This window comes from Oncorhynchus mykiss, chromosome 13, assembly GCF_057628025.1.
Source record: "Oncorhynchus mykiss isolate SJ-2025 chromosome 13, ASM5762802v1, whole genome shotgun sequence".
Lineage (NCBI taxonomy): Eukaryota > Metazoa > Chordata > Actinopteri > Salmoniformes > Salmonidae > Oncorhynchus > Oncorhynchus mykiss.
Genome location: NC_143034.1, coordinates 58,983,871 through 59,858,870, shown reverse-complemented (window position 1 = coordinate 59,858,870; position 875,000 = coordinate 58,983,871). Strand labels below are relative to the sequence as shown.

General features: G+C 44.4%; 23 protein-coding genes and 2 pseudogenes across 56 annotated transcripts in view; 9 read left to right on the top strand and 16 right to left on the bottom strand.

The window, feature by feature from the left end:
- LOC110485208 (potassium channel subfamily T member 2) overlaps positions 1-58,807 on the top strand; it is a 95,872-nt gene extending 37,065 nt beyond the window's left edge. The window contains exons 11-30 of the mRNA XM_036941419.2: positions 31,528-31,692; positions 32,205-32,341; positions 33,079-33,142; positions 33,691-33,799; positions 41,073-41,181; positions 41,456-41,512; positions 42,048-42,200; positions 42,317-42,573; positions 43,311-43,644; positions 43,788-43,893; positions 44,034-44,206; positions 48,690-48,761; positions 50,583-50,717; positions 50,873-50,984; positions 52,233-52,334; positions 52,456-52,539; positions 56,390-56,518; positions 56,709-57,054; positions 57,249-57,333; positions 57,597-58,807. Of these exons, the coding sequence (XP_036797314.1) occupies positions 31,528-31,692; positions 32,205-32,341; positions 33,079-33,142; positions 33,691-33,799; positions 41,073-41,181; positions 41,456-41,512; positions 42,048-42,200; positions 42,317-42,573; positions 43,311-43,644; positions 43,788-43,893; positions 44,034-44,206; positions 48,690-48,761; positions 50,583-50,717; positions 50,873-50,984; positions 52,233-52,334; positions 52,456-52,539; positions 56,390-56,518; positions 56,709-57,054; positions 57,249-57,333; positions 57,597-57,714 (2,847 nt within the window). The 3' untranslated portion in view covers positions 57,715-58,807. The remainder of the gene's footprint in view (positions 1-31,527; positions 31,693-32,204; positions 32,342-33,078; positions 33,143-33,690; positions 33,800-41,072; positions 41,182-41,455; positions 41,513-42,047; positions 42,201-42,316; positions 42,574-43,310; positions 43,645-43,787; positions 43,894-44,033; positions 44,207-48,689; positions 48,762-50,582; positions 50,718-50,872; positions 50,985-52,232; positions 52,335-52,455; positions 52,540-56,389; positions 56,519-56,708; positions 57,055-57,248; positions 57,334-57,596) is intronic.
- An 11,302-nt stretch (positions 58,808-70,109) lies between these two features.
- LOC110486723 (E3 ubiquitin-protein ligase TRIM35) lies at positions 70,110-75,246 on the bottom strand. Its single transcript, XM_021558522.3, has 6 exons — positions 73,037-75,246; positions 72,207-72,302; positions 71,526-71,756; positions 71,421-71,443; positions 71,214-71,332; positions 70,110-71,004 (listed from the first exon to the last, which is right to left on the bottom strand). Exons 1-6 carry the CDS (start codon positions 73,568-73,570, stop codon positions 70,445-70,447), a joined length of 1,563 nt encoding a protein of 520 aa, XP_021414197.3. The 5' UTR covers positions 73,571-75,246; the 3' UTR covers positions 70,110-70,444.
- A 208-nt stretch (positions 75,247-75,454) lies between these two features.
- On the bottom strand, positions 75,455-80,417 carry LOC110486722 (PDZ domain-containing protein GIPC1). Its single transcript, XM_021558521.3, has 7 exons — positions 80,042-80,417; positions 79,150-79,662; positions 78,869-79,054; positions 78,391-78,571; positions 78,053-78,165; positions 77,885-77,966; positions 75,455-77,464 (listed from the first exon to the last, which is right to left on the bottom strand). Exons 2-7 carry the CDS (start codon positions 79,447-79,449, stop codon positions 77,313-77,315), a joined length of 1,014 nt encoding a protein of 337 aa, XP_021414196.2. The 5' UTR covers positions 79,450-79,662; positions 80,042-80,417; the 3' UTR covers positions 75,455-77,312.
- Positions 80,418-81,160: 743 nt separating this feature from the next.
- Positions 81,161-90,839, bottom strand: LOC110486721 (dnaJ homolog subfamily B member 1). 4 transcript variants are annotated; one of them, XM_021558518.3, is made up of 3 exons: positions 90,296-90,839; positions 89,092-89,699; positions 81,161-86,405 (listed from the first exon to the last, which is right to left on the bottom strand). In XM_021558518.3, the coding sequence occupies exons 1-3, from the start codon at positions 90,504-90,506 to the stop codon at positions 86,175-86,177; spliced, it is 1,050 nt and encodes a 349-aa protein (XP_021414193.1). In that variant the 5' UTR covers positions 90,507-90,839; the 3' UTR covers positions 81,161-86,174. The 4 variants fall into 4 exon arrangements, with proteins under 4 accessions (XP_021414193.1, XP_036797312.1, XP_090053131.1 ...); XM_036941417.2 differs by lacking the exon at positions 90,296-90,839 and adding an exon at positions 89,929-90,290; XM_090197005.1 differs by lacking the exon at positions 90,296-90,839 and adding an exon at positions 89,820-90,012.
- Positions 90,840-90,862: 23 nt separating this feature from the next.
- LOC110486719 (very-long-chain enoyl-CoA reductase) lies at positions 90,863-99,693 on the top strand. The gene is made up of 11 exons (XM_021558516.3): positions 90,863-93,467; positions 94,349-94,400; positions 95,205-95,249; positions 95,405-95,508; positions 96,524-96,639; positions 96,915-97,020; positions 97,247-97,319; positions 97,899-97,942; positions 98,343-98,400; positions 98,722-98,810; positions 99,233-99,693. Exons 1-11 carry the CDS (start codon positions 93,306-93,308, stop codon positions 99,404-99,406), a joined length of 1,023 nt encoding a protein of 340 aa, XP_021414191.1. The 5' UTR covers positions 90,863-93,305; the 3' UTR covers positions 99,407-99,693.
- Positions 99,694-99,900: 207 nt separating this feature from the next.
- Positions 99,901-107,464, bottom strand: LOC110486717 (sterile alpha motif domain-containing protein 1). 2 transcript variants are annotated; one of them, XM_021558510.3, is made up of 6 exons: positions 106,958-107,464; positions 104,387-104,738; positions 103,647-103,844; positions 103,438-103,522; positions 102,749-102,863; positions 99,901-101,720 (listed from the first exon to the last, which is right to left on the bottom strand). In XM_021558510.3, exons 1-6 carry the CDS (start codon positions 107,309-107,311, stop codon positions 101,571-101,573), a joined length of 1,254 nt encoding a protein of 417 aa, XP_021414185.1. In that variant the 5' UTR covers positions 107,312-107,464; the 3' UTR covers positions 99,901-101,570. The 2 variants fall into 2 exon arrangements, with proteins under 2 accessions (XP_021414185.1, XP_021414186.1); XM_021558511.3 differs by having other exon boundaries at positions 103,647-103,769; positions 106,958-107,429.
- A 611-nt stretch (positions 107,465-108,075) lies between these two features.
- Positions 108,076-130,734, bottom strand: LOC110486718 (cAMP-dependent protein kinase catalytic subunit alpha). 2 transcript variants are annotated; one of them, XM_036941415.2, is made up of 10 exons: positions 129,692-130,734; positions 118,481-118,542; positions 117,794-117,922; positions 117,452-117,550; positions 115,013-115,095; positions 114,723-114,849; positions 114,078-114,173; positions 113,691-113,813; positions 111,667-111,831; positions 108,076-111,332 (listed from the first exon to the last, which is right to left on the bottom strand). In XM_036941415.2, exons 1-10 carry the CDS (start codon positions 129,735-129,737, stop codon positions 111,207-111,209), a joined length of 1,056 nt encoding a protein of 351 aa, XP_036797310.1. In that variant the 5' UTR covers positions 129,738-130,734; the 3' UTR covers positions 108,076-111,206. The 2 variants fall into 2 exon arrangements, with proteins under 2 accessions (XP_036797310.1, XP_036797309.1); XM_036941414.2 differs by lacking the exon at positions 129,692-130,734 and adding an exon at positions 122,766-125,207 and having other exon boundaries at positions 108,082-111,332.
- A 773-nt stretch (positions 130,735-131,507) lies between these two features.
- On the bottom strand, positions 131,508-134,852 carry LOC110486720 (histone chaperone asf1b-B). 2 transcript variants are annotated; one of them, XM_021558517.3, is made up of 4 exons: positions 134,303-134,852; positions 133,394-133,509; positions 132,796-132,972; positions 131,508-132,369 (listed from the first exon to the last, which is right to left on the bottom strand). In XM_021558517.3, the coding sequence occupies exons 1-4, from the start codon at positions 134,409-134,411 to the stop codon at positions 132,178-132,180; spliced, it is 594 nt and encodes a 197-aa protein (XP_021414192.1). In that variant the 5' UTR covers positions 134,412-134,852; the 3' UTR covers positions 131,508-132,177. The 2 variants fall into 2 exon arrangements, with proteins under 2 accessions (XP_021414192.1, XP_090053133.1); XM_090197007.1 differs by having other exon boundaries at positions 133,724-134,830.
- Positions 134,853-136,555: 1,703 nt separating this feature from the next.
- LOC110486716 (protein crumbs homolog 3) lies at positions 136,556-141,468 on the top strand. Of its 2 annotated transcripts, none has more exons than XM_021558507.3 (4): positions 136,556-136,978; positions 137,812-138,037; positions 140,151-140,194; positions 140,309-141,468. In XM_021558507.3, exons 2-4 carry the CDS (start codon positions 137,938-137,940, stop codon positions 140,516-140,518), a joined length of 354 nt encoding a protein of 117 aa, XP_021414182.1. In that variant the 5' UTR covers positions 136,556-136,978; positions 137,812-137,937; the 3' UTR covers positions 140,519-141,468. The 2 variants fall into 2 exon arrangements, with proteins under 2 accessions (XP_021414182.1, XP_021414183.1); XM_021558508.3 differs by having other exon boundaries at positions 136,571-137,000.
- Positions 141,469-142,461: 993 nt separating this feature from the next.
- LOC110486715 (tubulin beta-4B chain-like) lies at positions 142,462-145,437 on the bottom strand. Its single transcript, XM_021558506.3, has 4 exons — positions 145,053-145,437; positions 144,243-144,351; positions 143,915-144,025; positions 142,462-143,808 (listed from the first exon to the last, which is right to left on the bottom strand). Exons 1-4 carry the CDS (start codon positions 145,107-145,109, stop codon positions 142,751-142,753), a joined length of 1,335 nt encoding a protein of 444 aa, XP_021414181.1. The 5' UTR covers positions 145,110-145,437; the 3' UTR covers positions 142,462-142,750.
- A 2,971-nt stretch (positions 145,438-148,408) lies between these two features.
- On the bottom strand, positions 148,409-151,248 carry LOC110486714 (tubulin beta-4B chain). Its single transcript, XM_021558505.3, has 4 exons — positions 151,142-151,248; positions 150,359-150,467; positions 149,860-149,970; positions 148,409-149,759 (listed from the first exon to the last, which is right to left on the bottom strand). The coding sequence occupies exons 1-4, from the start codon at positions 151,196-151,198 to the stop codon at positions 148,702-148,704; spliced, it is 1,335 nt and encodes a 444-aa protein (XP_021414180.1). The 5' UTR covers positions 151,199-151,248; the 3' UTR covers positions 148,409-148,701.
- A 3,039-nt stretch (positions 151,249-154,287) lies between these two features.
- On the top strand, positions 154,288-157,081 carry LOC110486713 (zinc-binding protein A33). Its single transcript, XM_021558504.3, has 6 exons — positions 154,288-155,077; positions 155,544-155,639; positions 155,723-155,956; positions 156,081-156,103; positions 156,209-156,327; positions 156,471-157,081. Exons 1-6 carry the CDS (start codon positions 154,673-154,675, stop codon positions 157,040-157,042), a joined length of 1,449 nt encoding a protein of 482 aa, XP_021414179.3. The 5' UTR covers positions 154,288-154,672; the 3' UTR covers positions 157,043-157,081.
- On the bottom strand, positions 157,080-164,195 carry LOC110486712 (RNA polymerase I-specific transcription initiation factor RRN3). Its single transcript, XM_021558503.3, has 17 exons — positions 161,901-164,195; positions 161,719-161,775; positions 161,532-161,621; positions 161,304-161,433; positions 161,161-161,220; positions 160,586-160,649; positions 160,388-160,457; positions 160,201-160,299; positions 159,997-160,092; positions 159,757-159,886; positions 159,525-159,655; positions 159,284-159,414; positions 158,963-159,147; positions 158,580-158,688; positions 158,287-158,439; positions 158,051-158,141; positions 157,080-157,940 (listed from the first exon to the last, which is right to left on the bottom strand). Exons 1-17 carry the CDS (start codon positions 161,994-161,996, stop codon positions 157,788-157,790), a joined length of 1,845 nt encoding a protein of 614 aa, XP_021414178.2. The 5' UTR covers positions 161,997-164,195; the 3' UTR covers positions 157,080-157,787.
- Positions 164,196-187,699: 23,504 nt separating this feature from the next.
- Positions 187,700-632,929, bottom strand: LOC110486711 (acid-sensing ion channel 2). Of its 3 annotated transcripts, XM_090196995.1 has the most exons (11): positions 632,458-632,929; positions 631,216-631,836; positions 236,954-237,104; positions 214,541-214,668; positions 206,158-206,308; positions 204,914-204,970; positions 194,105-194,258; positions 193,372-193,463; positions 192,362-192,441; positions 191,343-191,411; positions 187,700-190,654 (listed from the first exon to the last, which is right to left on the bottom strand). In XM_090196995.1, exons 2-11 carry the CDS (start codon positions 631,789-631,791, stop codon positions 190,553-190,555), a joined length of 1,560 nt encoding a protein of 519 aa, XP_090053121.1. In that variant the 5' UTR covers positions 631,792-631,836; positions 632,458-632,929; the 3' UTR covers positions 187,700-190,552. The 3 variants fall into 3 exon arrangements, with proteins under 3 accessions (XP_090053121.1, XP_090053120.1, XP_090053119.1); XM_090196994.1 differs by lacking the exon at positions 632,458-632,929 and having other exon boundaries at positions 631,216-631,853; XM_090196993.1 differs by lacking the exons at positions 631,216-631,836; positions 632,458-632,929 and adding an exon at positions 382,881-384,946.
- LOC149978942 (uncharacterized) lies at positions 269,960-307,103 on the top strand. The gene is made up of 4 exons (XM_090194537.1): positions 269,960-270,207; positions 270,780-271,135; positions 282,011-282,082; positions 307,064-307,103. Exons 1-4 carry the CDS (start codon positions 269,962-269,964, stop codon positions 307,101-307,103), a joined length of 714 nt encoding a protein of 237 aa, XP_090050663.1. The 5' UTR covers positions 269,960-269,961.
- A 16,904-nt stretch (positions 632,930-649,833) lies between the features above and the next one.
- On the bottom strand, positions 649,834-654,831 carry LOC110486706 (homologous recombination OB-fold protein). Of its 6 annotated transcripts, none has more exons than XM_021558490.3 (10): positions 654,622-654,831; positions 654,373-654,423; positions 653,110-654,132; positions 652,890-652,976; positions 652,615-652,749; positions 651,934-652,042; positions 651,187-651,272; positions 650,887-651,015; positions 650,545-650,737; positions 649,834-650,440 (listed from the first exon to the last, which is right to left on the bottom strand). In XM_021558490.3, exons 1-10 carry the CDS (start codon positions 654,622-654,624, stop codon positions 650,388-650,390), a joined length of 1,869 nt encoding a protein of 622 aa, XP_021414165.3. In that variant the 5' UTR covers positions 654,625-654,831; the 3' UTR covers positions 649,834-650,387. The 6 variants fall into 6 exon arrangements, with proteins under 6 accessions (XP_021414165.3, XP_036797306.2, XP_090053117.1 ...); XM_036941411.2 differs by having other exon boundaries at positions 652,890-652,973; XM_090196991.1 differs by having other exon boundaries at positions 652,596-652,749; positions 654,622-654,793.
- A 59-nt stretch (positions 654,832-654,890) lies between these two features.
- LOC110486707 (ankyrin repeat and SOCS box protein 16-like) lies at positions 654,891-657,881 on the top strand. Of its 2 annotated transcripts, none has more exons than XR_016486029.1 (7): positions 654,891-655,124; positions 655,354-655,730; positions 655,948-656,215; positions 656,376-656,784; positions 656,950-657,032; positions 657,285-657,398; positions 657,492-657,881. XR_016486029.1 is itself a non-coding variant. In XM_090197003.1 (7 exons), the coding sequence occupies exons 2-7, from the start codon at positions 655,397-655,399 to the stop codon at positions 657,675-657,677; spliced, it is 1,404 nt and encodes a 467-aa protein (XP_090053129.1). In that variant the 5' UTR covers positions 654,891-655,124; positions 655,354-655,396; the 3' UTR covers positions 657,678-657,881. The 2 variants fall into 2 exon arrangements, 1 of the variants encoding a protein (XP_090053129.1); XM_090197003.1 differs by having other exon boundaries at positions 656,950-657,042.
- Positions 657,843-662,193, top strand: LOC110486710 (transmembrane and ubiquitin-like domain-containing protein 2). Its single transcript, XM_021558499.3, has 3 exons — positions 657,843-658,190; positions 658,940-659,512; positions 659,631-662,193. Exons 2-3 carry the CDS (start codon positions 658,953-658,955, stop codon positions 659,998-660,000), a joined length of 930 nt encoding a protein of 309 aa, XP_021414174.2. The 5' UTR covers positions 657,843-658,190; positions 658,940-658,952; the 3' UTR covers positions 660,001-662,193.
- On the bottom strand, positions 661,828-670,970 carry LOC110486708 (ataxin-7-like protein 3). 11 transcript variants are annotated; one of them, XM_090196997.1, is made up of 15 exons: positions 670,566-670,954; positions 670,102-670,181; positions 669,842-669,954; positions 669,582-669,714; positions 669,315-669,486; positions 669,092-669,192; positions 668,968-668,990; positions 668,624-668,669; positions 666,473-666,510; positions 666,316-666,384; positions 666,136-666,179; positions 664,426-664,497; positions 663,928-664,064; positions 663,514-663,837; positions 661,828-663,164 (listed from the first exon to the last, which is right to left on the bottom strand). In XM_090196997.1, exons 3-14 carry the CDS (start codon positions 669,890-669,892, stop codon positions 663,638-663,640), a joined length of 1,086 nt encoding a protein of 361 aa, XP_090053123.1. In that variant the 5' UTR covers positions 669,893-669,954; positions 670,102-670,181; positions 670,566-670,954; the 3' UTR covers positions 661,828-663,164; positions 663,514-663,637. The 11 variants fall into 11 exon arrangements, with proteins under 11 accessions (XP_090053123.1, XP_090053122.1, XP_021414169.1 ...); XM_090196996.1 differs by having other exon boundaries at positions 668,932-668,990; positions 670,566-670,898; XM_021558494.3 differs by having other exon boundaries at positions 661,828-663,837; positions 670,566-670,968.
- Positions 670,971-671,271: 301 nt separating this feature from the next.
- LOC110486704 (nucleolar transcription factor 1) lies at positions 671,272-695,894 on the bottom strand. 6 transcript variants are annotated; one of them, XM_021558486.3, is made up of 22 exons: positions 695,225-695,894; positions 694,265-694,363; positions 692,259-692,311; positions 691,912-692,084; positions 691,675-691,758; positions 691,339-691,494; positions 691,107-691,171; positions 682,875-683,001; positions 682,627-682,737; positions 682,372-682,505; positions 682,116-682,257; positions 681,971-682,012; positions 675,812-675,910; positions 675,454-675,609; positions 675,099-675,245; positions 674,883-674,993; positions 674,709-674,797; positions 674,412-674,601; positions 674,262-674,309; positions 674,066-674,134; positions 673,849-673,959; positions 671,272-673,735 (listed from the first exon to the last, which is right to left on the bottom strand). In XM_021558486.3, the coding sequence occupies exons 3-22, from the start codon at positions 692,293-692,295 to the stop codon at positions 673,619-673,621; spliced, it is 2,208 nt and encodes a 735-aa protein (XP_021414161.1). In that variant the 5' UTR covers positions 692,296-692,311; positions 694,265-694,363; positions 695,225-695,894; the 3' UTR covers positions 671,272-673,618. The 6 variants fall into 6 exon arrangements, with proteins under 6 accessions (XP_021414161.1, XP_021414160.1, XP_021414157.3 ...); XM_021558485.3 differs by having other exon boundaries at positions 692,235-692,311; positions 695,225-695,866; XM_021558482.3 differs by lacking the exon at positions 695,225-695,894 and adding an exon at positions 694,691-695,057 and having other exon boundaries at positions 692,235-692,311.
- A 168-nt stretch (positions 695,895-696,062) lies between these two features.
- On the bottom strand, positions 696,063-707,436 carry LOC100136769 (Band 3). The gene is given in 20 exon segments (NM_001124717.2): positions 696,063-697,058; positions 697,447-697,620; positions 698,093-698,262; positions 698,416-698,657; positions 698,743-698,909; positions 699,053-699,142; positions 699,349-699,594; positions 699,786-699,980; positions 700,183-700,331; positions 700,471-700,674; positions 700,929-701,136; positions 701,295-701,479; positions 701,846-701,888; positions 702,043-702,251; positions 702,450-702,615; positions 702,721-702,767; positions 702,882-702,985; positions 703,550-703,605; positions 703,754-703,840; positions 707,350-707,436. Coding segments are annotated over 19 exon segments (2,757 nt in total). The 5' UTR covers positions 703,781-703,840; positions 707,350-707,436; the 3' UTR covers positions 696,063-696,983.
- Positions 707,437-710,463: 3,027 nt separating this feature from the next.
- Positions 710,464-712,864, bottom strand: LOC110486703 (migration and invasion enhancer 1-like; annotated as a pseudogene). Its single transcript, XR_016486028.1, has 5 exons — positions 712,769-712,864; positions 711,960-712,063; positions 711,641-711,738; positions 711,282-711,358; positions 710,464-711,151 (listed from the first exon to the last, which is right to left on the bottom strand). The product of XR_016486028.1 is annotated as a migration and invasion enhancer 1-like (transcript).
- Positions 712,865-714,661: 1,797 nt separating this feature from the next.
- LOC110486702 (migration and invasion enhancer 1-like) lies at positions 714,662-717,900 on the bottom strand (annotated as a pseudogene). Its single transcript, XR_005035581.2, has 4 exons — positions 717,692-717,900; positions 717,307-717,404; positions 716,139-716,215; positions 714,662-716,030 (listed from the first exon to the last, which is right to left on the bottom strand). The product of XR_005035581.2 is annotated as a migration and invasion enhancer 1-like (transcript).
- Positions 717,389-725,674, top strand: si:ch211-214j24.15 (uncharacterized). Its single transcript, XM_021558480.3, has 5 exons — positions 717,389-719,613; positions 720,713-721,387; positions 722,696-723,403; positions 723,617-724,291; positions 724,386-725,674. Exons 1-5 carry the CDS (start codon positions 719,586-719,588, stop codon positions 725,240-725,242), a joined length of 2,943 nt encoding a protein of 980 aa, XP_021414155.3. The 5' UTR covers positions 717,389-719,585; the 3' UTR covers positions 725,243-725,674.
- Positions 725,675-745,445: 19,771 nt separating this feature from the next.
- On the top strand, positions 745,446-810,839 carry LOC110486699 (tumor necrosis factor receptor superfamily member 16). Of its 2 annotated transcripts, XM_090194447.1 has the most exons (7): positions 745,446-746,029; positions 746,181-746,230; positions 751,326-751,488; positions 781,674-782,036; positions 800,579-800,816; positions 802,270-802,457; positions 807,062-810,839. In XM_090194447.1, the coding sequence occupies exons 1-7, from the start codon at positions 746,005-746,007 to the stop codon at positions 807,106-807,108; spliced, it is 1,074 nt and encodes a 357-aa protein (XP_090050573.1). In that variant the 5' UTR covers positions 745,446-746,004; the 3' UTR covers positions 807,109-810,839. The 2 variants fall into 2 exon arrangements, with proteins under 2 accessions (XP_090050573.1, XP_021414154.2); XM_021558479.3 differs by lacking the exon at positions 745,446-746,029 and having other exon boundaries at positions 746,052-746,230.
- Positions 810,840-875,000: the final 64,161 nt, after the last annotated feature.

Here is an 875,000-nt window from a genome sequence, read left to right as displayed (position 1 = left end):
CTATCACTACCTCAAACCACCTACTGTCTATCATTACCTCAACCCACCTACTGTCTGTCTATCACTGCCTCAAACCACCTACTGTCTGTCTATCACTACCTCAACCCACCTACTGTCTGTCTATCACTACCTCAACCCACCTACTGTCTGTCTATCACTACCTCAACCCACCTACTGTCTGTCTATCACTACCTCAAACCACCTACTGTCTATCACTACCTCAACCCACCTACGGTCTGTCACTATCACTACCTCAACCCACCTACTGTCTGTCTATCACTACCTCAACCCACCTACTGTCTGTCTATCACTACCTCAACCCACCTACTGTCTATCACTAACTCAACCCACCTACTGTCTATCACTACCTCAAACCACCTACTGTCTGTCACTACCTCAACCCACCTACTGTCTGTCTGTCACTACCTCAACCCACCTACTGTCTGTCTATCACTACGTCAACCCACCTACTGTATGTCTATCACTACCTCAACCCACCTACTATCTATCACTACCTCAACCCACCTACTGTCTATCACTACCTCAACCCACCTACTATCTATCACTACCTCAACCCACCTACTGTCTATCTATCACTACCTCAACCCACCAACGGTCCATCACTATCACTACCTCAACCCACCTACTGTCTATCTATCACTACCTCAACCCACCTACTTCACCTACTGGAGGTTCTCCTCTCCAGACACCTACTGTCTGTCTATCACTACCTCAACCCACCAACGGTCCACCACTATCACTACCTCAACCTACCTACTGTCTGTCTATCACTACCTCAACCCACCTGCTGTCTGTCTATCGCTGCCTCAACCCACCTACTGTCTATCACTACTTCAACCCACCTACTGTCTGTCTATCACTACCTCAACCCACCTACTATCTATCACTACCTCAACCCACCTACTGTCTGTCTATCACTACCTCAACCCATCTATCACTACCTCAACCCACCTAACACTACCTCAACCCACCTACTGTGTGTGTATCACTTCCTCAAACCACCTACTGTCTGTCTCACTACCTCAACCTACCTACTGTCTGTGTCTCACTACTTCAACCCACCTACTGTCTGTGTATCACTTCCTCAACCCACCTACTGTCTGTGTATCACTTCCTCAACCCACCTTCTGTCTGTCTATCACTACCTCAACCCACCTACTGTCTGTGTATCACTTCCTCAACCCACCTACTGTCTGTCTGTCACTACCTCAACCTACCTACTGTCTGTGTCTCACTACTTCAACCCACCTACTGTCTGTGTATCACTTCCTCAACCCACCTACTGTCTGTGTATCACTACCTCAACCCACCTTCTGTCTGTCTATCACTTCCTCAACCCACCTACTGTCTGTCTATCTATCACTACCTCAAACCACCTACTGTTATCTATCACTACCTCAACCCACCTACTTCACCTACTGGAGGTTCTCCTCTCCAGACACCTACTGTCTGTCTATCACTACCTCAACCCACCAACGGTCCACCACTATCACTACCTCAACCTACCTACTGTCTGTCTATCACTACCTCAACCCACCTACTGTCTGTCTATCGCTGCCTCAACCCACCTACTGTCTATCACTACTTCAACCCACCTACTGTCTGTCTATCACTACCTCAACCCACCTACTGTCTATCACTACTTCAACCCACCTACTGTCTGTCTATCACTACCTCAACCCACCTACTGTCTGTCTATTACTACCTCAACCCACCTACTGTCTATCTATCACTACCTCAACCCACCTACTGTCTATCTATCACTTCCTCAACCCACCTACTGTCTGTCTATCACTACCTCAACCCACCTACTGTCTGTCTATCACTACCTCAACCCACCTACTGTCTGTCTATCACTACCTCAACCCACCTACTGTCTGTCTGTCACTACCTCAACCCACCTACTGTCTATCTATCACTACCTCAACCCACCTACTGTCTTTCACTTCCTCAACCCACCTACTGTCTATCACTATCACTACCTCAACCCACCTACTGTCTGTCACTATCACTACCTCAACCCACCTACTGTATGTCTATCACTACCTCAACCCACCTACTGTCTATCACTACCTCAACCCAACTACTGTCTATCTATCACTACCTCAACCCACCTACTGTCTGTCTATCACTACCTCAACCCATCTATCACTACCTCAACCCACCTAGCACTACCTCAACCCACCTACTGTCTGTGTATCACTTCCTCAACCCACCTTCTGTCTGTCTATCACTTCCTCAACCCACCTACTGCCTGTCTGTCACAACCTCAACCCACCTACTGTCTGTCTATCACGACCACAACCCACCTACTGTCTATCTATCACTACCTCAAACCACCTACTGTTATCTATCACTACCTCAAATCACCTACTGTCTATCTATCACTACCTCAACCCACCTACTGTCTGTCACTACCACTACCTCAACCCACCTACTGTCTATCTATCACTACCTCAACCCACCAACGGTCCATCACTATCACTACCTCAACCCACCTACTGTCTATCTATCACTACCTAAACCTACCTACTGTCTCTCTATCACTACCTCAACCCACCTACTGTCTTTCTATCACTACCTCAAACCACCTACTGTTATCTATCACTACCTCAACCCACCTACTGTCTATCACTACCTCAAATCACCTACAGTCTATCTATCACTACCTCAACCCACCTACTCTCTGTCACTACCACTACCTCAACCCACCTACTGTCTATCTATCACTACCTCAACCCACCAACGGTCCATCACTATCACTACCTCAAACCACCTACTGTCTGTCTATTACTACCTCAACACACCTACTGTCTGTCTATCACTACCTCAACCCACCTACTGGCTATCTATCACTACCTCAACCCACCTACTGTCTATCTATCACTTCCTCAACACACCTACTGTCTGTCTATCACTACCTCAACCCACCTACTGTCTGTCTATCACTACCTCAACCCACCTACTCTCTGTCTGTCACTACCTCAACCCACCTACTGTCTATCTATCACTACCTCAACCCACCTACTGTCTGTCTATCACTACCTCAACCCATCTATCACTACCTCAACCCACCTAGCACTACCTCAACCCACCTACTGTCTGTGTATCACTTCCTCAACCCACCTACTGTCTGTCTGTCACTACCTCAACCTACCTACTGTCTGTGTCTCACTACTTCAACCCACCTACTGTCTGTGTATCACTTCCTCAACCCACCTACTGTCTGTGTATCACTACCTCAACCCACCTTCTGTCTGTCTATCACTTCCTCAACCCACCTACTGCCTGTCTGTCACAACCTCAACCCACCTACTGTCTGTCTATCACTACCACAACCCACCTACTGTCTATCTATCACTACCTCAAACCACCTACTGTTATCTATCACTACCTCAACCCACCTACTGTCTGTCACTACCACTACCTCAACCCACCTACTGTCTATTTATCACTACCTCAACCCACCTACTGTCTGTCTATCACTACCTCAACCCACCTACTGTCTGTCTATCACTACCTCAACCCACCTATTGTTTGTCACTACCTCAAACCACCTACTGTATATCGCTGCCTCAACCCACCTACTGTCTATCACTACCTCAACCCACCTACTGTCTGTCTATCACTACCTCAACCCACCTACTGTCTGTCTATCGCTGCCTCAACCCACCTACTGTCTGTCTATCACTACCTCAACCCACCTACTGTCTGTCTATCACTACCTCAACCCAACTACTGTCTATCTATCACTACCTCAACCCACCTACTGTCTGTCTATCACTACCTCAACCCACCTACTGTCTGTCTATCACTACCTCAACCCACCTACTGTCTATCTATCACTACCTCAACCCACCAACGGTCCATCACTATCACTACCTCAACCCACCTACTGTCTGTCTATCACTACCTCAACCCACCTACTGTCTATCTATCACTACCTCAACCCACCTACTGTCTGTCTATCACTACCTCAACCCACCTGCTGTCTGTCTATCACTACCTCAACCCACCTACTGTCTATCTATCACTACCTCAACCCACCTACTGTCTGTCTATCACTACCTCAACCCACCTACTGTCTGTCTATCACTACCTCAACCCACCTACTGTCTGTCTGTCACTACCTCAACCCACCTACTGTCTATCTATCACTACCTCAACCCACCTACTGTCTGTCTATCACTACCTCAACCCACCTACTGTCTGTCTATCACTACCTCAACCCACCTACTGTCTGTCTGTCACTACCTCAACCCACCTACTGTCTATCTATCACTACCTCAACCCACCTACTGTCTGTCTATCACTACCTCAACCCACCTACTGTCTGTCTATCACGACCACAACCCACCTACTGTCTATCTATCACTACCTCAAACCACCTACTGTTATCTATCACTACCTCAAACCACCTACTGTCTATCTATCACTACCTCAACCCACCTACTGTCTGTCACTACCACTACCTCAACCCACCTACTGTCTATCTATCACTACCTCAACCCACCAACGGTCCATCACTATCACTACCTCAACCCACCTACTGTCTATCTATCACTACCTAAACCTACCTACTGTCTCTCTATCACTACCTCAAACCACCTACTGTTATCTATCACTACCTCAACCCACCTACTGTCTATCACTACCTCAAATCACCTACAGTCTATCTATCACTACCTCAACCCACCTACTCTCTGTCACTACCACTACCTCAACCCACCTACTCTCTGTCTGTCACTACCTCAACCCACCTACTGTCTATCTATCACTACCTCAACCCACCAACGGTCCATCACTATCACTACCTCAAACCACCTACTGTCTGTCTATTACTACCTCAACACACCTACTGTCTGTCTATCACTACCTCAACCCACCTACTGGCTATCTATCACTACCTCAACCCACCTACTGTCTATCTATCACTTCCTCAACACACCTACTGTCTGTCTATCACTACCTCAACCCACCTACTGTCTGTCTATCACTACCTCAACCCACCTACTCTCTGTCTGTCACTACCTCAACCCACCTACTGTCTATCTATCACTACCTCAACCCACCTACTGTCTGTCTATCACTACCTCAACCCATCTATCACTACCTCAACCCACCTAGCACTACCTCAACCCACCTACTGTCTGTGTATCACTTCCTCAACCCACCTACTGTCTGTGTCTCACTACTTCAACCCACCTACTGTCTGTGTATCACTTCCTCAACCCACCTACTGTCTGTGTATCACTACCTCAACCCACCTTCTGTCTGTCTATCACTTCCTCAACCCACCTACTGCCTGTCTGTCACAACCTCAACCCACCTACTGTCTGTCTATCACTACCACAACCCACCTACTTTCTATCTATCACTACCTCAAACCACCTACTGTTATCTATCACTACCTCAACCCACCTACTGTCTGTCACTACCACTACCTCAACCCACCTACTGTCTATTTATCACTACCTCAACCCACCTACTGTCTGTCTATCACTACCTCAACCCACCTACTGTCTGTCTATCACTGCCTCAACCCACCTATTGTTTGTCACTACCTCAAACCACCTACTGTCTATCGCTGCCTCAACCCACCTACTGTCTATCACTACCTCAACCCACCTACTGTCTGTCTATCACTACCTCAACCCACCTACTGTCTGTCTATCGCTGCCTCAACCCACCTACTGTCTGTCTATCACTACCTCAACCCACCTACTGTCTGTCTATCACTACCTCAACCCAACTACTGTCTATCTATCACTACCTCAACCCACCTACTGTCTGTCTATCACTACCTCAACCCACCTACTGTCTGTCTATCACTACCTCAACCCACCTACTGTCTATCTATCACTACCTCAACCCACCAACGGTCCATCACTATCACTACCTCAACCCACCTACTGTCTGTCTATCACTACCTCAACCCACCTACTTTCTTTCTATCACTACCTCAACCCACCTACTGTCTGTCTATCACTACCTCAACCCACCTACTGTTATCTATCACTACCTCAACCCACCTACTGTCTATCACTACCTCAAATCACCTACAGTCTATCTATCACTACCTCAACCCACCTACTCTCTGTCACTACCACTACCTCAACCCACCTACTCTCTGTCTGTCACTACCTCAACCCACCTACTGTCTATCTATCACTACCTCAACCCACCAACGGTCCATCACTATCACTACCTCAAACCACCTACTGTCTGTCTATTACTACCTCAACACACCTACTGTCTGTCTATCACTACCTCAACCCACCTACTGGCTATCTATCACTACCTCAACCCACCTACTGTCTATCTATCACTTCCTCAACACACCTACTGTCTGTCTATCACTACCTCAACCCACCTACTGTCTGTCTATCACTACCTCAACCCACCTACTCTCTGTCTGTCACTACCTCAACCCACCTACTGTCTATCTATCACTACCTCAACCCACCTACTGTCTGTCTATCACTACCTCAACCCATCTATCACTACCTCAACCCACCTAGCACTACCTCAACCCACCTACTGTCTGTGTATCACTTCCTCAACCCACCTACTGTCTGTGTCTCACTACTTCAACCCACCTACTGTCTGTGTATCACTTCCTCAACCCACCTACTGTCTGTGTATCACTACCTCAACCCACCTTCTGTCTGTCTATCACTTCCTCAACCCACCTACTGCCTGTCTGTCACAACCTCAACCCACCTACTGTCTGTCTATCACTACCACAACCCACCTACTTTCTATCTATCACTACCTCAAACCACCTACTGTTATCTATCACTACCTCAACCCACCTACTGTCTGTCACTACCACTACCTCAACCCACCTACTGTCTATTTATCACTACCTCAACCCACCTACTGTCTGTCTATCACTACCTCAACCCACCTACTGTCTGTCTATCACTGCCTCAACCCACCTATTGTTTGTCACTACCTCAAACCACCTACTGTCTATCGCTGCCTCAACCCACCTACTGTCTATCACTACCTCAACCCACCTACTGTCTGTCTATCACTACCTCAACCCACCTACTGTCTGTCTATCGCTGCCTCAACCCACCTACTGTCTGTCTATCACTACCTCAACCCACCTACTGTCTGTCTATCACTACCTCAACCCAACTACTGTCTATCTATCACTACCTCAACCCACCTACTGTCTGTCTATCACTACCTCAACCCACCTACTGTCTGTCTATCACTACCTCAACCCACCTACTGTCTATCTATCACTACCTCAACCCACCAACGGTCCATCACTATCACTACCTCAACCCACCTACTGTCTGTCTATCACTACCTCAACCCACCTACTTTCTTTCTATCACTACCTCAACCCACCTACTGTCTGTCTATCACTACCTCAACCCACCTACTGTCTGTCTATCACTACCTCAACCCACCTACTGTCTGTCTGTCACTACCTCAACCCACCTACTGTCTATCTATCACTACCTCAACCCACCTACTGTCTGTCTATCACTACCTCAACCCACCTACTGTCTGTCTATCACTACCTCAACCCACCTACTGTCTGTCTATCACTACCTCAACCCACCTACTGTCTGTCTGTCACTACCTCAACCCACCTACTGTCTATCACTACCTCAACCCACCTACTGTCTGTCTATCACTACCTCAACCCACCTACTGTCTGTCTATCACTACCTCAACCCACCTACTGTCTGTCTGTCACTACCTCAACCCACCTACTGTCTATCACTTCCTCAACCCACCTACTGTCTGTCACTATCACTACCTCAACCCACCTACGGTCTGTCTATCACTACCTCAACCCACCTACGGTCTGTCTGTCACTACCTCAACCCACCTACTGTCTGTCTGTCACTACCTCAACCCACCTACTGTCTGTCTATCACTTCCTCAACCCACCTACTGTCTGTCTATCACTACCTCAACCCATCTCCTGTCTTTCTATCACTACCTCAACCCACCTACTGTCTATCTATCACTACCTCAACCCACCAACGGTCCATCACTATCACTACCTCAACCCACCTACTCTCTGTCTATCACTACCTCAACCCACCTACTGTCTATCTATCACTACCTCAACCCACCTACTGTCTGTCTATCACTACCTCAACCCACCTACTGTCTGTCACTACCTCAACCCACCTACTGTCTATCTATCACTACCTCAACCCACCAACGGTCCATCACTATCACTACCTCAAACCACCTACTGTCTGTCTATTACTACCTCAACCCACCTACTGGCTATCTATCACTACCTCAACCCACCTACTGTCTATCTATCACTTCCTCAACACACCTACTGTCTGTCTATCACTACCTCAACCCACCTACTGTCTGTCTATCACTACCTCAACCCACCTACTCTCTGTCTGTCACTACCTCAACCCACCTACTGTCTATCTATCACTACCTCAACCCACCTACTGTCTGTCTATCACTACCTCAACCCATCTATCACTACCTCAACCCACCTAGCACTACCTCAACCCACCTACTGTCTGTGTATCACTTCCTCAACCCACCTACTGTCTGTCTGTCACTACCTCAACCTACCTACTGTCTGTGTCTCACTACTTCAACCCACCTACTGTCTGTGTATCACTTCCTCAACCCACCTACTGTCTGTGTATCACTACCTCAACCCACCTTCTGTCTGTCTATCACTTCCTCAACCCACCTACTGCCTGTCTGTCACAACCTCAACCCACCTACTGTCTGTCTATCACTACCACAACCCACCTACTGTCTATCTATCACTACCTCAAACCACCTACTGTTATCTATCACTACCTCAACCCACCTACTGTCTGTCACTACCACTACCTCAACCCACCTACTGTCTATTTATCACTACCTCAACCCACCTACTGTCTGTCTATCACTACCTCAACCCACCTACTGTCTGTCTATCACTACCTCAACCCACCTATTGTTTGTCACTACCTCAAACCACCTACTGTCTATCGCTGCCTCAACCCACCTACTGTCTATCACTACCTCAACCCACCTACTGTCTATTTATCACTACCTCAACCCACCTACTGTCTATTTATCACTACCTCAACCCACCTACTGTCTGTCTATCACTACCTCAACCCACCTATTGTTTGTCACTACCTCAAACCACCTACTGTCTATCGCTGCCTCAACCCACCTACTGTCTATCACTACCTCAACCCACCTACTGTCTATCTATCACTTCCTCAACACACCTACTGTCTGTCTATCACTACCTCAACCCACCTACTGTCTGTCTATCACTACCTCAACCCACCTACTCTCTGTCTGTCACTACCTCAACCCACCTACTGTCTATCTATCACTACCTCAACCCACCTACTGTCTGTCTATCACTACCTCAACCCATCTATCACTACCTCAACCCACCTAGCACTACCTCAACCCACCTACTGTCTGTGTATCACTTCCTCAACCCACCTACTGTCTGTGTCTCACTACTTCAACCCACCTACTGTCTGTGTATCACTTCCTCAACCCACCTACTGTCTGTGTATCACTACCTCAACCCACCTTCTGTCTGTCTATCACTTCCTCAACCCACCTACTGCCTGTCTGTCACAACCTCAACCCACCTACTGTCTGTCTATCACTACCACAACCCACCTACTGTCTATCTATCACTACCTCAAACCACCTACTGTTATCTATCACTACCTCAACCCACCTACTGTCTGTCACTACCACTACCTCAACCCACCTACTGTCTATTTATCACTACCTCAACCCACCTACTGTCTGTCTATCACTACCTCAACCCACCTACTGTCTGTCTATCACTACCTCAACCCACCTACTGTCTATCTATCACTACCTCAACCCACCAACGGTCCATCACTATCACTACCTCAACCCACCTACTGTCTGTCTATCACTACCTCAACCCACCTACTTTCTTTCTATCACTACCTCAACCCACCTACTGTCTGTCTATCACTACCTCAACCCACCTACTGTCTGTCTATCACTACCTCAACCCACCTACTGTCTGTCTGTCACTACCTCAACCCACCTACTGTCTATCTATCACTACCTCAACCCACCTACTGTCTGTCTATCACTACCTCAACCCACCTACTGTCTGTCTATCACTACCTCAACCCACCTACTGTCTGTCTATCACTACCTCAACCCACCTACTGTCTGTCTGTCACTACCTCAACCCACCTACTGTCTATCACTACCTCAACCCACCTACTGTCTGTCTATCACTACCTCAACCCACCTACTGTCTGTCTATCACTACCTCAACCCACCTACTGTCTGTCTGTCACTACCTCAACCCACCTACTGTCTATCACTTCCTCAACCCACCTACTGTCTGTCACTATCACTACCTCAACCCACCTACGGTCTGTCTATCACTACCTCAACCCACCTACGGTCTGTCTGTCACTACCTCAACCCACCTACTGTCTGTCTGTCACTACCTCAACCCACCTACTGTCTGTCTATCACTTCCTCAACCCACCTACTGTCTGTCTATCACTACCTCAACCCATCTCCTGTCTTTCTATCACTACCTCAACCCACCTACTGTCTATCTATCACTACCTCAACCCACCAACGGTCCATCACTATCACTACCTCAACCCACCTACTCTCTGTCTATCACTACCTCAACCCACCTACTGTCTATCTATCACTACCTCAACCCACCTACTGTCTGTCTATCACTACCTCAACCCACCTACTGTCTGTCACTACCTCAACCCACCTACTGTCTATCTATCACTACCTCAACCCACCAACGGTCCATCACTATCACTACCTCAAACCACCTACTGTCTGTCTATTACTACCTCAACCCACCTACTGGCTATCTATCACTACCTCAACCCACCTACTGTCTATCTATCACTTCCTCAACACACCTACTGTCTGTCTATCACTACCTCAACCCACCTACTGTCTGTCTATCACTACCTCAACCCACCTACTCTCTGTCTGTCACTACCTCAACCCACCTACTGTCTATCTATCACTACCTCAACCCACCTACTGTCTGTCTATCACTACCTCAACCCATCTATCACTACCTCAACCCACCTAGCACTACCTCAACCCACCTACTGTCTGTGTATCACTTCCTCAACCCACCTACTGTCTGTCTGTCACTACCTCAACCTACCTACTGTCTGTGTCTCACTACTTCAACCCACCTACTGTCTGTGTATCACTTCCTCAACCCACCTACTGTCTGTGTATCACTACCTCAACCCACCTTCTGTCTGTCTATCACTTCCTCAACCCACCTACTGCCTGTCTGTCACAACCTCAACCCACCTACTGTCTGTCTATCACTACCACAACCCACCTACTGTCTATCTATCACTACCTCAAACCACCTACTGTTATCTATCACTACCTCAACCCACCTACTGTCTGTCACTACCACTACCTCAACCCACCTACTGTCTATTTATCACTACCTCAACCCACCTACTGTCTGTCTATCACTACCTCAACCCACCTACTGTCTGTCTATCACTACCTCAACCCACCTATTGTTTGTCACTACCTCAAACCACCTACTGTCTATCGCTGCCTCAACCCACCTACTGTCTATCACTACCTCAACCCACCTACTGTCTATTTATCACTACCTCAACCCACCTACTGTCTATTTATCACTACCTCAACCCACCTACTGTCTGTCTATCACTACCTCAACCCACCTATTGTTTGTCACTACCTCAAACCACCTACTGTCTATCGCTGCCTCAACCCACCTACTGTCTATCACTACCTCAACCCACCTACTGTCTGTCTATCACTACCTCAAACCACCTACTGTCTATCGCTGCCTCAACCCACCTACTGTCTATCACTACCTCAACCCACCTACTGTCTGTCTATCACTACCTCAACCCACCTACTGTCTGTCTATCGCTGCCTCAACCCACCTACTGTCTGTCTATCACTACCTCAACCCACCTACTGTCTGTCTATCACTACCTCAACCCAACTACTGTCTATCTATCACTACCTCAACCCACCTACTGTCTGTCTATCACTACCTCAACCCACCTACTGTCTGTCTATCACTACCTCAACCCACCTACTGTCTATCTATCACTACCTCAACCCACCAACGGTCCATCACTATCACTACCTCAACCCACCTACTGTCTGTCTATCACTACCTCAACCCACCTACTGTCTTTCTATCACTACCTCAACCCACCTACTGTCTGTCTATCACTACCTCAACCCACCTACTGTCTGTCTATCACTACCTCAACCCACCTACTGTCTGTCTGTCACTACCTCAACCCACCTACTGTCTATCTATCACTACCTCAACCCACCTACTGTCTGTCTATCACTACCTCAACCCACCTACTGTCTGTCTATCACTACCTCAACCCACCTACTGTCTGTCTATCACTACCTCAACCCACCTACTGTCTGTCTGTCACTACCTCAACCCACCTACTGTCTATCACTACCTCAACCCACCTACTGTCTGTCTATCACTACCTCAACCCACCTACTGTCTGTCTATCACTACCTCAACCCACCTACTGTCTGTCTGTCACTACCTCAACCCACCTACTGTCTATCACTTCCTCAACCCACCTACTGTCTGTCACTATCACTACCTCAACCCACCTACGGTCTGTCTATCACTACCTCAACCCACCTACGGTCTGTCTGTCACTACCTCAACCCACCTACTGTCTGTCTGTCACTACCTCAACCCACCTACTGTCTGTCTATCACTACCTCAACCCACCTACTGTCTGTCTATCACTACCTCAACCCACCTACTGTCTGTCTATCACTTCCTCAACCCACCTACTGTCTGTCTATCACTACCTCAACCCATCTCCTGTCTTTCTATCACTACCTCAACCCACCTACTGTCTATCTATCACTACCTCAACCCACCAACGGTCCATCACTATCACTACCTCAACCCACCTACTCTCTGTCTATCACTACCTCAACCCACCTACTGTCTATCTATCACTACCTCAACCCACCTACTGTCTATCTATCACTACCTCAACCCACCTACTGTCTGTCTATCACTACCTCAACCCACCTACTGTCTGTCTATCACTACCTCAACCCACCTACTGTCTGTCTATCACTACCTCAACCCACCTACTGTCTGTCTATCACTACCTCAACCCACCTACTGTCTGTCACTACCTCAACCCACCTACTGTCTATCTATCACTACCTCAACCCACCAACGGTCCATCACTATCACTACCTCAAACCACCTACTGTCTGTCTATTACTACCTCAACCCACCTACTGGCTATCTATCACTACCTCAACCCACCTACTGTCTATCTATCACTTCCTCAACACACCTACTGTCTGTCTATCACTACCTCAACCCACCTACTGTCTGTCTATCACTACCTCAACCCACCTACTCTCTGTCTGTCACTACCTCAACCCACCTACTGTCTATCTATCACTACCTCAACCCACCTACTGTCTGTCTATCACTACCTCAACCCATCTATCACTACCTCAACCCACCTAGCACTACCTCAACCCACCTACTGTCTGTGTATCACTTCCTCAACCCACCTACTGTCTGTCTGTCACTACCTCAACCTACCTACTGTCTGTGTCTCACTACTTCAACCCACCTACTGTCTGTGTATCACTTCCTCAACCCACCTACTGTCTGTGTATCACTACCTCAACCCACCTTCTGTCTGTCTATCACTTCCTCAACCCACCTACTGCCTGTCTGTCACAACCTCAACCCACCTACTGTCTGTCTATCACTACCACAACCCACCTACTGTCTATCTATCACTACCTCAAACCACCTACTGTTATCTATCACTACCTCAACCCACCTACTGTCTGTCACTACCACTACCTCAACCCACCTACTGTCTATTTATCACTACCTCAACCCACCTACTGTCTGTCTATCACTACCTCAACCCACCTACTGTCTGTCTATCACTACCTCAACCCACCTATTGTTTGTCACTACCTCAAACCACCTACTGTCTATCGCTGCCTCAACCCACCTACTGTCTATCACTACCTCAACCCACCTACTGTCTATTTATCACTACCTCAACCCACCTACTGTCTATTTATCACTACCTCAACCCACCTACTGTCTGTCTATCACTACCTCAACCCACCTATTGTTTGTCACTACCTCAAACCACCTACTGTCTATCGCTGCCTCAACCCACCTACTGTCTATCACTACCTCAACCCACCTACTGTCTGTCTATCACTACCTCAACCCACCTACTGTCTGTCTATCGCTGCCTCAACCCACCTACTGTCTGTCTATCACTACCTCAACCCACCTACTGTCTGTCTATCACTACCTCAACCCAACTACTGTCTATCTATCACTACCTCAACCCAACTACTGTCTGTCTATCACTACCTCAACCCACCTACTGTCTGTCTATCACTACCTCAACCCACCTACTGTCTATCTATCACTACCTCAACCCACCAACGGTCCATCACTATCACTACCTCAACCCACCTACTGTCTGTCTATCACTACCTCAACCCACCTACTGTCTGTCTGTCACTACCTCAACCCACCTACTGTCTATCTATCACTACCTCAACCCACCTACTGTCTGTCTATCACTACCTCAACCCACCTACTGTCTGTCTATCACTACCTCAACCCACCTACTGTCTGTCTGTCACTACCTCAACCCACCTACTGTCTATCACTTCCTCAACCCACCTACTGTCTGTCACTATCACTACCTCAACCCACCTACGGTCTGTCTATCACTACCTCAACCCACCTACGGTCTGTCTGTCACTACCTCAACCCACCTACTGTCTGTCTGTCACTACCTCAACCCACCTACTGTCTGTCTATCACTACCTCAACCCACCTACTGTCTGTCTATCACTACCTCAACCCACCTACTGTCTGTCTATCACTTCCTCAACCCACCTACTGTCTGTCTATCACTACCTCAACCCATCTCCTGTCTTTCTATCACTACCTCAACCCACCTACTGTCTATCTATCACTACCTCAACCCACCAACGGTCCATCACTATCACTACCTCAACCCACCTACTCTCTGTCTATCACTACCTCAACCCACCTACTGTCTATCTATCACTACCTCAACCCACCTACTGTCTGTCTATCACTACCTCAACCCACCTACTGTCTGTCTATCACTACCTCAACCCACCTACTGTCTGTCTATCACTACCTCAACCCACCTACTGTCTGTCTATCACTACCTCAACCCACCTACTGTCTGTCACTACCTCAACCCACCTACTGTCTATCTATCACTACCTCAACCCACCAACGGTCCATCACTATCACTACCTCAAACCACCTACTGTCTGTCTATTACTACCTCAACCCACCTACTGGCTATCTATCACTACCTCAACCCACCTACTGTCTATCTATCACTTCCTCAACACACCTACTGTCTGTCTATCACTACCTCAACCCACCTACTGTCTGTCTATCACTACCTCAACCCACCTACTCTCTCTCTGTCACTACCTCAACCCACCTACTGTCTATCTATCACTACCTCAACCCACCTACTGTCTGTCTATCACTACCTCAACCCATCTATCACTACCTCAACCCACCTAGCACTACCTCAACCCACCTACTGTCTGTGTATCACTTCCTCAACCCACCTACTGTCTGTCTGTCACTACCTCAACCTACCTACTGTCTGTGTCTCACTACTTCAACCCACCTACTGTCTGTGTATCACTTCCTCAACCCACCTACTGTCTGTGTATCACTACCTCAACCCACCTTCTGTCTGTCTATCACTTCCTCAACCCACCTACTGCCTGTCTGTCACAACCTCAACCCACCTACTGTCTGTCTATCACTACCACAACCCACCTACTGTCTATCTATCACTACCTCAAACCACCTACTGTTATCTATCACTACCTCAACCCACCTACTGTCTGTCACTACCACTACCTCAACCCACCTACTGTCTATTTATCACTACCTCAACCCACCTACTGTCTGTCTATCACTACCTCAACCCACCTACTGTCTGTCTATCACTACCTCAACCCACCTATTGTTTGTCACTACCTCAAACCACCTACTGTCTATCGCTGCCTCAACCCACCTACTGTCTATCACTACCTCAACCCACCTACTGTCTGTCTATCACTACCTCAACCCACCTACTGTCTGTCTATCGCTGCCTCAACCCACCTACTGTCTGTCTATCACTACCTCAACCCACCTACTGTCTGTCTATCACTACCTCAACCCACCTACTGTCTGTCTATCACTACCTCAACCCACCTACTGTCTATCTATCACTACCTCAACCCACCAACGGTCCATCACTATCACTACCTCAACCCACCTACTGTCTGTCTATCACTACCTCAACCCACCTACTGTCTGTCTATCACTACCTCAACCCACCTACTGTCTGTCTATCACTACCTCAACCCACCTACTGTCTGTCTATCACTACCTCAACCCACCTACTGTCTATCTATCACTACCTCAACCCACCTACTGTCTGTCTATCACTACCTCAACCCACCTACTGTCTGTCTGTCACTACCTCAACCCACCTACTGTCTATCTATCACTACCTCAACCCACCTACTGTCTGTCTATCACTACCGCAACCCACCTACTGTCTATCACTTCCTCAACCCACCTACTGTCTGTCACTATCACTACCTCAACCCACCTACGGTCTGTCTATCACTACCTCAACCCACCTACGGTCTGTCTGTCACTACCTCAACCCACCTACTGTCTGTCTGTCACTACCTCAACCCACCTACTGTCTGTCTATCACTACCTCAACCCACCTACTGTCTGTCTATCACTACCTCAACCCACCTACTGTCTGTCCATCACTTCCTCAACCCACCTACTGTCTGTCTATCACTACCTCAACCCATCTCCTGTCTTTCTATCACTACCTCAACCCACCTACTGTCTATCTATCACTACCTCAACCCACCAACGGTCCATCACTATCACTACCTCAACCCACCTACTCTCTGTCTATCACTACCTCAACCCACCTACTGTCTGTCTATCACTACCTCAACCCACCTACTGTCTGTCTATCACTACCTCAACCCACCTATTGTTTGTCACTACCTCAAACCACCTACTGTCTATCGCTGCCTCAACCCACCTACTGTCTATCACTACCTCAACCCACCTACTGTCTATTTATCACTACCTCAACCCACCTACTGTCTATTTATCACTACCTCAACCCACCTACTGTCTGTCTATCACTACCTCAACCCACCTATTGTTTGTCACTACCTCAAACCACCTACTGTCTATCGCTGCCTCAACCCACCTACTGTCTGTCTATCGCTGCCTCAACCCACCTACTGTCTGTCTATCACTACCTCAACCCACCTACTGTCTGTCTATCACTACCTCAACCCACCTACTGTCTATCTATCACTACCTCAACCCACCAACGGTCCATCACTATCACTACCTCAACCCACCTACTGTCTGTCTATCACTACCTCAACCCACCTACTGTCTGTCTGTCACTACCTCAACCCACCTACTGTCTATCTATCACTACCTCAACCCACCTACTGTCTGTCTATCACTACCTCAACCCACCTACTGTCTGTCTATCACTACCTCAACCCACCTACTGTCTGTCTGTCACTACCTCAACCCACCTACTGTCTATCACTTCCTCAACCCACCTACTGTCTGTCACTATCACTACCTCAACCCACCTACGGTCTGTCTATCACTACCTCAACCCACCTACGGTCTGTCTGTCACTACCTCAACCCACCTACTGTCTGTCTGTCACTACCTCAACCCACCTACTGTCTGTCTATCACTACCTCAACCCACCTACTGTCTGTCTATCACTACCTCAACCCATCTACTGTCTGTCTATCACTTCCTCAACCCACCTACTGTCTGTCTATCACTACCTCAACCCATCTCCTGTCTTTCTATCACTACCTCAACCCACCTACTGTCTATCTATCACTACCTCAACCCACCAACGGTCCATCACTATCACTACCTCAACCCACCTACTCTCTGTCTATCACTACCTCAACCCACCTACTGTCTATCTATCACTACCTCAACCCACCTACTGTCTGTCTATCACTACCTCAACCCACCTACTGTCTGTCTATCACTACCTCAACCCACCTACTGTCTGTCTATCACTACCTCAACCCACCTACTGTCTGTCTATCACTACCTCAACCCACCTACTGTCTGTCACTACCTCAACCCACCTACTGTCTATCTATCACTACCTCAACCCACCAACGGTCCATCACTATCACTACCTCAAACCACCTACTGTCTGTCTATTACTACCTCAACCCACCTACTGGCTATCTATCACTACCTCAACCCACCTACTGTCTATCTATCACTTCCTCAACACACCTACTGTCTGTCTATCACTACCTCAACCCACCTACTGTCTGTCTATCACTACCTCAACCCACCTACTCTCTGTCTGTCACTACCTCAACCCACCTACTGTCTATCTATCACTACCTCAACCCACCTACTGTCTGTCTATCACTACCTCAACCCATCTATCACTACCTCAACCCACCTAGCACTACCTCAACCCACCTACTGTCTGTGTATCACTTCCTCAACCCACCTACTGTCTGTCTGTCACTACCTCAACCTACCTACTGTCTGTGTCTCACTACTTCAACCCACCTACTGCCTGTCTGTCACAACCTCAACCCACCTACTGTCTGTCTATCACTACCACAACCCACCTACTGTCTATCTATCACTACCTCAAACCACCTACTGTTATCTATCACTACCTCAACCCACCTACTGTCTGTCACTACCACTACCTCAACCCACCTACTGTCTATTTATCACTACCTCAACCCACCTACTGTCTGTCTATCACTACCTCAACCCACCTACTGTCTGTCTATCACTACCTCAACCCACCTATTGTTTGTCACTACCTCAAACCACCTACTGTCTATCGCTGCCTCAACCCACCTACTGTCTATCACTACCTCAACCCACCTACTGTCTGTCTATCACTACCTCAACCCACCTACTGTCTGTCTATCGCTGCCTCAACCCACCTACTGTCTGTCTATCACTACCTCAACCCACCTACTGTCTGTCTATCACTACCTCAACCCACCTACTGTCTGTCTATCACTACCTCAACCCACCTACTGTCTATCTATCACTACCTCAACCCACCAACGGTCCATCACTATCACTACCTCAACCCACCTACTGTCTGTCTATCACTACCTCAACCCACCTACTGTCTGTCTATCACTACCTCAACCCACCTACTGTCTGTCTATCACTACCTCAACCCACCTACTGTCTGTCTATCACTACCTCAACCCACCTACTGTCTGTCTATCACTTCCTCAACCCACCTACTGTCTGTCTATCACTACCTCAACCCATCTCCTGTCTTTCTATCACTACCTCAACCCACCTACTGTCTATCTATCACTACCTCAACCCACCAACGGTCCATCACTATCACTACCTCAAACCACCTACTGTCTGTCTATTACTACCTCAACCCACCTACTGGCTATCTATCACTACCTCAACCCACCTACTGTCTATCTATCACTTCCTCAACACACCTACTGTCTGTCTATCACTACCTCAACCCACCTACTGTCTGTCTATCACTACCTCAACCCATCTATCACTACCTCAACCCACCTAGCACTACCTCAACCCACCTACTGTCTGTGTATCACTTCCTCAACCCACCTACTGTCTGTCTGTCACTACCTCAACCTACCTACTGTCTGTGTCTCACTACTTCAACCCACCTACTGTCTGTGTATCACTTCCTCAACCCACCTACTGTCTGTGTATCACTACCTCAACCCACCTTCTGTCTGTCTATCACTTCCTCAACCCACCTACTGCCTGTCTGTCACAACCTCAACCCACCTACTGTCTGTCTATCACTACCACAACCCACCTACTGTCTATCTATCACTACCTCAAACCACCTACTGTTATCTATCACTACCTCAACCCACCTACTGTCTGTCACTACCACTACCTCAACCCACCTACTGTCTATTTATCACTACCTCAACCCACCTACTGTCTGTCTATCACTACCTCAACCCACCTACTGTCTGTCTATCACTACCTCAACCCACCTATTGTTTGTCACTACCTCAAACCACCTACTGTCTATCGCTGCCTCAACCCACCTACTGTCTATCACTACCTCAACCCACCTACTGTCTGTCTATCACTACCTCAACCCACCTACTGTCTGTCTATCGCTGCCTCAACCCACCTACTGTCTGTCTATCACTACCTCAACCCACCTACTGTCTGTCTATCACTACCTCAACCCACCTACTGTCTGTCTATCACTACCTCAACCCACCTACTGTCTATCTATCACTACCTCAACCCACCAACGGTCCATCACTATCACTACCTCAACCCACCTACTGTCTGTCTATCACTACCTCAACCCACCTACTGTCTGTCTATCACTACCTCAACCCACCTACTGTCTGTCTATCACTACCTCAACCCACCTACTGTCTGTCTATCACTACCTCAACCCACCTACTGTCTGTCTATCACTACCTCAACCCACCTACTGTCTGTCTGTCACTACCTCAACCCACCTACTGTCTATCTATCACTACCTCAACCCACCTACTGTCTGTCTATCACTACCTCAACCCACCTACTGTCTGTCTATCACTACCTCAACCCACCTACTGTCTGTCTGTCACTACCTCAACCCACCTACTGTCTATCACTTCCTCAACCCACCTACTGTCTGTCACTATCACTACCTCAACCCACCTACTGTCTGTCACTATCACTACCTCAACCCACCTACGGTCTGTCTGTCACTACCTCAACCCACCTACTGTCTGTCTGTCACTACCTCAACCCACCTACTGTCTGTCTATCACTACCTCAACCCACCTACTGTCTGTCTATCACTACCTCAACCCACCTACTGTCTGTCTATCACTTCCTCAACCCACCTACTGTCTGTCTATCACTACCTCAACCCATCTCCTGTCTTTCTATCACTACCTCAACCCACCTACTGTCTATCTATCACTACCTCAACCCACCAACGGTCCATCACTATCACTACCTCAACCCACCTACTCTCTGTCTATCACTACCTCAACCCACCTACTGTCTGTCTATCACTACCTCAACCCACCTACTGTCTGTCTATCACTACCTCAACCCACCTACTGTCTGTCTATCACTACCTCAACCCACCTACTGTCTGTCTATCACTACCTCAACCCACCTACTGTCTGTCACTACCTCAACCCACCTACTGTCTATCTATCACTACCTCAACCCACCAACGGTCCATCACTATCACTACCTCAAACCACCTACTGTCTGTCTATTACTACCTCAACCCACCTACTGGCTATCTATCACTACCTCAACCCACCTACTGTCTGTCTATCACTACCTCAACCCATCTATCACTACCTCAACCCACCTAGCACTACCTCAACCCACCTACTGTCTGTGTATCACTTCCTCAACCCACCTACTGTCTGTGTATCACTACCTCAACCCACCTTCTGTCTGTCTATCACTTCCTCAACCCACCTACTGCCTGTCTGTCACAACCTCAACCCACCTACTGTCTGTCTATCACTACCACAACCCACCTACTGTCTATCTATCACTACCTCAAACCACCTACTGTTATCTATCACTACCTCAACCCACCTACTGTCTGTCACTACCACTACCTCAACCCACCTACTGTCTATTTATCACTACCTCAACCCACCTACTGTCTGTCTATCACTACCTCAACCCACCTACTGTCTGTCTATCACTACCTCAACCCACCTATTGTTTGCCACTACCTCAAACCACCTACTGTCTATCGCTGCCTCAACCCACCTACTGTCTATCACTACCTCAACCCACCTACTGTCTGTCTATCACTACCTCAACCCACCTACTGTCTGTCTATCGCTGCCTCAACCCACCTACTGTCTGTCTATCACTACCTCAACCCACCTACTGTCTGTCTATCACTACCTCAACCCAACTACTGTCTATCTATCACTACCTCAACCCAACCTTCTGTCTGTCTATCACTACCTCAACCCACCTACTGTCTGTCTATCACTACCTCAACCCACCTACTGTCTATCTATCACTACCTCAACCCACCAACGGTCCATCACTATCACTACCTCAACCCACCTACTGTCTATCTATCACTACCTCAACCCACCTACTGTCTGTCTGTCACTACCTCAACCCACCTACTGTCTGTCTATCACTACCTCAACCCACCTACTGTCTGTCTGTCACTACCTCAACCCACCTACTGTCTATCTATCACTACCTCAACCCACCTACTGTCTGTCTATCACTACCTCAACCCACCTACTGTCTGTCTATCACTACCTCAACCCACCTACTGTCTGTCTGTCACTACCTCAACCCACCTACTGTCTATCACTTCCTCAACCCACCTACTGTCTGTCACTATCACTACCTCAACCCACCTACTGTCTGTCACTATCACTACCTCAACCCACCTACGGTCTGTCTATCACTACCTCAACCCACCTACGGTCTGTCTGTCACTACCTCAACCCACCTACTGTCTGTCTGTCACTACCTCAACCCACCTACTGTCTGTCTATCACTACCTCAACCCACCTACTGTCTGTCTATCACTACCTCAACCCACCTACTGTCTGTCTATCACTTCCTCAACCCACCTACTGTCTGTCTATCACTACCTCAACCCATCTCCTGTCTTTCTATCACTACCTCAACCCACCTACTGTCTATCTATCACTACCTCAACCCACCAACGGTCCATCACTATCACTACCTCAACCCACCTACTCTCTGTCTATCACTACCTCAACCCACCTACTGTCTATCTATCACTACCTCAACCCACCTACTGTCTGTCTATCACTACCTCAACCCACCTACTGTCTGTCTATCACTACCTCAACCCACCTACTGTCTGTCTATCACTACCTCAACCCACCTACTGTCTGTCTATCACTACCTCAACCCACCTACTGTCTGTCACTACCTCAACCCACCTACTGTCTATCTATCACTACCTCAACCCACCAACGGTCCATCACTATCACTACCTCAAACCACCTACTGTCTGTCTATTACTACCTCAACCCACCTACTGGCTATCTATCACTACCTCAACCCACCTACTGTCTATCTATCACTTCCTCAACACACCTACTGTCTGTCTATCACTACCTCAACCCACCTACTGTCTGTCTATCACTACCTCAACCCACCTACTCTCTGTCTGTCACTACCTCAACCCACCTACTGTCTATCTATCACTACCTCAACCCACCTACTGTCTGTCTATCACTACCTCAACCCATCTATCACTACCTCAACCCACCTAGCACTACCTCAACCCACCTACTGTCTGTGTATCACTTCCTCAACCCACCTACTGTCTGTCTGTCACTACCTCAACCTACCTACTGTCTGTGTCTCACTACTTCAACCCACCTACTGTCTGTGTATCACTTCCTCAACCCACCTACTGTCTGTGTATCACTACCTCAACCCACCTTCTGTCTGTCTATCACTTCCTCAACCCACCTACTGCCTGTCTGTCACAACCTCAACCCACCTACTGTCTGTCTATCACTACCACAACCCACCTACTGTCTATCTATCACTACCTCAAACCACCTACTGTTATCTATCACTACCTCAACCCACCTACTGTCTGTCACTACCACTACCTCAACCCACCTACTGTCTATTTATCACTACCTCAACCCACCTACTGTCTGTCTATCACTACCTCAACCCACCTACTGTCTGTCTATCACTACCTCAACCCACCTATTGTTTGTCACTACCTCAAACCACCTACTGTCTATCGCTGCCTCAACCCACCTACTGTCTATCACTACCTCAACCCACCTACTGTCTGTCTATCACTACCTCAACCCACCTACTGTCTGTCTATCGCTGCCTCAACCCACCTACTGTCTGTCTATCACTACCTCAACCCACCTACTGTCTGTCTATCACTACCTCAACCCACCTACTGTCTGTCTATCACTACCTCAACCCACCTACTGTCTATCTATCACTACCTCAACCCACCAACGGTCCATCACTATCACTACCTCAACCCACCTACTGTCTGTCTATCACTACCTCAACCCACCTACTGTCTGTCTATCACTACCTCAACCCACCTACTGTCTGTCTATCACTACCTCAACCCACCTACTGTCTGTCTATCACTACCTCAACCCACCTACTGTCTATCTATCACTACCTCAACCCACCTACTGTCTGTCTATCACTACCTCAACCAACCTACTGTCTGTCTATCACTACCTCAACCCACCTACTGTCTGTCTGTCACTACCTCAACCCACCTACTGTCTATCTATCACTACCTCAACCCACCTACTGTCTGTCTATCACTACCTCAACCCACCTACTGTCTATCACTTCCTCAACCCACCTACTGTCTGTCACTATCACTACCTCAACCCACCTACGGTCTGTCTATCACTACCTCAACCCACCTACGGTCTGTCTGTCACTACCTCAACCCACCTACTGTCTGTCTGTCACTACCTCAACCCACCTACTGTCTGTCTATCACTACCTCAACCCACCTACTGTCTGTCTATCACTACCTCAACCCACCTACTGTCTGTCTATCACTTCCTCAACCCACCTACTGTCTGTCTATCACTACCTCAACCCATCTCCTGTCTTTCTATCACTACCTCAACCCACCTACTGTCTATCTATCACTACCTCAACCCACCAACGGTCCATCACTATCACTACCTCAACCCACCTACTCTCTGTCTATCACTACCTCAACCCACCTACTGTCTATCTATCACTACCTCAACCCACCTACTGTCTGTCTATCACTACCTCAACCCACCTACTGTCTGTCTATCACTACCTCAACCCACCTACTGTCTGTCTATCACTACCTCAACCCACCTACTGTCTGTCTATCATTACCTCAACCCACCTACTGTCTGTCACTACCTCAACCCACCTACTGTCTATCTATCACTACCTCAACCCACCAACGGTCCATCACTATCACTACCTCAAACCACCTACTGTCTGTCTATTACTACCTCAACCCACCTACTGGCTATCTATCACTACCTCAACCCACCTACTGTCTATCTATCACTTCCTCAACACACCTACTGTCTGTCTATCACTACCTCAACCCACCTACTGTCTGTCTATCACTACCTCAACCCACCTACTCTCTGTCTGTCACTACCTCAACCCACCTACTGTCTATCTATCACTACCTCAACCCACCTACTGTCTGTCTATCACTACCTCAACCCATCTATCACTACCTCAACCCACCTAGCACTACCTCAACCCACCTACTGTCTGTGTATCACTTCCTCAACCCACCTACTGTCTGTCTGTCACTACCTCAACCTACCTACTGTCTGTGTCTCACTACTTCAACCCACCTACTGTCTGTGTATCACTTCCTCAACCCACCTACTGTCTGTGTATCACTACCTCAACCCACCTTCTGTCTGTCTATCACTTCCTCAACCCACCTACTGCCTGTCTGTCACAACCTCAACCCACCTACTGTCTGTCTATCACTACCACAACCCACCTACTGTCTATCTATCACTACCTCAAACCACCTACTGTTATCTATCACTACCTCAACCCACCTACTGTCTGTCACTACCACTACCTCAACCCACCTACTGTCTATTTATCACTACCTCAACCCACCTACTGTCTGTCTATCACTACCTCAACCCACCTACTGTCTGTCTATCACTACCTCAACCCACCTATTGTTTGTCACTACCTCAAACCACCTACTGTCTATCGCTGCCTCAACCCACCTACTGTCTATCACTACCTCAACCCACCTACTGTCTGTCTATCACTACCTCAACCCACCTACTGTCTGTCTATCGCTGCCTCAACCCACCTACTGTCTGTCTATCACTACCTCAACCCACCTACTGTCTGTCTATCACTACCTCAACCCACCTACTGTCTGTCTATCACTACCTCAACCCACCTACTGTCTATCTATCACTACCTCAACCCACCATCGGTCCATCACTATCACTACCTCAACCCACCTACTGTCTGTCTATCACTACCTCAACCCACCTACTGTCTGTCTATCACTACCTCAACCCACCTACTGTCTGTCTATCACTACCTCAACCCACCTACTGTCTGTCTATCACTACCTCAACCCACCTACTGTCTGTCTATCACTACCTCAACCCACCTACTGTCTGTCTGTCACTACCTCAACCCACCTACTGTCTATCTATCACTACCTCAACCCACCTACTGTCTGTCTATCACTACCTCAACCCACCTACTGTCTGTCTATCACTACCTCAACCCACCTACTGTCTGTCTGTCACTACCTCAACCCACCTACTGTCTATCACTTCCTCAACCCACCTACTGTCTGTCACTATCACTACCTCAACCCACCTACTGTCTGTCACTATCACTACCTCAACCCACCTACGGTCTGTCTGTCACTACCTCAACCCACCTACTGTCTGTCTGTCACTACCTCAACCCACCTACTGTCTGTCTATCACTACCTCAACCCACCTACTGTCTGTCTATCACTACCTCAACCCACCTACTGTCTGTCTATCACTTCCTCAACCCACCTACTGTCTGTCTATCACTACCTCAACCCATCTCCTGTCTTTCTATCACTACCTCAACCCACCTACTGTCTATCTATCACTACCTCAACCCACCAACGGTCCATCACTATCACTACCTCAACCCACCTACTCTCTGTCTATCACTACCTCAACCCACCTACTGTCTGTCTATCACTACCTCAACCCACCTACTGTCTGTCTATCACTACCTCAACCCACCTACTGTCTGTCTATCACTACCTCAACCCACCTACTGTCTGTCTATCACTACCTCAACCCACCTACTGTCTGTCACTACCTCAACCCACCTACTGTCTATCTATCACTACCTCAACCCACCAACGGTCCATCACTATCACTACCTCAAACCACCTACTGTCTGTCTATTACTACCTCAACCCACCTACTGGCTATCTATCACTACCTCAACCCACCTACTGTCTGTCTATCACTACCTCAACCCATCTATCACTACCTCAACCCACCTAGCACTACCTCAACCCACCTACTGTCTGTGTATCACTTCCTCAACCCACCTACTGTCTGTGTATCACTACCTCAACCCACCTTCTGTCTGTCTATCACTTCCTCAACCCACCTACTGCCTGTCTGTCACAACCTCAACCCACCTACTGTCTGTCTATCACTACCACAACCCACCTACTGTCTATCTATCACTACCTCAAACCACCTACTGTTATCTATCACTACCTCAACCCACCTACTGTCTGTCACTACCACTACCTCAACCCACCTACTGTCTATTTATCACTACCTCAACCCACCTACTGTCTGTCTATCACTACCTCAACCCACCTACTGTCTGTCTATCACTACCTCAACCCACCTATTGTTTGCCACTACCTCAAACCACCTACTGTCTATCGCTGCCTCAACCCACCTACTGTCTATCACTACCTCAACCCACCTACTGTCTGTCTATCACTACCTCAACCCACCTACTGTCTGTCTATCGCTGCCTCAACCCACCTACTGTCTGTCTATCACTACCTCAACCCACCTACTGTCTGTCTATCACTACCTCAACCCAACTACTGTCTATCTATCACTACCTCAACCCAACCTTCTGTCTGTCTATCACTACCTCAACCCACCTACTGTCTGTCTATCACTACCTCAACCCACCTACTGTCTATCTATCACTACCTCAACCCACCAACGGTCCATCACTATCACTACCTCAACCCACCTACTGTCTGTCTATCACTACCTCAACCCACCTACTGTCTGTCTGTCACTACCTCAACCCACCTACTGTCTGTCTATCACTACCTCAACCCACCTACTGTCTGTCTGTCACTACCTCAACCCACCTACTGTCTATCTATCACTACCTCAACCCACCTACTGTCTGTCTATCACTACCTCAACCCACCTACTGTCTGTCTATCACTACCTCAACCCACCTACTGTCTGTCTGTCACTACCTCAACCCACCTACTGTCTATCACTTCCTCAACCCACCTACTGTCTGTCACTATCACTACCTCAACCCACCTACTGTCTGTCACTATCACTACCTCAACCCACCTACGGTCTGTCTATCACTACCTCAACCCACCTACGGTCTGTCTGTCACTACCTCAACCCACCTACTGTCTGTCTGTCACTACCTCAACCCACCTACTGTCTGTCTATCACTACCTCAACCCACCTACTGTCTGTCTATCACTACCTCAACCCACCTACTGTCTGTCTATCACTTCCTCAACCCACCTACTGTCTGTCTATCACTACCTCAACCCACCTACTCTCTGTCTATCACTACCTCAACCCACCTACTGTCTATCTATCACTACCTCAACCCACCTACTGTCTGTCTATCACTACCTCAACCCACCTACTGTCTGTCTATCACTACCTCAACCCACCTACTGTCTGTCTATCACTACCTCAACCCATCTCCTGTCTTTCTATCACTACCTCAACCCACCTACTGTCTATCTATCACTACCTCAACCCACCAACGGTCCATCACTATCACTACCTCAACCCACCTACTCTCTGTCTATCACTACCTCAACCCACCTACTGTCTATCTATCACTACCTCAACCCACCTACTGTCTGTCTATCACTACCTCAACCCACCTACTGTCTGTCTATCACTACCTCAACCCACCTACTGTCTGTCTATCACTACCTCAACCCACCTACTGTCTGTCACTACCTCAACCCACCTACTGTCTATCTATCACTACCTCAACCCACCAACGGTCCATCACTATCACTACCTCAACCCACCTACTGTCTGTCTATTACTACCTCAACCCACCTATTGTCTATCTATCACTACCTAAACTTACCTACTGTCTCTCTATCACTACCTCAACCAACATACTGTCTTTCTATCACTACCTCAACCCACCTACTGTCTATCTATCACTACCTCAACCCACCTACTGTCTGTCTACCACTACCTCAACCCACCTACTGTTATTCTATCACTACCTCAAACCACCTACTCTCTGTGTATCACTACCTCAACTAGAGGTCTTTACGGATATACCCTAACTTGATCAACCCGAGATCCGACAGGTATCCGAACAGGTCTGATCCAAAATTCTGTAGTTGACCCTCGGATCCCCAGACGGATCACGCTTGATGGACACAGACCTCGGATCTGTCTGAAAATATGTGAAATACCGACCAGATACGAAATTATATTTGAAAAAGAAATGTCCTGATAAAAATAAATATCCTCTATAAATCACATTTGCTACGCATGGCAGTTGGTTCAGTCAAAAGCATTCATCTCTCTCCTCTGTCTGTCTGCCTCTCTCTCTGTCTGGCTTTAACTCTCGCTATAGCGAACTTGCAACATTGTTTCAACTGGGCCCTCACTGTTTCCTGTGCCAATGAGCTCGGAACAGACAACGCTGTATTTGTGCAAGGGAGAAGTGTACAGGTAGCCTATTTTATGATGTTTCCACTGGAGATCTGGGATCAGCAACATCTATTTCACACCGAGGCGCTGTGGTTAATTAGGCCTATCGAGAAGGGAAGCGTTGGAAAGAATTTTCAAATACAGAGAGGAACTATTGTCATTCGCAATGGATGTAAAACACTCTGTTGATTGTCTGTGTGAGGTGACGAAAAAAATACTTTGAGAATCTCCACAGCTCATCAGTGGTGGTGAGTTAAGAAAATCTGAAATACTATTAGACATCCCCAAATGGAAACTTTTATAGGCCTAGGCCTACCTCAACCCACCTATTGTCTATCTATCACTACCTCAACCCACCTACTGTCTTTCACTACCTCAACCCACCTACAATGTATCTATCACTACCTCAATTCACCTACTGTCTGTCTATCACTACCTCAACACACCTACTGTCTTTCACTACCTCAACCCACCTACTGTCTATCTATTACTACCTCAATCCACCTACTGTCTATCACTGCCTCAACCCACCTACTGTCTATCTATCACTACCTCAATCTACCTACTGTCTATCACTACCTCAACCCACCTACTGTCTTTCCCTATCACTACCTCAATCCACCTACTGTCTATCTATCACTACCTCAACCCACCTACTGTCTTTCACTATCACTACCTCAACCCACCTACTGTCTATCTATTACTACCTCAACCCACCTACTGTCTATCACTGCCTCAACCCACCTACTGTCTATCTATCACTACCTCAATCTACCTACTGTCTATCACTACCTCAACCCACCTACTGTCTTTCACTATCACTACCTCAACCCACCTACTGTCTGTCTATCACTACCTCAACACACCTACTGTCTTTCACTATCACTGCCTCAAACCACCTACTGGCTATCACTACCTCAACCCACCTACTGTCTATATATTACTTCCTCAACCCACCAACTGTCCATCACTATCACTACCTCAACCCACCTACTGTCTATCTATCACTACCTCAAACCACCTACTGTCTATCTATCACTACCTCAACCCACCTACTGTCTTTCACTATCACTACCTCAACCCACCTACTGTCTTTCACTACCTCAACCCACCTACAATGTATCTATCACTACCTCAACTCACCTACTGTCTATCTATCACTACCTCAACCCACCTACTGTCTTTCACTATCACTACCTCAACCCACCTACTGTCTATCTATTACTACCTCAACCCACCTACTGTCTATCACTGCCTCAACCCACCTACTGTCTATCTATCACTACCTCAACCCACCTACTGTCTTTCACTATCACTACCTCAACCCACCTACTGTCTGTCTATCACTACCTCAACACACCTACTGTCTTTCACTATCACTGCCTCAAACCACCTACTGGCTATCACTACCTCAACCCACCTACTGTCTATATATTACTTCCTCAACCCACCAACTATCCATCACTATCACTACCTCAACCCACCTACTGTCTATCTATCACTACCTCAAACCACCTACTGTCTATCTATCACTACCTCAACCCACCTACTGTCTTTCACTATCACTACCTCAACCCACCTACTGTCTATCTATCACTACCTCAACCCACCTACAATGTATCTATCACTACCTCAACTCACCTACTGTCTTTCACTACCTCAACCCACCTACTGTCTGTCTATCACTACCTCAACCCACCTACTGTCTGTCTGTCACTACCTCAACCCACCTACAATGTATCTATCACTACCTCAACTCACCTACTGTCTTTCACTACCTCAACCCACCTACTGTCTGTCCATCACTAATTACACGAATATAATTCTTGCCGTCTGTAGTTTGAGCAGCTGGCCTTCCTGTGGATGGAGCGCCAGAAGTCTGGGGGGAACTACAGCCGATACCGGGCCCAGACGGAGAAGCACGTGGTGCTGTGTGTCAGCTGCCTCAAGATAGACCTCCTCATGGACTTCCTCAATGAGTTCTTCGCTCACCCCAGACTGCAGGTCTCTCCATTAAACCTTAACTAGGGCAGGGATGGGCAACTTTGATTGGGGTGAGGGCCACAAAAAAATCTGATCTGAGGGGCCTCAGTGACTCGCTGGTTTGCGTACCCACATCTACAGTATATCCACACATACAGTCAGAGCCGACCCTAGCCTTATGGGAGCCGTAAGGAAAATGTTGGTCCCCCCTTCCCCCTTGACGAGAAAAAAAAATGCAATGTTTTAGAGTTAATTTCCTGCAATTCTACAAATTTTTCCATTAGGAAGATGAGATACGGTGTGATTAACGTGTGTGTGCGTGTATTCATGTGTGTGTGCGTGTGTGTACATCTCTGTAATCCTCTCCAGGAGCTGAAGCAGCTGAGGTTAAAACGGGATTCAATCAGCATTAGCATAGATCAAACAACATGTTTTATTTTCAGGAGCAGCTGGGTGAGGGTGTGAGAGAATATTTGTGTGAGACCCTCTCGTCCCTCCCATTAACCCCAGTGTGTGTGTGTGTCCATCTATAGGACTACTACGTGGTGATCCTGTGCCCGGCAGAGATGGATGTACAGGTACGGAGGGTCCTCCACGTGCCCCTGTGGGCACAGAGGGTCATCTACCTGCAGGGCTCTGCCCTCAAGGACCAAGACCTCATGAGGGCCAAGTGAGTCCCCTGCATCGGGTCCCCACCCAAATCACAGCTATGCTACTGGGCCCCAAATTGCAGCTATGTTACAGTGAAAGGGAAAGGAAGGGGGATACCTAGTCAGTTGTATAACTGAATGCATTCAACTGAAATGTGTATTCTGCATTTAACCCAACCCCTCTGAATCAGAGAGGTGTGGGGGACTTCCATAATCAACATCCACGTCTTTGGCGGCCATGTAACAGGTTAACTGCCTTGCTCAGGGGGCAGAACGACTGATTTTTACCTTGTCAGCTTGGGGATTCGATCCAGAAACCTTCAGTTACTGGCCCAAAGCTTTAACCACTAGACTACCTGCTGCCCCTCCAGGGACCCCAAAACAAGACACGCTTACAGGGGCATATCTCATAGGCAGTGTTAGACAGTTATCAGGGCAGATAGCAGTTACAGTACACTGGCTCTGTTCAATAAAGACAGCAAATAAAATGATTGTATTTTCTCCTCCTCGTCTCTTCTGCTGCCCGGGTAGTAACTCGCAGTGAAGTCATGTGTGTTAGAAGAACAAATGTATTGTTCTATTGTCCTGTTCCTCCTTTGTTCTCTCTCAAAAACATGACAACAACAACATCCACCCCCCCCCCTCTCGCTCTCCTCTCATCCTTTCATCTCCTGTTCCTCTCTCCTCCTCCTGCCTCTATCTGACCTGTGTCCTGTCTTGACCTGACCCCTCCTGCTGCTCTACTAACTGGCTGTAGGATGGACGATGCTGAGGCCTGTTTTATCCTCAGTAACCGATTCGAGGTGGACCGCTTCGCTGCTGTACGTTCCTCAATCTCCTTTTAAGACTTTTAATCTCCACAACGCCACCCTCCTTCTTTTCCTGTCCTCCACTCTTCTTTCCCTCCTTCACAGCTTTCTCTCTCTACCTCTACTATATTTTTATCAAAATGTAAATGATCATCCTAAGAACTATTTCACAACTTTTATTTATCTTCTTATTTTACCCTGGCTCCCTTTTTCCTCTCTGCGTTGCCGTTCTTAACAGACTATTTCACACCTGTGACATAATTACGGGAATTTTAGGGAATTTTCCTTTCTGGTGTGGCTATAGCCTGTTAGTTCTGTTGAAAGCTCCGTGCCCTAGTTGAAGAGGCTTACCAGGGGGATTGTATATAGAGGAGATACAATCTGTGACTGTGGAGGAGCTACTGGTGCTGCTAATGATTTGAGTCTCTTTCTTGCTACTCTATCCCATCCTCTCTCTCTCTCTCCCTCTCTCTCCCTCTCTCTCTCTATCTCTCTCTATCTCTCTCTATCTCTCTCTATCTCTCTCTATCTCTCTCTATCTCTCTATCTATCTATACCAGGATCACCAGACCATTCTAAGAGCCTGGGCGGTGAAGGACTTTGCCCCAAACTGCCCCCTGTATGTCCAGATCCTCAAACCTGAGAACAAGTTCCACGTCAAGTTTGCAGGTCAGAGCATTGAGTGTGGGAATGTGTGCGTCCGTACGACTCTGTGTGTACAGTTGTGTGCCTATGGGTCTTTTTATACATAATGGGGCCAATGTGTGACATTGGGATAAATATTTTCAAATGGTTTAAAAATAATAATAATGTAGTTCCACATTTGTACTTAGAGGAATAAAAGGTAGTATATGCAACATGGCCCATATCTCCACCTATTCAACAACATAGACCTAGGACTATACCTCCTTTAAGCAGGGTTCATACACACATTGGCAAGTCAAATTCAAGGACTTTCAGGGACTTTTTCAAGTACTTAATTGTAATTTTCATGGACCTCAATGTTATACGATTGTATATGTTATATAATTGTACTTATAGGGCCTAATATAGAACCCTCCTTCCCCCCAAAAAGCAGTCAAAAAGTGTCAATAAAGTAGACCATTACCACTAAAAATAATGACTTTTTTAGGCCTTGCAAATGCATTGATATTCACATTATTATTACATTATAAAATATGTTAGAATAATGTGGACATTGCCTGACTAAATAAATTGGATGCATGCATGGCGACCTTTCTGTAGCCTATGTGGCCGACGCAGGCACACATAATAAAGCCATGAATAGCTGTAGCATTACAATCTCACCACCTCTTTTTTTTATACTGACCAAGTAACAAATAACCAGGTTCCTTTTTTAATGGAAGGATTTGTATGTATGGTCAAGTTGAATAGTTGAATGTATAGTTGAAGAGAACATCGGATGTTGTCGTCATCATAATAACATGGTTTTACAGCAACAGAGTAGTGCAACGCAACAACACCCTTTCATTCAAGCGACAATAATTACAAGGACTTTTCAAACACCAATCTGAGGAAATGTCAGATTTTCAAAAAAACGTATTTAAAAAAACAAACATCAGAAAACATTACCTTGATGCTTTCTCTGTTAAATCTAACAAGACCCTGCTGTGAATCAAGCAGACAACAACAGATGATCAACATAAATTCTCTAGGGATATTAGATCCAACATGAATCCAGGCACAACTGTCTTCCCCATATGGAATGAGACACCAAAACACATTTTTTTCCAGCACTTGGTCTGTTGTTGCATCGCATGCACTATCACAACAACTGTTCATCACTTGACTCTCATTCAGAAAATTCCTTCCTGGATCAGATGATGATGTGTGAAAATAAAGCAGCGTAACTAATCACCTGGACACCATATGTGCATCCAACAAGTGTTATTCATAGTTATTGAAGAACCACGTTAAGGACAGTATCGATTTAGGTTTGAAGTATCAAGGTAATACACTTTCGGTTAGCAATCACATCATTTGGGATTTGTGTGCCCATGAAAACTGTGTTCACCCCCTGACATAAGGAGACACAAAATGTTTTGTAGTTACACTGCATTACTGAGATGGAAACTCATGGACACTTTGCCTCCAGGGATACAAAGCCTTTTCCTGTTCAGCAAACCGTCATAAAGCACCAATCAAGCAGCACTTGTTAGGAATAGGAGAGAGAAAGATGAGGAGGCAAAGACATCACTTTTGGCCTTCACCTTCTCGTTCTGTATCTCTCTCAATTCAATTCAAAGTGTCTTTATTGGCATGGGAAACATGTTTGCATGGCCAAAGCAAGTGAAATCATTTCATTTCAAGTGTTATATTATATACAATGATCTACCAATTATAGTTCGAGTAGTAGGGGAAGATAAATAAACATATAAATATTGGTGGTATTTACAATGTTGTTTGTGCGCCACTGGTTGCCCTTTTCTCATGACAACTGGCCACAAATCTTGCTGCCCGGATTGCACATTGGTATCTCTCTCTCGCTCCCTCGCTCTCTCGCTCTCAATTCTCGATTTTGATAATTAGCGGGTATCGGCCTAATTCTGCTCTGCATGCATTATTTTGTGTTTTATGTTGTACACAGAGGATATTTTTTGCAGAATTCTGCATGCAGAGTCGCAATTTGGTGTTTGTCCCATTTTGTGAATTCTTGGTTGGTGAGCGGACCCCAGACCTCACAACCATAAAGGGCAATGGGTTCTATACCTGATTAAAGTATTTTTTTGCCAGATCCTAATTGGTATGTAAAATTTGATGTTCCTTTTGATGGCATAGAATGCCCATCTGGCCTTGTCGCTCAGATTGTTCGCAGCTTTGTAGAAGTAACCTGTGATGCTGATGTTTAGGCCGAGGTAGGTATAGTTTTTTGTGTGCTCTAGGGCAACGGTGTCTAGATGGAATTTGTATTCGTGGTCCTGGCAACTGGGCCTTTTTTAGAACAGTATTATTTTTGTCTTAATGAGATTAACTGATGGCCCAGATCTGACAGAATCTGTGCATAAGGTCTAGGTGCTGCTGTAGGCCCTCCTTGGTTGGGGACAGAAGAACCAGAGACATCAGATTTTAGTAGGGCGAGGCCAGGTGCTGCAGACTGTTCTAGTGCCCTTGCTAATTCATTGATATATATATGTTGAAGAGGTTGGGGCTCAAGCTGCATCCCTGTCTCACCCCTCGGCCCTGTGGAAAGAAATGTGTGTGATATGTACAATTTTAACTGTATGATGGGATGGCTCTATGCAGAGAGGCATAGACAGGAGACTGCCACTCAAGTTCTCTCTCTGTGTGGGAAGGATCAGAGTGGGTTTATACGAATCAGAATTGGCTTGTGGGTTGACTGGGTTGCATGGTGTTGATTTTCCCTGACCAAATGCTGAAAAACAATGACCTGGTGTGTTTCTGGTGGGCTGAGCTATATTAGCACGGTCAATAGCCTGGTCACTTACACATACCATCACACAATAACTGCATGCTGATTTAATTAGGGTTGCTGTTTGGGCAGACCTGCAGTAATTACTATCTGCTACCAGCGTGGGAGTTCACCTCGCACAGAGACACACACAGAGACACACACATACACGTTTAGCACACACAGAGACACACACACACACCTCTCACACACACACTGACCAACTCTCCATATCAAATGTATTTAAGATTGTCTGTGCTTAAACTGGAACATAGTGGATGCACAGTAACATACTATACATGACTCCAGAGGTTTGGCTCTGCGCTTCACAGCACTGTATGGGTTTTGACAGACAGCCGTTCTGAACTTGAGCATCTGTAAATTACGATGAATCTATGTATTTTAAAAGATGAGACGTTGAGGATTGTAATAATTATCACTTTGACGTCATCGAATCCAAATGTCCAAATGTGCACTTCACAAAAAACTCATGTCCTATCCAGTGTCAATGTTTCTGATCACTATGTTTGAGTCAGTAGAAAGAATAGTAGAACCGAATGAACCTGTTTGTTGTATTATGATGAACATTTTCCGAATCTGAATGAACTCGTGACTCCGTTCTATGCACACTGTACGACCTGCTTTTCTAATAGCATTGTGAAAGCCTAACACCGTAAGATTGTAGTTTATCATTTATCATTTAGTTTATCATTCATGTTGGCAATAGAACAAGCTTTCAAATCATGCCCACCTGACCCAGATTGCGATTTTATAATGGACCGTTACTGGTTGCGTGAACAACAACAGTAGTTGTGTAAAGGCAGGGATGCAGAGCTGTGTTCCAACGTGCTCTACATTTCCTCAACGACACTGCTAGGAGAACTAAAGTAAAACACCTTATAGTTGAAGACTCTTTGAGTGTATTGAAATGACTTGGGAACTGTGCCCACACTGGAGGGGTGTGTGGCCACTTGAAGACACCAGCTAGTCCTCTCACTCAAACCCTTGTCATATTTTTGTGTTATGTTGCACCTACCCCACATTTTCCAGAAATATTCTTTTTTTTTTATTCTTCTTTTTTTACCCCTTTTTCTCCCCGATTTCGTGGTATCCAATTGTTGTAGTAGCTACTATCTTGTCTCATCGCTACAACTCCCGTACGGGCTCGGGAGAGACGAAGGCTGAATGTCATGCATCCTCCGATACACAACCCAACCAAGCCGCACTGCTTCTTAACATAGCGCGCATCCAACCCGGAAGCCAGCCGCACCAATGTGTCGGAGGCTACACCGTGCACCTGGCAACCTTGGCTAGCGCGCACTGCGCCCGGCCCGCCACAGGAGTCGCTGGTGCGTGATGAGACAAGGAGATCCCTACCAACCAATCCCTCCTTAACCCGGACGACGCTAGGCCAATTGTGCGTCGCCCCACGGACCTCCCGGTCGCGGCCGGTTATTTATACTATACTAAACTGTACAGTATACTACAGTCATATCTGCAAAACTATAGTAAATACTAGAGTATTCACTGTAGTATATACTATAGTGAATACCAAAGTGAAATCTGCAAAACACTACAGTGAATACAATTTTTTTTCTCATTTGGGTACATATTATGATCCAAACATTCTTTCTATCCCACTATGCCTGTAATTTATACAAATATTATCATCATCAACAACATTTTCCTCTCTGTTGGTGAGTCTATTGGAAGAAAGCTGCTAGACAGAAAGGACCTGTGTCTCATTGCTTTTATGTGTTTACTAGCTACTAACCTTCTCCTGAGGCACGAGAGGCGAGGCTGGACAATTCTAGCTACCAACGTTTCTGTCGACAATCGATATGCAAAGCACACCTGGGCATTTAAGGCCAAGATCTCATTTGTACCAAACACTGTACCACTAATAATATTTGTCCACTGATTACAGCATATGATGTCATCAAGAATTACACAGCAGGGAAAATGACTGCTCCCTGAGCCTCATTTTATTGGTCATAACTCTATATTGTTTTTTTGTCACAAAGAGATGAGAGAGAAGGTAGCCGAAAAACAAGAGAAACAGACAAGGCAGGAGCAGTGAAGGTGGAGTGATGGGTGTTATCTATGTTTGTTCAGGCTGGTTCCGTTTTCTCCCTCCTTCCCAGGCCTTTGCTAAGTGTGTGAGAGTGTGAAAGGTCCTTTAATTAGACACTGCACTGCAGGGGTGTTGCCAGGTCCCCTTAACCCCAAAATAAGATATAGAGCAAAGAAATACAAAAACAACCCAAAATATAAACTGAACAGGTAAGAACAACCCCGAATATAAACTGATGGGGTACAAACAACCCAGAATATAAACTGATGGGGTACAAACAACCCAGAATATAAACTGATGGGGTACAAACAACCCAGAATATAAACTGAAGTGGTAAAAACAACCCAGAATATAAACTGATGGGGTACAAACAACCCAGAATATAAACTGATGGGGTACAAACAACCCAGAATATAAACTGATGGGGTACAAACAACCCAGAATATAAACTGATGGGGTACAAACAACCCAGAATATAAACTGATGTGGTAAAAACAACCCAGAATATAAACTGAAGGGGTAAAAACAACCCAGAATATAAACTGATGGGGTACAAACAACCCAGAATATAAACTGATGGGGTACAAACAACCCCGAATATAAACTGAAGTGGTAAAAACAACCCAGAATATAAACTGATGGGGTACAAACAACCCAGAATATAAACTGATGGGGTAAAAACAACCCAGAATATAAACTTACGGGGTACAAACAACCCAGAATATAAACTGAAGTGGTAAAAACAACCCAGAATATAAACTGATGGGGTACAAACAACCCAGAATATAAACTGAAGTGGTAAAAACAACCCAGAATATAAACTGATGGTGTACAAACAACCCAGAATATAAACTGATGGGGTACAAACAACCCAGAATATAAACTGATGGGGTACAAACAACCCAGAATATAAACTGATGGGGTACAAACAACCCAGAATGTAAATTGAAGGGATAAAAAGAGACAATGCCCTAAGGAGGAGAAGAGAAAATAATCTGACATGACAGGGAGTTGACTGTCTATTTGACGAATGTATATTTATTTGTCTGCTAATTGCATCCTGTTGTTTTGTCAAGTATGTGCCATTGAGTTAATAATAGATTAAATCATAGTGTAAATTCACCTGATGCAGCTTACTTGATGGAGGGAGGGAGGGAGCATCTGGGTAAATGATGTTGAGATTAATGAAGATGTTTTAATTCCATCAGATTTAATTAGTGTTCTGCATAAACCACAGCGTTTACACTTAGCTAACAGGCCAGACTTCATCTCAGCCTCTGACTGAGATATCAATTACCACAGCCTTTGGGATGCACCTGCACTAATACGGTGGCTTTAGGGGCTGACAAATCCATACACACACATTCTAGATGCCACACACACAGGCACATATGCACACACACACACACACACACACACATTCACATGGACGCACACACCTATATTCTCACACACACAAAGGCACACACACAGACGAATGATCAGACAGACAAAGAAATGCACTCACTCTTGCACACAGGTACAGCAGAGAAGACAGAGCATGTTTGACCCACTACCTATCTGTGAAGACACATCCACTAGACCACCTTTACTCCACACACACAAATGCATACAAAGCTCTCCCTTGCCCTCCAATTGGCAAATCTGATCATAATTCTATCATCCTGATTCCTGCTTACGAGCAAAAACTAAAGCAGGAAGTACCAGTGACTCGCTCAATACGGAAGTGGTCAAATGATGCTACGCTACAAGACTGTTTTGCTAGCACAGACAAGACACTGTTTTGCTAGCACGCTCCAGATACTCAACTAGGCTAAAGAAGGAAAATTTTATTGCTTCTTTAATCAGAACAACAGTTTTCAGCTGTGCTAACATAATTGCAAAAGGGTTTTCTAATGATCAATTAGCCTTTTAAAATTATAAACTTGGATTAGCTAACACAACGTGCCATTGGAACACAGGAGTGATGGTTGCTGATAATAGGCCTCTGTATGCCTATGTAGATATTCCATTAAAAATCAGCTTTTTCCAGCTACAATAGTAATTTACAACATTAACAATGTCGACACTGTATTTCTGATCAATTTGATGTTATTCTAATGGACAAAAAATGTGCTTTTCTTTCATAAACAAGGACATTTCTAAGTGACCCCAAACGGTAGTGTAGACTCAGTACCTGTACACCCTGTGTATAGCCTTGTTTTTGTTATGTTATTGTGTTACTTTTTACTGTTTTTTTTTTACTTTAGTTTATTTGGTAAATATTTTCTTAACTCTTTATTGAACTGCTCTGTTGGTTAAGGGCTCGTAAGTAAGCATTTCACGGTAAGGTCTACACTTGTTGTGTTTCGGTGCATGTGACTAATAAAGTTGAATTTGATTTGATTACTGTATACTGAGTGTTACTGGTTTGTCTCCTTTGCTGCCTTTGTCTGCAGATCATGTGGTGTGTGAAGAGGAGTTTAAGTATGCCATGTTGGCCCTGAACTGTGTGTGTCCTGCTACCTCCACCCTCATCACCCTGTTGATCCACTCCTCTAGAGGACAGTGAGTACACACACACAAACCCACACACACACTCTTTTTCCAATGGGCGTGGGTGGTACCAGACAGAGGCAGTGAAGTATGTCCTTTGGCCTAACAAATGCTGAGTACATTGAGCTGTACACAGCAGATTATTCATGGTAGATCGACTACTGACTAAACCCAGAGCAGTCATGATCCTCTTAAACCCAGATCAGTCATGATCCTCTTAACCCCTGACCAGTCATGACCAGTCATGATCCTCTATCTGCTGCCCCCTCCACCCCTCTACTTTCAGAACAGCACCCCCAGAGGCCTTCAGGCAACATGCAGGAGCCTTCCAGCCCCTCAACAGGTCAGTGTGTGTCACTGTCCTCCTAAACCACCGACAACTCCCTCCCCCTCCCTCAGTATCCCTGATGTGCGGTGACATTAACTCGGCCAGGCATGCTGTCCCCATGAAATGGTCAATTTATTATTTACAGACGACAGTTGTTTCTGTAATGCAGTCCTTCTCACATCACCGCCACCCACAGCCACACTCTCCGCCCCACACCCTTCCTTTCTCACCTCCTGTCTCTCAACTCATCCTTTCTAAAGGCAGACAAGGTGAACACAGCCCATGTGTGAAACTCTCTCGATGTGTAGCGTTCAGCAGCGTCTATCTTGGTAGCTGTGTTGCTCTGATAGTGTCTGTGTCCCTGTGTGTGTCTCAGTGCTGATTGAGTTATTGATTGGTTTCTGACACCGTTGTAAAGTGTTAACACTGCAGCCTTGAGGGGAAGTGTCTTTGATGTGTGGTTGATGCTGAAAGGGAAGCTGCGTGCAACGCTGTTTAAAAGGTCAACTCTGTCCCCTAATGACCAATCCTTTCCCTGATCGTGTCTCAGGGAGGGCGGGGCATGCTCAGCTGACCAGTGGCAGCGCACCTACCGCCGCTGCTCGGCCAATGAGGTGCATCACATTTGTCTGGAGGAGAGCAAGTTCTTTGGGGAGTACCAGGGGAAGAGTTTCACCTTCGCCTCCTTCCACGCACACAAGAAGTGAGTCAATAAGCAGACATACACAAAGTTTACATTTGACATTTTAGTCATTTAGCAGACGCTATTAACCACAAACACACACATTTCCTGTATCTGATCCGCTCCTCCTCGGTCAGGTATGGTGTGTGTCTGATTGGAGTGCGGAGGCTGGAAAATGCCAACATCCTGCTGAACCCAGGTCCCGGCCACATCATGGGCGGCTCAGACACCTGCTTCTACATCAACATTTCCAAGGAGGAGAACTCAGCTTTTGTCAGGGGCCACAGAGAGCCCACGCGGGGGGGCCCCAAGGGCAGTGACAGGGGGGTGGGGCCCCAGACCATCTACCATGGACTCACCAGACTGCCTGTCCACAGCATCATCGCCAGCATGGGTCAGTCTCACTGACTCACCGTGACACAGTTACACTCAGAACCTTTGTCCAAGTGCACTTAGCATAATGTTTCTTATTATACAATTCTGACTTTCCTGATCCATGTACATGGCACAGATTAGGACATGTTTTACATGTTGATCCACAATAGGCAGATCTTTCCTGATCCATGTACATGGCACAGATTAGGACATGTTTTACATGTTGATCCACAATAGGCAGATGTTAGAAGCCTAACAGTTGTATGAGGAATAAAACCATATCTGATTGTACGTCTCTGGTGATAAGAGCATCTGCCAACCCAGTGAAATGTATCTGGCATGTAGGTTTCCTTTTGTTTTGTTTTTACAACCACACCCCCTGGTGGAGAACTCTGGGACTTCTGGTTCTCAAGTTTGAAGGTGAAAATGTGCCCCAGAACAGTCACAGACACAGATGCAAACATAGCACACAGGGCAAGCACAGATCCACAATCAATACTATTTGGCTTTGTGAGAGAACAATGGTACTCCCAGTCACAGCACATTGGTACTCTCACAAATCCAAATAGTACTGATTCTGGATCTGTGCTTGCCCTGTGCGCTATGTTTGCATCTGTATCTGTGTTTGTTGTAGGGCACATTTTCCCTTTAGCCTGTGCTTGTATGGACAGGACAATGCTATAACTGTTTTCTACTAAGGGTGTGGACTGGTCATAGACTGTATGAGTGATTGTATGTGTCCTCTGTCCCCCGTAGGCACGGTGGCCATTGACCTGCAGGACTCCAGTGACAGCAGCCCAGAGGGCCAGGGCCCGGGGGGCATGACCATGGGCAGTGGGGGAGGTGGAGGTGGCAGGGCCAGCCGGACAGAGGGGGGGTTGGGGGGCGCTAACACCCTGGCCCTCCCAGCCACAGCAGACTCTGCCGAGGAGAGACGCCACAGCATCGCCCCTGTCCTGGAGCTGGTGGACGGGGTCAACTCGGCAACCTTCGACCCGCTGGGGGACCAATCAGAGGACGAGGGCGGGGACGAGGGGAAGGATGAGGGGGACGGAGACGAGAATGGCCAGTGTTGGGGTGGACGCTGCGAGTAAGTGTTTAGGAGTTGCCTGAGGTCTAATGTGTGTTTGAATTAGGTTGTTTAAGTCCTGCCATGTTGTGTCCTCAGACCCAGGTGTAAATGTGTATGTGTGTGTGTGTGTGTGTATGTGTGTGTGTGTGTGTGTGTGGCAGGTGGGTGAAGGGGTACCCGCTGAACTCTCCGTACATTGGCAGTTCCCCTGCCTTGTGTCACCTGCTGCAGGAAAAAATGCCCTTCTGCTGCCTGCGCCTGGACAAGGTGGGAATCAGACGACTTCTGCCTTTCTTATCCTCAACTAGAACCATCCTAACTACCTGACCCCTCTTTGATGATGATGATGACCTTCATGTAATCCAATGTATTTCCTGTGTCTTTCCTGTGTCATCTCCCTCCTACAGGCCTGCCACCACATCCCGTTCGAGGACGCTCGGTCGTACGGCTTTAAGAACAAGCTGATCATCGTGTCGGCGGAGAGTGCAGGAAACGGACTGTACAACTTTATCGCGCCCCTGAGGGCTTACTACCGCCCCAAGAAAGAGCTCAACCCCATCGTGCTGCTACTGGAGAACATGTGAGTGGAAACAGACACACTGCAGGAAAACATAGAATTACATAGATATAGAACACTGTAAATCTCTATGGTGTAACCACACTGTAGGAAACTATAGGATTACATAGATATAGAACACTGTAAATCTCTATGGTGTAACCACACTGCAGGAAAACATAGAATTACATAGATATAGAACACTGTAAATCTCTATGGTGTAACCACACTGCAGGAAACTATAGGATTACATATATATAGAACACTGTAAGTCTCTATGGTGTAACCACACTGTAGGTGGAGCATAGAGAGACTTGTCCTGGAGAGGCCCTCTTTAAACACACTGTCAGGGAAGAAGGGATGGTCTCATTTTAAGAGTTCCATTAACAGAATTTACTGTATGAAAATGTCTGTGTTTCAAGAGTTTATGGGCACTCTGCAGTGCACTGTGCACATAATATGAAATATTACTGTGGTTTCTCCTGGTGCAAAACCCCAATATGGGCATATTAAAGTGTAATCCAATAAAATTACAATGAAAAGCTGAGTCATGGCCGTGTAGCGCTTTGCTCTCCCACTGTTCTCTGCACACAGCAGCCACGACTTTATATTTCAAATCAAAATCAAAAATCAAATCACATTTTATTTGTCACAGGTGAAATGCTAACTTCCAAGCCCTTAGCCAACAATGCAGTTCAAGAAACAGAGTTAAGAAAATATTGACTAAATAAACTAAAGTAAAACATTTAATAAAAAGTAACACAATAAAATAACAACAACGAGTCTCTATACAGGGGGTACCGGTACAGAGTCTATATACAGGGGGAACCGGTACCGAGGTTATATACAGGGGGAACCGGTACCGAGGTTATATACAGGGGGTACCGGTACAGAGTCTATATACAGGGGGAACCGGTACCGAGGTTATATACAGGGGGAACCGGTACCCAGGTTATATACAGGGGGTACCGGTACAGAGTCTATATACAGGGGGAACCGGTACCGAGGTTATATACAGGGGGAACCGGTACCGAGGTTATATACAGGGGGAACCGGTACCCAGGTTATATACAGGGGGTACCGGTACAGAGTCTATATACAGGGGGAACCGGTACTGAGGTTATATACAGGGGGAACCGGTACCCAGGTTATATACAGGGGGTACCGGTACAGAGTCTATATACAGGGTTACCGGTACCCAGGTTATATACAGGGGGAACCGGTACCCAGGTTATATACAGGGGGTACCGGTACAGAGTCTATATACAGGGGGAACCGGTACCCAGGTTATATACAGGGGGAACCGGTACAGAGTCTATATACAGGGTTACCGGTACCCAGGTTATATACAGGGGGAACCGGTACAGAGTCTATATACAGGGTTACCGGTACCCAGGTTATATACAGGGGGAACCGGTACCAAGGTTATATACAGGGGGTACCGGTACAGAGTCTATATACAGGGGGAACCGGTACCCAGGTTATATACAGGGGGAACCGGTACCCAGGTTATATACAGGGGGAACCGGTACCCAGGTTATATACAGGGGGAACCGGTACAGAGTCTATATACAGGGGGAACCGGTACCCAGGTTATATACAGGGGGTACCGGTACAGAGTCTATATACAGGGTTACCGGTACCCAGGTTATATACAGGGGGAACCGGTACCCAGGTTATATACAGGGGGTACCGGTACAGAGTCTATATACAGGGGGAACCGGTACCCAGGTTATATACAGGGGGAACCGGTACCCAGGTTATATACAGGGGGAACCGGTACCCAGGTTATATACAGGGGAACCGGTACCCAGGTTATATACAGGGGGACCGGTACCGAGGTTATATACAGGGGGAACTGGTACCCAGGTTATATACAGGGGGAACCGGTACCCAGGTTATATACAGGGGGTACCGGTACCGAGGTTATATACAGGGGGAACCGGTACCCAGGTTATATACAGGGGGAACCGGTACCCAGGTTATATACAGGGGGTACCGGTACCGAGGTTATATACAGGGGGAACCGGTACCCAGGTTATATACAGGGGGAACCGGTACCCAGGTTATATACAGGGGGAACCGGTACCGAGGTTATATACAGGGGGTACCGAGGTTATATACAGGGGGAACCGGTACCGAGGTTATATACAGGGGGAACCGGTACCGAGGTTATATACAGGGGGAACCGGTACCCAGGTTATATACAGGGGGAACCGGTACCGAGGTTATATACAGGGGGTACCGGTACCGAGGTTATATACAGGGGGAACCGGTACCGAGGTTATATACAGGGGGAACCGGTACCGAGGTTATATACAGGGGGAACCGGTACCGAGGTTATATACAGGGGGTACCGGTACAGAGGTTAAATACAGGGGGAACCGGTACCGAGTCTATATACAGGGGGAACCGGTACCGAGTCTATATACAGGGGGAACCGGTACCGAGGTTATATACAGGGGGAACCGGTACCGAGGTTATATACAGGGGGTACCGGTACCGAGGTTATATACAGGGGGAACCGGTACCGAGTCTATATACAGGGGGAACCGGTACCGAGGTTATATACAGGGGGTACCGGTACCGAGGTTATATACAGGGGGAACCGGTACCCAGGTTATATACAGGCGGTACCGGTACCGAGGCTATATACATGGTTACCGGTACCGAGTCTATATACAGGGGGTACCGGTACCGAGGCTATATACAGGGGGTACCGGTACCGAGGTTATATACAGGGGGAACCGGTACCCAGGTTATATACAGGGGGAACCGGTACCGAGGTTATATACAGGGGGTACTGGTACAGAGTCTATATACAGGGGGAACCGGTACCGAGGTTATATACAGGGGGTACCGGTACAGAGTCTATATACAGGGGGTACCGGTACCGAGTCTATATACAGGGGGTACCGGTACCGAGTCTATATACAGGGGGTACCGGTACCGAGGCTATATACAGGGGGTACCGGTACCGAGGCTATATACAGGGGGTACCGGTACCAAGTCTATATACAGGGGGTACCGGTACCGAGTCTATATACAGGGGGTACCGGTACCGAGTCAATGTGCGGGGGTACAGGTTAGTCGAGGTAATTTGTACATGTACGTAGGGGTGAAGTGACTATACATAGATAATAGAATCTATGACTTGTGTGGCTGGAGTCTTTGACAATATTTTGGGCCTTCCTCTGACACCACCGAGTATATAGGTCCTGGATGGAAGCTTGGCTCCAGTGATGTACTGGAGCCGTTTGCACTACCGTCTGTAGCGCCTTACGGTCAGATACCGAGCAGTTGACATACCAGGCGGTGATGCAACCGGTCAGGATGCTCTTGATGGTGCAGCTGTAGAACCTTTTCAGGATATGGGGACACATGTCAAGACTTTTCAGTCTCCTGAGGGGGAAAAGGTGTTGTTGTGCCCTCTTCACAACTGTCTTGGTATGTTTAGACCATGATAGTTTGTTGGTGATGTGGACACCAAGGAACTTGAAACGCTCGACCCGTTCCACTACAGCCCCGTCGATGTGAATGGGGGCCTGTTCATCCCTCCTTTTCCTGTAGTCCACTGTAGTCAGCTCATTTGTCTTGCTCACGTTGAGGTAGAGGTTGTTGTCCTGTTACCACACTGCCAGGTTTCTGACCTCCTCCCTATTGGCTGTCTCATCGTTGTCGGCAACTGCTCGGCCTCTGACCACAAGGCACTACAGAGGGTAGTGCGTACAGCCCGGTACATCAATGGGTACCGGAGCGCCAAGTTTAGGTCCAAAAGGTTACTTAACAGCAGCTTCTACCCCCAAACCATAACACTGCTGAACAATTCATCAAATGGCCACCCAGACTATTTCCATTGACACCCTCCTTTGTTTTTACGCTGCTGCTACTCTCAATTATTTATCTAAACACAGTCACTTTACCTCTACCTACATGTACTAATTATCTGAATTCCATTGACTAACCTGTGTCCCCACACATTGACTCTGTACCGGTACCCCCTGTAAACAGCCTTGTTACTGTTATTTTATTGTTGCTCTTTTATTATTTTGTACTTCAGTTTATTTAGTAAATACTTTCTAACACTTTTTTTCTTCAAACTGCATTGATGGTTAAGGGCTTGTAAGTCAGCATTTCACTGTAAGGTCCAGCCACCCAAGTCATAGACTGTTCTCTCTGCTACCGCACGGCAAGTGGTACCGGAAGTCTAGGTCCCTGTTGTATTCGGTGAATGTGACAAATAACATTTGATTTGATTGGGGGTTCTCTAGTAGCCTGGTTCCCAGATCTGTTTGTGCTGTCTTGCCAACTCCTATGGTGATTGACGCATGACAATAATAAGAGATAATGAGAGTTACAGGAGTTGTCAAGACAACACAAACGGATCTGGGACTCATGCTACTTCTCTATCTCTACCACTGCAGGGAGCCTGTTTATTTGTTGTGGTAGGTGTAGGTTTGTGCTGTATGGGTCTCCTGGTAATCCATATGTGTTGTGATTGATTCAGACCTGAGCCAGACTTCCTGGAGGCCATCTGCTGGTTCCCAATGGTGTTCTACACAGTGGGCTCCATTGACAAGTAAGAGAATCCTCCTCAGTACCCTGGTGGCATCATCTGCTTTTCACTCCTACTCTACTTCTTTTCCTCTACTGCTAATTCATACTGGAGCAGCTACACCCCCCCGAAGCTGTATATGGACTGACTTTGTTCTGTACTGTATATCACATCAGTTTGTCAATCCTGCTCACTGCTATTTCTTTGTATATGGACAATGTCAGTTCTGTTCCAATCTTTCTGTCTCAAAACACAAGTTCTATAATCCCAAGCCCCTTTCTCTTTCCCCCTCCCTTTCTCTTTCTCCCTCCCTCTCTCTTTCTCCCTCCCTCTCTCTTTCTCCCTCTCTCTCTCTTTCCCTCTCCCTCTCTCTCTCTTTCCCCCTCCCTCTCTCTTTCTCCCTCCCTCTCTCTTTCTCCCTCCCTCTCTCTTTCTCCCTCCCTCTCTCTTTCCCCCTCCCTCTCTCTTTCTCCCTCCCTCTCTCTTTCTCCCTCTCTCTCTCTTTCCCCCTCCCTATCTCTTTCTCCCTCCCTCTCTCTTTCTCCCTCCCTCTCTCTTTCTCCCTCCCTCTCTCTTTCTCCCTCCCTCTCTCTTTCTCCCTCTCTCTCTCTTTCTCCCTCCCTTTCTCTTTCCCCCTCCCTATCTCTTTCCCCCTCCCTATCTCTTTCTCCCTCCCTCTCTCTTTCTCCCTCCCTCTCTCTTTCTCCCTCCCTCTCTCTTTCCCCCTCCCTCTCTCTTTCCCCCTCCCTATCTCTTTCTCCCTCCCTCTCTCTTTCCCCCTCTCTTTCTCTTTCTCCCTCCCTCTCTCTTTCCCCCTCCCTTTCTCTTTCCCCATGTCTCTCTCTTTCTCCCTCCCTCTCTCTTTCTCCCTCCCTCTCTCTTTCTCCCTCCCTCTCTCTTTCTCCCTCCCTCTCTCTTTCTCCCTCCCTCTCTCTTTCCCCCTCCCTTTCTCTTTCCCCATGTCTCTCTCTTTCTCCCTACCTCTCTCTTTCTCCCTCCCTCTCTCTTTCTCCCTCCCTCTCTCTTTCCCCATGTCTCTCTTTCTCCCTCCCTCTCTCTTTCTCCCTCCCTCTCTCTTTCTCCCTCCCTCTCTCTTTCCCCCTCCCTCTCTCTTTCTCCCTCCCTCTCTCTTTCCCCCTCCCTTTCTCTTTCTCCCTCCCTCTCTCTTTCCCCCTCCCTTTCTCTTTCCCCATGTCTCTCTCTTTCTCCCTACCTCTCTCTTTCTCCCTCCCTCTCTCTTTCCCCCTCCCTCTCTCTTTCCCCCTCCCTCTCTCTTTCCCCATGTCTCTCTCTTTCTCCCTCCCTCTCTCTTTCTCCCTCCCTCTCTCTTTCTCCCTCCCTCTCTCTTTCCCCCTCCCTTTCTCTTTCCCCATGTCTCTCTCTTTCTCCCTACCTCTCTCTTTCTCCCTCCCTCTCTCTTTCTCCCTCCCTCTCTCTTTCTCCCTCCCTCTCTCTTTCTCCCTCCCTCTCTCTTTCTCCCTCCCTCTCTCTTTCCCCCTCCCTTTCTCTTTCTCCCTCCCTCTCTCTTTCCCCCTCCCTTTCTCTTTCCCCATGTCTCTCTCTTTCTCCCTACCTCTCTCTTTCTCCCTCCCTCTCTCTTTCCCCCTCCCTCTCTCTTTCCCCCTCCCTCTCTCTTTCCCCATGTCTCTCTCTTTCTCCCTCCCTCTCTCTTTCTCCCTCCCTCTCTCTTTCCCCATGTATCTCTCTTTCCCCCTCCCTCTCTCTTTCTCTCTCCCTCTCGCTTTCTCCCTCCCTCTCTCTTCCTCCCTCCCTCTCTCTTCCTCCCTCCCTCTCTCTTTCTCCCTCCCTCTCTCTTTCTCCCTCCCTCTCTCTTTCTCCTTCTAGCCTGGACAGTCTGCTGCGTTGTGGGGTGACGTTTGCTGACACCATGGTGGTGGTTGACAAGGAGAGCTCCATGATCGCTGAGGAGGACTACATGGCCGACGCCAAGACCATAGTCAACGTCCAGACCCTCTTTAGGTGGGCTGCTCAGCCATACACAATCATTATACATCCATCACACCATACCATCCTGCACAATCCAACAGTTGTTTGTGTGCGTTCATAGATATCTGCATTCAGCAAGCACTCTATGTCTAATAATTTGATTGTGTCTCTTTCCTCTGTCCTCCCAGACTGTTCCCAGCCCTCAGCATCATCACTGAGCTCACCCACCCAGCCAACATGCGCTTCATGCAGTTCAAAGTCAAAGACCACTACTCCCTGGCTCTCTCCAAGCTGGAGAAGGTAACATTGTATTATGGTACTCTCTGTGGTGAGTCGGACCATCCTAGTCAGATCATCTAATGATGGGTCATGTGGGAATGTCAAAAGGAAGTGGTACTCCATTATTGTAATGCTTTTCCATTTCCCTGTCCCTCTCTCTTCCAGTCTCTCTCGCTCTCTTCCTGTCTCTCTTCACTAGTTACCCTTTTCTTGTGGCAACGGGTCACAAATCCTGCTGCTGTAATGACACACTGTGTTATTTCACCCAGTAGATATGGGAGTTTATCAAAATTGGGTTTGTTTTGGAATTATTTGTGGATCTGTGTAATCTGAGGGAAATATGTATCTCTAATATGGTCATACATTGGGCAGGAGGTTAGGAAGTGCAGCTCAATTTCCACCTCATTTTGTGGGCAGTGAGCACATAGCCTGTCTTCTCTTGAGAGCCATGTCTCCATACAGCAGCCTTTCTCAATAGCAAGGCTATGCTCACTGAGTCTGTACATAGTCAAAGCTTTCCTTAAGTTTGGGTCAGTCAGAATGGTCAGGTATTCTGCCACTGTGTACTCTCTGTTTAGGGCCAAATAGCATTCTAGTTTGCTCTGTTTTTTTTGTTAATTCTTTCCAATGTGTCAAGTAATTATCTTTTTGTTTGCTCATGATTTGGTTGGGTCTAATTGTGTTGCTCTCCTGGGGCTCTGTGGAGTGGACCAGCTTGCTTAGGGGATTCTTCTCCAGGTTAATCGCTCTGTAGGTGATGGCTTTGTTATGGATGGTTTGGGAATCACTTCCTTTTAGGTGGTTGTGGAATTGAATGGCTCTTTTCTCTCTCTCTCCCTGTCCGTCTCTCTCCCTGTCTCTCTCTCTCTCCCTGTCTCTCCCTCTCCCTGTCTTTCTCTCTCCCTGTCACCCTCTCCCTGTCTTTCTCTCTCCCTGTCTTTCTCTCTCCCTGTCTTTCTCTCTCCCTGTCTTTCTCTCTCCCTGTCTTTCTCTCTGTCTCTCCCTCCCTCTCCCTGTCTTTCTCTCTCCCTGTCTTTCTCTCTCCCTGTTTCTCTCTCCCTATCTCTCTCTCTGTCTCTCCCTCTCCCTGTCTTTCTCTCTCCCTGTCTTTCTCTCTCCCTGTTTCTCTCTCCCTATCTCTCTCCTGTCTCTCCCTCTCCCTGTCTTTCTCTCTCCCTGTCACCCTCTCCCTGTCTTTCTCTCTCCGTCTCTCTCTCTCGCGGTCTCTCTCTCCCTGTTTTCTTATTCCTGTGTATGGTGATCTGATAGAAAGAGAGAGAGAGGGGCTCCAACCTGGTCTTCATGTTTCGTCTACCCTTCGCTGCTGGGAAAGTGTTCAGTGTCAGCATGCTGGATACTCTACTGTATCAGGTTAGTCTGAACTCTCACCCCAGCACAGCAGCGCTCCATATTTCAAAACTCAGTCTACAATATTTGTATTTCCCCTTTATTACTCAATGACCCTCTGTTGTTTGTTGTGTGTTCCCACCAGTCCTTTGTGAAGGACTACATGATTTCCATCACCAGACTGTTGCTGGGACTAGACTCCATGCCTGGCTCAGGCTTCCTCTGTGCTGTGAGTAACTCATCTGCTCATGTTCTCAATAGTTATCATCAGAAAGCTATGAAATGTGATGATCAACAATATAATGTATAGGATACAGCCCTGCTTAGATTTTACTAAGGTTGAAGGGACATTAGTGTAGATGCCTGGTACTGAGGTTGAAGGGACATTAGTGTAGATGCCTGGTACTGAGGTTGAAGGGACATTAGTGTAGATGCCTGGTACTGAGGTTGAAGGGACATTAGTGTAGATGCCTGGTACTGAGGTTGAAGGAACTTTAGTGTAGCTGCCTGGTACTGAGGTTGAAGGGACATTAGTGTAGATGCCTGGTACTGAGGTTGAAGGGACATTAGTGTGGCTGCCTGGTACTGAGGTTGAAGGGACATTAGTGTGGCTGCCTGGTACTGAGGTTGAAGGGGTATTAATGTAGCTGCCTGGTACTGAGGTTGAAGGGGTATTAATGTAGCTGCCTGGTACTGAGGTTGAAGGGACATTAGTGTAGATGCCTGGTACTGAGGTTGAAGGGACATTAGTGTGGCTGCCTGGTACTGAGGTTGAAGGGGTATTAATGTAGCTGCCTGGTACTGAGGTTGAAGGGGTATTAATGTAGCTGCCTGGTACTGAGGTTGAAGGGACATTAGTGTAGATGCCTGGTACTGAGGTTGAAGGGACATTAGTGTAGCTGCCTGGTACTGAGGTTGAAGGGACATTAGTGTAGCTGCCTGGTACTGAGGTTGAAGGGACATTAGTGTAGATGCCTGGTACTGAGGTTGAAGGGACATTAGTGTAGATGCCTGGTACTGAGGTTGAAGGGACATTAGTGTAGATGCCTGGTACTGAGGTTGAAGGAACTTTAGTGTAGCTGCCTGGTACTGAGGTTGAAGGGACATTAGTGTAGATGCCTGGTACTGAGGTTGAAGGGACATTAGTGTGGCTGCCTGGTACTGAGGTTGAAGGGACATTAGTGTGGCTGCCTGGTACTGAGGTTGAAGGGGTATTAATGTAGCTGCCTGGTACTGAGGTTGAAGGGGTATTAATGTAGCTGCCTGGTACTGAGGTTGAAGGGACATTAGTGTAGATGCCTGGTACTGAGGTTGAAGGGACATTAGTGTGGCTGCCTGGTACTGAGGTTGAAGGGGTATTAATGTAGCTGCCTGGTACTGAGGTTGAAGGGGTATTAATGTAGCTGCCTGGTACTGAGGTTGAAGGAACTTTAGTGTAGATGCCTGGTACTGAGGTTGAAGGGACATTAGTGTAGATGCCTGGTACTGAGGTTGAAGGGACATTAGTGTAGCTGCCTGGTACTGAGGTTGAAGGGACATTAGTGTAGCTGCCTGGTACTGAGGTTGAAGGGGTATTAATGTAGCTGCCTGGTACTGAGGTTGAAGGGACATTAGTGTAGCTGCCTGGTACTGAGGTTGAAGGGGTATTAATGTAGCTGCCTGGTACTGAGGTTGAAGGGACATTAGTGTAGATGCCTGGTACTGAGGTTGAAGGAACTTTAGTGTAGCTGCCTGGTACTGAGGTTGAAGGGGTATTAATGTAGCTGCCTGGTACTGAGGTTGAAGGGACATTAGTGTAGATGCCTGGTACTGAGGTTGAAGGGACATTAGTGTAGATGCCTGGTACTGAGGTTGAAGGGGTATTAATGTAGCTGCCTGGTACTGAGGTTGAAGGGACATTAGTGTAGATGCCTGGTACTGAGGTTGAAGGGGTATTAATGTAGCTGCCTGGTACTGAGGTTGAAGGGGTATTAATGTAGCTGCCTGGAACTGAGGTTGATGGGGTATTAATGTAGCTGCCTGGTACTGAGGTTGAAGGAACTTTAGTGTAGCTGCCTGGTACTGAGGTTGAAGGGGTATTAATGTAGCTGCCTGGTACTGAGGTTGAAGGGGTATTAATGTAGCTGCCTGGTACTGAGGTTGAAGGAACTTTAGTGTAGATGCCTGGTACTGAGGTTGAAGGGGTATTAATGTAGCTGCCTGGTACTGAGGTTGAAGGAACTTTAGTGTAGATGCCTGGTACTGAGGTTGAAGGAACTTTAGTGTAGCTGCCTGGTACTGAGGTTGAAGGGACATTAGTGTAGATGCCTGGTACTGAGGTTGAAGGGACATTAGTGTAGATGCCTGGTACTGAGGTTGAAGGAACTTTAGTGTAGCTGCCTGGTACTGAGGTTGAAGGGACATTAGTGTAGATGCCTGGTACTGAGGTTGAAGGGACTTTAGTGTAGATGCCTGGTACTGAGGTTGAAGGGACATTAGTGTAGATGCCTGGTACTGAGGTTGAAGGAACTTTAGTGTAGATGCCTGGTACTGAGGTTGAAGGAACTTTAGTGTAGATGCCTGGTACTGAGGTTGAAGGAACTTTAGTGTAGCTGCCTGGTACTGAGGTTGAAGGGGTATTAATGTAGCTGCCTGGTACTGAGGTTGAAGGAACTTTAGTGTAGATGCCTGGTACTGAGGTTGAAGGGACATTAGTGTAGCTGCCTGGTACTGAGGTTGAAGGGGTATTAATGTAGCTGCCTGGTACTGAGGTTGAAGGGACATTAGTGTAGCTGCCTGGTACTGAGGTTGAAGGAACTTTAGTGTAGATGCCTGGTACTGAGGTTGAAGGAACTTTAGTGTAGCTGCCTGGTACTGAGGTTGAAGGGACATTAGTGTAGCTGCCTGGTACTGAGGTTGAAGGAACTTTAGTGTAGATGCCTGGTACTGAGGTTGAAGGGACATTAGTGTAGATGCCTGGTACTGAGGTTGAAGGAACTTTAGTGTAGATGCCTGGTACTGAGGTTGAAGGGACATTAGTGTAGATGCCTGGTACTGAGGTTGAAGGAACTTTAGTGTAGCTGCCTGGTACTGAGGTTGAAGGGACATTAGTGTAGCTGCCTGGTACTGAGGTTGAAGGGGTATTAATGTAGCTGCCTGGTACTGAGGTTGAAGGAACTTTAGTGTAGCTGCCTGGTACTGAGGTTGAAGGGACATTAGTGTAGCTGCCTGGTACTGAGGTTGAAGGGGTATTAATGTAGCTGCCTGGTACTGAGGTTGAAGGAACTTTAGTGTAGCTGCCTGGTACTGAGGTTGAAGGGACATTAGTGTAGCTGCCTGGTACTGAGGTTGAAGGGGTATTAATGTAGCTGCCTGGTACTGAGGTTGAAGGAACTTTAGTGTAGATGCCTGGTACTGAGGTTGAAGGAACTTTAGTGTAGATGCCTGGTACTGAGGTTGAAGGAACTTTAGTGTAGCTGCCTGGTACTGAGGTTGAAGGGGTATTAATGTAGCTGCCTGGTACTGAGGTTGAAGGAACTTTAGTGTAGATGCCTGGTACTGAGGTTGAAGGGACATTAGTGTAGCTGCCTGGTACTGAGGTTGAAGGGGTATTAATGTAGCTGCCTGGTACTGAGGTTGAAGGGACATTAGTGTAGCTGCCTGGTACTGAGGTTGAAGGGGTATTAATGTAGCTGCCTGGTACTGAGGTTGAAGGAACTTTAGTGTAGCTGCCTGGTACTGAGGTTGAAGGGACATTAGTGTAGATGCCTGGTACTGAGGTTGAAGGAACTTTAGTGTAGATGCCTGGTACTGAGGTTGAAGGAACTTTAGTGTAGATGCCTGGTACTGAGGTTGAAGGGACATTAGTGTAGCTGCCTGGTACTGAGGTTGATGGGGTATTAATGTAGCTGCCTGGTACTGAGGTTGAAGGAACTTTAGTGTAGATGCCTGGTACTGAGGTTGAAGGGGTATTAATGTAGCTGCCTGGTACTGAGGTTGAAGGAACTTTAGTGTAGCTGCCTGGTACTGAGGTTGAAGGGGTATTAATGTAGCTGCCTGGAACTGAGGATGATGAAGGTGGGGTGTTTGGGGTCTCATAGATGAAGATCACTGAGGAGGACCTGTGGATCCGCACCTATGGTCGACTCTACCAGAAACTGTGCTCCTCCACTGGTGACATCCCCATCGGCATCTACCGCACTGAAGCCCAAAAGTTACCAGTCTCTGAGGTACCTGTCTGGACAGAAAGATCATCATTTACAGGAGTCAATGACACCAAGCTGTACATCATCATGATGTTTTAGTGATAAAACATCAACACCCAAAATAAAAACTAAACTCACTCAATAACAACTCACAATAGAAACAGCTGCTGCTTGATATTGGTCTGAGCTGTGTGTGTGTGTGTCTCTCTCTCAGTCCCAGGTGTCCATCACAGTGGAGGACTACGAGGACACCAGAGAGCCCAGAGAGCCCCTGCTGTCCCGGAGGGGTCCCCACCGCAACTCCACCTCTTCCGAGCCCCCCTCCTCTTCCTCCCACTCCTCGGACCACCCCCTCCTCCGGCGGAAGAGCATGCAGTGGGCCAGAAGGCTGAGTAGGAAGGGGGGTCGGGGGCCCAGCGGGTCGAAGGGGGCCACAGGAAGCGCTGCAGAGAGGATCAGCCAGCAGAGACTGACCCTGTTCAGACGCTCTGAGAGACAGGAGCTCAACTCTCTGGTCCGCACGCGCATGAAACACCTGGGCCTCTCAGCCACAGGATTCAGTGAGTACTGTTAGATATGTTCTGTGGGGTGGATGTGTGGTCATGTAGCACTGCACTGTCCCTGCCTAATGGAATAGAACTGTTTGTTCATAGCTTTGTGTTTTCCTCCACTATTTTTTGTCAACATTACTAAGGAACAACTTAATTGGTATCTTCTGAGTTTCCTGTCTTGTGGTGTGTACTTCCTGTGTCAGATGGGATGACGGACCAGGGCAACAGGTTGTCTTACATCCTCATCAACCCCTCTCCTGACACCAGGCTGGAGCTGCACGATGTGGTGTGAGTACACAATATCCTGATGGCTCAGTCAAATCATACATCATCAGAAGGCAATTTCACACAATTTCCCTCAATATACTGGTCCAACTTAAATTAAGTCTTGCACATTCACTCAGGAAGAAATCACTAAAGTTAAGTGGGTAACCCTTCATAAAAAAGCCTGCAGGTATAATGGTTTATAACTTGTTTTAAGAACGTATAAGCATTTGTTAAATGTATTATTCATCTAAGTGTGTCTTGGTGTGTGTTTGTCCCATGTCCAGGTACTTGATCAGACCAGACCCTCTGTCTCTGTTGCCTAACCAGGGGGGCACGAGGAAGGTCAGCAACAGCCGCTCCGAGGGCCACAGGTTCGACACACAGAACAGCACCCATTTATGAGCGTAGACAACAGAACTCAGCAGCATAGTGTGAGTGGAGAAAGAAACGAGAGAGAGACAGAGAGAGAGAGACAGAGAGAGTGCGCGAGAGAGACGGAGAGAGAGCAAGGGAGAGAAAGAGAGAGAGAAACAGAAAGAGAGAGGGGGGGGATATTCTATAGGGAAGGACACATGTTCCACATCTACTCTGGACAGACAGCCACAGCTGTCACTTAGTTTTGTATTCGGAAACTCTCAAATGCATGGACCTTTTCTACAAGCTGTAGAAAGTGGAGAGTGGAGAGCTGGGGACACAGAAGTGCATTCTATGACCTTGTATTTGTATTTATGTATGTGCATGTACTGTATGTATGTTATGAGCCAGACACTGACATTTATATCTGGACAGCCAAAGGAACACATTTCCAAATGACTGTTATTTTTCTGTCTCTATGTGGTTGTGTGTGTCGAGGTGATTGCAGCCGAGCCAACAGTATGCTGATCTGGGGTTTCATGAATATTTTCTGTACCTTTTTATCTGATCGTACTGTTACTTTAACTCTCCGTCAGTTCCCACGTTCCTCTTTTAGCTCACCAGCAGCAGAGGAAGCCAAAGAGCAGTGATCACCTGTCAATTTCCACAATTAGAGAGCTAGCAGGCATACACTAATGCTGGATGATCTATAACACCATGTACTGTCTTCAGAAAGAAAGGGAAAAGATTTTAAGGAGCGACCCAGTCGATGAGTATCTCTTGAACAAAGCTAATATTCGTTTACTGATTCATGTAACTTTATGGATAGTTCCAAATGGCCAAGGCCAGCCTTTCTGTCTCTGTTAATTAGTTAGTTATTTAGTGTTTACCCTTCCCCACGTCTCCTCAACCAGCTCGCTATTCTAGTATTGTCATGCATGTTGGAGAGTCATGCATGTGGAGACCAAGGTCTTGAAAGCCGTGTGAATCTTTGTCTAAAACCCAGCAGAGGTTTTGCAGAGATGGTGGCGCCACCGTGTGGTGAGAATGCTGCTCAGCATCCCTGCACTAGAAGTGCCCTCATTCAGTGCTGTTTCAACAGATATGGAAATATGTAAATATTAAAGTTGCTATACATCTACTCTTTCAATGGCTCAGTTTGATTTCCAATTCATTTTCAAAGCTGTCATTATACTCTCACACTGTAGCCAGGCTTGGCTGCCGTGCCATCTTGTTCCCCCAGTTATGGCTTGCTGTGATCATATGTTTGTATTGGTGCCAGTGTATCTTGTTCCCCCAGTTATGGCTTGCTGTGATCATATGTTTGTATTGGTGCCAGTGTATCTTGTTCCCCCAGTTATGGCTTGCTGTGATCATATGTTTGTATTGGTGCCAGTGTATCTTGTTCCCCCAGTTATGGCTTGCTGTGATCATATGTTTGTATTGGTGCCAGTCTGCTCTGAAGGCTATGCATATCAATAGAGGTGTTTTCCTATCCTTATGAATCCCCTAATGGTCTGAATGCAGTCTCCGAAAACGTGGGGACATTGCCTTTACATTTTAACCGTGCTGTAACGCTGAACTTCAGTGATACAGATTGAATACGGCCCTATGCGTTTTATAAACATACAGAACATATATATATAATTATAAACTGGGTGGCTCGGGCCCTGAATGCTGATTGGCTGACAGCCATGGTATATCAGACTGTATAGCATGGATATGACAAAACATGTATTTTTACTGCTCTAATTACATTGGTAACCAGTTTAGAATAGCAATAAGGCACCTCTGAGGTTTGTGGTATATGGCCAATATGCCATGGCTAAGGACTGTGTCCAGGCACTCCACTTTTCGTCGTGCTTAAGAATAGCCCTTATCCGTGGTGTATTGGCCATATACCACACCTCCTCGGGCCTTATTGCTTAAATAGACCACCATTATGACCACCATTTTATGTAACAGGGTTCCTTCACTTTCCATTTATCACACTGGTTCACATTCAGTCCTACTCTCACAGAAACCCACTGCCTCTACTATTATACTCGAACCTACTCACACACTCACAAACAAATATACAGTTGTTATTAATGACTCAATAGATTAGATTACTCCTGCAAGGAAACACACACTACCCTCTAACACAATAAATCCCTGTCATTGTGTGTGTGGCAGTAGTAGGATGATTAAGGGTGTCACTAAGAGGGAAATCAGCTATATCACCTCCCATGAGCAGCGTCATCATGAGTCATTCACCTCCCTCTAAGAACCACAGTGCTGGCCCAAGTGCATTCCACTTCATTTTATTTAACTAGACAAGTCAGTTAAGAACACATTCTTATTTACAATGACAGCCTACCCCGGCCAAACCCTTCCCTAACCCGGACGACGCTGGGCCAAACCCTCAACTAACCCGGACGACGCTGGGCCAAACCCTCCCCTAACCCGGACGACGCTGGGCCAAACCCTCCCCTAACCCGGACGACGCTGGGCCAAACCCTCCCCTAACCCGGACGACGCTGGGCCAAACCCTCCCCTAACCCGGACGACGCTGGGCCAAACCCTCCCCTAACCCGGACGATGCTGGGCCAAGTGTGCGCTGCCCTTTGGGACTCCCGATCACTACCGGTTGTGATACAGCCCTGGATCAAACCAGGGTCTGTAGTAACGCCTCTAGCACTGAGATGCAGTGCCTTAGACCACTGCGCCACTCAGGTGACGGTTTGTCCAGGCCTTGGGAAGCGTCCTCTCATCAGCTCCCTGAATCTGATCCACCTTCTGCTCCCAAAGCTGAGTTGTTTACATTACCTCATTCATCTTCCATTGTTCGATGGACACACAGCTTTTAGCTGCAGCCCAGGCTGCGTCCCCATTCCTACTGTTGGCTTAGCCCTCATCACAGTTTACATGATGTAACTTCCCACTGGGCACAGACTCAATTCAACGTCTATTTCACGTTGGTTCAACGTCATTTCATTGAAATGACATGGAAAGAATGTTGATTCAACCAGGGAGTGCCCAGTGGGTTCTATTTCATTTGCAACCATCAGGTATGGTATTAACATCCTTAATTTCCCATACACAACCCCTTCTGCTCATGGCACGCACACACACACACACACACACACACACACACACACACACACACACACACATCTCAGCATACCTCATATACACAATCTAATGTGGACTGGGTGTGGTGAGGCTACAGAATAAACACTCAATGAAAATAATTGACGTTATAAAGGGGGTGAGAAGGAAGAGCCCTGAACAGTCACATACTCCAGGTCGAGGCAGAGACTGAAACGAGAAGAAATGGCAGCTAAAGCATGCAGCGTCCTGAACCCGGGGGCCACCCGAGGCCTGGGTTTGGAGATGGTTAAACAGATGGTGGAGTCTCCCTGGCCGGTCCGCCAGTTATTAGCCTGCTGCCGAGACCTAGACGGGCTCAGAGCTGAGGTGAGAGCAGAGCTGCTGCTGCTGGAGCAGAGAGAGGAGATTGGAGTGTTCATTATTCTATGTTTGTTCTTAGGGCAGCTACAGTGCCTTGCGAAAGTATTCGGCCCCCTTGAACTTTGCGACCTTTTGCCACATTTCAGGCTTCAAACATAAAGATATAAAACTGTATTTTTTTGTGAAGAATCAACAACAAGTGGGACACAATCATGAAGTGGAACGACATTTATTGGATATTTCAAACTTTTTTAACAAATCAAAAACTGAAAAATTGGGCGTGCAAAATTATTCAGCCCCCTTAAGTTAATACTTTGTAGCGCCACCTTTTGCTGCGATTACAGCTGTAAGTCGCTTGGGGTATGTCTCTATCAGTTTTGCACATCGAGAGACTGACATTTTTTCCCATTCCTCCTTGCAAAACAGCTCGAGCTCAGTGAGGTTGGATGGAGAGCATTTGTGAACAGCAGTTTTCAGTTCTTTCCACAGATTCTCAATTGGATTCAGGTCTGGACTTTGACTTGGCCATTCTAACACCTGGATATGTTTATTTTTGAACCATTCCATTGTAGATTTTGCTTTATGTTTTGGATCATTGTCTTGTTGGAAGACAAATCTCTGTCCCAGTCTCAGGTCTTTTGCAGACTCCATCAGGTTCTTCCAGAATGGTCCTGTATTTGGCTCCATCCATCTTCCCATCAATTTTAACCATCTTCGCTGTCCCTGCTGAAGAAAAGCAGGCCCAAACCATGATGCTGCCACCACCATGTTTGACAGTGGGGATGGTGTGTTCAGCTGTGTTGCTTTTACGCCAAACATAACGTTTTGCATTGTTGCCAAAAAGTTCAATTTTGGTTTCATCTGACCAGAGCACCTTCTTCCACATGTTTGGCGTGTCTCCCAGGTGGCTTGTGGCAAACTTTAAACAACACTTTTTATGGATATCTTTAAGAAATGGCTTTCTTCTTGCCACTCTTCCATAAAGGCCAGATTTGTGCAATATACGACTGATTGTTGTCCTATGGACAGAGTCTCCCACCTCAGCTGTAGATCTCTGCAGTTCATCCAGAGTGATCATGGGCCTCTTGGCTGCATCTCTGATCAGTCTTCTCCTTGTGTGAGCTGAAAGTTTAGAGGGACGGCCAGGTCTTGGTAGATTTGCAGTGGTCTGATACTCCTTCCATTTCAATATTATCGCTTGCACAGTGCTCCTTGGGATGTTTAAAGCTTGGGAAATCTTTTTGTATCCAAATCCGACTTTAAACTTCTTCACAACAGTATCTCGGACCTGCCTGGTGTGTTCCTTGTTCTTCATGATGCTCTCTGCGCTTTTAACGGACCTCTGAGACTATCACAGTGCAGGTGCATTTATACAGAGACTTGATTACACACAGGTGGATTGTATTTATCATCATTAGTCATTTAGGTCAACATTAGGTTATTCAGAGATCCTCACTGAACTTCTGGAGAGAGTTTGCTGCACTGAAAGTAAAGGGGCTGAATAATTTTGCACGCCCAATTTTTCAGTTTTTGATTTGTTAAAAAAGTTTGAAATATCCAATAAATGTCGTTCCACTTCATGATTGTGTCCCACTTGTTGTTGATTCTTCACAAAAAAATACAGTTTTATATCTTTATGTTTGAAGCCTGAAATGTGGCAAAAGGTCGCAAAGTTCAAGGGGGCCGAATACTTTCGCAAGGCACTGTATGTTCTTGAGGGCAGAGCCATGTATTTAGAGAGTTGGGTCGACTTTTAGAATGTTGTATTTTGTTTTAATTCTAGACATTCAGTTACATAGCCTTATTTAATTCAAATCAAATCAAATGTTATTGGTCACATACATACAGTATATTTAGCAGATGTTATTGCGGGTGTAGCAAAATGCTTGTGTTTCTAGCTCCAACAGTGCAGTAAAATCTAACAATTCACAACAATACACACACATCTAAAAGTAAAAGAATGGAATTAAGAAATATATAAATATCAGGATGAGCAATGTCGTAGTGGCATTGACTAAAATACAGTACAATAAAATACAGTATACAGTGGGGCAAAAAAGTATTTAGTCGGCCACCAATTGTGCAAGTTCTCCCACTTAAAAAGATGAGAGAGGCCTGTAATTTTCATCCTAGGTACACTTCAACTATGACAAACAAAATGAGAAAAAAAAACAGAAAATCACATTGTAGGATTTTTAATGAATTTATTTGCAAATTATGGTGGAAAATAAGTATTTGGTCAATAACAAAAGTTTATCTCAATACTTTGTTATATACCCTTTGTTGGCAATGACAGAGGTCAAACGTTTTCTGTAAGTCTTCACAAGGTTTTCACACACTGTTGCTGGTATTTTGGCCCATTCCTCCATGCAGATCTCCTCTAGAGCAGTGATGTTTTGGGGCTGTTGCTGGGCAACACAGACTTTCAACTCCCTCCAAAGATTTTCTATGGGGTTGAGATCTGGAGACTGGCTAGGCCACTCCAGGACCTTGAAATGCTTGTTACGAAGCCACTCCATTGCCCGGGCGGTGTGTTTGGGATCATTGTCATGCTGAAAGACCCAGCCACGTTTCATCTTCAATGCCCTTGCTGATGGAAGGAGGTTTTCACTCAAAATCTCACGATGCATGGCCCCATTCATTCTTTCCTTTACACAGATCAGTCGTCCTGATCCCTTTGCAGAAAAACAGCCCCAAAGCATGTTTCCACCCCATGCTTCACAGTAGGTATGGTGTTCTTTGGATGCAACTCAGCATTCGTTGCCCTCCAAACACGACGAGTTGAGTTTTTACCAAAAAGTTATATTTTGGTTTCATCTGACCATATGACATTCTCCCAATCTTCTTCTGGATCATCCAAATGCTCTCTAGCAAACTTCAGACGGGCCTGGACATGTACTGGCTTAAGCAGGGGGACACGTCTGGCACTGCAGGATTTGAGTCCCTGGCGGCGTAGTGTGTTACTGATGGTATGCTTTGTTACTTTGGTCCCAGCACTCTGCAGGTCATTCACTTGCTCCCACAGTTGATTTCTTCAAACCAAGCTGCTTACCTATTGCAGATTCAGTCTTCCCAGCCTGGTGCAGGTCTACAATTTTGTTTCTGGTGTCCTTTGACAGCTCTTTGGTCTTGGCCATAGTAGAGTTTGGAGTGTGACTGTTTGAGGTTGTGGACAGGTGTCTTTTATACTGATAACAAGTTCAAACAGGTGCCATTAATACAGGTAACGAGTGGAGGACAGGGGAGCCTCTTAAAGAAGAAGTTACAGGTCTGTGAGAGCCAGAAATCTTGCTTGTTTGTAGGTGACCAAATACTTATTTTGCAAATAAATTCATAAAAAATCCTACAATGTGATTTTCTGGATTTTTTTTTCTCATTTTGTCTGTCATCGTTACATAGTTTGTCTGTCATAATTACAGACCTCTCTCATCTTTTTAAGTGGGAGAACTTGCACAATTGGTGGCTGACTAAATACTTTTTTGCCCCACTGTATATATGAGATAAGTAAAGCAGTATGTAAACATTATTAAAGTGACTAGTGTTCCATTATTAAAGTGGCCAGTGATTCCATGTCTATGTATATTGGGCAGCAGCCTCTAAGGTGCAGGCTTGAGTAACCGGGTGGTAGCCGGCTAGTGATGGCTATTTAACAGTCTGATGGCCTTGAGATAGAAGCTGTTGTCAGTCTCTCGGTCCCAGCTTTGATGCACCTGTACTGACCTCTCCTGCTGGATGGTAGCGGGGTGAACAGGCCATGGCTCAGGTGGTTGATGTTCTTGATGATCTTTTTGGCCTTCCTGTGACATCGGCTGCTGTTGTTGTCCTGGAGGGCAGGCAGTGTGCCCCCAGTGATATGTTGGGCAGACCGCACCACCATCTGGAGAGCCCTGCGGTTGCGGGCGGGGCAGTTGCCATTCCAGGCGGTGATACAGCCCGACAATTATGCATCTTTAAAAGTTTGTGAGGGTCTTAGGGGCCAAGATTAATTTCTTCAGCCTCCTGAGGTTGAAGAGGTTCTGTTGCGCTTTCTTCACCACACTGTCTGTGTGGGTGGACCATTTCAGATGGTCAGTGATGTGTATGGCGAGGATCTTGAAGCTGTCCACCTTCTCCACTGCGATCCCATCGATGTGGATATGGGCGTGCTCCCTCTGCTGTTTTGTTGACGTTGAGGGAGAGATTATTTTCCTGACACCACTCCGCCAGGGCCCTCACCTCCTCCATGTTGGTAATCAGACCTTCTACTGTTGTGTGGTCTGCAAACTTGATGATTGAGTTGGAGGCGTGATTGGCCACGCAGTAATGGGTGAACAGGGAGTACAGGAGGGAGCTGACCACGCATCCTTGTGGGGCCCCTGTGTTGAAGATCAGCGAAGTGAATATTTCCTATCTTCCCCACCTGGGGGCGGCCCGTCAGGAAGTCCAGGACCCAGTGGCACAGGGCGGGGTTCAGACCAGGGCCCCAAGCTTAATGATGAGCTTGGAGGGTACTATGGTATTGAAGGCTGAGCTATAGACATAGCATTCTTAGGTAGGTATTCCTCGTGTCCAGATGGGATAGGGCAGTGTGCAGTGCATGGTAATTATTAAATATTAACCAAATGTTGTTAATAGGGCGCTCACATGGCTGCCTTAGAATGTTGAAATAGTGTCATGTAAATGCATCATAATGCACAAACCTCAATGGCCCAACCCTCTAAATACATGGCTCTGCTTGAAGGCAAACTCCACTGAATAAGGAAAACTCTACTGAGCAAATATAGAAAATAAAGACTTCCTGGAGATGTATTTTCTGTGTCTAACCAACAATGTGTCCTTTGTGTTTAAGGGTCTGCGAGACCTGGCAAAGAAGCACCCCAATGTCATCCGTCTTGGTGAGTACTCGCTTTGTTCCATTCTTCTGTTTCTTCACACTCTAGCACTAGGATTATTGAGCCTATTAATGGCACTGTTGTCAATCTCACCAGTCACAGCATGCACTTGTATAGCCTGTACTGTATGAATCACATAGCAGAGTGCCAGGTTACTCTGAGCTGGCCAGCTGGGATGTTAGACTGGATACTGGGGTTGACTAGCCCCAGATCTGTTTGTGCTTTCAGGACAATTACTGTTAGGGGTGGCAAGACAGCACAAACAGATCTGGGTTTAGTCTAGCGGTTGACTGACAGACTTTTTCTCCTCTGTGTCTGACGTTGACCCCTGCAGCATTAAGGAGTCAGCCAGATGGGCAGTCTGGTGGGGAAGGCTGGGCTCAACGTGCTAGTAAACAACACGTGGGTGCTGACTCACGGCACCATGCAGACCACAAGTACCCAGGAAATACAGGCTGCATTCAACACCAACATCCTGGGCCCTATGGACATCACTAAGGTGAGGGCAGAGAGCCAGAAAAACACACATACAGATACGTTTTAGAGGACATTCAAAATGTATTTGTTTTTCCTAATGTCTGCAACCAAAAGGTGCAGAATACTGAAGAATGATTCATCATTTTGTTTTCTCTGTCTCCCTCGCTGTCCCTGTCACCCTCATAAGGAGTTTATGCTCTATCTGCAGTCAGCAGCCACAGCCAGTGGGAAACCAGGAATGTTCTGCAGTAAGCCAGCTGTGGTCAGCATTTCCAGCATGGTGGCCTCCATGGCAACCGTCAAGGAGATGTGTTCTTTCTTCCCTATGGCATCAGCAAAGTAAATAGACCTCTGTTACCCTGCCTGTCATAACACATCCTCTCACATCACATTATATTCCCTGTCGGGTTAGCCCAGCCATGTCAGTGGAGGCTGGTGTCATTTTAAATCGGCGGACGGGCTCTTTGTAATGGCTGGAATGGAATACATGTCATGTGTCTGATGAGTTTGACCTTTTCATTCATTCCGTAGTCATGGCTCTACATCCAATCTATTGTCCTGTATCCTCTCCTCTTTAATAGCCTCCCTCCCTTCTCTCTTCCTGCTCCTCCTTTCCTCTCCTCTCAGGCTGGTCTGAACATGCTGACGCTCTGCGCTACAGAGGAGTTCAGGAAGGATGAGATCCTGTTTGCGGTCCTGCACCCGGCGGAGAAGGGGTGAGTCTGACTGGCAGGGTGGAGAAGGGGTGAGTCTGACTGGAAGGGCGGAGAAGGGGTGAGTCTGACTGGCAGGGTGGAGAAGGGGTGAGTCTGACTGGCAGGGCGGAGAAGGGGTGAGTCTGACTGGCAGGGCGGAGAAGGGGTGAGTCTGACTGGCAGGGTGGAGAAGGGGTGAGTCTGACTGGCAGGGTGGAGAAGGGGTGAGTCTGACTGGCAGGGTGGAGAAGGGGTGAGTCTGACTGGCAGGGCGGAGAAGGGGTGAGTCTGACTGGCAGGGCGGAGAAGGGGTGAGTCTGACTGGCAGGGCGGAGAAGGGGTGAGTCTGACTGGCAGGGTGGAGAAGGGGTGAGTCTGACTGGCAGGGCGGAGAAGGGGTGAGTCTGACTGGCAGGGCGGAGAAGGGGTGAGTCTGACTGGCAGGGTGGAGAAGGGGTGAGTCTGACTGGCAGGGTGGAGAAGGGGTGAGTCTGACTGGCAGGGCGGAGAAGGGGTGAGTCTGACTGGCAGGGCGGAGAAGGGGTGAGTCTGACTGGCAGGGTGGAGAAGGGGTGAGTCTGACTGGCAGGGCGGAGAAGGGGTGAGTCTGACTGGCAGGGTGGAGAAAGGGTGAGTCTGACTGGAAGGGCGGAGAATGGGTGAGTCTGACTGGCAGGGTGGAGAAGGGGTGAGTCTGACTGGCAGGGTGGAGAAGAGGTGAGTCTGACTGGCAGGGTGGAGAAGAGGTGAGTCTGACTGGCGGGGTGGAGAAGAGGTGAGTCTGACTGGCAGGGTGGAGAAGAGGTGAGTCTGACTGGCAGGGTGCTTCTATTGAGTGCATTGACCTCAGGGTGGGAAAGGATGTAATGAACTATGTTTAAGCACCTTAGAGCAGTGTTGTCCCAGTAGTCCATCAGGAGCAGGAGTCAGAACCCAATAGTGGGTCGTGGCATAAGCCTACAACTGGGCTTTGGTCTGATGTTCTGTTTTGATTATCTGGTGGGGTCAAGACAAAATTTGAAAGGCTTTGATTAGTCATGGCCCAATAAAAGTCTAATACCACGGAGGCCAACCATGTACAGTGGGGAGAACAAGTATTTGTTACACTGCCGATTTTGCAGGTTTTCCTACTTAAAAAGCATGTAGAGGTCTATAATTTTTAGCATAGGTACACTTCAACTGTGAGAGACGGAATCTAAAACAAAAATCCAGAAAATCACATTGTATGATTTTTAGGTAATTAATTTGCATTTTATTGCATGACATAAGTATTTGATCATCTACCAACCAGTAAGAATTCTGGCTCTCACAGACCTGTTAGTTTTTCTTTAAGAAGCCCTCCTGTTCTCCACTCATACCTGTATTAACTGCACCTGTTTGAACTTTTTACCTGTATAAAAGACACCTGTCCACACACTCAATCAAACAGACTCCAACCTCTCCACAATGGCCAAGACCAGAGAGTGTGTAAGGACATCAGGGATAAAATTGTAGACCTGCACAAGGCTGGGATGGGCTACAGGACAATAGGCAAGCAGCTTGGTGAGAAGGCAACAACTGTTGGCGCAATTATTAGAAAATGGAAGAAGTTCAAGATGACGGTCAATCACCCTCAGTCTGGGGCTCCATGCAAGATCTCACCTCGTGGGGCATCAATGATCATGAGGAAGGTGATGGATCAGCCCAGAACTACACGGCAGGACCTGGTCAATGACCTGAAGAGAGCTGGGACCACAGTCTCAAAGAAAACCATTAGTAACACACTACGCCGTCATGGATTAAAATCCTGCAGTGCACGCAAGGTCCCCCTGCTCAAGCCAGCGCATGTCCAGGCCCGTCTGAAGTTTGCCAATGACCATCTGGATGATCCAGAGGAGGAATGGGAGAAGGTCATGTGGTCTGATGAGACAAAAATAGAGCTTTTTGGTCTAAACTCCACTCGCCGTGTTTGGAGGAAGAAGGATGAGTAAAACCCCAAGAACACCATCCCAACCGTGAAGCATGGAGGTGGAAACATCAAGGGGACAGGACGACTGCACCGTATTGAGGGGAGGATGACTGGGGCCATGTATCGCAAGATCTTGGCCAACAACCTCCTTCCCTCAGTAAGAACATTGAAGATGGGTCGTGGCTGGGTCTTCCAGCATGACAACGACCCGAAACACACAGCCAAGACAACTAAGGAGTGGCTCCATAAGAAGCATCTTAAGGTCCTGGAGTGGCCTAGCCAGTCTCCAGACCTGAACCCAATAGAAAATCATTGTAGGGAGCTGAAAGTCCGTATTGCCCAGCGACAGCCCCGAAACCTGAAGGATCTGGAGAAGGTCTGTATGGAGGAGTGGGCCAAAATCCCTTCTGCAGTGTGTGCAAACCTGGTCAAGAACTACAGGAAACATATGATCTCTGTAACTGCAAACAAAGGTTTCTGTACCAAATATTAAGTTCTGCTTTTCTGATGTATCAAATACTTATGTCATGCAATAAAATGCAAATTAATTACTTAAAAATCATACAATGTGATTTTCTGGATTTTTGTTTTAGATTCTGTCTCTCACAGTTGAAGTGTACCTATGATAAAAAAATTACAGACCTCTACATGCTTTGTATGTAGGAAAACCTGCAAAATCGGCAGTGTATCAAATACTTGTTCTCCCCACTGTATGTGTTTACTATGACCACCAGGGGGCGATCGATGCTCCAGAGAGTGTGGAAGGACTCCTGAGCGTGATGGACTCCCTTACTGAGAAACAGACTGGGGTCTTCCTGGACTATGAGGGAAAAGTCATGCCCTGGTAAACTCACTGGATTGTACTGAATACTGGAGAACTCTGAACACAATCTTTTATAAACATTCTATAAACCTTCTATAAATATGCATCAAATAAACATGAGTAAAATCAAGTGGTACCCCCCCAAAGTTTATTCAATTGAGAAGGGAAAAAAACAACCTTTTGGGGCTTTTATATACAGGAATTGTAATATTCATTGTGTGGTATTGAATATCTTCATTCATCTCACACGTGCTCTTTACTACACATCCCATAACATGGCAAAAAGCCCATGTCAAATGGAGTCTTTCAGTAATAATCAGGATCTCATTTCTTCTATCGATAAAGTCAAAAGGCAATCAAAAAAATATTGAAAAGATCTTACAAAATGTTTTCCACACACACCGTGCCAAACATTTCACTACGCCATTACCTATGTGTCTTGAGGCTGGATATGTGCCTTGGATGTACAGCTACCACTCTCTTTGAATGGTGCCGTCAGAACCCCTCCTCATCACCAGGTGGCGCTGTTCCACACAGCCACTTTGACCGGGCAGATCTTCAGCGGGCCGGGGTTGTTGCCGTTGATGTTGGCTCCGGGGCAGAAGAAGGGGAACATCCTCTCAGTGAAGAAATCATTGAAGGTGTAGATGGACATCATATTAACAGGGTTGGAGAAGGTCACCTCCCCAGACTCGTAGTCCAGCTGCACCCTGACCCTCTTCAGCTCCCCTGTCAGTTTGAGAGGGGTGCGTGGCCGGGTCATGGCCATATACTCACCCTCGCAGTGGGAGATCATCCACAAGCCACCCTCAGGGCAGCCTGAGATCCGGCCCTTCCTGTTAATGGACTCCTTGACCACACCCAGCATCCAGTCGTCCTTGTCCCCCACCTCTACCTCCCAGGCGTGGCAGCCGGTGGTGAAGCCCTCAGAGCCCAGGACGAACACGAAGTGGTCAAAACGCTCTGGGTTGTCTGGGAGCACCTGCACATGACCACTGTTGGTCACACTGGTCAGGTCCTTGTTCAGAGAGAGCCAGGAGTAGGCTGTGTTAGGATCCAGAGTCACAGGAGCTGGGAGATGGAGAAAAGGGCTTTAGTGATGGAAACAGTTTTAGAAAATATTTACAAGTTGTGGATCTAGTAAGAAATTAATTAGCGTACATCTATACGAGTTAGTAGAAGTTCACTAGAACATTAGTTAATGCAGTTATAGCTAGCTAGACACCCAACAAGTCAAAGACTGGAGCATAAACAGACAACTGTAGTCTTGCTATACATACTGTACTCCACCAGCCCCACCATCTTCTCCCAGACCTTGTACTTGAGGGAGCTGACATGCTTTGACACGTTGATCATAGCACCGGAGATCTCCTCTGGACCCTTCTGAGGTATCACAGCTCTACAACAATATAACAGCCACTTAGTTCTAGTTGGAGTTTGGTACATTACATTATAAGGGTATTAGGTACTCAAGTCAAAACACTTACCTCTTCTTTGTGTTTCTGTAGTTCTGAAAATGGAACAAGACACATGTTTTGTAATTGTTTGTACTGTTAATACTGCTGGTTTATAAAAGGTCCTATTCTTCTTACCTGGAGGAAAAGAGCATCACTGGAAGCTATGTCATTATCAATAGCGATGATGGCATGAGAGAGGGTGAGGATGTCTGCCGTGATGCCCTCTGCCTTCTTCCTCACCAGATGTCTCTTCTGCTCATCTTCCTCCTGTAGAATAGCTATCCTGGCTTCCTCCTCATTCTGAAGGAACTGCCTGAGCTGCTCAAACTCCTCTCTGATGTGATTCTCTGTCTGCTGGGTCTGGCTCTGGACAAACAGGAGAAACGGGTCATAGGAGAGATACAATCTTATATATAACTCTAGAACAGTGGCACACAATTGCAGACATTTGTCAAAATGTTGTTTTGGTAGGCAAGCCATTGACAACAAAGTATCTTACAACCTAGACATGTCTGATTTCTGTGATAAACTCAATCAATTTAAAATAACTTTATTATCCCTCAAGGGGAAATTGCTTGGTCAAACACCAGGCACTTGTACTGCTTGCTCAAATACAAGGCACAAAGCATATTGACTGCTTTGTCCACATGAGGATATACTGTACACAAGTTATAAGACCATATTTTCAAGGGGTTGTTTTTTCAAAGGCATTCCTCCAACTGTTTACAGACTAACAGTGTGTGAGCTAAACATCAGTCAGTGTGGTGTTGGGATCTGCTGATGTCCCACGGTTTCAGACGCCCTGTCTGTTGATACCTTGATGTGCACAGTTGTGTCATCACACTCCTGCTTGGCTTCATAGAGGCCACGGAGGCTCTTCTTCAGAGGGATCAATTCTTTCTTCATTTCTTCCTGAGGGAGGGAGCGGAGGGGGAGAGAGAGGGGGAGGGGGAGAACGTTTTCAGAGATACAACTGTGAAGTGTATAAGAGCGTCTGGAAACTTAGCTCAAGCAAATCTAGCCATGTAAACACGAACGTCAACGGCAGAGCTTAAGCTCATCTGAGGTCGTGCATAGGCTGCTGTTTAACCGTAATCAGGATATTTTGGTGATATTTTTTTGGTGACACCATATTCTATGGTTTTTGGAGTACCGTCTGCAACTGCACACGGACGTTTACGATAGAAAAGTTTATTCTGAATCGAGAATTAAAAAGTATCACCGGGTAAGGGTTAGGTGAAAAATTGCTGCCAGTGCTTTGCACTAGCATACGGTGTAACCGTGTAAGGAAGCATTCACGTATCACCTTACAATGTGTAGTTTTATTTTTTATCCAACTAGCAGATACAGTATCAATGGCTCTGGCTCCCTTTCGAAATGTCACTGTTGTGAAATGTGGCACATCAATAACAATCATGTTTTACAATAGTTATGTTTGATTGCTGACTGTACTGCTTCAAGTTTTATACTGTTGCTAAAACAAGCTGGATTAAGAATACATTTTGAAGGTAATATGGTCAATATAAAGTAGTATATCTGAATAAAAACTGAAATTAAAAGATTGACAGAATACAATATTTGCAACACCATAAAAGAGGGTTACACAGCCATCCAAAACGGAATGATACGAGACAAGCCATTCTAACCTTGAGCTCCTGGGCCCCCTCCTCCAGTGGGATTACACAGTGGCCCTGGTGCCTCTTAGACGTGTGACACACACAGCAGAGAACCTCGGCATCGTCCTGGCAGAACAGCTTCAGCACCTCCCCGTGTGTGTGGCACTTCGCCTCAGACTTCACTGGGACGCCCCCTCTGTCTGGCCCCCCGCCCGCCTCGCCCTGGCTCCTCTGCTCTCTGAAGAAGGTATCGGCCACGTTCTTCAGAGCCAGGCTCACTGTGGGCTCTGTCAGGGAACACTTCCTGCGGCACACGGGACACTCGCGCCTCGCCTTCTTCTGGTTCCAGAACTGCTGCAGGCAGGCCCGGCAGAAGCTGTGGGTGCACTTGAGCACCACAGGGTCCCTGAAGATCTCGCAGCACACAGAGCAGGTTAGCTCATCCTCCAGCATGGAGCCCGAGTGAGAGGACACGGCCCTGGGCCGCAGAGCCATGACCACCTTGGGGCTCTGTAAGAACGAAGGTTTCCCAGGCTGGGAGGAAGCCCGTGGGCGCAGCGCCATGACTGGCTCCTGCACTGTAGCTAGAGACTACTGTGGTGTATTCCCTTTTCAGTGGAGGAAATATCTTTCAGCAGTGCTGTAGCATCTACTCTTTCCTGAGGCTCTCTACCAGCTCTCTCACATCCAGGAACAGACACTGGACTGACAGCTAAGGACACACAACATAGTAAATGAGGGACATGAGATCACATCCTATGGGTGACCTGGACTTGTAGAACAGGTCCTGCTCCGCCCCCCCCCCCCCAAGGGAAAAATGTATTTAAAAGCCAAATCACGTCCCCTGGCCTCCTACCTACTGTACCTGCCCACAACAGGATTCTAAGAAACTAGTCCTTAGTTATTATGCCTAGCCCAACTGACCTCCCAGTCAGTCAGTCTGCCTGTTTCTGAGAAACGAGAGGCATAGGAATAGGATAGGAAACCTACAAATGAGAGGCATAGGAATAGGATAGGAAACCTACAAATGTTAAACATGTATTGTAAATGTTTATCAGCACAGCATTATGACAGCATTTTCTAAACTGCAGAGGGGGTTCTTGCTATTATTTTGTAGGTTTCCTATACCATATTGTCATGTGTGGGTAAAGCCTGGAGCAACAGGTGCTGCGGTGGGAGTAGGGTTAGGAGTGCTCTGACTGGACACAAATTGGTTGAATCAACTTTGTTCCAATGTAATTTGTCAGCGTATTGTGACGTGGAATCTACATTGGATTTGAAAAAAGTAATCAAAGTAAATTGTTGTTTTGAGGGTGAAATTTCAACCACAGGATTGTGTCAACATTGTAACATATTTTTAACATAGACAAATCTTCCCACTGGGCACAGATGTCAATTCAACATCTATTCCACGTGGGTTCACTGTAATTTCATTGAAATGACATGGAAACAACGTTGAGATGATAACTAAACCAAAAATCGGACATTGTTTTTCCATTGGAATTTGGTTGTGCTTTTAGATGGTTGAAAGCATAGTGATAACACATTAGGAATTCAACAAACTTCTGGCTGTCTTTGAGTGGGTGAATAAAGGTTGAAATCACATTGATCAACATCTCAACCAAATTTCAACGTTGAAATGACGTGCTGTGTCCAGTGAACTGTATGCAGTAAACATGGTTGTTTTGGGGATTCAGACCGCTAAAGGTTGACCATGGCAAAAACTTCCAGAACGTGGGATGCTGAGCCAAGCATTTAGAGGCTGTATATATTCCATCCCAGAACTAAGATTAGTATCAGTACAATTACAAATTAAATCTTAGACGTGACTCTCAAACATTGATACGCCATATCAAATTCCCATTGTGTATTGCATTCCCAAACTGTCCTACTATTGAGGGCTGAAGGGAGTGATTATGTTCTTTATCCCTTTACACTTGTGTGTATAAGGTAGTAGTTTTGGAATTGTTAGGTTAGATTACTCGTTGGTTATAACTGCATTGTCGGAACTAGAAGCACAAGCATTTCGCTACACTCGCATTAACATCTGCTAACCATGTGTACGTGAAAAATACATTTGATTTGAGATGCATGTATTTTTTGAGGTGAGAACGGGACCTGATTACACACCTATAAACACACAGCACTCCAGGGGGTGATGTGTTTGTCCCTCTAAGAAGAACATGTTTCCATTCGCAGGTGAACACCAACTCAGCCAGCCTGTGCAAAATATCAGCTTGACTACGACCTGACGTTAGTTCATTTTCTTGCCCCACTAAGGAAAATGACAAAATATACTTTAAAATAAATAAGATTTTGCACTTTTTTCTGCTAAACAATCTGACATAATATAGTAATATGAATTACATCTAGGGAAATATTTCCTGTTGAAGAGTCCAAGGCAACATTTGTGTATTCAACTGAGGGAAAGACATGGAAAACATCTTATTTCATCATCTTCGTCATTATTATCGCCATTATAAATCAGACATTGTAATAGAAAGCCATACCAAAACAATGTCCTCAGTATTACAGTGCCTATTATCAGTATTTTATGACAGTAACCATCTAGATATACTTCAACAGCATTGAAAGACAGAAAAACAACCAAACAATGTACTACAAAAATATTGTTTGAGATAGGCTATGGAAAAGATAAAACCCCAAAAAGTTATGAAAAGAAATATTTTCTATGTTGAGTAATTATTTTCTATATCTTGGAACTTTGACCCATATTGCATGTTTTTTTATTCATCTATAAAGAAGTCACTAAAAGCCAGATGACTTTGCAGAAAGTAGTTTGGTTTGATAATGACATCATTCTGTTCCTATGGTAGTGTCCAGGTTCTTTCCTAAAGTAACAGTGTTGGACTTGGTCCTTCATTTCATTGCAGAATTGCATAATGGTGCATTTTCCTTTCATTACTTGACCACTCCATGACTTATGTGCATAACTATTTGGCTCCTTCATGTTGAGACTGTCTGGTCCCTAAAAAATGCAGTCTATTGGAAATGCCAATGCTTTTGGCATGGATATCAGTTTTCATTTTTACCACCAACTCAATTAAAACAAAGGAAATTCCTCATCAGTTACACAACGCTTTTTCATTTAAAACACCACTCCTTTAAAAAAAATCCTGCAAAATCATTTCTTAAAAAATAGAAAAATGAAAGGCTCACACAGTCTACCAATAAGCCAATAGTTTTTTTGAAACTTTTTTTTTTAACATGTATTTCAAATTCTTCAGTATTCTTGTAATATAACACTGCTTTTCTTAATACTGGAGTTTCCCTGGCAAAGGGGACCATTTAAGTATTAACCAGACTATCTTTGTTAACAGACTGAGATGTGCTACAAGTGGAGCTTGTTTCTCTATACCTTATTCACTTCAGAAAAACTGAGTGATTGTAGTTTGAACCATAGAAAAAGCTGCAGCTAATTTTGTAGTGACAGTCTACGCATTGTGAACCTTCAGCAGCCAAAACACTCCTTCAATAGTGACACTCAACAGCACATAAAACCAAAAGAACTCGCAACGAGGAGACAAACAATAATAGCACGGGCTAATAACATGTTTTTTTCTGACCATGCGATTTGACCAGGACATTCTGGGCATGAGCCTCTCAATACGCCTCTCTCTGAACAACACCGCACAGAACGCAAATACTGTAGTCCAGTTCTATGCACCAGTGCAATGTAGTGAGTGACTGCTCCAGTGAAGTACAATGCACTTTTCTTATATTTTCTACAGGGCAGTGCAAGACAGTGCAAAGTGTGGGTGGGGTGGGGGGGTCACAGTTTGTTTGAACTCAAACTTCAAAAAGGTAGGTGTATGTAAGCCGTGGTCCCTTCTCCCACTTGTTGTTCTCGGGATTGTTCCTCAGAGGACTAGTGGAACAAAGACCTGGGCGTTAACATCTGACGTGTTCAAGGTCAGGAGGTGTGTCCACAACCACAAGACCTGGAAGAAAATTGAAAAGCACTTGCAGTTTGAACACAATAACCTCCACGTATTGCATTCAATAGTCTGAGTCTGATGAGAGTATTTTCAGCCTGATCGAGTGATCAGAGCTAGTGATCAGAGTCCTCTATCCTCTCCCATACACTGTCTCTATCCTCCCAAAGAGTCTCCCCCAAAAGTATCCCAACAAGAGTAGTAAACTCCACGTAAAAAATAATAAGTACACAGAAAACAATAAGTAAATCACATGATGGTAGTGTGGTGTTTCCTAGTAGTTCTGTTTGTTGCAGGTTGGTGCCTCAGCATTCAAAACCACACACAGGTTGTTCCCCTGCTCCCTCCGGTTACAGCCGGCCGACCTTGGCGTCCCCGATGGCACCCCAGACGTCAAAAACAAATTCATCCGGGAAGGCGAAGTCACCAAGAGTCTCGTCCAACGCCTCGGCAAACTCATCTGGGTTCTTTTTGTCCTTCCCCAGCTCCACCATTGTAGCAGCTGACAGTGAGGGAGAGGGGTCAACCACAGCACAACAAAGTAATAGGAAGTTAAATAGCTACCAAGACTATTTGCATTGACCCTTTTTGCACAAACTTTGCCTCATCACATACGTTTATTATTTGTCACTTTATTCCTAGTCAAATGTACACATCTACCTGGTACCCTGTGTATATTGCCAAGTTATCGTTACTCATTGTGTATCTGTTATTACATGTTTTACTTTCCTATTATTTCTTTCTCTCTGCATTGTTGGGAAGGGTCCGTGAGTAAGCATTTCACCGTTAGTCTACACCTGTTGCTTACAGCATGTAACAAATAACATTTGATTTGAAGTGGCAACACACAAGTCACCACTTTGCTAACAGGAGCTGCATGTGTGAATCACATTCACACGTATACACACACCGTCTCCCTTACCCAGCTCACTGTCTCTGATGCCCATGTAACTCTCCAGGAGGTCATCCACTTTCGCTATGGCCTTCTCCTCAAATGCAGAGGGCTGTCAAACAAATACAACAAACATAGTCATGACCTGAAACCATGTTAACCTTATTAAAGGTAATAGAAGAACCAACACACACTCACCAGCTCCTCCACCGTGGCTGGGCCTTTGGAGCGTAAACGCAGGGTGCCCTTCCCTGTCCCCAGCTGGGTTCCTGAGCCAGCCCGGGCCCCTCCTGACCTCTGGCTGATCATGTCTACAGGTAAGGGAGACAACATAACATGTCAAAGGAGCTTCAGGTTTCTAACCTCCTAATTCTAGATCTAGCTAGTCAATGATAATATAAGAGCAATTAGTAAAAGGCATTACAAAGTTTGATAAGTGCTGACTCATTCCTAAATATAATGTCACACCATAATATGATTCATAATTACTGTGTCAGCACACACAATCTCTTATACACACACATACACAAACCCACCGAAGGCTTTCAAGGGCTCCACCATCTTGAGAACAAAGTCCTTCCCCTTGGGCAGCTCCTTGAGCATCTTGGCCACCTCGTAGTGTCGACAGCCAATGAGACTGTGGCCGTTGATGGACTCAATCATGTCTCCCACGTTGATGACCTGAATCTGATGGACCACGCTACCCTCTCTTATTCTCTGGAAGGGACAGGATGAGACAAAGTAAAAATCCACCATTTCACACAATCAGCCAATTTGGCAGTGGGCAACATAAACAACTTTATAATGTGCATAGGCAACTAACTAACAACTGACTATTCAGTCTACTGTACATTCCACACTGTTGCTGCAATTGAGGCTCTGCGTTTCAAACGCTCTCATTTTGTTCTATTTTTAGTCCTCTGTGTGTGATGCTAATGCATTTCCTTCCACTGCCAGACCTATCAGAGGTGACAGACACAGACAACTGATTTCCTAGCCAGTAACCATGCCCACCTTGATGAAGGCGTATCCAGCTCCATTATCAGTGATGGTCAACCCCAGGGCGTCCTCCCCCTTGAACACCTCCACCTCCTTCCTCTGGCCTTTGATATGGGCGAAAATAAAGTCCTCCAGCCCAATCTGACCCCCCAGTAACTTGTCCATGTCCACCTTGTGAGTGTTCAGAGTGCAGAACATCACCTGAAGAGTTAGAAAGTGAGTCAGTAAAGGGATAAACTGAAGCAGATCTCTCTCTCACATACACACACACACACGTCAGTCGTAATATTGTTCACCTCTGGTGGTGCGATCCCAAAGGCCTCTCCGATCTTGGTGTAGAGCTCTCGCACGTTGCTGAAGCCCTCGATGCGTCCCGTGGGGCTACCGTGTGCTAGCTGGGTGTGGAAGATCAGACGAGGTCTCAGGCTGGTGGGTGGGGGTGGCAGACCCTCCTGGGTAGTACCCTCCCCGAGCCCCACACCACCTCCATCCAGGCCATCCATTCCTGGGACATTAAGGCCCGCTCGGATCGGCTCGGCTTCCTCGTTCTCCACTAGTGGAGATGCTTTCTTCCTTCTACCCAATCCAAGAGGCATTTTTATCCTTCTGTCTGTCTGTGGAAGTGAACAGATGCTGCTTTGGTAGGTAGCCAAAAGATCCTGTCCAGCATAGGACTCTCTCTCAAATCTTCTTCCACCTGATGATTCACCAGTGAACCACAGCTATCTCTTGGTGGTGGTCGTTGTAGCTAGCTACTGCTGCTGTTGGGACAACTTCAACTGTATGGCAACTAGACATTCAGAGTGCATCTGTGAACAGATTGTGACAGGTTAGTTAAACATTACTACCAAACCCCATCGCTGGTGCGTCACATCACAATACACTGGAAGATAGCTTTCAAAAACGAGTACCAAACCGCCCAGGAGCTAACTAGCCAGCTAGCTAGCTCACCCTTAAAACACTTCTTCTGCCTACTTGTCTTGCCATCAAGTTACATGGCATTAGATAAGATGATAAACATCTAAACTTGAATCAGAGATTTCACTTAATTTGACACACCTATTTTTTTTAAAACAGATTGCCAGCTAGGTAGCTAACTTGTTAGCTAGTTAGTTTGTTGGCTAACACAATATTAGCTTCTAGCTAGCTGAGAATGAAGGAATATAGCAGTCACGGTAAGCATCTTACTAGAGTTTTAGCTAACTCGCTGTACGAGATGATTGATTCAAGCCAGACGTGGAATGGAACATCAAAACACTAGGTTACTTCTTGATCCAAAGGTTGTGAAAGTAAAGTTATATCGCATTTGAATCGCTAGTCTTGTGAGATACGCTAACAAGAAAATGAGAGGAAAGGATGATCTGATGGTATGTATGTTGTTCAGCAGGGGTGTTTTCATTAGATATCACAGCCACAAAGTCAATATTGGCTATGTCGAGAGAAATAAAAAGGAAAACAAAAATGTGCTTTTTGGTTTTTATTTGTGTTTGGGGTTAGGAATAAGGTTAGCAGTGACGTTAAGGTTAGGTTTAAAATCAGATTTTAAGAAGAGCAATAGTAGAAACAGGCGGGATTTATTACTTTGCGGCTGTGGTAACAATTGACGACTGCAGGGGTGGGACTTCAGCACTGTATAATGGCCTCCTCCACTATAGGATTCCTCTCCTCGTCTCTAGCTCTTCGATGCCCCCTACTGTAAGGCAGGTTTTTTCAACCCTCTGTCCTAGGATTTCCATTAGTCCTCCTGGCATGAATAATTCATCTACACTGCCTGTAATGCATTTTATTATCTATCTAGTATAGATGACAGACAGGCTTTTACTAAAAATGCTCAGCTTTTGATTCTAACTTGTAACAGATTCAGTTCCCATATGTCTCTCACTCCATTTAACCCCTGGATGTGGATGTGTGTTTTTCAGAAGATTGCTTGTTTGACAATCTGCTCCAGGTAGAACAAAATGCACTCTGTTACAATGGTGCTTTGATCCCAATCCAGTTAGCTAGTCCCTAGTTGGCAAAAGTTTTGCATGTGTAAAATAACTGTGTTGTTAAATCAAATCAAACTTTGTCGCATGCGCCGAATACCACAAGTGTGGACCTTACAGTGAACTGCTTACTTACAAACCCTTAACCAACAGTGCAAATAAACTAAAGTAAAAAAATAAAAAGTAACAATAATGAGGCTATATACAGGGGGTGACCAATACAATTTGATACCGAGTCAGTGTGCAGGAAAGCAAAATGTAGCTGGTTCGCGCCCCTCAGTTACTTTAAAAGTTTGACATGGGGCTAAATAAGAGAACTACATCATTTTGTACAATTTTATTTGATATTTACAAATTTGCCAGTCTTTGCAACAACTAAAATACCACCAAATGCCAAGGGGACCTCATTTGTTCAAAGGATAGGTCAAATAAAATGAAATGTTCAGTTTCATACAAATTAAAAGCAGATTGCTAACACCTATTTGTCAAATACAATTCTGGGTGCCTAATAATAATAATAATAATACAGAATGTCTGCAAATTTTATAAAAACTATTTTAACTTTTCCATCAAAGGAAAACATTTTCAAATAAAGCAAATATTTTTTAACAAAAAAGTTAAACCGAGATTACACATCTCTACATTCATGTGAAACCACATTTATCTGTTAAAATTAAATAATAGTGGAATGATAGATGGGTAAGTGTTGACTGATCATTACAACCTCAATGACAATCAATCAAATTCATTACATCTCGCAACGGAAACTGTTTAGCATTTGAGAACCAAAACAGCAGGAAACGATGCAGGACCTACCTGAATTTGTCCAATAAAAACAATTTGTTACAAAACATTTTCCATTTGGCGTAAAACTTTTGTGCAACAGATTAAACGTTTTGCAACAGAATCAGCGTAATGAATGCACCCCAGGTTAAAATATGTATTTCAAGTACTTGAAAATGTAACATTATTCAAATAATTCCGACATATTTTAATAATACAACTGATGCACTACTTGGCTATTTTACAGTTTGTCAACTGTCATTTTTGGAATGATTTTCTTATTTACCACAGATGCCTAGGCTTGCTTTACCTCAAACAATGTGCTTCAAAAATCAGTTCACTACATACTGTAGGCTGCGTTCACACAGGCAGCCCACCTCTGATCTTTTTTCCACTCATTTGGTGTTTTGACCAATCACATCAGATATTTTTCAGAGCTGATCTGATTGGTTAAAATACAATTTAGTGGGGGAAAAAAGCTCAGAATTGGGGCCCGACTAAACACAGCCATATTAGACAAGTCATTGTTTGCTCTGCAGTGTGTAAGAAGTACAGGATATGACAAAATAAAAAGAATGAAGATTATCCTAACAGAAATGGTTTGCATAGAGGTTCCGAAGTAGCAGTAGATATTAGTTTCACAGCTTTAACAGAGTTAAAGAGAGAATTTAAACAGGTAAAATGCACTGCCGTTTTGAATAGCTTCTAAAGTGTCACTGCAGAGTAAACACACCTACAAGTTTCACTGGAGAATGGGCATACAAGTTCATCATACTTACAACAATAGTGATCCTCAAGCTAAATGTAAGGGGTCCTACAGAGGTCAAAACACATCACACCATCTTCTTATAGTATTTCACAATAAGATGGTGCTTGTTTGTCTATACACACACACACACAAACAAGGTCAATCTCACATGCGTGACGTAACATTTTGCACAAAATAGATAACGCGCCCTTGAATAACTAAAATCTATAGAGAGAAGCTACACTACATGGCCAAAAGTATGTGGACACCTGCTTGATGAACATCTTATTCCAAAATCATGGGCATTAATATAGACTTGGTCCCTCCCTTTGCTGCTATAACAGCCTCCACTCTTCTGGGAAGGCTTTCCACCAGATGTTGGAACATTGGAAGCAAGTCCCCGCAGCATTCAGCCACAAGAGCATTAGTGAGGTCGGCCACCGGTGTTGGGCGATTAGACCTGGGTCGGCGTGCCAGTTCATACCAAAGGTGTTCAATAGAGTTGAGGACAGGGCTCTATGCAGGCCAGTCAAGTTCTTCCACACTGATCTCGACAAACAATTTCTGTATGGACCTTGCTTTGTACACGGGGGCATTGTCATGCTGGAACAGGAAAGGGCCTTCCCCAAACTGTTGCCACAGAATTGGAAGCACAGAATCATCTAGAATGTCATTGTATGCTGTAGCGTCAAGATTTCCCTTCAATGGAACTAAGGGGCCTAGCACAAACCATGAAAAACAGCCCTAGACCATTATTCCTCCTCCACCAAAGTTTACAGTTGGCACTATGCAGTCGGGCAGGTAGCATTCTCTTGGCATCCGCCAAACCCAGATTGTCCATCGGACTGCCAGATGGTGAAGCGCGTTTCATCACTCCAGAGAACGTGTTTCCACTGCTCCAGAGTCCAATGGCGGTGAGCTTTACACACTCCAGCCAAAGCTTGGCATTGCGCATGGGGATCTTGTGTGCAGCTGCTCGGCCATGGAAACCCATTTCATGAAGCACTCGATGAACAGTTATTGTACTGACTTTGCTTCCAGAGGCCGTTTGAAACTCGGTAGTGAGTGGTTCAACCGAGGACAGACGATTTGTACCTGCTTCAGTGGCCCTGTTCTGTGAGCTTGTGTGGCCTACCACTTCGGGGCTGAGCTGTTGTTGCTCCTAGATGTTTCCACTTTACAATAACAGCACTTACAGTTGACTGGGGCAGCTCTAGCAGGGCAGAAATCTGAAATCTGACAAACTGACTTGTTGGAAAGTTGGAATCCTATGACGATGCCACATTGAATGTCACTGAGCTCTTCAGTATGGGCCATTCTACTGCCAATGTTTGTCTATGGAGACTGCATAGCTGTGTGCTCGATTTTATACACCCGTCAGCAATAAGTGTGCCTGAAATAGCCAAATCCACTCATTTGAAGGGTTGTCCACTCACTTTTGGTCATGTAGTGCATACCTCATTCTCTGGGTTAGTTTGAACATGATTTGCAAATTGTGCTCAGGAATCCCCAGTTTTGCCCCTCCCATTTAAGCTGAAAGAATTTTCTGAATTCTATTTGCTCTAGTTCCCCAACATAACTCAGTTTCAGAATCTCTCGCATACCTCACTACAAAATAATAGCAGTAACACCAAATATATATTCAGACCCCTGGACTTTTTCTAAATTGTGTTATGTTAGTTTTATTCTAAAATGGATTAAATAAAAAATCATCAGCAATTTACACACAATACCCCATAATGACAATGCAAAAACAGTTACCAAATGTATTACCTAGAAAACAGAAATACCTTATTTACCTAAGTATTCAGATCCTTTTATGAGACTCGAAATTGAGCTCAGGTGCATCTTGCTTGTTTCCATTTATCATCCTTGAGATGTTTCTACAACTTGGGAGTCCACCTGTGGTAAATTCAATTGATTAGATTTGGAAAGGCACATAACTGTCTATAAAAAAGGTTGCACAGTTTGCAGTGCATGTCACAGCAAAAATCAAGCCATGAGGTTGAAGAAATTGTCCGTAGAGCTCCGAGACAGGATTGCGTCAAGGCACAGATCTGGGGAAGGGTACCAAAAAAGGGTCCCCAAGAACATAGTGCCCTCCATCATTCTTAAATGGAAGAAGTTTGGAACCACAGAGACTGTTCCTAGAGCTTGCCGCCCAGCCAAACTGAGCAATCGGGGGAAAAGGGCCTTGGTCATGGAGGTGACAAAGAACCCGATGGTCCCTCTGACAGAGCTATAGAGTTCCTAAGAGGAGATGGGAGAACCTTCCAGAAGGACAACCATTCCTGCAGCACTCCATCAAATCAGGCCTTTATGGTAGAGTGGCCAGGCGGAAGCCACTCCTCAATAACAGGCACATGACAGCCCGCTTGGAGTTTGCCAAAAGGCACCTAAAGACTCTCAGACCATGAGAAACAATATTCTCTGGTCTGATGAAACCAAAATTGAACTCTTCGGCCTGAATGCCAAGCGTCACATCTGGAGGAAACCTAACACCATCCCTTCGGTGAAGCATGGTGGTGACAGCATCACTATGCTGTGGGGATGTTTTTCAGCAGCAGGGACTGGGAGACTTGTCAGGATCGAGGCACAGATGAACAGAGCAAAGTACAGAGAGATCCTTGATGAAAACCTGCTCCAGAGCGCTCAGGACCTCAGACTGGGGAAAAGGGGTTGTTATCCTTCCAACAGGACAACGACCCTAAGCACAAAGCCAAGACAACGTAGGGGTGGCTTCGGGACAAGTCTCTTAATGTCCTTGAGTGGCCCAGCCAGAGCCCGGATTTGAACCCGATCAAACATCTCTGGAGACCTGAAAATAGCTGTGCAGCAACGCTCCACATCCAACCTGATAGAGCCTGAGAGGATCTGCAGAGAGGAATGGGAGAAACTGCCCAAATACAGGTGTGCCAAGCTTGTAGCATCATACCAAAAGACTCGAGGCTGTAGTCGCTGCCAAATGTGCTTCAACAAAGTACTGAGTAAAGGGTCACAACACTTATGTAAATGTGTTTTTTTTCCATTCTAAAACATTTCTAAAAAAAATTAAAAAAACTGTTTTTGCTTTGTCATTATGGTGTATTGTGTGTCGATTGATAAGAAAAGAAAAAACAACTTTAATCAATTTTAGAATTAGGCTGTAACGTAACAAAATGTGGAAAAAGTCGAGAGGTCTGAATATTTTCAGATGGCACTGTATGCATAAGTATATCTACATTCAGGTGTGTGTCACTGCTCCTGAGAGATATAGTTGATAAGTTGCCTGCAACAAATATTCTGGAAGCACTATCAAAACAACTGGATACCACACAAATTCCACATCAGTGCTCTGTTTGCCACAGGCATCTTCAACTCTACCTATCCCTCAGACCTTATAACAACCAGCACCAGTCATCTCTACAGGGCCAGACCAACCCCTGCCCTATGTGCAAACATTATTATCCAATGTCTAGCACTGGGTCCCCCCAGAAATGTCTTTATTTTCCCTTCCAATGGGAAATGGAATACTGTCAATAGGACATGTTGGTAATAAAATCTAAATGTTTTAATATTTAACAGGAAAAAATTATGAACCAAACAGAACAGCTAACAGAGACCAACATCTTACTCTGTCAATATCTCATGGTGGTTAAATATATAACTGAATTATAATTTGGATCAAAGGTTGAATCAAAATAAACAAGTATAATTCCCAAACAACTATTATGTTCTTTGGCCTAGGGTAAGGACAACTATAATGGAGAAAGACGACTGTCTGTCTTCGTGTTTGTTAGGCGTCTTCAAAAGCCACTTTAGTCATTCAAGGAGGAAGAATCTGAGTCAGTGCATCCCGGGCACTCTGCCCCAAATTCTCAGGGAATTTCACTACAAACTCAAGCACCATGTCCCCCCTCTTCTCTGGGCACTTGGACAGGGGTAGTCCCTCTCCCACGATACGCTTCTTCATCCCAGGTTTGACCACGTCTCTGGAGGTCACAGTCACAGTCCTGCCGTCCAGAGTGGGAGCGCTGACCGTGCATCCACACAGTGCCTGATGGGAGAGAGAAATACAGATTTTAACTAAAAATATAACACACCTAATTGTGACAAAGAGTACAAGGCCTGGGAGATATATTGAATTAATTAGAAATTATGTTTTAGTGCGATGTTCCAAATGCCTGTATTGTAAGATTTTTGGTTTTATGAGCGTCTATGTCCACTTGTTCTCATGACTTTGTCTTTTCGATCTTGTCTCCTTTGCACCTTCTGTGCTGTGTGCACCTACCCCCCCCCCCTCTCTCACAAACACACACACGCCCCTCACAACAAAGACGAAAGATCACTTCATCCTCTGACAAGCAGTTTCAACTCGATATTTGCATTTGAGGTTTGGTCCAACAGAATGGGTGAGATGGACCCTGAAACACATTGGGACATTTTATTGTAAGAGAACTTAACCTTTCTAACGATACCTTTTTTATATGTCTCAACTCCCAAAATTTAGGGCAGAGCAGACCCTTCTAAAACCGTTCAAAAGTTTGGGGTCACTTAGAAATGTCCTTGTTTTTGAAAGAAAAGCACATTTTTTGTCCATTAAAATAACATCTAATTGATCAGAAATAGTGTAGACATTGTTTATGTTGTAAATGACTATTGTAGCTGGAAACGGCTGATTTATGGAATATCTACGTAGGTGTACAGAGGCCCAATATCAGCCACTCCTGTGTTCCAATGACACGTTATGTTAGCTAATCCAAGTTCATAATTTTAAAAGGCTAATTTATCATTAGAAAATCCTTTTGCTGTCTGTACGCCTCACAAGTCCTCAACTGGCAGCTTCATTAAATAGTACCCACAAAACACCAGTCTCAACGTCAACAGTGAAGAGGCGACTCCGGGATGCTGGCCTTCTAGGCAGAGTTTCTCTGTCCAGTGTGTGTTCTTTTGCCCATCTTAATATTTTATTTTTTATTGGCCAGTCTGAGAATGGCCTTTTCTTTGCAACTCTGCCTTGAAGGCCAGCATCCTAGAGTTGCCTCTTCACTGTTGACGTTGAGACTGGTGTTTTGTGGGTACTATTTAATGAAGCTGCCAGTTGAGGACTTGTGAGGCATCTGTTTCTCAAACTAGACACTAATTTACTTGTCCTCTGGCTCAGTTGTGCACCGGGGCCTCCCACTCCTATTCTGGTTAGAGCCAGTTTGCGTTGTTCTGTGAAGGGAGTAGTACACACAGTATTGTACAAGATCTTCAATTTCTTGGCAATTTCTCAAATGGAATAGCCTTCATTTCTTAGAACAAGAATAGACTAAAGAGTTTCAGAAGAAAGTTTCTGGACATTGAGCTACAATAGTCATTTACAACATTAACAATGTCAACACTATATTTCCCATCAATTTGATGTTATTTTAATGGACCAAATTGTTTGCTTTTCTTGCAAAAACAAAGACATTTCTAAGTGACCCCAAACTTTTGAACGGTAGTGTATATTGTAAAAACAACTAGCTGGAGCTGTCTGAGCGGTCGGCTATGAACGCCCTTACCCGCTAGAACGTAATGCTGATAATTGGTTCTGACTCGCTACATGCTGTTCTGCAAGAACAGTACGAATGCTTCTTAGTCTAGGACTTTTATCTTCACCACCACACACTATAGTATTCACACACAGAAATCTTCAGTTTACAGAGGATGGACTTGTGGTTTTCTTGGATGCATTGTGCCCACAAATTTACTAAAATAAACACACATAACTTGGTCGGCAGCCAAACTTGCGTCTTCATCTGCCGACAACGATAGCCACTCTGACCTGGAGTGGGTTGGGTCAGAGTCCAAATGTGCATTCGGGCACTCTAATTGGTGTAAACCAAGAGGCTGTGACAGACAGCTGAGAAGGGGAGAAATCACCCTAATAGGACTGTGGAGAGTCAGATGGTCTGTTCTCTCTCTCTCTCACACACACACACAACCTTGTTTTCATAAATGTGATTATATAAGCTTGAAGCCCATTCAAAAAACAGTAGGGGACTTGCAACAGGAGGTAGTAAATACTAGTACTTTCATACCGTATTGGCAACTTGTTCTCATTCTGAGAAATAAGCATCTTCTTATCTATGTAGGTAGGCCACAAAGTGGACAGGCTAGCATTTTGTTCAAACAGTAGGCGACTGACAGGAGGGTGTGTTCATAACAGTTCAACTGTTCGAACTTGTTAGCAAGTAAATAGATCCAAGATGGCTAGACTTTAAATATAAAGATTAGCTAACTACTCATTATTAGTGGATATGCATGGTTCTGGTTAAATTTTTTACAAAAAGGGCATTTTCATACAGACAGACAAAAGCCAGATCAGTGTTTATTGCAAAAAAAGCAAGTTAAACTGCTATAATAGAATTATTAGTGGGTTGTGTAAGACTTACATTTAGCCTAGGTATAATTTTACAAGCCATGAATTCATTAGATTATTCCTGACTGTTTAAAATGTTTGAAATGCAGTGTACTGACCTTTAAAATGGTGCAACAAAGCTTATTTAGAGAAAAATATATATATTTTGAATATACATTGAATCGCCCATAAGTTACAAAACGACATATGATTTTAGGTCATTTTGCCCAACCCTACCTGAGAGTAGCAGAGAAATATCATTACCATGATTACAGAGAACACAAGTGAAAGAGTTTAGTGGGTTACGTCTATGACTGACACAATGTTTAAGAAATCACAAAGACCAAGCACTCACATCTCTGAGGGACACTCTAGCAGGGTAGATGATATCGGAGCCATCCCGGCGGAACACAGGATGGGGTTTGTCTTTGACCACAAACACCACGTCAGCAGGAATGTTAGTAGGCGTCTCATCTCCCTCCCTGGGGAAGGTGATCTTGGTCCCTTCCTTCCAGCCTCGCTTGATGTCCACTGTCAGGATCTTGTCCTCGCTGCGCATGCTGCAGCCGTCCGGGTTCAGCCGCTTCCTGGAGATCTTCATCTTCTTGGTGCAGCCGGAGAACACCTCCTCCAGGCTCACCTTCAGCTCGTGCACCACCGGAGAATCTTTCTTCTTCTCACGGCCCCCGTGGGGACCCCCTGGTCGGGATTTGAAGGACCTCTGGTGTTGGTGGAACCCTCCCATTCCACCCGGCATACCCCCCATCCCTCCCATACCAAATGCAGCAAAGGGGTCATCAGTGTCCATGTCATCGTCCCCGTTGCGTGCGAAGAACTGGTCGAATGGGCTGCGGCCACCAAAAAACTCTGTAAACATGGCGTGAGGATCTCCATGGAAGGTGTAGTTGTAGTTGTTGGGGCCATTGGGACCACCACCCCCGCCGGCTGTGTGCCCCTTCAAGCCTGTAAGAGTGAACACATCAAAATTGCTATTTTAGAACACAAGAACAAACATCAAAATGTTTATTTTAAATCCCTTTGAATCACTTATCCATAACACACTTTCAACACTTCCAGACATACCATCTCTCTAAATAAATAATGCTAAAGCATGTTACATTTCCACCTGTCTCTTCAGGGGTCACTGACAGAGCAGTGTTTCTGAAAAAGTGTTCTGCGATGTGTCACAAACCATGAGCGGACTTGACAGAACGAAGGAATTAACGTTGTGATGTGAACAAACTAGCCCCACCAGTTTGAACGCAGAATAAACAGGAAAGTTCCAGCAAGTTCTCGAGATAATTGTAGTGCCTCTGACTGTTTCCGGTGCTCAGTTGCTTCCAATATAATAACTACAATAGTTTCTAGGGCTACACTCAAAGAAAAACACAAACAGTAACATTTAAATAATAAGGTTAGCTAGAAGTTGTCAACAACGACCACGGCTGATACAGCTAGTAACGTTACATAGTTGGCAAACCTGACAACGTCGATTGCGCAAGACAGTTTAGGTTACAATAGTGCACCACACTGTGTGGAACCAAAAGTTGATGCGTTACCTTCTTCTCCATATCGGTCATATATATCCTTTTTCTTTGCGTCGCTGAGGACATCATAGGCCTCGGCGATTTCTTTGAATTTATCCTCAGCTCCAGTGGACTTGTTTTTATCAGGGTGATATCGCAGGGCCTGCTTTCGATACGCCTTCTTTATCTCGTCCTCAGAGGCGCCTTTCTGTATACCCAACACTTTATAATAGTCTTTACCCATTACAAGTATCTGTCAAGTAACGCTTGATATTCAAAAAAACATAGTCAATGCACCAGTTAATCTTATATCAAAGGCCGTCAACCAACCACACTGAAATGTAGTGTTTGCAGCTGGCTAGCTACTTAACCAGTTGACAGCTGTAAGCTAGCTACAAATCCGACCCGCCACGATTTTTTTTACCTATTAAACTATGGAGTTACATAAATATATCCCGCTCTCTGCTGAATAAATCAATTTATGAGCCGAGATATCGTGGCTACTCAAAATACGCTTTTCACCATGTCGCTAGCTAGCCACCATGTAAGAAACTTCCAGAAGTACTGGTGCTGATACTGCTGTGACTATAGCATTTCCACATTGACTGACATCTCCGCCCCTTTCCACGTCATGCTTTCAAAATGGTCTGTGCTTTCAAGATCTCTGGGACGTCCCTACCCCATTGAAGTTGAACTGTATGAATGTTTAAAGTTCGGGTTAGGGTAGCCTCGCCGAGAACCAGGCGTGACAACGGGTTATGCTTGGCGTTAGGGTTTAGGGTAAGGACGTCCCAAGGATTCCGAATATCACTAACCTTGTCAAAATCAAGAACTACGATTTTCGCCCCACCACTCCCTGGCAGCAGTTGCTTACACATATAAGAAGGGATAAACTGCATGTTCAGGGATGGACAACTAGCGGCCCAACCAAATTTAGCTTAGTGCCCCCAAATGGGTCACCCCATACAGAACCAATCAGTCGATGTAATCGAGAATCATCAGAAATCACGCGATATGAATCGAACAGTAAGTAGGGCGCCGCCTGACCCACTGATTGCAATTGTATCGGGTAAAAGGAGAGGGCCGACTCTGACTGCATGTGTGGGTTACGATGTAGGTACACAGACCCGCGAGCCACTGCAGAATCACATGAGTTCATATTTTTTTGTGGAGCCCACCCCAATTAAAGTTGCCCATCACTGATGTAGATAATTTCTTCACATTGTGGGTATCTGTGGCAAAGCTTTATAAATGATTTCATTAGCTAAAATAATATGAATGCATATTGTGACAAGACTATTGATATGTTGCATATCAAATTGCCACACGGTAGAATAATATAATAGTGTTCCTCTTGCAATGCCTAATTATATATCTTACATATCCTACATATCTTTCATGATATGGACAAATATTGGCTTTAAAATGACTACATGTCAGGGCTTCTGGAAAATAAAGAAGAAATAACTTGCAAAGTGAAGTGATAATAACGCTGACTACCACAGAGGGGCAGCATTGCAGCTTCTTAAATCACGGAAACTGTAACATTAGTCTCACGCTTCACTGGAGAGCCCCATAGCATGATAACCTGATATGCTCCAGTATCAGTTTGGATTCCAGGCTAATAATACGAGCCCACCGTACCATAACATCTGTTGCATATCACAACGTCCAAAAAAACAAACTTGAACATGATGTTAAATGGAGATTATGAGATAACTTTTTTAAAACTAAGCAAGTCAGTTAAGAACAAATTCTTATTTACAATGACAGCCTACCCCGGCCAAACCCTAACCCGGACGACGCTGGGCCCTATGGGACTCCCAATCACGACCGGTTGTGATACAGCCTGGAATCAAACCAGGGTCTGTAGTGATGCCTCTAGCACTGAGATGCAGTGCTTTAGGCCGCTGAGCTACTCAACTAATATGTCACAACATGTTAATCCATGCAGATCAGAAAAGCTAACTGTGTTCTTGTACCACTTTGTGCTCCTTGTCTGATGTATGTTGCTCGGTGGCCTAACCTGATTGTAAATATAGAATACAGATCTGCTGCCTGTGTGTGTTGAGATGCTCCTTTTAGTCAAATCTGAAGGACATGATCCCTGTCTGATTGATATCTTGGGCAACATCTCCAAGCCCCCCAACTGATAGCCAGCACCTCATAGCTCTGAGAGCACTACAGCTGACAGCTCTCACTCCATTGGAAAATGATAGGACAGTATTAGGCCTTAATGTTTGTTAAAGGTATTGGGAGAATACACACACTCTAAAATAAACGTGTTTGTTTTGATTTTTGTTCGTTCTCGAGGTCAGAGTGGTAGAAAAAAAATGTCACAGGTGGCCTGGGGGAGGGGTAAGTGTCGGTATGCAGAGGCCTGGCTGTCCACATGGATAAGGCCTATAGGAGGGTCAGTGTGAGACAGTGTGACTGAGTGAGGAGCAGAGCTCAGCAGAGATGTGTCTAGGCTCTTCTGAGACCAGAGAGGGATCTGTTTCTGAGTAGGGTTGTGTGTGGCTGACCAAGGTTACTGAGCTACTGCAGAACAGAGCAGAGCAAATCGGGCTTCTTATATTTAGCCTTGCGACGTGCGCGCTACGGATTATGTCTTGGGCGTCTCGGGTTTCGCCTTCAGTACGTTTGTGGGTGTGGACGGGGTCCGGTAACTAGTGGGAGGCCTCTCTTCAGGTGAGGAGGTGGTGGGTTACTGACGTTTAACCCCCTCTCATTCTATGAACATCTCACAGGCAACCTCTCTCTCTCTCTTTCTCACTTTCTCTCCCACCCTCTTGCTTTCTTTACCTCTTTCTCACACCCTCACACAGGAAAAGGCTGTTTATGGTGACATAGTCGTTTCCCATTCTGGAAGGCTATTTGGAGGGTACAGATAGTAAGAAAAACAGTCACAGAGGACATAGCAGTGTTAGACTACAGCTTCTAATCTGATACAAGTAGAGAACACTAACTAGGTTTTTGCAAAACATTGGAGGGACCTCATTTTAGTGCAGAGGCACATTGAGGTCGTAGTTCAAAAGGGGTCATGGATACACTGGCTTTAGAGGCGAAGGCAACTGGACAAGAAAAGAAAAGTTCAGCCCCAAGACCAAGACCTAAACCACCCAAAAAGGCCAAAAGGATTGTTTACTTTGAGGTAGAAATCGTGGATGCAAAGACAAAGGAGAAGCTACTACTCTTGGACAAAGTGAGTGTGTGTGTGTGTGTGTGTGTGTGTGTGTGTGTGTGTGTGTGTGTGTGTGTGTGTGTGTGTGTGTGTGTGTGTGTGTGTGTGTGTGTGTGTGTGTGTGTGTGTGTGTGTGTGTGTGTGTGTGTGTGTGTGTGTGTGTGTGTGGCTGGCTGGCTGTGTCACTGTGTCTCATCAGTCACTGTCCATGTTCAATATTGTATTTGATACTGTACACTGAAAAAATGACATTTAAAAGTTTGAAATCATCAGTTGAGGTCTAATTACAGTCCTAGTAAAAGCCATAATACTGTCTGAAGTCAGAAGACACTTGTTTGCTTTAGCTCAAGGAGTTACAGAGTCATCCCTTTGACCGTACAGCCAGCTAATTTACAGTTCACAGACGCTATGGCTGATTCTACAGAGGTTCTGTTGCAGTTAGGAGGTGAAAATTCCCCCTGATCTTATAGGAATCTTCTGGGCGAGTTATGAGTTATGTGTCAGCTCAGTGTCCTGAAGCCAGTGGGTGTCTTGAAGCCAACAGCAAGCACCATGTGTTGAGTGGCTTTTATGAATGTGAACATTTGTGTTGCAATGATAATTAATTATAGTTGAAATGCTGCATCATAGTCTCACAATTTCTTCAAGATATCTATTATGAAAACAGATAGAGTTTCCTGTAACTGTAGGCTTCTTTAATTTGCCTTGGCTGTCTTCGCAGTGGGAATAAATATGTTTGTGTTTTAACATATGTACAGTATGTGGTATGGTACCAATTTCACAACTTGAAAACAAATATCAAGCTTTAGTCAATAAATCTATCTTGGATACGTGTATTAGACCCATGGCAGTAACACTAGCAGTATGTTTGCCTATGGATGATTGATTGTCTTTCTGAACAGGTTGAGCCAACTTCTACTATTTTGGATATTAAGGCTTTGTTCCACAAATCAAGTGAGTATGTGACAAAGTCCAGTTAAAATATAGTCATTTAGCGGACGCTCTTATCCAGATCAACTTTCAGTCAGTGATGTAACAACATGAAATGTAAAACACTTTTGTAACGTGATCTACACTCTACACCAGGGATGGGAAACTTTGATGGGGGTGGGGGCCCCAAAACATCTGAACTCATCAAGAGGGGCCGCAGTTGCTCTTGACAGCGGAGAGAAAATATTTAAGTTTTAGAGTTCCTTTTTGCAATTCTACACATTTTGCCATGGGGAGTAACAGAAATGTTGCAGTTTTAAAGCAAGTTTGCTGAAATTCTACACATTTTGCCATGTGGCGGAGAGAAGATTTTGCAATTGTATAATTCATTTCATGCAATTCTACTCATTTTGTCATGGGGCGGAGAGGGAAATTGTTCCGAGGGCCTTCAAAAGACCAGTGGACAAAAGGTGCTTTCTGGAACCTAAAAGGGTTCTTCGGCCGTACCCATAGGAGAACCCTTTGAAGAACCCTGGTTAGTTCCAGGTAGAACTCTTTTGGTTCCAAGTAGAACCGTTTCAGTTCCATGTAGAACCCTTTCCACAGAGGGTTCTACATGGATGAAACCCAAAAGGACAGCCGAAGAACCCTTCTGGAATGCTTTTTTCTAAAGAGTGTAGATATGTATGCATATACAATATGTCATGATAATTATGAGGTTAGTCTCGCAATGCCATCTTTCCAAGTCTAGTTAATCATTTGGCTACTGGAAGGAAGCCTTGAAATGGAGGCTATTTTAAGCTTAATTAACTTCTGTCTTCTTGTCAGATCCCCAGTGGTACCCAGCCAGACAGTCCTTACGCCTGGATCCTAGTAAGCCCACACCTCCCATGCATGATGCCTCAACTACTTACACAGACTCAAATGAGTGCTAGATATTGCTATACCAATATAAAGGTCTTATCTTCTGTGAAATGGTCCACAATGTCATGGCTGACTATAGCATTGTGCTCTGTCTTGCTCCACAGAGGGTAAGGGTCTGAAGGATGAGGATGTCTTGCAGACACTTCCTGTTGGAACCACAGCCAGCTTCTACTTCTTTGACCTGGGGGCCCAGATCGCCTGGGGCACTGTAAGCACATGCAAACACACACACACACACACACACACACACACACACACACACACACACACACACACACACACACACATGTTAATGCACGCACGCACGCACATATGCCCACCCACAATCAATCACCCACAAGTGCACACACACACAAATGCACTCATGTGTACAATCACACACACACAAACAGGCGCACACACACACACACACACACACACACACACACACACACACACACACACACACACACACACACACACACATTATACTGCATATCTTGACATGTCTATACTGCATTTAAATATACACAGCCACACTCCCTCAATTAATCAACTATAGCCTTGCATATAAATATACACCCACACTGACAGATAGATTCACTGTCCTCTGGTTCGGTTTTCTATCACCTCCTAGCTCCTGTATCCTCTGTCCTAGGACACATAATCTCATGGGCCTATTTCCCCCACAGGTGTTTATCCCCCTGACCTCCTTTTCACCCTCCATTGCCACAGCCTCCTCAACCATTCTCCACAACCAACCACATGCATGTAACCACACTCCATATCCTCAATCCTCTCACCCCTCATCCACCTGTGTCTGAACCCCCAGTGGAATAGGGTGATGCCAGTGTTGGGGGGTAGCGGGGTCCAATGTACTCCTTGCAGCCTGGCACCATAGCTGAGATCAACAGTAGCGATCAGTCACCCGTGCTGGGCCTGGACCCATGCCAGAGGTGTTGGTTCAGAGATCTGTTTCATCACAAACTGACTGTCAGCTAAGCTGCCACATCTCTAGGAGAATGCTTGTGTTACATGCTCACTTGTTTTCTCTAATGCTCAATTACAAATCATCTACTTGCCCTCCTCCCTTGGCACTCCTGTAGATCTGAAATGATCGGATAGGTAAAAGCAATATAATAAAACTTCCATCCAGCCTATCAGAACACAATAGGAAGCTAGTACCACCTACCGATCCAATCAGCACCTACTTGTCTCACCTTTATGTCTTCCCCCCGTCTCAGGTCTTCCTATCAGAGTGTTACGGACCACTGCTCATCTACTTGATGTTCTACTTCCGCCTGCCTTTCATCTATGCCCCAAAGTATGACTTTAGCAGCAGCAAGCACTGGGTTGTACAGTGAGTGTCAAATTACTGCATTTTCAAGGGTCTATTCTATCTCTGTCACTGTACCACATACTCTCCAAGTGATGATTACAGTGGCATAATTAGGTCTGGTTGACCGGTGATGGTGTTGACAGTGAAGATAATGTGTGTGCTGCATCAGAAAAGCATGACAGCCCTCTCGGACTGTCATAGAGACCAGTGAGTGAATGATGTAGTAATCAAAGCTAAATATGTGATGATAATAAGACGTAATCTATACTATGATCACTTTTCCCCTCCCGCTGCAGTTTGGCCTGCATGTGTCACTCCTTCCACTATGTGAAGAGAATCCTTGAGACGCTGTTCATCCACCGTATCTCCCATGGTACCATGCCACTGAGAAACATCTTCAAGGTGAGAAGATTGAATAAGGGAATCTCCAATCTGATTCTAAAGAGGATTTGTGATCCCGTTTGATCCAGTGATATCTGATAATAGCAGTATTGTTTATCCTTTTATTTAATGGTTTACTTTCATGTGACATAGTTTCTAAACTTATTCTCAGGGGTAAACAGATTGTCTAATTAATGTATTATTATTCTGATGACTTGTACAAAAACTGGTCCTGTTTCTTTTCCAGAACTGCAGTTATTACTGGTGTTTCGCAGCATGGATGGCCTACTACATCAACCACCCCCTCTATACACCACCCTGTAAGTCCTGTCTACCCTGAGGTGATGTCACTCACATCTAACCCATCTAATGCACACTCATCTCTACTCTGTCTGCTGGTTGCCAGGATGTTACAGAATACAGATGGTCATCTCTACTCTGTCTGGTGGTTGCCAGAATGTTACAGAATACAGATGGTCATCTCTACTCTGTCTGCTGGTTGCCAGGATGTTACAGAAAACAGATGGTCATCTTTACTCTGTCTGAAGGTTGCCAGAATGTTACAGAATACAGATGGACATCTCTACTCTGTCTGCTGGTTGCCAGGATGTTACAGAATACAGATGGTAATCTCTACTCTGTCTGCTGGTTGCCAGGATGTTACAGAATAAAAATGGTCATCTCTACTCTGTCTGCTGGTTGCCAGGATGTTACAGAATACAGATGGTCATCTCTACTCTGTCTGCTGGTTGCCAGGATGTTACAGAATACAGATGGTCATCTCTACTCTGTCTGCTGGTTGCCAGAATGTTACAGAATGCAAATGGATCTTTCCATAATCCCTAATGACTTTCAATGTCCTTTCCCATGATACATCACACCTGCTTGTGTGTTTACAGACTATGGGCAACAGCAAGTGAAGACAGCACTCATTATATTCTTAGTAAGTATGCTTTAGTTAGTGTAATGAAGAATATATTTATTTTCATACCTAATGTTGTAATATATTAATTTAGTTGATTCTTTGTAGTGGAGTTGAGGCTACACAGTAGGCCCATTAGGCACAAATAATAGTCTCACCACCTGACACGTTCAGTCTGGGGTCGAGGTTACACAATAATAACGTCATTAACATCAGTGCAATTTAGATCGTAATTCCCAGCAGAGTAACAGTAATATCTAAATGGCGTTACTAAAGGTATCACATTGTAATTAGGTAAGTATAAGAGCAACTTAATGTAAAGTTTCACCAGTAAATGTCACCAGGTTTTCTTTTGTTTTTGGTTAGAGTTGTGGCTGATTGAGCCCTTTGTCATGGGTTTATGTTTTCCTCATCCTCACAGTTCTGTCAGGTCGGCAACTTCTCCATCAACATCACTCTACGCAACCTCAAATGTCCAGGTGAGCTCCCATAGGCTCTTGCTTATCTTATTCATGCAGTGCAGTCCATTACCAGATATGTACTTTGAAAGTTAGCACACAAGGTTCCTAGGTTCCTTCCTTTCTAGGGAGTTTTTCCTAGCCACTGTGCTTCTGCATTGCTTGCTCTTTGGGGTTTTAGGCTAGGTATTTGTATACTTTGTGACAACTGATGATGTGAAAAAGGACTTAATAAATACATTTGATATACTGATTAATTGACGAGCACTGCTTTACAGGAGCCCCCATGTTACCCTTTCCATGTTGCCCTCTTTTTCTCCATTCTTTCTCATATTATCCCAGGTTCGAAGGTCAAGAAGATCCCACATCCAACTAAGAATCCATTCACCTGGATCTTCGCGTTGGTGTCTTGTCCCAACTATACATACGAGGTGAGGCTTTATGGTAAAGAATGGTGAGATGATTGATATATTTGTATTTGCACGTTTTAGACTGGAAACACTTTGAAATCCCGTGTTTCACTTCCCCTCCTGGGGTTTGGAGATATAGTGATGCTGCCACCTTCTGGCCAATAGGTATCAAGAGATGTAACAGTACTACAGTGATGAGTTGGTGAGTACTGCACACAGGTGGCTGGTGCCACCTTAATTGGGGAGGACCTGCTCATAGTAATGGCTGGAACGGAATAAATGGAACGTATCAAACACATCAACACGTGGTTTCCTTGTGTTTGATACCATTCCATTTAGTCCATTCCAGACATTATTGTAATCCGTCCTCCTCTCACCAGCCTCCTGTGGTCCTACATGTATAATATGTAGGAGTGTGTAACAGTGTATCTGGTCCTCTGCAGCTGGGGTCGTGGATGGGCTTCACAGTGATGACCCAGTGCTTGCCGGTGGCTTTCTTCACCATCGTGGGCTTTGTCCTGATGACGGTGTGGGCCAGGGGAAAGCACCGAAACTACCGCAAGGAGTTCCGTGACTACCCCACCCTGCGCTCCCCTATACTGCCCTTCATCCTTTAGTCAGAGAGGGGCTGGTCCCACACATAACTTCACCCCTTTCAGCCCCACTGCAGTATACAGCTGGTGCTTCTGACTGGGTAGGTTGGAAGGAGTCTTTGGAATAGTTTAACTACACTGTGACTGGTTTTGGGGAGTTGAAACCCCCCTTTTGATGACTTAAATGCAGATGAGTCTTAATCTGATGTAATGTGTACAACCGGTATCTACTGTACATGTGTGGAGGCACAAATGAATGGAAAGAAATGCACTTGTTTTACTAAAGTGGTGACTTAACTGTCGACTAAACTGTTCCGTTTGGTTTTGTATTATTTGTTGCATGTTATAGCTTGTCGTTTGAGGCCAGATTGAACGTGTCATTGTTTCAAGTAAGTTGAATCTAACAGCATTCACACTATGTAATGGTTGGGTTCCAGCCAGTAACACTAACCCATTGACATATTCGTCTTACCGCTTATTATATACAAAGAGATAATACATATCACACTACAAGAGTGGAAAAGACAATAACTTCATTTCCCCCCCTGGAAACAGGGCCAACATTGCAATTAACAGTGTGACATCAAACACGTAACAGATGGAAATATGGAATGTGACGTTGTTTCAAAAGCAGAAGCCACAAGGCAAAATTAAGAGACCTCATTGTAATCCTCTCAGATAACAACAATGTTGAATTTGATCAAGATGTCTACCATGTCGTGGGGAATTGTGTTGCTGTGTTGAGGTTGTAAACAAAGAAAACATATTAGTGCTACAATGACACTTCCTAAAGTTATGAAGTTAATTTTTTGGTTGGATAATTTTCCCTTAAAAAAAGACCATAATTCAGTTGTTTCTCTCCCCTCAAACTGAAGCAGGAAGAAACATTGGGGCCTTGAGCTACGTTGGTTCTGGTCTGCCAGCCCATTTCAACTAGAATTCTGCTTCAAACTGTTTTAATTTTGTAGATGAAATCTAGCTTCATCCACAGTAGATGAAATTAGATTAATCTAAAATGTTTAGAAATTACGTGAACATAAATTAAGGGAAGAGGAATGCAGAAGGCAACCATACAAAGAACCTATTATGTTGCCTTAGTTTAGCAGGTACGACATATTGCTATTTCTAAATGTTAGTGAAACAGATAACAATAATAAAACCTAGGTCAGTACTGGTGCAGCCATGAGAACATCTGGAGACTAAGCTCCATTTCCTGGTATAATGAGAGATTGACAACATCACTGACCTTTGATGAATCAACAAATTCATACTGTACATTCTCAAATTAAATCAGTTCACATTGTCATCATAAAAGAAAAACAACGTTAAGTTTCTAGATAAATGGAGGGTACCATATGACATGTCTTTAAAAAAATACTGTCTGAGTAAACATTGAAGAAATGCTAGAACCATATTTGCTGGAACAGATATTCCAAGTATACATGTTATTATTTTCTTGTGGAACTGACTCAGGGAGCACAGAAACCAGTCTTTTAAAGGAGGCTCCAGTGGTAGCCAAGTGTAGAGTCTGAGGAATCCAGAGAAAGTCTCTCACTGGCTGCACTCACTGACCCACCCCTTACAGAACAGGCAGACCTCCCCTTAGAGAACAGGCAGACCTCCCCTTAGAGAACAGGCAGACCTCCCCTTAGAGAACAGGCAGACCTCCCCTTAGAGAACAGGCAGACCTCCCCTTAGAGAACAGGCAGACCTCCCCTTAGAGAACAGGCAGACCTCCCCTTAGAGAACAGGCAGACCTCCCCTTAGAGAACAGGCAGACCTCCCCTTAGAGAACAGGCAGACCTCCCCTTAGAGAACAGGCAGACCTCCCCTTAGAGAACAGGCAGACCTCCCCTTACAGAATAGGCAGACCTCCACTTGACTTCTATAGCGTCATTAGGCAGGATCCTAACATTCCTATATGAGTTTAGAGAGGGGTCCTATAAAAGCAATACCACCAGAATGGGTCAGGTGACAGCAGTACCACAGAGAGGTGGAATGGAAGCCCACGTACACATGTTGATAATCACTGTCAAGGCCCAAGTCATGACCACGGTGTCCTTTTCCCCACACCTCCTTGAATGGTTACAGAAGGTTCTAGAGATCCAGTGAACACAGTATGTGTGTATACTGTATGAATACATCTGCTCCTCAGAGGAGTGTGTTGTTCTGTTCCCCCCAACCATGGTCAGAGATCATCCTCCTCATCCAGGAAGTGGGTCCTCTGCAGCATCTTCACGTGGCGCTCGTAGATCTTTAGGGCGGGCCCAAGTCTGATGGAAAGGCCAGTTAACACGTCACTGCGCTGCATCAGGAGCAAGGACTTTCCATCAATTTCCTGTTGCGGGCGGAGAACAGATGGAGTGATTGAACTAACATCTAAATGTGGATTGGGGTGTGAACCAGTTACATCAAAGCAAATGACTCCTAGTCTAGGGGGTACAGGATCTGTTGCTTTGGTTTATGGATGAGCACCTTCATATATTTTAATGAAAGCAATGCACATGTCATGTATATATTTCATGTATGCTTTCATACCATTTAACTTATTATTTGCCCAAGCCATTTACCCAGGTCAAGAAACAACCACCAAATACATTTTACAAGATGGACACTTTTAGAAATCAACAGGAGGTCGGGGGCCACGGGTCTGTGTGGAATCCCGCAGGCTGCCATTAAAGTGTCACTGCACTAGCCCGTAGGAACGTCACTTCAAACAGATCACTAAGAATTGGATAGGTGGTACTGTAATGCAATAAGGTCAAAACTTCACCTTGCCTACTGATAGGCCTCAGAGGACCTGAGCCCTAGGACCATGCCCCAGGAATACCTGACATGATGACTCCTTGCTGTCCCCAGTCCACCTGACTGTGCTGCAGCTCCAGTTTCAACTGTTCTGCCTTATTATTATTCGACCATGCTGGTCATTTATGAACATTTGAACATCTTGACCATGTTCTGTTATAATCTCCACCCGGCACAGCAAGAAGAGGACTGCCCCCCCCCACATAGCCTGGTTCCTCTCTAGGTTTCTTCCTAGGTTTTGGCCTTTCTAGGGAGTTTTTCCTAGCCACCGTGCTTCTACACCTGCATTGCTTGCTGTTTGGGGTTTTAGGCTGGGTTTCTGTACAGCACTTTGAGATATCAGCTGATGTACGAAGGGCTATATAAATCAATTTGATTTGATAGGCTATGTGGACTGTTCACCATATTATTATAATATACCCAACACTTTCACATCTCCAGGAGTGCCTGGGGGCTGTCTCTGGCTAGGTAGAGGCTGTCTCTGGACAGGGACTCGGTCTGAGCGGTTTTCTGAGTGTACAGATACCACCCCCATGTGGCAGTTTGAGGGACTGCACTGACCTGTGTTCTGAAAGCTACAGCCTGCTCTGGAAAGCCTGCAGCAGAGATGTAGGTGGCCACGTCCGCCACGCTCCACAGCAATAGGTTCTGCCTCTGCGTCTCCTTCTTCACAGAGCTATGGGGTAGAGGATGGGGGAGATAGCGTGAGACACTGCAGACAAAATACAAGAAATGTGTCCTTTGGTTGACGCTGTTTCGTTTGAAGGTGCTATTTGAGGCTGATTATGTCCCTTGGAGATATGGATGCACATTGGTTATGTCTGTATGATGTCTACAAGTGAGTTGACGGCGGAGGAGGGGAGGAAAATGTTGACTTAAGGGGTGGTGGTTGAGGGATAAGGGATAGGTATATGGGGCGGCAGGTAGCCTAGTGGTTAAGAGCATTGGGCCAGTAACCGAAAGGTTGCTAGATCGAATCCCCGAGCTCACAAGGTAAAACTCTGTCGTTCTGTCCCTGAACAAGGCATATAACCCATTGTTCCTAGGCCGTCATTGTAAATAAGAATTTGTTCTTAACTGACTTGCCTAGTTAAACAAAGGTTAAATTGAAAAAAAATAATGTAGCTGGGTGGGGGGTGTATTTTGGGGTGGGAGGTTTAACAACAGTGTAACCAACATGTAATAAGGTACTTAGTGCACCAGCTTGTCCCCTGTGTAGAAGCTGGTGTCTAATACATTAAGAGGCTCACATTTCTCTGTTTTTCACATCGTTCTTGACATCGTCTTGAGACATCACGTAAGAGGCCACGTCCATCCCCTTCTTGTATTTAGCACCTGTAATAAATACAATGGCCGGTAAACAATATATATCCTAACCATCCTCACTGGGAACACGATGAAAATAGAAATATGAGAAACTAATACGAGAGACGGACATAGAATAGAGGAGAAAACCCACAGTCGTCAGAGGGAAAAGACAACGTCTTAGGCTGTCTGTCAGAACCCTTCATGGTCTCATCCACACAGTCAGGAACCAGTTGGTCAGAAGTGAGGCCACTCTCCTCCATCCTCACCCCATCCTCTCTCTCTCTCTTCACCAAGCTCTTCTGAACCCAGGGACAGGTCCCCGATGGCTGTACTATCGTCTTTAAAGCCCCTGAAGGAGAGATTGAAAGAAAGAAAGAAAGAAAGAAAGAAAGAAAGAAAGAAAGAAAGAAAGAAAGAAAGAAAGAAAGAAAGAAAGAAAGAAAGAAAGAAAGAAAGAAAGAAAGAAAGACACACATCAGCTTGAAACTGTCTCCTGGCATTGGATGCTTACTCACTCACTATACTGTAACTCATTGCTAGTCAATACAACGCAAACCTACTCCTAAAACACGGTCTCTACCCAACATTAAGATACAACTGCAAACACAATTATATGTTAGTGTTTTCTCCGAAACATGTGTTACATGATAGTCTGTCCCTCACTGGGCTTGAACCAGCAATCTTCTGTTCCCAACACCACAACACACTCACAACGCTGTTACCCATTGCTCCACAGACACCATGGCCAGTGCAGAGCAAGGGAAACAACTAGGCTACTTCTAGGTCTCAGAGCGGGTGATGTCACCACTGGGCTGTACAGCTAACTAGCTAGCCATTCCACATCGACTACACTTATACACATAGTATGATCTGTTAACACAGCATACTAACCAGTTCCTGTGTTTCTCTGCATCCCTGGGGGTCCATGGTCAGCAGGGCAGAAGGCAGAGTCACACACACAGTCATTCTGCCTGAGGGCCAGGGGACTAGAGGGTGACAGAGGGCTGGACCTCTTACTGGTCTTGCAGGTAGAGGGGCGGTCAGACACAGGGCTGTGGCCAGGGCGAGAGCCGCTGGGGGAGCAGGGGGCAGAGTAGGGGGGGGCAGCACCAGACCTCCCCTGCACAGCATCCTCACCCCCAGGAGAGGGAGAGGAGCCCTCATGGCCATCTTCATCAGCCCCCTCCTGTTCTTCCTCCTCTTCCATGGTGCTGTCTGTCTCCATTGACACTGGCAGCTCATTCTGGAACACAACCATTGCAACATAACAATTTGAAAATCCGTTGAGCTTTTTTTTGAGTGTGAAAACATTCTTATCATACTCCCCCAAAATGATCCACCCCACACTTTATAGTGTGAAAAAGAAAGATCAGTTGGTTACTACATCAGTGACATTAATCACTAATAACATGCTTGAGAGTAACAGAAGGACAATTGATATGCTCAATAAACCACAGAGAATATTAATTCAGATCATTTTTCATAAATTAACAATACAGTGGGAGTGTGAATCTGATTGGCAGCACAATGGCTATAGGCTAGTAGTCTACATCCTTAAGTATTGACCCGTTTAGATCAACTAGGACAACAGCTCTGCTGGTAGTGAGTGATAAGTACAGCAGGAGAAGCAACATAGCCTACTCAGGCAAGGGAGGGGGAAGGGACAGCAGGCTACTGGGGGAGGGAACTATTGGGGAGAGAGTGCCCCCCCCCCCCCCACACACACACACACACACACACACTTTGTAGTGTAAGTTAATGATTGGATAGAAGTGTACAATGGCATTCTTTACTTAAGTTAAATAAACATTATTCAAATGATTTAATTTAAACTGAATATCATGTCAACTGAGCCATGATACCTACACATTTTCTTCTGACCTTTCGCTAGAGCCGCAGTCAGACAAACATTAATTCATTGGCCGATTTTGAACACAACTATGACCACACCTGAAAGGAGAAACTCACGAGCGTGCCATAAACTGTAATCAGCGGGTTGAAAATGTGTTAGAGCGCACATAGTGTGCATTAGCGCGAGTCGACTCCTGATTATAGGAGACATGACATAAAGCCACGCTCATACAGATGTCGCAATAACCAGACTTCATATGACCGCTGTCGACAATAATTGCCATTGGAGGCCTTGTCCCCGTTGAGCACACAGGATGTTCACTCTGTTCGGAACTACAGCTGCGCTATTCGCCCACATTGTGTTCGGTATTCCAACCACAATGATTCATTCCAATATAGCTTAATATGGGCCACATATAAGTTTATAAGTGTTATTCACATATGCACACGGTATATTGCACTCGCTCTGTCGTCGATGACTGTATATAAACGCAGAAATGAGCTTCTTCAGCCTGTGTGCGTGTCCAAAGCTACAACTAGCGGAGGCGCGAGTACGAGCGCTCAACTTTGCAGAGCCCGCCCTGCACCTCAGAGGCGCTTGAGTCAGACATTAAAGTTATTTTATTGAAGAATAGGCCTAACTACCATTCACATATTTTGACGGTTAATCATGAGATCCCTTATTGGGATATGCAGAATATGCTATTTGGATCTCTCAATAATAGTTTTAATTAGATATATTGGCACAAAGGATAATACTTGACGCAATCTGCTACTTTTTATTGTGGATATATAATACGCTACAACAGAGCGTGGACAACGTCACCCTTTTCTCCAATTTTAATACAAAAGTGCGCAATGGAGGAGTCGCACGAAAGACTTCCCACTTCAGTCAGATAGAGCGCTCCCGAATCTAGTCGGATGTGATCAATTCTAACAACGAAGCTCTCTCTATAGCAGCAATACCTTCAGTGGGGCTACTTTGACTTTGGGTCATTTTTTCCTGCGACAGACGCTCGTGAAACCCATTAAATAACGTGGCTTCATATCTAGCGGCGTGTTACTTATGAATACATCGACCGTCACCCCCTTAGTGAAATAACCCGAGCACAATGTCCCCCATTCGGTCACGCACATCCGAGGTATGACTTTCGCTTCGGCCCCCCTTTACTGAAAAGCTGAGTTTGGGCTTGAAAAGAGCCTTCGGCTTTAGGCTGTGGTTGTTGCCAATTCTGTCAATCGTGCGAGTTTTTGTGTCGATTAAAGCTGTAGAGCAAACAGCGCCCGGACAAACTCACTTCTACGCACAACCTCTTTTTTTGTATTATTGCAAGCGCAGCTTCCATTGTTATTGGTAGGCTATTTTTTACCTCGCTCGCGCGAGGTAGCTACAGCCGCTCCCCGTCTGCGGCAGTTTGTTTCGGTGCACTTGCATTCATCACGCCACCCCTCCCTGAATAGAGAATCCCGCTCTACAACACCATTTCCCCTGCTACACCATATGCCTGCCCACTCATTATAATAGTGAGGACGTGGGTCTGTTATCTTCTATGGGGAAGATGGACGGTGTGTCACGGCACGGGGTCACTGAAACAGGCTGCCTTGCGTTACCTCCAAATGCTCGGTCTCATCCTGGTCAAGGGGACCGAGCGCGCTGTCTCCGTTGCTCAAATCAGAGTGGTTAGCTTCTTCCACGGCAGTTCTTTTGGTCGTGTGATCATCCTTTTTCCTGCTTCTTCTGACTACTTTGGCAGCATTTCGATAGGAAATCGAGCCCTTATAGTTAACTTTCAAGACTGTTTGCTCTTGGATCAGTTTCTCGAGTTCCTCGCTGGTTTGTTCTGGCGCTGATCCATGTCGTCTCCGGACCATTCGACAAATTCTTTCAAGGTCTGGTCTGGCTTTTCGCGACCGCAGTGAGTCAATAGTGTCCAAAATCCAATCGCGGTACATGGGTTCAGACATTCTCCTGGTTGGGGTCGTTCGTTCGTTTTTGCCTCAGTGCGTCAACCTTGTTGCGATCCGCGGCCCGAGTCCGGCTTTAGAGAAAAAAATTGAAACCTCGCTGTACGCTTGCGTTGTTGTGCGCTTTTAAGGTGACCCACTGGAGATAGAATCAAGCTCTACAGGAGATATTTAAGGTGGTATTTCGAAGTTAGTCCTAACGAGGCGTCCAAGTGTTAATTTATCATCACTTTAAAAACAAAACGTTTAATACTTATAATACATTTGGGTAAAAAAAAATGTTTCATATAAATATACAATCGGTGAGTCTAAGGATAAACTCCCTTTTCCCCAGGGTGTGATATTGTATGTGATAGCACTGTAGGCCTACACGATGCAGATGGATATGGGGGGGCCTGCTGTTATTACAATGGCGGTAGCTGGGCCAGTCCAGACACATAGCCAGGAGCCGTCTTATCATTGAAGCTATTCTCTTTCATCTTCATCCCATCTGACATTTTCTGGATAGATGGCCAGAGGCTGAACACTCATCTGGAAAGCCCCTGAGCAATAGACAGTTTGACATACATATTTGTATAGGAGGTGTAGGCCCACACACAGGTTCAAATCAGCTCCTTGCATTATTTGTTTATCATGGCATCCCCTCCACCAAGATGTTCCTACAAACAACCAAATGTACTGTACAAACGGCAATACATGTTCTACCAACATACACACATTGTTTTGTTAACAGTCAGTATGATCTACAAAAGGTACTCATACAATTTTAATTTTAACAAGTAAAACTTTATTGGAATGATACATGTTGCAAAATATGACTTTATTTTTTTAAAACATACTTGTTGTGTCCTAAGGGTATCCGTCAAGTTCTCCTGAAGGTAAGATAATTAAGACTGTCAAAGGCAGATATACAGTATTGTTTCCGGGGGGGTACAATAGACTACACCATCACCGTACCCAAATTGGGAAGGAAAAGGATTCAAATGTTTGTTGAAAATACACTTAGAAAATATGAAAATTAAAGCAAAGTTTTCTCCATGATGTAAAAAAAAAAAAAAAGTAGAAGTTCAATGTGAAGAATATGTAAAACTAGAACGCTAACAAAGGCAATCAAACAGAGTGAAAAGATGAACACAGAAAAGCTGATGATAGGGTTATAATGATGGGAGTGGGAGGCGGTCAGTAGAAACAGGAACAAACATTTCATAGACATGAGGTCATGGGTTAGGAAAGCCTAATTACATTTTTAAAAGCTGTCACATCAGTGGTTCATGGAGCTTATCCCGCCTCTAATCACTGAGTGACTTTTCCAGCACAACTGTAAATGTTTGCAGGACCAAATGGTAAAAATTGTTTTCTGAACACCAATTGACCAACTTTCTAGTCACAACTTAGGCTTACATGATCACATTTCTTTAAAAAAAAAAACATTTTAAATAAAGACATGATTGGAGAAGTGAGGTGTGCTTCAAAGGGTCCTAGCAAGGCAGTGGAGGTGACTGGATACCTGTAGCTGGTACTGACCCTCCCTTACTACTAACGATGCTTAGAAAGACCAGAGGGATGCAAAACAATGAAACAAGCAAAATATCAGTTGGTTGTGGTATATGAATGGTTGCAAATCTGAAATAGTCATTAAAACATGTCATAGGTCCTGGACATCTTGCATTGGTTGTTTTTCGTCACATGCAAGAACCGTGATTTTTATAATACATACGTAACATTTCTTCTTCAAAGAGCATACGTTTGGAAGTCTGTATCTCCACTCGATACGTTCATTTTCTTCTGTAAAGTAGCCTTCTTACCACACCGCTCCAGACATTCAGATGCAACCTCTAGGACTGCCAAAGAATCATTTTCAAAAATTTGAATGTGAACATTCAGTAGAAATAAGCCATACTACAATAGACTTAATGACAAAACTGATTGAAGGATAAATACTGTATATTATTAAACACACGAAATGCATTTGAGAGGTGCACACGGTGTGGTGCCTAATGAAGGCTGGTGGGGGTCCAAATCACTCAACATTTAGTGTCTACATAAGAAATGAATATAACCTTATTACCCCAAAATAAAAGCTTGTGGGAAAACAAAGTCTTGTTGACAATCAACTAAACCATGTCAATGTGTTGCGTCATCACACCTCTGTCTACAAACCAGCCATTGGTGAGATTTGGGCTGCGATTGTCTTGCATCCAAAAATATGACATTGCAAATAAAATAATCACAGGATAGCTTTTCAAAATCCATAAATCAGATTGTTATACATTTTATCTCATGAGGAAAAGGAAAATAATTTGACATTTACATCCTGACTTCCAACAGTCATACATTGTGAAAGGGTCCATTTGAAGATGATGAATTCAGGGGATGTAGGAGTAAACAGGCCAGCAGCAGGTTGAACAGAGCTGGTGAATTAACATGATTAAATCAGCATTAACCGTTCACATCTAACTGAACACTGAATGAAATGACATGATTTCTGCCAGATAAAAAGCGGGCCTCGATCCATCATACAAAAGGGGCAGGTGAGAGTCAGTTTGAACATTTCAGATACCTCACCACGACCAGAGCTTTACTCCTTTCACATCTTTTCTTTTAAAAGTGATATTGTACAAAAATAACATTTTGCTACTTTTTCCTGCGCATTAAAATCCACCACCTTTATAGTTAACTGACAAACATGTCTGCGTAAGCAATGTCCTTACCTTTGCGAATTTGGCAGAATTCATACTTGTTTGTTTATTTCTGAAATCTTCATTTCGGTTTCACAGCTAAGAGACAACTTTGGAAAAAAAAGATGGATATTTACGTTTTTCTATAATATATCAACATGTATAAATGTGCTATGAATTAAATAAACACTAGTCAGAGAAGAGTGTGTGATCATTATGTTAGTCACTGCTTTTTAACCCACCCTTCAACACTAACACACAAGCACAGATTGACTTGAGGACACAATGACCCTCAAAGGGTTTTAAAATGCTCTAATAAATTCAGTTGAAGAGGAAAAGACAGACTTAATTAACATTAGAAATGCTCATGTACACAATTTCACAGGTCCCGAAAAAAAGGTAGTGAGACCTAAATGAAAAGAGAGAAATCATTGTTTCTCTGATCAAAAAGTGGTCAGCACTGCTTGAACTGCAAGCGATGAGAGAATCCTGAAACCAATAATCATGCCACAACGAGCGGACAGAAGGCGTGTGCAGAGAGTGTCAAGCTTTCAACTAGAAAGGGCACAAGGGCTGATGCCACCAATAGCCAAAGCTCTGCACCAATGCTTTCGACACGGTTTTGCAACCAGTTGGCATTATGATAGGCACGTCTGTTGGACTTGGTATTGCTTGGACAGATTCAGGATGGAGAGACAGATGTGGGGGGGGGGGGGGGGGGGGGGGATTGGGGTAACAAGATAGGAGTGGGTGGACAATTACAAAACAAGAATGAGGTGCCCTCATTCATTGAGAAGCTTGTAGAGGACCCACTCAGGAGGAGCCTAGATTCAGTACCAGAACATCAATGCCTCAACCTGCCTGCAATGACTCAAAATGTGTCGCTACACCTCTGCCAAGATACAAACCAACTGAAGAGAGAGGTGGTTAGCCCCTACCCCTTCTACCCTCGCCACAAACACAAGAGGGAAAACAGAACATGGATAAGTAACAAGGTGAGAAACAATCAGAAAAGGCAACACTGCTGGCTCTTTCAGGTCTTTTCTCTCGTTCTTTTTCCACTCGCTCTTCATTTGGGGGGTGGGGTTGTTACATTGTTGATGTCGTAATTACAAAATGCAAGTTAGCAGTCCAGCTTATCACCTCTCCTCCCATTTCCTTCTGTTCCCGCCTTTTCTCTCTACATCCCTGGCTCTTTCCGCTACTCCTGGTTGGGCCTAGAACTCGGCAAACTCCTTGCCACATTTCTCTGTGAAGGAGACTCGGATTTCCTCTTCCTCATAGTCGTCAAAGTTGCTGGTGTCACCGGGGCCTTTGCACTTGGGAATAAACGGTGCCTCCACCTGAAACACAGAGAATACTCAGATTCTTGCTACTGTAGCTTTCACAGTATCATTCCTCCTTAGTTTCTGACATATGCGGTTTGACAGTCACTGGTCATGGACAACATGTTATTAGTCAAGTGGACCCCATTCCAACTATGTAAGACTATGTGAGTAATGCATGTGTAACATGTCTCCAAACAAGACCAAGCCAAATGGCATTAGCTCTGAATCATACCCCTTAAATCATCCCTCCCTTTCCCCAACCCAATCTCTCTGTCCCAACCAAACCTGCCTCTCTCTCCAGTGGCTATACAGTGAACAATAGAAGAGCCATGGAAGCAGGCCTTCTCACCTTCCTCTGGTAAATGGCAATCCAGTCAGTGGTGGCGAACCACTTGTGTCCCTTGATGTCGTTGACTCCGTTGCGCAGGTTGCCAAAGCGCTTGGTCAGGTCCACCTGGAGCAGGTTCCTCAGCAGGTCCTTCAGGTCCGAGCTGAAGTGGGAGGGAAAGCGCACCTGGGGACAGAGACACGTCAAGGTTGTGTTCAGTAGAAAACTTTCCAAAACAGAAAAAAAGGAGGGAGGAACTCTAGTCATCCGTTACAGAAATGTTAATTTTTCCTAACAAATATGACTCCGTTACAGAAGACCAGAGATTGCCCATAGACTGACAGGGCCTGTTCAGTCTTTCCCCCCTAATGATTAAGGTTAAGATTGGGGCTAGATAGGCTCAGATCTAGGAACAGCTTATGATAAACTTCTTTAACATGTGGCTCACTGCTGAGAGAGGTCAGTGGGTCATGTTGACACCACAATACATTTACAGTGGGGCTGTGGAGTCATGATGATCTATGTAGAGGGGATTGGAAAACAGGTCCGAGCTAGAACTCAGCCTAACAAAGTGCTGTGTATATATGAAGACACCAAGGTCAGGGGTCAGAAGAGAGTAATGCTAATGTGAATATAGCAACAAAAGCAGGAAAGGCACAGTAGGACAATAACAATCCAACCATTTAATGCAGATGAATTACCTGACATGAAAAAAGTCACAACCGGGATGATGGAAATGCCAGTGCAATTTTATAAATGCAAACAGACAATTCTTTTGTTGGACATGTTGGAATCTTTTTTTTTTTTACCCCTTTTTCTCCCCAATTTCGTGGTGTCCAGTTGTTTAGTAGCAACTATCTTGTCTCAACACTACAACTCCCGTACGGGCTCGGGAGAGACGAAGGTTTAAAGTCATGCGTCCTCCGATACACAACCCAACCAAGCCGCACTGCTTCTTAACACAGCGCCATCCAACCCGGAAGCCAGCCGCACCAATGTGTGGGAGGAAACACTGTGCACCTGGCAACCTGGTTAGCGTGCACTGCGCCCGCCACAGGAGTCGCTGGTGCGCGATGAGACAAGGATTTCCCTACCGGCCAAACCCTCCCTAACCCGGACGACGCTAGGCCAATTGTGCGTCGCGGACCTCCCGGTCGCGGCCGGTTACGACAGAGCCTGGGCGCGAACCCAGAGTGGCACAGCTGGTGTTGCAGTACAGCGCCCTTAACCACTGCGCCATCCGGGAGGCCCATGTTGGAATCTTTTTGTCTCTAAAATGAATGTGAGAAATGGCAGTGGAAACACCTTTATGCGTAAATATTGATATAATGACCATCATATCGAAGTAAACTTGGAGTCACGCAGTGTTATGTGTGATCCTCTCACTTCGACTCGGAAAAGCATGCAGTTTATTAGGCTACAGATGAAATAAGTTCTGAACTTCACAGGGTGGTGAAGTAGAAGTGATGAGCTTGATGCTCCTTTCCTATAAATATTGAGGGTCTTATTCTGGTGACATGATGATCGATGCTTGGCTGTCGTTTGACCCCCAAATAATATTGCTCTAATCCATAATAATCTCATAATGTAGGTACCTACCTGCACTGTATCTGCGAGATGTTGGCTAGAGCACACATGCCCAGACCAGAATGGACACATTCGCTATATAAACAACAGTTTGTGACGAAACCATCAGTAGAGTTGATCATTTCGATGGAAACCTATTTAACATGGATCTTTCCATTTCAGGACATGGGAATTGACCTCAAAAGTTACTATGTGCAATACGTCATCACGCACAGCCTTTTATTCACCACAAGTCTATTTGATAGAAACATCTCTGGTGGGAAAATGTGCATATTGTTTTATGCATATTTTAGAATACTCACATGAAAATCTTTTTCAAAGTGGATGGAAACCTAGCTACAGACAGCTAATTAGTTTGGAGGTAAATTACAATGAACTGCCTTATCTGACTGGTACTGAAAGCAGGTCTTAAAGGAAGAGTGTAATCTGGGTTTCTGTCTGATGTACTCTGTACTCACCTTCCCTGATACAATCTTCTCATAGATCTGAATGGGCTGGTCAGCAAAGAAGGGAGGATAGCCAGCAGCCATCTCATAAATCAGCACGCCCAGAGCCCACCAGTCCACCGCCTTATTATAACCCTGGGGGGGAGGGGGTAGAGAGAAAGAGGAGTGTTAGATTCCCAGGGAAAGAGGCAGAACTAAGCACAAAAAGAATGAAACGTGTCATGCATAAGCTCTTCTCTAGTCAGCGGTTGTAATTATGGTCAGAGCTATTTGTGAGTGGCTGTAGTGACATGATCTTTGCTGTGTCATGGTAATGACCCCTATGTTATGGTAAAAACCCAGTGTTGTTATGGATACGAGGTGTGACGGCAGGCCGGGGGTTTGGTGGTGACCACTCACTTTGCTAAGGATGATTTCAGGGGCCAGGTACTCCGGAGTGCCACACAGCGTCCAGGTCCGGCCCTTCACTCGCTTTGCAAAACCAAAATCTGTTACCTGGGAGGAACACAGATGTCTCAGCAATGACGATCAACAGTTCAGTTCTGACATTCGCTTAAAGTTATACTTCCAGGATTTTGGCAACGATGCCCTTTATCTACTTCCCCAGAGTCAGATGAACTTGTGGATACCATTTTTATGTTTCTGTGTCCAGTATGAAGGAAGTTAGAGGTAGTTTTGCGAGCCAATGTTAACTAGCTTTAGCATAATCACTGGAAATCTATGGTATCAGCTAGCATGTGATCCCTTTAACACTTGAACCGCCTGGCCTTTCAGCCTACCAGCACCCGCTAGAGACCGTTGCCGTGCGTTCCCTTCAGCATATGTATCAGACGCAGATCAACCCCCAAGGTGTAGCAAACATAAGCACAAAGTAAAACGTAAGAGAATTGTAACAATCTGCAAGGCACTGTCAAATTATTAACATGGGCGTCGATGCTGATATATAAGCATAACAAACTCATTACACCATTGTTGTTCTAGATTAAATTAACTGCTTCACCCTTATCATTCAGTTAGGCCATTTGACTATGTGTGTGTTCTCACCTGTATGTATCCCTGGTTATCAATGAGCAGGTTCTCTGGTTTCAGATCTCGGTAGATGAGGTCCAGTGAGTGAAGGTATTCAAAGGTCAGAACAATTTGGGCGGCGTAGAAGCGGGCGTGGGGCTCACTGCAGTCAGAGAGAGCGAGAGAGGTCAGAGGGCAACATGGACACCACAATATATTTACTAGGAGGCTGTTGTGGAGTCATGGTCTATGGAAAATGGGGAGGGTTAACTACTGTAGCTATTTGGTTATATTTCCAACAGTGGGAGACCAGTAAACAGACTCACCTGAACCTGCCAATTCTCCTTAAATGTGAGAACATCTCACCACCAGGGACATACTCCATCACCATATACAGGTTAGTGTTGTCCTACAGAGAGAAATATTTCACACAGTTGAGTTGTGAACCTCACCTTCACACACAAACGTGGAAGTATGTTCCGTCAGGAAAATGTGGCGCCGGACATTTGACCGCATTTAAAATTGACCAGACACATTTGCATTGGGAGCGTAACCTGATTAGGGGGTCCACCCACGGTGCTCAGAATGGCAGGAATCACATTTAGATTATGGTAATTAATCATAACAGAACATGCAAGCCCAGGATGCAATAACATGTCCCCTTACTGCACACTTTGAAGATGCTAGAATAACTGTCCACATGTACTTTTCCTCAGCCAACAAGACCAGTAACAAATAGTAAAACCATTAGCCTATGCACTTTGGGGAAGCAGTCACCATAACAAATTGCACCTTTATAATAAAACATTCCATGCATCATCCCGTTTGCAGACTTATGTAAGATAGTAGGCTATTTGTAATGTGATGAGCATATTGGATAGTCATAATTTAGGCTAATAATACAACTCAATCAAATGTTTGTATAAAGAGTTGAATGACTGGCTGTGTGCATATAGCGTAGATGCCTGGGCTACAGTAGACACCCTTCTTTCTTCGCATGGGAAAAACATCTCATTCAATTCTACTACACCTTGTGTGACCTGGAGACATTAGCAGAATCTTTAACACCACAAATGACAGGGTAGCCTACTCTGCTGCCATTGACAAACAGATAATAAAAACAGACAATAAAAACAACGTTGTCCATAGAATAGGCCAGACAGAAGGGGAGACAAATAGGAGGAGGGCAAGCTAAACTGGAGGAGGAAATGATTGTCCAAAAAAAAAAAAAAAACCTTAAGTAGCACTGACCCAACAATGATAGAGTGAATATGAGCAGTGCATAGTCACCGGTGATATGGCCGATGCTCTCCGCTGTTGCCAATAAGATAAACAGTAAATCTAAGTTGAATTTTGATAACTAAAAGACAGTCGAGTCTTTTCATTGTCTTCTCTTTACAGAAATAGCCATATGCTTCCTAAACTGTGTTTTCCCCACAATTGAGTTTGGAAATATTGCAATATGCCTAGATGGGCCTCTACTTTTCAATGACAGTGGCAACCCAAATTGCGCACGCTGCCTTTCCTTCCGACTGTAGGCAATGCAATTTAAAACAATCCACAACTTATTATTTTTTTAAGGCTAGGGGAAGCTAATGTTTCTCTGTGGCCAATTCATGCTTTAGTAGCCTCATTTGAATGATTGTATTTATTTATGTCTGTGTAGACAGGAGTAGGCCAATTAGGCTATAATCATTTTGGCAATTGAACTCAATTTACTTTGGGAAAGCTTAGCTTCCCCTAGCCTTTTGGACACACCCCCTATGAGCCCATGTCCATCTACTATCCCCCATCGTTGGCCTACTCTGTTGGTCAGCTTGTCGAGAAAGAAATAGCCCAAATAGACTCTGCGACAGTTGTGGGACGATAGAGCCCAAATTCATATAACCAGTAGGCCTGTCTACATAAAAACAGAAATGAATGTGATGCAACAGATCAGAACTTCAGCTTAAAATGTTGATCAACATTATTAGCGCAGCAATGCACCAAGGCAACATGAGAATGTGCATTTGGCTACCGGACAATAAAAAACTAGTTGAAAACCAATAGATCATGAGAGAAATAGTATACTGGTTTCAATGCTATATGGAAGTCTTTATTAAATAACTGCCTCCACGGATATGGTGGGATTTTGCCTAGGCTACTTTGAAGCAAGGTAAAACATGCCTCATGTACTAAAACATTTCAAATAATCAAGTAGCTTCTCAAAATGCAAACTACAATTTAAACGCGCTGCTGAAGCCTGCCTTTGTTGCCTATGCATTTGAATGGTGAACAGGAAGCACACTTCCAGTTGAGAAACAGAAATATTAGCTATTTTTAATCATGGCCCATTAAATATTTTTAACACACAATTTAGAATTATTGCGCAATGATTGGGCTTATAAAAGCGCTGTATTACAGATTTTCCTCTCAAAGGTTCTGTATCGGTATGCTGTGCACGTGTGATAAGAGACATAATGAATATACACACGTGCCAATTTAATTCCACAAAATGAACACATACCGATAATCGGTCAACGTATTTACATCAACTGGTATGTCCATCAATGAATAGGCCCCCAATAAATAAATAAATAAATAAATAAATATATTTGCAAAGGGTATTTTTTTCCCTTCTCCCAGACCATGGGCCAGTGCCAATTTTACTTCGCACCTTAAAAAAATACAACAAAAAATACGCAGCCAAAAGTTGGCTATTACCGGCTAATGGAAACCCTGAAACACACATGAACGCATGCACCCACACGCGTGTCCAGCAGTACCTTGAAAGAGTGCTCCAAACGCACCAGGAAGGGGAAGCTGACGGCCTGCAGGATGCGTTTCTCATTCAGCGTGTGTTCTATCTGCTTCAGCTTCACCACCTGAGGGGAACAAACCAGGACACCTTGTTAAGCAAGGAGAGCCCCCTACATCTCTGACTAATGGGCTGAGAGACAGTAACAGCACCAGTGTTGAGGGGGTCAGATCCATTTCACATAAATCAAAAGATTAATATAAATGTGTATTCATTAATATAAAAATATCTACATGTACTGTAAAAGAGGACTTGGAGTCAATTCACTAACTGAATTTGAATGAAAACTCCCTAGGCCACATTACCATACCTTCTGTTTGTCAAGTATCTTCATGGCAAAATGCTGGCCCGACTCTTTGTGCTTGACCAGCATGACTCGACCAAACGAGCCCGTGCCCAGGGTCTTCAGACGGTCAAAGCCATCCAAGGCTGCGGTGTTCTGGAGAGGAGAACATGTCAGTTAGAACAGGGAAACAAGCCCAACACCGGCCAGAATGCCTATCAGGGTGCCAGAGTCAGGTTGAGTAGCAACACTGGACTCAAACTACCCATCAAACTTCACCCTGTCCTGTCAAAAAAACAGGCAAAGCAGGATGTGATACGGATTGAGACATTCAGAAAGTGCAATGCGTCAGGCAACTGTTAGTCCTGCCAGTGCACACATATTGTAGCAAAGGTATGAGTCATTCTTACATTACTACAATAGCAAATTCAACTTGTGTTAAGCTAAAAGAAAAAGGAGGGAAAGTGTTATGCCAAATGCTGCACATAATCAGTAAAGATATCATCCTATTCTAGACCCGGCTCATTTATTGTGTGTGCCCCAAAGCATAAAAATATGAAGTTCCAACAAATGTGATTCTAGTTTGATCCAGCAGAGGGCACACTTCCCTTCTCACCCAGGCGTGACTGACACTGGGCTGGGCTGGTATGCTGGGGTCTTTGAGCGTGTGCAGGCCTGTCATTCATTCCCACACTTCCCTCTTTCCTAACTCACCTGTGCTGGATTCTCCCATTTCTTGAGGAAATCCTCTTTGGCTTTGGCAAGAAACTCCTTCACTGTAACAGAGCAAACAGATGGTTTAGCACCTACCCTACTTCACGACACACTGATTCCATCAGACACATTTAGATGAGAACGAGGATGTTGTGATACAGTTCAGCAGAGGTTCACGTCTATAACCACTGACCAGAGCTATAATATAAAGACTTCTCTGTAAGGCTAAATAGTGATATTTTGGAGATGAACTTGAGCGTGTGTTAGAATGAGTCTTGTGTACCTTACCGGTGGCACAAGTATATCCCATGTGTAGCCTAGCCCAAGGCTGCCCATCTCCCTCACTCTGGCCACACAGACAGGGCTCATTTCCACTGATGTTGAAGCCAAATCAACTGAGGTCAGGTTATCGAATACTTACTTCTCCAGCCATGTCAGAACGAGAGCAGAGAGCCAATCGATACAGGCAGTCTATGTGAATGTATTGTGTGTGAACGCATTACGGTCTCTGTGCCAGTGAATGTGTGAGAGATTTTATCCACTCCAAAGTGACTTATCATAACCTTTATACAGTCACACACTCTAGCTCTAATGCACACATACACACAGACACGGCATCACATGCAGAAGTGCAGCACATCTCTTCCTCTTATCTTTATTGGGCTGATCATTGTGCTTTGTGGGAACATGTAGATACCAGCCCTTCCTCATTAATCCCTGCTCATATCTATCTATGCCTCAACACTGAGGACAGTGGCTGGCTGCTACTTGTATGAGAGTACCAGTACCACTCAACACTGGCTGGCTGGCTGTCTGCCTGCTACTAGTAAGTTTACATCACTACCATTCAACACTGGGGACAGTGGCTGGCAGGCTGCTACTAGTAAGCAGTACTATTAATACTACTATAGGATACAGAGGGCTGAGGGGAGAATACGTACACTACAGTAAATCGATGGGTTTGTCAGAGGAAAGCTGAACATTTAAATCTGTCACCCTCTTAAACCAGTATGCAATTTTTCCTTAAATTAAGAGATTAAACAGATCTTGAAAATCTTCTGTATCAATTTATGGCTCACACATGGATAGCCTAATACACCATCTGTAATCTGGAGAACGCCACGCAATCCTTACATTCCATAAACATTTTTGTTCTGGCGAGCTGCGCGCTTGTCCCTTTCATAGTATAAACACTTAGTTCATAATATATTGTAAGAATTGGAATTCGTAACATATCATACAAAATGGATGACGTTGTACACAATTGTTGGGAAACCATTTTGGCTCGTGAAAACAACTCAAAACTACTGGATGAAATTATACAAAACCTCTGGAGCATCACTAACAGTCAAAACCTCAAAGCCATACAGACCCTTGTGATCAGCACTAATATCTCCTCAGTGGTTCTGCTTTTCTCCATTCACAAAAGGGGCTATAAACACACACCTACCCACCCCTCTAGCAGCTCTCTCTGGAGAACTCCAACAGAAGAGGAAGACCAGAGAGCAGCACTGACCAAAGTTCATAAACATGACTACAACCATGTTGCTCCCATGCCAGAGCCATTGAAAAGAAAAGCAGACTAGTCTCCTGGGAGAGTACATTTCTCAGTCAGTTTGTTCCTTTATTCCCAGCTAAGTAAACCCCAACATAGTCTCCCATAGAGGACACTCCTTCCATACTGTAGGCCTAGAGCCACAACTAAGGAGGGAAGTTACGTCTAGCTATCAAACAGCTCAACAGTTAAACCAACAATGGTCCAAGTGGAATTGACTTGATCTAGTGCAGACTTTGTTAGATTTGCGAGGCTTGGCTGCCACGAATACCATCTGATGGGTGGAAGATGATTCCTAGCCTTCCTCTCCACTGCCACCCTCCCTTACCGTCAGGGATCACTATGGGCATCTCTGGTGCTGCAACCGCTGCCTCTGCAGCCCCGGAGCCAGAGGTGGACCCAGACTCCCTCTTCCTGCTACCATGCCTCCTGGAGCTCTTCCTGTGGCTGTCTGAGCCTGACATCAGCCCTGTCACTTCTACGTCGCGACCTGCCTCTTCTTCCTCACAGTGGTTGGCTCATCGCCCCTTCTCCCATTACGTCCAGAAACACAGACAACCTTCAACTTCCTTGGTTTCTTCTCTCACCTTCTACATTCACTTTCCAGTTTCATCTGTCTGTCTTGTGTCCTGGCAAAGAGCAGAGCTCATTCAGCAGCCAGAGACCCTGGTAGTCCAGAGCCAAATAAAGCCCACAGTGCTCTGCTCTCGTTACAACAACTCGCATAGATCAATTGGACCTGTGCGCCGTTTGTATCTATAGTTATTCTGCACACAGTTCTACCTCCTGCTCCCTATCCTTTAAACACACATCAACAGCAGGGGCCTGGTCACCAGGGGGAGGGGCATCACCACAGCCAGGGGTTATATTTATGAAGCCCAGAGAGGATCTCTCCTATGGAAAAAAAAGTAATGACAGTCCTCTGCTCTGTCAAACCAGGAGATCAACCTGAATTCCTGGCACCATCAATATTACTCTCATCAACACAACCCATCAGTAGACCAAGGGGTTTTTCTGCTCAGATCATGTGATCAGGAAAACCTCCTGGGTCTACGTAAGTACCCATGTGAGATGCCACAGCAGGACGGTGTGAAACCATTTCAGATGTTTTTCGAAAGAGCTTGTTTCTAAAGAAAAACCACAGTCACAAACCAACCACAGCTAAAACACATCCCCTCTAGTGCCCAATGCAACACACCACTGTGCCCCTGCGTCCAGGATCGATGTCTCGATCAATCCCATCTCTCCCCTGGGCTCGGCTGGGATCCTGTGACGCAGGCACAGGGGGTTAGATTGGGGCACGCTGACCGAGATTTCACTCTGGAGCCCGCCAAACCACATCCAGTCCACATCAGACCTAATTTATAGAGCACACAGCCCGCAGGCAACGCATTAGACAGTGGACGAGTGGAGCTGGACATAGAGATGTGGGGGAGGGGGGGGAGGGGGGATGATACAGAAAGCCACACTTGTGGGGGGGGGGGGAATATACATATATATAGTGAAGTGAGAGGGGGAGATGGTGAGAGAGAGGAAGTGAAGGAGAACGAGGATGCAGAGAGACATCCGTTGGGTGTGTGAGAGAGTCCAGAGGAAATGGGCGATAAGTCCACAACCCAGCCACTTCACAGACCTCAGACCTTACAGTCCTCGTGGTTTGCTTCTCTGGGCACTGTACTGTCAGGTACTTAGGTTCAGTCAGCACTTGGAGTTACAAGAGGTGAGAGTGACTGGGCATTCTTACAAGAGTATCTGAGCATGCCCAGAAGAACAAAGTGCCTTTAAAAAGAGTCAAGAAGTGCTGTGCTATACAAATAACAGCCTGGCGCTGTTATGCAAGCCAGTGTAAACCACCCCGCCAGCCACCCACATATTTATAGCCACAGTGAAAGCTCCACCGTGACAGTGTAGCGTCACAGGGCTAAATGCATGTCATTTCATATAGAGGGACTGACTACTGAGCAGTACCCACACAGAGGGACTGGAATGACATGTTCAGATATGCAAACCCAGATTGAAGGAAGCTAGGGTGAGTCAGACATCTTGTCCCCGAGACAGACACATGTGGCCCGGAGCACATAGAGGGAACCCCGCTGGACAGACACACCGGCAGGTTTCCCGGGAGACAGACAAACGGCTTCCCTGGAACTTTGTGACGCAGCCGACACCAGGCAACAGAACAAAACACGAGGTGCTGAATCAAAAAGAGCTTTGTATGTGTTGGCCACACAACATCAGTACAAAAACAACTAACCTAGCCAAAAACCAAAGCTAATCAAATTGAGTCTACTTCCGTAAAACCCGGACCAAAGCAAAGTCATCCTGTCCAACACACACAGCTATGTCTTACTATACATGTGACGACTTTTTGGGGACAAAAACATTTGATTCACATTCAAAATCCTATTTTCCCTAAACCTAATTCTAACCCCAACATTGCCTTTTTACAAGTGAGAATCAGCAAAACGTCCACACTTCAGAATTTTAGTTGGTTTAACATTTGTGAGAATTTTTAGTACTCACAAGTATAGTAAAACGCACACAGAGAGCACAGAATCGACAAGAGAACTGGAAAACCGTGCGATTGTGCATACGGACGGCTGACACACCCAGTCACATCCCCCTGCCCCCCTCAAGCCACTCCCACCAATCACTCCCCTCCCTCGTGAGTGTCGTGGGAACAGGCTCCGCCCCCTTTCTCCAGTCAAGTCAGTTCAGTCAGTCACTCACTCCAGCAGTGGGCCTCTGGCTCCTCCTGTGGCTGGCAGTGTCTGCCCTCCCCACCGCTGGTGTTTCCCAGACAGGGCCCAGCGTGCTGGAACAGCCTCCCCGCCAGCCTGTGCAGCATCGACATGGCACCAGCCTAGGACCTGTAGCAACTAGCAAGGAAAAAGTGTCCTTCAGAGAGGAGCCCTGAACTTCGAGACAAGTGGAGCACCACCGACCCTTGGAGGATTCTGTATAGGAGTTTGGATATCTGACTAGACTTGAAGCTGTCCTGCCATGTTATGTAGGTAGAGACAAAGCCTGACACTCTGCAGCAATGAATCCAGAGGCTCCTCCACTTCCTGCCTGAGCTCATACACTGTCCACCCTGCTCCTTCCTGTGGGCCCTGGCTCAGCTCTCCACAGCAACGCCTCCGCTATGTCTGTCTGTATCAGGGAAGAGAGGGCAGGCAGGGCTGAGAGACAGGGTCCACCTGAACCGGACCTTAAGCCTCACCGTCCTCTATAGTCTCGTCTCTCAGAGGGGGCTGCATGTTGTCCTTTTCCTCTGGTTGTCCAGTTGAAAATAGCTGCCGTGCCGGGCGTAAGCGTCTGAACCCCCGGTCTGCACCTGTCTCTGGGGATCAGGGCGGGCCCATAGCGAGGCCATCCAGAACGATAAGGATGTCAAGCATGGCATGTGGACAAACCTCTGACGGCTCTGGGACCTCCTCTGCCCCCGCCCAGGGGTCGGATCTTAGCAGTGTGCAGCTCTCCGCTAATCCCTCCATTAATACTACATCAATACCATTTAACAACAAAGCTGTGTGCTTAGACAACTGAGAGGCGGTGGAGCAGTGATCTCTGGGCGGCCTCGTTTCAGTGGGACACAGACCCCAAGAAAAGGGTTAATGCTACCAGGCTGGTCCGCTCTTCACATGTATGCTCCACCAGCAGCCGAGGCTCATTTCACAGACACCCGTTCCAACCAAGCGCACGCCAATGTAACAGCTAGTGTTATGGATGCATAGCCTACACTACACTGTTTTTCCAAACCTGCTCCGGGACTGCCACTCCGGGACTTCAGTTACAGAGGGTTAAAAGACCAGGATATCAATGAGGGAGAGACAGTCACCACTTATAGGGAAGCAGAGAGACAGTGGAGGAAAAGGGAAGCAGCGGGGAAACAAATGGATGGCACCGGCTAAAAGCTGTGCAGAGCAGCTTGAGAGGGAGCCGCGACCCAGAGATGGGCAGGAGGGCACACAGAGTGTTCTTGTTCTAAATGCTGTTCATCACATGATGTTCAAGAGACTCCTCACAGGATCACGGTTTAGCCTGGAGAGGATCACACCACCCGCATCATATGACCCCGCCCCTGTGCCTTCAGTGTCCCACCACACCCTCTCTCTCCTTCAGTCAATTACAGTGTGGGATTCAAGGCTGATGACCACTACTGTGTTTACATTGGGGTTCCCCCGAGTAACATCCATTATATAAATAAACAGTCAGACATCTGGCAAAGTTTGGCTTCTTAAAGTTGTATAGGCTGGGGCAGGGATAAACACTGAAGTCCCAAAAAAGAGGAACATAACAAGGACCATTCTATCCTCTATTCCAAACTAGGCTGACTATTTCTCCTGAAAAGCTGCATCCAAAAAGGACATCTGCAGTGTGTTTAAGTCCTATACATAGCGATTTACACTGAAAGTAGAGGATCTTCCCCCTGCTACCTGACAGGTGTGCCTCTGTAGTGGCACCGATTGGCCTAGACCAGGGAAGGGCAACTGGCAGTCTGTGGCCACCCCTTGGATCAATTTCCACCAAAAAATGTTTTACAATATATAATATTTTGGGGAGGGGGGACTCATGCAGAGTCTGAACTTACATTTGAGCGTTATAACATTGGATTCTGTCACATGCTTCGTAAACAAACGGTGTAGACTAAAGGGGTCTGCATGCTTCCCAGCCGAAACAGTTTGGAAGAGTTTGTCCATATATGACGACGACATTGTGACGTTGTCTTTGGACTTCGGAGAAGGTTTTTCTCCGACTGTTCGGGCCCACAAATTATTTTCTGGAAGCAAGCAGAGTTCAGAGCCCCGTTGGTGATTGGTCAACAGTAGGGACTCTTCAATAAAGTATTTTTCATTCAACGAATAACTCATTTTCATGCACATTTTTTCATTACAAAACACTGCACCAAACATCTTAGATGTAAAATTGCGTGACTAAGAACTCTGCAAAAACGTCAACATGACAGAATTCTTGAGTTAGATTAATTATAATTGAGGAAGTGTATACTGGCTAAGGTGTCTCAAAAAGGACAAATAGTACTATTGCCACATTTCTCATTTTTCAAGCAAAGGTCTTAAAGGAATATGCAAGCATCCTCGTTCAGCTAGGCGCCAGCCGAACAGAAGCATGCTGGCGCCTTAACAGTGAAACGCTTGCTTACAGGCCCTTCCCAACAATGCAGTAAAAAATAGACAAAAATAACAACAAGGAATAAATACACAATGAGTAAGGATAACTTGGCTATATACACGGGGTACCAAGACCGAGACAATGTGCTGGGGCACAAGGTAATTGAGATATATATATATATATATATATATATATATATATATATATATAGGGGTAAAGTAGCCAGGTAGCCTAGTGGTTAAGAGTGCTGGGCCAGATCTGACTTTCCTAGTTAAAAAGGTAAAATAAAAAGTGACTAGGCAACAGGATAGATAAACAGTAGCAGCATGTGAGATGAGTCAAAACAGTTAGTGCAAAGAGGGTCAATGCAGATAAGCAAATAGCTAACTGGACTAACTATTTAGTAGTGTTATCGCTTAGGGAGGGTAGAAGCTGTTCAGGGTCCGGTTTGTTCCAGACTTTGTGCATCGGTACCGCTTGCCGTGCAGTAGCAGAGAGAACAGTCTGACTTGGGTGGCTGGAATCTGATCATTTACGGCCTTCTGACACCAACTGGTATAGCGGTCCTTGATGTCAGAGAGCTCAGCCCCAGTGATGTACTGGGCCATACGCACTACCCTCTGTAGCGCCTTGTGGTTGGATGCCAAGGGGTTAACATACTAAGCAGTGATGCAGTCAGTCAAGATGCTCTCAAAGGTGCAGCTGTAGAACTTTTTTAGGATCTGAGGGCGCATGCCAAACCTTTTCTGCCTCCTGTAGGGGGAAGAGGCTTTGTTGTGCATTCTAAACAACGTGTTGGTGTGTGTGGACTAGAGGTCGACCGATTATTGGAGGACCAAAAAAGCCGATACCGATTATTGGAGGACCAAAAAAGCCGATACCGATTAAAAATCGGCTAATTTTGTAATTTATTTGTAATAATGACAATTACAACAATACTGAATGAACACTTATTTTAACTTAATATAATACATCAATAAAATCAATTTAGCCTCAAGTAAATAATGAAACATGTTCAATTTGGTTTAAATAATGCAAAAACAAAGTGTTGGAGAAGAAAGTAAAAGTGCAATATGTGCTATGTAAGAAAGCTAACGTTTCAGTTCCTTGCTCAGAACATGAGAACATATGAAAGCTGGTGGTTCCTTTTAACATGAGTCTTCAATATTCCCAGGTAAGAAGTTTTAGGTTGTAGTTATTATAGAACTATTTCCCTCTACCATTTGTATTTCATTAACCTTTGAATATTGGATGTTCTTATAGGCACTTTAGTATTGCCAGTGTAACATTATAGCTTCCGTCCCTCTCCTCACTCCTCCCTGGGCTCGAACCAGCAACACAACAACAGCCACCATCGAAGCAGCGTTACCCATGCAGAGCAAGGTAAACAACCACTGCAAGGCTCAGAGCGAGTGACGTTTGAAACGCTATTAGCGCGTGCTAACTAGCCAGCCATTTCACTTCGGTTACACCAGCCTCATCTCGGGAGTTGATAGGCTTGAAGTCATAAACAGCGCAATGCTTGACGCACAACGACAAGCTGCTGGCAAAACGCATGAAAGTGCTGTTTGAATGAATGTTTACGCGCCTGCTTCTGCCTACCACAGCTCAGTCAGATACTTGTATGCTTAGTCAGATTATATGCAACGCAGGACACGCTAGACAATATCTAGTAATATCATCAACCATGTGTAGTTAACTAGTGATTATGATTGATTTATTTTTAAGTTAAGTTTAATGCTAGCTAGCAACTTACCTTGGCTTACTGCAATCGCGTAACAGGCAGTCTCCTTGTGGAGTGCAACAAGAGAGAGGCAGGTCGTTATTGCGTTGGACTAGTTAACTGTAAGGTGGCACGATTGGATCCCCTGAGCTGACAAGGTGAAAATCTGTCGTTCTGCCCCTGAACGAGGCAGTTAACCCACTGTTCCTAGGCCGTCATTGAAAATAAGAATGTGTTCTTAACTGACTTGCCTAGTTAAATAAAAGGTATAAAAATAAAAGCAAATAGGCGCCCAAAAATAACGATTTCCGATTGTTATCGGCCATTCCGATTAATCGGTCTACCTCTAGTGTGGACCATGTTAATTCCTTAGTGATGTGGACACCAGGAACTTGAAGTGCTTGACCTGCTCCACTACAGATGTGGATGGGGGAGTGTTCGGCCCTTCGTTTCCTGTGGTCCACAATCAGCTCCTTTGTCTTTCTGGCGCTACGGGAGAGGTTGTTGTCCTGGAATCACACTGCCAGGCCACTGACCTCTCTAACGACGGTCTCATCGTTGACTGCGATCAGGTCTACTACCACCATTGTCTCATCAGAAAACGTAATGAAGATGTTGGGAGTCATGCACGGCCACGCAGTCGTGGGTCAACAGGAAGTACGGGATGGGAGTAAGCATGCAACACTGAGGGGCCCCCGTGTAGAGGGTTTGTGTGGTGGGTGTGTTGTCTAACCTCACCATCTGGGGGGGGTGAGCTTGGAGGGCACTATGATGTTCAACAATGAGCTGTAGTCAATGTAAAGCATTCTCACATAGGTGTTCCTCTTGTCCAGGTGGGAAAGGGCAGTGTGAAGTGCAATAGGGATTGCGTTATCTGTGGATCTGTTGGGGAAGTATGCGAACTGAAGTGGGTCCAGGGTGTCTGGGATGGTGTTGCTGTGCGCCAAGCCATTCAAAGCATTTCATGGCTACAGATGTGAGTGCTGCGGGGCGATAGATTACCTTGGCGTTCTCGGGAACAGAGACTATGGTGGTCTATTTGAAACTTCGGTATTACAGAGAGCGAAATCACACAGTCATCCAGAACTGCTGGTGCTCTCATGCATGTTTCAATGGTGTTTGCCTCAAAGCAAGCATAGAAGGCATTTAGCTGGTCTGGTAGGCTCGTGACACTGGGCAACTTGTGGCTAAATTACCCTTTGTAATCTGTGATAGTTTGCAAGCCCTGCCACATCCGACGAGCATCAGAGCCGGCGTAGTATGATTTGATTTTAGTCCTGTATTGACGCTTCGCCCGTTTGATGCCTCGTCAGAGGTCATAGCGGGATATCTCATAAGCGTCCGGATTAGTGTCCCGCTCCTTGAAAGCCGCAACTGTAGCCTTTAGCACAATAGTAGAATACACACGGTGCAATTGCAAAATGTGGTTGGTCATCAGCAGTTTCTCTTATTCAAGTTAACATTTTTTAGGTTGTAAGTTAGCCTAGCGGTAAACTATCTAAACTGGTTGTAATCATGGTTGAATTACCGACCCATCGATTTTGTTAGTCACTCTGTCATATATTAAAAACATTTCTGCAACAGGTTCTCTACGTCCCATGACAAAATGTGTAGAACTACAGGAAATTAACTCTTATAACTTAAATGTAGCACTTAGGGCCCCCCCCAAAAAAGGCTTTAGCACTTAGGGCCCCCCAAAAGGCTTTAGCACTTAGGGCCCCCCAAAAGGCTTTAGCACTTAGGGCCCCCCAAAAGGCTTTAGCACTTAGGGCCCCCCAAAAGGCTTTAGCACTTAGGGCCCCCCAAAAGGCTTTAGCACTTAGGGCCCCCCAAAAGGCTTTAGCACTTAGGGCCCCCCAAAAGGCTTTAGCACTTAGGGCCCCCCAAAAGGCTTTAGCACTTAGGGCCCCCCAAAAGGCTTTAGCACTTAGGGCCCCCCAAAAGGCTTTAGCACTTAGGGCCCCCCAAAAGGCTTTAGCACTTAGGGCTCCCCAAAAGGCTTTAGCACTTAGGGCTCCCCAAAAGGCTTTAGCACTTAGGGCTCCCCAAAAGGCATTCTTTGGAGCCTAGACCTCTGCCTGCAAGTGTGGGTATCGATGTGGTTACGCAGACCCTCGAGCCACTGCAGCCCCAAATGAAGAGTTCAGATTTGTTGTGGCCCCCACCCCCATCAAAGTTGCCCATCCCTGGTCTAGATAAAGATGCAGTACTACCAAACATACACGTGAAAGAGCAGTGTAGTAGTCAATTCAGTTGGAGTTTCACATCAAACTCAGTATTGACAGTCCTGCAGAGAACTATTAACTGTTGTACATGACCCCTAGGTATGACAGGTGGTATCCTAGGCCTAGCATTTGTTGTGAAAATGGGATGCAGTAGGTAGATAGATATGTGTAGTGGTAATTGGCTGACATGGGCGTGTGGAGGTGGCCCGTCTGGTTTTGGGGGGTTTCCTGGCTACAACCAGACCAACCTTTTGGAAATTCAAGATAAAGGCTTTACCTTTGTCAATATTCAATAGCTATATAATAATATATAAGCGCACAATCTTATCAACAAGAGTCCAAAGTGAAAAGGGGGGTCTGGGGCGCGTACAATTGATCATACAAGCTTACAAGGCTGGAGATGGGAGAGAATACATACATGTAATGACTAGGCCACAAGAGGATATTGAATGCATATTGGATATTACTTTCATCCCTCCCGTGTAGCAATGCAGACATGTAACAAACCTTAGTTACTGTTAGTTGTCAAGCAGCTAGTACTACTAAGTTACTAGTAGGAAGCAAAGTAAACTCACCACTTTCCATCTCGTTGCCCTTCTTGGCGGTGGGCGCGTTGCCCATGATTGCAGGCCGATAGGGATCCCTTGGATCTGGGTTACTTTTGAGTTTTCAGGAGCCTTTTGAGTTCTGTATTTAAGGAAGCTGGCTACTAGCTGGCTGTTATCATGGCTAACTAGCCAACAGTCAATTGTACTCCGCTACTACTTTTCCTTTATCCGCGGTTGGGGGGGGTAAACTAGCTAGCTGCACAGGCTAGCTAGCTGGCCAGCCAATGGCTAGCCAACAACCTAGCTAGCTAGCCGGTTTTCCCTCTAATTCTGTTGCGAATGTTGCTTAGCTCTCTCTACCTGGTACAATCAAGAACGTCGAACCGGTTCGGCGCGCCTGGCTGGCTCGCTAGCTATCGTCGCCTTCCTAGCTAACTATCTATCAGTCAGTCAGTCACTTACAGACCCCACTAAAGGCCCTTTACTTTCCAATGTATTCCGACACAAAAACCTTATATATCCACTTTTCCAAGTAATTATTATTGCAAATCGATAGCAGCCCCTCCCTTTCCTGGAGCTCAGGTCCGATGATTTCTCAGGTTTCAGATCCGATCAGCTGTGGTTTACTTGCCAAAATCAACAGCCCTCCATTAATCCTCAGACTACAGAGAGACGAACTCTTGCTTCAGAGATCCACCCCCTGAATATACCTCATTGGTCAATACTTATGTGACAGACAGTACGAGACAACTGTTGATTGGATATGCATCAGTAAATCCAATCGTTGTGATGTTGTGATTTGTCTATTGGTATCTGTCAAATTGTCTTTTTAGCCCGCCTTCTCAGACCAGCTAATAACGTCATCTATTATTTTCTTCTTGTTTGCCAAATGGTTGGTTTTTCCTTGCTGATTTTGGTTTAACTCAATGGTCGAGAAATTCAGGTGTGATTCACCGCTTCCAAAAGTTCGTCTTATTCGTGCATAATAAAGTATTATCGAAATGCAAGGCCTGTAGCAAACTGGCCCTATACCGACCCCTCCCGCCCGACTAATCCGTGATTGGTTGTGTGACGTCAAGACGGGCTATTTTTAGAAAGTTGGTTAGAATTTAACGCACGCGGAGACTACATTTTCAGAATATCTAAAATAAATATGGATTATCTCGGAGTAAACCACTTGATACATTCCAAGTTATATCGGTAAATGTACATTTATATTGAGTAATATAGCAGATCGACGCTTTTATCCAGAGCGAATTACATACATCTTAAAACAGCTCAATTGGACAAAAATGTAAATGTTAGTGTGACTTGTAAGGAAACCAGTGTCATTTAGTTATATTTCATATTGCATGAATCGTCCTAGATATCAGATTTTACCACCAGACAGCCCACATTCACATACCGCTTTTGCCATTATCTCCTATGCAGAAAATAACAGCCATACATTTCATAGCTGACCATAATTGCAAACGTCCATACATGCATGTTTTTTCAGCAAACCGTTCACTAAAGGATTACAATTACATTCAGTGAACTCTGAAGTCAATGACAAGAGAACATGATTCAGTGAAAAGGGGAGATTTGTTAATGTTAACATTTTCACAATTTTGTCTTGAACACAGCTGTAATTCAAATTGCATGGCAACAAGCAAGCCAGGCTACCAATTTCAAAATGTGCACTACAGGTGAGCATACTTCACTACAGATATATATGAATGTAACAAAAAGTCGAGGAAGCCCCACTCATTATTTTCAAAGTTGAAAAAAGGTGATTCTCCTAGAGTTCCAACATCTGCCATTTTCATCATGTCTCAAAGCTTGTCAGGGACAATCACACACGTTACAAAACAAAAAGATATTTATTTCAAAAAAAAATGGCACACAGGAAAATAAACATATGTACATACCATTATTAGCACCCCACCCACCCCCACCCATCCAAAAGTCTCCCAAAACACCAACAGGGAAAGTGTAACTCAAATGCTATAAGGACCATTACCACTGAAACACAATGGCTCAGAAAGTACAAAACAAATACCACCATTATTTTCCTTCCTGCAACTTGAGTCATTTCTTCCTCCATTTTGCTTCACTAGTGTCATAATCCTCTGTTGGTATTTACATCACATAATTAACAGCTGACTAGTTGGTGTGAATCAGTATTTCTGCCAATTAGCTGCTAACCATCTATGGAAACTAGGATACTTCAGCTGTTGCCCTGTTGATAGTATTAAAAATGAAGGGATTAATTAGTTTTACAACTTTTTTTCACCATGTTATATACACGAAAGTGCAAAACTTCCAATAGATAATAAAGATTACTCCAGAAAGATTGTCTTGGTTGCAAGACACTGTAGTCCAAGGTGGGAGTGTGTTGTTGACAGTTTCTGGGAAATAAAGGCAGCTGTAAGGCAAAGCTGGCTGTACATCCAAGTCAGAATGTCCATGTCCATTCTTCTGCTTATAGTGCTTGGGTTGATCGAAGATTATGTGTATATGTATGTTTCCCTCTACAAGCAGTCCATAGAGTTGTCAGGTAGCAACCCTATGGGTGGGGCCTTGCCCGGGAGGCAAGATGGGGGCAGCATAGAGTTGGGGGCAGGATCCACATTCTCTGAGTCTTCCATCCTTTCTGCACACCCTTCCCAGTTGATATGGAATCTTGTTACACGTGGGTTTGAAGCCAAAATATTTCTCTGGAGCTGGAAGACAAACAGCATCAAGAGGGAAATTATTCAGTAGATGTACTTATATTTGCCAGAAGACATGTTCCATTTTTACATTATACTAAAGCCTGAGCAGTACTGTGGCACACGTGCCCCTGATGAGTGAGCAGAGTTTGCACTTTAAGACCAATGTATTAATGGATATTTCGCACTTCCACAACGCAAAGGTTTAATTTTGTTCCAAAAAGTTGTCCCCTCTCCTCTGCCATCATTCATTGCCTTAAGAGATCTGATAGAAATTGGTAGGTGTAAGCAATAGCTCCACCTAGTTTACTCAATATTAATGTAACAGCCCTGTCAGATCTGTGAATGGTAGTGAACAAGGGCATACGACTAATAAAACTTGAACATCTTCCTGGAAGGAAACACAGTCAAGCACACCCATTGAGTTTCCTCCTTTACCTGTCCATAGTCAGGTTTTATGGGTGGGTTTTCCCGCAGCTCTGGGTCGGTGTACTCGTTGTTGACGTAGTACCCGATACGAATGAACTCCTGTCCGCGGTATGTACAGGTGATTAGCGCCACAGTTACGCCGACAGCATCACTTTCTGGAATCAGACCCGTGTTTGGGGCATCCGCCTGTTGAAGGATAACATACAGTAGATGAGGTGCAAGGAGGAAGGCAGGAGAAGAGAGGGGTAAGGGGGAGGGTGTAGTTTCTATATCTGATTTCTCCAATACAGCACCAGTGTTGCTAGTGATTATGTTATAAGCTCAGTGTTATTGTTTGGGAAAGGTTTCCATCGCTAGCGCTGTCACTAAGGACAGAATCAACAACCACTGCATCATCAAATCAGTTGCTTTGTGAAGGTGTTAACCCATGTTCACAGTTGGCCATTGTTATATCTTAAAAGTACCAGTGGCCTGGCCTTGGCCCCAAGTCAGAGCAGGTCCACTGGGAGAGAGAGAAGTGAAGAGGGGCAAGGAAAGCTGCAGCCAGACTACTGCTGAAATAACATTGTTAGTTACTGCCATCTATAGATAAAAAAAAACAACTCACCTGGAACACAAACATGTGCCTCCCGGCTGGTACTGGGCCAACCAGAACAGAGTCAAGGGTCTGGTCATACTCTTCACTCTCTGCTGAACCCACATATATGATCTTCCACTCAAGATCTGCAACACAAAAAAAGTATCAAATCAAAGTCTTCCGGACCCACAAACTCAGTTCGAAATTTTGGGAAAGCAAGGAAATTGCTGGACTGTGAAGACTGCTCTGGTCAGAATGATGTTATCAATGACACCTGTGAAATTATTTGATTGTTTGAGTAGATAACGCGAAAGGCAAGTGGACATGTCAATGCGTGTTCTAGAAGTTAACGTTAGTTACCTCCGTCAGAATTCCCCGCCGCAGCCAACAAAATACAAACAAAAGTTGGACACCATTCTGGCTAAACTAGCCAGCTATAGGCAAAGTAGCCAACTAACTAGCAATATCAACTAACGCCATCGTGTAGCTAAGCAATATCACAAAGTATACAATGCGTTTTATTTACACACACTTTTTAAAAAACGAGACACCTCTGTTCAGTAGACATAAGTGATTAATTAACCATTGTTTGCCACCTGTCGAATAATTACTTTGTTAATTCTCATCTGACGATTTATGGGAAGTTTGCTAACGTTAGCTCGCTAACTAAATTGCCAGTTTGAACATGAAGTAGCTAGCCTAGTTGATAATCTCAGAGCTAACTAGCGAGATTCTCAACTAGGCTAGCTACTTCATGTTCAAACGGACAATTTAGCTAGCGAGGTAACGTTAGCAAACTAGTCCCAAATCGTCAGATTTAGCAAACTAGCCCCACATCGTCTTGAGATTTAGCTAGCGAGCTAACGTTAGCAAGCTAGCCATAAATCGTTATATGAGAATAAACAAAGTAATTATTCGACAGGTGAGCACAACACTTACCTTCTGGCAGGTCTTCCATGCACTCAAATGTTATTTCGAATTGAAATGGGTTTCCGAATCGACTCGGGTTATCGAGGACAGCGACATTTAGTACTTGAACCTTCGCCATTATTGCGGCTCCTGCTGCGAGTGACAGACACCCTGGCTGAGAGTGGTTAGCAAATTTTCCCGGGGAAGGTTTCAGGCCTCAACAATGTAGCAAATAGCAAGCAATGTTCTCACGCAGCGTACACAAAGATACATTCTATCACTGAAGAAATTCGTTTTTTGCATTTAAAAATGCATCTGATTTTACAGGTTGACAGCTACGCTTTAGTGTAATTTTGAAATTACTAGGTAGATATATATCTTATTGCTATGCTAGTCTGCTATATGAGCCAATCATTTCAACAGAAATTGTATTTTTTAAAGAAAGTGCCATACATTTTTTTGTATTTACTGTTATCTGGAATATTCCTCTGACTAGTTTTGTTCAAAACAACTATTTCAAAAACCACCCGCCAGTAAATTTCACAAAGCCACCAAAATGTCGGAAGGAAATGGGGCGGGTGGTTTTTCTGTTCTAAACGATGATTCGCTGGGTAGAACAACAGTAAAGCTAGGATTGGCAAGCAACAAGCACGTAGTGCTCGAACAACGCCACAAGCCGCGTGCAATTACAAAACGTTTCAGGTAGAAATTCAAATGACTCGACCCTACTCCCCCATGTACCCAAATCAAATGTATTTATATAGCCCTTCTTACATCAGCTAATATCTCAAAGTGCTGTATGGTGGCTAGGAAAAACTCCCCAGAAAGGCCAAAACCTAGGAAGAAACCTAGAGAGGAACCAGGCTATAAGGGGTGTCCAGTCCTCTTCTGGCTGTGCCGATTGGAGATTATAATAGAACATGGCCAAGATGTTCAAATGTTCATAAATGACCAGCATGGTAAAATTATAATAATCACAGTAGTTGTCGAGGGTGCAGCAAGTCAGCACCTCAGAAGTAAATGTCAGTTGGCTTTTCATAGCCGATCATTAAGAGTATCTCTACCGCTCCTGCTGTCTCTAGAGAGTTGAAAACAGCAGGTCTGGGACAGGTAGCACGTCCGGTGAACAGGGTCAGGGTTCCATAGCAGCACGGCCAGATGGACTGGGGACAGCAAGGAGTCATCATGCCAGGTAGTCCTGAGGCATGGTCCTAGGGCTCAGGTCCTCCTAGAAAGAGAAAGAGAGAATTAGAGAGAGCATACTTAAATTCACACAGGACACCGGATAAGACAGGAGAAGTACTCTAGAGATAACAAACTGACCCTAGCCCCCCGACACCAAAGCAGTGCTACCCCACTGCTTTGGCCAAAGCAAACAAACACAACCACTCTACCAAATTCAGCCCCTCTTTTAGATGGAAACATGTCTACATTCCAGTCTGGAGTGAAGAGGAAAGTCCCAAGACTATTTCATTTTTGGTCCCGTAATGTCTACACCACATTTGTGTGTGTTTCAGTGGATTTGTGTATATGTGTAGGGCTCTAGCAATTGATGATGCATACTTCAAGTTTATGTTGTGTGCGTCAATACATGGGACACCATTAACCGAAGGACCTATGTGGCAGAGATACTTTCTGCACACATAATGATGTGACTAATCAGTGCTTTTTGCAGACTGCAGAATGTAGGCCTACATAACATACAATATTGGGGTGGTTATGGGTTGACAATCAACCACACCAAATACAAACATGGAAATAGAATCATACATGGATCAGATTGTGTTTTCTATGCCAGTCTTCAGTCACATTCTGGCATAGGCCTAGATGAAACTGCGATTAGGCAAGGATTAAGGGACCATGATTAGCTGTGCTTATGGTATTTCAGGATTCTTTTTATCTTGCTTTGAGGATAGGGTCAGCTAGAAAAATATAATTGCTCTCCACTAGAGGTCCTAAAACGGCAAACAAATTCTCACCATGCACTCACATGAAACATGTGTCCCTTAAAATACAGGATAAAAAAAAATGCAGCCCATATTTCCTCAAACTGTTCAGTGTTTACTCATTGGGCCTGAACATGTTCCACAGCCTTTTATCTTTCTTTTGCAGATGGAAAAAAGGTAGATGAACACTTTCAAGGCTTCAGACATACATCAATAGAACAGTGTAGAACTTGAGAAAGGGCCCCATAGAACTCTAATAGTAAAGGATCCATAATGAGTGAGAGAGCATGAGCAATGGGAGGAAGTAGGCTCCATTGCGCAGGTGGATTTTTGTCCACTAGTCTGGTGCCTCATCATACAAAGGGTATCTGTCTCCTGTGCCACAGGTTGACACTGGGCTCAGGTACTGTAACACGAGACTGAAGTGAACCATGTGACCATAGGGGCGACGTGAAGAGGGAATTTAAAAAACGGTTTTACATAGTTAAATCTATACAGGTAGTCTACGGTGATATATATCAAAATAAACCCATTCAGCCAGTAGAACGGCTTTGCGATCGGATTTAGTTTACAGATTATTTTTTCAGACGTTGTTGGGAAAGGTTTAATCATAAACACGTCCTGACATATGATCCAGTTTCGGTTCACCAACTCACTCGTTTAGGTGAGGCGGCGGAAGCGAGACGTTGTTTTTTTTCCCGCAAGGAGTTGGATTGATCCCCGTTGCCTAAAACAGATATCAACTTTATTCGGTGAAACGGTGTGTAAAATGATCTGTACAGGTCTGTCTATAATAAAATGATATACTTGTATTATTAGATCGACTAATTTGTTGTGGAGCAGGAGTGCAGTTTCTCTTTACATAAAATGGCTTGGAAGTATTGGAAATTAATTATGGGGCACTATAAATCGTATACTTTACAATACTTTAATAAGACTTTACTTTTATTTCGATAGGATGCTACTTTCACAACATTTACTAAGAATATGATTTATGAATTGTCATTTGTTATCTCAATGCCCTCCCACACTCCCTCCCCACCTCCCTGAACAGGTGCAGTTGTTCACGTTTTGACATGGTGCTGAATTAATCACAATTGTAATTTTGCGTCTATGGTCAAATGTACATTTTAGTCATTTAGCAGATGCTCTTATCCAGAGCGACTTCCAGGAGCCATCAGGGTTAAGTGCCTTGCTTAAGGGAACATCGTCAGATTGTTTTATCTAGTCGGCTCAGAGATTCTAACCAGCCACCTTTCAGTTACTGGCACAACGCTCTTAACCCCTAGACTACCTGCAGCCCTATCAATTTCCGGTTGGACAGTTTCTGACAGTCGGAAATGTTTATAATAACTTGATTCATTATGTTCTATTGTATTGTCATGGTATAGGATAATTGTTTCTCCTGGGACTTACAATGATTCTATGCAGAATGAAATATAGAAAGCTGTTATGATTTCATCTTCTCTTACATTTTATGTCACTTTATGAACCAGACTCAATAACATTGGGGTTTCAATAGAGACTCGGGCTCAGTGTGGCTCCTTATGGACAGTTCTTTTTTCTTTAACACCATCACCTTCATCTCTCTAGAGCGGCCCTGGAGACTGACACCGGTGTGCTTGTCTGCTGAGCACTACTCCTGATGATATGGCCCCGACCTGATGTCCAGGCGTCCCCTTGCTGATGGTCTACCCTCTTTAGAACCCATTGGTTTGAATGGAGATGGCACTGCTCCCAGACATCGCGGCCTGGCCTGGTCTCCTGGCTGGGAGTGTCCTACTCCTGGTTTTGGGGAGTAATCCTTCCTGGGTTGTGGGTGAGTCATGCCACCACCTCTACAAACCCCCCCCATCCTTCTTGTGAAATAACCCCATCACCACCACACTGGATTGTCTCTGACCACAGACAAACAATCTACTTTACGACTGCTTGGAACGATATGCACAAAAACACAAATGCAGGTTGCACACAATTCTAGGCATTACTCAATTAAAACTAAAGCATGCAGTAACTTGCCAACAGGTTGTACAAATATTTCGTAATGCGTGAGAGCTTTGGGTAGGAACCATTGGTATGAAAAGCTCTGGTACACCCACTTTTCTTAATGCGGACATGTGATTTCTCTGCTTGTATTTGTAATGATTTATTACTTGTTATAAAGTACGTATGAACCCTTCTATGTTATATTTTACACTGCTATTTGTCAGTCCACTGAACTGTTAGTCAGGATCATTATCAGATGATAGTAAGATGTTATAAGGGGGTTGTATGTGCTTATAGAACGTTTTCACAATGCATTATAGCTGTACATTACCCAGCAAGAAACAATAGATAAAGCAGCCCTTAGTGGTCGTTCTGAGTGCTCTTCTGATTTTCTGGTAATGGGACAACACTGAACAATGGCTGCACTCCAATGCAGACACCTCCAAGCTGTAATGTCAACTGTAGTTAGTTTGTTACAATAAACGTATCAGGCTGTCACTGCTACAGGGAGTTTTCCTGTGTCTCATTTTGAGCAAAAGTTGTGCCCCTCCCCCAAACAACCTGCCCTTGTTTTTAGTTATCAAGGTGTACTTTTGCCCCTGGGGGAGTTTACTATTTTACTATTTGCATTAACCAATCATTAATTAAATTAAGTTTGACATCGCTAAATGGGCGTTGAAGTTTTCTAAGCAAGACATCCACTGTGAATTAATAGTCAATAATCACTTTGACACCGCACTGACATGGTAACCAAAATATAATAGTGCTTTTCCGAATACTTCAACTAGTAAAACTGTTCAGGGGCTGAGCTTCACTGACCACGGGCAAAGTCCGCATTCCAAGTCCTCTCCTCCCCCCTCTCCTACATTCAAGTAGTTACTGTGCGGAATGTCACAGAGTAATCACATGGCTTGTCATGGAGAAAGTGTCACCGCTGACTAGGAGGGGAAGGTAGGAATCAGGTGCAGAGAGCAGACGGTTCACGGAAAATTGCACTTTAATCCGGCACAAAATGATCATGCTCAAAACACAGGGCGGAAACCACAGACCAACCCAAAACACAGGTTAGCAACGGTCCGGAGCACAATAACGCCTCCGAACCGAGACGTGAATGTAATACAATCCCGCACAAACAAGGGCGGGCTACACAAGCTTAAATAGGAAAGCAAATCAATAAAACACAAATAGGAACAGGTGCAACGCATAAGACTAAACTAATAGAAAAGGGAAAAAGGGATCGGTGGCGGCTAGTAGGCCGGTGACGACGACCTCCGAGCACCGCCCGAACAGGCAGGGGAGCCAACTTCGGCGGGAGTCGCAACAGAAAGTGCCTGAAAAAAGCACTGGACTTGAGGAACTCAGTGATCCCATCGCATTGCAACAGGCTATTATGTTGTCAATCTATCAATCTAAAAATGACATCAACTTCCACCTTTCTGTTTTGTTTCCCCCTCCCCCTAGGCTGTAATTAAATTACTCTTAACTGTATTTAAATAACTTGATATGTTAAAACATTTGCTTATTTGTTTATTATAATCCCCATGAGTTTTTACAGAAGCTGCAGCTACTCTTCCTGGGGTCCACAAAAAAACATAAAAACAAGAAAAGTAACAAAACACTGATACAGTCACAAATTTAAAATACAACGATATACAAACAATACAACTAAAAAAGAATACAAACAATACTCATATACATGCTTTTACATGTCCATGTTGTTCTGGTATGTGGTCATGTGTGGACATTAGGTTGTTGCCTCAGAGCACCACACATGTAATTTCTATCACCTGCACTTGGTATACAGTGTGTAATTTTAAAATGACCTGTTTTTCCACATTGTTCAATTCTATTGTGTTATGCTACATTGATCAAAGAGAGGGTCTATTTGTATTCTTGTAGCAAATTATTACAATGACCTGAGTGGTAATATTGCATTTTTTCTACAGGGGACAACACAACTAATAGTCTACCCTCTAACACAACTGCCCCAGTGAGTAAACTGCTGCTATCTTTGTCTCTGTTTTTGTTAGAGGAACTTAAACCAGAAGTATCCAGAGCTTTATTTCTGAGAATGACTACTACCCCTGTGTTGTTCTGCATCTAGGAACCCAACATTGCAGCTATTGTGGCCCCGACTGTTATACTGGGGCTGCTGGCCATAGCAGCTGCTGTGCTAGTGTGGCTTTTCTGCGTGGTGAGGAAGAAGAGGCAGACGGAGGGGACGTACCGGCCCAGTGCTGAGGAGCAGACGGGGGCCAGCAGTGTTGAGACACCAGACGCACTCAAACTGCCCAAGGAGGAAAGACTCATCTGAGCCTAGTCTCTCAGAAGTCTCTCAACACCTGTCCTGTACATCCAAGCAACAGCTAAATCCTGATGACTGTAGAAGCTCCACCTAAAGAGCTGATGATTACCTAGATATTAGAGGGTCATGACACAATGTTGACAGATACAGGATGGGACAAGAGGTACACAGCACCTAGCCCTGGAAGAGGAGGGCCCAGGCACTGTGTACTGTACGTACTGCAAGCACATGGACTAGTGCTAGTACAGGACCTGGACACAGACGTTGGGATAGCTACAGCAAATACCACAGCCTGTAACTAGAACAACTAGAACTAAGGTTCATGGGGCTCTGACTGCTTTCTCTATGGTGTGTTATTTAATAGCACTGGAATATTTGAATGGGATAGACATGTACACAATCATTCAAATGGTCATACTGGAAGAGGAAACAAACCTTCACCTGCACTAGATGGAAGAGGACCAGTATTCAGTCCCTGCTCATACTCGTCTTTGGTAAATACATTTCAGTCTGAGTATTTCAGTTATCTGTCTAGGCAATTTGTCTCTCTCAACAGCTACAAAAAGGCTGGATACAGTCTTAACTGCTATAATCGTAAGCAGACTGCTGTTACCTGTGCTACCTTGATACATGTAAAAAATTATATTGGAATGTAATGTATATGTTCGTATAAATGCCTTATAGATTACTTAAATTTATAGCGTGCAATAATGTTTGTTTAACCACTATTGATTGTCAGAAAAGCATTTCATTGTCTAGATTTTTCACTGATTACTTACCTCAATTACATGTCTCACTACTGAATCAGTCCTGTATCAGTCCTGTATACAGCTTTACAGATAATGACACGGTAAGCTAATATTATCTGGAAAACATTTCTCCCAGTGGGATATTCTGTTTGCGGATACTGTGTGCAGAACAAATAATTATGTCATTATTAATAATATTTAAGCACAAAATTAATGATTGTTTACATTTGAATAATTGTATTGAAGTATTTCAGAATTGTTACATTAATTTAACATTGGCTGAAATGTGATACTACATTAGATCATATCTTCTATGTGTGTTCTTACCAGTACGCTGTTTGTATTTTGAAAAGCCTATGATGGGGTTCAATTCTCATCATGTAGAGTTGTTATACAATGTCGTGACATATTTATCTTTTGCAGCCTACATTTTAAATAAATACCAATAGTTATTTTTAGAATTGGCCACCTCAGTAGATTTTATTTGCATAATCAGTGCTGGACTTTGATCAGATGATGTCAAGACTTGCTTCTCTCTCTCTCTCTTGTGAAAACACAACCAGACTTCTATGAGGAATTAACGAGAGGGCAAAAGTTTAAGACAGAGCATCGTATAAGCTGACATCATGTATCAGACATCCCTAAAATGGTGAGTGTGAAGTGTATGAGAAATAACGCACTTGCTCAGCATGCAGACCTTACTAGTCAGCTTTCGGTGAAGCTGTGATTGACAAAATAGCTTCAGTCAGAATTATTAGCCAGTGGCAACTGACTGCAGGAGCTGGGAAGTGATGACTGCTGAAAACAATGAATCCAAGTCTTTAACGGTCACTATACGTCAGTCTCATTTCTCCTGTTGTTACGTTCTAGGAATGCATTCCAATGCAGTTTATTGCTACTAACTCATTGGCATGAACCCATAGTGGGCAGTGCAGTTTGTCTTCAGCCTATAGTTAATGCTCCCTCACAAACCCAGTTTCCAACTGTGGTTGGCCTTTTCTGGTTTGTAAATCTGCTTTTACCTTTGACATTTTGGGCTCATAGCTTCAAAATCATATAATTTACAGTATGTGAACATACTGTAATTGTACATGCTAACTTTAACCTAGTGTGTCATTTCAATTTCATGTTGTACAGTAATCAAGTCTATATAAGACCATATTAATTATTTATAACACCCATCAAATAAAAACAATAAAAACATAGAGTAAGTACCAATTTAATTTGAACTTTAAAATCACTTGCTTTTAATTCTGCAAAGCAATGATGAGATGAATGTAGGAAGATGGAAACAATTCAACATACAACAACAACAAAATGTCAAAAGTTTACTACTATCTGGTAAGATCACTGTCTAATGTGGAAAAACATTGAATTCATTTAGGAACATCTGCCTTCTTGAGAGAAAGCAGATGGTAAGGATGAAGGGATGGAGTTGGGGACAGGACGGAGGGGAGTGATAGACTGTTTGGCAGTTGAGTGACTGGATGATTTAGGCGGCTTCCTCTTCTCCCTCCTCTTCAAACTCGCCCTCCTCAGCGGTGGCATCTTGGTACTGCTGGTACTCAGACACCAGGTCATTCATGTTGCTCTCAGCCTCAGTGAACTCCATCTCATCCATACCCTCTCCGGTGTACCAGTGAAGGAAGGCCTTACGACGGAACATGGCAGTGAACTGCTCAGAGATACGCTTGAACAGCTCCTGGATGGCTGTGCTGTTGCCGATGAAGGTGGCAGCCATCTTGAGGCCGCGGGGTGGGATGTCGCAGACAGCGGTCTTCACGTTGTTGGGGATCCATTCCACAAAGTAGCTGCTGTTCTTGTTCTGGACGTTGAGCATCTGCTCGTCCACCTCCTTCATGGACATGCGGCCACGGAAGATGGCGGCCACAGTGAGGTAACGGCCGTGACGGGGGTCGCAGGCCGCCATCATGTTCTTGGAGTCGAACATCTGCTGGGTGAGCTCAGGCACGGACAGGGCGCGGTACTGCTGACTCCCCCTGCTGGTGAGGGGGGCGAAGCCGGGCATGAAGAAGTGCAGGCGGGGGAAGGGCACCATGTTGACAGCCAGTTTGCGGAGGTCGGCGTTGAGCTGGCCAGGGAAACGAAGGCAGGTGGTCACTCCACTCATGGTGGCTGACACCAGGTGGTTGAGGTCTCCATAGGTGGGTGTGGTGAGCTTGAGAGTGCGGAAGCAGATGTCGTAGAGGGCTTCGTTGTCGATGCAGAAAGTCTCATCTGTGTTCTCCACCAGCTGATGCACAGAGAGGGTGGCGTTGTAGGGCTCCACCACTGTGTCGGACACTTTGGGAGAGGGCACCACGCTGAAGGTGTTCATGATGCGGTCAGGGTACTCCTCACGGATCTTGCTAATGAGCAGGGTGCCCATGCCAGAGCCAGTACCCCCACCCAGGGAGTGGGTAAGCTGGAAGCCCTGGAGACAGTCACAGCTCTCTGCCTCCTTCCTCACTACATCCATGACAGAGTCTACCAGCTCTGCTCCCTCGGTGTAGTGGCCCTTGGCCCAGTTGTTTCCAGCTCCGCTCTGACCTGCATACAAGTGCCATAAACCACAATTTCACTGACGGGACAAGATTACATTAGTAGTCTACCACCAAATCTCATATTTCCACTGACTACCAAACCAATCACTCACCGAAGACAAAGTTGTCTGGCCTGAAGATCTGTCCGAAGGGGCCAGACCTGACAGAGTCCATGGTGCCCGGCTCCAGATCCACCAGAATGGCACGGGGGACATACTTCCCACCTGAAAAAGAAAATAAATATTGGGCGTACTGAACCAATTATTACTGTGCATATTTGCACTGTATTTGTGATAATAGGGTACCTCTGAATGCCAGTATTTTTTTTTCATTGTTAATACAAGATTCTATTTAATCAATTGTGTATGTTTCTGTTTGTTTCAATAATTGTTGACATTATGTGGTTAATGTATGCAATGCTATATAATGTGCATACTGTACCTGAGGCCTCATTGTAGTACACATTGATCCTGTCTAGCTGCAGGTCGCTGTCTCCATGGTAGGTTCCAGTCGGGTCGATGCCATGCTCATCACTGATCACCTCCCAGAACTGAGACAGTGAGAGAGAGAGGAGTTGAGATGCACGTCAATAGTAATACACAGAAGCATCCATTTAAAATGCAAGTTAGAATATAAAGTATAAATAAATAGATATAATGTGATGTCTTTTCTGTTGCATGGACATTTATATTTTTGTGAGAAACACAAATAGCATGACTTGCATTAAATATTCCCTTTACATCATTATGTAAGCCTCTAAATGATTTAAATAATGTATTAAAATTCCATTTAGATCTAAATATTTATCAGGTTAAATATGTTGTGTCATAAAAGAGAGGAGAGGATGGTATTCTAGTACCGTTATCTCTCCCTTCCACCGCACGTCCATTTAGGGACCCAAATAACTATTGGGAATGAGTCAGCAGCAACAATAACAAATCTGCCCATTTCATATGCAACAGTGATTCAAACTGATAGTAATCAGATATAGCTATTGTTTAGCCTATTTCTCTTATACACATATTTATTTTGTGCATGGAATGACCATGCATTTTTCATGCATGTTATGTTATAGCCAATCGATAATGCAGTTCTGCACCAGCTTCCTCTACAAGTCTTATGGGTGGATTACCAGCGGTCTTCCTACGCAAAGGTTAAAAAAAAGAAAAGTGGTTTATCTAGCTCGCCTGCAATAATTCACATGAAGCAATCTATTTTCTTGGTAAAATACAAAGGAGTCAACAATGATACCTTGGCTCCGATCTGGTTACCGCACTGACCGGCTTGCAGATGCACTATTTCTCGCATTACGGATGGATGGACGGGCGTTGGCAGTGAGGAGACCGCAGTCGAGATTTGGCCCGGAGGACGCTTCTTCTCTTCTTCCCCAGCTGACTCTCTGATAGGCCCGCCTCTCCTTCAACTACTGGGCCGAATCGTTGGGCGTCATCCTCATGGTAACCAAAGACCAGAGGAGAGAAGGGATCCTAAACTCGTGGAGAGAGCGGATAGGATGCTGTTATTTGGAAGTCTTCATCAATGAGTGTTCCAGAGATGGGCAGTCACCCAACCCTACTGACTGAGTAGTGTAGTGATGCACAGTCACCCGACCCTACTGACTGAGTAGTGTAGTGATGGCAGTCACCCGACCTTACTGACTGAGTGGTTTAGTGATGGCAGTCACCCGACCCTACTGACTGAGTGGTGTAGTGATGGCAGTCACCCGACCCTACTGACTGAGTGGTGTAGTGATGCGCAGTCACCCGACCCTACTGACTGAGTGGTGTAGTGATGCGCAGTCACCCGACCCTACTGACTGAGTGGTGTAGTGATGCGCAGTCACCCAACCCTACTGACTGAGTGGTGTAGTGATGCGCAGTCACCCGACCCTACTGACTGAGTGGTGTAGTGATGCTCACCCGACCCTACTGACTGAGTGGTGTAGTGATGCGCAGTCACCCGACCCTACTGACTGAGTGGTGTAGTGATGCGCAGTCTCCCGACCCTACTGACTGAGTTGTGTAGTGATGCGCAGTCTCCCGACCCTACTGACTGAGTGGTATAGTGATGCGCAGTCACCCGACCCTACTGACTGAGTGGTGTAGTGATGCGCAGTCACCCAACCCTACTGACTGAGTGATGTAGTGATGCGCAGTCACCCGACCCTACTGACTGAGTGGTGTAGTGATGCGCAGTCACCCAACCCTACTGACTGAGTGATGTAGTGATGCGCAGTCACCCGACCCTACTGACTGAGTGGTGTAATGATGCTCACCCGACCCTACTGACTGAGTGGTATAGTGATGCGCAGTCACCCGACCCTACTGACTGAGTGGTGTAGTGATGCGCAGTCACCCAACCCTACTGACTGAGTGATGTAGTGATGCGCAGTCACCCGACCCTACTGACTGAGTGGTGTAGTGATGCGCAGTCACCCAACCCTACTGACTGAGTGATGTAGTGATGCGCAGTCACCCGACCCTACTGACTGAGTGGTGTAGTGATGCTCACCCGACCCTACTGACTGAGTGGTGTAGTGATGCGCAGTCACCCGACCCTACTGACTGAGTGGTGTAGTGATGCTCACCCGACCCTACTGACTGAGTGGTGTAGTGATGCGCAGTCACCCGACCCTACTGACTGAGTGGTGTAGTGATGCGCAGTCACCCGACCCTACTGACTGAGTGATGTAGTGATGCGCAGTCACCCGACCCTACTGACTGAGTGGTGTAGTGATGCGCAGTCACCCGACCCTACTGACTGAGTGATGTAGTGATGCGCAGTCACCCGACCCTACTGACTGAGTGGTGTAATGATGCTCACCCGACCCTACTGACTGAGTGGTATAGTGATGCGCAGTCACCCGACCCTACTGACTGAGTGGTGTAGTGATGCGCAGTCACCCAACCCTACTGACTGAGTGATGTAGTGATGCGCAGTCACCCGACCCTACTGACTGAGTGGTGTAGTGATAGCTGCATGCATCCTACAGTAAAATAGACTATCGTAAGTGAGCTGAAGGTATCATTGTCATCAACCCACTAATGATGTTCATGAGAGATTTTCCCCAGTAACAGAAAGTAGTCACAATCACGAGTGGTGAAGCACAAGATACAAACAACACACTGTGGACTGATGATATATTGGCACCAAACAAAAAAATATATATTTAAAATACCATACTGTAGATTGAGGCGGATGGTAGTAGGCTATTATTAAATCAATATTCTGAAACCGACTGTGGTAAAGATAACCACCCTACAAGTGTGATCAAACAGGTAGTCCCTCCTGTGAAGCCCCCTCCCATTAAGTAAATCCAACAATTTACACAGGTTTCACAGGAAGAAACTTGGTTTGGCATTGATGTTGTATACACTGTAAAGCTGTTGCTGTAACATTAACAGTAATTTACAGGCAGCTAGGGGTAAGTAAGTTAATGTATTTCATATTGCAGTAGAACTACTGCAATTTAAATACAGTGTCAAAATGAGTACTGTGTAATGACACATGGTACAATACCATAGAATTTAGGTATATTTCACTGGTCACCCCCACGCATATCTCCTTCACCAACTTTAAGCATCAGCTGTCAGAGCAGCTTACAGATCATTGCACCTGTACATAGCCCATCTGTAAATAGCCCATCCAACTACCTCATCCCCATATATATATTTTTTTTATTCTCCTTTGCACCCCAGTATTTCTACTTGCACATTCATCTTCTGCACATCTATCACTCCAGTGTTTATTTGCTAAATTGTCATTATTTCGCCACTACGGCCTATTTATTGCCTTATCTCCCTAATCTTACCTCATTTGCACACACTGTATTTAGACTTTTTCTATTGTATTATTGACTGTACGTTTCTTTATTCCGTGTGTAACTGTGTTGTTTGTGTCGCACAGCTTGGCCAGGTCGCAGTTGTAAATTAGAACTTGTTCCCAACTGGCCTACCTGGTTAAATAAAGGTGAAATAAAAATACATTACAGCATAATCAATGAATATTTGGTGTTTTGTATCACTTGCACCTCTAGAGGCCTTAACACAGGCTTCCAAACCGGCAGGGACTACAGGGCAAAACAGGCCAAAGGGAAATGGCAAAATGCTCAACCAAAGACTTGCTACCACCATTATCTATCCCCTATTTATTTTAAATTGATGGGGCACTGTAACCACATAGGAGTTAGCTTGGTACAGCATTCTCACTAACAGGTGAAAAGAATAGTCTCTTACAAGGTACGCCTCAAAATATATTAATGAGCCATAAACAAAAAGGTTTTGGCGCTCCAAAAATACAGTACGGTACTGTCTTCTGTGGAAAGGAATTACACTATCATTCGAAATACAGCAGTTCTTTGCCGGCACACAAGTTTCCCAATGCACCATAATTTACCTACCATGGTCCAAAGTGTGTAAAGTATTCTATCTACCATTCCTATGGGATGTCTGACCTGCTGGCTGTACGTCAGTGCCACTTACTGACGTACAACCAGCAGGTCAAATGATGGACTGATGTTTTTACAGAAATATATATATTTTTTTGTAAACTTTGAAAATTATCTCAGGTATTGAAAATGTTATTTAAGTAAAGCAACACACCAAGCATTGGAACACATTGTTAATTTATTCACATAATTCAATTTAGACATCGAGTTACAGCTTGCTGCTTTCATAAGAAACCTCATGTTAGAATACCCTCTGACTTCTAGGATGAGACCTGAAAACCTTACAGGATACTAATTAGACTGAAGGGAACCGCTGAAGAGATGCTTGAGCACATTCATTTAATTATCACAAATCGGAGTTTCCTTTTCTTTAACATTAACTTAACAAGTTGTGCTTTGGGGACAGGACGGAGGGGAGTGATAGACTGTTTGGCAGTTGAGTGACGGGATGGTTTAGGCGGCTTCCTCTTCTCCCTCCTCTTCAAACTCGCCCTCCTCAGCGGTGGCATCTTGGTACTGCTGGTACTCAGACACCAGGTCATTCATGTTGCTCTCAGCCTCAGTGAACTCCATCTCATCCATACCCTCTCCGGTGTACCAGTGAAGGAAGGCCTTACGACGGAACATGGCAGTGAACTGCTCAGAGATACGCTTGAACAGCTCCTGGATGGCTGTGCTGTTGCCGATGAAGGTGGCAGACATCTTGAGGCCGCGGGGTGGGATGTCACAGACAGCGGTCTTCACGTTGTTGGGGATCCATTCCACAAAGTAGCTGCTGTTCTTGTTCTGGACGTTGAGCATCTGCTCGTCCACCTCCTTCATGGACATGCGGCCACGGAAGATGGCGGCCACAGTGAGGTAACGGCCGTGACGGGGGTCACAGGCCGCCATCATGTTCTTGGAGTCGAACATCTGCTGGGTGAGCTCAGGCACGGACAGGGCGCGGTACTGCTGGCTCCCCCTGCTGGTGAGGGGGGCGAAGCCGGGCATGAAGAAGTGCAGGCGGGGGAAGGGCACCATGTTGACAGCCAGTTTGCGGAGGTCGGCGTTGAGCTGGCCAGGGAAACGAAGGCAGGTGGTCACTCCACTCATGGTGGCTGACACCAGGTGGTTGAGGTCTCCATAGGTGGGTGTGGTGAGCTTGAGAGTGCGGAAGCAGATGTCGTAGAGGGCTTCGTTGTCGATGCAGAAGGTCTCATCTGTGTTCTCCACCAGCTGATGCACAGAGAGGGTGGCGTTGTAGGGCTCCACCACTGTGTCGGACACTTTGGGAGAGGGCACCACGCTGAAGGTGTTCATGATGCGGTCAGGGTACTCCTCACGGATCTTGCTAATGAGCAGGGTGCCCATGCCAGAGCCAGTACCCCCACCCAGGGAGTGGGTGAGCTGGAAACCCTGGAGGCAGTCACAGCTCTCTGCCTCCTTCCTCACTACATCCATGACAGAGTCTACCAGCTCTGCTCCCTCGGTGTAGTGGCCCTTGGCCCAGTTGTTTCCAGCTCCACTCTGGCCTGCAGACAGAAGTGTCATAACCCATTATTTCCTAGACAAGATTTTAGAAGTAGCCTACCAACAAATCTCATGTCTGCACTGAACACACCAACCACTCACCGAAGACAAAGTTGTCTGGCCTGAAGATCTGTCCGAAGGGGCCAGACCTGACAGAGTCCATGGTGCCCGGCTCCAGATCCACCAGGATGGCACGGGGGACATACTTCCCACCTGAAAAATCAAATCAAAATTAAATACATTTTTATTTGTCACATACACATGGTTAACAGATGTTAATGTAAGTGTAGCGAAATGCTTGTGCTTCTATTTCCGACCATACAGTAATATCTAACAAGTAATCTAACAATTTCACAACAACTACCTTATACACACAAGTGTAAAGGAATGAATAAGAATATGTACATAAAATAAGAGGGAAATGTTGGGCATACTGAAGCTATTGTTGCTGTACATGTTTTATATATGTATTATTTGTTTGTATAAGTGTAATCGGTTAACTTTTCCTAATTAAAACAGCAGTTTGTTTAATTGCGCATGTTTCAATAATTGGAGACATTGTGGTTTATGTATGCAATGCTATATAATGTGCATACTGTACCTGAGGCCTCATTGTAGTACACATTGATCCTGTCTAGCTGCAGGTCGCTGTCTCCATGGTAGGTTCCAGTCGGGTCGATGCCATGCTCATCACTGATCACCTCCCAGAACTGAGACGAGAGAGAATGAGAGAGAGTGAGAGTACAGGGGGAGGAGATGCAAGGCAATAGCAATACACAGAAGCATCCATTTAAAACGCAAGTTAGAATATAAAGTATAAAAATAGATAATGCGATGTGTATTTTCTGTTGCATGGACATTTACCTTTTCAAGAGCAACACAAATAGCATGACTTGCATTAAATATTCCCTTTACATCATTATGGAATCGTCTAAATGCTTCAAATTAAGCATTAAAATGACCGAAATATTAATCGGGTTGAATATGTAACGTCATAAGAAGGAGGACGGAGGTATTCTAGTAGGCTACCTACCATATCTTTCCCTTCAACGCCCATATTACAAGGACCCCAAATAACCATTGGGAATGAATCAGCGGAAACAATAAAATATAAAATATATTTTTAAATCAGGGCATGTCATATCACACATCGATTAAAAATGTGTTTATCTTGTGCACGGAATGATCATGCATTTTTCGTCCATAGTAGCCTATAGGCCTATTATAGCCTATCGAGGATGCAGTCTTATGGGTGGATTACAAGCGGCCATTCTTAATTTAGCTACGCACTACGCAGAGAGAACGAGAGGTTTATCTAGGTCGCATGCAATCCCCACATGAAGCAATCTATTTTATTGATATACAAACAAGAGAAGAGTAATACCTTGGCTCCAATCTGGTTTCCGCACTGTCCGGCTTGCAGATGCACTATTTCGCGCATTTTGGATGGAAGGAAGGGCGTTAGCTGTGAGGATTCGACGGTGGAACGAGAAGGTACTGGGCTTGGAGGACTCTCTTTGTCTTCTTACCCAGCTGACTGTCTGATGGACCCGCCTCTCCTGCTACTACTGGGCCGAATCGGTGGTGCAACCTGACGTCATCCCCATGGTAACGAAAGACTGGAGGAAAAGTGGGATACTTCGTCCTAGGCTCGTGGAGAGAGCGGATAGGATGCTGTGATTTGGATCTCGCCATTTCATTTATTTTATTTAACCTTTATTTAACTAGGCAAGTCAGTTAAGAACAAATTCTTATTTACAATGACGGTCTACCAAAAGGCAAAAGGCCTCCTGCGAGAACGGGGCCTGGGATAAAATAAATAATTATAGTAATAATAATAAATACAATATAAATACAGTGCAAAACACACATCACAACAAGAGAGTCAACACAACACTACATAAAGTGAGACCTAAGACAACAACATAGCGAGGCAGCAACTCATGACAAAATAGCATGGTAGCAACACAACATAACAACAACATGGTACAAACATTGGGCACAGACAACAGCACAAAAGTCAAGAAGGTAGAGACAACAATACATCACACAAAGCAGCCACAACTGTCAGTAAGAGTGTCCATGATTGAGTCTTTGAATGAAGAGATTGTTCCAGAGATGCGTAGTTACACAACTATAGTCACTGAGTGGTGTAGTGATAGCTGCATGCATCCTACAATAACATCTATTGTGAGTAGCCTGAAATTATCATCGTCATCAAGCCACTAATGAATGTTCATAGATTTTCCCCAATAATATAAAGTGGTCACAATCACATGTAGTGATTGCTACAAACCACACACTGTGGACTAATGTTGAGAGTTTCAATTTCCTTGGTGTCCACATCACCAACAAACTATCATGGTCCAAACATACCAAGACGGTCGTGAAGAGGGCACTACAAAACCTTTTCCCCCTCAGGAGACTGAAAAGATTTGACATGTGTCCCCATATCCTCAAAAGGTTCTCCAGCTGCACCATCAAGAGCATCCTGACCGGTTGCATCACCGCCTGGTATGTCAACTGCTCGGTATCTGACCGTAAGGCGCTACAGAGGGTAGTGCGAACGGCCCAGTACATCACTGGGGCCAAACTTCCTGCCATCCAGGACCTATATAATAGGCGGTGTCAGAGGAAAGCCCATAAAATTGTCAGAGACTCTGGTCACCCAAGTTATAGACTGTTTTCTCTGATACCGCACAGCAAGCGGTCCTGGAGTGCCAAGTCTAGGACCAAAAGGCTCCGCAACAGCTTCTAACCCCAAGCCATAAAACTGCTGAACAATTAATAAAATTGCCACCGGACAATTTACATTGACCCCCCCCCCCCCCCCCCCCTTTTTTTACACTGCTGCAACTCGCTGTTTATTATCTATGCATAGTCACTTGTGTTACTTTTTATTATTACTTTTTATTTTAGTCTACTTGGTAAAGGGCTTGTAAGTAAGCATTTCACGGTAAGGTCTACACTTGTTGTATTCGGTGCATCTGACAAATCAAGTTTGATTTGATCTGATATTGACACCAAGCAACAATAATAAATATTTAAAATACCACACTGGAGGCGGAGGCAGATGGTTGATTTGTTTTTAACCAATATCCTGAAACCTTGAGTTTTCAAGGGAAACACAGGCTAGCCCCTCCAAACCCCTTTCTCCCCCTGTGAACCCCTCTTCATCCCCTTTCCTAATGTAAATGCAATGAAACTGCACTGGCTTTTGGGGAAGAAACTTGGTTTGCCATTGAGGTTGTGTAAGGGGAAGATTAGGCAGCGATCACTGCCTCATTGCCTGCATCCGTAATGACCCTCCAATACCCTACTCAACAAATTGGATGCAGTCTATCACAGTGCAATCCGTTTTGTCACCAAAGCCCCATATACTACCCACCATTGCGACCTGTACGCTCTCGTTGGCTGGCCCTCGCTTCATACTCGTCGCCAAACCCACTGGCTCCATGTCATCTACAAGACCCTGCTAGGTAAAGTCCCCCCTTATCTCAGCTCGCTGGTCACCATAGCATCTCCCACCTGTAGCACACGCTCCAGCAGGTATATCTCTCTAGTCACCCCCAAAACCAATTATTTCTTTGGCCGCCTCTCTTTCCAGTTCTCTGCTGCCAATGACTGGAACGAACTACAAAAATCTCTGAAACTGGAAACACTTATCTCCCTCACTAGCTTTAAGCACCAACTGTCAGAGCAGCTCACAGATTACTGCACCTGTACATAGCCCACCTATAATTTAGCCCAAACAACTACCTCTTTCCCAACTGTATTTAATTAATTTATTTATTTTGCTCCTTTGCACCCCATTATTTTTATTTCTACTTTGCACATTCTCCCATTGCAAATCTACCATTCCAGTGTTTTACTTGCTATATTGTATTTACCTTGCCACCAGGGCCTTTTTTGCCTTTACCTCCCTTCTCACCTCATTTGCTCACATCGTATATAGACTTGTTTATACTGTATTATTGACTGTATGTTTGTTTTACTCCATGTGTAACTCTGTGTCGTTGTATCTGTCGAACTGCTTTGCTATATCTTGGCCAGGTCGCAATTGTAAATGAGAACTTGTTCTCAACTTGCCTACCTGGTTAAATAAAGGTAAATAATAGGCCTACAGAATACCTTTTGAAGCTTTGCTCTATATGAGCATTCATTGGTGTCAAAAGCACTGCCATATAATTATTGCTTTAGATTACACAGTTATCCCCATTGTAAGTTTTATTTGCAAATAATTAATATAGTGCAAGGTACAAACAGGTATAACAGTTGTATACAATAAGTAATGATGTGTATGGTGTTTACGTTAGGCCTACATTGTACCTGCCTTTGTTATAAACATGTAAATACATATGTTTTAGGAACACAATGTAATGTGATGCCAATTTTATTTATGATGATTTTACCAACAATTTTGGTTGATCATATTTTCATCCTGCTTCATGAGATATATCTTGACCGTCGTCTTTCACTTTTCAGTCTTTTAAAGGCTTTTAAAGTTATTGATTGTGTATCTCTATCCACAACCTTTAACAATGTTGCTATTCAAAACATGTAACAGGTTCTAGGCTAAACCAGTTTGCAGCTATTCCACATGTGACCAATAGGGCTCGACTTCCTGTTTCACGTTGCTGTCTGTCACGCAGTACTGTGTGTCTCTGGAGTCACACACAAACACAACTCAACAGACAGGAAAACAGCCTGCACTTTTGAGGTCTGGCATTACAACAAGAACAATGGAAGAATAGGCACTTTGAGTATCTGTTTTGAAAATCAAAAGGGAGGTGATTTCTGAAAGACAAAGTAAACAATCTTCATGTTTATATGCTTGACATGGGAATGTAGTATTATTTAAGCCAGCGGATATCTTCTTCACAGACTCCCGGTACCTGATCAGGTGAAGACATACATGTCATCCAGTGTGTGTCTCCCAGAGGAGGATCTCTCCTGTCCTGTGTGCTGTGACATCTTCAGGGACCCTGTCCTCCTACCATGTAGCCACAGCTTTTGTAAGACCTGCCTACAATGCTACTGGAACACCTCAGCCCCCAGACAGTGCCCTGTCTGCAGGAGAAGAGCTTCCAAGCGCACCCCTCCCTCCAACCTGGCTCTGAAGAACCTCTGTGAAGCTTTGCAACAGAGCAGGATTCAGAGCTCAGTCGAGGGGAACCGTGTACTTTGTAGTCTACATGGAGAGAGACTCAGATTCTTCTGTTTGGTGGACAAGCAGCCTGTCTGTGTAGTGTGCCAAGCCTCGAAAATACACAAGAACCATGACTGCGTACCCACAGAGAAGGCAGCACAGGATTGCAAGGTAAGAGACTGAATAATAATTGAAATTACTCTAGTATGTATATGCATGAAATAATTTGGCAACGTCTGTTTTCATAGTTAACGTTGCCATTTTCTCATGTAAGGAGCCTGTGGCCCCTGGCAGTAGAATGCTGTTAATCAGGTCTATCCTGACAGTATATGTGAGTGTACAGTATTAGCAGAGAAATATAGCAGAGAAATTCCAAAGTGTGTAAAGTATTATATCTGATCTGCTGGTTGTACGTCAGTGAGTGGTGTTGATGGACATACAGTGTGTTTGCAGAGTAAAACATCTTTAAACATAATAAATTATCTCAGGTATTGAAAGGGTTATTTTAGTCAAGCGACACACCTGACATTGAACCTATTGTTAATTTATTTCACATAATTAAATCTAGATGTTTAATCGAGTTACAGCTTGCTGCTTTCATAAGAAGCCTCATGTTAGAATACCCTCTGACTTCTAGGATGAGCTCAACGTAGCACTGAAAACCTTACAGCATACTCTGGACTCCCTCATTAGACTGAAGGGAACCTCTGAGGAGATGCTCGAGTCCATTAAGGTAATCTCCACAGATGTCATCTCAGTTTCCTTTTCATTAAAATTAACTCAAATCCATCAAGTTGTGCTCTAACTGCCCCTCAGAATCAGTCCCTGGAGACAGAGAGGCAGATAAAGGATCTGTTTGTGGAACTCCACCAGTTCCTGTATGAGGAAGAGGCAGCGAGGCTAGCTGCTCTGAAGGAGGAGGAAGAGGAGAAGATAGGGCTGATGAAGAGTATGGTGACAAAGGCTGCAGCAGGGATGTTATACCTCAAAGAGACTATAACAGTCATAACACAGGAGATTACTGATGCTGACGACATGGCATTGCTCCAGGTTTGTACTGGCACAATTTACACATTACACACAAATTTGAAAAAGCCAGAATAATTGTTTTTGAGGAGAGGATGGGATTTATTTTTTTATTCAGCCACAATATTACACTTTCTTTGTTTTTCAGAATTGTAAAGCCACTATAGAGAGGTATGTTGAAATCCCCCACCTCTCTCTGTTGATCATTCTATTTTTTCCTCCCTCTCTCTGCTTTGGAATATTGAACAGGACAATTGTATTATTTTGTCATTTCAGAGCCCAGTGCACAGGGCAGGGCCCGGAGAGGATTTCAGGGGCGCTGATTGATGTGGCCAAGCACCTCTGTAACCTCAAGTACAGAGTCTGGAAGAAAATGATTCTGCATGTTGAATATAGTAAGTCAATTTCAATGGTTAACAGAGATGAGATGAACTCCCACAGCATTTTAACCTGGCGGAGAGAAGCTAAAACAGTGGTGAGTGACCCAAACCCTTTTCCTGTCTCTAACCCAGTCTCTGGCCCATTTCCTCCTCTTCAGCTCCTGTGACCTTGGACCCAAACACAGCCCACCCCTGCCTCTTCCTGTCACATGAGCTCACATCCCTTCAGTACACCAGCCAGCCCCACCGTCTCCCTGACAACCCTGAACGCTTCCACATGAGTGCAGAAGTCCTGGGCATGACCGGGCTTTGCTCAGGAAGCCACTGCTGGGTAGTGGATACAGGATGTAACAACGACTGGATTCTGGGCGTGGCCTGTACGTCTGTCACCAGGAATGCGGAGGTCCAGGCCCGGCCGGAGAACGGGTTTTGGACCATGTGTCTGCGAGACAGGGAGTACAGAGCGATGACCTCACCCCCAACAGCCATGACAGTCACAGAGAAACTCAAGAGGGTCAGAGTGCAGCTGGACTGGGACAAGGGTCAAGTGTCTTTCTTTGACCCTGCTGATGACGATACACCCCTTTACTCTTTCTCACACAAGTTCACAGAGAAAGTGTTTCCGTATTTTTATACGCAAAGCAAACACCCTCTGAGAATCCTACCTGAGAGAATGTGTGTTACAGTGCAACAGAGTGGGACAGGACATCCCTGTACAGTTCCTGACTGATAATTTTTTACAATAAATTAATTTCTGCCAACCCACAAATAGTTTGACTTTTATTTACAGTTTGTCAACTATGTAATCGATACTCCATACATACAAGCACAAGTTTACAGAAATAATGTTTCCTTTTTCATCTACTGCAGGTGACCTTTCTTACAAGTATCTGTTCTGGTTAAGAATTTCAATAAGGGAACTTGTTTACAATCTGTAAAATATAAATATGTGTTGTTCAGAACATGACACAAATTGTAGATCAGAGACAACCAAAATCAATGAACCATTGAAAGTGTCAGATTTTGTTTTTGTAAATACAGTTACCTTTGCTGAGAACACAAAATCTTACGATTTTCCCATCCTAGATAAAACAAATACATTTTCTTTCCATAGTGGAGTGAAATGAACTTATTCACTATTAACCAGTTATAACATGTTAACTGCTATAACATAGAACAATTATTATAAAATGAATAGCTCTAGCCACGCATTGTACACTTTGTGTTCATAATCTTTTGCATCCTGGAGTAGGTTCTTGAGGGGGTGGTGATTATAGATGGTTCCGACTGATACTTCTCTTCAGTGATGATAGGGAAGGATGGACCCGTCCATTTTAAACCGGTCTATGGTAAGATCATTTAATATTCCATTTGAAAACTTTAAAGCTGGGTGTCTCTGTATGAAGGCGCTCAGGGTTGTGGAATAGTCAAATTTTCAGGGGGTTGTGGATGAGTCCATGTTAAATACAGGGGTGTCAGAAGGGTCTCTGTAGGAAGGAGATGGGCGGCGAGCCCACACTGCTGGGGCTGTGGAGGTGTGACTCATACGAGCCAGGGGTCATACCCATCACCCCCTTTGTCTCCGGCGTCTCCCCTCGCAGGAAGTCATCCTCATCTGCATCCGAGCACTGAGACAGAGAGAAAACAGCCAATCAAACCACAAAAACAACCAAAAGGGAGACACACAGCATCCAATCATGTGTGTCCCTGAGAGAATACAAGACTGTCTGTGTTTTACCGGTCTGACTCTCTTGGTGGTGACTGTGTCCACCTCAGTGTCTGCTGGCTCCTCCCACACCTGGTAGAGGGGCTCGATGAGTTTACTTGACCTGGAGAGGAGAGAAGAAAAACATGATCAGAAATGGAAAATTAACTCTCTTCTTAGGGTTCAGGTTGCACTACTGCCATTTCCAACCAATTTCTCCTGTTTTGTGCCTACTGATAAGTGGTCCCTGAGAAGGGTTCATGGGTTACCTCTTGAGCACGTAGGGGTCGAAGGGGAAGAAACTGTCCAGGGGGTTGGTGTTGGTGGACACACAGTCGCCCCCCACGGAGCTGCGGACCACGGGGAGAATATGACGGTTGTTCCTCTCGATGATGGTGTAGCAGAACACCAACTGGTACTTTCTGTGGATGGATGGATACACGTCTGGGTCAAACAACCACTTCACATTTTTAGAAGCAGACAGAAACTAACACAGTGCTGTAGCAGAGTGTAATTGATGTGCGACTGGCTTAAAGGGTGGTTGGTCGGTGTACCACTGTACCTGGTGATGGCAGCAAACATGTTAGTGACGGCAGGCAGGCAGACCTTCAGAGGGTTGAGCTGACACATCACTATCCTCTCTAGGTTCAGACTCTGCAGGTACGCCAGCCCTGGGAGGGAAACAGACACACAGTTATATAATACTGGAAACTGTTAGAGAGCCCCCCCTTACAGACACATAGTTATATAATACTGGAAACTGGTAGAGAGCCCCCTCTTACAGACACATAGTTATATAATACTGGAAACTGGTAGAGAGCCCCCCTTACAGACACACAGATTGCCAAGCCAGTGAGAGAGAGATATACTGTATATATATCAACTTTTTTTTAAATTATTGTATCTGTGCAAGTATGTGTTTTACACACATGTGTAATCCCCTACCTTTCTTCATGTTGCCCTCCAGGATGCTCCTGTGTCTGAAGATGAGTGTGTAGAAGACAGCCTGGCAGGCGTTGTAGAAGGGCCCGTGTAGCGTGATGTCACAGTAGGCCCGGGAGCCGGAGTCCTGGCTGTCTATGTATAGGTGGAGCCAGGGGACCAGCAGGTCCAGACACGCACGCACCGTACTGCAGGACGGAGAACAGTCAGCGAATCTTAGTTAGGGAGTTAGGAGGGACCAGAGAGTATGCTGCGTAGAACCAACCACACCCCAACATGCTCTAAGGAGCCCTTTCTGATCAGCAAAAGTAGGGTGTGACTCACGCGACGGGCAGGAATTTGGCACGGGCCAGGAAGCTACCCATGTAGCCAGCGGCAGATTGGCGCAGTACTGCCGGGTGAGACGGGCTCTGCAGTAACCTCCACAGGTGTTCCAGAAACGCCTCCGCCAGAGCCTGAGAGAGGGGTCAAACACACAGCCAATCAATCGAGTTACCCACTCAACCGTTCTATAAAATGCCACTACTATAAAGCCGCACGGATGCACACTGTTGCGAGTACTGACCAGTCTGAAGCTGCAGAGGTAGAAGAGGGCGTATTGGACGTGACAGGAGGCGTGTGTAGGTAGGATAAGTTTATCAAACACACCCACCAGGTCCTTGTACAGATCCTTAGTCCGCTCCACATCCAGACAACCTGCCAGAGAGAGAGAGAGTAGAGGGCGAGAGAGAAAGTAAGCAGAGTAAGCACTGTCTTGTCATATGTCTGGTGAGTGTGTGTGAAGACCCTGTGCTCACTGTTGACGTGGCACATGTCCTTGATGAAGGCCAGCAGCACAACCATGAGAGTGTCCAGTCTCTCAGCGACAGGGTGGACCATCACATTGGTCCCTGCCGGACTGGACTTCACTGAACACACATCCTCATCCTGTGTGAGAGAGAGAGACGAGCGAAACGTCACACCACATCAGTCGCAAAATGGAGAACTATCACACCAGTGACTGTTGTATGTAAAACATAGCAGATCTAGTCAGTCACCATGTCAAAGAGGCCCTCCTCCTCCTGCTCTCCTTTCAACTCCTGCTGCACAGCGTTCTCCTCCACCTCCTCTATCTCTCCCCGGGGAGCACTCACCTGGAACACAACACACCGTGTTAGCACACAAACGCATATTTCTCAGTGAAGAACTGGAAAGCCAAAACACACACACGAGCAACTGTGGCTTAAGAAACACACACTTACGTCCAGTTTGAGCATCCTACTGATGATGAGTTCCAGGACGTCTCGTCGTAGAGAGGGGATGTACACCGCCACCCGCAGAAGGTTATGGACATAACACTCCTGGGGAGAGTGAAAGACAACCATACTGTACAACAATCTGACAATAAAAAAACAAAACATGAGGCTACCTACCGCAGCCACTGCTTACCAGGGTTCTGGAAGATTTCTGCACAAAAGGAAAGTTGTCAATCAGAATGGGCATCAGGAAACAGCTGGTGCTGAAATGAGAAGGACAAAAAAATATGTTTGTTACCAGTTAGCATTGGGGGTCAACAATTCCCAAGGTCAGACCTGGGTCTGGAAATGATCCAGCAACATGTTGTAGGATTGTCTTATGGCTACTTACGATGGGACATATCTGCCAATCAGCTGCAGGGCCTGGTGACACTGGTCAAAACTTCTTGGAAGGTCTTCAAATCAAGAAAGAAGAGAAAGGGTTAAAACTGTGCAGGGAAAAAGTATTTGCCATTTTGAACTAACATCCAACATTGAACAAGTTGGATCTGTGAACTGGGTGTCATTATACCCTTTATATTGGAATGGAACGTTGATTCTGTAACGTTTGAAGTAAAAACAAAATTGTAACATTGAAGTAAAACTACAACTTATGAGGAGGTCTGTCAGCCTGACAAATCAGTAACCATAAGGGGTGGGACTCCTGCAGTGAAAGTCCCCAGTGCTAGAGTCTCCGTGCATTATCTTATCTACACCTCACCTCCCATCTTATCATCCTCACTCTTCAAGGACTTTAGAGGTGTGCCTAGTTTCCCTAAAAGGACGAGTGGAGCAGCCTTTTACCAACTGCAGTCTCAGGTCACTATGAATTTACTGCAGTGTGTATTTCAATGAAACGTTTCAGGGACTGTCCGTTGAACAACCTTGGTTTTCCATCGCAAACAGTAATGAAACAGTAACACCTACTTTCATCGTCATCATCCGAGTCAGAGATGTCCACTCCTCCCTCACAGATCTTCACTCTCTCTGGAAAGGAAGGAAAAACAATACGTCTTCAAAGTAGCCATATTGAGTTATCAGAATGTCCACGCAGACAGGCAGGAACTCACTGGGTTTGAAGTTGGAGACCACCATCTTGAGGCAGGCCCGGAGGTAGACCGTCTGGGCAGATACCAGGTTACTGAGGAAGGACAGATACTCCTCCACTACGGCAGGGCTTCGGCCCAGCCACGGCAGCCTCTGGTTCACAGAGACACAAGGGGTAGATACAGCATTAGAAAACTGTTCCTGGACTGGGCAGTACTGTCCATCTCTTGATTCAAGTGTTCCATCCTCACCAGAGCCACATAGATCAGCTGCTCATGGTCTTTGCTGAGTTGTGTCACACAATTCCGGAACTCCTGCAGCCAGTTGATGATTTGGGCATCCTGTCAAAAAAGGAAGACATTCTATTATCATTAAGACCTCTGGAAACGTCCTTGTTACACTGTACATGTAGCAGAACTGCTAGTCGTGCTCATTTACCTTGATATCTGGATCTGCCAGCTGATGTTTCAACAACTCATAGTCACTGGTGTCTCCCTTGAAAAACAACCAACCAGCAGCAAATACTGTCATATGTATACCAGGTTATAACTACATTCCAGAGTGAATCACATAAGTGTCTACGGCATCCAAGTTTGGTGTCACTGGATTGGAAATCTCACCTGTTTGAATTTCGCTAACGTGGCAACAACATTGCCCCCAAACCGCACCGTTTTCAAGGGGGGAGTGTTCATGAAATCTCTCCCCTCAATCTCCATGCTTTACACACACGCGCTGGGGAGGGAATGATGGCAACAATAGCGCGCGAATAAATTGACTGAGCTACAGAGTGGTAAGCAAGTACTGTGAACCATAAAGCATGACAACACAATACAGTTAGCTTTTTTACAGCTTGCTATAAATGTGCTAGCTACTATTAGTTTGATGGTAATGCGTTTACAGAAACGTATTTGAAAGGCTTCAGTCTTACAAATCAAATGAAATAGTGTTCAGATAGCTACAATTCTATTTGCAACGCAAAATGCTGTTTCGATCGTGATACGATGAAACGTGCCTTCTCCATGCCGCTAACTTCACATCAAGAAGAGAAAATGGTGACCGATTTTATTTACGGAAATGAATGGTAGATTCTTCTTCCTGTACTAGCGCCGTGGTCTTCTATGGTGCATTACTGCAACCTACCGTGGCGGAGCAATAGGCATATTTGATAGAACAGTTCCATCAGAACATGTCACCTTTGCCATCGCTGCCTATCTGGATTGAGCGTTATCAATCCGACTCTAATACTGCACTCTACATTTATGGGGAGGGATTAGAACATTGGACACGGCATTTGGGCTCCCGAGTGACGCAGCTGTCTAAGGCGTCACTACAGTCCCTGGTTCGAATCCAGGCTGAATCACATCCGGCCGTGATTGGGAGTCCCATAGGGCGGCGCACAATTAGCCCAGCGTAGTCTGGGGTAGGCCGTCAATGTAAGTAAGAATGTGTTCTTAACTGACTTGCCTAGTTAAATAAATGTTACATAAAATTGCAGGGAATGTTTTTTCAAGCAGTAGTGAATAATTGACAGCGTTTACCTCAATTCCAGACGTGGTGAAATCATGAACATTCATGATGTACTTGTCCTGCTCTGAGTGTGTCTCTTCCAGCAGTTCATCCAGCAGGCTCCCCACATGGCGCATGGCTTCAACCTGGGCATGTAGCCTGGTCTCATACACCAGACATAACATAGTAAACGTAAATTCGGAACTATCAAAGTATAATTATATGTTTTATTTGGTATGGTTACATAAGACAGATGGTTATTATTATGATTATGAAATTAGTGTGTTGGTCAGGGTGGATGGGTAGGCATATAATGCAAACGTCTACCAACCCAAAGGTTGTGAGTGCAAATCTCATCAGGGATAACTTGAGCATTTTTAGCTAATTAGCACATTTTCAACTACTTACTACTTTTTAGCTATGCAACTGCTTAGCATGTTAGCTAACCCTAACCCTAACCTTAACTCCTTTAGCTGAGTGGGTTGAGTCACTGATGTGATCATCCTGTCTGGGTTGGGTTGGCGCACCCCCCCCCCCCCCCCTCGGGTTGTGCCGTGGCGGAGATCTTTGTGGGCTATACTCAGCCTTGTCTCAGGATGGTAAGTTGGTGGTTGAAGATATCCCTCTAGTGGTGTTGGGGCTGTGCTTTGGCAAAGTGGGTGGGGTTATATCCTTCCTGTTTGGCCCTGTCCGGGGGTGTCCTCGGATGGGGCCACAGTGTCTCCTGACCCCTCCTGTCTCAGCCTCCAGTATTTATGCTGCAGTAGTTTATGTGTCGGGGGGCTAGGGTCAGTTTGTTATATCTGGAGTACTTCTCCTGCCCTATTCGGTGTCCTGTGTGAATTTAAGTGTGCTCTCTCTAATTCTCTCTTTCTCTCTTTCTTTCTCTCTCTCGGAGGACCTGAGCCCTAGGACCATGCCTCAGGACTACCTGACATGATGACTCCTTGCTGTCCCCAGTCCACCTGGCCGTGCTGCTGCTCCAGTTTCAACTGTTCTGCCTTATTATTATTGGACCATGCTGGTCATTTATGAACATTTGAACATCTTGGCCATGTTCTGTTATAATCTCCACCCGGCACAGCCAGAAGAGGACTGGCCACCCCACATAGCCTGGTTCCTCTCTAGGTTTCTTCCTAGGTTTTGGCCTTTCTAGGGAGTTTTTCCTAGCCACCGTGCTTCTACACCTGCATTGCTTGCTGTTTGGGGTTTTAGGCTGGGTTTCTGTACAGCACTTTGAGATATCAGCTGATGTACGAAGGGCTATATAAATACATTTGATTTGATTTGATTTAGCAAATCCTTCCCTAACCATAAGGTTAGCCACCTAGATATAATTTGTAACATATACTGCGTTTTGCAAATTCGTAACATATAGTGTGTTTTGCAAATTCATAACAAATAAACATATAACATAACATGGACATCCACAAATGAATACATACCATATTAAACATATCATACTAAATGGATTGTCTCGGATTTACATACAGAATATTACGAAATGCACTGAGACCAAGTTGGGGCATGAGACCAAACCAGATGCTGGCTGAGCAGAAGCAGCAGTAACAGTGATCGGTGCACAATTGGCCCAGCGTCGTCCAGGTTTGGCCGGTGTAGGCCATCATTGTAAATAATAATTTGTTCTTAACTGACTTGCCTAGTTAAATAAAAAAATAGATCTACAATGCAACGCATTGGCTTTAGGCACATTTATTCCCACTGATTTACCAGATATCTACTCAATACTCTGTTGCTATATCTCAACACTACTCATCCACTCAAAGCCCAACACATCCACTCAGACATACCTGTACACAGAGTATTACATTTCGGTCATTGAAAATGTTGTGCCCATTAGGCACAAACTGGTTGAATAATTTCAACAACAAAAAATGCAATGTGATGACTTTGAATCAACAGTGATTCAACCAGTTTGTGTCCAGTGCAGTGGCGATTTTAGCATGTAAATCTTGGTGGTGCAAACTAAACATTATTATTTTTTAGATCCATCCCAGCAAAGCCACTACACAACACAACAATAAACAATACATTAATTGCACTATAACGGTTACAAATGGTTCCCACAAACTGTTAGGGCCTACATAAAGCTGTCCCAACAGCAGTCCCAACACCTTACCACTGCTACACCTGGCTATCAGCGGAGCCTTGTCTGGCAGCGAAACAGTTAATTCAGCCTAATTTACTGCCTTTTAAAAACAACATAGCTGATATGGCTGACTTGCTTAAACAAATGTGGTTTCTACTGACAATTGAGACGTACAAACTTTGGCATAAGTGGATGACGAGCGGATAAGAGACATTAATGAGCAACGATGAACATAGCTAATATTTGTTCAGCACTTTTGAAATGTACAGCAACAGAATTCAGAACATGGACCTTTCTTACAGTATTCTCCCTGTACACCAAGTCAGAACTGTAGGATAAATAAAAGGGGCATATAAGCAGACAATGAAACGTCTTACAAAATTTAATTATGACATTTTGCTAAAACAGGCTATAGGCTACATGTACACCAAGTCAGAACAGTAGGCTAAATTATGAGGGGGAAAAGGGACCAAATTATTAGGGTGAGGCACATGGGCTATTAACAGCTTACTACACAACATACACTTAGTATTACTTTATTAGCTACAGTATACATATCTCCCTGGCATATTACATCATTTATGCAGCAGCATACAAGACATTTTTGGACTCACCTTGTTGTGCTGTGCTCACGGCGGTCCTTCTTGGGCAAACTTTGTCATCAAAGTCCGGCATTCTCTGGATTTATGGTTCTTTCAAGACAACTGGGAACTCTGAAAAAAACAAGGTTGAATCATGTTGACATCAGTGATTTTCTGGTCAGCGCTCTAGAAAGAGACTCCAGTTCCCGACTTGCAATTCCGAGTTGGATGATCGTTCAAGACTTATTTTCCCAGTCTGAGCTCCTTTTTTCCGAGTTCACAGCTGTCTTGAACTAACTGAAATTTGAGATTTTTCAGTTCCAAGTTTCCAGTTGTTTTGAGCACAGCAGAAGTCATGCTGGATTGACAGCATGGCCAAAGTTGAGTGTTTATCCTTTTAAGCTGGGAAAACTTGGACCACACAACCACTCCACTGAATAGCAGGCTAGTGATTTCTTTGCAATGCTTGCAGTTCGCCATTGATTCCTTACAAACCACTCTTTGTTGAATTTGTGATTTCCAATTTTTTGTGTAATGTTCATGTCCAATGGCCGATGAGCACAGATACGGTTTATCTACAATTTCATATGATAAGGATTGAAAAGGATTTGCCAGTAGATTGTCAACTTGATTCATGATGATGACTCCTAGCTTGCTAGCTAAGATTTTAAAAGTCTGATGTTGACATGATCAGTCCAATAAAAGATACGGTAGATATGTGATTTGACATCATTCTATCTGTGGCCAATGACCTTGAGCCTTCTTGGATGGTCACTTCGAATGTAACTCTATGGCAGCACCCACGGGGCTTGAATTTTCTATCTCTACCCGTAGATTTGGCGGTGACGTAGTGTCCCCATGAGTGGCATAACACTGAGCCAATCACAGAGCAACTAGAGAACACTACCAACCCCTACGCTCAGTATTTTTCGCTGGCTGCCCCACCACCACAGAAAGCACTGAGCTAGGATGAAACACCTGCATTTTGGAGCTGCTTTACTCAAGAAAGCAAAAAAAGAGACCACGTTTGTATGCGGCTTCATTAACTCAATGATTTTAAATGTTTACATTGTTTGCAAACTGATATGTGACACATATTAATGCCACAATAACATTCAAAACAGGCAACAATATATATATATATATATATATATATATATATATATATATATATATATATATATATATATATATATGTATATACAGTACCTTTGGAAAGTATTCAGACCCCTTGAATTTTTTTTTTTTTTTTTACGTTACAGCCTTATTCTAAAATGGATTAAATAAAAAAATCCACTCAGCAATCTGCTCACCCCATAATGACAAAGTAAAAATAGGTTTTAATAAATTATTACGCATTGTATACTCAATGCCAGTACACTAAACATATGAAAAGTTTCTCCCACCCCAGATCGGGTTGAGACATAAACATCTAAAGTACCATCAATTGCAATTCTAGCAACGTGATCTACGTGATTCGCTGCCTGTGCGGCTTATTTTTCATAGGAGAACCTCAAGGGAGTTACGCACTAGAACAGGGTCCCCCAACTGATTTTGGCCCACAGGTTGTTTTATTTGGCCCCCAAATCTTTCTGAGAGACATTTTTATTTATTTATTTTGTATTATTTTGGGGGGCATGAAAGACTGTAAAAACACCAGGAAATCAGCTCCAAATGATTTTAATTTAAGAAATCTGTTCCCAAGTATTCTCAAATGTAAACAAGGTTTAAAATTATTATGTTTTAGTCAAACATTATATCTGTTTGGGCTTCTTGCAGGCAATTTGCAATCCACAAAATATTTGTAATTTTGTTCCGGCCCACCGACCTTCCGCTCAAGAAAAAAAATTGGCAAGCGGCTGAATCTAGTTGATGATCCCTGCACTAGAATGTATGAGCACTGAAGTGCCTTTTGATGTGCTGACCCCAACAGCCACCCCAGTGGCCCTCCATTTCATAGAGTGAGGACACTTAGTGAGTTATTTTACTTTGGAATTGAACAAGTCAGCAAAAACAAACGCAGTGCGATGTTGACAAACACCAAAGTTTCAGAGAGACGTTCTGGATCCATTCCTGAGATACTTTAGTCCCCAGAGGTCTTAACCTAGAGAAGGACCATAGTATTATTTTGTGAAGGGCCGCATCCCTTTGTTTGTCAAGTGACAACCCCCCCCCCCCTTTTGTACTTGTTGATTACGCATGCAGGGAGCCTGCCAGCTCTCTAACTGTTGTCCAAACCAGTTTTAGACCTCTTTTCCTAAGCTTTTGATGTTTTTTGTTGTTATCCCTAGTTTTGCTTAGCCCTGTTGTTTATATTCCAATACCCAACATATTGAACATGTATTATATAGTAAAGGTTGTATATCAATTACACCTACTGCAGTTGAAAAAAAGCTTGCCCAGTTTTCCAATAGTTTTTTTACTGGTTCCACTTCTGTAGTTCATCACTAGGTGGCGACATTGACCACAGTACCCCACACCCTGAGTATCAACCTGTATGGTCTACTACACCATCTCTCATTAGCGCCACCAGTTTAAGAGTTTTCTCCCTAATTGTCTGCCCCATGCCCCATATGAACTTGTCCATTCCCTTTGTGATTATTCTGAAAAATGCCATTCAAGGCCAAAAACGTAAATCTTTTAAACTTGCTTAATAAAAGTAGGAATTTTTAATGGTGAGCAAGCCTTGCGCCTTTTCCTTGCCAATGATGTTTACACATTGTTAGGTTGCACCTCAACTCACATTGGTTGAGCACCCTCTACTTCTTTCCAAATGGGTCCAGAGGCTGTCATAACCTGCTTGGGTAATGAGGGGGTGGATTTTTTTTCTCAAAGATTTTACCACTTTCCAGAATTGACCTGGATTTCCAACACACTCAGATACACCATTCAAAAAGTATATTGACTTTGCTTATCTAACCAGAGTAAGACATCTATTTCACAAATGTCTGAAGGACTGCCAGTCACAGGAAGAATCAGTCAATTGAGCCTTAGATTGACTTTCATTAAATATTTCTGACAATTCATGCGTGAACTATGGGTTACATATGTCCTTTACCCTTCATCTCCTATGTGGGGGATTCCTATCTACAACAGAGTTAAACAGAGAGGTAAAACGTTTAAGGGCCTGATCCGAGGCAGAGATACAGGAAATGTTGTTCATTGAAAGTTCTAAAATGTCTTTTTGTAATAATGCGTGTGCATGATTTAGGTAGCTTAGTATCGCTAATGCAGGCAATGGGACAATGGTCACTGAGCTTGTTAGCAAAGATTCCATTAGCTCTATACTTTCAGAATGATATCCAAAATAGTACATTTCTCAGGGTGTTTTAAGTTGGGGCAAGCTGATTTAGTTACCAGTTGAGTTAAATTTAGCTTAGTACAAATATATGTCAGTCTATCTGATACTGGCATCAACCAATCCAGGTTAAGATCACCCAAAATTCAGAATTCAGAATGAGTATAGTTAGCAAGTCAGATAATTTGCTAAGAGCAATTGGGAGGGCCAAGGGAGGGCAATAAACTCCCACTAATGTTAGTTGAGCATTATTACAAAGGCTCACATTTAGGACAATCCATTCAAATTGCTTGGGGACAGAGGTGGTAATACATTCAAGTTGTTCTTCATGAATTTGGAGACACCTCCACTTCTGCCAGCACTGTCAGATCTTTAAACATTATATCCATTTAGAAACATATCAGAGTCTGGCACATAATTTTTTAACCAAGTCTCAGTAATTAACAAAATGTCAGAGTTAGTTTGAGAAGCCAGAATTTTAATAAGATCCATTTTCGAAATCAAACTTCTGACATTTACATGAATCAATCCAAGGATTTCAGATCGTCTCTAACACAAACACGCTATGATCAGTAGGTAACCCTCTATATGAAATGGCCATAGGGTTGGCTTGAAATTGTATAGATACAAGATTGCTTAGAACTGTGCAATTTGGTCTATGCCTTGAGCAAGGACGTGGAATAATACAAGACTCGATTGGGGTTACCTGTTTCGGACAGTTTTAGGTTACCTGTAATTGCATTATCGTTTTCAAGCGAGTAAAAAATTCTACTCTAGGCTGCAGTTTAAATGTCATTTGAATAACGGTGACAAAGGCCTGTGATTTGAATGTTTCATTCCATTTGGATCAGTTGTGAGTCTACTCTAGACCTTTTATAAGATCTCGAAAAGCGCGGTAGCAGGCCAGTCTGGATATATTTTTACTTTTGATACTGAGACGCGCTGTCTGTTGCAGATCATCATTCTTCCTGTTAGGTCCAGTTATTCAGGAACGCTAAATGCGCGCTCTGCCTCCTTTCCAATCCAAGGGTCTATTCCTCGCGCACATAGAACCTAACACTTTCATGTAGACTACATATTTATCATTTAACTTTTAAAATGTATTACCTTTTGTGGTATGTGGCATAAAAACAACGAGTCAAACTGTTTTAATCCGAAGCGCATGCGCACATTGTCCAAAATATAATTCCAGCCTCCTCAAAATGGTTTAACATTTTAACCAGGTTTCCATCCAATTTTTTTACGCGAGTAAAGTACATGTTGGATAAATAAGTCACGACATAATGGGAAAGCATGCAGTTTATTAGGCAACAGATTAAATCATTTATGATGACCTTCACAGGGTTGTGGTGAAAGTGAATACTGATGAGTTTAATGCTCATTTCAATAAATATCGAGGGTCTATTCTGGTGACATGATGATCGATGTTTGGTGCCGTTTGATAAATAAAATAATCTTGCACTTTTGTCCATAATAACCTCATCATGTAGGCTATACCCACTCTGTATGTCAGCTGTTGGCTAGAGCACAGATGCCAATACGAGAGTGGCCACATTCGCTATACCTATGCAACATTTATTTTGTGTGGCAAAACCATCAGTAGGCCTAGAGATAAAAATGCGACGGAAACCCATTTAGCTTGTTGTTTTTTATTCGGTGCACGGGAATTTAACCGCAGAAGTTAACTATGTGCACTACGTATTTCCACACATACTTTTCTTTCATACATTTTTATTCAAGAGCATATAAAGAGCATGTACAAAACATACACAATATATATTTGCTGTCTTTACAAATGCCGTAATTACATTCACATGTTAAGGATACATTTAGGTTGTATAGAGCAAATATTTCAAGAGTCTGAATAAGAATACAATTTGGATAATGCCATAGGAAAAATACAAGAAAAAAAGGAAGAAATGACAGAAATGACAGAGTAAGACCAGTACGATATGTCAGGAACTCTGACCAGACACCTTCGTACCTATTAAAGACTGGCTAATGTGTTGGTCCAGTGTCACTTTGATTATGCCTGAAGATCATGGTTCACCAGAAGCCCCAAATATGTAAAGAATAAGCTACAGGCCAGACAAAACAAGCTTGTAAGAATTGTTCTTAAACTCCCCCCTCATAGTCAACTTGAGGTCGAACATTTTTTGTCTGTGCCGCTGTAATTTGTCTGTATTAATGTAATTATAATGTATTTATGTATAAAAAAAGCAGGGACCACAATGGAAATAAATTCCCGACTTTATTGTGCAATCCCCGTCACAACAATATGTGTACTTTGTGTATACTGTATACGTATTATTTGTATTTTTTTACCTGATACAATTATCAATCAATCCAAACTGTGCAACAGCCATTTGATGAATGGAAAGAGACATCTGTTACAACAAAACACAAAGTTTAATCATATTCAAAGATTGTCAAGGCAAGGATTCGATACTGCGTAGGCCTACAAGGTAGGGAGGAAGTACTTTCTGTTTGTCGAAATTGACATGGTCTATTTATTGTGGTGTTGAAAAAGCAAACCATGATACTGAAGTGGCCGAAGTCTGTATGCTTTGTTTATTGGTTGTGTGGTGCATTGGCACAGAAAGTTGTTGGGGGAAAATGTGTTGCATATATTTTATATCATTATAAATAGGCCGTCATTGTAAATACGAATTTGTTCTTAACTGACTTGCCTAGTTTAAAAAAAGGGTTAAATTAAAAAATAAATAATAATATGGCATCAAAATGTTTAAAATCTGATTTCCCCCTAGCTGATCATTGTCTGCAGCCGTAGTGTCGTAGTGTAATGAAACAGGCAGCAAGAGTGAGCTCGCCCATGGTGTTCGGCGAAACCTCCACCTTCTGGCCCGTAGCCCTGCGTGACATCGACTGTGCCACAAAGCATGCTGAAGTGGCAAAGTCGATATGCACGTTTATAAGCAGGGTCGCTAGTTATAGTTATTTGTGGTTGTAAACATAATTTTAAATAAATTATATAGGGGGGTGCAATTTATTTTACAGGACAAGTGGGGTCATGTGAAACTTCATTATCAACATATGTTGCTATTGTTTCACAGGAGGTTGGTGGAACTGGCTCGTGTCAATGACTGGAGCAGTGATAGTGGAATGCTATCAAACACATGATATCCAGGTGTATGATGCCATTCCATTTGCTCCATTCTGGTAATTATTATGAGCCATTCTCCTGTCTGCAGCCTCCTGTGGTTTGTTTGTAGAGTGATTCAGTTGGTTTTAGAATGGTGGCCTTCCTAAATATACATTTACCATTTGGTCTCCTCCCACTTCCCTGCTCTATATCATCCCATCTCTACAACGTGTCTGCAACATACCTGTCGTAGGCTTGGCTATATGGGCCAACACACAGCTAGCATCTGAAACGGTGTTGCGAATTGGGAATTCACAGAGCCACGGATTTTTCTCTTACCTGGTCCGTGAGACGATTCTAGCTAGTGTATCCCTCTGACCGTTATTCGACTGTTGTTGGATGTGGCTGTCCAGTTTATCAAGTCCCACATTCCATCCAGCAGGCTCCCAATTACTTTTTATGATTTCAAATAAAAATTCAAGTACAATTTGCTCTTTAGCGCCAACCTGATAGGCCAGTTCCAGAAGAACTGAGCGCACATTTCAGAAACCCCAGGAGGTCCATTTACCTTTACCAATCCAAGCACTGGGCGCCACTAGCGGCCACAAGGGGCCACCCCCTTGTGGCCCCCCTAAATGTGGAGTATGAAATAATTTTTACATAACACATTTTTGCTATCGTTCTTTCTGTACATCTGTAATTAGACAGTGGCAACGCAGAACATGGTATTTTGCCTGCAAATGCCTGCAATGCAGTGAAGAAAACGATATGACAACAATAACGTCAAATGTAACTGGCCCCTCTAACAGTACAACTGGCACCAGCTTGGCCCCCCCCAGTTGAAATGGTCTAGAACCACCACTGCTGGGCGCACAGCCTGGGCACCCGGAGCTCCTGCTGGCAGAGTAGTAACTGAGCAGCTTATTTTGTCTACACACATTTACTGCACTTTTATGAGCATTTTAAACATAAGTGGGTTATATAATTCATTATTTATTAGAGAAACACTTTTCCATCAAAGAAAGTTCCTGTCAAACAAACATTTTGTGGATCTTTTAGAACCTTTCTCCTATTTAGTTGCCCTTTCCATTACACGTGCCACAAGTTATTTTTGTAACAGTGTTTTTGTTGAATATACCTGGGTCATTTGAAACCTGCCTATTGAGAGAGGAAGGTATTTCTCTTGTCTAGTGATACCTTTAATCTTCTCCACTCATTTTCCTCTCTCTTATGTACTCTGTTGAATAGTGGTGCTTGAGTGGACAGTCAATATTTGTATAGAGAGTATGTGTGTGTAACAGTATAACTTTAATCCGTCCCCTCGCCCCTACACGGGCGCGAACCAGTCACCCACAAAGCATCGTTACCCATCGCTCCACAAAAGCTGCGGCCCTTGCAGAGCAAGGGAACCACTACTTCAAGGTCTCAGAGCAAGTGAGGTCACCGATTGAAACGCTATTAGCGCGCACCACCACTAACTAGCTAGCCATTTCACATCCGTTACGTGTGTGTGTTTATTTTATTTGACCTTTATTTAAGCAGGGAGTCATGCTGAAACGGCGCTCTCTTTCTCAGATGAACCCAGCATGAAAACATCAAACGATTACACTATACTGTACATATCGACAGTTTATACACATGGAAAAGCAAACACAAAACACGAAAACCTCAATACAATCATGAAACAAACTCATTCTTCAGTAAAAATGGCATCTAACATCCGCCTGAATTGCCCTAGAAGGACCAACTTTAAGGATTTTTCGAGATCATTCCACATGAGAAGCTCAAAAAAACAAAAAGCAGATTAACCTAAATCGGTGGATTTAAAAAAAAATGTATTTTTATTTCACCTTTATTTAACCAGGTAGGCCAGTTGAGAACAACTTCTCATTTACAACTGCGACTTGGCCAAGATAAAGAAAAGCAGTGCGACACAAACAACAACACCGAGTCACACATGGAATAAACAAACGTACAGTCAATAACACAATAGAGAAGTCTATATACAGATTACAAAATTGGGTTTAATTATTGATTTACTAAAAACCTAACTAATCACACAGAATTCACATACACAAAGAATGAATTATACCTGGATAATTCTTTACGTCATAGGAAAACGTCCCTAGCGGGCGGAACAGATATGTCGGCTTGTTACACAAAGGAAAAGGGGCTGGGTTGAGTGAAAGAGCGGGAAGACAGGAACAAAGGCGAAGCTGTGCTATCGTAAATACAGTATCTTATGCATTCTAAATTACCGCCCATTTGGAAAAGGAAAATGCAATAAATATTTACTCTGAGCTGCGCTTCAGTAGGTTGGTGGTAGATGGAAGGCCGTGTTGCCAAACCGAGTCCTCTGTCCTTTGAAGAATGTCTCTGGTTGTCAATTGGATACGTTGTAGTAACGTCATTGTGTGATAGACGGGATACTCTGTCTGTTCCTTCCTAACCTGCGGTCGCTAACTCAACAGCTAGGAGGTATCACTTCTGTAGTGAATAAGAGTTCAAAGTTCATACCATTCGCAACCAAAGCTCCTGCTGATGTTGGCTTCGTCCTGTAGGTATTATCTGAACCATGCTGACATAGGACCGTCACCCTCATATCCTCGGAACAGGAAGTTATGTTGTCGTCAAGGGCTATATAGGAAGGGAATGGAGGGTGTGTCTGAAAAGTTTTATAGCCCTTGTCCCTTCACAGGGGAGGGCCACTGATTGAGTAGCCCTATCTTATGAAAATACAAATCTCACATTTTAGAAGCTAAAATCACATTTCATCCCATCACGAATAATTTCATATTCAAACATTTAAATTGAACAACAATTCCAAGTGAATCTGATAACTCTAATATGTAGACTTTCCACTGTAGAGTTTGTCATCTTATCATTGATGAGAATGTCTCAGATGACAACCGAACTGACATCATATTCATTAACTACCACTGCATATGTTCAATTGTTCGGATTACCAGAATATAGTTAAATTCCCCCCCCCCCCCCCACATACTGATGTTCCCAGAATCTCTATGTTAACCAAGTTTTTTTTTTTAATGTAACCTCAGTAGGTTAGAGAAGGGAAAAGGGGGAAAGAGGTATTTATGACTGTCATAAACCTATCCCCCAGGCCAACGTCATGACAGTGCTTAGGGTCATTGTCCTGTTGGAAGGTGAACCTTCGCCCAAGTCTGAGGTCCTGAGTGCTCTGGAGCAGGTTTTCATCAAGGATCTCTCTATACTTTGCTCCGTTCATTTTTGCCTCGATCCTGACTAGTACTCTAGTCCCTGCCGCTGAAAAACATCCCCAAAGCATGATGCTGCCACTACCATGCCTCACCGTAGGGATGGTGCCAGGTTTCCTCCAGACGTGACGCTTGGCATTCAGGCCAAAGAGTTCAATATTGGTTTCATCATCAGACCAGAGAATCTTGTTTCTCATGGTCTGAGAGTCTTTCAGTGGCTTTTGGCAAACTCCAAGCTGGCTGTCATGTGCCTTTTACTGAGAAGTGGCTTCCGTCTGGCCACTCTACCATAAAGGCCTGATTTGGTGGAGTGCTGCAGGAATGGTTGTCCTTCTGGAAGGTTCTCCCATCTCCACAAATAACATTTTAGAGCTCTGTCAGAGTAACCATTAGGTTCTTGGTCACCTCCTTGACCAAGGCCAAGACCAAGGCCCTTCTCCCCCGATTGCTCAGTTTGGCCGGGGGGCAGCTCTAGGAAGAGTCTTGGTGGTTCTAAACTTCTTCTATTTAAGAAAGATGGAGGCCACTGTGTTCTTGGGGATCTTCAATGCTGCAGAACTTTATTGGTAACCTTCCCCAGATCTGTGCCTCGACACAATCCTGTCTCGACGCTCTACAGACAATTCCTTCGACCTCATGGCTTGGTTTTTGCTCTAACATGCACTGTCAAATGTGGTACCTTATATAGATAGGTGTGTGTCTTTCCAAGTCGTGTCCAATCAAGTTATAGAAACATCTCAAGGATGATCAGTGGAAACCGGATGCACCTGAGCTCAATTTCGAGTGTCATAGCAAAGGGTCTGAATACCTATGTAAATAAGGGATTTGTTTTTTTATTTTTAATAAATTAGCTAATATTTCTAAAAGCTTGTTTTCACTTTGTCATAATGGGGTATTGTTTAGACTGAGGATTTTTTTTCTTTTAATCAATTTTAGAATAAGGCTAACATAACAATGTGGAAAAGGTCAAGGAGTCTGATACTTTCCGAAGGTACTTTATTTCGTAGTTAAAAGGGATTTAAGTTGAATATTTACAAAGAATTCTATAATTTCTGCTGCTAGGCAAGATCATTTGAAATGGGGTGATAATCCAGATCCTGGGGATGATACCAGAAATAATTGTTAGGTTAAAATGGAGTGTTAAAGAATCTGTAATCAGATCAGCAGAAAGCTGCAGCAAGAAAGGATCAAGCAAATCAGCCGCTGTGGGTTTTATTTTTTAATTTATTTTTACAATAATCTTGCACAAGGTGTCTAGCACATCACAAGTCCAAAGCTGTTGTGATGAAAGCAAAGATTAACTAGAAGTTGACGGAACTGATTAAAAACATAAATTCTTATTTATCTCAGTTATGATGCCAGAGTTTGACACAACTTGCTTAAGAAGGGAAGTAGAGGAATATCTATCTCCGACCAGTAGAGTCAGAGATAGAACTTAGGAAGCAGCTAGATTTAGCTTTCTTGATTGAGGTAGTACATCTCTTTCTCAATTGCATGAAAAGCTGCCTATCAGCTAGAGGGTCCGTTTTTCTAACCCAGGCCTGATTTCTCAACATAACAAGATCTGAAAGTTTGAGAGAGAGACTAGCCATCTTAATGCACTTCCGGTACAGTATAACTTCTATGTGCACTGAGCATGCTATGACAGGTACTAGGGTGTGGGTCAATGGGATATGAGTTCTGAATTGAATGCCAATCCGCTTTCAGCAGCTATTGCTAGTCAGGTTCTACCAGTTGGATTAGTCTACAGTTTGTTTATATAACACTTACAGTATCCCACAGTCTCAGAAAAAAAGGTTGCACATTGTACTTAAAGGGGTACAAATGCTTGTCACTGTAGTGGTATCCTGTAAAGTATGCCCACTGTACCATTAGTTATAGGTAGGAGAGAGTGGGCTAAGTTGACCCAAATAGTTAGTTGAGCCACCCCTTGTTTCTGGGAAACCGTCCATACACCAGATATTAAATCATTCCATGGAGTATGTGAAGGAAGAAACAACATGGAAAAAGTGGTGAGCAAGTTGGGTCCAAAAAACAGATTTTCATAGTTGAATTAATATATTGTGTTATAGGTTTAATGATGCTTGTATCTAAACCAAAGTACATTTAAAAAAATTGTAAATCAGTTGGGGTCTAAGCTACAATGTGAGATCCTAAACCTATCATGAAAGTATATCATGTATGGGCTAATATAGTCAATATGTTTGCCTTGGCTTAGGTTGAGCCAATGTCCATTGGTTAAGTTCAGCCAATGGCCATCATAGACCATACAAATTCTAACATTTTGTCAGTTTTATGCAATGTATCATGCATTTAAACTATTGTTAAAGAGCAGACATCATCATGCCCAGTGTTTACAAATGTAAAACCAGCACGTTTAGCCCCCCAAGGAATTGAGAGAAGGGAAGAAGTCCATTCAGCAGCAGCAAGAGATGGAGAAAATAGACTGAATGGTACATTGACAAAAAAGAAGTTCACACACGTACCTGTGTGAAAGAGAGCTATGATAGAGTAGTAGAGGCACACAAGGTCTTATCTGATGACATGGAGTCTGAGCTTGATAAACATGTCAAGAATCTCGCAGACCAGTTTTATGGAGAGAACTTGCCTACAAATTGGCACATCAAAACAACATCCCTGTCCCAGACAACTGCTCAAGAAATGGAAGGATAAGTGATATTGAACAGAGATCTATATATGAATGTAGGCATGCATTTAAGATATACAATATATCACACCCCCAATCCATTAATTAAACTTTGACCGACCAGCACCATCACCCACTGTCACAGAACACCATCACCCACTTACCCCAAGGTGGCTCAACGTACCCTTTCCTTTATGCTCAACTTACCCCATACCCGGGGTCATTTTTTTCAAGAGACTAGTTTTGAAAACATAGCTTGTCAAAAGTAGTTATGTTTACATGAATTGTGATTATTTCCAGGGAAAAACATTAATGTAAATTGTAAATTAATGTAGATACAGTGTCTTTGTTAGGAAGAATACTATATTTCTCTTGAAATAGTGATGCTGAATGTAAAAAATGGCTCAGCTTACCCAACTCTCCCCTACATAATTGTAAGTTTGCAGTGTGACCTCAAAACAGCCAATAGTGCACCTTAGGGGACAAGATAGTACCTTTTTATTATTAGTCCCTATCACGCTTTCACCTCCTCTTCTGTAATAAAGCCTGTGGAACGTCTTGTCAGTAAGAGGCTAAAATAAGGTGGAGTGTATCCAAGCTGTTTGACACATGCTTCATAAACAACATTGAAATGCTTACTTACGGGTCATTTTCCAACAATGCAAATAGAAATAATGACACAAGGAATAAATACACAGTGAATAAAGAATAACAATAACGAGTAACAATAACGTGGCTATATACAAGAAGTACCAGTACTGAGTCGATGTGCAGGGGTACAAGGTAACTGAGGTAGCTACAGAATGTACAGTTGAAGTCGGAAGTTTACATACACCTTATCCAAATACATTTAAACTCAGTTTTTCACAATTCCTGACATTTAATCCCAGTAAAAATTCCCTGTCTTAGGTCAGTTAGGATCACCACTTTATTTTAAGAATGTAAAATGTCAGAATAATAGTAGAGAATGATTTATTTCAGTTTTTATTTCATTCATCACATTCCCAGTGGGTCAGAAGTTTACATACACTCAATTAGTATTTGGTAGCATTGCCTTTAAATTGTTTAACTTGGGTCAAACATTTTGGGTAGCCTTCCACAAGCTTCCCACAATAAGTTGGGTGTATTTTGGCCCATTCCTCCTGACAGAACTGGTGTAACTGAGTCAGGTTTGTAGGCCTCCTTGCTTGCACACACTTTTTCAGTTCTGCCCACAAATTTTCTATAGGATTGAGGTCAGGGCTTTGTGATGGCCACTCCAATACCTTGACTTTGTTGCCATTTTGCCACAACTTTGGAAGTATGCTTGGGGTCATGTATAGTGACTAGGCAACAGGATAGATAATAGACAGTTACAGCAGAGTATGTGGTGAGTGTGAAAGTTTTAACCTGTCTAGGACTGGGGACCCCGTTCCGCTAGCGGAACCCCCCCCCCCCCCCCAACAGCCAGTGAAAGTGCAGGGCGCCAAATTCAAAACAACAGAAATCTCATAATTAAAATTCCTCAAGCATACAAGTATTTTACACCATGTTAAAGATAAAATTATTGTTAATCCAGCCACTGTGTCTGATTTCAAAAAGGATTTACAGCATCAGCACCACAAACGATTATGTTAGGTCACCACCAACTCACAGAAAAACACAGCCATTTTTCCAGCCAAAGAGAGGAGTCACAAAAAGCAGAAATAGAGAAAATGAATCACTAACTTTTGATGATCTTCATCAGATGACATTCATGGACTTCATGTTACACAATACATGTATGTTTTGTTTGATAAAGTTCATATTTACATAAAAAAATCTGAGTTTACATTGGCGCGTTACATTCAGTAGTTCTAAAACATGCGGTGATATTGCAGAGAGCCACATCAATTTACAGAAACACACATAATAAACATTGATAAAGATACGACTATTATACATGGAACTTTAGATAAACTTCTCCTTAATGCAACCGCTGTGTCAGATTTCAATAAAACTTTAAGGAGAAAGCAAACCATGCAATAATCTGAGTACAGCCTTTAGACAACAAAGCAGCCAAAAAGATAGATATTGGGTAGTCAACATTACTCAGAAATAGCATTTTAAATATTCACTTACCTTTGATTATCTTCATCAGAATGCACTCCCAGGAATCCCAGTTCCACCATAAATGTTTGATTTGTTCGATAATGTCCATCAGTTATGTCCAAATATCTTCTTTTGTTAGGGCGTTTGGTAAACAAATCCAAAAGCGCGTTCAGGTCGCGCCGAACGTCGGACGAAAAGTTCAAAAAGATCCGTTACAGCCCGTAGAAACATGCCAAACTAAGTATGGAATCAATCTTTAGGATGTTTTTAACATAAAACGTAATTAATGTTCCAAACGGACAACTCCTTTGTCTGTACACATGAAGTGGAACGTAGCTACCTTTCACGTGAGCGCGCCAGACCGAGGCTGTGGCACTCTTCCAGACCACTCACTCAAAGAGCCCTTATGAGCCCCTCTTTAGAGTAGAATCCTCAAAACAGGTTCTAAATACTGTTGACATCTAGTGGACACCTTGGGAAGTGCAACATAACTAATATCACCCTGTATCTTCAATGGGGGCTGAGTTGAAAACTACAAACCTCAGATTTCCCACTTCCTGGTTGGATTTTTTTCTCAGGTTTTTGCCTGCCATATGAGTTCTGTTATACTCAGACATCATTCAAACAGTTTTAGAAACTTCAGAGTGTTTTCTATCCAATACTAATAATAATATGCATATATTAGTATCTGGGACAGAGTGGGAGGCAGTTCACTCTGGGCACACTATTCATCCAAAAGTGAAAATGCTGCCCCCTATCCCAAAAAGGTTAAAGAATCGCTCTCGTGGTGCCCCAGATCCTAATGAGTTAATCGTTACATGATTAAGTTAATTGGGTAACAATTAAACATGGTTAGTTAATTAATAAATAACAGTCTTCAGATTAATGTTGAAGTCAAGTTACAACATCTGACACTGCCAAAACCCCAGCTATATGAGTGTCGGCTATCACTGGTTAATGCTTTTATTTCACCTTTATTTAACCCGGTAGGCAAGTTGAGAACAAGTTCTCATTTACAATTGCGACCTGGCCAAGATAAAGCAAAGCAGTTCGACACATACAACGACACAGAGTTACACATGGAGTAAAACAAACATACAGTCAATAATACAGTATAAACAAGTCTATATACGATGTGAGCAAATGAGCTGAGATAAGGGAGGTAAAAGCAAAAAAAAAGACCATAGTGGCAAAGTAAATACTATATAGCAAGTAAAACACTGGAATGGTAGATTTGCAGTGGAAGAATGTGCAAAGTAGAAATAAAAATAATGGGGTTGATGCTTGATGTAATTAAATCTAGGCCTTGGTCCTCTAAAAAGTATCCAGAGTGACACCTAAAAATAGTGCATTTGAAGGAGTTTGTTAAAGATGTAAGTAAGATAGAGTTGCTATATTAAGAATTTTGTTCCAAGATGTACGTAAGCATGTTGAATGGAATTTTAAAACTATGTAAACAAAATGTAATTCCTTCTGTTATTATCGGTGTATTTTTGAAATGGGTAACACTTTATTTGGTTAGGTTGTGTAGATCATATAGAGATGGACTATCAGCAACATGTCTATTGACTTTCTCTCCTTTACGACCACTTTATTGGTCGCCATTAGGTCCGCAAAGCTAGTGAGTCAGCTGCATGCACAGTCAGTTCACCATTCGTGCCTACAGTTTGCCCTGGGTTTTTCCAAGGTTTCCTTGTTGCCCAACCTCGCATTTATGCTCAAGGTCAAAGGCAATTACATTTGTTTCACCTTGGAGCTTGTGGCTTCCACCCGCCGCCCTTCCCTTCTATGGTAGAAGAGCATCTCCACTGTTTGTGTCCAGTACATGCATTGTGCATATACCTGGATTGAGCGAGAGCTTTGAACAAGAGCAACAACTCTGTGTGTCCTGGGCACCTCCCTGCTTGGGTGAGACCTCTCTCTCATCAATTGGATTGTGGAATTATTATATTGGTCTATAATAGCAAGGGGTTACAGACTCTGGAGGGCCTGAGGGCTCACTCCACCAGGGGTATGGCTACAGTACCTCTTGGGCACTGTTCAAGGGTATCTCCTTACAGGATATTTGCGATGCAGCTTGTTGGGCATCCCCCACAGGAGGCTGCTGAGGGGAGGATGGCACATAAGTGGCTGGAATGGAGTGGTATCAAACCCATTCCAGCCATTACTATGAGCCCATCCTCCCCAATTAAGGTGCCACCAACCTCCTGTGGCATCCCCTCATACATTTATGAGGTTCTACTGGCTTGACATCACTGCACCTTGGCGCATACTGTCTTCAGTGTCGGGGCCTCTGAGGGTTGATATGTTGAGACTACCTGGCTTCGGAAAGCATGTTTGTGAAACGGTTTGCGAGTCGGCTATCTCCCACATATGAGATATCGAAAAAAATAATTGAAATAGAACTCAAGGTTACTTGCGTAACCTAGGTTCTCTGATATGAGTGAGATATCTCACTGCATACCCTTACTCGCAAGAGTGTGAGGAAGTTCAGCATGGTTGAGAATGATCGGAGGCGGGCAATTGGCTCCTTATGAGGGGAGGGGCTCACCTCATTCGGCACTTGACCTGTTTGTTTCCAACAGTTGTGTGTAATTGGCTCTTCGAGCTTCTGAGATTCGGGTGAATCCCATGTGTGATATCTCATTCATAATATCAGAGAACCTGGGTTATGCAAGTAACATTACGTTTTTATTGTTGTTATTAATATAATTGCATATAAATCATTATTGCTACAGCTTTCTTTGTTGCTTTTTCTTTGGATAGCGGGTAGTTTGTGAGTGTTACGAACTTAAGGGAGCGACGTCCCTGCCCTTACGCAGGTCCCAGGCTCAGCTGGCCCTACTGTCAGTACCTGGTAAGGGCCCCTCCCAAGGTTATGACGTCCACTAATTACCTTGCAGCATTTTGGAGCTTATGGTTACCACACCATTGGATAGATTGAGCATGTCCCTCACACTATTGGTGGCGATGAGAGTGAATTTGATGTTGTGGCCTCTACCAAGTCTCTGGAGGAGTTTTACAGATCTGTTGTGGATTCCACCAAGAGCTGGGTCGAGACCCATGAGGGAATATTACAGCAAACTGGTTGAAATGAGGGATGCACACTAAATGTGAATATTGGTGAAAAGGACAGCAATATGTAAGTAAAACCATTACATTTCTCATGCTCTCCCATTGTTGGGGCTGAAAATTGAATGAGGATTTCAGTTAGCAGGCTCATAATGTATGTCTTACATTATGACCGATGGCCACTAGATGGCAGAAGTACCAAACAACTAAAAGGTTTGACTGGATAGTTTGTATTTGTCTCATTATCTTAATATTGAATATCAAAGAGCTCTGCTAACCAGGTCATCAGAGCCTGAACCTTTCACTGCTGCTTGTGGGGCTCTCAACGTGCATCAGGTAAAAACTGAGCTAGTCTACCTAAAAATCCAGTATTGGTGAATTTTTGTCGAAGTTGGTTTGTAAATTGGCATCCTAATGTTGGCATTATCAGAATTGGTCCCTGAGGCAAAGTGACTGTGACAATCCTTCTATGCTAGGGGCTTGGTAAAGTGGGTGCCCCTTTCCTTCATTAGCAGAGTGCTTCATTAGCCCAGCTAGGTGCCTGTACCAAATGCCATTGATTTCCCTGGGCCTCAATAAGATTAAAGTTATAAAGTTGCCCATTAAGTCAGCTCTTCTAAGCCATAAACAGGAGCGACAAGTGATTAAATATGACTCAAACTCTGGTCAGAGACAACATGCTGCTGGGTGGAATAAGGGATAGGCTGAATACCACTGGACGGCTGTAAGCACAGGCTGGTTAGTGACGTGGTCATGGCTGAGAGAAAGTCACCCTATTCAACAGCAGTCTCCCAGGCACCTGCTATCTAACTAGTCCTCACTGTCTGAGGTGTTTGTAAAGACACGGACAATACATTGAGCAGTATGAGGCTGCCCACTGGGAAAAACTGGTTGAATCAACGTTGTTTCCTCGCTCATTTTGACAAAAAAGTCATGTGATGATGTTGAATCCCAGTGGGAAACTGATTGGATTTGCAAAAAGTCATCGATGTCAGGGAATTTATTTTTTCCACCTACATCCAATGACATGGTGAAATGTTTTGTTGATTTCAAGTTAAATTCATGTTAGTTGACAACTCAACCAAATGTAAACCAAAACTATACGTTGAAATGACGTCTGTGCCCAGTGGCAGGTAAGTTCCTATCTATAGTGGAGGTTATTTGTCATGGCCTGATGAGGTGAACAAATCCTTCATTCATTCTGACAAACCACAAGTGAGTTATGTTGAATAAAGGAATTCATTCGGTTTCAGGCATGAAGGATGAACTGCTGCCAAGGTGAGTCACAAACAGGGAGAAATTGAAATAGTGTAATGTAAATAATGGATGATTTCGAGTTGTATGACTCAAGTTTGAATTTTTCCTTCGATCCCAAGCTGGCAGCAAATGGCAGACATTCTGATAAACAGGAAATGTAAAGAGCTTTCATACCTTAAGCTGTCTTTGCATAAGAAATGCTATTATGATACCAATATCAGTTGTGCGAGTAAGTACACTATATATACAAAAGTATGTGACACCACTTGAAATTAGTGGATTCAGCTATAAAAGCCACACCCGTTGCTGACAACTGATACAATTTAGCACACAGCTATGCAATCGCCATAGTAAGGCCATTCTGCGGCCAATGTTTATCTGACTTTCAACGTGGCACTGTCATAGGATGTCACCTTTCCAACCAGTCAGTTCATAATATGTCTGCCCTGCTAGAGCTGCCCCAGTCAATGGTAAGTGCTGTTATTGTTAAGTGGAAATGTCTAAGAGCAACAACGTCTCAGCCGCAAAGTGGTAGGCCACACAAGCTCACAGAACGGGACCACCAGGTGCTGAAATGCGTAGTGCATAAAAATAGTCTGTCCTCGGTTGCAACACTCACTACAGAGTTCAAAACTGCCCCTGGAAGAAACGTCAGCACAATAACTGTTTGTCGGAAGCTTCATGAAATGGGTTTTCATGGCCGAGCAGCCACACACAAGCCTAAGATCACCATGCGCAATGCCAAGCGTCAGCTGGAGTGCTGTAAACCGCGCCACCATTGGACTGGAGCACGATGAATCATGCTTCACCATCTGGCAGTCCGACGGACTCATCTAGGTTTGGCAGATGCATAGTGCCAAATGTAAACTTTGGCGGATGAGGAATAATGGTCTTTTGGCTGTTTTTCGTGGTTCGGTCTAGGCCCGTTAGTTCCAGTGAAGGGAAATTTTAACGCTACAATGACATTCTAGAGGATTCTGTGCTTCCAACTTTTGGCAACAGTTTGGGGAAGGCCATTTCCTGTTTCAGCATGGCAATGTCCCCATGCACAAAGCAAGGCCAAGACAGAAATGGTTTGTCGAGATCGATGTGGAAGAACTTGACTGGCCTGCACAGAGCCCTGACCTTAACTCAATCGAACACCTTTTGGGATGAATTGGAACGCCGACTGCAAGCCAGGCCTAATCATCCAACATCAGCGCACAACCTCACTAATGCTCGTGGCTGAATGGAAGCAAGAACCTGCAGCAATGTTCCAACGTCTAGTGGAAAGCCTTCCCAGAAGAGTGGAGGCTGTTATAGCAGCAAAAGGGGGACCAACTCCATATTAATGCCCATGATTTTGGAATGAGATGTTCGACAAGCATGTGCCCACATACTTTTGGTCATGTAGTGTATTTGAAAACCCAAATACGGTGGTGTATCTCAGGTTCATTACTTCTCACAGTTTGTGGACTGACAGGCACAACACAAAAAATGTAAATGTTGAAATATTCCTCCTGCCTATTTTTATTTAGCAAACTATGATAACTGCATGGCCTGACCTGTACTAGTGGCTTTGTTCAGCTTGACTTTTCTTTTTCTCCCCATGTCTTTCTATCTTAAACCCCATATCCAACATAAGGTGAGTGGGGAACATGCACATATCTCCCTCCTCTTTTTTTTAATTTTACCTTTCTTAACTAGGCAAGTCAGTTAAGAACAAATTCTTATTTTCAATGACGGCCTGGGAACAGTGGGTTAACTGCCTGTTCAAGGGCAGAACGACATATTTGTACCTTGTCAGCTTGGGGATTTGAACTTGCAACCTTTCGGTTAGTAGCCCAACACTCTAACCACTATCCTACCCTGCCCTCTGCAACTCCCCAGCCCTCTGCCTCCTGCTTCTCGGCTGACTGATGGTATCTCTATCCATGTGGAAATGAATTAACTCTGAGCAGAGCTTGAATAGATCATCAAAAGGGGACTATCACGCTCTGTGAAAATAATAATAAATCAATAATAAATCATGTGACATCATTTTGAGTGCGGACCCATCACACCTTCTGTTTGTCAGAGCCTGAACAGAGCCTGAATAGAGCCTGAACAGAGCCTGAACAGAGCCTGAATAGATGTGTTGCATGTGATAGATTCAACATTTTTTCTCATATGCTGCTTGCAAAATATTGCTGTTCAACATTACCAACAGATGATTTAAAATACATTTCTATGCAACAAAAGAAATATCAAGCACCATGGTAAACAAAAAATGATAACAGCAGTCTCATGATCTAAGCCCTAATTAAGTCTTTCATGATGATCTAGAATTGCTGCCTCACACTATGCATTCACTTTGTACAAATCTATAGGCCACTGTGTCAAGGTTTCTAAGCAGTGGCAAATTACCTCTACATTTCCACCCTGCCTTGCATGAAAACAGTCTCCACCGAAGGACCTCCGGCAATGTCTGTCTAAAGCCGAAAAGATGCCCAGTGAACTCCGGATGAACCCAGGCCTGTCTCTGTCTCTGAGAGGACACTGCAGCTTAGACACTGGCTCACGTGTTCATACTGTACCTCCTGGGCAAGAATGGTTGTCATATTGTTTCATCACAAAGTCATGAACACACACAGGTTCTCTCTGTTTAACCCTGGTTTGAACAAAACATCCACAAAACGGTTTCAAAATGTATAATCTATTTCCCCATTTAATCTAAATTGTATGCTCGACTGACATCTTTGCCCATGTGTGTTGGTGCATCCTCACCAAGATCTTTTGCTAACACATTTTAACACTGGCTATGCAATAACCTAAGTGAGAAAAATCTATGCAGGTAACAAAGTTCCTTAATTACACATCCATCAACCTAATCAATGTGTAAATATTCTCAGGTCACCGTCTGCTGGCAGATTGCTTTTTCTGGCAATACTCTACAAGTAAATCAAGTGCACACACAATTCACTGTATCAGCAGCATGAGCTAAATTAACTGCATAACATTTGTGTTGTGTAGGACGTTGTCATCCATAAATAATATGATTTGTAGATCCTGGGGTTGAACTCTAATATTATAAGACACTTGTATTAATGGAACAACAGGGCACCCAGAGGGAAGACACAGACACAGCTCCTGATACAGACAGAGCAAATAGCTGGCAGGAGTTCCTGGAGAGTGCTGATGCAAAATAGAACCTGACCAGCAGCACAAAATGGCTTTCAAGTGAAATATCTCCCTCAGTCTGTCTACTAGTACTGCTCTGCTTGGAGGAGTCCTCTGGTGTCCTGACTGCTGTTATCACTGGGAGCTGAGAGGAGGACATTTCAGTGCACATTAAGTCTGTGTAGTAGAGATGTCAAAGTGAAATAGGATCTCCCCTTTACATTTCTAACACCACAACACACTGTAGGCGCTGATGCCTTTTCCCAAGCTCCCACCCCTCCCCACAAACCACAAGCACTGTATGACAGAGTATTATGCTTGTGTTCTGCACGATGGATCCTCTTACAAAGCTATGAAGAAATGAGTGATACGTCTACACAAGAAGGCAAACACGACAGGACCCCGCAGCAAAAACTTTTTTTTTAATCGTTTCACATTAAAAACACATACTGTACGCTGCATCACAAAATGAAAAAGCAGTCCTGCAATAACAATAGAAACCAAAAGAGAAGAAACAACCAGTGGCATTTTCACTGAGACTCAGTATGTGTCCCATAGTAGTTCACCTCTCTCCATGGACAAATCTATACAGTAGGTGAGAAGCAGGGGAGGACTGGGACCAGAAATTGGCTTTTGCATTTGCAATATACTGGCCCATTTTTTTCCTTGAGGTCCTCACACCGGTCCATATTTTTCCTCAAGGTCAAATAATGATAATTTAGCAAAATATTTTTTTTCCGTTAGACAGGCCCACTAGGCTAAAAATGAACCAGCCCATCTGGCATTTCGGGCAAATGCCAGATGGCAAGTCCGCCCCTGGAGATGGCTGAGGTCACTGCTAAAGGAGACATGATAAGCCATACATGAGAGATTAGATTACACACAGCAGGTCAACAACAGACAGGAAATCATAGTTCACAAAGCACTTGGAGTTCATTCCCACCTGTACTGTACATTATAACGATGACATAGTAGAAGTTTTGTCACATACACCGGATAGATGCAGTCAAATGTGTTGTTTTACAGGGTCAGTCATAGTAGTACGGCGCCCCTGGAGCTAATTAGGTTTAGCTGCCTGACTCAAGGGCACATCGGCAGATTCTTCACCTTGTCGGCTTGGGTATTCAAACCAGCGACCTTTCGGTTAATGGCCCAACACGCTAACTGCTAGGCTACCTGCCGCCTGTCTGGCTAATTGATATGCTACTCTGGATGGATGTACTCGTCATATCATAGTGATGCAATATGGCCCTTTTTAGTGTGATGGCACTAGATGGGAGGGGTGTTAACGAAACAAACCAAATCCTTTTTGAGTTGGACTCAGACCAGTCAGCGTTTCATGTCAGGGCTTTGGATAGTCCTTTGACACTTTTTTTGAGAACAGAAAAACACCTCCTGTGGTTTTCACACCACCCATGGTTTGGTGAGTTTGATTTTAACTGGTTATTAAATGTGTTTGGTTGGGGCTATCGTCTATTAAAAAAATATTGGGCTTAAAATCACCTCCAATTTGACAAAGATTGTGTCTTTCAGTCAGAGATGCACAATAGTCCCGGCAAACTCTGCAGGCTACCGTTTCTGCAAACGACAGGCTTTACATGTTGGGCTTGATTATTTGAATCCCTTGTGTTAGTCTTATCCTGCTCTGTTAGCAAATTTGTATTTGCTTCAAATCAAAATGTCAACCAGTCATAAGTTGGTTCATGTAAGTCCTTCTTCAATAACATGTCCACTGTAGACAGGACAGAACACTGTCTCGTACCCGTTTTGGTTTTTCGTACTACAACACCAATATTAACACCACAATACAACACACCCTGTATCCTCAAATGAATCAGAACATCATTTCCCCTCATCTGAATCTACATCAGTGCAATTATTATCATCCAAACATTATTTCCATTAATAGAACCGTGATTATCATGGAAATTCAATTTTCAATTCAATTCAATTTCTAGCTGGAATATCTCTATGTAAGGGCCAAGTCCATTATGTAAAATATGATGAGTTGGGAGTCCGTCAGTTCTCACCAGACAACACACCCACATCATGCAGCTGAAATGAAACTAAACCCCCTCAGCATGTTCATTTTATGAGCGACATTTGTACTCTGCTTGTATTCTGCCAGGTAAACAATGTCATACTCCACCTCTCTGGTTTTGGCTCAGCCTCAGTCATCAATGAGTGCTTTTACCCCACTGAGGCGCTGCCGCCAAGAGGCAAGCGTTTAATCATTTACATGAGTTTACACATAGGAATATGGCACTTGTTTAATATGTTGTTGAGAAGCAGCTCAGTACCTTGCCTTCCCTCGGGTTACTCACCTTGTGGTAAATTGATAGGAGTGGAATCAATAGAACGGATGCATTAAACAACTAAATAAATAACCGAATGCAAAACAGTCATTTTGGAATTGATTCTTTAGAATGCTCATGTTTTCCCAATATGAATGCAAATACAGTCCCAACAGCCCTTCCCGTAGATATACAACTTGCCGCCTAAGAAAACAGTGCATCAACAAAATGAAACTGCCTTAGATGGATGTGTCATATGAAATATGTTATAGTGAACCATGTTCAATCTATACATTCTATTTCTATAGCTGGCCTCATCCCATAGGCCACGGAGAGAGACGGAGAGAGACAGAGAGAGAGAATGACAGAGAGAGACAGGGCAAATGTACAGTAAAGCAACACTGCAGTCCAGCGTCAGCCAATCAGCATCACCAAAGAGAGAAACCGTCTCCGAGAGGAAGCAGCGCATGCAACTTGGACAGTTCACAGCAACTGTTATGGTACAATGTCTGGCAGTACTGACCGATGGGTGACTAGTGAATACACATGTCTAGGACAGAGATGAGTCCCTTCCCGTTAGGTTTACAGTGTAGTTTGTCTGTCTGTGAACTGGAGAAGACCTATGAGTCAGGTAGATGAGCATGTGAGGGGGAGGGGAGGTGGCTGTCCTCCTCCAACAGTACAATAACAGTTCCAGTAACAGAGAGCACCAGTAAGTCCAGGTGACAGCTCCTTAATCCCCATTAGTGCTGCAGTGACAGTGTGGAGGGGATGCCCAGTCCAGCCCAGTCTAGCCCAACCCAGCCACCCTTTCCTCTGACCAGCCACCCATCCTCCCCACCAAAGTCACTATCATTCTGTCCTGGTAGCCTGTGGAAGAGATTGCTGCTCACTGGCTCCCCGTGTGGTGGTGGCTCACAGTGGCCTTGCCTGGTGTGTGTGTGGAGCTAGGCTGGGGACTCAGCAGGCGATCTCCTCCAGCGTGCCCAGGGTGGTCTGTAGGGGGACGCTCACCGTGTGGCTGATGGCCTCGGAGTGGTTCCCCACCGGGTCACAGGAACTCTGAGGTAGGGTGACACACACATATGCGCGTAGTACACTTATACACATGCACACGTCTACACTGCACCCCACTGCTGGCTTGCCACTGAAGCTAAGCAGGGTTTGTCATGGATGGGAGACCAGATGCTGCTGGAAGTGGTGTTGGAGGGCCAATAGGAGGAACTCTTTCCTCTGGCCTGAAAAAAGATCCCAATGTCCCAGGGCAGTGATTGGGGACATTACCCTGTGCAGAGTGCCATCTTTAAGATGCAATGTTAAAAGGGTGTCCTGACTCTCTGTGGTCACTAACAATCTTATGGCACTTATCGTAAGAGTAGCGGTGTTAACCCTGGTGTCCTGGATACATACTCAAACTTGTCCTCATGGACACCTAATCATCCAATTGGCTGATCTATCCTCTCTCCCTTAACTATTCCCCAGGTCGTTGCTGTATGTGAGAATGTGTTCTCATTCAACTTACCTGGTTAATTAAAATAAAAAATACACTGAGTGACATTTTGACACGATTCAGTTGGAGAGATCTCATCTCCTTTCTTGTCAATAACTGAGAATTACATTGGGATAGCTGTCTGGCACAGAATAACATAAATCATATTGAGGTTTGGCTGGATGCTAAGCCATAAATACAATATAAAACATTTTCCAAACAGTGTGACAGTTTGTCATCTGATTAACCTCATGACCTTACCACGTCCTCTCCGTGGCTCTCCTCCTCGTCGTCTCGGCTCAGTAGGTCCAGCAACTTGTCCTTCACCACCTGACAACATATATATGTAACACACATCATCAGGGTCATCAGGACATACACAGTATCACAAAATTATTCATGAAGTGTGCTTTTTACATGCTGTGGTAACTTATGACCAATTTAGTTTAAGGTGAATTTGAACTGTTATAATTGGAACCATAAATAATACAGCAGGTGTGGACTTTACCATGAAATGCTTGCTTACGGGTTTTCCCAACGATGCAGAGTTAAAAAAATAATTATAAAAAGAAAACTAGTAATGTAAGATGAATAAAATACACAAGAATGGAGCTATGTACATGGTGTATCAGAACAGGATCACTGTGCAGGGGTACCAGGTATATGAGGTAGATATACATGAAGGCATGGTAAAGTGACTAGGCATCAGCATCTGTAATAATATCTTGACTCAAGGCCAAACATCACCGTGGCTGTTATTTTAGTGGCGGTCTTTTAAACCACAGCCAGAGCAGCAGCACTCTCTGTCTGTGACAAAACACCCCGCACAGGCTCCCCATTAAAACATGAGAAAGGTTTGAAAAAAAATGACTTTTCATGTGTATTTCTAAAGCCCAGAGGGCACAGAATGACTGGTTTGTCCTTGGCAGAGCTCCAAGCAGACCAAAGCAGTAGGAGAGAGAGACCAACGGCTGAGCTGACTTAATGAAAAGACTGATCACGCACCTCAATCACTCAGCCCAGACAGATATATGGCAAGGCTCTTTCGTCTCAACAATTGAAATGTGAATGTGAATATGTGTGTGTGTGATTGGCCTTGAGTCTGTGGAGAAATGTGTGTGTAACCTATTAGACAGGTGTCTCTGATATGAATTGTTATTCACTTTTTAGTTCTTATTTCTTCCGCCAAACATAACTGTCTGTGAGAGTGTTTGATAATGTGTTTGTGAGAATGTGTGTGTCTTTGGAAGTTTCTACATGGTGTGTGTTCTATGTCTGACCTCATAGGCGTAGTCAAATAGCTCCAGGATGGTAAGGATACTGGCCCCGATGAACAGACCCATCTGACCACCTATATCACCTGGAAGATCAACAATACACAGTTAGAGAGAGAAGAGAGAGAGCGTGCGCGCAAGAGAGAGCTAGCAAGCACTGGAAACCCAAGAGCTGAACCCTGAAAATAATCTCCTATGCCAGCTATTGAAAACACTAAACAACTCTGATTTCCCTGTGTGATTGGATAATAATCACATTGTTACAGAAATGAAAACCTCCTATTTGACAAATTGGGAAAATGAAACAAAAATACTCAATAAACTAAATTGCTATTTGGCCCTCAAAACATAATACAAAAATGCAGAATATCTCTACTCTGTCAGAGATACAAAACAGAGACAGATCCTGACCAAATACAGACCCAGGGAACACCAGCTGGCTATAGAAAAAGGGAGACACAAAAAGACATGGCTACCCAAAGAAGAGCGTCTATGTGGTCACTGCATTACAGGGGAGGTAGAGGCAGAGATGCACTTTTTCCTGAGAAATACTCCTTTTACTAATCTTTTTCAAGAAAACATCTCAATCAATTCCCAACTTCTGTGCATTTACTAATGACATTATTCTGGGGGAGGGAGAAACCGCAAACATTACTGCCAGATACAGTATGTATATGATTGCCATAGCCTGAGGATGATTGCCATAGCCTGACTTCCCATAACCATTAATTCCCTGAAGTATTTACATTGAATATAACTGACAGTAATATATAGTGTATATATAATATATATAGTAATATATAGTGTATAACCATCAGACATGTTCTTTATTTATTAGCCATTCTTTCTTTTTCTATTTATAATCTTGTTTTTTATTTAATTAAATGTATCTTAATTTGAATTTTAGAGAGAAAGAGAGAGAGAGAGAGAGAGAGGAGATGGAGAGCGACAGCCAGAGCGTGCGCGCGAGAGAGGGGAAGAAGATAGGTAGATAATAGCTAGAGAGTTGACTATACCCAGTAAGCCTGCCACTTCGTAGGCTTTCTTCTGCTCAATGGTCTCATAGTTCAAGGCCTCAAAGAACACATCCAGGACTAGGATGTTATCCCTGAAAGAGAGACATCGATAAGATCAGATAACACTTAAATCGTGTTAAAGAGAAGACAACACATTTATCTTGATATTGTCATCCTATTTAACTATCAATCAATGAACTGGTAAGTCATCAGTCATTCTTCAGGTCATCAGTCTAAACACATCTGTTTTTTAAATGGTATTTTTTGAAAGATTTATTTACCATCAGTCTTTTAAAAGTGTGTTAATCTTTCTGTCAATGGGGAAATAGACATACAGGGCATACTATACCTGCTATAGCAATAGTTTTATTATCAATTGCCATAAGTAAGGGTACTTATTCTTCCACACTTACACCACATGTCCCATACAATGTCATTAGTAGAGTAGCATCTCAACTGATGACTGCATCCACTAGAGAATGCCTATTGTTATTATCCTCAAAATCCCATTATATGATAACATGACAGATCTCTTCAATAGCAGGCTTCCAGTTCTCTTTCCCATGAGTCTGAGCGTCAAAGACATCTCAGTGTAATATCTTCACTTTCCACCCACACCCTCCTTACTATGACTACATATAATACATGTGATACTGTAGGCTGATGTATATTACATTTTTCCTTCTAATGCATTCATCTGTTCCTCTGGAGCCTCCTATAGGCAGGTACTTACGTGATGTATTTCTCAGAGCGGTTGAACTTCTTTTCCAAGTAGCGTGCTGAGGTCTTACTGGGGATCTTGACCATGGACAGCTCCTTGTTGTAGCGTGTCATGTTGCATGGTGTCCTACAGATGCAGTTGCTACTCTCCAGCATTGACAACTTGGCTACAGTAGAGAAGACAGGGAGACATGAAGGAGAGGATGAATGGATGGATGGAAGAGGGGTAATGGGTGAGGATGGGGAGAGGGAGGAGAGGGAGAGTTGACCTTCGTTTGAGGGCAACTGAGGGTACACACACAAACACACACCCATCTCAACAGCATTCCCTACTGTATATACTTCAGAATGGCTTGATGCACTTAGCAGAAATGTCAGAGTCTAACAGTAGGCATGGGACAGTGTACTAAAGACATAATGATGGGAGAAAATAAATGTTGATCCTTCTGCCTCCAGGATGATCTATTTGTACATACTGAAGGGTGGTTAGTGTAATTGCTACTGATATTTTATTTATGGGGTAGATTTGAAATTGCCGATAGATTGTAGCTTCCATCAATATAATTGTATTTATCATTTCCAATCTCCCATATATATTTTTTGTAAATGTATACAGTACCAGTCAAAAGTTTGGACACACCTACTCATTCAAGGGGTTTTCTTTATTTTTTACATTGTAGAATAATAGTGAAGACAGCAAAACAATGAAATAACACATATGGAATCATGTATAAACCAAAAAAGTGTTAAACAAATGAAAATATTATTTTATATATTAGATTCTTCAATGATGCCTTGATGACAGCTTTGAACACTCTTGGCATTCTCTCAACCACCTTCACATGGAATGCTTTTCCATTTGCGCTTAGTGGGACTATCATTTGTTTTCAACAGGACAATGACTCCAAACACACCTCCAGGCTGTGTAAGGGCAATGTGACACTTATGGTGTGTTTGGGGTCACTGTCCTGTTGAAAACAAATGATAGTGCTACATCAGATGACTTGGCCTCCACAATCACCCGACCTCAACCCAATTGAGATGGTTTGGGATGAGTTGGACCGCAGGGTGAAGGAAAAACTTCCAACAAGTGCTCAGCATATGTGGGAACTCCTTCAAGACTGTTGGAAAAGCATTCCTCATGAAGCTGGTTGAGAGAATGCCAAGAGTGTGCAAAGCTGTCATCAAGGCAAAGGGTGGCTACTTTGAAGAATCTCAAATATAAAATATATCTTGATTTGTTTTTTGTTTTTTGGTTACTACATGATTCCATATGTGTTATTTCATAGTTTGATGTCTTCACTATTATTCTATAATGTAGAAAATATTAACAATAAAGAAAAACACTTGATTGAGTAGGTGTGACCAAACTTTTAACTGGTACTGTACATACACAAACACACATAAATACATACATATACCTTTAAAAATATATTTCCTTTATTATTTTCCGCTAACCCCACCACCCCTCCCCTAATTGGAGTAAACTAATGAACAACAACACTTAGGCTTTTACTTCCGGCTTATACACACTATAAACCTTTTACGGAGACAATCTATTTTACAATAGTTATATTAGGTTTGTTTTTAGTCCTGTCCTTCTTCTACCCTCACTCTCTCCAAGGGAAGCACAGCCGAGAGCTGCCCAGTGACACGAGCCTACCAGACGAGCTAAACTATGTCTATGCTTGCTTCGAGGCAAATTACACTGAAACATGCATGAGAGCACCAGCTGTTCTGGAAGACTGTGTGATCACGTTCTTCGCAGCCAATGTGAGTAAGACCTTTAAAAAAGTCAACATTCACAAGGCTGCAGGGCCAGACAGATTACCAGGACATGTATTGCAAGCATGCGCTGATCAACTGGCAAGAGTCTTCACTGACATTTTCAACCTCTCCCTGACCGAGTCTGTAATACCAACATGCTTCAAGCAGACCACCATAGTCCCTGTGCCCAAGAACACTAAGGTAACCTGCTTCAATGACTACCAACCCGTAGCACTCACGTCTGTAGCCATGAAGTGCTTTGAAAGGCTGTCATGGCTTACATCAACACCATTATCCCAGAAACCCTAGACCCACTCCAATTTGTATACTGCCCTAACAGATCCACAGATGAAGCAATCTCTATTGCACTCCAAACTGCCCGTTCCCACCTGGACAAAAGGAACACCTATGTGAGAATGCTATTCATTGACTACAGCTCAGGGTTCAACGCCATGGTGCCCTCAAAGATCATCACTAAGCTAAGGACCCTGGGACTACATCCCTCTGCAACTGGATCCTAGACTTCCGACGGGCCACCCCACGTGGTAAGGGTAGGTAACAACACATCCGCTACGCTGATCCTCAACACAGGGGCCCCTCAGGGTTGTGTGCTCAGCCCCCTCCTGTACTCCCTGTTCACTCATGACTGCACGGTGAGGTACGACTCCAAAACCATCATTAAGTTTGCAGATGACACAACAGTTGTAGGCCTGATCACCGACAACGATGAGACAGCTTATAGGGAGGAGGTCAGAGACCTGGCCATGTGGGCCAGGACAACAACATCTCCCTCAACGTGATCAAGACAAAGGAGTTAATTGTGGACAACAGGAAAAAGAGGACCAAGCACGCCACCATTCTCATTGACGGGGCTGTAGTGGAGCAGGTTGAAAGCTTCAAGGTCCTTGGTGTCCACATCACCAACAAACTAACATGGTCCAAGCACACCAAGACAACCTCTGGAGATTGAAAAGATTTGGCATGGGTCCTCAGATCCTTAAAAGGTTCTACAGCTGCAACATCGAGAGAATTTTGACTGGTTGCATCACTGCCTGGTATGGCAACTGCCCGGCCTCCGACTGCAAGGCACTACAGCGGGTAGTGCGTAGGGTCCAGCCATCCAGGACCTCTATACCAGGCGGTGTCAGAAGAAGACTCCAGCCACCCTTGTCATAGACTGTTCTCTCTGCTACCGCAAGCGGTACAGGAGCACCAAGTCTAGGTCCAAGAGGCTTCTAAACAGCTTCTACCCACAAGCCATAAGACTCCTGAACATCTAATCAAATGGCTACCCAGACTATTTACACCGTTGCTACTCTCTGTTATCATCTATGCAAAGTCACTTTAATAACTCTACCTACATGTACATATGACCTCGACTAACTGGTGCCTCCGCACTGCTGCTCTTTAATTACTTGTTACTTTTATTTCTTACTCTTATTTGTATTTTTTTATTTAAAAACATACATTTTTAATAGTTTTTATATATCTAAAAAAATAAAAAAAATTAACTGCATTGTTAGTTGTGGATCGTAAGTAAGCATTTCACTGTTGATCTATTTCTAATGTTCATCCAGTTTGATTTCTATTTGCCATATATTTTTAACTGTGCTGTTTCACAAAAGTTCTGAACCTATATACATTTTACAGACACAGCATATTTTACATTTGTTATCTTGTTGTTATTAGTCCCACCCTTCCATTAAATCCCTCCCATCTATCTCTTCACACCATCTATATTGGATTTCCATTTGTCATATATTTTTTCAACGGTGCTGTGATGCTTCACAAAAGCTCTGAACCTTTCTATTCTCATAGTTTCTACCGATTGTAAATGAACTACTAGCCTCAACAACTGTGGACACTGTAAATGCCCTCATGAAATACACAGGAATGTTTTATGAATTTTCCAGACATTTCTATCCATTCCTGGAAGTATAAAAATACTGGTCTAATCTGTCTGGTCCTATCCAAATCAATTTCCTCTGACAATAACCAGTCTCACTCACATTCTCAACACATTCTAGCCTGCTGCTAGGTTCCCTTAATGCATAAAAATATCAAATCTGATCTCCCAACCCTAATCTCTCACTGTGACAATAGTATGGCAGTCTCCCCAGCTCGCCCTGGGCAGGGCGGAGTCTCCCTTGGATTACTAATAGCCTTCAGGGCCAAGTGGTCACGTAATTGCAACAGGAAATTCAATATGGCACCTCAGTCGCTTTTCATTCTCATTCAAATAAGGGGTTATTGGATCCGGGTAGCAGTGTGCATTCATAACCCTGATTTACACACTCCCTCACTCTTTCTATTTCTCTCTCTCCCCACATCACAATCTTACTCTCTTTCCTCTTCTTCCCTCTCTCTCTCCATTTCCTTCGCTCTCTATTCCTTCGCTCTCTCTCCCTCTATCGTTCTGTCTTTCTCTCACTATTTCTCTCTCTCTATCCACCGTCTCATCTCTGTCAAAAACAATTATTCTAACCAAATCATCTGCTTTATTTCATATTTCCAAGCTTATTAAGAAACAGTGTTTTTAATGACTTAACACTCTCCATTAAGCTGTCTTTGGCTGTGAACAGAATGTTATATTTAAACTAGCAGTTGTTCAACCCGGAGACGAGCTAATCCTTTTTATTGTATGTTTGGTTTAAAACCGTTATGTGAGATGAGAGGATCTTCTGTCATTCATCCTGCAATGAGACCACATTTCTAAAACGATTACGCTAGTAATGTGATTGTATGATCACGTTACTGTGGGCAATGCTATCCAAATCGACATTTCACAGGACAACAAATGTCTGTGTTTTCCTCCGTGTGTATAATTAGGCACAGAGAAGATTTCTGTGTTCCTCTGTAATCTAGTCACAGGACCCTCCAGTGAGAACAGATGCAGCTGTCTTTCATTAAAACAGCAGCCACACTGTTTCTGTCTCCCAAACTTCCTGATTGACACATTAGTTTAAAAAAAGAACAACTTCAAACTTTACTAAGTGAAAACGGTGCAGTGGGTATATCAAATTGGTTCACAGTCTAACTAGGAACTGATTTGCATAGAATTATTGGGTCTGTGTGTTTGGATGGAATAAGCACAGGCATTTCAAATAAAACCAATTCAGGAGGAGCGAGAGGGAGGGAGCGAGAGGGAGCTGGCCAGGCTGGACCAAGCACAAGAGGGTACTCTAGCTCTAACTCTCCACAGTCCCAGTATAGCACACCTTGGCTTCATTTCCTCTTTATTTGAGACACATTGCCGAATTACAATGGACGAGCCAGGGCCAAAGCGTAATAATTGCCAGTGTTTGTGTGTGTTTGTTGCCCGGTAGGTAACAGAATGAGAGAACGCCTCCCCTTAATGATATCAGCAGGGGAATTAGACACCCCTACTACACAAAACACATAAACACTTTTCATTTAGAGGAATAAACAAGGTCATGTCTCATCTGATTTTCATTTATCCCTTCAGTAAAGTATGAGTCTGTGGTAAAAGTAAAGGTATAAATGAATATATAAAAACAGCCTAATAAAAAATGAGACGAAGGAGAAAGTGAGAATAAAAAGTCAATATCCCAGTTTTGCAGAAAATAACAGTTCAATATAGATGGGCGTAGGCACAAAATGAGATCCTACTGTATGTGATTTATCCTACTGTATATGAATTATCCTACTGTATATGAGTGATCCTACTGTATGTGAATGATCCTACTGTATGTGAATGATTCTTCTGTATGTGAATGCATACAGCTCCCCCTCCTCTCAACACACACAGATAAACACAGATTCCTTATTTGTAATATATACAGTACAGTATGAAAGTAAAATGAACCGAGGGAGAATATTAGACCTGGCTTTTCTAGAGGGGAAAAAAACAGCTGAGTAAATACTAATCCTAAATACCAGGGTCAACCAGCAAAACGAGAGAACCTCTGTATTCTCTCTGAATGATCAATAAGACATGTGTAGCTAACTAATACAAAATGTGTTAAATCTTTTGGGAATTGATAAGACACTTGTGTTGACACAATGTGCCTATGGCTTTCCTTCATGCTATCTTTATGTCCCCTAGCCCATGGAGAACAGGAATGCTATGATGTCAAATCATTTCTGCCGAATCAAACCAAACAGCAACAGCAAGAGGATGAGTGAGAGAGAGGAGGAGGGAGGTGTTGCACTCCCAGTAAGTATTCTATTAATACGAAGCACTGCAGCAACACATAATATTTTACCACGAACACTACTCTTTAGTCCACTTGAGACTACGAGTTTCCTGGGGAAGTTGTGAAGCACCGGGGAAGCTGTGAAGTGTGCTGTACAGCCTGCACTCTAGCTTGTTGTGTGATTGTGTTTGAGTCTGTTATTAAAGAATGTGAAGCAAAGTTGTATATGTTAACTATTGTCTGATTCTGTTCATGAGTCTGTTATTAAATATGTATGTTTACTGCTTTTCATTAAATCATGTATGGCTATTGTATTTGTTCCTATGGGCAGAATATTGTATAGCAGGGTTCCCCAACTGGCGGCCCATGGGCCAAATTTGGCCCCCCAATTATTTTATGCATTTTCATTGTTGACATCAAAGACTAAAAACACCAGGAAATCAGCTCCAAGAGATTTTAATTTTAAGAAATATTTTCCAAAGTATTCCCATGCGTAATAGTATTCACACATAGTATTCAAATGTAAGCAAGGTTTGAAATGTTTTTGTCAAACATATTTGTTTGGGCTTCTTGTGGTCAATTTGCAATCTACAAATGATTTGTAATTATGTTCCGGCCCCCAAACCATCCGCTCAAGAAAATAAATCAGCCTGCAGATGAATCTAGTTGATCCCTGTTGTATTGTCACGCCCTGACCTTAGATATCTCTGTTTTCTTCATATTTTGTTTAGGTCAGGGCATGTCTAGGGTGGGTACGCTAGTTTTTGTATTGTCTAGGGTTTTTTATATGTCTAGGGTTTTTGTAGGTCTAGGTGTTTTGTATGTCTAGGGTTTTGGTAGGTCTAGGTGATTTGTATGTCTATGGTGGCCTGATATGGTTCCCAATCAGAGGCAGCTGTTTATCGTTGTCTCTGATTGGGGATCATATTTAGGTAGCCATTTCCCTTTGGTGTTTGTGGGATCTTGTCTATGTTTAGTTGCCTGTCAGCACTAGGTTGTATAGTGTCATGTTTCGGTTGTTGTTCATTCATTAAAAAGAGAATGTACGGATACCACGCTGCGTCTTGGTCCGATCCTTATGACGAACGTGACATGTATAGGCAATATTGCCTACAGAAATTGGTTCAGTTATAGCCTAAAATAAATGTGTTCATAGGGGTAGAATATTGTTTGTTCGGTACACCATCCTACAGACAGTGAGTCACGTGGTGTCAAGGGTACTGGCTGGTGGCGTTGGTGTAAAGTTATGGGGAATGTTTTCCTGGCACACGTTAAGTCCCTTGATACCAATTGAGCAACGGTTCAATTCCCCGAAGAATTCAGGCTGTTCTGGAGGCAAATGTGGGTCCGACCCAGTACTAGATGGATGTACCTAATAAACTGACCACTGAGTGGATATCAATTAATTCCGATGGTTATATAAAGGCTGAAGGCTAAAAACAGCCTATACTATATCTAGACCTATATCTAGTTCCTACAATCTATTTTCATTTTAAATCATGGCCTTTTCTAGTTTTTACACCATCCACTAACACCAACTATTTACTATAAAACATTTATTTATCAAGAAAAAAGCTTAGTAAAATACAAAAAATGATGGGGCAAAAATAAGTAGGCCTAAAATATTTTTTTATATATCCCAAAAACAAACAAATCATCCAAGAATGTGCTTAGTGTTCTGGTCTCATAAGGATTTTGGAGTCATTGAAAGGGATGAACTTGAAGAAGTGTCCAAGTAGACTAGGTGCTCATTTCTCTGATGGATTTTGGAGTATTCACAACTGCTACTTGAAAGTGTAGGCAACGCTCTTCGGGTAAGACTCCATCAGTTGAGTCGTGGTGTTGGCTATTTCTCAACCAGCGACTTCAGATCCTTCTGTTGCTTGTGGTTGCAGGGTCTTTGCCATGGCGGTGGAATGCCAGCAAGTTGCTGCTCCCTTCTCATTTCACCTCCTTGCTGCTGTCGTTGCAATGCCTCGATGAACTTCCAAATGGTGTGGTGGGTAGCGCCAAGATTCAACAAAAAAGTTCAATGCCAGCTCTCCTCTCCATGGTTGGTCTTTGCCAAGTCTTGCAGGACAGCATCGTAGCAGCACCAAAATTCAGAAAATAAATAAAATAGGTAGAAGCATATTAGCAACAATTTTATTGGCCTTGATCATGATGCCATCAATAGTAAGAAAAATAATAATAACGTTTATGTTAAACAAGCCATATATATGGGAAACATTGGCTTTTTTCCAATGAGTCCGACTTTCTCCCGGTTGATGTTCCGGGAGCTGAAAGAACCAGGTATCCAGACACTGAAACCTCATCATTCAGGGTTATGCGACGTCGGCATTTCAAAAGTGTGATATTCGGTGCACTTCCAAAAGGACTTATTTGCTGTCTGTCGTTCCTGTCTGTAGGGGTAGCCTTCATGCAGCAGGATATTTTTTACACGCACCCAGAGGATAAATTCGGGTTCCACTGTATCTTTCTCTGACCTCCTCTAAGAATGAGTAATAAGGAGGGTAGCGGTGCAAGATATTTTTAAGCAGAATATTTGGATTATTATCATATGTATGACATGCAATTCGATTGCTGGACTATCGAAGCCATCCATCAACACATTTATTCAGATCCGGCAGTTCAAAGAGGATAGTTTCAAAGGTAATCAATTAGGCCTAGTTATTGTTCATTAGCAGCACACATTTCATAGCATCAATGCCTTTCTCTTGCAGGAACTGCTGACACACTCCAGCCACATGAGGTCTAACATTGTCTTGCATTAGGATGAACCCAGGGCCAACCACACCAGCATATGGTCTCACAAGGGGTCTGAGGATCTCATCTTGGTACCTAATGGCAGTCAGGCTACCTCTGGCGAGCACATGGAGGGCTGTGCAGCCCCCCAAAGAAATGCCACCCCACACCATGACTGACCCACCGCCAAACCGGTCATGCTGGAGGATGTTGCAGGCAGCAGAACGTTCTCCACGGCGTCTCCAGACTCACGTCTGTCACATGTGCTCAGTGTGAACCTGCTTTCATCTGTGAAGAGCACAGGGCGCCAGTGGCGAATTTGCCAATCTTGGTGTTCTCTGGCAAATGCCAAACGTCCTGCACGGTGTTGGGCTGTAAGCACAACCCCCACCTGTGGACGTCGGGCCCTCATTACCACCCTCATGGAGTCTGTTTCTGACCTTTTGAGCAGACACATGCACATTTGTGGCCTGCTGGAGGTAATTTTGCAGGGCTTTGGCAGTGCTCCTCCTGCTCCTCCTTGCTCAAAGGCGGAGGTAGCGGTCCTGCTGCTGGCTTGTTGCCCTCCTACGGCCTCCTCCACGTCTCCTGATGTACTGGCCTGTCTCCTGGTAGCACCTCCATGCTCTGGACACTACGCTGACAGACACAGCAAACCTTCTTGCCACAGCTTGCATTTGATGTGCCATCCTGGATGAGCTGCACTACCTGAGCCACTTGTGTGGGTTGTAGACTCCGTCTCATGCTACCACTAGAGTGAAAGCACCGCCAGCATTCCAAAGTGACCAAAACATCAGCCAGGAAGCATAGGAACTGAGAAGTGGTCTTTAGTCACCACCTGCAGAACCACTCCTTTATTGGGGGTGTCTTGCTAATTGCCTATAATTTCCACCTGTTGTCTATTCCATTTGCACAACAGCATGTGAAATTTATTGTCAATCAGTGTTGCTTCCTAAGTGGACAGTTTGATTTCACAGAAGTGTGATTGACTTGGAGTTACATTGTGTTGTGAAGTGTTCCCTTTATTTTTTTGAGCAGTGTATGTTTTTACTGGACTGATGGCCAGCATCTGATAGTCAGTCTGAGGGGAGGGAGGGAACAGCGGTGAGGCTGCCTCTCATTCAACTCAACAATACCGTCCCTCCTCTCTCCCTCCGTCAGCTGAGTGAGTATAATATATATATATATGTTTTAACTGGACTGATGGCCAGCATCTGATAGTCAGTCTGAGGGGAGGGAGGGAACAGCGGTGAGGCTGCCTCTCATTCAACTCAACAATACCGTCCCTCCGCTCTCCCTCCCTCAGCTGATGGAAAAACTCAATTCACACGGCATTATTTCTGCCTCATGCACCAATTCATGTTGTTACTCCTATGACCAGAGAAAGTGAAGTATTCCCAGATATTAAAAAAGACACAAGCCGCTAATAATAACAAGGCAAGTTTATCGGAACACTTTGCTACGCTCATCTATTGCAGATGCAGTGCTGGTTATAGCGTGAGTGGAAGTAGGGAGAATATACATTTTATGGCTCATAAAAATGTTGAACAAAGTGTTGACAGTGCTGGATAGCATCTTAAACATGTAATGTACTTACTCATAAAAACAGGCTTATAGGTGCACTTGATTTGCTCTCTGGGCCTCCTGGGTAGCTGGAGTTCTACCTTCAGAATCATGAAATTATTAAAAATGGGGACACTTTGCCTTCCCGGAGCTAGGGCTGCTGAATCAACTGCATCTACCACCAACAGCGAGAAACAAATAAAAAAATAGGAACAAAGGCTTTATTGTTGGGTTTTTTACAGAAATGTTTGGTGATCGACTAGGAATGCCTTGGAGGTCGACCAGTTGATCGCGATCAACCGGTTGGTGATCACTGCTATAGCCTAAATAAATTTATTTTAGGCCATATGAAGAACAGATATGCATGATTTAATGAAAAGCAGCAAACAGACACAACATTTTTTCACATTCTTTAATTAAAGACTCAGGCAATAGGCGATACAGCTGGCGTCACAGTTTTCCTGCCAAATAGGCCTACAAAGAAACTTGACGATGTTGAATGCGCGAGGGGGGTCTGTGCGCTGCGTAGTACCTTCAACAAAAAGACATGTAAGCGTGTGCGTTTGTGTGCATTCATATCGTGGACTTACCAAGGGCAGGCTCTGCACAGTCTTTGTACTGTTCAGGGGTACAGAATGGAGAATCACCTAGAAGGACAGCAGGAGCACAAGGAAGGGGAGGAAAGTTCAGATTCAGCTTTTCTGATCGATATATTTATGAAATGTAGTACCTCTGAATGACTTACGAGTTTGAGAAAAACAAACTGTAAACAGCTCAGATTTCTGTGGAATATGGTTACAAAGCTATCAGTGATTTACTAAAGTTACCGGAATCTTCAGTAATTTGGGGTAATTAACAGAAAATCTATGGCAATCTATCGTAACTTTGGTCATTTATACTTGAATAACATAAATCTGTGCCCATATTGTCTATGAGTTTCTAGTAGCTAGACCATATGGGTGAAGAGAAAATAAGCATTATTTTCAATTAACTCTGCAACTCTTCCAACTATTGACTTTTCTTCACTACTGCCACCAATTTGACACCAAAACATTGACAACAAATACATATTGACATAGTAAAATAAATTAAAGTGTGTAAAAAAATGATAAAGGGTATTATGATGAAACTCTCATATTAAACACCATTGGTATTCCCTAAATTGATGGTTTATATTTACGATATTGTTTTACAGCTTTGTCATATTTATTTTGTTTTTGTTGATATTTTAAAATCATCTTATTTAATGATGTCATATATTCTGCATGTGACACGACCACACAGAGGGCCATAGATAACACCTGGGATAATCTGGAGTCCCCAAAAGGGCCAATAGATTATTTATGATAGATTACACAAAATCATTGAAAGACACCAAAATTCTGATAGTTTAATGGTCAACTGTGAACGTTTCCAGTAATATAACCTCCCTTTGCAACCCTACTGTGGAAGCAGTCAAGGAGACTCGCAACATGCAAAAATCTAGCACACCTAAAGAGAGTGTGAGAGAGAGAAATAGAGCAAGGTGATAGACAAGCCTTGGAGCAGAAAGCTTTAATACACCAACACAAATCTTGACCTTACACCTTACAGCTCTTTGACCTTTTCAAACCCACCACAGACTTTAGATGACTTTATCAACCACAACAACTACTGTAAGTCCTTTATCAAACTTTCCTCACAAATGTCTTCAAATAGTCCTTGATGAAAAAACATGGCCCATAGCCCAAACAACTGTTTTTGTTTTGCCCATGGCCCAGACATTGCTATATTACAGACTCTATCCACATGTTTTGTTGAGTGTGAAAAGGGGAAAGAAAGTGTGTGCTCTTACCGGGCATGTGCACCATCCTGCAGTTACAGTTTTCCACGATGTAGCGTGTCTCACAGTCGATCCTGCAAGCTGTCACACTATAGACCTGGAAGAAGCCAGAGTCTAGGGCCTTGGACTCACACTCTCCCCACGGAGGAGGCAGGTAGGTCAGCTACAACACAGGAGAGACACAGTGGGGGGATTGAGCAGAGAGACAGAGAGTGACAGGGAAAAACACTCAGCTGAGGTCTAAAACTCCCATAGACACATGGGAGATGTCATGGTGTTATTGTGATTTAGAGCCATCAGAGAGAGGTTCCAGAAGGCCCTCTAGAACACAGCAGGCTAGATGACAGAGGAACAAAAGGAAGGTCTGGCCAACAGACTGGGCAGAATGGGACACATTCACAGATACAGTCTCTCGCTGTGAAAACTCACAACAGGTTCCAAGAACACAAAATCTCCAAATGTTCCCCCCTCTCGCCCCCACCCCACCCCCATGGCTCTGGAGACGGGAACAGCAGACGAGGAGAGAGGGACACCAGGAGGAGCTGTGTGAGCGCCCATCTGCCGTGCACGCAGGCAGCCCTCTCCAGCTGCTCCGCTACTCTCAGTTCAGCATCCATCACCCAGCGCCCCCTGCATTGTGGGAGATGCAGTTTCCTCAGCCAAATACCAGTTATTGGACCAAAATAATCCTTCTCCTGCCAGGTCAGATTTGGCTGTGGAATGTCTGTTAGCACAGATAACATTGGAGAAGAATCCCTCCAATCAGAGACTGATACTGTATCCATGCATCCAGATTAGTTTGCTGTTGTTAACTCAAACACAGAATTCCCTCGATATCAGCAAGCAAGACATTGATTTTCAAATCAAGACAGGCTATATACAGTAGCGAGGCTATAAAAGTAGCAAGGCTACATACAGACACCGGTTAATCAGGCTGATTGAGGTAGTATGCAGATGTAGATATGGTTAAAGTGACTATGCATATATGATGAACAGAGAGTAGCAGTAGTGTAAAAGAGGGGTTGGCGGGTGGTGGGTGGCGGGTGGCGGGACACAATGCAGATAGCCGGTTAGCCAATGTGCGGGAGCACTGGTTGGTCGGCCCAATTGAGGTAGTACGTACATGAATGTATAGTTAAAGTGACTATGCATATATGATAAACAGAGAGTAGCAGCAGCGTAAAAAGAGGGTTTGTGGGGGTTGGGGGGGCACACAATGCAAATAGTCCGGGTAGCCATTTGATTACCTGTTCAGGAGTCTTATCGCTTGGGGATAAAAACTGTTGAGAAGCCTTTTTGTCCTAGACTTGGCACTCTGGTACCGCTTGCCATGAGGTAGTAGAGAGAACAGTCTATGACAGGGGTGGCTGGGGTCTTTGACAATTTTTTGGGGCCTTCCTCTGACACCGCCTGGTGTAGAGGTCCTGGATGGCAGGCAGCTTAGCCCCAGTGATGTACTGGGCCGTACACACTACCCTCTGTAGTGCCTTGCGGACAGAGGCCAAGGTATTGCCGTACCAGCCAGTGATGCAACCAGTCAGGATGCTATCGATGTTGCAGCTGTAAAACCTTTTGAGGATCTCAGGACCGATGCCAAATATTTTTAGTTTCCTGAAGGGGAATAGGCTTTGTCGTGCCCTTTTCACGACTGTCTTGGTGTGTTTGGACTATTCTAGTTTGTTGTTGATGTGGACACCGAGGAACTTGAAGCTCTCAACCTGTTCCACTACAGCTCGATTGAAACACAACTAATGAAGCCAACAAATCAAAACATTTCAAACTAGCCCTGGCCTCACTCATATACTGTAGGTCTGGCCACGCTCCTGTAGGTCTACATTCACAATTAAAAAGTCTTCCCTAAAGGCCAGCTGTTCATCACTTCTAGGAAGATAGACTTTCCCAGCACTGTCGATTTCATTAAGATTAGAGGCAGGTGCTCCTCAGCAGCAGTCAGTCCATCACCTTTCCCATCACCTTCATACCTCTGCTAATCTTTCCTCTTGTCCTAATTGGAGTGGCTGATGTACAACACTATTATCCTGCTGTAATCAAATATCAAATCATCAGAGTAGATAGGTGTCAGCGCCCACTATGGGGTGATCTGATGACCTGATTAAATACACTCCAATGACGGCCAGGACCCTCTCTGCCCCTCCCCACACATTATTCATCAATGACCACACACTCTGCCATTGGGATGCACGTCATCAACTAGAAAGAATATTAGAAACGGATCAAAACTAAAATGCAACAGTTGAATCAACAAGGGGCATAATTAAAGTTGTCGCCTCTAGATGTGGAATTAGGCTTTGGGAGCTCTACATGGATTTGCTAACTTTGGCGATTATTTTGAAAATCGGAGCTGTGAGTCTGGAGTTTTATTAACGAACCAGTACAGTATAGTATATCAGTTCATCCCTCTCCCGTGGACACTAGGTTGCCAAGACCAAAAATACATTACTGAGACCCATCCAGAAGACACAGGAGGGAGAGAGGCTCAGGCTCTTTAATAGAACAGTAATTTACAGACATGGGAATGCCCTTGTGACTTCTGTGGAAAGCATAGCAAAGAACACTTTAACATTTGAAACTCCCCTATACTTAAAATAATGAGAAAATACAGAGGATTATTAAAGAACACAGGCAATCTAGTGTGTGTGTGTGTGTGTGTGTGTGTGTGTGTGTGTGTGTGTGTGTGTGTGTGTGTCTGTGTTCATGCATTATTAAGTGCCTATAGTGGCTGTGTTCTTTGGCTTCTGTGCACTTATTTATTTTTTGATGAAGTGGCTTTAATCTGGAAGTAATAATACGAGTTCATTTGAGTGCATGACTTCAGCTCCGCCTCACAATTGAGCTGTCTGGTTGGATCTGATTACAATCGCACACCAATGACCACAGGCAGCCATTGTACTTTTACAAAGTTCCCACAGTACTGCTAATCATTAAGACATATCGGCTATATTCAGCCTGATTATAAGCATGGTCATTACATGGCGTCTCACAAGATGTCCTCGGGCTGGCTCAGTCAGGAACTAAATTTGTGCCACGCTGCAGGAACACAACAAGGGCCAAGCCACAGTAGGAAGTCTGGGGAATCTTTGAATTCAAAGTGCAAAGTGGAGTTAATTAGCTGGTGTCTAAATTGACTGTGTTTCCCACTGTGCTGGTACAATGGGGAGGATGAAGGATGATGATGTTGTGCCAGTCAGTCACACAGAGCCAGTCACACAGATAGAGCTGAGATGGAGCTGAGACTGCTGGGAGCTCTACGGCCCAGGGGGCCTGCCTGGCCACACCATGATTGGAGGCCTCCAGAGTCGCCTGCCTGCCTGCTTGCCTGCCTGCCTGCCTGCCTGCCTACCTGCCTGCCTACCTGCCTGCCTGCCTGTCTGCCCGCCTGTCTGCCCGCCTGCCTGCCTGCCTGCCTGCCTGCCTGCCTGCCTGCCGCTGTACAGTAGACCTTCTCTGTATGCCTATCGCTGGCAGACTTTTTCTTTCTTTTCCCTACTCTAATCTTTTTCAGGACGTGAGTTGTTTTTCAAACTTCTGGAAATGACTGAACATGTTTTGGATCTTCCTTATTCATGCCCTTTTTTAAATGATGGGAGTTATACAATTTATTATACAGTGCCTTGCGAAAGTATTCGGCCCCCTTGAACTTTGCGACCTTTTGCCACATTTCAGGCTTCAAACATAAAGATATAAAACTGTATTTTTTTGTGAAGAATCAACAACAAGTGGGACACAATCATGAAGTGGAACGACATTTATTGGATATTTCAAACTTTTTTAACAAATCAAAAACTGAAAAATTGGGCGTGCAAAATTATTCAGCCCCCTTAAGTTAATACTTTGTAGCGCCACCTTTTGCTGCGATTACAGCTGTAAGTCGCTTGGGGTATGTCTCTATCAGTTTTGCACATCGAGAGACTGACATTTTTTCCCATTCCTCCTTGCAAAACAGCTCGAGCTCAGTGAGGTTGGATGGAGAGCATTTGTGAACAGCAATTTTCAGTTCTTTCCACAGATTCTCGATTGGATTCAGGTCTGGACTTTGACTTGGCCATTCTAACACCTGGATATGTTTATTTTTGAACCATTCCATTGTAGATTTTGCTTTATGTTTTGGATCATTGTCTTGTTGGAAGACAAATCTCCATCCCAGTCTCAGGTCTTCCAGAATGGTCCTGTATTTGACTCCATCCATCTTCCCATCAATTTTCAATTTTAACCATCTTCCCTGTCCCTGCTGAAGAAAAGCAGGCCCAAACCATGATGCTGCCACCACCATGTTTGACAGTGGGGATGGTGTGTTCAGCTGTGTTGCTTTTACGCCATCTACACACAAAACCACATAGTGACAAATTGAAATCGTTTTTGACATTTTGCAAATGTATTGAAAATGGGATGCATAAATATCAATTTACATAAGTATTCACACCCCTGAGTCAATACTTTGTAGAAGCACCTTTGGCAGGGATTACAGCTGCGAGTCTTTCTGGATAAGTCTATAAGAGCTTTCCACACCTCAATTGTGGAACATTTCTCCACTATTCTTTTCAAAATTCTACAAGCTCTGTCATCTTGGTTGTTGATCATATAGACAACTATTTTCAGGTCTTTCCAAAGATTTTCAAGCAGATTTAAGTCAAAAATGTAAAACTCCTGAGATTATTTAGTCATACCATAACAAAGGGGTTGAATACTTATTGACTCAACATTTCACTTTTTCATTTTCAATTAATTTGTACAAATTTCCAAAAACATTTAGGTATTGTGTGTAGGCCAGTGACACAAAATCTCAATATGAATCCATTTTAAATCAGGCTGTAACTCAACAAAATGTGGAAAAAGTCAAGGGGTGGGAATACTTTCTAAAGGTACTGTCTAGGTTTCCTGCTTTATCAGTCCATGGTTGTGGACTACAGGAAAAGGAGGACCGAGCACCCCTCCATTCTCATCGACCGGGCTGTAGTGGAGCAGGTTGAGAGCTTCAAGTTCCTTGGCGATCACATCGCCAACAAACTATCATGGTCCAAGAACACCAAGACAGTTATGAAGAGGGAACGACAAAACCTACAGAGGGTAGTGCGTACGGCTCAGTACATCACCGGGGCCAAGCTTCCTGCCATCCAGGACCTCTATACCAGGTGGTGTCAGAGGAAGGCCCTAAAAATTGTCAAAGACTCCCACCACCCCAGTCATAGACTGTTCTCTCTGCTACCGCACGCGCCAAGTGTAGGTCCAAGAGGTTTCTAAACAGCTTCTATCCCCCCACAGCTAATCAAATGGCTACCCAGACTATTTGCATCCCTCCCTCTTCCAAGCGGCTGCTACTCTCTGTTATTATCTGTGCATAGTCACTTTAATAACACTAACAGCGTGTACATATTACCTCAATTACCTCGACACCGGTGCCCATTGACTCTGTACCGATACCCCGGTTATTTACTGCTGCTCTTTAATTATTTGTCAGTCTTATCGCTTACTTTTTTGTAGGAATTTTCTTAAAACTGCTATGTTGGTTAAGGGCTTGTAGGTAAGCATTTCACTGTAAGGTCTACACCGGTTGTATTCGGCGCATGTGACAAATAAAATGTGATTTTGATTTGATTTGATTTTAATTGCAGAACAGGCATCTCATGTAAATGCTGGAGACATAAGCCATTTGAAGTGTGAGGAAAAAGAGATGAATCGTGACAGGAATCTGTCAACTAAGACAAGGGCAATCCAGCCAACTCCCTGTGGCAACTTAGATAAAAACATATCCAGGGTCAGAGAAGGAGAGTGGGAGAGAGAAGACGGGAGAGAGACAGAGAGAGAGGGAGACAGAGAGACAGAGAGAAAGACAGAGTGATAAAGAGAGATACTCCCAGTCAGGGAGTGGACAGAGATAAGAGGTCAGACCTAGGGCTGTTGTGGTGACCGTATTAGTGCCACACCGGTGGTCACGAGTCATGAAGGCAGTCAAATTCCACGGTAATTAGGCTTCTCCAAGCTCTGATGCTGCTGATGGTCATTAGTAGCCTACAAAACTTACTAACTGCCTGGTACTCAGCACTCTATTGTCCCTCTAATCACTCTGACATCAATGCAAATGTTATTGAAAATCTAATCAAACACTTCATGAGAGCCCATGAGTTCATGTTGCTCAACATTTCTATAGGCTATGCAATTGCACGAGAAAAGAGGGTGATGGCCTCGATTAAAAAGAGGAGGATCCCATCAGCTTCCTATAAGCTAGGCCTACTATATTTACTTCTCAACTTGCCTAATATTAAGCACATTGCTTATTTTTACAACAGGAGTATAGCCTACCTGGCTGGCATGAAAATTAACCACAGGAAAAGCGGTTTCGAGAGAGAGAAGTGCATGATATTGGTCCATTCGAAATCAAAACAAATGTCACACATACACACTACCAGTCAAAAGTTTTACAACACCTACTCATTCAAGGGTTTTTCTTTATTTTGACTATTTTCTATATTGTAGAATAATAGTGAAGACATCAACACTATGAAATAACACATTTGGAATCATGTTGTAACCAAAACAACGTTAAGCAAATCAAAATATATTTGGTATTTGAGATTCTTCAAATAGCCACCATTTACCTTGCTGACAGATTTGCACACTCTTGGCATTCTCTCAACCGGATTTAGGAGGTCGTCACCCGGAATGCCTTCTTAAAAGTTAATTTGTAGAATTTCTTTCCTTCTTAATGCGTTTTAGCCAATCAGTTGTGTTGTGACAAGGTAGGGGGGTATACAGAAGATAGCCCTATTTGGTAAAAGACCAAGTCCATATTATGGCAAGAACAGCTCAAATAAGCAAAGAGAAACGACAGTCCATCATTACTTTAAGACATGAAGGTCAGTCAATACGGAACATTTCAAGAACTTTGAAAGTTTCTTCAAGTGCAGTCGCAAAAACCATCAAGTGCTATGATGAAACTGGCTCTCATGAGGACCGCCACAGGAATGGAAGACCCAGAGTTACCTCTGCTGCAGAGGATAAGTTCATTATAGTTACCAGCCTCAGAAAATGCAAATAAATGCTTCACAGAGTTCAAGTAACAGACACATCTCAACATCAACTGTTCAGAGGAGACTGTGTGAATCAGGCCTTCATGCATGAATTGCAGCAAAGAAACCACTACCAAAGGACACCAATAACAAGAAGAGACCTGCTTGGACCAAGAAACATGAGCAATGGTCATTAGACTGGTGGAAATTTGTCCTTTGGCCTGATGCTTCAAAATTGGAAAGGTTTGGTTCCAACCGCCGTGTCTTTGTAGGTGAAAGGATGATCTCCGCATGTAAAGCATGGAGGAGGAGGTGTTATGGTGTGGGGATGCTTTGCTGGTGACACTGTCTGTGATTTATTTAGAATTCAAGGCACACTTAACCCGCATGGCTACCACAGCATTCTGCAGCGATACACCATCCCATCTGGTTTGGGCTTAGTGGGACAATCATTTGTTTTTCAACAGGACAATGACCCAACACACCGGCTGTGTAAGGGCTATTTTACCAAGAAGGAGAGTGATGGAGTGCTGCATCAGATGACCTGGTGTCCACAATCCCCCGACCTCAACCCAATTGAGATGGAACCGCAGATTGAAGGAAAAGCAGCCAACAAGTGCTCATCATATGTGGGAACTCCTTCAAGACTGTTGGAAAAGCATTCCAGGTGAAGCTGGTTGAGAGAATGCCAAGAGTGTGCAAAGCTGTCATCAAGGCAAAGGGTGGCTAATTGAAGAATCTCAAATATGAAATATATTTTGATATGTTTAACACTTTTTTGGTTACTATGTAATTCCATATGTGTTATTTCATAGTTGTGATGTCTTCACTATTATTCTACAATGTAGAAAAAAGTAAAACATTAAGAAAAACCCTTGAATGAGTAGGTATTCTAAAACTTTTGACCGGTAGTGTATTATTTAGTATACGTAAAGACAAGATTAAATCAAGAATAGTCTGATGGGTGACAATATTAGCCTATCACTTGTGAATTATATACTATCACTTGTGAATGACGCCCAGTGTAAGGCAAGAGAAAATGCCATTTTTAGCTACTTTTCAAAATCCTAGTCACACACCTCGTGTAGCCTAGCCCATAGGCCTTTATGTTTTGATAAGGTTTGTATCACAACTGGCATCCATGTATTGTAATCTTCCTGCCTCAACTGTATATGTGCACACACACACACACACACCCACACACACCTGAATAGAAAGTTCTTTATCAGAAGTGCACGTTTTTCATCTCGGAGAGATAAGCTCCACTCAAGAGGAGGTTGAAATTGAAATCTAAAAGTGAAAAGTGTCAGGAAGATTGAAGCAGACCTATTCAGCGTGTACAGTAATAACTTAGGTCAAAAGGCACCTACCCTCTGCTCCTGAGTGGCAACAAAGGTCTGAAATCCCGGGGCAACGCCAAAGCCCAGTTCGTGGACGAACGGGGGCTCTGCCTGGCTGTGGATCTGCACACGCACACCCGCCTCGAACGCTGTCTCCTCTGTGGGGGAAAACATAGACACACACAGGGAGATTAACAGTTACTATCACAAACACACACACACACACACACACACACACACACACACACACACACACACACACACACACACACACACACACACACACACACACACACACACACACACACACACACACACACACACACACACAGCTCAAACACTACAGACTTAAAAGTACCTAATATACACACAATTACTTGAACAAAGTAAAAGACAGTGAAATTCCTTTAGTAGATGAATGGTGAGCCTGTGAATGAGAGCCATATGCTTCCCTGCCTGCCTTCTTCCTCTATATGGATAACATGCGTTCAGTGAAAAGACAGCCCATTTGCCTCGGCTCAACATCAAATAGAGGAGCAGGAGTAGAAATTCCACTGGCTGTCTCTTAAACTTCTTATGGCTGGGGGGCAGTATTGAGTAGCTTGGATGAATAAGTTGCCCAAAGTAAACGGCCTGCTCCTCAGTCTCAGTTGCTAATATATGCATATTATTATTAGTATTGGATAGAACACTCCAAAGTTTCTACAACTGTTTGAATGATGTCTGTGAGTATAACAGAACTCATATGGCAGGCAAAATCCTGAGGAGAAATCAAAACAGGAAGTGAGAAATCTGAGCGTTGTATGTATTCACCACAGTTCCCAATGAAATCCCCTTGAGATATTAATGATGTTGCACTGCCTAGGGGTTCCACTAGATGTCAACCATCTATAGAAATTTGAATGAGACTTCTACTGTGTTGTGGGACTGAATGAGAGCAGAATCTATAAGGTGACTGGCAGTCAGCCATTTTCTGATCATGCGCATTCCTCATGGTATCCACTTGCGTTCCATTGCTCATCAAGACACAAAGGAATACTCCGGTTGGAACTTTATTGAAGCTATATGTTAAAAACATCCTAATGATTGATTCTGTACTTAGTTTGAAATGTTTCTTCGACCTGTAATATAACTTTTTGAAGTTTTTGTCCAACGTAACGCTGACCAGAATGAGCGTTTGGATATGTATACCAAACGCGCTAACAAAAGAAGGTATTTGGACATAAATAACGGACCTTATCGAACAAAACAAACATTTATTGTGGACCTGGGATTCCTGGAGTGCTTTCTGATGTAGATCATCAAAGGTAAGGGAATATTTATCATGTAATTACTTGTTATGTTGACGCCAACATTGCGGTTTCAGATTATTGCATGGTTTGCTTATTCCGTAAAGTTTTTTTGAAATCAGACACAGCGGTTGCATTACGGAGAGGTATATCTACAGTGCCTTGCGAAAGTATTCGGCCCCTTTGAACTTTGCGACCTTTTGCCACATTTCAGGCTTCAAACATAAAGATATAAAACTGTATTTTTTTGTGAAGAATCAACAACAAGTGGGACACAATCATGAAGTGGAACGACATTTATTGGATATTTCAAACTTTTAACTTTTTAACAAATCAAAAACTGAAAAATTGGGCGTGCAAAATTATTCAGCCCCCTTAAGTTAATACTTTGTAGCGCCACCTTTTGCTGCGATTACAGCTGTAAGTCGCTTGGGGTATGTCTCTATCAGTTTTGCACATCGAGAGACTGACATTTTTTCCCATTCCTCCTTGCAAAACAGCTCGAGCTCAGTGAGGTTGGATGGAGAGCATTTGTGAACAGCAGTTTTCAGTTCTTTCCACAGATTCTCGATTGGATTCAGGTCTGGACTTTGACTTGGCCATTCTAACACCTGGATATGTTTATTATTGAACCATTCCATTGTAGATTTTGCTTTATGTTTTGGATCATTGTCTTGTTGGAAGACAAATCTCCGTCCCAGTCTCAGGTCTTTTGCAGACTCCATCAGGTTTTCTTCCAGAATGGTCCTGTATTTGGCTCCATCCATCTTCCCATCAATTTTAACCATCTTCCCTGTCCCTGCTGAAGAAAAGCAGGCCCAAACCATGATGCTGCCACCACCATGTTTGACAGTGGGGATGGTGTGTTCAGCTGTGTTGCTTTTACGCCAAACATAACGTTTTGCATTGTTGCCAAAAGTTCAATTTTGGTTTCATCTGACCAGAGCACCTTCTTCCACATGTTTGGTGTGTCTTCCAGGTGGCTTGTGGCAAACTTTAAACAACAATCTTTAAGAAATGGCTTTCTTCTTGCCACTCTTCCATAAAGGCCAGATATGTGCAATATACGACTGATTGTTGTCCTATGGACAGAGTCTCCCACCTCAGCTGTAGATCTCTGCAGTTCATCCAGAGTGATCATGGGCCTCTTGGCTGCATCTCTGATCAGTCTTCTCCTTGTATGAGCTGAAAGTTTAGAGGGACGGCCAGGTCTTGGTAGATTTGCAGTGGTCTGATACTCCTTCCATTTCAATATTATCGCTTGCACAGTGCTCCTTGGGATGTTTAAAGCTTGGGAAATCTTTTTGTATCCAAATCCGGCTTTAAACTTCTTCACAACAGTATCTCGGACCTGCCTGGTGTGTTCCTTGTTCTTCATGATGCTCTCTGCGCGTTTAACGGACCTCTGAGACTATCACAGTGCAGGTGCATTTATACGGAGACTTGATTACACACAGGTGGATTGTATTTATCATCATTAGTCATTTAGGTCAACATTGGAACATTCAGAGATCCTCACTGAACTTCTGGAGAGAGTTTGCTGCACTGAAAGTAAAGGGGCTGAATAATTTTGCACGCCCAATTTTTCAGTTTTTGATTTGTTAAAAAAGTTTGAAATATCCAATAAATGTCGTTCCACTTCATGATTGTGTCCCACTTGTTGTTGATTCTTCACCAAAAAATACAGTTTTATATCTTTATGTTTGAAGCCTGAAATGTGGCAAAAGGTCGCAAAGTTCAAGGGGGCCGAATACTTTCACAAGGCACTGTATAATTCCATGTGTATAACTTGTATTATCATCTACATTTATGATGAGTATTTCTGTTGAATGATGTGGCTATGCAAAATCACTGGATGTTTTTGGAACTAGTGAATGTAACGCGCCAATGTAAACTCATATTTTGATAAATATGAACTTTATCAAACAAAACATACATGTATTTTGTAACACAAAGTCCTATGAGTGTCATCTGATGAAGATCATCAAAGGTTAGTGATTAATTTGATCTCTATTTGTGCTTTCTGAAACTCCTCTCTTTGGCTGGGAAAAAAATGGGTGTGTTTTTCTGTGGCTTGGTGGTGACCTAACATATTCGTTTGTGGTGCTTTCGCTGTAAATCCTATTTGAAATTGGACACTGTGGTGGGATTAACAACAAGATTACCATTAAAACGGTAAAAGATACATGTATGTTTGAGGAATTTCAATTTGAATTGAAATTGAATTTGGCGCCCTGCACTTTCACTGGCTGTTGTCATATCATCCCGTTAACGGGATTGCAGCCATAAGAAGTTAACTATACACATGAAAGAGCTGTTACCCAGCCAGTCACACACATGCACAAGCGCGCACACACACTGTGGCAACCCGGGGGCCATCAGGGAGCTACAAAGGCAGGAGCAGGGCCTTGGTCAGCTCCAGAGGGCTAGCGAGGTCAAGGTGAGTCAGCACCATGGACAGCTCTACAGGCACCAACTGAGGCTGATGATTCAACACCAATATTACCCAGTCCAGGCGCCGCAACCATGTGGCACTTGTAATTGGTCCCACCTGTCCATCGTTATCCCAAATTAGTATAAGTAGAGGTGCAGTCACTCGGGCAGACAGGCAGAGGGTACGCCTAGTCCTCAGAAGAGCCGGAGTGAGTATGATAAGCACCTTGATCCAATGACAAAGAAGATACTAGGCAGTGTTTGACTCATCTTTCTCTTTCTGTTCTCTGTCCCAAAGGATGATTACCTAATCCCGGGTAGCACACCACCCGGCACAAGTAGAAAGGATTGAAACCTCGGACTCATCGCTCTCTCTCTATTTTGTTTTGTTCATTGACACAGGCGGTCCGAGGAGCCGCCATGACGGACATAGTGGCCCACCAGTTACCTGAGATGCTTTTCAGTTGTATTTCTCCCCTCCCCATTTTCCCCCACTTTTATGAAAAAACTACCTTGTTTAAAGCACCACAAATTGGTCTCCCGCTGTCTTACTTTGTGAGTTTCACCTCTGACTCCCCTGGGCTGCCACAACGCACGCACACACACAGTGACACTTACAAGGACACAGGCAGGAAGACATTCTCCAATGCATAGAGACCCTCTTCCTGACAAACATCAACCAGACACACACACAAATTCCCCACAGGCAGACGTGCTAACACACTCACACATGCACGGGCACACACACATTCACACACACGCGCCGAGAGTTTGGAGGAAAATAGGCTTTATTCAAATCAATAACTTTGTCTCCGCAGTCTTCTCATCCGGCAGCCATGTTGCTGTGCATTCAATCAAGCCGCCCATCCTCCTCCATGTTTGACAGGCAGCAGCTTCAATCAGGCTGCTGGACTGGAACAGTGAAAGACTGAGCAGAGGGAGCACGGCACCCAGGGTTGACCAGCTTCTTTAAAGGGACGGCTGTGACAGAGAACACAAAGCCCACCACGGCATCACCCAGCAGCCATCCATCACACAGCTACCTGCACTCAGAAAGGAAACGCACCGTGACGTCTGGGATGGGGACGTGGTAATTTGTGGAACAGGAAATCAAACAGGTGCTGTGTGTGTGTGTGGCTGCCTTGTAGGACAGGAAGCAAGTCCCAGTACTGAATCACCAAAGTAGCATGTCTTGTGTCTGTTCTGGGTGGAGACATATGACGGTTCACTTTTTCTTATTCTACTCTACCTGTGAAATAATGTAGTAACCACATCATCGTTTATTGGTTGCATAGACAGATTTGCAGGTGCAGCGAAATACTTATGTTTCTAGCTCCAACAGTACAGTAATATCTAGCAATACAATAACAATACACACATAATCCAAAAAGTTAATACAATTAAATCAAATTAATATCCATACTGTCTATATAAATATACAGTGAGGCAAAAAAGTATTTAGTCAGCCAACCAATTGTGCAAGTACTCCCACTTAAAGAGATGAGAGAGGCCTGTAATTTTCATCATAGGTACAACTACGACAGACAAAATGAGAAAAGAAATTCCAGAAAATCACATTGTAGGATTTTTAATGAATTTATTTGCAAATTATGGTGGAAAATAAGTATTTGGTCACCTACAAACAAGCAAGATTTCTGGCTCTCACAGACCTGTAACTTCTTCTTTAAGAGGCTCCTCTGTCCTCCACTCGTTGTTTATTAAAAAGATGAACACTAACCACACTGAGCGTTGGTCCTCTCCTTCTTCCACCCAAGACAGCCGTTACAGAACCACCCACCAAGCAGCGTGGTAAAGGTCAGCAGCAGCAGGAGAGGCAGCGATACCTGGAGAGATGGACTTGGGAGGAGATTCTGGATGGCAAAGGACCCTGGACTCAGCCAGGGGAATATCGCTGTCCCAAAGCAGAGCTGGAGGCAGCGAAAGCAGAGAGGCGCCGGTATGAGGAGGCAGCACGGCAGCGCGGCTGGAAGCCCGAGAGGCAGCCCCAAAAATGTCTTGGGAGGTGCTTACCGGAGAGCGAGAGGGACTGGGCAGGCACCGTGTTATGTGGTGGACACACGGTGTCCCCGGTGCGTGTACATAGCCCGGTGCGGTACATTCCAGCTCCTCGTATCGGCCAGGCTAGAGTGGGCTTCGAGCCAGGTGCCATGAAGCCGGCTCTACGCATCTGGTCTCCAGTGCGTCTCCTTGGGCCGGCGTACATGGCACCAGCCTTACGCATGGTGTCCCCGGTTCGCCAGCACAGCCGAGTGCGGGCTATTCCACCTCGCCGCACTGGCCTGGCTACGGGGAGCATTCAACCAGGTAAGGTTGGGCAGGCTCGGTGCTCAAGAGCTCCAGTGCGCCTGCACGGTGCGGTCTATCCGGTGCCACCTCCACGCACCAGCCCTCCGGTGGCAGCCCCCCGCACCAGGCTGTCTCTCCGTCTTCTCCCTACAGGTGCTCCCATCTGTCCTGAGCCGCCAGAGCCTTCCTCCTGCCCAGCGCCGCCAGAGTCTCCCTTCTGTCCTGAGCCGCCAGAGTCTCCCTTCTGTCCTGAGCCGCCAGAGTCTCCCTTCTGTCCTGAGCCGCCAGAGTCTCCCTTCTGTCCTGAGCCGCAAGAGTCTCCCGTCTGTCCTGAGCCGCCAGAGTCTCCCGTCTGTCCTGAGCCGCCAGAGTCTCCCGTCTGTCCTGAGCCGCCAGAGCCTCCCGTCTGTCCTGAGCCGCCAGAGCCTCCCGTCTGTCCTGAGCCGCCCGTCTGTCCGCTGCCGGAATCTCTCGTCCATTCGGGACCCATGGCTAGGGTTCCCAGTCGGAGGTCGGCGGCAAGGGTCGCCGCTCATAAGAGGCCACGGGGGCGGTTGAGGAGGAGGACAAAAACTGTGGTGAAGTGGGGTCCACGTCCCGTGCCAGAGCCGCCACCGCGGACAGACGCCCACCCAGACCCTCCCCTATATGTTCAGGTTTTGCGGCCGGAGTCCGCACCTTTGGGGGCGGTACTGTCACGTTCTGACCTTTATTCCTTTGTTTTGTTTTTATTTAGTATGGTCAGGGCGTGAGTTGGGGTGGGCAGTCTTTGTTAGTTTTTCTATATTTTCTATTTCTGTGTTTGGCCTGATATGGTTCTCAATCAGAGCTGTCTATCGTTGTCCCTGATTGAGAACCATATTTAGGTAGCCTGTTTCCCTTTGTGTTTTGTGGGTGGTTATTTTCAGTCTTTGTGTGTCTGCACCAGATAGAACTGTTTCGATTGTCACTTTGTTGTTTTGTATTTTTGAAGTGTTCAGTTTATTAAAAAGGGACACTAACCACGCTGAGCTTTGGTCCTCTCCTTCTTCCACCCAAGACAGCCGTTACAGTTACCGATTAACCGGCCGATTAAAAAAAATAATGTATTTGTAATAATGACAATTACGACAATACTGAATGAACACTTATTTTAACTTAATATAATACATCAATAAAATCAATTTAGTCTCAAATAAATAATGAAATATGTTCAATTTGGTTTAAATAATGCAAAAACAGTGTTGGAGAAGAAAGTAAAAGTGCAATATTTACCATGTAAGAAAGCTAACGTTTAACTTCCTTGCTCAGAACATGAGAACACATGAAAGCTGGTGGTTCCTTTTAACATGAGTCTTCAATATTCCCAGGTAAGAAGTTTTAGGTTGTAGTTATTATAGGAATTATAGGACTATTTCTCTCTATTTGATACGATTTGTTTTTCATATACCTTTGACTATTGGATATTCTTATAGGCACTTTAGTATTGCCAGTGTAACAGTATAGCTTCCATCGATCTCCTCGCCCCTACCTGGACTCGAACCAGGAACACATCGACAACAGCCACCCTCGAAGCAGCGTTAACCATGCAGAGCAAGGGGAATAACTACTCCAAGTCTCAGAGCGAGTGACGTTTGAAACGCTATTAGCCCCACTAACTAGCCATTTCACATTGGTTACACCATCCTAATCTCGGGAGTTGATAGGCTTGAAGTCATAAAAAGCGCAATGCTTGAAGCATTGGGAAGAGCTGCTGGCAAACGCACGAATGAATGCTTACGAGCCTGCTGGTGTCAACCATCGCTCAGTCAGACTGCTCTATCAAATCATAGATTTAATTATAACATAATAACACACAGAAATACGAGCCTTAGGTCATTAATATGGTCGAATCCGGAAACTATCATTTCGAAAACAAAACGTTTATTCTTTAAGTGAAATACGGAACCGTTCCGTATTTTAATCTAACGGATGGCATCCATAAGTCTAAATATTGATGTTACATTGTACAACCTTCAATGTTATGTCATAATTACGTAAAATTCTGGCAAATTAGTTCGCAATGAGCAAGGCGGCCAAAACTGTTGCATTTACCCTGACTCGTGCAATGAACGCAAGAGAAGTGACACAATTTCACCTGGTTAATATTGCCTGCTAACCTGGATTTTAGCTAAATATGCAGGTTTAAAAATATATACTTCTGTGTATTGATTTTAAGACAGGCATTGATGTTTATGGTTAGGTATACGTTGGAGCAACGACAGTCCTTTTTCGCGAATGCGCATCGCATCGATTATATGCAACGCAGGACACGCTAGATAAACTAGTAATATCCTCAACCATAACTAGTGATTATAATTGATTGATTGTTTTTTTAAAGTTAAGTTTAATCCTATTTAGCAACTTACCTTGGCTTCTTACTGCATTTGCGTAACAGGCAGGCACCTCGTAAGGCAGGTGGTTAGAGCGTTGGACTAGTTAACCTTAAGGTTGCAAGATTGAATCCCTGAGCTGACAAGGTAAATATCTGTTAACCCATCGTTGCTAGGCCGTCATTGAAAATAATAATGTGTTCTTAACTGACTTGCCTCGTTAAATAAAGTTGTAATTTTTTTTTTTTTTTTAATAAAAAAGAAATAGGCAAAATTGCTGTCCAAAAATACAGATTTCCGATTGTTATGAAAACTTGAAATCGGCCCTTATTAATCAGCCATTCCGATTAATCGGTCAACCTCTAATAGACTGTATGGAGGTATATGAATAGAAAAGGTGTTATATAGGATGAGCCTTGACTAGAATACAGTATATGCATATGAATTGGGTAAAACAGTATGTAAACATTATTAAAGTGACCAATGTTCAATGACTATGTACATTGGGGAACATTCTCTGAGGTTCAGGGCAGAGTGCCGGGTGGTAGCGGACTAGTGACTGTGTCTAAGATTCAGGGCAGGGTACTGGGTGGAGGTTGGCTAGTGATGACTGTTTAACAGTCTGATGGCCTGGCGATAGAAGCTGTTTTTCAGTCTCTTGTGCCAGCTTTGATGCACCTGTACTGCCTCCGCCTTCTAGATGGTAGCGGAGTGAACAGGCCATGGTTCGGGGTGCAGAGGTCCTTGATGATCTTCTTGGCCTTCCTGTGACACCGGGTGTTGTAGATGTCATGGAGGTCAGACAGTGTGACCGCACCACCCTCTGGAGTGCACTGTGGTTGTGGGCGGTGCAATTGCCGTACCAGGAGGTGATACAGTCCAACAGAATACTCTCAATGGTGCATCTGTAGAAGTCTGTAAGGGTCTTAAGGGCCAAGTTGAATTTCTTTAGCCTCCTGAGGTTTAAGAGGTGCTGTTGCGCCTTCTTCACCACACTGTCGCTGTGGAGGGATCATTTCAGGTCCTCAGTGATGTGCACGCTGAGGAACTTGAAGCTTTTGACCCTCTCCACTGCGGCCCCGTCGATGTAGATGGGGGCGTGTTGGATGGATTGGTGGTGTCATGTACATTATGAGGAAAATGTATATTCCTTTTGAAATACTAATTTAGATGGGAGAGAACAGAGGTCAGGGGTTATATGAGCATCAACACACACTGCTATGTGAGTTTACTGTACAGTCCATCACAAACACAACAAATCACAATCACCAGATTTGATCTGAATGAGATGGACAGATAGAAAGTGTGATTGAAATAATAATCATCAGTACCACCATCATCATTCTTATCACCATCGTTTCCACAGGTAATGTATTTGGGTGGGACTTTCGAAATAAATGACTATGGTATTTAATTTGCCTTCCTCTCAGGGCGTGTCAGCTGTGATTCCATCTCCGGCTGAAATGAGAAATCCCGGAGCAGAGGGGAATAAGAGAATCAGTTGTTGCAGAGGAAGAAAACGGGCTGAGTGTGTGTGAGAGAGAGCAAGACAGAGATAGAGTGTATGTGTGTGTGTGTCCACGAATGTGTGTATGAAATCAAATAAGAACAGTCACATCTAATCTTGTGTGGGCCCCTGCTGCCAGGGTTTACGTCTCCCACATGGCCCGGGGTCAACCTTGTTTCTGCTATTCCATCACAGACATTACATTCCCTCCCTCCCGCCACCTCTCACACACCTCCCTCCCACCACCTCTCACACACCTCCCTCCCTCCACCCCTCACACACCTCCCTCCCTCCACCCCTCACACACCTCCCTCCCTCCACCCCTCACACACCTCCCTCCCTCCATCCTTCACACACCTCCCACACAGCCAGAGGGTTTGCCAATTGCCATACACCACAGCTGCGGACCCCCACCACACTACCCAGCCAATCTGCCATGCTGTAGCCTATCTGATCCAGCCACTTGTGTTTGATCAGGCAGCAAGTTTAACACTACACTGTCCTCCTTCTAGAAATACGGCTGCTATTCCATGTTGCATTTGATGAGTAACATTGATCATTTGGACATTCATGTAAACAGGGGTGTTTCATGGTCAAGTTTCCACACACACGCACAAGTCAATGTGTATTATCACCAAATAACACTAAAAAGGCATCGGAGGAGTATTTTCCACTCCAGTGTGGATCATACCCGCTGTCTGACCTGTTGTTGAAAAAACAACCTCATGTTGTGTTCGGGAGGCCTCACAGCACCATGAGTCTGTTGAGAAGCCTGAGAGTGCTGAATTAATAAGACAGAGCAGAGAGAGAAGGGTCCTTAGAACTACAACATGTGTTAGGTTCTGTTTGAAGTTCCACTCTCTCTCTTTTTTTCTAACATGGTGGATATCTGAGATGATGATGGCAGGTTGTTAGAGGGAGAGCGGATACAGAGAGAGAGAGAGAAAGAGAGCGGCGAGAGGGGTATTACTGCCGAGGATCCTCTGAACACCAAAGGTAATGATTCAAGTTCATTAGCTGTGAATCCAATGAAGTTTGGCGGCATTCTGAACGGAAAATCTAAATAACTCAATGGAGAATCAGAATCTAAACAACTCAATGGAGAATCAGAATCTAAACAACTCAATGGGGAATCAGAATCTAAACAACTCAATGGGGAATCAGAATCTAAACAACTCAATGGAGATTCAGAATCTAAACAACTCAATGGAGAATCAGAATCTAAACAACTCAATGGGGAATCAGAATCTAAACAACTCAATGGGGAATCAGAATCTAAACAACTCAATGGAGATTCAGAATCTAAACAACTCAATGGAGAATCAGAATCTAAACAACTCAATGGAGAATCAGAATCGAATCGAAGAGACAGAGAGAGAAAGGGAAAACAGAGGGAGGACAGAAGGAGAAAGATATAGCAGCACGAGGGAATGGGGAGAAAGAACATGGAGCGAGAAAGGGATGGAGCGTTATAGAGAGAGAAAGAGGTGGAGTAATTTGTCCTGGCTTGTCTGTGAAAAGATGAGAGAGAAATCAAAGTCAAGGACTTCTCTTTCATGGTTACAAATGAAGGCCGTGGCTAATCTATGCTCTCCTACAGTATCCAACGCTTCAGATGGGAGTCAGGATGGAGTCATGAGAGTGTGTGTATCAATGTTAACTCAATCACTATGAGGCTGTATACGATCACATACACTGAGTGTACAGAGCATTAGGAACACCTTCCTAATATTGAGTTGCACCCACTTTTGCCCTCAGAACAGCCTCAATTCGTCAGGGCATGGATTCTTCAAGGTGTCGAAAGCGTTCCACAGGGTTGCTGGCCCACGTTGACTCCAATGCTTCCCACAGTTGTGTCAAGTTGTCCTTTGGGTGGTGGACCATTCTTGATACACACGGGAAACTGTTGAGCATGAAAAACCCAGCAGAGTTGTATTTCTTGACACACTCAAACCGGTGCGCCTGGCACCTCAAACCGGTCCGCCTGGCACCTCAAACCGGTCCGCCTGGCACCTCAAACCGGTCCGCCTGGCACCTCAAACCGGTCCGCCTGGCACCTCAAACCGGTCCGCCTGGCACCTACTACCACAACCCGTTCTAAGGCACCTAAATATGTTGTCTGGTCCATTCACCCTCTGAAAGGTCCACATACACAATACATGTCTCAATTGTCTCAAGTCTTAAAAATAATTATTTAACCGGTCTCCTCCCCTTCATCTACACTGATTGAAGTGGATTTAACAGGTGACTTCAATAAGGGATCATAGCTTTCACCTGGATTCACGTGGTCAGTTTATATCATGGAAAGAGCAATGTTCTGTACACTCTCTATGCGTGGGAATACTTTGGAACAGATTTGGTAGTGGTGGGATGCTGGAAATAGCTGAGCCAATTGAAGTAGGTGACAGGGAGGAAGTGAAAATTCACTTTCATTGTTTAAAAGGTGAGATAATGAGCTGCCTTGGGATACTCTATAATATCCCTCAGAACAATTTCAACTTAATCCTGTTATATAAGCAAAACCTTCACCTACGATCTACCTGGCTACATTCATAGCACATTATGAATTATAAAGGCTAGTGTTTCCCTTTGTTTAGTAATTATAAACAACCCATCTTAATGCTTTGATGCTTAGATAGCTCGACATGACTCCTGGTACAGTTGAAGTCGGAAGTTTACATACACCTTAGCCAAATACATTTAAACTCAGTTTTTCCACAATTCCCGACATTTAATCCTAGTAAAAGTTCCATCTTAGGTCAGTTAGGATCACCACTTTATTTTAAGAATGTGAAATGTCAGAATAATAGTAGAGAGAATTATTTATTTCAGCTTTTATTTCTTTCATCACATTCCCAGTGGGTCAGAAGTTTACATACACTCAATTAGTATTTGGTAGCATTGTCTTTAAATTTTTTAACTTGGGTCAAATGTCTCAGGTAGCCTTCCACAAGCTTCCCACAATAAGTTGGGTGAATTTTGGCCCATTCCTCCTGACAGAGATGGTGTAACTGAGTCAGGTTTGTAGGCCTCCTTGCTCGCGCACACTTTTTCAGTTCTGCCCATTGTCATGACGTTGCCCTCTTTGGGTACAGCGAGCACTATTCCCCCTCCCTCTGCACCATCCCCCTCTCTCTGTCTCTCCTACACCCAGGCTGCTGCGACCCCAGGTCGTAAATTCCTGGAGGAGAATCCTGCCTCATGGCCAGACAGTATAGAGAGAGAGTGAGTTTTTATAGAGAGAACAAAGGAATTTCGCCCAGCTCACAGAAGTTGACAACCAAACAATATTCAGGTTCTGGAGAAGGTATAAAAGATAGGTGAAGAATCCAGCTACAAACTGGTCCGTTTGGTATAGTTTTGTGAAACTCATGAGAGACAATACCATAACTATGTTTATACAAGAGTCTCCGTTATGAGGCTTACATCTAATGGTTGAATAAAATGAATGAGTAAAGATGAAACTATTTGTGAAATTATGTAATGTGATGTTAGACTGTTTAATGAAGGAAACTCCAATTCCCTTTGGAGTTTAACTAAATCAGAGGACCGCCCATGAGCACAGTTAGGACCCGGCGTCATGGGACAGCCCTTTTCTATGTTCCGAATAAAACCCCCACCTGGGTTTTCCCACTTCAGACCAGCTTACATCGATAACGAGAGGGCCAAGGTTTGATACCAGACCAGTACCTCTATCACAGAGGGAAATGAGGTTTAAGTAGATTGATTAATGTTTTAACCATCCCACGTGGTTAAACTCTTAGACTATCGATACCGACGGAATAAGAACAAGTATTTGATATTAATTACTAGTCTGCAGCTAGGAATAAGGTATCATTGAACACAAAGAACGACAACCGCCGAAACATCTATCCTAATACAACATTTTTATTTTTTTTCTCTTCTTTTTTAATTTTTTTATTTTACCCCTTTTTCTCCCCAATTTCGTGGTATCCAATTGTTGTAGTAGCTACTATCTTGTCTCATTGCTACAGCTCCCGTACGGGCTCGGGAGAGACGAAGGCTGAATGTCATGCGTCCTCCGATACACAACCCAACTAGCCGTACTGCTTCTTAACACAGCGCGCATCCAACCCGGAAGCCAGCCGCACCAATGTGTCGGAGGCTACACCGTGCACCTGGCAACCTTGGCTAGCGCGCACTGCGCCCGGCCCGCCACAGGAGTCGCTGGTGCGCGATGAGACAAGGAGATCCCTACCGACCAATCCCTCCCTAACCCGGACGACGCTAGGCCAATTGTGCGTCGCCCCACGGACCTCCCGGTTGCGGCCGGTTACGACAGAGCCTGGGCGCGAACCCAGGGACTCTGACTAATACAACATTTCTGAATGGGACTCTGAAGTATCCATTCTAACAACGAAAGACGTGCGGATGAACTTCCAACAGAAAGAAAGACGATTCCAACAGAGATCCCGTGACACACTGAGCGTAAATAAATATACTGATTGCAATTATTCCTGAATGAGTGAGCATTCATGTGCAAAGGATTAGCATTTCAATTGTTATAATTATTATTAACTTTGTAGTGTGTCTTATCTTTCGCACCCCTCAGTCTATTGTCCACCAAGCCACCATGCCGGTTTAGCCCACTAGGGCACATTCCCCTATCATTTCCTTGTAACCATACAGTGCCTTGCGAAAGTATTCGGCCCCCTTGAACTTTGCGACCTTTTGCCACATTTCAGGCTTCAAACATAAAGATATAAAACTGTTTTTTTTGTGAAGAATCAACAACAAGTGGGACACAATCATGAAGTGGAACGACATTTATTGGATATTTCAAACTTTTTTAACAAATCAAAAACTGAAAAATTGGCAGTGCAAAATTATTCAGCCCCCTTAAGTTAATACTTTGTAGCGCCACCTTTTGCTGCGATTACAGCTGTAAGTCGCTTGGGGTATATCTCTATCAGTTTTTCACATCGAGAGACTGAATTTTTTTCCCATTCCTCCTTGCAAAACAGCTCGAGCTCAGTGAGGTTGGATGGAGAGCATTTGTGAACAGCAGTTTTCAGTTCTTTCCACAGATTCTCGATTGGATTCAGGTCTGGACTTTGACTTGGCCATTCTAACACCTGGATATGTTTATTTTTGAACCATTCCATTGTAGATTTTGCTTTATGTTTTGGATCATTGTCTTGTTGGAAGACAAATCTCCATCCCAGTCTCAGGTCTTTTGCAGACTCCATCAGGTTTTCTTCCAGAATGGTCCTGTATTTGGCTCCATCCATCTTCCCATCAATTTTAACCATCTTCCCTGTCCCTGCTGAAGAAAAGCAGGCCCAAACCATGATGCTGCCACCACCATGTTTGACAGTGGGGATGGTGTGTTCAGCTGTGTTGCTTTTACGCCAAACATAACGTTTTGCATTGTTGCCAAAAAGTTCAATTTTGGTTTCATCTGACCAGAGCACCTTCTTCCACATGTTTGGTGTGTCTCCCAGGTGGCTTGTGGCAAACTTTAAACAACACTTTTTATGGATATCTTTAAGAAATGGCTTTCTTCTTGCCACTCTTCCATGAAGGCCAGATTTGTGCAATATACGACTGATTGTTGTCCTATGGACAGAGTCTCCCACCTCAGCTGTAGATCTCTGCAGTTCATCCAGAGTGATCATGGGCTTCTTGGCTGCATCTCTGATCAGTCTTCTCCTTGTATGAGCTGAAAGTTTAGAGGGACGGCCAGGTCTTGGTAGATTTGCAGTGTTCTGATACTCCTTCCATTTCAATATTATCGCTTGCACAGTGCTCCTTGGGATGTTTAAAGCTTGGGAAATCTTTTTGTATCCAAATCCGGCTTTAAACTTCTTCACAACAGTATCTCGGACCTGCCTGGTGTGTTCCTTGTTCTTCATGATGCTCTCTGCGCTTTTAACGGACCTCTGAGACTATCACAGTGCAGGTGCATTTATACGGAGACTTGATTACACACAGGTGGATTGTATTTATCATCATTAGTCATTTAGGTCAACATTGGATCATTCAGAGATCCTCACTGAACTTCTGGAGAGAGTTTGCTGCCCTGAAAGTAAAGGGGCTGAATAATTTTGCACGCCCAATTTTTCAGTTTTTGATTTGTTAAAAAAGTTTGAAATATCCAATGAATGTTGTTCCACTTCATGATTGTGTCCCACTTGTTGTTGATTCTTCACCAAAAAATACAGTTTTATATCTTTATGTTTGAAGCCTGAAATGTGGCAAAAGGTCGCAAAGTTCAAGGGGGCCGAATACTTTCGCAAGGCACTGTATGTACTTTGTTTGTTTGTGTGCATTTCTGGGTTTAATTACTTTGTTAGTAAATAAATTATTTAAGACAATTGAATAATGGATGACTCATAGTGAAGACTGGGTTCGTGCAGATAACCAACAACGACGTTTGGAATGAGACTAACATGAGGTAAAGAATAATTCATTAATCCGAAGACTAAGTGATCAGATATTAAAATATCTGAAAGTTATATCAGGAAAATTATAACTTTGTAATCTGAATATTTTCCTTGGTGCCCCAATTTTCCTAGTTAATTACAGTTACATGATTAATTGGTTTCATCACGCAATACTAATTACAGAGAATCTTTGATAAAGACTAATCTTCAGTTTAATGATGCCAAAGACACGACACCACATATTTTCTATAGGATTGAGGTCAGGGCTTTGTGATGTCCACTCCAATACCTTGACTTTGTTGTCCTTAACAACTTTGGAAGTATGCTTGAGGTCATTGTCCATTTGGAAGACCCATTTGCGACCAAGCTTTAACTTCCTGACTGATGTCTTGAGATGTTGCTTCAATATATCCACATAATTTTACTTATTCATGATGCCATCTATTTTGTGAAGTGCACCAGTCCCTCCTGCAGCAAAGCACCCCCACAACATGATGCTGCCACCCCGTGCTTCTCGGTTGGGGTGGTGTTCTTCGGCTTGCAAGCCTCCCCCTTTTTCCTCCAAACATAATGATGGTCATTATGGCCAAGCAGTTCTATTTTTGTTTCATCAGACCAGAGGATATTTCTCCAAAAAGTACGATCTTTGTCCCCATGTGCAGTTGCAAACCATAGTCTGGCTTTTTTATGGGGGTTTTGGAGCAGTGGCTTCTTCCTTGCTGAGCGGCCTTTCAGGTTATGTCAATATAGGACTCGTTTTACTGTGGATATAGGATTGATTTGCACTTTTTGTACCAAAGTACGTCTCCAGGAGACAGAACGCGTCTCCTTCCTGAGCGGTATGACGGCTATGTGGTCCCATGGTGTTTATACTTGCGTACTATTGTTTGTACAGATGAATGTGGTTATTTCAGGTGTTTAGAAATTGCTCCCAAGGATGAACCAGACTTGTGGAGGTCTACAATTTATCTGACTTCTTGGCTGATTTCTTTTGATTTTCCCATGATGTCAAGCAAAGAGGCACTGAGTTTGAAGGTAGGCCTTGAAAACCATCCACAAGTACACCTCCAATTGACTCAAATGAATTGTGTCATGCACAAAGTAGATGTCCTAACCGACTTGCCAAAGTGTTTGAAAAATTGTTTGAAAAATTAGATTTAATGACTCCAACCTACGTGTATGTAAACTTCAACTGTATGTTTGATCAAGAACATTTCAGGTAAAACAAAACATTTAAATGTCTGTTAGTCTAGTGGAATCTACACTCAACAAAAATACAAACCTAAAATGCAACAATTTCAAAGATTTTACTGATGAAACAAATTCATTAGACCCTAATCTATGGATTTCACATGACTAGGAATACAGATATGCATCTGTTGGTCACAGATACCTTAAAAAATAGGTTAGGGAAGTGGATCAGAAAACCAGTCACTATCTGGTGTGATCACCATTTGCCTCATGCAGCGCGACACATCTCCTTCACATAGAGTTGATCAGGTTGTTGATTGTGGCCTGTGGAATGTTGTCCCACTCCTCTTCAATGGCTTTGCAAAGTTGCTGGATATTGGGGGGATATGGACACGCTGTCGTACACTCTGTTGTACACGTCTATCCAGAGCATCCCAAACATGCTCAGTGGGTGACATGTCTGTTGTGTATACAGGCCATGGAATAACTGGGGCATTTTCAGCTTCCAGGAATTGTGTACAGATCCTTGCGACATGGGGCTGTGCATTATCATGCTGAAACATGAGGTGATGGCGGCGGATGAATGGCACAACAATGGGCCTCAGGTTCTCCTCACAGTATCTCTGTGCATTCAATCCATCGATAAAATGCAATTGTGTTCATTGTCTGTAGCTTATGCCTGCCCATAGCATAACCCCACTGCCACCATGATGCACTCTGTTCACAACGTTGATATCAGCAACCCGCTTGCCCACACAACGCCATGGCGTCTGCCATCTGCCCGGTATAGTTGAAACCGGGATTCATCCGTGAAGAGAACACTTCTCCAGTGTGCTAGTGGCCATCGAAGGTGAGCATTTACCACTGAAGTCAGTTACAATGCCAAACTGCAGTCAGGTCAAGACCCTGGTGAGGATGACAAGCAGGCAGATAAGCTTCCCTGAGACAGTTTCTGACAGTTTTTGCAGAATGTCTTCGGTTGTGCAAACCCACAGTTTCATCAGCAGTCTGGGTGGCTGGTCTCAGGTGATCCCGCTGGTGAAGAAGCCGGATGTAGAGGTCCTGGGCTGGCATGGTTACACAGGGTCTGCAGTTGTGAGGCCGGTTGGACATCAGTGGTATTGTGTTGTGTGACAAAACTGCACATTTTAGAGTGGCCTTTTATTGTCCCCTGTACAAGGTGCACATGTGCAATGATCATGCTGTTTAATCAGCTTCTTGATATGCCACACCTGTCAGGAGGATGGATTATCTTGGCAAAAGAGAAATGCCCACTAACAGGCATGTAAATAAATCCTCCACATACAACACCCGTTCTGCCAGGAACATTCTGTTAAAGGTCCCCAAAGCACACACATCCCTGGGTATTTTCAGTTCGCTGCAGCTAGCGACTGGAACGAGCTGCAACAAACACTCAAACTGGACAGTTTTATCTCAATCTCTTTATTCAAAGACTCAATCATGGACACTTTTACTGACAGTTGTGGCTGCTTTGCGTGATATATTGTTGTCTCTACCTTCTTGCCCTTTGTGCTGTTGTCTGTGCCCAATAATGGCTGTACCATGTTTTGAGCTGCTCCATGTTGTGCTGCTGCCATGTTGTGTTGCTACCATGTTGTGTTGCTACCATGTTGTTTTCATGTTGTGTAGCTACCATGCCGTAGCAACACAACATGAAAAGGTCATAGGTCTCTCTTTATGTAGTGGCTCCCAAGTGGTGCAGTGGTCTAAGGCACTGAATTGCTGTGCTCGAGGCATCACTACAGACACCCTGGTTTGAATCCAGGCTGTGTCACACCTGGCCGTGATTGGGAGTCCCATACGGCGGTGCACAATTGGCCCAGCGTTGTCCGGGTTTGGCTGGTGTAGGCCGTCATTGTAAATAAGAATTTGTTCTTAACTGACTTGCCTAGTTAAATAAAGGTTAAAAAACACTTTAAATGTTGCGTTTATATTTTTGTTCAGTGCAGTGTAATAACCTCACAGTCTGATGTGAAATTCTAAGTGTTTAACTCCCCACTCCTGCAAAAATTCAGTAGTTAACCCAACGGCAGAATGAGATAACAAGTCTTCAGATCAAGAGAAGAGTGAGAAAACTCGCCTGGCTCTTCCACTTTCTAATCTGAACTTCAGTTGACCTCTCTTGCAGACAGGGACAATCCATACAACATCCCACACAAACACGGCCAAGATCGCATTGTGTTCGATAAGGACTTAAGAAAGTACAGCGAAAAAAGGAATACATTGATTGGAAACAACAGAGGAAGCCTGTTAATACTGTGAAAGGTGGTTGTAGTAAGTGTTGATACTGTATTATGCACCCTGGGCAAAACCTAGGGTCGAAATCAATAGCAGCTATGTGCATACTTTCCATATGTTACGTGTTCCTGTCTGAGGACAGTGAACAATAACAAAGTGTGTGGTATTGGAGAAGCCAGAGGTCAAGTGCAATGGCTGAGTCCCAAACGGCACCCGATTCCCTTTATCGTGCACTACTTTTGAGCAGGGCCCAAAGTAGTGTACTGTACAGGGAATAGGGTGCCATTTGGGGTGAAGCCAATGAGTTTCATCAGACACACAGTGGAGAAGTGGAGCTGGAGGTTAGCACTGCGCCTGCAGCAAATCTCTCTTTAAATTCACATGAAAGTTATTCAAATGTTTGTAAAAGTAAATGATTGGAGAAAATGACTTCGAGGAGGTCCTAATCACTTGACAAGTCGTCATTGAATTCCACTTGACATCCCTGCAAATATTTAAGATGCACTTGAGAGATCAGCCCCTCGAAGACAGCTAATGTATGAGAGGAAATGATAGAGACAATCTGAAGCTCTCATTTTTTCTTCCACCGAGCAATCCTGATGCCAATGTGAGTTGCAGTGTATCTAGGCAACTGCATATCTATTTCTAAAACACCGCACACACCTACGCTGGTGATCAAATTAAGATAGCACATCTGTAGTTAAGTGTAATAGCAAACGGGTTGGGTTGTGTACGTTAATAATGACTAATAAAGTGATTGTTGTCATAATTTTTAAAAATCAATCTAGACTAATTAATATAAATGAAAAAGACAAAAATGACTTTACACTACAGATATAGGATCTTCATTTGATCACTCTTTTGTTGCACAGTAGGAAATGTAAACTTGGAGTATATTCAATGTTTAAAAAGGCTTCTAAAGTTTGTAATTTCCACTTTAAAATGTCAGATTTGATTTGCCCTTACAAAAATTGTATCAACCCCTACAAAGAAGTCAATTCATTCTAATCCACATAATACTTCACTTTTTCTGTTGCTGCAAGATCATTTTCCTGCTGTAGAAAACTGGCTCAAATTAAGATCCTACATCTGTACTGTGCTCCTGTTGATGCTCATCCAATCTAGATGAAGAACACGGACGTTTTTTTTTCTTTTGGACCTATCGGATAGGATTAAATGCATAGAAATCTAATTAATTGAACAGACAAATCATTGACTTGAATGGGGCAAATTCTATTCTTTCAATATCTATGCATTTAGTCCAATCCAATAGGAAAAAATCTAGATCGATAACTTTTTAAAAACTGGGCCCAGGAAACTGTGGATTTTGACTACCCCTAGCTGACAGTAAAAATACAACAGTTCCATTCTTCAGATGAATAAACATCCCATGCCAAATGTCAACACCCCCTCTTCCTCCATGGTCCTATCCTGATACTGTCCACTTCCCCTGTACTACAAACTAACTCCTGTGAGTCCAGACATGACAGTATGGCAGCAAAACAAGCTACCTCTCTACCCTCTAAAGCTCCCAGGATGCAGCTAGCCACAAACCTGACCATGGAGACGATGCAGCTCTGATTGACTGCAGGCCTTTGCCAGGCAGACAGAGAGGGGAGGGTGAGAGGAGGGGTGGAGAGAGAGGAGAGGGTGAGAGGAGAGAAATAGGGGGGGAGAAAAATAATAGAAAGGCTGAGGTAGGAGCCCTGTTCCGTGTGTCCAGTGTGTCTAATATGTCCGGTATGTCCGTTGTGTCCGGTTTGTCTGGTGTGCCCGGTATGTCCGGTGCCTTTGCTTAGATTTAAGTCTCTAAAGGCACTGAGGCCCTGCTTCTCTGTGAGGTGGAAGCTGTGAGGAGGAAGCTGCAAGGAGGAAGCTCTGAGTAGGAAGTTCTGAGCCCCCTGTTATCTGCTGACAGGACTGAGCCAGCTGGTTGTGTGCTAATTAATCCGTACAGGCACACAGAGGGATAAACAAGGGCACCATCCAGGGCCCTCCATCCCAGTAGGAGACTCTACAAAGAGGTCTACACTCTCACTGTGCTGCTAGATGCCCCTCTGTATAGCGACTTAGCCTCTGCCTTATCACAACAGACTTAAACACACCAGTGATGGGAAGGGACAGCTGAGGAGAAGCCTATGTGTCCCACTGCTAATCTGAGAAGAACATGTGGAGAATTGATCGGGGGAAATAAACAGGCTCTCTGCATGATACATGTTCTATATATGGAGAGTAAATATAGTCTATCTGCTAGAGGGCCCATGACTTGGCTTGATGCTGTGCTTCAACAACTCCCCTGTCTTCACTTCCACGCAGGTTGAGACGTGAGCAAGGCTTTCAATGAGGCTCATTGTGCAGCTAACAGGTCAGGCAGCAAGCTCCCTCCTACACAAGACTATATGAACAACTAACAGGGCTTCTTCCACTATGAACAACAAATCATCAGGAAACTGAAACTGATAAAGGAATGGCATCGCTTCCAAATCTGAAAGGAAAAACACATCCTGGCTGGAGCTGTTATTTGACAGCAAGTCAATACATTTTGGGCAGAATTTATATAAATGGTGAAAAACACAGGACATAGAATATAACTTTGGGGGACACCAGTTGTCAACTCCACACAGTCAGATTGAGCACCCTCTACATGGATACATTGTGATTTGGATGGAGAGGGTCAGGTATGGTGTAGTTGGGCCTACCTGTGTCGCCCCACACGGGTAGGTACTCGTCCTGCTGGATGTCCAGCATAATCTCCAGGCCGTTCCCCGTCCCTCCCTTCATGGTGGTCCGCAGCGTCTTCCCCTCCTCCGCTGCGTTGAACATGTAACACTTCCCATACCTGGTGAACACCTGCAGAGAGAGAGAGAGTGAGAGAGAGAGAGAGAGAGAGAGAGAGAGAGAGAGAGAGACAGAGAGACAGAGAGACAGAGAGACAGAGAGAGAGCAGAAGTTAGTACTGACCATGTTATGTACACAGGCTGGTGGACATCAGGAGATGGACTGATACATTAACTAATCATAAACTGGTACCATGACATTCCCTGAGGCGATTTAGGGAAGAACTGTCCTTATAGCCTTCTAAATGCATTAAGAAATCAGCAAGCTGAACTTGATACGATAATGATTGTAACACCCTACAGGCAAATTCAAATGACAACAACAGAGCCTGGAACAAAAGTTAAGTATTAAGGATTCATGTGGAGACTAGGAACACAAAATGTTGATTGGTCCCTTGGTTGCCCTTGATAGAAATACATGATCAATCCCAATGGCACACAACAACCTTCTAACACATTCTCCTATGAGAAAGCACCTTGTGCTTTTTAAAAATGTGTTTACGAGCATACACTTTATGGCAGGGCAATGGGCCACATTGGAGACAAATCCTATCATTTCAGTGTAATGGAGCATGTGGTTGTTGTTCCCCCTCCCTTCAAGTGGCTGGATGAGCAGAAGCATTACAGGCTGTGGAGCCATCGCTCTCTGAAGGACAGCTAATAACAGGCTTTCTGCAGCTCCACTCTGCTCCGGTCAGGTGGAGAAAGCACTTTTCAGCTCCTATATTGGGTAAAGTAGGGCCAGATTAGGCCTTAAAGGAAAGTAGTGGCAGAGATTTGAAAAAAGCATGGGCACTTTACCCTGTAATCACTTAAAAGTGGTGCTCACTCTGCCATTAGTGGCATGGAGTTCATGGGAGGAAAAACCTGCATTCGCCATCCCCATTTTCAGTACATTGTTAACAGTTCAAGGAAAACTGTTGAGATGCCATTATGAGAAGGAATGCATAGGGAAAGCTCAGATTTTTCTAGGTAATAACTGAACTTTTGCCCCTCATTCAATCAAACAAATCGGCACAGTTATATGTCACACCACTGTGTTAGATAGCGACTTTGAGGTTTATATGAATAATAGACTGGCGTAAAATGCAGAATCAGTGCAGCTTATTTAGAGACAGGTGTGTAAAAGATGCACACACGTAAATTAGATGGGTGTTGGGAGGTCCCTGCTCATGGATAATAATCACCATAACAACCCTCAGCCCACCTTCCTTTCCCTCACCAATCAGAGAAGGACTGAGGAATATAATGCTGTTTGAACATCATCAACAAGGTCACACACTCCAAGCCTTCTTATTGGATAGAAGCAGTGGTGGCCTATCTGCCCTTCTATGTTCTAGTCTGGGATCAGTGTGGTTCTGGGAGCTCAGAATGGTTACAGTTACAGTGCCTTCAGAAAGTATTCACACCCCTTGACTTTTCCCTCATTTTGTTGTGTTACAGCCTGAATTTAAAATGGTTACATTAAGATTTTGTTTCACTGGCCCACACACAATACCACATAATGTCTTAGTGGAATGTTTACTAAGTAATGTTTACTAAGCAACTAAAATGTTTACTAAGTAATTACAAATGAAAAGCTGAAATGTCAATAAGTATTCAACCCCTTTGTTATGGCAATCCTAAATAAGTTCAGGAGTACAAATGTGCTTAACAAGTTAACAAGTCACATAAAAAGTTGTACTCACTCTGTGTGCAATAATAGTGTTTAATATGATTTTTGAATGACTACTTCATCTCTGTACCCCACACATACAATTGTCTGTAAGGTCCCTCAGTTGAGCAATGAATTTCAAACACAGATTCAACCACAAAGACAAGGGAGATTTTCCAATGCCTCACAAAGAAGGGACTTATTGTTCATGGGTTAAAAAAAAAAAAGCAGACATTAAATATCCCTTTCAGCAGGGTGAAGTTAATAATTACACGTTGGATGGTGTATCAATACACCCAGTCACTACAAATATACAGGTGTTCTTCCTAACTCAGTTGCTGGACAGGAAGGAAACCGCTCAGGGATTTCACCATGAGGCCAACAGTTACAGAGTTTAATGGCTGTGATAGGAGAAAACTGAGGATGGATCAACAACATTGTAGTTACTCCACAATACTAACCTAAATATCAGTGAAAAGAAGGAAGCCTGTACAGAATTAAAGTATTCCAAAACATGCATCCTGTTTGCAATAAGGCACAAAAGTAAAATTGCAAAAAATGTGTCAAAGAAATGAACTTTATGTCCTGAATAGAAAGTGTTGTGTTTGGGGCAAATCCAATACAACCCATCACTGAGTACCACTCCTCATATTTTCGACCATGCATCATTTTATCCTTGTCATCGGCAACGACTAGGGAGTTTTCAAAGTTAAAAGTAAATAGAACAGGGGCCTCCCGAGTGGCGCAGCGGTCTGCGGCATCACTACAGCCTGGGGTTCGATCCCAGGCTGTGTCATGACCGGCCGTGATCGGGAGTCCCATAGGGCGGCGCACAATTGGCTCAGTGTTGTCCGGGTTAGGGGAGAGTTTGGCCAGAGGAGCTTCAGTTAGCTCATCGCACTCTAGCGACTCCTTGTGGTTGTCTGGCTGCCTACAGGCTAACTTTGGTTGTCAGCTGAACGGTGTTTCCTCCGATACATTGATGCGGCTGGCTTCTGGGTTAAGCTTGACGGTGTTAAGAAACGCGGTTTGGTGCGTCATGTTTCGGAAGAGGGATGACTCGATCTTTGCCTCTTCCGAGCCCGTTGGGGAGTTGCAGCAATGAGACAAGATCGTAATTGGATCGCATTTGGATATGACAAAATTGGGAAGGAGGTGGGGGGGATCATGTGACCCTTGAACGAGATGGCCGCGTGAACTAAGAGCTCCGCACAAGTAGTTTCCAATTCCTAATCTTACCTCCACTTCAAGTTTAAACTCCTTTAGCTTTAGTAAAAAAGTCATGGCGGCTACAAAAGGCGACACTACAGGTGACATTTTTACCCGGACTCGAGTATTAGCGACAGAAAAAGCCTCCAAGAAGAAGCTTCAGAAAAAGCTAGCGCCATTAGCCAGGAGCAAGAGGACCCGTTCCTCCCCGAGGCCCAACGAATGCCAACCTCACACTCTGTCGAAGACATCCTTTCTGAGTTGAGATCCCAACGTACAGTAAAACGGAAACAGATACCATGTGCTCTAAAAAAGGAAAAAAGCAGATATCGCGCTATTACAAGAGACACACCTCTGTGATGCTGAACATGCCAAACTCCGCAGAGCTTGGGTGGGACAGGTGTATTTCTCATCTTTCAAATCAAACAGTAGAGGTACAGCCATTCGTATCCATAAGAATGTTCCATTCATAATTGACAAAAACATATCTGATCTGGAGGGGAGATTTATTTTGATAACTGGGTCACTATATGGTCAACCAATTACTATCTTAAACATATATGCCCCTAACACAGATACTCCTGCTTTCATTTAAAAAATAATAACCCTGTTCAATGAGCATTGTGTTTCCTTTGGCGTGGTGGCCGGAGATTTTAATTGTACCCTTAACCCAACCTTAGACAAATCATCTCAAGTCCCCACCACAAATCCTAGATCTGCAAAGATGTTGAACTCTCTTACTAAAGAGATGGGACTGATAGATATCTGGAGAGAGACTAATAGCTCATCTATGGACTATACATACTACTCTAATGTCCATAACACCTACTCCCGTATAGATTACATTTTTATCCCAAAGAGTTTCATAAATTCAGCCACGTGTACAATCGGACCCATAGCACTTTCAGATCACGCCTTTGTCCACCTCCGCTTGGACCTCTGCAAAAACATCCCGAGGTCAAAGAGCTGGAAATTCAAGACCTCCATGTTATCAAACGAAGCGTTCCATACATTGGTAACTACATGGATAAACAACTACACACAAGACAACAAAGATTCTCCTGTTTCTCCGGCCACAATGTGGACGCTGCTAAAGCCACACTAAGAGGTCATCTAATTGCATATGCTTCCTCTAAGAAAAAAGCAAGGGAAGCACACAGGCTAGATCTCGAGAGGGAGCTGGAATGCTGTGAAAAAGTACATAAACAATCCCCAGACAGCACCTCCTGGAGTCAACTTAAAGCAGCCAAAGCCAAACTGAATTTGGACTACACTCGGGAGATAAAAAAAAGTTTTCTTTAATAAACAGAAATACCATGAGTATAGCAATAGGCCTAGTAGATTGCTTTCTTACCAATTAAAAAAAGTGCAGTCAGAGCGTACAATCATGGCTATTCGAACAGCAGAGGACGAGGTCACATATGACCCAAAAAAGATCAATTTAACACACGGAGGCAGAACTCCACTCTTTCCTAGAGGGAATCTCGCTACCTAAACTATCAGACACCGACCAAGAAGATCTCAACTCCCCCTTTACTCCTGAGGAGATCCTGGAGGCAATTACCTCCATGCCACCTAATAAGTTCCCAGGCCCAGATGGATTCCCCAGAGAGTTCTACAAAGCTTTTTGGCCCCAGGTCAGCCCTATCTTCATGCCAATGCTGGAGGACTTTTGCAAAAACGGAGTTCTCCCAGACTCAATGCACACAGCTCGCATTACAGTGTTGCTCAAAGAAGACAAGGACCCTCTATCCTGCTCGTCCTTCCGGCCCATAAGCTTGTTGGATTTCGACTACAAAACAATTACCAAATTGCTCGCCAAAAGACTAAACACTGTTCTTCCCAAAATAATAAAAGCGGACCAAACTGAATTTATTAGAGACAGATACTCTTCTGATAACATTCACCGTCTTTTTTATATTATTGATCAAGTAAACGCACAGAAGACCCCTGTCCTGCTGGCTTCACTGGATGCTGAGAAGGCGTCTGACAGGATGGAGTGGAGATTTCTGTTTTCAGTCTTAGAAAAGTTCAATATGGGCCCACATTTTATTAAATGGATCAAATCACTATACTCTCATCCAAATGCCATGGTGACTACTAACGAACTGAACTCTGACAGATTCCCTCTAGAACGGTGCACAAGACAAGGGTTATCGCTGTCCCCCCTGCTTTACTTGTTGGGGGCGGAGCCTCTGAGAGAGTTGATAAGGAGCAATCCAAGTATTACGGGTGTTTCTGCAGGCGGCCTGCAGCACAAGATTTCGCTTTACGCTGATGATGTCTTGCTCTACATATCCATCCCTGAGAAATCCCTGCCATTTTAGAAACAATTGCTCAGTATGGCAGGTTTTCAGGTTATAAGATCAATTTGAACAAATCCACTGTCTGCCCTCTCAATATTACACTCACCAGCTCTATGATGACACTATGTCCATTCCAATGGAAGACACAGGGGTTTAAATACCTTGGGATCTTCATAACACCAGATCTGAATAGCCTTTTCAAGGAAAATTATCTTCCACTCCTGGATCGAATCAAGAACGCAGAAGAATTAATGTCATCCGTATGAATATCCTCCCTAAACTGAACTATTTATTTCAGATGCTCCCATGCTATCTCCCAGTTTCCTTTTTCAAAACAACTAACCAAAGCATCACCAAAACCTAGGATCAAGTTCTCCACTCTATCGAAACCTGAATCTAAGGGTGGTCTTGCCCTTCCCTCCCTTCAACTGTACTACTGGTCTGCCCAAATCCGCAACATGCTAACATGGATCACAAACAGACAAGTGTCAACGTGGATTCAGATAGAAGCCCAATCCTGTGGTTCATTGCCCCTATGCTCAATTATATTCATTAATAACTTTAGTGAAGTGGGCAACATAGCCAAAACCTTTCGTGGGCAACATAGCCAAAACCTTTCGTGGAGGGACTGTAAGAAATACCTGGGCATTTCCTGCCAAATATGTTCTCACTCGCCTATAGTAGGCAACCCAGACTTGCCAAAAGCCCTGAGGGATGCCAACTTTAATCTTTGGCATACTCTAGGAATCAGGACCTTTTCAGACCTATTTCATCAGAAAACCACTACACTGAAATCCTTTCAAGAGCTCTGCAGTGAATTCAATGTGCCAAGATCCCTTTTTTTTATATCTTCAAATTAGACATGTAATTTCCTCTTTTACTTCCAAGAGGAGGTTTAGAACTCAGTTGAATGAAGTTGAAACCCTTCTTGTCACAGCACAATCCATTAAAGGCATATCTATAGACTCCTTTCTGAGCAAGGAGGCTCCTCCTTTGAAAATAATCTGGGAAAAGGACCTTGGTCTGACTATCAGTGATGAGTTCTGGGCGGAGGTTTGCGACAGGGTTTACTGCTCCTCTACTAATGTAAAAATGAAAGAATTTAATTACACATTTTTGTACAAATTGTATTATACTCCTTTGAGACTCCATAGAATGAAAACAGATATGTCTCCTTACTGTACAAGATGTACCTCTGAAAGTGGAACCTATATGCATGTATTTTGGAGCTGTAGAGAGATTGCCAGATACTAGATGTACAGCTTGATATGACCCCGTGTATCTATCTTCTTAATGCCCAGCAGGACTTTGTTCTTGATCCAGACAGAGAACATGCTTATGACTATTACATACTTTGCTAATAAATGTATTCTTCTATTGTGAGCCTCTAATTGTTATGGTGAGTGAAGGAGGACCCAAAAGCGAACTAACTTAAACAGAGCTTCTTTAATAACCAAACGTAGGTAGGCTCAGATAGACCGGCAGATTCCGACAGGACAGGACAAGGTTACAGCAAACAGGACGATAGTCTGGTTCAGGCATGAAACACAACAAACAAGAATCCGACAAGGACAGGAACAAAAACAGAGAGAGATATAGGGACCTAATCAGAGGGAAAAAGGGAACAGGTGGGAAACGGGGTGAATGGGTAGTTAGGAGGAGACAAGGCACAGCTGGGGGAAAGAGGGGGAGAAAAGGTAACCTAACAACGACCAGCAGAGGGAGACAGGGTGAAGGGAAAGGACAGAAACACACAACATGACAATACATGACAGTACCCCCCCACTCACCGAGCGCCTCCTGGCGCACTCGAGGAGGAAACCTGGCGGCAACGGAGGAAATCCTCGATCAGCGCACGGTCCAGCACGTCCCGAGAGGGAACCCAGACCCTCTCCTCAGGACCGTACCCCTCCCAATCAACGAGGTACTGGTGACCACGGCCCCGAGGACGCATGTCCAAAATCCTGCGGACCCTGTAGATGGGTGCGCCCTCGACAAGGATGGGGGGGGGGGGGGGGAAGACGAGCGGGGGCGCGAAGAACGGGCTTAATACAGGAGACATGGAAGACCGGGTGGACGCGACGAAGGTATCGCGGAAGAAGAAGTCGAACTGCGACAGGATTAATGACCCGAGAAATATGGAACGGACCAATGAACCGCGGGGTCAACTTGCGAGAAGCCGTCTTAAGGGGAAGGTTCTGAGTGGAGAGCCAAACTCTCTGACCGCGACAATATCTAGGACTCTTAGTTCTACGCTTATTAGCAGCCCTCACAGTCTGCGTCCTATAACGGCAAAGTGCAGACCTGACCCTCTTCCAGGTGCGCTCGCAACGTTGGACAAAAGCCTGAGCGGAGGGGACGCTGGACTCGGCGAACTGAGATGAGAACAGCGGAGGCTGGTACCCGAGGCTACTCTGAAAAGGAGATAGCCCGGTCGCAGACGAAGGAAGCGAGTTGTGGGCGTATTCTGCCCAGGGGAGCTGTTCTGACCAAGACGCAGGGTTGCGAAAAGAAAGACTGCGTAAGATGCGACCAATAGTCTGATTGGCCCGTTCTGCTTGACCGTTAGACTGGGGGTGAAAGCCGGAAGAGAGACTGACGGAAGCCCCAATCAAACGGCAAAACTCCCTCCAAAATTGAGACGTGAATTGCGGCCCTCTGTCCGAAACGACGTCTGACGGAAGGCCATGAATTCTGAAAACATTCTCGATGATGATTTGTGCCGTCTCTTTAGCAGAAGGAAGCTTAGCAAGGGGAATGAAATGAGCCGCCTTAGAGAACCTATCGACAACCGTAAGAATAACAGTCTTCCCCGCTGACGAAGGCAGTCCGGTGACAAAATCTAAGGCGATGTGAGACCACGGTCGAGAGGGAATGGGAAGCGGCCTGAGACGGCCGGCAGGAGGGGAGTTACCGGACTTAGTCTGCGCGCAGACCGAACAAGCAGCCACGAAACGACGCGTGTCATGCTCCCGGGTGGGCCACCAAAAACGCTGGCGAATGGAAGCAAGCGTACCCCGAACGCCAGGGTGGCCGGCTAACTTGGCAGAGTGAGCCCACTGAAGAACGGCCAGACGAGTAGGAACGGGAACGAAAAGAAGGTTCCTAGGACAAGCGCGCGGCGACGGAGTGTGAGTGAGCGCTTGCTTTACCTGCCTCTCAATTCCCCAGACAGTCAACCCGACAACACGCCCCTCAGGGAGAATCCCCTCGGGGTCAGTGGAGGCTACTGAAGAACTGAAGAGACGAGATAAAGCATCAGGCTTGGTGTTCTTAGAACCCGGACGATAAGAAATCACGAACTCGAAACGAGCGAAAAACAGCGCCCAACGCGCCTGACGCGCATTAAGTCGTTTGGCAGAACGGATGTACTCAAGGTTCCTATGGTCAGTCCAAACGACAAAAGGAACGGTCGCCCCCTCCAACCACTGTCGCCATTCGCCTAGGGCTAACCGGATGGCGAGCAGTTCGCGGTTTCCCACATCATAGTTACGTTCCGACGGGGACAGGCGATGAGAAAAATACGCGCATGGGTGGACCTTGTCGTCAGAGAGGGAGCGCTGAGAAAGAATGGCTCCCACGCCCACCTCTGACGCGTCAACCTCGACAACGAACTGTCTAGAGACGTCAGGTGTAACAAGGATAGGAGCGGATGTAAAACGATTCTTGAGGAGATCAAAAGCTCCCTGGGCGGAAATGGACCACTTAAAGCACGTCTTGACAGAAGTAAGGGCTGTGAGAGGAGCTGCCACCTGACCGAAATTACGGATGAAACGACGATAGAAGTTCGCGAAGCCGAGAAAGCGCTGCAGCTCGACGCGTGACTTAGGGGCGGGCCAATCAATGACAGCTTGGACCTTAGCGGGATCCATCTTAATGCCTTCAGCGGAAATAACAGAACCGAGAAATGTGACGGAGGAGGCATGAAAAGTGCACTTCTCAGCCTTCACAAAAAGACAATTCTCTAAAAGGCGCTGGAGGACACGTCGAACGTGCTGAAGATGAATCTGGAGTGACGGTGAAAAAATCAGGATATCGTCAAGGTAAACGAAAACAAAGATGTTCAGCATGTCTCTCAGGACATCATTGACTAATGCCTGAAAGACAGCTGGAGCGTTAGCGAGGCCGAAAGGAAGAACCCGGTATTCAAAGTGCCCTAACGGAGTGTTAAACGCCGTCTTCCACTCGTCCCCCTCCCTGATGCGCACGAGATGGTAAGCGTTACGAAGGTCCAACTTAGTGAAAAACCTGGCTCCCTGCAGGATCTCGAAGGCTGAGGACATAAGAGGAAGCGGATAACGATTCTTAACTGTTATGTCATTCAGCCCTCGATAATCTATGCAGGGGCGCAGAGACCCGTCCTTCTTCTTGACAAAAAAAAACCCCGCTCCGGCGGGAGAGGAGGAGGGGACTATGGTACCGGCGTCAAGAGCTACAGACAAATAATCCTCGAGAGCCTTACGTTCGGGAGCCGACAGAGAGTATAGTCTACCCCGGGGGGGAGTGGTTCCCGGAAGGAGATCAATACTACAATCATACGACCGGTGTGGAGGAAGAGAGGTGGCCCTGGACCGACTGAACACCGTGCGCAGATCGTGATATTCCTCCGGCACCCCTGTCAAATCACCAGGCTCCTCCTGTGAAGAAGAGACAGAGGAAACAGGAGGGATAGCAGACATTAAACATTTCACATGACAAGAGACGTTCCAGGAGAGGATAGAATTACTAGACCAATTAATGGAAGGATTATGACAAACTAGCCAGGGATGGCCCAAAACAACAGGTGTAAAAGGTGAACGAAAAATCAAAAAAGAAATGGTTTCGCTATGATTACCAGAAACAGTGAGGGTTAAGGGTAGCGTCTCACGCTGAATCCTGGGGAGAGGACTACCATCCAGGGCGAACAAGGCCGTGGACTCCCTTAACTGTCTGAGAGGAATGTCATGTTCCCGAGCCCAGGTCTCGTCCATAAAACAGCCCTCGGCCCCAGAGTCTATTAAGGCACTGCAGGAAGCTGACGAACCGGTCCAGCGTAGATGGACCGACAAGGTAGTGCAGGATCTTGAAGGAGAGACAGGAGTAGTAGCGCTCACCAGTAGCCCTCCGCTTACTGATGAGCTCTGGCTTTTACTGGACATGAAGTGACAAAATGGCCAGCAGAACCGCAATAGAGACAGAGGCGGTTGGTGATTCTCCGTTCCCTCTCCTTAGTCGAGATGCGGATACCTCCCAGCTGCATAGGCTCAGCTCCCGAGCCGGCAGAGGAAGATGGTAGTGATGCGGAGAGGGGGGCAACGGAGAACGCGAGCTCCTTTCCACGAGCTCGGTGACGAAGATCAACCCGTCGCTCAATGCGAATAGCGAGTTCAATCAAGGAATCCACGCTGGAAGGAACCTCCCGGGAGAGAATCTCATCCTTTACCTCTGCGCGGAGACCCTCCAGAAGACGAGCGAGCAAAGCCGGCTCATTCCAGCCACTGGAGGCAGCAAGAGTGCGAAACTCAATAGAGTAGTCAGTTATGGATCGATTGCCTTGACATAGGGAAGACAGGGCCCTGGAAGCCTCCTCCCCAAAAACAGATCGATCAAAAACCCGTATCATCTCCTCCTTAAAGTCCTGATACTGGTTAGTACACTCAGCCCTTGCCTCCCAGATTGCCGTGCCCCACTCACGAGCCCGTCCAGTAAGGAGAGATATGACGTAGGCGACACGAGCAGTGCTCCTGGCGTAAGTGTTGGGCTGGAGAGAAAACACAATATCACACTGGGTGAGGAACGAGCGGCATTCAGTGGGCTCCCCAGAGTAACACGGCGGGTTATTGATTCTGGGCTCCGGAGATTCGAAAGCCCTGGAAGTGGCCGGTGGATCGAGGCGGAGATGGTGAACCTGTTCTGTGAGGTTGGAGACTTGGGTGGCCAGGGTCTCAACGGCATGTCGAGCAGCAGACAATTCCTGCTCGTGTCTGCCTAGCATCGCTCCCTGGATCTCGACGGCTGAGTGGAGAGGATCCGAAGTCGCTGGGTCCATTCTTGGTCGGATTCTTCTGTTATGGTGAGTGAAGGAGGACCCAAAAGCGAACTAACTTAAACAGAGCTTCTTTAATAACCAAACGTAGGTAGGCTCAGATAGACCGGCAGATTCCGACAGGACAGGACAAGGTTACAGCAAACAGGACGATAGTCTGGTTCAGGCATGAAACACAACAAACAAGAATCCGACAAGGACAGGAACAAAAACAGAGAGAGATATAGGGACCTAATCAGAGGGAAAAAGGGAACAGGTGGGAAACGGGGTGAATGGGTAGTTAGGAGGAGACAAGGCACAGCTGGGGGAAAGAGGGGGAGAAAAGGTAACCTAACAACGACCAGCAGAGGGAGACAGGGTGAAGGGAAAGGACAGAAACACACAACATGACAATACATGACACTAATACCTCTCCTACATTTAAAATGTGGATTGACCAGATTGTTGACTTTCTCCCTCTTGAAAAGCTCACTTATGACCTCCGCAAGAGACAGCCCAAGTTTAATAGACTCTGGTAGACCTTCAAGCTGCATACTGGACCCTATTCCAACTAAACTACTGAAAGAGCTGCTTCCTGTGCTTGGCCCTCCTATGTTGAACATAATAAACGGCTCTCTATCGGATGTATACCAAACTCACTAAAAGTGGCAGTAATAAAGCCTCTCTTGAAAAAGCCAAACCTTGACCCAGAAAATATAAAAAACTATCGGCCTATATCGAATCTTCCATTCCTCTCAAAAATTTTAGAAAAGGCTGTTGCGCAACAACTCACTGCCTTCCTGAAGACAAACAATGTATACGAAATGCTTCAGTCTGGTTTTAGACCCCATCATAGCACTGAGACGGCACTTGTGAAGGTGGTAAATTACATTTTAATGGCATCGGACCGAGGCTCTGCATCTGTCCTCGTGCTCCTAGACCTTAGTGCTGCTTTTGATACCATCGATCACCACATTCTTTTGGAGAGATTGGAAACCCAAATTGGTCTACATGGACAAGTTCTGGCCTGGTTTAGATCTTATCTGTCGGAAAGATATCAGTTTGTATCTGTGAATGGTTTGTCCTCTGACAAATCAACTGTAAATTTCGGTGTTCCTCAAGGTTCCGTTTTAGGACCACTATTGTTTTCACTATATATTTTACCTCTTGGGGATGTTATTCGAAAACATAATGTTAACTTTCACTGCTATGCGGATGACACACAGCTGTACATTTCAATGAAACATGGTGAAGCCCCAAAATTGCCCTTGCTAGAAGAATGTGTTTCAGACATAAGGAAGTGGATGGCTGCAAACTTTCTACTTTTAAACTCGGACAAAACAGAGATGCTTGTTCTAGGTCCCAAGAAACAAAGAGATCTTCTGTTGAATCTGACAATTAATCTTAATGGTTGTACAGTCGTCTCAAATAAAACTGTGAAGGACCTCGGCGTTACTCTGGACCCTGATCTCTCTTTTGAAGAACATATCAAGACCATTTCAAGGACAGCTTTTTTCCATCTACGTAACATTGCAAAAATCAGAAACTTTCTGTCCAAAAATTATGCAGAAAAATTAATCCATGCTTCTGTCACTTCTAGGTTAGACTACTGCAATGCTCTACTTTCCGGCTACCCGGATAAAGCACTAAATAAACTTCAGTTAGTGCTAAATACGGCTGCTAGAATCCTGACTAGAACCAAAAAATTTGATCATATTACTCCAGTGCTAGCCTCTCTACACTGGCTTCCTGTCAAAGCAAGGGCTGATTTCAAGGTTTTACTGCTAACCTACAAAGCATTACATGGGCTTGCTCCTACCTATCTCTCTGATTTGGTCCTGCCGTACATACCTACACGTACGCTACGGTCACAAGACGCAGGCCTCCTAATTGTCCCTAGAATTTCTAAGCAAACAGCTGGAAGCAGGGCTTTCTCCTATAGAGCTCCATTTTTATGGAACGGTCTGCCTACCCATGTCAGAGACGCAAACTCGGTCTCAACCTTTAAGTCTCTACTGAAGACTCATCTCTTCAGTGGGTCATATGATTGAGTGTAGTCTGGCCCAGGAGTGGGAGGGTGAACGGAAAGGCTCGCAACGAACCGCCCTTGCTGTCTCTGCCTGGCCGGTTCCCCTCTTTCCACTGGGATTCTCTGCCTCTAACCCTATTACAGGGGCTGAGTCACTGGCTTACTGGGGCTCTCTCATGCTGTCCCTGGAGGGGGTGCGTCACCTGAGTGGGTTGAGTCACTGATGTGGTCATCCTGTCTGGGTTGGCGCCTGTCTGGATGTGGTCATCCTGTCTGGGTTGATTTGATTTGGAGACAATCACAAGGACAGGTGAACCAGATCAGGGTGTGACAGTAGTAACTACAGATTGCCCCTTTAAGTCTATCAAAAGGGTGCACGTTTCAGCATGTGTCCATTAGGACTATGGATATTTATTTTATCAGCATGAATTAGATTGAGCAATAAAATCCTCACTTTTATTCCATAGGCTGGAATCCTCACTATGCAGCTTTTGCAAGAGCGCATTTTTCATTGGCTGTCCACTGGTTTCAAAAACAATGATTGATAGGAAGTTTAAAGTTCTTGAAATCAACCATTATTGGGTTCAAATACACATTTAGATTTGTGAACAGCCATCCACAACAACAACAATCCGTAAGGCACAAATGACTAAATGAGAGAGCAGCAGCGTGATTCACATCAATGAGCTATGTAGATATCAATAATAAGATATATCCGTATCGTTGTAGACTACACCACTGCTGTCATCCTTATCTCATTGCGTTTATTAAAATTTGATCATCTTTGGATGCCGACAGCAGTCGTACCATTGGAAGACATAGCTTAAACTGTAGTCTACAAAAGCCTATTCCTGCTCTTTTCCCGTGATCCATCAAACACATCTGGTGTGTCATCATAGTGGTCTCTGACTTGTGGTCAGACTCGCTCAGGTGGAACAAACTTAAACTTGCACCTTTTTTCAATGCTGATTTGAATGTAATTTAGGAAAGAGAAGTGTCAAAGATCCTTTCTGAATTTAAAAGTAATCCTCTATGTCATTTAGTTTTTCAAAAGTATCTGTAATCTGATTACAATATTTTTGCTGGTAACGTAACAGATTACAGTTATCGTTTTTAGGTAATCCCTTACATGTAATCCGTTACTCCCCAACCCTGATGGCCAGTGTATGAGTGCTTCTATGGACATGAGTAATTGTCCAGGTGGACAGTGTTATGGTGATAGAAGGATGTGGGTAGAAAGGGAGTATGAGACACCCCCTTCTCCTCAGTAGAGCAGCTCCCTCCTTCCACAGATATGAATCTATCTAAATTATACATCAGGGGCTAAGAGCTGCCAGAGCCACAGCGCAGAGACGGGGGGGATACATATTCATAGAGAAATCACTCTTGGTTTGCAGGTACCCGTGACTCAGTGTCTGTCTCTGACTGGGACTGGACTTAACTGTACCAGGGATGGCTCCGGTTGATAGCATAGTGACAGAAATACCCGAGTGTATAGAGACCAATATGGACCCAGCCTGCATGAATGGAGAATATCAACATCAGCAGCATGTCCCAGCATAGACAGTAATCTGTCAATGTCAAAACACATTGGTCCAAACCTAACTGACCAAAAAGCAGATTGAACGGGATTCAACATGCAGCAGCATCCCAGTAAACAGGTTGTTTTGGTCGTCAGCATGACCTTGGTTCATTTGACTAAAGTATCTCTGTCTGCTAATTAGAGCTTACATTAGAGTTAATAAGCATCAGCCCAAACCATTCACACACTCAAGTGCTCCCTTGGAACCCTCGTCAGCTAACTGGGCAGGTAACATCATGTTTAATTACCCAGCGGTCATTTAAACATGATATGTCTGTGAGTTTCTGTGAGTGTGTGTATAACACAGACTACGCGTAACTGCACTGCCCAACACTGCTTCCCTTTAGATGTACTGTAGTAATGGTGCTCTGAACTCTCCTCCTCTAAAGTTGTTGGTTGTCTATTAGGGACCATCATCATCATCATCATCATCATCCTCTCTCTGGAGCTTCTTGTCAGACCCTCTCTGTCTCTAGAAACAGTAATGATGTACTGTATGGGTGACAGGGAGGGCTAGGACCAGGTCAACATCCTATTAACACCTTACCACACCTCATCAGCCACGCCACGGGGGAAGTGCCAACCAAAAGTTGCCAGGGTGGTTCTGTCATTTTGGTACCCCTCAGACAGTTGTCTGACCCTGCTGTCTCTCCTTCATCTTGTTCCCGCCCACTCAGTTATTATCTCCACCTCTGCTTGCCTCGAGTCATTCTGCCAGAGGGAGGAGAGTAATGACTCCTCACACCACCACAGAAATATCAAATAACTTTGGTACCTGGCCAAGGGGCGGTTACAGGCAATACCTGTAAAGTAGCAAACTAAAGTAAAGAGACACTTCTCAGAGTTCTCATGCACCGAGGCCATTACTTTTCTGAAAAACAGGATGGTGGAATATGGACCATGAGTATCAGCATTCTCAAAATAGCTCCATCCTATCTGCTATTAATACATGACCAGTGCTTGACTTGGGCAAGAGCTCACCGAACTGAGTACCGGCACCTCAAATGTTCTAGTACTTGAGCTCCTGTTCCTCTTATAGAATATTAGCACCTAAATATAAAAAGGACCGGCACCCAAAATGAGTATCGGCACCTATTTCAAGCAGTGTAAATGACAATGTTGCTTATAATACCAGATGTGGTTATGCATGATTGCTTCATACTCAGCAGTGTTTGAGTCGATATGTCAGACCACTATGGCCTATTTATTACCGTACCTCCCTAATCTGACTTCATTTGATACACACTGTAAATAGACTTTACTATTGTATTATTGACTGTATTTGTATTTGTGTTTGTGTATTCCATGTGTAACTCTGTGTTGTTGTTTGTGTCGCACTGCTTTGCTTTATCTTGGCCAGGTCGCAGTTGTAAATGAGAACTTGTCCTCAACTGGCCTACCTGGTTAAATAAAGGTGTTCTCAACTGACCACCTGGTTAAATAAAGGTGAAATAAATACAAATAAAATAAAGATATGCACAAGCCAATACAGAACTAAAAACATTGACTGTTGTCAGGTCTTCATACACACCCATCCGTCTATTCTGATCAGTTTGGCTAGAATGGTCTTGTTGACATTGCACTCTTCAAGCCACTAAGCATCAAAGTTGTCTTTGGTGATGAAATGCTGTTGCTGCTCTTTCTTCATTACGTTATTTTAAATGAATCGCTAAGGTGTTGATTGAACCCGGGTCTTGAAATGTCACAAGAGTCAAACCCTGCCATGTTAACATAACGTTAGCTGACACTGTCCACAGGGCAGTCAGGGCACGAAGCAGGAGAACAGAGATGAGCTGCCAATTAGACGCCTGCCTTCGTCTCGTCCACCCAACATAACTTATTAGCATTCACAAGAAACAGTGTGAATGTCCGGGAGCAAGACATCGCCCTAAGGCATGCCGTGACCCAGCCTGCATGTCGACCAGCCTCTCCCAGGGTGAAGCCAAAAATGACACGTCCATTAGAGAGCCACCTTCCACTGTGATGAAAGGTCAGTTGTTGTTAGTTAGCGCCAGACAGACGACAGACACCTTCCCACTGTGTTTGAAGAGTTGTCTGTCCCTGGCTAATGCCGAAGACAACAGTTAGACATCTGAAAATAAAGCGTTACAAAGAGACAAGTCATTATGCCTGCAGTGTGCTGTGGCTGTGATGGGTACACTAGTGAGAATGGTTCATGACTTCATGTGTTCAGTTGTCATTATTGTGAAGAGCTTTATGATAAATATGCCTCCGCTTTGTTTCTTCAACTATTATTGTAAATGGCTCCGAAGTCCTTTTCCTCATTTGTTACACACCCACGCACACAGAGATGGGATAATATACTATCTTGTTGCCATTACAAAATACTCTGAAGAAAAATGTATCAAAATGAAATACAAGATGCTAATTAGTATTTTTCCAAAATACATTTTCAAATACACGGCTTCACTAAAACAACATTCTCAGTAAGGGTTATAAAAACATTGTACTTGCTATGACTGGATATGAGTGTCTGCTAAATGACCAAAATGTACAAATAAAGACTTGCAAAGCACACTGGGCATTATTAATTGGCCTTGTTTTGGGGGACGGAGCTCAAAATAATATATTTTGACATTTACATTTATAAGACAGTCTTGTCACACCATATTGTCATCAGACTTCTGATACCAATGCAGGGTGAAAGGGGGCCACAAACTGTGAACAGCTAAAAAAAAAATGGTATAGAAAAGTATTTTGTATTTTGAAAAAAGAAATGACAGGTCTCGAAGTATCTTGTTACAAATTACAACGGATTGTAGTTCAGAAGTAATTAAATACGTATTTAACATAAATGTAACAAAAAACTTCCCATCCACACACACACACACACACACACACACACACACACACACACACAGAAAATACAAATAAGAATTGAACTAAACTTCATCCAATTGCATTATGCCAACACACTGATGTATTATCTCTCTCATACAGACACTATCTTTTCTTTATTCTGTCGTTTCTTCCCCCTCGCTCTACTGTTTATCTCCTCCTGTTCCTGTCTGTGTCACCACAGGCGTATCTATATGACCTCTCAATTAGTTTAGATTGTTTAGATGACTTTATTAGTCAGGGGCGCAGATGTAATCGCAGGGTACAGTGAAATTCTTAGTTCAGCTGATGGGGTCACCGTGGAGACGACAGGAAACGTGACTCAGGAAGAGAAAGTCCAGTCACGCTCTACGCCCCCTCTCCTTCCCCATTCACTTCCCTTTCTCACCTCAGCAAGACTGACCCCGCAAATCCATATCTGCTGATGGCCAGCCAACGCCACGCCATGTTGTCTGTCTGCCCTATCTACCGTTATGTTTACCTCTGTTAAAATGCTGCATGTTTTACACTATTTCAATCGATTCACTTTGATAAGAGCAGAATGGTTTCTGTTTGTGAAAAATACATAACCAGGACACAACGAGCGTTCAATGCTAAACAAGCAAAGGCCATGGCAGACTTGTGACACGCTGACCCCAACTCATTCAATTTTTTTGGCCAGTAAGTTAAGAACAAATTCTTATTTACAATGACGGTCTACCAAAAGGCTTCCTGCAGGGACAAGGGGGTGGGATTAAACATAAAAATAAATTAAAGATAACTGTAGGACAAAACACACATCACGACAAGAGAGACACCACAACACTACATAAAGAGAAACAACAACATAACAAGGCAGCAACACATGACAACGCAGCATGGTAGCAACACAACGTGGCAGCAGCACAGGGTACAAACATTATTGGGCACAGACAACAGCACAAAGGGCAAGAAGGTAGAGACAACAATATATCACGGAAAACAGTAACAACTGTCAGTAAGACTGTCCATGATTGAGTCTTTGAATGAAGATATTGAGATAAAACTGTCCAGTTTGAGTGTTTGTTGCAGCTCGTTCCAGTCGCTAGCTGCAGCGAACTGAAAAGAGGAGCGACCCATGGATGTGTGTGCTTTGGGGATCTTTGACAGAATATGACTGGCAGAACGGGTGTTGTATGTGGAGGATGAGGGCTGCAGTAGATATCTCAGATAGGGGGGAGTGAGGCCTAAGAGGGTTTTATAAATAAGCATCAATCAGAGGATCTTGTGACGGGTATACAGAGATGACCAGTTTACAGAGGAGTATAGAGTTCACTGATATGTCCTATGAGAAGCATTAGTGGCAAATCTGATGGCCGAATGGTAAAGAACATCTAGCTGCGAGAGTGCACCCTAACCTGACGATCTATAAATTACGTCTCCGTAATCTAGCTTGGCAGCTGGGGTGAAAAAGGAGCGATTACGATAGAGGAAACCAAGTCTAGATTTAACTTTAGCCTGCAGCTTTGATATGTGCTGAGAAAAGGACAGTGCACTGTCTAGCCATACTCCTAAGTACTTCTATGAGGTGACTACCTCAAGCTATAAACCCTCAGAGGTAGTAATCACACCTGTGGGAAGAGGGGCATTCTTCTTACCAAACCACATTACCTTTTTTTCGGAGGTGTTCAGAACAAGGTTAAGAGTAGAGAAAGCTTGTTGGACACTAAGATCGCTTTGTTGTAGAGCGTTTAACACAAAATCCGGGGAGGGGCCAGCTCAGTGTAAGACTGTATCATCTGCATATAAATGGATGAGCGAGCTTCCTACTGCCTGAGCTATGTTGTTGATGTAAATTGAGAAGAGCGTTGGGCCTTGGATCGAGCCTTGGTGTACACCCTTGTTGACAGGCAGTAGCTGAGACAGCAGATGTTGTGACTTTATACACTGCACTGTTTGAGAGAGGTAGTTAGCAAACCAGGCCAAAGATCACTCAGGGTCACCAATAGTCCTTAACCGGCCCACAAGAATTGGAATGGTCTACCGTATCAAAAGCTTTGTCCAAGTCAATAAAAATAGCAGCACAACATTGCTTAGAATTAAGGGCTATGGTGACATGATTGAGGACCTTTAAGGTTGCAGTGACACATCCATAACCTGAGTGGAAACCAGATTGCATACCAGAGAGAATACTATAGACATCAAGAAAGCCAGTCAGTTGATTATTGACAAGTTATTGACAATGAGCATACAATAATAATGTATGCTGATGTATTTCTATTGACTACCCTGTCGTATATATTCACACAGTATAGCGCTCCAGCAATCCTACTCACACAACCAGAGGAGAAAAAGCCTGTATTCATTCTTACTTACGGTACAGTAATATACATGACTGGATCCTCCTCTATTTCTCTTTGATAGAATAACAGGTAATAGGACACCTATCTCGCTCATCCCATTTATTTTGCTGGCAGGCAGGGGAAGAAGTGGAAAGTGATGGAGTAAATTAACATTTGAAGCTTTAAGAGCCAGCCAACTGGTTTTATCAGTTCTTCTCACTCAGCGAGGGGCACCAGGATTAAAGCTTAAATTCCACTTCCATAAGCAGTCTATTGTGATGTGCTGTTATTGTTCGCCAAATCGATTTCCATTATGGGTGAATTTAGAAGGCTTTTCATGGTAAACCAAAGCAGCACGAGAGAGAGAGAGAGAGAGAGAGAGAGAGAGAAAAAATGAGAGAGGGATACAGAGAGGAAGGATTAAAGTGTGTGAAAAAAGGCCTTTGAGTTGCAAAGTGTGCACCACCACCCCCCCCCCCCCCTCCCCACCCCCACCCCGCTGCAGCATTTTAAGTGGTTCTGTTGTGAAGATGAATAATTCAGAGAGAGAGAGAGTGCTGCTAAGCAAGGCTAGGTAGCTACCTGGCACTATGGAGGGCTTCAGCCACACTAACACACTCCTGGGCGCCGTACGCACGCCTGGCATTGCATTCCTCTTCCTGAATGTCAGAGCCAAGTTAGCACTGTGAAACTACACAACTTCCCCATAACCAAACATAATTCATACACATTAAACAAATGTCACCTTTTCTGTGATGTGTTGTGAAACTTTGTGGAACGGTATATATCACCCAATCCAAACCTAATTTACCATTCCAGTCGATAGTGTATTTTATGAGAGAGCATGTTTAGCGTGTAAGGTTGGTGATACAGTAGGACACAAGATAGCTGTTGTTGCTGCCAGCCTGATATTTATGTTCATGGAGAGACAGCGAGAGAGATAGAGAGAGGAGGGGGAGAGCGAGATAGACAGATAGAGACAGAGAGAGAGAGATAGACAGAGAGAGAGCGAGATAGACAGAGAGAGAGAGCGAGATAGAGAGAACGAGAGAGAGATAGACAGAGAGTGAGATAGACAGAGAGAGAGAGAGAAGAGAGAGAGAGAGAGAGAGAGAGAGAGAGAGATAGAGCGAGAGAGCGAGAGAGAGTGAGGGGGAGATCGAAAGAGGAGATAAAGAGAGTGAGAGAAAGAGAAGAAATGAGAAAGAGAGAGAGAGAGAGACTTATAAAGAAGATCCCTCCCCTGAGCGGAAATGATCCCGGCCGGATGGGAATTAAATCCAGGCTGTGATTGGTGCCAGATCCCCAGTGACCCATAACCTGAGAGCAGCGTTCCATCCCCAGGTTTAATTGACTTTACACGGGGGAGGCCATGCACAGAGCACTGCCCTCACCTCTGCAGAATGAGCTCATCCATTAACATGCTGCCTGTAGATGGACTGCAGCCACAAACTCAATGATCTTACCTATTTGAATCCCCTATGAAACAAACTTGCTTCATACCATGGAATTGTTGAGTACTTTTTTCTGAACGGGTTGAAGGGCATACTAGAGCATGCATTATTTATTCCTTGTCCTCTCTGCAACTGTATTAGTCTATATATTTTTGGTATTTGACCTGAAAGTATATTACTGTAGGTTATGGGTAATGCTAGCCAAATAGAAGAGCATGTGGATGTTGTGGGGAGCAGTCCTCCTACTGACTGCTGAAATATAAAGGTAAATGAGCAGCCAGGGGTGATACATCATCTTAAACTGGAGCTTGGCAGTATGACCAGAACTCAGCACCAATGGCTCCTCACAGACCAGAACAGCCCGACCCAGCCCAGAACAGAACAGCCCAGTCCAGCCTATCCCACAGCCCTGACACAACTTTATCCTATTTACATTCTTTACAATATGCTTTGTTATCTGTACAGTGCAGCACATAGAGATGTGTCTTTTAGTTTAGATCATTTCTACAGTGGTACACTGCCTGCTAAAGTGTTAGTTATCTTCCCTCCCCTGAAGGCTGTACTCAGTGGGGTCACAAAGAGCAGCCTGCATGTCTGAGAGATATCAAATAAAAGAGGAAGTTGCCTTCAGGTCATGTTCTCACTGAATACTGGTTTAATTGCATTCCCTTTATCTTTTCCCCCTCTCTTTTACCCCCAGAATGTAGAATGTGGCGTCTAGCCAGCCCTCGGTCGCAGTCTGTCTATCTCAGGTACATTTCTGTTCCTGCTGTCGCTCTGAGTGGAGGGTAGTGGGCATGTGAGGGGAACGACCACATCCGCTGCCTGCTGCCCCAGGCTCATCAATCACATCTGGTCACACATTCACACTCATTATTTTTTATAACTCTGGCTCCAAGGCGGCTCCTCCGGGGCCCGCCTCACCTGTCATGGTCTTTGCAGGGCTAATGGGAGGTGAGTAATGGGTGAGGGGTGGAGGACATGTGGCAGGTCCTTATCATAGACAGGAAGAAATGGACAGGTAGGAACAGGCACGTCTCACTCACACAGTCTATCAGCTGTGTGTTCGCTGTCGGAGGTGATGTCTGAGCTCTAATAAAGCCGTCTAGAGTGTTTAGTAGGCTACATCACCATGGTGATAATGACCATTATCAATCAGTCCCTCTATCTCTCCATGGGGGAGCAGCATTGACCTTGAAGGAGTTTGGAGAAGTTCTGAAAATAAATAATCTGAGTGGTGCTATAACTTCCAGCCGTACCCCTGGCTCCGGTGACCTTTCAACCTAAACACAGTGCTTATTGTGGCTGAGTATAGCCATATGTCAAGCTACATGGAGGAGCTTCCTGAGACACAGTAATGATGTGTGTCAGCCCATTCTGTTACCACTGAATATTTCATGTTCCAAGGGGAAGATAAAGAGGTACATGTCTCACAGCCAATTAACAATATGAACTAACATACCATTATCTTGATTAACTAGCAAACAATTCATTACATTAACTAGCAGCCTATTAACTTAAAGGCTTCTACCATTTGCTGTGTCATTTGCTGTACAGTTTTTCACAATTCCTGACATGTACAAATTCTAGGTCAGTTAGTATCTCCATTGTTTTTAACGAATGTGAAATGTCAGAATAATAGTAGAGAGAATTATTTATTTCAGCTTTAATTTCTTTAATCAAATTCCCAGTGGGTCAGAAGTTTACACATACTCAATTAGTATTTGGTAGCATTGCCTTTAAATTATTTAACTTGAGTCAAACATGCCTTCCACAAGCTTCCCCCAATAAGTTCCTCCAAACATAATGATGGTCATTATGGCCAAGCAGTTCTATTTTTGTTTCATCAGACCAGAGGACATTTCTCCAAAAAGTACGATCTTTGCAAACCGTAGTCTGGCTATTTTATGGCGGTTTTGGAGCAGTGGCTTCTTCCTTGCTGAGCACCCTTTCCGGTTATGTCAATATAGGACTCATTTTACAGTGGATATAGATACTTTTGTACCTGTTTCCTCCAGCTTCTTCATAAGGTCCTTTGCTGTTGTTCTGGGATTGATTTGCACCAAAGTACATTAATCTCTAGGAGACAGAACGCGTCTCCTTCCTGAGCGGTATGATGGCTGCGTGGTCCAATGGTGTTTATATTTGCGTACTATTGCTTGTACAGATGAACGTACCTTCAGGCGTTTGGAAATTGCTCCCAAGGATGAACCAGACTTGTGGAGGTCTACAATTGTTTTTCCCATGATGTCAAGCAAAGAGGCACTGAGTTTGAAGGTAGGCCTTGAAAGACATCCACAGGTACACCTCCAATTGACTCAAATGATGTCAATTAGCCTATCAGAAGCTTCTAAAGCCATGACATCATCTTCTGGAATTTTCCAAACTGTTTTAAGGCACAGTCAACTTAGTGTATGTAAACTTCTGACCCACTGGAATTGTGATACACTGAATTATAAGTGAAATAATGTCTGTAAACAATTGTTGGAAAAATTACTTGTGTCATGCACAAAGTAGATGTCCTAACCGACTTGCAAAAACTATAGTTTGTTAACAAGAAATTTGTGGAGTGGTTGAAAAATGTGATTTAATGACTCCAACCTAAGTGTATGTAAACTTCCGACTTCAACTGTATAAAGCCTGATCGCTAGGATTAATAACAAACTATTGACCACTCAGCACCAGGAATGATTTGATTGTTGGCCTGGTTACAAGAGTGTAGCCCTAAGATCATAACACAGCGAAATACAGACCTGACAGAATGGTCGCAATAAGTACATTTTATATCTACTAGGCAGCGAGCGCACCGGGCCGTAAAATAACACCTAAGAAATGAAATAACTGTTGATCACGCAGATAGCTAACAGCTTCGGGAGTTACGTTGTTAAAAGGTTGTCTGCTGGTATGCCCTTTGCGCTTGAGTTTTGCTTTGTTTATTGCCAGCATTAATCTGCCAGAGTGTAATCTGCAGCGCAGAGGCATGTTGGTAATGAGTACGGGACACAAAACAAGGGGACTCATCTACTGGGAAGAGAAAAACAGAGTCAATTTAAGCTACTATACTCCAATGACTTCACTCAGAGGCTTTGTGCCGCAGCCAAAGCCCTCACGTAGTAAATAATCAAAATGAGGAGGCAAATGAGAATTAAAGAGTGATCTAAACACTGGGAAGGAGGGAGGGAGGGAGGGAGGGAGGGAGGGAGGGAGGGAGGGAGGGAGTATTCCCTGGAGTGAGACTGATCACACATTTAATGCCTAGCTATTATAGCTGTAATTCAGGGATGGGTAACTGGCGGCCCGCGGGCCAAATGCCCTCGGATCAATTTCATCAAAATAAAAATAAAAATATATACAATACCGTTCAAAGGTTTGGGTCACTTAGAAAATGTCCTTGTTTTTGAAAGACTCTGGGATGCTGGCCTTCTAGGCAGAGTTGCAAAGAAAAATACATATCTCAGACTGGCCAGTAAAAATAAAAAATTAAAAAGGGCAAAAGAATACAGTCACTGTACAGAGGAACTCTGCCTAGAAGGCCAGCATCTCGGAGTCGCCTCTTCACTGTTGACGTTGAGACTGGTGTTTTGCAGGTACTATTTAATGAAGCTGCCAGTTGGACTTGTGAGGTGTCTGTTTCTCTAACTAGACACTCTAATGTACTTGTCCTCTTGCTCAGTTGTGCACCGGGTCCTCCCACTCCTCTTTCTATTCTGGTTAGAGCCAGTTGCGCTGTTCTGTGAATGGAGTAGTACACAGCGCTGTACGAGATCTTCAGTTTCTTGGCAATTTCTCGCATGGACGAGATTTAATTTCTCAGAACAAGAATAGACTGACGAGTTTCAGATGAAAGTTCTTTGTTTCTGGACATTTTGAGCCTGTAATCAAACCTACAAATGCTGATGCTCCAGATACTCAACTAGTCTAAAGAAGGCCAGTTTTATTGCTTCTTTATTCATCACAACAGTTTTAAGCTGTGCTAACATAATTGCAAAAGGGTTTTCTTTTAAAATGATGAACTTGGATTTGCTAACACAACGTGCCATTGGAACACAGGAGTGAGGGTTGCTGATAATGGGCCTCTGTACGCTTATGTAAGCCATTTCCAGCTACAATAGTAATTTACAACATGAACAATGTCGACACTGTATTTCTGATAAATTTGATGTTATTTTAATGGACAAAAAAACATGCTTTTCTTTAAAAAACAAGGACATTTCAAGTGACCCCAAACTTTTGAACGGCAGTGTATATATTTTTTTGAAACTCAGTTGGGGTCTCAACTTACTTTTGCAAGTTAGAATAGTAGAATACACAAGGTTCAATTTCCCTAATGGCAGCTAAAAGATGTAGATTGGTAGAGCGGCCAGCTATCTAAACGTAGTAGTAATCAAGGTCGAACTAGAGCCCAGGGGGCCTCTATTGATTTTATTAGTCAGTCTCACTCAGATATCATATTCAAAACGGCAAACATTTCTCTTCACCCTATGGCAAAATGTGTAGAAATACAGGACAGTAGCTGTAAAACATCAAATTTTCCTCTCTGCCCCATGACAAAATGTTTAGAATTGCAGCAAACTTGCTTTAAAACTGGATAATGTTCTCTATGCTACCTACGGCTATGACAACATACAGTATATGTGGCTAGATGCTATATCCAGCTCTTCTGTTCATGTAGCCATTGCAATCTAATGTATGCATGCATAGTAAATTGTTGCGCATATTTACAACAGATTATCTTCCATGATAATGCATGTCTGTGTTCTTCACTTCTATGCTCTTAACTTATACCTGCAGGTATTGTCCAGTCTTTTCTTTTGCAGAGCACATTTCATTTAGTTAATGTGATTCAGCCATCCATCAAAGGATCTGTCTGTTTCTGTCGTTTTATGGCAGGGTGTATCAGGGCCTATGTACCTCAGCTTGAATACATATAGACAGTAGATGAGATCTACCTAGCAGCACATATCAACTCCCTGAGCACACACCCTGAGGAGGAGATTCTCTCCAAATCCACATGATCGTTTTTATAAAACCATGGATACAACTGTCAAACTCCCTCTGGGTTGTACAGCCTCAGCCTGGCATCTCCAAGCCTCCGAGTCAATCAACATGTTCTTTCCTTCCTCAGCTCAGTGGATGTTCACACTTCAGTTCGCTGCTACCCACATAGCAACAGCGGGATCCTACAGTGTAAAAACATTTGATTGGAACAGGAATAGTTTTAATTAAGTGGATCCTTTAGTGGAGGATGGTGTTGGTTTTACAGCTCTGTAAAAATATAATCATTTAATAACTTATTTATCTGCATTATTTATCTGAAGAAGTCTGAAACGTCCTTATCCAGGACAGACGGAGAGAGACATTTCATATTCATCTGGCAGTTCAAAGGAGAGGACACATATGAATTCAAGCCCCCAGTCTCTGTAGTTAGGTGCTCTATCCTCTATACTGCTAATAGTCTCTGTGGTTTGGTGCTCTATCCTCTATACTGCTAACAGTCTCTGTGGTTTGGTGCTCTATCCTCTATACTGCTAACAGTCTCTGTGGTTTGGTGTTCTATCCTCTATACTGCTAACAGTCTCTGTGGTTAGGTGTTCTATCCTCTATACTGCTAACAGTCTCTGTGGTTAGGTGCTCTATCCTCTATACTGCTAATAGTCTCTGTAGTTAGGTGCTCTATCCTCTATACTGCTAATAGTCTCTGTGGTTTGGTGCTCTATCCTCTATACTGCTAACAGTCTCTGTGGTTTGGTGCTCTATCCTCTATACAGCTAATAGTCTCTGTGGTTAGGTGCTCTATCCTCTATACTGCTAACAGTCTCTGTAGTTAGGTGCTCTATCCTCTATACTGCTAACAGTCTCTGTGGTTTGGTGTTCTATCCTCTATACTGCTAACAGTCTCTGTAGTTAGGTGCTCTATCCTCTATACAGCTAACAGTCTCTGTGGTTAGGTGCTCTATCCTCTATACTGCTAACAGTCTCTGTGGTTAGGTGCTCTATCCTCTATACTGCTAACAGTCTCTGTGGTTAGGTGCTCTATCCTCTATACTGCTAACAGTCTCTGTGGTTTGGTGTTCTATCCTCTATACTGCTAATAGTCTCTGTGGTTTGGTGCTCTATCCTCTATACTGCTAACAGTCTCTGTAGTTAGGTGCTCTATCCTCTATACCACTAACAGTCTCTGTAGTTAGGTGCTCTATCCTCTATACTGCTAACAGTCTCTGTGGTTAGGTGCTCTATCCTCTATACTGCTAACAGTCTCTGTGGTTAGGTGCTCTATCCTCTATACTGCTAATAGTCTCTGTAGTTAGGTGCTCTATCCTCTATACTGCTAACAGTCTCTGTGGTTTGGTGTTCTATCCTCTATACTGCTAACAGTCTCTGTAGTTAGGTGCTCTATCCTCTATACTGCTAACAGTCTCTGTGGTTTGGTGCTCTATCCTCTATACTGCTAACAGTCTCTGTAGTTAGGTGCTCTATCCTCTATACTGCTAATAGTCTCTGTGGTTTGGTGTTCTATCCTCTATACTGCTAACAGTCTCTGTGGTTAGGTGCTCTATCCTCTATACTGCTAATAGTCTCTGTGGTTAGGTGCTCTATCCTCTATACTGCTAACAGTCTCTGTGGTTAAGTGCTCTATCCTCTATACTGCTAACAGTCTCTGTGGTTAAGTGCTCTATCCTCTATACTGCTAACAGTGTGTGTAGAGTGTGTGGTGGCTATGTCACCTACTGTCATTCCAAATAGTGCTGAATGTCCATTACTAGCTAGCGGTGAGAGAAAAGAATATAGCAACGTGTCAGCCTGTCACATAGAGACAATATGGCAGTATAGCAACAGAATGACATACTACACAGACAGCCACAGCGTAATTTGGGATCCATCTGCAGAAACTACGAATAGCGAATAGCTGATCCCACATCTCCAATATGACAAAACAGTATCTTTTTTTCTGCCAGATTACTGCAATCCATCATGGAGGAGGCCTGATGATAAAACCCAAATGTCTCCCAATGGATACTGGGCTGGGAGCTGAATACGATGGGTAATGTCCGCTTTCACTGAATTCAGAAAAATTAGATTGGATCAAGTGAATAAATAGGTGAACAGAAAGGGCTGAGAGGGGAATAACAGGGAACAAATGCAGAAATATATTAAAAGGCATCTCCCTCAGCCAGATCGTACTCACACACCACAGATGGTTGGTGGCACCTTAATTGGGGAGGAAGGGCTCGTGGTAGTGGCTGGAGCGGAATCGGTGGAATGGCATCAAATACATCAAACACATGGTTTGATGCCATTCCAGACATTATTATGAGCCGTTCTCCCCTCAGCAGCCTCCATTGTTACACATACACACAAACACACACATAGGGACAGAGGGAGTGGGCGCTGGGTGGAAGGACTGATGTTAAATGTGATTAACTTAGCGCCAAGCGTGTGTGAGTTTGTGGCTCTGCTACGGTAGGGCCAGCTAGGCCAACAGTAGTCAGCTGGGGAGTGGAGGAGTCTGGCAGTAATGGACTGGCAATAATGGCTTTAAATGACCCAAAATAATTCTATCAACAGATTATCAGCTCTGCCTGTGTGTGTATGTATGTGTGTGTGGGAGTGTGTGTGTGTGGATTGGCAGTGACCCCTCAAACGCCTCCAAAGGCACCCATTGACTGGATGAAGATTGATCTTGTTAAGAGTGACAAATGGAGGAGTGGTAGGAGTCTTTGGAGCATTTAAATCCTATAGCGCACTCTCTGGCCTGCGTCACAAATAGCACCCTATTCCCTATATAGTGCACTATTTTTCACCAGGCTCAGTTCAGGTTTGGTTCTAAAGCAGTGCACTATATAGGGCAGGAGGCAGGGGTCAAGCTGGGTAAGGAACTGCATGGGGTCAGTGTCCAGATCTATATATATATATATATATATATATATATATATATATATATATATATATATATATATATATATATATATATATATATATATATATATACAGTTGAAGTCGGCAGTTTACATACACCTTAGTCAAATACATTTAAACTCAGTTTTTCACAATTCCTGACATTTAGTCCAAGTAAAAGTGCCCTGTTTTAGGTCTGTTAGGATGATCACTTTATTTTAAGAATGTGAAATGTCAGAATAATAGTAATTTATTTCAGCTTTTATTTCTTTCATCACATTCCCAGTGGGTCAGAAGTTTACATACACTCAATAGATATTTGGTAGCATTGCCTTTAAATTGTTTAACTTGGATCAAACGTTTCGGGTAGCCATCCACAAGCTTCCCACAATAAGCTGGGTGAATTTTGGCCCATTCCTACTGACAGAGCTGGTGTAACTGAATCAGGTTTCTAGGCCTTCTTGCTCGCACACACTTTTTCAGTTCTGCCCACAAATGTTCTATAGGATTGAGGTCAGGACTTTGTGATGGCCACTCCAATATCTTTACTTTGTTTTCCTTAAGCCATTTTGCCACAACTTTGGAAGTATGCTTGGGGTCATTGTCCATTTTGAAGACCAATTTGTGACCAAGCTTTAACTGATGTCTTGTGATGTTGCTTCAATATATCCACATAATTTTACTCATTCATGATGCCATCTATTTTGTGAAGTGCACCAGTCTCTCCTGCAGCAAAGCACCCCCACAACATGATGCTGACCATCCCCGTGCTTCACGGTTAGGATGGTGTTCTTCAGCTTGCAAGCCTCCCCCTTTTTCCTCCAAACATAACGATGTTCATTATGGCCAAACCGTTCTATTTTTGTTTCATCAGACCAGAGAACGTTTCTCCATTCCTCCAGAGGATATTTGTCCCCATGTGCAGTTGCAAAACGTAGTCTGGCTTTTATATGTTGGTTTTGGAGCAGTGGCTTCTTCCTTGCTGAGTGGCCTTTCAGGTTATGTCGATATAGGACTCATTTTTACTGTGGATATAGATACTTTTGTACACGTTTCCTCCAGTATCTTCAAAATGTACTTTGCTGTTGTTCTGGGATTGATTTGCACCTTTCGCACCAAAGTACGTTCATCTCTAAGAGACAGAACGCGTCTCCTTCCTGAGAGGTATGACAGCTGCGTGGTCCCATGGTGTTTATACTTGCGTACTATTGTTTGTACAGATGAACATGGTACCTTCAGGCGTTTGTAAATTGCTCCCAAGGATGAACCAGACTTGTGGAGGTCTACAATTTTCTTTCTGAGGTCTTGGCTGATTTCTTTTCATTTTCCCATAATGTCAAGCAATTAGTCTATCAGAATCTTCTAAAGCCATGACATCATTTTCTGGAATTTTCCAAGCTGTTTAAAGGCACAGTCAACTTAGTGTCTGTAAACTTCTGACCCACTGGAATTGTGATACAGTGAATTATAAGTGAAATAGTCTGTCTGTAAACAATTGTTGGAAAAAATTACTTGTGTCATGCACAAAGTAGATGTCCTAACTGACTTGACAAAACTATAGTTTGTTAACAAGAAATTTGTGGAATGTCTCTCTCTCTCTCTCTCTCTCTCTCTCTCTCTCTCTCTCTCTCTCTCTCCCTCCGTTCCCTCCCTCCCTCCCTCCCTCCCTCCCTCCCTCCCTCCCTCCCTCCCTCCCTCAATGGGGATCCAGAGGCTGCTGTGGAATTAGTTTTGAGGCCGTTGGCTGAACTCATAGCTGCCACGCAACTCAGAATTACAGATGCCAGAACAACAATATGCAAAAGATGTCAGGGAATAATGTTAGAGCACTAGAAATGTGAAGCAGCAACATCTGGATCAGCTGGTGTCCTGACTCCACACCTGCTCACTGCAGTCCCATTCAGGACCAGCTACACTGACGTTACAAAACAGCACAACGGCAGGCGGCAGGTAGCCTAGTGGTTAGAACGTTGGGATAGTAGCTGAAAGGATGCTGGATCGAATCCCCGACAAGGTAAAAATATATCGTTCTGCCCCTGAACAAGGCAGTTGACCCACTGTTCCCCTGTAGGCAGTCATTGTAATGAAGGATTTGTTCTTAACTTGCCAAGCACTGGCATTCTGCATGCTGGGTTAAGCACCTGTGTATTGTTGTTGGGGTCAATTTCAATTCCATCCTCTTATTATATCCAGCAAATATCAGCAACAGGGAGTTTGTTCTCCAGGCTGGTTCACTCTACAGGTTCACAAACTGTGAATATTTGCACTCCCAGTGTGTACTCTCTCACACACACGCACGCACGCACGCACGCACACACACACACACACACACACAATCTTCTCGTTCTCCTCTCTGCACCAGCTGACATTGGTTATTCCGCTATATCATCAGCAGTCATCATGAAGTTCTCAATAACGGGATCTGATTGGACACAGATGGAGAGTAATAGATACAAACATATCCATCTGTTCCTCAATTCCATCCATCCCTCCACTCTGCCCTCCATCCCCATCATCCCCTCTTTCTGTCATTTCTCTAATACTCAATCTGTTTAGTGGGCATCACACAATAAGGTACTGTACAGGCTAATTCTTCACCGTGATTTAGCCTAATGAGTGCGACTAAGTGAGGATAAAAATCTATGGCTACCTGTATTTCACAGGAGAAAGAGCCATATGCTTAGCAGTGCCACTGTCATGCCCTGACCTTAGAGAGACGTTTTATTTCTCTATTTGGTTAGGTCAGGGTGTGATGTGAGGTGGGCATTCTATTTTTAGTTTTCTAGGTTTCTTTATTTCTATGTTTTGGCCGGGTATGGTTCTCAATCAGGGACAACTGTCTATCGTTGTCTCTGATTGGGAATCATACTTAGGTAGTCCCTTTTCCCTCCTTTCAGTGTGAGTAGTTAATTAACTTTGTTTGTGGCACTTAGCCCTGTAAGCTTCACGGTTGTTTCTTTCATTTGTTGTTTTGTTGGCAACATTTTAAAATAAATGAATATGTACGCTCCACACGCTGCACTTTGGTCTACTTCCAACGACACCCGTGACAGAACTACCCACCACCAAAAGACCAAGCAGTGTGCGCCAACCTGGAGGACGAGCTGGACCGGGGAGGAGAGAATGGCAGGGGACAAGACCCGGTCACGGAAGCCCGAGAGGCAACTCCCAATTTTTTGGGGGGGGGCACACGGGGAGATTGGCGGAGTCAGAGTTTAGACCTGAGCCAACTCCCCGTGCTTACGGTGGGGAGCATGTGACTGGTCAGGCACAGTGTTATGGGATGATGCGCACGGTGTCTCGAGTGAGCATTCACAGGCCAGTGTGCTCTGTGCCAGCATCCCGCATTTCCCGGGTGGAAGCGGGCATCCAGCCAGAACGGGTTGTGCCAGCTCTGCGCTCAAGACCGCCAGTGCGCCGTCACGGCCCAGTGTATCCGATGCCCGCCTCACGCACAAGGCCTCCTGTGTGTCTTTCCAGCCTGGTGAGTCCTGTGCCTGCTTCAAGGACCAGGCCTCCTGTGTGTCTCCCCAGCCTGGTGAGTCCTGTGCCTGCGCCCAGAAAGAAGCCTCCAGTGATGATCCATGGAAAGAAGCCTCCAGTGATGATCCATGGCAAGAAGCCTCCAGTGACGATCCATGGCAAGAAGCCTCCAGTGATGATCCATGGCATGAAGCCTCCAGTGATGATCTATGGCATGAAGCCTCCAGTGATGATCCATGGCACGAAGCCTCCAGTGATGATCCATGGCAAGAAGCCTCCAGTGATGATCCATGGCACGAAGCCTCCAGTGATGATCCATGGCAAGAAGCCTCCAGTGATGATCCATGGCAAGAAGCTTCCAGTGATGATCCATGGCAAGAAGCCTCCAGTGATGATCCATGGCAAGAAGCCTCCAGTGAGGAGTCATGGCACGAAGCCTCCAGTGATGATCCATGGCATGAAGCCTCCAGTGATGATCCATGGCAAGAAGCCTCCAGTGATGATCCATGGCAAGAAGCCTCCAATGAGGAGTCATGGCACAAAGCCTCCAGCGACGTTCTCCAATCCGGAGACTCCAGCGATGGCCTCCAGTCCGGAGCCTCCAGCGACGGCCTCCAGTCCGGAGCCTCCAGCGACGGCCTCCAGTCCGGTGCCTCCAGCGACGTCCTTCAGTCCGGAGCCTCCAGAGACGGTCTCCAGTCCGGAGCCTCCAGCAATGGCCTCCAGCAAGGGCCTCTAGTCCGGAGCCTCCAGCGGCGGACTCCAGTCCGAAGCCTCCAGCGACGGCCTCCAGTCTGGAGCCTCCAGCGACGGCCTCCAGTCTGGAGCCTCCAGCGATGGTCTCCAGTCCGGGGCCCGCAGTGACAGTCTCCTGTCCGGGGCGACGGCCTTCAGTCCGGAGCCTCCAGCAACGGTCTCCAGTCCGGGGCCCGCAACGAAGGTCTCCAGTCCGGGGCCCGCAGCGACGGTCTCCAGTCCGGGGCCAGCAGCGAGGGTGCCAAGTCCGGGGCCCACAGCGAGGGTGCCCAGTCCGGGGCCCGCAGCGAGGGTGCCCAGTCCGGGGCCCGCAGCGAGGGTGCCCAGTCTGGGCCCCGCAACGAGGGTGCTCAGTCCGGGACCCGCAATGAGGGTGCCCGGTCCGGGGTCTGCAGCAAGGGTCCCCGGTCCGGGGACCGCAGCGAGGGTCCCCAGTCCGGGGAAAGCAACGAGGGTCCCCAGTCCGGGGTCGGCGGCGAGGGTCCTCACACCAGAGGCGCCACCAAAGCGGGGTGAGCGACCACCGCGGATAGATGCCCACCCGGACCCTCCCCTATAGGTTCAGGTTATGCGGTCCGCACCTTTGGGGGGGGGGGGGTACTGTCACCTTAGAAAGCTGTTTTATTTCTCTATTTGGTTAGGCCTGGGTGGGATGTGGGGTGGGCATTCTATTTTTTGTTTTCTAGGTTTCTTTATTTCTATGTTTTGGCTGGGTATTGGTCTCAATCAGTGACAGCTGTCTATCGTTGTCTCTGATTGGGAATCATATTTAGGTAGCCCTTTTTCCCTCCTTTCAGTGTGGGTAGTTAACTTTGTTTGTGGCACTTAGCCCTGTAAGCTTCACGGTTGTTTCTTATGTTTGTTGTTTTGTTGGCAACATTTTACGCTCCATGTACGCTCCACACGCTGCACTTTGGTCTACTTCCAACGACACCCGTGAGGGCTACGGCCAAGGGTTCTGTTGAGTCTTAACCATGGCTGTGTTTCAACAAGTCAGAAAGAGTGAGGAGTAAATGACTGTGATGATTCCTCTCTCCGGGGGAAATAACAAGAAATGAGTATGACTGAAAGTAATGAACTCATCTCAAAGGCCGTAATCAATCACTGCCAGTCACACTCACACACAATCACTTTCTAAGTTCTAATGGAACCATAATATCAAACAACCTACTGTAGCCTACAACCAGAACAGAGCAGAAAACTCTCTAGGTAGTTTATCCAATGGAGCGGCTGTAATTACATGGAAACAGCTTTATGAAGTAATAAACTAAGTTATACTTTGTTGTAGGCTAAGTGAACAAACTAAACAAACAAAAAATGAACATTATGTTCCAACCCAAGGCAAGTCATTGAGCTGTGAAGCATAGTAATAAAACCTCCCAACGTTATTTCATAAAGAAACATCGGGGCTGTGGGACTGAGTGCCTAATAGCCATGAGTCACTGGGGTATAGATTGCGTGCTGGCAGGTGGTGTCAGCGGCGCAGCAGCGGTGGCGGAACGGTTGGTATTTGCACGCCGCCTGCCATGCCTTTATCATCATCAGCAGGTGCGGCTGTGAGATTCCTTACAGTAACATTCATTATGTCACAGAGAAGAGCAGGCAAATCAAGAAAAATGGCTGCCCTGGGTGCTTAATGTGATGCATTTCAACAGAGTGTGGAGGGATGAATATGGAAAGAAAGAGATAGCCTAACTGGGCTGGGATTGTGTTTCTGGCCCCAGTGTATGTGGAAGAGGCAAATGCTGAGAGTTTTATGAATGATAATTCTGTATTAAAATAGAGGATGATTAATGATACTCCAAGCAGACAGACATGGGGGGAGGTTGTGACCTTCTGTGTAGGAATGTACTGTATGAGGGTGTGTGAGGGTGTGTGAGTGTGTGCGCGTGTGCATGTACTGTATGTGTGCACGTGTGCAGGGGTGAGTGTGTTTGCTTGTGTGTGAGTATGTCTGTATGTGGTTTCTTTAGGGTTTGCAGGGAAGAGAAACTGATTTGGGGCGAAAAAAATTTAAGTACATTCCCTCATTCATATTTCAACAACTTTCCTATCCCTGAAAACGACCTTGGCAAACTAGCATCCTATTGCAATGGATTAGAGTGGCGAGCATGCCTGGGAAGTGCCTCACTCTCATCCTAATGCTAGGGAACACAGCAGCACTTGATAGTGCCTCACTCTCATCATAATGCTAGGGAACAGAGTAGCAGAGCATGCCTGGGCAGTGCCTCACTCTCATCCTAATGCTATGGAACAGAGTAGCAGAGCATGCCTGGGAAGTGCCTTACTCTCATCATAATGCTAGGGGACAGAGTAGCAGAGCAGCACTGGGTAGTGCCTCACTCTCATCCTAATGCTAAGGAACAGAGTAGCAGAGCATGCCTGGGAAGTGCCTCACTCTCATCCTAATGCTAGGGGACAGAGTAGCAGAGCAGCACTGGGTAGTGCCTCACTCTCATCCTAATGCTAGGGAACAGAGTAGCAGAGCATGCCTGGGTAGTGCCTCACTCTCATCCTAATGCTAGGGAATAGAGTAGCAGAGCATGCCTGGGAAGTGCCTCACTCTCATGCTAATGCTAGGGGACAGAGTAGCAGAGCAGCACTGGGTAGTGCCTCACTCTCATCCTAATGCTAGGGAACAGAGTAGCAGAGCATGACTGGGTAGTGCCTCACTCTCATCCTAATGCTAGGGAATAGAGTAGCAGAGCATGCCTGGGAAGTGCCTCACTCTCATCCTAATGCTAGGGGACAGAGTAGCAGAGCATGCCTGGGAAGTGCCTCACTCTCATCCTAATGCTAGGGGACAGAGTAGCAGAGCATGCCTGGGAAGTGCCTCACTCTCATCCTAATGCTAGGGGACAGAGTAGCAGAGCAGCACTGGGTAGTGCCTCACTCTCATCATAATGCTAAGGAACAGAGTAGCAGAGCAGCACTGGGTAGTGCCTCACTCTCATCATAATGCTAAGGAACAGAGTAGCAGAGCATGCCTGGGTAGTGCCTCACTCTCATCCTAATGCTAGGGAATAGAGTAGCAGAGCATGCCTGGGAAGTGCCTCACTCTCATCCTAATGCTAAGGAACACAGCAGCACTTGGTAGTACCTCACTCTCATCCTAATGCTAGGGCACACAGCAGCACTGGGTAGTGCGTCACTCTCATCCTAATGCTAGGGAACAGAGTGGCGAGCATGCCTGGGAAGTGCCTCACTCTCATCCTAATGCTAGGGAACACAGCAGCACTTGGTAGTACCTCACTCTCATCCTAATGCTAAGGAACACAGCAGCACTTGGTAGTACCTCACTCTCATCCTAATGCTAGGGAACACAGCAGCACTTGGTAGTACCTCACTCTCATCCTAATGCTAGGGAACACAGCAGCACTTGGTAGTACCTCACTCTCATCCTAATGCTAGGGAACACAGCAGCACTTGGTAGTACCTCACTCTCATCCTAATGCCAAGGAACACAGCAGCACTTGGTAGTACCTCACTCTCATCCTAATGCCAAGGAACACAGCAGCACTTGGTAGTACCTTAATCTCAGCTGTGTTTCATGTCCTGACCATATCAAAAGACTAGGCTAATACTGTATAATTTGCTGCTGGAGTCTGTTAATGATGTTTAATTAACATCTTATAAACATAACATGCTTGGTTTATTTATCTCTCTGTTTCTGTTTTACTGTCTCTCCTCTTCCTCCTTTTTCTGCAGTTCTTAAAGGTTGACTCAGCAATGCACACAGTAAACAGAAGTAGTGGGTCAATTTCCGCAACAACTAAGAGCGTTGAAGCTGTTTTAGTTCCATAACTACCGTGTTGAAGCAGTGTGAAGCGAACCCGTGAACATGCGTAGATACTCTGTGTGACTGTGAGAGAGCCAAGTCTTGCATCGCACTCATCACAATATACAGTAGGTGGTGCTGCTTGTGGCAACGTCAAAACGCTGAGTATACCTTTGAGGTGTGTGTGTGTGTGTGTGTGTGTGTGTGTGTGTGTGTGCGTCAGTCCTCCTCATTAAAAGGGATCGCGTTGCTATCTATGTCTTTCATGCCATCTGTGAGAGATGCAGCCACAGCTGAGGGCAAAGATTAAAACACAAATCAAAGGAGCGCACACACACACACACATGCACACTCACTGAGCATCTAGAGCTTAAATCAGAGCGGAAATCTAAAGTCACAAAAAAGAAAAACACATTGAGAGAGGAGAGAGGATGAGCAAATTCAGAGGTGCCACATTGACCACAGACAGCGAAGACAGAACAGAACAAGATAAAGATGGAGAGAGAGAGAGAGAGGGGAGAAGAGGAAAGAACAGACAAGATGCTGAAATAACAAAGATCGTCTGAAGAGCAGGAAAATGAGAGCTAACATTTGCTTAGCTTTTCCCCTTCTCCTCTAAATTGACACTTAACTGGGCTGAATGAGGACAATGCCATACCCTCTGGCTTGGTCTTAATCAACACACAGGCAGGGCCCTGGGATTCAGACAGTCCATTCTATATCAGCAACTCTCTCACCATCTGCTGCAATTCCCTACAGAGAAGACCAGCAACACCCACATATACATAGCCATATGAATATCACTTTAAAAGCAGATTAGCAGGCTTTTCACTGGCTCTGTTACATGGGTGGTAACAGGCAGAAAAGCCTTTATGCTCTAACTCCAGACTTCACATAATAAGGCAAAGAGCTCCACATTGTCAGTTCATTGAGTTTAGTTAACGGAGGAAATGCTTTCATAAAGAACCTCCATCTTTACTCGAATCAACTCCAGGTGGAAACTGACCGTACAATATGATTGTGGCCTGCATCTTGAAAACAAACTTTAAAACGGAACATTTTCAACAAAAGAAAAGTTATAGTCTATCCAGCTGTGGTTGGTTGAGGGAGCCTGCATAACAGCCAAACAGCCACTAATTATAACTACCCTTGCTTTGCAGCCTTATCTGAAAATGGATCCAAACATCCTGTGGTGTACTGCGTTAACATCAAATAGCCCCAGCGATATAAAACTTTTCAGGGAAGTTAGGAACCAAATACACAGGCAGTTAGGAAAGCAAAGGCTAGCTTTTTCAAACAGAAATTTGCATCCTGAGCACAAACTCCAAAAAGTTCTGGGACACTGTAAAGTCCATGGAGAATAAGAGCATCTCATCCCAGCTGCCCACTGCACTGAGGCTAGGAAACAATGTCACCACCGATAAATCCACGATAATTTCAATAAGAATTTTTCTACGGCTGGCCATGCTTTCCACCTAGCTACCCCTACCCCGGTCAACAGCTCTGCACCACCACAGCAACTTGCCCAAGCCTCCCCGTCTCTCCTTCACCAAAATCCAGATAGCTGATGATCTGAAAGAGCTGCAAAATCTGGACCCCTACAAATCAGTTTACAATCTGGACCCTCTCTTTCTCAAATTATCCGCCGCAAATGTTGCAACGCATATTACTAGCCTCTTCAACCTCCCGTTCGTATCGTCTGAGATCCCTAAAGATTGGAAATCTGCCTCGGTCATCCCCCTCTTCAAAGGGGGAGACACTCGAGACCCAAACTGTTACAGAGCTATATCTATCCTACCCTGCCTTTCAAAGGTCTTTGAAAGCCAAGTTAACAAACAGATCACCGACCATTTAGAATCCCAACGTACCTTCTCCACTTTGCAATCTGGTTTCCAAGCTGGTCATGGGTGCACCCCAGCCACGCTCAAGGTCCTAAACAATATCATAACCTCCATCAATAAAATACAATACTTTGCAGCCATATTCATCGACCTGGCAAAGGCTTTCGACTCTGTCAATCATCGTATTCTTATCGGCAGACTCAACAGCCTTGGTTTCTCAAATGCCTGCCTCGCCTGGTTCACCAACTACTTCTCAGAGTTCAGCGTATCAAATCGGAGGGCCTATTGTCCGCACATCTGGCAGTCTCTATGGGGGTGCCACAGGGTTCAATTCTCAGCCGACACTTTTCTCTGTATACATCAATGATGTCGCTCTTGCTGCTGGTGATTCTCTGATCCACCTCTACGCAGACAACACCATTCTGTATACTTCTGGCCTTTCTTTGGACACTGTGTTAACTGACCTCCAGACGAGCTTCAATGCCATACAACTCTCCTTCTGTGGCCTCAAACTGCACTAAAATACAAGTAAAACTAAATGCATGCTCTTCAACCGATCACTGCCTGCACCAGCCCACCTGTCTAGCATCACTACTCTGGACAGTTCTGACTTAGAATATGTGGACAACTACAAATACCTAGGTTAGACTGTAAACTCTACTTCCAGACTCCCATTATGCATCTCCAATCCAAAATGAAATCTAGAATCAGCTTCCTATTTCGCAACAAAGCATCCTTCACTCATGCTGCCAAACATACCCTCGTAAAACTGACTATCCTACCGATCCTTGACTTCAGCCATGTAATTTACAAAATAGCTTCCAACACTCTACTCAGCAAATTGAATACAGTCTATCACAGTGCCATCCGTTTTGTCACCAAGGCCCCATATACTACCCTCCACTGCGACCTGTGTGCTCTCATTGGCTGACCCTCGCTTCATATTCCTCGCCAAACACACTGGCTCCAGGTCATCTATAAGTCTTTGCTAGGTAAAGCCCCGCCATATCTCAGCTCACTGGTCACCATGCCAGCACCCACCCGTAGCACACGCTCCAGCAGGTATATTTCACTGGTCACCCCCAAAGCCAATTTCTCCTTTGGCCGCCTTTCCTTCCAGTACTCTGCTACCAATGACTGGAACGAATTGCAAAAATCACTGAAGCTGGAGACTCATATCTCCCTCACTAAATTTAAGCATCAGCTGTCAGAGCAGCTTACAGATCATTGCACCTGTACATAGCCCATCTGTAAATAGCCTACCCAACTACCTCATCCCAAAATTGTTATTTTTTTGCATCCCAGTATCTCTACTTGCACATTCATCTTCTGCACATCTATCACTCCAGTGTTTAATTGCTAAATTGTCATTATTTCGCCACTATGGCCTATTTATTGCCTTACCTCCCTAATCTTACTTCATTTGCATCTTCTTTGGGACTGGGGGGCAGTATTGAGTAGCTTGGATAAAAAGGTGCCAAGAGTAAACGGCCTGCTACTCAGCCATAAAAGCTAGAATATGCATATAATTAGTAGATTTGGATAGAAAACACACTGATTCTAAAACTGTTTGAATGATGTCTATGAGTATAACAGAACTCATATGGCAGGCAAAAACCTGAGAGAAAATCCAACCAGGAAGTGGAAAATCTGAGGTTCGTAGTTTTTCAAGTTATTGCCTATCAAATATAGTGTCTATGGGGTCATATTGCACTTCCTAAGGCTTAGATGTCAACTGTCTTTAGAACCTTGTTTGAGGCTTCTACTGTGAGGGAGGGGGGAATGAGAGCTGATTGAGTCAGGGGTCTGGCAGAGTGCCATGAGCTGATCATGTGCGCACACGTGAGAGCGACCTGCGTTCCATTGCATTTCTGAAGACAAAGGAATTCTCTGGTTGTAACATTATTGAAGATTTATGTTAAAAACATCCTAAAGATTGATTCTATACATTGTTTGACATGTTTCTACGGACTGTAACGGAACTTTTTGACTTTTCGTCTGGACCTAGTGTCGCGCCTCATGAATTTGGATTACTGAGCTTAACGCGCAAACAAAAAGGAGGTATTTGGACATAAATTATGGACTTTATCGAACAGAACTAACATTTATTGTGGAACTGGGATTCCTGGGAGTGCATTCTGATGAAGATCATCAAAGGTAAGTGAATATTTATAATGCTATTTCTGACTTCTGTTGACTCCACAACATGGCAGGTATCTGTATGGCTTGTTTTTGTGTCTGAGCGCTGTACTCAGATTATTGTATGATTTTGCTTTTTCCGTAAAGTGTTTTTGAAATCTGACACAGCGGTTGCATTAAGGAGAAGTGGATCTAAAATTCCATGCATAACACTTGTATCTTTTAGCAATGTTCATTATGAGTATTTCTGTAAATTGATGTGGCTCTCTGCAAAATCACCGGATGTTTTGGAACTACTGAACATAAAACTACTGAACATAACTGAGATTTCTGGATATAAATATGAACTTTATCGAACAAAATATACATGTATTGTGTCACACCCTGACCATAGTTTGCTTTGTATGTTTCCGTGTCTGTGTTTGTTTCGCCACACAGGACTGTTTCGGTTTTCACATTTGTTGTTTTGTATATTTGTAGTGTTTTTCCTGGTATTCGTCTTGATTAAAGATGTTTAACCCTAACCACGCTGCGTTTTGGTCCGCTTCTCTTTACAGGAGAATGAGGTTGGCGAAGCGAGCACGGCGGCGCGGTAGGAAGCCCGAGAGTCCAATAAAAAATTATTGGGGGATGCACACAGGGAGTATGGCGAAGCCAGGTAGGAGACCTGCGCCAACTTCGTGTGCTTACCGGAGAGCGAGAGAGACCGGGCAGGCACCGTGTTATGCTGTGGAGCGCACAGTGTCTCCAGTGCGGGTGCATAGCCCGGTGCGGTACATACCAGCTCCTCTAATCGGCTGGGCTAGAGTGGGCATCGAGCCAGGTAAGGTTGGGCAGGCTCGGTGCTCAAGAGCTCCAGTGCACCTGCACGGTCCGGTCTATCCAGTGCCACCTACACGCACCAGCCCTCCGGTGGCAGCCCCCCGCACCAGGCTTCCTGTGCGTGTCCAGAGCCCAGTACTCCCTGTTTCTCCTCCCCGCACTCGCCCTGAGGTGCGTGTCCTCGGCCCAGTACCACCAGTGCCAGCACCACGCATCAGGCCTATAGTGGGTCCCGCCTGTCCAGCTCTGCTAGAGCCTTCCTCCTCTCCAGCGCAGCCGGAGTCTCCTGCCTGTCCGGCGCTGCCAGAGCTCCCGCCCCTCAGTCCAGAGGCGCCAGAGCCCCTCAGTCCAGAGGCGCCAGAGCCCCTCAGTCCAGAGGCGCCCTAGCCCCTCATTCCAGAGGCGCCAGAGCTCCTCAGTCCAGCACTGCCGGAGTCTTCCTCTCCAGCGTTTGCCGGAGCTGCCCGTCTGCCCAGCACCGCCTGAGCTGCCCGTTTGCCCAGCGCCGCCTGAGCTGCCCGTCTGTCCAGAGCCGCCTGAGCTGCCCGTCTGTCCAGAGCTGCTAGAGTCTCCCGTCTGTCATGAGCCGCCAGAGTCTCCAGTCTGTCATGAGCCGCCAGAGTCTTCCGTCAGCATGGAGCCGCCAGAGCCGCCAGTTAGCATGGAGCCGCCAGAGCCGGCAGTCAGCATGGAGCCGCCAGAGCCGCCAGTCAGCCAGGATCCTCCAGAGCCGCCAGTCAGCCAGGATCTTCCAGAGCCGCCAGTCAGCCAGGATCTGCCAGAGCCGCCAGTCAGCCAGGATCTGCCAGAGCCGCCAGTCAGCCAGGATCTGCCAGAGCTGCCAGTCAGCCAGGAGCTGCCAGAGCCGCCAGTCAGCCAGGAGCTGCCAGAGCCGTCAGTCAGCCAGGAGCTGCCAGTGCCGTCAGTCAGCCAGAAGCTGCCAGAGCCGTCAACCAGCCTGAGCTGTCTCTCAGTCCTGAGCTACCTCTCAGTCCTGAGCTACCCCTCAGTCCTAAGCTACCCCTCAGTCCTGAGCTACCTCAGTCCCGAGCTGCCCCTCTGTCCCGAGCTGTCCCTCTGTCCCGAGCTGCCCCTCAGTCCAGTGGGGTCATGTAGAAGGGTCGCCGTGGTTAGGAGGCCACGGAGGCGGACAATGACGCGGACTAAGACTATGGTGAAGTGGGGGCCACGTCCAGCACCAGAGCCGCCACCGCGAACAGATGCCCACCCAGACCCTCCCCAATAGGTTCAGGTTTTGCGGTCCGCACCTTGGGGGGGGCGCATCTGCCCGCGGTGGCGGCTCTGGTGCTGGACGTGGCCCCCACTTCACCATAGTCTTAGTCCGCGTCATTGTCCGCCTCACATGTATTGTGTCACACCCTGACCATAGTTTGCTTTGTATGTTTCCGTGTCTGTGTTTGTTTCACCACACAAGACTGTTTCGGTTTTCACATTTATTGTTTTGTATATTTGTAGTGTTTTTCCTGGTATTCGTATTGATTAAAGATGTTTAACCCTAACCACGCTGCGTTTTGGTCCGCTTCTCTTTCACAAGAAAACCGTTACATATTGTGTAACATGAAGTCCTATGAGTGTCATCTGATGAAGATCCTCAAAGGTTAGTGATACATTTTATCTCTATTTCTGCTTTTTGTGACTACTCTCTTTGGCTGGAAAAATGGCTGTGTTTTTCTGTGACTAGGTGCTGGGCTAACATATTTGTTTGGTGTGCTTTCGCCGTAAAGCCTTTTTGAAATCGGACACTGTGGCTGGATTTACAACAAGTTTATCTTTAAAATGGTGTAAAATACTTGTATATTTGAGGAATTTTAATTATGGGATTTCTGTTATTTTGAATTTGGCGCCCTGCAATTTCACTGGCTGTTGGCGAGGTGGGACGCTACCGTCCCACAAGTTATTGACTGTACGTTGGTTTAGTCCATGTGTAACTCTGTGTTGTTGTTTGTGTCACACTAATTTGCTTAATCTTGGCCAGGTCACAGTTGTAAATGAGAACTCAACTGGCCTACCTGGTAAAATAATCTGAAATAAAAATAACAAAAAACTAAAATCCTCCATCCAACTGTTAATAAGGATCGGACCGTTTTTTTTCCATTTTCGCCTAAAATGACATACCCAAATCTAACTGCTTGTAGCTCAGGCATAGAAGCAAGGAATAAAAATATAAACGCAAAATGTAAAGTGTTGGCCCGATGTTTCATGAATTGAAATAAAAGATTTCCCTCATGGTTTGAGGGAGCGTGCAATTGGCATACTGACCGCAGAAATGTCCACCAGAGCTGTTGCCAGATAATTTAATGTTAATTTCTCTGCCATTAGCATCCTCCAACGTAGTTTTAGAGAATTTGTCATTACGTCCAACCGGCCTCACAACCTCAAGCGGTATGCTGATGTAAACGTTGTGAACAAAGTTCCCCATGGCGGTGGTGGGGTTATGGTATGGGCAGGCATAAGCTACAGACAACGAACACAATTGCATTTTATTGCTGGCAATTTGAATGCACAGAGATAGCGTGACGAGATCCTGAGGCCCATTGATGTGCCATTAATCCGCCGCCATCACCTCATGTTTCAGCATGATAATGCACATTCCCATGTCGCACAATTCTCTACACAATTCCTGGAAGATGATAATGTCTCAGTTCTTTCTTGGCCTGTATACTCACCAGACATGTCATCCATTGAGCATGTTTGGGATGTTTTCGATTGACGTGTACGACAGCTTGTTCAGTATAGTATAGTCTTATCTAAAAATGATAACTTTTTTAATGTGTCACTATTTTCAGGAACTTCGCTGAGGAAGATAGTCCTCCCCTTCCTCCTCTGAGGAGCCTCCACTGGTTCACTGTCTGGGGCAGGTGAGACTCCTAGGCAAGGTAACCTACTGCAGGAACAGGACTGATCTGACTTATAAAGGCATTTTGGCCTAATGCCAAATGCCTCCACTTCCTGGACAGTATTGGGCATCGATGAGATATAGGGAGAGAGGAGAGAGCGAAATAGAGAAAGAGAGAAAAGACTAAGCGAGGAGAGAAACAGAGAGAAAGAGAGAGAATAAAGGTTAAATAAAGAGAGAGAGTATGTTCTATATTCAAACTACCACATCGACCCAACTAGAACAACACAGGTCCACACAGGGAGTTTTGAGCCAGGAGGTAGAGAACCATCATTGATTTTCCCCCCAGAGCAAAAAACAATCTCCACCTCAAAGGAAAGCAGAAGAGGAAAAACAAATGTAATGTGTGAGAGCAAATCAACACAAATCAAATCAAACGTTATTTGTCACATGCGCCGAATACAACAGGTGTTGTAGACCTTACAGTGAAATGCAAACTTACAAGCCCTTAACCAACAATGCAGTTTTAAGAAAAATAAGTGTTAAAGAAAGCATTTACTAAAATAAACTGAAATAAAAAATATAAAAAATAAAAAATAATTTGATTAGCTGTTCAGGAGTCTTATGACTTGAGTGTAGAATCTAATAATAAGCCTTTAGGACCTAGACTTGGCGCTCCTGTACCGCTTGCCGTGCGGTAGCAGAGAGAATAGTCTATGACTAGGGTGGCTGGAGTCTTCGGCAATTTCTAGTGCCTTCCGCTGACACCGCCTGGTATAAAGATCCTAAACGGCAGAAAGCTTGGCACCAGTGATGTACTGGGCCATACGTACTACCCTCTGTAACACAGAGCGGATATCTGCAATGTTTTATTAGAAACAATACAAACAGTGTGGCTGCTTTCAAGTACACTTTGCGTAAGGCAATACACAACTTGGGGAGGATGGACCCTTCTTTTTAAATGGCACATGAAGTGCAAAGTGCAAAGGTTGGATAAGTGTATATATTGCTTTCTTGAGACCTGTCTGGAGAGAACATTGTCTTGTACGTATCAGTAGTGTGTTCAAAGTCAAACCATGATGACGGTAAGTGGGCACAAAGACATGTTTTTGTTTTTCATCCCCAGTGGTCCGTGGCAGTGTGTGTGTGTGTCTGTGTTTGTGGTCTGCATGAGGAAGGACAGTTTCTGACAGAGGGATCCAGTCAGAGTGTGTGGTAAACAGAGGAAGGAGAGTCAGTGGGACTGTAAATAAATGAGCTGGGGGAGCGTTCCCTATCCCCACGTTAGAGAGGTCAATCACCCACCAAGCTGCAGGCTAATTGACTCTTAATTAGCATCTGATCTCTCCTCATGGTGTATGTGTGTGTTCATACCAAATGCCTTTATTATTTTTGCAGCAGAGCTAACACAGACTGGCTAATCAAAGGCAACCGCTACCTGTCCTTCACGGGTGTCTGGATGAGGCAACCAAATCTAACCTATTCCTTCACTGGAATACTAACAACTCTAACCTGTAGGATATCCTTCACTGGAACACTAACAACTCTAACCTGTAGGATCTCCTTCACTGGAATACTAACAACTCTAACCTGTAGGATCTCCTTCACTGGAACACTAACAACTCTAACCTGTAGCATCTCCTTCACTGGAACACTAACAACTCTAACCTGTAGCATATCCTTCACTGGAACACTAACAACTCTAACCTGTAGGATCTCCTTCACTGGAATACTAACAACTCTAACCTGTAGGATCTCCTTCACTGGAACACTAACAACTCTAACCTGTAGGATGTCCTTCACTGGAACACTAACAACTCTAACCTGTAGCATCTCCTTCACTGGAATACTAACAACTCTAACCTGTAGGATCTCCTTCACTGGAATACTAACAACTCTAACCTGTAGCATCTCCTTCACTGGAATACTAACAACTCTAACCTGTAGGATCTCCTTCACTGGAATACTAACAACTCTAACCTGTAGCATCTCATTGACTGGAATACTAACAACTCTAACCTGTAGGATCTCCTTCACTGGAATACTAACAACTCTAACCTGTAGCATCTCCTTCACTGGAACACTAACAACTCTAACCTGTAGGATCTCCTTCACTGGAATACTAACAACTCTAACCTGTAGGATCTCCTTCACTGGAATACTAACAACTCTAACCTGTAGCATCTCCTTCACTGGAACACTAACAACTCTAACCTGTAGGATCTCCTTCACTGGAATACTAACAACTCTAACCTGTAGGATGTCCTTCACTGGAACACTAACAACTCTAACCTGTAGGATGTCCTTCACTGGAACACTAACAACTCTAACCTGTAGGATCTCCTTCACTGGAATACTAACAACTCTAACCTGTAGGATCTCCTTCACTTGAATACTAACAACTCTAACCTGTAGCATCTCCTTCACTGGAACACTAACAACTCTAACCTGTAGCATATCCTTCACTGGAACACTAACAACTCTAACCTGTAGCATCTCCTTCACTGGAACACTAACAACTCTAACCTGTAGGATGTCCTTCACTGGAACACTAACAACTCTAACCTGTAGCATCCCCTTCACTGGAATACTAACAACTCTAACCTGTAGGATCTCCTTCACTGGAACACTAACAACTCTAACCTGTAGGATCTCCTTCACTGGAATACTAACAACTCTAACCTGTAGCATCTCCTTCACTGGAACACTAACAACTCTAACCTGTAGCATATCCTTCACTGGAACACTAACAACTCTAACCTGTAGGATCTCCTTCACTGGAACACTAACAACTCTAACCTGTAGGATCTCCTTCACTAGAACACTAACAACTCTAACCTGTAGAATCTCCTTCACTGGAACACTAACCTGTAGCATCTCCTTCACTGGAACACTAACAACTCTAACCTGTAGGATCTCCTTCACTGGAATACTAACAACTCTAACTTGTAGCATCTCCTTCACTGGAATACTAACAACTCTAACCTGTAGCATCTCCTTCACTGGAATACTAACAACTCTAACCTGTAGCAACTCCTTCACTGGAACACTAACAACTCTAACCTGTAGGATCTCCTTCACTGGAACACTAACAACTCTAACCTGTAGGATCTCCTTCACTGGAACACTAACAACTCTAACCTGTAGGATCTCCTTCACTGGAATACTAACAACTCTAACCTGTAGGATCTCCTTCACTGGAACACTAACAACTCTAACCTGTAGGATCTCCTTCACTGGAACACTAACAACTCTAACCTGTAGAATCTCCTTCACTGGAATACTAACAACTCTAACCTGTAGGAACTCCTTCACTGGAATACTAACAACTCTAACCTGTAGCATCTCCTTCACTGGAATACTAACAACTCTAACCTGTAGCATCTCCTTCACTGGAATACTAACAACTCTAACCTGTAGCATCTCCTTCACTGGAATACTAACAACTCTAACCTGTAGCATCTCCTTCACTGGAATACTAACAACTCTAACCTGTAGCAACTCCTTCACTGGAACACTAACAACTCCAACCTGTAGCATTTTCACAGTTTTTGAGCGGGCCAGCCAGCTCAGCACTGATACTGTATGTTCACTTCACTCCGCCTTCAGTTGGTTGGTATTGATTTACCCAATACCAGACTGCATTGTGCTGGGTTGATTCCAACAGTCAGCATCCCATCTGTCCTTCACAATACACACTGCATTCATCCAATGAATGCGGGTGATGAATGTACCGTAGGTAGCCATGTGTGAGGGTGGATGGTGACGCCTTAATGTGTGTCTGGAAACTATAGAGAACATGAATGGAGGGAGTGCAAGTTACAACAGAGGGAGGGGTGGGGGGGAGAAAGAGAGATTATATTCAAAATATATGTTAGTGATTGCAGTGTGGGACCCTGAGAGGGGTTGCTGGGTATGTATGTAGTCAAAGACTGGTCTGGGGGGGAATATAAATACCAGTACTGTGAAAATGAAAAATAACATGAATAAGCAGTCAGGATTAGAGAGTGAGAGAGATATCACCTGCACTGCACGGCGATCTGTCCAACCGCACAAGGCGTCCTCTGTTTGAGGGCTTTTCCTGTGAGAGCTCTCTGCTCTCTGCTCACACACTCTCTCAACCACCACCCCACTGGGGAGATTTAGTGATCAGCAGCAGGCCTCTGATGTTCCTGTATGAAGCCCCAGATCAGCCCCCTCTGTAACACCCCACCTAGGTAACCATTACCCAACACACACACACACACACACACACACACAGACAGACAGACAGACAGACAGACAGACAGACAGACAGACAGACAGACAGACAGACAGACAGACAGACAGACAGACAGACAGACAGACAGACATCTCTCTGATTACACACTAGTTCCACTATTACAGACTGTGGCTCACACAACCACAACCCATGAGGCAGAGAGAAATTGAGTGAGAAGGGAGGATAGATAGACAGAACAAGCGAGACTAGACAAAGAACAGGTGTGATAAGAGTGAGGGAGTGAAGATGAGAGGAGGGGGAGAAAGAGAGGAGAGGGAGGGAGGGAATGGAGAGGGAGGGTGAGAGATTCATCTGAGGTTAAATCAAATGCTGTGAAGAACAGCAGCACTGGTTTCATAGAAACCAGAGCTCTATGAAACATTTCAGTCACCAAATTGGATTTATTCAAGGAAAAAGACAGGGGAGGTGTAAAACTGGTGTGTCTGGTCTAAAGCAGAGGTAGGTGGGAGCTGTGAGGAGTTGTGAATGTGGGTTTTGTAGCCCAGTGTGTCTGATGAATTCCGCTTGTTCACATACACTGTTATACACTATATATACAAAAGTATGTTGACACCCCTTTAAGTGAATCGTTTCGGCTAGTTCAGCCACACTTGTTGCTGACAGGTGTATAAAATCGAACACACAGCCATGCAATAAACATAGACAAACATTGGCAGTAGAATGGCCTTACTGAAGAGTTCAGTGACTTTCAAGGTGGCACCGTCATAGGATGCCACCTTTCCAACAAGTCAGTTTTGTTAGATTTCTTCCCTGCTAGAGCTGCCCCGGTCAACTGTAAGTGTTGTTATTGTGAAGTGGAAATTTCTAGGACAACAACAGCTCAGCCGTGAAGTGGTAGGCCACACAAGCTCACAGAAAGTGACTGCCGAGTGCTGAAGCGCGCAGCGGGTAAAAATCCTCTTTCCTCTGTTGCAACACTCACTACCGAGTTCCAAACCTCCTCTGGAAGTAATGTCAGCACAATAACTGTTTGTTGGGAGCTTCATTAAATGGGTTTCCATGGCCGAGCAGCTGCACATAAATCTAAGATCCCCATAAGCAATGCCAAGCATTAGCTGGAGTGGTGTAAAGCTCATGCTTCACCATCTGGCAGTCCAATAGACAAATCTGGGTTTGGTGGATGCCATGAGAAAACTACCTGCCCAAACGCATAGTGCCAACTGTAAAGTTTGGTGGAGGAGGAATAATAGTCTAGGGCTGGTTTTCAAACCCTGACCTCAACCCTATCAAACAACTTTGATGTCACACCCTGATCTGTTTCACCTGTCTTTGTGCTTGTCTCCACCTCCCTCCAGGTGTCGCCCATCTTCCTCATTATCCCCAGTGTATTTATACCTGTGTTCTCTGTTTGTTTGTTGCTAGTTTGTCTTGTCTTGTCAGGTCTTACCAGTGTGTTTTCCCATCTCCCTGATTTCTCAAGTTCTGTTTCCTAGTTTCTCCGTTCTGTACCTGCCTGACTCTGACCCGTTTACGAACCTCTCCCTGTCTTGACCCCGAGCCTGCTGCTCTGTACCTTATTGACTCTGCCCTGGATTACAGACCTCTGCCTGCCTTTGACCTGTCTTTTGCCTGCCCCCTGTTTGTGACTCAAGCTGTCTGCATCTGGGTCTTATCCTGAGTTCTGATATCTGGGATGAATTGGAACGCCGACTGCGAGCCAGTCCTAATTGGCCAACATCAGTGCCCAACCTCACTAATGCTCTTGTGGCTGAATGGAAGCAAGTCCCCGCAGCAATGTTCCAAATTCTGAAAAGCCTTCCCAGGAGAGTGGAGGTGTTATAGCAGCAAAGGGGGGAACAACTCCATATGAATGCCCATGATTTTGGAATGAGAAGTTCGACAAGCAGGTGTCCACATACTTTTTGTCATGTAGTGTTGTAGTGTATTTCTATGTGGATGGAATAGAAAATATCTTTATATAAAACAAAAATATAAACGCAACATGCAACAATTTCGAAGATTTTACTAAGTTACAATTCATGTAAGAAAATCAGTCAATTGAAATTAATTAATTTGGCCCTAATCTATGGATTTCACATGACTGGGAATACAGATATGCATCTGTTGGTCACAGATACCTTTTAAAAAAGGGAGGGGCGTAGATTAGAAAACCAGTCAGTATCTAGTGTGACCACCAGTTGCCTCATGCAGCGTGACACATCTGCTTCACAAAGAGTTGATCAGGCTGTTGATTGTGTAATGTTGTCCCACTCCTCTTCAATGGCTGTGCAAATTTGCTGGATATTGGTGGGAACTGGAATTTACTGTTGTACACGTCAATCATCCCAAACATGCTCAATAGGTGACATGTCTAGTGAGTATGCCACCCATGGAGACCTGGGACATTTTCAGTTTCCAGGAGTGTACAGATCCTTGCGACTTGTGGCTGTGTATTATCATGCTGAAACATGAGGTGATGGTGGCAGATGAATGGCATGACAATGGGCCTCAGGATCTCATCACAGAATTTTGTGCATTCAAATTGCCAGCGATAAAATACAATTGTGTTCATTGTCTGTAGCTTATGCCTGCCCATACCATAACCCCACCACCGCCATGAGGAACTTTGTTCACAACGTTTACATCAGCAAACTGCTCGCCCACAAAATGCCATACATGCTGCCAACTGCCCGGTACAGTTGAAACCGAGATTCATCCATGAAGAGCACATTTCTCCAGTGGCCATTGAAGGTGAGTGTTTGTCCACTAAAGTCGGTTACGACGTAGACGAACTTCCCTGAGACATTTTCTGACAGTTTGTGCAGAAATCCAGTTTTATCAGCTGTCCACAGTTTTATCAGCTGTCCACAGTTTTATCAGCTGTCCACAGTTTTATCAGCTGTCCACAGTTTTATCAGCTGTCCGGGTGGCTGGTCTTAGACGATCTGCAGGTGAAGATGTCGGACGTGGAGGTCCTGGGCTGTCGTGGTTACACGTGGTCTGCGGTTGTGAGACCGGTTGGACATACTGCCAAATTCTCTCAAATTACGTTGGAGGTGGCTTATGGTACAGAAATTAACATTACATTGTCTCTTAACAGCTCTGGTGAACATTCCTGCAGTCAGTATGTTAATTTCACGCTTCCTCAAAACTTGAGACATTTGAGGTATTGTGTTTTGTGACAAGACTGCACATTTTAGAGTGGCCTTTTATTGTCCCCAGCACAAGGTGCACCTGTGTAAAGATCAAGCTGTTTAATAAGCTTCTTTATATGCCACACCTGTCAGTTAAAGGGATTATCTTGGCAAATGAGTTGGGATGTAAACAAATTAGTGCACAATATTTGAGAGAAATAAGATTTTTGTTCATATGGAACATTTCTGGGATCTTTTATTTCAGCTCATGAAACATGGGACCAACACTTTACATGTTGCATTTATAATTTTGTTCAGTGTCATTTTGATAAGGACCTCCACCTGTGGTGAATGTCAACTGGCTGGTGGTTTTGCTCCATCACGTTTCGAGTGTTCACCTTCAGCCCCACGTCACTATTGACATTTAACTCTGGTAGGGATGAAAACCTCCCCGCCCGGTGATTGATGATGCCAGGTCAGCCATGATGACTCAACTAGCACTCCATTAGAGTGTCAGACGGGACGGTGAGGAGGGAGAAATCAAGCCATCTCCTCTACTGATTGCAGGACACTGGGATGAGTGGGATCATTGTGTACCAGACACGCTCAATGACACAGAGTGGAGAGGATAGTTAGAATTGCTCATGTGGAACAGCATATTACCATACATATAATATATTCAATGTTATCTCAATGTAATGTACTGTACTTCAACCTCCTATTAGATCAAAGGTCAAATCACGTTCTATTGTCTTGTTTCTTAGATGACCATGAATGCTTGAATCTGCTATAGTAGACCTGTTTCCTCTGTACTCTCTATATATCAGCAACATCTGTTGGTAGTCAAGTGGTGTCCGTCTCTACATGTCTGTGATTATTCCATCACGGGAAGTCAGTGTTTGTGTCAGTATGTGTGTGTGTGAGTGTGAGAGAAGTGCTCTGTGTGAAGAGACACCACTGTGACCTTTGTCACCATCAGTATGGAGGACACTCAGTAAACAGAGCACTGCAGCACAGAGACACTGCACTTTCCTGCATCACTAATCTCTCTGTTTTTGTCTGTCACTGTCTCCCTCTGTTCACTCACAGAACAGAACCCCAGGAGGGCAGGGGGATCAGAATGAGCCACTCTCTCCATAGCCAGCACAGAGGCAGCGCTGGGCTTAACGACCTAAGTGGCTAGAATGGCTCCTAACACCTGCTCTCCTCAGTTTTCTTCTAAGCAGGTTAGAACAGGCAGAGTGAAAGACAAGTGGGAGGGGCAGCAGGGAAGAGGAAGAGAGATGGAGTTAAGTGCTTATTTCTCTTGGAGGAGATGTGGGTAGGTGCAAGGTATGAGGTGGTAGATCTGTGACCTTGCTTTACTGTGTCTGATTGGCTGCCACTTTAAAATGGCAGCCGTGTGCAGCACAGATAGGAGCTGCGGCTCACAGTTGTTTTAAGGAGAAAATTGTTCTGAGCTCTGCCTGATCCTTGGAACAAGTTTTTCCTCAACACAGTGAAATTAATACTAAAGGGCGCCATTAAATCATTAAAATGGCCTCCCATTCAGGGACCGATGCTGCATGCCTTTTCATACCCACTCTAAACTCCTCTAATAATGCACTAAACAGGGGGGATAAAAAGAGAGAACAAGTCTCGGGCCCTTTATGAACTGAACACGTTGAAAAATGATCAAAGTCCACTCAAAAGGATGATTTCCTATCTCTTATTACTGTATTTGGTACGGTGGAGAGCTCCTGGCAACTCATTGATACTTCTTTATTATGGAGCCATCTGCAATCTCATGTCATTGATATGACATGTCATTAGCAGTCATTGTATCACATGTCAGGTTAGCTAGCTAGCAACTACTGACTTGTCATGACACACTGCTATTCAAGGGTACTTGTTAGCAGCATGACCAGCAGGGCTATCTACGGTTAGCAGAGATCTCAGTGTTTCTGTCAGAGACAGCTAGCGTTAACCCAGGGGCAGACAGAGAACTGGGACAGGTGTGTCAGAGTCAGTCGGTTCAATCCCCTCACTGACTAACGTTCTGCTTTGATACCTAACTGCTTGGAGCCGCTGTCAATTATGTCTCTTGCCCCCAGTGGGCTCCTGTCTACCTTCTCATCCTCTCCCCCACTTTCCCTCTCGCCCTCTCCCTCTCCTTCTCCCCCGCTCTCCCTTTCCCTCTCTCCAAGCTTGGACTTTACTGAACTCCATCCACAGGTCATGACTTATCATAACTTTCTCTTTAGGACAAAAACTATCTGCTCCAAGTCTAGGATTGATTGTGGAAAGGTCTGATACAGGTGTGTCTTGTCTATGTGGGACTGAGAGTGACGTGTCAGTAATGATCTGTCACCCTCCCTGCTGATACACACAGAGCTCCTGAGGCTGAGGACTGACATACATGTCATGCTAATGCTTTTATTGAGAGGCCATTAAGAAGGACCCTGGCAGGGAGATTGAGGAGTAGAACTATATTTAGAAGAAAAAGTGGAGAGAGAGAAAGAGAGAGAGAGAGAGAAAGGAGAGTGGAAGATAGTGAGGGAGGAGAAAGAGATAGGGAGTGAAGAGAGCGAGAGATAGAAAGAGTGAGTTTGTGTGTGACAATGAGCAAAAGAGAGAGGAGAGATATAACGAGAAAGAGATAGAAAGAGTGAATGAGAGGGGTAATAGACAACTGGAGAGAAAGTACACACAGAAAATTATTGCTCTTAAGAGTGAAAAAGTTTTGGGGCTATTCAGCCCGGTTCGAATAGATTTTATTTCAAACACAAAGCCATGAGGTGACCCATTCAATTACAACAGAGAACCACCTTAATCCCAGTAATCTGTCTGTGGCTTTAATATGAAGGCTGTGGAGTCTATCTGCTGTGTGCTCACTGGACTGGGGCCATGGATACAATGGCCTGGATGGAGTCTGTCTGGGGAGAAAAGATAGATATTTTCTCTCTGAAATTCAAGCTGCTTTATTGGCATGTAGAACATTGCATCAATATTGCCAAAGCAACAATGTATACAATATACATTGTAATAAAATGATGAATAATAATAATATCAAATGGTTGTAAATAACAACAATAAAACGGTAACAGTCAATAGGAGAAATACAATAAATAGAAAAAGCTAAACATGGAAAAAGAAACTATACCTAACTTATAACTAACTAACTGTCATCCTCACCATTATATCAATACTACATGACCATCATCATTACTACTACTACCACCACCACCACCATCATTAAACTGCTATCATTACCATCACCCTTATTGCCCGTACCACTACTATTTGGAATGATAATCACAATAATAATAATGATAATAATAAGTAAGTTACTGCTTACTATGCAGATGTTATTATTCAGTGTCCCACAGGCTATGGCTATGCTCCTTCGCCCAGGAGTATTTTTTGTTTTTGCTCTGGGTTTAATAAGTAAAAATTTGGAATAAATGTTGTAATTTCTGTGAATAATGAATCTCTTGTTGAGGAATATTTCTCACAGTAAAGGAGTAAGTGCATCCCTGTTGATCTCCCCTGTCATGCAGTGACCACATTTTTCTGAGAGGGAGAGAGGGAAAGTGGGGGAGAGGATGAGAAGGTAGACAGGAGCCCACTGGGGGCAAGAGACATAATTGACAGCGGCTCCAAGCAGTTAGGTATCAAAGCAGAACGTTAGTCAGTGAGGGGATTGAACCGACTGACTCTGACACACCTGTCTGTCTCTCTCTCTCTCTGACTCTCTCTCTCTCTCTCTCTCCCTCTCTCTGTCTCTCTCTCTCTCTCTCTGTCTCTCTCTGTCTCTCTCTCTCTCTCTCTCTCTCTCTCTCTCTTTCTCTGTCTCTGTCTCTGTCTCTGACTCTCTCTCTCTCTCCCTCTCTGTCTCTGTCTCTGTCTCTGTCTCTGTCTCTGTCTCTCTCTGTCTCTGTCTCTGTCTCTGTCTCTCTCTCTGTGTCTCTGTCTCTCTCTGTCTCTCTCTGTCTCTCTGTCTCTCTCCCTCTCTCTGTCTCTGTCTCTGTCTCTGTCTCTCTCTCTCTCTCTCTCTGTGTCTCTGTCTCTCTCTGTCTCTCTCTGTCTCTCTGTCTCTCTCCCTCTCTCTGTCTCTGTCTCTGTCTCTCTCTCTCTCTCTCTCTCTCTGCGTATGTGTCTGCATGTGTGTCAAATCAAATCAAATCAAATTGTATTGGTCACATACACATTTTTAGCAGATGTTATTACTGGTGTAGGAAAATGCTTGTGTTCTTAGCTCCAACAGTGCAGTAGTATCTAACAATTCACAACAATACATACAAATCTAAAAGTAAAATAATGGAATTAAGAAGAATATAAGTATTAGGACGAGCAATGTTGGAGTAGCATTCACTAAATTACAGTAGAATAGAGTACAGTATATGCATATGAAATTAGTAAAGCAGCATGTAAACATTATTAAAGTGACTAGTGTTCCATTATTAAAGTGACCAGTGCTTCCATGTCTATGTATATAGGGCAGCAGCCTCTAAGGTGTAGGGCTGAGTAACCGGGTGGTAGCCGGCTAGGGATGGCCGGCTAGTCGGATGGCCTTGAGATAGAAGCTGTTTTTCAGTCTCTCAGTCCCAGCTTTGATGCACATGTACTGACCTCGCCTTCTGGATGATAGTGGAGTGAACAGGCCACGGCTCGGGTGCTGAGGGTGTCCTGGAGGGCAGGCAGTGTGCCCGCTGTGATGCGTTGGGCAGGCCGCGCCACCCTCTGGAGATCCCTGCGATTGCGGGCGGTGCAGTTGCCGTCCCATGCGGTGATATAGCCCGTCAGGATGCTCTCAATTGTGCATCTGTAAAAGTTTGTGAGGGTCTTAGTGGCCAAGCCTTCTTCACCCACACTGTCTGTGTGGGTGGACCATTTCTGATTGTCAGTGATGTGTACACCGAGGAACTTGAAGCTTTTCCCCTTTCTCCACTGAGGTCCCGCCAATGTGGATATGGGTGTGCTCCCTCTGCTTTTCCTGAAGTCCAAGATCAACTCCTTCATTTTGTTGATGTTGAGAGAGAGGTTATTTTCCTGGCACCATTCCGCAAGGTCCCTCACCTCCTCCCTGTAGGTTGGCTCGTCATTGTTGGTAATCAGGCCTACTATGGTTGTGTCGTCTGCAAACTTGATGATTGAGTTGGAGGCGTGTGTGGCAGGGAGTGATCAGGGAGTATAGAAGGGGGCTGAGTACGCACCCCTGTGGGGCCCTTGTGTTGAGGATCAGTGAAATTGGAAGTGTTGTTTCCTACTTTCACCACCTTGGGGCGGCCGTCAGGAAGTCCAGGACCCAGGGCCCCGAGCTTGATGAGGAGCTTGGAGGGTACTATGGTGTTGAAGGCTGAGCTCTAGTCAATGAACAGCATTCTTACATAGGTATTCCTCTTGTCCAGGTGGGATAGGGCAGTGTGCAGTGCAATGACAATTGCATCGTCCGTGGAGGAATTGGGACAGTAAGCAAATTGAAGTGGAGCAACTCTAGTCCTCGGGGGCTTGATTGGTGTCAAACTTTTCTCCATCCCTAGGAAACACATCTGATTAATAATCAGATTGCATTCTAAACTGAAGATCATGATTAGGTGATTATTTGAGTCAGGTGTGTTAGCTGGGGCTGGGGCAAAACTGTGACACCAATTAGGCCCTTGAGGACTGGAATTTCCAGTTTAGCTCTTCTGGGAGCAAGACGTCAGCGTCCGCTGGCATTCCCTTTGTAACCGTGATTGTCTGTAGACCCTGCCACATACGTCTTATATCTGAGCCATCCACTTTGTCTCTGTACTGATGTTTTGCCTGTTTGATTGCCTTACGGAGGAAACAACTATTCAACCATATTCCCAGCCACCTTGCCACGGTGGTTTGCGCTTCCAGTTTAGCACGGATGCTGCCATCTATCCACGGTTACTGGTTTGGGCAGGTTTTAATAGTCACAGTGGGAACAACATACCCTATACATGTCCTGATGAACTCAGTCACCGTGTCCGTGTATACGTCAATGTTATTATCCGAGGCTACCCAGAACATACCCCAGTCTGCATGATCAAAACAATCTTGAAGCATGGATTCTGATTGGTCAGACCAGTGTTGAATAGACCTAGCATGGGTACTTCCTGTTTGAGTTTGTGGCTATAAGAAGGGAGGAGCAAAATGGAGTCATGATCTGATTTGCGGAAGTAAGGGCGGGGGAGGGCCTTGTAGGCATCCTGGAAGAGAGAATAGCATTGGTCAGGTGTTTTCCCAGCGTGAATACTACAGTCAAGTGTTGAAAGAACTTCAGTAGCGTTTTCCTCAAATTTGCTTTGTTAAAATCCCGAGCTGCAAATAGTGTGTGTGTGTGTGTGTGTGTGTGTGTGTGTGTGTGTGTGTGTGTGTATTTCCCCAGCAGCCCTGCGGTGTGACTGTACAAACTAAAGGTGTGTAGTCGTCACCAAACTCCTTCACCTCTCATCGATCCTCTCATCCGCAGGTGACAGGGCAGAAAATAGAGAAAATGAGATATGGAGGTTCTGAGTGACAGAAAAAGAGAATAAGTTAAATATGTCGTTTTTAATGGTTTTCTCGGGTCCCCCGCTCGTTCTCTGTACTGGAGACACACATTTCCAATATCAAAGCCTCTATCGCTCCCTCTTTTCCTCTCTCTGCCTCTCTCTCTCTCTTTTTGCATCTCACTACAATCATTGCTATTGCGAATAGAAACACTCCAACCAGCTCGCTCTGCCGCTTGCTTTCCTTCTTTCTGTCCCTCCCTCTTGTCCTCTCTTTATCTGTTCAATTAGAATTCTTTCTCTTGTGCTCCTTCTGTACGTGTCTCTTACCTTTCCTCTTTCATCTCCTGTCCGACGCAGATCAATTCTCCATGGTGCACCTCTGTTCCCTGGCTATAGACATCAGCCCCATAATGGAGGAGCCACAGTATAGAGGCCAGAGCAAAGACACTACAAAAAGGCTAGATCTCCACAGTGAAGCTCAGAACACACCCCAAATGCCCGTCTAACCCTCTGTAGCCCAGCTTATAGTGAGTCAATGACCCACCACACTGGCTTTATCTCTGTGTTGTTCTCATCATGGTTCAGTCCCACCTCGAGAGAGACGACAGAGAGACAAGGTTTTGTGCAAATTCGCCAGTGCCTGAGGCGTGTTATTTGAGTAATGAATAATTACGGGATCATATGCCACACTACACTGCAGTGAACAGCATAGTGCTCTTTCTCATCCTCAAATATTCCAGTGGAAGAAAATAATATGAAAGAGGGAGGGAGGGTGAGAGAGGGGAGATAGAAAGCCTGAGAATGAAGGGAGGTCATTAAAGCACATATGTGAACAGGGTGGTAACACTTTACTTGACACCCAGTGTCATAACACATTATGACACAGTCATAACCATGTCATAATATGTCATAACAGCTGACTTCTTGCCATAACATGTCTTAATATGGTCATAACACTGTCATGACACATACATTGAAACCTGTTGAGACATATACTACATGACCAAAAGTATGTGGAAACCTGTCCGTCGAACATCTCATTTCAAAATCATTGGTATTGGTCCCCCCTTTGAAGTTGGTCCCCCCTTTGCTGCTACAACAGCCTCCACTCTTCAGGGAAGGTTTTCCACTAAATGTTGGAACATTGCTGTGGGGATTTGCTTCCATTCAGCCACAAGAGCATTAGTGAAGTCGGGCACTGATGATTGGCAATTAGGCCTGGCTCGCAGTCAGTATTCCAATTAATCACAAAGGTGTTTGATGGGATTGAGGTCAGGGCTTTGTTTAAGTCAGTCAAGTTCTTCTACACCAATCTCGACAAACCATTTCTGTATGGACATTGCTTTGTGCACTGGGGCATTGTCCTGCTGAAACAGAAAATGGCTTTCCCCAAACTGTAACCTCCAAGTTGGAAGCACAGAATCGTCTATAATGTCACTGTCTCGTTATGATTTCCCTTCACTGGAAGTAAGGGGCCTAGCCCGAAACATGAAAAACAGCCCCAGACCATTATTCCTCCTCCATCAAACTTTACACTATGCATCCAGGCAGGTAGCGTTCTCCTGGCATCTGCCAGATGGTGAAGCGTTATTCATAATTCCAGAGAACACGTTTCCACTGCTCCAGAGTCCAATGGCGTTGAGTTTTACACCTCTCCAGCCGACGCTTTGCATTCCGCACGGTGATCTTAGGCTTGTGTGCGGCTGCTCGACCATGGAAACCCATTTCATGAAGCTCTCGACGAACAGTTTTTGTGCTGACGTTGCTTCCAGAGGCAGTTTGGAACATGGTAGTGAGTGTTGCAACCGAGGAAAGATGATTTTTACCCGATAGGCACTTCAGCTCTCGACGGTCCCATTCTGTGAGCTTGTGTGGTCTATCACTTCATGGCTGAGCCGTTGTTGCTCCTAGACATTTACACTTCACAATATCAGCATTTCCAACTGAGATGTTGGAAATGTGGCATACATTTTTTGAAATTGATTATTGCGCACAAATTGATGTCAGACATGCACCTACCCCAATGCTGTCTTACTGATGACTGGGATGAGATAGGCTGGACTGGGGGCTTGTAGGCCTGTTGTAAGGCAGGACCTCACCAGACAACAACGTCGCCTATGGGCATAAACCCACCGTCGCTGGACCAGACAGGACTGGCAAAAAGTTCACTGACGTTACAGGGAAGACATCCTCCTCCCTCATGTGGTTCCCTTCCTGCAGGCTCATCCTGACATGACCCTCCAGCATGACAATGCCACCAGCCATACTACTCGTTCTGTGCGTGATTTCCAGCGAAGAGCCCCGATCTCAACCCCATTGAGCATGTCTGCGACCTGTTGGATCGGAGGGTGAGGGCTAGGGCCATTCCCCCCAGAAATGTCTGGGAACTTGCAGGTGCCTTGGTGGAAGTGTGGGGTAGCATCTCACAGCAAGAACTGGCAAATCTGGTGCAGTCCACGAGGAGGAGATGCACTGCAGTACTTAATGCAGCTGGTGGCCACACCAGATACTGACTGTTACTTTTGATTTTGACCTCCTCTTTGTTTAGGGACACATTATTCAATTTCTGTTAGTCACATGTCTGTGGAACTTTTTCAGTTTATGTCTCAGTTGTTGAATATTGTTATATTCATACAAATATTTATGTTAAGTTTGCTGAAAATAAACACAGTTGACAGTGAGAGGAGTTTACGTGATAGGCCTATCTGGCTTATATGATTACGAAGGCCATCATGCTTCATGACAGGCAAGGTATTTAAAATGTTGGGGAAAATTAATTACAACAACAACAAAGGAATTAAGAAACAAACTTTCAAAGGAAACAAAACTTCTTGTCAGGGAAAAAACTTTTGAATAAATGTGTGACCGGCAGTTCCGCAATACAGACAACTTTGGGTGTTAAGTTTGGGTACGCTTTCGGCTGGAGACAGTGGGGCAAAGGTACAGGACGGCAGGCAGGCTCAGGGCAGGCAAAGGGCAGTAATCCAGAAAGGTGGGGCAAAGGTACAGGACGGCAGGCAGGCTCAGGGCAGGCAAAGGGCAGTAATCCAGAAAGGTGGGGCAAAGGTACAGGACGGCAGGCAGGTACAGGGCAGGCAGGGTCAGGGCAGGCAAAGGGCAGTAATCCAGAAAGGTGGGGCAAAGGTACAGGACGGCAAGCAGGCTCAGGGTCAGGGCAGGCAGAAAGGTCAACACTGGGAAAATTAGTAAACAGGAAAAATCAAGAGACAGGAACAGAGAGAAAAACACTGGTAGACTTGACGAAACAAAATGAACTGGCAACAGACAAACAGAGAACACAGGTAAAATACAGAGGGGATAATGGGGAAGATGGGCGACACCTGGAGGGGGGTGGAGACAAGCACAAAGACAGGTGAAACAGATCAGGGCGTGACACCTGGGGCGAAGGTATCCCACAGGTGACTGTTTCATGTCTATCAGGTCATAATGAGGAAGTGGGTGCCTTCGCTTTTAGCTTGCCAATTAATCAGGACATCCATTCCACTGCGTCAGCCCAGGCCCAGACAACATTACAGCCACGTGTGCTCCAATGAAAGCCCTGCTTTCACATTCTCCCACAGAAGAGTTCTAATATGGAGAGTCCCTGGGGTAACATAGCACTGTCTAAATAGGCAGAATTAGATGTGGTTAACTTGCCTTTCAGTCACATTATTGTGGACTCCTACAGCCAATGTGCAAATGAACACCTCAGAAGGTCAACAATCAGGAGTTCAACATCACTCTGCTGTATGTCTGTGTGGAAACAACAGTGTTTCTTGAAGAAAGCACCTCAGGAGGTCAACAATCAGGAGTTCAACAATCACTTATCCCAATGCTGTATGTCTGTGTGGAAACAACAGTGTTTCTTGAAGAAAGCTCAGTTTTAGGTTGAGGCTGCTGTATTCAATCAGTCACTTCCTTCTTTTCAGTGAATACCTTATTTTATGTATGAAAACACATTCACTTAAATGACCACTGATACTTTATATGTGTGGTTGAGCCAGCCAAGCAGTGATGAGGAGCCATCTTGAAGGAAAGATGCTGAGGCTGAGACCAGTTACAGACAGCAGCAGCAGCAAGCACCAGCTAACCCTGGAGGAGAGAGCTATTAGCCTGGCTGGATTAGCATCTGACACCCAGCAGCCAGCACCCTCAGATCTCCCTTCAAAGGAGGGGCCTAGAGTGCCACAACAAATTGTCGTGACCAAGAGAGAGAGAGAGAGAGAGAGAGAGAGAGAGAGAGAGAGAGAGAGAGAGAGAGAGGAGAATCAGAGCTGATGTCAGAAGAGGGGGTGTCCACTGCCACAGAGGAGAGAAGCAATTTGCAGCCATCCCCAGCCAAACATTGCAGTAGCTGAGGAACTAGGTATATTGTCGTGTTCCAGTCGGAGGAGGAAGTGTAGGCATCGGCAGAGGTGAAGCACAAAGGAGTGCGAAGTAATGATGTCACTTGTCACACATTAAATTAAAATACCCAGTGACATTTCAGAAGGGGAACGTTTTATGCTTGTACCCACTGCAGCTTTAAGGAACAGAAGGGAGGACGGTTATCGTCCTGACAGTGCTGCCCAGTTGTAACCTTAGGGAACACTGCACAAACAGGTTACTCATTGTCCTCTGTCTTCTCAGACTTTAGCAGCTCTACTTACTCTCTCTGCAGGGAAAAACAAGGGGAAATACTGCTGACTTGACATCTCTTCTTACCACCTTGTCTCTTGAGCCCTCAGTCCAGGAGGAATGTGGTGGTCATTACTTCAGCTTGAGCACCCTCATTCCAAGATAACACTGGACTGTAAGGTGTCAGTGAAATGTGCTGGTGTTATATCTACTGTATGTAGATGGTTTTTAACAACTGGATTTGTAGACATTTTTTTATTACTACAGAAGTGGCTGGACGATGATTAGATGATTATGTTTAACAACAGCCACAATACTGTGTCAAAGTGATGTTACAGAGGTTTTGACTGTTAAAGTGATGTTACAGAGGTTTTGACTGTTTAAGTGATGCTACAGAGGTTTTGACTGTTAAAGTGATGCTACAGAGGTTTTGACTGTTAAAGTGATGCTACAGAGGTTTTGACTGTTAAAGTGATGCTACAGAGGTTTTGACTGTTAAAGTGATGCTACAGAGGTTTTGACTGTTAAAGTGATGCTACAGAGGTTTTGACTGTTAAAGTGATGCTACAGAGGTTTTGACTGTTAAAGTGATGTTACAGAGGTTTTGACTGTTTAAGTGATGCTACAGAGGTTTTGACAGTTAAAGTGATGTTACAGAGGTTTTGACTGTTAAAGTGATGCTACAGAGTTTTTGACTGTTAAAGTGATGCTACAGAGGTTTTGACAGTTAAAGTGATGTTACAGAGGTTTTGACTGTTTAAGTGATGCTACAGAGGTTTTGACTGTTAAAGTGATGCTACAGAGGTTTTGACTGTTAAAGTGATGCTACAGAGGTTTTGACTGTTAAAGTGATGCTACAGAGGTTTTGACTGTTTAAGTGATGCTACAGAGGTTTTGACTGTTTAAGTGATGTTACAGAGGTTTTGACTGTTTAAGTGATGTTACAGAGGTTTTGACTGTTTAAGTGATGCTACAGAGGTTTTGACTGTTTAAGTGATGTTACAGAGGTTTTGACTGTTTAAGTGATGCTACAGAGGTTTTGACTGTTTAAGTGATGCTACAGAGGTTTTGACTGTTAAAGTGATGCTACAGAGGTTGACTGTTTAAGTGATGTTACAGAGGTTTTGACTGTTTAAGTGATGTTACAGAGGTTTTGACTGTTAAAGTGATGCTACAGAGGTTTTGACTGTTAAAGTGATGCTACAGAGGTTTTGACTGTTTAAGTGATGTTACAGAGGTTTTGACTGTTAAAGTGATGCTAAAACAAATCAAATCACATTTTATTTGTCACATACACATGGTTAGCAGATGTTAATGGCAGTGTAGCGAAATGCTTGTGCTTCTAGTTCCGACAGTGTAGTAATATCTAACAAGTAATCTAACAAATTCACAATGACTACCTTATACACACAATGTAAGGGGATGGAATAATATGTACATATAAATATATGGATGAGCGATGGCCGTGCGGCATAGGCAAGATGCAATAGATGGTATAAAATACAATATATACATATGAGATGAGTAATGTAGGATATGTAAACATTATTAAAGTGGTATTATTTAAAGTGACTAGTGATACCATTATTAAGTCCATGTATTAAAGTGGCCAATGATTTGAGTCTGTATGTTGGCAGCAGCCTCTCTATGTTAGTGATGGCTGTTTAACAGTCTGATGGCCTAGAGATAGAAGCTGTTTTTCAGTCTCTCGGTCCCAGCTTTGATGCACCTTTACTGACCTCGCCTTCTGGATGATAGCATGGTGAACAGGCAGTGGCTCCGGTGATTGTTGTCCTTGATGATCTTTTTGGCCTTCCTGTGACATCGGGTGCTGAGGGTGTCCTGGAGGGCAGGTAGTTTGCCCCAGGTGATGCGTTATGCAGACCGCACTACCTTCTGGAGAGCCTTGTGGTTGAGGGCGGTGCAGTTGCTGTAGCAGGCGGTGATACATCCCGACAGGATGCTCTCGATTGTGCATCTGTAGAAGTTTGTGAGGCTTTTAGGTGACAAGACAAATTTCTTCAGCCTCCTGAGGTTAAAGAGGTGCTGTTGCGCCTTCTTCACCACGTTGTCTGTGTAGGTGGACCATTTCAGTTTGTCCGTGATGTATATGCAGGAACTTAAAACGTTCCACCTTCTCCACTACTGTCCTGTCGATGTGGATAGGGGGTGCTCCCTCTGCAGTCCACGATCATCTCCTTGCTTTTGTTGATGCTGAGTGAGTGGTTATTTTCCTGACACCACACTCAGAGGGCCCTCACCTCCTCCCTGTAGGCCGTCTCATCGTTGTTGGTAATCAAGCCTACCACTGTAGTGTCGTCTGCATTCTTGATGATTGAGTTGGAGGCGTACATGGCCACGCAGTCATGGGTGAACAGGGAGTACAGGAGAGGGCTGAGAATGCACCCTTGTGGGGCCCCAGTGTTAAGGATAAGTGGGGTGGAGATGTTGTTTCCTACCTTCACCACCTGGGGGCGGCCCATCAGAAATTCTAGGACCAAGTTGCAAAGGGCGGGGTCGAGACCCAGGGTCTCAAGCTTAATGATACGTTTGGAGGGTACTATGGTGTTGAATGCTGAGCTGTAGTCAATGAACAGCATTCTTACATAGGCATTCCTCTTGTCGAGATGTGATAGGGCAGTGTGCAGTGTGATGGCGATTGCATCGTCTGTGGACCTATTGGGGCGGTAAGCAAACTGGAGTGGGTCTAGGGTATCAGGTGGAGTGGCGGTGATATGATCCTTGACTAGTCTCTCAAAGCACTTCATGATGACAGAAGTAAGTGCTACGGGGCGGTGATAGTAATTTAGTTCAGTTACCTTAGCTTTCTTGGGAACAGGAACAATGGTGGCCATCTTGAAGCATGCGGGGACAGCAGACAGAGATAGGGATTGATTGAATATGTTTTTAAACACACCAGCCAGCTAGTCTGCGCATGCTCTGAGGACGCAGCTAGGGATGCCGTCTGGATCGACAGCCTTGCAAGGGTTAACACGTTTAAATGTTTTACTAACGTCGGCCAAGTCGGCCACGTTGATGGAGAGCGGGCCATGTCAGTGGCACTGTATTGTCCTCAAACCATGCAAAGAAGTCGTTTAATTTGTCTGGGAGCGAGACATCGATGTCCGCGACGGGCTGGTTTTCTTTTTGTAGTCCGTGATTGTCTGTAGACCTTGCCACATACATCTCGTGTTTGAGCTGTTGAATTGTGACTCCACTTTGTCTCTATTGCTTGTAGCTACACTGTTGTAGCTACACATAGCTACACTGTTTGTATTCGGTCATGTTTTCAGTTGCCTTGCCATGATTAAATGTACTGGTTCGCACTTTCAGTTTTGCGCGAATGCTGCCATCAAGCCACAGTTTCTGGTTAGGGAAGGTGTTAATAGTCACAGTGGGCACAACATCTCTAATGCACTTCCTAATAAACTCACTCACCGAGTCAGCATGTACATCGATGTTATTGTCTGAGGCTACCCGGAACATATCCCAGTCCACATGATTGAAGCAATCTTGAAGAGTGGAATCCCATTGGTCAGACCAGCGTTGGATAGACCTAAGCACGGGTGCGTCCTGATTTAGTTTCTGCCTATAGGAGGGGAGCAACAAGATGGAGTCATGGTCAGATTTGCCAAAGGGAGGGCGGGGGAGGGCCTTGTATGCATCACGGAAGACAGAGTAGCAGTGGTCCAATGTTTTGCACGAGCAGGTACAACAATCAATGTGCTGGTAGAATTTAGCTAGCCTTGTTCTCAAATTAGCTTTGTTAAAATCCCCAGCTACATAAATGCAGCCTCAGGATATATGGTTTCCAGTTTACATAGAGTCCAGTGAAGTTCTTTCACGGCCGTCGAGGTATCTGCTTGGGGGGATATACACAGCTGTGTGAAAATGCGGTCGGCATTTGATTGTAAGGAATTCTAGGTCAGGTGAACAAAAGGACTTGAGTTCCTGTATCTTGTTATGATTACACCATGAGTCATTAATCATGAGGCATACAACCCCCGCCCTTCTTTTTACCAGAGAGATGTTTGTTTCTGTCGGCGCGACGACAGAAACAAACAGTCCTCATGCCTCCTCGCAGCATGCCTAAGGCACGTTCACGCAGATGAGCTGGGACCCGTGGCATCTTTCTTTTTGTGTTTTTCAGAGTCAGTAGAAAGGCCTCTTTAGTGTCCTAAGTTTTCATAACTGTGACCTTAATTGCCTACCGTCTGTTGCCTACCGTCTGTTAGTCTGTTAGCTGTTAGTGTCTTAACGATCGTTCCACAGGTACATGTTCATTCATTGTTTATGGTTCATTGAACAAGCATGGGAAACAGTGTTAAAACCCTTTACAATGAAGATCTGTGAAGTTATTTGGATTTTTACTAATTATCTTTGAACGACAGAGTCCTGAAAAAGGGAAGTTTCTTATTTTGCTGTGTATATATACAGTATATACAGTGGGGCAAAAAAGTATTTAGTCAGCCACCAATTGTGCAAGTTCTCCCACTTAAAAAGATGAGAGAGGCCTGTAATTTTCAAAATTACAGGCCTCTCTCATCTTTTTAAGTGGGAGAACTTGCACAAATGGTGGCTGACTAATTACTTTTTTGCCCCACTGTATATGTTAGTAAGACATAGGCTTAGTTGTTTGTGCTAAAAGGTAACACAAGCCAGCTATGTGTTGCCTGGCAACCAAACAGAATGGCAAGGACAATAGCTTTAAAAAAAACTAGGTATGAAGGAGAGATTTAAAAATCACACATTTGAAACGTTGGTTTCAGTAAATGTAGTAATTAGCAAACTAAGCCTTCCATTATTACGACTCCATGGTGTAGCTGTGGTTAATGAACCTAGTGATTTCTATGTTGAAATGGTGGGAGAAACAGAGCCAGAATACCAGGAGAGAGAGACACAACTCTTCCCTAAGGAATTATCATTAATGTGCTGGGATGAGAAGATTAAATGGGTTTAAAGTTGGGAAGAGTGGTAAGAGACAGAGTGACTATATTTAGCCAGGAGCCTGCCATGGGTTTAAGGTTGGGAAGAGTAGAAGTGGGAGAGGAGGAGCTGAGGAGAATCTCCTGACACGGATGAGGCCATGTGAAATTCGCAAAGTCTTGATTTGGAGGGATTGTCTCTCCCTCTTAGAGGAGATTAAAGAGGAACATTTTAAAGAGATGCTGAAAAGAATGGAAATGGTTAGGAAGGCGAGGGAATGCTTTGCCTTGAAAACTTTTTAAGCACACTTTTAAAAGTTTAGGCAAGGATCAGAGTGGACACAGGGAGAATGCTGTTGCTGCCGTGGGTTTTAAGAGCTTTGTCCAGAACCATATACAAGACATAATTACATTTCTGGGGCATGGGATGTTACAAGCAGGACATAAAAGCTTTGCCCCACCGAAATACAACAATGTGCCCCTCACTGAGCTTCACTATGAACAATATGCACACGCTTGGAGAGACAGACAGAGCACCTCTCTTCTCATTTACTACATTTAAAACTGAGGAAAATGTAGAGCTCATTGGTTTCATTCTAAATCCCAACAAACAAGACCATTTTCGATGCCTAAACTGTAAGAAATCATGGCTAACATCATTTGCATTCATTGCTTAACATTATTGCCAGACTGGGCATAAATCAGTCTCCTGGCACTTGATTGAATGCTATAACAAGGCCAATGTGGGGGGATTGAGGTTTCATGGTTTCACCATATTCACTGTGTCAATGAGGTAGTCCAATTAGCTCTAACATTCACCAACATGACATGCTCGTACAGGTTGATGATCCCCATCTCATGGTAATCTACCCTGCATTTCACACTGTCAAGAGAAGCCTATGGGAAATACAGAGCTTTACTACAAACTCCCTTATTTGCATAATCCCTCCCAGCAAGGTGAGGATGATAAGGTTTTGGCCTGTGTGTCTGTCTGGGCCCCTGGCAGCTAGTCAACAGTCAGCAGCTCCCTGCCTCTCCGGGGACTGGGCCTGTCTGTACTCTGGATTCAACATAAAAGCCTGATAATGATAAAAGGAGCGATAATGGCTTTACAGTCAGGCTGGGAAGACTCTGCACACACAGACAATAAAAAAGAGAGAGAGGGGAAACAACAACAACAAAACGACGAGCCAAAGAGCATCGTTAAAGAGAGAATAATACTAATAATAATAAATGGTAGTTATATGGCACTTTTCAAGGACCTAAAGTCACTTTGAAGAGGCAGATTGGTCTGGCTGTTCTGCTCTCAGACTGCTGATTGGTCAGAGCGAGAGCGATGATGCCTCGGCTTATCAACTTCCTCTCCCTTTGGTCTCACTTCTGTTCTGCCGACACAAACACAACTCTCCTCTTAAATGGAGGCCAAATGGGAACTTTGAAGCATACAAAATACATTTTCAAGTCAACATTCTACCAAATCACAAAGCACACAAATCCTCTCTCTCTCCTATAAAAACAAAAATGTCTCCCTCTCTTTCTCCCTCTGTGTCCCTGCTCTCTCTTCCATAAAAAAGAATAGAGGGCCATTGGGACTCTCTCTAATTATCTCTGTTGTCTTTGCAGTTTGAAAGCCTGTGTCCAGTCCAAGTTCTGTATCCTCTGACCTCTGCTGTCAAACACAATGCTGAGCAAACACACAGAGAAGAGAAAGTAAACAGGCTTACTGAGTCTCCGGTACCTACTGGGACACTGCCAGACAGGCTGATACACAGTGCAAATACACACGTTCACTAAAACACTCTCACACACACAAAGGCAGTCAATACAAACTTTCAAAGGGTCATATTTTCCTGCACACACACACACACACATTCAGATACACATGCTGAAAAATGACTAGCTAAATGTAAGGTCTTAAAATTACCTTCACATCTCCTCTGATCAACCTGTCCTCCCCTGTCTCAGGGCGGTGTCAGCCTGTCCTCCCCTGTCTCAGGGCGGTGTCAGCCTGTCCTCCCCTGTCTCAGGGCGGTGTCAGCCTGTCCTCCCCTGTCTCAGGGCGGTGTCAGTCTGTCCTCCCCTGTCTCAGGGCGGTGTCAGCCTGTCCTCCCCTGTCTCAGGGCGGTGTCAGAGTGTCCTCCCCTGTCTCAGGGTGGTGTCAGTCTGTCCTCCCCCACCTCAGGGCGGTGTCAGCCTGTCCTCCCCTGTCTCAGGGCGGTGTCAGCCTGTCCTCCCCTGTCTCAGGGCGGTGTCAGTCTGTCCTCCCCTGTCTCAGGGTGGTGTCAGTCTGTCCTCCCCTGTCTCAGGGCGGTGTCAGCCTGTCCTCCCCTGTCTCAGGGCGGTGTCAGCCTGTGCAGTGTCATGGTCATAGAAGGGTTTAAGTGTGCCTGTTTCCATACCATGTCCCTTCCAGGCCTCTCTGTTTCACTGAGCAGTATGTGGCAGGGGGTGCTGGATGATGACACTAGGTTTCAAAGGTCATTGGCCCTCTCTGAGCATGTCACTTGTCCCAGTCGGTCCTCCTCCCATCTGAGAGCCTGGTTGGAGACACTGGGAGACTGCAGAGCAGGGAGCTTATGCTGTCTATGATTGGATATTCCTAGAAAACTGCAGATGTGCTTTTTGTTTCTCTTATCAATTGGCGTTCAGTAACCCCAGAGAAATGTCTTCCTTCAAAACCGTGAGGCCGAATGAGGAAAGAGAGAAATGAGCTGCTGGTGACATGGAGAGAAAGATAAAGGGGTGTTAGAAGGAAACAGATCAGCCAAATGACATGGACAGACGGGCCTGTTAATACACAACCATATTTCCTCTGTCTCTAGGTCCCCCTCCACCCGCTCGCTCTATCTCTCTGACACAGACACAAACACACACAGAACCTGCCATATGCATACTGATATAGTGGGGTGTACGAGTGGTGAACGATGAGAATACATCCACAGATGCACGTGTAGGCTATATAATGATTGTGCACAAGTAGGCTATATAATGCCCATGACGACATGGACACAGACTAAGCGCACAGAAATAGACTAAGCGCACAGACATAGACTAAGCGCACAGACACAGGCAAATGTGTGTCATTGTAGCTGCTGGGAAATGACGTCCTTGTTTTGTATGATCTCCTAAATGACATGTACTGTATGACCTTTGTGCTCTGTCATTGCTCTGAAAAATGAGGGGTCGAGTTGGGATTAAAAGAGAGGGGGGGGGGGGGGGGGGGTGTTATCTACAGTGCCTTGCGAAAGTATTCGGCCCCCTTGAACTTTGCGACCTTTTGCCACATTTCAGGCTTCAAACATAAAGATATAAAACTGTATTTTTTTGTGAAAAATCAACAACAAGTGGGACACAATCATGACGTGGAACGACATTTATTGGATATTTCAAACTTTTTTAACAAATCGAAAACTGAAAAATTGGGCGTGCAAAATTATTCAGCCCCCTTAAGTTAATACTTTGTAGCGCCACCTTTTGCTGTGATTACAGCTGTAAGTCGCTTGGGGTATGTCTCTATCAGTTTTGCACATCGAGAGACTGAATTTTTTTCCCATTCCTCCTTGCAAAACAGCTCGAGCTCAGTGAGGTTGGATGGAGAGCATTTGTGAACAGCAGTTTTCAGTTCTTTCCACAGATTCTCGATTGGATTCAGGTCTGGACTTTGACTTGGCCATTCTAAAACCTGGATATGTTTATTTTTGAACCATTCCATTGTAGATTTTGCTTTATGTTTTGGATCATTGTCTTGTTGGAAGACAAATCTCTGTCCCAGTCTCAGGTCTTTTGCAGACTCCATCAGGTTTTCTTCCAGAATGGTCCTGTATTTGGCTCCATCCATCTTCCCATCAATTTTAACCATCTTCCCTGTCCCTGCTGAAGAAAAGCAGGCCCAAACCATGATGCTGCCACCACCATGTTTGACAGTGGGGATGGTGTGTTCAGCTGTGTTGCTTTTACACCAAACATAACGTTTTGCATTGTTGCCAAAAAGTTCAATTTTGGTTTCATCTGACCAGAGCACCTTCTTCCACATGTTTGGTGTGTCTCCCAGGTGGCTTGTGGCAAACTTTAAACGACACTTTTTATGGATATCTTTAAGAAATGTCTTTCTTCTTGCCACTCTTCCATAAAGGCTAGATTTGTGCAATATACGACTGATTGTTGTCCTATGGACAGAGTCTCCCACCTCAGCTGTAGATCTCTGCAGTTCATCCAGAGTGATCATGGGCCTCTTGGCTGCATCTCTGATCAGTCTTCTCCTTGTATGAGCTGAAAGTTTCGAGGGACGGCCAGGTCTTGGTAGATTTGCAGTGGTCTGATAGTGCTCCTTGGGATGTTTAAATCTTGGGAAATCTTTTTGTATCCAAATCCGGCTTTAAACTTCTTCACAACAGTATCTCGGACCTGCCTGGTGTGTTCCTTGTTCTTCATGATGCTCTCTGCGCTTTTAACGGACCTCTGAGACTATCACAGTGCAGGTGCATTTATACGGAGACTTGATTACACACAGGTGGATTGTATTTATCATCATTAGTCATTTAGGTCAACATTGGATCATTCAGAGATCCTCACTGAACTTCTGGAGAGAGTTTGCTGCACTGAAAGTAAAGGGGCTGAATAATTTTGCACGCCCAATTTTTCAGTTTTTGATTTGTTAAAAAAGTTTGAAATATCCAATAAATGTCGTTCCACTTCATGATTGTGTCCCACTTGTTGTTGATTCTTCACAAAAAAATACAGTTTTATATCTTTATGTTTGAAGCCTGAAATGTGGCAAAAAGTCGCAAAGTCGCAACGTTCAAGGGGGCCGAATACTTTCGCAAGGCACTGTATATATATAGTATATTTATTTATTTATTATTTTTGTATATTAGAAATGACACCACATCTGTGTCCCTCATCACACATACACTGGTAAACAGTGCAGGGAAAATATTCTGCCTATTTTCTTACAGGAGAATGATAATTTCAGTAAACACCTGCTCATTGGATCCACTTGAATAATCATAACCAGAGAGCACAAACCATTCTACTGAGAGGTCACACTGAGAATATGAACAACTACATGAAAAAGATAGAGAGTGAGGGTGAGAAGCAAAGAGAGAGAGCGAGAGAAAGAGGGGAGAGAGAGAGAAACAGAGAGAGAGAGAGAAACAGAGAGAAACAGAGAGAGAGAACGAGATGGAGAGGGAGAGAGAGACGGAGGGTGAGAAACAGAGAGAGAGAACGAAATGGAGAGAGAGATGGAGGATGAAAAACAGAGAGAGAAAGAGATGGAGAGGGAAAGAGAGAGAGGGAGGGTGAGAAACAGAGAGAGAGAACGAGATGGAGAGGGAGAGAGAGATGGAGGGTGAAAAACAGAGAGAGAGAAAGAGATGGAGAGGGAAAGAGAGAGAGGGAGAGTGAGAAACAGAGAGAGAGAACGAGATGGAGAGGGAGAGAGAGATGGAGGGTGAAAAACAGAGAGAGAGAATGAGATGGAGAGGGAAAGAGAGAGAGGGAGGGTGAGAAACAGAGAGAGAGAACGAGATGGAGAGGGAGAAAGAGAGATGGAGGGTGAGAAACAGAGAGAAAGAACGAGATGGAGAGGGAGAGAGAGATGGAGGGTGAGAAACAGAGAGAGAGAACGAGATGGAGAGGGAGAAAGAGATGGAGAGTGAGGAACAGAGAGAGAGAACGAGATGGAGGGGGAGAAAGAGATGGAGAGTGAGGACAGAGAGAGAGAACGAGATGGAGAGGGAGAAAGAGATGGAGAGTGAGGAACAGAGAGAGAGAACGAGATGGAGGGGGAGAAAGAGATGGAGAGTGAGGAACAGAGAGTGAGAACGAGATGGAGAGGGAGAGAGAAATGGAGGGTGAGAAACCGAGAGAGAGAAGAAGATGGAGAGGGAGAGAGATGGAGGATGAAAAACAGAGAGAGAGAACGAGATGGAGAGGGAGAGAGAGATGGAGGGTGAGAAACAGAGAGAGAGAAATAGATTAATAGAGAGAGGTGGAGGATGGGAAACAGAGGGAAAGAGAGAGAGAGAGAGAGAGAGAGAGAAGGGGGTAGGGAAGAAGAGATTGAGAAAGAGAAACATGCTGGCACAGAGTCAGTCAATATTCTTCTCTCTAATGTGTTCTGATTCTGGCCCCCTGGACCTGCTCTCCCTGTGTCCTGAGGGTCCTGTCCCTGGGCAGGCGTTATCCTCAGACACCCGACAGTCTCTCACCACCTCCACCAATCACAGAGGACCCACAGGGGGTCCATCAACTGGGGGCGCCCCACCAAGGAGGTGTGAGGCGAGCTCAGCCAGGGGGCCAGAATGAGTGACAAACTACGGCTCAGAACAACAAACACTTCTAAATAGATGAATTCACACTCAGGGAGAGTTTTTCCTCTCCTGCTCTGCTGGTTCCCACAAGCCCACATTTGATAAATCCAATATTTGATGTAGCAAGTGTGTTGTCTCAAAACACCATAAACTTCGCACAGACCTGGGGCAGAATATGTGTTTGTGTTAGCTGGCGAGCCCCAGGCTGTGCATGCTATTACCCAGACATAGAAACACAGTGACTTAGTTGTATGCTTACGGACCTCCTCAGTGGATGACAAAGCAGTAACACAACTACATGTTATTGGGAGCAGCCAGGACAATAAGGCTGTGGTTTCAGATGGATGGATGCTCTTTGACCCTGAGTGCTCTCTGTGTCTCTGTGTAGCACAGGTAATGAACAGTGACCTTGAGTTGGGTTGGCATCCACCTTCACCCTACCTGTCAGGTCATAGCCAATGACCCCCACACTCACAGAGAGTACAAGCAGCAAACAGTGTGAGCTTCATACCCCCCAAAAAATGTCAGGTCTATAATAGCACACTCAGACACATGGACATAGGCGCGTAGGCATGCATGTGCATGCACACACACACACACACACACACACACACACACACACACACACACACACACACACACCTCTCGTCTAAATTTACATTACACTCAGGAAATCGTCTGCATCTCGTTATTATAGGTTTAAGCAATTACTGTTTCATGTAAACATCTAAGTGAGTTTCCCAGCAGCCCCAGCAGAGATAATTACCAGGCACAGACCAGCAGCTTCATGGGCTCACCACTCCAGTACAGTCCAGTCCAGTACCCAGACTCATTGTTCTTATAGGACGCCTTTCTGTGTTCCTCCCTGGGCATGTAGCTTTGGCATTGAGCTCTAAAGTAATAACCACAGCAATATCGGTCTGTTTTTATGAGCCACATCCAAATGTAATATCTGTCAAATGTGATTCAGCAGAGGCTGTTGTATGTATATAAAGAGGGCATATTACCATGGAGATTAAGTGAAGTTGTCTAATCTTAACACACACACACACACACACACACACACACACACACACACACACACACACACACACACACACACACACACACACACACACACACACACACACACACACACACACACACACAGGTATGGGGGCATGTTGGGGTGAAAACTGTATCAAGACAAACACATCTGATTACAATGTAACATGAGGAAAGCCACTTCGTCGTGTGTGCAGAAGTACAGCCAGCGGGGACATAGTGAAAGTCCTATAAAGCACTGCTCTGCTTTCACACTCGGACATTCAGAGAGGGGGTATATTATTGTGACCCTAGTGGCACAGAATCAAAGTCGGACTGCATGGAGATGCTTGGGAATATGGTCAATACGGGTGACCGTATTGTGGGTGTTTCAGGGAAAAGGTGTACATTTGACCTCCATCATCTAGGATGTGACCATGGTAAATAAAATCTCTCCATTTTTGCCTATTTTTTTGTGCGGTCTTGCAGGCCTTCTCGTGCAGCTGCAACTGCAAGTGCATTTGTAAATCAAGACCTATCTTGAGTTGGGCTCTGGGGTGGTGCAATTGTTGAGGAAGTGAGCTTATGGTTGTGTGGGGTTATGGGTTGAGTGTGTGTGTGTGTGTGTGTGTGTGTGTGTGTGTGTGTGTGTGTGTGTGTGTGTGTATCCCACAACTGTTGCGAAGGAGTAAAAGACGTTAGGGACAATAGAGGATGATCCACAGCTATATATAATACAAATCGAGGTGAGGGCGATGGAAATGCATTTGGCAGTTGATCTACTTCAATTCGGTAAATGGCACTGTGTGCTCTTTTCAAAGGATGGATCCCAGTCGGTTATGGGTGATGGGATACAGGGGGTCGAGGGTGGTCTGCCGGGCATTGGGATGACAACCCAACTCGGGATGAGGAGGGCTTTTAGCGGGTGGAATAGTAGGGACCAATTGGAGGTTTACTTAGTAGAAATGCAAATATCATGGTACAGCTATATAGACACTCAATCATCATGTTACTTTATAATGGTACGTTTACAAACATATATTTTGATAAAAATAATTGAAAGTTGTGTCTCATTATGATAGGTGGTGAAATAAGTATAGCCAGCTACAATTGTAATGGCCTAGCAGATAATAAGAAAAGACTATCAGTATTTACCTGGCTAAAAGAGAAGGAATATAATACCTATTGTTTACAGGAAACCCATTCAACAGTTTTAGATGAAGTTTTGTGGAAAAAGAACTGGGGGGGGGGGGGGTGAAATATACTTCTCCCATGGGCAAATAAATTCAAAAGGGGTGATGGTTTTAATTTAACAATAATGTTTATCCAAATGTGCAAATTGTCCAAACAAATCCTCAAGGTAGATGGATTATTTTAAATATGTTATTGGACAATAAACAGATATGGCTTATTAACCTATACGGTCCGAATAATGATGATCCAACACTATTAGACTCTAGACTCTCTATTATTATATTAACGTATGATCTCTGTAGATTTTAATACGGTCTTAAATACCTCAATGGACTGGAAAGGAAATCACACTACAAACTATCACCCTCAGGCACTTAAGGAAATCATGAATGACATGGATATATTGGAATTAGTGGATATATGGAGACTTAAATACCCTGACCTAGTGAGATATACTGTACATGGGGTTAATCAAGCTAATCGTCTTGACTACTTTCTTATACCATTCTCTCTGGCACCAAAAGCTTAAAAAGTGTTGATAGGGGACAGAATGTGGTCGGATCATCACATAATTGGCATATATATTACTCTTACACCATTTCCACGTGGGCGAGGATATTGGAAATTTAATCAAAGCCTACTAGATGATAAATTGTTTAGAACTAGGACAGAATAATTTATAAGTGACTTTTTCAGACATAACATACAGTGGGGAGAACAGGTATTTGATACACTGCCAATTTTGCAGGTTTTCCTACTTACAAAGCATGTAGAGGTCTGTAAATGTTTATCATAGGTACACTTCAACTGTGAGAGATGGAATCAAAAAAAAATCCAGAAAATCACAATGTATTATTTTTAAGTAATTAATTTGCATTTTATTGCATGACATAAGTATTTGATCACCTACCAACCAGTAAGAATTCCGGCTCTCACAGACCTGTTAGTTTTTCTTTAAGAAGCCCTCCTGTTCTCCACTCATTACCTGTATTAACTGCACCTGTTCGAACTTGTTACCTGTATAAAAGACACCTGTCCACACACTCAATCAAACAGACTCCAACCTCTCCACAATGGCCAAGACCAGACAGCTGTGTAAGGACATCAGGGATAAAATTGTAGACCTGCACAAGGCTGGGATGGGCTACAGGACAATAGGCAAGCAACTTGGTGAGAAGGCAACAACTGTTGGCGCAATTATTAGAAAACGGATGAAGTTCAAGATGATGGTCAATCACCCTCGGTCTGGGGCTCCATGCAAGATCTCACCTCGTTGGGCATCAATGATCATGAGGAAGGTGAGGGATCAGCCCAGAACTACACGGCAGGACCTGGTCAATGACCTGAAGAGAGCTGGGACAGCACAGTCTCAAAGAAAACCATTAGTAACACACTACGCCGTCATGGATTAAAATCCTGCAGAGCACGCAAGGTCCCCCTGCTTAAGCCAGCGCATGTCCAGGCCCGTCTTAAGTTTGCCAATGACCATCTGGATGATCCAGAGAAGGAATGGGAGAAGGTCATGTGGTCTGATGAGACAAAAATAGAGCTTTTTGGTCTAAACTCCACTCGCCGTGTTTGGAGGAAGAAGAAGGATGTGTACAACCCCAAGAACACCATCCCAACCGTGAAGCATGGAGGTGTAAACATCATTCCTTGGGGATGCTTTTCTGCAAAGGGAACAGGATGAGTGCACCGTATTGAGTGGAGGATGGATGGGGCCATGTATCGTGAGATCTTGGCCAACAAACTCCTTCCCTCAGTAAGAGCATTGAAGATGGGTCGTGGCTGGGTCTTCCAGCATGACAACGACCCGAAACACACAGCCAGGGCAACTAAGGAGTGGCTCCGTAAGAAGCACCTCAAGGTCCTGGAGTGGCCTAGCCAGTCTCCAGACCTGAAACCAATAGAAAATCTTTGGAGGGAGCTGAAAGTCATTATTGCCCAGCAACAGTCCCGAAACCTGAAGGATCTGGAGGAGGTCTGTATGGAGGAGTGGGCCAAAATCCCTGCTGCAGTGTGTGCAAACCTGGTCAAGAACTACAGGAAACGTATGATCTCTGTAAGTGCAAACAAAGGTTTCTGTACCTAATATTAAGTTCTACTTTTCTGATGTATCAAATACTTATGTCATGCAATAAAATGCAAATTAATTACTTAAAAATCATACAATGTGATCTTCTGAATTTTTGTTTTAGATTCCGTCTCTCACAGTTGAAGAGTACTTATGATAAAAATTACAGACCTCTACATGCTTTGTAAGTAGGAAAACCTGCAAAATCGGCAGTGTATCAAATGTATTAAAGTAAGTAAATTACTTTAAGAATATGTTTTCATTTCAGGCTCCTCCATCTCCACTAACTGAAACTAATTGTATGGATTTTTTCCTAATAATAATGTTAAATTAATATCTGTACAGAAAGACTCATGTGAAGGCTAAATTACAGAGGAGGAACTGCTTGAGGCAATGGCATACCAGTGGAAGTATACAAAACCTTTTTTGGTATACTCAAAGGACCATTATTGGCTTGTTTTAACCACTCCTATATACAGTGGGGCAAAAAAGTATTTAGTCAGCCACCAATTGTGCATGTTCTCCCACTTAAAAAGATGAGAGAGGCCTGTAATTTTCATCATAGGTACACTTCAACTATGACAGACAAAATGAGAAAAAAAATCAAAAAAATCACATTGTAGGATTTTTTAATGAATTTATTTGCAAATTATGGTGGAAAATAAGTATTTTACATGGACGATACATTGGAGATAATATAAGACAAGTACTGGAAACAATAGAACACTATGAAATATCGGGGACACCAGGCCTGGTTTTCATAGCTGATTTTGAAAGGCTTTTGATAAAATACGACTGGAGTTTATATATAAATGCCTAGAACATTTCAATTTTGGGGAATCTCTTATAAAATGGGTTAAGGTTATGTATAGTAACCCTAGGTGTAAAATAGTTAATAATGACTACATCTTAGAAAGTTTAAAACTATCTAGAGGAGTAAAACAAGGTTGTCCACTATCGACATATCTACTTATTATTGCCATCGAAATGTTATCTGCCAAGATTAGATCAAACAATAATATTAAGGGATTAGAAATCCGTGGCCTAAAAACTAAGGTGTCATTGTACGCTGATGATTCATGTTTTCTTTTAAAACCACAATTAGAGTCTCTCCACGGCCTCTTAGAGGATCTAGATACTTTTGCTATCCTCTCTGGATTAAAACCAAATTATGATAAATGTACCATTTTACGTATTGGATCACAAAAAAATGCACATTTTACATTACCATGTAGTTTACCAATTAAATGGTCTAACGGAGATGTGGACATACTCGGTATACAAATCCCAAAAGAAAGAAATGATCTCACTCCAATACATTTTTATAGAAAGTTAGAAAAAATAGATAAGATCTTGCTACCATGGAAAGGAAAATACCTGTCTATTTGTGGAAATCACCCTGATTATCTCTTTAGTCATATCACAGTTGACATATTTGCTTATGATTTTGCCTACACCTAGTGACCTGCTTTTTAAATTATATGAACAAAAAATATTCAATTTTATTTGGAACGGCAAACCAGATAAAATTAAAAGGGCTTATTTATATAACGAATATGAATTCGGTGGGCAGAAATGATTAAATATTAAAGCATTAGACCTCTCACTAAAGGCATCAGTCATATAAAAGTTATACTTAAATCCAAACGGGTTCTCTAGTCAATTGGTACGAATGTCTCATCCTATAGTCAGGAAGGGCCTTTTCCCCTTTATTCAGATTACACCTGCTCACTTTCGGTTGTTTGAAAAGGAAATAATCTCCAAAATATCTTTATTTTTTAAACCTTTTTAAGCATTAGAAAGTACAAATAGTACAACAAATATTGTGGTTAAATTCAAATATAATTGATTTAAAAAACTGTATTTATCGAAGAAATGTTTAAAAAATGTATAATTTCAGTGAATGATATCATAAATAGGACTGGTGGAGTTATGTCACACATGCAGCTGACACAGACATATGGACATTTCTGCTCTACCCAAAATTACAACCAATTAATTGCAGCATTACCACAAAAATGGAAGAGGCAAGTAGAAGGGGAAAAAAGTAAGGAACTTGTATGTCGGCCCTGTATTAAAGAACATAAATGGTTAAAGAAAAGTGTGATAAAAAGGAGGAATGGGAAAAAATGTCAGTCTCTCGATGTGCAAAACTGATAGAGACAGTACCACTTCATGATTGTGTCCCACTTGTTGATGATTCTTCACAAAAAAATACAGTTTTATATCTTTATGTTTGAAGCCTGAAATGTGGCAAAAGGTCGCAAAGTTCAAGGGGGCCGAATACTTTCGCAAGGCACTGTATGTCTATATACTGTAGGTATGTGTATATATGTGTATATGTATGCATGCGTGTTTGGATATGTATATTTACCAAAAAAATATGGGGGATTGGAAATGATGCAGACAATTACATTGGAAGCAACATTCTTTCTGCAATATTAAGCTGATCCACCCCTTAATATATATATATATATGTTTTTAAAGCACTGCTCTGCTGGTATGCATCCATGCCTGGCAGCAGTGTTACACTTTGATAAATCACCAATATGGCTGCACCAGTAATAAACTCATCACAGGCTGCTCTAATTGACAGAGGCTTCTATTCCCATCAGGTAATTCAATCTTCACACAGGGGGACTGTTGGGGGGCTGGGGGACTGCTGGGGGGCTGGTAGGGGGTTGGGGGACTGCTGGGGGGCTAGGGGACTTCTGGGGGCTGCTGGGGACTGATAGGGGGCTTGGGGACTGGTAGGGGGCTTGGGGGACTGGTAGGGGGCTTGGGGACTGGTGGGGTTTGGGGACTGGTGGGGGGCTGGGGGACTGCTGGGGGGCTGGGGGACTGCTGGGGACTGGTAGGGGGCTTGGGGACTGGTGGGGGACTGGTAGGGGCTGGGGGACTGCTGGGGGTGCTGGGGGACTGCTGGGGACTGGTAGGGGGCTTGGGGACCTGTGGGGGGCTGGGGGACTGCTGGGGACTGGTAGGGGGCTGGGGGACTGCTGGGGGCTGGGGGACTGCTGGGGACTGGTAGGGGGCTGGGGGACTGCTGGGGACTGGTAGGGGGCTTGAGGACTGTTGGGGGGCTTGGGGACTGTTGGGGGGCTGGGGGACTGCTGGGGACTGGTAGGGGGCTGGGGGACTGCTGGGGGGCTGGGGGACTGCTGGGGACTGGTAGGGGGCTGGGGGACTGCTGGGGGGCTGGGGGACTGCTGGGGACTGGTAGGGGCATGGGTGTTGGTGTAGGCATATCTGAATCTTAGCAACTTTAATTTCTACACTATAAGGATGTTCTCTTTTCCTCCTTCCTTCTATCTCTCCCTTCTTTCCTCTTTGGGATGTGTAGGTAAGGGCCCGTCTCTGAGGTGTGATACGTAATGCCACAGACAGGGAGAGGGGGGTGTGGGTCTGTGTCACTGTGTTTGAGTTAAGTAGCCAGTCCTGTGTGAACCCGCAAGAGACCCTGTCACAACGGGGCTGCTGATGCAGACACATTGCTGTGATGGACTATGGACTGGCTGGCAGAGCCAACTGACATCTCAAGATGCTGGGCTGCCGAGAGCTGAGGACTGTCTAACACAATAATTTATAAATATTACTCATAGACTTATTGGATACTGCAGCTGATCCCAAACTGCCCAGACAATCCAAGAACATAGAAAACTATGAGATATAAGGAAATTGAAAAGCATAAGTGGTTGAAATGAATTGTCTGTCCGAGTCATGCGGCTTAGTAAGAGTAGAGTAGAAAGAGAGAGAGAGAGAGATAGAGAGAGAGAGAGTAAAGAACATTTAAAGTGGGCATAAGCTCCCATTGATTCATGTCTCCCAGGAGGATGGGAGATATATTTTGCCTCAGGGGAAATAACTTCGGGGGATTTTGCTCCAGGTTGCTGCGAGAGTTCTGAACTGTAATACTCGGGAGCAATTTAAGTCTCATCCAGTGCCTTGGGCCCAGAACCATGCTACCACTGGCCAAGATATACAGGGAGGACATGACCTGCATTACAAGGATCTCTCTCTCTCTCTCTCTCTCTCTTGCTCTCTCTCTCTCTCTCTCTTCAATTCAAGGTGCTTTATTGGCATGGGAAACGTGTTAACATGAGGTAGAAAATATACAAAAGTGAAATAAACAATAAAAATTAACAGTAAACATTACACATACAGAAGTTTCAAAACAATAAAGACATTACAAATGTCATATTACGTATATATACAGTGTTGTAACGATGTACACATGGTTAAGGGTGCACAAGGAAAAATAAATAAGCATAAATATGGGTTGTATTTACAATGGTGTTTGTTCTTCCCTGGTTGCCCTTTTCTTGTGGCAACAGGTCACAAATCTTGCTGCTGTGATTTCACACCCAGTAGATATGGGAGTCTCTCAAAATTGGGTTTGTTTTCAAATTCTTTGTGGATCTGTGTAATCTGAGGGAAATGTGTGTCTCTAATATGGTCATACATTGGACAGGAGGTTAGGAAGTGCAGCTCAGTTTCCACCTCATTTTGTGCACATAGCCTGTCTTCTCTTGAGAGCCATGTCTGCCTACGGTGGCCTTTCTCAATAGCAAGGCTATGCTCACTGAGTCTGTATATAGTCAAAGCTTTCCTTAAGTTTGGGTCAGTAACAGTGGTCAGGTATTCTGCCACTGTCTACTCTCTGTTTAGGGCCAAATAGCATTCTAGTTTGCGCTGTTTTTTTTGTTAATTCTTTCCAATGTGTCAAGTAATTATCTTTTTTGTTTACTCATGATTTGGTTGGGTCTAATTGTGCTGCTGTCCTGGGGATCTGTGGGGTGTGTTTGTGTTTGTGAACAGAGCCCCAGGACCAGCTTGCTTAGGGGACTCTTCTCCAGGTTCATCTCTCTGTAGGTGATGACTTTGCTATGGAAGGTTTGGGAATCACTTCCTTTTCGGTGGTTGTAGAATTTAATGGCTCTTTTCTGGATTTTGATAAATAGTGGGTATCGGCCTAATTCTGCTCTGCATGCATTATTTGGTGTTCTACCTTGTACACGGAGGATATTTTTGCAGAATTCTGCATGCAGATTCTCAATTTGGTGTTTGTCCCATTTTGTGAAATCTTAGTTGGTGAGTGGACCCCAGACCTCACAACCATAAAGGGCAATGGGCTCTATGACTGATTCAAGTATTTTTTAGCCAGATTCTAATTGGTATGTTTAATTTTATGTTCCTTTTGATGGCATAGAATGCCCTTCTTGCCTTGTCTCTCAAATCATTCACAGCTTTGTGGAAGTTACCTGTGGCGCTGATGTTTAGGCCAAGGTATGTATAGTTTTTTGTGTGCTCTAGGGCAATGGTGTCTGGATGGAATTTGTATTTGTGGTCCTGGCGACTGGACCTTTTTTGGAACACCATTATTTTGGTCTTACTGAGATTTACTGTCAGGGCCCAGGTCTGGCAGAATCTGTGCAGAATATCTAGGTGCTGCTGTAGGCCCTCCTTGGTTGGTGACAGAGGCACCAGATCATCAGCAAACAGTAGACATTTGACTTCAGATTCTAGTAGGGTGACGCTAGGTGCTGCAGATTGTTCTAGTGCCCGCGCCAATTCGTTGATACATATGTTGAAGAGGGTGGCTTAAGCTGCATCCCTGTCTCACCCCACGGCCCTGTGGGAAGAAATGTGTGTTTTTTTTGCCTATTTTAACCACACACTTGTTGTTTGTGTATATGGATATTAGAATTTTAGAATGTTTTACACCCAACACCACTTTCCATCAATTTGTATAGCAGACCCTCATGCCAAATTGAGTCGAAGGCTTTTTTTAAATCCACAAAGCATGAGAAGACTTTGCCTTTGTTTTGGTTTGTTTGGTTGTCAATTAGGGTGTGCAGGGTGAATACACGGTCTGTTGTACGGTAATTTGGTAAGAATCCAATTTGACATTTGCTCAGTACATTGTTTTCATTGAGGAAATGTACGAGTCTGCTGTTAATGATAATGCAGAGGATTTTCCCAAGGTTGCTGTTGACGCATATCCCACGGTAGTTATTGTGGTCAAATTTGTCTCCACTTTTGTGGATTGGGATGATCAGTCCTTGTTTCCAAATATTGGGGAAGATGCCAGAGCTAAGGATGATGTTAAAGAGTTTTAGTATAGCCAATTGGAATTTGTTGTCTGTATATTTGATCATTCCATTAAGGATACCATCAACACCACATGCCTTTTTGGGTTGGAGAGTTTTTATTTTGTCCTGTAGCTCATTCAAGGTAATTGGAGAATCCAGTGGGTTCTGGTAGTCTTTAATAGATTCTAAGATTTGTATTTAATCCTGTATATGTTTTTACTCTTTATTCTTTGTAATAGAGCCAAAAAGATTGGAGAAGTGGTTCACCCATACATCTCCATTTTGGATAGATAATTCTTTGTGTTGTTGTTTGTTTAGTGTTTTCCAATTTTCCCAGAAGTGGTTAGTCTATGGATTCTTCAATTACATTGAGCTGATTTCTCACGTGCTGTTTCTTCTTTTTCCGTAGTGTATTTCTGTATTGTTTTAGTGATTCACCATAGTGAAGGCGTAGACTCAGGTCTCTATGTTTTTGGTTGGACAGGTTTCTCAATTTCTTTCTTAGATTTTTGCATTCTTCATCAAACCATTTGTCATTGTTGTTAACTGTCTTCGGTTTTCTATTTGAGATTTTTTAGATTTGATAGGGAGGCTGAGAGGTCAAATAGACTGTTAAGATTTTCTACTGCCAAGTTTACACCTTCACTATTACAGTGGAACGTTTTATCCAGGAAATTGTGTAAAAGGGATTGAATTTGTTGTTGCCTAATTCTTTTTTGGTAGGTATTTTGGTATTTCTTAATGTTACTCAGTTCCTTTGGCTTTGATGCCTCATGATTGAGTATTGCTCTGTTCAAGTAGACTGTGATTTTGCTGTGGTCTGATAGGGGTGTAGGTGGGCTGACTGTGAACGCTCTGAGAGACTCTGGGTTGAGGTCAGTGATAAAGTAGTCTACAGTACTACTGCCAAGAGATGAGCTATAGGTGTACCTACCATAGGAGTCCCCTCGAAGCCTACCATTGACTATGTACATACCCAGTGTGCGACTGAGCTGCAGGAGTTGTGACTCGTTTTTGTTGGTTATGTTGTCATAGTTGTGCCTAGGGGGCATATGTGGGAGGGAATGCTGTCACCTACAGGCAGGTGTTTGTCCCCCTGTGTGCTGAGGGTGTCAGGTTCTTGTCCGGTTCTGGCATTTAGGTCACCACAGACTAGTACATGTCCCTGGGTCTGTAAATTATTGATTTCCCCCTCCAGGATGGAGAAGCTGTCTTCATTAGAGTAAGGAGATTCTAGATGGGGGGATATAGGTAACACACAGGAGGACATTTTTCCTCTGTTAAGATAATTTCCTTTTGAATTTCTATCCAAATGTAACATGTTCCTGTTTTGATTAATTTAATGGAGTGAGTTAGGTCTGCTCTATACCGAATTAGCATACCCCCTGAGTCCCTTCCCTGTTTCACACCTGGTAGTTTGGTGGATGGGACTACCAGCTCTCTGTAACCTAGAGGGCAACCAGTGGGTCCGTCTCCTCTATACCAGGTTTCTTGCAGGATGACAATGTCTGTATTACCGATTTCTTTGGTGAAGTCCAGGTTCCTGCTCTTTAGGCCAAAGGCAGATGACCTCAGGCCTTGGATATTCAAGGATGATATAGTGAAGGCTTTGTGTTCCATAAAGTGTCCAATGTTGTTGGTCGTGTGGTTTGGCCTCAGGCCAGTAAGTGTGAGAAGAGCCTGCTGAGCATCTGGTACATGCCATTGGCTTGGGCAAGTGTAAGAGTGGGGGTTGGGCCTGTTTGCCCACTCACTGCCTGGGTGTATGTGTGACTTCCATGTTGAGGCACTCTTTGTGGGGATGGGGTGCATGGGGTGGGCAGGTCTCTCTCTCTCTCTCTCTCCCTCTCTCCATTTTTCAGAATTACACTTTATCTCGCTATGGCTCTATCCCCGTCTTCTCACTTTTAATTACTCTTACCTTGATCTCCTTTTTCTCTCTCTCTTCTCATCGTTCTCTTCTGAGTTTCTCTTTGAAATCGTAGTGAACATGTCAATTGGCCCGGCTTGCCCGGCAGAGATTTGAATCTATTAATAAGCAATTACCCAATAAGAGAAAAATGTCAACTGACTTTGATGCAGCTGACTCCGAAGCAGAACTAATATAATTTTAAAGTACAAATGAATTTGTATGTGTTTGTGTGTGAGTGGAGATTGACATATGAATTCAGACCACGTTCTGAGGACATTGACCTTGGGAAGGTGAGTTGTTACTGCGTTTCTGGACCCGACATGCTTTTATCCTTTTTAAAAGGCACAGAAATTCAATTCTTCTGATCGATAGGCAGGCCTCTCACATGGCAGGCTGGAGTCTCTCTTCACAGCAGCAGGGGGCGGGCGGGGGATCGATAGGCAGGCCTCTCACATGGCAGGCTGGAGTCTCTCTTCACAGCAGCAGGGGGGCGGGCGGGGGATCGATAGGCAGGCCTCTCACATGGCAGGCTGGAGTCTCTCTTCACAGCAGCAGGGGGGTGGGGGATCGATAGGCAGGCCTCTCACATGGCAGGCTGGAGTCTCTCTTCACAGCAGCAGGGTTTGGGTGGGGGATCGATAGGCAGGCCTCTCACATGGCAGGCTGGAGTCTCTCTTCACAGCAGCAGGGTTTGGGTGGGGGATCGATAGGCAGGCCTCTCACATGGCAGGCTGGAGTCTCTCTTCACAGCAGCAGGGTTTGGGTGGGGGATCGATAGGCAGGCCTCTCACATGGCAGGCTGGAGTCTCTCTTCACAGCAGCAGGGTTTGGGTGGGGGATCGATAGGCAGGCCTCTCACATGGCAGGCTGGAGTCTCTCTTCACAGCAGCAGGGGGGCGGGGGATCGATAGGCAGGCCTCTCACATGGCAGGCTGGAGTCTCTCTTCACAGCAGCAGGGGGGCGGGGGATCGATAGGCAGGCCTCTCACATGGCAGGCTGGAGTCTCTCCACAGCAGCAGGGGGGTGGGTGGGGGATCGATAGGCAGGCCTCTCACATGGCAGGCTGGAGTCTCTCTTCACAGCAGCAGGGGGCGGGCGGGGGATTGATGGACGGAAGAGCCACACTGGCACAGCGGCAGAGGGAGGGGAGAGTTCTACCTGATCCTGGAGAGTAATCTCCCCACTTCATGTAGGCTACTTAGAGAGGCCAAGGGCTAATATCCACCTCTCACACACCTATGAGACCAGTTAACCAGGACAAAGGGCTTATGAAGGAGTAGGTCTGCTGTACACTTACTGATGATATGTTACACTTCACCAGGCCGGTACACTTGGATAACTTTGAAAGTTCCGCTTCTTGGTAAGTTGGTTCAAAATATTACATTTAAGGCAATCCTAAGGGGACATGTTAAAGGCGTATTTATTCTTAATAAAGAATAAATAAAAAGTTTACGAGAGTAAAGAGAGCAATGTGCACTTAGACTTAAAACATGTCTCTTTGTACAATGAAAAACAGAGGGCAGAAGAGGATGAAAGGCATCACACTTTTTCCAAATGACTTTCTAAAGCATGTTAAAAGTTCCCAGCAAACCGCTGGGGTATAAACCTTACAAATAAGACTGCCCCCAAATGCCAAATCAATCCCTTTCTATGTTTCCAGCAAACCGCTGGGGTATAAACCTTACAAATAAGACTGCCCCCAAATGCCAAATCAATCCCTTTCTATGTTTCCAGCAAACCGCTGGGATATAAACCTTACAAATAAGACTGCCCCCAAATGCCAAATCAATCCCTTTCTATGTTTCCAGCAAACCGCTGGGATATAAACCTTAAAAATAAGACTGCCCCCAAATGTCAACTCAATCCCTTTCTATGTTTCCAGCAATGCTCCCCAGTGGGTTGACGGGCCCATTATGAAAAACAGTGAAGGATATTGTGCAGCAGAAAATAGATGATGCTCATAAAAGCCTACAAGAGCCTGCTGGTGAAGAAGTGCTGTGCTCGGCGATTAAGAAGATAATTAACCTCTAATGAGATTGATCTATCTGATTTATTAGCTCTTAAACAGGCATCATCTCCCCCGCTGTATTAAAGCCCATCCTAACAACCTACCTAATTGTGTGCGGAGGGGTGTGTGTGTGTGTGTGGAGGGGTGGGGTGGGGTGGGTGTGCAGTATAAATCCTACCTCCTAGGGTGACACACGTGCAGCAGCTGAAGGTACTAAGCTGGGAGGCTTTGATTCTCATTGAGCTGACTGTATAGTCCTACCAACAGACCAGACTTTTAGCTTTACCAAGCTTTTACAAGGTTGTCACAACCACCTAGCATATGTTGAAGTTAGATCAGGAAGAGGCTAGATCAGGAATAGAGGGATGACAGAACAGGGAGAGAGTAAGTCAGATAAAAGAAGGTAAAGCGAGTTAGCGGCCCACCCACTCAACAAGGAAGTCATGGGGGATATAGAGTCAGGCACGTCCTATGAGTTTAACTGCATGTTCATATGGAAAATAACACGTGGAGAGGATGGAGGGAGAGGATGGAGGGAGAGGATGGAGAGGATGGAGGGAGAGGATGGAGGGAGAGGATGGAGAGGATGGAGGGAGAGGATGGAGGGAGAGGATGGAGGGAGAGGATGGAGAGGATGGAGGGAGAGGATGGAGAGGATGGAGAGGATGGAGGGATGGAGGGAGAGGATGAAGAGGATGGAGAGGATGGAGGGAGAGGATGGAGAGGATGGAGGGAGAGGATGGAGAGGATGGAGGGAGAGGATGGAGAGGATGGAGGGAGAGGATGGAGGGAGAGGATGGAGAGGATGGAGGGAGAGGATGGAGAGGATGGAGGGAGAGGATGGAGAGGATGGAGGGAGAGGATGGAGAGGATGGAGGGAGAGGATGGAGGGAGAGGATGGAGAGGATGGAGAGGATGGAGAGGATGGAGAGGATGGAGGGAGAGGATGGAGAGGATGGAGGGAGAGGATGGAGGGAGAGGATGGAGAGGATGGAGAGGATGGAGAGGATGGAGGGAGAGGATGGAGGGAGAGGATGGAGAGGATGGAGAGGATGGAGAGGATGGAGGGAGAGGATGGAGAGGATGGAGAGGATGGAGGGAGAGGATGGAGAGGATGGAGAGGATGGAGAGGATGGAGGGAGAGGATGGAGGGAGAGGATGGAGGGAGAGGATGGAGAGGATGGAGAGTATGGGGGGAGAGGATGGAGGGAGAGGATGGAGGGAGAGGATGGAGAGGATGGAGAGGATGGAGGGAGAGGATGGAGGGAGAGGATGGAGGGAGAGGATGGAGAGGATGGAGGGAGAGGATGGAGGGAGAGGATGGAGGGAGAGGATGGAGAGGATGGAGGGAGAGGATGGAGAGGATGGAGAGGATGGAGAGGATGGAGGGAGAGGATGGAGGGAGAGGATGGAGGGAGAGGATGGAGAGGATGGAGGGAGAGGATGGAGAGGATGGAGAGGATGGAGAGGATGGAGGGAGAGGATGGAGAGGATGGAGAGGATGGAGGGAGAGGATGGAGAGGATGGAGAGGATGGAGAGGATGGAGGGAGAGGATGGAGGGAGAGGATGGAGGGAGAGGATGAAGGGAGAGGATGGAGAGTATGGGGGGAGAGGATGGAGGGAGAGGATGGAGGGAGAGGATGGAGGGAGAGGATGGAGAGGATGGAGAGTATGGGGGGAGAGGATGGAGGGAGAGGATGGAGGGAGAGGATGGAGAGGATGGAGAGGATGGAGGGAGAGGATGGAGGGAGAGGATGGAGGGAGAGGATGGAGAGGATGGAGGGAGAGGATGGAGGGAGAGGATGGAGGGAGAGGATGGAGAGGATGGAGGGAGAGGATGGAGAGGATGGAGAGGATGGAGAGGATGGAGGGAGAGGATGGAGAGGATGGAGAGGATGGAGGGAGAGGATGGAGAGGATGGAGAGGATGGAGAGGATGGAGGGAGAGGATGGAGGGAGAGGATGGAGGGAGAGGATGAAGGGAGAGGATGGAGAGTATGGGGGGAGAGGATGGAGGGAGAGGATGGAGGGAGAGGATGGAGGGAGAGGATGGAGAGGATGGAGGGAGAGGATGGAGGGAGGAGTGGATGGAGAGGATGGAGGGAGAGGATGAAGGGAGAGGATGGAGGGAGAGGATGGAGGGAGAGGATGGAGAGGATGGAGGGAGAGGATGGAGGGAGAGGATGGAGGGAGAGGATGAAGGGAGAGGATGGAGGGAGAGGATGGAGGGAGAGGATGGAGAGGATGGAGGGAGAGGATGAAGGGAGAGGATGGAGGGAGAGGATGGAGGGAGAGGATGGAGAGGATGAATTAACCTCTAATGAGATTGATCTATCTGATTTATTAGCTCTTAAACAGGCATCATCTCCCCGCTGTATTAAAGCCCATCCTAACAACCTACCTAATTGTGTGCGGAGGGGTGTGTGTGTGTGTGTGGAGGGGTGGGGGTGGGGTGGGTGTGCAGTATAAAATCCTACCTCCTAGGGTGACACACGTGCAGCAGCTGAAGGTACTAAGCTGGGAGGCTTTGATTCTCATTGAGCTGACTGTATAGTCCTACCAACAGACCAGACTTTTAGCTTTACCAAGCTTTTACAAGGTTGTCACAACCACCTAGCATATGTTGAAGTTAGATCAGGAAGAGGCTAGATCAGGAATAGAGGGATGACAGAACAGGGAGAGAGTAAGTCAGATAAAAGAAGGTAAAGCGAGTTAGCGGCCCACCCACTCAACAAGGAAGTCATGGGGGATATAGAGTCAGGCACGTCCTATGAGTTTAACTGCATGTTCATATGGAAAATAACACGTGGAGAGGATGGAGGGAGAGGATGGAGGGAGAGGATGGAGAGGATGGAGGGAGAGGATGGAGGGAGAGGATGGAGAGGATGGAGGGAGAGGATGGAGGGAGAGGATGGAGGGAGAGGATGGAGAGGATGGAGGGAGAGGATGGAGGGAGAGGATGGAGGGAGAGGATGGAGAGGATGGAGGGAGAGGATGGAGGGAGAGGATGGAGAGGATGGAGGGAGAGGATGGAGGGAGAGGATGGAGGGAGAGGATGGATGGAGGGAGAGGATGGAGAGGATGGAGAGATGGAGGGATGGAGGGAGAGGATGAAGAGGATGGAGAGGATGGAGGGAGAGGATGGAGAGGATGGAGGGAGAGGATGGAGAGGATGGAGGGAGAGGATGGAGAGGATGGAGGGAGAGGATGGAGAGGATGGAGGGAGAGGATGGAGGGAGAGGATGGAGAGGATGGAGGGAGAGGATGGAGAGGATGGAGGGAGAGGATGGAGAGGATGGAGGGAGAGGATGGAGGGAGAGGATGGAGAGGATGGAGAGGATGGAGAGGATGGAGAGGATGGAGGGAGAGGATGGAGAGGATGGAGGGAGAGGATGGAGGGAGAGGATGGAGAGGATGGAGAGGATGGAGAGGATGGAGGGAGAGGATGGAGGGAGAGGATGGAGAGGATGGAGAGGATGGAGAGGATGGAGGGAGAGGATGGAGAGGATGGAGAGGATGGAGGGAGAGGATGGAGAGGATGGAGAGGATGGAGAGGATGGAGGGAGAGGATGGAGGGAGAGGATGGAGGGAGAGGATGGAGAGGATGGAGAGTATGGGGGGAGAGGATGGAGGGAGAGGATGGAGGGAGAGGATGGAGAGGATGGAGAGGATGGAGGGAGAGGATGGAGGGAGAGGATGGAGGGAGAGGATGGAGAGGATGGAGGGAGAGGATGGAGGGAGAGGATGGAGGGAGAGGATGGAGAGGATGGAGGGAGAGGATGGAGAGGATGGAGAGGATGGAGAGGATGGAGGGAGAGGATGGAGGGAGAGGATGGAGGGAGAGGATGGTGAGGATGGAGGGAGGATGGAGAGGATGGAGGATGGAGAGGATGGAGAGGATGGAGGGAGGATGGAGAGGATGGAGGGCGGAGGGAGAGGATGGTGGGATGGAGGATGGAGGAGAGGATGGAGAGAGGATGGAGGGAGAGGATGAAGGGTGAGGATGGAGAGTATGGGGAGGAGAGGGTGGATGGAGGGAGAGGATGGAGGGAATGAGGAGAGGATGGGTGGGGGTGGTGGTGGGTGTGGTGGTGGATGGAGAGGATGGAGAGTATGGGGGGAGAGGATGGAGGGAGAGGATGGAGGGAGAGGATGGAGAGGATGGAGGGAGAGGATGGAGGGAGAGGATGGAGGGAGAGGATGGAGGGAGAGGATGGAGAGGATGGAGGGAGAGGATGGAGGGAGAGGATGGAGGGAGAGGATGGAGAGGATGGAGGGAGAGGATGGAGAGGATGGAGAGGATGGAGAGGATGGAGGGAGAGGATGGAGAGGATGGAGAGGATGGAGGGAGAGGATGGAGAGGATGGAGAGGATGGAAGAGATGGAGGGAGAGGATGGAGGGAGAGGATGGAGGGAGAGGATGAAGGGAGAGGATGGAGAGTATGGGGGGGAAGGGATGGAGGGAGAGGATGGAGGGAGAGGATGGAGGGAGAGGATGGAGAGGATGGAGGGAGAGGATGGAGGGAGAGGATGGAGAGGATGGAGGGAGAGGATGAAGGGGAGGGGTGGAAGAGGTGGAGAGGATGGAGAGGATGGAGGGAGAGGAGTGGGGGGAAGGATGGAGGGAGAGGATGAAGGGAGAGGATGGAGGGAGAGGATGGAGGGAGAGGATGGAGAGGATGGAGGGAGAGGATGAAGGGAGAGGATGGGGGGAGGGATGGAGGGAGAGGATGGAGAGGATGAAGGGAGAGGATGGAGAGGATGGAGGGAGAGGATGGAGGGAGAGGATGGAGGGGGAAGGATGGAGGGAGAGGATGGAGGGAGAGGATGGAGGGAGAGGATGGAGGGAGAGGATGGAGAGTATGGGGGGAAGGGATGAGGGAGAGGATGGAGGGAGAGGATGGAGGGAGAGGATGAAGGGAGAGGATGGAGAGTATGGGGGGAGAGGATGGAGAGGATGGAGGGAGAGGATGGAGAGGATGGAGGGAGAGGATGGAGGGAGAGGATGGAGGGAGAGGATGGAGGGAGAGGGTGGAGAGGATGGAGGGAGAGGATGGAGAGGGTGGAGGGAGAGAGGTGGAGAGGATGGAGAGGATGGAGAGGATGGAGGGAGAGGATGGAGAGGATAGGGGGAGAGGATGGAGAGGATGGAGAGAGAGAGGAGGATGGAGAGGATGGAGGGAGAGGATGGAGAGGATGGAGGGAGAGGATGGAGGGAGAGGATGAAGGGCGAGGATGAAGAGAGAGGATGAAGGGAGAGGATGAAGGGAAAGGATGAAGGGAGAGGATGAAGGGAGAGGATGCAGAAGATGGAGGGAGAGGATGGCGAGAGAGGATGAAGGGAGAGGATGAAGGGAGAGGATGGAGGGAGAGGATGAAGGGAGAGGATGAAGGGAGAGGATGGAGGGAAAGGATGAAGGGAGAGGATGAAGGGAGAGGATGGAGGGAGAGGATGCAGAAGATGGAGGGAGAGGATGGCGAGAGAGGATGAAGGGAGAGGATGAAGGGAGAGGATAAAGGGAGAGGATGGGAGAGGATAGAGAGGATGGAGGGAGAGGATAAAGGGAGAGGATGAAGGGAGAGGATGGAGAGAGAGGATGGAGGGAGAGGATGGAGGAGAGGATGAAGGGAGAGGTAAGGGAAAGGAGGGTATACATAACACACCAAGAGGGTTAACTGGACATTTTATTTTTTATGCTTGAACATTTTACCACCCGAAAACTACAGTCTATGAACTGTTTACATGTTTTGCACAACCTATAAACCTATTTCATGTCCATTTTCCCTTCTTCACGCACGAACGATGAAACCAATCTCAAACTCCTTGTTTGGCAGTTCATAAAACAGTCCAACTGATTCATTCACATGAATGAGTTATTTTGTGTAACATGCAACACTCCTCATCCACTCATCATCCAAAATAAATCCATAACATGCCACCTGGCAGCTGGGCGAACGGTTACACTACTCATATTCTTACATATGCCGAGGTGGGTGATTGGCAGTTATGGAAATCTGATTCAACACTTTAATATGCTTGATCAATTAATTAATAATGTCTGAGGGGAGAGATTGTGTCCCTCCCTGCATGTTCTTATCACCAAGTCAATCAGACCAGTGACTTAGCTAAATACTGTTAACCCAATCACTCCCTTCCACACTCCCTGATGAGTTCACTCAATGTATGAGTCCAGAATGGCACCCTATTCTCTATATAGTGCACTCCTTTTGACCAGAGCCCTAGAAATAATGTATATTAAAATGAATTCAAATGGCCTGAATCTAAAAGAATTCTCTGACTTTGTTTGAATGAAATAGAATCGCCCTTAACCAGAACAGAGGGGAATTTATAATTTACAGAATGAATTTAGACTGCTTCCTCTCTCTCTCACCCCCAAGTCTCTCTCTCTCTCTCTCTCTCCCTCTCCCGTATCTACCCATGTATCTCTCTCTCTCAAACACAGAAACAGACAAGCACACCAACACACTGATAGACTTACAATGATGTTAACAACAATCTCTCTAATTTGCTCCTTAATCCATCTAGAGACCATTGCCATGGAGCACACAAAAAACTATACATACCTCAGCCTAAACATCAGTGCCACAGGTAACAGGTAAGCTGTGAATGGTCTGAGAGACAAGGCAAGAAGGGCCTTGTCAAAAGGAACATCAAATTCGACATGCCAATTAGAATCTGGCTAAAAATACTTGAATCAGTTATATAACCCATTGCCCTTTATGGTTGTGAGGTCTGGGGTCCACTACACCAACCAAGAATTTCACTAAATGTGACAAACACCAAATTGAGAATATTTATGCAGAATTCTGCGAAAATATCCACCATGTACAACGTAAAACACCAAATAATGCATGCAGAGCAGAATTAGGTCGATACCCGCTAATTATAAAAATCCAGAAAAGAGCCATTAAATTCTACAACCACCTAAAATGAAACAAAGAAGAGTTCCCTAAGCAAGCTGGTCCTGGAGCTCTGTTCACAAACACAAACAGACGCCACAGAGCCCCAGGACAGCAACACAATTAGATCCAACCAAATCATGAGAAAAAATGTACAAATAAACAGAGCAAACTAGAATGCTATTTGGCCCTAAACAGAGGATACACCGTGGCAGAACACCTGACATCTGTGACTGACTCAAAATGAAGGAAATATTTGACTATGTACAGACTCAGTCAGCATTGCCTTGCTATTGAGAAAGTCTGCTGAAGGCAGACCTGGCTCTCAAGAGAAGACAGGCTATGTGCACACTGCTCACAAAATGAGGTGGAAACTGAGCTGCACTTCCTAACCTCCTGCCCAATGTATATTAGAGAAACATATTTCCCTCAGATTACACAGACCCATAAAGGATTAGTAAACAAATGGAATTTTTGACAGACTTTCCCATATCTATTGGGTGAAATTCGTAATGTGCCATCACAGCTGCAACATTTGTGACCTGTTGCCACAAGAAAAGGGCAACCAGTGATGAACAAACACCATTGTAAATACAACCCATGTTTATGTTTACTTATTTTCCATGTTGTACTTTAACACTGTATATAGACATAATATGACATTTACAATGTCTATATTCCTTTGGAACTTTTGTGAGTGTAATGTTTACTGTTCATTTTATAATGTTAATTTCACTTTTGTTTATTATCTATTTAATTTGCTTTGGCAATGTACACATTTGTTTCCCATGCTAATAAAGCCCTTTTAATTGAAATTGAGAGAGCAGTAGGTCTGTTCACCAAGGCTGCCCTGGCCTTACGCTCCAGTGGCTTGCTAGGTAAAGGTAGGGGGAGCCACATGGATGAGGGATGCCTCAGAGTTTTGGACATAGACTTCAAAAAAGTGGCACACCAAAGGGGGCGCCTGTCATTCCCTCTTACACACCCTGAGTGTGTAATAAACACAACGCACTGGGGAGAAAACATGCTGACTGTCTGTGATACTAAGTCCTTCTGACAGAGAGAGAGAGAGAGAGAGAGAGAGAGAGAGAGAGAGAGAGAGAGAGAGAGAGAGAGAGAGAGAGAGAGAGAGAGAGAGAGAGAGAGAGAGAGAGAGAGAGAGAGAGAGAGAGAGAGAGAGAGAGAGAGAGAGAGAGAGAGAGAGAGAGAGAGAGAGAGAGAGAGAGAGAGAGAGAGAGAGAGAGAGAGAGAGAGAGAGAGAGAGAGAGAGAGAGAGAGAGAGAGAGAGAGAGAGAGAGAGAGAGGTGGGGTGGGAGAGGTAGGAAGTGAGAGCGGGGAAAAAGCTTTAAAGGACTGTAGGGTACACCGCATGCTGCTGTGGTCTTCCTGGTTACAGCTGGTGTCTACTAATGCTTTTCACCACAGGTGGCAGCTTTGAAGTTTCAAAATGGCTGACAGAGTGACAGTTGATCATTTACACCTTAAATAGTGTCATTTACTTTTGTGACCTGCTGGCGAATCTAGTAAATTGTCTCTAATTGTTTTAATTGCAGCTGCTATACAGAATTGAAAGGCCAAGAGTCAAAACACATTTCTACAAACTATACATTCAGATCAAAAATAAGTAAATAATGAAGCCAAACTATACATTCAGATCAAAAAGAAGTAAATAATGAAGACAAACTATACATTCAGATCAAAAATAAGTCAATAATAAAGACAAACTATACATTCAGATCAAATATAAGTAAATAATGAAGACAAACTATACATTCAGATCAAATATAAGTAAATAATGAAGACAAACTATACATTCAGATCAAATATAAGTAAATAATGAAGACAAACTATACATTCAGATCAAATATAAGTAAATAATGAAGACGTTTTTTACAATCAGGTTCGTTTTTCTTCTTTTTAAATCTAAAATGCCATTTGTGATTAATTTCAATTTAATTAGTGTAGACTTCTGCAATTGTCTTCTAAACGCTTCATCCAATCAATCAGTGAAATGTTGAAGCACCTTTAAATGGTTGAGATGGGAGTCCCAGGGTCTCAGTTAGAGTGAGGCTGCTGTACCCTGCACTGATTGTATTGTCTCTCATCACCCAACGTTCATCATGCAGCACCACACACTAAATGAGAAGTTCAGGTTTTATAACTTCATGTTCGATGAGTTTTCATCTTTAAGAGTATAATTCTAACTATGGTGGTAAACAAGATCATAAATCAAGAATCAAATCATTTTCAAAACACAGTGAAGAGAAGACAGTCAATAACAGCATCCAAACCACCATCTTTCCTTGTCATTTCTGTTATTCTCCTGTCTTGTATCATGGTGGCATCTATCTTTCATTACTGTGTTCCTCTCTGTGTTGCCCCAGCTAGCCATGCTGTATATCTCTCTACAGCCCAGTGGAAAGTAAACATGAGATCATATTTTCATTACATGAGGAATCTTCACCATCTCAGATGGAAGGGTTCAAATAATGAATAACAGTTTAAAGCTGAAGCTACATCGCTCCAACCAAATAGTCATAGATGAGATTGGCAACTTTAAATAAATAATATCAGCTAGTCTGTCTCGCTATACAGCTCTAACAGTGAAGGAAAGGTAAGCAAAGGAAAACGTATTAAATGTACAGAAAAATCCCCCAAAGCTCCTCTCTGCATCACCCTCTCCCTTATGTTACAAAACCATGATAAAATCTGTTCAAACGAAAACGAAGATTCCAACATGTGTGGCTTTTAGTGAAATCACTCTTATGATCATGATACAGTGTATTATTATCCCCTTGGCTAGTGACAGAGGTGTACTATTATCCCCTTGGCTAGTGACAGAGGTGTACTATTATCCCCTTGGCTAGTGACAGAGGTGTACTATTATCCCCTTGGCTAGTGACAGAGGTGTATTATTATCCCCTTGGCTAGTGACAGAGGTGTACTATTATCCCCTTGGCTAGTGACAGAGGTGTACTATTATCCCCTTGGCTAGTGACAGAGGTGTACTATTATCCCCTTGGCTAGTGACAGAGGTGTACTATTATCCCCTTGGCTAGTGACAGAGGTGTAATCTGCATTAAAAGCCGTTGCAGGTTCTAATGTGATACAGATGAGGGACTGTCAGTACTATCAGAAGCAGCCGTCTCCCTCCCTCTCGGTGGTTGTGAGCCGTGAAAGCCAGCCTCTCTCTCTGCTGTCTGTCAATCAGGGTTTTTTTATCACCTCAGGGTTAGCATGTACACAGGTGGCCAACCGAGAGGAAGAGATTGCAAAGCTGGAGAGTCAGGCGTGGAGATAGGTGGCAGGAGAGAGGGAGGATGAAGAGCAATGTAGAAAGAAAAAGATAGAGTTAGAGAGAGAGAGAAAGTGTATTTAAATGACCTCTGCTTTAGCCCAACTTCGGAACCTCTTTCCCTTGTAGTTTATGATGAATCATCCTTATTTGCTGCTAGTTAACGTGGTGATTCCCCTCAGTCATTTAGTTTTCAACACAGATTGATAAGCCACCAGGGAGAGGATGGCTGTGGGGGAGGAGAAGTGCAGTCACTCAGACAGGAACAGGAGTTCTAGGAGCCACAGACAGGCCGGTATGACTCACTGAGGGACAGAGACTTGGACCCCCATAGGGAATCTCAAGGTTCTACAGGGTAAGACGTAAGGGACGTAAGGGATGGGAATGGGAAGCCTTTATTTGGCTACTAGGTTTAGAAAAACATAACTTTTCCCCTCTAGCTACTGTTGATTAGATGTCCTCTCGCTCTCTCAATTTCCCCTGCTCACCCAGGCAGTAACCATCCCCATCATCTCCATCAGGCAGTACTCCAGAGGCCCCGTACCCTCCCCTGGCTCTCCACCCCTCCCCTGGCTCTCCACCCTTCCCCTGGCTCTCCACCCCTCCCCTGGCTCTCCACCCTTCTCGTGGCTCTCCACCCCTCCCCTGGCTCACCACCCTTCCCCTGGCTCTCCACCCCTCCCCTGGCTCTCCCCCCTTCCCCTGCCTCTCCACCCCTCTCCTGGCTCTCCTCCCTTCCCCTGGCTCTACACCCTTCCCCTGTCTCTCCACCCCTCCCCTGGCTCTCCACCCCTCCCCTGGCTCTCCACCCCTCCCCTGGCTCTCCACCCTTCCCCTGGCTCTCCACCCCTCCCCTGGCTCTCCACCCTTCCCCTGGCTCTCCACCCCTCCCCTGGCTCTCCACCCTTCCCCTGACTCTCCAACCCTGCCCGTTCAAAACAGGGGCCTGAGATAGTTTTCAAAATGGATCATTTCAGTAAGTGAGCTTCCCTGGGTGAGAGAATGAGAGGAGTCAGCCACTGGATCCAACCAAGACACCAAACACACCATTACAAAACGAGGAAGGGAAGCACCACTAGGATAGTTCTGATTTGATTTTACAGTGATTACCCAGCGTCTGAACCCATGAAATAGACCCATCTGGCCAGGAGTGAAACAGGCTGGAGCAGAGATATAGCCTGCATCCCAAATGACCCGGTATTCCCTATATAGTGCACTACTTTTGAGCAGAGCCTTATGGACCCTGGTTAAAAAGCAGTGTACTAAAAAGGGAATAGAGTGCCATTTGAGACATAGACATAGTCTGGCACTGGGCGGGGAGCCTGAGTGAGGAGAAGAGTGTTTTATCCCTGGCAGGGTTCCCTTCCAGTCTTAATGCTGACTTATGAGGCTGGTAGTCAGTGGTACAGATGGAGGAGAGCATGATTACCACCTGACAACAGGGAGAATTGAATACATGAATGCCAATAACACCCTCCCTCTGCTATGTCTATGAATCATTCATTGCTGGGTCAGATTGAAGATGCTTGTGTCGGCATTTCATGTATGTACAGTGTATATGGATGTGTGTGTGTGTTATAACAGTGTCCCAGTACTCTTCCATTCTGCCTAGTCTAGTATGGTTTCAATATAAACTTTTCTATCTTTGCACTTCTGTTTTTGTGAATTTATCTCTTGCCCTATTTTCCTGCTGGCCTCTTTCTCTCTCTCTTTTTCTTTTTTTTCTCTATTCTTTTCTCCCACTATATTAACAGTAACCAGTACTATTCTCATACAAAGGACCATAGAGACTCCACTAGTATGTTTACTCTTTTGAGTTTTTATTATCATCAATCTTGGATGTTTTTTTAAGGAGTGAGAGCTGTTGTTTATTCGGGTCTGAAAAGAACATGGAGATGGCTGACATGGAGATGACACACACACACACACACACACACACACACACACACACACACACACACTGTAAATAATGCAGAGCGCAGCAGTAGCAGTACTAATAGGTTTATATTCCTGTCGTTCATGGATGATGGTCCGCGGGGGGTTGGGTAATAGGGCGGTACCATTGTTGAGACTAGTGTCTGAGGACCCATGTGCCAGTCTATTCCGCTGTTCCACCCCTCTGTCTCACTCCCCCCGCTGTGAGCTTTTCCCCTTGCTGGACCGTGCGTGCCTATGTAACTCTCTATTCACAAACATATGCAATTACTACACTGAGGGATGCATCAATTAGCTTTGGAGACCGGACTGAACTGCTATTTGCAGCCCGGTCTCCAAAGCTAATTGATGAGGAGAATGCTGATGAGGAGAATGCTATTCACCAAGAGGTGGCGCTCCTAGTGGCTGGAGACTTTAATGCAGGGAAACTTAAATCAGTTCTACCAAATCTCTATCAACATGTTAAATGTGCAACCAGAGGGTAAAAAATTCTAGATCACCTGTACTCCACACTCAGAGACGCGTACAAAGCTCTCCCTCGCCCTCCATTTGGTAAATCCGACCTTGCAAGCAAAAATTAAAGCAGGAAGCACCTGTGACTCGGTCTATAAAAAAAATGGTCAGATGAAGCAGATGCTAAACTACAGGACTGTTTTGCTATCACAGACTGGAACATGTTCCGGGATTCTTCCGATGACATTGAGGAATACACCACATCAGTCACTGGCTTTATCGATAAGTGCATTGAGGACATCGTCCCCACAGTGACCGTACGTACATACCCCAACCAGAAGCCATGGATTACAGGCAACATTCGCACTGAGCTAAAGGGTAGAGCTGCCGCTTTCAAGGTGCGGGACTCTAACCCGGAAGCTTACAAGAAATCCCGCTATGCCCTGCGACGAACCATCAAACAGGCAAAGCGTCAATACAGGGCTAAGATTAAATCATACTACACCGGCTCCGTCGCTCGTCGGGATGTGGCAGGGCTTGCAAACTATTACAGACTACAACGGGAAGCACAGTCACGAGCTGCCCAGTGACACGAGCCTACCAGACGAGCTAAATCACTTCTATGCTCGCTTCGAGGCAAGCAACACTGAGGCATGCATGAGAGCATCAGCTGTTCCGGACAACTGTTTGATCACGCTCTCCGTAAACAGGTCAACATACACAAGGCTGCGGGGCCAGACGGATTACCAGGACGTGTGCTCCGGGCATGTGCTGACCAACTGGCAGCTGTCTTCACTGACATTTTCAACATGTCCCTGATTGAGTATGTAATACCAACATGCTTCAAGCAGACAACAATAGTCCCGGTATACAAGAACACTAAGGCAACCTGCCTAAATGACTACAGACCCGTATCACTCACGTCTGTAGCCATGAAGTGCTTTGAAAGGCTGGTAATGGCTCACATCAACACCATTATCCCAGAAACCCTAGACCCACTCCAATTTGCATACCACCCAAACAGAACCACAGATGATACAATCTCTATTGCACTCCACACTGCCCTTTCCCACCTGGACAAGAGGAACACCTATGTGAGAATGCTATTCATTGACTACAGCTCAGCATTCAATACCATAGTACCCTCAAACCTCATCACTAAGCTAAGGAACCTGGGACTAAACACCTCCCTCTGCAACTGGATACTGGACTTTCTGACGGGTCTCCCACAGATGGTGAGGGTAGGTAGCAACACATCTGCCACACTGATCCTCAACACTGGAGCTCCCCAGGGGTGTGTGCTCAGTCCCCTCCTGTACTCCCTGTTCACCCACGACTGGATGGCCAGGCACGAGTCCAACACCATCATTAAGTTTGCAGACGACACAACAGTGGTAGGCCTGACCACCGACAACGACGAGACAGCCTATAGGGAGGAGGTCAGAGACCTGGCCGGGTGGTGCCAGAATAACAACCTATCCCTCAATGTAACCAAGAATATGGAGAAGATTGTGGACTACAGGAAAAGGAGCTGTAGTGGAGCAGGTTGAGAGCTTCAAATTCCTTGGTGTCCACATCAACAACAAACTAGAATGGTCCAAACACACCAGGAGAGTCGGAAGAGGGTACCACAAAGCCTATTCCCCCTCGGGAAACTAAACTGATTTGGCATGGGTCCTGAGATCCTCCAAAGTTTCTACAACTGCAACATCGAGAGCATCCTGACCGGTTGCATCACTGCCTGGTACGGCAATTGCTCGGCCTCTGACCGCAAGGCACTTCAGAGGGTAGTGCGTACGGCCCAATACATCACTGGGGCTAAGCTACCTGTCATCCAGGACCTCTACACCAGGCGGTGTCAGAGGAAGGCCCTAAAAATGGTCAAAGACCCCAGCCACCCTAGTCATAGACTCTTCTCTCTACTATCGCATGGCAAGCGGTACCGGATTGCCAAGTCTAGGACAAAAAGGCTTCTCAACAGTTTTTACCCCTAAGCCATAAGACTTCTGAACAGGTAACCAATGGTTACCCGGACTATTTGCATTGTGTGCCCCCCCCCAACCCCTCTTTTACGCTGCTGCTACTCTCTGTTTATCTTATATGCATAGTTACTTTAACCATACATCAATGTACATACTACTTCAATTGGCCCGACCATCCAGTGCTTCCGCACATTGGCTAACTGGGCTATCAGCATTGTGTCCCATCTCCCGCCAACCCTTTCTTTTACGCTACTGCTACTCTCTGTTCATCATATATGCACAGTCACTTTAACCATACCTACATGTACATACTACCTCAATAAGCCTGACTTATTGGGGATGTCACTTCTTGCCACTGGGGGGCAGTAATACATACGGTGATGGGCCAGGACCGTATCTGTGTCATGATGGCGTCTGTGAGAGCATGGGCAACGCCATTGAGGCCTTCATCTTGAAATAGTATATTTTCTTCATATTAAAATGAATTGGCTGATCCCTCCTGATGGCACCCTCCAAATGGGTCATCAGTCATTCTAACCGGGTCATCAGGAGGGATCAGCCAATGAAGTAGGAAGTCCCACACAGTTGACTAAATCAAAACGGCAAACGTCCTCAATGGCGCTGCCCATGCTAACACAGGGTTTCCGCCACTAGAGAACTCCATACAACTCCATTGCCAGGACATAGGTTGGGTTAAGTTTAAATTATAAAACAATCCTAATGTGACTTGGATTTTAAGGAATGTAAGAAATATGGTGATTTTAAGGAATGTAAGAAACTCTCTCGCCCGTGTTTAAATCAATCCTTTCACGACTTCCGCTGAAGTTGGTCCCTCTCCTTGTTCGGGCGGCGTTCTTACTTACTTACTGACTTTATTGTCCCCATGGGGAAATTTTGTTGCAGTGTCATGTACACATTAAAAGTGGCATTTAAATACAAAACAAAATTGACAATACAACTTTCATAACAGTTACGCACCAATAAAAATAATAATAGTAAGAAATAAGAAGTAAAACATGAAATAAAAAGAAGAAAAGACTAGCCTGCTGGCCTTACGGAGTCAATGGGAACAGTCGCCTGAGCTATTTAGGAGGGATATCACACCTGGCACAAATGATTGTCTCGTTCTGTTTTGCCTGCTGAGGGGTGCCCTATACCTGCACCCAGAGGGGAGTAATTCAAAGTCCAGGTACAGGGGGTGACTTGGGTATAAAATTATTTTGTGAGCCTTATGGAGGGCCCTGACCTTAAAGATCTCATCCAGGCCTGTCTGTTTGACTCCAAGTACCTTGCTTGCTGTGGTAATAATCCTTCTCAGCATGTTTCTCTGGCTGACAGTGGCATTGCCAAGCCAACAAGCAATACAAAATGTTAAAATACTCTCAATAAAGGATTTGCAAAACAGAGTCAGTATAGTACAGTCTATATTAAAAGAACCCAACTTTTTGAGAAAGTACAGTCTCTGTTGGCTCTTTTTGTAGATCAGGTCTGTACATTTACTCCACTGAAGCTTATTGTCCAAAAGGACACCCAGATGTTTGTATTCCTCTACAATTTCTATATTCTGACTTCTGATAGATGTTGCAGAGGTAGGTGTTGTACGCTTCCTGAAGTCTATGCACATCTCTTTGGTCTTGTTGGTATTAAGGACCAACTGTGATTCTTCACACCACTCTACAAAGTCATCTAGGAACGGGCCATGATGTTCCTCGTCATCATGCAACAGGCTGATCAAGGCAGTGTCATCAGCGAACTTAACGAGGTGTCTGTCAGTATGGGAACTAGTACAACTATTAGTGTACAAGATGTACGGAAGTGGGGACAAAACACATCCCTGAGGAGAGCCTGTGTTGGTATTGCGTATATCCGACACATGGGGACCTATTTTGACTCGCTGTGAGTGTTGGCTCAGGAAGTCCAACAGCCACAAAACCAGCCCCCTGTCTAAGAAGAAGTCCCGAATGAGTCTCTGTGCCAGAATGTAAGGCTGGATTGTGTTGAAGGCAGAAGAAAAGTCAACAAACAGAACCCTGACATGGGATTTGGCACCCTCTAGATGTCTATAGACCATGTTAAGGAGGGTAAGAATGGCATCATCAACTCCTCTGCTAGGCTGATAGGCAAACTGAAATGGGTCGAGGAGCTTCTGGGTGACACTAAGAATATGACTTTTCACAATTTTCTCAAGGCATTTCATTACTAAGGATGTCAAGGCAACAGGGCGGTAGTCATTCAGCAGAGAGGGATTAGATGCTTTAGGAATTGGTATAATTATTGAGCTTTTCCACAATACTGGAACGTGTTGCTGGTCAAGTGAGGATTGGAAAATGTCTGTAAAAACACCAGCCAGTTGTTCAGCACAGTGCTTTAACACGTCCACTTATTTTGTCTGGGCCTGGGCTTTTGTATGTGTTACATCCATCCTCCAACATTTGTAATGATGCTTCCATTTGTTTTACCTCCAACACGAAGCTGTCTGATTCAAATCTTGAGAAGAAAACATTCAGTTCATTAGCCATGTTCTGGCCCTCATATCCCCCAAGGTCAGCACTGATTTTCCCCTGCCTATGTGGGGGGCACTAGCCATGGATTTAATCCCTGGCCAGGCCACCCTTGCGTTTCCTGAGGAGAGGCTCCTCTCCACCCTTTGCTTGTATGCCTCCTTGTCCACCAGTATCTGTCTTTTGATCTCACATTGTACATCTCTTAAAGCCTGTCCATCACCCCCAGCATAAACTGCCTTCTTCCTATCAAGTAGTGATTTTAGATGTTTTAATACTCAAGGCTTGTTGTCAGGGAAGATTTTACAGGTCTTAGTAGACACAACTGAATTAACACAGAAGTTTACATAGTCTGAAATAACATCTGTGAGTTCATCCAGATCAGAGCTGCTGTCCTCAAATACCTCCCACATTGTACAGTCAAAACACCCCTGGAGACAAGTGATACGGTTGTCGTTCCAGGTCTGGACAGTTTTAACTGTGGGTTTCCCACTCTTCAGGAGCCGACAGTAGGTTGGCCTGAGGTAGTTTTAACTGTAGGTTTCTCCCTCTCCAGGAGCCGACAGTAGGTTGGCCTGAGGTAGTTTTAACTGTGGGTTTCTCCCTCTCCAGGAGCCAACAGTAGGTTGGCCTGAGGTAGTTTTAACTGTAGGTTTCTCCCTCTCCAGGAGCCAACAGTAGGTTGGCCTGAGGTAGTTTTAACTGTAGGTTTCCCCCTCTCCAGGAGCCGACAGTAGGTTGGCCTGAGGTAGTTTTAACTGTAGGTTTCTCCCTCTCCAGGAGCCAACAGTAGGTTGGCCTGAGGTAGTTTTAACTGTGGGTTTCTCCCTCTCCAGGAGCCAACAGTAGGTTGGCCTGAGGTAGTTTTAACTGTGGGTTTCTCCCTCTCCAGGAGCCGACAGTAGGTTGGCCTGAGGTAGTTTTAACTGTGGGTTTCTCCCTCTCCAGGAGCCGACAGTAGGTTGGCCTGAGGTAGTTTTAACTGTGGGTTTCTCCCTCTCCAGGAGCCGACAGTAGGTTGGCCTGAGGTAGTTTTAACTGTAGGTTTCTCCCTCTCCAGGAGCCGACAGTAGGTTGGCCTGAGGTAGTTTTAACTGTGGGTTTCTCCCTCTCCAGGAGCCGACAGTAGGTTGGCCTGAGGTAGTTTTAACTGTGGGTTTCTCCCTCTCCAGGAGCCGACAGTAGGTTGGCCTGAGGTAGTTTTAACTGTAGGTTTCCCCCTCTCCAGGAGCCGACAGTAGGTTGGCCTGAGGTAGTTTTAACTGTAGGTTTCTCCCTCTCCAGGAGCCGACAGTAGGTTGGCCTGAGGTAGTTTTAACTGTGGGTTTCTCCCTCTCCAGGAGCCGACAGTAGGTTGGCCTGAGGTAGTTTTAACTGTGGGTTTCTCCCTCTCCAGGAGCCGACAGTAGGTTGGCCTGAGGTAGTTTTAACTGTGGGTTTCTCCCTCTCCAGGAGCTGACAGTAGGTTGGCCTGAGGTAGTTTTAACTGTAGGTTTCTCCCTCTCCAGGAGCCGACAGTAGGTTGGCCTGAGGTAGTTTTAACTGTGGGTTTCTCCCTCTCCAGGAGCCGACAGTAGGTTGGCCTGAGGTAGTTTTAACTGTGGGTTTCTCCCTCTCCAGGAGCCGACAGTAGGTTGGCCTGAGGTAGTTTTAACTGTAGGTTTCTCCCTCTCCAGGAGCCAACAGTAGGTTGGCCTGAGGTAGTTTTAACTGTGGGTTTCTCCCTCTCCAGGAGCCGACAGTAGGTTGGCCTGAGGTAGTTTTAACTGTGGGTTTCTCCCTCTCCAGGAGCCGACAGTAGGTTGGCCTGAGGTAGTTTTAACTGTGGGTTTCTCCCTCTCCAGGAGCCGACAGTAGGTTGGCCTGAGGTAGTTTTAACTGTAGGTTTCTCCCTCTCCAGGAGCCAACAGTAGGTTGGCCTGAGGTAGTTTTAACTGTGGGTTTCTCCCTCTCCAGGAGCTGACAGTAGGTTGGCCTGAGGTAGTTTTAACTGTAGGTTTCTCCCTCTCCAGGAGCCGACAGTAGGTTGGCCTGAGGTAGTTTTAACTGTGGGTTTCTCCCTCTCCAGGAGCCGACAGTAGGTTGGCCTGAGGTAGTTTTAACTGTGGGTTTCTCCCTCTCCAGGAGCCGACAGTAGGTTGGCCTGAGGTAGTTTTAACTGTAGGTTTCTCCCTCTCCAGGAGCCAACAGTAGGTTGGCCTGAGGTAGTTTTAACTGTGGGTTTCTCCCTCTCCAGGAGCCGACAGTAGGTTGGCCTGAGGTAGTTTTAACTGTGGGTTTCTCCCTCTCCAGGAGCCGACAGTAGGTTGGCCTGAGGTAGTTTTAACTGTAGGTTTCTCCCTCTCCAGGAGCCAACAGTAGGTTGGCCTGAGGTAGTTTTAACTGTGGGTTTCTCCCTCTCCAGGAGCCGACAGTAGGTTGGCCTGAGGTAGTTTTAACTGTGGGTTTCTCCCTCTCCAGGAGCCGACAGTAGGTTGGCCTGAGGTAGTTTTAACTGTGGGTTTCTCCCTCTCCAGGAGCCGACAGTAGGTTGGCCTGAGGTAGTTTTAACTGTGGGTTTCTCCCTCTCCAGGAGCAGACAGTAGGTTGGCCTGAGGTAGTTTTAACTGTGGGTTTCTCCCTCTCCAGGAGCTGACAGTAGGTTGGCCTGAGGTAGTTTTAACTGTGGGTTTCTCCCTCTCCAGGAGCTGACAGTAGGTTGGCCTGAGGTAGTTTTAACTGTGGGTTTCTAGACCCTCTCCAGGAGCCGACAGTAGGTTGGCCTGAGGTAGACCACATTGTGGTCTGATGTCCCCAGGGGAGGTCTGGTGGTGGCAGAGAATGCCTTTGGTATTGTTCCATAGCACAAGTCAAGAGTCCTATTTTTCCTAGTGTGACATTTCACATACTGATGGTATGTGTGCAAGATTTTGTGGTAGGTAGAGTTGTTAAAATCCCCTAAAATAAATGTGGGTGCATCGGGGAGATGGATTCCAGTTTCTGTGACAGATTATAAATAATCTCTGATGCCTTTGTTATATTAGCTTTAGGTTGAATGTACACAACGGTAACAAACAATTGGGGAACTCACGGAGCAGGTAGTAAGGCCGCAGTGACACAGAAAGCAGTTCAATGTCCGGGGTCCAGAGTGTCTCTCTTACCAGAGTGTCTCTCGTTCGGCGGTCGACGTCACCGGTTTTCTAGTCACCACCGATTCACGTTTAATTTTTTATTTGTTTTGTCTTCATTATACACACCTGGTTTCCATTCCATAATCATTGTTCCCTATTTAACCCTCTGGTTTCCCCCTTGGTTTTGTGCGCGTTTGTTATTGTCAAGTTGTCTCGTTTTGTGACCTGGATTATTTGTCTCCTTTATGGAATATTGTTTTTGAGTAAAGTTACGGTTATTACTCATCTCTGTGTCCTGCTCCTGACTCCGCCTTACCCGCATCAACTACTTTTGACAAATCCAATGCTTTTTTAACTTTAGTAGTAGATGTAAGAATAATCAAGTACTTTTACATTTCTCTGACAGAAAGAGGAAAAAACAACAAATACATTTATGGCACATTTGACATGATATGAAATGTAATATTAAACATGTATCACTGACTAACCCCTTCAAATAGGGTTAATGAAAACAGCTGCAACAACAGCAAAATCAGAAACAACACAACACTTCTTCACAAATGGATCAGTTCACAACCTGCCAGGTTGTCTGTGTGTGTTTCTGATCAACCAAACAAGATTTTCTGGTTTATCTTCAAGGCTCCAGAGGGGTGGTCGCTCGGTTTCTCAAGCCTGATGACAGGCTGAATATTCTCTCCACGAACGCTTGGGATGCAGGTGCAGAAACCAGATTCAGTGCCACAGGGCACAGCTTTGGATAAACAGCCATCCTTGCCTGCCAATACTGGAAAGGTGACTCTATAAACATGCCCCCCTTTACCTCTTTCAGGTATTTCCACAGCTCACACGGGGCACTTAATGCCCTGCCTGGTTGAGAGAGACACAATCTTCGATGCGAGGAAGCAACATATATTTCTGAAGAACTGTGGTCAAGATGCTTGCTGGATTCGACATACTGGCCTCATGCTGGGGTCCTGCTGCTCCATAGCTGTACTCTCTGATTTGTTGACGTAAAAAAGACTGCTTCCCTCATCAGTGCCTCTGTTGAGCGAAGTGCCAGGGACACACTTTGACCCATCGGGCAAGCTGCTGCAGGGGTTAGATCAAAGTTGGCTGCTAGATGATTCAGTATGCATGGGAAGTGCTCACACATTGACTTCAGGTGGACCTGTGCCAACTGTTTTGCAACAGTAGTCGACTGCAAGTGTGCCCCAAGGTTGAGAAGGCACATCAGTTTGAAGGTCTGTGTGGATTGTGAATGGCTCCAGCAACTTCACACGCTGCTCTAGCTTGGCCCAGCCACACTCCGTGGTTGCCCTCGGATTTCTTCCCTGTTAGTTAGTGATAGTGATCCACAAGCTAGGCCTATTTGAAACATCGGCATATACAGGCAGCATTTACCCACCAAATTCAGAAATTCATAAAAACCCATTAAAAACCCAAATTGGATTTAGAAGAAAACAACTAAAACTAAACATAATTTATAAGTGTTTGTCACGCCCTGACCTTAGGAAGCCATTTTATTTCTCTATTTGGTGAGGTCAGGGTGTGATGTGGGGTGGCCATTCTATGTTTTGTATTTCTTTGTGTTTGGCCGAGTGTGGTTCCCAATCAGAGGCAGCTGTCTATCGTTGTCTCTGATTGGGAATCATACTTAGGGAGCTTTTTTTTCCCACCTATGTTGTGGGATCTTGTTCTTGTATTGTTGCTGTTGAGCCCTACAAGGCTGAACGTTACGGTGGTTTTCGCGGTCTTGTCTTTCCTGGTTATCTTAAAGAATATGAGTAACCTACCTCACACTGCATCTTGGTCTCATTCGAATGATGGACGTTACAGTGTTTTAGTTTGTTTTGTAGTCAAAGATAACAGTTTGTGTTTAGTTATTTTTTCAGTTTACTAAACAGTTTTTCAATTTTTTGCTTTATTTTAGTTTTAGTTTACTCTACTAACCTTGGATTGTGTTCCTCTCTGCTCCTCTCATGGCCTGATCCTGGATCACGTCTAGCTGCAGGGCCTATTCTACCTCAACCTGTCTAAATCAAATCCCAGCCACAAGCTAAGCACCCTGTCTGCATAGTTAACAAACTGTGCTGCAAGGCTGGATCTGAAGCTACTTTGGGTAGATTTAATCATGCACTTCAGACAGTGCTTTAAGTGGGAGCTATTTAAAGACATCCCCCAGCCTATTATTATTATCACTATTCAACCCCATTGTTTTGGGGTATTCTAAAGTTACTCTGTGGTGGCTGTTGCCAAATAATAGAACCCTAATCCCAGGTTGAAGTCACTGATGGGGACAAATTTGCTCACAGAGAGAAAATGTGAACTTGCACTTGACATCGAAGGGGTATTACAATTGTAAAGTCAATATTTTCCAAAAGGAATATGCATGTTTTGGCGAAGAAACTTTGAATAAAGGCCCTATCAATTAGATTTGAGAAAAATAATCCTCATTATTTCCAACATTACAGTTGAGCTCATAAGCAATGCACTGTGAGGGTCAACTTCAAACATGACCTCTTTTGTCTATGGATTTTAATTGGTGATGTACTGTATACTATTCACTAGATTTAGCGGAAAAACTAAGACAGGAGGATGTCTTGCTGTGAAAATGCTCCTGTATTTTTATAATTCATAAAGATTCCATGGGAAGAACACAACACTGAGACATTCTGCATGTTCAATTATTGACGGGCACTCCAAATCTCAGTGAGGAATTTCTCTTTCATATTGTTCAGCTTGATCCTCCTGAGTCCTGTCTGTCTGTTCTTTGTTTTTATTCTATTTCTCCCCCTCACTTCCCTCTATACACTGTCTTTCCATTTCCTTCATAATGCCGTTCTCCCCCCTCTTTCTTTATATCCTCACTCTCTCGCGCGCTCTCTCTCTCTCTCTCTCTCTCTCTCTCGCTCACGCTGTCTCTCGCTCTTTCTCTCGCTCTCTTGCTCGCTCCCTCTCTCTCTCTCTCTTTCTCTCTCTCTCTCTCTCTCTCTCTCTCTCTCTCTCTCTCTCTCTCTCTCTCTCTCTCTCTCTCTCTCTCTCTCTCTCTCTCTCTCTCTCTCCCTTCTCCTTTAATTGGCAGTGTATTAAAGGATCAGCTGTGTGTAAGGTAATAAAGCAGAGACAACAGCCCTCTACAGGCCTGATGCACATGTCCAACCCCAGACTGTACACTATGGGTTTATAGAAGGGATATGGACATTTCCAAACCCAGACGTTACACTATGGGTTTATAGAAGGGAGATGGACATTTCCAAACCCAGACGTTACACTATGGGTTTATAGAAGTGAGATGGACATGTCCAACACCAGACTGTACACTATGGGTTTATAGAAGGGAGATGGACATGTCCAACCCCAGACGTTACACTATGGGTTTATAGAAGGGATATGGACATGTCCAACCCCAGACGTTACACTATGGGTTTATAGAAGGGATATGGACATGTCCAACCCCAGACGTTACACTGTGGGTTTATAGAAGGGAGATGGACATGTCCAAACCCAGACTGTCCACTATGGGTTTATAGAAGGGAGATGGACATGTCCAACCCCAGACTGTACACTATGGGTTTATAGAAGGGAGATGGACATGTCCAACCCCAGACTGTCCACTAAGGGTTTATAAAAGGGAGATGGACATGTCCAACCCCAGACGTTACACTGTGGGTTTATAGAAGGGAGATGGACATGTCGAACCCCAGACGTTACACTATGGATTTATAGAAGGGAGATGGACATGTCCAACCCCAGACGTTACACTATGGGTTTATAGAAGGGAGATGGACATGTCCAACCCCAGACGTTACACTATGGATTTATAGAAGGGAGATGGACATGTCCAACCCCAGACGTTACACTATGGGTTTATAGAAGGGAGATAGACATGTCCAACCCCAGACGTTACACTATGGATTTATAGAAGGGAGATGGACATGTCCAACCCCAGACGTTACACTATGGGTTTATAGAAGGGAGATAGACATGTCCAACCCCAGACTGTACACTATAGGTTTATAGAAGGGAGATGGACATGTCCAACCCCAGACGTTACACTATGGATTTATAGAAGGGAGATGGACATGTCCAACCCCAGACTGTACACTATGGGTTTATAGAAGGGATATGGACATGTCCAACCCCAGACTGTCCACTATGGGTTTATAGAAGTGAGATGGACATGTCCAACCCCAGACTGTACACTATGGGTTTATAGAAGGGAGATGGACATGTCCAACCCCAGACGTTACACTATGGGTTTATAGAAGGGATATGGACATATCCAACACCAGACGGTACACTATGGGTTTATAGAAGGGAGATGGACATGTCCAACCCCAGACTGTACACTATGTGTTCATAGAAGGGATATGGACATTTCCAACCCCAGACGTTACACTATGGGTTTATAGAAGGGAGATGGACATGTCCAACCCCAGACTGTACACTATGGGTTTATAGAAGGGAGATGGACATGTCCAACCCCAGACTGTACACTATGGGTTTATAGAAGGGAGATGGACATGTCCAACCCCAGATTGTACACTATGGATTTATAGAAGGGAGATTGACATGTCCAACCCCAGACTGTACACTATGTGTTTATAGAAGGGATATTGACATTTCCAACCCCAGACTGTACACTATGGGTTTATAGAAGGGAGATGGACATGTCCAACCCCAGACGTTACACTATGGGTTTATAGAAGGGAGATGGACATGTCCAACCCCAGATGTTACACTGTGGGTTTATAGAAGGGAGATGGACATGTCCAACCCCAGACGTTACACTATGGGTTTATAGAAGGGAGATGGACATGTCCAACCCCAGACTGTACACTATGGGTTTATTGAAGGGAGATGGACATGTCCAACCCAAGACTGTACACTATGGGTTTATAGAAGGGATATGGACATGTCCAACCCCAGACTGTACACTATGGGTTTATAGAAGGGAGATGGACATGTCCAACCCCAGACTGTACACTATGGGTTTATAGAAGGGATATGGACATGTCCAACCCCAGACTGTACACTGTGGGTTTATAGAAGGGAGATGGACATATCCAACCCCAGACTGTACACTATGGGTTTATAGAAGGGAGATGGACATGTCCAACCCCAGACATTACACTGTGGGTTTATAGAATGGATATGGACATGTCCAACCCCAGACGTTACACTATGGGTTTCTAAAAGGGAGATGGACATGTCCAACCCCAGACGTTACACTATGGATTTATAGAAGGGAGATGGACATGTCCAACCCCAGACGTTACACTATGGGTTTATAGAAGGGAGATAGACATGTCCAACCCCAGACGTTACACTATGGATTTATAGAAGGGAGATGGACATGTCCAACCCCAGACGTTACACTATGGGTTTATAGAAGGGAGATAGACATGTCCAACCCCAGACTGTACACTATAGGTTTATAGAAGGGAGATGGACATGTCCAACCCCAGACGTTACACTATGGATTTATAGAAGGGAGATGGACATGTCCAACCCCAGACTGTACACTATGGGTTTATAGAAGGGATATGGACATGTCCAACCCCAGACTGTCCACTATGGGTTTATAGAAGTGAGATGGACATGTCCAACCCCAGACTGTACACTATGGGTTTATAGAAGGGAGATGGACATGTCCAACCCCAGACGTTACACTATGGGTTTATAGAAGGGATATGGACATATCCAACACCAGACGGTACACTATGGGTTTATAGAAGGGAGATGGACATGTCCAACCCCAGACTGTACACTATGTGTTCATAGAAGGGATATGGACATTTCCAACCCCAGACGTTACACTATGGGTTTATAGAAGGGAGATGGACATGTCCAACCCCAGACTGTACACTATGGGTTTATAGAAGGGAGATGGACATGTCCAACCCCAGACTGTACACTATGGGTTTATAGAAGGGAGATGGACATGTCCAACCCCAGATTGTACACTATGGATTTATAGAAGGGAGATGGACATGTACAACCCCAGATGTTACACTATGGGTTTATAGAAGGGAGATTGACATGTCCAACCCCAGACTGTACACTATGTGTTTATAGAAGGGATATTGACATTTCCAACCCCAGACTGTACACTATGGGTTTATAGAAGGGAGATGGACATGTCCAACCCCAGACGTTACACTATGGGTTTATAGAAGGGAGATGGACATGTCCAACCCCAGATGTTACACTGTGGGTTTATAGAAGGGAGATGGACATGTCCAACCCCAGACGTTACACTATGGGTTTATAGAAGGGAGATGGACATGTCCATCCCCAGACTGTACACTATGGGTTTATTGAAGGGAGATGGACATGTCCAACCCCAGACTGTACACTATGGGTTTATAGAAGGGATATGGACATGTCCAACCCCAGACTGTACACTATGGGTTTATAGAAGGGAGATGGACATGTCCAACCCCAGACTGTACACTATGGGTTTATAGAAGGGATATGGACATGTCCAACCCCAGACTGTACACTGTGGGTTTATAGAAGGGAGATGGACATATCCAACCCCAGACTGTACACTATGGGTTTATAGAAGGGAGATGGACATGTCCAACCCCAGACATTACACTGTGGGTTTATAGAATGGATATGGACATGTCCAACCCCAGACGTTACACTATGGGTTTCTAAAAGGGAGATGGACATGTCCAACCCCAGACTGTACACTGTGGGTTTATAGAATGGATATGGACATGTCCAACCCCAGACGTTACACTATGGGTTTCTAAAAGGGAGATGGACATGTCCAACCCCAGACTGTACACTGTGGGTTTATAGAATGGATATGGACATGTCCAACCCCAGACGTTACACTATGGGTTTCTAAAAGGGAGATGGACATGTCCAACCCCAGACTGTACACTATGGGTTTATAGAAGGGAGATGGACATGTCCATTCCAAGACGTTACACTGTGGTTTTATAGAAGGGAGATGGACATGTCCAACCCCAGACTGTACACTATGTGTTTATAGAAGGGATATGGACATGTCCAACCCCAGACTGTCCACTATGTGTTTATAGAAGGGATATGGACATTTCGAACCCCAGACGTTACATTGTGGGTATATAGAAGGCATGTGGACATGTCCAACCCCAGACTGTACACTATGGGTTTATAGAAGGGAGATGGACATGTCCAACCCCAGACTGTAAACTATGGGTTTATAGAAGGGAGATGGACATATCCAACCCCAGACTGTCCACTATGGGTTTATAGAAGGGAGATAGACATGTCCAACCCCAGACTGTACACAATGGGTTTATAGAAGTGAGATGGACATGTCCAACCCCAGACTGTACACTATGGGTTTATAGAAGGGAGATAGACATGTCCATCCCCAGACTGTACACTATGGGTTTATAGAAGTGAGATGGACATGTCCAACCCCAGACTGTACACTAAGGGTTTATAGAAGGGAGATGGACATATCCAACCCCAGACTGTACACTATGGGTTTATAGAAGGGAGATGGACATGTCCAACCCCAGACTGTACACTATAGGTTTATAGAAGGGAGATGGACATTTCCAACCCCAGACTGTACACTATAGGTTTATAGAAGGGAGATGGACATTTCCAACCCCAGACTGTACACTGTGGGTTTATAGAAGGAAGATGGACATGTCCAACTCCAGACGGTACACTATGGGTTTATAGAAGGGAGATGGACATGTCCAACTCCAGACTGTACACTATGGGTTTACAGAAGGGAGATGGACATGTCCAACCCCAGACTGTACACTATGGGTTTATAGATGGGAGATGGACATGTCCAACCCCAGACTGTACACTATGGGTTTATAGAAGGGAGATGGACATGTCCAACCCCAGACGTTACACTATGGGTTTCTAAAAGGGAGATGGACATGTCCAACCCCAGACTGTACACTCTGGGTTTATAGAAGGGAGATGGACATGTCCAACCCCCGACTGTACACTATAGGTTTATAGAAGGGAGATGGACATGTCCAACCCCAGACTGTACACTATAGTTTTATAGAAGGGAGATAGACATGTCCAACCCCAGACGTTACACTATAGGTTTATAGAAGGGAGATAGACATGTCCAACCCCAGACTGTACACTATAGGTTTATAGAAGGGAGATGGACATGTCCAACCCCAGACTGTACACTATAGGTTTATAGAAGGGAGATGGACATGTCCAACCCCAGACTGTACACTATAGGTTTATAGAAGGGAGATAGACATGTCCATCCCCAGACTGTACACTATAGGTTTATAGAAGGGAGATGGACATGTCCAACCCCAGACGTTACACTATGGATTTATAGAAGGGAGATGGACATGTCCAACCCCAGACTGTACACTATAGGTTTATAGAAGGGAGATGGACATGTCCAACCCCAGACTGTACACTATGGGTTTATAGAAGGGAGATGGACATGTCCAACCCCAGACTGTACACTATGTGTTCATAGAAGGGATATGGACATTTCCAACCCCAGACTGTACACTATGGGTTTATAGAAGGGAGATGGACATGTCCATCCCCAGACTGTACACTATGGGTTTATAGAAGGGAGATGGACATGTACAACCCCAGACTGTTCACTATGGGTTTATAGAAGGGATATGGACATGTCCAACCCCAGACTGTACACTGTGGGTTTATAGAAGGGAGATGGACATATCCAACCGCAGACTGTACAATATGGGTTTATAGAAGGGAGATGGACATGTCCAACCCCAGACATTACACTGTGGGTTTATAGAATGGATATGGGCATGTCCAACCGCAGACGTTACACTATGGGTTTCTAAAAGGGAGATGGACATGTCCAACCCCAGACTGTCCACTATGTGTTTATAGAAGGGATATGGACATTTCGAACCCCAGACGTTACATTGTGGGTATATAGAAGGCATATGGACATGTCCAACCCCAGACTGTAAACTATGGGTTTATAGAAGGGAGATGGACATATCCAACCCCAGACTGTCCACTATGGGTTTATAGAAGGGAGATAGACATGTCCAACCCCAGACTGTACACTATGGGTTTATAGAAGTGAGATGGACATGTCCAACCCCAGACTGTACACTATGGGTTTATAGAAGGGAGATGGACATGTCCAACCCCAGACGTTACACTATGGGTTTATAGAAGGGATATGGACATATCCAACACCAGACGGTACACTATGGGTTTATAGAAGGGAGATGGACATGTCCAACCCCAGACTGTACACTATGTGTTCATAGAAGGGATATGGACATTTCCAACCCCAGACGTTACACTATGGGTTTATAGAAGGGAGATGGACATGTCCAACCCCAGACTGTACACTATGGGTTTATAGAAGGGAGATGGACATGTCCAACCCCAGACTGTACACTATGGGTTTATAGAAGGGAGATGGACATGTCCAACCCCAGATTGTACACTATGGATTTATAGAAGGGAGATGGACATGTACAACCCCAGATGTTACACTATGGGTTTATAGAAGGGAGATTGACATGTCCAACCCCAGACTGTACACTATGTGTTTATAGAAGGGATATTGACATTTCCAACCCCAGACTGTACACTATGGGTTTATAGAAGGGAGATGGACATGTCCAACCCCAGACGTTACACTATGGGTTTATAGAAGGGAGATGGACATGTCCAACCCCAGATGTTACACTGTGGGTTTATAGAAGGGAGATGGACATGTCCAACCCCAGACGTTACACTATGGGTTTATAGAAGGGAGATGGACATGTCCATCCCCAGACTGTACACTATGGGTTTATTGAAGGGAGATGGACATGTCCAACCCCAGACTGTACACTATGGGTTTATAGAAGGGATATGGACATGTCCAACCCCAGACTGTACACTATGGGTTTATAGAAGGGAGATGGACATGTCCAACCCCAGACTGTACACTATGGGTTTATAGAAGGGATATGGACATGTCCAACCCCAGACTGTACACTGTGGGTTTATAGAAGGGAGATGGACATATCCAACCCCAGACTGTACACTATGGGTTTATAGAAGGGAGATGGACATGTCCAACCCCAGACATTACACTGTGGGTTTATAGAATGGATATGGACATGTCCAACCCCAGACGTTACACTATGGGTTTCTAAAAGGGAGATGGACATGTCCAACCCCAGACTGTACACTGTGGGTTTATAGAATGGATATGGACATGTCCAACCCCAGACGTTACACTATGGGTTTCTAAAAGGGAGATGGACATGTCCAACCCCAGACTGTACACTGTGGGTTTATAGAATGGATATGGACATGTCCAACCCCAGACGTTACACTATGGGTTTCTAAAAGGGAGATGGACATGTCCAACCCCAGACTGTACACTATGGGTTTATAGAAGGGAGATGGACATGTCCATTCCAAGACGTTACACTGTGGTTTTATAGAAGGGAGATGGACATGTCCAACCCCAGACTGTACACTATGTGTTTATAGAAGGGATATGGACATGTCCAACCCCAGACTGTCCACTATGTGTTTATAGAAGGGATATGGACATTTCGAACCCCAGACGTTACATTGTGGGTATATAGAAGGCATGTGGACATGTCCAACCCCAGACTGTACACTATGGGTTTATAGAAGGGAGATGGACATGTCCAACCCCAGACTGTAAACTATGGGTTTATAGAAGGGAGATGGACATATCCAACCCCAGACTGTCCACTATGGGTTTATAGAAGGGAGATAGACATGTCCAACCCCAGACTGTACACAATGGGTTTATAGAAGTGAGATGGACATGTCCAACCCCAGACTGTACACTATGGGTTTATAGAAGGGAGATAGACATGTCCATCCCCAGACTGTACACTATGGGTTTATAGAAGTGAGATGGACATGTCCAACCCCAGACTGTACACTAAGGGTTTATAGAAGGGAGATGGACATATCCAACCCCAGACTGTACACTATGGGTTTATAGAAGGGAGATGGACATGTCCAACCCCAGACTGTACACTATAGGTTTATAGAAGGGAGATGGACATTTCCAACCCCAGACTGTACACTATAGGTTTATAGAAGGGAGATGGACATTTCCAACCCCAGACTGTACACTGTGGGTTTATAGAAGGAAGATGGACATGTCCAACTCCAGACGGTACACTATGGGTTTATAGAAGGGAGATGGACATGTCCAACTCCAGACTGTACACTATGGGTTTACAGAAGGGAGATGGACATGTCCAACCCCAGACTGTACACTATGGGTTTATAGATGGGAGATGGACATGTCCAACCCCAGACTGTACACTATGGGTTTATAGAAGGGAGATGGACATGTCCAACCCCAGACGTTACACTATGGGTTTCTAAAAGGGAGATGGACATGTCCAACCCCAGACTGTACACTCTGGGTTTATAGAAGGGAGATGGACATGTCCAACCCCCGACTGTACACTATAGGTTTATAGAAGGGAGATGGACATGTCCAACCCCAGACTGTACACTATAGTTTTATAGAAGGGAGATAGACATGTCCAACCCCAGACGTTACACTATAGGTTTATAGAAGGGAGATAGACATGTCCAACCCCAGACTGTACACTATAGGTTTATAGAAGGGAGATGGACATGTCCAACCCCAGACTGTACACTATAGGTTTATAGAAGGGAGATGGACATGTCCAACCCCAGACTGTACACTATAGGTTTATAGAAGGGAGATAGACATGTCCATCCCCAGACTGTACACTATAGGTTTATAGAAGGGAGATGGACATGTCCAACCCCAGACGTTACACTATGGATTTATAGAAGGGAGATGGACATGTCCAACCCCAGACTGTACACTATAGGTTTATAGAAGGGAGATGGACATGTCCAACCCCAGACTGTACACTATGGGTTTATAGAAGGGAGATGGACATGTCCAACCCCAGACTGTACACTATGTGTTCATAGAAGGGATATGGACATTTCCAACCCCAGACTGTACACTATGGGTTTATAGAAGGGAGATGGACATGTCCATCCCCAGACTGTACACTATGGGTTTATAGAAGGGAGATGGACATGTACAACCCCAGACTGTTCACTATGGGTTTATAGAAGGGATATGGACATGTCCAACCCCAGACTGTACACTGTGGGTTTATAGAAGGGAGATGGACATATCCAACCGCAGACTGTACAATATGGGTTTATAGAAGGGAGATGGACATGTCCAACCCCAGACATTACACTGTGGGTTTATAGAATGGATATGGGCATGTCCAACCGCAGACGTTACACTATGGGTTTCTAAAAGGGAGATGGACATGTCCAACCCCAGACTGTCCACTATGTGTTTATAGAAGGGATATGGACATTTCGAACCCCAGACGTTACATTGTGGGTATATAGAAGGCATATGGACATGTCCAACCCCAGACTGTAAACTATGGGTTTATAGAAGGGAGATGGACATATCCAACCCCAGACTGTCCACTATGGGTTTATAGAAGGGAGATAGACATGTCCAACCCCAGACTGTACACTATGGGTTTATAGAAGTGAGATGGACATGTCCAACCCCAGACTGTACACTATGGGTTTATAGAAGGGAGATAGACATGTCCAACCCCAGACTGTACACTATGGGTTTATAGAAGTGAGATGGACATGTCCAACCCCAGACTGTACACTAAGGGTTTATAGAAGGGAGATGGACATATCCAACCCCAGACTGTACACTATGGGTTTATAGAAGGGAGATGGACATGTCCAACCCCAGACTGTACACTATGGGTTTATAGAAGGGAGATGGACATTTCCAACCCCAGACTGTACACTATAGGTTTATAGAAGGGAGATGGACATTTCCAACCCCAGACTGTACACTGTGGGTTTATAGAAGGAAGATGGACATGTCCAACTCCAGACGGTACACTATGGGTTTATAGAAGGGAGATGGACATGTCCAACTCCAGACTGTACACTATGGGTTTACAGAAGGGAGATGGACATGTCCAACCCCAGACTGTACACTATGGGTTTATAGATGGGAGATGGACATGTCCAACCCCAGACTGTACACTATGGGTTTATAGAAGGGAGATGGACATGTCCAACCCCAGACGTTACACTATGGGTTTCTAAAAGGGAGATGGACATGTCCAACCCCAGACTGTACTCTCTGGGTTTATAGAAGGGAGATGGACATGTCCAACCCCCGACTGTACACTATAGGTTTATAGAAGGGAGATGGACATGTCCAACCCCAGACTGTACACTATAGTTTTATAGAAGGGAGATAGACATGTCCAACCCCAGACGTTACACTATAGGTTTATAGAAGGGAGATAGACATGTCCAACCCCAGACTGTACACTATAGGTTTATAGAAGGGAGATGGACATGTCCAACCCCAGACTGTACACTATAGGTTTATAGAAGGGAGATGGACATGTCCAACCCCAGACTGTACACTATAGGTTTATAGAAGGGAGATAGACATGTCCATCCCCAGACTGTACACTATAGGTTTATAGAAGGGAGATGGACATGTCCAACCCCAGACGTTACACTATGGATTTATAGAAGGGAGATGGACATGTCCAACCCCAGACTGTACACTATGGGTTTATAGAAGGGAGATGGACATGTCCAACCCCAGACTGTACACTATGTGTTCATAGAAGGGAGATGGACATGTCCAACCCCAGACGTTACACTATGGATTTATAGAAGGGAGATGGACATGTCCAACCCCAGACTGTACACTATGGGTTTATAGAAGGGAGATGGACATGTCCAACCCCAGACGTTACACTATGGATTTATAGAAGGGAGATGGACATGTCCAACCCCAGACGTTACACTATGGATTTATAGAAGGGAGATGGACATGTCCAACCCCAGACTGTACACTATGGGTTTATAGAAGGGAGATGGACATGTCCAACCCCAGACTGTACACTATGGGTTTATAGAAGGGATATGGACATGTTCAACCCCAGACTGTCCACTGTGGGTTTATAGAATGGATATGCACATGTCCAACCCCAGACGTTACACTATGGGTTTCTAAAAGGGAGATGGACATGTCCAACCCCAGACTGTACACTGTGGGTTTATAGAAGGGAGATGGACATGTCCAACCCCAGACTGTACACTATGGGTTTATAGAAGGGAGATGGACATGTCCAACCCCAGACGTTACACTATGGGTTTATAGAAGGGATATGGACATGTCCAACCCCAGACTGTCCACTATGGGTTTATAGAAGTGAGATGGACATGTCCAACCCCAGACTGTACACTATGTGTTTATAGAAGGGAGATGGACATGTCCAACCCCAGACTGTACACTATGGGTTTATAGAAGGGAGATGGACATGTCCAACCCCAGACTGTACACTATGTGTTCATAGAAGGGATATGGACATTTCCAACCCCAGACTGTACACTATGGGTTTATAGAAGGGAGATGGACATGTCCAACCCCAGACGTTACACTATGGGTTTATAGAAGGGATATGGACATGTATGCATCAACCACAGCCTTCTATGCATCTAAATATGTTGCCTTGCTGCATTTCCTCATATTGATAGATGGATACATGGAAAGGTAATAAAATATGGATTATGGAGGGGATCATCCAGTCCAGATACCTGGGCTTACCAATAAGTCCAGAAAGTTCAGAGGAAAGGTCCTTGGACTTCCTTTTTACCTGAGACAGGAAGCTGTAAAGCCGCTGCGTGTGCGCGTGTGTCAGATATGGAATCAATGGAAAGATTCAGTGAGAAAGTTGTCAGGAGTGCATCCACCCTCTGTCAGGTTGTGTTCATTCTCCCTCACAGTACCGTCACCAAATAATGAGCTGGGTAGAAACACCTGCTATGCCTTTCAAGTCACTGCCTCCCTGCTGTTGCAAAGGGAGCTCAAACTCCAGGGTTTGGAACAGAGACCTTCTGGTGCATAAAACAGATTCAAGCTGCTTTAGACAGATAACTCTGGGAATCACAAGATGCTGCCAGTAAGCATATTCCTGGGATAAAAAAACATGCGTATCACAAGCAGAAATCTGAAACAAAGAAACGCTGGGTTCATTTTATTGCGTTTTGGGTTGTGGCGGCTGACAACAGCACCATACTGATCTAGTAGTATTTGATCCCGTCTGGGGGTGTTGTTATGCATGTCAGGGATTCATGTTACAGAGCGGTGAGTTATGGAAGATGCAGCAAGGTGAGATAATATCCATCATATTAATGCGTTTGTGTTTCATCTCAAGGCTCAGGCAGCAGGCTGGAACATTTTCTGATGCTGAGCAGCCCTGCTATCTGACCTAATCTTCACTACGTTCACAGCCGGCAGGCCAATCTCTCAGGACCGTAAAATGGCCAACACACACTACTACCCTACCATACTAAACACATGCTTTATACAGCTGACAGATCCTGAATGCTAGGGTGTAGACGATGACAAGAGAGTTGAAGAATAGACAGATACTATGCTGATCTGAAATGTTCTAAATCAGTGCTTGGGCAGATCTGGACACAGGCACATTTCTTAAATTAACCCCCTTTAACGTCCCGTTGGGACCTGGGGGCTATAGGTTCTAGACTTTATTTGTAATTGTCTACCTGAGGACAGAGAGTATGGCGATTCATACAGTGGGTGTGACAGCTGTAAGGCCTCATTATGTCTCTGTCTCTGGGTGTGTGGACTGCCCTCTGCTCTGGCTGTGGCTGGCTGGCTGGCTGGCTGGCTGTGGTCGTCACTGGCCACGCGTTTCTCTTATGGCTAGATGGATGCCGTGGATGGATGCTGGGTGAGTATGATTGGGTGTTTGTGCTGCTTGTTGGTATGAATGTTAATAAAGCCTCTGAGAGTGTGTGTGTTGTGTTTACGTGTGTGTGTGTGTGTGTGTGTGTGTGTGTGTGTGTGTGTGTGTGTGTGTGTGGCTGCTTTATTTATGCAGGGGAGGTGTAGGCAGGGGACGGGGGAGGCGGTGTGGGAGAGAAGAGACCTTGGATCTTCTCCATGTTGTTCACTTAACAGTAACCTCGATCTCTCTTTCTGGAAAGCTCAACCTCGACTCAACGCTGGAGCGTGCCACTGTTCAGATAGTGTGCATGAACATGTGAAGCAGGTCAAGCATGACTCCGGCTGGGTGTAGCTGAGGAGAGATCAGATGAAGACAGCGAATGATATTCATAGAGGAGAACACCGTCCATTAGTCTTCCATTCCAACACTAACCTTTTAGGAGTACTGGGGGCTTTGCATAGACATGACCTTATGAATACCAACAAGTTATCAAAGGGCTGGGGGTGTTGTCAGACAGCCTGTGGTGGTAGTGCTGGTTTACTATAGCAGTCTGCACTCCTACTAGCGTATACAGATGAAGACCCAAGTTTACATACTCCTTAGCCAAATACATTTAAACTCAGTTTTTCACAATTCCTGACATTTAATCCTAGTAAAAATGCCCTGTTTTAGGTCATTTAGGAATCACCACGTTATTATAAGAATGTGAAATGTCAGAATAATAGTAGAGCGAATTATTTATTTCAGCTTTTATTTCTTTCATCACATTCCCAGTGGGTCAGAAGTTTACATACACTCAATTAGTATTTGGTTGCATTGCCTTTAAATTGTTTAACTGGGTCAAACATTTCGGGTAGCCTTCTACAAGCTTCCCACAATAAGTTGGGTGAATTTTTGGCCCATTCCTCCTTACAGAGCTGTTGTAACTGAGTCAGGTTTGTAGGCCTCCTTGCTCGTGTGACAGGTTAAAGGAAATATTCATAGCCTGTTATACATTAAAAAGTAGTAGTAAGTTCATAGTATGTGAGGATCTTAAAACATCTAAGGTCAAAAAGATCATGCATTCAGTATTAGTTGATAGAGATTGACAACATTCATATAATTGTGTTAAAGTTAAAATCCGTCAAGCGTACAAAGGGTACGAATTGTGAGTAATGTGTAAACGTTATATTGATTACTTTATTTTGTGGTGCCTAAAAGTGTTAATCTGTGATCTACTAAATGCTCTTAATCTATGAGCCTGAGATCGATTGCTCTGGTCTCCACCCATATTCCTGGGGAAATCGCGTCTTTTCTCATTGCACTAAAAGTTGAATTGTGAAAACAACACCGTATCACTCTTGTGATTATTTCTCCCCTGTTTTCAGGGGCGTAACATTTTTGGAGGCTCCGCTGAGATTGCTGCTCAGATGTCCAGTTTCCACATCCTGGTCGCTGAATTCCGAGCCAGCTAAATCCCCACATAACAACTCAGGCAGGCTGCAGTGAGGAAAGTGTTGCTGTTCGAGGGAAGCTGGAAGTTAGTGGTTAAGTACGTGTCAACTGAGGCCATTGATCGACCATCAGAGACAGTAAGGACTATCTAATTCAGAGTCAACTCCTGCCCAGTAAATGTTCCTCCTGTTCTGTCAACATGACAAGCGCCTTGGAAGAACTACAGGAAGAGGTAGTAGGAGAATTGCACACCCTGACTAAAGACAAATTACTAGAGATATGTGATTTCCTTGAAATATCAGGCGAACAGAGAAGAGATGTTAAAGACAAATCCTGCATATCATTGATGAGTCACATTATGATGTTCCTTGAAAGAGAGTAAGTTGCAGAGTTAGAAGATGTCGGAATTGTTGCTACTTAAAGACGAAATGACAGAGATGATCAGTGGCATAGATAACAAAACAGGGCAAATTGACCATGATATTGAACCAGCCGGAACACATCACAGAATAGAGGAACTGAGAACTGTAACCCCACAACAAGGGGTGGGAACTGAGCAGATTACTGCAGCCAAAGCCAGTGATTCTCTGCGTCAGCCCCAACCCCATGCCAATCTTCAGGGAAGCGTGCCTCTCTCACCCAATGCACAGCCCAGCTCATACTGGCGCAAAGAGTTTAACATTTCTGGTCAGATAGGTGAACCGGGCCAGAAAGAAAAACAGATTTTTTCCAGCCTTGCCCATCAGATCGAGAATGGACTTAACAGAGGCTATCCTGAGGTAGAAATAGTAGACGCAGTAGTCAGGGCTATTTCTCCAGGCTCACAGCTACGCAGATACTTGGAAGGTAAACCCCAGCTAACTCTTCCCACACTGTATCCTGCGTTCCCACTTCCAACAGAAGAGTGCAACAGAGCTTTACAAACAGCTAGCTTCAGAAGCACAGCATAGCAAGGAGACCCCTCAAAGCTTCCTGACGCGCGTCTTAGATTTGAGGCAGAAAGTACTGTTTGCATCCCAGGAGTCAGAATCAGGACTTAAGTATGACCCTGCTCTAGTCCAGAGCATGTGTTTACACACAGTCCTTATGGGTCTCCAGAGTGACAGTATCAGGATAGACATGCAGCCTCTCCTGCTAGAGAGCGAAACATCAGATGAGGTTTTGCTAGAGAAGTTTAACATTGCTTGTGCTAATGAGATGGAACGACGAAAGAAAAAGCAGTTTAATGCCCCACAGCCTGCTACAACTGTAAGTGAAGTCCAGTTAGAAGATACACCATCTGCAAAGTGTCCTGTGAAGGAAGCCAAAGCTAAGATACCCGCTGAACTGTTAACAGAGTTAGCTGAACGTAAGACAGGTGTAGCTTCTCTAAAAGGTCTCAGTGCAGAGATTGCTCAGATTAAGGAGACATTACAGCAGCCTATGTTTCAGTCACCGCCTTGTGCCTATGCCCCACCCCCAGTTAGGAGGCCAGATAGGGACCCCCAGCCACCTGTTTCCCAGCAGCAGTATTACAGCAACTACAGTCGGTCCCAAGCACCTGACCCTGCGCAGCATCAATATGCACCTAACCGGTATACCAACCACTCTGCTCAAGCTCCAAGGAGGTGTTTTGTCTGCCAGCAGGCCAGAACAGATGCACGCTGCACACACTGCTTCCGATGTGGGAGTGGAGAACATTTTCACGCTGGATGTAAAATCCGGGGAGCCAGACCATCGAGGGAGGCCCCTTTAAACGGAAACGGGTTACCGCTGAGGGACGAGTGTTAACCGTAGCTACCAAAAAGTCCCAGAAATGTGCAAATTGTGCCAGAGAAGATTAATTTGAGAACAATGAAACAATGTTCATCATGTAAAGAGACACTGTACTGTTCCAAAGTATGTCAAAACCAACATTGGACTAAACATAAGGAAAAATGCACTCACCTGAAAATTGACTCTACCTGTGAAAGGTTTTCCTGCACAGGGGAAAATGCCCACTCCTTACCATCCCTAGCTCAAGAGAGATGTTTCAGAAATCCTGGACTCACCTGATGATCTAAGGTTGACTGCAGCAAATGGAACTGAAATGCCGTACCTGGGATGGATTGAAACAACTTTTCGGCTAGCCTCTGAAACTGACCAAACAAAGGAACTGATCATCCCGGTGCTGGTAATGAAAGCTGTCACCTATCTCATCCCATCATAGGTTTCAATGTTATCGAGCACATCCTGACAATGACTGAAAAGACTAAACGATACAATACAGTAAAAACAGCTTTCCCAAGCCTCAAAAGAAACAAGGTGAGAGCTTTTATACAGGCTGTTAGAGCAGAACAGACAGATGAATACGCAGTGAAAACCAAGAAAGAGAAGGTTGCTGTACCAAAACACAGTAGCATTCAGATTGAGTGCCGTGTAGCTTCCCAGCCTTTCAAAGATGACATGACAATGCTTTTCCAGCCAGACCTGAACCCGCAGTGGCCAGACGACCTTGAGTTCTTTGACACACTAGTCAGAGTCAGGAAAGGTGTTTTTCCAGTTATCCTGCTTGATGTCTCTAACCCGACTGACCAAGACATTGCCCTGCTAGGACGCACAATAATCGGTACAGTACAAACCATTATGACTGTGTTACCTGCCCAAGTCTTTGAAAAAACTGTCACCCCAGCCACAGTGAATCACACCAGCGTTCAAACCCCATGTACTGCTACTGAACAGTGGGATCCACCAGTAGGTTTAACTCACCTAACCGAAGAGCATAGAGAGGTTGTTAGGCAAATGCTTAGAGAAGAGTATCACTCCTTCTCCAGATCAGACAATGACATTGGCTGCATTGAACGATTGAAAATGACTATTTCTCTGAAGGACTCTGAACCAGTAAAGCGCACATACATGTCAGTGCCCAGGCCACTGTATCAGGAGATGAAGGGTTACCTTTATGACTTCATAGTCCAGGGCTGGGTTAGGAAGTCAAACTCTTCATATTCTTCACCTGTTGTGTGCGTTCGTAAGAAGGACGGGACCCCCCGGTTGTGTATAGATTACAGAGACCTGAACAGAAAGACATATCCCGACCGCCAGCCCATCCCTCGGGTCCAAGACATCATGGACAGTTTAGGTGGTAATTCCTGGTTCTCCCTCTTAGATCAGGGAAAAGCGTATCACCAGGGGTTCATCTTTGAAGAAAGCAAACCACTGACAGCATTTGTGACCCCGTGGGGACTCTATGAGTAAATACGTATGCCATTCGGCCTCATGAACGCTCCTGCAGCTTTTCAGCGGTGTATGGAGGAGTGTTTGGAAGGGCTCCGGGATAACATCTGCATTCCTTGTCTGGACGACACGCTAGTTTTCAGTAAAACATTCGACAGCCATGTGAATGATGTGCGAAACGTTTTGCAGCGTCTCAGAGAGTATGGCATTAAACTCAAACCAAGTAAGTGTGATCTCTTTAAACCCCAGGTCCGTTATTTGGGCAGAATAGTGTCTGCAGAGGGCAGCCGAGTTGACCCAGCCGATTTTGAAGCAGTAAGAGCATTGAAAGAAATCAGACCAGAGACTGTGGGCCAGCTCAGAAAAATGCTTGGTTTACTCACTTACTACAGACAGTACATCAAAGACCTTTCTAGGAGTGCCAGCTGCCTGTAGGACCTCCTGAAAGCAGATTCAGAGAAATTACCTGACCACCCACGGAAAACAAAAACAAAGAAAGTAAGTCATGTGGTGCCCTCAAACAAGCCAATCCTGTGGACTGACCAGCATCAACAGGCACTTGAACAGCTGATTGAGTGTTTGCTTCACCCACCAGTTTTAGGTTTCCCTGATTTCACTCAGCCATTTGTTGTACACACTGATGCGTCACACCAAGGCTTGGGAGCAGTTCTTTATCAAAAGCAAGATGGGAAGCTTAGGGTCATTGCTTATGGCTCTCGAACCTTAACAGCAGCTGAGAAGAACTATCACTACCACTCGAGCAAGCTAGAATTTCTAGCTCTAAAATGGGCAATCACTGATAAGTTCCATGATTATTTGTACTATGCTCCAACCTTCACTGTATGTAGCGATAACAACCCGCTCTGCTACATTCTGTCTACTGCAAAACTGAACGCAACCACTTCCAGGTGGGTTGCAGACTTGGCTAATTTCCACTTTACAATAAAGTACAGGCCAGGCAGAGAGAACGGTGATGCAGATGCTTTGTCAAGGATGCCACTGGATGTAGAGTCACTGATGAGAGAATGTTCTGAGGAGCTTCCACCAGACACCATTGCCGCCACGATACAAGCAGTTGAGGTACAGAAAGAGGCTGTTGTACCTTGGTCACTTTCAGCTGCATCTATGTCAGTATCAGCTGAAGGTGAGACAACCACTGCAACAACCAGCTCGATCCCAAAAGATGGGATAAGAGAAGCACAAGAATCTGATCCGGTCATCCGTCCTGTGCTCAATTTCAAACTGTCTGGTTCCAAACCACCAGTTAAAGAGCAAAAGAAATCCAGTCCAAAGACAAAATGCCTATTCAGAGAATGGGACAAATTGACAATAGACAGTGATGGCATTCTGTACAGAATCACTACAGCCCGCAAGCAGTTAGTTCTACCAGAGCAGTACAAAGGTAAAGTGATGGAAGAGTTGCACAATAACATGGGACACCAAGGTACTGACCGCACTGTATCACTAGTACGTGACCGCTTCTTCTGGCCATATATGCAATCTGACATCGAGCACTATGTGACTAAAACTTGTAGCTGTGTCAAGCAGAAAAAGCCAGCCCATGAAACAAGATGTCTGACAAACATTGTGACAACACAGCCATTTGAACTATGTATAGACTTCCTTCATCTCGACAGATGCAAAGGGGGATATGAGTACATCCTCGTGATTGTTGATCATTTTACACGTTTCACTCAAGCCTACGCCACCACGTCAAAGTCAGGTAAAACTGCTGCAAATCTCATCTTCAATGACTTTGCCCTGAAGTTTGGGTTCCCGTCCCGCATCCACCATGACCAAGGGGGAGAATTTGAAAATCAGTTGTTCCATCAGTTAAAGAAACTCAGTGGCATGGCGGGGTCCAGAACAACAACCTATCACCCGATGGGAAACGGTCAAGTGGAACGCATGAACAGAACATTGTTGCAAATGTTGAAGACACTAACTGAGACACAAAAGTCAAATTGGAAGGAGTCTCTGAACAAACTGGTCTATGCCTATAACTGCACCCGTTGCGAAGTGACTGGCTATTCACCATTTTATCTTCTGTTTGGGAGATCACCCAGGCTTCCAGTTGATATGCTCTTTGGATTGTGTACAGAGGCAGGTTCCAGTAACCAGCGAGACTACGTGGAGAACTGGAAATGAGGGATGGAAGAAGCATACGCCATTGCAAATGAAAATGCTCAGAAAGCCGCTGAAAGAAGTAAGAAGTACTATGACACTAAAGTTAGGAGTTCAGTGCTACAGCCTGGCGAGCGAGTTCTGATTAAAAACCTGACACCAAGAGGAGGACAAGGAAAACACCGTAACTCTTGGGAAGATACAATTCCCACAGTGGTGAGACAAATGGGTTCAGACCTGCCGATTTATGAATTGAGACCAGAAAAGGGTAGGGGACGCTCCAGGGTCCTGCACAGAAACCTGCTCATGTCCTGTGACCACTTACCTTTTGAGACACAACCAGAAATGACCAAAGTGGACAAAAGTCAGAAAACGAGGAGACACCAGCCTGCATCAAAGCCTCTAGATTCTGATGAAGACAGCGGGGATGAATATGACCTTCATCATGAGCCACTACAGGTTCCCACATCTCCTACAGTACCCGAGGAGAGGAATGCTGAACCAGCGAGAGAGTGGGAACACAGGCCCCCAACAGTGAAACAGACAGTTGCAGTGCCAGTCCTTGATACGCTACCAGCACAGCCTCTTGTTGAAAAGTGGCTGGAGGAGACAACAACAGTTAAAGATCTGCCTGCAGAGGAGATGAACTTGCCTGCTGAAAATTTGCCTGATGATCGTCAACCAAGTGCCTTTCCTTCATTAACGGATGCTGCTGAACCTGAGGAACCAGCCTACCAGCTGCCACAAAGAGAGAGACACCCTCCAAGACGTATCACCTATGATCAGCTTGGTATCCCTTCCCGCTATAGTATCCAGCCACAGCCACAGTTGTTCCCTGTCTACTCTGCACCAGGACTGGTTCCATGGCTGCCATCACCACAGCAATGTTACTTTCAGCCACCTTACATGTATGGGCTTCAGCAAACATGAGGCAACAGAGTTGACATGTTTGACCATGGACTACTGTCTGATTTCACAGACTGTCAAAAGAGACAATTTGCAGACTATGCATATATATCATACAAATTGATGGACTGTTGATCAATAGTATGAGAAAAGACTGCTTATGTTATATAGCTGGTCAACAGTTATGGACTGTGAATATAACTTGTTAGTTATATTTGAACTGTGACCCTTGACCTCTGGTCAAGTACTACCTTACAGAAGAGGATTTTCTAGGTCCAGTGCATACGGACTGTTGAAGAAGACAATGTTGGTAATGTTGGGACAACATTTATTTTGTCGGGGAGAGTGTGACAGGTTAAAGGAAATAGTCATAGCCTGTTATACATTAATTTGTATGTGAGGATCTTAAAACATCTAAGGTTAAAAAGATCATGCATTCAGTATTAGTTGATAGAGATTGACAACATTCATATAATTGTGTTAAAGTTAAAATCCGTCAAGCGTACAAAGGGTACGAATTGTGAGTAATGTGTAAACGTTATATTGATTACTTTATTTTGTGGTGCCTAAAAGTGTTAATCTGTGATCTACTAAATGCTCTTAATCTATGAGCCTGAGATCGATTGCTCTGGTCTCCACCCATATTCCTGGGGAAATCGCGTCTTTTCTCATTGCACTAAAAGTTGAATTGTGAAAACAACACTGTATCACTCTCGTGATTATTTCTCCCCTGTTTTCAGGGGCGTAACACTCACACACGGTTTTTCAGTTCTGCCAACACATTTTCTATAGGATTGAGGTCAGGGCTTTGTGAGGGCCACTCCAATACCTTGACTTTGTTGTCCTTAAGCCATTTTACCACAATGTTGGAAGTATGCTTGGGTTCATTGTCCATTTGAAAGACCCATTTGCGACCAAGCTATAACTTCCTGACTGATGTCTTAAGATGTTGCTTCAATATATCCACATAATTTTCCATCCTCATGATGCCATCTATTTTGAGAAGTGCACCCGTCCCTCCTGCAGCAAAGCACCCCCACAACATGATGCTGCCACCCCCGTGCTTCACGGTTGGGATGGTGTTCTTCGGCTTGCAAGCCTCCCCCTTTTTCCTCCAAAACATAACGATGGTCATTGTGGCCAAACAGTTCTATTTTTGTTTCATCAGACCAGAGGACATTTCTCCAAAAAGTACGATCTTTGTCCCCGTGTGCAGTTGCAAACCGTAGTCTGGCTTTTTTTGTGGCGGTTTTGGAGCAGTGGCTTCTTCCTTGCTGAGCGGCTTTTCAGGTTATGTCGATATAGGACTCGTTTTACTCTGGTTATAGATACTTCTGTACCTGTTTCCTCCAGCATCTTCACAATGTCCTTTAATGTTGTTCTGATTTGCACTTTTCGCACGTCTAGGAGACAGAACGCGTCTCCTTCCTGGGCGGTATGACGGCTGCATGGTCCCATGGTGTTTATACTTGCGTATTGTTGTTTGTACAGATGAACGTGGTACCTTCAGGCGTTTGGAAATTACTCCCAAGGATGAACCAGACTTGTGGAGGTCTACAATTTTTTTCTGAGGTCTTGGCTGATTTCTTTTGATATTCCCATGATGTCAAGCAAAGAGGCACTGAGTTTGAAGGTAGGCCTTGAAATACATCCACAGGTACACCTCCGATTGACTCAAATTATGTCAATTAGCCTTTCAGAAGCTTCTAAAGCCATGACATAATTTTCTGGAATTTTCCAAGCTGTTTAAAGGCACAGTCAACTTAGTGTATGTAAACCTCTGACTCACTGGAATTCTGATACAGTGAATTATAAGTGAAATAATCTGTCTGTAAACAATTGTTGGAAAAATGACTTGTGTCATGCACAAAGTAGATGTCCTAACCGACTTGCCAAAACTATAGTTTTGTTAACAAGAAATTTGGGGAGTGGTTGAAAAATGAGTTTTAATGACTCCAACCTAAATGTATGTAAAATTCCGACCTCAACTGTAAATGACCAGCAGCCTGAGTCTCACTCCTACTAGCATATAAATGACCGGCAGCCTGAGCATCAATCCTACTAGCATATAAATGACCAACAGCCTGAGCATCACTCCTACTAGCATATAAATGACCAGCAGCCTGAGCATCACGCCGTCCGTAACACATGTCAATGGTATAGATTTTACTATTAGCTAGACGGCAGGCAGCTGGACCTGGTGATCTCAGTGGACTTCTGTGTTTCTATTTTCCAGATGAAAATTGGATTGGGGGCTGGGCATGGAGGACAGAGGGCTTGCTGTGTTAATGAGATTGCTGTGGACGGGGGCTGCTGGAGCTACAGCTCCCCCTGACTGGCAGCGTTGTTTACTCTAGGCAAGATCAATAGTTTATGGTGTGTTGTACAGCGCCCCACTGAAAGGTCAATGACGAAAGACCAAAGGAGAGCTTGGCTTTCTTAACCAGGTGTTTTTTAAATGCCATCGCTTGCTCTCCCAGGCCCCATGGTAACTGGACTAGCTTTGTCCAAACAGGGCCATGTCAATCACCTCACACTGCCTTCATGTCCAAACAGGGCCATGCCAATCACCTCACACTGCCTTCATGTCCAAACAGGGCCATGTCAATCACCTCACACTGCCTTCATGTCCAAACAGGGCCATGTCACTCACCTCACACTGTCTTCATGTCTAAACAGGGACATGTCAATCACCTCACACTGCCTTCATGTCCAAACAGTGCCATGTCACTCACCTCACACTGCCTTCATGTCTAAACAGGGACATGTCAATCACCTCACACTGCCTTCATGTCTAAACAGGGCCATGTCAATCACCTCACACTGTCTTCATGTCTAAACAGGGACATGTCACTCACCTCACACTGCCTTCATGTCTAAACAGGAACATGTCAATCACCTCACACTGCCTTCATGTCCAAACAGGGCCATGTCAATCACCTCACACTGCCTTCATGTCTAAACAGGGCCATGTCAATCACCTCACACTGCCTTCATGTCCAAACAGGGCCATGTCACTCACCTCACACTGTCTTCATGTCTAAACAGGGACATGTCAATCACCTCACACTGCCTTCATGTCCAAACAGGGCAATGTCACTCACATCACACTGCCTTCATGTCTAAACAGGGCCATGTCAATCACCTCACACTGCCTTCATGTCCAAACAGGGCCATGCCAATCACCTCACACTGCCTTCATGTCCAAACAGGGCCATGTCAATCACCTCACACTGCCTTCATGTCCAAACAGGGCCATGTCACTCACCTCACACTGTCTTCATGTCTAAACAGGGACATGTCAATCACCTCACACTGCCTTCATGTCCAAACAGTGCCATGTCACTCACCTCACACTGCCTTCATGTCTAAACAGGGACATGTCAATCACCTCACACTGCCTTCATGTCTAAACAGGGCCATGTCAATCACCTCACACTGTCTTCATGTCTAAACAGGGACATGTCACTCACCTCACACTGCCTTCATGTCTAAACAGGAACATGTCAATCACCTCACACTGCCTTCATGTCCAAACAGGGCCATGTCAATCACCTCACACTGCCTTCATGTCTAAACAGGGCCATGTCAATCACCTCACACTGCCTTCATGTCCAAACAGGGCCATGTCACTCACCTCACACTGTCTTCATGTCTAAACAGGGACATGTCAATCACCTCACACTGCCTTCATGTCCAAACAGGGCCATGTCACTCACCTCACACTGCCTTCATGTCTAAACAGGGCCATGTCAATCACCTCACACTGCCTTCATGTCCAAACAGGGACATGTCAATCACCTCACACTGCCTTCATGTCCAAACAGGGCCATGTCAATCACCTCACACTGCCTTCATGTCCAAACAGGGCCATGTCAATCACCTCACACTGCCTTCATGTCTAAACAGGAAAATGTCAATCACCTCACACTGCCTTCATGTCTAAACAGGGACATGTCAATCACCTCACACTGCCTTCATGTCTAAACAGGGACATGTCAATCACCTCACACTGCCTTCATGTCTAAACAGGGCCATGTCACTCACCTCACACTGCCTTCATGTCTAAAGAGGGCCATGTCACTCACCTCACACTGCCTTCATGTCCAAACAGGGCCATGTCACTCACCTCACACTGCCTTCATGTCTAAACAGGGCCATGTCAATCACCTCACACTGCCTTCATGTCCAAACAGAGAGGTGATTGACTTGGTCTGGGAAACAACAGGTAGAGGAAGCTTTCTGCTATACAAAGAAACAGTGGCAACAGTAGGCTTCATAAGAGATGTGAAAAACCAAGCTGACATTTGCACAAAAAACTGAGAAAAAATGATATTGTTTGAGGTTAGACTTGAGGTGCAGTGCAAAGCAAGAGCTTATTCAAGGTACTGTGACTGGGGTAACTTTGTGACTTCATGGCAATCCACTCAGTGAATATGGGCTTTAATTTCTCCATCTAGAACATAGATCACTCTGAGGCACTGTGAGTTTACCCTGCCTCTATAAAATGAATTATCCACAAATTATCCACAAAGCCTCTTAATATTAAGAAATATTATGGAAAAATGGCATGCAATGAGGAAAAATCGATTCACGTCTACACCTATAACTAACTGAATCATACAGGCCTTTGCCACACACACACACACACACACACACACACACACACACACACACACACACACACACACACATATACACACACACACACACACACACACACACACACACACACACACACACACACACACACACACACACAAACACACACACACACACACACACACACACACACAGCAGCAGAGCTGTTAATAAGTTACCGTCGTTCTAAGATTTCTCCAGGGACATAGCTGATAGATTATAGTGGTTAGGCAAGGCAGAAGTGTTATATGTCCTGCTGAGAGTGCTTGATTGGCTAGTAATCTCCATCTCTGAGCATTGTTTGAATGTATCATCTGAGGTGCCACATCTGTTTCACACAGGGACTTGGTTAGGTAGGGTATAGATCTGTACATGTGATATACAGTAGAGAATGGATTATCTACTACGTCTGCACAGCTTTGATCAGGTATGATACACATCATCATTTGGGGGATGCTAAGGCCATCTGGGAGTTTATTGGGTTATGGGTCTTATGGGTTTAGGTGGGTGGGCGTGGCAGGGGGCGTGGCAATGGGTGTGGCTGAACTTTAGAGGCCCCCATTTCAGACATTGCGAGCGTGCGTTTGACAATTGTGCTGACTTAATGCCAGACGAAAATGGAGCCCTGGGAGTGAATGGCAATGAGCTTCCTTCCACACATCTGTGAGTCAATGTGCAGGGCTTGACATTTACTTTTTTAGCCACTGTTTGGACATAGGCGGCACAAAAAAACACTAAAGCGGCCCGCTCAGGGATTTCAATGGCAGAAAGATCACTGTGGCTCAGTAATCCTTGACAATGAAGTGGGGAATAGTGTGGTTTGGTTCAGTGTATATTTCTGTCTGTGACGTAAGGCTGAGGGGGAGAGGGAAATGGACCTCCATAAACTATAGCAAACATCTAATGGATTTATTGATCAGGGAGCTGTCCCTTAGCTCCTGTTCACTGTGATAGATTTGGCACAAGGGAGGCTACCACCGAAGTTTGGGCAGAATTATGGTCCCGCATTTAAATTCTCTCTCTCTCTCTCTCTCTCTCTCTCTCTCTCTCTCTCTCTCTCTCTCTCCTCTCTCTCTCTCTACAGTGGGGCAAAACAGTATTTAGTCAGCCACCAATTGTGCAAGTTCTCCCACTTAAAAAGATGAGAGAGGCCTGTAATTTTCATCATAGGTACACTTCAACTATGACAGACAAAATGAAGAAAAAAAATCCAGAAAATCACATTGTAGGATTTTTTATGAATTTATTTGCAAATTATGATGGAAAATAAGTATTTGGTCACCTACAAACAAGCAAGATTTCTGGCTCTCACAGACCTGTAACTTCTTCTTTAAGAGGCTCCTCTGTCCTTCACTCGTTACCTGTATTAATGGCACCTGTTTGAACTTGTTATCAGTATAAAAGATACCTGTCCACAACCTCAAACAGTCACACTCCAAACTCCACTATGGCCAAGACCAAAGAGCTGTCAAAGGACACCAGAAACAAAATTGTAGACCTGCACCAGGCTGGGAAGACTGAATCTGCAATAGGTAAGCAGCTTTGTTTGAAGAAGTCAACTGTCTACACCCTGTCTATATCCTGGTCTATATACCATGTCTACACCCTGTCTATATACCATGTCTACACCCTGTCTATATCCTGTCTATATACCCTGTCTACACCCTGTCTATATCCTGGTCTATATACCATGTCTACACCCTGTCTATATACCATGTCCACACCCTGTCTATACCCTGTTTATATACCATGTCTACACCCTGTCTATATACCATGTCTACACCCTGTCTATATCCTGTCTATATACAATGTCCACACCCTGTCTATATCCTGTCTATATAAAATGTCCACACCCTTTCTATACCCTGTCTATATACCATGTCTATATCCTGTCGATATACACCCAACGTTTCGACAGCCAAGCTGTCTTCATCAGGGTATAATACCTGATGAAGACAGCTTGGCTGTCGAAACGTTGGTAATTTAATTTTTGCATCTGAGCTCCTAGAGTGTGCGGCTCTCTTCTATTTTCAAATACACCCTGTCTATACCCTGTCTATATACCATGTCTACACCCTGTCTATATACCATGTCTACACCCTGTCTATATCCTGTCTATATACCATGTCTACACCCTGTCTATATACCATGTCTACACCCTGTCCATATCCTGTCTATATACCATGTCTACACCCTGTCTATACCCTGTCTATATACCATGTCTACACCCTCTCTACAGCAGGGCTCCCGAGTGGTGTTACGGTCTAAGGCACTGCATCTCAGTGCTAGAGGCGTCACTGCAGACCCTGGTTCAATTCCAGGCTGTATCACAACCGGCCATGATTGGGGGTCTCATAGGGCGGCGCACAATTGGTCCAGCGTTGTCCGGGTTAGGGTTGACCGGGGTAGGTGGTCATTTTAAATAAGAATTTGTTCTCAACTGACTTGCCTAGATAATTTAAATAAAGGTTAAATAAAATAAAATAAATTGATAAAACACTGCCTGTACCCTGTATATACCCTGTCTATACCCTGTCCGCACCCTGTCCGCCACCCTGTCTATACCCTGTATAGATTGCTCAGTCACAAAACTTCAGGAGCCACCATGGTGAGAATCCTAAATAAATTGATGTCTGTGTTGCAATCAGGATGAGCACCTCACTGCAGATGACTGAGATTGGTTTGAAACATTATTACAGGGCCTTGGCCTGAGGGCATGTTTCTGATTCAGTAGCACATTGTCTGACGGTGTGCTGCTCTGCTCCTCGTCCTGTTCCAGACTGGGAGGCCGCCGATACAGAGGACTGATAGCAGGATCATTACAGCGCTAGTGCTGATCGGACGCTGTGTTTAAACTTAATGAAAGTCATCCATTTCTATGAAGCCATGGACACAAGGCTGACCATCTCAATGGGGCCATGAAGGAGCATGAAGAGTGAGACCACTGCTTTGCACTCATTCAAATGTATTTATTGAAGGGGTGGAGGTTAATATTGCTCTGTTAGTAGGTTTTAATGCACAGCTGCTCAACATGTAAAGTGAAGTGAGAGTGGCTGAGAGCCTACAACTTGTGCTATAATGATTGACACATCAGTGAGGACTGTGGCAGTAGTCCCACATGAACACACGGGCACATACACTCTGTCTTCACAAACACAGTACTGCACGCATCACCTTCATTTGACACCCTTTCTGTTCTCCAGTGAGTTTTACAGGCTCTAAGGCCAATGGAGGGAGATAAGAAGAGAAAAATGAAATGCAAAAATAACATTTCAAAGAGTGTTTGAGTATTTGTGTCACCTCAGAGAAAACGTCTGTCACTGTCACAGCACCATGAGAAGCACAAACACGGAGAGAGAGACAGAGAGAGAGAGAGAGAGAGAGAGAGAGAGAGAGAGAGGCAATACAGTTCTCATGGGGCTGGCAATAGAGACTGAACCTTGTGATATGAAATGGCTCCCAGGCCAAGGCCACCACATGGCTCAACAGTATTGCCCAACTCTAATCAACAGAACCATGAACAGGCCCTAACGAGCACAGAAGAAACTACAATAAACAGAGCAGATACTATACTGAACAAAAATATAAACGCAACATGTAAAGTGTTGGTCCCATGTTTCATGAGCGGAAATAAAAGATCCCAGAAATGTTCCATGTGCACAAAAAAATGATTTCTCTCAAATTCTGTGCACAAATTTGTTTACCTCCCTGTTAGTGAGCATTTCTCCTTTGCCAAGATAATCCATCCACCTGAAGAAGCTGACTAAACAGCATGATCATTACTGTAATGGCCGTTGGTGGAAGAAGGTGAGGACCAAGGTGCAGCGTGGTACGTGTTCGGCATTTTATTTAATATAACTGAACACTAAATACAAAGTAACAAAAGGCACACACACTAAACAGAAAATAACTACCCACAAATCATAGTGGGAAAACAGGCTACCTAAGTATGGTTCTCAATCAGAGACAACGATCGACAGCTGCCTCTGATTGGGAACCATACCAGGCCAAACACAGAAATACAAAACCTTGAACAAAAACATTGAATGCCCACCCCAACTCACGCCCTGACCAAACTAAAACAGAGACATAAAAAAGGAACTAAGGTCAGGACGTGACAATTACACAAGTGCCCCTTGTGCTGGGGACAATAAAAGGCCACTCTAAGATGTTCAGTTTTGTCACACAACACAATGCCACAGATCTCAGGTTTTGAGGGAGCGTGCAATTGACATGCTGACTGCAGGAATGTCCATCAGAGCTGTTGCCAGGTAATTTAATGTTAATGTCTCTACCATAAGCCGCCTCTAACATCGTTTTAGAGAATTTGGCAGTACAGTACGTCCAACCGGCCTCACAACCGCAGACCACGTCTAACCACGCCAGCCCAGGACCTTCACATCCGGCTTTTTCACCTGCGGGATCGTCTGAGACCAGCCACCCCAACAGCTGATGAAACTGAGGAGTCTGTATGTAATAAAGCCACTTTGTTGGGAAAATCTCATTCTGATTGAATAGGCCTGGCTCCCCAGTGGATGGGCCTATGCCTTCTCTGGCCCACCCATGGTTGCGACCCTACCTAGTCATGTGAAATTCATAGATTAGGGCCTAATGAATTCATTTCAATTGAATGATTTCCTTATACAGTATGAACTGTAACTCAGTAAAATCTTTGAAATTGTTGCATGTTGCATTTATATTTTTGCTCAGGATAAATAAATACTGTACAAAGCGAAAACTGGGTAACAGTTATTTGGCGGCAAAATCGTTTTGTTACAATCTAAATTCTATGAAAATGCTTGAGCTGAATAATGTTTTTCACTGGGAATTGTCCCTGCTATCCAGTAACCTCTTCATGCACCCCACAAAGGAGGGATTTGTTATTGGCCCTTATCTCTGGGGCCGTAAATGCCTAAACAGTCTGATTCTTGTTCTGTCTTTGTAGGTTCAAAAGATCTTATCACTCCCCTATCTTTGACACATAGTCTGTGAGAACTGGTTAGAACCTGCTTTTATTTTTTTGAATGCTTTAAGGAAGTAGAGATAATTCCCCCTTATCTGTTTTGTAAACAGCTCTTTTTTATTTATTTTTACCCTCTTTTCTCCCCAATTTCGTGGTATCCAATTAGTAATTACTATCTTGTCTCATCGCTACGACTCCCGTACGGGCTCGGGAGAGACGAAGGTCGAAAGCCATGCGTCCTCCGAAACACAACCCAACCAAGCCGCACTGCTTCTTAACACAGCGCGCATCCAATCCAGAAGCCAGCAGCATCAATGTGTCGGAGGAAACACCATGCACCTGGTGACCTTAGTTAGTGTGCACTGCGCCCGTCCCGCCACAGGAGTCGCTGGTGCGCGATGAGACAAGGATATCCCTACCTGCCAAACCCTCCCTAACCCGGACGACGCTAGATCAATTGTGCGTCGCCCCACGGACCTCCCGGTCGCGGCCGGATGCGATAGAGCCTGAGCGGGAACCCAGAGTCTCTGGTGGCACAGCTAGCGCTGTCGCATCTCGCACCCTACACTTGTCTGTCCATCGTGCATGTAAACAACTATAGCTTAGTCAGCTGATAGCGCCCATGCACCAGAGTTGTCAATTTCAGCCTGAACTCTTGTCTCTCTCTCCTCCCTGTCAGTTGCAGGAGCAGCTACAGGCTGCCATGTGTATTGCACTGTCTGAGGTGCTGAAGCTGCAATCTAACTACAGTAATTCACTAGTTTCTTACTTGTTGTTTCTCTGACTGAAAAGTTATGTTACCTAATTTGATGAGAATGCAAAAATATTCCCTTTTTGCTAAATGTGTCTTCCCTGCCATGCTCTGTACACTTGACACATGCATGCACCCATTAGGACATAGGCTGGTTTATAGCTAATAATATCCAGAACATGTATTTATTATTTCAATATTCAAGACTCCATGGCTCCAGTGTTGTTTAATTGATGTGTTATTTTGTTGTGTTCTGTTCTGTTTCCTTAATGCCTAGGCCATGGCCTAATTAGGCAGAACATTTCATGTTTTATTTTATTTTCTAAATAAAAAGCTTGATTGTATTTAAAGTCATGACTGACTGACTCGTATGGGCTACTATAATACTGCATAATAATAATAATGATCCTAAGAAGAACCCGAAGAAGGTGGGTAAGCCGAGCGCTGTGTGCCACTGCCAAACAGGTGTTAGACATGGAGTCTTCAACATTGAAATAGAACAGTGTAAACAACACCTAACAAATAAGAAATCCTCGAGAGTCTGTTCTAAGGAAGAAATGCATTTTTCTGCCTACAAAGATTAAACACAGTTGCATTCCGACAGTTGCTGACATGTTGTGGTTCATTTGTTTAATTATTCAAGGATGCCTTTGTTAAAAAAAAACTAAGCCTACTGTTGATGATATTATAATTCTGGTAATAACAACAACAACAAAAATAAGAAAGAGATGAAGAAGGAGGAGAGGATTGAGTGCTGTGTGACCCATGTGTGTAAAGGTAGGCTATTATTCAAATATTTGTTTTCTGACCGTTTGGAACAGTGTAAACAATGTTGAATAAATGATAAGAAATCACAGATAATCTGATCTAACAAAAACAATTAGCTCACGGAATCAAACACACACTTCAAAACATTTGTCTAATTTCTGAAGATACTGTATATACAGTATGGATGTCTTACTGTATAAACCCTGAGATCCACATACAACAGTATGGATGTCTTACTGTATAAACCCTGAGATCCACATACAACAGTATGGATGTCTTACTGTGTAAACCCTGAGATCCACATACAACAGTATGGATGTCTTACTGTATAAACCCTGAGATCCACATACAACAGTATGGATGTCTTACTGTGTAAACCCTGAGATCCACATACAACAGTATGGATGTCTTACTGTGTAAACCCTGAGATCCACATACAACAGTATGGATGTCTTACTGTATAAACCCTGAGATCCACATACAACAGTATGGATGTCTTACTGTGTAAACCCTGAGATCCACATACAACAGTATGGATGTCTTACTGTATAAACCCTGAGATCCACATACAACAGTATGGATGTCTTACTGTATAAACCCTGAGATCCACATACAACAGTATGGATGTCTTACTGTATAAACCCTGAGATCCACATACAACAGTATGGATGTCTTACTGTGTAAACCCTGAGATCCACATACAACAGTATGGATGTCTTACTGTGTAAACCCTGAGATCCACATACAACAGTATGGATGTCTTACTGTATAAACCCTGAGATCCACATACAACAGTATGGATGTCTTACTGTATAAACCCTGAGATCCACATACAACAGTATGGATGTCTTACTGTATAAACCCTGAGATCCACATACAACAGTATGGATGTCTTACTGTATAAACCCTGAGATCCACATACAACAGTATGGATGTCTTACTGTATAAACCCTGAGATCCACATACAACAGTATGGATGTCTTACTGTGTAAACCCTGAGATCCACATACAACAGTATGGATGTCTTACTGTGTAAACCCTGAGATCCACATACAACAGTATGGATGTCTTACTGTATAAACCCTGAGATCCACATACAACAGTATGGATGTCTTACTGTATAAACCCTGAGATCCACATACAACAGTATGGATGTCTTACTGTATAAACCCTGAGATCCACATACAACAGTATGGATGTCTTACTGTATAAACCCTGAGATCCACATACAACAGTATGGATGTCTTACTGTATAAACCCTGAGATCCACATACAACAGTTGTTGATTATATTCAAGTTGGGTTTTCCCCTCTCATCACTTCTCTTAGACAAGGCTAGGGCTTTTCACTCTCTCCTCACTCTGCTCGCTTCCAACAATATCTCACATTGTTGTAAAAACCATGGTAAATTAATAGTCTACTTAACTTGAACAAAAGAGCAATATGGTCTAGGGAAAGGTGTGTCTGTTTTCTCGAAATCAGACATCGTTTCTGTTTCGGGCTCATTACATTTATGGGATGTCGGACTAGGCCTGGCCTCGGGCTTCAGCTCATCGGGCTTGGGTCGGACCGGGCTAAAATGTTCAGCCCCAATGAGAACTGGCTGCCTAGGCTTAAACAAATATAGCTTGCCCGCTCCATTGCAAGCTGCCTTATCCTCACTGATTGGTAAAGAAATGTAATGCTGAGCTAATGTAATAAAATACAATTACTTCAGACATTTAAAAAGGAACCGAGAGGAACGATATAAACTGGTACTTTTTTTTTGTTTCGAAACTAATCAGAACTTTTGCAGGTCTGAACAGTGGAATGGAACAAAACAAATAATGGTTCTGTTCAGAACAAAACGATTGGACATTTTTTGTGGTTCCAAACCCTGCTGTTAACTACTGTGAACTTCAAGGAAAGAGATGAAACTCCATGAAAAGAGGAGAGACAACAGGTGAAATCAGATGAACAGTCTGGGAGGTTCAACCACCACACAGAGCTAAACTGTCAATGAAGAAGTGATTTAAGAGGGAGCTATGCTGAGACTTACAGAGGTGAAGTTCTGGGGACCGCACGGTTCTCCTCGGTACTTGCAGGAGAGAAGCATTTCCTCTAGCTGGTGGCTCAGCCGATCCATAAACTCCAGGTTGCTGCCCTCAAAGTTTCTGGGGGGCAGGAACAGCCTGAAGTCAGACAGTTTGCTGAACCAGGCCTGGCTGTCCTCCTGCAGCAAATCCAGCACCATGGGTCTCACCGTCCGGTTGGCCAGCAGTAGGCCCAGCCAGTGGCCAGCAAAGTACAGGTCACTTTTGGTGAGCTTGTAGAGGCGGATTGGGTTGTTGTTGCAGATAGTGACTGTGGGGAAGGCCATCTCCTTGGCCCACTCTGTGTGGATCCGTGTGTAGGTGGGGAAGGAGAGCCAGTGGAGCAGGCGGTTGGAGGACCAGGACAGGAGCAGGCCCAATGAGGTGCACAGGGCCAGCAGCCAGAAGGCCCGACGGCCTATGGAGCCACCGGACACACACACATGCCTGAGGCCATGCAGACTTGTCCCAGCCAGCATTGTGGAGGTGATTGAGGATAGGCCTGGCCTTGCAGGGAGGCGCCGACGGCCTCTCCTCACCACGGCTGGGGATCCCCGCTGGAGACATCGCCCCTCCAGAGCCATGGCTGCCCACACCGCTCCTAGTACAGAGAGAAAGGCTTCATCTCCCAGCCAAGCCTCAGGGGCTGGGCCCCACATGGAGCTCCAGGGCACCGATATCCCCACTGATGTAATCCACACCTGGATTTGTGCTTATCTGACTCTGCTGTTACACACAATCCGTACAAGCTCCTCACACACAACCTCACTCACACACACACATACTAACTCTCTTTCTCTGTTACAGTGTCTTCTGTTTGTTGTTGTTGGTGTCCTGTTTTACTCTTTAGCTACTTGTTGGGCTTCTCCCTCTCAGTCCATCTGGTTCCTTCGACCTGAAAGTACTCCACTCACCCAACTCAGCAGTAAAAAATACATTCAGCCATGCAAATATGCACCAAGCGATGCAGCTTCTACATGAGCGACTCCAGCATCCGCACCAGTTAGTGTAGCACAGAGCGAGGAAGAGACAGAGAGAGAGAGAGAGAGAGAGAGAGAGAGAGAGAGAGAGAGAGGGAGAGGGAAAAGGATAGGGAGGGAGAAGAGAGGGGGTGGAGTGAGTGCTAGAGGAGAGAGAGGCAAGATGAGCTGAGAAGCACAGACAAAATGAAAGAACGGAAGGTTAAAGAAGAGAGCAGTGAGTCTGTTGTGGTTCTATCTGGTGCCGTCTGTCAAAGAACGTCTCGTCCTGCCGGTTCCCTCTGCTCTGTCGGCGCTCCTCTCTCTGCCGACCGAGGCTGCTGTCTTTTGGGACTTTGCCGTCGCTCCACTTCGATCAGTGATGCTCAGCCTCGTTCAACCTACTAACCCTCCAACACCACCACGGCCAGAGGCTGGACTTGTTTACATGACACCGCTAAAACGAGCAGCCGCACATCACTAATTGTGAGTCTACCTCGCTAATTTATTCTCCGGCTTTTTTTGTGAGCTCACTTTTATCTTCTTGATTTCCAGCCTTCCCTTCTTCACATCTGTCACTCTCTCACTATTCCCCCCTCCGTTCTCCTTTCTCTTCTCCTCCTCTCTTGACTGGAGGAGCGGTTGTTGTGTCCTGCGGGTAATAATGTACGGCCAGCCCGTCTTGTGCGAGGAGCAGACGCTTCTTAGTCCCAGATGCACGCAAACACTCATTCACACTGAGAGAGGAGCACATGCACACACACTGTGTTTCCCTGTGGGAGACCTGACCAGAGTCAATGGAAAATCTGTTCAGTCACGCTCAGATCCTGGTATCTCTCTCTCCCTCATTCTCCCGCTCCAGTTTTCTTTCACTCTCTGTTTCTCTCCCTCAGTACTATGGCATTTCCAATTGTAACGCTCCTCTTGTTTTCTTCCTTTTCTAAAAATACTGCTCTCCAAATCAAATTCATTAACTTGCCCTCACGCTCCTCCTCCTCTTGTGCCGATGTCCGTCAATCCTTCTCAGCTCCACCCCCAACCGGGCTCCTCCTCCTCCCATGAAGTAGATGTGTACATTCTCTCTCTCTCTCTCTCTCTCTCTCTCTCTCTCTCTCTCTCTCTCTCTCTCTCCCTCCCTCTCTCCCTCCCCCTCTCTCTCTCTCTCCCTCTCGCTCTTCCCCTCCTTTGGATATTGCCCTGTTATTTTCTGTATTCTCTTCCTCCTGTGCAGACAGGCTGTTCCTCTGGTCCCCTCTCTCTCATCGGGCAGCGTGTCCTCTCTGTGCTCCTCTCCTCCTGCGCCACAGCTCTGTTCACCCAGCCAGTGAGAGAGCGAGCAATGAGTGTCAGTCTGAGAACTCTCTCTCTCTCTCTCTCTCTCTCTCTCTCTCTCTCAAATAAACACAAAACAGCCCTACAGAATGTGGGAAACAGATTTCCAGCCTGTTTGTGAAACATAAATGATCGTCAATTATGTTGTCAACATAGGGGGTAGACAAAATCAAGAAAAAAGCAAGACATTAGACAGATGGAGGAAAAGAGTAACACCTAAGTGCAACATTGAAAAGCTCTGTGGTCGTCTTAGCAGAGCTTCAGGCTTGGTTTGCAGCCAACACTGTACATATGGCTTTTCATCACCAACTAACTCTCATGATTTGATTTGACAACTTTGACTTGTCATGTCTCCTAACAGCATTGGCTCAGCCGTGCTCTTCAGTGAAATCACATGGGGGACCACTATCCTTCCCCTAACATTTACATCCCATTTACATCTGCACACGTTCATATAGTGGACGTTTTTATTCACAAAGACGCCACACACATGTACTGTGAGTAATACAACGAAATGAGCAGTAGCGTAGATACTACATCCCTTCTGATAAGTATGGAGAGTGTTGGAGTGTTAGAGAGCTGCAGGGGTCATAATACTGGAAGCACAATTCTGGCAAATAGACAATGCATGAGACAGTGAGACATGAGTGTAGTACAAATCATAATAGGTCGACAGAAAGTGCTGCACCTGCATGTCTGACTCAGTCAGTGGTTTGACTGGGCACCTCAGACAGTTCCAGCTACAGTCCACTCAGTACTGTCCAGTTGGCCTGTAGCAGTTATAACATCATCATAACAATGCAGTCATTTAGTACCTCTTAACTTTTGAAAAAAATATATAATAAGATATATAGATAATATATACAATAACGATATTGATTATTTAGGAGGAACAGTTTATGGTTACACATATCTCTTTTTGGGAAAAAAGAAAATCCCTAATGAAACTATAATCTCAGACACATTAATATTTGAATATCTCGGTTTGTAATATTGCTTCATTTGCATTTAAGATGAGGAAGAATTCTCCGAAATGCTTTTGACAGAGCATCCATCTGCTAATGACAAAGTGAAGGTTTTTCTTCCCTCCAAGTGAGAGGACTATTTTTCACTTGTTTAATTGAGTTGCTCCTAGCTGTTCTCAGCTAACAGAGAGGAGAGAGTTGAATAGGAGCCCAGCTCAGAAAAACAGCAGAGACTATGTCTCAAATGGCACCCTATTTTCTATGGGCCCTGGTCAAAAGTAGTGCACTTTATGGAGAATAGGGTGCCATTTGGGACAAACCCGATAAGTACAGTAGAATCTGCCCTCTGTGTGTCCCCTATGACTAAGTCATTATCAAGCTGAATAACAACTGGTATCTGTGCTTATCTTGTATGACTCACTGGGGCTAAGTGAATTGTGTAGCTGTTATGGAAACACAAACGGCAACAGCGAAAGAGAAAATGTTTAATGTGCAGCATTATAACTCATTGCGTTGTCTTGGCCGACTTGCAGTTGTGTGACTTGTACGTGCTGTAATGCAATGCTTTCTGACAGCTCCATGTGATTTGATCACAGGAGACGTGATGAAAAAGCTTCTACACCGAGGGGTCATATACACACCCAGCCCACACACATGCCTAGAGAAACCCTTCACATAGAGGACCACGCACACACACACCCAGCCCACACACACGGCTAGAGAAATCCTTCACATAGAGGACCACACACACACACACCCAGCCCACACACACGGCTAGAGAAATCCTTCACATAGAGGACCACACACACACACACCCAGCCCACACACACGGCTAGAGAAACCCTTCACATAGAGGACCACACACACACCCAGCCCACACACACGGCTAGAGAAACCCTTCACATAGAGGACCACACACACACCCAGCCCACACACACGGCTAGAGAAACCCTTCACATAGAGGACCACACACACACACACACCCAGCCCACACACACGGCTAGAGAAACCCTTCACATAGAGGACCACACACACACACACACACACCCAGCCCACACACACGGCTAGAGAAACCCTTCACATAGAGGACCACACACACACACACCCAGACCACACACACACACACCCAGCCCACACACACGGCTAGAGAAACCCTTCACATAGAGGACCACGCACACACACACACGCACACACGCACACACAAGCGCACGCACGCACACACACATACACACACATACACGCACACACACAAACGCACACACACACATGCACACGCACAAACACGCCTAGAGAAACCCTTCACATAGAGGATCACACACACACACACACACACACACACTCACACACTCACACACACACACACTTTCAAAACCACAAATAACAATCATGTAAAAGGAAAACTGGAAACACATAGAAGATGTAAAATAATGTATAATGTATATCTCACCCATAGGAACACACACATATCATGAACATGCACCCGTGTCTTCTAATGCACCGCCATGCAGCCTAAAGGACTGCAGAGCCAGTCCTTTATCCAGTCTGAATCCATCCAGGAGCAGCGTAATTAGACGAGGAGTGTTATTCAGGGTAGCCCAGCTAGCATCAGTATAGAGGAGAACAGCTCAAAGGTTCAACATAAATATCCAATTAGCCAGCCTCCAAAATATCAGGGGAGTCCGAGATTAATCAGAGATATATCCCTGAACCATCTGATTCAATTACACGCGTTCTTCTGTCCACAATGATGTGTGCATCTACTGTGTAATACCCCCTGTCCTTCATCAACAAACACCGTCCAGGATTCAAGGACTGGACAATACTACAATAACCATGAAGAAATGATGTGCGGAAAAGGTATAAAGGCTATTATGATTTCCATAGATGAAATGCATCTCTTCTCTCAGGACTTCGAGGCAGACAGAAAATCAACACACACATACAGATTCCCTCATACAAGCATTTTCTACGTGTTGCTAAAGGATTTGAATCACAAAAAGACGGCTTGAGGGTCGCTAACGCTTTACCCCCTCTGAGGGAGAGAAGCAGGGACGTGGGGAGCAGCTGAAAGATGAGCAGGATGAGGAGACAGTGTGCAGCACTGCCATCCATCAAATCCACAGCATGCATTAAGATGACACCAATAACAGGCGATCAATGGCTTTTCTGTATTTTAGGAGTTTTTTTAATCGAGCGTAGTCACACTTGTCTGGCTGTAGGTGTAGCAGGGCCTCCCCTGGCTTCAAACACCGCCTCCTCTCTAAATGAAAGGGAGGGCTGCTGCTGAGCTGTAGGGTGGTAATAGATTGAACGTTCCCTTTGTGGGTGAGTTCTTAGAGCTCACTGCAGTCATTATGGCTATTAGTTGTTGTCATGGCATGGAATTATCATCAGTTGGCTTGATGAAATGAGAGGAGATAGGGGGATTGGGTCTGTTTGTTGTGTCCCAATCATAACCCTGCTGCTCTGTAGTGTGTAGTCTCTGATTAGATGTTGTACGACAGCCATCATCTTCACCAACACCACAGAGCGAGGACAGTAATAGCTATGCAATCTGGTATCGACCACACTCAACCTCTCCAAATGGATGGGATGCCTCAGGATCATTCAGGTGTTTGTTTGTCTACTGTGATCTGGTCTGGTGTAGACATACTTCATGTTGTTGCTATGTTAATTATATAGTCAAGTGTGATCAAACATTCCTTAGTGGGGTGCAGGGCCAATAGACATAGAGCTGGCACTCATAAGCCCCACCACATACCTTTATTCATAAACAAACTACGTTTCCATCCTGCAAGGATCTTCGTCAGGTCACTGTGTTATTTATATATAAATATATTCACGTCTTATTTCTTACTGCAAGATATTGATCTTTCAAATAGATCAACGCCATTACAGCGCCTTAGTTATAGTGCATAGACCAACAGCTACTGTTGGTTTGTAGAGAGACAGCATGTGAAACATGCTATAGCCCGTTTAGATTGTCTGCAGTGGAAGACGAAGCTTCTTATGAAGCTTGATCCATGCTGGTGTTATAGCTAATCTGGCTCTAGAGAATGAGGTGAGATAAATGACTCCTGGTCCTCCAGGATACCAGGGAAAGACTGTCATACCACAGAAAGAAGTAGGAGCCAGATACTTCACAGGATGTGATGTATAAATCTGAAGCATCCGTTTACAACTTCTTCTCACCACCAAATACGTCCAGTGGTGGGAAGTGGGAGAAGATGGAGCTAGATGAAACTTGGCCGACATTCCGCACATTTTCTCATTGATGAAACATTCGATCTCAATAGAGTTTTCATTTTCCCCAAAACTACAATCGGTTATGAATAGAGCGCACTAAGTTTTGTAGACTTGACCCTTTAAAAACGTTTCTAAACATTGCATTGTTTAGAAGGAGCGCAAGGACGACTTGAGTAACTTCACACGCACACTTCACAGAGTAGGCATTCCCTAATGGAAATATGCAAATACAGTGCCTTGCGAAAGTATTCGGCCCCCTTGAACTTTGCGACCTTTTGCCACATTTCAGGCTTCAAACATAAAGATATAAAACTGTATTTTTTTTGTGAAGAATCAACAACAAGTGGGACACAATCATGAAGTGGAACGACATTTATTGGATATTTCAAACTTTTTTAACAAATCAAAAACTGAAAAATTGGGCGTGCAAAATTATTCAGCCCCCTTAAGTTAATACTTTGTAGCGCCACCTTTTGCTGTGATTACAGCTGTAAGTCGCTTGGGGTATGTCTCTATCAGTTTTGCACATCGAGAGACTGGCATTTTATCGATGGCAATTTGAATGCACAGAGATACTGTGATGAGATCCCGAGGCCCATTGTCGTGTCATTCATCCGCCGACATCACCTCATGTTTATACTCACCAGACGTGTCACCCATTGAGCAAGTTTGGGATGCTATGGATCGACGTGTAAGACAGTGCTATCCATATCGCCCCAATATCCAGCAACTTTGCACATCCATTGAAGAGGAGTAGGACCACATTCCACAGGCCACAATCAACAGCCTGATCAACTCCATGCGAAGGAGATGTGTCACGCTGCATGAGGCAAATGGTGTTCACACCATATACTGGTGTGACATTTGGCAAAGCAATGGCCAACATTTAACACAGCTCAATGCCTTTGTATCTCAAGGTTTGTGTGAAGAAAAAGTAATTCCTGTTGTATAGTGCTTTCATCATCTGTGCCTGTCATGTCTCCACCCACAAACAGGTACATGACTGCACATATTGTCTGATGGGGGTCCTATCAATGCAGAGATGCCATCTCTCTGATTAAGTTGCACTGAAATGAACTAGAAAGAGGTCGTAAACCCGTCTCACAAACAGGAGTACTGTGTGTACACTGGTGCTGTGATATACATGCTCAGAGGTGCTATAATTTAGAGTGAATGGGGGTGTGACAACACCAACCTCATGCTCTCTCCTGAGTCCCTTAATTCCCCTTTTCAATTCCTGTCTCTGTCATCCTGAGTCTGTCATCAGGGCTGCGTGGGGAGTAAGGAGGTGAATTCATTAGGGAAGGGAAAGAGACAGAGCAGGTAAAGGGGTATGGTAGACAGTAGCTCTGTGCTGCTGTGCCTGCTGCTCAGGATCCTGCAGCTGAAGAACACGGCAACAGGCTAAAGGAGAGGAGAGTGTGGATGGCTGCCTGCATGCATCACACAGCCCTGACACTGAGAGAAGAGAGAGCTGTCCGTGTGTGGGGGACTGCTGTTTCCCTCTGATAAAAGCTAGCATATTGTTCCCTCTCTGGGCTCAGTCTTTCATGGTGAAACGGTTGCAGACAGAAACCAAACAGGAGCCCATGGCCAACGTACTAATCTGCTCTCTGTGAATAGAGTGGCCATGTTGTAACTGTTTGTTTAAGATTAATCTCTACAGGTTTGAGGAGTGTGTTTCCCACCTGCCTGTGAGAGGATTTCACCTGTTGGGCCAGTCCTGACAGTCAGGGTTGGGAAGGTTACTTTCTTAACGTAATCTGTTACAGTTACTAGTTAACAGTCCAGTAATCAGATTGGATTACCCAAATTTAGTAACATAATCTGATTACTTTCCATTACTTGTGGATGACTTTCCCCTTAAGAGGCATTAGAAGAAGTCAAAGGATCCATCAAACACATTTGGTGTGTTATTGTAGTATATGGTCAGACTCTCTCAGCTGGAACAAACTTAAATGTGCTCCTTTTTTTAACGCTGCATTGAATGTCAGAAAGGTATCAATGTATTTTTTTCTGTTGTTGTAACTGATTACAGTTACAGTTATTTTTCAATCAGATTACATGTAACCAGTTACGCCCCAACCCTGCTGACAGTGCATTAGCTAGGCCTCAGGGTGTTGTGGATAGTGGTCACTACAACCCTCTCTGTCACAGTACTCTAGTCTAGAGTATCATCCCGGTCCCCCGGCAGAGAGATAGTCCACACGACAGAGGAATGGACAGAGACAACACTGCACTGATTTGAGAGTGCATGTGGTGTGTGTGTGTGTATGTATGTACACTGCCGTTCAAAAGTTTGGGGTCACTTAGAAATGTCCTTGTATTTGAAATAAAAGCACATTTTTTGTCCATTAAAATAACATCAAATCGATCAAAAATACAATGTAGACATTGTTAATGTTGTAAATGACTACTACCTACTCCCCTTTCCATTACCCTTTAGCCCTCTACCTACTCCCCCTTCCAGTGCCCTGTAGCCCTCTACCTAATCCCCTTCCAGTACCCTGTAGCACTCTACCTTCTCCCACCTCCAGTACCCTGTAGCCCTCTACCTACTCCCCCTTCCAGTACTCTGTAGCAATCTACCTACTCCCCCATCCAGTACCCTGTAGCCCTCTACCTACTCCCCCTTCCAGTACCCTGTAGCCCTCCACCTACTCCCCTTTCCAGTACCCTGTAGCCCTCTACCTACTCCCCTTTCCAGTACCCTGTAGCCCTCTACCTTCTCCCACCTCCAGTACCCTGTAGCCCTCTACCTACTCCCCCTTCCAGTACCCTGTAGCCATCTACCTACTCCCCCTTCCAGTACCCTGTAGCCCTCTACCTACTCCCCCTTTCAGTACCCTGTAGCCCTCTACCTACTCCCCCTTCCAGTACCCTGTAGCCCTCTACCTACTCCCCCTTCCAGTACCATGTAGCCCTCTACCTACTCCCCCTGCTCCTTCAAGTACCCTGTAGCCCTCTACCTACTCCCCCTTCCAGTACCCTGTAGCCCTCTACCTACTCCCCCTTCCAGTACCCTGTAGCTCTCTACCTACTCCCCCTTCCAGTACCCTGTAGCTCTCTACCTACTCCCCCTTCCAGTACCCTGTAGCCCTCTACCTACTCCCCCTTCCAGTGCCCTGTAGCCCTCTATCTACTCCCCCTTCCAGTATCCTGTAGCTCTCTACCTACTCCCCCTTCCAGTACCCTGTAGCCCTCTACCTACTCCCCCTTCCAGTACCCTGTAGCTCTCTACCTACTCCCCCTGCTCCTTCCAGTACCCTGTAGCCTTCTACCCACCTCCCCTTCCAGTACCCTGTAGCTCTCTACCCAGTTTGAAAAGTCTAAGCACATTCCAGTCTATGCACTCCACCGACATCGACCTTTCAAAACCAGTCCAGCATACCCAGGGCTTAACTAGATGTTAGAGGGACTTGCCTAGTTAAATATTTTTTTTAAGTGTTAGAGGGACAGGGGAGAGGGGAGAGAGCAAAAACCACAGCATTTCAACAATGGATTTTTCTGCCAATCCAATTTTAATTGGGTGGCTCTGAGTCCATCATTACACAGTTGGGTTGAGGTATCACTTTACCTACTGTAGGTAAGGATGGTACAGGACTATACTGAACTTCCTCAAACCGCTAGTGTGCCTTGTGTGTAGGTGTGTATAGGCCGGCCTAGCTTGTATGTTGTTTGTACATGCATGCTTCTTCGTCTGTATATTGTCTGTGTATATCATCATCACTGTACTGGATCAGAGAGTGAATGGATCACTATTTATCACTCCCTTATGATGAGATGGCCAGGGAGTGATCTATTCATCAGACTGTAGCCGTGGCGACATGCTTGGCAAGGCCACCATGCTGTGTCAAGCGATGCAGGAGCTGACGTGACCTGAATCCCAGAGAGACACCTTTGTATTCTCCGTGACACACTCAGCCGTGACCAATCACGCTGAGTTCAAGTGGAATTGAGGCTGGAACAACAGTTCCCAAAGGGCCACACTGCATCTGTTAACAAACCATGCATTTTTTATCCCTGGCAGGGGTATTCCCCTTGCTTCAATATCCATTATTCAAACTGTAATACTGTATAAACGACTGTAGTGGTTATTATGACCATCATGAAGCCAATGAGAAAAATCACAACTCTGTGCTTTTCAGTTTTCCCTCTTAAACCCGAGGTTAAATGTGTACAATATATTGCACATAAATCTAGAGGGTGGTAGCTAGCCTGATGATCCATATTCATTAGACAGGGGACTGCTTCAAGGAGAAATAGTATATAAAAAATAGTGCCAGGCGTTAATATAAAGGCAGGGGTCAGAGGGGTTATCGTATATATAAATAGTGCCAGGTGTTAATGTAATGGCAGGGGTCAGAGGGGTAATCGTATATATAAATAGTGCCAGGCATTAATGTAATCGCAGGGGTCAAAAGGGTATTGATTAAGATGTTGATCATTGCTGACATTAATCGTATCTATGGTAATGAGGGATGTATGTCCGCAGACCCAGTATAAGCTGGAATTAGTAATGTTGAAACTGATCATCGCACATCACCGCACATTATCGCACATCATCGAACATCATTGCACTCGCGATAGAACAGCAGAGTATGTACTGCAATGTTTTTTTCATACCATGATGCTGGATGTCCCTCTTCTCCGGTTTCATAAACAAAACAAAAATAATAACCAATGTGTTGGGGCAAACAGTGATGCTGTCTCCTAATGCAGATTCTAGCTTTAAGGAGGTCAAAGAAGAGTCATTACTGAGAACCTCTGACATCACACACTCAGCCTAGATAAGATAACAATTCATATCAAGTCCAGTCGAGATTTGTTCAATTTTGTTAGTGATAGTGTGGTCAAGAATAATGTTAAATGTTAGTTATTGTCTGAGCTTCAGTGACACTGAGGTGGCGTTAATGGCGCCAGAGGTTTGGAATTCTCCAGACCTCTGGTGAAAAATAGACAAGAACAATCATAGGGAACAGTCACCGCAAGTCTCTTTTTATAGACGCTTTGTCCTTCAGCCAGTGAAGTAACAGGTGGTTGAAACCTGGGTGGTAGACTGAGCATATTATCTTAGCACTGGCTCAGTCCGTTGGAAGTAACAGGTGGTTGAAACCTGGGTCGTAGACTGAGCATATTATCTGAGCACTGGCTCAGTCCGTGGGCAGTAACAGGTGGTTGAAACCTGGGTGGTAGACTGAGCATATTATCTGAGCACTGGCTCAGTCCGTTGGAAGTAACAGGTGGTTGAAACCTGGGTCGTAGACTGAGCATATTATCTGAGCACTGGCTCAGTCCGTGGGCAGTAACAGGTGGTTGAAACCTGGGTGCTAGACTGAGCATATTATCTGAGCACTGGCTCAGTCAGTGGGCAGTAACAGGTGGTTGAAACCTGGGTGCTAGACTGAGCATATTATCTGAGCACTGGCTCAGTCCGTGGGCAGTAACAGGTGGTTGAAACCTGGGTCGTAGACTGAGCATATTATCTGAGCACTGGCTCAGTCCGTTGGAAGTAACAGGTGGTTGAAACCTGGGTGGTAGACTGAGCATATTATCTGAGCACTTGCTCAGTCCGTGGGCAGTAACAGGTGGTTGAAACCTGGGTGGTAGACTGAGCATATTATCTGAGCACTGGCTCAGTCCGTTGGAAGTAACAGGTGGTTGAAACCTGGGTGGTAGACTGAGTATATTATCTGAGCACTGGCTCAGTCCGTGGGCAGTATCAGGTGGTTGAAACCTGGGTGGTAGACTGAGCATATTATCTGAGCACTGGCTCAGTCCGTGGGCAGTAACAGGTGGTTGAAACCTGGGTGGTAGACTGAGCATATTATCTGAGCACTGGCTCAGTCCGTTGGCAGTAATTGATTTGACACCTGAAATAACAACTTGCTTAGACTTGTCAAATGGCAATTCTCATTACAAACATTCTCCATGCTTTTGTTGCAGTTTAATCTTTTGATTACGAGGGTACAGGGTGACACGAGCCACTCGAAACCGTCCTCATCATTATCATCAATTTTCCTTTTCTCATTCCCTCTACCTTTTTTCATAAGGTTGCCGTGGTAACAGGAACACCAGCTGTCCGGTCCAGCTGTAGGCCAGGTGTGAGCAGGGCCGTTAGCAAGAGGAAACCTTTTCTTTAAGACTGAGCTGTTGCGAAGATTTGGCTTTACCCACGGAATCAAAACCAATTAGATCTGGAAAGTGAACCTGTCCGATCCTGCTCTGGAAACCAAAAGAAAACTTCCTTGTGGGAATAGAAAGGCAAGGAGCTGAGACCGCCACAACAGCTCTAATGATGCTATTAGTGCTATAGCGGGGGACAATTCATCAGAGAAGTGATTAGCGTTAACTTGTGTAGAGCGTTGGACCATCAGTCAGGGGCTCTATGCAGAACTCTGTAACACAGTCAATTACTGGATGCACATGTGTGTTCCAAACATGGCCACCTGTTCCTATAGTAAGGTATGAGTTAGATGTGATGAAACAGAAATACAAAACAACAATATTGAAAAACACAATGGAAATATGTGCATGTGTGTGCATGAGTATGTCTTCACTTCATGATCACCCTAAGCCACAAAGAGGCAGATACTGTACATTGTCAATAAGACACAGGAATAGGCTAATTAACCCATAAACAAGCGTAGCTACCTGTGAGTATCCTCTTAACACCACAGGAATATCAACAGACAGAAAACCAAACAGCCACATAGAGCTTTGAAAACTGTTGACGGAAAATGGTCACAGTTAGGCAGAGAGAGCAGCTTTCCATAAATATAGATAATTGGTTTGACCTGAACCTTGATGCACAGCTTAGTATTTAGTATTTATTAGAACCCCCAATTAGCTGCTGACAAGGCAACACAATAAACAACAAATACATAACATACATAAATATACACTACAGTTGAAAACCACTTTTTCTTTTTAGAAGGCCAGCATCCCAGAGTCGCGTCTTTACTGTTGACGTTGAGACTGGTGTTTTGCAGGTACTATTTAAGGAAGCTGCCAGTTGAGGACTTGTGAGGTGTCTTTTTCTCAAACTAGACACTCTAATGTACTTGTCCCTTTGCTCAGTTGTGCACCGGGGCCTCCCACTCCTCTTTCTATTCTGGTTAGAGCCAGTTTGCGCTGTTCTGTGAAGGGAGTAGACAGTGTTGTACGGGTTCTTCAGTTTCCTGGCAATTTCTCGCATGGAATAGCCTTCATTCCTCAGAACAAGAATAGACTGATGAGTTTCAGAAGAAAGTTCTTTGTTTCTGGCCATTTTGAGCCTGTAATCAAACCCACAAACGCTGATGCTCCAGATACTCAACTAGTCTAAAGAAGGCAAGTTTTATTGCTTCTTAAATCAGAACAACAGTTTTCAGCTGTGCTAACATAATTGCAAAAGTTTTTTTAATGATCAATTAGCCTTTTAAAATTATAAACTTGGATTAGCTAACACAACCATTGCCATTGGATCACAGGAGTGATGGTTGCTGATAATGGGCCTCTGTACGCCTACTGTATGTAGATATTCCATTAAAAATTATCGGTTTCCAGCTACAATAGTCATTTACAACATTAACAAAATTTACACTGTATTTCTGATCGATTTTATGTTATTTTAATGGACATTTATTTTTGCTTTTCTTTCAAAAACAAGGACATAAGTGACCCCAAACTTTGAACGGTATTACAGCCTGAATTCAAAATGAATGAAATATGTTTTTCTCACCCATCTAACGTTACAAATGATAGCCCATAATGGCAAAGTAAAAACATGGTTTTAGAAATGTTGGCATATTTATTGAAATTGAAATACAGAAATATAAATGTACATTATTATTCACACCCCTGAATCAATACACGCTCGAAATCACCTTTGGCAGCTATTCAAGCTGTGAGCCTTTCTGGGTAAGTCTCTAAGAGCTCTGCACACCTGGATTGTACAATATTTGCCCTGTATAATTTTTTTTCAAAATTCTTCAAGCTCTGTCAAATTGGTTGCTGATCATTGCTAGACAACCATTTTTAAGTCTGGCCATAGATTTTCAAGCAGATTTAAGTCAAAACTGTAACATGGCCACACAGGAACATTCAGTGTCTTCTTGGTAAGCAACTCCACGGTAAATTTGCCATTGTGTTTTAGGTTATTTTCCTGATGAAAGGTGAATTCATCTCCCATTGTCTGGTGGAAAGCAGGAGCCATTATGTACATTATTTTCCTGAAAAACTCCACAGTCCTTAATGATTACAAGCATACTCATAACATGATGCAGCCTGCATATGCTTGAAAATATGAATAGTGGTACTCAGTAATGTGCTGTATTAGATTTACCACAAACATAACACTTTGTATTCAGGACAAAACTTGTATTTATATATTTATACTTTACTGCCTTGTTTCAAAAAGGATGCATGTAGGCTTTTTTCTTTTCACTCTGTCAATTAGGTTAGTATTGTGGAGTAACTACAATGTTGTTTACACCTATCACAACCATTAAACTCTGTAACTGTTTAAGGTCTTTATTTTAACAAAGCTAACACAGTGGTCAATCTAAGCACTGGGAGGTAGCGCTATAGGTTCAGGGGTGTGGCAGATTTTTTTTGCTATTTTCACTATTACAATTATTGGCGCACTTGCTTTGGCACGAAAGGACTTTGATAAATAAGCAAGTTGTGGGTGTGTCGATATTTGGCCCCTTACTGGCCAATCAGAACATGCTCCATGGTGAAATATGTGGTTCCTTCTTGTTCCTTCTTGTTGTGTATTTACAGTCTTACGTATTGCCTTGGAATCAACTCCAATGATAGTCCGTTATAGTTTGTTAAATGGCTTACAGAAACGACAAAATGTAGACCTATCTTTGCTAAATAGTTCAAGTTGCGATGTGCCGAAATCGCTCCGCCATTTCCTGGTAGCTAAAACTCTAATAGTTAGCCTCATTTCAGTTTATGTGACTAAATAAACTAGTATAGTGTAGGGAATTATTGTACCATCTGAACCGCTGTGAAATATATTTTACATTACCAAAAATATTGTTGTTTCAGCTGTTTGAAGCTGGTGTACAAAACCGAAAGTAAAAGATGAAAAAAAAATCATAATAATTATAGAAATATCACACATAGAACAGATCTACTGCTTCTTAGACTTGCTTTCAAGTAGAATGATAGATCTATAACAAACATTTCTATGTGAATTTGGTCAGGTTGCCCAAAAAGTTACATATTGCCACTTTAACTTGAAACCATTTGCAGTCCACATTGTTATAAGTAATTGCATGGCTTCAATAGCATTCACACTGATATAGGGGCTCCTACTGTAAATTGCATTATGGCTGAGCATGGACATGCCAAACATTGTCAATTAGCAAGATTAAATTCATAATTGATAAGGCCTAAAAAGAGAACGAATAATTCTGATCATACTGCTCCCAAATGGGCCTATGTTTTACTAACATAATGGGAAGCATTTCAGAGACCAGATAGCATTCACACATCTACAGAAGTTTCATTGCAAGCGTGCCACAGACGTTGTCACCATAATACCAAGAAGGTGAATCATTCTAATAAGTTTAGTTGTAATAAAAATGCAACCAAAAACAACAACAAGAATAAATACATGTAAAACCTAATAATATGATAAAATCAGCAGGATGAAAAAGACAGGCTGTTGAACCAGCCTTCTCTATATTAGGCCTAAGGGACAGCTTGGGTTTTGAACATACTGTATGAAACAGAAAACAAGCTACTTTTACAGGTTATAGACACATTATATAAATAACAGGTTCAACCTATTGACTGAGGTTCTCATCTCTCCTTTCATGATGGGCATAGACACCAAGCCTACATCATGGAGGGGGTTTAAGCATGTCCAAAACAGGACCTGCATGGCTAAAATAATGTGTGGCTGCCTGGAATACACTGATAAAAAGGAAATGTCAGCTCACTGTTTTACTCCTCTCAAACTTGATATTTTAATTTCCAAGCTGTCTCAAGCGCCAAACCCTTTATCAACTGTCTTGACTACTTCACGACTGCATTGGGCAACCTAAAAAAAAGCCTTCATTGAGATGAGGGGAGGCTATGCTTGGTTTTAAATGTTTTTAACTGAATTGGGAAGAAACAGTTATTTTTTATGTTTCTAAATACAAAGTATTACAGGCACCGAAAGCACATCAGGCTACTATTGGTACATTTGCAAATACGCTGTCACGACTTCCGCCGAAGTCGGTCCCTCTCCTTGTTCGGGCAGCGTTCGGCGGTCGACATCGCAGGCCTTCTAGCCACCGCCGATCCACTTTTCATTTTCCATTTGTTTTGTCTTAGTCTTTACACACCTGGTTTCACTCACCCAATTACCTGTTTATTATTTAACCCTCTGTTCCCCATGTTTGTTTGTGAGTGATTGTTCTTTGTAAATAGGTCCATTATTGTGGGCTCGTATATTTGCCTTGTATTTTTGTATTTTGGAGTAAAGTACGTTGATTACTCATTTTTGCTGTCCTGCGCCTCACTACGTTTCTGCTGTCAAAATTCATGCCATAACCAGCTATGTTACCGCTAAAACCAGTTTTTGTTGGTCTTAAATATCCCTATTGGCGCTGCTTGAAATTAGCACTTTGCATCATGTTTTTAAGGACACACCCCAAATATGTCCCTCCCATCTGAGCGCAAGCGAGCTGATATAACACAGGTAAATTTCTGAACCTGGCATTAGGGCTAGAAAATGCCAGTGCACCAGTTTTTACATGACAAAATTGCAAACTAACATGTGTTTGACACTAGCGCTGGCTTAACGCCAGCCGAAAATAGAGCCCATAAAATAGAGCCCCTTGGCTCTCTGGTCTGTGTGGTTGAATATGTGTTTGAAATTCACTGCTCGACTGAGGGACCTTACAGATAACTGTAAGTATGGGGTACAGAGATGAGGTAGTCATAAAAAACAATGTTAAGCACTATTATTGCACATAGAGTCCATGCAACTTATAATGTGACTTGCTAAGCAAATGTGGCCGACCGGCTCGATTCGGAGAACAGCTCACTCATTTTGGCTTTCCTGTGAAGTAGTGATGTGCGACATACACCTAGTTTCCTGAAACGGGTCACAAATTGTTACTCCCGAACTTATTTAGACTTGCCACAAGAAAGGGGTTGAATAGTTATTGACTCGAGCAATTTCAGATTTTCATTTTTGATTAATTTATAAACATGTCTAAAAACATAATTCCACTTTGACATTATGAAGTATTGACTGTAAGCCAGTGACCAACAATCTCAATTTTACCCATTATAAATTCAGGCTGTAACAAAACAAATTGTGGAAAAGTCAAGGGGTGTGAATACTTTAAGGCACTATATTTACATTACAATTAGCTATTCAGCAGCTGCTCCCATCCAGAACGACCCACAGCTAATGCATTCAGCATAAGATAGCCAGGCGAGACAACCACATATCACAGTCGTATCCCAACCACGTATCACATACAGTGCATTTGAAAAGTATTCAGACCCCTTGACTCAGTATTCAGACCCCTTGACAAATGTTGTTACTTTACAGCCTTATTCTAAAATTAATTCAATTTATTTCCTCATCAATCTACACAAAACACCCCATACTAAGAAAGCAAAAACAGGTTTGTAGAAATTGTTGCAAATTTATTACAAATAAAAAACGGAAATATCACATTTACATAAGTATTCAGACCCTTCATTCAGTACTTGTTGAAGCACCCTTGGCAGCGATTACAGCCTCAAGTCTTCTTGGGTATGATGCTACAAGCTCGGCACACCTGTATTTGGGGAGTTTCTCCCATTCTTCTCTGCAGATCCTCTCAAGCTCTGTCAGGTTGGATGGGGGGTGTCACTGCACAGTTATTTTCAGGTCTTTCCAGAGATGTTCGATCTGGTTCAAGTACGGGCTCAGGCTGGGCCACTCAAGGACATTCAGAGACTTGTCCCAAAGCCACTCCTGCATTGTCTTGGCTGTGTGCTTAGAGTCATTGTCCTGTTGGAAGGTGAACCTTTGCCCCCAGTCTGAGGTACTGAGCGCTCTGCAGCAGGTTTTCAACAAGGATCCCTCTGTACTTTGCTCCGTTCATTTTCCCCTCGAACCTGACTAGATTCCAAGTCCCTGCCGCTGAAAAACATCTCCACAGCATGATGCTGCCAATACTATGCTTCACCTTAGGGATGGTGCCAGGTTTCCTCCAGACGTGACGCCTGGCATTCAGGCCAAATAATTCAATATTGGTTTCATTAAGCCAGAGAATCTTATTTTTTTATGGTCTGATAATCTGTAGGGGACTTTTGGCAAACTCCAAGTCTGGCCACTCTACCATAAAGGCCTGATTGGTGGAGTGCTGCAGAGAATGGTTGTCTTTCTGGAAGGTTCTCCCATCTCCACAGATGAACTCTGGAGCTCTGTCAGAGTGACCATTGGGATCTTGGTCACCTCCCTGACCAAGGCCCTTATCCTCAGATTGCTCAGTTTGGCCGGGCAGACAGCTCTAGGTAGAGACTTGGTAGTTCCAAACTTTTTCCATTTAAGCATGATCGAGACCACTATGTTCTTGGGGACCTACAATACTGAAGAAATTGTTTGGTACCCTTCCCCAGATCTGTGCCTTGACACAATCCTGTCTCGGAGCTCTACAGACAATTCCTTCGACCTCATGGCTTGGTTTTTGCTCTGACATGTACTGTCATCTGTGGGACCTTATTGACAGGTGTGTGCCTTTCCAAATCATGTCCAATCAATTGAATGTACCACAGGTAGACTCCAATAAAGTTGTAGAAACAACTCAAGGATGATCAATGGAAACAGAATGCACCTGAGCTCAATTTCAAGTATCATAGTAAAGGGTCTGAATAGTTACGTAAATAGGGTATTTATGTTTAAAAATGTTATGAATTTGCAAAAATGTATAAAAACCTAATTTCGCTTTGTTATTAGAGTGCTGAGGATTTTACTTTATTTAATCCATTTTAGAATAAGGCTGTAAAGTAACAGCATTTGAAAAAAATCAAGGGGTCTGAATTGTTTCCGAATGCACTGTATATAATACAATACATAATACAATACTATATACAATACAAAAAGCATAAAAATGTATGTGGCGCAGTGGTCTAGGGCACTGCATCGCAGCGCTAGCTGTGCCACCAGAGGCTCTGGGTTCGCGCCCAGGCTCTGTCGCAGCCGGCCGCGGCCGGGAGGTCTCAGGGGGCGATGCACAATTGGTCTAGCGTCGTCCGGGTTAGGGAGGGTTTGGCCGGTAGGAATAACCTTGTCTCATCGCGCACTAGCGACTCCTGTGGCGGGCCGGGTGCAGTGCACGCTAACCAAGGTCGCCAGGTGCCCGGTGTTTCCTCTGACACTGTGTTAAGAAGCAGTGTGGCTTGGTTGGGTTAGGTTGTGTTTCGGAGGAGACACGGCTTTCGGCCTTCGTCTCTCCCGAGCCCGTACGGGAGTTGTAGCGATGAGACAAGATAGTAATTACTAACAATTGGATACCACGAAATTAAGGAGAAAAGGGGGTAAAATGTTTTTTTACAAATAAAAAAATATATGTGCCTCACAGTTGAAATGGACCAGGTGACCCTGATATCTTCCAGCTATGAACGATTGATGGATGCATTCAGAGTACAGAGGCTCTACTAACATGTCTTCACACAACATCATGTCTGTCTTTAAGGAGAAGGGGTTAGAAGTGAAGAGAGAGAAAGACAGGGAATGTAGAGAAAAGGGGAATAGTATATTTTTTAAAAACAACAGAAAAAGATCATGGAGTGTGCTGGAAATATCAAGTATGATGTTGGCAAGGATCTGAGCAAAAAGATAAGGGGAGCTGAGAGATGGAGAGGACTAGTTATCTTTGGCAGAGGCAAGCGTCAGGGACAGACATACTGTATAGTTGGAGCGCTTCAAATCTACACAGTGAACAGCTTGCACTCGGGTTGTGCAATTGTAACACATTTCACACCCACCCTCCCAATTCCACATTAATACATGCTTTATTTATTTCATGAAGTGTGCTTTACACTGTCACTCGAGCTTTGTAGGATTCCTAACCTACTCCAACCTCTCAAATCTCTCATCGTGCAAAACAGCCATACAAAAACACACAACAACTTGGCCCAGGGAGAATATTTGAACTCTGACACCATAGAAAGATCCTGGCGTGATCATTAGGAAACAAAAGAAAACAAACTCAGTTGGAAGTTCTCTTTTTCCTCTTCAAATCTCCTGCCAGCTTGAAGGCTCCAGGCTGGCATTAGCATCATACCCCCCCGTCTTCCATTCGTCTCCGTTCCTATTGGACACAAGCATTTATCCCACTTAACATCTGTCTCAAGAACCTGCTGAACTTGCTGCGTCATTATCTCTGGGCTGTGAAGCAGCGATAGTGTCCATCATTAAATCTTCATGCGTCTTGTCGTGAGACGATTCTACAGGGGGAGATCGGGGGTAGCGGCAAGAGAGGATGCTGAAGCGGAGGAGACTTGGTGGTAGGTTTGTGTCTAGCTGTTTCTCCTAGGAAGCGTTGACCCTTTTTGGGAGTGGGCTCCTAGAACGGTGCAGAGAGATGATTGGCCTACTGCAGTACTGTTAGCACCCACCATGAATTAAAGATGAGCTCAAATTATTCTTCCAGATTGAACTGACTGGAACAGATTTCTTATTTGCATTTTATTTGAAAGCACACAACCATCACATCCGGAATTGGCAGGACCATATGTTTTTGACACATTTTTGGGTCAGGATTCAAGCCATCTCTTGAACAAAACGGAGGCCCATTTGAATACTAACTACAAATATGATTTAACTGTACCAACTAGCATACTCCATTCACTGGGTCCAGCCCAAATCCCATTATAGAGCATTATGTTCTCCTAACATGGGTCTGGTCCAAGTCCTGGGTGGAGGTAGAGGACCACCTTGGCAATCCATATAGACTAGATCAGGAGTGGCACTCTTCAGTTTGGACCAAACACAACATACTACTGCAAAATGGACTTATCAGCTGTTATATCAACCCATAGTCCTGAGAAGATATTAGACAGACATACTAACACTGATCTAAGAGGGTTACACTTACCAGCTTGATGTACTGTGCCCAATCCTTGCCCCATGAAAAATCTGATCTACCTATTAAAATATCCAATTGCTCACTTGGCCAAAAGCTGCAACTCAAAGTCGCTCCATGGCGCCAACGTGTAGGCACCTAATTCTCTCGCAAAACAAAATATTTTCCACATCAACACTCAGGTGACCATCTGGTCAACATCCTGGTAAGTGATTGCATGAGATCCATGGTGGATGGAGGTTAATGCATCCTCCGAGCCCCCTGTGAAAACACCTTCAGGAGGTCCGGAGTTTTGGACGGTTGCCACCATGTAAACGCTGGTCATTATCTTCTCAGAGAGAGAGTGAAGTGGTTCTGATGAAAACAGCATCATGGATCGTCACAAGCTTCTTCAGCCACAAAGTCATAAACCCACCTATTTCAAAAATGTATGTTCTTCAAATTTGAAACCTTAACCACACTGCTAACCTCATGCCTAACCCTAACCTTAAGTGAAGCCCCAGAAGCTCATTTTTGTTTACATGTATTTAATTTTTTCGGTATTTCCAATCCTGACTTTGTGGCTGTGGAATCTAGTGGAAACCAGCATAATGCTCTCAGATGTATCTGTATCTCTTCATGCAATCTGCCTGCAATCTGCCTGCAATCTGCCTGCAATCTGCCTGCCCAGAGATAGAAGAGGTGTGAGGTTGGGGGAGTGGTGTGAGGAATATTCATGAGCCTTTTGTGGACATTTTTCATTCTTCTTTTTTTTCCCTCTTTTCTTCACCCGATAGAGGCGCTGTTCCTCGAGGGGGTAGGTAGCTTCCTAAAGGTCAGAGACATCGTGGGCCCAGGCTCAGCAGTAATGAGGCTTGTTAAAGGTTACCTGCATTAGATCAACACCGTCCCACAGAGTTTTCAATCTCTCAGGAGAGAAAGAAAGTGAGGGCGTAAATAAAAATATGCCAAATCTGTTGCTGTTAGCCATTCCTCTATTGTGACCTTCCAGCCAAACCTCTAGAGTAACATTATCTATTACAGACCTTTCATGGATCTGCTAAAAGCCTCTACAGTGGGGTGGTAATAACATGTTGGCTCAAACAGACTCCTGGAGTTGCTGCTCTTCCATTTACACCTGCTTCAGTCTAACAGGTTCTTTGGCAAAAACATTACATTTACAACAGCAAAGTAAAACAAATGAAAACATGTATTTTCTATAAAGTGTGGACTTCCTTAAGGGGACATTCACACCACTCTTTGGTGCCTCTTTATAAACATAATTTCTGAGAACAAAATAACAATACAATGAGTCTCTAGACTGTGTAGCCTATTGTGCCTGAATCACATGCAATTACTGCTTTGAAACATTAATTCTGAGTAAACTAATTACAGAGAAGTGATTTATAAGCCAGGCAAACAGAATGAGAAATGTGCTTAACCGAGCATGGTGCTGCATGCATGACTTAACACCACAATCCCAGCCTCTTCATCATCCTCACGCATGCTCCCGTGTTAGTGGGCAGAGATGGAGATGGCCAGTGTGGATGTATTTTTGATCTGGCCAGAGGGGCCTCACTAACATCACATCCAGGCACACAAAAAGGGCAACCAAAGAGCTCAAACACCACAGTGATCAAAGCAAGCTCTTCATTACTTTTACCATCCCATGAATTCTTTATGCCAATGGTGTTGCGTATGTGTGTTGCGAGAGAGAACACACGATTTAGAGAGATGCGATGAGGAGCAATCATCTGAAATGTAAAGCCGTTCATTCTCCATTATGTTTCACTTCTCTCGTCCACTTTGGCAAGTCTTGGATTACCTCCTGCTTGTGAATGTGTGCCCTTGAAGATGTTAACACGGCACACACACAATAACAGCAAGAGAGAGCGAGACAAATCAACCCGACTGCACTCTGCACTCGACTCTGTTCCATGTCTTCCCGTTTGATTTCATCTGCTTTTTTCTGTGAGCTGCAGCTTCCTAGCGTGCTCAGGCATGAAAGTACTAGGTTAATGGTTTGTAGGCAGTGTTTTAGAGCACACTGTCTGCTCCTTCAGCTGGCATCATTATTATGGCTCGTAACACCGTTCATAGCAGTACCGTTCATAGCAGTTATTTGGGTCACAGTTAATAACAGTTTACAGTGCTCTAAACAGCCAGTGTCCAGCATCATTCGTGTTGGAAAACTGAGACTATTACTCAGACTGAACAATCCTAATCCTAATCCGATATTTAAGTACATTGAGAAAAGTGAGAGAGAAATATCCTTGGGACATTATGCAACAGTTACCTTTCTGCATAGAAACAGAATTACAAGATATTTCAGAGCCTTTCACAGGAACAATATTTTCTACTAAATGTGTATGGCTAGTTATTTTGGCTTAAAACAAATCAGTATGTCATTGCTGACAGCATTGTATTTAGAGAGCGGAAGTCTCTGATAGAAAACATTGTGCTGAGAACCAACTGTGAATGAGTCATGAAACTCAGACATTTAAAATACACTCAGTGTGAAAGGGGCAGCATGATAAGGAGATATTACAATAACGGCCTTTGTATAATCAAAAATAATCTAAGTGATAGAATTCAGATTTAATGTGGTCACTTTGACATGGAAGGAGGACTGGCTCTACAGCTTGGCAAAGCCTGGCAGGGACCCCCCAGATAGAATTTGTGCCCCCTCCCCACAACATAACAAATGGTATATGAATTACAATGCCCGGTTTTTCCAGTGTAGCGTCGCTGGGCCTACCAGTAGCGATATCTGGACATGGCTGGGCACTGCCAACAGCAACAGGACCGAGGACCACCATGTAGAGAGGTATACCGAGCTCACCGGATCTAACCTAAGCTGAACCAGTGGAAACTGAGTTTATTGTGTCTCGCACATTGTTGCAAAGTGAAATCGCCACCACAGCCAGCAACAACAAATGGACCTCACTCAGTGTTCCTCAAAGATATGGCGGGTCTTTGTCAACAATGCACACTGTGCTTTAGGCACTGAAACATGGATTCTCTACCCTGAATAACGTATTCAGTGAACACAGACGCAGCATGTTACATCAGATCAATGAAAAGCTGAGCTTGTCCAGCTGGCATTTGAGAGTGACCTGACAAGTACATTTCGCCAGGAAGGAGAATGGAATCAGAAACTTCTTATGAGGTTCAACACAGCATGGAGGAGGCTACAAATGGTAAGCTACAACCTTTATGGCCTTGGCCCCTACATGTTTTAATGTAATGTATAGTTTAGGTCTTTGCTTTTTACTTTTTAATATTTGAGATGTATTTGTGATTCTTAATGTCACTGCTTGCTTTTGCGGGTCCAATTGCTATTGATAGATATACAGGTTTCTGTTATTTGATGGTTATAGGGACAATGAATGGAACGAAGTTCAAAAATCGCTGAAGTTGGAGACTTATATCTCACTCACTAACTTGAAGCATTAGCTATCTGAGCAGCTTACCGTTCGCTGCAGCTGTGCATAGCCCATCCTTAAATAGCCCACCCAACTACCTACCTCATCCCCATATTGTTTTTATTTCCTTTTTTTTTCTTTTGCACAGCAGTATTTCTACTTGCACATCATCATCTGCACATCTATCACTCCCTTGTTCATTTTCTAAATTTGTATTACTTCGCTACTATAACCTATTTATTGCCTTACCTCCTCACTCCATTTGCACACACTGTATTTAGACATTTTCTATTGTGTTATTGACTGTACTTTTGTTTATCCTATGTGTAACTCTGTGTTGTTTTTTGTCGCACTGCTTGTTCTCAAATGGCCTACCTGGTTAAATAAAGGTGAAATATAGATTTTTTTTTAATGACCAATCTATTGGTTGTGATCTGAGGTGAGCCCTGGTACAGTGCTCCTGTGTTCCTGTTGTCCACTCAGGTGGTGCTGAAACGGGCAGTGCATCTAACTATATCCTTTCATCGCGCTGACTGGTAGTAACCTTCTGTCCATGGTCCTGAATAGATGGATACAGTGTGTGCTGTTTTAATGAGCACATCTTGGGCTACCAGTCTTCACAGGGCTTTTCTTCACAACAGTTGTTGTGTAAATGGCTGAATTTCAGAAAGGACTATATTTTTGTAAATGTTGTTTGTCTTGGTAATGGGACCAATACTGTATGTAGCCTACTAAAAGAAGTAGGCCAACTTTCACTCTGTTATCATTCATTTGCAGTACACAGTCGTTGTGTGATAGGCTACTGTAAAAGTGGTGTCAATACTATGAAAACGACTCATAGCCTACTTTTTGCCCCCTCCCTGTTCTCTTGCTATAGTGTGTTGCTCTCAGAATAGGTTTTTACTCTTATTCGCGGCAGATTCAAATTGGCTAATGCCAGGTAGGACATTTCACATCAGTTGTGCTTTTCTGAAACTCTCCCACACAGAAAATATTGCTCACCTGGAGATTGGTGGCTGGGTTATGCTCATTGCGTAGTGTCACAAATTCAACAGAAATGTAGCCTGTAGTTGTAATGATTGAAGTTGAAGCTATGAAGCCTGTAAGAATCTTTGACAACCTAGTAGTGCTCATTCTGTCCAGATGATCTGGGCGTGTTGGTAGGCAAAATGATGTGTAGGCCTACTGCAGCTACGGCTGCATTTCAGATACACATGTCCTAGTGCGGCGCATATCTTTCTTGTTTCATTATAAACTGAACAAAAATATAAACACAACATGCAACTATTTCATTGATTTTTATGAGGAAATCAGTCAGTTGAAATAAATGAATTAGGCCCTAATCTATTGATTTTACGACTGGGAATGCAGATAGGCAAATGTTGGTCACATGATAATAAAAAAATAGGTCTCACAATGGGCCTCAGGATCTCGTCATGGAATTTTTGTGCATTCAAATTTCCATTGATAAAATGCTATCGGTTTATTGTCAGTAGCATATGCCTGCCCATACCATAACCCCACCGTTGCACTCTGTTCACAACGTTGACATCAGCAAACCGCTGCCCCACACAACGCCATACACGTGGCCTGCGGTTGTGAGGCCGGTTCGAAGTACTGCCAAATTCTCTGCTCTGGTGGACATTCCTGCAGTCAGCATGCCAATTGCACAATCCCTCAAAACTTGAGACATCTGTGGCATTGTGTTGCTTGACAAAACTGCACATTTTAGAGTGGCCTTTTATTGTCCCTGTGTAATGTTCAGGCTGATTTATCAGCTTCTCTATATGCCACACCTGTCAGGTGGAATGATTATCTTGGCAAAGGAAAAATGCTCACTAACAAGGATGTAAACACATTTGTACAATATCTGTTAGAGAAATAAGCTTTTTGTGCATATGGAACATTTGTGGGATATTTTATTTCAGCTCATGAAACATGGGACCAACACTTTACATGTTACATTTATATTTTTGTTCAGTGTAGAAAGCGATGTGTACGGATCCATTTCAGATCAATTTGTTAACATTTGAACAGCAGGAGGACCAATCTACTTTGTGCTATCAGGCTCTAAAACAACAATAGTTGTTCCTCCCATGGATTTAAAAAGTCCCCTCAGGCATGTCATCCTTGTGCTGGTCCTGCTATTACTATAGGGTCCGATTGTAATTTCCCTCCCTGAGCAAGTCGTTCATGTTTTCCAACTACAATTAGGGCATCATATTCTCTCATGAAAATAAACATTTACCTACAATCTCTGGCAGTGGGTGGAGCAATTCCAACTGACTGGCCTTGGCTACATCATAGAGGTTTCAGGAAGACATGTAGATACGGTTTTATCATTTGGCACATACTGTACCCTAGAGTTCTAACTAAACACTACTGAGAGTACGACAGTTAAAGCACTTAAACATTTACAAACAGACCAAAACACTGTAGTAGAGGACACAGTGGGTGAATATGCAATGTGCTTCCACTGATACATTACTATAGCTGTTCCTAAAGTCATCAAATATAATCACTATTTTATGGAATCAAATCTTGCACTGCAAGAGATTACCATTCTGAACATTTCCTCCTATAATGCAAATCATGAAGTCTCGCTCTCAAAACCCTCTGAAATATCTCTCTTCTGAGAAATACAATACCTCCAAGTCAAACACAAAAAACAGACAGCCAACATTATCTTCTTTCATTAACAGACAGCTGCCTGGCCTGACCCCTCTTTGGACATCTACATCACATCAGGTTTTTCCTTCTATTTGACCCTCTTCCAGCCCTTTCCTCTGCTCCAGCAACACATCAGGAGACAAGGGTCTACTGCAGAGCTTTCCTGTAATGTGGGCCGTCTGGATGAAATAGCCAGCCCACTCGTGTGACTGTGGGCCCGTAAGCCACTGCAGCACTCCACTGGTCCTCATTAACCAGCTTTGGTTGGCCACACATTTTTTTTCAACTCCCTGCTCTGCAACATGCTATTAGGCCCCATGGAAAATAGCACACTTTATGCAAAGGCATTAGGAATTGATCATTTGAAGAGAGTTGTTGGTTCAGCTACAGCGGACAATATGCTGGATGAGACGTGAAGGACAGAGTAGATTAGATGATGAGGCAGCATGACTCCCTGTGAGGCAGCATGGCAGATGAGATGAGGCAGCATGGCAGATGAGATGAGGCAGCATGGCAGATGAGATGAGGCAGCATGGCAGATGAGATGAGGCAGCATGGCAGATGAGATGAGGCAGCATTGCAGATGAGATGAGGCAGCATGGCAGATGAGATGAGGCAGTATGGCAGATGAGATGAGGCAGCATGGCTCCCTGTGAGGCAGCATGGCAGATGAGATGAGGCAGCATGGCAGATGAGATGAGGCAGCATGGCTCCCTGTGAGGCAGCATGGCAGATGAGATGAGGCAGCATGGCAGATGAGATGAGGCAGCATGGCTCCCTGTGAGGCAGCATGGCAGATGAGATGAGGCAGCATGGCAGATGGTTATTTGAGCCATTTGTTTCTAAACTGTGAGGACTATTATCTGTGGTGGACAAAAATGATTGAAGTGAGGGGATAGCAGAGAGCCTGTTGAGCTCCACAGAGGTTTGAAGTAAATAACGTTGTTTTCATGGGCATGTCAACAAGCAACATCATCTACTACCTGCCTAAATCAGCCATCTCACTAAATCAGCCACCTCACTAAATCAGCCACCTCACTTTATGGTCCAGTCTTATGAAAATAAGGAGTTTCAGAATGACATGCCTCCCACGAGGCAGCGTGACATTGTCAGTGATACATTTTGAGTTTGATGACATAAACCACCCATTTAATTTGCATTGCCCTTAATAGATTATTATGGCGTCAAATGTGAATCAAGTCATCAAGGTATTTGACTCTTACCCTACGAGGTCCGGAGCCTGGTGGACATCTGTTCTACCTGGAAAATGAATTGCACAAACCTGGTGTTCCAGGTCTAAATCAGTCCCTGATTAGAGGGGAAGAATGGAAATACGCAGGGGAACTGGCTTTGAGGTCTAGAGTTGAGTTTGACGGCATTAAATGTTCCACAATAATACTGATTACCTGATAGACAAATAGCAATAATTTCTGCACAGCAGTTGCCATGACTACAATGTTTATATTTATTATTCCAGCTCTAAAGTTTAGAAAGTTAACTTATTATGTATGTTTTAGAGAGCTATGTAACCTCATCAAACTATACCCACGCACGGATCTGGAGACGAAGTAGCAACATTACAAACTGACCCCAAAACTTTCTCTGGAGATGAATATGTCATGTGAAATTAAATGTGTCACTGCGTGCTAAATGAAATGTGTCACTGCATGCTAAATGAAATGTGCCACTGCGTGCTAAATGAAATGTGTCACTGCATGCTAAATGAAATGTGCCACTGCGTGCTAAATGAAATGTGTCACTGCGTGCTAAATGAAATGTGCCACTGCGTGCTATACCCTGATGAAGACAGCTTGGCTGGCGAAACGTTGGTAATTACATTTTTGCATCTGAGCTCCTAGAGTGTGCGGCTCTCTTTTATTTTCAAGTTTTCTACTCCGCTAGCCAGCACCTTGCCTAAATAGGTGTGCGTTTATTTTTCTTCTAGATCTACTGCGTGCTAAATGACATGTGTCACTGCGTGCTAAATGAAATGTGTCACTGCGTGTTAAATGACATGTGTCACTGCGTGCTAAATGAAATGTGTCACTGCGTGCTAAATGAAATGTGTCACTGCGTGCTAAATGAAATGTGTCACACTACGTGCTAAATGAAATGTGTCACACTGCGTGCTAAATGAAATGTGTCACTGCGTGCTAAATGAAATGTGTCACACTGCGTGCTAAATGAAATGTGTCACTGCGTGCTAAATGAAATGTGTCACTGCGTGCTAAACGAAATGTCACACTGCGTGCTAAATGAAATGTGTCACTGCGTGCTAAATGAAATGTGTCACTGCGTGCTAAATTAAATGTGTCACTGCATGCTAAATGAAATGTGTCACTGCGTGCTAAATTAAATGTGTCACTGCATGCTAAATTAAATGTGTCACTGCGTGCTAAATTAAATGTGTCACTGCATGCTAAATTAAATGTGTCACTGCGTGCTAAACAAAATGTTGCTTTCCACCAATAAGATGAGGCTCAGAGGGAATAGTTACAGTGTCTCGTTACAGTATGTAGCCATAACGCTTGGGAAGTTCAAGTACCATTAAAGCTAGTGAATCACTGCTCTACTGAGGTGCTCCCATCATAAAGACCTCAGCTTGCATAGCCAGAGAAAGCAGACTAAAGGGAGACAAAAATAGGTTTATCCATTAAATAGCAAGAAAGTCAAACCAACGGTAAAAATGCAACAAGAATATTCCAGTGTATTTCGATGGACATATGACCAGGATTTGACCCTGTAGTCTCTGTGGCACAGGTCTGAGAGTGGCTGCACTGGGCCAGTGGCTCTTCACAGCTCTGAAGTGGAAACTGTTGTCAGCTACTGAGCTACATACACTGAGCATACCAAACATTAGGAACACCTTCCTAACATTGAGTTGCGCAGCATAAAGGTTATCATTTGAAACAGGTTGTATATGCTAGATTTAGAGTTATTTCGCAACTTTAGTCGTGAATGATACAAACCTTAGAATGCCATAGAAACGTCATATCTCGGCTCAAAACATAGATGGTCTGCATGACTACAGGCTGTTGACGATGTGAGAAAGTCATATAAAAAAGCTTGTGCTCTGTTCCTTGCCTCAGGCTGCATAGCTGTTCTCTCATCAAGTGACCATATTCTCACCCATCAGACTATTCTCAATTTAATCTTTACTAATATGCTACATTAGTTTAGATTTAGAATGGCCCACTTATTTCACTCCATGCTTCAACCAGTGTTTGAGGAGCATGCTCTCGCTGATTGACAGGTGATATTCCGCACAACCTCTGTATGCATGAGCTCTCCAGCCCTGTTCCAGCAGCTACCCAGTGCTTCCTTTGTAACATTGCACAATCAATGAACCAACAGCATAGCCTAGGCCTATATGTTCTCTCCCAGACTCATGGGTAGACAGTTTGTAGTGTAGCAGAAGGTAACCAGTCCATCCAATATGCATAATAATGCAGTCCACACTCAAAGGCCATTACTTTAATGTGTTTCATTTTGGAGTATAGGCTAGACCAATTATGTACCAAAAACATCTTAAATCAGTTTTGATTTAGGCTATGTATTGTATAAAGGCACAATCATCATTTTAATTCAGGCTCATAAGCCTATACATCAGCTCTAATATGTGTAAGGTTGTTTTGAGTTAGTCACCACCACTGTCCATTTTGTTGTGTTAGGCTTTGAAACAACATCCACAATGACCATGGTTTTCAAATGGATCATCACAGTGAGGTGAGTTTTAAAAGCATGATACTGTTTTGATGAAAAGTGTTTTGATTGCATTTGCAGTGATGTCAGTGTGATAAGAGGGACAATAGAGCCCTGAGTACCAGGCAGTTAGGACCTGATGGTCATTAGTAAGTTGGGTACTACCAAAGCATGTCCAGAGAGCATACATAAAAGGAGATTACCATGACTCAATGGTCACATGGAATTTTACTGCGGTCATGACTCATGACTGCCAGTGTGGCGGCAATACGGTCACCGCAACAGCCCTACGCCTGGCACCTACTATCATTCCCCGTTCAAATGCACTTATATATTCGTTCTTGCAGCCTGAATGGCACACACATTCAATCCATGTATCAGTTGTCTCAAGGCTTAAAAAACATTTTTTAACCTGTCTCCGCCCCTTCATCTACACTGATTGAAGTGGATTTAACAAGTGACATCAATAAGGGATCGTAGCTTTCACCTGGATTCACCTGGTCAGTCTATGTCATGGAAAAAGCAGGTGTTCTTAATATTTTGTATACTCAGTGTATGTCTGATGAGTGCCCTTTAGAAACAGTTTTTCAGAGCAAACCTCCCCTGGGAAAGATGGTCGTGACTGACTGTGACAACAACAACATCGGTGAAAGTGCCAGCTCCAAAAGAACCTGAGATATCACAACCCACTGCACTAGCACACATACTGTGCTGCCACAGCCTTTTCTGGGTTTGCCCTCAATCCTTTGAAATTAAAAGTGGAGAAATGCATTAGCCGTTTAGGCGAGCTGTCCTCATTCTACAGCCTGGCCTGCAGTGCACAAACTGCTGATTCTCCTGTACCTGCTGCTTTGATCTTGTCACAGCAGGCAGACGAGTGAACATAGGAGTTGACATTTAATTATTGGTGAAATTTGATACGGTTGGGCAATAAAGGAGGGAGGGCACTCAGTTGATACATCAGAGGAGAGTCCTGGAACATCAGAGGAGAGTCCTGGAACATCAGAGAAGAGTCCTGGAACATCAGAGGAGAGTCCTGGTACATCAGAGGAGAGTCCTGGTACATCAGAGGAGAGTCCTGGTATATAAGAGGAGAGTCCTAGTATATAAGAGGAGAGTCCTGGTACATCAGAGGAGAGTCCTGGAACATCAGAGGAGAGTCCTGGTACATCAGAGGAGAGTCCTGGTACATCATAGGAGAGTCTTGGTACATCAGAGGAGAGTCCTGGTACATCAGAGGAGAGTCCTGGAATATCAGAGGAGAGTCCTGGTACATCAGAGGAGAGTCCTGGTACATCAGAGGAGAGTCCTGGTACATCAGAGGAGAGTCCTGGTACATCAGAGGAGAGTCCTGGAATATCAGAGGAGAGTCCTGGTACATCAGAGGAGAGTCCTGGTACATCAGAGGAGAGTCCTGGTACATCAGAGGAGAGTCCTGGTACATCAGAGGAGAGTCCTGGTATATAAGAGGAGAGTCCTGGAATATAAGAGGAGAGTCCTGGTACATCAGAGGAGAGTCCTGGTATATAAGAGGAGAGTCCTGGTACATCAGAGGAGAGTCCTTGTTTAAAGAAAATAAACAAAATGAAGAGGTGAAGACAAGTTTTACAGAATTAGAAAAATGGGAAACAGTCTCACACTCTGATGATATTAAATTGGTGTGTTCGTGTGTGGCTACGTGTGAGGAGGGTTTTTAGCTCCCTAGGTTTCAAGGGGGCTGAGAAAGACAATATTTGCCAATATTTACGACCTTAAAACCTCTTACAGTTACCCCCCTACTTTTTTCAATTTCCGCCTGAAGACATACCCAAATCTAACTACCTGTAGCTCAGGCCCAGAACCAAGGATATGCATATTCTTGGTTTCATTTGAAAGAAAACACTCTGAAGTTTGTGTAAATGTGAATTGAATGTAGGTTAATATAACACAATAGATCTGGTTTAGATAATACAAGAAAAAAACATTTGTATCATCATCTTTAAAATAAACAAGACAAAACAAACATTCAGATAGGATGATGGGGACAATGTCAGTGAAAAACATAAGAGGGCAACAGTACTTGTGCAAAGTTTCAGAATGATAATTTCCAAAATGAGTGTGCTACATGACATTTATCATGAAGTCACCCAGAAGTTATACATTTTGAATGGAATAACTATATACAAAATACCAAAATGTTATTCTAACACAACCCCCCAAAAAATGGAGAAAAATATGAAAAAATATATATATATAAATTTACAAAATAACACTTTCAATATTTGGAAGACCCTCAGTCCTCTACACAATATTGTGCTGCTGATGCCAGGTGCCATAGCAGTCTCTTTCTGCTGTAAAGCAGAGGGTCACCAAGCATGTGGTGCAGGTGATGGGGGACTTAATTTTGTAAAGAACACAGCAACGCCTCCATGCTGTGCCCTTTCGGCCCTGAGGCACATCCATGCCTACAGAAATAAATGTGGGCAGATGAACACCACTTATGGCAGGAGCAGAAGGGACAGAGGTAGAGGGGCCAGAATGTGGTGCAGTGGTGCTGTGGTGCTGTAGCCAGAAAGCTCCTTGATGAGCAGCTCTCTGAAGGCTAGCTGTGAGATGGGGGGCTTTCCACAGCTCTTAGCCATTTCCTTGTGTAGGATGAATGCATTCACCACAGCAATGTCGATGAAATTATAGAAGAAGGTCTTGTACCATTTTATCATCTTATGGAGAACATTGTAATAGCCTATCAGCGCATCTGACAGGTCCACACCTCCCATGCTCTTGCTGTAGTCCTTTATTGCAGTTGTAATGGGGACATCTTTTGCAGTCCATGCCCCAGTAGCGCTGAGACAACAGGTGTCCGGCTGGATGAACCAGCTTCAGTGGGGGATGGACACCTTGGCACTGGGGGCTCCCATTCGGAGTCAGTGTCACTATGAAAGAAAATGTTCAGTTAGAATAGTTTCACATATGAGCCCTGTATCAACAAGTATAATAAACAAATATATACTACTCAAAAAATGTAATGGAACACTTAAACAACACAATGTAACTCCAAGTCAATCACACTTCTGTGAAATCAAACTGTCCACTTAGGAAGCAATACTGATTGACAATAAATTTCACATGCTGTTGTGCAAATGGAATAGACAACAGGTGGAAATTATAGGCAATTAGCAAGACACCCCCAATAAAGGAGTGGTTCTGCAGGTGGGGACCACAGACCACTTCTCAGTTCCTATGCTTCCTGGCTGATGTTTTGGTCACTTTTGAATGCTGGCGGTGCTTTCACTCTAGTGGTAGCATGAGACGGAGTCTACAACCCACACAAGTGGCTCAGTTAGTGCAGCTCATCCAGGATGGCACATCAATGCGAGCTGTGGCAAGAAGGTTTGCTGTGTCTGCCAGAGTAGTGTCCAGAGCATGGAGGCGCTACCAGGAGACAGGCCAGTACATCAGGAGACGTGGAGGAGGCCGTAGGAGGGCAACAACCCAGCAGCAGGACCGCTACCTCTGCCTTTGTGCAAGGAGGAGCAGGAGGAGCACTGCCAGAGCCCTGCAAAATTACCTCCAGCAGGCCACAAATCTGCATGTGTCTGCTCAAACGGTCAGAAACAGACTCCATGAGGGTGGTATGAGGGCCCAACGTCCACGGGTGGGGTTTGTGCTTACAGCCTAACACCGTGCAGGACTTTTGGCATTTGCCAGAGAACACCAAGATTGGCAAATTCGCCACTGGCGCCCTGTGCTCTTCACAGATGAAAGCAGATTCACACTGAGCACATGTGACAGATGTGACAGTCTGGAGACGCCGTGAAGAACGTTCTGCTGCCTGCAACATCCTCCAGCATGTAAGTCATGGTGTGGGGTGGCATTTCTTTGGAGGGCCGCACAGCCCTCCATGTGCTCGCCAGAGGTAGCCTGACTGCCATTAGGTACCGAGATGAGATCCTCAGACCCCTTGTGAGACCATATGCTGGTGCGGTTGGCCCTGGGTTCCTCCTAATGCAAGACAATGCTAGACCTCATGTGGCTGGAGTGTGTCAGCAGTTACTGCAAGAGGAAGGCATTGATGCTATGGACTGGCCCGCCCGTTCCCCAGACCTGAATCTAATTGAGCATATCTGGGACATCATGTCTCGCGACGCCACGTTGCACCACAGACTGTCCAGGAGTTGGTGGATGCTTTAGTCCAGGTCTGGGAGGAGATCCCTCAGGAGACCATCCGCCACCTCATCAGGAGCATGCCCAGGTGTTGTAGGGAGGTCAAACAGGCACGTGGAGGCCACACACACTACTGAGCCTCATTTTGATTTGTTTTAAGGACATTACATCAAAGTTGGATCAGCCTGTAGTGTGGTTTGTTGTGACTCCAAATCCAGACCTCCATGGGTTGATACATTTGATTTCCATTGATATTTTTGTGGGATTTTGTTGTCAGCACATTCAACTATGTAAAGAAAAAAGTATTTAATAAGAATATTTCATTCATTCAGATCTAGGATGTGTTATTTTAGTGTTCCCTTTATTTTTTTTGAGCAGTGTATATAGAGTACAGGGAACATAAGGTTGAATATATTATTATAGACCTGCTAGATCTACTGTCTATTTATATTATGACATTTCAGCTAGATCTACTGTCTCTATTATATTAGGACAGACCAGATAGATCTACTGTCTTTATTATATTACAACAGACCAGCTGTATCTACTGTCTCCATTTCACTTTGGCCATTGTTGTGGGCCTGCCCTCCCCTCAACAGCCTCAAATAGGCTATTTCATGTGGGGTTGGGGTGGGGTGGAGCGGCAGACACACGCATCTCGGCCATGCTCCCTCTAATCCACAATATGTATATATACACACACAAACATAGGCTATGGGTCATACACATTATTACAAACATACCCCCACCCACAATGTATATCCAACGTGTACTTTACACATCTTATTACATTTTCATGTATTGCTAAAAAAAAAAATCCCCCCCAAAATTGTATATCGTTAATTTCAAACAACGGCATTATAGCATGAGAAGAACTTACCAGTCCAAAACGATGTCCTCTCCGTTCAAAAAATATTCCTCCATTTCGGAATCAAATGCTAGCTAAATGAATTGTCCTCCAACAATCTCTGTCTCACTTTCCCGATCAATTTTTTCTAAAATTGTGTGTACATCGGTATATCTAGACTTAGATTTAGCTTTCCCTGACTTAGTCGCCATACTGATCGATATATAAACAGCTGAAGATGCGCTTTACCAAATAGTGCTGTGCGTAACATGCGCTCCTTCCAGTATGAATCTTCAATGGCGAATGACCCTCTTTACGCCGGAGTTTACTACATGGGTTGGTCTTCCAACACATAACCATTACATATTGCCGTTTACCTCAGCTCATTGGCTATCTACCCAGCTAGATTTCAAGACGATCAGTGGTCATTGGGTTAAAATACAGTCAATCAACGAAACAGCTGTCATATCATTGGTGGACAATGATGTCATTACTTGTTGTCTTCAAATCGGTTTCTTTCAGTCAATACGTCCCGCGAAATGACCCATCAAGTTTGGTTGTGTTACAAATAAACCAGTTGATTGCAATGAAACCAAACATGACTGGAAAAGTCAAGTTTAGTGTGTGTATTTACATCGAATGTGTAGTTGAAAATTGAATGAGACGGAATTCACGACACAAGCGGATCACAAAATGTTTTGTGTTAGGCTATAAAAATTGATTTTATCAAACAAAATACCATTCATTGTGTAACAATGAGCATTGGGATTGCAAACAGAGGAAGATCGTCAAAGGTAAACAATTTATTTTATTGCAATTTGTGATTTTGTTACGCCTGTGCTGGTTGAAATATATTTTTTTTTATTGGGCTCTGTCCTCAGATAATCACATCGTATTCTGTCGTAGTAAATACTTTATTAAATCTGACAACGCAGTTGGATTAGCAAAATTCAAGGCTTTCAAATCATGTGAGACACTTGAATTTTCATGAATGTTTAATGTGACTATTTATGTAGTGATCACCGTATGTTGTCGAATTGAATCCCGCTAACGGGTTCGGTGCGCAGAGAGGTTAACGATCCAGTGAATGTCCAACATGGAATTGGAGGTGAACAGTAAGAGAGAGGAGAGAGAGGGATAAAGGAGCTCACGTCATGCCCTCTGGTACGCTCATCTGATCAGCGTCCACTCCATTATGGTAATTGGAGAAAGCAGCCTGACTCAGAGATTCCAGAGAAATCCCTCCATGTCCTCAGAACTCCATATAGTGTACCCTGAGGACTGCTTCTCAGCTATGACACATGGAGCAGTTGGATACCGCCCCCCTACCACTCTCTCATTTAAAGCCTGACGAGGGGATTTTATGTGGAAGGCAGTAGCTATGTGAAGGTGGGAAAAACACATGGAGAGAGGATGCTTAAACAAGTGGATGAGCAGAGAGGAGAGAGATCTATGGGTAAAAGAGATAGGCCCCTTCACAATGCAATGTGAAGCCTGGTGTGAAAAGACGCCATATTGAGCTGAAAAACAAAAGCACATTGAGATCTGTCACAACTCTTCTCACATATGGTCACCTGTATGTGGCTGGTGGGAGGGAGGCGTCTCGACAGATGGCAGCGCCACCACAGACAGATACAGCTCTGTTAATTATCCCAGTACTACATTACTGTATGGAGACTACAGTACAGTACACTACCTGCAGCGAACATGGCTTGTGTTATCCCTTCCTAACACAAGACAAGTTGGGAAATAAAACTTGCAATAAATAAAAAACTCATTTAAAAAGCCCACTTTTTTCCAAATTCGGTTGGCAGTGGATGCCCTTGATTCAGAATCCCTGTGCGCCGGGTAGGCAATGTGTTCCCATTTTCAACCATTTCATTTGTCTGAATGGACAAACTCCGCTTACCCAGCAGACCTGGAGAGCTAATCCAAGTGTGCCTACTGCGCTGGCCAATTGGATGACTCAAATCACCGTGCCTACAGCTTCCACAATCCCACAGCAAAGTTTGATACCAGCTTAAGTGAGATTTCCTAACTTTTAAAACCATGACCAGAGAGACTGTCAAAGAATACAGCTAAAAGCTGCTGTTTTTATGAGTGAGTTCATGTTAAAAATGTTATTCAGCACTGTCAACACTGTTCTACACACTTTTACAACACAGAAAAGGTGCTTTTCCCTACTTCCACTTGTGCTACAACCAGCTGTAATGAATGGTTATAGCTGCATCTGCAATGAATGGTTATAGCTGCATCTGCAATGAATGGTTATAGCTGCATCTGCAATGAATGGTTATAGCTGCATCTGCAATGAATGGTTATAGCTGCATCTGTAATGAATGGTTATAGCTGCATCTGCAATGAATGGTTATAGCTGCATCTGCAATGAATGGTTATAGCTGCATCTGCAATGAATGGTTATAGCTGCATCTGCAATGAATGGTTATAGCTGCATCTGTAATGAATGGTTATAGCTGCATCTGCAATGAATGAGTAGCCAAGTGTATCGATTGGCTTGAGTTTTGACTAATAGCAGCTCGCGTCTATTTTAATATCAAGGAATATTTCACTTTCTCTGGTCATCAGAATAACATGAATTTGTGCATGAGGCAGAAATAAAAGTCAGGTGGAAGATGGTTTCCCCTTTGGCTTGTCAGTCTCACCGGAGGAAAGGAGCGAGCAGGGACCGTGAGAGGCAGACTCTCTGCGGCTCTCTAACTCTGGTGAGACTGACCATCAGATGCAGTTACCATCAGTCCAGTAAAATAAAAAAACAAATTATTTCAATTTATGCTCAGCTGTGCCTAGCAAGTGATACAACAACTGATCTATTCTGTTTTCAAAGCTCGAGTTTTGAAATATAATATTGTCGGAGAAGAACAATATTGGCAGGCCAAGCATAACCAATATGCTGTGATAATGTTTTAGGCCTACTGCACAAACCTAGTTTCATTAGCATAATGTTGCATAAGCTTACATTTAAAACAAAATCTGAGCGGTATAGCTCTGCTTGATTTTTGACTCTGAAAGTGATCTTGACTCAGAAAAGGTTGGTGACCACTGATTTAGAGAGTTCGGCCAACTTTTAGAGTTGTGAATATTGTTCTAATTCTAGATATTAAGTTACATAGCATTGATGAAACATTCCCCATGTAATGTTTATGGGGAGCTGACATGGCTGCCATAGAATGTTGTAGTGTCATGTAAATGTATCATAATGCAGAAACCTCAATCTCATAACACTAAATACATGGCTCTGGTAAAACTATCATTTTAATAATATCATGGATCGTCAGTCCTTGCATCCGTAGCTCTGTCTATGAATTTGAGAGTGGTTACATTTCTCCAGCTCCATCCCTTTTACCCAATCAGAGGCGGTGTGACAGTAGGCCAGAGGGGTTATTGGATATTAGTCCCAGCACCTTCACCGCTTGCCAAGATTTGTTGATTCAATATCAATACAGTAGACCTGTGTGGGCATACATTCCTTTTATAAATATATACATAAACATACAGAGCCCCCCCCCCCCCCACACACCTTCTCATTTCTTGAAGGCAAGCTATTCTAAGACGTATATCCCCTCAGTGGAATCAGAGTGACTGAAGGTTTGTGTCCCAAAGTGTCCCAGTGATGATATGACACTGTGTCTCTAATGTATGAGCTGCTTTCATCTCTTCATTAAGAGGAACTGGTCTCCTCGGTGTTTGTGGTCACATCATCAGGGTGTGTCTCAGCGACACCAGAGAGGATGACTCTACTGTGGCTGACTGCTGAAAGACAGGGATTGGAGCGCCTGTCTCCATTATCCTGTCTCCTCTGAAGCACCACCACCACACAGCTCTATTACTTCATACTGCCCTGTATAGTTGCTGATGTTAATTAATACACTTTGAAGCCACAATGTCTCAAAGGCACAGCTTTCTGAGCTCTGCATAACCAAATTGATTATGCAGGGTTTTGAATATGCATACTACATCTAGAATATGTAAAGTGAACTTGAATATCTGGTGAGGAAATTGGTTACTAGTAGGCAGTAGTTAAAGCTGTTCTTCTGGTTTTGCCATCTTAAATCCAAGATGTCCTACGGGTTGATGTCCTTTCAACTCTCTCACTTAAGTGTCGACGCAAACCCATTTAAATGCTTCCCCTAACACACAAGCACAGACACATCGAAGCACAGACACTGCCGTGATGTAACTTCATGTCAGTGCATAAAACTAGGAAATAATTCCTGTCCCATTCAATCACTGACAATGAAATGGATCAACACCACAGATGAACCAGCCATTATCTGCATAATGAAAGACAAAATAGAATCCATTGTATCACTCAAAGGGCCTTATCAGCTACAAGTGGTAGCCAATGGCCATCATAAAATATTTTGAATCAATGATTAACTTCCTGACTGGAATCTCAATATGGAGAGACGTTCCAGAGTCAAATTGCATGATTACTGGTACATCAAATCCTAGTGCATGTATCCAGCTTGGCTATGCTGCTCTATCTCCTAATGTATAGCTTCCCTGCTGTATCCTGCTAAATATTGACAGTATCCTACATGGCCTCCAGATGTATTCAGCCTGCTATGTCTATTCCACAGTTAGGAAAATACAGTATATCCCTGTGGCATCTTTCACAACAGTGAAAGTGACATACAGCAGCATGTAAACTACTCACATCCACATCATCAATAATACACACGGTAGGTCACGTGTTTAATAGTTCACACGGCTCATTATTTAAGACTGTAGGAATATGGAACACACAGATAGGTACTACAGATCTTTTGAAAATTCGAAGACCATGCACGTACTGTACTTACACGTGTATACACGCACGCATGCACGCACGCACGCACACACACACACACACAGACACGCACGCACACACACACACACACATAGAGTGAAATATAGACAAGGCCATAGCCCCATTGAGCATTAGGCCGTAGCCCCGGTGAGCATTGTTAATGGGCTGTGTGCCTGTGGGAGGGGAGCAGTGCTGTTGTCTAATGTGTGAAGAGGATGACTTTCTGGTTCGACCATGGGGGAGCCGGCCCTGTCAGCAGCCGGCCCTGTCAGCAGTGGGGTGATCCACTGTCACAGCACTGGCTGATCTGAAGGACAGGCACGTCTCAGTGACCTGGCCAACAATATCTCTCTCTGGCCACGGCCCCTGGGACTGAGGTGTGATGAGGGCACCATGGCCCCCATGGTCACGGTAATCAATCTTCCCCTGTCCTGTCCTGTCCTGTCCTGTCCTGTGCTGACAGGTGAGTGTCTCAAACTGAATATGTGAAGATAAGTCTTCTGCTGCCCAGAGCCTTTTCCTATACGGGCTCCTGAGGGAGTCTCACACACCTGACAGACTGACTAGACACCGACAGACGTCATACACACACACATACTGTACACACACATACTGTACACACACACACATCATAATGTAAAATCTTCCCCTGTCCTGCGTGTCCTGGGCTGACAGGTAAGTGACTGTCTATGAGCCTGAATATAACAGGATGAGCTTGTCATTGCCGTTGCCACTGGCAGCCCTTTTCCTATGAGGTCCTGGGGGAGTCTAACGTCATATACAAACGTCATGAATTCTAACGTCCTGACGATGGTCAGAGCGACGCACCTACTGCGTTCATCTTGTCATATCTCGGCTCATATTCAGCCATGATCATCATAATTACAATACACTCAATATTACCACATATCTGTAACTAACTGCCCTAAATCCACTAACTTCCTAAAACTCCAGGGCCAGAATTGACGTCTGTCGGGTCCAGGAAAATCAATTCCAGTCTATAGTGGTGTGTGTTGGTTAGCTGCAATATCCACAGTCCAATATCCACAGAGAAAAGGCCTGAAGATGGGATTTGAGCATCGATTTTAGCTGCAGGTTTTTTGGTCTCAGTGAGGGATTTATATGGTTGAAAATGGAGAGAGAGAGAGAGAGAGAGACTGCACAACAGCAGAAAAAGACTAGAAAAACAAACATCTTCAATTAGTCCAGAATCCCAGACAGTACTGTAGAATGTGGAGAGACAGTGGTTTGGTGAGGAACAGCAGCAGCTCCACAGCATCCCTTCCCTCTGAGTCGTTAGCCTTTAGCCCTGCTCATTTGCATATCACCACGATACATGTGTAATTGCCGTGGAGGTTGATCGCTTGTCCTTGTGGATTTACGACAGGGTGGAGGGGTGGACTCTCCCCCTCGTAGATAGAGTTCATCTGTAATCCCACACACAGTTAACGACAAACATTTTCTGGCACTTTTTAGTTTTTGCTAGATTCAGGCGGCTATAATAACATTGTCCCTGTCACCCCCACTAGCTTCACCATTATGCTCTCTCAGCCCCAGAGAAGATTCGGATGCTATTCATTTCCATGTTCCTTTTTGTCCCCGTGTGTGAAGATAAACTGAGCTCATTTGAGCAGCCACAGAGTCCATGGGTTATAAAACCTGCATATCCACCACACAGCTGTTAGATTCAAACTCTATACATTTTGCTGGGCCTCCCGAGTGGTGCCGCAGTCTAAGGCACTGCATTACAGATCCGGGTTCGATTCCGGGCTGTGTCGCAGCCAGCCGCGACCGGGAAACCCATGAGGTGGCGCACAATTGGCCCAGCGTCGTCCGGGTTAGGGGAGGGTTTGGCCTGCTGGGATGTCCATATCCAATCGCGTTTTGGCTACTCCTTCTGGCGGCCGGGCGCATGCAGGCTAACACGGTCGCCAGGTGTACGGTGTTTCCTTTGACACATTGGAGCGACTGGCTTCCGGACAGTGTCTCCGGAAGCAGTGTGTCAGGAAGCAGTGTGTCAGGAAGCAGTGTGTCAGGAAGCAGTGTCTCCGGAAGCAGTGTGTCAGGAAGCAGTGTGTCAGGAAGCAGTGTCTCCGGAAGCAGTGTGTCAGGAAGCAGTGTGTCAGGAAGCAGTGTGTCAGGAAGCAGTGTGTCAGGAAGCAGTGCGGCTGGCCAAATCGTGTTTCGGAGGACGCATGGCTCTCAACCTTCGCCTCTCCCGAGTCCGTACGGGAGTTGCAGCGATGGGACAAGAATGTAACTACCAATTGGATACCACGAAACTGGGGAGAAAAAGGGGTAAAAAGTACAACCATTTTTAATAAATACATTTTTGATAGGTGCACTTGGCTGTGATGCTTTTTCTATGCGTGGGTGAGAAGGAGAGAACGTTCACTCACACTCACTCACACACACACACACACTGAAATGACTATTCAAAAATACCTGCCCGACGCACACACAAAGTCTCACTCAGTATCAGCTGAGGAGGAGAGGAGTGACACTACTGCCACAGTACTCTCTGATGTGTCTGTCCTGTGTGCACACAGGCCTGTAATGATCTGAGCATAGTCCTGTGAAGAGCTACATCAGACCAGTCACCTCTGCCTGCCAGGGAGTATGTCTTTATTCAGCTCACAAGGTCCTTATTGTTCTTTGGCACAAAGCTGTACTAATAGACTTATATACTGTTGTTGTGACTTTACTTTCATTAATCTTATGACTGTTATTTATCTAATCAACTAACTAATTGTTACCCGATTAAATGAATCATGAAACAATGAACTCATTAGGAATTTGGGGCACCCGAGAGCGGTTATTTAAAGAGTTACCATGTCCTGAATTAAACTCTAAAAAGGTCTTTACCTATCACATCTATAAACAGTCAACTTATTAATCATAACCTTCATAACCTTATCATATCATCATTCTGAACAGTCGTAACCTCCTTGCATCGGCAAAAACTCCAGCCTTACTTATGATTGTAACGCTTCTCCTCTTCGTCTGAGGAGGAGTAGGAAGGATCGGACCAATTGCAGCGTGGTAAGTGTCCACGTTCATTTATTAGAACTGAACACACAAAACAAAATAACAAAGTGATTGAAAGAAACGAAACAGTTCTGTCAGGTGAAACAACACACTAAACAGAAAATAACCACCCACAAACAAGAGTGGGAAAACAGGCTACCTAAGTATGGTTCTCAATCAGAGACAACGATTGACAGCTGCCTCTGATTGGGAACCATACCAGGCCAAACACATAGAAATATAAACACAAGAACAAAACATAGAATGCCCACCCCAACTCACGCCCTGACCAACCTAAAATAGAGACATACAAAAGGAACTAAGGTCAGGACGTGACAATGATTCAGTAGTACACAAATTGGTTGAATTATTTATTTACTACCTAACTAAATGATAACACAGGTTAACATGCACACTTAATACATATACATTAGGTAAAGGTCCCTAGCAGACCGACACATTATGGTGGCTTTTTACACAATGACATGGAGAGGGAAAGAGAGAGAGAGAGCGAGAAAGAGACACTTTTCATTGATACATTTTAGAAACTATTCTCACAGTAATCATATACTTTGCACATGAACCGCCGCCCATTTTGAAAAATCATGAATGTATTTACGTGTGAAAGTCTTAGTTTACCATTATCTCTGTTGGAACCAGGTTTTCTTAGGAGGGGTGTGGGCCTTTCAGCGGCATGCTTGTAAGGCTCTGATTGTACAAAAGGGGTCCCCCTTCCCCATCTTCTACTGTTGTTCACTCTGGAAGATGCTCCTTGGAAGATAGGCTAGCTAGCAGTGTCGACAATTCCCATTGGTCATGAGAGTAGTAGAATGCTGTAATTTGAAAAGAGTAGTAGAACGGTCCCACTTAAATGAGCTTTTGTAGAGCTTTTGTTTCTTACGACAGCTAATGAGCTGTACGAGTGATTGTCCGAGAGGGGAGTTTTCTTCACCTCGTGTTGGTATTCAGGGTTCAAACCACTTTGGACGTGAGCTAGAGCTCAACACCTTTCTAGTCTAAATGTTCATTTCTGTACCAATCCTTTTATGCATTCTGGTCGACAGTGACGATTCCGTCAGGCTGACACGCTCTCTAACCTCTAACCGCGTTGCTACGTACTGTGCAAAATTTATAGGAGACAAACGATCTTATGGCTCTTAAAAATACATTAATTTCTTTAAAATACTTTAATCATTTTTCATATCTCATATACAATGTAGAGGATGAAGACTTCGTACATGTAGTGTATATACTTTTCAAGTTATAGTATTTCCTTTATAACACTTTTAAATTACATCACAAAATAAAATCCCATATGACATTATTCTTTTTTAGATCACCTCTGACCATTCCCCACGTTCTTATGTTAGAAATATTGTTCCAGTATTCGCTTTTGAATGTGTTAGCGGGAAACAAGTCTTGGCGGGAAACTCTCTGGAGACAAAGGAACATTTCTGTAGTGAATTTGGAGAGGGATGTTCTGGACCTCCTCTCCTTTAATTTCTGACAGGGTGTGCGCTGTTAACCCCCCACCAGATCCCTCCTCCCCTCTTCTGTGGGTGAGAGAGGGTCTGGTTACTGTCATCCATTGCCAAACTGATCTGACCCATTCGGACCCTCACACTCCAATCCCCTAAACACCAGCTCTACAGTATTCTGGTCAGTGTCTGTCAGATGTCAGCCTGCAGTCTGTATTCTCCATGTCTGGACCTCAGAATCGCATTTCTGTTTGGAACGTCTCAAGGTACAGTATGTCTCAAGGAATGTCTCAAGGTATATCTCAAAGTATGTCTCAAGGAATGTCTCAAGGTATATCTCAAAGTATGTCTCAAGGAAAGTCTCAAGGTGATGAGTCTCAACAGTATGTCCTTACTTGCTACGCTCTGTGCTTACTGTTGTCTACTGAAGTTTTTTCTATGCTTTACAGTACGTATTTTGTGTACTGAGCTGCTATGTGACAGCTCTAAGCCTGAGCTCTGAGCCTGTGCTCTCCCAGTCTGCCTGTGCTGCGTGCTGAGGGCCTGTGTGCTGAGGGCCTGTGGGCTGAGGGCCTGTGTGAGTGTGCTGCTCTGAGCAGAGCAGAGCAGACAAAGCGTGAAGTCACACAGACAGACATGGAGCCCTCAGAGAAGCTGCACCTGGTCCTGGGCCAATACTGCTCCCCATTATGGCCTGTCAAGCCTGCAACACATATGCTGTTTCCCCCTACAACAACACCTCATCCACCAACCCCAACCCCTAGAGCTGTTTGTCTGTTTGCACGCATCAATGACTACCTTCATATCTGTCTGTCTGTCTGTCTGCCTGTCTCACTGACTCTCTGTCTGTCTCATTGTCAGTTTGGCCATCTGTGTACTGGCCTGTCTGTCTCCCTCATTTTGAAACATCAGTATACCTGTGTGTCTCTGCCTCACTCCTGTGTGTCTCTGCCTCATTCCTGTGTGTCTCTGCCTCACTCCTGTGTGTCTTCCTCTGTATGTATCTGTGTCCCCCTGTCCCCTTCCCTAGCCCCCTCTCTGTGTGGCTGATTCACTCACTGCTCACGTATCTGAATGTATTATTTGAAGCACTTTGCGAACATGACGCACAGCATGGCCCCCGGCCGTGGAGCAAACAAATAAACATGGCTGCTGCTCGCAGTATGACTAACTTCCCCTGCAAGGATCCTGACCTCAAGAAATGAAACATCACTGGAGAGGTTCTGGAGAGAGAGAGGAGGAATGGAGGGATACGGAGAAGGGAGGGAGTGCGAGGAGGAATGGAGGGATACGGAGAAGGGAGGGAGAGAGATGAGGAATGGAGGGATACGGAGAAGGGAGGGAGTGCGAGGAGGAATGGAGGGATACGGAGAAGGGAGGGAGAGAGAGAGGAGGAATGGAGAGATAGGGAGAAGGGAGGGAGAGAGAGAGGAGGAATGGAGGGATAGGGAGAAGGGAGGGAGAGAGAGGGGAGGAATGGAGAGAGAGGAGAGGAATGGAGGGATACGGAGAAGGGAGGGAGAGAGAGGGGAGGAATGGAGGGATAGGGAGAAGGGAGGGAGAGAGATGAGGAATGGAGGGATAGGGAGAAGGGAGGGAGAGAGAGAGGAGGAATGGAGGGATACGGAGAAGAGAGGGAGAGAGAGAGGAGGAATGGAAGGATAGGGAGAAGGGAGGGAGAGAGATGAGGAATGGAGGGATAGGGAGAAGGGAGGGAGAGAGAGAGGAGGAATGGAGGGATACGGAGAAGGGAGGGAGAGAGAGAGGAGGAATGGAGGGATAGGGAGAAGGGAGGGAGAGAGAGGGGAGGAGTGGAGGGATAGGGAGAAGGGAGGGAGAGAGAGAGGAGGAATGGAGGGATACGGAGAAGGGAGGGAGAGAGAGAGGAGGAATGGCGGGATAGGGAGAAGGGAGGGAGAGAGAGGGGAGGAATGGAGGGATAGGGAGAAGGGAGGGAGAGAGATGAGGAATGGAGGGATAGGGAGAAGGGAGGGAGAGAGAGGATGAATGAGGGATAGGGAGAAGGGAGGGAGAGAGAGAGGAGGAATGGAGGGATACGGAGAAGGGAGGGAGAGAGAGAGGAGGAATGGAGGGATAGGGAGAAGGGAGGGAGAGAGAGGGGAGGAGTGGAGGGATAGGGAGAAGGGAGGGAGAGAGAGAGGAGGAATGGAGGGATACGGAGAAGGGAGGGAGAGAGAGAGGAGGAATGGAGGGATAGGGAGAAGGGAGGGAGAGAGAGGGGAGGAATGGAGGGATAGGGAGGAATGGAGGGATAGGGAGAAGGGAGGGAGAGAGAGAGGAGGAATGGAGGGATAGGGAGAAGGGAGGGAGAGAGAGGGGAGGAATGGAGGGATAGGGAGAAGGGAGGGAGAGAGAGAGGAGGAATGGAGGGATAGGGAGAAGGGAGGGAGAGAGGGGAGGAATGGAGGGATAGAGAGAAGGGAGGGAGAGCGAGGAGGAATGGAGGGATAGGGAGAAGGGAGGGAGTGAGAGAGAGAGGAGGAATGGAGGGATAGGGAGAAGGGAGTGCAAGAGAGGAGGAATGGAGGGATAGGGAGAAGGGAGGGATAGAGAGGGGAGGAATGGAGGGATAGGGAGAAGAGAGGGAGAGAGGGGAGGAGAGTGATGAGGCCCAGCCTTCCCTCACCCCAGGGCTCTCTAGGGCCTCCCAGCAGCTGAATACAGGGCACTAGAGGACCGTGCAAAGAGCCAGGCTCATTGACCCCCACAGTAGAGACATTGAATGAGGAATAACCATGACAACACTAATGGAAGGAAGCTGACTGATGACAGAGTAGTGTCCTTTTGAGCTAACAGAGAGGAGGAGTGTTTTTGGAAAGAGCAACACTGCAGTGTAATATTTTGGGTTATTGTATAGACGAGGGGGGTACGGTAATAGTGATGGATGTCTGTGTGCCTCTCGTTGGGAACGGAGTGCACACTGAAGTATATAAAACAAGCTATTTAGGCCATAAATGTTTTGGATCAAGTGCTCTGCGGGCAAATAACCAGATAACCTGAGAAGATTTCAGTTCTTCCTTCAGAGTGCAATTTTATTCCCTATTGCATGAGTTAGTACAGTTAAAAGGCCCATGAAGTTAAGTGGGGTTGCCAGGAAGTCAATGCACCAGAGATTGTGGTCCAATCACAGAAGGACAGACAGGGAGCGTCTAACTCCATCGGACCCAATAACACAGCAGCGTGATTTGAGTGGTTCTGAACACCTCCTGAGTCACCTGTTTCAGCTATAGCACTTCCTGGACACGTCATTTGACTCATATGAAAGTGACAAAACCGGTCTGATATGCTGATTTGGGATGGGACTGATAAAGTTAACTCTATTTTCAGTAGAAAACATGTACACTCACAGCCTGCCTGGACACTGAGATGGATCATCTAAGGCCTCACAAAGTCCTTCCTTATTTACTGCCAGCCAATGCATTTCTACCGTCTGTTTGCTGACGATCCCTCTAAACAGAGTCAAACCTCAAGGAAACGTAATTCTAATATACCTAATACGGTCTGTGACTCACACTTACTGTCCACTCAACCAGACAATCCAATACGTGTCATCGAACGATAGGCATGTAGGGAAATCAAATGTGGCTGTGTGACTGTCATAACCAACAACAAATAGCACAATAAGCTTCATATACAGAAAGCCTCTGTAATTGTGTCTGATCTAATGAAAAATATATAACACTATGTTTGTTTGACAAGCATTTGATGACACATATTGGATTGTCAACTCCTTCCTGGTTACACTTTCTTTCTATGCAGATTGCTAGTTGACACACAGCAGAGCAGACACTCTCTTCCCATCTGATGAGTGTCTTCAGATCAACCACAGTCACCACTGGAAACCAGGGGAAGTTCATTCATGTGATTTACATAGAGATGCAAGTCCAGGTGGATTGGCTGCCTCCCACCTGAACGAGACAGAGTCATGCTTTGATTGGTCAAGGTATCACAATGACCTTCCAGAGATTAGGTGTTCTTCTTCCCAATGACTTGCTTTTACTCTCCCTTCCCCTTGCTGCTAGGAGAAATTACATTCCTATTGTGTTACAGCCAAAAGCATTCGCTAAAAAACACATTCCCTATGGAGAAACACACAGAGTACAAAACATACAGTAGCAAAACGGACAAACAGGCAGACACACACATACACACACAAAAAGGCAGACACACACGTACACACACAAACAGGCTGACACACACACTGACACATATAATATAACCTCTTGGTGCACTGCAACCTCCACGACTGACATTTCACCCAAACTTACTGTATCTGGAGTGCTACTCAGAATACACAACGAGTTTGCTGAAGCTATTTTTACAAGCATAAAAGTGCTGAACGTTACACATAATGAGAGCTTTTAGTTAATGCAACACCATACCATTAATCTCAATGAAATAGCTAAGAAACTCAAGCTAAACTACACTAAGATGTAAAATACTGTGCCATACCGATCATGTAGACAAGTAGGGAGAGAATGAAGGGGAGGAGAGAAAGAGAGAGGGAGAGAGAAAGAAAGAGATAGAGAGAGACAATGTGTTGGCAGTAGCTAGGCTAACATGACAACCAGTGATGTGACAGGGGAGAGGAGAGCCTTGGGGCACAGGGCAAATAAACACCCTCTGTCCTCATTAAATCAAATCAAATCTTATTAGACACATGCGCCAAATACAACAGGTGTAAACCTTATGGTGAAATGCTTACTTACGAGCCCCTAACCAACAATGCAGTTTCAAAAAAGAGTAAGAATAAGAAATAAAAGTAACAAGTAATTAAAGAGCAGCAGTAAAATAACAATAGCGAGATTATACACAGGGGGGGTACTGGTACAGAGTCAATGTTCAGGAGCACCGGTTAGTTGAGGTAATATGTACATGTAGGTAGAGTTATTAAAGTGACAATACATAGATGATAACAACAGAGAGTAGCAACAATGTAAAAGAGGAGGGAAGGAGCATAGGGGGTTTAAAGGGGGTTTGTGTGTGTGTGTCTCAGTCACCAGATCTCAACTCAATTGAACTGTTATGGGAGGTTCTGGAGCGGTGCCTGACACAGCATTTTCCACCAACATCAACAAAACATCAAATTGTGGAATTTCTTGTGGAAGAATGGAGTCGCCTCCTAGAAATATTTTGATACAACTAAAACTAAATGAAAACTAGCAAATCAGGTCTGAAAACTAAACTGACTAAATAAAAATTAATATAAAAACACAAAACAATAATAAACTTGGTGCCATCTAAAGAGGGGACTCAAGTCCCAGTGCACCCCCAGGTTACTGGATCAACAACACTACTAGCAAATCCATGGCATATCTAGATCCCTAGTATTTTTATCCATGTATTCAGCTGCATCTCAATAGTACACCATTGTACACTTCAGCAGTAAGGGGGTGTGTTATAAGCCAATATACCAAGGAAGGAAGGAAGGCAGGCAGGCGCGCACACACACATGCACACACGCGCACACACGCGCGCACACGCACACACACACACACACACACACACACACACACACACACACACACACACACACACACACACACACACACACACACACACACACACACACACACACACACACACACACACACACACACACAAACTATCTGTAGACAAGATCCCACAAACACAATGGGGAAAATGGCTACCTAAATATGATCCCCAATCAGAGACAACGATAAACAGCTGCCTCTGTTGGGAAACATACCAGGCCAACATAAACCATTAATCACCTAGATGACCCACCCTAGTCACTATCATGCCCCAACCAACATAGAGAATAAACAGCTCTCTATGGTCAGGGCGTGACAACATCTGGCATAAACTTTTCTCTGTACGTGCTTAAAGTAATTGGCATCAAATCACTTATCAGCTCTCTAGTACGCTAATGAAGACAAAAATATGAAGTGAAGTGACTCATCAGCATCCCCGGGCAACAGCCTTTGTTGTTATTCCTGGGCTTGTTAAATACTATTGTTGAGCCTTTCAGATACGTGACTTATCCCACCTATCACTCACTATCTATTGGTTCATATTTAGAGCTTACCTTTAAAACGAAATGGAATCCATTTTCTTTGAACACATCAACTGAAACCTGACACCTAGTCAAACAATTTGCAAAGAAATATCATTTGTACATTTCAGATGGATATAATTGGAGTGAAGCGGATGGGTGAACATTTTAAATTAATTACATCCTTGAAGTAATTAAAGAGTGTTCCGAGAGATTGGACGTAGGAGTGAGTGTGGGATGGAATGAGATTGTTTCTCCTGGCGCTGTTTGTCCAGGGTCACCAGGAGAGGATAAACTGCTGCCGTCCTTCTCTCCGCTCCCCTCCCCTTCCCCTCTACCCTCCCCTCCCCTCTCCTCCCCCTCTCCACTCCTCCTCTGGCAGAATCCTTTTTTTCCTTTAATGAGTCCGACGAGCCCGACGTGAATGATATACCTCTTTCCCGGGAAGAAGCCCAAATCCCTGTCATTTGCGTGAAGAGAAGGCAGAGAAAAGGGGCCGGAGGACGGGCTGCCTTCTGAGAATTCGTAGGTGATTGAATAAAAACCCCACTTCCTTCCATTCTGATAGAAAACGTGCAATCTTTGGAAAATAAAATCGATGACCTACGCGTAAGAGTAAACTACCAACGGCACATTCAAAACTGTAATATCTTATGATTCACAGAGTCGTGGCTGAATGACGACATTATCAACATACAGCTGGCTGGTTATACGCTGTATCGGAAGGATTGAACAACGGGGTCTGGTAATACAAGGGGCGGCGGACTATGTATTTTGTAAATAACAGCTGGTGCACAATATCTAAGGACGTCTCAAGGTTTTGCTCGCCTGAGGCAGAGTATCTCATGATAAGCTGTAGACCACACAATCTACCTAGAGAGTTTTCATCTGTATTTTTTGTAGCTGTCTACATACCACCAAAGACTGATGCTGGCACTAAGACTGCAGTGAATGAGCTGTATTCTGCCATAAGCAAACAAGAAAACGCTCACCCAGAGGCAGCGCTCCTAGTAGCCGGGGACATTAATGCAGGGAAACTTAAATCTGTCTTACCAAATTTCTATCAGCATGTTAAATTCCTCCAATGGCATTGAGGAGTAGACCACATCCGTCATTGGCTTTATAAATAAGTACATCGATGACGTCGTCTCCACAGTGACCTTACGTACATACCTCAACCAGAAGCCATGGATTACTGGCAACATCCACACTGAGCTAAAGGCTAGAGCTGCCGCTTTCAAGGAGCGGGACTCTAACCCGGAAGCTTATAAGAAATCACTCTATGCCCTCCGACGAACCATCAAACAGGCAAAGCGTCAATACAGGACTAAGATCGAATCGTACTAAACCGGCTCTGATGCTCGTCGAATGTGGCAGGGCTTGCAAACCACTACAGACTACAAAGGGAAGCACAGCCGAGAGCTGCCCAGTGACCAGATGATTACCAGATGAGCTAAACTACTTTTATGCTCTATTCGAGGCAAACACTGAAACATGCATGAGAACACCAGATGTTCCGGAAGACTGTGTGACCACGCCCTCCGGAGCCGATATAAGTAAGACCTTTAAATAGGTCAACATTCACAAGGCCACAGGGCCAGACGGATTACCAGGTCGCGTACTGCGAGCATGCGCTGACCAACTGGCAAGTGTCTTCACTGACATTTTCAACCTCTCCCTGTCCAAGTCTGTAATACCAACATGTTTTAAGCAGACAACCATAGTCCCTGTACCCAAGAACACTAAGGCAACCTGCCTAAATAACTACTGACCTGTAGCACTCACATCTGTAGCCATGAAGTGCTGTGAAAGGCTGGTCATGGCTCACCTCAACACCATTATCCCAGAAACCCTAGACCCACTCCAATTTGTATACCGCCCTAACAGATCCACAGATGATGCCATCTCTATTTCACTCCAAACTGCCCTTTCCCACCTGGACAAAAGGAACACCTATTCAATGCTATTCATTGACTACAGCTCAGCGTTCAACACCATAGTGCCCTCAAAGCTCATCAATAAGTTCAAGACACTGGGACTGAACATCTCCCTGAACATCTCCCTCCGCTACTTGATCCTGGACTTCCTGACGGGCCAGGTGGTAAGGGTAGGTAACAAAACATCCGCCACTCTGATTCTCAACACAGGGGCCCCTCAGGGGTGCGTGCTGAGTCCAATCCTGTGCTCCCTGTTCACCCACGACTGCACGGCCAGGTACGACTCCAACACCATCATTAAGTTTGCCGATGACACAACAGTGGTACAGTTGAAGTCGGAAGTTAACATATACCTTAGCCAAATACATTTAAACTCAGTTTTTCACTATTCCTGATATTTAATCCTAGTAAAAATTCCCTGTCTTAGGTCAGTTACGATCATCACTTTATTTTAAGAATGTGAAATGTCAGAATAATAGTAGAGAGAATTATTTACTTCAGCTTTTATTTCTTTCATCACATTCCCAGTAGGTCAGAAGTTTACATACACTCAATTAGTATTTGGTAGCATTGCCTTTAAATTGTTTAACTTGGGTCAAACGTTATGGGTAGCGTTCCACAAGCTTCCCACAATAAGTTGAGTAAATTTTGGCCATTCCTCCTGACAGAGCTGGTGTAACTGAGTCAGGTTTGTAGGTTTCCTTGCTCGCACACGCTTTTCAGTTCTGCTCACACATTTTCTATAGGATTGAGGTCAAGGCTTTGTGATGGCCACTCCAACACCTTGACTTTGTTGTCCTTAAGCCATTTTGCCACAGCTTTGGAAGTATGCTTGGGGTCAATGTCCATATGGAAGACACATTTGTGACCAAGCTTTAACTTCCTGACTGATGTCTTGAGATGTTGCTTCAATATATCCACATAATTTTACTTATTCATGATGCCATCTATTTTGTGAAGTGCACCAGTCCCTCCTGCAGCAAAGCACCACACCACATGATGATGCCACCCCCGTGCTTCACGTTTGAGATGGTGTTCTTCGGCTTGCAAGCCTCCCCCTTTTTCCTCCAAACACAACGATGGTCATTATGGCCAAACAGTTCTATTTTTGTTTCATCAGACCAGAGGACATTTCTTCAAAAAGTACGATCTTTGTCCCCATGTGCAGAAAGTATGGGTGTGTGAGCATGTATGTTTGTGTGTGTATATGCATTTGTGCGTGTGTGCGACTGTGCATGGGTACTGTATCTGTGCCTGTCTCTAACGGCATTGATTATGCAAATAGGCTTTATCAAATCAAATCCAATTTTATTGGTTGCATGCACATATTTATTCCTCTCCATGAATGAGGCAAAGTGATCACTTTAGCCAACATATTACAATTTTGGAGGCCTGTTTGCTGGACTGTGTTCAAGACATTCTGGTACAAAAACTAGCGGGAGAGTAAACAAACAGTGTACACTGCTGAGGAACCGTGGCCGTGTGTAACAACATTTTCAAAGACCAACAGAGCCAATCACTATCAAGCCTGTCCATAACTGAGCCTCCCACCCACTAGTGGATTGAAGGGATTACCATTTTGCCGAAAATCTACCAAGTTTCAATTCCAGGAATAATTCATATTCATCCCGAGAGTCCCGGGAAATGCTGTAAAAATCAGAAGTGCCCATTTAAAGCATTTAAAACCAAGATACGGTCACTGTGCCAGGGTTCTCTCCAAATAAATCATATGAGCAAAAACATTTTCATTTTATTTGGAATGCTAAACCAGACAAAATTAAACGTGCCTATTTATAGTGTCGGGGTATAAAATGATTAAATATCTAAAATGATTAAATATTAAAGCTTTAAACCTCTAAAAGCTTCATTCATACATAAGTTATACTTAAACCCAAAATGGTTTTCCAGTAGATTATTAAGAAAGGCTCATCCTTTGTTCAAAAATTGCCTTTTTGCCTTTATACAGAATACAACTTCTCGTTTCTGACTAATTGAAAATTAAATTTTGTTTAAAGTATTGCCCTTTCTTAAACAAGCCATACAAAGCTGGTTACAATTTCAGTTTTATCCTCAAGACAAGATTGAACAAATATTACAACAAATGTTATGGTTAAATTAAAATATACTGATTAATAAAAAATAATTTGTTATGGAAAATATGTTCTAAAATGGTATTATATTTGTTAATGATATTATGAATAGAAACAGAGGAGTTATGTCACATATGCAATTATCAAAAATATATGGGAAGATACAAATTGGCTGAAAGGAACTGACATAAATAGAAAAATATACCAGTTTCATCTGAGGACAAAAATGTTGACAGCTGCAACATAAATAGGAGGAACTTTTGTACCAATTCCATGGCATATGGTTTATGAACTGGTACAAAAAACTACACTTGATTCAACACTTAGAGTTTTTCAATTTAAATTATTATATCAAATTCTTGCCACCAATAGAATGCTATATACAGTGGGGCAAAAAAAGTATTTAGTCAGCCACCAATTGTGCAAGTTCTCCCACTTAAAAAGATGAGAGAGGCCTGTAATTTTCATCATAGGTACACTTCAACTATGACAGACAAAATGAGGGGACAAAATCCAGAAAATCACATGGTAGGATTTTTAATGAATTTATTTGCAAAATATGGTGGAAAATAAGTATTTGGTCACCTACAAACAAGCAAGATTTCTGGCTCTCACAGACCTGTAACTTCTTCTTTAAGAGGCTCCTCTGTCCTCCACTCGTTACCTGTATTAATGGCACCTGTTTGAACTTGTTATCAGTATAAAAGACACCTGTCCACAACCTCAAACAGTCACACTCCAAACTCCACTATGGCCAAGACCAAAGAGCTGTCAAAGGACACCAGAAACAAAATTGTAGACCTGCACCAGACTGGGAAGACTGAATCTGCAATAGGTAAGCAGCTTGGTTTGAAGAAATCAACTGTGGGAGCAATTATTAGGAAATGGAAGACATACAAGACCACTGATAATCTCCCTCGATCTGGGGCTCCACGCAAGATCTCACCCCGTGGGGTCAAAATGATCACAAGAACGGTGAGCAAAAGTCCCAGAACCACACGGTGGGACCTAGTGAGTGACCTGCAGAGAGCTGGGACCAAAGTAACAAAGCCTACCATCAGTAACACACTACACCACCAGGGACTCAAATCCTGCAGTGCCAGACTTGTCCCCCTGCTTAAGCCAGTACATGTCCAGGCCCATCTGAAGTTTGCTAGAGAGCATTTGGATGATCCAGAAGAAGATTGGGAGAATGTCATATGGTCAGATGAAACCAAAATATAACTTTTTGGTAGGACAAAGAATGCTGAGTTGCATCCAAAGAACACCATACCTACTGTGAAGCATGGGGGTGGAAACATCATGCTTTGGGGCTGTTTTTCTGCAAAGGGACCAGGACGACTGATCTGTGTAAAGGAAAGAATGAATGGGGCCATGTATCATGAGATTTTGAGTGAAAACCTCCTTCCATCAGCAAGGGCATTGAAGATGAAACGTGGCTGGGTCTTTCAGCATGACAATGATCCCAAACACACCACCCGGGCATCGAAGGAGTGGCTTCGTAAGAAGCATTTCAAGGTCCTGGAGTGGCCTAGCCAGTCTTCAGATCTCAACCCCATAGAAAATCTTTGGAGGGAGTTGAAAGTCCGTGTTGCCCAGCAACAGCCCCAAAACATCACTGCTCTAGAGGAGATCTGCATGGAGGAATGGGCCAAAATACCCGCAACAGTGTTTGAAAACCTTGTGAAGACTTACAGAAAACGTTTGACATCTGTCATTGCCAACAAAGGGTTTATAACAAAGTATTGAGATAAACTTTTGTTATTGACCAAATACTTATTTTCCACCATCATTTGCAAATAAATTAATAAAAAATCCTACAATGTGATTTTCTGGATTTTTTTCCCTCATTTTGTCTGTCATAGTTGAAGTGTACCTATGATGAAAATGACAGGCCTCTCTCATCTTTTTAAGTGGGAGAACTTGCACAATTGGTGGCTGGCTAAATACTTTTCCCCCCACTATATATGGGGCATACAACAATCTCAGCTCTGTAGATTTTGTTGCGAAGAGACAGAATCAATAGTTCATTTATTTTCGTATTGACCCTATGTAGCTTGTTTCTGGTCACAGGTTCAGGAATGGTTAAAAAAAATCACAACATCCAATTAAAATGAACCTTACAAATAGCAACGTTGGGCGATTTGGAGAGCCATAGTCAGCCAATTAATAATATAATAATACTCATAGGAAAGGTTTTCATCTTAAGCTCACAACCTGTGGATAAAATATGATTAGAAAGGTTCAAACATTTTGTAAAACACCACAGAAAAATTGAAAAATATTTGGCAAATGAAAACCAAATGAGGGTGGTCTATGGTAATATGTGGGATGGGCTGAGAGAGGCTGAGGGGTGGGATTAAAAAGCTTATGTTTGGTAATGTATTATTGTTATGTGATTGCTTTATATAAAAATACCATGTATGTAAAATACATACGTAAATATATATATGTAGCAAACAAGCTGTAAAAAAAACAACGTATCTGTACTCCGAGGAGGGGTTAGTAAAAAATGTTTAAAAAAAATTATAATTATATAAATAAATAATAAGTGGGGTGCTGCTCCACCATGTCATCTTGGCTACACCACTGTGTAAAGATTTCAGGGAAAATGAAACTGATATTTAGTAATGATAGAGTAACTATCATTGATCACAATGACATTGTTGTGAATTGGAAAACAGGCTGTTAATAAATTCAGAGCGTTATCATTGTCTTGTCTTTGGCATTATTAAAGTGAAGACTGTTATATTATCAAATCAATTCTCTGTAATTATATTTACGTGATTAAGTCGGGGCACCAAGGAAAATCTTCAAATTACAAAGTTATAATTTTCCTAATATAACTCTTCAGATATTTTAATATCTGATCAATTCGTCTTCTAATTAATGAATTATTCTTTACCTCACGTTAGTCTCATTCCAACCTTTGTAAATTGTTGGTTATCTGCACGAACCCAGCCTTTACTATGAATCAGCCTTACATCAATTGTCTTAATAATTTATTGACTAACTAACTAAATATTCACAGAAATGCATAAACAAACAACAGTAGATATGGTTACAAGGAAATGATAGGGGAGGTTCCCTAGTTGGCTAAGCCGATTTGACGGCTTGGCGGACAAAGAGAAGTGGGTGTGGACTGAGAAGGGCGGGAAAGACTAAATGAGTCACACAGTTGATAATTATAAATGTTAATCCTTTGCACATGAACGCTCACTCATTCAGGAATAATTGCAATCAATATATATTTACACCCAGTGTGTCGTTGTGATCCCTGTTGGAATCGTTAGTCCTTCTGTTGGAAAGTTCATCCGAGTGTCTCTCTCTCTCTGCTTCCCTGAAGTCTTTCGTGGTTAGAATGGATATTTCATAGTACCATTCAGAATTGTTCTTAGAGAATATATGTTTCGACGGTTGTCGGTCTTCGCATCCCAGGTTGACAACATTTCTAGCAGCAGACTAGCAGATAGATTAGTATCTAAGATTTGCTCTTATTCTGTTGGGATCGATAGTCTCAGAGTTTAAACATTTCCCGCCATGTAGCCAATGCTCCACGTGGTATGGTTAGGAATTCAACAACCATTACAACCTTAAGCTATACTGAGGTTTTTGTGGTCTGAACTCAACCTGTGCCCCTTCGGGGTCTATTGAGGTACGTGTGGTCTGAAGAGGATTTCCTCAGGAAGGGTTTTTTATTCGTAACAGTAGAAAAGAGCTGTTCCATGATGCCAGATCATGTCTGTGCTCATGGGGGCAGGCCAATTACTTAGTTAAACTTTAAGGGGAATACAATTCTTTCACATTACAGGTTTAACGTCATATTACATAATTTCACAAATACTTTAATCTTTATTCATTCATTTTATACAAGAGCGACTCCTCCAGGAATTTATGACCTGAAATAACAGAACCTGTGTGTAGGAGAGAGAGAGGGGGATTCCACGATCTATACCCAGAAAGGGCCACGTCATGACATCATGTTCCTTAATAAATTCCTTTCAGCAGTAGGCTATTTTTTATTTATTTATCCTTTATTTTACCAGGTAAGTTGACTGAAAACACGTTCTCATTTGCAGCAACGACCTGGGGAATAGTTACAGGGGAGAGGAGGGGGATGAATGAGCCAATTGTAAACTGGGGATTAATAGTTGACCGTGATGGTTTGATGGCCAGATTGGGAATTTAGCCAGGACACCGGGGTTAACACCCCTAGTCTTACGATAAGTGCCATGGGATCTTTAATGACCTCAGAGAGTCAGGACACCCGTTTAACGTCCCATCCGAAAGACGGCACCCTACACAGGGCAGTGTCCCCAATCACAGCCCTGGGGCATTGGGGTATTTTTTAGACCAGAGGAAAGAGTGCCTCCTACTGGCCCTCCAACACCACTTCCAGCAGCATCTGGTCTCCATCCAGAAACTGACCAGGACCAACCCTGCTTAGCTTCAGAAGCAAGCCAGCAGTGGTATGCAGGGTGGTGTGCTGCTATCTCGACACAGAGCACACTCAGGATGCACAGAGCGCACCCGAAGTAGACTATCACGTTATTGAAACAAACAAACTTTGAAATGGTGGTCAAACAAAAATCAAATGACCAAAGTTGCTGAGCTTGCTAGATAACCTCCTTCAACGAATGACAGAATATATCCTATATTTGGCAAAATCTAGTTGATGGTTATAAAGATCAGCTCATGAATATCAAGGTCCTCAGCCACCTGAGCTCGGCCTGTTCACCCCGCTACATCTAGAAGGTGGAGACAGTACAGATGCATATACGCTGGGACTGAGAGACTGAAAACAGCTTCTATCTGCAGGCCATCAGACTGTTAAGTAGTCACCATTAGCCGGCCTCCGCCCAGTACCCTGCCCTGCACTTAGGTCACTGTTACTAACCGGCTACCACCCGGTACTCAGCCCTGCACCTTAGAGACTGCTGCCCTATGTCACAGCCTGATCTGTTTCACCTGTCTTTGTGATTGTCTCCACCCCTGTGTATTTATACCTGTGTTCTCCGTTTGTCTGTTGCCAGTTCGTCTTGTTTGTCAAGCCAACCAGCGTTTTTGTATCTCAGCTTCAGCTTTCCCAGTCTCTCTTTTTCTCGCCCTCCTGGTTTTGACCCTTGCCTGTCCTGACTCTGAGCCCAACTGCCTGACCACTCTGCCTGCCCCTGACCCTGCCTGCCGTCCTGTACCTTTGCCCCACCTCTGGTTTACTGACCCCTGCCTGCTTTGACCTGTCTATTGCCTGCCCCTGTTGGATTATTAAACCATTGTTAATTTGACATTGTCTGCATCTGGGTTTTGCCTTGATACCTGATACCCTATGTACATAGTCATTGAACACTGGTCATTTTAATCATGTTTAAATACTGTTTTAGCCACTTCATATGTACAGTACATATATAGGTATATTCCTGACAATGCTCATTCTAATTCTATATTTCTTAATGATAATTTTTGGGGGATTTGCGTGTATTGTTTTTTATTGTTAGGTATTTCTGCACTGTTAGAGCTAGGAACATAAGCATTTCACTACACCCACAATGACATCTGCAAAAGATGTGTACGCGACCAATACCATTTGATTTGATTTGACAAAAATGCCTATGTAGTGAATTGTGCGTAGACCTATAAAATGTGACTGTCTGAAGAGTCACAATGACAGCTCAAATATTGTAGGGGTTTCTTGTAGGGTTTATTAACTGCATTCAGTTTGCGTGTACAGCCCGGCAGTGTCAATTATGCTTGTGGTTTGAATTAATGTTGATGTTGTGTGAAGTAAATACGCTAGGCTAAAGGCTTCCATGCAACAACCTGTTTAGATAATGTGCTATAAAAAAATGCTACTCTGCTTCTGTGCATGTTGTGTATTTTGTGGAATTGCATTAGTGCTACAATGGGATTTTTTTTGTAATTTCCCAGGTCTTGTCATGACATTTTTTAGGGAAATGTGAAGAGCGTTCCCGGGACAGTCCCGGGATCCCGGTTATCCATGTTAATCCCGAGTGGATTTCTGTTAGCACAAAGCGCTACATGTCTACAGGCTAAATACTAACGACAAGGTTGTGTGATCAGTTCAATCTTGACATGAGCCAGTATAACGCAACACTGGCCTCTCATTAGTGTCATCGGTTGTGTCAAGGAATCAATTAATCAATCAGAAAATTAGCTTCTCTATTCACATGAGCCTTGTTAAGCATTTTAATGAGTGACTGGATGAATTAGAGGCATAGCCCAGCAGAGAGAGAGAAGCTTTTCAGAGGTCAAATCTGATGGTAGCCTTGGGAGGAACAGACTGAGTCTTGAGGGGGGTAGGAAAAGCCAACAGGCACTCTGGTAGTCTGGCAGGTCTGAAATTAGGCTGCTTATCTAATGTTCAACCATAATGACATCAGATTAAACATTTAGGTCATTATAATGACATCAGGTGAAACATTTAGGTAATTATGGTGAGGTTACAAAATGTCAAAAAGTAAAAGTCTTTGATTAATCATTCATCTCACTAAATTAAATTACAGCGCCCAAACTGTCAAGCTTTTTAATTAATTAATGAGCTGAGGAAGAAGTTGTTCTGTTCAGACTGGAACAACAAATACAGTTGAAGTCGAACGTTTACATACACCTTAGGCATATACATTTAAACTCAGTTTTTCACAATTCCTGACATTTAATCCTAGTACAAATTCCCTGCTTTAGGTCAGTTAGGATCACCACTTTATTTTAAGAATATGAAATGTCAGAATAATAGTTGAGTGAATGATTTATTTCAGCTTTTATTTCTTTCATCATATTCCCAGTGGGTCAGAATTTTACATACACTCAATTAGTATTTGGTAGTATTGCCTTTAAATTGTTGAACTTGGGTCAAAAGTGTCAGGTAGCCTTCTACAAGCCTCCCACAATAAGATGGCTGAATTTTGGCCCTTTCCTCCTGACAGAGCTGGAATAACTGAGTCAGGTTTGTAGTCATCCTTGCTCGCAAATGCTTTTTCAGTTCTGCCCAGAAACTTTCTACAGGATTGAGGTCAGTGCTTTGTGATGGCCACTCCGATACCTTGACTTTGTTGTCCGTAAGCCATTTTGTCAAAACTTTGGAAGTTTCCTTGGTGTCATTGTTCATTTGGAAGACCCATTTGCGACCAAGCTTTAACTTCCTGACTGATGTCTTAAGATGTTGCTTCAATATATCCACATAGTTTTACTTATTCATGATGCCATCTATTTTGTGAAGTGCACCAGTCCCTCCTGCAGCAAAGCACCCCCACAACATGATGCTGCCACCCCGTGGTTCACGGTTGGGATGGTATTCTTCGGCTTGCAAGCCTCTCCTTTTATCCTCCAAACATAATGATGGTCATTATGGCCAAACAGTTATATTTTTGCAGCCCAAATCAGACCAGAGGACATTTCTCCAAAAAGTATGATCTTTGTCCCCATGTGCAGTAGTCCGGCTTTTTTGTGGCGGTTTTGGAGCAGTGGCTTCTTCCTTGCTGAGCGGCCTTTCAGGTTATGTCGATATAGGACTCGTTTTACTCTGGATAGAGATACTTTTGTACCTGTTTCCTCCAGCATCTTCACAAGGTCCTTTGTTGTTGTCCTGGGATTGATTTGCACTTTTCACACCAAAGTACGTTCATCTCTAGGAGACAAAATGCGTCTCCTTCCTGAGCGGTATGACGGCTGTGTGGTCCCATGGTGTTTATGCTTGCGTACAATTGTTTGTACAGATGAACGTGGTACTTTCAGGAATTTGGAAATTGCTCCCAAGGATGAACCAGACTTGTGGTGGTCTACAATTTTTTTTCTGAGGTCTTGGCTGATTTATTTGTTCTTTCTTCTTTTTCCCGTGATGTCAAGCAAAGAGGTACTGACTTTGAAGGTAGGTCTTGAAATACATCCACAGGTAAACCTCCAAATGACTCAAATGATGCCAAATAGTCTATCAGAACCTTCTAAAGCCATGAGATCATTTTCTGGAATTTTCCAAGCTGTTTAAAGGCACAGTCAAGTTAGTGTATGTAAACTTCTGACCCACTGGAATTGTGATACAGTGAATTATAAGTGAAATAATGTGTCTGTAAACAATTGTTGGAAAAATTAATTGTGTCCTGCACAAAGTAGATGTCCTAACCGACTTGCCAAAATTATAGTTCGTTAACAAGAAATTTGTGGAGTGGTTGAAAAACGAGTTTTAATGTCTCCAACTTAAATGTATGTAAACTTCCGATTTCAACTGTAGTAACAACATTACAGCAACAACAGACAGCAATAACAGAGAACAACAACAGAGAGCAACAACAGAGAGCAGCAACAGAGAACAACAACAGAGCAGCAACAGAGAGCAACAACGGAGAGCAGCAACAGAGAACACCAACAGAGAGCAGCAACAGAGAACAATAACAGAGAGCAGCAACAGAGAACAACAACAGAGAGCAGCAACAGAGAGCAACAACAGAGAGCAGCAACAGAGAGCAGCAACAGAGAGCAACAACAGAGAGCAGCAACAGAGAGCAGCAACAGAGAGCAGCAACAAACAGCAACTCACATGTACAATTGATGAGTCATTAGGTGTAGACACTTTCATTTTGGGGACTGGCTGGGTTTATTAGACAGAGCATCAAGGGGAGCATCAGACATGTACACACTGATCTCCCATGTGTAACCGCTCTCATCCAGACTGTGCCAGCCACTGTCTCAACAATATATCAAATCGTATATATGTTACAATGGGTGGCATAGTACCAGTAGCTTAATAAAGTTGGATTACAAAGAAATCTCTTGAATGATACATTAGGTTAAGCCAGGGGTGGGCTACTCCACTCCAGGAGGGATGCAGTGTTCACAGCAGGATTTTATTACAACCCAGTAATTACAGAACACACCTGACTCTAATCTAGTTTCAGATGAGCAGTTAGTTAATGGAATCATGTGTGTTGAAACTGACCTGTAACAAAAGCCTGCACTCACTGCAGTCTGCAACCCTTGAATTACCCACACCTGGGCTCAGCAATAAGTTTGGTTTGGCATTGGAGTGTCCACTCGACATTAGGATACATACAGCATCATTTGATTGTTATTTAATAGCCTCTGTGACATTCCTAACCACCTCTCTCCCTCTCCCCTTGCACTCCTTCCTCCAACATCATCCTTCCAATTTCATGGCATGTGAGCATTTGCCAAAGACAGTAATTCCACCCGTGGGTAGGTCTACTGTGTTAGATGTAGAGGAACACGGAGAGACAAACGCTGGCTGTGTGGGCGCATCAATTAACACACAGGAGAGCCTTGTTATCACTGAACTACACGGGTGGGCCAATATATCTACTCACTGCAATTAGACATTGGAGTCCAATCAGGATATTATGGGGAAAGGTTATCTGTTCGTTCTCTGATATAAAGGAGTAGGAATCAGTCTGCACTGTGCGTGTGCACGTGTGTGTGCCTGACGTGTGTGTATGTATGTGTGTGTGTGACTTGCATGTCCACTGCTGAAAGGGGAATAGGAATACATGTTTTATCCATCAGAAGGCCTGAAACTGTCTTCAGTGCAATCAAAGACCATGGAGGAACAAGGCCATCAAAAGACTGCAGAATCCTGACAACAGATAGACAGACAGGCCTGCCAGGGAGGGCAGTTCCTGGTCTGTCTTCTAATATTGTCCCGCAAAAACAGCCTCTCGTTTGCTGTGACATCAAAAAGATGAGAGAAAGGATGAGCCACTTAAACCTCCTCCCACAGAACATTACCTCATCACCCCATCCCCTCAATCTGCCATTAATATACTCAACCATCTCTGTCAAGTGTCAACCCAGTGGTTCAGTGCAGTTAATGGGCCCATAAAGAATGTGGTAACTATGCCATAATGCATGGAGAGGAAGGTCATATTTAACCAACTACTGTGAGACTGTCAATCCATTAACTGCTGTGTACACCCTGCAGAGACATGGCATAAATACTTAATGCTGGGTAAATTGAAAATAGAATTTTGGTCATAATGAAAGGTGCATCAATATTCATATGTTTTCCGTCATCCTTTGACCAGAAATATGAAATATTAATTATTCTCCAAACAGTAATTAACTGTAAGTGAAGGGCAAGTGCATTTTGAAGGGGAGTTGTGAGCTATTTTGAGCCTGTGGGGGTCTGTAGAAAATAAATGAACTGACTGATTTAATAACTATTATGACTATAGAGTTCACAGCCTGGGATAAAAACGATGTTCTCAGCTCAATCCTTTATCCGATTAATCTGTCACAAAGTTTTCCCCATTTTCCTTCATGCACCATCTATCCATCTATCCAAAATTATAGAGAGCGGGCATGTGTGTGTACAGCACCAGTCAAAAGTTTGGACACATCTATTCATTTTATTTTATTTAACTATTTTTTTACATTGTAGAATAATAGTGAAGACATTAAACAAATCAAAATATATTTTACGTTTCAGATTCTTCAAAGTAGCCACCCTTAGCCATGGTGAAAGCTTGGCACACTCTTGTCATTCTCTCAACCAGCTTCACCTGGAATCCTTTTCCAACCGTCTTGAAGGAGTTCCCACATATGCTGAGCACTTGTTGGCTGCTTTTCCTTCACTCTGATGTGCAACTCATCCCAAACCATCTAAATTGAGTTGAGGTTGGGTAACTGGGGAGGCCAGGTCATCTGATGCAGCACTCCATCATTCTCATTCTTGGTCAAATAGCCCTTACACAGCCTGGAGGTGTGTTGGGTCATTGTCCTGTTGAAAAACAAATGATAGTCCCACTAACACAAACTATATGGGAAGGTGTGTCACTGCAGAATGCTGGGGTAGCCATGCTGGTTAAGTGTGCCTTGAATTGTAAATAAATCACTGACAGTGTCACCAGCAAAGCACCCCCACACCATCATACCTCCTCCTCCATGCTTCACGATGGAAACTACACATGCAGAGATCATCTGTTCACCTACTCTGCATCTCACAAAGACATGGTGGTTGGAACCAAAAATCTCTCATTTGAACTCATCAGACCAAAGGACAGATTTCCACCGGTCTAATTTCCATTGCTCGTGTTTCTTGGCCAAAGCAAGTCTCTTCTTCTTATTTGGTGTCCTTTAGTAGTGGTTTCTTTGCAGCAATTTGACCATGAAGGTCTGATTCATGCAGTCTCCTCTGAACAGTTGATGTTGAGATGTGTCTCTTACTTGAACTCTGTGAAGCATTTATTTGGGCTGCAATCTGAGGTGCAGTTAACTCTAATGAACGTATCCTCTGCAGCAGAGGTAACTCTGGGTCTTTCTTTCCTGTGGCGTTCCTTGTGAGATCCAGCTTCATCATTGCGCTGGATGGTTTTTGTTACTGCACTTGAAGAAACTTTCAAATTCCTTTTAATTTTCCGCATTGACTGACCTTCATGTCTTAAAATAATGACTTCCGTTTCTCTTAGCTTATTTGAACTGTTCTTGCCATAATATGGACTTGGTCTTTTACCAAATAGGGCTATATTCTGTATACCACCCCTACCTTGTCACAGCACAAATGATTGGCTCAAAAGCAATAAGAAGGAAATAAATTCCACAAATTAACTTTTAACAAGGCACACCTGTTAATTGAAATGCATTACCTCATGAAGTTGGTTGAGAGAATGCTACTTTGAAGAATTTGTTTAACACTAGTAAAATATAAAAAATAAAGACAAACCCTTGAATGAGTAGGTGTGTCCAAACTTTTGACTGGTACTGTATGTGGATGTGCCTTTATTTAACTAGACAAGTCAGTTAAGAACAAATTCTTATTTACAATGACGGCCCACACCGGCCAAACCCGGACGACGCTGGGCCAATTGTGCGCCGCCCTATGGGACTCCAAATCATGGCCGGTTGTGATAAAGCACGGAATCGAACCAGGGGGTCTGTAGTGACGCCTCTAGCACTGAGATGCAGTGCCTTAGACCGATGAGCCACTCGGTGCCGCATACTAAGGTCTCCTGTCCTACATAGGAGAGGTTCTGAGTCAAGGCTGAAGTTTAAACTGCACACATCTGTGTTGTGAGTCATGGTGAAAGAACAGGCACAGTCATTAATGCATTGAGGATCAATGATTTACACCTGATCCACAGAAAATAGATTTCAAACAAAGTACAGCTTATAAAGGCTTTATAAAGCATACATAAAAGCTTCATAAGCATTACAGAAATTATTCACAAATCATCTATAGGCATATGTCACACTCTATAAAGGGTGACATAACAATTCCCACTGTAGGGTAAATTGCCAAATGTCTATCAAATGTATGTTTATTTACGATTTACAGAGTATGACATTCTCTTATAGATGATTTGTGAAGCATTCATTTTGTGCTCATGAAGCCTTTATGTATACTAAGTAAAGCATTTATAGGCTCTATATAATTATAAAGTGGGACCCAAATGATTTATTCAGTAGTAAGGATAATATAAGGTAGTAATCCCTAGATTATAAACTGTTAAGTGACTTGTTTGAGTATGTCTCCATATCTCCGGCTTCACCACCTATTATAAACTAGGTGGTTTGAGCCCTGAATGATGATTGGCCAACAGAAGTGGAATATCAGATCGTATACCACGGATATGACAAAACATCTATTTTTACTGCTCTAATTATGTTTGTAACCAGTTTCTAATAGCAATAAGGCACCTTGGGGGTTTGTGATATATGGCCAATATACCACGGCTAAGTGCAGTCTCCAGGCACTCTGCATTGCGTTGTGAATAAGAATAGCCCTTAGCTGTGGTATATTACCAAGGTCACACAGCCCTCTCTGACTGGGCCCGGTAATGAGGATGGAACAAAACATACAGCACCAACAAGGGTTGCACATTTTGGGGAATATTCAGAGGTGGAAACTTTCCCTGGGACTTAAAGGGAATATATGGGAATTAACGAGAATATATGTGAATTAACGGAAATATATGCAAATTATTATTATTAAGACCATTTAAATGTAGATGTTTTTTTGCATTGGATATATTTACCATATCATATGGAGACAGAAACATAAACCTTTTACCTTATCATAAGTAGACATAATTGCAAATGATTAAATCCTTACAATAGAAAAAACAATTTAGTTAAAATTTGAACTTTAATTAAATGAGTTGACTCTTCATATGGGATGATTTCACTGAACAAGTGAATATTGAATGATCCCCAATGATCCATTGCATCTCCCAAAAACGTTATCAACATACATAAAATGATAGTCTACAAACTAAAGCTTTGGTTGTCTTCCTCTCAGGCTTCCATGTCTTCTCCCTGAACCTCCTCAATGTCCACTTCTTGAACATCAGACTCTGAGGCCTCACCTTCACTGTCACTTTCCAACCTTGTTGAGGATGGCTTATTGTCAGGCTCAAAAAGCCTCAAATTTGCCCAGATGGCCACCAATTTTTCAGCGCTTGTATTGGTCAGAGTGTTGCGTGCCTTTGTGTGTGTGTTCCCAAAAAAGGACCAGTTGTGCTCTGAGGCAGCTGATGTTGTTGGGATTTGGAGGATGATGGAGGCAACAGGGGAAAGAGCCTCAGATCCACAAAGTCCCTTCCACCAGGTAGCTGAGTATACTTTGCCAGACTGCCAAGAACCTTGCCCCCATCCAGGCCAAGGTGGCAAGACCCAGTAGTGATGACACCATAGGCCTTGTTGATCTCTGCACCAGACAGGATGCTCTTGCCAGCATACTTGCGGTCCCATATGTACGCTGCGGCGTGTATGGGCTTCAGGCAGAAGTTTTTTTTATTTCAGAACTGCAGTTTCCTCTGCTTGGAGCAACAGTGAAGTGGACAGGGAAGTACGGATTTCTTCTCTTACATCTGCAAGCAGAATCTGAACATCAGACAGGATGGCGTTGTCTCCCTCAATCTGTGCAATGGCTACTGCTATAGGTTTCAGGAGTTTCAGGCTGCTTACCACTCTCTCCCCAAAATACATCATCCAGGAGGATCCTCTTGAGGGGGCTGTCCATTTCGGCAGACTGTGATATGGCCATTTCTTGGAGAGACTCCTTCCCCTCCAGGAGACTGTCAAACATGATGACAACACCACCCCAATGGGTGTTGCTGGGAGGCTTCAATGTGGTTCTCTTATTCTTCTCTTATTCTAACCATTTACTTGGCTCTCTTGAAGAGTGTATCCATTGTTTTCAGTGCCATGATGTCCTCGAGGAGCAGATTCAATGCATGAGCAGCACAGCCAATGGGTGTGATGTGAGGCTAGGACTCTTCCACTTTAGACCAAGCAGCCTTCATGTTCGCAGCATTATTTGTCACCAGTGCAAATACCTTCTGTGGTCCAAGGTCATTGATGACTACCTTCAGCTCATCTGCAATGAAGAGACTGATATGTCTGTTGTCCCTTATGTCTGTGCTCTTGTAGAATACTGGTTGAGGGGTTGAGATGATGTAGTTAATTATTCCTTGCCCACAAACATTCGACCACCCACCAGAGATGATTGCAATACAGTCTGCTTTCTCTATGATTTGCTTGACCTTCACTTGAACTCTGTTGAACTATGCATCCAGCAAATGAGTAGATAAAGCATGTCTGGTTGGAGGGGTGTACGCTGGGCAAAGAACATTCAGAAATCTCTTCCAATACACATTGCCTGTTAGCATCAGTGGTGAAACAGTTGCATACACAGCTCGAGCAAGACATTCATCAGCATCTCTGACTACGTTCCTCCATTGAGTCAAAAAAACATCTGATTCCAGGAGGACCATGAGCTGTTGCTATCGATAAGGTCTGATTTATCATTTTCACCTCAAATAGAAATAGAGGGACTTTTATCAGAGGTTGCTTGTTGTGAGCTCTGAGGGAACTTTATGCACTTGGCCAGATGATTCTGCATCTTTGTTGCATTTTTCACATATGATTTGCCACAATATTTGCAAAGGTCCACAGCTTTTCCTTCTACATTAGCTGCAGTGAAATGTCTCTACACATCAGATAGTGCCCGTGGCATTTTCCTGTCAAGATTAGAAATACATTTGTTTAAAAAAACAAATAGAATTCCATGTACAGATAAATAGTTAAGCAGTTAGATTAAACATAGATACTCTCAGAAAGGTCAGGTGAATTAACACTCCTCAGTTAGCAGGCTCAAGCAAGCTAAAACCCACATGGTAGCAAAAACTAACTAGCAGAAATTGTTAACAAGTTAGAAATAATTTAAACACACTTTGCTGTGGGCTACTATTTACTAGTTAACAAAAAATCATGTATGTCATGTAACATATATTCACCCCACCCAGTATTGTAATTAAAACTTACCGGAAAGCATGTAGTCCTTGGCTCAGACAGTGTAGTAGTGTGGCCTCAATAGCATCTCATTAGTGTGCAAGATCTTGAGAATCAGCTGTACAGTACATGTGATGGAAGAATGCACTGTGCATGCAGAGGGTTCCAATTCCACTGAATTGGGGATAGTTTAACCAAAATATGCCACAAGACCTAGAATTGCCTTATGTGTATCCCACAAAAAGATTCACTGTTATAAGCTACATTTCCTGAAAAATTCAGGAAATTTACCAGAAAGTTTCCGACCCTTTGCAACCCTAGCGCCAACACTGTGTGAGCACACACACACACACACACACACACACACACACACACACACACACACACACACACACACACACACACACACACACACACACACACACACACACACACGGACGGACGGACGGACGGATGGACAAACAGACACACGGACAAACAGACACACGGACAAACAGACACACGGACAAACAGACACACGGACAAACAGACACGCGGACAAACAGACACACGGTCAAATGTTTCTGCACCATTCTGTATGACACAAAACCCAGAACAGTAGCTGTGTGTGTATCTTTTGTACTTCTGCTAAATCAATGCTAGCTTAAATGTTTGCAATTTGTGAGCTGCATTTGCCAGTTTCCTTTTGTATGAGTTGAGCCAGTCTCTCTGGGAGACCTTTACCTTACTTCTGAAATAGTGAGAAAAATCTTAATGCTGTAGAGCCAGTGTCTAGCCTATCAGTTAGTCAATGGGCCGTTGGCATTTGGACTTGCTGCTGCGCCAGCCTTCTAATGTGAAGACATTCATTAAGCAGACACACACAGAGAGAGGGTGAGAGAGAGTGGCAGACTGGTGATCTGTCTGGGCCGTGACACTGCTCTCTACAACTCCACACACAAACACACACACACTCACAATGCTCCAGTGTCTGACAGCAGTACCATAATGGCATTGCACACACTCACAATGTTCCAGTGTCTGACAGCAGTACCATAATGGCATTGCACACACTCACAATGCTCCAGTGTCTGACAGCAGTACCATAATGGCATTGCACACACTCACAATGCTCCAGTGTCTGACAGCAGTACCATAATGGCATTGCAGCCTCTCTCTGATTACCAGCTCAGGGACACTAACACAGACACTGATTAACAATCACCACCAGACAAATGAGGAATATCATCGTCCTGTCACTCAAAACACTTCCCTGTGAAAACACAACTTTCTGAACTCTGAAAATGGGAATATTTAGATGTGTACTGAATTATATGTTCCCGGGCTTGATCACTTCTGTTCCGGGCTTTTGGTTCTGTGTTGTGATTAGGGATTAACATGGGAAACCGAGATACCGGGACTGTCTCGAGAACACTTCACATTTCCTGAAAAATAAAATGAGAAGGCCTGGGAAATTACAACATTTTCCTCCAATGTGGCACTAATGCAATTCCACAAAATACACAACATGCGCAGCAGCAGATTAGATAATATGCTATTACATTTATTTTTGATAAACAGGTTGTCGCATGGAAGCCTTTAGCCTAGGCCCTAACATATCTACTTCACACAAAGTCGGCATAAATTCAAACCACACGCATAATTGACACTGCCGGGCTGCACACAGGACCTGAATGCAGTTAATACAGGAAACCTCTTCAGTACAGCCTATACAACAACGTGTTCTACTTGAGTTGTCAATGTGACTTTTAAGACAGTCACAAATTTGAAAGGCCTATGCACAATTCACTACATAGGTCTTAATTCAGAGGCATGAGGGAAGATTCTATCTTCTCCTGTCCTAGAGCCTAGGCTATGGTCCTATTCAGTCCCAACCCCACTGAAACCCAACATCCTGACTCCTGTCTCGCATATAAATCCCCAACTTTGGCCTCCCAAGTGGCACAGCAGTCTAATGCACTGCATCGCAGAGCTAGAGGCATCACTACAGACCTGGGTTCGATCACAGCCGGCAGGGACCGGGAGACCCATGAGGCGGCGCACAATTGGTCCAGCATCGTCTGGGTCAGGGGAGGGTTTGGCTGGCCAGGATATCCTTGTCCCATCGTGCTCTAGCGACTCCTGTGGCATACCAGGCGCATGCACGCTGACTTCGGTCGCCAGTTGTAAGGTGTTTCCGCAGACAAATTGGGTTAAGAAGCTGTGCGGAGACCTTCGCCTCTCCCGAGTCCGTACGGGAGTTGCAGCGATGGGACAAGAATGTAACTACCAATTGGATACCATGAAATTGGGGAAATAAAGGGGTATATATATATTATAATGATAATCTATCTTTATTCTGTAATCCAGAGGTTGTATTATCAAAGTATCTCTTACCTATGCATGTCAAAATACCGCTAAAACATTTCCCCCGCTTCTCTGTGCTGTCTCGCATTGCTGCCCATATGAGAGCATAGTTAGAGCATGTGGATCAACAAATGGTATGAGAAAAACATTTCTAACAGATTTCCACATTATTCATGAGCTGACCTGCTATCTATATAATAATCAACTCGATTTTACCAAATGTAGGAGATATTCTGTCTTTTGTTGAAGGAAGTTATCTATCAAGTTCAGTTACCTTGGTAATTTGACTGCCGTTTGACTCCCGTTACAACGTTTATATGAGGAACATGATAAAGCTCAAAAACGGCAGGTTTCGCAATTCACAACAATGATAGTTACTCTATCATCACTAAATATCAGTTTCATTTTCTCTGAAATATTTACATAGTGGTGCAGCCAAGACGACAAGGTGGAGCAGCACCCCTCTTGTTTGGGGAGAACCCTTTCACAGTGACCATATCTTGGTTTTAAATGCTTTAAATGGTACTCTGGATAAATTTGAATTATTCCCCGTATTGAAAATTGGTTGATTTTGGGGAAAATATGAATTTCCTAGTTGTGATGTGCCGTGCTCTGTGTTAGGCTGGTAAAGGCTGCTGTGTGGCTGTTGATGTCGAGCCAAGACTGGGAGGGACTGGTTGGTGGGTGATTGAGAAGCACTAGGATGTTTAATAAGAGATGATGGGGATGTATGGCTGGTAAGGACTCCCAGTCTCTGAAAATGAGCCTCATTGCAATGTTACAGCTGCCCATCAATCATGGACACTTCCTGCTGCTCCAGACAGCTCCACAAATGGACAGAACTCATCAAGTTCCCCCGGAACTAATGGCTCAGATAACTTTACATCTCTCTCTCTCTCTCTCTCGCTCTCTCTATATGGAAACGATAAATACCTAGAGAGCAGAAAAGGCTTAAAATCTAGAAAAACAGATACTGTCATAATAGGAAACGAATCCCCTGCCAGAAACACATTCCAAATGATTCTGTTCTGATTGCAAATCTATTTTCTTGGAATTGGAGAGTTTCATTGTTCTGTCCACGTTCCCGACAGACACAGCCTTTCCCTACTCTCCAGAACCCTGAGGTAATCCCCAATTACAAACAGGGTGTTAGTGATGCTGCTACAGGATTCAGGATGCATTGAACACAAACAGAAAACCCCCAAGAGCAGTCAAATAAAATAATTTGCTGCAATGAATCAATAAGATCAGTTCTGAATACATTACTTGGGATCATTAAAGTAAATAAATACAAATCCATTAGTCATAAAAAGTGTTTTAATAACATTTGGATTCATAAATAGATAAGTGTAGGTCACTTGTTGTGGCCTAATCTGCAGGTATTTTGAGCACTCGTGTTGGTAGCACTGTTAGGAGTTCAAGCAGACCAGGGTTGCGATGTGACAGTAATACTAATCACCTGCTAAAAGCCACAGACTCATGCAGGTGAAACGATTGAATACATGCATCACAATCACAGGCCTTCCCTAGTTCTCCATGCCTTCATTACTGTAATAATGAGAAATCCGTGAAATACAGTTTGGGGGTGATTACAGAGAGAAAAAGAGAGAGGGAGGAGAGTGAGAGAGAGAAAGTGAAGGAGAGCAGGAGAGAAACAGGAGAATGGGAATGATAGAGACTTAATTCAAGAGATGAGAATGAGAAACAGAGAAAGAAAAACAGGCAGAGTAATGATGGGGTAATGACTGGCTTCATTCAGGCAGAGTTATGATGGGGTAATGACTGGCCTCATTCAGGCAGAGTAATGATGGGTAATGACTGGCCTCATTCAGGCAGAGTAATGATGGGGTAATGACTGGCCTCATTCAGGCAGAGTAATGATGGGGTAATGACTGGCCTCATTCAGGCAGAGTAATGATGGGGTAATGACTGGCTTCATTCAGGCAGAGTAATGATGGGGTAATGACTGGCCTCATTCAGGCAGAGAAATTATGGGGTAATGACTGGCCTCATTCAGGCAGAGTAATGATGGGGTAATGACTGGCCTCATTCAGGCAGAGTAATGATGGGGTAATGACTGGCCTCATTCAGGCAGAGTAATGATGGGGTAATGACTGGCCTCATTCAGGCAGAGTAATGATGGGGTAATGACTGTCCTCATTCAGGCAGAGTAATGATGGGGTAATGACTGGCCTCATTCAGGCAGAGTGATGATGGGGTAATGACTGGCTTCATTCAGGCAGAGTAATGATGGGGTAATGACTGGCCTCATTCAGGCAGTGTAATGATGGGGTAATGACTGCCCTCATTCAGGCAGAGTAATCATGGGGTAATGATTGGCTTCATTCAGGCAGAGTAATGATGGGGTAATGACTGGCCTCATTCAGGCAGAGTAATGATGGGGTAATGACTGGCCTCATTAAGGCAGAGTAATGATGGGGTAATGACTAGCTTCATTCAGGCAGAGTAATAATGGGGAAATGACTGGCCTCATTCAGGCAGAGTAATGATGGGGTTATGACTGGCCTCATTCAGGCAGAGTAATGATGGGGTAATGACTGGCTTCATTCAGGCAGAGTAATGATGGGGTAATGACTGACCTCATTCAGGCAGAGTAATGATGGGGTAAGGACTGGCCTCATTCAGGCAGAGTAATGATGGGGTAATGACTGGCCTCATTCAAGCAGAGTAATGATGGGGTAATGACTGGCCTCATTCAGGCAGAGTTATGATGGGGTAATGACTGGCCTCATTCAGGCAGAGTAATGATGGGGTAATGACTGGGCTCATTCAGGCAGAGTAATGATGGGTAATGACTGGCCTCATTCAGGCAGAGTAATGATGGGGTAATGACTGGCCTCATTCAGGCAGAGTAATGATGGGGTAATGACTGGCCTCATTCAGGCAGAGTAATGATGGGGTAATGACTGGCTTCATTCAGGCAGAGTTATGATGGGGTAATGACTGGCCTCATTCAGGCAGAGTAATGATGGGGTAATGACTGGCCTCATTCAGGCAGAGAAATTATGGGGTAATGACTGGCCTCATTCAGGCAGAGTAATGATGGGGTAATGACTGGCCTCATTCAGGCAGAGTAATGATGGGGTAATGACTGGCCTCATTCAGGCAGAGTAATGATGGGGTAATGACTGGCCTCATTCAGGCAGAGTAATGATGGGGTAATGACTGTCCTCATTCAGGCAGAGTAATGATGGGGTAATGACTGGCCTCATTCAGGCAGAGTGATGATGGGGTAATGACTGGCTTCATTCAGGCAGAGTAATGATGGGGTAATGACTGGCCTCATTCAGGCAGTGTAATGATGGGGTAATGACTGCCCTCATTCAGGCAGAGTAATCATGGGGTAATGATTGGCTTCATTCAGGCAGAGTAATGATGGGGTAATGACTGGCCTCATTCAGGCAGAGTAATGATGGGGTAATGACTGGCCTCATTCAGGCAGAGTAATGATGGGGTAATGACTGGCCTCATTCAGGCAGAGTAATGATGGGGTAATGACTGGCCTCATTCAGGCAGAGTAATGATGGGGTAATGACTGTCCTCATTCAGGCAGAGTAATGATGGGGTAATGACTGGCCTCATTCAGGCAGAGTGATGATGGGGTAATGACTGGCTTCATTCAGGTAGAGTAATGATGGGGTAATGACTGGCCTCATTCAGGCAGTGTAATGATGGGGTAATGACTGCCCTCATTCAGGCAGAGTAATCATGGGGTAATGATTGGCTTCATTCAGGCAGAGTAATGATGGGGTAATGACTGGCCTCATTCAGGCAGAGTAATGATGGGGTAATGACTGGCCTCATTAAGGCAGAGTAATGATGGGGTAATGACTAGCTTCATTCAGGCAGAGTAATAATGGGGAAATGACTGGCCTCATTCAGGCAGAGTAATGATGGGGTTATGACTGGCCTCATTCAGGCAGAGTAATGATGGGGTAATGACTGGCTTCATTCAGGCAGAGTAATGATGGGGTAATGACTGGCCTCATTCAGGCAGAGTAATGATGGGGTAAGGACTGGCCTCATTCAGGCAGAGTAATGATGGGGTAATGACTGGCCTCATTCAAGCAGAGTAATGATGGGGTAATGACTGGCCTCATTCAGGCAGAGTTATGATGGGGTAATGACTGGCCTCATTCAGGCAGAGTAATGATGGGGTAATGACTGGCTTCATTCAGGCAGAGTAATGATGGGTAATGACTGGCCTCATTCAGGCAGAGTAATGATGGGGTAATGACTGGCCTCATTCAGGCAGAGTTATGATGGGGTAATGACTGGCCTCATTCAGGCAGAGTAATGATGGGGTAATGACTGGCCTCATTCAGGCAGAGAAATTATGGGGTAATGACTGGCCTCATTCAGGCAGAGTAATGATGGGGTAATGACTGGCCTCATTCAGGCAGAGTAATGATGGGGTAATGACTGGCCTCATTCAGGCAGAGTAATGATGGGGTAATGACTGGCCTCATTCAGGCAGAGTAATGATGGGGTAATGACTGTCCTCATTCAGGCAGAGTAATGATGGGGTAATGACTGGCCTCATTCAGGCAGAGTGATGATGGGGTAATGACTGGCTTCATTCAGGCAGAGTAATGATGGGGTAATGACTGGCCTCATTCAGGCAGTGTAATGATGGGGTAATGACTGCCCTCATTCAGGCAGAGTAATCATGGGGTAATGATTGGCTTCATTCAGGCAGAGTAATGATGGGGTAATGACTGGCCTCATTCAGGCAGAGTAATGATGGGGTAATGACTGGCCTCATTAAGGCAGAGTAATGATGGGGTAATGACTAGCTTCATTCAGGCAGAGTAATAATGGGGAAATGACTGGCCTCATTCAGGCAGAGTAATGATGGGGTTATGACTGGCCTCATTCAGGCAGAGTAATGATGGGGTAATGACTGGCCTCATTCAGGCAGAGTAATGATGGGGTAATGACTGGCCTCATTCAGGCAGAGTAATGATGGGGTAAGGACTGGCCTCATTCAGGCAGAGTAATGATGGGGTAATGACTGGCCTCATTCAAGCAGAGTAATGATGGGGTAATGACTGGCCTCATTCAGGCAGAGTTATGATGGGGTAATGACTGGCCTCATTCAGGCAGAGTAATGATGGGGTAATGACTGGCCTCATTCAGGCAGAGTTATGATGGGGTAATGACTGGCCTCATTCAGGCAGAGCAATAATGGGGTAATGACTGGCTTCATTCAGGCAGAGTAATGATGGGGTAATGACTGGCCTCCTTCAGTCAGAGTAATGATGGGGTTATGACTGGCCTCATTCAGGCAGAGTAATGATGGGGTAATGACTGGCCTCATTCAGGCAGAGTTATGATGGGGTAATGACTGGCCTCATTCAGGCAGAGTAATGATGGGGTAATGACTGGCCTCATTCAGGCAGAGTAATGATGGGGTAATGACTGGCTTCATTCAGGCAGAGTAATGATGGGGTAATGACTGGCCTCATTCAGGCAGAGTAATGATGGGTTAAGGACTGGCCTCATTCAGGCAGATTAATGATGGGGTAATGACTGGCCTCATTCAGGCAGAGTAATGATGGGGTAATGACTGGCCTCATTCAGGCAGAGTTATGATGGGGTAATGACTGGCCTCATTCAGGCAGAGTAATGATGGGGTAATGACTGGCCTCATTCGGGCAGAGTTATGATGGGGTAATGACTGGCCTCATTCAGGCAGAGTAATGATGGGGTAATGACTGGCCTCATTCGGGCAGAGTAATGATGGGGTAATGACTGGCCTCATTCAGGCAGAGTAATGATGGGGTAATGACTGGCCTCATTCAGGCAGAGTAATGATGGGGTAATGACTGGCCTCATTCAGGCAGAGTAATGATGGGGTAATGACTGGCTTCATTCAGGCAGAGTAATGATGGGGTAATGACTGGCCTCCTTCAGTCAGAGTAATGATGGGGTTATGACTGGCCTCATTCAGGCAGAGTAATGATGGGGTAATGACTGGCCTCATTCAGGCAGAGTTATGATGGGGTAATGACTGGCCTCATTCAGGCAGAGTAATGATGGGGTAATGACTGTCCTCATTCAGGCAGAGTAATGATGGGGTAATGACTGGCTTCATTCAGGCAGAGTAATGATGGGGTAATGACTGGCCTCATTCAGGCAGAGTAATGATGGGTTAAGGACTGGCCTCATTCAGGCAGATTAATGATGGGGTAATGACTGGCCTCATTCAGGCAGAGTAATGATGGGGTAATGACTGGCCTCATTCAGGCAGAGTTATGATGGGGTAATGACTGGCCTCATTCAGGCAGAGTAATGATGGGGTAATGACTGGCCTCATTCGGGCAGAGTTATGATGGGGTAATGACTGGCCTCATTCAGGCAGAGTAATGATGGGGTAATGACTGGCCTCATTCGGGCAGAGTAATGATGGGGTAATGACTGGCCTCATTCAGGCAGAGTAATGATGGGGTAATGACTGGCCTCATTCAGGCAGAGTAATGATGGGGTAATGACTGGCCTCATTCAGGCAGAGTAATGATGGGGTAATGACTGGCCTGATGGCCTATTTAGATGATTGTCTCCATAACAATGCTACATATAGGTAGTAGTGGATGTTGCCATGCTATTCCCAGTGAGCTGTGTGATATTAGGATCACTCACTACAAGATAAATACTGTAATAAAGCAGCAGGTTTACAGCTATAGACTTCACTTCATAGTCCGTTTGGTTCAACCTTTGAGGATGTGGATGAGCTACAGTGAATAACTTAACAAAAATGATTTAAAGATGCAGGTGCTGTTGATGTTGTTGTCCAGCAGACATGTTTTCCTTTCTTTGTCACCCACCATTAATCTGTGGCTGTCTTTTAAAGTCCCCCTTTACATCTCTTATAGACATGTTTTCAACACACCAAACACATTTTGAGCTGACCTATTTAGGCAAATGCCTTGAGTGCTTTTCCTTTACAAGCTGTAGGGTAGCGTCTGCCTCGTTCGCTCTATCCATATCTCATCTCTGTGTCCTCGACTGGGTCGGAAAAAGAACCCGCGTGTCAATCAAAGCAGCAGCGCAGGGAGAGGAGCAAACAGAGCCCCAAGTGAAGGCTGTAGGACTCAGAGAGGCACAACTCACTGCCATAGAATCAACCAAACCACTCCTCTTTCTTTCAGTCACTACTCACACCAAACAAACAAAATCTCCATTACTGCATTACCACATCATCTATCCCCTTCATGTCTTTGTTTTTGGAATGTCTCTTCAACGCATCATCATTCTACGTTCTGAACATGGCGTCATTTGAGCTCATTCGTCAAAACAGAAGTCAGACACCCGCAGAATGAAAACGTGTATGGTTGCATTAATCATACGATGGTGTAGTACCTCTGAACACACACTGGGGGTTGAAAAGACAAGGGGAAGTGTAATGAAAAGAAAGGAAGGTGACAAGCCAGAAAAACACAGAATGAAGCACTGGATGTGCAGTAAATGTGTTGTGTTATTAAGAGAAAGCCAGTGGAAGTCAGTTTCTAAACAGTGGAAGTCAGGGCAGGGCAGCGAAGGGCGATCTGGGCTAGATAGTACCGAGAAGCCTGGGAGCCTCCCATTGTTGGATCTAATTGGGCACACTAGCGGATTACTGCAGCTTTGCCCAAAGATTCCGGTTGGTTCCATTGTGTCACAATCAAAGTGTCTGGAACAGCCTGGCTGAGCTCACTGTTTGTCTGTTGTTGTTTTTTTAGACTGTGCATGTATATATATACAGTGCCTTGCGAAAGTATTCGGCCCCCTTGAACTTTGCGACCTTTTGCCACATTTCAGGCTTCAAACATAAAGATATAAAACTGTATTTTTTTGTGAAGAATCAACAACAAGTGGGACACAATCATGAAGTGGAACGACATTTATTGGATATTTCAAACTTTTTTAACAAATCAAAAACTGAAAAATTGGGCGTGCAAAATTATTCAGCCCCCTTAAGTTAATACTTTGTAGCGCCAACTTTTGCTGCGATTACAGCTGTAAGCTGTATATATATATATATATATATAGAGAGAGAGAGAGAGAGAGAGAGAGATATATATATATATATATAGAGAGAGAGAGAGAGAGCGAGAGAGAGAGAGAGAGAGAGAGAGAGAGAGAGAGAGAGAGAGAGAGAGAGAAAGAGAGAGGTGTTAGCGAGAGAGGAATTACTATGGTGTTAATGGGTGTTTAATGTACACCTAAAGACATGCACTCTCCTATGAAGAATAGGCATAGAAATTCACTCCGCAAAGGCAAATAAAATATCTCTCTATATTCTTTATCATCCAAAACATCTTTCTTACTTCATAGGAATCTTATCGAGTATTACTACTACCTGTGATAGATAGTCATCAAACAAAAACCCAAATAAGATTTGATGATCCAGGGTCTGATTTATATCTGAAATGAGAACCGATAGACACCGCTAGCTGGCTCAATCTCTGCTGTGAAAGAGAACACAAAGCACAAAAGGCTATAACTTGTCTTCTGTTTACATCTCAGTCTTTGTCATTCTCTTTCTGTTCTGATGGAGATTACTTTAATCTTCCCCATCTCTCCCTGCAATCTCCTGCCTGTTCCCTATTTCTTATACAAAGGCCAATTTGTAGACACACATTAGAGATTATGAGTGGATTGTGAATGAGAGAGTTTCACTCAAGGTGGATTGCTGTCTAAGGTAGACAGTTACAGCACAGTCTCAGACTGCTGCATGTCTTCAGAGCAGAACTTGGTTTGATGCTTCATTAGAATGTTGCCTGGTGTGTTTTTGATTGAGGGGCTTGGTTGCGTAACAGTTTATTTTTTGCAGGATGAAAACAGAATGAAAGGAGAACAGATGAAAGGAGAACATGGCCCTAGGATGAAAAGTATGCTTGTAGTGTGTATGTCAATAGAATAAAATGTGTTCTCATAACTTGAGTACAAAGTAATATAACACCAACCTGTTTTCACATGAGCAAGACGGAGTGAACCAATAAAGTACACATCTCTGTTATACACTGTACTCTGACTGCTCTCATCACCCCAGGTAGAACATAATTACACATATTTACTCAATTTCATGGAGTCAAGACAAATTACCCAATAATGTCTTCAAATAACAGTGATGAAAACATGCCTAAGGATGGGGAACAGTGTGTACTGATGTCTGTAGACTCAAGCTGTGCCCTCCTAACACCACAGGTGCAATACACTTTGTAGACTGAGAACACCAATAACGAGTCATAAGACATCCAGGCTACTACACCCGAAGGAAGAATATGTGCCAGGTGTGTGCTTTATCTCTGATATGTCCCTGTTTCTCCTCGTCACTCTCTCAGACTCGCTCCATCAGCCGGAGGCTTAGAAGAGTAACCAATTCATCCTGTGCCTAGACATTGTGTACCAAGACACACACAGATCAACACAATCAAAGAGAGATAAACAGAGACATGCAGATATACAGGAAAGCCATCACGTCAATTTGAGATAGTGTCTTTTTTGTGTGAAAATGAACCACCTTGCTCATCTCAGTGAAGGATTAGTGATGCTCTGTGTGACTCATGTTTGTCTGTCTTGCTTGTGTAACTAACAGGGTATCAAACCCCGGGTCATTGGGACAGCTCAACAACAAGTTAGCCTGCTGCGATGAAGCCTGGGGCAAGTTTCGAGTTGTATTAGTCGTATGTGGAGTTGAGACCCTGACTGAGTTCCCCCAAAAATACAAAATACTATTTTTTGTCTGGAAATTCATCCGCAGGCCTACAAAAGGCAGTTGCTCATCCCTGTACTATACTTAGTCCAGGCATTGTCTGCTCTCAGGCAAGGTTATATTAGCTCACGTGGACATACCATAGAGTTGGATAGAGGGCATACTTATTCCAAAGCTTGTTTTAGCATGTGCAGCACCAACTAGGGCTTGCTATGGGTTCAGGAAGGATGACAGAATTCCATACAGGTCAGCAGAACGAGTCAGACAATTACTTATACTTCTGAGCAAACATTCCATAACTGTGGGTTGCAGTAAATCACCATTCTTGGCGTTATACCTGTTCAGACTATACACACTCCAGCACAGTAGGTGGTGCAATGCACAATTTCAGTTTAGTTACTAACTGCCAATACACTCATACACCAATGCCTTCACAGAAGAGGCCATTACAAAGATAGGAGATGAGACATACTTATCTCACAACTACACCACTTATCTGCACAAAGAAAGGGAGGCTCTTCCCTGTAACAATGTCCCCACTAAAACATTATGTTCCTCAAGGTCTTCAGATCAATTATAGATTGGTGTTCATGACTCCTGTTCCTCAGTTCTCCATCATGAGTTCTCTCTATGGGTTTCAGCAGCCCCTCACAACTCTTTAGAAGTAACTATCCTAAAATGATCTATTGGCGCCCACAGGTGGAGCCGCTATTCTAAGTACAACAGTGGAGAGATGAGAAACTCAGGGGGTGGGCCGGGACAGTCTCAAAGTGAGGAACCAACGCTTTTCACAACATTTAGTTCAAACACCAAATCCTCTTGGGGAAACTGGATAGAACTGGCTGAGTGAGATGTGTTTCTCCCTCTCTTTCTTGTTCTACTCACGTGTTTGCGCTCCCCTGTGGCTCTCATAATCTGGTAGATAGATAGTGCCCAATGCATGGACGGAGAGAGGGAAGTAGGAAAGAGAGATGAATGGAAAGAGGAAAATATAGGAGAGAAAGAAAGGGGAGAGAGAGAGAGAGAGAGAGAGAGAGAGAGAGAGAGAGAGAGAGAGAGAGAGAGAGAGAAATAAATATCATGGGGGAAAACCTCACAAGGCCTCTCAGAGGGAGTAGCCAATGAATGGCTGTAATTCCAATGTGCATTACTTCATTAGAGAGATTATGATTTTGGGAAGCAGATGAACTGGAATTGAACCGTTGTGAGCTCCTCCTGGGGCTGGGGTTTTAGATACAGCATTCCCTCTGATCTCTACAACTGCTTCTGACTGACTTAAACATCCCCCCAGCTGGGTATATAGGATTACCCATTTGCCAACTCCACTCCCTGTGGCTCTGTGGTCTCCATTCCCTCCTCATCTCCATTCACATCAACAATACCAAACTGATCTGGCCACCTTCTATAAATCAATGCTTTCAGTTAACTGATGACATGTTGTCTCTTTTAATAAGGTTTAGTGGGAGGCAAGGAGAGAGCTTGCAAGCAAGCATTTCAACGTACTGTTTACACCTGCCTTATCCTGTGCTCGTCACAAATACTCTTTGATTTGATTTTGAAAGGGAATGTTTAGTATTTGCGGATCTATGCTGAGATACGGAAACGACCATAACTAGTAACCAGTAATCTGACTAAAGGCATTATGGTGGAAGCACTTTGCTATCACCAGCTCAATAAAGCTCAACATTGGGAGCAGCAAGCAGTGAATGACTTTTCATTTTCTCTTCTTCATTCTTCTATCTTTTCTCTAGCTCTTGTGCCTTATAAGGATGTGATTTGATTTGTTTTATATCTTAGTGGGACGTTAGGTCCCAGGATGCATGATTTGAACACTTGCCTCTTCATTAGCCTTGATGATAAAGCGCTGCTAGTTTTGGTTTTAGTATGCTGCTGTCTGCAGAACCTCAGCCACTAAAGTTGATTTGAGAGAGTGTTTCTGAGTTATCTCGACTGAGTGGCTGTGTTTGATGAGGGGTTTATTTATGCGGGGGAGTTTGTTTGCTTTTTAATATTAAACACCAAAACAGACTTACCTCCCCTGCAGTTAAAACCATTTCAATATCAGTGTCTCCCACACACCACAACATATCTGTCCCCTCCCCGCTATCCGAGGCGTCTTCAGAGAGACGCTTTTCTGGAGAGACACAGACACACTCGACTGGACTGACTCCAGACAGTAGCAACGTGAAATCTGTACTCAATAAACCCACAGACTATCCACGCAGCCCAAACACACTCGGCTGGTGTGCTGTCCTCCGTTCTGCCCTTTTCTTCTCTGAGTAACGGACCCGCAGCGTGACGTTCTCGGCTGTTGCCAGCATGGAAACGTTAACAGATGATTAGTCACAGTGTTCCATCTGGTTCTGGACGTGTCAGTTTTGACAGTTAAGGCAAAACTGGAAAATGATAGTCATTAAAGCATAAACGATGAAGTTAAGCTGTTTAGGGGATTGGTGTGTCACGCATCTATAATATATCATGATTCTGTACCAATGAATCATGCTTGTAGATATTGTTTATGCTTCCACGGCTTTTCACTGAAAATGGATTTCCTTGTGAGAGAAAATAAATGAAATCTCAATCTAAAAAACATGATATATCACACCTTATCAGTATGATAAGTGTATGAAAACAACACGAGAGCCAAACACACCCCGAAAATTACTCATTAGGATTTCATTAGCCTCTGGCATACAGACAACACCATGCCAGAAAAAAATATATATATATTAGGATAAATGTTTGCTTGCGACAACTTCTGCTGTGGCATTGATGAATACTAAATGCATAGATCCCAAAATTAATACAGATCCCAGCAGGTGAAAGCACCCCCAGAATAACCAATGTCTCTCACCAGCGCCAATGCATTACCTGTGTCAATGGCCTTCTGAGTCACAGCAAGAGGTGAGATTATGTTGTGTCTACAGGAACAAGATTGCATTATAACTGCAATTGTTGTGATAGCTGAATATTGCTCTAAGAATATAGCCTCTCTCTCCTACTGTGAAAAACCGTAATATTGAGCAGGCAGAATCCAGCCCTAGACCAGTGAGAGGACAGGGAGGGAATCGCTCTTCGTGTGGACACAGCAGCTGCAGTCAGGATACAGAATACACAGACCAGATCTGCAATGGGAATATCAACAATGTCAAATCAGGAGAGAAAGAGAGACCAAGAGAGAGAAGATGGAAGGACAGTCAAACAAACAGACAGACAGACATGGAGGTGGGGGCAAGATACAAAGTGAGGTGGAACATTAACAACAGTATTGCTCAAACAAAACTACTGGATTCATAGGCCTGCGCTTCCAAGGGCTACTGAAAGGCAGGAAGATATTGGCTACGGCCAGTGAGACTTGAACTTGGTAATAAAGACAGGAAACAAGCATAACATATTAATCACACATCAACGGTCAGGAACATTGTTCTCTAATTGCACTCCATCTAATAGAGTCACCTTCCATTTAAACTGATATTAACTGTTAAAACAACCAATCTACTGGACAACCAGATTTTCCTGGACAACCAGATTCTACTGGACAACCAGATTCTCCTGGACAACCAGATTCTACTGGACAACCAGATTCTACTGGACAACCAGATTCTCCTGGACAACCAGATTCTACTGGACAACCAGAAGACTACGAGCAAGAACATGATCCCAACATTACTTTAATAAAACACGAAGGCTTGTTGACGCTCAAAAAACTTTCCTTTGAAATAGTGACCACAAAAGGATCTCCCATGTTGAAGATGCACGTGAAGACAACAGCGACTATGCTGTTCCATAGTAGAGGAACTCCCCTCCGCAATAATAATGATGTGCTCCTAAAGCTACTATATGCAGCAGTCAGACATGAGTTGTATCAGCCTGTAGCAGAGGGGTAGTAGACGTAGGCTGTTCCTCTGTGTCTCAGACCGGGTCAGATTATTAGCTGTATAAACTAAACACACACGTAGACTCACGCATCATAAACGGACAGCCACAACGACCATTGTTATGACCGCATCTAAATGGTTGGGCCCAGCTCATAACAGTGGATGTCTCATAACCTCTTCAAAATGCCCAGGATATCTCCTGAACGTGTGGCAGGCTGAAAAACAAGTGTAGTACCTAATGACTGCCGGTTCCTCTCTTTCTCTCTCCCTCTCTCTCTGAATCCCTCCATCACATTCAGGCTGTAGTTTGTGTCTGGCTAAACAAATGCCCTGAACTTGAGGTATTCAGTCCAGCCGTCAGTCAGTAAGGGTACAATTGACGAAAGCTAAAAATAAAACCACTTCATGCGTTATTTTTTTATTTTATTTTTTTACAAAAAGAGGAATCGATTCCTTTCTGCCTCTCCTTCCCTGCCTAGGTCTCCAGCTAATCAGAGTGACATGGACGATCAACGATTGTGCACAATGGATTAGTAACATTTTAATGCACTTAGCCTGTCACTTGTCATGTTGATTGTTTGAGCCCCACAGCCTCAGCCTTCCATACCAATCACATCTCAAAGCCCCAGTGCACCCATTGCAGGGAACTGTAGAGGCAGTTTGGCTGTCTGACAGATGTCAGGAAGTACAACAGGGGCAGAGAAAAATGGCAGATGCTAATGGCGTCAATCAACCCAGCAGGTGAAAAGATTGACCCACACCACCTACACAGTACACACACACAGCAACACACCTATCAGCAGGCCATCACGCAGTTGTCCCACACTGACATTGAGCTAACCCTCACTCTCTCACCTCTTAGATGTGACAGCCAGCGAGGGTACATCACAGCAGGGTTGGATCGGGGGTAAATGTTGTCTTTGATCCTGTTTGACTAAAGGCCACACACAGCAATCTGATGAAACACAGAGACATCAGGAAGCACAGCAGTCAGAAGCACCCTGCACATCCAGAGCTGCTATCCCACTTATTCATGTCTATCCTCTACCATCTAGTGGAGTAGCATGGTACAGCAGGGGCAGGGAGGGAGAGGGACAGGGTACAATAACACTGGCTGATCTCTCATTGAAATAAACAGCTAATATTAACAGTAGTAGTGTAGGAGCTTGACTGAGCAGCAGCACACCACAGGAACTAGAGTGAGTGAGTGAGTGAGTGAGTGAGTGAGTCAGTCTGTCTGTGAGTCAGTCTGTGAGTCAGTCTGTCTGTCTGTCTGTCTGTCTGTCTGTCTGTCTGTCTGTCTGTCTGTCTGTCTGTCTGTCTGTCTGTCTGTCTGTCTGTCTGTCTGTCTGTCTGTCTGTCTGTCTGTCTGTCTGTCTGTCTGTCTGTCTGTCTGTCTGTCTGTCTGTCTGTCTGTCTGTCTGTCTGTCTGTCTGTCTGTCTGTCTGTCTGTCTGTCTGTCTGTCTGTCTGTCTGTCTGTCTGTCTGTCTGTCTGTCTGTCTGTCTGTCTGTCTGTCTGTCTGTCTGTCTGTCTGTCTGTCTGTCTGTCTGTCTGTCTGTCTGTCTGTCTGTCTGTCTGTCTGTCTGTCTGTCTGTCTGTCTGTCTGTCTGTCTGTCTGTCTGTCTGTCTGTCTGTCTGTCTGTCTGTCTGTCTGTCTGTCTGTCTGTCTGTCTGTCTGTCTGTCTGTCTGTCTGTCTGTCTGTCTGTCTGTCTGTCTGTCTGTCTGTCTGTCTGTCTGTCTGTCTGTCTGTCTGTCTGTCTGTCTGTCTGTCTGTCTGTCTGTCTGTCTGTCTGTCTGTCTGTCTGTCTGTCTGTCTGTCTGTCTGTCTGTCTGTCTGTCTGTCTGTCTGTCTGTCTGTCTGTCTGTCTGTCTGTCTGTCTGTCTGTCTGTCTGTCTGTCTGTCTGTCTGTCTGTCTGTCTGTCTGTCTGTCTGTCTGTCTGTCTGTCTGTCTGTCTGTCTGTCTGTCTGTCTGTCTGTCTGTCTGTCTGTCTGTCTGTCTGTCTGTCTGTCTGTCTGTCTGTCTGTCTGTCTGTCTGTCTGTCTGTCTGTCTGTCTGTCTGTCTGTCTGTCTGTCTGTCTGTCTGTCTGTCTGTCTGTCTGTCTGTCTGTCTGTCTGTCTGTCTGTCTGTCTGTCTGTCTGTCTGTCTGTCTGTCTGTCTGTCTGTCTGTCTGTCTGTCTGTCTGTCTGTCTGTCTGTCTGTCTGTCTGTCTGTCTGTCTGTCTGTCTGTCTGTCTGTCTGTCTGTCTGTCTGTCTGTCTGTCTGTCTGTCTGTCTGTCTGTCTGTCTGTCTGTCTGTCTGTCTGTCTGTCTGTCTGTCTGTCTGTCTGTCTGTCTGTCTGTCTGTCTGTCTGTCTATTAGCTCTGTGATTGCATACATGGAACCACACAGGGAACCACAGCATACAGGGAACCACACAGGGAACCACAGCATACAGGGAACCACACAGGACTTTCAGTGGTTGATCAGTAAGATGACTGACAATGAACAAAACATTGAACAATCAGGAACCCTAAATATTAGGGGATAAGACTTCAAACAAGAGGTCCATTAAGTCCATTAATGTAAATAAAGAATAGAGCAATACTCAACCTAATAAAGAGCCATATGCTTATGTAGTATGAGGGTTCCCCTAGTAGGCTAGTCCACTAGAGGAGATGCTGTTCTCACCACCAGGGGGAGCAGTGATCAAACAGAAACTCGTCAACACTGATATGACTGGGTGGTTGTTGACCTAATTCTCAACTCATACAGATAGATACTTTTCATATGTTATCCTTATCCCCAGCAAAAGTTTTGAGGGCAAATTCACAATGTCATGGGTGGGAAAGCGTGTGTGTGTGTGTGCGTGTGTGTGTGTGTAGAGAGACAGCAGAAGTGCTTGGCCATGTAGCAAGCTACCACTGTCTGCCTCTACAGTGAAATCCACTTTGAGGGAGTGCGTGCCTCTGCCCCCCCCCCCCCCCATCATCTCCTACTCTCCACATAGAAGCACCACCCTACAGCTCTGACTGAGACATTCTGACTGGGAGAGCCATATCACAGAGAGGAAACAGTGTCCGTCTGTCTGGTTTATCCATTCATCTGTTAGTCTTTTTCTCTCTTTTTCTCTCCAGGTGAGGATGTCCTCCTACAACAGCCTGTGTAAGCCTGACCTTTCAGTTGACTCAGTGGCCAAAGCCCACTCCATTTATACATTTTGCGTGTGCATGTGTATGTGCATGTGCATTTGCGTGTGTGCATGTGCGTGTGTGCGTGTGTGTGTGTGCGTGTGTGTGTGTGTGTGTGTGTGATTGATGAGTTCATTCTTAGTTTACGTCCTTGAATACCTTCAACTCCAACTTCATTCGGAGGACCGAGAACATTGCGGCTATCATAAAACGCACAAGCGTTTGGCTTTTTCAGGGGATCAAAATGTTACCCATGAATCAAATCCACAACTTGAAATGACAGTGACATCAGCAACACATCTTTATTTAGAGGCAGAGTCATTTCAATCTGAAAGGCCACTTGACTTGACTCATGTCTCACAACCTACACACACACACAAACAAGCGCTCACACTGGCACACATGCACACACACACACAAGCAAGCGACCTCGTACAGCTTTACATACAGACTTAGAGTGATAGGAATACCTCTCTTAGGAGAGGAAAATGAATATCCCAAAGAGACCCATCACACCTCAGCAAGGTCAGACTCAGCTATAGCGGCCAGAGATACTTTCATGAAATCTGAAGTTGGGTGCTGGAGCAAGGTGAGTCGGATCAATTCTTACCTTTTCAATGTTCTCTCTCTCTCTGGTCAATGTTATTTGTTATGTTGGCAGTTGTGCTGTATGGATTGTAATTTATGTCTGGGATGTCTGAAACAAAATACAGCTGGAAAAACAGACGTATAGAGAACCTGGGAGGAACTGAAAACGATGCCTGTTTGTCTTGAATATTGAGCAGTGAAAGTAACAACCCCAACCCCCCCCCCCCCCCCCCCCCCTTCCTGTGTGTCATAAGGCCCAGGCTTTACCCTGGGTCGGCACTCCCTGCTCCCCACAGCTCTAAATTACTGCCCCCCCACCCCCATCCTCCCACCTCAACTTCCAGGGCAGTGGGAGAACCCAAGGCTCGTCTTAGCTGGGAGAAGCTGACTGTGAGTAATGCTTTAAAACATAAAGCACTTACCTGGGCCAGTAAGCACAGCCAGGAAAGAGATGAGCCAGCCATACCAGAGGAAAGCCAGGACGATAGGGAGAGAGAGTATCCACAGATCCAGAGGCAACACCATGGAAGAGAGCGGGAGAGAGAGAGAGTTTAGTTGCTATGCCAGAGTAAAGGATGTTTATTTATGTCCTGTCTGAGTGTGAGGGTGTGAAAAGGTGTTATGTCAAGGTAATATCACAGTGAAGAGGTTGCAATCCTTTTTTCTGTTTTTAATTCCTTACAGGAACGTTCTGGGTCTGCTGCTGGTGAACAAGGACATCATGCTGTTCCCTGAGTAACCCTACTGTGAAAGAACAATCCCAGTTCCACTTATGGAGCACTGGGCTGGCTGACTGGGCCAGCTGGCTGGGGGGACCAAGTTTAAGAGGATGTGGGAGCATTGATTCACAGAAAATGTATTATTTGCAAGGCAATGTCCCATTGAGAAAGTGGGGCAGAAGTGTTCTTTAAAAACATGATGTTCTTTAAAAACCAGAACAGATGGTCATAGTACACACACACACACACACGCGCACACACACACGCGCGCACACACACACACACACACACACACACACACACACACACACACACACACACACACACACACACACACACACACACACACACACACACACACACACACACACACACACACACACACACACACACACACACACACACACACACACACACACACACACACACACACACAGTATTTCAGTTGGACTCCATTGCAGAGCTGTGAGGTGTGGACAGAGAGACAATGATTTTAGATGAAGAAGAAACGCTCCCATTGTCTCTGTTTAATTGCCCCTCCTACTTTAATAGGAACCATCGATCACTCCACCCAGAGAAAACTACCTCTAACACCTCCAATACATCTCCACCGCCAACACCTTCCTGTCAATCCCTCGTTCATCCCGTACACGCCTCAACCTGTCAGCTCCAACCCTCTCTGCTTCTCCTTCAATCTTCTCTGTCTCCATTCACCCCCTCGATCTAAGGGTCTCATAGACACCCATATGTATTGCTGAGCCCATGTCAATCTGCACCCAACACACTCTCTCCCTCTCTGTTTATCTTTCATTTCCAAGATAATCAATGCTGTCCCATCTATCAACAGGTTGGCTGAGTTAAGGGGGGAGGGAGTTAGATGACAGGTTAGTCTTTTAAAGAGTCAGCACATTCACTATGTTGTCACAGTGTTGATCAGCATGAAATCCACAGCAGCCACAACCTCAGAGATCAGCTAACTCCTACTGTACACATTTAGTGTGGACAAGGCTTCAGGGGCCTTTCAAATCAAATCATTGCAATATGTCACAACATCTGATATTCACTGGTTCATCAACAAACCTCTTGACAAATGAATATTCCAACCCCAATCAGATGGTTATAAAAGAGAACTCTATTTTATCATACAGAATAATGGGCCATCCTGAGCAGGCTGAGAGGTCAATAACCATACAGCTGTCCTTGTGGCTCAGTCTCAATAGTCTATTCTTCCATGCACAGTGTCCATTTGGTTCAGTTAGGCCAACAGTGACAAATCATTTAAAGAGTCCAGACAACATGCATGTTAACGTGTGATAGATTGTCTACAACAACAGTGGAGGTTAACAGAGAGGACAAGGCTTGGCAACAGAATAAACCATGATCAATAAGGCCGTGAAAAGGACCATTTATTTAACAAGAAGCTGCTGAATAAAACTCAGCCTAATAAAAGCAGGGGGACATAGCAGCATAAATAGCGTGGTTATGGCAGCACTTAAGGGGTTGTTTGGGGACTGGAGCTTGACCTCGGTCTCCTCTACTTCAGCTGAGGTTCTAGCTGCTATCAGACAGCCAGACGCCTTCTCAGATAAAGCAGTGTGTATAAGACGGTAGGTAAGGGCCCCCTCTCTCTCCTATCTCATCCTCCTCCACAGGGTGAAGCTTATGAAAGACAAGGATCCAACCGTCTTTAACCTTGAGTGTCTGATTAGATGGCTCCTATCTCTAACCCTGTCCCTCCTCTCCACAGCCTCTCGTCTGTAAGGCATATTACTGGCTTCCGCATTCAGACTTATTTTCAGAATTTGTGTTCGCCGTCCCCCGTCTACCGAGACGTCCGATAAGAGAAAAGCTCACATTTTCCATTAGGTTCTACATGTTCTGCTGAAGAGGACAACTCCCACCCGAGTACAGCAGGAGTCAATCTGACTCAAATGTGTGTAACAAAAAAAACACTGAGACAAATCCAAATCAGTCAGTCAGTCCCATCCTGCAAAGTATTGATCCATGTTGATGACATGCCATTTCTTCTAACAAAATGTATTTGCCCAAATATAACGGTCCTGCCTTGCTGATGAACAGAAGGTCAGCCCGAAAAGAAAATGGGAGCGTTGGGAGATGAAGGCCTAATCTTCTATGCCTGTCATCATCATCTCTGTAGAATCAAATCAAGTGTAGACTTTAATGTGAAATGCTTACTTACGAGTCCTATCCCAACAATACAGTTAAAATGTACGAAAATTAGCAAATAGATCAAAAGAAAATAGTAGCACAATAAAATAACAATAACGAGGCTATATGCAGGCTATATACAAGGAGTACTGGTACAGAGTCAGTGTACTGGGGGACGAGGTAGTTGGGGTGATTTAATGAGGTAATATGTAATTGAGGTAATGAAGGGCCCATTCTGCATTTAGGGAGAACATGGGTGGTAAGCTAGAAAGAAAGTGGCATATTACAGGGCTTTACACAGCTGTAGAAGCAGCAGGTTTTAAAAGCATTAGTATCATCTCCAAACCTGCTGTTATCTGTTTCCACACTTAACATGCTAAATCACATTTAGGCCACGGTGAAGCTGTGATGTGTCTGTCCTATTGTGGAGACAAATAAAAGGGATTTTCATGTCTGCTCCCCAGAATGTGACAGCCTGCTCCCCAGAATGTGACAGTCTGCTCCCCAGAATGTGACAGCCTGCTCCCCAGAATGTGACAGCCTGCTCCCCAGAATGTGACAGCCTGCTCCCCAGAATGTGACAGTCTGCTCCCCAGAATTTTACAGCCTGCTCCCCAGAATGTGACAGTCTACTCCCCAGAATGTGACAGCCTGCTCCCCAGAATGTGACAGTCTGCTCCCCAGAATGTGACAGCCTGCTCCCCAGAATGTGACAGCCTGCTCCCCAGAATGTGACAGTCTGCTCCCAAGAATGTGACAGCCTGCTCCCCAGAATGTGACAGTCTGCTCCCCAGAATGTGGCAGTCTGCTCCCCAGAATGTGACAGTCTGCTCCCCAGAATGTGACAGCCTGCTCTGAGCAAGTGGAGAATCTACGATAACAGACCATTTTCAATGGTGCTACTTAAGTTAAAGAATTTAAGTTAAAGCATTTTTTCCTGCATAAGAGCCTAAACTATCACACATCTTTGTTCTTTCACAGGCAACATCCATGACTTCCAACTTGCTCTGTCAAACCTTTAAAAATAGAGAGGATGAAAGGGAGTGAGGGATGAGAGGGATGAGAGGTATGAGGGGGATGAGAGGGAGAGGGGGATGAGAGGGAGTGAGGGATGAGAGGGATGAGAGGTATGAGGGGGATGAGAGGGAGAGGGGGATGAGAGGGAGTGAGGGATGAGGGAGAGTGAGGGATGAGAGGGAGAGAGTTATGAGAGGGATGAAAGGTATGAGGGAGAGAGAGGGATGAGAGGTATGAGAGGGAGAGAGGTATGAGAGGGAATGAGGGATGAGAGGTATGAGGGAGAGGTGATGAGAGGGATGAGAGGGAGAGAGGTATGAGAGGGAATGAGGGATGAGAGGTATGAGGGAGAGGGTAATGAGAGGGAGAGGGGGATGAGAGGGAGTGAGGGATGGGGGAGAGTGAGGGATGAGAGGGAGAGAGTTATGAGAGGTATGATGGAGAGAGAGGGATGAGATGTACGAGAGGGAGAGAGGTATGAGAGGGAATGAGGGATGAGAGGTATGAGGGAGAGGGTGATGAGAGGGATGAGAGGGAGAGGGGGATGAGAGATATGAGAGGGAGAGGGGGATGAGAGGGAGGGAGTGATGAGAGGTATGAGAGGGAGAGAGGGATGACAGGGAGTGGGGGATGAGCGCGAGAGAGGTATGAGAGGGAGAGGGGATGAGAGGGATGAGAGGGAGTGAGGGATGAGAGGGAGTGAGGGATGAGAGGGAGATGGGATGAGAGGGAGTGAGGGAGAGAGGGATGAGAGGGAGTGAGGGATGAGAGGGAGAGAGGGATGAGAAGGATGAGAGGGAGATAGGTATGAAAGGGAGAGGGGATGAGAGGGATGAGAGAGATGAGAGGGAGAGAAGGATGAGAGGGAGTGAGGGATGAGAGTTATGAGAGGGAGAGGGGGATGAGAGGGAGTGAGGGATGAGAGGTATGAGAGGGAGAGGGAGAGGGGGATGAGAGGGAGTGAGGGATGAGAGGTATGAGAGGGAGAGAGATATGAGAGGGAGCGGGGGTGAGAGGGAGAGGGGGGTGAGAGGGAGAGGGGGGTGAGAGGGAGAGGGGGGTGAGAGGGAGCGGGGGTGAGAGGGAGAGGGAGTGAGAGTAATATTAAGCTCCACAAGGACACTATTTATGAAAGTATAAACACTTTAAATGCTCTGAAAGTGTCAACTTCACAGTTTGTAGATTAGCAAACATAAACCTCCCAACGTCTCTACCATGGTGAGTTTCCCACACACAGCCATTCCCTTGAACACTGTCACTTCACTTCCTGTCACTCATCTGATTCAGAGAGACATTCAAGGCTGTCTCTCCAAAACACACCCACACTAAAATCTCAATAGACATCTCTGTGGCCAATCACTCCAAACAAGGTCTCACCATAACAACTGCATCGGAAGCCAACTTGATAGCAATGGCGTTACCATGCTGAAGAGAACAGATCAACTTGAACTCTGCTTGCTCTACTCAAGCCTACTCCAGAAGTATCATCATTTGTCTCTTATGAACAGTCTGGAGAGAATCTCATCTGATTCATTTTGTACTGGGATAGACTAGTGAAGTACTGTATGGATATAACTGTTCAATAATGCCAGCCTTTTAAATGAATTTAAAATGAATTCAAGCTAATCCAATACCTCATAAAATCATGAATGGACTTAATCAAATGATCCTTGTCCAGTGTGTAAGTGTTCAATCAGGCAGAACTAAATGTCCCTGGTCATGAGCTCTCTCTCTTCGTATTGAGACTTGTCTATACAGCACTGTATGCTCAACTCTCCTCGGCTCTCCAGTCTCCGCTGAACAGCAGCAGGCAGGCTGAGATGAGAGTATGATAAAGTGTGATTAGGATGTTTGTGATCTAGGTTGTCTCTGTTACTCAGGGCCATTCTCCAGTGTCAGACTGAAATAACATTGTAATCCCTCTCTCTAATGGTGTGACGGAGGGGAAGGAGACTGATGATGGTGAATGGAAAAAACATCCCACTCCTCATTCTCCACTCAAACACTATTCTAAAGTCTGTCTCACTGGGGTCTGTAGCCTAGCGGTTAGAGCATTGGGCCAGTAACAAAGGTTGTTGGTTCGAATACCCGAGCTGAAATGGTGAAAAATCTGTCAATGTGCCCTTGAGCAAGGCACTTAACCCTAATTTGCTCCAGGGGCACGGTACTACTATGATTGACTATGTAAAACACCACAATTCACTGCAACTATCCAGTTTGTGACAATAAAACATGTAAAAAATGTACGGTCCATTATAAGACAGCATACTCGTCTGCTGGTGTGAGAGCCGAGGTTTAAACATCCTTCACAGTCAACTGGCATTCTGGAAAATCACAGGAACTTATCCTGCAATACATCTCCTCAGTTTCATTTGACACCTAAGCAGCAGCCCTATAAAACGGTCAGCCATGATCTGGGTGCTGCCCCAAGGCCTTCTCAGCAGACACTGAGTTAAACATGCTTTACATGGGACGTTTTCTATCTCAGCTCGCCATGCCAACGGACTACACGGTGAAGACAGGCATGAAATGAAACAACTCACTTGCAATAAATATGTGAATTTATTACTAAAAGGCTTCTGGAATATATCCATTGCATATCAAAACGACAGCGAGGGGAAAGCACACAGTGATGACAGAGTGGAGTGTAGGAGTAGCAGGCTAAGTGGAGTAGCAGGCTAAGTGGAGTAGTAGGCTAAGTGGAGTAGTAGGCTAAGTGGAGTAGCAGGCTAAGTGGAGTAGTAGGCTAAGTGGAGTAGTAGGCTAAGTGGAGTAGCAGGCTAAGTGGAGTAGTAGGCTAAGTGGAGTAGCAGGCTAAGTGGAGTAGCAGGCTAAGTGGAGTAGTAGGCTAAGTGGAGTAGCAGGCTAAGTGGAGTAGCAGGCTAAGTGGAGTAGCTGACTAAGTGGAGTAGTAGGCTAAGTGGAGTAGCAGGCTAAGTGGAGTAGCTGACTAAGTGGAGTAGTAGGCTAAGTGGAGTATCAGACTAAGTGGAGTATCAGGCTAAGTGGAGTAGCAGGCTAAGTGGAGTAGCAGGCTAAGTGGAGTAGTAGGCTAAGTGGAGTAGCAGGCTAAGTGGAGTAGCAGGCTAAGTGGAGTATCAGACTAAGTGGAGTATCAGACTAAGTGGAGTAGCAGGCTAAGTGGAGTAGCTGACTAAGTGGAGTAGTAGGCTAAGTGGAGTATCAGACTAAGTGGAGTATCAGGCTAAGTGGAGTATCAGGCTAAGTGGAGTAGCAGGCTAAGTGGAGTAGCTGACTAAGTGGAGTAGCTGACTAAGTGGAGTAGTAGGCTAAGTGGAGTAGCAGACTAAGTGGAGTATCAGGCTAAGTGGAGTAGCAGGCTAAGTGGAGTAGCAGGCTAAGTGGAGTAGCAGGCTAAGTGGGGTAGTAGGCTAAGTGGAGTAGCAGGCTAAGTAGAGTATCAGACTAAGTGGAGTATCAGGCTAAGTGGAGTATCAGACTAAGTGGAGTAGGAGGCTAAGTGGAGTAGGAGGCTAAGTGGAGTATCAGGCTAAGTGGAGTAGCAGACTAAGTGGAGTAGCAGACTAAGTGGAGTATCAGGCTAAGTGGAATAGTAGGCTAAGTGGAGTATCAGGCTAAGTGGAGTATCAGGCTAAGTGGAGTATCAGGCTAAGTAGAGTAGCAGACTAAGTGGAGTAGCAGGCTAAGTGGAGTATCAGGCTAAGTGGAGTATCAGACTAAGTAGAGTAGCAGACTAAGTGGAGTAGCAGGCTAAGTGGAGTATCAGGCTAAGTGGAGTATCAGACTAAGTAGAGTAGCAGACTAAGTGGAGTATGAGGCTAAGTGGGGTAGTAGGCTAAGTGGAGTATCAGGCTAAGTGGAGTAGCAGACTAAGTGGAGTATCAGGCTAAGTGGAGTATCAGACTAAGTAGAGTAGCAGACTAAGTGGAGTATGAGGCTAAGTGGGGTAGTAGGCTAAGTGGAGTAGGAGGCTAAGTGGAGTATCAGACTAAGTAGAGTAGCAGACTAAGTGGAGTATCAGGCTAAGTGGAGTATCAGACTAAGTAGAGTAGCAGACTAAGTGGAGTATGAGGCTAAGTGGGGTAGTAGGCTAAGTGGAGTATCAGGCTAAGTGGAGTAGCAGACTAAGTGGAGTATCAGGCTAAGTGGAGTATCAGACTAAGTAGAGTAGCAGACTAAGTGGAGTAGCAGACTAAGTGGAGTCGCAGAATAAGTGAAGTATCAGGCTAAGTGGAGTAGTAGGCTAAGTGGGGTAGTAGGCTAAGTGGAGTATCAGGCTAGGTGGAGTAGGAGGCTAAGTGGAGTATCAGGCTAAGTGGAGTATCAAGCTAAGTGGAGTATCAGGCTAAGTGGAGTATCAGGCTAGGTGGAGTAGGAGGCTAAGTGGAGTATCAGGCTAAGTGGAGTATCAGGCTAAGTGGAGTATCAGGCTAGGTGGAGTAGTAGGCTAAGTGGGGTAGTAGGCTAAGTGGAGTAGCAGGCTAAGTGGAGTATCAGGCTAAGTGGAGTAGCAGGCTAAGTGGACTAGTAGGCTAAGTGGAGTATCAGGCTAAGTGGAGTAGTAGGCTAAGTGGGGTAGTAGGCTAAGTGGAGTCGCAGGCTAAGTGGAGTATCAGGCTAAGTGGAGTAGCAGGCTAAGTGGACTAGTAGGCTAAGTGGAGTTGCAGGCTAAGCGGAGTAGCAGGCTAAGTGGAGTAGCAGGCTTAGTGGAGTAGCAGGCTAAGTGGAGTAGCAGGCTAAGTGGAGTAGCAGGCTAAGGGGAGTAGTAGGCTAAGTGGAGTAGTTGGCTAAGTGGAGTAGCAGGCTTGGTACAGACAGTGCAGTGGATCAGTGTGTCGGAGGAAGCAGAATGAGGTTAAGAGGATCCTGTAACAATAACAAATGGTTTTCCCCATCCCTAATTGGGTCAAAACAATAACAAATTGTTTTCCCCATCCCTGATTGGGTAAAAACAATAACAAAGTGTTTTCCTAATCCCTGATTGGGTAAAAACAATAAAGTGTTTTCCCCATCCCTGATTGGGTAAAAAGCTGAGGGCATGGGATGGAGAAATGTAACCACTCTTATATTCATAGACAGACCTATGGATGCTAGGACTGACCATCTATGATATAAATATTTTAGTTTTAATCATGTTTTGAAGGTTTAGTGTTTGTTTACATTTACTCTGTTTACAAACATTGGAATGAAACAAGGTTATATTTTGGGTTCTGATGGGGTACGACAGTAGAGCTCATGAGGCATTTATAAGTTATATTCTTCAAGAATCTATTGGTACATATCATTCATTCAGAAGTCCAAAGCAACTGCAGTTGACCCTTTAAGCCACGTGTCAAACTCATTCCACTGAGGGCAAAGAGTCTGGGGGTTTTCGCTCCTCCCTTCTACTTGATAGATGAATTAGGGGTGTGTGCTGGTAGGCCTGATCACCGGAGACGATGAGTCAGCCTACAGGGAGGAGGTCAGTGACATGGCAGTGTGGTGCCGGAGCATCAACCTCTCCGTCAACGTCGGTAAGACCAAGGAGCTGATCATGGACTACAGGAAACGGGGAGGCAGGCACGCCCCCATCTACAGCGGTGTCCAAATCACTAAAGACTTAAAATGGTCCAAACACACGCGCACAGTCGTGAAGAAGGTGCGACAGTGCCTCTTCCGCCTCAAGAGGTTGAACAAGTTTGGCATGGGCCCTCAAATTCTACAGTTGTACCAGGTTCTACAGCTGTACCATTGAGGGCATATTGACTGGCTGCATCACTGCTTGGTATGATAAATAGATGACAAAATAGCTACATGGACTCTGAGTTAACCTTGTATCTTTATTGACCTTTTATTTCAATCTTGGCATTGTCTCTATGCACACGGGCCCTACACACCCACACACACTGTCACTCCAACACACTCACTCACTGTCACTCCAACACACTCACATTGTCACTCCAACACCCACACATTGTCACTCCAACTCACTCACAGAGCCCTACACACTTACACACACTGTCACTCCAACACACTGTCACTCCAACACCCACACACTGTCACTCCAACACACTCACTCACTGTCACTCCAACACACTCACTCACTGTCACTCCAACACACTCACATTGTCACTCCAACACCCACACATTGTCACTCCAACTCACTCACAGAGCCCTACACACCCACACACACTGTCACTCCAACACACTGTCACTCCAACACACGGACACACTGTCACTCCAACACACTGTCACTCCAACACACTGTCACGCCAATACACTGTCACTCCAACACACTCACACACTGTCACTCCAACACACTCACACACTGTCACTCCAACACACACAAATACTCACTCCATCATCTGCGCCCTCACACATAATATGCACATTTATTTATACTGACTCCACACACCCACTCACCCACAAGCTGCAGCTACTTTGTTTATCTCATATCCTGTTGCCTAGTCACCTTACATATCTACCTACATCACTCCAGTATCCCTGTAAATATACTACTGGATCTGACTTTTTAAATATTTCCTGTATATAGTACAGTCGTGGCCAAAAGTTTTGATGGTGGCCATTTGCATATACTCCAGAATGTAATGAAGAGTGATCAGATGAATTGCAATTCATTGCAAAATACCTCTTTCCCATGCAAATGAACTGAATCCCCCCAAAAACATTTCCCCTGCATTTCAGCCCTGCCACAAAGTGGCCCAGAAGTTAATTGACAGCATGCCAGGGCGGATTGCAGATTTCTTGAAAAAGAAGGGTCAACAACACTGACTCTTTGCATCAACTTCATGTAGTTGTCAATGAAAGCCTTTAACACTTATGAAATTATTGTAATTATACCTCAGATTTCCATAGAAACATCTGACAAAAATATCTAAAGACACTGAAGCAACAAACTTTGTGGAAATTAATATTTGTGTCATTCTCAAAACTTTTGGAGACGACTGTATGCTTACTTACTTTGTGTATTTCATATTTCCTATTCTTATTTGTTGTGTATTTTGCTAGTAATACATTACTATTGATTATTCCATTATTAACTTTTGAGTTTGCAAGAAAGACATTTCACTGTACTTCACTGTACTACTGGAAAATACAAAGAGAGTGCTTATTTGAAAGCTAGGGTTGGTGGGGGGAGAGATGGAGACAGAGAGCTGTGAAACAACTGTGAAATACAGTTATGTTATTTATGTTGCGATGTCACTGCAGATGTTGGCAGCTATTGTTTCATCACTTCTAGAGTAGGCCCATAAAGACTGAAATGATTTTCCATGTCAGAGTGCTGTTTTACTGCTCTTGTCTTTAAAGAATGCTTCAGCAGCAGTAAAGCCTGTTTCTCCCCTCTGTTCTCTCCCACACAGCACAATTCACAGCCCTGTCATTACTGAGGCAGCCAGCAGGTCCATCTATATACACAGACCTCTTACTCTGCCCTGAGGCAGTGGTACTGTTCTAGGCTCTTTAGACTCACTTAGTGGTACTGTTCTAGACTAACTCAGTGGTACTGTTCTAGACTCTTTAGACTCACTCAGTGGTACTGTTCTAGATTCTTTAGAATCACTCTGTGGTACTGTTCTAGACTCACTCAATGGTACTGTTCTAGACTCTTTAGAATCACTCGGTGGTACTGTTCTAGACTCTTTAGACTCACTCAGTGGTACTGTTGTAGACTCTTCAGACTCACTCAGTGGTAGTACTGTTGTAGACTCTTTAGACTCACTTAGTGGTACTGTTCTAGACTCTTTAGATTCACTCAGGGTACTGTTCTAGACTCTTTATATTCAATCAGGGGTACTGTTCTAGACTCTTTAGACTCACTCAGTGGTACTGTTCTAGACTAACTCAGTGGTACTGTTCTAGACTTTTCAGACTCACTCAGTGGTACTGTTCTAGACTCTTTAGAATCACTCAGTGGTACTGTTCTAGACTCTTTAGAATCACTCAGTGGTACTGTTCTAGACTCTTTAGAATCACTCAGTGGTACTGTTCTAGACTCTTTAGACTCACTCAGTGGTACTGTTCTAGACTCTTTAGAATCATTCATTGGTACTGTTCTAGACTCTTTAGAATCACTCAGTTGTACTGTTCTAGACTCACTCAGTGGTACTGTTCTAGACTCTTTAGAATCACTCAGTCATACTGTTCTAGACTCACTCAGTGGTACTGTTCTAGACTCTTTAGAATCACTCAGTGGTACTGTTCTAGACTCTTTAGAATCACTTAGTGGTACTGTTCTAGACTCTTTAGAATCACTTAGTGGTACTGTTCTAGACTCTTTAGAATCACTCAGTGGTACTTTAGGCACGTCACTAAATGAAAGTTAAGTATGTAGTATCTCCAGTGAACCGACCTCCCTGCTCCATCCATCACTCATTACAGTAATACGTATGAAGGTATGACAGTCATGACTCATTAAACATGTCAGGTAGGAGGTAATGTAACAGAACACTTGTCTTGTCTTGGTGTGAATGTACTGTTTATAGGACCAGCAGTATCAGACTATTTAGGTGGGGACATGTATTACCACTAGATGGCACTATTTGGGAATGTTTTATTATCTTTTTATCTCTCATGGCCAAATTACATAAACCCTTAATCTCTGCATTCTGAATAGTTTGGGCTCTGCTTTTGTTGAGTAATTTCTCTGTATGTTAATAACTAATATTATTTTTTAAGCCCCGTTCAAGGAATTCAAACAGACAGCTGTTTGTGCTGCAGAGTGCAGACAGTTCCATAAGGGAAGACAGAGATGAGAACCATCCATGGTTAATGTTGTTGCCATGGTGCTATCTGCTGCCTTATTGACTCACACAAACAGATGATGTCAGCAGAGCATCATTCAGGTCCATAGGTCCAAGCTATAAATCACTGTTCTCATCCAGTTGTTGTGATTTAGCGTCCTGGAAATCAATCCTCTGGCCCAACTTAAGCTCAATTAAACTGTGGTTTTCCGTTTCGCCTCCTCTCTTCCTCTCTTCTTACTCATCTTGTCTTTTTCTTTCTGGCTTGCTGAATGTGATTGTCACAGGAATAGCTCAGGGGAAGGAGAACACACTCCACTGTTCAATTACCCACGCTCATGTTGAGCCTTCCTGAGAGAACTTTAATCTAATCCTCACACAATGGCCTTCAGAACAGCCACACTGGCTCTGGGAGTCAAAGAGAGAAGAAAGGAGCAGGAACTCAACAACAACAGCAACAGCCCTGCTCATCATTTCAATAGCTGCTGTCCCTGTGGCTGGTGGGAGAGGAGCTGTACTGCCATTGTGAAATGTAAATAATAATACTGGGTTCTAATGAGGCACGGAACATGAGACTGTGGCTCACAGCAGGAGTAATGGAGTATTTATTTATTTAATTTATTTAATCTAACCTTTATTTAACTAGGCAAGTCAGTTAAGAACAAATTTTTATTTACAATGACAGCCTACCAGAAGGCAAAAGGCCTCCTGCAGGGACGGGGGCCTGGGATTAAAAATGAAGAAAATAAATAAATATAGGACAAAACACACATCACGACAAGAGAGACAACACTACCTAAAGAGAGACCTAAGACAACAACATAACAAGGCAGCAACAAAACACGACAACAACATGGTTGCAACACAACATGGTAGCAGCTCAAAACATGGTACAAACATTATTGGGCAGACAACAGCACAAAGGGCAAGAAGGTAGGGACAACAATATATCACACAAAACAGCCACAACTGTCAGTAAAAGTGTCCATGATTGAGTCTTTGAATGAAGAGATTGAGATAAAACTGTCCAGTTTAAGTGTTTGTTGCAGCTCTTTCCAGTCGCTAGCTGCAGCAAACTGAAAAAAGCAGCGACCCATTGATGTTTGTGCTTTGGGGACCTATAACAGAATGTGACTGGCAAAACAGCTGTTGTATGTGGAGGAAGAGGGCCTCAGTAGATATCTCAGATAGGGGGGAGTGAGGCCTAAGAGGGTTTTATAAATAAGCATCAACCAGTGGGTCTTGCGACAGGATTACAGAGATGACCAGTGTACAGAGGAGTATGAGTATGTGCAGTGTGTGCAGTGCAGTGACGTGTCCTATGAGGAGTATTGGAGGCAAATGGAGCATAATGGAGTCATGGTGCCTGGCTTCTCTTAAAGGGATAGGTACAGTAAACAACATGTCTTTACACCTCTCTGAACAGCATAATGGAGTATTGGTGCCTGGCTTCTCTTAAAGGGATAGGTACAGTAAACAACATGTCTTTACACCTCTCTGAACAGCATAATGGAGTATTGGTGCCTGGCTTCTCTTAAAGGGATAGGTACAGTAAACAACATGTCTTTACACCTCTCTGAACAGCATAATGGAGTATTGGTGCCTGGCTTCTCTTAAAGGGATAGGTACAGTAAACAACATGTCTTTACACCTCTCTGAACAGCATAATGGAGTATTGGTGCCTGGCTTCTCTTAAAGGGATAGGTACAGTAAACAACATGTCTTTACATCTCTCTGAACAGCATAATGGAGTATTGGTGCCTGGCTTCTCTTAAAGGGATAGGTACAGTAAACAACATGTCTTTACACCTCTCTGAACAGCATAATGGAGTATTGGTGCCTGGCTTCTCTTAAAGGGATAGGTACAGTAAACAACATGTCTTTACATCTCGCTGAACAGCATAATGGAGTATTGGTGCCTGGCTACTCTTAAAGGGATAGGTACAGTAAACAACATGTCTTTACACCTCTCTGAACAGCATAATGGAGTCATGGTGCCTGGCTTCTCTTAAAGGGATAGGTACAGTAAACAACATGTCTTTACACCTCTCTGAACAGCATAATGGAGTATTGGTGCCTGGCTTCTCTTAAAGGGATAGGTACAGTAAACAACATGTCTTTACACCTCTCAGAACAGCATAATGGAGTATTGGTGCCTGGCTTCTCTTAAAGGGATAGGTACAGTAAACAACATGTCTTTACACCTCTCTGAACAGCATAATGGAGTATTGGTGCCTGGCTTCTCTTAAAGGGATAGGTACAGTAAACAACATGTCTTTACACCTCTCTGAACAGCATAATGGAGTATTGGTGCCTGGCTTCTCTTAAAGGGATAGGTACAGTAAACAACATGTCTTTACATCTCTCTGAACAGCATAATGGAGTCATGGTGCCTGGCTTCTCTTAAAGGGATAGGTACAGTAAACAACATGTCTTTACACCTCTCTGAACAGCATAATGGAGTATTGGTGCCTGGCTTCTCTTAAAGGGATAGGTACAGTAAACAACATGTCTTTACATCTCTCTGAACAGCATAATGGAGGTTATAGAAGAGTGCAGTGTAGAGGACAGGGGAGGGTGTGTTTGACCTCTGACTGGACAGACAGATGGGTGGTCTAACTGTAACAGCTGTCTCTCTTTTCACTCCAGTCAACTTTCATCTCATCACCTTATGTTTTTATTTTCTATCTGAACTACATCTGTCTCTGTCAATATTGATGCCTACATATACTGTCAGAATTGATGACTACATCTTAGGCTGTCAGTATTGATGCCTACATATACTGTCAGAATTGATGAATACATCTTAGGCTGTCAGTATTGATGCCTACATATACTGTCAGAATTGATGACTACATCTTAGGCTGTCAGTATTGATGCCTACATATACTGTCAGAATTGATGAATACATCTTAGGCTGTCAGTATTGATGCCTACATATACTGTCAGAATTGATGACTACATCTTAGGCTGTCAGTATTGATGCCTACATATACTGTCAGAATTGATGACTACATCTTAGGCTGTCAGTATTGATGCATATATACAGTATGTGGCTGTCACTATTGATAATTACACCTGTGGCTGTCACTATTGATAATTACATCTGTGGCTGTCACTATTGATAATTACATCTGTGGCTGTCAGTATTGATGCCTACATATACTGTCAGTATTGATGACTACAGCTGTGGCTGTCAGTATTGATGCATATATACAGTATGTGGCTGTCACTATTGATAATTACACCTGTGGCTGTCACTATTGATAATTACATCTGTGGCTGTCACTATTGATAATTACATCTGTGGCTGTCACTATTGATAATTACATCTGTGGCTGTCAGTATTGATAATTACATCTGTGGCTGTCAGTATTGATAATTACATCTGTGGCTGTCAGTATTGATAACTACATCTGTGGCAGTCAGTATTGATAATTACATCTGTGGCTGTCACTATTGATAATTACATCTGTGGCTGTCACTATTGATAATTACATCTGTGGCTGTCACTATTGATAATTACATCTGTGGCTGTCAGTATTGATAATTACATCTGTGGCAGTCAGTATTGATGACTACATCTGTGACTGTCAGTATTGATCATTACATCTGTGGCTGTCAGTATTGATAATTACATCTGTGGCTGTCAGTATTGATGACTACATCTGTGACTGTCAGTATTGATGCCTACATCTGTGGCCGTCAGTATTGATAATTACATCTGTGGCAGTCAGTATTGATGACTACATCTGTGACTGTCAGTATTGATCATTACATCTGTGGCTGTCAGTATTGATAATTACATCTGTGGCCGTCAGTATTGATGACTACATCTGTGGCTGTCAGTATTGATGACTACATCTGTGACTGTCAGTATTGATGCCTACATCTGTGGCTGTCAGTATTGATGACTACATCTGTGACTGTCAGTATTGATACCTACATCTGTGGCTGTCAGTATTGAAAATTACATCTGTGGCTGTCAGTATTGATAATTACATCTGTGGCTGTCATTATTGATGCCTACATCTGTGGCTGTCAGTATTGATGCCTACATCTGTGGCTGTCAGTATTGATGCCTACATCTGTGGCTGTTAGTATTGATGACTACATCTGTGGCCGTCAGTATTGATAATTACATCTGTGGCTGTCAGTATTGATGACTACATCTGTGACTGTCAGTATTGATGCCTACATCTGTGGCTGTCAGTATTGATGACTACATCTGTGACTGTCAGTATTGATACCTACATCTGTGGCTGTCAGTATTGAAAATTACATCTGTGGCTGTCAGTATTGATGCCTACATCTGTGGCTGTCAGTATTGATGCCTACATCTGTGGCTGTCAGTATTGATGCCTACATCTGTGGCTGTCAGTATTGATGCCTACATCTGTGGCTGTCAGTATTGATGCCTACATCTGTGGCTGTCAGTATTGATGCCTACATCTGTGGCTGTCAGTATTGATGACTACATCTGTGGCTGTCAGTATTGATTACTACATCTGTGGCCGTCAGTATTGATAATTACATCTGTGGCTGTCAGTATTGATAATTACATCTGTGGCTGTCAGTATTGATAACTACATCTGTGGCTGTCAGAATTGATAATTATATCTGTGGCTGTCAGTATTGATAATTACATATGTGGCTGTCAGTATTGATAACTACATCTGTGGCTGTCAGTATTGATAATTACATCTGTGGCTGTCAGTATTGATGACTACATCTGTGGCCGTCAGTATTGATAATTACATCTGTGGCTGTCAGTATTGATGACTACATCTGTGGCCGTCAGTATTGATAATTACATCTGTGGCCGTCAGTATTGATAATTACATCTGTGGCAGTCAGTATTGATGACTACATCTGTGGCTGTCAGTATTGATGACTACATCTGTGGCTGTCAGTATTGATGACTACATCTGTGGCCGTCAATATTGATAATTACATCTGTGGCTGTCAGTATTGATGACTACATCTGTGGCTGTCAGTATTGATAATTACATCTGTGGCTGTCAGTATTGATGACTACATCTGTGGCCGTCAGTATTGATAATTACATCTGTGGCTGTCAGTATTGATAATTACATCTGTGGCTGTCAGTATTGATGATGTGACCGCTGACTAGCATGGTCACGTTCAGGGTCAGGTCATCCCAGCATGAACATGGTCATGCTGCATCACACAGGTCCACCCATTCAAAAGGTCTGTCCAGACAAGTGTGATATATGCTTTATTATGTAGAGACAGAGAGAGCTAATCTGAGGCATGTGTGTGTGTAGACTGTCAATGACTGGCCATCTCTCTCTCTGTGAGTCAGAGGGTTCATACAGACAGATAGGGCTGGGCAGCGCCTGGCTAATGCTACTCGGCAAAAAGAGGGTTCAATACAGACAGACAGGGCTGGGCAGCGCCTGGCTAATGCTACTTGGCAGACACAGGGTTCATACAGACAGATAGGGCTGGGCAGCGCCTGGCTAATGCTACTCGGCATACACAGGGTTCATACAGACAGATAGGGCTGGGCAGCGCCTGGCTAATGCTACTTGGCAGACACAGGGTTCATACAGACAGACAGGGCTGGGCAGCGCCTGGCTAATGCTACTCGGCATACACAGGGTTCATACTAATTGGCACACTATTCCTTTCATTATATAGTACACTACTTTTGAAAGAAGTGCACTATAGAGGGAATAGGGTACCATGTGGGACGTAAACACAATCCCTGAGTAACAGGAGCCAAATGACTGATGTTACAGAGAGACAGGAGGTTAGTGAGTGCTGTGCTGTCAGGCCATCAAGGCTGTCTGTCATCACTGCCCAGGAACACACTAGACAGATATACAATAGACAGATATACAATAGACAGATATACAATGTTCCTAGAGACCATCAAATAGAAGGTCAATACACAAACAAAGAAAGCTTACCAAGACAGAGGGTTGATCACACAGATGCACATCACAGGCACGCACGGATGGACGGACAAATACACACACAAAACACACAAGTGCATGCGCACACACACACAAACATATACACATTACTGCACATTCACACAGAGATAGCCCACAGCCAGATAGCTGTCACGGCAAGGGGTTGAGACTGAGATCGATCTGATAGAGCTCTACAGGACCACATGAAAAATGAGCTTCTGATAGGAAACAACACACTTCTTATAGCTTGATAACAGCAGGTCAATGTCAAGAGCTGCTTGAGACCCATAAAATGTCTCTGCCAGTCTGACTAATGTCTCTTTACAACAGACCAGGGAGGTCGTGTTGCATTAGGGCACTTTGAATGTGTATTCTATTATCTCTGAGGCATATGTTGCTACTACATAAAACAAATGGATCATATCGTGTCGGTTTGGAAACTTCCATCTGGCAAAATCAACAGACTATTTGCATCAGAATTTAATACATTTGGTGTTTCATCTTGGCTCTGAAAGTGAATTCATTCAAATGATTGCATTTTAGTAAAACCACGATAAGAGCATCTGCTATACTGTAGGCAAAGTCTAATTCATATTCAACAGTAAACACAAGATAAATATACTATAGAAACCCATAATTTCACCCACTTTATTTGGGAACATGACTTGCTAGATGCTCGTTGGACTGCCAAGGCAGGCCAGTCTGGTAGAGACACTCACAGAGACCCAGTTCAATCAACCACAGAGAGGGTTTCACCAAAATAGTTTACACAGTGTTTTATGGACAAGTGTGGTTTGACGTCAATATCCACAAACAGTATATCTGCAAGAGGAACAGTTGCAAGGGCCGGGGGGGGGGGGGGGGGAATTTAAACACATTGAACCCAGCATTGACATAGTAAACCATCTGTAATGTATCCAGTCTCTGAGGTCTCTTCTGCTGGGACCAGACAGGGCTTTCCAGGGCTGGACCAGACAGTACTGCTCATACTCCAACCAGCAGCACTGTGAGCAGTGGAGAGGACAGAGGGGGGCAGTGGTGAGCAGACACAGCTGGACAGGTCTATATGAGACTGATCATCATCACTGATTTTACCAACCCCACAACATTACAGTAATCTACTATGAGTAGGTTTGCAGAGGGAGGGTAACTCAGTAAACTACCAGAATTTTGGATTACGGATTTTATGTAATTCATCACAAGACATCAAGTGGCCTTTTTGGGTACTTCAGATTATTACAGGAGTCTAATTATGTCTGGTCCTCTGTGCAATCAATTAAATACCTACAATCATAAAATTAGCTGATTTTAAAATAAAACATTTAATGACACTAAACTAAAAGATCAACTTAGTGAATGCCATTGGCAACATGAAATATATTTTTTATTTATTTTACAATGTCAATATGTCTTTGTTGTAAATGATTTTAGCACCCCCAAAAAAAAGAGTTAATAATTGAACAGTTGTATAGTTAATGCCAGAGTTGATTGTTGAATGCCATCATAAATTAAGCTATTTTCTCTTGAACCACATGGTCTGTCTACTAGAAACTCATGGACAATATGGACACAGGTAAAAACTATTTAGACTACATACAGTATGAAAGTTATTCAAGTATAAATTACCAAAGTTACCATTGATTGCCATATATTTTCTGTTAATTACCAAAACTACCGGTAGCTTTGCAACCTTACGAGACACTCCATGTTCTCACCATAGGGAACGTGTCAACCGCACACGGACACCATTCCTCACCCCTCTGGAATAAAGGATACTCTCTCTTCAACTCCAAGAGAGTGCTGGGTGAGCAGGTTCCTTGTATATAACCAGCCCACTGTCAGTCAGCACGCTGTGTGAGAGAGAGGACGTCTGTTACAAGCAGCAGGACGGGAGCTCTCTCTCTCTCAGGCAGAGAGAGGCAGAGACAGAGACAAAGAGAGAGAGAGAGAGAGTGAGAGACTAGACTAAAGCCCAAACGGCTGGCGCTGTTCTACTCATGTGTTGATGTGAGTAGCAGGGTCCTCTGGTCCATACCAGGGGAACATAGTGTAGGCCTACACAGTGTTATTAGTGAGAACAATGTGATGCCGGTATCACGCTGTCTGGTTAAAGGATACAGAACATCTCAACTAGGCTGATAACATACTCTTCCATGGTTCTGTAGGCTACATGAACAGGGTGACTCAACCCAAACCAAAAAAAGTGGGGCTCTACTGTTGTTCTTCCACTGTAATGATCATGCTACTTAAAAATATAAATAGTCTAGATACATTGACACTTAAATGTACTTAGCCCTCAGACAATGTACTGGAGCAACCCTGCTTTCAGAGGAAATCTCACTGTGTATGTAGGCTACACACACACACACACACACACACACACACACACACACAGGAAAAATACTCACCATAATCGTGCTCTCAGCATGCACCAATGATGCATTTCGGCTGTGCTAATGTTATATTAATGAATGAACCAAGAACCCAGAATCTCCTCTAATCAATTATAATGAATAGTGGTTCAGCCTACAGCCCCATCACTCAGAACCATCTCATTTAAATGGTTTATACACACACATGCTGTCCTTTCACACTCACATGCAAACATTTGCATAACACACACAAGGCTGGCTGTAACATATGCTCTCACTCACACACACACACACACACACATACAGAACACACACAGGCGCAGAACATCTCAGTCACACAGAGTGAGTGCCCTAAGCCATGCGGTTCCATCTGCTTAGAATGCGTTTGAGCTCCTCTCCACCAAAGCCCCATCCCTCCCTCTTCTGTCTCTAACACACACAGTCCACATTCAGTAAAGATCATTACTTTAGTGAAATGAAGGACGCTGGAGTACAATGTGTTCATCATAGAGCAACACACTCCCATAGGACTGGCCATGCCTCTGAGTGGTGCACTCTGAAACACTCATTTTATCATCTTCTATCTGCTACAGACACCTGGAATGGAATGGCCTTATTATGATTGACAACCTTTGATTGGCAGTTTTATTTTAAGAATGATTTAAAAAAAGAGCAAATTCCATTGAATCAAACTTGAGAGAAGAGTGGTCTGGTAGGGGCACAGCCTAGGTGTCTAAACGTGTGTCACAAAGCATGGTGGAATGTGATGCTACGTAGTGAATTGCTGTTTATTAAGCTGAGTGGTTATAGCAGTCATGATGGGAATGCCCCGTGGCTGTGGAGGCAGTACACACAAACACCTTGAGAACACACCTAACACACCCACCTCAGCTGAGCACAAGTCTATTCATGCAACACAATGACTGTTTCTGTTAGGTCGTAAACAAACAGGGACAAATCTTGGCCAAATGTGACGGAGGACATGAAAAAATAGGAAGAACAAGGAGAGCTGACAAAATGTGCTTCTAAGAAACAGAAGCACTATGGCAACCAGTGATCTCTGTCTCAGTCTGTCTCTGGTCATTTTCTCCCCTCTCTTTTTCTTTCACTTTCCCCTTTCCTTTGAGTTTTGGCGATGGCAAATGTTGACTAGAATAGGTTACGCAGCGTTCTTTATCCCGGGCTGCACGAGTGCAGGAGGAAGAGAGAGAGGAAAGAACTGAACAATGTGGCTCGCAAACAGGTGAGGGCTCTGGGAGTGTGGTGTCAGGAAAACAACATCTCACTCAACGTCAACAAAAAAGGAGATGATTGTGGTCTTCAGGAAATGGCAGAGCCCCCCCCCCCCCGATCATTAAGAGTATCTCTACCGCTCCTGCTGTCTCTGGGACAGGTAGCACGTCCGGACAACAACCACCCGTGCCACTGCCTGTTCACCCCGCTATCATCCAGAAGGCGAGGTCAGTACAGGTGCATCAAAGCTGAGACCAAGAAACTGAAAAACAGCAATCAGACTGTTAAACAGCCATCACTAGCACAGAGAGGCTGCAGCCTACATACACATACTTGAAATCATTGGCCACTTCAATAAATGTCACTTTAAATAATGTTTACATATCTTGCATTACTCATCTCATACGTATATACTGTATTCTATACCATCTACTGTATCTCAGTCTATGCCTCTCTGACATTGCCCGTCCATATATTTATATATTCTTGATTCCTTTACTTAAATTTGTGTGAATTAGGTATTTGTTGTGAAATTGTTAGATACAGTGCCTTGCGAAAGTATTCGCCCCCCTTGAACTTTGCGACCTTTTGCCATATTTCAGGCTTCAAACATAAAGATATAAAACTGTATTTTTTTGTGAAGAATCAACAACAAGTGGGACACAATCATGAAGTGGAACGACGTTTATTGGATATTTCAAACTTTTTTAACAAATCAAAAACTGAAAAATTGGGCGTGCAAAATTATTCAGCCCCCTTAAGTTAATACTTTGTAGCGCCACCTTTTGCTGCGATTACAGCTGTAAGTCGCTTGGGGTATGTCTTCATCAGTTTTGCACATCGAGAGAATGACATTTTTTCCCATTCCTCCTTGCAAAACAGCTCGAGCTCAGTGAGGATGGATGGAGAGCATTTGTGAACAGCAGTTTTCAGTTCTTTCCACAGATTCTTGATTGGATTCAGGTCTGGACTTTGACTTGGCCATTCTAACACCTGGATATGTTTATTTTTGAACCATTCCATTGTAGATTTTGCTTTATGTTTTGGATCATTGTCTTGTTGGAAGACAAATCTCCGTCCCAGTCTCAGGTCTTTTGCAGACTCCATCAGGTTTTCTTCCAGAATGGTCCTGTATTTGGCTCCATCCATCTTCCCATCAATTTTAACCATCTTCCCTGTCCCTGCTGAAGAAAAGCAGGCCCAAACCATGATGCTGCCACCACCATGTTTGACAGTGGAGATGGTGTGTTCAGGGTGATGAGCTGTGTTGCTTTTACGCCAAACATAACGTTTTGCATTGTTGCCAAAAAGTTCCATTTTGGTTTCATCTGACCAGAGCACCTTCTTCCACATGTTTGGTGTGTCTCCCAGGTGGCTTGTGGCAAACTTTAAACAACACTTTTTATGGATATCTTTAAGAAATGGCTTTCTTCTTGCCACTCTTCCATAAAGGCCAGATTTGTGCAATATACGACTGATTGTTGTCCTATGGACAGAGTCTCCCACCTCAGCTGTAGATCTCTGCAGTTCATCCAGAGTGATCATGGGCCTCTTGGCTGCATCTCTGATCAGTCTTCTCCTTGTATGAGCTGAAAGTTTAGAGGGACGGCCAGGTCTTGGTAGATTTGCAGTGGTCTGATACTCCTTCCATTTCAATATTTTCGCTTGCACAGTGCTCCTTGGGATGTTTAAAGCTTGGGAAATCTTTTTGTATCCAAATCCGGCTTTAAACTTCTTCACAGCAGTATCTCGGACCTGCCTGGTGTGTTTCTTGTTCTTCATGATGCTTTCTGCGCTTTTAACGGACCTCTGAGACTATCACTGTGCAGGTGCATTTATACGGAGACTTGATTACACACAGGTGGATTGTATTTATCATCATTAGTCATTTAGGTCAACATTGGATCATTCAGAGATCCTCACTGAACTTCTGGAGAGAGTTTGCTGCACTGAAAGTAAAGGGGCTGAATAATTTTGCACGCCCAATTTTTCAGTTTTTGATTTGTTAAAAAAGTTTTAAATATCCAATAAATGTCGTTCCACTTCATGATTGTGTCCCACTTGTTGTTGGTTCTTCACAAAAAAATACAGTTTTATATCTTTATGTTTGAAGCCTGAAATGTGGCAAAAGGTCGCAAAGTTCAAGGGGGCCGAATACTTTCGCAAGGCACTGTATTACTTGTTAGATATTGCTGCACATTTCCCTACACCGGAAATAACATCTGCTAAACACGTGTAAGTGACAAATAAAATTGGATTTGATTTGAGAATGATGAGGCTGCTGATTCTACTGACAAAAACTACAATTTTCAATAGTCTGCAGCCTTCTCTCCCTCTCTTCTTCTCTCTGTCTCTCTCTCTCTCTCTCTCTCTCTCTCTCTCTCTCTCTCTCTCTCTCTCTCTCTCTCTCTCTCCCCCACCCCATGTTGTTCTGTCTCTCTCCCCCACACTCTGTCGTTCTCTCTGACTCTGTATCTCTCTGTCTCTCTCTCCCCCACACCCTGTCATTCTCTCTGACTGTATCTCTCTGTCTCTCTCTCCCCCACACCCTGTCGTTCTCTCTGTCTCTGTCACTCTGTCTCTCTCATTATTTCTTGAGCTCTCCTTCGTCTCTCTTGGCAATCGATGTTTGGACCAAAGTCAATGGTAAACTATTCAACAAGGTCCTCTTAACACACTAACAGAGGCAATTAAAATGAGAAAATTCCCTACAGAAAAGTATGAAGAAGAATTATCTGTAAAATGTCCAACAACGTGCTGGTCAGTAGCAGTAACGGCTAACCTTCAATGTAGAGCTTGGACTGCCTGTCATCCTCAGCTCTGATGGAACAACGTGTCTACTTTTGAAAGTCATCCAACACAAAGACATATAGAGTCTCAGAGTCTCCCTCAATGAAATCAATTACATTTTCTCCAAAACCAAGCAATTACCCAGGCAACAACAATTTATTCATGGTCGTCTGACGGGATGGAACACATTCAGTGAGACGAGATGGAGAAAGATGGGGGAAGAGAAGAGAGAGAGATGGAGAAATAGAGCGAGACAGAGAGAGAGAGAGACAGCATGACAGAGAGTTATTTCATCAAGCTGTGACCTCTGATGGAGAACACTGCATGTCACTTCATTCTGGCAAAGAGAGACTTTTCTCCACTGATTGTGTGACCTCCTTCTCACCCTCCTCTTGTGTTTTTGCCTCTCCCATATTTTCCCTTTCGTTCCAATTATTTTTGTCTGGACACATTGTCCACAACAAGACTGATTATAAACAACTAAAATGTGTCCAACGAACGAGGGTTTATGGGGGGCCCACCTGTGGTTGGGGATACTCTGGTATATACTGTTCATGTACTAGTTCCATTTCCAGGTTCAGCATTGTAGATGGTTTCATTTTGACAACGGTGAGTAGTTGTTTGTGTATTTTCCCAGGGAAATCTTCAAATGCTAGATCAATATCTCTGGGATCACTTACACCAACAAATGAGTCTGTTGCAGAGCTGGGTCGGTCTGGCTGTGCAACGATGTGGTCTGTCAGTAGCTGGCCTGAAAAACCATCTTCTGCTTCTGTCTGTTTGATTTCTGAGCCTTTGCAGCAGCATGTTACAGTACATGTGTTGAATGCTAAAATATCACTCAGTCAGAAAGTCATTAGAAAACCCCTCAATACTGCCAACGGCCAAATGTTTTATTACTGATACAAGAGAATGAAACTCAAGAGAGCATATTTCATCAACTTGTATTTGAAGATTTTTGGTGCTAGAATACAAATAATACATCTATCCCGGACAGCAATACAACATTTAACAAAAACAAGTCCCATGTGTCACAGTACAGTAGATCTTAAAAAAACTAAAAGCATCATGGTTATTATGCAGTGGCTTCCAGCATGTCATGGATTGGCGTTTAACACAGAGGAGGGTATGAAGAGAGGAGGGCTGGGGTTTGGGACACTCTGGCTGATCAGGAGCAGGGATTATGCAGTGGCTTCCAGCATGTCATGGATTGGCGTTTAACACAGATGAGGGTATGAAGAGAGGAGTGCTGGAGTTTGGGACACTCTGGCTGATCAGGAGCAGGGATTATGCAGTGGCTTCCAGCATGTCATGGATTGGCGTTTAACACAGAGGAGGGTATGAAGAGAGGAGGGCTGGGGTTTGGGACACTCTGGCTGATCAGGAACAGGGATTATGCAGTAGGGCCAGGTGGCCTCAGACACTTGAACTGCACTTCTGATGAGGAAATAAATATCCCTCTTTTTGAAGTACCCTAAATCAAACATCCTTAAGATGAAATCCCCCCCCCCGTCTCACATTAGATCAGCCCCCAGTTATAAAGCGGTGGATTCAGCCTCTCGATTTCTCTCTTCCCTGTCGCTCTCTCTCTCGCTCGCATGCACGCACGCACGCACACCACATACACACACAGTTTATCCCTCATATCCAGCATTGACTGGTTAATATGGATGCATCCATAAATTAAAGATAGTCATATGATCATATTTCTCTCTGGTTATCAGTCTCTGTGGATTAACATGAGAAGTGGCTCTCCAGGAAACAACACAGCTCTTTGCCATTTCGATAGTTAGGTACTATTCAGGGATGGATTTAACAATCAAATTTCAGTGGTATTAGTGGTATTTCAGTGGTATTAGGCCAAAGTGTTTTGTCTGTCCCTGACCACCAATGTCAATATCACCTCTGATTTTCCACCGCCCAATCACATCAACCTCATCAGCGTCTACAAGAGTTATTTTGACCAATCGGGTGTCTCCAGCTGCCTTCTTGGAACTAGTCCCTGACCAATCGCATCATTGTCACAGCCCACTGTAGTAGTGCCTCTGTCCAATCTCATCAACTTCATAGTAATCTATGCTGACAGGCCAACAAAGCCTGGGGGAAACCAGCACAGGGGGAGGATTTTTGAAATCACGTACCTTCCAAGTTCCACACACATACTACCAAACACGCATGTGCATGACCACCAAGACTGCTGCCATTTTATCATGCTTTCATCACCTACTACTTCAGCGCTCCCACAGCTGTCACATCCAAGCAGGCGGCCAGAACATAATGGCTGCTGTGTTTCTTTGTAGGGACAGCCAGGGGACAACCTGCATTTCCCATATGCTGTCATGTCACTGTCACCCTGTCACTGACCCTTTATCTGGGGTGGCATCAAAGTCTCCTTCAAGCCCTCCACCTCTGCCATGCGTCGTTCCATTTGATCAAATAGAATGACCCCCCTGCTTTCTGTCCAGTCCCTTCTCCTGCATGACACCAAAACCCAACCTCAGTCCTGCCTCCTGAGTACACCTGGCTATCAGTGGAGCCTTGTCTGGCGGCAAAACAGTTTATTCAGCCTCATTTACTGATCAGGTGATATGGCTGACTTGCTTAAACAAATAGTAGTTTATACTGACAATTGAGATACAAACTAACTATGGCATAAGGGGACGACAAGCGGATAAGAGGCAATCCGTCATTTCGATTAAGACATTCATGAACGAGCTGGGATGGAAGTAGTCAATATAACTATTTGTTCAGCACAGCAACAGAATTCAGAACATGATCTGTTCTTACAGTATTCTCCCTGTACACCAAGTCAGAACCGTAGGATAAATTAAGGGGGCATATAAGCACACAATGAAAGCTCTTACAATAGTCGATGATGACATTCCTCTAAAACAGGCTGTAGTCGACATGTAAACCACCAAGTCAGAGCAGTAGGCTAAATTATAAGGGGAAAAGGGACCTAATCATTAGGGTGAGGCACATGGGCTACTATCAGCCTACTACAGAACATGCACTTAGTATTACTTTCTTAGCTACATAATTCCCTGCCATTATACATAATTTATGCAGCAGCATAAAATACATTTCTGGACTCACCTTGTGCTGTGCTCAAAGTCTGACATTCTCTGGATTTATGGTGCTTTCAAGACAACTGGGAACTTGGGGGAAAAAAACAAGGTTGAATCATGACGTTAGTGATCTTCAGGTTGGAACTCCAGAAAGAGGCCCGAGTTCCTGACTTGGAATTCCGAGTTGGATGACGGTTCAAAACGTATTTTCCCAGTCAAAGCTTGTTTTTTCCCCCTGTTACCAGTTGTCTTGAACTCACTGAAGTCTGAGATTTCCCAGTTCCGAGTTTCCATTGGTTTTGAACGCGGAAGAAGTCATGCTGGATTGACAGCATGGCCAATGTTGAATATTTATCCTTTTAAGCTTGTTAAAGAGATCCTTAAACCCAGACTTGGACCACACACCCACTCCACTGAATAGCAGGCTAGTTATTGCTTTGCAATGCTTGCAGTTAGCCACTGATTCCTTCCAAACCACTCATTTTTGAATTTGCGATTTCCAACTTGTTGTGTAATGTCCAATGGCCGATGAGCACCGATACATTTTACATATAATTTATCTACATATGACAAGTATTGAAAAGGATTTGCCAGTAGATTGTCGTCTTGATTCATGATGATGACTGCTAGCTTGCTAGCTAATTTTAAAAGTCTGATGTTGACATGATCAGTCCAATCAAAGCTTCGGCAGATATAATGTTATTTGACGTCATTTTATCTGTGGCCAATGACCTTGAGCCTTCTTGGATGGGCACTTCTAATGTTGCTCTATGGCATCACCCAAGAGGCTTGAATTTTCGAGCTCTCCCCGTGGATTTTGCGTAGTGTCCCCATGAGTGACAGAACACTGAGCCAATCACGGTGCAACTAGAGAAGATTGCCAAGCCCTATGCTCTGTATTTTCCGCTGGCTGCCCCACCACCACAGAAAGCACTGAGCTAGGCTGAAACATCTGCATTTTGGAGCTGCCTTACTCAAGAAAGCAAAAAAGATATCAAGTTTGTATGCAGCTATTTTAACTCAATGTTTTTTTGTTGTTGTTTGCAAACTGATATGTGACACGTATTAATACCAAAATAACATGCAAAACAACGGGTCGCCACTGTGAATGTTGATCATCAACCTCTGGAGGACCTATGTGGTCACTGAGCAGAGGGAAATGGTCAGAGAGCATGTGTTTGATGCCGTTTCCTGGTGGACAGCAGTTTTTATGGTGTGAAAAAGTAATTAAGTTCCCATTAAGCCCATGTGGCCTGACTCCTTTCAGCAGACTGGGGGAGATGAGAGAGGGGAGGGATCAATGTCTTCACTCACTGTGAAAAGAGGGGATGGCCAATGTTAATAGTTTGACATTAACAATATTGCTGGCATTATGATCAAATTAACAGGACACATAATAATCCTTCAGTATGCTCAGCATGCCCAGTTTTAAGTGTCTGTGTGTTTGTGTGTGTTTACAGTACATGCGCGCGTGTTAGTGTGGGTGAGGCACCTGCAGCGATTCCTCAGATATCTATCACTATGTAATGGGTCCTGGGAGATGAGTATTCCCAGAGACGTGTGAGGCTGTGCAACCACCCAGCAAGTGGCCCAATCATGGTCAGCGGTCTGACCATCTGACCTCATGGAATTGGTCCTGCTCTAACTCTCTATCATATGAAATAAGGTGAGCAGAGGGATGGCACACAGGTATTGTCCTTTCCTTTCTTTTCTCCTTTTCACGTTGTCTTTGAAGTCACAAATGGCTCCAGAGAGATATTTTCACTGCAATAGTTAATTCACACAAGTGAGTAAAACATCCACATTGATATCTGTTTCCATGTGCACATGCAGGGATCCAAATATAACCTATTACAGTTTCACCACCTTTTTATTCCTCCCTCCCTCTCTCCCTCTCACATTCAGTATAGCCGCTAAGGGTTCCATCCCGAATGGCACCCTATTCTCTAGTGCACAACTTTTGACCAGAGCTTTATGGGTTGCGGTTCAAAAGTAGTACAATATATACAGAATAGGGTGCCATTTAAGACACATCCAAGGTGTGAGCGCCCACACCGAGGCACATCGTTAAATCTTAACGTTTAGTTCTCACTGGTACTGGAAGTAATGGCTGCACATAGGCAATCATCTCACCAGGGGAGCATCCGCATTAAACACGGCCTTCACCAATCACAGCACTGGGGGGAAAGGAAAATGCTTCATAAATGATCTCATTCACACTGTTGGAGTCTAGCTGATCTATCATTTATAGTTTTTTCCTTCTCTTCTTTTCTTCCTCTGTTTTCATAGACATTTGACATCATGATGTCCTACATAAGGGATGGGCAACTGGCGGTCCGTGGGCTGCATACGTCCCACAGCACGCCTTTTGTAGGCCTGCAGATTACCCACACCCCCCAGAAGAAAAAAAATATATATATATACATACAGCGCCTTCAGAAATGATTAATTCCCCAGAATCTTTTTACGTGTCTATTTTCAAAGGATAAAGCTAAGAACAATATAGTATAGTTCAGAACACGACAACAATATGGAGGAAAATAAAACATATTCTATAAGAAACGCCATCACTCCCTAAAAACACAACTCTATGGAACAATCCTTGGATAGCTTTTCAGAATTCATTGATAAATTGGTCCACATGGAAAACTACATGCATAGAAACCATACAAAATTTGGTAATAGGAAATACATGTATTCCCATGAAATAATTAAAAAAGCCATTTTGGACTGACCAATGTGGATATTTTCAAATACATGCAATTTAAGTTTCATGTGACAAAATGTTGTTTTGAAATCTTTAGGACGTCAGAGCAATCTTGAGGAAATCCTATTTGAGTCAGAAAAGGATGATCATATGATAGGTAAAATATGCCAAACATTACAGAGAGCCTATCCAACTGACAATCTCTAAGACAAAAATATAAACTATTTGAACCAAGACTTAAAAAGAACTGATATTGGAACAAGATGAAGGGAATGTTGGAACATAACTAACCCAATTACAGTTAACAAAAATGTATGCTTAATCCAGTATAAACTAATCAATAGAATTTATTAAACAAGAGACAACATTCACAAATCCTACAAAGCACAACGGCTTGGGTGTAAAACTAACAATGACACAATAATCCATTCCTTCGGGGAATGCTCGAAAGTCCAAAGGTTATTGGTGGAGTTAGAAAGTTGGCTGTCAGATGGAAATACAATGTAAATACTGCATGTTTCAAGACAGAGATACCCGATGGGTTGGACGATACTTTTCTCGTCAATCATCCTGAAAAAAAACATATACTTCAAAACTGGAAATCAACCAATCCTCCATCCTTAACACAATGGAAAGGTCAAATGCATTTCTATCTAAATGTTGAAACTGCGTAGGCAACAGAGAGAAACAAAATAGTGCAGTTTGAGGCCATGTGGTGGAGAATGAAGTGGGCGCTGGAGATGGGGTGTGAGCAGGTGGGTCTGGGCAGGGGTGATGTTGTGGAAGTTTGTGTGTGTCTGAATACTGTCGTTTGAATGTTTTGTAACGTTAAAAAATATATATATATAATGTTACAAAAAAAGGTATTCATACTCCTTGACTTAATTAATTTTAGATTGTATGTCTTAATATTCAATAATAAAAAAAAGTAAAAAAAAAATATATATATATATATTTTATTTTATTTTTTCAATAAACATTTTGTTCACTTTGTCGATATGGTGTGTGCTCTGTAAATGGGTAAGAACAATGATATATGCTGTAACGCTCAACATTTACATTACATTCAGTCATCTAACAGAAACCCATCCGGAGCGACCCACAGAAGCAACCAGGGTCAACGCCCTTCCCAAGGGCACGTCCACAGATTTCCCACAAAGTCAAAACGGGGTCCCGAAACAGTGACCGATCAGCCATGGGCCCAAGCTCCCCGAGAGCTGCCCCTCAACCATCCAGGACCCCGAGAAAAAAAAATAATAATAATTCCATTCCCATTCTGTCAAATTTGTTGTTGACCATTGATTTTCAAGTATATTTAAGTCAAAGCTATAACTCAGCAACTCAATGTTTTGTTGGTAAGCAACTCCAGTGTAGATTTGGCCTTGCGTTTTAGGTTATTGTCCTGCTGAAAGATGAATTAATCTCCCATTGTCTGGTGGAAAGCTCCATTCCATTTTTTGTTACTCTGAAAAGCTCCCCAGTCCTTAATGATGACAAGCATACCTGTTACATGATGCAGACACCACTATGCTTGATAATATGGAGAGTGGTACTCAGTCATGTGTTGTGTTGGATTTACCCAAAACATAACACTTTGTATTCAGGACAAAAAGTGAATTGGTTTCCCACATTTCTTGCAGTATTACTTTAGTGCCTTGTTGCAAATAGGATGCGTGTTTTGGAACATTTATATTCTGTACAGGCTTCCTTCTTTTCACTCTGACAATTAGGATAGTATTGTGGAGTAACTACAATGTTGTTCATCCATCCTCAGTTTTCTTCTATCACAGCCATTAAACTCCGTAAATGTTTTAAAGTCACCATTGGCCTCATGGTGAAATCCCTGAGCTGTTCCCTTCCTCTCTGGCAACTAAGTTAGGAAGGTCAACTGTATCTTTGTAGTGACTGGGTGTATTGCTACACCATCCAAAGTGTAATTAATAACTTCACCATGCTCAAAGGGATATTCAATGTCTGTTTTTTTTACCCTTCTACCAATACGTTCCCTTCTTTGTGAGGCATTGGAAAACCTCCCTGGTCTTTGTGTTTTATTTAATTTTAAATTTTTTGGGGAGTTGAATCTGTTTGAAATGCACTGCTCGACTGAGGGACCATACTGATAATTGTTTGTGTGAGGAACAGAGATGAGGTAATCATTCAAAAATCATGTTAAACACTATTATTGCACACAGAGTGAATCCATGCAACTTATTATGTGACTTGTTAAGCAAATTTTTACTCCTGAACTTATTTAGGCTCAAAGGGGTTGACTACATTTTAAATTAATTTGTAAAAATGTTCAAAAACATTATTCCACTTCGACATTATGGGGTATTGTGTGTAGGAACGTAACACATAATTCCACTTTGACATTATGGGGTATTGTGTGTAGGAGCGTAACACATAATTCCACTTCGACATTATGGGGTATTGTGTGTAGGAACGTAACACATAATTCCACTTCGACATTATGGGGTATTGTGTGTAGGAGCGTAACACATAATTCCACTTCGACATTATGGGGTATTGTGTGTAGGACCGTAACACATAATTCCACTTCGACATTATGGGGTATTGTGTGTAGGAGCGTAACACATAATTCCACTTCGACATTATGGGGTATTGTGTGTAGGAACGTAACACATAATTCCACTTCGACATTATGGGGTATTGTGTGTAGGAACGTAACACATAATTTCACTTCGACATTATGTGGTATTGTGTGTAGGACCGTACCACATAATTCCACTTCGACATTATGGGGTATTGTGTGTAGGACCGTACCACATAATTCCACTTCGACATTATGTGGTATTGTGTGTAGGACCGTAACACAATTCCACTTCGACATTATGTGGTATTGTGTGTAGGACCGTACCACATAATTCCACTTCGACATTATGGGGTATTGTGTGTAGGACCGTAACACAATTCCACTTCGACATTATGTGGTATTGTGTGTAGGACCGTAACACAATTCCACTTCGACATTATGTGGTATTGTGTGTAGGACCGTAATACAATTCCACTTCGACATTATGTGGTATTGTGTGTAGGACCGTACCACATAATTCCACTTCGACATTATGGGGTATTGTGTGTAGGACCGTAACACATAATTCCACTTCGACATTATGGGGTATTGTGTGTAGGAACGTAACACATAATTCCACTTCGACATTATGGGGTGTTGTGTGTAGGACTGTAACACATAATTCCACTTCGACATTATGGGGTATTGTGTGTAGGAACGTAACACATAATTCCACTTCGACATTATGGGGTATTGTGTGTAGGACTGTAACACATAATTCCACTTCGACATTATGGGGTATTGTGTGTAGGAGCGTAACACATAATTCCACTTCGACATTATGGGGTATTGTGTGTAGGACCGTACCACATAATTCCACTTCGACATTATGGGGTATTGTGTGTAGGAACGTAACACATAATTCCACTTCGACATTTTGGGGTATTGTGTGTAGGACCGTAACACATAATTCCACTTCGACATTTTGGGGTATTGTGTGTAGGACCGTGACAATACATCTCTTATCGATGCTCAAACAGAGACGATGCAATCGATCTTAATCACATCTCACTTCTTCTAGCGTATGACCCAATCTCTCATCTCCACTCCTCTGCAATCCATTAGAGCTAGTGCTAGGCTACATCACCATCAGACCAGGCAGAAAGGTAGACATGTCAATGCTAACACATCCTGGTCTCAGCCTCTCACAGGTACTGCTGCTGCTAACTGATCTGACTGCAACAGAATCTAATTTAATAAGCCCACTGCCCTCCACATATCAATAACAGACTTGTACAGAAAAATTGCAGTCGGTGAGAATGTGTGGCGTGTCGAGTTTCAAGGAAAAGTATTTCAGTCATTTATGAGAACAGCACAATTAACATGTCAGTGGTGCTAACAACATCTTCACTATTCAAATCGATTCAAATCGGCTTATTATTGAGCGCCATCACTTCACAGTAATAAAACAGGCAACATGAGTCAAATGATTCCTCAATTAATTGAACAGCCACCACCAAACAGTCTATTGTAATCATGTGTGTGCACTGCAGGGAAATTGCGGGTGGTGACTAAACCCTAAATGTGATTCACTGGGACGGGATAATGTGCTGCTCCATGTATGATGAGTGAACATAGAGACAAGTGTGTGAAGCAACATTAGAGTGATAAGAAGCTGTGCATGCCCACCCCCATCTCTGTCTCTGTCTCTGTCTACAGAGTGTGCTTGGAAGACTGAGGCTGGGCTTTAATAAGAGTGTGTAACCATGTCTTCTCACGTGCTTGGTAATATTGTAATGTAACGTAATACTGTAATGTAACGTAAACCATTCCTGGGGTACATAGAGCTGTGAGTGTATTCCTGAGTGTGTGAGACAGAATATGCAAGTTAGTCTATGTTTATCTCAGTCAAAGTGAACCTTCATGTAAGAGTACATTTTTTTTAGCAAATCTAAAATAAATCAACAGCTACAACTGTAGCTGGGAAAATCTATTTCTAAAAACAGTGTATGAAAATGTTTTGCCAACAGTCAATCAATTCAGGAGAATTAGAATTTTCAGAGAGTGCCAGGCAGCTAGTGATCCATATTCATTTCCACTGTGGCTACTGGCCAGAGAACCAGAGAGGAAGTAAGAGACAGGAGAAGAGAAAGACACAATAAGACAGAGGCTGAGGGATTAGGACAGACGGACCGACGGATGGACAGAAAGACGGAAGCTGAGGGAGCACCTGGCATGTGTTACTCAGCAGAAGAGAAGTGAATAATAGCAAGTTGGTTTGAGTCCCGGCAGGCATCATGCACCTCTTCTTGTTTGAGCTAATTGCCTCCCCTCTGACTTCACTATGAGCCAACTAGCACCACTACGGCAAACAGCCTTCACACAGCAACAAGAACTGTGGGGAGAACAGGGCATGAATAAGCAGCATGGCAATGGTTTCGAAAAGAAAAAGTAAGCTGAATGTTTTTTTACATATTTGTTTCCAAAACGGCTTTGTTACTGTAGGAAAACATTATGTCAAGACTAGAATATAGACCTGAACATAGACCTATGATATAGACCTGAATATAGACCCATGACATAGAAATAATTCGGAACATCCAAAGCCTCACTAATTATATAACCAAAAACAGACATACGAGTCGTAACATGGGACTATCTAGACTAGATTAACATATTCTCCATTATACAGAAACAGTCTGAGTCATGATTTGGTCTGATTAATATGGCAGGCCAAAGATAAAGATATTTGGATGTAGACAGTATGGCCATTTCTCAGGGGTATTCATGTTTAAATACAATCTAAAAGGCAGAACATCGGTTCATGTATTTGACCTGACATTTTCATTTTGTATATGTCCTGTGAAGCAACAAGGTTCCAAACTGGAAGACTAATTCAATTATCAAATCGTTGTGTATTGTTCAGAAGACAAGGTCACGGCCTGGAGGAACTAGAACAGTCAATTATGCAGGAATATCTATTGAATTCATTTGAACACCATTCAAGGTCAGGGCCTGAATGGTACGGCTTTGATCATTTACAAGCCTGGAGCAAATTATTATACAATTATTATTGTCATAGTACTGTGTTAATAATCCAGACTGTGTGTTAGCATATTCTTAAAAGGGGAATCAGCAGTTGCTACATCCATTTTTGGACTTCTAAAGTAATGATATGTACCCATTAGTTCTTGAAGAATATACCTTATAAATGCCTTAGTTCAACAGTCGTACCACATCAGAACCCAAAATATAAGATTGTTTTAGTCCAAAAATAATAGTGATATCATGGATGGTCAGTCCTTGCATCCATCTCCGGTTACATTTCTCCAGCGCCATCCCCCAACTTTTAATTGAAACAAGGGATGGGAGAAGGCTACTGCTGATTGCCACTTTAATGTACTCATTTGATCAAATTAACCGAGAAGAGTAACACTCTTTTTGGTCTTAAAATGAAGAAACTAGTCTGTAAACAGGGTACTCTATTGTTTGAAAAGAAAACAATCTCTGTTGATTCTACAGCAGTACTAGCATAGCCTACTGGTCAGTCCATGTCAATCAGGATGGAGGCTCCACATCCAGTAGATAGACAGCTGAATCTGTAGTTTGGATGGTTAGTCTGTCAGAGGCTGTGGTAAATGTAAACATGGGTGACCAAGGTTCATGTGCCTCAGTGAAAGCTTGATCAATTCAAGTTGAGGTTCAGCTTTTGTTTTTACAGCTAACACCAGTTTATAACAAGTGGAGCTGCTATATGCAAAGGAGAAGACCGTTTCCCATTCAGGACTTCATGTCACACCTTATAATAAATATTTTCGGGATCAGTGTCCCTTCCACGGAACGGTTCCGCTAATCTAGGCTAATGCGATTAGCATTAGGTTGTAAGTAAGAAGAACATTTCCCAGGAAATAAACATATCTGATATTGGCAGAAAGATTAAATTCTTGTTAATCTAACTGCACTGTCCAATTTACAGTAGCTAGTACAGTGAAATAATACCATGCTATTGTTTGAGGAGAGTGCACAATTTTGAACATGAAAAGTTATTAATAAACAAATTAGGCACATTTGGGCAGTCTTAATACAAAATGTTGAACATAAATGCAATGGTTCATTGGATCAGTCAAAAACGTTTCACATACACTGCTGCCATCTAGTTGCCAAAATCTAAATTGCACCTGGTCTGGAATAATACATTATGGCTTTTCTCTTGCATTTCAAAGATGATGGTACAAAGAAATACAAAAGAGCATGTTTTTTTCTTAGTATTATCTCTTACCAGATCTATTGTGTTATATTCTCCTACATTCCTTTCACATTTCCACAAGAACTGAAATTGGACAAGTGAGTCTTTTTCCTTCTCGTCGGACACTCAGTGGAGTAAAAGTGAGTGGTGGTGGATATGCAGTCTGGCTGAGAGAGAGCGAGAGAGAGAGAGAGGACGAGTGCGTACGAGAGATTGCGAGAGCGAGAGCGAGAGATGATCCGAGTCCAGGAGTGAATGTGCTCTGCAAGATAGTAATAAGACAGGCAAGAGGAGTAGCTCCAGAAATTATCCTCAGATTCATTCATCGTTAATAGTTATACTGTTTACTGTTTGTAGGCATATGCATGGCTAAACGTGCTAATGAGAGAAGATGGTTCTCTTTTACTAGCACATTATTCATCATAGACTCATCATAGACTCATCATAGACTGGTGGCTATAGGGGAGGATCTGGAGAGGAGAAAACCCACAGTGACTTGTATTTTAACACATGATTATGCTACCGCACGCATGACCGTGACTACCTACTAATGACACATGACGACCTACTAATGACGCATGACAGTGACTACCTACTAATGACACATGACGACCTACTAATGACACATGACAGTGACTACCTACTAATGACACATGACAGTGACGACCTACTAATGTCACATGACAGTGACGACCTACTAATGTCACATGACAGTGACGACCTACTAATGTCACATGACAGTGACGACCTACTAATGTCACATGACAGTGACGACCTACTAATGACACATGACAGTGACGACCTACTAATGTCACATGACAGTGACGACCTACTAATGTCACATGACAGTGACGACCTACTAATGTCACATGACAGTGACTACCTACTAATGTCACATGACAGTGACGACCTACTAATGTCACATGACAGTGACGACCTACTAATGTCACATGACAGTGACGACCTACTAATGTCACATGACAGTGACGACCTACTAATGTCACATGACAGTGACTACCTACTAATGACACATGACAGTGACTACCTACTAATGACACATGACAGTGTCACGGCTGTCGTCTGGAGATAGAGAGGAGGACCAAGATGCGGCGTGGTAAGTGTTCGTCATTTTAATGGAAAAAACGGAACACTACAAAACAACAAAGTGACGACCGTGAAGCTAATGAATAATCGTGCTGACACAAACACTACACATAGACAATCACCCACAACCCACAATGACAAAACAGGCTACCTAAATATGGTTCCAAATCAGAGACAACGACTAACACCTGCCTCTGATTGAGAACCATATCAGGCCAAACACAGAAACAGACAAACTAGACATACAACATAGAATGCCCACTCAGATCACACCCTGACCAAACAAAACATAGAACATACAAAGCAAACTATGGTCAGGGCGTGACAGTGTACCCCCCCCCCCCCAAGGTGCGAACTACGGACGCAAAACCTGAACCTATAGGGGAGGGTCTGGGTGGGCATCTGTCCGCGGTGGCAGCTCTGGCGCTGGACGTGGACCCCACTCCACCATAGTCTTAGTCCGCTTCTGTGGCCTCCTAGGAACGGCGACCCTCGCCGCCAACCTTGGACTGGCAACCCTACTAAAGGGCCCCACTGGACTGAGGGGCAGCTCGGGACTGAGGGTCAGCTCGGGACTAAGGGGTAGCTCAGGACTGAAGGGTAGCTCAAGACTGAAGGGTAGCTCAGGACTGGCTGACGGCTCTGGCTGGCTGGCGGCTCTGGCAGTTCCTGGCTGTCTGACGGCTCTGGCAGCTCCTGGCTGACTGAAGGCTCAGGACAGACTGGCGGATCTAGCATCTCAGGACAGACGGGAGACTCTAGCAGCTCAGGACAGACGGGAGACTCTAGCAGCTCAGGACAGACGGGAGATTCTAGCAGCTCAGGACAGACGGGAGACTCTAGCAGCTCAGGACAGACGGGAGACTCTAGCAGCTCAGGACAGACGGGAGACTCTAGCAGCTCAGGACAGACGGGAGATTCTAGCAGCTCAGGACAGACGGGAGACTCTAGCAGCTCAGGACAGACGGGAGACTCTGGCGGCTCAGGACAGGAGGGAGACTCTGGCAGCACTGGAGAGGAGGAAGCACCTGTAGGCAGAAGACAGAGAGACAGCCTGGTGCGGAGGGCTGGTGCGTGGAGGTGGCACTGGATAGACCGGACCGTGCAGGTGCACTGGAGCTCTTGAGCACCGAGCCTGCCCAACCTTACCTGGTTGCATGCTCCCGGTAGCCAGGCCAGTGCGGCGAGGTGGAATAGCCCACACTGGGCTGTGCTGGCGAACCTGGGACACCATGCGTAAGGCTAGTGCCATGTACGCCGGCCCAAGGAGACGCACTGGAGACCAGATGCGTAGAGCCGGCTTCATGGCATCTGGCTCGATGCCCACTCTAGCCCAGCCGATAAGAGGAGCTGGAATGTACCGCACTGGGCTATGCACCCGCACCGGGGACACAGTGCGCACCACAGCATAACACGGTGCCTGCCCGGTCCCTCTCGCTCTCCGGTAAGCACGGGGAGTTGGCGCAGGTCTCCTACCTGGCTTCGCCACACTCCCCGTGTGCCCCCTCCAATACATTTTTGGGGCTGCCTCTCGGGCTTCCTACCGCGCCGCCGTGCTGACTCCATTCGCCGGTATCCCTCCTCACACTGCTCCAGAGAATCCCAGGCGGGCTCCGGCACTCTCCCTAGGTCGACCGCCCACCTGTCTATCTCCTCCCAAGTAGTGACACAGTCCAGATCTCGCTCCCATGTCCAGAAATCCTGACATCGCTGCTGCTGCTGCCCGTTACCACGCCGCTTGGTCTTTTGTGGTGGGTGATTCTGTCACGGCAGATTTCCTCCTCTTCGTCTGAAGAGGAGGTGTGGCAGGGATCGGACCAAAACGCAGCGTAGTAAGTGTCCATATCGTTTATTATAAAACATGAACTGAACACTAAGAAATACAAAAACAATAAACGAATACGTGAAATAACAAAACCGAAACAGTACCGTGTGGTGACAAACACAGACACGGAAACAAACACCCACAAACCAATTGTGAAACCCAGGCTACCTAAGTATGATTCTCAATCAGAGACAACTAACGACACCTGCCTCTGATTGAAAACCATACTAGGCCGAAACAGAAACCAAACATAGAAACACAAAACATAGACTGCCCACCCCAACTCACGCCCTGACCATACTGAATAAAGACAAAACAACGTGACAGACAGTGACGACCTACTAATGTCACATGACAGTGACTACCTACTAATGACACATGACAGTGACTACCTACTAATGACACGACAGAGACTACCTACTAATGACACATGACAGTGACTACCTACTAATAACACGACAGGGACTACCTACTAATGACACATGACAGTGACGACCTACTAATGACACATGACAGTGACTACCTACTAATGACACATGACAGTGACTACCTACTAATGACACATGACAGTGACTACCTACTAATGACACATGACAGTGACTACATACTAATGACACATGACAGTGACTACCTACTAATGACACATGACAGTGACTACCTACTAATGACACATGACAGTGACTACCTACTAATGACACATGACAGTGACTACCTACTAATGACACATGACAGTGACTACCTACTAATGACACATGACAGTGACTACCTACTAATGACACATGACAGTGACTACATACTAATAACGCCACTATTGTAAAACAACTACCGTTGCCACTACCACTGTCTTCCCCCAAAAATCCATAAATGTTTCATTTCAAAAGTTTTCAGTCTCTTACCCTCAAAATAATCTGTGTTAATCTGTGTCACAGTAACTCAAGAGGGAGGAGAAAGAGTAGATAATTAGTGGATAGCAACATGTTATCAACACAGAGAGAAGCCTTTGAGCAGCCTACATCTGACAACAGAGAGCTACCAACAAACAGACAGACACTGGAGCAGTCTGAAAAGTATTGTGTTCCCAGGAAATAAAAAGCCGACACCAGCAGAAGCCGACACCAGCAGAAAACAAAGCCAATAACCCAGAGCTCCACAACCCAACCAGTCACTACTCAGATAGAGGCAACCACTTTCTGACAACTCCATACAACTACCTAATGGACTTACTCTCTGCAGGGATCATGAACACACACACACGCAACACACACACTCACAAAGACACACACACCAGATCATACAGCTTATTGGGAATGCAAATGTGCTGCAGCATGGTGGCTTCAAAGGGGTAAACTGTGCCCAGGGAAGCTGTCATCAAAGAGGGGACCTTTGAGACCCCGTGTCTGACATTAAATCACACACCAACTGGTGCGCGGGCGAAATGCCAATGAAAACAGTAATCATAGTGTAATTATCCTCTCCTCAGGGACAAGTGAAAAGCAATTACACTCTGAGGATGTGCACAGGATGCCAGAGATATGTGGCACATTCCTGTAGAGGGAGGGACAGAAGGTGTGGTGGTGGTGGAGGGATGGAGAGGGAGGACAAGCCATGAGGTCTCACCTGTAGAGGGAGGGACAGAAGGTGTGGTGGTGGTGGAGGGATGGAGAGGGAGGACAAGCCATGAGGTCTCACCTGTAGAGGGAGGGACAGAATGTGTGGTGGTGGTGGTGGAGGGATGGAGAGGGAGGACAAGCCATGAGGTCTCACCTGTAGAGGGGGGGGGGACAGAAGGTGTGGTGGTGGTGGAGGAGGGATGGAGAGGGAGGACAAGCCATGAGGTCTCACCTGTAGAGGGGGGGACAGAAGGTGTGGTGGTGGTGGAGGAGGGATGGAGAGGGAGGACAAGCCATGAGGTCTCACCTGTAGAGGGAGGGACAGAAGGTGTGGTGGTGGTGGAGGGATGGAGAGGGAGGACAAGCCATGAGGTCTCACCTGTAGAGGGAGGGACAGAAGGTGTGGTGGTGGTGGAGGGATGGAGAGGGAGGACAATGAGGTCTTGGAGAGCAAGAGCCCTCAGTAGCTGAAAGAAAAGATCTCATTGGCCAGCCTATAATAACAAACAGAAGCAGATCTTTCCTGGGAGGAAGACTTGGTGGTTCCTAACCAAAATTCAACCTGAGGGTTTACTGTTGTGTTTGTAAAGTTGATAACATTGCTTTTGGCTTCTGATTAAAGAACACAGGCAGAGAACAACATACTCATGGTACATTGAGACTCTGCCAAAAAGGTAGATTGAGGGGATCCAAACTGCACGGCTTCTGGTTTCTGTCAAACAAAACAAAAGCCCAATTCAAATTTACACAGAATTATTCAGCAGTTTTCCTCTCAGTTTTCCTGCTTTCTTAGTCACCAACTCAATTTCTCTCACTCACTCTCAATCGCTCACTCCATCTCTCCCTTTCATGCTGAGAAATGAACTGACATTTCTATGTGAGTTATTGGCTGCTTTGCCAGGGAGATATTTCAGCCTCTGCTCCCATCCAGATGCTATTTCACCCAGTGCTGACGTGACCCAGACAGTGTTTAAAGTAGCGATAGAGAGAGAAAGTCAGCTGAGTGCAGTTAAACACACCCGCACACCAAGCTCCACACCCTGCAGTCACAGTCTCTCCATCCTCCTGGTGTTCCCACGCGGAGGTCCGGGCGCTGGGGGAGCAACGACGTGACACTAATGAGACAGAGGAACATTTAAGCCCTCACATCCATGCTCCACATTCTCCTCCTAATTACATTTCTCTCTTTGTAATATGCAGGGATTATGTGATGAAGCAGGAGCTGTTCAATGGCATTTTAAAACGCCTCGGGAATAACAAGTATCTCGATCTCTCGTGCTCTACTCTCGCTCTCTCTATATTTAAAACATACTAACTGCTCCTGTAAAGAGTTGCTTGTGTATCTTCATGCCACGGCGCTCCCATCACTATTAACCTTAGTGTTAACTCTATCTAGCTGAATGACTTACAGCACGTAGGCACATCTGTGGCCAAATGGAAAATTCCAGCAGCACTCTAGAACCAATCAGAACACTGGAACACCATGTGCAGTGACCCATACACACCTCTAAATAGTGTCTATGACCTGTGCTGGAGTTCTTCGTATGAATGCATTCTGCACATCTAATAACACGATTATGCATGACACACATCTCTGTGGAAGGCCACTTGGGGAAAAGGGGATGTTTTTGTATGGAATATGTCCTTGTATTGAGTGTATTAAATGGAGCAGATACTTAGTCATGCCTCCTGGCCTTTGACCCTGGCCTGACCCAAAGGAACGGTCACTGTGACAGGAATGAGAGTGTGCTTCGAATGCCCCATCTGTAGCCAGCTCACAAGTTGTGGTATAAGAGATGCAAGTTTAATGTAGAAGGAATGAGAACCACATATGGCCAAATACACACACAATCTTCTAAGATGAGCGCGCACACACACACACACACACACACACACACACACACACACACAGATAAGAATGCATGTCATTGTTTCAGCTATTTCCATTTGCCTGGTGGGGATGAATAAAGTGTCATTGTGTTGTGCTGTACACACAAACACAGCCGGCAGGTTGATACAGAGACCACTACAGTCTCCTGGTGATGGAGGTGTCCTACTAAACCACTGACACACTAGTGCTTGTGTCTGTGTGGAAATACTAATCCAACACTCATCTAAATTACAATCAGCATGTGAATTGTCCAGGGAGGGAGGGAGGGAGAGGACACGGGGGAAGAGGAGAGAAGAAAGACAGGGGAAGGGTGAGAGAGAGAAGGCTGAGAAAAGAGCAGCAGATGAAAGAATGCTGAGTAAAGTGAGTGTGCTATCATTTCCCTCTCTCATCCTCTCTTTGTGATGCTCCCATGTACTCTAATTGATAGGAGGGTAGTGTGAATAACAGCAATCTTAGTGCGTGTGTGTTATTCTTGTCTACTTTCACACAGAATTGCAGTATTGCAGTTTGTTTTCTTCTAGTAACAGGTCCCCTCTCATCCTCAAACACTAAAGAGGAACTGTCTGTCTCACTTCTACCTGCTTTGCCTTCCTTCTATCTCTGTCTTTCTCCTCTACTCACTGTCTCCATTTATCTACATGTCTCCCTGTCTGTATCTACCCTTTAGACTGGTCTTCCATTTCCCCCACAATTGCTCTCTCTCCATCTGTGTGTCTTCCATCTGTGCATCTGTGATTTTTCAGTCAACCCTCTCTGTTTCTACATATGTTCTCCTCTCCTCCATCTTGTCAGTCTGTCTCTCTGTAGGAGACATGTGGTACAGGACCGACAGTTTTATGAGCACAGACAATGGCCTAATTGCAGAGCTGTAAAGCTATGGTGTGTGTGTGTGTCACCTGCGTTGGCACAGGGAGATATGGCTCATATTATCTCGCAAATAAACACATACGAACATGCATGCATGGCCACACACACACACACACACACACACACACACACACACACACACAGACACACACACAGAGGAATCAGTGCGATAGAGCGGCCCCCTGCCCTGCTGTGTTCTGTTCTTTGTTAGTTATTTATATTCCAGGCACAGACAGAGACGCTCACTTCAAAGCAGAGATGTTGCAGCGATCATCTCTCTCCGCTGTAAACAAACACTGATCTTTCCTTTTCTTTGCGTCACGCTTTCTTCTGCCAAGGGCCAGCTGGGGAAGATTCAATTAATAGTGTGTGTGTGCATGGTGTGTGTGTGTGTCGTATGATGTTTTTACCCCCAAATCAAAGCCTATTGTTTCTTCTCTGTATGGAAGATGTTGTTGGTTAGTAGGATATGAGAATGTGATGTTGGTTACAGTGATTGGCCAGCAGACACCTTCAGAAGAACACTCTGATCTGTGGAGCCGGAGCTGACCCTGAAAGCCTTCCTTATTAAAGAAGAAGCTCTCATCTTCCTTCCTGTTTTCCACAAAGGCATGTAGCAGTTTTTATAAGATTTGGCATGGGACCTCAGATCCTCAAAATGTTCTACAGCTGCACCACTGACAGCATCTTGACTGCTTGGCATCCGACCTTAAGGCGCTATAGAGGGTGGTGTGTACGGCCCAGTACATCACTGGGGCTGAGCTCCCTGCCATCCAGGACCTGTATACCAGGCGGTGTCAGAGGAAGGCCCTGAAAATTGTCAAAGACTCCAGCCATGCAGGTCATACTGTTCTCTCTGCTACTGCACGGCAAGTGGTAACAACGCACCAAGTCTGGAACTAACAGGACCCTGAACAGCTTCTACCCCCTAAGCTATAAGACTGATAATAGTTAGTTAAATAGTTCATCAAATATATTCCCAGACTATCTGCATTGACCCTTTTGGCAATAACTCTTTTGACTCATCACATTTGCTGCTACTGCTTATTTTCTATCCTGTTGCCTAGTCACTTTACCCCTACCTACATCTACTTCAATTACCTCATCACTTTACCCCTACCTACATCTACCTCAATTACCTCATCACTTTACCCCTACCTACATCTACCTCAATTACCTCATCACTTTACCCCTACCTACATCTACCTCAATTACCTCGTCACTTTACCCCTACCTACATCTTCCTCAATTACCTTGTCACTTTACCCCTACCTACATCTTCCTCAATTACCTCGTCACTTTACCCCTACCTACATCTTCCTCAATTACCTCGTCACTTTACCCCTACCTACATCTACTTCAATTACCTCATCACTTTACCCCTACCTACATCTACCTCAATTACCTCATCACTTTACCCCTACCTACATCTACCTCAATTACCTCGTCACTTTACCCCTACCTACATCTACCTCAATTACCTCGTCACTTTACCCCTACCTACATCTTCCTCAATTACCTCGTCACTTTACCCCTAAAGAACATCTACCTCAATTACCTCGTCACTTTAAACCTACCTACATCTACCTCAATTACCTCGTCACTTTACCCCTACCTACATCTACCTCAATTACTTTGTGCCCAGCACAGCAACCTGCTACTGGTACACAGTGTATATAGCAAAGTAATCGTTACTCATTGTGTATTTATTCCTTGTGTTATTATTTCTCTATTATATATATTTTTCTGTCTCTGTATTGTTGGGAAGGGCCCGTAAGTAAGTCATTCACTATTGGTCTACATCTATTGTTTACGAAGCGCGTGACGAATACAATGTCATTGGATTTGATCTATCGAGGGGGATCTGCTGCATTCACTTATCTAATCCAGTATATCCTGACCTGCAGAATAACATTGCACAGGCTATATAAGTACAAGTACAGGTACGGAGACACGCACACACCTGAATGTCCCTTCAACACATTTGAACAGTATCATCCGCGATGAAGCAATGAGCACCCAGATTTTATAAACGTCGTACAGACAGATGGTTGGAATCACTGAGTTCTCATGATGAAACATCGCTACAGTGCAACTGGAAACATCATTCTCATAACCAACAACGTTCTTCTAATAACTAGGGGTAGAAAAGCCCATTATGACCTCCATCCAGACATGCTGCAGATTACACTGGCAGTGTACTGGCTCTAACATGGACTCCATTTGAGAAATTCATCATCACACAGTATAATACCAAAGCACTCAAACGGTCTGAAAAGCCTGTAATTGGACTTGAAAGTAAGAGGGACCTTGCCTGTAGCAGCATTTTTGAACACAGGCTACAACACAGACTAGTGATAAATGTTCCCTGCAACATCAAGCCAGGTCCATGTTGCAGTAGCTTGATACTACGTTGTTAATGTTTCCAATGTTCCATCGTTGCTTCTATAGCACCACACAAATCTGTGACCACCAGAAACCTTCACTGGTTGCATTTCAGAGTTAGACGGAACATACACACACACACACACACACACACACACACACACACACACACACACACAATATGAAGCATGTTGTGAAGCATGTTTCTACCTGACCCCAAGGCAGAAGACAGTAGTCTGCTAGCCAGAGAGTCTGAAGATAATCATGTTTGTCACGGGCGTCGTAAGAAGTGGACCAATGTGCAGCGTGGTAAGCGTACTTATTCCTTTTAATTAGAATGTCGCCAACAATAAACAATACAAAATTACCGTGAAGCTTAACAGGGCTATGATGCCTCTAACAAAGTTAACTACCCACACTGAAAGGAGGGCAAAAGGGCTACCTAAGTATGATTCCCAATCAGAGACAACGATAGACAGCTATCCCTGATTGAGAACCATACCCGGCCAAAATATAGAAATAAAGAAACATACAAAACAAAACATAGAATGCCCACCCAAATCACACCCTGACCAAACCAAAATAGAGACATAAAAAAGGCTCTCTAAGGTCAGGGCGTGACAATGTTCAACAATCATTGAACATCTCTTGCCCTCCTGCTTTCCGTCTTCATACAGACTTAAACACTGTCCAGGTGGCTGGTGTAGATTCTAATAGAGCTGAACTCAGACCTGTCTGGCCAAGGCTGAGGTGGGCGAGTGTTTCAACAGAACACATTATTCATGTAGAATGGAACGCAACAGCATATAATGACTTGCAATAATGTAACACATTGACGTGCTGCTATGTGAAATGATGGTTGACGTCCTGCGATATGTAGTGAAGAGATGGTTTCTATGATGTGGAAAGATGCACTTCACCCCAGGGAGAAGGGTCAATGGCAAAATGGTTAAAATACCATACTGATGATAAGAGGGATGCCTGGGGATGAGTAGCACACACACACACACACACACACACACGGTTAGATACTACTGCACTGTTGGAGCTTACATGGTTGAGATAATAAGGGTCTGAAATGAACTGCCAGGTCTGAGATAATAAGGGGCTGAAATGAACTGCCAGGTCTGAGATAATAAGGGTCTGAAATGAACTGCCAGGTCTGAGATAATAAGGGTCTGAAATGAACTGCCAGGTCTGAGATAATAAGGGTCTGAAATGAACGGCCAGGTCTGAGATAATAAGGGTCTGAAATGAACTGCCACGTCTGAGATAATAAGGGTCTGAAATGAACTGCCAGGTCTGAGATAATAAGGGTCTGAAATTAGCTGCCAGGTCGCAGATCATAAGGGTCTGAAATGTTTGGTCTCTGTTCCTTACTGTTTGCCTTCTCTCACCGATGAAGGCTGAGAGACAACTGTGTACTGAAGTGAGAGGAGGGGGAGAGAAACAGAGGTCAACACAACACAACAGGTCCACACTGAACTATCACATAGAGGGGTAGAAAAAGGTATTCCAGTCGTTCATTAGAAAGAGTCAAAGACCTCACATCTTGGGAGTGTTTAGGCAAGAGGCCTGCGGGCATACATAACCACTTGAGTTTACTCTGTCTATGCACACTAGGTAAGACCTGGGCAGACCACCCCCTGTATTTTGGTTAGTGTGCCAGGTGGTGCTAAGATTAGGTAAGTAGTGGCTGGGTGGGTGGGTGGGTAGGTAGGTAGGTAGGAAGGAAGGAAGGAAGGAAGGAGAGGGGGCTTTAACTTTTACTCTCTTTGCTTTGGTTCCGTCCAGCCCCTTTTCCCCACTACGTGTGAAGGACATTCCCTGCACACGGTAACCTTTCTCAGCCTCTGTCATCCTTCCCCCGCACCTATAAACCTCTTTCACTCCACGGGGAATTGAGTTGTAGCAGGGTGTTGCGTTCCCTCTACCAAGAAGCGAGAGTAACAAGTATGCATCTCAACAATCTAAAGTGATCTTGATGTGTGGATGAGGTACACAGTGAGAGGCCAGAGGCCACCTGGTAATCACAAGCAGTCACAAACTTGTTGAGTAGAAAACGGGTTAATTGCTGGAATGACACCTCTCACAGCAGAAAGGCTGTTCCATTCTACTTAAAGAAACCTGTGATCGGTCAAGTTGTGGAGTATAGAAAGGGTTGGTTGACCACACATTGTATCCTCAGCTGACATAGAAAGTTATTCTGAATGTGTATATAATCAACCTGAGTTGTGTTCTCAAATAGAATACAGATTGGATGTATGATGCAGCCTGATAGTGCTGAGTTCATTTCTCTGCTCAGCTGGGGAGTGTGAGGACAAAGCCATCAGTTTCCAGGAGACAGCAGCAGTAGCAACATAGGCCCAGGGGCTATAAGAGACAAATCAATCCTCCCAGGAGCATTCATACAGTCCCTTACTTCTCCTGAGTTTATCATTCTTTCTCTTTCATTATAGATCATCAGAGAAGCCGGGGCCTCCACTTTAAAACTCACGTCATAAATAAAATATCCCCATTGGGACTAATGCCGGTGTTATTTCATGAGACTGATGTGCGTACTCAATACATTTTTATTGACCTTTATTTAACCAGGCAAGTCAGTTAAGAACAAGTTCTTATTGTCAATGACAGCCTAGGAACAGTGGGTTAACTTCCTGTTCAGGAGCAGAACGACAGATTTGTACCTTGTCAGCTCGGGGATTTGAACTTGCAACCTTCCGGTTACTAGCCCAACGCTCTAGCCTACCCTGCCGCCCCAAATGGGCTTTGTGTGTGTGTTTTTGTTTAATTACCCTTATGGGGAACAGAATTCCTCACAAGGATAGTAGAACAAGGAAAATTCAGAAAAGTGGGGACATTTTGCTTGTCCCCACAAGGAAAAATGCTATTTTAGGCTTAGGGGTTAGGTTTAGGGTTAGAGTTAAGGTTATGGGTTACAGTTAGATTTAGGGTTAGGTATAGTTTTAGGGTTAAGGTTAGTCTTAGGTTTAAGGTTAGGTGTTAGGGAATATAGGATATTGGATGGGAATCAATTATTTGATCCCCACAAGGATAGCAATACAACACTGTGTGTATGTGTGTGTGTGTGTTTCTCTCTCTCTCTCTTTCTCTCATGGGTAGCACTCCCCCATAAACTTCAACTTTTACCATTATAATCAGGCTTTCACATCAGATTTAATTCAAACTACTTCAAGAAGACAGACCGACAGAGTGGGAGGAAGGGGGGAGAGAGAGGGAGACAGACCGACAGAGTGGGAGGAAGGGGGGAGAGAGAGGGAGACAGACAGACAGAGTGGGAGGAAGGGGGAGAGAGAGGGAGACAGACAGACAGACAGACAGATAATTTGAACAAACTTAATTTCATAATTTTAACAGATTAGAAAGTTAAACCCCACCCCTCCCCCATATAACTATCCTGACACCCCACACCTCTACAAAGTCCCCCAGACGGCTCACCAGCCCCCCATATACATGCTCCAGTTTCAGAGAGAGAGAGAGAGATGGCTGAGTAACCGTGGTCTCCATTCTGTGTGGGTGTGAGTTATTCAGGTGAATTACAATAAGACATGTTGCCTCCCACGCACACAAACACACTGGCAAAACATACAGATTCACAGAGCTACACACTCACCAACACACATAGAGACACCAACACACAAAGCTGTGGGCATCTAGCGCACCAAAGGGAGGAAAGGCATTAAGTGTATGAGCATTAACCCATGAGCTGCATTGCTGAAGTAGAACATGTATAGCTTGTCAATCAATGCTTCTGGAATAACTGACCTCTTCACCCACACTCTTACCCCAAAAAGCCTCTTCTACATCTCAGTATCAGTGTACTTTGTTTCCTCCTTATTCCTAGGAGAAATTCCCCCCAGTGCATTAGCCATGGTAGAGCACCATTCTCTGTATCTATTGGCATGCAGCATTCATGGTACTAGATCACAAACAAGACACCGGCAGAGAAAGACCCTCAAACTAAACAAAGATAACTACAACATTGGTACAAAATGAAAACAAAACAATAGAGATAACATTCATCCCTCCTTTCTTTCTCCCAGCATCTCCAACGATCTCCTGCTGCTCCGTATCAGATGACTTGGTACAGTACATCCCACACCTAACAGGCATGAACGTAGGCAGGCTGAACCCAGAGCACGGAACTGGATGACAGTGTTAGAAAAAATTGTCTCTTCAACAAAACCACATCCCTGGTGGCGTGCCGGCCTTATGGGACGTGGAAAACTCTCCAAGCCTGCATAACAGACTTATAGAATGGAGTCAGGCCAGACAAATCACCCCCCCTCTAGCTTTAAGAGGAACAGGTGCCTGTCTATGTGTAGGCTCTATCCACCCAGCTAGAACCGTCACTGTACAACAGTCTCTGGGCTGCTAGAACCATCACTGTACAACAGTCTCTGGGCTGCTAGAACCGTCACTGTACAACAGTCTCTGGGCTGCTAGAACCGTCACTGTACAACCGTCTCTTGGCTGCTAGAACCGTCACTGTACAACAGTCTCTGGGCTGCTAGAACCGTCCCTGTACAACAGTCTCTGGGCTGCTAGAACCGTCCCTGTACAACAGTCTCTGGGCTGCGAGAACCGTCCCTGTTCAACAGTCTCTGGGCTGTTAGAATCATCACTGTACAACAGTCTCTGGGCTGCTAGAACCATCACTGTACAACAGTCTCTGGGCTGCTAGAACCGTCACTGTACAACAGTCTCTGGGCTGCTAGAACCATCACTGTACAACAGTCTCCGGGCTGCTAGAACCATCACTGTACAACAATCTCTGGGCTGCTAGAACAATCACTGTACAACAATCTCTGGGCTGCTAGAACCATCACTGTACAACAGTCTCTGGGCTGCTAGAACAATCACTGTACAACAGTCTCTGGGCTGCTTGAAGTCAGAAAGCCATGATCCTAGAAGAAATGTGCACCAGGCCTTGCCCACCCTCGTGCAGTGGCAGGTACACCTTAATCCAATGTTGTCCAGACCTGAAGAAATTGCCAAGGGTCCTCTGAAGGTCTTGTAGAAGGCCCCCCCCCCCCCCCCCCGGTGGTTGTAAAATCATTAGTCTGTGCCACACAGTAGAGGGAGCAAGGTTACCAGCACCCCTCCCCTATAAGACAGCTGGGGTAGCACCCATTTCCACCTAAACAATCTGACACACACCTTCTCCACTACACCCTCCCAGTTCTTTTTCTGAAATACATCAGAGCCTAGATAAACCCCCAAAGTCTTCATCCCATCTCTGCCCCACTGAAGCCCCCTGGTAACCGTGGAGCGGACCCCGTCTGAAGCCCCCCTGGTAACCGTGGAGCGGACCCTATCTGAAGCTGACCTGCTCACAGCGATTCACTCTTTTCCCAATTAACTCCAGCTGAGGAGGCCCCCTCATACACCTTCAAAGCGTTTGAGAGAACCTTAACATCCTCACCTTTTTATGGAACGGTCTGCCTACCCATGTCAGAGACGCAAACTCGGTATCAACCTTTAAGTCTCTACTGAAGACTCATCTCTTCAGTGGGTCATATGATTGAGTGTAGTCTGGCCCAGGAGTGGGAGGGTGAACGGAAAGGCTCTGGAGCAACGAACCGCCCTTGCTGTCTCTGCCTGGCCGGTGTGGGGGCTGTGCTTTGGCAAAGTGGGTGGGGTTATATCCTTCCTGTTTGGCCCTGTCCGGGGGTGTCCTCGGATGGACACAGTATCTCCTGACCCCTCCTGTCTCAGCCTCCAGTATTTATGCTGCAGTAGTTTATGTGTCGGGGGGCTAGGGTCAGTTTGTTATATCTGGAGTACTTCTCCTGTCCTATTCGGTGTCCTGTGTGAATCTAAGTGTGCGTTCTCTAATTCTCTCCTTCTCTCTTTCTCTCTCTCGGAGGACCTGAGCCCTAGGACCATGCCCCAGGACTACCTGACATGATGACTCCTTGCTGTCCCCAGTCCACCTGGCCGTGCTGCTGCTCCAGTTTCAACTGTTCTGCCTTATTATTATTCGACCATGCTGATCATTTATGAACATTTGAACATCTTGGCCATGTTCTGTTATAATCTCCACCCGGCACAGCCAGAAGAGGACTGGCCATCCCACATATGCTCTCTCTAATTCTCTCTTTCTTTCTCTCTCTCGGAGGACCTGAGCCCTAGGACCATGCCCCAGGAATACCTGACATGATGACTCTGTGCTGTCCCCAGTCCACCTGACTGTGCTGCTGCTCCAGTTTCAACTGCTCTACCTTATTATTATTCGACCATGCTGGTCATTTATGAACATTTTAACATCTAGACCATGTTCTGTTATAATCTCCACCCGGCACAGCCAGAAGAGGACTGGCCACCCCACATAGCCTGGTTCCTCTCTAGGTTTCTTCCTAGGTTTTGGCCTTTCTAGGGAGTTTTTCCTAGCCACCGTGCTTCTACACCTGCATTGCTTGCTGTTTGGGGTTTTAGGCTGGGTTTCTGTACAGCATTTTGAGATATCAGCTGATGTACGAAGGGCTATATAAATAATTTTGATTTGATTTGATTTGATTTATACCCCTTTGGACAGGGATGGGCAACTCAAACCACCCCCCACCTTCACCATACATGAGGCCAGTATACAGTTAACTCATCCAAGACAAAATTAACATCCCCAAACCCAAAGGCTTTCATTGTTTTGAACAAGTACTGGTGGTCCACATGGCCTTCTCCTGATCCAATGAAAGTAAACCCACATTCACATCAGACCGTTTACAAATGTCTAAAACATCTTATTACAGTAGAGCGCTCAGGCACACAGTAAGACTGGTCCTTGTGGACCAACAGCCCCAGTTATTCTTTCAACCTGTTTGAGAGACACTTAGATATCATTTTATATTCTGCACACAGCAATGCAACAGGTCTCCAGTTTAAGAGCCAAATCCCAATTTTTCAGCAACAATGAAGGCACAGCACGTTGACAGGTATTGAAAAGATTCACACACCATAAAAATCCCCCCCAAAAGTGCCAGGGGCTCGGGCCTGATGAGAGCCTTATAACAGCAGTGGACAGCTCCTGCAGAGTAATGTCAGAGTCCAAAGCAGCTCTCTGCTCGGGGCCCAATTGAGAAAGTCCATGTAACAACTGTTCAGCTCACAGAGGATCACAATCCTCCGCCTTGTAGAGGGCATGTTGGCGAATCTCACCATCCTCCATGGTCACCTTCCCATCAGGGAGACGAAGGCAGACCATCTGTTTGCAATGCAATGTAGACTGCCCTAGGTTATAAAAATAACTAGCACCCATGTCCTTGAGGGTAGCAAAGAGACCTAATCAAGGCACCCTTCACTCTTTCATGTAAAAACGACCTCATTTGATGTCTTTTGTCCCGTAAGTTTATGACTGGTCCAGGGTCATTCTGAGTGAGCAACTTCAATTCAATAGATGTGATGTCTTGTTCAAGGGCCCTGATAGTTTCTTTAACTTCAATACCAGAGCAGCATACTGTTGACAAAACACATGGATGTGGGCCTTCCCAGCCTCCCACCATTGTCTCATGGACTCAAAATCACATTTAATAACCCTACATTTTTCCCAAAACAACTAAGACTTTTCACAAAACATGTAATAACTTACAGTAACATTAAAATACCAATAAGGGGATGACTTTCATGGACAGGACAAGTGAATATCAGCAGTATCAATATGATGATCAGAAAAACCCACAGGAGTCACACCTTCCAACCCTACCACAGTAGTGCTCAGATACAAACAACCTGTCTAACCTTACAACCCTACCACAGTAATGCTCAGATACAAACAACCTGTCTAACCTTACAACCCTACCACAGTAGTGCTCAGATACATACAACCTGTCTAACCTTACAACCCTACCACAGTAGTGCTCAGATACATACAACCTGTCTAACCTTACAACCCTACCACAGTAGTGCTCAGATACATACAACCTGTCTAACCTTACAACCCTACCACAGTAGTGCTCAGATACATACAACCTGTCTAACCTTACAACCCTACCACAGTAGTGCTCAGATACATACAACCTGTCTAACCTTACAACCCACAGTAGTGCTCAGATACAAACAACCTGTCTAACCTTACAACCCTACCACAGTAGTGCTCAGATACAAACAACCTGTCTAACCTAAAATAAAAACCTACAATAAAAAACTAAAATAAAAAAAGGAGGTGGTCACCACTCCTCTTCTAATTAGTGAACCTCCACCCATAAAAGGATTGATCTCTGACCTCAGCAGCGATATCAACCCTAATTATGCCATTAGCGAAAAAACAGCCGAAATTGCAAACGCTCTCCAAAATCAACCATCAAACACAGGCTTTGTGACTGTTCTCCCCACTTTTGCACTGATGTATCGCCATAAAAATGTAGCATCGTTCCAATACCACAGTGCACAGCTGAAGCACGTGCCAGACATGGCTTACATGAGGGGACAGGTGGAGAGAACTGAGCAAAGAAGGATGAAAAATCAGCAGAAGTCATTGAAGTCGCTGACCAAATGAATGATGAACTCGGGTGATGAAGAAGGAAATCTTGATTTTTAAGCAAGCGAAAGAAATCTCCTCACTGAATCTCTCGCTCCGTACTCAAGAGCTCTGTCTGCCATGACAGACCTCTATCTACCATGACAGATAAGTTTGAGACCGAAAGAAGCAAGTGCGACACTCACGTGTCCAAAATCAGTACTCTAAGAGCTCAAGTGGACTCTGCAATGCAGCAGAATACCACCCTTGGGTACCATCTGGAGGAAGTCCAGAATGGTCATCCACAGCGTGACTATCCATCCAAGCAACCGGAGCCCGGTACTCAAAGGAGTGAAGACGATAGGTTTCAGACATTGCCTCCATCATGTGTCCCTCAGTCTTCTCCTCTTGGCCATTCGGCACTGAGTAATATGACGCCTCTTGGCCAACAAAGCCAAAGCTTGGCTTCTCCTCTTGGCCTTTCGGCCCCACTTTCCCCACAGGATGAAACCAACCCTCTCCGCCCGCTTGACGTGGAATACCTTGACAAACTCGTCAAGAATTTCCCCACCTTTGACCCCGTTCCAGGTCAGCCAAACGATACTGAGACGTTCCTAGCTGACATAGAGGATGCGTTGGATGGCTACCCGAACGCTACGGGTTCTGACAGGGTTTACCTGTTGAAGCGAACGTCGAATAGACACGTGACCAGGTTCATTCGCCTACAACCGCAACACGTGCTAAATAACTACGCTAAACTTGCCTCAGCTTTGAAATTAGAATTCAGTGGTTCTGCGACTCGCAAACACGATAGCTCACTGGCTAACACGATCACACAAGCTCGGAATGAACACCCACAAGCTTACTATCATAGGCTTCGTTCAGCTTACTTTGGCCTACTCACTGAAACAGGCATGGAAGAGCTGTTACCATTTAAACAAATGTTCCTGTCGAACATGTATCCTACCTTCATTACCTACTTGGACCCCGCCGCCCACGGTGGCTTGCCTATCTTACAACTCAGAGAACTTGCAAGCACAACTTTTGAGGCATCAAAAGCTCGCAACGCTAAGAGCCCTGACCACTCGGTTTTGAAGTTCGACCAGGAGCACTCACTCCAGTTAGAGGGTGCATTATCAGGTATTGGAGCGTTAATAGATGACGCACAACAACAGTTTCTACCACGAAACCATGATTCCAATAACCTCCGCGGTCGAAATAACTGTAAAGTACATCGCCATCAAAACGACTACCACTACAATCGACCTGTTCACTACATTCCTGCACCCAACCCACACAAAGGATGATCAAAACGTAGACCAATGTTCTCCAGAAGTTACACTACGTGAAGAACTAAAGCGAGAAACATTTGAGAAAAGGGTAAAAGATAAGTCACAAGGTCTATACGGGGAATTACCGGACACCAGGTCCGCAGGAATTAACACCCATAGCAAGGACGTTAAAATTCAAATCTCTTCCGCTTTCACTCGAGACCCTATCCAGGGCCCGCTTGATCAAGAAACAAGCCCACGGGCTTAGTCTATATACTCTGATACAAAGGTTGAGAAGAAAAAGGTGAAACGTGAAAAGTCGATCTGCTTCCACCTTGAACAGAAGTGACACATCACGTTGTTGCGAATGACCACTCCACTTTGTGGGGAATATGTCCACTAAACACGAATCGAAACGCCCATACCTGGAAACAGTCCTGGCGGACTGCTTAACTTGTCATGCGCTAATTGATTCAGGTGCGACAATATCACTCATCTCTCAAACATTGTTTGATGATCAAAAAAGGGCTTTGAAGCCAACTAAACGTTGGTTAAAAGTGGAACGATGCGACACTACACTTCAAGGGGTCACTCAGACTACCTCGCCTCTCACATTGAGAGTCATGCTGAAACTACACTTCAAGGCCGTATCGCTCGTCCACCCTGTGTATGTTACCAGCCTCGAAACTGTACCCATGCTACTTGGAGCAAACTTGATGGATCGATTACTCCCATTGATGGGTTGGAAAACCAACCAGGTATGGTCACATAATGGTCACCATTATTTTCATGATTTCGAGCCAGCAGTCTCTGTGAATGAGCAACTTCTCTCCTCCTTGCAGTCGTGCAATACGGTAGTTGAGATGAACTTCACTTGCCCTTCGGACACTTTCGCAAACACAGCGGCCGTCTCAACAAGAAAAACATTGATGCGCAGAGTATACTCTGCTTCCGATGACACACCTTCCACTTTGTGGCGGACTGTCAACCCTTACAATGACACTAATGGCGTAAGTCCAGCAACTGACCCGATGACTCCCACTGGCGAAACACTTTGCGATATCACAGACCGAGATACTCATCTCAGTTTGCAGGTACTGAAGAGGTAGCCACACGCGGACGCGGTGGTGACTGACAGACCTCGACAGCCACTGAGGGTGTTGAAGCACAAACACCAGGAGATTTGGTTGAAAGGTTACAGCCACTCTCAGAATAAGGCGGCCACTGACAACTCGTACACAGGGTCCAAACTTTTCGTTTGCGCCTCGGATACCAACACCAGCCGCTGGTGGGTGTGTCCCAAGACACAAAGGGGGGGAATAGTAGCCCAGACCCATGATGAGCCTCATCAAGGCCGGTGGGGGGGTCGAGACTACGGACAACACCGTACGAGGCCACCAGAGCATAAATCAAATCTAGTCACTCAGAGCGCAACACGGGGAAGGGAATCTCCATTGCACTCCTCCAATGGTTACACACGCCACTAATAAATAGAACCCTCCATTCAGGAGAAAAGTTATTAGAAGTCATGAACCACGATCACACCACGTACGACTGATCTAACACTTAGAGTACTTCCGTCATGAGGTTAGCTCCTCCGTGGATAACTTAGCTATGAAGTATACTTCTTCATACCTACCGCCACTACAATAGTGGAAGACAGTGACTGGTAGTAAAACCACTACAGACTCCCTCGACACCAATTCTGACCGACCTCCAGGCATTGACCTGAAAATGACCTGACTACGTCAGACTCATGCTGAACAAGTTGTAATCTGCCAGGATACTTGGTTTCCTTCCCTTGACATGTGCGCTTGCGTAAGCATAAACTCACATGCACAACGGAACATCCAATTAGGATTTATGCTAGGATCACTTAAGGGTCCGAGATGAATACCAGCCTTAGTAAAGTTGAACATTTATTTGAGGCCTTTAACTCTATAGCTACAGTACTCACCAGTTTTCTTCCCAGAAGTCCATAGGTCATCCCTGTAGACTGCCCAAAACTAGTGCCTTACAGCTGTAGACTTCTCATATAGTTATCAACTTAGGATAGTACCCTAAGCAACACCCCGCAAATTAGGAAAGCCCTAGATATGACATTAGACAATGCCATGATAGGGTCATTTTGTCAAGACCTTGGACGTAGATAGAATACAGTCCAATTAGATGATTAAGGTGGCTTAACTATCATTTGTTTAGTTTATGTTTTCAATCATTTTGTTTCATTTTCTTCGGCACGTAGAAAGTGATAGAGCCATAAACAACTTCCACATACAACCATCAGTTAGTGCCACAACGCAGCTCATTTGGGAGGAAATGTAATGATACATTTCATGAGTATGTGTGCATTGTTAACATCTGACTAAGTTACTGCCCAGATCTTCCAGTCTGGACGACCAGACGACGGGTCCAGAACGGCGATCCCAATCCGGACATCCGCTGCCAGCCATGGAACGGACTTCTCCATTTGCAGACACCCTACCCGGGTCGACCACCAGAGGGGGGGACTGCAACAGCGACCACCAAATGGACACCTGCCGTCGGATGTCCAGTCGATGAGTGGACTTCATTCGCAGAAAACCTACCCGGGTCGACCACCAGATGGGGACCACAACGATGGTCCACAACCAGGACAACCCACGGTCATTTTTATGTTGGTTTGCAACATGCAGGTTAATCGCAAGATTGAACCCAACATGGGGGGACTGTCATGACGTTGGCCTGGGGGTAGGTTTATGACAGTCATAAATACCTCTTCCCCCCTTTTTCCTCTCTCTACCCTACTGAGGTTACATTTGCAAAACCCTTGGCTAACATAGAGATTCTCGGAACATCAGAAGGTGGGGGGAAAGGAACTATATTCTGGCAATCCGATCAATTGAACATATGCGGTGGTACTTAATGAATATGATGTCAGTTCAGTTGTCATCTGAGACATTCTCATCAATGATAAGAAGACATAAACTCTACAGTGGAAAGTCTACACATCAGAGTTATCGGATTCACATTGAATTGTTGTTCAATTTCAATGTTTGAATATGAAATTATTCGTGATGGGATGAAATGTGATTTTAGCTTCAAAAATGTGAGATTTGGGTTTTCATAAGATAGGGCTGCTCAATCAGTGGCCCGCCCCTGTGAAGGGACATGGCCTATAAAAACTTTTCAAACATGCCCTTTTCTTCCTTCCTATATAAGCCCTTGACGACAATATAACCTCCTGTTCCGAGGATGTAGGACGACGGTCCGATGTCAGAATGGTTCAGATAATAACTACAGAATGAAGCCAACATCAGTGTGAGCTTTGGTTGCGAATGGTATGAACTTTGAACTCTTATTCACTACAGAAGGGATACCTCCTAGCCGTTGAGTTAGCAACCGCAGCTGCAAACGCAGGTTAGGAAGGAACAGACAGAGTATCCCATCTACCACACAACAACGTTACTACAACGTATTCAATTTACCAGCAGAGACATTCTTCAAAGGACACAGGACTCGAATGGGCAACACGGCCTTCCATCTACCACCAACCTCCCGAAGCGCAGCTCAGAGTAAATATTTATTGCATTTTCCTTTTCGAAATGGGCGGTAATTTAGAATGCATAAGATACTGTATTTACGATAGCACAGCTTCGGCCTTTGTTCCTCAGTCTTCCCGCTCCTTCACTCAAACCCAGCCCCTTTTCTTTTGTGTAACAAGCTGTCATATCTGTTCCGCCCGCTAGGGACGTTTTCCTTTATGACGTAATTTGTAATCAAGTTATGATTTAATTATGTGTATGTGTAATTCTGTGTGATTAGTTAGGTATTTAGTAAATAAATGATTAAACCCAATTTTGTATTGCCGATTCAACTTGTTAGCCAGGGTTTGTGCAGATAACTAAGAATGTACAACTTTCAGATGAGACTGAATTAAGATGACAATTAATATTGACTGCTATTGATGTAAAATATTACTAGGTCTTTAAGAGTTTATTCGGAAGATAACAGCTCTATAAATATTATTTTGTGGTGCCTGACTCTCTAGTTAATTACATTTACATGATTAGCTCAATCAGTTAATATTAATTACGGAGAAATGATTTTATAGAATAGCATGTCATATCACTTAATCCGGCATAGCCAAAGACACGACACACTTTACTGGGCTGGCTGGTTTAAGATGAAACACACTATATATAGGCCCTACACACTTTACTGGGCAGGCTGGTTTAAGAAGAGACACACTACATATAGGCCCTACACACTTTACTGGGCTGGTTTAAGAAGAGACACACTACATATAGGCCCTACACACTTTACTGGGCTGGTTTAAGAAGAGACACACTACATATAGGCCCTACACACTTTACTGGGATGGCTGGTTTAAGAAGAGACACACTACATATAGGCCCTACACACTTTACTGGGCTGGTTGGTTTAAGAAGAGACACACTACATATAGGGCCTACACACTTTACTGGGCTGGCTGGTTTAAGAAGAGACACACTACATATAGGCCCTACACACTTTACTGGGCTGGTTGGTTTAAGAAGAGACACACTACATATAGGCCCTACACACTTTACTGGGCTGGCTGGTTTAAGAAGAGACACACTACATATAGGCCCTACACACTTTGCTGGGCTGGTTTAAGAAGAGACACACTACATATAGGCCCTACACACTTTACTGGGCTGGCTGGTTTAAGAAGAGACACACTACATATAGGCCCTACACACTTTGCTGGGCTGGTTTAAGAAGAGACACACTACATATAGGCCCTACACACTTTACTGGGCTGGTTTAAGAAGAGACACACTACATATAGGCCCTACACACTTTACTGGGCTGGCTGGTTTAAGAAGAGACACACTGCATATAGGCCCTACACACTTTACTGGGCTGGTTTAAGAAGAGACACACTACATATAGGCCCTACACACTTTACTGGGCTGGCTGGTTTAAGAAGAGACACACTATATATAGGCCCTACACACTTTACTGGGCTGGTTTAAGAAGAGACACACTACATATAGGCCCTACACACTTTACTGGGCTGGCTGGTTTAAGAAGAGACACACTATATATAGGCCCTACACACTTTACTGTGCTGGCTGGTTTTATGAGGGAAGCAATTTTCACTAGACAGGTAAATATCTATGAGTTAGAGTAAAAACGATTTACAGTGAAACAGAGAAACACAGACTGTCTCCTGTGACCAATTTCCCCTTACAGAAATAGGACTCTATGTCTATGAGATATTGCACCTTGGGAAAGTCACAAACATTTTCATTTTCTGATACTGACTATAATTAAACACAGAAGAGTTCCTCCCAGCAGGACTGTACCATTGTAGGTCACCACGAATAAGACAATATTTTTTTTGATGTTTTACTTCAGGTCAATATGCATTGCAAACAGCTGACAGTAACTACATCTCACAGGTTCTGTGTGCTCAACATACCACTCAGAACATACAGTAGCCTCATTTCCAATCCCCACATAGACTGCTAGCTGAGATGTTCAACCTATGGCAGGGCATTCTGAACTACCTTGGACGTCAGTGGTGCACAGCTGGAGACTAGGCTATATATACACCAGCATGGAGTACCTTAACCTTACATACTGCTGAGAGGTAAAAGAGGAGGAGGAGGACGTGGAGAAGGCGAGAGATTTGGAAAGATGTAAGAGAGCGCAGGGGATTAAGATGGTATATAAGTAAGAGAGAGAGAGAGAGAGAGAGAGAGTAGATTCAGCAGACAGGCATACAGTGGGCGAGTGCAGTGCCAGCTGAGGTTGATTAGCACACAGCTCTGCTGCACAGTGACTAATGGGAGCGAGAATGAGAGCTGCCAGAGCATGACTCAAAGCTTCCTGTCTGTCTGTCTGCTGGGGCCAAACAGGGAACAACAAGACACCCGGAGAAACATTAGAGCTGTCTGCCTGCCAAAGACCTGCAGCTGCTGAATGGAGGTGGAGAAAAAGAGAGGGAATGAGAGGGGAGAGGAAGGAGAGAGATAATTAAGACAGAGACAGGAGGCAGGAGAGATCAAAAGAAAGGGAGAATTCAGATAGGAATAGGCCTATTGTTACGGGTGAAAAAGCCCATAATAATGTTGGGACAGTGTGCATTTCTGGTGTTAGCTAGGTCAGTTATAAATAGTACTGGACTGTCCTACTGAGGCTGATCTCTGTAGATGTCTGTGTACTGTACAGTGGTGGTAGAGCTGCTTGGCTTTAGGGCAGCCTCTGTAAAACACACCAGACCATAGGAATGATCACACACCCACACAGACACACACACACCCACACACATGTGCTTCTGCGCACACACAGACATGCGCACAAACACACACGTACGCGTTCTCTCCCATGCCTAAAACAGCTTTCTCAGAACTGTGTCTATCCTGCTCTCATCATTTTCCTTTCCATTGCTCTCGGTCTCTCTCTCCTCACACTCTCAATGTATTTTTTCTCCATTTCTGACACTCTCTCTGCAATGCTAGTTAAACACGCCTTCACTTTCTACATGCAGGGGGAAAAATGGGTTGCTTAGCAACTTCACCCTGCAGACCCTCCTCTTGTTGGTCTGTGTGTTTCTTCTCTACCACACAACTCTCCCTTTCCTCCCTCCTTCTCGCTCTCCCTCTTCTCTCTCCCACCCTACTCAGACAGAAATATGATCTTAGAATACACAATGACTTCACCCAAAGCCATACTACTTTAAAAACCACTGAAATGGACAAAACAGAATATTAAAGATAAAGACCATTCAAACACCCACCCACATTGATTTCCTCTCTTTCACCCCATCCATCTCTCTTTCCTCATTCTCTTTTCCTCCACTCTCTCTGGCTCAATCCTCTTCTCTTTGTACTACAAACTGATTTCTCATCCATCTTCATGTCATTCCATGTTACAACACAGTCCTTAGTGCCTTCAGAATGTACTCACACCACTTTACTTTTCCCACTGTTGTGTTACAACACAGTCCTTAGTGCCTTCAGAATGTACTCACACCACTTTACTTTTCCCACTGTTGTGTTACAACACAGTCCTTAGTGCCTTCAGAATGTACTCACACCACTTTACTTTTCCCACTGTTGTGTTACAACACAGTCCTTAGTGCCTTCAGAATGTACTCACACCACTTTACTTTTCCCACTGTTGTGTTACAAAGTGCGATTCAAACGGATTCAATTGTCATTTTTTTTGTCAACGATCTACACAAAATACTCTGTAATGTCACAGTGGAAGAAAAAGTCTAGCATTTGTAAAACATTTATGGAAAATAAAACACTAATATATCTTGATTAGATAAGTATTCAACCCTCCCGAGTCAATACATGTTAGAATCACATTTGTGAGTCTTTCTGGGAAAGTCTCTAAGACCTTTGCATACCTGGATTGTACAATATTTGCATATTTTTTTTTTTTTAATTCCTCAAGTTCTGTCAAGTTGGTTGTGGCTAGACAGCCATTTTCAAGTCTTGCAATAGACTTTCAAGCCGACTTAAGTCAAAACTATAACTAGACTACCCAGTGTCATCTTGGTTAGCAACTCCAGTGTATATTTGGCCTTGTGTTTGAGGTTGTCTGGCTGAAAGGTGAATTTGTCTCCCAGTGTCTGATGGAAAGCAAATTGAACCAGGTTTTCTTCTATGATTTTGCTGGGCTTAGCACTATTCTGTTTCTTTATATCCTAAAAAAAAAACTTCCTAGTCCTTGCCGATGACAAGCATACCCATAACATGATACTGCCAGCGCTACACTTGAAAATATGAAGAGGGGTATTCAGTGATGTCACGGCCGTCGTCGAGGATGCCCAGAATGAGACCAAGGTGCAGTGTGGTAAGTGTACATTTTCTTTTATTTGTAAAAATGTGGCCAACAAAACAAGAAATAACAAAAACGACCGTGAAGCTTACAAAGGCTATAGTGCCCCTAACAAAGACAACTACCCACACTGAAAGAAGGGAAAAAGGGCTACCTAAGTATGATTCCCAATCAGCGACAACGATAGACAGCTGTCCCTGATTGAGAACCATACCTGGCCAAAACATAGAAATAAAGAAACATAGAAAACAAAACATAGAATGCCCACCCCCACATCACACCCTGACCTAACCAAATAGAGAAATAAAACGTCTCTCTAAGGTCAGGGCGTGACAAGTGATGCGTTGTGTTGGATTTGCCCCAAACATAACGCTTTGTATTCAGGACAAAGAGTGTATTTCTTTACCACATTTTTAGCAAAGCATGTTTTGGAATATGTTTATTCATGTGCGGGCTTCCTTCTTTTCCCTCTGTCAATTAGGTAAGTAATGTGGAGTAATGTTGTTGATCCATCCTCAGTTATCTCCTATCACAGCCATTAAAAGGTTTTGAAGTCACCGTTGGCCTCATGGTGAAATCCCTGAGCGGTTTGCTTCCTCTCTGGCAACTGAGTTAGAAGGATGACTGTATCTTTGTAGTGACTGGGTGAATTGATACACCATGCAAAGTGTAATTAATAACTTCACCATGCTCAAAGGGACATTCAATGTCTTATTTTTTTTTAATCTACCAACAGGTGCCCTTCTTGGCAAGTCATTGGAAATCCTCCCTGGTCTTTCTGATTGAATCTGTGTTTGAAATTCACTGCTTGACTGAGGGACCTTATGGATAATTGGATGTGTGGGGTACAGAGATGAGGTAGTCATTAAAAAAATCATGTTAAACACAAAAATGGTCGCTGCGATGATGGGCCGACCACATGCATTACCATGCCCCTTTCCCCGTCCCCAGCTAAGCTTTCCTCAACCAGAAAAAAACCTTGTATTTATATAGAAACAACCAACAGTATCCCTCAGGACATCTTCAAATCTCACTGTCAAATCTCTTCATAAACACTATTACTGCATACAGAGTCCATGCAAATTACTTTGTGATTTATTTAGGCCTACTATAACAAAGGGGTTGAATACTTATTGACTCGAGACTTTTCAGCTTTTCAGTTTTTATTCATTTGTAAAAATAAAAAACTACAAAAGAACAAACAATTGTGTGTAAACCAATGACGAAAAAAATCTAATAATTCAGGCTGGAATGCTACAACATTTTGAAAAAGTCAAGGGGTGTGAACACTTTCTGAAGGCACTGTATGTACTGTACCCCATGTACAGCTCCCCTCTCTATCCACTTCTCCTACTCCACTGAAGAGGTAGTAATGCTGGCTGATTCTCAACCGTCATTGTAATCTGTCTTTTGCATTTTTTGGGGCCTTTCTTAAAGTGATTGGATTTTCTCTGCTCCCTTTCCCCCTCTCTCTCACCCTCCCTTTCCCCCTCTCTCTCCCCCTCTCTCTCACCCTCTCTTTCCTCCTCTCTCTCACCCTCCCTTTCCCTCTCTCTCTCCCCCTCCCTTTCCCCCTCTCTCTCCCCCTCCCTTTCCCCCTCTCTCTCCCCCTATCTCTCCCCCTCTCTCTCCCTCTCTCTCTCACCCTCTCTCTCTGAGTTAGAAGGATGACTGTATCTTTGTAGTGACTGGGTGAATTGATACACCATGCAAAGTGTAATTAATAACTTCATGTTGGTAAGACGAGTGAAACATCTTCACTACACTTTAAAACCCACTGGGATTCCTCTGGGACCCCTCGGAGCATGAAATCCCTTACACTGGAACAAAATGCATTCCTTATACTGTAAGTCAGTCCATATATCAATTCACACACAAGGTTTGCTTGTTAAAGTACTCAATCCTTTACAAATCATTCCATAATCCTCTCCAATGAAGAGAATTGACAGTGAGATTTGAAGATGTCCTGAGGGATACTGTCGGTTGTTTCTATATAAAGACAGGGTTTTTTCAGCTTAGCTGGGGGGGCATGGCAGGGGCGTGGAAAGGGGCATGGCAACATGTGGCCGGCCCGTCACTGCATAAAAAATGTAGAGACTATTTTAGAGGCCCCCATCTTGGCGGTGTAGTGACATTTTAGCATTTTTAAGATAATTTCCTGCAATTGTACATATTCTGCAATGGAGCTGAGAGAACATTGTGTGAGAGAGAGTGATAGCCCACAGCCTGGTTAAAACAGAGTGAGTAACTACCAGCTATTCATACGGAGTTATAGCAGGGATATGGTGTTAATGATTGTCCCCCAGGACAAAACACTGGAATGTTTTCCAGCTCATGTGTAATTAGGGACCTTGTTTGGCTCTGCAATAACAGGTCATTTGGTGTGGCGTCCCATAATGAATTTAACTATGACTGAAATTCAACCTCACTAGGATCCTCCTCTCCGTGTCTGTCTGAGGGGATGGCCATTGCCTTACAACCACCATGTTGGTTTCCACACATACTGTACAAAAGTACATGTACAAACACAGAAATTAAGAAAATAAAAATAATTGTGTGTGTGTGTGTGTGTGTGTGTGTGTGTGTGTGTGTGTGTGTGTGTGTGTGTGTAATGATGAGCCAGTCCCATAACCAGAGGGTCAGATAACTCTGATGTTTCCGGACTTACTCTGCTGAGTGGGACACAGCATTCCCCAGCTTCAGTCACTGCTTTACATTGTCTGGATCTCTGTGTTTTAATTAGATATACAGTGGGGCAAAAAAGTATTTAGTCAGCCACCAATTGTGCAAGTTCTCCCACTTAAAAAGATGAGAGAGGCCTGTAATTTTCATCATAGGTACACTTCAAATATGACAGACAAAATGAGAGAAAAACAATCCAGAAAATCACATTGTAGGATTTTTAATGAATTTATTTGCAAATTATGGTGGAAAATAAGTATTTGGTCAATAACAAAAGTTTCTCAATACTTTGTTATATACCCTTTGTTGGCAATGACAGAGGTCAAACGTTTTCTGTAAGTCTTCACAAAGTTTTCACACACTATTGCTGGTATTTTGGCCCATTCCTCCATGCAGATCTCCTCTAGAGCATTGATGTTTTGGGGCTGTTGCTGGGCAACACGGACTTTCAACTCCCTCCAAAGATTTTCTATGGGGTTGAGATCTGGAGACTGGCTAGGCCACTCCAGGACCTTGAAATGCTTCTTACGACGCCACTCCTTCGTTGCCCGGGCGGTGTGTTTGGGATCATTGTCATGCTGAAAGACCCAGCCACGTTTCATCTTCAATGCCCTTGCTGATGGAAGGAGGTTTTCACTCAAAATCTCACGATACATGGCCCCATTCATTCTTTCCTTTACACAGATCAGTCATCCTGATCCCTTTGCAGAAAAACAGCCCCAAAGCATGATGTTTCCACCCCCATGCTTCACAGTAGGTATGGTGTTCTTTGGATGCAACTCAGCATTCTTTGTCCTCCAAACACGACGAGTTGAGTTTTTACCAAAAAGTTATATTTTGGTTTCATCTGACCATATGACATTCTCCCAATCTTCTTCTGGATCATCCAAATGCTCTCTAGCAAACTTCAGACGGGCCTGGACATGTACTGGCTTAAGTAGGGGGACACGTCTGGCACTGCAGGATTAGAGTCCCTGGCGGCGTAGTGTGTTACTGATGGTAGGCTTTGTTACTTTGGTCCCAGCTCTCTGCAGGTCATTCACTAGGTCCCACCGTGTGGTTCTGGGATTTTTGCTCACCGTTCTTGTGATCATTTTGACCCCACGGGGTGAGATCTTGCGAGGGAGATTTTCAGTGGTCTTGTATGTCTTCCTAATAATTAGAATAATTAATAATTACTCCCACAGTTGATTTCTTCAAACCAAGCTGCTTACCTATTGCAGATTCAGTCTTCCCAGCCTGGTGCAGGTCGACAATTTTGTTTCTGGTGTCCTTTGACAGCTCTTTGGTCTTGGCCATAGTGGAGTTTGGAGTGTGACTGTTTGAGGTTGTGGACAGGTGTCTTTTATACTGATAACAAGTTCAAACAGGTGCCATTAATACAGGTAACGAGTGGAGGACAGAGGAGCCTCTTAAAGAAGAAGTTACAGGTCTGTGAGAGCCAGAAATCTTGCTTGTTTGTAGGTGACAAATACTTATTTGCAAATAAATTCATAAAAAATCCTACAATGTGATTTTCTGGATTTTTTAAATCATTTTGTCTGTCATAGTTGAAGTGTACCGATGATGAAAATTACAGGCCTCTCTCGTCTTTTTAAGTGGGAGAACTTGCACAATTGGTGGCTGAATAAATACTTTTTTGCCCCACTGTAGTTCTCAATAACTTATCTCGATTTTCGCATACATTATTTAAAAAAAAATCAGTATCTATTTAATAATATACAGTTGAAGTCGGAAGTTTACATACACTTAGGTTGGAGTCATTTAAACTTGTTTTTCAACCACTCCACAAATGTCTTGTTAACGAACTATAGTTTTGGCAAGTAGGTTAGGACATCTATTTTGAGCATGACAAGTAATTTTTCCAACAATTGTTTACAGACAGATTATTTGACTTATAATTCACTGTATCACAATTCCAGAGGTCAGAAGTTTAGATACACTAAGTTGACTGTGCTTGTAAACAGCTTGGAAATGTCCAGAAAATGATGTCATGGCTTTAGAAGCGTCTGATAGGCTAATTGACATAATTTGAGTCAATTGGAGGTGTACCTGTGTATGTATTTCAAGGCCTACCTACCAACTCAGTGCTTCTTTGCTTGACATCATGGGAAAATCAAAAGAAATCAGCAAAGACCTCAGAAAAAAATTGCAGACATCCACAAGTCTGGTTCATCCTTGGGAGCAATTTCCAAACACCTGAAGGTACCACGTTCATCTGTACAAACAATACAGATGAGCGTACTTTGGTGCGAAAAGTGCAAATGAATCCCAGAACAACAGCAAAGGACCTTGTGAAGATGCTGGAGGAAACAGGTACAAAAGTATCTATATCCAGAGTAAAACGAGTCCTATATCGACATAACCTGAAAGGCCGCTAAGCAAGGAAGAAGCCACTGCTCCCCACCATAAAAAAATCCAGATTACGGTTTGCAACTGCACATGGGGACAAAGACTGTACTTTTGGAGAAATGTCCTCTGGTCTGATGAAACAAAAATATAACCGTTTGGCCATAATTATTTGGCCATTGTTATGTTTGGGGGAAAAGGGGGAGGCTTGCAAGCTGAAGAACACCGGGGGTGGCAGCGTACGGTTTGTGGGGGTGCTTTGCTGCAAGAGGGACTGGTGCACTTCACAAAATAGATGGCATCATGAGGAGGTAAAATTATGTGGATATATTGAAGCAACATCTCAAGACATCAGTCAGAAAGTTAAAGCTTGGTCGCAAATGGGTCTTCCAAATAGACAATGACCCCAAGCATACTTCCAAAGTTATGGCAAAATGGCTTAAGGACAACAAAGTCAAGGTATTGGAGTGGCCATCACAAAGCCATGACTTCAATCATATAGAAAATGTGAAAATGCCAAGAGTGTGCAAAGCTGTCAAGACAAAGGGTGGCTATTTGAAGAATCTCAAATATTAAATATTTTTTGATTTGTATAACACTTTTTTTACTACATGATTCCATGTGTATTATTTCAAAGTTTCGATGTCTTCAATTTTATTCTACAGTGTAGAAAATAGTGAAAATAAACACAAACACACCCTAAGGAATAGAACATTATAAATCAGCTGGATGTAATTGAGGTATCCATAGACTCAAACCACTTCTAGGAGAATTAGAATAAATTAAACAAACCGCATCATGATAAATTGGTGATGGTAAATTGGTAAACATGGTGATTAAGTGGAGAAATCACTTTGCAAACCTCTACAGCAAAATAACAAAAAGCCCAGAATAAAAATGTATACAAGACAAATTACAAATCCTTGAATTATCCTGTGGATTCCCAATTACAGGCAAGCAATATTGCAAAAACTATGTGCTCTACTACAACCCAAAAATACCTTTTAAATGAAATGATCAAATATACAGACGACAAATTCAAATGAGCTATACACAAACTACATAGCTACATTCAACATTATCCTCACTGCAGGTATTTGACCCAATATTTGGAACCAAGGTGTCACGTTCTGACCTTAGTTTTTTTTATGTCTTTGTGTTAGGTTGGTCAGGGTGTGAGTTGGGGTGGGTTGTCTATGTTCTTTTTCTAGGTTATATTTTCTATGTGTTTGGCCTAGTATGGTTCTCAATCAGAGGCAGGTGTCGTTCGTTGTCTCTGATTGAGAATCATACTTAGGTAGCCTTTTCCCACCTGTGTTTTGTGGGTGATTGTTTTCTGTTTAGGTTGTTTCCCTGACAGAACTGTGCGCTTTCGTTTTCTCTGTTTTGTCTTTTTGTTTGAGTGTTTTTTTTGTGAACATTAAATATGAACAATTTCCACGCTACGCTTTGGTCTCATTCCAACGACGATCGTTACACAAGGACTGATCAGACCAATCTATAAACGATATGGACAAATTTGACCTAAATAATTAGACGAATTTGCGTTAACAGCAACTTTGGGAAAATTCTCTGCAATATCATAAATAGCTGACTACTTCATTTGCTTGTTGAACACAACACATTTTACCGAATTAACGCACAACAGACCACATTCATACACTCAACATCCTAATTAACAAACAAAGTCAACTCAAAAGTAATAATTAATCTCCTGATGTTTTGTAAACTTCAATAAAGCATTTGATTCAATTTGGCACAAATTTGTATTTGGAGGGAAAACAAAAGATGTTATTAAAACAATGTACACTAAAAAAAATGTGCCGTTAAAATTGGCAACAAGCAAATAAACGTCTTCTCTCTGGGACGTGGAGTGAAACAGGGCTGCTCAAGTCCAACACTATTTAACATCTACATGAATGAATTGGCAAAAACATTAGAAGGATCTGCAGCACCTGGTATCACCCTCTACAACACTGAAATCAAGAGTCTGCTGTAAGCAAATTACCTGGTGCTGCTGTTTCCCACTAAGGAGGGGTTTCAACAGCAACTAGACCATCTGAACAGGTTTGTCAGACCTGGATTCTGACAGTTAACCTAAAAAAAAGTATATAATGATATTCCAAAAGAGTTACAGAAATCCGTATCACAATTATAAATTATGTTTGGACAAAGTTCTATTAGAACACACCAAAACCTACACATATTTAGCACTAAATATCAGCAACACCGGTAGCTTTCGCCTAACTGTGAGCTGAGACACAAGCAAGGCTCTTTTCTCTGTATATATCAATGATGTCGCTCTTGCTGCTGGTGATTCCTTGAACCACCTCTACGCAGACGACACCATTCTGTATACATCTTGCCCTTCTTTGTACACTGTGTTAACAACCCTCCAAACGATATTCAATACCATACATCACTCCTTCCGTGGCCTCCAACTGCTCTTAAACGCTAGAAAAACTAAATGCATGCTCTTCAACCGATCGCTGCCCGGACCCGCTCGCCCATCTAGCATCACTACTCTGGACGGTTCTGACTTAGAATATGTGGACAACTACAAATACCTAGGTGTTTGGTTAGACTGTAAACTCTCCTTCCAGGCTCACATTAAGCATCTAGAATCAGCTTCATATTTCACAACAAAGCCTCTTTCACTCATGCTGCCAAACTTACCCTCGTAAAACTGACTATCCTACCGATCCTTGACTTTGGAGATGTCATTTACAAATTAGCCTCCAACACTCTACTCAGCAAATTGGATGCAGTCTATCAAAGTGCCATCCGTTTTGTCACCAAAGACCCATATACTACCCACCACTGCGACCTGTATGCTATCGTTGGTTGGTCCTCGCTACATATTCGTTGCCAAACCCACTGGCTCCAGGTCATCTATAAGTCTTTGCTAGGTATAGCTCCGCCTTATCTCAGCTCACTGGTCACCATAGCAATACCCACCCGTAGCACGCGCTCCAGCATGTATATTTTACTGGTCATCCCCAAAGCCAACACCCCCTTTGGCCGCATTTCCTTCACGTTCTCTGCTGCCAATGACTGGAACGAATTGCAAAAATCACTAAAGTTGGAGATTTATATCTCCCTCACTAGCTTTAAGCGTCAGTTGTCAGAGCAGCTTACCGATCGCTGCAGCTGTACACAACCCATCTGTAATTAGCCCATCCAACCAACTACCTACCTCATCCCCATATTTGTTTTTGTTTTTCTGCTCTTTTGCACACCAGTATTTCTACTTATACATCTTCATCTGCACATCTATTACCCCAGTGTTAATTGCTAAATTGTAAATACTTTGTCACTATTGGCCTATTTATTGCCTTACCCCCTTACTTCATTTGCACACACTGTATACAGATTTTTCTATTGTGTTATTAACTGTACGTTTATTTATCCCATGTGTAACTCTGTGTCACACTGCTTTGCTATATCTTGGCCAGGTCGCAGTTGTAAATGAGAACTTGTTCTCAACTGGCCTACCTGGTTAAATAAAGGTGAATTAAAAAATATAAAGAAATAAAAAAGCCTTCTATGCCATTAAAAGGAACATTAAAATCAAAATTCTAATTAGGATCTGCCTCAAATTTTTCCAATCAGTGATAGAACCAATTGCTCTATATGGCAGTGAAGTATGGGGTCCACTCTCTAATAATGAATTTACCAAGTGGGACAAACATCCAATCGAAATACTGCATGCAGAGTTTTGCAAGAGTGTATTCCAAATTTTACAACCATCTAAATGAATCAACCCCAAAACATTTAATCACACAGCCCTACAATTTGGGTATTTTATTAAGATCCCCATTAGCTGTGCAAACGCAGCAGCTACTCTTCCTGGGGTCCACACAAAACATAAAACATTAGCTACTCTTCCTGGGGTCTACACAAAACATAAAACATGACATAATACAGAACATTAATAGAACAGCTCAAGGACAGAACTACAGTACATCAATCTACATTCATAACTACACACATTTACAATGTCAAGAGATGAAACAAGAGAAGAGTCCCCTCAGCCAGAGGCTCAGTTCATTAACCCAAACCAAGCCCCAAGAGCCTCAAGACATCACTCAGCACAAATACAAATATATAACCTATTGGAAAGACACCACAACAAAAAGTAAGTCAACTTCAATGCTATTTGGCTCTAAACAGACAGTACACGGTGGCAGACTGTCTGACCACTGTGACTGATAGAAGACTAAGGAAAACACTGACTAGGTACAGACTCAATGAGCAGTCTGGCCATAGAGACAGGTTGTCATTGGCAAACCTGGCTGCCCAGAGAGGACAGGCTGTACTCACTCTTCCCCCGGGGAGAGGAAGAGACAGAGATAAGTGTCCTATTACACATCGTAAAATACTGAACCTAATACAATATTTATTTTCCAAAATTACCATTCAGTACAAGGTATTTGGAACTATAAAAAATGAAGAAACATTTTTGGCAGCCAAATATGTATCCTCCTGCCACAACCCGAGATACGGCCACTGACAAGTACACTTGACAATAACACTTGATATTTGGCTTTCATACCATGACGTGACTTTTCAGTCAAGTTTAATTGACCTTTATTTCAACAGGGAAGTCATATTGAAACTAAAGTATCTTGGAAATGAGCCCTGCACAATACAAAAATGCACACCTCAATAGGCAAGAATTGTCACGACTTCCGCCGAAGTTGGTCCATCTCCTTGTTCGGGCGGCTTTCGGCACTCGAAGTCGCCGACCTTCTAGCCATCGCTGATCCTCTTTTCATTTTCCTTTGGTTTTGTCTTGTATCACACCTGGTTCCAATCCCATTCATTACATGTTGTGTATTTAACCCTCTGTTCCCCCTCATTGTCCTTGTCGGTGATAGTTTGTTTGTAAGCATTGTGTAAGTTATGTCCTGGTGTGCGACGGGTTTTGTACCCACTTGTATTATTTAGCATATTTTGGTTTTCGGAGTTTTGAGCACTTATTAAACTGCTCCATTTATACCAAGTTCGATCGCCTGCGCCTGACTTCCCTCCCACCAGCACGCACCCTTACAAGTATAGATGAACATAAATATTTAAAATATACACATTAAGAGAAAGAAAACACAGTCAATTAAAACAAACATATTCTCCATTACAAAAAATGTGGGCTGTCCGAATTCCCCCAGGGACTTCAAAGCATCAAATCGAAACGTATTTTGGAGATTATTCCAAACATACAGTAAGGAAGGAAGGAAGTTAAAGGCTGATTGACCTAACGCTGTAGACACCAAAGGAGTGTCCAGAGTTAACCAGCCCTGTGAACGGGTTTGATAACTTGTCATTTTAAATCTTAATAGTGAAGTTAGGTAAGTTGGAGGCTTGTGGAGCAGGGCTTTGTAAACAAAAAGAGCGTAATGATGTGATCTACATGACTTCAAAAAGGTCCAGACAACCTTTAAGAATGATGTGATGAGGAATAAAACTGTGATAAAATGAAGGTCGCTATGAGAAACGTCATCCAGGGGTTTAAGAGTAGAGGCAGCTGTACTTTGATAAATAGTATCACCATAATCAAGAACAGGTGGAAAGGTTGACTGCACAATCTGCTTCTTTCTGACTAGAAAGAGGCAACATCTGTTTCTAGAAAGAAACGGAGACTGGACTGTTACTATTGCTTTCATATATTATTATTTTCATGAATATTGTAGTTGTAGTTGCTGTTTATGTAATACTATTTCCAATACTACTGTTCTTATTGATGCCTTACTGCTCTTGGTCCCACCATTGTTGCTATATGTGTACTTTGACAATATAAGTAATTTAACTTACCATGTTAATAATGTCTACTGAATAGAATTTTGAGAGAGAGAGAGAGAGAGAGAGAGAGAGAGAGAGAGAGAGAAACTTACTGGCTGTCAGACAGGGTGCACATGTCTCTCAGTTGTCCCCACTGACAGAAGATTTACCACATGGCCAGGCTGAAGTTGTGTGTTAAATAAATCAAGTGCTGTTTAAGGTCTGGAGAAACTCAACTCACTGTGGAACTAGATGAGATTCCTGACTGCAGTTGTCTTCTGCCTGTCAGAAACAAGACCTGAAAACAGATACTAGATGTACTGTAGTATGTAATATCATAATTTGAGTATTCATGTGTTCCCAGGAAGTGTTGCATGTGGTTGTAGCTGGAGAAGATCATTACCGAGAGGAGAAGATCATTATCAAGAACAACCAACACCTGAGAATTCCACAGAACCTCAGCCCAGAGAGACAGTAGAGAGAGAGACAGGAAGAGATAGAGATAGAGACAGAGACAGAGAGAGACAGAGACAGAGACAGAGAGCAGAGAGACAGAGACAGATTCAGGCTGCACATGGAGGGAGGTGAAAAATGGAAAAGAGAGTGAGAAAAAGAGAGAGAGAAAGGGGGTGGTGGAAAATTTGTGCAAGAAAAAAAGATCAAAGCGAGCAGAGATCTCACATGAGCTCATGCTGCCAGAGAGAGCATCTTAATGTACACCTCAGGGAAGAGTGTACAGAGCAACAATTAACCAACCAACAACTGTGAATCCCACAGGATGTCAACCCAGAGAGACCCCAATAACTACCGTCAGATATGCATCAACAGCAACCTTGGGAAAATCCTCCGCACAGCAGACTCGTACATTTCTCCAGTGAAAACAATGTACTGAGCAAATGTCAAATTTCACGCCCTAACTGACAAACAAACAAACCAAAAGAAAGGCAAAGTCTTCTCATGCTTTGTTGATTACTAAAAAGCTTTTTACTAAATTTGGCATGAGGGTCTGTTATACAAATTGATGAAAAGCAGTGTTGGGGGGGAAAACATATGACATTATAAAATCCATGTCCACAAACAACAAGTGTGCATTTAAAATTGGCAAAACACACACACACACACACACACATTTCTTTCCACAGGGCTGAGGGGTGAGACAGGGATGCAGCTTAAGGCCCACCCTCTTCAAAATATATATCAACGAATTTGCGAGGGCACTAGAACAGTGTGCAGCACTCGGTCTCACCCTACTAGAATCTGAATGTCTACTGAAGATCTGGTGCTTCTGTCCCAAACCAATGAGGGCCTACAGCAGCACCTAGATATTCTGCACAGATTCTGTCAAACCTGGGCCCTGACAGTAAATCTCACTAAGACAAAAATAATGGTGTTCCAAAAAAGGCCCAATTGCCAGGACTGTAACAGTATTCGTCGTCTGAAGAAGAGGAAGAGGAATCATCGGACCAAAGAGCAGGGTGGTAAGTGTTCATGCTTTTTATTGACACTGAACACTATAACAAAAATAACAAAGAGAATAACCGAAACCGAAACAGTCCTGTAAGGTGCAAAACACTAAACAGAAATTAACTACGCACAAAAACCCTGTGGGAAAAATCTACCTAAGTATGGTTCCCAATCAGAGACAACGATAGACAGCTGTCCCTGATTGAGAACCATACCCGGCCAAAACAAAGAAATACAAAACCATAGAAAAAAGAACATAGAATGCCCAACCAAATCACACCCTGACCAAACCAAAATAGAGACATAAAAAGCTCTAAGGTCAGGGCGTGACAAGGACCGCAATTACAAATTCCATCTAGACACCGTTGCACTAGAGCACGCAAAAAAACAATACCGTCTCTGCATCGCAGTACTAGCTGTGCCACTAGAGATTCTGGGTTTTAGTCCAGGCTCTGTCGCAGCCGGCCTCGACAGGGAAACCCATGGACGGCGCACAATTGGCCCAGCGTCGTCCGGGGTTAGGGGAGGGTTTGGCCGGCAGGGATGTACTTGTCCCATCACACACTAGAGACTACTGAGGTGGGCCGGGCACAGTGCACACTGACATGGTCGCCAGGTGTACGGTGTTTCCTCCGACACATTGGTGCGGCTGGCTTGCAGATTAAGTGGGCATTGTGTCAAGAAGCAATGCGGCTTGGTTGGGTTGTGTTTCAGAAGACACACAGCTCTCGACCTTCGCCTCCCCGAGTCCGTACAGGAGTTGCAGCGATGAGACAAGACAGTAACAACAAATTGGATACCACAAAATTGGGGAGAAAAGGGGGTAAATAACAAAAATATATATATATAATATTACATTTTCAATTTTAAAAGAAACGAGACCTACCTCGGCCTAAACATCAGCGCCACAGGTAACTTCCACAAAGCTATGAACGATCTGAGAAACAAGGCAAGTAGGGCCTTCAATGCCATCAAAAGAAACATAAAATTCCACAAACCAATTAGGATATGACTAAAAATACTTGAATCAGTTATAGAACCCATTGCCCTTTATGGTTGTGAGGTCTGTGGTCTGCTCACCAACCAATAATTCACAAAATGGGACAAACACCAAATTGGGACTCTGCATGCAGAATTCTGCAAAAATATCCTCCGTGTACAACGTAAAACACCAAATAATACATGCAGAGCAGAATTAGGCTGATACCCTCTAATTATCTAAATCCTTAACTTCTTACGGCTGAGATCACGTTAACGGGATTGATATGACAACAGCCAGTGAAAATGCAGGGCGCCAAATTCAAACAACAGAAATCTCATAATTAAAATTCCTCAAGCATAAAGTATTTTACACCATTTTAAAGATAAACTTTGTTAATCCCACCACCAGTGTCTGATTTCAAAAAGGCTTTACGACAAAAGCATACCATGCGATTATGTTTGGTCAGCACCTAATCACAGAAAAACACAGCCATTTTTCCAGCCAAAGAGAGGAGTCACAAAAAAGCAGAAATAGAGATAAAATGATTCACTAACCTTTGATGATCTTCATCAGATGACACTCATAGGACATGTTACACAATACATGTATGTTTTGTTCGATAAAGTTCATATTTATATCCAAAAATCTCTGGTTTACATTGGCGCGTTATGTTCAGTAATGTTTTGCTTCAAAAACATTCGGTGATTTTGCAGAGCCACATCAATTTACAGAAATACTCATGATAAACATTGATAAAAGATACACGTTTTATGCATGAAACTTTAGATAAACTTCTCCTTAATGCAACCGCTGTGTCAGATTTCAAAAAAGCTTTACCGAAAAAAGCACACCATGCTATAATCTGAGTACAGCGCTCAGAGACCAAAACAAGCCATACAGACACCCGCCATGTTGTGGAGTCAACAGAAGTCAGAAATAGCATTATAAATATTCACTTACCTTTGATGATCTTCATCAGAATGCGCTCCCAGGAATCCCAGTTCCACAATAAATGTTTGTTTTGTTTGATGAAGTCCATAATTTATGTCCAAATACCTTCTTTTTTTTGTGCGTTTAGTTCACAAATCCAAATTCAAGATACGCAGGCCAGACGAAAAGTCAAAAAAAATCATTAAAGTTCGTAGAAAGATGTCAAACGATGTATAGAATCAATCTTTAGGATGTTTTTAACATAAATCTTCAATAATGTTTCAACCGGATAATTCCTTTGTCTTTAGAAAGGAAAAGGAATGCAGCTACCGCTCACGGGCGTGCGCCTGACTGAGCTCATGGCATTCTGCCAGACCTCTTAGTCAATCAGCTCTTATTCTATCCTCCTTCACAGTAGAAGCCTGAAACAAGGTTCTAAAGACTGTTGACATCTAGTGGAAGCCTTAGGAAGTGCAATATGACCCCATAGACACTATATTGGATAGGCAAAGACTTGAAAACCTACAAACCTAAGATTTCCCACTTCCTGGTTGGATTTTGTCTCAGGTTTTTGCCTGCCATATGAGTTCTGTTATACTCACAGACATCATTCAAATAGTTTTAGAAACTTCAGAGTGTTTTCTATCCAAATATACTAATAATATGCATATCTTAGCTTATGGGCCTGAGTAGCAAGCAGTTTACTCTGGGCACCTTATTCATACAAGCTACTCAATACTGCCCCCAGAAGATAATTACTTGACACATTGGAAAGAATTACAAAACAACTGAGCAATCTAGAACACTATTTGGCCCTGAACAGAGAGTACACAGTGGCAGAATACCTGACCACTGTGACTGACCCAAACTTAAGGAAAGCTTTGAAGATGTACAGACTCAGTGAGCATAGCCTTGATATTGAGAAAGGCCGCCGCAGGCAGACCTGGCTCTCAAGAGAAGACAGGCTATGTGCACACTGCCCACAAAATGAGGTAGAAACTGAGCTGCACTCCCTTCCCTCCTGCCAAATGTATGACCATATTAGAGAGACATATTTCCCTCAGATTACACAGACCCAGAAAGTATTCGAAAACAAATCCAATTTTGATCAACTCCCATATCTATTGGGTGAAATACCACAGTGTGCCATCACAGCAGAAAGATATGTGACCTGTTGCAACAAGAAAAGGACAATCAGTCAAGGGCAACCAGTTTGCATTTACAACACCATTGTAAATACAAACAATATATATGATTATTCATTTTCCGTTTTGTACTTTAAATATTTGCCCATCGTGAGAACAGTATATAGCCATAATATGACATTTGAAATGTCCTTGTTCCTATGTAACTTTTGTGAGTGTAATGTTTACTGTTCATTTTATATTGTTTATTTCACTTTTATTTATTATGTTGTTTTTTTTACCCCTTTTCCTCCCCAATTTCAAACTGGTTCTTACAGTGTTGTCCCATCGCTGCGACTCCCGTACGGACTCAGGAGAGGTGAAAGTTGAGAGCCATGCGTCCTCTGAAACACGACCCTGCCAAGCTGCACTGCTTCTTAACACACTGCTCGCTTAACCCTGAAGCCAGCCACACCAATGTGTGCTAGAGCGTGATATGGGACAAGGACATCCCGGCCAGCCAAAGCGTCCTCTAACCCGGACAACTCTGGGCCAATTGTGCACAGTCTCATGGGTCTCCCGGTTGCTGCCGGCTGTGACACAGCCTTTGACCACTCTGCCACTCCCATGCCAATAAAGCCCTTTGAATTGAATTGGGAGAGATAGAGCAGAGAGAGAGATTCAGGCTGCACATGGAGGGAGGAAATTAATGAGTGAGAAAAAGAGATAGAGAGAAACGGGGTGGTGGATAATTTGCACAATAAAAAAAGATCAAAGCGAGCAGAGATCTCACATGAGATCATGTTGCCAGAGATAGCATCTTAATGTATACTTCAGTGACGAGTGTACAGAGCAACAATTAATTGCTGATGGGTCTCCTCATGCATAAATGTGCCTGCTCTGTGTAAGTAGGTGGGAACTGTTGTGCATGCAAACAGGCATTTCAACATTTTAAAGTATCTATGTGGCTACTAGCTAATATGCTTGGTGAACAAGCTGCAGTATACAGTTCTCAATATAAGTAGAAAAGTAGTCCATTTGTCACGCTCTGACCTGTGTATTCTTTGTTTTCTTTATTGTTTTGGTTAGGTCAGGGTGTGACATGGGGCATGTATGTGTTTTTGTACTGTCTAGGGGTTTTGTAGGTTTATGGGGTTGTTTATCATCTAGGTGTTTATATATGTCTATGGTTGCCTAGATTGGTTCTCAATTAGAGGCAGGTGTTTATCGTTGTCTCTGATTGGGAACCATATTTAGGCAGCCATCTTCTTTGGGTATTTCGTGGATTATTGTCTATGTCTAGTTGCCTGTGTCTGCACGTTTGTAGTATAGCTTCACGTTAGTTTTTGTAGTTTGTTTAGTGTCCGTCTTCATTAAAATATAATATTTATTCATATTCATATCTACTCCATACGACGAACGTGACACCATTAGAGGGTAAAAGTGGACAGAAAATGTTCTGCCCGTTTCCATGTCCCATTGAGTCAAATGAAATAAAAACAAGGACATATTAGCTATAATAGTTATGTTTGGTCAAAACGATAGAGCTCTCATTGATTCAAATGCAAAAAAATTGCTCTGCCTTACCTTGCCAGACAGTGCAATGTACCATCCTGATTGTGAATCCTCTCTGACCTCAGCATAGACTAAATCTGTTTGTCTATGCAGAGTTTGTTGCTGACTCATCTAGAGGGACGACTCATAGAGGATTTCTTACAACAAGAGCTGAGAGAGTATTACTGCCAGTCCAGAAGAACTCCCTACCCGCCCCAATAGTACAGGGTTACTCCACAGCGATGCCAGCGGGATCCCCTGGGTGCCAGAGGCCTGGAGTCAGCATCAAACAACTGTTATTAAGGCTGGAACAAATCAACTTTAACGCCACAAAGTAGAGATACAGCTTATTGCTTATTGATATATCACACCAGCTGAGGGAATATAGACAGTTCATGTATATTAATGGCTCACGAGCTCAATCACAGGGTGAGTGATTGAATGATCTCTGTCTGTCTGTCCGTCCGTCCGTCCGTCCGTCCGTGTACATACTATGCCTGTGATATGTGGTTGTCCCCAGTGTTTGACTTGGGATGGAAGGAGTGCAGGAACTGTCTTTTTCCAAGTTGGTCTTTTAGACTGTTCACCGAAATTCACAAATGACATTATGCAATAGAGACACATTTTCCATGACTTCTCCATGACTTTTAACCAAATGTTCATGACTATTATTACAGCCTACATGAAAAAGTAAGCCTTATTGACACTGGAAGGCTGCTGTGTCTGATCCCATATAGACCTACCACCTCCTGCCGTTGTGCCCTTGATCAAGGCACTTAGGCCCCATGTGGAACTGCCCTGTTAGTCACATGTTGTCAACCCTCCATCTGGAGAGCTCCTGGGTGTGCAGGCTTGGCTTTTTCAACATTACAACCAAATACTTGTGTCTTTATTTAAGGATTCTCTCATTCAGTAAATCAGGGATCAAATGGATAACGTAGGCAACTTCAAAGCAAGCTATTTAACTAGACATGTTAATATAGAGTCAAATATTCATGTTTCGTGGAGCTCTATGCACAGCAAGTTATTTGTCAATTAGGCTAATCTTAGAATATTTTGTTTACGTTGTCCCGATTACATGGCTAATGTTTGATGGAGGGGAATCCCAGCTTTCCAACAGTGCATCATTATTTAGGCTCAACAGTGCCGATGGAAAGGCAACAAATGAATGCTTAGCTAGCTTTAATTAACTAGTGAGAGAACCATTTCAACACATAACTTGTAGAAGTTATCTAGTCTGTCTGTCTGTGATTTATTTCTACCTCTACTGAAATGTCGTCTCCACGGGCAACGGTCCACTGACACACTTGCAGCACCACAAACATGCACTGAAGGGTCATTCCGATAATGGCTGATATTTTATTTTTCATGAACAACAATTTTGAAATACATTTCCATGACTTTTAATGACCTTACAAACCCTAATTTGACAACTTGGTACAGCGCATCATGCCATTTATGCTGGCACATTTTCAATCTGTGCTATCTCAAACAGCCTTCTGTCACTCACAGATTCACAGACTAGCAAATAAACTTGAACAACGCGTAATCAGGAAATGAATGCGCACTCTACATTACTAGTCAATGAAGATCCCGCCTTCATTCCTCTTTGATCCCCCAAAAATTGACTGGGTGTGTGAATCTGGTCAAGAGATACGCTCCTTTGTTTTTAGAGAGTAGCCGGTACCCATTTCCCCAAAAATGAGAAGTGCCGGTACGGCGTTCCGGGCAGCTCTGGCCCAAGTCAAGCACTGGTTGTTCCAACTAGTTATCTTAAGATAAATGCACTAACTGTAAGTCGCCCTGCATAAGAGCCTCTGCTAAACGACTACAATGTAAAAAATATGTGTTCATTTAGCATATTGATGGGCCTGGATCAGTCATCAGCTCCACTGAGGGTGTCTCAGCAACACACAGCATGCTCCAGATGGCTCCTTTAACAGCTGATGTATGGTATGATCTCTTCTAAATCAGCCAGGAGAGGGAGGGAGGGAGGGAGGGAGGGAGTGAGTGAGTGAGTGAGTGAGTGAGTGAGTGAGTGAGTGAGTGAGTGAGTGAGTGAGTGAGTGAGTGAGGGAGGGAGGGAGGGAGGGAGGGAGGGAGGGAGGGAGGGAGGTGGAAAGACAGATGGAGCTACAGTAAAGACTGAGGTAAATAATGTGTGAGGGAGAAGGGGAAAACAGGGGGAACAAAGCCTGATTATGGAGATGCTGAGCAGGCATAGAAAAGCATACAGTATATCCTAGTCCCACAGGGAACAGCTATCAGTCTTAATCGGGGGATTGAAATTAGGAAAATCAGATGTAGACATTTTAATGGAATAATAAACCAGACATCTCCTGGCTCTCATATTCACAGCCTCTGTCTTGTTAGATTCCTGATGTCAGCTCATTTCCTCTACGACTGGGCCGGCTGCCCCACTCCCCCCAAATCAACATACCAGGCAATCTGATAAATCACCTTTAATCTGTCACTTCCTGTCACACACAGGAAGCTAATTAACCAGCAGAAGAGAAGGAGAGGGGCAGCAACAGATATAGATAGGCATAAGGAGAGAAAGAAGGACTGAATAGGACAAGACTGTTCACAACTAGACCAAGGACAGAAACATGCTCATACAAAAGTGTTGAAAACACTTCTAGCAAATATGGAAAGAGAGAGAAAACACTCCCTGTGAATACTGGGGCTGGGACAATACCAGTATTGTGATATTTTTTCCGTGGCAAAAACGGAAACATGTTGCAGTCCGAACTCTTCGGTCCTTTAAAAACCTGCTGTATGTAAAATATTGTGTGCTAAAGCTTGGAAAATAAATAAATGTGAATCTGGATGACAACATAATGATGCTTAATTCCAACATTAGGGCTGTTTTCCTAAAGAAGTCAAAATCGCTTCATGTTTTGTTTCCTAGCCACAACACTTAACGAGTATCGTCCCGGCCCTAGTGAATACCAGACACAGTGATTTCAGACAGGAAGAGCCTCTCGCTGTGCCAAGCTGAAGATGCTAAAATAAAAATGTCAACCTCCCTCGTCTCCAGTGGCAACGACGCAAACAGCCTTCCTCTCCAGCAAGACACTTAGTAAAAGCCTGGAAGCACAACCACTCCGCTTAGACCAAATCTCTCATCCTCTCTACCTCTCCTCCCTCTCTTCCTCTCCATCCTCTACACCTCTCTATCCTCTCCTCTCTATCCTCTCCTCTCTATCCTCTCCATCTTCCTACCTCTCCTCTCTATAGTCTCTACCTCTCCATCTCTACACCTCTCTAATTCTCCTCTCTATCATCTCCTCCTCCCTACCTCTCCATCTCTCATACTGTCCTCATACCTCCATCAAATCACTGCTGGGCCTGTCGTCACACTGTACACACTAGTCACAGTAGTCACAGTCACCTAGTACACTCTGTAACTGACTGCAAAGTCACTGAGCCATTCAGTATGTCAGCCAGTGTCAATATTAATTTAGTTGTCATTTTAGTCTTGTGCTCTACGCATTCATTCATTCATTCCTTCCATGAAACAGGGAACAAAACATCTCATTCTAAACTCTCCAAGTCCCCTAGCAGCTGTTCACTCCAACATGTGACACACATCCACACTCCCCTGTGTCGGCACTGAGACATCACCGGGAAGCTCAGACAAAGCCATGCATACACCAAGATATACATAGAGAGTAACAGGCACACAGTCAGGATTGGTATCATAAACACACACACACACATAAACACATACACAAACACACACACACACACAAACGCACACGATACTATATACAAAGACACAAGACATGCCTTTATGTAACTCACACACACATGCAATTCACACACAGAGCAGCCCTCAAGGCTATATCCTACTATAGAGGCCTACAGATGTACCAACACCTTATTATCAGTCTCTCTCAAAGCACACACCACCGCCTCTTATACTCATTAGACAACCAGGCTTCAATAATTCACCAGTCTTTCCACAGAGTCACTGTATCACAGCTGAGAAGCTGTCAATGTAATGAACATCCAACCATTTGATGATGTCATCCTTCTCCCCTCCCAGCTCTCACTAACCACCACGCCTCACAGCCTGTTCCCCTTTTCAATCACACCGCTGTAAATTATTTAACATATGCTCAGTCATGTCCTAGAGAGGTCTGGGGAGAAAGAAGTGGGAGAAAAATAAGGAGATCATGAGCAGGGCAGTGCTTCTCTTTTGGACTGTAATGACACTGGAACTACGGAGGGCTTTGTGTTGACTACAGGAACTACAAGGGGCTTGGTGTTGACTACAGGAACTACAAGGGGCTTGGTGTTGACTACAGGAACTACAAGGGGCTTGGTGTTGACTACAGGAACTACAGGGGGCTTGGTGTTGACTACAGGAACTACAGGGGGCTTGGTGTTGACTACAGGAACTACAGGGGGCTTGGTGTTGACCCGAACTACGGAGGGCTTGGTGTTGACTACAGGAACTACAGGGGGCTTGGTGTTGACTACAGGAACTACAGGGGGCTTGGTGTTGACACTGGAACTACAGGGGGCTTGGTGTTGACTACAGGGGGCTTGGTGTTGACACTGGAACTACAAGGGGCTTGGTGTTGACACTGGAACTACAGGGGGCTTGGTGTTGACACTGGAACAACAGGGGGCTTGGTGTTGACACTGGAACTACAGGGGGATTGGTGTTGACACTGAAACTACAGGGGGCTTGGTGTTGACACTGGAACTACAAGGGGCTTGGTGTTGACTACAGGAACTACAGGGGGTGTTGATACGGGAACTACAGGGGGCTTGGTGTTGACACTGGAACTACAGGGGGCTTGGTGTTGACACTGGAACTACAGGGGACTTGGTGTTGACTACAGGGGGCTTGGTGTTGACACTGGAACTACAGGGGGCTTGGTGTTGACACTGGAACTACAGGGGGCTTGGTGTTGACACTGGATCTACAGGGGGTGTTGACACTGGAACAACAAGGGGCTTGGTGTTGACACTGGATCTACAGGGGGTGTTGTCACTGGAACAACAAGGGGCTTGGTGTTGACACTGGATCTACAGGGGGTGTTGACACTGGAACAACAAGGGGCTTGGTGTTGACACTGGATCTACAAGGGGTGTTGACACTGGAACTACAGGGGGCTTGGTGTTGACACAGTCAGTCCAGTTGTTTGACCACCACTACAGTCTGAATCCACACAGCACAGCAATGACTTTTCTGTCAGTGTGTGATGTGACATTACAACGACTGTGTCACAAATGGCACCTTATTCCCTTTATAGTGCACTACTTTTGACCAAGTAGTGCACTGTAAAGGGAATAGGGTGTGGTTTGGGACACAGCCAGTGTCCAGGAGATCTGAGCGGGCTGTCTGGAGGGATAGTGTTTGTGCATGGTGAGGGTCAGGGATAGGTCAACCTCTCAGCGCTGGCCGGCTGGGCCAGTCAGATACAACACCTCCCTGAGGATGTCACTGTGCTCTGGAGCTGGCTGGGCCAGTCAGAGACAACACCTCCCTGAGGATGTCACTGCTCTGGAGCCGGCTGGGCCAGTCAGAGACAACACCTCCCTGAGGATGTCACTGTGCTCTGGAGCCGGCTGGGCCAGTCTGGTTGGCTGCTGGACATGACATACTGAGGTTAAAGGTCAAGGGTGGCAAGAGGAGAGTGTGGGTCAGTGCAGTGGATCTTGCCAACAGAAGGAGGAAGAGGACTAAGAGGAACAAACAAGACAGGAGTACTAAGAGAAGGACAGAGTAATGTCCGAACACCTGTTAGACACACACACACACACACACACACACACACACACAAAACACAATGAAGAACAAATGTACCACATATAAGTCAACATTTCTAAGAGGAGAGAGCAAGTAAGAGAGACCACAACAGATTGAAATGTACATGGACCGTAAAGTAATGATTAGATGTGTGTATATGAGAGGCCACAGTAGGAGCCAGTGTGTATGAGAGGTCACAGTAGGAGTCCGTGTGTATGAGAGGTCACAGTAGGAGTCAGTGTGTATGAGAGGTCACAGTAGGAGTCAGTGTGTATGAGAGGTCACAGGTGGATTCAGTATGTATGCGAGGTCACAGGAGGAGTCAGTGTGTATGAGAGATCACAGTAGGAGCCAGTGTGTATGAGAGGTCACAGTAGGAGCCAGTGTATATGAGTGGTTACAGTAGGAGTCAGTGTATATGAGAGGTCACAGTAGGAGTCAGTGTATATGAGAGGTCACAGTAGGAGTCAGTGTATATGAGAGGTCACAGTAGGAGTCAGTGTATATGAGAGGTCACAGTAGGAGTCAGTGTGTATGAGAGGTCACAGTAGGAGTCAGCGTGTATGAGAGGGCACAGTAGGAGTCAGCGTGTATGAGAGGTCACAGTAGGAGTCAGTGTGTATGAGAGGTCACAGTAGGAGCCAGTGTGTATGAGAGGTCACAGTAGGAGCCAGTGTGTATGAGAGGTCACAGTAGGAGTCAGTGTGTATGAGAGATCACAGTATTAGTCAGTGTGTAAGAGAGGTCACAGTAGGAGTCAGTGTGTATGAGAGGTCACAGTAGGACTCAGTGTGTATGAGAGGTCACAGTAGGACTCAGTGTGTATGAGAGGTCACAGTACGACTCAGTGTGTATGAGAGGTCACAGTAGGAGCCAGTGTGTATGAGAGGTCACAGTAGGAGCCAGTGTGTATGAGAGGTCACAGTAGGAGCCAGTGTGTATGAGAGGTCACAGTAGGAGTCAGTGTGTATGAGAGGTCACAGTAGGAGTCAATGTGTATGACAGGTCACAGTAGGAGTCAGCGTGTATGAGAGGTCACAGTAGGAGTCAGCGTGTATGAGAGGTCACAGTAGGAGTCAGTGTGTATGAGAGGTCACAGTAGGAGCCAGTGTGTATGAGAGGTCACAGTAGGAGCCAGTGTGTATGAGAGGTCACAGTAGAAGCCAGTGTGTATGAGAGGTCACAGTAGGAGTCAGTGTGTATGAGAGGTCACAGTAGGATTCCGTGTGTATGAGAGGTCACAGTAGGAGTCAGTGTGTATGATAGGTCACAGTAGGAGTCAGCGTGTATGGGAGGTCACAGCAGGAGTCAGCGTGTATGAGAGGTCACAGTAGGAGTCAGTGTGTATGAGAGGTCACAGTAGGAGTCAGTGTATATGAGAGGTCACAGTAGGAGTTAGTGTGTATGAGAGGTCACAGTAGGAGTCAGTGTGTATGAGAGATCACAGTATTAGTCAGTGTGTATGAGAGGTCACAGTAGGAGTCAGTGTGTATGAGAGGTCACAGTAGGACTCAGTGTGTATGAGAGGTCACAGTAGGACTCAGTGTGTATGAGAGGTCACAGTAGGACTCAGTGTGTATGAGAGGTCACAGTAGGACTCAGTGTGTATGAGAGGTCACAGTAGGACTCAGTGTGTATGAGAGGTCACAGTAGGAGCCAGTGTGTATGAGAGGTCACAGTAGGAGCCAGTGTGTATGAGAGGTCACAGTAGGAGCCAGTGTGTATGAGAGGTCACAGTAGGAGTCAGTGTGTATGAGAGGTCACAGTAGGAGTCAGTGTGTATGAGAGGTCACAGTAGGAGTCAGCGTGTATGAGAGGGCACAGTAGGAGTCAGTGTGTATGAGAGGTCACAGTAGGAGTCAGTGTGTATGAGAGATCACAGTAGGAGTCAGTGTGTATGAGAGGTCACAGTAGGAGTCAGTGTGTATGAGAGGTCACAGTAGGAGTCAGTGTGTATGAGAGGTCACAGTAGGAGTCAGCGTGTATGAGAGGGCACAGTAGGAGTCAGTGTGTATGAGAGGTCACAGTATTAGTCAGTGTGTATGAGTGGTCACAGTAGGAGTCAGTGTGTATGAGAGGTCACAGTATTAGTCAGTGTGTATGAGTGGTCACAGTAGGAGTCAGTGTGTATGAGAGGTATTCCCTTAGTGTGGAGAAGAGAAAAAAAGTAAACAAACTTTCATTAAGAATTTGAGAATAAAAGATTTCCTACAGTTCAGTGGGGCAAGGAGGGTATGAACACGGCTGGCTGAGCAGTCATAAAAACTCTAGTTATCCTCTCTGTCAGCCAAACTGTCTGACAGCTCATCACAACACACTGGCCCAATGAAAAGCACAGAACACAGCTGATTAAACTCTAAGACCTGAAATGGAGACCACAACCTGGGAAGATCCCTCATTATCTCCACTGTTATACAGCGCCTTCTGCTGTTTCTCAGGTAGACAGATCTCTCTCCCTCTCTAGCTGTCTCTCTATCTCTAGAGTACACCAGGTTCCACTTTGATAAACGGTAGTTGGATAAATGGTGGTTGGATAAAAGGCGGTTGGATAAAAGGCAGTTGGATAAAAGGCGGTTGGATAACCAGTAGTTGGATAAACAGTGGCTGGATAAACGGCGGTTGGATAAACAGTGGTTGGATAAACGGTGGTTGGATAAACAGTGGTTGAATAAACGGTGGTTGGATAAACAGTGGTTGAATAAATGACAGTTGGATAAACGACGGTTGGATAAACAGTGGTTGAATAAACAACGGTTGGATAAATGACGGTTGGATAAACAGTGGTTGAATAAATGACAGTTGGATAAACGACGGTTGGATAAACAGTGGTTGAATAAACGACGGTTGGATAAACGGCAGTTGGATAAACGACGGTTGGATAAACGACGGTTGGATAAACGGTGGTTGGATAAACGGTGGTTGGATAAACAGTGGTTGAATAAACAACGGTTGGATAAACAGTGGTTGAATAAATGACAGTTGGATAAACGGAGGTTGGATAAACAGTGGTTGAATAAACGATGGTTGGATAAACGGCGGTTGGATAAACAGTGGTTGAATAAACGACGGTTGGATAAACGGTGGTTGGATAAACGGTGGTTGGATAAACAGTGGTTGAATAAACAACGGTTGGATAAACAGTGGTTGAATAAATGACAGTTGGATAAACGGCGGTTGGATAAACAGTGGTTGAATAAACAACGGTTGGATAAACAGTGGTTGAATAAATGACAGTTGGATAAACGGGGGTTGGATAATCAGTGGTTTAATAAACGACGGTTGGATAAACGGCGGTTGGATAAACAGTGGTTGAATAAACGACGGTTGGATAAACGGTGGTTGGATAAACAGTGATTGAATAAACAACGGTTGGATAAACAGTGGTTGAATAAATGACAGTTGGATAAACGACGGTTGGATAAACGGCGGTTGGTTAAACAGTGGTTGAATAAACGACGGTTGGATAAACGGCGGTTGGATAAACAGTGGTTGGATAAACGGTGGTTGAATAAACGATGGTTGGATAAACAGTGGTTGAATAAACGACGGTTGGATAAACGGTGGTTGTAAAGCTCAAAGTCAGTGTAAGTGCCACTCAGTACTGATTACAATGTTTTATGACACATCCCAGCTCCACAATCACACTGGTCATATAACTCAGTCAGAATGCACTGGAAGAGAACAAACATTTCAGACAAAAAACAATAAATCATAAAGTGTTAATACGTTTCAGTTCTTGAAAAATCTATTTAGAATTTCTAGGTTTAAGTGAATATTCTGTTAAATTGTAATATATATCCTGACATATCGTAACCATAGTGTCTGACTGTGGTTGTGGAAGACCTACCATACGAGAGAGAAAGAGAAAGAGAGAAAGAGAGAGAGAGAGAGAGTAAACAGCAGCAGGTGGGTAAACAGCAGAAACCAGCCTGTGTGGATTTGATTTGATCTGTTGATTTGAGGCATTATTGTCATAATTAGGCAGATTAGAGAGACTCATATCTTGTGTTTGCTTGTATGTCTTTACCATTAAGCTGATTAGAAGTAAAGCTTTTAGAAACACATTCAGTCATGCCAATAAAGCTCTCTGGATTAGGGAGGGAATCCAAACACACTAAATATTTTAAAGTACTTATGTTTTTTGGGGGTATCTGTACTTTACTATTTATATTTACTTCACTGCACACCTAAAGAGAATAATGTACTTTTTACTCCATACATTTTCCATGACACCCAAAGTACTTATAATGCTTAGCAGGGCAGGAAAATTGTTATATTCACCAGGACAGGAAAATGGTCCCATTCACCAGGGCAGGAAAATGGTCCTATTCACCAGGGCAGGAAAACGGTCCTATTCACCAGGGCAGGAAAATGGTCCTGTTCACCAGGGCAGGAAAATGGTCCTATTCACACAATTATCAAGAGCAGCATATAAGATATTTTTCAAGCCGCCATTTTTTTAAGCAAGATCTTAACTCCAGTGATCCTCAAAGGGCTTACTTACTTAGACAATTCACTTTCCCCTTACTGAGAAAGGTGAGCAAGAGAGAAGATAGAGGAGCAAGGGAGGGTGAGGGAAATTAAGCGAGATAAGAGCTAGCCTCGGCTCTTGAAAGGTGCTCTCATTCTTTTTCCAATTTATTGTACATTTACCTTCACTCATTCATATTTCATATGAGTATTCCTTCCTTCTGCAAAAATCCACTTTTAAAAAAATCGACTCCCAACAGCGCCAAAACCCTGGACACAGAATTACTCACTCCATCACTCGCTAGCTCCCATATTCACCTCTCTCTCTCAGACTCATAATCAGCTGGCCCTGACAGCCCATGTTAGTATCACAATCCAATTCAGAAGAGTGGCCTGTTTCACTGCTGTTTCATTGAGTTTTTTTCCAATAGTGGTGGGGGGTCCTCCAGATCAATGGCACTGCTGCTCATCCTTACTCTGCAGTGACCCCCCCCCCCCCCCCCCCGGGACCTAGAACACCTGGGACTGAGAGAGAGGTGGCACACTGAACCAAATGTCAACATGCCAGAAATGATCCGGTCTGTCTGATGAAGTCCCAAGTTCTCCCTGTACACTGCCTGGCATAGAGAACTAAAGGTCGGCACAAACAGTGGCACACACACCAACGATCCAAATGATCTAATCCAAAACAAAGTCTAAACCTGCCTATCTGTCTAGACTAGGTCCACACACACCAACGATCCAAATGATCTAATCCAAAACAAAGTCTAAACCTGCCTATCTGTCTAGACTAGGTCCACACACACCAACGATCCAAATGATCTAATCCAAAACAAAGTCTAAACCTGCCTATCTGTCTAGACTAGGTCCACACACACCAACGATTCAAATGATCTAATCCAAAACAAAGTCTAAACCTGCCTATCTGTCTAGACTAGGTCCACACACACACACACCAACGATCCAAATGATCTAATCCAAAACAAAGTCTAAACCTGCCTATCTGTCTAGACTAGGTCCACACACACCAACGATCCAAATGATCTAATCCAAAACAAAGTCTAAACCTGCCTATCTGTCTAGACTAGATCCACACACACACCAACGATCCAAATGATCTAATCCAAAACAAAGTCTAAACCTGCCTATCTGTCTAGACTAGGTCCACACACACACCAACGATCCAAATGATCTAATCCAAAACAAAGTCTAAACCTGCCTATCTGTCTAGACTAGGTCCACACACACACACACCAACGATCCAAATGATCTAATCAAAAAACAAAGTCTAAACCTGCCTATCTGTCTAGACTAGGTCCACACACACCAACGATCCAAATGATCTAATCCAAAACAAAGTCTAAACCTACCTATCTGTCTAGACTAGGTCCACACACACCAACGATCCAAATGATCTAATCCAAAACAAAGTCTAAACCTGCCTATCTGTCTAGACTAGGTCCACACACACCAACGATCCAAATGATCTAATCCAAAACAAAGTCTAAACCTGCCTATCTGTCTAGACTAGGTCCACACACACACACACCAACGATCCAAATGATCTAATCCAAAACAAAGTCTAAACCTGCCTATCTGTCTAGACTAGGTCCACACACACACCAACGATCCAAATGATCTAATCCAAAACAAAGTCTAAACCTGCCTATCTGTCTAGACTAGGTCCACACACATACACACCAACGATCCAAATGATCTAATCCGAAACAAAGTCTAAACCTGCCTATCTGTCTAGACTAGGTCCACACGCACAAAGACACACACACGTTCTCTCCCAGTTTCGTCTCTCTCCCCCTGTCCTCATTAGTTGGCAGGACTCCTGTTCTAGTTTGCACACTCCACTGTTCCGACTAAATGAGAAAATGAATGATCTCGGGTGAGCTAAAGGGAACGTCACAACATTCAGCGTTCCCCCCCCCCAACCTCTTGACACCGTCCACCCCCTGTATCTCTCTCTCACCTCTTTCCTCTCTGGTCAATTTCACCCTGCTAACAGTCTGGGCCTTCAGGAGGCTTGACCTCTTCCTCCTCCATCTCTGTCTGGGTTTTGGCTTCAGAGTAACACTGGATAAAGAGAGGGGCACGGAACTGAAAACAAGAGCTTATAAGACAGGACAATACATGTGCTTTCATCCTCCTGCTGCGCTGTCTTCACAACAAGACAGAACAAACATGTAGCCGAGTCTTCACACAAACACCTTCACACACCCACACAGATATGAACGTGATTAAGTGACCAAACACCTTCACACACCCACACAGATATGAACGTGATTAAGTGACCAAACACCTTCACACACCCACACAGATATGAACGTGATTAAGTGACCAAACACCTTCACACACCCACACAGATATGAACGTGATTAAGTGACCAAACACCTTCACACACCCACACAGATATGAACGTGATTAAGTGACCAAACACCTTCACACACCCACACAGATATGAACGTGATTAAGTGACCAAACACCTTCACACACCCACACAGATATGAACGTGATTAAGTGACCAAACACCTTCACACACCCACACAGATATGAACGTGATTAAGTGACCAAACACCTTCACACACCCACACAGATATGAACGTGATTAAGTGACCAAACACCTTCACACACCCACACAGATATGAACGTGATTAAGTGACCAAACACCTTCACACACCCACACAGATATGAACGTGATTAAGTGACCAAACACCTTCACACACCCACACAGATATGAACGTGATTAAGTGACCAAACACCTTCACACACCCACACAGATATGAACGTGATTAAGTGACCAAACACCTTCACACACCCACACAGATATGAACGTGATTAAGTGACCAAACACCTCAACCTTAGGGACACTATGGGCGTTGCACAGTAGACAAAGCATGTTTAAAGGGACAATCTGCAGTTGAAACAATAACAACACGGACACCCCCCACTGTTTCAGTAAAAAGTGGATGGCTGGGCTGCAGAAATGTAACCACTCTCAAATTCATAGATACAGCTATGGATGCAAGGACTGACCCTCCATGATATCAACATTATAGGTTTAACCATGTTTTAAGGCTATACAGTGTTAGATTTCAATGATATTGTGTACAAACAATGGAGTAAAACAAGCTTATATTTTGGGACCCAGGATTGCTGATGCTATGTAAATGACCAGTAAGAGGCTTTGAAGCCACTGGTCAGCCATATTGGTACTCATATTGGTACATATTGGTACATATTGGTACTTAATGGAATTAAGTATGTTAATATATGTTTCAGTATGTTAATTCAATGTTTCAAGGACAAATTGACCTGTCTTTATGTATTTTTTTATTGTACTATACTTTAAGGAAAACATTTAAATGTTTTACTTTAATGTTTAGCTCACATAATATCATTTAAAAGTATACATTAAGGTGTCTGTAACGAAATAAATGTGACAAAAACAACCGTAGAGATTCATACATGGATTTCTATAGCTTGTAGAGAGGGACTGCCAAGATGGAGGCACGGGGGCTTCAACATCACTGGGTACGAGCCCAAGTTCATGAGGCCTTTTATATTCTTCAATAATTAATGGGTATACATCACTCATTTCAAAGTTTCAAAAAAATGTATGTATCAATCATAGATTTCCCATGTAAATATGCTAATAATGAACCTAAATGTGAACAAGACTCGCTAAAAATAAATGTCTGGTTAGTGACTGTTACATAACTGCAAAAATGTGGAAAAGTTGAAGAAAGTTGAATCCCTGACTGTAGATATCAACTTAATACGTAGAACACAACCGTGTTCATTCAGGGTGAACGTTGTCATGACAACCCACGTGTTGGAGAATGTCAGTTAGATGAACAGTACTGTTTGTTTTATATGCTTCTTATGGGATGTGCCTTTGTCTCCAACATCTAATCATCCATCCAACACAGGCAGGAGAAAAGAAGCATCCACAGAAACATGCAGACACACTCACACACTATTTGAAAGACAATCACAAAGAGCTAGATGAGGAAATGATTACCATATCACCAAGCCTCCTGGAGAGAACACACATACACCTGACTTCTGATTAGGGTTGCAACATTTCCAGTTGAAAGTTGAAAGTTATTGAACGTCCCCAGAATTGCGTCACCCTAGTTCTGATTGTGTGAGTAACTGATGCCTGTAGTGTTTGTGTACCTGCTGTTGATGCATCCTGTGAACCAAATGATCCCCTCTGGTATAGTGATGAAGCAGCATCATATTCTAAGAGCATACAGTATGGTTCCCTTCCTTTGACAAACAAACCCACATACAGTAAACATACATGCTGTTTGAGTAGCTAGTGTACTAGACTGGTACACTACACACACTATCTCTCTGACTTTATATGTGAAGCAAACACAGCACACACACTCACGTGCACGCACACACGTACAAAGACACACTCATAAAAAGTACATACACTCACGGCATCTAAGGGTAAGAGTTAATATCTTTGCAACTGGAAGTGCACAGTAGTAAACAACAAACATTTTGGTCTCCCTCCCTCCCTCTCATCCTCTCCCTCTCATCCCCTCCCTCTCATCCCCTCCCTCTCATCCTCTCCTTCTCATCCTCTCCCTCCCTCTCCCTCTCATCCTCTCCCTCCCTCTCATCCTCTCCCTCCCTCTCATCCTCTCCCTCGCTCTCATCCTCTCTCTCTCATCCTCTCCCTCTCATCCTCTCCCCTTAAAGTGTGTGTAAGAGGCCCCCTCCGGCCAATGCTCTCCTCTCCCCACACCAAACCAATAACAGCACAGCACAGAGAAAAGCCATCAGCAGCACCATTAGAATGCTTCCATTGCCGTTTGTTATGTTAGGCCTGATGACTGGATGAGTCCCGGGGGGATGCATTTCACGCTTGCTGGTGAACACACAAGGCTTTTTAATCAGTCTTTAAAATAAATAGGCCATGATAGCATCCCTGTCGTTCCACCGCTCTCCCCTTGCTCTGCCCTGCCTTCACATTCAAATGGCTCGCAAATGGAACAACTGGGTAAAGGATCAACCAACATATTGGCTCTGATAAGACACCGATGCATTTTAAATGCATGGGAAGGAATGGGTGCAGAGGGGAAGGGTATCATTGCTGCCGCAGAAAACACAATCTAACACTGAAACAGAAGCATTTACAATGGAGCGAAGCCCCATTAAATAGCTTGTAGAGACACAGAACTGAGTCATACATCACCCTGTCAGCTACTGGAGCTCTGCTTATTGGCATAATTGAAATGAAACTACATATTTAAAGGAGGCATTGTAGCTTACATTGTAAGTTAAATCCATACTCTCTCTCCTTGTAAAGACATGGCTTGGGGCAGAAAAGGTGTGAATTCTCAGAGGATGTAAATAATAGATCAGGTTGAGGGAGACTCAGACACAGAGTGGATGAGAAACTGTAAAGATAGCTGAGTTTAACTGGGGGCTAGGAAAGATGGGGGGATTTATATTGTGGTGGTGTTGTTAGCTAGTCTTCCTATGATAATAAGAAGACTATTACTATAATAATGTGGGGGGTCCTCACCACACTGAAATCCAGAAGAAGAGAACGCTACAACACTTCAGATATACTCTTGTTCTTTCTAAAAGCTTGCTTCTAACTACCACTACTACTGTGGTACTTTTCCTGAGTGGAATACTGTCTGCGGGACTGACCACCCCCTCAGCGTGGATAATTCATCAGATGAGGGGGACATGTAGAGTCCAGGGGGTTAAACACTGAACTTCAAGTGCTGTCTGTCTGACAGGCCTGAGATAGACAAGACAGACTGTCTCTCACACTGACTAGGACCTGACTAGAGACAGGGTGATGAGAGGAGTCTGGCACCGCCATCGCCATGGTGATAGATGCTTCCACAGCCCAAGGTGAGAGGGAGGGTGTGCTACCCAGCCATCTGTCAAACAGCGGACTGACGGGAGGGGTGGAGGTGGCTGTTGAGGATGGGTGCCGCGTCCGGCGGGGTGACAGGGTAGTGCCCAGGGCAGAAGGTGATGGATGCCCCTCTCTCTCTCTCTCTCTCTCTCTCTCTCACACACCTTCACTCAGGTTGGCAGGACTGGATCAATACCCAGTGGAGAGAGGGAATGAGCGGAGGGAGAGAGAGGGAATGAGAGGAGGCAGAGAGAGGGAATGAGAGGAGGGAGAGAGAGGGAATGAAAGGAGGGGGAGAGAGGGAATGAGATGAGGGAGAGAGAGGGAATGAGAGGGCCAGCTGGAACTGCCTCCACTGGCAGACAAACATCCACGATCTGCCTTCTTCATCCTTCAGTCTATGAAGTCCATTTGTCACCTGTCATAGTTGCGACCCTTGTTGACCTCTGTCACGTCCAAACCCGTTAATCACTCCGGCCAAGTGCATTTGGTTTGCTTCGATCGCCGCAAACAACCTGGCCGGACAAGCTAGTTTACAACCTTGAGACAAATCACCTGGGAGAGTGTGGATGATGGATGGGGCCCTGAAGGGGACAAGAAGGGACTGCGGAGAGTCAGTAGGGCCTCCAAAAGAACCTCCAATCGACAGCTTATTCAGGCCCTCAATAGGGGCTTCACAACTATGAATCATAATCATGGCTATCACTCAGTGATTAGATGTTCAATAAAATCCCATGTAAAAGAGTGCACCACAATAGACTAAGGAGAGGCAGACAGAACTCTGTATTTGGAGCAGACTCTCTCTACTTCTCTCTTTCTCTCTCCCCCTCCTCCCTCCCTAAACTCCCTCCTCCTTACAACATGTGCACTGCAGGAGTTCACACCATCTGAATATAGTTGCATAGAGATGAATACAAGGCTCACTTTACAAACTCTGTCTGACATGCCTCTTTTTTTTTACGACTAGCCTAAACTTTTCCGTTTATTGTAAGCTTATCTATCTGAGGTATGTAACCATACAAAACACAAAAGGTTTGGAGACAAATGCATTATCAATTCATGTCATAACAGTTTCATAACAGAGTGGTTTTCTGTATCAAGGCTTGGTTTGAATGCAGGTGCATTCTAAAGAGTAGAATACCAGAGGTCTCATTTCACCACAATGAGATTGACTACAGACATCTAGAATACCTCTGAATGACGACAATAACAGTCAGTTATCAAGGCATATCATGGGAAGGAGAGAGAGAGATACTTGATTATGGCATAATGGATGTTTATGGCAGGATGGTGCATGGACAAGAGGGAAGGAGGGAGAAGCATGAGAACAGAAAGAGAGAGCAAGAGCAAGGCAGCATGGAGGAATTAAAACCCCACTCTGGTTGTTCCCATCAGCCCCAACAGTGGTTTGCACTGAGCGGGAGTACTGCTCCACGCGAGAGAACGTCGTGAGACCAACAGTAACAGTCTCCCACTCTGTCCATTACATAGAGAGCAAGGAGAGAGGCTACACACACACTCTCTATCCCTCTCTCTTAACCTCTTTCAGTCCCTCTCTCCGGTCTCTCCATCCTCTACTCCTATGGGCTGGCTGTGTCAGGCCTCCTGCCCAGCCGAGGTGACTGTGATTGGATAAGACAACAGCATGGCTGGCTCTCACAGCACAGAGGCAGCAGCACGCTACGCAGACTCAGACCAACGCACGGAAGCAGCCATGCTCAGACACACAAGGGCACACACTACTACACACAAACACACACAATTACACACATACACAGAACCAAAAACAAATCAAAATCCCATTAAAAGCTGATGCACTTAAAAGCTTTTTAACAGTCAGGTGTCATATCTGTGTAACAGTACTGTAGCTGGGTTAGACTAGTAGAGGAATCAAATGCTTCCACTCTCCGTCTAGTCAGACCATTTCTCCATCATTATTACACTCTTTCCTCCTCACAGAATACACCCTGCCACTCTTTCCTCCTCACAGAATACACCCTGCCACTCTTTCCTCCTCACAGAATACACCCTGCCACTCTTTCCTCCTCACAGAATACACCCTGCCACTCTTTCCTCCTCACAGTCTACACCCTGCCACTCTTTCCTCCTCACAGAATACACCCTGCCACTCTTTCCTCCTCACAGACTACACCCTGCCACTCTTTCCTCCTCACAGAATACACCCTGCCACTCTTTCCTCCTCACAGAATACATCCTGCCACTCTTTCCTCCTCACAGAATACACCCTGCCACTCTTTCCTCCTCACAGAATACACCCTGCCACTCTTTCCTCCTCACAGAATACACCCTGCCAGCCTGCTGACTCTCATCCTCCCAAGATTGGAGTGCAAAGAACAGAGGGAGGATACAGTTGGAGAACAGAAAACCGACAGACACAGATATGGAAAAGGAAGAATGACAAATTCAGAAAGAAACCTCTAGTACTGATTTAGGGAAGTTTACTTCTAAACAGTCTCCAAGTGAGAAACATTATGTGCCAATTTTCACCCACACGCTGGGCCATTCTTTGGGTGAAATTAAACCAGGGAAGAAAATAATTTACAGTCTGAATCCCATTATGTCTTGTATACACTGCATAGCCCCAGTCAGTCTTTAGAAGTGTTTGCGTTCTCTGCCATTGCTCAGGTCTCTCTTTAACACAATCCCAGTGACTGGTCCACTGACCTGCAGATACAGAGGTGTAGAGCTGAGCAGAGCTGGGTTCATGTTCACACAGTTATACCAGCTAATTACACAACACCTCTAAGGCCTGCGCTAGAGTGTACGTGTTGTATGAGAGTAGTACCAACTTCTACCCCAAACAGAGACAAGGCTGGCAAATGTATCATGAGGTGACGATCTCTTCCACACAAAACCTGACGGTTTCAGGAATCATTTTCAGAGATTTTCTCCACAAAATGCTCTTTTAATTATATCACACTGTATACATTACTAATAGCTGTGAGCTGTTTCTCGCTCTCTGGCCAACAGTCACACTAAACATGATTCTGCCCACCTCACACAGGGCCAAGAAATATAATTACTGGAATGACTCTACTGATTCAAAGTTACGGATGAATAGGTGCACATGCCCCCAAGTGTCCGTACAGGTGTGTGATTAATTATGTTTCTCACACGGATGAGATTATTCATCTATGGCAGGAAAGACTCTACTTACAGACAGGGCCATGGATGGAGACAGGAAAAATGTGTGAGAGAGAGAGAGAGAGAGAGAGAGAGAGAGAGAGAGAGAAAGAGAGAGAGAGAGAGAGAGAGAGAGAGACAGAGGGATAGAGATACAGAGAGAGAGAGAGACAGAAAGAGAGACAGAAGGATAGAGAGAGAGAGAGAGAGAGAGAGAGAGAGAGAGACAGAGAGAGAGAGAGAGAGAGAGAGACAGAGAGAGAGAGAGAGAGAGAGAGAGAGAGAGAGAGAGAGAGAGAGAGACAGAGAGAGACAGAGAGAGAGACAGAGAGAGAGAGAGAGAGAGAGAGAGAGACAGAGATAGAGAGAGATAGAGAGAGATAGAGAGAGATAGAGAGAGAGAGAGAAATACAACAAGTGTGCGGAAACAACAATACATATATATCAACGATTTGGCGAGGGCACTTGAACAGTCTGCAGCACCCGGCCTTACCTTACTAGAATCAAATGTTTGCTGATGATCTGGTGCTTCTGTCCCCAACCAAGGAGGGCCTACAGCAGCACCTAGATATTCTGCACAGATTCTGCCAGACCTGGGCCCTGGCAGTAAATCTCAGTAAGACCAAAATAATGGTGTTCCAAAAAAGGTCCAGTCGCCAGGACCACAAATACAAATTCCATCTAGACAATGTTGCCCTTGAGTACACAAAAAACTATAGATACCTCGGCCTAAACATCAGCGCCACAGGTAACTTCCACAAAGCTGTGAACAATCTGAGAGACAAGGCAAGAAGGGCATTCTATGCCATCAAAAGGAGCATTAAATTCAACATACCAATTAAGATGTGGCTAAAAAATACTTGAATCAGTTATAGAGCCCATTGCCCTTTATGGTTGTAAGTTCTGGGGACCGCTCACCAACCAAGAATTCACGAAATGGGACAAACACCAAATTGAGAGACTGCATGCAGAATTCTGCAAAAATATCCTCCGTGTACAACGTAGAACACCAAATAATGCATGCAGAGCAGAATTAGGCCGATACCCACTAATTATCAAAATCCAGAAAAGAGTTGTTAAATTCTACAATCAACTAAAAGGTAGTGATTCACAAACCTTCCATAACAAAGCCATCACCTACAGAGAGATGAACCTGGAGGAGAGTCCCCTAAGCAAGCTGGTCCTGGGGCTCTGTTCACAAACACAAACACACCCCACAGAGCCCCAGGACAGCAACACAATCAGACCCAATCAAATCATGAGAACAAAAAGATTATTACTTGACACATTGGAAAAAAATTACAAAAAACAGAGCAAACTAGAATGCTATTTGGCCCTAAACAGAGAGTACACAGTGGCAGAATACCTGACCACTGTGACTGACTCAAACTTAAGGAAAGCTTTGACTATGTACAGACTCAGTGAGCATAGCCTTGCTATTGAGAAAGGCCACCGTAGGCAGACCTGGCTCTCAAGAGAAGACAGGCTATGTGCTCACTGCCCACAAAATTAGGTGGAAACTGAGCTGCACTTCCTAACCTCCTGTCCAATGTATGACCATATTAGAGAGACATATTTCCCTCAGATTACACAGATCCACAAAGAATTCGAAAGCAAACCCGATATCGATAAACTCCCATATTTACTTGGTGAAATACCACAGTGTGCCATCACAGCAGTAACACTTGTGACCTGTGAAGAACAAACACTATTGTAAATACAACCCATATTTATGTTTATTTATTTTCCATTTTGTACTTTGTTACAACACTGTATATAGACATAATATGACAATTGTAATGTCTTTATTCTTTTGAAACTTCTGTGTGTGTAATGTTTACTGTTCATTTCTTATTGTTTATTTCATCTTGTATATTATCTACCTCACTTGTGTTGGCAATGTTAACATGTGTTTTCCATGCCAATAAAGCCCCTTGAATGGAATTGAATTGAGAGAGAGAGACAGATCCACAAAGAATTCGAAAACAAATCCAATTTTGATAAACTCCCATATCTACTTGGTGAAATACCACAATGTGCCATCACAGCAGCAAGATTTGTGACCTGTTGCCACGAGAAAAGGGCAACCAGTGAAGAACAAACACCATTGTAAATACAACCCATATTTATGCTTATTTATTTTATCTTGTGTCCTTTAACCATTTGTACATTGTTAAAACACTGTATATTTATAATATGACATTTGTAATGTCTTTATTGTTTTGAAACTTCTGTATGTGTAATGTTTACTGTTAATTTTTGTTGTTTATTTCACTTTTGTATATTGTCTACCTCACTTGCTTTGGCAATGTTAACACATGTTTCCCATGCCAATAAAGCCCCTTTAATTGAATTTTGAGAGAGAGAGAGAGAGAGAGAGAGAGAGAGAGAGAGAGAGAGAGAGAGAGAGAGAGAGAGAGAGAGAGAGAGAGAGAGAGAGAGAGAGAGAGAGAGAGAGAGAGAGAGAGAGAGAGAGAGAGAGAGAGAGAGAGAGAGAGAGAGAGAGAGAGAGAGAGAGAGAGAGAGAGAGAGAGAGAGAGAGAGAGAGAGAGAGAGAGAGAGAGAGAGAGAGAGAGAGAGAGAAGGAGATAAAAGCCCATCATCAGAAAGTCACACTGCACAGTAACACATCAAACTGAGCCAGTCTGAGAGTGGTGCCACATCCATCTATCCCTTTTTCATCTACCTAAAAGCACCAGTGTTTTGTTTGGTTTCTCAGGCAGGGTGGAACTGGGTGGAGGCCTATCCCATCCTATCCTGGTTCCCAGTGTGTCAGCCTCGTCTACAGCCCTACCGATGAGATAATCACCAGGGTGACTCACAGAACGCTGGTCGCTCCGCTCCCACGTCACTGCCATTCTGTACGGGCCGCCTCACATTTCTTCACATTTCCATGGATGAGCTGTGATTGAAATGAGAGGTATTGTGCTGTGTACTGGTCTGTGTATGTATCTGCAGAGGGTACAACCCAGGGACGGGTCAAGCCCCACACCCGTGTCAGCATCAGGACCAAACAGCAGGTTAATGCAGTGGGAGTAGGGGAGGGTGTCTGGGAGAAGCAGAAAGTAGAACAAGGTCTTGGAGAGCATTGGCAACAGACAGTAGAGGAGGAGGGTACTGGAGATGAAATGAAATGAGTTTCTGAGTTTCCAAGTGCATAACAGGTCACCGGAGTGTTTGAGAGACACTCAGACTGTCAGGGAGTACAGTAGAACAGAACATCACAAAAAGGCAGAGTGCGAGGCACTATATTGTATAAGACTGCCACACTGTCCTTGAACAAACTTTGTCACCTCCATCTGCATGCAATAGACTAGAGATAGAGAGAGATAGAGAGAGAATTGTCCAATAACATAACTCAAAAGAGCCTGGCTGTGTGTATACGTCTGTGTTCGTATGTGGGTGAAATATCAAACCTAAAATGTAGGCAATATTCTTGTAAATGACCTGTGGTGGGAACACATCCATATTTCATTTCATAGTCTATGTCAGCCTTCACAGAGGACCTGTGAGGCAACACACACACTCATACACACCCACTGCAGACCTGACACAATCACTGAGCTCCCAAACAGGTTCATGACCCATAATCCCATAACTAACAGCCAACAAGAGAGGAAATGCAACAGTGTGTGATGAGTACTGTAAGCCTGCGGGTGGTGGTAAGAGCAGCAACAGCATCACACAGCCACAGAGAGAGAGACACAAACATGATGGGACTCTCTCTCTCTCTCATTTGGGATGTATTGAAATAGCAGATAACACAGGCGTTATCAGGCCTGAATCTGATTTAAAACACACACATTTACAGACAATATTTTTCAACCCAGTAAAAGAGTGATATGGGAAAAACAAGCCCTGTTGTTTCAATCTCATTGTTAAGAGTACAGTAGTAAACAACATCTGGAGGCAGCAGCCCAAACACAGTTTGGCCTCTCTCTCTCTCTCATAAATATTTATAAAAGGATATCACTGACACATTCACTGAGCTCCCAAAGCAGGTTCATGACCCATAATCCCATAACTGTAAGACAATAAGAGAGGAAATGCAACAGTGTGTGATGAGTACTGTAAGCCTGAGGGTGGTGGTAAGAGCAGCAACAGCATCACACAGCCACAGAGAGAGACACACATACAAACATGATGGGACTTCTCCTGCTAGCTGGGAGGCCAGACAGACCAAAGTAAGCCTGATCTAATTAGCTACAGTACTCACTAGCATGGATGGGAAGGCGTGGGCTGGCTGATCCACATAGTATTAACTAGACTCTATGGTATACATACAGTATATGCTTATGGGTTGTTTGAGCACTGAATGCTGATTGGCTGACAGTGGTATATCAGATCATAACCACGGGTATGACAAAACATTTGTTTTTACTGCTCTAATTATGTTGGAAACCAGTTTATAATAGTAATAAAGCACCTTGAGGGTTAGTGGTATATGGCCAATATACTCGGTCTAACGACATGTCTGTAGACAATTAGAATGGGACAAGTGTCACTGGTCAAAATGACATTGAATTTATACTCCAGTGGAATGTCTGCAGACTGTCACTACAGCTGTCAGTTTCCGTGTCGCACATTAAAAAAGTTTAAGTCTCTGTGACTGTCGCAACATCCATTGTCATGGTTACTAGACTGCCACAGCAACCAGTCAAATCTTCCTGTGACAAGCAGATGCAAGAGTTCTAAAATTCTTTGATAGAATGACCTACTTTTATTCCGTCACACTGCCCCAAACATGAAGCAGACCAAACTATTTGGTCCTTTAAAATCGTCCTGTATGTAAAAAATTGTGTGAAATAAATAAATGTGACACATAATGATGTTTGATTCCAACATTAGGGCTGTTTTCTTAAAGAGGTTAACTCCGCTTCGTGTTTTGTTCCCTTGCCACGATACTAACGAGTATTGCGATACTGGTATAGTCCCGGACCTATTAAAAAGCAGAAAAACATTTATGTGGTTGGACGTACTGTACACTATGAACACCAATTACAGAGCTCTTCCTGCACCGATAGGTTTTAGTCTTGCCTCATCCCACCCGCCACTTAATTTGATTTAATAAACTTTCCCTTTTCTTCCCAGAGGGAGCACCAGTTAAAATGATTCCTGTGTAGAGGTGTCCTTGAGATACCAGCCAATGTAGCCACAGCTTTTAACACTGTCTGACCAAGCTGGAGGAGATGTCCTGCCTGACCTGGCTGGAGGAGATGTCCTGTCTGACCTGGCTGGAGGAGATGTCCTGTCTGACCTGGCTGGAGGAGATGTCCTGTCTGACCTGGCTGGAGGAGATGTCCTGCCTGACCTGGCTGGAGGAGATGTCCTGTCTGACCTGGCTGGAGGAGATGTCCTGTCTGACCTGGCTGGAGGAGATGTCCTGTCTGACCTGGCTGGAGGAGATGTCCTGTCTGACCTGGCTGGAGGAGATGTCCTGTCTGACCTGGCTGGAGGAGATGTCCTGTCTGACCTGGCTGGAGAAGATGTCCTGTCTGACCTGGCTGGAGGAGATGTCCTGTCTGACCTGGCAGGAGGAGATGTCCTGTCTGACCTGGCTGGAGGAGATGTCCTGTCTGACCTGGTTGGAGGAGATGTCCCGTCTGACCTGGCTGTAGATGTCCTGTCTGACCTGGCTGGAGGAGATGTCCTGCCTGACCTGGCTGGAGGAGATGCCTCCCAGTGGCCTCCAGACTGTCATGAGTCCCTCTGCACCAAACCTCCCAGTGGCCTCCAGACTGTCATGGGTCCCTCTGCACCAAGCCTCCCAGTGGCCTCCAGACTATCATGGGTCCCTCTGCACCAAGCCTCCCAGTGGCCTCCAGACTGTCATGGGTCCCTCTGCACCAAGCCTCCCAGTGGCCTCCAGACTGTCATGGGTCCCTCTGCACCAAGCCTCCCAGTGGCCTCCAGACTGTCATGGGTCCCTCTGCACCAAGCTTCCAGACTGTCATGAGTCCCTCTGCACCAAGCCTCCCAGTGGCCTCCAGACTGTCATGGGTCCCTCTGCACCAAGCCTCCCAGTGGCCTCCAGACTGTCATGGGTCACTCTGCACCAAGCCTCCCAGTGGCCTCCAGACTGTCATGGGTCCCTCTGCACCAAGCCTCCCAGTGGCCTCCAGACTGTCATGGGTCCATCTGCACCAAGCATTCCAGCCCAAGGACATGGTCTCTTTATAGTAGCATCTCAACATCCTAAAACCAAGGCTGTCCTGGCAATGAAAGAGCTAATAAAATTACTCTCTACCCTTCCTTCCCCCCGTCCCTCATCCCTCCCTCACTCTCCTCTCCAGTTTTACAGAGATGGCTAAATGAGCTCCCCTGTGGGTAGTATTACCAATACATATACAGGATTGTGCACACAAACAGATAGGTTTCAGTACACCCCCCCCCCCCCCCCCCCACCCCCCCACACTCTTTCACACACACACAGACCACTGCAAAGTACTATGTAATTATCTGAGGCACAGAAAAGGACGTTTAAAATACTTCTATGTCTTTGAGTTGTAGAGTTCTATTCTGCATGGCTCTGGGAGGAGACACCTCGTCACATCAGTCTGCCTGAAGACAAGTGAGTGGGAGCGGGGAGTGTTAGGCTCACAGGTGGGTGGGGGGGTTATCACTACACCCAACTACCCCTAAGTCACTCAGCAGGCCCCCAGGGGTTACAGACAAACTCACACAGACAGACATCACTCTCCCTGGAGCCCCTCATGAACATATAACATCTGATCACACTAGGACACTACACTCTCCTTCCCTCTCTCTCTCTCTCTCTCTCTCTCAGGACTGTCCCCCCCCCCCCCCCCCCCCCTCTCTCTCTCTCTCTCTCTCAGGACTGTCCCTTTCTCCATCTCTTTCCCTCTCTCTCTCTCTCTCTCTCTCTCTCTCTCTCTCTCTCTCTCTCAGGACTGTCCCTTTCTCCATCTCTTTCCCTCTCTCTCTCTCAGGACTGTCCCTTTTTCCATCTCTTTCCCGCTCTCTCTCTCTCTCAGGACTGTCCCTTTCACCATCTCTTTCCTTCTCTCTCTCTCTCAGGACTGTCGCTTTCTCCCTCTCTCTCTCTCTCTCTCTCAGGACTGTCCCTTTCTCCATCTCTTTCCTTCTCTCTCTCTCTCTCCCAGGACTGTCCCTTTCTCCATCTCTTTCCTTCCCCCTCTCTCTCTCTCAGGACTGTCCCTTTCTCCATCTCTTTCCTTCTCTCTCTCTCTCTCTCTCTCTCAGGACTGTCCCTTTTTCCCCCTCTCTCTCTCTCTCTCTCTCTCAGGACTGTCCCTTTCTCCCTCTCTCTCTCTCTCTCGCTCTCTCTCTCTCAGGACTCTCTCTCTCTCTCTCTCAGGACTGTCTCTCTCTCTCTCTCAAGACTGTCCCTTTCTCCATCTCTTTCCTTCTCTCTCTCTCTCTCAGGACTGTCCCTTCCTCCATCTCTCTCCATCTCTTTCCTTCTCTCTCTCTCTCTCTCTCTCTCTCAGGACTGTCCCTTTCTCCCCCCCCCTGTCTCTCTCTCTCTCTCTCAGGACTGTCCCTTTCTCCATCTCTTTCCCTCTCTCTCTCTCTCTCTCTCTCTCTCTCTCAGGACTGTCCCTTTTTCCATCTCTTTCCCTCTCTCTCTCTCTCAGGACTGTCCCTTTCTCCATCTCTTTCCCTCTCTCTCAGGACTGTCCCTTTCTCCAACTCTTTCCTTCTCTCTCTCTCTCTCTCTCTCTCTCTCTCTCTCTCTCTCTCTCTCTCTCTCTCAGGACTGTCCCTTTCTCCATCTCCTTCCTTCTCTCTCTCTCTCAGGACTGTCCCTTTCTCCAACTCTTTCCTTCTCTCTCTCTCTCTCTCTCTCTCTCTCAGGACTGTCCCTTTCTCCCTCTCTCTCTCTCTCTCGCTCTCTCTCTCTCAGGACTCTCTCTCTCTCTCTCTCAGGACTGTCTCTCTCTCTCTCTCTCTCAGGACTGTCCCTTTCTCCATCTCTTTCCTTCTCTCTCTCTCTCTCTCTCTCTCTCAGGACTGTCCCTTTCTCCATCTCTCTCCATCTCTTTCCTTCTCTCTCTCTCTCTCTCTCTCTCTCAGGACTGTCCCTTTCTCCCCCCCCTGTCTCTCTCTCTCTCTCTCAGGACTGTCCCTTTCTCCATCTCTTTCCCTCTCTCTCTCTCTCTCTCTCTCTCTCTCTCAGGACTGTCCCTTTTTCCATCTCTTTCCCTCTCTCTCAGGACTGTCCCTTTCTCCATCTCTTTCCCTCTCTCTCTCTCTCTCTCTCTCTCAGGACTGTCCCTTTCTCCATTTCTTTCCCTCTCTCTCTCTCTCTCTCTCTCAGGACTGTCCCTTTCTCCATCTCTTTCCTTCTCTCTCTCTCTCAGGACTGTCGCTTTCTCCCTCTCTCTCTCTCTCTCTCTCTCTCTCAGGACTGTCCCTTTCTCCATCTCTTTCCTTCTCTCTCTCTCTCTCTCAGGACTGTCCCTTTCTCCCCCCCTCTCTCTCTCTCTCAGGACTGTCCCTTTCTCCAACTCTTTCCTTCTCTCTCTCTCTCTCTCTCTCTCTCTCTCAGGACTGTCCCTTTCTCCATCTCCTTCCTTCTCTCTCTCTCTCAGGACTGTCCCTTTCTCCAACTCTTTCCTTCTCTCACTCTCTCAGGACTGTCCCTTTCTCCATATCCTTCCTTCTCTCTCTCTCTCAGGACTGTCCCTTTCTCCATCTCTTTCCTTCTCTCTCTCTCTCTCAGGACTGTCGCTTTCTCCCTCTCTCTCTCTCTCTCTCTCTCTCTCTCTCTCAGGACTGTCCCTTTCTCCATCTCCTTCCTTCTCTCTCTCTCTCAGGACTGTCCCTTTCTCCCCCTCTCTCTCTCTCTCTCTCTCTCTCTCTCTCAGGACTGTCCCTTTCGCCAACTCTTTCCTTCTCTCTCTCTCTCTCTCTCAGGGCTGTCCCTTTGTCCATCTCTTTCCTTCTCTCTCTCAGGACTGTCCCTTTCTCCATCTCTTTCCCTCTCGCTCTCTCTCTCTCTCTCAGGACTGTCCCTTTCTCCATCTCTTTCCCTCTCTCTCTCTCTTTATCTCAGGACTGTCCCTTTCTCCATCTCTTTCCCTCCCTCCCTCCCTCCCTCAGGGCTATCCCTTTCAATTCAATTCAATGGGCTTTGTTGGCCTGGGAAACATGTGTTAACATTGACAAAGCAAGTGAGGGAGATAATTTTTCTTGTTTATTTAACTTTTGTATATTAACAGTACAAATTACACATACAGAAGTTTCAAAACAGTAAAGACATTACAAATGTCATGTTATATATACAGGGTTGCAAAAATGTACAAATGGTTAAAGTACACAAGGGAAATAAATAAGCATAAATATGGGTTGTATTTACAATGGTGTTTGTTCTTCACTGGTTGCCCTTTTCTTGTGGCAACAGGTCACAAATCTTGCTGCTGCGACACTCTGTGGTATTCCATCCAATAGATATGGGAGTTTTTCAAATTTGGATTTGTTTTTGAATTCTTTGTGGATCTGTGTAATCTGAGGGAAATATGTCTCTCTAATATGGTCATACATTGGGCAGGAGGTTAGGAAGTGCAGCTCAGTTTCCACCTCATTTTGTGGGCAGTGAGCACACAGCCTGTCTTCTCTTGAGAGCCATGTCTGTCTACGGTGGCCTTTCTCAATAGCAAGGCTATGCTCACTGAGTCTGTACATAGTCAAAGCTTTCCTTAAGTTTGTGTCAGTCACAGTGGTCAGGTATTCTGCCACTGTGTACTCTCTGTTTAGGGCCAAATAGCATTCTAATTTGCTCTGTTTCTTTGTTAATATTTTCCAATGTGTCAAGTAATTATCTTCTTGTTTTCTCATGATTTGGTTGGGTCTAATTGTGCTGCTGTCCTGGGGCTCTGTGGGGTGTGTTTGTGTACAGAGCCCCAGGACCAGCTTGCTTAGGGGACTCTTCTCCAGGTTCATCTCTCTGTAGGTGATGGCTTTGTTATGGAAGGTTTGTGAATCGCTTCCTTTTAGTTGGTTGTAGAATTTAACGTCTCTTTTCTGGATTTGGATAATTAGTGGGTATCGGCCTAATTCTGCTCTGCATGCATTATTTGGTGTTCTACGTTGTACACGGAGGATATTGGGGAAGAAGATGCCAGAGCTAAGGATGATGTTAAAGAGTTTTAGTATAGCCAATTGGAATTTGTTGTCTGTATATTTGATAATTTCATTAAGGATACCATCAACACCACAGGCCTTTTTGGGTTGGAGGGTTTTTATTTTGTCCTGTAACTCATTCAAGGTAATTGGAGAATCCAGTGGGTTCTGGTAGTCTTTGATAGTTGATTCTAAGATATGTATTTGATCATGTATATGTTTTTGCTCTTGATTCTGTGTTATAGAGCCAAAAAGATTAGAGAAGTGGTTTACCCATAGATCTCCATTTTGGATAGATAATTATTTGTGTTGTTGTTTGCTTAGTGTTTTCAAATTTTCCCAGAAGTGGTTAGAGTCTATGGATTCTTCAATTACATTGAGCTGATTTCTGTATTTCTGTATTGTTTTAGTGATTCACCATAGTGAAGGCATAGACTTAGGTTTTCTGGGTCTCTATGTTTTTGGTTGGACAGGTTTCTCAGTTTCTTTCTTAGATTTTTGCATTCTTCATCAAACCATTTGTCATTGTTGTTCATTTTCTTCGGTTTTCTATTTGAGATTTTATAGGGAAGCTGAGAGGTCAAATATACTTACTAACCTCAGGCCAGTAAGTGTGAGCAGAGCATCTGGTACATGACATTGGCGAGTGTAAGTTGGGCCTGTTTTTTTTCTCTCTCTCTCTCTCTCTCTGGAGTGTTTGGTGCATGCTGGGAATTGTATGAGCGTGGAGAGTTAGATATTCACAACTTTCTTTCGGTTTTCTATTTCTTGGTGGCTTTTTTTTGTTTTCTTCTGTGCATGATTGTGGAAGAATTAAGTATTTGTTTTTCGTATGGAAATGACCCTGATTTTGGCGGGGATGGCAGCCCGAATGAGGATGTCGTCCCTGTCACTTCGGCACGGCTTTAGGTGTGTTACTGAAGCTACTGTCATGGTGGAGGAGTTTCTGGTCTCCGTAGGAGAGAAGGTAGGCCTTGAGAATGTTGCTTATGCATCCCGGATGAATAAAGCTGTGGTGGTATTTCTTAAAGAAGAGCGTCTTGTTGATCGTATGGTTGAGCATGGTGTACCTCTTAAAGAAGAGTGTCTTGTAGATCGTGTGGTAGAGCATGGTGTACTTCTTAAAGAAGAGGGTCTTGTAGATCGTATGGTTGAGCATGGTGTACTTCTTAAAGAAGAGGGTCTTGTAGATCGTATGGTTGAGCATGGTGTACTTCTTAAAGAAGAGGGTATTGTTGATCGGATGGTTGAGCATGACGTACTTCTTAAAGAAGAGGGTCTTGTTGATCGGATGGTTGAGCATGACGTACTTCTTAAAGAAGAGTGTCTTGTTGATCGGATGGTTGAGCATGGTGTACTTCTTAAAGAAGAGAGTCTTGTTGATCGGATGGTTGAGCATGACGTACTTCTTAAAGAAGAGGGTCTTGTTGATCGGATGGTTGAGCATGGCGTACTTCTTAAAGAGTGTCTTGTAGATCGTATGGTTGAGCATGGTGTACTTCTTAAAGAAGAGAGTCTTGTTGATCGGATGGTTGAGCATGGTGTACTTCTTAAAGAAGAGTGTCTAGTTGATCAGATGGTTGAGCATGGTGTACTTCTTAAAGAAGAGTGTCTAGTTGATCAGATGGTTGAGCATGGTGTACTTCTTAAAGAAGAGTGTCTGGTTGATCGTATGGTTGAGCATGACGTACTTCTTAAAGGAATGTTTATTCAAGTTACGCCGCTTTTTTCTCCGTCAACAAGGGTAACGATTTCAAATGTACCACCGATTATTCCAAATGAGCTATTGGAGCGCGGGTTATTGCGCTTTGGGAAGTTCGCCAGTTCAATTCAGGTTGTCCCGTTGGGTTGCAAACACCCGGTTGTCATTTCGGCGACAGGTGTTTATGTTTTTGGACTCACCAGAGCAGACTTTAGAGTTATCGTTTAAAATCAAGTATGACAATATAATGTATATGGCTTATGCTAGTACGGGTAGTCAACAGTGTTTTGAGTGTGGGGATATTGGTCATAAGCGACATGCTTGCCCGAAAAGGGAGAAGGCCGAGGGAGGGGCGCAGGTGGTCCTCTTAACGCCTGGGCCCACTGATGTAGGGAGAGGTAGACCGACAGCGGTAGAGCAGCCACAAGCACCTGTTGCTGAGGAACAAGTTATCCGTGTTGAGGGCATGGAGTTACTTGTATTAGAGGGAAATGTTATGCAGCAGAAAAGTATTGTTGTAGAAGGTAAGGATGTATCTGAAGAGCCAGTTCCTCAGACTGGTGAGCAGTGGCCCAGTGCGAGTGCTGTGGTAAAGGAAGGGGTTCATGTGGAGCTAGGCTCCCAGGTAGTGGAGGAGGTGCCCAGTACGAGTGCTGGGGTAAAGGAGGGGGTTCATGTGGAGCTAGGCTCCCAGGTAGTGGAGGAGGTGCCCAGTACGAGTGCTGTGGTAAAGGAAGGGGTTCATGTGGAGCTAGGCTCCCAGGTAGTGGAGGAGGTGCCCAGTACGAGTGCTGGGGTAAAGGAGGGGGTTCATGTGGAGCTAGGCTCCCAGGTAGTGGAGGAGGTGCCCAGTAAGAGTGCTGGGGTAAAGGAGGGGGTTCATGTGGAGCTAGGCTCCCAGGGAGTGGAGGAGATGCCCACTATGAGTAATGAGGTACAGCAGGGTTTTCATGTGGAGCTAGGCTTCCAGGTAGTGGAGGAGATGCCCACTATGAGTAATGAGGTTCAGGTGGGGCTAGTCTCCCAGGTAGTGGAGGAGATGCCTGGTACGAGTGATGAGGTTCAGGTGGGGCTAGTCTCCCAGGTAGTGGAGGAGATGCCTGGTACGAGTGATGAGGTTCAGGTGGGGCTAGTCTCCCAGGTAGTGGAGGAGATGCCTGGTACGAGTGATGAGGTGCAAGTGTGTTGAGTGTTGAAAGGGATGTGGTAGAGGGGAGTCAGTTGTCTGTGGTCTCAGCTGAGGATCAGGAGAAGGATATGGATATCTCTTTTGATATGATAGCTGCTGGTGAGTACTCAATTTACGATCTAGAGGAGGTAAATTAGTTTCTGGATCAGACTTTTGGGAAATCTGTCAAATTGGCAGATTATTTTGATGTTGATAAGTTTGTGAGGTCAGCTGTGATGTTACAGAAGATGGTGGGGTTAGACCAATTGAGTGAGAAGAAGTGGTTTCGCTTGAAGAAATGTATTACTGCTGTTGCAGCAGCAAAACGTGGTCAGGTTAAGAGACTATTAAAATAATGATGATGATCATACTTCATAGGGTGTATTTTTTCTCCTTGGTTTCTCTGTGGTTTCTTCTGCTTTTCTTTTCTCTTTTCTATATGGAAGTACTAAGGGTAGGTTCTCTCAATATGAATGGGGGAAGGGACAGGAATAAGAGGGTTTGGGTATTAGAAGTAATAAAACAGAAAAGGCTTAATGTAGTTTTCCTACAGGAGACACATAGTGATGAGGAAAATTAGGTTGACTGGGGTATGTGGTGGGAGGGGCAGCATGTACTCAGTCATGGTACTAATTTCAGTGCTGGGGTGGCAATCTTGTTTTCCTCAGGTTTAGGGGTGACTGTGGTATCTACAACAAAGATTGTCAAGGGTCGGGTTTTATTGGATTTAACTGTTAATCACACCGCTGAAGAACCTCACCTGCGGTCAGCCACTTGCCTGTCTGGCCTATTAACTGAGTTTGAGCTTTCTGATGTGTGGAGAGTAAGGAATGCAAAAGTTAGGCAGTACACATGGCTAAAAATTAATGAAGGTTGTGTCAGTGCAGCAAGGTTAGACAGGTTGTATGTATCTGAGCAATACTGTAATAGGGTTGGAAAGTGTGCCATTACTCCTGTGGGTTTCTCTGATCATCATATTGTTACTGTTGATATTCACTTGTCCTGTCCACGAAGGTCATCACCTTACTGGTATTTTAATGTTAAATTGTTACATGATGTCATGTTTTCTGACAGGTTGTTGTTGTTTTGGGAAAAATTGAGGATTACAAAAAGGAATTTTGAGTCCTTGAGACAATGGTGGGAGGTTGGGAAGGCCCAAATACAAGTTTTTTGGCAACAGTATACTGCTTTGTCTCAAATTGAAGTTAAAGAGACTATCAAGGCCCTTGAAAAGGACATCAAGTCGATTGAATTGAAGCTGCTCACTCAGAACGACCCTGGACTAGTCATGAACTTACAGGACAAGAGACATGGACTGAGGTCAGTTCTGCATGAAAGAGTGAAGGGTGCCTTGATTAGGTCTCATTTCGCTTCCCTCAAGGATATGGATGCTCCTAGCGCTTTTTTTAAAACCTAGGACAGTTGACATTTCAACGTAAACAGATGGTCTGCCTTAGTCTCCCTGACGGGAAGGTGACCACGCATGACAGTGAAATGCTTCAACATGCCGTGGATTTCTACTCGGCCCTCTATAAGGCGGAGGATTGTGACTCTCTGTGTACTGACAGTTGTTACATGGTCTTCCTCAATTGGGACCTGAGCAGAGAGTTGCATTGGACTCTGACATTACACTGCAAGAGCTGTCCACAGCAGTTATGCAGCTCTCAACAGGCCGAGCCCCTGGCATCAATGGTTTACCATCTGAGTTTTATAAGCACTTTTGGGGGTCTATTGGGGAGGATTTTTATGAAGTGGTGTGTGAATCTTTTCATGAGAGTTCTCTTCCTGTATTCTGTCAATGTGCAGTGCTTTCACTGTTGCCAAAAAAGGGGGATTTGGCTCTCATAAAAAATTGGAGACCTGTTGCTTTGATGTGTGCTGAATACAAAATTGTTTCTAAATGTCTCTCAAACAGGTTGAAAGAGTATCTGGGATTGTTGGTCCACAAGGACCAGTCCTACTGTGTACCTGATCGCTCTATTGTTGACAATTTGTTTCTGAATAGAGATGTTTTAGACATTTGTAAACTGTCTGATGTAAATGTGGGTTTACTTTCATTGGATCAGGAGAAGGCCATGTGGACCACCAGTACTTGTTCAAAACAATGAAAGTTAACTGTATACTGGCCTCATGTATGGTGAAGGTGGGGGGTGGATTGAGTTGCCCATCCCTGTCCAAAGGGGTATAAGGCAGGGATGCCCAATTTCAGGACAGTTATATAGTCTGGCGCTTGAACCAATGCTTTGTTTTTTAAGAGCGAGGCTTACTGGTTTCTCTGTGCCAGGTGTAATGAAGGGTCCCACGATAGCACTGTCTGCGTATGCAGATGACGTGTGGTTTTTATTACAGGGGGTGAGGATGTTAAGGTTCTCTCAAATGCTTTAAAGGTGTATGAGGGGGCCTCCTTAGCTGGAGTTAATTGGGGAAAGAGTGAAGCGCTGTGGGCAGGTCGGCTTCAAACGGGGTCCGCTCCACGGTTACCAGGGAGGCTTCAAACGGGGTCCGCTCCATGGTTACCAGGGGGGCTTCAGTGGGGCAGAGATGGGATGAAGACATTGGTTTTTTTTCTAGGTACCAGCCATAATGACTGTCTCCTCTCTCTCTCTCTGTCAGAGACATGCTACTGTACCAGCCATAATGACTGTCTCCTCTCTCTCTCTCTGTCAGAAACATGCTACTGTACCAGCCATAATGACTGTCTCCTCGCTCTCGCTCTGTGTCAGAGACATGCTACTGTACCAGCCATTATGACTGTCTCCTATCTCTCGCTCTGTGTCAGAGACATGCTACTGTACCAGCCATAATGACTCTCTCCTCTCTCTCGCTCTGTGTCAGAGACATGCTACTGTACCAGCCATAATGACTCTCTCCTCTCTCTCGCTCTGTGTCAGAGACATGCTACTGTACCAGCCATTATGACTGTCTCCTATCTCTCGCTCTGTGTCAGAGACATGCTACTGTACCAGCCATAATGACTGTCTCCTCTCTCTCGCTCTGTGTCAGAGACATGCTACTGTACCAGCCATAATGACTGTCTCCTCTCTCTCGCTCTGTGTCAGAGACATGCTACTGTACCAGTCATAATGACTGTCTCCTCTCTCTCGCTCTGTGTCAAAGACATGCTACTTAACCAGTCATAATGACTGTCTCCTCTCTCTCTCGCTCTGTGTCAGAGACATGCTACTGTACCAGCCATAATGACCATCTCCTCTCTCTCTCGCTCTGTGTCAGAGACATGCTACTGTACCAGCCATAATGACTGTCTCCTCTCTCTCTCTCTGTGTCAAAGACATGCTACTGTACCAGTCATAATGCCTGTCTCCTCTCTCTCTGTGTCAGATACATGCTACTGTACCAGCCATAATGACTGTCTCCTCTCACTCTGTGTCAGAGACATGCTACTTAACCAGTCATAATGACTGTCTCCTCTCTCTCTCTCTCTCTCTGTCATAGACATGCTACTGTACCAGCCATAATGACTGTCTCCTCTCTCTGTGTCAGAGACATGCTACTGTACCAGCCATAATGACTGCCTCCTCTCTCTGTGTCAGAGACATGCTACTGTACCAGCCATAATGACTGTCTCCTCTCACTCTGTGTCAGAGACATGCTACTTAACCAGTCATAATGACTGTCTCCTCTCTCTCTCTCTCTCTCTGTCAGAGACATGCTACTGTACCAGCCATAATGACTGTCTCCTCTCTCTCTGTGTCAGAGACATGCTACTGTACCAGCCATAATGACTGCCTCCTCTCTCTGTGTCAGAGACATGCTACTGTATCAGCCATAATAACTGTCTTCTCGCTCTCTGTGTCATAGACATGCTACTGTACCAGCCATAATGACTGTCTACTCTCTCTGTGTCAGAGACATGCTACTGTATCAGCCATAATAACTGTCTTCTCTCTCTCTGTGTCATAGACATGCTACTGTACCAGCCATAATGACTGTCTCCTCTCTCTCTCTGTCAGAGACATGCTACTTAACCAGCCATAATGACCATCTCCTCTCTCTCTCTCTCTGTCAGAGACATGCTACTGTACCAGCCATAATGACTGTCTCCTCTCTCTCACTCTGTGTCAGAGACATGCTACTGTACCAGCCATAATGACTGTCTCCTCTCTCTCTGTGTCAGAGACATGCTACTGTACCAGTCATAATGACTGTCTCCTCTCTCTCTCTGTGTCAGAGACATGCTACTGTACCAGCCATATTGACCATCTCCTCTCTCTCTCTCTCTCTCTGTCAGAGACATGCTACTGTACCAGCCATAATGACTGTCTCCTCTCTCTCGCTCTGTGTCAGAGACATGCTACTTAACCAGTCATAATGACTGTCTCCTCTCTCTCTGTGTCAGAGACATGCTACTGTACCAGCCATAATGACTGTCTCCTCTCTCTCTCTGTGTCAGAGACATGCTACTGTACCAGCCATAATGACTGTCTCCTCTCTCGCTCTGTGTCAGAGACATGCTACTGTACCAGCCATAATGACTGTCTCCTCTCTCTCTCTGTGTCAGAGACATGCTACTGTACCAGCCATAATGACTGTCTCCTCTCTCTCTCTGTGTGTCAGAGAGAACGGGTACGGGTATTGGTAACGTTTTATTTTGTTTTGCAAGGAAAATATCGGATATCGGTCAAAAATGCCATCGGTGCATCCCCATAGAGAGAAGGGGATCAAAATGAGAAGGTGGCACAGGGGTAAAGAAAAGAGAGGTGGAGGTACAAAAACAGTCCAAACAAAAAGGTCAAGTTGAAGGGGAAATAAGATGGAGTGAATACAAAACTAAAATGAATCCTCACAGGGAGTAACTAGGAGTCATTCACTGCTGACCGTGGTAATGACAGAAAGACAGTATTGAAGCTGAGCCAGCATGTCAAACAACCACCACTCTGAATGTCAGAGAGCACTTTAACTGGTGGTGCACACAAACACGTACCCAGATACACCTAACACACACACTAAACATAGAACCCATTTCTATGAACCTTTGTAAACCAGGTTCTAATTAAAGGCAGTGAAGACAGCAGAGACTCCCTGTAGAACTGTGGTCTTCTGAGGAGACAGAGAGACAGGGCTGAATAATGTCAGAAAATGAAAAACACTATCGATTGGATTGTTACACCTTATCAGTGACTGTAGGCTATGAAATATGAAATTCATTAGATGGTTTGCTACATAGATCTGCAAGTAATACATGTTTTGGAAGTCTGCTTGTTTCACTGTTAAAGGCACAACACAGTGATATATATTTGCTACCAACAATGTAGCACATAACGTAGTATACATAGCATAGTTACTGAAAACTGTGGATAACTGGGATACATAAACGCAGTGCTGGGAAGTGTTTGTACAGTTAGAGCAAGGAAATTAAACTAAACCTGTGAGTGGCAAGTTAATTTAGACTAGAGGATGAAATATGTATGGTAGTAATAAACAGCAGCAGGGACAGACAAGAACGAACTATCATATCATTTGAGTTCCTGCCCCTGCTGTTGTTTGCTCATAGAGAGAAACACATACAGAAACACACATGTCAATTTACCCTCAAACACACGGTGAGGGCAAGCTCTGCACTAATAACCTGAGCAAAGACAAATACTCTCTCTCTACCGCTCTACCTCTCACACTCTCCACCTCTCTCTCCCTTTCTTTGATGGCATATTCTCACGGGAAAACTCTTGCTTGGTTTGACAGGACATTAGTGTAAATTAGCACCTCATTATACCTGATGAGTCGTGCTGCAGCTAAGCTAATGACCCCTGAAACAGAGGAGGACAACACACACAAGGGTGTGTTGGATTGTTGACTGTGTGGAAAAGTGTGTGTTTCTGATGAAAACATAATAAATAATATTAATTTAAAATATTTCTGTGTGTGTGCCACATGCTGTCCCTCTGCTAGTGTTTCAATGTTACATAAGAAGGGGTGTAATGTGAATATTCTAACACAGACTTTCATCGCCAGCTGAGAGCCCAGACACTCACACACTATCTTTATCTCTCTCGCTCACACACACAAACCCCGCAAACACACTCACTCTCCATCGCTCATTCGCCCTCTCCTCCACTATTCTCTCTCTTATCATGCAGTCAGCCAGGCGTGAGACGGCACCGCTTTGGGTGTCAGGGGCTTCCTGCCAGCCTGCTGTAGCGTTAACACACGTCCAGACACAGCATGCGCTGCACTGCTGTCTGCCTGGCCTCTCATACAGCTGGTACATGCACATCGACCCAACACATCCTACGACAGCAACCCAGACATCCCAGTCAGAGATAACATCATCACCACTGTTAACACTAAACACTAACAGCAGACAGGCACACACGCCTGCAGCACCAACAGGAAAGCTAAGGATAGAATTAGGCCATCATTGTGTTAACAATTTGTTCTTAACTGACTTTCCTAGTTAAATAATGGTTAAAAAATATAATAATAATAATAAATTAGGTCAGAGCACTTAACTCTGGCTACTGCAGCACCGCTAGCATTAGCATCTGTAGCATGACCAGAAACACCAGTGTTTCCAGTAGGCTAACCTAGACATGGCCGCTAGCCCAACGGTACTGCCTGTGGGTATTTTGGGGACTTGTCTGGATCCAGGTCCATGGATCTCACAGCCACACAGCCTTGAATAATGGATGGGAGGAGAAACGATGCCACGACTCACAGACCAAGGATGAGTGTGAATGCTAAACAGAAGAACTACAGTACTGAGGGACAACCTGGACCTGGGGGGTGTGTGTGTGTGGTGTGTGGTGTGTGTGTGTGTGTGTGTGTGTGTGTTAATCTTTTGGAATATTTTTGCCTGTATAGCGTGCATATATGTAAACTTAATGCTGTTGCCTTAGCAACCCCAATTGCATTCATGTATTGATTTCTGACGGCTCTCAACAGTTTTAATGAACAGAAAGTGCAGTTGTAACACTGATCATTTGAATAACTTATGCAGCATACTATCTGCCAAGGTGGGATACCATACATACTAAAGGATTCATAAAGTCCATCTCTCTGTTGCCTCTTTGGTACACAGACTGTGGAGTATGACAGTAAAAAAGTAACTAGAAGGTAATTAACATCACATTTGTCAGAAACCCTATTGGAAGCAGAATAAAAACCTATAGGCTTGTGTACCTCACCAGAGTGGTCTTAACAAGAGAGGACCTCTAAGAAACATCAGTGAATTGATCAGAGTAGACATTACATCCCACAATCACACTACCAATTCAATGCCGTGCCACCGCCACTCAAACAATTTTTCTCCAGACTGAAACACCAGTAGCAGTTTCCTTACAGCACAATTTTATGGATGGATTTCCTGGTGTTGTGTTGTTTAGTCCAGGTGTCCCAATGACGACAGGCTTTGAGCTATATACACACACAAACACAGCTCTTGAAAAACTGAAGAGACCACTCCAAAATAATCAGTTTCTCCGGTTTTAATAATTATAGGTAAGTTTTTGGGTAAAATGAACATTTTTGTTTTATTCTATAAACTACAGACAACATTTCTCCCAAATTCAAAATAAAAATATTGTCATTTAGAGCATTTAGTTGCAGAAAATGACAAATGGTCAAAATAACAAAAAGATGCAGTGTTGTCAGACCTCGAATATGTTTTTATTTTTTTATTTCACCTTTATTTAACCAGGAAGCCAAGTTCTGATTTACAACTGCGACCTGGCCAAGATAAAGCAAAGCAGTGCGACACAAACATTAACAGAGTTACACATGGAATTAACAAACGTACAGTCAATAACACAGTAGAAAAATCTATATACAGTGTGTGCAAATGGAGTGAGGAGGTAAGGCAATAAATAGTAATTACAATTTACAAATTAACACTGGAGTGATAGATGTGCAGATCATGATGTGCAAGTAGAAATACTGATGTGCAAAATAGCAAAAAAATAAAGTATATAAAAACAATATGGGGATGAGGTAGGTAGTTGGATGGGCTATTTACCAATGGGCGGTGTACAGTAAGCTGCTCAGATAGCTGATGCTTAAAGTTAGTGAGGGAGATATAAGTCTCCAAATTCAGTGATTTTTGCAATTTGTTCCAGTCATTGGCAGCAGAGAACTGGAAAGAAAGGCGTCCAAAGAGGTGTTGGCTTTGGGGATGACCAGTGAGATATACCTGCTGGAGCGCGTGCTACGGGTGGGTGTTGCTATGGTGACCAGTGAGCTGTGAAAAGGCAGAGCTATACCTAGCAAAGACTTATAGATGACCTGGAGCCAGTGGGTTTGGCGACAAATATGTAGCGAGGGCCAGCTGACGAGAGCATACAGGTCGCAGTGGTGGGTAGTATATGTGGATTTGGTGACAAAATGGATTTCACTGTGAGACTGCATCCAGTTTTCTGAGTAGAGGATTGGAGGTTATTTTGTAAATTACATCTCCGAAGTCAAGGATCGGTAGGATAGTCAGTTTTACGAGGGTATGTTTGGCAGTATGCGTGAAGGAGGCTTTGTTGCGAAATAGGAAGCCAATTCTAGATTTAACTTTGGATTGGAGATGCTTAATGTGAGTCTTGAAGGAGAGTTTACAGTCTAGCCAGACACCTAGGTTTTTGTAGGTATTTGTTGTCCACATATTCTAAGTCAGAACCGCCCAGAGTAGTGATGCTAGTCGGGCAGGCAGGTGTGGGCAGGGATCGGTTGAAGAGCATGCATTTAGTTTGACTAGCATTTAAGAGCAGTTGGAGGCCACGGAATTAGTGTTGTATGGCATTGAAGCTTGTTTGGAGGTTTGTTAACACAGTGTACAAAGAAGGGCAAGATGTATACAGAATGGTGTCGTCTGCGTAGAGGTGGTTCAAGGAATCACCAGCAGCAAGAGCGACATCATTGATATATTCAAAGAAAAGAGTCGGCCCGAGAATTGAACCCTGTGGTACCCCCATAGAGACTGCCAGAGGTCCGGACAACAGGCCCTCCAATTTGACACACTGAACTCTATCTGAGAAGTAGTTGGTGAACCAGGCAAGGCAGTCATTTGAGAAACCAAGGGTGTTGAGTCTGCCGATAAGAATACAGTGATTGACAGAGTCAAAAGCCTTGGCCAGGTCGATGAAGACGTCTGAACACTACTGTCTTTTATCGATGGCGGTTATGATATTGTTTAGTACCTTGAGCGTGTCTGAGGTGCACCCGTGACCAGCTCGGAAACCGGATTGCACAGCGGAGAAGGTACGTGGGATTCGAAATGGTCAGTGATCTGTTTGTTAACTTGGCTTCGAAGACCTTAGAAAGGCAGGGTAGGCTAGATATAGGTCTGTAACAGTTTGGGTTTAGAGTGTCACCCCCTTTGAAGAGGGGGATGACCGCAGCAGCTTTCCAATCTTTAGTAATCTCGGACGACATGAAAGAGAACAAGAGTAGAAATAGGGGTTGCAACAATGGCGGCAGATCATTTTTGAAAGAGAGGGTCAAGATTGTTTAGCCCAGCTGATTTGTATGGTTCCAGGTTTTGCAGCTCTGTTAGAACATCAGCTATCTGGATTTGGGTGAAGGAGAAGCTGGGGAGGCTTGGGCAAGTAGCTGCAGGGGGTGATGAGCTGTTGGCCGGGGTTGGGGTAGCCAGGAGGAAAGCATGGCCAGCCGTAGAGAAATGCTTATTGAAATTCTCGATTATCGTAGATTTATTGGTGATGCCAAGAAAATAAGTAACAACACAATACTAATGTTTTAAATTAGGAAGAGTTCAGAAATCAATATTTCGGTGGAATAACCCCGATTTTCAACACACACACACACACACACACACACACACACACACACATACACACACGCCACCAATTGTGCAATTTCTCCCACTTAAAAAGATGAGAGAGGCCTGTAATTTTCATCATAGGTACACTTCAACTATGACAGACAAAATGAGAAGGAAAAAAAAAAAATATATATATATATATATATATATATATATATATATATATATATATATAGTACTAATCAAAAGTTTGGACACACCTACTCATGCAAGGGTTTTTCTTAATTTTTACAATTTTCTACATTGTAGAATAATAGTGAAGACATCACAACTATGAAATAACACATGGAATCATGTAGTAACCTATAAAAGAGTTAAACAAATCAAAATATATTTCATATGTTAGACTCTTCAAAGTAGCCACCTTTTGCCTTGATGACAGCTTTACACACTCTTGGCATTCTCTCAACCATCTTAATGAGGAATGATTGGCATTCTCTCAACCAGCTTAATGAGGAATGCTTTTTCAACAGTCTTGAAAGAGTTCCCACACATGTTGAGCACTTGTTGGCTGCTTTACCTTCACACTACCTAGTGGTTAGAGCGTTGGGCCAGTAACCAAAAGGTTGCTAGATCAAATCCCCGAGCTGACATGGCAAAAATATGTAATTCAGCCCCTGAACAAGGCAGTTAACACACTGTTCCTAGGCCGTCATTGTAAATAAGAATTTGTTCTTAACTGACTTGCCTAGTTAAATAAAGGCTTACATTTGTTTTTTTTACTCTGTGGTCCAACTCATCCCTAACCATCTCAAGTGGGTTGAGGTCAGGTAATTGTGGAGGCCAGGTCATCTGATGCAGCACTCCATTACTCTCCTTGGTCAACTAGCCCTTACACAGCCTGTTGAAAAACAAATTATAGTCCGACTAAGCACAAAACAGATGGGATGGCGTATCGCTGCAGAATGCTGGGTAGCCATGCTGGTTAAGTGTGCCTTGAATTCTAAAAAAATCACTGACAGTGTCACCCGCAAAGCACCCCCACACCTACACGTGTAGATCATCCGTTCACCTACTCTGCATCTCACAAAGACACAGCGGTTGGAACCAAACATTTCAAATTTGGACTCATCAGACCTAAGGACAAATTTCCACAGGTCTAATGTCCATTGCTCATGTTTCTTGGCCCAAGCAAGTCTCTTCTTATTATTGGTGTCCTTTAGCAGTGGTTAGCAGCAATTCAACCATGAAGGCCTGATTCACAGTCTCCTCTGAACAGTTTATGTTGAGATGGGTCTGTTACTTGAAGCATGTATTTGAGGTGCAGTTAACTCTGATGAACTTATGCTCTGCAGCAGAGGTAACTCTGGGTCTTCCTTTCCTATGGCGGTCATTATGAAAGCCAGTTTCATCATAGCACTTGATGATTTTTGGTGCTGCACTTGAAGAAAATGTAAAAGTTATTGACATTTTCCAGATTGACTGACCTTCGTGTCTTAAAGTAATGATGGTCTGTCATTTCCCTTTGCTTATTTGAGCTGTTCTTGCCATCATTTGGACTTGGTCTTTTAGCCCTATTTGGTATCTTCTATATACAGTACAACCCCTACCTTGTCACAACACAACTGATTGCCTCAAACACATAAAGAAGAAAATAAACTCCACAAATTAACTTTTAAAAAGGCACACAAATCAAATCATCAAATCAAATGTATTTATATAGCCCTTCATACATCAGCTGATATCTCAAAGTGCTGTACAGAAACCCAGGCTAAAACCCCAAACAGCAAGCAATGCAGGTGTAGAAGCACGATGACAAAGAAAAACTCCCTAGAAAGGCCAAAACCTAGGAAGAAACCTAGAGAGGAACCAGGCTATGTGGGGTGGCCATTCCTCTTCTGGCTGTGCCGGGTGGAGATTATAACAGAACATGGCCAAGATGTTCAAATGTTAATGAATGACCAGCATGGTCACAACTGTTAATTGAAATGAATTCCAGGTGACTACCTCATGAAGCTGGTTGAAAGAATGCCAAGATTGTGCAAAGTACAAATCAAATCAAATGTTATTTGTCACATACACATGGTTAGCAGATGTTAATGCGAGTGTAGCGAAATGCTTGTGCTTCTAGTTCCGACCATGCAGTAATATCTAACAAGTAATCTAACCTAACAATTTCACAACAACAACCTTATACACAAGTGTAAAGGAATGAATAAGAATATGTACATAAAAATACATGAATGAGTGATGGCCGAACAGCATAGGCAAGATGCAGTAGATGGTATAGAGTACGGTATTTACATATGAGATGAGTAATGTGGGGTATGTAAACATTATATAAAGTGGCATTGTTTAAAGTTGCTAGTGATATTACATCAATTTTTCCATTAATAAAGTGACTAGAGTTGAGTCAGTATGTTGGCAGCAGCCACTCAATGTTAGTGATGGCTGTTTAACAGTCAGATGTCCTTGAGATAGAAGCTGTTTTTCAGTCTCTCGGTCCCCGCTTTGATGTACCTGTACTGACCTCGCCTTCTGGATGATAGCAGGGTGAACAGGGACTGGCTTGGGTGGTTGTTGTCCTTGATTATCTTTTTGGCCTTCCTGTGACATCGGGTGGTGTAGGTGTCCTGGAGGGCAGGTAGTTTTCCCCCGGTGATGCGTTGTGCAGACCTCACTACCCTCTGGAGAGCCTTACGGTTGTGGGCAGAGCGTTGCCGTACCAGACGGTGATACATCCCAACAGGATGCTCTCAATTGTGCATCTGTAAAAGTTTGTGAGTGTTTTTGGTGACAAGCCGAATTTCTTCAGCCTCCTGAGGTTGAAGAGGAGCTGCTGCGCCTTCTTCACCACGCTGTCTATGTGGGTGGACCATTTGAGTTTGTCCGTGAGGTGTACGCCGAGAAACTTAAAACTTTCCACCTTCTCCACTACTGTCCCGTTGATGTGGATAGGGGGCAGCTCCCTCTGCTGTTTCCTGAAGTCCACGATCATCTCCTTTGTTTTGTTGACATTGAGTGTGAGGTTATTTTCCTGACACCACACTCCGAGGGCCCTCACCTCCTCCCTGTATGCTGTCTCGTTGTTGTTGGTAATCAAGCCTACCACTTCCTTACCGCGGGGAATACCTCTGCAAACTTGATGATTGAGTTGGAGGCGTGCATGGCCATGCAGTCATGGGTGAACAGGGAGTACAGGAGAGGGCTGAGAACGCACCCTTGTGGGGCCCCAGTGTTGAGGATCAGCTGGGTGGAGATGTTGTTTCCTACCCTCACCACCTGGGGGCGGCCCGTCAGGAAGTCCAGGACCCAGATGCACAAGGTGGGGTCGAGACCCTGGGTCTCGAGCTTAATGACAAATTTGGAGGGTACTATGGTGATAAAATGCTGAGCTGTAGTCGATGAACAGCATTCTTACATAGGTATTCCTCTTGTCCAGATGGGTTAGGGCAGTGTGCAGTGTGATTGCATCGTCAGTGGACCTATTGAGGCGGTAAGGAAATTGGAGTGGGTCTAGGGTGTCAGGTAGGGTGGAGGTGATATGGTCCTTGACTAGTCTCTCAAAGCACTTCATGATGAAGGAAGTAGTAGTCATTTAGCTCAGTTACCTTAGCTTTCTTGGGAACAGGAACAATGGTGGCCCTCTTGAAGCATGTGGGAACAGCAGACTGGGATAAGGATTGATTGAATATGTCCGTAAACACACCAGCCAACTGGTCTGCGCATGCTCTGAGGACGTGGCCGGGGATGCCATCTGGGCCTGCAGCCTTGCGAGGGTTAACACGTTTAAATGTTTTACTCACGTCGGCTGCAGTGAAGGAGAGCCCACAGGTTTTGGTAGCGGGCCATGTCAGTGGCACTGTATTGTCCTCAAAGCGAGCAAAGAAGTTGTTTAGTTTGTCTGTGAGCAAGACATCGTGGTCCGAGACGGGGCTGGTTTTTCTTTTGTAATCCGTGATTAACTGTAGACCCTGCCATATTCCTCTCGTGTCTGAGCCGTTGAATTGCGACTCTACTTTGTCTCTATACTGACGCTTAGCTTGTTTGATTGCCTTGCGGGGGGAATAGCTACACTGTTTGTATTCGGTCATGTTTCCGTTCACCTTGCCCTGATTAATAGCAGTGGTTCGCACTTTCAGTATTGTGCGAATGCTGCCATCAATCCACAGTTTCTTGTTGGGGAATGTTTTAATAGACACTGTGGGTACAACATCACTGATGCACTTGTTAATAAACTCGCTCACCTAATCAGCGTATTCGTCAATGTTGTTGTTCGACGCTATGCGGAACATATCCCAGTCCACGTGATCAATCTTGAAGCATGGAATCCGATTGGTCGGACTAGCATTGAACAAACCTGAGCACGGGTGCTTCCTGTTTTAGTTTCTTTCTATAGGCTGGAAGCAACAAAATGGAGTCATGGTCAGCTTTTCCGAAAGGAGGACGGGGGGGGGGGGGGGGCTTTATATGCGTCACGAAAGTTAGAATAACAATGATCCAGGGTTTTGCCAGCCCGGGTCACGCAATCAATATGCTGGTAAGATTTCGGGAGCCTTGATTAGGGATTAGCCTTGTTAAAAATCCCAGCTACAATAAATGCAGCCTCAGGATATGTGGTTTCCAGTTTACATAGAGTCAAATGAAGTTCTTTCAGGGCCGTCGATGTGTCTGCTTGGGGGGAATATATACGACTGTGATAATGATCGAAGATAATTACAGTATCTTGGTAGATAATGCAGTCGGCATTTGTGTGTAAGGAATTCTAAGTCAGGTGAACAAAAGGACTTGAGTTCCTATACGTTTTTATGATCACACCACGTCTCGTTAATCATAAGGCATATACACCCCCGCCCTTCTTCTTACCAGAGAGATGCTTGTTTCTGTCGGCGCGATGCGTGAAGAAACCATGTGGCTGTACCAACTCCAATAGCGTGTCTCGAGTGAGCCATGTTTCTGTGAAACAAAGCACATTACAGTCTCTGATGTCTCTCTGGAAGGCAACCCTTGCTCGGATTTAGTCTACCTTGTTGTCAAGAGACTGGACATTGGCGAGTAGTATACTCGGGAGCGGTGCACAATGTGCCCGTCTAAGGAGCCTGACCAGAAGGCCGCTCCGTCTGCCCCTTCTGCGGCGGCGTTGTTTTGGGTCGCCGGCTGGGATCCGATCCATTGTCCTGGGCGGTGGACCAAACAGAGGATCCGCTTTGGGAAAGTCGTATTCCTGGGCGTAATGTTGGTGAGTTGACGTTGCTCTTATATCCAATAGTTCCTCCCGACTGTGTGTAATAAAACCTAAGATTTCCCTGGGTAACAATGTAAGAAATAAACAAAATACTGCATAGTTTCCTAGGAACACGAAGTGAGGCGGCCATCTCTGTCGGCGCCGGATACATTTGCTGTCATCAAGGCAAAGGGTGGCTACTTTGAAGAATCTCAAATATAAAATATATTTGGATTTGTTTAACACATTTTTGGTTACCACATGATTCCATATGTGTTATTTCATAGTTGTGATGTCTTCACTATTATTCTACAATGTAGAAAATAGTAAAAATAAAGAAAAACCCTTGAATGAGTAGGTGTGTCCAAACGTTTGACTGGTGCTGTATATTGATATGGTTATGTTCCTGTCTTTTCTGTCAGGTCTGGTGGATGCTCTTGGAACTAAGCCATTTACCCTTCAAATGTAGATCAATATCAGCTAATCTAACACTTTCAATACATGGTGAATTTTAGGTTTGAGGACTCATATTTCCTCCCCAAAAAGAATACAGAAGAAACAAAAGATATTATAAATGATTGACTTTCTTGACCACCAATCACCCGCTGTAACGGATTACAGTTACTGAATAAACAGTGTAGCTACAAACTCAATATGGGTGTTTACCAGAATGGGGTGACTTAGATGTGGTCCTGTTGGAAGGCTATAGTGTTTACAGTGAGCTGGGATGGCCTCAGCCCACAGAACTCCAGTTAACAGCAGGTTAATGCAGCCAAATGCCCTAACCAAGGAGAACAGGCCAACAAGGCCCAGAGCATGCAGCAGCCCAGGTCAGGACCAGCAGCAAGATCAAAGAGCGGCTGGCTGCCATACAGAGATTAAAGAGAGAGTGTGTAGGTGTTGTAGTGTCTGTGTGTCTGTAGTGTGCATGTGTTTATGTCAGTCAGCATGTATGTGTGCATGTGCATCCGTGTGTATGTATGTGGTATGTATGTGGAAACCAAGACTGTTCTCAGGGCAGGTCTGCCGGTTATGACTAGCAGAAGTGACTTTTCGTAGCAGGTTAGGAGATCTTACGCATTAGGTTAGGATAATTAACATGGCAGGTTAGGAGAGTTAGGTTAAGGTTAGGAAAGGGGTTATCAAAAATAGTCCACGACGCATATCTAGCTACAACCAGGCATGCCCTGAGGACAGTCTTGGTTTCTACTAATGCAATGCACTAATCTGTGTCTATATAGGAAGAGTGAGGATCATCAACCAAAGCTGTGAGGTAGTACTAGCACCCTAGGTCATAGAGGCTGAAAAAGGAAAAATGGACTAACCTGCTTACGTGGGAAACAGATGCAGGCAGCCCTGAGTACTGGATTACTGATTAAAAAAAGAAGCCATTTTTAGAACAAGGGCATCACTGAGAAAAAAGAAAAAACAAGTGCAATTTAAGATGAATTTATTGAACTGGTTATATTATATATTGGGACCTAATCTTCAAAAAGGTAGTAACCTCAGCTGTGTGGCACTTCTTGTAGAAGCCTATGGCTGTGTAATGGCATAGCCTTCTTTTGTTAATTTAGCCGACAAGAAGCTCTTATTTCCAGAGCCCTTATCACAGTCTAGACAACTATTTTATAGTAAAAAACATGACGTAATATAACATCATAAAATAGAACAGAATAGTGTGAAGTGATTCACATCTCGCGTCTGAACAGGTATTCTCAGAGTGATCATTTCAAACGGGGCTCAATTTAGCAAGTTGAAAGACATTTTTCATGGTTACGGACCAAAATCGGTCTTCTTTTCGATATACAGATGTTCAATTTAGTTTATTATGCCAGTTCCTTGGAATTTTCTAAAATGATCAACAATTCTTCATTAAACACTGCATAGGGATGAGTAATGGCCGGGGCATCTGTTTGGCGAGTAGGCCTAGGTTTAAAGATTCTGATGAAAATATGCTCTTTGTCTTTATCAAACTAATGTTTTTGCATGTTTTCATGTTTTATTTTGGACCATTCCTCCTTACAAAACATCTCCAGTTCAGTTAGGTTTGATGGTTGCCGAGCATGGACAGCGAGCTTCAAATCATCCAACAGATCCTCAATGATATTCAGGTCTGGGGACTGGGATGGCCATTCCAGAACATTGTACTTGTTCCTCTGCATAAATGCCCGGGTAGATTTTGAGCAGTGTTTTGGGTTGTCTTGTTGAAATATCCAGCCCCAGCGTAACTTCAACTTTGTGACTGATTCTTCAACATTATTCCCAAGAATCTGCTGATATTGAGAGGAATCCATGCGACCCTCAACAAGATTCCCAGTACCGGCACTGGCCACACAGCCCCACAGCATGATGGAACCCCCACCAAATTTTACTGTGGGAAGCAAGTGTTTTTCTTGGAACGCTGTGTACTTGCGCCGCCATGCATAACGTCCCTTGTTATTACTCAATCTTTGTTTCATCAGTCCACAGCACCTTATTCCAAAATTAAGCTGCCTTGTCCAAATGTGCGTTTGCATACCTCAAGCAACTCTGTTTGTGGCGTGTGTGCAGAAAAGCCTTCTTCCGCATCACTCTCCCATACAGCTTCTCCTTGTGCAAAGTGCGCTGAATTGTTGAACGATGCACAGTGACACCATCTGCAGCAAGATGATGTTGTAGGTCTTTGGAGGTGGTCTGTGGGCTGTTTTTGACCATTCTCCCCATCCTTCGCCTTTGCCTCTCCGATATTTTACTTGGCCTGCCACTTCTGGCCTTAAGAACTGTGCCTGTGGCCTTCCATTTCCTCACTCTGTTCCTCACAGTGGACACTGACAGCTTAAATCTTTGTGATAGCTTTTTGTAGCCTTCCTCTAAACCATAATGTTAAACAATATTTGTTTTCAGGTAATTTGAGAGTTGTTTTGAGGCCCCCCATGTTGCCACTCTTCAGAGGAGAGTCAAAGAGAACAACTTGCAATTTTGGAATAATTGGGTAATTTTCTGTGTAGGCTACTTTGCGGGTTTCATTAGTTACCACATGCACAAAGTCATAATGGGCTATATCGTAAAAATGCATGAAAACAAAAATGTAATTAATTTAAGGTTAGCAGTGGTTGAGGTCAGGGTTATTTTGATCTGATTATAAGAAGAGAAGTTGAGGAAACAGGCACAGTTTATGACTTTGTGGCTGTGGTAACTAATGTTAGTGACGATTCTACTTAGCGAAATGCTAGTGGCATTTAGAATTGGTTCGTCTTGGCCAGTGATTCCCAAACTTTAAATAGTCCCGACCACTTCAAACATTCAACCTCCAGCTCCATACCTTCTCTAGCACAAGGGTCAGCGCACTCTACAATGTTGTTTTTTGCCATCATTGTAAGCCTGCCACACACGATACGACACATTTATTAAACATAAGAACGAGTTGGAGTTGTTTTCAGAACCCGGCTCGTGGGAAGTGACAAAAGGCTATTAAAGGACCAGGGCACAAATGATAATATAATAATATTAAATCATTTTGTTCTTTATTTAACCATCTTACATATAAAACCTTATGTGTTCATCGAAAATTGTGAATAACTCACCACAGGTTAATGGGAAGGGTGTGCTTGAAAGGATGCACATAACTCTGCATGTTGGGTTGTGTTGGAGAGAGTCAGTCTTAAATCATTTTCCACACACAGTCTGTGCCTGTATTTAGTTGTCATGCTAGTGAGGGCAGAGAATCCACTCTCACATAGGTACGTGGTTGCAAAGGGCATCAGTGTCTTACAATTTAATTAATACAAAAGCACACATACATGTACTATGTGATACAGTACAGAAACACACTCTGTCCCCTCCTTCTGTGTCCATGATGAAGCACGTCTCCAGGCAGGCTGCTGAGGTAATGGGCCATATTCATCTTCTCTCCCTGCAGGCTTTACCACCTAGTCCATCTCTCTCTCTTTGCTGGCTTTACCACCTAGTCCATCTCTCTCACTCTCTCTTTGCTGGCTTTACCACCTAGTCCATCTCTCTCCCTGCAGGCTTTACCACCTAGTCCAGCTCTCTCTCCCTCTACCTGCAGGAATTACCACCTAGTCCATCTCTCTCTCCCTGCAGGCTTTACCACCTAGTCCATCTCTCTCTCTCTCTCTCCCTGCAGGAATTACCACCTAGTCCATCTCTCTCTCCCTCTCCCTGCAGGAATTACCACCTAGTCCATCTCTCTCTCCCTGCAGGCTTTACCACCTAGTCCATCTCTCTCTCCCTGCAGGCTTTACCACCTAGTCCATCTCTCTCTCCCTGCAGGCTTTACCACCTAGTCCATCTCTCTCCCTGCAGGAATTACCACCTAGTCCATCTCTCTCTCCCTGCAGGAATTACCACCTAGTCCATCTCTCTCTCCCTCTCCCTGCAGGAATTACCACCTAGTCCATCTCTCTCTCTCCCTCCCTCTCCATGCAGGAATAACCACCTAGTCCATCTCTCTCTCTCCCTCTCCCTGCAGGAATTACCACCTAGTCCATCTCTCTCTCTCCCTCTCCCTGCAGGAATTACCACCTAGTCCATCTCTCTCTCTCTCTCCCTCTCCCTGCAGGAATTACCACCTAGTCCATCTCTCTCCCTCTCCCTGCAGGCTTTACCACCTAGTCCATCTCTCTCTCTCTCTCTCTCTCTCTCTCTCTCTCTCCATCTCTCCCTGCTGGCTTTACCACCTAGTCCATCTCTCTCTCTCTCTCTCTCTGCTGGCTTTAGCACCTAGTCCATCTCTCTCTCTCTCCCTACAGGCTTTACCACCTAGTCCATCTCTCTCTCTCTCCCTGCAGGCTTTACCACCTAGTCCATCTCTCTCTCTCTCTCCCTACAGGCATTGCCACCTAGTCCATCTCTCTCTCTCTCTCTGCTGGCTTTAGCACCTAGTCCATCTCTCTCTCTCTCTCCCTACAGGCTTTACTACCTAGTCCATCTCTCTCTCTATCCATCTCTCCCTGCTGGCTTTACCACCTAGTCCATCTCTCTCTCTCTCCCTGCTGGCTTTACCACCTAGTCCATCTCTCTCCCTCTCTCTCCCTGCTGGCTTTACTACCTAGTCCAGCTCTCTCTCTCTCTCCCTGCAGGCTTTACCACCTAGTCCATCTCTTTCTCTCTCCCTCTGCAGGATTTACCACCTAGTCCATCTCTCTCTCTCTCCCTCTGCAGGCTTTACCACCTAGTCCATCTCTCTCTCTCTCTCTCTCCCTGCTGGCTTTACCACCTAGTCCATCTCTCTCTCTCTCTCCCTGCAGGCTTTACCACCTAGTCCATCTCTCTCTCTCTCCCTGCAGGCTTTACCACCTAGTCCATCTCTCTCTCTTTCTCTCTCCCTGCAGGCTTTACCACCTAGTCCATCTCTCTCGCTCTCTCCCTGCAGGCTTTACCACCTAGTCCATCTCTCTCTCTCTCCCTCTGTAGGCTTTCCCACCTAGTCCATCTCTCTCTCTCTCTCCCTGCAGGCTTTACCACCTAGTCCATCTCTCTCTCTCTCTCTCTCTCTCTCTCTCTCTCACTCTGCAGGCTTTACCACCTAGTCCATCTCTCTCCCTGCTGGCTTTACCACCTAGTCCATCTCTCTCTCTCTCTCTCTCCCTCTGCAGGCTTTACCACCTAGTCCATCTCTCTCTCTCTCTCCCTGCTGGCTTTACCACCTAGTCCAGCTCTCTCCCTCTCCCTGCTGGCTTTACCACCTAGTCCATCTCTCTCTCCCTGCAGGCTTTACCACCTAGTCCTCTCTCTCTCTCTCTCTCCCTGCAGGCTTTACCACCTAGTCCAGCTCTCTCTCCCTGCAGGCTTTACCACCTAGTCCTCTCTCTCTCTCTCCCTGCAGGCTTTACCACCTAGTCCATCTCTCTCTCTCTCCCTCTGCAGGCTTTACCACCTAGTCCATCTCTCTCTCTCTCTCTCTCTCTCTCCCTGCTGGCTTTACCACCTAGTCCATCTCTCTCTCTTTCCCTGCAGGCTTTACCACCTAGTCCATCTCTCTCTCTCTCCCTGCTGGCTTTACCACCTAGTCCTCTCTCTCTCTCTCTCTCTCTCTCTCCCTGCAGGCTTTACCACCTAGTCCATCTCTCTCTCCCTGCAGGCTTTACCACCTAGTCCTCTCTCTCTCTCTCTCTCTCTCTCCCTGCAGGCTTTACCACCTAGTCCATCTCTCTCTCTCTCCCTCTGCAGGCTTTACCACCTAGTCCAGCTCTCTCCCTCTCCCTGCTGGCTTTACCACCTAGTCCATCTCTCTCTCTCTCCCTGCAGGCTTTACCACCTAGTCCATCTCTCTCTCTTTCTCTCTCCCTGCAGGCTTTACCACCTAGTCCATCTCTCTCGCTCTCTCCCTGCAGGCTTTACCACCTAGTCCATCTCTCTCTCTCTCCCTCTGCAGGCTTTCCCACCTAGTCCATCTCTCTCTCTCTCTCCCTGCAGGCTTTACCACCTAGTCCATCTCTCTCTCTCTCTCTCTCTCTCTCTCTCTCTCCCTCTGCAGGCTTTACCACCTAGTCCATCTCTCTCTCTTTCTCTCTCCCTGCAGGCTTTACCACCTAGTCCATCTCTCTCGCTCTCTCCCTGCTGGCTTTACCACCTAGTCCATCTCTCTCTCTCTCTCTCCCTCTGCAGGCTTTACCACCTAGTCCATCTCTCTCTCCCTGCTGGCTTTACCACCTAGTCCAGCTCTCTCCCTCTCCCTGCTGGCTTTACCACCTAGTCCATCTCTCTCTCCCTGCAGGCTTTACCACCTAGTCCTCTCTCTCTCTCGCTCTCCCTGCAGGCTTTACCACCTAGTCCAGCTCTCTCTCCCTGCAGGCTTTACCACCTAGTCCTCTCTCTCTCTCGCTCTCCCTGCAGGCTTTACCACCTAGTCCAGCTCTCTCTCCCTGCAGGCTTTACCACCTAGTCCATCTCTCTCTCTCTCCCTCTGCAGGCTTTACCACCTAGTCCATCTCTCTCTCTCTCTCTCTCTCTCTCCCTGCTGGCTTTACCACCTAGTCCATCTCTCTCTCTTTCCCTGCAGGCTTTACCACCTAGTCCATCTCTCTCTCTCTCCCTGCTGGCTTTACCACCTAGTCCTCTCTCTCTCTCTCTCTCTCTCTCCCTGCAGGCTTTACCACCTAGTCCATCTCTCTCTCCCTGCAGGCGTTACCACCTAGTCCTCTCTCTCTCTCTCTCTCTCTCCCTGCAGGCTTTACCACCTAGTCCATCTCTCTCTCTCTCCCTCTGCAGGCTTTACCACCTAGTCCAGCTCTCTCCCTCTCCCTGCTGGCTTTACCACCTAGTCCATCTCTGTCGCTCTCTCTCTCTCTCTCTCCCTGCAGGCTTTACCACCTAGTCCTCTCTCTCTCTCTCTCCCTGCAGGCTTTACCACCTAGTCCATCTCTCTCTCCCTGCAGGCTTTACCACCTAGTCCTCTCTCTCTCTCTCTCTCTCTCTCCCTGCTGGCTTTACCACCTAGTCCATCTCTCTCTCTTTCCCTGCAGGCTTTACCACCTAGTCCATCTCTCTCTCTCTCCCTGCAGGCTTTACCACCTAGTCCATCTCTCTCTCCCTGCAGGCTTTACCACCTAGTCCTCTCTCTCTCTCTCTCTCTCTCTCCCTGCAGGCTTTACCACCTAGTCCATCTCTCTCTCTCTCCCTCTGCAGGCTTTACCACCTAGTCCAGCTCTCTCCCTCTCCCTGCTGGCTTTACCACCTAGTCCATCTCTCTCTCTCTCCCTGCAGGCTTTACCACCTAGTCCATCTCTCTCTCTTTCTCTCTCCCTGCAGGCTTTACCACCTAGTAAATCTCTCTCGCTCTCTCCCTGCAGGCTTTACCACCTAGTCCATCTCTCTCTCTCTCCCTCTGCAGGCTTTCCCACCTAGTCCATCTCTCTCTCTCTCTCCCTGCAGGCTTTACCACCTAGTCCATCTCTCTCTCTCTCTCTCTCTCTCTCTCTCTCTCCCTCTGCAGGCTTTACCACCTAGTCCATCTCTCTCTCTTTCTCTCTCCCTGCAGGCTTTACCACCTAGTCCATCTCTCTCGCTCTCTCCCTGCTGGCTTTACCACCTAGTCCATCTCTCTCTCTCTCTCTCCCTCTGCAGGCTTTACCACCTAGTCCATCTCTCTCTCCCTGCTGGCTTTACCACCTAGTCCAGCTCTCTCCCTCTCCCTGCTGGCTTTACCACCTAGTCCATCTCTCTCTCCCTGCAGGCTTTACCACCTAGTCCTCTCTCTCTCTCGCTCTCCCTGCAGGCTTTACCACCTAGTCCAGCTCTCTCTCCCTGCAGGCTTTACCACCTAGTCCTCTCTCTCTCTCGCTCTCCCTGCAGGCTTTACCACCTAGTCCAGCTCTCTCTCCCTGCAGGCTTTACCACCTAGTCCATCTCTCTCTCTCTCCCTCTGCAGGCTTTACCACCTAGTCCATCTCTCTCTCTCTCTCTCTCTCTCCCTGCTGGCTTTACCACCTAGTCCATCTCTCTCTCTTTCCCTGCAGGCTTTACCACCTAGTCCATCTCTCTCTCTCTCCCTGCTGGCTTTACCACCTAGTCCTCTCTCTCTCTCTCTCTCTCTCTCCCTGCAGGCTTTACCACCTAGTCCATCTCTCTCTCCCTGCAGGCTTTACCACCTAGTCCTCTCTCTCTCTCTCTCTCTCTCCCTGCAGGCTTTACCACCTAGTCCATCTCTCTCTCTCTCCCTCTGCAGGCTTTACCACCTAGTCCAGCTCTCTCCCTCTCCCTGCTGGCTTTACCACCTAGTCCATCTCTGTCGCTCTCTCTCTCTCTCTCTCCCTGCAGGCTTTACCACCTAGTCCTCTCTCTCTCTCTCTCCCTGCAGGCTTTACCACCTAGTCCATCTCTCTCTCCCTGCAGGCTTTACCACCTAGTCCTCTCTCTCTCTCTCTCTCTCTCTCCCTGCTGGCTTTACCACCTAGTCCATCTCTCTCTCTTTCCCTGCAGGCTTTACCACCTAGTCCATCTCTCTCTCTCTCCCTGCTGGCTTTACTACCTAGTCCAGCTCTCTCCCTCTCCCTGCTGGCTTTACCAACTAGTCCATCTCTCTCTCTCTCTCCCTGCAGGCTTTACCACCTAGTCCAGCTCTCTCCCTCTCCCTGCTGGCTTTACCATCTAGTCCAGCTCTCTCCCTCTCCCTGCTAGCTTTACCACCTAGTCCATCTCTCTCTCCCTGCAGGCTTTACCACCTAGTCCTCTCTCTCTCTCTCTCTCTCTCTCCCTGCAGGCTTTACCACCTAGTCCATCTCTCTCTCTCTCTCTCTCTCTGCTGGCTTTAGCACCTAGTCCATCTCTTTCTCTCTCTCCCTACAGGCTTTACCACCTAGTCCATCTCTCTCTCTCTCCCTGCAGGCTTTACCACCTAGTCCCTCTCTCTCTCTCTCTCCCTACAGGCATTACCACCTAGTCCATCTCTCTCTCTCTCTCTGCTGGCTTTAGCACCTAGTCCATCTCTCTCTCTCTCTCCCTACAGGCTTTACTACCTAGTCCATCTCTCTCTCTCTCCATCTCTCCCTGCTGGCTTTACCACCTAGTCCATCTCTCTCTCTCTCTCTGCTGGCTTTACCACCTAGTCCATCTCTTTCCCTCTATCTCCCTGCTGGCTTTACCACCTAGTCCATCTCTCTCCCTCTCTCTCCCTGCTGGCTTTACTACCTAGTCCAGCTCTCTCTCTCTCTCCCTGCAGGCTTTACCACCTAGTCCATCTCTTTCTCTCTCCCTCTGCAGGATTTACCACCTAGTCCATCTCTCCCTCTCTCCCTCTGCAGGGTTTACCACCTAGTCCATCTCTCTCTCTCTCTCTCCCTGCTGGCTTTACCACCTAGTCCATCTCTCTCTCTCTCTCCCTGCAGGCTTTACCACCTAGTCCATCTCTCTCTCTCTCCCTGCAGGCTTTACCACCTAGTCCATCTCTCTCTCTTTCTCTCTCCCTGCAGGCTTTACCACCTAGTCCATCTCTCTCGCTCTCTCCCTGCAGGCTTTACTACCTAGTCCATCTCTCTCTCTCTCCCTCTGCAGGCTTTCCCACCTAGTCCATCTCTCTCTCTCTCTCCCTGCAGGCTTTACCACCTAGTCCATCTCTCTCTCTCTCTCTCTCTCTCTCTCTCTCTCTCCCTCTGCAGGCTTTACCACCTAGTCCATCTCTCTCCCTGCTGGCTTTACCACCTAGTCCATCTCTCTCTCTCTCTCCCTCTGCAGGCTTTACCACCTAGTCCATCTCTCTCTCTCTCTCCCTGCTGGCTTTACCACCTAGTCCAGCTCTCTCCCTCTCCCTGCTGGCTTTACCACCTAGTCCATCTCTCTCTCCCTGTAGGCTTTACCACCTAGTCCTCTCTCTCTCTCTCTCTCCCTGCAGGCTTTACCACCTAGTCCAGCTCTCTCTCCCTGCAGGCTTTACCACCTAGTCCTCTCTCTCTCTCTCCCTGCAGGCTTTACCACCTAGTCCATCTCTCTCTTTCTCCCTCTGCAGGCTTTACCACCTAGTCCATCTCTCTCTCTCTCTCTCTCCCTCTGCAGGATTTACCACCTAGTCCATCTCTCTCTCTCTCCCTCTGCAGGCTTTACCACCTAGTCCATCTCTCTCTCTCTCTCTCCCTCTGCAGGCTTTCCCACCTAGTCCATCTCTCTCTCTCTCTCCCTGCAGGCTTTACCACCTAGTCCATCTCTCTCTCTCTCCCTCTGCAGGCTTTACCACCTAGTCCATCTCTCTCTCTCTCTCTCTCTCTCCCTGCTGGCTTTACCACCTAGTCCATCTCTCTCTCTTTCCCTGCAGGCTTTACCACCTAGTCCATCTCTCTCTCTCTACCTGCTGGCTTTACCACCTAGTCCTCTCTCTCTCTCTCTCTCTCTCTCTCCCTGCAGGCTTTACCACCTAGTCCATCTCTCTCTCCCTGCAGGCTTTACCACCTAGTCCTCTCTCTCTCTCTCTCCCTGCAGGCTTTACCACCTAGTCCATCTCTCTCTCTCTCCCTCTGCAGGCTTTACCACCTAGTCCAGCTCTCTCCCTCTCCCTGCTGGCTTTACCACCTAGTCCATCTCTCTCTCTCTCCCTGCAGGCTTTACCACCTAGTCCATCTCTCTCTCTTTCTCTCTCCCTGCAGGCTTTACCACCTAGTCCATCTCTCTCGCTCTCTCCCTGCAGGCTTTACCACCTAGTCCATCTCTCTCTCTCTCCCTCTGCAGGCTTTCCCACCTAGTCCATCTCTCTCTCTCTCTCCCTGCAGGCTTTACCACCTAGTCCATCTCTCTCTCTCTCTCTCTCTCTCTCTCTCTCTCCCTCTGCAGGCTTTACCACCTAGTCCATCTCTCTCCCTGCTGGCTTTACCACCTAGTCCATCTCTCTCTCTCTCTCTCCCTCTGCAGGCTTTACCACCTAGTCCATCTCTCTCTCTCTCTCCCTGCTGGCTTTACCACCTAGTCCAGCTCTCTCCCTCTCCCTGCTGGCTTTACCACCTAGTCCATCTCTCTCTCCCTGCAGGCTTTACCACCTAGTCCTCTCTCTCTCTCGCTCTCCCTGCAGGCTTTACCACCTAGTCCAGCTCTCTCTCCCTGCAGGCTTTACCACCTAGTCCTCTCTCTCTCTCGCTCTCCCTGCAGGCTTTACCACCTAGTCCAGCTCTCTCTCCCTGCAGGCTTTACCACCTAGTCCATCTCTCTCTCTCTCCCTCTGCAGGCTTTACCACCTAGTCCATCTCTCTCTCTCTCTCTCTCTCCCCCTGCTGGCTTTACCACCTAGTCCATCTCTCTCTCTTTCCCTGCAGGCTTTACCACCTAGTCCATCTCTCTCTCTCTCCCTGCTGGCTTTACCACCTAGTCCTCTCTCTCTCTCTCTCTCTCTCTCCCTGCAGGCTTTACCACCTAGTCCATCTCTCTCTCCCTGCAGGCTTTACCACCTAGTCCTCTCTCTCTCTCTCTCTCTCTCTCCCTGCAGGCTTTACCACCTAGTCCATCTCTCTCTCTCTCCCTCTGCAGGCTTTACCACCTAGTCCAGCTCTCTCCCTCTCCCTGCTGGCTTTACCACCTAGTCCATCTCTGTCGCTCTCTCTCTCTCTCCCTGCAGGCTTTACCACCTAGTCCTCTCTCTCTCTCTCTCCCTGCAGGCTTTACCACCTAGTCCATCTCTCTCTCCCTGCAGGCTTTACCACCTAGTCCTCTCTCTCTCTCTCTCTCTCTCTCCCTGCTGGCTTTACCACCTAGTCCATCTCTCTCTCTTTCCCTGCAGGCTTTACCACCTAGTCCATCTCTCTCTCTCTCCCTGCTGGCTTTACTACCTAGTCCAGCTCTCTCCCTCTCCCTGCTGGCTTTACCAACTAGTCCATCTCTCTCTCTCTCTCCCTGCAGGCTTTACCACCTAGTCCAGCTCTCTCCCTCTCCCTGCTGGCTTTACCACCTAGTCCAGCTCTCTCCCTCTCCCTGCTAGCTTTACCACCTAGTCCATCTCTCTCTCCCTGCAGGCTTTACCACCTAGTCCTCTCTCTCTCTCTCTCTCTCTCTCCCTGCAGGCTTTACCACCTAGTCCATCTCTCTCTCTCTCTCTCTCTCTGCTGGCTTTAGCACCTAGTCCATCTCTTTCTCTCTCTCCCTACAGGCTTTACCACCTAGTCCATCTCTCTCTCTCTCCCTGCAGGCTTTACCACCTAGTCCATCTCTCTCTCTCTCTCTCCCTACAGGCATTACCACCTAGTCCATCTCTCTCTCTCTCTCTGCTGGCTTTAGCACCTAGTCCATCTCTCTCTCTCTCTCCCTACAGGCTTTACTACCTAGTCCATCTCTCTCTCTCTCCATCTCTCCCTGCTGGCTTTACCACCTAGTCCATCTCTCTCTCTCTCTCTGCTGGCTTTACCACCTAGTCCATCTCTTTCCCTCTATCTCCCTGCTGGCTTTACCACCTAGTCCATCTCTCTCCCTCTCTCTCCCTGCTGGCTTTACTACCTAGTCCAGCTCTCTCTCTCTCTCCCTGCAGGCTTTACCACCTAGTCCATCTCTTTCTCTCTCCCTCTGCAGGATTTACCACCTAGTCCATCTCTCCCTCTCTCCCTCTGCAGGCTTTACCACCTAGTCCATCTCTCTCTCTCTCTCTCCCTGCTGGCTTTACCACCTAGTCCATCTCTCTCTCTCTCTCCCTGCAGGCTTTACCACCTAGTCCATCTCTCTCTCTCTCCCTGCAGGCTTTACCACCTAGTCCATCTCTCTCTCTTTCTCTCTCCCTGCAGGCTTTACCACCTAGTCCATCTCTCTCGCTCTCTCCCTGCAGGCTTTACCACCTAGTCCATCTCTCTCTCTCTCCCTCTGCAGGCTTTCCCACCTAGTCCATCTCTCTCTCTCTCTCCCTGCAGGCTTTACCACCTAGTCCATCTCTCTCTCTCTCTCTCTCTCTCTCTCTCTCTCCCTCTGCAGGCTTTACCACCTAGTCCATCTCTCTCCCTGCTGGCTTTACCACCTAGTCCATCTCTCTCTCTCTCTCTCCCTCTGCAGGCTTTACCACCTAGTCCATCTCTCTCTCTCTCTCCCTGCTGGCTTTACCACCTAGTCCAGCTCTCTCCCTCTCCCTGCTGGCTTTACCACCTAGTCCATCTCTCTCTCCCTGCAGGCTTTACCACCTAGTCCTCTCTCTCTCTCTCTCTCCCTGCAGGCTTTACCACCTAGTCCAGCTCTCTCTCCCTGCAGGCTTTACCACCTAGTCCTCTCTCTCTCTCTCCCTGCAGGCTTTACCACCTAGTCCATCTCTCTCTCTCTCCCTCTGCAGGCTTTACCACCTAGTCCATCTCTCTCTATCTCTCTCTCTCCCTGCTGGCTTTACCACCTAGTCCATCTCTCTCTCTTTCCCTGCAGGCTTTACCACCTAGTCCATCTCTCTCTCTCTCCCTGCTGGCTTTACCACCTAGTCCTCTCTCTCTCTCTCTCTCTCTCTCTCCCTGCAGGCTTTACCACCTAGTCCATCTCTCTCTCCCTGCAGGCTTTACCACCTAGTCCTCTCTCTCTCTCTCTCTCTCTCCCTGCAGGCTTTACCACCTAGTCCATCTCTCTCTCTCTCCCTCTGCAGGCTTTACCACCTAGTCCAGCTCTCTCCCTCTCCCTGCTGGCTTTACCACCTAGTCCATCTCTCTCTCTCTCTCTCTCTCTCCCTGCAGGCTTTACCACCTAGTCCTCTCTCTCTCTCTCTCTCCCTGCAGGCTTTACCACCTAGTCCATCTCTCTCTCCCTGCAGGCTTTACCACCTAGTCCTCTCTCTCTCTCTCTCTCTCTCTCCCTGCTGGCTTTACCACCTAGTCCATCTCTCTCTCTTTCCCTGCAGGCTTTACCACCTAGTCCATCTCTCTCTCTCTCCCTGCTGGCTTTACTACCTAGTCCAGCTCTCTCCCTCTCCCTGCTGGCTTTACCAACTAGTCCATCTCTCTCTCTCTCTCCCTGCAGGCTTTACCACCTAGTCCAGCTCTCTCCCTCTCCCTGCTGGCTTTACCACCTAGTCCAGCTCTCTCCCTCTCCCTGCTAGCTTTACCACCTAGTCCATCTCTCTCTCCCTGCAGGCTTTACCACCTAGTCCTCTCTCTCTCTCTCTCTCTCTCTCTCCCTGCAGGCTTTACCACCTAGTCCATCTCTCTCTCTCTCTCTCTCTCTGCTGGCTTTAGCACCTAGTCCATCTCTCTCTCTCTCTCCCTACAGGCTTTACCACCTAGTCCATCTCTCTCTCTCTCCCTGCAGGCTTTACCACCTAGTCCATCTCTCTCTCTCTCTCCCTACAGGCATTACCACCTAGTCCATCTCTCTCTCTCTCTCTGCTGGCTTTAGCACCTAGTCCATCTCTCTCTCTCTCTCCCTACAGGCTTTACTACCTAGTCCATCTCTCTCTCTCTCCATCTCTCCCTGCTGGCTTTACCACCTAGTCCATCTCTCTCTCTCTCCCTGCTGGCTTTACCACCTAGTCCATCTCTCTCCCTCTCTCTCCCTGCTGGCTTTACTACCTAGTCCAGCTCTCTCTCTCTCTCTCCCTGCAGGCTTTACCACCTAGTCCATCTCTTTCTCTCTCCCTCTGCAGGATTTACCACCTAGTCCATCTCTCTCTCTCTCCCTCTGCAGGCTTTACCACCTAGTCCATCTCTCTCTCTCTCTCTCCCTGCTGGCTTTACCACCTAGTCCATCTCTCTCTCTCTCTCCCTGCAGGCTTTACCACCTAGTCCATCTCTCTCTCTCTCCCTGCAGGCTTTACCACCTAGTCCATCTCTCTCTCTTTCTCTCTCCCTGCAGGCTTTACCACCTAGTCCATCTCTCTCTCTCTCCCTCTGCAGGCTTTCCCACCTAGTCCATCTCTCTCTTTCTCTCCCTGCAGGCTTTACCACCTAGTCCATCTCTCTCTCTCTCTCTCCCTCTGCAGGCTTTCCCACCTAGTCCATCTCTCTCTTTCTCTCCCTGCAGGCTTTACCACCTAGTCCATCTCTCTCTCTCTCTCTCCCTCTGCTGGCTTTACCACCTAGTCCTCTCTCTCTCTCTCTCTCTCTCTCTCCCTGCAGGCTTTACCACCTAGTCCATCTCTCTCTCCCTGCAGGCTTTACCACCTAGTCCTCTCTCTCTCTCTCTCTCTCTCCCTGCAGGCTTTACCACCTAGTCCATCTCTCTCTCTCTCCCTCTGCAGGCTTTACCACCTAGTCCAGCTCTCTCCCTCTCCCTGCTGGCTTTACCACCTAGTCCATCTCTCTCTCTCTCTCTCTCTCTCCCTGCAGGCTTTACCACCTAGTCCTCTCTCTCTCTCTCTCTCCCTGCAGGCTTTACCACCTAGTCCATCTCTCTCTCCCTGCAGGCTTTACCACCTAGTCCTCTCTCTCTCTCTCTCTCTCTCTCCCTGCTGGCTTTACCACCTAGTCCATCTCTCTCTCTTTCCCTGCAGGCTTTACCACCTAGTCCATCTCTCTCTCTCTCCCTGCTGGCTTTACTACCTAGTCCAGCTCTCTCCCTCTCCCTGCTGGCTTTACCAACTAGTCCATCTCTCTCTCTCTCTCCCTGCAGGCTTTACCACCTAGTCCAGCTCTCTCCCTCTCCCTGCTGGCTTTACCACCTAGTCCAGCTCTCTCCCTCTCCCTGCTAGCTTTACCACCTAGTCCATCTCTCTCTCCCTGCAGGCTTTACCACCTAGTCCTCTCTCTCTCTCTCTCTCTCTCTCTCCCTGCAGGCTTTACCACCTAGTCCATCTCTCTCTCTCTCTCTCTCTCTGCTGGCTTTAGCACCTAGTCCATCTCTCTCTCTCTCTCCCTACAGGCTTTACCACCTAGTCCATCTCTCTCTCTCTCCCTGCAGGCTTTACCACCTAGTCCATCTCTCTCTCTCTCTCCCTACAGGCATTACCACCTAGTCCATCTCTCTCTCTCTCTCTGCTGGCTTTAGCACCTAGTCCATCTCTCTCTCTCTCTCCCTACAGGCTTTACTACCTAGTCCATCTCTCTCTCTCTCCATCTCTCCCTGCTGGCTTTACCACCTAGTCCATCTCTCTCTCTCTCCCTGCTGGCTTTACCACCTAGTCCATCTCTCTCCCTCTCTCTCCCTGCTGGCTTTACTACCTAGTCCAGCTCTCTCTCTCTCTCTCCCTGCAGGCTTTACCACCTAGTCCATCTCTTTCTCTCTCCCTCTGCAGGATTTACCACCTAGTCCATCTCTCTCTCTCTCCCTCTGCAGGCTTTACCACCTAGTCCATCTCTCTCTCTCTCTCTCCCTGCTGGCTTTACCACCTAGTCCATCTCTCTCTCTCTCTCCCTGCAGGCTTTACCACCTAGTCCATCTCTCTCTCTCTCCCTGCAGGCTTTACCACCTAGTCCATCTCTCTCTCTTTCTCTCTCCCTGCAGGCTTTACCACCTAGTCCATCTCTCTCTCTCTCCCTCTGCAGGCTTTCCCACCTAGTCCATCTCTCTCTTTCTCTCCCTGCAGGCTTTACCACCTAGTCCATCTCTCTCTCTCTCTCTCCCTCTGCAGGCTTTACCACCTAGTCCATCTCTCTCCCTGCTGGATTTACCACCTAGTCCATCTCTCTCTCTCTCTCTCTCCCTCTGCAGGCTTTACCACCTAGTCCATCTCTCTCTCCCTGCTGGCTTTACCACCTAGTCCAGCCCTCTCCCTCTCCCTGCTGGCTTTACCACCTAGTCCATCTCTCTCTCCCTGCAGGCTTTACCACCTAGTCCTCTCTCTCTCTCTCTCTCCCTCTGCAGGCTTTACCACCTAGTCCATCTCTCTCTCCCTGCAGGCTTTACCACCTAGTCCTCTCTCTCTCTCTCTCTCTCCCTGCAGGCTTTACCACCTAGTCCATCTCTCTCTCTCTCTCCCTGCTGGCTTTACCACCTAGTCCATCTCTCTCTCTTTCCCTGCAGGCTTTACCACCTAGTCCATCTCTCTCTCTCTCCCTGCTGGCTTTACCACCTAGTCCATCTCTCTCTCTCTCCCTCTGCAGGCTTTACCACCTAGTCCAGCTCTCTCCCTCTCCCTGCTGGCTTTACCACCTAGTCCATCTCTCTCTCTCTCTCTCTCTCTCTCTCCCTGCAGGCTTTACCACCTAGTCCTCTCTCTCTCTCTCTCTCTCTCCCTGCAGGCTTTACCACCTAGTCCATCTCTCTCTCCCTGCAGGCTTTACCACCTAGTCCTCTCTCTCTCTCTCTCTCTCTCCCTGCTGGCTTTACCACCTAGTCCATCTCTCTCTCTTTCCCTGCAGGCTTTACCACCTAGTCCATCTCTCTCTCTCTCCCTGCTGGCTTTACTACTTAGTCCAGCTCTCTCCCTCTCCCTGCTGGCTTTACCAACTAGTCCATCTCTCTCTCTCTCTCTCTCTCCCTGCAGGCTTTACCACCTAGTCCATCTCTCTCTCCCTGCAGGCTTTACCACCTAGTCCATCTCTCTCTCTCCCCCTGCAGGCTTTAGCACCTAGTCCATCTCTCTCTCTCTGCTGGCTTTAGCACCTGGTCCATCTCTCTCTCCCTGCAGGCTTTACTATCTACTCCAGCTCTCTCTCTCTCTCCCTGCAGGCTTTACCACCTAGTCCATATCTCTCTCTCTCCCTGCAGGCTTTACCACCTAGTCCATCACTCTCTCTCTCCCTGCAGGCTTCACCACCTAGTCCATCTCTCTCTCTCTCCCTGCAGGCTTTACCACCTAGTCCATCTCTCTCTCCCTGCAGGCTTTACCACCTAGTCCATCTCTCTCTCCCTGCAGGCTTTACCACCTAGTCCATCTCTCTCTCTCTCTCTCCCTGCAGGCTTTACCACCTAGTCCAGCTCTCTCTCTCTCTCCCTGCAGGCTTTACCACCTAGTCCAGCTCTCTCTCCCTCCCTGCAGGCTTTACCACCTAGTCCAGCTCTCTCTTTCTCCCTGCAGGCTTTACCACCTAGTCCAGCTCTCTCTCTCTCCCTGCAGGCTTTACCATCTAGTCCAGCTCTCTCTCTCTCCCTGCTGGCTTTACTTCCTAGTCCAGCTCTCTCTCTCCCCCCATCTCTCCCTGCAGGCTTTACCACCTAGTCCAGCTCTCTCTCCCTGCAGGCTTTACCATATCTCTCTCTATCTCCCCATTTCTCCATGCCTTGACATCCCCTTTTCTCTCACCCTCTTTACTGACTGACTGGGGCTCCATCACGTTCTCTTTTTCGCTCACGTCCCTCCGTCTTCACTGACTCAAGCGCTCCTCTTCTCTCTCGAAAAGCACACCACTGTCCAGAGACCACCATAATTCACATTATCCACACTATTGCAGTGTCTTTTAAATAAACAGCAGGGCATACACATTTCAAGTCAGGCCTCACCCCAGGTTTATTCTGCTGAACAGGTTGCTTTCCTGTCTCTGGGGTGTTTTAGAGGGGCGGACCAGGGAGAGTGCGTTAGCAGTGGTTCCCGTGCCCTTTAACAGACTGAGCCGTGCCCTGTAGGGAGTGTAAAATGGCTTCGTAGTGGCACATTAACGACGAATGGACCCATTCACATTAAGGATGTAATATGATGCATGGGGATTTCAAATGGAGTGAAATGCACAATTGTAAAACAAATCAAATGTTTAGTGAGAGGAAACATAATGTAGCCTACCCCCCTACTTGTTGGTGTTCTGTGCTGCTCTGATGGTGGGACATTTTTACATTTTAGTAATTTAGCAGACACTTATCCAGAGCGTCTAGGGTTAAGTGTCTTGCTCAAGGGCACATCGACACATTTTTCAGTCGGCTTAGAGATTCGAATCAGCGACCTTTTGGTTACTGGCCAACACTCTTAACCTCTGGGAAATCTGACACCCAATAAACTTATGGATATATCCCTTCATAGGGATCAAGGTTAAACACAGACACAACAATGTAGACATAGGAAATTGGCCATGTAGCTAGACTAATCTATTACAACCAGCTAGTCAGATGAGGCCACAGGTTGTGTAGTGCATAAATGTGGTGCTGAAAATACACCATTGTGGTTGTAATCCTTGGCCAGGCTGGGTCAGATGTATTGCTAATTAACGTCTGTTATACAGAGCCCCTAGTCTGGCTGCTATCATCAGGCCATGCTGGCTGGCTCTCATTAAGGTTGAGTGTGTGATAGGGCCCACGCTGGCATCAATCTTAGGGGATGCTACTGTAGAACTGTCACATTGAGCTGCATTCAGTCTGGCAGACACTGATGTAGTCTGTCACTGTAATCAATCAGTGTTTAATCAGGGCTGTAATAATCACACAGGGGGAGCATTACATAACACAATCAGAATCACATTCACACATTATAAACACATAAACACACAGACCTTTACAGTTAATTACACACACACACAGCTCCAGCCTCACATATAGGCTACACAGACTTTTCAAATATTCAAATGTATTTACATTTAGAATCTGACGCTCACACAAATGCAATCTGTATTCACATGTGTAAATACATTTCAAATGTACACAAATACACATTGACACTATGAATAGAATGGAAAAACACATTTGTGCTTTCTCTTTTGTGTGGTATTCTATTCTGTTCCAGTTCCATCCGTCACATCACACTGACGCCCATGTTCCCACAATCCTCCCTGCGGTCATTCATCACAATGTCACTCAAACTCTGGTCCCTGTTGTGTCATGGTAATGCTCCAGTGTCTGTGTGTTTCTATTTCTGTGAATCTTTTTGCCTTGGTAGAAGGATTTTTTTTCTGACAAAGGAAGGGGGAGAGTGGAAAGAGAAAGAGAGAGAGACCAAGGAAACAGGCAGTGGGCAGAGATGACAGTGCATTCTCTTGTAGACTGTCAACATGATTCAGATTCAGAGTGTTTAACAGTCACATGTACAGGATTGCAGGTGTGATTGCAGGGTACAATGAAAATCTTTGGCTCCAAGCTCCAACATTCTCCCTGACACAGGTCAACTGACAGTCACAAGATAAGAATAACTCAAAAGCCACTGAGAGTATATTACTCGCTAATGTTCAGTCTCTGGACAATAAAGTAGACAAGCTCAGGGCGAGGATCTCCTTCCAGAGAGACATCAGGGAGTGTAACATACTCTGTTTCATGGAATCATGGCTCTCTCCGGATATACTGTCCCCGTCCATACAGCCAGCTGGGTTCTCAGTACATCGCGCAGACAGGAATAAAGAACTCTCCGGGAAGAAGAAAGGCAGGGTTGTATGTTTCATGATTAACTACACACGGTGTGATTGTGATAACGTACAGAAACTCAAGTCCTTTTGTTCATCCGACCTAGAATACCTCAGAATCAAATGCCGACCGTATTACCTCCCAAGATAATTCTCTTCGGTTATAGTCACAGCCAAACTGGAACCCACATATCCTGAGGCCGCATTTATAGTAGCTGGGGATTTTAAAAAAGCAAATTTGAGGAAAACACTTCCAAAGTTCTATCAACACATTGACTGTAGCACTCGCGCTGCTAAAACACGCAGCTCAGCCTGTCTGTCATATTTCAGTTTCATTTTCCATTGAGAAGATTTTAGTTTCTCTTTCGCCAGCCCTATACAACTTCAACCTAAAACCATTTACATAGTCAATAAGGTTCCGAGGTGGTTCCTCAGGCATACAACCATCCTGCAACACTGCTAAAGGCCCACGCACCTTATGACCAAACACTAAGTCATTTGGGCTAAACCCTGTGCTTTCCTGCACTACTTCACGAGCAGCTAGTAACAGCCAAGGTAACCCCTCCACCCAATCTTCAGACAGTTCTGTACAGTATGCACGAAGCAAGGATTTTAAAGTTTGATGAAAACGTTCCAAAGCTCCCTGTCTCTGGGCATGGAACACAGTAGACTTGTCGTGTTTAACTTTAAGCTGTTTGAGAACCTGAGCAAATAAATGGGAGGTTAAGTTAGACCCCAGATCTGACTGGATGATTTTTGGAATCCCAAATGTTGAAATAAATTGAGTTAACGCTTTAACTACTGATTTTGAAGGAAAAAGCTGCCGGATATCTAGTTGCTTGACACATAACAGTTAATAAGTAGCTATGACCTGACTTGGACCTTGGTAAAGGCCCCAACACAATCGATAATAAGATGCTCAAAAGGTTGCCCTACGGCTGGTATTGGATACAAAGGTGCTGGCTTTACAACCTGGTTTGGCTTGCTTGTGCGCTGACACGTATCACAAGTTTTAATAAACTGAGCTACATCCCGCTTTAAACGTGGCCAGAAAAAAATAACGAAGTATGCGATCAGAAGTTTTACGAACACCCATATGACCTGCCACATCACCATGTGATGTTTGCAACACTTTATTTCACAAAGTAGTAGGTACAACTATTTGAAAGACTGGTTCTCCTAGACCCTGATCATAGAGTGGAACCCATTTCCTGATCAAGAAGAAAATAACACTGAGCACTATTCCTCACCACTGAATCAGGAACAACTTTATCAAACAGATCAGCCAAGGTAGTATCGGCCTTTTGCTCAGCCATCAATGAATCTCTAGAACTAGTCAACTGTTCTGTCTGGAGTTTGACTGGCAACTCAAGACTTTCTGGATAACTCGCAATCTCCTTACGAGAGGCCACGCGGGTAACCGCACAAACTGGAAATACCTCAGGAGACATACAGTTTTGATCCGGAGATTCCCTTGCAGGTGACACTGAAGGTTGCTTCTTACAGATGTTTAGTTTGCTATCTGCCCACACCTTACTACCTGCCAAGTAATTCCCCCAAAATCATGTGGACTCCCTCTACTGGCAACTGGGGTCTAACCCCAACATCTACATCACCCTCTACCAGACCACATTTTAGGGTAACTTCATGTAAAGGACAAGAGAATGGGACTAAACCCATACCACATACCATTACACAACTGCCAGTATCAGACTCTTTAGAGAACGGCAAAACAGATTCCAGAATAAAATAATCTAAAGCTCCAGTGTCTCTTAAGATCTTGATTGAAACATTTTGGTTGCCATCTACCAGGGACACTACACCATCTGAAATAAAGGCTGAAAAATCACAGTGGGAAGACTGAGAATCAAACTCAACGAGTGGCTGAAAAAGCTCACCCTGGTGGTCAGAGGCTGTAACAGGCGCTGCCGTCACAGCAGGTTTAACCTTGACCTTACTTATTTTTATTTAAGCAGAGGACAATCTTTCCTCCAATGTCCTTCAACTAAATAGTAGCGGCAGGTATTAGCATTAACCGGTGCTTTAAGTTCTCCAGACCCAAACTTCTGCTGAGGCCTTTGGAAAGAAGCTCCAAAAAAAGGTGACCTACTATTCCTAGGAGTAAAGTTATTTTTAATGGTACATGTCACGGTTTGACTCAAAATGGCTTTTATGTATTAGCCTGTACTCATCTGCAAGGATTGCTGCATCATTTGGAGACTTAACTTTACGTTCATTCATGTATGTAGCAACCTGGTCAGACACAGAATTTTTTAACTGTTCTAACACAATCAAATTAGACAGACCCTCAAAAATACTAACTTCAGAAGCTGTACACCAACGATTAAATGCAGAAGTCAAATCACGAACAAACTCAGAATAGGTTTGTGAATCTAACTTTTTCCTGTAACGAAAACGTTGACGATATGCCTCTGGCACAAGCTCGTAGACCTTCAGAACTGCTGATTTAACTTTAGCAAAAATGTTACTGTCAGCTACACTGTCAGCAAATCCTCACGTGCTTTACCTGTAAGTACACATTGCAACAACATAGTCATGTCCAAATCTGACCAAGCTCTAGCTTCCGCAATACGCTCAAATAAAGCAAAGTATGTGTCTGGATCTGACTCATCAAATTTAGGCAACAAACAAAGATTCTGTGTAACATCAAACTGTGTTAGTCCTTCTGGTCTATTAGCATTTCTCAATCGCTCTCTCTCTAACTGCATTTGCAACAGCTCCTTCTGCTGCTCAAAAGTTAATGAAGGGCTAGACTGAAAACTTGCACCCTCACTACTACGACCCCAAAAAACACCCATTTCTCTAAGACCCTGCTTTAATCTAGTTTTAACAGTCTCTTTAAAAAAAAATCCAACCATCTCAATCTGATAATGTTCAGCAATTTCAATTAACTGCTCCTTAGTACACACCTTTAAGGCTACCTCTGAAGGAGCTTGAACAAAACTACTCAGAATGGAAGACATTTTCCTCAACCAATACAACTATTACAAATGCTCAAAAAAAAACACAACTCACCTGCTGTCAGTCTGGGTTCAAGGACAGGAGCCACACCCCACTATCCTCCAAAAACCACTAACTAACTGGCCCTGGTCTTCTTGCAGTCACATGTGGTGGGGTTTTATGCACACAAAACCAGTGGAGTGGAAAAGACAACCAGAAACTGGCTGCCCAGGTGACTCCAATCACTAACGACCCTCCTCTGCCTGCAGGAGGAACTGCCCCCTGCACTGCAGAGGAGGACCCGTGACACTCCATTTTGCTCATACTTCCCTATAGGCAGAAACTCAAACAGGAAGTACCCGTGCTAAGGTCTATTCAATGCTTCAAGATTGTTTTGATCACGCGGACTGGGATATGTTCCGGGTAGCCTCTGAGAATAACATTGATGTATACACTGACACGGTGACTGAGTTCATCAGGAAGTATATAGCAGATGTTGTTCCCACTGTAACCATTAAAACCTACCCAAATCAGAAATCGTGGATAGATGGCATCATTCGCGCAAAACTGAAAGCGCAGACCACTGCATTTAACCATGTCAAGGTGACTGGGAATATGGTTGAATACAAACAGAGTAGTTATTCCCTCCGTAAGGCAATCAAACAGGCCGAACGTCAGTACAGAGACAAAGTGGGGTCGCAATTCAATGGCTCAGAGACAAGACGTAAGTGGCCGGGTCTACAGACAATCACAGATTACAAAGGGAAAATCAGCCCGTTGCGGACACTGACGTCTTCCTCCTGGACAAGCTAAACACCTTCTTTGCCCGCTTTGAGGATAACACAGTGCCACCTGACACGGCACGCTCCCAAGGACTGTGGTCTCTCCTTCTCTGTGGCTGACGTGAGTAAGACATTTCAACTTGTTAACCCTTCTTAAGGCTGCTGGGCCAGACGGCCTCCTTAGCTGCGTCCTCAGAGCATGCATAGACCAGCTGGCTAGAGTGTTTACGGATATATTCAATCTCTCCCTATCCCAGACTGCTGTCCCCACTTGCTTCAAGATGTCCACCATTGATCCTGTACCCAAGAAAGCAAAGGTAACTGAACTACATGACTATCGCCCCGTAACTCTCCCTTCTATCATCATGAAGTGCTTTGAGAGGCTAGTTAAGATTAATTTCACCTCTAATTTACACGACACCCTAGACCCACTTCAATTTGCATACATACCCAATAGATCCAGACAATGCAATCACCATCGCACTGCACACTGCCCTATCCCGCCCCCAGGTGGGGAAGGTAGGAAACAGCACCTCCACATCGCTGATCCTCATCAAAGGGGCCCCACAAGGGTGCGTGCTCAGCCCCCTCCTGTAATCCCTTTTCACCCATGACTGCGTGGCCACGCATGCCTCCAACTCAATCATCAAGTTTGCAAAAGACACAGCATTTGTAGGCCTGATTACCAACAATGACGAGACAGCCTACAGAGAGGAGGTGAAGGCCCTGTCAGAGTGGTGCGAGGAAAATAACTTCTCCCTCAACGTCAACAAAACGCAGTGGAGAAGGTGAAAAGCTTCAAGTTCCTCAGCGTACACATCACAACGATCTGAAATGGTCCAGCCACACAGACAGTGTGGTGAAGAAGGCGCAACAGCATCTCTTCAACCTCAGGAGGCTGAAGAAATTTGGCTTGGTCCCTAAGACCCTCACAAAGTTTTACAGATGCACAATTGAGAGCATCCTGTCGGGCTGTATCACCGCCTGGTACGGTAACTGCACTGCCCGCAACCGCAGGGCTCTCCAGAGGGTGGTGCGGTCTGCCCGACGCATCACCGGGGGCACACGGCCTGCCCTCCAGCACACCTACAGCACCCGATGTCACAGGAAGGCCAAAAAGATCATCAAGGACATCAACTACCCGAGCCACGGCCTGTTCATCCCGCTACCATCCAGAAGGCGAAAGTGCATCAATGCTGGGACCGAGAGACTGAAAAACAACTTCTATCTCAAGGCCATCAGACTAGCCGGCCATCACTAGCCGGCAACCACTCTTTTACTCAACCCTGCACATTAGAGGCTGCTGCCCAATATGCATAGACATGTAATCACTGGCCACTTTAATAATGGAACACTAGTCACCTTAATAATGTTTACATCCTGCCTTACTCAATTCATAGGTATATACTGAATTCTATTCTTCTGTACATTAGTCAATGCCACTCCGACATTGTTTGTCCAAATATTTCTATACAGTACCTGTCAAAAGTTTGGACACACCTATTTATTCAAGGTTTTTGCTTTATTTTGACCTTTTTCTACATTGTAGAATAATAGTGAAGACATCAAAACTTTGAAATACCACATATGGAATCATGTCGTAACTAAAAAAGTGTTAAACAAATCAAAATATTTTTCCACGATGACCCAACACACCTCCAGGCTGTGTAAGGGCTATTTGACCAAGAACGAGAGTGATGGAGTGCTGCATCAGATGACCTGGCCTCCACAATCACCTGACCTTAACCCAATTGAGATGGTTTGGGATGATTTGGACTGCAGAGTCAAAGAAAAGTAGCCAACAAGTGCTCAGCATATATGGGAACTCCTTCAAGACTGTGCAAGGCTGTCATCAAGGCAAAGGGTGGCTACTTTGAAGAAACTCAAATATAAAATATATTTTGATTTGTTTAACACTTTTTTGGTTACTACATGATTCCATATGTGTTATTTTATAGTTTTGATGTCTTCACTATTAATCTACAATGTAAACAACAGTAAAAATAAAGAAAAACCCTAGAGTAGGTGTGTCCTAACTTTTGACCGGTACTGGTTTTCTTAACTCCATTATTTTACTTTAGATTTGTATGTATTGTTGTGAACTGTTAGATATTACTCCACTGTTGGGAGCTAGGAACACAAGCATTTCGCTAAATCCGCAGTAACATCTGCTAAATATGTGTATGTAACCAATGCAACTTGATTTGAAGAAACGTCACTAGTACATAAATCACTACAGGGACTAGCAAGTTTGACTACAGAGCATTCTTAGGTCAATATTTACACCCAAAGATCCAACAGAGTTAACAGGAAATTACATATTTTCCAAACAGAGATTCCCAAAAGATTACTAGGTTACAGATTCACCATTGAAGAATGACTAATTCCTGACAGAATTATAAATGAGTCACTGAGACCACCCCAATAATATCAGGGAAGCTATTACATTACACATCACTGTTGCCTTGCCAGTTGGTCTTTGTGCAGTGACAGTGAGTGTGTCCCGAGATGAAAAACCAAGATATGAATCCATCTGTGACTACAAAACTGGGCGACCTGGAAGCCTCAACTCAGACGATCTACAAGCTGCCAGTATGCTAGTTTAGACAGAGATATTCTCCTTTAATGACAAGAATGATTACACTACTCAAAGGGAAGCTCATCAAAGCAGATCAGAGCCTAAAGGTATGTCTACAGCAGGGCCTGTGTGTGTGCTACAGCTCTATGGCTACAAGACAAAAAGCACTGAGGAAAACTCATTAGCAGCAACCTGTACATATACTACAGCCTGTACATGGTCTGGAGAACTTGTGGGCTACAAACTGTAGCTGGGCAAGAGCTGTAACTGGGCAAGAGCTGTAACTGGGCAAGAGCTGTAACCGAGCAACAAGAGCTATAACTGGGCAAGAGCTGTAACTGGGCAAGAGCTGCAACTGGGCAAGAGCTGTAACTGGGCAAGAGCTGTAACCGGGCAAGAGCTGTAACCGAGCAACAAGAGCTGTAACTGGGCAAGAGCTGTAACTGGGCAAGAGCTGTAACTGGGCAAGAGCTGTAACTGGGCAAGAGCTGTAACTGGGCAAGAGCTGTAACCGAGCAACAAGAGCTATAACTGGGCAAGAGCTGTAACCGGGCAAGAGCTGTAACCGGGCAAGAGCTGTAACCGGGCAAGAGCTGTAACTGGGCAAGAGCTGTAACTGGGCAAGAGCTGTAACCGGGCAAGAGCTGTAACCGAGCAACAAGAGCTATAACTGGGCAAGAGCTGTAACTGGGCAAGAGCTGTAACTGGGCAAGAGCTGTAACCGGGCAAGAGCTGTAACTGGGCAAGAGCTGTAACTGGGCAAGAGCTGTAACTGGGCAAGAGCTGTAACTGGGCAAGCACTGTAACCGGGCAAGAGCTGTAACCGAGCAACAAGAGCTATAACTGGGCCACAAAAGCTGTAACTGGCCAACTAGACCTGTATGTGGAAAAGAGCAGTAACTGGTCAACAAGAGCTGTTACTGGTCAACAAGAGCTGTCCCTGGGCAACTAGAGATGTCCCTGGGCAACTAGAGATGTACGTGGACAAGAGCTGTAACTGGGCAACTAGACCTGTATGTGGACAAGAGCTGTAACTGGGCAACTAGACCTGTATGTGGACAAGAGCTGTAACTGGGCAACAACAGCTGTAACTGGGCAACAACAGCTGTAAGTGGGCAACAACAGCCGTAACTGGGCAACAACAGCTGTAACTGGCCAACAAGAGATGTAACTGGCCAACTAGAGCTGTATGTGGACAAGAGAAATAACTGGGCAACAACAGCTGTAACTGGGCAACAACAGCTGTAACTGGGTAACAAGAGCAGTAACTGGGCAACAACAGTTGTAACTGGCCAACTAGAGTTGTAACTGGGCAACAACATCTGTAACTGGGTAACAAGAGCAGTAACTGGGCAACAACAGTTGTAACTGGCCAACTAGAGTTGTAACTGGGCAACAACAGCTGTAACTGGGTAACAAGAGCTGTCATTCCATGAAATCTGAAATTATATCACATGTGTTCAGCCAAAGACAAACTACTTTTTCCATATTTATGGGGACTATCAAGAGACCTGTAGAACAGACTGTCAAAACCCCAAGAGCTATCCTGTGGATGAAATAAAGATAACAATAGCAGGACAGCTGCAGAGTGTGTGTTTGCAGTACACAATCACTAAAAAACTACCTGTAGATGGAAGTACAAAAATATCAAGAGAAATACACAGCAGGGGACCCAGTGCACAGTAGCATCGGAGGAAACGGCATCAGCTACCAACATACATCAAGTCAACTCAGAGGGAAAAAAACCTCTACCGGTCTTTGAAAACTTGTAGACCATATCACAGAACACACATTAACACTTGACAGACAAAACCTTCTGAGTGAGAGACTCAACTGCGCTGCAGTAGCGGCAGATCTGACCCGTGCCAGACCTGAGCAAAGACAGGGAGACTATGAGTAGACTTACGATTTTGAAGTCTTTATGGCTGCACTCCTGGCCTTGGTATCGGCAGTAGAGCATCATCTCCTTAAGGTCATGGCCCACCCTCTCGGTGAACTCACGCATGCTGAAGGGCTTGGGCCTGTAGGCGGTGAAGTTGGCCTTGTCTGTGAGGAAGGCCATGACATGGGGCTCGGCCAGCTGGGGCTCAGGGATCCTCAGGTGGACGTCCAGCAGGGCCAGCAGCTCCCCAGCGTGGTACAGGTCATTGCGGGACAGGCGGCTGAAGCGGTAGGCGTTGAGGTTGCACACGGTGACGGCAGGGAACACCAAGCTCCCCGACATCACGGCATCCACGCTCGTCACATGGGGGTAGGAGAGGAAGTAGGCCAGGCGCTCAGCACTCTCCAGGGCCAGGAGGCCCAGGCAGGCCAGCAGAGCGGCGGCCCAGAGCAGGCGGCGAGGTGTTGGCCGGCCGTAGGGGAAGATGAAGCGCAGGCCGTGGAGCGTGCTGGTGTGGGAGAAGGCCTGCCAGGAGGACGGGTGCTGACTGGAACTCTCATGGCTCCCCTCACTGCCACAACTCTCCTTTAGGTCCATCATGACCCCTCCGGTCCCACAGCCAAGGACGCCCCAATACACAGACACCTACAGACACACACACACATACACAGAGAGAGAGAAAGAGAGGCAATGCAATGAGAGCCCTGAACTACCACCTAGAAAAGGAACACAATCACACGTTCAGTTCACACAGAGAAAGAGAGAAAGAGGAGAGGGGCATACACACCTGCAGCACAGAAAGAGTGACAAACAGAGACACAGAACAAAATAAAGCAACCCAGAGAGTTAAGCCAAAGACAGACCTACAGACAGAGAGAGAGGAAGAGCACGAGGCAGAGACCTTCACAACCCCCAAGTCCTTACTCCAGATAGAAAAGAGAGCGTGAAGAATAGAAAGATGCACCCCCAGGGCATCCCTTCCTTCCGCGCCTCCACTCTTTCTCTGTCCCTAGTTACTCTGGATGCCAGCCTCTCTGTGCCTGAAACCTCCCCCCTCCACTCCTCCAATATCCCCCCGCCCTCTCTCCTTCTCTTAGGGACCGTTTTTGTTGTCAGGATCCCAGAGGTAAGTCCACTGTGACAGAGTGAGAGAGTCATTTAAGCCACGAGCCAATCAAAGCCACATCTGTGTATTCAGTGTCCCCACTTCACACACACACTCAACTCTCTGGATCTCCCTGTGCGACTAATGACAAGCCTAAGCACCTCTTGTTCAGCCTAGCGAGATGACATCCAGCCTGTGTGTGAGTGTGTGTGCACGTGAGAGAGAAAGGGAGAGAAGGGGAGAGAGGGGGGGAAGGGAGGGATGGAGATAGAGCCGCTGATGATCAGCGCCGCCAGTTTGTCGCGCATGCCGATCCAAAGTCCTCCCGTTCTCCTCTGGCCAGACGCATCCGCTGATTCCGCTCTCCCTCCGCTTCCCAGCTCATCCATGGAGCCAGTGAACAACAGTGGAGCCAGAAGAGATGCACACGCTTACGCACGCTCGCGCAGAGAGAGAGAGAGAGAGAGGATAGAGCACACACAAACACACTCCTCCTCTCCACAGTGAAGTCTCTTATTGAATCTGCTTCTGTTTTTCTTTCCCTCTTGCTCTCATTTTTCTTTTCCGCCCGCCTGTTTTCACATCCCCCATCTCACCACTAACCGACTGACGGATGGATGCAGGACGCAGATTGTCAGGGAGAGGGGTGGTTGTCAGATTGTCAGGGAAAGGTGGAGGAGAGAGATCACACATGAGGAGTGGTGGTTAGGGAAAGGTGGAGGAGAGAGATCACGCATGAGGAGTGGGGTGGTTAGGGAAAGGTGGAGGAGAGAGATCACGCATGAGGAGTGGGGGAAAGGGGTGGTTAGGGAAAGGTGGAGGAGAGAGATCACACATGAGGAGTGGTGGAGAGGGATGGTTAGGGAAAGGTGGAGGAGAGGGATCACGCATGAGGAGTGGTGGGGAGGGGTGGTTAGGGAAAGGTGGAGGAGAGGGATCACGCATGAGGAGTGGTGGGGAGGGGTGGTTAGGGAAAGGTGGAGGAGAGAGATCACGCATGAGGAGTGGTGGAGAGGGGTGATTAGGGAAAGGTGGAGGAGAGGGATCACACATGAGGAGTGGTGGAGAGGGATGGTTAGGGAAAGGTGGAAGAGAGGGATCACACATGAGGAGTGGTGGAGAGGGGTGGTTAGGGAAAGGTGGAGGAGAGGGATCACACATGAGGAGTGGTGGAGAGGGATGGTTAGGGAAAGGTGGAGGAGAGGGATCACACATGAGGAGTGGTGGAGAGGGGTGGTTAGGGAAAGGTGGAGGAGAGGGATCACGCATGAGGAGTGGTGGAGAGGGGTGGTTAGGGAAAGGTGGAGGAGAGAGATCACACATGAGGAGTGGTGGAGAGGGATGGTTAGGGAAAGGTGGAGGAGAGAGATCACGCATGAGGAGTGGTGGAGACGGGTGGTTAGGGAAAGGTGGAGGAGAGGGATCACGCATGAGGAGTGGTGGAGAGGGGTGGTTAGGGAAAGGTGGAGGAGAGAGATCACGCATGAAGAGTGGTGGAGAGGGGTGGTTAGGGAAAGGTGGAGGAGAGAGATCACACATGAGGAGTGGTGGAGAGGGATGGTTAGGGAAAGGTGGAGGAGAGGGATCACACATGAGGAGTGGTGGAGATGGGTGGAGAGAGACAGAAGGAGGGGGGGGCAAGGACAGGGGAAGCAGGAGAAAGACAGTCTCCACTCCCCCACTGTTAACAAACACTGCATTTTGTGCCCAGCAGGCAAGGATTGCAGAGATATCACACAGAGAGAAGTAACGCAGAGACATAACCCCACATGTGTGTGTTCTGTGTATCCCTGTGTATGTGTGTTAGTGTGAGTGAGATATATCACAAAGAGTCTGTATAAGATAACTTGTGTGTTGAAGCTACATTTGACCCAGAGATATGTAACAGTGTGTGTCGGTAGAGGGGGTGGCAGGGGTATAGCGTGGAGAGAGCAGGGCTGCATGTGCCAAGTAATACAAGGAGACAAGGGGAGACCGAGGGGGACTGAGAAGAGAAAGGAGTGTGGCTATGTGTGCAAAAAGAGAAGAAGAGATGATCGAGGGAGAGGAAGAGCATAGTAAATGGAGAGGGCTACAAATTTGATGAAATAGAAACAGACATGGAGTTAGGAGCTTTGGAGTGGTGAGAGCATGTATGGTGCTAGCCAATAAGAAGATGATTATAAACTGGCTGGTTTGAGCCCTGAATGCTGATTGGTTGACAGCCGTGGTATATCAGACCATATACCACGGGTATGACAAAAAATGTATTACATTGGAAACCAGTTTATAATAGCAATAAGGCACCTCAGAGTTTTTTTGTATATGGCCAATATACCACGGCTAAGGGCCGTATCCAGGCACTCCACGTTGTATCGTGAATAAGAACAGCCCTTAGCCGTGGCATATTGGCCAAAAACGACACCCCCTTAGGCCTTATTTCTTAAATATAGTCCTCTACACAGGGCCGGTTCCAGGCATAAGCAACATAAGCAGGTTTTGGGAACTCAGTTGGTGTCTCATCTGACTGATGAGAATCAGAATAGTAAAAGTTTGAAACTTGGTCGTGCATCATCAGTTTCTCTCTTGTTTTGTCAGTCACTGAGAGTCACACAATTAGCAATGTAAGCTAACAATTTTAACATTTTAATGTCCATAGTGACTTACAGTTAGTGCATTCACATTAAGTTAGCTAGGTGGGACAACCACATATCACAGTCATAGTAGGTACAGTTTTCTCAATAAAGTAGCTGTCAGAAAAGTCAGAGCTTGTGAGGGGGAAAAAAAGTCAAGTGCCAGTGTTAGTTCATGAAAGTGTTTTTGTTGTTGTTGATGTTTTCAGAAGATGGGCAGGGAATCTGCTGTCCTAGGATGGCCAGGGAATCTGCGGTCCTAGGATGGCCAGGGAATCTGCTGTCCTAGGATGGCCAGGGAATCTGCGGTCCTAGGATGGCCAGGGAATCTGCGGTCCTAGGATGGCCAGGGAATCTGCGGTCCTAGGATGGCCAGGGAATCTGCGGTCCTAGGATGGGCAGGGAATCTGCTGTCCTAGGATGGCCAGGGAATCTGCGGTCCTAGGATGGCCAGGGAATCTGCTGTCCTAGGATGGCCAGGGAATCTGCGGTCCTAGGATGGCCAGGGAATCTGCGGTCCTAGGATGGCCAGGGAATCTGCGGTCCTAGGATGGCCAGGGAATCTGCGGTCCTAGGATGGGCAGGGAATCTGCTGTCCTAGGATGGCCAGGGAATCTGCGGTCCTAGGATGGCCAGGGAATCTGCTGTCCTAGGATGGCCAGGGAATCTGCTGTCCTAGGATGGGCAGGGAATCTGCGGTCCTAGGATGGCCAGGGAATCTGCGGTCCTAGGATGGCCAGGGAATCTGCTGTCCTAGGATGGCCAGGGAACCTGCGGTCCTAGGATGGGCAGGGAATCTGCTGTCCTAGGATGGGCAGGGAATCTGCTGTCCTAGGATGGGCAGGGAATCTGCTGTCCTAGGATGGCCAGGGAATCTGCGGTCCTAGGATGGCCAGGGAATCTGCTGTTCTAGGATGGGCAGGGAATCTGCTGTCCTAGGATGGGTAGGGAATCTGCTGTCCTAGGATGGCCAGGGAACCTGCGGTCCTAGGATGGGCAGGGAATCTGCTGTTCTAGGATGGGCAGGGAATCTGCTGTTCTAGGATGGGCAGGGAATCTGCTGTCCTAGCTTCAGGGGAAGCTGGTTCAACTATTGGGGTGCCAGGACAGAGGGGAGTTTGGACTGGGCTAAGGGGGAGCTGCCCTACCACAGGGGTGGGAGGTCCAAGAGACCAGAGGTGACAGAACAGAGTACAACGGGTTGGGGTGTAGGGTTTGAGCATAAGCCTGAAGGTAGGGAGGGGCAGTTACTCTAGTTGCTCCATAGGCAAGTACCATGGTCTTCAAATGGAAGCTTCATATGGAAGCCAGTGGAGAGTGTGAAGGAACGGGGTGACATGGGAGAACTTTTTAGATTGGTAAGTTAGTCTAGTCAGTTATCATGTCCAAATACCGACCGGGCACGCATTCCCAGGGGCCTTGACCTCCAGGTCCAGACCTCCAGACCTCCCCATTGATTTTGTTAGTCACGTTCACTCAGATATCATTAACATGGCATAAGTCATGGCTGAAAACATTTTCTCTAGACCCCATGGCAAAATGTGTAGAACTGCAGGAAATGTACTTTAAAACATACATTTCTCTCTCCACCGTCAAGAGGGGGGCCACTGAAATGTAATGTAACATTGTAAGCAATGTAACATTCACAGTTTTAATATCTCCATTTTCCTGTTGCCCTCCCACTAAACTAACTAGCCTACTGCGTACATGATCACTATATGGGTGGACAAGGAAGCATTCAATTATCTTTATCTAGAAATCAATAGTCTGTTCAAATATATAGACTAGGCTATAAAATGTGAGAGAGCATGGCAAAACTGGCCAACCCCTGAATGCTACAGCAGCAGCATGGTTTGTGAACAATGTAGTTGGCGCCAGAGCTCATTTTGACCAATGGGTCGGCAATTTAGATATCCATTGGCTGTAGGATAGACTTTTGCTCTTCATTTCTGAACAGAAAAATGAGGACTTGCTTGTAGACCACCCCAGGCCTGAATTAGCCTAGTTTGACTAGATTTGGTTTGTAAATCTGGGAATGAGGCAGCAGTCATTTAGACAGAGATATTAGAGACACACTTAGCATATTATATACTAATAAAAGCCGAAGGCATTTTATCCAAATTAACGTCTATAGAGACATACCCAAAAGTTGTGATTGTGGTGTGCTTGTTGCAGATTCCTTCCAGCTCTTAACTCTTTCCCTATTGAGAATAAACTTTGCATCCCTCTTTCTTTTTAAACACATCGGTTTTTAAATATACATTTAAGCTCTTTAGGCCTATGCAGCGAAAGTGGTTCAGCGCGTGGCAAATGATGGGTTTTCACACTTGAACCACAAATGACAGGGGCAGTTACTGTAGTCATTATCTTTGCCTGAACAGAGCATCCTTGAACAACACAACTTGCATGCCTGTGTGATTCATTCTCTTTCATGGTAAGTTTGAGTTATTTTACCATATAATAGGTTACCACTAGGACTTTTTTTGCCTATTTACTACAGATACCTGGAAGATTGACCTACCTTTGCACTAGTGCTTTGATGATCGATCCTTGCGTGGAGCATAAAGTGAGTCAAATTCTTTATCAGTAGTCGGTCCCATCACCCCTTGTGGGGTCTGTGTCAGTAACCACTGTCTGTGTCAGTTTCTATCCAACCATTTCATGCGGATGAATTACCTGACGTTTGATGGAAACATGACATTCCAGTACAATTTTAGAAATGCCAACAATGTTCGTTCATGTTGGGATCTTTTTGTGTAGGTAAAATTAATTATGCGAATAATGTCAGTGGAAGTGCCTTTATGAGCAAATATTGATATAATAACTATCATATAGTTATATAACTTTGAGTGAAGTGATGATACACTATATATACACACTAAAGTATGTGGACACCCCTTCAAATGAGTGGATTCGGCTATTTCAGCCCCACACCATTGCTGAAAGGTGTATAAAAATCGAGCACACAGCCTTGCAATCTCCATAGACAAACATTGGCAGTAGAATGGCCTTACTGATGAGCTCAGTGACTTTCAACGTGGCACCGTCATAGGACGCTACCTTTCCAACAAGTCCATTCATCACATTTCTGCCCTGCTAGAGCTGCCCCTGTAAGTGCTGTTACTGTGAAGTGGAAACGGAGCAACAACAGCTCAGCTGCAAAGTGACAGACCACACAACAAGACCGGCGAGTGCTGAAGCACATAAAAATCATCTGTCCTCGGTTGCAACACTCACTTCAGAGCTCCAAACTGCCTCTGGAAGCAACATCAGCACAATAACTGTTCATGAAATGGGTTTCCATTGCCGAGCAGCCGCACATAAGCCTAAGATCACCATACACATGCCAAGCGTCGGCTGGAGTGGAGTAAAGCTTACCACAATTGGACTCTGGAGCAGTGGAAACACGTTCTCTGGAGTGATGAATAACGTTTCACCATCTGGCAGTCCAAAACACGAATCTGGGTTTGTCGGATGCCAGGAGAATACTACCTGCCCGAATGCAGTGCCAACTGTAAAGTTTGGTGGATGAGGAATAATGGTCTGGGGCTGTTTTCATGGTTCGGGCTAGGCCCCTTAGTTCCAGTGAAGGGAAATCTTAAAGCTACAGCATACAATGACATTCTAGACGATTCTATGCTTCCAACTTTGTGGCAACAGTTTGGGGAAGGGCCTATCCTGTTTCAGCATGACAATTACCCCGTGCATAAAACAAAACAGTTTGTCGACATCGGTGTGGAAGAACTTGACTGGCCTGCATAGAGCCCTGACCTCAACGACAATAAAAATGGCTTTGGAATTAATTGGAACTCCGACTGCGAGCCAGGCCTTATCGCCCAACCTCACTAATGCTGTTGTGGCTGAATGGAAGCAAGTTCCCGCAGCAGTGTTCCAGCTGATGAAACTGTGGGTTTGCACAACTGAAGAACTTCTGCACAAACTGTCAGAAACCGTCTCAGGGAAGTTCATCTGCGTGCTCATCGTCCTCACCAGGGTCTTGACCAGACTGCAGTTTGGCGTCATAACCGACTTCAGTGAGCAAATGCTCGCCTTCGATGGCCACTGGCACGCTGGAGAAGTGTGCTCTACACAGATGAATCCGGTTAACTGTACCGGGCAGATGGCAGACATATGGGTGAGCAGTTTGCTGGTGTCAATGTTGTGAACAGAGTGCAGCATTGTGGCGGTGGGGTTATGGTATGGGTAGGCATAAGTAACACAATTGCATTTTATCGATGGCAATTTGACGTGACAAGATCCTGAGGCCCATTGTCGTCTGCCATTCATCCACCACCATCACCTCATGTTTCAGCATGATAATGCACGGCCCCTAGTCGCAAGGATCTGTGCACAATTATTGGAATCTGAAAATGTCCCAGTTCTTCAATAGCCTGCATACTCACCAGACATGTCACCCATTGAGCATGTGTGGGATGCTCTGGATCAACGTGTACGGCGGCGTGTTCCAGTTCACACCAATATCCAGCAACTCTGCACAGCCATTGAAGAGGAGTGGGACAACATTTCACAAGCCACAATCAACAGCCTGATCAACTCTATGTGATGGAGATGTTGCATGAGGCAAACGATGGTCACAACAGGCACTGACTGGTTTTCTGATACACACCCCTACCTTTAAAAAAAAAAGGTATCTTTGACCAACATATGCATATCTCTATTCCCAGTCATGTGAAATCCATAGATTAGAGCCTAATTAATTTACTTCAATTGACTGATTTCGGTATATGAACTGAAACTCAGTAAAATATTTGAAATGATTGAATGTTGCATTTATATTTTGTTCAGTGTAAAAATGTAAGTCTGTGAGCACTTAAGATACACATACAGCCTGACACACAAAGTGACACAAATATCAGTAGCGGACTAGCCATCTGGAATTTCAGGCAAATGCCAGTGGGCCTGCTTAACTGTAAAAATGATCATTCTCTTGCCTCAAGGGAAAAAATGTTCCAGTGTGTTAACAATGCCAAGGCCAATTTCTGGTCCCAGTCCGCCCCTGTATCAGTCAATCACATTTCCCTCAAATTAAATTTGCAGTGGTCCCAAACAGCTGTGGGGTTGCTGGCTCCTTAACGACTTAATTAAGCAAATCTCCCCTTTCCCATTGAAGTAATGAGCATAGTTTTACAGGGATTAGCCGTCTCCTGGGTAGGAGATAAGTCTTTATTATTTACCACCTTTTCTGTACTTAGCAAATGCATCTTGAGTGGATTCATTTTTCTCCATTTAGCCAACTACCAGGGATATTCTACAGGATGCAGCAGTAGTTTACTTACCCAAAGTCATATTCTAATGCAATTACATAGAACCAACCACTCAGCCAGGATATTGTAGTCTTCCTACAGTATGCAGTTAGATTTGTACTGCATAATGGAATTCATTTCATCCTCTTGCAGCTGTCTAACTCCTCACACTGGAAAGCGTTGACATCTACCTGAGGGTGTTCATAACCTGCCAATTTAGTGATGATAATATATTAAAAAGTTACTATCACACTATAATTTCACTCCCAAGTATCAAATGATTAATTTATTTGCTAGGTTGCGTTAGCTAGAGCTAGTCGGCTGTACTGGCGCTAAAAATTCTGTATTTTTCATCCTATAGCTTGTTCTCCATCTTTTTATTTAGTGAGCCATCATGAGTCACCCTGCAAATGACAGAAAGTTAACTTCCTTTTCCACCAGAGATAAAAGGCCTCCTCTACCCCAGGGTTCGAGTGAAAAGAAAACGACCACAGGGGAGAGTATTGTGTTGACATTTTATCAAATAATTAATGAAAGAGTCCCTGATACGCTTGTGGAGAATGAACAAGTAAGTTAATTACTCTTTCATAACATAATGGCTTAGGAAAAAGAATAAGCTCTTAGATGAAGATAATTAGGGAGTATTAAACATGGGGAGTGTGAGGGAGTAGGAGAGTGGCACTGGTTCAGTACTACAGCAGGGTTGGGGTGATGAAGATAAAGGGTGAATGTTTCAGCCAATGATAGATATCTATCTATATATTCTATATTACATACACAGTGCCTTCGGAAAGTATTCAGACCCCTTGACTTTTTCCACATTTTGTTATGTTACAGCCTTATTCTAAATGGTTTAAATTTGACCACATAATGACAAAGCAAAATCTGAAATATCACATTAGTACTTTGTTGAAGCACCGTTGGCAGTGATTACAGCCTCGAGTCTTCTTGGGTATGACGCAACAAGCTCGGCACACCGGTATTTGGGGAGTTTCTCCCATTTTCTCTGCAGATCCTCAAGGTCTTTCAGGTTGGACGGGGAGTGTCCCTGCACAGCTATTTTCAGGTTTCTCCAGAGATATTCGATCAGGTTCACGTCCTGGCTCTCGCTGGGCCACTCAAGGACATTCAGAGACTTGTCCCGAAGCCACTCCTGCATTGTCTTGGCTGCGTACTTAGGGTCTTTGTCCTGTTGGAAGGTGAACCTGGGGCTGGGGCCTGAGGTCCTGAGCAGGTTTTCATTAAGGATCTTTTTTTACTCTGCATTCCCTCGATCCTGACTAGTCTCCCAGTCCCTGGTACTTAAAAACATCCCCACAGCATGATGCTGCCACCATCATGCTTCACTGTAAGGATGGTGCCAGGTTTCCTCCAGAAGTGACGCTTGGCATTCAGGCCAAAGAGTTCAATCTTAGTTTCATCAGACCAGATAATCTTGTTTCTCAAGGTCTGAGAGTCTTTAGGTGTCTTTTGGCAAACTCCAAGCGGGCTGTCATGTGCCTTTTACTGAGGAGTGGCTTCCGTCTGGCCACTCTACCATAAAACACCTGATTGGTTGAGTGCTGCATTGATGGTTGTCCTTCTGGAAAGTTCTCCCATCTCCACAGAGGAACTATGGAGCTCTGTCAGAGTGACCATCGGGTCTTGGTCACCTCCTTGTCTTGATGGTTCAGACTTTTTCCATTTAAGAATGATGGAAGTCACTGTGTTCTTGGGGACCTTCAATGCTGCAGAAATGTTTTGGTACCCTTCCCCAGATCTGTGCTTCGACACAATCCTTTCTCAGAGCTCAACGGACAATTCCTTTGACCTCATGGCTTGGTTTTGCTCTGACATGCACTGTCAACTGTGGGACCTTATAAAAGTCAGGTGTGTACCTTTCCACATCCTGTCCAATCAATTGAATTTGCCACAGGTGGAATCCAATTATGTTGCAGAAACATCAAGGGGTCTGAATACTTATGTAAATAAGGTATTTCAGTTTCAATTTGTAAACATTTCTAAAAACCTGTTTTCCACTTTGTCATTATAGGGTATTGTGTGTAGATTGATGCGGGGGGAAAAAAAGTAATTTGATACATTTTAGAACAAGGCTGTCTGAATACTTTCCGAATGCACTGAACAAAAACAAAACGCAACATGTAAAGTGTTGGTCCCACATTTCATAAGCTTAAATACATTTAAAAAACAGAAATGTTCCATATGCACATAAAGCTTATTTCTCTAAAATGTTGTTCACAAATGTGTTAATATCCCTGTTAGTGAGCATTTCTCTTTTGCCAAAGTAATCCATCCACCTGACAGGTATGGCATATCAAGAAGCTGTTTAAACAGCATGATCATTACACAGGTGCACCTTGTCCTGGGGACAATAAAAGCCCACTAAAAATGTGCAGCTTTGTCACACAACACAATGCCAGAGATGTCTCAGGTTGAGGGAGCGCACAATCCTGACTGCAGGAATGCCAACCAGAGCTGTTGCAAGATAATTTCTCTACCATAAGCCGCAAACTACATTGCTTTAGAGAATTTAGCAGTACGTCACCTTCGGCCTCACAACCGCAGACCACATGTAACCATGCCAGCACAGGACCTCCACATCCGGCTTCTTCAGCTGCAGATTCATCGGAGACCATCCACCCGGACAGCTGATGAAACGGAGGAGTATTTCTGTCTGCAGTAAAAACCCTTTTGTGCGAAAAACCCATTATAATTGGCTGGGTCTGGTTCCCCAGTGGGTGGGCCTACGCCCTCCCAGGCCCACCCATGGTTACGCCACTGCCCAGTCATGTGAAATCCATAGATTAGGGCCTAACAAAATTATTTCAATTGACTGATTTCCTTATATGAACTGTAACTCAGTAAAATCGTTAATTGTTGCGCTTATATTTTTGTTCAGTATATACACTACCATTCAAAAGTTTGGGGTCACTTAGAAATGTCCTTGTTTTTTGTCCATTATAATAACATCAAACTGTTGTGTAGATTAAAGAAGCAACAAAACTGGCCTTCTTTAGACTAGTCGAGTATCTGGAGCATCAGCATTTGTGGGTTAAATTACAGGCTCAAAATGGCCAGAAACAAATAACTTTCTTCTGAAACTCGTCAGTCTATTCTTGTTCTGAGAAATTAAGGCTATTCAAATCAAATTGTATTAGTCACATGCCGAACACAGGTGTAGACCTTACAGTGAAACTCTTACTTACGAGCCCCTAACCAACAATGCAGTTAAAAAAAATACAGATAAGAATAAGTAATAAAAGTAACAAGTAATTAAGTACAGTAGTAAAATGACAAAAGTGAGACTATATACAGGGGGTACCGGTACAGATTCAATGTCACCAGTTAGTTGAGGTAATATGTACAGTGGGGCAAACAAGTATTTAGTCAGCCACCAATTGTGCAAGTTCTCCCACTTAAAAAGATGAGAGAGGCCTGTAATTTTCATCATAGGTACACTTCAACTATGACAGACAAAATGAGAAATCTGAGGACCCATGCCAAATCTTTTCAGTCTCCTGAGGGGGAATAGGTTTTGTAATGCCCTCTTCACGACTGCCTTGGTGTGCTTGGACCATGTTAGTTTGTTGGTGATGTGAACACCAAGGAATGTGAAGCTCTCAACCTGCTCCACTGCAGCCCCGTCGATGAGAATGGGGGCGTGCTCTGTCCTCTTTTTCCTGTAGTACACAATCATCTCCTTTGTCTTGATCACGTTGAGGGAGAGGTTGTTGTCCCGGCACCACACAGCCAGGTCTCTGACCTCTCTATAGGCGGTCTCATCGTTGTCGGTGATCAGGCCTACCACTGTTGTATCATCGGCCAATGCAATGATTGTTTTGGAGTCAAGCCTGGCTGTGCAGTCATGAGTGAACAGGGAGTACAGGAGGGGACTGAGCACGCACCCCTGAGGGGCACCTGGGTTGAGGATCAGCGTGGCGGATGTGTTGTTACCTACCCTTACCACCTGGGAGCGGCCCGTCAGGAAGTCCAGGATCCAGTTGCAGAGGGAAGTGTTCAGTCCCAGGGTCCTTAGCTTATTGATGAGCTTTGAGAGCACTATGGTGTGGAACGCTGAGCTGTAGTCAATGAATAGCATTCTCACATGGGTGCTGGAAAGGGCAGTGTGGAGTGCAATAGAGATTGCATCATCTATGGATCTGTTGGGGCGGTATGCAAATTGGAGTGGGTCTAGGGTTCCTGGGATAATGGTGATGATGTGAGCCATGTCCAGCCTTTCAAAGAACTTCATGGCTACAGATGTGAGTGCTACGGGTCGGTAGTTATTTAGGCAGGTTACCTTAATGTTATTGGGCACAGGCACTCTGCTGGTCTGCTTAAAACATGTTGGTATTACAGACTCGGACAGGGAGAGAGGTTGAAAATGTCAATGAAGACACTTGCCAGTTGGTCAGCGCATGCTCGGAGTACACGTCCTGGTAATCTGTCTGGCCCAGCGGCCTTTTGAATGTTGACTTTTTTTAAAGGTCTTACTCACATCGGCTGCGGAGAGCATGATCACACAGTCTCCCAGAACAGCAGGTTTCAGTGTTATTTGCCTCAAAGCGAGCATAAGTAGTTTAGCTCGCCTAGTAGGCTCGTGTCACTGGGCAGCTCGCGGCTGTGCTTCCGTTTGTAGTCTGTAATAGTTTGCAAGTCCTGCCACATCCGTCGAACGTCAGAGCCGGTGTAGTACAATTCGATCTTAGCCCCGTATTGATGCTTTGCCTGTTTGATGGTTCATCAGAGGGCATAGCGGGATTTCTTATAAGCTTCCAGGTTAGAGTCCCACTCCTTGAAAGCAGCAGCTCTAGCCTTTAGCTCAGTGCGGATGCTGCCTGTAATCCATGGCTTCCGGTTGGGGTATGTATTAGAGGTCGACCGATTATGATTTTTCAACAGCGATACCAATTATTGGAGGACCAAAAAAGCTGATGCCGATTAAATCGTCCGATTAATTTTTTGTTGTTGTAATAATTACAATTACAACAATACTGAACGAACGCTTATTTTAACTTAATACAATACATCAATAAAATCAATTTAGCCTCAAGTAAATAATGAAACGTTCAATTTGGTTTAAATAATGCAAAAACAAAGTGTTGGAGAAGAAAGTAAAAGTGCAATATGTGCTCTGTAAAAAAGCTAATGTTTCAGTTCCTTGCTCAGAACATGAGAATATATGAAAGCTGGTGGTTCCTTTTAACATGAGTCTTCAATATTCCCAAGTAAGAAGTTTTAGGTTGTAGTTATTATATGAATATTCCCCTCTATACCATTTGTAGTTCATTAACCTTTTGACTATTGGATGTTGTTATAGGCACTTTAGTATTGCCAGTGTAACAGTATAGCTTCCGTCCCTCTAGTTAGCGCGCGCTAACTAGCTAGCCATTTCACTTCGCTTACACCAAACTCATCTTGGGAGTTGATAGGCTTGAAGTCATAAACAGCACAATGCTTGACGCACAACGAAGAGCTGCTGGCAAAACGCACGAAAGTGCTGTTTGAATTTATATTTACACGCCTGCTTCTGCCTACCACCGCTCAGTCAGATACTTGTATGATCAGTCAGATTATATGCAACGCAGGACAAGCTAGATAATATCTAGTAATATCATCAACCATGTGTAGTTAAAAAAACAATCAATCATAATCACTAGTTATAAGATAAGTTTAATGCTAGCTAGCAACTTACCTTGGCTTACTGCATTCGCATAACAGGCAGTCAGTCTCCTTGTGGAGTGCAACGAGAGAGAGGCAGGTCGTTATTACGTTGGACTAGTTAACTGTTAGGTTGCAAGATTGGTTCCCCCCGAGCTGACAAGGTGAAAATCTGTCGTTCTGCCAATGAACAAGGCAGTTAACCCACCGTTCCTAGGCCGTCATTGAAAATAAGAATGTGTTCTTAACTGACTTGCCTAGTTCAATAAAGTGTTTTAATTTAAAAATCGGCCCAAAAAATACAGATTTCCGATTGTTATGAAAACTTGAAATCGGCCCCAATTAATCGGTCATTCCGATTAATCGGCCAACCTCTAGTATGTATGTATGGTCACTGTGGGGCTGACGTTATCGATGCACTTTTTGATGAAGCCAATGACTAATGTGGTGTACTCCTCAATGCCATCGGAGGAATCCCGGAACATATTCCAGTCTGTGCTAGAAAAACAGTCCTGTAGCTTAGCATCTGCTTCATCTGACCACTTTCTTTATTGATCTAGCCACGGGTGCTTCCTGCTTTAATTTTTGGTTGTAAGCAGGAATCAGGAGGATAGAATTATGGTCAGATTTGCCAAATGGAGGGCGAGGGAGACCATTGTATGCATCTGTGTGTGTGGAGTAGAGCTGGTCAAGAATTATTTTCTCCTCTGGTTGCACATTTAACATTTAACGTGCTGATAGAAATTTGGTAAAACGGTTTTAAGTTTCCCGTGGCGCGCCGCCTCTGCGTGAGCATTTTCCTGTTTGCTTATGGTGGATTACAGCTCATTCAATGCTGTCTTAGTGCCAGCCTCTGACTGTGGTGGTGTGGTCTACAGCTTATCATGAGATACTCAACCTCAGGCGAGCAATAGCTCGAGATTTCCTTAGATATCGTGCACCGGCTGTTATTTACAAAAATACATAGTCCGCCGCCCCTTGTCTTACCAGACGCCGCTGTTCTGTCCTGCCGGTACAGCGTATAACCAGCCAGCTGCATGTTGACAGTGTCGTCGTTCAGCCATGACTCTGTGAAGCATAAGATATAGTTTTTAATGTCCCGTTTGTTGTCTAATCTTCTGCGTAGGTCATCGATTTAATTCTCCAAAGATTGCACGTTTGCTAGCAGAATGTAGGGAAGTGGGGGTTTATTAGATCGCCTACCAATTCTCAGAAGGCAGCCCGCCCTTCGGACCCTTTTTCTCCTCTACCTCTTCACGTAAATCACAGGGATCTGGGCCTGTTCCCGAGGAAGCAGTATATCCTTTGAGTCAGGCTCGTCAGACTGGTGAACGAAAAAAAGGATTCTGCTTGTCCGTGGTGAGTAATCGCAGCCCTGATGTCTAGAAGTTATTTTCGGTTATAAGAGACGTTAGTGGCGACATTATGTACAAAATAAGTCGAAAAATAGGTTAAACAACGCAAATAAATGAACAAAAAAACTATTGGTTGGGGACACGTAAAATGTCTGTCTTCCTCACATTTTCCATGCGAGAAATTGCCAAGAAACTGAAGATCTCATACAATGCTGTGTACTACTCCCTTCACAGAACAGCACAAACTGGCTCTAAACAGAATAGAAAGAGGAGTGGGAGGACCCAGTGCACAACTGAGCAAGAGGACAAGTGTATTAGTGTCTAGTTTGAGAAACAGATGCCTCACAAGTCCTCAACTGGCTACTTCATTAAATAGTACCTGCAAAACACCAGTCTCAACGTCAACAGTGAAGAGGCGACTCCAGAATGCTGGCCTTCAAGTCGGAGTTGCAAAGCAAAAGCCATATCTCAGACTGGCCAATAAAAAGAAAGATTAAGATGGGCAAAAGAACACAGACACTGGACAGAGGAATATTGTCCATAACACTTTTTTCCAGACAAATCTAAGTTTGAGGTGTTCGGATCAAAGAAGAACATTCGTGAGAAGCAGAAAAAATTTAAAGACGCTGAAGGAGTGCTTGACGCCGCCATCTGTCAAGCATGGTGGAGGCAATGTGATGGTCTGGGGGTGCTTTGGTGGTGGTAAAGTGGGATATTTGTACAGAGTAACAGGGATCTTGAAGAACTCCATATTCCAACACCATGCCAACAGGACAATGACAAAGCACAGCTCCAAACTATGCAATAACTATTTAGGGAAGAAGCAGTCAGCTGATATTCTGTCTATATTGGAGCGGCCAACACAGTCACCGGATCTCAGCCCTATGGAGCTGTTGTGGGAGCAGCTTGACCGTATGGTACGTAAGAAGTGCCCGTCAAGCCAATCCAACTTGTGGGAGGTGCTTCAGGAAGCATGGGGTGAAATCTTTTCAGATTACCTGAACAATTTTTTTTATATATTTTTTTTTATAATATGTTTATTATTTTACAATAAAAAAAAAATCAAAGACAGCAATACTAACAATGACATTCATTTGACAACAAGAATTCCAAAGGTCTGCAAGGCTGTAATTGCTGCAAATGGAGGATTCTTTGACGAAAGCAAAGTTGGAAGGACACTTATTATTTCAATAAAAATTAAAAAAACATTATTTATAAACTTGTCAATGTCTTCATTATATTTCCAATTCTTGATTATATTTCCAATTCATTTTGCAACTCATATGAAATGAGTATGTTTTCATGGAAAACAAGGACATTTCTAAGGGACCCCAAACTTTTGAACAGTAGTATGTATACACACACACACACACACACACACACACACACACACACATCTGGTTTCAGCATGAGAATACAAAATACAGCACTGGATCTGAGCCGACTAGATCCACCTTGTTACACCTATATATAATTGGAACACGTGCAAACAAAGACAGTAGGGTTTACCCTCCAACAGCTCAGATCTTACCAGCTGAGACTTTAATAAGTCTTACATACACACCGACACTGCCTATAAGGCAAAACACAGCAGTGGGGGGTGAGCCACTGCCCCCTACTGGTAGTACATGTTCAGGTAAGGAAAATGGGATATGGCCAAAAGTTCCACAGGTAAAAGAAAAGACCATGGTCGTGTTCGAGAACATCAAAACAGTGATGTATCATGGGAAAATGTTGGCTGACTGGCCAATACTGAGTAGTTAATTAGGATGCAAGGTGATTTGAATTGTAGGTCAGTCTGTCTCCAATTGAAGTTTGGAGGGGTGCGTGGGGTAGTACAGAAAGTAAGGCTGATCTGGATGTATAGTGATGCCTCTGAGGAGAGAGGTTGGTGGTGGTGAAAGTTTTGGCGTGGGCCTCCCATCCTGCTGCTTTAGCCCAGATAAGACCCCATTTGTCAGGCTGTGACTGTCCCAGCCGCCCAGGGCTCCACCAGACAGAGCTGGATGAATATATTTGGCCCAGCTGGAAAGAAGGATTTAACTCCACAGAGACTAAAACCCCAGAAAATCCCTCCCCTAAAGTCTCTACACAATTGTAATGCATGGTAAACAGGCTGGACCAGAACATAGCCAGAGGAAGGGGATAGGAAAGACAGAGGAAATGGCAATAAGACAGAAATGGAGAAAGAAGAGCATGGCAGAGAATGACAGTCAGAAGGCTCCAGGAGACAATGTTTAAAGTCATTCACTTCAGGCTGATACTTTAGTTCACACCATGTTTCATCAGAGCCATCAATGTTTAAAATAGTGTTAGTTGACTGAAAGACAAGAAAACTGTTTAAAAACTTTGAGAAAAAGATTTGCAGTTCCAATTAAATGGACAATGGCTATGAACAGCAGGATACTCTGCCTCTCCAATGAAACCTTGCAACACCGGTGCCTAATTACAGCACACCACCACAATGCAATTCAACCAGAAGTGTGGATCAATCAAGCCAGGGTTTAAATGGATATTTAATTGTAATGTTTGATTTTCCATATACTGTTCCTATTAGTAAGTGCATTCTCATGCATTTTAATTCTCAATCACTCCAAAGACCGCAAATTAGAGACAAGAAAATCAGAGACCATTTCAGTTGTGTATAGTGTATTATTGAACAGAAGTCTTCTTTAATATATACATGTTTTACAAGACATTATGTGCACATACAGTAGTTAGCTATGATTTAGAGGAGACTGCACTGTGAAGTAAAAAAATATACAAAACATCAGCCAGCAGGTCTTCAAACAGGGGAATGACTGTCTATGGGATGTACCCGTAGCAGTATGGGATGTACCCGTAGCAGTATGGGATGAACCCGTAGCAGTATGGGATGTACCCGTAGCAGTATGGGTAGTGAAGCTTAATTCAAATTGGGGAGACGCGGGAGCGACAGTCCCAGTTCCCAACATCTCAGAGTTTTTCCCCCCACACGGCCGACATGCAATTTATAATGGTGCGATTAACGGTCACAGCACACCAAACACAAAATGATAGCACTTCAGGCGACAAGATTCTCCGGGGGAATCAGGTAGAAAGGCATCCAACGTGCGGTCAGAATGCACCAAACTCAAATTCACATGTAAGTGACAGCTTAGTTGTCCTACATCTCCCCTGTATAAATGTACCTTGTCCGTAAGGGGTAGGTGGGCAGGTGTCAGAGGCAGTAGGACTCAACAGGCAACTCCCCAAGAAGCTCATCAAGGTCATCTGCACAACACAGAGACAGACAAATTAAATCAAACAAACACACAGGGTGGAGCTGCTGATTGGTTTACCAAGAACATACACTCATATGCATATCCAAGTCCCACCTGCGTCCCAGGACAGGTCCAGTGGTGCAGCCGGCGGGCCCTGTGGAACACTAGAGGAGCCAGCACCAGAGTCTGCAGAGACCTGTGGGGCCCGAACATCCTCTTCATCATCATTATCATAGAACAACTCCATCTGAGACACAGGGGCTCCTGGGACACTGGAGGACTGATCAGGTGATTCCAACATTGGCTCCTAGATTCAACAGTAGAGTTAGACAAACAAATACAATACATCTGTCAAGACACCAAGTTGTACTCAATGATTGGTAATTGTTACATCAAACTCCCAACAGCCTAGGATAACAACAAGATATCCTCCAGGCCTTGGTAATGGTCTCTCACCAGGGGGAGTGGGAGCAGCTGGCTCTGTGTGGAGGACGGGGTCGAGCCGTCAGGAGGGTAGATCCTCAGGAGGTTGTTGGGTGTCACGTTCAGGTAGTGGTTACGGTGGGACGGAGAGAACACACCCACCTTCATGAAGAGGCAACTAATTATGGGTCTACAGCTAACACCAGAAATTATCAACACAGTATGTTTTTGTGACTATTGTCAGTGGCTCATCAATCATTTTGAAGAATCCAACAAATGATTTGCAATGAAACAGTAGTAAATAGTGAGGTGTGTGGCCTGTGGAAGTCCTACCTGTTTGAGCAACAGTAACGCCCCCGTCTTGAGCTCCCCTAGTCTGTCCTCTAGGAGGCGCCGGTGCACTGTGCCCTGCATCTCTCCTACAGTCAGACACACGAATTACTACTGTGTTCTACCGGTGCAGTCAGAGCAAAACAGCATACCTAGCCACTGTGCTTCTGCATTGCTTGCTTTTTAGGGTTTTTAGGCTGGGTTTCTGTATAGCACTTTGTGACAACTGCTGATGTAAAAATGGCTGTATAAAATACATGTGATTGAGTCATTCCACATGGAGCACACTGATTACATTATTCCTGCTAATGAAAACAGTGTAGTAATCAGTGCATCCCCTCCAGTGGTAATCTGTTGACAGGTAGCACCATGGGCCACACTTCAGGAGGGAATGCACAGATCACTGAGACTTAATAGTCCGTGGTGATCAGCATGTGCTAATACACGTTCATTTGATGCTCATCCATGATGATAGAATCACTAATAAGCACAACACTAAGGTTAAGTAAATACTTTAATAGATCTGCTCAGGAGTCCTCATGCTGGCTCTCCTGAGGCCATGATGACCTGCTAGGTTCAAGCAGTACTCAGAGAGAAATAGAGAGGAACTGCAAGAAAATGAGAGAAAGAGACAAGAAAATGAAAGAAAGAGGGCCCTAGGGACAATGAAACCGCCAGCCACAGACTCACTAAAATGGCTGTGTGGCCAGTTCTACCTACAAGCACAACCGTACCACCAGTAGGCCTTACCTGTGGGATCCCTGAACACAGCCTTGGCATCAGCGTGTGTGTGGAGGATGCTCTTTAGTACCACAGCCATGTTGGGGACCTTGTTCTTCACCAGCTGTTTCAGGGCCGCCTGAGAGAGAGATACAGACAGAGACCTTCGTACTAGAGCACTACAAAACAAGTTCAAACAACTTCCAATCATTAACTTTAATTAATTAAACAGCTCAATTACTCATGCAGAGTTGCCATAAGCAGTGGCACATTAAGACTGTGGAAAAACAACAGAATAACCATTAAGATGATTAATGTGTGATCATGTTTGGGATAATAACTACTAACACCCCAGGCACAGGCCTGTCATTTGTCCTGATTATACTGATAGAGTGCCACCACAGAGACAAGGGCCATTAACATAGAGAAAAACAGCCCATCCACTTCTATCAGGGAGGCTGCCCTGGGTGCAGAAAAACATGCTCATGAAGTCAAATTATGCAAACGGTGTTACCAAAGTGTTACATTTTTGCACCAGATGATATGGCATTTAAAGCCTCTAACATTAAATATGCTATGTTAAATGATACATATTGTTGAAGGGTACATGGTCACGCACAGCCTGAACACTGTTAGCCTTTCAGTCACCTTTCATGCCATTTACACTACTATAGGCTGTGTAAATTGGATACCGCTAAATGTGCTGGTCACCTTGCGGAGTACCATGGCCACGCTGTAAGAGTGCAGAAAACAGGAGGAGTTCCTTTCGTCCAATCCCATCTCTGCTTTCATCACTGCCCACGGACCTCCACTGAAATCCTCTTCCTCAGTCTGAGAGCTGGGAACCTGGACAAGTTTTTTTTACACACACATCACATGTTCATAAAGCAACATGATATAATAAAGAATGGACAAAAAGGTTAACTAATATCATGACACATGATACATTCTGTAAATGTATAGGCTACACATCAGTGTGATAGTACCTGACTGGGCAGCCGAGCCACAGCCCCATGTGCAGGTGTCTGAGGAATGGCCACCACGATGTCATCCAGGCTCTGCCCATGGAGCTGCTTTAAGGAGAGAGAATGGAACCCCGCAGTAGCTTAGAATCACAACCAAGCACATTGCTGACTGCTGAGATTAGTTAGACTACAAATAAACAGATAGAGAGGCAGGTAGGGACAGAAGCAGAAAGAGACACACCTGTTGTGGTAGGATTCCTGCAGGCCCGGGGAAGCGGCGGGTATTGGGCCGGATGTGGTCAGAACCCGGTCTCTGGGGGGTCTTGTTGGAGTTGGACACCAGCTGAATCAAGTGGTTAGTGAAGACGGGCGTGTGGAGGGAACGTGGGGTGAGACTGAGGGAAGGCATGGGTCCACCAAACCTACTAGAGGGGGCTGGGGAGATGGGGTCAAAAAGGCTGCGTCCCTGAGCTAGAGGTGTAGCCCAGGGCCTCTGTACCTGGGAAGGAAGCCCTCTGACTGGCCTGGGGGTCACAGGCCTGGGGAAGGGGCTTTGGGGTGGAGCTAGGAGGAAAGTAGCACTAGGATCAGGGCGGGGAGAGGGGAAGGGACCAGGGAATGAGGACTTGTGGAGTATACTACTACTACTGGGAAGACCAGACGTTTGGTTAGAGGTACTGAATCCTCTCAGACCCACATTGGGCCCGGTTTGAGCACCACCACAGGCTGTGGGCCGTAGTCTTTTGGCTGGGGATACAGAGTCATCGCTGGGCTTGGTTAGATCTGCAGCTGGAGCAGTTTCTCGGACCTGAGCCCAAGTGCTCATCTGTGGGTCACTTTCATCTAGGTCTGCCAGGTCAACATCCCAATCATCAAAGTCATCCTGCGGCGAGGGGGCCTCTTGCTGTCCTGTTGTGTTTGACTTCATCTGTTGGGCTGGTGAGGAGCTCTGTTGGGTAACTGTACACAGTCCCCTACTCAGTGTAGGAAGGTGGAGAGGGGGAGGAGGGAATGAGTGCAATGGTTTAGATGTAGAGAGCTGTCTCAAACCCAAAGCAGGAGACTGTCCTACACTGTTCGGTGTTGAATTATCTGACCCTGGGCCATTCGACAGGCCCCTATGGGCAAGTATGCCGTCTGTGGTTGGTTGATGTGAGTTATTCTGACCATAGGGGGCAGCAGGAGTTGATGCTGCAGTTGAACGGAGGAAACAGGACTGTGCTGCAGACACTGATGGAGCAGACCAGTCCATCTCAAGTAGATCCTAACACACACACACACACACACACACACACACACACACACACACACACACACACACACACACACAAAAGTGTATAACTCATATTCAAAGAAAGCCAGAGGTGTTTAGACTAAATAGTTTCACAACAGTACTCTACATTGCTTGTGATGTCAATGTGAGAATTTATACAGAGGGCTATAATCTGTCATAACTATCATATCAGCAGGTGGTAATCACTGACTGTAAATCAGTTTGCAGCACCTCATCATTGAAGTCCTCCCCAACGTTAAATAATCCATTCCACTTGCAAGTCTGTCGAAAAAGAAAGACATCTTCAAATATAGCATCAACTAAGAAAGTGCTAGATGTAAATTACATTTCGCCAACTAGATGGCTGGCTAAGACTGTTAGCTACGTGCCAAGCTATCTAGAAGCTTCTCTCATTTGTAAACTTGTGGCAGCTACCGACCTGGGGACCAGAGCTAGCAAACAAACATGACTGATTCTTACCATAGCAGCAATGCGATCTCGTGTCGAATGTCTTTTCTAACTGTCTATTTACATTGATACATAAGAACAATCGAAAGTGTAGATGTCATTTAATTCAGCCATTCAGTACTTGCTGCCGTAAAAAACTTTTAAAGCAACGCAAGATGTTGTAAATGCGAAATTTTGTGAGATTGGCACCGCCACGTTCAAGTAAAACGTAATTACGTATTCAATGTTTACGTTGCGTGACGTTCGCGAGATGGGTCGCCACCTGCTGACTATCTCAGTTAATGCAGTTCCCCGAATATCAGATTGCGTTCCCCGTCTATTTATAACAGGCACTAAACTTGTATTGGGGCAACAATATCTTGTGAAAGGACATTTGGACGTGTCTGTAAAACACGTCATGAAGTAGTCGTATGCAAATTACATTATCCACAACAGCAAATGTGCTATATTTTGTATAGTAACTTACTTGAGTTCACATGAAAAAAATCTGAATTCACAGTGGTGACAAGTTCAAGGTGAGTAGAATTCTATATTCACACAACATTGATACTATGTAAATACAATCTTCAAAGACCAGAGACAAAATAAAGTGTTGTCTCTGTTGTCTCTGTCTTGATTTTCGTTTAGTATTGGCCATAACAGTAGGTTTTTAGTTGGTGTCTAAGTCAAATTTGCTGCACTGAGTCATGTTGTGTCCACTGTAAGCAACTAAAATTGGAACTGTTTCAAATGTGTTGCTTGAAGACCTCAGTGGGTTGCTTGAGATTCTGCTCCAGCTTTGGGTGTCATGTCCAGGGACACATTTGCCTTCAGCTCAGCCGCCTTGCATTCTCTGAAAGTGGATCAGGAGCTCCAGGAGTGGAAGGATAAGCGGCAGGCATTGGCCCACAGGAGGGCCATGAGCCGGCCACCTGTGTCCCGGGCCTCCAGACCCCCTCCCAGACAGCAGCAGGGCCTCCAGGAGATCTGGGTCTATGAGGCCCGATGCAGAGACACCACAATCCACAACACATTAATGTGTGGGGACATGAAGGGAGTGCACACTGTGTTAAAGGACCCCTGCATGGTCAACGCACTGATGGAAACAGTACATGAGGAGATGGTGTGGGCTGCAGAGCTGGGTAGGTGTCAAACGCAGATATATAAACTCACTTTTACTGTATGCTTCACTGTTGTCTTTTTGTTAGACCTATCTGTGCCTTTCTTATAGATCTTCCAATCATTCCCCAATCACCGCTCATCGACTCTCTTTATTCTATCCTCTAAACATACCTAAGCCTCTCTGGCTATGAGCATCTGCTAGGTAAATAATGTACATACTCTCTGTCCCTCTGGCAGGGATGTGGACCATGAGCTCCAAGATCAAGCAGACATCTGCATTGCGTCTGGCAGCCAGCAAGGGACACTCAGGCTGTGTGGAGGAGCTGCTGTTTCGAGGGGCGGAGGTGGATGCTGACCCTGGTGGCAGCACAGCCCTGCATGATGCCTGTATAGGTGGCCATGACAGCTGTGTCCAGCTGCTGCTAGCCCACAGAGCAGACCCTGACCTGCTGGCAGAAGACGGCAGTGCACCCCTTCACCTCTGCAGCACAGCCCAGACATTTCAGTGAGTGACAGCGCTCTTAGCCATACTGACACTATGCCTGGTGATCATTTCTATTATTTATAGATAGAGGAATGTTTCAAAAGTTATATGGCAGGTGGGTCTGTTGATGTGGGTGCTAATGAATGATAAGATCATAAGGTTGTGTCTCTACTCTCTTCAGGTGTGCTGAGCTGCTGGTGACGGGTGGGGCAGAGGCCAATGTGTTGACCAGTGAAACAAAGATAACGCCCCTCCATGTGGTGGCTCGTCGGGGTATGGAGGAGCATGTGAAGCTCTTTCTGTCCCATGGAGCTGACGTGTCAGCCAGGAACCGTGAGGGGGAGACCCCCCTGAATGCAGCCTGTGGTGGGGCTGAGAGGCCTGCCGAGGCTGGGCGGTACCTCCGCATGGTCCAGATGCTGCTGGGAGCTGGGGCTGACCCCTGCACTGCAGGCAGGAAACACCACACACCTCTACACAACGCCTGTAGTAACTGCAGCCCACGCATTGCAGAAATGTTACTACAACACGGAGCCAAAGCAGACGTGCAGAACTGTGCAGGATACACACCCATGGACTGTCTGTTACAGGTGGGGTTAAGGGTGGGCCATATGGGGAGGCAGAGGGAGCTACAGAGAGTTATGTGGTCAAAGTGTAAGATCCATTTGGACATAAGGTTATTTAATTATATTAATTATTTTCATAGTCAGTGAGTGGTAGATAAGACAGACTTCTTCTCCTTCTCCTGTCTGCAGGTGGTGGAAGACTTTCCAGACCAGCATCCGGAGGCTGTAGCACGCTCCCTCCTAAACCACAGGCCAAGGCCGGTAAAAGCTTGGTATGTCAGGGTGGGCAATTGGAAAAGTGTGTTGGGCCAAGCTGGGTGTAAAAATGCCAGTTGGAGGCTGCATTTGGGCCCATTTAATTATATTTTATTGGGATGAAATATGTGCACCAGCAAAAGCTTGATTTTATTTCAGTTGGGGGGCGCTATGAAAATGTTTTAAAGTTAATTCCCTGCAATTCTACGTAGACAATACATTTTGGAGGGCATGATAATAATAATAACCCACAGATTTCCTCCATATAGATGCTGAAGCTCTGCCTCCTCTCCCCTGCCACTCTGGAGGTAATGCTGAACTGCTATGCTGTTGTCCCTTCCTGTGAGGAATGGATGCAGTCTATCCCTCCTGAGATACATGAGGTTTGTCCTTTCCACCGTTTTCAGCTCTCTCGTTCACTGCCTTGACCATCTAATGCCCTTCTTCCATTTCCCTCACCATCTCTCTGTCCCCAGACGCACCAGGGTTTCTTTGACTCTGTGAGGCAGATGACGAGCCAGCCCCGCTCCCTGCAGCACCTGTGCCGCTGTGCTCTGCGCCGCCACTTAGGAAAAGGTATCGACGCAGCTATCAGTAGATTGGACATCCCCAGCTCTCTGATGGAGTATCTACTACTTCGGAATGACGGGGAGATCCGGTGAATAAAGTGAAACACATGGGACAGAAGCCAAGAGAGAGAATGATTGGCATTTACAATAACTACAATTATGGTTGCAATAATTTGTGTTTTCTGTATTAATTTATTAATATATCAACTTTTTATTTTGCCTATGAAAATGTGATACTATTTTTCTGAACTAATTTATGTTCTTGTATGAATTGCATTTGTATGGACGAACCACCCACTACAGGTACACTATTGCTTTCATCTGTACTCTATGTTCAGCACATGAAGGAGAGAGAATGCGAGGAGAGGAAGCCACTTTTTAGTATTTATATTTATACCATTATTTGTTTCCTTGCTTGTGCCCGTTTGCGTGCCAGCTACACAAGAGTTGGACGTCCCAAGGATCCCTGAAAGCACTAACCGACCTACGTGCTGGTGGCGTAACGTCATCTGTGTTTATGTGGCCCTCTACTCCAGTTTTATTATCGGGGCTGTGGCTAAATTAGCATGGTAGCATGCCGTCAAACATGATTTGACTACATAGCAGGTAAGCGCACCTCTTATATTAAAATGCGCACATAACTTGTGTGTGCATTTAATAAGAACATCTATAGAAAGCATTTTGGCAATGTAGTGAAAGTTAGCAAACGAAGGTCGTCCTTGTTGCTATGACTAGCTTGCTAGCTTACCTAATACCTAGCTAGTAACCTACCAATATGTATTTTAACGTTTGTATAAACATTAAAAAACCTTTTTCTTTTGTATCTAGCTAGTTCTCCAACGAATGCACAATGTAGTAGTAAACACATTAGTGACGTGTTTTAACTGGGTTGTCATTATATGGTTTGCTAGCTAACTTTTGTGACAATATTGCCAGGCCATCACTTACGAAACTATAGACGGTTGCTTTGAAGTAGCACTTAATCTCTGTCCCTGACAGATGTAATACAGGTCTCTGTCCCTGACAGATGTAATACAGGTCTCTGTCAGTTGTAATACAGATCTCTGTCCCTGACAGTTGTAATACAGATCTCTGTCCCTGACAGTTGTAATACAGGTCTCTGTCCCTGACAGTTGTAATACAGATCTCTGTCCCTGACAGTTGTAATACAGGTCTCTGTCCCTGACAGTTGTAATACAGGTCTCTGTCCCTGACAGTTGTAATGCAGGTCTCTGTCAGTTGTAATGCAGGTCTCTGTCCCTGACAGTGACAGTCGCAATACAGGTCTCTGCTCATAGGCTTTCTACTCATATGTATCTATGCACTTCTTTCACTTCTCTTTTACTTTTCAACAGACACAAAGGACAGATGGCGGTGTGTGCACTGACAATGGACGGGATGGGAGACGAGGTGGCTGCAGTAAGCGGTGTGTTACTCCTGGTCTTGGCCTTGGTCCTGGCTTGGCTCTCCACGCAAGTGGCAGATCGGGGAGACCACATCCTGAGCACCATTCTTACAGTCGGTGCCCACGCCTCTCTAATCGGGCTGGGGGGCCATGAGAGTTACAGTGGAGGGCCACCCAGTGCAGACACCCCAGAGCAGCAAACACCTCCACCCTCCCAGGAGAACAAGCCAGAGGAGGGGGAGCCTGGGTCTGAGAGGGAAGATGGTGAGATAACAGGAGAGGGGACTGCAGGGGCTGGAGTTGACCTGCTGTTGAATATCCAGGGGAAGAAACCTCAGACATACCAGCCTGATGATGATGATGAAGATGATGAGGAAGAGGAGGACTATGAGGAAGAAGACAAGGTTCAGAAGCTGAGCCCAGGGGTCTCCTGCACCAGCATCACGGTTCGTTTGAAGTTCCTGAATGACACAGAAGAGGTGGCAGTCCTGAGTCCCCAGGATACAGTGGGTCTACTGAAGAGGTTAGTATGATATGGCAGCTCTCATTATACATTTTCTGTGTTTAACCTTCTTTTTTGATTTATTGAACATGCATATCTCTCCCATACAGTCTTAGAGACATTTCTTTCTCCCCTCTAGTAAGCACTTCTCAGGGCGGGAGCGTCAGATCAAGTTGATCTACCAGGGCCAGCTGCTTCAGGATCCCAAACGGACTCTGCTCTCCCTCAACATCTCTCACAACAGTGTGATCCACTGCCACGTGTCCCAGGTGCTGCGGGAGGCCAGCCCAGAGGAGGCAGCTCGCTCTGGGGCTAGTGGGGGAATCAGGGCTGCAGGCCTGGCTCTAAGCACCAGCAGCCTGGTGGTGCCTGTGTTTGTGGTGATGTTAGCCGTGGTCTGGTACTTCCGCATCAACTACCGTCAGTTCTTCACAGCCCCTGCTACCATCTCCCTGGTGGGAGTCACTGTGTTCTTCAGCTTCCTCATCTTTGGAATGCACAGCCGGTGAGCAGGAGAGGAGGCAGAATGGAAGGGCCCTCATCTGGGCAGGAGAATGAGAGGGAAAAACAACTGTGTCAGGAGGATGAATGGAGTCAGGGGGCCTCTCTGCCTTAGACACCATAGAGCTCAACTGGAATCCTAAGAGTGGGTGTGCCTCTGTTTGTGCATGCACCAGCAAATAGCATAATATGAGATTGATTGTATGTGCAGAGATTCAAGTTATCTGGAATGTGTGTTTGTTAGTATGAAGCAGAGATAATAATGAGCGGTAATTTTGCTTCTCAGAAAAACATTGAGTGGGTCCAGCTCCTCCTGGTCCTTTATAGGGCAGAACCATCAGCATCACACCCAGGACCACAGGCTGCTTGGTCCACTGTGTCAGCAACATCTTCTGGCCAGTTTGGCTTCACATAACCTGTTCTGTGTTAGGTTGCTCTCAGAAATTAGGGTCTCTATTCAATCAGATCCGCTTTAGCCGACATCCGTATAGAAGTTGTGGGAGGTGGAACAGTGTTAGTGCTGTCAATCCACTGAGGTATAAGAACTGGAGACTGTGTCAAAGATGTCCGTCCGCCTTTTGTTTTCAAGGATATCTACTCACGTTCGCATACGCCAATTCATGTCCGTCTATATCCGGGTTGAATCTAGTTTATACAGATCAACATCACATGCACACTAGCACTCAGTGTGCACAGCAGCGCAGACATCATCCAAAAACATGGCAGACTGATGAATATAAAATGTTGGCATCAGCTACAAATATTTGAATAATTCAATGGATGATTTGTGCACAAAGGTGATGACCTAAGTGTCTTATTATGAATTTTGAAATCTGACTTATCTATGTGGCCGTGTATGGAAATTGTCATTCTAGGCTGAGCGTCAGTTAAACTGCAAAACTGTAGCAGTCGAAACCGTGCTTTGCTTTAAGTCAATACCACGGAGCCTTGTTTACAAGTTCGAACAATGGAATGTGAGATGTAATCTACACCTCGATGAGGCTGATTAGAAATCTTTATTTTAATTATTTTCAACTTGAGCGTAATTTCTATCTAGCCTCCACGTTCTCGTTCTGAATTTCTAATGCAAGTAGGACAGGTGTGGCTTTGTGATAAAGAGCAGCCACTCACCGATTTGACAGCTCCAACGCAGGTGCACCGCCAGAAATCAGCTATCGCCGGTTAACACTTGATCTGATTGAATCTAGACCTAGGATAATGCATCTCTTCACATCATGGCCACATACTCTTTTCATTATATACACGTTAACGTTCCAGAAACGTTTAGTCTTTTTGTAGTACGTGTTTGAACGAGCAATTCATTTCCTCAGTTGCAACGGAAACAAAATGAAGATTATACAACTAGACTTGACTCTAGAGCAACTTTGAAACCACTCACCATGGAGTGGTGGTTATATTTCTACTTTCTTTCCAGTTCTTTGGGAATGAGCTTTCACCGTAGTTATTGTGGACTGTAACAACTGCCTTATTGCAAGGCAAAACAGTTTAAGGATTTTTGTTGCTTGAATTACTCTACGCTAATATCATTAGTTATTTTAAACCATGTAAGTTCATGCATGAAAATAAGCAACATGTTTGGTTTAGAAAATACTGTAAATATGTATTTACTGTACATAGAATGAATGGGATGAAACCACATCGGACACATCAGGACTTCTGTTGGGGAATTTAACATAGATGAGAGGGAAAATCTCTTTATCCCTTAAGTTTGATTGTTTTCCTCTGGCTTCAGATTTAAAGACATTCAAACCAATCAGTCCCTGTGTAAAGAGGGAGTATGTCTGATATTGGACAAAATGACAGAACGCAAGAAATCTGAATGACACTTAATTTTACTCAGACAAAGAAACCTCTGTACACTTGGGAAACTGAGATATAAAGAAAATCTAGCTGTGCGTCACATTAATATACAATTGACATATTTGCACATGCACACACACGTGCATGAAAAAAGTTGTTTTTGTTTTGTGAAGACACTTTCTATTGCGTCATTTGTCCACACTCATATTGTTCAGACACACCGATACACACAAATAAACAGTTACGCAGCATTAGTAATACAGGACATTCTTTACCCTGTCAGTAAAGAGGAACAAATTAAATAATCCATACCCAAAATAGGTGTTTTTTCACTTGAAGGTTGATTCTTTTAGTGCACATTAAAGTGATGTCATACTTAATCACTGGCTGAATGTTCTAAATGAAAGCTCAGGGTATATAAGATTCTCAGCGAGTATAGTCTGATGGGCCTCTCAAACAGGAATGAATAACATATCAAACTTAACTCGTTAGCTAGAGTAAAACTGAAAATGGCAAGAATAACAGTCTGAAATATCCCATGCAACAGCCATGGCACTTCTGTTGCAAGTGGCAGCGGATTTGAATTCCTTCAAGCGCATAGACACTGCACACAAGCAGAGACAGACTTTTAAATCAAGTCAAGTGATGCAGATTGACCTAGAGTATTATTGGGGAAAAAAGCAGGTTGACTCCACTATACTTTAGCATTATTCAACAGGAAGCAATGCGAGATCTACAACTTGTATAGAGTGATATTGTGATTTGCAGCTGAAGCAGATTAGAGCAACTTCAGACTGAGTATGAAACAGTAAAGATAGACAGGGAAGAAGCACTGTTTAGCATGAAGCTGTGTATGGTAGAGAGGTTACCGTGTATGTAAACAGTATCCAATTAAATCATGATTCTTTTACATAGGTCATCATACCACATGTATCAGTATACAAAAACACACTGGCTCACTCCATGATACATGTCAACATCTGCATTTACAATTTACTGAGTGCAGACATTAAATACACATTCTCACTTGACACAGTCAATGTAAACCAAAAAAGTTAAATATACAAAACAACACATATACTGACTCAACCACAATGGCACATTCAGAGATGCATAGTAATCTGAAAACAACTTAAATCACACACAACACGGAAAACAGTCAACTTCACACAACAAACATTCATACACACATGCAACCACACATACACCACTGTGCAATACAATGCTAGTACGGATAAAGCCACCATCAAGTACCCCAATACTGGTGAAACAACAAGATGGCACTGACATCCTCCACCACAATAACAACGCTGTAGTCGTAAGGTGATGCAATTAGTCCACAAGTCCCCTCCTAAACAGAGACAGAGTCAAAAATAAAGCAATGTTTTGTTTTCAGGAGAAAACAGATCAGAGTGCAAAAAAGCGGAGTGTGATTGGTCCATGTCTGAAGCCTAAATCACTGATTAACAAAAACATAATTAAAGTGAACAATCCATGTTTCTTTATAACTGGAATTGCTAAATATTGTATTCAACAACAAACAAATAAGAATGGCGTTCAAATGAAGGGGTGCTGTGTCCAGTTATGAAAAAAGAGAAGTTACAACCCCTGGGCTAATCAGAGCTGATATTAAAGTGAGTGAGTGGATGTGATTTAATGGGTTATCATCTTTGCCTCTGAGAGGACACAGGTATCTGTACCTCTGTTAGGTATGAGACCATGACTTGACAGGCTGGAGAGCTGGATGAGTGGATGAAGCCTGGTTCAGAATTCCATGTCACCCTCCAGTCACCTTCCTGGGGGTGGGGGCAGACTGGGACTACCCTAGTTTAGGTTGTCATAGATACTGGGTGCAGGGGGAACAGGAAGCTTGGGCTTCTTCTTTCTGTTGGATAGGCCTACTAGACTAGTCTGGGAGCTACTGCCCCCTCCACTCCCACTGCCTCCCCCTCCTCCTGTGCTGTTTAGGCCAAGAGACATCTTCTTCTTCTTCTTGGGCTTCTTAGAATCGGAGTTGTTGGTGCCTGAGAGAGAGATCGAGAGCAGGGGATGAGATGAGACCGACCTCCACTGTATGAATGTACAGAATGTGGACCTGAATTCGGTTCTCTTACTAGCTTTGGAGGAGGCTGAATCGGAGGGGGAGATGTCTGAGGATCCGTCCCACTGTAGGCGACTCATGAGAACCTGTCCGTCTGAGGCGTCGTAGCAGTCACTCTCCACCATCGTGTCTGCATCGGGCAGAGACGACCTGACAGAGACAACAGCCGCTCAGATCAGACCAGCCACAGACAGCAGCAGGAGACATGGTGGAGCCATTCAATCTGCCATACAGCACACCTACTGTAGTACACATCCAGGCCATACAGTTGGTCCCATGAGTGCTCATACAGTAGGTAACTAACATAGTCCACCCTCAATGATAAGGCCTGTCCATCTAACTGGCACAAAACATCCACAATAAATACATAGTCATTCAATACAACTCCTCAAGCAAACACCTGTACATTTAGGGACACCACAGGCACCAGTCAAGATCGAATATATCAGTTCTAGGAATAAACCAGTCGGAACCAATGGAGGTCTGAGGGGCGGGGGAGGGGCACACTCACGCGGACGGCCCCAGGAGGAACACCCTGACGGCCCTCCTCTGTTCGTCCGTGTGCTGGGGGCACCGCTGGGACCTGGCAGGGACACAACGTGGCATTACAAACACCTGAGAAACACCTGCCCACAATGCACAGTGGCCCCGCCTACCCAGGGCCACGGCAGAGACAAGAGTGGGAGAGAGACAGACACTGCCAGTGACCAATCAGATGATGGGTCAGGTGTCAGAGTTTGGAGGTTAGAGATCAATGTTTGCTCACTGACAGCGTCCAGTTAGTCTCTCACCACATACGGCAGGCAGTGTCCAATCAGGGTCTTACATAGTCCAATTGGAAAATATCTGTTGTTTAGTCCAATCAAATATGAATTGTTTCACTAATTTTACACAATTTGGTATTATACTGAACAAAAATATAAACGCAACATGCAACAACTTCAAAGGTTTTACCGAGTTACAGTTCATGGAAGGAAATCAGGCCCTAATCTATGGATTTCACATGACTGGGCAGGGGCGCAGCCATGGGTGGGCATACTGTAGGTCCACCCACTGGGGAGCCAGAATGAGTTTTATCCCCACAAAAGGGCTTTATTACAGACAGAAATACTTTTCACTACCCCCCCTCCCACTCCTCAAATTACCCCGCAGGTGAAGAAGCCGGATGTGGAGGTCTTGGGCTGACGTGGTTACACGTGGTCTGCGGTTGTGAGGCCGGTTGGATGTACTGCCAAATTCTCGTTGGGAGGTAGCTTATTGTAGAGAAATAAATATTAAATTCTCTGGCAATTACACGCTCCCTCAAAACTAGAGACATCTGTGGAATTGTATTGTGTGACTAATCTTCTATTGTCCCCAGCACAAGGTGCACCTGTGTAATGATCGTGCTGTTTAATCATCTTATTGATATGCCACACCTGTCAGGTGGATGGATTATCTTGGCAAAGGAGAAATGCCCACTAACAGGGATGTACACACATTAATACACACAATTTTTGTTCATATGGAATATTTCTAGGATCTTTTATTTCAGCTCATGAAAAATGGGACCAACACTTTAGATGTTTAGTTTATATTTTTGTTCAGTATACATTTAAAGAAAATGTGCCAATAACTGAGCCCGATCATCTAACAAATACTGTATGTTAAAGGAAATGGAAAATAATTGAGAATCATATAGAGTTGCCACTTGTGTTCCCCAGAAATCAGTCCCAACTACACATGATCACAACACACCACTGAAACTGATCATGTTAAAGGTCTCACAGAAACAACATGCAGAACAGTAACCATAAGTGTCTGTTGGCAGCCTCCATAATGGAGTTGGGCCACAGGTTTACCACTTGTCCGGAACACACATCATTCAAGTCACGGAAGACCTTCCTGACTAGCTAGTTTAACAAACACCTCTGAGAACCTGGTAAGGTCCATACTAAGGGGCAGGCTGAGGGATGGACACAAGACGTACTGACATTGACATCAAACTTCCAGGAAGATGTCGGTCTGACACAGTACAACCCTGAATGGCTCATCATGATCATAATCAGCAACTTTGACTTAAGCTAACATCTCGTGCCAGCGCTTGAGAAACAAAAAGTATTAATGAGTTTGTGTGATAAAGGTTTGTGTGTGCACTCCGTGTAGCTGATAGGACATTAGGAAGAAATGACAAGACTATTAGAGGTGCATGTGCTGTGTTTGCGTGCAGAGTAATCCCTACCTGGTGCACATCTTCTTGGTGTGCTCTGAGATCACTCCACATTGCTGCAGACAGGGGGCAGTGTAGTTAGAGACAAGCCAGTCATACACACTGCTGATAAATGTCTTGAGATTTTAGATATGATCCAATACAGTTAGACTTGTGGATGGATGGTAGAATAGATAAATGAAAATGACTCACTGTTGTCAACAGAGACCTCAGTTCGTCAGGGCCTAAAGTTTCGTAATTGATGCCAGTGTTATAGTTGTACTGCAGTGAGGGAGAGAGAACGATAACAGACATCAACACACTAATAGATATGTAGGTGTGAACCATCAGAAAAATGGATTCTGGTTACCTTGTATGGATCTGCATTGACACTATTACTAAGCTCCCCTGAAAAAGAGAACAGCATATGATCTATCAGTCTACTTGCCAGACTCCCAAGGACACAGATGATGCACACAACCACCACCAACTATGAAATAAAGCAGTGATTACATTTAGTGCGATATGCACAATATTACATGTCACAAACAATTGAGTCCTATGTCTAAGAAAACATACGTAAAATGTACAGTTTATGATGGGATGAAGCAAAGGTCTCTTTAGCTATTGACCAGTGAGGTAAGAGAACATAATTGATTATGTACGTGCTGCAATAGCAAGCATATGGCAAAATATATTTTAATGGTTTAATCAATCTGTGATTGAAATTGAGCAGCACTTTAAGGGCCAAAACCACAAATGACAGGTCGATCAAACTGGTGTGGATTGAGTTCAGGTCGTTTATTACATAGGAACATCCTTGACGCTCCATAGAAGATAGCAGCACCTTTTCATTTCAGCTCCATTTAAAGAAACAGGGACAATCAGGAAATCAAGAATCAATGAAGACATGATACAAACAACAAAAACAAAAATAAATGCAAACAAAAGCATGAATATGTCAAGTAGATAATGGATAGGATAATGCACAAAGAGGACTTGCTGAGTCACCTGAGAAACTAAGAGATAAACAGCTGGTCTGCTTTAGAGACATGACTGTAGTCTATCATTACTGGGACCAGGCTATCTGACATTATTTTTTTCACTCAAGTGTTGAACTAGTTAAACAATATATAACACAATACATAAAATAAATTGATATATTACATACAAAGAACTGAAAACTGCTGGCTGAACTGTGATTTATTGCACACAATTGTCAGCTTCCTGTAAGTCATTCTCAGCTCATTAACTTTGCACCATGATCCATGTCAAATTAAAATCATCAAGCAAACAGGAGACTGTGGAGCATGAAGTCGGCCTTTGCCTTATATCTTAATTGCTTATCCTCATCTTCAATGCTGTTTCTGATCCTTTTCATACTGTACTACGTCTGTATTCTGCCAACATTGTGATCCTTTTCATACTGCACTACGTCTGTATTCTGCCAACATTGTGCATTTGACCTGGATTTAAGCAGCAGACTCCGTCAATGGCCATCTATCGTGAAGAATCCAGAAGGCCACATTAACATTCTCAATAGAGGATTTGAGACACCCTGGGTCTCTGCTAAGGTTCATTTCCCAGATTCTTCCTGGGTTGACCTTTGACCCTACATTGAAGTGGGGGAGGGCATTATAGAGCTGGCCTGGCAGTAATCAGCCCCTTCCGATCACTGAGGAAATGCATCCTCTCTCAACAGCACGCATGGAGCTTCCTGATCTGCAACAAGGCTTTGGCCCCAGCAATGCTGAAACGACCAGAGTGTAAAACATCCCCAACCATTCAACCAACTACTCTAAAACTTTCACACACACAAACACACACAAAGTTGGGCAATAAATTGGGTGTATTCAGGAGTGGGCTCTATGTTCGACTTCACCAACACACTTCCATTTCAAGGCTACAGAGTCTGGACTCTAGAACATTCCCACAACTCCCAACAAACAAAATACCATGAGACCACATATAATATTCTGTATATCAGAATGCATGTAATTTAGTATGAATATCAGTAAAATGAATGCTGATTGACAAATGACATTAAAAAAAATAAAATAAAAAAAAAGGGGGCAATATGCAGTTGCTACATCCATTTAGGATTTATAAATTAATGATATGTACCCATTGATTCTTGAAGAATATAACTTAAACTGTTATACCCCATCAGAACTTGTTGTACTTCAATGTTTGTTAACAAAACACTATACAGCCTCAAAACTATAACTTTGATATCACGATGGTCAGTCATTGTATCCATAGCTCTTTTTATTAATTTGAGTGGTAAAAATTTCTAGCACAATCTCTCAGCTTTTTATAGAATAAGGGGCGGGGACGATGCCTTGTTATTGTTTTAACTGCTGATTGCCACGAAGATTAAAAAAGAAAAATGCCATTCTAATCATGTGTTTCAATTGGAAAATATTTACATTCCAGATGGGAAATGTAAACGACATACAGCTTATAGTTTGTCACTTAACCTCCATCTTACATGGGTACGAAGAGGTAATGTTATACTCACCATTTTTATGCTTTACAGATTTTGATCTTCTGGGTGAATTTGGATTCTAAGGAAATAATACACAAAAATAACTGTCAATTTAGATTCACACTGATCTAGATGAACATATCACAAACAACTAGTGAAGCATGCAACAGGAAAAGTGAAGCACACACCCCTTGATCCAATTGAATTTGTAAAAAAATGAAAGGGATACCAGAAATCCTTAAGGTTATTTTTTTAAATCTATTGGCCCCCTTGCAATTACATGTGGACAAAAACACAACATACAAAACATGAATAAATATCTCCACAGCAATGAAACTTACCAAAGGTATATGTTGTTTCAAAGAATGTAAAAATACCTTATCTGACTTTCTCTTCTTAGCTGTAGAGGGAAAATAGAGGGGTGTAAGACAAGCAGATGTGCTTGTTCAGCTAAAGTCACAAAAAAACATTCAGACAGGGATTCACACTTGTTTTATTCACCTTTTTTTTCTGAGCCATACGACCAGTCATTGTCATTGACGTCATCATTGTCTTCCTGATCACTCTCCGATTTGTTGTTCATGTTGTTACTGCTTGCTATTCTGTAGACCAATATCAAGAAAATTATCCGAATTGCCCATTCACTTGAGGAATGTATTGGTTTGTTTTCTATTTTACATTGTAGTGTAGTGTCCACTGTCCATGTCCAGTACCCCTTGCTGACCTGCGGTTGGCGATGCGGCTGCTGTTGCGCCCCATGCCCAAGCATTTCTCCAGATGAGGGGCAAAGCGGGACGCAGCAATGCTCCGGTTGCAGTTGGGACACACACACTCCTTGTTTTTCCACTGATTGTACACTTGCCCGAAAATGTCCACTCCTGGTTGGTCAACGATTTCTACGGAGCAAGGCAAGAACATACATGAAAGATAAACTAACACATTAAAGGCAGAGAAATTAACCAGACCCAGGAGAAAGCACTATGGTCCTAACCGAAGTCCTTCATGCTTTCTTGGTCCGTGTCATCCAGGAAGAAGTAGCCCTGTTTGACAGCACGATGCACCTCGAAACACAGGCCCAAACAGGCGTCCTCCACCAGGTCCGAGTAGATGTCCTGAGCCAAGGCCTGTGGAGGGCAGCAAAAAATTAAGCAGTCACAAAGGAAAGGAAACTACATGAGCAACTTCCTGTTTTAAAGCAGGACAACTACCACCAAACATGATAGGATGGTGAAAGTGTAGTCCACTACTCACCTCTAGCTTGGTGTTGTCCAGGCCCGACAGAGACATATCCTCCATTTTCATTTGCAAAAGTTTAAGGGCGAATCACTGCCTTCTACATGGCACAGCTATGGGGGACAACATAGCTGAAAACAGGAAATACACACATTTAGTGATTTAAAATAACCCAGTCATTCAAACAATAAAAAAAAATAAGTGATGAGACAAGAGATTATCCATTTGTTGGACAAAACCCAACAAAAGTCCCAGAGTGAGACTGAATCAACACTTACAAAGGAGCACCGATACTCAGTTGAGACCTCTTCTTCGCTAATAGTTGGCAGAGGTGACTGCCTGATATTGTTTTGGTTAGCTGTTGAAACAAATAAACAAATACATTTCACTGAATTAGTAAATATGGTGTTGCGGCTACACAAAACAGAACCAGAACAAAAACGAAAGTAAAACCAGAACAGTTGTGTTGTCTAGACACTTGAGTGAGCATTAAGACACGGCTACTACGTGCTAGCTTGCGCTAACATTCGATATTAGCTAGGATAGAACGCTGTAACAACTGATAGACAGCTAACTAGCTATCTAGTTAGCAAAACAAATATTTTCCTAATCTGCTACCGATATAAAAAATATAGCTAGCTAACAAATCAGCTCATTGCACATAATCTTACTAATACGGGTACGTACAATTATTTCAATGATTTCTTTACAGAGAATATCATACTGGTCAGCTCGCACTCACCATCAACGACCAATCTATGATTGAACCGTGAACCGTTAGCTGGACATTGACAAGAGATTATTTTGCTACATTGTATCTAGCTAGGATGATTCATGTTGTAGCTATTAGCTAGTGATTTAAATGTGATCCCACAGAGCAGTCAAAGGGAAATAAGAAAATGTAAAAAGAGGCTGCCATTTTCCTTCCTAACAGACCTCACTAAACGATCACCGAGGTTCTCCGTGCCGTTTTACTTGGCCTAAAGTAGGGGGAAATGGCAGAGAAAGGGAATTAACTTATAATCAACTCAAGTGAGTGTACTTAAGTGCATACATTTCATTTATAATTGGATATGCAATAATTAAATAGAAAAAAACCTCGGCTGTCTGGATTCGCCCCCTCTCGCGAGTGGCCATTTATGTTAATGACGGAAAGGGAAGAGGTGAAATAATCACGGTTATCGTTTATCGATTAGTTCTCATGAAACAACCAAATCACAGATTAGGGTATATATATATATATATATATATATATATATATATATATATATATATATCTAGTTGTAAGTATCTGATGAAAGTCAAATTTATCAATTTATTTAGGACACTATTGTTTGGTCGGCATTTCGAACATATTTGAGGTGGTCCATTATCATTAGGCAATTGTCTTCAACATCCATCACATAACACCTACAATCATTTGCAAAAAAGAATGAATGCAATATGTATACTTTATTAAAGACCAAGTTTATTTGCCAAATGCTTAAATAGCAGGGACATAACACCCTCCGCTATAGAAAACATCAAAAATGTGTCAAATGATCAGCAGTACAAATCTGTAAAGCCGTTCTCATTTAGTCATTTATACAAAGAAACCAACATGGGGAGAGATAATAACTAAAACGGACAAACACAATCAAAAACGTTTCCCCTGCAAGCAATGGACTCCCACCTCCGACGGAGCCACTGACAAGACTTGGCCAAATAAATCAAACTACAAATCAAAGTAATTCCACACAATACAAAAAAAACTATATTTACAAATACCATACAACATGTATGTTGTATCCCCATTGGCAACACCATCCCACAAATCCCTTTCCCATATCCAGTATCCCACCCTCCATAACATTTCCCACATTCCCTTCACCAAATCATATATAGCCCACCATGCTGGTGTTATTCAGTCAACAATTATGAGATTTAGAAATGGACTAACTCAGTCCCATTTAAAATTGGGGCCATTGTTAACCCATTGTACTGCCCTGGAAACAAGCTAAACTTATGACATAACCAGTCCAGTGGGTCGTCTAACGTATCTGTCCTTGTGCTGGTAACCAACAGGACCACACATGACTCGGCTTCAATCATTTTGAGAAAAGGGCATTTAAAAAATCTACATCAAGGTGTTTGTGTTGTAATGGGATGAGAAGTGCCTCCTACACCACACAGGCACATACATCCTTCACAGATTGCAGTCGGGTTCTGTACCCTTCTCCCCTAAGTGCAAACTCGTTCACTGCCCCTCAAGGATTTAAAAGCATGCAACTGGTGTAAGAAAAATTTTTAGGAACACAGTCTAGCCCATTCTCTCACCAAGCAAATATTTTTTAATCCTTGGGCAGTGGAGAAGTACACACACGGAGAAGAGTAGATAATCGAAGCCACAGTCAAACACAGGATGCAGACAGCACACACCAATGCAGTCGCTCTCACAAACACATGAAGGGGCTGAACAGTTGACTGTTGACCACAGTAAGCATGGGACAGGCTTACATTAAGTGCAAAGCTTTTTTGGGATACTTCGACTAAAAGAATATCAGGGTTGGGGTCAATTTTATTTTATTTAAAAGAACTAAATGGATCCATTTCAATCTATCCCTGATTTCAAATGGAACTGACCACAGCCCTCGACAATATTAAAACAAATTCATTAAATCAGCTTTAGATCAAATAGAAGTGTAAAACAGTGGTTCAAGGAAGAAATCAAAACCAATATTAAATTGTACAACATAGTCTGTTTGGAATTAAATCTCATATCTGCAGTCCGGGCAAAAATAACTACTCTGTAAGAGTGGCAAGCAAAAACTCTTAATCGATAAACGATATATTCCTTTGATACCACTAAGAAACATTCATTATTTATTCTGTTCAACAGGCCAGTGGATGAACAAATCTAAACTGAAAAATCAACATGAGAACCAACATGAGTCAAACAGAATTGTCTTGGACTTGTTCCACAAAGACCCTTGAAATTGTCCCCCAAAAAAGCTTGGACGCATTTCTATGTAGCATAAATAAATAGACTGTCAGTCACCTTTGAACTTGAACACCTGTCAAAGACAGGTAAAAGCCATTTTACTAAATGCATCCAAATCTAACTAAAACTGTGGATGAATGCATCTCCTCTAAATTTCCAGCAACAACAAGACACATTCATAATGGCTTAATTTTTCCTGAAGATACCACCTCGTTAAGAACCTAATAATTAAAACATACACATTGAGAGCAGGAAGAAAGTTGAGAGGCGCTGAAGAACAAAAGACTAAAGGAAACATTCTCAAGAGTGCAATTATTTGGTCCCCTGCACCCCCCACCCCAAAATAATCCCACAGACAAATAGGTTCTTTGGCTCTCGGAGGCCTGTTCACAACTCCCCACTCCCCCCTTCACAACCGTGGCCTCTAGCATCTGACAGACACTGACAAAACAGGATGGGGCCAAAATCAACAGTCACCCCCAAAAAAGCTAATAGAAACCTATTAGTCACAGAATATAGAAAGGAAGCCAAATGTCCCCACCTGAACCCAGCGCTGTGTGGGCTGGGCAGGGGAGCAGGTCAAGGCAGGGTTGGAGGAATAACAGATGAAGGACATGATGTGGTGGTGTTAGGGTCTTCACCCTCCTTGTACAGAACAACAATGAAGAAACACAGAAGAGAGAAAGCGAGTGAGAAATGGAAATGGCTCCCTCTGGTGGTGGGTTGTGAGGAGAGCAGGGCCAGCACAGTAGCAGCGCTCCCTGAACTCTTGGCTCAGCGCTGCTCAGTCTCTCTTGGGTCACCATAGACCAGTTTCAGTCTGAATCAGAGTCCGATGTCTCCACTGAGCTCGAGTCACTGCTGCTACTCCCCTCCGACTTGTTCTCTTTATCATCCGCCTCCTCATCATCATCATCGTCGTCTTCCTCATTCTACAAGAAGAGGTGTCGCACAACAAGAACATTAGCCTCATGTCATGTCAGTCAAGGGCACCATTATAATTTCCAACAGCAATGATGAATTTCACACAAGTCTGAAAACTAACATCGTCATCATCATCTTCCTCCTCACTGTCCTCGGCACTGGACGAATCGTTATCTGATGAGGCAGCCTCCTTCTCTAACTCCTCGTCATCTTCATCCTCGTCCTCTGTGTCCTGTGGGGAAGATTGATTGTCAGAGATGAATGATGTTTGACTTAGAGCAGAGTAGTAAAATTAAAAGTAGAGTGGTAATGATAAACTGAACAGAGCTGGGACTTACCGACTTCTTGATTACCTTGGCCTTAACTTTGGCTGCAGTGCCTCCTGGTTTCACTGGGGTTTTTCTTTTCTGAGGAAGACAATAGGAGATTAAGATTAACACTCAGTTTGTTTACATGTTAATTTGCCAGCAACTACAGGGAGAGTTTGTGGTAACACTCACTCTAAGGCATAATAGAATAGCACGGACGACTTACTTGTGAGTTGTACTCCTTGTACACATTTCTTTCTTGTGAGGACAAGCTCTGTGAAAGCAGGGACATTTAAATTCGTCAGGTCATTACAGGCACACAATTTCTAGGATGTTCAATGCACTTAGTGTCTGCAACAAATCAAAGATGGCGTACCGCCAGCCACCGCTCCAGCTCTACTTTGTACAGCTTCTGTTTCTCCTCAGCGATCTTTTTGTAGCGGTCCTTCTCCTTCTGGGGCTGCCTCTGCCAGCGGCCCCCGATCTCCCCCATGCGCTCCTTCATAGGGAGGTGGTTCAGCTCTCCGTTAGACAGCATCTCCTGAGAGAACTTCTGGTAGCCATTCCTGAAAGGTACGTTTACAAATACTAGATCAATATAGTTATAGAAGAACACAGTAAAGTACATTTAGCAAAAACACAGACAGAAGCACTCCATCAGAAATACACTCACGATGGGGGTTTCTTGGGTTCACCGTCAAACTTCATCTTCTTCCCTGAGGCAATGATGGTTGCAGGAGAGCGCATCTCACTCAGCTCCCTCTGTCAGCATAAAGAGTGCCAGTAAGTCTCAATGGACACTTACATTTCTGGGGCCTCTGCCTTTGACACATTGGATTCCACTTACCTCGTATCGTTTCTGGTCCTCAGCTGCCTTCTTGATCCACATGATTTTCTCCTTCTTCTCCATGGTGTTCCAAGTGGCTTCCATGGCTTTCTGGGCTTTTGGCCGGTCGTTCTGTAAAGCACAGGAGGAATGAGGTAGATAGTCAGGACAAGGGGAGAAGCAGTTGACATGCTTTAAAAGGCAGTCCTGATCCAAGGTCATAGTTGTGTCACCCACCTTGAACCTGGCCAGGTAGTCTCCTATGACGCTCTGCTGCCAGATGTCCTGTGCAGTCTTGGGTGTGTCTGGCAGCTGGCTGCGCTCCTCTTGTCCTTTCTTCACAGACTCTGCCTTCAGGACCGTCTCAAGGCGCTTGTACTTCTCCTACAGGGGGAAGACAACGTCAGTTATTTAGCTAACAATCACAGGTAGAGGCTGAAACCAGAAATCCCCTTTCAGCGACACAAGCCGATGCGGTCATGCATTGTACTGCATTTTATTCTATACCATAGATATTTATATACTGCATCTTACTGCTCAGAACCCTCCCTCAGCTGCACTATGGTAGTGTGTATTAAACTGGGATGTGTACCTTCTTCTTATCTGAGAGCTCGTTCCACATGCGTGCCAGCAGCCTGGTGAGCTCACTGTCAGACAGGTCTGGTCGCTCTTGCTGCAGCTTGGGTCGTTTCTCTTCAGAGAAGATGAACATGGCCGAGATGGGCCTTTTGGGCTTCTCTGGGCTAGGCTGCAATGTAAGCGATGAGAGCTTTTTTCAATTCAATACAACTTTATTGACCCCCTCTGAAATAATGCATACTACAGTCAATATCTATTTTGTCTGAGATTGATAAAATTACAGTCATCTCCATTTCATACTTCCTTATGATTGTTATTGTGAAATATGTGGAACTGATGAGGTGAGTGATACTGACGATTGTGGGACTTACCTTTGCTCTGCTCTTCTTTTTGCTGCCCCCGCTACCCTTCTTAAAGCCAATCATCTTCTGCTCCCCCAGCACACGCTGCTGCTCCTCCTCTGATATACTCTGCAGACAGACACTGAGTAAATAACATACATACATACATACTGCCTCTACTCTCATTCACTAGATACAGTTGAAGTTGGATGTTTACATACACCTTAGACAAATACATTTAAACTCAGTTTCACAATTCCTGACATTTAATCCCAGTAAAAATTCCCTGTTTTAGGTCAGTTAGGATCAACACGTTATTTTAAGAATGTGAAATGTCAGAATAATAGTAGAGAGAATTATTTATTTCAGCTTTTATTTCTTTCATCACATTCCAAGTGGGTCAGAAGTTTACATACACTCAATTAGTATTTGGTAGCATTGCCCTTAAATTGTTTAACTTGGGTCAAATGTTTTGGATAGCCTTCCATAAGCTTCCCACAATAAGTTGGGTGAATTTTGGCCCATTCCTCCTGACAGAGCTGGTGTAGCTGAGTCAGGTTTGCAGGCCTCCACGCTATTTCAGTTCTGCCCACAAATTTTCTATAGGAGGTCAGGGCTTTGTGATGGCCACTCCCATACCTTGACTTTGTTGTCCTTAAGCCATTCTGCCACAACTTTGGAAGCATGCTTGGTATCATTGATTTGGAAGACCCATTTGCAACCAAGTTTTAACTTCCTGACTGATGTCTTGAAATGTTGCTTCAAAATATCCACATAATTTTCCAGCCTCATGAGTCCATCTATTTTGTGAAGTGCACCAGTTCCTCCTGCAGCAAAGCACCCCCACAACATCATGCTGCCACCCCCGTGCTTCACGATTGGTATGGTGTTCTTCGGCTTGCAAGCCTCCCCGTTTCTTCCAAACATAACGATGGTCATTGTGGCCAAACAGTTATTTTTGTTTCATCAGACCAGCGGACATTTCTCCAAAAAGTACGATCTTTGTCCCCATGTGCAGTTGCAAACCGTAGTCTGGCTTTGTTATGGCGGATTTGGAGTAGTGGCTTCTTCCTTGCTGAGCAGCATTTCAGGTTATGTCAATATAGGACTCGTTTTACTGTGGATATACATACATTTGTACCGGTTTCCTCCAGCATCTTCACACGGTCCTTTGCTGTTGTTCTGGGATTGATTTGCACTTTTCGCACCAAAGTACATTCATCTCTAAGAGACAGAACGCGTCTCCTTCCTGAGCGGTTTGATGGCTGCGTGGTCCCTTGGTGTTTATACTTGCATACTATTGTTTGTACAGATGAATGTGGTACCTTCAGGCATTTGGAAATTGCTCTGAAGGATGAACCAGACTTGTGGAGGTCTACACCTTTTTTTCTGAGGTCTTGGCTGATTTCTTTTGATTCTCCCATGATGTCAAGCAAAGAGGCACTGAGTTTGAAGGTAGGCCTTGAAATACATCCACAGGTACACCTCCAATTGACTCAAATTATGTCAAATAGCCTACCAGAAGCTTCTAAAGCCATGAATTCTCCAAGTGGTTTAAAGTCACAGTCAACTTAGTGTATGTACATTTCTGAACCACTGGAATTGTGATAGTGAATTTATAAGTGAAATAATCTGTCTGTAAACAATTGTTGGAAAAATTACTTGTGTCATGCGCAAAGTAGATGTCCTAACCGACTTGCCAAAACTATAGTTTGTTAACAAGAAATTTGTGGAGTGGTTGAAAAACAAATTAATGAGTCCAACCTAATACCCTGACTACACCGCAAGCGTCGCGTGCGCGAGCGTTGCAAAATAAATGTATAAATCTATGTTATTTAATTATTGCGCGTCAACGAGCGTTTCCGTTGCCAAGGGCTAAAAGTCCTTTCTATTTCTGACGCAGATTGCGCTGCAAGTCCTGCATCTCCTCGTTTAAAAAAATATATATATATACAGTGGGGAGAACAAGTATTTGATAACCTGCAAAATCGTCAGTGTTTCCAAATTACAAAGCATGTAGAGGTCTGTCATTTTTATCATAGGTACACTTCAACTTTGAGAGACGGAATCTAAAACAAAAATCCAGAAGATCACATTGTACAGTGCCTTGCGAAAGTATTCGGCCCCCTTGAACTTTGCGACCTTTTGCCACATTTCAGGCTTCAAACATAAAGATATAAAACTGTATTTTTTTGTGAAGAATCAACAACAAGTGGGACACAATCATGAAGTGGAACGACATTTATTGGATATTTCAAACTTTTTTAACAAATCAAAAACTGAAAAATTGGGCGTGCAAAATTATTCAGCCCCTTTACTTTCAGTGCAACAAACTCTCTCCAGAAGTTCAGTGAGGATCTCTGAATGATCCAATGTTGACCTAAATGACTAATGATGATAAATACAATCCACCTGTGTGTAATCAAGTCTCCGTATAAATGCACTTGCACTGTGATAGTCTCAGAGGTCCGTTAAAAGCGCAGAGAGCATCATGAAGAACAAGGAACACACCAGGCAGGTCCGAGATACTGTTGTGAAGAAGTTTAAAGCCGGATTTGGATACAAAAAGATTTCCCAAGCTTTAAACATCCCAAGGAGCACTGTGCAAGCGATAATATTGAAATGGAAGGAGTATCAGACCACTGCAAATCTACCAAGACCTGGCCGTCCCTCTAAACGTTCAGCTCATACAAGGAGAAGACTGATCAGAGATGCAGCCAAGAGGCCCATGATCACTCTGGATGAACTGCAGAGATCTACAGCTGAGGTGGGAGACTCTGTCCATAGGACAACAATCAGTCGTATATTGCACAAATCTGGCCTTTATGGAAGAGTGGCAAGAAGAAAGCCATTTCTTAAAGATATCCATAAAAAGTGTTGTTTAAAGTTTGCCACAAGCCACCTGGGAGACACACCAAACATGTGGAAGAAGGTGCTCTGGTCAGATGAAACCAAAATTGAACTTTTTGGCAACAATGCAAAACGTTATGTTTGGCGTAAAAGCAACACAGCTGAACACACCATCCCCACTGTCAAACATGGTGGTGGCAGCATCATGGTTTGGGCCTGCTTTTCTTCAGCAGGGACATGGAAGATGGTTAAAATTGATGGGAAGATGGATGGAGCCAAATACAGGACCATTCTGGAAGAAGAGTCTGCAAAAGACCTGAGACTGGGATGGAGATTTGTCTTCCAACAAGACAATGATCCAAAACATAAAGCAAAATCTACAATGGAATGGTTCAAAAATAAACATATCCAGGTGTTAGAATGGCCAAGTCAAAGTCCAGACCTGAATCCAATCGAGAATCTTTGGAAAGAACTGAAAACTGCTGTTCACAAAGGCTCTCCATCCAACCTCACTGAGCTCAAGCTGTTTTGCAAGGAGGAATGGAAAAAAATGTCAGTCTCTCGATGTGCAAAACTGATAGAGACATACCCCAAGTGACTTACAGCTGTAATCGCAGTAAAAGGTGGCGCTACAAAGTATTAACTTAAGGGGGCTGAATAATTTTGCACGCCCAATTTTTCAATTTTTGATTTGTTAAAAAAGTTTGAAATATCCAATAAATGTCGTTCCACTTCATGATTGTGTCCCACTTGTTGTTGATTCTTCACAAAAAATACAGTTTTATATCTTTATGTTTGAAGCCTGAAATGTGGCAAAAGGTCGCAAAGTTCAAGGGGGCCGAATACTTTCGCAAGGCACTGTATGATTTTTAAGTAATTAATTTGCATTTTATTGCATGACATAAGTATTTGATACATCAGAAAAGCAGAACTTAATATTTGGTACAGAAACCTTTGTTTGCAATTACAGAGATCATACGTTCCCTGTAGTTCTTGACCAGGTTTGCACACACTGCAGCAGGGATTTTGGCCCACTCCTCCATACAGACCTTCTCCAGATCATTCAGGTTTTGGGGCTGTCGCTGGGCAATACGGACTTTCAGCTCCCTCCAAAGATTTTCTATTGGGTTCAGGTCTGGAGACTGGCTAGGCCACTCCAGGACCTTGAGATGCTTCTTACGGAGCCACTCCTTAGTTGCCCTGGCTGTGTGTTTCGGGTCGTTGTCATGCTGGAAGACCCAGCCACAACCCATCTTCAATGCTCTTACTGAGGGAAGGAGGTCGTTGGCCAAGATCTCGTGATACATGGCCCCATCCATCCTCCCCTCAATACGGTGCAGTCGTCCTGTCCCCTTTGCAGATAAGCATCCCCAAAGAATGATGTTTCCACCTCCATGCTTCATGGTTGGGATGGTGTTCTTGGGGTTGTAACTCATCCTCCTTTTTCCTCCAAACACAGCGAGTGGAGTTTAGACCAAAAAGCTCTATTTTTGTCTCATCAGACCACATGACCTTCTCCCATTCCTTCTCTGGATCATCCAGATGGTCATTGGCAAACTTCAGATGGGCCTGGACATGCGCTGGCTTGAGCAGGGGGACCTTGCGTGCGCTGCAGGATTTTAATCCATGACTGCGTAGTCTTACGAATGATTTTCTTTGAGACTGTAGTCCCAGCTCTCTTCAGGTCATTGACCAGGTCCTGCCGTGTAGTTCTGGGCTGATCCCTCACCTTCCTCATGATCATTGATACCCCACAAGGCGAGATCTTGCATGGAGCCCCAGGCCGAGGGTGATTGACCGTCATCTTGAACTTCTTCCATTTTCTAATAATTGCGCCAACAGTTGTTGCCTTCTCACCAAGCTGCTTGCCTATTGTCCTGTAGCCCACCCCAGCCTTGTGCAGGTCTACAATTTTATCCCTGATGTCCTTACACAGCTCTCTAGTCCTGGCCATTGTGGAGAGGTTGGAGTCTGTTTGATTGAGTGTGTGGACAGGTGTCTTTTATACAGGTAACGAGTTCAAACAGGTGCAGTTAATACAGGTAATGAGTGGAGAACAGGAGGGCTTCTTAAAGAAAAACTAACAGGTCTGTGAGAGCCGGAATTCTTACTGGTTGGTAGGTGATCAAATACTTATGTCATGCAATAAAATGCAAATTAATTACTTTAAAATCATACAATGTGATTTTCAGGATTTTTGTTTTAGATTCCATCTCTCACAGTTCAAGTGTACCTTTGATAAAAATTACAGACCTCTACATGCTTTGTAAGTAGGGAAACCTACAAAATCGGCTGTGTATCAAATACTTGTTCTCCCCACTGTATATATTGTACCAGGTAAGTTGACTGAGAACACATTCTCATTTACAGCAACGACCTGGGGGAATAGTTACAGGGGAGAGGAGGGGGATGAATGAGCTGGGGATGATTAGGTGACCATGATGGTATGGTGACCATGATGGTATGAGGGACAGCTTGGGTATTTAGCCAGGACACCGGGGTTAACACCCCTACTCTTACGATAAGTGCCATGGGACCTTTAATGATCTCAGAGAGTCAGGACACCCATTTAACGTCCCATCCGAAAGACAGCACCCTACACAGAGCAGTGTCCCCAATCACTGCCCTGGGGCATTGGAATATTTTTTAGACCAGAGGAAAGAGTGCCCCCTACTGGCCCTCCAACACCACTTCCAGCAGCATCTGGTCTCCCATCCAGGGACCAACCCTGGTTAGCTTCAGAAGCAAGCCAGCAGTTGGATGCAGGGTGGAATGCTGCTGGCTTATAGAAGCAGGTACCCACATGCCATCTCCTCATTGGTTATACCCACGTGGGTGATTGAAAGACGAACTGTGTTGCCGGTCGCCGTGGTAATACGATAATAATAGATGCCAATCACCATATAAGTTTAAAGATGAAAAAGCCTGAAAGGAGGAGAGATGACTAGAAATTATTCAGTTGACCGTTTTATGTGTGGATTAAATTGTCGGAGTGGCGGACCTTGTGCATTTATGGTAAAATAACTCAATGTTTATATCCCTGGACAAATTAGCTAGTAACAGTAAGCTAGCTAAATAGGACAAATTAGCTAGCAAGTGCAAGCTAGCTAAATTGCCATACATGTTTTATGCTTTTCGACCTGTCCCCAAATTAATGTAATTGGTTCAGAGTTTGTTTTGATATTTTAACCTGCGTGTCGTGATCACGTTTGGTGTGGGGGGACAAAATTCATTTATGCACACGCGCGCAGCCAGTTTGGGTTCTGTGTCAGTGTATGTAAACGTCCAAATTCAACTGTATACAGACACACACACATACATGTAGAAAAACAAACTTACACAAAGAAACCGGTTCATCTCGACTTCGTATTCTTTCTTTCTCTGAAAAACAGAATTGTGAAAAGTTGAGCACTTAGGACTTCTGACAGTATGTCCAAAAAGTCAACATTGGAGTGAACAGTCCACCTGCTAGTGAATTACAGACCTGCTCGCAGCGTTTCTGGTAGCCGTCCTTCTCGTTCTGTTTTAGCAGCTTCCACTGCTGGCTGCACATGACCATGCGCTCTGTACTGGGCACGTCCTTCATACTGGACATCAACTCAGCACAGAACATGGAGTAACCATTCCTAAAACACACACAGAATACACAACACGGTCACAACCCTCGTCACCATGTCCAGTTAACAGTGTGATCACCCAGTGGTAAGATTAAAAGTGTGCTGGTGTGGATTAGTACTCACGGGGGTGGTTTGTCTGGCCTGCCATCAGATTTGTCCTTCAGATGTCTCTCAGCCTTGGTAAGGGTGGACTTGACGATGTCCTCGTTGCTCATGTTGAGCTCTGGGTGAGTCTCAATGAAGCCCTTCATCACCTCCTGTGGAAAACAAACAGGGGTCACGGGTTAAAAATCAATTAACACTCTTGGAAATACCCAAGTCAGGCAGTAATTTGGCCATCTTCAGAGTCTTGTGCCTCATATTTGAGGATGCTCTCACCTCATATGCTTTGTGCATCTCCAGGGACTTGGCAATCCACTTGAGTCTCTTTTTGTCTGACAGCTGTGTCCACTGCTTCCCAAGACTGTCTTTAATGTCTTTGGTGGTCGCCTAGTAACAGATATTATAGTTTCAAGAACATATACGTTACTTCAGATGGACATAGTTCAACTTTAGCACGTTAGCATTGAGTGTGAACATTGTGTTTTTGTAGGTGCTAACAAACGGTCCTGAAAAGCGTAACTCACGTCTGCGTGTGTTTTGAGGAAGGCCTTCTTCTCGTGACTGTACCATAGCTGCTGAGGCGTCCTGGGTTTCTCTGGCACATTAGAACCTTTCTTTGCCATGCTCTCCACCAGGTCGGGATGGTCCTCCCTATAGTCACACAGAAACCCAATGACTACTGTGAGAGAGAGAGACAGCTGCATGTGAGCTCTCACATTTTTCAACATGTTTTTTTTACAAAAGGATAGACTTGCAGTTAGATAAACTTTGATTTTTCGGCAGGGACATATGCAGGATGCTATCCTCCACAGATGCTGTGGTCTTCGAACCGAAACCCTAATTTTGACCAAAATTAACCGGAGAGATTACTGCCACCAAGGTTTCCTTTTTCCAAGCTATATGGAGGGGCTCTAGCAAACAAACAGTAGAGACCTGAGGATACCGTCCAACCTGGAACTAAGTGAGTAGTGTTTGGTCTGATGATATTTTGAAAGCCAATAAGAAAAAACTACATTAATGATATTTCACTTTATGGGGACTGAATGCTGAGTTAAGGCTGCCAGGCTTGCAAGGACAGACCAAATACAACTTCAATTAGCACTGAGGTGTGAAGTAAAAGGTGTCGAGGCCTTTGGGCCCAACAAGTGGCAGGAATCTTTGAAGCGCCCTTTGAAGCCCCCTCCTGCTGTTCAAAGACCATTCACTGGCATTTTATACAAGAAATCTGCCTCCAGAAATAAAAGCTTCTCCCAAGTGGGTGTGACACCTACTCCTGTTGCCTGCTGCACTGCTGCTTGGATTCCACCTGGCGATCTGTTCACCGTCTGCCCTGGCCTGTCTCCTCCTCCCCCTCCCGAGCTTTCACCTGCCTCCAGAAATAAAAGCTTCTCCCAAGTGGGTGTGACACCTACTCCCGTTGCCTGCTGCACTGCTGCTTGGATTCCACCTGGCGATCTGTTCACCGTCTGCCCTGGCCTGTCTCCCCCTGTCCTGTCTCCCCCTGTCTGGTACAGGTACCCCCACCACACTCCCCTCTCTCCTGAGATTTCGCTCGCCTCCAGCACACACGCACTGTTGGGGCGAGTGACTCTGAACTTACAATGGCACATTTTTTATCTTGTGCATTTTTCTATTTGCCTCATGACTCCTGCATGCTTTGTTGATTACAAACTTTCTTTACCAAACCGTGGGACAGACTGTTTGTTCCCACACTCGGGACTCTGACTATTGGTTACACTGACTTTTGACCTTCCATCCTATTCTAACCACCTCTCGCCGGCTTTGCATTCATGTTACCTGATGGAATTGCTGTACAATAGGATCTTGTTGCCATGTGATGCACATTCAGATGTCATAAATCAGCACTGCAGAGCTCTCCCTGTGCTATGCCGTGCCTTGATTGTATTACTGTTGATGACATCTGGAAATGTGCATGTACACCCTGGCCTGGGTCCTCTGTTGCTAGCCCCAATTCTGATTTGTGCTCTGCTATCTGCTTCACTGATTTCTGATCTTGTAAAAGCCTGGGTTTTCTGCACGTTAACACTAGAAGCTTATTACCTAAAATGGATCAATTGAAAGTGTGGGTTCACAGCTCCAATCCAGATGTGTTAGTCATTACTGAGACGTGGTTAAGGAAGAGTGTTTTGAATACTGATGTTAACCTTTCTGCTTATAACCTTTTTGGGCAATACAGGATCTTCCAAAGGTGGGGGAATGGCAATCTTTACCAAGGATCACCTTCAGTGCTTGGTTGTCTGTCTCCGAACAATTTGATTTGCTGGTTTTAAGCATTAAAACTTTCAAATAGCTTTTTTTGGACTGTTGCTGGGTGCTATCATCCTCCATCAGCACCGGCCTGTACCCTAACTGCCCTAAGAGATGCTTAAACCACCTGACCATGTCCTAAAGCAATGAGACTCCCTAAATCTTTCTCAGATTATTACCAATCCCACAAGGTATGACTCCAAACACCCAGAAAAGGCTACTCTCCTCAATGTTATCCTCACAAATAATCCTGATAGGTATCAGTCTGGTGTTTTCTGTAATGACCTTAATGAACACAGCCTTAATGTTAATGTTTTACAGCCTGTGTTCGCAATGACTGGTCAGTGAAACAACCTGTCCTGATGTGTCATAGACGCTTGCTAAAAAACTTTAAATGAGCAAGTCTTCATGCACTGGCCTCTAAAATGGTATATAATCTGCTTGATCCCCTGTCGAAGACGCTTGGACCTTATTTTTTGATATTTTCAGTGGTATTGTTAACAAACATGCACACAAAGAAAATTAGAATTAAAAACAGGTTCAGCACCTGGTCCAAACGTGATCTTGCAGTTACTCCACCTCAAGAATTGCATTAGGCGAAAGGCTCGGCACACGCATACTCAGGCTGACGGGCTCTCGTTCAGGCAAATGAGAAATAAGTGCACTCAGGCTATCTGGAAGGCCAAAGTTAGTTACTTTAAGGAGCAGTTCTCTCTCTATGGGTCTAACCCCCAAGAAGCTCTGGAAAACAGTTAAAGACCTGGAGAATAAACCCTCCTCCTCACAGCTGCCCATGTCCCTTAATGTTGATGATGTGGTTGTTACTGACAAGACGCACATGGCTGAGCTCTTTAAATCACCACTTCATTAAGTCAGAATTCCTATGACTCAGCCATGCCTCCTTGCCCGTCCAACATTTCCTCATCTCCCACCCCTTCTAATGCGACTATCTCTGATGCGTCTCCCTTTTTCCTCTGCCCCACAACAAAGTTTCTCCATGCAGGCAGTCACGGAGTCCGAGGTGCTGAAGGAGCTCCTTAAACTTGACCCCAAAAATCATCTGGGTCAGATCGTTTCGACCCTTTCTTCTTTAGGCCTGCTGCCCCTATCATCGCCAAGCCTGTCTCTCTTTTCACGGTTCATCCTTTATTTAAAGGGGAGATCAATCTGATCCAAACTGTTATAGGCCTATTTCTATTTTGCCCTGTTTATCAAAAGTGTTGGGAAAACTATAATAATCAACTGACTGGCTTTCTTAATGTCTATAGTATTCTCTCGGGTATGCAATCTGGTTTCAGCTCAGGTTATGGATGTGTCACTGCAACCATAAAAAGGTCCTCAATGATGTCACCATAGCACTTAATTCTAAGCAAAGCTTTGATACGGTAGACCATTCCATTCTTGTGGGCTGGCTAAGTAGTATTGGTGTCTCTGAGGGGTCTTTGGCCTGGTTTGCTAACTTTGTCTCTCAAAGAGTGCAGTGTATAAAAGTTTAAAAATCTGCTCTCTCAGCCACTGCCTGTCACCAAGGGAGTACCCCAAGGCTCGATCCTAGGCCGCACGCTCTTCTCAATTTACATCAACAACATAGCTCAGGCAGTAAGAAGCTCTCTCATCCATTTATATGCAGATGATAGTCTTATACTCCGCTGGCCTCTCCCCAGATTTTGTGTTAAATGCTCTAGGCTCTAATGCTCTCCTTTAGTTTCCAACAAGCTCTCTAGAGGTCGACCGATTTTTCAACGCCGATACCGATTATTGGAGGACCAAAAAAAGCTGATACCAATTATTGGAGGACCAAAAAAAGCAAATACCGATTAAATCGGCCGAGATAGAGATAGAGATATATATATATATATATATATATATATACACATATGCACACACACACACACACACAGTGGGGAGAACAATTATTTGATAACCTGCAAAACCAGTAGTGTTTCCTACTTAAAAAGCATGTAGAGGTCTGTCATTTTATCATAGTTACAGTTGAACTGTGAGAGACGGAATCGAAGGCAAAACATTTTTAAAATCACATCGTATGATTTTTAAGTAATTAATTTGCATTTTATTGCATGACATAAGTATTTGATAACCTACCAACCAGTAAGAATTCTGACTCTCACAGACCTGTTAGTTTTTCTTTAAGAAGACCTCCTGTTCTCCACTCATTACCTGTATTAACTGCGCCTGTTTGAACTCGTTACCTGTATAAAAGACACCTGTCCACACACACTCAATCAAACAGACTCCAACCTCTCCACAATGGCCAAGACCATTGTGTAAGGACATCAGGGATAAAATTGTAGACCTGCACAAGGCTGGGATGAGCTACAGGACAATAGGCAAGCAGCTTGGTGAGAAGGCAACAACTGTTGGCGCAGTTATTAGAAAATGGAAGAAGTTCAAGATGACGGTCAATCACCCTCGGCCTGGGGCTCCATGCAAGATCTCACCTCGTGGGGCATCAATGATCATGAGGAAGGTGAGGGATCAGCCCAGAACTACACGGTAGGACCTAGTCAATGACCTGAAGAGAGCTGGGACCACAGTCTGAGAGCTGGGACCACAAGAAAACCATTCGTAAGACTCTACGCAGTCATGGATTAAAATCCTGCAGCACACACAAGGTCCCCCTGCTCAAGCCAGCGCATGTCCAGGCCTGTCTGAAGTTTGCCAATGACCACCTGGATGATCCAGAGGAGGAATGGGAGAAGGTCATGTGGTCTGATGAGACAAAACTAGAGCTTTTTGGTCTAAACTCCGCTCGCCGTGTTTGGAGGAAGAAGAAGGATGAGTACAACACCAAGAACGCCATCCCAACCGTGAAGCACGTGGTGGAAACATCATTCTTTGGGGATGCTTATCTGCAAAGAGGACAGGACGACTGCACCGTATTGAGGGGAGGATGGATGGGGCCATGTATCGCGAGATCTTGGCCAACAACCTCTTTCCCTCAGTAACAGCATTGAAGATGGGTCGTGGCTGGGTCTTCCAGCATGACAACGACCCGAAACACACAGCCAGGGCAACTAAGGAGTGGCTCCGTAAGAAGCATCTCAAGGTCCTGGAGTGGCCTAGCCAGTCTCCAGACCTGAACCCAATAGAAAATCTTTGGAGGGAGCTGAAAGTCTGTATTGTCCAGCGACAGCCCCGAAACCTGAAGGATCTGGAGAAGGGGGTTAAAATCCCTGCTGCAGTGTGTGCAAACCTGGTCAAGAACTACAGGAAACGTATGATCTCTGTAATTGCAAACAAAGGTTTCTGTACCAAATATTAAGTTCTGCTTTTCTGATGTATCAAATATTTATGTCATGCAATAAAATGCTAATTAATTACTTAAAAATCATACAATGTGATTTTCTGGATTTTTGTTTTAGATTCCGTCTCTCACAGTTGAAGTGGTACCTATGATAAAAAATGACAGACCTCTACATGCTTTGTAAGTAGGAAAACCTGCAAAATCAGCAGTGTATCAAATACTTGTTCTCCCCACTGTGTGTGTGTGTGTGTATGTATGTATATATATAAAAATGCAATAATGACCATTACAACAATACTGAATGAACACTTATTTTTAACTTAATACATCAATAAAATCTATTTGGTCTCAAATAAATAATGAAACATGGTCAATTTGGTTTAAGTAATGCAAAAACAGTGTTGGAGAGGAAAGTAAAAGTGCAATATGTGCCATGTAAAAAAGCTAAAGTTTAAGATCCTTGCTCCGAACATATGAAAGCTGGTGGTTCCTTTTTTAACATGTGTCTTCAATATTCCCAGGTAAGAAGTTTTAGGTTGTAGTTATTATAGGACTATTTCTATCTATACCATTTGTATTTCATATACCTTTGACTATTGGATGTTCTAATAGGTACTTTAGTATTGCCAGCCTAATCTCGGGAGTTGATAGGCTTGAAGTCAAAAACAGCGCAATGCTTGAAGCACAGCAAAGAGCTGCTGGCAAATGCACGAACCTGCTGCTGCCTACCACCACTCAGTCAGACTGCTCTATCAAATCATAGACTTAATTATAATAACACAGAAATACGAGCCGTAGGTCATTAACATGGTCAAATCCGGAAACTATAATTTAGAAAACAAAATGTAATTTTTTTCCAGTGAAATACGGAACTGTTATCAAACGGGTGGCATCCCTAAGTCTAAATATTGCTGTTACATTGCACAACCTTCAGTGTTAAGTCATTATGTACAATTCTGGCAAATTAATGACGGTCTTTGTTAGGAAGAAATGGTCTTCACACAGTTCGCAACGAGCCAGGCGGCCCAAACTGCTGCATATACCCTGACTCTGCTTGCACAGAACGCAAGAGAAGTGACACAATTTCCCTAGTTAAAAGAAATTCATGTTAGCAGGAAATATTAACTAAATATGCAGGTTTAAAAATATATACTTGAATATATACTTGTGTATTGATTTTACGAAAGGCATTGATGTTTATGGTTAGGTACACATTGGTGCAACGACGGTGCTTTTTTCACGAATGCGCTTGTTAAATCATCCGTTTGGCGAAGTAGGCTGTGATTCAATGATAAATTAACAGGCACTGTATCGATTATATGCAACGCAGGACAAGCTAGATAAACTAATAATATCATCAACCATGTGTAGTTAACTAGTGATTATGTTAAGATTTATTGTTTTTTATAAGATAAGTTTAATGCTAGCTAGCACCTTACCTTGGCTCCTTGCTGCACTCACATAACAGGTAGTCAGCCTGCCACGCAGTCTCCTCATGGAGGGCAATGTAATCGGCCATAATCGGTGACCAAAAATGCATATTACCGATTGTTATGAAAACTTGAAAATCGGCCCTAATTAAACCTCTACTCTCTACCTTGTTCTGAACACCTCCAAAACAAAGGTTATGTGGTTTGGTAAGAAGAATGCCCCTCTTCCCACAGGTATTATTACTACCTCTGAGGGTTTAGAGCTTGAGGTAGTCACCTCATACGAGTACTTGGGAGTATGGCTAGATGGTACACTGTCCTTATCGCAGCACATATCAAATCTGCAGGCTGGTTTCCTCAATCATAATCGTCCCTCTTTCGCACCCAGCTACCAAACTAACCCCGATTCAGAGGACCATGCTAGATTACAGAGACCTAATTTATAGATCGGCAGGTAAGGGTGCTCTCGAGCGGCTAGATTTTTTTTTTATCATTCAGCCATCAGATTTGCCACCAATTATTTAACTAGGCAAGTCAGTTATGAACTAATTCTTATTTACAATGACGGCCTAGGAACAGTGGGTTAACTGCCTTGTTCAGGGGCAGAACGACAGATTTTCCACCTTGTCAGCTCAGGGATTCGATCTAGCAACCTTTCGGTTACTAGCCCAACGCTCTAACCACCAGTCTACCTTCCCCCAACACCACTTTCCATCAATTTGTATAGCAGACCCACATGCCGAATTGAGTCGAAGGCTCTTTTGAAATCAACATGGTATGAGAAGACTATGCCTTTGTTTTCGTTTTTTTGTTTGTCAATTAGGGTGTGCAAGGTGAATACGTGGTCTGTCGTACAATAATAATGGTAAGAAGCCAATTTGACATTTGCTCAGTACATTGTTTTCACTGAGGAAACGTACGAGTCTGCTGTTAATGATAACGCAGAGGATTTCCCCAAGGTTTCTGTTGATGCATATCCCACAGCAGTTATTGGGGTGAAATTTGGCTCCACTTTTGTGGATTGGGGTGATCCGTAGAACACATCACTGCACTCTATACTCCTCTGTAAACTGGTCATCTCTGTATACCCATCGCAAGACCCACTGTTTGATGCTTATTTATTAAACCCTCTTTAGCCTCACTCCCTCTATCTGAGATATCTACTGCAGCCCTCATCCTCCACATACAACACCCGTTCTGCCAGTCACATTCTGTTAAAGGTCCCCAAAGAACACACATCCTTGGGTTGCTCCTCTTCTCAGTTCACTGTAACTAGCGACTGGAACGAGCTGCAGCAAACACTTAAATTGGACAGTTTATTCAAACTCTTCATTCAAAGACTCAATCACGGACACTCTTACTGACAGTTGTGGCTGCTTTGTGTGATGTATTATTGTCTCTACCTTCATGCCGTTCGGGCTGTTGTCGGTGCCCAATAATGTTTGTACCATGTTGTTATAATGTTGTGTTGCTACCATGCTGTGTTGTCATGTGTTGCTGCCCTGCTATGTTGTGGTCTTAGGTCTCTCTTTATGTAGTGTTATTTTGTCTCTTTTCGTGATGTGTGTGTTGTCCTATATTTATATTTTATTTTTAATCCCAGCCTTTTGCCTTTTGGTAGGCCGTCATTGTAAATAACAATTTGTTCTTGACTGACTTTCCTAGTTAAATAAAGGTTAAATAAAAATAAACATACTCATCAAGCAAATTAAAACACATTCAACACAATGGAGAAATCCCCCCTTCAAATATAGATTTACTCCAGTTGCAGATAACCTAAATTTGAACCTTACCTGAACTTTGACATGCTGTGCCCAAACGTTTCTTTGTCTTTCTGGAAGTCTTCTAGATATTTTTTCTGTTGTCAAAAAAACAAGTCAGTCGACCATGAGCAACATCAGCAAATTACTCAGTTCAAATAAATTGTATCTACCAGGGAGAACATATTTACCCCCCATCCCAAACGTCACTATATCCATCCCTTTAATCTCTTCCTTTCCTTCCCACTCTCTCCCTGCTTCTGACCTTCTTTTTGTCAGGCAGCCCTCTGTACTTCATGGAGAGGATCTTGGTGAGGTCTAGGTTGCTCATCTCAGGGTGCAGCTTGGCATACTTGGCCCTCTTCTCAATGAAGAAGCGGAAATATGGCGTCAGGGGCTTTTTAGGGAAGTCTGGATGCTTCTGTTCAGTGAAAAATAAAAAATAAGAACATTTGAAAGAATAATACCAAATATGAGTAAAATTACACAAAAAGACAGTCAAATCAGTCATCAGATGACTGAATTTGCTAAGAAAATAATGTGTCACCTGTGAAAGTATCAACTGATAGTGTCTATCATAAAGAGAGGATATGCAGCTCACCTTCAGCTTCTTGCCCTTATAAGGGTTCTTGATGAAGTCTTGGGCATCAAAAATCAGCTCTGTTAATGTGCGAAATTTGCGGATCTGAACCAAAGACACAGAACAACAACATAAAACGCATTGCAAAGGCAAGATGCAGTATGTATATATTGAAATGACAAGAGTTGGAAATCCACTTTTATTCTCAAATACACAATACACCAGTCCACAGTATAGCATGATAGAGACATGGCGTACCACTTTGGAGACCTCGTTCCACTTCTGTTTGCACATCTCTCCTGTGAATGAGTTGAAGGCCACCTTCTCCCAGTCCAGATGGGACTCCGACGTCTTGTACTTGGCCAGGTCCTTCTGGGGAAGATTGACTTTCATGGCCTCTAGCAGATTCAGAAGGTCGTCCTGCGTCCACACTATAGCCACACAAGGACACACACATCAGCTTGTCTGTCCTGCAACCATTATCCTGGCTGAAGTTTTTTTTAAATCATGAATCTCTCCATTTTGCACAATAATCTGAAGGGGATGGAAGGAAGTAGCTCCATGTTGTGACTATATCTCACCTTGATTGACTACTATGATCTCACCTTGGTCTTTAGTGGACGCGTCCATTTCTCCATTCATCTGTACTTTCTTTAACCTGCACATAAACAAAACAGATCGCAATAAAACACTATCCCTTTCTTTTAATGGCTGTGAATAATATACAAGGTGCAGTGAGTCATTGTTAATCTTACCAACAATTTACTCTCACTACTGTGCCAGCAAAACAAATCTACACAGTATACATAATAGTTACCTATGCATACACCTAATGCATGCAAATGTGAGAAAGTAACAGAAAACTACTTTGGCCAATGCTATCTATACCTTGTGATATTAGGAAATATGTTGAAAAAATTATGCTTGGAGGTTAAACACATTTGAAATGGCATAGGTTAGAGGTTAAAAATGTATATCATTCTACTAGTATATCGACTTGCATATTAAAATAAGTGTGTAAAATGTGATACTGAAAATAAGATTTATTGGACAGAGATTATTCGACTGCTTTTAATCATTCCAAACATGCTATTAGGTAAGAAATTCCAGCCTTTAAAAATCCTGGAAATTAAAATCGACCTCGACATGATGGTTATTAATGTTTATTACACCGCCCCTAAACGTTTACGCTACACGGTGAGACAGGCTATAGCTTGTGACGGTTTCACATCTCAAATAACTCCGCAGAAGGCTACGACTGGTAATGTTCTTTATGTCGATTTGGAAAATAGGCTAGCTTATTCTACATTAAAGTAGCAACTCATTTAGCTTTCTGTCGACCATGTCTTCTGTCGGTCGGTAATGGAGGATTTTCCCGGAGTGGTGGTGGGGAGGTTCCACAGAAGGAGGAAGCGAACGTTTAGAGGCAGCTGTAAGCAACCAGCTGACTATGGACGGGAGATCTGCTTTCGGTCACCAACGAAGGGGAATGGTGGCCAGGGAACATTACTACCAAATGAACCACTCGACAAAGCCACACTACCAACATTGAGCTGGAATTGAAACCTGCCTCCGCCTTAAATCTCTATCGGCCGACTTTGTGAGGGGCCAAAGAGGGATACATATTACGCTTTATAATACATTAAATTGTTGGGCACAGCCCTCAGAGACCCGTTTCTATGCTTTAATCGTTTTAGTATCGAAGCGGGCGACCATAATCAAACCGAAAAAGACTCGAAAAATCAGGACATTCTTGCGCGAGGCGTAACCGATCTCGGATATGTGATGTCGACTCTGCAGTCAGCACCCCGCCTGTTGTTTACCCGTTCTTGGTGATATAGTACGCACGAAAGGGGGATACAATTATCGCTGGTCTAATGATGCGTTTAAAACCGTGGTTGGACATAGTTAGCTAGTGTCCCAATAAATCAACGCAGTTTATGGGAAATGTAAAAGTAATATATATGATCTAATATATATGATAAGATGGTTTGGGGGGTCCACAAACTCCAACCGAGCCAACGACCGCGCTAGCTAGCTGCAACCGCACTACTTTGGTTCAATGCAATGGTTAGCTAGCTGCTAACTCGCTAGCTAGCTAGCTATATTATGTTAACAACCATCAGATTTCCATTAATTTACAACTATATGTTAGCCAACACGGTGGCCACCTGCGAAAATAGTCTAATGAAAATATATAAATTAAGGTTAAAAAAAGTTATAGTAGCTAGCTACTGTAAATTTAAAATATGAAAACCACCACCAGACCAGTCAACTTTTATGCTAGCTAGCTAAAGCTTGGCTAACTTCAGGGGATTCACCATGGATCATGATTTACGTTTTTATTTTGTATATACATTTACATCAATATTGCAGGTAACGTTAACTAGATAAATGTATTTGTAATTGATCGTCCAAAAGATTACGTATCGGCATAACGTTACTAGTTTTGCATAACCCCATAAGAAAAAATCCAGTTCCAAACGACTGCGACCCGAACACTGACCTCGTCTCCATGAAAGAGAATCATGTTTAGAAAATCATTCATCTCAGACAGACAAATGTACTGTTGTGTTTCTTGAAAAACAACGATTTAAATAAACAAACTCACCGTGAAACGGTTCTATCCACCCCGACTTTTCTTTCAGCTGTTGTTGAACACGGGGTAAACCAGGTTTTGTAGCCGTGTGGCGAGGATGAGTCTTGAAGACTGAGGCACACGAATGAAGAAAAAGGGAAATAAATGGTAACAATCTTCGCTAATCTTCAGAATTGAAATGAGGATACATAACTACAATCTATCATCATTCACAAGGTTTCAATCCGCGGTTACATTGTATCAAATTTACACCACACAGAATGAAATATTTGTACATCCGAGATTGCAAATGGTTCACTGGCGCGAGGATAGTTCCAGAGCCGCCATGCTACAGGCAAAGCGCGAGTCAGTTAGGATACCGACCGTGACAAGCTCAGATGGCGCACTACATGCTTAGCAAGAAATTGGGTTTAAAGTAAGCCTGGGTGTGCAACTAACCTGCCCCGCACCAGGATCATAGGCAACTATAACAGTACCAAAGACTGGTTTTCTCAGGTTGGCAATGATGGTTGTCAAGCGAGATAGAGGGCGAGCCCACACGGTGAGATATTAAACTGAGATCCATGATGGCTAACCAGAGAGGCGGCTGGTTCTGTCAACAACCGCATGGAGGTCTCGGCGCGGAAATAGTCCATTTTTAGCAGAAAATAAGATACATTGGTGAATTAAATTCCAAATTGACGGTGGTCCATAATCAATGCAAATTCTCAATTTATACCATATTATTTAGACCCTATAATTCGCATTTCTTAACCGTGGTAAAGGAGAGGAAATTCGGGTATGGCGACCTCGGAATGGTCTACCCTACAGCAGTCAGTGTTTTGCTAACACAAGGCATTCAAGATGAGGTGTTCTTTTAAAATTACTCAAGGGAGAAAATAAACCATATTGAGCGTAAATTGTTTGTGGAAATAATTTTGTTTTATATAGCTTTTGAGCAGTCGAATTGACGGAGGTGGCTGTGAGCCTTACCTGTCTCAGCGTGAGTCGAGCTCGTTGTGGAACAAGGGTTGGGTTGAATGTTAGCCAGCACTGCGCCGCCGGTCCAGGGCACAGGCGCTCCAGTCCCCGCAGAGATGGGAACTTCCCCCCGCCTCCATCTCACTTGCTTTCTCCTTCCACTCAACGCGTAGCTCTCTCGATCCGACCATTTCTCTTAGCAAAGACATCCGCATTTTCGATCTCTCCCCCGCTTGCGAACGCATCACCCACAGCCATACTATTTTTCCACATTTAGCACTCCGACCCGCCATTGCCAACCGAGGACAATATGCGAGTGCAAATCTTTTAGACTACCGATACTTTAGTCAAAGTTATTTGTCCCAGTCAGCTGCCTATATCTAAGTGGAACTTTAGTCAGCTGTTGTTACATCAAAGTAATTTCACAAATTATAGCATAATAACTAACATTTTAATAACAATCTGCAGTGTTAAGGCCTATTGAACATTTTGAGAGAAAAAAGTGTCATAAACATATATTCATGCCAGCGCTAACTCTGTTGACAGATTGCGAAAACGATACTGGAATTGTATTCCATGGATAGGCCTATACTTTTAGTGGTGCTCCTATTTGCAAAGTCGAGTAGCCTATTTGACGGTTTAATTTTCTCACTCATGTAATTTCTTCCAACTCCACCTTGTCAGTTTGGGGGCGTAATCCAGCCATCCAATCCAGACAGCCAGATCCATTGGAAACAAATGACTTTCCAATGAGCTCACAGCGTCGTTAAACCGCGTTGGAGTGGTGCTCCTGTGGACCAGCACTGTCAGCCCTCCTACCATTGATAAATAAAGTGATGAAGAAATGAAAGGGTTTAAAATGTCTTTAATTGGTTGGGTGACAATCAAAACAGCAGTTGTACAGTGATTCAAACACACATCAACATACAATAAACCAAATATACAGCTGTCCTTTTACACCTGTCCCCGATCAATGAAAAAATGGTGCAATAGGCCTACTATAGTCAATCTTATTGCTGTGATTCATTTGTCATATTTACACATTTCTCTCCCACATCATCATTATATTGTTACAATTCATTCAGTGATTAATACATTTTCCTATATGTATCCTTCTCACCTTTGCAATACCGAAAGCATTACATCCTGAAGTAAATATGTATTTAGGTATAAGAACTGAATGAGTGACACCACTGGACACCCCAAAATAGAACTAAGATGATCTGAACTCCATACTCACACGTTAGCTTGCAACTAAACAAAACAGCAAGAACAAAAAGTGATCTACATAAGACTTTCATTCAATAAGCTCACAATGAAGCATAAAACCAAACTGTAACAAAGGAGAGTAATGTAACTAGGGTATAAAATAGGCTACAGAACCAAGGCTAAAATAACAGTCCCATAGAAAAGCATTTTTGTGTGATTTATAATATTGCATTTATCTATCTGCCTAATACGGACGGGATTATATTTTTGGCATTATTTGGGTATTTGAGAGACAAATGTTAATTGTCATATTAATAGTGTAGAATATTAGGCAACCTGTCATTAAAAAGGTTTGAATGCTTACCCGAGACCTTCATTTTATCTTGGCACACAAACATACCCAATTGCAATGATGTTTAAGGACAGTTGGCTAAAAATACATTTTCCTAAAGAATATTTCTGATGGCACATACTAATAAATGTGTTAGACTCTATTAAAGCATTGTTTGAGTTCACAGGATCCTCGCAGCGAGTTGAGAAGTGAAAGGTCGTGTCCAGGTGTTCATGGCAACGGGGACTCGTACATATCCTCTCCTGGCTCCTCTTCGAACTTCACCTTGCCGTCAGAGGCATCCAGCTGCAACAGAACACACAGTCTCATTAGAGAAACACACACAGTTTAGTTGAGTCGCACTGATTTAGGAGAGGCCGAATTTATGCTAAACCTCCTGAAATCATTTGAAATATAGCATTTCCAATAGAAATGAAACTGAACCCAATATGTAGAAAATGAATAGCGACACTGACATTCTATTGATCAACAGCTGAATGGGTATTTTGAAAATGTTCTCTGCAGATTCCATTAGGTCCATACTGTTCTCATGTGTATGTGATTTAGCTAACTCTTCTGACCAGTTATCGGGAGGACAACATAAGGTACTGACCTGGGACCAGGCTCCTACCCAAAACATATACATGTGTTGTGATTGCAGTTAACCACAGTAAAACATTTGTGTGCCACTTACACATTTCATTTCCTTGTCAGTGAAGAGTGTTCCAGTGATGGCCATGCGCAGGGGGATGGTGAGGATGAGGACAAAGGGCAGAGCCAGGGAGAAGGCACTCATCTTCACCATCCAGAGAGCTCCTAAACACACCATCTGGATCAGGGTGAACAAGTGCATCTTCATAGTAGTTACCTGCATTAAGGAGATGAGAGAAGGAGGGTTAAGACAGGGGCAACACATTGGATATATACTTATGTTTACCAGGGGCATAACTTTCACTGGGGACGGGTACATTCTGAAATAGCATTTTTGTCCCCCCCAGTTTTATCTTTGGAATGTGATACAAAACGAGGCAATGGTGTGCTTTAGGACCATGAGGACGCCTCCGAGCGGTCGGGTAGGCTGTTTGGAGTGGTTATCCGATTGTATAAAAATTAAATACAAAATTATGTCACTTCTAAAACCAAAGTTGCGCTCCTGATATTTACTATGGTGTAAAACTTGTAAGTGCAAAGGAAATGTATGATTTTTCAGATAATGACGTTGTGATTGCCACAGTGTGTTATTGTGTGGGAATTTTCTGGTATGTTTCATAAATTAAATAATGATATAAAACGATGAAACAGAAAGGAGGACGATTGGGGGGTGGAGAGAGGCAGCATACCCTTTGTGCGTAGGCGTCAGCAGGATAGTATTTCCTGGGTACAATAAGCAGAAGCATTCGGTCCCACATCTGGATCCCACTGAGTGAGGTTATACCCATGTAGAGGAAGATTCCAAACAGAGCCGTCATGGGAATCATCTTCAGGATAGGCTCCAAGAGAATAGACACACCTGGGAATAGCAGGAACAACAAACATTTCTCATACATTTTTAGGAGCTCAACACTGACTGTGCTGAACTTTTCTTTAGACACCCAGTGTTCTGTCTGTTCGTCGGGATCAACTGCATCAGCTAAATCTCAGTAGCCTATATGGTAGCACTTACCGACCATGGCGGCCACAAGCATGCCGCTGATCCTTTGCTCCAGCACCTTCTCGATCTCAGGCTTGGGTCCCTTGCTCATGACAGTGAGGGCGTTGGCATGGGTGACAGAACGCACGGTGGCGGCACTCAGCCAGGGCACCCCAAACAGGGAGGCGATGCCACCCATGGTGACCAGGATGAGCAGGTCCAGATGGAAACCAGAGCCCTTCACCATCTTCCTCTCTGGTTTGCTCACAATCAGCCTAGAAAGGTCAGAGGTCAAACAATGAGAGGAGGCTTGGTGGTTGTGGAGGGACTATGGACATGAAGACGATTGATTTTACTAACGTAGTGATCTGGGACTCGAGGAAGATGAGGATGAAGACCAGCAGGGCTGGCACGCAACACGCCCCCATCATCCAGGCAGGGAAAGGCTTCTTCTCTCCCAGGGGGTTGATGAACCAGCCTCTGGCATTGGGGTTGGACACCATAAGACCCTTGGGCACCACAAGTTTCTGCCAGGGGACACACAAAATACATATGCTGTATTTAATCTATTACTAGACATCCCTTTTTACATGAAACAGTTTAAGGAGTAATATGTCATACACTGAGATCACCTTTTAGTCAAGGCAACACAAACCTATAAATCACTAACCTGAGTGTAGGCATCCTCAATGGTGATATCCACAGCGATCATGAAGAAAATGGCAATGGGAACACCAAAATCTCCAATCATCCGACGAATCTGGTGATAGGGAAAACATGTGTAGTGAAGGCTATCACACACAGAACACAGAGGGGGCTCTCCAGCGCTAAAATACCCTATCCTGATTCATCTCTCTTCAATACTGTCCAGCAGTAACATACTGTGTAAGCACCAGGTTGTTAAAAGTTCGCTTTGCTCACAGACATACGGTAGTCATCACTGTTGAAAACAGCTGTAGCTCTTACCGGTCCAGGGAGGAAGTGGCCATTTTTGAACTGACGGAGGAAGTATGCGATGAAGAAACACCCGAACATAAGACACATGGAAAGCAGGGCGGTGTTGGGGTAGGCCCTCTCATGTATGACCTCGTGCACTGTCTTGTTGCCATCCTCATGATACTCTATGTGCTCCTTGACCACCGGGTGGAAAGGGTTGTCCAGGCTGTCGTTCAAGTGCTCATAATTCAGAACCAGAGGGTGAGCTTTGAAGATCTGAACAACGAGAAGAAAAGTAGGTATGTAGATGAATTAGCAGCGGAGGACAGGAGGGGTGTGAAGGAAAGGAGAAAGACAGGTTTTTATTTTTGTATTTACAGTTGAGGTATAAAAAAGTGCTTAGGATGGTGGATGGATGTAAATGTTGGGATGGATGTGAGGAGATGAGGTGGAGTGATGTGTGGTACCTTGCCGAGCTTGCTGAAGGTCTCGTAGATGAAGATGAGGGAGATGAGGATGGAGAAGATCTCCTGCGTGAAGCGGGAGATGAATTTGACCAGGAAGCTGCCCTCCACAGCCACGATAACCACCACGATGATCACCAGCCACAGGCCTACCCAGATACGGCCCACAATGTACTCAATCTCCTGGGACTTGCAGAACTAGACAATGGGATTTATAAAAATAAGTTGTTCATGTTAATGATGTACTTGCATTGTAACTTTGAAATTCATAGTTATCATAATAGCCAAAGCAAATCATGTCTAATATGATTGACATCCCGAGGACATGAAGCAGTGATGGCTCAGCATACTGTGAGCTAGGGCTCACTGAGCTGTTATGTGAAAGTGCTATGATACATACCGCAAAGAAGGCCTCCTCAAACACCAGCAGTGGCCCAGAGAAGCCAATGACCAGTGTAGGCTGGGCTGCGATGAAGGCGAAGATGATGCCCTGGACGCAGGTGGAGATCATCAGCTCAGACACGCCCATCATGTGCTCCGTCTTATCGGCTGGAGGCAGAGGTCAGGGGGATGAAGGTCATGATTATAACCGCTGTTATGTAGGCCTACCCACAAAACCCATATAGAGTCAGCAGTGCTCCTGTCCTCTTTGATACTAGGTGGGTCCCTCCTTCAGACATGAACTCACCCAGCAGGCCTCCGAAGGTGATGGCAGGGGACAGGGCAGCGAAGTAGATGAAGATGACAGCAGCCAGGACCTGGGGGTCGAGGGCGTCTGTGAAGTCACTGATGTAATGGCGGTACCGCCGCTTCATGTCCTTTATCATCCCGCCGAAGGGAATGCCTGTCCGGGCCAGCGGGTCTTCTCTTGGCTCCTCATCGGCCTCATCAGCTGGATACAAAAACAAAACAAATAATGACTCAAAATGAGCACAGACAGAGCAAGTGTTTTGGATGGGTTTAGACTAGAATCTCCAGAATCTCTGCACGTCAATTTTATTTGGAAAATCATATTAGAAGGAAATGTAGGCCAAACGCAAACAATCCCTAATTTGGAAATTGAATTAACAAGTTATATATAGATTTAGATTAGTTGTAACTACAGGGTTAGTCTGTGTAACTACAGGGTTAGTCCGTGTGACTGACCTTTGGCCCCGCCACCAAATATGATTCGGGTGTCAGAGGGGCGGAGTCTGTCCTTCAGCATTTTCTTCTGGAAGTCAATGATTGGCTGGAGCATGCCCTCGTCCTGGATCTCAGTGGGCGGGATGACGATGCTGCAGTCCATAAAATCAGCGATGGCATTGGTCAATTCCTTGTTAGTCGGGGCTAGGTAAGCCTCCAGACTAAAGACCTGTAGGACCGGAGACATGGGGAGAGCATGGTTAGCCATTGTAAAACACTGAAAAGATTAATCTAGATACTATGAAGCATCTCCTCATTCTTCCCCTCCCCCCTTGCACTCCTTGGCCTTAATAAGTCCCATCCCTCTTTCCACTTCTATTTTCTCACCCAATCAGCCATAAGGGCAGCCATGGCACGGCCACTCTCATGGTAATCCACTCCTCCCTGGCTGGGGCCCACCAGCACAAAGACGAAGCGCACCGGCACAGGGGCCTCCAGGGCCCCCTCTATCACCACAGAGTCCCCCAGCCTGACGAAGGCCACGGCAGGCTTCTCCAGGGAGTCCATCACCCCTGGAACAAACACACACACATAGAGCTTAGATTACAGTCTCCATATTCTTTAGAATAAATGGTTGAATAGGCAAATCAGGCAGAGTATCCAGTTGGGCTCCCGAGTGGCGCAGCGGTTTAAGGCACAGCATCTCAGTACTAGAGGCGTCACTACAGATACCCTGGTTCGATTCCAGGCGGTATCACAACAGGCCGTGATTGGGAGTCCCATAGGGTGGCGCACAATTGGCCCAGCGTCGTCCGGGTTTGGCCAGTGTAGGCCGCCATTGTAAATAAGAATTTGTTCTTAACTGACTTGCCTAGTTAAATCAAATAAATGTAAAAAGTTGGTGGTGAGTTGTATTTCACTTTTCACACACAACTTACCTGAGAGGACAATGGAGGCTTCCACACTATCAGTTGTATCTCTCTGAAAAGCGAAGGGAGGAAGGTCAGTTAATGAGATATCGGGAGAGAAAGATAGATTTATCAAAGAAAGAGGAAGAGAGGTTGAATGAAGTCATGAAGTGCTGGAATGATATTTAGATTTAGCGGTGGGATTTAGATCCTAAGACTAGTGTTACCTGCTTGGTGACAGAGAAGGTCTGCATCTCGATGTCTCCTCCCAGGGGTTGAGCTACAGCTCCCTCAGACTGACTGCGTCTCTGCAGTAGAGCCCTCAGCAGGCCATCTCTATCTGCGGCACGGATCTCACCCTTGCTCCGCAATTCATCCACCACCTTCTCAGCCACAGCAGACAGACTGCTGGCTTGCAGGTCCAGAATGATCGCACCTGAACACACAGACAGAGTTTTGGGATAGGTCAAACATGGCCTGTTGCTGCCTGCCATCTATTTTTGGAAATACGGTTTCATGTGGTGGCTCTGAGAAAAGATTCAATTGCTAATAACCTCGTGAAATTATCCAGATTACGTCAATAAATTATTTTAGATTGAGTGATAAACACAGTGAATTTGTTCCAGATAGTCACCTGTGCTCATGATCTTGCGAAGCTGGATCAGACTCTTGAAGGTGAGGTAGGAGACGTGGGAGGGGCCCCACTTGCCCGTTCCTGGGTTAAAATTCTCCTCATAGCCCACCCAGCGGCCAGTCTCCTGCCAGCTGTTGCCCATGAGCTCATTCAGCTCTACATAGGCCTGAGACACACACACACAACATCATGCTCAGGTTCAAAATGGCAACTTCCTTGTCAATATACTAGGTACCCGTTTATTTTAAGCTATACCCCAAATGGGGCTTACCTGAGCATCCCCTCTGGTGTTGGCGTTGGTGTTCAGGTTCAGATAGGCTGAAATACAGAGAGGTAGTGTTCAGTCCTAGCACTCCATTGGAGGTGTACTTGTGTAGGTGAGACATACAGAGGGGAGTAGAGAGAATGTGTTGATGGGCGTTTAGTGCTCACCCTCTGGGTCGGTGTGAACGACGATGCTCTGGATGGCCTGGTTGCTGTCCTCTTCCTGCCTGCTCTGCTCCAGGTCATAGTTGCCACTGTGGCCCGGTGGGGTCCTGGGGAGGGAGGGGTAGGGGGGTGAACCCGGTTAGTGAGGGGGGGGGGGGGCACGAGACGCAGGTGTGCTGCTCTTCAACACCTGTCCATGTCTCACCAGATCTTACAGACAACAGGCCAGGTTGTGCTCCTTTCTTTCATGAAGTACCTGCAGCTTCTGGTGTTTGGTGTTCTGGCCAAAAGGGGCAGCAAAAGCCTGTATGACGTCTGTATATTCTGTAGGCTCAGAATCATTCGCTGGTTGTGTTACCAGAGATTGGTGACTTCAGTAAGAGACTTGGGCAAGCTCTGCAATATCAGTCCTGCCTTCTCAGATAAGGACGTCATGCTGGTTTAGACCAGTGGGGGGTGGTGTTGTATAATCATTTACAGTAGGCCTACTTTTGATCACTCTCACTGACAATCTAGACAACCACTTGAAGTAGCTGCATTCACAAAACCTTGTTTTTGACTCTTTCACCAATTCATTTAATTCATTCTAATATTGTTCAGGTTGGACTTATTGTATGAGGAAATGCTAATTAGACTTAAAAAATTAACTTTTAAGAGGGGAGAGCACTCACGGTCTGATCGGAGATGGGAAAGCAGAGTCACTCTCCTCCTCATAGGACATGACATCCTGGATGGAATCAGAGAGAGAGAGGTGGGGGGGGGGGGGGGGTCAAAGTAAAAGATGTAAATAAAATGTTACAAATACTTTGAATTCACAATTCACATTTCCCCATCCCATTTACTGCATTATTGCAATAACAATGTGTTTTATCCACCTCTCCAAAAGACAGGTCGTTCTCCATTGGAGTGTGTCAGTGCTTGCTTCGTCTGTCCTTAAACTTTCAGCAACGTTTGTGCATACCCTGTAATGTGAATGCACATTGACATAAATTAATAAACACAAACACACTAGAATTAGACACATGAAATACAGACATGCATTTGACCTTTATTTTACCATTGAAATGAACAATCTCTTACAAGAGAGACCTGGCCAAAAAAGCAAAACACTACAGTTTAAAAAGATAAATGTACACATTGAGCAACAACATGGTTTAGGGAAGTGTCGTGCAACTAAGGGTCAAAACACTGACAGCCCCTCACTTCATTTTAGATCATAGTGTTGACCCTTGCTTTAAACAAATTTAAATGTAGGAGCTCTTGTAAATTCCAGGACTTCTTGAAGCTTGTTCCAAATGGAAGGGGCAGAGAACCCTCCCCGGATTTTGTGTTAAATGCTCTACAACAAAGCTTTCTTAGTGTCCAACAAGCTTTCTCTACCCTTAATCTTGTTCTGAACACCTCCAAAACAAAGGTCATGTGGTTTGGTAAGAAGAATGCCCCTCTTCCCAAGGGTGTGATTACTACCTCTGAGGGTTTAGATCTTGAGGTAGTCACCTCATACAAGTACTTGGGAGTATGGCTAGACAGTATACTGTCCTTCTTTCAGCACATATCAAAGCTGCAGGCTAAAGTTAAATCTAGACTTGGTTTCCTCTATCGTAATCGCTCCTCTTTCACCCCAGCTGCCATACTAACCCTGATTCAGATGACCATCCTACCCATTCTAGATTACAGAGACATCATTTATAGATTGCCAGGTCAGGGTGCTCTCGAGAGGTTAGATGTTCTTTACCATTCGGCCATCAGATTTGCCACCAATGCTCCTTATAGGACACATCACTGCACTCTATACTCCTCTGTAAACTGGTCATCTCTGTATACCCATCGCAAGACCCACTGGTTGATGCTTATTTATAAAACCCTCTTAGGCCTCACTCCCCCCTATCTGAGATATTTACTGCAGCCCTCATCCTCCACATACAACACCCGTTCTGCCAGTCACATTCTGTTAAAGGTCCCCAAAGCACACACATCCCTGGGTCGCTCCTCTTTTCAATTCGCTGCAACTAGCAACTGGAACGAGCTGCAACAAACACTCAAACTGGACAGTTTTATCTCAATCTCTTCATTCAAAGACTCAATCATGGACACTCTTACTGACAGTTGTGGCTGCTTTGTATGGTGTATTGTTGTCGCTACCTTCTTGACCTTTATGCTGTTGTCTGTGCCCAATAATGTTTCTACCATGTTTTTGTGCTGCTACCATGTTGTTGTCATGTTATTTTGCTACCATGCTGTGTTGTCATGTTTTGCTGCCTTCTTATGTTGTTGTCTTAGGTCTCTCATGTTGTGATGTGTGTTTCGTCCTATATTTATATTGTATTTTTTATTTATTTTTTATTATCCCAGGCCCCTTCCCCGAAGGAGGCTATTTGCCTTTTGGTAGGCCGTCATTGTAAATAAGAATTTGTTCTTAACTGACTTGCCTAGTTAAATAAAGGTTAAATAAAACAAATATTTTAAAAACAATGAACCTTTTTCCTCTAGCTCTGTACGGGCCTAAGGCACAGTCAACAATGGACATGTGAGCGCAGGCGATAGTTGTCATTTTTCTGCTGGACAATGTAGGTACACAGATGAAAAGGAAGCTGTCTCAGTATGGCCTTATAAATATAAATATACCAATGATGTAGTCTCCGAAGAGCTAAGGAATGCCAGCCCGCTCTCATATAGAGGGGGGATATTAGGGGATTCCCTCTAATGTCACAATCAATGTTTCAACAGTGATATCGAATAAGACCTTGCTCTAGTCTAGACCTCTCAGGTCTACCTTGACTATTTTGGAGGAGGGGGAAGGGGAGGGGTTTATGGCCCTGAATAATAATTCTGGGAATACCTGAGACTCAACTGCCCCTGCATCAGTTATATAACTGGGGTAATCTGGGTTAAACTCCAACTGTGGTAATCTGGGGTAAACTCTGACTGGGGTAATCTGGGGTAAACTAATTGGGGTAAACTCTAATTGGGGTAATCTGGGGTAAACTCTGACTGGGTTAATCTGGGGTAAACTCTGACTGGGTTAATCTGGGGTAACCTCTAATTGGGTTAATGTGGGGTAAACTCTGACTGGGTTAATCTGGGGTAAATTCTAACTGGGATAATCTGGGGTAAACTCTGACTGGGTTAATCTGGGGTAAACTCTGACTGGGTTAATCTGGGGTAAATTCTAACTGGGCTAATCTGGGGTATACTTTATCTGGGGTAATCTGGTGTCAACTCTAAATGGACTGTTTTTGTCATGTTTTCATGGGCTACTCATACACACAGTGAACCCAAATTGGTCACAATGTGTCACAAGCCCAACCAACAGGGCATATGAACCTCTACATAAGTAAGCCTTATAAACACACTAATGACACATTTTGAGGCCCATTGAATCAAGATACCACCAGCGCATGTCACAGCCCCTATGAGCTGTGCTCCTAACCATGAGTCAGCCGTTGAGACAGTGTGGCCCTTGCAGTGGTTTGAGTAGGAGACTCACAGAGTCTTATCTCTGGGTTACGCCTTCCCCAGGCCAGACAGACACCCTAGTGCTCTAGTCATCCATTACAGTAACTTACAATATTACAACTCATACTGTAACAACTATTTTGTACAGTAACTTGTAATTTAACAGATCTACTCTACTCCAAAAACAGTAAAGATATTTAAAAAAAGGCTGGTGGTAACTCGTGGTAACTCGTGGTACAATGACAGGCAATACAAATTGTATTGTACAGTGAGAAGTAGAATATTTTAATGTGTATTAACTTAAAATTGTGTCTTCATTTATCTGGTTACACAATGAATATGTAGTGCTCCAAATACACATAAAACAATGCTGATTAGAAATACTATGCAAATGTGTTTAACATTGAAACAACAGAGGCTGATGGACAGATAAGAAGACACTGTACACTACCGCCATCGTCTCTCAAACCTAGAGCTTTTTAAACCTCCGTCGACCACTAAATGAAGGTGAGCGGGAAAACTTAAAAAAGTCAACTTTCTTCACATATACCATCACTAATTAAACTGATGAAGAGAAGTGTGATGTTAGCTGTTATTTGAAACATCACGGACCACAACCAAACACTACAGACCTTAAATTGTACTATACAACTCCCACATAATGCTGGTTAGATTTTACAGTCATTTTTGTACCAATTTCAAACAAGAAATAAAGCACCTGGATCATTGTACGGTTAGTTAGCAACAGACTAATCGAGAGACTTGGGTTGTAGAAAGACAAACTCCAACTTGCAGCTATGTCATTCCAAAAATGTATTCTCACTGATAGGCATATAGGATAAAATTTTAGTATAAACCTCAGATACATGGAAAGTTAGATAAAGTTGTCTGTCGCATGTTTCATTCAAATCCCCACCTTTTCTCATCTATACTCCACTCAATACCACTGACCCCAAAGCCCCCTCAATGACAGACCCCAGTAAAGGACCCCCAGCCTGGGAGGCCACACCCTTACCTGCACCAAGGTGATCCAGCCTAGTCTGTGGCAGTAGAAATAGGTTGATCGCCACGATGCTAACGTAAACGTACCCAATGATAGAGTGATCTGGGGCGGATGGAGAGGCAGAGAGAGAGAGAGAGAGAAAATGGAGGGAACACCCATTTGAAAGTACGCCGGGGCAAGAAACGCTGTACTACGTTCAGCACCAAAGGGTATAGAGAGATAAGGCCTGTGTGACAGACAAACAGCCCTATCGATGTGGCCCACCTTGGGCCAGGGATATCCCAACCCTCCTCTCTCCCCTCCGCCCTCTCTGTTTGGAATGCTGCCAAGTCAGGACACAGGGTGCCAGAGAGACCAAACCTGTATGGACCAACAGGACCAGCTTCACCCTGCATGGAGGGGAAAGGGGGTATGGAAGGGGGGCACTCTATCAGAACGTGAGCATCTTGACTTCTGACGTCATCTTGTTAACATACTAGGGATTCCCTTCTATGAAGGGAGGGATTCCCCCTCATGATGACATTGAGTGGGTTTTATTATTAAATTCATATTACATTTTTCATTAAGAGCTGCCAAACTTATAAGCAGGCCTCGGTCACACTTTATTTGGATAGTCCGGATTTTCCATCAGTAGATGGTCTACAGATGGTCATACTATCAACAATCTGTTAGGGTTAGGTTAAGAATAAGGGTCAGAGTAAGGTTAGGGTTAGAGTTAAGTTTAGGGTTAGAATAACGGTTAAGGTTTGGGTTAGAGCTAGGGTTAGTAGATAGTTAGTTGAAATGTTACTGATAGTCTGTAGATAGTCCGTATAGCATCTACAAATGGACTATCCAAATAAAGTGTTACCAGGCCCCCACTGACACATGTCATACTGTATGACCTACTGTAACTCCCCCATCACCCCGTGGCTTAACGTTCACACCATCAGGTCGACCTTGATCCATTTAGGGCCTTGATTGGGTCTTGTTTCTCAAACACAAGAAACTGATGACAGCAACATACAATGAAACAAGTAAATATATCTTGTGTATCGAAATATAGAGAGTGCCTGATGGTGGGGGTTTGTGGGTGACCTGTACCGTACCTCTATGAGACAGGAGAGGGACATCCATCCTGGCTTTTAATGAGATATACAGAGATTGAAATATTTAGCTATATTTCCATTTGCTCTGATTCTACAAAACACACAACATGCTGTATCTGTATTTGTAGCTAAATACCTGTATGAACAATCTCTCCAGCTTTGCGTGAGGAACTTTCTCTATTTTGTGCACCTCCTGTAAGGGAAATAACAAAATGTTTATACTACTGTAAATGCCGGCCCTTGTAATTGAAAAAACGTATAGCCCGGTAAAAAAATATAATAATAATTAACTGTCTCAATGCTCGTTGGATCTTTCTTTTTTGGGGGGGAGGTAACTTTGAGGAAATCAATAACATCCCCTGTTACCACTCAACAAATGTTGTTACTTTAAACGTGAATGTTATTGATGCACCACCACCATTCTTGCCAGTAGTCAATTAATGCTGAATCAATCTGTGAAAAGCATGAATTGGACATTAGAAATATGACAGTGTGTTCATCCATGCTCATGACAGAGGGGTTACTAGATAAGCAGTGGACCACACCCATGTGTTTACTTTAGAGCTTACCCTATGAGGTCCGGAGCCTGATGGTTTTCTGTTCTACCTGATAATTAATTGCACCCACCTGGTGTCCCAGGTCTAAATCGGTCCCTTATTAGAGGGGAACAATTAAAAGTGGAACTGTCTTCAAGGCTTCAAGTTGAATTTCAGGGCTCTAGATGTTCACTGCACTTAGGCTTTTGCATTCACAATTTTTCCCCATTTACTATAGCACCTATGCTATTTCCCATTTATGGCACCTGTCTCAGAGCTAAACGGTATTGTAATGTAGTCATTGTGAACATGTGATCGGCCTTTTATGTTATGTATATGTAAATTAAATGTTATAAGCAGGAACTGAAGCATTCTGGGAATGATAATAGTGTGTCTTGTTGAGGGAGTATCAAAGTTATTGAATTACTGGGAAAACAATAAATAATAGGACAAATCAAAAGGGGAGAAGCCTGAGAGAGAGAGAGACGGACAGGGATAGAGAAAATAGCGATTTTGCTGTGGCACTGGACGGTTATCATTAATAGTGGAGGTCCATCTGCTGTGTCCATATGCCCCTGTACTGTACCTCTTTAGCATTATCATACGTAATATGCAGAACATAGATGAGGACGTTATTCTCTTGGGGTTGTTTGTCTTGGGAGTCATGGTGTCCTCGGTTCAATCCCTGCAAGGAACACTGTATTCCCGGCCATAGCTACAATATTGACAAACTAAAGAGGCTGTTGGTTGCATCCTTCTTGTGACATACAGTCACTTACCAGCTTCAAAATTGATCAAAACCGATGCAGGAGGGAATCTCCTCTAACAAATCATATGACAAACCAATAACACCATAAAAATTCATACTTCACAGAGTTGAGAAATGACTGTTGACTGGTATGGAGGGGCCTCTTGCAAAAATGATCATGGCAACCCAATCATATATGAATTACACAATGCTAATGTTGAATGCTTCAATTCATAAAGTTCTGATGGGGGAATTGTGTGGCACAAAATGGGCGGCAGACGGTGACAGTACTATGGAGCTCATAGACTGAGACGATAGGCTCTATCAGGCATAGAGCAAGCAGGCTTGCATGAATTATCACTCTTTACCAGAGCCTGTACCCTGGACCCACCTAGCCAGTGTCAGCCACTTACCGCCCAAAGAGCAGAAACTCATAAAGGGCCAAAGTGCAAAACCATCAACAAAGCAAAATGAATTCAACAGACAGTACACTGCGCAGAACATACTGTAGAAGTCAGATAAATGTGAAAACTAATTCAACAAATATCACTTTACAGAATAGGACTTTTTAACACTGAGTTGAGTATGGCAAGTGATATAAAACTGTAGGCAAAGGATTTTGCCTGTGTCACCCTCTAGTGTACAAATGTGCCTCAGTGAAAACAAGTGTCTGTATGGGTTGCGGCCTCCTCTTTCCTCCTGTGTTGCCAGTAAAGCCTGGGTTCTGAACATGACAACAATTAGGAAGAAAACAAACAATGTAATTTGATTTTATTTTGAGATTGAAGTCCTCCCAGTGGGTATCAAACATTGTCATCGGCAATCAATAACAGTATTCAGCGATGATAATTCAAATGGCGTGTGGTGAACATGGTCTGATGTCTCGTTAGTGTAGCAGACAGACCAGTGGGTGGTGGCCTATATTACCATAACTAGCAATTAATCTACTCAACTGACGAGTTCTACTTAAAGCCAATTGCAAAGCATCAGTTGCAATATGGGAGATCAATACACAGTAACACAACGTGAGACAGGCTTCAGCAGCTCAAATTGATTGTTTATCTGGCTGATGATGGTGCTGTAAACAGATAGGCATAGAAGATCTGGAATAAGGAAGTTCCACCCAACCAGTCTTCCCATGTCCTCCCTTTCTCTGATCTCATAACATAGGAGCTGCCAGGACTGGGGTCATCATACTATAAACCTTTCAGCTTTGGTCTACAGTAATCATATAAAGTCCTGGAACACTGCAATGGGAGCAGAGAGAGAGAACAGAAAGGAGTCTCTGCTGTGTGAGTGGTGACAGACATCAGCATTGGTCTGAGTGATAACTGTTGGAGGATGGAGGGAATTGAGATCTACAGGATGACACAAGGTGGGCGATTTCTGGTCCACTTTTCCACTTGCTTGCCATCATAGGTGTTCTGGAGAGCGTCCCTGACCTGAAGGGGCATACACATTGTTGAGACCATTTGTGTCAATTTCAAAACATGTGTCAATTTCAGTGATGTAAACAAACTGGCTGAAGTTGACAGTTCTGCAACTTCAGAGGAGAAAGCTTCCAGTACTCACATCCTTTTCCATGGGGAAGCCACCTGTTTCCAGCTTGGAGAAGACCAGCTCCCCGTTGATCTCCAACTCAAAACTGCCTGCAGAAACAACAGCATCACACTTCTCTTCAAAACAAATGTAGGTTTAACCTTGATGGACACATACACAAAACAGGCATGAAAACTGGTATTTTACCAAAAAGTATAGGTAAACATTACAACATATATTACAATACATTTCACTGTAGCCACTGTGCTTCTACATCTGCATTGCTTGGTTTTTGGGGTTTTAGGCTGGGTTTCTGTATAGCACTTTGTGACAATTGCTGATGTAAAAAGGGCTTTATAAAATAAATGTGATTGATTGGTTATCCAGCTGACCTTTTCGTCCTACAAAGCCTGACACCTCCGCCCCAGGAAACTCCACAGCGACAGCCTGCTGAAGTTTCTTGTAGCGGGGCTCGTACCCTCATTGGCCACTGAAACAGTGATAGAAAACCAAAACTGCGATGAATAATTAAAACGGCATAAAAACAAACAACATAAAGACTCAACCCGAGTGTTAAAAGGTATGGCAGTTGCCATATTTCCATAGTTTGCATTTCCATATTTCCATAATAGAAATGTTCCATGACTTCCAGTTTCCGGCTTCGTTGTTAAACAAACGCATCCTCCCAAATATAAATGAACATAAACCTACCAGTACTCCACTCTGATCTGCACCACACCCATGGCTTTTGACCCAGATTCTTCTCCTCACTCCTTTCTTCTTGATTGTGCTTCGCTGACGTAAAGGTGTTTTGACTGAGGTTGGAGGAGTAAGAAACCTCAATATGAAAATACAATAGGAGCAATCGTAACCTGCCTCCTTAGTTATGAGTAAGTCTAAAAGGGTATATTGGATTACATCTTTACTGTCCCAGGTAGGGTTGGGCCAGTGATCAACTGAAACAGGCAAGTTACTACATGATAGTTAACTGTTTTTTCATGTAAAACAATAAAACACTGCAAAAATAAAAAAACATTGACAATCGAGACACCAAAGGCTCATCATCCTGAGTTATTTGAAGTTTCTATCCTGTTCTTTAGTAATGGATAAGTTCTAGGAAAACATTGAAACGTGTATTGAGACAATAATATAGCTGGGCAGGGTAATGGATTCCATGTGTGTAGTGTCAAGACCATAAAATGCAGGAACAACACCTCCACAAAATGTCATATCTGAGAGGATCTATTCTAGTGACTTGGAAACATTTCAGTTAACAGAAGTACATAGCTAGCTTGATGGCACTGGTATTTTGAGCTGAACACCAGTTAATTGAGGAGGAAATCTGAAATGTAAATTCCAATTGCCCTGAACATCTATTCAATGTGGAATTATAATTTCAGTTTACTTCCTGAATCAAATTAATTAAAATTGACTGCAAACCTGCTTAACACATTCAATACAGGAAGAAAAACTCAGACACACTTTACTTGATCAATGCAGGCACAATGTATGAAATGTACCAAGATGCTTCTTGCTCCAAAGGCTTTTCTCTTCCTACTGCAGTTGTCATGGCTGGCTCTGTTGACATTACAGCGTGGGTGTAGCCTACAGCTGTTCCCATTATAGAATGATCACATGACAGTGGCATTCGATGTCTGAATGCGAACATCAACAAGAGAGTAATTACTGAGACTTGAGTAACACACCTGAGGTGCTATGTTGCCATGGGGATGTACTGTATGGAGAGTTCAGACCTGTGAATGAGCCAATACTCTAATAATACGGTAATATGTTGTTACATAGCCCTTTAGAATTGACATGTTCTCCATTCTAAATCAAATCAAATCAAAATTGTCACATACACATGGTTAGCAGATGTTAATGCGAGTGTAGCGAAATGCTTGTGATTCTAGTTCCGACAATGCAGTAATAACCAACGAGTAATCTAACTAACAATTCCAAAACGACTACCTTATACACACACAAGTGTAAAGGGATAAAGAATATGTACATAAAGATATGTGAATGAGTGATGGTACAGAACGGCATAGGCAAGATGCAGTAGAAGGTATCGAGTACAGTATATACATATGAGATAAGTATGTAAACAAATTGGCATAGTTTAAAGTGGCTAGTGATACATGTATTACAAAGATGCAGTAGATGATATAGAGTACAGTATATACGTAGACATATGAGATGAATAATGTAGGGTATGTAAACATTATATTAAGTAGCATTGTTTAAAGTGGCTAGTGATATATTTGACATCAATTCCCATTATTAAAGTGGCTAGAGTTGAGTCAGTGTGTTGGCAGCAGCCACTCAATGTTAGTGGTGGCTGTTTAACAGTCTGATGGCCTTGAGATAGAAGCTGTTTTTCAGTCTCTCGGTCCCAGCTTTGATGCACCTGTACTGACCTCGCCTTCTGGATGATAGCGGGGTGAACAGGCAGTGGCTCGGGTGATTGTTGTCCTTGATGATCTTTATGGCCTTCCTGTGACATCGGGTGGTGCAGGTGTCCTGGAGGGCAAGTAGTTTGCCCCCGGTGATGCGTTGTGCGGACCTCACTACCCTCTGGTGAGCCTTACGGTTGTGGGCGGAGCAGTGGCCGTACCAGGCGGTGATACAGCCCGACAGGATGCTCTCGATTGTGCATCTGTGGAAGTTTGTGAGTGCTTTTGGTGAAAAGCCAAATTTCTTCAGCCTCCTGAGGTTGAAGAGGCGCTGCTGTGCCTTCTTCACGATGCTGTCTGTGTGGGTTGACCAATTCAGTTTGTCTGTGATGTGTACGCCGAGGAACTTAAAACTTACTACCCTCTCCACTGCTGTTCCATCGATGTGGATAGGGGGGTGTTCCCTCTGGTGTTTCCTGAAGTCCACAATCATCTCCTTAGTTTTGTTGACGTTGAGTGTGAGGTTATTTTCCTGACACCACACTCCGAGGGCCCTCACCTCCTCCCTGTAGGCCGTCTCGTCGTTGTTGGTAATCAAGCCTACCACTGTTGTGTCGTCCGCAAACTTGATGATTGAGTTGGAGGCGTGCGTGGCCACGCAGTCGTGGGTGAACAGGGAGTACAGGAGAGGGCTCAGAACACACCCTTGTGGGGCCCCAGTGTTGAGGATCAGCGAGGTGGAGATGTTGTTACCTACCCTCACCACCTGGGGGCGGCCCGTCAGGAAGTCCAGTACCCAGTTGCACAGGGCGGGGTTGAGACCCAGGGTCTCGAGCTTGACAACGAGTTTGGAGGGTACTATGGTGTTAAATGCTGAGCTGTAGTCGATGAACAGCATTCTCACATAGGTATTTACTTTAACCTCTGATGGAGTTGAGTAGTTATTACAGAAGTGAAACAAAGAAAAAAAAATGTTACGTAGTTTTGAGCATGACACGTTAAAACAATAATAACATATTTATACAGTTAAATAATCCATAACTTTATTTTGTGATAGAAGTTCTCCTAATGAGTATCATACTTGACATCCCTGGGCAACATACATTTTTTTTATTCAGAGATGATATTCAATAAACTGCGCATAAACAGGGACTGATAAGGTGTCGTTAGTGATAGACAGACCAGTGAGAGATGGCTTTCAAAACAACTTAGGATTTATCTACCTGCAAGGTCAGCTCTACTAACAGTTCAGCTGATCATATATAAAAGCCACTGAGTCAATGAAAATGCATTATCTATGATTCAGTGGCAGTATACAATTGCAAATTCACAAGAGGTTTGGCTACTACAGTGTTTCTCATGTTTCGGCTAAAGAGAACAGTTCAAAACAGAGATATAGTTCACTGTTAAAGACTAGCTATAGATGGACATAACTGAAGAAAAAAACCCTGATTACATCCAAATTCCGACATTGATCCACTAGTTTTAAAGATACATAAAAGTTGTAGTGACAGAACTGAACAAAACAAAAACATTAAAAGTCTAAGCTTCAACCTTGATTAAAGTGTCTCCACTTTAGAACACATCTTATTAAATACATTGACAAACATTGCATTGACAGGTTCAAGCAGCACGTTCATCATCATAGTAGGGTACAGGATACAAGTTGTGAAACAGGGCTTATGATGCTTAGAGCTAGATGATAGAATTATTTTCACAGAGGGCTGAAAATAATTGAGCTCCTTCCCTTCTTGCTTTTGGTACTCAATAACATTTATCTTTTACGTTCATCAAAACTTTGTTTATGTCTGGCCAATGATGGTGCTGTATTATTTGAGAGGAATTAGAACAATCAGGCAGTAACTGTCTGCCAGGCAATGAGGCTTTCGGAATAAAATAGGGTGCTCCCCCCAACCCATCTGCCCCTCGATCTTACAGTCTCCTCCATTTCTCTGATCCCATAACATAGGAGCTGCCAGGACTGGGGTCATCATACTATAAACTTTCAGCTTTGGGCTACAGTAATCATATAAGTCCTGGAACACCTCAATGGGAGCAGAGAGAGAGGGGAGAGAGAAGGCACAACAAAACCTTACGACAGGTTGTACTCTAAATCAAAGACAGTGGTCTTAGTCCAACTCTGCTAGTGTAGTTTCAACAGAGAGTTGTGTGTCACCCTCATGCCCGGTTAGTGCAAAGGCTGAGTGAGTAATGACAGTGGCAGTGATGGATGCACACTGTCCTGTCTTCAGCATGCTGCTGTCAGGAGATGGCAGGGTTGGAGAATAGAGGGAGAGGAGATCTACAGGATGACACAAGGCGGGCGGCTCTTGGTGATCTTCTCCACTGGCTTGCCATCATGGGCTTTCTGTATAGCGTCCATGATCTGCAGGGGGACAAGACATATTGTGTCATTGGGGGTAGTCATTGGCAGTTGACACACACAGTGTGTCAGACATTAAAATGACAGGCTTGTAAGAAGTTAACAACTTACGTCGTCTTCATATGGGAAGCCGCTTGTTTCGAGCTTGGAGAAAACTACTTGCCCATTGATCTCAATCTCAAAACTGCCTGCAGAAACAAAAGCATCAAATCTAGGAAAACAATGTAGTCTGAGAATATAGTAGAAACATACACTCACCAGCCAGTTTATTAGGTACACCACCATGTTCAAGAAAATGGTCCACTCCTACAGACAGTGAGTCATGTGGCCGTGGCCAGCTATATAAAGCAGGCAGACCGGCAGAGGCATTCAGTTAACGTGCGATTGGATGTTAGAAGAATGGGCAAAATGAGTAACCTAAGTGACTTTGAGTGCGGTATGATTGTCGGTGCCAAACACATTGGATCGAGCATCTCAGAAACGGCCTCCTGGGCTTTTCAAGACAACAGTGTCTAGGGTTTCCCCAGAATGTTGCCACAAACCAAAACAATCCAGTCAGAGATCAAAGGAAAATATCAAGAATCGTGCAAGCTAACAGGAGGGCCACAAACAGACAAATAACGGCCCAGTACAACAGTGGTGTGTAGAATGGCATTTTAGAGCGCACCGATCCCTGTCAAGGATGGGCTGTTGCAGCAGACATCCACACCAGGTTCCACTCCTATCAGCTAAACACAAGAAGAAACATCTCCAGTGGGCACGCGATCGCCAACACTGGACAATTGAGAAGTGGAAAATCGTCACCTGGTCCAACGAATCCTGGTTCCTGTTGATGATGGCAGAGACAGGATTTGGCGTAAGCAGCATGAGTCCATGGACCCATCCTGCCTGGTGTCAATGGTACAGGCTGATTGCGGTGGTGTACCACGATCCAATCTGCAGCAACTGCATGATGCCATTGCATCAGTGTAGACCAACATCCCTTTGGAATGTGTCCGACTTGAAGAATCCATTGCCCCAAATAATTCAGGACGTTCTGGAGGCAAAGGGGGGTCCGTGTGGCAGTGAGGTCCCATCACTGCCACTACTCACTCACCCTTTGCACTAACCCGGCATGAGGGTGACACACACCTCTCTAATAAACTGTCCAGTGAGTATATAGTTACACAGAAGAAAGAACATGTAACGATGTCAAAATGCTTTACATTATTAGTGTACTTACCAACACTGTACGTACCTGTATTGTCTGTAGTAGGCTATGTGGACAGGACCAACTTACCTTGCCTTCCTACGAAGCCCGACACTTCCGCTTCAGTGAATTCCGCAGTGACAACCCGCGCGAGCTCCTGATAGCGGGGCTCGTACCCTCATCCACCGCTAAGGACAACGACAAAACAAAAACGTAGCTTAGTGATGAATAATTAACCCTAAAGTAGTTGGGGGAAAATGGCCAAGCATGGCCAAGCAATGTCTAAGGTAAACATTTATCAACTAACGTTAGCTAGCATAAAACATAGCCTGTTTCATAATAAAAGAGTGGGTACTCTGCGCTATGAAGATGGCTGGTTCGAGCTGTTAGCTTCTGTAGCTACAGTAGCTACCTAAAACGCATGGGAGCTGCTTTAAAAAAGTCGAATAATCCAATAAATGGAAAATAAACATACCAGTATTCGACTTTGACTTGCACACCCATGGCTGTTGAAGAAACTACCTAGCTTGCTCGTTCCTTCTTCTCGATAAGCTGATTCAGGTTTGACCTAAAGACACGATTGTGTAACACAGATGCTAAAAAGGCTAACTAGCTTGCTGAAGCGTTTGAGCAGAGAAATGCTGTTGATTGGTGTAACCAGAGGTGGGAGGAGCGAGAAAAAGCAGGAAGAAAATACTATCAGGGACCTGCACCAATACTTTTGAAATGCATCCTTCCTTTCCCTTTCTACTTTCCTTCTTTGAGATTATTGATACTCTGTTTGAATGGCAAATACTATAGACATATAGGTGAGGTTTGGGTCGTTATTGGTGACACTGTAGTGAACAATCCAACTTTGTAGTGAAATAACAATTGCAGTAGCAGTATTTGAAAACAATGGACAATTGTCTGTCCATTGCAAAGTTTGTCATTTTTTTCTAGGAATGCTGTCAAAATTAATGTTTGGTATGCAAGATTGCAGTTTTTACCTACCGGAATCAGACTGCACCAATTAATTAAGACATGCTTAACAACATGATGTATATACTGCCTCTCAGTCACGGGCAAGTCAACATAAAATAATAACTGTACAGGTGTACTGCATCAATGACAAAGGTGGGCTGGGCAGATGACAAACTCAGACAGATGAGTCATGTCATAAAGTTGGGTATTTTTCTTCCTTATCTTTTACTTTTGCAAGGCATGCTGACTCAGAGGAGTGGCTTGTCTCTTTAACTGCAATAAATGGCTGGCTCCTTACTTATGCTGCATTTATAACCAAGTGGGAAAGTAGTATTTACCACATATACAACTGGTAAAGATCCAGTTGAATGGCCCTCCAACTGGTAATTACTATTGGGAAGCTCATCTGTCATCCCTGAGCTCTAACTTCTCCCACATGCTGAACTCTGACATCACCTACTAAGGAAAATACCTTGATACCAGCATTTTCGGAAGTACATTTTGTTTTAAATTTAACTTTATTTTATCAGTGAGTCATATTGAGACCAAGGTTTATTTTACAGATTAGCCTTGAATTACAGAAAATACACCCATCAAAATGTAAATACAAAATGCAAGCAGAAAGAAAAACACAGTCATAAAAAACAAACACATTAATCAGTAATAAGGTCCTCAATCAGCTTTCTGAATTGGTCTAGAGACCAATTGTTCCACAATTAAGGTGCAAGAAAACTCAGTAGAGACCAAAGGAATTTCCAGAGTTAGCCATCCCTGAAACCGGGTGTGGTAGCTCGTATGTCTAAAGTTTAGTAATGATGTTAAGTACAGTGGGTCTTTTTGTAAAAGAGCTTTATAAATGAAAATGTAACAATATATCAACCTACGTGACATCAAAGAGGGCCAACCAACATTCTAGTAGAGAATTCAGTCATGAGTACTAAAATTGTCGCCCGTAATAAATCGCAGTGCCCTATTATAAACTGCAACTAACAGCTTTAATGAAGTGGCAGCTGCATTTATATAGATGATGTCGCCATAGTCTAGGACCGATAGGAATGTCTACTGAATAATATGCTTTCTACTAAACCCATTTTTATTCTCAGTTAATTCTCATGCATTCAATTCATATTTACAACTTTGCAACTCGTAATTACCATCTTCCCATTTGGTTATAAACACAACATTATTACTGCCTATTACTGCCCACCTTCAGACTCATAAAGACATCACAAGTCATCAAGGCAAGTGTCCACTCCCTTCAGAGTAAAAGCTACACCCCAGTCTTTCAGGAACTTGTTGTAAGCCAGAAGTAAAAGGACTGTTATTGGGGATGATGACTAAAATTAGTTGGATTGGAACAATTTTGGGGAGAAACTAAGCACAGATAAAGCTTAAGATCAAGAGAAATGGCAACCAGAGATTCATCAACATGTGGTAAGTTTTTTCATCTCAATTGTCTTACATATCAACTTGAGAAAAAGATTGTACTGTATATAAAGGACAATTTACACATGGCTTGTGAAGTTGTTTTTAATAATCAGTGTAAAAGTAAAACTCTAACCCTTACATGGCCAGTTTAATGTAAGTTAAGATGATTAACTGCCCTCTTCTATCAATGTGGTGCGTGTACTGATATTTCTAGGCAACATTACCATTACTTATAGCAACTATTCATGTTTTTATGTTATCCCCATGTACTGTATGTATACTGTGTGTAGCAGGTACATATTGTGTGTAGCAGGTACATACTGTGTGTAGCAGGTACATACTGTTGTGTGGCAGGTACATATTGTGTGTGGCAGGTACATACTGTGTGTGGCAGGTACATACTGTGTGTAGCAGGTACATACTGTGTGTAGCAGGTACATACTGTGTGTGGCAGGTACATACTGTGTGTGGCAGGTACATACTGTGTGTGGCAGGTACATACTGTGTGTAGCAGGTACATACTGTGTGTAGCAGGTACATACTGTGTGTAGCAGGTACATACTGTGTGTGGCAGGTACATACTGTGTGTGGCAGGTACATACTGTGTGTAGCAGGTACATACTGTGTGTAGCAGGTACATACTGTGTGTGATAAAGCAACATGTGACAGACATCTGATCAAGTTGTCAATACACCACATTATCAGTAGTTTCATAGTGGCGTAAAACACACACAGGTGCATGTTATCTGTGTCTGTTTGTGTATGTACTGTACGTGTGTGTGTTTATATATGTACTTGTGACTGTACATGTTTGTGTGTGTGTACTTGTGACTACGTGTGTGTGTTTGTGTGTGTACTTGTGACTACGTGTTAATGTACTTGTGACTATACGTGTGTGTTTTTTTGTGTACTTTTGACTACATGTGTGTGTTTGTGTGTGTACTTGTGACTGTACGTGTGTGTTTTTTACAATTTATTTGTTAATCATTGTGGGAATGACAGTCCCTTTAAAATGGAAGCCTAATGTCAGGCAGTATAACACAAAATGTGCACTAGCATGAACAGCAACTCTGTCTCTCACGTCTCTTGTTTGTGTCACTCTCAGACCTGAAAGTTATCCTTCTTGGCGGCAGAAACTCTGGGAAGAGCGAAGTGGGAAATGTGCTGCTGGACAGGGAGGAGTTTGTCATCAAGGAGCGGACTACGTGCTCTAGGAGGGTGGGAGAGGTGGCAGGTGGGTGGGTTACTGTGGTGGACACACCTGGCTGGTGGTGTGACTTCAAGGTGCAGGACACGCCTCAGCTGGTGAAAAGGGAGATAGTGCGCAGTGTCTCTCTGTGCACCCCAGGACCCCATATTTTCCTTATCGTCATTAAGACACACTCAGTGTTCTGTGAGAAGCGTCGCAGGGCTGTAGAGGAGCACCTGGCCCTCCTCAGTGAGAGAGTATGGAGTCACTGTATGGTCGTCTTCACCTGCAGGGACTGGCCTGGACACATGCACATGGAGCAGCAAGTCAAAAGACGAGGCACGGCCCCACTGTGGCTGGTGGAGAAATGTAGTCATAGGTATCACTGCCTCAACTTGAAGAGTGGACCAGGTGGAAATCAGGTCACAGAGCTGTTCAGGAAGATGCAGAGACTGGTGACAGAAAATAGTGACAGCTATTTTAAAATGGAGGGACTGCTTTTACAAGAGGTGGAGGAAAAGAAGAGGATAGTGGAGCAAAAGGCTCAGCAGAGATTGATGAAGATGCAGAAACAGAGATCTCTGCTCAATGGTGAGTTATCACTGAGATGGTTCTTAGTACACAATGCTTTGCCATATTGCCAACAGTAGATTTTAGAATATTTCTGTTCTATCAGGGCTCTACAGTGTGACCATTTTACTCACATATATGCCAAAACATTTTGCTGTGAGACCTGGAATTCAAAAATGAAGGATTCTAGCTGTATTATTATGTAATATGTGGACAACTACAAATATCTAGGTGTCTGGCTAGACTGTAAACTCTCCTTCCAGATTCATATTATACATCTCCAATCCAAAATTGATCTAGAATCGGCTTTCTATTTCGCAACCAAGCCTCCTTCACTCATGCTGCCAAACATACCCTCGTAAAATTGACTATCCTACCGATCCTCGACTTCGGCGATGTCATTTACCAAATAGCCTCCAACACTCTACTCAGCAAACTTGATGCAGTCTATCACAGTGCCATCCGTTTTGTCACCAAAGCCCCATATACCGCCCACCACTGCGACCTGTATGCTGTCGTTGGCTGGCCCTCGCTACATATTCCTCGCCAGACCCACTGGCTCCAGGTCATCAAAAAGTCTTTGCTAGGTAAAGCTCCGCCTTATCTCAGCTCACTGGTCACCATAACAACATAGTAGCACGTGCTCCAGCAGGTATATCTCACTGGTCACCCCCAAAGCCAACACCTCCTTTGGCCGCCTTTCCTTCCAGTTTTCTGCTGCCAATGACTGGGACGAATTGCAAAAATCGCTGAAGTTGGAGACTTATATCTCCCTCACTAACTTTAAGCATCAGCTATCTGAGCAGCTTACCGATCGCTGCAGCTATACATAGTCAATCTGTAAATAGCCAATCCAACTACCTACCTCATCCCCATATTGTTTTTATTTACTTTTTTTTTCTTTTGCACACCAGTATTTCTACTTGCACATCATGATCTGCACATCTATCACTCCCTTGTTCATTTTCTAAATTTGTATTACTTCGCTACTATAACCTATTTATTGCCTTACCTCCTCACTCCATTTGCACACACTGTATTTAGACATTTTCTATTGTGTTATTGACTGTACTTTTGTTTATTCCATATGTAACTCTGTGTTGTTGTTTGTGTCGCACTGCTTTGCTTTATCTTGGCCAGGTCGCAGTTGTAAATGAGAACTTGTTCTCAACTGGCCTACCTGGTTAAATAAAGGTGAATTTAAAAATAAAAAAATATTTCTCATTGTGCTCCTACATTTTCCAACTTAGGCGCCCATGTGCTCCTTGTAAAAAATGACAGCGTAAAGCACTATCTATTATGATGTTGCATTGTTACCTTTTCTACCAGGGGAGTCATGTCATGTCTCCGATATCAGAGTCGTGCTGCTTGGAGCTCGGGGCTCAGGGAAGAGTTCAGCAGGAAACACCATCCTGGGTCAAGGAGGAAGCTTTCAGGTCAGAAGGAGAACAGCGCAATGCATGGTGGGAGCAGGGGATGTTGCCGGGAGACAAGTCACTGTGGTGGACACTCCAGGCTGGTGGATGAATTACTTCTCTCAGGATAGTCCTGTTTTTGACAGACAGGAGATAGTGTGTAGTGTATCTCTTTGCTCCCCTGGTCCACATGCCCTCCTGCTGATGGTACGTGTGGACCGGTCCTTCACAGAGACCTACAGGAGAGCTGTGCAGGAGCACCTAGAGCTCATCACAGACACAGTCTGGGCTCACATCATCGTCCTGTTCAACTTTGGGGACTGGCTGGGAGACACAACCATCGAGCAGCACATTGAGAGTGAGGGGGAGGCCCTCCAGTGGCTTGTGGAGAAGTGTGGCAACAGGTATCATGTCCTCAACAATAGAAGCAACTCAGGATTTCAGGTTACGGAACTGATGAGAAAGATTGAGGAACTGATGTCATGCAACCGCAGTTGTTACTGTAAGATTGAGGGTGGGATTCTGCAGGAGTTGGAGGAGAAGAGGAGGGAAGAACAGAAAAGAGCAGGGGAGAGACTGACGAGGAGGCAGAAACAAAGAGAGACTGCCAGATCTCTATTAGGTGAGTTAAATCAATCTCTAATGTAATCTCTAATCTCTAATCAATCTCTAACCTAAATGTACTTTAGGTGTCTGATTCTATTCATATTGGTGTGAAATATTTAGTTCATAGAGCTTTAAATCTGACAATGTGAATGAAACACTTTGTATTCATTCATTTTATGTCCACAGCAGACGTGTTATACATGACAGTATTCTTATTTGTTCGTGACAGGGGAGCTCTACTGTCCCTCAGAGCTGAGAATAATGCTGCTGAGTGGCCGCAACACAGGCAGGAGCTCTGCTGGAAACACCATCTTGGGCAGAGAGCACTTTAAAGTAGATGGCCATGCTACTGACTGTGTGGAAGGACAAGGAAAGGTCAGGGGTAAGACTGTGACAGTTTTGGACCCACCAGGCTGGCTGTCAGTGGGTCCTGGCTCCCTGATGTCTCCCTCAGCCTCTGGGGTAACTGTGGTCCTGGTGGTTGTGAATGTGAGCTCCTCCTTCAGCCACACTGTCTGGAGAACAGCAGAAAAACACCTGGAGGCGCTCGGAGAGAAAGTATGGAATAGAACCATGGTCCTATTCACCTTTGGGGACTGGCTGGGGGACACAACCATCGAGCAGCGCATTGAGAGTGAGGGAGAGCCCCTCCAGAGGCTTGTCGAGAAGTGTGGCAACAGATACCACGTGTTGGACAGTAAGAACCAGGGGACTGGTGCACAGGTCACTGACCTGCTACAGAAGATAGAGGAGATGCTGGTGGAGGAGAGGTTGGAGGTTATACGGAGAAGAGAACAGGTTGGGAAGAGTCTCACAGTGATGCAGGAGCCAGAGATGGATGGAGCGATGGGAGAGGGCAGAGAGGTCCTTGTAGCAAACCACACAGATGCTCCCATTCATGATGGTAAGCAAGACTGATGCACATTAGATAGAACTTACAGTGCATCATTTCATGATGTATTTACTATTTATTCTGACAGAGCTCTCTTGTGTTGCAGCGTGTGAGGTGGCTAGTTCAGAGGACCTTCTAACCCCAGATGACTCAGGAGCCCCAGACTTTGGTGGACAGGAGTTGGCACTACCAGAGGCCAGCGGAGGATTGTGGACTGAAGCAAATCACTCCATCCTTGATGTGGAGGGGTTTCTGTCCAGCATGGCCAGTGTGCTTCAGGGGAATCAGGAGGGGCTGATGTGGAACATGGGGGGCAGACAGACGCTATTGGTGACCCTCCCAGACTGTCTCCACACTGGATCTACTCAGAGCCATCATCTGAGATGGAATGGACAGAATGGTAGAAAACCAGTCACCCTGTTCTCTCCAGGACACCAAGCTCTCCTCCTGGTCCAGCAACCCAAAGAACCAGAAAGAATGCTGGTGAAGAACCAGGAAGACATAGTGGATATACAGTCCCTTGGACACCCCAGGCTGAGGGACAGGACCCTCAAGGAGATTGCCAGAACAGGAGGCCTGCAGGCCTTGATTGACCAATGGGGGAACAGTAATTTGGAGGAGCTTGAATCCTTCATTGACTCCTATTTTGAAATGGTGTGGAAGAAAACCATGGGGTCTTTCATAGTAGAGGAGGAGGACTGTCTCACCAGCAACAGCCCACAGCTGAATGATGTTGGGAAGGATCTTGTAAATAATGGTGACCAGGAGGTGCTGTCATCCATTGACAAGAAGCTGTCTAAGCTGGACATCCTGGAAGGCATGCAGAGAGACTTGCTAGACCTCAGACAGAGTCTGGATCGCACCTGTGACATCATACAGGAACTCAGTGACAAAAGTGAAGCAACACAGAAGCCTGCTGTTCCCTCTGATGCAGGGGAGGCAGCAGTGGAGGAAAGTTGCTAGAGAAGAGATGTTCAACAATAACATAAATTATATAAATGAAGTTATAGATTGTTTAAAAAAAAATCTAAATATGCCCTAACATCATTGTTCAGGTAACAACTAATTAACAGTATTGATTTATTGATGGAGTTAATGCTAATGGCGAGGCAGTATATTAACTTCATGATGTCATGTGTTTCCACAAGGGGGAGCCCTCTGATAAGCAATTGTGGGGGGTTGGTCTCCTGCATAGGTTACTGTATCTATTCACTACATGAAATATTTCACTCCATTATTATGCAAGATTACCAGTCATTTTAAATCAGTCATTGTTGATCATTTCCTAGATGATTATTTTATTTATCTTATGAGGCTTGTATAAAGACATATCAGGGTCCAGATGACAGCACGTGTCATGCCATAAAAGTAACATATTATATATCATGAAACATATCATAGGGGCAAGTCTTTTTTTGTGTTTGCTCATGAGACTTGTTTGAGTCAATGTAAAAAGAATTGACAGCAACAAAGACTGAGAGCCGTGACCCTCTTAGGTGGTGGGTAAGCTGAGGATGAAAAACTGTCTGACTGTGCTGTGGTGACTGTCTGCAGGTGCTGCAGCCCCAGCCTCAGCCCACTGGCTGATGACTCATCTCTCTACAGCAGAAGCAGAACATGTACAGTAGAACTGGGCTGATTCACAACTGGAAGGGAAATACTGTAGGTCTTCACATTGGGTAGTTACTGTTCATAAATAAGGGCATGGAGTTTTTCCTCTTCAGGTCACATGGTTAGAAAACACTTCAGGTGCTATTCATAATTGCTCTCCATCTTGCAACATGCTGAGGTGTGTGAGAGGGAGAGAGAAAGAGAGTGAGAGAGAAAGGGGGAGGAATAGGGAGAGAGAGAGAGAGAGAGAGAGATGCAGAAACAGAGCATGTCCTAAATTGCCTTCAATCTCCAGTTAATGAAAAACAGGAAGTTGGTTCAGGCAGACCAGACATTGTGTTAGCTGAGAATACCATAAAGCTGGAAGGCTACATTTCTAAACCCTTTCAGAATTTGCCCAAGAGCCAGTGAGATGAGTCACACAGACACATACAGCGGCTAATAGATTTCTGGCTGGGTAAGTAAACACTTTGCAAAGCCTAGTGCAGTCAAGGTCAATCTATCTACTTTTAAAGCCAACATGTAAGAACCTCAAAGTAAAGTGTTTTTATAGGGCAATTTTTATTGAAATCCGGAAATGGGAAGATGTTTTTGCCGAGCTATTATTTTTTTGACCCTCTATTTTTTGTTGACCCTCTGAACGAGGTTACAATGTTGACAGATTGATGAAAAAATAGATGTTTTATTGTCACATACACCAGATAGGCAGTACTGTAAAACATATTGATACTCAGACATTGTAGAATTGCTGAAACTTAGGCCAAAAACCAGCCAGACAATTGTACTTTCCTCTTAATAGTGTTTTTTGTCAACCTCTAGTTTAACTCTCTACATCCAATATTCACCTTTGTTAATAGCAACACTGGGCTATTATAGAGTAAAGAAATCCCACAGCCACAAAGTGAGGCTCTTGGGGCATAAATGCACTTGTTTTATTTTTGACACATAGCCTCGTCATCCAGTCTCTTCCCTGGTCTGGTGTGTTTTTCCCTACTCAGACTAGAAGTTCCATTCTGGGAGCATGCATTATGCAGAGATCCCCAGAGTGCTTGGAGAGAGTGAGGAGGGTCCCACCTGGTGTGTTCAGAGTGCATCTCCCCACCGCCCACCTTACTGGCCAATGGGAGAGAGGGTTGTGACTGCCATCCCAGCATAGCCTGGACTGGAGAGAAAGGAGAGTAAGTACAAAATGGTAAACAGAGAGGATATGGGATGTTTTAATATGTTGTAAAACAACAGATGTAAACTCCACTCTTAGGAAAAAAAGGGTTCCAAAAGGGTTCTTCGGCTGTCCCCAAAGGAGAACCCTTTTGGGTTCCATATAGAACCCTCTGTGGAAAGGTTTTCCTATGGGGACAGCCTGAGAACCCTTTTAGGTTCCAGATAGCACCTTTTTTTCTAAGAGTGTACAAGTGAGGAGGAAGGGAAAGAGTGGTGATGAGCAGATTTGGTGTTTGCAAGACTTCCTCCCACGGTGAGCCAAAGAGGTGACTTGTTTGCAATCATGATCTCTTTATCTCTGTCAGTCTCTCTCTGCATGTCACTGCATTATTCCCTCATGAATATCAATCCCCCTTTTATCCACTCCTCCCTCTCTTTCTCGCTCTCTTGCTTTATCATCCATCCTCCTTTAGCCTCCAACAGCCTAACGCAGCAGGCATAGAAAGACGTCTGAGCGAAGTTCCCACTTCCGATGTTCAGGGGAAACTGAAGTTAGGTTGAAAATACTCCATCCCTGTAAAGCAGATGTTAGTGTGTTCTGGTGACGCAGCATAGGATAGTCCTACAGTCACTAGTCTTCTTCTCTCTACCCCCCCCCCCCCCCCCCCCCCCCCCCCAATCTTACAGCTCCAGTTGTGAGTCTCAACCCTCCCCACTCATTAAAAAAGATTTGCAGCTTGGACGGAAGCTGGAGAGAAATGGATCTCTCAGCGTGATGGCGGTGCAGTGGCCGTTTGGCCCAGGAGACAGTCCTGAGCCCACATTCATCTCCATTAGTAGGACAGCCCAGCGTGCCCCCCCCCCCACACACACACACACACATACGGGATCACATTTCACCGCCTGCTATTTTTTCAGGTGGAGAGAGAGGATGGGAAAAGGAGGTAGGGAGAGAAGCAGGCATGGAGGGAGGGAGAGAGAGGGATGATTTAGACTTCGTGAAAAATAATCAGCCATCCTTCCCTTCCCCTCTCCACGCTACAATGTCATGACCCCCCAAGGGGTCGATGTTTGTATGAGGTGGTACACTGTAGATCAGGGGAGGCATGAACTTCTATACCCCATAAAGAGTGTATCTAATTATGCATAGAGCCATATGCTCTCTGATTTCATATGAATAAAAACAAGCTGTTATTAAAAAGCTGCTGGACACAGCTGTCATAATGTTTATCTACTTTGTGTTGGCGATGAATCAAGTTGTGTGTTGGCGATGAATCAGCTGTGATTGGTTGGCACCTGGCCTGAAACAGACTGCTTGGCTTACCCAAGAATGCAAAGGTAACTGAACTAAATGACTATCGCCCAGCAGCACTCACTTCTGTCATAATGAAATGTTTTGAGAGACTAGTCAAGGATCATAACACCTCCACCTTACCTGTCTCCCATGACCCACTGCAATTTGCTTACCACCCCAATAGGTCCACAGATGATGCAATCGCCATCACACTGCACACTGCCCTATCCCATCTGGACAAGGGGAATACCTGTGTAAGAACGCTGTTCATTGACTATAGCTCAGCATTCAACACCACAGTACCCTCCAAGCTCATCATTAAGCTTGAGCGTTCTCAGCCCCCTCCAGTACTCCCTGTTCACCCATGACTGCGTGGCCATGCACGCCTCCAACTCAGTCATCAAATTTGCAGACGACACAACAGTAGTAGGCTTGATTACCAACAACGAGACAGCCTAAAGGGAGGAAGTGAGGACACTCAACGTCAACAAAACAAAGGAGATGATCGTGGACTTCAGGAAACTGCAGAGGGAGCAACCCCCTATCCACATCGACGGGACAGCAGTGGAGAAGATGGAACGTTTTAAGTTCCTTGGCGTACACATCACGGACAAACTGAAATGGTCCACCCACACAGACAGTGTGGTGAAGAAGGCGCGACAGCACCTCTTCAACCTCAGGAGGCTGAAGAAATTTGGCTTGTCACCTAAAACTTTCACAAACTTTTACAGATGCACAATTGAGAGCATCCTGTCGGGCTGTATCACCCCCTGGTATGGCAACTGCAACTGCACCGCCCTCAACCACATGGCTCTCCAGAGGGTGGTGCGGTCTGTACAACACATCACCGGAGCCAAACTTCCTGCCCTCCAGGACACCTACAGCACCCGATGTCACAGGAAGGCCAAAAAGATCATCAAGGACAACAACCACCCGAGCCACTGCCTGTTCACCCCGCTACCATCCAGAAGGCGAGGTCAGTACAGGTGTATCAAAGTGGAGACAGAGAGACTGAAAAACACCTTCTATCTCAAGGCCATAAGACTGTTAAACAGCCATAATTAACACAGAGAGGCTTCTGCCTACATACAGACTTGAAATCATTGGCCACTTTAATAAATGGATCACTAGACACTTTAATAATGACACGTTAATAATGTTTACATATCTTGCATTACTCATCTCATATGTGTCAGTTGAAGTCGGAAGTTTACATACACTTAGTGTCACGACTTCCGCCGAAGTTGGTCCCTCTCCTTGTTTGGGCGGTGTTCGGCGGTAGAAGTCACCGACCTTCTAGCCATCGCTGATCCTCTTTTCATTTTCCTTTGGTTTTGTCTTGTCTTCACACCTGGTTCCAATACCATCAATTACATGTTGTGTATTTAACACTCTGTTCCCCCTCATGTCGGTGATTGTTTATTGTAAGTGCTTGTGCACCTCTTTCCTGGTGTGCGTTGGGTTATGCACCCATTTATTTTATTATTCTGTTTTCCGTTGGGTTTCGTTAATAAACTGCGTCGTTGGAAACACAGTTATTTCTCTCCTGCGTCTAACTTCTCTGCCTCCAGTTCGCACCCCTTACACTTAGGTTGGAGTCATTAAAACTCGTTTTTCAACCACTCCACTAATTTCTTGTTAACAAACTATAGTTTTGCCAAGTTGGTTAGGACATCTACTTTGTGCATGACACAAGTAAGTTATTTTTCCAACAATTGTTTACAGACAGATTATTTCTCTAAATCACAATTCCAGTGAGTCAGACGTTTACATACACTAAGTTGACTTTAAACAGCTTGGAAAATTCCAGAAAATTATGTCATGGCTTTAGAAGCTTCTGATAGGCTTATTGACTTCATTTGAGTCAATTGGAGGTGAGGATGTATTTCAAGGCCTACCTTCAAACTCAGTGCCTCTTTGTTTGACATCTGTCAATGGCGTGCATACTAAAAGCGGGGTCAGGTGCAGGAGAGCAGAGAGTTGTGAACAGGCGCACACTTTATTTAGGCAGGAGAAACCAACAGACGGACGCCACTGCCTCGATACCTCCAGCCAAAGCAAAAGTGCAAATGCGTAAACAGTCACAGTAATATTGTATAAACACGATAACATACCCCGTGAAATAAAACGCATACCAGTAAAGCGCGTCAACATAGACACGTAACACAAAACAATCTCACACAAAGACATGAGGGGAACAGAGGAATAAATACATTTAGTGTGATTGGGGAATGAATACCAGGTGTGCAGGGAACAAGACAAAACAAATGGCTAAATGAAAAATGGAGCGGCGATGGCTAGAAAGCCGGTGACGTCGACTGCCGAACGCCGCCCGAACAAGGAGAGGGGCCGACTTCGGCGGAAGTCGTGACAACATCATGGGAAAATCAAAAGAAATCAGCTAAGACCTCAGAAAAACAATTGTAGATCTCCACACGTCTGGTTCATCCTTGGGAGCAATTTCCAAATGCCTGAAGGTACCATGTTCATCTGTACAAATAATAGTACGCAAGTATAAACACCATTGGACCACGCAGCCGTCATACTTTTCAGGAAGGAGACGCGTTCTGTCTCCTAGAGATGAACATACTTTGGTGAGAAAAGTGCAAATCAATCCCAGAACAACAGCAAAGGACCGTGTGAAGATGCTGGAGGAAACAGGTCCAAAAGTATCTATATCCACAGTTAAACAAGTCCTATATCGACATAACCTTCAAAGGACGCTCAGCAAGGAAGAAGGCACTGCTCCAAAACCGCCATAAAAAAGCCAGACTACGGTTTGCAACTGCACATGGGGGACAAAGATCATACTTTTTGAAGAAATGTCCTCTGGTCTGATGGCCATAATGACCATTGTTATGTTTGGAAGAAAAAGGGGGAGGCTTGCAAGCCGAAGAACACCAACCCAATGTGAAGCACGGGGGTGGCAGCATCATGTTGAGGGGGTGCTTTGCTGTAGGAGGGATTGGTGCACTTCACAAAATAGCTTCATGAGGGAGGAAAATTATGTGGATATATTGAAGCAACATCTCAAGACATCAGTCACGAAGTTAAAGCTTGGTCGCAAATGGGTCTTCCAAATGGACAATGACCACAAGCATACTTCCAAAGTTGTGGAAAAATAGCTTAAGGACAACAAAGTCAAGGTATTGGAGTGGCCATCACAAAGCCCTGACCTCAATCCTATAGAAAATATGTGGGCAGAACTGAAAAAAGCGTGTGTGAGCAAGGAGGCCTACAAACCTGACTCAGTTACACCAGCTCTATCAGGAGAAATGATTCACCTAACTTATTGTGGGAACCTTGTGGAAGGCTACCCAAAACGTTTGACCCAAGTTAAATATTTTAAAGGCAATGCTACCAAATACTAATTGAGTGTATGTAAACTTCTGACCCACTGGGAATATGATGAAATAAATAAAAGCTGAAATAAATAATTCTCTCTACTATTATTCTGACATTTCACATTTTTAAAATAAAGTGGTGATCCTAACTGACCTAAGACAGGGAAATGTTACTAGGATTAAAGTCAGGAATTGTGAAAAACTGAGTTTAAATGTATTTGGCTAAGGTGTATGTAAACTTCTGACTTCAACTGTATATACTGTATTTTATACAATCTATTGCATCTTGTCTATGCCGCTCTGTTGTTGCTCATCCGTATATTTATATATTCTTATTCCATTCCTTTACTTAGATTTGTGTGTTTTCAGTAGCTGTTGTGGAAGATTACTTGTTAGATATTGCTGCACTGTCAGAACTAGAAGCACAAGAATTTCGCAAACCATCGCAATAACATCTGCTAACCATGTGTATGTGCCCAATAAAAAATATATAGATATATTTTTACTATCCAGCTTTTCAAGAACTGAACCTTCCCCAGCCCATCCTGTCCCCCCTACCCCCACCTGCAAATCCCAGTTTGAGGGAAACCTCAAGTAAAAAGTTGCAGGAAACAATTAAGGCTAATAATTGGGCACCAGTGAAATTGAGTTCCAGTTCATTTTGAATCTGCGTCTGTTTCTCAGGGACTGGTACCTGCTAAATCATGAACCTCAACCACTGCTCTGCAACATGCTGTACATTAACAACTTATGACAGGGTTGATGCTACAAATCCACTGAGAAGAAGGCTATGAGAAGACCTTCTCCTAGCCGACGAGGACTGGGTTTACCTCTTTCTGACCCTGAGCTCTATTGAACCTTCATACATTTTAATAAACTCTTCTCATCATATAAACTACTTCTTATGTGTTGCTGGATGAAGATGCAGTGGGATGGAACAACTTTCCCTGTTGCCTCAAGAGCTGTGGCCACAGATAGAGTGCTCTTATAAATAACCTAATACAAATAACCAAATAACCTTACAAATAACTTAATATATATTCCTTCCTGTTATGAAACGGCATGTCTGGATATTTCTGTGATTGTTGTTGGACGGTCTTTTTCACAATTCTGATACGGATGGGGTTTGTATAGAGTGGGCACTGTGATGATGTAACAGCAAGGCTATTGCTTTGTGGCTGGAATGATAAGGGACACAAAGAGCAGTGTATAGCCTGTAGGGATGCAGTATGTAAGGTTGTCTATGATGAGGTTTATTGGGCTGCTGATTGGAGAGAGAGATGATGAAAATGCAGCAAGTTAGAGAGAGGAGGAGAAAGGAGGAGGAGAAAGGGGAAAGAGTTCAAGTGCAAATTCTAGCATCCATTTGCAAAAACATAGAGACATAAGCATGCCACACACTGCCACAAAAACATCCTGTATACACACTTGCATAGCACGTAATGTACAAACACACGCAAACACATGCACACGCACACAAACACACACACACCCATGCAAACGCACACACACACACAGAACATTTATTTTCTCCTTGTTTGCTTGTTGTGGATTTCTAGGACATTAGTTTGAAGCCATGTGTGCTGCTTGACTGAACCTGTCCCAGCCACACAAGGTTAAAGGCTTTGATCACTGCCAATGAGCCAAACAATATGGTCAGACTGACCCGTGCAAATAAGCATATGCACAACACAGACAGACACAAGCACACTTTTATCTTTCCACATCTGACCTGGGTGGTAAGTAAAATTACACACAAACAAACTAAATACATATTGAAGCACACACATCAACATAATGTAGGCTTCATAAGTAAGCATTCTTTGGATTGCCATTTCACAATTGGTGTATTATATATTTATATGGTTTATTTAATTGGATCAGGCACACACTTTCATTATCCTACTAAATGTAATAATTCATGAGTAAATATTATTCAATAGAATGGAGCTAAGGAAGTCCAGTGCCTGCAGAGTTCAATGAGAGCCTGAGCTCAGATCACATTGTGGAAGGGAAGGAAGCAGGGAGGAAGAGAGAGGAGATCAGGTTATCACTGATGGCTATTCAATACCAGGCCACCAACCAATCAGATTAGACCCTCTCTGTGCCTGGCTGTCAATACTCATCACTAAGATCGTCTGTGTTAACAGTTCTCCTTTCCTCCTTCCCTTGTTTGCTTTTTCTTTCAGTTCCTCTCCTCTCCTCTCCTCTCCTCTCCTCTCCTCTCCTCTCCTCTCCTCTCCTCCCTGGTGCTGTCCATTTAACAGATACGAAGAAGACATCCAGTGGAGGTCTTGGTCTCAGTGGCTGTTAAGGATCCCAGGACACTCATACAGAGGATGAGAGGTTTAAACGATGATCTCCTGGCTTAGTTCCCATGCACTCTCACATACACTAAGACACTTTGATCATTTTAATGTTTGATATGCTGAATACATGACTAGCTGCGTGTGTCCAGAACAAAATAGCTCCGATGCCTTAACCCCCCCTGTAAAAGGTCTGGGTGTAGCTGGTGCAGAGGAGTCAGGTGCAGAACAGCAGAGATGAGTAATAAAAGTATCAAATACATGTAGTAATACCAAGCCCACACAATGGGACCGAAATACATAAAACAAACACATACAAAAACCATGGGAAAAACAGGGTTAAATAATTAACATGTAATTGGGGAATTGAAACCAGGTGTGTAAAACAAAGACAAAACAAATGTAAAATGAAAAGTGGATAGGCGATGGCCAGAGATGAGTAATAAAAGTAACTTTACTCAAAATTACCAAATACGTATAGTAATACCAAGCCACACAATAGGACCGAAATACATAAAACAAACACGCACAAAAACCATGGGGAAAACAGAAGGTTAACTAATGAACATGTAATTGAGGAATTGAAACCAGGTGTGTAAAACAAAGACAAAACCAATGGAAAATGAAAAGTAGATTGGCGATGGCTAGAAGGCCTGTGACGTCGACCGCGGTACCGAACGTGACACCACCCCCTCCCCTCAATACATATTGTATATATTGAGAGATATAAATGAAACCATATCATAGTGCAAATAGCAAACTACTGATACTGATATACTCATAATAAAATACATTACTGACCTCGACATTACTGACCTGACCTCGACCAGCACAAAAACATCCTGTGGCGGACTGCAATAGCATCGAATAGTCCCCGCGATATGCAACTGTTCAGGGAAGTCAGGAACCAATACACGCAGTCAGTCAGGAAAGCAAAGGCCAGCTTCTTCAGGCAGAAATTTGCATCCTGTAGCTCTAACTCCAAAAAGTTCTGGGACACTGTGAAGTCCATGGAGAACAAGAGCACCTCCTCCCAGCTGCCCACTGCACTGAGGCTAGGTAACACGGTCACCACCGATAAATCCATGATTATCGAAAATTTCAACAAGCATTTCTCAACGGCTGGCCATGCCTTCCTCCTGGCTACTCCAACCTCGGCCAACAGTTCCGCCCCCCCCGCAGCTACTCGCCCAAGCCTCTCCAGGTTCTCCTTTAATCAAATCCATATAGCAGATGTTCTGAAAGAGCTGCAAAACCTGGACCCTTACAAATCAGCTGGGCTTGACAATCTGGACCCTCTATTTCTGAAACTATCCGCCGCCATTGTCGCAACCCCTATTACCAGCCTGTTCAACCTCTCTTTCATGTTGTCTGAGATCCCCAAGGATTGGAAAACTGCCGCAGTCATCCCCCTCTTCAAAGGGGGAAACACCCTAGACCCAAACTGTTACAGACCTATATCCATCCTGCCCTGCCTATCTAAGGTTTTCGAAAGCCAAGTCAACAAACAGGTCACTGACCATCTCGAATCCCACCGTACCTTCTCCGCTGTGCAATCTGGTTTCCGAGCCGGTCACGTGTGCGGTCATAACCGCCATCGATAAAAGACAGTACTGTGTAGCCGTCTTCATCGACCTTGCCAAGGCTTTCGACTCTGTCAATCACCATATTCTTATCGGCAAACTCAGTAGCCTCAGTTTTTCTGATGACTGCCTTGCCTGGTTCACCAACTACTTTGCAGACAGAGTTCAGTGTGTCAAATCGGAGGGCATGCTGTCCGGTCCTCTGGCAGTCTCTATGGGGGTGCCACAGGGTTCAATTCTCGGGCCGACTCTTTTCTCTGTATATATCAATGATGTTGCTCTTGCTGTGGGCGATTCCCTGATCCACCTCTACGCAGACGACACCATTCTGTATACTTCCGGCCCGTCCTTGGACACTGTGCTATCTAACCTCCAAACGAGCTTCAATGCCATACAATACTCCTTCCGTGGCCTCCAACTGCTCTTAAACGCTAGTAAAACCAAATGCATGCTTTTCAACCGTTCGCTGCCTGCACCAGCACGCCCGACTAGCATCACCACCCTGGATGGTTCCGACCTAGAATATGTGGACATCTATAAGTACCTAGGTGTCTGGCTAGACTGTAAACTCTCCTTCCAGACTCATATCAAACATCTCCAATCTAAAATCAAATCTAGAATCGGCTTTCTATTCCGCAACAAAGCCTCCTTCACTCACGCCGCCAAACTTACTCTAGTAAAACTGACTATCCTACCGATCCTCGACTTCGGCGATGTCATCTACAAAATAGCTTCCAATACTCTACTCAGCAGTTTATCACAGTGCCATCCGTTTTGTTACTAAAGCACCTTATACCACCCACCACTGCGACCTGTATGCTCTAGTTGGCTGGCCCTCGCTACATATTCGTCGCCAGACCCACTGGCTCCAGGTCATCTACAAGTCCATGCTAGGTAAAGCTCCGCCTTATCTCAGTTCACTGGTCACGATGGCAACACCCACCCGTAGCACGTGCTCCAGCAGGTGTATCTCACTGATCATCCCTAAAGCCAACACCTCATTTGGCCGCCTTTCGTTCCAGTTCTCTGCTGCAAAAATCGCTGAAGTTGGAGACTTTTATCTCCCTCACCAACTTCAAACATCTGCTATCTGAACAGCTAACCGATCGCTGCAGCTGTACATAGTCTATCGGTAAATAGCCCACCCAATTTTACCTACCTCATCCCCATACTGTTTATATTTATTTACTTTTCTGCTCTTTTGCACACCAATATCTCTACCTGTACATGACCATCTGATCATTTATCACTCCAGTGTTAATCTGCAAAATTTGTATTATTCGCCTACCTCCTCATGCCTTTTGCACACAATGTATATAGAATCTCTTTTTTTCTACTGTGTTATTGACTTGTTAATTGTTTACTCCATGTGTAACTCTGTGTTGTCTGTTCACACTGCTATGCTTTATCTTGGCCAGGTCGCAGTTGCAAATGAGAACTTGTTCTCAACTAGCCTACCTGGTTAAATAAAGGTGAAATAAAAAAATAAAATGTTCTTGAAACGTTATACACACCATTTTACACAATACAATAGTAACAGTATTGTGGCGGAAAATTCTAATTCTGCCACAACAATATGCAATAATAATCTCCCTCCCCCGAGAAGACCCCAGGGGAGGTTTCAAGGTCCCCACCTCCCAACATCATCAATATTCACCCAGAGCAGACCATCCATTTAGCTGATTAGATCTAGTAGCTCAACCAGACTGATTAGAATGGGAGGGGAGAGCAGGAGGGAGACTAAAGAGAATCACTCCTCTCTTTTCTGTGGCCAGTATGTGGTGGTGAGTGTCCAGTTGCAAAATACTGCTATACATCCATCCACCAGGTTGGGTTCCTACATGTGCCCCCATGGGCTCTACGGCACTCTGCACAATCAGCAGGAGAAGGGAGGCAGGACCCACTGGGCACAGACGTCAAATCAACATCTATTCCACATTGGTTCAAAGTAATTCCATTTTAATGACATGGAAACAACGTTGATTCAACCAGCGTGTTCCCAGTGGGGAGTTTTCCATTCTAGTCTACACACACAACATGAACAACCTAGCATCTATCCCACCAGTGGAAACAGGATGCTGTGTTTATTAGCTGACCTGCATGCTTACAGACAACATCCTTCTCACATCTGGGGGATGTCAGGGGCACACTGGACTTCCATCCTGTTTGCTGAATTCTCAGACCACATCCTCAGGGCCAATAGAGGACCACCATGTCTTTATTTGTCTGACACCCTCTCACTCCTCAATGCTCTCATGGCCAGATAAACTATACTGTAATAGACAGGTCTGTCTCTATCACCTGCACAAACACAGGGAGCCATGGCTACTTCCCTGTGACATCCTCAGGATCATCCCCTCTAACAGGTCAGGTGCTTTACAACCTGATCTCCCCAGCCTCAGTGCACCTTGCCACAACCCTGACCACTGATTCTGTTTGGCTTTGTGCTGCTGCCTTACGAGATGACCGCAGGGGAGCAGGCCTGAGCCGGAAGGGTGACACGGGCCTGTCGCCAGCCTTGTAACCAGGAACAGGGTCGAGGGACTTTACAACCACTCAGTACCATTACATAACACCTGCCCATTGTTTATGTTAGTATTGTGGGTGCTGGGTTAGTGAGCTGAGAAAGGTGGTGTTAGTGGGTGCGTGGGTCGAGTCAGTGTAAACACATTGCACCATCACGGGCTGTGTGGAGACAGTGGTTGGGCTTGGACAGTGGTTGCCCCGTGGTTTCCCTTGTCTCTTCCTAGATAGAATGAGCATCTCAGGGAGCTATAATATGACCCATAACTGCACTAGCTTTCCCTTCTGCGCCACAGAGTCAAGGGGTAGATTGGGTCAATGTCTGGTCATGGTTAGTGCCTCCTACCAGCCCCAGCCCAACTCCCACTGGCCTCAAAGATGTCAGAGGAGGACTGTGACTCGAGACATGAGGTATGAGTTTACACTTTGAAGATACAGTATAGCCACACAATGCATGACGAGGGGTGCTGTATAACATGCTGTATGCGTTTAGCTTTTTCCCTTTGATTTTATACAGAGCTGTCATTTGAATTCACTGTCCATGTCAGTTAGAGGAATTCAGCATAGTACAAAGCATAGTAAACATGACTCAATCTAGCAAAAACACTCACATGGGAGAGTTATGCATGCACACACATAACTAGAACAAAGGATTGTTCCCTAAAAGAAACAGGCAGAGATTACAGTCATCTATGTAAAGGTAAATAAATAAAGGTGAAATCTGTGATGTTGGACTTGTTGCCCGCAGGCCCCAAAACAGCATGGATATCATTAGTCAGCCCATTAACGAGAGAGCTAATTAACACATAACTAATGCACTTAGCATCACATAATGAGTGAGGGGGGAGCATGGAGTCTTGCACGGAGTTCCCCCCCATAACCTGATGTTCTAATGAAAACAGATTTCAGAACGATGCAGAATCTTCAGGTTTCTAAGCAATAAACAACTCCACCTGAATGTGGTTCCTATAATAACACTTTAAGGGGGAGAGGGGGCATTTATATAATGGTCCTAATGGGATCATCATTTTGTGCATCCTTTTTCATCATCCTCTTTGAACCCTTGACATCCAATCTGAACACACTACTCCATCAACCTGTCAGGGTTACGGTAAATGCCAAAGTTAATGTGACAACACAAAGATGGCTGGCCAATGAAAAATGCTCCCCTGCTGCCGTCTTGGCTAAGTCCACATTTTAACATTTCCCCCCCTTCCTATCTATACTTACAAACTATTTGAACCGCCGCTCTTTTATGTCAGGGAACCATATTTCTTGTTTTTAGATGTTGGTCTTTTCTGTAACCATTTTCAGGTGATAACCTATTCCCTTAGCAATAGATACACGCATGTGGTGTCCACTCTCTCCACTCCATGCTGAAATGCACACCAGGCTGTGACCTCATAAGGAACAGTCCAACTCTTAGATCAGCCTCTACCTGCCCGGTCCCAGCCTCAGTGCACACTGTGCTGATTGGCCCTAACTCATCATTTGTCTGTTAATGTTCTGTATTATGTCATGTTTCATGTTTTGTGTAGACCCCAGGAAGAGTAGCTGCTGCTTTCTCAACAGCTAATGGGGATCTTAACAAAATATAAACAATTCTAAATACTGTGCTGATAGGCTCTAACTCCAGTATACTGTGCTGATAGGCTCTAACTCCAGTACACACGGTGCTGATAGGCCCTAACTCCAGTACACTGTGCTGATAGGCCCTAACTCCAGTACACACGGTGCTGATAGGCTCTAACTCAAGTACACTGTGCTGATAGGCCCTAACTCTAGTACATTGTGCTGATAGGCCCTAACTCCAGTACACACTGTGCTGATAGGCTCTAACTCTAGTACACTGTGCTGATAGGCTCTAACTCAGGTATACACTGTTCTGATAGGCTCTAACTCCAGTACACTGTGCTGATAGGCTCTAACTCTAGTACACTGTGCTGATAGGCCCTAACTCCAGTACTCTGTGCTAATAGGCTCTAACTCCAGTACACTGTGCTGATAGGCTCTAACTCCAGTACACTGTGCTGATAGGCTCTAAATCCACAAGATGTTGGAACTTTGCCACAGGGACTTGGTCGGTCACTGATGTTGGGTGATTAGGCCTGGCTCACAGTCGGCGTTCCAATTCATCCCAAAGTTGTTAGAAGGGGTTGAGGTCAGGGCTCTGCGCAGGCCAGTCAAGACCTTCCACGCTGATCTCTTCAAGCCATTTCTGCACGGGGGCATTGTCAGGCTGAAACAGGATAGGGCCTTCCCCAAAACGTTGCCACAAAGTTGGAAGCACAGAATTGTCTAGAATGCCATTGTATTCTGTAGCATTAAGGGGCCTAGCCCAAACCATGATAAACAGCCCCAGACCACTATTCCGTCTCCACCGTATTTTACAGCACTACGCAATGGGACAGGTAGCGTTCTCCTAGCATCCGCGAATGCCAGATTCATCAGTCGGACTGCCAGATGTGAAGCGTGATTTATCACTCCACAGAGCGCGTTTCCACGACTCCAGAGTCAAATTGCGGCAAGCTTTACACCACTCCAGCCAACGCTTGGCATAGCGCATGGTGATCTTAGTCTTGTGTGGGGCTGCTCGGACATGGAAACCCACTTCATGAAGCTCACCACGGACAGTTATTGTGCTGATGTTGCTGCCAGTGGCAGTTTGGAATGTCGTAGTGAGTGTTTCAACTGAGGACAGACGATTTTTAGGAGTTACACGCTACAGCATTCGGGGGTCCTGTTCTGTGAGCTTGTGTGGCCTACCACTTCACGGCTGAGCCATTGTTGCTCCTAGATGTTTCCACTTCACAATAACAGCACTTACAGTTGACTGGGGCAGCTCTAGCAGAGCAGAAATTTGACAAACTGACTTGTTGGAAAGGTCCCAACCTATGACGGTGATACGTTGAAAGTCACTGAACTCTTCAGTACCGGCCATCCTACTTCCGCTGTCTTTTTATGGAGATTGCATGGCTGTGTGCTCGATTTTATACATCTGTCAGCAACGGGTGTGGCTGAAATAGGTGAATCCACTAACTTGAAAGGTTGTCCACATACATTTGGCCATCTAGTGTAGCTCTATATTATTGAAGGGAGTTCAATGTTCTGACTGCTGCGGGATAAAACACTGAAAGAAGTAATTGGATAGATGGGAGGGGTTATTGATTATTGTTTCTGCACATTTGGAGGTGTGCTTGGTGTACAGAAAGCTCACAGAGGGAAGGTCCCAAGACAGCCAGTAATCTTTGAGGCTTTCAGCACAACCCTCTCTAGTCTCTTCTTAGTGAGACTGTCCATGTTACCATACCAAACTGTAACAGACTGTATGAGGCAAAGTCATGAGTAAGGTACTTTAAGAAACTTATCATGTTTCATTACTTATTCTAATGAATAGGACATTCAGCGACTTTACCAATTCAAACCTTTAAAACGTTCAGCCTCATCAAATCTTTGTCAAGACTGTATTTTATGAGTGACCTTGCCGAGTGGAATGACATTGGCTTACAGTATGCTGACTAATCACAAGGACAGGAACATGATATGTGGGGAGAGAATAATGTATGACTCATAGAAGGCCTTGTCAGCACACCAGCAGCATATACATAACACTACTTAAAGAGCTCTCATTCACTGGCTATTTGCTATCTATGGCCAGTTGGATAGATACATTTCAGCAAGATGTTCTATTCACCTCCAAAACCATGTAATCACCATCATATTCATCATCACCTCTTTCAATGGGCTGTTTATCCATTAGCAAGTTGCCATGACAACCATCTTAACAAACCAACCAAGTGTATGACAACAAACTGTGGTAGGCCTGCCACCTACCATAATGGATAATAATATAGTCTGAAGAGTCATATTGTGGCTACATGCATACAAACAAAAAACAACTTGATTGACACCATCTGTAAAGGTCAGTGACACAGTAGAAGACTTTCTTACTTGTGTATTTCCTATGCAATGTTTTAGATTAAAGCGACTGGTTGGTCCGTGTCCTCTGGATGGGGGACATGGGGGTGGGAGGAGTGGGGGCTGGTCTTCTGGGAGGATGGAGGATGTGGGATCATTGATGTGTCCAGAGATCAATAAAGGAGAGTATTCAGATCTCAATAGTGAAACCCAACCAGCCTGCCAATACAAGGGGGCTTCAGCCCATAGAGTAGAGCAGACCCCCTCAGCTGATACAGTGGGGCAAAAAAGTATTTAGTCAGCCACCAATTGTGCAAGTTCTCCCACTTAAAAAGATGAGAGAGGCCTGTAATTTTCATCATAGGTACACTTCAACTATGACAGACAAAATGAGAAGAAAAAAATCCAGAAAATCACATTGTAGGATTTTTTATTAATTTATTTGCAAATGATGGTGGGAAATAAGTATTTGGTCAATAACAAAAGTTTCTCTCAATACTTTGTTATATACCCTTTGTTGGCAATGACAGAGGTCAAATGTTTTCTGTAAGTCTTCACAAGGTTTTCACACACTGTTGCGGGTATTTTGGCCAGACACAGACTTTCAACTCTCTCCAAAGATTTTCTATGGGGTTGAGATCTGGAGACTGGCTAAGCCACTCCAGGACCTTGAAATGCTTCTTACGAAGCCACTCCTTCATTGCCCGGGTGGTGTGTTTGGGATCATTGTCATGCTGAAAGACCCAGCCACGTTTCATCTTCAATCCCCTTGCTGATGGAAGGAGGTTTTCACTCAAAATCTCACGATACATGGCCCCATTCATTATTTCCTTTACACGGATCAGTCGTCCTGGTCCCTTTGCAGAAAAACAGCCCCAAAGCATGATGTTTCCACCTCCATGCTTCACAGTAGGTATGGTGTTCTTTGGATGCAACTCAGCATTCTTTGTCCTCCAAACACGACGAGTTGAGTTTTAACCAAAAAGTTATATTTTGGTTTCATCTGACCATATGACATTCTCCCAATCTTCTTCTGGATCATCCAAATGCTCTCTAGCAAACTTCAACTAGCACTGCAGGATTTTAGTCCCTGGCGGCGTAGTGTGTTACTGATGGTAGGCTTTGTTACTTTGGTCCCAGCTCTCTGCAGGTCATTCACTAGGTCCCCCTGTGTGGTTCTGGGATTTTTGCTCACCGTTCTTGTGATCATTTTGACCCCACGGGGTGAGATCTTGCGTGGAGCCCTAGATCGAGGGAGATTATCAGTGGTCTTGTATGTCTTCCATTTCCTAATAATTGCTCCCACAGTTGATTTCTTCAAACCAAGCTGCTTACCTATTGCAGATTCAGTCTTCCCAGCCTGGTGCAGGTCTACAGTTTTGTTTCTGGTGTCCTTTGACAGCTCTTTGGTCTTGGCCATAGTGGAGTTTGGAGTGTGACTGTTTGAGGTTGTGGACAGGTGTCTTTTATACTGATAACAAGTTCAAACAGGTGCCATTAATATAGGTAACGAGTGGAGGACAGAGGAGCCTCTTAAAGAAGAAGTTACAGATCTGTGAGAGCCAGAAATCTTGCTTGTTTGTAGGTGACCAAATACTTATTTTCCACCATAATTTGAAAATAAATTCATTAAAAATCCTACAATGTGATTTTCTGGATTTTTTTTCCTCATTTTGTCTTTCATAGTTGAAGTGTACATATGATGAAAATTACAGGCCTCTCTCATATTTTTAAGTTGGAGAACTTGCACAATTGGTGGCTGACTAAATACCCCCACTGTAGGTACAGTAGGGGTGGAGCCAGACAGGGTCAGGGGGACAATAAGGTTATGTTGGAGGTGGGATGTGACGGTAGCAGGTTCAGTGTGCTGCAACCTTATTGGTGGCTTCTGCTGGCCAAATTGTCCGAGCTCAATAGCCATCAACACTGGTTTGCCTGGAAGTGTAAATACCTCAATGAGCAGTAAACACAATTATAGAACTCAGACGTGAATTAGTGGTCTTTCAGTGGCCTTCCCAAATTTAGTGTATCATCAAGGACTGTGGAGCCTGTCCAAAACTCCACATAATGGACCATGTGATCTGCTTTGATGGACAGGTTCAATACAGAGCATATCCCAGAGGTGTGTGTATGAGCATAATGGCTCAATTGTAAATTCACACTCTCTCTCACTCTATTCACTTACCACATGGCGTTGTGTCATGGTACCATAAGTACAAGTGGTAGGTTAACGGTTGTAAGCCTTGCTATGAAATTACATGACAAGAAATTGTTATAAAATGGATTGTAAAACATGAGTCAATATTAATTCAGTTGTTTCTTTCTTGAAAGTGCACATCCCTCATTGAACTGTCTTACCTTGATAGCCTGATTATTCACAGTAGTGTTACTTCAGGGATGACCAACTATGCAAGGGAAGTAGTCTCCCTCTTGTGGTGTAAGAGACTGTGGTGTATCATTATACTGTGTAAGAGACTGTGGTGTATCATTATGTTGTGTAAGAGGCTGTGGTGTATCATTATATTGTGTAAGAGACTGTGGTGTGGCTGGTAAAAAGCCTAGCTCTTCGAGCCATGTTACACATCCCACCAAGTGGGTTAACCCTATTATCGCGATGCATAGGGTGTTTGCCTTTCACGCCGGAGACCAGGATTTGCTTGCCGCTCCCTCTGTTCGCTACGTTGGTGTCAAGTCGGATGGCGGCCGAAGGGCCATCGAAAGGCACAGAGATACTTGTGAAGGGGTTTGAAAGAAAGTCGACGTGCCTACTGGTTCGAAAGGGGCAGTATTGCGGTCCTCGCTATATGACCCACTGTACAATTCCTACCAAGTGGGTTAACCCTATTGGCGCAATGCGTAGGGTGTTTGCCTTTCACGCCTGAATTTGCTTCCCACTTTTGTTCGCTACATATACTGTTTATATATATTTTTTTGGGGTGCGGGTGGTAAATATTGCAGGCTATAGGCCTAGGTACCTTACTACGTGACCATGTAGAAAACGCAAGAATCAAGCTGTGTCTAGAATGATGATGTGCTTGACACCAGATCCTGAAGAAGGCACAGTGATGCCAAAACGTTGGTGGGTTACCCAATACATTACTGGGAGCTTGTATATGGAGTATGCAACTCTCTTTTTTTGTTGTATAGTTTGCTCGCCATTGGTCAGCACCTCTACCAACTTTTGGGGTGTGCACCAGCTCATAAAATTAATTCATTAATATACAGTTGACGCAATAATACAGACCACATAAATGAGAAATGATCAATAAAACTGCATGTAAAAAACGCATCTACCTAGTAGATTTCAAGTACATTTCCGGTATGCTTTTTTGGCAAACAACATGCAATGCAACGCTTTGGAGGGAAAGCGAGAGAGCGCGATAGAGAGAAAGAGAGAGAGAAAGAGAGGGACAGAGAGAGCGAGATACAGATGAAGTGTCAGAAAAGTGACTCCAGTTGATCCTTGTCTCTTGTCTATGTAGATCAGGGTCCCCCAACTCGCGGCCCGAGTGCCGAATTTGTACCGCAGGTGTTTTTTTTGTTGCATTTTCATTGTTGGACATAAAACAATGTAAATCAGCTCCAAGTTATTTTAATTTGGAATATCTGTTCCCAAGTATGTCCATGCATAATATAGAGACGCATTACCATATACAAATGCAAGCAAGGTTTGGAATTATTATGTTTTAGTCAAATATTATATCTGTTTGGGCTTGATTGCGGTCTACAAATTATTTGTCATTATGTTCTTGCCCCCCAACCATCTACTCAAGAAAAGAATGACGCGCGTCTGAATCTAGTTGATGATCCCAGGTGTAGATCGAGCAAGTCGACTACTGCAGAAGTCACAGGGTAATTCGGGAAGGAGTGGACGTGCCTCTCTTCAGTTCGTGCACGACTCTTGCCTCCGCAGTGCACTGCTGGATAGCGCTCAGTACAGTCAGTCTGCGCCCGGACGCTTCACGCACGCACCAGTGACCTGCCAATGCGACGCATCTCACTCTCAAAAGGTCTCGAACACTACACCGCAGCGAAGAGCATGGGGAATTCACTGCGGACTCATTGATAAAGAATTGCCACTGGAATTAAAATGAACAATTCGTCCTGTATGTTCCTTTGCAGTATCCATTTAGTATAGTCTATTTGTTTATGACACTGTAGGAAACCGAAGCATGGCGGGTGCCTTATCATTGGTGATGTTGTTTGGAGTGGTGAGTAATGGCATGATTTATAACTCTGATTTCATAAAGATATATTTCATTTTGATTGAATAGGTAGCATGGGAGAAACGTGTTCATTGTTTGCATTTTATTACTTTGCGTTATAACACTGTAGTTGTATTGGACTGGGGATCCCTGCACTGTCCCTCGTATTTCTCCATCTAATGCTGGCAAATTAGTCACGATACTAATCTGAGGAGAGCTGCTGGAGGGAAGGTGTTTACCCCCCCCCCCCCCCCCACATCTCAGAACTGAGCATAATATACCCGAATGTGTGTTTTATAATAACAGTTATAGTTCCCCATGCTCTTCATCTGAATCCTTTATAGAACAACAATCCTGGAAGGTTTTCATAGGCAGGTGCCAGAGCCCAAGGTTCCTTTTACAATGTAGGATTTCATAGCAGGTCCATCCATTTAAAACTGTGGTAAGATCACATACGGACTGAAATGAAAGGCTTGCTCAGTCATCGGTAAATATGCATACTCAGTGTTGGGGAAGCTACTCAGAAAATATAGTTTACCAAGCTACCAATTACTTCACACTGGAAGAAGTTAAGCCTCACCAAAGCTCCCCTCAAGACAAATATATATTTGACTTAAGTAAAGTTACTTTGAAAAAGTAGTTCACTACATCCAAACTTGTTCTGAAAAAACATCAATATGTGCACCTGAAATACCATAGATAACAAATTGCAATTGAGGTCATATATTAAGAGAATGTGTAATTTAGCCTAAGAAACAAAAAAACTAACGTTTCAAGTGAGAATTAGGCAGGTCTAATGCTGAAAAATTGAAAATGATTGCCTACTTCACCCATACACCCAGTTTAACTTCTTCCAGTGTGAAGTAATTAGTAGCTTGGTAAAATATATTTTCAGAGTAGCTTCCCCAACACTGACTATGCATATATGAAACAGATCTGTGCCATTTACTGATGACTGATCAAACCCTTAACATTTCAGTCCATACGTGATCTAATAACAGTTTTTATGCATGAATCTGTTATGAAATCCTAAAATATCCATATTTTCTCTTTTTATGGAAGTAGGCTTCTGTTGAAGTGGAGGTAGTGACTTATCTGAAGTTCAGAAAGTTTGACATGAGATGAGTGTGAATTTTCGATAGTTGGGTGATGATAATGGTGATGGGGATGATTACAAACTATTTTCTATTATTTGGTGAGTGGCTGTCATAGGCTAATCCTCCTGATATTTCAAGACCTGCTGGTCTAATAAGGCTTGTTCATTCACTCACCATGTGAACAGAACTCTACATTACTCAGGAGCAGTCTGTTTTGACATCTTCTTTATAACATTGTGGTAGTATAGAGCATGTTTGTAGAATCAGATTCAGAAATAGTCTCTAATTGACTATGAAATCAGGGAGAGTGCAAAGCAGGCATCTCAAGGCTGGGGATGTGACCTGGTGTGTGTATGTGTGTGTGTGTGTGTGTGTGTGTGTGTGTGTGTGTGTGTGAGGGCATTGCCTTATTCTACACATTTGAGTTAAAGACTTAAAGCCAATTTATGCTTGATCCAGCAATGTGGTCGGAGGCTCCGTATGGATGGTGTAATGCAATTGTGGAGTCTACGGAGGGGAGGCACCGCGTCGCTATGCGCGTCTCAAATCAACACTTGATTTTAAGAATATGACATGTGACATTCCTAGTGGGTCAGAAGTTTACATACAGTCAATTAGTATTTGGTAGCATTGCCTTTAAATGTATTAACTTGGGTCAAACGTTTTGGGTAGTCTTCCTCAAGCTTCCCACAATAAGTTGGGTGAATTTTGGCCCAACTTATTTTGTAGGATTGAGGTTAGTGCTTTGTGATGGCCACTCCAATACCTTGACTTTGTTGTCCTTAAGCCATTTTGCCACAACTTTGGAAGCATGCTTGGGGTCATTGTCCATTTGGAAGACCCATTTGCGACCAAGATGAGATGTTGCTTCAAAATATCCACCTAATTTTCCTCCCTCATGAAGCCATCTATTTTGTGAAGTACACCAGTCCCTCCTGCAGCAAAGCACCCCCACAATATGATGCTGCCTTCCCAGTGCTTCACAGTTGGGATGGTGTTCTTTGGCTTGCAAGCCTCCCCTTTTTCCTACAAACATAATGATGGTTATTATGGCCAAACAGTTATATTTTTGTTCCATCAGACCAGAGGACATTTCTCCAAAAAGTACGATCTTTGTCCCCATGTGCAGTTGCAAACCGTAGTCTGGCTTTTTTTATGGCGGTTTTGGAGCAGTGCCTTCTTCCTTGCTGAGCTGCCTTTCAGGTTATGTCGATATAGGACTCGTTTTACTGTGGATATAGATACATTTGTACCTGATTCCTCCAGCATCTTCACAAGGTCCTTTGCTGTTGTTCTGGGATTGATTTGTACTGTTCGCAGCAAAGTACGTTCATCTCTAGGAGACAGAACGCATCTCCTTCCTGAGCGGTATGAAGGCTGCGTGGTCCCATGGCGTTTATACTTGCCTACTATTGTTTGTACAGATAAACGTGGTACCTTCAGGCATTTGGAAATTGCTCCCAATGATGAACCAGACTTGTGGAGGTCTACAATTGTTTTTCTGAGGTCTTGGCTGATTTATTTTTATTTTCCCATGATGTCAAGCAAAGAGGCACTGAGTTTGAAGGTAAGCCTTGAAATACATCCACAGGTACACCTCCAATTGACTCAAATGATGTAAATAAGCCTATCAGAAGCTTCTAAAGCCATGACATCATTTTAGGAATTTTCCAAGCTGTTTAAAGGCACAGTCAACTTAGTGTATGTAAACTTCTGTCCCACTGGAATTGTGATACAGTGAATTATAAGTTAAATAATCTGTCAACAATTGTTGGAAAAATGACGTGTGTCATGCACAAAGTAGATGTCCTAACTGACTTGCCAAAACTATAGTTTGTTAACAAGAAATTTGTGGAGTGATTGAAAATGAGTTTTAATGACTCCAATATGAGTGCATGTAAACTTCTGACTTCATCTGTAGGTCAGGAGGTCCTGTATAAACACAAACTCACTTCCTTGACAACTTCCTTCACAACAGTTCTGCGCTGCTCCGCTAAGCTCAAGAAGTATGAATACCCTGACTTCTGCAGAGGCCATATCACCCTAAATGCTGCACGGCCAATGCAGATGTCAGATTGACCATGCAGCACCTTTCAGTCACTCAGATCATGTTGAGAGTAGCAGGCTCCTTACCGGAGATGAACCTGGTAAATTGCCAGTTTATAAACTTGGGGGTTTGGGCGGCATTCCAAGTTCACATTCACCGACCTGGTGATTATAGTGTAAGACCATAGTCAAATAAAAACAGAGGTTTTGAGCCAAGGTTTGCATAAATTAGTAAGGATAAGAAAATATGCTTATGTGTGGTTTAACAATGCTTTGGGCAATTCTCCAACAGAGGGGGACATGCCAAGAGTAGAGGGGTCACAGGCGCAACTTTCCCTGGGGACGATGGGGGGGACGGACGGACAAATGCAATCTGAAATTGCATTTTTGTCCTCCTCGGATTTATCGTTGGATTGTGGTACAAAACGAGGCAACGGTGTGCTTTAGGACCATGCAGATCGATCCAAGCGGTCGGGTAAACTGTTTGGAGTGTTTATCTGACTGGATAAAAATTTAATAAAAAAGTTATGTCCCCCCACTTCTAAAACCAAAGTTTCGCCCTTAAGAGGGTTTGAGATTATGTGGGGGATATCACTGGGGGGGGGCACGCACGCACACACACACACACACACAGACACACACGCACACACAGAGAAGATAGAGAGAGGGAAGAGAGAGAGGGAGAAATGTACAGAACGGATGAGAGTCGATCGACAGAGAGAGAGAGCTGTGCTGGCGGCTGCTCTCAGTGCATCTGTTTCTGAATGAAAGCAGGGGCTGAGGGAGGGGGAGAGAGGGAGACAGTTAAATAGAGAAAGAAGACATTTCAGTGAGAGAGAGACCAGCAGTTTTTCTTAGTAAAATGTGAGGCATTAAACATTAAAGCGTTTCAGTCTAATGGTTTTGATGATTATGACTTCAGAATGTGCTTCACATGATTGTTTCCTTATTTAAATGTATTGTATGTATGAAAACATGCTTTAGTCTTGTGCCTGTGAAGCTGTTTGGCATTTATATCAGAGTGAGAGAGAGGAAGTGACAGAGAAGAGTGGAGAGAGGCAGTGAGAAAAAGACTGGAAATAAAGAGACAGAGAGAAGATTGTGTGTAGCAGGAAGCAGCATGTGTGTATGCCTTTGCGTGCGTGTGTGAATTTATAGTTTTAAGTTGCGCAATATGAGGACTTGTTATGCAAATTCCAGAGAGGAATCTGTCTTTTACCACACCTAGCAATTAGAGAGAAAAACAAGGACGTTAACTCTCCCAGGCCCTCCATCAACAGTACGGAGTCTGACCAATAGCCCCGTAGACAGCTCCGTTGCAGTATGCTCCAGCCAGCAGTTTTCAACTAACATTTGCACTACAAGCAAATAAATAAGGAGGAGAGTAACCCCTATGGGGAAGAAAACAAAAATCAAGTATTAGAAAACCAAAGGTAGATCTTCTCCTTATAAATGAATGGGTTCAGGAGTCTTTGTAAACACCCTGCAGACTGACAGCTTCAGTGTGAAGGGCAGTGGGCTGGACATGGATGATCGGAACAGGAATTCTGAGGGGAAGTGTGTGTGTGTGTGCACGAGTGTGTGCATGCATGGGTGTGTGTGTGTATGGGGAGGATATATTGAAGTGCTAACATGCAACATGAGGTTGTGCATTAGGCACATATGCTTATAGGTGTTACTTGGACCAGTCATGGGTGAGCACCTTGAGGCTTGCCTTTATGTGCCTTTAAAGGCTCTCTGAGGGTGGGACAATGTATTGCTCTGTAGAAGAATTTGTCTCTGATTTAGATGTAGACAAAATTATTTATTGTGAATCATGATACGAGGTTAGATTAGGAACATGATTGTAATACGCATCTGGCTGTCATTTTTGCCTTCAAAACGTTCCCCTCTATGAGCCAGTATTATGGGTGACCTCTGCTTTAACACCCTTCTGTCTGTTCCTCTGTCTGTGCCAGGTTGGGGTGTTGGTGGCTTCTAAGACGGAGCGGGCGGTGCAGGTGCCCTGTGACTCAGGCCAGTACACCAAGGGTGGAGAGTGCTGCGAGGTGTGCCCACCCGGAGAGGGGGTGGTGAGAAGGTGTGGTGCCAACCAGACCGTCTGCGCCCAGTGCCTAGACAGTGAGTTCATCCTTCAAATGTACAAGTACACATCTATACAGGCATACTGTATTATGCACATGCACACAGGCACGAACACACAGCTATTTTCAGGTGCACAACTAGAGGTTTTCTTCTGGATCAAAAAGGGGCTTAGGTGGTGGGCATGGCAGGGGGCGCGGTTGGCTCGTTGGCGCGTCATCATTTTAGAAGCCTCCATCTTGGCGGGGTAAAGAATGGCTAATGTTGTGTTCTTTTGCTCAAACATAATAACAAAATCTATAATGGTAAATTCATTGTTTTTAGAATTTTCAATTCTCCCTGTCTGTCTAGTTTTTATTTTGGGGATTGTTAGTTCTCAATGTTTATGTTATCAAGAAATATATAGGTCCATTATCTTTTTTACACACTTTATGTCTGGTTTTAGTCGTTTAAGTACACACTGAAAGTGTTTTTATATGCCGAAAATGTATTTAAAAAGTATATATACAGTATATTAGAACTTTTCTTTACACTGTTTGGACTTATCCACCGCAATGATTTCAATGGCATAAAAATCGCTGAACTATACCTTTCACCTTATATGCACTCATTTACACCATCAATGGGAATTTACACATTAATACCCCACCGTTTAAAACCATCCAATCAAAACAGAAAAAAGCCTGAACAAAAATGTTACTGTCCAATTTGCACATAACAACAAAAACCCTTCTGTCCCTGCTTTAATAACAAAGTGTTCTTTAGAAACAAGCAGGGAATCCTATGTTTGATGGCTGTAAGTGGGGCCAAATGTGTTCACTTACAACTCAGGCTGAAACCCATTAGCACTGATTCAGAGGGAGGATAAAACGGGACGGGAGAGGTGCCAATGTTGTGCTACAACGTCCTACAGAGAGGAAGAACCTTTATGCAAACATACATATGCACTTCATCTTAGGGTTTGCTTCACCATTTTTCCTCTCTTTCTCTTTCACTCTCTTTCTGTTGTTGTCCTTTACAGTAGTTAAGATGCATAGTAGAAGTTAAAGTGTAGTTCTCACAGGTCACTGCGTAGCATAGAAATAGAATCCAGAGAGAGAGAGTCAGCTGGATTCTACAGCACTTCTATAAGTCAAAATGTAGTTCCCAAGGTCACTGCATGGTTGTGGTGGATGAGCAGAATGTCAGAGTGCATTGTGACTCATGACTGGTGTCAGGTCTGCTCTATTGACTGAGTCGTACAAATAGGATCTTCTTTCACAACTGTGACAATTCACAGACAAAGTATTCTTCAGTTGAGGTCCTTTACAAATCCCAGGAATGCCAGTGTCTTCCAACACTATTTGAGCAGGACACAGAACAGACGAAGTCTAAAATTAGATCAATTAAGTAATTTAGTCAGAAGATGGCCTGTGTTGCTGCTTGATATAGTATTACCATAACAAGCTCCTACAGACACAACACTGGCCTGGGATGCCTGTGAACTGCTGCCCAACAATGTGTAAAGACATGGTATGCACATATTATTTAATGTAACCTCCAAACATTCCTGGAGCTTGGCAGTTTAAGATCAAAGTCTCATCTACAGCAGCTGGTCAGTTGGGGAACAGCCAACCAGACAATGTACATGGAGAGGTAAAAGAACAACGGGAAGGGAGGGGAAATGGAAATGGAAGAGGAGGGGATGAGGAATGGAGACTAATTAATCATTATTATTAGCAAATTACACAAAGTGATGGATTACAGCAGGAAACTGGAGCCGCTTGGCTTCTCTGCAAAAGCAGCAGAGACATCCTAATATGGACTTGTATTCTAAGGTTTGACTGAACCCTGCCCTCAGAGTCCTTAATTTATAAATTCAAATGTATAAATGCTGTCACTTTTTTTCATGGGAAATAATAAACCACTACAGAGCCCTCCACTCTCATTCCCTACCAGTCTTTACGTGACTCATCGGCTGTAACGGGGATGAAAACTGGTCTGAGGGAGCATCAGGCACCAAAGAGCAGGGTCTGCTCATTCATCTTGCATGATGTTATATGACTGCATCTTTACACATTTAAACAGACTAATTTTACCAGTGCGCCACGCCCATTTCATATCCTACACAGGGATGCAGAAAACAATGTTGTCAGTGTTGTCCCATTGCTGCAGCTCCTGTACGGACTCAGGGGAGGTGAAGGTCGAGAGCCATGCGTCCTCCGGAACACGACGCCACCAAGTCGCACTGCTTCTTGACACACTGCTCGCTTAACCCGGAAGTCAGCCGCACCTCATGGGTCTCCCGGTCGCGGCCAGCTGCTACACAGCCCGGGATCGAATCCGGATCTGTAGTGACACCTCTAGTACTGCTATGCAGTGCCTTAGACCGCTGCACTCGGGAAGCCCTAGAAAACAATTATCGTGAGCCACGATACAGACATGGTATCAATAATGTGGTAAACATTCCACAATTTAGCAGAATTGCATTAGTTTGTGACAATTTGAGTCAATTTACAATTGTTCTCTGCCTGTCCATTTTTGTTTGTCCCAATAAAATCTTATTGTGCTTGATGCATCCCTGAAACACTAACAAACATAGGGCCTGAGAGTGTTATAAATGGATGTCAGTGGCTGAAAACACGGACCCTTACCTGAATAACAAAAGCTATATACGTAGATAGAAGCTGTATTTCATAAAGCGCAGGTATTAATATTTTAAAAGGTGAAAAAACATTCAGAGCATCCATTTCCTGTTTCATGGTAAATATGGGTGCATCTTTATTTACCTCTTCTTCCTCTCTGGATACTCTACTTCATGTCCCGCTAACACCTCCCCTCCTCATTGCCCTATCCTTTCAGGTCTAGACGCCTGCCAACGTCAGCACCGCTAAAATATTTATCAGTCCTTTCCACTTTCTCTCTCTCTCTGCCTGTCATGGGACACAGCACATAAAGAGCTGCTTCTCAGTGAAGCATCACAAAGGGGGCTGCAACTGACTGGGGATCAGTGGGGATGGAGAGAGAAAAGGCCAGTCAATGAAGCGTTTAGAAAGTCCTCTGACTGAATGGGGTTCAGTTGGGGATTTAGAGAGAGAGAGGGAAAGAGAGAGAGAGAGACAGAGAGAGAGGAGAACCACAGCTATCTTAGTCAATGGAGTGTGTAAAAGAGGACTGACTGATTGTGGATCAGTGGGTAATGGGGGGAATGAGGAGAAATTAGTTTGAGAGTCCTCTGTGGCTCCTACAGCGGAAACTACTGCATTACTCCACTGACCCCAGAACAGCACTAGGTGAGCTAATGAGGGATAACACATAACTGTCACCAGATATGACTTCTCTTTTTAACATCCTAATAATAGCGTTAGAGGAATGTTAATAATACCCTAAACAGATGTTGTAAACCTTGGGGTCGAGCCAAGCAGACCACTGAAGCGTGGCGATAATTACACACTGTTAAATAAATGTTTCAAGTTTTAAAAAACAAATAGAAACCGACATGCAGGTTTCAGAACGTTTAATGTATAGCCCTACAGAGAAACAAGAGCCAGTGAAAGGTCAGTGTGTTATGTTAGCATAGCAGAAAGAGAGAAAAGAGTTAAGGAAGGAAAGCTGTCTGACATTAGTGGGGAAATGGCCATTGGCCACGGTCCCCTAGAATAACACAGCAGGATAGTGCTGACAATGGAGAAGATGAAAGAGGATGGACACAGGAGAAACTTAAGGATGTCCAGACCTGCATTATTAATGATGCTAATCTAATGGGGTCGAAACACTTCGATGTGAGAGGAGGAGTCTTCTCAGGCTGAATTGGCACATTTACACTACATCCCTCAGCCTTCAATCACTAACTGCTGACAAGATCATACTGCTAGATATCTAGAGGAGGTGGTCAGGTTGAGAGGAACCATGAGGATCATACTGCTAGATATCTAGAGGAGGGTGGTCAGGTTGAGAGGAACCATGAGGATCATACTGCTAGATATCTAGAGGGGGGTGGTCAGGTTGAGAGGAACCATGAGGATCATACTGCTAGATATCTAGAGGAGGGTGGTCAGGTTGAGAGGAACCACGAGGATCATACTGCTAGATATCTAGAGGAGGTGGTCAGGTTGAGAGGAACCACGAGGATCATACTGCTAGAAATCTAGAGGAAGATGGTCAGGTTGAGAGGAACCATGAGGATCATACTACTAGATATCTAGAGGAGGGTGGTCAGGTTGAGAGGAACCATGAGGATCATACTGCTAGATATCTAGTGACGGGCATGGTAACTGATTTACTGAGAGACAGTGTGGTTCGGAACATCATCCTTCACACTCTCTCTCTCTCTCTCTCTCTCTCGTCGGAGTGCATGCTGGGAGTGAGTCGTCAAGCAGAGTGTTTGTGAGAGCGAATGGAATTTCTTTTCACTCTATTGGGTTTTGGTATGTACATATATATATATATATATATTGATTAGTTTAGTTGTTTTACGGATATATTGTTTAACTATCACTAAGCACGTATAGGGGTGGTGGGATCTTTGAGGTTGTTTTTTCGCGAGGGCACAACCAGCGGGTGGGGCTGGTTGCAATGGCCACTCGCGGAAATGTAGAGTTTGAAAAACTTAGTCGGAGGCATGGAGTAAAAATTCCTGCTGCGGCTGGGTGTTCAGTGGAAGAATGTAGCTTGGCTGTGGGTGCTATCATTGGGTATGATAGCATCAAATCAGCCTCAAGGATGAATGCAAATCTCCGTTGTTGAAACATGTCGTGTCTCATAGGAGACAAGTGCATATAATTTTAAAGAAGGAAGGAGATGAACTGAATTTAGCGTTTAGTTTTAAGATTGATGGATTTGATTATGTCTTCTATGCATCTACTGAATCAATGAAATGTTTTGGATGTGGAAGAGAGGGGCATTTGGTGCGTAATTGTCCCGAGAATGAACGCGCTGAGCCTGGTAGTAGCTTTAGTGCGGGTGCAACTAACGTACCACAGCGAAGGGATGAAAATACTACAGGTGTAGGGGAAGAGAGAAGGTGGGCAGATGTGGTTGGAAAAGTAGGAGAGGAAGGCATTGTGGATACGGGGGCAATTGTGGTAGATCAGAACAAAGAGGGAGGGGAAATAGTAGGTGAGATTGCGACTGCCGTCGCTGAGGTGGTGCTGGAAAATGAAATTGGAGGTCAAGAGGAGATTGAAATAACGGAAAAGGAAGCGGATGTTTTTAAAATACCGAGGAGTAAAAGGAAGAATTTAAGGGGTGGTGAAGGGTCTAATTCTAAGAGAAAGGTAGTGATGGATAAATCAGGTGAAGATGAACAGGTTGTAGAGATGGGGTTTTCTTCTGGGGAGGATAGCGAGAGTGAGTCATCTGACGCGTCACAACAATATAGTGAGATAGATGGGGTGGAAGGGAGGTATGGGATCGAGAAGATACGTCAATTTCTGAAGTTGACAAAAGGGAAGAAATATATGCAGGATTACAATGTAACTGATTTTTTCCCTGAACGTGAATTGTTTATTAAATCAGCAAAGTTTCTGATGTCAAAAATTACAGGGGGAGGTTTGAAAAGCCCTGAAATTGCTAGACTCAAGAAAGTGGTCACGAGAGTAATAAGTGATGCAAATTCTAAAGAAAATGAAAGAGTTCAGTTGCAGTTTTAACTCTGTAAAGAGATGTGGTGGCTGTATCTTCCTCTGTATTTTTTTCTTATCCATGAGCAGTTTTAAGATCTCTTCTTTAAACGTAAATGGGGCAAGAGATGTTAAAAAAAGAGCCATGGTGTATGAGTTAATGAGGGGAAAGGGAAGTGACATAATTTTTCTACAAGAAACGCATAGTAATTTGGAAAATGAAGTTATGTGGCAACAGGAGTGGGGGGGGACAGTGGTGTGTAGTCATAAAAACTCAAAAAGTGGGGGTGTGGTTATCTTGTTCTCAAAAGGGTTTTTGCCTTTGTCATATGAGGTTGAAGAGGTAGTTGAGGGGAGGTTATTAAAAGTTAGAGCAAGGTATGAAAACATCAATATGTGTCTGATAAATGTATATGCCCCAGTGGTGACAGTTGAGAGGGTATGTTTTTTAGAGACATTATCAAATACCATTGAGAAATGTAACAAAGAAGATTATTTGTTTATTGCTGGGGATTTTAACTGCACAGTTAGTGATTTAGATAGAAATCACCAAGAACCTCATATAGCCTCAAGGACGTTTTTAAAACGCCTTATTGTAACAAATGAACTGTGTGATATTTGGCGGAGTCAACATGGAAGAACAAGGCAGTACACCTGGGCGCATGTGAGAGAGAACATCATCTCTATGGCCAGGTTAGATAGGTTTTATGTTTTTGAGCATCAATCTCAGGTCTGTAAATCAAGTGTGATAACTCCAGTGGGATTTTCTGATCATTGTTTAATAACAGAGGTGGTGTTCATTAACGATGTAAAACCTAAAAGCGCATACTGGCATTTTAATATAACTTTATTGAGTGATGCTCACTTCAGGAATTGTTTCAGTTTTTTTGGGGAGAGGTGGAGGTCTCAAAAGGCCAGTTTTGTATCCCTTCAACAATGGTGGGATATAGGGAAAATCCAGATTCAACAATTTTGTAATCAATACACAAGGAATGTCACCAAGGATATCACCAGATCAATGAAAGCCCTAGAGATTGAAATAGTGGAACTCATGACGTTGGTTGAGACCACAGGAGATCGAGGCCATACTCAGGCCCTCAAGAGGAGAAAAGCTGCATTGGCAGATCTGCTGGGTATCAGAGCACAGGGGGCATTGGTGAGAAGTAAATTTCAGGGCATATCTGAAATGGATGCCTCATCCAAATTTTTCTTTGGTTTAGAGAAAAAGAATGGACAAAGAAAAATTATTCATTGTCTCAAATCAGCTGTTGGACAAGAGCTCACTAGCCCTAGTGAAATTAGAAAGAGGGCAGTAGAGTTCTATGCTGAGCTCTACAAGTGTGAGTACAAAGAGGACAAAACAGTGACACAGCAGTTCTTTGATGGGCTCCCAAAGGTGCCTGCAGAAGCTCAGGTTGAGCTTGAGCAACCATTGTCTTTGCAGGATTTATACACTGCATTAAATGGCATGGAAAATGGAAGGGCACCAGGCATTGATGGGCTTCCCGTTGACTTTTTTAAGTCCTTTTGGGATATGTTGGGAGAGGATTGGTTAGAAGTAGCTAATGATAGTTTAACCGGAGGGTTACTACCAATAAGCTGCAGAAGGGCTGTCCTCACCCTACTGCCTAAAAAGGGTGACCTGAGGGAGGTGAAGAACTGGAGGCCGGTGGCTTTATTGTGTACTGATTATAAAATATTGTCAAAGGCTTTGTCCAACAGGCTGAGGGAGTTGATGGGGCAAATCATACATACGGATCAGTCCTACTGTGTTCCTGGCAGGCAGATAGGGGATAACATTTCTCTGATTCGTGATTTTTTGGACGTCTCTAAGGCTATTGGGTTGGATGCTGGTCTAATTTCAATTGATCAGGAAAAGGCATTTGACCGAGTTGAACATCAATATTTATGGCACACGTTTGAGGCGTTTGGGTTCAGCTCTGGTTTTATTGCCATGATAAAGGTGATATATGGTGACATTGAAAGTGTATTGAAAGTTAACGGTGGTTTGAGTGCTCCTTTTAAAGTGTGTAGAGGTATTAGGCAGGGATGTTCTATGTCTGGGATGTTATATGCTATTGCTATAGAGCCACTACTAAATAGCATTAGAAGTCGCATTGCAGGGGTGTGCCTTTCAGAGGATATTCCTCCTATTCGTCTTTCAGCCTATGCTGATGATGTAGTTGTGCTAGTGAAAAATCAAGCGGAGGTGGATAGTTTGAGTCTAATGGTTGATCGTTTTAGGGGAATATCCTCTGCAAAGGTAAATTGGGAAAAGAGTTGTGCTTTACAGATTGGAGAATGGTCTGGAGGGATCATGGCTTTGCCAGGGGGGCTAGAATGGTGTAAGGGAGGTTTTAAGTATCTTGGAGTGTACCTAGGAGATGAGGGGACTATGGAAAAAAATTGGAGTGGGGTGGTTGAAATGGTGGAAGGGAGGATGAGGAGATGGCGTTGGTTACTATCTCGTATGTCATATAGGGGGCGCACTATTATAGTTAACAATGTGATTGCCTCTGCACTGTGGCATCGGTTGTCAGTTTTAGAACCACCATCTGGCCTTCTGGCTAAGATACAGGCAATTATTGTGGATTTCTTTTGGGATAAATATCACTGGGTTCCACAAAGTGTTTTGTATTTGTCAAAAGAGGAGGGGGGACAAGGTCTTGTACATCTTGCTAGTAGGGCTGCTGCTTTTCGGTTTCAGTTTATTCAAAGGTTGCTTTATGGACCGGAAAATGTGGTGTGGAGAGGGGTGACAGGTCTTATATTACAGCGGGTTGGAGGATTAGGTTTAAAGAAGGCTTTATTTCTGGTTGATAGTAGCCAGATTTCTAGGGAAGGAGTACCTCCGTTTTACAGAGGCCTTCTCAGAGTGTGGAGCATAATGAAGGTGTCCAGAAGAACTTCAGCGGAGTCAGTGCATTGGCTGTTGGAGGAACCTCTGGTGTATGGGGCAAGACTGGATTGTACAACTGCAGCTGTTCCACATTTCTCCAAGATTCTGGTGAAGGGGAAAATCATCACCTTAAGACAGTTAATGGCCATGGCTGGGCCCGCCTTAATGGATGGAAGACGGGTGGCAGAACATTTGGGGATGAGGTCGGAAAGGATTGTCGGACAAATGCTGGGGAGCTGTAGGAAGGCTCTGTCAGCGGAAGAATGGGGTATGCTTAGTAGCCACAAGAAGAAGGTGCAAGATGAAGACGTCTCATTTCCAAAACTAGGGATTACACCAAATATCCCAGAGTCAGAAAGAAAGGCGGTATTGCTGGATTTGAGAGGGTTGGAGGAGGTGGGTTTGGATGAGGTGAATGGGAAGGAATTGTATAGGGGGTGTGTCAAGGTGTTGAATAAAGATAAATTGAAAAATAGAAAAGATACTCCATGGAGGGTAAAATTGGGCATTGATGACAAGGTAAAGCCAGCATGGAGAGCACTGTACAAACCACCGTTACAAAAGGGTACTGGTGATATGCAATGGAGGGTTTTGCATGGCATCATTGCAGTTAATGCTTTTGTATCTGTTATTAACTCAGATGTTAGAGATGGATGTCCTTTTTGTAATATAAGAGAAACCATTTTTCACTGTTTTATGGAGTGTGAGAGGATAAAACCTCTATTGGAAATGCTGGAATCTTTGTTTAAAGCAGTAGGGGAGTTTTTCAATAACACTGTTTTTATTTTGGGGTTTCAATATAGTAAACAACAGAAAAGAAAATGTCAAATGTTACATTTTATTTTGGGACAAGCTAAGATGTCAATTTTTCTGAGTAGGAAACATAAGATAGAAACGGGATATGGGCAGGATGTAAGATGTGTTTTTAAAGGTTTAGTGAAAGCAAGAATAAAAGTAGATTTTGAGTTCTTTTCAGCTGTAAAAGATCTCCTATTATTTGAGGAGAAGTGGGCCTACGAAAGAGCGCTTTGTTTTGTAGAGGAGGGGAAATTATTTTTTGCTGCTGAAATAAGTTGAATGTATATGTTATGTATTTATTTTTGTTGTTTCATTTCTGAAAAGGCAGTGTGTCATTATTTATGTTAACACTTGAGTAAAAAATAAAGGTTTTATAAAAACTCAACTCAAACTCTCTCTCTCTCTCTCTCTCTCTCTCTCTCTCTCTCTCTCTCTCTCTCTCTCTCTCTCTCTCTCTCTCTCTCACATGTGCGTGGTTCTGGAGCATACAGTCACGTTTAGACATGTTTATATACAATGATTGCATAGGGGTTTATGCATGCGAGCTAAAATTAGGTAGAGGCCTGTTGCACTGCGGGATAATTGGGGAGGTTGAGGAAAGGTTGTACCGTCAAGCCTGACTGAAAAGAAAACAAAGGCTCTGAGTCCTACTTCAAATCATTATTTACCCTAAGGTCAGTTATTTATCCACCAGATCGAAGGCCCCACTCACTCAGTCAATGTCAGAGCTGCTCTGCTACCTCTAGCCAGAGCCATATAAAGAGACCAGACCACCATCTGAACCACTCACTGCCAAATGCCTGCTGAGAGAAATGTAAGAGAACAATAACACTGGACCTGGGCTACCACCTGTCAGTGAAGGGAACTCAACCTCAGGTCTCTCCATTGCCCTGTCACATGTTCCCTGATTCTTATGAAACATATGAATTTATATTTACTATTTGATCGTCTTTTTGATGGTCTGTAACATGTTGTCATGTTTGGATCATCCAATTTTGGACCATCGTCAATGTTTTTCACTGTGTTACCTCAAATGGTTGGAGTTGGAAACTCAGAGGAAATAACTGTTCCTGTTCTCACAATATGAGCCTGTTTTATCCAATCCTGTTCTCACGGTATGAGCCTGTTTTATCCAATCCTGTTCTCACGGCATGAGCCTGTTTTATCCAATCCTGTTCTTCACAGAATGAGCCTGTTTTATCCAATCCTGTTCTGTTTATCCTCCACTAATGTTTCAATGCCGTTACCTCTCACATTCTCTGTTTACAGTGTGTTTAAAGTAAGGGAGAGGACACCCTGTGTTGTCAGGTAGTAAGCTGTGCTGCTGTTTACAAGGTGTTAGAGATATTAGGCTCAGTCTATGCTAGTGTTTACATGCTGGAGCAGCTTACAAGGCAAGGCAAGTGCTGGGACATTGCTGCAGGGCTTTTCACACCAGCAATACGCTCTCTCTCTCTTACTGAACACAACAACAACTGCCATCCAACACTTCTCACTGCTCGTCCTGACACACACACACACACACACACACACACACACACACACACACACACACACACACACACAGTACTCTCACGCAGATGTAGACACAAAAACATGCATCACTTGTTGTTTCTAATAGCAAGGGAAGCCTCTAAAGCTCTAGATTGCAGAAGATGCCTCCTCTCTCCTGTTCCCCATTTAGAAGAGCATCACACAGGAGTACAAAGGGATTTGGGGAACCCTATACCTGGTGGGGATCCCGCTGTTCTGTTATTCAAACCAGCCTGCCCCTCCTCTCCACCGTCTCATCCTCTCCTCTCTTATCCTCTCCTCTCTTATCCTCTCCTCTCCTCATCTCTTCCCTCTCCTCCCTCTCATCCTCCCTCTCATCCTCTCCACCCTCTCCTCCTCTCCTCTCTTATCCTCTCCTTTCCTTATCTCTTCCCTCTCCTCCCTCTCCTCCTCTCCCCTCCTCTCCCACCAAACGTCACTCTCATCTCCTACAGCCACAAAAATAACAGACTATATGAATAATTCAGCAGGGTTCCAATTATATCTGAAAAAAAATCTATAAGAACATGCAATATTAATGAATGACTTTGTACCGCTAAGAACTCTCAGCATGAGAATAACCCAGTTTGGGGTCAACACCTTCATGGCTCAACTTCTAGCACCAACATTCCTGAAGAGCACATTCTACTAATGGAACTTCATAAAGACAACTACAACTGGCTCAGCAAATAGTCAGCTTCAGAATAAATTACTGTCCTTTACAGCCAGATACAGCATAAATTACTGTCCTTTACAGCCAGATACAGCAAAAATTACTGTCCTTTACAGCCAGATACAGCATAAATTATTGTCCTTTACAGCCAGATACAGCATAAATTATTGTCCTTTACAGCCAGATACAGCATAAATTACTGTCCTTTACAGCCAGATACAGCATAAATTATTGTCCTTTACAGCCAGATGCAGCATAAATTACTGTCCTTTACAGCCAGATACAGCATAAATTATTGTCCTTTACAGCCAGATACAGCATAAATTACTGCCCTTTACAGCCAGATACAGCATAAATTACTGTCCTTTACAGCCAGATACAGCATAAATTATTGTCCTTTACAGCCAGATACAGCATAAATTATTGTCCTTTACAGCCAGATACAGCATAAATTATTGTCCTTTACAGCCAGGTACAGCATGAATTACTGTCCTTTACAGCCAGATACAGCATACATTATTGTCCTTTACAGCCAGATACAGCATAAATTACTGTCCTTTACAGCCAGATACAGCATAAATTATTGTCCTTTACAGCCAGATACAGCATAAATTATTGTCCTTTACAGCCAGGTACAGCATAAATTACTGTCCTTTACAGCCAGATACAGCATAAATTACTGTCCTTTACAGCCAGATACAGCATAAATTATTGTCCTTTACAGCCAGATACAGCATAAATTACTGTCCTTTACAGCCATATACAGCATAAATTATTGTCCTTTACAGCCAGGTACAGCATAAATTACTGTCCTTTACAGCCAGATACAGCATCAATTATTGTCCTTTACAGCCAGATACAGCATAAATTACTGTCCTTTACAGCCAGATACAGCATAAATTATTGTCCTTTACAGCCAGGTACAGCATAAATTACTGTCCTTTACAAACAGATACAGCATAAATTATTGTCCTTTACAGCCAGATACAGCATAGATTATTGTCCTTTACAGCCATATACAGCATAAATTACTGTCATTTACAGCCAGATACAGCATAAATTACTGTCATTTACAGCAAGATACAGCATAAAATATTGTCCTTTACAGCCAGATACAGCATAAATTACTGTCCTTTCCAGCAAGATACAGCATAAATTACTGTCCTTTACAGCCAGATACAGCATAAATTACTGCCCTTTACAGCCAGATACAGCATAAATTACTGTCCTTTAGAGCCAGATACAGCATAAATTACTGTCCTTTACAGTCAGATACAGCATAAATTATTGTCCTTTACAGCCAGATACAACATAAATTACTGTCCTTTACAGCCAGATACAGCATACATTATTGTCCTTTACAGCCAGATACAGCATAAATTACTGTCCTTTACAGCCAGATGCAGCATAAATTACTCTCCTTTACAACCAGATACAGCATAAATTATTGTCCTTTACAGCCAGATACAGCATAAATTACTGCCCTTTACAGCCAGATACAGCATAAATTACTGTCCTTTACAGCCAGATACAGCATAAATTATTGTCCTTTACAGCCAGATACAGCATAAATTACTGTCCTTTACAGCCAGATACAGCATAAATTACTGTCCTTTACAGCCAGATACAGCATCAATTACTGTCCTTTACAGCCAGATACAGCATAAATGACTGTCCTTTACAGCCAGATACAGCATAAATTATTGTCCTTTACAGCCAGATACAGCATAAATTACTGTCCTTTACAGCCAGATACAGCATAAATTATTGTCCTTTACAGCCAGATACAGCATAAATTACTGTCCTTTATAGCCAGATACAGCATAAATTATTGTCCTTTACAGCCAGGTACAGCATAAATTACTGTCCTTTACAGCCAGATACAGCATAAATTATTGTCCTTTACAGCCAGATACAGCATAAATTACTGTCCTTTACAGCCAGATACAGCATAAATTATTGTCCTTTACAGCCAGGTACAGCATAAATTACTGTCCTTTACAGCCAGATACAGCATACATTATTGTCCTTTACAGCCAGATACAGCATAAATTATTGTCCTTTACAGCCAGATACAGCATACATTATTGTCCTTTACAGCCAGATACAGCATAAATTATTGTCCTTTACAGCCAGATACAGCATAAATTATTGTCCTTTACAGCCATATACAGCATAAATTACTGTCATTTACAGCCAGATACAGCATAAATTACTGTCCTTTACAGCAAGATACAGCATAAAATATTGTCCTTTACAGCCAGATACAGCATAAATTACTGTCCTTTCCAGCAAGATACAGCATAAATTACTGTCCTTTACAGCCAGATACAGCATAAATTACTGCTCTTTACAGCCAGATACAGCATAAATTACTGTCCTTTACAGTCAGATACAGCATAAATTATTGTCCTTTACAGCCAGATACATCATAAATTACTGTCCTTTACAGCCAGATACAGCATACATTATTGTCCTTTACAGCCAGATACAGCATAAATTACTGTCCTTTACAGCAAGATACAGCATAAATTATTGTCCTTTACAGACAGATACAGCATAAATTACTGTCCTTTACAGCAAGATACAGCATAAATTACTGTCCTTTACAGCCAGATACAGCATAAATTACTGCCCTTTACAGCCAGATACAGCATAAATTACTGTCCTTTACAGCCAGATACAGCATAAATGACTGTCCTTTACAGCAAGATACAGCATCAATTACTGTCCTTTACAGCCAGATACAGCATACATTACTGTCCTTTACAGCCAGAATCAGCATAAATTACTGTCCTTTACAGGAAGATACAGCATACATTACTGTCCTTTACAGCCAGATACAGCATAATTTATTGTCCTTTACAGCAAGATACAGCATAAATTACTGCCCTTTACAGCCAGATACAGCATAAATTACTGCCCTTTACAGCCAGATACAGCATAAATTACTGTCCTTTACAGCCAGATACAGCATAAATTACTGTCCTTTACAGCCAGATACAGCATTAATTACTGTCCTTTAAAGCCAGATACAGCATAAATTACTGTCCTTTACAGCCAGATACAGCATACATTATTGTCCTTTACAGCCAGGTACAGCATAAATTATTGTCCTTTACAGCAAGATACAGCATAAATTACTGCCCTTTACAGCCAGATACAGCATAAATTACTGCCCTTTACAGCCAGATACAGCATAAATTATTGTCATTTACAGCCATATACAGAATAAATGACTGTCCTTTACAGCAAGATACAGCATAAATTACTGCCCTTTACAGCCAGATCCAGCATAAATTATTGTCATTTACAGCCATATACAGAATAAATGACTGCCCTTTACAGCCAGATACAACATAAATTACTGTCCTTTACAGCCAGATACAACATAAATTATTGTCCTTTACAGCCAGGTACAGCATAAATTATTGTCCTTTACAGCAAGATACAGCATAAATTACTGTCCTTTACAGCCAGATACAGCATAAATTATTGTCCTTTACAGCAAGATACAGCATCAATTACTGCCCTTTACAGCCAGATACAGCATAAATTACTGCCCTTTACAGCCAGATACAGCATAAATTACTGTCCTTTACAGCCAGATACAGCATAAATTACTGTCCTTTACAGCCAGATACTGCATAAATTATTGTCCTTTACAGCCAGGTACAGCACAAATTATTGTCCTTTACAGCAAGATACAGCATAAATTACTGCCCTTTACAGCCAGATACAGCATAAATTATTGTCATTTACAGCCATATACAGAATAAATGACTGTCCTTTACAGCAAGATACAGCATAAATTATTGTCATTTACAGGTATATACAGAATAAATGACTGCCCTTTACAGCCAGATACAGCATAAATTACTGTCCTTTACAGCCAGATACAGCATAAATTACTGTCCTTTACAGACAGATACAGCATAAATTACTGTCATTTACAGCAAGATACAGCATAAATTACTGTCCTTTACAGCCAGATACAGCATAAATTATTGTCCTTTACAGCCAGATACAGCATAAATTACTGTCCTTTATAGCCAGATACAGCATAAATTATTGTCCTTTACAGCCAGGTACAGCATAAATTACTGTCCTTTACAGCCAGATACAGCATAAATTATTGTCCTTTACAGCCAGATACAGCATAAATTACTGTCCTTTACAGCCAGATACAGCATAAATTATTGTCCTTTACAGCCAGGTACAGCATAAATTACTGTCCTTTACAGCCAGATACAGCATAAATTACTGTCCTTTACAGCCAGATACAGCATACATTATTGTCCTTTACAGCCAGATACAGCATACATTATTGTCCTTTACAGCCAGATACAGCATAAATTATTGTCCTTTACAGCCAGATACAGCATAAATTATTGTCCTTTACAGCCATATACAGCATAAATTACTGTCATTTACAGCCAGATACAGCATAAATTACTGTCCTTTACAGCAAGATACAGCATAAAATATTGTCCTTTACAGCCAGATACAGCATAAATTACTGTCCTTTCCAGCAAGATACAGCATAAATTACTGTCCTTTACAGCCAGATACAGCATAAATTACTGCTCTTTACAGCCAGATACAGCATACATTACTGTCCTTTAGAGCCAGATACAGCATAAATTACTGTCCTTTACAGCCAGATACAGCATACATTATTGTCCTTTACAGCCAGATACAGCATAAATTACTGTCCTTTACAGCAAGATACAGCATAAATTATTGTCCTTTACAGACAGATACAGCATAAATTACTGTCCTTTACAGCAAGATACAGCATAAATTACTGTCCTTTACAGCCAGATACAGCATAAATTACTGCCCTTTACAGCCAGATACAGCATAAATTACTGTCCTTTACAGCCAGATACAGCATAAATGACTGTCCTTTACAGCAAGATACAGCATCAATTACTGTCCTTTACAGCCAGATACAGCATACATTACTGTCCTTTACAGCCAGAATCAGCATAAATTACTGTCCTTTACAGGAAGATACAGCATACATTACTGTCCTTTACAGCCAGATACAGCATAATTTATTGTCCTTTACAGCCAGATACAGCATAAATTACTGCCCTTTACAGCCAGATACAGCATAAATTACTGCCCTTTACAGCCAGATACAGCATAAATTACTGTCCTTTACAGCCAGATACAGCATAAATTACTGTCCTTTACAGCCAGATACAGCATTAATTACTGTCCTTTAAAGCCAGATACAGCATAAATTACTGTCCTTTACAGCCAGATACAGCATACATTATTGTCCTTTACAGCCAGGTACAGCATAAATTATTGTCCTTTACAGCAAGATACAGCATAAATTACTGCCCTTTACAGCCAGATACAGCATAAATTACTGCCCTTTACAGCCAGATACAGCATAAATTATTGTCATTTACAGCCATATACAGAATAAATGACTGTCCTTTACAGCAAGATACAGCATAAATTACTGCCCTTTACAGCCAGATCCAGCATAAATTATTGTCATTTACAGCCATATACAGAATAAATGACTGCCCTTTACAGCCAGATACAACATAAATTACTGTCCTTTACAGCCAGATACAACATAAATTATTGTCCTTTACAGCCAGGTACAGCATAAATTATTGTCCTTTACAGCCAGGTACAGAATAAATTATTGTCCTTTACAGCAAGATACAGCATAAATTACTGTCCTTTACAGCCAGATACAGCATACATTACTGTCCTTTACAGCCAGAATCAGCATAAATTACTGTCCTTTACAGGAAGATACAGCATACATTACTGTCCTTTACAGCCAGATACAGCATAATTTATTGTCCTTTACAGCAAGATACAGCATAAATTACTGCCCTTTACAGCCAGATACAGCATAAATTACTGCCCTTTACAGCCAGATACAGCATAAATTACTGTCCTTTACAGCCAGATACAGCATAAATTACTGTCCTTTACAGCCAGATACAGCATTAATTACTGTCCTTTAAAGCCAGATACAGCATAAATTACTGTCCTTTACAGCCAGATACAGCATACATTATTGTCCTTTACAGCCAGGTACAGCATAAATTATTGTCCTTTACAGCAAGATACAGCATAAATTACTGCCCTTTACAGCCAGATACAGCATAAATTACTGCCCTTTACAGCCAGATACAGCATAAATTATTGTCATTTACAGCCATATACAGAATAAATGACTGTCCTTTACAGCAAGATACAGCATAAATTACTGCCCTTTACAGCCAGATCCAGCATAAATTATTGTCATTTACAGCCATATACAGAATAAATGACTGCCCTTTACAGCCAGATACAACATAAATTACTGTCCTTTACAGCCAGATACAACATAAATTATTGTCCTTTACAGCCAGGTACAGCATAAATTATTGTCCTTTACAGCAAGATACAGCATAAATTACTGTCCTTTACAGCCAGATACAGCATAAATTATTGTCCTTTACAGCAAGATACAGCATCAATTACTGCCCTTTACAGCCAGATACAGCATAAATTACTGCCCTTTACAGCCAGATACAGCATAAATTACTGTCCTTTACAGCCAGATACAGCATAAATTACTGTCCTTTACAGCCAGATACTGCATAAATTATTGTCCTTTACAGCCAGGTACAGCACAAATTATTGTCCTTTACAGCAAGATACAGCATAAATTACTGCCCTTTACAGCCAGATACAGCATAAATTATTGTCATTTACAGCCATATACAGAATAAATGACTGCCCTTTACAGCCAGATACAACATAAACTACTGTCCTTTACAGCCAGATACAACATAAATTATTGTCCTTTACAGCCAGGTACAGCATAAATTATTGTCCTTTACAGCAAGATACAGCATAAATTACTGTCCTTTACAGCCAGATACAGCATAAATTATTGTCCTTTACAGCAAGATACAGCATCAATTACTGCCCTTTACAGCCAGATACAGCATAAATTACTGCCCTTTACAGCCAGATACAGCATAAATTACTGTCCTTTACAGCCAGATACAGCATAAATTACTGTCCTTTACAGCCAGATACTGCATAAATTATTGTCCTTTACAGCCAGGTACAGCACAAATTATTGTCCTTTACAGCAAGATACAGCATAAATTACTGCCCTTTACAGCCAGATACAGCATAAATTATTGTCATTTACAGCCATATACAGAATAAATGACTGTCCTTTACAGCCAGATACAGCATAAATTATTGTCATTTACAGGTATATACAGAATAAATGACTGCCCTTTACAGCCAGATACAGCATAAATTACTGTCCTTTACAGTCAGATACAGCATAAATTACTGTCCTTTACAGACAGATACAGCATAAATTACTGTCATTTACAGCAAGATACAGCATAAATTACTGTCCTTTACAGCCAGATACAGCATAAATTATTGTCCTTTACAGACAGATACAGCATAAATTATTTTCCTTTACAGCCAGATACAGCATAAATTACTGTCCTTTACAGCCAGATACAGCATAATATACTGTCCTTTACAGCCAGATACAGCATCAATTATTGTCCTTTACAGCCAGATAAAGAATAAATTACTGTTCTTTACAGCCAGATACAGCATACATCACTGTCCTTTACAGCCAGATACAACATAAATTACTGTCCTTTACAGCCAGATACAGCATAAATTACTGTCCTTTACAGCCAGATACAGCATTAATTACTGTCCTTTAAAGCCAGATACAGCATAAATTACTGTCCTTTACAGCCAGATACAGCATAAATTATTGTCCTTTACAGCCAGGTACAGCATAAATTACTGTCCTTTACAGCCAGATACAGCATAATTACTGTCCTTTACAGCCAGATACAGCATACATTATTGTCCTTTACAGCCAGATACAGCATACATTATTGTCCTTTACTGCCAGATACAGCATAAATTATTGTCCTTTACAGCCAGATACAGCATAAATTATTGTCCTTTACAGCCATATACAGCATAAATTACTGTCATTTACAGCCAGATACAGCATAAATTACTGTCCTTTACAGCAAGATACAGCATAAAATATTGTCCTTTACAGCCAGATACAGCATAAATTACTGTCCTTTCCAGCAAGATACAGCATAAATTACTGTCCTTTACAGCCAGATACAGCATAAATTACTGCTCTTTACAGCCAGATACAGCATACATTACTGTCCTTTAGAGCCAGATACAGCATAAATTACTGTCCTTTACAGCCAGATACAGCATACATTATTGTCCTTTACAGCCAGATACAGCATAAATTACTGTCCTTTACAGCAAGATACAGCATAAATTATTGTCCTTTACAGACAGATACAGCATAAATTACTGTCCTTTACAGCAAGATACAGCATAAATTACTGTCCTTTACAGCCAGATACAGCATAAATTACTGCCCTTTACAGCCAGATACAGCATAAATTACTGTCCTTTACAGCCAGATACAGCATAAATGACTGTCCTTTACAGCAAGATACAGCATCAATTACTGTCCTTTACAGCCAGATACAGCATACATTACTGTCCTTTACAGCCAGAATCAGCATAAATTACTGTCCTTTACAGGAAGATACAGCATACATTACTGTCCTTTACAGCCAGATACAGCATAATTTATTGTCCTTTACAGCCAGATACAGCATAAATTACTGCCCTTTACAGCCAGATACAGCATAAATTACTGCCCTTTACAGCCAGATACAGCATAAATTACTGTCCTTTACAGCCAGATACAGCATAAATTACTGTCCTTTACAGCCAGATACAGCATTAATTACTGTCCTTTAAAGCCAGATACAGCATAAATTACTGTCCTTTACAGCCAGATACAGCATACATTATTGTCCTTTACAGCCAGGTACAGCATAAATTATTGTCCTTTACAGCAAGATACAGCATAAATTACTGCCCTTTACAGCCAGATACAGCATAAATTACTGCCCTTTACAGCCAGATACAGCATAAATTATTGTCATTTACAGCCATATACAGAATAAATGACTGTCCTTTACAGCAAGATACAGCATAAATTACTGCCCTTTACAGCCAGATCCAGCATAAATTATTGTCATTTACAGCCATATACAGAATAAATGACTGCCCTTTACAGCCAGATACAACATAAATTACTGTCCTTTACAGCCAGATACAACATAAATTATTGTCCTTTACAGCCAGGTACAGCATAAATTATTGTCCTTTACAGCCAGGTACAGAATAAATTATTGTCCTTTACAGCAAGATACAGCATAAATTACTGTCCTTTACAGCCAGATACAGCATACATTACTGTCCTTTACAGCCAGAATCAGCATAAATTACTGTCCTTTACAGGAAGATACAGCATACATTACTGTCCTTTACAGCCAGATACAGCATAATTTATTGTCCTTTACAGCAAGATACAGCATAAATTACTGCCCTTTACAGCCAGATACAGCATAAATTACTGCCCTTTACAGCCAGATACAGCATAAATTACTGTCCTTTACAGCCAGATACAGCATAAATTACTGTCCTTTACAGCCAGATACAGCATTAATTACTGTCCTTTAAAGCCAGATACAGCATAAATTACTGTCCTTTACAGCCAGATACAGCATACATTATTGTCCTTTACAGCCAGGTACAGCATAAATTATTGTCCTTTACAGCAAGATACAGCATAAATTACTGCCCTTTACAGCCAGATACAGCATAAATTACTGCCCTTTACAGCCAGATACAGCATAAATTATTGTCATTTACAGCCATATACAGAATAAATGACTGTCCTTTACAGCAAGATACAGCATAAATTACTGCCCTTTACAGCCAGATCCAGCATAAATTATTGTCATTTACAGCCATATACAGAATAAATGACTGCCCTTTACAGCCAGATACAACATAAATTACTGTCCTTTACAGCCAGATACAACATAAATTATTGTCCTTTACAGCCAGGTACAGCATAAATTATTGTCCTTTACAGCAAGATACAGCATAAATTACTGTCCTTTACAGCCAGATACAGCATAAATTATTGTCCTTTACAGCAAGATACAGCATCAATTACTGCCCTTTACAGCCAGATACAGCATAAATTACTGCCCTTTACAGCCAGATACAGCATAAATTACTGTCCTTTACAGCCAGATACAGCATAAATTACTGTCCTTTACAGCCAGATACTGCATAAATTATTGTCCTTTACAGCCAGGTACAGCACAAATTATTGTCCTTTACAGCAAGATACAGCATAAATTACTGCCCTTTACAGCCAGATACAGCATAAATTATTGTCATTTACAGCCATATACAGAATAAATGACTGCCCTTTACAGCCAGATACAACATAAACTACTGTCCTTTACAGCCAGATACAACATAAATTATTGTCCTTTACAGCCAGGTACAGCATAAATTATTGTCCTTTACAGCAAGATACAGCATAAATTACTGTCCTTTACAGCCAGATACAGCATAAATTATTGTCCTTTACAGCAAGATACAGCATCAATTACTGCCCTTTACAGCCAGATACAGCATAAATTACTGCCCTTTACAGCCAGATACAGCATAAATTACTGTCCTTTACAGCCAGATACAGCATAAATTACTGTCCTTTACAGCCAGATACTGCATAAATTATTGTCCTTTACAGCCAGGTACAGCACAAATTATTGTCCTTTACAGCAAGATACAGCATAAATTACTGCCCTTTACAGCCAGATACAGCATAAATTATTGTCATTTACAGCCATATACAGAATAAATGACTGTCCTTTACAGCCAGATACAGCATAAATTATTGTCATTTACAGGTATATACAGAATAAATGACTGCCCTTTACAGCCAGATACAGCATAAATTACTGTCCTTTACAGTCAGATACAGCATAAATTACTGTCCTTTACAGACAGATACAGCATAAATTACTGTCATTTACAGCAAGATACAGCATAAATTACTGTCCTTTACAGCCAGATACAGCATAAATTATTGTCCTTTACAGACAGATACAGCATAAATTATTTTCCTTTACAGCCAGATACAGCATAAATTACTGTCCTTTACAGCCAGATACAGCATAAATTACTGTCCTTTACAGCCAGATACAGCATCAATTATTGTCCTTTACAGCCAGATAAAGAATAAATTACTGTTCTTTACAGCCAGATACAGCATACATCACTGTCCTTTACAGCCAGATACAACATAAATTACTGTCCTTTACAGCCAGATACAGCATAAATTACTGTCCTTTACAGCCAGATACAGCATTAATTACTGTCCTTTAAAGCCAGATACAGCATAAATTACTGTCCTTTACAGCCAGATACAGCATACATTATTGTCCTTTACAGCCAGGTACAGCATAAATTATTGTCCTTTACAGCAAGATACAGCATAAATTACTGCCCTTTACAGCCAGATACAGCATAAATTACTGCCCTCTACAGCCAGATACAGCATAAATTATTGTCATTTACAGCCATATACAGAATAAATGACTGTCCTTTACAGCAAGATACAGCATAAATTACTGCCCTTTACAGCCAGATCCAGCATAAATTATTGTCATTTACAGCCATATACAGAATAAATGACTGCCCTTTACAGCCAGATACAACATAAATTACTGTCCTTTACAGCCAGATACAACATAAATTATTGTCCTTTACAGCCAGGTACAGCATAAATTATTGTCCTTTACAGCAAGATACAGCATAAATTACTGTCCTTTACAGCCAGATACAGCATAAATGATTGTCCTTTACAGCAAGATACAGCATCAATTACTGCCCTTTACAGCCAGATACAGCATAAATTACTGCCCTTTACAGCCAGATACAGCATAAATTACTGTCCTTTACAGCCAGATACAGCATTAATTACTGTCCTTTAAAGCCAGATACAGCATAAATTACTGTCCTTTACAGCCAGATACAGCATAAATTATTGTCCTTTACAGCCAGGTACAGCATAAATTACTGTCCTTTACAGCCAGATACAGCATAATTACTGTCCTTTACAGCCAGATACAGCATACATTATTGTCCTTTACAGCCAGATACAGCATACATTATTGTCCTTTACAGCCAGATACAGCATAAATTATTGTCCTTTACAGCCAGATACAGCATAAATTATTGTCCTTTACAGCCATATACAGCATAAATTACTGTCATTTACAGCCAGATACAGCATAAATTACTGTCCTTTACAGCAAGATACAGCATAAAATATTGTCCTTTACAGCCAGATACAGCATAAATTACTGTCCTTTCCAGCAAGATACAGCATAAATTACTGTCCTTTACAGCCAGATACAGCATAAATTACTGCTCTTTACAGCCAGATACAGCATACATTACTGTCCTTTAGAGCCAGATACAGCATAAATTACTGTCCTTTACAGCCAGATACAGCATACATTATTGTCCTTTACAGCCAGATACAGCATAAATTACTGTCCTTTACAGCAAGATACAGCATAAATTATTGTCCTTTACAGACAGATACAGCATAAATTACTGTCCTTTACAGCAAGATACAGCATAAATTACTGTCCTTTACAGCCAGATACAGCATAAATTACTGCCCTTTACAGCCAGATACAGCATAAATTACTGTCCTTTACAGCCAGATACAGCATAAATGACTGTCCTTTACAGCAAGATACAGCATCAATTACTGTCCTTTACAGCCAGATACAGCATACATTACTGTCCTTTACAGCCAGAATCAGCATAAATTACTGTCCTTTACAGGAAGATACAGCATACATTACTGTCCTTTACAGCCAGATACAGCATAATTTATTGTCCTTTACAGCCAGATACAGCATAAATTACTGCCCTTTACAGCCAGATACAGCATAAATTACTGCCCTTTACAGCCAGATACAGCATAAATTACTGTCCTTTACAGCCAGATACAGCATAAATTACTGTCCTTTACAGCCAGATACAGCATTAATTACTGTCCTTTAAAGCCAGATACAGCATAAATTACTGTCCTTTACAGCCAGATACAGCATACATTATTGTCCTTTACAGCCAGGTACAGCATAAATTATTGTCCTTTACAGCAAGATACAGCATAAATTACTGCCCTTTACAGCCAGATACAGCATAAATTACTGCCCTTTACAGCCAGATACAGCATAAATTATTGTCATTTACAGCCATATACAGAATAAATGACTGTCCTTTACAGCAAGATACAGCATAAATTACTGCCCTTTACAGCCAGATCCAGCATAAATTATTGTCATTTACAGCCATATACAGAATAAATGACTGCCCTTTACAGCCAGATACAACATAAATTACTGTCCTTTACAGCCAGATACAACATAAATTATTGTCCTTTACAGCCAGGTACAGCATAAATTATTGTCCTTTACAGCCAGGTACAGAATAAATTATTGTCCTTTACAGCAAGATACAGCATAAATTACTGTCCTTTACAGCCAGATACAGCATACATTACTGTCCTTTACAGCCAGAATCAGCATAAATTACTGTCCTTTACAGGAAGATACAGCATACATTACTGTCCTTTACAGCCAGATACAGCATAATTTATTGTCCTTTACAGCAAGATACAGCATAAATTACTGCCCTTTACAGCCAGATACAGCATAAATTACTGCCCTTTACAGCCAGATACAGCATAAATTACTGTCCTTTACAGCCAGATACAGCATAAATTACTGTCCTTTACAGCCAGATACAGCATTAATTACTGTCCTTTAAAGCCAGATACAGCATAAATTACTGTCCTTTACAGCCAGATACAGCATACATTATTGTCCTTTACAGCCAGGTACAGCATAAATTATTGTCCTTTACAGCAAGATACAGCATAAATTACTGCCCTTTACAGCCAGATACAGCATAAATTACTGCCCTTTACAGCCAGATACAGCATAAATTATTGTCATTTACAGCCATATACAGAATAAATGACTGTCCTTTACAGCAAGATACAGCATAAATTACTGCCCTTTACAGCCAGATCCAGCATAAATTATTGTCATTTACAGCCATATACAGAATAAATGACTGCCCTTTACAGCCAGATACAACATAAATTACTGTCCTTTACAGCCAGATACAACATAAATTATTGTCCTTTACAGCCAGGTACAGCATAAATTATTGTCCTTTACAGCAAGATACAGCATAAATTACTGTCCTTTACAGCCAGATACAGCATAAATTATTGTCCTTTACAGCAAGATACAGCATCAATTACTGCCCTTTACAGCCAGATACAGCATAAATTACTGCCCTTTACAGCCAGATACAGCATAAATTACTGTCCTTTACAGCCAGATACAGCATAAATTACTGTCCTTTACAGCCAGATACTGCATAAATTATTGTCCTTTACAGCCAGGTACAGCACAAATTATTGTCCTTTACAGCAAGATACAGCATAAATTACTGCCCTTTACAGCCAGATACAGCATAAATTATTGTCATTTACAGCCATATACAGAATAAATGACTGCCCTTTACAGCCAGATACAACATAAACTACTGTCCTTTACAGCCAGATACAACATAAATTATTGTCCTTTACAGCCAGGTACAGCATAAATTATTGTCCTTTACAGCAAGATACAGCATAAATTACTGTCCTTTACAGCCAGATACAGCATAAATTATTGTCCTTTACAGCAAGATACAGCATCAATTACTGCCCTTTACAGCCAGATACAGCATAAATTACTGCCCTTTACAGCCAGATACAGCATAAATTACTGTCCTTTACAGCCAGATACAGCATAAATTACTGTCCTTTACAGCCAGATACTGCATAAATTATTGTCCTTTACAGCCAGGTACAGCACAAATTATTGTCCTTTACAGCAAGATACAGCATAAATTACTGCCCTTTACAGCCAGATACAGCATAAATTATTGTCATTTACAGCCATATACAGAATAAATGACTGTCCTTTACAGCCAGATACAGCATAAATTATTGTCATTTACAGGTATATACAGAATAAATGACTGCCCTTTACAGCCAGATACAGCATAAATTACTGTCCTTTACAGTCAGATACAGCATAAATTACTGTCCTTTACAGACAGATACAGCATAAATTACTGTCATTTACAGCAAGATACAGCATAAATTACTGTCCTTTACAGCCAGATACAGCATAAATTATTGTCCTTTACAGACAGATACAGCATAAATTATTTTCCTTTACAGCCAGATACAGCATAAATTACTGTCCTTTACAGCCAGATACAGCATAAATTACTGTCCTTTACAGCCAGATACAGCATCAATTATTGTCCTTTACAGCCAGATAAAGAATAAATTACTGTTCTTTACAGCCAGATACAGCATACATCACTGTCCTTTACAGCCAGATACAACATAAATTACTGTCCTTTACAGCCAGATACAGCATAAATTACTGTCCTTTACAGCCAGATACAGCATTAATTACTGTCCTTTAAAGCCAGATACAGCATAAATTACTGTCCTTTACAGCCAGATACAGCATACATTATTGTCCTTTACAGCCAGGTACAGCATAAATTATTGTCCTTTACAGCAAGATACAGCATAAATTACTGCCCTTTACAGCCAGATACAGCATAAATTACTGCCCTCTACAGCCAGATACAGCATAAATTATTGTCATTTACAGCCATATACAGAATAAATGACTGTCCTTTACAGCAAGATACAGCATAAATTACTGCCCTTTACAGCCAGATCCAGCATAAATTATTGTCATTTACAGCCATATACAGAATAAATGACTGCCCTTTACAGCCAGATACAACATAAATTACTGTCCTTTACAGCCAGATACAACATAAATTATTGTCCTTTACAGCCAGGTACAGCATAAATTATTGTCCTTTACAGCAAGATACAGCATAAATTACTGTCCTTTACAGCCAGATACAGCATAAATGATTGTCCTTTACAGCAAGATACAGCATCAATTACTGCCCTTTACAGCCAGATACAGCATAAATTACTGCCCTTTACAGCCAGATACAGCATAAATTACTGTCCTTTACAGCCAGATACAGCATAAATTACTGTCCTTTACAGCCAGATACTGCATAAATTATTGTCCTTTACAGCCAGGTACAGCATAAATTACTGTCCTTTACAGCAAGATACAGCATAAAATACTGCCCTTTACAGCCAGATACAGCATAAATTATTGTCATTTACAGCCATATACAGAATAAATGACTGTCCTTTACAGCAAGATACAGCATAAATTATTGTCATTTACAGGTATATACAGAATAAATGACTGCCCTTTACAGCCAGATACAGCATAAATTACTGTCCTTTACAGCCAGATACAGCATAAATTACTGTCCTTTACAGACAGATACAGCATAAATTACTGTCATTTACAGCAAGATACAGCATAAATTACTGTCCTTTACAGCCAGATACAGCATAAATTATTGTCCTTTACAGACAGATACAGCATAAATTATTTCCCTTTACAGCCAGATACAGCATAAATTACTGTCCTTTACAGCCAGATACAGCATCAATTACTGTCCTTTACAGCCAGATACAGCATCAATTATTGTCCTTTACAGCCAGATAAAGAATAAATGACTGTTCTTTACAGCCAGATACAGCATACATTACTGTCCTTTACAGCCAGATACAACATGAATTACTGCCCTTTACAGCCAGATACAGCATAAATTACTGTCTTTTACAGCCAGGTACAGCATAAATTACTGTCCTTTACAGCCAGCTCCACAACATAAATTACTGTCCTTTACAGCCAGATACAGCATACATTATTGTCCTTTACAGCCAGGTACAACATAAATTACTGTCCTTTACAGCCAGATACAGCATAAATTACTGTCCTTTACAGCCAGGTACAGCATAAATTACTGTCCTTTACAGCCAGATACAGAATAAATTACTGTCCTTTACAGCCAGATACAGCATAAATTACTGTCCTTTACAGCCAGGTACAGCATAAATTACTGTCCTTTACAGCCAGATACAGCATAAATTACTGTCCTTTACAGCCAGATACAGAATAAATTACTGTCCTTTACAGCCAGATACAGCATAAATGACTGTCCTTTACAGCCAGATACAGCATAAATTACTGTCCTTTACAGCCAGGTACAACATAAATTACTGTCCTTTACAGCCAGATACAGCATAAATTACTGTCCTTTACAGCCAGATACGGAATAAATTACTGTCCTTTACAGCCAGATACAGCATAAATGACTGTCCTTTACAGCCAGATACAGCATAAATTACTGTCCTTTACAGCCAGGTACAACATAAATTACTGTCCTTTACAGCCAGGTACAGCATAAATTACTGTCCTTTACAACCAGATACAGCATAAATTACTGTCCTTTACAGCCAGGTACAACATAAATTACTGTCCTTTACAGCCAGGTACAGCATAAATTACTGTCCTTTACAGCCAGATACAGCATAAATTACTGTCCTTTACAGCCAGGTACAACATAAATTACTGTCCTTTACAGCCAGGTACAGCATAAATTACTGTCCTTTACAGCCAGATACAGCATAAATTACTGTCCTTTACAGCCAGATACAGCATAAATTACTGTCCTTTACAGCCAGATACAGAATAAATTACTGCCTTTTACAGCCAGACACAGGCTAAATTACTGGAAAAGATTAATACATTCTTCCTACACAGTAAATATATCGGTAGCTTGTGTAAAAGACTTGACAGTATGGGTTTAGGCTACAGTATTGCTGTGCGATAGGAGTGCGACATCTCAGAGACCCAAGGCAGGAGATACTGAAGAAACACAATCATATATTGATAAACAAAACAATTAGTCTTTTGCAAAGAAGTGTGGGCTGTAGCATTTTAAAACATTTTTTAACATACAATCAATAGGGTAAGTGTTTGGCACTCGGTATAGGCAGCATGCATGTTTAGTTTGAAAAAGTCACTGTAAAAGACTAAAACATTCTGCCCACACCTCTACAGAAATGTGATCAAATTGGCCATTGCTCTTTCTTTTAGAAACTGCCGTCCCCTGGCCCAATTCCAATAGTTCCACATCATACAGCAAATAAAGTGTTTTGAAGGGTGTTATAGTCAGGTGAATGGAGGGCGTTTTCCTGGCAGAGTTATAATGCTTGTTCACACACGCACAGTTTCATGACAAGTCTGATTTACAATGAGAAACATGCATATGGCGTGCGCTACGTTTATACATCTCAATATTGTTAGACGCATGTATTCTTTTCAGAAATAGCTTGAAACATACTTTAAAATGATGAAGAGTGGCCAAGCATCAAATTGCCAGTGATCATTTGTGCCAAACCCAGCTTGATTAACTTTGAATACAGGCCATCTCATCGTCTGTTCAGAGCAGTAGAGAGCTATATCATTACAGTACAGTCGGTACAGTCCACACAGAGATCAATCTAGTAATGAGCGCGGCGAGCTTCAGACTCCTTCCTTAACAAGAGCACCTTTCATGTCTCAGAACACAAATCATCCAGAGCCCACTGGATCACTGTGTCCCCCCTCTCGATGAACACAGCAGCAGTAAACATGATTCATGTCATTAGACTGACTGTCTCTCTCTCTCTCCTCCATCCCCCTCTCCCCTCTGTCTCATCCTCCCCTCATTGTTCTCTATCCCCCTCTTCTTTCTTCTCCTCCAGGTGAGACCTACTCAGAGACCTACAGCCACATAGACACCTGTATCCCCTGCACCATGTGTACAGGTCTGATGCGCATGCAGACACCCTGCACCGACTCCAACAATGCCATCTGTGTGTGTGACTACAACTACTACCTGAATGAGGTGTCTGGGCGCTGTGAGCCCTGCACGGTGTGCCCGGCGGGCCAGGGCGTGTTGGCACACTGCGAGCACAACCACGACACGGTGTGTGAGGAGTGTATAGACGACACCTACTCTGACCGGGACAGCTCCCTGGACCCCTGCCTGCCCTGCACCATATGTGATGAGGGCATTGAGGTGGAGCTGAGCGCCTGCACCCCCGTCAGCGACTCCCTCTGCCATAGTAAGAGAACCAACGCACACTCACAGCAACATACACACACACAACCTGCACGCTAGTCAGTAGCAGTAACGTCTGGGAACTTATGGTAACCTTTGCCCTCCTGTCCTATCAGGGTCGTATAGTAAAGTCCTGTATGTCTCTATCACAATGTTTTCTTTCTCATGTGAATTTAGGATGTCTACAGGGGTGACTTCCACATGTGTCTGTTCTACAGTCAGGGTCAGAGAGCCATGCAGGCCAAATTGTCAGACGGCAGAAAAAACAGAACAGCGGTCACAGAGGTCAAGAAGTGGTGGAGTGTCAACACAGAGACAGTGCATAATCTCCAAACGCTCTAACTAGAGGCCAGGTATTCCCTCTGCGGGCCCGGTGAACACAGATGCACTACAGGGCAGGCTGCAGCACTGGAGCACATACCCAGGAAGTTATCAATCCAGTAGGGTGGACGTGGCATGAAATCAGCCATGTCAGTGAATAATAAGCCCAGCCTCTGGGAGGTCCACTGCTGCTGCAAGATATGGAGCTCCCTGCTTTGGTAGCAGACTGGGTTAGGTTTATAGTAATGTGTTGGCTCCACAGGCTGGGTTAGGTTTATAGTAATGTGTTGGCTCCACAGGCTGGGTTATGTTTATAGTAATGTGTTGGCTCCACAGGCTGGGTTAGGTTTATAGTAATGTGTTGGCTCCACAGGCTGGGTTAGGTTTATAGTAATGTGTTGGCTCCACAGACTGGGTTAGGTTTATAGTAATGTGTTGGCTCCACAGGCTGGGTTAGGTTTATAGTAATGTGTTGGCTCCACAGGCTGGGTTAGGTTTATAGTAATGTGTTGGCTCCACAGACTGGGTTAGGTTTATAGTAATGTGTTGGCTCCACAGGCTGGGTTAGGTTTATAGTAATGGGTTGGCTTCACAGGCTGGGTTAGGTCTATGGGACCTGGGTTGGCTCCACAGGCTGGGTTAGGTCTATGGGACCTGGGTTGGCTCCACAGGCTGGGTTAGGTCTATGGGACCTGGGTTGGCTCCACAGGCTGGGTTAGGTCTATGGGACCTGGGTTGGCTCCACAGGCTGGGTTAGGTCTATGGGACCTGGGTTGGCTCCACAGGCTGGGTTAGGTTTATGGGATCTGGGTTGGCTCCACAGGCTGGGTTAGGTCTATGGGACCTGGGTTGGCTCCACAGGCTGGGTTAGATTTATGGGACCTGGGTTGGCTCCACAGGCTGGGTTAGGTTTATGGGACCTGGGTTGGCTCCACAGGCTGGGTTAGGTTTATGGGACCTGGGTTGGCTCCACAGGCTGGGTTAGGTCTATGGGACCTGGGACCTGGGTTGGCTCCACAGGCTGGGTTAGGTCTATGGGACCTGGGTTGGCTCCACATACTGGGTTAGATTTATGGGACCTGGGTTGGCTCCACAGGCTGGGTTAGGTTTATGGGACCTGGGTTGGCTCCACAGGCTGGGTTAGGTTTATGGGACCTGGGTTGGCTCCACAGGCTGGGTTAGGTCTATGGGACCTGGGTTGGCTCCACAGGCTGGGTTAGGTCTATGGGACCTGGGTTGGCTCCACAGGCTGGGTTAGGTTTATGGGACTTGGGTTGGCTCCACAGGCTGGGTTAGGTCTATGGGACCTGGGTTGGCTCCACAGGCTGGGTTAGGTCTATGGGACCTGGGTTGGCTCCACAGGCTGGGTTAGGTCTATGGGACCTGAGTTGGCTCCACAGGCTGGGTTAGGTTTATGGGACCTGGGTTGGCTCCACAGGCTGGGTTAGGTCTATGGGACCTGGGTTGGCTCCACAGGCTGGGTTAGGTTTATAGTAATGGGTTGGCTCCACAGGCTGGGTTAGGTCTATGGGACCTGGGTTGGCTCCACAGGCTGGGTTAGGTTTATGGGACCTGGGTTGGCTCCACAGGCTGGGTTAGGTTTATGGGACCTGGGTTGGCTCCACAGGCTGGGTTAGGTTAATGGGACCTGGGTTGGCTCCACAGGCTGGGTTAGGTTTATGGGACCAGCAGGTTTGAGTTCCAGTAAATATACTCTATGAAGGAAATGATCAAATTTATAACAGAAGTCCTTAATGCCACCTCCAGATGACCTTTGGTACAGTAGGACTAGAATGTTCCAAGGTTTTGTAAAGGTGATCAAAACAAGGCTTGATATTGGTTTTGGATCATGGACATTAATTTGGGGTTTTGGAAACAAGATTTCCGTAATGGTTTTGGATATTCGGTTCGGATTTTGGAACTTGGACACTTACTAGGATGAGTTACTTTTTGGATGGGGGACTTGGGTGAGGTTTTTGTGCTGGGCTTGGATGCTGCCTGGGCCAGAAATGCCACGTTGCAAATGCAAGTGGGATATCCGTGGACACCTGCTGCACTGTGCTGGAGATGCTTGTCAGGCAGATGGGGGTCATAAATCGCTCTTCTTTTAATGTTCTGTCATCTCTTGGCCGCGGCTGGCAGTTCTCAGTTAGTTGTGAAACAGACTGAGAAAAGATAAATCCAGAAAGATCAGGAGAGGAGGAACCACTCTCTCACCCACACATAGGCTATGTCCAAAATGGCACTCTATTCCCTATATAGTGAATTGCTTTTATGCTTTTAACCAGAGCCTGTAGTGTGTCCTGGTCTAAAGTAGTACACTACATAGTGAGTAAAGTGTCATTCAGGAGGCAAACTGACAGCTGTTTCTGGGTTCTCAAAAAGGCAGAAACACCTGCTTCTGATCAGCCAGAGACATCTCTGTTCAGAGAGAGGGAGATTAAACTGAGAGAAGAGAGAGAGAGTTAGAGAGACAGATAGACAGAAAGAGATCAAGAGAGAGAGAGAGACAGAGAGAGAGTAGAAGGTAGTGAGGAAAAAAGAGGACACATGTCCCAGCACCATAATCACATGAACAAGTCCAGAACCTTCCCAATTCATAATCACATGAACCAGTCCAGAACCTTCCCAATTCATAATCACATGAGCATGTCCAGAACCTTCCCAATTCATAATCACATGAACAAGTCCAGAACCTTCCCAATTCATAATCACATGAACCAGTCCAGAACCTTCCCAATTCATAATCACATGAACAAGTCCACAACCTTCCCAATTCATAGTCACATGAACAACTCCAGAACCTTCCCAATTCATAATCACATGAACCAGTCCAGAACCTTCCCAATTCATAGTCACATGAACTAGTCCAGACATGAAAGTGTAAGAAATTGTGTCCTCTCTTCCCTCCTCTGTTTTTTTATATACAGTGTTCTCTCTCTCTCTCTCTCTAAATATGAGAATTGGGAATATCACTTATATCACTCATAAGTTGTGTGAGAGTCAGAGTCATATGGACTGCAGAAATCCAGTCAAACCGCACCATGTGTGCCTCATACACTGAGTGAACATCTATGTCAGGCCTTCTATTATGAGTGATGTACAGTAGGGTACAATGCAGCCTTGTGCTGTACCATATAGAGGACCACCAGCAGTGGAGATAAAGACAGCACACAACCAGAGTGCCTCTCACCTCTGACCTCGGGGCTCTGTCTTCTTCTCTGTGACCCTGTGTTGTGTTCCGCTGGCCACGGACAGGACTAGGGACAGTGCTAGGAACAGTAGTGGCAGTATGGGGTGGCTCTGGGTGACCTTGCCCTGTGTGGTGTGTCAGGGGGACTCTGGCATGTGAAAGGAGCCACAGTCATACACCCATAAGGTCACACGGAAACATGTGGATGCCATCAAACCATTGCCATGACTGTTCTGTTCCCAAGAACAGAACAGGACAAATTGAGGACAAATTTGGTGCTCACCAGATTAGTAGCAACAGTGCATGAGGACAAAAACATCTACAAAACAAGCAATGGTGACAAAACATTTGAGAACATTTACAGCATGCAGGTTTTAACAGCATGTCTCTGTTATTTCTAGATCAGTTAAATCAGCAGCAAGAGGTGAGAAATGGTCTACAATGCTGGCCATGTCAATATTTAAAATGTTGACATTTCTGAAGTGATATTTGGTTGTAATATTTGGTTGTCCCTAGCATGAGGGACAAGAAGTAGCTATCCACAATGACCCATGGCATATAGGATATACCCTTAGTCTCTTGGAACATTCATTGGGGCCTCTCTCTTCATCGGCAAACTATCACGTTTAGGTAAGACGCAGATGCAGACTGTGTCGAAGCAACAAAAGTGTATTTCAACAACAGGGGCAGGCAGTCTCAGGGTCAAGGCAGGCAGTCTCAGGGTCAGGGCAGGCAGTCTCAGGGTCAGGGCAGGCAGAACGGTCAACATCGGGAAGGACTAGAAAACAGGAGCACGAAAACATGCAGGAGCAGGGGAACAAATGCTGGTAGGTTTTATGAACAAAAAGAACTAGCAACAAACAAACAGAGAACACAGGTATAAATACACAGGGGATTATGGGGAAGATGGGCGAAACCTGGAGGGGGGTGGAGACCATCACAAAGACAGGTGAAACAGATCAGGTTGTGACACAAACAGGCTTTCACAGCGTTCCATATCTGAAGACAGAAAACATCACAAAGAAACAGGCTTCATCATACTTAAATTACAGAATATTATGTTGTAATTATCTCGCTGTCCTCAAACTTTTCCCCTCTAGGTACTGGAACTGGACAATCTTTTCATAATGTCCTGCCACAAAATGACCTGCCCCGTCCAGTAGCCTACACTCTCCCTTTACTGACAGCTGGATATTCAATTTCACCCTCTTCCATGGTTATGGTTATCAAGATAGATAGCTAATAGGAAGTTTGCTAGCTGATGACATTTAATTCACTTAGCTTAACAGTGTGTAAAGTCAGCTAATTCTTAGTTCAATTGAGTTATGCAGGGTGTACACTACACAATTTTATCTGTCCCTGAAATCTGAGACAAAATCCCCATGTCGTTGCCTACTCAGGATGTACGGCCGTTACCAACGCTCATTTAACTTGAACGGGTCAGAGACGCAATCTGAGGGCTACCGATCTCGTCTTCGAGCAGTCCCAGACATCCCGATATTTTCAAACATGTTTGATTTTATCGGAGCAAAATCTGCAATGTTCTTGTAGTGTGAAATGTGCAACAACAAGCTTTTAGAACTGTGATCAGCAATAGCCAATGAGAGCTCGCCAGAGAAGAAGCCAGTGAGATGTTGACATTGTTTTGCATCACCCAGAATGTGTAGACTCTCCAGCAGGAACGATGACTACTACTAGTATGCGTTTATACTTGCCTTTAAGCCTTTAACCAAAACGTTAAATCGTTACAGCTCTGAAGTGCACAAGCAATGTTATTCAATTCAAAATGTTGGCTAGACATTTCAACTGTGTGTGGCAAGCATGAATGTCTGACTGAAAACATTTATGAGGCTGCTTTGAGCCAAAGCTTGTTGTAGCTACGTTAAATGAAATGACATCATTGTTGCAATGGAAAGTCTAGTTAATCAACTCTAAATAGCAAACCGCAGCTTGTGTAGATCTATAAAACAACAGAAACATCACTCATACCAATATCAATGAGTAAAATGGGTCAATACATGTGTTAGTTTATCTGTCATCTGAGCAGATGATGCAACGTTTACATGTCCACTTTCATTTCAATGTGTCGACTAGAGTGTGGGAAGATGGCGGAAGTGGATGCTGAGTTGGAATCAAGCAACGCATTGGGTAATTTTGGTGAAGTCGAATGTTCTGAATGGAGAACAGTAGTTGAAATAGTCTAAAATTGGAGTGGAGGATACGTGTGTGAATGATAATTAATTGCTTCTTGTTGGGATGCGTTTGTTGAGTAAGGATGCATATGTGGGAAATCCGTTTGAGGTGTCTAAAATGGCGTATTTTGATTCATTGTATTTCTGAAGAGCAGAGGAAGATTGCAGTAAAACAAAAGTTTTATGTTTTGAACTTCAGAGTAGAGCACCTGTTAAAAGAGTCATCTCAGGGCCACGACGGATGTTCAGGTTGAATACCTGAAGAGAATTCCTGGTGTGGTTGGTGCCCGGCGTCTGAACCGCTGGAGGAATAGAGAAATAGAAGAAAGTCTGTCGATAATGTTGGTTTTTGATAAAGAGCAAATACCTACGCATGTGAAACTTGGTTATGTAGGAAGCTTTCGTACCCAAACCACTGCAGTGTAAGAATATTAAACGATTTGGCCACGTTTCAAGTGTGTGCAGACGTTTCAAGTGTGTGCAGACGTTTCAAGTGTGTGCAGACATTTCAAGTGTGTGCAGACATTTCATGTGTGTGCAGACGAACAGAGTATTCTGAAGAATGGTGTGTAGAAAGATGATGGTGTTGCAATTGTGGTGGGGATCATGATCCTGAGTTCCTGGAGTGCCCTGTGAAGGTGAAGAAGGTGGCAAAAGTTAGAGCTGTCAATCAAATCTCCTATGCGGAGGCGATTCAAAGAATTGAGAAAACAAGTAAAATCACATTTTATTGGCCACATACACATGGTTAGCAGATGTTAATGCAAGTGTAGTGAAACGCTTGTGCTTCTAGTTCCAACTATGCAGTAAAATCTAACAAGTAATCTAACAAATCCACAACAACTACCTTATACACACAAATACACACAAATGTAAAGTGATGAATAAGAATATGTACATATAAATATATGGATGAGCGATGGCGTGTGGCATAGGCAAGATGCAGTAGATGGTGTAGAATACAGTATATACATATGAGATGAGTAATGTAGGATATGTAAACATTATTAAAGTGGCGTTAAGGTGGACAGGCAGTGGCTCGTGTGGCACTGTTGTGCCTTCTTCACCACACTGTCTGTGTGGGTGGACCATTTCAGTTTGTCTGTGATGTGTATGCCGAGGAGCTTAAAACTTTCCACCTTCTTCACTGCAGTCCCCTCGATGTGGATAGGGTGGTTTTCCCTCTGGTGTTTCCTGAAGTCCACAATCATCTCCTTTGCTTTTATGAAGTTGAGTGAGAGGTTATTTTCCTGACACCACACTCCGAGGGCCCTCACCTCCTCCCTGTCTTGTCGTTGTTGGTATTCAGGCCTACCACTGTAGTGTCGTCTGAAAACTTGATGATTGAGTTGGAAGCATGCATGGCCACGCAGTCATGGGTGAGCAGGGAGTACAGGAGAGGGCTGAGAACACACCCTTGTGGGGCCCAAGTGTTGAGGATCAGCGGGGTGGAGATGTTGTTGCCTACCCTCACCACCTGGGGGCGGCCCGTCAGAAAGTCCAGGACCCAGTTGCACAGGGCGGGGTCGAGACCCAGGGTGTTAAATGCTGAGCTGTAGTTAATGAACAGCATTCTTACATAGGTATTCCTCTTGTCCAGATGGGATAGGGCAGTGTGATGGCGATTGCATTGTCAGTGGACCTATTGGGGTGGTAAGGAAATTGGAGTGGGTCTAGGGTATCAGGTAGGGTGGAGGTGATATGATACTTAACTTGTCTCTCAAAGCACTTCATGATGATAGAAGTGAGTGCTACGGGGCGATAGTCATTTAGTTCAGTTACCTTATCTTTCTTGGGAACAGGAACAATTGTGGCCATCTTGAATTCTGTGGGGACAACAGACAGGGATAGGGATTGGTTGAATATGTCCATAAACACACCAGCCAGCTGGTCTGCGCTTGCACTGAGGACGCAGCTAGGGATGCCATCTGGGCCTGCAGCCTTGCGAGGGTTAACACGCTTAAATGTTTTATTCAAGTTGGCCACGGAGAAGGAGAGCCCACAGGAGAGCAAAGAAGTTGTTTAGTTTGTCTGGGAGCAAGACGTCAGTGTCCGCAACGGGGCTGGTATTCTTTTTGTAATCCATGATTGACTGTAGACCCTGCCACATTCCTCTCGTGTTTGAGCCGTTGAATTGCGACTCTACTTTGTCTCTATACTGACGCGTTGCCTGTTTGATTGCCTTGAGGAGGGAATAGCTGCACTGTTTGTATTCGGTTGTGTTTCCGGTCGCCTTGCCATGATTAAAAGCGGTGGTTCACGCTTTCAGTTTCACGCGAATGCTGCCATTGCTAATAAACTCGCTCACCGAGTCAGCGATGTTACAATGTTATTGTCTGAGGCTATACGGAACATATCCCAGTCCACGTGATCAAAGCAATCTTGAAGCGTGGAATCCGATTGGTCAGACCAGAATTGTATTGACCTGAGCAGCATAAGTGAAGATATGGTACTGGATACACCACAGCCTGTAGTAAATGTTTTCTGCCAGACAAAAGATACCCTGTGAGTTAAAAGGGTGGAATTTGTTGCATTTATTTCCACAGTTATAAGCTATACAGGACAAGTCTCAAAGAAGTCTAAGAAACTGGACAAACTGACGTAAGGCTTTTACATCTGAAGAGTTTCAAGGGGTACTGGCGCCGGAAGACCTAGCCTTCCAGGTTCCTCTTGAGCCTGTGTAGGGATCAGATCTGTTTTTATATTTTAACAAAAAAGTTTTGATTTACTTTATTTATTTATTTTGGGTAGTTTGTTTTTTGGGGAATCCTGTTTCCCTCCGGCATAGTAGGTTGCGGGATGCACATTCAATTGTGTGATCACCAATATACCATAGAACGTGCAATCAACAATCCTCACGACCAAGTGAGGAATCTTGTAGTGTGTGACCCCTGTCTGTGCCACATGGTTTAGTGTGTGAGCCCTGTCTGTGCCACATGGTTAGTGTGTGAGCCCTGTCTGTGCCACATGGTTTAGTGTGGCACCACTACGTTGGCAAGACAACAAAATACTACAGGAAAGACAGTCGTTTAGTGTGAGTGTAACGGCTGTCGTGGGTTGAAGAAGGTGAGGACCAAGGTGCAGCGTGGAACGTGTTCATCTTTATTTATGAATTGAACACTGAATGAAAAAATAACAAAAAAGAATGAACGAAACCGAAACAGTTCTGTCTGGTACAGAATACAAAAACAGAAAACAACTACCCACCAACACAGGTGGGAACAGGCTGCCTAAGTATGGATCTCAATCAGAGAAAACGATTGACAGCTGACTCTGATTGGGAACCATACCAGGCCAAACACATAGAAATACAACACACAGAACAAAACATAGAATGAAAAACATAGAATGCCCACCCCAACTCACGCCCTGACCAAACCAAAATAGAGACATAAAAAAGGAACTAAGGTCAGGACGTGACAGTACCCCCACCCAAAGGTGCGGACTCCGGCTGCAAAACCTGAACCTATAGGGGAGGGTCTGGGTGGCCATTTCACCGCGGTGGCGGCTCTGGCAGTGCCGGACAGGCGGGAGACTCTGGCGGCGCCGGACAGGCGGGAGACTCTGGCGGCGCCGGACAGGCGGGAGACTCTGGCGGCGCCGGACAGGCGGAAGACTCTGGCGGTGCCGTAGTGAAGGCTGGCTCTCGCGGCGCTGGAGTGAAGGGCGGCCCTGGCGGCTCCGGAGTGAAGGGCGGCTCTGGCGGCTCCGGAGTGAAGGGCGGCTCTGGCGGTTCCGGACTGACGGGCGGCTCTGGCAGCTCCAGACAGACGGGCGGCTCTGGCAGCTCCGGACAGACGGGCGGCTCTGGCAGCTCCGGACAGACGGGCGGCTCTGGCAGCTCCGGACAGACGGGCGGCTCTGGCAGCTCCGGACAGGAGGGGAGACATACAGGCGGCCTCCTCCTTGGCCGAGGCACCAGATGCACTGGACCGTGGAGGCGCACTGGAGGTCTCGAGCAACGAGCCTGCACAACCTGTCCTGGCTGGATACCCCCTATAGCCTGGCATGTGTGGAGAGTTGGAACAGGCCGCACTGGGCTGTGCTGGCGAACCGGGGACACCGTGCGTAGGGCTGGTGCCGTATAACCAGGGCCGAGGAGACGCACTGGAGACCAGATGCGCTGAGCCGGCATCATCCCTCCTGTTGTGGGTTGAAGAAGGTGAGGACCAAGGTGCAGCGTAGTACGTGTTCATCTTTATTTATGAATTGAACACTGAATGAAAAAACAACAAAAGAGAATGAACGAAACCGAAACAGTTCTGTCTGGTACAGAATACAAAAACAGAAAACAACTACCCACCAACACAGGTGGGAACAGGCTGCCTGAAAAACATAGAATGCCCACCCCAACTCATGCCCTGACCAAACCAAAATAGAGACATAAAAAAGGAACTACGGTCAGGACGTGACAGTACCCCCACCCAAAGGTGCGGACTTCGGCCGCAAAACCTGAACCTATAGGGGAGGGTCTGGGTGGGCATGTCATCGCGGTGGCGGCTCTGGCAGCGCCGGACAGGCGGGAGACTCTGGCGGCGCCGGAGTGAAGGGCGGCCCTGGCTGCTCCGGAGTGAAGGGAGGCTCTGGAGTGAAGGGCGGCTCTGGCAGCTCCGGAGTGAAGGGCGGCTCTGGCAGCTCCGGAGTTAAGGGCGGCTCTGGCAGCTTCGGACTGACGGGCGGCTCTGGCAGCTCCGGACAGACGGGCGGCTCTGGCAGCTCCGGACAGACGGGTGGCTCTGGCAGCTCCGGACAGACGGGCGGCTCTGGCAGCTCCGGACAGGAGGGGAGACATACAGGCGGCCTCCTCCTTGGCCGAGGCACCGGATGCACTGGACCGTGGAGGCGCACTGGAGGTCTCGAGCAACGAGCCTGCACAACCTGTCCTGGCTGGATACCCCCTGTAGCCTGGCAAGTGCGGAGAGTTGGAACAGGCCGCACTGGGCTGTGCTGGTAAACCGGGGACACCGTGCGTAGGGCTGGTGCCGTATAACCAGGGCCGAGGAGATGCACTGGAGACCAGATGCCCTGAGCCGGCATCATCCCTCCTGTCGTGGGTTGAAGAAGGTGAGGACCAAGGTGCAGCGTGGTATGTGTTCATCTTTATTTATGAATTGAACACTGAATGAAAAAACAACAAAAGAGAATGAACGAAACCGAAACAGTTCTGTCTGGTACAGAATACAAAAACAGAAAACAACTACCCACCAACACAGGTGGGAACAGGCTGCCTAAGTATGGTTCTCAATCAGAGAAAACGATTGACAGCTGCCTCTGATTGGGAACCATACCAGGCCAAACACATAGAAATACAACACACAGAACAAAACATAGAATGAAAAACATAGAATGCCCACCCCAACTTGAAACTAGCATAGGCCACAACTACTGGAGAGATATCAGTGACGCACATAACACACAGCACCCTTTCTACGGGAGTGTGGGGGAGGGTTCTTGAAATGTAACATCCAATCAAAATCTTGCCTCTGGGAGCCAGTGGACCATTCAAACCGTTTTTGCAATAAAAAATTATCCAGACTTCGGCGGTTAACGCTTGATCTGATTGAATCTAGGCCTAACTCAGTCAATGTGTGTGATACTAGATTTCAATCTTGCTGACACAGTGTGTGTGTGTGTGTGTGTGTGTGTGTGTGTGTGTGTGTGTGTGTGTGTGTGTGTGTGTGTGTGTGTGTGTGTGTGGCAGGCAGGCATTTTCACATACTCCCTTCATATCCAGCTGTTTCCAAGTGGCAATCACGCACAATGAGAGAATGATTAGAGAGAGGGGGGGGGGGGGGGGGGTGCATCAGATGTGCTGTGCTGTTCTGTGTGGACTGGAGGGTCGATAAGAGTGCTGGGGTTTCTCCTGCTCACACTCAGGTTTCACTGAGTGACCTTTATGAGCACCGAACACTCTGCAGCAGGACCCACACAGACTTAGACACTCTCTCTACATCTCTCTCTCTCGCTCAGCTCACACCTCTCTCTCTCTCAGCTCACATCTCTCTCTCTCTCAGCTCACATCTCTCTCTCGCTCAGCTCACATCTCTCTCTCTCAGCTCACATCTCTCTCTCAGCTTTAAATCTCTCTCTCCCGGCTCACATCTCTCTCTCTCTGTTCACATCTCTCTCTCATCCTCTCTCAGCTCACATCTCTCTCAGCTCACATCTCTCTCTCAGCTCACATCTCTCACTCTCTCAGTTCACATCTCTCTCTCGCTCAACACACATCTCTCTCTCTCAGCTCACATCTCTCTCTCTCTCTCTCTCTCTCTCTCTCTCTCTCAGCTTACATCTCTCTCTCTCTCTCAGGTCACATCTCTCTCACTCAGCTCACATCTCTCTCTCTCTCGCTCAGCTCACATCTCTCTCACTCTCTCAGCTCACATCTCTCTCTCAGCTCACATCTCTCTCTCAGCATTAAATCTCTCTCTCTCAGCTCGCATCTCTCTCTCTCTCTCTGTTCACATCTCTCTCATCCTCTATCAGCTCACATCTCTCTCTCTATAAGCTCACATCTCTCTCTCTCTCAGCTCACATCCCTCTCTCTCTCTCAGCTCACATCTCTCTCTCTCCCTCTCTCTCTCTCTCTTTCTCTCTCTCTCTCTCTCTCTCTCAGCTCACATCTCTCAGCTCACATCTCTCTCTCAGCTCGCATCTCTCTCTCTCCCTCTCTCTCTCAGCTCACATTCTCTCTCTCTCTCTCAGCTAACATCTCTTTCTCTCTCTCAGCTCACCTCCCTCTCTCTCTCAGCTCACATCTTTCTCTCTCTCTCTCAGCTCACAACTCTCTCTCATCCTCTCTCAGCTCACATCTCTCTCTCTCCTTCCCTCTCTGTTCATCTCTTCATCTCTCAGCTCAGCGGTCTCTCTCCTCCACCATGCGGTTAGTTGTGTGTGTCGATGATTTTGCAGACTGTGTGTGTGACAGGTTTTATTGCACAATTCCTTAAACACTAAAGTTTAGCTTTTCATGACTCAGTTTATCACCTACAGACCCTTCTTAGATAAAGATGGAGAAATTATTTCTCTCCCTCCTTATCTCTTCCCCACTCTCTCTTTCTCGGCCTCTCTTCTCCTCCCTTCTCTCCTTCCCCCCTTTCTCCCTGAGCAGCCTTGAGTGGTTAGGCTGAGGGAATAGAGGGGGAAAAGGGATGAGGGGAGGAGTGGGTCATTCAGTGCTTCACTACTGCAGTGTAATTACTCCTGCTAATCAGAGCACTTTACAGCAGTGCTTCTGTTCCTCTTCTCCTCCATCCTCTCACCTCCTCTCCCCCCCCCTCCTCTCTCCCCCACTCTCCCCCTCGCTCCCATACACTCTCCTAATACTGTCCCTTTCTGACTCTCTCTACCCCCACTCTCCCTATTAACTCTCACTCTCTATGGAAAGCAGAACGCCAACTTGAATCATTTCATCCGAGGAGAGTGTGTGTGTGTGTCTGTGTGCGTGTGTGTGTGTGTGGTGTTTACAAGAGGCCTAGGCAGATAGAGATAGGCCGTAATGAGACAGTGGGAGAGTGTTCTCTGATAGATAAAGAGGTCATTGTGCGTGTGGTGTGTTTGATAACTGTCCTCCACCCCAACTTGACTGCAAGGAACCAAGGAGGGAATACAGTGCCTTGACTTTTTCCATGTTTTGTTGTGTTACAGCCTGAATTTAAAATGTATTCAATTGAGATTGATTCAATTGTCACTGGCCTACACACAATACCCTATAATGTCATAGTGGAATTATGTTTCTATACTTTTTTTGTTGTTGGACAAATTAATTAAAAATGAAATGCTGAAATGTAGACGTAGTCAACCCCTTTGTTATGGCAAGCCTAAATAAATTCAGGTGTAAAAATATGCTTCACAAGTCACATAAGTTTCATGGACTCACTCTGTTCGCAATACTAGGGTTTAACATGATTTTTGAATGACTACCTCATCTCTGTACCCCACACATACAATTATCTGTAATGTCCCTCAGTTGAGCAGTCTATTTCAAATACAGATTCAAACATAAAGACCAGGGAGGTTTTCAAATGCCTCGCAAAAAGAAGGGCACCTATTGGAAGATGGGTTAAATATCCCATTGAATATCCCGTTGAGCATGGGGAAGTTATTAACTACAACTAACTCAGTTACAAGGGATTTCAGCAAGAGGCCAATGGTGACATTAAAACAGTTATAGAGTTTAATGGCAGTTATAGGAGGAAACTGAGGATCGATCAACAACATTGTAGTTACTTCACAATACTAACCTAATTGAGTGAAAAGAAGTAAGCCTGTACATAATGCAAATATTCCAAAACATGCATCCTGTTTGCAACAAGGCACTAAAGTAATACTGCAAAAAATGTGGCAAAGAAATTTATTTTTTTCCCTTAATATAAAGTTTTATGTTTGTGGCAAATAAATACATCACCTGTAACACTCTCCATATTTTCAAGTGTAGTGGTGGCTGCATCATGTTATGGGTGGGTTTGTAATCAATAAGGACTGGGGAGTTTTTCAGGATAAAAAATAAATGGAATGGACTAAGCACAGGCAAAATCCTAGAGGAAACTTCAGTCTGCTTTCCACCAGACATTTGGAGATGAATTTGCCTTTCAGCAGGACAATAAACTAAAACACAAGGCCACATTTACACTAAAGTGCCTTACCAAGAAGACAGTAAATGTTCCTGAGTGGCCTAGTTACAGTTTTGACTTAAATCTACTTGAAGATCTATGGCAAGACCTGAAAATGCTTATTGCTGCGAAGGGTGCTTCTACAAAGTATTGACTCTTGGTGTCACTTGGTATTCACTTGGTGTGAATACTTATGTAAGTGAGAATTTTCTGTATTTCATCTTCTAATACATTTGCAAAAAAATTCAAAAAACATGTTCACTTTGTCATGTTGTGTGTCGAGGAAAAAATCTACTTAATCCATTTTGAATTCAGGCTGTAACAACAAAATGTGGAGTAAGTCAAGGGGTACGAACACTTTCTGAAGGCATTGTATAGGGTTAACTTTACAATATATATATATATTTTTTAAACTAAAATGCCAAATAAAATACAATTGAATAGCATTTCTCTATCCTCCTCCACTCCCCCTAATAAACAGTTGTTCACCAGCCTGGGCTCATAAAAGCTCAGGGAAGTTTTATTTGTTTCAGAGACGTTTAAAATCCATTGAAGCTGAAATAAAACAGTTAAACCACGGCTGCCTTTGGGTAACACGCTTAGCCGACCGAGACAGGCACTGGAGCCGCAGGTTTATTTCCCGGTTAACTGCCTTACTTTCTAGATCAGCACAGGGCTGATGCATACATGCAGGTAAGCATGAGATATGAGAGAAAAACAGAGAGAAAGAGAATGGGGAGAAAGAGAGAGAGAAAGAGGGCAAGGGGTTCAGAGGAATATAGAAAGAAGGAGAGTAAAGGAGATACAGCTAGAAGGAAGAAAAGAGAAGGTTTGTGTTGGTGACAGTGAGTGTTGAGTCACTCTGACTCACTGTGATCACCCCAGATTGCCATCCGTAGGGTACTGGATGAAATGGACACGGCTATCAGAACTCACACACACCGTCTCCAAAGGTGTGAATAAATGGTGTGTGTGTGTGGTCATTGTAGAATTATATGGCTGATGCAGTCGCTGCATGCACTGTATGACTCACACAGTGGAAAAAGTGGAAAGAGGGGAATTTGAAGTGATTGGGGAAATCTCATCTTTGGGATCCTCTTGTTTTATCACCATAATGCTAAACTGACTGTAACTGATTGGTGAATAGAGATGGAAGGAGAAGCGCACTTCCTGAAAGTTCAAGCATGTTCTGTTACACCTGCACTGGGACTGACAGACTGGAAACGTAGTGGCCACAAACTTGTGACCTGACCTTGGCCTAACATAATTCGCTGAAATCGATACCATGCCTTTAAATAGGTTGAGTTTTATTTTTGTGTCTTGGTGTGACGTGGCTGTGAGCAGGGAGTGTCCAGTGTGGAACGGTATTCTCTACAGTTTCAGTAAACCTATCCCTCCCTACGGACAAAGGAATGTCCTGTCATCGCCAAGGAAACAGCCAGGAGATATCTGAGTCTTAACAAGCTGCAGAATTTAACACATGTACCCTAAGATTCCCATCAGTGTCCATGGGGAGCGTAAATAAATATGCATTCAATCAATGTGGAGAAAAAAACTGAAAAATAGCCTTGTCAGTAATAAAAAGAAGTGCTGAATTTCGACAGTTCGTTATTATTGTGATGGTCCACTGCTTAACTTTGTGTCAAACTGTCAAGAGACCACATCACTGACCAGGACTGCCATTTCATACTTCACTATGTTCTTAAAGTTCCATTGCAGCCATTTTTATCTCAATATCAAATCATTTCTGTGTAACGATTAAGTACTTTACAGTGATTGTTTTGAATTAAAATGGTCAAAAAGAAAGAAAAATAGCTTCTTAGCAAAGAGCAATTTTTCAAGTGGTTTGGAACTCTTTCTAAATTGGTCTATTAACTAATTTACGGCCTGGTGATGTCAAAACTCCATCAAAACTCCATCCCACCAAAACAGGCAGAAATTTCGGGCAGTATTTTCAAAGCTCTTTCACTAAAATGGCATTATCATTTTCACAGTATTATACCAACCTCACTCATAGTGTGGAAATATCCACTCACCAGACAGTTTATTAAGTACACCACCACGTTTCACAAAAATGGATCGCTCCTACAGACAGTGAGTCACTTGGCCATGGCTTGCTATCTAAAGCAGGCTGCCAGGCATCGAGGCATTCAGTTCCTGTTCGATTGAATGTTAGAATGGGCATAACGAGTGACCTAAGTGACTTTGAGTCTGGTTTGATCGTCGGTGCCAGGCGCGCCGGATCCAGTATCTCAGAAACAGCTGGCCTCCTGGGCTTTTTACGAAGAGAATGGTGCAACAAACACAAAATCCAGTCAACGGCAGTCCTGTGGGGGACAACAACTTGTGGATAAGCAACGACGAAGGAGAATTACAAGAATCGGGCAAGCTAACAGGAGTACCACAAACAGACCAATAACTGCGCAGTACAACAGTGGTGTGCAGAACGACATCTCGGGAATGCACAACTCGTCGGTCCTTGTCACGGATGGACTATTGCAGAAAACCACCAAATTGGATTCCTCTCCTATCAGTTAAAAACAAGAAGAAGCGGCTCCAGTGGGCACGCGATCACCAACACTGGACAATTGAGGAGTAGAAAAATGTTCCCTGGTCTGACAAATCCCGGTTCTTGTTGCTTTATGCTGATGGCAGAGTCAGGATTTGGCGTAAGCAGCGTGAGTCCATGGACCCATCCTGCCTGGTGTCAACAGACCAACATACCTGTGGAATGTTTCTGCCTTTTAGGTCTGACCCAGTGTTTATAAAACACAGGAAAATCATATTATTTGAGGGCTGAGGAAGCCTGCATGGGGTTCTGTTCTGTTGGGGATTACTCCTTCATAATCACACCACCACAGAGAGAGAGAGACAAGGCCCATCTCCACCATCCACCACACTCCCCTCGGGGTGTGGATACTGGCAGACATTCTGTAACTACATCTAATGCTTGAAGCATAACAGTTTTATTACACAACACACACAGTAGGAGTGCGTGACACAGCAGATAACAGGGTAACCACTACAAAGAACATGACTGAGTTGTCCTGTGCTGTATGTACGTTGCCAATGGAAGCAGAAGCAAGAAGGCCTCTGGGCAGCCATGGTGAATGGTGCTGCTGGCACACTGGAAAATAGCAGTTGTTCATTAATGCAATTAACAGAGAAACAGAAAGAGAGAGAGGAAATGGGACAATTTCTAAAAATGTCTGCTCTTTAGTGAGTTAAGCCTGATGAAAACCAGACCCCTCCAGTAGCAGAGAGAGAGAGAGAGAGAGAGAGAAAGAGAGAGAGAGAGAGAGAGAGAAGAGAGAGAGAGAGCGAGAGAGAGAGAGAGAGAGAGAGAGAGAGAGAGAGAGAGAGAGAGAGAAAAAGAGAGAGAGTTCCTACTGCTGCCCTCCCAGGCCTGGCCTGCAGCACCAGAGGTTAAGCTGAACACACTGACCCTCTAAAGCCCCTGACTTTGTACTGCGGGTACTCCACATGGTGTGTGTCATGTTATGTACAGAGATCACAGTCATGCTCCCATATAGAGAAGAACTTGGACTGCGTCCCCAATGGCACCCTATTCCCTCTATAATAGTGCACTACTTTTGACCAGAGCCCTATGAGTTCTGGTCAAAAGTAATGCACTATGTAGGAAATAGGGTGCCCTTTGGGATGCGACCCTGGTGAGAGAGTCATGATGTGCTGCTGGGCTTGGGTTATTGTGTGGGTGAGTGACAGTTTTCTCCCATCTCTTCCTCCTCTAGAAGCATTCCCCCCTTTTCTCCAGATAGCATCTTAGCCGGAGCCCATCTGCCTTTAAGAACAAGCATTCACATGTGTGCGTGCACTGTCACTCAAACATCTGCTTAGAGACATTGTCGTGACTAAACCCAGGCTCAGAACTACTTGAAGAAGGATGTATACAGTTATAGTTCATGAAATGTTATTTTTACATTATGGGGAAACGTATCTTTTTGGTTTGTTTTTATTTCCCTGGTCCCCATTGTAAATTCCCTTTTTGATATACCGGTGTGCTAACTACAGTACCATGTGCTGGTTCCAAGGAGACTTGATGTAGGTTGCTTAGCCAATGATAATGTATTCCTAAACTGGCTATTATTACTGCTTTTTTAAATAAAACATTCTTACCGTAAAATAATGACCTCATACGAAAATGACCTCTTCCTCTCTTATATAATAGCATTCTCTCCGTTTTCCTCTCTTCCTTCACTCTCCTTAGATCCTCTCCTCCCGTCCTACACTTCTCCCACCTTTCCCCTGGACCTGTCTTCCCCCTCTTTCACAGACATCTTCCCACCAGACAGCTCCAGCAGCCCTTCCCCGGGGGGAGAGAGCACCACGGCCCAGCCCAGCCCTCACTTCATCAGACCGGGCTTCAACGAGAACCTCATCCCCATCTACTGCTCCATCCTGGCTGCTGTGGTGGTGGGGCTGGTGGCCTACATCATCTTCAAAAGGTGAGGGGCCATGGAGTGGGAGCATAGACAAAGCAGGGAGATAGGATATGTGCACAGGTAGAAGCAGCTATCACACAGATAGAAGCAGTTATCACACAGATAGAAGCAGCTATCACACAGATAGAAGCAGCTTCACATAGATATAAGAATATATCACACAGATAGAATAATATATCACACAGATAGAAGCAGCTATCACACAGATAGAATAATATATCACACAGATAGAAGCAGCTATCACACAGATAGAATAATATATCACACAGATAGAAACAGCTATCACACAGATAGAAACAGCTATCACACAGATAGAATAATATATCACACAGATAGAAGCAGCTATCACACAGATAGAATAATATATCACACAGATAGAAACAGCTATCACACAGATAGAAGCAGCTACCACACAGATAGAAGCAGCTATCACACAGATAGAAGAATATATCACACAGATAGAAGCAGCTATCACACAGATAGAAGTAGCTATCACACAGATAGAAGCAGCTATCACACAGATAGAAGCAGCTATCACATAGATAGAAGCAGCTATCACACAGATAGGACCAGAGACAAAGCAGGGAGGATGCTACATGTATGCAGACAGTGGGCTCAGGCTGGAGGAGGGAGAGAGAGTGAACTAGGACAGAGAGGTTGACTTGTCAGGGAAGGGGAATGACAGGCAGGATGGTGTTTGAGTGATGTAGCCCATGGCTAAAGAAAGGCAGGGAGCCCAATACAGAGCGACTGTATAGTGAAATATTCAGGCCTGTTGTGGAATGGCAAGATATTGACCCAGTTACACCACATGATTACACACACACACACACACACACACACACACACACACACACACACACACACACACACACACACACACAATAATGCATTTCAAAGGTCACACACACAAAGGTCACACATACACACACAAGCATTTGCACACAACACATACACACACATGCCGATTCAAACACACCATGTACCACGTTAACAAGCTCATCATCAAATCCAGTATTGATTGTAAAGTGCAGTCCAGTTGAAATCCGAGTGGCTACTTCGTCAACACAAACAGTTACGGGGCTACTTTAATATCTGTCTCCTTCCACTGTATAAACAGGTCCAACACGGTCTGTTAAAAGGCCTTGATTGACTGATTGATTAGATTGGATCATTACGACTAGGAGGCTGTTCCAGCCAGAGACAACATTACAGTAAAAATGACTGAGGATAAAACCACTATGAAGCCAAAAGGCTTGTTTCCCTGCTGGTCCTTCATGTTTACTGGAAGACTTTCAGAGATGTTTGATGACTGATCTCTCCTCGTCCCTTCCACGTTTCCTGATGACCATCCCAATCACAAAATGTCCATTACTTGTATCACATCAATTAAACCACTTCTGGGAACACAGTGTTGTGGGCTTGACTCACTTCTTCTCCGTTCACACCTTCCCAGGTGGAACAGCTGCAAGCAGAACAAACAGCCGGCTAACAACCACCAAGCCACAGCAGCCAATCAAACGGTGACGCCGGAGGGGGAGAAGCTGCACAGCGACAGCGGTATCTCAGTGGACAGCCAGAGTCTGCAGGAGCAGCAGCATGCAGCCCAGGTCCAGACACAGACACACAGACAGGAACAAATAGGTGAGCTCTACAACACACACTGTACACTTAGCTAGATGCTGTAATGGAAGTCTGTATGAGTGTGTGTTCACCTGTTGGGTCTGTATGGAGATTCTATGCTAGCTGGACTAGGCATATACAAGTGAGAGATGAAAGTGGTAACAAAGTGAATTTAGGATACATATTTTATTATTGTACATAGCGAGTCTCAGATATTATCCCGTTGTGTGTACATACTTAGACACAACTTTGGAAATGTCAGCAAATAAGTCTTAACATGGGAGGTTATGAAGGTGGGAAGGATGAGTAGTCTACACAATTTACATCTGATATCTGTGTTTTACCAATGTACAGTATACCCCTTTACCTATGCTACATGTGACCCAGCCTTCGATATTTGGGTGAGAGAGAGAGACAGAGAGACAGAGACAGAGACAGAGACAGAGAGAGAGAGAGAGAGAGAGAGAGAGAGAGAGAGAGAGAGAGTGGACAGGGTGGTCCAGTATTCGGTGGGAGACAGCACCACTGCCTTGTGGGAAATACATGATGAATGGTCGTGAAGGAGAAGAGCAACTTTTTAAACGGAACAAGTGAAAACAAAAGCAAGAGCTTCAGGAATGTGAAGTGGTCTCTCTATAGAGCCTGGAGCAACCTATCTTCCTTTCATTTAAAAATCCATGGCAGAGACACAGTCAGTCCTCTTATACTGAGGAGAACCATGCTCTACTTACTCCTCTCTCCATCTCTTTAGCTCTTTCAACTTATCTCTCTCTTTCTGTGTCTCTCTACATATCTACTCCTTCTCCCTCCCTTTCTATCTCCCCTTTTCTTTATCTCTCTCTCTCTCTCTGGAGTCTCAGTGGCGTGGCACAGTTTCTATCCACTCAGAGGAGTGATATAGAGAGCTTTGTCGTCAAAAGGAAGAGAGGAGACCAACTACATAGTGAAGAGTTTGTTTTTCCAACCTCCTAAGTGCTGAGCCAGAGCCTAAGGGGCCCCACACATCCAGTGACTCAGCATCTCTCTCTATGCAATCATGAATGCATAACTGAAGAAGTTATGAAGTAGTAATGAGGTAGTTCAGAAGACAATTATAAAGTTATGTTCGTGAATCGTGAGTTAACTTATGCACCATCACCTGATCTGACCCTGGACCTCTGCTGTTTTGGATCTTACCCACAACCTAAATGCATACCCATACCCATGTGATGTCTGGGAAGCCTGGGAAATGCTGCTATTGTTTTGTTTTGTGTTGTGGGAATTCTATTCATTTCCCCCCACTCAGAAATGCAAAGCCTCAGTATAATGGAGAAAAGGGGGCATCTTTTCCTGGGGATTAGCATGTGATTGGGTCATTGAGTAGATGCCCGCCCCTTTAACCCTTGTCTCTTTGTGTGATTGGCTCATTAGCAGGTGTTGTGTGATGGAGGCCAGGCCCGATCCCTCTGCCTGTTTAAATCTGATCCAGCAACAGTGTTTAATGTCTGCTAATTAGCGTCAGCACTGTCTTCTGGCGCAGAAGCCATTAAAATACAGTACTGCACACAGCATGCTGTGGGCTGGGCGCTACTCCACTAGTAAATGGGGACTTGTTAAAATATAAAACACCCAAGGGGGTGAGAATATGTACAATAAATCCATAAAATCATATGGATTTCCCTTTTCAAATGAACCATATTTTACACATACAGTATGACTGAAAGCCCACAGCAGTCTTTGTAGACGGTGTCATACCCAGTCAAAACAAGTCAATTAAGATTTCAAGTGAAATATGAAAATCTATAAAAGATACCCTGTGCTTTGATTGACAAGCTCAAAAGGACTCCCCGCGTCCCTGCCTTGGGGTAAGAACTCCCAAAAGACTTACAGACATCTATAATAAGTCTTCTCTACTCTCCAGTGCAATCTGGTGATCTTTTAAATAGCAATCTGTCTTTTACCTCTGAGGCCCCTTCCCCTTTACACTGGAGTATTCCTTCCTCAAGGGGCAGAGGGATGTTTAAAATTTAAATGAGACTCAAACCTCTCACTCATCTCTCTCATCATCGTGCCTCTGTCCTTAGTCTGATCACATTCTCTACCTGAACGGTAGTCACGGAAACTGTCAATCAAAGTCTGCTCATCCCAGGTTAGAGGGGCAGTGGGCTAAAGCTAGTGTAGTACAACTCTAGTGTAGTAGTAGAGTAGCTAGTGTAGTAGGAAAGTAGCTATTAGGGGTAGGAGAGTAGCTAGTGCAGTATGAGAGTAGCTAGTAAGGTAAAATTGTAGCTATATGGGTAGGAGAGTAGCTAGTGGGGTAGGAGAGTAGCTAGTGGGGTAGATGAGTATCTGGTAGGGTAGGAGAGTAGCTAGTGGGGTAGGAGAGTAGCTAGTAGGGTAGAAGAGTAGCTAGTAGGGTAGAAGAGTAGCTATATGGTTAGGAGAGTAGCTAGTGCATTGGGAGAGTAGCTAGTGGGGTATGAGAGTAGCTAGCTAGTAGGGTAGGAGAGTAGCTAGCTAGTGGGGTAGGAGAGTAGCTAGCAAGTGGGATAAGAGAGTAGCTAGTGGGGTAGGAGTGTAGCTAGTGGGGTAGGAGAGTATCTAGTAGAGTAGGAGAGTAGCTGGTGGGGTGGGAGAGTAGCTAGTAGGGTAGAATAGTAGCTAGATGGTTAGGAGAGTAGCTAGTGCATTGGTAGAGTAGCTAGTAGGGTAGGAGAGTAGCTAGTGTAGTAGGAGAGTAACTAGTGGGGTAGGAGAGTAGCTAGTAGGATAGAAGAGTAGCTAGATGGGTAGGATAGTAGTTGGTGGGGTAGGAGAGTAGCTAGTGGGGAAGAAGAGTAGCTAGTGTAGTAGAAGAGTAGCTAGTAGAGTAGGAGAGTAGCTAGTGGGGTAGGAGAGTAGTTCGTGCAGTAGAAATCTGGTGTAGTAGGGAGTAAAGCCCTTTCTGTTGAGGAGGCAGCCCTGGGATGTGGATGAGGTAGACAGCAAGAGCTTTAGAGCAGGACAAATACTGACGTATTGCGTTGTCCAAAGCATTTTGAGACTAAATGAAGAGCTATATAAATGCTAATCCATTATTAGTATTAATCATGAATAAATGTAACATATTGCAGTGAGGACCTCTGTATTGAGTAAAATAGAATAACTTGAGTCTGTATTGACTCAGTTCTAAAAGAAAGAGGAATGTCAGTGGTGGGAGGGGTACAGTGTGACAATCAGACAGAGAAGCTAGGGCCAGGTCATATTTACATTTTGCATGTACACTTTGGTAATTTAGCCGATGCTCTTATCCAGACAGACTTACAGTCAGTGCATTCAATTAAGGTAGGTAAGACAACCACAAATCACAGTCCCTGTTTAAGCAAAATCCCATCACAGAGAGGGTCATCGAATGTGAGGAGGAATGTGAAACGCCTCAAGGTGCCAGAGGCAATGACGTACATGTAATTGTCGGCTGATTGACAGGTAGTGTATGTGGGGTCTGGTTAGGGCTGGTCAAACGACCCTGGGGCATCAGAATGTAATCAGCATGTCTCCTGTATTCCATTATTGCCATTAAGAGGAGAGCAGTTGATTGCCTATTCACTACCGATCTCAATCTCAGTCTTAATCAGCTATCTTTAAAGCTTCAGAGTGGCCTGAAATCAAATCAGCATCGGCTGAACATGCTAATGGAAGATCGACTGTTAGATCGACTATTCTGAACATGCCCAGTAGAATTTAATCTGATAAAGACTGGTCAATAGCTTAGAAATGGAATGGGTGAAACAGTGGTTCCCATTTAAAGCAACCATTACATTTTCTGTGTCAACAATATTTATCAAGGAAGCCTCCAACTGACTCAGTAGGTTAACATTTGCAGTCTACGGAGGGCTGCATGAACCATTCAAAGTGGAGATCCTGAAGAGGAACACAAGTATTTTGCTGCTATCATGAAAAGACAGAATGATTCAGCAAGACTGCTCAGTGTCTGTCTGCAGTGTCTGTCATGCCTGCAGGATGGCTGTCTGAACAGGAAGGAGAACAAGTCACAGACTGCATGACGTGCTCTGGAGAGAATCAACATGAATAACGAGAGCTAAAGGAGAGCCAGAGGAAAAAGAGAGGATTTCAGAAAAAAAATGGAATGTGTGTAGAATGAGAGAAGATCAACTGTAGCAGAAGCTCCGCCTCTGTGTGCACCACATACACTTAAACAGGCCTGATGATGTCATAGCGTGGTTGATACAAAAAAGCCCTTCTTGTGAACCTTTAGAATTCTGGCTCTCTTCTGGCTGGCACAGGGGTGCATTGATCAAGACAAGAAAACAACCAGTGAGCTCAGAGCTCCTCTAAAAAACGCCTCTGTATTCCGGAAGCGTTTCCATGGCACCCCTCAATTGACAACAGGTTGAGGGCTTATGGGAAAAGGGGACATTTGTCCCTCTCCCTCACTCCCTGTAGTAATGAGTTCAGTGAAACAGTTGGAGGGGTTGATGAGTTTGTGACCTCACAAGGCCCCCTACAGGGCAAAGTGTGTCAGAGTGGACACAGCGTCATAGACCGTTGACCACTGATACTGTGTTACTTCATACGACCAGAGAACATCTGCATGTTTCACCACTGATCATATATGTTTTTAACATGTTTCTCTCTCTCTCTCTCAGTGGTGAGGGTGGATGGGGGACCTGACTCACCTCCCCCCCAGGTCTGAGGAAGAGGAGAAGCCGCTGACAGGAAGGAGGAAAAGGAGGAGAGGGGGAAGTGGGGTTGCCATGGAAACCTTGATGTGGGAATGGACATACAGTATAAGAGTACAGACTGAGTGGGCTTCTTGGATACAACAAGGAAGTTGACGACATTATCGTCCCTTTTCACCGAGTGTGGCCACTGGTTTCTGACTGGCCTCTTGTCCCAGTATGGACCCTTATTGGACAGACTGGAGCATCAGAGGCTGACTCAGTATCTCTACACAGAACCCAACTCTGCCAGTGTGTCTTTGAACACTAAACCTCTCCGCCAGTACCAACCCTAACACCAACGCCAAACACCAACCCTAACACCAACGCCAAATACCAACGCCAAACACCAACCCTAACACCAACCCAAACCCAAACCCTAACACCAACCCTAACACCAACCCTAACACCAATTGTCTGCCTCAAGTCACTAAAGTTGCAATATCACTACCACCCATAATCCAAGAAGCATCACTGCGTTAGATATCCTGGTCTTTTCTGTCAGCTGGTGTTGACCAATCATTATGAAAAGTGTGTTAGTATGTTATCCCATGAAGGAGTTTCATCCTGTGTCCCAATAAGTTCACTGCCAACTTCCTTTGACCATTTGCTAAAATTATTATTCATCCACCCCCCAATTCCCCCCTACTCACTCACATTATCAAATGTTTGTGCCTCAGAGGTAGATAAACTCTCTTTCCCCTCTCTCCCCTTGTCTGTACTCTCTCTCTCTCAGCGTGTAACTATCTGTCCCTCTTTCCATCCCTCCATCTGTACCTATCCTATCCTAGTGTGTTCTCGGGGCAAGTCTTGCAGTAGTCTCTCAGTGACTCCGTCACACCTCCAGACTGTCTTCTCAGACCTCAGCAGTAGCAGCTTGTTGTAATCCTCCATGTGAACCTGTCTGATAGTATCCAACTGTTATCTATTCAACACAACTCAGTGGGGGTACAGTTACGCTGCGTTTAGATTGTACGAGGTAGACGGCGTCCGGATGTCATTGTTTTCAATGAGAGCACGACGGTAAATGCCGTTGAGGTCACAGTAGACGGGACATGCCACCAGAGTTAAAATATAAAAACTTTTGTTGTCTGTCGTAGCGTTCTTTTCTACCGGATGTTGATTTGCACTGTTTGTTTACCAAAATCACCACAGCAACCATACCGTCGTGCTGGCTTGCTTTCTTCTTGTATGATGGTTTCTGCGTCCCTCGTCTAAATGCAGCATTAGTCGCCCATTCCAAAATATCCTATCCTTTTTCTTTACCACAGACACAGACATTCCTAAGGTGTACAGGGACGGACACATTTGTGTTGTTGTTATACTGTTTCTCTGATTACTGCTCTCCTATTCTCATTGGCTGTGGATCATTCCATCATTCTGTCACCACAACATGATACACCATCCCTCCTCTGTTTTCTGACACACTTGACTCCTTTTCTCCATCCAACATGGACTCCAGGATTCTGTTGGAATGATTCATGCTTTGAATTTAACAGATTCTAGATGTTTCTCTCATGTCTGTTTGTGGCGCATCCGCCTCTCTTAGTGGTTTGAGTTACAAGGCCTCCTCAGCAGTGCAGCTCCATTACCCCAGGAGCTGTGATATGCAATGTGAGGAGCATTTTTGGACTATTTAACATTCCTGACTCATTGACCTGACGCATAATGTGATGTCCAACTGCCAAAAATGGAACTGTAACATCATCAGAAAGAGGCTCTGCAGTATCAGTATTCGAGGCTGTTCCATGGTAGCCTGACGAGAGTTGTCTAGAAATAGTATACAGTTTATATACAAACACTGTATAGTAGGCTATACTCAAGACTCCCCTTAATTATCCATTATATTGTACTTGCTAATGAGTGGAGACATGGGACACTCATCAGAGACTTCCGTCTCACTGAAATAAACACAAGCACTTGCACACACACACTCACGTGCAGATATGTGTGTGTGCTAAAGAGTGTGCGGTGGCGCTAATGTGTCTGCTGCGGTATAGTATGGTAGGGGCATGGGTGTAAACACAGGGGCCATTAGGGCGACATTCCTGACAGGCAGGTATAATTACCTCAGGATTTCAGGTTCATTTAGCTTCACTCAGTCAGCTGGCTCTCATCTGAATCCCTCTGTTATGTACTGCACAGAGACATACAGAACGCTTTTAAAGTGGCAACAATGTGACATTACCATTACTCACCTCTCATGTGTCTGAGAGAGCAGTGACATTTTACTGTATCACAATAGTGATCTGAAGCATACGCAGCATACTGAACACGCAGTAGGTATTAGATGTTAGCAATGTAGCTACGCTTACTGTAACTGTACTGCTTTGAAGTCCAGGTTTGATTCCCAGGGACATGTGATTACTCAGGGTCCCTTTGGTGTGGTTTGATGCTTAAATTTAGATGTAGGTAGATAGCAAAGTAGAGATATTAGCAGAGATACTTTTGTGTGTGTGTGAGAGAGAGAGAGACACAGAGAGAGAGAGAGAGAGAGAGAGAGAGAGAGAGATAATCTGGCGTAGCAAAGATACAGTAGGGAAGACGCTCTCATAGTAGTGAGTTTTGAGGCTTTTGAATAGAAAACAGACCAACACACCCACACTATATTCCCCCTGGGGGCCTCCTTGTGACATATCCAGTGGCTTCACACACACAGTGTTTCACACAATATTATTGACAGCAGTGTGATTCATGTTGCTCCACAATGGAAGTGCAGTAGGACCCAGTGGACCAACAGATTGGCATAATACCACTGACTGACAGGAGGGACTGTCATCAACGACTAGTGAACAACTGAACCTTTCACTGTGGCTGGTGGCCCCACGGGCCCAATCTAACACTGTGCTGTCTCACAGGTGAATAGAGGTGTCAATATAGAATCTACAGTATGACTCAATCTGTACTGTTCCTCCACAGCAGGGGACACTGGTAGAGTGGAGGAAGATAATATAAGAATGTAAAGCTGAATAACGTTACAGACATAAATATGCAAAACATTCAATGTTCTTCTATTGTTTTTGTTATGAATATTATTGTCTTTTTTGAAATCAGTATTTTTTTGTAAACGGTTTCTTGTTTTAGCACTTATTAGATGTAATAGGCACACTCAAAGACTGTGCTATACAAGTGCCTGTGTACAGAGTCAGGTGTGTTTGAGTTATGTTCAGAACACTTTCTGTTGTTCTTCTTCTTCCGTTTTTATTCTCACTTGTTGTATGATCTGTGTTTTGTTTCATCATTTGAGTGTTAATGAAGGTTTCAGGAAGTATAGGCCATAGGTTAAAACGTACTACTAATGTTGTTGAAATCCATATAGCATCACCTACGTACATGCCATCTGCTGTGGTTCTATTTTACAGACCACAATATACTCTACCTACAGTGCAAAAGTGGCAATATGTGATGAGCATGACCAGTATGTTTTTACATGTTCAGTTTGTCCAGAGGTTGTGGACAGACATGCCATGTATGAGGAGGATTCACTGTGATTCTCTATGGTAATATCCAAGATATAATAAATCCCCACAGACATTTCAGACCCCTCCCCCCCCAAAAGCTGAATGTTACATGTACTTACCTATTAGTGTAAAATGCATTGTGTAAATGTGAATTTCTTAGAGTTGTTACAATATATAAATACACTATAAAATTGAAAAAGCAAACAAATTAATTATCTGATAGAATAAAAACAAATGTAATTGCACCTTTGTCAAGTCATTTGTCCTCAATACTGAATGTTGATAATGTAGCAAGTCAGCTGATGGATTCTCATTCCCTACTGTGAATTCATTGTTGCTTGGGAAAGGAATATAGTGGACACAATACACTGAAATATGCTTCTTCGCTTAAAACATCTAAAATTGCCAATGTTTAACACGGGTAGTCGGCTATCTCTCCCGGGAAATCCTTGATTACAACAATATTGGACAGCACCCAGTACAAACTCTCCCGACCCTCATCTATAACTGATCTTTTATCAACAGTTACAGGAATAATCTCTGTGGGTTGGTCTCATTGACAGTTTTGGCTTTCTGTATGAAAATACCCAAAAGGTTCCCCTTTAAAATTACCCCCAAAGTATTTCTGAAAAAGGCCTCAAGTAAAATGTTAAAACCACAAAGTATGGAGCATGTGACCTTAGCCAAACCACAGTTAAAAACAGGACCATATGTGGGGGTTCATTGGACTGTTGGAGCCTATTTCTCCATTATATTATCATCAGGTTCAATAACATGGAGATGCCTGGTAGATATGGTTCACACACACACACACACACACCAGATATGACATAGTGTGATGAATTGCTGAATCATCAGAATGTGTGGTTGAATCCCAAACCAGCAAACCAGATGGGAGCTGGACACACTACATAGTTTAATTTGATTAGCCAGGACCATTCAAATAGAGGCGCTAATCAAATGCTGAAATTTATTTTTTTCCTACCTGAACATTAATCAAGAGCATGAGTCAGCTGAAATTGCAAAGAAAGGAACATCGTTAAAGAGAGAAAAAAGAACAACCATGAATAAAATGGATGCATGTGGAGATCAGGGGAAAAGCGTTCAGAAATGGGATTGAGGCGATTACATTCAATGTGGATGATGTCATTAATTATGCTTACTGTGTAAAGTATATGCAAACACTGACCTTCATAAGTCTAACCTCATTCAAATGTTTGGTGTTTTGTGTAACAGATGTCTCTGTCACATATGCTCGCTCTAGGTCATCAGGCTGCTGATTATCCCACACACCTGTCACCATCGTCTCGCGCACCTGCGCCTCATGACACTCACCTGGACTCCATCACCTCCTTAATTAACTTCACTATATCTGTCACTCCTCTTGGTTCTTTCCTCAGGTGTTATTGACTCTGGTTTCATGTCGGTGAGTTGTTTGTGGTACGTGTTTATGGTTTCATGTGTTTATTAAAACACTCACTCGTTACAGTCTCTTTCCATACACCACTGTTTGGAGGCTGGAAATTCATGTACAGTGCATTCAGAAAGTCTTCAGACCCCTTCCCCTTTCCCACATTTTTATACATTACAGCCTTATTCTAAAATGGGTTAAATGCCAAACTGAGCAATCGGAGGAAAAGGGCCTTGGTCAGGGAGGTGACCAAGAACCTGATGGCTACTCTGACAGAGCTACAAAGTTCCTCTGTGGAGATGGGAAAACCTTCCAGAAGGACAACCATCTCTGCAGCACTCCACCAATCAGGACTATGGTAGAGTGACCAGACGGAAGCCACTGCTCAGGAAAAAGCACATGACAGCCCGCTTGGAGTTTGCCAAAATACACCTAAAGACTCTCAGACCATGAGAAACAAGATTCTCTGGTGTGATAAAACCTGAATGTCTGATTGCCAAGCATTACGTCTGGAGGAAACCTGGCACCATCCCTACGGTGAAGCATGGTGGTGGCAGCATCATGCTGTGGGGATGTTTTTCAGCGGCAGTGACTGGGAGACTAGTCAGGATCGAAGGAAAAAGATGAATGGAGCAAAGTACAGAAAAAAAAACCTGCTCCAGAGCATTCAGGACCTCAGGCTGGGGTGAAGGTTCACCTTCCAACAGGACAACGACTCTAAGCACACAGCCAAGACAACACAGGAGTGGCTTCTGGACAAGTCTCTTAATGTCCTTGAGTGGCCCAGCCAGAGCCCTGACTTGAACCCGAACGAACATCTTTGGACAGACCTGAAAATAGCTGTGCAGCGATCCTCCCCATCCAACCTGATAGAGTTTGAGAGGATCTACAGAGAAGAATGGAAAAAACTCCCCAAATACAGGTGTTCCATGCTTGTAGTGTCATACCCAAGAAGACTTGAGGCTGTAATTGCTGCTAAGTGTTTGAATACTTATGTAAATTTGATATTTCAGTTATTTATTTATTTCTAAATGTACAAACATTTCTAAAAACGTGCTTTTGCTTTGTTATTATGGGGTATTGTGTGTGGCTTGATGAGGTAAAAAACTAAACAATTTAATGTTACAGAATAAGGCTGTAACATAACAGAATGTGGAAAAAGTCAAGGGGTCTGATTACTTTCCGAATGCACTGTATGTTGTGAGTGGATGAATGTGCGTGGGTAGCCTAGTAAAGGATTCCTTTGAAGTGATCGCTTGACAATCAGATGAAGGCATTGTGATTGGTTGTTTGTATGCCACAATGAAAGGTAATACATTTTAAAAGTTAAATGACACATTTTTATGACTAGGTCTACAGAGATCCTATTGAATTAATAGCAGTTCTATATGGAATTCTATGATTAGGCCCATAGAAAATACACCCCTGCTAACCTGAATGTTACAGAAACTGGTGTACTTTTGGTGTACTGACTTTGTACTGTCTCCTTTATCTCATCCACTGACCATGTTGAATAGCCTGTGAGACATCAGAACTCTTACCACACATTGTTGTCTCTACAGACTCTGGTAAGCAGAGCCTTTGCCTGTTGGAAGCAGTTCAGATTAAGGTCAAGGTGATTGACGAAGGCATCGTATTGCCTGATCGAAGACGACACAGGCGTAGGCCTAGAACAAGGCAGGCAGGAGAGTGATTCACATACACAGAAAAACACTCCCAGAATGTGTTGGCACACGCAGTCAACCCAAAGACAGCTGCAGAGACACCCTATAGTCTTTCATCCCTTTCTGAACATAGACCACAGATTGGTAGGTAGGACTACTGCCGTACTGAGATCATTATCAAGTCGCTCTGTTTCTGTTCCTGCTGCTGGGTTTTACTGGGTTTTCTCAGGTGTTTGTTTACAGGTCTCTGTAGTGGCCTGTGTGGGGAGATGGCTGGAACAGGCTACAGGGCATCATCCAACATGTCGGTTTCCTGTCCTCTACTCTCTGGGCTAGTAGAAACTGGTGTTAGAACTTGGTGTTAGAACACCCATGAGGAAACCATCTGGAACACCACAGCAATTAACACATGAGTAAATCAAACAGCCCCACCCATCCTCCATTCCTCCATCCTCCCACACAGGTGGAGAGGGACCACCCTGTCTGACACTCTGCCTTATGAGAGAGGGAGAGGGAGAATAGGGAAAGAGACATACCCCTCCCTGGGATGGAGACCAGCTGTGAGCACCCGACCCTGTAAGTGTCTTGCCCCACTCCCCTCTCAACCCACCCACTCACACACACCCTTACTCATCTATATCCAATTATCTGTTTCCAATGCCGCAGTACTAGTGATACTGTTGAGCACTTAAAAGTAATTCACAACCTACAGCATTGCAACAGAAATTGTACTCCCTCCCTCCCTCCCGACCCTACCACACCCCACAACACTTTCACTCATACAAAAGTCTGGAAATGAGGCCACACACACTCACACATGCAGCCATATACAGTGGGGCAAAAAAGTATTTAGTCAGCCACCAATTGTGCAAGTTCTCCCACTTAAAAAGATGAGAGGCCTGTAATTTTCATCATAGGTCCACTTCAATTATGACAGAGAAAATTAGAAAAAAAATCCAGAAAATCACATTGTATGATTTTTAAGTGATTTATTTGCATATTATGGTGGAAAATAAGTATTTGGTCACCTACAAACAAGCAAGATTTCTGGCTCTCACAGACCTGTAACTGTCAGAGATATGTGTATAGGTGGCAGGGAAGTCAGGCACAGGAGAGTCAAACGGAGTGTAAAATGGAGTGTTTTAATAAATGTCCAAGTAACATGCTCCATAACACTAATAAGAAAAAATGAATCTAAACAAACATGCGTACGAAGACCCGTCGCACACCTATACAAAAAACACTACACGGACAATAAACAATCTCTGACAAAGACATGAGGGGAAACAAAGGGTTAAATACACAACAGGTAATGAATGGGATTGAAAACAGGTGTGTGGGAAGACAAGACAAAACCAATGGAAAATGAAAAATGGATCAATGATGGCTAGAAGACCGGTGACGTCGAACGCCGAGCACCGCCCGAACAAGGAGAGGCAACGACTTCGGCAGAAGTCGTGACAGTACCCCCCCCCCCCCCCCCCCCCCCCTGACAACGACCTCGGTGACGACCCGGAGGGCGAGGTGCAGGGCGATCCGGATGGAGACGGTGGAATTCTGATAACATGGAAGGATCTAACACGTCCTCCACCGGAACCCAGCATCTCTCCTCCGGCCCGTAACCCTCCCAGTCCACGAGGTACTGAAGGCCCCTCGCCCGACGTCTCGAATCCAAAAAGGTTCGAACAGAGTACGCCGGGACCCCCTCGATGTCTAGAGGAGGCGGAGGAACATCACGCACTTCAGCCTCCTGGAGCGGGCCAGCCACCACCGGCCTGAGGAGAGACACATGGAACGAGGGGTTAATACGGTAATTAGTGGGCAGTTGTAACCTATAACATACCTCGTTCACTCTCCTCAGGACTTTAAACGGCCCCACAAACCGCGGACCCAGCTTCCGGCAGAGCAGGCGGAGGGGCAGGTTTCGGGTCGAGAGCCAGACCCTGTCCCCTGGTGCGAACACTGGGGCCTCACTGCGGCAACGGTCTGCGCCAATTTTCTGGCGCCTTATGGCGCGCTGAAGGTGGACGTGGGCTGCCTCCCAGGTTTCTTCAGCGCGCCGAAACCAATTGTCCACCGCAGAAGCCTCGGTCTGGCTCTGATGCCAAGATGCTCTGATACCCTAATACACATTGAAAAGGAGTAAGGTTAGTGGAGGAGTGACGTAGCGAGTTCTGAGCCATCTCTGCCCAGGGCACGAATTTCGCCCACTCCCCTGGCCGATCCTGGCAATAAGACCGCAGAAACCTACCCACATCCTGGTTAACTCTCTCCACCTGCCCATTACTCTCGGGGTGAAAACCTGAGGTAAGACTAACCGAGATCCCTAGACGCTCCATGAACGCCTTCCAGACCCTTGATGAGAACTGGGGACCCCGATCAGACACTGTATCCTCAGGCACCCCATAGTGCCGGAAAACTTGTGTAAACAGGGCCTCTGCAGTTTGTAAGGCCGTAGGGAAACCGGGCAAAGGGAGGAGACGACAGGACTTCGAAAACCGAACCACAACGACCAGGATCGTGGTGTAACCCTGTGAAGTTGGAAGATCTGTGAAGGTGGAAGAAAAATCCACCGAGCAGGAAGAAACATAAATCCTCACGTCCTTAGCTAAAGTGGGCCACCAGTACCTCCCATCAAGACAGCGCATCGTCCAACCTACCCCAGGATGACCAGAGGAGGGTGACGTGTGAGCCCAATAGATCAATCGGTCGCGGACAGCAGACGGAACGTACAGACGACCAGCTGGACACTCAGGGGGAGAGGGCTCTGCGCGTGACACCCGCTCAATGTCCGCGTCCAGCTCCCACACTACAGGCGCCACCAGACGCGAAGCTGGGAGTATGGGAGTGGGATCCATGGATCGCTCCTCTGTGTCATACAGCCGAGACAATGCATCTGCCTTAACGTTCTGGGAGCCTGGTCTGTAAGAAAGAGTGAAAAACATGGCCCACCTTGCCTGGCGAGGATTTAGTCTCTTCGCCTGCCGGATGTACTCCAGATTGCGGTGGTCAGTCCAGATGAGAAAAGGGTGTTTAGCCCCCTCAAGCCAATGCCTCCACACCTTCAAGGCTTCTACGACAGCTAACAGCTCTCGGTTCCCCACATCATAGTTTCGCTCCGCCGGGCTGAGCTTCTTCGAAAAGAAAGCACAGGGGCGAAGCTTCAGTGGCGTACCCGAACGCTGAGAGAGCACTGCTCCTATCCCAGCTTCGGATGCGTCCACCTCCACTATGAATGGCAAAGAGGGATCCGGATGAGCCAACACAGGCACCGAGGTAAACAGAGTCTTCAGGTGCCCAAAAGCCCTGTTCGCCTCAGCCGACCACTGCAAGCGCACCGGGCCCCCCTTTAGCAGTGAGGTAATGGGAGCAGCCACCTGACCAAAACCCCGGATAAACCTCCGGTAGTAATTGGCAAACCCTAAAAAACGCTGCACCTCCTTTACCGTGGTTGGAGTCGGCCAATTACGCACGGCTGTAATGCGGTCGCTCTCCATCTCCACTCCTGAAGTGGAAATCCGATGCCCTAGGAAGGAGATGGATTGTTGGAAGAACAAGCATTTCTCAGCCTTGACATATAGATCATGCTCCAACAGGCGACCAAGCACCCTGCGCACCAGGGACACATGCTCGGCGCGTGTAGCGGAGTATATCAGAATATCATCTATATACACCACTACACCCTGCCCGTGCAGGTCCCTGAAGATCTCATCTACAAATGATTGGAAAACTGATGGAGCATTCATCAACCCATATGGCATGACAAGGTACTCATAATGACCTGAGGTGGTGCTAAATGCCGTCTTCCACTCATCACCCTTCCGAATACGCACCAGATTGTACGCACTCCTGAGATCCAATTTTGTGAAAAAGCGTGCCCCGTGCATTAACTCAATAACCGTATTGATCAGTAACTATATTTCACTGTGATTTTAATAAGACCTCGATAATCAATGCACGGGCGTAAACCGCCATCCTTTCTTTTTCACAAAAAAGAAACTAGAAGAGACGGGTGAAATGGATGGCTGAATGAACTGGAATGGTCCACTCCTCAAAATGGTCCAACGCCGCATCCTCCTTACTACACACAGCGCTGGCCCATTCCAGGGCTTTCCCGGTGAGGCATGAGACGAGGGCGTAACTCTTCTCACGGTCAGATGGTACTGGGGAGACCGTGGCCAGATACAAGTTCAGCTTAAGGAGGAAACCCTGGCAGCCGGCAGTATCTCCGTTGTATCCCGTGGGTAGGGATAAATGGATCTTCGGTTCCGGAGGGGAAAAAGCGTTCAAGGGAGATTCCGGTTGTGGTGGTGAGCATCGCCTGAACAAGGAGAGGCAACGACTTCGGCAGAAGTCGTGACAGTAACTTCTTCTTTAAGAGGCTCCTCTGTCCTCCACTCGTTACCTGTATTAATGGCACCTGTTTGAACTTGTTATCAGTATAAAAGACACCTGTCCACAACCTCAAACAGTCACACTCCAAACTCCACTATGGCCAAGACCAAAGAGCTGTCAAAGGACACCAGAAACAAAATTGTAGACCTGTAGAGGCTGGGAAGACTGAATCTGAAATAGGTAAGCAACTGTGGGAGCAATTATTAGGAAATGGAAGACATACAACACCACTGATAATCTCCCTCGATCTGGGGCTCCACGCAAGATCTCACCTCGTGGGGTCAAAATGATGACAAGAACGGTGAGCAAAAATCCCAGAACCACACAGGGGGACCTAGTGAATGACCTGCAGAGAGCTGGGACCAAAGTAACAAAGCCTACCATCAGTAACACACTACGCCGCCAGGGACTCAAATCCAGTCTCCAGAGCTTAACACCATAGAAAATCTTTGGAGGGAGTTGAAAGTCCGTGTTGCCCAGCAACAGCCCAAAACATCACTGCTCTAGAGGAGATCTGCATGGATGAATGGGCCAAAATACCAGCAAGAGTGTGTGAAAACCTTGTGAAGACTTACAGAAAACGTTTGACCTCTGTCAGTGCCAACAAAGGGTATATAACAAAGTATTGAGATAAACTTGTTATTGACCAAATACTTATTTTCCACCATAATTTGCAAATAAATTCCTTAAAAATCCTACAAATGTGATTTTCTGGATTTTTTTCCCCTCATTTTGTCTGTCATAGTTGAAGTGTACCTATGATGAAAATTACAGGCCTCTCTCGTCTTTTTAAGTGTGAGAACTTGCACAATTGGTGGCTGACTAAATACTTTTTTCCCCCCACTGTATGCACACACGCACAGACACACACACACAAATGAGGCAATTGCCCTGTCACTGTTTCTTCATTATGTGATTCCGTTCCCATTGTGTTAACCATTGACCACAATGACAGCACCACCCGCCTGTCTATTTGTGACAGTTGCCTTGAAAAGCAACTAATCATATTTCCCAACGGCTGAGTTTAGGTCTGGCTAATTTCACATGGTCTGCAGACATTGGGATGATTTAACTGCAGTACGATAATTTGTCTGTAATTTACATACCAGTATCGAACTGATGTCTCATGCCTTAACAAACCATTGTGGTTGGCTGCTAAACACAGACACCTGGTTGTTGATAGTCAGCAGAGCTTTTACAGTAATGGGATACAAGCAGAAAGGATCTGACACAACACTTTGTCTGCATTCATCTCTGCTCTGACACACCTGAGTCTCTGGGAGTTCTCTTCAATCGCTACTTTGTTGATAAGACAAGACAGGATTTATTTCCTTGTAATTATCTCTTCCTGTTGTCCCAGTGGATTTAAGTGTCTATTATACGCACGCGCGCATGCACGCCCGCACACACACACACACACACACACACACACACACACACACACACACACACACACACACACACACACACACACACACACACACACACACACACACACACACACTAAACAGATGCTGGCATATACAAACTGATTTTCCAGACAGGAAGGCATACAACACCATAGTCTGGAGTCTGATCCGGTACAGATCAAAAACACTCAGACATTCCTGATAATACCAAGGTGAACGGAACGGGGTAAAATTATATTCCACCATTAGACCAAGCCAAGTTCTGCTTAGCATTGTTGGTATCAGTTACATGAACGTGAGAAAGTGAGGAAGCAGCCTACCTATCCTTCCAAACTCCTAATGCAACAAGGGCTGTGGGCCAAACAAGAGAGGCTTGGTTTCAAAGACTGTAACAGTTGACTTTTCTTTGTACTTTGTCCCATCATTCAAACCCACCAATTGCTGTCACCAACAATGTACGGTGAGTTTGTTTTTCTCTGCAGGGCTCAGATGCATTTAGCTCTATGCCGTCTGAACACCAAGCATCTCCTAGTAATATGGTGGGTATGTGGCCCCCTGTGTGTATAGCATGTGACTGCATGCAGATGCTTATGAAGGGACAAGTTTTTTGCATGTTTGGAATACAATCTATATACGTAAGTAAAAGGGTGTGTGTGTCCATGTATACGTGTGCGCTTGTGTTTGTGAATGAATGAGTCACTGAGTCAGTGAGACGGGGATATCTGACAGAGAGCCAGAAGAAAGCAGGGTTGCTATGGATCCCACACACGTCCCCCAAGGGAAAGCCTGAGGCTGCTGGGTACCCAGGGCACGTCTCCACGTCTCCCTGACTCTGACTCAGGCTGCCTACATGGCTGTCCCTGTGACAGTGAGGAAGAGGAGGCCGGCTGCTCTACCCGTACAGTACTGTAATGAGCTAGGGAGTCACTTTAATGATAATCGCCTGCATGTGTTTGTGCCAAGTCCATTACACTGAGACAATAAAGCACACCTGTCAATCGGCAGCAGTAGTTCTTCTCCTTTTCTCTCTCCGCTCATCGCTGAATATACCATATCAAGGGGAAATCATCACTTTGAACAGTAGTGAATGGGAGACTGCCCCGAGGGGCTACCATGCCCCCACCCCACCCCCACCCCATCTACACCACCGACAATCCTTAGATGACATGAAAAGAACGAATAAGTCTCACTTTATTTTCTTCATCTCACCAGTCAAGCTGTCTGATAAATGTTTTGTTTTTTTACTTTTTAAACCAGAAACAGACAAACAAACAGCTGCAGCTTTACCCACTTAAAAATGTGGTGCCAGCAACCAACCAGGGAAGTGGGCTCCTGTCCAAAACATAAATGGATAAGAAAAGAAAATGAAAAAAGCATATACATTTTTTATAATAATGTGATGTGTCTGACAGTAAGTGAAGTGATGCAAATGCTAAATGTGTTTTTCTGGGCTTGAATTCATTGGCTTTCATAAAGTATTTAAAGGGTTAGTTGGAGTTCTCCATTGTTGCTTTATTTGTATGAAGAGTCAAAACTCATTACATATAATTCTGAGTAGCACAAACATATTTAATCATAGGACAGCTAATAGAACCCTCACATCACATAGATCATTACTCTCCCAGTACAACGCCATGCTGAAACCACAGTGGACTTTATTGTTCAGGAAATGCCATACAAACAACAGTGATCTCGCAACATGTTGGCACAGTAACAAGTTGCCCTGAAAAACGGCTGTATTTTCCAGATGAGACCCTCTGTTAAACGTTTATAAACGGTTGCCAATGCATGGTAATGAAGAAGACAGCTCCCAAACTAAAATAAAAGTACAGATGTAGGATCTTAAATTTGATCACTCTTTTGTTGTTGAGAATTTTCCTGCACAGCAGGAAATGCAAACTTGTAGTGTATTCAAGTTTTTAAAAGGCTTCTAAAGTTTGTAAATTTGGACTTGATTTGCCCTAACGAAAAATGTATCAACGCCTAGAAAAATGCCTATTCATTATAATCCACGTAATAATTCACATTTCCTGTTGCTGCAGGATTATTTTCCTGCCGTAGCAAACTGACTCAAATTAAGATCCTATATCTGTAGGATCATGTTTATGTCTGTGATCAAATGGAAGAATGCAATGAGACATGGAAAGAAAACGTATCAACTTATCATATCAAACATATCATATCAAGTAGCTCTGACAGAATAAAGGACTGACTGTAAACTTTAACTCTCCAACTCTGGTCACCTTTGCTCTCTTGCAGTAAATTACAGTTAGTGCTCTGAGGACACACCAACAGACTGTAAAGTAGATAAACCTCTGAGCCCCACCACACAGAGCACCCTGAGTCATCCATCAGACTTCCAGCCAGTGGCGTGCCGTGGGCCTGGGTCCTGGGCCTTCAGTGAAGTCCTACACAGTCCCACCCGAATTAATCCACCTCTTATTACCACCATTAGGATGCCATGGCTCTAGACACTATACATTTAGACAGAAACGCAGTATAACCAGGCATTGCGTCATCTTGAAATTTAAATTTTATTCAGAGAATTGCAGGGGAAGAGTACGATACCTTTTCATTGTGCAGCTTCGTTGCCCTGCGCGCTTGTTCGTTGAGCTGTAGATCCACTCGGGTGTCCCCAAAAGTTTTCAAAAGCACCATTGCTTGTAAGTGCCCAGCCGCACTTTGGTGTCTCGTTGCTGCCATGGTTAGACAACTCAGGTTTGCAAAGCCAGTGTGGCTCCAAACACCAAATCGATCACTTGCAAATAATAGGCATTCTCATCAGTACAGTTTGCAGTGCTTCTCGGAGCCTGTGAGCCATTGATAGCGCTCGTAGTTGGAACTTTGAAAGTGGCGAACGAACCCCTTTCCCGCCTGTGACAGGCTTCGACCTCTCCTGACAATGTCTAACTTTTCTTGAAAAGTTTGTCTTGGGAATGGCGTTATAATTATATCCTCGACCAAATCGATATCTTCTCCTTCCGCCATTGTGGGTTGAAAAAACAGCTTAGTAGTACGCAAATTAATTTGTTTATCAGTTTCCTAGTTCTGAGACCTGCCCATATAGGACCTGCCTCTCAATATTGGTCATCCAATCAAAAGACGTGCACGCACTATGCCTGCTAGCTGGCTCCTGTGTAACACTGGAGCCAGCCAGCAGGCGTACAATAGCCAACTCTAAAGCTGATTGGTTGACCCTAAATTTTCATTTCCATTCACTTTAAGCTACAAGCGCCCGCACTGTTGATTCTGAAGGCCTGGGGGCAGATTTTAGACCCCTGGCAACACATGATGGCTGAATATGATTGGATAAAAGATCTAACATAAAGACCAGCCCTCCAAATTTCAACCTGGGGCTGGAAGCAGTGCAACCAAGAGGAAAGCTATGAAATGAAGAGTATAACTCTTACTCTGGGGAATAATTTAATACATATTTGTGGGAAAATATATTTAAAAAAAATATATATTCTGATGATGTTTAGGCCCTGAAGGCCCACCACTGCTTCCAGCCATGCATCAACAACCTATGGGCGTGGGTAGTGTCCCAATGCAGGAAGTCTCAGGACAGGGTGAACCAAGCCCTTCAAGCTGGACCTCTGGCAGGGGCCTTAGTCAAACATCCTCACCTATCTTAGCACTGATCCCTGCATTCACTACAACGACCTACCCTGCTTCCACTTTAATGCTGTGCCAGAAATCTGCTCGCCACATGTGGTGAGAGAGAGAAACAGAAATAGAGAGGGGAATGGGAAATAGGGAAAGAAGTGAAAAAGGGATGACTGGTCTCTGGCGAAGAGGCAGGAGGAAAGACTAGTAGGTGAGTGGTAGTCTCCAAACTTGACACAGTGTCATGTTAACTCCCCGATGAGGTCATCAATCAGCGCCACAGAGGGACAGAGTCTGACAGTTACTAATTTGGAGGGAGGGCTGAAGGGTGGTCAGACAAATAAGATGACTAATCACAGCTGAGAAAGAAGACGACATGAGAGTGAAGGTCCACTCCAATTTCCTCCTTTCTCAAATCTTCCCCTTCTCTCTTTCCCTCATTTTCTCTCTCCCTCCATCCTTTCTGGTCGGTTCACAGCCCTTCCTGTTGCAGCCTTGTCAACACATCTGTCAGGAGAACTTACTGTTCTCATCCATTTTCACACCCTGTTTTCTCAATGTGTCACCAGATCTCAACAGTCCTGCTATAGCTCCCTGTTCTCCACCACCCTTCCCAGTCTACAACATCTGTATGTCCCAAATGGCCCCCTTTTCCCTAAATAGTGCACTACTAAGACCAGAGCCTAGGCCATGTTTTCTCCATTGTAATGTCATCTGAGCAATGAAAATATCTCTGAATAGAATGGTTTTTCCTAAAAGAAAACAGCAGACCCTGCGGATGGGTGAACCTAAACCTAGCCTGGATAGACTAACCTAACAGACCCCCCCCCCCCCCCTCTTCTCCTCCCTCCCTCCATCTCATTACAGCATGGGAACTAATAAAGACATGGCCTGATGGCACAGGCTGGGAGAGTTCCATTGGGTCTGTATTACCATGTATACTGTTACACACTGTACTGTAAATTAACACGTGTTCTGTTAAATGACCACATGGACTGGTGAACTGTGCCAGTGATCATCAACGGACTGCTATATAGTGTGATATATGGTTGCTCATGTACAGTATAATGCTTAATGACCTCACAATGTTGTTAGACGCTTTTATCCAAGGTGACCTACAGTCATCCGTGCATACATTTTACATATGGGTGGTCCTGGGAACTGAACCCACAACCAACTGAGCCATACAGGACCACTATATAAGTGTTGTAGACTGGTCTGGTCATATTAAGAACCCTGTGATCAATAATGTGATATGAGAGGACAGGAGGATGAGGGACAACATTGGACCTACCCCCGAAAGCTTTTCTTTAAAAAATGTTTGACTTCATTTTGGCTCTTCATTTCACTTGAAGCACTTGTTTCACTTCTGATTTCGCACTGATGACTCCATGTTTTCTTCATTGTTATCTTAGATGCCTAATGTCATCTGAGCAATGGAAAAGATCTCTGAATAGAATGGCTTTTCCTAAATGAACACAGTAGTATTAAAGTGCAAGCTAAGAATGAGCTTCCAACTAACCCTGAAACAACCCTCCTAGTGTTGGTTCCTTTAGCCAAATTCCTCTGTGTTGGAAAGGATTGTGTAACTGTAAGAATGAGCTTCCAACTAACCCTGAAACAACCCTCCTAGTGTTGGTTCCTTTAGCCAAATTCCTCTGTGTTGGACAGGATTGTGTACAGATGCAGCTGTGCTTGTCGTTAGTCAGCCCACGTGGACCCTCGCCCCGTCCTGATGGAAATGCTCTTACAAAACTGTATTAGATTACATCCCTACACCGCCCCCTCCTTTCCCATTTTATCATATCTCTGTCTCTTTCTCTCTCTCTACCTCTCTTTCTATTTCAGAGGCAGCACTTTGTGGTTCATTAGCTTGAAGACGAGCCTTGCTTTGCAGAGGACTTGTTTAGCTACTCAAGGCCCTGTTCTATCAATGCATCCATATGAGCAAGGAAGGACTGTGTGGTGTGTGCCTGATTAGGTGCAGTGTGTCTATAGCATAGAGGAATGGAGGAGGTGTTGTTGTACCAGGGAGCAGAGAGTCCCAGGGACCAGGGTCTGGAGCATAGAGGAATGGAGGAGGTGTTGTTGTACCGGGGAGCAGGGTCTGTAGCATAGAGGAATGGAGGAGGTGTTGTTGTACCAGGGACCAGGGTCTGTAGCATAGAGGAATGGAGGAGGTGTTGTTGTACCAAGGACCAGGGTCTGTAGCATAGAGGAATGGAGGTGTTGTTGTTGTACCAGGGACCAGGGTCTGTAGCATAGAGGAATGGAGGAGGTGTTGTTGTACCAGGGAGCAGGGTCTGTAGCATAGAGGAATGGAGGAGGTGTTGTTGTACCAGGGAGCAGAGAGACCCAGGGACCAGGGTCTGTAGCATATAGGAATGGAGGTGTTGTTGTTGTACCAGGGAGCAGAGAGACCCAGGGACCAGGGTCTTTAGCATAGAGGAATGGATGTGTTGTTGTTGTACCAGGGACCAGGGTCTGTAGCATAGAGAAATGGAGGAGGTGTTGTTGTACCAGGGAGCAGGGTCTGTAGCATAGAGGAATGGAGGAGGTGTTGTTGTACCAGGGACTGTAGCATAGAGGAATGGAGGAGGTGTTGTTGTACCAGGGAGCAGGGTCTTTAGCATAGAGGAATGGAGGAGGTGTTGTTGTACAAGGGAACAGGGTCTTTAGCATAGAGGAATGGAGGTGTTGTTGTTGTACCAGGGAGCAGGGTCTTTAGCCATCTCATTAGCAGGTCCTGGAGAATGAGGGCCAGAGCTCTGCTGACTGCTGCTCCCTGACTGTCACACACACACACACACACACACACACACACACACACACACACACACACACACACACACACACACACACACAATACACTAACAAGCACTAGAGCCAGCCAGCCTGTTTCCAGCACTGCAGACACCTAATGAAGTTAGGGTTTAGGTTGTTACTGCAATAAGAACCATTACAATAGCATTATGGCAATGAGATTGCTGTGTAGATGAACTAAATGAGCATTCGTTAGCTTTATTGCATTGTTTATTGTAATTGGTATGAGTATACAGTCTGAATCCCACATGGCTGTTCTTAAAGTGTAGTACAGGCATGTGGTGCAGGTTCAGGAGAGGTCATGGAGTTTTAACACAGGATGTACGTGGGTAGGTTAGAACCCCTCAGACATGTTGTAATTAACCACATTCTCATTGAGTAACTGCATCATTTCATTCTTCAACTTTATGCATTTTTGAGGTGCCAATCAAGTTAGTCTACTAGGAAAAACTTGATATCAACATTACAAGGCAAGGCAGAGGAATAATCTTCTATTGAGAGGAGGAAAGATGCTCTCTGTCAAACTGTAAGCCTTGAGCACAGACAGCATCCATTGTCAAATGCTTGTTGACTTCATAACGTAAGAAGCTGCCAAACTGTTAACAGTGACACACCCTGTGGTTCTATTGTTTTAAGTTGAATCAATTAATAAGTCCAATGCATTTTCCATTGGGTTTTATTAATCTCTCCAGACTTCTGTGAGGACAATCAAGCCTCAGTTTACAAATCATGCATAATTTCAGGTTTCTTAGTATGTTGTGCTGTGTGGGCTTTATAGTATCGTAACACTCCAGTATAATGTCCACTGCGGATAGTTTATGTGTGGGGAGTGACCTATGACCTATGCTATAATGCAGTAGAGAGCATCACATTGTGCAGTAAGGAATACGGGGTCAGGTTTTACAATGCATCTCATTGCGGTTCTCTTTACCGTGACTCATTGGTGAGTGTGCCTGCTGAGAGAGGTGGTTCAATGCATCAGACAAGCTGAGGAGGATCAAAACAAAAGACCATACATGGGTCCTTCGCTGGCGCTGCAGGCCTGTCTAGGAAAGTGCCCGACCCAATTATAAATCACAAAGACCCTCTCTGCACCTGCTTCTCAGTGACGTGCTCCACATATCATAACGGTTAAAAGCCTAGATGCGAGTCTTTAAATTCACCTCAAAAGCTAGCATAGATGGGTGCAGATAAAAGCAAAGTTGAATTGTGTAGAGCTTTCTAAGACACTGAAATAGCTAGGTAATATGGTGTTCAATATGCTTCTCTCTGCACAAAACCTGCTGTATGCACTCCATGTCCATTTCTGAGGTCAAAAGACTACTCAGTTGTATTACCGTACACACAGATAGAGGATCTTAATTTGAGCCAGTTTGCTACAGCGGGAAAATAATCCTGCAGCAACAGGAAATGTGAAATATTGTGTGGATTATAATTAATGTACATTTTTTGTTAGGGCAAATCAAATCTGACATTTTAAGGTGGAAATTACAAACTTTAGAAGCCCTTTAGACCTTAAATACACTACAAGTTTGTATTCTCAACAACAAAAGAATGCTCAAATTAGGATCCTACATCTGTATGTGATATGTGGGATAATAAATGTAAGCTACCTCTAATGAAGATCCAAATGGCTCTAAGTGAGTGCAATCAAGCCAATGGCAGGACTGACCAGTGCTCCAGTGCCCGAGAAAATCAAACTAGCAGCATCAGTCCACTGTCAAATCTCTGAACCCTCTGTGACAACCCCATTTGTCCCTGTACTCAGTCTCCTCCTGGCCCATACACACTATTTGATACTGTTCCATATATCCCCTTCCATCCATTTCAATGAGCCCGTCCTCCTATAGCTCCCACTAGGTTCCTCTGGTATACAGCCACCCCTGTTCAGTTCTCAATCCATGACACCTTAAATCAAGGGTAAATTCTAACTTTAAACACAATCATACACAAACTGCCCAGGAATTGGTCCCTTAGGCTGCCCAGGAATTGGTCCCTTAGGTTCCACCTGGAGGGCTCTGTTCTGTGTAGAGGGATTCTATTGAACCCACCATCATCAGACGTCTCTGGATTTAGTCTGGAGGAGAAACATTCATGTCCAGCTGACTGCCAGGCACCTTGGCTGGCTAACCACAAACCATTCAACTGGTCTGTAATGGCAGTGTCTCTCACTCAAGCATACAGAACACAGTGTATCACCCGCCACATGACGGAATCCACCAGCCACCTCAAAGAGAGAGACCAGGATGGAAGTGCTTAATTTTATGAGAACAGAATTCCGTGGCTGTTGTTGTCAATATCTGAGAACATTCACTGAAATCAACATGATACTCTCCGTGGCTGTTGTTGTTGTTGTCAATATCTGAGAACATTCACTGAAATCAACATGATACTTTTGCAGACATGGAATGTGTGTTAAGTCTTTTACCTCCAACATCAACAAACACACATATGCTCATGGAAGCACTCACACACATGCACGCACACACACACAAATTACTCCATCTCAAATTTGCTGACAGGGCATCGTTCTCAGCTGAAGTCTGACAGCTTAACCAGTAGTGGGGTGGTGTGCTGTGGGTGGATGGCTGACCTCTGAACCCATGTGAACAGATCTCCACATATAATAATAGACCCAGCAGGTGTTTCAGTTCCACAACCCAGGCTGTAAGCCAGGCCGTGTCAGGTGTCACCAACAGCCAGGCTGGGGAACAGCAGAGGGGTGGAGGTTCAAGTCCCTGATGGGATTGTTGCTACTCCGACCCCCATGTGAGGTTTGCCAGGCATCTCTCTGTGGTATATTTTCAGCTGTCCAGATTAATTAGACATGAAATGTAAGCTCTTGTAATAGCTGGAAATAGGCAGTGGCTACCAAGAAAAGTGAGAACATAATCAGTCTATTTAAGGGCAACTCTATCAAGAAATGATGTACTTCTGTCAGATTTATAGAGGCTAAGGCATAGCCGTAAAGGTCCTTTTATTTTCTCTCTCTCTCCGTTTCCCCTTCATTACCTTTCCTCTAATAACCTACACCACCTTCCTTTTTCCCTTTCTGTGTCTTGCCCTTCTCTGTATCAAAATCAAATCAAATTGCATTTATCAAATTGGCCGAACACAGTGAAATGCTTACTTACAAGCTCTTCCCCAATGATGCAAAGTCAGATAAGAAAAATGCAGGGATAAGTGGTAATTGAGGCAGATACCCAGCTAGCACATTTGGTTTCTTGGAAGTCTTGGAAGGCTTCTTGGAACGTACGTTTTTGGTTTCCCATTGACTCTGGGAACAAAACCATACATTTCCTGATTGGTAAAATTGAGGGGTAGTTTTGTTCTGAGAACAGAAGTGAAAATTTTGCCTGTTCTGGGACTGTTTATTTTTAGGATGCAGGGAGGTTCTGAGAACATTTTACTCTGTTTCCTTGAAAGTTCTCCTGGGAGGTTTTATTAACGCTCAGAACAGAAATGATAGGTTATTTCACTGAATGTTTCAAGAAGACTATTTTTCCCCCCTTTCTCATGGTATCCCATTGGTAATTCCAGTCTTGACTCGGACGAGGCCATGTGAGCCATGTGTCCACCAAAACAAGACCCCGCCAAGCCACACTGCTTCTTGACATAATGCTGAAATGTGTTCTGGTATTGCCCTCAGGTAGCCTGTTTCTGGTCTCAGGTTCAGGAATGACTGAAAAAGCATAACATTAATAAAAAAATTACACTAGAAATAGCATTGTTGGGAGATCTGGAGAGACCTTGTCAATCAATTACTAATTACTAATACTCTTAGTAAAAGTATTTATCTTAAATAATCTGTGGATTCGATTAGAAAGATTCAAATTGTATGTTAAACATCACAGCATAGTTGAAAGATATATGTTGTGTAGAAATCCGTAGAGCGGCCAGCAGAGATGGGAGGGATGGGCTGGGGGAAACTGAGGGTTGGGATGTGGAACTGGAGACACGTGGGAGTGGAGTTGCTGGGCGGGGGATAGAATGACGGTCAAAGAGTGCGCACACACAGACACACATATGTAAATAGTGCAACATATGCACTCAAATGCACTTCTCTGTAGGGGGAGATTTGGAGGTGAGGAGTGGAGAGGTTCGAGGGGGTCTCGGTTGGTTGAGGGGCAGCTTTCGGGGAACTGTGGGGGGGATCTTGGATGGTTGGTAGCCTGGCAGTTGGGAGGGCCGGTGGCCGATAGGTCACTGGTTTGGTGGTCGATACGTCGCTTGGTGGAAGATCTGTCGACCTGCCCTTGGGCGGGGAAGGTTGTAGAACAACCATGCTCTAAGAAACTTAGGGTTCTCAGAAAGTTATGTGCTTGCTGGGCATGTACATGTAGTCAGGGGTAACGTGACCAGGCATCAGGAGAGATAATCAGGGTAAAGTCAAAAGTAGCAGCAGCATATATGTCGAAGCCTGTTGGTCCAAGACCTGATGCTTCGGTACCGATTGTCTGACAGGAACACAGAGAACAGTCCATGGTTTGGGTGACTGTAGTCTTTGGCAATTTTCTGGGCCTTCCTGGGCCTGGTATAAAGTTCCTGGATGGCAGGGAGCTTGGCCCCAGTGATGTACCGGACCGTCCGCCCCACCCTCTGTAGAGCCTAGCGGTCGAGGATGGTGCAGTTGCCATACCAGGCGGTGATGCAGCCTGTTAAGATTTTGAATCTACAACATCTCACTCTTGCCTCCTTTCTCTCCCTCCATCCTTCTCCTCCCTCTGCACCATAAACTGGGGGATATAACTCATTGAGGCAGGCAGGCAGTTAGGCTTACTGAAGGCCTATTCTCTGTGAACAGACACAGCTGAGGAGGCACACTCAGCCCAGGCCTGCGGAGAGGAAGTGCATCAGCGTGGAAAATAGAGAGCTTCTTAAAAGCCAGTGAATAAAAGCTTTGACATCCCCTCTGCCCACCGTCCCCGTCTACATCCCCCCCCCCCCCCCCCCTATTGTTTTGCCAGAGCATATTAGGATGCTGCAGACACAATTAAGGATGGTGTAATGAAATCATACTCTGTGCACTGGTAAATGGAACTGAGTGGAAAGGGTCAGGGATGGAGTGGGCAAGGGGGAGATGGAGGGACGGAGGGGGAGGAAGAGGGGGGTAGTTCATTCCTTCAGAGGCTCTACTGAAATTCTCTTACATACAGAACATTGCCAGCAATGAATGGTGAAAGGTCATGCATGCTGTATGTCCTATAAGCAGACGTACATAGAACATTAAATACATCGACCAGAACTCAATCCAAGGATCATTATAAAGACACACATTGGACTTTTAAAGGTAATTCATGGTTGGGCCAACATCTGTAGATTTTACCGTGAATCTCCGCCGACTTTGGGAATATGGCATTTAAAAGGCACATTATTAGTCATTAGTCAGCGTAGCATGCTTATTTACATTGCACCTTGGATTGAATTCCAGACTTACACCGCTAAAATGTTGTATTTCAACCTTCATTGGTACACTCAGACACCACAAGTCATCTCATTGTAAATGAACATTCCAAATGGAAGTGAAGGTGCATCAACACAGGACTGGAGGTGATGTGAAGACTAAACTCTCCACTAAAAACTTGAGCTCTCATAAAGATGATAAACTCATCAAACAGATAGTCTCCTTGTTTATAGATCTTTAAATATGTTTTCAACTGAAACATTATGTGCGATTATAGTGCCCTATAAATGGTGTTGTTAACAGTGTAACTACAGGAATTTTTAGTCTACAGGCCGTGAGGATAACAGTGTAACTACAGGAGTGTTTAGTCTACAGGTCATGAGGATAACAGTGTAACTACAGGAGTGTTTAGTCTACAGGCCATGATGACAACAGTGTAACTACAGGAGTGGTTAGTCTACAGGTCATGAGGATAACAGTGTAACCACAGGAGTGTTTAGTCTAGAGGGTCATGAGGATAACAGTGTAACTACAGGAGTGTTTAGTCTACAGGCCATGAGGATAACAGTGTAATTTCAGGAGTGTTTAGTCTACAAGCCATGAGGATAACAGTGTAACTTCAGGAGTGTTTAGTCTACAGGCCATGAGGATAACAGTGTAACTTCAGGAGTGTTTAGTCCACAGGCCATGAGGATAACAGTGGGACTACAGGAGTGTTTAGTCTACAGGTCATGAGGATAACAGTGTAACTACAGGGGTGTTTAGTCTACAGGCCATGAGGATAACAGTGTAACTTCAGGAGTGTTTAGTCTACAGGTCATGAGGATAACAGTGTAACTACAGGGGTGTTTAGTCTACAGGCCATGAGGATAACAGTGTAACTACAGGAGTGTTTAGTCTACAAGCCATGAGGAAAACAGTGTAACTTCAGGAGTGTTTAGTCTACAGGTCATGAGGATAACAGTGTAACTACAGGGGTGTTTAGTCTACAGGCCATGAGGATAACAGTGTAACTTCAGGAGTGTTTAGTCTACAGGTCATGAGGATAACAGTGTAACTACAGGGGTGTTTAGTCTACAGGCCATGAGGATAACAGTGTAACTTCAGGAGTGTTTAGTCTACAAGCCATGAGGAAAACAGTGTAACTTCAGGAGTGTTTAGTCTACAGGTCATGAGGATGACAGTGTAACTATAGTAGTGTTTAGTCTACAGGCCATGAGGATAACAGTGTAACTACAGGGGTGTTTAGTCTACAGGTCATGAGGATGACAGTGTAACTATAGTAGTGTTTAGTCTACAGGCCATGAGGAAAACAGTGTAACTACAGGGGTGTTTAGTCTACAGGTCATGAGGATAACAGTGTAACTACAGGGGTGTTTAGTCTACAGGCCATGAGGATAACAGTGTAACTACAGGGGTGTTTAGTCTACAGATCATGAGGATAACAGTGTAACTATAGTAGTGTTTAGTCTACAGGTCATGAGGATAACAGTGTAACTACAGGGGTGTTTAGTCTACAGGTCATGAGGATAACATTGTAACTACAGGCCATGAGGATAACAGTGTAACTACAGGAGTATTTAGTCTACAGGCTGTGAGGATAACAGTGGGACTACAGGGGTGTTTAGTCTACAGGCCATGAGGATAACACTGTAACTACAGGAGAATTTAGTCTACAGATCATGAGGATAACATTGTAACTACAGGCCATGAGGATAACAGTGTAACTACAGGAGTATTTAGTCTACAGGCTGTGAGGATAACAGTGTAACTACAGGAGAGTTTAGTCTACAGGCTGTGAGGATAACAGTGTAACTACAGGAGTGTTTAGTCTACAGGCTGTGAGGATAACAGTGTAACTACAGGAGAGTTTAGTCTACAGATCATGAGGATAACATTGTAACTACAGGCCATGAGGATAACAGTGTAACTACAGGAGTATTTAGTCTACAGGCCATGAGGATAACAGTGTAACTACAGGAGAGTTTAGTCTACAGATCATGAGGATAACATTGTAACTACAGGCCATGAGGATAACAGTGTAACTACAGGAGTGTTTAGTCTAGAGGCCATGAGGACACTAGTGTAACTACAGGAGAGTTTAGTCTACAGATCATGAGGATAACATTGTAACTACAGGTCATGAGGATAACAATGTAACTATAGTAGTGTTTAGTCTACAGGCCATGAGGATATCAGTTGTTAATAGAGCCTTATGGCTTTTAACAAGCCCTTCAACTAATGGCACTGGCTGTATCAATCAGAGACAACACATTGTAGAGAGCATGTGGCTAGAGGAAGTGTTTGGTCTTTTCCAAGAATGAGTTGACCTTGATCATGCTTATTTACTGTAACAGCCTTGCACACAGCTGATCTAAATCTGGCAGGTTCAATTACAGGTTATCCTTTGACTATTTATAACGACATCACAATATACAGGTGCATCATGATGCATCGTGGTTCATACCATAGGATGTCACTGTACTGTGCACTGTCACACACGTGGATTGTAACACATGGCTGCTCACTGATAATACATATATAATGGAGCACAGCAGGTGGTTAATGAACCTCTGATGATTGGCCATTAACAAAGCATGTGTCCTATCACAATATGATTAGACAATGTGGAAGCCTAACACAACTCTGTGTTGTTTAGAGGGCAGCTTCTTCCATGACCTCTGAGGAAACACAAGAGGCATGTATACCAACCCAATGATCTCCACTTGTAAATCAGAGACATAATGAAATACATCCTCATCGTCATGAGGAGCACAGGTTCCCTGGATTGGACTGTTGTCTATAATGATGTTGGTACTCATCGAGGGGGGCTAGAGGAGAGGAGGGGAGACACAGTGTCTGGTAGTAAAGGAGAACTACGGTGATTTAGTGCACTGACTGGGACTCTATTCACACACACACACACCCTCCCCTGTCGACCACTCCCAGTCTATTCACTCAGAGAGCGTTATCCAGTGAAGGGGTCCTGTGGGGGTTTAATCAGCTGACTGGATGCTGGTCCATCCACAGGGCCAGGCATGGAGAAGGCTGAACCAGCCTACTTATACAAGTTTTTTAATCAAACTTCCAGCTCAGTTTATTTTTGAACGTCTGATTAAATTACAGCTTTGATCTCCCAAAGCTAATCTGCTCCTTCCTTCCAGATCACACACACTCCATATACACACACTCATATCCATGCACACACAGACTGACACAGATGGGCAGGACATACACAGACTCACACAGATTCTGGGGCATAAAACGTATACAGGCTATAGTGGACTAAACTCTAAGAAAAATGAGTTCCTAAAGGGTTCTTTAGCTGTCCCCATAGGAAAACCCTTTTTGGTTCCTCTGTGGAAAGGGTTCTACATAGAGCCCAAATGGTTCTACTCGGAACCAAAATGGTTAAACATAGAACCAGAAAGGTTCTTCAAAGGGTTATCCTATGGGGACAGCCGAAGAACACTTTTAGGTTATAGATAGAACCTTTTTTTCTAAGAGTGTAGGAGTATAACTGAAGCTTTACAGACTGCTTGGATCTCGCCAACGGGCCACCCAGGCACTATTCCAGAGAATCACTATAGCTGTCTGCCATCCCTGTGGAAACAACAGCTCCATCTGTCATTGAGACTCAGATTCTCCATCAAGTTTAGAATAAAGGCATATATTTCACTGCATTGACAAAGTCATAATTCTACCTCCTGGCTCATAACCAAGATGATTATTGCCTTGCATGTGGCTCGTTCATCCATCCAGGATGATTTGTGTGTCTTACATTTAACACTTCAGAGTGTTGGATGCTTTAGCAAAGTGATTCAAGTGGATTTCCATGCTCTCACCTAGGAGTTGAGCCGAGAACCCTGGTCAAATGAGACCATGGAGGCTAAAAGACTGTGCAGGAGAGAGCAATCATGTGATATGTGATATGAGTATGAAAGCATATCTCTCTAAGTTTCCACTGCTGTGGTAATGGGCTGCTGCTGACTCTGGACTGGTGTCAATCTTTACCTCTCCTGACCCCTCCTTAGTATGCCGCGCTGTCAAATGTCTTCCACAGATAGTACAGACAGGTCTTGTGTACTGATTTTGGTTGAAAGTATGGTGAACTTAAATGACCGAAAGGAAAGTCATACTTAATAGCACCACCAGAAAACGAGAGGAAGAGATACGGTACACACTGCGTGGCTCTTAGGAGAACTGTCCAGATGAATCATGGGATGGATGTAGCGCCGTGCTGTTTAAACTAATGAAGAGGGAATTTATGGTAACACTTAGAGAATGGGATCAATAGGGGCTATGCTTCTAGAGCAGCGGAGGAGAGAGGGAAGAAGGGAGAGAGAGAAAGAGAAGGAAGGAAGGAAGGAAGGAAGGAAGGAAGGAAGGAAGGAAGGAAGGAAGGAAGGAAGGAAGGAAGGAAGGAAGGAAGGGAGAAAGAGCGCAAGAGAGAGAGAGAGCGAGACAGAGGTGGAGAGAGAGCGAGAGAGAGAGGGAGAGGGAGACAAGGAGGGAGAGAGAGAGAGAGAGAGAGAAAGAGAGAACGAGAAGGAGAGAGAGAAGGAGAACAGAGATGAAGAGAGAGAATTTCTGAGGCTTTTGGTCAATATCGGCCTGGAAGGATCGGTTTGCAGCTCTGTCTGAAGAGCTCAACTCCTGGGGAGGAAAACAATGGAGAGAACAGTCAACATTAGCTACCTGTAGACCTGTGAAGGCCCAAATCCATTTCATACACTAAACATAAACTATTTACCACAACAGGCAGTATATTAAAAATCACATGTCTTGAATGTTGTGTGAAAAGATACTGCATACTGTGTTGTGATATTGTTATGAAATGGTCTGGATAATTCATGGCTAGAGCTACTGTAAACAGTAGTAGTTGTGGGAGCAATCTTTACAATCGGACCATTTATGGGAGTCACAGAGATTCCATAAAACAGAGGGGAGGAGAGACAGATGTAAAACAGAGGGGAGGAGAGACAGATGTAAAACAGAGGGGAGGAGAGACAGATGTAAAACAGAGGGGAGGAGAGACAGATGTAAAACAGAGGGGAGGAGAGACAGATGTAAAACAGAGGGGAGGAGAGACAGATGTAAAACTGAACGGAGGAGAGACAGATGTAAAACAGAGGGGAGGAGAGACAGATGTAAAACAGAGCGGAGGAGAGACAGATGTAAAACAGAGCGGAGGAGAGACAGATATAAAACAGAGGGGAGGAGAGACAGATGTAAAACTGAACGGAGGAGAGACAGATGTAAAACAGAGGGGAGGAGAGACAGATGTAAAACAGAGCGGAGGAGAGACAGATGTAAAACAGAGGGGAGGAGAGACAGATGTAAAACAGAGGGGAGGAGAGACAGATATAAAACTGAACGGAGGAGAGACAGATGTAAAACAGAGGGGAGGAGAGACAGATGTAAAACAGAGCGGAGGAGAGACAGATGTCAAACAGAGGGGAGGAGAGACAGATGTAAAACTGAACGGAGGAGAGACAGATGTAAAACAGAGGGGAGGAGAGACAGATGTAAAACAGAGGGGAGGAGAGACAGATGTAAAACAGAGGGGAGGAGAGACAGATGTAAAACAGAGCGGAGGAGAGACAGATGTAAAACAGAGCGGAGGAGAGACAGATGTAAAACAGAGCGGAGGAGAGACAGATGTAAAACTGAACGGAGGAGAGACAGATGTAAAACAGAGCGGAGGAGAGACAGATGTAAAACAGAGGGGAGGAGAGACAGATGTAAAACTGAACGGAGGAGAGACAGATGTAAAACAGAGGGGAGGAGAGACAGATGTAAAACAGAGCGGAGGAGAGACAGATGTAAAACAGAGCGGAGGAGAGACAGATGTAAAACAGAGCGGAGGAGAGACAGATGTAAAACTGAACGGAGGAGAGACAGATGTAAAACAGAGCGGAGGAGAGACAGATGTAAAACAGAGGGGAGGAGAGACAGATGTAAAACTGAACGGAGGAGAGACAGATGTAAAACAGAGGGGAGGAGAGACAGATGTAAAACAGAGGGGAGGAGAGACAGATGTAAAACTGAACGGAGGAGAGACAGATGTAAAACAGAGGGGAGGAGAGACAGATGTAAAACAGAGCGGAGGAGAGACAGATGTAAAACAGAGCGGAGGAGAGACAGATATAAAACAGAGGGGTGGAGAGACAGATGTAAAACTGAACGGAGGAGAGACAGATGTAAAACAGAGGGGAGGAGAGACAGATGTAAAACAGAGCGGAGGAGAGACAGATGTAAAACAGAGGGGAGGAGAGACAGATGTAAAACAGAGGGGAGGAGAGACAGATGTAAAACAGAGGGGAGGAGAGACAGATGTAAAACAGAGCGGAGGAGAGACAGATGTAAAACAGAGGGGAGGAGAGACAGATGTAAAACTGAACGGAGGAGAGACAGATGTAAAACAGAGGGGAGGAGAGACAGATGTAAAACAGAGCGGAGGAGAGACAGATGTCAAACAGAGGGGAGGAGAGACAGATGTAAAACTGAACGGAGGAGAGACAGATGTAAAACAGAGGGGAGGAGAGACAGATGTAAAACAGAGGGGAGGAGAGACAGATGTAAAACAGAGGGGAGGAGAGAAATGTAAAACTGAACGGAGGAGAGACAGATGTAAAACAGAGCGGAGGAGAGACAGATGTAAAACAGAGGGGAGGAGAGACAGATGTAAAACAGAGCGGAGGAGAGACAGATGTAAAACAGAGGGGAGGAGAGACAGATTTAAAACAGACGGGAGGAGAGACAGATGTAAAACAGAGGGGAGGAGAGACAGATGTAAAACAGAGCGGAGGAGAGACAGATGTAAAACAGAGCGGAGGAGAGACAGATGTAAAACAGAGCGGAGGAGAGACAGATGTAAAACAGAGGGGAGGAGAGACAGATGTAAAACTGAACGGAGGAGAGACAGATGTAAAACAGAGCGGAGGAGAGACAGATGTAAAACAGAGGGGAGGAGAGACAGATGTAAAACTGAACGGAGGAGAGACAGATGTAAAACAGAGGGGAGGAGAGACAGATGTAAAACAGAGCGGAGGAGAGACAGATGTCAAACAGAGGGGAGGAGAGACAGATGTAAAACAGAGGGGAGGAGAGACAGATGTAAAACTGAGGGGAGGAGAGACAGATGTAAAACAGAGCGGAGGAGAGACAGATGTCAAACAGAGGGGAGGAGAGACAGATGTAAAACTGAACGGAGGAGAGACAGATGTAAAACAGAGGGGAGGAGAGACAGATGTAAAACAGAGGGGAGGAGAGACAGATGTAAAACAGAGGGGAGGAGAGACAGATGTAAAACAGAGCGGAGGAGAGACAGATGTAAAACAGAGGGGAGGAGAGACAGATGTAAAACAGAGGGGAGGAGAGACAGATGTAAAACAGAGCGGAGGAGAGACAGATGTAAAACAGAGCGGAGGAGAGACAGATGTAAAACAGAGGGGAGGAGAGACAGATGTAAAACAGAGGGGAGGAGAGACAGATGTAAAACAGAGCGGAGGAGAGACAGATGTAAAACAGAGCGGAGGAGAGACAGATGTAAAACTGAACGGAGGAGAGACAGATGTAAAACAGAGCGGAGGAGAGACAGATGTAAAACAGAGGGGAGGAGAGACAGATGTAAAACTGAACGGAGGAGAGACAGATGTAAAACTGAGGGGAGGAGAGACAGATGTAAAACAGAGCGGAGGAGAGACAGATGTCAAACAGAGGGGAGGAGAGACAGATGTAAAACTGAACGGACGAGAGACAGATGTAAAACAGAGGGGAGGAGAGACAGATGTAAAACAGAGGGGAGGAGAGACAGATGTAAAACAGAGGGGAGGAGAGACAGATGTAAAACAGAGCGGAGGAGAGACAGATGTAAAACAGAGGGGAGGAGAGACAGATGTAAAACAGAGGGGAGGAGAGACAGATGTAAAACAGAGGGGAGGAGAGACAGATGTAAAACAGAGCGGAGGAGAGACAGATGTAAAACAGAGGGGAGGAGAGACAGATGTAAAACAGAGGGGAGGAGAGACAGATGTAAAACAGAGGGGAGGAGAGACAGATGTAAAACAGAGCGGAGGAGAGACAGATGTAAAACAGAGCGGAGGAGAGACAGATGTAAAACTGAACGGAGGAGAGACAGATGTAAAACAGAGGGGAGGAGAGACAGATGTAAAACAGAGCGGAGGAGAGACAGATGCCAAACAGAGGGGAGGAGAGACAGATGTAAAACTGAACGGAGGAGAGACAGATGTAAAACAGAGGGGAGGAGAGACAGATGTAAAACAGAGCGGAGGAGAGACAGATGTAAAACAGAGCGGAGGAGAGACAGATGTAAAACAGAGGGGAGGAGAGACAGATGTAAAACTGAACGGAGGAGAGACAGATGTAAAACAGAGCGGAGGAGAGACAGATGTAAAACAGAGGGGAGGAGAGACAGATGTAAAACTGAACGGAGGAGAGACAGATGTAAAACAGAGGGGAGGAGAGACAGATGTAAAACAGAGCGGAGGAGAGACAGATGTCAAACAGAGGGGAGGAGAGACAGATGTAAAACAGAGGGGAGGAGAGACAGATGTAAAACTGAGGGGAGGAGAGACAGATGTAAAACAGAGCGGAGGAGAGACAGATGTCAAACAGAGGGGAGGAGAGACAGATGTAAAACTGAACGGAGGAGAGACAGATGTAAAACAGAGGGGAGGAGAGACAGATGTAAAACAGAGGGGAGGAGAGACAGATGTAAAACAGAGGGGAGGAGAGACAGATGTAAAACAGAGCGGAGGAGAGACAGATGTAAAACAGAGGGGAGGAGAGACAGATGTAAAACAGAGGGGAGGAGAGACAGATGTAAAACAGAGCGGAGGAGAGACAGATGTAAAACAGAGCGGAGGAGAGACAGATGTAAAACAGAGGGGAGGAGAGACAGATGTAAAACAGAGGGGAGGAGAGACAGATGTAAAACAGAGCGGAGGAGAGACAGATGTAAAACAGAGCGGAGGAGAGACAGATGTAAAACTGAACGGAGGAGAGACAGATGTAAAACAGAGCGGAGGAGAGACAGATGTAAAACAGAGGGGAGGAGAGACAGATGTAAAACTGAACGGAGGAGAGACAGATGTAAAACTGAGGGGAGGAGAGACAGATGTAAAACAGAGCGGAGGAGAGACAGATGTCAAACAGAGGGGAGGAGAGACAGATGTAAAACTGAACGGACGAGAGACAGATGTAAAACAGAGGGGAGGAGAGACAGATGTAAAACAGAGGGGAGGAGAGACAGATGTAAAACAGAGGGGAGGAGAGACAGATGTAAAACAGAGCGGAGGAGAGACAGATGTAAAACAGAGGGGAGGAGAGACAGATGTAAAACAGAGGGGAGGAGAGACAGATGTAAAACAGAGGGGAGGAGAGACAGATGTAAAACAGAGCGGAGGAGAGACAGATGTAAAACAGAGGGGAGGAGAGACAGATGTAAAACAGAGGGGAGGAGAGACACATGTAAAACAGAGGGGAGGAGAGACAGATGTAAAACAGAGCGGAGGAGAGACAGATGTAAAACAGAGCGGAGGAGAGACAGATGTAAAACTGAACGGAGGAGAGACAGATGTAAAACAGAGGGGAGGAGAGACAGATGTAAAACAGAGCGGAGGAGAGACAGATGCCAAACAGAGGGGAGGAGAGACAGATGTAAAACTGAACGGAGGAGAGACAGATGTAAAACAGAGCGGAGGAGAGACAGATGTAAAACAGAGCGGAGGAGAGACAGATGTAAAACAGAGCGGAGGAGAGACAGATGTAAAACAGAGGGGAGGAGAGACAGATGTAAAACAGAGCGGAGGAGAGACAGATATAAAACAGAGGGGAGGAGAGACAGATGTAAAACAGAGCGGAGGAGAGACAGATATAAAACAGAGGGGAGGAGAGACAGATGTAAAACAGAGCGGAGGAGAGACAGATGTAAAACAGAGCGGAGGAGAGACAGATGTAAAACAGAGCGGAGGAGAGACAGATGTAAAACTGAACGGAGGAGAGACAGATGTAAAACAGAGCGGAGGAGAGACAGATGTAAAACAGAGGGGAGGAGAGACAGATGTAAAACTGAACGGAGGAGAGACAGATGTAAAACAGAGGGGAGGAGAGACAGATGTAAAACAGAGGGGAGGAGAGACAGATGTAAAACTGAACGGAGGAGAGACAGATGTAAAACAGAGGGGAGGAGAGACAGATGTAAAACAGAGCGGAGGAGAGACAGATGTCAAACAGAGGGGAGGAGAGACAGATGTAAAACAGAGGGGAGGAGAGACAGATGTAAAACTGAGGGGAGGAGAGACAGATGTAAAACAGAGCGGAGGAGAGACAGATGTCAAACAGAGGGGAGGAGAGACAGATGTAAAACTGAACGGAGGAGAGACAGATGTAAAACAGAGGGGAGGAGAGACAGATGTAAAACAGAGGGGAGGAGAGACAGATGTAAAACAGAGGGGAGGAGAGACAGATGTAAAACAGAGCGGAGGAGAGACAGATGTAAAACAGAGGGGAGGAGAGACAGATGTAAAACAGAGGGGAGGAGAGACAGATGTAAAACAGAGCGGAGGAGAGACAGATGTAAAACAGAGCGGAGGAGAGACAGATGTAAAACAGAGGGGAGGAGAGACAGATGTAAAACAGAGGGGAGGAGAGACAGATGTAAAACAGAGCGGAGGAGAGACAGATGTAAAACAGAGCGGAGGAGAGACAGATGTAAAACTGAACGGAGGAGAGACAGATGTAAAACAGAGCGGAGGAGAGACAGATGTAAAACAGAGGGGAGGAGAGACAGATGTAAAACTGAACGGAGGAGAGACAGATGTAAAACTGAGGGGAGGAGAGACAGATGTAAAACAGAGCGGAGGAGAGACAGATGTCAAACAGAGGGGAGGAGAGACAGATGTAAAACTGAACGGACGAGAGACAGATGTAAAACAGAGGGGAGGAGAGACAGATGTAAAACAGAGGGGAGGAGAGACAGATGTAAAACAGAGGGGAGGAGAGACAGATGTAAAACAGAGCGGAGGAGAGACAGATGTAAAACAGAGGGGAGGAGAGACAGATGTAAAACAGAGGGGAGGAGAGACAGATGTAAAACAGAGGGGAGGAGAGACAGATGTAAAACAGAGCGGAGGAGAGACAGATGTAAAACAGAGGGGAGGAGAGACAGATGTAAAACAGAGGGGAGGAGAGACAGATGTAAAACAGAGGGGAGGAGAGACAGATGTAAAACAGAGCGGAGGAGAGACAGATGTAAAACAGAGCGGAGGAGAGACAGATGTAAAACTGAACGGAGGAGAGACAGATGTAAAACAGAGGGGAGGAGAGACAGATGTAAAACAGAGCGGAGGAGAGACAGATGCCAAACAGAGGGGAGGAGAGACAGATGTAAAACTGAACGGAGGAGAGACAGATGTAAAACAGAGCGGAGGAGAGACAGATGTAAAACAGAGCGGAGGAGAGACAGATGTAAAACAGAGCGGAGGAGAGACAGATGTAAAACAGAGGGGAGGAGAGACAGATGTAAAACAGAGCGGAGGAGAGACAGATATAAAACAGAGGGGAGGAGAGACAGATGTAAAACAGAGCGGAGGAGAGACAGATATAAAACAGAGGGGAGGAGAGACAGATGTAAAACAGAGCGGAGGAGAGACAGATGTAAAACAGAGCGGAGGAGAGACAGATGTAAAACAGAGCGGAGGAGAGACAGATGTAAAACTGAACGGAGGAGAGACAGATGTAAAACAGAGCGGAGGAGAGACAGATGTAAAACAGAGGGGAGGAGAGACAGATGTAAAACTGAACGGAGGAGAGACAGATGTAAAACAGAGGGGAGGAGAGACAGATGTAAAACAGAGGGGAGGAGAGACAGATGTAAAACTGAACAGAGGAGAGACAGATGTAAAACAGAGGGGAGGAGAGACAGATGTAAAACAGAGCGGAGGAGAGACAGATGTAAAACAGAGCGGAGGAGAGACAGATATAAAACAGAGGGGTGGAGAGACAGATGTAAAACTGAACGGAGGAGAGACAGATGTAAAACAGAGGGGAGGAGAGACAGATGTAAAACAGAGCGGAGGAGAGACAGATGTAAAACAGAGGGGAGGAGAGACAGATGTAAAACAGAGGGGAGGAGAGACAGATGTAAAACTGAACGGAGGAGAGACAGATGTAAAACAGAGCGGAGGAGAGACAGATGTAAAACAGAGGGGAGGAGAGACAGATGTAAAACTGAACGGAGGAGAGACAGATGTAAAACAGAGGGGAGGAGAGACAGATGTAAAACAGAGGGGAGGAGAGACAGATGTAAAACAGAGGGGAGGAGAGAAATGTAAAACTGAACGGAGGAGAGACAGATGTAAAACAGAGCGGAGGAGAGACAGGTGTAAAACAGAGGGGAGGAGAGACAGATGTAAAACAGAGCGGAGGAGAGACAGATGTAAAACAGAGGGGAGGAGAGACAGATTTAAAACAGACGGGAGGAGAGACAGATGTAAAACAGAGGGGAGGAGAGACAGATGTAAAACTGAACGGAGGAGAGACAGATGTAAAACAGAGGGGAGGAGAGACAGATGTAAAACAGAGCGGAGGAGAGACAGATGTAAAACTGAACGGAGGAGAGACAGATGTAAAACAGAGGGGAGGAGAGACAGATGTAAAACAGAGGGGAGGAGAGACAGATGTAAAACAGAGGGGAGGAGAGAAATGTAAAACTGAACGGAGGAGAGACAGATGTAAAACAGAGCGGAGGAGAGACAGGTGTAAAACAGAGGGGAGGAGAGACAGATGTAAAACAGAGCGGAGGAGAGACAGATGTAAAACAGAGGGGAGGAGAGACAGATTTAAAACAGACGGGAGGAGAGACAGATGTAAAACAGAGGGGAGGAGAGACAGATGTAAAACTGAACGGAGGAGAGACAGATGTAAAACAGAGGGGAGGAGAGACAGATGTAAAACAGAGCGGAGGAGAGACAGATGTAAAACAGAGGGGAGGAGAGACAGATGTAAAACTGAACGGAGGAGAGACAGATGTAAAACAGAGGGGAGGAGAGACAGATGTAAAACAGAGCGGAGGAGAGACAGATGTAAAACTGAACGGAGGAGAGACAGATGTAAAACAGAGGGGAGGAGAGACAGATGTAAAACAGAGCGGAGGAGAGACAGATGTCAAACAGAGGGGAGGAGAGACAGATGTAAAACTGAACGGAGGAGAGACAGATGTAAAACAGAGGGGAGGAGAGACAGATGTAAAACAGAGGGGAGGAGAGACAGATGTAAAACAGAGGGGAGGAGAGAAATGTAAAACTGAACGGAGGAGAGACAGATGTAAAACAGAGCGGAGGAGAGACAGGTGTAAAACAGAGGGGAGGAGAGACAGATGTAAAACAGAGCGGAGGAGAGACAGATGTCAAACAGAGGGGAGGAGAGACAGATGTAAAACTGAACGGAGGAGAGACAGATGTAAAACAGAGGGGAGGAGAGACAGATGTAAAACAGAGGGGAGGAGAGACAGATGTAAAACAGAGGGGAGGAGAGAAATGTAAAACTGAACGGAGGAGAGACAGATGTAAAACAGAGCGGAGGAGAGACAGGTGTAAAACAGAGGGGAGGAAAGACAGATGTAAAACAGAGCGTAGGAGAGACAGATGTAAAACAGAGGGGAGGAGAGACAGATTTAAAACAGACGGGAGGAGAGACGGATGTAAAACAGAGGGGAGGAGAGACAGATGTAAAACAGAGGGGAGGAGAGACAGATGTAAAACAGAGGGGAGGAGAGACAGATGTAAAACAGAGCGGAGGAGAGACAGATGTAAAACAGAGCGGAGGAGAGACAGATGTAAAACAGAGCGGAGGAGAGACAGATGTAAAACAGAGGGGAGGAGAGACAGATGTAAAACTGAACGGAGGAGAGACAGATGTAAAACAGAGGGGAGGAGAGACAGATGTAAAACAGAGCGGAGGAGAGACAGATGTAAAACAGAGGTGAGGAGAGACAGATGTAAAACTGAACGGAGGAGAGACAGATGTAAAACAGAGGGGAGGAGAGACAGATGTAAAACAGAGCGGAGGAGAGACAGATGTCAAACAGAGGGGAGGAGAGACAGATGTAAAACTGAACGTAGGAGAGACAGATGTAAAAAAGAGGGGAGGAGAGACAGATGTAAAACAGAGGGGAGGAGAGACAGATGTAAAACAGAGGGGAGGAGAGAAATGTAAAACTGAACGGAGGAGAGACAGATGTAAAACAGAGCGGAGGAGAGACAGGTGTAAAACAGAGGGGAGGAGAGACAGATGTAAAACAGAGCGGAGGAGAGACAGATGTCAAACAGAGGGGAGGAGAGACAGATGTAAAACTGAACGGAGGAGAGACAGATGTAAAACAGAGGGGAGGAGAGACAGATGTAAAACAGAGGGGAGGAGAGACAGATGTAAAACAGAGGGGAGGAGAGAAATGTAAAACTGAACGGAGGAGAGACAGATGTAAAACAGAGCGGAGGAGAGACAGGTGTAAAACAGAGGGGAGGAAAGACAGATGTAAAACAGAGCGTAGGAGAGACAGATGTAAAACAGAGGGGAGGAGAGACAGATTTAAAACAGACGGGAGGAGAGACGGATGTAAAACAGAGGGGAGGAGAGACAGATGTAAAACAGAGGGGAGGAGAGACAGATGTAAAACAGAGGGGAGGAGAGACAGATGTAAAACAGAGCGGAGGAGAGACAGATGTAAAACAGAGCGGAGGAGAGACAGATGTAAAACAGAGCGGAGGAGAGACAGATGTAAAACTGAACGGAGGAGAGACAGATGTAAAACAGAGCGGAGGAGAGACAGATGTAAAACAGAGGGGAGGAGAGACAGATGTAAAACTGAACGGAGGAGAGACAGATGTAAAACAGAGGGGAGGAGAGACAGATGTAAAACAGAGGGGAGGAGAGACAGATGTAAAACTGAACGGAGGAGAGACAGATGTAAAACAGAGGGGAGGAGAGACAGATGTAAAACAGAGCGGAGGAGAGACAGATGTAAAACAGAGCGGAGGAGAGACAGATATAAAACAGAGGGGTGGAGAGACAGATGTAAAACTGAACGGAGGAGAGACAGATGTAAAACAGAACGGAGGAGAGACAGATGTAAAACAGAGGGGAGGAGAGACAGATGTAAAACAGAGCGGAGGAGAGACAGATGTAAAACAGAGGGGAGGAGAGACAGATGTAAAACAGAGGGGAGGAGAGACAGATGTAAAACTGAACGGAGGAGAGACAGATGTAAAACAGAGCGGAGGAGAGACAGATGTAAAACAGAGGGGAGGAGAGACAGATGTAAAACTGAACGGAGGAGAGACAGATGTAAAACAGAGGGGAGGAGAGACAGATGTAAAACAGAGCGGAGGAGAGACAGATGTCAAACAGAGGGGAGGAGAGACAGATGTAAAACTGAACGGAGGAGAGACAGATGTAAAACAGAGGGGAGGAGAGACAGATGTAAAACAGAGGGGAGGAGAGACAGATGTAAAACAGAGGGGAGGAGAGAAATGTAAAACTGAACGGAGGAGAGACAGATGTAAAACAGAGGGGAGGAGAGACAGATGTAAAACAGAGGGGAGGAGAGACAGATTTAAAACAGACGGGAGGAGAGACAGATGTAAAACAGAGGGGAGGAGAGACAGATGTAAAACTGAATGGAGGAGAGACAGATGTAAAACTGAACGGAGGAGAGACAGATGTAAAACAGAGGGGAGGAGAGACAAATGTAAAACAGAGCGGAGGAGAGACAGATGTAAAACTGAACGGAGGAGAGACAGATGTAAAACAGAGGGGAGGAGAGACAGATGTAAAACAGAGGGGAGGAGAGACAGATGTAAAACAGAGGGGAGGAGAGAAATGTAAAACTGAACGGAGGAGAGACAGATGTAAAACAGAGCGGAGGAGAGACAGATGTAAAACTGAACGGAGGAGAGACAGATGTAAAACAGAGGGGAGGAGAGACAGATGTAAAACTGAACGGAGGAGAGACAGATGTAAAACAGAGGGGAGGAGAGACAGATGTAAAACAGAGCGGAGGAGAGACAGATGTCAAACAGAGGGGAGGAGAGAAATGTAAAACTGAACGGAGGAGAGACAGATGTAAAACAGAGCGGAGGAGAGACAGATGTAAAACTGAACGGAGGAGAGACAGATGTAAAACAGAGCGGAGGAGAGACAGATGTAAAACAGAGGGGAGGAGAGACAGATGTAAAACTGAACGGAGGAGAGACAGATGTAAAACAGAGGGGAGGAGAGACAGATGTAAAACAGAGGGGAGGAGAGACTGATGTAAAACTGAACGGAGGAGAGACAGATGTAAAACAGAGCGGAGGAGAGACAGATGTAAAACTGAACGGAGGAGAGACAGATGTAAAACAGAGGGGAGGAGAGACAGATGTAAAACAGAGCGGAGGAGAGACAGATGTAAAACTGAACGGAGGAGAGACAGATGTAAAACAGAGGGGAGGAGAGACAGATGTAAAACTGAACAGAGGAGAGACAGATGTAAAACAGAGGGGAGGAGAGACAGATGTAAAACAGAGCGGAGGAGAGACAGATGTCAAACAGAGGGGAGGAGAGACAGATGTAAAACTGAATGGAGGAGAGACAGATGTAAAACAGAGGGGAGGAGAGACAGATGTAAAACAGAGGGGAGGAGAGACAGATGTAAAACAGAGGGGAGGAGAGACAGATGTAAAACAGAGCGGAGGAGAGACAGATGTAAAACAGAGCGGAGGAGAGACAGATGTAAAACAGAGCGGAGGAGAGACAGATGTAAAACTGAACGGAGGAGAGACAGATGTAAAACAGAGCGGAGGAGAGACAGATGTAAAACAGAGGGGAGGAGAGACAGATGTAAAACTGAACGGAGGAGAGACAGATGTAAAACTGAGGGGAGGAGAGACAGATGTAAAACAGAGGGGAGGAGAGACAGATGTAAAACTGAACGGAGGAGAGACAGATGTAAAACAGAGCGGAGGAGAGACAGATGTAAAACTGAACGGAGGAGAGACAGATGTAAAACAGAGCGGAGGAGAGACAGATGTAAAACAGAGGGGAGGAGAGACAGATGTAAAACTGAACGGAGGAGAGACAGATGTAAAACAGAGGGGAGGAGAGACAGATGTAAAACAGAGGGGAGGAGAGACAGATGTAAAACTGAACGGAGGAGAGACAGATGTAAAACAGAGGGGAGGAGAGACAGATGTAAAACTGAACGGAGGAGAGACAGATGTAAAACAGAGGGGAGGAGAGACAGATGTAAAACAGAGCGGAGGAGAGACAGATGTAAAACAGAGGGGAGGAGAGACAGATGTAAAACGGAGCGGAGGAGAGACAGATGTAAAACAGAGGGGAGGAGAGACAGATGTAAAACAGAGGGGAGGAGAGACAGATGTAAAACTGAACGGAGGAGAGACAGATGTAAAACAGAGGGGAGGAGAGACAGATGTAAAACAGAGCGGAGGAGAGACAGATGTAAAACTGAACGGAGGAGAGACAGATGTAAAACAGAGGGGAGGAGAGACAGATGTAAAACAGAGGGGAGGAGAGACAGATGTAAAACAGAGGGGAGGAGAGAAATGTAAAACTGAACGGAGGAGAGACAGATGTAAAACAGAGCGGAGGAGAGACAGATGTAAAACAGAGGGGAGGAGAGACAGATGTAAAACAGAGCGGAGGAGAGACAGATTTAAAACAGACGGGAGGAGAGACAGATGTAAAACAGAGGGGAGGAGAGACAGATGTAAAACAGAGCGGAGGAGAGACAGATGTAAAACAGAGCGGAGGAGAGACAGATGTAAAACAGAGCGGAGGAGAGACAGATGTAAAACAGAGGGGAGGAGAGACAGATGTAAAACTGAACGGAGGAGAGACAGATGTAAAACAGAGCGGAGGAGAGACAGATGTAAAACAGAGGGGAGGAGAGACAGATGTAAAACTGAACGGAGGAGAGACAGATGTAAAACAGAGGGGAGGAGAGACAGATGTAAAACAGAGCGGAAGAGAGACAGATGTGAAACAGAGGGGAGGAGAGACAGATGTAAAACTGAACGGAGGAGAGACAGATGTAAAACAGAGGGGAGGAGAGACAGATGTAAAACAGAGGGGAGGAGAGACAGATGTAAAACAGAGCGGAGGAGAGACAGATGTAAAACTGAACGGAGGAGAGACAGATGTAAAACAGAGGGGAGGAGAGACAGATGTAAAACTGAACGGAGGAGAGACAGATGTAAAACAGAGGGGAGGAGAGACAGATGTAAAACAGAGCGGAGGAGAGACAGATGTCAAACAGAGGGGAGGAGAGACAGATGTAAAACTGAATGGAGGAGAGACAGATGTAAAACAGAGGGGAGGAGAGACAGATGTAAAACAGAGGGGAGGAGAGACAGATGTAAAACAGAGGGGAGGAGAGACAGATGTAAAACAGAGCGGAGGAGAGACAGATGTAAAACAGAGCGGAGGAGAGACAGATGTAAAACAGAGCGGAGGAGAGACAGATGTAAAACTGAACGGAGGAGAGACAGATGTAAAACAGAGCGGAGGAGAGACAGATGTAAAACAGAGGGGAGGAGAGACAGATGTAAAACTGAACGGAGGAGAGACAGATGTAAAACTGAGGGGAGGAGAGACAGATGTAAAACAGAGGGGAGGAGAGACAGATGTAAAACTGAACGGAGGAGAGACAGATGTAAAACAGAGCGGAGGAGAGACAGATGTAAAACTGAACGGAGGAGAGACAGATGTAAAACAGAGCGGAGGAGAGACAGATGTAAAACTGAACGGAGGAGAGACAGATGTAAAACAGAGGGGAGGAGAGACAGATGTAAAACTGAACGGAGGAGAGACAGATGTAAAACAGAGGGGAGGAGAGACAGATGTAAAACAGAGGGGAGGAGAGACAGATGTAAAACTGAACGGAGGAGAGACAGATGTAAAACAGAGGGGAGGAGAGACAGATGTAAAACAGAGCGGAGGAGAGACAGATGTAAAACAGAGGGGAGGAGAGACAGATGTAAAACGGAGCGGAGGAGAGACAGATGTAAAACAGAGGGGAGGAGAGACAGATGTAAAACAGAGGGGAGGAGAGACAGATGTAAAACTGAACGGAGGAGAGACAGATGTAAAACAGAGCGGAGGAGAGACAGATGTAAAACAGAGGGGAGGAGAGACAGATGTAAAACTGAACGGAGGAGAGACAGATGTAAAACAGAGGGGAGGAGAGACAGATGTAAAACAGAGGGGAGGAGAGACAGATGTAAAACAGAGGGGAGGAGAGACAGATGTAAAACAGAGCGGAGGAGAGACAGATGTAAAACAGAGCGGAGGAGAGACAGATGTAAAACAGAGCGGAGGAGAGACAGATGTAAAACAGAGGGGAGGAGAGACAGATGTAAAACAGAGCGGAGGAGAGACAGATTTAAAACAGACGGGAGGAGAGACAGATGTAAAACAGAGGGGAGGAGAGACAGATGTAAAACAGAGCGGAGGAGAGACAGATGTAAAACAGAGCGGAGGAGAGACAGATGTAAAACAGAGCGGAGGAGAGACAGATGTAAAACAGAGGGGAGGAGAGACAGATGTAAAACTGAACGGAGGAGAGACAGATGTAAAACAGAGCGGAGGAGAGACAGATGTAAAACAGAGGGGAGGAGAGACAGATGTAAAACTGAACGGAGGAGAGACAGATGTAAAACAGAGGGGAGGAGAGACAGATGTAAAACAGAGCGGAAGAGAGACAGATGTGAAACAGAGGGGAGGAGAGACAGATGTAAAACTGAACGGAGGAGAGACAGATGTAAAACAGAGGGGAGGAGAGACAGATGTAAAACAGAGGGGAGGAGAGACAGATGTAAAACAGAGCGGAGGAGAGACAGATGTAAAACAGAGCGGAGGAGAGACAGATGTAAAACAGAGCGGAGGAGAGACAGATGTAAAACAGAGCGGAGGAGAGACAGATGTAAAACAGAGCAGAGGAGAGACAGATGTAAAACAGAGCGGAGGAGAGACAGATGTAAAACAGAGCGGAGGAGAGACAGATGTAAAACAGAGCGGAGGAGAGACAGATGTAAAACAGAGGGGAGGAGAGACAGATGTAAAACAGAGCGGAGGAAAAGGTCATCCAGATACTTACTATATTTTGTGTCTTTAAACTGAGTTGATATAATTGACTTGCCTATGAAAGCTGTAGACAGACCAACATGCAGTCAGTCAGTGGTTGCAGACTGCTGGCACCTGACTGAGCCAAACTCAGTGTGTGTTTAGCCCCTTTTAAAAGGCTAAATGTTGCTCATGACAAAAACTCTTATTAAGTACTTTGGCCCTCACTTTGTTCATGGCCTTCATCTGGCAGTCTGGACTGGAGATGTGTTGTACCAGAGAGAAATTAAGTGCACAAAAGGGACAGAATCCAATCTGGTCTTTAAAACAGCATTGTGCCCATGGTCACGATAGTAATTAGATGAAGCTCCAGTTTTTTATAGTTAAAGTAAAATGTCTATCCTTTCACATGCTCCCAGATGCTTTTCAGAAAAAGAATGGTGGACACATGATCAACAACCCACCGGTGTGACATTTAAACAGGAGAGTAAAATCCTTGAAAAGCCTCCCTCTCCCCCTCCAGCTCCAGTCCTAGCCACAATCACATCACTTTTGTACTTACTCACAGCCCTGAGACCTACGTAACATCTAGAGCCAGCCTGAGACACACCCAGCATCCACACATGCCATATGCACATGTGTTACCTGGCCCCTCCGTCACTCGGGTGGAGTTTGGAGTGTGACTGTTTGAGGTTGTGGACAGGTGTCTTTTATACTGATAACAAGTTCAAACAGGTGCCATTAATACAGGTAATGAGTGGAGGACAAGGGAGCCTCTTAAAGAAGAAGTTACAGGTCTGTGAGAGCCAGAAATCTTGCTTGTTTGTGGGTGACCAAATACTTATGTTCCACCATAATTTGCAAATAAATTCCTAAAAAATCCTACAATGTGATTTTCTGGATTTTTTTCTCCCTCATTTTGTCTGTCATAGTTGAAGTGTACCTACAGTGCCTTGCGAAAGTATTCGGCCCCCTTGAACTTTGCAACCTTTTGCCACATTTCAGGCTTCAAACATAAAGATATAAAACTGTATTTTTTTGTGAAGAATCAACAACAAGTGGGACACAATCATGAAGTGGAACGACATTTATTGGATATTTCAAACTTTTTTAACAAATCTCTGCGCTTTTAACGGACCTCTGAGACTATCACAGTGCAGGTGCATTTATACGGAGACTTGATTACACACAGGTGGATTGTATTTATCATCATTAGTCATTTAGGTCAACATTGGATCATTCAGAGATCCTCACTGAACTTCTGGAGAGAGTTTGCTGCACTGAAAGTAAAGGGGCTGAATAATTTTGCACGCCCAATTTTTCAGTTTTTGATTTGTTAAAAAAGTTTGAAATATCCAATAAATGTCGTTCCACTTCATGATTGTGTCCCACTTGTTGTTGATTCTTCACAAAAAAATACAGTTTTATATCTTTATGTTTGAAGCCTGAAATGTGGCAAAAGGTCGCAAAGTTCAAAGGGGCCGAATACTTTCGCAAGGCACTGTATGATGAAAATTACAGGCCTCTCTCATCTTTTTAAGTGGGAGAACTTGCACAATTGGTGGCTGACTAAATACTTTTTTGCCCCACTGTATATGTCTACATTAGTTTACAGTGAGAAGAATAACAGCCTGGGAAAGCTTCCAAACAATGAAAATTACAGTGAAAATAAATACTCAAAGTATTTTTATGGCGTTGGGGGCTGTGTGTGTGTGGGTGGTTGTTTGTCACATGTTTTGAATTCATGTCTGACTTGAATCAGAGCCTGGATGCAAGTGGGGAACACTAAAAAACGTTAATAGTTCATATTCTGACACCTGGAAGAGAGTGCCTTGACAGAGAAATCCCAGCTGTAACACTACAAAGAGTTAGAGCGTTTGAATCAAAGGTCATTTTTCATTTCCTATGGAAAAATGGCAATATAAATAATTTAATTTATCTTTAATTCCTTCAGTCCTCTTTGAATATGTCACTATGCCCAACCACTTACAGAGCGCAGCTCCTATACGATTACATTGCATACTGAAATGGTTTGAATCAATTACATGAGAAAGGTACTCCTATATGAACGTTAAGGAGGTCTACTATGGTAGAGATAGATTTCATGGCCTCTCCTCAGATCCACTATATCAGTGGTTCTGAGACCTCTCCACAGATCCACTATATCAGTGGTTCTCAGACCTCTCCACAGATCCACTATATCAGTGGTTCTCAGACCTCTCCACAGATCCACTATATCAGTGGTTCTCAGACCTCTCCTCAGTACACTATATCAGTGGTTCTCAGACCTCTCCTCAGTACACTATATCAGTGGTTCTCAGACCTCTCCTCAGAGCCACTCAGCAGTTCTATGTATTTGCTCTAATCCAGAGCTAGCACACCTGATTCAACTTGTCAACTAATCATCATGCCCTTTATTAGATGAATCAGGTAAGCTAGTGCAACAGTGTTGCCTCTGTCCCTCTCCTTGCCCCAACCTGGGCTCGAACCAGGGACCCTCTGTATACATCAACAACTGCCTCCCACTAAGCATCGTTACCATTCACTCCACAAAAGCCAGAGCAAGGGAAACTACTTCAAGGTCTTAGAACGAGTGACGTCAGCGATTGAAATGCTACAAGCACGCACCGCTAATTAGCTAGCCATTTCACACCGTTACACTACTTCAGGGCTACCATAAAATAATGAAAAGCCTGTGTACTAGACCAGACTGTGTACAATAACAGACTGTGTACTAGACTAGACTGTGTACTATACCAGACTGTATACTAGGCCAGACTTTATACTATACCAGACTGTGTACTATACCAGACTGTGTACTATACCAGACTGTATACTAGACCAGACTGTATAATAGACCAGACTGTGTACTATACCAGACTGTGTACTGGGCCAGACTGTATAATAGACCAGACTGTGTACTATACCAGACTGTATACTATACCAGACTGTATACTAGACCAGACTGTATAATAGACCAGACTGTGTACTATACCAGACTGTGTACTGGGCCAGACTGTATACTATACCAGACTGTATAATAGACCAGACTGTGTACTATACCAGACTGTATACTATACCAGACTGTATACTAGACCAGACTGTGTACTATACCAGACTGTGTACTATACCAGACTGTGTACTATACCAGACTGTATACTAGACCAGACTGTATACTAGACCAGACTGTGTACTATACCAGACTGTATACTATACCAGACTGTATAATAGACCAGACTGTGTACTATACCAGACTGTATACTATACCAGACTGTATACTAGACCAGACTGTATAATAGACCAGACTGTGTACTATACCAGACTGTGTACTGGGCCAGACTGTATACTATACCAGACTGTATAATAGACCAGACTGTGTACTATACCAGACTGTATACTATACCAGACTGTATAATAGACCAGACTGTGTACTATACCAGACTGTATACTATACCAGACTGTATAATAGACCAGACTGTGTACTAGACCAGACTGTGTACTATACCAGACTGTGTACTATACCAGACTGTATACTAGGCCAGACTTTATACTATACCAGACTGTGTACTATACCAGACTGTGTACTATACCAGACTGTGTACTGGGCCAGACTGTATACTAGACCAGACTGTATAATAGACCAGACTGTGTACTATACCAGACTGTATACTATACCAGACTGTATAATAGACCAGACTGTATACTATACCAGACTGTATACTAGACCAGACTGTATACTATACCAGACTGTGTACTATACCAGACTGTGTACTGGGCCAGACTTTATACTATACCAGACTGTGTACTATACCAGACTGTGTACTATACCAGACTGTATACTAGACCAGACTGTATAATAGACCAGACTGTGTACTATACCAGACTGTATACTAGACCAGACTGTATAATAGACCAGACTGTGTACTATACCAGACTGTGTACTATACCAGACTGTGTACTGGGCCAGACTGTATACTATACCAGACTGTATAATAGACCAGACTGTGTACTATACCAGACTGTGTACTATACCAGACTGTGTACTGGGCCAGACTGTATACTAGACCAGACTGTATAATAGACCAGACTGTGTACTATACCAGACTGTGTACTATACCAGACTGTGTACTGGGCCAGACTGTATACTATACCAGACTGTATACTTTACCAGACTGTGTACTAGACCAGACTGTGTACTATACCAGACTGTGTACTATACCAGACTGTATACTATACCAGACTGTATACTATACCAGACTGTATACTATACCAGACTGTGTACTGGGCCAGACTGTGTACTATACTAGACTGTGTACTATACCAGACTGTATACTAGACCAGACTGTGTACTGGGCCAGACTGTGTACTATACCAGACTGTGTACTAGACCAGACTGTATACTAGACCAGCATGTGTACTGGGACAGACTGTGTACTGGGACAGACTGTGTACTATACCAGACTGTGTACTAGACCAGACTGTGTACTGGGACAGACTGTGTACTATACCAGACTGTGTACTTTACCAGACTGTGTACTATACCAGCCTGTGTACTATACCAGACTGTATACTAGAACAGACTGTGTACTATACCAGACTGTGTACTGGGCCAGACTGTGTACTATACCAGACTGTGTACTATACCAGACTGTGTACTAGACCAGACTGTATACTAGACCAGCCTGTGTACTGGGACAGACTGTGTACTATACAAGACTGTGTACTATACCAGACTGTGTACTATACCAGACTGTATACTAGGCCAGACTTTATACTATACCAGACTGTGTACTATACCAGACTGTGTACTATACCAGACTGTGTACTGGGCCAGACTGTATACTAGACCAGACTGTATAATAGACCAGACTGTGTACTATACCAGACTGTATACTATACCAGACTGTATAATAGACCAGACTGTATACTATACCAGACTGTATACTAGACCAGACTGTATACTATACCAGACTGTGTACTATACCAGACTGTGTACTGGGCCAGACTTTATACTATACCAGACTGTGTACTATACCAGACTGTGTACTATACCAGACTGTATACTAGACCAGACTGTATAATAGACCAGACTGTGTACTATACCAGACTGTATACTAGACCAGACTGTATAATAGACCAGACTGTGTACTATACCAGACTGTGTACTATACCAGACTGTGTACTGGGCCAGACTGTGTACTATACTAGACTGTGTACTATACCAGACTGTATACTAGACCAGACTGTATAATAGACCAGACTGTGTACTATACCAGACTGTGTACTATACCAGACTGTGTACTGGGCCAGACTGTATACTATACCAGACTGTATACTTTACCAGACTGTGTACTAGACCAGACTGTGTACTATACCAGACTGTGTACTATACCAGACTGTATACTATACCAGACTGTATACTATACCAGACTGTATACTATACCAGACTGTGTACTGGGCCAGACTGTGTACTATACTAGACTGTGTACTATACCAGACTGTATACTAGACCAGACTGTGTACTGGGCCAGACTGTGTACTATACCAGACTGTGTACTAGACCAGACTGTATACTAGACCAGCATGTGTACTGGGACAGACTGTGTACTGGGACAGACTGTGTACTATACCAGACTGTGTACTAGACCAGACTGTGTACTGGGACAGACTGTGTACTATACCAGACTGTGTACTTTACCAGACTGTGTACTATACCAGCCTGTGTACTATACCAGACTGTATACTAGAACAGACTGTGTACTATACCAGACTGTGTACTGGGCCAGACTGTGTACTATACCAGACTGTGTACTATACCAGACTGTGTACTAGACCAGACTGTATACTAGACCAGCCTGTGTACTGGGACAGACTGTGTACTATACAAGACTGTGTACTATACCAGACTGTGTACTTTACCAGACTGTGTACTTTACCAGACTGTGTACTTTACCAGACTGTGTACTAGACCAAACTGTGTACTAGACCAGACTGTGTACTATACCAGACTGTGTACTTTACCAGACTGTGTACTTTACCAGACTGTGTACTATACCAGACTCTGTACTTTACCAGACTGTGTACTAGACCAGACTGTGTACTATACCAGACTGTGTACTATACCAGACTGTGTACTATACCAGACTGTGTACTGGGCCAGACTGAAGCCACCAGCATCAGTCACTCCGCTGTGTGTGCAGTACTGTGCCATTTTGTATATGTATTTATTAGGGATCCCCATTAGCTGCAGCTTCACTTCCTGGGGTCCAAACACATTATAGTACCTACGCTACATATAAAACAAAATATAAAACAGTACATCATACATATAACATAACGTTCCATATCATGCTCAGCTGGATCTACAGTCTGTTTAGTTTAAAAATAGCAAAGCTTCCAATTAGACAGCAGGTCGGGCCGCTCTTCTCTATGGGAAAGCCATTAGGAAGGAGGTGTGTGAGAGCCATGCCAGCCCTGTGGTTACAGTATACAGGGAGAGGGAGCAGGATGCCTAATGACTGGTCTGTACTATGGTAATGTGTAGTTTATTGTGGAGCTTAATCTTCAGGCTGAATTTACAAGGTGTCCTATCAGGTTCACATGGAACAGCACTGAGGCAAATCCTTATAAAGACCATGCAGCAGGATGTATGGCTGACAGCAGCTGACATGTAACACCCTGTTTGGCTTGTAAGGCTAGATTGTAGCTGCTCCTTTTCTTGTTTTACAGTTTCAGAAAATGCTTTAGTGGAAAAATGCAACACTGTAATGATGTCGCTGTAAATCTAGTGATGACTGGGGGAATGGTGGAGGGAGCGGAGAGTGGACAAAGTGGAGGGTGGAAGGAGTGGAGGGTGGACGGAGTGGAGGGTGGAAGGAGTGGAGGGTGGACGGAGTGGAGGGGGCGGAGGGTGGAGGGAGCGGAGAGTGGACAAAGTAGAGGGTGGAAGAAGTGGAGTGTGGAAGGAGTGGAGGGTGGACGGAGTGGGGGGGGGGCGGAGGGTGGAGGGAGTGGAGGGTGGAGGGAGTGGAGAGTGGAGGGAGTGGAGAGTGGAGGGAGTAGAGGGAGTGAAGGGTTGAGGGAGTGGAGAGTGGAGGGTGGAGGGTGGAGGGAGTGGAGTGGAGGGTGGAGGGAGTTGAGGGTGGAGGGAGTGGAGGGTGGATGGAGTGGAGTGGAGGGTGGAGGGAGGGAGTGGAGGGTGGAGGGAGTGGAGGGAAGAGGGAGTGGAGGGAAGAGGAAGTGGAAGGTGAAGGGAAGAGGGAGTGGAGGGTGGAGGGAGTGGAGGGTGGAGGGGGTGGAGGGTGGAGGGAAGAGGGAGTGAAGAGGGAGTGGAGGAAAGAGGGAGTGGAGGAAAGAGGGAGTGGAGGGAGTGGAGGGTGGAGGGAGTGGAGGAAAGAGGGAGTGGAGGAAAGAGGGAGTGGAGGGAGTGGAGGGTGGAGGGAGTGGAGGGAAGAGGGAGTGGAGGGAGTGGAGGGTGGAGGGAGTGGAGGGAGGAGGGAGTGGAGGGAAGAGGGAGTGGAGGGTGGAGGGAGTGGAGGGAAGAGGGAGTGGAGGGAAGAGGGAGTGGAGGGAAGAGGGAGTGGAGAGGGAGTGGAGGGAAGAGGGAGTGGAGGAAAGAGGGAGTGGAGGAAAGAGGGAGTGGAGGAAAGAGGGAGTGGAGGGAGTGGAGAGTGGAGGGAGTGGAGGGAAGAGGGAGTGGAGGGAGTGGAGGGTGGAGGGAGTGGAGGGAAGAGGGAGTGGAGGGAGTGGAGGGAGGAGGGAGTGGAGGGAAGAGGGAGTGGAGGAAAGAGGGAGTGGAGGCAAGAGGGAGTGGAGGGAGTGGAGGGTGGAGGGAGTGGAGGAAAGAGGGAGTGGAGGAAAGAGGGAGTGGAGGGAAGAGGGAGTGGAGGGAGTGGAGAGTGGAGGGAGTGGAGGGAAGCGGGAGTGGAGGGAGTGGAGTATGGAGGGAGTGGAGGGAAGAGGGAGTGGAGGGAGTGGAGGGTGGAGGGAGTGGAGGGAAGAGGGAGTGGAGGGAAGAGGGGGTGGAGGGAGTGGAGGGAAGAGGGAGTGGAGGGAAGAGGGAGTGGAGGGAGTGGAGTATGGAGGGAGTGGAGGGAAGAGGGAGTGGAGGGAGTGGAGGGTGGAGGGAGTGGAGGGTGGAGGGAGTGGAGGGAAGAGGGAGTGGAGGGAGTGGAGGGTGGAGGGAGTGGAGGGAAGAGGGAGTGGAGGGAAGAGGGAGTGGAGGGAGTGGAGGGTGGAGGGAGTGGAGGGAAGAGGGAGTGGAGGGAGTGGAGGGTGGAGGGAGTGGAGGGAAGAGGGAGTGGAGGGAGTGGAGGGTGGAGGGAGTGGAGGAAAGATGGGGTGGAGGGAGTGGAGTGAGTGGAGGGTGGAGGGAGTGGAGGAAAGAGGGGGTGGAGGGAGTGGAGGGTGGAGGGAGTGGAGGGAAGAGGGAGTGGAGGGAGTGGAGGAAAGATGGGGTGGAGGGAGTGGAGTGAGTGGAGGGTGGAGGGAGTGGAGGAAAGAGGGGGTGGAGGGAGTGGAGGGTGGAGGGAGTGGAGGGAAGAGGGAGTGGAGGGAAGAGGGGGTGGAGGGAGTGGAGGGAAGAGGGAGTGGAGGGAGTGGAGGGTGGAGGGAGTGGTAGGGAAGAGGGGGTGTAGGGAGTGGAGGGAGTGGAGGGGGTCATGACCAAAACCTCCTGCCACCTGAAAAGTTTCTTCCCTCTTGCTGTGACCCTTACCAAAAGGCCATCTGGCCAACATAGAGACTAAAGGACTATGCACTCTATGCTGTACACAGCAACAACACATCTCTGAACTGTGCACAAATTAACTGCACTATGCTGCATCATACTCTGTCCATCTCTTTGCATTTAGATATATTCATACTAATACTGTAAATGTGTACATCCACCGTATATCCACTGAACATTTGCATATCTTCCCATTCTCTTATAGCTCTATGCTCACTACTAGTTGTATATAATGTATGTCAGCTTTGTTTAAATGCCGTTGTCTGTATTTTATCAATAGCAGCCCCAATTCACCAAGTACAATTCTGAGAACGTTTAAATATACTTGGTGAATAAAGGTGATTCTGAAGTTATCGTTACTTATTGTGTATTTATTCCTTGTGTTATTCTATTCTATTTTATATTCCATTCTATTCTATTATTATTTTTACATTTGTTCTATTCTCTTTTTTTCCCCTCTCTGCATTGTTGAGAACAGCCTGGAAGTAACAATTTCACTGTCTGTCTACACCTGTTGTTTATGAAGCATGTGACAAATAGCATTTTATTTTATTTTTTAATTGAGAGGGGACCACCAGGACGACTTCCCAAAACCTCAGCTGTCACAAAGGAGGGATTCAAAAACACTGAAAGTGAGAGAGAGGGAAAGGGAAAAGAAATGGAGAGGGAGAGGGAGTGAGGGGGAGAGGGAGAGAGGGAGAGAGAGGGAGAGACAGAGCGAGAGAATAGAGGGAAAGAAAGGTTTGTGGAGAGAGTGAGGTATAAACAAGGCAGTCAGTAGAGGAGTGGGGCAGAGTGATTCAGAGTTCAGTGGGTACATGCCACACACCAGTCACATTCCCCAGCTTGGCAGCCATGTGTGTTATATCTGTGTTGACAGACATGGTGAGGTGGTAAAAGACAGAGAGAGACAGGAGACGCTGCTCGAGAGGACGTGACCCATAATGGCGAGGTTTAACCCCAGTAGAACTTCTCACCCCTCTGAACCCTGTCTATTATCTGACCCCTGCATCAACATTTCTGGTCTAGAATAGATTGAAAGGTTCCTGAGGTCCACAACACAAAACCCCAGCATCAAAAGGTCTGAAATGATCAACATTGTCTTGTCCAAGTGAGCATTAATGTCAATTTATAAAAGTCCATAATGTCACCGGACTGAACAATACCGAATTGCTGGATCTGAAAGTCTAACAGTGATGTTTAGCTAATTGCACCCTTATCGCCATATACTGCACTGTAGCTTTCCATATCCTTAATTGGAGAGGAATCTAAAAGCCTCTCTGTGCCATGAATCTTAACAGTGTCTGGTAGTTGCTCTTCAATGCAATCACTTTCATTTATTCAATAAACAAACAACGTTCTTCACTGGGTCCTCCATAACTCAGTCTCTCTAAGCTGTTGATGTTTCCCATGGCAGAGGAAAGAGAGCAGAAATCTAAAACTATGAATGTGTTTACTTAACCTGCAGACCCTTGTTTCATACCTTGATTGATCGAGTCATGGGGCAATTATGTGATTCCAGCGGAGGGACATTTCAGGACCACGTAAACAAGCCATTACATCTGAGCCTTTCCTTCCTCTGAACGATCCAAAACAAATATAGGTGTAGTTAGGGTTCTCCCCTCCCCTCACCGCAGACCCATATCCTGTTGGTCTTCCTGCCACTGCCCCGTAGGTACGTGTGTTGGGTTGCCCCTGGTCGTCGGTCTGTCTTTGGTTCATAACGACCTCCAGAACGATCTCTGGTGACCTCTGTAATGGGCAGGGCCGTGGGGGCTGTGGAGAACGGGCCCAGCCGTCAGGTCTGCTTAATGGCAGGGTGGATGGAGAACAGAGGAAGGAAGGAAGTAGCAAATCTGAGAGAGTAGATGCTTCCCATGTGTCAGTGGCCCTGAGTGTCTTGATCATGACATGGCCTCGACTGCAATACAAACACCAAATAAAGCAATATTTTACTCTACTGCCTTGACAAATAAGAGAAACCCAAAGATGATAAGACAATATCTTATCTGAAGGAGGGGATCTGTCACAAATATCAGAATTTGAGTTTTGGAATTCAACCTGCCTCTGGTCTAGTAATTTATACTGAACAAAAGTAGAATTGCAACATATAAAGTGCTAGTTCCATGTTTCATGAACTGAAATAAAACATCCCAGAAATGTTCCATATGCACAAAAAGCTGATTTCATTCAAATATTGTGCACAAATTTGTTTACATCCCTGTTAGTGAGCTTTTCTACTTGGCCAAGATAATCCATCCCCCTGACAGGTGTGACATATGAAGAAGCAGCATGATCATTACACAGGTGCGCCTTGTAGTTGGGACCTTAAAAGGCCACTCTAAAATGTGCAGTTTTGCCACACAACACAATGCCAAAAATGTCTCAAGTTTTGAGGGAGAGTGCAATTGGCATGCTGACTAAAGGAATGTCCAGCTGAGCTGGTACCAGAGAAGCTGCCTCGTCGTTTTAGAGAATTTGGCAGGACGTACAACCGGACTAAAAACAGCAGACCAGCTGATTAAACTGAGGAGTGTCTGTCTGTAATAAATAACTAATTCTGATTGGCTGTAACTGTAACTCAGTGAAATCTTGAGATTGTTGTATGTTGTGTCTATTATTTTGTTCAATACAGTTTACATGACCATAAACTGTGAGGAACAAGTGTAGTGCAGCTGACAGCCATTGGTGTCCTCATCACCAAACTCTAAATTGGAATATATACAGACCTGTGTTTATGACTTGGTACTGAACCTTTATGAAAACCATATCAACTTGTACTACATCCTAATGACAACCATATCAACTTGAACTACATCCTAATGACAACCATATCAACTTGAACTACATCCTAATGACAACCATATCAACTTGTCCTACATCCCAATGACAACCATATCAACTTGTCCTACATCCCAATGACAACCATATCAACTTGAACTACATCCTAATGACAACCATATCAACTTGTTCTACATCCTAATGACAACCATATCAACTTGTTCTACATCCTAATGACAACCATATCAACTTGTTCTACATCCTAATGACAACCATATCAACTTGTTCTACATCCTAATGACAACCATATCAACTTGTTCTACATCCCAATCTAATGACAACCATATAAACTTGTTTTACATCCCAATCTAATGACAACCATATCAACTTGTTCTACATCCTAATGACAACCATATCAACTTGTCCTACATCCCAATGACAACCATATCAACTTGTTCTACATCCTAATTACAACCACATCAACTTGTTCTACATCCTAATGACAACCATATCAACTTGTTCTACATCCTAATGACAACCATATCAACTTGTTCTACATCCTAATGACAACCATATCAACTTGTTCTACATCATAATGACAACCATGTCAACTTGTTCTACATCCTAATGACAACCATATCAACTTGTTCTACATCCTAATGACAACCACATCAACTTGTTCTACATCCTAATGACAACCATATCAACTTGTTCTACATCCTAATGACAACCATATCAACTTGTTCTACATCCTAATGACAACCATATCAACTTGTTCTACATCCTAATCTAATGACAACCATAGCAACTTGTTCTACATCCTAATCTAATGACAACCATATCAACTTGTTCTACATCCTAATGACAACCATATCAACTTGTCCTACATCCTAATCTAATGACAACCATATCAACTTGTTTTACATCCCAAATCTAATGAAAACCATATCAACTTGTTCTACATCCTAATTACAACCATATCAACTTGTTCTACATCCTAATGACAACCATATCAACTTGTTCTACATCCTAATGACAACCATATCAACTTGTTCTACATCCCAATCTAATGACAACCATATCAACTTGTTCTACATCCTAATGACAACCATATCAACTTGTTCTACATCCTAATGACAACCATATCAACTTGTTCTACATCCTAATGACAACCATATCAACTTGTTCTACATCCTAATCTAATGACAACCATATCAACTTGTTCTACATCCTAATTACAACCATATCAACTTGTTCTACATCCTAATGACAACCATATCAACTTGTTCTACATCCTAATGACAACCATATCAACTTGTTCTACATCCTAATTACAACCATATCAACTTGTTCTACATCCTAATGACAACCATATCAACTTGAACTACATCCTAATGACAACCATATCAACTTGTCCTACATCCTAATGACAACCATATCAACTTGTTCTACATCCTAATGACAACCATATCAACTTGTTCTACATCATAATGACAACCATGTCAACTTGTTCTACATCCCAATGACAACCATATCAACTTGTTCTACATCCTAATGACAACCATATCAACTTGTTCTACATCCTAATCTAATGACAACCATATAAACTTGTTTTACATCCCAAATCTAATGAAAACCATATCAACTTGTTCTACATCCTAATGACAACCATATCAACTTGTTCTACATCCTAATGACAACCATATCAACTTGTTCTACATCCTAATGACAACCATATAAACTTGTTCTACATCATAATGACAACCATATCAACTTGTTCTACATCCTAATGACAACCATATCAACTTGTTCTACATCCTAATGACAACCATATAAACTTGTTCTACATCATAATGACAACCATATCAACTTGTTCTACATCCTAATGACAACCATATCAACTTGTTCTACATCCTAATGACAACCATATCAACTTGTTCTACATCCTAATGACAACCATATCAACTTGTTTTACATCCCAAATCTAATGAAAACCATATCAACTTGTTCTACATCCTAATGACAACCATATCAACTTGTTCTACATCCTAATGACAACCATATCAACTTGTTTTACATCCCAAATCTAATGAAAACCATATCAACTTGTTCTACATCATAATGACAACCATATCAACTTGTTTTACATCCTAATGACAACCATATCAACTTGTTCTACATCCTAATGACAACCATATCAACTTGTTTTACATCCCAAATCTAATGAAAACCATATCAACTTGTTTTACATCCCAAATCTAATGAAAACCATATCAACTTGTTCTACATCCTAATGACAACCATATCAACTTGTTCTACATCCTAATCTAATGACAACCATATAAACTTGTTCTACATCCTAATGACAACCATATCAACTTGTTCTACATCCTAATGACAACCATATCAACTTGAACTACATCCTAATGACAACCATATCAACTTGTTTTACATCCCAAATCTAATGACAACCATATCAACTTGTTTTACATCCCAAATCCAATGACAACCATATCAACTTGTTCTACATCATAATGACAACCATATCAACTTGTTCTACATCCCAAATCTAATGAAAACCATATCAACTTGTTCTACATCATAATGACAACCATATCAACTTGTTTTACATCCTAATGACAACCATATCAACTTGTTCTACATCCTAATGACAACCATATCAACTTGTTTTACATCCCAAATCTAATGAAAACCATATCAACTTGTTTTACATCCCAAATCTAATGAAAACCATATCAACTTGTTCTACATCCTAATGACAACCATATCAACTTGTTCTACATCCTAATCTAATGACAACCATATAAACTTGTTCTACATCCTAATGACAACCATATCAACTTGTTCTACATCCTAATGACAACCATATCAACTTGAACTACATCCTAATGACAACCATATCAACTTGTTTTACATCCCAAATCTAATGACAACCATATCAACTTGTTTTACATCCCAAATCCAATGACAACCATATCAACTTGTTCTACATCCTAATGACAACCATATCAACTTGTTCTACATCCTAATGACAACCATATCAACTTGTTCTACATCCTAATGACAACCATATCAACTTGTTCTACATCATAATGACAACCATATCAACTTGTTCTACATCCTAATGACAACCATATCAACTTGTTCTACATCCTAATGACAACCATATCAACTTGTTCTACATCCTAATGACAACCATATCAACTTGTTTTACATCCCAAATCTAATGAAAACCATATCAACTTGTTCTACATCCTAATGACAACCATATCAACTTGTTCTACATCCTAATGACAACCATATCAACTTGTTTTACATCCCAAATCTAATGAAAACCATATCAACTTGTTCTACATCATAATGACAACCATATCAACTTGTTTTACATCCTAATGACAACCATATCAACTTGTTCTACATCCTAATGACAACCATATCAACTTGTTTTACATCCCAAATCTAATGAAAACCATATCAACTTGTTTTACATCCCAAATCTAATGAAAACCATATCAACTTGTTCTACATCCTAATGACAACCATATCAACTTGTTCTACATCCTAATCTAATGACAACCATATAAACTTGTTCTACATCCTAATGACAACCATATCAACTTGTTCTACATCCTAATGACAACCATATCAACTTGAACTACATCCTAATGACAACCATATCAACTTGTTTTACATCCCAAATCTAATGACAACCATATCAACTTGTTTTACATCCCAAATCCAATGACAACCATATCAACTTGTTCTACATCATAATGACAACCATATCAACTTGTTCTACATCCCAAATCTAATGAAAACCATATCAACTTGTTCTACATCATAATGACAACCATATCAACTTGTTTTACATCCTAATGACAACCATATCAACTTGTTCTACATCCTAATGACAACCATATCAACTTGTTTTACATCCCAAATCTAATGAAAACCATATCAACTTGTTTTACATCCCAAATCTAATGAAAACCATATCAACTTGTTCTACATCCTAATGACAACCATATCAACTTGTTCTACATCCTAATCTAATGACAACCATATAAACTTGTTCTACATCCTAATGACAACCATATCAACTTGTTCTACATCCTAATGACAACCATATCAACTTGAACTACATCCTAATGACAACCATATCAACTTGTTTTACATCCCAAATCTAATGACAACCATATCAACTTGTTTTACATCCCAAATCCAATGACAACCATATCAACTTGTTCTACATCATAATGACAACCATATCAACTTGTTCTACATCCTAATGACAACCATATCAACTTGTCCTACATCCTAATGACAACCATGTCAACTTGTTCTACATCCTAATGACAACCATATCAACTTGTTCTACATCCCAATGACAACCATATCAACTTGTTCTACATCCTAATGACAACCATATCAACTTGTTCTACATCCTAATTACAACCATATCAACTTGTTCTACATCCTAATGACAACCATATCAACTTGTCCTACATCCTAATCTAATGACAACCATATCAACTTGTTCTACATCCCAATCTAATGACAACCATATCAACTTGTTTTACATCCCAAATCTAATGACAACCATATCAACTTGTTTTACATCCCAAATCCAATGACAACCATATCAACTTGTTCTACATCATAATGACAACCATATCAACTTGTTCTACATCCTAATGACAACCATATCAACTTGTCCTACATCCTAATGACAACCATATCAACTTGTTCTACATCCTAATGACAACCATATCAACTTGTTTTACATCCTAATCTAATGACAACCATATAAACTTGTTCTACATCCTAATGACAACCATATCAACTTGTTCTACATCCTAATGACAACCATATAAACTTGTTTTACATCCTAATGACAACCATATCAACTTGTTCTACATCCTAATGACAACCATATAAACTTGTTTTACATCCCAAATCTAATGAAAACCATATCAACTTGTTCTACATCATAATGACAACCATATCAACTTGTTCTACATCCTAATGACAACCATATCAACTTGTTCTACATCCTAATCTATTGACAATGTGTTTGTGTGTGTGTTTAGAACAAGAGACAGTCACAAGAATATCACGACAATAGACTAGAGTAACCAACTTGTCAAACACATGTTGGGACAACCTTTCAAGTGATGTGGGTTAACCAATCATAAAGGGAGCTTCAGGCAGGAATTCAACACTGGGATTAGCCCCGTCTTGATTTTGTCATGTTTCCCTCATTTCAAGAGGGACAATTGTGCAATGTGTGTTTTCACAGCTTGGACTCAACCCTCGGTGAACCAGAAGAGGACAAATCCCTCTCAACCCGCAGCCAATTAGAACGTATGACTGTACTGTGATGATGACACACTTCTCAGTGACATACTCGTTTCATTGAAACAGGCCCAGTTTGTGTAACATATAGATTGTTTATATCCTGTGGTGACACTAGCTGTGTCAGCAGTAGAATAAATAATACATCTCTCTGACATCACCAGCTTCATTGATTCATTGTGTTCATAGTGGTCCTACACCATCTCCTTACGGTCATTTAATCTCTGACCTCTTATCTTAACACATATTATTCCATTCATACAGGATATCCAATCAAGTGTTGGCATTTGCTTAGGGGCATGTCCAATACTATAGGCCCACCAGGGACTCTACCCAGCAACACTCTGCTCACATGACCTCCTCTCTAACTTCGGCCAGTGTTTCTGCTGCTCACACACTGTGTTTAATGTTATTTCCTGTGACTTGTAGCTCACCTGTCATATGGTTGAGTGAGGGACCCGGACCTGTTCTGGCACCTGAGGTTGTCGGATTGCACAGTCATCATGTCTGATAGTCTGGACACCCTTACAGCAGGCTGGGGCCACTCCTCACCCTTACAGCAGGCTGGGGCCACTCCTCACCCTTACAGCCGGCTGGGGCCACTCCTCACCCTTACAGCCGGCTGGGGCTACTCCTCACCCTTACAAAAGGCTGGGGCAAGTCCTCACCCTTACAGCAGGCTGGGGCGACTCCTCACCCTTACAGCAGTCTGGGGCAATTCCTCACCCTCACAACAGGCTGGGGCAACTCCTCACCCTTACAGCAGTCTGGGGGCGACTCCTCACCCTTACAGCAGGCTGGGGCGACTCCTCACCCTTACAGCAGGCTGGGACGACTCCTCACCCTTACAGCAGGCTGGGGTGACTCCTCACCTTTACAGCAGGCTGGGGGCGACCCCTCACCCTTACAGCAGTATGGGGCAACTCCTCACCCTTACAGCAGGCTGGGGCAACTCCTCACCCTTACAGCCGGCTTGGGCTACTCCTCACCCTTACAAAAGGCTGGGGCAACTCCTCACCCTTACAGCAGTCTGGGGCAATTCCTCACCCTCACAACAGGCTGGAGCGACTCCTCACCCTTACAGCAGTCTGGGGGCGACTCCTCACCCTTACAGCAGGCTGGGACGACTCCTCACCCTTACAGCAGGCTGGGGCGACTCCTCACCTTTACAGCAGGCTGGGGGCGACCCCTTACAACAGGCTGGGGGCGACTCCTCACCCTTACAGCAGGCTGGGGCAACTCCTCACCCTTACAGCAGGCTGGGGAGACTCCTCGCCCTTACAGCAGGCTGGGGCGACTCCTCACCCTTACAGCAGGCTGGGGCGACTTCTCACCCTTACAGCAGGCTGGGGCGACTCCTCACCCTTACAGCAGGCTGGGGTGACTCCTCACCCTTACAGCAGGCTGGGGCCCCTCCTCACCCTTACAGCAGGCTGGGGCGACTCCTCACCCTTACAGCAGGCTGGGGCCACTCCTCACCCTTACAGCAGGCTGGGGCGACTCCTCACCCTTACAGCAGGCTGGGGCGACTCCTCACCCTTACAGCAGGCTGGGGCGATTCCTCACCCTTACAGCAGGCTGGGGCGACTCCTCACCCTTACAGCAGGCTGGGGCGACTGGTTCAGGTGTAGAAGCACGGTGGCTAGGAAAAACTCCCTAGAAAGGCCAAAACCTAGGAAGAAACCTAGAGAGGAACCAGGCTATGAGGGGTGGCCAGTCCTCTTCTGGCTGTGCCGGGTGGAGACTATAACAGAACATGGCCAAGATGCTCAAATGTTCATAAATGACCAGCATGGTCAGCACCTCAGGAGTAAATGTGAGTTGGCGTTTCATAGCCGATCATTAAGAGTATCTCTACCACTCCTGCTGTCTCTAGAGAGTTGAAAACAGCAGGTCTAGACTAACACAATTATCTTACCATCATGGCGTGGCTCAAAGCTGCAGAGAGAGAGAAACAGGGACAGCGAGAGAAAGCGAGGAAGAGAGAGAGAATGAGAGAGCGAGAGAGACAGTAGGGAGAGAGGGAGAGAGAAAGAGAGCGGTATGGAGTCGTGTTGAATTTGAGTCATTATCAGTCTCCCCTCCAGCCACAATAATCAAGATCAGAGGTAGTGGTATACTCTATCAGGGCTGATACAGAGAGATAGAGAGAGAGAGAGAGAGAGACACAGAGAGAGATACAGAGAAAGATAGAGAGAGAGAGAGACAGAGAGACAGAGAGAGACAGAGACACAGACAGAGATACAGAGAAATATACAGAGAAAGATAGAAAGAGAGAGAGAGACAGAGACAGAGAGAGACAGAGACACACAGAGAGAGATACAGAGAAAGATAGAAAGAGAGAGAGACAGAGACACAGAGAGAGATACAGAGAAAGGTAGAAAGAGAGAGTGACAGAGAGACAGAGAGAGACAAACACACAGAGAGAGATACAGAGAAAGATACAGAGAAAGATAGAAAGAGAGAGAGACAGAGAGACAGAGAGAGACAGAGACACACAGAGAGAGATACAGAGAAAGATAGAAAGAGAGACACACAGAGAGAGAGAGAGAGAGAGAGAGGGAGAGAGAGAGGGAGAGAGAGAGAGAGAGAGAGAGAGAGGGAGAGAGAGAGAGAGAGAGAAACAGAGACAGAGAGAGAGAGAGGGACAGTTTAATATGATCCAGGAAGTTGCGTTTCGTTAGGAGAGATTAGGTCACTAAATTAAACATCTGCTGTCACTAGCACACACACTGTACAGTACGCCTTAAAGATTACAGTTTTACAGCACAATATCAGCCATACATGTGTTGGACTGGACTGGGCTGCCTGATCTGAAAAGGCCATCAGCCATCAGGCTGCCCTCAGACTAGGGTCAGAACCTCCGAGCCTCAGCAGAGCCTTGTAAACCTGTTCCCTAGGAGACATGGTGTTTACGATAGACCTGGGAGAGAGGCCCACACCTGGAAACCATTCATATCCCTCCCTTCTCTCTAAAAATGTGTGTGTGTGTGTGTGTGTGTGTGTGTGTGTGTGTGTGTGTGTGTGTGTGTGTGTGTGTGTGTGTGTGTGTGTGTGTGTGTGTGTGTGTGTGTGTGTGAGTGTGTGTGTGTGAGTGTATATGTATGTGTGTGTAGTGTCTAAATACAGAATACATGTGTGTATTTCTGTGTAGTATATATGTTTATGGCACCTATCCCTGTGACATCTGTGAAAGGAAACCCTCGTTGTCCCCATTCAACTCTCCACCCTTGTCGTCAGTCGAGCATCATAATAACCCTGTCAGACAGCTCCTCCAGTCTGTTTGCTGTTAGAAACAGAGGTGACAGCTAGCGTGTGTTTGTTTATTTCCCCAGTGCTTTGGGTATCCTCAACACAAAATAGCTGTTTATGAGTTTTGGATGCACTCTCTAATCTGTGTATGTAATCTAGGCCCCAAAACTCCCACAATGATACGAGTGATGGAAAGCTACACCCCCTAAACCTCATAACCATAACAAACCCTGTTACAGGAGAACTTTCCTGCAACCAAGGAAGTTTTAACTTAGTAGAGTATTTGAGGTTTAAAAAGGCACCTGAAGTTTGTAATTTCCACTGAAATTTCTGACTTGATTTTCCCTTATAGGAAATGTATCAACCCCTCCAACAATCTCCATTAATTATAATCCACATAATAATTCACATTTCCTGTTGCTCAAATTAACATAGTAAACATGTATACCATGATTTCTTCTTTGAATTTCTACAAACAGTGGTTTGTAAGTTTGTTGATTCATCACACATGGAAATATTCACATATGGGCAGAATGATGAAAATAGTAGTTTGTTTGTCCAGATAATGATGATGAATGACCAAACGTCCTGTGGAGCAGGTGTCTGCAGCACAGACCTACAGGTTCTCTCACCAGGCTTTGGGGAGCCCTGCTCTGCTCTGATTCCTGAGTTGGTTCCATGTGGATACAGAGCCCATTAACCCCAGTATGACCTCCACCTCTCCTGCCCCATAACTCCCAGTTACAGTAACTAGGCCCTGGCCTCCATGCTCTCTATGGAAACGTACCTGAGTGTGAGCTCTCCATCACTATTTCATTTATCCCTGAATCAATCTCTCACTTTTCTTCCCCACTCTCTCTCTCTCTTTATAGACTGACCCATCGCAACGGACACTCTTTCTTTGGGTCCATTTTAAACTGGGATTTTATCAAACATAATATTCTAGATTCTCACAGGAAATATCATCTGAGATATCAAAACAAAATACAGAGTAGAGGATGTATCACACTGTGAACAGAGCCTATGCATCAAGCCATAGTACACGCCATGGGCCTTCACTGTGATAAATATTCACCAGACCTTAACAATGTTTAAAGATGGTACAAAAATAATACTTTTCACTGGTTATCCCAGTGGGACTTAGATGCATTGGGTGTTTAAAGTAAACGGCTTATCTTTGGACATGTCATTTCTCAGGGGATCAACTCAGTCCCTGATTGAATAAGTGTTTTCATTAAGACAGAGGGCCACCCTCCTCGGTGCGTAATGAGAAGCAGACCAGTGAAGAAACTGAAGCCTCCAGGACTGCTCTACTGTACGAGACTCAGCGCACGCGCACACACACACACACACACACACACACACACACATCTAACAACAACCTGTCCTGACATCAGGTTTCAGTGTTTGCAGGGAAAGATAGAGAGGGAGACCGAGAGAGAGCGAGACAGAGAGCGAGATGGAGAGAGCCACAGCCATAGACAGAGAGAGACACTCATCTCTACCCAATAGATTGAGACACTTAACTCAGAGACAAAGAGGTCCAGACCCTCCTCAGGGAGCCGTTCACTGAATGGAACAGAGACACAGAGAAAATGGAATGTGTGTGCATGAATGAATGCATGTGTATGGCAGATTGAAACACATATCAATACATCTAAGTGACCAGCTGTGCAGCGACACACACACACACACACACACACACACACACACACACACACACACCGCAGCATCATAAACCCTAAAGGGTGTCTATTCAGGCTCATTAGTGGTCAGGTAGGGGGGGACTAAAAGGAAAGGGGCACAGGCCATTACATGAAGTAGCTGCATCTCACTCCGCAGCCCACTCTATTCCACCTCCCCCATCCTCTATCCTCACCCATCACATTCACGTAGAAGAACCTCTATACCATCTCCTTAAAAGCTCTCTCTGCCGTATCAGAAATCAACATTGATGAGATTAGAGAGAGAGTGGTGGGCAGACAGGCCTGCAGTAGGGGGAGAGGGATGTAGGGGCCTGCAGTGGGGAGAGAGGGGTGGGGGCCTGCAACGGGGAGAGAGGGTGGGGGTCTGCAGGGGGGAGAGAGGGGTGGGGGTCTGCAGTGGGGAGAGAGGGTGCAGACCTGCAGTGGGGAGAGAGGGGTGGGGGTCTGCAGCGACGAGAGAGGGGTGGGGGTCTGCAGCGGGGAGAGAGGGGTGGGGGTCTGCAGTGGGGAGAGAGGGGTGGGGGTCTGCAGTGGGGAGAGAGGGTGGGGGTCTGCAGTGGGGAGAGAGGGGTAAGGTGGTCTGAGGAGAAAACTGCAGCAGTGACTCAGCCTCAACACTCTAGTGAGTAACACAGGCTTGCCAGCCCTATTATCAGTACAACAAGGGTGTGGGCTGAGTTAGAAAGAGGGATGACGAAAACAACCACAGACATAGAGGAATCAGTCAAATGTCCTACAATGAGTCTTATGATGGCCATTATGGTCTAAAGAGTTACAGTATACAGATGTGATGCTCATCCACAGAATAGTAGGAGAGAAGTGGGCATGAAAACCAATACAGTACTTGACTCAGAGGGGAGTAACTGTATGTCTCTGTGTGTCACAACGGTCCCCGGTAAATGAATCGTATGACATTCTAACGTGAAATGGAGTGTGGTGGCATGTGGTCCACATACTGTGCATTCAGAAAGTATTCAGGCCCTTTGACTTTTTCCACATTTTGTTACGTTACAGCCTTATTCTAAGATTAATTAAATCGTAATTAAAACAGAAAAATTCCCCCCTTTTTTCCCTCATTATTCTACACACAACATTTTGAATCAGGCCTCTTCTCTTTAGTTCCGATCTCTCAGTCAGGCTCAGCATCGGTCATCATAATATCACACAACAGAGTCTGGGAGAGAGCACACAGAACATCCCTTTTTCCCCACCAATCCTAAAGGGGAAAGCCCAGTACCAACGCAGCATTGTTCCTAATCCCGAAACCAAGACAGTGAGGAACAGGGGTTTTCATTTTAAAAAAGGACCCATGTGGCCACGGTTATAGATGATAAACACACTGATACACACAGAGACACCACACAGCCAGTGGCATTTCATCCCTCAACACGGACTGTCCTTCCACAGCATCCCACGGTCGGAGGGCTAGAGTTGAGGTGGTTAGGAGGATTACTGGGACAACGGACTGGAAACATCTGTAATGCTGTTTCACACGTGTCTCCACTGTACATGCAAGAGTAGAAGTATGTGTGTGATAATGTACTGCGCTATACTGCATGATGTGGTCCACCAAAGAGTGTGTGTGTGTGTGTGAATGTGACTTATATCAATCTGTATTTTAGAATAAATGAACATACGTGAGGGAGAGCTGGTACAGTAAGATGGTGAGGAAAGGGAGTGGCTGCATCCTCCTCTCTTCCATGAAT

Bases quoted from the DNA above. Each gene is read 5' to 3' on its own strand.
- LOC110486723 (XM_021558522.3), bottom strand. From the start codon at position 73,570: ATGGCGCTGCGCCCACGGGCTTCCTCCCAGCCTGGGAAACCTTCGTTC. The intron at 71,757-72,206 runs GTATCAACAGAC...CTGTTTGTCCAG, and splicing joins ACACAACTGTGCACATCAAG to AGCCAGACCCAGCAGACAGA. The intron at 71,444-71,525 runs GTAAGAAGAATA...TTCCATTTTCAG, and splicing joins GTGATGCTCTTTTCCTCCAG to AACTACAGAAACACAAAGAA.
- LOC110486722 (XM_021558521.3), bottom strand. From the start codon at position 79,449: ATGCCTCTTGGATTGGGTAGAAGGAAGAAAGCATCTCCACTAGTGGAG. The intron at 78,572-78,868 runs GTGGGCATGGTT...TGTCCCTTCCAG, and splicing joins CTGGATACGCCTTCATCAAG to AGAATAAGAGAGGGTAGCGT. The intron at 78,166-78,390 runs GTGGGTTTGTGT...CCTTACCTGTAG, and splicing joins GGAGCCCTTGAAAGCCTTCG to ACATGATCAGCCAGAGGTCA.
- LOC110486721 (XM_021558518.3), bottom strand. From the start codon at position 90,506: ATGGGTAAAGACTATTATAAAGTGTTGGGTATACAGAAAGGCGCCTCT. The intron at 89,700-90,295 runs GTAACGCATCAA...TCACTCTTACAG, and splicing joins TGACCGATATGGAGAAGAAG to GCTTGAAGGGGCACACAGCC. The intron at 86,406-89,091 runs GTGAGTGCTTGG...CTCTCCCATCAG, and splicing joins CTAGAGTGTCCCTCAGAGAT to GCACTGTGTGGATGCACGGT.
- LOC110486719 (XM_021558516.3), top strand. From the start codon at position 93,306: ATGGATACACTGGCTTTAGAGGCGAAGGCAACTGGACAAGAAAAGAAA. The intron at 93,468-94,348 runs GTGAGTGTGTGT...CTTTCTGAACAG, and splicing joins AGCTACTACTCTTGGACAAA to GTTGAGCCAACTTCTACTAT. The intron at 98,401-98,721 runs GTGAGCTCCCAT...ATATTATCCCAG, and splicing joins ACGCAACCTCAAATGTCCAG to GTTCGAAGGTCAAGAAGATC.
- LOC110486717 (XM_021558510.3), bottom strand. From the start codon at position 107,311: ATGTCTGAACCCATGTACCGCGATTGGATTTTGGACACTATTGACTCA. The intron at 103,845-104,386 runs GTTAGTATGCTG...TCTCTCCTTCAG, and splicing joins GCAGAGAAACACAGGAACTG to GGGCTTTAAAGACGATAGTA. The intron at 102,864-103,437 runs GTGAGCCTCTTA...TCTACCCCATAG, and splicing joins GATGTGAAAAACAGAGAAAT to CTCTGTGAAGAAGGAGACGC.
- LOC110486718 (XM_036941414.2), bottom strand. From the start codon at position 122,889: ATGTCGATGCTGCACAGGCTGGCGGGGAGGCTGTTCCAGCACGCTGGG. The intron at 113,814-114,077 runs GTGAGTGGTCAC...CCTCCCCCCCAG, and splicing joins CTGAAATCATCCTTAGCAAA to GGTTATAATAAGGCGGTGGA. The intron at 111,333-111,666 runs GTGAGAAGGCCT...TCTGTGTTTCAG, and splicing joins TTGCCATTTACCAGAGGAAG to GTGGAGGCACCGTTTATTCC.
- LOC110486720 (XM_021558517.3), bottom strand. From the start codon at position 134,411: ATGGCGAAGGTTCAAGTACTAAATGTCGCTGTCCTCGATAACCCGAGT. The intron at 133,510-134,302 runs GTAAGTGTTGTG...TTTGTGTTGCAG, and splicing joins CATGGAAGACCTGCCAGAAG to ATCTTGAGTGGAAGATCATA. The intron at 132,370-132,795 runs GTAAAGGAGGAA...TTTGTCTTCCAG, and splicing joins TAAAACCTGACTATGGACAG to CTCCAGAGAAATATTTTGGC.
- LOC110486716 (XM_021558507.3), top strand. From the start codon at position 137,938: ATGGAGATGGCACTGCTCCCAGACATCGCGGCCTGGCCTGGTCTCCTG. The intron at 138,038-140,150 runs GTGAGTCATGCC...TTTTTTCTACAG, and splicing joins TAATCCTTCCTGGGTTGTGG to GGGACAACACAACTAATAGT. The intron at 140,195-140,308 runs GTGAGTAAACTG...TTCTGCATCTAG, and splicing joins CCTCTAACACAACTGCCCCA to GAACCCAACATTGCAGCTAT.
- LOC110486715 (XM_021558506.3), bottom strand. From the start codon at position 145,109: ATGCGAGAAATAGTGCATCTGCAAGCCGGTCAGTGCGGTAACCAGATC. The intron at 144,352-145,052 runs GTATCATTGTTG...TCACTGTCTCAG, and splicing joins GTAACCAGATCGGAGCCAAG to TTCTGGGAGGTGATCAGTGA. The intron at 144,026-144,242 runs GTACAGTATGCA...TTTCTTTTTCAG, and splicing joins GTACTACAATGAGGCCTCAG to GTGGGAAGTATGTCCCCCGT.
- LOC110486714 (XM_021558505.3), bottom strand. From the start codon at position 151,198: ATGCGCGAAATAGTGCATCTGCAAGCCGGACAGTGCGGAAACCAGATT. The intron at 149,971-150,358 runs GTACAGTATGCA...TTGATTTTTCAG, and splicing joins GTACTACAATGAGGCCTCAG to GTGGGAAGTATGTCCCCCGT. The intron at 149,760-149,859 runs GTGAGTGGTTGG...TTCTGTCTGCAG, and splicing joins GCCAGACAACTTTGTCTTCG to GCCAGAGTGGAGCTGGAAAC.
- LOC110486713 (XM_021558504.3), top strand. From the start codon at position 154,673: ATGTCATCCAGTGTGTGTCTCCCAGAGGAGGATCTCTCCTGTCCTGTG. The intron at 155,078-155,543 runs GTAAGAGACTGA...TCTGACTTCTAG, and splicing joins AGGCAGCACAGGATTGCAAG to GATGAGCTCAACGTAGCACT. The intron at 156,104-156,208 runs GTATGTTGAAAT...TTGTCATTTCAG, and splicing joins TGTAAAGCCACTATAGAGAG to AGCCCAGTGCACAGGGCAGG.
- LOC110486712 (XM_021558503.3), bottom strand. From the start codon at position 161,996: ATGGAGATTGAGGGGAGAGATTTCATGAACACTCCCCCCTTGAAAACG. The intron at 159,887-159,996 runs GTGACTGACTAG...TCTCTCACACAG, and splicing joins AGGAGGGCCTCTTTGACATG to GATGAGGATGTGTGTTCAGT. The intron at 159,656-159,756 runs GTGAGCACAGGG...TCTCTCTGGCAG, and splicing joins GGACATGTGCCACGTCAACA to GTTGTCTGGATGTGGAGCGG.
- LOC149978942 (XM_090194537.1), top strand. From the start codon at position 269,962: ATGATCCATGGAAAGAAGCCTCCAGTGATGATCCATGGCAAGAAGCCT. The intron at 270,208-270,779 runs ATCCATGGCAAG...GCCTCCAGCAAC, and splicing joins GCAAGAAGCCTCCAGTGATG to GGTCTCCAGTCCGGGGCCCG. The intron at 282,083-307,063 runs GTGAGACTCCTA...TTGTCTTTGCAG, and splicing joins TGGTTCACTGTCTGGGGCAG to TTTGAAAGCCTGTGTCCAGT.
- LOC110486711 (XM_090196993.1), bottom strand. From the start codon at position 383,573: ATGTGGGGCCCAGCCCCTGAGGCTTGGCTGGGAGATGAAGCCTTTCTC. The intron at 237,105-382,880 runs GTAAGTCTCAGC...CTCTCTCTGCAG, and splicing joins GTCCCCAGAACTTCACCTCT to GTGTTCACCAGGTATGGGAA. The intron at 194,259-204,913 runs GTAAGTCCACGA...TCTCTACTGTAG, and splicing joins CTGTGCAGAGCCTGCCCTTG to CCAAGTTGTCAATGCTGGAG.
- LOC110486706 (XM_021558490.3), bottom strand. The intron at 652,043-652,614 runs GTGACCAGCACA...TCTCTCTCTCAG, and splicing joins TGGCCATGGTACTCCGCAAG to GCGGCCCTGAAACAGCTGGT. The intron at 651,016-651,186 runs GTAGGACTTCCA...CTCTTCATGAAG, and splicing joins CGTTACTGTTGCTCAAACAG to GTGGGTGTGTTCTCTCCGTC.
- LOC110486707 (XM_090197003.1), top strand. From the start codon at position 655,397: ATGTCCAGGGACACATTTGCCTTCAGCTCAGCCGCCTTGCATTCTCTG. The intron at 656,785-656,949 runs GTGGGGTTAAGG...TCCTGTCTGCAG, and splicing joins CCATGGACTGTCTGTTACAG to GTGGTGGAAGACTTTCCAGA. The intron at 657,399-657,491 runs GTTTGTCCTTTC...CTCTGTCCCCAG, and splicing joins TCCCTCCTGAGATACATGAG to ACGCACCAGGGTTTCTTTGA.
- LOC110486710 (XM_021558499.3), top strand. From the start codon at position 658,953: ATGGCGGTGTGTGCACTGACAATGGACGGGATGGGAGACGAGGTGGCT. The intron at 659,513-659,630 runs GTTAGTATGATA...TCTCCCCTCTAG, and splicing joins ACAGTGGGTCTACTGAAGAG to TAAGCACTTCTCAGGGCGGG.
- LOC110486708 (XM_021558492.3), bottom strand. From the start codon at position 669,892: ATGAAAATGGAGGATATGTCTCTGTCGGGCCTGGACAACACCAAGCTA. The intron at 668,991-669,091 runs GTGAATAAAACA...TTCCCTCTACAG, and splicing joins GTATGGCTCAGAAAAAAAAG to CTAAGAAGAGAAAGTCAGAT. The intron at 666,385-666,472 runs GTAACCAGAATC...CCCTCACTGCAG, and splicing joins TCAATGCAGATCCATACAAG to TACAACTATAACACTGGCAT.
- LOC110486704 (XM_021558482.3), bottom strand. From the start codon at position 694,710: ATGATCCTGGTGCGGGGCAG. The intron at 682,258-682,371 runs GTGAGTACTAAT...TGTGTGTTTTAG, and splicing joins AGGCCAGACAAACCACCCCC to GAATGGTTACTCCATGTTCT. The intron at 674,602-674,708 runs GTGAGTGTATTT...CGTACCTTTCAG, and splicing joins GAACCCAAGAAACCCCCATC to GAATGGCTACCAGAAGTTCT.
- si:ch211-214j24.15 (XM_021558480.3), top strand. From the start codon at position 719,586: ATGGCAACCAGAGATTCATCAACATGTG. The intron at 721,388-722,695 runs GTGAGTTATCAC...CTTTTCTACCAG, and splicing joins ACAGAGATCTCTGCTCAATG to GGGAGTCATGTCATGTCTCC. The intron at 723,404-723,616 runs GTGAGTTAAATC...TGTTCGTGACAG, and splicing joins GACTGCCAGATCTCTATTAG to GGGAGCTCTACTGTCCCTCA.
- LOC110486699 (XM_090194447.1), top strand. From the start codon at position 746,005: ATGCGACGCATCTCACTCTCAAAAG. The intron at 751,489-781,673 runs GTGAGTTCATCC...CTTCTCCTCCAG, and splicing joins CTGCGCCCAGTGCCTAGACA to GTGAGACCTACTCAGAGACC. The intron at 802,458-807,061 runs GTGAGCTCTACA...TCTCTCTCTCAG, and splicing joins ACACAGACAGGAACAAATAG to TGGTGAGGGTGGATGGGGGA.